The sequence below is a fragment of the Linepithema humile genome, chromosome 3 (assembly GCF_040581485.1).
Source record: "Linepithema humile isolate Giens D197 chromosome 3, Lhum_UNIL_v1.0, whole genome shotgun sequence".
Taxonomy (NCBI): domain Eukaryota; kingdom Metazoa; phylum Arthropoda; class Insecta; order Hymenoptera; family Formicidae; genus Linepithema; species Linepithema humile.
Genome location: NC_090130.1, coordinates 30,796,266 through 31,817,962, shown reverse-complemented (window position 1 = coordinate 31,817,962; position 1,021,697 = coordinate 30,796,266). Strand labels below are relative to the sequence as shown.

The 1,021,697-nt window shown below is 37.0% G+C and overlaps 60 protein-coding genes, 5 long non-coding RNA genes and 2 other non-coding genes across 148 annotated transcripts; 36 read left to right on the top strand and 31 right to left on the bottom strand.

Annotated features, from left to right (window-relative positions):
- Positions 1–21,896: 21,896 nt before the first annotated feature.
- Positions 21,897–27,450, bottom strand: LOC105670407 (uncharacterized). Its single transcript, XR_010889393.1, has 3 exons — positions 27,161–27,450; positions 26,959–27,042; positions 21,897–26,888 (listed from the first exon to the last, which is right to left on the bottom strand). It is a non-coding gene; the product is annotated as an uncharacterized protein (transcript).
- A 1,106-nt stretch (positions 27,451–28,556) lies between these two features.
- On the top strand, positions 28,557–45,330 carry LOC105670336 (box C/D snoRNA protein 1). Of its 2 annotated transcripts, XM_067352213.1 has the most exons (9): positions 28,557–28,675; positions 28,786–28,967; positions 29,068–29,159; positions 29,227–29,405; positions 29,495–29,689; positions 29,888–30,012; positions 30,081–31,373; positions 39,147–42,479; positions 42,776–45,330. In XM_067352213.1, the coding sequence occupies exons 1-7, from the start codon at positions 28,656–28,658 to the stop codon at positions 30,299–30,301; spliced, it is 1,014 nt and encodes a 337-aa protein (XP_067208314.1). In that variant the 5' UTR covers positions 28,557–28,655; the 3' UTR covers positions 30,302–31,373; positions 39,147–42,479; positions 42,776–45,330. The 2 variants fall into 2 exon arrangements, with proteins under 2 accessions (XP_067208314.1, XP_012219228.1); XM_012363805.2 differs by having other exon boundaries at positions 39,147–45,330.
- A 7,005-nt stretch (positions 45,331–52,335) lies between these two features.
- LOC105670414 (phospholipase B1, membrane-associated-like) lies at positions 52,336–62,108 on the bottom strand. Of its 3 annotated transcripts, none has more exons than XM_067352209.1 (9): positions 61,981–62,108; positions 60,570–60,903; positions 58,190–58,299; positions 57,647–57,851; positions 57,239–57,415; positions 55,497–55,656; positions 55,136–55,295; positions 54,755–54,906; positions 52,336–53,899 (listed from the first exon to the last, which is right to left on the bottom strand). In XM_067352209.1, exons 2-9 carry the CDS (start codon positions 60,672–60,674, stop codon positions 53,721–53,723), a joined length of 1,248 nt encoding a protein of 415 aa, XP_067208310.1. In that variant the 5' UTR covers positions 60,675–60,903; positions 61,981–62,108; the 3' UTR covers positions 52,336–53,720. The 3 variants fall into 3 exon arrangements, with proteins under 3 accessions (XP_067208310.1, XP_067208312.1, XP_067208311.1); XM_067352211.1 differs by having other exon boundaries at positions 53,727–53,899; positions 55,215–55,295; XM_067352210.1 differs by having other exon boundaries at positions 53,757–54,906; positions 55,215–55,295.
- On the bottom strand, positions 61,845–69,194 carry LOC105670413 (phospholipase B1, membrane-associated). Its single transcript, XM_012363933.2, has 7 exons — positions 68,839–69,194; positions 67,380–67,481; positions 66,609–66,820; positions 64,581–64,757; positions 63,865–64,163; positions 63,496–63,674; positions 61,845–63,181 (listed from the first exon to the last, which is right to left on the bottom strand). The coding sequence occupies exons 1-7, from the start codon at positions 68,972–68,974 to the stop codon at positions 63,048–63,050; spliced, it is 1,239 nt and encodes a 412-aa protein (XP_012219356.1). The 5' UTR covers positions 68,975–69,194; the 3' UTR covers positions 61,845–63,047.
- An 11,451-nt stretch (positions 69,195–80,645) lies between these two features.
- Sam-S (S-adenosylmethionine Synthetase) lies at positions 80,646–91,930 on the top strand. 2 transcript variants are annotated; one of them, XM_012363918.2, is made up of 11 exons: positions 80,646–80,787; positions 81,397–81,511; positions 81,937–82,609; positions 85,912–85,989; positions 86,290–86,412; positions 87,853–87,965; positions 88,936–89,079; positions 89,449–89,667; positions 89,819–90,001; positions 90,180–90,313; positions 90,498–91,930. In XM_012363918.2, the coding sequence occupies exons 3-11, from the start codon at positions 82,495–82,497 to the stop codon at positions 90,601–90,603; spliced, it is 1,215 nt and encodes a 404-aa protein (XP_012219341.1). In that variant the 5' UTR covers positions 80,646–80,787; positions 81,397–81,511; positions 81,937–82,494; the 3' UTR covers positions 90,604–91,930. The 2 variants fall into 2 exon arrangements, with proteins under 2 accessions (XP_012219341.1, XP_012219342.1); XM_012363919.2 differs by lacking the exon at positions 87,853–87,965 and adding an exon at positions 86,970–87,082.
- Positions 91,931–94,516: 2,586 nt separating this feature from the next.
- caz (cabeza) lies at positions 94,517–100,739 on the top strand. 2 transcript variants are annotated; one of them, XM_067351089.1, is made up of 8 exons: positions 94,517–94,814; positions 95,241–95,591; positions 95,814–95,889; positions 97,379–97,407; positions 99,059–99,195; positions 99,376–99,734; positions 99,853–100,167; positions 100,278–100,739. In XM_067351089.1, exons 1-8 carry the CDS (start codon positions 94,802–94,804, stop codon positions 100,315–100,317), a joined length of 1,320 nt encoding a protein of 439 aa, XP_067207190.1. In that variant the 5' UTR covers positions 94,517–94,801; the 3' UTR covers positions 100,318–100,739. The 2 variants fall into 2 exon arrangements, with proteins under 2 accessions (XP_067207190.1, XP_067207189.1); XM_067351088.1 differs by having other exon boundaries at positions 97,376–97,407.
- On the bottom strand, positions 100,725–104,150 carry BI-1 (Bax Inhibitor-1). Its single transcript, XM_012363895.2, has 4 exons — positions 103,907–104,150; positions 102,384–102,685; positions 101,737–102,062; positions 100,725–101,175 (listed from the first exon to the last, which is right to left on the bottom strand). Exons 1-4 carry the CDS (start codon positions 103,951–103,953, stop codon positions 101,140–101,142), a joined length of 711 nt encoding a protein of 236 aa, XP_012219318.1. The 5' UTR covers positions 103,954–104,150; the 3' UTR covers positions 100,725–101,139.
- Positions 104,151–105,241: 1,091 nt separating this feature from the next.
- On the bottom strand, positions 105,242–110,882 carry LOC105670388 (DDB1- and CUL4-associated factor 8). Of its 2 annotated transcripts, none has more exons than XM_012363890.2 (12): positions 110,579–110,882; positions 109,198–110,047; positions 108,924–109,049; positions 108,621–108,865; positions 108,387–108,530; positions 108,027–108,250; positions 107,746–107,911; positions 107,448–107,610; positions 106,687–106,817; positions 106,479–106,598; positions 106,048–106,158; positions 105,242–105,707 (listed from the first exon to the last, which is right to left on the bottom strand). In XM_012363890.2, the coding sequence occupies exons 2-12, from the start codon at positions 109,934–109,936 to the stop codon at positions 105,537–105,539; spliced, it is 2,340 nt and encodes a 779-aa protein (XP_012219313.1). In that variant the 5' UTR covers positions 109,937–110,047; positions 110,579–110,882; the 3' UTR covers positions 105,242–105,536. The 2 variants fall into 2 exon arrangements, with proteins under 2 accessions (XP_012219313.1, XP_012219314.1); XM_012363891.2 differs by having other exon boundaries at positions 110,698–110,882.
- A 639-nt stretch (positions 110,883–111,521) lies between these two features.
- RpL23 (ribosomal protein L23) lies at positions 111,522–113,383 on the bottom strand. Its single transcript, XM_012363803.2, has 4 exons — positions 113,240–113,383; positions 112,950–113,033; positions 111,912–112,040; positions 111,522–111,776 (listed from the first exon to the last, which is right to left on the bottom strand). The coding sequence occupies exons 1-4, from the start codon at positions 113,250–113,252 to the stop codon at positions 111,580–111,582; spliced, it is 423 nt and encodes a 140-aa protein (XP_012219226.1). The 5' UTR covers positions 113,253–113,383; the 3' UTR covers positions 111,522–111,579.
- Positions 113,384–113,574: 191 nt separating this feature from the next.
- Mulk (acylglycerol kinase-like protein Mulk) lies at positions 113,575–116,255 on the top strand. The gene is made up of 8 exons (XM_012363801.2): positions 113,575–114,147; positions 114,364–114,483; positions 114,568–114,958; positions 115,031–115,146; positions 115,226–115,413; positions 115,643–115,789; positions 115,873–115,991; positions 116,101–116,255. The coding sequence occupies exons 1-8, from the start codon at positions 114,038–114,040 to the stop codon at positions 116,212–116,214; spliced, it is 1,305 nt and encodes a 434-aa protein (XP_012219224.1). The 5' UTR covers positions 113,575–114,037; the 3' UTR covers positions 116,215–116,255.
- A 114-nt stretch (positions 116,256–116,369) lies between these two features.
- Positions 116,370–120,428, bottom strand: l(2)dtl (lethal-(2)-denticleless). The gene is made up of 8 exons (XM_012363802.2): positions 120,258–120,428; positions 119,795–120,039; positions 119,546–119,726; positions 119,055–119,280; positions 118,780–118,985; positions 118,499–118,701; positions 118,144–118,342; positions 116,370–117,832 (listed from the first exon to the last, which is right to left on the bottom strand). The coding sequence occupies exons 1-8, from the start codon at positions 120,298–120,300 to the stop codon at positions 117,108–117,110; spliced, it is 2,028 nt and encodes a 675-aa protein (XP_012219225.1). The 5' UTR covers positions 120,301–120,428; the 3' UTR covers positions 116,370–117,107.
- A 386-nt stretch (positions 120,429–120,814) lies between these two features.
- LOC105670415 (putative lipid scramblase CLPTM1) lies at positions 120,815–124,150 on the top strand. 2 transcript variants are annotated; one of them, XR_010889020.1, is made up of 7 exons: positions 120,815–120,983; positions 121,239–121,817; positions 121,889–122,006; positions 122,291–122,494; positions 122,589–122,726; positions 122,804–123,879; positions 123,918–124,150. XR_010889020.1 is itself a non-coding variant. In XM_012363935.2 (6 exons), exons 1-6 carry the CDS (start codon positions 120,858–120,860, stop codon positions 123,562–123,564), a joined length of 1,926 nt encoding a protein of 641 aa, XP_012219358.1. In that variant the 5' UTR covers positions 120,815–120,857; the 3' UTR covers positions 123,565–124,150. The 2 variants fall into 2 exon arrangements, 1 of the variants encoding a protein (XP_012219358.1); XM_012363935.2 differs by having other exon boundaries at positions 122,804–124,150.
- On the bottom strand, positions 123,640–144,047 carry MRP (Multidrug-Resistance like Protein 1). Of its 8 annotated transcripts, none has more exons than XM_067351075.1 (23): positions 143,912–144,047; positions 143,599–143,800; positions 141,241–141,540; positions 140,859–140,996; positions 140,519–140,632; positions 140,169–140,368; positions 139,694–139,714; positions 139,412–139,597; positions 138,625–139,258; positions 138,222–138,368; positions 138,054–138,138; positions 137,776–137,975; positions 136,946–137,447; positions 136,154–136,325; positions 135,950–136,079; positions 135,613–135,832; positions 132,394–132,614; positions 129,424–129,604; positions 129,234–129,342; positions 129,016–129,142; positions 128,212–128,734; positions 127,883–128,129; positions 123,640–127,745 (listed from the first exon to the last, which is right to left on the bottom strand). In XM_067351075.1, the coding sequence occupies exons 2-23, from the start codon at positions 143,641–143,643 to the stop codon at positions 127,631–127,633; spliced, it is 4,617 nt and encodes a 1,538-aa protein (XP_067207176.1). In that variant the 5' UTR covers positions 143,644–143,800; positions 143,912–144,047; the 3' UTR covers positions 123,640–127,630. The 8 variants fall into 8 exon arrangements, with proteins under 8 accessions (XP_067207176.1, XP_067207175.1, XP_067207173.1 ...); XM_067351074.1 differs by having other exon boundaries at positions 143,599–143,850; positions 143,912–144,043; XM_067351072.1 differs by lacking the exon at positions 132,394–132,614 and adding an exon at positions 133,291–133,511 and having other exon boundaries at positions 143,599–144,037.
- Positions 144,048–144,308: 261 nt separating this feature from the next.
- On the top strand, positions 144,309–147,489 carry LOC136998447 (uncharacterized). The gene is made up of 2 exons (XR_010889025.1): positions 144,309–144,674; positions 146,120–147,489. It is a non-coding gene; the product is annotated as an uncharacterized lncRNA (long non-coding RNA).
- A 527-nt stretch (positions 147,490–148,016) lies between these two features.
- Positions 148,017–157,769, bottom strand: LOC105670395 (ral GTPase-activating protein subunit beta). Of its 6 annotated transcripts, XM_012363901.2 has the most exons (24): positions 157,306–157,769; positions 156,668–157,088; positions 156,566–156,592; positions 156,220–156,434; positions 155,964–156,147; positions 155,600–155,860; positions 155,191–155,382; positions 154,840–154,944; positions 154,634–154,774; positions 154,310–154,548; positions 154,006–154,236; positions 153,637–153,790; positions 153,429–153,536; positions 152,756–152,857; positions 152,372–152,512; positions 152,229–152,243; positions 151,992–152,152; positions 151,746–151,919; positions 151,112–151,521; positions 150,281–150,692; positions 149,785–150,103; positions 149,395–149,658; positions 149,070–149,319; positions 148,017–148,956 (listed from the first exon to the last, which is right to left on the bottom strand). In XM_012363901.2, the coding sequence occupies exons 1-24, from the start codon at positions 157,339–157,341 to the stop codon at positions 148,836–148,838; spliced, it is 4,683 nt and encodes a 1,560-aa protein (XP_012219324.1). In that variant the 5' UTR covers positions 157,342–157,769; the 3' UTR covers positions 148,017–148,835. The 6 variants fall into 6 exon arrangements, with proteins under 6 accessions (XP_012219324.1, XP_012219325.1, XP_012219327.1 ...); XM_012363902.2 differs by lacking the exon at positions 152,229–152,243 and having other exon boundaries at positions 157,306–157,767; XM_012363904.2 differs by lacking the exon at positions 152,756–152,857 and having other exon boundaries at positions 157,306–157,767.
- A 187-nt stretch (positions 157,770–157,956) lies between these two features.
- wapl (wings apart-like) lies at positions 157,957–165,416 on the top strand. Of its 2 annotated transcripts, XM_067351080.1 has the most exons (12): positions 157,957–158,239; positions 158,414–159,063; positions 160,182–161,998; positions 162,230–162,478; positions 162,608–162,856; positions 162,958–163,182; positions 163,277–163,499; positions 163,609–163,824; positions 163,906–164,085; positions 164,160–164,248; positions 164,424–164,525; positions 164,616–165,416. In XM_067351080.1, exons 2-12 carry the CDS (start codon positions 158,883–158,885, stop codon positions 164,766–164,768), a joined length of 3,684 nt encoding a protein of 1,227 aa, XP_067207181.1. In that variant the 5' UTR covers positions 157,957–158,239; positions 158,414–158,882; the 3' UTR covers positions 164,769–165,416. The 2 variants fall into 2 exon arrangements, with proteins under 2 accessions (XP_067207181.1, XP_067207182.1); XM_067351081.1 differs by lacking the exon at positions 157,957–158,239 and having other exon boundaries at positions 158,263–159,063; positions 164,619–165,416.
- Positions 165,417–167,449: 2,033 nt separating this feature from the next.
- LOC105670340 (WD repeat-containing protein 48) lies at positions 167,450–174,629 on the top strand. The gene is made up of 12 exons (XM_012363810.2): positions 167,450–168,170; positions 168,602–168,818; positions 168,909–169,121; positions 169,197–169,492; positions 169,572–169,757; positions 169,862–170,182; positions 170,257–170,359; positions 170,430–170,595; positions 170,658–170,849; positions 170,922–171,168; positions 171,247–171,366; positions 171,460–174,629. Exons 1-11 carry the CDS (start codon positions 168,123–168,125, stop codon positions 171,307–171,309), a joined length of 2,052 nt encoding a protein of 683 aa, XP_012219233.1. The 5' UTR covers positions 167,450–168,122; the 3' UTR covers positions 171,310–171,366; positions 171,460–174,629.
- LOC105670343 (haloacid dehalogenase-like hydrolase domain-containing protein 2) lies at positions 174,457–175,955 on the bottom strand. Its single transcript, XM_012363813.2, has 4 exons — positions 175,815–175,955; positions 175,182–175,478; positions 174,907–175,117; positions 174,457–174,828 (listed from the first exon to the last, which is right to left on the bottom strand). Exons 1-4 carry the CDS (start codon positions 175,910–175,912, stop codon positions 174,661–174,663), a joined length of 774 nt encoding a protein of 257 aa, XP_012219236.2. The 5' UTR covers positions 175,913–175,955; the 3' UTR covers positions 174,457–174,660.
- Positions 175,956–175,967: 12 nt separating this feature from the next.
- LOC105670341 (ribosomal biogenesis protein LAS1L) lies at positions 175,968–178,725 on the top strand. Of its 2 annotated transcripts, XM_012363812.2 has the most exons (7): positions 175,968–176,108; positions 176,271–176,360; positions 176,426–176,518; positions 176,587–176,920; positions 176,981–177,171; positions 177,278–178,284; positions 178,356–178,725. In XM_012363812.2, the coding sequence occupies exons 2-7, from the start codon at positions 176,308–176,310 to the stop codon at positions 178,661–178,663; spliced, it is 1,986 nt and encodes a 661-aa protein (XP_012219235.1). In that variant the 5' UTR covers positions 175,968–176,108; positions 176,271–176,307; the 3' UTR covers positions 178,664–178,725. The 2 variants fall into 2 exon arrangements, with proteins under 2 accessions (XP_012219235.1, XP_012219234.1); XM_012363811.2 differs by lacking the exon at positions 175,968–176,108 and having other exon boundaries at positions 176,171–176,360.
- LOC105670347 (transmembrane protein 135-like) lies at positions 178,658–187,486 on the bottom strand. Of its 3 annotated transcripts, none has more exons than XM_012363824.2 (11): positions 187,350–187,486; positions 184,400–184,533; positions 182,203–182,792; positions 181,080–181,210; positions 180,894–181,020; positions 180,670–180,824; positions 180,345–180,597; positions 180,098–180,265; positions 179,853–179,993; positions 179,526–179,692; positions 178,658–179,430 (listed from the first exon to the last, which is right to left on the bottom strand). In XM_012363824.2, the coding sequence occupies exons 3-11, from the start codon at positions 182,347–182,349 to the stop codon at positions 179,316–179,318; spliced, it is 1,404 nt and encodes a 467-aa protein (XP_012219247.1). In that variant the 5' UTR covers positions 182,350–182,792; positions 184,400–184,533; positions 187,350–187,486; the 3' UTR covers positions 178,658–179,315. The 3 variants fall into 3 exon arrangements, with proteins under 3 accessions (XP_012219247.1, XP_012219246.1, XP_012219245.1); XM_012363823.2 differs by having other exon boundaries at positions 187,341–187,481; XM_012363822.2 differs by lacking the exon at positions 187,350–187,486 and adding an exon at positions 184,873–185,003.
- Positions 184,955–190,415, top strand: P5cr-2 (Pyrroline-5-carboxylate reductase-like 2). 3 transcript variants are annotated; one of them, XM_012363829.2, is made up of 7 exons: positions 184,955–185,105; positions 186,060–186,197; positions 186,312–186,382; positions 187,324–187,500; positions 187,609–187,818; positions 188,049–188,214; positions 188,291–190,415. In XM_012363829.2, exons 1-7 carry the CDS (start codon positions 184,955–184,957, stop codon positions 188,410–188,412), a joined length of 1,035 nt encoding a protein of 344 aa, XP_012219252.2. In that variant the 3' UTR covers positions 188,413–190,415. The 3 variants fall into 3 exon arrangements, with proteins under 3 accessions (XP_012219252.2, XP_067207195.1, XP_012219253.1); XM_067351094.1 differs by lacking the exon at positions 184,955–185,105 and adding an exon at positions 185,347–185,622; XM_012363830.2 differs by lacking the exon at positions 184,955–185,105 and adding an exon at positions 185,683–185,881.
- LOC105670348 (uncharacterized) lies at positions 187,341–191,772 on the bottom strand. 5 transcript variants are annotated; one of them, XR_010889022.1, is made up of 7 exons: positions 191,713–191,772; positions 191,211–191,387; positions 191,012–191,134; positions 190,616–190,837; positions 188,102–190,528; positions 187,583–187,814; positions 187,341–187,517 (listed from the first exon to the last, which is right to left on the bottom strand). XR_010889022.1 is itself a non-coding variant. In XM_067351092.1 (4 exons), exons 1-4 carry the CDS (start codon positions 191,347–191,349, stop codon positions 189,798–189,800), a joined length of 1,215 nt encoding a protein of 404 aa, XP_067207193.1. In that variant the 5' UTR covers positions 191,350–191,701; the 3' UTR covers positions 189,641–189,797. The 5 variants fall into 5 exon arrangements, 1 of the variants encoding a protein (XP_067207193.1); XR_010889021.1 differs by lacking the exon at positions 191,713–191,772 and having other exon boundaries at positions 188,102–188,302; positions 189,762–190,528; positions 191,211–191,701; XR_010889024.1 differs by lacking the exon at positions 191,713–191,772 and adding an exon at positions 191,657–191,674 and having other exon boundaries at positions 191,211–191,368.
- Positions 191,773–192,319: 547 nt separating this feature from the next.
- PH4alphaEFB (prolyl 4-hydroxylase subunit alpha-1) lies at positions 192,320–344,091 on the top strand. Of its 5 annotated transcripts, XM_067351084.1 has the most exons (13): positions 192,320–193,046; positions 262,454–262,595; positions 272,281–272,315; positions 284,842–284,912; positions 321,283–321,479; positions 337,949–338,271; positions 338,891–339,058; positions 339,194–339,366; positions 339,673–339,939; positions 340,082–340,306; positions 340,384–340,449; positions 340,528–340,693; positions 341,234–344,091. In XM_067351084.1, exons 5-13 carry the CDS (start codon positions 321,295–321,297, stop codon positions 341,326–341,328), a joined length of 1,668 nt encoding a protein of 555 aa, XP_067207185.1. In that variant the 5' UTR covers positions 192,320–193,046; positions 262,454–262,595; positions 272,281–272,315; positions 284,842–284,912; positions 321,283–321,294; the 3' UTR covers positions 341,329–344,091. The 5 variants fall into 5 exon arrangements, with proteins under 5 accessions (XP_067207185.1, XP_067207187.1, XP_012219242.1 ...); XM_067351086.1 differs by lacking the exon at positions 262,454–262,595; XM_012363819.2 differs by lacking the exon at positions 272,281–272,315.
- TRNAY-GUA (transfer RNA tyrosine (anticodon GUA)) lies at positions 194,200–194,292 on the top strand. Its single transcript has 2 exons — positions 194,200–194,236; positions 194,257–194,292. It is a non-coding gene; the product is annotated as a tRNA-Tyr (tRNA).
- Vhl (von Hippel-Lindau) lies at positions 237,474–238,901 on the top strand. Its single transcript, XM_012363799.1, has 2 exons — positions 237,474–237,688; positions 238,634–238,901. Exons 1-2 carry the CDS (start codon positions 237,474–237,476, stop codon positions 238,899–238,901), a joined length of 483 nt encoding a protein of 160 aa, XP_012219222.1.
- On the bottom strand, positions 326,785–332,241 carry LOC105670344 (Helicase with zinc finger). Its single transcript, XM_012363814.2, has 6 exons — positions 331,797–332,241; positions 330,476–331,140; positions 329,472–330,164; positions 328,881–329,396; positions 328,350–328,627; positions 326,785–328,268 (listed from the first exon to the last, which is right to left on the bottom strand). Exons 1-6 carry the CDS (start codon positions 332,020–332,022, stop codon positions 327,890–327,892), a joined length of 2,757 nt encoding a protein of 918 aa, XP_012219237.2. The 5' UTR covers positions 332,023–332,241; the 3' UTR covers positions 326,785–327,889.
- Positions 344,092–344,591: 500 nt separating the features above from the next.
- Positions 344,592–351,375, top strand: LOC105670345 (uncharacterized). Of its 2 annotated transcripts, none has more exons than XR_001100417.2 (7): positions 344,592–345,123; positions 345,939–346,202; positions 346,278–346,515; positions 346,724–347,004; positions 347,127–347,620; positions 348,159–348,769; positions 349,159–349,298. XR_001100417.2 is itself a non-coding variant. In XM_012363815.2 (7 exons), coding segments are annotated over exons 1-7 (1,848 nt in total). In that variant the 5' UTR covers positions 344,593–345,121; the 3' UTR covers positions 349,819–351,375. The 2 variants fall into 2 exon arrangements, 1 of the variants encoding a protein (XP_012219238.1); XM_012363815.2 differs by lacking the exon at positions 348,159–348,769 and adding an exon at positions 349,493–351,375 and having other exon boundaries at positions 344,593–345,123; positions 349,159–349,401.
- Positions 351,376–351,868: 493 nt separating this feature from the next.
- Positions 351,869–358,525, top strand: LOC105670350 (probable ATP-dependent RNA helicase DDX5). Of its 5 annotated transcripts, none has more exons than XM_012363831.2 (6): positions 351,869–352,029; positions 353,552–354,762; positions 355,053–355,112; positions 357,038–357,268; positions 357,419–357,598; positions 357,741–358,525. In XM_012363831.2, coding segments are annotated over exons 1-6 (1,833 nt in total). In that variant the 5' UTR covers positions 351,869–352,027; the 3' UTR covers positions 357,890–358,525. The 5 variants fall into 5 exon arrangements, 3 of the variants coding, with proteins under 3 accessions (XP_012219254.1, XP_012219256.1, XP_012219255.1); XM_012363833.2 differs by having other exon boundaries at positions 357,419–357,636; positions 357,741–357,815; XM_012363832.2 differs by having other exon boundaries at positions 357,419–357,652; positions 357,741–357,815.
- A 1,426-nt stretch (positions 358,526–359,951) lies between these two features.
- Pect (phosphoethanolamine cytidylyltransferase) lies at positions 359,952–367,255 on the top strand. 5 transcript variants are annotated; one of them, XM_067351093.1, is made up of 7 exons: positions 359,952–360,129; positions 361,693–361,830; positions 363,028–363,207; positions 363,332–363,758; positions 363,991–364,211; positions 364,504–364,598; positions 364,791–364,954. In XM_067351093.1, the coding sequence occupies exons 1-6, from the start codon at positions 360,083–360,085 to the stop codon at positions 364,595–364,597; spliced, it is 1,107 nt and encodes a 368-aa protein (XP_067207194.1). In that variant the 5' UTR covers positions 359,952–360,082; the 3' UTR covers position 364,598; positions 364,791–364,954. The 5 variants fall into 5 exon arrangements, with proteins under 5 accessions (XP_067207194.1, XP_012219258.1, XP_012219260.1 ...); XM_012363835.2 differs by lacking the exon at positions 364,504–364,598 and having other exon boundaries at positions 359,953–360,129; XM_012363837.2 differs by lacking the exons at positions 364,504–364,598; positions 364,791–364,954 and adding an exon at positions 365,155–367,255 and having other exon boundaries at positions 359,954–360,129.
- A 1,056-nt stretch (positions 367,256–368,311) lies between these two features.
- Positions 368,312–369,516, top strand: LOC136998448 (uncharacterized). Its single transcript, XR_010889026.1, has 2 exons — positions 368,312–368,928; positions 369,187–369,516. It is a non-coding gene; the product is annotated as an uncharacterized lncRNA (long non-coding RNA).
- Positions 369,147–383,344, bottom strand: LOC105670332 (uncharacterized). Its single transcript, XM_067351090.1, has 6 exons — positions 383,049–383,344; positions 374,517–374,774; positions 373,895–374,031; positions 372,788–373,232; positions 372,355–372,544; positions 369,147–371,658 (listed from the first exon to the last, which is right to left on the bottom strand). The coding sequence occupies exons 1-6, from the start codon at positions 383,079–383,081 to the stop codon at positions 371,417–371,419; spliced, it is 1,305 nt and encodes a 434-aa protein (XP_067207191.1). The 5' UTR covers positions 383,082–383,344; the 3' UTR covers positions 369,147–371,416.
- Positions 383,345–391,335: 7,991 nt separating this feature from the next.
- Positions 391,336–398,425, bottom strand: exu (exuperantia). 2 transcript variants are annotated; one of them, XM_012363897.2, is made up of 6 exons: positions 398,225–398,425; positions 394,340–394,647; positions 393,833–394,111; positions 393,404–393,599; positions 392,854–392,996; positions 391,336–392,563 (listed from the first exon to the last, which is right to left on the bottom strand). In XM_012363897.2, the coding sequence occupies exons 2-6, from the start codon at positions 394,628–394,630 to the stop codon at positions 392,243–392,245; spliced, it is 1,230 nt and encodes a 409-aa protein (XP_012219320.1). In that variant the 5' UTR covers positions 394,631–394,647; positions 398,225–398,425; the 3' UTR covers positions 391,336–392,242. The 2 variants fall into 2 exon arrangements, with proteins under 2 accessions (XP_012219320.1, XP_012219322.1); XM_012363899.2 differs by lacking the exon at positions 398,225–398,425 and adding an exon at positions 396,430–396,642.
- Positions 398,426–418,256: 19,831 nt separating this feature from the next.
- LOC105670393 (defective proboscis extension response 1) lies at positions 418,257–712,137 on the bottom strand. Its single transcript, XM_012363900.2, has 6 exons — positions 711,135–712,137; positions 649,763–649,929; positions 549,563–549,773; positions 456,231–456,450; positions 450,821–450,918; positions 418,257–420,541 (listed from the first exon to the last, which is right to left on the bottom strand). The coding sequence occupies exons 1-6, from the start codon at positions 711,208–711,210 to the stop codon at positions 420,438–420,440; spliced, it is 876 nt and encodes a 291-aa protein (XP_012219323.1). The 5' UTR covers positions 711,211–712,137; the 3' UTR covers positions 418,257–420,437.
- Positions 575,089–756,486, top strand: LOC105670394 (uncharacterized). 5 transcript variants are annotated; one of them, XR_010889101.1, is made up of 7 exons: positions 575,089–575,233; positions 577,410–577,625; positions 578,057–578,308; positions 609,173–609,296; positions 650,164–650,199; positions 713,313–713,425; positions 753,464–756,486. It is a non-coding gene; the product is annotated as an uncharacterized lncRNA (long non-coding RNA). The 5 variants fall into 5 exon arrangements; XR_001100425.2 differs by lacking the exon at positions 575,089–575,233 and adding an exon at positions 576,079–576,562; XR_010889102.1 differs by lacking the exon at positions 575,089–575,233 and adding an exon at positions 576,080–576,553.
- LOC136998522 (E3 ubiquitin-protein ligase MARCHF2) lies at positions 589,904–600,483 on the top strand. The gene is made up of 5 exons (XM_067351279.1): positions 589,904–590,287; positions 591,872–592,088; positions 597,644–597,769; positions 598,440–598,561; positions 599,190–600,483. The coding sequence occupies exons 1-5, from the start codon at positions 590,269–590,271 to the stop codon at positions 599,360–599,362; spliced, it is 657 nt and encodes a 218-aa protein (XP_067207380.1). The 5' UTR covers positions 589,904–590,268; the 3' UTR covers positions 599,363–600,483.
- A 2,490-nt stretch (positions 756,487–758,976) lies between the features above and the next one.
- LOC105670391 (lachesin-like) lies at positions 758,977–826,810 on the bottom strand. Its single transcript, XM_012363896.2, has 10 exons — positions 826,560–826,810; positions 799,435–799,526; positions 789,554–789,660; positions 787,022–787,207; positions 778,526–778,609; positions 774,675–774,798; positions 771,754–771,891; positions 771,525–771,647; positions 769,264–769,434; positions 758,977–767,025 (listed from the first exon to the last, which is right to left on the bottom strand). The coding sequence occupies exons 2-10, from the start codon at positions 799,502–799,504 to the stop codon at positions 766,721–766,723; spliced, it is 1,308 nt and encodes a 435-aa protein (XP_012219319.1). The 5' UTR covers positions 799,505–799,526; positions 826,560–826,810; the 3' UTR covers positions 758,977–766,720.
- A 44,551-nt stretch (positions 826,811–871,361) lies between these two features.
- CDK2AP1 (CDK2-associated protein 1) lies at positions 871,362–874,575 on the bottom strand. 4 transcript variants are annotated; one of them, XM_012363921.2, is made up of 2 exons: positions 874,432–874,575; positions 871,362–873,803 (listed from the first exon to the last, which is right to left on the bottom strand). In XM_012363921.2, the coding sequence occupies exon 2, from the start codon at positions 873,535–873,537 to the stop codon at positions 872,290–872,292; it is 1,248 nt and encodes a 415-aa protein (XP_012219344.1). In that variant the 5' UTR covers positions 873,538–873,803; positions 874,432–874,575; the 3' UTR covers positions 871,362–872,289. The 4 variants fall into 4 exon arrangements, with proteins under 4 accessions (XP_012219344.1, XP_067207375.1, XP_012219345.1 ...); XM_067351274.1 differs by lacking the exon at positions 874,432–874,575 and adding an exon at positions 874,150–874,291; XM_012363922.2 differs by lacking the exon at positions 874,432–874,575 and adding an exon at positions 874,055–874,215.
- Positions 874,576–875,835: 1,260 nt separating this feature from the next.
- Positions 875,836–880,475, bottom strand: ClC-b (chloride channel protein 7). Its single transcript, XM_012363932.2, has 12 exons — positions 879,968–880,475; positions 879,673–879,792; positions 879,341–879,539; positions 879,004–879,257; positions 878,759–878,936; positions 878,099–878,623; positions 877,852–878,021; positions 877,593–877,772; positions 877,115–877,324; positions 876,791–877,036; positions 876,631–876,711; positions 875,836–876,558 (listed from the first exon to the last, which is right to left on the bottom strand). The coding sequence occupies exons 1-12, from the start codon at positions 880,115–880,117 to the stop codon at positions 876,457–876,459; spliced, it is 2,415 nt and encodes an 804-aa protein (XP_012219355.1). The 5' UTR covers positions 880,118–880,475; the 3' UTR covers positions 875,836–876,456.
- Positions 876,030–878,547, top strand: LOC136998523 (phosphatidylinositol N-acetylglucosaminyltransferase subunit Y). Its single transcript, XM_067351282.1, has one exon. It carries the CDS (start codon positions 876,030–876,032, stop codon positions 876,141–876,143), a length of 114 nt encoding a protein of 37 aa, XP_067207383.1. The 3' UTR covers positions 876,144–878,547.
- Positions 880,476–881,047: 572 nt separating the features above from the next.
- On the bottom strand, positions 881,048–882,842 carry IFT46 (intraflagellar transport 46). Of its 2 annotated transcripts, XM_012363807.2 has the most exons (4): positions 882,688–882,842; positions 882,306–882,611; positions 881,897–882,088; positions 881,048–881,813 (listed from the first exon to the last, which is right to left on the bottom strand). In XM_012363807.2, the coding sequence occupies exons 2-4, from the start codon at positions 882,527–882,529 to the stop codon at positions 881,231–881,233; spliced, it is 999 nt and encodes a 332-aa protein (XP_012219230.1). In that variant the 5' UTR covers positions 882,530–882,611; positions 882,688–882,842; the 3' UTR covers positions 881,048–881,230. The 2 variants fall into 2 exon arrangements, with proteins under 2 accessions (XP_012219230.1, XP_012219229.1); XM_012363806.2 differs by having other exon boundaries at positions 882,306–882,742.
- Positions 882,843–883,101: 259 nt separating this feature from the next.
- Positions 883,102–887,156, bottom strand: LOC105670339 (uncharacterized). The gene is made up of 4 exons (XM_012363809.2): positions 885,743–887,156; positions 885,306–885,514; positions 884,912–885,087; positions 883,102–884,581 (listed from the first exon to the last, which is right to left on the bottom strand). The coding sequence occupies exons 1-4, from the start codon at positions 885,809–885,811 to the stop codon at positions 884,439–884,441; spliced, it is 597 nt and encodes a 198-aa protein (XP_012219232.1). The 5' UTR covers positions 885,812–887,156; the 3' UTR covers positions 883,102–884,438.
- A 423-nt stretch (positions 887,157–887,579) lies between these two features.
- On the top strand, positions 887,580–892,337 carry LOC105670353 (sodium-dependent nutrient amino acid transporter 1-like). Its single transcript, XM_012363838.2, has 9 exons — positions 887,580–888,741; positions 888,827–888,946; positions 889,020–889,272; positions 889,453–889,672; positions 889,800–890,174; positions 890,302–890,668; positions 891,047–891,323; positions 891,606–891,700; positions 891,776–892,337. The coding sequence occupies exons 1-9, from the start codon at positions 888,706–888,708 to the stop codon at positions 891,911–891,913; spliced, it is 1,881 nt and encodes a 626-aa protein (XP_012219261.1). The 5' UTR covers positions 887,580–888,705; the 3' UTR covers positions 891,914–892,337.
- A 1,488-nt stretch (positions 892,338–893,825) lies between these two features.
- LOC105670355 (sodium-dependent nutrient amino acid transporter 1-like) lies at positions 893,826–899,696 on the top strand. Of its 2 annotated transcripts, XM_012363841.2 has the most exons (10): positions 893,826–894,173; positions 896,071–896,154; positions 896,240–896,516; positions 896,675–896,888; positions 897,539–897,910; positions 898,095–898,461; positions 898,715–898,814; positions 898,885–899,061; positions 899,337–899,431; positions 899,521–899,696. In XM_012363841.2, exons 1-10 carry the CDS (start codon positions 894,159–894,161, stop codon positions 899,659–899,661), a joined length of 1,842 nt encoding a protein of 613 aa, XP_012219264.2. In that variant the 5' UTR covers positions 893,826–894,158; the 3' UTR covers positions 899,662–899,696. The 2 variants fall into 2 exon arrangements, with proteins under 2 accessions (XP_012219264.2, XP_067207366.1); XM_067351265.1 differs by lacking the exon at positions 896,675–896,888 and having other exon boundaries at positions 893,840–894,173.
- Positions 899,426–905,967, bottom strand: LOC105670354 (sodium-dependent nutrient amino acid transporter 1-like). 2 transcript variants are annotated; one of them, XM_012363840.2, is made up of 9 exons: positions 905,602–905,967; positions 903,736–904,117; positions 903,298–903,562; positions 902,568–902,942; positions 902,136–902,325; positions 901,360–901,536; positions 901,047–901,146; positions 900,638–900,909; positions 899,426–900,368 (listed from the first exon to the last, which is right to left on the bottom strand). In XM_012363840.2, exons 1-9 carry the CDS (start codon positions 905,611–905,613, stop codon positions 900,201–900,203), a joined length of 1,941 nt encoding a protein of 646 aa, XP_012219263.2. In that variant the 5' UTR covers positions 905,614–905,967; the 3' UTR covers positions 899,426–900,200. The 2 variants fall into 2 exon arrangements, with proteins under 2 accessions (XP_012219263.2, XP_067207365.1); XM_067351264.1 differs by lacking the exon at positions 905,602–905,967 and adding an exon at positions 905,329–905,522.
- A 193-nt stretch (positions 905,968–906,160) lies between these two features.
- On the top strand, positions 906,161–908,826 carry LOC136998524 (uncharacterized). Its single transcript, XR_010889103.1, has 3 exons — positions 906,161–906,416; positions 906,636–908,543; positions 908,691–908,826. It is a non-coding gene; the product is annotated as an uncharacterized lncRNA (long non-coding RNA).
- LOC105670356 (sodium-dependent nutrient amino acid transporter 1-like) lies at positions 906,529–911,539 on the bottom strand. Of its 4 annotated transcripts, none has more exons than XM_012363842.2 (10): positions 911,142–911,527; positions 910,603–910,704; positions 909,997–910,243; positions 909,250–909,475; positions 908,769–909,143; positions 908,156–908,522; positions 907,980–908,079; positions 907,721–907,897; positions 907,169–907,263; positions 906,529–907,095 (listed from the first exon to the last, which is right to left on the bottom strand). In XM_012363842.2, exons 1-10 carry the CDS (start codon positions 911,151–911,153, stop codon positions 906,970–906,972), a joined length of 1,827 nt encoding a protein of 608 aa, XP_012219265.1. In that variant the 5' UTR covers positions 911,154–911,527; the 3' UTR covers positions 906,529–906,969. The 4 variants fall into 4 exon arrangements, with proteins under 4 accessions (XP_012219265.1, XP_067207367.1, XP_012219267.1 ...); XM_067351266.1 differs by having other exon boundaries at positions 906,930–907,095; positions 907,165–907,282; positions 911,142–911,539; XM_012363844.2 differs by having other exon boundaries at positions 906,930–907,095; positions 907,169–907,282; positions 911,142–911,536.
- A 922-nt stretch (positions 911,540–912,461) lies between these two features.
- On the top strand, positions 912,462–915,363 carry LOC105670364 (kinesin-like protein KIF23). 6 transcript variants are annotated; one of them, XM_012363855.2, is made up of 8 exons: positions 912,464–912,911; positions 913,159–913,295; positions 913,376–913,458; positions 913,548–913,652; positions 913,722–913,868; positions 913,972–914,388; positions 914,514–914,750; positions 914,817–915,363. In XM_012363855.2, exons 1-8 carry the CDS (start codon positions 912,856–912,858, stop codon positions 914,907–914,909), a joined length of 1,275 nt encoding a protein of 424 aa, XP_012219278.2. In that variant the 5' UTR covers positions 912,464–912,855; the 3' UTR covers positions 914,910–915,363. The 6 variants fall into 6 exon arrangements, with proteins under 6 accessions (XP_067207372.1, XP_067207371.1, XP_012219278.2 ...); XM_012363854.2 differs by having other exon boundaries at positions 912,465–912,911; positions 913,972–914,433; XM_067351271.1 differs by having other exon boundaries at positions 912,462–912,911; positions 913,548–913,868.
- Positions 915,364–915,998: 635 nt separating this feature from the next.
- Positions 915,999–922,106, bottom strand: PIP4K (phosphatidylinositol 5-phosphate 4-kinase). Of its 2 annotated transcripts, XM_012363849.2 has the most exons (9): positions 921,116–922,106; positions 920,518–920,615; positions 919,746–919,856; positions 919,353–919,550; positions 918,544–918,682; positions 918,173–918,472; positions 917,851–918,026; positions 917,605–917,759; positions 915,999–917,519 (listed from the first exon to the last, which is right to left on the bottom strand). In XM_012363849.2, exons 1-9 carry the CDS (start codon positions 921,251–921,253, stop codon positions 917,332–917,334), a joined length of 1,503 nt encoding a protein of 500 aa, XP_012219272.2. In that variant the 5' UTR covers positions 921,254–922,106; the 3' UTR covers positions 915,999–917,331. The 2 variants fall into 2 exon arrangements, with proteins under 2 accessions (XP_012219272.2, XP_012219273.1); XM_012363850.2 differs by lacking the exon at positions 919,353–919,550 and having other exon boundaries at positions 921,116–922,101.
- A 343-nt stretch (positions 922,107–922,449) lies between these two features.
- On the top strand, positions 922,450–926,451 carry LOC105670365 (carnosine N-methyltransferase). 2 transcript variants are annotated; one of them, XM_012363857.2, is made up of 8 exons: positions 922,450–922,522; positions 922,720–922,941; positions 923,333–923,540; positions 923,701–923,858; positions 924,126–924,266; positions 924,335–924,497; positions 924,648–924,881; positions 924,960–926,451. In XM_012363857.2, exons 2-8 carry the CDS (start codon positions 922,835–922,837, stop codon positions 925,122–925,124), a joined length of 1,176 nt encoding a protein of 391 aa, XP_012219280.1. In that variant the 5' UTR covers positions 922,450–922,522; positions 922,720–922,834; the 3' UTR covers positions 925,125–926,451. The 2 variants fall into 2 exon arrangements, with proteins under 2 accessions (XP_012219280.1, XP_067207376.1); XM_067351275.1 differs by having other exon boundaries at positions 922,496–922,941.
- LOC105670366 (protein KTI12 homolog) lies at positions 925,843–927,497 on the bottom strand. Its single transcript, XM_012363858.2, has 5 exons — positions 927,038–927,497; positions 926,685–926,946; positions 926,451–926,589; positions 926,305–926,367; positions 925,843–926,057 (listed from the first exon to the last, which is right to left on the bottom strand). Exons 1-5 carry the CDS (start codon positions 927,207–927,209, stop codon positions 925,860–925,862), a joined length of 834 nt encoding a protein of 277 aa, XP_012219281.2. The 5' UTR covers positions 927,210–927,497; the 3' UTR covers positions 925,843–925,859.
- A 331-nt stretch (positions 927,498–927,828) lies between these two features.
- Positions 927,829–929,794, bottom strand: LOC105670363 (tubulin alpha-1 chain). The gene is made up of 3 exons (XM_012363853.2): positions 929,626–929,794; positions 929,127–929,349; positions 927,829–929,043 (listed from the first exon to the last, which is right to left on the bottom strand). The coding sequence occupies exons 1-3, from the start codon at positions 929,626–929,628 to the stop codon at positions 927,917–927,919; spliced, it is 1,353 nt and encodes a 450-aa protein (XP_012219276.1). The 5' UTR covers positions 929,629–929,794; the 3' UTR covers positions 927,829–927,916.
- Positions 929,795–929,936: 142 nt separating this feature from the next.
- On the top strand, positions 929,937–933,062 carry Eaf6 (chromatin modification-related protein EAF6/MEAF6). 2 transcript variants are annotated; one of them, XM_012363868.2, is made up of 5 exons: positions 929,937–930,092; positions 930,697–930,779; positions 931,123–931,326; positions 931,624–931,660; positions 932,437–933,062. In XM_012363868.2, exons 2-5 carry the CDS (start codon positions 930,708–930,710, stop codon positions 932,775–932,777), a joined length of 654 nt encoding a protein of 217 aa, XP_012219291.1. In that variant the 5' UTR covers positions 929,937–930,092; positions 930,697–930,707; the 3' UTR covers positions 932,778–933,062. The 2 variants fall into 2 exon arrangements, with proteins under 2 accessions (XP_012219291.1, XP_067207381.1); XM_067351280.1 differs by lacking the exon at positions 929,937–930,092 and adding an exon at positions 930,124–930,143.
- Positions 933,063–933,920: 858 nt separating this feature from the next.
- On the bottom strand, positions 933,921–937,016 carry LOC105670369 (cuticle protein 19-like). Of its 4 annotated transcripts, none has more exons than XM_067351278.1 (7): positions 936,860–937,016; positions 936,683–936,785; positions 936,386–936,578; positions 935,964–936,095; positions 934,984–935,036; positions 934,571–934,886; positions 933,921–934,335 (listed from the first exon to the last, which is right to left on the bottom strand). In XM_067351278.1, the coding sequence occupies exons 4-7, from the start codon at positions 936,012–936,014 to the stop codon at positions 934,057–934,059; spliced, it is 699 nt and encodes a 232-aa protein (XP_067207379.1). In that variant the 5' UTR covers positions 936,015–936,095; positions 936,386–936,578; positions 936,683–936,785; positions 936,860–937,016; the 3' UTR covers positions 933,921–934,056. The 4 variants fall into 4 exon arrangements, with proteins under 4 accessions (XP_067207379.1, XP_012219285.2, XP_012219289.2 ...); XM_012363862.2 differs by having other exon boundaries at positions 935,964–936,034; XM_012363866.2 differs by lacking the exon at positions 935,964–936,095.
- LOC136998525 (uncharacterized) lies at positions 936,784–937,256 on the top strand. Its single transcript, XR_010889104.1, has 2 exons — positions 936,784–936,935; positions 937,015–937,256. It is a non-coding gene; the product is annotated as an uncharacterized lncRNA (long non-coding RNA).
- On the bottom strand, positions 937,195–938,738 carry bonsai (28S ribosomal protein S15, mitochondrial). 3 transcript variants are annotated; one of them, XM_067351277.1, is made up of 5 exons: positions 938,720–938,738; positions 938,113–938,383; positions 937,885–938,018; positions 937,604–937,799; positions 937,195–937,496 (listed from the first exon to the last, which is right to left on the bottom strand). In XM_067351277.1, the coding sequence occupies exons 2-5, from the start codon at positions 938,349–938,351 to the stop codon at positions 937,247–937,249; spliced, it is 819 nt and encodes a 272-aa protein (XP_067207378.1). In that variant the 5' UTR covers positions 938,352–938,383; positions 938,720–938,738; the 3' UTR covers positions 937,195–937,246. The 3 variants fall into 3 exon arrangements, with proteins under 3 accessions (XP_067207378.1, XP_012219284.1, XP_012219283.1); XM_012363861.2 differs by lacking the exon at positions 938,720–938,738 and adding an exon at positions 938,572–938,708; XM_012363860.2 differs by lacking the exon at positions 938,720–938,738 and adding an exon at positions 938,454–938,581.
- A 38-nt stretch (positions 938,739–938,776) lies between these two features.
- On the top strand, positions 938,777–941,282 carry UQCR-C2 (Ubiquinol-cytochrome c reductase core protein 2). The gene is made up of 7 exons (XM_012363852.2): positions 938,777–938,939; positions 939,287–939,426; positions 939,506–939,697; positions 939,779–939,995; positions 940,062–940,493; positions 940,565–940,786; positions 940,973–941,282. Exons 1-7 carry the CDS (start codon positions 938,829–938,831, stop codon positions 941,057–941,059), a joined length of 1,401 nt encoding a protein of 466 aa, XP_012219275.2. The 5' UTR covers positions 938,777–938,828; the 3' UTR covers positions 941,060–941,282.
- On the bottom strand, positions 940,779–943,861 carry LOC105670357 (nucleolar protein 11). The gene is made up of 4 exons (XM_012363845.2): positions 943,594–943,861; positions 942,993–943,524; positions 941,610–942,637; positions 940,779–941,539 (listed from the first exon to the last, which is right to left on the bottom strand). The coding sequence occupies exons 1-4, from the start codon at positions 943,723–943,725 to the stop codon at positions 941,411–941,413; spliced, it is 1,821 nt and encodes a 606-aa protein (XP_012219268.1). The 5' UTR covers positions 943,726–943,861; the 3' UTR covers positions 940,779–941,410.
- Positions 943,862–943,997: 136 nt separating this feature from the next.
- On the top strand, positions 943,998–951,461 carry LOC105670360 (protein APCDD1-like). Of its 4 annotated transcripts, none has more exons than XM_067351267.1 (8): positions 943,998–944,165; positions 944,727–944,777; positions 945,183–945,374; positions 946,063–946,639; positions 948,628–948,772; positions 948,982–949,213; positions 949,383–949,742; positions 949,936–951,461. In XM_067351267.1, exons 4-8 carry the CDS (start codon positions 946,603–946,605, stop codon positions 950,908–950,910), a joined length of 1,749 nt encoding a protein of 582 aa, XP_067207368.1. In that variant the 5' UTR covers positions 943,998–944,165; positions 944,727–944,777; positions 945,183–945,374; positions 946,063–946,602; the 3' UTR covers positions 950,911–951,461. The 4 variants fall into 4 exon arrangements, with proteins under 4 accessions (XP_067207368.1, XP_012219271.1, XP_067207370.1 ...); XM_067351268.1 differs by lacking the exon at positions 943,998–944,165 and adding an exon at positions 944,217–944,320; XM_012363848.2 differs by lacking the exon at positions 944,727–944,777.
- A 104-nt stretch (positions 951,462–951,565) lies between these two features.
- Positions 951,566–956,256, top strand: LOC105670358 (sodium-coupled monocarboxylate transporter 1-like). Its single transcript, XM_012363846.2, has 8 exons — positions 951,566–952,073; positions 952,305–952,650; positions 952,979–953,133; positions 953,316–953,456; positions 953,653–953,761; positions 954,050–954,271; positions 954,379–954,878; positions 955,685–956,256. The coding sequence occupies exons 1-8, from the start codon at positions 951,847–951,849 to the stop codon at positions 955,770–955,772; spliced, it is 1,788 nt and encodes a 595-aa protein (XP_012219269.1). The 5' UTR covers positions 951,566–951,846; the 3' UTR covers positions 955,773–956,256.
- Positions 956,257–960,884: 4,628 nt separating this feature from the next.
- On the top strand, positions 960,885–964,582 carry LOC105670374 (methanethiol oxidase). The gene is made up of 9 exons (XM_012363874.2): positions 960,885–961,086; positions 961,183–961,273; positions 961,717–961,882; positions 961,964–962,143; positions 962,364–962,667; positions 962,881–963,141; positions 963,545–963,878; positions 964,008–964,130; positions 964,417–964,582. Exons 1-9 carry the CDS (start codon positions 961,071–961,073, stop codon positions 964,478–964,480), a joined length of 1,539 nt encoding a protein of 512 aa, XP_012219297.1. The 5' UTR covers positions 960,885–961,070; the 3' UTR covers positions 964,481–964,582.
- A 533-nt stretch (positions 964,583–965,115) lies between these two features.
- nonC (serine/threonine-protein kinase Smg1) lies at positions 965,116–982,837 on the bottom strand. 6 transcript variants are annotated; one of them, XM_067351262.1, is made up of 17 exons: positions 982,640–982,837; positions 982,206–982,570; positions 981,420–981,702; positions 981,112–981,335; positions 980,769–981,021; positions 980,542–980,674; positions 979,110–980,451; positions 978,885–979,041; positions 978,276–978,804; positions 978,011–978,198; positions 973,980–977,792; positions 973,543–973,816; positions 970,436–970,698; positions 969,911–970,187; positions 967,963–969,850; positions 966,834–967,802; positions 965,116–966,502 (listed from the first exon to the last, which is right to left on the bottom strand). In XM_067351262.1, the coding sequence occupies exons 3-17, from the start codon at positions 981,641–981,643 to the stop codon at positions 966,318–966,320; spliced, it is 10,719 nt and encodes a 3,572-aa protein (XP_067207363.1). In that variant the 5' UTR covers positions 981,644–981,702; positions 982,206–982,570; positions 982,640–982,837; the 3' UTR covers positions 965,116–966,317. The 6 variants fall into 6 exon arrangements, with proteins under 6 accessions (XP_067207363.1, XP_012219292.1, XP_012219293.1 ...); XM_012363869.2 differs by having other exon boundaries at positions 982,468–982,570; XM_012363870.2 differs by having other exon boundaries at positions 982,206–982,837.
- Positions 970,953–973,482, top strand: mAChR-C (muscarinic Acetylcholine Receptor, C-type). 3 transcript variants are annotated; one of them, XM_067351276.1, is made up of 5 exons: positions 970,953–971,207; positions 971,290–971,402; positions 971,704–972,246; positions 972,467–972,620; positions 972,934–973,482. In XM_067351276.1, exons 3-5 carry the CDS (start codon positions 971,708–971,710, stop codon positions 973,336–973,338), a joined length of 1,098 nt encoding a protein of 365 aa, XP_067207377.1. In that variant the 5' UTR covers positions 970,953–971,207; positions 971,290–971,402; positions 971,704–971,707; the 3' UTR covers positions 973,339–973,482. The 3 variants fall into 3 exon arrangements, with proteins under 3 accessions (XP_067207377.1, XP_012219299.1, XP_012219298.1); XM_012363876.2 differs by having other exon boundaries at positions 971,146–971,402; XM_012363875.2 differs by lacking the exons at positions 970,953–971,207; positions 971,290–971,402 and having other exon boundaries at positions 971,513–972,246.
- Positions 982,838–983,571: 734 nt separating the features above from the next.
- Positions 983,572–985,049, bottom strand: LOC105670376 (ATP synthase subunit d, mitochondrial). The gene is made up of 3 exons (XM_012363879.2): positions 984,858–985,049; positions 984,130–984,298; positions 983,572–984,054 (listed from the first exon to the last, which is right to left on the bottom strand). Exons 1-3 carry the CDS (start codon positions 984,971–984,973, stop codon positions 983,833–983,835), a joined length of 507 nt encoding a protein of 168 aa, XP_012219302.1. The 5' UTR covers positions 984,974–985,049; the 3' UTR covers positions 983,572–983,832.
- A 312-nt stretch (positions 985,050–985,361) lies between these two features.
- LOC105670379 (uncharacterized) lies at positions 985,362–998,591 on the top strand. 3 transcript variants are annotated; one of them, XR_010889099.1, is made up of 9 exons: positions 985,362–986,169; positions 986,826–988,623; positions 988,715–988,943; positions 989,138–989,247; positions 989,327–989,573; positions 989,684–989,888; positions 989,965–990,175; positions 990,824–992,654; positions 998,467–998,591. XR_010889099.1 is itself a non-coding variant. In XM_067351263.1 (8 exons), the coding sequence occupies exons 1-8, from the start codon at positions 985,829–985,831 to the stop codon at positions 992,543–992,545; spliced, it is 4,863 nt and encodes a 1,620-aa protein (XP_067207364.1). In that variant the 5' UTR covers positions 985,362–985,828; the 3' UTR covers positions 992,546–996,056. The 3 variants fall into 3 exon arrangements, 1 of the variants encoding a protein (XP_067207364.1); XR_010889098.1 differs by lacking the exon at positions 998,467–998,591 and adding an exon at positions 993,204–996,056; XM_067351263.1 differs by lacking the exon at positions 998,467–998,591 and having other exon boundaries at positions 990,824–996,056.
- Positions 998,582–999,702, top strand: LOC105670377 (pupal cuticle protein C1B). The gene is given in 4 exon segments (XM_012363880.2): positions 998,582–998,642; positions 998,645–998,685; positions 998,688–998,831; positions 999,196–999,702. Coding segments are annotated over 4 exon segments (594 nt in total). The 3' UTR covers positions 999,544–999,702.
- Positions 999,703–1,003,455: 3,753 nt separating this feature from the next.
- LOC105670380 (Neuropeptide-like precursor 3) lies at positions 1,003,456–1,005,251 on the top strand. The gene is made up of 2 exons (XM_012363883.2): positions 1,003,456–1,003,616; positions 1,004,795–1,005,251. The coding sequence occupies exons 1-2, from the start codon at positions 1,003,605–1,003,607 to the stop codon at positions 1,005,020–1,005,022; spliced, it is 240 nt and encodes a 79-aa protein (XP_012219306.2). The 5' UTR covers positions 1,003,456–1,003,604; the 3' UTR covers positions 1,005,023–1,005,251.
- Positions 1,005,252–1,011,523: 6,272 nt separating this feature from the next.
- LOC105670338 (dentin sialophosphoprotein) lies at positions 1,011,524–1,016,304 on the top strand. The gene has a single exon (XM_012363808.2). It carries the CDS (start codon positions 1,012,773–1,012,775, stop codon positions 1,013,424–1,013,426), a length of 654 nt encoding a protein of 217 aa, XP_012219231.1. The 5' UTR covers positions 1,011,524–1,012,772; the 3' UTR covers positions 1,013,427–1,016,304.
- The last annotated feature ends 5,393 nt before the right edge of the window (positions 1,016,305–1,021,697 follow it).

Here is a 1,021,697-nt window from a genome sequence, read left to right as displayed (position 1 = left end):
TCCGCAACTTTCAGTGCAGCCAGTGCTGGAGCTTGCACCCATATTGCACCCATACCCCCTTTATATCTTCTGATGGGGCCATGATATATGTCATCTGGGTGGCATTCTCCTTTCGTCGCGATTGCATTAACCACCATTTCTGGGGTTGTTGCATCGTCGAGTTCCGAAATTCGAAGATCCATCTTTTGCGTTGGACGTCCTATTCTAACTTCCTCTCCTTCAAACGTTTTACGCAGTCTTGTAGCTAGTATGTCTGCTTTTTCACTCGCTTTCTCACCCGGAATTTGTATTATAATTCCTCCCGTGACTGAGGGTCTTATTTTCGGGTTTTCTATTCCTACATCATCAAGATTAATGGCTGCTTGTGCTTTCTGCAGCGTCTCAGTGTACTTGTCTTCTCCTAGACAGGTAATGGACACGGCAGCTGAACGAGACAGCCTCTTCTTTTTATTTTTAAGTAGATTATTCCTTACTTCTTCCTTCTTTTTCATTTTTATTGAATTCCCAGTTATGTTGGGCATCTTCAAGTTTTCTTTCCCTTTTGCTTTCTTTTTAGCTTTTTTACCAAGTACCTCAGTCCACAGTGGTTCTGTTTGTTGGTTCGCTTTATCTTCTATTTCACTTATTTTAATTTTCTTCTTTTTTTCAGGTGTAGCAGTGGTAGCAGTCCCCATAGATGAAGCAGCTGGAGCCGCAGTCAACCTTGAGGGTCCCGGAGCAGCCGTCGGAGCAGTAGAGGTCGCAGCCTTAGGTGTCTTCTTCGAGGTAAGTCTATTTTTACTTATTATTTCCTCTTTTCTTCTTTGTTCTAGGTTTATTGCTGCTGGTTCTCTTGTGTGTAAGTGAACCAGGTTCTTCACCACTTCCGTTAAGCCATTAATTGCCAGTAGAATTTCACTGGTATGGTCTTGTCTTTTATTTTCCGTCACCGTTACAGTGCGGGCACTTTCCCCTATGACATTCATATCCATATCCATTTCCGTCTCCATGTCTATTTCTGGTTGGTATCTGACCTCGTCTATATGTTTTTCCCTAGGTCTACTCTTAGTTGTTCTGTTCCTAAGTATTCTTCCTTCATCTATCACCTTTGATACACCCAGTATTGGAGGTCTGATAGCTGGTGGAATAATAATGCCTTCCAATGCCGGGAAATCAACCTCATCAGCGCAGGATGGGGTTGGGTTCTCAGTTGGTGTGGGAGATGGTGTATCCTCCCTTTGTACAGAGGTTGTCATCTTCTCCAGTCTTATTTTTAACATTTCATTTTCATTCTTGATTTTAGTCATTTCTCTTTCTAGTTTTTCTATTTTCCCCTGTAGGAAATCCGTATCCCCCACCATAGAAGCCCTTTTGGAGAGGATGTCCACCGCCTCTAATGCTGCATGCGTATGTACCTTGATATTTTTATTCAATGTGCCTTTGATATTTTTCGATTTGGCTCTGGCATCCTCCACTTGGCGTAACCACTCCTTCGCGTAGGCACCTATTTCCGCCGCAGGTCTTTCCCCTATATCCTTTAATATTGTGTCGGCCTCTAATCTCTGCTTGTAAGTTAATCCCATGTCCTTGTTTCCTTCCTCTTCTTCGGAGGAGGACTTTTCTACCTCGTTTCTGAATTTCCTCTTCTTAGCGTTTGTTTTCTTTGGACGCTTAGTTCCTCTACTCGATACCGTTTTTGTTGAAGAGGCCAGACTTTCATCCTCAGAAAATCCCGTAAGATCCATGTATTCCATGATATTCGCGTCTACACTAACTGTCTTCTTCTTTCCAGCCGCAGTTCCTGCCTCTGGGTCAGGAGTCATTGTGACCTCTACTAATGAGCTTGGCAGGAACCCTTCTTCGGTATCAGATCTTTGCATTTCGTCTTGTACAGGATCCGGATTAAGGCATGCGCCTATGTCTTTAACCCTCTTTCGCATCTGTTTTACCAGAAGTTCTATCCCGGTGTTTGAGATGATCGTTGGTTTTACTGAGTCGCTCATCTCCGACAACCCAGCTAGCCCTACACATGATGACGACGCATCGAGGGCAGGGACGATACCCTCGTATGCGCCGACCACTGGGGTTTCCGAGTTCCCCTGTGATGGTAAGTATTCATTTTTGTTTTCCATTCCGTTCATAAAGAGTTATTTGTTGACACAGTTTTCTTCTGCGGGTTTGTGATCGGAGTTTTCCTTCTCCTAGGTCGGTTGCCGGCCAAGGCTAGCGAGCCCGACCTGCCCGATGTATAACGCGACCAGGCCCAATCCGACAACGCGTCGGATGGCCCCAGTTGCTGGACCGGACCAGAAACCCGGGGAAGTTCCCCGGAGGATCCGCCCCGGACCATCACCATCACCTTAGTCTTACTAAGACTATAGGCAACCCGATCCAATGTCTCTGATATTTCAGATACATTGGACCGTCCCTCCACAGGTAACCAAGAAATAATTCCCGGTCCTCACATTTGTGGGACACCTGGACTGATCACCAGCCAGGCACCCACATCCCTCCCACCGAAGCCGGTGACCCGGGCCCCATTAGGGAACCGAGCCACCGGCTCAGGTTGGCATGCACTCAACCTGTGGGCCAGGAACACCCAGACCACAGGGAGGCGCCCGCGGGAGCACCCGCAATGTTTTTTATAGAGGTTTTCTCCTCTTGGCATGCGCCCCTGCCCCCCTCCGGGAAACAGAGACGCGCCTGCGGGAGCACCCGCGTCGTCACGGACAGGGAGTAGTCCTCCCCCTAACGGTGCCGTGCCACCGGGCGATTGTAGTCGGGGCCGCCAACCCCTACCGGCGATTGGGATTCCATTCGTGCCGAGACACGAACTTCATCCCTAAGGAGTCGCCGGGCTCCTTGTTCCTCCCATAGGAGGAACTGTGCGCTCTTGGCACCGCAGAATGACTCTTGCGAGCCACTCCACGGTGAGCCTTCTCACCACGACAAGGTGGCGCGCACAACGAGAAGGAACCTAACCTAACCTAACCTAACCTAACCTAACCTAACCTAACCTAACCTAACCTTCGGTTGTCCTGGTTGCTTTCCCCCTTCCTATCCGAAGGTGTGTCGATCGTCGTCCTAACTTTTGGTTAAAACGACTTTTGGTTAGGACGGAATACTTGGAAGGGGGGGGGAAAAAAAAAAAAAAAAAAAAAAAAAAAAAAAAAAAAAAAAAAAAAAAATTTTTTTTTTTTTTTTTTTTTTTTTAATTAAATCGAAAAAAAAAAAATTTTTTTTTTTTTTTTTTTTTTTTTTTTTCAATTTTTCTCAAAAATCTTTCGAGATAGAAGCTCGTATGAAGAAATATATGGGAAAGGGTCGAGTTACGTCGAATGGCACTAGTCCCGAACCTTCTCGTCGTGCGCCACCTTGTCGTGGTGAGAAGGCTCACCTGTGAAACCCTCCGGGGTGGAACGGGTGCTAAGAGCGCACAGTATCCTCGAAAGAGGATACAAGAGGAGCCCGGCGACTCCTTAAGGACAAGATCCGTTCTTGCACGGCCCGAATCCCAATCGCCGGTAGGGGAAGGCAACCCCGACTACAAATGCCCGGTGGCACGGCACCGATAGGGGGAGGATTGCTCCCCACCCGTGACGGGGTAGCTGGGTGCTCCCGGCTCTTTTGGGTGTCCGGCGGCGGGTGCTCCCGTCGTCGAGCGTCCTAGGGGATGAGGTGCGGGTGCGGGTCCTTTTGTACCTGTGGCTGATTTCTTCTCCCCCATATAAGGGGTGACGGGGATGCAGTCTGGCATGGGAGGAAGCCGCGTTCCGCGATAGGGGGTGCTTTCCCTCTCCGTCCAAACGGCACAGGGACGTGGTCCCTGTATTCGCGGACGTGAAGGAGAGCGATGGGAAGTCCGAAACTTACCGGAACAGGCCGATCGTATTGAACGGCCGGCCCTCATTGCACGAGGAGGGCGACCCCCCACTACTGGGACTACGTGCGACTCACACCGAATCCCCCAGGTCATGTCTCTGGGAACCGGGGGCCTTGGCTTAATCGTCCGGGCCACGAGGTAGAGAACCTCTGTAAAAAATCACCCCTAATCTTAAGCTGCGCCACGCGGTGAGGGGATGCATGGCCCAGGGAAGCAGGGTCTCTAGCGGGCAACTCTGAGGGAAATGGTGATCCCTCAATAGTATTAACCTTCCCCCCGGAAAGGGCGTCGTGAGGAACGGCGTCAGACGACAGATCTGCAACGTCCAGTCGTTTCTCGTGCACTACGTGCAACGCGACTACCAGCTCCGCATCGAGGAGGTCGTGACGCTGGACTCGCGACGTCACGACATCCCGGCGATGCTGCGACACTCGCGCGTCTTCGACGACGTCGTCTGCGCGACGACGAGAAAGCTGATGGACGCCGGCCTCCTGTTTCGATTCTCCAATTGGCGGCGTCACGTCGCCGACACCGTGGGACCGGACTTCGAGATCCTCGCCGACATCCGACGGGATGTCCGCTTCGCCGATCAGCCGTACACGCCGCACGAATACGTCATACGAGCGATGCGCGCCGAGTTTCGCCTCAACTTTTTCGTACACGGGATCGGCACCTCTTACTCGTACCATCTGATGCGGAGCACCTTTGTACACGCGACGGAATCGCGATCGATCGAGGACGGCGCGATGCTTCTGCGTCCGGCGCAGACCGACGGGGACAAGCGCGAGAATCACTTCACGCTTTACTCGGCCGTCGTCCCGGCCCCGTATATGACGGCGATACGCCACGTGTACGACGTCACGCGACTTCTGCGAACCGACGACGCGTGCGAGTTTCTACTAACGTGCTACGCCTCGTGGGCCTATCGGCCGTTCTTTCCCGACAGCTACGCCAGCATCGGCTTCGCTATGCAACGGTACCGAGCGACCAGAGCGCCTCTCGCTCTAGACGTATTCCTCCGAGTTGTCGACGATTGGGCGAGACCTCGCAATATCAAGATAAACGTCGTCAACACGGTGCAGGCCGAACACTTGACTCGAAATCTGTTTGCCAATCCCGCGACGCATATCGCTCAAGTTCTGAGAAGCGCGCTCAACGTGCCCGATATCGATGAGCTGTCGCTGCGTTTCGACGAGGTGGTTCGAAATACCTTTCACGTTGTGCCGGCCAACATGTGGACCGTGAAGGATACGAAGGCAAAAATGTCATGGAGTGTCGTCAAAGTGGGTGACTATAGACGACTACCCAACGAACGACCGCTCGACATCTCGCACCTTCGTAGAGAACTCGACCGGCGTAGATACGGCAGAGCGAGACAACCTCGAGTGATTCGAGAAGATTCCGGTGACGACTCCGCCGATGACAACGTGTCTCTGGCGGATCGTCTGCGACGCGTACGACCGACCGCTGCGGGCCGAAAGAGAAAGAGGACAGGCGCGAAGAGAGGAACGAGGAGAGCGACGGCGACGACGACGAGAAAGAGGAAAAAAAAAGGTATAACGTGTCGCCTACGGACAGTGAATCTTCCGTCGTCGTGCTCAGTGACGACGAACCACCGCCGCCGCGTCGCTCCGCGAGAATCAATCCGTAAACCGTCGAACCCATGGATAGTAGCGGCGAACCGAATGTGTTGCGGAACGCGCGCACTCTTCGCGTCACGATCGTCGAGTTCGACGACGAGACGGAGGTCGAGTGTCACGACGACGACGTAGCGACGGTGAACGAGTATCGTTCGTGCGATCACTCCGACGCCTCATCCGTGTCATTTGACACGACTGTCCCGCTGAGCAGCGATACGGACGATACGAGCGGCAGCAGCGACGAGGAGGAGACGGAACGAAACCCGCGCTCCTAGCAATCTCCCTCGTCGATACTTACCTACGCTCCTAGCGATCGTCGATATTGTCATTTTTGTGTCATCCCGCTATGTCGTCCACATTTTCGCGTACGTCGTGCGCCGAAAGCGATAAAGCGAAGCCGTGCGTCCGCATCGTCCAATGTCCGGACACCTCTTTACACGCCCTCGACGACTTAGATCCGACTCATTTTAGTCTCTCCGCCGAGGAATATTCGCAAACGTTTGATAATGATATCGACTGTGCTTGTATGCGCGTCGACTCTCGAACCATTTGTATGCCGCACTATGGCATCTTTTGATACTCGCCCGCGAGAAATAATGCGCTGCGCCGATAAAAAGCTAACATCCTACTTCAACAAGCGGGACTATTTCCATCCGCTACAACCACCGGCTTTGCGTACAGTCGTCGACGGAATAGATCCCGCGAGTCATTGGTATGAGTTCCAACTTGAAACGATAGACGATAAGCCGTACTTTGTTCTTTTTCAAACTACCGAAAATCCCCGTGAGACGAGAAACGAGAGGCATCCACGCGATACATCATTGCGCCGCTCTTGTCAAGATTTTTTAAACACAACGTTATCATTCTCGCAGCGATCGGAATGAACGTTAATAGTCACACAGCTTGCAACGGTGCCAAGTTTATAAAATATATAGACAAACGTTTCCACATATTCGCTCAGGATTATATACAATTCTGCACGCGCGTCACCGAGATCTTGCGCGCGTGCCATTTGTCTAGAGAATGCGACATAAACGCGATACGTTTTTACACGTGCGAACACGGATTTTGCTTGAATAAGTATCGCGCTATGATGTACCTTCGCAACAGGGTTCGAGTAAACCACCCGCATCTAGATATACTACGAATACACGTAGCGGATAACATGCTCCCGACTGAAAACCCGGTCCTGGTGCGACTTACCGACCACGTGGACGGATCGTTGACGGATATCTTTCGGAACGCAATCGGCATCGGTACTCAACGAAAACTCACACGTTGTAGAATAGGATATTTGGCCGACTATGGCCACTTCGTCGCAAACGTTTCACCCACGTGGAACGAACACGCGGTAACATTTGTTCAGGTCTCTAACTCAGCTGCAAAATTTGCACGACCCACTAACGCGGGTAACATCGCGGCCTACGTAACCTGTCGCGGCTTTCGCGACATAGACAAATTGAAGCGTGTGAAAAATAGTATCGGACGACATATTTTTTGTGTCTTATCGTTTCTTGTGCACTACGTGCGACATAATTACCGACTCCGTATAGAGGAAGTCGTGACATTGGACTCGCGACGTCGTAATATTAAAACAATCGTACAACACTTGCACGTTTTTGAGGATGTCGTCGATATGACGACGAGAAAATTCATAGACAACAATCTCTTATTTCGATTCTCCAATTGGCAGTGCCGTATTGCTAACGTAATAGGACAGGATTTTAGGATTTTTGAACAATATTCGACAAGACTCCTTTACCGATCAACAACATATATCACACGAACATATAATACGAGCGATGCGCGCTGAGTTTCGCTGCAACTATTTTATACACGGAAGTAATACTTCTTATTCGTACCATTTAATGCCAAGTACTTTTGTATACGCAACGGAATCACGATCGATTGAAGATGGCATGGTGCTTCTGCATCCAGCGCGGATAGACGGAGACGAACACGAAAATCATTTCACATTGTACTCAACTGTCGTCCCAGCCCCATATATGATAGCGATACGCCACGTATATAATGTCATGCGAGTTCTACGAACCGATGACGCGTGCGAATTTATAGTAACGTGCTATGCTTCGTGGGCTTATCGGCCATTTTTTCGCGACGAATATTCCAGCATCGACTTCGCTGTGCAACAGTATAGAGCGACTAGAGCACCTTTTGCTTTAGACGTATTCCTCCGAGTTGTAAACGATTGGAGAAGATTTCACGATACAAGAATAGACATTATATCAACACGGTACAGAGCGAACACTTGATTCAAAATCTATTTACCAATCCCGCAACACATATCGCTCGAGTTATAAAAAGCACGCTAAACATAGATATTAATGAGGTGTCACTACGTTTCAATGATATAATTCAAAATACTTTTCACGTTGTACCAGCCAACATGTGGGCCATGGAACATATAAGAGCAAATATATCATGGAGTGGGTAACTATAGACAACTACCCAATAGACAACTACTCAACATCTTATACTTACGCAGAGAACTCGACCGACGTAGATATAAAAGAGCGAGACAACCAAGAGTGATTCCAGAAGATTCGGACTCCGATGACAACATCTCTAGCGGATCGTCTACGACACATACGATTAACTACTACAAGTGGAAAGAGGACAGGCGCGAAGAAAAAAAACGAAGAAAGCGACGAATAAGAAGAGAAAGTATAACATATCTACAGACAGTGAATCTTCCGTGATGGAAGTAACTGACAATCAACCACCACCACTGCGTCGCTCTACAAGAATTAATAAATAAAGTACCATGGATAATAAACGAAATATGTCGTGGAATCCGCAGACTCGTACTATTACAATCGTCGAATTCAATGACGAAATAGAAATTGAATGTCATGAAAACAACATAGTGACGGTAAACGAGTATCACGAAAACTTGGACACATTATTTGTGTCCGACACAACTGTCTTGCTAAATAGCGATATAGACGATATAGACGATATAAACGATATAGACGAAGAAATAAAACAAGATAATGAAGATGTCTCCGACGTGTCATTTGATACAAGCAGCGACGAAGAGGAGGAAATAAAACAATAATAAAGATAAAAATAATTAAAAATTTTAAAAAAAAATTTTAATAAAATCAAAAAAACACTTCTTACTTACTAACTACATTATATCACTTACTACATTATAATACATTACTTACACTATTACTTACTAACTACATTATAACACTTCTTACTTACTAACATTATATTATTACTAACATTATATTACTTACATTATATCATTATAATAACTATAAAACACATTGTACTCTATATAAAAAACATATTAACCACATTATATTAACACACATTAAACACATTAAAAAAAATTAAAAATAACAAAAAACAAAAAACAAAAAAAAACTTTAAAAAACAAAAAAAACTTAAAAAAAACTTTAAAAAACAAAACAAAAACTTAAAAAAAAAAACAAAAAAATAACAAAAAAACCTCTTCCGTGGTGCGCCACCTTGCCGTGGTGGAAGAGCTTCCCTGGAAATCTTTCACAGGGATCTAAGAGCGCACCGAGTTGTTGAGACAACACCGAATGCAAAAGATAAAACTTTCTTGTATTTTGTCCATAAACCACTGCTTCCGCACAGGCAGTCGTAGTTAAGGATTTTTTCGCACTTTCCATTTTGCCTATTTTTAAGAGGTACAAAACTTGATGAAAAAGTATTTGAATTACAAACTGAAAACACTGAATGTAAAATTATAATTGTAAAAATTGCCAACCACAGAGACATAGGCGGGGGTGGCATATATCGTATACATTTCTTGTAAAGACAGTATACAAAATGGTGTTAATTTTTTACATAGATATTTTGATACAAATATAAATAATATGGAGCACTTGATTTACACTTACATTATACAGGGTAATTCAAAATAACCTGATGTCCTTGCCATATTTTTGAGTGAATTCTGAGACGATTTTTCCTTTTACAAAATTTTGTCCGAAGCTTAGTTTTCGAGTTATAATTGAAAATAGGTAGCAACTTACGAGTTAGGTACAACGGGCAGGCAGGAACGCGCAACGTATAATGAGACTGTCAAGTGTTTATTATCGTCTCATGACGCATTGCTCCGTCCCTGCCTGTCCGTTGTATCGGATTGGTAAGTAGCAAACTATTTTCAATTATAACTCGAAAACTAAGCTTCGAACAAAATTTTGTAAAAGGAAAAATCGTCTCAGAATTCGCTCAAAAATATGGCATTGCAAGAACATCAGATTATTTTGAATCACCTTGTATATATATATATATATATATATTTTATATATATATATATATATATATATATAAAAGCACATCATGTAATAGAAATAGAAAAGCCAGAGGCGATCTAACGTATCCCGGCGATGTAGAAATAGAAAAGCCAGAGGCGATTTAACATATCCTGGCGATGTAGAGTTAGAAAAGCCAGAGGCGATCTAACGTATCCTGGCAATTTAGAATTAGAAAAGCCAGAGGCGGTCTATCGTGAGCTGACAATTTTTAATAAATATTGTCAGAGGCGATCTATTGTAAGCTGACAATTTTTAATAAATATAGTCGGAGACGATCTAACATCAGCTGACAATTTAGAAAGAATAGAGAGCCAAAGGCGATTTGTCCGTGAGCTGGCAAATTGTAAAAAATGTTGTCAAAGGCGATCTATCGTGAGCTGGCAGATTTTAAGAAATACGTATTTCTTTTAGTTAGTAATCTACTACACGTGTGGTCTGTTTTGGTTTTATCGGATAATTTATAAGATTTGTACTTTTTTCCTCGCGATTAAAATTCTATCGTATGGCTGTATGATGTACATACGAGACGAAATAGACTTATACAAGATGTCTAATAGATATCAATTAGATATGATAAAATATTTTATTTGAAAAATGTATATATAATACTATATATCAAATTGGAAAAAAATGTTAAATGCTTTCCCTATTTTTATTCTTGTGTAATTAATACAAAATAAATAAATAAGTTAATTAATTATTCAATACATATATACACTCACCCGAAAAAAAAGCGGTACACTGAAAATGTGGGAAAAATTCATCAAATTTCAACTGACGATAACTTCGTAAATAATAAAGATAGAAAGTTCTATAAAATATGGAAATGAAGCTAAAAATCTCTACTTTAAGAATCAATTTATTTCAATGTTGCAAAATAAATTTATTGAAAATGGCGGATGACAAAGCGCGAGCATGCAAAATTGAAAAATAATGGTTCGAGTTTGCGACGGTGCACGGTATAAACAAAAAATTGTAGCTTATTGGGATCAAAAGCGTACGAAAGTACAGTCTCCTCTTTAAAATGCTTTTTTATGCATCTCGATACGATGATTTTTCGCCGAGAGATTCGCATTTGAAGAAAAAGGCAGATTCTTACTTCAAATGCGAATCTCTCAGCGAAAAATCATCGTATCAAGATGCATAAAAAAGCATTTTAAAGAGGAGACTCTGTACTTTCGTACGCTTTTGATCCCAATAAGCTACAATTTTTTGTTTATACCGTGCACCGTCGCAAACTCGAACCATTATTTTTCAATTTCGCATGCTTTTGCTTTGTCATCCGCCATTTTGGAGAAAATTGTTGCACATTATTGCGTTATGAATTTTCGAACACTAGACATCCAAACTTTTAAAATGGTTTTTAAAAAATCCTGCTAGCTGTATTACGTGCCGAGATATTCAATTTTGAACCAGACCGAATTGCAAGAATAAGAATTCCGTGGTCATCAGCTCCGCGGTATTTTAAAACTCCAAACTCTTCTTACGGTTGTAAGTGTCAATTCTGCTTTTAGCGTTACCCAGGATCAACGGCGTGGACGTGGCAGAAATCTGATCCCGTGTGTGTGTGTGTGTGCGTGCACCACTGGGATAAGGACCTCATGGCTCGTCAGGTCCACGATATTTAACGACTCCAAACCCTCCCGGTGGTGCGTGTACAATTGCGTGTGCGCGCGCGTATATTAATAATGGGTATGACCTCCTCGTGCGCGTATTACCTCATTCATGCGACGAGGTATACTCCTTATTAATGTTCTAATTTCAGACTGCGTAATGTCATTCCACTCTATTTCAAGAACTCTTCGAAGTTCTGGCAATGACTGAGGAGCAGGTATATGATTTCGTACTTTTCTGTTAATATTGTCCCATAGGTGTTCAATGGTATTTAAATCTGGACTCATTGCTGGCCATTCGAGTCGATTTATGCCAACTTCATCGCAGAAATCAAGCACTTTTCTCGCAATGTGCGGTCGAGCATAAACAAAAAGTCAGGGCGGAGAAATCACAAAAGATCTGCAGACATCTCCTTCGGATGCAAAACAATTGATTGAAAAATAATGGTTCGAGTTTGCGACGGTGCACGGTATAAACAAAAAATTGTAGCTTATTGGGATCAAAAGCGTACGAAAGTACAGAGTTTCCTCTTTAAAATGCTTTTTTATGCATCTCGATACGATGATTTTTCGCTGAGAGATTCGCATTTGAAGTAAGAATCTGCCTTTTTCTTCAAATGCGAATCTCTCGGCGAAAAATCATCGTATCGAGATGCATAAAAAAGCATTTTAAAGAGGAGACTCTGTACTTTCGTACGCTTTTGATCCCAATAAGCTACAATTTTTTGTTTATACCGTGCACCGTCGCAAACTCGAACCATTATTTTTCAATTTTGCATGCTCGCGCTTTGTCATCCGCCATTTTCAATAAATTTATTTTGCAACATTGAAATAAATTGATTCTTAAAGTAGAGATTTTTAGCTTCATTTCCATATTTTATAGAACTTTCTATCTTTATTATTTACGAAGTTATCGTCAGTTGAAATTTGATGAATTTTTCCCACATTTTCAGTGTACCGCTTTTTTTTCGGGTGAGTGTATATTGAATATAATTATCCTTATTTTGTATTTTATATAATGACTGAAACGATATATACTCTCATTATTTCAGTCGTTATCATATAAAATACAAAATAAAGATAACTATTTATTCAATATATGTGTATATGTATATATTAACCTTTTCAAAAAAAAAGGTAAAGAAAAAGGCGCCAAGTACACGCTCTTGTCACAACCAAAACAAAACAGTATTGTTTTACATTTTAAAAAAATTGCCGTATATATTAAACCTATCAAAAAACCAGTCGTATATATTACCCTTTCAAAAAAAGCTGTCGTTCATATTAAAACCTTTCAACAAGTAATGCTGTTGTGTATATTAAAACTATAAAAAAATATGATATCAGGAAATGACGCCAAGTGGGATTAAAGAACTATGAAAAAAGTTGTACACTATTTCTATAAAACTTTTGTACATAAAGCTGTCGTATATATTAAAAAAAAATCTAAAAAAATACTGTCGTACATATATTATTATATTGCATACTATATTTCACCATATTTTACATATACTATACTATATATATTATATATATTATTACATATACTATACGATATATATTATTTATAATATAACATATACTATATATATTATAAAAAATTAAACTCATAAATAAAAAAAATTTTTTAAATATTAAAAAAATAAAAATATTTTACCAAAAAAATTTTTAAATATTAAAAAAATTTAATTAAAATAAAAAAATATTTATTAAAAAACGCAAAAAAACTTGGCGTTGCTACAGTAAACTACATGTTAACTTACATGATGTCAACTTATTACATTATGTCAATTAATCGTCAATTGTTATATTATTACTAATTTTTTTGCTTTATAATATTTTGAGGTGTAGCAACGCCAAGTTTTTTTGCGTTTTTTAATAAATATTTTTTTATTTTAATTAAATTTTTTTAATATTTAGAAATTTTTTTGGTAAAATATTTTTATTTTTTTAATATTTTTTTAATTTTTTTTATTTATGAGTTTAATTTTTTATAATATATACCCACATAGCAAAATTTCATCCTACGGATGTCCGTGGGATGTAATGTAAAGGATTTTCAGATATCCCTGGGATGTCTGTACAAAGCCGTAGAATATCCGTAGGGCATCCGTGGGATATCCGAATGTCCGCTTTTCAGATATCCGTAGGACATCCAAAAATAAATCCCTGGGATATCCCTGGGATATCCTACATATGATTAAATTAGATCCCAACAATGTCCCCTGGATATTTTTTTTATCCAGATAAAATCCAAATAAAATTATTGAATATAGGATGGTGTTAATAATCCGATCTTATATTCGAAATCATTTTAAAACCTCATTCAATCAACAAAATGGTTGCGCAACATTATTTCATTAGTTGAATGAAATCATAAGACGATTCTAAATATAAAATTGGACTATAAATACCACCCAGAAAAATATCTATTTTAAATGTTTATTTAAAATGCCTTTAAAAAATATATTTTTTTAAAAGATTTAAACAGAAATTGTTTAGTTTTAAGTTAAGGAAGCAATAAAACAGTAATCTTAATAAGTAACGTCACTCTCTTTCTCTCTCGAAAAGTTTCATATTAATTATTATTTATATTTTAAAAATTTACGACAATCTCGCTTTAATGACACCACTATCAAGATATTGTTTTATTACTATTTTTTATTACTCCTTTAAAACTAAAGAATTTTTGAAACATTTTTTCAAAATACATATTTTTTTCAATATAAAATGTCTATATAAAATATTTTATATAGACATTTGACATGTAAGTATCTTTATGAGCATAAAGGAAAGATTATTAGCAAAATTTCTAAAAATAAAAGCTTCTAATATATTATATTATTTTAAGAATAGACACATTTCAAAAAAGGTAAAGTACGTATAAGTAATATAAATAATAGTACATTTGAAGCACATTTTATTATAAAATATGTAATTTTTTTTTAATTTTTTATTTACTATATAATGTAAAAATAGTCACAATAAAAATAAAATTTGTATATATAAAAACGAAAACTAAAGATACGTCTTGTACATTTCAAAATTGCACTAGTCACAGTGTTAGATATAAATTAATAAACTTGATATTACTAAATATTATAACTTAATATGAATAATATTACATACATAATATTTTATACATAAAATTGCTAATATTATGTATAATTTATACACATGAACAAAATATAAAAAAAAGTATTAAATATTTTATTGTGCAGCATTCAGTTTTTTTATTTTTTTAATTGCATGACGAAGTCATGATTTAATTGGTTCCGAAATTTCGTGCTCAGTAGCTTGCGGGTATTTTAATTGAACTGTACCTACAAATACGTATAAACATTTATATAATATAAATATAAACATATACCTCTCAATATATTTTTAATTTTTTTAAACCAAATGTTTAATGAATTAGATGGAAAGTTAATCTAATTTTTATAATTTAATAACTAAATCTAATGTATGTATTATATGTATATGCATTATGTATAGATTTATTAGTGTAAATATCTATGTGTTTAAGTGTTTGTTTATGTATTTGTATGTGTGGGTGTATATATATATATATATATATATACGTAGTATATATTCACTAAACTTACATTCACTAAATTTATTAACAAAACAAACATTCATATTTCCTACATATACATAATTCTTGTCATTTTTCAAAGAACTAGTTATTCTTAAAGATGCATATTATGTTACCTTGTTTATGCCATAAGTTAAGAATATTATGTTACCTTGTTTACGCAATAATTAATGATGACTTAAATATCTAGTATCTATCTCTTAGTATCTATAGTCTTTTTTTTACTGTAAATAAGCAAACTCTTCCTGCAATATAATTTAAAACAATAATATTGAATCCTATTTTCACTATACTATACATATACATAATATTACATACGTAAAACTAACTTATTTGTAAAAATTATATACATATATATATATATATATAATTGTGCTATAAATATATATATAGCACAAAAATTAATATAAAATATATAAATAAAAATTGTAGTAGCGGTGTTCTACTAACCAACATCTCTCAAACATAACCTTATTTATGATATATATAGAAAGATGACCTGCATATGATATAATAATTTTAGATTTTAATAATTATCTGTCAATTTAATAGTTCCTGACGCCTTATATTATCGCTTATGCGCCTTTTTCCGTTTTTTAAGGGAGAATCATAGCACAAAACTCACACTTCACTGTCTGCGTTAATCTCAATGTTCACCGATCTACGACACTAGAATTTGATTCGAGTTGTCGATTCGAGAAAGGTTAGGTAATCAAAAAGCGGTAATCTTATACAGTGATGGGAGAAAGTTCCGTAACGGTCAAATATCTTGGAAATTAATGATTATGGAAGAAAATGTTTAATACAAAAGTTTTAATATATTAAGTGGTCTATTATATGGTTATATTGAAATGACCTTCATGTGACCTTGAAGGACACCGCAAAGGTCAACTTTGAAATCTTAAATGGAAACTCCTATTTTCTATTACATATTCTTAAAGCTGGTGTCAAGACGTTTCCGAAACACTATAATGAAGTTATTTTTTATTAAATACTTTTCGAGTTATGAGGCTTGAAAGTTACAGCATTTTGACATAAAATACAAAATATCTTGTAAAACATTCAATTTTCAGGAATCTTACCTTAATACTTTTATGCATAAAATAATGAGACGAATCAATTGATATAAAGAAAACACATTGTTGCTTTTAAAAAAAAATATGCAGCTGCATGTTGCAAATTACATATTTTTTCTTCTGAAAGATTTCTAAAAATTGAATGTTTTACAAGATATTTTGTATTTTATGTCAAAATGCTGTAACTTTCAAGCCTCATAACTCGAAAAGTACTTAATAAAAAATAATTTTATTATATTGTTTCGGAAACGTCTTAACACCAGCTTTAAGAATATGTAATAGAAAATAGGAGATTCTATTTAAGATTTCAAAGTTGACCTTCGCGGTGTCTTTCAAGGTCACATGAAGGTCATTTCAATATAACCATATAATAGACCATTTGATATACTAAAACTTTTGTATTGAACATTTTCTTCCATAATCATTATTTTCCAAGATATTTGACCATTACGGAACTTTCTTCCATCACTGTATATACTGGCTTCTCGAACCAAGAACTCGATGACCAAGTTCTAGTATTGTCATATAATAGAAATAAATATTTTCTCTATATATACTTGTACTTTGCTCTTAACAAATGGACGGATTAAAATTATATTTGTATGTTATATGTGTGTTTACGCATGCACACAAAATTAAATTTGTTCTCTGTTCAAATTAAGCAAAAAAATGTCTTACTAAAAAATATTTATGTAAGAAATCTTTTGCTAAATTTGAAGAAACAGCAATTTTAATGTACGTATATTTTTTGTGCTAGAAATATCTTTAGGAAATCCTACGAATAACTATTTATTATCGATCTGTATCATTCGAATCATTTTGATCAAAATGGGATGTCCTGCGGAGATCGTACATAAGATATCCACAGGACATGCTACACGGGATATCCTTAGGTAATCCTACGGATAACGTTTTGTTTTGGATCAAACTGGGACTATTTCGATCAAATTGGGATGTCCTGGGGAGATCTTTGCTATGTGGGTATAGTATATGTAATATTATAAATAATATATATCGTATAGTATATGTAATAATATATATAATATATATAGTATAGTATATGTAAAATATGGTGAAATATAGTATGCAATATAATAATATATGTACGACAGCATTTTTTTAGATTTTTTTTTAATATATACGACAGCTTTATGTACAAAAGTTTTATAGAAATAGTGTACAACTTTTTTCATAGTTCTTTAATCCCACTTGGCGTCATTTCCTGATATCATATTTTTTTATAGTTTTAATATACACAACAGCATTACTTGTTGAAAGGTTTTAATATGAACGACAGCTTTTTTTGAAAGGGTAATATATACGACTGGTTTTTTGATAGGTTTAATATATACGGCAATTTTTTTAAAATGTAAAACAATACTGTTTTGTTTTAGTTGTGACAAGAGCGTGTACTTGGCGCTTTTTTCTTTACCTTTTTTTTTTGAAAAGGTTATTTTTTGAGATATTATTTTTTTTTTTTTAGTAATTTGTTTTGATTGTGACAAGAGCGTGTACTTGGCACCTTTATTTTACCTTTTTTTTAAAAAAAGGTAATTAATAGATATTTTTTTTTTAATGATATATATACGACAGTGTTTTTTAAAGCTAAAATAATGAAATATTAGTTAGATTTTGCTAAAGACGGCCCATTATCACCCCAGTCGTACTTTCAGTATACAGCATACGACGGTCCTCTTTAATTAATTAAGTTACAAAAATACAAAATTCTATAAGTATATTGTTTCTAGGCCATTGTGTTTTTCTAATTGAAGCATCATCAGCTTCAATCCAATCATTTTCTTCTCTATGCAGGGTGTCCCATTTAACTTGAGACAACTAAATATTTCGAAAAATAAGCATTGTACGAAAAAATGTCCAAATAAACTTTTAATATTATCAAGGGAGACGTCTGGCTGTATAAAAATTAACCCGCCCCCACCGCCCCTTGGGGGTGGGGCGGGTGGCAACTTTGAAATTTTAAATAGGAACCTCTATTTTTTATTACAGATTCGGATTCCTTGGAAAAAAATACGTAAGTTTTGTTCAAGACATTTTTTCGAATCGTGATGGCGCTGTAATCAGTGAAAATTAGTTTTTGCCATTTTCTCTCACTATCGGAGTGCTTTATTTCGGTGAGTCCCCTTGCCTCTCACTATTCAATTACAATAAATGCTCGAAATGATGACTTTCCATTTCGATGCATTTATTAACTCGAGCTTGGAATGCTTGTACACATGTAGAAAGTGTATCTGGCGTTATTTGTGCGCAAGCATATCTAATACGTTCCACCATGTTTTCTCGAGTATTTGGTATTTTTGTATACTCTTTTTCTTTAAGATAACATAAAATTATTTCAACTTTCAAAATTATTTCAACTTTCTTCTCTAAAGATAAATAATCCATTATTTATTTGCTGAAATAAAGAATCGTCCGTAAAAAAACAAGTAGCTAGCGTAACAAAACTATGAGGCATCTACATATGTAGTAAATTTCTGAAATACTGAAAATACTGAAAAGGAGAAACAAAATAAATGAAAGAAATTAAGTCAGAACAATTCTTCAATAACTGGATTCTTTAAATTTCAAGTCAAGTAAATTTCAGTAATACGTACGCTAGCTACTTGTTTTTTTACGGACGCGTTCTTTATGTCAGCAAATAAATAATGGATTATTTATCTTTAGAGAAGAAAGTTGAAATAATTTTAAAATAATTGTGAAAGTTGAAATAATTTTATGTTACCTTAAAGAAAAAGTGTATACAAAAGTATCAAATACTCGAGAAAACATGGTGGAACGTATTAGATATGCTTGCGCACAAATAACGCCAGATACACTTTCTACATGTGTACAAGCATTCCAAGCTCGAGTTAATAAATGCATCGAAATGGAAAGTCATCATTTCGAGCATTTATTGTAATTGAATAGTGAGAGGCGAGGGGACTCACCAAAATAAAGCACCCCGATGGTGAGAGAAAATGGCAAAAACTAATTTTCACTGATTACAGCGCCATCTATCACGATTCGAAAAAATGTCTCGGACAAAACTTACGTATTTTTTTCCAAGGAATTCAAATCTGCAATAAAAAATGGGGGTTCCCATTTGAAATTTCAAAGTTGCCACCCGCCCCACCTCCAAGGGGCGGTGGCGGCAGGTTAATTTTTACACAGGCAGACGTCCCCCTTGATAATATTAAAAGTTTATTTGGGACATTTTTTCGTACAATGCTTATTTTTCGAAATATTTAGTTGTCTCAAGTTAAATGGGACACCCTGTATATATTACAACGTTTATAATTATCTATTTCATTTAGTCTCTATTAGGCCCTGACCTATTTTATCATCTCTTTCAGTTTAATAAATAATTTAATTATAGTTGCTATAAATAGAATTACAAACTCGTATTACATAGTTAAATTAAATTTGCAATTTATAAGTGGCATTCAAAAACGATATTCAAATACATTGAGTACATGAGTTAGATAATTAATTAAATATGTTAGTACGTATTATTCATTTGAGTAGTTATTTAAAAACAATATACTACATATAATTATTTTTAACATGTTCACAATTTATACTGACAATAAGGACAATGAAAAATAGAAACTAGCAGATATTACATTATATTACCACGATTTGGCCGTTCTGCACGTGCGCGACGTCTGTAGCCTGCGTACGGGATATATGTATAGGTACAACGCTTGCGCACAACGCACAGAGTCTGCTCTAGAGTGGGAAACAAATATCATCCGCACCGTAATATTTTTCGAAACTCTCAAGCACAATCAGCAATGTAGGAGTATTACATATATTTTACTTCACACACGTATACCGCTGTGTGGTCAGATTTGATACACAAACAGCAGCAGCAGCAGGAATGGAAGGATTACCGCATATATGCGCAAGTCACATTGTACATGTGAGCTCCGCGCTTCGCATGTACATGGCTTGCGCATGCGTTGCCGGCGATACATGCCGATATGTGTACATCTGAGATACTAGCCATCTATCGGCAAGAATTTATAAAGTACATCCCAGACGACTGAAATAATTTTCATAGTTTTCATGACATTTCGACTTTAGACTTTAATATCTTTATTTATACAGCATATAGAGCAAAAACAAGCATACTTTTATTATATATTTTGGGTATGCGCTATCGATTGAGCCTATTTTTAAATCGATCGGCTCAGGCATTACTGAGATCCGATAATCTCGGCTCGTCTCAACTTTCGGTCTCGCGTAAAGAGACACGGTCGGTCTTGCGCTGCGCGTGAACTTGGCGCGAGACACTGCCGTGTCTCTTGATTAATTGATTAATTAGTTATTTTGTATTTACTGCATAAGGATAAAAATAAGAAAAGTATATCACATTAAAAAAAACTTTGCAAAGATAAAAAGAAATACATCAAGTACATAAAAAATATTCCAACTTGTACGCAACAAAAAGTTTAAAAAAATTTACCTTTAAAAAATATTATTTAAAAAAATATTACCTCTAAAAAATAATAATTAACAAATAACTTATTCTAAAAAGTAGTTTGAAAAAATATTGATATCAAAACCAAATATGAGATCAATAGTCACTTACAAGGGAACGTTTACAAGTGTCCCCTCCCGATTTGATTCTCCTTGAAATATGTTGTAAAACATACAATTTGAGGAGACACGTATTTTTTTATAGCGGCTCTAACTTAAATTTAAGAGATGAAACACCCTTTTGAAAAAACGGGGTTTTTCTTTGTGTGTAAATATCACCAAAACCGTAGGAGATATAAAAAAATGTTTCAAATACAAGTTGTATGGCTTGTAATGGACTTCATAACTGTGTAGTTTGATTTTCAAAAAATGTAATTTTTTTTAATTTACCCTTACTTCTTGTTATTATTTTTTTTGAATTCCAAAATTTTTGTAATGACAAAAGTTGTAGCATTTTTTACGCTCAATTCAACCATATATGATTAATAAATTTAAAATATTAGGGATACATTAGTTAGGTTAGCATATGTTCGGTATAGCAGCGCCAAGTTTTTAATTAAAAATTTATTTTATATTTAAATTTGCCTTTTTTAACTAAAATTCCTTTTATATTTAAATATGTTCAACTATTTTAATCACGTTGTAATAGAAAATTAATACAACTATATTGTACAACAGTCTTTTGGTTTGAAGATGACAGTGTTTTTGTATTAAAATAATACTATTTTGTATGAATTGAACTTATTTTGAAAATCAGATTTCTATTCATAAAAATAAAATGAGTCTTAATTTTATAAAAAGAATCTATAATGTATAATATTTTTACAAATGTAAGATTGATTTTATAACAAATATTATTTCAAATTACAAATCCTCGCAAATTGAATGCTTCTATATACTTGGCTAAATGACCATTGATCTTATATTTAGTTTTGATATAAATATTTTTTGTAACTATTTTTTAGAATAAGTCATTTGTTAATTATTATTTTTTAGAGGTGATATTTTTTTAAATAATATTTTTTAGAGGTAATTTTTTTAAAACTTTTTGTTGCGTACAAGTTGGAATATTTTTTATGTACTTGACGTATTTTTTTTTTACCTTTGCAAGGTTTTTTTTGGTGCATGTATATACAAGGTGCCATAGTAACTGGTGGTACAAGCGGAAAGGTGGTGATTCTACATGAAAAACTGAATCGAAAATATAGAATAAAATTTTTTTCATAGAATCATCACCTTCCCGCTTGTACCACCAGTTACATGACACCCTGTACATATATATATATTTCTTATAAAATAAAATATCAACAAATTATTTATCAAAAAAAGTTTTATTTATGTAAACATTATTATTAGATAAGTACAGTGTTTCTAATTCAAAAAATTAACCATATAAACATTGATTATATACTTTGTGGCAAAAATTTTTACATTATTTTATGTTACCGATGAAGCGTGAAGAACCGAACCTTCGAGCTCTGACAGTAACATATGTATAAATGCTTTTTCATTTTGTCATTTACATTTTTATTTGCATTTTATTCACTTTATTGGGCTACATACACCTTAAGACGGAAATAAGTAGAATCATATTTGAGAATTTTGTGTGTATAAAAATTGTTTTTTCTTTAACTTTTACATATATTTAAAAATTGTTAAGTTTATCTTTAATTTCTCACATTATTATTTAAAAAAAAACTTTTTCATGTTATGGTTATTCGCGTAAGCCAATTTTCAAAAATCGATCGTTACAGTACCAGAGATATCTCAGTCATTTCTTATTTAAAACAAAAATAAAATTTAAAATATTTCCTTAAAATAGGTAAATAAAATTAGTACTTGTAGCTAATTAAAAAAAATTTTAATTTTTTTTAAAATAGCTATTATTTTTATTCGAATATTCAATTTTCGAACAAAAAGTAATTTCTTTTTATTTATTATAGTTTATTAATAAAAAATATTTTATTTATAAAATAAACTATTATACGCTTTAAAAAATTCTACAAGTACTAAGCCATTTTATTAAGAATAGCTGTATCTAGTTCAGGTAAATCGACTAAAATTTATTAGTCTGAGATATTTCTGCTGATTTTGAAAATCCTGTCTCGAAAGAAAACCTTTCCAACAATTAACCTAAGAATAAACGATTGCTCGACTGGCTAGTTGCGAGAAACTGCATTAACTCCATTATTTTTGGAATTTTTTAAATAAAAACTTCAGGGAATAAAAACTATTTAGGGAATATCCTTTAAGAATAGTATAAATATTTTCGATTAAATATATTTTTTAAATCGATTTTTTTTACCCACCTAGATATATGTAACCCCTTAAAGTTGCAATAAACTTTGTCTTTTTTTTTCTTACAATTAACTTACAAACTACCTTATAATTAAAACGCAGCGCATAATGCAGAAAACATTAGGAATAAGCATAAATATTAAAATTTAAGAACGGAATATTTAATATGAGGTAGAAATTAAACATTTAAAACTGTTGCTTAATATTTTTCAAATTTTTTGTATAGAAAAAACAATGCTTTGTTTATAAAAAAATCAACTTGTTTTATAAATTTACAAGAAAATAATTAATATTTATTCCTACTCTTAATACTTTCTTTATTGTGCGCAAAATCTTACTTATATCTATTCTTTTATAATGTGTATGTGTGTGTTGCTTTTAAGCCTGCATCAGACTATGTAACTTGTTGCAACCTCGATAAAATTTACCAGTTGCAGCAATTATTTTTGTGACTTATCACACTACATGCAATTAAAGTAACATTTCTAACAAATGTTAAATGTGAACTAAACTATTGTCAATTACATAATAAAATACTACGATACATAAAATACAGTTGTCTTTTTAAAGCAAATACATAAAAACAAAAATATTACTACAATTGCATGCAACTAGTTGTTAGAATTAAAAGTGAATCTAAATCTTGTGCAACCACTGCAACCAAATTGCTTCTAAAAATTGCGTAGTACAATAATGAAAAAGTTGCGACAATTTGTTGCTGCAATCGAATTGCTGCATAGTCTTTATGCAAGCTTTACATATTTATTTCCTATCTTCTATTACGCTGCTACTTATATCTATACCACATACACACGCCGCAACGCAATCTTAACTTATTCGCAATTCCTATCTAAGAACGTCTCTTTCTCCCTATAAGATTTCCATTTCCAGTAAAGATATAAACTTTACTTCAAATCTTCACATTTAATATACATTTCCGTTCTTTCTTGTTTGAATTCCCACGCTCTTTATCTTGTCCTATTCCTCATCTTATCTCTCTACAGCTTTTCTCTTACCATATAGTATAGCATTGCTCAGTCTATCTCTATACCCTCTAATGCTCAAGTACCTCCCTTGCCATTTTTTATCCCCTCTTTTTCCATTCCCAAATTTCAACACTGTATCGCATTATAGTCCATATTAATCTAACAACCAAATTCTTCTCTCCAAATCCTTTTTAATTTCCTCTTCCTTTTATATATATACCTATTCCATTACTGCTGTAACTTTTATTATTCTCTCCCTCACATGCATTTCTTGCATTCCATTTTTCTGCATTGTATATCCTAAATACTTTTTTAACATTATTGTATATCATTAGACGATGAGGGATCAACGATATCATTATTATCTGACGCAAATGATGTAACATTATTTTTTTGTTTCGGAAAACAATTAGTATATAATTTGTCCGATGACATCAGAGACAGATGTTTCGCATTAATCTGCATGTTTAGAACAGTTTCTTTTTTTGTTTTCAACGCTGATTGTAAAACATTAATCGTATTTATACAGACGGACGAAAGTTTCTTTCGTTTTGTTGTTTTTAAATCTGATATAAAAGAAAATATTTTTTCTGGGTCGGTATTTGAATTTGGAAGTGATCTAACAGCATTCAAAAGAGACTTGAGATTGGGATATTTACTATTATTAATAGAGTATTGACATTGCAAAATTTGTTTCCACATATCATCAAAATTTAATTTCACAAGATTTTGTTTTTCTGTTTGTGTAAATTCTAAATATAAAGTATGCCATTCTTTCCTTAAACCATTTTGGTCAAAACCACCAAAGGTTTGAGCGATGAAAGAAACATCGTTGAATGATGTTTCTCTGTCAGGTTCACGTAAAGCTGTCTCTCCTTGAAAAACTTTCAATTTAGATAAAAATTTGTCATTAATCGGTAATCTTTTACTAATTTCCTCGGCAGCAGTCACGTAAAATTGTAGACAATTCTCTCGAACATTTCCAACTATGTTTGCGTGTCCTTCCTTCATCAATTTTTCGAGGTATTCTTCACATTCTGACCCTAAATTTACTTTATTTAAAGACTTCTGATGCTCTTTTTGAGAAAATTGAATATTATTATTACATAAATGATTTAAAAACTTTTGTTTCAAAAAATATTTAGAGACTATAGTTAGAAACTCTACTGATTTTGGTTGTAATAAATGAATTTTTGTTTCTAAGGTTTGGAAAAATATATTGAATGAATTAAAACAAAATAAAATATGTTTTAAAAATAATAAATATGCTTTTACTTCAAGTTTTTCCATTATAATCAACAAATCCTGTCCAGAAGACTTTGACTTTTCATTTCTGTCCATTTTAGCAAGAAAAAACTTTATTGTATCCCAAGACTCGAGAAGCTTTTTAATATATGAATAGTGAGAAAGCCATCGTGTATCAGACAACTTCAAAATTTTGCAGTTTGTTTCCTGAATACATTCACTAAACTCTTCATAAATAGTCGAATTTTTGGGACTATTGTTAATATAATTCGCAATCTTTTTTAAAAAATCTTTGCAATAATCCGGTATGTTTCTATATGCGGTAGTCACAGCCAATGCAGTAGAATGGCATGGACATGAAAATGTTAGTAAATTTTTACAAGTTTCTTCTAGCTTTTCTTTAAATGATAAATATGTGTCTGTCATGGCAGATGCATCGTTGCATGACAAAGCAACAATATTTAAAAATGGAATATTAAGTTTCGACATTTCGCATTGAAATACATGAAATAATTTTTCCTCGTCAATCATCACATCGTCACACTTATTTTTATCATCAATATTAATTAATTTTACTAATTGCGAGCGAATGTCTAATGTTTCAGGATCAACATACCGAACAAAAAATGTTGTCCATTTTTCATTAGAAATATCAAACGTTTCATCAATAAAAATTGAAAATTTTGTCTTTTGAATGCTGTTGACCACACGGTTCATCTCGACTGGATACAACACGTTTGTAATTATATTTTTACATTTTGTTCGACCCATACTCATATTTTTCAATACGTGATAATCTTCTCCTATTTGTTGAAAAAAACTGAGAATATCTTCTGCAGTTTGATATGGAATATTTTTATCAGCAATCAACGCGGCAAATCGAATTTCTGCCGATTTTTTTCGCTCTTCAAACGTTATTTGTGACAAAAGTGATTCATTGCTTAACATGTTATCATCTTCGTTTGATTCATTTGTTTCGTTTGTTTTATTTGTTTCGTTAGTTTCTATATTATTGTCTTCAGACATCTTTATGTGTGCTTTGGATTTTCCGTGACGCCAAATTTGCGATTTGCCACCAACAATAGATTTATTACAGAAGGAGCAAAAAAATAAATTCTCGTTATGTGATACTTCACATAGCCATGGCTTAAATTGCTCGACATCTAACCATTTTTGTTGAAATTTTCGTCTTCTTGATATTTTTTTGGTCAAACTTCCATTATTACTATTTAATGATGTATTTTTTTCTTTCATATTATTTTTATGACACGTAGAGTTTGCATGTCTTAAAACATGCGATAAGTTGCACGACAACTTTTTATTGCATATAGTACAATAAAAAAGGCTATCGTCATACTCTACTTTGCGTATCCAAGATTTAAATCGACTATCTTTGAGCCAATTTTCTGAAAAGTTTCGCCTAGGCTTTTTCTTTAATTTATCACACATTTTTATGTAGAACAGAAAATTAACAAACACAAAAAGTTAAAGAAAAAAAGTAAAAGAGATAACAATATACAGAAGTTTGAAATAATAAAAACTGATATATATAGAAAATATCAAGCTTTGCACGCGATTTATGCTATAATAAAATTAAAAGCATCTTACGAAAACTAAAAAATTTATAAAATGGACATCTTCCTCGTCGATTTGACCATTTTCAGTCCAAAAGGTAATTTGTGCATGCAGATATCGATAATTCCTTAAGATACCAGGTGTGGAATTAGTACATAGATGTCCAGTATTTTCTTTTAATTTATATTCAAAAAGTGAAACTGTAAAAAATTAAGCTATTATATTATGTTAAAGAAAGACTATTTGAATTGAAAAAATACAGATACATACCTGCAATTTTAAACTAGACATTACTCATCTATCTATTCATACAGCTTATCGCAATCTTTGACTCTCTTACAGACGATTAAAAATCTAGAAGACAGAGCTAGATATTATTTTTCAGACAATTACGATACATGTATTGTTGTTGCCAACGTTATTATTATATTGTTGTATGGGGGTTTTATAATCCCAAAGGTATTTAACGTACCGACCATCTCTCATCCAGTTTACAGAGGTTTTTTGAACATTCTTATGCTCCTTCTTGAGGTTTCTTTGTTTATATATCCGTGTTTATAGCTTACAGATATCCACTTAATCTCGATTCTTTTGAAGTCCAGTCCCAAAAATATCATATTATATTGTTGTATGGGCACCAGATAGGTTAGGTACGTCCTTTCAGCGTTTGCAATGATAAAATGAAAGAGAATCGCTGAGCTATGGCTGTGTTCCGAAATTCACTGCGAGTACTGAAAATCTACAATACGTAACGTAAACTATAGATTATATATATATAGTAGCCTGGGGATGGAAATAAAGGACTCTGATTGGTTGATTTCCTTATGCGTTATATTTTATGGAGAATTCACACTGCATCCGATGTCCGACGTACGACGTCCGATATCCAATAATGGTTGTTTTCCAGCAAAGGACACAAGTTGACACAAATCGACACAAGTATCATTCTGTTTTTGTTCGATATTCAATGAGCAACAGAGAGAATAATACTTTTGTGTCGCTTGTGTCTCTTGGTGGAAAACTACCTATAGGCCGGTATTCATAGTTGTTTCTTATATTTAAGATCGTCTTAAGTCGTCGTCATCGTCATCTTAAGATACTAATATGGCTTTTTGATTGGTTCATAGCATTTTAAGACAATACTTAAGACAATCTTAAATATAAGAACGGACTATGAATACCGCCCTATAAATACCGGCCATAGAGTTTGTTTTCTAGAAATTCCAGCTAGAGATATTTTATCGTCTAGAAAACTATTGGTCTGTTCTTTATATCTGAACTGGCTGCAATAGTTCAGAGTTTATCTTTCTCCTTCCAATGTGGAGGGAAAAAGATAAACTCTGAACTAGTGCAGCCAGTTCAGCTCTAAAGAACAGACCAAATCTTTATTATTGGATATCGGACGTCGTATGTCAGACATCGGACGCAGTGTGAATCCTCCATCTCTCCTATTGGTTATCGGATATTGGACGTCGAAAATCGCACTCAGTGTGAATCCAGCATTAGGGCCATTCTAGAATGCATCGCAAATGCCCTGTTGCTAGTCGCAAATGCCCCGTCTTACCAAAAATAACTAGAAATTGCACTTTTCAATTAGTAGTCATGCTTCGGGACTGGCGACGGGAAATTATTGTCGCATTATATTATGATCCCAAATAGGCCTTAGGATAACCATTGGGCGCGTTCAGAAATCACAATGGTTGTGTGAACGCTCATCGCCATTGGAGTATTTTATCAGATCTTTTAAAGCCAACAAATCAACGTCGAGTGTTGACAAGACATACTCAACAGTTCTGCAACTGTTGTGTTTTCTGAACGCACCCATTGGGCGCGTTCAGCAGAACAAATCGCTTGGTAACAATCGAACGTGATTGGCTCTTACTTTTAGAACCAACAAATCAACGTTAAGTGTTGACTAGACGACAATTCAGCAGTTGTTCTGCTGAACGCGGCCATTGATAATCAGGATGGCTACTGTCAGTGATAAGTGAGTAAAAACACATTTTCTGTTGACACGAATATTTATTAGTATAATGATCAATTAATATTTTCTGCGATAGTATACTTAATTAAAAGTACACTTGTGTTTATTTTCAGAATAAAAAGCTGTGAGGTATGCGGTGCAGCAAAAGCTAAATATACTTGCCCAAAATGTGAGGTTAAATCATGCTGTCTCGCGTGTGTAAATGTCCACAAAAGGGAACTAAACTGTGATGGAATTCGTGATAAAACAAAATTTGTCCCTTTAGCGTCTTTCACTGATATGGATGTACTGAGCGGTAAGATATTCTCTTCTATTTCTTCTAAATTCTAAATTTCTTCTAAATTGTTGAGCAGAAAATTGCAATGTTTTATGGCATTAATATGTATATGTTGCAGACTATCGTTTTCTTGAGCAAATTAACAGATCAATTGATATAAAGAAAAGAAATCCAGAAAGAAAATACACACGTCAAAATATTTTACCAGTGGTGAAAATCTTTTTTATATGCATGCTATCTAAATTTACAACCAAGTTAAGATCCTCTTTTTTTTTAGCACTTATATAAATTGAGGAATGCTGCAGCTTATAGAAAAGTATCACTGTTATTTATGCCACAAATCTTTAGTCGGCACAAGGAAAACACTACATTTCTCAATTGGAAGACCAATGAATTATTCTGGAGAATAGAATGGATTTTCCCACAAGCTGAAAACACGAAGTGGATTGTGAAAAAGTATGGACATATAAATGTAGTCTTAAAATATAAACGACTTTTGAATACTTATATGTTACAAGTGTAATTTGTCATTATGTTTCTTACAGAGCTTTAGACAACATTACATTAGCGACGCTTTTAGACCAGGTTTTAAATCCAGTCTCTTTAGAAGAAGATACTAATATTGCAGAATTAAATGCAAGATTGGTTCTGGCAAATAAATTACAATTTTATAGAGCAGCTGGAGTAAACGGTATTAAAGTATTATTAAAAGCTGAAAAAATAAAGAAAGCAAACTTTCGGTAAATAAATATTTTTTACATTTATTTGATAGAATAAGATATTAACTTTTATTAGTTTATAAGTACATTAGATGTAAAGCAGGCCTGGCATCTGCTGGATGGGGACTCTGAAGGCTGCTCGCGAGCAAGCTTTTGGCCAGGCCTGACGTAAAGTAAAAGAAATGGTAATTATATTAATTTTATTTATTGTTTTTCCAGATTTTATCAGTTGGATCTTACACTTACATTGAAAGAAAATTTAGAAAATAAAACTATAGTGGAATTTCCAACATTGCATGTCATTATGAAGGATCATTCGTATATGTATGAAATTATAGATACTGGTAAATATTACATGACAGCAGAATTTATCAATGTATCAATATGAATTTATATATACATTACCTTTTAGATGAAGAAACGAGTGATACAGAGTGTAAAAATTATAGAGCAAAGAGAAAAAAAATTAGTAATGATGGGTATAACACTAACAAAAAAGAAAATGGAGCAGTAAATTACTTCTTCAATGATTTTTCAGAATCTGATGACGAAAGGATAGATAACAAATTACAAGAAAAAAAATCTGATTTTAATATACCTCATTATGAAGATTTAGTCAAAAAATGTCAATAATAGAATTATTATAAATACTTATTATTATAAATACTTATATATAGATTTTTATTGGAAATACATCATCATTAGTTTCAGTACAATTGAAATACATACAAATGTGATAACATTTAATTGTATGTGTTATGACCAACTAAAATACAATTTTTTATTGGTTTTCCTCCTCCTTTCTCATTCATTATATGTTTACTTGCACATCACTCAAAAATATAATTACAATTAATAATAAATATATTGTTTTATATTAGTATTAGTTAAAAATTTTATAGATTTTTACACACATAAATTGTATGATTTAACAAATGTGTAGGAAGAAAAATAATTTTTTTTTAAATTGGCAAGATTAGATATAAAATATACAACATTTTTTATTTCTTTCTCACACAAGTTTGTCAACGTCAATTTTTAATATAATTTAATATTATTCTATGAGTAAAAAAATAAGTATATTACACAAATATTTGTTACAATATATTTTAAAAATAAAACTATGGTTTTATTTTTATGGTAATTTTGTAATTCGTTACAATATACATATTTTATTTTCTCAAAAAAAGTTTGTTAAATTGTTAAAGATAAAATAGATAAAATGCTAATTTGTAAGGAAAATTTATGTTCATATATGTATATCCAAATATTGCTTTGGATGATTTCTACATATGCTAAATTATTATTCTCTAACAAAAAAACTCTTCCTTTTTCTTCCTTTACTTTCCTTTTTTCTTTTCTTTCTTTTTTTTTTTTTTTTTTTTTTTTTTTTTTTATAGATATGTATAAAGAAAAAGTCCCCGCCATTAGCCACTCAGCTACCGCGATATTAAGCAGCTGCGCAAGCGCAAACTGTTATAAAAAAAATAACCTAATCTAATCTAATTCACACTGTTAAACTGTCTAATTCACAACTCTCTACATGCAATGTGTAAATGAGATAGTGTATATATGTGTATGTATGACCGCAGTGTGTGAGCTCAGGTCCAAAAAAAAAAAAAAAAAAAAAAACTCATTCCTATATGAACTAACTATTATTGCCATTTGTTAAAAGTGACAAGAGTGTAATACTCAAATGCAATATGTAAGTACACGTACGTGTAATATAACCTTGCGAATTATTTTCCTGTTTGCGAGAAACTTTTAGAATCACAGTGAGTACCATGATCATTTCTAATTTAAAAAGTTATTAACATATGATATTATTGATATTTTATACATGTTGCAAAACTAGCATTTGAAAATTGAACCTTACTTTTGCCTTGAACCTTGAACCTTACTTTTGCCGAAGCATTTTTCTTTACGCAATGGATATCGATTTAATTAAATAATACAGTTAAAACCGTTTTTTAATATTTAAACGATATAAAATTAGTTGTCTATAAAATTGTGTTAAAAAATAAAATCCAAATAAAAAATTTTAAACTAAAAAATTTTTTATTTGGATTTTATTTTTTAACACAATTTTATAGACAACTAATTTTATATTGTTTAAATATTAAAAAACGGTTTTAACTGTATTAATTTGTAGATATGTGGATATCCATGTTATGTATTGCATAAATAAAATTGCAGCAGAATAAATTTCTGTTTTAATAGTTAATAACACATATGTAATATACGTTATACATACGTATAATACGTATAATATAACCACGAGATAATTCACGACAAGAAATCGCTTCTCATCATACTGCATAATCAACAAAAGTGTCGTGTTATGTCTATGTCTTCGATAAAAATAAGAGCAATGTTCCGGAGAGCAATTTATGATAGGCCAATCTAACTGTCGCGACATTAGATTAAACCGAAGGTTGTAAGTTTAATACATGGTGCACTTGCACTTGCGACCCTCTCGTAATATTCAATTCAATATTGTTTAGCCTATATAGAGAGATTACAAAATCTAAAATTAGTTTAATTTTATACTTTGTTGTTAAGAGGATCCTAAAGTGGTCTGTTTTACCTATTTTTTTCAAATACACTTAACTTTCTTTTGGCTGTGTAGAATAAAAAGTCCTTTTCTGTAAGTAAAGTACATATGCTAATACACTACGGATGGTCGATTTGAAAGGATTTTTCAAGCCACGCAGCCAAAAAAAACAAATTTTACGAAAAATAGAAGGTACCAGGAGTGTAAGTTGAAGTTTGCCAGTTTTTTCGTTAAAAAAAACACATAATTTTCAAGGGAATCTCAAAATATTTTTATTCAAAGTATTGACCATTTGATTCTACACATTTCGTCCATCTTTCAGGCAAATTATGGATACCATTCCAAAAAAACTTTTTCTCTTTCGAGGAAAACCATTCGACGAGCCATTTTTCAACTTCTTCAAAATTGACGAAGTGCTGCTCTGCAAGTGAGTGCTCCATCGATGCGAAAAGGTGGAAGTCGGACGGGGCGAGGTCTGGAGAGTACGGCGGGTGCGATAATATTTCCCAATTAAGTGCTTTTAATGTGTCCACGGATCTAGCGGTATGAGACGGTGCGTTGTCATGTTGCAAAATAACTTTGCCATGTCTTCGGGCCCATTCCGGTCGTTTAACGATCAACGCGTGATTCAAATTGATCATTTGTTGTCGGTAGCGATCCGTATTTACCGTTTCACCAGGTTTTAATAGTTCGTGGTACACCACACCATCCTGGTCCCACCAAACACAGAGCATTGTCTTACGGCCAAAGCGATTGGGCTTTGCAGTGGATGGGGCGGCTTCACCAGGTGAAAGCCATGATCTTTTTCGCTTCGAGTTCTCAAAAAAAATCCACTTCTCGTCACCCGTGACAATTCGATGCAAAAAAGACTTCCTTTCGAACCGTTGAAGCAGCATTTCACAAATGGTTTTTCGATGTTCCATTTGCCTGTCGTTCAATGCGTGTGGCACCCATTTTCCATACTTCTGGATTTTTCCCATGGCTTTTAAACGTTGACAAATTGCTACTCGGGACACATTAAGTTTTTCTGCCAATATTTGTTGTGATTGAGTTGGGTCTTCATCCAACAACACCTGCAAATCCTCGTCTTCAAACCTTTTCACTGCACCAGGATGTTCATTGTCTTTCAAATCGAAATCTCCACTTTTAAATTGACGAAACCATGTCTCACATGTTCTAATCACTGGAGCATGTTCACCATAAGTTTCTACTAGCAAACGATGTGCTTCAGCTGCTTTTTTCTTTTGATGAAATAAGAAAAGCAACGAATACCGCAAATGCTCTTTATTTGGAACGAAACTCGACATATTCATTGATATTAAACGACTATGACGCTATTATTTTGACAGAATGAGACTTAGGTGTTTTTGAAGGTTAATGTCAATAGAAAACAATCGTGTATATAACAAATCATAGAAATGCCTACATCCTGCTAGCAACACCTACTGTAAAAACCGGCAAACTTCAACTTACACTTCTGGTAAAACAGATACGTCTCTGTTTTACCTTTTATTTTTCATAAAATTTGTTTTTTTTGGCTGCGTGGCTTGAAAAATCCTTTTAAATCGACCATCCGTAGTGTATTAGCATATGTACTTTACTTACAGAAAAGGACTTTTTATTCTACACAGCCAAAAGAAAGTTAAGTGTATTTGAAAAAAATAGGTAAAACAGACCACTTTAGGATCCCCTTAAGCATGAATTATGAAAAATAACATGATTGCTAAATCTACATATGCTTAAGAAATGTTAAAACTACTTATTATAATCGTATACTGATCAACCATAGCAGTCTTTGATGTCTTTGTAAGTAAATAGATACATCTGAAGGTATGCATTATTATTTTTTGTGTTTTGTTAGATTATGTTATTACGCAGTATTATTACTAGAGACGTATCACATTTTACTATGTCGTATTATATTACACTCTACATATTATATTATTGAAAGTAAAAAATACTATTTTAAACTTATATGCGCAATTTTATATACCTACGAGAAATGTTAATCTATTTTTCTTTTCAATATTTACGGCAAATTTCTTATTTTTAAATATTTGCGAAATATTAACTAGATATCTCACATACTACATGTACATATATTGTTGAAAATTTATATCATTTAAACTTGATAATGATGAAATTATTTTATTTGAAATTTGAAATCTTTAAAATATATATAATATTATTTTATATTTATAATATTATTTTATTGACTGACGCAGAAAAATGTATTGACTGCTTTCAGTAATTGATTTTTGTTAAGTTTAATCTCAGCATTTTTTTCCAAGAAAAGTACTCATGTTTTACACACGTTTCACAAATAATTTTACAAATAAATTCACAAATATATTTTTGAATTCGAGATTTATCGCATTTGCGGCATTCGCAGATCGCACACAATACATAAAATAATTACGTTTGCATTATGAGATTTACTCGCATTTAATCGATAAATTGAAACATTTATATTTAAGAAAAAGAAAACAAAAACTATAATTATAATTAAGAATTCCGTATAACGCAAAAAAGAATTTTGATCTCAATAATATTGCAAAGCCAACTGATATCACAATTCTGGCACAGATGTAATGCTATGTTACTTCAAATATCGGAGATACATTTATTTTGGTATGTTACTATTTTCAGAAGAACATTGTTGCATGGTGTCTAATTGCTTAGTATTTCGACACGAAGCGGATCATTAATTTTTAACATATTAATGATCAGAATTAAGTATAGTTTGATAGTTTCTCAGTACATTTTTTATACTTAATGACGTGAATATTCCAATCGATTTCAAGTTATAAACAAACCTTGGAATATTACACTTTAAACGGCAATTGTAAATACGCTGTCGGCAATACAATGTTTTTATTACACGTTTTTATCTAATACATATCGCGTCACATTCGTGGTAGTATAACTGCATGTCGGGCGCAGATTCTGCGTCAGCTATTTTAACAAAAAAGAGAACATCTTTCTATATGTAATTATCATTTGAAGAACACAGCTGTCTAATTGTTTATTCCACTTGTCTTTTTACACATGTCTCACAGCTATTTCTACAATAAGAGACAAAAGATTATTTTAATGTTAACTTAAATACGTCAGAGGTATGTTTTTCTCTTACGCTGCTGTAGTAAAAGATGGATCTAAAATTTCGCAGAGTAGAATCTGCCTGCGCACAAATTCGTGCGAACTAAGCATATACGTTTCTGCGATCGTTGACGCACATTCTCGTACGTGTCTGATCTGGAACAGTTTTTCGACTTTCGCAGCACAAACACCTTGATAGGTCATTAACCGATCTTATTTAACGTGTGTCGATTTTGTGATTTATTCTAAATTTTTGTCCAAAGAATATTTTAACGAGACACGTGTCGTTTCGCACTCGGGGACAGTGTAGAATGTTACTTGCGCGAAAGAGCCAGAAGGATCTAGACAAGATAATTAACAATACATACATTCTCGGAATATACTAGAAGAATGCTAAGAACTCTTGACTCTTGCTCAGACTTGCATTCGAGAATTAAAAATGAGCAAGAAAATTCTTATAAACTTCTTACAAGTTTGATAAGTCTGATATTTTAAAAAGTATAAGCGAGATTAAATTAAACAATTTTTTACTATTAATTTATACTCATACGTACATTAGATATGTCAAATTCTTATTCTTAATTTAATTAATTTAGTTACAAAACAAACTTTGGTTTAATAAATTTTTAATTTTATACAATTGCGTATTTACAAAAATGTTTTACATTAAAAATAAAAAGAAATTGGTATTCGCAATTATAAAATTTGCTATACAAAAATTGATTTTAAAATAGCCGAAAATCTTAATTCAGATCAAAGATTTGTAGAAACACATGAGATTAAAATATTTTGCGAAATCAATCAGACGCATCAGTAAAAAATCAATTAGCACTTGACAGGATGTTACTTTCGTCTGCTTCTCATAATACGTCTCGTTTCAACGCCACAGGTTAATTAATTATAATTACAGTTACACGCATAACATTAATTCATCGCGCGAGGTAATTAAGTGAACACGCCGATACAAGGGATAAGTATGAATGTATTTATCGTTTGATTATAAGAGTATCTTGAAGAAAATTACATTACAAGTTCTACTGGTCAGTTTTTGACTTTATGACTTTGTAAATATTTTGAAATATCTTATTTTTTGCAGTTTATAGAATTTGTTTTCCTAATTACAGTTATATAGATATGGCCAAAACCAATAATTTTGGAAATTCGTTTCTCTCTGTTTTTCAAATACAATGCTTATTGTACCGATTAAATAAAAAATTTCTACAAATTCTTTTTTATTTCTTTCACTTTGCACAAGTTGCAAATGTGAGACGAAGTATCGACATCAGTGCATCTTGCATACTCGCTCTTCCCCTCCCCTTTTCTTCTTTTTTAATAAAAATTAGACTGGTTTAAAGGTCTATTTTTTATTTACTCGTCGATTCTATGTGATATCCGTTGAAACTGGATATACTTGTTTCTTTTTAATTACATGAATTTGCGGGATGTATATCCATACATTTTTTTTTCTTCCTGAAAAAGGTATAATCTTTTCAGCGGAAAAACCCTCGCGGGGATTTACAGAGATTCAGGGATTATTTTTGAGAATGCACAAGGATTTATAGAATTCTCTAATTGTTTCCATACTGCTTTTGTTTATAGCTGTTTTGGTTCACAACTGTTTATTATTTTTGGACAGGAAAGATAATTAAATTCTAGCACAAGTACATTTAATTTTATTAAGCCAGATTATGAATTATGACATTAAAATACGTTGTATCGCAATTACGGTTGTATCGCAATTACGGTTGATGACTAAATTTTGCATTATTGAAAAAATGGAGACAAATATCGCATGATATTGAATAACGTTATCAGGAGATAAGACTATAGCTTAGTTTTAATTTGCTCGAATAATATTATGAATGTTACACAAACATAAATGCAACAAGTATTGATGCAATGCACGGATGTGCGAATTGTGTAAATACAGCAAGATGAAAGGAATGAAAAGTGCACTTTTTTTATTTAATATTAAATGCAACAATTAAGCTGCAAACGTCAATTCTGTTTTCTTTTCAATTTGCAGTGCAGCTTATTTTTTTTTTTTTTTTTTTTTTTTATCTTTCTTTTATGATAAATTTGTAATAATTACTGAATATCTAAGATCTTACGTATTTTAACGCGAAATAAATATCTCGATCTATTTTTGCATCGTGATGACGCTCAATCGAACAAAGTGCAAGTATCTTTTTTAATGTTAAACGCATTTTGTCTCGAGTGTGCCCAAGAGCTATTTGCGATCGGTATCAATCACACAGTTGCGAAGGCACTGAGATATTTGCATATATAAGTCTTCCTGCTTCTTATGAGAGTAAAAAGTAATTTGTCTTATCTAAACTACTTGAGCAATTCACTGATACCACTCCTAAATATCTTTCTGGAAAAATACCGCTCAATTAATCGGGTCATTATTCGCATTGTTAGTCGACGAAGATGCGTTCGACGGAAATTAAATGACCGGTAGAAATTAAAATTGGGGTATTGACTTGTCACGTGATAGTCTTGCTTAAAAACAAAGATAATGCTAGAATTTTGAAAATAAATGCAACGTACAAGAGGTGCAACGTGTGATTGAAACAATAACAGACCTTATAGTTTAACGAGATACGTTTGATCATAAAACAACGCTAAATTCAGAAGATCATAAAATAACGCTTCATTAAATCTCGCAGAAAACTCAAATGTTATTTTGTACTAAAACTATATCTTTGCAATTATAACACATATCATTTTTAATAACTGATCTTATTGTCAGTGAAATTGTTTCTTCTTCAAGAACTTAACTTGTAAATATTTCCTTTGGTAGTTTCAAAGTCTGCAAGCGAGGACACGCTCAAACTTATTCTTGTCTATGCAACCTATTAAACCAATAAACCAGCTTACAAGGGTCAATAGGTATTTAATGCGTAGATTGATCTCTTAGCGATTCGCGAAGTTGCTTTTCATCTGCAATAATCCACATTTCTAAGAATGATGAAGAAGAAAATGTCAAAAAATATGTCGGCTTTTATTTATTATCAATGAATTTTTATGAACAGTAATCATATACGAGATGGTTAATATATGTGCAAGGATAAAGTTTTAATTCAACACTCAAAATCTCTTTTTAACGTTTCTTTGGATTGTGAATTATAACATTTAGTTATCTTCTACACATTTGTGTTAAGGGGGGATTCTAGTCCAGAGGTTTGGAAAAATCGAAAAAAAAAATTTTTTTTTTTGCAAGTATTTGTCTTATAGAATAAGTGGCTAAAAGGATTTTTCCCGATTCGAAAAGCTAACATGAGTTTAGAGCCTAGAAAGCAGGACTCTCCTAAGTAAAGTAAAGAAGTTAAATAACTTTAAAAACACATAATAGAAAGGCTCCATATGATAACAATCAAGAAATATAATAGAAGAGCATTAAGAGCCGTCGCATGATGTTAGTGTTAAGTTTTTAATTTTTCTTAAAGAAATTAATAAATTAGTCTACATGAGACAGTTAGATTGTACACCGATCTCTTAAATAACTTTAAACGCGTTTTTCTCGAAACCACTTTTTTTCAACTGGTACTCACGATATCTCAAAATCCATTGTTCCGATCATTCTCAAATTTTACACACATCTTCAGCACATGTGTGGCTATGATTGGAACCAGAATCTTTCTGAAATATGGTTTTTTGCAAATTTTACAACACTTTAAAGTTGAAAAAAAGTCGCGAAATTCGATACCTTACTTTTAAAAGCGCACAACTTCCGTAAATTTTAACATTTTATAAAAATTCTGGTTCAAGCGAGAGCCAAACTCTAATATTTTGAGAATCTCTTTGAATTTTTTGTTTCAGATTACTACAACGGCCGGAATCATGGGTACCGTTTATCACTTTTTTTTTAATGGGTTAGAAAAACAACATGTACCGCGTTTCTTTATTTATATTTAAAAAAATTTTGAAAGATACTTGAAAGGTGCACTAATATGTAGGAAAAATCCCCATCTCAAAAAATTCCGTAGCTTTCCCACAAAAAATCGCAAAGATAACCTAAAAATCGGGTCTCTAGACTAGAATCCCCCCTTAAATAGATAAGAGAAAATTCCCAAACAAACAAAGAAAGATAATAAGAAATAACATTAACTCAAAAGTTTTAATTAATTTATAAATTTATTTTTTTAATTTATTTATTTTATTTATTTTTTTAGAATTTATTAGATTAAAATTTATATATTTTGAAGTAAAAAAATTTAACACAAAATTAAAAGACTGATGTATATATAAGGCAAAATTTAAAATAATTGAATTGCAAGCCGAGTTTCTTCTGCTCTCTTTCGTTAAAACTATAAAGGTTTTAGTATAGAAGAAAATTTGATGAATTTTCCTAACGATAGTGCTGTGCTGTTTATTAGCGGTGATTGCATCGCAAATAATGAGGTCAGCGAAATAAGGCCACAGTCGCTTGCGGCGATTTTAGAGATACTCTGAAGATGAATGTAACCATAAAAGTAATCCACTGTGTGATCACATATTATCGAGGATAACGCATAAGATTGCATCTCACAAGTATTTAATAATGTAAGACGGCTTGTTCCGGCCGTTTTCTCCATACAGCATTGCGTGCTACAAACTGCATGATGGAAATATATCATGATATTCTTTTATCTATTTCTTTTCTATTTCCTCGTTGTTTTTATCAGAAGAAGATATTTCTTCTGATTAAATCGCTCAGAGAAGAAAATGAGACGCATTAAATAACCATTAATGCACTTTGTGTTGAATATTTTAAGCGTCACTCTTAGCGCTTCAATTTTCAAAGAATAAACTTGGATCATTTGTGTTTTCAATGTATCAATTGGAAATTGCAGTCTCGCTCTTCCAAAGTGTCGGCTTCCGACGCCACGCTATCAGGCTAAAGTTCAAGCGATAAATTCTATCTCGATGCAACACTCTATGCTTATTACCCGCGCGCGTGTCGTTGCAGCGAATTCTAGCGAGTTTCTCTAATGGCTAGACTCTCACGTGACTCGGCGCTTTAAGAAGTAATTAATATATTAATTTACAGCGTTAAATAACAAATCGAATTAAATACAATTAGCTTTGCAGTCAAAAATTATGCGTCTTTTTTTTAATTAACAATGAGATGAATTAATGATCAAGTCATACATTGTTATCATCATCGTCGTTGACAATGTCTCTCTACAGTATCTCTATTAGATACTCTGCTTGTTTTCATTTTGCCTCTTGTCAGTGCGCGTTTTCAGAACATTTACATTTTAAATCGCAGCGAAAGTTTGCGACGAAATCAAAAGTTTCATGCCGAATTCGATCATCCAGTTATCGAAGAAATTAAACGATTTGTATATCTCAGAGTTTTTAATTCAGATTCAAAAATAGAAAGCTTCGTGAATCTATAAATTATTTAACTAGCATAGTACGCTCAGAATTAACTTGAACAAGTCCGATTGATAGTGTCAACATGCAATTACTGCTGCACGCGTAATTCCTTGAAGACAGATCTTGATAAATTCTCGCTGCACAATGAAACGCAATCATCTGGTAAACACTCGAGCGCGTTAACTTGAGCTCTCGTTGATCGCGCGATTTTATGTCTGAAGGCAAGCAGACGATGATGAACAAACATCCAATGTGTGATTCGTGTCTGGATAAATCCATTATTAACTACGCGAGTTGTCGCGGTTCACACAACGTATTTGACGTAGTTAATATCGAGAAGTGTTGCAAGAATTGACATATATTATTAATCGTAGTATTTTTGGAGCAAACTGCGTGTTATCTGCTATGGGTCGCGGAAATCGCGCAACTGTTTTAAATCGATTACGATTGTTTATAAATTTATAGACATGACAAATGAAAATTATAATAAAAATATAATTTTAGTGCCTTAAAAATCTGTAACTGTAAAAGTTTCCAGCAAATTTTTCTCAAGTTTGATCTTAGAGAGATCTCAAACAATACACAGTTATTCGTGTGATGGAATTGTTTTCAACTTGATATATTTTCTGCGTAGTAAAATATTCTTGCAAAAGGCACAACGCACATGAATAATAAATTGTGTGTAATCCGGTTTCTTGTGCTCATAACTTTAATTTTGTTCCATAGCGCTTTCCTTCGATAATCTTCTAGAGAACTTTTATTACGTCGCTGATGAATATGCAGAATGTAAAGCGACTGTTGACGGTCTCATTCATAGGACAAGGTAAACAAAATGCGTTACGCATTCGTATTATTCGTCAGTGGCGTTAATTGCGTAGCGCTAACGGGAATTCGATGATTATGCCGATCGCGGCTTACAACCTTCTAATTAGCATACGGTATAGTAAACATCCCGTATGAATCACACGGCAAAGAAATTTTTCCAATTGCGCCGCCAGCATTCTTCCTGCGTAGTAAGAATCATCTCTTCTTTTTTTTCAATTCTACAAGATCAGAAAATTGCATTTCTTCCCTAAAATGCTGATTGATTGATGCAATCTCTCGATAAATTTTTCAAATTCTAAATTCCATAAACTCTACACACATATCGTACATTTGCCATTAAATATAATTATCTGAGATTTCGTTATACGCATTTTGATTTTTATAATAAAATAAATTTTAATGTAATTAAAATTTTAATCATTTTTTCCATTGTTACTCAACGTTTAATCACACATCACTTCGATGAATTATTTCTATCGAAAATTTTCAGTGTAAAATTTTCTCACAATTTGTCGGAGTGTTCGGATTTCTTAATTTGTTTTTTTTTTCACAAACCTTGATTACGTTTAAATTCAGGTCATTAAAAGTTAATGGCTTTGATAATAGGATTCAGATAATATCTCATTAAGATTTTGTCTGACTCAGACCTTTTTACTAATCATTCAAATCGTGTTGACTTCCGAAGTCGCCACACTAATACGCAAATGGAGTTCTGAGAGATGCAATGGCATATTTATAATTTACTTTGTACTCGATCGAGCGGCCGGTTCTATGAACTGTTAAAGTGGCATGACGCTCCTTGCAGCTCGTGCATTCGATCGAATCTTCTCGAGTACATTGGCTGCTCGAGAAAAATAGATTCATAAGTAACGTGAGAGTATCACGCGATGGACGGCAAAACATGGGCGAAAATAAGCTTATACGCGCACACTCTCTCATTTGCGTAATTAAAATAAAAGTACACTGGTAACAAGTCAATTACGATTTTTATTTTTTACATTCTAGCTTAATGTATTTATTTATTGTACTTATTTATTTATTTTTTATTACATTTTCTATTATCATATAATTGACATTAGTGGTTAGAAAAAGAGCATATAAACAATAAAAATATGCTTAAAAAAATCTGCATTTAAAGTTTTTATTCAAAAAGCTTAAAAACGATTCTATATTATACTCTATACTGGCATTTTTAGAGTAAAAACTTTATATGTATTTTTTTTTAATTAAATTAAATTTTTGCATATATTTATTTTTTTCAGGCATCGCTGAAATATCATTAGCTGCTTTGACGTAAATGCATGTAATGTACATATGTAAACGGGGCAAATAAAACGAAGTCTAGACGTCGCTAATGTAATCAAATGACTTAATTGAATGAATATGCGCATTTTTTTAGGTATATTTAACTAGCGTCTGCAAGACGTCACTACAAGATTACTACAAGATTACTGAAAACTTACGTCTAATGTTTAACATAATTTGACATAGATCAGGCAAGCTTTTTATAAATTCAATCTTTTTCAAACTCTAATTTGCGGCTCTCGTCCATTTTTTGTAAATTTGATTTTTTTTTACATGTGATCTAATTTTTACTTTATAGTACACAATTGTGGAAAATTAGTTTGAAAAAGATTAAATTCATAAAAACCTGTCTAATTAATGAAGAGTCAAATTAAGGAGTTACCTTTATCTTATTTTAATCGTCTCTGTGTCGTGACTAACTGACTAGGGCTATTAACTTCGGACAGTTTCGAAATGAATCTTTGGAAGCTGAATATTTTGAAACTTGGAATGCTTCGAAGCTTTGAAAAATATATTCGTGCGAATTGCGAGCTCATTAGTTAGGAAACGCTAAAAACGTTGTAAATAAAATGAATAAAAAAATCAATGAAATAAAATAATGAATTAAATTAGTTTTATTAACGTGACAGTATCTCAAGAAAGAATGAATAGTCGAATCATTATTTAATCAAAAATACACACATTCAGCACAAATAGCTAGCTCTTGCTTTCTTTTTAAATTTGATTATTTAATCATCAAAGCTTATATTATTTGTAAAAAAGTTATTATATAATTATTTCACGCAGTTTTTTAAACAAATTTTTCAACCGATAAAGTACCGATAAATATTGTTAACGCATTACAAAATTACGGTTATTACAACTTCTTACGCATTGTTGACTGTTGATCTAAGATTATCGAATGCATTATCTCTAATTGATCACGAATCCCAATTTGATCACAGATATTCCGACTTGCATTCAGATCAGTCGGTCATCTTTTTGTCGCGAGACACGTTAATGGCGCGAACAAATTAACACGTGGACCATCCCCTCGTACGTAAGTTTTCGATGTATGTGTTAACTTCAGGATCGCCGACATGAATATCTGCGCACGAATGTCGGTTTAGCCGCGAACTCGGTCGAAGGCCATCGAGCGCGCTCCGGCCTATATAAAGCTGGCCAGTGGATAGCCCACGCATTTATTCGCAGAACGTACGACGTTCAACACGCTTCAAGTTCTGAGATTAACATTGCAGTCAGCATTTAGACTATCGTTGATTTCCGTCTCGAAATCCATTGCGTGAGAAAAGAGTGCTCAGAGTGCCCGAGTGTCATCGGCAAGTAAAATTAAAGTTCGCCAACGCGCTTCAAGTTTCCACTGTGTGAAATACAAGAGTCACAAGAGTCGAATTTCTGCCGTTCGTGAACTAAGTAGTTTAAGAAGAGAGAACGACCATGTACACCAATCCGTTCAACCGCAAACATAGCACGATACGCCAGATGCTGGATCGCCTGCTGGACCCCACGAAAAAGCCCATCAGGAGATCCGAGAGCGTCTCGAGCTCCGGCAGCAACGACAGTTCGAAGGGCATAAATCACGGATCTTTTGGCCGATCATTTGGCTACTCCTCATCGCACAGTCATCGAGGTACTCTTCAATGGGGCAGAAAGTAACTTTCCCGCGAGATCGCGAGAGGGATTCTCGCACTGATCTTACACATCTGTGAGGATCATCTGTGCCATCGAAGCTTTTGATGTTAAATCACGAACAATCGCGCTGCACCTTCCGCTATGGATTTTTGCTGGCAACAAAATTCTTCCGCTGGACCGAGGGAAGAAACAGCACGTGATCTCTCTTACGAACTGAAAATCACTTATAGCGAGCGTACTTCCAGCGATAACTTGCTTCCTGATTTGCGTCAGTCGTTTAGGAAGAATCAGTCGGAAGATTAGAAAATAAGTGAGAAGCAGAAGCCCAAATTACTGGGGAAATCAGAGGCTTGGGGAACTTGAAGGAACCTATTGATTTATCAATATTCTAAAGGAACGATAGACATATGAAGAATTTAGAAATATCGATTAACTGGCGATACGATTCAACGATGGAGAAATTTTTATGCAAATTGAAAGAAAACGCTCCTTTCACTTGTAGAACCAATCAAATTACTATGTCTTCGCTGGATCTCTTGTTGCATCGTCCATCATCTGCTTCTAAAATTCTACGAGCAATTTGGTCTATTATTCGCGCCAGCCTTATATTATCATCGAAAACCGATTATCACGGTCTATCGCAGACCCATCGTTGTGTCTTACCGCAGTGCCATAATTAGTTAAAATCTAAAATCCGTCGAAATGTTCACAATCCTGAGAACTAGACTCGCTGCGGAGCAATCCTGAATCAACTTAGGCCACTAGTCAAAGCCAGTATTAGATTGTTATGGGATCGACGTTTACGATGTCATATTATTTTCATATAATTTATTTTAATCGTTTTGTATATCAACTTAAATAAATGTGAAATATTTCTTAAGATATCTCTTCTTAATTTTATGATACTTATACCTCCTGCTTACTGCGACTCAAATTAAATTTGGTTTTTTTTTTAATAATTTTGTTAATAATTGCGATTAGTTGCAACAGCTGAATTATGATTAATAACTTCTGCTACTTAGATATTTCAATTTAAAAAAGAAAAATTTTTCCAGAATTAATGAACTGATATTTGAATTAAGAACTAATTTTATATGCTATATCAAATCGTTAATAAATATTTATAAAATTAAAAAAAATTTTTTTTAGATATATATATAAGAATAACCTTTTATGTAATCGGAATATTTAATTTTAATACATCCTGATAATACGTATGCTTAATATTTCCAGACTATATCTGTTAAGGATGTTAAAACAGCTTTGTATATTTCACTTTCTTATTTCAATCTTACAAATTTAAATCATAGAATATCATGCAATTTAACAAAACAAATTAGGAATAATGAATTTAAAATAAATGAGACCTTGAGAAACTTAATTGCGCTACGCGCAATGTTATGTTCTAATGTTTTATATAATATTATTTATTAATATAATAAAATATAATATTTTACATTACATCTTACTTAATGTTAGATTTACTTAATATTATACTACATTAAGTTGATAGTACATTGAAAGTGATTAATTTTTTTCTCCAAATTAACTTTATTTTTCTTTACTACTCATTTACATGCATTTATGTATGCATATCTCTGTATCACATGTGGTTAATAATATACAATAAATGAGTTTGGTTTAATCGTCATACAACCGGAATGCAGCAGCCTTTTTTTTATCGAAACTGCGTCAGAAATCGAATTCCATAAAACTCTATTCTAACAGATCGATGTGTGTTTTCCCGTTCTAGTTATGAAATAATTATCGTCCGGCTATGTCGTAGCGTGTGACACGTAGCATCGTCAGATCATTCTAATAATGACCTTGGATATAAACATGCCTGAGAATTTATATTCGCGAGATTTATATGTAGTCTATCTACGCGTATCACACTTTGATATGATTTTTCGCTGAAATGCGATTTATAATAAAAAGTAAATATTCTGATAAAACATTTCCACAAAATTGTAATTATAGTTTTTTTGCTGTGATTTTAATTTTGTCAATAAAATATTTTGAGAAAAATCTGTTATATTAGTTATATCAATATTTTGAGATTATCTTTTTTTTAAATTAATTTTTTGATATTGTATTACCAACACATTAGTACAATCACGCTGATCGGTAGTGATTATGCGTTTCTTATGGGTTCAAAATTTGATTTCTCGAAAGATGGTAGGTGTTACGCGTAAAAGTGTGTAGGCCTACCTAATTCACAATACTACGTGGAAATGTTACAATTGGCCTTGCGATAAAAATCAGGAAAAGAACATGGTAGACGCCGGTAAAGAAAGAAAACTCTTTTTTACTAGAGTTTGATCAAAGGATAACTCAAAAGAAATTAGTTTGTTTATTATTTATTTATAGTGCGAAAATAATTGAATTTTTTTTGCAATCCGTGATGTGACTATAACTTTTATTCAGTATAATATTTAATATATTATTCAAAGTAATACAATCGACACAGTCAACGAGCTGATGAAAATGTCCATTATATATATGTATATGTATGTATGTAACAGAGGTTGTTATCTTGAAATAGATAAACGAGGGCGTAAATGAGACGGTTACTTAATCAAGCGATTTACAATATTGCGTTCATACTCAATCACGATAATCTCTATTAAATTTATTCTTATATAATGTTATTTTAATTATTTTTTGTGGTTTTTGCAAAAGTAAAGAAATAATTATACTAATTAATATAAATTAACGTAGTAATTAAAAACATTTTATGAAAAAAACAACAAAAAAGTAATAAAACCAAACACGTCGGGGCATCCGCATTTGATTTTTAAAATCCTTTTTCTGTTACTTTATTTTATTATTATAGGAGATCATACGTTATACTACTTTATAAAAATATTAATGAAGAGTTGATACATTTTTATACTGCATTTATTCAATTTTTTCAATTTTTAATTACTGTGATGCTATAATATGTAGACAATTAAATAAAAGAAATGAGTAATCATTTCTGTTGTTTACTTGTTTTTATTTAGATCACATTCAGATTTATATTTCAGAATTTGTTTTTTTTTTATTATTTATTTATTTATTTACATTCAAAGATGAAAGCTGAGTTAAAAGATAATAACAAATATATACAAATTATAATAGTAAATATTTGTAATAGTAATATATTTATAATTATTATCAATATTAAAGAAAAAATCTCTGCATTTAGATGTCTGAGTCTTTACACTTTATCTTATTTACTCTTCAAACGAGAGAGAGAGAGAGAGAGAGAGAGAGAGAGAGAGAGAGTGTGCGTGTGTGTATGATGATTAATTGAATTAGTAATGCTAAGTTTAATATTTCTGTTCGTCATACATGCATTTTGTTTGAAATACTTACCTGTTAAACAAGTAAAAATTACATTTCGCGTTATCACGTTACAATCAGAACTTTTTGATATACATTGTAAAAAACCTACATTGACATATATTTGTAATTGTTTCACTTAGTCACAATAAAATGTAAATCAAATATAAAATATTGCAAAATATGAAGCGTTGCAATTAAAACGATAATTATCATAAAATTCGATATTCAGTAAATTAATTTAATTTTATTAAAATTCAATTAATATCACAAAATAAGATATTTTAATAATTTTAATTAAATATAAATATACTAAAAGAACGATGATGGGGCTGTAAATAAGTAAATAATTTATTTATTAACAAAAGTTTATGGAAAACCATTAAAAGTATCTCAATTATTTCTAATAAATTTAGTTATCTTAATGTAACTTTATATCCTTGAAAAAGATAATTTATTCGGAATTAAGCCTTATCTATGGTTGACTATCTGACAATACAGTATCAATATAAATTATGCATGATTTCCGGCGCATAATTTTTGCAACAATTAATGTCGTGCCGCGCACGTTAGTAGCTAAAATTAGGCTAAAATCGATTGACATTCATCACATATAGTAGCTCGTTGTTTTTCCATATTATTTGTATTAAAATGTATATAAAATTTGCATATATATATATATATTTGTATTAAAATGTATATAAAATTTGCATATATATCAATCATATATATACTTTTGTCGACGTTTCTCTCTCATAATTTCCAAATTAATAGAATTAAAATTGACTGAGCAATTCAGTTTAGAAAGCTTTTGCTGCTTTTCTTTATTTTTTAATAACTATTCAACACTTAATGTATTGTTGTAAGTTGTAAATGTAGAAACGGCGATTGTGTAACACTGTAAGGGGAATAATAAAGCATACAATATTTAATATATTCTCTTACTTAGCGTGGTGGTATAATAATATCTAATAATTTTGATAATTAGATAGAAAAATTTTGAGTTTTGATATATGAGTGCACTGATTGTCGCCTTTGATAAACGCATTATGATTCTTTAACTAGGAAGTTTGTAATGAGTTCTACTGTTAAATGATATGAAATGATGAAATTATAGTATATTTATTAATATAGCACATTATGTTAACTTTATATAATTTTAAGATATAATTTAAGATTATAATTTTAGATAATATTAGATTGTAATAGCTAATAGCTAATAATATTATTATATGTTATGTATACATAATATACATTTTTTTTCTTTTATTTTGTAGCAAAAAAAGTACAATACGTATAATCTTGGTATAAAGAACAAATGTAAAAACTTATTTGAAATGATTAATTATACGCGCTTATGCAATTTGCACAATTAAAATGTGCGACGATCAGTTATATGTGAATAAATTTTCAGGACATTCGATTATACTTTACGTTAAACGAAGAGTAATAATCGATTAAATACAAGCGTTGACTACATAATATGCTTTTCTTTAACATTATGACATAAAAGTCTGTCTGAAGTAATCTATTAAGAACTTTCCAGAATGGTCGATCGCATTTTAATAGCAGCATAACTGTTTTTTTTTTGTCATATCTATACATTTCACTTGCTATGATATTATATATTTCTAGAAATACTTTACACGACTTAGCTTGTTGATATGCACAATTAATTCTTTTTCTTTGCTTTATAATATAGCATTTATTGTTCAATTATTAATCTTATGTTGCATTTTTACTCGGTGGCTTAATTACTCTAAAAAATTCAATAAATTTACAAATAAGATGTAAAAGTAACATGATAAATAACGGAAATATACTGTAAATATAGTGTAAAATTTATAAAATTTACAATATTTTGTAATGTGAATTGTAAATGATGTAAATTTACAATATTTATTTAGTATAATTTATTTTGTTATTTATCATGTAACGATTACATCTTATCATGCATTATTATTACATTTATGTAAATTTATCGAATTTTTTTACAGTGTACAAGCAACGTTTTACTATTAAGCGGACTACTTTAATATTGTTAAAACAACGTTTTATGCGGAAAATATCTATTATTGATACTTGAGACGTCGGAACGTGAGATGTAGTTGACCTACAATCAAACTAGGCGTTAATCATCTTAATGAAGAAATAGATATTTATTACAGTTAGAACCGCCGCATTTCTTAGCGGCATGTAAGATTAAGGCAAAGCGAGAAAAAATTGATGACATGTACAAATGCAAATGAAGACTTACCAGAGAAAAAATCCGGCAATGCTTTCTGTGTACATCATCGGTCTCGCTTTTCTCGCTCCTCTCGCGAAGATTTCTCCCACTGATCGCTGCAGGAGCAATTCTTCCGGACAATCACGAAGATGGGGTCGAGATTATGCCCACTTATATTAACGCATTGCATGTCGCGTATGTGCAATTGTATGTACGTGCAATTTGTCACAAACACTTTTACCATATTTTTTTATATAGTTTATAGTCTTCTTCTCTACTTCCGATGATTACCATTCAATTACTCAATTCCATGCAACCATGCAATATTAATAAAAATATTTTTATTTAAAATCAAATTTACGTCTTTTACAAACGCTTTCTGAATCTATTCTGATGTTTTTTTATGTCGCTTTTTATATAGCAACACGATTAATAATTGTCATACCACAAAATAATAAGACTGTACATAGCCCATGCTTCCAATACAATTCAATACAGTCTAATAATTTTTCTCTAACTATTCGAGTAAATACAACCGTAATTGCGCTAACGACAAAGAATTAGACAAAAACGGGCAACGCATTCACTTAATTTGACACTACATTTAACTATTTACACTCAAAAAAATGATCTTGCAATAATAGCTAAAATTTTCTAGGTGTAAAAAATTAACTAAAACAGATAAATGATTAGCAACTGTTGTGATATTGCATATGTAATTACTTAATCAGTTTAGATGACAGAAACAGAATATATATCTGTATTGTTTGTGAACTTTAAAAAGAAAGTTTCTCTAAAGCGCCTATCTATATAAGATCAATCACGTGTTAGATCATGCAATGAATAACATTTAGCAATGGTACCTAAATTTTTCAGAAGCTATTGCTAGAACATTACTGCTATAAATTCTATATGTGACAAACAATGTTTTCACAGATACGAAAAATAGCGATACATTCTTGTTGCGATATCTAGAAATCTAACTACATCAGCGAAATATTTTTTTGAGTGTAATTTTAATATAAATAACCAATTATATATGTAATATTTAGAGTCAAACATTTATGTAAAAAGTTTGTTATTTTTAGTTAGTTGTAATTTAAAAATTATGATTATCATGACATTTTTGTTAAAGAAAAATTTATTCCAAATTAGATGAACAATAAATCAAAAGTTTCATAAATTTCGAATTATTTTGTATGTAATAAGAAATTAGATCAAATAAATTAAAAGTTATTTTTTTTTATAATTTGCTATTACAATAAAAATAGTTACACACACACACACACACACACACACACACACACACATTTTTTCCTTTTTTTTATCATGTTCACAGCGTGCAGTAATGATCTTGTAAATTTTTAAAAATCTGGAAAACTTGTGTAATACAAAAGATCTTACTCTATACGTTTTATTCGACGTATGGCAGTTTACGACTTATCGTTATCTTCACTTTTACTGCGTAAAAAAAGTAACTACGTTTCTGTGGTTAGTCTATGAGATAATATTATCAGTTGGAGTCAAAGCAAATGTAAGAACAATGCTTAAGAATAATGTCTTAATAAAAAAATGTAATACATATATAGCTTGTTTTTTTTATAAATTTATACGATAACAAAAAATTAATAAAATTGAGGAAGGTACGAGGAAAATATATTAAACAGCGAAATACCTGGCTCAAATAAGTGAATGACCGAGTGTTTCGTAACAAACTCGCGCAGACGATAAAATTCTCCTAATTATCGATGATAGTCTCGAATCAGGGTCAAGTTCTTCGAAGATCATGCAATATAGCCTGAGACCTTGAATGTCTTCGCTTTTTTTTAATTGTCAAGCGTTATGGATCAAGAAAAATCGCTCGATGTCTCGTATTTTTAAGGAAGAGTGACGAGCGAAAAAAAAACTATTTGATATAATTTCTTATAAGATATGTGTCAAGAAAATTCAAACTTTTTAATCGTCAGGATCGTGGATAAACAATTCACGCGATCAGAATTTAACTGAAATTTATTCCAATCAAACCAAGTCGATTAGGGTCAATTCAGATAAATTGGAAGATATGTTTAATTGGTCGGCGACGTAAACTTTGTATTATCTCAACATAAGTGAAGTCAACACTTGATGCAAAAGTTCAATGTATTCTCTGCTTATTGCTTTAAAAAATTGTCAGTTTATGCGTGAGATCAAATAGTCCGGCACATTTAGTCTTTCGATTGAAGGATCGAGTAGCTGTGAGTAAGTTTGGTAGTAAATGCGAATCGACAGAGAAACTAATTTAATGTACGGAATACATTGAAAACTATTTAGGCTTATCTTTCCTTGATATTCCTTCTTCCTTATCAGTTTTTAATATTATTATTTAGTATTATTATTTTTTAATATTATTATTAATCCTTGATATCTTCAATAAGCAAGAATAAATTAATCATCTTGTTAAATCTTATTATTAGTATTAACTCATCGATCACAAAGATGTATATACGTGTGTCATATAGCAGTGTCAAATAATGATTTTAGTTTTAGAAATAAAAAGGGTGTATTTCATGAACTTTTGACGGAATTACTTTGAAAAACAGAAAAAGTTTGCTTATTGATTTGTATTTTTAATTGTAAAGTTACTTAAAATAGATGACAAAGAATGAAGAATAATTAAATTTAAAATCTACTACTAACCTTTGCCAAATTTTTTAATATACATATATTTGTCACAGGAATGCGGATATTTAGAAAAATTTTGGGAAGTCCTCTGAGCTCGTATAAATCAGATACTTCCCAATATGACGCATCCTGGAAATCCCCATACTTTTCGCACGTTTACCGTTCACCAGACGCTTTACGAAACGTAGTCTGAACTTTAAACTTAGGTGCCATAATAGGCATTCCATTCAAAATAGCTCTGGGTCCCATGAACTTTGTACTTACCATTTAAAAAATGGGCCGTTTATAAAATTTTCCATAAAAAATCATATAAATCTTTTACTCATACTTGTAAATCTTTTTTAGAACCTTGAAGAATATTATAACAAATAAATTTTGATCTTATCATTTTTGTTCAATATATATTTATTTTCAAAAATTTGTTTTTAGTAAATATATAAATGATATATTTTTTTTAATTTTTTAGAAAGATTAATATTTTTAGTAGTGTAATAATTTTAAAAAATTCTTAATTTAAAAAATATGCAACAAGTATTTTTAATTTGTTTTTGAATAATAAAACGATTATTAATTCAAATAGATTTATTCTATATTATATATATTAATATATTATATTGTGTGTGTGTGTGTATATACATATATGTAAAATGCACTTAATTATTTTATACTTTTTTTTTGTACATTGAGACACATGAGGTAAAAATAATATCAGACCTTATGCGATTACACATTCTTCTTAAAAACATGCACAAAACTATTAAGTTCCAATTATTATATGTATAACGATACTATAATAAGAAAGGGAATGATTTATATACCGATTATTTGAACATGTATAAATAAAAATGTTTAATTACATTAAAATCGTATTATTATTAAATTTATATTGCTTATATTATTCAATTTTTTATGTTATTTGTGTAACTCTTTATTTAAAAATTTCATGAATAATCGATATCAAATGCATTGATATTTTTCTAGTAACTTATCAAGATAATTAACATCTATCTAATGGTGGCATGCTAAATTATTATCGAACGCTGTCAATCTTCGCGTTATCTAGGCACAATTTCATCTTGCCTTCCGGTCAAATGGAAAAATCGCGAATTAACATTTGTGAATATGTAGGGTGCATTCTTTGTAGGGCAGAGTACTTTCTCCAGTATTCTGGGCAATCCTCTGTCCGTTTTATTTCCTACCGGCTCTAACATATTATTCCACAGAAGATTGGCGCCTAAAAATAAAAAAAAATGAGCATGATTAAATATTACACACAACATTTATATTATACAAATTTTACTATTTTCGTGTAAGAATGGCATGAATATCGGTAACGGTAGCTGGTGACGTTCTCTTTCACCATGACTCTTGTTGACACCATCTAAGAAACGCTTAATTATTTCTCTTAACGGTTTACATAATGAACGCACGCTCACATTGACAACAAGACAGCTGCAAAGAATTGATGATGATTATTACCTATCGAGATACTACTTAACCGATTCTTTCAATTTTAATCATGTACATCGGGGATAGAATAGTTTAAGAATAATTAATTCTGATGAATGCATTATGTTATTAATATTAATAGCTTAATAGCTTTATCTAATTTGTAAGAAATAGAAAAAATTTTAATTTTTCAAAATAAAATTAAAAATTAAATGCACATTGTACTGTTAGCAATAATATAATGTTTTAATAATAAATTATATAAGTTATAATTCATGAAATAATAATAATAATAATAATTTATCTTCATAAGTTAAATGTAATTTATGTAAAAAATTTTTCTAAACTTCTTTTTGTCATGCTTGACATGTATAGTAACATTAATTCATAAGTCTGCAGCCTAGTAGAATGCAGCCTTTTTAACTCTTAGACGTTTCTTCTGATGTGTCAACAGGCGTTACTCAATCGCTAACAGTGAATATTGATTGATAATTAATATTATAACAATTAACATAGAATTGTAACATTTTCAATACTATATTAAATTTGAAATAGCTTGATATAAAGCTATTATTTTGCTCGAATAAAAAATATTTATTAAACAGCTAGCACGATAAACATTAACATATGTATCTCTTACCGACTGCATGTCCTTTCTGACTGAAGTGGAAACAGTCGTATGTGACCAGACTGGAATCGATCGGTGGCGCGCGAATAGGATCTGCATTAGGTGCGTTGAATAATTTAATGAATGGCTGTAACACCACTGTGAAGTCTGGAGAATTGTCATATCTAAAAAGAAAAACAACAATATGTATAATGATTGCTAATTTTTTATATGCCATATCAAGTCCCAAGTTCCCAAGTAGAAATTAAACATAAAATATGATCAAAAACTTGGAAGATCGAATAAGAAAAGACTAATATATAAATAGATATAATAAAACAAAAAAAAGATAGCGATTAATGTTGTTAGATAAGTAGAATACATTTTATTTTTCATTGAACATTGAGTATGTACCGTCCTGAATATATCAAAGTTTCGGCAGCTTGCTGATACAGCTGTGACATTTTTGACGCCGTGATTTCCGGTCGATTACCTTTGTGCAAGCAGGCACAATAAAGGGGATGTAATATATTACACATGACGCTCCGCGTTACTCTAACTGACACCGTGACATCTGCGAAAGAAAGAAAATAATAAACATGAATACATAGGCAAATCCAGTGACAAGCTAAAAGAAGAATATGTAACTGCAACAAATATATGCTGTATTATAGCATGCTAGAGAAAAATAATAATCTAGAAAGAATATTGAGATATACCAATATGCATCGTATTGCTTACGCGTTTGTATAAAAATAAATTAAATCTTAATTACCTATAGCTGGAACTAGATTGACCAGAGTGCGAGGGAGTGCAACCTTTAAAAAATCGAGTGCTCTTCGCAAATGCAAAGCATAACGCATTGGCGAGAATTGTTGAGGATCGTAACATTGTGCCGAGCAAATATCATTAGCTCCAAATAGAATCGTAATAAGCTAAAAAATGGATAGAAATGATTGTTTGAATTGTACACTGAGAAAAAAATATACTAAAAAAAAAAGAAAATTTCCTTAATTTTAGTAAATCGTTAGTTTGCATACAACTGTGAACGCATTTTTTTTTAAATAAGAAATTACATGTATTTATTTGAAGAACATAATTCCATTATAAAGAAAATTATTTATTAATTATAACAAGTATTTTGTATAATACAATCAATGATTATAGAAATATAATTTTTATTTTTTACTAATTAGTAATTTTCCAATCATATTTATTTATTTCAAGAAAATGCTTTTTTTATTAAGTAAAAAATCATTAATTGTAAGAATTATTTTGTACATTATAGTCAATATTTATTGAAATATAAATCTTATTTTTTATAAATTAGTGATTTCATAATAATATTGATTTAATTTAAGAAAATGATTTTTCTATTAAATAAATTATTCTTAATTTGTAAAAATAATTTTTTACAATATAGTTATTATGTACTAAATTATAGCTTTTATTTTTTACTACTTACTGATTTTGAACATAAAAATGAGAAAATGTTAACTTGAATTTTGAATATTTTTCTTACATACAAACAACAAGTTTGACAATTTAAAAAATTTAGAATAAATTTGTTTCATTATTTAGTACGGTCCATATTAAGTACGGTCTCAAAACGTATTGTACAGTTATTTCATTAGTTGGGTGGAGTCTTGAGAATGCCCACGACGAAATTTAAGATCTTGAATATACAATTGAACTATGAATATATATACCCATAGAAATACAAGGTATCAATAGCGTTCAACAGAAAAAGTAGTTCTATCTCTTAATAATTATTGCTTTTGACTTATTTGATTTGATATTGCTTTGATTGATTTATTTTCCTAAATCTATCAAAGATTTACAAGACTATTTCAATCACAAGTAATAATGACTAATCGCTTATTGAGCTTTTTCTACTGAATGCAGTTATTAAAATTCTTGCGAAACAACATACAGAAAAACATTTAAACGAAAGAAAAACAACTAGTAAAAAATGCGTTTTAAAAATTTAAAAACTTATTTGTTCCAAATAAAATATTCTTTCTCTTGTTATTGAATATATTAATTTTATTCCAGCACATGTTTCCTCAAATGTAATAAATTGTACTGAGAAAATATTTTTTTTTTATAAGTGCACTATTCATTATTTTTAAAAGTTTGGAAACATGAATTTAAACAAATATTTATTAAAACACTATTTTTAAAATTAAAAAATTCGGATTCAGTATTTTAAAAATTTATTTACTACATTTCAACAACTATTGCACTGTAATATACTAAACCTGAATTTGATTTAAGTAAATTTTTCAACAAGAAATTATTTTCTAATTTTAATGCATTATTTACTATAGTCTAATTGAGAAGTTTTATATTATAAACATTATTTATTTAAATTAAGTACATTTAATTTTAGTAAATATATTTACTAAAATTAAGAAAATTTTTTTTTCAGTGTATGGGAATTTTCACACGACATTATTTCTTTTTGTCGATAAATTTTGATCGCTTTTTGTTGCCATAAAAATTACAGATTATTACCTTCCAGTGTTTCTTTATATTTATCTTTGGATCATCCTTGATCCTTTGCACTAAGATTCTCGCTTGGTGTAATGCGTCCTCCGTAGCAGCGACCGGGAATGCAATATTTAGCCTCGCCAATGTGGAAATAAACTCGCCCGTTCCGGTAGAATATCCAGTTAACCTCGGATTAAATACCTGTTACCGTGATAGTGAAGAGTATTAAGGTTTAAGCAGAAGACTTATGGTTTTTTATTATACGTATAAATGATACTTTCTTACTACTATGTATATTGTACACGAGATGTTGTGCTAAAACATGAAATATTGAATATTCATTCGTGCATTATTTTATTATTTAACCATGTGACGAAGGACAAATGTAATGTAGATGAAAATACCTTGAGACATTTCTGACATTTCATGTACCTTTAATATGTTAGGAAGCGTGAAGAACTGCCTCCAACTGCCTTGGCCCCCGACGCACCAGCTGACCCCGCGTGCCTCGATGAAAGTTCCTACGGCGTACTCCTCCATTGCACCGCTTCCGGCAACTAAGGAATCACCGAGGCCAGCCACCACATCGATGTCGCCTGGTCTCAAACGATGAACGTTATTTGGTATTGACAAGGATCTGCGGTAAACAAGAGAGAAATGTGATTTTTTTAATTTTACCCATATATTTGCAGTTTATCAAATTTTTTCCAAATCGTTTGATATGTAAATCTAAAATTTATTGTCAACATTAAGGAAGACTTGGGTGACTACATTTGACACTAAATTTGCGTTCAAATTACATGCATGTATTAGTATGGAAATCATCGGAATCATAATCACTGATTAAGTAAGGAGAGGAGAAAGAATATGGATATAGAATTATTATTAATTTTTAAACACTTTAGAAATTATACATGTATATAATTATATATAAAATGTGTGGAACACACACACACACACACACACACGCCATACCTGCCGAAATTCACGTTGCAAGGAAACGAAATGTTTTCGGGGATTATTGGTTGCCTTCGTACGTTACTGTATAGCACAGGATACGAAACTCCATCTTCATCAATTTTATTCTGAAAATTATGCCATTTGATTGAATTACACGCTTGACTCCATCTTCTTTGCGCACGTACAAGAATGTATATCAAAAACTTATTATTTTTAATGTTGCTAATATTTTTAATGAATATAATATATATATATAAAATATGAATTTTATATAATATCTAAAATGCGGAAGTATTTTAAAACAGAACGTAAGAATTAACATTATTTCGTGGTTAATCATACTTTCTTTAAATCTGTACGGCGAAGCGGTCATATTACGGGCAAATGAGTTTCTCCTTTGATGGAATATGATACGCTTTGATGCCACTCTTCATCCGACCACAATACCTCTAATTACGCAAGATTCGTATCTTTATTAAAGTGGCATACATCATCAGATATTTACTTACATAATCTAAGTTTATGCAACTCGCAAAATACAATTTATAGTTGGACTGCCGTCAAGATAAGTTTTATTCATACAATAATATATATAAGTTTTCTTTTACTAATTTTACTACTGTTATTAAGTAGGAAATTATCTCGACATTTAAAAATACTGTGATGAAAGTAGAGTATGTAATGTTCAACAGTATTTTAGAAATATTTTTTAACATCTGTTGCACCTATTCCAATAATTACTCTGAAAATTTGCTTCCAAAATTTTTATATAATCAATTTTATGTAAATGATTCTCTATATACTTATAATACTGTGGATAATTATTGTTAAATATATATTTATATTGTTGTAGATATTATTCAGTATTATTTTTTATTTAATTTAGCTTTCTTTGCTCTCTGTAAATGCAAAATGATCTTTTTTACGATTGATTGTGCAAATATATCTTCGAAACAGAATGAGACTTTTCACCTGTGACTTTTTCTGACAGGGCATTTAAGGCGGTGTCGATTAGAGCGCGCTTAGCATTCGACACACGTCACATTCTTGCTTTCTTCGATTTGCATTCCACCGTGTCGCGGCGCAACTCAAATACTGTGACGCATAAAAATAATTTGTCGGTCATATCTTCGCAAGCAAGAATTATAACACATGCAGAGCTATTTTACTATGGAGTCTTACTATTAGAACTATACAGCTGAAGACATTATGATCTCTAATCTTGTCTTGCTTTTGGACAATGCCAATTTTTTTATTATTTACATATATGATATTTTATATTTTAATAAAATATCATACCTTTTCAATCCACTCTTAAAAAAAGTTTTTTAAAATAATTGATTGAGTATTTAAAAAGAAAACTATTTTTTAGTATTAAAAGTTAAATTTAATCTTTTATATCATGAATACGGAATATCTTTGTTGATTTTTTTTCAATAGAATAACGTGGCATTTAAAGGAGTGTAAGAATTTTTATATAAAGTTCAAAAAAGATGTTAATAAAATAAGCAAATCACAGAATAATTTAGATATGTTGAAACAGCCCCGTGTGAACATAAACCGCATAACATGAGGTCTTCCTACGGGCCGACAAGGCCGACTAAAAGAAAGGTTCCGGCCTTTCTCCAATTGCTTGGAATGCAAAACACTTTTCTTTTCGAATTGCGTCAGTATCTTCCGGTTCCACGTCCTAATATCAATATTTCTATTATATAAGTCTTAATGGATTTTATTGCAATTTTTGATAATAATACTAAAAGTTTTTTATACTGGCAATTAGACCATAATGTTACACTACGAAACAAATAAAATAATTTTCTTATTATTTTTATATAAATTTTTATGAAATCAATATTATTATTTAACAACAACAACACTATGTTCAAATTTTACTGACATCTACAAATATTTCTGCAAATGCGTGGAAAAATTACAGACCATTCACCTAAAACACAAAACTTGACTTTGACTCGCAAATCACGCGCAATTTTTAGTAGACAAGATAATCTCTTGCATGCTAAAACATTTTCGGCAATCTTCACAATAATCTTCTACGAATTTACTAACAATAATATCACTTCCACTGATTTCACACGGGGAAATTAATATTAATAGTATTAAATTTCCCACTTTTATCGCTACATGAATGCTACATGAATTCTAATAAGTGTCTTGCAATTTATATAAAAATTGATTTTAATATCTTTTAAATTTTATTTAAAGCCTCAAGCTAAGTCTTAGTGTAATTCAAAATGACAAAAAGATGCGTTTGTATTGTGATTAAAAGAAAAATAGTTTGTTATTAAAATTTAGTTATCTTTAGTTTTAGTTTAATTAGAATCTAATCGAATTGGAATCTTAATTTCATAATATTTTTTTAATATTAAAAACTTACCTTCCCCACTTGAAGTATGCTTCGCAAGAATTCCATGAAGGGCACACATCCGCCCGGATGGAAGCCAGCGATGGCGAGAAACAAATAAATCACCTGGACTCTCATGACTCTCGCGAGCTATCAGCAAACGTTTCAAGAGCTAGTAACCGAAGAAAGTCTCTTTTCAATTTTCTTCGGACTTTCCTGTGCTTGAACTGCTATTCATTTCATGCTGAAAGATCTTGTTCGGTCCTCGACTTGGTCAGACGAGACTTCCGGTCCTCATCGACGTGCTTCCTACAACGCGAGCATCCTCGGCAGATCTTCCGCGTCTTCGACTGGAGAGAACTGCAAACTTTGGCGTACAAGTACAAAAGTCGTTATTGCGCTGGTATATAACGAGAGGATTGTTTCAATAATACCATGATTTTCAGATTATCGTTTACTTAACAACAAACACCTGTCGCGACATAGAGATTTGTTTAGTTAATCTCACTGATACTGGATAATATTCTGATCTTTACTAAAAAGTATAGTTATCGTTCGTAAATTCAGAGATACAGTTAAATCCGCGTGAGATGAGAAAAGAAATTATTTCCTTATCAGCGATATTAAAGCAGCCATGATTAGCCTTTTTTAGCCTCATTAGCCTCATTAGCCTCGATATTTATGAGTTAGAGAAAGTGAGCGTCTTCCGGGAGGCCTAGCCTATGATATAGCCTTGCTATATCAGATCTTTTCTGCCTTTCGATTAAAAAAACATTAAGCCTACGTTTTATTTCAAATTATGTTTTACCTTAGATTACGTCTGCGATAATGATATAATGTGATAACGACTCTTTCTGTAAGAAAACACTCAGAATTTTTCAGAAATGCAAACGACTGACCAATGACGAACAATGTTCTCGCATAATTTGACCAGAAACACAAAAAGAAAAAAAAAAGCTAAAGAGTCAACAAAGGTTTCGAAAGTGTCGCTTTACGGAATCCCCTATAAGAGACGAAAGACGCGCTTTCGCTAGTGTCTAAGTTCGCGCCTTAGCACCGCTGGGCATTTTCATAAATCATCTTTTATATCTTTAGAAAATACAATTTGTCATCTGTTACACGAAAAAGTAAGAAACAACGTTGACAGAACATCGAAGGCACGAATACATGATTATTAGGGGGAACTTTTCACTGTCAGTAAAAACAATCACGTGCACTGTAGATCTAAAAATATATTTTTGATAAAAAATAATAGGTCAACAGAATAGGTGAATAATAATGGGTTGATTTCTAATAAGTCAAACATGATTAAAAGTATATTAGCATTAATTAAGTATTCTTTCAGCAAATCTTATATTTCATGTACATTTAATTTATGAAAATTTTTTGGCTACATATTATAATTTTTACGGCTGGTATAGAATATATAGGTGCATATATGTACCTTGCCATCTGACGATTTGCTATTCCGCGTCATTACAATATTTAAACATATTTAAACGTTACATATAACTCATCGTTGACAACTTGGAAATTTCCATTATAAGAAAATTTTTTCCAACTGCTCTCCACGTGTAAATTTTGCATTTAAAATTGGTCCGGTTAAATTATGAAATTTTCCAAGATGTCCTCGATTGAAAAACTGACACTTCTTTTTACGTAAAAGTCTTTACGCAACTTTTCGCACGCAGATATAATCGTGAGACAGACACTGAAATAATGATCTTGGCACCGAATTATTGCACTAAATGATCGCAAAACGATAATTCAAGGAACTTTTCGCGATTCGCTTGTGGGAAGGAACGATTCTCTTCACCAGTACTACCGGATGACACCACTAAACATGAATAAAACGGGTCGAAGAAAGACGCGTTCGTCGTGCGCCCATCGATGTGACCCCCACTTACGATGAACATATTCACGGTTCCCCTGCATTCTTTCGTATTCCTATGCGATGGTAGACAAAGTACGTGAGTAAGAGTGACGAGACCTACAGCCGAGATTACGACAAACCGCTTACTACATTTCTTATACTAACATCCGTTTATTCCGTTTATATAATACTTTTTCTTTCGTTAAGAGCAATTTTTCAAAAATTGCATTAAAGGTCACTCGCACATTTTGCAGTTTGAATGTATAATTCTAAATATTAAATATATTAATATGTTATTCTAAATATTAAATATATCTACATTAACATTAATCTAGAAAATCATAGACAATAAGATTACGCTTATAACCCCCATTTATAACCCGTTATAGATTTTATGGAATAATAATAATTAAAATAATTTTTTATTATATTTTGATTTCGAACTCTATAAAGAGCTAATAAACACATTATGGCACTTTAAGTAATCATGGCACTGCGTTTCCGTTGAAAAATTCTTACATTAATTATGGCTTAATAACGGAATAACGGAATATATCCGTATAATCTGGAACAATATTATTTCCTTTATTAAGTACCGATATTTCTCACGAGAGCAACTAGTTTTGCTAAAGATTCTATTATTTTGAATTTAAGATTGTAGTCAGATAGGGTCTCTCCGACGTCGGACAGTGAAATGATTCGAACAAATTGGACCATTTCGTCTTTTTAGAACCCACTGGCTCCAACAAATTGTTCCATATTCCGTTTGCATCTGTAAAAGTACAAGAAAGATACATCTTTGACAAGTACACATCTTTAACAAATACATTTCAAACTGAATTAAAATTTTGTTCTGAACAAAACATATTTAAAGATTTGGCAAGATAAAAATTTGCGCGGATCAGATATAATACAGACACAAGTTACTGTTTCTTTATATTAATTGCAATGCGAGACATTTTTATGATAACTAGAAACGCTACGATTAAATAATAAAATAAATAAAATAACATAATTTTTAATTTTGATAAATTAGCTATTTATGCAGTACATACACTTTCTAACTAAAGGAAAGTTAAAACTTACATAGAGCGTTGGCCTTTTGACTAACGTGGAAACAATCACTACTTAGATATGTCATATCACTATATCCATCTGAAGCAAGTGGTATGAATGCTTCCAACAGGATAGGTTGGGCTACAACTGCAAAATCGTCTCTCTGGAATTCTGGGAGAGCAGCAATTTCTATGTCTATCTGTTGCCATCTAAAAATATATTTTCAAATTTTTAATTAATCTGCATTTTATTCTCAATAATATTAATTTCAATATTATTATTAAAATATTTTGTAATGCGTTACTGGCGTTACATTTAAGCGCAAATTAAATTACATGATCACACATAATTATTATAATATTTGATAAAAAATAATAAAGTCATGATTCTATTGCTTACCGTGTCATAATTTCATAATATAACGGTATAGATTTTTGAAATGCAAGACCAAACAGACAAGAGCATTCCAAATCCGTTGTGAGGAAACATGAGAGCGATCTTCTGTCCTTAGCAGCCTTGAGCAGAGCTTTCAAATGTGGTGGTGGAATCAACGCCACGAAAGTTCGCGGCAAATTATCTCTCAGTGTCCGCAACACCTGCAGTAAATCAGCTTTGTGCTTTTCAAGAACTGACCAAGGTGACGGAACCCAACATAGTTCAGTACAAAAGTCATTACTTCCGATCATCAGTGAAATGAACTGTAAATCAGATTTATTATTATCAATATATAATATAATACCATTTGATATCAAGAACACCATATAATAGTTAATAATCAAAAGTAACAAAATCTGGGACAGATTAGATAAAGCTAGGATTTGTTGTGAATACACAGAATGTATTAACAAAGAATATTCGTAAAAAATTAAGAGTTTATGACACAATAAATTTTTACGCAACGATAAAACAGTAAATTTTAAATTAATTTTTAATTAAATTAAGTAAATCAATAAATTTTTACGCAGGCTTATATTTTCTTATATTTTCTAAATGGAGTGGCCCGTTGTTAATTTAATTACGATATAAAACACATCTCAACCAAATAAATTAAAATAACATAAACATTGCACGCTCTCGTTGTTCAAATTTGTAACAGATTATTGAGCATAACAAACCTTCCAATGTTTCTGCAGATCTATCCTCCGATCTCTTTTAATTCTTTTGACGAGTATTTCCGCCATGTAAGGCATATCCTGGGACCAAGCACCGGATTCAGCGACGTTCAACTGCGATGCTTCGTGAGACGCCAAAGAATCTCCCAAAGCATATCCTATCAAATTGGGGTTGAATTCCTAATATAAAGGAAAATTCAATATATTAAAATTCGATATATGTTTTAAAGATAAAAAAATTCGACACACACTTTGTGCACAATTACTACCGAATTACACTTTAACTCACAAGCCGTAATATATAATATAAATTTTTTATATTACATACAGGAGTGCACCTCGATTTACGAATTAATTCGTAATTAATTAATTAATTTTCAACTACTAATGGTAAAGCGAGAGTTAGTAAGGTATTATTATGAAAAACAACATAGAGATAGAAATCAGCCACTGTTATCACCGGTGTCACAGGTACCCATTCTCAGAAACTGAGATACTTAAACGACATTAGATATATACATCATGGATATAGTTTTAAGATTGAAATATTTACATATTTTGAAAATTTTTAGCTTCAAAATAAAATAATTGTACATCCAGGGTTTCATAAAGCGGGATATTGTAAAATGATGAGGTACTTAATACCTTTGCTTTAGTACTTTTACTGGGGATAAAACCGGTTCAATTATAATTTTTCAAATTTATGCGTACGGGAAAGTAGAAAAAAATTTTTTACATTAATCCTAAATTTTTTAAAAATAATAATAATAATAATTTAAAAATAATGTAACAAATAAAAATAAATTTAAAAAAAAAATTTTTTTAATAAGAGAATTATTTATTAATATTAAAGAAATAAAGGATGTAAAAGCGTTAACTGTCTTATATTAAGTACATCCTGAAGACTAACTGTTAATCGTCAGATGCCGAACTTTTAAATATAAAAAATATGTTTGTCTTTTTTTTTCTTCTTACATAATCATTATATAATACGTTAATACGACACTACAATTGGAGAAAGAATGTACTGAAAAAGACGTGAATAACGTTATGCAATGTAAAATCAATTCATGAATACATGTAACGAAGATATTAATACGATCAGAATCGTCATGATATCACGAATCGATAATTGCGTTGCCTATTAATCAACGGTTCAAAACTTAAGAGGCAGTAACTTATGGTGTACACTCCATAAATCTTCAAAATACAAAGTGAGAAACGGATCGAGAATCCACAAAAAGGTCAATTCCATCTGTTAGGTAGAAATGTAATGTTAATGTCATGCTAGTAACAATAATGTTGCAACAATCCATTCGGTACTCCATTAAATCATGAGATGCAGAAAACATTTCTTGTCACCATTTTATCAGTATTAAGATTTATAATTTTTTTTAAATATATTTAATAATTTTAGTATTTAAAACAAAGTAAAGTAATATGGAACTTTTACACAAAAAATTAAGAACTGAGTGGAATACACATGCATACAAAAGCTTGGGAAAAAATTGCCATCGAAATAAATGTCTATTTATTTTTTGTGTAAAAGAATTGTATTTATATATTTTACTACAAAGTACCAAAATATTACTAAATATTAAAAAGACATTATAAATCCCGGTATATGTAAAACGGCAACAATCAAAAATTTTTCCTGCTGTACGTAATCCAACGTAATGTGTTGAATCTTATGATTTAATGCAACAACGAATGTATTATTGATTACAACATTATTGATATTAGCATAAGATTAACATCATATTTCTGTCCAACAGATGGAACTGATCTTCTTATGGATTATTATGACAATAAAATGCAAAACAAAATATCCAAATATAAATTATAATATTTCTATAATTTTGATTGTATTCAATTGTAATACAATTCAGAATTATATAGAAATATTAGAATTTATATTTAAATATTTTATTTGGGAATTTATTATCACACATAATATCATCAGTGGGTTAAATTTTTATTTTTTTTGTAAATATATACATGTATATCGATTGCTAAATGACAAATACTTGCCTTGATTATATTAGGAAGAGTTAGATATTGCCTCCATGTGCCTTGACCTCCTCCTGTCGCAGAAACTCCTCTATTTTCTATTAAAATTTGTAATACATTGCTTGCGAAAACTCCGGCTCCAGCTGTAAGCGAGTCGCCCATCGCGGCAATGACATCAATGTCACCCGGTCTTAATTTATGCACTGAATTCGGCACCTCGGGCGATCGACTACCTGAAATTTATTATTTATATAAATCATGTAACACTAAATAAAGAAATGATGTCCTACTTTTATTTTATATTTTTTACAATAATTTATTTCATCAACTTTGGTCAAACTATTGAGTTGACTTTTCTGCAACAGAAATATTGTCATATTTGTCAAATAACTTCTAATTGAGACAAAACCACATTTTTCAGTTTATTTAAGAAGATTTTTTGTAGTAAAATTTTAATTCATTAGGGTTCTAAGATTTAATTATAAAAATACAATATTGAAAATTACAAAATTTCAATAATAATATTTGCTAAATTCTGCTATTAATATAATAAATATAATGCATTAAAAATGAAATGTCATGTCATCACCTGTCACTATTTTTACAAGCAGTTTTAACAATTTGAAAATAGAAATCATGAAATGTGAAGTTTTTTATAAAAGTATTATTTTTGTGATAAAAATAAATACATACATTTGCGCTAATCATAAGAATAACGATGAGACAATTTCGAATAATTATTGATAAGAAAATAATTGTGAATAATATATGAATAACTATGAAATATTTCACCTGTAACATTGCAAGGAAACGGAATATGGTCGGGAACGGTTTTTTGTATTTTGTTTGCTTCTTTTGCGATTTGCAGGAATCTTTCCTCTGTTCCTGTTTTACCTGTAAAATTAACAAATTACATATAATAATTGCACAAGCGGTGCGATAAGTAAAAAGAAAGTATTCATTTATGTTCAATGTAGCACGTATACAAATAAATTAAAAAGTAAAAAATACTTGATAAACAAAAGCACTTAATAAATGAAAATAATACTTTACTAAATAACGATATAGTCTGGAATAATGCGCACGTAATCCGGTATGTACATCAAATTATACCGGTTACAACAATGAATTATGCAAAAGAGCAGTCTAACGAAGTAGGAAGAAGCTTTGCGAAAACGCGAGTTACATTCGTTTGTCGTGTTTGCCGGAGAGAAACCGCTTCCTTTAAACTGACAATGAGTTGGAAGTCTTTTTTTTTTTGTTTTTTTATCCAAGCTAAATTGGCGAGATCAGTGAAAAAGTATTAATAAACAGATGCAAAATAACTTTGTAAAAAATTGCAAATAGCTGAGAGCAAATAGCTAATAGTTTAATCAAGAACATATAGCACATGTATCTCTGTCACAGAATAATTATCCAAAATTTGCATTGCAAACTATAACCAATGTTTTTCTAGACATATCGTACTATTATTTTGTGATTATGGTCTCCTTTGATTTAAAATATATCTTACACTTATATCTTTATTTAAAAATAGAACCCTTGCTTATAAATATGATACTTAAAATATTCTATTCACGTTTGTGCAAATGAAGATAATTCTCGCATTCTATCTTGACTTATCGTGTGTAGCAAATAACATATTGTACAATATAAATTTTTAGATAGTTCACGATTGTTTAGTGTAACGTAGTAACGCATGATGATTTTCAATAGATATACAGCTGTGAAAGATAAAAATATGATAAAAAACCGTAGCGATTATCTAGATATAATAACAGCCGACATAAGAAAGAATAAAAAACACTAAAAATAAGACACAAATAATAAGAATTTGTCATATAAGATGTATCATATGTATGTATTTCTTCTATATTTGTGTTATATCCGTTGTGCTTTTTATTTTTCAGGACGTAATTGATTCGAACGTACACAAATATTCGAACACACGTTTTTTCACAAAACTCCAAATGTTTCTGATTTTCAAAATTTGTAATAAATTTGGAAATTTCTCATTGTCTTAAGAAACTCATAGGGTCTAAAATTTTTCGTGCCTGAAAATTATGCTGACAATAAGATGCAGAATGAGTGTGCACTCTTGACTTTACATTTCAAAAGAAGAATTAAAAAAATATACAACTGTGCCTGTGAATAGTAATTGGCTGGCACTTCCACTCTTCAACTTCAAAGAAAATGCAAAAAGATGAGTTTGGTTTTTGTATTACTCTTATATCTCTCTTATCATACATACCAAAAGCGTTAAAACTCCAATTCCGAAAGGCGCGAAGGAATCTGATGTTAAATGGCGTATCAAGGGCGGTTTTCTGACCCCACGCTCCCACGCACAGATGTAGCAAAATGTAGCAGAACTTCCACCTCTTCCACATTGTTCTTTGCAGAGGGAAATCAACGACGAACTGGGATTCGGAGAGCCGTTTAGCGACGAGGATATCACGTTTACCCGAGCTGTGTAACTTGGCGTTGTGCAGCGCAGATGTGTTGCACCGTCCGAGATCGAAAAGTCCAATGATACGTTGCAAAGCTCGATCCACGAAGAAGACTCGGCTACAGTACCAGCGACCTTGATCATGCAAGGTCGCCCTGTTCTGCTCTACCCTGACCACGCAGAACAATGAACCATGACAATCATTTCAAGATAGTAAAAATCAACAACGAAGGCAAACTTGTTGCTCATTACTGTTTAGGAATAACTTGCAAGGCAAGGCTCGACTAACTTGAGAATATCGTGATGTAACTACACAATTTATAGTGTTGATATAAAAATAACGAATATACATAGAAAGTGTGGTCACACACTATTTCTTTTGCTATCCGAAATAATTCGGAGAGAGTAAAATTAATGCTCAATAATTAGATCATTTGTTTAATAAATTGTCTAAATTTCATTAAAAAATTATTTTATTAAAATACTTAATCCTATCAAGGGAAGCAAGTTTTATTTATAGAATTTTTATTGTATTTTTTTTTGTTTGTTCACAAATAAATAAAACGTAACAATAAACTATAAAATAAAAATGAAAATGATACAGTACAGATCCTGACCGAAGGTCTTTTTTTTATACGAAGATATCAAGATACTACATACGTAAAATCATCTATATAAAAAGTAACTTCAATTTTTTACATTTAATGATACACGTGTGTAGAAATATTGATACTTTAACCATTGATGTAATATCGAATAAATAATTTATTATATATGTACACACATACGTTTACGACAATAAAAAAATTGATTAATTTTATTCTGTGCTAGCACAAAGATGATATAAGTTTTAGCATAGCTTCGAAAAAAATTATCTTAAAATATTACTTTATTAACTCGGTTGTGAAAAAATAAAAAATAAATCTGTAACTTACAACAATTTGCAAGGAAACTTTTATGCATCAAGACTCGAAAAAATTTGATTTACGTTTCGCACGTCTCTCTTTTGATTATCTGGCGATAATCAAATCGCATACGTGACATCACGACCGTAAAAAACGCAGTGATAAAAATTGCTTATTTTCGTGTATGAAGAAATCGCGTTCTTTTGTCTTCGTTCGAATGCATCATGACGCATTTTTATACGCATGTGTGCGTTGCATCAATAAAGCGCACTGAGTAAAGCATAGGACTTACTTCCCAATAAACATTAGGACATTCTATGTACGTCCTATGTATATACATATATGGATATTGTATATTCTATGTATATACAGAGAATGTGAAAAGTATATACAGCGCATATCTTATGTATGTGAAATAATTACCACATGTATGTACATAGGATGTCCATAGTACATACATACGTATATTCCAAAGATATGCAGTGTACATTCGTGGTATATACATGGAATATATTGCAAGAATGTGCAATACACATTTGTGGCATGCACATGAGGTATATTCTATGTATGTACATAGTATATACAGTACATTTTTTTCACATTATGGATATTCCATATATATACATAGGGTATCGAATGTTTACTGGGTTTTTTTTTCGTTCGTACACAAACAGCATTTTGAAAATGAAACTGATTCCAAATGCGTATACTAGATGACTCATAAAAATATAATAGTTTCTGCTTCAGCAGAACTTTAAAGAAATAAATGTAAAAGTAAAAACACTTAAATATTAGAAGATTTTATCTTTGATATTCTCAATCAGAAATAAGTAAAATAACCTTCTTATATTTTGCTGCGCGCCATTACTTACGCCATTACTTTGGTTCTTAATAGCTTTATTCCTTAAAAAAAAAAAGAAAGATTAAATTTGAGATTAAATAACCAAGGTTAATATTTACAAATTGATCAGTCTTTGTATTTTTATTTGGCCATGCAAAAATACAAAAACTGAAAAATTTGTAAATATTAATCTTGGTTATTTAGTCACAAATTTAATCTTCTTTTTTTTTATAGGGAAAGAACTATTAAGAACCAAAGCGTAAGTAATAGCGCGTAGCAAAATATATATTTCTTCTAACACAATTGAATGGCCAAATAAAAATAGATAGTTTAAATAGATAATTCATCTTTTAGTCAACAAGAACAAATAAAATGACTCTTCGTCTCGTATGTATTTCTTCCTTCGATGTTGGCAATATCTTAATGAAGATTCAAGAAACTTGTACCAAATTTATTTAATCATTATTTTTAATTTGAAATACAAACAAAAGACATAATGAAAAATCAGTGTTAAAATAATCAGTGCCAAAATTGCATATCTATCGCGTAATACACAAATAATATTATTTTTATTATATATTTTACAATTTTACATATTTTTTAGAATTTTCTATTCTACAGATATCTAAAAACATTAGAAAATATTGGAGGATTACGTATCTGGAAAAGAATGCGGAAATCAGTGATGCAGTTATACACCGATAGAAAAATACATTTATAACATAATAGTAATGCTATTATTCAAAGTGTTCAGTATTTACCAATGCAATATGCAAATGCAATAATTATTATAGAGCAAGTACGCAACTCTTTAATGATGAAAACAACATTTGAAATACAACATGTAACGAGCACCTTAGCATTGACAAAGCTATTGCTTCTTCAAATATCATTTGCAATATCATTTATTATCTTATATAATCTATTTTACATATACCTCTGCAGATTTTTGGAATTTTACAATATAAATTATACACAATTGTTACGCAGGAAGAGTTTATTGAAAAAAGATAAACTAAAAAAATTTAATGTTAAATTTAATTAAATATGAATATGATAAAACTACTGCAAATAATAATTTAATTATAAAAAATATTAGAGTCCTTATTATAATACTCTGCAATTTTAAACATTAATATTATAGCAGTAATAAATATTATTAATATAATTGTTGCTACATGTTTTTTATAAAATGTTGACCGTTCAATAACATTGAACTTGTTTCATTTCTTTTCTTAATCAATCTTTCAGTCAACTGATTTTTGCTCAATCAACTTATCTTGAATGAGACAATTCATCAAGAATCTATGACTAGCAAGTGGCGTAAATATAAAATATTACTTATCTTCTGCTGTATTTTTGCTACATCGTCTGTAAGTGGCTTACACGACTTGCCACGAGATTGCGGCAGGCACAAAACTGGTAGTGTTATCGATATTTTAATGATGAGACTGTCGGACTGTCATGACTGATCGTAGCTCGACAATTGCTATTTGCAATACCTATTTTATCATCAGATGTTTTGTTTATGCACATATTAGATAAAATTCGATATTTTTATAGATAGAATAACGGATGAGACTATTCTTTGCATAAATGTCACAAATCAATAAATTTACAATGTGCAATTTTTACTAATTGTATCTATACTTTTTTTTGCATCGATCAATCAATTTCATTATTTAATAAAATTTATTTTCTTTGTTACAATATATTTAAAATTTAAATATTACGATTTTTAAAATTAAGGATTTATTAATTAAATAAATTTTATACAAATTTGACAAAATTGTGATAATTTCTTTTGTTAACAGCTGAATATTTTACTCTTATAAGTAATTTTAATATTATTTTAACAAATTTGTGTTTATTTTTATTACAATTTAAAAATAGACATATTACTCTTTATTTTTAAAATTCAATATATAAAAAACTATTTATTAGCTTATATTATATTGTTCAATTGTGGGGATTTAAATTTTGAAAAAGTTTAACGCAGGCAGTTAAATTAATGAAAACAAATTGTAAGAGAATGTGGAAAATATTTCAGGGAAGAGGTTCATAATATATCGGTCAGGAGCTCTATCAGAATTCTTCCTGCGCAGTACCCGAATTTCCTCAATCTGTCGAGGATGTTTTAAAGGCGAGAGCGTAGACGAGAGGAACCTGGTTCAACATTCAGGAGACTTTCTATTTTCAGCGGTGGTGCCTCTTGTTAGACATCGATCGTTGGTTTTTTTCCGTAAGTAAGATGTATATAAGGAGTTGAAACCGGAGAATACGCGAGAACTAGAAGAGAGAGAGAGAGAGAGAGAGAGAGAGAGAGAGAGAGAGGAGGAGGAGGAGAAGGAGGAGGAGGAGGAGGGAAGAGAATCAGTATGTGGGAATTACAGGGGCAGGTGGAAAAAGGGGATGTCAGAGGTCAAGGTTGATGCGAGTGAGCTCTTCCCTCTCTTCCTCTTCCTTTTCCTCTCGTCGTCATCCTCCCTCTCTGGGTCCACCAAAAGTGCAAATCGCCCAGTATTGTCTTGTAAGTCGATGTCAAGGGTCACCGAACTTTTGCTCTAAGGATATTAATATCGTTGTCGGGTATAACCAACGTGATTTCATATACCAGATGTATATAAGTAATCTATTGTCTTGTAATCGTAGCGTCCGAAGAGAAAAGTGGCGATTAGCCTGACAATCGCCTTTCGACGAGACTTTCTATACGCCATGTTCCATGTACGGTGCGTTTAGTTCTATTTAAAGCTTGGATTGAATTCGTAATATGTGAAATTCATTTTAAATATGAAGATATATTTAAAGTGGATCCCGCAAATTATTCTGTGCCTTATATACATATATAGAAACAACTTGCTGTCGTGCAATTCAAATTGAATTTAAAATTTTAAAAAAAATTGAGCAATTTAGACGAATTTTTTAATAATAATTATATATAGTGATAAATATATATATATATAGTGATTAATAATAATTATATATTAGTGATTTTTTTCCAGTAGCTTTCCTGAGCAACAAACTATATCTATCACGGTTCTGTAAAAGAACAACGATAATCAGTGACCGGAGACGCCATGGCTCTCTCCACGTTATCTCCTCGAAATTCTATTCCCAAGATAACGAATGAACGCTATCAGCACTTGTCATGACCACATCGACTACCTTTAAAATTTGCAATCGTCTTAGATTTTTTCTTTATATCGAGTTTGCTAAAATCCAAACTTTCACTCTTTAACGAATTCCAGAAGCTTTTTATTTATATTTTATTTACAATTTGCTTTTAAACATTTATATTTAAGTAATATTATTATGCAACAATAAATTATTAACAACATATACATTTCTGATCCACGAAACTAATATCGTGTAGATTTGGATAATTTTTGCCAGCGATTCACTTTTTGAACTCTATTCTAAGAACAGTAAACTATGTTTTTAAAAGCAACATAAAAGCATAAAAGCATAACAGTATAAAAGCAGCTAAATGTCACTTTATTGACGCAACAAACACGCGATCTTCTTACTTTCAAATTTTCTTGTTAAAAGAGTTAATTACAATGACAAAGAGCATTGTTCGATTCATGTGTTTGGACATAAAGAGAGAGATAATAGAAATTTATTCTTTACTTCAAAATAACATTATCCTAATATAATCTGCGCTCTATTCAGATGTAAAAAAAGTGCTAGAATATATAAAAAATTACATAAAAAGCCCGTGTCGGCTGTTATATAACACTACTCTGCTTGATCAAATTGTGCATCGAAACGAAATATGATTCATTGCACACGAATCGTATAACGCGATCATACGAGGAAACACCTATCGTCGACACGTGTCGCTCGTGTGGTAGAGAATGATAATCTAATTATTTTTGATATAACACACACAATACAGTAATTCGATAAAATATAATAATTTAATTCTTGTAAATATAATAAAAAGGATAATGTGTTTGAAAAGACATGTACATATATATATATATATATATATATATATATATATATCTTAACCGTTTAAAATATATATATATCTTAAACGATCAAAATCAGAAAAATTATCATCTGCTGCAGCTTTTTTTGTGCTTAAGTTAATAAGAAAAATAGAGCGATATAAATAGGAATTCAATAACAAAGTCAAAATTTAGTTAATTTAATATTATTATTTGTTTAATACGTAAATTATTTGTAATGAAAAATATTATTTAATATTTACAAAAATTACATAAACTGAATTTACCCTCGCTGAATTTGCTTGTATCAATACTTTTCCTCAATATCGTTCAGTGATATTGACATTTAAGTGACAGTAAATTTTTTATATTTTGTAGTTTTTTTAGTCATTAAAGATATTGAAGTCATGCCGCATAATGTAATTGTTGCAAAATTACATCAATCAAATCATCAATATTGCATTATCTATCGTAAATTTCTCATAAACGTAAATTATAATATAAATGATAAAAACATAAAATTTAATTTGTTTGTATAATTCATGGTATAAAAACAATAATTTATGAATAATGCATAAAATATGTGATTCATCAAACAAATATCGATACCGATGCACGATACCAATATCATTACGAACCACAAAGGCGATAATCTTCCAATTTCTTTTTTGAATAACTTTATCAAAATTTTATTACTTTATCAAAATCAGAACTGTCAGTTTATTCGGTATCAAAAAATGTTCTGTAAATATGTTCTGTAACAATGTTAGATTTACAGAACTTGCACGCATTATTGATCGTATAAATTGCGCATTATTCAACACACAGATCATACGATAAGACGATAAGACGATGAGATTTCTTCTGCGCTTTTTCCGCTTTGCATCACCTTTAATTCACCGAATGATTTGCAAAATGAGAAGCAGGTATTTGAGGAAATATTTGTTAAGGAGAACGCACGCACTAATCACTCACCAAGTGAATTTTTTGCTAATTTGTTTTCGTTTTACTGATTCTCTCAAAGAGTTGCAGAGCCATAAAAATTACGATAGACGCCTTTCAAATTACAAACATAAATAAAAAAACGATATAAAACACCCACACACACACTCACGATCAAACATAGATCATATAACAAAGACAAACGCCAGCGGAAGCGTAATATCTTCTTACAGATATAGCGTATCACACGTGAAACACGTCATTAAAAAAAGGTCGAAGTGTATATTCAATTCGTATCAAAAAACAAGTTAATAAAATCTGTTTATGCACCTCGCGATTACATATAAATAATAACAAATGTGTGTATGTATATATATATATATATATACAATGGCACCATCTCATGTCCCCCTCGAAGTCATAAAACTTTTGTACGAAACATTTTTTTCTAAAATCCCGTGATTTCCAGATATTTGACCGTTTAAAATAAAATGGGACACCCTGTATATATATATATATATATATGTATATACATAAGTATAGAAAAAAATATATATAAATTAAACGAAACGAAGGAACGGCATTTGCGTGATTGAACGGATTGCAGATATTTTCCTGTTACTTATCGTAACATGCGATACGTTTATTTTAACACTATGAGATATGCGAATCCAAATGATTCGAACGTAAATCCCTGTTGGTTAATTCCATAATAGAGAGACGTCAGCGGAAATCTAATTCGCTCTGGGATAAAACGTTAAAGCGCATGTGATATTTAAGCTGATTATTGCAAGTAATGGCGATACGAGCACAAAGCACGACCGATTTATCATCTGTCCGACTTTGATGTATCCGAGTGCATAACGAACGCGATAAAAAATCACGCTAATTAAGCATCCATCGGTGGTGCATGTCGAACACGTGTCAGTTCAATGAACCCGCAAACGATATTGATCTAATTCACGACCAAGAGACATCTAAACGTAACCCCCGCGTGCGTGGACGCGACGCAAAACAGGCGAAATTCAATATCGACGAGCGAGATAAAAGTTGCTTATATCACTCTTAATGAGTAGAGCAGAGATAATCTGTTACAAAATGATAAATGTATAGATACTTTATTTCTGGAAGTTTACCTCATCATTATCTGTCAATGATATGATTATCAGAATCATCTCAAGTTGCATATGAATAAATATTCAATGAGAAACGGAAAATTTGCATCAAACTTACCGTTATTCTTGCAAATTGCAAGTTTTACAAGTAATCCGGTTGGAAAATTTTACCGCGTAACATTCCGCGAATTACATATTAACACATTAACAAGTTATGCATTACCATTGAATTGCACCATTTAATTCATCAAACACATTACTAGTCGCATTTCTGTATGATGAAAACTTTGAAAAATTGCTGCAACCGATGATATTGCATATCTTTATATCTGAATGATCGAAACTCTATAATTAGAAATGGAAGATTCATAATTTGAGAAAAGAAAAGAATATAATATTTATTAATTTCGATGATCCACCACAACGAAAGAATTTCACGATAACGATTCCGCTAAACAAAAGTTTACATTTGCACACACGTTAAAACAAATCTCAAATTACTCACAAGCAATTGAGTCTCTAGTATCGCGGAAGAAAAGTTGCTCGTGAGATAATATATATATATATATATATATATATATATATATATATATATATACAAACATTGAAATTTAATATTATTGAGAATTTTTAGCTCTGATAAAGCTAATCACTGGTGTAGGTCGAACATGATTAAATTCATGTGAATCTATTGATAGTGATGCATGCTCCACCATTTTCATTTATGAATAAATATTTCAAACTTTTTATTAAGCTTTGCACGCTCTCTGCGCAGCGAATAATATTAAATTAATAAACTACTCTAGTGATGAAGTACCTAATCTTAATTTATATTATATCTACCGCACGCGTACATTTAGACTAATCAGCCTTCGAATGATTACTATTGGACTATCTGTGACGTCTGACGTAACGGCAAATGACATTCTGTTTATAGTTCGACATTTAATTTTAAGATTATACTCAGAGGATAAAATTTATTCTTGATAATACATTATTTAGAATGTTTGTAGAACATAATTATAACATCGCAATACGGCATTATGCACTAAGAAAAAAGTATATAATATTTTGAAATTTTAATTGGATATATAGTAAAATAATTATAGTTCAGATATTCATTTTTATAGAATCTGTTACTACAATGTTAGCAATAATAATTTTATACGTACAGTGCTGCCAATCATATAATCAACATAAAAATTTTACTACAAAAGTTGCAATTATTTTAAATATAATAAAATAGTATACTTTAGTAAACAAACATCTCATTTTGGAGTGTAACAACATACAATATAGTTATTTAAATTAATTATTATGATTATAACATCTATAAAAATATGGTTAGCGCCGAAGAACACTATAAGTTGTAATGAGATGATTACCGTAACCATTTTTTTCTCAGTATGGAATTAATTTTTCTCAAGGTTTATAAATCGAATTATCTAATCGATATTAAATGTTGAAGAAATTTTTTTTCTAAAATTTTCTTTTTTTATTTAAACTTTTTTTATTTTAATCAATATTTAAAAAAAAATATAATTATACTTAAATATGTTCTACATTCAAGTACGCTTTTAACAAAGTAAATTATTGTTTTACTAAATAAAGTTTAAAATTAACTTTTTTAGCAGATGACATTGGAGCCATTGAGCGTATCTTAATTAACAATATTATTACCTAGCATTACCTGTAGCAATAATCTTTTTACTGTACTCATTAAGAAAACGTGCTAAATTACTGATAAAAAACTATCGTCTAAATTGCATTGTACAATAGATAAATTGCTTTGATAAAATGTAAAATAAAACTGGGTGATCATAATCCTATAATATGCGCATGACATCGGATCAGTAAATTGCTCTGTTAATGAATCAGGAATCCAATTGCGATTTTATACACACTATTTGCGACAGAAAATCGCAATACTAGATTTCGTCAGTTTGATTATGTGTGCCCTACTTTGTCCGAAGACTATTTTGATGCAACGTCGCGAATGCAGTAGTGTTACAACAGAACAGCGCTTATTAATCTCAGTGTATAATTTTTATGAGATTAACCACAAAGAAGTGTTGTTTGCAAAGGAGAGCCGATAAATAACGAACATGTGCGTATTTTTCCGTAACACTTGACATCATCGGCAAAAGATAGCGCAAAACTCCCGTCACGAATTTGGCCATTTTGCTCTAAATTAAATCTCATTGCTACTTAAAGATTATCGCGAAATGTATGAAATTTATTATCCCAATGTCACACTTGCGTGATGCAAATAAGACATCCAAAATTTCTTTTTTATCAATAAAAAAGACTCATGTCAACAAAATACAATGTATGAGCGCTATAAACAGTTATTGATCGTGATGTAATTTGAAATTAAATTAAAATTACTTGTTTTTAAATTATTTAAATATATCTATAAGCAAAGTTTTATTGAAAAACTTTCTGAAAACACTTGAGTAAGATTTGCGAAATTAAAGTAGTATATATAAAGTAGTATATATAAGATTTAATTTACATTAATTGGCTTTGAACTTTTTCAAGGTTTATAAGATTATCGCTCTTGCTAAATACAGCGATGTGTCATATTTTGAAGATGAAATTGAGATCGTTGATCGAGAAGTTTACGAATAGATGAAGCAATTTGCAGTGATAAATAACAGCAATGCGCTTGAATTATTATATTAATTTACAAGCGCTTGAACTTCATAAAAGATCCTAAGTTATCGCGAAAGTGCACAACATTTTTATACAATCCGCATGATAACAATGGAAGGTCATCTATGCGGGAAGAAATAGCATCGGCCTATAATTTATTTAAACCTACAAACGGATCTGCAATAAAACATTAATTAACTATATTTATGATTATCAAGCTATTTATTAAACTAAGTGATCAAGAACTAATTTTTAATTATGCCGAATGTGTTAGATATTAGCCGATAATCACTATCGCTAACTTAAGTATCAGTCAGCCGTGCAATCAATTGACTTTCATTCATGACGTCAGTTACAAGTAACAGACATGACATTCAGAATGATCAGCAACTTTGACTTATTACAACACGACATCCATATGTTGTATCATATTTCGTTACAACTCGCTTAGACAAACAAAATATATGATCCCAATAAATAATTTTATTATACGAAACAGATTATTATGCGAAAAAATTTAAAAAAAAAATTTTGCAGAGCTTTATACACTTTATTAAATTTTTGCACAGATTGTTAATATTTGAACAAATTCTTTGCTTCATAACACTTTGTTTACTCTCATTCAAATATTTGCCTCAATAGATTCTACAAACTTTTTCTTTTGAAACTTTAAATTTCATAGATTATTGATCTTATACATGCTGACTTCAAATATCCTCAATTTTATAGAATTTTTTATTCAGGAATTTAATTTTTTTCTAGATTTTCAAATTGAAAATCGCTTGAGATCGAGGAAATGTTTTCAGCGACGCTTCGCAAACAATCGATGACAAATCTGATTGTGAGATAAACATTTTACATCCTGAAATTGAGAAAAATATTAGAAATCCAAGTTTCATATTCTGGAAGGAATTCTTTTAGATTGTACAAATTTTAGATTGTATTTTTATTATTTCGAAAAAATAGAAAAACTATAAACTTGTGCAATTTGCTGTGTAACTAGCGTGTCATCCGATCATCCTGGCGCACTTTGCGTCTCTGTCGACTATTATCCCACCCCAAGATTTTTCGAATCTGGCGAGCGACATATAAAAGTACAGCCGGTTCTCGAGCACTCGCAGTTTGCAATTTCAAAGACGTGAACGAAAGTGGCGATAGCATTATCTTACGTGTTCACGTTTCAGAATTACAGTTTTATCGTGTCTTCCGCAATTGCACAAATCAGACTTCCAGCTATATTAAGAAAATTCGATAATAGACAATATTTTTTGACATTCGACTCCTTTAAATTTAATAACAGCACATGGGAATAAACGCTGATAAGCACTGAGTCGACACTATCGGTAAGAATCTAAACTAGGCTCATTGGTCTCTATTCGTATCTTGAGCGCTCTAAATGTAATCTATCTACATGTTAAAAGTATCTCATTATCAAGCCGCGATTGTATGTGGACAGCGTGTGAAATAAAATTCTGGATCAAGCGGTCACATTTAGTGCTAACAAGATATACATAGATATGCTTTCGTTTCAAGTATTTCACAGATCACTCCGCATGATGCAACACTAAAAGCATTAAATGCAAAGTATGACTTAGCAAGTTGTAAATGTATATTCGTCGTGGAGATCATAGTGCCATGTTGATAGATCAAGAGCAGCGTACTAAGATAAACTTGCCATTACATATCGTCACCTTAAAGCTATTAATTCCCCCCCCCCTCCCCCAATTTTTAAAAACTTGAGTTTTTAAAATTAATATTCTAAGATTTAAATCAAAATTTGATTTAAAAAATTCAATCAGCGGAAGAGCAACAAAAGACTCGCAAAATTAAATTAGATAGAATTGCCAAAAAATTCGATTTAACTCTAAATATAGCATAATTGACATTTTTTACATTTTATTTATTGGAATATTTTTCATCCTTATTTTTATTTTTATTTTACTTTATTTTAGCTGGTTTATAATAGAGAGCCATCAACTTTGGCGGAAGTAATTGAAGGAAATTCAACTGTTTTTACGTTTTCCGCTTTTGTCTAGAACTTAAACGGAAAAATCACACGAAATACAGGTAAATTTTAAATTTATATCAAAATATCAAAAAATTGGCATAATTATTATATAATAATTTAACTATGATTTAATGTCCTTTTAAATATAAAAATTGCATAAAATAAGATAAATTTTAAATTTATGTTAAAATATTGATTGCGATATAATTATCATATAATTTAATTACTACTCTAAACTTATAAATTTAAGATCTTTATTGAAAAAATCAGAAATCCGTTTTGTAATATAGATATACAATATCACAGTATACACCCGTTTCTTTTCAAAGTTTACTTATCTTATCAAAGTTTGTAAAACACACATTGTTTTGGAATAGATCATCTAACTCTCCTAAAATTTATTTCTCTTGAAAAAACATCTTGTTTGCGAACAGGCTTTTTCTAATCAAGACGAAAAAAATCTAACGTGTTATATCTTTCGTAGGACAGGCGTCGAGCACGTGGACGACGAAGCCGACTCAACCGGCAGCCGCGAGTCACGCGAGATACGGATCCGTTCAGTCTGGCTGACTCGAATTCCGCGCCGATCATCGAGGCGGCCGTGTCACGTGACTGTAGAGCCGGTCGAGCGCGCAGGGCAGACAAACCGAGATTATAAATAGGCGGCAGCAAGGCGCGGGGAGTCTCTTTCACTTCCCGCTACGTTCTACAGCGCGTTCGCCTGTTCGTTCCGATCATTACGCGGTGTGCCGTGTGCCTGTGTGAAGCCTCATCACAATTCACACCGCTCTTCCTCTCACGCACGCTGTCGCTCACTCGTGTCCAACTATAACGCAAGCCCGCAATCTTGCAAGGCTCGTGAGAGATAATCTCGGAAGATTATAATAGAGCGAAGTGCGTATAACACAACTACAAGAAGACACGTGGAGGAATATTTCGGTCAAGCTAGGCTCCGCTAAGCGACAGTGTTACGGAGCTCACGAGTGGCTTGAAACGCTACGACACGACGACAACGGCGGCGACAACCCCGAAACGCAGGAAAATGCCGGAAACCGCGCACCACATGAACGGCTATGCGAACGGCCACGCGCCACCCGAGTTGCAGCAGGACACCACTTTCTTGTTCACCTCAGAATCGGTTGGCGAAGGACATCCAGGTAAGCAAATTCTCCAAATCTCATAAGGCAACCAACCCCTTTCTGGGGGTTTAACGAGTAACTCTGCATTATCGGTCGAAGCTCACGACCTCTCTGTCTCTGTCTTTTTCTTCTCTCTCTCTCTCTCTCTCTCTCTCTCTCCGTCTGGCAGCGTGTAGCTTCTGCTATCATCGTATCGCGTACGCCACCATGGAAGAATCACTTTCATAATCGGATACATGCCGCACTTTTTCTACTCTTTCTTTAACTCGAACTCGACAGCGTCAATCTTAATACGTTAATGATGATTCAGTGTCTTTCTTTAATGTTTTTCAGTTTGCTAATGCTATTTATTTTTGTTTTTAAACAACCGGAGTTATATTCTAGAAACGAACAGTGTTAGATCGTTAGTCGCGAACCTAAGTCTAGCGAACGGATCTTTGCTTTTCATCTCATGTTCTTCGTCGCTTGTTGTCGCCGAATTCCACGGCTCGTTTCTCGCTGCTGAATTCGGTTACCTCGTGCGCGCACGCTCGCAGCCCCGGCCGGAGATGTATGAAACCTATCACATTGTTAACCGAAGAACCGCGATAGCCACGCCGCCGTTGCCGCCATGTGCTCGCTCCGATTACAGCGCGATCGGCGCCAATCGCTCGCGGCTAATAATGCGTGATCGGTTGAGGTTAGACGCCGCTTCAAGTCTGATTAAATCTTCTGAATTAGCTTTCACTCATTTAAATTCCAGTAATCACCTCAGCATGAGTCTTGCCCCATTCGTCTATACTTGTATATATATATTCTCTTGCAATTTTCTTATCGTTTTAGAAATAACATAAAAATCTAGAAAATTCTAGAATTTTATGTCACTATGTGTTGTTAGCGTTATCTTTTGCGTTTCTGACACAAACTTGTGGAATTTTATGATAACATTTACGTAACTGTATAAAAATTTCTGTTACCAGCAATTAGAAGTACATATTTTCTAACAATATTTTTGTTATTTATTGAAAGAAGTTGAAAAAGTTCTTTCTAAAATAATGATTTAATCACAAGAAAGTGTAATGCAAAAATGTATTGTTTCTTTCTAGATTATAATGTATCTAATTATTCGTGGAAATAACAATTGAATCTCTAGCTATATCAGCATAAATTAACATTGACATTAGTTAATCAAGGCTAAGCTAATCATTAATTCTTTCTATATTGCAGATAGGACTATGCTTTAGAGTCTAGACAAAATAGTAAAATAATTAGGATAGATAATAAAGATAATAGATAATAGGTACTAGGACTAGTTAACAAGATTATGAATACAATAGGTTAGCCACAGTCGATGACTATAAAACTATAAAAACTGACCATATTATTTTACAGTTCTATTTGCAATATAAATATAATGATAGCCTTTCACTGTCACTGCTTGATCATAGTTTAACTGATGTATTGCTTTTCGGAATTATTAATTTTCATTTAAAGTACAAATTAAATATTTCGATTCTATCGTCAGAAAAAGAAACAATTGAAATAAGCTTCAACTCACCGTTGTCTTTTACATTTCTATTAGTCTTTAAGAAGGAAAGGAATTGATGCTTAACGTAGTTCTAAGAACACCTTCTGAACCTTTTATTATCTTTAATTTTTAATTATAATAGCGAATAAACCTAGAATTGAAATTAATTCTTTTTAGGAGGGTCATTTTTATGACTTGTAACTTCTTGGGAACGCTACACGTCACAAGTAATGGCCGGAGCACAGACTTTTGCATAAAGCATAACGCATAAGCATAAGGAAATTGATTGGTCCATTTCCTTATGCATTTGCTTATGCTTATATATAGACCAATCAATTTCCTTATGCTTATGCGTTATGCTTTATGTAAAAGCTTGTGCTCTCGGCTTAATTCTTAATCCTTTCATGATGTTTGTCAGACACAACGTTATACTTTCTTCTCTCTATTTCCAGCAGAAACTTTCAGAAATTACTGTCGACTATAATCTTTCACATTATCATGTCTATATCCGTGGAAGTATTCAACGGCACTATTAATCACAAAAGATTCGTGATTAATTATTTCTCTTCCTTTCCTCTTCCCCCTTTCCCCCCTTCTATTTTTTAATGCTCATCTTCTAATACTTTTTCAAAGTCAATCTATCACTGAATTCTAGATACTTTTTTCCATTTTATTGGCATTGTTAGACATTTTAGAATATTAAGACGTTAGAAAAAAAACAAGGAGTCATGTAAATGGTTTATGTAATTGATTTCTGTATAGCTGTTAATGTAATTGCTTCAGTTTGATGAAGCAATTTAATTCTTATAGTGGCAAATTGAAAACTTATTAATACTTTTATATCGAATTGATAATAAACTTGTTGCACTGCGCATCTGCTTTATGTGCGAAGATTCATAAACTAGATTCATAAAAACTTGTTTACATATATGACATCGTTTACATACATTCACATTAGATATAACTCGAGCACTTGTGTATTCCTTCGCTTGTGACGTCACCATCCAGGATGACATTCTTGGGGATCACCGATTTTCTAAAAGAAAAATTAAATATTTCTGAATTTCTTCAGTAATAGAGATGTTTTTGTACTGTAAGCCCCTAAATAACACAAGTTAATAGTATTACCTGCATTATCCGAGTGAATCATTTTCAGTAGTTATCTCAACTTTCTATTTTTATCTATAACTCTGACCGTAATCACTTAAATATTTTAAGTTAATGACGTATTTCTTGTATTTTATTATATTTAAATGAGTCACTTTTAATAATTTATTCTTCCGTAATTTGTGGATTATACTTACGTATTGCTAATTACCTCTACGATTGTCGACTCTTTCTCCTCCATCAGATCATGTCTCTAATTATACCAAAGATAAAGAAAGAAGAGCATGAGTCCCGCGAGCAATTTAGGCTAACTAACCTTGGATTAGCAATTCATCGCTTTTCTTAGATAATAATTTGATAAAGATATAGAATTAATTTTTATTCTATCTCATTTGTTGTTACGTATTATAAGTTATATAATATAATTTTGTTAGATCCTCAATTGTTTTTCAATTTTGCAATTTTTATTTAAAATAATGAATATTAGGTTTCCTTAAAATAAATAACATTTTTGAAATACATTTCGTAAAATGTAATTTCTATATAACTGTTTATGCGTGGTTTAATCAAAGGTAAAATTGTACAGATCTTAAAAATATTTTCGAAATAATAATATTCTAATTGCTTTTTTAAAAATTTACATTTTTATGTTACATATTGATAAATAAATATTTATGTATCATATATCTTTTCTGTTACATTTCAGATAAAATGTGTGATCAAATAAGCGATGCCATTTTGGATGCACATCTAATACAAGATCCCGATGCTAAAGTGGCATGCGGTAAGTTTCACCAAGTATATTTGTAATACAGCATCTATTTATAAAGTAGTTTGTTCGCTCTTGAACTACTTTTAATGCGGAACTTTCGACTTGTGTATTCATCACTTAATAATTGTTGAAATGAGCATCTTTCAAATTTTTCTTACATCTATCTACCTTAATAATACTGACATTTTTGTGTGATAGCATTCTTGATATACATAGTAAATTATATTGCGTAACATTATAACATTATAACATATATAATATTAAGAAAAATAATAAATATCTGAATTAACAACTTTTTTATTTATTCTGCAGAAACTGTGACAAAAACTGGAATGATACTTCTATGCGGAGAAATTACATCAAAGGCTGTAGTAGATTATCAAAAGATTGTTCGAGATACAGTAAAGCACATTGGTTACGACGACTCTTCAAAAGGTATCGCCGTTGCGATTTCTGTTATATTTGTCCTTAATTTTAGTGATGCACGTCTGTCATTTCCTTCAATTGCCTCTGACACTTTGTTGGATGTTAATTGTATGTTTGCGCGAGAAAATTCAAAGTTCCTACATTCATAAAAAACCAACAGTCGTTGTTTGACAGTAACACATGCATGCTCTGTGACTGAATATATAGCCAATATATCCCTCGTCCTTATAAAATTCTCATATCTCCTTCATTAAGCTTCCTTCCTTCATCAAACGTTACAAGTGCACGATTGAATCATGGCACGAAAGATTCAAGCGCCAAACATCATTTGTGATTTCTGTCGAATGTGTTTTATAGAATATTGAATTTTTAATATAACAATACTAGTGGAAAAAAAATTAGAAAATGATTTTACTTTGTACACACATTGAGATGTTGGACTTGGATTCCATGCCTCGATCGATCGGATAATAAATATATCCTGCTCATTATCTTTCGGAAAAAAAAGATCATACAAAGAGAACGCATAAAGACAGTGTAACGTAAGCATATCGTGCTCGTGGCAGGATTCGATTGGCGTACGTTGAACCTTTTGGTGGCGATCGAACAACAATCCTCAAATATCGCGGATGGTGTCCATATGGACAGGCAAGAGGTGGACGTGGGTGCCGGTGATCAGGTACATACCCCATTCTAAACCCAGAACAGCCAAAATTAATTCAATGTCAATTTCTCCTGTTGCTTCTTAATCCCCCCCCCCCCCCCTCCCCTTCCCCTTCCGATCTCCTTGAAAAGTTGAGACACTTTCCATCCGTTTCGCTATTGTATGTGACAGAGAGCGTGTGTTACATCTTTGTGTGTATGTGTACATGTGCGCAGGTGAGAATCGCCTGCGCAAGTATCTAAACACCATCATTGTAGGATACTGATACTGAAAATACCGATTGCTTAAAAACTTATAAGCATCGCATCAGTTGTGCAAGAAATAATTTGACAGAAACAAATCTTGAGTTAAAGCACTCGGCGGATACGTTTCCAACAAAGTGCCGCTATCCAGTCATCGTATTTAGGAAGTAAGGCTGCATGTACTATGTTCGGATACATGCGTACATACCAAAAGTACATACAAAAATTGTTAGGTCATAAAAAAAATATGTGTCGTCTAATTGATACAAAATTATTAGTATGGACTGTAGCAAACAATTCCTAAGTTTTGCACTGATACTTCCAACAGTCTTCATGTCCGAACTTGTACATGCAAAGGACAATCCGTCACATATTAGTTTTAATAAAATCAGGAATACATTAGGATTGATGTGGCCTGATAAAAATCTAATGCACCGGGACAATGGCATCTTGTGCAAAAACTATCGACCCGATATGGGAAAGGACGTTGACGCGTAAACAGTAGTGGATATTTTTGTCTTACTGCACTGATGATTTCTGCAGGTTTCGACTACAAGCTGTGCAATGTTCTGTTGGCGCTCGATGCTCAGTCACCAAATATCGCGGCAGGCGTTCACGAGAACCGTAGCGACGAGGAAGTGGGAGCAGGAGATCAGGTCAATTTAGCATTGTCATCGTTGATTTTATGTTTTCTTCTCTTTGTTCTCTTTTCTCATCGTCATGATTATTCACCTATTGTACTACCAAGTGGTACTTCTTTATTGGCTGTAGTAATAACATTCATTGTATCTTCTTTGTTTCAATTAAAACCTATTAGGCTTCTTGATTCTTCGCTATAGAGGTGGAAGTGATGTGACTGACATACTGAGTTTTCCTTCATATATTGATGCATTCACTTTGCCTCACTGTAGTTGCACACTGTAGTTTGATGAATGCGCTATCACAAGTATGTGTTGTTTCTCCCTTTAATTCTTGACTGGATTTATCATAGAAAGTATGAAAAGATGTAATGAATGTGTAGATATATATATATGGTAAATAGAAATGCGAGAAAATTTAGGAAAATTTCGAAACATTTTATGTCTCACACCGTAATCGATAAGTAGTCTCTGTTCAGTAATAGAACAACCATGACTGTAGTACTAATTTGATTCCAATTGTCGCTCGTTATTAAAAAACATGTTAAAAAATATTGATTGTGAAAGACCACATTCCTAGTCGAATTCACTAGTTGTGTAATTAATAATGTGTGTGAATCGTACCTTGTAAACCAAGTGTTATTATCCATGATTATTCTTTCTAAATTACTATTCTATCCTGTTCTGTGCGGCACCTTTTATTGCATAGCAGATTTATTGCTTCATATTTTTAGCAGCTATATATTTATATAATGCTATATATATATATGCGATAATATACTTTTTGTAAGAAGAGTCTTCTATTTTGAACTAAACTTTTTCTTATTTTATGCACGAAAATATGCATGCTTTTATTTTCTAACGACGCATAATATAATTTTGAATAACTTATTCGTATATTTAAAATTATAAATTATATATAAAATTGATGCTTCAAGCTCAAACTCTTATACATTTTTGCTAGAATAATTAAATATCTTCCATTCAGGGTCTAATGTTTGGGTATGCAACGGATGAAACTGACGAATGTATGCCATTGACAGTTGTATTGGCACACAAACTGAATCAGAAAATTGCCGAATTAAGACGAAGCGGAGAACTATGGTGGGCTCGTCCAGATTCTAAAACACAGGTATAATTTCATATAATATACACGTTTTTAATGTTAAAGCCATATTCAACGAGTAAGCTGGTAAAAAAGTACTAGTATTAGTAGCTGGGATAGCTCAGTGGTCAGGACAGTTACCTAGAAATTTCAAGATCCGGGTTCGATTCCAGCCTGATCACTTCTGATTTCTCACGCTTAGAAGAGGCAGGCTCTCTTTTATATAAGATAAAAAGAACATGTAAACAGTGATGGTTATTCAATGATGTTTCTCTGTATTTGCTACTCTTGAGTGCCATGATGTTAACAACTTAACTGAGAATAATCCATCCAATAATTTTTTTTTTTAAATAAATTTTTTATAAATCGTTGAGTACATAATTATATATGCGATAGGTAACCTGCGAGTACATCATGGATCACGGAGCCTGTGTACCTATAAGAGTTCATACTGTTGTGGTCTCATTGCAACATAGTGAGAAAATCGGTCTAGACGAACTGCGTAAGGCTATCATGGAGAAGGTTATCAAGGAAGTGATACCAGCGAGATACCTTGATGACAGAACAATCTTTCATGTGAATCCTTGCGGACTTTTCATCATTGGCGGACCACAGGTATTATTAGCATCTTAATTCAAATATTACGCACAAATGATATAGTGATATATAAACAAGGTTTATTAATCATTCATTAATTACTCTTCATTAAATTTACATTATATTTTATAAAAAGAGTAGCTTTGATGTTCTCCCTTAAAAATTTTAGAGCGACGCTGGCCTTACTGGACGAAAGATCATTGTCGACACATACGGGGGTTGGGGAGCGCATGGTGGTGGTGCGTTTTCCGGCAAAGACTTTACGAAAGTGGACAGATCAGCCGCATACGCTGCAAGATGGGTTGCCAAGTCTTTGGTGAAAGCCGGTCTCTGCAGGCGTTGTCTCGTACAGGTAACATTTATAAGATTTATCAAGATATTTTTGTCATAAACGAAGCAATTTTCGTTTAAAAAAATATATGTATTACATATATATTATATAATATATAATATTTATATTTTCACAAAGTTAAATCTTCAACTGTATGATTTATCTCTACAGAAAATTTATTTACCATTATTTATACTAGGTTTCCTATGCCATTGGAGTAGCGGAACCGTTATCAATCACAGTTTTTGATTATGGCACATCCTCACGCTCCCAGAACGAGCTTTTAGATATAGTAAACAAAAATTTCGATCTACGACCTGGAAAGATCGTCAAGTATGTATACTTATAATTCACATATGTTAATTTATGTCATCATAGCATATATTACACATTGAATTATTATCGTAAACATTGTTTTATTACGTTTTACAATATATTGCAATGATTTTATAAAAACAAATAATTAAAAAAAAAAATATATATATATATATATATATATATATTTCTCTTTTTGCAGAGAATTGAATCTTCGTAATCCTATTTATCAACAAACCAGTACGTATGGTCACTTTGGACGAGACGGTTTCACATGGGAGCAACCAAAAAAGCTAATTCTCGATTGATGAGAGAATAGATTTTAAGTTGGTCTTGACGTTTTTCGATTTAGATGTTCGATAAAACGTCTCCTGTCTCCTCTCTCATTCTAATTCTCTCTACCTTTCTCTCAGTAACGGTGTTATCTCAAATAAAAAATATCGTCCGAGATTCTTCAATCTCCATACCGCGATTACCACCGAGTCTACCGGTTCCTCATGCCAATATTTAGCAGTAGAAATGACTGGAAGTGGGCAATTTTCTTTTTAGTTCTTTTTTCGTGCCGTGGAATATGAAGTTATGATATGTGACGACAGGCATAGTACAAATCTTGTTCATAAACCGACACGCGAATAACGGCAATAATTTCTTCCTTTACTCTACGGAATTCTTTGATTCTGTTGAACCACATAGTTGAAAAGCTCTGAAAAAAAGTGAAGGGGAAAACTTACTGTTCATATCTGCGTGTCGGACTATGGTACAAGTTTCCGGATTCGGAAATGAACCAGCAGTCTCATAGATTTTTAGCGGTATTAATAGTCCCTCGTACATGAAAGTTCGACGATCAAATATAAACATAAAAATTTCGAATTTTTAATGTACACGAATGTACCGCAGATTTTATAAGTTCGTATTTTATTTTAGCAATGCTTGATGACGTATCAGTCGATCTTTCTTATACGGATTGAAATTTTATTAATCGTTCGGCAAAAAAGAAGTGTAAATTAATAATACGATAATAATCTTTCCTCGGCACACGTCTAGGTAGCAAAGCAGGAAATGACGCTTATGCATAAACGTACTTGCGCCAGTTTTACGAGTTTCATGCAAGATAATTGTGACGTAATGATATCAAACTTAAGTATCATCAGTGAGAAAAACTATTGTTAAATATTTTAGGATTCAAGAGTCATTAGATTAGTTATATAAAATCAACTTCGTTATAAAATTAGGTTTTTTCTCAAGTTGTAGTGTCGTGTAATATGTAGTATAATACAAACTTGCGAATGTACAGTCATTTCCCCCTTTGCTATTCAATTTTAACTAAGTAGAATAATCGAAGCAGATATTGGAAAAAAAAATGTTATTGTGAATCTAATCCTAGTAGTCGAGCACAGATCGTGCGATGGAGCTCGAAAGTATTGTAGAATTTTTCATTGTTTTTTGGTACCCTCCGACAATTTGTCCGACGTCATCGATTTTAATAGAAAACAATTACAATTGTAAAAAGATTTAGTCGCTCCCTATCAGAATTGATGTATGCAATTTGCGACATAAACTATATCGGCAATATGTAACAGTGCACAAGATCGTATAAAAGAAAAACACATAATAAAGCGGATTTTTTAATAAAAATGTTTTACTTTATTTTTGTGCGCGCTATTGTACAAATGAAGTATTTAATCTTTGATCTTTCCATCATTACAGAAACGCGTAATTTGCGCTTAGCCGATGAACATTGTCCTTCAATGCAAATTCGACAAACTGCAAGTAAACTCTATATCTCATTTGTCATATGAATATATTTTATTAATTCTTTTTTATAAATATCTTGCATTAACGTTAAAAGTATTTTGAAATAAAATGATAGAAATTAGTGTAGTAATACAAAAAAAGTAATATTGAAATAGTTTATTGAAGTTCAAGCGCTTGGCTTAAAAATTTAAGCAGCAGCTTATTTTTCTTTTTATAAACGTTACCAAAAACGAGATAAATTTAGAAATAAATTAATGTTTTCAATATCAGCAGCAATACGAATTATGTCAGGAATAATCAGGATTCGAGAAAAACTGCTTCTAATGGCTTGGAAAAAAAGACACGTAGAAAGATTTCTAGGTAAGAATCCTTAGGCCCTGCACACAATACAGAAAACATTAGAAATAGGAATAAATATTAAATATTAGGAAAAAGAATTTGGAATTATTTTACTTCATGGCCGGTTTATGCTTCGGTCTTAGGGCGGTATTCATAGTCCGTTCTTATATTCAAAATCGTCTTAAGCACGGACTTATATTTGCTCTTTTCGTCACACATAGATTGTGTCTGACGAAGAGAGCGAATATAAGTTCGTGCTTAATGGCTGGTTTATGCTTCGGTCTTAATCTTAATCTTAAGAGTCTTAATCTTAGTCTTAATCTTAATCTTGGAAAGATCCCATCTTTTAACTTTAGTCCCTAATGTCCTAAGGCCGGGCCAATGAGGTAAGTCTGACGTCCGACGCAGCACGAAACCGCGCGAAATAATGGTTTTCGATTTTTGTAAAATACGAAAATGAGTGATGCTGATTTAATTGAATGTGTCCAACAATTCGATGTTGTTTGGAATAAAAAAAATCCAAATTATAAAAATAAATTAGTGGTTAGGTTTTGTTACATTTGCACATGCGTAGTCCGAATTTCCAGGGAAGCATAAACGAGTCCTTAAGATTAAGTTAAGACTAAGACTAAGATTAAGATTAAGACCGAAGCATAAACCAGCCATAAGACGATCTTGAATATAAGAACGGACTATGAATACCGCCCTTAATCTTAATCTTGGAAAGATCCCATCTTTTAACTTTAGTCCCTAATGTCCTAAGGCCGGGCCAATGAGGTAAGTCTGACGTCCGACGCAGCACGAAACCGCGCGAAATAATGGTTTTCGATTCTTGTAAAATACGAAAATGAGTGATGCTGATTTAATTGAATGTGTCCAACAATTCGATGTTGTTTGGAATAAAAAAAATCCAAATTATAAAAATAAATTAGTGGTAAAGAATAGTTGGAACGCTATTGGAGAAGCGCTAAATTTAAGTGGTAAGTTAGTATGTAGAATCTAACCTCTTAAATTGAAAGAACAAAAACTGTGTAGGAGTGTTTTTATAGTTTTTCTATTACAATTTGTGGTTAGGTTAGGTTAGGTTTTGTTACATTTGCACATGCGTAGTCCGAATTTCCAGGGAAGCATAAACGAGTCCTTAAGATTAAGTTAAGACTAAAGCCGAGAGCACAAGCTTTTACATAAAGCATAACGCATAAGCATAAGGAAATTGATTGGTCTATATATAAGCATAAGCAAATGCATAAGGAAATGGACCAATCAATTTCCTTATGCTTATGCGTTATGCTTTATGCAAAAGTCTGTGCTCCGGCCATAAGACTAAGATTAAGATTAAGACCGAAGCATAAACCAGCCATCAAACAAAGGAACGAAATGTATTAGTTGTTCCTAATTCTTAATTTTTAATTTATGATATGATAATACATCCAACACATTTTCTTGTTTTGAAATGAAATAATTCCAATTTTATATTTCTGATATTTAATATTTGTTCCTATTTCTAATATTTTCTCTATTGTGCGCAGGGCGGCCTTATGACGAATTCTCACTGAGCGCGTCAAGCGCGCGTCATCCGTCGCGTCACGAATTAACGAATCAAAACATCCCATTTTATTGCATCATTTGTCGCGCGAATAAAATGGAATGTTTTGATTGGTTAATTGATGACGCCGACGCGTGACGCGCTTAGTGGGAATTCGCCATTAGCGATTTTGAAAAGGTGACCACATGAAAAAGTTTTTAAGTAAAAATCCCTAGTGGTTTAAAAAAAGACATAAAAATGTTCCTAAAGGCCACTTTTTTCAACGTCGGTTAACTTTAACCGACTGGTAACTTTTTAGAATAGCCAACTAAAAACTCGAAACTTGTATATGTATATGTATATACAAGTTTCGAGTTTTAAGTTGGCTATTCTGAAAAGTTACCAGTCGGTTAAAGTTAACCGACGTTGGAAAAAGTGACTTTAAGTAAAAACTTCTAGCAAACTGGAATTTAATTTTTTGTCTGGCTGGACAGCTTTGAAAATGTGCAACAACATAAGAAGAATCTCAAATAAAAGTCTCTGCAATTCGAGCTTAGTCTTTTTTCTAGGTAGGATGGCGCGCCGTTTCGTGAACTTCCGGTCGCCTATTTCCGTTTCTTTAGCGAAATGGCCGAACTAAGGAGTGTTTAGAGGAATCGAGGAGTGCCAAGTGTATTTTATAGCTCTAATCGCAAAAGGAACGTGACGGAAGAGTGATATTGCGTCCCGAAAGGGAAATTTATATCTATATACATAAAAAAAAGAAAGAAGAGAAAAGCAGCGTTTCGTGGGTGTTGTTCATTGTCAACCGCTTATTCTTCACCGTCGTGTCGACGGCTTTTTTTTCTACTGTATTCGAACGCACATTCGTTGAAGAGAAAAACACGATGACGGATAATCGTAAGTATTGTATATAATAATATTATGTTTGCAAAATCACGTCGCTTTCGCTAATACACGGCGAATTCGAGATACATTTCACACGCTGCAGGCATCTCAAAATAGAAATGGTTAGCGTCGCAATCGAAATCGCCGTCGGCTTCGTCGATGTCGATTACATGCGAAAATGGCGATTAGCAGAGGCGCCGAAGCATCGAATAATGCCAAAAGCATTCACGAACATCGTAATATAATCTATCAAAGAAAAAAAACACAAAATTATTGTATTTCTTTTAATACTAAATACATACCAAATGAATAAAACATCGATTCGATATACATTGAATTCTTTTATACAATATGCAAAGAATTTTTATGGAGAATAAATACATAGATAAAATAATAAATTTATGCAGATTGTTAAAATCTTTGTATTAAACTTTACAGAATATTCCAATTATCAGCAACAAGGCTATAATCAGTACAGCCAGCCACCACCTTCAGCTGGTCAGGATACATCATATCCACCTCCTTCGACCGGTGGAGGTGGCTATAATCAGTACAGTCAGCCACCTCCGAGTACTGGTAGCAATTATGGCAACTACAACAGCTATAGTTCTAATACTAATCAAGACTACAATCAGTCTCAAAGTCAAAGTAGCTATGGACAGAGTAGCTATGGCGGTGGTAACGCTGGCAGTGGAGATAGCGGTAATAATTATGGTGGAAATTATGGACATGGAAGTAGCGGAGGTGGTGGAGGATATAATCGCAATTCCAGTGGTGGTTACAGTGGAGGTAAACACCTATATTCCTTATGATTAAAATTTGTCAAACTTTATTTTGTTTCTTATTTTCTCATTAAGCATATTTTTCATTATATTCCATGTAATCAGCCAACTATTTTAAAAATTATTGTTTATTAATCAGAATTATAAAAATAATGATTTGATTAAATGGCGATATCTTTTATTGTTCTTTTAGAGACTATGATTTACATTTATTATTTGCATGTTTTAGGCCAAGGAGGTGGGGGCGGAGGTGGTAGATATGGTGATCGCGGCGGTTATGGAGATCGCTCTGGCGGTGGTTACAAGTAAGTTTATTTCCTAAATTTTTAATATACATAATAAAGAGCGACGGCTGGAGAGTAACACAGATTTCGGCGTATTAAATTAAATAAAGTCAACAGCCACCACATTCTCAGTATTCAATCTGACAGTAAACGACATTGTTGAAGCAAATCAAAGGTATGAAAGTTCTTAACACCAGTAATGGAAAATTTTGTTGTATTATTACGAAAGGTTTTGTGCCCGACTGGGCGTTAATATGTTTAAAGTATGCCTACAGGTTTAACAGACAGATATAACTGAGGTAAAAAAGGTAAAGAAACAGGTTGTATGTGACTAATGACGTAAAAAGGCTGTAATATCGACAGTTTATTCACTGGTTCTCTGATACATTGTAGCAACACATACATGCACATTATATATATATATATATATATATATATATATATATATATATATATATGCGTGTGTGTATGTGTGTGTGTGTATATATATATATATATATATATATATATATATATATATATATATATATATATATATATATATATAAAATACACAACGTTTACATATATGCAAAGGTCACAAGTCGATCAAGACCGTGAAGCGATTCATGTCGCCACTGGGGCTACTGTTATGTGATATATCTCTATTAGGCGTATTTTTATTAGGCATCTATAAGGTATTTAAAGTCCATTGTAAGAGATTACATTATTCAACTGCTAGTATTGTGTAGGCACAATTTTTCTTTGAAAAATTAACTATAAAAATAAGTGGAACAAACGGTGGAAATGTGATATATTCGCATATCATTCACCGCCTTCCAAATACAATTTTATTATGCGTACTGATATTTTGTAATTAGTATTTATATTATTATACAGGCATGTTTTAGAAGACAGTTCTGTTAAATTTTTTTCTTCTGTTATTGGTAAAGAATCCTCCATGATATACAAAACACATACGAAGAGCAAAGTACATTGTGTACGTGGTGTCGACTGTGCTTTGCATTTAGATATTTTTTATATCCCAACTGCAACAGAATCGACACTAGAAATTACAGTACATACTTGACAATATCTTTTTTCTGGCAAATGTTAGTCACAACACAAAAGTAATCTCTTACTTCTTTTTATAACGCCGTTTTTTATAACGTCGAAATAAAATTCAGGAGTGCTTTTACTGGGATTTGCCATTCCTTCGAGACTTGTGTTATGTCGAATACTATCAAACAGATAACACATTATCGATTTAGAATTTTGAATTAAATTTCCATATGTAAATATAATCTTCTGCATGCTGTGACGAGATGCGACGAACGCGACTTGACAGTAGGACGACCGGTGATCTAATCCAAATCATGATGTGGTGTGACTGTACATACATTTAGATAAATAGGTACATCAGTCAAGAAGAAAGGTGGCGAGCGGCATACGTACAATTCGCCATGCATCGATCGATCGATCACAGTCCTTACGCCAACTCATTGGTATATCTGCTTCTATGTTTTAGCAGTGGAGGTGGCCGCGGTGGTTATAACAAAGGTAAATGCACCAGACTGTTTGTACTAGTCTGGTGCTAAATATTCTAGCTTTCACTCTACTATTTTACGATCTTAAATACTCGGTTACTCGGTATTATATGAAAGGGCTGCTATGCAACATTGTTAGGGAGGTGCCATATCTCTCAATGGCAATTCACCATGATACGATATATTTTTACGCTCGTTGAAACAAGAACAAGAAGAATGACAAGAAGCTTCTAATTCTCTACTAGTAGTATCACTAGAAAGATTATGCGTGTGTGTTTATATATATGTATATGTACACACACATATATACATATATTACAATCGCCAATTGCTTTTTTTCTTGCAAAACAACGCTTGCGTCATTTTCCTGTATTGTCATCAAAAAGAAAAAACACAATTTTACGAACAGGGCATTCCATGCGCCTTCCAAAACAATATTTTCCAAGATTTACCCAACCAAGTTCCGCACTGTGCGTCCTCGATGATGTCGTTCAATGCGAAAGCAGTTTTGGAAAGTCCCTTAAAAGGTTGAAAGGTTCGTCTTGAAGGGAACAAAAAAATATTGCAAATGAACGTCACGTTCATTTTGCAAAGTATAGCAAAATAGAACAATAGTCGTATAATCATACAGATTTTTTATATAGTCACGTATATTGTCACATTTTCAAATGTATAAGTAAGTGCAAAAAAGGGATGAATAAAAGGCAGCTGGTGAGCTACTTGCCGATCTGTGCTTAAATCGCAAGGGTAAGAAATAATGTTGCAGCCCTTTTGTATTCAGCTGCAACCTTGTGTTCTGTATGTATCGTTAAGTGTTAATGAAAATATTAGACCGCTACTAATACATTGTGTTTATATGTAAGACGATACGAAAGAAAATCAGGATACATATTACATATGTAACGTCATTCAAATTATGTAGAAAAATGGGGACGTACTGGAAGATATTGATTATCATAAGCGGAATATTACAAGTCAAAATACAAACAAATTTCACATTTTAATGAAAAGCAAGACATGCATAATGAGTAAATAGAATTATATATAGTGGGGTGATAACGTCATAAGAGTGTGTATAGATACGTAGACATATTTTAGTTGTTAAATATATTTTATAAGCCTCCGTAATATGCCATAAAAGAGAAAAGCGTCTCGTACTCTTGGTATTTACTTGGCGTTGGTGTATGATTCACTCGTAAAATCAAATTAGACCATAAAACGTAATTTTAAAGCTGATCATTTATTAAAGTTTCTGCTTGTATCTGGAAAAAAAGAATAACAGAAAAATCATGCAATCTAACACATACGGTTACAATCAGCAAAACATATAATCGTAAAGATGATCAAAAAGTGTGGTAACTAACATCTCGAAAACACAGCTATTATTCCTTACTGAGAACTGTGTCGTTGTGTTATTGAAAAATATACGACTTGGTAATTTGATTAGGAGTTGTGTGATAATTCTGGAAAAAAAATATACGGACAGTGTTTCCGAATCTGTGTTGTTTTATAAATCAGTCATATAAAAGATGATTATGCAATCGAAACACTTTCCTTATACTTTTAGATTAGGGATAAAGTAGTTCCAGGGTCGGTAGATATGCGAATATTTTTACTCTCTTGGATTTTCTGTGCGACGAGTTATGACTCTCGGTCCATTGCAGGGGGCTACGGTGACCGTAACAGCGGTGGCGGTGACGGAATGGTTACACAAGAAGATACTATTTTTGTATCCGGTATGGACCCATCGATCTCCGAAGAAGAGATTTGTCAGCATTTCGGGGCGATTGGCGTTATTAAGGTATGTTTTTATATTGCACATATAATTGTGATTTGAGTTTTGTCCAATTTCACATCCATTCTTATCTGAAATTAAATATCAAGCAAAATCATTGAGAGTCAAGTGTACAATATTGAAACAAATAAATAAATAGAGGTAACATTTAAATTACGTTTAAATCTCAAAGTTTCACGATTTTAGCATGACAAACGCACGGGCAAACCAAAAGTTTGGATGTACAAAGACAAGAATACAGGAAAGTCAAAGGGAGAAGCTACAGTCACTTATGACGATCAAAATGCTGCGCGTTCGGCAATTAGCTGGTTTGATGGCAAGGAGTTCAAGGGTTGCACAATAAAGGTTCAAATGGCGCAGCACAAAAGCAATTGGCAGGGCAACCGAATGGGCGGCGGACGCGGCGGTGGTGGCCGTGGTCGCGGTGGTGGTGGTGGTGGCGGCGGCGGCAGTTTCGGCGGTCGAGGCGGAGGCGGTGATCGTGACGATCATCATCGCGGAGGCGACGATCGTCGTGATAGTGGAGGCCGCGGAGGCGATTGGAGGTAAATACTAAATATCTCTAAAAAAAAATATTTGATTATATTAGTATATTATTATTAAAATAAATATCTAAGAGAAAGCTTCAAGTAAACAAATGAACAAAAAAAATGCTTGAAACAGATGTCCGAACCCCGACTGTGGCAATACGAATTTCGCGTGGCGAGATCAATGCAATCTCTGTAAAAGCTTGAAGCCAGAAGGTCTCGGCGGCTATAGCGGTGGTGGCGGCGGCGGCGGTGGTGGCGGCGGCAGCAGCAGCGGCAGCAGCAGAGGGGGCGGTGGCCGAGGCGGTGGCGATCGCGGTAATCGAGGAGGTTTCAGGGGCGATCGAGGCGGACGTGGAGGCGACAGAGGTGGCCGCGGCGGCGGCGGTTTCCGAGGCGGAGATCGAGGCGGCCGCGGAGGTCGAGGTGGTCCTATGAGAGGGGGCGGCGGGTAGGTCCTCTTTTCATATTTTTTCCGCTTGCATACACAAGACCCTTTGTAAATTCTCTTTTATCTAAATATCGATTAATGACGTGCTAATTGCGCATTTCTTATTTCAGCCGTGGTGACAGGGATAGGGATCGCCAACGACCATATTAATTTCAATATTCATATGACGGTTAATTCATCGTTATTAAATAGCTTGTACACATTTTGTACACAGTTTCAATGCTTGTACATTTTGCTAAATGGAAATCATTTCACACACATATGTCTTACTATCTTTTTTTCTTTTTATATTCAAATCGAATATGCATGTATACCTTACATGTATACCTTACATGTATATCATATATATTATATATATATATATATATATATATACACACACGCGCGCGCGCGCACGCACACGCACACACACACACACACACACACACACAAATATCATTTAAAATCAAACTTTTAGTAGATGATAATAGAGAAAACTTTAAGTTCTGTAAATGTGACTGAATTGTTTATCATCTTGTATCTCCCATTTGATGTTTTTGCGAAATAAAGAGAGAAAATATTGGGAAAGTTTATTTATTGAAAGTTGAAAATATAATACAGTCAATTTATGTTATATATATCGTGTGTACAAATTGATGAAGAATCATAACTCAGAGGCACAACCAAATTAAATACGGCATACCGTCATCTCGTAAGACACAAGCCGTTTGTTTTTTTTTTTTCTCTTCATATTGAACAAATTATATTTAACATTTTTCTTTCCTTTTATATGGTAAATATATTTATATAGCGTTGTATATCGCGATTACTAAAGAGATGTTACACATATATACGTGTATGACGTGTGTATCGGTATTTATATAATTTTTCGGTATGTATATGTACACAGATACCTAGGTATGGATAGATTACATGAAGACCTCTAGTTTATGGATTTACTTGAATGCGCCACAATCACCTGTTTCTTTCCGCTCAATCTCTACGTTTGCGTGAGTCCTTGGCCAATTCCTGAAATAATTAAAAAAAAAATAATATTACAAATATTTTCAAATTTCACATTTCCGTATATTGTCCATATATTTTTCTGACTATAAAACAATATAAGAAATTCCATTTTTCAGAAACTTCATTAATAACAAAATATAAATCTGGATACATATCTGAATATTCCTTAAAAGATGTGATTTTTTTAGCACACATAATACAAAATGATTATAAAGTACGATCTAAAAAAGTATGAAAAACAATCTAAATTTTGTTGTACTTTATTTCTTTCTTATATAGCGCTAAAAATATCTGTCTTATTCTATATTTCTATTTTCATTTAATGCTAAAATGCTCTTGCATTTTCTTAATCATTTAGCATCGATATAAATCTTGGAATATAAGAGCTAATAACGCGTTGTATTTATCTCTTCTTACATAATTTACCTGTAATTAAGCTACAGTTTGTTTAACATTATATTTTTTACGAAATTTCTTCTGGACGCTCACAAAAAAATAGCATGGATTATTTCAAAAGATATCAGCAAGAAAAACTGGTTGACACTGAAATTTATTGAATATTACCTTTTGCGTAAGTATCACAAGGAGGTGTCGGAAAACGCCTACGAAATCAATGAACAAGTCCAAGGAGTGCATGATAAAGTCCCTGCTACCCATGTGATGTTTCTCAATGATCAATTGCGTGTCATAAATAACGAAGCCGCAGATAACGAATAATCCCAAATATAAGTGCGCTTGGTAGATGAAAGTCGAGCGCAAGAACAAGTTGGCGAAGGAGAAGAGGATCATGATGTTCAGCATGCTCATCAAAGTGCCACCCAGATATAGCCAACGTCCGCGTTCAGCCAAAAGCGCGGAAATACTGAAGGAAACGAAAACCACTGTCGTACCTGTAATCATTAATATACAATATTGTAAAATCGTTGTATACGATACCGCATTAACAGAAGAGTGCACTTATGAAACAATATCTTTGTAAAAATTTTGTAACGTGTATTCAAAAATAATTTGATAATATTAATTTGGCGGTGTAAACTTAATATGGGTTAACTGCTTAATGCATCTTTTTATCTTGTTTTCAAAATGCTATATACATAATTTAAACTTTTTAGCCCAATATTTATTTTGTAAAGTTTGACTGATTTCATCAAATTCTATGTTATCTTAAGATAATTGTTATAACGCAGATAAAATTAATGATTCTTACTTACCAACTAATGCTGTTACCACTATACTCGGGTCTATGCTGACCACCAACTCCAATAAGGGGCCTAATCCTAGACCAGACAAGAATGCGAATCCCAACAGGTAACCAAGGCGCAATTTTTGATTCTTGCCATTGTCCGGTGTTGTCATTAACGCGACAAGAAGGCCCAGGGTACCGAGAGTTGTCAGCAGATTAGCCTGCAAGAGCTGTGTGTACATATGCACATAAGCTCCTGCAGCTGCCGATACAGTGGACAGAGACAAGCAACCGTAGACATTCTTCAAATGTTGCCTGACCGGTGCATTTCTGTAAAAACATTATATTATTGTTAAATTGTCTGTGTCGAAGAAGATTGAGAATTTTGTCTTGTACTCTACTAAAGTTTATATTGATATTGCATGAGTGATATCATATTAATCTATAGTTTTGCAGTACGACTGTATTTTTCATACATAATTTATGTGTAACTTATGATCCATCCAATTAAATTTTGAACAAAATAAAAATTTACATTTTGTCTGGTTACTTAATCAGGATTTCAAGATAGGAAGAAAAGATTCTTATTTCTATAAATAGTATGATGCAATTTTGTATTAATCTCTCCATCATTATCTAGATTGATACGTGTAATTAAATTGACTAAGAGAAATAATTTAAAGTACTTCATCTTTTTAAAGATATATCAAAATGCAAAAAAAACATGAGATAGAGATATCAGATTACATCGGTATCATCATATGTTTACAAGACAATAATATATCATAGAAAGGTAATTTCCAACACGAAGAAAGGCACAGATACTGATTATTCTAGAAAACAGAAACATTTTTACTATGTCATTTCCTCTTTTCTCTCCCCTTCTCTCCCCTAAAAGTTGATGCGTGAACTTTGAACTCGGAGGACATGTGCATAATGTTCACACATTGACAATTCTTCTTCTTCTTTTCCTTTGATTAAAGAAAGTTAAAAAAATAGATCTATAGATTTTAAAAAATTTATATAGGGTGCTCTCCTCATTAATTCTAATAACAGACGACATTGAGAAGTTTGAAATCGATTTTCCTGTAACGAAAGTGTCGTAACGAGGAAGGTCATTATTAGCTGTAAAAACGCTTTCAATATTATACAGGGTGTTCATTTACACATGCATAAATTACGCTGGTTGTCCACGATGAAACAAACGGATGTTCGATTTCAGAACACGTATCAAATCGTAAAAGTTGAAGGTCGCATATCGCGCGCGAATATATACGTGACACGTATTGTAAATTACAATAAACACTTTTAGCGAGGACGCAGAGGGGTTATAAGATAAAAACAGATGGATCAGCGAAAACTGCGTCACGAAAATAACGTAACAAGAAAGAGAGAGAGAAATGAGTGAGTGAGTGAGTGAGAGAGAGAGAGAGAGAGAGAAATATGAGACAGAGACAGCGAGGAATAAATACACTTGTGCATGGATATCTGATCGACGGATACTTTATCGCGGATCTCCTAGATTATACACATTAACAGCGCAATACTTACAATGTGTTGCTGAAGGAATTTATAAAACTGTTCAAGACCGCTGCCATAATTTCGTTGCCGCTCGGCTGCTTCTCACTTGCGTTCTAACTGCTTTCTGACGATCGACGTAAGCACACGTACTAGGAGACGCTCGCTTTCGACGCGATGACTGGCGGTATTCCGTCAGTTAATTCTATGCGCAGGGCGAAATTATCTCGGAACCAACGAATTATACGGACGTACGTAGCCGATACTCGTACGAGGACACGTCAGTATTATTTCTACGCGTAAAAACCAACTGACGGGACAGACGAGGATGGGAGAAAACGGACGTGTCCGATTGGTGCTGGTTAATGACGCTTCAACATTAGATGGCGACACCAAAGATCCCGAATGTGCTCGAATGTACGCAGTGTCTTGAGAGCACTGAAAAACATCGAATATCTTTTTTTATCACAGTTCGTACATAGGATCTTCCTTAATAACAATTATAAAAAGACACAATTGCACATCCTTGTACGTCAAGCTGCGAATTAAGATTCTATTGTTTAAAAGCCGCCTTTTCATATTTTCCTTTTAATATATTTTCCGGATGCCAAAGTTTCATGCAGAATATCGTAATTTTATCGTATGTGCGATGGATACGAGGAAAAGCAAAAAAATAAAAGGATTTTTTGGTTCCCAAATGTTGAAAGGGGACATTTTCAATTGATATGGGAATTGAAAGTCTTTTCGCTTTGTTACCCACGCGTACTTACACACCCACTTTAATGATAATGATTTTAACGCAGTGTTTAAAAATATTCGTAAGTCAAAGATGGCTGTTTTAAAAAATAAATTGCTTTCACAATATGCGACAAAATTTTCTGTATAAATGTGCAATTAGTTTACCCCCATACTTAAAAGTACCTATTTGGTTAATTAAATCATTGAAATAACATTAATTTTTCTAGGAGCATGATTAATATTAATGACATGTTATTACAAACTAAATAAAACAAAAATAAACTAAATAAAAAAAAACAATCCTATAATGTACGACAATAATAGTATAACAATATTTATGAATTTATGCGTTTCCTACAAAACTTTATCTTCATAATCGCATCCCACAACTATTATGAAAAACCTTTATGCCTCTCTGTCTTCTTGTCATCTTAACACTTTCGCGACAGTTGTACATTCGGCTCTGCTCAACGCTTGGAGCCGCTCTATTATATTGAACTGACGCAAAATCCGACATTTCACATTACACGACAATATAATACAATAATGCAAAAAAAAAACAATAAACATAAAAATACGTGAGCAGCCACGAAAGTGTTAACATCGTACATTCTACCAAATTATCCAGTCTTTATATTTCTTCGACATATATATTCAAAAATTACGATACAACCGTAAACCGCTTAAAGTACATAATTTACACTACTGATTATTTTCAGATTGATGAAAAAGATCAATCGTATGTAGAATACACAACTTTTTGTTACACTGCAGAAACCATTCTTTCTATACACTCCACTATATAACGCTATTGATATAATTATATTCGATAGAATTTATTATATGAAACGGCTAATGAACGCTTTGAACACTATATAACTGTCATAATCACAATAATATCAAATCGCGTGATTAAGTGACATTTTTAAGATTGAGAGCACTGTATTCTTCCGACGTCACCACCTTCCGACTGACTATCACTATTTTCAGACGAATTATCATTCGAGGAGTCATCAAAGTGGTAATCATCGTCATCATCATCGTTGTCATCCTCATCTCGATTTGAATCGTCATGTTCATAAGGCGTATAAGGATTCTAGAATAAATACATAATAAAGAGATAAAAAAGAGAAACAAGAGCATTTTGACATTTTGATATGTAGTCCTATGATAATTTTACAGGACAATGATGAAAAGTAGGTGGGACTAGTACAGGCCCTGATGTTATTTAGAGCTATATAGATATCCTTTGTAACCAAGCAATTTAAGCTGCTCACCCTCATCACTTCTATATACCAGATCTTTGGGTTCTAAAAACATTTTGCCCAAAGATCTGTAAGATATATAATTCTAAATATAGAGTTGTAATCGATAAAAATTTTAATTAATATGAAAATATATAATAAAAATGACCATAATCTATATGTATTACTTACACGTACTCTCTCCCTGTGACGGATGTGTCTTAGCAAAATCCAAAGCAATTGACCATCAAATGTATCAGGCACATGTTCTTGCTCCCTGTTTCTCGCATTGGACTTGACGCACTTATGAAAAAGAAAGAGAGAGAAAAATTAATAAAAATAAAGTAATATGTGTAATATTTAATGTATAATTAATAACATATAACACCGTATCTTCTATCATATCCTACTTCCGCTTCAAAAACTAAACATAACAAAATATAAGATTTTAGCCAAATGTTTTTTATTTGCGTCATTCTATTCTTTTGTGGTAAAAGTAATAGTAATGGCTTATCTTATTTTCAAAATATGATATAAAAAGATACAAATTAAAAATATGATAAAATAATATACGCAAAAGAAAAATATGTATAAAAATAGCGAAAAAGACTCTCTATACATACATTCGCAAATGATTTCATCATTGGAGGTTCTGCGCAAGAAGGTGCCCATATTTTGACGTCATAATCCAATCCACTTGTCGCAAGAATGGGGATGTGCGGGTGTCCTTCTAAGCAATTTACCTAAAAAAATAAAAAAAAGAGGATTATTTTCCGTTTTTATATTGCTAAAGAAAGATTTGTACATTTATCTCATTTATGAAGAACTCACAACTCCTTGTTTATCTCCTGCCATCCATTGCACAACAGCTTCCGTATTTTTGTCCCAAATAAATATATTACCACAATCGGACCCAGATATAACATATTCGCTTTTGGGTCCAAAGAAATTAACGCCCTTTACTATAAGGCAGATAATAGATAAAATATTAAACTGATGTAAGATCTAAGATGTGTGTAAGATGTAATATATATATAAAACACAATTATTTAAAATACTGATTGATTAATTAGTAAATTTTAAAAAAGTTTAAAAAATGTTTAATTTGTGAGAAAAAAAATTCTCAGCATAAAAGTTTATTATAAAAATTTAGTCAAATTCTAGATTTCAATTTTGGAAACATGTTAAAAATAATTAAAGATATATTTGATTCGTATTAAGATACAAATCTCTCTCTTTATGATCATATTTCAGGGGTGCCCAATCAGTCGATTACGATCTACCGATCAATCGCGACATACTTTTTGATAGATCTTCTTCTCATTTCGATTTTTGTTTCGTTTTATTCTATTATAAAATTTATGTTTGTAATTTTGATATTTATTTTGTTCCTATCAATTTAAATTATGACACTTAGTGTGTCTCTATATGTTGATATGTTTGATAAACGTTGAAATCACATCCTAATTTTGTATTTTTTCCCCCGTAATGTGTACATAAATAGATCACGAGGTCGTTCCACTAAAAAAAAAAAAGTAGCTCGCATGTACAGAAAGATTGGGCAGCACTGTCATATTCCATGTGTGACATACCAGTTGCACTATTCCTATGGCCTTGATATCTATGAGCGTAATCTACACGTGATGACATTAATCTATCAAAAAGATATATGTCTTCGTCATTATACGATGCAAGAATTTCGGTTCCGTTATGATTATATACAGCGCATGTTACATGCGCGTTTTTATTCCCCGTCTAAAACAAACAGTATACATTAAGATTACTTGCAAATTTACCAATTAAAACTATTAATATATTTTGTTTTATTATTATTAAAGAACTAGTCAATCTTTTCGATAACAGAATTGTAATGCATATAACACAACATACCAGATGATCAGGGCATAATTTATAAAGCGGTGTTGAAACCTTTCGCCGATCGTACACTTTCACGTAATGAGAACGACCACCGACGCAGAATTCATTACTATTAAAAGGATTAGAATGTATACTATATAGTTGCACTTCTGACGATTCCTCTTTCACCACTAGCAATCTGTAGAAAAGAAAAAGATTTATTATAAAAAAATTAATATTGCACGAACATAAACTATTAAATGCAAGTATATATTTAATCTTTTTAATTGAGATACATAAGCTAGCACACTCGCTTGTTTGGTTTGCTCTCTCGGATATCTATGGAAAACACTCTTGCGTCCTCCCCAGCAGACAAAACTACATGCGGTGTTTCAGGATGCACAGCCAATTTATGCGATGGTCCGCGATGCGACGCCAATTTCTTTGTCGTATTATAATGAAGATCTAATAAACGTACTTGACCATCTCGAGCACAAGTAACCATAAGGTACTCCATATCTAACGGCAACCACTTAGCCTAAACATATGTGATTAAGTAAAATAAAAAAAAAACTGATTAAAGAGTGCAATAAATAAATACAATATAAAAATATTCATAATAATTAAGACAACAAAAAAACGAACATTATAATACTTTATGAATCAATACATACTTGAAACATGTTGCTCGTGTGACCACTTAGACACCCATAGCACTTCTTTCCTATAGCCCAATCCCAAATAACGATTCTTAAATCGTCAGAGGCACTCACTAACAAATTTCCCTCCCGATTAAAGTTTAAAGCGTTCACACAACCCTGCAAATAAAAACCCAGTAATGATTACAATATACATCATATAAGAATCAAATATAACTCAATAAAACATTTACAAAATAAAAAATATACCTGATGCTCGTTAAGATTGTACATAAGTTTGAGTCGCTCTACAGCATGTAAAGAACCGTAAAATCTTCTTTGAAACAATGGATTGCTACCTATTTGGCGATTTATAACTTCTGGTACTATATACCAATTAGGTGGTGGTTTCTTTATCTTTAGGCAATGAGGTATTTTTTCTTCCTTGTCCTCGTATTCCTCTTCTACATCCTCCCATTCGTCCTCGTTAGTTGTTCTCCATTCATTCAAATTGCCTGTCGAAAATCCAGCATTCTTACAATTACATTTTATCAAATACACAGTGTTAAATACCTCTTTCATTTGTGTATCGAGTGGGTCTATCATTGGGTGTTTCTGATCCTTCTCTGTGAGTCTCTGAACTTCTATTTGATTCAATATGAGGAGATTCATTTCCAGTACTGGAAGATGCAACATTTTCTAAAATAATAATAATTATTCATATATATATATGTGTGTCTAATAATTATTGATGTTTCCTAAAGTGCATTCAAAAGTATAAATAACAAAGCATACAATCGTTCTGAAATAATTTCAAAATTTTATGCATAACAAAATAAGCAATTACCTTCATCATCATCAAGTATAGCAGGTTCTCTTGTTACTTCATTAAATAAAACATTTTCATAATTGTCTTCATTATCACTCATTGCGTTTCGCCTTTTACGATAATTTCGTTGTTTTACTTTTGATTTCATTCTTTGAAATGTTACTGTATCATCGCTAACACTCCCAATAGCAGTATCAGGTGTACTTTTATTTAACTTCTGACGTTTATTTGAATCTTCATCTGAACTGTCATCTGATTTTTCCATTGATATCCCACTGTCGGGATGTACCTGACCTTTGGAAATACTTCTTTTGATTTTGTTCTGATCTGAATGTAATATATTTGATTCGTTAATATTAGCAGTAGATGGACTATTGTCTTGAGAAGTAGTTGCTTCTGATGTATCAACCGAATTGGTGGCAGTACGCGCAATTTCTTTTGATATTTCCTTAGTATCATAACATTTATCAGTTCTTATCTCAATCTCGTTTTCCATAGAAAGTTCCATAGCTTCGTGTACTTGTTCGTTTTGCATAGTTTTACAGGTAGAATTGTTGTCAAGTTCCATTGTATGATTGGCGCTTTTTGAAGAACTTTCAAACATACTACTAGAACTATTTACATTGTCCAAGATACTTGCATCTTCCAAAGAATTTGATTGTACTTTTCTAGATTTTTTGCTCTGAAAATCATTTGTGCTAACACATTTCACTTCAGAATCATTATTGATATCATGTGTTTTAGCTTCAATATCCATAGTTTTAAATGTCAGATTACTTTTTTATTTATACAGAGCAGCAATAGTCATATCTTCAGAGAAATAAAATACCAACAATTATATTGACTATGACATGTTTAAAATGAATCCCTGAGAAATAATATATATGAGTTAACTTGTGTATTTTATAAACATTTAATTCTTATTATCTAATACCCTTTTTTTGTAAAGAAAATGTATATCACTTTGAATAATACTCTGAGAAAAGGATTTATTTTTTATCATTATCTGATCAATAGCTAATTTTGGTGAATATTTCTTTTTCCAAATTTGAGAAAAATTTTAATATAACTTTGTAAAAGAAACATATTATCACAAGAAATCAATGTGTAACATAAGATATATATGCGATTCGTGTATCATTGCTAATTCAGGCCATTGCTCGTGATACAAACTTGTCATTAGCAGACGAAGGAAGATGTTACAAACTATGTTGTAGAGATTGACTGCAAGAGTTAAGATTACAATGATCACAATACTTAATGATGCCACGAATATCGACACAATTACGATGCATTACATAAATTTGCTATTCGCGTGCCAATTTATTTTTTTTTATTTTTTTTCCCAAATAAAGTTGCTAAAATGGCCAGCACGTATGTAACGTATGTATATACATACTTTATCTGAAACTGGCTGCAGAGCAATTCGTGGGATGTGTGTTCCACAACGCAAACGATGACGAATCCGAGATGAAATATAGACGAGTCGCATGGATTCGCACTATCAATGGTACTCACCCCGAAACTTTCACTTTAACGAAATGCGACATCCGTATTTCGTTCCTATTTACAACACCGCTCCAATACGATCGATACGATCACGGTTTAATACAATAACACAGCTGCTTGCCTACAGTTTAACTGCCTTTGACTGCCTTTGACACAGTATGTACACTAGATGTCATTAATGCTTTTACTTCCGGATTAGAATTGCAATACCGAGTCGTCGGTTTATAATTAACAATAATTGATATAAATATTGTAGTAACTTCTGGTGAATTATATTAATAATAATAATATCATAAAAAGAATTATTATAAGATGTACAGCTGAATGTGCGAACAACAATAATTATTAATATAAAATTATACGAAAAAAAGAGCATTTTAAAAATTCGCGCCGGTTGCGTCACTTCTTGTTAAATTGTATTCTAACCATAATATTATGCTAATCTATTATCAGTGTATAAGTACTTCAGATTTTCAGATCCGAACAACCTCTTGTCGAAATATATTAGAATATACATTTCTAATGTACATATTATGTACATATGTAACATGTTCTTGACAATAAAAACTTTTATCCGTATTTTCAGACGAGCAAAGAATTAAAAATTTATTTCATTAAATAATTATATTGAATAAAATTCGTACCAATTATTTCTCTTTTAATGCATTAAAACATTAATATTTTTCTCGATTTTAACGTTAATGATATTGTCTTCGATTTAAACAATCATTTCAAACAAAATATATAAAACCAGTGAGAAAAGAGCATTTTCTTCAATCATGATAAATTTTTGATACTCTAAAACAGGTGTAGTATAAGAATGGACACTGTACTCAATGGATTTATTTTCAGATTTATTTTGTAAAGGACAATATATTTATACAGGATAAGTTACGCAATACTACTGGCATTAGAGGCAATTCTTGGCCAAAGATCCGCGCACTCTTTTGCAACTGGTCCTGTAATAGCTGAGCCTTTCATCTCGCCCTTGTTATTGACGATAACTCCTGCATTATCCTCAAAATATATAAATGTACCATCCTTCCTACGAAATGGTTTCCTTTGCCGTATAACCACGGCAGGCATCACTGTAATGTATATATACATAAATATGTTATATGAAATTCATGGAACAAATAGCTAACATTTTAATTGGAAAAAAGATAAAAAAGAGAAAAAGAACACAAGAAAGAAAAAAAGAAAACATAAATGCAGTTAATTACCCTTTTTCCTGAGTTCAGGTTTTCCCTTCTTAACAGTCGCTACAATCATGTCACCAGATCCCGCTGCTGGAAGGCGGTTCAACCGGCCCTTAATTCCTTGGACTGCAATTACATACAAGTTCTTCGCTCCTATAAAAAAAATATTATAGAAAAACATGTTACCTGTGATAACAAATAAAAAAAAGTTAGCTCAAATTAAAAGCCATATCTAAATCTTAGATTTACAACCATAAGTTATATCTTTTAATAACAAAATTATATTAATTATTAACTTATATTATTTGTATGTGACATTACATGTGATTTGAATATTTTTTACAACACTAAAACAAAAAAATTTATACAAATAATTTCAGTAAAATCAGTTAGAATATAAGGTTCCGATGATTGATAAATCAAATAAAATCAATAAGGAGCGTAAAGAGTCACAATGCTAGATCTTCGTGCAAAGCTTATGATATATTCGTTAAAAATGTTTACAAACATTTCAACCTGCCATCAGGCCTTCTTCAATGTACAATATAAGAAACAATAAAATATAAAATTTGCTCGTAATGATTAAATAAATTAAATGATGTGGAAGACGCGTATTTGCAATCCTTTTTCGACCATATTGTTGTTCGTTAATAAATTAGATAGAATTGTATTAATTACATGATAGAGAAGCGCTCGTCCAAGTAGAAGAACCGAGGTGGAAAAGTTAAGACCAGATGTCTTTATATGTTGAACTTAAATATCTTAGTGTCAGTAATTTCAGTAAAGTTTTATAGTTACATTTATATTGATGCCATCAGAATAATATCATAAATAGTAAATTTTTTTTTTGTTTCTTCAAAAACCTAGTTTCACCAATGAATATGTTGGAGTTTATAATCTACCTAAATTATTTAATGAAGAGACACAAAGAACAACGAGATAGTTTTAAAATGTTCGTATTTGACAATAGTAATAATCAGCCATGTGTTCGATTTTTGCATGAATGCGTAGTTACTTTTTGAGGTTAAGTATTACGAAAAAAATATTTTCAGACGGACTTACCAGTATTATCAGCGCAATTAATAACTGCACCAACCGGTAGACCCAAAGATATCCTAAATTTGGCTCCGGCCGATCCACCACGTCCTTAAAAAAAATAATAGTATTAACAATAGTACAGTATCCTTACTGTTTTCAGAATAACTCTTTTCGTATTTGTCGCTAATGAATAACGTCTTATATTATCACATAGGCCAACCATATTTTTATTTTTTCCTTGTTTCGTTTGAAATGGATGCATTGTCCCGACATTAATTTCTTTAGATTTTTCTCGTGTTAGAAAACGGACTCACCTCTTTTCGACATCTTGATAGTTTCAAAGAGAAGGATCAAAAGAACCAAGTATGCCAACAGTACTGAACAGCACTTCAGCACAATGTGGCCAATGTAGAAAAATTGTAGGAAACAAACTTGATAAATTTGGGCAAATTTACACTGCGTTCGAACAAATTTCGTTATCCAATAAAAAATGCATATGAAATATTTCTAGGAAACATAATTTCCTATTGGATGTTAAATGTCATATTAGAACTGTGTTTCGAAATTCACTGCCAGTGCTAAAAATCTATAGTTTATGTCACGTATATTGTAGATTTTCAGTACTGGCAGTGAATTTCGGAACGCAGCCCAAAATACAGGATGACAACCGCATTCAATTTTTATGATGCACGATGCAAAGAATTCAAAAATATTTAAGTACGATAAAACAAAATTATTAATGTATTAATTTAATTATTTAATAAACGAGCACGACACGCAAGTGATATAAAACTCGATCTTTGAAGTATATACAAGTTTTTTGAGAAGATTGATCGACAGATATAAAAACGAGAAGAATGAAGTGAAACAGCAGTCTTATTGAACAGACATAAGAAAAAGGAGCAAATTGGTATTGGAAAAAAAACCCTTATTTAATTTGGGTTGAAGACATTTAATATTCTTTCGATATAAAAAGAAATCTTAATTATTAAAAATAAATTTTACGAGAACTAATCTACACAGAACCTGAAGAATTGAAAGATAAGTCACAATACCAAGTGTTCATTATTGTACAAACAGAAGAATTTTTTAATTATTTAAATTAAGCAATAATGGCTAAAATATTATCTTTACTAAAAACGATACGAAATAATTGGAAGAAATCTATGTTAGGAGCCGCAGCTTTCTCGTATGGAATTTCATACTGCAAACAAACTTACGAGTAAGAAATCATGGGGAACATAACCTTTTTTTCTCTGCCTGTTTAATTTGTATACATATATTCATAACAGTAATATTTTGTACATTGTTTGTAACAAATATATATATATATATATATAAAATATGTTATATTTTGCAAAATATAATGTTTATATATCTTTACATAAAGTATTTAAATATAGTTATTATCTTACATCACACTTTGTATCATTTTTAGGACTGAACAATTAATGCGTCAGTGTTGCGAAGATGTAGCTAAGTATGGAGATGCCTCTTGTTCTACAAATGTCAAGCCTCGTCATGTAACTGTTATTTTAAATCCAGCAGCTAAGAAAAGGTTATTAAAACAACTTTTATGCTAGTGTAAAAACTTCTACTGTATTAAAATTTTGGTACTTGTTTCTTTTTTGTTTTCATATAGAAAGGCCAAGAAGTTGTTTGAGAAATATTGTGAGCCTTTATTGCATTTAGCTGGTATTTCAGTGACTATTATTGACACACAATCAGGAAGTCATACACGTGGTATAATAACTAATATGGAAAGGCCCACAGATGCTATTATTGTAGCAGGAGGAGATGGTACCTTGTCAGATGTTATAACTGGCTTAATGAGAAAGTATGAGCATAATCTTTATTCAGTTAAACAATGTCCTGTTGGTGTTTTGCCATTGGGAAGCACAAATACAGTTGCAAGTATATTTTATCAAGGATATGAAGATCTAGCTGACATACATCATATGATTGATGCAACAATGGCAATTATTAAGAATAACTTTAAATCAATAGATGCCATTGAAATTAAATTATTGAATGTATGTACCTTCTCACTTGCTTAGCACGATCATTGCAATGAGATACAAATTATAGACATATCTTAATTTAAGAACGATCCAGAAAGTCCTATAAGGCCAGTTTATGCTGTAGGAGGCATTGAATGGGGAGCTTGGAGTGATACGCACGCACGTATTGATAAATACTGGTACTGGGGTTTCTTACGCAAGTAAATCTTAATTTTTTATTTATGAGATTTTTTTATGTTTATGCATATATTTTATCTCATTACTTATTTTCAAATCTAGATATGCAGCTTATGTATTCTGTGGTTATAAATCAGATCTGACTTGGAAATGCAATGCAGTGATGAAGTATACAAATCCTTGTAAAGGATGCTCACGTTGTTATTTTGAACAATTGGCTTACAGTCAATCGAATTTGAATAGAAGGTGGTGGCATGCATTTTTGCCAAAGAGGCAAACATTTGCTTCTGGTAAAAAGAAATTATTTTCAGAGATTTAATAGATATTAAATTATTTATATATAAATATGATAAAATCAAGTAGTGAGTTTTCCATATAAATAAAAATAAGAAAAGAGTACATATACAGATATTATATACAAATACATATATTATATATACTATGTACATATAATTTTAATAGATTTATCATATATACGTAATATTATAGCACACATAACACTATTAAAGTGCATTTTAGATAACCACATCGATTATAGTAAAGTAGTGAATGAAAACTGTGGCACATTTTATGAGATACCTGTTTCAACAACAGAGTTGCGTATAAAGACAGAAAATGTAAAGAATATATCAGTTCAATCAACGCCTTCGTTAAAGATAGCTCTAGGTAATGACAAAATTAGATAATTACTCATGTCAATATTTGAAATGTACAAATAACAATAGAAATATATATTTTATATTAATAAGGCCCGGAAAGCATTAGCTATACAACATTTGTTGAAAAAGGATGGAAACAAGAAATGGATAACGAGCTGCCGGTAAATTCAATATTGGATGTAAAGGATATTGAATTATATCCTACGGAAGTAAGAGAAATTATAAATATTAGTAACATGATTTTTATATATGCTCTATATATGAACAAAAAATGCATAAAGATTAAAGATTTTAATTATATTTATAATTTTATTTTAGACAAATGAAGATCGGATGTTTTATATTGATCATGAAGAATACGAAGTGAAGCCAATTCAAATCAGATTACTGCCACAATCTGTAACAATATTTTATCCTGAAACAAACAGTTAACATGTATCTAATATATAATACTTAAAGATAATTCAAAAGTATCTCACAGCATTTAACATTCGTACCATCTTCAAATTAATTAAAAATGACAAATTATAAAGCAATCTTGATAACCTAAATGTTATGTAAAAAAATTATTGAATTTAAAATACATATTTTCTATAAAAAAAATAATTTATTGTCACGTACAAAAAAATATTACAACACTTGTCATTAATAATATAGTACATTTTTAGTCTAATATAGTGGCTTTTTATAATTCGCAGCCTTATAATGGCTTTTTAGTATAACATTTATACTAGAAGTTTGCGTCTGTGATCCTATTTATTTTATAACAGATATAATCAGATTGTCTATCCTTAAAATACTAATCTTAGAAAGTGCGTATAGTACATTATTGCAAGTATCAAACTTTAACTTCTCTTTTTAAGCTATGTATCATCTTTTGTAAATCACAATAAAAATCTTATTATTTTATAAACTACTCTCCTTCGGTAAACGCACTATTATTGGAAAGTTTCGAGACACTGTTCAAATAAAAGTTTTATATATTAGCGACCGGGATTTTAGAATTCTGCCTTTTAAGCAACACTACAAGATAAAAGTGAACGAGAGTTTAAGATTCCGTGTGTTTTCATTGCCATTATTCACACACACGCGCGCTCACACACACATATACTGGCGGATCCTAAAAAAGGAAGTAAGGTGTAACCCCCCCCCCCTTCCAAGTTAAAAAAAATCAATTTTGCTGGATCTGTTTCAAAAATCTTGGTAAAAAATGCATTAAAGTAGGTCGGAATCCCCCCCCCCCCATCGACATCAGGATCCGCCGGTGTGTGTGTATGTGTGTGCGTGTGTGTGCGCGCGCGCGCGTATATATATTCTGTTTAACATTAGGATATACTCGTCGAAGGTATAATATTACTATTTTCCGAACGAGGACTCTTTTCGCGATCTTTATTGATGGCTTTGAAAAAATTCAGGAGAGAGGTGCCTTTTATCGTTTTTGTTACTTTTTGAGATTCGGTCGATCGCAATTTATTCATTCTTCGTGAAGGTGTCGTTTGATTCTGGGGGCTGCTTGAATTTACGGTAGCTTTTCTCTGTTCATATCTTTCCTTCCTCATTTTTGTCAGCCAATCGACGTTTTCTTTGTACTTTTGTGGCGATATTTCAAGCAAATGTGGCGCTGTACCGTCTATCACGAAATTTGGTAAGTTTGACGTAGGCGAAAAAAGAATTCCGTCATCTTTGCTTGTGTACGTAGATTGGCCTATACTATGCTCGTCCGAATCATAATCTACACTCGTACTGGTAATGGCTTCGGCATTCGGATTAAATAGCCTTTGCGTATCATGATTGTCCGTGCAAGTCCGTTTCGCAATTGTTTCGTGATTTTCGTAAATAGGAGATAAAATAGACTTGTATTTTCCCTCAAGTCTTGATCCTATCATCATTTGAAGATGACTACGTTTGGAATTATTGGGCTTGTAATAGCTAATATCATTCTCATTGCCAGACTTCAGCATTGCATCTTCATTGCTAGGCTCAGGCATTGCATCCTTGTTGCTAGGTTCAGGCATTATATCTTCGTTGGTAGGCTCAGGGGTCGTAACTCCTGTCGTAAATAAAGTTCAAACATTTGTGTAAAGATACATAATTCAAAAATTATGTTTAAAAGACGTATAAGAAAAGAATTTAAATATTGTTCTTTAATCAATTTTAACGCCATGTGATTGTATTTTACCGTGATATATCAAGAGATAAAAGCAAAAAAGTTCTATTACGTGGTACAGTTACAGGTTTCTTTAAATTACTCAAAATTTTAAATTTCTTCCTCAAAAATTTTATAAATGTATAACTTCTCAAATTTTTGTTTTCTTCACTTATCTACGTACAACTAATTGTGTTATAACATTTTATTCTTACCCGGTGTTATGCTAGAGTGCAGTGCAACTTCCCGATTAGTAATTGAGGTTGAAGAAAGCGAGACAAGTTTTAAATTCAAATTAATATTATCCACTGCAAACTTAGCACTCCCGCGTATTGTCACTTCTTCATTCTCCACTTTATGTTCGAATCCAACTCTCCATATTCTGTGGCGAGAATCATCGGAGCAAGTTACTATCTGAAATTAATTTTGCAATTAAACAATTTTAACTCTACAAACATCTACATTATAATTTCTAAAATTGTGTATGTCAAATGGTGAGCTTGAGACAACATATCGTTATCTTAATTCTTTTATGACATAAAACAGAGACTTGTACATAAATATTTAAACCTTAGTTTCGCCGACATTGCACCACGCAATACAAGTCACTTCTTGTGTGTGACCGTAAAGTTTAACTAGTGGTCCACCAGGTTTGTTTGTGCGCCAAATGTACGCATAATTATTACTAGATCCACTGGCAAGATAGCGACCATCAGAACTCAAACAAGTCTTTACATAATATGTAAAATTTTGATGACCATGATACTTCGCCACTGTCACAGAAAAATTTTCATTACTTTATTTTAATGCTAACATAAATGTATCAAATTTGAGAAAAAAATATTATTTACCTGGTTTGCGATTATAGGATGATATGTTATAAGCATATATAGTACTATCCATACAACTTGCGTATAATGTAATCCTAGCTGGACATATTAACAATGAAGAAAAGCCGTTCTTAATACCAGTGCCTGTGAAATTTATTAGATGCTTAGCTATCGGTTCTTTTTTGTGAACTGCGTAATTCTTGCGTAAATCCCACACTTTTATTAAACTAAAACACACAAAAAATATATATATATTGTATACTCCTGCAAAATATGTATAGATATAAAAATCTTACCCATCGCCTGCAGCACACGAGATTAACGTGAAATCGTCTTGGAAGACTAAACCGGTAATACTTTGCATTCGTGATATTTGATTAGATGCCTTTCGTCTTCTATTGCTTGTATTGCCAGCACTGTGTGCATTGACAATGCAATTATCCGGCCTACGTTGATCTGTGTGGTTGGCTCTAATATCCCACATCATAATAGAGCCATCTCTAGCACCCGTTGCAAATACCGCTAAAATTTTAAGATTATAAAATTCTGAGTTGCATAATACTTTGCAGTGATTTCTTTTTGCAAATCTTTTTAAGCGGAAAAGTATCTAGTTGTTGATAACTCAAAGAAAGTAAATTATAAAAGCAAAATAAACTAAAAAGTGTCAAGACATACTTTTATCTTTCTTCCATAAAAAAAAAGATATATTTAATATGCCAATTAAAAAAGAAAAATAAATAGAATCGTGTATATGTTTATAGATTTTTGTGAACAATGTGCAAATTACCTTTGTCCTGATAACGAAATACTGCTGTCTTTACACTCCGTGTATGTGCGTGAAAGCAATCAATTTGTTCTACTTCAGATCTCGAAACATCCCATAGACGGGCTGTATGATCTCCTGATGCTGTAACCAGCTTCAACTCTCCAGGCATCCATGCAAGATCAAATATTGCATTGCAATGCGCCTAAAAGAACACATATTTCTGATTAATTATCTCTTGTTAAACTTGTCAAATTAAGAAAAAGCAGTAACCTGTGTTCCTTCCAATGGTTCATCATTTTTCCCTTTAATTCTTGTATTTTGAAGAGCAATCTTTCCATCCTCATTCGCCAAAGCAATAATTTCCTCATATCCTGGTGTGGTACAAAAACGACATGCAAACACCGGTGGCGCGGGATTAAAATCAGCCGCATTGATATTCGGTGTTATTCCATAATATACATCGTCGTGGTAACATTTCAAACGGGAAAGAGCAATGTCATAATTGTGTACTGACTCTGTAATGGACATTAGATGTCAAATAAAAAGTTTCACCGTACATTAAAATGTAATGAGAAATCGATTGTAAGAAAACTACTACGTTTTAATGAGATGTAATTCCAATCTTTCCCGAGAACAATCAATTTAATTAGCTAATTTTCAGTGTAGATAACCTTTTACGCAAAATAGATTTATTTAAATATTTCATAACATGTTTGCAATATTGTATATTTACCAAATCCTCCCTCTCGTCTCTGGATGGCGTTTACTATGTTCATGTTACGCTGACATTAATACAATAGTGAGAAATGCGTAAAATATTAAACAGCGTAGGAGAGAGAGATTGTTTATTAAGCGCGGCGCAACACTATACGCGGGAAATATGTCAGTTTCACCGCAAGATGCGTTCACAAGTGGGTTTATTTTCATGTAACACGTAATTAACGGAACTTGGAAAGAAGACAATAAAGGTAGTTTTCCACCAAGAGACACAAGCGACACAAAAGTATTATTCTCTCTGTTGCTCATTGAATATCGAACAAAGACAGAGTGATACTTGTGTCGATTTGTGTCAACTTGTGTCCTTTGCTGGAAAACTTACAAAATATATCCGTGCATATGGAGAATTCTAGCTAGAATTCCTAGAAAACAAGCTCTGTTATTGGATATTGGACGTCATACGTCGGACATCGGACGCAGTGTGAATCCTCCATAACGAAGAATCTACTATTGGGCGTTGAGGCGTATGAGGTACGAAATAAAGTTTTTAAGCACTATCTATCTACATCTATTCTTTGTTTATGCCCGAACAAAACTCACGGGACCCAACGGAAAAATGGTGGACTGTGCTGAAGAGGATTGTCGTGATAACGCGGAAGTAGATGTCACAGAAAACATGGATAACAATCAACCGAACGGTGAACTAGTTCCGAGAACTGAACAAAATAATGACGAGACAAATGTGCGTAAAGTTTGTATACTGTATATTTATCATTTATTTCTTGTGCCTTTCTCGGAAGGAAATGTATTGAAAATAACTATATTGAGAATAAAGTTTAATTTACAATTTTTTTGTGAATAATAATGTATGTATGATATCATACGTGCGAGCAGAGCTATCGATATTAAAATTTATTTGAAAATCGTCATGGTCAGGAATATATATACTAAAATACTTTGTCAGAATGTGATTGTAATTTGATGATATTTCTTACAGGCAAATGCAGAAAATGATGAGCAAAGGAGGAAGGCTCAGCCGTCACGCTTAGAATCATTGTTTGCCGTAACAAAATCATTAATCATACGAGCCCTAATAATTTATTTTATTAGTAGCTTCTTTAGACGTCCTGATAATAATCCCAAGTCTCCCAACACCGTTAGTGATACACGCTTACAAGCTGTAAATATATTTCCAAATGGAACGTTATTTGATCTTAGTGTTTATCTGTCGGAGTCTGAGAAATTCAAGCAATTTGACGATCCACGATCTTTAATTTGGTTCGAAGAAGGACTGATATATGGGGATTGGTATAGTGGATCAAATCAAGATGGATCCAGAGTTCTTGAATACTCGTTTGCTCCCTCAGAACATTTAAAACAAAATGGTTCTATCTATCTTCATGTTTACATAACAAAAAGTGGAAAATCACCAAATCCCAAAGCTGGCAAAGGAGGTTACGCTGGCGACTATATATCCTACTCAAGAAAGATGTTGAACAAGTTCAAGAAAATTAAATATCAGAAGAGACATAATTTGTTAACTGGTGAAAGTACAGCTAGTAAAGAAGAAATAGCAGTATGTACATATGTTATTTAATTTTTTAATTTATTTTATGATTTATTTATTAAATATATAAAATTTTACAGAAAGCTGAATTAATGGATCAAGAATATGTGTCGCACTGGCATCCAAACTTGACTGTTAATTTAGTTGTAGATCAAACTAATTGGATGTATGGTCAAGTACCACAGCCATTGGATGAATGTAAGTTTATATTTTGTTTTAATCTTCAATGTTGTATGTTACTAAGAAAAATTCAAAATATGTAGGCATATGTCTACATGTATCGCATACGGTGGAAATAGAAAAATAAGACTTTGGTTTTTGCAGAACTATATGTCGCAACATCAAAATTTGTTACATTTTAACAAGTTATCTTATGTTTGATATAAAAAAAGAAAGAAAATTAAACGCGCGCGCGCAGATTGTATAAAAATAAAATAATGTTACACATATTGTTATAAATATATTTCTTTTTTTGTTTTTAGATATACACTTCTTACCTGGTGGAAATATGTATAAACCAATAATATACACGAATGACTTTTGGAATATGCAACGGGACTATCAACCCTTAAATAACACTATAGAACAATTAGAGCTTAGATTGACTTATCAGCCCATTTCATTATTCAAGTGGCAAATTTATGCAGCTCAATCTGTGAGAAATAAATGGACATCGTCGCTTATGGGTTTGTTATATTTCGGAAATAATAGAGTTTAAGATGTTACAAAATTTTTCCACGTCAAAAATCGTAATCATCACTCATCATCTTGTTTGTATAGGAGAAGCATCTGATGAAGATGATAACGATCAAGATACCCTAAAAGAAACTTTACTTGAAACAAATCCATATCTACTAGGATTAACTATAGCTGTGTCAATTTTACACAGTGTATTTGAATTTTTAGCATTTAAAAACGGTAAGCTTTTAAAACAAATATTTAACATTTTAACACATTACACAGCGCTATCAATAAGTTGTTTCTATTTGTTTTAGATATCCAATTCTGGAATAATCGAAAATCCTTGGAAGGTTTGTCTGTGCGCTCTGTATTTTTCAATGTATTCCAATCTCTCATTGTTCTCCTTTACGTCCTGGATAACGAAACGAATACGGTCGTGCGCATTAGTTGCGCAATAGGTTTGTGTATTGAAGTGTGGAAGATTAACAAAGTTATAGACATTAAAGTTAATAGAGAAGTGAGAATACTTGGGATCTTTCCAAAGATATCATTCCAAGATAAAGGGTCATACGTGGAGTCTTCTACGAAAGAATATGATAGACTTGCCTTCAAATATCTCTCATGGGCTTTGTACCCTCTGTTAGGAGGATACGCAATTTATTCTTTAATGTACTTGGAGCATAAAGGATGGTATTCTTGGATTCTCAGCATGTTGTATGGATTTCTATTGACTTTTGGATTCATAATGATGACACCGCAGCTATTTATTAATTACAAATTGAAGAGTGTTGCGCATCTTCCATGGCGTATGCTGTCCTACAAATTCCTAAACACATTCATCGACGATATTTTTGCATTTGTGATAAAGATGCCGACCTTGTATAGGATCGGTTGCTTCCGCGACGATATTGTTTTCTTCATATTTTTGTACCAAAGATGGATATATAAGACCGATCATACTAGAGTGAATGAATTCGGTTTCTCCGGAGAGATGGAAGCGCAACTGGAGGAAGGCAAGAAACAGGCGGCCATAAAAGATCGCCCGAAAGACGATCAAACGAAGAAGAATGAATAATACTTGGTGTATAGATTTAGCGCATCAAGTATCCTACATTGTCCCGAATTAATAAATTGTCCGATACCAAAGGAATATAATTACACACAAGTACATTTATTTATACAAATTTCTGCATAATTATGTGTGTACATGTATTCTATTGCAGTATTTTCGGATCCATGTGCTGTGAGCATACTGTGAAATTGCAAAGTAGCAAATTTTCTTTTTTTTTCCTAAATTTAAATTGATGTACGGAAGTGTCACACCAGAGATCAAAATTATCGAACATGATCGTGTGTACAAAAGACAAAAAGAGCTGAAACTTCGAAACTGGTAATATATATATATATTATATCGTTTTTTTTTTATAGGAACAGACTGTAAATGCAGGTAGTATGCTCAATAGCGTTATCATCCGTGTAAATATTTAACTGCAAAAGAAATGTCCGCGCCAATGTGCCGCGATGAAGAAACGAGGAATATCGTTCCATTGGCTGCGAGATTTAGCCAGATGAAAATCCAATACGTATCGATGACTTCAATGTTAGTATTAATAATATCGGGAGAGATGTTACTACGAAATAAAATTAATTTAATTATCATATATTGTATGTGTATCCTTTTTTAAATAACAGACGAGTTTAGATCTTTCTTTTTTTACAAACAATACACAATTGGTATCGTTTTTTATAAATTCGAGAGCATCGAATTCCAGAAATCCTACACTAGGACATAATGCTTATTAATATATTAACATGTTAGTGTACGTGTATGTGTGTGTGTATATATATACATATATATATATATATATATATATATATATATATATATATATATATATATTACAAATACATTTAATATTATATTTTATATTCCGCTAGAGCAATTGTATAATTAAACTACCGCGCGACTTACGTCTAATATTTTGAACAATATACATTTATTATATATGTATTACTATTACGTAAATATTCGTTTCCGAAGACAATTGCTTTACAATGAAATTAGTTTCTGAGAACATTTGTGCAGTGTAAAGTTTTAACGCGGTTCTTCAAGTTAAAATATGTGCAATTACGAGAATATTGTGAAGTATTATCGTGAGAAAAGTAAAGAAATCCAAAAAGAAAGGACACAGCAACTCGTGTATTGCAACATGACACGGATACTGTTCTTTTTTGTTATAAATATAAAAATTATTATTTATAATGAATAAGTACTCTTCCTCATTATTACTTTGTTATTACTTACGTGAAGGAAAAACTTATAAGATTTACATAAAATAACTATGTTCAATAAACTTGTATGTTAAAATTTGAAGAATATTAATTGCTCAACATGGAGAAAAACTCATCTTTGCAATAGTAACTGATAAGAAAACGCACGAACGTATATAATATAATATATCTTTTTTACATTATGAACGGTATATCGATTTTTCTCCTTTTTCTTTTTTTTTACAAGAAGGCACTTTTCCTTCCGCACGTTATCGTACGTGTTTTCCGTGAGCTCTCTCATGCACATGTGGTACAATATAGTAGAATCTCGGCTCTTTTGGCTTTGTTAATGCTTAGTATTATATCTAAGTGTTTAATATTACATCTATATAATGAATAAGAATGATGTACAATTTAGGATTCAAAAGCAGTATCAAAAATACCGTTTATATATCGGTATTTTTCGGTTTTAATTAATATTCACACATTACAAACATATTTTGAACCGTTATAATATTACTATCAAAGAAACTTTCCCAATATATCATTTTTAATTTAGCTCAACGGTGCACATATATGCTACTAAAACAAGAACTAATTTAACTAAAGTTTTGCATAAAATTAAAAAAATAAAAAGTATTAATTTTTAAAAGTAAAAAATTAAAAAATTTCTAGTTTTTTCTGTCTGCAATTATGGTAAATTATTAATCTTGCGTAACTTACTCAAATTTCTAATTTAAGCAGTAATTTAAATATTGAAATAGTAAATTTTCGTTAAAAAGTAATGTCAAATTTATTACATCGGCTCGAAAGAGTTAATCGTAACGTTTTATTACATCAGTATTTGTAGCTTTGTAAATACAAGGGTACAAGAGATTGAAGGTAAGTTATGAGCAATTGTACTGATAAATACAAGATTTAGTACACGTACATTAAAGCAAAATCTGAAGAAATAACGAAAATTTGTAACATTATTAGACGAAAAATATAAATCAATATTGCATGCCAATTTAATCAACAAGCAACAAAATAACACACAACAATTTCATATTTTGCTTTGAACTATCTTTATAGTCTCGCAATAGTGTATCTAAAAATATCATTTTTTTTTTATAAATACATAAGGATACAAATATTAAAATTATTTATTAATCCGGGTTTTCTATCCAAATAGTAGAATTTTAATGAATACCAAAAATTATAAAATAATCCTTAATAATCATAGGTTTATAACTACGGATTATCATCAAGCTGCAATACGATTGAAATAACGAATATAAAGCAAATACGTTTAATACAGCATTAATACTCTCGAAAACATCTGATGATAAAAGCTAATGATGCAACATCAAAGAAACTTCAAGTCCTACAAAAATCTAAATCTAAATTTACGATATATTGTTATACAAAGTAATTATTTAAAAACACTAGAACTAAAATATAATTTACCTACAAATGCGATTAAACTATTAAAAACAAACAAAGTGTATGCAGTTTATAGTTTTAGTTACAGTTTATAGTTTTAAGTTTTAACTTGTACTAGCTTCTGATATAAGGCAAGTATGTAACAAATATTCGATTAAAATATAGCTCGCTTATTCTATGATCATGTCGTGTGTGATGTAACAAGGTGTGATGTAAAAAATAAATAATACTATTGTTGCGACTGATTGTCATATAAAGGAAGATGAAAATAAAAATGCACATTTCCGAATGAGCGATACAATTCGTGAAAAAAGTCCGCTCAAATCTAGAAGAGAACACATCTCAAATATTACTAAAACAATAATTATGGGAGCAGTATTTTAAAAATCAGTAATCTTTAAACTTATGGGTCACACGAACAATCTCTGTTAATTAGTTTCTTATAATTCTGTAGCTCTTCTCGTCTTTCTTACTTTCCTTCTTTCTTTTCTTTTCTTTTTTTCTTTTTTTCTTTTTTTTTTATCTTAGTAAACGCACACTTTCGTCGATCACTGCACATGTTTGTTGATAATCTTACTGTAGTAATTGGAACTATTAAAAAGACACAATTTAATCCGGAAGTTGTCAGATGCAAAATTTCTACAACTTGAAAAAAAAATATTTTTAAAACACCCTGTATTCAACTTTGACTCGCCTTTTGCTACTCAAACAAATCTGCATCATTTGCTTAAAAGTTATTTTAAACTATTGCGCTTTGCTCGTAAGAATTTATTTTTTAATATTAATCATTATATTTGCATGTTAATCGTTAATTGAATATTGTGGCTCTACAAATGAATTGGTAGGATCTAAGGATTTCTCGTAGTATTTTAGTAGAAACGTTTTTAGTCAAATACTCAATACAAACAAAATTTATTTTTATTGCAAATTACGAAGATGGATCTTTAAGAAGGAAATATAATACATGAACTGTGAAGAACGTCATGAAAAATAAACGATACAATTTGTCGTAACTTATTTATCATGTGGGATCTACCCCGGGACCCTGTCCAGTTCAAATAGATGCAACGGAAATAGATGCTGATTTAGAAACGAGATGTGTCGAATTGTATGTGTGTGTGCTTCGTAATGAAATACTTGACTACAAAACTTATTCTACAATATAATAGGAGTTTCGATAATCGACGATACAATTGGGAAAAATGTGACTGCTAGTCACGGGATAAGCTCTGGCTATAACTCTGGCAAAAGACGAGCGTATTTGTATCATCGATTATGTCAAACGCTCGCGCGCGCTTTGCTGCGTAGAAATATTTTACTATACAAATAAATTTAATGCTACGCGTTGTTTATTCTATGGCTTTCTGCATGTTTGTTTTTGCTTTGACATTGGCTCGCGGACAATGTATAGTCGCTGAAAAACCATTACGATATACATTGGTTGCTTAAGCTGCTAGACCTGCGTCTTTAGCCATGCTGTAGAAAGAGCTAGATGGATTGCGAAGTAACGCTTCCGGAGAATCATATTCAACAATCAAACCTTTATCCAATACGATCACCCTGAAATATTTGGTTTTAAAATAATTTATAACAAGAATATTGCGATAATTGCAGTAAAATTGTGAAATTTTCCATAGAATAAGACAATCGTTATAAAACTCGAAAGCAACGAGTTGAAATAGCTTGTTGAAACATACCTGTCTGAATCCAAAATAGTGTTAAGTCTGTGGGCTATCGTGAGAACTGTACAATCCTTAAATTCTTGGCGGATGGTAGTCTGTATTAAGTCATCCGTTTCTAAATCGACCGCGGCCGTCGCCTCATCCAATATGAGAACTTTGGTTTTCCTGAGTAACGCTCTCGCTAAGCAGATCAATTGTCGTTGTCCTATGCTTAAATTCTCTCCACCTTCAGCAACCTCGTGTAAAAGAGTATTTGGCAAATCTGAAACGATAGAAATAGATCATATTTCTTGAAAATCTAATTCTAGAAGATTCTAGAAGATCGCGAAATTAGAAAACCATACTTTTGACAAATGATTTTAGATGAGCGTGCTCTAGCGCTCTCCAAATTTCATCATCAGAATGACAATCGAAAGGATCCAGATTTATCCTCAGCGTTCCGGAAAACAAAACGGGATCTTGCGGGATAATGGTCAGTTTCGAGCGCAGATCGTGGAGACCCAGTTTGGAGATGTCAATATCGTCAATAAAGATCTTCCCGTGAGCTGCCTCGATTATCCTGAAGAGCGCGAGAGTCAAGGATGATTTTCCAGCGCCGGTTCTACCTACTATGCCGATCTTCTCGCCGCCGAGAACGCTGAACGACAGACCATGCAGCACGAGATCTAGCCCCTCCCTGTAACGAACTTTAAAGTCCTTGAAATCAACACGGCCGTGCACAGGCCACTCTTTCGGAGGTGTGTACTCTGTGTTCTTCCATGGTGCTTCTTGCGTGGTTTCTCCATACTCTTTTATTCTCTCCACCGCAACAATATTAGTCTCAACATCGGATGTCATGCGTACCAGCCAGTTTAGAGTTTGAGTGATCTGCGTAACAGATATAGCGCGTGAATTAGACCGGTCTCGGCGGCTAAACTTGGCGCGAGACACGATCGTGATATTATTCGTTTCTTGATATTATTCTTTCACAAAATATAATGCCACTGAAATTTATAGCAGCCTTGCAAACAATTTTGATACTTCCACTCAGCATTTATCACAATATTTTATGATTACAAGTGCGTAGAACAGAAACCGTCTTATTGCATGCAATAAGATCCTAAAGTATCATTATATTGTAAATCACTAATTATTATACAACATCTTACCTGTAAGGCGTAGCTGACCGACAGACCAACGAGTCCAGAACTCATAGTATGTTTACCTAAAACAGCGAACAATGCTGCAAAGAATATAATTAAATTTCCAACCATCTCCAATCTCACGGCCAGCCATCTGCGAAATATTCATTTCTGTTAATAATTGCACATAGAAAAATACAATAACATTATTTTACAACAACATATATATATATATATATATATACCTGTTTGCAATAATACTAGGATAATAGCACACTTGATTGAAATCTACTCTATTTTCAGATTCCTGGATAAATTGTTGCTGTACACCATACGCTCTAATTATTTGTGAACCTAAGTAATAAATAAATTACTTTTAATCTTTAAGACAAAAATTTCGGTTAATAACGATGATTGTAGGGTGTGTGAACGTACCAGTCACAGATTCACCAAAATGCGAATATATAGGAGACCTTGATACAGATTCTAATCGCTTTAATTGGCGCGATGATGCAACGTAAAAACGTTGAATAAAATAGTAAACCGCGCCTATTGGCAGTATCACCGCGATAAATACAGGTGTACTGTAGCTTATGACAACGAGAGTAGCTATGACCTGCAATGCATACAGCCGTTAATAACGATGAAAGTGATTTCACTCTTGATCGCTTCTCTTAAAATGTAAATATTTGTGTGTGTAAAATGTGTGTTCATACTATCATCTTGTGTAACACAAATTAATCAGAGCAGGAAAAAGACACCTGCGTTGAAAACATGTGATATGATAGCATCACAAAATTGGGCAAATCTGTATTGTAAAAAAATATACAAATATATAAATAAAATGATCGACGAACATGCAAAAACTTTATGGACGAAACACTCTTTTTTTTCCGGATAGCAGCTGTTTATATAAAAAAGGACAAACTAACAAAGTTGTTTCATAGGCCCACCAAAATGTACCATGAATATGATTATCGCTATGCATTAGGCAAATACATATATATAAGCGTTAGCGTAGAGATGTTACACAATTCTTTTCAGTCGTGACTGATATTGGTAGTTTTCTGGGTTTTTTTTTTTTTCCCCCTTTCTTTCAATATCTTTTTACTCTGGCACAGACAGAGTAATTAATTCATCGACTGCAATTGTTCTATAGGAGAAAGGACACAATTATATTTGATGATAAACTCTAAAAGAGTATATTTAATCAACATGTATCTTGAAATTTCTCACCAGTTTGCAAAACTATTGAAATTATCCATTTAAACATTCAATGTACAATACATTTAAACCATCTTTTAACAAACGCAAATTATACCTTTGGACAAGACATTTGACCGCAGCCTAAACGTGCGAAAAGTTCTCTGCATAGTGGAAGATGAAAAGGTAATGCGCATGGAACTTGATAGAGCCGAGAAGATACGGGGAAAAAATGATAAGAGTCCCAACCGCTAATTCTCTGCGCATTGCGAAAAAAATTACCTCGAACAAGCAATAGATGGTATCAGAAATTTGTGGAGGAAGAGATGTATCCAGTATGTCCACGTCTTTAGCAAACCTGGAGATAATACGACCAATAGGAGTCGTATCAAAGAAGGTCAATGGAGCACGCATCACAGCACGCAGCATCATTATGTGCATCTGGCGAGCAGCCAACCAACAGCCCAGCTGCGGTGCCAAATCGCAGAAAAAGCTCGCCATCGCTACAACATCAGACATGGATGACTTTCATGGTAACCGCACTTGATACAATTTTCACAATTTGTGAAACAACAAGTCGATAATTAACCGACATTAATTAACCAAAACTTATTCCATAAGCGGATCTACATGTTAGACAAAGCGTGTGTTACGCGCAAGATTAACTTTTCCTCTTTTCGCGATATATACGAGTTAATATAATATAATTACTTAATTGCAAAGTTGCGAAAACATTTATCTTTCTTCTGCAGTATAGCTCGATATGCAAATTTGCAATACGAACTTAAATTACCGTTCTTGTCTCATGTTATGCGAAGGTGTGAAGTTTGCTGTGACATACTAAACAGGACATAGATAACATCAGGGGAAAAAAAACAAATAAATTACATATTTCCAGAAGGCAGAACCATAATTAGGAAGATGTTATACAAGCAAATATAGAATATAAGCATTATCAAGCACAAGCAAGACCATCTCATGTACACGAATATTACTGGTATAATTGTGTCCATTCCCTGAATGATTACTACACTATGGTTGCACTATAATTACAATAATTGCAACAACAATATAGTAATTGTAAAAATCAGTCGTGATACAAATTAATACTCAAATAACAATTGAAACAATATTAATATGGATATATAAAATAAACTCAATGGAAATACAAAACAATTATGAACGATGTAAGAATGATAATAATTTGACAGAGCAGAGCTCCATTTCCGGCGGTATATTAAGCAATGTATGAAAAATCAAACCGATTATTATATAATTCTCGTCTCAACTGTGCGCCAACAGTAAACGAAAATGAACATTATCAACGATAGCGTGAAAAAGGCGAAGGAGATCAGGATACCTGATCTCGCCATAAAATCATTTGCACAGTGCAATCAACGCTCGACCAATGAGTTTTACGATATTAGTGCGATTAAGTGGCGTGATATATAAAATCCGACAAGACCATCCATATTTCCTAAATAATAAATCACATCATGTTCATAAAAAATTCTCCCAACGATGTTCTGCTCCAGATCTACACACTTGAAAAAATGAACATCACATTAATAGAAATGTATCTTATGACGAATCTCGAATTTCCTCTCCTATATTTTTACTATTGTCTTGCCGTCTCTCCTAAAATTTCAAACTTTATTAGATTTATTAAAATTAATGTATTTTTAAAAGTTTTCGACATGGAAAAGTGGAATCTAAATTCGCGACAGAATATACATTGCTACTATAGAGCCGCATCTTTTCAAGCGTCGTAACGTGCAGAATAAGTCCATCAAATACGACTTTATAAAAAAAATTTTTTTTTTAAATAAATAAAAAAGTGGTTATGTTAAATTTACTTCACCCTTTCGAATAATCTTGATATAAAATTAATGTTATATATAAATGCTATATAAATAATATAAAATCATGTAAAAAAATAATATAAAATTACATAAATTCTATTATACTGATATAAATAATGCTATCAGTATAATAGAAAGTGAGAGAAACACTTGATGCAAATTGCAGATACTTGAACACAAGTTTAACAATACGTGATTAAACTGAAAAAAGAAAAAGGGTGATATTAATCTGTAGCAAATATCGTTCGGCAAGTAGGAGAAACGTAATATCAATCCATAAACAACTGTCACAAAGATCATTACTTATGCAGTAGTGTGTAGTTATATGAGAATACTATACCGAAAAGAGGCAAGTGATCCAAGAACGCAGAATAACCGGTAGAATATTGTCAACAACATCAATGTCTTTACCAAGCCGACTAAGAATTCGACCAGTCGGAGTTTTGTCAAAGAATGACATTGGGTTGTGAAGAACGTGTTGCAGCGTACTCTCGAAGATACGTCTAGAAGCGATTACTGTCCCTCTAGCCAGGAATAGCGCCATTGCGAGTACTGTCACGCCTACAACGATCGATGATCAACTTTGATTTATCGGGTTAAATGACAGTTACATATCAGGAGTTACATATTCGTCCGCGATATTATATCATCGAATACCGTGTGTTTTCTAGTGATTAGAGTGAGATATAAAAACTCTATAATCGGCAATGTTCATTTTCATTAGTTGCTCATCACCTGTCTAACGCCTTATGCAAGTTCCTCACTGCAGTCACACATGAATTGAGGTGTATATAATTAAAAACGCAATAAATAAATATAAATAAAATAAATGTAAGTATATATAAAAATAAAACACAAGTAATGTATGATAATAATAAAAGAAAAAATCCCAAGAGGGATCAAAAAAAGGGAGGGGGGAAAAAAAGAAAAAAGGGGACACATAACGTTCAACACATGCAATTACACCGACTTATTAATTCGTTAATAATGCGCTCCTAAAGTGGCCGTCTACTGATCACTAATAAATATTAATGAAGACTAGACTGCAAAAAGACTATTGTGGAGATCTTTTTTGACTCGTGAATATTAATTAATCATATTTGTACCGATTGGTGGACCGATTTTATCTGTTTCTGTGTGCGCTAAGTAGTGATCGGTTTTGTGTGCGCTAAACATCAAACCACATAAATGTGTGAATCGTGAGAGATGCACACAAAGATTTAAAACTACCGCATACCGATGCTAGACAAAACAACCAAGCCCTAATACTTGGAGGTAAAACGTTGTCTATTATGTCAATGTCCTTCCCAAAACGGTTTAATATTCTGCCGGACGGTGTTGTGTCAAAGAATCCTAAAGGCGATCGCAGCATAGCGAATAATAATTCCGAATGCAGTAGTTTACTGCTCCGCAGACAGCCGACAACCATTGCTGTCTGTGACAGCATTACAAAAGTGGCTGAAATTTAATTTATAATGAATAAATGCAACTTTCTGTAGTATCGAAACAAAAATTTTTTTAATCGCTAACAGTTCTATAAAAAAAAAAACACTATTTTTGCATTTTGAATCCGGTTCTGCTAATAATTAATTTGTTAATGCACACAGTTATATATTGTTAAAAAGTTGAAAAATACTGCATTTATATAAAGCACACAAAAGTAAAGTATTTCGTTATTTCGTTATTTCGTTTAGTAAATGAGCAATTTAGTTATACTAACATAGCTGACATTAATTAGCGCTAACATGTGTTAATGATAAAACGAAAAGCAAATCTCGCTAGATTTTCCAACTTAAGATGGATAAATTTGTGATACGTGGTACATTTGAGATACTACGACTCGTATTTTCATCGTATTAATCACAAAGATTTGATTTTTTCAAATTTGGCTCGATACAAAATTTATGTGCAATAAGAAATCACGCGCATTTAGATATAAATATATGAATGAGAAGATATAGACGAACCAAATGCAAGTGACGTCATATTCAGCGCTTAAATATAGCTGATGAAACTGACTGCGCGCAAAATCTATAGACTATATTTTAATACAAAGACCTTTTTTAATCACGCGTAAAGATCTTTTTTTAATCGCGCTAATTTAAAGTGTTGTTCATTAAAATTGATTTTAAAAAATTACCGAAAACACACGAAATGTATCTCAAATCTCCCTCCATCCAAAGCCTGGTTAAATTTTCCTAAATTAACAAGTGTCTGTGTTGTTATGCTGCTCATTGCTAGTCTCAACCAGCCTAATTTACACGCAATTATCTGGCCAGGAAATCAGTGCAAAACTTTTATCTATTACTGTTTCATTTAAAAAATTTTTTTATAAATTTGACTCATGACATAATAATTTTAATAAAAAGTTTTTAGTATGCACACACATTGAAAAAAGTCATCCATTAATCAATATTATGCTGGCTGATTTCCCGTTTTTTATTTTAAGATAATATAATAACGCTAGGAAGCTTTCTTTTGTTTCTCTACTTCATGCTCACATTAGAAAAAAGACATTACAGCAACTTATAAAAAGAAAATTATTTGTATTTCTTTCATTTCTGTAGTAAACTCTAAATATAAAGCAGTAGATGTCATAGCCTGCAGTCTATCCGACTGATTTGAGGCGGAGCCGATAAAAGACTCTAGGAAAATTTTTGACAGACACACCACAGAATTTTACGATCACAGAATTACGATTACAGGAATGTTATATATATACAAAAATACATTTCACAACATTCATTGACTCTCAACAGGCATCGCAGTCCGTCAACAATTTTCCCACACAACTTTTTATCCATAATCATTAAATATAAATTTGTTTCTCGCGTAAAAAGATTATTATTATCATACAGAAGATTAATAAATTATCTAACAAAAAATATAAATGAAAGGCATTTCAAACGGAAAGATTTTCCATGCAATAATAAAGAAGCCATCATTTGTAGAAAATTATTACTACGATACTTGCAGTCAAAAAACATATGGCTACTAAGAAGTTTCAATTTCAAATTGCCTTTCGAGTACTTAATCAGTACGTTAGTGTTCTGTAGACACAGCAAACCACACTTACTTTGGTTTCTCTTGTAAAGAAATTATTTGACTCGCTTTTAAATTTAAACATATAACGCGCGATACATTCGCGAAAGTAACTCGTAACATGGTTCGAAACGAAAGGAGTCACATTAATTGTTAGTAATTAAATTAATCACGATTTCTAATTAATTAATTCGGCTCAGTAGAGTTTTAGATATGAAAGAACTACATTAAGAATAGTTACCCCAATGATGTGTAATCTGTGAGGGAACATGCCTTTCGAATTAATATATGTTATGACGAGCAAAAATAAGTGTCATTGCCTGTTAACGTTATATTAACAAATTGCCTTCTGTGACAGAAGTGAATATGTATATCTGTACAAGTACACGTAACAGAGATAAGCTTACCTGATACTGAATTAGCCTTTGCAAACGCGAAATTTTAAACAATATTAATCGGATCTACCTGCCAAATGGATAAGATGTTGCAAGGATCAACGTACTCTAAAAAAACATACCTTGACCGAGACCGAGCGCGCCGTATACTCCAAGGTACATATCTCGTTTCGCCGTATCAACCGTGTTATTCACGATGGTCAGATTGTCATTCGACCAAACACTGAGCCAAACGCTTGAGCCGATGCTGAACGATTGAAAGACTGCGTTCATCACAATCGTCGATATTGACAAAAACCATCCAATAGATTTCAAATAGTGAGAATACACTTGCCATTTTACCTAGTGGAAAAATAATGCGATAACTTTACAAAAGAAGTTAATTATTTAAGATATATATTGTGTGTGTATATATATATAAAATTCTTTTTTTTTTTAATTGACAGCAATGTAACTTACACTTCCGGTTTCGGTCTTTTCGACTTCTATCAATTTTTCTCCGATATTGTTAGGTTTTGATATTTCTTTTTCCTTTATGCTATTACTACGCGCATAATTCACCGACTGTTGACTTTCAGTTGAATATTGCCTGCTCATACACAACGTATATTGTTATCCAATTAGATATCGCATACATTTAATCATATTTATGAGAAATTTTACCTTGTCAGAGAACCATTAAGCGATTTTCTATCAGTTATAGAACCAGACTCACTTAGACTCTCAGATACTCTGGCTCGAGTTAACTTTTGTTGCAACTCATCTGCTCCCATTGTCGATTCAAGTTGCTGTTTAATTTCACGTAAATCTGCTTCGGAACCCTCATCAACGTGCACTGTTTCAAATTCGTCATTTTTATCTTAGAATAATGATAAGCGTCTATTTATAAAATGTATCGATATTATGTAAAATGGGAAGAAATCCAACAAGTTGCATGCATATCTGTCTAAATTAAAACTCGGAAGAAAATTTAATTTATAAATAATCGAGTTAATATGTAAAATAGATTTATTCAAAAGAAAGCAGAAATTCCAACATTTCCACTAATAACTCAAAAAACTTTCAATGTAAAAATAGGAGAACAATATTTGATTAAAAAATATTTTGATTAACAGTGCATGCATTAAAAAATGTTAATATTAGTAACTGGTCATTAATTGTAAATATATAATGCTTATTATTGTTCCGCCGGCAAAGAAAATTGCGCAAAACAAAGAAATGGCCAAAGGACTAGTCATCTGATAAAACATTTCGTCGATAGCAATCTACTTCCAAAGCAAACACGATAACAAGAGTATTTCTTATGCAAATATACAAAGTATATAGGAAAAGGAATTGTAATTACTTTTTCGCGGACTTACGATTTCCAACTTAGATCCATGAAAAAAATGTAACAATCAATTTTATAATAAGTATGATTAGAAATACGCTACGAGTAAAATTATAAATAGATACCTTCTTGTAAATGTTGCACTAAGAATTCGGCGAAAGCACCCTTTTTCTCCAGCAGCTGCTTGTAAGTGCCATTTTCCGTGATCTCACCGTCTTTAAGAACAATAATGTTATCGACCTCCGGCAGATACGTGATGCCATGCGTGACGAGTATTCTCGTTTTCTTCTTCAATATGCCGTTCGGACCTATCACGTTCTCAAAAATGTGTTTCCCTACATGCGAATCCACCGCGCTCAACGGATCGTCTAAGAAATAATTTTCCGAGTCGTTATATACAGCTCTAGCTAAGGCTACTCTTTGCTTTTGACCGCCAGACAAGTTTATGCCTTTCTCTCCGATTTCCGTCTGATCTCCAGCGGGTAGTATCTTGAGATCCGGACTCAATGCACACGCGTCAATCACACGATTGTACACCGACTTGTTCAAGGCCTTTCCGAATAAGACGTTCTCCTGCAACGTGGCGTTTTGTATCCATGCCTGCTGCGAGACGTATGCAATTGAGCCCTGCAAGAATATTTAGAATTTATCTCCAAATTTCCAATCCATAACTTATTTATTTAACTAGAGAGTTATAGAAGCGAATTAACAATTAGAAATTTTTTGTATTCTATTTCACATTATCTCTAGATGAAAGTACGTAATATAATATCACAATATATTCGTCATTTGTAATTTATTTCTGACAAAAAATTACAAAATAAAAAATAACAAAATGAGGAAAACTAGGCAAGTCTGCACACATAAAATTTTTTTTCCTACAATTCTTGTGAGAAAAACGCAAGTTTCGTTTTTATATTTTGTTATTTCCAATCCGAAGTAGAAGAATACTTACTTTTGTGTTCACTTTTCCACTTAATTTATCCATCTCGCCGAGCAGAGCAGATAGAAGAGAGCTCTTGCCTGATCCCACTGTACCAACTATTGCTATTAATTGACCTTGTTCTACATGGAAATTGATATTTCGTAGTATTGGTCTCTCAATGTGTTCATTGTCCCAGCAGAAACTACCGTTCTCAATTACTAACGCGTGCGCTAAATCAATGTAATATACAGAGTGTTACATGTCATATATGTTACGCACAAACTATATCTTAATAGAAAAAGATTTACCTTCCGATGGATCATGCTGTACATTATTAGGATCCAACTCCTCCATATTCATAAATTTATTAATGCGTTTTACAGAGACGTAAGCCTAAAGATACACACGAATAACATTATTAATCGGAGATGAAACACTAATACAACTGTGAATAAACAAGCATTATTTAAACTCACTTGAACTATATTACCAATCATCATAGGCAGCATGGAGAGTGGAAATCTTAAGATGTTGAACAAACTGAGCGAAACAAAGGCAGTTGTACTATCTAGAACGTTCTTTTCGTCTATAAGTACATAAGTGGTAAAGGATACCAGCGACACCTGCACATTTGTGAGTAAAGAAAATAATATTTAAAAAACAAATATATGTGAGAGAATGTATGTGATTAAATATCCTACAAAAATAATCAAAAATCTTAGAATTGTAATTTTTATATTAAATGATTTCTACGATTATACATAACAATGTAAGCTTCTTATTAACAATAAAAAAAATATTTGTGAGCGTATAAGACTTTTTCATTTCTAAGGTCTTCAATCATGATATACAGTTTATTTGTTTGAAAAAAAAACTCACCAAAAACGGTGCACACGACCATATAAAGCTCGTACCGGCATTCAGATATGCCGCTTCTTTCAAAACCTGAATTTCCTTAACTCTGATTTTAAGTATCTGTTGCTCGAACGAAGGTTCCCATGCGTAAAGCTTCAACACTTTGATACCATTAAGTACTTCGTTCATTAATTTCACTCTTTCGTCCTTGTTCTTCATCTGCCTGATTTGCAACGTCTTCACTTTGTTCGCAATTAACCCGTTCACGGGAATAAGAATGATCATAACTGCTAAGCCGGCGAGCACCGCCGGTCCTAATATCTCCCATAAAAAGTACAAAGCCAGGGCTATTTGTAGCGGAGCCGACCAAATCATGTTTATGTACGCAGTTAAGTCCATGAATCTTTGAGCGTCTACGGACATTAAGTTCACTATTTCGCCAAGCGTAGATTCCTTCCTGGCCGAGTTTGACATTCTCAATGCTTTACGGTAAATTGCCGCGATTAATGCAGTACGTATACGCAACCCGACTAAGAACATACGATGAAAATATTGAGATAGCACTAATGTTTGAAGCGTTGCTGTAAGTAGAAGTAATACGGAATAAAAGTATCCTTTCCACATTGGCTCATCTCCCTCGATGAAACCAATCAAAAGCCTAAAAAGTATAGAAAAAGAAACACGTTATGAAAATGTGTTTCAAACAAACAAACTATAAGAACAATCTCATCATTATATGTTTTGTTTAAGAAATTGTGATAAAATGAAATTAGATGTAAATTAGAATTTGTGTCGATCTACGTGTACTTACTTTAATATTTGTGGACTGATAAAGGTCATAATGTCTTGAACCAATTTCAGGAACGCACCAAACATAAAAGTAGCTCCGAAAGCTTTGCAGATGGGCGGTAGGATAGAGGCGATTTTCTTTTTTCGACCATTGTTAAAGTCCACTTGCCCGGACGCTTTTCGAAATGACGCTTTGGCACTTTCTACTCTATATTTATAAAAAACGTTTATTACTTATGTTTATATATTAGATTAAATATTAAAATAAAAAAGTATTCCAAAGACATTACACAAAACTTCCTACCTAAAATAAGTCCAAACCAGCCTTGTTAGCACAAGAAATGAATGATATGAATAGCTTGTTAAAAAGTACTTGTTGTCAGAAAGCATTTATTATATTTACGTTGATAAGATATTTCAAAACATAAGGTATGTGCAAAAAAAATAATAGGCTGTTAACCACATAGTTAATAGAATAATGTAATAATATATTTTAAAAATGTGACCACAAATTTATCGATTTAAAAGAAATATCTAAACTGATAAGTCTAGAACATGATTATTTACAGCAAACGTATTTTCTGAATCTGCAAGTTTTGTTTTTCAATAAAAATATACTTCCTGATGTCTCTTTACTTACAATTTAAAACAGAAAACATATTGGTTACATTAGTAAAAATACACCAAGTTTAGTTAAGTCATACAATATGACTCCTGCTGATTGCAGATACCTTCGTTTGTACGTACGAAGAGATCCGTCGATTGCACACTAAACTTACTCGTCTGTCTTTCTCAAGTTTTTGTTCCAATATTTGTCGAACTTTGGCACGATCTCCGTGGCCATGTCCTCTGGATTCATGGACCACAGATCGGATGTTTCGAGCGGTTTGCGGAAACCCTTCCACGCTAGTGAATCGAACCATGCGAAAAGAACTCTTGACGGGAAAGATGAGCTTTGCTCGGGACATGGCGATTCGACCTACGAGGAAACATACGCATCCCAAGATTATGCACAAATATCGAAAACTTGCAAATCTTACAGTTGACTCCAAGTTCTACACATGGATTTGTGGATTTTGCATAAATTAAACGACATGCATATCGGTAAAATCAATATGAGAAATATTACCGTTGGATATTCGGAGAATTTAGGCTCTGCATCAACCAAAAAATTAAGTACGAACATTATTATTACTATCGCATAGTAAATCATGTAGGACACCAATGGGTATGTTACTTCTGCCTAAAAATAAATTGTATTTTTTTTTATGAATCACATATTATTTCTGTAAACATAACGAGTCTTGTGAAATGTTAGAAGTGTAAGAAACCGATAACGCGAGATATTCTTGCGATAAGAAACATAAAAAAAAGAGTCTAAGAAATTTAACGTAAAAATATGTAGAAAATAATTGTTCGCTACAATCAAATTGCTTTTTGCTATTAATATTAATAGAAATGTAACGTACCTCTTCTCTGAATTCGTTTATACATCTTCTAAATTGAACACATCCACATAATGCAAGGAAAAACCAAAACAGGAATAAAAGACCTGACGTCCGCATTCCATGTTTTCTATTATATACCATTAAAGTACATGCTAATACCTGAAATAATTAGCAAATTTAAGTTAAACGTCATACAGATTAAACAGATACAATTGTTTTTCTTCTATTATAACAAATAAGTAATAGGATTTAATTTAAAAAAATTTAATAATAATAATAATGAAGAAATAAGAATACTGCCAAAAAATTGCTGAAAATAAATATTATATACAACAAATGATTGATTATATAATTAAATAAATAAATGTATAATATTAATAATGTAAAATCCTGTTGTACTTACAAAGCTAATAATTTTTATAAAGGGTGTATAATAATCAACATTGTAGACCGTACGATAAGTACTTTCGTGTATTGCCACTCCTAAATCAACTATGGAAAGTAAAATTAATCCTATTGTAAGTACTTGCTTAGAAATAAATAACCATGTGTATGGGACATTTCTCCTTTTGCTATTTAAAAGGTAATATGCTTCCATTGCGGAAAATACCCATAGAAATACACATGGTGTCCATATTAATATTGTTTTTTGGAAGCATTCTGTTAGATCTGGATCGTTCGTGTACCATGTTAGATTAGCATCCTAAAACAGTCAGAAAATTTTGACCCAAATATTAATTGCTCATGTAACATTTTAATAAATTTTTTTTTCGTTTTCCATATAAAAATATCATACAACTCGCAATCTTAATTTTAATAACAAATTCCTTTTAAAAATCGATTTTTCCCAGCGAAAAAAAATGTCAAAGCATCTATATTTTCCGAGTTATAAATATCAAAAAAGAAAAAGAGATTTTCGTAAAGTCAACTTTAATAAGAAAACAAATAACTTGTAAAGCTATATATTTTTAATTATTAATAAACTTTGTTTTAATAGTATTTTAATATATGGTTTAATAAAAAAAACAAATAGTTTTATAAATAAAAAAAAATGCATTAATTAATGATCTCCTTTGATGCTTTTGCTACAGAAAAATCGATTTTAAATTAATTAAAAGATCAGTCGTCAAGATTAAAGTTGTGTGTTGGAATATCTATATAAAGTAAGACCGATAAAGAGAGAGAGGTATCAGACGAAAATATTTCTTGTCAGAAACTGAACTATTTATCGTCTCGTGAAACTATTAGAAACAGCTTTAATCTAAATTAAATTAAATTAATTTAATCTAATTTAAATTAAAAAAAAATGTTTTCTTTCAAGTATTAAAACGTCAAATTTTTGCAGAAACTGCGAAAAATAAGACGTTCAGTTAAATTTTAGCTTGGAGAAAAATTGTTTCAGTTTCCAACAAGAAAAGGAGCACAGAACATCGACTGTATATATTTATAGATACATAAGCCTTGCGGTAATGTTTTGTAATTCTTTCTGTTATATCACAAAACTTTTAATGGTGGTGAAATCGATGAAAAATAAAGCAGCGGTGTTCCTTATCTTATATCATGGATAACAGAATTAATGCATAGCCAAAAATAATTTGCTTTAATCTTTTAGAAATTTCAAAAAGTTTGTCGTCATCCATATCAATATAATATAATAATTAGGCACTTCAACTGATATAAACGTTATAGATATATTCATTTGATTAAATGCTATAGACTATAGAATGAACAAAAAGAAGTGCCTTGATGATATAAGTCGATCCATTAGGTGTGTTCAGGAAATTAAATTATTGCACAACAGCCTGCCTCAAGCGAGTTAGCGAGTTGATTATTCAGTTGCTCCAACAATGTTATTCTTCAATTTTTCCTTTTATTATTTTTCTAATAACTTTTCAATTCCTATTTTCCTCCTTGAAATGTAAAATTTTATAAACATTATTATTTTTGACTGCATTATTTTTGTGTGTAATATTCGAGAATAAAAAAATATAGTTGTGTTGTCTCTAGTCAATATTAGGAGCTTTCATTATCGACAGTTCTTATGACTAAACGACAAAATTGTTCGAAATAAACCATCTATTTTGAACCAACTATCTTGAATCGTTTTCATCTTACAAACTGTGTAACCGCGATAATCATCGAGATGTTTATTGTGTAAACATTTTAGAATAAAACATGCGTGCATTTAATACTGTTTGTCTTCAATCTCGCACATGACAAGATATGTGAAATATGAATATATAGGTCCCGATTGATAAGAGTTGTTTAACTGGAAGCGCAATATTTGCGCACGCGGCGCCTCGGTTACATTCCGTTCGTATACGCGCGCAAGATTTATTTTCCGTAATTACAACACAATATGGTTATGACATATCATGCAATCGAGAGAAATGATGATATTGCCTTTAATCGTCTTATCGAGCTTATTATCACGACAGGTATGAGAAAAAGATGATTAGAAAACAAGACGACGTTAGAGACGTCGAATGATTCAAATGTCCCGGTCTTGCGTTGAAAGTGTCGCATACTAAACATCAAACTCGAAATAATTAACTTATAAAGCATAGTTCCGCGAGTTTTTCAGAGAAAAAAATGTTAATTCAAGTTCCTTAAAGCGACCCCCGTTACTCGCGATCGTCAGTAAATACAAAACAGCTGCGTTTAACCCGTATTTAACCCCCCAGTACACGCGAAGCAGAAGAATGCGAAGGGAAAGCGCGAAGGGTATGAAGCAAATAAAAAATGGCCTTAATTCGCTTACCCAAAACGTTGTGCCGCAGAACTGGTCCATCGTTTGATTCTCCATGCTGACACATTTAATCGGCTGATGAGTCTCTCCTACGATATCGTTTCACGAGTACACTGCACCGTACTCCACCGATCCGCCGAAGACCGATCTTTTTGTCCGGTCGCTCCGGTCGCTCTCTCGTCGTCTTCTCTCACGAGCTCACAAATTCACACTGCTACAACGCGAGCGAGGTACACATGGGGCACACACAGGACCGAAGTGGATCTATTACGAGCGATGTGCACACAAGTCACTCGATTCGGCTGCCGTCGTTCATTCCACTCACCGTCCGACAAAGTCCTCTGCAGGCTCCTATGAGTCCATCGCGGGACGACCTCGGAGCTACTACCGGACAAAGACGTCCTCAGCGGTCCGTTGTCGTTTGTCGTGTGATTGCGTGTGATCCACCGTCTTCGAGTGCGTCCGAGCATGTACCGAGTGAAAGTATCCGATATCGTCTGTCGTACACTCAATGCCGAAAATGCCGCGACGCATAAAAGCTCGCCACATATTTGAGACGCGCGCGAAATGTACGCGTCGATCTAGATATTCCATGCGTCATGATTGAGAAACTGTGACAATTGTTGACAATTCGGTATTTGTAAGCTTTTGATGCATCTAAAAGATGCAGCAAAGTCGGAAAAAGTAAACGATGAATAAAATTGAAAAATAATATCTTACAACGTGTTAAATTAATTTTAAAAAATCTGAGAGTGTATTTGGTTTTTTAATCAACAATCACGATGCATAAATATCTAGATGCGATGCGTGCTGTCTTCATATGCTAAGGGTATATCCAGATAAACTTGCATATTTTTATGCAAGTTTGTATGGATATATCCTAAACATTTTTGGTACTGAGTGTACGAGACCACTGCATGATGCGAGATAATCGCGAAGCGGGAAAATTGTATTGCACAGATCGCACATAATCATTATTCGATCTTGACAAGCGTATTTCCTCGAAAGTATTGCAACATCAATGCAATGTTATTTTTGGATTACAAATGAAGAACTTTTTTGTAAAGTAAGCTGCAAACGGATTTCAGGTAAATAATAAAACTAATTTTTAGTTAAACTTAAATTTTACTTTTACAAAAATAGGACTTATTTATAAATTTTCAAAAATTAAAATTAAAGTTATTAAAAATATACTTTCTTTTAATTAGAAGAATATTAATTAAAATAAATGTGGTAAAATAAATAGTTATAAATACAGAAAATGGAAAATAACATTTTTAATATCTAAAAATTGGCGAACAAAATGTGTGAGTCATCGTATAACAGTAAAACAGACAGTTGCAGATGATAATTCCTGACTGAGATCATGGTCATCTTTGACTAAAGTTTCTTTCAGTGATAAGAAATGAATTGGCGAAAATAAGATAAAAATAAGATTCCTTGATTTAATTGCCGATGAAATTCAATTATTAATGTTCATGGTACGTTTAACTCTTTTCACAATAATAAACGTACATATGTACAATGTCATTTTTGATTTTGAATTTTTATTTATGTATAATAGACAGTTTTATATTTACAATTCATAGATATATCTATGAAAGTTTTACTTGCATATCATGTTTTATTTTTACGTAATGCATACGAATATAGTATTCGTGAAAATGATGACTATCAGAAAATACATTTATATAATGCTAAATGCGTGGCGTGAACAGAGACCTTGGAGAATCAGATGATTATATATCTTGGTAAACAGGCAACAACAGAATACGGATACGAATACGAATTTCTCACACGCACAGCGAGTGATCTCTTTCGACATACACACCATTGACATCGCCATCATTGTCGCAATTCTCATTTCTGAGAAATTCTTGCCGTTTGCGAAATACTTGAACGTGAATTTGATTGCGTGAGGTCGCCGTTAATTCGACAAACGTCGAACAAATTTACAGTCAAGTATTAGAACTGATAGGATTTTTACGAGGTCAATGTGATATCCAACGCTGCATAATTGTGGAAAAGAAAACATGAATGGTCGCAAATAAATGTGCGGTGCTATCCTCGTGCAGTCTAAACTACAAAGATAAAAAATTATATTAGCATACTAATTTTGCATTATAATTAATCAAAGATAATTATTCATTGATTTGGCATATGCAAGCATCTTTATCCTATTGTAAATTTATGTTAATGATATTGACATTGAACTGCTGTGATGTGTTGGGAATATGTGTCATCACCATCGATTCTTTCTGATAAGCGTAATCATATCGCGCTCTTGTTATGATTTAATATCGCAGAGCATACTTATCATTTAAAAAATATGCCGCATCATGTAACACAGATATCGATCATAAAGACATTCCTATTAATAATCACAATTGTACTAAGTATACGAAATTGCTACAAAAGACTGAAGATACGAAACGCATGCGCGCAATTAACCTTTCTTTTACAAAAACTCTAATATTATAACATTTTTATCTTTCTTTTATCAATATGTCTTTATGTTTTTTCTATCTTTTAGGCTTACGAGACTGTACAAAACATGATGAATAATCGTTATTATAATATGACAGTGACAGCAGAGTGATATAGCACTGTTTTTATTACAACAGCAAAAGAACGATGATTTGCATCAGTATGACTAATTTATGTTTTGTTGCGAACGCATTGGATATTTAGTCGGCGATTACAATCATACGAAATACTGAATTCAGACAATGGATTCGCGCAAAACGTGTACTATATAATGGTACATTGGTTTTAAACTAGAGATAATTATCTCAGCACTTAAGTGCTGAGTCACTATGTCAAACTTTTTGCCCATATTAATATTCTAAACTGTATAGACAAACTGTGCGCACGTGTGTGTATGTGTTTTACAAAACCACACACACACACACACACACACACACACACACACACACACACACGCACACACACACACACACACACACACACACAATATTCAACTTGGATAGAAATTCTTATGACAAGTGTTGCCAGCTTCGATATTAGTGTGCAATATGTATGTATAAATATTTTAAGAATGATAATTGATCCTATCATATTCTTAAATAATGATATTTAATTAAATGATACTTAATAAATAAACTAAAATAACCCATACAGCACAAAATATTCTATATATCCTTAGGACATCTTGGGGAGATCTCGATGTCCTCAAAACATCCTTGGGACACCGAAATATCCTCGATGTCCTGAGGATATCCTGAGGATGTTTTGTGCTGTATGGGAAGTAACGGTAATATAACCTTGAAGCTAAAACTATTAATAGAAATGTGAGTATTATAAAATTCCTTTTTTTTTTAAATAAAAATTAATGTTATGCCATGATAAAAATATGATTGAAATATAATCGAGATTTGCAACGATAAAATCAGCGAGAAATGTCAAAAGAATTTAGACTGGTTATTCAAATTTAATATTGCTTTATATAAATCTAGATATATATTGAATACATAATTATAAAATGCATGAAACAGATAAGCATTGTATTAGTGATATAAATAACGAAACACACAAGCACAAAAAAATGTACGAGATAATTTATATGCCGTCAGTGTCGCGTCAGTGACTCGCCAACAGCGTGATATTGCTAAATAACTAGTTAAGCTTTGTTTCACATGATGTAATATTTACTTTTATAGAAGTAAGTTTTATTTAGGATGCCTAAAAGACTTTTATAGCAATCATTAAATACTCAATTGCTATATTACGTAATTAAAAAGATACACTCTATTTTTAAATATTATACAATAATTAAGGAATATTAATTTGAGAGATAATTTTATTCTTATGTAATGTCTTCCTGAAATTCTACACCTCAGCCTGGATTTCCACGAATAAATAAATGCTGCAAATATAAAATTATTCAGCGTGAAAAGTATTTTCTGCTTACTAATGCCACAATCAATCAAGTCCAGCATCGAATCGAGCCGTAAATTAAGATAAATGAGTCAACCGATCGGAGCTGGTTTTAGTGGAGCACTGAATAGACACGATTGATGGTTTTATCTGCACAAGCATAAAACTTTTGAAATATGACTACAATGAATATTATGAGTTAATTAAATTTGTTACAGTAATATATGTAATATATTCCATTGTTATTTTCATCCAAAGATGTTTTATTCGCTATTTAGTTTATTTAAAAATAGTCCAGATTTTTAAATCAATAAAGCAAATTGACTGCTGATTAACTCATCAAGCATTTTTTATTGTGACAGAGTAAATTTACGGCTTCTATATGTACAAAGCAAATAGTCATGCAGATATTTCCAGTAATCATGTATATATTGAGTAAATTATTATTACATCCGACTGCGTAAGAAATAAAGGATTTGGGAATCGACCATCTATAGATGATTAATATTTAAAAAAATAATGCACTCAAAGAATTATGTGATATATATATAATGTGAGTATGAGAATATATATATATATATTGTCATATATAATAAATTAATCATAAATAATACATTTCACGATCTTATATATTAAAGTAGCTGTTAATTATGAGCAGTATAATGTATTTTACAGTGCTATCTACAATACTAATTTTACAAGTAACAAAATAATATTTAAAATACAAAATTTAATGCGCATATTAAAAATTATAATAAATATATTTTTCTAGAAAATTGATTCAGTTTTGTCACTTTTTTTTTAGTGACGCCTAAATTATAGGTTGTTAGCTAAATATAATTTGAAATATATTCTAAAAAAGTAATATATACAGAAGTCAACGAAAAACCTTTGATTAAAATTCTTCAATTGTTGAAAGGATTCTAATTTGTACCTCTGTGTTTTGTATAATGATGATAATGAGAGATGAAGTTGATACAAAGATTGCTAAAAACGATAGAATAGAAAATGTAAACTTTTCTCCATTTTATTTAAAGCATTTCAGTAAGACGGAGAAGCGATTATTGATAATGTAAACTTTTCTGATAATGTAAAGTTAATGTTTTATTTAATTAAAAATTTGTAATAAAAGTGAAAAGAGTAGCGAACGAAAAGTTAATTTACATTTTTCTATAATAAACATTATCTTTTGCTAGATAATAATTTTGCATTTAGAATGATTTGTGTAAATAATACAGAAATATAAGAACGATTTGTTCTGAATTCTTGAAGAATTAATTTTTGCAACAAAGATTAGGTTCGACTGTCCCGAACTGAAATTCGTATGAGACTTTTATAAAGTTCTATTACATTTAATAAGTTTGAGTGCTGCTGAACAAAAGTGTTAATAATTCTGGATCTGTTAAATTTCTTTTATATTTTTGTACCATCTCTTGGATTTTTAAACGTCTTCGTACGTGCGGTGGATGATAACTGAAACATAAATATTATACATATTATCTAGAATAGATAAACTCATAGAGACAATGCATAAAATTTTAATACAAATCTCTCTCTCTCTCTCTCTCTCCTATTTATGTTATTACCTGTCATTGTCGAGCCTTTTTCTACGTCCCATATTAAGAGCCGTTTGCCTAACCAGAGTCCCCAGGACTCTTCTTGACACTACCATACCGTCGATTAAAGGTGTTGCTAAATTGATTCTAGACACCGGTCCCTGTAATCTGACCCTCATCAATCCGTTAGCAAGGGCTTGAAGAAAGATAACTTGTACATCAGTAACTTGCAGCATCTTCGATTGTTCCAGCCCGGTATAAGTGGAAGGAAGCAGGTCGCCTAAACAACAAAAGGAAAGCACTTAGTTTGATACAAAGAAAAGTGTATAAAATAATATTGTTATAGTGAACGGACCAATTGGGAACTGAATATGATCTTCTAGACTCTCCAACCACACAACCATGATTTTTGTATTGGTTTGCGATGGTAGAGCTTGTTTTGTCGATCGTCTGGGTCTGATGGGATCTGCACTCGAGGAATTAGTTGGACCCGCATTCGACAAACTTGATGGCTGCTTCTCCAAATCGAGTGACATCGTTCTAGAAGTCTGCGCTGTGTTTTGTGTTGTGCTGCAGTTCCGAGTATCCGTGCTTTCACTGATACTTCGCTCAAACCATGCTGCAACAAAATATACAAGTTTAAAGAATTAATTATTGATTAAAATCATAGCAAATCATATAAGAGTAGATAATTTCTCGCACAAAAATGTTTTATTATAATAGTATATTTGTCTTAAAAATTTACCTTGTCCACTTGTACTGCTGATATCGCTGTTATAACTGCTCTCCTCCAGCGAATCTGAGCTGGCTATGAGATACGATTGCGTAGGCACAACAAATGCAATTTCCGAACTCACGTCCGCCCAATACATTACATGAGTATCACCGTTGTAGAGCGCACCGCCGTGATTACTGTGAGCTGGTTGTGGTACGTTCACTTGCGCCGTTGCTCTCCAGGAAGTGGACACATGACCCGTCCAGCCCGCATGAACGGATACAGAAACGGGCCAACCGAGAGAGCTTAAGAATTCCAAGAAGTTTGGTGATACATTTTCTTCGTGCAACTGTAAATGTAAAAATGGGAGCAAAAATTACTTTTCTCTGACTTTTTTCTCAATATATCGTAATGAATATATCATAATATCGTTTTTTTGAAAGGGAAAATTATAATATTAATAGACGAGAAAAATGATGGTTTAAAAAAATTTCATCATATTATGTCAAAATAGACAACATCTTACCACGTTTGATAATATTTCGGAGGCAGTTTTTTGACCTGCTTTTACGTAAAAAATATGAACGGTATCGCATGTTCGTGGACTGATACCGTCCAGTGTTTCTAAATCCATACAGAAACCGGGAATAGTCGGATCTAGAGCGATGAGCCCGCTGTTTCTAGATTCTTCGTTCTCCTTAGGTTCCATATTTAAGAAGCCGAAATGGCTCAGGAATAAACGAGCCGTTTGAAATTCGTGACAAACTTGGGGCGGTACACATTCGTCGGTTTTGTCTTCTGTATACTTCACATTACCATTATCGTATTTCGACTCGAGTGTTATTTGACGCTCTAAGAGCTGCGCCAGGATTTGATGTTCGTCTCGCACCGCTTCGTTATCGCTCATAACTGCCTCGAGACTTGGTATCGATTCATCCCTATAAATAAAGATATAAAGATTATGTGAAAGAAATACTTAAATTTTTTGGCGATTAATTCGGGCAATCATTTCGAATATCACGTATAATCAGAACTTTAGCATTTATATTTCAGAAATTTTATATCCAAGTTTACTCGAATTACTTGAATGATACATTTATCCCAATATTTAGAGTCTTAATTTAAATTTTATGATCAGAGTTCAGAATAGTTGCTCAAGTATGAGGCATCGTCGAAATCACAATGCTAGACATAATTACTTTTTTATCACATAGGCCTCGTTATAGATAAAAAGATAATACTCAATTTTCAATCTTTATTCACTCACCTCTATTGTCATTAATATTGTTTAGCATCCGCTTTAAATACATGTCATACATATAAGTATACAATCAAGTTTGAACTCTAGTTCACTTACACTTTACAGTGAGGGATGCGATCCACGTTATCCGGGAAAAATCTTGGCTTATAGTCCGTTCGCGGTGCAGCTTCAGCTAGCGGCAAGGGTCGTCCGGGGTTGTTGTTTATACTCCTAATGCTGGATCGATGACGTGGTAAATGACGGAGTTGCATCGTCCACGCGTGTCTACCGAACGGTCCGCGGATCAAGACGGTCACGGTCGGTTGAGGATCTTGATCATTTCCTAGAGGCTCCTCCAGCAGAGCTAACACAATCGCGTTCTCGGAGACGAAGTAACGAAATCTTTCGACAGCTGCTTGTCGCGCCACGCGTCCGCCGGTCCAACTGTTACAGTGTCGAAGCAGTGATACTTCGTCCAATAGTGATGAGAGCGATTGCGCTCCGCAGGCGCTCGGAAAATAGCCAACCTGTGGAGAAAAATATAATCTCATGTTAGAAGAGTGTGTGTTGATAAAAATTATAGAAATCTTTCACAAAGATTTATTGATATCATTGTAAATCCATCAAAACAGAAATTCTAATTTTTGTAAATTTTTTTGCTAAAATTAGTTCGTTGCCGCGCATTTATATATAAATAAATGCGTGCACACGCGTACGCACGCGCGTTCTGCGTTTTATACTTTGTACAAACCTGTTCCAACAGAATAGTAAGAAGCGCATCAGCAGCGTCTCTTACACGCATAGATGCAGGTTTTAATTCCTTCTCGTCCTTCATTTTAATGGGTTCTCCCGGTTTCCCGACACTCTTAGTGCCCGATACTCCAAGCTCGACAACTTCCAATACCGTAGTCAAACAGTCCTTATCCTACAAAAGAATAGAAAGTAGATGTAGAATATCAAAAAAATTTTGCAAAAAATATCTGAAAAAATTATCAACCTGTAGCAACTGCGGATGAGCAGTTAACCAAGTTGTTAAACAATTGAACGCTGCAACGATAGAAGAATGGAGATCCTTCGAATGTGCTGGAGGTGGACGCCAGCATTGGTATGCAATGTAGTCGCACAACCATTTTACCGCTCTCTTACATTCCAGAGCATCTACAACAATTACAGTATTTTGATGTACGTTCCAAATATGCATGTTAGATGCGTTGATTTTTAACAGATATCGAACCTGTGAGTTTCCTCGCTGCGTGTAAAATTATTCGAAACAAGACAAAAATGTAATGATTCGTTATATATTTGTGTGTGTGTGTGTGTGTGTGTGTGTGTGTGTGTGGGCGCGCGCGCGCATGGTTACATTTGCATTAGGCTTACCTGTTTCGCGAATGCGTGTGCGTGCTAATCCTGACAGCATCTCAAGAGCCGCCAGAGAAATGTTCAAGTCAGTCTTCCATGATGAGATCAAGCGATGACAAACCAAGTACGTCGCTCGTACGAAAAGAGCATGGGCGGAGTCTGCAAGAACGTTCCCCTGTGTTTACTCGTTAAATTTATAAAATAATATTACGAATCTAGTATAAATCTTGTACGAACCAATACTAAAAAAATTACATGTAAATCTTAAGTAGAATAAATATATTTCTCCTCAAGAATGTAAAATGATAAAAACGATAAGCAGAAACGCAAATCACATTCTATGAATATCCTCGAGTGCGATTTTTATGAGCGTGTAGCAAGATAAACAATATTTGTATTTACCGAATGCAATACATTCCTCTTGAAGAGTTGCAATATCAGAGGCATCGCCAATTGATCGCTGATCACTGGATATACTTATTTGACTGGCTGAATCGCTGGTGACTATATTAAGCGATGATAAGACGGTACAATGGCGAAACGCACAACAGAACACAACTCGTAACAATAATGAAAAATTAACATTTCATATATAAAAGCACGTGTAAAGCTGATACGATGAGAGATGACATTAAAGCATTGATATAATTCGAATATTTGCGTCCTCGTATTCTCATTTACTCCCATTTATAAGTTGTTTGATAAATGTTAATGAGAAATTGTCGTATTAAATGAAAGAGCTGGGATATTGCTGATAGACCTTACTGATATTAGCGAATCATTATCACAGGCGTGTGATGTGTGCGCATCGAGAAACAATTTTAGACTTGATTAAATCATAGCGACAAGAATTATTGATTCTTGTAAAATTAACTTAAAATTCAGTCTGTGAAAAAAGATATCAGTTGCTTCTTTTAGTTTAAGATAGCATCGAAACAATCTTTTCCACCAAAAATTAGCGCCTGTAATCATGGTCGCTTAAAAATTTGAACACAAATAGGAGTTAATAATAGATAATTCAGAACAGTGCATTTAATTGAATGCAAGCTAATATTGTTTAGTATCAAAGACAAACCTGAAGATAGCAAGTTAGTCGTTGAATCATTAGCTACTGCGTCTGGTTGTGTGACCTGCTCGACTTCTTCCGCTGCCGCAGAATCTTGTACACTCAATAAAAGAGCCCCTAATGAGAATTATTCATATATTTATGTAAATTAACATTTCTTTTCGTTGATTTCTATCAGTAGTAATTCTTTGATTTACACAGTTTGTGATTAACTTACCCAGTAACATGTGCGTGTTCTGTGGATCAGTTTCCACTTGCAAAGCGTTTATGAGCAGATTCATGAGTCGCGATTTTAATTGTACAAACGTTGCAGGAATTTTCTCGGAAGAATTTGTGCCGGGAAATGTCGGGAGTTCTTTAATGACAAGATTCTGCAATAATAAAATATTCATACATCGACTCTTTCGATTGCGTAACTGTGCTGATAAATTTTTAACACAATGACAGCTGGTCAGTAAATTATACAATATAATAATAAGTGAAATAAAAATTGGATAGTACGAAAAATTGGCCTTCAAGCTCATGTTATTATTTTGATTTCAGGACGTCTCAAGATAAATTATATGATAGTTCTCCATGTGTTTACCTGAAAATGCAGGGGCAATGTTAACATCGATATTAATAGATGTATCGAAGCCCTTCTCAAGTCCGGCTTCGATACTACATTAGATTTCAGCTTCAAGTCTTTCTCCGGTAGAACCACTTCCAGGGCGGATAATACAGCCGGCACCAAAACTTGTATACCGTTCAGATCGAGACGAAATAAGTCAGCTGAATTTAACAGAATGCTTGCTAGTGTTTCGCCACATTCACGAGACTAAAAGTAAACGAAATGTTTATTTTCTTCTAAATCTATCTGTGAAAAAAAAACGAAAAACTCGTACTGGTACCTCGTCAACTTTAAGACCGTGATACATCGCCTGGTAAAATCTAGCCAGATACACAGGTAAGATCTCCTCGCCAGTTTTCTTGGCGCAAAAAATTCTACACAGAGCGCCCAAAGCCTCGGCTCTTCCGGACTCGTAACGATCTATACAGAGAGTCGCTGGTACATCGCTAACAGTTTCCTGTAATGAACTCGGCCCGTCCACGAGCACCGAAGATGGACGTTTTGAAGCACCCGAAGGTTCTATACACGTGACATGATTAAGATTAAGATTACAAATAAAATACTCTTTTATCATATATATATATATATATATAGACATACTTACGTGGTAAACTTTGAGACCAGCCGTCGGTACCGATAAACGCCGCCTCGAATAGCCATTCGCCAAAAAGATGTAATATACTATTGCACTTGGGACGTCCTGGAGCTAAAGGAGGTCTGATGTCCTGACCGAGTGATGTCATAGCTGTAAATCATTAAACTGTCAATAAACAGGAACATGCTTGTACAAACTCATAGAAATGATATTACATGCAGTACTCGAAGCAGACGATGGTCCAGAATTGGATATTAGCATTGGCGGCGTACTAGACACACGGCTTGTAGTTAATCCGATTAACGACGCTTTTGGGATTCCTGAAAAATATTTAACGATAATAAATAAAATATCAAAATACAAGTTGATTAACTCTAAGACTGTCACAGTCGTTGCAAATGTAACTTATAGTAAAAATGCTTAACAATACAGGACGGTATAAAGAAAATATAATACAAAATAGGTGCTGTTACAGTATTCGTGACTTTAGACCTTTATAGAGAGAATAATCAATAAAACTGGTTGAGTAGAGATACATCAGCGAGAGAAAGTATCGCACTGAATACCCTTAGTGACTGCAGAAGGAGTGACACTGAAACTTTTGGCAAGTCTTCGCTGAGTTGGGGGTGTGGGGGAAGGCTGTGGCTGATCCTTGCCACTCGTCCTGTCCCATCCGACACCCCCGCTGCCGGCGCCGCTATTCCCCGATGTAATCGTCGACGCGCAACATTCTTCCCAGCAGCATGCCTGTGAAACTCCTAAAACATTCGCGACAATGTGCAACCATCACCAGACATGTGAACAAGCTGACAGTATGTGTGCAAGCCGTATAGATGAGACAGATTCTAGGAAATGTACATCAGATATCGCCTTGCTTCAGTGATAATTTGCAAGTTTATCACGAATAGTTTTTGAGATATATTACAAGTTTTCATACGTCATTCATGTTTAATCTGATCGAAAGCTTCGACTTACCGAGGAAAGCATCGACTTGACCTGCTATGCCTTTTATGGCTTTTAAAAATATTTGCGGCAAACTTTGCAAGCACGGATGTTGGCACGGATCTATGACGTTCGGACTGGCGATGGCATATTGCAGGAACGCTTGTGTCTGCGAGACAACGGCGGGTCTACATAGATCTACGGGATCGCCGATAGTACGCAGCAATCTATACCATGCTTGAGCCACTGCTTCATCCGACATAGTAGGCGGAACTAATTGCGTATCTTCCTCGCCTGTTGATATAAGATTTTGCATGTAATGTAAATTCGTCGCGAATAATGTCCCAATTAATCATTAAGAACAACAAAGAATACAGGACTTATTAAAAGTACATACTTATTTTTAATTCGGGAAACATTGGTCCGTACATGATTTGTAGCAATCGCGCTGTAAGAGCAAGACACACGCGATTCCACTGTTCTACTAAAGCTAATCTGTGACGCCATCGTAGACAAGATTCTCGTAATGTACGCCATAAAGGAGGTGAAGGAAAACTGCGTTCGCAAGAAACTAACCATACCTATGACAGAAAGAAGATTCTCTCATTCTCTCTACAAACATCAATGCTTTATTAGATGGATTTTATATATACCTCTAATAATACACCCAGCACTCTTTCGCATAGCTGTTCTCCGACATCTTCTCTAGTCGCTGGTGGTGCCAGAAGCGCATCATTAATACCAATGAGAAATAATAATAAACTTTCCCACGTTTCTCTTTCCAAAGTTGCCGGACCTCTCGCGATTTGTTGCAATGTCCTAAGTACTCGATGACACAGGACAGCTTGTCGATTGATCGTGTCTGCACCTGTAGAAATATTTATTTGAAAATTTAATATAGCAAGTAAATATATTAATGAGTTATTGTATGACAAAAATGTGAATTGATAGAAATTGATAGTATGTTAAGAGAAAATTATATTTGATACTACAAATTACCTAAATCCTGATATAAAAATGGCCAGACTTTGGGAAAGAAAATGAACATTACTATTAAAATGATCAGACAACAGATTTACAATAAATAAAACTAAAACTTACCTTCTCCTTTTCTTGGAACAAATAAATTGTGAAAATGGCTTATGATTTTTCTGGCATAAAAGTTTGAATCGTCTATGATTGGTCTGGGGACAGAAATCTTTGGTGTAGAGTATAAAGCGGACAGCCATTCGCAATATATGTTCACACAATCTCTGACGGTATCATGCTCAGCTAATGGTAGTGACAATCCGAAACATATCACTTCCATGCACCATTGAACCTCTTTATCAGTAGAGAGCGGACTAGGCTCTCCGATTTGTGTGATACCAAGATTTGCGGCAAGTTGACGTACTATGGACAAAGCGACTTCTTTGCCTGCGCCAGGAGGAAATTTTTCTAGTACACTTTGGCTTTCCTCCGAGCCTTGCTGGATCAGAGTGCTCAGTGAAGCCCATTCTGAATACATTCCTCCTTGGGAATCCTAAAAATATATTATACAGCTATTTAAGTTTTTTTTTCTATTTTTATAATAATAATAATTAATTATAAAAATACTAAGCACATAAAATTTCACAAGTAATAATTAAAATTTAAGTATAAAAATGATATAATTGCAAATAAAATGTAAAAATAGACATGCATTTGCATAAATATACTAATTGTGTGTCAGGTATGATTAGTTATTTATAAGAGATTACCTTGAGATTAACTCTGTTGAATACGCCTAAATTCATAGATTTAGATTACTATACGCCTATACGCCCTATGATTAAAACGGAGCTGCACAAGCGTTGAGCGTAGAAAGAAAACTTTCACTTCACATAGTCCATCTTTTCATGATTGACATGCATCATCATATTGTTGTTCTCTCTCAAAGAGATTGACATTTCAATATTCATGTATTTGACAGTTGTCAATGATCGCTTTTGATTACCACATTCCAGGGGGTCATACAACCACACACACCCACACACGCGCGCGCGCGCACACACACCACACACACATACATCCAAATACAAATTGATACAAATAGGTTATCCCTTTTGGCCGTGAATATGCAGATCATAGACATGATAAAAAGTTTCGATTACTTTAAAGAAATAAAATCGCTGCCCTCTAGAAGTCGTTCACCCAATTATAAAGCTACTTTAAGGCTAATATGTATTGATAAATTTTTTTTTCCAAATAACATAATGCATTTTTCGCAATCCTAGATAACATGCAAACTGTTAAATCACTATAAATGCCACATGTCGTGTGGTGCACTTCTAGTAATTTAATTTTTTAAGTTAGCTTAAAAAAGTACGCCATGTGCTTGAAAAAGTACGCCATATACTTCAGCGTCATTTTAGATCTTATATGAATTCGTCCAATCCTTATCGCGTGTCGAAAAAAATTACGTGCTGGCGATTTAGATAAAATAAAAGTGAGTTTTTTTTTAAGTTTTCACATTTTTCATATCAGGGAGAGTTGGGAAGATTAGGCAATCGATTCCCTGAAGATGGATTTTATTGATAGTTCGCCAACGACCATATTATCACAGTGTTTAGCAGTTTCTACAAAGTAGACGAAGCTACGCATAGCTCTATCTGCTGGCGAAGGCGACAAGTATCATAATTCTGCGCATTGTATGTATGTAATACTTGCTCTTTTTTTCATATATATGTACACACACGTGCGTGCGTGTGTGTGTGTGTTGTGTGTGTTTGTGTGTATGTATCTAAATCCCGAAACGAAAAACATCGGCAGATGGCTCGAGATCTATGTTGATGATTAATAATCCTCAGTCTCGGAAATTGATGGTAGTAGAACGGCGGAAAAAAGGCGGAAGAACAGTAGCGGCGGCAGCAGTGGCAGTAAGTGGCGAGGGAAAACCACGAACGGTCAGCACGGCGCTCGAACAGGATCATTCGGTTTGTTAATCGAATTTGTTGTTTCGGCATCGGGAGCAAGCGAGAGACCGTCCGTTCGTGTGCGTCGAAGTAGTCGCGAGTCGGAACATGGCGTTTGTTTCTGCCGTTGCACATCCACGAAATATTGCCGTTCACTAGCTGAAAGCTCTATCGCCGATACGTGCGATAATCCGCGGATCCGAGGACGTCTCGTCGATGCTCGAGAAATTGATCTTGTCACGATATCCACGTCGAGAGCGCGCCTGATGCTCGATACGCGGCACGGAACAGGCAGCACGCGCTGGACGAGCATGAGGATAGATTGCATCGTTATCACCTGTAACTTTTGAGATGCCGAAGAAGACTCCCGAGACGAACACACAATGACGTCCCGCAGTTACACCAAGTCCTACAGCCGCAAGGTCAGCAGTGTAACGCCTGGCAGTATTCAGTTTGAGCTGTTTCGTGAGAACAGTAACCGACCTTCCGCTGCTAAATCAGCAGGCACTGTTGGCAAATGGGGAATAACATCCTTCACATCTATCAGGAGCACAAATATCAATGGTACGTGCTTATCAATGTATTTACATCAATTGTAACATAATTTCCTTTGCCTTAATTTTTTTTAATTTACATAACAATTTTACATGTTATTATTCCAAAACAAGAATGTTTATTAATACCTACATGTTATAGAGTACGCATATTAAATCTTTACAAAATTTTCATTTTATATGTATAAGTGTATGATGCTAAATTTGATATCCTGAAAATATGTTGGTACACTTAAAGTTTGCCTATGTTTGCACAAGAGAAAAAAGTTTAAAAATTTGAATCTAAAAATACCTTGTTACAATTAAAGTTTCCCCGTATTTCACAACAGTGATAATAAACTTTAAATTGATAATTTATGAGTAACTTTTCCAATGATAATATAAAATTTTACTAATATTAATTTTAAGGAATTAACTTGTTAAATATCATATCAATAAATATTATATCATTGTTTTGACATATAAACATTGATTTGTAATTATTATTACAACAGTTGTTAAAATATCTTTTGTAATAGTTTAATTTTTATTACATATATGAAATATTTTTTGTTGTAAATCTCATCTCTTTATGACATCTTTATGAAAGTAGTACCTATAAAACCTATAATTTCTTTCTGTGATATAAAAATAAGAAAAATTGACAGGATCTATTTTTAGAAACTGACACGATTAATTGAACTTATATACCATGATGCAATCTTATGTTTTAACATTAAACAAGCGATACCATGTTTTATCAAATAATTTTACAAGTACAGTTATGAAATTATTGTATTTTATGCAATAACATTTATATACAAATGTATTTTGTCTTGTCGTATGCTACTAGAGAAATGAATGAATATGCAAAATAACCAAAAAAGATAAGCAAAAATTAATAGCAGTTTAAATTTATCGAGATAATTGTATATTTAATCACCATTAATTATTTTAAATATTTCTATTTAAAGATTACGTCATTAATTATTTTCAAAAGAGAATTTTATACTAATTTTAAAGATGTTATAATATCCAAAATACTATAATATTGAACGGACTTTGCTCTCATAGCAGAGAAATAAATAATCTAACAGCATTTTTATAAATATATTCAGTCAAAGTAATAGAAAATTATGCCATTTTCAGGAAGAAGAGATGATATACATAACACATTTGGTTCAAAGAGACTGAAACTCGATTACGGGAATCAGAATCGCGTAAGTTCCGGAAAGGATCCATTCTCCTTCGAAACTGATCCGGACAACAAGCCGGACTCTTCCCCGACAGTCGTCAAACCGAAGAAATTCTTCAAGAGTAGAAATGTCCCGCCTGTGGTGGAAGAATCTCGCCAGGACGTGGCAATTTACAGACAAGTACCTGATTTGCAGTATGGACGGGCTCGTGCCCCGAAGCAACCTTCGCAACAATCTGCACAGAAGCAGCAGCAGCAGCAGCAGCAGCAGCAGCAGCAGCAGCAGCAGCAGCAGCAGCAGCAGCAGCAGCAGCAGCAACAGCAGCAGCAACAGCAGCAGCAGCAGCAACAGCAGCAGGCTGTAACAAAAGCGTCTCACGCTACAATTAGTAAGAAAGTAATAGAAAATTTAGATAGCTCTAACGCCTCTGCTGATATTTCCAATCGTGAAGAAAGCAAACCTCCGATCGTACTGAGAATATGCAAAGGTACGGCACGATTGGTTTGCGGAGATGTGCAGCAGGATACTCAGGAGCCTGAGACCGATACCTACAGAATTTCCACACCCCTCGCTAGTCCCTCTAAGGTGGACGTTGAACGTAGGACCATCAATACGGAGACGTCGCTCAAGTCAGATCATAGTAGATCTTTACGCGCGCATCAACCTATCGTCTCGACCGTGTCGATTCCCCTGGAGAATTCGGATATGAGAAGAACCACGCGCAGCCGTGCGAAGAATCTGCACTTGGACCTAACAGCAACGACCTCCGTCGTGGCACCGTCGACGACACCGGTGACTCCCAACTCGCACGGTTCCGGCCTTTCCCTGACACTGAGAAAATCCGTGACGGATTCCAACAATACACTTATATCTCACTATGACATTGTTAAGACTGACTGCAGCTCAACATATTCCTCAAAACCGACGATTGAGCCGTTGATTGGACGCGATCAGCCACTGCCAACCACGACCCAAGAGCTGATCGACATACTTTCGAGCGATTCCGACACGAGGCCACCACCAGCACCACCATCGCCATCACCACCACCGCCCCCATCATCGCCACCACCGGTTGTCAACGTCGATGCGGAAAACGCCACCAAAATAACAGAACCGGAAAGCGCCGCGAACCAAGTTCAACATTGCTCCATAGATATCCCGACCAATGAAATCACGGATGAACCCGTTGCAGTCGCGCAACAACTCGAGCCGGAACTGGAGGCGGAACCTGATCTCGAATCAGAACCGGAACCGCCGGCTCGCGGAACAACCGACGCTCCCGCCGAGATCGCCGCCGCCGCCAAGACTCTGGTGGATCAGGACTGGTTTTCGGGAAGTGACGATAGTGAAGGTGCTAGTGGGAACGCCGAAAGTGAAATACCGCTGCACGTGACGAGTACAGTTTCGGAATCACAGGTCTCAGATCCACCGTCGACGAGCGTCCCATCAGCCAAGCCCACCACCGCCAAGAAGGGCAGTATCTTTAAGAGCCGTTCGACGGGTACGACGAATGGGAATAAGAGACGTGCGTTGTACAAGCACAAGTGGTGTGACAGTGACAAGGAATCGACTGCTACGGATGCGCCTAACACGGGCAACAGCACACCGACCATCGCGTCCGGCTCCAGCAGCGCGGGACCTGTAACTTACGAGGAAGAATTTGATCCGTCGCAGTTGACGAGAGTCGTGACTTATCCTTCGGCCGATGCGGACTTTGAGGACGAGGCTGACGCAATCACGAGTATTCGTTGTGGTAAAAAAGTTAAAGGGGTGAGCACACTATGTACAATACAATAATTGCATCATTATAAAATGTCGCCTCCTTTCTCGTGATTTATTATAAAAAGTTTCTCGGTAATTAAATTTTTGTAAGTTTGCTCGATTATGTGATGAGTTATCATCATTTCCAATTATCTGCCGACATATGTATATATAATTACACACACACACACACACACATTATTAACAATCAATACATACCTATTTACCTTCTATTTGCAGTTTTATACCGTAGTAAAGAATGTAAAGAAAGCTCATCAAATACAAGAGAGTGGAGAATTCCAAGAGTTTAATGACGATGTGGAATATATCTTGGACACTTTAAGAGAAAATAATCCAAATGCTACTCGTTGCCTTTCAGCCATACGATTAGCAAGTAAATGTATGGCTCCTGCATTTCGTATGCATGTGCGTGCTCATGGAACTGTTGCCAAGTTTTTTAAAGCTCTTCATGATGCAACTAAAGATCAGGTATAGATGCATATAACAAAATTCTATTCACTCTCCTATGTACACATTATATTGTATTAAAAACTTTTTATTGTAAGAATAATTTGTCCTAAGAGGATTTATATAGCACAAATGTTATTATCTTTGCAGAGTCTTGGTCTGTGCACAGCAACGGTAATGTTTGTCTTAAGTCAAGATCGCCTAGCTATGGATCTAGATCGTGATTGTTTGGAATTAATGTTGAGTCTATTAGAATCTGATGCCAGCCATAAGGATGCTCTTGACGACTGTGGTCTCAGTCATGCCGAATTATTGAAGAATAAAGAGAAAGTTCGTCAGTTATGCGCTGATATACAAGCTCAAGGACATGCTAAGCATCTCAATCTAGATAATATTACTGTAAGCAATTTTTACGCACATATAATTAATTTTTCTTTACATTAATGTTTATACTTTTGTATTTTTATTTTTCTGAATAATTCCTAATACATTTTTAACAGGTTGGTCAGCTAGCTATGGAGACACTCCTGAGTCTTACATCAAAGCGCGCTGGAGAATGGTTTAAAGAAGAACTACGAGAACTAGGTGGCTTGGAACATATTGTAAAGACAATTCGAGAATGCCACCGTCATATTAACGGTCAGAATGTCTTAAGATCTGGCTGGACAGATCCTTTATTAGACAAATTACGTAAAGTTGACAGATGTTTACGCGTATTAGAAAATGTAAGTAATGTTTTTTCGTCTTTTTTTTCCATATTGCGCGCGTCGTGTTACAAAAACGAAAAATGGTTAAATATCGCGACCTTTTTTCTTGCAGGTAACTCATATGAACGAAGAGAATCAAGTGTATTTATTGAAATATGAAGAAGGAATATTAGTAAGCACATTAGCTAGTTTATATCACTTATGTGGACAAGAGATTCCCATTTATCCCACAACAGATCCAAGCGACAAAAGTTCAACTGGTGCCGTTGTTAGAGAATGTCTTTTTGCGATTATTAAAGTTCTCATCAATCTTACCCATCGATTTAATGGACAATGTAAGACTTTTCTACTTTTCGATATATTATTCACGAATTTATTGATAAAGGCAATCACAAAGTTGCAATCGTTGAAAAATTTCTGAAATAATATGTATTTCTTATATAGCTTTCGGGAGCAAATCAGTTGGCGCACAAGTTGGCGTTTTGGACTGCAGTTTGTTTCTTTTGTTACGTGTGCCTGAATCACTTCCGGAAGAAAAGCGATTTGACATGATGGTGCTGGCATTGATTCTATTGATAAATTTAGTGGAGCAATGCGACGATAATAAGGAACTGCTTATTGAATCGAAAACACCTTCATCGACAGAAAATATTTTCGATGGTACATATTTTCAATCTACAGTTTCTCAAATGTAATAGATGTGGATCGTGAGTATATTCTTTTCTCGTTTTTGTATTTTAGCGGATGAAAGCGGTGTAGGGTCTTTGATCGATTTGTTCTACAAGCAAGAGGAACTTGCACGTGCCGAGGAACAAAAAACTGATGCCATCTTAGATGGAAAGAAAGATTCTGAACAAATAGAAACGGTATCAACTACTACTAAAACTCAGGAAGAATTTATTGAAGAGACCGTTACAAAATGTTTGTATTACATTTGCAATTCGCGTGTACATATTTACACAATTTGTGATAACTGCGAAATTGTTATTTCACAGTGTTGCAAAAAGCTGGACGACATATGGAGCACACATTGATCGCAGCATATGTAGTTCTTTTGCTTGGATACTTAATAATGGATAATAAGGTAAAAATAAAACACTACTGTAATGGAAAAGCATATTTAATAATTTGATGTGCTAGATTTTTACGTGTCTTATCTGATTATACGTCTGCGTGTAAAGAAAAGGTGCTTTAAGCTTACACACACACACATATTTTTGTTTGTTTGTTTATTATTAAATTCTTTTTACCTTTTCCAGGAATATGAGTCATTGGTGCGAAGTAGACTACCGGACAAGAATTTCGCCACTATGGTATCTGTACTTCAAAAGTTCTTCAATTTTATGAATTTAACGGCATCGGTAATTATCTTTTGGAAAATATTTTGCACTATTTTACTTGAGAAAAAATATAACGTAGCTTTGATCTTTTACCATACGCATTTGTTTCAGCAGAACGAAGTGAGTAGTTACGGAATTGCTGCTACCGAAAAGGTGATTAAGTTCCTAAAAATGTCCGATGCCAGAATCGAGGAAGAGAAGAATGAGTTACCATTGCCAGCATTAGAAGACACCAATACAATGCTTGACTTAACTTCATCTTGATCGATATGTTTTGCACGCACCTGACAGCATTTTCTTTTTCACCTGGCGTATGCGAAGAGCCAAAGTTGTATTTGTCCAACAGAAAACAAATTCTTTTCACGATGTGGATGGACTTGTTTCATATTCATGTATTTTGATACATATTTATTCACTTACATAATTTATTGTTGTAGGTTTCATTATCATTATTGACTTATTTCCTTATTTACAATGAAAATTAGTTATATTCTATAATAGTTTTAAGAATAAAATAATACTTTTAAATTGTATAGGAACACATCTCATAAGGACAATTGCAGGGCACTTATCGCGATTATTGTTACTGTCTACACGATATCACTAATGATTGAAGCTAAACAATTAGTTTTTTTTTTTAAAGTTGAAAGACTATCAAGAAGAATAACGTGATTCAGTCAACTTCTTGTCAGTCTAAACGATTTATTTTCTCTGTTTGATCGTAACATTGTACAATCAATTTTTAAAATTATATCTATTGTTTTAAAACCTGTTAAGTGGTCGACAGCATTAGGATACATTGTGACCCGCTAAAATTCATCATAGCATTATGTAAGTTTATTTTAATATTCAACTTCTATTATGATATAAGCCTTGTAAATGTAAATTTATAAATTATAATTGTACCTTATATCTGCAGTTTTGAATCATTGGATTTCCCATTTGCGAGTGTATGTATAAGATGATTATTATATTACATTATGCCACAATGCAAAGTATGACAAACATTCTGGTCTATACAATAAAATTTAAAAAAATGAGGTAATTAATATGTTGTTACATTTATAAAAATTAAATCGCTAAAAGTGCATATGGAGAGTCTATAAAATAAAATACTTTTTTTAAACATACTTTAGATATGTTATATTTGCCCTGTTTATGTATGGTCAATTGTAATGTAATCATATCGAGAGACAAAAATAGCTTTATCAATTTTTGACAACTATTAAAATATATGAATTTTATTTCTTTTAATGTATTCATTACTAAAATAATATATTAATATATTTACAGCAATTATTGCTCAAATAAAAGTAGCTCTACAAATATACAACGATTACTTCCCAGACAACACGCACGTTTTAAAGCATTTGAAAGACGTCTGGAAAAAAATGACGTCCTTTGGACGTCTTTCAGATGCTTTAAGACATAAGCCTTGTGTCCACGATGCTAGAATTCAATCCGAGATCTCGGTCCGAGTCCTCGAACAATAATATTTATACTTGGCTGAATATAGTTTGCGTTGTAATCGAGTTACGATTCTTTATGATGATTTTCTGATCTATGTTATAGAAAACTCATATCTTCAAACAACCACCAAGTTGGTTTATAGATATCATCAAGTAATGCACCGCTTGATTTCGAATGTTTTATTTTATTTAGATGATCCAGATATTGTGATCTTAAATTATTAATTTTTTTTGCAATTTTAGTTGTTAGTGGTTGTCCTGTTAATTCTTTGTACTGATTACAGATTATCTGTAAAGCTTGATCTCGTTTCATACGATTATGATAATCAACACTTTTTGTAACATATAAACAAGGATGTTGTTGATATAACATTAATAAAATTTTAACATTTTCCTTATTATCCATTTTTTATTATAAAAGAAGTTTTTACTGAAAATCAATTTTATATATTATTATACTTTTCTTGAAAAATAATATGTATATATAGGTTATAATATATTTTTAATGTCTAATTTAATCTGTATTAAAACTAATAATAACTACTTATGTAAATCTTATTAATTATTAATCTTATTAATTAATTTTATTTAAGAATTATATTTCTTTTATTTTTTCAATTCTATAATTACTTACTAAAATATTATTTATATTATTCACAGTATCTCGTATCACTATAAGTATCTTATATTTTGTCTTGACAGATAGTAAAAGAAACTAGTAAAATCTAATAACTCGCAATAACTTGTACCGAAAAATGGGACGCAACGCATTTTTTCGTTTGAGCTTCTTATTCGAGTTTTGCATCCAAATTCAGTGTGTACATGATCCGAGTTCTAGTAACTTTCCCTCAGTCCGAGATCTCGGACCGAGTTCTAGTATCGTGGACACAAAGCTATAGCGTTATGTGGGATTATTTGTTTATTTTTAATAAAATTAATATAAAAAACCAAAAATTATGCTTTGAAAATATACATTTAAAGACATAATTTATATGAATTTTATTCATAATAATATAATTATTTTATTAAATAACAAATTTTACATTAATAAACTTGTTAATAATTTATTTCAGTGTATTATTTTCGAAAATAATATATGTACACAAAAAGATTTTTATCAGATGGAACATGTTGCACAGTTGCAAGAATACAAAAATATATGATACCGTATGGTATCTATGGCATGGTACTATTAAGGCCATGCCCCGTCGCCAGTCGCGAAGGACAGCAACTACTAATTGAAAAGCGCTATTTTTAGTTATTTCTGGAGCATGCTAGTGCTAAGACGGAGCATGCTAGTGCATGCCAACCGAAGTCTCTAAAATTTTTACATTGGAGTATAGCCATATAAACTTGCATAGGCAAATGGATCAATCTTTTATGCATATGTTTATGCACTATGCAAGTTTGCTGGATATACCCTTAGACATCAGAGTCTCAAACATCGGCTGCAGTATGAATCATCCATAATAAGAAACTGTTTTGTAAATATCGTGCAAGGAATATAAAGGGATTTTTTTACATCGTGCGCTTGCGTCGATGCTGCCGATGCGACCGAGGCGCGACGAATGAGGTTCGGACGGCGTTATCGCTTACGGTAGCACTGTGATGTAATGTTACGTGCGTAATGTTGAGGCATATTGACACCGGCGACACGGTAGTGGCAGCAACAGCAGCAATTGTTACGAACGTGGTGCACATTTGAGCGTCATGAATGCGGAGATATCGCCGAAAAGAATTGTCTGACGACTGCCGTACGCAATTTATCGCTCGAAAAACTTGTGACGACTTCTCTATGTTGCACCGCTCCTGTTTCGCGCGTTGTTCCGCGAGAACGATCAACGACAACGTGATGACGACAACGACGACAACGACGACGACGATGACGACGACGACGACGACGACGACGACAACGACGACGATGTCGATGTCGCGCGACAACCACACGCGTGTATCTCGACAGTGAGATCTTCGGCAACGGTGCACGACGATGATGTTGATGGCAACGCAAGGGCAACGCAACGACCGAGCGCAACGTGGAACTGTCGTCGCTGTTTGAATCGTACATCGCGAATTGTGTTTATACTCCGACTCTGACGGGGTCGTCGTCGAACCGTGATCCACTGGATGTAAAACAATCCTAGGCGTAATGGCAGCTCACAAAACAGGCGGGCAGAGTGCTCGTAAGAAAGTTCAGGTACAATAGATCGACATTTTCTCTCCCGATTCGATTCCTGACGATGCGAGGTAATTCCTGACGAGCACCGCCGTGCTGAGAACGGAATCGCGCCTTAATGTTTCCACGAGCGCAAAGTCATCGCGATGTTACGTTTATACGAATGTCTTGAAAATCTGTTAGAATTTTATAGAATTATATGATAATACATTGTATAATAAGATAATCGCTTGCTTCCTGCGCGTTAAGAGTTGTACTGTCATGCTGAAAAATTGACGCCTGATCGTTCATCAGAATGAATTAAATGTGTTTATTATCCTCATTTTTCTCTTATATTAAGTTAGACATTTTACAAAAATTGTTTCTCGAACATGAATAGTGATGAGAGAAATATTGAATCTCGAATGTGAGAGGAGCTATATTAATTTGCAATTAAATAATTTTTTACAAAGGTGTCTATGGTTATAAGAGACGAAGTAGAGAAGCAGCATCGAGCTGGTGTTAATTCCCTGCAATATGACCCAGTTCTGCATAGGCTATATTCTGCTGGTAGAGACAGCATCATAAGGATATGGAATTGCAGAAATATGAAGGAACCGTATATCCAATCCATGGAACATCATACCGATTGGGTCAATGACATAGTATTATGTTGTGGTGGCAAAAATCGTATGTGCACACTTCTGGGGATTATAAATTTTCCAACATGATATATTATTACTTAATTCTTAATTCTTTGTGAATTATTGTACTGTGCAGTTATATCCGCAAGTTCTGACACAACTGTTAAAGTGTGGAATGCACATAAAGGTTTTTGCATGTCCACATTGCGTACACACAAAGATTACGTGAAAGCATTAGCATATGCCAAAGATAGAGAGCAAGTTGCTAGTGCAGGTTTGGATAAATCGATATTTCTATGGGATGTTAATACATTGACGGCTCTTACTGCGAGTAATAACACAGTGACAAGTATGTATTTGTGACAATGTCCAGCACTTTATTTCTCTCATTGATATTTGTTTAACATGTTGAATTATATTGCAGCATCATCCTTGAGTGGGAACAGAGATTCCATATACAGCCTCGCCATGAATCAAACCGGCACGATTATTGTAAGCGGTAGCACGGAGAAAGTTCTTCGAGTGTGGGATCCACGATTTTGTACCAAACTTATGAAACTTCGTGGCCACACAGACAATATTAAAGCGTTAGTCTTGAATAAGGACGGTACGCAATGCTTATCAGCGAGTTCTGATGGTACTATCAAATTATGGTCACTCGGTCAGCAAAGATGTGTGCAAACGTTTAGAGTTCACAAAGAAGGAGTGTGGGCGTTATTGGTAATTATACAGTTCTTTATTATTAATGTAATTGTTGTAAAAAGAATGTTGCATTATAAAATTTGATGTTTTATCTTAGGCAACCGAAAATTTCACTCATGTAATATCTGGAGGAAGGGATAAAAAAGTAGTAATGACCGAATTAAGTTATGCGGAGAGATATACAGTTATCTGCGAAGAAAAGGCACCTATACTCAAGATGGCCATGACGCCGGATCAATCTAGCATTTGGGTTGCAACCAGCGAATCAACTATTAATAATTGGGTAAGTAGTCTTACATTGAGAGAGTCTTATATATGAGAGATAGAGGGGTGGGGGAGAAAGAAAATGAAATCTACATTATGAAAAAGAATATTTTGTTATTTCAGCCTATAAGCCAAAAGGATTGGCAAGAGTTAGGAATCGGAGATTATTGTGACTCCGCGACTAGTAACGTATCAAGTAATATTTTAAGGAATACCGAACCCGCGCAAAAGATACTAGGTGGTCCTGCTATAAGACATTATCATATATTGAATGACAAAAGACACGTTATAACAAAGGATACGGAAGAGAACGTTGCGCTATATGATGTACTAAAGGCGTGTAAAATAGAAGATTTAGGCAGAGTCGATTTCGAGCAGGAGTGTAAAAAGAGAAATAAAATGGTATATGTCCCAAACTGGTTCAACGTTGATCTCAAAACTGGAGTACGTATTATTTGCTGGATGAGTCGATGCTTTTCAGATTGAGAATAGCTTTTAACCATTCTTGATCATTGCAGATGTTAACCATACACTTAGGACAAGACGAGAATGATTGCTTTTCCGCGTGGGTGTCTGCCAAGGAGACTGGTTTGGCGGAAAACGATGCTGTAGATCAGAAAGGTAAGCACTTGTTTTATCAACAATACTCGCGACATTACTCTTGAGATTTAATATCCCTTTTCTGTTTTAGTGAATTATGGAAATCTGTTGTTACAAGCATTGCTCGAACACTGGTGGAGGCCACTGCACGCCGACGACGAAAACGAAGGCAATGGCAATGATGGAAACGGTCCCATACACACGAGAGGAGGCAACCCATACTTCTCAGTACCTAGTCATACGCCTGTCATCTTTAGGTACGCAAAAGAAACTGTTAAACATTTTATCAAACGGATTATCACGTTATTTTATGCTTTAGTGAAGTGGGAGGTAGAACCATCTACCGATTATTGGTTCGAGATGCCGCGGGAGAAACCGAGGGTGTTCTATTGAACGAAACGGTTCCACCATGGGTAGTGAATATTGTCGTGGATAAGAATCTTCCACAGTTCATTAAAATACCTTTCTATCTTCTTCCACACGCCTCTTCGGGTGTAAAGAGTTTGAAAAAGTACGTGTTTTATCTTTAGATCAACACTGCGCTGTTACGCAGTCGAATAATCTACGTGTTACTTGCTTGAAGGGATCGCTTGATCGCCAATGATTTTATACAAGTCCGCAAAGTGGCGGAGCACGTTTACGATAAAGTGCTCGGTGCAGGAAGCGATTCAGGCTCGGTAGCTGGAGGTGGCAATACGGTTTCTAGCGGATCTCCAGCGGGAGACAGAACAAATACGGATTCTAACGCTGATAATTCTTCGCTGGCCGAGGAAAAAGTCGAACTCCTGTGTAACGATCAGGTCTTGGATCCTTCGATGGATTTGAGAACGGTATGTGAACAATCGAATGAAGCCTTCGTCGTCGTTATTAAAAAAAGATGTTGTGACATGTGCTTGATTGCTTCTCAGGTTAGGCATTTCATCTGGAAAAGTTCGGCAGATTTAACACTTCATTATCGCCCTGTTAAATAGTTAGGATTAACTATATTGCATCATGAGTCTTTACAGTGTGCCTGGTTTTATACCATGGTAAGATATTTTACTCTGATATTAGTTTCTTTTTTCTCTCTTTTTTTCATTTTTATTGATCTATGTAAAAATTGTGAAACTAATCCGTTTCAGAATAGTGGAAAATACATGGGCTACTTGCAGAATATGGTACCTTGTGCCACTTTCTTCTTAGGAAATGATCACCTGGATTTAACAGATGTTTCGTGTGACGTCGAGGCAGGAGCGAAAGAAAGCGAGGCATATTTGGAGTATTAGGGCATAACACGCAAAGTTCGAAGGCAATAATATGTGGAAGTATTAATGTAAATTGCTCACTTTTATACACCTGCATCCTGCGGCCAAATTCACACAACGGAGCATTACTCTCGATTAATCTGCTTGAAAATAGCATGCTTTTTGTACCTGGATATAGAATTTAAAGTGCTTATTGTCAGCCATTACTAGTCTTCCCACTTGAAATGTATCAATAAGAGCATATGGCACAAATATAACGAAGGAAAAAGAGGGATAGACTCGCATGGCCGAAAAAAAAATATTGTTGGTTTCATTAGGTCTAATGGATCCAGGTGATCCTCACAAATGCTTCTCAAGTTTCCTTTATTAATTCTATTTTAGCTATAATGCCGTAATCAGTACGTAGGATTGTCTTGTTTTAGTATTGTAATAAAAGTATTCAATATTTATTGAAGCTATGAGAAAATGTATAATGTTTTGTTACATGCATGCATGCAAAATGTGTACTCCACACCTGCCTTGTTATATTAGAGAGCGAAGAAAAAAATATATATATATAAAAGAGAGAAGAGAGATATGTCAATTTACCATTAATCAAATTATATTTGAATAGCCAAATTAGAAGTTCAATATTTCCTATTGTTATAGGAAATAAAAGAATGTATTTATCTGCAATAAGGTCAAATTCTGTCCTGATAAAAGCTAACAAAATCTATATAAACGTAATATATATTATCAAGAAAAATTGAATTTTATATGTATAAGATTAATTCGGTGTAGATACGATTGATAATATCATAAGTACCGCAGAATATATTCAGTGTTTCGCAGGATTTGATCTTGGGAGAGATTTATAACGTATAAAAATTATGTAGTTTTTATGTTAACATATTCGATTTTTTCTAGATTCTATAAACTCTGTGTTTGTGCGTGCGCGCGCGCGCGCGCGTGTGTGTGTGTGTGTGCGCGCGCGCGCGCGCACGAGTGTATGTGTGTATAATATATATATATATATAGCTTATAGAATCTAGAAAAATATACGCGCGCGCACGTGTGTGTGTATGTGTGTACACATGAACACGACTGTGAATAATGTCCATTAATAGTAGGCCATATGAATAAAAATTTAACAAATCTCATCATGCAAACAATTCAAAGCTAACAATATTTGCTATTGCTGCAAACAGTTAAGTCGAGAAAAAATTGTACCAATTTTTATTAATATGGTCTGTGAAGTATAATAACATTTGTGTTATTAAATTGTGAGTGTATAGAAGCACACAATTTTTGTTTTTGTAAATGTAAATGTATCATTGTCATTTTAAAATACTAAGTAATGTAAATTGCAATTTTATCCATTATCATACTTGAGTTGATAAGTTTGGTCATGCTTTACACATGTTAGAAATTATTTTTGCTATTACTTATTTCCGTTTCGCATTAAAATATGTATCATTAAGCCATTCGTAAAGAAACTTCTCTTGACTCAACGAGGATATATGCGTGGCTGACAGAAAAATGTATTATTCTAGTTAAGATAGCCTTATTTGTTATCTTTATACGAGTTGTCGCAAAAGAAATTGTGCAGTGAACTTATATTTTTTAAATCGTTATAAAATTTTAAAATAATTTTGAACCAAATGTAAATGAAATCGTAAAAAAGAATATAAAAATATAGTTATTTTTTAAACTCTCAACATGACGTATTGCGAAAAGTAAGAATTGTAAATAAATTGTCTTCGATTTATAATTATTTAAATTATTTATTACTTATATATATATGTTGATATACAATGATTCTCCGTAACTAATGAATCATTCAGTTCATTGCATAGTTCTCTGAGAATGCTATACATATTAGTGTTCTTTATACAATTGTATTTCTTGTATAAATCGAGAATAATCAGTCTGCCGTTTAATTTTTTTCGTTTTGTTTGAAAGAACAGATTATTCACTTTAGAAATTCGTTACCATGTGAATAATCAAGACGTGCCTGATCATAGATCATAAGTTACAGGGGCATTTCAACTTGTATTGATATTACTTATATTGATATAACTTGTATTGATATTTAAAACAGCCCATAGTTACGAGATGACTATCATCATCGCTTCTTTTTTACATTATTGTTGACATTATAAAAATCAGAAAAAAGCTGTTACCATACTATCATCATGAGTTCTTATCATGTTCGTTTCTTTTGTAGCAGGCAACAATGAATGCCATTAAGGATGATAAATTCAGTCATGTTACTTATGCACAGAAAATTGAAGTATTAATGTTAAGAGTTAATAGTGTAAAAAATCAAAATATCAATTTCATCTTTTGCTTCGACGTTACATTGAGAATTGTGAATAATACAGTGTTTGTGACCTGTAGAAAAAGGATTAGTAAAATTGGTGCCAAATTTTATACTGAAAACAATACTCGCAGTGCACCATACTTTTTTGATGGAAAGCATTTCGTTTCTGTAAACCTGCTTCATTATTAAAGCGCAGGTCCTACAGTGGTACTACTTATGATGTAAGCTATGTAGTAACGAAAGATTTATTAAATTTATAATTTTTTAGCACGAGATTAGACTATAATATCGTCTCTAGAAAAAAATTGAATTGTCGTCATTGCTTTGTACAATAGGTCTTACCGTTTTGACGTGAGATATTAAACCTTCCAATGTCAAACTAAACAAGTCAAATTTTCTACAGTTTTCTACCAGCGTGCAACGAGACGATATTTCTATCCTCCTCGAATAATAATACTTTCATGATTATCTGATTACCTTTGTAATACACTATCATTGATATTACCTCGATTAATTGGAAATAATATCAATTAAGGCAGAACAATATATAAAATCTCCATATCAGGAAAGGATTGGCGTTAATTTCTACTATTTGTATTTATCATCTATTTTACAACAGTATCTCACACTCCAGACTATGTACATTATAAAAAATAATCAGTATTTAAATAAAATATATAATTTACTATAGAAAAGATTTTGCATTGTCTATGCAGCAATGTTTGAATAAAAAATTTAATTACTACTTGTTCAGTGATTTTGTCAACCACAATTCTTCAAATAATTTCATCGAGAATACTTTCAACGGCTTGTACAAAAGAAGTACATACTTTTACCGGTCTCGGAGTAACCATGTTCTCATCGCCAGCTCTATATTTGCCAGTTTGTACCAGTATACTTCTGATTCCAGCTGCCTGCGCACCAGCTACGTCGTCCTTTATATCCTAATTACAAGTTTACGTTTGATTACATTATAAGAGAGAATTACAATAATACTAGAAAGAAAATATTTGAAATATTACATCTCCAATCATTACAGCCTGTGCTGGATCTACATCACCTAGAGCTGCTTTGAAAAATTTTTTGGTCGGTTTACCAACAACTTCTGCTTTCACATTGCTGGAATATTCTAAGCCTTTGATGAATGCACCAGGACCTAGAGCTAGACCGTCAGGACGTTTGTAATATCGTCCTTCGTGAATAGCTATGAGTAATGCGCCATCCAACAGCAATCTAAAATAACATATCTGTGCTTTACTTATATAAGATAGCGATAAAAGGAAGAAGGTGAGATTACCTAAACGCTTTGTTTAATTCTTCGTAATTGAATTTGCTCGGTGCTAAACCAACTACTACTGCATTAGGTGTCTCGTTCGTTACTAAATCTTGAAAATCTTCCATTGCTGCTGGATCAATTAATAGCATTGGCTTCAACTGCTGTGAGACAATTAGTTTCCTAGCTGCAGCTAGTGAACTGAATATTTCTTCCTTCCGCAAGTCAAATCCTAGTTTTATCAGACGCTCGTATAAGCAATTATTTGACTCTTTGGTGGTGTTGGTGACAAATTTGATTGACATATTTGCATTTCGTAATCTAGATTATAAAAATTTAAATTAATCTTTTGTTCTTAATTATTCACAACTTAAAAAATGTGTTGTTGATATACCCCAAAATATTTTGATTGAACAAAAGTCGTTTCTAAAATAGTCAAAAAACTGTTGTTAAATAACAGATTTTTCTTTCTCAAAAGATCTTTATTTTGCGAAATTGTATAAAATAAAAATTAATTACCAAATTCTGGCGTGAAGCTTAAAATTGAATCGCGCCATTTTATAGAGATTGCGTTGTAACCTGTTGTAGCCGGTATATACACTTGCAATCACGCAAAACATTGCAATTAAGAGTGCTTAAAAAGATAAAGAAAAATACCTGCTTAACGCTTGCACAGCGCCTGGAATCACTGTGTTATCGATATGCAATGTTCCGCTCAAGTCTATTAATACTGTCGTAATTTGTTTTGCCATCATTACTAATCATTACTGTTTTTCCACAAGTACTATACATTCGCCATTTCACACGAGATAAATCTCTATATAAATCTGTCAAAAAACATTACGTTTTTACAAACTTCGAATCTATTACATGTTTCATCAGCTTACTGGGACCATAAAGAACAGACTTTCCGTCATGCAAATGAGTCCGAGAAATCAAGTGTAGTATCAGGTAGGTATATAACATATGTATTAGGTCTGTTCTTTATAGCTGAACTGGCTGCATTAGTTCAGAGTTTATCTTTTTCTCTTCACATTGAAAAGAGAAAGATAAACTCTGAACTAGTGCAGCCAGTTCAGCTATAAAGAACAAACCTCTTATGTGTGTGTCAAGTGTTAAAACCAGTGTAAAGCACGTGGTGAAACCAAATATGGCGCTGTCCACGAAGCGCGATGATATAAAGCAAGTGCCGTGGTTTTCTCTGTAAGTATTGATTCAAATATGCCGATGATGTAACAAGTAGATGCTAAATAATTTGTTAATTTCAGGGCTGAATGGCACGATGTGTACAGGCAAATTTACTCCAACGACACGGCCCAACAAGTGAAAGCGTACGAAGCGCTTTTAGCATGGAAAGCCAGGTACGCATTATTTAATTCAGTGAAATATTTTTAAGCAACATGGAGAATACTGAAGATTGTTTTTTTAGGATGCCGAAACTACCGGTGGGTGTGGACTGCACCCTGTGGATTTTGCAAGCATGCCTCCGTGATCGTGAATGGACATCCAAGATTGATAGTGGCGAGCTGCCAATGTATTATGAAAACGATTTGAGCTTGATGTACTCGACTACGATTATGAGATTCTTAAATCACATATCTCATATAGGAGCGACAAAGCTGGAATCTCTTTTTAAGATTGCCCAACAGTTGAAAATCCCAAGTTGGATAGTAAATTTAAGGCACGAAGCTGCTCATGGACATGAATTGCCTTCTATTGGATTATTAAGGATAGCAATGAATATATTGCTCCGTTGGTTACACGTATGTTTATTTGTTTAAATATAAAGTGTTCTGTGTATCTACGAAGCTTTGCTTTTACAGGATGAATATTGGGCAGTTGAGGCACGTGCAATGGAAGAATGTTATATCAAAGAAATTAATATGTTAGAAGAGAAAGAAGAACTGCAAGAGAACCAAGTCTTTACAGAGTTGATTGAACTTTGGGCAGCTGTTAATTTATATATTGACACTGGTTATGAATTAGTGTCAGATTTACCAGAGGTGCATATACGGTATGTAGGTACTGCAAATTAAATATTTTTATCATAGTTTTTTTTTATGTATTCAATAAGATTTTACATTTGAATTGTTTTCTAATGTCACATTTTATATTTTCAGGGAAACATTGCAAAATTTACGCACGTACGCATTGTCCTACTATAATAGTGAACCTATAAAGGATGATGAGACTGGATCTATAATAGTCAACAAAAAAGTTATAAAACTTGACAAGGAATATGATTTGAAAACTGCTCAATTTTTACTCTTATGTGAGATATGTGAACATTTCACCGAAGACAAATCCTCAATAGAAGTATATAAAAAGAGTGACACAATTTGTAATGTATTATGTAAAAATGAAGTTTTTTTGCCAAATTCAGATGTTCTGCAAATTTTTCAACACAAAGAAGAGAAGAATATTGACTTGAACAGAAAGATTTTGCCACCTAGTATGTTTACATTTTGGAAAGATATTATTTTGCTACTGCATAAAAACGATATGTTAAAGATACTGATGTTCAAGCTGCTTAATATTGTACACGAAGAACGAGAGAGTAAAAAAAGAAGAACTTTTGCTGCTTTATGGATAAGTTCTATTATTTACAGTTTTATTCAATTGGATATAGTTCAAAATATTTCTCATACTGTGGAATATGAGTCAGAGAAATCAGGTAGAAAGCTATCCGCCAAGGATTTAAGTCAGCAGCTCAAAGAGCAAGTGCACTCCAGTTATCCATATTTGCAAGATGTCTTATGGTTGGACTTATCAAGCAACATACCAGACTTTCTTGTTGATATAAATTTGTTATCAAAACTTTTATTACGTGTGAACGAATTCTCCGCAAGACTGATAGAACCAATTTTGAAGTTGGTTGCACCAAGAATAGATGTGCAGACAACAGAACATTTATCAAATCTACTTAATATTTATGTATTCCAAAAGTACACAAGTGGTGATAAAGATAGTAGCAACGATGACAAAGTATTCACTGTTGACGATCTCTATGCAAATCCAATAGGAAGTGAAGTAAAAATACGCACGAAAAAATGTACAATTAAAAAAGACACTGCTTGCTTATTGGCAGATCAAGTAATCCGTAATGTGCATTGGAAGCCAGCACTTGGTATGTTTACAAAGGACTTTTTCTAAAAAAGTATAATAATTTAGAAAATAATATATTATCTGATTTTTCAGACACTCGCCAATGGGGGGAATGCCCTATTGGATTATTGCCATGGCAGATGGATTCATTAAAAACTCTGCAACCGCTGGAAATAAGACCATCTAAACATCCAGTTTCAGACCTCGACTCGCAAATAGTTGCTGGTATTGTAAATCATAAAAACTTGAAAATGCAAAGTTGTATTAGATGGAACCAAATATTGCGAAACCAGGGGAAAATGGAGAGGAGAATAGGGCGAAAACAAAAGATTATCGCAGACGCTATAATGAAAAGAGCGCTGAAGATTTCTAAAAAAAAAAAGTACAAATACACATTATAATAGAATATTACCGGTTTATCACAAATTGCTTACATTTCAACAAATAAATTACATGTAATATACATATGTGTACATGTATTTATAATAAAATTGGTATAAAATAAAAATCTACCCCTTTAAACCACGCGTGTATACATTATAAAAGATAAATACCAAGTTTGCGTAAAAAATCACTATTTTATGATAATATTGTAAAAATTAGAAAGAGTCCTTGCAAATACATGCATCCGAATGCATTTGCATAAATATATTATTAATATAGAGTATAACCACATCTACTCATAAATAATATCATTTATCTATTTCCCTTTTTTTCATTATATATTATTTAAATATATTATATTACACGAGCTATCTTCATATGTAAAAAAGTATTAAGTTCGTTTAGTATCACAACATCCAAGCACCATTGCTTTGAGTTAGATTTAAAAAAAAAAATGAAAAAGAAAAAGGAGAGATATTTGAGTTATAAATGTACACTTACATCTAGAAATTTTTTTTCACTATCTACTGTATAAAAGATAAGATTTTTATAAGATTTAAGTATAAATACATCCATATAATGCATGTCTGCTTGCTGTCTTTGGTTCTGTAAGATGTTTTTGAGAGAAATAAAAAACCGTAGTACGCGTTGTCACTTTTGCTCGTCATTTTAGAAAGAAAATTTGATTTGATCGGTGGTCTTCGTTTTTCTTAACACTTCTTGCAAATGCTTGTTGGATTCTAAACCCAAAGTATCCAAGGGTAATCGGGACATTACTGCTATTCTAAAATAATAATATACGAAGAACACGTGAGAGGTGCGGATCAAGGTAGGTGTCAACTGGAATAATGCAGTATCTCATTGATCATTGATATTTACCTTCCACCTGACATATTGTAAAGGAATCTCCAATAAGATGATCTCAAGTTTTGCGGTTCTAGTAAAGCTGCGTTAAAGAGAACGGCCGTGCTAAAACAATACAAGAAGATTACAAACCATTTTATTTCAGGTACTTTCTTATTTTCCACTGCGTCATTCCACAGCAACTGAAACAAAAACATAATAAATGCATTATTATGTATCATGAATATATTGACGACAACAACAACAACAACAACAACAACAACAACAACAACAACAACAACAACAACAACAACAATATTATTAATATTATTATTATTATTATTATTATTATTGTTAATATACCTGTAATGCTTTCCACATGAAATATAAAGCTACAGTATTATTGGGATATGCCATAAACGCCATACTCGCGACAAGTCCAGCTGGGACAGCGTAAATGTGCGAATCTTTGTGGAATGCTCTTCTCAACAAACATGACATTAACTGTATATAAAGAGAAAAGCAAACAGTTAGCGATAACTACTTGCTGCAGATATTACCAGTGTATTATTCACATATCATTAAGTATGCGGAACAAGATTATATACCCTATAAAGGCTGACAAATCCACCAAGGAATACAGCCAAATTTAGGTTTCCTCTTTGAAAAATAGCGCTTTTTAACAATTTTGGTTTCTGAAGTAATCTTTTGAATTGAAAGATTAGTTTAAGCGCTATTTGTCCACAAACACCATAACCGAAAATTCTTGCACTATCCTTTTAAATAAGAAAATACAAAGTTAAGTGCATTATCGAAGAAAGTGTTTCGAGAATATTTCGAAATCGTTATTCTTACCGCTAAAATATAGTGCGCACAGCTGTGAGGATGTGGACATGAAGCATGCCTACTCTGTGCTTTCAAGATGTCAATGATATATTTATACGTCTCAAAAGATCTCCATAAAATATTAAATTTACGATTTTGAGAGCTCCTTTGTATATTCCTAATTCTGGCACTGCTAGTTTGGCTAACGTTCTTTGGAGACATTTCCGAATGCAAATTTTTTTTTATAAGATATTCAGTCTCTTCATATCGCCCAACAAGTAACCTGTTTTTCAAACTTATCTATTAAATATGCACTGCGAATGCAGATTGGATATATGTATAAAAATTCAGGTACCTCAATAATTTATATATTTGATCCTGCTTATTTTCCTTTGAACGGAAAAAGTACAGTAACAGAGTTATGCTTACAGCAAAAATATAAATTTCTCCTTTTGGAATAGGTGAAAAGTATCCCCGCCACACACCCATCCTGAACAACGTTTCTGTCGCCTGAAGTGATGAATAAGTGATGATGAAAATGCTTGTTTACGAGTAAACTTTTGCAACATTTCTACTTACAATGTTAGATACATAAAGACACAATAATGGTCGTCTAGAGGATCTTTCTATCACAATGGCAGATAAGCTAGATAAAAAGGACGGAAGAAAAGCTACAGTTGGCACATAAAAACGTCCAAGTATTTTCCTGAAATATAATTATCATATTTAAATAAAAGTCTCTTAGATATTCTGAAGATTTCTCACCTTAATAAACAAACAAACAACGCGTAAGAAGAACCACTCCATGAAAGAAACGCTGTAGATTGAAGAATACCCAATACAGTTCTCTTAATATCTTCCTTTGATGGTATTTTTCTTTTCATTAAAAATGCAATCTGAAAATGTAAGAATAAAAGTCAGCATAGAGAAAGGAAATATTTTATAATTGGAACGTTAAACTAAAAATATTTGCACTTTATTATAAATTGTGCTTTGTAATAAAAAATTGCAAAAAGTTCCTCTTATTGTTAATTTTAAAGTCTCTATAGAGTTTTATTCTTCTGAAGATGTTTAATTAACCTATTCTGCAAACTCTAATTTTGTCACAAAAAGATTAGATTTACGAAATCTGTAAATCGTAGTTAATTATTGCGCCAATTAAAATTTAAGTAAAAGTTTTATTAAAATCTTGTTAATTATATGCGCGTTATCAGACATTGTTGATTTCCATTTGTGTTGATAAATAAACCGCATTTTGCGAAAGAATTTGTTAATTTAAACGTGCTTGCGTTCTCAAAGCGTTACAATTAAGATCTTAATTCCAAATTAAAAATTAGTTGTAGAAAGATAAAACGTGTATTTCATATATACCGATGTACAGAAATTAAGTACAGAATAAAAAGACAACAGTTATTCTCGCTTCGTATATACACATCTAACATTTATTAAATATGACCAGTTAATTCTGCTAATTTTTTGTCCGACATAAATTTGTCCAATATATATCGAATATTCATAATGCGTTTGAAACATCATATTAAACTGTAACAGCTGGTATAATGTTTAAATACCAAGCGTCAGTGTAAGACGCGTAACAAATGCATTCGTGGTGCATCTGTACTCATTATGCGATCGAATGTTCGCATGCGACTCTACCATACGCCTCGCGCTAAGTGCAAGCGCACTGACACCATGGGTGCATTTGCCTTTAAAAAGTACCACTGTACTGAACACACACTGAATACTACTGACTCAAAAGAGACAGATATCAATTTTGGCGACATAAGAAAATTGCACCTGCTGTGATCTCGGACAATAGTGAAATCATGAATATTTCGATAAAAGAAAAAAAAGAAAAAAAGAGAAATAAATAACGAGTGGCACGTACTATGTAAACAGTTGCATATATCTTGAAGGATTCCTGCAAAGTGTGCAAACCGAGACCAGTAATTGCGTTGACGCAAGAGTCCGTCCATGGATGAGCGTATTCCATGCAGGATGCGTCGAGCGAAAATTTGCTGAGTTGTGCAGGCATTGTCACTAGCGAACGATAGCAATAACAACAATAACAATAATCACGACACGTGATGTCACAGTGGTTGGCACTACAATCAGGTGCACATTAAAAAATCGTGTGTCCTCGTTACGTCTACCCACACGTGTATCCTAGTTCAACTCGGAAAATCGGATGTGACACAAAGCTTTGACAATGATTTGTATGTTATTGCTCCGTCGATGTACAGCTCCAAGCTCACGCCGACCCAATCCGATTCAGAGGCTATCGGCGACTGAGCGGCGAAAAGAGAAAGAGCGCTGAGCGCGCAATCTGGCGCGATCCGAGGTTCTCGGCCTGTTGACTTGCTCTGCAGCCTCTGACGTCTGGCAAATGAAACGCGCCGGCGCATCATGGAATCACGCAAAATGATCGTAAACAATGTCTATTCACTTTTGTAAGTGAAAAGAATGTAGAAATTTTATCTGAAAATTAATAAAAACTTGTTATTAATTGCTATTTATTTATTAAACTTTAATTTATTAATTTTTGTGTAAAACATTTATTAAATATTTAATATATTAACTCATATTTTATCTGAATGTAAATGATTAAACTCTTGAGGGTAAAGGTAGCATGATAAGCATAAATCTACATTTTATAACATTGCATTTTTTTTTATCTGAATGTAAATGATTAAACTCTTGAGAGTAAAGGTAGCATGATAAGCATAAATCTACATTTTATGACTGCATTTTTTTTATGACATTGCATTTCGTCACCAACCATTCTTTATATTTCATTCAATTTATTTGATTTTTAAATACGTGATACACACGAGTAGAAGTTGTAAAAAATAATTTCGAATCTTAAGACATTCCATCTTAATAACGAGATAGACGATAAATATTTAATAAAATCTATATTTATGCCTTATTGCTAATAAATTATCTTAATTATAAAGAATCTAATCTATTTTGACCAGTCGAATATCTTTTATCCGTTTATCTCATAAAATTCTTATGCACGAAATTATATAGATAATACAAAAACAAGTCACTATCGTTGTCATCTCTAAATATATATGCAAGTCAATAAAATACTTTAACAAAAGACCAAGGCGGTTAGATGATACATTGATATATCAAATGTGTTATCAATTAGAACATTATTAAAGCGTAAATTACAATATGTCTGTATACATATATATATAAAATCTAAGTACAGCTTTTGTGTGCGATCATATGTGATTTTTTTTTAGATTTTGTCGTGTCCTAATCTTGTATTAGTGTACTTGTTTTTATCTCAATATGTGATACTAATCGATAAGGATGTTTGTAGATATGTAATGTGCTAGCACGAGAGTTTTCTTCACTGCAAGAAGTGCTTTTCAAGGTGAGCAAATAGCGTTCACCGTTAGAAAGTGAGCCTATTTATTCCTCGCGAAATAACACGACGTGTATATATATATATATATATATATATTATCATATATTAACATATATATATATGTTAATTCTTCAAAAATATATCTTGAAAACAAGAATTATGTTGAATTATGTTAATCTTATAATTTTTATGCAATTTCTTATTTTCTTGTAAATAATCATATTTAGTTCTAAGCTGTAGCTTGTTTGTTTTATGAATGGAACTGCGAGTAACTTATGCATTTGATGTAATATTTGCACACGGTAAGTAATGGAAGATTTTGACGGAAAGATAAAAGTAAGTTCCTCCGAATCTGAGCCGGATTAGTCACTCTTTTTCGAAGGTTTAAGTATTGGACTGCGCGGTGGGGAGAAATCTTTGTTTATTTGAATCTTGATTGGGGATACGGATAGGTAGTTTTCCACAACAGATAGGCTGTAATACGCTAAAATATATAAAGATGCCAAGCATTTAGTGTGCGTAGTAAGAAAATCATTAACAGAAAGGCATCATCGTACATTGCTTCGATTACAATCTACGCGTTTCACTCTTGCGAGCAACGTCTACTTGCATCGGCTTTTTGTCTATATCTACGGTTTTTTTTCCTTTTTATTCAATGTGTGTAAGTGTGTAAGTTTCAGTCTTGCATTTCTTAACGTATTACCTGTTATACCAAGTCCCGGTTTAATTGGTCCATTACGCTACTCGCTTCGCCGTAAGATGTAATTGAGAATATCCGAATGCAACCTACTGCAGTGTTACGGTCAAACCATACCTCGCTGAATACAAAGTTTTATTCTGCAATGTCATAAAAATGTGTATTAGTATTAAAAAATTAGTAGTATAAATTATATAATAAAAATGATATTACTGAAATACTTTTAGATAAAAAAAAAAAAATTAGAGACATTAAGAGAAATTATATTTAGAGTATTCAAATAGATTAAATATTAGAACACATTTATATTTTGTAATAATAATTAAAGAAATATAATAAAAATAAAATTCACTTTTTATTAATATTGTCATCATTGCAAATGAAAGAAATGGATATCATTTTGAATAATGTGACTCAGCACGTATTAAATAATGTTGCGTTGAATATTCACGAGACTGAATTTTTTCCAGAACACATACATTCACACACACAGCTCTTGATCGTTCGAAGAAACTGGCACATTAACAAAAAAGGTTTCCTGAAGGTCTTCATTACTTATATATGCACACCTATGCAATTGGAAGTGCAAATCCAATTCATTCACGTCACGTTAACTGCAAAACAATCATAAAAATGACTGTTGGTTTGAGAACAATGGGCTTTGTAAAATTAAATCGCCGAGCTAGGCGAAGTTTAAACGTACGCAAGTATGGTGAGTAATGTCTAATAAATATCACTATGGTAGCAATTAAATCATTCTATTCAATATTGATGGCATTCCATGTCCTTCGTCACATTATTAATTACATAATTAAAAAGTGATTAAAGAAATTAAATTAATTTTTACTATCTCATATTCTTCTTACCATTTAATTATTTTAAATTCGAAAAAATGTTTATTTGAATGTATTTTACATGTAAGAGCAAAATAAAAATTGCAATAAAGTAAATACATTGATTTGTAATGTTATGATTCTAAAACCACTGTAATGATTTATTTCAACGTGTGTTACTGTAGCTAACGAGAATAAGACCGCAGGCGGTGTTTTTAGTTGTCCGCGTCAAATGTTCGTGAATATACTTGAGGTCGTTGCAAAGATGATTTCAATTTTGTTTATTATCAATTAAACATTCGCCAGAATCAAAACCAACGGATTAGGCAGTCGAGAAAGAGATCGATGACGCAAACGATTGTGCATTTTTCAAGCTAGATATACGCATAATATGAGGTTACTGTTATCTAAGATTACACAAAAATAGAGATTGTTGCCATAAAAAGTAACGCGCGAAAGAGACAGCAAGAGACACGAGAGCACGAGATGTAAATATTGTTTTCATGACGAGAGCGATCTCGACCGCGTAAAAATTATAAGCTTCAGTCGTCGTCTTATCGCACTCGTATCAGCATCCTAAAGCTGCATTGCAATACACTGCTATAGTGCTAAAGTGCTGTGCTTCATCGAAACAAACGAAAGCAGAGTGACTCAGGTAGTTGAGTACGGCGGAATAAACGAGTCGTTCGATTATCGCGTTTTACAAGATAATCCGCGCGATTAACTAACATAAGTCGCGCGTAATCTTTCCCTTTAGCCTGTTGACCCTTTCGCTCAACTGTCTGCGCATCGCAGAATCATTTTTTTCATCTCTCTCTCTCTCTATCTTGTAGTGAGCGATAATCTTCTCGCGGACAGTGAGGTGAAAAAACCGAGGATATCGTTGAATATTGATACCAACATGTTGAAAATCGGTTTTCTCGGTGGAGGAAAAATGGCCCAAGCGCTCGCGAAAGGCTTCGTACGAACGGGTAAGTAGCTTCTAGTGTCTTTTAATGATGTGTCTATCGATTATTGATATTCAAATATTTAAATAGATATACTTATATTTAACATCTTTCTAACTCGTTTTTCACTTCACATAGGTTTAAGCAAAGGCGAGATGATATTAGCCAGTTGTCTTCCAAACGACAATGGAAGCATCGAGACATTTAAGGTAAAATTAATCTTGTGTGTAAAGTAACGAAGAAGAGTCTACAACGTAGATACAACGGCTCCTTTTTTTAATTCATATAATGCGTTGCTCGATAACAGTTGATACACGGATGATGTCACATGATAAAACAGAATTATTCCCTGTGATGAATCGACAAATTGTATGAATATAAATTATTCTTGATATCAAGTACTAAGAATACTTAATGAAGAAAAGATATTTATGATTTATAATGCGCAATGCGGTTTCTCCAAAATTTTATTAACTTAATAGATAAACTTGACTAAAAATATGACAATAACATTAGTATTTTGTATTAATTAAGTAGAAAATGTAGTAGAAAAATATATATTATGGAATTTTTATTGGATATTATAGAAAAATAGTAAGAATAGTTGTTTTGCTTCTAATTAATCAAATTTCTTGAGTGGTCAATTTCTAAACGCGTTCACTAAACCATTGCAATAAGATAAATGTAATTTACGATAGCCACTGCGTACCTACTGCATATTTATCGTCATTTGTCGGTTGCGCGAAATATATTTTATAAACTTGTAAACAACATGTGTATTTATATATATCTTTTTCTTACATATATGACTTTCAAATACAACAAGCATGTGCAAAAGATCATATAAATATCAGCTCTGCCTAAATAAGAAAATATTTAACCGAAGTAACTATAGGATGAACTATTTTCAACATCGGTTAACTTTAACCGACAATTTAAACTTGGCGACAGAATTGCTATTCATATTAGCAATTTTCGTCAGTTAAAGTTAATCGACGTTGGAAATAGTCACCCATAGTAGACAGTAAGAAATAATAATCTATTAAATTTCCATGAAAAACATTTCAGTTTTTAGATAATAAATATTGTGTTATGTCTCAAATGTGTTATTCAATGTATTAAATGCGACTTTAATTAATTAATATTTTAGGAAATGGGATCAAATACCGTTTTTACCAATGTTCCTGTCATCGATCATGGTGATGTGTTGATCCTATCGGTAAAACCGCAAGTTGTACCGAAGATTCTGCCAGAATTGAGGTTACACAACAAGAAAAAATTACTCATCTCCATCGCTATGGGTATCTCCTTGGCGTCAATAGAAAGGGTATATATGTAACAAAACTTTAAACAAAAATCTGTTAACACCACATCATTTACTGCGTAAAGTATTCAAAGACAAGACACACCTTCACATTTTGAAAAATATTTTCAGGCACTGGAAGGAACGCCCATAATAAGGGTAATGCCGAATACACCGGCGTTAGTGGGTTGCGGTGCTACGGTGTTTGCACGTGGAAAGCACGCGAGTGACAAGGATGCCGAGATCACGGAGAAATTATTTTCCGCCGTAGGAATTTGCGAAGAAGTCTCGGAAAATCTCATCGACCCCGTCACCGCCTTGGCCGCTTCTGGTCCTGCCTATGTCAGTAAGCTTTTCAATTATTTTAATCCATTACGAACACAATCTTGTTAAAATTTTACACAAAAAGTAATTTATTACAAGAAAATTATTAATGAGAAATTAAATCCAAAAAAAAAGAACGGAAAACAAAAACAATATTTTTATGATTTTATAAGTTTTTTTTATCACTACCTACGATTTATGCATATTATTAGTGTTTATGTATTTTTGGATATAAAAATTTCTTTTAGGTATACATGATGATCGAAGCAATGGCTGATGGTGGAGTAAAAATGGGACTTACTAGGCCTATCGCGTATAAGCTCGCCGCACAAACTGTTTTAGGCGCCGGTACCATGGTTCGTGAAACAAATATGCATCCGGGACAACTTAAGGACGACGTGACTTCACCGGCAGGTCAGAATTTATATATAACAATATAACTCCCATTTCCTTTCAATCCATGTACATCTTTCTTTCAACTTTCTTACAGGATGCACCATAACTGGAATTCACCAATTAGAAAAACGTGGTTTAAGATCAGCCTTAATTGATGCAATAGAAGCGGCAACGCTTCGATGTAAAGAAGTTAGTTCACAGACAGAAAAAAATTAATTGCAACAAAGATTTTTATGACATACTTGTACATCAATGCGCATTTGGAAGAGTAATAGTGGCTATAGAAAGAATGAAATAATGCAGGATAAAGAATTATTTAAAAAAGTAAATCTTTTTTAGGATAGATTTTGTATTATTAAGAGAAGGCATTTTTACTATATTAACAGATATTGTAGATAATAAGTTTCCATGAATTACGACAATCTTATTAATCATGATCAGGGCTGGGCAAACATATTTGAAATACAAAATACAAAAACTAACAATTTTAGTATTTATTGCAAAATATCTTCAATTTTTTTATTTAAAATTTTTGTATCTTAAATCGAAAATTAAAAATTAAAAGTATTTTGTATTTTATAATTTAAATACCAAGATTGTGTTAGCATTGTACATTTTGTATTTCAAATATTTTATTGTATTTGAAATACAATTTGTAATACATTTTGTCCAGCCCTGATCATGATGATAATTAGTGAAGTTTTGTAGTAATATAAAATATCGACAAATATTGTTACTGATTATTGATGTACAGTAACTGTGTGTATAAAAGATTACTGTTGGTCTCTCTAAAATTTATGGATTAGTTTAAAATTTATAGAAAATAGTTTCGCGAACAATTGTTTTATATATTGACTATTTAATCATTTTAAATTTAGTTTATCTTAAGGTAAAATTCAGAAATCTTTTTAAAAAAACTAGATCTGGTATTAAAATTATGGTAATATATATAACATAATGAATTTATCGACTCGACTACAGTTTTAAATATAATAGTATGCAAATAATGTGCAAACAGTATGTAAAACAGTAGCATATACTTGTACAAACTTTTGCAGAACTTGTGTAACAATTTATATAACATGTAAAAAACAGCTAAACCAGCTTTCATCGACTAACAGTTTTTATAAACTAACTGAACTATAAATAATTATGCATCTAAAAGCATAAGACAGAAAATTTGAAAAGAATCTAGAAAGATTTGTATCTAGAAAGATTTGTACATTTTTAATATAAGAAATATTTTTCTAATATTAAAAAAATAATTTTTTTTTATATAAAGGAAATAATTTTTAATTGTATATGTCTTGTTAATATATTACTTGTGAAAAATATTTGATCATGCATATTACGTATACTACATACTTATGTGTTATATTATTCAAACTGTGATGTTCTGCGTATGTTTAACGTTAATGAAATTGAAATTTACTATGTAGAAAAGCATATTTCAATGTATATATTTCATACGTATGTACATTACTGAGTCATTTAATTGTTATTTTATCACTTAATGCAAAATAAAGAGAGTAAAACAAATAAATATCAATAAATTTTGAGCTAACCTGTATTTTTTTCCATAATCGGACAACTAATCTGTACTATTCTTGTACTATTTGTCTCGACATATCAATGTTTAGTTCAACAATATCAATGTTTGATAGCAATTTCTTTTCCTTGCTTTGTACACGTTTAAATCCAAGATTGAACTCCGTTTTAAACATTTCTCTATAGTAACTCTCTTTCACTATATCATTTTCAGAAACACCCTCCTGTTTGCACTTCAACACATAGGATTTATGCATTGCTGCAATACTTAAACTTGAATCCAGGTACTGTCTACCACTGCAATCTTTAAGATCCGTTGATTTCTCCGTTGGAAATGACTTAATGTGTTCGCGCACTCGATCTTTTACATCCTCACTTTTTTTAGTTTTTGGTGTATGTCTGCCTCTTTGGTCTGGACCGATGATCCCACCTGGCGATATTCGTTTCTTCTCCATTACGTGTCGCACAAATTTCTCCGACACAGCAAATGTGCTAAGAAACATAGACTTGCAGACAGTGATAAATTTGCCCTTCAACATTAGGGAATAAGTAAAGGTCACTTGCCGACGTCTTGAAGAATGCTCAGACTGAACATTGCGCAAACGAGTACGCTGTTTCGGGGACTCTTTGACAGAGAGTGCAATATACTGCTTTCGCTGTTGCCATGTATATGTTTTCCAAAAGACCTTGTGCAACTCTTCACGTTCCTTTTCATCTATTTTATTTGTGCATTGCATACGACAGACACAAGGACGACCCATCTTCTTAGCTGCCACTATCTTGCCTATACAAAGGAAAAAATATGCATTATTATATACTACTTATTATACTAAATTATATTTAACTGCGCATTTATTATTTCTGCAATTACCTCCAACACCGATGTATTCTTCCCCTTTTAATCTAGCATTTTTCTTTACATTTACTTTCCAGTTTTCAGGATGCTTTGTACGTTTTATAGATTCTTGATGTTTCCTTAATGATTTTGCTTTCTTTCCTTGTTTAAATTTAATCAAACTTTTTTCAGAGTCTTCACTATTTACTGAAAATGGATCTTGCGATATATCTGATGACTGTGAATCTGTAGTGTGTTCTGCAATAATATGCAATTTGCAATTTTATTGCAATAAAATTATATATTAATTTTAAAAGTTAGTTATATTATTTTAAAAATATTGAATATATTATTTTATAATAATATATGTTGACAATATTATTTAGTATACAAATATTTTCTAAAATAAAATAGCAAAAAGAAGATACATACCTATTAATGAATAAGTTTCCACAAATATTTTTTCAGATTCTGATGTTAATCTTATATTATCAGAAGATACATCTTTCCACCACTTTGTATTTGTTGATAATTCATTTATATCATCTGTTAATACTGAACAAACAACACAGAGATTATATAGCAAATATCTTAGCAAAGATAAATATATTAAAAATGAATTCAAGTTTACCCATGTTATTATCACATTTATAATAGAAGATTGGGTTTTGTGACTGCTGTTGATGATTCGTGTCTAAGAACCACGATTCTTCTTTCTTCATATTTTTCTCTTGATTCAATAAGTTCACTTCTGATGTGTTCTGCTCCATTTCACACAGTTTGCATTTTCTAGAATTCAGCGATCATGCTACAAAACTTTGACATGTAGTTTAAATTTTTTTATCACAATTGGTATAAGTAAACAATCAAAGACGTTAGAATATTCGGAATGATAATGGGCAAAAACTGGATTATCAAAGAGGTTAGATTTAAAAAAGATTTTCATGCATAGTGAAGAAAAAGATTCAAGTATTTATCGTCACAAAAACGTCATAGTTGTTTTTTTATATAGTATAATATTAATTCGAGATAAATATCAAATGCGTTCTGATAAAGGAAATATTTATGGATTGTTACACGATAATACGAGATCGTTATAGAACATATACATATATATATGTATATTTTGTTACGTGTACACACTGTCGCCGATAAAGTAATTTTTCTTTCTACGTTTGAATATTTTAGTATTATTTTCAATATTGGAAATTATATTAAATAATATATTGCAATTATTTTATTAACTTGACTTTTTCCAAAATGTATACTATTAAATATTACATATAAAATATTATGAATTTTATTTCCACACAAATTGATTATTGTGATTGGTTCCTCGCTTCGAGCTTTCGATTTTCGAGAATCGTAATCACTTTGATATCGTTTGAATTTCTTAAGGTATTTCTAGACCAATTTGTATAAGTGCATAAGCAAAATTTGTCTAAATATACCTTTAGGTACAAAAAGTACTAAAAGTGCAATTAAATCGATTAGATTCTATATCGCAATGTGATTGGTCCATTTTTGCACTATTTCGAGAATCGCAATTGACTCTTCGATAGTAACCAACAGTGATATAGCATTTGTAGACAGCGGTTTACGGCTCCGTGCGTGTGTGTGGACCACTGGCAGTCATACGATATTGTAGACAGTCATGTACATACATGATTCTTGATTGTGTGTGCGTTCGATGGCTTGTTGCTCGGGTCTTCAATCTGGCAGCACTGAATTACTAGTAGCCAGTTTGCAACGAGCCATGGCGGCTGATGGAGTCATGTTCGAATCGTTCCTTACTTTTACACGATTATTACTCTGTGAAAGTGAATTTTACGCGATAACCGCGAATGTATCTCAAAAAGTATCGGACATTTGTTGTAATACGTTAAACATCGGGAACAATTATCAGTGTACGCGAATATCGCGATTCCGCGTTTATGTGTTTAAAATTGACCAAAATTCGTAGACATATTGCATCCCGCGTCGGATCGTGGAGTTACATTCAATCCGTTTTGCAGTTTACTGTAAGTGTCTCATAAAGCGAATATTCATCGTAATTTATTAAGCATCGCGCGCAATTATTATAGTACGCCAATGTCGCGATTTCGATGTTTGCATTTGTGTGGAATCGGTCAAAATCTGTCGTCCATATTTTACATAATATTCGCCGCACTACATAGAAGTTTGTAGAGCTGAAGGATAGATGTCGTTGTAAGTATCTTAACAAAATCGCCGGGGCCTACGTGACCAGGCGGTCCGCCATTTTGCGCGTTTATCTAAAGTTTATTGTGACGATGTATGCGCGAGTTTTGACATGACGTTTGATATGCGTGAACGAGATTGTACAGCGAGATTTTCGCAGGTGTCCGGAAGAAGTGAAACAACCCGAAAACTTAGCCACAAAGGATTTGCTCATCTTCGGTGACGAGCAGGACGGAGACGACAATTGACATTGGGCAAGGCATCTTCGGTGAGTCACTTTGTATTACCTAACCTAACTACCTTGCTCGCGAAGTGCACGTCTGATTGTGAGAACCTTGCATCTTTTATATTATTTTTAAATCTTTTCTCTTAACGATATTGAAATGAAACAAAAACAAAAACAAATTGGATTGACTTACCGGCACGGTGCGCAGCAGTGCAGTTGTTCACAAGTTTTGTGTGGTGTGTGATCTGTAGCAAACAAAGTATATACAAATTGTAACAGCGTTTAAATCAATTATTTAAGAAATAATCATTAGGTATTAAACTATGCAAGGTGTCTCACAATCAGACGTATCGGGCTGCTAACCGGCTGTAACCTTCGATAGTTCAGTTGGTAGAGCGGTGGATTGTAGTTGGTTTAGACATTTATAGGTCGCTTGTTGAAATCTCGCATTTAATCCTTTTATCCGTGATAAATGCTGAAATGATATTAATATACGATTGGGGGTAACCATGTTAAACGAAAAGAGAAATTACGTTAATATCGGAGTTCCATGTCTGCTGATATCGCGTATGTGGTTTGTGGTAATTTTCGATATATATATTTACGATGTACATTGTTTCGCAATCTGCGAAAGCGAGAGAAATATATATTTCTGTTTTGTATCGGACCGCTAACAACATAACCAATCTGATGTGCGAATTCGAAGGAATTTTTTTCATTGCTACTTGAATCACAATCTCATTTTATTCTGCCTTTTTTTTGATAAATAAAATGTATTTCTTAATATTAATGCCTGCACTTTTTTGGTAGGAAAAGTTGAATTTTAGATTGAATAACTTATTTTTGGATAAAAATTTCTTACCAAAATTTATGTTAAATACAGATTTTGGTTACACGTAATTTTCTGTTAATTTTTATCTTTTACATGCACAAACATCCAAGTGCAGAAAAGGCTATAAAACGCGTGTGATATTTAGGACTTCTCGTTAATCAAAAAAGAATACTTGTGTAATACGTTATAGGGATACTTGTATAATGTATTGCCGACGTAAATTAAGCGAAAAGAGAAATTACATTATTATAGGTCTATGCTGCTGATAGCAACGATATTGCGTATATTATCTGTGTCATTTAAATAAGAGATTGAAGTTTTAACGATTCTTTCTGAAGGTTGAACTGGCTATCAATCGCACAACCTTCGATAGCTCAGTTGGTAGAGCGGTGGACTGTAGTTGGTTGAATAGCAGAAGCCATCCATAGGTCGCTGGTTCAAATCCGGCTCGAAGGAATTTTTTTTTTTTTATTAGATCATAATCTCATTTTATTCTGCTTTTTCTTACAGATAAAATATATTTCTTAATATTAATGCCTGCACATTTTTAGTAGGAAAAGTTAAATTTTAGATTGAATAAGTCATTTTTGAATAAAAATTTTTTACCGAAAATTATGTCAAATACAGATTTTAATTACATGTAATTTTTTATTAATTTTTAGCTTTTACATGTACAAACACCCAAGTGCAAAAAGGCTGTATTCTAGCCCAATGTGTTCCAGTATAATAACAATAATATAAGTAAATACATTTTACATTTTGTACAAAGTAAACATTATTTTAATTTAATATTTTTGAAAATAATTAATTTAATTTATGAATAAGTTGGCGGTTTATGAAAAACGCGCGTGATATTTAGGCTAGATGTTATATTTAGGATAATGTAATATCTAGCAATTATATTGTCCGTGATAAATGCTGAGTGTCACAAAACAAGCAAAATACATTTCGGAAAAGCATGGTATAATTTAATTAACTGTGTTGCACGTGGAGACTTTTCTATCATATATTTCCTATTAAGGAATATATATTTTTCTCGCTTTAACGCTTTCGTAGATTGCGAAACAATGTACATCGTAAATATATATCGAAAATTGCAACAAACCACATAAAATACCGCATTCCTTAAATAAATCGCTTCTGCTCTCCACCGCAATCTATCAGTGCGCGTCAGCCGTCGCACCTTCGCGCGTTGGATAATTTATTGCAGTGTGTGTATCGGACCGCCAACAATATAACCAATCTGATGCGCGGCAGAATGCAGTGGCCGAAGCGCCAATAAATATGGATGGAGTAGTAATAAATTATGGCTGGAAAAGACGATTAGGACGCAGCTATAAATTACCATAGATATATCGCAAGCGCGCGCCATATACGACTGTACCTTATGGCCCTTCCCACCATACGTCCGATAATATGGATATTTTTCGGCCTTTAATCCGTTTACGCGCGAATATTCATAGTCGCGCGTTCGTTTTTAGCTCGTTTGTTTAGATTACGATGCCCTTCGTGCCTGAGCGCGATATCGTTGCTATCAGCAGACATGGAACTCTGATGATAACGTAATTTCTCTTTTCGCTTAATTTACGTCGGCAATACGTTGCATAAGTATCCCTATAACGCGTTAAATAAGTATTTTTTTTTAATTAACGAGAAGCCCTAAATATAATACAATAAATATAAATTTTTTATAATTTTTTTTACATATATTCTATTGTATTGTACATACATACAATTTCAATAAAGCGCATCAAATGATAAAGATAAATTGTTGATTGAAGATGAATACTACGACTAATTTGACATGAAATGTTAGTAATTGTCAACAAAATTACATTCACAAATTTTAATAATATTCGGTTCGTTTGCTTGATTTGATTACATCCGACAATATTCCTTTACCGATAGTTGAGCGTAAATTAAACGTTGCGCTTATAATACGCCTGTCTGTAGTATCAAAGTGGCGCGCATGCGACATATGCATACTGTAATAAACATAACAAGCGCGCATAATCACAAACAGCAACGATTTGGTTTATACCGTTCATGATTCTGCCAGCATCTCGCATACATTATCATTATTACGTGGCTGACGTTTAGCATTGATGATAATGCGATGATACCCCTCGGTGATGTGTCGTAATCCCTGCTGAAAAAATTATCAATATATTTAAATATTTATAAATTGGAATATTTACTAATAAACATTGATTGACTGTTTGCACCGGTTTGCTCGGTAATTTAATTTTTACACATTTAAAATATCGCTGTAGAATAATTTTACTTTTTATCACTGGCATAATTGTTAAATATACAATAAATTTCTGACGTAGAACAATTTTCGTTGAGAACAAAACTATTAAATATTTGTTATATTTATAGCTGCAAATGACGTATATCGTGAAAAATATTAATGTAGTTTCTTTGTGAAGGTATATAGTAATCATTTAACAGTTCTGTCTACAGAAGATATAAAAATTGCATCAAGTCATATTATTGGGATCCATTCTGTCCAAGTTATATTTTTCTTCTAGTCGAAGTAAACGAGTTTTTCTAGTAAGAACTATTGCACAATTCTAGTAAGCACAATTGAGAGCTCAACATTGACGCGATGAATAATTAAACAGCTTGCCCACATGAAAAATACACGAATAGTCGATTAAAATTCGCGAGCGCGCGCGACCCTGTCTATTCTTTGACGCGACGAAACAAGGGGTCGAATTTACGAGTTGTGAGAACGAGCCGTGCCGCCGATAGATGTGCACGCACGAGATATTACGTTCCTGTTCAGTGGCATAGCGTGTAATCGGCCGTTAAATTCGCCCGGTGTCGGCATGAACGACACACAAAATGATTCAATTAGTGCGTTCTGCTTCCGGCCGGCGCAACGCGGCGCGTCATCGCGTGCGGCATCGATACTCTCGTCCGGTCACTTCCGGCGATTCGCGCCAGTTCGCTTCTCTTCCAATTTCACGTTTTCACAAAGAGACACGTACGTATGCTCATTTATTGTTATTCAAATGACGAAAAGCTGCGCCCAGAATAATTTGATCGGCGCGACCGAAATTCCGGTTCGCCAAATGTTTGACGGACGGGCGCGCATACGTTTAACGTGCCTGCGAAGAATGGCCGATGATCGGACGTTAATATCGCGAGTGTTATTATTGTGGAATCGCAGTGCGTTAATGAGCGGTTTGCGTATTGTTTTCGGATAACCACCACGAATATAATTACGATTCTGATTTTCTTTGTAGTGGTTCGAATATTGATTTATTTAAACATCAAATTTGGAGAAAAATGGGAAAAAATAATTTTTTTAACTGTAGAAACTTTTTAAAATAAATGTATTTAAAACAAGCATATATTTTCATAGGGAATGTTGAAATAAAAGCTGTAATTTTCCGCGATTCAAAGTATCAGATTGTATAATCGGTTTTGTGGTAGATCTGGTCTCATTGCAGGACAATGTAATCATCGCTGAAAGGTATCATTTATACGTGAAGATCCGCGGTTTGGGCTTCATCGTCAGTCGTACATGAATTATTAATGACGGGTTTGCATAGGGAATTCCCACGGGGCGGAAAGAGACGCGTGTGTCGCCGAAACTCCACTCCGAGTTGCTTTATTAGTTGCCGCTATTGAAAGGCATGGTCTTCTCGTGTTGTGTCTCTATTATGCACTATACCGAGTAATATTGTGTTTGTGAATGTCGAAGAAATCGAGAAAAGATTTCATTGTATTAATTAATATAAAATAGATCCACTAAAATTTATTTTTTTTTGTCTTTGAAATATATTAATTTAATTTTTTTTATACTAGCTACGGCACGGATTTCATTTATCACACCGCCACATATATATAATTGTGAAATAAATCGTGCTACGTCCAGCAAGGAAGTTAAAAAATAAGTAAAAAGTACACAAATAAATTTGATCGATCGTGATTTTTAACGAAAATAATTTTCAACTACCATTTCGGTGAAACACGAACGAGATTGACAAAATTCTCACAGTAAATGACGTTGATGGCTGTTATTGCTAAATATAAATCACGCGAGAAATGAGTGGACGTGTTTTATCGAATTTTCATAAGATATATTAAGGCTGAATTTGCATTCTTAAAAATTGAATCATTTTATATAAGTACGTTTGTTTGTGAGCGTACCAGACGAAGATATAAATACGTAAATCTGTAGGTTACGGCCTCGACTTACAATTCACCACCAGGATTAACATATTATCTCTCGTCTCAAAGGGCTTTTCATGTCATTAGGTAAGGCGGATCTGCAATAACAATGATTGTTGTGCTTGAGGGGTTCGCCGCAGGCTACGCGCCTGCTTCTCCGCAATTTCGCCTTTGGAGCTGATGCATAATGTATGGATAATTTAATTTAATGTAATACCACACAACGTAATGTCAGCAAACGCGGGGATATTACGGTGTACGTCGTGCATCGGTAAGCAGAGCTCGGTAATAGTCGCTAATTGATAGCGAAGCATTGCGCAATTCTCGTGTAAAGCGCGACAGCAAGTTTATTGTACCGAATAGTTAAAAAATGGACGAATTACAAAGAAATGCATAAATGATATATTTCACAACCCGCTAATGACAGAAAGTGCATTTGCGAAAGAAGAATAAAATTTTGTAATTTTGTTTTTCAATGCATTTCATTCGTGGGCTTTGCGTGGCCAAGTGCATTTTTGTTAAAATATTAATTTTCTTTTTTGTTGATTTTTCAAAAGTTTTATATGATGCATAAAATTAGATACCTATTATTTTAATAATCAATTAAGATATAGATAAAAATAGTGTACATATATTAGTAATTAAGAGAGCAAACAGCTTTTTTGCTTCGTAGAGCTTTGTCGTTAAACTCGTCTTACTGTTGCCTGACAACTCGCCTAGTCAATAACATGTAGATTAGACGCGTCGGAGTCACGGCGGCATCTTTTCATCTTTATCGCGAGAGACAAAGTACGAGGAATATCGGTTCCATTGGTGCCGAATGCGCGCGAAGACATCTTCTTTTCAGTCACGCTCCGTTTCATTCCGTGTTCGTGTGCCAAGAGTAGTTAACACGACCGTGCCGGAGATGTAGTTCCACATTTCGTAGACGTAGTTCCACATGCTTGACTCGGTCGTTGAAGTTTGACATTTAGCAATCGCGCGTGGGAGTCGCGATTGTCTCGATTACATCTATGTATATATGAGAAAAACTCTGATGTAACCGGGTTACAATGTATTGCTCTGAATAGCTTATGACATTTCTTTTTCGTTGTTGTAAGTTTGAAAAGTTGAAGTAGAGTAAGAGAGAGAGAGAGAGAGAGCGGTGATTACGAATGGTGAGTAGTGGTAAAATTTCGCGTAGCAATTTATTTATGAGAAAAACTCTGTTACAACTGTCTCGTTATATGTGTTTCGCATAGTTCGTAAATTTTTTTCGTTGGTCGCGTCACTGCAAGAATCTGAAATGTCGGGGAAATTTGTCCGTGCAACTGTGATAGGTGGAAGAATTTCGTGTAACAATTTAGTTGTGAGAAAAATCGTAATTGATTTGCTCCGTACATTTCGTTACATTTCTTTTTTCGTTGTTGCAGAATATTTCGTCGGTTTATTTTAATAGCAGTGGAATTTTGCGCGACGATCGATGTGAACGATGTAATTTCGCTTCGTCAATCCACTTTAGCATATGTCATGAATAAATTATGCATAAATCGCGGAAGCCGCGAATCCAATTAACTGCATCGTTCTCGAATGTTTGATGCACTCTATGGGGAAAGAGCTATTCTCTTCCTAAAAAGAATGCAAATATTCGAAACTTACGGAGAAAGCGTAAAGAAGGCTGCATATCGATGTTGCCATCTAGACGGAAAAGATGTTCGTCTTGAGCCGAGTATCTCTGGAGTTCATTGAGCTGCATTTCGAAGTGGCACTTTACTAATTACGGAGAATCAAAAGCAGCTGGAGAAGTGCCGATGACACGACTATAAATTCACTTCGAAGACGTCTTAGGCTAAACTTGTTCTCTCGATATTACATCTATTAAGAGATATGCCCGAGATTTCTGAAGCGAGATATGAAACTGCGATATAATAAACGCGCTGGCATTAGGAAACGTTATTGCCGTTACAAGTTAATCAAATATTAGCAATTCGTTAAAGTAACAATTACATTACTCCAATTTAAGCTTGCAAACGGGCAAAAATCAACTATAATATTTCGAAAATTGCGCAGAATAAATTTTATTATTTCGCATTGAGCAGAACAAATATTATAATGATAACCATCTCTTGTGGAATTATTCGACGCCTACATTAGGTGTTTCAATTTTATGTCAGTCGATGAGATGAAAGGTAAAGATTATTACAATTTTTTTTTTCCCTTCGAAATTTGCTTAAGACACAGTTTACAATTTATCTCACACGCTTTAATTATTTTTGAAAGCTTATACTTGATATACATATACGTTAATTACATTACACATGTAAATAATTTACTGTATAAACAGAAGTTTAGTGTTATTATATAGTGACGTCTAGTATGACAAGAAAGTGAAACTTTTGTAAAATTACGCGATAAGTGCAATGCAATATCTCGGCTGCATCGTAATCTTGGGACAGCTTACATCGCGAAGTTCGCGAACCTGAGTGGGCATCGCGTTAATGAAATCGCCTAAGTAACGACCGCGCACAACGCGTCCGCCGGTGTATAAAGTGTGATCCTCGGGATCTTTACTGTTATGCAAATCGAGAACGACGCGACGAGGGCCGACCGTGGCGATTCACGAAAGCGTTACGCGACGCCAGGCCCGGTAACCCCCTAATTTTAATTAAGATCGCTATCAATTCCGGCCATTCTCACCGCGGCTCCTTGTTTCCTCGCTCGTTTCACTAACCCACTTTGGCAGTTTCTTTGTTGCGAATCGCGTGCATTCTCCGACAAGGACATCGAAGTGTATCAGCAGTTATGTAAAAGCTATTTCATTTTCAGCATATAGAAACAGATGCAAATGCAATGGAAGCATTATATTTTCATATTCTTTCCGCGCATCTCGTACACTCGCTATTCAGTACTTGCAAGAGTATTTTTATATCTATTTGTTAACTTAAAATTTGCAATTAATTAGCAACAAAATACTATTAAAGAAATACGTCTTTGCTTTTTTATCTTTCGAAATTTATATTTCAAAATTTTGCGCACGGGTGTGTTGATTCCAAACTAAAGTTGATCGCTGTTTGTTTTAGGAAAATTGAGTGCAAAGTGATAAAATTAGCATGAAAAAAGCACTAAATTGTAGTGTTTCATTTGATTGTGTTATGGCGAGTGTGCTAACTTGACGCACGTTTAAAGATATTTTCAAGCTTTTTTTCATTCTTATCTAAATCATACATCCGCTCTATTTAATTTTATGTAACATCATTTAACTTGTTAGTTCTCATTGCTTATAGCTGTTAGCTTTTACAATTCATTGCTGTCACTGCGAATACAAACATAGACATTGCGAGCCGAAACAAAAAAAAAGTTAGGAATATGCCTGAATGCTTTATCACATAAACGTGTATAAGTGAAATATTTTCTTCTCACTGTGCAGTTATTTGCTACTCACCTCCTCAATATTGGTATCTCACGGTCGAGAACGGCAACATTTTCGATTAAACGAGAGGATCTCTGTCCCGAATCGATTGAGATTGTGTCCTTTTCATTCTGTTGCCGGGTTCCGGCGCACAATCCGGTTCCCAGTCACATCCCAAACAAATATCAGGAGCAGCCAATATTGATTCTGTCGTTCCTGCTTTTCTGCTTTCGGCTTTCCTTCGTCGTCACACATTTCCTGCAACAATGGCTCTGTTCCGTGAAGGAATTTATGTCCATGTAATAAAATGCTTTAAAGGCTTAATCTACGTGCACGCGGATATCGTACTCGTACGATTCGACTAGATATTGAAGATTTGCATAGCTCTTTGCAGATGACTTTACGATTCCAGATTAGAGACTACTACTGCTTTATTTAATAACAATATTTATAGTATCAAATTTTGTAAAAAATAATAAAAAGATCTTTTGAAAGATTTAGATGAAACTTTCAATTGGACAAATATATTTTGGTAACAAATAATCCAATTTTAACTTTTCTTAAAATATCGATTATGTGCTATTTCTTTTTTTATCCAGCTACTCGACTCATTCACAAATTAATTATATTATTAACAAGCGAATTCGCTGCGGAAACATTTTCTCGAGACACGCGAGACTGCGGTGTTATCGTCAGTAGTAGAAAAAGAAGTTATTTCATCGCGCGGAATTAAAACGAAATAAAGCATTCCGTCGGATAATAGACGATGGAATTCGCTGACATCGCGAATATATTTGGTCGCGCTACGGCGATGGAGGCTCAATTTCAATTTTCCGCCCTTCGGACGCAGGCTGCAGCAGGTTGCAGCTTGCACCATAGAGCGACTGCGATCGGCACTCGCACGTATATGCGATGGAACGTGCCGGGACAATATTCCACGAGGTGGTTCTTCCCTAATGGCTAATAAACCAGCCCTCGATAAATTCTCCGTCTCTCTCTCTCTCTCTTCTCTTATTCTAATATTATCCCCCTTCGCCCGCGCCACTTGGACGGTGGCGTCCGTGCGGACACTAGTCTCTAGTGGATATTCGGGCTGGGATGGGCCAGCAGCCAATATCGAAGCATTCTCCTGATAGTCGTAACCGTCGGCGTTCAGTTTCCGAACGCTGTCTCTTGTACACTCGCTTTCGTTATCATTTCACGCGACATGACGCGACATCCGCTCTGCTTGCAATGAGGCGAATGCGATGCTCTTTCAATGCGATGCTCAACCAGTGTCGTTTACGGAATTTATACAATTTTAAACAAGAAAGAGAGAACGATGTGAGCAACCGCGTTGTTCTATAAATTCTATTGGAATAATTTTTTTCAATTAAATATGCGTGTTAATTTTTTTGTACGTTAAAAAATTAGCGCGCGAATTATTCGTTGCCGTTACGTTATCAACTTTATAATGGATAACAATGGGAAATTTTAATTTTATGAAAGTGTTTCTAGCGGTTCCAAAGAAAAAAGAAATTCATTGATTTTGTACTTTACTGCAACATTGTAGATAATACACATTGAGAGATAATACTCATTGTCGATGAAAATCATACGCAGGCAAGCTGAAAAATTGTAAATTGCTTTATTGATGAAAATTTCATTGTTTTAATGTATACGCGACGACAGATATTACGATGACAGACAAAGACGTCGGTTGCTGATAACGAGTATCGAGACGACGGCGTGACACTTCTCGAATACAAATTGACAATCAGACGAACATTGTGCCATGCCGGCGCACCGACGAACTGACTTCAGAAGTTTCACCAGCTTCGTTCGCGCCAACATTCGTCCCCGTCTGAATATTCACCTCGCTGTCGGAAGCCAATATTGAACTTGCCGATAACTGCATTCCGCATCAAGTATCCGAGTTCCTTGGCCAGCTAATTAGCCAAAAATGATTCGAGCGTCGTTTGAATTTTGTCGGATTCTAGATTCTTGAATTATCGGGAAATCGTATCTCTGTGAAGTTGGCCCCCCCTTTTTTAAAATTGAAAAAAATTATTAGAGTTCTGGATGCCCCCCGAGGAGTTCTAAAGTTTTCAGACCATTTTAGAAAGAGTTCTGCCATTTAAAGTAAAGAAAACACCATTTGAAAAATCGGGGGGCTAACTTCACGACGCCCCCCATTATGTAAAAAATCCAAATATTTTTATAGTTCTGAGTAGATTTCAACTAGTTCTATAGTTCTAGATAAGTTTCAAAAATAGTTCTGCTTGAAATACTACGTAAATTAAATTTGAAATTCTCGACTTAGAAAACGAAAAATAGCGAGAACTCATTCAATTTTGATTTTAGCGTTTCGTGCCTAAAGGAAAATCGTTAGAACTCGTGAGAGGCTATAAAGAACTCTCAACAGAACTGCCGGTTACCGAGAAACAATTTTTTTTCCTATAGGACTTAGAAATTTTTCGAATCCGAAACTTCAACCATCGAGAACTTTTTTATTTCGCCTCTGAGCGCTTCGAGTGTTAATAATTATCGCTAGAACTCTTCGGTGGGCATCCAAAACTCTCAACAAAACTATCGGTTACCGAGAAACAATTTTTTTTCCCGTAGGACTTAGAAATTTTTCGAATCCGAAACTTCAACCATCGAGAACTTTTTTATTTCGTCTCTGAGCGCTTCGAGTGTTAATAATTATCGCTAAAACTCTTTGGGGGGCGTCCAAAACTCTCAACAAAACTGTCGGTTACCGAGAAACAATTTTTTTTCCCGTAGGACTTAGAAATTTTTCGAATCCGAAACTTCAATCATCGAGAACTTTTTTATTTCGCCTCTGAGTGCTTCGAGTGTTAATAATTATCGCTAGAACTCTTCGGGGGGCATCCAAAACTCTCAACAAAACTGTCGGTTACCGAGAAACAATTTTTTTTCCCGTAGGACTTAGAAATTTTTCGAATCCGAAACTTCAACCATCGAGAACTTTTTTATTTCGCCTCTGAGCGCTTCGAGTGTTAATAATTATCGCTAGAACTCTTCGGGGGGCGTCCAAAACTCTCAACAAAACTGTCGGTTACCGAGAAACAATTTTTTTTCCCGTAGGACTTAGAAATTTTTCGAATCCGAAACTTCAATCATCGAGAACTTTTTTATTTCGCCTCTGAGTGCTTCGAGTGTTAATAATTATCGCTAGAACTCTTCGGGGGGCGTCCAAAACTCTCAACAGAACTGCCGGTTACCGAGAAACAATTTTTTTTCCTATAGGACTTAGAAATTTTTCGAATCCGAAACTTCAACCATCGAGAACTTTTTTATTTCGCCTCTGAGCGCTTCGAGTGTTAATAATTATCGCTAGAACTCTTCGGTGGGCATCCAAAACTCTCAACAAAACTATCGGTTACCGAGAAACAATTTTTTTTCCCGTAGGACTTAGAAATTTTTCGAATCCGAAACTTCAATCATCGAGAACTTTTTTATTTCGCCTCTGAGTGCTTCGAGTGTTAATAATTATCGCTAGAACTCTTCGGGGGGCATCCAAAACTCTCAACAAAACTGTCGGTTACCGAGAAACAATTTTTTTTCCCGTAGGACTTAGAAATTTTTCGAATCCGAAACTTCAACCATCGAGAACTTTTTTATTTCGCCTCTGAGTGCTTCGAGTGTTAATAATTATCGCTAGAACTCTTCGGGGGGCATCCAAAACTCTCAACAAAACTGTCGGTTACCGAGAAACAATTTTTTTTCCCGTAGGACTTAGAAATTTTTCGAATCCGAAACTTCAACCATCGAGAACTTTTTTATTTCGCCTCTGAGTGCTTCGAGTGTTAATAATTATCGCTAGAACTCTTCGGGGGGCGTCCAAAACTCTCAACAGAACTGCCGGTTACCGAGAAACAATTTTTTTTCCTATAGGACTTAGAAATTTTTCGAATCCGAAACTTCAACCATCGAGAACTTTTTTATTTCGCCTCTGAGTGCTTCGAGTGTTAATAATTATCGCTAGAACTCTTCGGGGGGCGTCCAAAACTCTCAACAAAACTGTCGGTTACCGAGAAACAATTTTTTTTCCCGTAGGACTTAGAAATTTTTCGAATCCGAAACTTCAACCATCGAGAACTTTTTTATTTCGCCTCTGAGTGCTTCGAGTGTTAATAATTATCGCTAGAACTCTTTGGGGGGCGTCCAAAACTCTCAACAGAACTGCCGGTTACCGAGAAACAATTTTTTTTCCCGTAGGACTTAGAAATTTTTCGAATCCGAAACTTCAACCATCGAGAACTTTTTTATTTCGTCTCTGAGCGCTTCGAGTGTTAATAATTATCGCTAGAACTCTTCGGGGGGCGTTCAGAATTTTCAACAGAACTATCGGTTACCGAGAAAATTTTTGTTAAAAATTTTTCTAACTACAAAAATTTCTAACAAAATTTTTTCTCTGTAACCGATAGTTCTGTTGAGAATTCTGGACGTCCCCCGAAGAGTTCTAACGATAATTATTAACACTTGTAACGCTCAGAGGTAAAATAAAAAAGTTCTCGATGGTTGAAGTTTCGGATTCGAAAAATTTCTAAGTCCTACGGGAAAAAAAATTGTTTCTCGGTAACCGACAGTTTTGTTGAGAGTTTTGGACGCCCCCCGAAGAGTTCTAGCGATAATTATTAACACTCGAAGCGCTCAGAGGCGAAATAAAAAAGTTCTCGATGGTTGAAGTTTCGGATTTGAAAAATTTCTAAGTCCTACGGGAAAAAAAATTGTTTCTCGGTAACCGACAGTTTTGTTGAGAGTTTTGGACGCCCCCCGAAGAGTTCTAGCGATAATTATTAACACTCGAAGCGCTCAGAGGCGAAATAAAAAAGTTCTCGATGGTTGAAGTTTCGGATTCGAAAAATTTCTAAGTCTTACAGGAAAAAAAATTGTTTTTCGGTAACCGGCAGTTCTGTTGAGAGTTCTGTATAGCCTCTCACGAGTTCTATCGATTATCCTTTAGGCTCGAAACGCTAAAATCAAAATTGAATGAGTTCTCGCTATTTTTCGTTTTCTAAGTCGAGAATTTCAAATTTAATTTACGTAGTATTTCAAGCAGAACTATTTTTGAAACTTATCTAGAACTATAGAACTAGTTGAAATCTACTCAGAACTATAAAAAAATTTGGATTTTTTACATAAAGGGGGGCGTCGTGAAGTTAGCCCCCCGATTTTTCAAATGGTGTTTTCTTTACTTTAAATGGCAGAACTTTTTCTAAAATGGTCTAAGAACTCTAGAACTCCTCGGGGGGCATCCAGAACTCTAATAATTTTTTTCAATTTTGAAAAATGGGGGGCCAACTTCACAGAGGTGGAAATCGTCCCGTCTGTCGAAAATATTTCTCGAATAATTGCAAAACTGTCATTGTCATTAATATAAGATATCGATTCTGTAACGATGGAATAATCGATTTTTAATTATTCCAAGAATTTATAAATGAAGATAAGTGAAAAATTTCTAAGAGATTCGATATATGTAGACTGATTGTGAGAGAAAAGTGTATGATATTTGAAACTATAATTGGGACTATAATTAATAATATCAGAATACTCATTTTTATCTAGGAATTGTTACTACTATTACTTACTATTAATGGTACTGGTAATCATATAATCAACTATGTATATAGTTAGAATACCTATAAAAATATGGTTGGCGCCAAAAAACACTGTGGATTATGATTATTGCAATTATTCTTTTCTCTCACAATCAGTGTATATGGGCTTACAATTTTTGTCGCTAAATTTTATTAATCAATTATTTATTTAAAGTGATGAAAGTGTTTTGATAACTATTTCAAGGAAAATACAAATGATTTCCAAAAACGTTTCCTCTCTCGATTTTAAAACATTTGCTATGACGTTGCCGATAGTAAATCTCGCGGCATTACGGTACGGTGCACCTTTTGCTTGCTTTCGCGCAGAGAAACGCTCTGTGGAAGTTTCAAAATCCTCGCTTTTGTTCCATTTGTGGACCCGTTAGCCCGCCGTGTACTTCCTGTGTCCGGTTTTGCGTTGTCCGAGCGAGAGTCGGTTTTAGATACATTGACGTTCCACAAACGAGACCTTGCAACATCCCCTTATTTTCACTCTGTTTCTGCAATCTTAACTTTCTATCTGCTATTTATTTCTGTGTCTGACAGTGTCTGACAGTGATAGATAATATAGCGAGCAATTTTTTTAATGATCTAATACAAAAAAAATATAATAATAACGTTAGATTTAGTTGTAGTATAATTTTATAAAAATATTTGTGTCATTTTATCGTTGAAATTAGTGTGCACCGAGGTGCAATTTTGCCATTTTCTGTCGCGCCTGTGCCTGCTCGTTTCGATTATTCTCGAAATCCGGTATTGGCCCGAGCGGCTGTGTGTTAGCTAGTTATATTGGATTGCAAAGTTTCCGTAGCGTGGCTTTGGAGTTTTCGACGAATCCGGCTCGCTCTCGGACAATTGGCTGGCCTACTTCATTTTCCTGCTCCAGCAGGTACCGCCCGGGGAAATCCTTCGGTATTTCGGGATCGAAATCTCGTCCGTGTCGACGCGCACTTCCGCTGGCGACAATTTCCTCCGTCACATCCCTCTTTTCCCCGTCCTTTTCCGCCCTCCTTCCCTTCTTTTTTCCATTCCGCTCACCCGTTGGTTTATGCTTCTTGTTTGACTATGACGTACGCTCGGATTCGCGCGCTCCGGAATGGAATTGTTCCCGGTCTGAGAAATGTTTTTGATGGAGGGTACGGTGCCCGCCGATGAAAGAAGTTACCAAATGTCGGATCGAACACTCGGGAACGCGTTCTTTCCACCCGTCACATGTCGCGTAACACGCCATTACGTCGGCTTGGTATTAAATTTTTACACGTGAGATGTCTGATTTGTCTGTCGATCTTACGCTTTGTCGAATATTTTCATAAAGCGAACGTCTCGTAATTTGTTTATGCGTATCGCGTTAAAGTTGTCGAGGAATAATTTTTTTTGTCTAACAAAATTATCGAAATAATCATTAAATTTGCATAACGCTGTTTTCTATTGTAACATTTAATTGTACAATTATGTTGTCTTGTCAATTTATTACGTGAGAAGAATATTCACTTCAATTCGATAAAAATAAGTGATTGGAAGAGTGGAGTTCTACTTTATCCAACATTCTTTTCGCGTAGACAATCGTTATAGCGTTTCGTCCGGCAATTCTGTTTAGCGTCGATCTCTGGAGGCGATTTGCCCCGAAGCGGAATAAACTCCGTCGTTCTCCCTTGCGTCTTGTCGGGTTTTCCCCGAAAGTTCTCACGGCGGAACTCAAGACGGGAGATCCTTAACAATTTCACGAGATCGAAAGACGATGGCGAATTTAATGCGGGGATCGTAGCTACGTCATGTCGCATCGTAAAACCAAAGGGAAGCCGCATTTTTGCGTGTCGTTTTGCAACGACTCGTTTGCATTTCATTGCAGTTTTATGCAGCTACGGGTCGACCATCTCGCCCGTCCTTTACGAGAACCTCTTCGCCTGCGGTTACTGGGTTGCTGTATGCCGCTCTATTGAATCAAAATTGATCCGGAAGTAACTCGAATTCGCATCTTCTAGCGTTTCAAGCCGCGTTACGGCGATGTAGGACGACGCGCGCGATATATAGGTAAATTTCCCTCTGGCGAGAGCGAAAATTACATTCGGATGGATATTCGCCGTTGCAATTGAATGAAACTGTCATTTACGAGAATAATTTTTCAATACGATTGTTATGTATCGCCCGCCGGCGATTTTAAGCGCCAAGTTGATTGGAATAATAGCGATAGTGTGTTTAATTGAATCTAATAAAGTTGTACATATTGATATTTTGAACCGGGAAATTTCGCTTCCACGAGAGCGAGAGAGCGAGAGAGAGAGAGAGAGAGAGAGAGAGAGAGAGTAATTTCCAAATTAAATTCAGACCGCGACCTTTGCCGAGTTTATGGATATTTATATTTTTGTATAAAGTTTATTCGGGTTACAAAGTAAAGTGTGAATTACAAATTGTGATATTCATGTATGGGAATTATATATTTTGTATTTATTGATTGCGTGTGAAAAAAGCACGAATAACATACGATGAGGATTAACATTAATTTAAGGCAATAGGAGTAATTAATTATGAATAATCAGTGGATTTTATACTAATAATACACGACGAAATTATAAGTGAAAATGCATTATCAAATTGTACGTAATTATTATTAATTAAGTTAAAGTGGACACCGAATGTTGGTATACGTGTGCATATTCGAAAATTACTTTAAATGCTGCTGCACATTGCCATTATATTTTATGTTACTTTTAAGTAAGCCGTAGAGAGCAGCGAAATATAGCGGAAGGCGTATCCAAGTATGGAAAGAAAGGCTCATTTGCACAAATTCGTTGGTAAAATCGTTAATCCGTGAAACACGCGCTTCTCGCTTAAACGATTCTCTTGCGGTAACGAGTTTTCCGTCTTCCTTCCGTCGTTTGTTTGTCGGTTTGTCTCGATTCACCCGTTGTTGCAGGCGTGCAACGTCTTCGGAGACTCTCGCAACCGGAAGAGTTGCGCTGCAGTTGTTCCTACCTCGTGTCTCGTTATTATCGTTTTTGTTTCCTTCCTCCGCGTCCCCTGGTCCGAGACGCATTTGCATGGAGACGAGTCCCGTTTGCTTTGCAGGATCCTTCCAGAGGGGATGTCGCGACAGGAAAGTAAAAAGGACAGCGCGAAAGTACTCGTTCGGTCGTGATCCATGCATAAACACAATATTTTAGATTTTTTATCGTGCACTTCTCTGGGCGAAAATTTTGCAATTTTGCATAATCAAGTATTTTATCCTATTCATTATAATACATTGCGATACATTACGATAATATATCTTAAGCTGCCTGAAAGCGCCACTGTTGAAGTAACTGTGGAAAAACTTTTTGACAACGTTACTTATCCGCGATAGATGTAATTATTAACGATATTTTCCTATTCGGAATAGTAGTCCGAAATTTGAAATTCAATTGGTTTTCAATTTTACGTAAAATAAATCGGGCGTTTGTTGTTTCGTTGTTTTTCTCGATGCGCAGGGTGTTTTATCAAAATATTATTACTACGAAAATAGTGTCGATTTTTTGATATTGCAGGGTACACGGCGAGCGCTCCGCGTCTCTGTGTAAGTGTATCAACTATGCATAGAGATAACAGTCTAAATGAAACGGGGAACGACGCTGTAAAGCTAGCGAGATAGTATCAACAGCTATTTTTAACATTTCACGCATCGTGCATTGTCATTTTTTTCGCATGCAGATTTTTACGTTATCTCGAAACTATACGCGAGAGATGATTCGCGAGCGATGAATGATGAGACGCAATTTGGGAAGCTTTGTGAAACATCGATCAGGAGAAGAAAATTGCCGGCGCTGCGGATTTGCATATTCGAAATATGTCGTATGCATATGCAGCAGGATCAAATGCACTCTTGTTTCCGCGATGCACGTCATCCTACTCCGCCCTCGCGTTTTCCGCGTTCGCGGCCCGACCCCGTTAAATTGCATGGACGCGGAAGGAGTACTATACCCTTTGAACGCATGCTTTGCTGATATTAACTTTACTTTATTTGTTATGAATATTCAGCGCTTGATAAGCAGCAATCAACTTTCAAATGTAATTTGCGACTTTTCGCAAATTTTACATACCACTATATGATATATGATATACTGGCTACAAATTTAAATGACGTTACGTTATTAGATACTGTATTATAATGCCTTTCATTACTATAATTCTGATGTTTTTCATTATATTAATTCTGATATTTGCTTCATAATTGATTATATATACGTTATTATTATAATCATTTCTTTCTCCATAATCGCGTGAATTCCCTTTTTCTTCAACGCTTGCGAAAGACTGTAGTTTTTCTCTGCATCATAAAAGCGCAACACGAAAATCACTCACACGTCTGTTCACGTCTCTCTTTACACTCACCGCGGCATACGCGCAAAGCAAATAATCAAAATACAGGGGTGATCTTTCTTGCGTGACTTTCGCGATGACAAAGATGGGAAAAGCGAAGATGAAGGAATACTGGTGGTGGGGTGAGTAGCAGCAGGATGTCTAAGTACGTAGGATGAGCGCGCGGGAGTTGATTTTCAATACAGTCGGTGCTCCAACCCCCCGAGCGTATGATATCGATGCCAGGTAAACAAAAACAGAGACTCGTGGGAGTTTGGCGATAGGGTTGTGGAGGGAGAGGAGATAGTTGTTGGGAAGGACCATCAGGGATGCTGTAGTTGTCGAGTCGATGGGCGTAGGGAGCGAGTGAGAGAGAGAGAGGGGGGGCAGGGGGGAGAGTGAGTGGGCGAATGCCGACGGTGGAGAGTTGTCGACAACTAGAGGAGAGGGTATGCCAGACACGTATCCTGTTGGTACCACATCCACGCAGCCTGTTTCTGGATAAATGTACAGAGTGTCACGATATGAAAGCAGCGGGGTTGTTTTGCTTCGCGTGGATTTTTCTTCGGGAACTCGGCGGAAGTGTATAGTGGACGTGTGGGGGGAGAGGGAAACCGGTCGGTGGCGCCGAACTAAACTTTCGACTGCGGAATTTGTTGCGGTAGAAAAGGATTTTCCTTCGAGGAGTTAGGCCGCGCCGGACACGGCCGAAAGAACGGTCCGGTGTCGGTTATTTGCTGCGTCTAAACTACTCGCACGAAATACGCGCGTTGTATTGTTATTTGTTGTTTCGTACATATAATATATGTATCTATGGCACTTGACGTGTGTTATTTGAAAAAGAAAATTGTGATTGGGGATAATTAAAATTTTAATCGGAATTGGAAAATATAATATTAATAATTTGTATAAAGAAGAAAAACGCAAAATAAGGCACAGATGACGAAATTTTACGATGAATTGTTCTCAATATATGTACGTGTTCTCTTTTGACGAAGCCAATTTTTACGATGTTTATTTGGCGTCGAAAATTAGATACTAGTGACTTTCCTTCTTCACCTCTGCAGCTGTTTCACCAAGAGAGTAGAGTTGAATCCCTAGCCTCTCATCTTGTAAAATGTTATCAAATTACAAAGCTCGTTCGGTACGACTCGTCACCTTACTGCTTTATACTCGTTATCGTCGAATAACTCGCGCATTACAATGACGAGCTTCAAGCGTAATTCGGTTGGCGGAGAGAAAAAGAATGAAAAGTATATCGGCATTCGAGCTGCCGCTCGTCGACCAAATTTGTTATCGTCCTCTGATTTTTCGGGAACTTGGTTGTTCGAGCTTTGATTCATCGAAAGTTTCGGACGAAATTTCGCCGATGTAATCCCGTGATTAATCGTGCCGATTTAAAACTGATAAGCAAGAAAAATTTACGCGAAACGTATGAATACGTAATGAGAAAAGTGTACGCGGATGATATACCATATATCAAGACGAAATTGAGTTGGTATCAACTTGTGATCACTTAAAAATAATAAAAGAGAATCAATCAAATATTTCATTATTAATGTAAATAATATAAAATTACAATTACATTTTTCTGTGATTAAGGAAAGAAAGCAAATGTTATATGTAGCGTTCTTCTTTTTACTCGCAAAACATAGTATTGCACTGGTATCGAGCGAAAGTGAAAGAAACGAATTTTTTTTTCTTAAATATATTTAACGGAAGCGGACATTTTTCCATCTTTGAGCAGCTGCGAGGGGAAAGAATTTTCAAATAAAATAATTGCAGATAACAGGGCGGACGATTTAATCTTTTTCGCTCACTTCGTTGGAATCGTTTATCTACACTCAAACTACAACTCTCACAGGAGAACGAAAGAGGCTGACGAGCGAGAGCGCAATGAAAGATTACACCGCGTAAGATCAGGAAGCTAACGAGCGGCGTTCGCTGAGTCGATGCCTCTGTAATCGCATTTGAACTTCTAAGGCTCCATAAGCTCCCTTTGAAAGGCGACGTAAGTTTCGTCGCAGCATGAGTCTAATCGCGACGCACGGATCTTGACGATAGTTATTGGATTACTGTGAAAATCCCGCTTTTAATTCGGTTTCACTTAATCAACGAACCCCTCAACCCCTTGGCATCAGGATGAGACGCTCAACGATCTCTCGTCTTACTCTTCTATTTTTCCAACTAATTTCTTCGCGTCTGCCGCCGCCTTTTTACATCACACGGTCGGCAGAATGTGTAACGTAAATTTACATTATTTAGGAACGTCCATTATAGTAATAGGACTCATGAAAATTAATGAGGAAATAACGCGATTGTGTCATTAATTTTCGACTGCGTGTGCATTACCGATTAATTTCTCTATGATTTATTTATTATTGTGCGATTCATATCCGAGCGTGATAAGCACGACGCGCGAATCGAAATAAAGTGCATTATGCAACTGCATCGAATTGTACTAAATTATTCGATGTTACAGCGGGGTAGATGTAGAGTGGGGTTAAATCCGGACATTGCGACCGCGTAATATCGGAACATCTCTCCACGCTGACGAGATATAGCAACTCGCGATTCTCGATGGCTAGACAAATTAAACCGCTAATATTATAGCATTTATCACACCTATTAGGCACAAACGTGAGAAATGGAAAGCCACCGCCGAGCGATAAATTGATATTAGTTATAGGTAAAGCGATCGTTATCGGCGTTGAAATCGATTTTAATTGCTCAGCTATCAAAGACATTTTCATCGTAAAGCTGCACTCTTTCTCAAAATGAGTCATTATTAATGCATTATGAGTCGGTATCGCATATCGCTAATTTATTATTAAAGTAATGTAGTCGCAATATATCTTGATTAACGAGAATCAATTTTTAAATAAATATATCAATAAATTACAAGTTTTAGACTTATTCCTCCATCTCTCTCGATGAAGTTGTAATATTTTTCGCGTTCCGAGTATGCGATACATATATTATTTCGCTGTCCATTGAATATTTTCCAAGGAATAATTTTCTCCAAATTTGGAAATTTCGCTAAGCCGCGGATTAGACTGACGCGAAATTAAATGAATAGATGATGAACACAAGCTCGTTCACTGTCCGAATCACGGTTTGTCGTCTATAAGTAAAATATGGGCGAGTCTAGTATAGTCCGGTCAACGACACGTCTGGATGTGCAACCGAGAAGGAAGAAATGTATTACGCGCGCGCATAACAAGCAGGGTCAAGTGAAGAGATCTTGGAGTTGGACGATTCCGACCAATCGTATCAGTCCGCGAGCGTGGATATATCTACTTCGGCGGAATAAATTCTCGGGAAATATTTGTCGAGCTCTCTTGCCGTGCATCGGGGAGAGGAAATATCCGTCTCAGAAACGAAATAAGTCTCTGTATACCGTACCTGAGCCCTTGAATAAAGCTTTTCCTTTCGGTACCTATCGAACGAAATGAGAGGGCGGAAGCTGCATTAACACGTGGATTACACAAGCTACAACGCGAGCGTTTCATGAAAAAAATTTCAGTAGCATAACGATAAAGTTGCGATTAATTTTTTCGATCAAATATTCGAGCGCTTGGAGCAAATAATTTTAATTAATAATAAATAATAATTATATTTCTATAAATAATAAATAATAATTTTATAATTTTTGTCAAGTCATTTGTCATTTATTCAAGGTTTCGTGAATGATCTCAGTGTAGGTATATCGCGCATATCGGTATATTACGAAAGAGACGAAAATCATGCGCGAGTAGAAAAATGAGCGAGTTGGCGAATCTATTAACTAATCTTGCGTGCTTTGATATATCAAAGCCAGTTAATTCGCCCGACAAAGTTGGCTTCATTTTTGGAGTGTTATTTTTCTCGCTAGTAGCGCGCACGAAAGGTGTTCTCAAAAGGAAAGGTACATCAAGATACTCCGAAGTGGCACTTCAAAGGCGGCAGCGAAGCGACGAGCTCGTATCACGTCGAAGGACGCTTAATAAAGAGTGATTTTCCTTCGTCAAGAGTATATTTACGGCTTTAAGCGCAAGCGCGGCGGAGAGTGCACAATCTCGCGTTTATCGCGGCGATAGAGCAATGTTCACGAGGTGACACGAGGCGCGCGATATGTCATCGAAATTGCGACGCGCGATAAGAGAGATAACGCATTTGCGTAAAAGAGCACGCAGCGTGGTGGCAACAAATCTCTCCTGTCGATCTCCGCCGTGGGAATTATACTGGAATACATGGCGTATCGGCGGAAGTAAAAGTTCTTTTTACCTCCCGAGGAGGTATCGATTAGCCGGCCGCGCGCAACGCGACCAAGTTGCATTTTTCTGCACGGAAAAGCACGATGGGCGCGCGCGCGCTCGCAACGCGACGCTATGCGCGGGATATTAAGCTGCCCTTGCGTGTACGTCCGCTTTCTTTATGGGTATCGGGAACGATAGAAAGAAAAAGCACCGTGCTCGAGATTGGAAAACACGGAAATTTATTATTCTGACATTTAGAGCGCGACAAAGGGGAATTGAATTTCCCCATGTTTTTTTCTATTCACTTTTCTTTTTTCTTCTTTTTTTTCTATTCGCTCGCCTCTACAAGCGCCAATTTGCATGTTTTCAAGCGCGACTACGATAGATATCTATGCGACGGCGTGCTAGGAATGCCTCAGGGCAGAAAATAATTGAATATTAAAAGAAATTGAAACGACAATTGAAATGACAATACATTTCGGCAGAAAAACAGAAAAGTCTTGGGGTGAAAAATTCCGAGACGGCCTCTTCCGACTGGCGTCTCTGCGTCACTCCGGAATACACGTACACACATGGAGAATTAATTTCCAAGGAAAACGGGTTATTCGCAATAGCACGGTTATATCGTTAGCAACGGTGTTTCGGATGTCATCGACGCAAAAGCGCGTTATTCCGGCATGATTCTCGCGGTAACAGCCAAATCAGGAAACTCTAACTCAATTACGACGGATTAATTGATTTACATATCTAATCTCGCGTGTGGCGCAGCAACGTAAGCAAATCCGGAATTTCGCCGATGTTTGCGAATTGGAACGCATCGAATCGCATTTGCGCTTGCCGCGCGCGCTGTGCATGCACTTATATTAAGATCATCAGGATCAAAGTTGTTATTATTATGAGGAGGCGGATCCTGCCGAATAATGGGCGAGAACGCCACGGGTGCGCCAAGAAATTTAATTAGGATCTCAACTTGGCACAATGGATACTCTTTGCGCGTTGCGATAATTATTCTCACGTAAATTAATCTTGGTAGATAATTACTTTCGTTACGCATCCAGTAATAATCAACTAACGGCGATAACAATACAGTAACGGGGAGTCAAACGCAATTATCGGGTCGAACTCTCGAAACGTCGAAAAATACACACGCGTTTAAAGGAATTAAATGGAACGGCAAAATAAAAGCCGTAAATTCAATAACGTTTCAACCAAGTGCTCGGTTTGACGCGAAACACTCCGTTTTCACAGACGTGATTTTTACGATAATAGCAGTCGTCGTGTGATTGCATTAGCTTCGCCCGCATGATCGCCATTTTCGAGTGAAATATTTTCACTCTGTGACTCTAAACCGCCCAGCTGTTCGCGTGCGAAGCGTCGCGACCGTAGTAATTGCGAATTTCAGTTGCAATCTCCGTTTATCACGAAAATATAGAGCGGCACTAGGCGTCGCGTGTCTTTTTGCGAATCAAGAATCAAAGATAACGCGAAAGGGTCAGCGGCCTTGTAAGCGCCGTACTTTCTTCGTTACTTCATCAAAGCGTCGTTACTCTGCCAAAGGGCTTTCTCGTGTTTAGACAAAGTAAAAGCCCTTTTCAAAGCCCGCACTTCTACTGTCAGCTTGATAATGCGATACTTCATTAGCGATACGTTTAACGTCTTTCTACGGCTTAATCTTGAATTACAGCGTCAATTTTTTTTTTCAATTAAGATGGGGTGCTCACGATAATATTTTGCTTGGAAACCCAAGACAAGTGTTCCGAAGACAAGCCCTGGCCTCCGGCGTTTCGCAGAACGTCGAGTGTAATTGGGGAAATTAATTAACGGTCTATAAGCGAGCGCGCGCGCGCGCGCGCTCGCACCGCGTATACACGTGTCTCGCGTGTACGAAATTCACGTGCCACGGGGAACGTTTACGGAGCTCTGATGTCCTTTCGTGGTACGACACACGACGACGGTACCCACGGTACGTCGAGCAACGACCACAAAGCAGTTGTTGCTGCGAATTACGAGGCGTGTACACGTCGTCGGGAATTCCGCACCGCGATGCCCGTAATGCACCGGCACCACCCCGTATTTACGCTAACGCGTTGATTACAATCGCGAAATTGTTCCGCGCTCACTCTTCAAGTAAGCGCAAGAAAAAGCTTGTAATAGGGGGAGTAATTATCGCGAATAGCGTAATCGCGATTATCGCGATGGGGTAATAATAACAGCAGCTTTACAATATTCAGCATTGTGTAGCTCGGTAATTAAAGTTGGAGTTAAAATTCTCCAAAGATAAAGACCATTCTAATTTAAATGAACGAGGAGATTTCGTCATTTAGTTGCATACCACAATCGTGAGTAGCCCATTGTTTTCAACCATTTGTAATTCTCGGAAACCGCTAGTGTCTTGACAGTCTATTAAATACAAAAAAAAAAAACACAATTTTTTTACAGTAAAAGATATTCTAGACTTTATTCACAATTATTTACAACACTTTTACAAGTGTATTCCAAGAATTACAAAGAAATTGTAGAAGAGAAAAATGTTTTATCAATACATATTTGATCATCTCATCGTTTGAGCATCTTCGCTGAACGAAGATATATTTTGAAGGAAGCACTGAAGCGAAAACATAATGCGTCAAGTAAAAAAGATTAACATTTGTGAATCATATCTAATTATCTTATTGTTTTCTGGACTTTCTCTTGTGTGCGGTCACGCGTATAAAAGCTCACTACTGCGGTCGCTGGCGACCGTAAACCGCGTGGCCATACGGCGCGGCGTGTTGAGTGCATACGAGCGTTAAATGTACGGGATATGGGACATGCAGGCGACCTTAACGGGGGTCATTTCGTGGCTTTGTCGTGGATTAACTCTTAAGTTTAGCGCAGCGTCGCCCATGCGACTGTGTGGGGCGCGCGCGACATCCGATGTTCCCTTTGAGAATTTCTGTTAAGCTCGCGCGCTCGCACAAACGGCCCACTTCCGATGTCTCTCGAGAACTAGTGGTGCGGGCAAAGTCGCCTTTGTTACATCAAGGACCAGTCGAACCAGTTAGTCTCTAGTTCTTGATTAGCACGGTAGGTTACGCTTGCGCGATTAGAGACGGTATATTTGACCGATTTCGAGGGGATGTATGCCTGAAGAATAAATTCAGATTAACAGATTCAGTGGAAGATTGCGATAAGAATCGATAAATTTTAAGTTTTAATATAGTCTAGATATATTTAACATATTTGGCATACATTTTCAGCAAGGTAATTCTTTATAATTAAAACTAAATTGGATATATATAATTTGATTTTTCTATTTTCGAGATGACTTTATATTTGAGACATGTACTTCACGAATAAATGCTAGACTTGCTCTCACTCTTGCTAAATCTTTCAGTTATCGAGTGTTGAAGCAAGTCCTGATGAGAAGCAGTGAAATATTAAGTTTGCCGATCTTGCAATTCGATATTCTTATAAATATTAATTGCAGTGAGATTTTAGACGGAAGATTAATGAAGCGCCTAATTACGTTTCTTCATATTAATTCAGATTTGGTTTTACAAACTCACTCGACTGAATTATTATAATTCGTCGCCGGTCCAGATGAAAGTAGCATCCTCTATTTCATTTTGCACCGCGATGTGGTTATAAATCACATCCACCGGTACAATTTGCACTATATTACCATACAAATTACCATAACCGTCGCCGAGACTACCGACGACGACAAACGCTCGCGCGAAATTTCAACTAGGAAAAAAAGATGTCTGTTTTGCGTTGCGGATTTCGCAGTAATAATATTTCGAATTTATACAGCGTGTAATTTTTACGTAAGAATGCGATGCAACGTTGCAACAAGCGCGCTTATCGCAGTTTATCGGATGCTTTATATTCGATACTGTTGCGCATAATATTACGAAAGATTGTGAAAGAGAACGCTGTTCAAACATTGCTCCATTCAATATTCTAAATGCCATGTAGCGGAAAGCATTCGAAAATACTCCACTTCGAGTCCTTTGAGGGCTCGCGCTCGGCGAACCTCTGTTAAAACAACGTAACCAGACGATCGTCCAACCCAATCAACAGTATGTCCCGAATTTCCCCCGGTCGAGGGAAAATATACTCGTCGTATGCATGCGATGTCATCGCGCGCGGAATTCCGGCGACAAAATAAAAGGTACGTCGGGCGCGCGCGCGTGCGCGTGCGCGTGCTTCGTCCGCTCGCTCGCTCGCTCGCTCGCTCTTGTGTGCGTCTCACCGAGATCAAAACTTTAATTTATTGCCCGCGGCACGCGAGACCTCGCTTTCTAGATCGAAGGGCGGATACGACTTAAGTGCTTTTATCAAACACCCTACATTACGGTGACAGATCGTTCGCGCGCCGTGTACAACTCGCGCGATCGCGCACGTGAACTCGAGAGCCGAATACATTACAAGTCTGAGTACTTTTATATGTGCCCATAAAAAAAGACAATAAACTATACGTGTAACTCGTCGCAATTAACGCTAAACGTCTGAACGAAGATGGTATCATTACTGAGAGTTGTAATTTATTGTAGTTGGCACTTATTGTGTATATATAGATTATATACATATATATACACAATCGCTGGTCCCGTATAAATACGTGTACTTACATATACACGTCACCGGACGATTAAGTGTTAAAATGCATTTTCAACGTTAAAAAATTTCAACAATTTGTATTTGTACATCTTCCTTTATTTTTCTCATAATTGTCGCCTGTAAAACGTGCGATTAAAAACGTTGCATTAAGAAGATTGAAATTTGGATATGTAAATTTTGTAAATATTAAAACAAATTGTTTTTTAACAAAAGCAAATTTAAATATAATTGAGCAAGCTTTTTGTATACAAGTTGTGTACTTTTATTTTTCTCGATATAACATGAGTTAACATTAGTTGTTTTTAGCTTTTTAATTGTTCCAGTTTTTAATTTTCCAAGTTTAATTTTAAAGTTAAATAGAATTGACCTACTCTTTCCATTTACTCTTTTGTGTAGAAAACTTTCTATTTATCGTTTTTCCTGCTACTATGTAACGGCGACCATATAACGAAGTTACATTCTCGTGTATAGACGATGCACACGCATTATTCTCCGGTATACGACGCGTTTGTCGCAGTACTGCGGGCGTGAACGGCGATAAAATTAATTCTAGTACACAAAATACATTTGACCATCTAGATTTTACCTCGACGCGAATAAAAGCTTTAATATATTTTGCGAGAAATATTCGCGCAATAGAATTTGGCAAATAATAAATTTCGTTTCGCACCGTAATACACCGGCGTGAATGCGAATACACAAATAAATATAACAGAAATATGAACACACGTCGCTTCACACCGGTGCAGTGGTCTTGTAGAATATATTTTCCGCCAATGTTACGTACTTTCACGTGTAATAACTTGCAGGTGAATGATTATTTTCTGCGATAAATTCAACTCTGGAAATGGTTGTTGCAAGTCTTAATGAAAATTAAACAAAAATGTTTAATTTGCATTAACAAATGTTGATGAAAATTGATATTTTCAATAATAGTAGGGTGTTTACATCCATAAAACACATCTGTGTCATCACATCTGTGCCGTAGCACTCGTCATTAAAAGCAGTAATATTATTATGCATGTAAAGCAGCTTGTGGAAAATTTCAAAACACTTATATTTCAGCGATTTTTAGCTTGTTATTATTTTCGAACTCTACGTATCACGTAGCGTATATTTCAGAATTCGTACCAGAGCAATCGTTATATAAGTCCACTAGAAATATCGTATCGGAAATCCGAAGCTCATAATTTTCCGCAGGGTGGTTTTGAATATCCGTTTTGTTCTCGAAGACATTTCGCATCGTTGGTTTTCCGAGTCGGTGACGTCGCCCGCGCGCGAGACAGAACCGTGTTGGCGGAAAATCCCGCGGGTGGGATAGGAAAGGGTAGAGCACCCGTCGTCGTGACCATTGCCGTGGCGATGCTTTCAATTTTCGAAAAAAAAAGAAGAAAAAAAAACAAACGAGCTGCTGGAACGATGCGGGTGTCGCAGCTTGACGGGAGTCACAGGAGTGCACGGTGCTCTCTCCTCCTCTGCGCTTACACGACCACACTGGCGAGCAAACACACCGGAAGCCGCGGATATATCCCTGCGGTCATTGGCCGGCCGCAAAACCGCGAACCGTAACTCAATTAATCCGGATTGATCCGTCGGTAACATCCAGCGCGCGCTGCCGACGCAGGGCGAGAGTATTTGTGTGTGTGTGCGTGCGTGTATGCGGATCGATCAGGAGAAAGAGAGAGAGAGAGAGAGAGAGAGAGAGACGAGGAGGTGATGTGTGTGTTCTCTTCTCGGCGATTATATCGCGGCGCGATAATGGCCAAGGCGACTCGCGTCCGGATTGTCCTGCTAGAAAGCCATCTCTCCGATTTCGAGTGAGAGAGAGAGAGAGAGAGATGGAAAACCGAACCATGCTGCGAATCCTGCCACATCCGAGAATACCGTCACGAAATTTTCAAAATCCATCTTCGGTTTCGAAAGTCGGAATGGAAACGAGTTATTTTATATTTCTCCGCACAGATCGACTCTTTTATATCACTGCGGTTAGAGTTCTTCGACAAATAATAGCTTCTTTTGTTACAGCATAGAAAATATGGTACCGTTTCTTCCTTTGATCATATTTTACTTGTTATCGACTATTGCATTCATATTTACCTCTTGTACATTCCATTGTGTCTCAACATAGTCCACTGCAGATATCGTTGTCGGATTATTTCTTGATGCATCGTTTCTATTAATGGATTTTTATGGGCTACGCGCGTATAAATGTGCCGCGCCCCCTCCCCCCCAGCTTCTGATTATTGGAAATTCTGTAATTCATGATACGTTTATTATGCAAGAAATTAATTATACGCGCGATAGATAAACTAATACAGATAACAGCCAACAATTGCGCTAATCATAATTTCATCATTATCCTGTCATTATTATTCGTCCCGCTCATTCGCGGGATTAAACGAAAGCGTGAGTTATTATACGGCCGACGGCCGCACGGCGATTGCTATTCAACGAATAAGCTAGTATTCGCGCACCCCGGCGCTGATTTATCTGTGCCGACGATGGAAATATCGCGACACTTTCGCAAACGACCTCATTTGATTCCGTAAACATACTAGAGCCGCGCACACACGCTCTGATAAAACTGAATGCCGACATTTTTTACCGCTCGCGCGAACGTTTCGACCATTTGCGATTGCGGATTTGCCCTTTTCGCGGTGCGACCAAAGAGACGTCGATGAGGACCTGCACTCGACCTGCATCGGCGCGCATGCAACCGCAAATACAGTCAACATATTTTGCGCGCGAGTAAGCTATCGTCGTTATTTACGAATAGCAAGTCTGTCGTGTTTATGCGAACGTAAGAGCAACGTATACATGGTACACGAGGAATTTAATTCACAGCGCGCAGAGGCACAATCGAAACTTTGCCTCTGCGGTGAAACGTTGTAATAATTTTCCCTCGTGTTTCGCAACAGCCTTGATGAAAATTCATCACGATATCGATAACTAATGCCTTTTAATTAAAAATAGATAATTGGAGTAGAACGAATTTATGAATATTACAGGCACATATTTATTCTTAATTCAAGAGATATGATTCAATGCAATCTATTGCAATCGTGATGAAAACATTCTCATTCCCGGGTGCTGGTAATTAATTGAATTCATCAATAATTGCTTTTCTGGATTTAACAGTGCGAGTAAAATGTCGATGCGCGTTTATAACGACGAGCGGATAATGTAACAGCACGAACGATATTTTGCGGTTTGAAATTCGACAACTTTTCGCATACATATCCGAATATTATATGACGCGCGATTTACAATCGTAAATTTTCATTCGTGTCGAGCGGCGATTCAGCCCGCGAAGAAAATTTCGAGGTAAGAGCGCCGCGCAGCTCTCTCCGGCCGAGTGCATATCGAAAAGTACGGATGAGGAGGAGGCTGCGGAAATGAAGATAATAAGTAGAGTGAAGCACTAGGAAATCTTCGAGTTTCATCCTGGGGGGAGCAAAGTCGTCATATATCCGGATATTATAGAAGGAATATTAAATATACCAGCTCTTTCCCTCTCATATTCTTCCGCGTGTTCCGGATAGCCATTAAAACTTGTCTCATGAAACTTTTCGTTGTTTTATAAAATCGACGTAAACGAATACCGCGATATTGCAGTTGCTGCGATAACGATGTACGGCTGTTAAATCCAATTAAAGGTGCGCATCCACCCGCGAGCGACTTTGCATGGAAAATTGATCGGCACCGATCGATCTTGCTGTCGAAGCAGTACGCCGAGAGACTGCATCGCTGTCAAAAGTAATGTTATCGCGCGATCAAACATTATATCGCGCCATCAGCGCGAAATATGCCGGAGAGTCTCTTACACACCGCTGTAGCATTTTTGTGATTCATGTTCCGCTTCCAACTCGGAAGAAGTAAGTAATATCCGGGCATCAGTTTCTGCGCAATAACAATAAGTTTGCGAATTTATCTCGGCCAAATTTTGCCATCCGCGCGAGATCTCCCGAGTTTTTCGGAGACGGTGTAAAAAATGGCCGGACCCGCCGGGGCGCGCCGCCGCCCTTAAATGGTATGGCGTATGAATATCTTTCGTCGTCGCGCAGTTGGATCAGATGCGGACTCGCCGCGAGAAATCACCGTGCGTCCGTGAGATAAACCGTGCTCGACGGAGAGCGAAGAGGTCCCTTTTCGTAAATCCGGGAATGGGAGAATCCGATGATATGTCATACGTTGATCCGCCATAACAGAGACGTCGTCGCGATTCAGGGAACATACCCGTCTCGAATAAGATGCGTGCTTATGATATTCAGAATAGATTCGCTCTCTATTTTCGACTGTATAAAATTCGTGCTTATGTATGAGGATGATTAATGACGATCGACGACAATGTGAAAACTTTCATTCTTCAAACGCCTGAACAATATTTCCAGAATGCTTCTCAAGCGGGATAAAAAAGGCTTGCAGCGAGGGACGGAAAATTATCTAGGGAAGGCCTTCCAAGGCGTTTATTTATTACTTGTCTTTTGCGCGCAATTTATGGGCGCGTTTTTGAAAAAATTTTATTTTGCGACAGTCACGGTTTTAAATTTCAAGTCGCGTCATGTTGATTAAAAAATCAAAGTAATATCGCAAACATTCGTAAACGCTAAAACGATTTTCGTCGATGCGCCTAGTTTCGAAAGACAACCATTGTTACGAAGCAGCCTGGCGTACTACCTGGCGTACAGGTCCTAATTTAAATAAGTCGAGCAAGCGAGCGGACTCTTTTTTCCGGTGCACGTTTTTGCTCTTTTGCGCCACGGCGTAAACTCCTTTCGCAAACGCCGCGAGACCCGAATTGCCTGAAAGGCAATTATCTTGAAAGACAGCACAAGGATTGTGAACCGAGGGGGACACGTTGTGAAAACAACTGGAGACCGGCGGTAATTACGGGGATGAAACGTAAAGGCTGTTGTACAGGGCGAGTGCAAAGTCTCGTTTCATTTCATTTTTGATTTTCACGCCATAACAAATTGAATACGTTAGTTTTTGCATTCAGTTCGACACGCTGGCCAGGTGACAGAAAAGCTTAAATAAAGATTTCACGTTTCCTACCACGTTGGTTCTTTATTCTGGTGTACACGTACCTTAACATTCCGCGCAATCTTACCAGCGGCGACGGAATTGTTCGTTTGTCGCGCGTGCATGCGGGGGCGGTCCTCTCATTTCTGATTCCCGTCGCACCTTTACCTGCTGTCTCGACGACGGCAAGGAGTGGAGGCGGTTTCTCGCCGCCCGTCTCGGCAATTTTCCCGGCTTCTCTCGTGGGAGTTCGTGTCCGCCGCGGTTGCGATCCTCTTTACCTATTCGCGCATATCAGCGTTGGCTCGGTCGAAAAAGAGAAGAGCGCGAAAATGTAAATGAAAATGATAATGCCGACTCGCGCGAGCGTTAATACGGCGCATCGGCGCGAGCTTTTCGCGCACCAAGTTTCCGGCGTGAGTCGGAATGAATGCCTCAAGTTTTCGCGGCTTATGGTATATACGCGGCGTTGTTAATTCGTTCCACTTAACATCCTTATCCCCGTTACCGTCGTTTTACGTCGACTTAATCAAGGATTCGCTCTTAACGCGCCAAGTTTTTGCGCGACTCGCACTTCCAAGCGCTCGCTCGAAAATACACGCAATGGACTTTTGTGGACGATTTTAATTCCAGATGATTTTAAATCGAGCTAACTGTTTTTCTCTACATAGTGTTTCAGTGGAGAGAAGTCTGAGAGCGATTGTTTACAACATTTTCCGTGGGGCATTTACCGACTCCTATTCAATATCGCTATGTGTATCCATTTTAGAGTTGAAATTACATAGCCATCCGTTTTTTGACATCGCCGTTTGGTGCATGCTCATATTACATCCGCAAATGGTGGATCGAAAGAATGCATTTCGTGTACGAATTTATTTATATAATATAATACAATGTAGTTTTACACAATTGTAAAATGGACGACAATTTCTTTTTCTCCAAGTTTTATACATTATTATAATTGACTGATATACTTGAAGTAATTTGTTTTATATGCTACGGCGACGTTTTCTCTCTCTAAATTTTGGTTGACTGAAAATAATAATTGTACGTATAACACACGACGTGATTTAATATGCAGAGTCCGTACTTTGCATCAAAATATAACGCGCAATTGTACGTGATTTGTAACTGATGGCATTCGATTGCATTAAATGTAAATGAGTCCATCGAATGCAGCTTGTTTCCGCAAAACGTTTTGTAAATACGTAAAATACTTTTCTACCTATTGTTTTCGTTAAAATGTGGAGAATAGTTTGTATTTCTCTACCGCAAATGTTCATTTCATATCTAAATGGGGATCCTGTCATTGACATTTCATATGTCAATTGCGACTTGTCCTATATATCGTCCTATATTTCGACTTGTCGACCATCGAAACAGTACGCAGTGCAACAGAATAATGAGCAGCCAATTGGCTGAATGTAAGATAAACCGACATAATTCAGTTACGGTACGGCGTCTGAGAGCACATTGTCTATCGCGGGCTCTCGGCATTTATATCGCGATCAAAGAGACGTTGAAACTGGGAACAACGAGAAAAGGGCCGTCGCCGTCGCCGTCGCCGTCGCCGGCGCGGAGGCGCAGCCGAGAGAGAGAGAGAGAGAGAGAGAGAGAGAGAGAGAGAGAGAGAGAGAGAGAGAGAGAGAAGAGCACAGGCAAAGTACATTTTCATAATCGAGTCAAGTACTTTGCAGTGCGTCTATTTCAGAAATTTCGCAGAGGGCTCAAGCGCGCGCCCGGTGTCTCTTACGTTGCTTTAAAAGAAAAAAAAGAGAGATGATATCTTCAGTCGAACGTAGTGAAAAAGATTATTGGATTCGCCAGGGATGATGCTTGCAGCTTGTGTTAGTGTGCTTCACTCGCGAGAGAAAGAATCTTCTTTTTTCTGTTTTTTATTTTTCCCGTGCTCTTTTTTCCCGTGCTCTTATGCATCGTATTTATTAGTATTACGTAGGTACGAAAAGTAATTTATGTTTTTATCGCTTTTTCATTCGCGAGTAATAAATCTGAATCTCGCTCGTAATTAGCAATCGCGATTTCTGCAGGGATCGGATTAAGTTGCTACGAGAAGGGATTGACAGTAGGATTTATCGTGGATTTGTGACTTGTTCTTCTAACGAACTGTGGTATAAAGTGACTCCATTAAACTGATTGTGATTTTTTATCTCGAGCAATCTTGATGACGTAAAGCTGATTTTTAATTCGAAATGCGCACTAACCTTTGTAAATAATGCAAGAGCATATATATATATATATATATATATATATATATATATATATATATTGCATCTAAATTTTAATTTAAATTTAATTTATATTTAAATTTCAGCAATGTTATATACAAATATAATTTTCACATTTATTTTTATGCAGAATTGATGCAGGGATAAAAAATATTTATTATCGATATTTAACTTAAATTTCCTTAAAGATGTGTCGCTATTCTCTTTAAATAATTTTCTTTGTACTTTTAAAAATACTTACATTTAATCTGTCTGTCAAACAAATTAATAATAACTAGCAGCTCTAATGTCAGTAATCTCATGGAAAATTAGATCTGATGATTTGACGAAGGAATGAGCTATTTGTTTTAATCGTTCTAACATCGCTGTCTGCAACTTGATTAATTTTGACATTTCATGAGCGGACACGAGGAGACATTTTACGTCTCATTTGCTTACAACGCACGTCCATTGCGATATTACCGAGGCCGTAAAATGAAGATCGCGCGTAGCTTTGCGCTGAAAGGAAGAGGAATAGAGCGAGAATACTCATTGGATGGGGAGCATCTGTTCAACGAGCGGGCTTTGAAGCTCCCTCTCGAGCGGATGATAGAAATAACGGCCGATTTGTCCAAATTCCCGGAAGTTTCGCGGGAACATCGGTACGGAATAGGATTCCTTCCGCGAGACGGAAAATAGAGATTGCGGCGAAGAGACGAACTTATCTCGAATTCTTCTCTTTTCGTTCTATTCATTACGCGGATTTTCCTCCTTATATATATATATAAACCACCAGACTGATCTGCTCAAATGATCGATCGAAAGATTTACGATAAATGTAAGATAAACCACTGCGGATCCTTCCTTTCTCTCTCTCTCCCCCTCTCTCTCTCCCTCTCTCTCTCTCTCTCTCTCTCTCTCTCTCTCTCCCCTCTCTCTCTCTCTGCATAAGCATGCCTCACGTCATCCGTTTTGCAGTAAGAAGAAAATTAATTGCGTTAAGGATGTTCGCAGTTCACGAAGCGCTACAAGCGGTATTACAAAATGGGGCTTCCGTCCCGTACAAAGCTGCTACCAGCCAAGTTTAACTATTTTGGGATAACGAAAGGCTCATTATATATTACAAGACTTCCTTCGTCTTGTTGCAGAGTTTGATAAGCATTGACTTAAAGTTCCGCGCGCGAAGCGTCGACAAGGGCCTAACTCGGGCAATAAACTGAATTTCGCAGTTTCTATTGAATAATCATAAGTGTAATACTTTGCACTTGCCGCGTAATCCAGCGTCTCACGCCTCGCCTGAATATGCATGAATCCATTGCGATTCACAAGCAGGCTGCTACTTAAAATAATTTCGCGAAACACTTTGCGCAAGTGAGTTATTTTCACTGCCTTTCTGATTACGCTTTTGAGGCGACCGAGTTTCAACAGATAGACTTGCGATACAAGTAGGCCCATTAGCTCATCGTCTCCTTCAAACACACATACGCTGCCGAACGTTAAAATTTTTTTTAATACGACAATAAAAATAATTTTTGTAGTTTTAATTTCATTATAATATTACTACAAGTTCGATAATAATAATGGAGAAATATTGTTGCAATGCAACAATGGGCAAAGGATACTTTTTGCACAATTTCGCGTAGTCTGAAATCATAAACGTCTTCGTGAAAGATCTGTGGGATTTACGCCTCTTCCGCTTATTGGACAGCTACTTCAAACCATTAAACTCATGTGTAACGTGTCATGCAGCGCATTTTCAAGATCAAATCGAAATTCACCTCATACCCGCTGTAAGACAAGAAAGGAAATGAGACGGGAAAGATGATAGATCGAGGTAGCCTCGAATCGATGTTTCGGATAACCTTTGAAAGCCTTCTTGAATTTTCCGCTTCTTTTTATTTTTATATGAAGATCAAAGATGTTCTCTCCAAGTAGCATTCTAGATTTCTAATTGGCAATATTCAAATTTTTAATTCTTTAATTGTGTTATTATTTGCAATGAATAAAAACATACTTTTCGGTCGTATGTGTTTAATTTGCGAAAACGTGTTGTGACTGCGAAGCGACGCCGCTTTGAAGTTAGAAATTAGATAATTTAATATAAAAAGCAGACGTTAGCCCGTATATCCTCTTAAGTAACAGACCTGCTTTTAGTCATATACCGCTCGCGCGACGTGACGTTACTTTTTTATACGCGACGCATTTCATTTAGTCCCGAGGTCCCATCTGCCACACGTTAACCTCGTTTGCATACCGCGGGAGTATGCGTAGGTACGTGACTAATTGCGAGCAGCATTAAAAGGGCAAAACTTATGTGTTGCGAGGCGAGAGGGGCGCGAAAGCACAGCGACGACGGCGACGGCGGCGGCGGCGGCGGCGGCAGCGACATTGGGGGAATCTCGCATTGCATGCGCAAAGCTAGGGATCACACTATCCCTCGTCTCCGACTTCTCGTTCGTACCTGCTCGTAATCTCCCCTCACCTACCCTTATTTGCCTTCGGGGCTTCGGGCGCAAACAGCGCAAGGATTACATGCTGTTTGCTATGAATCGAAACTACCGTAAATTCCGCGGTTTGCCGACTTGGCGATACGTGGCGACGATGCACGCGTGATGTAGCACGCACTGCGTTAACTGCGTCCTTCGTCCCTGCAAGCAAAATCGCGCGACAAGTTGAAAGCTGGGAAAACGGAATATCTTAAAGGATTATGTTAGAAAATTAGAATTCCGGATGTAACAAGTTTTAGTTTAACAAGTATATGTGCATTTCTTCTCAAAATATTGTTTTTTTCTTGCTTACACTGTTTATGAAAAAATCGATGCATTTCAAGTTCACGTGACACTTTGCATATAATTTATCTTTCAAATATTACAGACTAATATTTTACAAAACCAAATATCACGGAGCTGTAATAATTTTATCAAGATGCGTCGATTTTGTTGATAAATAGTATGTTTATTAAAAAGAATACTTTTTTTTTAAAAAATATATATCATATTTTTTGTACGTGTTGAAACGTTACAAGGGACAGGCAGCATCGCGCCATCCCGTGTATCAAGCGAAATTTTATTAATGGAATGCCAGACATTGTTTCGCGACAGTCTGGCGCGCAGGAATTTGTTGGCGCGTATAGATCGTTGATAGCTGTTACGCAATATGCGTGCCATTAGCCAGCCATTTTTTTCTATTCTCGCGAATGGAACGATTTCGTTTTGCGAATACGGGTCGTATTTCCGGGTAATTCCAGATAACGATCAAAGCCCTCGCATTTGCTAATAACTGCATTAGTACGTCATGCGTATCATAATTAAATCTGTGTGATGTGTCGCGACAACAAGTTCACTGATAACAAGCTCAGTGGCTATACCCCAATAATAGAGTGATAATTTTCGACTATCTGCTGCTTTTTCAGAATTATAACATCGGATAATGATTGATGAAAATTTTAGAGTTAATTTAAAATAGAATCAAATAGCTAATTGTCAATATCATCATTAAAATCTTTTTATTAAGTTGGCGAGCTGTACAATAGATTTATTGTTAAAATTTGTTGTTAAAAACATGCGTGCGTCAGTCTTACGATTTTTCGTTGCAGCAGAAATATGAAAAAATCTAAATGGGAAAAACTATCGACCGGCCGCGCTGACAAGAAAGAAGCGCACCGTTCGTTTTCATTCTTCTCGAATACTAACGGCTCCGTTCTCACATGCGGTTCTCATTAGAAAAGTCTGGAGGGAGATCCGATCTCCGTTAATGGAAGCGGCCACCTGCCTTTTCCATCGCGAAAATTTGTTTTCGCCCCGTTTTGAATCCACGCCGCGCGTCGAGAGTGCATTCCCGCCAGAAGTCCATTAAAATATCATTTGATTTTCCAAATGTTTCAGCTCTACCCGGACGGAAGTGCGAAAAGCCTTTATGTTTATTTACTGCTGCGCTCCCCCTTTCTCTTTACATTCGTAACATTGAAATCTGTCTTTCTTTCTTTTCCTCAAGGCGAGAAAGAATATAAAGTGGTTTCATTCAGAGCGTAGGAAGAAGAAACGTAAGAAAACACAGTTTAAAAGAATAGAATTAGAAAGGAATTTTTGCTTACACGCTTTTATTTTTATGCCTGAATTACGGTTAGATTTGAATATCCAGTGGTCGTAATGTGCATGCTCAATTATCCCCCATTGTCCCCGCGATCGATACCAGCACAATCGATATACAATGGGCGTTCTCATTTGTTTGCCAACCTTTGTGGACACCCACAAAGCGGGACGCGGCTACGTGCTTGAAATTACCGGTGTAATCGACAGCGTAGATCATTGGTATACCTCTGGAGTAAACGAATGGTAACAGAGTATAATGGCATCCGATCAGCGTAAATCGCCTGATCAAAATTGCCGTCACTTTTATGATCAAAAAAAAAAAAAAAAAAAAAAAAAAAACGAGATTGTTGCAGTTTGTTCGGATGCAACATAGTTTTAGCAGACCGTATTTTATGTTCAAGTCTGCGGATCTTTTTTTTTCTTTTCTTTTCTTTTTTTTTTTTTTTTTTTAAGAAATATCGTAAATTCAGAGAGCTTGTTTTCAACTGAAGAAATGAGAGAAAAATTGCAATTGTAATAAATTATGAAATTTTAGAGTAGACTTTAAATTAACATCACTATTAAAAATGAAATAAAAATTGCGTTTGCTTTTACTTGATTCTCTTCGCTATTGAATTAAATGTTTAGAAAAAATTTAGAGTTAATTATAAAATTATTGTTAAATTAAAATGTGAATTATTGAGGAAATATTTAGAATGTAAAACATTTATTCCATGGAAAAGCTAAAAAAATCAGAAAATATAAAATGGTAAAAAAATAATATAAGTAACTATAACTGGCGTGTTAAAACTTATATAAAGTATCGATATTTGTAGAAAAATTATACAGTGAGTTAAGAAAGAAAAATATTTCTTCTGTAAATCTCTCAAATGGAATTCGAGATGAGAATGGTCAGATTGTTTTTGTTGCGCAGCCTAGCATGTTCGTGTTTGTATATCAAGCTGCACGACGATGCGCACGGTTCCTTTGTAATTTCAAGACTAGCTGTGTGCAGCGCTATAATAAAGTATTCGTTTCTCGGTCTGCATCTCGTGGTCTTCGTTTCTCACTACGCGTCTAACTCGGCCTAAGTAAATACTTGACGAGGCTGCAAACCCCAATATTGCGCCGTCTTCTCGCTGCAGACAACTGTGCATACATCTGGCGAGTCGAGTCGAGCGAGCGAGCGAGCGAATCACGAATGCGAGTTGGCTTGAATCGGGAAACGCGCAAACCCGTTCTTATTTCTTACGACAGAATTACAACTTCATCGACTTTTATTAACTCGCGACGTACCGCGGGTTCTCCGTCTGAGCTTCCAAATTTTTTTCTTGTTTTGTGGTATTATAATCTGAAAATTTTGTAGATTTGCATCTGGATATTTCTTTTTCTTAACAAATATTTTATTACTCTTGTTCTATAAAGAAAACGAGATATCTTATTTTTCGCGCGACGACCGAATTGCCGAACGGTCTTATTGGATACCACTCCATCTTCCATGTTAGTTTGTCAGATATATATCGTTTACGTGTTTGGCAGGATATCTATCAGACTAGCTTTGGCGCAAATAAATACATCACTAGTTCTCTCTTTCTCTCTCTCTCTCTCTCTCTCTCTCTCTCTCTCTCTCTCTCTCTCTCTCTCTCTCTCTCTGACCGATAGATTTTAATCGCCCTCGATTTTCAACTTGAAAGATTTCTATCGTTTTATCTGCTGGCTGTATCTAACTCACTTTGTTTTGAAAGGAAAATCGTTCCAGTCATAAATAGCATTAGGAAAATATGATATCCACGGTTTTTGATAAAAATTTTATCTTAATTATAATAGAAACAATTTGTATAACGCAAAATAATCAGCATATATCGCATATAACATGCTGCAAACATTGCGGATAATTGCCATGTCTATCTCAGGGCTCTCTAATTATCGGCTTGTTTCGAATATTTGGCGCATGGGTTTATTTACGCGTTGTAATGTGCAATGATCGTTTCTGCGGTGAGGCAAACGAGGTTTCGTTAGGCGAGAGAGAACTCTCACCGGGACGCTGCTGCAGCTCTTCCTTCTTGCAGCGATTTTACGGAATTAGTTACAAATTACCAGGCGAGTTATACAATGACAGGTTTCCTCCTGTCTCTGGCAATCTGTGGTTACAGCACGAGAAGTCGAAATAGCAAGCTCGATCTCTTGTTTTACGTACTTTCTAGCAATTGTCCGCACGACTGTGCAGCATCCGGGTACAAAATCAGCCCTGCATTAGTAAGGCATTTCCCCGCTATCGATTGATCATCACATTGGAATGGCCGAGAAATGTGATTAATTCTTTGACATTAAACGTTTGACATAAAGAGGCGGACGATTAATTTTAATTGTATTCTATCGAAAAATATACAGAAAAAATATGATGGAAAGAATTTCAGTTTTTTCCTCTTTTTTTTCTAGAGAGTAACTTATTTGTATTTAGCAAGTGACACAAAGCAATCGAATGTTTTTATTCATTAAAATGATCAATTTATTACGAAATATTAATGACAAATTTTAAGATAAATTTGAAAATAGATTTATATATTCACATTCGGAACTTGTTACGGATTTTCGTCATTATTCGTAAAATATCTATTTCGTGGGAATGTCGGTCACATTATACTTTCAACTTAATCGTTATCGACAAATATCATCACACACAGTCGAATAAAACTCGTGTCAAAGGGAATGCCATATCGTGTTTAACATGAAATTTCATTAAGCGCTTTTATCTTGATTTTCATGCGAATATAAATTATCGTGCAAATCGCAGTGATCCCAAATGTGAACAGACGGCACGAGAGCCGTAATCGCCAGTCAATTTAATCCCTATCAGCTTTCTAAGAGACTCTAATCCATCAATACGACGAGGGAAGAGCTAAACGATAAAAAACCGAGTGATCGACGATAACGCACTTTCGTCGCTTTCTTACCACGAAATATGAAAAAAGAAGATGGATTACCGCTCATGGATTTACGCTTTAATGCATTGTTAATTGCAAGTTTGAAACGTCATCGTGATTTTTTTGTAGATCGAGTGTCACGAGGGAAATCCGTTGCGATAACCGTTTTTCACAGTAAAAGCCAATTTTTTTCGACCAATCCCACAAGTTGATCAATTTATCATGTAGGCGCGAAGCGCTTGCCGTTTATTATATTTTTAAGGTAATCATAGCTTGTTAAAGCGATCCTGTCCATTTTTTCAGCGAAATATTTTCAAAGGCTACGTAAAAAAAGGAGAGATAAAAAAAAGCACTCGTGTCACTCGAAACGGGCGAAACCACGGGGTTCGTCACCAAAAATGCGAATTAATGTAACGCCTCGCTCGGTCCGTATTTTTTTTTTACGCTTTTACGGTATGTTTGGTGGTGCCATGTTCGAATTCCGGCTCGAACGCTATTTTCGCTTTTGAGAGTTCCCGGGAAATTTCACAACGCTGCGCACGAAGAGCTTTGCCCGCAGAAATATTCCTCCCGACGGAGTAATTTAGCTGTTACAAAATTTTTGCGGACGATCCGCGTACCGGCGATAAAATATAAATTCAACCGAACAAACGTGTCTCGTTGAAGAATTCCAGTCGTCCTGCCTTTAGAACGGGCGGTGTCTAATATTATTCATAAGCTGTCAAAAAAATTATGATGTTAAATTAGTGCGGACAATGTACATGTTGGCATTAAATTATAACCATTGATATTGTAATTGTTAAAAGACTCATCTTCTTTTTCCTTAGTAATTTTTCATATATTTTCCGAGACGTGTATATATGAAAAATGCAAAAAAAAAAAAAAAAATTGCGTAAAAATGCATCGAGTTAAAAGTGTATTATATTATTATTATAATTAAAAGTTCTCGATGATAAATTTAAATTAAACGCTTGACATTTTAGTTAAGGAAAGATCGATCGCGCACTCCATATATTTTGTGCGCGAACGTATTTTATCGCAAAGCTGATTAGCATTGATTTATGTCATTATTTATTCACGCCTGCACGCACGAAATTGATCTAGCGAAATGAGATGGTAAAACACGATTATCTTTATGATATACAGCGGTAATTTTCAAATTCAGACACGGATGAAACTTGCGCCGAAACTTGGTATCCCGCGAGAAAGAGTCGTCACGATAAATCTCGCAAGATATACGGAATAACTTCTTATTGCCGGAACTCCGCCGGACGTAAATCTTGCTCTCCCTGTCGTCACTAATTCTGACTGCGGCGCGTCACATTTCGAATCGCAAGCCGGTCTCAGAAAATCGGAAAACTCGGAAAACTTCTATATTGACGTTTCGTTGGACTTGGAACCCCAAAGATTTGTCATTTCTATCGTCAATATTGGCGCTAATAAATCGCGCAATATTACCAAATAAATCAGGATAACTAATTGTAAGAAATGAATGAGGCTCCGAAAAACCAGAAAGTGTCAGAGAATAGAGAGCGGGATGAGAGAGCTGATGTTGCGCGCACAGAACGATCAGACGATTCGATTATGTCGCACAATGCCCCAAGCAAATTTTTTTATGGCGCAAAAAGCACAAATTGTCATCGATTTGCGCTTTTAAGGTTTCTCTCAGCCAGATTAATCCCACAAGTGGAAACAAGACGAAAATGCACAAAAGTTCGCGTACAAAAGTTCGTACATATTATACGAGAGAAATTCTGCGCGCGTGTGTACTCTCCCGCCGCTCGCCTCTGCAAAAAACCGTAATGGAGTTTCGACGTTCGTCGGCATTGTTTCGCTATTTTGTAAGCCATCGAGAGCGCGGATCGTCTCTAACGGACTGCTTGATTTTACGGAGCGCCGAAGGGCGAAAATGCAAGATACAGCAGACGGGACCGTCTGTGTACGTCTGTTTACGTATCCTGGAAAACGCACCGTTTTCTCTCCCCCCCCCCTCCCCTTTCTCGCTCTCTCTCTTTCTCTCTCTCTCTCTCCCTCTATCCCTCTTTTTCCCTCTTTGTAATCGTCTCTAGGAACACTTTGAGACTCTTCGGAACTTCACTGAAATCGCAAATGCTTCGCTCGATTCTCCCCCTTCGTCCCTTCGTCGTCGTCGCAGCTAATCATTCGCGCAACTAATTAGTTCCTGCGCATTTGTCTCTAAGCGGATTTAATTAGCGTTTGCTGTAATCGGATTTGCGACGTTATTATTAGAAATTTATTTCCTTGTATGAAAAGTGTGAGAAAAAATAATAACAACCTATGACTGATATTAGTAGTTATTTAAAAACTTTAAAAGTTAAAAAAATATTTATTTTTATGACTTATTGTTAATACAGAATTATTATTATTATATTTTTCTGCTCGCAATGAAATTTGTAAAGCGTTTCTAACTCTAGACGAGTCATCGTGGAAATCGCATTGAATTCGGGTTAAGTAAATTCCTGTGACACAATCGATTTTCTGCCCTGTCTCTTTCTCTCCTTTTTCAAATTCAAGCGATGCAACCGTGCTTGATAAATCGATTTTCATAGATAGGCTTGTTTACCCGTGACAAACCGAATTTTCGTGTTTTTCGTATCGCCTCGGGGATACAATTCAGTTTGTCGAAAATGTTGAAAGGCAAATTGAGGCTCTAAGAAGATTATCGGTCATCGATACGCTATGTTTTTTATATTGAGAAACGGAATGTGGAGATTAAGGACAAAATTCCGTTTGTCAAACCAAAACTCCGATTTTCGATATATTTAACGAATAAATTTAAAAATAAAAATAAAAAGTAAAAATAAAATAGAAATGAGAGAATCAATATTCCACTGTAGATAGCGAACAAGTACAACAGATTTTGTATTTATCGAATTCCAACGTGCAATGCCGTCGTTTAATTAACTTTCCTTCATAATCTTTAATTTCAGTTCTCGAGGAGAGAGGACAAGAGAGATTAGTAAAGACTCGAAATTCCATTACGAAAATAAGAAGAGGAAGCGGAGAGCAATAAATTGCAAAATGGATGAAAGACAACATCCATTCCGGTCGCTCAACAGCCAGCTCGAATCCTTCGTCAGATTTATTAACAGAACGCCTCACTGCATTACCTTGTACTGGATAGATTATGGAGGGAAGCCGGTTGATTACGGCGATCTGTCACCTGGAGAGTCCAAGGAAATAAACACGTTTGTGACTCATCCGTGGATTTTCGTCAATAGAGAAACGTGGGACAGGTATGTGTTACGCAATTATCATTTTCTTGTCGATATTATATCGGCAGCAATACGCAATGCAGAACGTTGATCTACTGTAAATTATCATGTATGAGAAAATCATGAATAATTCCGATTGCAATAACGAGGATCAAAAATTCTGAGAGTACTCTATCGAAGAACTTGAAAGGGAACTCTGGAGCAAATTAAGTTTGTAACTATCTGATTTATACAAAAAATTAGCTTATACAAAAAGATGCAATAAATCTATAAAAAGTGCGCATTTGAAGTAAAGTAAGATAATTCCGGTGAGCTTTCCAATTAATACCTTTTTTTATTCATCTTGTCATCTCTTAACGTGTGGTTTATCTTAGTTTATAAAGAGTTAAATTCTTCAACGTTGAGAAAAGCAACTTGATGAATACGCGAAATAAACTTTGTTATAGTTGTGTTATATCAAAAAGGAGTAAAGCCTAAAATAATCAGCAATTCTTTCCAAAATATTTTGTAGCTATAATAAAATTAAATTAACATTGCTGACAAGCCAATCGTGCAGAAAATAATATCTATTGCAGACAATGATATTGGAGAATATCTTGCTCGCTATTTTTTTAGAAATTTAATTTATTGTGAAATTTAATGATTAATATCTGGAAAATTATCGCCAGATTTTTTTCACCGAAGCATCTTACTTTATTTTAACTTTTCGACATGTATATTACTACTGACTTGACGAGCAAATCTGTCGGTAAAAAGATTAGGCAAAAACTTAGCGGAAAAACTCTTTCTCGCATTCACCAGCTTTCGCATTACTCGCTTTCAAATATTCCTCGTATTCGCTAGCTTTCAAATATTTCATGCATTCGCCAGCTTCTAATATTCCTCGCACATTGCCACATAGTGCCAAGTTTTTTCTTCCAAAAATTCGTTAGGCGAATTAATAATACCTAAGGCGAAACGAAATAGGTACTTGGTGGACCAGCACGACGTTTTCTTTCCTGTGCCCTGGTTTGAGAAATACCGCGGCATGAGGGAGAGCGAGCTGCCGCGAAGGATCGAGAGGACCAACGTGTATATTGTGCTACCGATGTTCACTCTAAAGGAATTGTCACTGAAGACCGTCAAAAAATGTCTGTTGAACGATTCGAAGGCTTTTGATCTCGATATTCCAAAGAGTCTGCAGTATGAGGTTTTTCACACTCTACCGAGAAAACGTACGATCATAACCTGTTAACTGAGTAATTTCTCGATAAAAAACCGATCTCTCTCTCTCTCTCTCTCTCTCTCTCTCTCTCTCTCTCTCTCTCTCTGTACGATTAAAAGTGACCAAAAACGAATTAACTTGTCTTGCTCATCGGAAATATGAATACGAGTTTATTTCAAATGACGCACGAATAATGTGCGAATGTAATTTTTACATTTTCGCGACGAATTCAGCTACTTTGTCCAAGAAATTGCAGAGGTATTTGCAAAGGACGACTTGAGTCGCGAATTTTCCCAGTTAACAGGTTAAAATGCGACAAGTCCCGGTGCGAGTTAACCTGTCAGCACCTCCAACAACCGAAATATGACCACTCGTAATGTACTTGTAACCGTTCTTATGCGATTAGGATAATAGCGGAAAAAATTGAACATTTTTGCAAAGAAAAAAGTTAACATTTTATGATTCCTTATTCTTCACAAGAAGAAGATTACAATATACATACATTTAATATCTATGACCATATTAAACCAATATTAAAACATTTTTATTTAAGAAAACAATATTTTATTATTTTTTTTTTAATAATGAATTGCATTTCAAATCGGATATTTTTCCTTTAATGTTTTAATGAGACTAATCGATGGGTGCGGTTAAGCATATCTAAATCTTTAATTATGGATTATGAATATACAAATGCAAGATGATATTAAGGAGGCGATAATACGGTTGCGAAAATCAGTTGAAACGCTCCAATAAGAATATTTAGATTGTATACCGAAATATAGGCTTCTCTACTTGAGAAAAATGTTTAGAAAAGCAGAGATCTGAGGGAAACACCGTTGCGCAAAGTTGCCATTTTTATTTAGTTGCATTTCTTGCCATACACATTTGTCTCGCAAGTGAATATGTATATGTGATAGATTATTTTTTCCGCTAACATTTTTATATATTCATAGTCTTATATTTATGGGTGTAAATCTAGCGATGACGTATAGCTTCGTTTATTGGTGAATAAATTTCGCAACGAATCCTCTTGACGTCCTAACTCCTGATAACGATTCCGATTAGGTACGTCGCTCAGGAAGTTTCAGGAAAATCGTAGATGCTCGATAGTAATCCGAGCTCGTTTCCGCAATTTGTTAGTAGAGTTCCGAAGGTATTAACTGGCTCCTCTCTTCTGCGCCTCGTCCTTTTCGCTCCTTTCACGTTCCTCTCATTTTCCACGTGAGCTCGAGATATTCCGAAAACTTTCCTTCGTTAATTAACGGTTAGCCAAGTATCTAACACATTTTGATGTGCAATGCACAATGACGTACCCATTGTCGCAATGCAGTTTCGTTAAATATATTGTAGCAAGTATACGTATCCTACAATATTGTATAAAGTACAAAAATATATGTTATGCTGTCACAAAACTGTATAGAAAAAATATATTTTTATGTAACATATGATTCCCGAATGATTTACACACCTTTACAAGCGTTTATTTCAGGAAATCTTTACATTTTATGCGCTCGCCTCTCGCAATTCGGAATAATCGCTGAAATAAAACTGCGGTAAAACTGGATAAAAATCAAAAAGCAGTGGCTATTCCGTAAGCGAGACACGAGAGTGTGCAGAAGAAGACGCGTTCTTAGCTGCGTCTTGTGATATTTTTATTATACGCTCACTTGTAATAAGAGGGGATCAGCGCAGGAGGAAGAGGCGGCGTAGAGAGGCGCGGAGAGGGCTATCGGTAAGTCAATTTCCATCGCGTTTATTCGAGTAGTCAGCAATCGATTAAACACGCGCTAAATGGACTCTGGTCACTTCCTCTTAATCCATCCTGACCCTAATGGGTTTTAAACCGTCGCGGTATGTCATCGAGCGACCCGTGTCTGCGGTCAGACTTATTGCCTATTTCGGATTAATATTCGAACATAACGTACGTTCCACGCTTTCATCAATAAAGAGTATGTTAAATTAATCTCTAATATCAAAATCGAGATAAAGTCTCTCACCGACGGAATTAAAAGTGGAAAAAAATGGAGGAAGGAAATTTTACGTGTTTCGAGTATAGTGAAGTTGTCGCTAATGCCGTTCGCGCGCTATTTGTAGGATGTTGTACAAAGAAAGCGCAGAAAAACGAAGATCGTAATCTGCACAATTGTTTTGCTCGAGGATACGAGATTGGAGAGAAAAAGGGAAAGAGAGAAAGAGAGACAAGTTCGAGCCGTAACGTGACAGACTGTTGGAAAAATTCTGCAGTTCAAAATCCTGCCACTTCGTATGACACGTGCAATCGCGCTGAGATAATATTTAATTATAAATCTGTGAGAAAAATACTTGAACAAAATTAATTACGAACGGTTTAGAAGTTTAATGTCATCAACAATGTTAATGTTTTTTTAATTACTTGTTGCTCATATGAGTATTTTATTCAATTTGTAATAATGTCTGTTTTGGAAGCAATGATAAATATCTTCATCATATATTTTGTCGCAAGTGAAATTTTTGATAGATCTCAAAAATTTCGTTGGCTATCAATTTTTAGAAAATTCTGACATTAAATATTTCTACGCGGTTGCGGAAATCGGTCGTTTCGAAAGTTCTGCCGAGGCGATTTTATGCTGGAACGTGCTTACACGTCTCGCCCGTAAATTTTGTGGTCTTCATTGCGTTCGGATTTACAGGTTGACCTGTACAGCCACTCTCGTGGGAGTTAGCTCGGCTAACTCGTCAGTCGATCACGACTGATCACAACCGACCAAACTCAACGATAAATACGAACGTTGCTGTTCTATTCCCATGGAAAATCCGTTTGGCTCTAAATTTAGCAATAATTAATTCTCTCGATTATTCGAGGCAAATGAGAAAATATGCAAATTCAAAGCGCGAAATGGATCCAATGCAACCTTTGACATTTGCAACATTTTTAGAAATAACATCGGTGACGAGAATACTTTTCCGGAGGAGACGAGCTGATTCGATTAGCATTAAAAATTTTACCGCTCAAATATAGGTTATCGTATCGATTTACAAATTTTCCAGCTTCTTTCAAGAAGAAAAAAGCTTTGCCAGACACCGCCGACTTCCGGCGCCATCCAATAGTTTGAGCGTTAATGGTGATCGCTGATCCAATGGAAACCACCATGAGAACAACGATTCTGGCAGATCGCAAATGCACTTGGCAGATTCGTGGAGTTCATAGCCGAAGTTTGTTGTTACGCGCACACTTTGACGTCGTCGCCCGCTTCCCGAAGCTTTGGGTTTAATACTGGTTTAATCATGACCGGGTCCGAAGTTCGTCGTCTGTGGTTTTTGGCTAGCGCATAATACGCCCCCGCGGAAGATCGTACAAACAGCGCGCGCGGCGAAAACCGCACGGTTCCCAGAGGTGCAACCATTTCGATTACAACCGTGAAACTGCACCGCGTAACGGCACAAACCGCCACGCGGCGATTGCAGCAGTAGCTTTTCGTTAGAATTCCGATATGCAAATCGTTATGCTACGCGGAAAGCTCTCAATTTTTGAAGAACAGCTGTCCGACGCGAACAAACTCGCGTCCATTTGCATCGTGGAAAAGTTTTCCATTCTACATGCGAAACACGCGGTATACAAGCAATTTCTTTTTCAATATTTATCTCCCCCCCCCCCCAATTATGGTATTCTAAAGAATTGAAATAATTTTATAATTTTGTAGATGGAACAATCTTTAGGTGTGAAATTGTCGCGAGAGGTACCTATACGTCACACATATGTGAGCAAGTACGGTTCGTGAAATCCGAGAGCCTGTCCATTAGTTAGGAATCTCTAATCGCACAAAGCTGATTCAGACGTATTAATTAACACGGATATGGTTATGCGTGACTTTCATCTGCTGATGTACCAATGTTATCTGTGAAGATTGTGTGACGGAAAAATATCAAGGAACAGATACGGATATTTAGTGTGTCTTGAGAATTAAGTTGGTTACTAAATTCGCTATATTTAAGTCAATATTTATTCCAACGAAATTTAACATGTAATTAATAGTTGTGACAATGTCGAGCAATCACGAAGCAAACGATCGCATAGAAATTCGTACTTGTTATCGGCACTTCCAATCAGTGGAGACTCTCATGCGAGGTAATTTATTGATTTTCGTAAAAAAAGGAAGCAAAGGAAATTATTAAACGCCGTTTGAGTACCGCGTTGTCGCATCGCGTTCCCCGTTTTTGCACGCCCGCTGTTCAAACATCGCACCGTTGTAAATCGAATATTTGCAATTGCGTACATTCGTGAGAGGCTTTCAAGTTGTTAGTTATTAACGGAAATCCAGATTATCGAAGCATGCATCGTTATATTGTAGAGAAAAAAAAAACACGGAATAAATAGAATAACGAAACGTCAGTTCTGTCTTCAATCATACGCTCGTCATTTGCGTTTTGTTCAACTTTTTCTCTCGAATCGCGGTGAATTTTTAAATCAATCGACCACCGGTTATCTTTCAATTCGTTTGAGCGTGACACGTGCGTGATTGATAACATATTTATTTCACGTTGTATTCGTAATTCGTGTTTATTTTCTTGACGAAACAAAGCTCACGGTTCAATGGAGTCAAGCACGAGTCAATCATCGCGTCACGTATTTATTGTTTTGAAAATAAGCTTCCAATGTTCCAAGCCTTATTGATAGGCGGGATCATACGGATTCATAAATTCTCGTAAAATATTCATTCATTCGGGAGATAAAGAGATGGAAATTAATAGTTATTAAGGCGTCGTGTAATATGAAACTCCGTTTTATTAAATCGCGGCCGTCGGCGCTTAAGACAAGCGCTACATCGCCGCATCCCTTGCAGATGCGAACGGAAGGGAGGAGTAACTTCTTTAAGTAGGTTCTCGCTTGATAGCAAGTTCTGAGGACGGTTTCGTTGCTGCTGCTGCAGTTGGAGCAATTAAACCGTATATATGGGGTACCGTCGAAGCAATTAGCTCGTATACGTCCACTTAGGAGCGCGTTACACTCGGAAATTTCCAAGGATTATTTATGATCCTTCTTGATTGAGAAAAGCTCGTTACCACAATTAAGTGTATTTCTTTTTATCCTCTCTCTCTCTCTCTCTCTCTATTTGGAAAGAAGCCTCTTGCATTTCGTTCCACGATATATTTTCAACGACGCATACAACCTTTACGACGAAATTCTGTAACGTTATAAACTATCGCTTAAAAGCACGATTGAGAAACTTGCTGCTCCACGAACGCCGGCAACTACCTTAAAAATTTTAAGTGTGCTCTTTACATAATCCATTATCGGAATTAAATAAAATTTGCGGTACGCCGTTGGTACACCGTCGTCGAAATGCGTCGATGCGCGTAATGCATTCGGCGAGGGCTGTGGCATTTCCATGGCAAACGGCGAAGCGAGTGTCGAAGTCACGTCGCCGTAATTAGTACGCCAATTAATTAGCAATCGGTGAATCGCGCCGGGACGAGCGCGAATCGACCGGCGTCGGTGCCAGGAATGCGACAACGACGTCGCGACGCCCGCGCCGATATCTAATTAGAAGAACAACCCCGATTGCTGCAGGACGCGGAATTTTCTCGTAATTACTCGTAATTAGTCGCTACTTGTAATTGGTAATTACGACGTATTCGTGGAAAACACGGCGGGGTACCGATTCTGTACCGATTAAATGTCCTGATCTAAAGCGACGTTCAAGCCGGCAGTCATCTTTCGTTTTTCAGCGCTGAAATTCGCTGAATATTCCGATAAATAGCTGTCGCAAGTGAATCGCAGTTGAATCGTACAAAACGATTCGCGATTACATATAATTACGAAAGTGAGAAAATAATAACTTGTTGAGATCAAGATGTGTGTTGGTTCGTCGCGAGTTGTCGCTTCTGTACAAAATGTCTCCTAAATCAAGTTAATTAAACTCGTTCGATTTATCGCCTCGTCTTTTGTTTAGCATGTAGCTTATTTTTTTCTATTTTTCTTTTGTTATTCGGTTCATTTAAAATGTAGTCGCAAATGAGGAGAAGCTTGGCTCTTGTTTCGCGCATCTGGAATTACAGATTTCAGAATAGCTCTCCACATCGATCATGTTCAAATTTTGCATAATCTGACGTTCTCCTCGCATAGGTGGTTTTAGCTATTCAATGCTAACTACAGCGGTTCCGATTACAACCATTGTGAATGGCACGCGTCGTGAAAGGTTCGCGTTATTCACGTTGAATTTCGGAAGAATGTCAAGTCGTATTACGGTTATTGATGGTCGATATTTCGAAAATAAATTGTGTTAAATTGTAATTAATTTATCTCTATATGAACAGATATATTTTAATTAATAGTTTTAGTTTTAAGCTTTAAAGTCTTAATTAAATTTTATTTTAATTTAATTGAACATTGTTGCGTTAGACTAAATTATTTTGCAACAACGTCGAACAAAAAATTCATATTTTCGTAAAAGGATAATAATTGATAATAAGTGAGTCTAATTAAAAGGCGGCACTCGTTCGCGCCTTGAACGACATTGAAACTTTCCTCAGTTTTCCCCGCTCAACATCCTTTTATATTCTTCCGCATTACCTTACCCATCCACACTCTTAGCCGATAATTAATTAATCGTAGCGTCCCTTTTTCAAGTTCGTAGAAATTGATTCTCGTTAGCACGATGCGGTTAAGGCGCGGAGAAGGGTGAGACAGAACCGTCGTAACAGTGGGGTAAAACGCGATATTCTGCTCTTTGCCTTTTTGCCTAGAGAAATTCCTTTTCACTGTCTGACGGATTCCGCGCCGAAATTCCACAGATTTCCAACAAGCATCGAATTCTCGTTTCTTTCTTTTTTTCTAAAATTGCAATTTTGCACGAACAAATTGCTTTTTTTTATTACATGTCGACTGTTCGAACAGTATTGAGACTTTAGTGCGCCGTAATTTGAAACGTTAATACAGCACATAGCAAACATTTGCAATCGAGTTTTATTTGTGTACATAAATTTTTCTTTCAATACGTTATGATTAATTAAGTAGTAATTCAATAATAAAAATTAATAAAAATTCTTTTCCTACTATGTCATTATATTTTAACGAGAGTGTCGCAAGAAAGTATCGTTTTTATATTTTCGATTTTTTATTCGATTTCTTTCAATTTCACCAATATTTAATTTTATTAAATTCTTTTACCGCGAAGGGAGAGAGCCGTCAATCGACCTTTCTGTTAAAGCAAATATGAGTTGGTCTGGCACACGCACTATGGAATATTCCATGTGTGTGACGATAATAGATTATAAATGAGAGAAAATAGAAATGGACTATTCGCAGCAATCAATCGCGACCGTCAATCACGGTAACGTTATTATCTTCGGTTCGCAATCTTCAATAATAGATTACACACTCGATAGACTGGCGGCTGTATACTCAATGGGCGTAATATTAAATACGCATGAAACGCCTAAGAGAGTTCTGACCAAGCTATTTTTTTATTTACTATTTTTTTTAGTTATACGCTTTTTATCGCATTCACCGAATCACGTGGTTCTGTTCATAGTCACGAGTCGTATGTCTCGCGTTAAACCTGAAATATCTTTCACATATTCCTTCCAAATTTTATGCAACTCCGCTAAAGAACATAAGTATAAAAAAATAAGCAAACACCGCGACATGAGCGATTCCGAAAACCGCGTAACTCTTGAGGGAACAAGAAACTTTTCGTCTCCAGTGGTAAAAGTAAAAAAAAAATATATTCTGGAAGCGTTATTAGGTGGACCGGCCTGCGCGTACGTGCAGTTCGGCTCAGAAAATACTTTATCGCGCATGAATAATGTATTCAGTCGGTGCTGATAGCGTAGACCAACATTTAGGCGGCTTCCACCAATATTGATACATGCTTTCGACGTGTGCTTTACGGTCTTCTCTCTCTCCTCTCTCTTTCTCGCCCTTTCTCTATCTCCTTCCTCCCCCTCTCCCCCCCCCCTCTCTCTCTCTGTATCCATCTTCCTATGTGTATATATGTGTAAGTTTAGAACGCACATACGCGTCTATCCCATCCAACTCGCTCGCTCGCTCACTCACTCTCAACCTGGTCCAGCATGTGATTCCGCTAACGACCTTTCCGCGCCCTCCGTTTTCCCTCGTGTTCTTTGTCTCGTCGCGTAGTATTTAAGCGAAGCACGCATATTCGCCTCCGGGGAGAAAAGTGACACGCACAGTGGTTAGGTAGTTGACTAGGTAGGTAGCTTGCCGCGTCAACCTGTACGTAACTAGCTGCCAGTAAACAGTTCTCTTGTGCAACGACTGAAACCAACCATGGATACTGACGACTTGTAAATATTTGTGGCTGTGACGCATATATTCCGTCAACCAAGAGAGAACAGTGTAACGAATATAACGCAACGGCGCATTGTGTACTGCGCTATGCTCGTCACGTTACACGACAAAATGTATTAGTTCACTATGCCGCGATGGGATGCTATTATGACGATTTAGTACAACTGAGTATAAGCATCCATTAATTATATTCGAATTACAATGAGGATTGTTAGTGATAACATTTTGGCATTAATTTATCCAATTTTTCTCACGTTATTTTTATATTTACACATAAAATTAAAGAAATTGTTTTCTTAATAAAGATATCTTCAAATAATAAACTTTTGAGTTTTAAGCGAGCTACAGCTTTGAGCGAAAAGTCACATTGCACAAGAATGCAATTTGAGCTTGCGTCACAAGTTATACAATTAATAGAAAATCGTAAGATATTCTAGAAGCGGGTTACGTAACGCTCTTCGTTTCCGCGGCGGGCTGACTGAACCTGCGAATAAAAGTTTCGAGCGGCGACGAAGGGTTCCATTATCCTCTCGTTAAACTTATTTCCTCGTCGCCTCCTCCCGCTCGAGAGGAGGGGATTCTTCTGAAAGAGCGCATAATCGCGCGGCGTTGCGTTAGTATTTTTTCTCCTTCTCTCTCGCTCCTCTTCTTTCTTACACGCGTTGATTTATCTCGGCAACGACGGGATAATTACGCGCTCCGTGGAGATCTTTAATTTGTTGCGTATCTCGAGTGCCGCACGAAAATAGAAAGCGCGCGAGTAATAGACGCCGATTGTTGTAAGAGGCGCGTTCGGGCTCATCTGCCGATCCATGCGGCACCGACAGACTTTCTCTCGCGACACGACGCTTTCCTTTGTCTCCCGCATGGATGAACTTTAGCGAATCTTGCAGAGATTCTCTGAGAGATGCCACAGAGAAAAGGATTTAGAAAGGAGTAAACGCGTGACATTTACTCACGACAGAGCAGCGGTGGCGGCGGCGGCGGCGGCAGCAGCGGTGACGGCTTTGACACGCAGAGGGTTAAATCAGCGTGCGCTAGATCAGTGGTTCGCAAATCGGATATCGCGCTACCGAAAGACGGTACACTTCGAGCCGTGAACCAAGCGTGTTCAGAAATTTTAACTTTGAATATATAATATTTTCGTCTCATTCATATATTTTTGTTATACAACATGAATTTGATCGAATAAAGCTGAATGCCTTTTAATTACTACACTATAATTATACTTTTAATTGCGTAATTACACTTTTAATTAATGTACGAGTTTTTCACGAAAGACGAACTGATTGCTATAGCGAATATCGCGATATCAAAAGAGTTGTGCACTTCTGTTACGCCACGTGTATTCAGAAATTTACATTAAAATTCCATATACGCATATGTCTTGTTGTGATATAAATACAATAAAGAAATTTAATGCATTTTAATTATTACGTAACAATTACCGTAATTATATATTTTCAATTATTATAATTGTAGTAACTTGGAAATAAGTTTTCTGCGGTGAAGAGACACGCTTCTCTTTGGTTTCTCGCAAGATTATTTAAAAATTATTTAAATGAAATAGACAGGGATTAATAATTCAACCTTGCTAAATATGTATTCATGAAAATGAACGCCTAGCAAACAAGCCACGAGGGCGCGAAGAATAAATGTCTATTAATTATGTAGCTGTAATCAGTGCGAAATGAAGGGCGTCGTCTCTTAATGTTTCTCAATGTTTACCGCGGTTGGTTAAGCACGGTTCTATAAATAGATATTAATGTAATTCTGGGCGAAATTTTTGCCACCATTTACGCGCCGCAAGGTGTTATTGATTTCGCACGTTTCTTTGATCTCTATTTCTCGGCAAATTAATAAAATATAGAAATAATGCCATTCATGGGAGTTTATTAATTATGATGCTGTAATTACGACTCAGTGACTAACATTGCGAGTGCTGTACTTGGATTCTAACAAAAAGAAAATAAAAATTCCATTCGACGGATAAAAGCAGTCGCGTCCGTAGAATTTTATTAGTCACAAGTCGCTCGCGAGAACGAGAATCCAGCCGGGCGGTGAAAAACGGCGAAAAACGGCGAAAAACGGATAAAATTTCGCCAGGGCGGTGAATCGGAAATAAAATAATGGCGCGGTTTCACGGCCGTGAAACGTTTATTAGCTGGCGCATGGCACCCTCGTGAATGCTCTCGACGTTTATTACAGACTGTTACTTTTAACCACGGTAAAGTAATCCCTGCGGAATATATTTGATCTCGGCTACGTGCAGCCTTTTAACCCTCATTGTGGCGGCGCGGTTTGAGAGCCGCGAATTCGTGTCGACATTTTTGCTCCCTCTCCTATTACGTTACGCGTGCATTTTGCAAGGTACAGTAGTCTTCGGTACATCATTTGTACGTATGGAGCTTCATGCTTCGGGAGAGAGATAGACCGAAAAATCTGAAATCATAGGTAACGTTGACGGTTTTGGCAATGCGAAAATAGATGCTGCGGTGAACGACGATTTTCACAGAGTATTTTTGGATTATTCAACTTCCTGATTAAATAATCTTGTTTTTATCAAATCTTACCGTTAAGCTTGTTTAAGCTAGCAAATAAATTAGAAATGTTGGTGGAACATTGACGCACAAAATATGCCGTTTGAGATGTTTTGCAGTAGCAAAACGCAAGTTTGTGAAATCGATGCTAGTGAAACATGGACGTGTGAGTTTGTAATTTAATAATAATTGAAACTAGCAATATATATTTTTATTTTTGGAAGAATAATGGTATTATTTTCTATAGCAATTTTATTTTGACGGATATTGGCAAATTAATTTGCACGAATACCGAAATAAACGCCAATATGCCAATATGTTATTCACTGGGAGATTTATTTTATTCGGCATAACGTACATAACGTAACAGTCGTCATCCGTCGACAACCGGACGTGTGCACGATCGAATTAATCGTGAAAAATCACTTGGTCGAATAATTTTTCATGCACGTGAAATCGTAGATTTTGCATCGTAGGTTCACATGAAAATGGCATCGGATAAACGCAAGACCTATGGCATCGATTCGCGTACTTATTGTCTGGCCGCCCTATTATTCGCGCTCGCGTTTGACGTGTCAGTAAATATAAATCACAGGTGGCGTCTAAGGAGCTCCCGGATTATTGTCCGTGTTTCGCGTCGACTGGTAGCTGGTATCGCAGGAACACACCGGGAGTTCTTCCCGATGACAAACGTACATTGTTCGTCCCGGTGCCATTGTTGCGCCGCAACAATGAGGCGATATATACGAATGTGCCCGGCGCGCGCGGTCCCTCAGTGGAAACTACGGCGGTGCTAACGGGTGTTGCTTTTTGTCCCGAAAATGCAAATTGCGACTCCCATCGCAGCGACACCGTCGCGGTTGCACCGACACGACTGGAATTAATCAATTCTCCGCACTTGTATCGCGTTTCTCTCCGTGCAATCCCCACGTCTCTCTTATCCCCGTGTTAACTGTGTGCAAGTTGTGCGATTAATGCTCTTATCGCTGCATTGTTTCACGCGGCCGGCGTTCGGCAACTACCGATTCCACAGGCAATTCCGCGGGATTGCGCGACGTTGCACGTTGTACGCAAAAGTATCGCGGCGAATCGTAACGTGATGTGTTGCTCGCGCGTAGAATCCGAAATATGTTTCTTGCCGTCGCCAGTTCGCAGAGGCGCATTTTACAAGCGCGCGTAGCGCGTGTTCGCAACCGCAGCGTTATTTCACGTAAGGCGAATTCCTGCGGCGTCCGCAAAATCGAGAGCAACCGGCGGGAAAAGGCGACCGTTTATCTTCCTCGCACCGAGAGCACGGCAACTTTGTTAGCGCGAATTAGCTGCTCCCTTTCAAGAAGAGAAGTTTCCCTCCGTCGTGGCGCGACAATTTCGGAGATACTGGGAAAAAGTTGGAGTGCAATCCAACTTGGTTAAATATATGTGCGAAATAATCGTAATTTATTTCTTTTTGCTGCAGAATATAACGGAAGATGCGAAAATCCAAGCATCATTAGCCACCGAATAGTCGCACGCGGTGCTCCTAATTTTAATGGAAATTCCATTACGCAAAATATATTTATCCTTTTCCCTTCTGCACTCCCCGCGATTATAAAGGACGAAATTCCGCGAATGAACAAACGGCACGACCGAAGCGAACTCTTGCCGGATTACGCGAGATGATTTTCGCAAAATTGCAGCTGCGCCACGGCATAATAATTCAAAACTAATTGCTGTGCTTGCGGTAATTATATTCTCGTATGTGCGAGGGTCCTCGCGATATCACCGGCCGCACTTTTATAAGATTATGATCGTTGTGAAAATTTTATCACACCAGCTAATTCCGACCGTGTGCCCGCGACTCGCACTTTATTAATCTGCACACTGTATTCGACGTGATTCATTTTACTCATCGCCAGTGGCAAAATTTGCATTTATTAGCAAATGTATAACAAATTGAATATTTTTCCTCTTTCACTTTAATACTGTTGGAATGAACAATAATTGAGATTAAATTATCTAGAAGAATATTCAGAGTGTCAGTAATATATATATATATATATCTTACAATTTTAAAATAGCATTATTATTTATTTTAAATTAATGCACATATATCAATGAGTGAATTATTTGATTTGAAAATTGTTCATTCTTCCTTAATTTCTTCAAATTTACTAATTCTAATCGGAGAAGGGAAAAACTTGATCGGGAGAATTTATTTGTGTAATGGAGCGCGCAGCACTGAGGCGCGATAATCGAGATTCGGCTGGTTGGGGCCCTCGAATTTGGAACTCGATACCAAATCAAGCCTAATGAACAAACCATTATTTGGAATGGAGATGAGTCGATCAGCCATTATCAAATGATCATGGAGAGGTATTTAGCACAACGCGCATGATTATTCATAGTTGCGCCGGCGCTGTTACTGGCTTTGTTCCACTCTGATTTAGAAACGATCGATCGTTCTCGTTTAAGCGTCGATAAATGATGTATCGATCTGTTCATGAGAAGGGTATAACGCGGCACTGCCACTATTAGTATCAAATCCTGCTAAAATTTTTAACATTTTAGCGGACTAAATTGTAATATTACGTCCATTGTGAACCACGATAATACAGCACGCGTCGAAAATTTTCATAAAAATTGGCTAATAGGATTCGATGAAAGTTACGATTTCAACAGTGGAATTTGGAAATCGCGAGAGACCGAAATTTATACATGAGGCACGTAATGGCTGTGAAAAATGAATGGATTAAAGTGAATTTAGCAGTTTGCGGATTAAAGGGAATTTAATGTCTCTCGCTGCATAAGTAATATAATTAGGGATTTTTGGCGGCGAATTAAAATTAATTCGTAGAAATTCGATTCTACGCACATTGCGCACTTCATTTTCGGGATTAGGGATTTTAACGTTTTCGCGGGGGGATTCTCGAGGTTCCCGCGTGTCACAGATCCAGCTACCGCTCTTCCATCTCTGACGTTGAGCCGCGAATGTTCGGGGAAACGACAAGACCGTCTAATGAGCAGACTAGACCGTACACAGCGCGCGGATCCGTGAATGGGAGATAAGCTTAAGTCGACCGTCACCGGTTGCTCGTCGCCGTCTACGACATTCGCTATACATCCGACGAACTGTACACCGTACGTACCGTACATCGCCACGCAACGTATACATAGGATATAGGTGTTCTAGCGCTCAGACATTTCCTCCAGGCGTTCCGGCTTATTGTTGGATCCTCCTTCGCGTTGCGGCGAAACTCGCGCTATCTTCCGTTACCCAGCATCTGCCGGTCGGTCGGTCTTACGGTAATCCACAATGCAGCTGAGAAAAAAAGCAGTGTTTCGGTGGATTTAACGGCTTAACGCTGCAATGGTATTCGTATTTTTCTGACTGATAAACGGTATGCAAAAATAGTGCATTTTTGAGGATAAATAAAATTATTATGTTTTTTTTCCTTTTTTTTTCAATGCGAAAATATGTATACTTAGATCGGAAAAGAAATTCAAACGCTGAAAAGTCTAGAACAGTGTGTGTGTGTGTCGTGTGCCCGTGTTCCGTTTTAGAATTAATGAATCTTTTTTGTTCTCTCTTTCTCTCTCTCTCTCTCTCTCTCTCTCTCTCTCTATGCTTATGTAAAGGTCTCCTTATGCAAGACCTTCTGGGCTTAATTTTAACACAGATCCTTTGATGAATTTTGGAATGGATTTTCTTTAAGGCAAAATGTCGAAAAAAAGTCGGCACTTGTTACATAAAATTTAATTCATAATTCACCTTGCAGTGAAATTTAATGAAAATATATTTTTTAATAAATGTTACGCAAATGTTGACGATTAAACGTTGAAGTAATATTCTAGAAAATTCTGAATTTACGATAGTGCAATCTGTTCGTCACTGTGTGCACCTGCAACGTCGACCTTTTCTACGGTTGTGCAACACGTTACTGCAAAGCGACATGTGCCCCTTACGGAAACGAGCACGCCGCAAACATGGATTCGCGTAGAGAATGAAAGACACGTCTTTCGGTATTAAAACTTTTAAATAACTAGAATTACGCCATACACGAGAGAATACGCATTGGTCGACGCATCAATTTCGTAAAGAGCGTTGTAAGAAAAAAATACGACAATTGTGTCGCAACAATTGTATAAAATGATCTATTGACATCTATCTTCTATTTACATGTATTATACTTAAACAATTGCGTTTGAAAATTTGCGAATATAAATGAGAGACAATCTTTACTGTAATATTAATAATGATATTAAAATTTGAACATGGTTTCTATTGATGAGTCTAGTCTGCCGCGGCATTATCGTGTTTGTGAAGGCACGTTTGATTCCATCTTGAACGCTGTATGGACAGAACGTTTCACACGATAGTTGCGCGGTATATCCCGTATTTCATGAGAATATGAAAGGGTAGAACTAGAGAACCAACTAGCAACGGCAAGCTTAAGTACAACTCGGTTGGCCGAACGCCGCGGGGCTGACGTGAATGACGAAGGGTAGAAAGCACAGCGGTAACGTAGCCAGAACTTTTAAGACTTCATACAAAATTCATCGGACCTACCGTCTAGCCTTATTGATATTATAACGATGCTGTTTTCGACTCGCAAATATTTAAAATTACAAAACACACATTCGTAATTTTTATATAGGTACATCTTATGACATAAATATATACATATATAAGATGTATATAACGAATAAATGGAAATACGCGTCAAGTATTATTAGAAATGAGAGAGAAGATTGAGGGGAAAAACAAATTTTGCGCTGTAAGTAATCTGGAAAGCGCGGAGATTCTAAAGCGAATCAAAAAGTAGATGAAATCCTTTTAAGTGTAAAATTCTGTGTAGCACACTTTTATCGCGCGTCTGCTCTTTTTTTTCTTTTCTAAAAAGTGGATAAGCTTCTTGTATTTGTGAGCTGCTTTACTTACTCCTGCTGTATAATAGGTACGCCCCTACAGCGCGAGGAAGAATTGCGGACCGACCGTTATTCACCGTTTGTCGCTTTAGCAGCTGCACGAGTCGTTACTCGTTGCCTCGTGGTTTATTCGCGACTGCTAAGTGCTGAGGTACATCGAAAGCAGAGCTGCCCACACAATTCCCTCGCATAATTCCCGAGTTTCCTCGTCTCGCGGATACGCGATTAGGCGCGTCCCGCGGGGCGACTACCGCGACACGTAAAAGTCGGCACGCTCGTTTGTACCAACGACGCGATTATCTCATCGTACGGAGAATCGCGCGCATCAACTGCAGCATCAGTGCATTCCCTATTATTACACTCGCTTATGGCAAGCTGATGTTCCTTCTCATGCGGATAACATAGACACACAGCATTTCTGTGCTGAACATCTGTGTTGCGCTCAACAGACGCGCACACATTTCTTCTTCTAAAGCATTTTTGAGAAAAACACGTATTGTTTGATTTTCTTCTCAAAATTTCAGCGGCACAAGTTTCGGCACTGAGCGATTAATGTTCCACCATTTGCATCATTTTTTATTTTTATATGTCGCTGCGGGACTGCGAAGAAAATGTTTTATTTTGACGAGAGGGAGAAATATTAATTTTTAAGAAACAAAGAATGTTTCTCTCACGAGAGAGAGAGAGAGAGAGAGAGAGAGAGAGAGACAGAGACAGAGACAGAGACAGAGACAGTTTAGACTTATTCGAAAAAGATCCAATAAAATAATTGAAACTTTCGAGATGGAAAGATTCTTCGTAATGCATTCAAGCCCGACTTTATTTTAATCATTCGTTATGATGCTACATTTTCATTTCTTATTATTTGTATTCTTTATTAAGAAGGATAAAGAATGCAACGTTTCAACTAGAAGTCTTCGGAAGTATGATTGATAGCGCGGTGCGGATTTTACGCCGGCAAAATATTACGTGGCGTATTCCCATATTTTCTTCCGCGAGTATCATTTATTACGAATGAAAGCGGCGTAACGTTTGATCCTAATAGTTTTATTATCTCCGTCGTACATATTCGGTTTGAACCACGTATATTGCATACATGCCCGGTTGAGACATCTGTCCATCTGCCACGCGGAAAGCGTGTGCTTTCTCCACGTATGCCACTCCGCTTCATCCATATGCAATCTGTAAAGTAGCCGTAACATCACCCGCCGCGGGCAAAACGGCGCGTCATAGACGTTGATAGCGTACGCTTATGATCTGCCCGATTTGATTCGCCGGTCTCTTCGAGCAAAAAGCATCCGCATTTACGCCCGCGATTAAATCTTTATTTTCTTCTTTCTTACAAATCAATAAATAATAGGTTGAATTTTTCTCTTTGCCATTTTTTCTTTGACCAGAAAGTGTGTTTTTACGATTATAGAGAGAGAAATTTTAACAAACACTTTCTTTCGACATATATGTTCCATAAATAATTATCTTCTCAATTGCGCAACTGTTAAGGATTCGAAACGGATTGCAATCGTTATTTCAATACTCGTTAGTGATATCAATACTTTTTATGTGACTGTTATTTCCATAATTTTAAGTGATTCGAGTATTTACCAATATCTATGCTTTGGCTTCAATTTACTCTTTTCTTGTCATCGCAATTTTATATATCGAAGGATCTTTTTCAATTTTTCTCTATCGATATTTTCTATCCATTCTATCCAAAAACTTTTTTGCGATCAAAATCTATAATTATTTTTACGTGATATTGTTTAATTATCTGATAGGATTAAACTGAATATTCAATATTTAATTGAAATATTTCTGATTATATATATTTTACATTTCTCTCTTAATAAGAAATAATATCATAAACACATTGATAAAATTTGCAAAAGCGGTGGGAATTGGAAATCTGTTTGCGATATATCACGTTTGAATATTTTACACACAAATATTGATATAATTGCTCTTAAATGTCGGGAAACGTTCCATGATATATTTTCGCTTTTTCTATTTTGAACTGTCTAACGCGGCGAATTGGCCAAAGTAATTAACCTATCACGTTATTCCTAGCATATTTTTCCAGACGCGCAGATCATTAGTCAATTAATGTCGGGCTTGTACGCTGTAATCGCGTGTTAGCATGACATCCGTCGTAACAGAGACGCGTGCTAAACATTCGATCGTGGAATGTTCATTTCCGCGAGCGTCGTAGGACAATGAACGCTAAACGGATCCTGTGCCGCAGGGCAGGCAGGATACGACCGACGTACATATACGTCCGCCAAGTGATGTATATACACGTAGTGGTCTGCGAATGGCAACTTCGGGACGGTCTACGTGCATAATCAGATGCAGCAACGAGCATTCAATTAGCTCCGGTAAGCAATCCATTTGATGATGAAAAGGATAATTGTCCTAGTCATCCGGCATGGATAGGTTTGCGAACGGAACCACATATTGCGGTTTTTAAACAAATTGCATCAGGCACGAGATTCTTGCAAAAAATCTGTATAAGAAATCTCTATTTCATGTATAAAAATCTTGATAGAAAATAATTTTACGCTGGAATACAATCATTTTGAACTCAAAGTATTAATTTTCTTATAGATACATCGTTTATAGAGCGTGTGTGCGTTTAAGTTTTTCATAATTCAAATTAAATTAATTAGTAATTTAAATTATAAGAGAACAAACTTTTTTCATCACTTTTATATAGGAAATTATTGTTTTAGAATTATTTTTTTTAAAGCCATGTAATCGTTAAAATCGAATGCAAAATCTGTGATAATTCTTATAATTTTCCATGTGAAATAAATTATCAGTAAGTCGCTGATAATCTTTTTCCGGTGTATGATGAATACGATCACTTGTGACATGAAGAATTTCCGGTACGTAAGCGACGACACTAAAAGCAGCGTAAGCTAGTAGGAAATTTATGAATTGTGTTTTTATACACGATAAAAGTAGAAATTAGCTTGCTTAGGGGGAGAGAGAGAGAGAGAGAGAGAGAGAGAGAGAGAAAAAGAGAGTCCACACACCGCCCGATAACCCAATTCCGAAAAAATTAATATAACATTGACGTTTTCTCTCTTTCTGTATTATCTTAATTGACGTGACCATAAATATCCGATGCGATGATCGACCGATATCGTCGTGCATTTTTCACGAGCGCACGCTGCCAACAATGTCTCTGAGACGGCCAGAAATTATTCAGTCGCTCATCCCGCCGTTCTCGATTTATCCTGGAGGTCGATGCACTGCCCGCGTATGTGCCTATCGCGCACATTCATGCCACTAACCGCAAATGATATTTAGCGATGCCCCAGTGCGATCGTTCGGGAAGAATATAGCTCCCTGTTCAAAGATTCACGCGGTCTGATTGATTTCGACGATGTGTATCCATTTCGCGCCATATCAATCTTCCATTTCGGTAAATGTCAAAGTTCCGCCCTGTTATTACGACCGTCATTACGTATGTATGCGTGCCCGATGTCCAGGATGCATGGAATACTGGCAGAAATCAAGCCCCACGGGTTTTAATCGCGTTTTCCACGCCGGCGTTTCTTCTTTTTTTTTTCGCGCCTAAGAGTGATTACACTTTTATTCTCCTCTTATTTCACGCGCGGTTGTCCGCTCTTGCTCCTCTTGTCTCACTTTAAGTGTACAAAACGGTATAACAGGTGCGGTTAAAGAGCGCAAACCCAATTTCGCAAGTGCCAAGATCTAATTGGTAACAACGCGGAAATTATGAAAAACAGGAAACCGCGAGGGAAGCTCGGGCTTGAGCGCGGGAGACGCGATTTTTCAGCCGGATAAGCGTCCGACTGGTCGCCGCTCGTAATAAGCGCCTGTTTCCTTGTCGCGAAATCACGTCTCTCTCGCGCGTTCGTACGCCAAAGCGTTGCGACGTGCGGTAGCGAGGATTGCGACGCGAAACGAGTGAAAAAAAAGAAAATACAAAAGGGAAAAACAACGGGGGAAAAAAGCGCGGTGCTCGAATCAACTCGCGTCCGACGACTATTTGTCACGCGGCACGGCCCGCCGTTTCTTCATGAGGTGCTCGGTTTACGCATTAATCCAGCTAGATGAGAGAAAAAAATTGTGCAAACAGCGTTTCAGCGTAGGCAGCCTGCTGCTTTATCCTTCTCCTCCTGAACTTTCTCCTCCTCTTCCACTCTTCTCTTCTCTCTTTGTTCTCTGCTCTTTCCCCACCTTAACGCATGCCGTGCAACGTCCGCGCGAGTCGGTATGACACGCAAGTTCGTAATTAAGCCGAGCTTTAATTTATCGCTTGTAATCCGTAATTGTCAACGGCGGGGGCGAAAAAAAGCGTCGGGAAATAATAATGCTAATTCGAGCAAACACTTCGCGCCAGGAATATGACTTAACGACGATTAATAAACGATGGACTTACGGTGCGGTGAACGATCGAATACGGTAATCGTCAAAACAAACGAACTTAATCCAACGGATTGACGCGGATGGAAAGGCGGATAAATCCCGCTCACTCGAGTCAGAAATACCGGATTTGAAGTCATTCGATTGCGGTGAATTGAATTGATTATACTTTTTTCACATACCGCACGTGTTATATATATATATATATTTTTTTTTTTTTTATGGTGAATACACTGAGCTAAAACTGTCCTTATTTAACGAATGAACGCGAATAAAAATATAAATGTATGGTTTGATTTAAATGCTCGTTTTAAAATCCATTAGCTCTCCCTCTCTGTCTCCCTTTATCTCTATTTCATTATTCCTCTGCTCAGATAGTTTTCATCCGTTCGCTGTAATGGTAAAAATTTTAGTAGGAAAAAAAACATTTTCATACTTCCCGCACCATTATGCTCACATCGAGCCGATTTTAGTGAAACATTAAGCTCCAGTGAACCAGATCGATCGATACGATAACGTATGTACGTAATCCGCTTAATTCAATGAAGAGTGAATTTTTCATCCACATGCACATTTTGATATTTCTTAATAATTTATTGTCATCCCCGTATCTTTTTACGATTGTGCAGATCGGGGATCCGAGAGGATTAAAAGTCGCGCTGAGGGTAGTACAACTCATAGTAGTCGGACATTTACACTATGCAATTTTGCTGTAAAAAGATTTCGGTGCGACTGCACATTTCTGTCACATAGAGGTGGCAAAGAGCGGTGAGAGACTTTCGGTGAAGTCGTGAGAAATTAAAGTTTTGCGCGGTGGAACTTTAGGTACAAGAAATCTCCATAGCTCTTTCTCTCTCGTCTGACTGTTCCTTTAAGGTCCACCGGTTCTCTCGCGGTAGGGATATTGCGGTCGCCGAGGGAAATAAATCGCGCGATATGGGCGGCCGCTCGGATTTTACGATGGAAGGACGACGGCTTTAAGAATGCATTTCCGTCCGGGGACCGGGGACTGACGGTTCGATCCGAATTAATCCGCGTGCGAAACGCTCGCTCCGTTTTCCCAGTGCATTCGCGACTACCGTTTTGCGACTACTGATAAATGTAAGTGGTTCCATGAAGAAAACTTTGGTAGTAAAGAGAGATTTTAATCGAATAATTCGTAAATTAAATTCTGGAAGAGCGGCCCTTTTCAGACAGTTCAGAAAAGATTAGTTCATTACTTTAAAGCTGAATGAATATTTTGCGTAAAATATGCGTATATTAATTAATTTTAAAAAAACATTATTAATAAAAGTTTGATGCGGTATTTAGACCGAACTTTGAAATTAATAAAAATGAAAAAATTTAGAGTTAATATCAAATAAAATATAATGTATAAAATTTTAATTATAATTGTACTTTTTCATGGTTTTTCCATAGAATTAGCTTTGTTTGAAAAAATTTAAATAAATCAAATTTTTTAATATTATATAATTTCGATAAAATATAGTATTTTTCTTATATCAGATAAATATTAATTAAAATATAGGAAATTGAGAAAATTGTTTAAAAATGTAATATTCTACAAAAATATCGCGTTTCAAAAATGATAAAACAATAGACGCAAAATTAAATTTTTCTTATGATTTTCCCATGCTCGCTTTGCGTAATTTTGTTCTTTATCATCTTGCGGAACTGATAATTCCTCACATTTATGTTTACCGAGATTATCGATCCGATCGTGCGTGGCTAAATTGAAATTCCAAGTGCATCCAGATTCGCTCGGCGCGATGACGCGGACGCCTCGACGGTCGGTCGTGCAACGCGGATGCATCATGTATGCGCCAACTCCGCGGAGCGTAGGAACGTGCCCGCGATCACGTACATGCCCTCGCATTTCTGCATCACAGAAGGCATCGAGCAATCCGCAGGAAGTGAAGAGGGAGGAGAGGGGGGGGGAAGCACATAGGAGACGAAAAAGAGCGACAGACACGAATTCGTCGAAGTGAAAGAATAAACCGGAGCGTTAACATAAGGAGAAGAAAACCGGCTGAGAAGCAGACGAGGAAAGAGACATACGCGTGTATGTGTATAGAGTGGCCCATGCTTCGGTGACCGTCGGCCATTTACCTCCGACTTTCGGCCGCCGTATAAGGTGATGGGCTCTGTTCATTTATTTTCGCTATACTGGCTTGCACTTTTCTGGGTTCAAGTAGACATATTTCGGGTTTTGAAGGAAGAAAGAGGAAAGAAAGTGTGGAATGTATTGTATATTCGTCTCTCGAGTATCTCAAGTAGAATGATATTAGCATGTTGAATTGTGACAATGGGAGAATTTAAAATTTAATATATTGAAACGATTTGTTATTAGAAAATAATTAGGAGCAGCCATAATTTAATTATGTTTAAATATATGTATATCTTGATTGAAACAATCTTGTGAATATATTTCGAGGAAATGAACACATTTTTAAACGATTGTTATAATTTAAGCGCCTCAACAGGGATAATAGAATTTTTTAAGTAAGATATACATGGTATTATTTTAATAAGTTTCATCTCACGAAGCGTACTTGTGTTAGCTACCTCTTAATTAAAAATTTTTAACTGCTCGCGTGAAAGAGCCCGTAAAACCGTACACAAGAATAATCTGGGGAAAAAAATGCTTACGCGAAAACGAACGGGCAACAAGGTGGAAAGTGAAAAACAAAATAGTATAATTAATACACTCCGTACTTTCCATTTTCAACCCCCTCAATTATCGACACATCCATTCTGTCAGTGTCGAAGTGTAGTTAATGAAAGCGAACGAGTTGGATCCCGCATCCTGCGTATCGCGGTGACGCGCGCGCGCGAGCGAGCGAGCGAGCGAGCGAGCGAGCGAGAGAGAGAGAGAGAGAGAGAGAGAGAGAGAGAGAGAGAGAGAGAGAGAGAGAGAGAGAGAGAGAGAAAGAGAAAGAGAGAAAGAGCGAGCGTGATTGCCGACAGCGACGGAGGGAAAAAGAGAGGAGCAGCTTGGTGTAGATGTTCAAATACAACGGAGAGATGAGCACACGCTCTGATCGTAACGTGAGTCGCGCGACTGCGAGGGCGCTTGCGGCGTAGTGGTGGAAGCGCTGGAAGGGTGCGTGGAGCGAGAGGGGCGCGCGTGGCAAGCAACACCGGCCACAGCATCCGTCCCGCGTCAGGTCAGTCGACTGCCTGATTCCGCGGCGCGTGGTTGTATCTTCGCACTAGGAGCATCGTCGAGCAGCGAGCAAGTGCGCGTTTATGCGATTAACTTAATTTCGATTTTTTTAAGTAATCACCGAGTCAGTAACGGTCTATTGTCTCTCTCCGTCTTCTTCGATATTACAGTATCGAGAGACGGAGCGCCGCGATTGAAGTTAAGCGACGGGAAGAGCCGGTCGTAAAATCTCGCACGCGTGGCTGTCGTTACCGATGTGATCTATAGCGAACTGAAACTATTCCAGGCGTGAATACAAGGTTATCCGGCGCGATTCTCAGTGACTTCCGGCGTTTTATCGTTCGTCACGGCAGATAGAAGATTCACGAAGATTTTTCCCGCGATCGAGTGATAGCTGTAGGCGCAACGCGAGGTCATCGGAAGGACAGGTATGTGTACATTTTTTTTCTCGGACTGTACGCGTGGAACGCGTACCTAATGTGACGCGTGGACGTGCGTTCCTCGTGCCGGCTGATGCAAAACGTCACTTTGCGTCCTTGAAATATGCAGTTCGCAGCGCAGTTATGCTCGCAGAGTATCATAATTTCGTAATTTCGTATACAATGTATCATTCTCAGGAAATGGATGAAAATGGATACAGCAGTTAATACCATTAACAATGTCATCGTTAATTAGTAACCCCATATTCAGCAAAACCAAGTATGCAATGCTGATTATGAGTAATGTAAAACATCACGTGGACAGATATTGCTAATGTCACAATTAATATTGTATATTCCTTTATGTCGCTAACAACGCGTATTCACGCACAACTCCCAAATGATACGAACATGCAAATTAGTCGTTACAACAGCAATATTGTCGCGACAATATTTCAAACTCACGGCCGTTTTCAACTCTATAGAGCACATACATTTCCGCTAATATGCATATTCAAACAATTTAAATTTTCGATTAAGAAGAATACTCAGCGATAATCAGCGGCATTGCATTAGGTACGGTAAAAAAAAAAAAAAAAAAAAAAAAGTGACTCTTGATAAATTCGCGTTTATGATTCTCTGCCGGAGAGGAAACGGCGCGCGTTTTCCCGCGTTATTATCGATGGGACGTTTGATCGGCGGGACGGGATCTGGAAGGCGATTCCGATTAACGAGTTCAACAAATGACGAATCGTTCGTCGTAATGACGTAACGTGATGTGCCGCGCTCGTCGTAGACTATGGCAGCCTACTATATATTGTGCCGGAGATGGCCTCAAAACCGTTTCTCTCTCTTTTTCCCGGAGCAGCGTCGCGCTGAGGTCACCCCTTTGCCCCGTGGCACCGTTTATCTTTCAATGCTTCACGCACATGCGGCCGATAACGCGAGCTCGTCGTCGAGACGACACGTTTCGATCATTTCGCGATGAATGATGAGCGTTTTATCGCGGTTCAAACGCGATAATAATATCTCCGCGTGTTCTTGCTGCCGCGCACGGCTGTTCCCTTTTTTGCCATTGTCTCGAAACTCTTACTTTGTTGATCGACGGGGGCCCGACGTGCATAAACGCTTTACGAACGATGCAATGGGAACGGTTCTACGGCGTCAGGCTTGCGGTAGCGATTACGATGCTCGTTCGTCGACTAATTCCCATTGTAACAATGCTGTAATAATTGACGGTCACGTGGGTCCCGCTTCTCATTACGCTGAAATAACGCGCTTCGTATCATTCGTAATATGAATCGTGGGATTATCCAATACTTGATCAGAGAATCGGCCTTGAGCGAAAAGTGCTCTGCACTTCCATGCATAGTTACGTCACGCGTGACGCGTCTATAAATAAGCTCCTCTTACATCATCAGTCATCGAACTCAATAAAATATAATTAAGTCTAATATGCAGTAACATGTACGTCAAATGGGAAAACTTTTCCGACACAAGAACAGGTCTTTGCTCTTTTGTTTATTATTAAGTTTCTTTATACAAAAATTATTACAAAAGGTAATTTACAAAAAGTACAATTTAAAAAATTGTCTTGATTTAATTAATATTATAATTTTATAATATCTAGTTTAACAGATTTTAGAGTAAAATTCAAAACTTTTTCTTGTTTCATTAAAGCTTTGTGTGATCGATGTCTAATATGCTGGAGAATATATCTAACTCTTAAGTCGTAAATATAAACTTTCTCTCTCTCTGTCTCTCTCTCTCTTTCTCTCTCCGTTCTTTATCTTATTTGGAAGTTTAAAAGTCGTCGCCCTCTTTTTCCCTTCACATTTGCGTCCAAATTACTTGCAGTAGCATCAAATTGACACTTCCGACAAAGTTTAGCAATATAGATTTAATAAAAAGTGATGCTTTAACTTGGCGCAACTTTTTTTTGAATTTTGTTATCCGCTCAATTTTTTCGCGCGTGCAACATTTTGTAATATTTTTTTTAAACGTGCGGTTGTAAAAAAAAGACATTTATAGCAAAATAAAATAACGAAAAAAAAGTGGCGTTGAACTTTCGGCATTTATAACCCTGTCGTTTTTGGCGTGACGAGAAAATGTCATTCGTCTCGTAAAATGTCGCAGTTGTGAAAATAACTGAAACAATCGATTTGTAGGAAGCCGTTTTGACGTGTAGTGTAGACTGTACTGTCATCGACCATTACATCGTTTCGAGATGGATGTACAAGAATAAAGAACTCTGCTTTATAACACCTTTTCGACAAATATGTGTGAAACGGTACGGCGAACACACAAGTGCACGCGTACTACACACACATACTCGACACACACATCTGAATAACACACAGTAAATATATAAATAGAATATGTTTGATCAAATTTAGGACAAATAATCGGTTTAATATTAATTTGTAATGTCCTATTTACATACTCTGTTACGCATGTATGTACATCGGTTTCTATTTATTTTTAATTTATTTTATTATATATTTATTTTATTATTATTTTATTATATTATTTTATTATATATTTATTTTATTATTATATCCGATATTTGGCGAGAAAGTCAACCAAGAGAAAATAATACTTTATTCTTTCAGTTTTGTATCAATCTCGCTTGGCGACAACTATAAATTGTAGTGAAATAGTAATTTTTTGGACTCATTATACACGTTAAGTTTATTCCAAATAATCTTGAAACTGAACGTTGCGGAAGAAATAACACTATATCTTCCGCTGAATTCGTTCTATTTTTCATTCTTTCTTTCTCTCTATTTTATTCTCTATACTTTACCAGTCTACTTTTTGCGTATCGCTTTTTCGCGATGCAAGATGTATGGCTAATATATTCAGAAATTTCGAGACAGACTCCCGCTAAGGGGGAGAACGACTTCGCGCTCGCTGCGGCGTGGTTAGTAAATTATTTCGATGGTGCGGGCAATTCGCCGAGAATTGCATTTAAAATTTCGTAATACGGGAAAAGTCGTTCGATGCAGTTAGCATCGTTCTCTTTTATGCTTAACTCGACTATACTCCGCGAAACGAGCCACTGAATTTTCCGTACGCGCTTACGCCCCCTTAATCCTCGTCGGTAACCTTGCTTGTTTGTCGTTTTATTTCTTTTTCCCTCTTCTCGCGTGCGTTTTACCGCCCATCTCTTTCTCCGTCGCCTTTCTTTCGACCAGAGTCGAGGAATCTAGCGTTTCCAGCACGTGTCGCTGCTTCCATTCTCTCGCGTTCGTTACATGTCGTCGAGTGCGCGCGTTCGTGAATTTTACGAAACGTTAGAGCCGGAAAGAAGGGAGCCACCGCACGCGATACAGATAATGGCGTTCAGTTTGCATCCCGCGTCGTTGCAGCTTTAGCACGTCGCTTCTCGCGAAACGATCGTACGGTTGTTCGCAGTGGCACGTTTTCTTCTCTCATCCCGCATTCACTCGATACAAAATCATCGTCAAAAGTCACGTGTGTTATCTTGTATCTTTGAAAGAACCAAATTTTGACAAAGTGATAATATAGGAGTAAAAGAGGCTAATTTATCATGTGATTTATGATGACAACAATAAGGAAATATCAGTAAGATATTATTTAATAAACTAATCGCAGTTTGCGTAAACAGAACTTTAAATTTATGACATATTTTATGACATGTTAATTTATATTGTTAGTTACTCATAAAAATATTTTAAGTTTTTCTCCAGCGGATATTTTTTAGCACATAACAGAGTGGGTTGTTTGAAAAATTTCCAAGACGCTACAAATTGATGGCGAATTTTTCTTTCCGAGAATTTCTGCCGCGCCATAATTCATGCGAATATCGATTAGAAGCAAAACGATAGAATTTCCTGTTACGAGCTAATTTCGTTCCATAAAATCGTTTCTTTGTGGCGAACGCTTGCACGCATTTGCTTTGAAAGCGGGGTCGCACGCATGACACGCACGGTTTCCTTAGTAATTACTGTAATGAAGCTTTGTAATAAACCTTTGATCGCGTTGTTTCAGGAATCAAAACATGCTCTTTTTTTGCTCGAATATTGGCTTTTTAACATTTAAAGCATAGTCGTATTCACAAGAATTTTTAATGCTATTTAATAGTGTTTAAACTTGAATATTTTATAGAGAAATATATTTTATATTGCCAAATTATATTTTATATTGCCAATAATTACATGATTTTCAAAATATTTCTAGTTTTATGGAAAGGTGTTGCAATTCTCTCTATTATTAGTATGAAAATGATCTTTGTAAATAAGCGTAAAATATTTTTTCCTTAGTAAGTGGTAGAGTTAATTAAGTGTACTAATATGTGACTGTAATAAAAGTATGCCTGACGGCAAATCTGTTTCGTTAAGGGTCCTACTCTCGTAAACATCTGTACGCGTGCTTCTCTCGGCTGCAGCCGGGCTTTTACGGCGAGAAATTTTAAGCGCGCCCCATCGTCGTGTTGCTCGCTCGTAAATAACAGTTCCCATTGGATCCCCGGGACTCGATCTAGGCCGGCTACATTTGTCCGAACCACGTGAAAAAAAGTTTTTCTTTTTTTTTCGTCGCGTCTCGATCATGGAACGATGAAAAAAAAAAAAAAAAAAAAGTACGGTTGAATGGACGGCGGCGTGGATGAACCGGCACAATCGAAACAAATCGCAGCCGGGGCGCGAAATTAGCTGAAAAAACGTTATACTCTTTTTGGTGCGGTTTCGTTACGTCCACCAACCGACCGGCAATATGTGTTAATTTCTGTACAATTTCGCCTTCCTGCTGCATCAACGCGGAATGTTATTTGACGCGGACAAACTTTTCGGTGTATTCAACCAATTACTTCTTTTCGCGGGAACATGGCTTTCCCGTTTTGATCATTTTTGTAACATCACGTATAACTGTCGCACCGCCAGATGCGGGCCGACTCATTTTATTTCAACAGAAATCTGGCCGAGCGATATATGTATACACGGATAAGAATACTTTTGTAAGATTATTAATTTCAATACTAAGTTTCTTAATTGAGCATTTTTTCTTTCAGATAAAATGACCTATTTTTTCCATCAAAGAAATAAAAAAATTTATTTAACATTTTTAGTCGAATAATTAATGTTGCACATCACGTAAGGGAGCTAGAGATATCCAGAGACGCTTTGTATAGTTTTGTACGGATATAGCTGCGCCGCGCGACTATATTTCGCTCGTCGCAAATGTTGAACAAAGTGTGTCTCTCGTCGCGCTCGCTTCGATTTCAGTTTTTCATCTCCTACCCGGCCGTTTGACTTGCAACTTCTGTGCCGCATTTAAAACGGAAATTAAGTGGCGTCCACCGACGAGCGTGTGCCGCTTGTCTCTTGCCGCTCTTGTCTCGCCCTTCTGTTTTACGTTGAGCTCTCCTTCCTCTCTTCCTCTCTCGTTTTCCGATTGTGCGAAACACAATTTAACTCCGTCTAGTGAAAACGCGAAAATCTTGGCACATCGCGAATATTAACCAGTTTTCGAAGTAAATCGAACTTACATTCGTAAAACCAGTGACACATGCAAGAGATTAAAAAAATAAGGAAGTGAGAAACTGGTTGAAATCAAATCGCGTTCTCTTAATTAAATTTTCCGAGAAGCTAGTGAATTGAAGAAAGGATTAACAGGAACTTATTTTACAAAGTTACAAATTTCTCATTACATCCTTCAAAGTCGAAGAGATTGGCTTGAAAATTGTTCAAACTTATGTTCATTTATTTTTGTTATTTTCACGACACCGCGTTATATTTGCGACGACTTTTAAGAAACGTACCGGTCGTGACGATAAGGGTTTCGACAGACGGCAGTCGTATGCAGCGAGGTGCATCACATTGCGCTCGGGGCCAAAGCTCGATGTGCACGATGCACATTGCGCTCATAGGGAGATCGTGTAGCGTGACTTGAGACTTTGGGAATTCGGACCGCGAAAGCAATAACGCACCGTCATGGAAATGGTTCGCTACTGTCAGCCGCATACACGGCCGTCGCATATGCACTCGGCAGACCCATACCTAGAGACCTGTAGTTGCAAATTTCACATATTGACGTAAGCGTACTGTACAGTTTTGATATATGCGACGCGAAAAATCGATACTCCCGTCAATGCCGATCCGCAACATTTATACGCAAATAGATGCGATATCGCGCGCGTTCGTATAAAAATTGAGAATTCTGATAATGGCGCCTACATCGAGCTGCACTTTCGTACAATCAATCCGGGTAAAATAGTGAGCTCGTTTGCTATGATTTTCATCGCGTACCTCTTTTTAGAAATTTTATCCCAGAAATGCGAGCATAATGGACCGATCTTTTACGAATGAAAATTTTGTAAAAGTTTTATAGAGATATCTCTTAAAAAACTGCTTGAACGTATATGGTAAAATGCAGAAAGAAACTTACAATGCTTTCGTAATTGTTTGCAATTATGTGAACTATTCAAAATGTGCGATGTAAAGCTTTTCATCGAAAGGATTAAATCAAAGTATTGATTTACGATAATTAAATTATCTGAAATTTTTTAGTAGCAAAGTTTGTATAACGCTAAAACTTGTGATCTTTATAGATTACCTTACACACATGAGCAATCTTTTGCCAAGTATGTCAGTTAAAAAAAAACTAATTACGTTTTTTCTAACAGAAATATAAATCTTTTCAGTTGCTCGTGAATGAAACGGCCAGTACTCGGACAGTACTTTTATTCGTTTATTCGAATGATTAACTGCGATTTTCCACGGTATTGCATTGTCGGGATACGATAAGTGGCCTTCTCCGAGCGCACGCACACTCACGTATGCAGGCGCGCCGAAGCGCACAAACGCGCGTATAGACAAAGAGGCGAGATGAGAGGGAAGATGAGAGGGAAGATGAGGTACAGACGCGCGGCGAGCTCGGCGTCGGACGTGGTTCGAAACGCGGCACTCGCCTTCCGCGTCTTCCGATGGAATTCCCAGCATCCTCGATGTTCCACGACTCGTTCCGGGAGGCCCTCCAAAGAGGGTACTCGCGTGCGCGCGCGCGCGCGCATGGGCGGGCTAAAGCAGAATGTTTCCAGCCAAGCTACTCGACGAGGAATTTGATCCTGGCGAACGCTTGAAATCGCGACACACGTACACGCGCCGAGAGTGCGTTACCTCTTAGCTCCCTCGAACTTTAATCTTTCTACCTCGCCGCGTCCCCCATCTGTCCGTCGCGCTTCCCCCTTTCTACTTCAGGAAAGCCCGTGCATCCTTCTGCTTTTAATATTTAAGCACCGCCGTATGCCGAGGGGACACTATTGCGCGGTTTGCAGGATATATGCTGAGAGAGCTCGGTGGAAATTTTGGATGTTTGTCGACGCGTATGTGAATAGACGCCACCCCGCGACTTTAATTTTAATCACAGGGAAGCGTAGAGAGGAAAGAGAAATTTGAGTGGCCGATTGCCGTTGCAAAAACCGCAACCGCAAAAACGCGCAATTTTGTGAACCGCTCCGCCGTGTGATATTCTGCAAGTATGCTAGTTGCCGCGATATTATGAATAAAAAATGCATTTTGCGAGAATTTCAGATCCATCACGGTAGCATATTTCCTTAAGCGTTCCATCACGGACTATTCATCCGCCTTTCCGATCGCGCCGTTAGTACGTGGCTATTACAGTCCGCACTCGGCGAAATTAGGGTCGTTTAGCTCGGCGATTTCTGCCACGCGAATATGCATTCCGTGATCTCGCTCGAAATCGCCTCGCTAAAATCGCGAGTAAAAAGCAAGCGCCGCGCGCTCACTCGCCCGGTCGTGCGCACACTTGTAACTATCTGCTGGCGGATTATCGACGCGATATCTCGCGGTTTGCGCTCAAGCGGCTCCCCTTCCGCCTACTCCGAAATACGACGAAATGCGGCGTTAGCATCGTGCGAGCACCCACGCAAGTCCGCTCAGCGAATCGGTGCTATCGATATTGACTGGATATTTATCGCCGGTCACGTTTCACGCAATGCTTTCATTCGAGACTCGACTATATGCTGCGTGCTCTCGAACGCCGGACTCGTCTTGTTATTATCGCCACGCTACTCTGTTGCGGTTGCGAGCACGACAGGTAATTCATCATACCATGCGAATACGCACGGTCACTTCATCAATGATGATGCGTGGAATTTCGTGGTCGAGAGTGCCGAACGTGTGTCCCCGACTAAAATCTCAAGCATTGTCACGTCTTTTTCCTCGCGCGACCAATCATTTAAGAGTTTCCAATTATCGGTATTGTGATTATCTGATGTAATATAAAATTTCATCAAACTTGTCAATTTCTTATTTACTAGCTCTTTAATTTTACTAGATGTGAAAAGGTTAATGATCCTTTAATTCTTTTAACAAAATGATATGCAATACGTATCTATTCATCGATTCTATTGATAAAATTTTGGCGTAACTAAAGATGCGCGCAGCACTGAAATACACGCGAGTCATCGAAACAGAGTTTGTGAAATAAAAAAATATTAAATATTGTAAAGATACTTTTCTGTGTGAAATGAATATTCTTTAGCAATGTTTCAAGTTTCTGAGTTTCGCGTCGCTTAAAGGTTAACGAACGGTAACAGCGATCAGAGTTCGAAACTGACGTGGCGGAACCTTGCTTTGGAACAGTTTGAATCGAAAGCCGCGCAGCGGAGTTTCATCTCGGCTTCAATGCCGCTAACCTTTATCGGACCTAAATCGAAATTACTAAGCCACTACGAAATTGTACTGACGGGTTTCTGAGGGCGCGATGTAAAATCTGCATTGCGAGCGTACGTGAGCGTAACGCCGGAGAATAAATTTACATACGCGTATAGGAGAACAACCAATGTCATTGTGCGACCGGGGGAGTCGAGTCGAGGCAGGCTGAGTGTTTTACGGGTACAGATACAAGATATTCGTTCTTCTACCTCCAAGTCGTGGAATTACGTGGCTCTTGTCCTCGTTCCAATTCGTACGCCATCTAATTCCTGCGGAGACTAAACGTATTGCTGTTCGGTAATAGATACAAATTGTTGGTGCAATTTAAAGCGAACTTTAACTCTTAATCGTGAATCTTAACCGGGCTTTAGTTGCAAAGGTATTTAATATTTATTAAATTGATTTGCGATTAAATTAAAATGCCGAAACATTATTTTATTCGAAGAAACAACAGCTCTCTCATTTCAATTCATATATATATATATATATATATATTGTTCTAAAACTTTACTCAATTTCGCATTATCGCATTCGCGTCCCCAAGTGCTTGTAAAAATTACGAGTTTTTCCGTAGAAACGCTGCGTTTACGCAATTACTATTTACATCATCCAGGTGAACGCCGCGTCGGATGATTCAGTGACTATAAACAAAACGCTCAACGCATGCATAAAGATACCGAAACTGCATGATGCTATTTTCTTTCTGCTTGTTTTTCCTCGAACAAATTATCGGGTCGCACGCGTTCTCGTTTAATCTCCCTTTCGCATTCGCAGTGTCGCGCACGGAGCGAACTCGCTCCCTTTTTTCAGATCGTACATCAGATCGTTGCCGTATCTTTTTTTCTGCATTTGCCAGCGTCAGGTACACACGTGTACGTGTGCTATCCCATTGAATATGCAATGAGAATGTGCTCGGAAATTCCGCGCTTTTTTTTTAGCCACAGCTTTTCATCTCTTCCTACGCGTCTCTGTCTACTTCTACTTTTTCTTTTCAGAAAGACACGGACCGGCGGACTTTTCCAATGAAGATGTAATTTCTGAAGATTATAACGTTCGCATCCCGACTTGAAAAGAAACGGCGAAGTCTTTGATATTTTTGGAATAGGATTGAAGAAAGTCTCTCTCTCTCTCTCTTTTTAATTTAAAAAAATTATAGTTTAGGTATTAGACGCAAGATCTATATCAATACAGTCAATCATGAAAAATAAATCACGCCATATTGGCTTGAGTAATATAATATTTAAACATTTGTTTTATCTTTGAAATTTTGCCGTATGTTTGTATTTTATGGTGAAATGTATCGAATAACGATAATGGAGCATGTAATGAGATATAAATATCGATATTTTTCATTAGGCTTGTATATTAAATACACAAAAAAAAATAACATCAAAAAGCTACTTGTACGCATTTTATATATCGACTTTCTTAAGTTGAATAGAGAAGTCAAAGCTTGCACGTAACTCTGGAACGCGTGGGTAGTAAAGGATCGGTCCCAGCTCTTTGCCGAGTCCCCGTCGGCTTTGGTTATCGCGGCGGAGACGAGTAAAACGCGAACTCCGAAAACAGGCAGCATTTCTCCTTCGTTATTTCACTAATTGTGACGCCGCTCTCGCCGCTGCCTTACCTTTGTTTTCGACGTGTCTCACTTTGGAATTAAAACATCCGCGTAATTCCAGTGGTCAGTTTCGCTCTTTTCTTCCCCACCTTTTGTTCATTGATCCCTGAGCTTTCTTTCATTTTTCTCAGAAGAGTTCGTGCGAAACTTTGAAGACAGAACTCCTCTGTCCTTCCGCTCGGGGTTAGCTCCGGTACTTTTCAGAAAACGTCGCCGACGGCCGGTCATGGTTTGTTTTACTCCCGAGACTTCTTCCGTAAATTGTTTGCATTTAACGGATGTTGCTACATCCGGTAAATTCAAGACTGTCATCCGGCTCCGCTCGGGCAACAAATCTCGAGTTAATTAACAATAGGGCACCGCGTCTGTTGCACGCGGGCACGAACATCACTGTACCTCTGGAAGTTGTAACGCGTCAGATTTAGAATAATTTCGACCGCGCAACACTGTTATTACACGCAGCAGTTGCATGCAGGCTGCTCGTCGTGTAAGTGGTATTACATGCAGAGTCGCCAACTAACATGCAGTTCGCATTTGTAGTGAATCTGCAGAATTCACCACCGCGGAGGAATCCGGACGATTTATTTCGATACAATTTAGTTTAGAATTAATATACGAAAATATATTATATCGATGATTAAAACGATGTAAGAAAAGCTCGCTTCGTGAATTTTTTTTTTCCCGAAAGAAAATTTCTATCCGAGATACGTTACGTGCGATGTTTTTGCGAGTTTACGTAAAGAACTCGAATTTCCATAAGGAACATGATTCATCGACATCGGATAAGGTCAGTCGCTGAATCATCACTTTGCAGCTTTTACCTTATTCACATCTTTGCACCTTTCCGATAAATCGTGGGGGAATTTTGGCGAACAGAATCGAGGTATTAGGGGGTATTAGCGGGTGTTACTCGAATGGAGCATTTCTTAATTACCATTGTACTAATTCTCTTACTTAGCTAATAGTCTCAGATTTAAACTGTTCGATTTTAAGAAAAATTTACGTTCTCGACCGTCTGCGCGCGAATGTAGCGTGAAAATTCTTTAAAATGATTAGAAATAATATCACTATTAGAAGTTTTTATTTTGTACGCTATTAGCGCACGAATTTTTTATCATGCATGTACGTGATAATGTTCACGTTTATTATATTTAGAAATTTTAACATGACATAACAGAAGAAAAATTTCTACACTGACGAGAGTTAGTGAATAGTTGAAAAGAAAATTGGTTATAAATAAAATCTATTATAGAAATATGCTCGTGTCGATTTTAGAAATACGCGAGGCCTCAGAAGTCTTTCTTCGGCGAACAACGCAAATTCCTTATTGCTTATAGGTATCAATTACAACATTATCTAATATATAGTTAACGCGTGGAATTTTCCTAAGGTGACTTCATCGATATTCAGCACCTATCTATTACTAATGAAAATTATTAATCATGTATCACGCGATCGGCGTGCAAATTCTGACAGACAGTTTACCTGTCGACTTACACTCGACCAGAATGTAAGCACTTGGTAATCCTCAGTTATCTCGAATAGACTTCCGCCGGTTTGAGTGCCGTGGCTGCTGATGCGCGATGGAAACTTGGGGCGATTCCCGCGGCGCGGTGGAATCGCGCGAGTACGTTCGGCAGCCGATAGCCGGCCGAATCCTATTGCCATCCCCTCCGGCTGCGCGCGTTGAACGGGCCCATATCCTGATCATCCTGAGCGTAGCTTCGATACTTGCGCGTTCAACCGCGATTGATTTCACTCGGCCGCGATAGAACACCGCAGAGAAACTATGCTGCAACTGCTACGGCGCATATCCGCGTATATACGGCGCGTTCTTGCGTGATTCGGACTTCATATTATATTAAGATCGTGGCGATAGTGGTAATCCACAGCGAGTGCGAGCGGAACTTTGGCATTTCCCTGTTTACACGATCGCGATCGTTTACATTTAATAGTGTGCGCGAACAATTGAGTAAAAGAGTACGTCTTTCTCATTTTGAGAGAAACAATAGGATCGACTGCGGGAACGACTGAAAGTTAATTACAGTATTTTTTACGGTCGCAAAGGGAAAAAGTTTTAATTTCGTCATATCAAAATGATTTACGTATTCTGTTGGTTGAAATGAGCGATCTGCTGTTTTGTTTCATGGACTACGAATTTCGTATACAGAGTCGTATGGCATTTTGGCAACATATCGCGTGGAAGCAATAAAACACATAGTTGCTTTAATTAAATTTTATTTAATTGAATTTTATTTGCTTCGTCGGAATTGAGATAACAAAACGATTCGGTTAATTTTAACGGACCTTCTATGCGATGCTTGCAGCTATTTCGAAATGGATTGACGAGAAATTTTTGGCGTAAACTCCCTGGCAAATGGCGATTTTACTGCGTTTTTCCGTTTCCACACGGACATCGGAGCGGAGCATTGCAAATTTCATGTCCACGTGCTTATAAAAAAATCATACACGATATAAAATATGTAGATGCTTGCATATTTACTCTTTATATCATATGTATAAATAAAATATGAAGTAATTATAGATAATATATTGAAATAATTTATTATATAATTTTTATTAATTACATTATTGGATTTAATTAAATATAAATAGTTAGTCATTGACAGCATATTTTATATCATTATTATATTATATTTAATTTTTGATGATATTGTTATTTGAAACGATTAGCGTAATCGTCTATTTTGAAAGATGTTTTTCTACAATGAACTTATATATTCGCATCTCTTTAAACCTTGTCGGAGTAGTAAATTTTTGCCGTAGCATTTATCTAATATATATTTATGTTTCGCATAAAAGAAAAAGGAAGGAAGATAAGTAGAGAAGTTAGGGAAAAAGAGAGAGAATTAGGGAAAGAAGCAGTAATAAAGATAAGATGCTGGAAAGAGTGAGGGAAGAAAATAAAAATGCAAGCCGTGTGACGGAAAAGGGATAGGGAGGAGGGAGCTGCGAGTGCATACGCGCAGGATAAGAACGCGGAGAAAATCAGGATTAAGAAATAGGATAAGGAAATCGTGTAGTATGTATAGCGGCGTGTGGGCAGATAAGAAGGAAGCGAAAAAGGGTAGGAAAGTATACGCATACGGAGTAAAATATGAGACGGTCTACCAGGATTGGCCATCTGCGCGTAGTATACGCATAAAATATTTAAATTTCTCACCAGGATCATCTTGGACGTGATCCAAGATGATGATAAAATATTGATTACCAAAGTGCCGGAATATTTCAGGCGCGCGGTGGACTAAATTATTTCGCGTCGTTTTATTGCAGGAGTTTGTTCAATAGCTCGGCCGATATTTATGCATTAATTTTGTAATATGCGAATAACCGCTACTTCACCTCACCATATAAACTAATATATAAGCGTAAATTATTATTTATCACAAAGCTGTACACACATAATATTTTAAGAGCGTAAAACCGCAACGAAATAAAACATGCACGTACATACTTTAGGAAAAATAGTCTTCCACGATGCATCAAATTGTAATTATCCAAAATTACTGCAAGTTATCTTCTTTCTTTTCCGCGCTTAGCAAAGTGATAGTTTGTGTAATACGGACATTTTACGAGCGATCGAAAACGTTCGAACGTGTAAAACGATACAATTACTATCCTGTTATAGCGATCTATTTGCCTTTTTTTTTTTTTTTTTTTTTTTTTATCGATGACACGTACGTGCTTTTAATCGCCGTTCATTCGCTCGAATTAACCGCGGTAATCGCGAGCTGAAGCCAATGGGACAACGGAAGGAAGAGCGCACGAGAGGGAATGAGAGAGAGGGTGCTGGTGGTGCGGAGGGTGGCGGTAGAAATTTCCATAATTCTCACAATTCGTTTCTGGCCTAGAACTCTTGGCGAGGAGGGTACGGCGCGAAAGCGGGGAAAGGCCACAGGGGCGGGCCAAGGGTGGCGCAAAATATTCGCCCATGGCTCTCTTTCATCTCCAGTTCCGCGGCAAAATGCAAATGGTCGCATTGTTCTGTGCGGCGGAACGCCGCTTCTGTACGGGGAAGAAAGGGCGCGATGCGAGGTTGAAATATCGAAATGTCGTTGGTGTTCTTTCGACCGCCTATCTGGGTCGGCGATAGTTTCGGGTTTTGTCTCGCGACAGCGCAGCTGCCTTCGACGCTGCGGCTGTTGCAAGCGTTTTTACGTACGTTCGCGCGGCACAAGTTCGGTCTCGGGGGCGAGGCGACATTTATTATTTGGTCGGCAGCATAGAAATTTTTATACGCGGTTTTACAATACAAGAGCGTAACGTGAAACCACCGGATGTGGTTCTCTTCACTACAGGCTCTTTGGCCGACTTGTCATCAATATTTGCAATCAACAACAATATCGAGACATCTATATTTTACAGTAAAAACCATGAAGAAGGATAGGAAACAAGTTTGAGAGAAAGAAAGAGAGAAAAGATGATAAAATTAAATTTTTAATAAAATACAATTTATTTGCCTTTACAAAATTATATTAGTAAATTATTTTATTCTTTAATTCTTTCTAACAAGTCAATTTACATTTGTCAATGTGCATTTTACTTTTCGGTATGGTATTTTGTTATTTTATTTTGTTTATTCTTTCTCTGTCTCTCTTTTTATTTGATTATTTTTGTAACGTGTGTTAAAGTTATTTTTGCCGCTATATTCCAATTTGATTCAGGATTCTGGATGCATACAGATATTGCAAACTGCTTATTGTCCATACAACAGAAAGTTGATGATATCGTTTGTCGATTCTAACTTTGTTGTCATCGGCCAGACACTATTCTGTCCTATTCACCACCAGACACTATCATCCTATTCACCTTTTGTTTTACGGTTGGAGTTACCTCCAGTCAAAGCCCGAGTGGCTTTTGTGTTCGGCTGCAATAACGCATCTCTTTTTCCCCCCGAATTCCAACGAACTCTACCATCGGTATTTCTGCGATTTACATGGGTGAAAGATAAAACGCGTGACGAACTTCTTTGCGCAATTTAAATAAACGATTTTTGCGCGGCAAGTAAAAAAGTAATTTCCTACTTGCGTATTAAACTATGTCTAAAAATTATAAACGCAGCATCGCGACTTACTTTATCTATTAGCTGTGCAAGATATTCCAAACTGTGAAATTATACGCATTATCTTAAATGAGAAATGAAAAAATAGAAAAAAGAACTTATCATACGAGATAGAACACTTTCAAAAACGTATGATCGAGTCGATTTTTTCTCAGATGAAAGTTCTTTTTTCCGTTGGATTCTTTTTGTTCCGCAAGATTCTCGAAGACGCTACGAAACACGAGATCGAACACTTCGTACAACGCTTTAGGAGGGCGCGCGATATTACCGATTTCGCAAAGCGGCGCTTCGCTGATGAACCGCTCTTTTCTCGAGAACACGGAAAACAACGGAATAAGTTTCTTTCCCAAGTTTTCCAATATTTCGTCGGTATATTGCAACGGTAATAAGAACGGTGTGTCCACGTGGACCTCGCGCGGAATGAAATATGCGATTCTCGCTCTCGCATTGTACGAGGGCGCGGGGGCGTGGAACCTCCATCTGCGGTTCGGAGACTATTGCAACGTGCTGCAATGTGCTGCTGCTGTTGCTGCTCTCTTATGTGCTTTTGTTTTATCTCTCTTGCCAAAGTGGCTACCGCAATGTTGCCGCGCTTTTCGACAGATTCATCGCCGCCGTCTCTCTGCCACCACTTTCACATTCGCGGAAAAACCGCTTTTTCCCTCGGTTTTCTCGCGATAATTAAGCCGCGAGGTGAGGTATCCTCCGACCTTGTTGCATAATTGCAAAAGCGCTTGAAAAGTCTTGCTTTTACGTTTTTCGCGTGCACGAACAATTGTGTGCTTACCGTTATTGTGCATTTCATTATCTTACTTTTTTTCACTCGAAATACAATAACTGATTTTAAGCGGTGTAATTGTTTGTTCTTCGCGGGAAGCGCGTTTTGTTTTTCCACGTTGCATATTATTGTCTTGTTGAATGTTACACATTGCACCTTGCCGTATTTAGCCACGAGACACACTGTAAGCCAAGTATTTTAATTAATTCGCGATCCATCGCGATGTGATGCACGTTTCATGCGCGACGGGGCACTTATTTACTCCGCGTCAGGGCGCATCGTGTGCACTTTACACGAATGCGCGTGTAGCGAATTAATCACCCGCCTCGGCTACGCGATCTTGAGAATTACGGATATTTATAGCGGAGCCGATTCTGATGCAAATGAGGAAGAGGTCTTCCATCCCGATAAAGTCGTTTGCCCCGCTTACCGGGTGTACCACTTTAAATTATCTGATGCGCTCTCTTGCGCGGAAACGATAAACCAGCCTGTGTCCCCCGCGCGCGCGCGCGCTACGCGAGCAAATCGACAATGAAAATACTTTATCAAGTTTCCCGTATTAAAAATTCTTAGCGCGTGAGTCGTACAGTTGTCGGTCCCGCGGTCGATAACTTTACTCTTAATCGCCTGTAACTTGAGAACTATCAGCGCGCCGGTACTTTAATTAAGGAGAAATTTACTCGAACTCGGTTAATTAAAATCATCATTTAAAGTCATCGCTCGCGCACACATACACACACACTCTCTCTCTCTCTCTCTCTCTCTCTCTCTCGCATATGTGGTAATATGTCATCATTATGATCTCGATGCTCATTTAACGGTTAAATTCGGAGAAAGTTTCGCATTGCAGTGTATCGGATATTCGTTTGCGCGTTAATTTTAGCTTAATGCCGCAAAGTTTACGCATATGGGAAACCGATTGAAATACAATTTACGGAGGGCAGCGTATTCATCGCCCGCCGCGTCGTTTTCCCAATTAGACGCGGCCGATGAAATTCGTCGTCGCGAGCGACAATAATTTCGTTGCTGGCTCACGAGCTAGCTTTCAGTCACCGGGGACCTACGTTAAATTACACCAGCGACGTCTGGAGAGACGCGGCAACTTAATTAATTGCTACGGCGGCAGGATAAATCGTTTTACGATCATACGGCGGAAATCACGTTTCCTTTTTTTTCGCGCGAAAACAAATAGAGGGGCGTGGTGAAAACGGAATTTCAACAGACGGTAATTACGTGATGTATTAAAATCCGTATAAAGTATTGTATTCGAAGTGGAATTTTACTTTCTTGCTCATGGACGTGATTTCGCTGTACAATGTACGCGATTTATGGTCGAGCGAGTTTATTCTTTTCATTTCTCTTCTGTTTTATACGTCTACTTCATTTGTACATACAAATGGAAGTCTGATTTTTTTGCGTTCTTTTACTTTCCTTCGAATCTTTCCTTCACATCTGTCCGTCTCTTTCTCTCTATCCCCGACCTAATCCATCCTTTCTCGGATATTTATTTTTCCTCACGTTTGCTTGATCCGCGCAGTCATTATTCAACCGCCCCAATTTCCGACCGCCACTTGCGAACAAATGAAAATATTTGCCCGAGAGATTTCCACGTTTGATTGCTGAATTTCCTCGTCGGTTTTCTTATTCCGGACAACCAGCTGAAACGTAACGTCCGCGATTTATTTTTGACGCGTAATATTACACGGTTCCGAAAAGGTGAAGTGGATGGATAAAATATTACTGCGAACTCTCTGATGAGAGAGGGAAAGAAATGACGCAAGGAAAGGTAGATATTCCATTTATATATATATATATATATAGTAAAGTGGCTCAATTTGCTACAATCATTTTGTTTTTTCACGAACGTTTTCACTTTCTCGAAGACTCGTACAAGCCGCGTGCGGCAAATATTTTTCTGAAATGATTATTTGCTATATAAAAAAACAAAAACAATTTAATGGATCATCTATTAAATTGTTTATATTTAATAATAAAGCTAAAAAAATTTATATATAATTTTTTTAATTAAAAATGTTTGAATTTATTTGTATATTTATATACACATCATGTTTTGACTTTCTATCTATTTTTATTATTCAAAATATGTTGTATAATTAAAAAAGTACAAATTTTTCGTCCAACGGTTGACCAATAGGTTATTCTGAAATTGAAAATGAATGCCGAAATTGAATGCCGAAATGAAATTTTTCTCAGTGCTAAGAAATTAGTGGTCGATGCTGCATATCTAAATGACCCGAGAGAACCGCGACAAAATGGCGCGAGGATAATCGGTACTGTCCGACGCGGTGGTAGGAGTCGAGCGTGTGGATCGAGTTTAGCATCAAACGAGGGTCTGTAATCCTAACTCGCTTTGGTCCGGGTCGAAGGATCTCGCGGTAATCCACGGCTAGGATCGAGCTTAAATCGCTTCTCGTGACACTAGCTGAACAATCCTCGCCCCGGGGCTCAGCAGCATCCTAGACAGACTCTGCTAGCTCGACCGTAAAGGACCACTCGAGCACCGTAAATCCATCGTCGCGCTTGATCCTGATAGCGAAGTCCTTGCAGTATTATCCTTCCGGAGTGTGCGTCTTTCTTTTTTTCTAGAGAACACTTTGCTCGCTGATAAAAATCGATTGGCGTTTTACGTGGAACATGCTTTTCTAACGACGTAAGAATTCCAAGCAGTGGCAGATAACGCCACGTATTCGGCACCGCTGATGTTGCGCATTCATTAGAAAAGTTTCCGTTCGCCACGATCCTACTATAATCAATTTTCGTCGCCATAATCAATATTCGTATTTGACATTGCCGAGGTAGACTCTAGCAAGATTGAAAGCCCAAGTTTCAGGTAAATAAAGTTTGTCGCGTCTTGTAAAACGTGCTCGGGCTGGTTCGTTCAACCCTCAACGCCTCTCACTCTCTCACATACACTTTCCCTCTCGCTTTACTCCCCCCCTCCCTCCTCATTCTCTCTCTCTCTCTCGTCCTTCATCCTTGTCATTCTACCTTCTGCTCCTTCCACCTTGTTGTATAAGTCGGAGTTCTCGACTCGACGAAACTCGATCGCATACAATCGATAATTCTAACGTGAAATTGAGCTTTAGGGTGGCGCGGAGAGAAAGAAGGAGGGGAATCGAACGATTCGTTCGTCTCGGGCTTTTTAAAATTAACCTGGGTTATAGCCGATGAGGAAGAAAAGCGGAAATGTGAGCTGAATCGCGGCGGCGGATATGCGATGGATTTTCTCTCTTAACCGCGCGGAATATACGGAGCACGGATATACGCATTGTGATATCGAACTTTTCAAACGTGTCATCTTAAAAAAAATTCCGTCAGTTCCGTCGTGCTTTGATACTCCTACTGTCGAACGTAAACGGGATTTTTCTGTCTCTAATATCATTATGAATTTAATCCACGGTGAATTTTAACGAGATCTTCATTGAAACGATTTATTATGCAAACGAGAACATATTAATAACACATTACAAGATTACTTATTTACATTTTTTTTTATAAATAAAAATCACTGTTTTATATATTTAAAAAATTTAATATTATTATTCATTAAAGTTTTTATATTGTATTAGATATATAAATTCTTTGAGTCTAAAAGCAGACAACTTGACAAGATTTCGCTTGAAAAAAAATGTGTAGTACCCATAATTAATTAATAGTATAACGCATATTTTTAATTACAATACGTATTACGATGACTTATAAATTTTAAGTCATACTTGCAGACGTTACGATTTTTGATTTGATTTGAAATGATTAACTCACGAGTCTCCGCCTCCGGAGTTGGAATCGGATGAACGATCGCGAACAATCAATAATCCTCGTTTCTCATAAAATCGAGCACGAGCTCGAAACGTGAGTCCCCGGTCGTTTCGTTCGTCTGGAACTTTAAAAATTAACCCCGCGCGCGCTCGTGAACGATTCGCCATTGCCGGAGGAAGGAACGAACGGGCGGACAGACGGACGGACGGCCGGCAGGAAAATAGATACAGAGACACTCTCGTCGGCATCGCCGTCGATTTTCCGGCGATTCAGACTGGGAAACTCCTCGAAGCTCCGCGCTCGTTCGCCTCTCGTCGATACTTGGACGTCGTAAATCTTGCAACGAGAAAATGCCTCCTTTTTCGTGCCCCCCTGCCCCTGACGTCGCCGTCTCCTCGCTTGGGGCAAACAAAAAGAGAGAGAAAGAGAGAGAGAAAGGAAAACGGGAGAAAAGAGAAGTAAACTCAAGAAATGTTCTCGCTTGACGACTCGTCGCCGTATTTATACAGTTGTAAAATTCAATCGCCGATCTTCCGGGGCGCCGAAAGGCGCTCGCGCCAGTCGAAGAGCGTCCGCGTCGTTATCGTTTACAGCGAAAGTTTTCACAAATCAGCGGTTCTCAAACTTTTGTGATGATAGAGCTTTTTCCCCATACAAACAAAAGTCCGCGAGGCGCCGCCGGTGTTAATTCGCAATGTTAAACACGAGAGTTTGCTCGGTAATTAAACTCACTGTTCTATCTGATTTTAGCATATAAACAGTTTAAAGAACGAATAAATTTCCTTTTACCGCCGTTGATGAAATTGATTGCGAGACAAAATTTCAGGCCGCATATCACGGTCCGATCGCGGCCTAAAGTTTAGACATAATTTCTCGTGATATAATTTCCCGCGATGACAGGGAACGGCGCACTAAATTAGTGGCCAAATAGCGGTCATTGTTGGCACACGCCCGGATCCGATTTGCGCGGCCGCTAGACTGCCAGCTTAACCGGGTAGGTATCGACAATGGTCGGAAACAATGGCCGGCCATTGTGACACCCGCAGTCCGGTCACATCGGTGGGCGATAGAGCCACCGGTGCGGCAGCGGCGGCGGCGGCGGCGGCGGTGGCAGCGGTGGCGGCATCGACGACGGTGACTTGGATCGAAAAGAAAAAGGGAGGGAAAAAAATAAAGAGAAAAACGGCGGTTAATTTCCCATGAAAGTAACCGATTGCCGCGGAAAAGTAGCGAGAGAACCAGACGCGCGGTATATATCACATCCGGTCGACGCCGCTGCCGTCGCCGCCGCCGCCGCCGCCGCCGCCGCCGCCGCCGTTGACTGGTCCCCGGAGGCTGTGCGCGCTGCGTTGGAGCACACGCGATGTTTTGCTCTCTCTCCCCGGCCAGAACCCGAGCGCCAGACTACATTCACTTTCGAGGGTTATCAGGAGGTCCCGCGGGAACCCGAAAGAGAGAGAGAGGGAGAGAGGGGGGGGGGGAAGGAGAAAGAGAGAAAAAGAGAGGGAGAGAGGGTCCCGCTTTGTCCAGCGGATCCCATATTTCAAGGGACCTCGTTGAAAAGCTCTGTACCGTACGTGGAGTGCGCGCGTACACACCGTTCGCGTGTATGTAAGCGTCGTACGTTTCTGTCTTGCTCTCTTTCCCTCTCTTTCTCATCCTTTCTCTTCCTCCCGTCTCGGCCAAGGTAAGGGCGCAACATTGACAAATGTTCCACCCACCCGGGTACCTACCCTTCCGTCCTCTTTTGCTCTCTTTTTCCTTTCTTCTTTACCGCACGGATATGCGTTTACGGCGGTATAGACGCACTTCCATCCCGTTCCAGCGACGCGTCTTTCCGCGTGGATTTCACCACGATCCGGTGATGAATACGCGTGCAATCTCTTATCGCGCGAGCATTCTAATTTCCGTACAAATCGCGTTCTTCGCCGAGCACGGGACGGGAAACGAGAGCACGGCGAGAGGGAGAAGGAAATTCTGCAAAGAGAGAAGAGTCCGCGTAGGGAAAAAGTAATTACAACCGCATGTGCGCTGTTTTTGTCGAAGGGTGGAGAGTGGGAAAAAAGCTTGAGGGATTTCCGCAAATATATTGGGATAATTTGCTTTTTATTCAGTTCAATGGCGCGCCCGACAGGGCTCGTATTTTTGGAATCTGATATGCAAATTTACATCTCAATATTTATTCTCGTCTCGTTTTTATCTCGTCATTAATCGAGAAATAATTCATACTGACAAATTACGCGGAGAGAAAAAAAAGCAAGAATATATGCTAATTTTATATAATTTTTCTGTTTCAGACCTTGCTTCCCGAAAACAACGCAGAAGTAACGCAGGAGGAGGAAAAATATTTAGCAGCCACAAGAACGAGGTACGTACGTTTTCTTTGCAATGTAAAAGTACAATACAAACTTTTAATAAGTAGGTACAGTAACATAAATCGTATGTGAGACATATTCATCGCGGGATTTAAATTACTATATTTAATGCTGTGCGCGAAAATGAAGATTGTGCGCTAAATGATAATCTGAAAAATTTACCACCCGAACTCATCGGGGGGGAGAGAGAGAGAGATATCGGCGTTAATTCGTCGTTGAAGTTAAAGCCGCGGAATCTGGCGCGCCGCGTATTAATCAGCGTAACAATCAGTGTATCGATTTATCGCTACGGTAAACACGGCGTTTCGCCAATCGTTCGGCATGCGAGAAGAGAGCGGAGTTGTTTTATTCTCGCGCGGCACTAACCCATCCTCCCCCTCTCGGAAAAATGTTCGCGTTGCTTTTGCGTCGTCGATTTAACTCGGCGCATTCCATTACCGGAAGCATACAGTTTCTGTTTTCCTCCATCGATGAGCCGGCTGCTCGTAATTTCGGATTTTAACTGGCGTATAATCGTCGACAGTAAACGACGCCGCGGGATAATAAATATTATCTCACCGACGGCATCCCTCCGTCGCCTCCCCTTCCGCGCGTGTAATTCCTGCTCCGTTGCTTTTGCCTTCCCATTTCTCCCTCTCCTCCTCCTCCCTGCCGCCTCGCATTTTGGCCGAGCATCGTTATAGTTATCTCTGTTTGTTCACGCACGTCCGGTTAAACTTGGCGCGCCGTCGAGCGCGCTTTAATTTGCAGGAAACTTGCCAATTCCGCCGCGTCGACGACTGCGCGATATTTCATACCGACCGATGCAAAATAAAAAATTGTTGCATTCAAGTAGGTTTAATGAATAGAGAAGGGCATTGAGAAAAACCGTTGCATCGCGCAGCGTTATGTAGGCACGAGTGTTGCACCGACAATCCGAATTAAGTTGGCGCCATCGTGATCGGCTATCCGCGAAAAAGCGCGAATATAAAAAAATCAGAGAATCGATCGAAATATGCGCAACATCGATGATCAATCGATTGGTTGATAGCCGTGCCGCTATCCGCCGTTGGAAATGCTCGATGGCGATTCATCTTTCGATGTTTACCAAAATATAGGCGCGCGCGTGTATCAAAACGCGAAACTGACATCGCGGAGCTGTCTCTGTCTCTCGCGCGCAACCACCGCGTTATATAACTAATGTAAAATCGATAGTTCATTTCGCGGCAGCCACAAGGACGGTTTTTGTTGGCTTGCCGGCGAGAGGGCGTAGAGAGGAGGTGTAAATTAGAGTGCACCCGTAATTGGACGAAATGCGATATCGGATCAAATGTAATATCGGCCAGCGGCCGGAGTGGTTGGTATGCGCGCGGTCGTCGCGGCCGGTTGTGTTGCATCGCGTTGTTTACCGCCGTCGATCCGTCACTTTAATATGCGTAATCGAATGATGTAACGGTCGAAAGTCATCCGGCTAGGCTTTCAATTAAACGGACGGGAGAGATCCGCAAAATGCATTCGTGCCGGTGCGACTTCCCGCTCGGACAAGTATCTAATTTGTCGAAATAATCGGTAATCATGTGTGTGTGTGTGTGTGTGTGTGTGTGTGTGTGTGTGTGCGCGCGCGCGCGCGTGTGTGTGTGTGCTTGATAATTCATCCGCAAATAAGCAGCAGTGTAATCAGTAAAGTCTCGCGGAACAGAAAATTACCGGAGAATCTTTGTAATGGAAAAATACAGATGGCGAATAATTGTTTTCCGAAGTTACATCATTATTCCTTCAACAACAATCAACTGTGAATACCGTGCATAGGATATCCATCGACGACGTTGTAACTGACAGTCGTAAGATTAGTCGCGGCAGGAATCCCTAAACTTGCAAATAGTTTCTTCCGGATTTTGAATCGGTGGAACGCGAGACGAGCGGCAAGACGGAATTTTCAATCTCGGGATCGAACAACACGAACGACGTACGAGCGGAGGCGCGTCTGCTGCTTTCGAATTCTCTTCTTTTTTTTCTCTCGACGTGACCGGAAAGACGAGGCGAAGATTACGTTACGCCAAGAGAGGGAGAGAGAGAGAGAGAGAGGACGACGCGATACGCTCGGAAAGCAGATTACGATAACGCGTGTTTCTCGCGCGGCCATGCGGCGGCACGCGGAATCGCGAGGAAAGAAGAGGCGTCTGAAGATGTGAATGACCGAAAAGGCGCAGCAACTGAATTCGCAAGCGCGACCATTGACGAGAGAGAAAATTTTGGCCGCGTGCCGAGAATCTCAAACGATCGTGCACTCTTTCTTTGTCGGAATTATCCGATCGTGTGAATTAGTATTTTTAGCAGCGTTGTAAATACTTGAACGTGTCAAAGAAATTCGAGTTTTGAGATCCTTTATTCGAGATATCTATTTGAATATTTGATTATTGAGTTTTCTTATTGCGTACTTTATGTGTGAAAAATTTAAAGTTCTAATCACTTGAAATCACCATAAAAGAAAAGAGTACGTCATTTCTATTCGCATGTAATAATGGTGATATTGAAACACTTTCGAGCATACACGAGCACACTTGTGAATACGCTCTACTTTACAATATCGTGTGGAAATTATGTAACAAATGGAAATGCGCGAAGCTAAATATTTTTGCAGGTTTTCGTCTTACGTATTACAACTTTGTACACAGCGACAGAAATGTCGTTCTCTTTTCGAATCTTGGGAGACTGGATAATGCTGCCGGGCGATAAATTAATCCAATCGTTGCACCCACGCGCGACTTCCTCTACGCTTTCAATTCTATGCCGCTAAATTCATTGCCACGTCGCACGTTATGATGCGCTTACGTGCAACACGCGTCGTATTCTTCTCGTCTGGCAAAGTAATCCCGTATAATAATACTTGTAAAAATATCTGCGCTAAGGCTAGAAGTCTAAGTCGTTTGACTATCATGAGAGTCTCTGATCTGCAATTTCTAAAATCTTTTTTTTCAATTTTTTAAGCACTTGCAAACAAACAAGTATACACAATTCTGGAATATAAAATTAATTAATTAGCATTAAGAATTAATTATTTATTTACGAATAGATGTCTCAAATTTTATTGATATATTTTCCAACGAATTTTGTATGCAAAATTTATTTTAGAGAGTTTGTTAAAATTTAAGAAGGTGCTAAAGAAATTATTTAAACTTTCCAAGTACACGGAACATTGATTTTCCACAAAGAATAGAATCGTCAAGATTTCACCGCGCTTTCTAAAGGCTGCAGTCAATTAGATCCTAATAGAGTGACCAATAGTGTTCTAAAATTGAGAAATTGTGTGTCATAGACGCCTACGGCACGTTAGTACTCTCGTATGACTCTCGTCACGACAGTCGAAAGTTAATATTCGTAAATGAATTTCGTTGGACGATTAGTCGTAGAATGCCACGTGGTTGAACGAAGAGAGCCGCCGTTCGCGAGCTATTTTTCGCCTGAATGTCCATTCATCTCCGTGTATCGCACGCTTCCCGCTACATTCATTCGTATTCCGACGTTGTCGGAAACTTGGCGATAATTCGATGTCTCGACGACTGCTACAACAGCAGCAACAGCCTCCGTCATCATCGTCGGACCAAAGCGGCCTACGTGACTTCCACGTCGCTTCCCACTATTCCGCCTCCACCCTGTCCCGATTCTTCTCCATCTCCATTTTGCCTGCCTCATAGCGTCGTAGCGATATTATGTAAAGCCTTAGGCCGCAGCGTATTATATATTTTCTTTGATAACGTAATGCCAAGTTCAAAGCAGGCCGGATAATAGCATTTTGTAACTGTTGATAATGCAAAATATGCCTCTTATGCTCTTGTAATAACAGCTTTTTTTCAGATTGAATTTTGAACCGATATTATATTAAGATTATTGACGAAATAATTTGATTGTGAAAAGAATTGTAGGAGATATTGTTGAAAACATAATCGATAAAATTATTTTCTTAAAGAATTGTATACGTACAGTCTACGGATGTTCTTTTTACTGTTGCGCTTATATTATTATGTTAATGTCTTCACGTAGCAGTATTTTTTCTATTTTTAACGTATCTACGCTTAATATAGTAAGCATTTTATGTTGCTATTCTCACGGCTAATTGTTGCTACTGATTTGAAAAATTCTGTTTCAACTTAGCATCAGCAAAGCAAATTCATCCTGTTTTACAAAGAAAAATTGATTATGTCAGTGTGTGCGTGCGGTAATTGAATATTAAAAAACTTGTTAATTACCTCTCCACATGCTCTTTTTCCACTCGCTTTCCGGGTAAGTACCTTGTATGTGACTACCTATAAAGTCGGACCCACCCAACCTTAACGTACGGGCACTTTGCGACAAGAAATTTTGTTACGCCACGGTACAAAATGGCACGCTGAAAGCACCCAATTTGAGAAGAAAAAAGGAAAACTCTTCTCTGCGTTGTGTTTTCATTCGCATAACCATTGTTTTACCAGGAACAATGTAATTTTTTGTGCAATGTAATTTTTCCAAGAAAGATAAATTGCACGATTTCTGTGTATAAGTATATATTGATAAGTGCATTAACGTCATCATTGCGTGGGACAGGAATGAACAGCAACATTGAATTTGTTTTATGTGTTGCTGTTGATCAACTTACATTCTATTGAATAAAACTGTGCATGCGAAAAGCAGCGATAAAAATAATGCGGATGAAGCAAAGTGATTCGTATAATGAAGGAATTTCATTTGGAATATCTTCGTTTTTCGATGGTGCATGTCGTTGTTGGCGCTAGAAGAAGCGCATTTTTGCGAAAAGCAGCGGAATATGAAAAGTAATAATTAGATGCTCGGAAATATAGGCGTCTATTTTTCCTTGTTTCCAGCGCAGTTTGTCTGATGAGCGACATACGAATGTATTAAAAGTATCGGATGAATGAAGAGCGCGGTGGAAAAATATCCGCTGCATTTAAACCGAATATTAAAAACTTAGGGAGGCTGCTGGAAAAGGGAGAATTAAAATTAATTTTAATTTTTCGTCGAGCATGTCGGCGTACCGCGCGGAAAATGTGAATTTTATGTGGAATCAGCACGTGAAAAAAACAGTTGGCGAGAATCATAATTTTACGTTTGTCTACGCTTTAATATACTTTTATTAACACTATGGCAACGAAACGTATACTCCTCGCTCCACTCGATTGAAATAATAGACTTTTAAAAAGATATTACAGATTTTTCACAAAAAAACTTTGTAGTGCGACACTACACAGGTGTAGCATATGCGCATATCGATGAAATATTGAAAAATATTTCTTCTGTTATTAAATGTGTGCAGTAATGTGTGCAACATATACATACATACATACATACATACATATGTACCAATGATAATTCTCCAGAGTTTGCGATATTTTTTTTTTTAAATAGCTTTTTGCACTGATTTATTGCTCATACGCGACGTGTGAGTTTCAGTCACCGAGCGGAGGAAGAGATGGGAATCCTTGTTCTCGATTTATCGGGGTCAGAGATATCGATAAGACGCGATTCGCGACAAGAGTAACAACGCCCTGAGGTCGTGCGGTCGCGAAAGTAACACGATCAGATTCGATTTGACTAACGGTTCCTCGGCGGCATTACCGGAATTTACAGAACACACGTGATATATAAGCGTGCACACCGGGGACGGAGTATCACCTCGATTTATGATGGCTAGTCTTCACTCTTGCGCCCTTATCGAATCTTTTTCAAAATTAAAGGATAGATAAATGGACCCGATTTCCATGGCAAAGCAGAAATTTTCGCGCATTTGCGAAACGTTTGCAGTTTTTATAGAAGCTTTCTCTCTCTCTCTCTCTGTCATGACTCGCAGCGGAATAATTCGGGTTTTGTAGTGAGAAGGAGAGAGAGAGAACTATTTTTACTATTTCAAAATACACATTAGTAATTCATATATATTCTAAAGCCTCATTTTCATACATCACGTTTTAATTTATGAAAGTTGAAAATATATATGGTATATCTTTTTTTTCATTTTGACGCAGACGTATAAAATTTTTGGCTGCATTTTCGTAACATTTTTCAATCTAGCGCTGCACAGCTCTCATTAAATGCAATAATAGAGAATGCGATACAATGATATTAAATATTCAAATCACGTACAGCATTATGAATTGATTCTACTAATAGAAAAAAATATGTAAATGTAAATAAATAAAGGAAGAAATGCTACATGGACAATTCTGCGACGAAGGGCGGTCATTTTTTTGCTCGCCGCGAACGTCCGTCGAAATTCCACGATGGACCTCGGGCCGATGCATAAAAACTCGTTTCATGAATTTTTATGAACTCTGGCCGGTAACGCAAAACGGCCGGAGTCGTCACATTGAAAACGCGTAAAAGGAGGAGCAGGAAGTAGTTAGTTGTCTGTTTCGTCTCTGCTCTACGCATCGCGACAATTTCGAGGATCGCCGATGCGGAAAATGAGTTTCCGCGTTACCGGAAGTGACGCCGCACTCGAGACTCGCATTCGGGAAAAGTCGAAAGAAATAGCAGCGGCGCGCTTCGGTTACTTTGTACGTACTATCGTCGAGGATGTGTCTCACCGCTGCCCCCATTTTCCTCTATCCCTCTCCTCCGCTCTTTATTTATCTCGGAACGTTCCTCCAGAGAGACAGAAAGCTGTAGAGAGAGAGAGAGAGAGAGAGAGAGAGAGGAGGAGAGTAGAGGACTAAGCATGTAGGCGGAGGACCCGAGCATTAAAACTTTGAAAATAACGGAGTTCCTTTTAGTGTTTCGGGAGCTTTACGAAAGCCCAACCGCTCGGGAACGGAATACGAGCTCGCACTGCTGGGGATTTGCTGGAGAAGAAAATCCGAGTTTTCGGATATTAACCTGCCATTTTTACTACTTAGAATGTTGTTGCTAACACTTCGTACTTGCGCGGCTTTGCGACGGAATTCTTGACACGTTTAGTCTCCGCAACGAAGAGGGATAATTTGCTAACTTAAAGAGCTCAGAAAAAAACTGTACAAAATTCGAAGACTTGAACAAAATTTGTAAATTTATGTATGTATATTTATAATCTGATGATATTCTATGTTTCTAGTAATTCTCGTAAAGAGTTACAAAATTAATACCCTAAAAAATATTTATTAGAAAGAAACAAATATTTTGCATAAAAAGTTGAAAATTAAAATCTAAAAAGAAATTGTCAAATTTAACGATTGAGATTAAAAAAGATTTTTTGGATAAAATATATGTACTTCTAGGAAACATTTATTCAGTTATCAAATATCTTCTTTTCCTAATGGTATTTTCATCCGAAATCCGCCATCGCATCATTCGTCAGAACATCATTAAGATTAAAATCGTGAATCGTTGCGAGACACTCTGTATAAAATGAGAAAGTGCTGTGCGTGCCGCGGTCGTTGATAAATTCGGCACGCTTAAAATTCAGCACATTTTTTTCTCCGGCCATAGATTTCGCACGATCGCATAATGCTGGCGCATTGACAAACGATCCCCAGATACCCTATTCCCGCCGCTGATAACGCCGTGGAATACGAGGGAATTCAGTGCCGGTCGAGTCCGCGGGCTTATACGCAGGCGGATGGGTGTGAGGGAGGATTCGAGTTCGAAAATCTGACCGACGATTGATAGAGAAAGGAGCCCGCCTGCGGTTGAGGCTCGTTGGATGGTGGCGGATAATAAATTGGACGCGCGAATGGCGCCAATTCAGCATTTTATGCAGGTTGCCAACGAGGGATGAAGGAGAGAATCATAGAATCTCCATTTTGAATGGAAAGTGTGCAATCATGCTTATTTCACCATCTCACACTGCTAAGACTACACTATGGCTAATACTACATTCTCAATTTTAATACTAATCACACATTTTTTAAATAGATTTTGCAGGTCTCATTTATTCTGTAGAATGTTCAGATAGTGATAATTTATAAATTGAGAAATTGATAATTCCAATTAAAAAAATATTAGATTCGGATAGATTTTATTTTACATTGATATTTAATTCGTTCAATATTTAATAGTAGAAGATGGAAGCTCATCGCGAATAGCAATGGATAAATGTCCGACTAGATTTTAATCGGGAATTTTTAACATTAAGTAGATATATAACAAAAAAGCGTAAGGTAAGAATTAGAATATTGCGAGAACAAAGAATTCGAATATTATGAGAATAAAGAATTCCATCTGGATGGCGGAAAGATCTGATTTATCTGCCTTCACTTTTCGTGTCTGCGGGTTCAGTTCTTTCGTAGCTCTTAATCAGGCGCAAGAACCGGAAGTTCGAACGAAGCTCATCGCGCCTTCGTCCGAATTTAAGACGAACAACGAAAGAACAGATACCGCGCCGGCACTACTCGGAATTGTTCCATTCTCCCAGCAGCCTCTCTCTCTCTCTCTCTCTCTCTCTCTCTCTCTCTCTCTCTCTCCTTATCTAATTTACCTTTTTATCCCAGGAATCTTTATTAAAACGTTTCGTTCCCAAAAGTTCTATCTATCGGAAATCGTTACGGCATTTATGCCAATCATGTTGGCATTAATTTACACCGTAATTAGCGTTAATTTACATCAAACGTATGGATATCTACATCCTTTATTTTACGCAAAATTATCGCAGGTGGAAATAAAGCGGAATTAGAATTTGAATGGAATTATATCAGCATTGAAAACAAAGTTAGAATTCAATTTCGATATTATTACAATAATCTGGCGTTGTTGAAAAAATGACAATGTTTGCGCGGAAAGATTTCCGGATTGATCAGAGAATGCATCCCTCGCCGTGCGTTGTACGCGCGCGAAAATTTATGCGACCGCTCTAAATAAGCCGGTAGCGTGCGACGCGCGAAAGGAACAGCGACTATCGCTATCATTTGATCCAGCAATGGATTCGCTTTAATTAACAATATAATCCCCATTGTCGGGAGTTTCAATGGAGCGTGACTGGAGGGTGCAGCGTTGCACTTTGCGGCGGGATCGTGGCTCGCGAGTACGGTCGCTCGGTAGAGATCCGTAACCTAACCAGTTCGGCAACGAGATCGCGGCACGAGAATCCGCGATAAATCTTGCGGCGCCCGCGGCTTGCCTGAATGCCGGAACACGCACGAGGAGCAGTCATTTCCGGTGGAATCCGCCGGTAGGCCGTCGGCGGCCTCGGAATAGTCGATAGGAGGGTGTATATCGATCCCGGCGACGTCGTATTAGGACCACGAAAGACCTTGTTATCAACATATGTATGTAAGAGAGGACACAGGTCGCTGTCGCAATAACAGGGCTCGATTAAGACGGTTTATTTTAGATTGCAGGTCGAATACCGGTCAAGTGGTGAGAATAATATTCTAAATGTGAAGGAAAAATATTTAAAAATTTACATTTTCGTCAAAAATGCAGGAATATTTTCTAGAAATTGTGTAGACAATCGATATTTATTACATAAGTAATATTCTTAAAAGTTTATACAAGAAATATAATCACTATTTCTGCCGGCTTAAAATTAGCAGTGTTTTTGTCTCACAACGGTGCGCCAGAGTCTACCACGTCGTTTCTGACACCTGGTTACCGCTCAACTTGCACTCTTTAATTGATACTATGTTTGTTCAATAATTTCGGCGTGGTATTGATTTAACATGTTTCAAGTCGTCGCCGATGCGATTTTGCGTGAGTTTGCGAAATACCTCTTTCACTCTCTAGCCGTCCGTCTGGCGATTCGTGTATGCAGCCAATGAAGGAGCACTCGGAAAGCGTCTCCCTTAACCGTCGTTATTATTTATTAGCGCACGAGAGGCGGCGAGTCGCGCGGGTCAAGCCTCGTCGAAACATTCACGGATTGCGGAACGTCGTCGCAGATTGCGAGAGCGAAGTGCGGAGGGTACGCACCCTCTTTCTCGTTTTTCGCAGCCCGCCACCCTTCACGTAGTCCCTTATCCGTCCGACGTCGCATTGTGCGTGTCCCATTGTGTTGAGAGTCTGTGCCGGGGACGTGTATCCCCGGCGTTTCCCTTTTTCCTCCCGCGGGCGTTTCCCCTTTTTCGTGTACCGGCGCGAGGGACGAAGCGAGCATTACGAGCGAGAGGGGCTGCCGGTTGAAACGCGCGCGCGGACGACTAAATCCGTATCGCGCTTACGGAATATAGGGGTGTCTCGTTAACGAAGAACGGGGGACGTTGGCTTCGCGCCGTGTAAATGTTTGTAAAATAGTTTTTTTTTTTCTCCGTAGCGATTGATCAACGTTGCTCGACTCCTGTTTGCATAACGATCGGAGGAGACGAAAAGCCCGTTCTTAATTATCCGTTATCTAACAATGTTCTTTGATTACATTAGGCGTGAAAAGGGCAAGTGTATTTCTGACGCAATATGTCGTAAATTTGATTTAAATATATTTTAAAGGAAACGTTTCGAATTTCTACTATGTATATTTATTGAAATACAATATATTTGAAAAGAACGTGACTGGCATTTTTCTGTTATTAAATTTATTTCAATAAATGTTGAAAAAATAACACGTATGCTAAAGGTAAAAATGTAATTCGCAGCCACGTCAGTGAGTCGTCCAATTGCCATCGTTCTCAATAATAGCAAATTAAAATTAAAATTAAAATTAAAATTTAATAGAAAAAATACCGGTCGCGTTCTTTTTATACATACCTACTGTAACATGACACGTTGCGACAACTTTTGACATTTATCTGACTTTTTAGTTAAAGAGGTTAACCAGCCATTTATGGGTCAGCATCTGCTACCCTAGCCCTTTATTTTATCGCGGATTTACTCGAGTGAAAAATTTATTTTTCAGGCCAATCTGGGTATTTGAAATTCTTTTTGTTCTTCCGACACCGAACGTTCGGTTTGCTCGCCTCATCAGCGCGATAAGCGATCCGCCAGTAGCGATTCAGCATTTTGTACGTAACAACGTAAGAAAACACGGGTCCCATTATACGATCCCGCCAACTTGCAGTCTGCAGCGGCCAGATAACCGAAATTGGCGGCACGATTTCGTCCAATTGGCCGCCAGCGTCGCGCCGCGAATTAAAAATCATGTTCGTGGGAACTTTGCCTTATCGACCACGTTTCCCTCGTCGAGCTGATCTCTCGGAAGATTGCGATTGGGTATATTCCATCTCAAATTCATTAGTTCTACACGGTAATTCCCCGCTATTACATTTACATAACGTAACATCCCGCGTGAATGTAACATTTCAAACTTGACGAGGTTAAAGGCTAGAAAAATAATCAGAACGTGTAAGGGTTAAAAAATAATTGACAAAAAGAAGTGAAATAAAAATAACAAATTATACACCGAGTGCTCACATAAATCAGAATGGCTCGAAGATGTATGTGTCGTGGAATTTCTTTTTACTCGCGGCTTTGTAACTCCGCGTTCCAGGTTGCACGCCAAATCTTACGGCGAAACGACAAATAAATCCGTAGCATTTACAATCCATAATCCGTACCTTTCCGTCGCACACCTGAAATATCGGACAATGGAACGGGCGGAAAAGGTGCGGGTTCGCGCCTGGCGACGTAGCTCAACCGACCGCTCGTAAAAGATTTTCCATGCTGGATCGTAAAACGCGTCGCTACTCCCGTTTCCTCCACACGTATGCGCGCGTTGCCCGTTTATAGTTATTTATAGTTGTTTGTAGTTTCGACGGGCACACTGACCAGGCGCAGCTCTCCCGGCGAGCGCAATTTAACTTACTCTTCGGAGACTTCTTGTGCGAAGAAATCGGCCGGAGGGGCCGAGGGGCGAAGGGGGGAGAGTTCGTAAAACTGTCCAATATCATTTATCTCGAGAGACAGACGGCCGGCGTATGACTCGGCTAACTGAAATCGAAACTTTGGACGTTTCACGAGCACTTGATTGACGCGCGCGGCGTAATTAATCGCAAGCGAAATGGGAATATATGCCCCTTGCATCGTGAACGTCATCGTTCCGATTAAATTGTTGCCGCTCGGATTACAATGCCGTCTTGGCTCTTGAGTTAAGTTGATTCAAAGGCTTTCAAGGGTGGACGTAACCTTTCATTTTTACACCAAATCTTACATTTATGAGATTCTTCGCAGCGAGCGTTGGACTTTGAACAGATGTTTGGAAAATGTATCGCACGCCGCGATAATTTTATTGCCAGACTCGATCAACGTGAAAATAACCCTCTCTCGAGTAATGAATGTATAACCTTCACGCACATTATTGATACGCTCGCAAACAAGAGGGGAAAAATGAAGGCGAAAGATGTCGGATTGGATCGCAATGTAGGGGGCTCATTTTCAGCATAATCGTAAGTGCTGCGTGGGTGGCGACTAATGGAATTCTCTTGTACGCGATGAAGAAGCCGAATGACGGCGGACGTCTCGATTTGAAATCGCTTAATAGAACAGAAAAACGGCCCGGGACAATGAATTTCGCTGCCTTACGGTAATACCGCCCCTCTCAGCGCGCAATCGACGACGGCAAGGGGGGGACCCGATAACGAGTGGACTTATTGCCACGATAACGATTGTCTCAGAACAGATAGATTCGTTTTACAATAGCAAAAAGTAGTATGCAGCCTAGTATCGATTATTCCGCCGTCCGTCGCACATTTCTGATCCGTTTAATAAAACGAATTTGACTGAAGCCGTGTTTTTCTCGTCGTTTTGCGACGGCTTCATTTGTACAGAGGCAGAATTTCTTTCATTTTGGATATTTTCGTCGTCTGTTTTTAAATTCCGCCGGTTGATTTATCTCACGCGAGTTTAGTTAACTTGTCAAATTAATTGCATATCAATATGTGTGTGATCTTGCCTCATTTTGTTAGAATAGTAAATATTATACGAATAATATCGGTTTTTCGGAAATAAAAGAAAAGTTAAGAAAATAAAAAATGTATATTATTGCATTGCGTTACGGCGAACGACACATTCCTTATTGTGAGCGAAACGTAACAAAACAAGGCCATGCTTTTTCATTGGTTCGGAAAAATAGCAGCCCTTAGTAATACATAGCGCGCGACCATCGCCGCAACAATCGTCGTGCCAACACGGAAATACGAAAATTGGGTCTAACCTCCGTTTACCTTTTTCGCTTCACGTCCGTGATCTTTCCCCGTTATCCCTGGCCGCAATCCGAGGTAACTTGCAATTTTATTTTCTCGCGATAAAACTTTGTGTAAGAATTTTTTTTTGTTCCCGCGCAAATCTTCTAAAACGGCTTTCGGAAAATCGTGTTTTCGTTTAACAATCGCGTGCGTTGTTACGATAGCGCAATTCTTCGCGCAGTTTTATCGAGATTGCGAGGTGGGTGCGAGAGACATAGATGGATGAAGGAAAGAACGGCCGTAGGGAGGCCGACGGAGAGGAGGGAGGCAAATCGGGGGATAGAGGGAAAAATGGCTCGAGGATAGCTTTCGGTACGATGAGTGGCAAGAACTGAAAGCAGATCCGGATAACCCCCGCGCCGCGAGGAAAATCGAGAAACTAACATTCTTTTCGACAGCCGGCGTGCGGCTCAAGTGCCTGAGACGCTTCTCTTGTGATGCTCACGGCTATACGAATATAAACGAATTTGCGTTAGTCGCGAATTTAGAGAGCCTTTTACGTAAATTTGCAGTTAGTTTCTTTAACACACTCGAACTTATTTAACCGTTTATTTATATTATAAATCTATTTAATTTGAAGTCACTCTTAAATTGCGAATTTTCCCCTCGAAGCATCAAAAGCATCTAACGTGTCGTATTTTTAAATTAATAAATGAATTTAAATTGAATTTGGAAACTCTAGAGAAATATAGAATGTGTCAAATTAAGATATATAAAACAAGATTCAATTTAATCGGATAACTCGAGAGAGAATTTTTGTAGCCATAATGCTTTATTTAGTTTAACGTGGTACCGTTACTGCGAAAATACGTTAAAATGCAAAATTCTCGAGAAGCATATACACCCGGAAGGTATATATTTATATTCTGCATAATAACGAGTATCCCGTAAATTTTATTACACCAATGTACAGACAATGGCTTGCATATCCATTGTTGAAAAAACTCATTTTTTAGGATGCTATAAGATCTTTTCTCATTTTAAAAAATATGAAAAATATTGGAAAGTAAATTTAATTTTACTCACACTTTTCCTTTATAAAGAGCATAATTGTTAACTTTTTTTCATATATAATTAAAACTCGATTTGAGCTTGTTTTAGAACTTAGGGGAATTTAAAGTATGTAAGAAAATGTTATGCGTCAGAAAAAATAATGCTGAAATGATTACGCCCGGGAATTTTTTAGGTAATTTTTTACGATAAAATCGGAAGAACATAACATTAGATGTGTACATAAAAAACTTGTAGAAATTATTTTTCATTATTTATGCATCTATGTGTGCTACATATATTTATTATTTATTTATGATCTCCGAAATCCATACATTTCGCTTCTGTAAATTCATCTCTTTTATAAATTCTAGATTTTATATTGCAATCAAGAATTCATGAGACACAAAATCACAGATGTAATTCACAGACGAAAAAGTAACAGAGCCGCGATGCTTTGTTTGTGTGTTTTGAAGGCGCAATAGTGTGAGATTTGTTACACTTGAACGTTTTCACGCGCCGTACAGAGACATGTACGGTACAACCGCGAGTCGCTTACCTCTACCGACTCTTCTTCGTTTCCGTAGCTTCTTCTGGGTTTCCGAATCAGTAGTCTTCAATATTTGACGAGACGCTGCGGGGCTAAAGGGAATTCCCGTATGCTTCCAATGGATACGACCGATCGTGCATAGTCCACTTACACGGTATTGCAATTTCAGCGCTAAAAGAGGTACCGGCGCGGCATAATGCAATTTTAGATTGAATATAAGCGAATTGGAAATAGTAAATATATATGAACGATTAAAAATAGCGGAGAAATAGAAAAGAAGACAAAGTTGTAAAGACTATCGCGTTATCGTGTTATGTACATGCGTGCGTGACCCGTGAAAAGCTTGTGTAACTGCGCGGCGCGTTAACCGGCAACGTATTGTCTTTATGACATTGCCGTAATGGGCATTATGGCATGACGCGAACTTCCTTAGCGCGACTGTAACGCGAAAAGTTACAGAATAGCCGCGCAGTTTACTTGAAGAGCAAACGCGACCGCTATTGTTACCTGTTTTATACAATCTACTGCGCGCGCGCGCTGCATATAAATAGCGCGACATGTACACCTCATTTCACCGCGAATTATTGATCATGTTTGTGAAAGCTGTATGTATCCGCGCGTTACATTTGCAAGCACGTCGCCTTTGCGTTATTCTTTTTTATTCCATCTGCCTTTTTATTTTATTTTCCTCCTTTATGCGTGACCGGCTATCGAGAATTTCCATTGGACGACAAAGCCGTCGTAGATGCCGGGCCTGAGGGTCACGTATCCCCCGGGTGCCGTTCCGAGGAGCGCATACAAACTGCGTCACGCGGCCCTCCGCTGATAACCTTTGACCCTGACGGGATTCCTGTCGCATCCCTCGACGCCCGACAGCACCGAGAGACGCGGCAATCCGATTTTTGTCTCTTCGAGGAGAATTTGTTAAAGACAACCCGCCATGTTGGAAGCATTAGCAGCAACTGTCGTTGCTGCTCGACAATCGTTGCTTTCCGTCGAATATTCACTCGGTACGCTCGACGCTACGTATTGATGTTTAATGGAATTTTGACAGTCGATGAAAAAGTCAAGATAAAAAGTGATATTGGATTTTGGTGGAATTACAATACATTTCCAAGTCGTTTATTAGAAAATGTTGGACTCGTCGTTGTCAAAATTAGAATCAATTTGAAATATTTAGCAGATTATTTTTTTAAAAGTTAAAAAATATAAGAATGTTTTAATTGTATCATGCGCAATTACAAATACACACGTGTGGTGCATTATCTGCGCTATTGTTATACAATATTCCAAATTACGCATGCTTCCATGTGCTCTACGTGTTGGAAACGCTAACAATGAAACGGTATCCGCGATATCGCCTGGCAAATTATGTTATCTCGCGTTTTCAGGAAGCGCTAGGAAAAGCCGGAAATAACGGCCCTAAGCTCCTTTTCTACGATACACCCTATGTAGGCTTTAGGCTCCTCCTTTAGGCAAGGTCGCATCGGCCAAGTTAAGTGCGATTAACCGCCCTTACGCTGTTCTGCACCGCGGTTTGCAAGCAGAAGGGTCTTTCTCTTCCGCTATGTATATGTGCGAGCGTGTGAGAGAGTGTGTCCGTCGCTCGAGGTCGCAAGGTTATCCAGGGTTCGCCGTGCAGCACCTACGCCACCCTCGAAATTGTCTCCAGGGACGTCTGACCTTCGAACCCATCGGTAAAACGAAGTAAATATTCCTTAACTCACGGCGAAACGGAATTAGCGATTTTCGTCAAGTATTTAGCACGCGCGATTTTCCCAGACTGCACAATAGTCCCGAAGTTTGGTGACCTGCGATGGCGTGAATCACGCGATGGGCTTGTTTCGTGAGTGTCGGCTTGTAGAACCGCGTACAGCCAACATTAGATCTGATTCGGCAAGAAGAAGAGAACGAGTTGTACGAGGAATTTGAAATTTTTATTTTCAAAGTACAAACTTTCAGAAAATTGAAGCTTTATCTTCATTATGTCAGATTCTTAATCCAAGTGATTGTTGATAAAATGCTTGAAAATATTTTCAAAAATATTTATTATTGCAGTTGACCTGCAATTCGATTATTCGATGCATCTCAAAAGTATACAAATTGGATCGTGATGAATATTTTTACGAATAAAAAATATTTTCAAATAAATTTTTGGTTTTAATGAATATTTTCATCGAGTTAATTTTCGGAGTCGGTTGTGTATGTGTGTAGTATACGCCCTAATTACCGGAATTTGACGTCGTCGGTGAATTGCGCGTGCCAAATTAGCAGTTTGACGTAACAGCAAAGGTAATTTCTAAATATACGTCAGTGTGACGATGACGATGACGATATAAAAGTTTTGTCGCGAGACGGTAATAATTAGGAAGTTGCGCCGCCGGTAAGACGACGTGGCCGCAAATCGAATGAGAGTTCTCATCGGAGACAAGTTTCGGTCTCTCGCTGTCTTCTGCGTGCGCGCGTGCACGCCTGACTCTCCTCTTCGCTCTTAATTCCATTAATATAACCGCGAGAGAGATCGAGCCCGGCTCACGTAACCTGGGAGTTTACGCCGAAATTTCTCCGTTCTCTCGGTTTTCTGCCTGTGACGTGTGACGTCGCGACGCCTGCCTGCCTGCCTGCCTGCCTGCCTGCCTGCCTGCCTGCCTGCCTGCCTTCCTGCCCGCCCGTCTGCCTGGCGTTCTGCCTTTGGTTTCCGCGAGATTGGAATCCCAGGGACTGACTGGCTTGACGCAAGAAACGAAACGGGAATGCGTCGCGGAGAGAGAGAGATTAAGGATGTAGCAACGCGTGCGAAACACCCGCCGCGCGATTGTCACCAAAGTGACAGCGCCGTGACGCGCGTCCGTTTTGTTTATCATCGAGTAAGCGACAAACGTCGAAAAATGCGGTGCTTTATAAGGAGATACATGGACGAAAATTGAAATATAAAATACAAATGTCACGACGAGTGGTTTGCAAATCATACATATTGCGAATGCTAAATATGTCAAATGTTTAACATTCAATATATAGCTTGTTGAATTAATCAAGTTGATTAAATATTTGCTTGTTGGAAAATAGTTTTGTTACATGCGTTAAACCATCGTAGAGATAGCGCATGGTTTATATAATCCATATTAATTTCTCTCTTTCGTTACTAAAATTTAACAGTTGCACAGTATAATTTTACGAACGTGAACATTTTGCAACGCGCATAAATATCACTCGCGCATTTCCGTTACTATTATACAGCTATATTCCGGTTCCCCTTGGTTGATCGTTCGGATAAAAAAAATAAGCTTTGAACATTGCCAAATCGCGCCCATTAATAAACCACACGCTGGAATTTTCGCGCTCTCTTGAATCTTTATACTCCGGTAAAACCAATGCGTTCTCCTTCGGACAGCCAGCGGGAAAAAGAATTACGAAAGTAGGAAAGGAAGAAAGGGGATAAGAAGAATAGCCAGAGCGAAGTTAGAAGGAAACGAAGCGTACATACATCGCGAGTGGAGGGAGGGAAGGTACTTGCAATTTCGCGGGTCGATACACGAGCAAGTGGGAGATACTAATCTCGGCGCTCGTGTAACTTTTTCACCCCTCGAGAAAGCGCGTGCATGAAGCAAGGCGAATGATTCCGCTTGATTATCGCGCGCACCTCTCGTGCCTTCCTAGGCTGTTTCGTGACACAACGCGGATCGAATGAATTAAAGCCGGGCATGCATGACTGCAAATACAACTTAATTTACATATAAATATGCGTATCGACTGAGAGACCTTAAACGAAGATGGTCGGGCCGTAATTTCGCGAATTGCTAAACAGTTATAGAACCATCAGAAATAATTGACGAAACGGTTGTTGGTGAAACTATAAAGTAAACCTCCTCTTAATCCTGCCTCGCTCGAACACTCTGCGCGTTCAGAATGATCGATTTACAACAATGGAAAGTTTCCGTAGCAGCTATTATGAGAACATTTCGCGATATTTACCGCGGCTTGAACAATGAGCTAACGGGCGCTGCGGCCTTGCCGCGGTGAAACGAATTTTCCTTGCTTAATCCCGTTGTGCAGCTTTTGCGTCTTGTCCTCCTGTTTACGCAAACTTAATTTGCAGAAAAGGCAGGGATGAAAGGAAACACGATTCATTTTATTTTCTGGCAATGAGCGGCCAACTTTTTTACTTTCGCGACGCGAGATCCTCTCTCGTGCGTTGAGTCTGCTGCACAACAAGTGCAGCAATGGACAACCGATCGCCGTTGTTGAAACAGCTTTGTTACAGCTAATAGTGAACATTTTTTATTATCAATCGCAAATGGTAAACGCGAAGCCAGCGATAAAAACTGAAATCTTAATGCTCGAAAGATAAGCGTGTCACAAAGCAATTGCACTTTGATTCACGAAAGTGAATTATTGAAACATTTTTTTAATACCGTTCGCTGATACGTCTGACTTGCACCTTCCTTCTTGTTACCCTCATTCTTGCTTTTTTCCGCGGAGTAACCTTTAATCTTACCCGTAGCCACGTCGGATGATAGGGGAGGATTTATACGAACAAAAAGATTTCTGCCGCGAGCGAGCAACGGAAATATACTTCCACGACGTCGCCTGAAACAAATCGTTTATTTGTCCACGTGAAAATATTGCCGTGCCTTTCCAGGGCAAATTGCGAGTTTCCGGCCGCGCTCGTTAAGACGGCCGCCGTATTGATCCCTGTTCGATCCCGAGAGCCCTAGGTCCAATATTTAACTCTTGTCATACGGAGAGCGTGTGCGGTCAGCATTAGGCACGATTACAGAGTGTTGGAGAACGCACCCGTAATATTTCAGGAATAACCACCAAGATTTGCGTGCTACACTTTTAATAGATTTTTTCTTCTTCGGGAAAACAGTCAATTTCAGCTGCGACTCTGTCGTGGAAAATTAAAGCACACCTGCGCGATACATTCATTATGTAATCAACGATTTGCAATTAATTTACCGTTAATGCAAACATGCGCCATAATCCTGGAATTATCTCGTCAAAGAAAATTATGGAAACTAATAATCACTTAGAGCGGAATAATCCAACTGCGCAAGCAATTTTCCTAATTATTACTACATCGAATACAATATTAATTGCATTTAATGAAGTATTATTGAAAATAAAATTAGACGAGCGCGCCATCACACTGTTTCATATCGTTACAAGGAGATTGCGATTATTCACTCGCACGTTTCGCAATGGAAATATTTGGAATATTACAGCGGCGCACGTTGTGTGCCGTTTTTCGGAGCAGAAAAACCTTGTCTGCGCGTATTCTCCTCATCTCTTTTAGAATGCTGTTTGGTGATGTCATTTCCACAAAAGCTTTAATCTCCATAAAGAGACGCAACAAAGCAGCGTCGCCTTTCAAATTAATATTATTTTCCTAAAACTCCTTTAAACCTCTCAACGAGCTGGGATTATCATAGTACTTTGTGAGCGAGACAGGCATCTTTTTTTCGTAAACATCGCGTTATTATTTCTTTTCGCATGCATAAAGCGTTGTACAATTCGCGGCTACATTATTTTGTTTGCCTGAATTTAATGCACAAACATTTTGCTGACATGCCACTTGCACAAACAAACATCCAGTGTTTGGATATTGCATTCTAAGTCTCGGTTCAAAAATATAATTAATTTAATGTAGTGTAAATTTTTGCATTATAATAGATTTAATAAATAATTAGGAAACTCTTGCGCATTGTATTTATAGAATTTGATCTTTTGTTTTTCATGATTGTACAATAATTTTGTTACTTTCGTTTTCTCCTCTATTTTCAAACATTATTTTACGAAATTATGCTTTAAAATCTTGAAATAACAATGAAATAATGATATATTTAGTATCGTTTGTGAGAAACACACTCATATATATATAAATATAGAATTGAATTGAATATAACAATAATTATTGCGGATATATAAAATTATCCGCACGTGTAGATAATAGTTGGTGTAAGCTGGTCTGGCGAGAGCAATGCACAGGGAATGCCGGCCAACGGATCGTATCGTATATATCGGTTTTGTGTCAGTTCCAGCATGTCGACGCACGGGACTTTCGGTCTACGATGTCACAAAACGATAAATTTTTCCGTTTATACAACCATGCCCGCCGCCCTTTTCAACTTCGATGTGGAGATGGATAAAATTGTGCCCAGAAAAACCGGAAAGTTTCGCCTTCTTTCGTTTATATAAGTTTCATCAAACTTTTATTAATTGACTGCCAGTTTCTGTTTTCACTTCTCTTCTCGTGAAATATTCAATTTTTTTTAATTTCAAACATAATCTTGTGCAAAGCTGTTTTACCGTTTTGTTTTTATTAAAAATCGCTATTGGACGGCGCACGTGTTCACCTATCGAAAATGACCTCAGTATACATATCAGTATACATATAAACATGCATACATTAATAAATTAATTACTAAAAATATATTCAAATAGCAATCGCTCTTCATTGCGGTAGTTTCGTGAATATTCGATGTTCTTTTTTTTTATCGACTACATAGAATTCGCCGCGTACTATGCAAATTCTCGTAGATGGAAGAATTTTTAATAAAATTACTTTTATTACACGGAGTTGTTATATTCGTGAAAATGCTGCCGTACAAAAATTGTATGCTTTCCGAAACTCTTTTGCAAATTGATACTGCGCTGTATGGACGAACGAGATAATATATCAGTCGTGCGTTTTATGCGTTCATTCGACACGCTGGAAATTCCGTAAATTAGAATCCGCCGACGAGCTGCGCGAATTATGGCGCAAATACGCGGGATGTCGGAGGCTAACGGGTATCTGTGCGGATAAAGCACGAACGGCGCGCGTCGGCGATTCGCGCGCGTCGACGGCCCTTGGTTGCATTTATACGCCGGATAAAAGCGCGGACTGTATATTTTTCATTATCTTGGTAGGAGCTCTCACTTTTCCCTCCTTTTTTTCTCTTCTTCTTCTGCTCTTCTTTGAGTTATTGCAGCGGCACGGAGCCCGCTGCAATATATCCACGTTAACGGACATTAAAATCCACAAACAAAGTGAACCGCGAGGGATGGGCGGGTTAATTTTATTTCCTGACAATGACTAGTCCAAACTTTTTATCTCGGGGCGAGAGATGCACGGCTATTCCCTTCGCGTGCCCAAGTTACAGGCCGCAGATGGAAAACGGAAAGAGAATCTCGGGATAACGAATGGTTCTGGTCAATGTGTCACAGAATTGCACAGCCTCTTATAGCCGTATCTTTCAGCAACTTCCTGTGTAAAACTTTCAAATTAGCTCGTAAGACAACTCGAAACAAAAGATTGATTGATTACGCTACGTATATTGCGCCATTAAAAATGCAGACATTTTTTTACAAACTTGAAAAACACATAATACACAAGCGCGAAGAAAAGATTACATTGAAATTAATATAGAAAATTAGGTTCGACAAAGCGGACTTTTGAAATCGCAAACTTTAACATCAATCCGACATTTCAAAGTTAAAATGTTACGGCGACTGTTCAATCAATTCAAAATGTAAGGAAACTTAGATTACGGTTTCTTTACGCGTGATATGTGGTTTGATAACAGAGATATGTAGTGCGTTTTAAAAGTCTGCGCTATTGAACTAAAACGGTTTGATGGAAAAGTTGTTTACGCGAAACGCAGTCGCGAAGATTGTTCGCGTAAACTTTCTTATACTTTGCGATGTCGTCATTCGAGAAAAGCTTTCTTAAAAATTTGCTATGGCAAGTAGTAGTTCTTGTTTTGTATTTCACAGATAGCATCGAATGAAAGATATATGAACGAGATTAACGTAACGTTGTTTATATATTTTTAATATTTGCTACAGACGTGTGGTCTGTAGCGTGTGACTGTAGAAATAATATTTTACTATAACCACTTTTCTAATCATTAGTAAATGGCTATCAAAAGTAATCATATGTTATTATCGAATGATTAAACAGTTTAACAATTCAGTGAGTTTAATAAACATGCGCTAACCGCAATGTGAATTAGAGTCGTCATCGCGACTGTATGAAAGTGTCGTCGTTGTGCAAAGCGTTCGCGCAGCGCGATATTACGTCGTCCTAGTCTCGCAAAAAGGAGCACCGTTCTCCACCGAGAGTATCAGCGTCGCGGAAGAAAGCGCTACGTTTTCCGGAGGTAAGCAGCCTCGCGGAAAAACGCGTGGAAGCCCGTGTGAATTCTCACCACGTACCTATGTCGGAATCACTGCGTACACCACGAACGGCGAGCGCGCGATGTTTTTCTCGGGTTTTCCCCTTTTTTCCGTGGTTTCCACGCCTCGTCTCAGCCGAGAGATGCACCTCTTCGCGAATTCGTCGCACGTCGCATGTCGCCGAACGGCTGCCGAGCTTTTCAGGAATGCATTTGCACCGCACATCAAAGCGCCGGAGAAGGAGAAAGGGGATAAGTAGGGTAAGGATGGAGACGGAGATACGACCGGGAGCTGTCTATCATCGAGCAGACGTCGCGACGTCGATGGTAAGCGACGTGAATGGAGCAGCCACTATGTGCAATCGTAATATTCTTAAATTGTACCCGGCATCGCGTAATACAATGTCTATATCTCAAGCATGATCGATAAAATTTGTGACGAGCATATTTGACGTATAAACGCAAGGGCGCTCGGTTCGAGCGATGTTTTATTGGCCTTTTTAGACACAGATTTATTCCAACGATTTTGACGTCTCGTAAAAACATTTTTTTATCTGATATTTCCAGACTTTTCTGTCTGTAGAAAAAAAATTCTCCGCTTTTCTTTATAGCATATAAAAATACTACTCACAAGTATTTCGATAAATAAATGCGTCTAACGAAACGTCGAGATGTTCAAGTAGGTTTGCGGTTCTTTTGAAAGGGCAAATGTGAAATCATGCGGAAATTGAATGCGTTTGCTTTTATACGTCAAATAACGCTCCTTATGAAAAAACATTCGAAAATGTCATTAAAAAGAAAAAATGAATAAAGCTGCGACGAGAGGTGCATGAGTGATAGCAGAATGCGAGCGTCGAAGTTAGCGTCGCATTTGAATGCGCGAAGAAGAGAGAAAGAGAGAGAGAGAGAGGGAGAGAGGGTAGAAGAGGGAGTGAACGTAGAAAGGACATAAGCAGTCATAGCGATGAATAATACATTTCTCCGGTGGCCGGGCGATACATTATGCCAAATTCTCACTTCCCGCTGCAGTGCCGGCGGTGGCGATGGTAATGTCGCTTTAAAGACCGGCAGAAATCATGCCGAGTTTTAAATGGCGCGCGAATTAAGTGGAATAGGAAGGACGCGAGGATGAATAAAAGGTTCGCGTCGCGTTGGAAAAGCGTGGGGGATCGTAGCAGTGGGATTCGAGAGTACGTAGTTGCGAGCTTTGATGAGATTTGGCTTGGCAAATATCTCTTCCACGGATGTTCGTATTTTGTCGAAATAATCCTTCAACCAATACAAGATACATTAGACAAACAGCAGTAATTAAATAGAACAACGTTTGCGGCAATATCGGAATATTAATAGTTATTCAATCGTGAACGATTAAAAATCGAGGGAATTTTGGAAAGAAGTAAAATTGAAGGATATCCCTTCGCTTGTGCTTATGCAAAATTCGAGAGAACCATGTAACCTACAGTTGTGATATGAAACATGCATGTCATTTCATTGATTTATGAGACTCCGTGAGGATAAATTGTTTACTTTTGCATTGCAATTTTACATTTTTATCACATGCGTGTGTAAATATCGATTTTACACAGCAGAGCGAAAGCATTCTCGTGCGATGAATGAAACATGTAACGCGCAAATATTTTTTTGGTCTGTGCCAAAAACCCATCTGCACAAGTCCGATGCGGATTTACTCGCGAATACCGGAACAAACGCCAGCCTCATTTATTAGCGCGCGAAATCGTCTCGTGTTTAAAATTTTTAAACGCATTTTCTTTGACGCACGTTTTATTAGATTTTTCGCACCTCTGCAACCGGGGAACACTCGGGTAATCGTTCTTTCGCTGGCGAAATCAAGAAATTTTAATTAGTTACGGGGAAACTTTATGATTTTCTTCATTTTAAATTAACTTGACTTTTATAAAGAAAAGTCATTTCCGTTCTTGCTTGTTTTCTTTTTTCTTTTTTTTTCCTTTTTTTTTATCTCAATACTATACCAAGCTTTTAATTTATCGCAGATTTCATCATTAAAATTGTAATCAGATTTTTTGGAATACTTGGTGTATTTCATTTCTGAAAAGAAGGCTCAGATTTCTCGACGTTCTATGTCTCAAAGAAATAACCTGCTAGAGGGACAGATTTGCATAACGGAAAATATGAATTTGAAATTTTCTTATTTTTAATCATCCGCGGAAAATCTTCGGGAGAGAGAGAGAGAGAGAGAGCAGTGATGCTGGGAAAATTGTCATCATATCGCAGTCACTTGTACATTTAAATATTGCACGCGTATTAATTCCGTTTGTCTGAACTGCTCGGAGCGACCTGGACGGTACGTGTGCGACTGGCAATAATTCTCGGCGCTTTTTCGCGCGCGCGCTTTCCCTCCCGTTCATTTCCACGTCGCCGAACGCTTTTATCATTCCCCGTCTGTCGTCGGTCGGGCGACAGGTAAAGGCGCGAAAAACTTGTGGAAATAAGAGGAAAGGCGCCGCGGGCTCGTAAACCGGAAACGAACGCTTCCTCACGGAGGCGATTACGAGCGTACGACGGAGGTGTACGATGTGCTCCCGCGCACGTTTAAAGCTTTTCGCCAACGGCTTTATATTTTCCCTCATTTTGCTCCAATATTTTCCCTCGCAGCTTCCAGCTGTTTGTGCTCCTCTCATTTCTTCCGTCGTTTCTTGTCGTCGATTTTTATTCGACTTCCCCGCTTGACATTAACGCCCGGCGCGAGGAAGAAAGCATAAACGAGCACACGGGAAACAGATATTCAATACGCGAGACTCGCGAGATGCAATCTTGTATTCGGAAACTTTGGAACGAAATGCAGAATCGACGCGGCACACGGCGCGCTCTCCATCTTCCTGTAGATAAAGTGTTGAATCTATTTTTCACAAGTCTATATCCTTACATATCGAACGCGCTGTACATATTGTTCCCTCGATTAATTGAATTCTCCACGGTCTTTATAGGATACTTGAGACTACATCGCTCGCTCGAGTCCTGAAGGAAAAAATTGCACGGTAAACGATAAATGATAAGCGGACGCAGAGTGCACGTATAAAAGTAGTTCGGAAATTTAATAAGCCGCGTCGGAGGCATTCCAAAGTGCGTCGGGAATTTCTTAGGGTTAATGCTCCGTGAGCGGAACACACTAAGAAAAAGTAACTCCAATATCGGGCCGCGCGTTCCTTCTGCTTGCGCTTCGCTCACTTAACTGTACTCGCGAGAGCTTATGGAGGCACGATAGAATGTCCAAAAATAATCCTCCCATCGTGTAGACTCAGCTTGTGGTAAACTCGGATAAGCTACTTTTCTCCCACATCCAACACCCGACGCAGCCTATGCTCCCTTTAGCTTCTCAATCTTTTGACACACGGTCCGAAATATTTTTATTGAAATATTCTACATCGTACAAGTATTTTTCAAACATTCACTATAAACATATTTTTGCACATCTCCATAAGAATTTATGGATATTGATAGTCTGAAAATTAATTCAACGCGTAAACGATAACGGTAATATTTTGATTTAACAATCGACATTCACGAAATGAGAAATGACGAGAGGATAAAATTGAAAATTGTTTTGTCATAGTTACAACTATCCGCAATAATATTCCAAAGTTTATCTGCCCGTGGCCGTTTGGCTTGACACCGTTTGCCATCGAAACGGTTAATGTTACAAGAATCCTGTGTGTATTATGCAGCTGGCGCGCAGCTTGCCACCGTATCGGCTTGTTTTTGGCCGGAGGAGGTGCGCACACGACCGTTCGCCGGTGACATACACCGCGAACCTTCCGGTGCACATTCCGCCGTTGCACGTTCACAGAAACGATAATTATGGTGCGTGTCGCGCATCGGTGATTTCGCCGCGCTACAAATCGTGGAATTAGCATTTCCTCCTGGAACGTGGAACGTTTCCGATTTTCGCGTTGGCGGTCGCCGTTCCGCCACCGCCCGCTGATGATGACGATGATTGCAATTTCAGCAAGTGGACCGGAGCCGTCGTTGCGGCCGTCGACGACGGCAACCGATCCGTAGCGACATTATGACGCTTTTGTATAAGTTCGACGTCGCGTGCTTGCACGGTGCATTTAACTCGGTCTTGCGCATGTCTTGCGCATAATTTCGATCGGCGACGGTTCGTGCGTGAAAAAATATTCGTAGAACGCGTCTTAATTAACGACGGTGCGCCGTTAATTAGAATATCGTGTAAGATCCTGGGCGCTTAAAGATGCCGCTCTCGAAAAGGCTTTCATATAAATAAGTTGCGAATAAAAGCGCCTCGGTATTGATGCCTTACATTGTGTAATATTTTAATTAGAGCCATGTACCAATAATTTTGCATATATCTAATGAGATTTTGTTTCGACAATAGCGCGTGTTTGACTGATATTAAGGAGAAAAAATTTCGCATCAAATGTCACGGTGGCGCGGTCGTAATAAAGCGCTGGGAAACGCATAATGCCATCGCTATTAGCATCATTCCTATTCCCGTGAGTCGAGAGTCGTAAAATATAAGCATTTCGTGAATTGAATTTACATAACACACACACACACACACATCCATCCCATTGCCCAATCATAAAAATGCAAAGAGCGGATGTTGAAAAGTGGATGTTAATTAATGTCGGGCGACCGGAAATAAAAGGAAGAGGAGACGGCGCGGCGCGACAGAGAGACGGCTCGCGAGCGCGCGTTTTCTCGGTTTCACATTTATTTCACATTTATATTAAAAGTTTCGCACGTTAAATCAACGCCGCGCGCCGCCGCGGGTTTATTCCTGTGATAAACGTATAATATAGAGACAGCTTGGTCTCTGCGCGATGCGCCGCATTACGCGGCACGCATAATATAATACGAGAGCGTAGAGACAAATGGGCGGCGGCGAAGCATAATGGTACAAAGGAAGGACATAATAAACCACCGGGCGGAGACGGGCGGGAGCGCGCGTTTATAAACGACGCCGTAGGTGTACCAGGCAAACTCGCGCATGAGATCGTCCGCTAATTATTTACCGTGCCACTCGATGACGCAGTCGTCGACATGCATTACCCAACTGTAAACGGCTAATTAAGCTCCATTGCGATCCGTAACTCGAAACAAAGAGTGGCGCATTGGTATCAAATTCATAATGCATTTCCTTCGTGTAATTATCAAATATAACTCATCTTATTAACGTTGAGCTATACTCGCGTCGCGCGTCGCGCTCCGTGAAACGAGCACATGAAATATCTGATTTCATCGATGAAATATACAGTTTATTTATCTTGTTAACGTGGAGTCAGCCGCCTCGTGCGTCGCGCTCCGCGAAACAACTACCTAAAATATTTGATATCATCGATAAACTATAGTTTATTGCATTTTTATATACCGTCCGAGCGCACACCGTGATACATTAGCAGGTTAAGTGCAATAATAACGCGCGGCGCGCGGTCGCGCGTTTGCCAGAGCAAGCGCGGCAACTTGCAATTCTCGGGCTTTGTTTGTTCATTTATTTGCTTATTTATTTAAACGCGTATGAGCATCGGGCGGGCCCGCGTGCTGCGAATTACGAGCGGCGCGGTTTCCGCCGCGAGCTTCGGAGAGCACAGGTGCAACCGCGGATATGCAGCTCGCGCTGTAATCTAAAATTCATTTTCCGAATGAATCCGGAATGAAGCCGATGCATCGAGCATTTCCGCCGGGCGGAAGTCTGCGCGCTGCGAAATTTCGGTGAAGCTACGTATACGTATGCGTATGCGGCGCTTTCGCCTTGCAGGATTTACGCGCTACTTCAAATCTCACGGATTACGGCAGCGCGCGCTCTTTTACGCAGCTCTCTGCACAGATATACGAGCATTAATATTATTTTACTTTGTAATAATTATGTAATATATTTAATACGTTTCGCGCGCACACATGATACTTGATTTAATTCTATACAATAATAATCAACGATGACGTTAATAAGTAACGCGTTTCCCAAATTTCGCGAATTACGGCAGCACAGTTTCATTCTGAGCTACTCTGCGTGATATTTTTAATTATATATATATATCTCTATATATATATTATGCAATTATATTTCATGTGTGTATTTTTTTTCCGCGATTTGCGAAAATACAATTTTGTTCCGTTCTGGATAAATGTACGAGCATTACTATTATTAATATTGTACATTACGCAATTATACGGTATAAGGTATTTTATTTAATATTTCCACGTAATCGGGAGGTAATTTGTTTTTAAATTACCCGTTCGCGCCAGCAAACCCCTATTACGTGATTTAATTGAAAAGAGGAGAAAGAAGGCCGGCCGGCAAGAAAGGTGACACGCATTCAGCGCACATCCCCTTTAATTTAAAGAGTGCAGTTAGACATAAGAGCGGTAACAGAGTCGACGGGACAAAAGCATGCAACAAAACACCGCAAAAACTGATGAAATCAATTACTTTTATGGAAGTACGTTGAAGCACGCCTTTGCACTACCTCACGTGCGCGTTCTCTTTAATTTAAAGAACGAAAGGAGCGACAACGTGAGACAAAAAGAATGCGAGAAAGCTGGGAGAAACAACGACGGCCAATTATACTTGTACATTTTTTTCCGCGGCTCTCTACACACTGCAAACAGTTTTTTCTCCTTTCGAATCGAACTCCGCGTCGTATCGCGACGACGTAAATTAGAGATAATTAATGCTTCCGCGGCGATGCAGAGAGTTAGAAATAATGAATATTGTTGTGCAATCTTATAAAAGGTCGACAACCATACGACGGGCTTTAACGACGGGAGAGGGAGTAAATCGAGTCGCGAACTCCGCTTGTCGACGAGTTACGAACTTGGTGTCACACCGCTGTGAGTAAGTTGCAGAAATTAAATAGAATCAAAATTAGAACCCGCTGCGCTCTAGCGATCCGAATCACACGAAAGGTAACTTTAGTTCGCGTTTTAGTCGTCGTGGCAAGATTGTCCCATCGCGAATTTCACATCGCGCAAAACAGTCGCCAAGTGTCCGCAGACTTGTCACTTTTGTGTTAACTTTATCGAATAATCATTAACTCTTCCCGTGCATTTTCCGCGACAAATGTCTGTAATGGAAAGTTCAGAATAGATCCGATTGCACGCTTTTGAAAAGTATTCATATTGCTTCCCGTTACTACTTTTCTAGTCATATGCTCACGCTGATAATAACCAGTATTCATCTCCTTATCGGACGTCCTCTAATATTTATGTGTGCAAAAGTGGCGAGGAAAAACGAGGAGAAATACCACTCGCATGTATATGTGTGTGTTACAGAATCTCCGCGTCGTAGAAATGCGAAACATGCGAGAGAAACGACACGCGTACTACGCGAACGGTAGGCGATAAAAATCCGAGAACGAGAACCCCGCCGCGAAATAAAATGGAGAACGTTGCCAGGCGTTTTCGATAAGCCCATCCCTGGTGGACGTTCCGCATTTCGCCGCTGGGTCGGACGGGCTCACGGGTGTCGATAGAGATGGGAAGAAAAAAAGGGCCGGCTTGGAAACTGATCTCAACGTTTTTCCGACCCCGACTGTGCTCGCACACATATACACACGTCCTAGCCCTCCCTTCAGGGCGAAACAAACGGTGAAAGCTCACGAGATAGAGACGAAGGAACATATATATAACACGGGAACGGCAGTCCATCGACTCTAGTCTTGTTTCTTCTATCCGTGCTTTTCCCGTGCTTTTCCCGTGCTATTCGCTCGATTCGTTATTTCAATAACTTGGCTTTTTCGCCATTTAAGTAGAATTAAATTTCATAAATTAAATATTCTCTGTACTAATGATGTTAATTGTTATAAATAATTATTAATTTCAATTAATAATTAATATATAAAGTAAAATATTAATTTAAATACGATGAAATAATTATTTTTAATTTTATATTCGATTTACATTTATATTTTATTTAATATACACTTGTATTTATTCAATATGTAATACTTCAATTTCAATTTATTATTTTATTTAGTTGTATTTAGTGTTATTTTGTATTTTTAACTTAATTTACTTTAATTTTTTGTATACCTCGATTGTTTTATTACTAGCCAGCGTTTCCTATCAATTTATTCGAATAACACGTTCTGATTACCTTCATTAAATGGAGCGAAATTCGCGAATCCTCTTAAACGGCCGAACTTTCTGCCATCGATAACGAGCAAAAAGAATTTCACGCGGAAATATCTGACAGCAGGTTCGAGTCGGTTACGGTGGGAAAACTGGCATCGCTGCGAATAATTTAGCGTTTGCTAGTTCGCAGACTCGTGTAAACAGCCAGTTTACACTCGAACGACAGTTACGCACTATACGCAGAAAAGGCATGCCGAATGATTGCGCCATGCAATTTTCGCAGATACATCTCGACGATGTCAGCCTGATCGGATATGAAACGATTAAATTATGAAAATTGGAAATCACCAATATTCGTAATTGCAATCTGTAATATGTGCAAAAATAGAATTTCCTAATGCGTAATAAGCAGACTAGGCAATATTATTAAGGAAAGGTGTGGAAAATGCCACATTTAATTAATGGAATCAAATTAAAATTAGCATTAAGAAATCAAATTTACTGTAAATTGAAATGAAATTAAAATTAAAGAAAACACTTTCTCTGAAAATTTCTAGAAAGAAAGTTAATTATACTTAAGAGCGAATTAGAAAAAAACCGCGAAACTTTTCGTCTTATATTTAGAGTACGCACAGTAGAGATAACCTGATACGTTTAACGAGTTCTTTCTGAAACCAGTCAACGTCTCTCTCTTTCTCTCTCTCTCTCTCTCTCTCTCTCTCTCTCTCTCTCTCTCTCTCTCTCTCTCTCTCTCTCTTATGATACCCGCCGCATTTGCCTATTTATCGAGAAAATCAACCTCTCTCAACCCCCGAACTCGCTCACGGAATATTCTGGGATACGCCGGTAGCTTGTATATACCTACACAATATCGCTTCCCAAGAAGTTTAAGTTTAATTACCGAAGGATATGCCCCGCGTGCCAAGTTCGCTTCTCATCTCAGCGCGGCACTTGTAAATGACCCCGCGACGCATTGAAGCGCAATGGTTTCGAGTTTCGAAATTTCACGAGATATGTTGTCCTGGTTATCAGGATGGCTTTTGGCAAAATCTCGTTGATTTGATTTTAGTAAAGTTTTATGTAGCTGTATTCAGGCGAAGATATTTAAATAAATTGAACGATTGAAACAATTCTAAACGATTATAAAAAGATGAGCAAATACTTACAATATACTTGGAAATTTTCTTTTGTTTTACGGAGCATTTGAAGAGATTCAAAACTTTATTAACATTTGATAGACTTACCTATAATTGCCTTTAAATATCACGTATTAAATTAAACATCTCAACATTTAGACATCTTTGGAATAAGAAATCTTACAAGATCTTGTTAGATTATTAATAATAATATTCCTCAGAGTTTCTCTCGCACCTTAATTTGCTCAGAATAGCATAAAAGATTGTAAAATCTGCCGGACAATCTGCCTTCTACTCATTTGCCCAATCCAGTTGTCACGAGTAAATTCAATGAGGTATGGAATCGATGAACTTAATCGGTGAAAATTTCTCATCGGAATTCCGGATCGTGAGAATCTTGACGGGATCGGAATAATAAGAGCCCTTTGGTATTAAATTCATTTGACTGAGGACAAAATGATGGGACGATGGAAGTAATTTAGATAGGCATAACTTTGTTCGTTTCGCGTAAATAATGTATTTCGCGATGGATGATCCTTGTAATATTTAAATAACTTTCCTTTAATGTTGGAAGCTTTTTTTTCGAATAACACTTCTGAATGGCCATACTTTTCTACAAATGCTCGCGCAGTAATGGTATTCCGGTATTCCGGAGACTTAATAATAGACTGCAGGATCAGTTGAGTATTGATTGAGGATGACGCTTGATCGCCTCAGTTAATGACGATTGGAAAGTTTCGTATGCTATAAACGCGGATCGATACTAACGAGAAGCAATTTCCATCGAAATAATTCGAGGGGAGAGAAAGCGCCATCGGGGCGCGAGAAAAAAATAAAAGGGGGGAGGGGGAAGAGTCGATCGTGCAGAGGCTTTTTCGAACCGGGCGACCCTTCGACGAAAAAGGAGAGCGAGCGGATGGAAGTCGCAAGGTCGCGCCCGGGATATATAACGAGTTCGAACGAGCGGAATCGGATGACATCCCGGTCTGGATGAGTAAAGGCAGACGGAGAAAAATAAAGGGACAGTATGAGCGAGACGGCGCGATCATCCGTCCGGAATTAAATTGGCCGCGGGCGAAATGCTCGCGAAGCCGTGAAATTACCATTTTGAAGCTGCAACGCGCTTTCAAAGCCGCCGCGCCGTCTTTTTGCTCGTGCAATCCGACTACCGTGGTCTTCTTATTAGCGACATTTTCACGGTCGCCTCGCCGGAGACCACGAATAACACGCGTCGCGCCAATCAAATACGATACCGCGATAACTGGGCTGAAAAATCCAAGCCGAGATGATCAAAGTATCTGTTATAAAAACTGCGATCGGAACAAATCTCTAGTTTCTCATTTTAATTATGAGCAGTCCACGTGTTCCGCGCTGCGACATTCGCTGATTAATGTCGAAACAAATACATTGTCGACGAATAATATGTAATAACATATACGCTCGGTCGATGAACAAGAATCCGAACAAAGAGACGCGCTGGCAAATTGTATCACCTGCATCGCGCACGAGGCCATGAGTGGGTAATTACTAATTAGCGTGAAATCCTCGCGGACCAGGATGTGCGGCCAGCGGAAGTGGAAGTAATTTTTGTGAATTTCTCGTTCTCTGCTGGAAATTCGAGCGGAATCTCGCATAATCTCGCCGAAGGATCGGCATTAATTAAGCGTTTTCCCGAAAGAAAAAGCTTTCTCATAGAACGAGTTACCACGAGGTCGGGCTTAAGTTTTAAGAGGAGCTACGGCGCAACGTGAAAAAAAAAGTTATTACAGAGAGAAAAGAGGGAAAAAATGCGACGTCGCTTATGTTATGTCGTCATCCGTATGTGTTTTTTGTTCAGCGGGACAGAGCGAAGTAACGTGGATGTTTTCGAGAAATCTTTCAATAATTCTATAAATTTGTCCTGCTTACTTTTATCCCCTGGTTAGAAAACTTTGATCTGATTGGATAACTTGGACGGCGATTTACAGAGCGCTGTAATCTTTTATGACGGATAGAGAAGTAGCCATATAATATCGTAATAAAGACATCTACTTCTTCGCGCAGTTTATAAGTACATAGCGTGTCATAAAATGGAATTTAGTGAGATAAAATGGATAAACTTTGCACAGCAGTGGATGAAAACTGTATTGCCTAAAAAAGGATTGAATTTTCATAATTTTAATATTCTCATTAGCAATCGATGGATTTTCTCAAAGCAAAATTGTTCCAAAAATTCAGAACTCGATTTCTTCGATTTTGTCTCACTTAATTAAGATTTTAGGAATAACAATATTGAACGTCCTTTTTTAATTTTTTAATTTTTAGTAAGAAAAAGAGATAGGAAGCTTTGAGATGAAGCTCGTACTCTCCAAGTATACTTTAATCCGCCGGTGCAAAGAGCGTTATCCCGAGGAGCTGACAAAAAGTGCAAAGCAAAACCGAAGGAATGAAGAAAAACGACGGGACCGAGTAACTGAAAGTGTTAATAGAACGTAAAAGGCGGCGAAAATCTGTGAAGAAAATTCGTCCGGATCGAAAGGAGGGGGAGTCTTTGTGTCACCGAGTACGTAACAACGCGTGCCTTTTATAGCGCGTACACGTGACCGACGTGGTCACGTTGAATTTACCTCAAAGGTGGTTTCAAGCTCGATTACACGAGACGAAGGAATGAAAGTGGGGTTAAGAGGGGATGAGCCAATTTACGGTACGCGTAATTAGCGGAGGGTGGAAGAATGGACGAAAAAAGCTGGCGGCGGAAAAGTAGCGGGGATCGCTGTCACTTGGCCACCACATTTCTCTCACCTGTTCGCGGAAAGAATTATTTCGCGTCGCGAAAAGTTGTACATTTTCCTCCTCGCTCGTAATATAGCGCTGTCCTCGCAGCGAGAACATTTCCAGCGGATTCCATTTACAACGATTAATTATGATCGTGGTAGTTGAAATTTTCAATAATTGATTAACTATTTGCTATTAATATAATTAGTTAGTAATTATTACATTAGTAATGAATTTACTTTGTGAGAATCTCATACGCAATTTCGGAAATTATTTATAGGCTTTGTGGTGCATCAGCCTAAACTAATAATTTATTCGTGCAGCTTTATTTAGGACTTATCTCTGGAAAAATAATGTATTAAAAAGAGGATAATAAAATATCTGGAAAAATTACCGTCGACGTCGACGGAATGCTGCTGGCGTCAACATTAATCTTTTTGTTGCGTTTTCTCCGTTCTATGATGATCCACATCATAAACTTGAGATTAAGATACGGTGCATGAATCTGGGGTCATTTATTATCCGCTCCGACAGAAGTACGCTATCGGCGACAGCTTAACACCAACGTGGCATTTACGAATGTTTCGAAAGTGGTGTCGCGATCCCCCCCCCCCCCCCCCCCCCCCCTCCTCCCCCTTTAAACGCGTAATCTCTTCGCGCACTATGGAGGACGAGCGTGGAATATCGCAACACACTGGGTTATTGACACGCCTCGCTCTCTGTGAAACCCTCTCGTCACGAGGACGGCTCTCGAGCGCGGTCGCAAAGTGGGACGAGTAGCAAAAGCTACACACATGTGGATGTCGCGATGGGGGTAGCGGGAGAGAGCGGTGGGCGATCGGGCGCCGTCGTGGCTTGAGGGAATAGCGGACGGAAAAGGTGGGAAAAGTTTACGAGCCCCTGCCGGTGGATGATGGAATAAATCGTCGATCCGACAGGTGTAAGTTGTACGATGAGTAAACTTGAATCCTCCGCGCTGGCCGCAACTTTTCGCAACACAAACACGCGCGTCCGTGAATCCGCATTGATGGTGACACATTATCATCTCCCCGTTCGCGGTTTTCGACAGAGGAGCGACGAGAGCTTTCCGCTTTTCGTGGGAAAATTTCGGCGTCTGCCAAAGTACGCGCCTCCGGTCCCGCGTCGCTCTTTTGCGGGGAACAATGGGATCCCGTGGGATGGGATCGAGAGTCAGTGTGTGTTTGCAAAGCGCAATTCAGTCTAGTACACCGAGTTGAGACGAAATTTCAGCAACGAAACGAGCAACGACTGAGGTATAAATTATTATTCGAATGATATATACAAAATATACATATATATCTGGAATAATTTTTAATTCGTTGGAGCGCACGAGCGCAAAAACAGGAGCGCTGAAATATAGATATAAATCGAACGTGATATTAAAAAGAATCCATTTTCCTAAAATCGGATGTTGAGTTTATCACACATTTATCTTTATCATTTATTAATCAACGTCATTTTAGCAGCAAAATATCAAATGCTTTACCATTGCAAATTCTGTCATATAGAATCTACGATTTATACCCAATTGACGTGACGCAACCACGTAAACGAAATTTATAAACGAATAATACGAGCATTATTTATGAATATACACGTAATGTTTATAAATGATCTCCATTTGGTTGCAGCACCGGTCGGAGATGAGGAAAGCGGCTCTGTTAACCGTCGTAACGATTTTGCTGTCGGTGACGGCACACGATGCCGCGGCAGAACTTTACACCGCTTTGGCGGATATGGAGGAGCTGCTGGAAACGGAAGCCGTGCTGATTGACACGCTAAACGGGTACATCACGGCACAGGAGCAACGATTGGCGACTCTGCGAAGGTAAGAGCATCGTATACAAGTCATCGCCGCAGCGCAACCAATTCGGGGCGCGCACATCTCGGATTATCCTTACCCTCGCAGAGACGAGGGTTAGGACTTACCCTTCCTCCTCGTGATGGGATTCCCTCACCAGCAATTCGCCTATTTGTCGCCAGGCAGTGAAGTAATATTTTAACGTGAAATTAAAATAGATCCCTAGTCGAGCAACGTATCGCGTCGCGTTAGAAGGTCTCCAAGCTGTTTTATCGATTTCAGAATTTATTTAACGGCGCCACAAAGCGCGTACCTATATTTTCCAAGCTCTCAGGTTTTCAATATATTTCTATGTCTTACGTAACCCGCGCCAGAAGTCGTTTCCCGTTTTTACCGCGGATATGGGAGATTGCAGTCCTTTGTACCGCTGCTATCGGGCTCCGGGCTCGCTGTGTGCGCTCGCCAAATTTTTTTTTATATACCTTTTTTTAGCATTTCGCCAAGCGTATGTATTCGTTTGATGCATCGATATTTGATCAGCCATATGTAACGAATCATTCTATAGAATAATTTTTGCTCGTGATGTCGAGTTCTGTTAAATCTTTTTTTTTTTCTATCGATGCGTAACTGCGAATAATCGAATTTGGAGCTTTTACGGTTACTGAATATCATCATTTGACTTTATCGTATATTATATCATATCATACAGAAATTGTTATCAATTTACATGATACAGGCGCTAATTAAATGCAGGCCGAAAAATGATGTAAAAATTGAATAGCGACGACATCAATATCGAACATACGAAGTGAATGATCGAGGCACTTAACGACGCAACGATTTCCTCGTGCCATTTGCCTGAAAAGTGCCGTTAAAACGAAAGGTGATTAAAGAAAGTAGGGAATTTCATGGCAAGTCTCGCGAATGGCTCCCTTTCCGGCCAATTGTCCTTTTCTTTCTCTTTATCTTCCCGCGGGTGCGATTTGGCATACTGCCTGATTCGATACCAATACTTCGGGCTACCTCTGCGGATAAGAGAAGAAATGGGGCGAAAAGAAATAAGAAAAGAATGAATATATTAAGATCGGATTTCTGATTCCACTAAAATCGGTAACACTTGCGCTGAAGAGATAATCGTAAAATCGAATTCTGAAATGACCAGCTCCATTTACGGAACGTGCCTCGGAAGCGAGAGAGAATAAGTCCAAAATTATCCTTTTATATAATGCTTGTAATGTCCGGCGAAGAACGAGCTTGCGACGACTTGCGGAATAAAATAAGTCCAATTGAAACTGTCGAGTATGATTGGCAAAGGCTATAGTAGCACAATTATAGATGGAAATTTCCGGTAGCGGTAGCGGTAAACTCTACGCTTTAATTAAAACATGATTTCACACAAACAATTTGAATTTTGTTAAAACGAGAAGAGTTAAATAAATACGAGAGACGTTATTTTATAAATTTTTATCTGACTGAATTTATCCATACGCAATTAATTTAATTTAACTATGTTTCCTCTCTCTCCGGAAAAAAAAATTATTTTTCGAGTTTACATTTCTCTATTTCTCACTTGTGAAACCGCGTACAAATAAATTGTTTTACAAACACAATGCGGTTAATCCAAAAGACAGTTTAAGCATCTCTGTCCGGCACGACCGGGAGCCGGGGTGAGCGGTGAATCGAGTAATGCGCACGGGACAGCGTAAAAGTTTTCAACAACATTTATGTAGGACAATTCCGCACACGGAATTTACACCGTTGACGATTACACGCGGTCGCTCTCGAGAAAATCCTGTCACGGACACTCGACACGAGGAGCGTGTGCCCCTCTCGCAAACGGGATTTTACTCACTCCGCCTCTCAATTTCTATGGCCATTCAAAACTCGCCGATTGCAATCAGATCACGTGGCGATCATTCCGCGCACGCATAGAATCCGGCACCACATGTGCGATCGCGGCGATTCGCTTTTCCACGAATTTCGTTCGTTAATTCCGAATTAATCAAAAACTCGAACGGAATCCTTTTAACGCGTTGATAAATTGCCGGAGATATTGCCGTCGTCGATGGCGCAATAATAAAGTTTTTCCAACTCTATCATCAAGATTATTTGCGCGAGAAACGATTCTCAACAATCGAACAGCGAATTTCAATCTGTAGTCAGTTAATGCGCAATTCGGAATTGATCGTTTATAAAATTTCTTTTTCTCCGTATTCTTCTTATTTTATTCTGTTTAAAGTATAAAATAATGTTGGTGAATATAAAAATGCTGCATATTTTTTCGCTTATTTCTCATTTACATATCGTGTAATAATAATGAGTGTCCATTTCTCTTCTCAAATCAGCTCCTTATTCGAATCCCTATTCGTGCCAATTAAATTCGCAGCCTATTTGATTTTTTCCAACTGCCTATAAATCACCTATCATAGCCGTCGATCATGGTCGACCTATCAAATACGTAGAGAAAATCATTTGCGAAGAATATATCGCCGATTGAACGGTTTCCCCTTCTGCCTGCCGGCACCTGCTCTTTCTCTTTCTCTCTCTCTCTCTCTCTCTCTCTCTCTTTTCTCTCCCTCCCTCCCTCTCTTCTCCCACATTCCGTTTCTCGTTTCGCATGGATGTTCAAAGTTCGGCAATTGCAATCCAGTCACGTGATGGCCATTTCATACGAGTGGAATTCGAAGGCACATACAGACACATACGCGGAAATGCAAAAGTGAGCGTATAATGGACACACATATGCATGCTGATGGAGATAACATATACACGTACGATTCTACACTCCCGTTTACATATTGCGTGCACCACACGAAAAGATTTATGAATTTGTAAGAAAAATTTGAATATTTTACGTATGATGAGCATTCATGAGCGTTCAAATAAGCGCGAACAAAATTTTGCCAAATGGAAAGACGCGCGCGTACGTTTCGTAAAGATTTGTCGTTTTATTTAATGTTACTCAATAAAGCGATTTTCGTGAAAAACAATTGTAAATCAACTGTTTTGCGTCAGGTGGGAGTTTCTGTACGCGAAATATCTATCCTATCTTTCGATCTAACTGCGTAAGTTCAGCAAGTCGCGTTTATGGATATTAAACGGTTTCCTATCTCGCTCACGAAATGAGCATTATTCCGATGAAGAACAGTATTGTCAGGCGCGCTTATCCAATATCGCAATCACGCACGCAAATTGGTTTTAAGCGCGCAAAACTAATGCAGATACTCTCGTTTGACATGGAGAGTTCGACATTTTGCTGTTACACCGTTCGGAATGCCAGGCATCTCGCTGCACCGTGGTAAATAAATAAAATTAAAATTTGTTTTACCATGCAATAATATTTCTCTAGACAATATCATGTGCAAGTTTTTCTTTTTTTAATGAAACACACAAACAAATCCAACGTGCAACAGCGGTATTTTAGATTAAAAGTTGTGTAAAAATATTTTAATAAATATTTTGAATTGTTTACTTAAAAAACACGTAGAATTTGTAAATCAAACAAGGGAAAAGTCGACAATCAGCTAGATAAACTGCATTTTAAGGTAGGGATTTAAGGGACAAACGAGCCTCGGCGTTTGAAACGCCGCGACCACCGGAAGCGCCATTACTGGTATTAATAATCACGATTACGGTGGTACCGGTAGCTGTTCAACGCTCCCTCGAGAGGGAGAGCATCGGTGTAATTGGCTCCGATAAGATAACAAAGTTCTATCACAGTCGTCCGCGCCTGTAACTATTTGCTTCTAATTAACCGTCCGCGTAACGATCGATTTGTCTTTATCGTCGATTCGAGGGAATCATGTTGGCGGATGCAGAAACGAGTCTTCCTCGAGTATCCTCATCTAGCCGATACTCGTTATCTTTCATTAATTGCCGCCAGCATTGCAATTGTCGATTTTTATCGCCAAAGGCCGTTACGGTGGTATAGATGTTTGTGGACGAATATAAAATAGAGGCGGTCGCTTTTTACCTTTTTTTTTTTATACGTTACTATTTTTCGCATTAAAAGAAATGAATATATCGTCATTTTTACGTTAACAAATTTTTGCGAACGACGGTGCAATTAAAAAAATTGGATACATCTGCTGCGGTTACTGTGAATTTTTTTTAGGCTTTAAATCATAGGTATCTGCTTCGCGAAATGTGAAGTTGATATTTTTCGGAAAAATGCCTGATATTGATCGGAATATTTGGTTTGGTCACAGGGCCGGGCAATAAAAGGGAAATGTATATTTGCACATAAACGCGTCGCACATGTGTGTGTTATCTATATTTAATTTTCTGGTAATTAGAGGAAACACGACTGGAATTATCGACGGAATTCCGGTAATATTTCTGCTTTTCGCAGTTACGTGCCACCGAGAAATCGATCGCGCGGTATGCGCCGCATGAAATTCGATCCTCGGATGACTGCAATATTTTCCGCGATAAGCCTGAATATTCAACAAGCTTAAGATTTTTCAATTGAAGTTCTTTTATTTTATTTATTAATTTTTTTTTATAAAACCCGATTGAACCATCCGACAATAAAGTCCGGATTTTAACGAGTACATTTCGCCCTTTTTGCCTCGACGATTATCCCCGGAGAAATAATGAACGAATTTCGAATATACGATGTCTCTTGAAATATACAGTTTATCCCGCTCTCTATATATCGACCTGTGCGCTGTACTCAATTACCGTAAGTTACTGCTTTCAGTTGTGCAACTGTTCTTATTGAAGCACAGCGCACTGTAAAGCGAACGAATTGAGCCAGCTGTTGCCGTGATAATTTTTATCAGTTACGCTTCACGGTGTACGAAGTATTCTATCAAAAATGATGATCAAAATTGATGAGTAAACGTTGAAATGTTTGAAACAAAATAACATTTCTGTTAAAAAGATACGTATCGTCATTGAACGTGTGCAACGTGTTTTTTGGGGCAAACTCTTTCAATCAGCGTTTACATACGGATGCTCCGTGCGGTAATATTGCTGGCAGGCAGCAGCAGATTGGATCGAGAGGCAAGTCGCGGCATAGAATTACGTATTGAATACTCGTGGCAGCATCGAAGATGCACAGTACGTGTCTGCGTGTACACACGATCCTACGTGCTCTGCCTTTAGGCACTGTATGGACAATGCCTAGGACGCGTATTAGCGATGTATATGTCGCCGTCGTGTCCTGATATACTATCACTCCGTGTAACATCGCGTTATTAGTACGAAAACTAACACACGCGACACACTCAGACGCTGTTATTAGCATAATTGTTTAATGCGTATTCGGGGGTTTTGTATGGAAACGTTGGTTTGTAAAACATCGGAAGACGATCAAGATAGGAGTCTCTTTTTATGAAATTATGTTCTTTTATTTCTAATTAAGAATAAAATTATATAAAATATATATCTTTAAGATATCGTTAAAATATCATCTTATGCTGACTTGGAAGTCTTTCGACTAAATCAGTTTATTCAGTGTCGTAATCGGAACTTTTGCTCTATACACTTTAAACACTGAGCGAATGAAAAATTGAACGTACAGAATGTGAGTTTTCGCTGTCAAAGGTCGAAAGATGTATATGTCATAACAAATGCAAACAGAATCAGATTTATCAGATTTCATTTGATTCGCATTCAAATTGTTGCTGATGATGCGATACATCAAAGTTGGTATGCAGTGTAAACAGAAATAATATACCACGTATATTCATTGTTCGCTCTAAATCGGGAAACAAGTGATCTGCGTGCGATTTTGTTTTACCATATTTTACTCTCTAATTAGCAATGCCATTCGTAATTTTTTTTTTCTCTTCCGCCAATTCAATAATTATAACAAAGTGAGATTTACAATAATTGTTGTATCGTCCGAACGTCAAGATATTCGCGTGTTTCGTTCGTTCGCTCAGCGTATACTTATGTTTATATGCGTGCTTGAAAAATTATGCCCAATGTTATTTAAACATAGAGATGAAAAAAAGCCGGTTTCAAGACATCGAACGGTGTTAAATATACTTCATATATAAATCACACACATTTTCTTCGAGAAATCACTTAGAAACAATAGATGAGGAAAAGAAATATTTATACTTTCACATCAATGACTGGTCATACAAACTTAATATAGAATCTAATATATACAACTTAATATATATATATATATATATATATATATATATATATATATATATATATGTATACACAATCGTAAATAATAATGCAAACCATCGTAAATGAAAAATTAAAGAATCACAAACACACGCACATAATTTGCCAGTTCGGTATTAGTATTTTATTCTACGGCGATCGATACGATCGAAGGTAATGTGTCACGTGTGTTGACAATGACGGGGAACAAAATTGAATGATTCGTGCTTCTTGAAACGGGCGACAGTGTCCTGAGAGAATCGAGAAAGATTTTCTTTAAAATGTTTGTTCTTCAAGTTTATTCTCTCTCAACATTGCTCTGGTTTATCAGACTGGGTACGGTAATAAAGCATCGGTATAGTCGGCGTAGTCTGCGCAGTTGGCCCTTCCACATATGTGATATAGCGCAGTAAACGCGGATAAAAAACCGCCGCATCTGGATTGAGGGGCTGTAATTTGAGTTGAGGAATCTGGTTCAAGTGCTCCTGCAAATTCTTTCGAGTCATCCCATGCAAGTCGGCCACTTCTATGTATTTCCTCCATAGTTCTCTGCAGGAGCCTATAGTGAGTAAAGCGACTGGATCGCCAAAGACCGCCACGAGACACTTGGCCCTCGTCATGGCGGTGTTTAGCAATCGTGGATTCGTTAGAAAACCATAGTCTTTGATTTTGGTTTCGGCGGAAAATCTGTAACGATCGAAAAATGTTATTTGAAAAATTATCTAAAAGTAATGTAAACTTTTGGCATTGGCGTTAATATCGCGATACCTGTCAACTGTCCTGGTCCGGACTGTGCTGATAAAAACCGCAGTGAACTGCTTGCCTTGGACGTTGAGCACTCTCTCGACGGACACGTCAAAAAGATGACGTTTGCGTAATTCGACTCGCAGCAGTGTTACTTGTTCAGGATAATACGCCACGACTCCGATGGATCCTTCGTCGTATGGGCCCCAATGCTCCGTCGGCCACATGTTCTTCAATTCCAGGACACGATTCGCCAGCTCTTCCGCCTCCATAATATGAAAGTATCCCGTAGAGTGTATTCCCTATCAATCAAAAATCGATCTCGACGTTTTTTTTTGTTTTTCATTCTAGAATCTAATGGAAGCGCTCGGTGCAACAATAACTCCATATAGTTAAATCTTTTGAATGCCGAATAATTTTTATACTTTTGTACATGCATAAATAATAACCTATAATTATACATTATATCTTTTTTGCAACAACTTGAAATCCTTTTTTCTACAAAAATTGCACCAAACTCTTGGTTTTTACATGTGTTTTTCTAAATCTGTGTACCGTATTTTCCGCGCCATAAGTGGCGTAAAACATCAACGGCTTCATAGTTGGATGCCTCCTTAACTGTGTGTTGGCGGGTTTAACGATTCCATCGTAGAATGCCTCGGACATGTATTTGATTATGTCTGCATGTGCGCGATAATTCTGGCACAGGTGTATCCGAAACGGATGATGCAACGGATACAGGTCGCACATTCTTTGCAAGAGACTGATACCTAATCCCCGTTCGTTCGCCAACATGTTGTAGATCTCCGGCGCGAGTTGCATCTGATCACCCGCCAGAATCATACGAGTCTTTGATTTTGCCAGGTTCAGAGCTATTAGCGCCTCGCATTCGATGGCCTGGGCTGCTTCGTCAATGACTATATGTGTCGGTGACAGATTCAGATTGTGCAGGCAGCTGGAAGTTGCCAGAGTTGTCACTATTAGACCATGATCTTCGAGATCCCTCTCGACCGGGTTGCGGAAACGACCGTACTCATCCATCAGACAATATTCCTGCACTACTGGATGCACCTAAACCAGAATCACAAGCTGCCATTGAGTATCTTTCTTTAACGTTCAACAAACTAGGCAACATTGTTCACCTACCGTGTTTAGTGCGCGCAGTCTATAATATATTCTAATGGGTTTCAGCCGAGGGTGTTTGTCCCTTTTGTACCAGACATCGAAGAACTCCTTGATGTAAAGATCAGCGGCACTGTTGCTATGCGTACACAAAAGTATCCGGTTATCTGGGTTTTGCACAAGCATACGCAGCACGTGTGCTATGGTGTATGTTTTTCCCGTACCAAAGGGTCCTAGCAAGAGGACCGGTGAGGGAGTCTTATTCGTCAATGTCATCGCAGTTACGGCCTTCTTCTGCTCCTCGTTGAACCTCGAGTTCAGGAGTAAATTGGAAAGGAGGATACTAAGATTGTTAGCGTCGATCTGCAGGAAATTTCCGAGAATTTGGGCCTCGAATTGACAATGTTCGTCGTTCAGGAACACTAAATTCACGTCCTCGAGGCTGTCTATCGCCAAGTGCCACTCACAAAAATTCAGACGATTCAATACGAATTGCACTTCCACTTCGCGCTCGCTGTTTATTTCCAAATTGCAGGACCTGACGCAATCTGAGCTCAGTCTAAGCATGACGAAATTCAAGCCCTTGTCTTCAATGTGGGCTTCGAAGACCGCATGTTCCTGACTATTATGAGTCACTTTCAGTAGAACGCTATTACAACTGCGCTGTATGAGCCTTCCACTCTGCGTATCCTCCAGGATGTCCCGTTTGAGGTGGAGCTGCGATGGCAACAAATTTCACGCGTTGGCTACAAGCGGGAGAGAGAAACGACAGATCCTTAGTCGGTCTTAGTCGGAAATGAAGGACTGACTAAGCGAAAATCAATCGAGTTATTAGTGAAAATTTACGCGAGACATGCAGATAAGTGTGACATCTTTACATCCGTAAAGAAATCCAAGCGATCTTGCGCGGCAAACGCACAAATAATAGAAATAAACGCGCGATGGACAATGAAAGGCAAAAACTTACTAAAAAAACAAAAAAAAGGAAAAAGAAAATTGAGTTGTCTAAAAGCCAGAAAGAATCGCACCTGACCGAAGAGCTCACCCGAGGGTGTGTATTTTGCAACTGTAGAGCCGTCGATATTCACTAGTACATAATTCGACGAGATACGCAGCAGCGTGGTTTCATTGTGTCTCGAGAGCTGCTCACTCCTGGAGATCTCCTCGAGAGTTATCATCTCGTGCATGCGACCCCGATAGTTTTGCGGCGTCAGTTTGCTATCCGACAGCGTGTCCTGGGTTAAAAAGAAGTTGTTCATATTGGGAAGCGGATAGATCTTCGACAGGATGATTTCCCGCGGCTCGGGGCGCGGCACGATTGCCGAGTGGAACTCTCGCGGATTCGGCAATCTTGGAGGCATCAATGACAACCAATAACTCGTGGCCTCCTGGATCCGTGCGTAATCTGCGATATTCGGCAGATAGTCCGCGCAGATGCTTTGCAGTAACACCGGACAGTGTCCGAAGCCGAAGATAATCTTTTGTCGATACGCGCCGTGTTTGCCGGCGGTGAACACGATCCTCACTAAGTATTGTCTCTTCCTGTCGGAATACCATTTGTTTGGGTCAGGATCGTACCACTCTTGACCGTTTGTCACGCCGATCTCAACGCCGTCTGCTTGTACCGATTTCAAGGTGAAGTTGGCCCGATGATCGTCGCATAGCAAGGCCACATTCCATAACTGTTTGTTTCCTTCGAGATTAAGGATTGATAGAAAAAAACAGATAAATCCAAATAGTTTAAATAATCACGTCCTTCATTGAAATGTTAGAAATATAATTTTCCATTGTTCGATTTTGATTTCTAGCAAAAATATCGCTTCATTAATGATAAAAGAAAATTAATTGTATAGCTTATTTCAGACAATTGAAATCATTTCAAAACTTTTTCATATTGTGAGATGTTATAATTTTAGTATTATAAATTAGAGTAAAGTGGCTAAAAGTTAGCAAAGTAATAATGAAGGTATCGCTTAAGATTGATTATTGATTAAATTGATTATGCGGAAATAAAGAAAAACACATTAATCACGTAGTTCATTTCAAAGGAGTATCGAATTTACAAATTATCCGACTCTATTGTAAAGTATTAAATGTTGGAAATTAGGAAAAAAAAAAAAAATATATATATATATATATCGAAACAATTACATCCACTTGAAATGTTTTTTGCATTTATGTTCTTGAATTTATATCGCAAGCAAAACAACATTTGGGCGTCATTCATTAACAAGAAAAGTTTGCTAATGCAGATATGTGGATGATTATCGATACCGTTGGTCCGGCGATATATACATGCAATTTCCTTTTGCCCACCAAACGACAACAACGGCAAAAGATGCCACTTACCTATCGCGATGATTGTAAAGTACCATTCATAAACGCCTCTGTTATCGACAATCCGACAGTTGGCACTACCATTCATCCAAATATATGCACCCGACTGATTTTCACACGTGACAATTGTATCTGGTTCAGCGGATTTCACCCAGCCGCGTCGCACTCGCTCGGGGAAATCCGTGAGGAACGGCGTGGTTTTGCCGTTCGTCTTCCAGTTGTACGTCGTATCCGCCATGATGGGCGTTCGCGGTCGATTCACAGACAACTCACGACGAACAATCAGAACTGGCGTTGAGGGACGTTACATGGTTCTTAGTTCTAGATACGGAGAGTCTCGATGAATTTTCGTCACGCAAACGAAAACCGGCACATCAACAACACTTGGGTCATCGCCGTCGTCCATCCACCTGGCGAGATGTTTCCAACTGACGGCGCTGACGGCGTCACGCCGCCGCGACGACTGGAGTGCATGCGCAGCGGCGTATATGCCGCGTACGCAACTTGATAATAGGTGGCACCGCTTTTATCGAATGTGAATAAGGACGCATTCAAAATGTCGGAGCATAGTCGGCACAGCAGAATTTAACTCTGCGGTTCTATCGGTTCTACCTCAAAAGAATTCGATGAATTTTTTTTGCAATTATAGCAATTAACCGCATGATTTTTCAGACATTCAAAGTACGTGATTATAATTTATAAATTATAATTTCGGAATTGTTCATGAAATTTATTAGATTCAATAAATTTGATTATTATATGTTACATTAGCTGTGTGTGTGAAATAATAAATCGATTAATATATTATACATATATGTTACGATAATAGAATTGAACTGGAGATGAAATGTTTAATATTTAATATTTCATCATTGTAATTTAATATTTATCTATTTGTGGAAATTAATTTGAATCGCAAAGAGTTAATCTATAAATCCAATAATAGCAATTTCATGTAGAATTAATTTGGGTTAATCAAATTTCAAAGATACGTTATTAAATCAAAGCTTATTTAATTTAAACTGTAAATGCGGGACTATTGATACGATCAAGCCAGAATCGGCGAAATATTGTAATCCCTTAGAGTTTTTAAAAATTGATATCGAAATAAAAATTTATTCCAAGTCTAGCCAGTCTAACGCGACATTTAAAATTTATTTGCACGATATATATAAAATGAAACTGACGTAATTGACGTTTCTAATATTATAAAAAACTGAATAATATAAAACGACGATATCGTATTATAATATATTTTACTCTACATTAAAATAGAATTTTAAAACTGCCTAGTCGTTTAAGAGAATCAGTATAGGTTCAACGAGTTGCGCACGAATACATTAAAGTTAAAATTTATGGATAAGTTTCGTGGACATTACAGCTGATGCTCCGAGAGCTCTCCTTTTTTTCTTGCGGTATAAAGTTGCATCTGCAGGGACGAAGCATTCCCGCATAACGATAAATTTTCATGCAAATCCTCCGGCGGTCTCGCGGAACCGGAAGTGACTAAATGACGATCGCCATTATCCTCGCGAGCGTTTCCCCGGGAGGGGCTGTGGAGTGCTGAAAAAGGGTGGCTGAGGGATAAGAGCGACAGGTTGGTGGTATCCACCATTGCATCGTATCGTACGGTGAGTTGAAAGCTTTCCAACTGACGACCACTTTGCGCCAGTCAAGGGTGTAGAAAATGCGGGACCGCATTGTTTTGAACTTTGTCTATACAAAATACAAAAGACGATGATGTTATCGATATATTAATTGTGATCGTTATGATGACTGTGAAAATGTAATTTAAAAGAATGAATAAGTTGGCGAAATAAAAATAATTGTGAAATATTGCGAAAACATGAGAAACAAACAGAATATTTGTTTGGAAATGGTATCTCTCGTAATGTTTTTACGTGGAAGCTCTTCCTTTTAACGACCCGTTGCCATTTTTGCATCAAACACGAACCCTGAAACATACTGCGAGATCCGTCACTGTCTCGCGCGTTGCATTGTCCCGTATGCACCGAGCTATTCCATTTGCGCGGGTGACGCGGATGGAGAAAAACATCCGAGAGCGCCATGGAAACTGACCGGAGGCAGCAGCGGCAAATACGGCACAAAGCGCGCCTGTGTTCATGAAAAATGAGAAAGGAGAGATTAAAGTACCTACAAAAGGGAGATATCCTTTGCCATGTACGCTGTGGGATACGCGGCGATCCTTTTGTGGCGAATTTAGCTGGAAACGCATATTTTAATAATTACGCTAAAATTTTTATGCTGCCAGCCGCATATCCTGTCCCTCAGTTGTTTCCCGCGCTGAGAATGATGTAAACCCACGAGTCACGAGAGATAAATTTGAAAATTGAGTGAATTTTCTGAAGTGAGTGAATTCAAGCAAGTAGCTCTCTTCATTTAACATATCTTTATCCCGCATCCCTTTTATTCTCATTCGCTCGCAACTCGGAAAACATAATATTCTCACCCCGACTCATTCTCATTAAAGATGCTTCTCGACTGAAATTGTCGAAAGGATCTGTTACCGGAATTAAAAGCGATGATCGAATCTACCCTATGGCGCTTCAAATGGAAAGCATTATGGGCGTTATGGATGCGATGTCAACTGCATTGAAGAGAGATGAGAGCGAAAAACCACGAGAGGCAGGCTGGACCGATCATCTTTTCGACGCGCGGAGAGACCGCGTATCGTTAATTAAAATCTGTCGTCAGCGATGCGGCGCGCGCTGCGAAAACGGCTGACACGACAACAGGCGGGGAAACCCGTGAGAGGAACGAGTGAAAAATCGCGCTAACGAGACGGCTTTCGTTATTGGCTCGAAGCTGCGATACAAAGAACTATCGTTATCGAGACCGTACCTGTCCTTCTCACGATGCGCCGCGCGTGAACGCCAGTGGGCTCCGCGCCACTTTTAATAAAGCCCTTTCATGTATCGTACCGACGTATCATTTAGCCGTGAGCACATAGTATTTTTTCTGCAATGAATTGCAATATTACACGAGTGAAGAGTGCCTTTGAGATAACGCATCTAGAACGCATCAAAGATACTATATTAAAACGACGATGTTAGGTCCATTAATTTTTTTGTGCATATTTCGTGATCCGTGTTTGATCAGAAAGCAATACTTTTCATCTCTTGGTATTGCAAATTTCTGTTTCTTCTAAAGTTTTTATATTGCAATATGATTATTTAAAAAGATATTAAAAAACTATTTTATAATTTATTGAACATATTTATGCAAGATCCTTTTATTCGAATTAATTGTTCTAAAAAAATTATTTTAATTATTGCAGCTTATTTTAATTGCTGCGTCTCATTTAATGAGAAATTTTCTAATAATAAGCAAAAATAATTTTCTAAGAAAAAACTATTATTAAACAACAGTATTTAATCATTCTTACATTCATTAACTCGATTTATGCCTCGCATAGTTATAAATATCGGCGGCTCGGACAGATTAAGATTTATTAACAACAATTGATGATAAGTAGCATTTATATTAGAACAGATATTGACAGTCGTACACCGACCCGTACAAATTCGAAGCATTTTCTACTTATATAAAATAAACCCCACTTTTTTAAAATTTGAAAAAATAATAAAAGTTTGGTGTTTTCCCGAAGAGTTCTAGAGTTTCTTTATTGATTTTAGAAAAAGTTTCGTCGTTTAATTAAAGTAGTGAAAATATCACTTGAAAAATAGAGAGGGGATCAACTTCATGTTGCCTTTCTTTCACGAAACATTGTAATTTTTTTCAAGTTTTGAGAGAATTTCTCGAATAGTTCTACAGTTCTCTACAAGAGTTTCAAAAAGAGTTGCGCTAAAAAAATCTCGAAAAATCGATGGCAGGATTCCGGTAGCTCTTCAACGAGTTCTCAAACGAATTCTAGTTGTGTATAAGTTGTCTCTAAGTCGCGAGATGCAAGATAAGATGCAATTTTTCACAAAAGCGGAGCGCCGTGAAATTGATCTCCCCCCAGACTCTTCAAGTAACGTGTTCACTACTTTAAACGATGAAACTTTTTCTAAAGTCAATGGAGAATTCTAGTACTCTTCGAGAGTACACAGAATTTTTCGGATTTTGGAAAAGTAGAATTGACTTCACATAGGTGTACCGGCCGTTCGCAATTCGCAGCAGCTGCGAATGTCAGGTATGAGGTACGTCGCGGAGGTGAGAGAGAAGTGTTCGAAGTCACGCACACCTGCCGCGTTTATTCGCGTAATTTATATGGCGCCTCGTCATATACCTTAGCTAACGATCGACCTGTCACGACAATTGTTTTTTTTTTTTTTTTTTTTTTTTTCTACGCTTACACTCATGATTGGTTTCATTGTTGCGCAAAAATGATATGTCTGAGAGATAAAAGTGGATCCAACGATCGGCTCTGACGTATCTTTCTAATTGAAAAACTTGTCTCGATATATTATTTCTGTATTATTTAATATTATTTATAATGAAACTAAAGATTTATGTTATTTTACAAGCTTGCTCATATGATGTATTTATTTCGACAATATATCAGTCTCGCATTGCTTGCCTTTCAGATGCAGAATTATGCAAAATACAGTAGAAATTCTCCGTATCATTGTATATTTCCTAATTCGATATGCTTCTTTAGAAAATAAATCATTAATTTTCCTGACTCGTCCGCAAGAAGGTTGACTTATGTCTCTTCCGCAGTGACTGATGCACTTTTGTCGCACTTCAGCGCGACATCGGAAACGTCCCGATCCTCGACAGGTTCCTCATCGATTTTAGAGAGAAAAAGTCTCGTCTCGGTTGTACATTAAACGTGAGAACGAATCGACAGGGACGTCTGCTCCGGAGATTCGCAACGCGAGATAAAGTCGCGTCCCTCTCTTTCTCTCTCTTGAAAGGACATCTCGTGTCGTCGAGCATCGCGCAACGTTGGGGACAATGGTGTCGCCAGGTGTCGGAAACGCCCCTGTCGTTCGCCACGAAGTTGATATCACGATAGAATCACGGCCCGATTGTAATTGGAATGGCGAGTCGTGCTGCTCTATCCCATTCCCTTTCTCGTAGATAAGAAGTCGCTGTCGCCTCATCTCGTCCGCGCAGTTTTGAATTACTTAACGATTGCACGGATGCCGTTCTATTTCAGGAGAGCTGAATGGAATGGTCGCAGATGATAATATATTTTATAACTGACAGATTTAGTTGTGGAGAGAGAGAAATCTCTTATCGTTGTCAATTTGATGCAATTTCGCAAATCATTTATCTTTAATGTAAATAAATGAATTTTATTCTCTCTGCTATTGATTTTATTTTTCAACCGATTTCTTTATTCAATGATATCTTCAACGAGCGAAAATGTAGAGAACCGTGAAACCGGTCTTTGTCATAATTTTGAGTAGAATAAAATTGAAAATCAGTTAGAATAAAGCGTGCTAGTTTCGCAAAAAAAAATCACATTATTCCGACATAAATTATTCAAAATCACGGTAGGAAATCCATTGCAACGCGAGTGTCTGTGAGAGATCTTGTCTGTGAATTCCATGCTGTTTAGAGACTGATTCAGTTGAAATTTGCACGTCGTGGCACTTCTCGCTACGCGAATTGTGCAAAGAGAGGGTGGCTGAATAATCTAGGAAGGCTTCAACTGCCTAATAAATTATTTCGTACCATTAGATCTTGTGCGAGTTGTTCGATGAATTTAAGTTTAATCCCTTTAGCTATAAACGATAGCATATCGGATAATATCGGTGATTTTCGATCGTGTTGGCCGTTCGATTGTGCTCGTTAGCTGCACCGCTACACCGAATAATTTAACGGGGATTTTGTCAAGATAAGTCTCGTTCCGAATAATTGATTGTGTGCGTTCGTTATACGAATTCCTAAATATGAATTTTTCATATTTATAAGTTATTTTTTTAAGTGAGTAAAGTAAATTATGGTTATATTCTTGCATTACATTAATGGATTTAATTGTATTTGCAAAGAGTGAAATTTTTGAGTATGTAAATTACATTTTATAATCTTGCTGTTTGATTATATCTATGCGCTTCACCGGGATTATGTCCAATGATGAGGCATTTGAAAATTTAATTCAAACTTTGATGAAGCGAAGAGCAAAAAGATTTTCTCAGTTATCGCAGTTTTTTCAACTTTTGTAATGGATGGGAAATCTTTCCTTTTAGAAACGTGGAGGATTACGCGAGGGAACACGAGGAGGCGTCCAGGAATATCCAGCAGTATCTATCGAATCCCATAAACGCTTATCTGCTGGTGAAACGGTTGACCACCGATTGGAAAAAAGTCGAAGAGCTGATAACCGAGGATGTCGGCAAGTCCTTCGTCGCGAACATCACGAATTCTAGGAGCGATCTGAAATTCCCGACTGACGAGGATCTTAACGGCGCCGCAGTGGCTTTGATGAGGCTACAGGACACGTACAAGCTCGAAACCGCGCAAGTTGCGAGGGGCGTCCTGAATGGTGTGCAATATAGCACCGGATTGACTGGTATGTGTAACATACTTTTCCGTCGACAGTTCGAATTAATTTCTAGGTGAAAACTTTATATGTCAAATAATTTTCGATAAATTTCTCGATCAAGAGAGAATAGTTAATGTTTATGTACAAAATAGTTGATGTATCGAAGTATAGAAATAATTTTTCTTTTCGTCGAAAATTAAATTTTCTTGAACCATTAACGAAATGTCACAAGTGCCACTTTGCAATAGCATTTTCAATAAAAAAATTCACTGCTAGAAAGAGCTCGCTGCACGATTGCCGAATACAACAGATCATTCAGTGTGATTTACACAAGAATAAATTGTAATAGGCGGCACCCGGGAGCTTCATAGTGCGAAGAAAGAGCGCTTTGCGGTTCACAGGAGGAAAATTAATTAACGAACTAACTTTTCCGGCATCAGTATGCCGCACCCGCGCCGCTGCGTGCTTCCTGCTGCGAACCGAACAGAAAGAAATTCAATAAGATTTCGGGCTACTTCGCGAAAGACGTTTAATGCGAAATACAATAAATATATATTTCCGAAAAAAATCTTTCTTTTTTTTGTTTTTACTCTTGTTTCTGGTTCTTTATTATTCTCTGTAAACGTGCGATAATTCCATGTTTCAGCAAGCGATTGTTTCGAGCTGGGCCGACAATCCTATCACAATCGCGATTACTATCACACGGTTTTATGGATGCAAGAGGCCATGGACCGTCTGCAGGAGGAGCAAAACGCCACTACCACTTCCAAGCCCGACATCTTAGAATACTTGGCGTTTTCAACATACATGCAAGGTTCTGACAGTAAATTATATATGACAGTATGCATCTCGTGCATGGGACGCGGAGAAATTTGTCAGGGAACAGCCGGCACATTTACTTTTCCAGAAACGCAAATATGTTATTCCGTCTCTTTTTATCATCAACTAGGTAACGTCGCCCGCGCTTTGAGCATGACGAACGAGCTGCTGGAATTGGTGCCGACACACGAGAGAGCGCTCGGAAACCGTGCGTATTATCAAAAGGAGATTCAAAGCAAGGCCAGTCAGTCGAAGAAGAAACGGGGCGAAGACGGGCAGGACGACACGGCGATACCTGAACAGGTAAAGTCAACAGAGCGAGATGCTAATTAAGCGAACTTGGATATCGAAAATGTGTGATTTAGTAAAATACAAAAACAAATATACCGAGCACTTAATAATTTCATAAACATCAGACGTGTATATAATATGAATTGTCATTAACTTAAAACAGCGAAATCATACATAATTCACACGGTTAGAGCGCGCGAGAGAAATCATTAAACGGCGGAGAACTTTTCGTCGACCATTATTTTCGGAGATGCGAAAGCTCTCTCGGAGTAATCCCGTTTGCGCGGGCGTCCATAAAGTTCGTTATCGCGCTTGCAGAACTTCACTGTCGCGGAGGAAAGGGTGAAAACGTGGGAGGAGATGACGGAGAGGGAGAGGTACGAAATGCTTTGTCGCGGCGAAGTATCTATTCCGCCGGAGGTGGAGAAGAATCTCAAGTGTCGTTACGTCGACCGTGGAATTCCCTTCCTGAAAATCGCACCCTTCAAGGAGGAAGAAGCGTATCTGGATCCGAGAATAGTTGTTTATCACAACGTGATCTACGATGAGGAAATCGAGACGATCAAGCGAATGGCTCAACCTAGGGTAAATAGTCAGACTGCGTACAAGGTGTTTGAAGATTATCCTCCTTAAATTGGCGCGATTCTTCCCGCATACTCTGTATTCTTACGTGCTTCCGCATGAAACCACGAGAATTCGCGAAATTAATGACAATTTGATGTTGCAGTTTAAGCGCGCCACGGTGCAGAATTACAAGACTGGTGCCTTAGAGATAGCGAATTATAGAATTAGCAAGAGCGCGTGGCTCCAGGAACACGAGCACAAACACGTAGCGGCGGTAAGCAAACGCGTGGAGCATATGACTAGTATGTCCATCGAAACCGCCGAGGAGCTTCAGGTTGTGAATTACGGCATCGGCGGTCACTACGAGCCGCATTTCGATTTCGCTAGAGTAAGTTGACGTCGTAATTCGATTCTCCGCGCTCAGCTGTTCGTTACTGATGATTCTATTTGATTTTACGTGTACAGAAAGAAGAAACAAATGCGTTCAAGAGCCTCGGGACCGGTAATAGAATCGCAACGGTTCTGTACTATGTAAGTCCTCATTTTTTTGCTGCGAGCCAACAGTTTGAAACGATGCGCAATGTTGTCTCGTTTTTTTAACTGCTGCAGATGAGCGATGTTGAGCAAGGAGGCGGCACCGTGTTTACCGCCATTAACATCTCGCTTTGGCCGAAAAAAGGCAGCGCGGCATTCTGGTACAATCTTAAGCCTAATGGCGAGGGAGATTTCAAAACTAGACACGCGGCCTGCCCAGTACTTACAGGATCCAAGTGGGGTACGTTATTAGAATACTTACTATTCTTCTCAATTACTTTATTTTTTATATATTTATTTTTACAATATTTTATATTGTCTTTAATTATAAAATTATTACATTATTATCAATATACAATTTTTAACACTACTGGCACTTTAGAAAGCATAAAAATGAATAAAAGCTAACGTTTTAACATTAGTGTACATTTGATTCATTTTACTTTAGACTCTTATATCGCAACATTTAATAAAACTTTAGAACTTTAGAATATACATTTTCTTTATTGCGATACGTTGAAATCTTATATTTTAAATAAAAGAAAGAAATGGTCTTTAAAATATTAAGATGTAGGCATTTGATCTACTTTTAAGATTCAAAGGCATTAAAATGAACAAAGTGCACATTTAAATTTAGGATTACAATTTTAATTTGGAAATAAATTAAGTATTTAATTTTATGAATATACATTAAAAAAGATCGTCCAATCGAAAATTTAATATCTTATTTGCGACTGAATACTATTTTAGTTTTGTAAGTAAGTTATATTGTTATTTTCAGTGGCAAACAAATGGCTACACGAAAGAGGTCAAGAGTTTCATAGACCCTGCACGCTGGAAAACCAGGCGACGGACGAAGTAGACGTCAGGCACTGAAGAGAGCATCTTCCGTGACTCCGACAGAAGATAAACAAAAGAAGCGCATACTAAGAAATATTTCGGACCCTTTGTTCTGAATAAAGAGACATTTTATTCTCGCAACGGTGGCGACTCTGTAAGAAGGCACGCGCGGTACGAACTGTCGTTTGAGGACGAATGAGGACGGTTCGGTCCGCGTGTAAAAAGCGACAGTGCAATTTAGCATAGGTAAATCGCGAGATCGCTTCTAACGCTTTCGAGTATGTCACCGGCACGGTTCGCGCAGTTTAACATCCATATCGCAGACATGGTGATATCGCTTACACGATGATCCTTTTTGCTGGTTTACTGTGGAACACAATTCCTCGCATTACGACAGCGATTAATGTTTCCTTAATCTTCGAGATATCTTAACCGCAAGCGAAAACCGGTAAAAAGCAACGAAACTATACAAACAAGATTAAAATCGGTCGCTTTGTTTTCCCGTGTCTTTTTCCTTTGCTACGGCTCTCCGTAAGCGTAAATTGTTGCTGCGCAATGTACGAATCGCGGCAACTGCAGTAACAAAGTTACTTTTTCACCACACGGGTTTGCACAAGGTTTTGCTTTCAATCCGATTCAGCGTTGGCTGCTCATCATCTTGCAGTTCGCAGTAAATGTAACGCAGAAGTGTTTGGAGTTGCCGCATGAGCGCCGCCGCGGATATAAAGCGGAGAGAGTGGAAAGAACAGGCTTCCGCAGGCCGTTGCAACTTTTGTTCCAACGAAATAAAAACGAGAGAAACGAACGCAGAGAGCGCGCGCATGGTTTTACCGGTTTGTTGCATCCGGAGTTTTACATCGTTTTACACGTTTACACGTTTAAACGGACTTTTCATGAGAACAAGGCACGCTTCGCCGTTCGCTACGCGTAACGTTAATTGTTTCTACGAGAGTAGCCAATGTACTAAGATATTACTACACGTCATAGCCAAAGCAATAATAAATTGCGCACGTTCTGGCCAGTCCCCTCTTATCGTAGATATAGTATAATGTAGAGCAGTGAAGAGCGCGATGTAATCATTAGCTCGTAGATTAATTGTAATTTAAGCGTGATCGTTAACGCGAACCTCCAAATCGCAGGGAGATCGCATTTCGATTCTGACATTATCGTGCAATAACGAAGTACTTTCGCCGTGATACTGCGCTCGAGAATTTCGCGACAGATCGTTTTTCGTCAGCTGTAAATAGCGATGGCATGTGATCCTGTATCGTCCGATCTTTCCGATCGAACTAGGCTGTATACGAATTGTTTGTAAAAAGGAGGACAATGCTATTCGGCGGTGATGCCAATGATGTAATATACATATATGAGAATAAGTTGCATGTAAGATCGTTCTATTGTAGCGGTACTCAAATTATCAGCCTTTTTGTAACAAAACAAGGATTTATATTGTTCAAAACGTAATATACGTACGTTTATTTTCCTGAGAATTATGTAATCATGCAGAACTAAATAAAATAGCGTGTTTGATTGAAAAATTATCTTGAAAAATTATATAAGTGCCAAATTTAAGTTTTTTTTTTTTTTTTCAGTAATAGTAAAAAAATATATTATTATATTATTTGTTTTATTTTTGTTATAAATTTGTTAATTTCTATTTTTGAATAGTTATGAAATGTGCTGTTGCAAAATTTACATATAATTTGAGAACTGCTACTATATGAAATATAGGCGGCCATATGGTTTGAATATCCCGAATAGATTGTTAATATTTAGCGCCAGTATGTGCTGCAGTATGTTATACTGCCGTACGAATATAGGAGCATTGCTCCCAATCGAAATTTCAGTGACGAACGTACGAAGATTATATCAATCAATTAGAGCACAATTACTGCATATATATATATATACCATTCTAAAGTTATACCGTACTTTTTGTATCGCGCAAATACGTTTGTCCATTACATCATTATTGTAGAAAATAGATTTATTACTAAAAAAAATTACAATTTTACTGTTTCATCTGATACAACTTGCATTCATGCATTAGATAGACCTTAAAATTATTTAACATCGAAAGGGCGTAGCTCTAATAATATGTCATTTTATTTCCAATTTTATGATGATGGTTCTACCAATTCATGTTGAAATCACATTCACAATATTTTAGTCTTCTAACAACATGTAGTATCTAAAAATACTGTTTACGTAAAAAGTGTATTTTTTTCTAATTCTTCAAAAATGTGTTTTTTAGAAATAAAAAATGTTCTTTTAATAACGAGTAATATATTCAATTTTATATTTCAATATATTTGCTATTTTATACCACTTTCGGGCTTTATATTTATATTAAATGAATTATTTATTCTGTTATAAGAACTTGTTTCTCAAAATTAATTTGTCTTGAACGAGAAATATATACGTACGTTAATAATTTAAATTTGAATTAAACTTTAATTATGAAATAGGCATCGATTTAAAAATAGTAATTGAAAAAATCATTGATGAGCTACACGGTACACTACTTAGAAAAATTTTGTAAAATATATTTTATACCAATAATTTTGTATATCACTTTGCGAAAATATCATGTCAACTATAATATGTTACTTAAAATAGAATGATTATTAAGGACAAACGGAGAATAAATTAAGCTGATAATGCTGAAGGATGCAGAAAGAAACAATCCAATCGCATCATTTAAATGCGAATGACTGATATCTATCTAATTGTAATTACCATCATTTTGTTAAAACGAAGAAAGTAAATAAAATGAAATACACAGGAATGTCTATGAAATCCAGTGATAGGCATTATTACAATTTATTACTACTTTATTAATGCTTTATTATTATTACAATTTATAATTATATTAGTATTGCTTTATTGTTATAATTTATTATTCGATTATGCATTAGTTATGAAACAAGTTAAAATGAGAAAACTTGATTATCAATGATTCCATTCCATTGATACAAAATGTTTGATAATTAACTAAAAATTATTACCAATATTATTATTAAGCATGGTGACAATGTTTACTTTTCAAGAAATTTCCGAATTAAAAAAATTGCTTTTCTTACACACGATGTTGAATTTTACTTTGTTGACTCGTACTATACTTTCTCGATTTTAGCAAATATCTTTGGCCAAGGACGCCTAATTCTCCAATTTTTTTTCAACGGCCAGAGGACGCGATCAGACGTTCGCTAACCCTACTTGATAAAGAAAAAGCAGTAGATTTAGTGTCAAAAGACCAATTAAATATCATATGGCACATTAAACACATAATAATAAGGGAAGAAAAAAACAGAAAGAAAAAAAAAGAAAGAAAAAAAAGGAAAAAAACAGTAGACGCGATCGGGCGTCTATTGGCCCCACTTGATAAAAAATAGACGGTGGACGCGATTCTTATTTCTAGGGTCTCTAGTACACGTCGCAACATTGCTGCCATCTTTTCCGCACTCTGACTGCAAATATGGATTTCGACGATCGTTCGGCAAGGAGAGCCGTGTATTACTCCGCTGTAGTTGCCATAGAAACGGTTTACACGGAACTACTTTCGGAGTTCACTCGCTTGTTAATTTCGATCCGTCAGGTTTGCCGGCAGCGGGCGAACGTTTCTTTTCGTAATTTGCGTTATCGCAAAAACTATCAGTTTTTCAACCTGAAGTCGTCGGATTCCATCCGAGAAACGTTCCCAAGAGCGCAATCAAACGATTTAAGGCCATCGTTCTCCTTGACATCGTGTGCTATCGTTTGGGTCTTGTGAAACCGTTTGCAACGGCGGAACCGTGTACTGCCAGCAGCAAGATATTTGCATTTCGCGATGTAAGTACGCAATGACAATGTTGCACGGGATGTGAAATAATCTCTCTCGATGACGAGTCGTCTTCTAGAGTATGCAAGATGTCCGTAAAATTCTTCGTAAAAAAAGTATTACTGTATACAGCAGTCTGTCTTGATAGACCGTTAATCGATAGTGGAAGCTAATATTGATCGCTCGGAAACTGATATCTCTTTTTTTTCTGTAGACAATTGACTCGGCCTTGATGAATTCGCATCGCAATTATTCGCTTAAAAGAACGCGCCTGATTAATTTTTATTGTAATTAAGACTTGTGGGATACTTGAAAGAGTACTTATGTAATACATTGTTACTTATATATATATTTATGAAGAAAAAGAGATAATAACTAAAATTTATACTATTTTTTATAGCAATAGAGTTTTCTTGTTAAAGGAAATGTTAGCTGAACCAAAGATATTTGATTTTTTGTTTTTAATATTTTATGGAAACTAGGTTAATCTAAATCAGTTTACTTCTCAATAGTTAGTACATTGAAACATAATTGTTATGCCTTATTTTACTATAGAGTATCTTAATTTATATTGAAAAAGATAAACAAAGACATGATTTAAAATCCTACAATGATGTTTTATTTGATGCTAAAATGCTTTTCATTGACCAAAGTTTAATACTGACAATGAGTCAGATTTTGAAATTTTATTAATCTTATTTTTGTGTAAAAATTGTCTGGCAACAAAAAAACTGTTACTGAATTTTTATTAATCCAAGAAAGTCTAGACTTTATTAAGTAAATACTTTATTTATAAATGTTTCAAGTATATGTAAAAAATCTATAGGTTTAGTCATGACCGGGATCAGGGTAGAAGCAGTCGTGGCGGTTCTGTTAGAACGGAAGCTACTAGCAGAGGAAGCAGTGATAATGGACGTGGACAAATTACCAGTAGATTTGGCACTCCTAGTAGAGGAGGTGTGAGTAATGTACGAGGTGGATTAAAGGGAAAACAGCCTGGTGGTGGCCTAAGAAAAATGAATTGGGATCTTCGTACTTTGGAACCGATACGCAAAGATTTTTACATAGAACACTCTGGAGTCAGAAACAGGTATTTAGTTTTAAACAGTTATTAAATAATTAAACACCAACATGCACTTATATCTTGAATTTAATTTTGAATTAGATCCGATCAAGAAGTAAATCAATTTCGAGAAAGTGCAGAAATAACTGTAAAGGGTGATAATGTTCCTAATCCTATACAATACTTTGAAGAGGGAACTTTTCCGCCTTATGTGATGGAGGGTATTCGTAGACAAGGATACTCACAGCCTACACCGATTCAAGCTCAAGGATGGCCTATTGCTCTTAGCGGCAGAGATCTTGTCGGGATAGCTCAGACTGGTTCTGGAAAAACGCTTGGAGTGAGCAAAATTAGGAATATATCAATATTTTAACAAAGTAGAAGAACAATTTTAAACTTTTAAAATATTACAACAATTTTAAAATACTTGTTTTACTTTTCTCCAACTATCTTATTGTCTCCGGCAACTAGCTTTACCAAACTCACTATATATGAGATTTTAAAAATGTATACACGTATGTCACGAAATATTTCACACATTTTTTCAGTATATTTTACCCGCAATCGTGCATATCATACATCAACCGCGCCTAAGCAACGGAGATGGTCCAATTGTTTTGATCTTAGCACCGACGAGAGAATTAGCGCAACAAATTCAAGAAGTAGCTAACTGCTTTGGGGAGTCTGCAGCTGTGAGAAACTCGTGTATTTTTGGTGGTGCACCAAAAGGACCACAGGCACACGATTTGGAGAGAGGTATTGAGATATGCATTGCTACGCCAGGAAGACTTATAGATTTTTTAGAAAGAGGAACTACAAATTTACGTAGGTATGTATAAGTTTCAGATTCAGAAATAAATTACTTATGTATTCGAATTCTGAGAAAATGTACAAACTTTAAGATACTCTTTTCTTTTTTTCTTTTTTTTTTTTTTTTTTAATTTACATCAGGTGTACATATCTGGTACTTGACGAAGCCGATCGCATGTTAGACATGGGATTCGAACCCCAAATACGAAAAATAATTGAGCAGATACGTCCCGATAGACAAGTGCTGATGTGGTCAGCTACATGGCCTAAAGAAGTTCGCGCGCTCGCGGAGGATTTTTTGACGGATTATGTACATCTTAATATCGGTTCTTTGACTTTGTCGGCCAATCACAACATCACTCAAATTATCGATGTTTGTCAAGAATATGAGAAAGATTCGAAGTTGAATAGACTGCTTCAAGAGATTGGCACTGAAAAAGAGAATAAGACAATCATATTTGTGGAAACCAAACGTAAAGTCGACGATATCACGAGAAACATTAGGCGCGACGGATGGCAAGCTGTGAGTATTCACGGTGACAAAAATCAACAAGAAAGAGATCACGTGTTACAAGAATTTCGTACTGGAAGAGCGCCGATTTTAGTCGCGACCGACGTAGCTGCTAGAGGCTTGGGTACGTAAAGTTCTATCTATGGTCATGCTTTGGTGTAGGCGTTAGGAGAGTCACGGTTAAACTGGGTATTGGCAACACTTATTGGATTAGCCAGTGATGGGTTGTTAGGCTGAGGCCGACAGCTGTGTACGTAGCAATGTGTGATGCATTGGAACTTTTTATCATCATTGATTCCGATTGTAGAGCCATGTAAAAATTAAGTTTTCCTATGTGATTTATGTTTTTCATATGAAATTTTTCGTTCTTACGTGTGTATCGAACAATTTTTGAATAACTTATTTTTGTATTAATTTGTTGCTTTTGGTAAACCCATTAAATCCATTTTTTTTTAGATTTTATATAAAATTGAGAAATAGCAACATTTTAGCTATACTTTCATGTTTAATTTGTAATTTTATCTATGAAGATGTCTTTCTGTTGATCAGCTTCAGTGTTGAAAGGAAGAATTTTATTAATTTTGATAATGATGTATATATAAGAACAGAGTTCTAAAAATGCACACAAGCTACCACTAAGTCTGTCTGCTTTTCTTTTTCAGAGGCACAGAGTACCCTAACTCAACGCGGTGTACTGCCAGTATTGGGCAGACACAGTGACTATTTTATTTTTTGTTGCTTATATCTTATTACACTTTCCAAATGGAGAAATAGATTTCTACGCAACTTAACTTGTGTTTTGACTTTCACAATATTACAAAGTAGCAAAATAGACTTTACCATAATTATCAATATATTAATCAATAATCAATGCTGCAAATGACATAAGAGCTAGATCAATGTGTTCAAATATTACTTGTAACAATTAAATGATCTCACGTGGCTTTTTATCTGTAAAGATTTACATATGTAAAACAGTTATAAATGTGCAATTCCCAGTCACATAATACAAAAACTAAAAGAAATGCAATTTCTAGACTTTTTATCTAGTGCCTCTAATTTTAAAGAGTTATTATACAGTGCCTATCAAAACTAATTCACTCAGGCTTAAACCCTAAATTGCTGCCTCTATCCCAAACCAGACACAACCGCTGTGTCTGTCTAATCTCTAGGCCACCAGTATATTACCTTAAGAAAGCAACCAGAATTGCCCCACTTTAAAAGCAAACGGGGTCGTTCTTGCTGATTTCACATCGGAATTTCCAGACGAAAGGTGGGTGTCTAAATCTGTTTTATTCATTGAATTTATCTGGAAATTAATATTAATAATTTTTTATCGAAAACATTAATTATTTTGTATTCAATCAATCAGTTATTTACATCTAAAAATATATTTTTTATTTTCTTTATTTTTTCAAACAATGTGTTACAATAATATGCATGAACATGAGCTCTAACAAAAATCCACGCTCAAGTTGCACTACTAATAATATATTTAAAGAAGAAATATTAATTTATTTTCTAATTCAGAAATCCTAAAATATTTTATCTGACCAGAGTTTAGGATATATATATATATACATTTTGTCAAAAGAAGTATAATACTATAATTATTTTATTCATACATTAATATTATCAATCTTAACATCTATGATTTCGCAGATGTGGATGATGTGAAATACGTGATAAATTTTGATTATCCATCCTCGTCGGAAGACTACATACATAGAATTGGTCGAACCGGGCGTAAACGGCAGACCGGAACAGCATACGCATTCTTCACGAGTCACAATATGAAGCACGCCGGAGACTTGATAGAAGTATTGCAAGAAGCCGGGCAGAATGTTAATCCACGTCTTAGTGAGATGGCGGAGATGGCCAAGGCTGGAAATTTCGCCGGCAGAAGTATGTTTTTATATTTTAATCGCAGTCGTTAATAATCAATTTATTCAATCAAAATATTATCTAAAATCTATATCGACATTATTACTCCAAGGTGGAAAACGTTTCGGTGGTTCTTCTGGTGGTATCAGCACTGACAGGGGTAATGCCCGAAGAACTAATGATAGTAGAGGAAGAGGCGGTTCGACAAGAGGAAGGGGTACATCTCGCGCCGGGAGTGCTTATCAGCCTCCCTCGAGTGCTTATTCGGGATCGGATTACAGTAACTATAGTACTATAAAACCAAATACTTCTTTGAGTCAGAACACGACGTACGGATATAGCACGCAGAGAAACTACGGACAGAGCAGTATGCCTCAAAATTACGGGGGTGGCGACAACTACGGAAGTGGTTATTCATATAGAAGCACAACCTATTAATCACGTTTTTAGTGTGTGATTGATGGCACGTAATAATTGGACAGTGTAAAATGTCATGTTTAGTTATAGCAAATTCAGTTGAATACACATTCGAGTTTATCGTTTTCTGACTGTTGTAATAGTCGTAATAGATAAGGATAACACAAGAAATGAAGATAAAGTTTGCGGCATAATAAAAAAGAATATTAATATAATAATACACGCCACGCTATACTATGAAACGAATAACGGTCGATTGATGTTTGCAGGTCATTAAACATTTGTTATATCTATATGTCCACCGATTGCATATTTCGAATTTAACGCAATGACTCAAAGAAGTATCTACGCAATTTCAATCCATTTCAACTTTGCATGTTATTCTCGTTCAAAAAATATTTGTCAACATTAACAGAGATATAAGTTCCTACATAAGTGTTAGAGTGCAATTGTTCAAAAACCAAAGTTTTTATTTTTCTTAAATAATTTTGAGTTCTCTTTTGCAATATCTAAAATATTTATTTATAAATTTTATGGAACGTTGCAGAATTATGAGATAATATGTATTTACGCAAATTTTATTTATAGTATATTATACTTTGTTGACTGATGTTAGTACTTAAGAGAGGAAACATTTGATTATACACAACATATACACTATGTCAAAAAAGAATGTGAGATGAAAGTTATGTGAGTTGAAGGTATTTGCATGCAATACCAAGACCAAAGATGTTAGTATAGTAAGTAATAGTAATTTAACATTAGGTTCTCGTATACGATATGTCCTATTATCGTTTCCTTTTTTTGTGATGAATTTCTTGACAGGCCTAGTTTTTTTGTTTAGAAAAGGACGACTAAAAATTATATTTTGCCATTATTTTATTTTTGCATCTTAGAAATATTATTGTTAAAATCTTAAATGAGTAGAATCTGTTTAGATTTTTCAATAAACATGAAATTTGATTTATTAAAAAATTTTAATGTCGATATTAACACTTTCTCGACCGTTATATGTATATTCGGCTCTGCTGAACGCTTGAAGCCGTTCTATTGTATCAAACTGATGTAAAATCCGACATTTCATATTACACGATCTAATATAAGTGGTGCAAAAAACAGTAAACGTAAAATTGTGATGTGACCGATTTCTGACTTGTACCAAAATATAAGCGTGAATGTAAACGTAAAATACGTGAGCGGTCGCAAAAGTGTTAAGCAATTCTATCTCCCATTAAATTATGACTATGAGAAAGTAAAAATTTATCAACGAATATGTAGAAAAAAAGTGCGATTGTGGTGTGAGCCTTTATACATGAATATTAATTAAATTAATATCATATATAATTAACATGCTAACGCACTAGTGATACAGATCTGCTGTTAGGCAAACAACCGAGTAGATGATTGTTATTAATTTGCGATACTCCGGAAGTGGTTTGATCGATACGACTGCTTTGTTTTTAATATCTGTGATACTGTATACATTCTTTGATAAATTGCTGGAATTTCTTAGAAGATATTCATATGTATCATTCATTGTTACAAAATTAATAAAGCTAACATTTGCTCTCTTGAAAACCGCCTGCTAAGTTTTTATCCTATATTTTCAAGGTAAAATATGTATCTGTTTGAAATATAATAATGTTCGACAGCAGAATACGTTCTAATGTCGAACATTTGACAGAAAAAAAAATCTATTATCCGTTCTCATCCTCTGGTTAATAATTGCTACATATGAAACAATGGCAGTTTATTTCCCGCTACTATTATTTCCGCATAAACAGGAAACTGACTAACCATCGAGGTAAAATATCACGTGTCCGTAGTGTTGTCGCGATCCGAGTAAAGGGGCGCAACGGTCTACTTCCGGCGTTGAACGCACGGCGTATTTCCCTAAAATTTTCTTTATATTTTTACAAACAGTTACTTATTATTTAAGAAATGTTCAACACACTTTACAAATCAAATGCAGAAAAAAAGCGTTTGCGCGTAATGGTTCTCCGCAAAACAGGATTATAGACGAATCATAGTCTACAATTATTCCAGCAGGGACTACTTCTCGTCGGACGCCATGACGTCGACCGTGATGTAGGGCTTTCTCTTCCTTTAGCTGACGGCCCATTGCAGAAGAAGCGCGTGTGGTTAACGTGCTATTCGGAACATTTTGGATTATTAATCAGTATACGCCAGACAAATTGCACGGAAAATAGCGCCACATCTTCCCACTACAATGTAAGTTGATGCGAAATTGTCGTAAAATATTTGTTTATTATCATTCGTTTGTTTTATATTTCGGTTACCTTTCTTGCGTTCGATTAAGTAGCACGCCATTTGCAAATAGCGAGTCTTCCTTCACGATTCGCGTCACGGTGACGCGATCAAGAGACCTGCAACAGAAATCGATAGCTAAGAAACCAGAAAACTCGAAATATTTTTCCTAAAATTAAACACGCGTTTAAATTAACCAAGTTACGCGTCTTAATTGCACAACGTGTACATATACGTGGCCCATGTGAAATATTGGTCAGTTTGAGTCAATTTTTTTTGCAATATTCGGGTTTACCGTAGAATATTGTTCGAAATTTATGTAATAAATTAAAAAAAAAGTAAGGAAAATTATTTCAGCAATAAACCAATTATACAAATTGCATGCTTATATGTTTGAATTAATAAAATAGAAATATTAACGTGTTCGGAAAAAAACGTGGGCGAGTCAAATATTTGGAGAAAAAAAAAAAAATGCTTAGTAAATCTACAAATATTATTTTGCATTTAGTTGAAAATAATAATGTATTAAAAAAATCAATGCTTCGAAAATATTTAACTTTTAAAAGCAACGTGTATAATTCTTAATTATAAAAATATCTATCGTAAGAATAATTTAATAATTTTTTACGTTCTAATACTCGTTGGTAAAAAAAATCTTACCCACGTGGAGCATAAATGTACATTTTAGATTACTAATCAGTAGACGCTAGTTATTTTTCAACAAGGGATGTAAAATCAACATCTAAGATGTTTTTATTGTTTAATCTTATATTCAAAATTGTCTTTAAAATACTTTTATAATTGCTAAATAAGAAAATCTTGATTGTAATTCACAATTATGAATTTAAGACCTGGTTTATTTGAGACAACCTTAAATATAAAATTGAAATGTGAAAATCATAGAAGTCAACTTATGTCGATTTTCCTTCCTGAAAAACAACTATAAGGTTTGTTTGCGTTGCAAGCTTCAACATGCTCCTATTTGCTCCAATACGCTCCAATCTATAGTGTACGTAACGTAGTACTATAGATTGGAGCATATTGGACCATGCGACGCGAACAAACCTCTAATGATACATAAGGTTTGTTCGCGTCGCATGCCTCAACATGCTCCAACTCGTTCCAACATGCTCCAATCTATAGTACTACGCTACGTATTTTATAGATTGGAGCATATTGCAGCGGAATAGGAGCATGTTGGGGCTTGCAACGCGAACAAACCTATAATGATAGCTATTTTGTGGGTAGTCATTAGAAAGTTACAGGATATAGGCGTATATTACATAATATTAATTTTTGATATCATTACACATTTATGTGTAGAGACATAATTAACTTTATCAAAGATATAAATTAACAATGGATTTTGTTTTGTCTTCTGTAATTAATATGTACATGCACAAGGAAACTTTGACGATAGGAAAAGGTATAAGTAAGTATAAAGCTTATAGAAGCAATAACTGGTAAATGTTTTTACTCGAAACAGGGCATATGGCGAACGCGATCGTTCAGACAGACGAGGAGGTGGTGCGCGCGGCGGTGGAAGTCGATTCGGTGGACGAGATGGAGGCGGAGGGGGTGGCAGTAGATTCGGCGGGAGCGGGCATAAAGACAACAATTTTGGAAGCAACAATTTTAAGAACAGACAGCCCGGAGAGCGTCTGCGTAAGCCGCGATGGGATATGAGCAGTCTGCCAACTTTTAGAAAAGATTTCTATCAGCTGCATCCCAATGTGACATCACGGAGTATTCACGCGGTGGAAGCGTATCGTTCAAATAAAGAGATTACCGTGAAGGGAGCTAACGTTCCAGGTCCCAATATTTATTTCGACGAAGGCGGTTTCCCAGACTATGTCCTCAACGAGATTCGTAGGCAGGGATTCGGTGAGCCGACCGCCATTCAAGCTCAGGGTTGGCCCATCGCTTTGTCCGGTCGAGATATGGTCGGCATAGCGCAGACGGGGTCGGGAAAGACGCTCGCCTACATCTTGCCAGCGATCGTGCACATAAACCACCAGCCCAGATTGAGCAGAAATGACGGACCAATCGCCCTAATTTTAGCACCGACCCGAGAATTAGCGCAACAAATTCAGCAAGTGGCGTCGGACTTTGGTATGTCGTCGCAAGTGCGAAACACATGTATCTTTGGTGGCGCCCCGAAGGGACCCCAGGCACGCGATCTCGAGCGTGGCGTAGAGATCTGCATCGCCACACCGGGCCGTCTCATAGATTTCCTAGAACGCGGCACCACGAATCTACGTAGATGTACATATCTAGTGCTCGACGAAGCCGATAGAATGCTGGACATGGGCTTCGAACCGCAAATTAGGAAAATTGTAGAACAAATACGGCCCGACCGTCAGACTCTTATGTGGTCGGCGACATGGCCGAAGGAGGTGCGTAATCTCGCGGAGGAGTTCCTAACTGATTACATACAAATCAATATTGGTTCTCTGCAATTGGCCGCCAATCATAATATTCTACAAATTGTGGATGTATGCGAGGAATACGAGAAAGAGAGTAAACTTATGAAACTTCTGGAGGAGATTTCAAACGAACCGGAAAATAAGACCATCATATTTGTGGAAACTAAGAGAAAAGTGGATGATATAACAAGAGCTATTAATAGATACGGATGGCAAGCAATTGGTATCCATGGAGACAAAAGCCAACAAGAAAGAGATTATGTACTAAATCGTGAGTGCTATTGTTATAATTTTTTAATACGTAAAAAGCAAATGTTAACGATTTTCGAAATTTAATATTGAAAGTTTTAATTATACAATAGAGATATAATAGAATACTTGCTAAAATTAGCGGTACACTTAACAGAAATACAATATTCCTGCAATATTAAAATTTATTACGCTTGTGCGATTCATTGTTCAAGAGAAAAACGAATTGAGCTAAATATCTGTCATTGTTGTTGTGCTCTATTATCTTATTTTTTAGAATCGTAATTTGTAATACAAGAGATGTTGTTTTAGAGTTCCGGAATAGCAGGTCTGCTATCCTAGTGGCTACCGACGTGGCGGCGAGAGGTTTAGGTAAGAATTTTCAGATAAATGAGTATGATGTAAGGGTCAGGCTGCGATGGTTATTTCACATTTGTGAGAATCGTGGTATTGTAATGTGGCAACGGATAACGGCATGTGCCAGACTGATTGACGTTACTCCCTTACCAGGGTGGCTGGAGATAATTTAACGACCTTTTTTTAAGAATTCCAGAAGCGACTAGTTAAACGCCCTATTTTGTTTTGCCATTGACACCTTTTTCGTTTCGTTGGTTTCACGCTAATTTCTTTTCTTCCCGTTCAGTTGATTAATCTGGAATTTCGGTAGCGCGCGTTTGAGCACATCAGAGTAATAATTAACATCGCCATCGTCCTTTCAACGATTAGAGATTAATGAAGGAATAAGTTTTAATCGTTCTGTTAACTTCTTCTAAGTCTTAACTTCTTTTATTATAGACTAGTATAAGTAGATTTTGACGTTCTTTTTTTTCCAATACTATATCACATATATGAATATATATTATACACACTAAACGATCGATGTTGATGATTAAATCCGAACGTAAGTATAACAGAGAAAGGACGTCAAAATATTTCAGCTTTAAGAATAAGAAAATCAGGTAAGCGCTTGTTAGCCAGGTTTATCTCTTCCGATTTTGTACTCTCCGATCGAACCAAGTCTTTTCAGTCTGGTATTAACGTGCTGTTCTATGTGTTTTCAGAGGCACATGCGACGGAGTTTTAGAACTCTACAGAGTTTCTTTGGAAAATATAATTGAACGGGGCGTGACTGCTGGTCGCCGCCCCCCCTCCACCTAACGCTGTGCCTCGGCCACTTTACCACTCGAAAACACTCCTCTGAACCTGCGACTTCCAAAGTATGGAAGTTATAATGTTAGGGCGTTTAGCATGCGAGGACGGAAAAAAAGGGATAGATCTTGCCGGGTTAATATTCGCTAGATTGCATCAAGTCACGCTCACTGCATTAATTGTGATATCTTGAATAGTTGTTGTCAGTTGATCGTCGTTGACCACGCAGACATATGAGACTTCAATGTAAGCGTGGATAATTTTTTTTCATTTTTTTAAATATCGTGCTACGAATTTTATATAACAAATGTTTATGTATTTGTTGAATTTGTGTTGTCGAAGATTCTTATAACTTAGGTAATTTAATTAGTAAATGCGGAATAGCGATTATTAATTAAGTAACTACGCATTGAAGGAAGTCTTCACAATATTGCGGTGCGTAATTCTTGATGCTAATTATTCAATGGGAGTACATGTGGGGGTTGAGTGGAGAACACGCTCAAGATGTGCACTTGGTGTTCCAACCTCTTCACCGAAGCAATGTACGAGGACCAAATTTCGAAATAGCCAGCACAGATCCATACTTTGGTGCGGGAGAGAAGGGTGTATTGCCTAAGAAAATAAAAACGTAGAGCTCGCTAATACGTGAAGCGAGAATTCCATGAGAACCATCTGAGGTCTGATTCCTCTACATTTCCAAAAAATGTATTTACATTTCCAGCTCTAGTCGCAAACAGGTAATTAACATACAGACTTGCTCTTTGTGGTCAACAGTTGAGTGTTGTGCGAATTGCAAATGGAACTAAAGTTATTGCATTGCAATACTTTTTGTTATTTGAGATCATTTTTATATTTGTCTATCTAACGTCCAAATGCAATTCTAAATTTCGAGCAAGCATTACTGTTGATGATGATGATGATGATGAACAAAAACAGATGATAAAAATCATCTTTGTGTACTTGTTGCAATCGTTTCAAGGTTTGGTACAAAACGTTCATTCAACAGCGACTCAAAGCATTTCTCGTTCTTTAATTCCATTAGCAAGAACTGGTAAAATGCTTGAAAAGATTCGCTTTATAAGTTAATTGAACCACAAAGGAACAAGCGTCTTCTCTGTGTCGCGACTATAACTTATTGTATTACGCAGATGTCGAAGATGTCAAATTTGTGATAAACTTGGACTATCCGTCCAACTCTGAGGACTATGTGCACCGTATTGGACGTACGGGTCGTTCGCAGCGTACAGGAACCGCGTACGCTTTTTTCACTCCTGGCAATGCGCACAAGGCTAGTGACTTAATCCAAGTTCTAGAAGAGGCTAAGCAAGTTGTCAATCCGAAACTCTACGAATTATCCAGAAATCCTGGCGTTTATAAGAGTGAGTGTTGTACATTATATTAAAATTCAACAATCATAAGATGATTTGAAGAGAGAGAGAGAGAGAGAGAGAGCCATTTGTTTTTCTCTGCATTCATAATTCCGGAGAGAATAGAAGAAAATAATGTCACACTAATCATTTGTGAATTAGGAGGACGATACGGTGGACGCAGCGGAGGTGGTGGTGGCGGCGGACGAGGGTCCGGAGGCCGTGGTGGCGGCTCGCGAGGCTCTCGCGGTGGTCGCGACGCCGGAGATAGAGGCGGAAGGTTTGACCGCTCTTCCGGCGGCGCTAATGACCGCGGCAACAAATGGGCCGGAAGCAGTGGCGGTAGGTTTTCAAGATAAAGAAGAGTTGAATTGATCAATGTATGATTCTGACTAAGTATGACGATTAAATTCTTTTATTTTCTTATTTATCAACACACACGTTTCAACATGTGATTTACGAATGTCTACTGTTCTTCGTACAGGCGGTATAGGAACCAACTACGGAGGCAGCAAATCGTTCGCTCAAAATAATTTCGGGAGCGGGACTTCCGGCAGTGGCTCTAACAGCTACAGCCAAAACAATAGCGGTGGATACGGTGGTGGCAGTTATAGGCAACAAAACGGGTATTGACTTGAAGCGAACGATCCCAAGTGGATCTTGTAGCATGGAAAAAAAAACACAAGAGAAGAATTAATTCTGTCCAAGGTAACAAGTGTTGTTTCCTATTGGACGTAACTGATATGAAGTGACAGATTCAAAGTCGCCCGAAATCGTTCCGAAAAATTCACACTCTCACATTCTCACGAGCATTAGCTTTTTTTTCTATGAGTCTTCTCTAGCATGCATACGATGGTAATTAGTTTCTCAATATTGCAATCGGTTGCGCCAGTCACGTGTATCTGATTTAGGCTAGCTCCTTAATTATTATATTTAAGCGATCTATTATATTGCCGAGTGATGTAGTATTGTAACATTCAATAAAATAGCGTAAAAAGACGCTGGAAAAAACTGAAAGATTGCGTTGCTTTATGTAAATAGATTCTTTTCTACTATTTCGACCGTTTAACGTAGCATGTGTATTTCTTTTTATCTCTTCAATAGTATCCATCAATTTGTAGCGGTATAATTTCTCAAATTAGGGTAAAATGCAAGGTGCATTAATTTATTTCGAAATAGAAATAAGTAATATTTTAAGTATGTATCCACTACGAATAAAAAAAAAAAAAAAAACGAAGTAAAAACATAAATATAGTTCTGAGAAGTCGAGATATTTGTCATTTATTCATAGTGTTTGACATATCAACTCACCTCAGCGATAAATCGTAAGATGCGTATTTATTTTAAGATCGGCAGTTCAGTCGAGATACATTGATCATATGCAATGACATATTTTGACAAATTATATATAAGATATAAATGAATCGTGAAGGCGGATGCGAAAGCATATTGACGATACGCATATTCTGAGATTTTTTTTAATCTAAAATGGATATCTTTAATTGTCACTATTACATGATATCATTAATAATGTCATTATTTTATCGTTATCGATAACAATTACGGAATCCGAAGAATGATTGCCTGTTTCATTCATTGGCTGATCGAGAATCATGCGATCCGGTCAGAGTCTGCCTTTTGATTAAAGTGAAAACATTATCTCCCCGTCTACACATTCTACCGAGATTTATTGCGCCTGACTTGTGAAACTTGTTATGTCTGCTAATTATATGATAGTACCATTTACTTTTCCGCGATGATTGAGTCTCGTATCATTTGCATTAAGATTAGTAATTATATTAACTAAGATTTAATAATTAGTAATTAATTGTAATCGCGATGACGACAAAATAATGATATTAATGATATCATCATGTAATAATGACAAATGATATATATCGTTTTTTAAATTCTCTAAAGTAATTCTTGTTTATATTATTTTAAAAATATTTAAAATTTATGTATTTTTAATTAAAAGTATCTTTTATCTTAGGAAGGATATTACAAAATCACATTGAGAATATTTGATCAATGTTGAAATATATTATTGGTCTAAAAAAACTAAAACCTGTACACCTTGGAAATTAAAATCAGGACTTGCAAGAATGCCAATGAATAATCAAAAATAATGAAACAAGCAGGATCTTTATGTATGAGCTAATGTGCGCGTGAATTATTCTACCTATATACAATTGCGGCAAAATCCGTCGTAGTGGAATGCAGTGTCATCGCAATTTAATGGAGTATTCAGCAACCGATAATATGATACATAGAGCTTTGTGGAAGCAGAATTTTCCATCCGATTTATTGGTACAAAAAGTTGCGCGATTGATCTAGAGCCTTTTGTACCTCTTCTTTAAGAAAAGAACTTTAATGATAAAGATAGAAAAACTAGTTTAATTTCGATATATGAATTATTTCGTGAATACAAGATGGAAAAATATATTTGTCTTATGTCGATTATTATTTTTTACTGTCGTAATTAAACGTAATTTTCACACGTCTATGTCAAAGTATGTACTCGTTAAAATTACATTATTTTCAATCTCTGCTCAATGACGATAGCACTTCATGGGTGCAGCAGCGGTATGCGGTGGATTTTAAAGGCGACGCACAGCACTGCGGCGCGCGCAGTTAGTTTCATGAGGTGACGGGTGGTGGTTTCGTTCTCTCTCTCTCTCTTTCGCTCGCTCTCACCTCTTTTCCGTTCCCTCTCTTCGAGGTTAAGCCGTGACAGTATCGGACGTCATTCGCGACGACGCGACGGCGAGAAACGGTGGTTAGCGTATCGAGAGGCACGCGCGCGACGGTTGGTTTCCGTTCATCATGACAGAGGAGGCCCGCAAGGAGGTTCGCGTTTGGTGCGATGGATGGTGAGTAACGATGTGGTGCAGATTTTGCGTCGAGAATTGTGGACGTGCAGGATGTGAATCAGCCGTCGCTGATAAAGGCGTCGCTGTATCGTCCGACCGGACATACCATGACACACACGTGTCGTTTCTTGTTCTCGGTGCGTGGATTTTCTCACACTATCATAAGCTTTCACCCGTGGAAACACGATCAATCGATATGACTTCGTCGAGGGTTAGAAAAATGAGCTTTTAACCTTCGTTCCGGCGACGCGACTAAGATTACAATTAAAATACATTTCTGAATTAACGTTTCTTAAATTTCTTCGTCAGTTACTATGTGATTGTTGCTTGTACACATAAGAGTTATTTATATAAATTTTATATATAAAAAAAGAAAAAAAAGAGGGAAAAGAATTCTATCTTTGTGTTAATGAAGCGTACGTGAAAGTTAATCGATAGCCGAAAGTTATGTTGTATGTGCAATTGGCAATAAAGGCATCACTTAATCAGTGATGTTTGATTGGAACGAGCAACTCGCCGTGGCACAATTCATTATACGTCCTCGCTCCGCGTTTCGCACACACCGGGGCGGCTACGGATGACAGACTGCCTTCGTGGATAGAGTCGAATTTAAGCTTGTTTGATTCTAAGCTACAATACTTTTTTATCTTCTATATAATAACGCAAATACAACATTTGAATTGTCGAAATAAAAATAAAACCGTTTTTTTTTATTTATCGATCGATTAATGTCGTCAGCAGCCATTCGAAATAATCAGTTAAAAATAATTTGGAAACGTACAATTAGTAATCGCACGACGTTTCTTACATTTCTTCCTTATTTGTAATAATTGTAATTTTTTTTTGTTGACGTAAGACTCGGAATATGCGATCCCCCGACTATAACTTATTTATTTTGTATGCAAATCTATGTTCGCATACTTAATATGTAAACACGTCATTGATCGATCAGTATTGCGCAAAAACCTGCAGACTTATCTGATTTTTAGCTTTAAGTTTTATTTTATTGAGTTCATCACTTTGTACGACCTTGTTTAATTTGAAAACGGTAGAAACTGCATGAGTATAAATTAGTTTGTTATCGGAATATAATTCTGTCTTATCGCAAGTCACACCGATATAGTAGTTATCAAAGCAATTTTAAAATGTTAAAGCTTAACAACAAAGTATTTCTTTTGAATTTGAACGAAAAAATTTTTGACTATAATTTTAATATAATGTTATGTAATGTAATGTAATTTTAATGTATAATGTCAATCGAACATAATTGGCATAAATTGGCAGATAAACAGTTTACATAGATTTATATATTATATTTGAATATTATCTATATATCTATATATCATTATTCTTATCACATTTATAGGAAAAATAATACGTAATTTTTTTTTTATTAAATATTTGGAAATATTTATTCGGAATAATATAAATTTTATTTTATATTACATTACATTCCTTTTTTTTGTTATTAACTGAATATATTTAATCGAATGTATTTAATTGAATAAATAATGAATCAGGTTTATTTACATTTAATTACAAATTGAATGTTGTTGGTTGCAGTTATGATATGGTGCACTTTGGTCATGCTAATTCTCTGAGGCAAGCTAAAGCTTTAGGAGATTATTTGGTGGTAGGTGTTCACAACGATGAAGAAATTACGAGACACAAGGGGCCTCCGGTCTTCACTGAACAAGAAAGGTATCTTACTTCATCAAAAGGAAATTACGCAAGACATAATAACTATTCTGAAGTATCATTCTGAAGTCATCATTCTGAAGTTTGTTATTATGTGTTAATCAATCTTTCAAGTTCCACACATTTACCTTCTGGAAATACATTGTGTTAGCGGATATTTTTTACTAAACATTTCCTGTATCTGTTTTAGATATTTTATACATCTATAGGGCTATACATTAGTATCTATAATTCTATTCGTCATTATTTCTATATACATTATAATTATTTATATTAACATTAGTGTTCTTAATGTTTTGTAGAATATTAGATTATCATGTTTTAATATTTTATTTTACATTGTATATTTTGATAAATATTAGTACAGAAATATTGACAATATACATTTATATACTCTACAATTATATCACTTTTCTTTACAAATGTTTAGCTTTACTAATTTATTTCAAATCACAATGTTATACATTTTGTATTCTTACGAAGAAACTTGCGCAGAAAAAAATAGAGCATGTTTTATCATAAAACAACACATGTGTCATTTTTCTATTTGTAATATGAATAATTTATATTAGGTTTATCATATCTCTGATCTTGACACACTAGAAAATATCTTAGTCATGTTGAATATGTTTACAGAAGTTTTGTATCATTGAAGATAAAAAGTTTATGTATTCTAAAGCTATAATCTTACTAGGAGTAGGTCGTAGTAGGTCTTGGAACCTTGACATTTCGGGTCAATAGATGTATAGAATAAACTAACTTAAACTAGCTAAAGAACGTAACATGACATTACTACATAAGAAAAATTCTTGTTTTTTTAGTTGCGTTTATACAATAATTGCAATATCAATTAAAGATTATAATTGTACAAGTTACAGCAATATGTTATTTTTGTATGAAATTCTTTAAATGAAATTTACAATTGCTTATAATTTACAAATATTTTGTGAAGAATTACTTAAATATGTAACAAATAGACAATGATAATAAATATGCAAGATAACATTATTGATTTAATTATAATACAAATCATTCACATTTTTATTTGTCTCATGTAGAAGTTTGCTCGTAAGAATATATGATGCATTTTTAATCACGGCGTGATTAAAAATGAATTATTACAACATTAACAATTTAATAATTATACATATTAACATTTATATATTAAATGAATTTATTAAATTGTTTTTTTCTGCTTAGGTACAAAATGGTGCGCGGCATTAAGTGGGTAGATGAAGTAGTTGAAGCTGCGCCCTACGTCACTACATTAGAAACATTAGATAAGTACAATTGCGATTTTTGTGTTCACGGGGATGATATTACAATGACGGCTGATGGAGTAGACACATATCATCTAGTCAAGGCAGCTGGTCGTTACAGGTATAGTTCTTTAAACTTTAAATAAACTTTAAATAAACTTAAAAACAATATATTATTTTAATGTATAGTTAAATTTTTATTCGAAGATTGTGCAACTTTTTCTAACAACACTTGATTATTTCAGGGAAGTTCAACGAACTGCTGGCGTTTCAACGACGGATCTTGTAGGACGTATGTTATTGATGACACGACAGCATTTTCGGCAGGGCGATAACGAGTACAGTGTCGATAGAGAACCGAGCAAGCGTATGGGACAAGATCGTACTGCTCGGAGTCCGTGGACTGGTTGTTCGCAATTTTTGCCAACTACCCAAAAAATTATACAATTCAGCGACGGCAAAAGTCCGCAGCCGGACGACAAAATCGTATACGTTGCCGGCGCATTCGATCTCTTCCATGTGGGACATTTGGATTTCCTGCAGGTCGCCAAGAAGGAGGGCGACTACCTCATTGTCGGCTTACACACGGATCCCGCTGTTAACCGATACAAATGCGGCAATCATCCCATTATGAATCTTCACGAACGAGTTCTCAGTGTGCTAGCGTGCAAGGTGAGTCTCGCTCGCACCGATTATTCATATCTGCAACGCATATTGTGGTAGAATGTAACATGTATTATGTTATATATATATATATATATATATATATATATATATATATATATATATGTAAGATGTAATTTCTACAGTTTCTATAAAACTATGATACATTTTCTACGGTGAAAAAACCTTTAATATTCCATTACTTGAGATAACAGAAGTGAATTCTTTTTTGCATTTACAGTATGTAAATGAAGTTGTAATTGGTGCTCCTTATGAAGTGACGAGAAATCTGATGGAACATTTCAATGTGTCTGTTGTGTGTCATGGACAAACGCCTATAATGCCATGTGAGGATGGCTCAGATCCGTATGCGGAACCGAAAAGGCAAAATAAATTTAAATTGTTAGATAGTGGTAACGACATGACGACGGAAAAAATTGTTGAAAGAATTATTCTTCACAGGTATGTTTTGTCTTTTTGTTATGTCTTGACACGCTTTTTATCAGATCCTTTTAAAAGCAATTTTTATAAATTTATGTAGATGTTTTTAATCACAGTTTATATCTATCCTCATAATACTTTATGTATTATGCAAACATTTCTTTAGCTAAAATTTTTGAATAAATTATTTACATATGAGTACATATTCTTTCATGACGGTATATTCAATTCAATAATATCAAATTAAACATACATATGTATTATTTGTTAAAATTACATACTTATATAACAACTTTATTATACTTCAATTAAGTGTGTTACTTGAAATGATAACACATTGTGCGTTACTCGGATGGATGATTATATTATTGCAATTTGATTATATGTGTAAGGACATTTGCTCATGAGGTATCATATATTTCGTTTAAACTTTTATGAACTTGAATATATATAGGATATATATTTTTCTATACTCTACTCTACTCTACTTTTATTTATATTTACAGATAAGATTACAAATTTCAAAATATTTTTAATTAGACAAAGAAGTTTTTAGAATTTACTTATTAATTTTTTATATTCTACTTTTTATCTTCTTAGGCCGATCGAGCTTTGTACGGTTATAAAGAAATTCAACAAACATTGGTAGTTGGATTCTGATTTTACACTCTTTCTTTAATTATTGGGTATTTCAACAATCGTTAATTGAAACAATGGTTGCTTTGTATTCTTTATTCAACTTGCAATAAATAGATGTTTATTTACTTCGTATTATAATTTATTGTCATTCATTCATTTTCTGATGGGATATGTAATTTTATTCATCTCGTGAAGTATTTTTTGAGTTCTATTTCTCTTTATTCTCATTTATCATCATATATGTAACAACTTTTTCTTTTGAATGAAAACAGCATTCACATATCCCAACAACTATATAGATATTCCTATTACGTGTTGATCTTAGCGTCTAATTGCAGGTTGGAATACGAGGATAGAAATTTAAGGAAGGAGAAAAAAGAGCTTGCCGCTTACGAAGTCTTCACGAAGTCTAACAAAAATGACAGGATTGAATAACTATCTTTTTCTTCGCAAACGTTTGCGGTGTGTATGTGTGATAATCAGATTTTATATAAAGTCAATATGTAAATATGATGTCACACCGACACTTAATTTATCATTTCAAAATGCCTTACATAGAATAAATATTAAAGTAAATATTTATAATTATTCAATGTGCTAGAATTGGTTAGCAACGTGGAAATGAACGCTGATTTTAATTTATTGCAATATGCAGTGAAAAATAGTAAACGGACGATGATTGTCAAATCGGTCGAACATTTTATATGCCAGGTGTGTCAGAACTATCGCTATTTTTATCATTTGTATGATTTTTTATCAATCTTAAGTTCGTTTTCTTTAATAAACGTGTGTCTAGGATTAAAAATGGGTAATAATATTTTATCATTGCTATTTTGCTTATTTTTACTTTAAATAGAAAAATATGATGTTATTATAAGATTGAAAAACTATTTAATACTATTATGTAATACGTATATGCGACATTTTCTTACAAATCAATTATTTATCGATCTGCGAGAAACAGAACTCAAAAATTGTATTACAAAACAAACTTTATCTTAGTCTTTAAATTAAATTACGAGTATATTATAAATATCATACTGATTGTTGGGCTGAACTTCTCAGCTTAAATAATCTAACTTTGAATTTTGATTTCTAGTCGCAGGCGATAGTTCTGGAACATTATATATCGATTCTTTGAAAACGAGGATTGTTTTAAAAATATATCGTATGTTATTAAGCTTTTAAATGTAGATATACTTAGTAATTATCGTTTTATCACACAATGTATGGACATTGTGATGTCGTTGCTTAATTCGGACATTGCAAAAAATAATCATAATGTGATTGTAATAAATAATCTTGTTGGATGTATTATAAAAATTAAAATCTAATATTCTTTAAGTCAAGACGTTGAATTTCGACTACTTTCGCACATGTACTGTTTTCTTTCATCACGCAATAATTTTATTCTATCGTTCTATATTTTCTTTCTGCTTTTTTCGCATATGTTATAGCATTTGTTGTTTGTTCAAAGCTTCAAAGTTTTCGACAAATGCAAACAAATGCAAATATTGAACCGAATATTGATGTTCGGTTTTCAGGAAATAATCATACTCGTCGTGCAATATAAATGTTTATGTATGTTTATATTTATGAAATATTTTACGCGCTTAAAAACGAAAATGTATCAAAACACGATTGTGTACATGAATGAATATTTTATCCATGAATCATGAAATAGTCGAGATTGGCAAGTAAAGAGCTAGACTCGATTTGGTCTAATCAATTGGAAGTTCCTATGTATTTACAAATGCCTATCATATATTTCTCGACGATGCGTTTTATTTGTCACTGGCGGATATTTAGACAGATATTTAGACTGAATTTTGCGGTTTATAAGATTGATTAGCATTACGACAGGCATGCGTGTCAGATAAATTATGATGCGTAATTGAAGTATTAGGTTTTTTAAATTAGAATATCCTTCTCAATATCCAAAAATATCAACAGAACCAAAGAAGCTAGTTTAAAGCGCACATCAGATAGATTGAACGAGTTCCGTATGTCTGAATTTTAACTGTTTGTGTCTGAGGAACGAGAAAAATGCTTAGTTATTTGTTCATAAATTTAATCGTGCTGTAGCATACAGAATGTTCTAGATAAACTGAATTTGAACATTAAACGATTCCGCTTATTGATGTATGACGTCAATGATATGATGATCTGTCAAGCCTTCAACAAGCCAGAATCAATAGGACGGATAATTTATGGTTGAATGAACAATTGTTGGGCAATTCTGAAACATTATATAACGAACACAAGCAAATTCCTCTATACGCAATGTGACGATATAAGTACTATGGTAATGATATTGGCGCCAATAAATTTATAGCGATAATTAAACTAGATTACGCAGGAAGAAGATTGTATAGTTTGTGATTTTCTACCGAAGAATACGACGCTGAATAAAAATTGTAAAAATAGTGCGCAGAATTGTCTAATCCTTTATTTTATAATAAATAGTCATTGTACACGATCAATCTACGATAACTATCTATATTTATATATTACATTTCCTATTTACTGTCACAAATCGCTAAGGATCAATTATAGTATTCTTAGACTTGAGCTGCACTATTTTGTGCAAGTACTTTTGTTTCTTCTCGCATGATTGATTGATGTTATTAAATATATAATACTTAAACTTTTTTATAGAATATTTTTTAAACCAATTTTATACAAATTTATAGAATATTGAAAGAGATTATTATTACTTACACATTGTAAGATATTTTAGAGATATTGGTTAAATTACTTGACTCAAGTTTATCAATTGTTCTAATAATATTCAGCTATGTATATCAATTCTAGATATTTTTATAAAAAACTATTCTTTCTGCGATAAATTCTTTTTGTTTTGCTGATCCAACAAATTTACAAAATTTGCCAAACTTTCTTCTAAAATATCTTTTTATATAATTAAACAGTATATAAATTTTTATTTTGTGTGTGTGCGCGTGTGTGTGTGTATCTTTAACTTTGCCGTTCTTAGCAATAAATAAATAAATAAATAAATATACATATGATTTATTGTACATACACGCATTTAAAGCGAGGAAGACAAATGATGATTGTCTTGGCAATCATGCGGAGATTATCAGGTACAGAAATGTGTACAACTCATATTTTATTAGGTTTATATGTAACGAAAACTACACCACAGTGATTCAATTTTTTGATTACGCAAGTCGTAATCGCTGCATCGCGAATATCTGTAGTAATCATACATTTTGGCAATTATTCATTGCTTGAATCAGCATCTGACAAAAGTTCGCATTTGTACTAATATACTTTTAATTAATAAAATATGTGATTACTTAAAGAGCGTATGCAATTTGCGTATGCAATTTTAAACTGATATACATAATAAAAAATAAATTTTTGTCAATTTTAAAAGTGCGCGCTCAGCATCGATGAATTATCAATATTACCAATATCTTAATATTAAAATTTTTCGATAAACTATTGTGGTGACCAGAAAAAGAGGGCGTGCGGAGCGTTGAATAATTAAAATTTTGAATTTTGGCAATATTGCATGCATTTTCCAACCGTCATGATAGTTTATTTCTATAAACATGAATGCAAATCGTAAAAGCTCCGTAATTAACGACGTAATTTACGCGATTTTACGTTAAAAGTATATAATGAGTGCGAATTTGTGACTAGAGTGCCGATTAAAACGACGCGCGATTACTGGAACGTATTATTTATAGCGAATGTTCATGTTTCAATCGTAATTAGAATCGAAGTAATATGGGCGCGCGTGTACGTTTGTCGATACCTTTTTTATTTTTCTATCATTATCATTGTTTTTCTTTTTTTATTTTGAAAGCGTGTATCGAATTTACGTTCGAAAATGTAAAGTGACAATACGCGTCGCGACGTGAAATGCTCTTTGTTTCGCGTTTGTGTTTCGTAGCGTAGTCAGAATTTTGTTTGCGATTTTCGTGTTTTTTTAGTAATAAAATGCGCGAGTGTTGATTTTCATCTACATATATGGTACACATAATTAATTGTAAGTGTTTAAGGCAGTCTAAGACGAAATCTGATCTGCTGATGATTCAAGCAAACTGATATAACCTAAATGTTTTAGTTGGTAAGTATAATTATTATTTTGATTATTATGCACATAATTATGATAATACACATATATAATGGTAATTTATTAAATTTTTATTAAGATCTTTGCAAGTATTTATTAAAACGTTTATGAATATTTATTAAAAATTTTTAAATAATTAATCATGTAATTTATTGCGTATAATTAATGAAAATGGAAATAAATAATACGTGAGGATCAACATACAAAAAATGTATGATTCTTAATGACTAAAATATATATTAATTTCTCCAGGTACAGCTGAGAGGGTGTGTACATAACTAGGTTACAACGACCGGTGAGTGAATTCATTCATTATACTTGTGTAATTACATAAAATATTGATATTATCTTTTCTCGCGCTATTTATTATATAATTGTTAAGAACCGTATTTTGACACATTTCACAAATCACATTTTCTATGATTTATGGTTTTACAAATAATTATTAAAATACAAAATTACTTTTTATCTATCTAAACAAAGAAAAATTTTTACAATTTGCACAAATTATATATTATTCGTAAAATTAGAAAATTTTGGATATATAAGTTATAGAATATGTATGTAGAAAACAGTTTTTTATGAGGACACAAATTATAAGAAATAATTTATAAAATTATATATAATGAAATTTAAAATTTAAGAGGTATAATTTTTAAGAATATTATCCATATAATTCTAACGTGAATATGTTTTCACTTAATTTAATCAATCGTTCGAGATTTTTGCAAAAAAGTCAATTGTCAAAGTACGGTTGTGTAATTTGTTGCTGTGATGAGAAGGTCGTGATTATTAATACAATAATTTATACAACATCCTTTTATGACGCACATTTTATCGAACGATTCTTTTCTTCCGTCGAACAAAATTCGAGAGTCTTTTACATATGACACGGTTCGCGAAAAAGCCTCTTACTAGTGGTTATATCTTTCCTCATTGCAATTCCGTTATAGAGTCCTTATAATTATTTGAACAATCTCTAGCTATTGCTCAATTTATAACTCATTAAATTTAAATTGTAGCAGAACTTTAATGACATATTCTCTTATTTTACGAATTATATTCAAAATAGCTATGTCGGTTAACAAATATTGCTGTGTTTATCAGTCGGAAATAAACCGGCCATTTAAATTAAAATGTCTATTAAATGATTATGAAATAGCAAACATAATGATGCGACGTACGTGCGACTATTATTATCTGTTCGTTATTTAAACGTGTAGACAATTGTAATAACATACACATAGACAATTACAATTATATATAGTCGCTGTTAAAGAGTTTGTTGTAAAAGCAAGACGCTTTGCCATATGTGTTTATTTACAACGTGAGATAAAAATTCGTGCAACCACCCAAACAAAATGTTTCGCCCCGCCAAGTTTCTTCGCATCTGGCGAGGTTCTTATCCTACGTATTGCACGAGCGATCGATGGATGATCTACCCGTTTGATCAGGTCACGTGATAGCATTGCACGTTCGAGAGACTTATTGTAGTGAGACCGTCTTCTGTATTTGAGCAATAACGATAGATCGTGTAACTTCCAACGGAATCTGCATGATGTGCGCGATGTTCGGAGAGAATCGTGCATTAAAAGTTAACTAACTATCGGAATTCTTTGACCCAGAAAAGAAACGCTCAAGTTAAAGAACTCAATTTTTTAGTAGAGTAATTTTTTACTCGTTTGATTGTTTATGGGAGAAATTTAATTAAGCAGTGGAATAATATAGGTATATGCTATATTATTACATATTTTTATAACACAATCATAATATCTGCAACAAGTCAATTTAAATATTTTCTTACCAGCGTCAAAGAATTGAGAAATGGAAAACTAAGCGAAATAGAACGGTTCCAAGTGTTTGTGTAGAAAAAAATTACTTTAAGCGGCACTTGCTCATGAAAACGTAAACACGTGCTGTGTAAGCTATCGTATCTACATTAATAGAATTTAGACAATTAGAATTTAATACTTTCGATATATCTGACAAAAAAATATTTCTTTCAAAAATTACCAATTTATCTGCGGTTCGTCAATCGTTAATTTAAATTGATTTTATCTCATCGAAAGTACACTCGTTTGCCAATGTTTGTCTTCGAACGTCTACGTCATAAAAACTATTTTTATTCTACAGTGGGCGGTGTCGTTCGCTCGTCCGAACATTATTCGGAATCTCTATAAAAGTTTTTTTCGCAGTCAGAATCACTTCTCGATAAACTTGACGCACAACATAACGTATAATATTATATCGTTGACATAACACTATGTCTCTTTTTTTAAGTAGAAAAAGTATTTTGCGCTTTTAAAATGCAAAAATCAAGCAATGATTTGTAATTTTAATATCATCCTTTTTGTAAATTACGCAGTTCTCGTTTCAAAGCGTAACATCAATCAATGATAACACATACGTTATGCTTTACATCGTGACATAATATACATTTCGCGAAGAGTGTTTTCGCATCTCTTCTCGATCGTGCATTGCTTTATTGCATCGTTGAGCGCCCGGTGTAGCCGGGCGTGGTGTCGCAATACTTCCTAGTACGGTCTCTGACCAGCTCATCGATAGACTTATTCTGCTGCATCGTCGTGGATAGGCTGTGAAGACGCGACGCCAAGTAGCACATGATGAAGGCCGATAACACCAACAATACGCCCAATCCCGTCGCTACGTAAAGAAAATTCCCGCAGCTGCCTTCGAGGCCAGCCGCTACCTTGTCGTACAGTTCTATGATAATGAGAGGAATATTAATTAGAATTATAGCGATCGCGTAACGTCTCGCGTTCCTCGTTATCTAGACGCGAGACGCTTGATTAATCTCGATATATTCGCTGAATGCCAGTTTCATGTTAATCTGTCTCTTCCTCATGAATCTTGTCGCAGAGTTCCGTGAAAATTTATGTCAAGAAAATTAATCTCTATTATATGGGTAATACCGCAAATTAGCCGGTCTTCTCGAAGAGACCGTGATATCTTCACAGAATAAATTTTTTAAGGATAGAAAAAGAATTGATAACGCTAAAATTTTGTGTGTTAATCACTGTAATTAAAAATTAGCAAAAATGACTATCTTCAGAAAGAAGAGTGACGGCTTCAAAAAGTCGAATTTGAAAATATACATATATTTTAAAAGCTTATAAAGATATTTCTAAAAAAAAGGAAGATAATTTATAACAATTATTAGATTTTATGTAATACGTATAGTGAGAATAGAATAGAGTTTGAATAATTAATAAAAAAATATTGCATATATGAATTAATTTAGAAGATATGATATAAAATAACACATTGATTTTTCTTCCATATTCAGTAATATTAATCAATTTCCAATTACATCACTTTTAATTGTTAATCATGGGAATGTTTAAGTGTTTAAATTTTATATGAAGTAAGAAGAAAAATTAATCTGTAGCGTGTACTCACCTTCCGGCATTGTGACCGTATATTCAATGTTCTCCTTAAATTTCGTGTATGGCGTAGAGTCGTTATATCTTTTGATCAAACGCTCGACTCTCGGAAGAAACTCGCCTGATGCTTCCACATTTGCCTCGACCGCTGCTCTTTTCCTCTTTTTCCCATGTCCCGAGGGTTCGAAGAGATCCAGACAGAAGTCCTGTGAAAACAAAGAACTAACGGAATATAGGATACACATAACAGCAGGAAGTCCGATTATTTTCATACGTTGTACTCAATTTGCTGATCTTAATTTGTCGCTATACTCTTTTGTCATGGAGATTATCATAGCGGAGAGTTAAGGAAATTGATCTATTTTCCGACTAGAAATCGATAAGCAAGCTTTCCTGAAAAAAACGAAGGGAATTCTAAGGCAGTCTTATGTATAGCGCTTATTGCCTACCGGTTGACAGTCCTGCGGTTCCATGCACGCCTTTATCTGCGAATGAATCCAGAGGGTAGAGCGCTCTCTCATCGAGCTCAGCAGAAAGGCCTCGAAGTCGAGAAAGACTTCATTCTTGCGCTCGCGATACCGCGCCGGCTGATGCGGGATGATGGACGCGAAATCGCGATTCCTGCAGCCGTCCTTTACGAGCACGACGCTACCGTGAGCGTGTGGCTGATCCGGATCGGGACTGACCGTCACTTCCAGTAGTTTAATGTAACCCCAAGCGCTGTCCGGACTGATGCGGGCGCGCAGTTGTAGCTTCGTGCCAATCGGCACCGCCTGATCGACCGTCTGCGAGCTATCGGACACATTGCCGGTCGCCTCGCGATAAAGGGCCACTTCGTACTCGAGCCGGCCCGGCGTCTCCTCCACCACGCCGGACACCCTGGCGCCGTGCGGACTGAAACGATTAGCCCTTTAAAGCAGACGTGCGTCATCGCTTCAGCACATCGTGCTCTTTTGCTACTGTCTACTAATTATCAATCCAAACTTTTATTTGCAAATTTTTTTCAATTTATATGTATGATTATTTTTGCTGCAAGATATTTTTTATTTTTTTCTTATTCACTGTTATCCAAATAAAATCACACGGTGGATTAAAGTCAATTCTATAAAGTAAACGCGTGTTTTATGTATATCAATATGTATATCTGTTATTGTTAATTGAAACCGTTTGCTCTCTTGCAAATTTCTTTCATTCGTATCTTTTCGAAATATGTACGCGCATATTGTTTTCACGTCGAAAATATTTGACTTGCATACATGATGTCGCATTATTTTTACGACAGACATATGTTAATTATAATATAACCTTTATTGTTATTCGCGTTATTGTTGAAATAAACAGAGTAAATAATAACTGAACATTACATACGCGGACACACATTGTGCAGACTACTGCCGCGTACTGCATGGTGCATGGATAACAGTTTTCTCGACTCGCATAAGAACGCGCTCCGGCGAACGCGTACGCGGCGCGGTGTGGCGGAAATAATGCTCGTCTATTACTTGAGATTCGCCAAGATATCTCGTGCACGCGGAACAGACCGCGGTATGACTTACAAAGTGCCAGCGAAACCGGCAGCCTTGTGCCTCAGCAGCGTCGGCTCGGGCGGCCGGCACATCAGGATCAGCTCCTGGTCGGCCAGCATCACCACGCCGGGAAAAGCCGGGAACCACACTCGCAGATGAATGAATCCCTGGTGGCACGATTAATCGTAATTTATCGCGTTACGAGTCGCACAGCTAGTTTACTGAATAATAATAAGTATTTGTCAGGACTTTTGACGCGCTTATCGTCAAGCGGAACGGCATTCCGGTGAATGGATATTGAATTAAGTGCGATTTATCGTCCGGCGAGTCGCACACCGAGAGTCGTCAGTTAAATATCTCTTTTTGTCGAAATCTTATAACGGCGTTCAATGACGCTGCGATACGATCTGATTGGAGATGCATCGAGCGTTCCATATTGGTATCTACGATAACAGTTTCTAAGAGCAGAATCGACCGCTGAATTGGTAGTCGCTATCGACGGCGCAATCTACGACAGTAAATTGCGACCGCCGAGATCTGTTTGTGCAACGTCAGTCGTAAGTCCCGATGCGAATGCATCATCGGGGAGGGGGAGGAGGGGTGGGGGACGTAAAAATCAGTTCCGCGTAATTCGCTCGATCGGATGACTCACGTTTCTCTTGAGGATGCCGCATCGGGAGAAGTCAGTCACCTTCAGGAAGTAGTTATCCTCCTGCGGATCGTTCGGGTCCGGCCTGATCTGGCAGTGAATGTCGGCGAGCGGATTCGCCGATCTGTCGTCGGCAAAGAGCGGCGTACCTCTGAAGCCAACCGGCCTTTTGATCTTCGCTGTCAGAAGATCGGCCGCTGATCCTGCGCCGCTGCACTGAATGTCGGATACCTCGTAATCCTGGCCAACGGTGGCGGCGATCTGAAACCACGAGCCGAACAACGATAACGCAGCCGCGGGCGGCGGAAGATTTCGTCAACTTGCGCAACCGTATTTCTTTGGCGATACTTGAATTTTTTCTTCGAAAATATCGCAATATTGCGCGCGGCTCACATTCAGTCGCTTTTAAACAGCATTAAAGTAACATTCCTTGATCTTTCGTCGCTTCCTCTTGAATTTCGTTCATTTTTGTATTCATTGGGAAAGAATAGTTTGGATAGCGTATGCATAAAAATATTTTACGTTGCATTTTAATCGAGCGAGAATATATTACTCGATTAAAATGCAGCGTGCATCACGTTGTAGTATAAATTCTTCATCTCGGATATTGAAACAACGTATGATGCCGTGAAATGTTTTTATAGTCTCAATATTCATTTTGTCAAGAAACACCGCTTTAAAAGTGCATTTATGCATTTTGTAAACATTAATTATCTTCTCTTTTTCTTGATAACACATTTCACGTGTCACGGCGTAAACAGTATCGCATGATAACATAGTAGAGCGATAACTTACGCATAACTCGTATTTGGATCGTAAATAGAATTGTACATTACACTCGCATAAATAGCGGCTTAAAGCTTAACAACCGTATTGTTCCGTAACTGTTATGTAGCCAGCTTTTTTTTTCACGGCAATTTACTGCCGTTCAGTCGCGGCACTATAGCGGATTGCGCATTATTTTCAATTTTAAACAGATTTACTTTCTAGAAGAACTCCGCGCTGCCCCGATTCGCCAAAATTGAAAATAAACGCTTTGAACGATTGAAATCGGTCTTGGCGGGCGGTGTAGATTTTGGGTCGAGTTACATAAAGCAAGTCGGACGAAACGTTAAAGGTTGATTTCTTATTTAGATCTAAGACAAATATTTTTACTAATCGAAGAATATCTGTTTTGTCAATAGCTTTGAGTTCTAAATTATGAAAGATGTGCAATTGAAGAGTTATGTTTGATATTACAATTGCAAAGTCACATTGCAAAGGATATTGAGGTAGTACCTCTATAAGTTGATCTTAATTGTTGCAAAAAAGGTTAATAGCTTATACAACGGACAATTGCTGATTTTATCATTGCAACATTGTGTTATCGCGTTTATTCAACAGTCTCATTTGTTTTATTTAAATCTACACGTTTACACGAGCAATACGAATATGCAAATTATTCTTCCTTGCTAATCGTCTCTTAATTGGTACTTTGTGTGTATCATGCGAGGTTCTCGGCCATTTGCCCCGCGTAAGCGTGAAATCAAATATACGTTTATTACACTCTCTCGCAGCGCGATAAAAACGATGAAGCGTCTAATTAATCTATGTTAAGATACTCGGGACGCTTTTCATCGGCTAACATACGCCATCAATTATCGCTGTGAAAAAACCTGCTCGGTAACTCGGAAACGACCTCGGCACCGATGACGTTTACAACGTTGCCATTGGTAAGGAACAGGGTGACCAGCGCGCGACCAGAACCAAGAACCCACTTCGATACCGGGTAACGGTGTAAGGAAACGCTCTGGTGGCCGCGTAAGATATTCGTTATGTGTATCATATACGTTATATATTGCTCGAGTGCTCGCTCAGCACTACTCGTGCTCATCGTACGGGTCACGGTAGGCCGTATTTTTCGCGATAGCTCCCTCGCGTTCATGGATACCGTATCGCGGATATCAGATCGGCCCATAAGTGCATTTATATTTACTGCATGAACGTGTCCATTGTGAACAGTTTCTCGACGAGGATAAAATAAAAGGATCGAGACGATGCAGATTATCGACGATGAGGAACAGTATTATTATTATTATTATTATGAGAAGTATTGTATAAGTAAAAAAATAAAAAAAATTTTTTAACATTTTTTTGGGAATATAAATTTGGGAAATATTCTTAGTCCAATAACTATTTAAAAGTTTGTATTGCTTGTCACAGATGTGTAAATTTCAATAAAATGATTGAGACTTGAATATAAATGCAATGATGTGTTCTGACGATAAAATCTGTAACTGTCCATTGCTATTTCCGTATATCGGTATTTAAGTAATTAACTAATTAACTAAAATCCATGTTCCACTGCAATTCGGGATAACAGTATTAAAATCTAATTTTAAATCTGAAATAAATTTAAATCGCTAAATTCATAGAGCGTTAAGTTCATAGATTCATGGTTGCGTAGGTAGCTAGCACAAATCGTTAAATTCATAAACGCGTAGATGGTTCGAGCTATAGATCGCTGGATTCGTGCACCGCTAGATTTCTAATTGTAAGTCAAGAATTGTTAAAATCTTTAAGGCTGTTAATCGCCTAGAATCGTAGATCCAACAAAGCACTTGATCGATAAAGTTTTACAGTTACAAATTCTGAAAGTTTATAGACCCTATCTGAATAAGAGCAATTTGTCTCTATTGATTTTTAGCAACGATTTATATCATAAATAATATAATATGTCTTTGTCTAAAAATATTATTAATATGATATAAATATAGAAACATCACTTATTATTTATGATATAAATATTTAATTACATTAGTAACATGAGAAGAAGCAGAATAATTTTTTTCTACAATAGAACTTTTATTCATTAAACGAAAACTTGACTTTTTATTTTTATCGCAATTTCTGCTCTCCATACGGCTTCAAACTATTAATCACTATATATCTTGCTTAAAAAAAAAAACGATAAAGTTAAAAGTAGTTACCGTCTTTGTAGATTACGCGAGATCGTAAGCTAAAGGATGTAATATCAGACGTTATTTCAGGACGAGGATTAACTTGTGAGGAGCCTTGTTAATCCGAACGCAATATCGTATTTAAAAAGCTAGACTTAATCGAATGAAATTTTTCTCTTAAACCAAGTGTTCCTATTTTATCATTGTATAAAAAACTCAATCTTTGTATAAAACTACTAATAGTTTTCCAATTCAGTTACACACACAAATATATATACATATATGTATATATTATTTAAATTGTTTAATAATTTTTCTCATTTCTCAGCGAAACACAGTAGATCATGTCGGCTACGCTTCTCTTCCTCTCTTACGCGAGAATGAAATGATCTCAAAATATTTATTATATCCCCAAATTTCACTTAATGGAATTGTACTGTTACATTTTACGGTTTCGATCGCGCTCGGAATCAGTGTAACAAATCTCTGTTTTAAAATTAAAACTACCGGAATAAATGGTAATTCACGCGAGTGTTTTTCAATACGAAGATATCAACGACTGTGTTAAAAGACAAATTTGCGCTGCAAATTTGCATTTAAGTCCTCGCGTTCGTCGAACTCGCTATGCTTATTCCGTTTGAGGCCGAATGATTAAAGTTGAAAAACGCGTTTAATATAAAATTCCTCAAAGTTGAAAAGTGATGTGCGAATTAGGGGAGTAATTAAATACAGAACTGAGCGATATGCGATTCTTTTCCTTTGAAAGAGTGGAAAAATCTGTGGTAACAGGAACATGTGCGTATACACTGCTAGAAAAATCAAAGTGATTAGTCCCTATTTTATAGCTTAATCTTTTATTACTAATTAAAGATTTTAAATCTTTGCACAGAAAACGGTATAATAAATTAAGATAATAAATATCCTGTGAAAATGTTGTTATACAAATTTGAAAATAAGATTTTTATTTTTTTTAAATAAGATTCTTTTTTCTGGAAATTGGTTTAAAAATCATGATTTATGAATTGAATTTAGCTTTAATTTTGGCGAAATAAAACGGAATTCATTAAAATTCTTTACATTTTGCTGTCTTGCCTTTTATTGCTTTTATTTCTGCGCCAGTTATTTTTATGAACGAAAGAATAAATAATAATGAATAATTTATTATTCTGAATATCTCTAGTGGAAAATTATCCACGAAATCTATTGAGCAGACGTCAAGAATGTAAGAGTACAAGACTCGAGCTTGTCGACCATTAATATCGGCGTTTCGGAAACTATTTGCAATACACAAGCGCAGTCAATATTCTTAATGGCGTCGTCGAAAAGTGATTCGCGTGATCGAAGTATTTACGAGTCGAGCATTTTGCTTTGTGTGTGTGTGTGTTGCGTCTTTCACCGAATAGCTTCCATCGCCGTGCTAATGTTTTCCCGATGAACAGGAATTGCGCGATTCGTCGGAGCCTCGATCGAGTGATTATGCGTGTCGGTGTGATGGTTCGAGAAATTCGTCAACTAGAGGAGGGAAGAAGCTTGACTTTAAATTAAGCTGAGAGTCGAGAGATTAATTTTGATACATCAAAATGCGAGCTTCTGAATTGAAAATCCCCGTTCACTTCAATTGCATTAATAAAATTGCATTTGAACATTGTTGCGAACTGTTTTCTCATTGTTAACACATTTTCTTTGGGATACTGCAAGATTTTATCGTATATTCCATGCAGATGGGGCAAACATATATGTTACATTTTAGTCCTCTTCCTTATTGCTCTTCCGAATTACCGCAAAAACCCGTCGTTAGAATTAACGTTGCGGCTTCTGGAACAACCCGTTTAATTTATCGTGGGGAGATACCGAGGTGGTTAATAAAGCGGCCGGTTTGCCCACGATTGGATTTCGTTTTTCATCGGGAGATGGACGAACGTAACGGGAAAGAATAAGCAGCCTCGAAATTCACCACGCGAGACGAAACGCCCGCGATTGGTCGTCGGGCAATTGGACGGTCCCCAGCCTTTTTTTCAGTCTCATTCGAGAAGAACCGCAAACCTTCTCTTTATGACTTCATAAATCCCGTTTTTTTAATGCCACTTAAGCGCTGCGGCTTGTTCATCCACGGCATCGGTGTCACTCTCAGCGTGCGATACAATTCGGTACAGTTAAATCTCTTGTCGCGTGAGATATGTCCTATTTGTTGAATAAATCGCCAATATGCTTTAAAATTTGGCGAGTTTAATTAGAGAGAAACGCGTTTAATTAGAGTATTGTGAAACGAGACACAGCGCCGGAATCATGTGTCATCGTAACGAAAAATTTTACAGCGGTCGAAAGAAGGATCGAGTAAAGAAATGTCAGAGAAATAAAGTTGATAAATTATATTACATCTGAGAATAACTGTACCTAAAGATAAAATTGTTTCAAATTAAGTACTTTATTAACAGAGTGAATGATTTTATTCGAATGTTCATAATTGACATTTTAATTATTTTACTTTATTATCCAGAATACTTTAGAGCTTGTCATATCTTAATAATTAAATAGCAAATAAAACAAATATAAATAACTAAAACAAATATAATTTACAAATATCAGAGATGATATTTTTTAAATACGTTTGTTATTAATGAGGGGTCTATGAGATTTTTATAATTTGAAGTCTATTTATGTAGAAACAAATTTAATAGCAAATCATAACTCTTCGCTAAATTCTCATAGACTTTACAATTCTACCACAAAGTGAAGATTCTGATCTATTCACGGCTTTTACTTTAGATTCTTTCGATTTTCTAAGGTTTTAATACGTGTCACATCCTTAGTCAAGGTTGAATATCGACATTTTTTCGCGAGTGAATAAAATTGAATATATTTAGCCAATAAATACAGTTCTAAGGTACTTTTTAACGTTGCATGCGCTAAAGCGATGCTAATTTGAGTAATAAAAAAATAGAGCTTTTTCCCAAGAAAATTACGTGTTATAGAAAACACCGTGAAATGTTGATCTTTGATGAGAGAGAGAGAGAGAATATTTATATGAATTGTATCGAGAAATTTTTTTAACATTTTTTTCACAAGAGATTTACATTTTTGGCATTTATAATCTCTTCTCCTACATCAGGTATTCAATCATCGCTTGAACATTGTTTCAAAATGCGGCGCTTTTGCTCTGCCAAACTCGATCGGATTGTATGCATAATTAGAATTTTAATCACCTATAACCGGATTAATTTTAATTCTAATTTAAACTTTAAATCGAACGTATGTTAATTAAATTTCAGTGAAACTTCACGGCGGGGAATTGTTTCCGGTTACGCGCGTAGATGCTTCGCGATAGACGACGCGAGAATAAATATTGTTCATGCAATATGTTTCCAAGAGCTGTATCTAAAATCTTTTTCATCGTACTTGCTATTACGTTGTTACACGATATCGCATGTAGCGTAGATGTATCGAAAAAAAAATGATCGAGGTACATAGATAAAGTATTTACGCGAAGGGATTACGATGCTATTACGATGTACATAATCCCTGTGCACGCGTGTGTTAAAGTATTCCGACATATCGCGTTTCGCGGCCGAAATTAGTCGCCGCGCGTCCACCGCGGGGAGATGTCCGACACAATTCAATTATTTCGTCGTTTGGGAAAACCATTAATATTTCAAACATATCAATGGCTGGCCGGATCGTGCGATTCGGTTTAAATTGCCCGTTATCGTATTTCGTCGCCTCGAATGTCGCGTATTAATAGGGTGCATTTTAAATTATCCTCGGCTAAATCGACGCGGTGTCTATTTGCATGCATTCGCATTTCCGCGTAGGAGAGCGACGGGCGATTTGAGAAATTAAAGTGAATCGACGCGAGAGGCGAGCTTCGACAGCGCATTATTTTTGAGCGTCTCGGTATGATTTAATGGCGTAATATAAAAATATATCGCATCCGTCGAGAACACCGAGGTTTTTCGCAAAAGGAGCATCGCGAGTAGCGCGTCCCAGTTAAAATGAAAACCGATCACCCTCTTTCTTGCCACGGGATATCTCCGGGCGGTCGTCCACGCGCGCAGTGGCCTCTTTCGCCAACGGAAATTAATTGACATTGTCATTATTGACAGATTCTTTGAAATCGCGGCGAACGTCACGTGAAAAAAAAAAACAAGTTCGACGAAGGCAAATAAATAGAAGAGATAAGTTAAGGGAGAGCGTGTAAAAATATAATTAAGTGTCGTGGAAATAAAATGACGTTGAAGATGAAAATGGAAAAGAACCAATAATAAAATCTTATTTTACCAGCTACTTCGATGAGTCTCCGATCGTATGATTAATCTTTTGTTCACTCCGAGACCGACTCGAAATTCATTAAATAAATTTATTCGAATTAAATAATTTTTCACATTTATTATGCATTCAGAATCATGAACTGATTTTATGGCAATATTTTCAACAAATCTTATATTAACAAATTGTACTGCAGTTCTTGACGAAAGTCAAGAAAGAAAAGATTATTGGTAGTTCTTTGAATCACTATCTAAGCATCGCGCAGATTCGTTACAATCACTTGACAAACTGTCACCACACAGTGTCAAACATACTTCTGGCGCCGTGTGACAAACATAAGTCACTAAGAATGGATGATATGGAAATCGAGCGATCGTCCATCATCCACGTTCGACCTGATTTATCCGCAAGAGTCGTCCAAAACCCCCGTTCTTGACATAGATAAAGATTATAGGAATATAAACTTTAACTTATAAACAAGAAAATTACCAGATAAATACAAATTTTTATTGTCTAAACTATGTTTAAACGAGAACAGATACTTCTTTATTGCTGCACCAACATAAGAAAACTGAAATTTTTTCTCTGGTAAAAATTGAAGATTTCGTATATCAAAAATATAAGTCAAAATTTTGTATGGATATATTTTATCATATATATTTTTTAAAAATAAAATAATTTTAGAAGATACGCGTTAAAGTGTTTTTGCAGTTTAAAAAATTTTGGAAAATAAAATTTAAATTAACTTTTTCTCTCTTAAAAAGGAGGTTTTGCACTAAACTCTTTTTTGTTTCATGACAAATTCACGCGAAAGCAGTAGCGAAAAGCAACAAATAGCTGTAAATAAAATAAAGAGTGACTATTATTTCAAGAAGAGATCCAACATTAAATAGCAGTAAAAATTCGATAGGTTAAGTGGACAATGTACACTGATGTTTTATGTTACTGCGTTGTTTCCAAGCAATCGTATATTATATTAAAAAATTTTAATTAAAGGTTATATATGTATATTCTACGTAACTCATGGAACTTATCGTCTCAATCAAAACGATATAAATATATCTAATAATAAGCTTATAATTTTCGACTCAGATATTGGTTAGGAACTTGGCGTTCCACCTTGAATAAGATGTCCAGTAATTTATCTGACGGGTACATTTCTTGAATCTCTTTTCCGGTTTGTCGACAGAAGCAGACAGAAAAAAAAATTAGTCACGGTCAGAAGTAACTGGTGTTGAAAAAAATTTTTCATTTCCTTCCGCCTTCTTAGATGACAATAATCGCGACGTTATGAACGCGATTCAATTCCGCGTCACCCGCCGAGCGGACTTACCGTGCAAAATCCCGCGATCAGAAGTCTCCACATGATCTCGCCGAAGATCTCTTCGTTCTTTTCTCACGTCGCCGTTCTCACTCCGCCTTCGTTAATTCGAGAAGTGTTTACCGAAACACTCGAGACACTCTTTTGTACTGGAGGACGCGCCGCCGGTAGAGGGATGCAATTTTGACGAAGGTCGCCGATGGACTGAGGCGCGTGTACCGAGCCGGGGCACGCGAAGGATTTCGTTTCCCCCCGGTGTCCAGCCGGACAGCACATCGTCCTCCCGCTGAGAAGGGGACGCCGTGGACAGAAACCAGGGAATCAGAGAACCACCGCCGCAGTACGGCCCGTCCGGAGTACTGTTAATGCATGCTCAGTGCCTCCACTAACAACCATCCTCGCTTCGTGGCCGCTCGCGCGCTCGTCCACCAGCGACGGCCTCGAACAAGCACCGTGAGTCCTTTCTTCGGACCGAGTCCGAGAACTTGACCCGAAGATGACCCAGATATCCTAGTTTCCGGCGACACGTTGCGTCAGTTTTGAGGCATTTTTTTTTTCACATACAAAGAAAGGATTGCTCTAATCTGATTAGATCTAGTTTCCGATTGTCTTCAACGCTTGATTTCTTCATTTTTTAAGAGATTTTCTCTTGTGTGTTCGCTTTTCTGTATTCAGAAATTTTATTCTACAATATTATAGTACGAATTTTGTTCGTCGAAAGATCAAAGAAATAAAAGAAATAAATACATGCGTAGATATGTTTGAAATATTTTATGCTTCATTTTTTTAACTTTTTTTATGAAATATGTTATGCTTTACGGTAGTGCACGGTGTCTTACTTGCTAACGTTCAATTAGAATACGGGACTGATCTGCAGTCGCAGAAGAATTCGAACAATTCTGTTTCCTTTGCTTGCGGATGCATTCCGGTCTGGAAAGCTCAGCGAAGCCAGCGAATCGCGAAATATTACGCGATTCTGACATGCATAATAGGTGAATTGCTTAACCGGTTATTGACTTCTTCTGCGGAATGCTAGATCAATGTTCATCATCGATTGTTGTATCTGAATATCGTATCAGATAGATTGAAGCAGAAGCAGCTTTAAAAAAAAAACCAGTTAAATTTTTTAAATATTAAATTTTATATTTATTAGATAATATGTTTTTTTGCGAATGCATGTAATAGTTGATAAAATATGGATCAAATGCGATAAATTCTGAATAAATATCTAAAAATTTGTACAAAATGTTACATTTTTGGAAGTTGAAAAAGTTGAAAACTCAAAGATTTCTTGAAAAGATTTAACAAAATGATTTTATTACATTTCTTTTTTTTACGATCACAATTTACACTATGTATAATTAAATCTTGAGACTTTACTTTGCAAAAATCGACTTTTTGCGTCGTAACATTCTTCTCAAAGTGTGATATATTGCTACATGGCATAGTGGATTAAGTGCTTATCGGCGTCATGTGCTCCCGTAAAAAGTGAGAATGACGGTCTCCGTCGCCGCCGAACACATTCGCACGAACTTTACTGTACTTGTCATTGACTGAGTGACTGATAGAGCACGATGCGGTGTCACGCGGTCTCGAAGCGTGCGTAGTAGTTTAATAGTAGTCCACGTTCCTCGGGAAGGAAGAAATTGCCCTTCCGTTATTTTTCGCTGCACATGCCTGCCCCGTCGTTTAACTCTCTCGAGCAACGCGGTTGTTTTTCTATCGCCGAAAAATCGCGAATAAATCGCTCATCCTCGTTGCATACTGATGCATAACAATCGCGAACATGAATTCATTGATTCTGTGATTTCAGAGAAAAGATGCTTGAGTGAAAAAATTAAATCTTTCGGGCAAGTACATTTTTACTTATTTGGTTTGCTTCGTAATAAATATGTGTTATTTTGTTGTATTTATATTGTTTTGTCATATTATAGAATATTGATTTATTAATAATCAAATTATAATGTATTAAAAATTGACGTAATTGTTAGCACTTTGCTGACTGTTTGAAAATAATGAAATATAATTGAACTTTTCAATAAATTGTACTCACCTGTTTTTTAATGATTGAAATTCTTAAATAGCTTATTAGGATGCTTTAATTAACTTGTTTAGCTTGTGTGTAAATTCGATTCTATAATGCTACGAGTTAATTCTTGAACGTCGGTAACAATCAAAGAAAATTCATCGATGTAGTTCATTGTCGTTCGCATCTCACCGACGTTCGTTATGGTCCGTAACGCTTGCACGCGCTGTTACATCGACATCGACGTAACAGCCAGCACGAGGCGCTAACAATTATGTTGTTAGTCGTGAACTTGCGAGCGTGCGAGCGTGCGCGGGCGAAAGGCGATCGGAAGTCGATGTAGCCGTGGCGAGCGGAATTCCGCGAGCGCGTGCGGAACCGCCGAGATCGCGGAAAAGACGTCCGAGGCGTCGCAAAAACGGCCTCCTCGCTCGCGCACCGCTGACCTCGCCGCTACATCCGCGCGTCTCTGTACTTTTTCTTGCGGCTGTTACGGTAAGATTCGTTCGTTGCCGCGAATTCGACAAGAGCGCGTTGACCGTGATGGATTCTAATAGGGTGTTTTCTAACGACGGAAACCGCAAAATGCAAAATAGCACCGGACCGTTAGCTAAAGTTCCGAGATAATGTACTTTTTTAATATTTTTATATAAAAGGAATATTGCTTTTCTTCCGAGCGCATTGCAGTATAGCCGTTGTATAAACTTATGTTTGCATGATAGTAACGTATAACGAATCTAGTTATTCGTTTGTTTTAATTAATTATCTATTTATTGAAACAAAAAAAAAAAGAATAAATTTTGCGTGCTCTCGCGCGTTCGACGCAAAAGCATTTAATTTACTCATATGGTTTCTACGCTCTTCGCAATTGATATCGAATCTCGTACGTGCCTATCAACTATTGTATTAATCAGTGTAAAAGCGTGCAATGGCGTTGCGATTGTGTGCACAGACAACGATCGCTTTCGATACCTCAGTTTATAACGTAAATAAATACATTTGTTGACCATTCCACTTTCTGCGTTTTATGCGCACGTTTATTTGTGCAAGTAAACAATTCCCCCCGTAATCGTCAAAAAAAGTGATGGACAAATAACAGATATTAATGACAAACCGTTCGAACCGCGAGTTCTCACCATTTTCAATCCAGTTTCCATCTGTAAAGAGTACCTTCTTTTTTAATTCCTTTATTTTTCACAAAAAAAGACTTTGAAAGAAAGATTGTTTAAATTGTGATGTTTGAATTCAATGTTTATTTAAAATATTGAACAAAATATCATTGTGAAACCTTTTTCGCGACCATTAAAATAAATGAGCCAGTCTTGTTTTAAGAGCTTGAGACAGCGTTACATTTACAGGAATACTTCAAAGGCCACGTTTTCATTATACTACTATGAGCTCGTTTTAAGATGAGTGTTATTGCATTCTCGTTTCCTTCAATTATTGTTTTTAATTTAACTTAGGGGAAAAAATCTGTCTCATGTGCTTTATTAAAAATTCGCGATCTCGAAAGCACAGAGCCGACACGTTTAAATTGCGAGATATATAGGGAAATCCATTCACTGAATATTTGACAATATCGATCACACATGTAAGCGATGTTATTAAAAATCAGTCGATCTACAAAATGAGAAGAGGAGGTTCTCGGTTCTAGAACAATCCGTACTACGAATTTTGCATTTAATTTGAAATCAAAACGACTACTCGAGCAAACTCATTTTTGCATAACACCATCCATATGGGCGATGAGATGTTCTCTTTTCTGAAGTGCCCTCGGGCGTTATCGCAAATTTAAAAAAAAACTGCGTCGATTTATATTGATTTTTACATTTGCAATATGTGATTAAAAATGTATGTATCCCCGTTTATCACTTTATCTTACCAAATTTTAAATTTGTATTCAAATGTCACACACCACATATTACTCGAACTCCGCTATCATTTATTTCAACAATAATTACGCAAAAAGCATCGGATATAAACAGATATCACATAATCCATCAAATAATTGATAATAATAAAAATGGCTGAAATGATAGAAAGCGTAAAATAATCTAGCTTTTTTTATCAAAATTGCAAAAGTTATAATTTTTGTTCTATTTAACACATTCGCATACAAAGGGATAATCACCATATCTCCATAATCACAATATCTGGGGAAGGAATCGCGATTGCTTCGTGTGGTCTCTCTTTCCTTTCATTAGGCGGCTATGTTGTTGAAGCGAGCTAACGAAAGCGGGCTACGGTCGCGGTGCAGCGGTTAGCCAGCGTGTCATTAATTATCCCGATAGCTTCGGCGCTGCGCGCGCGTTATTATCAATTAAGGTAGCCTCTCGGACGCGGCAATTTCCTTCGCGCCGCCTGTTACAGCGGCGATCGCGATACGAGCCGTGGCTATTTTGCTCGCCACGCTCGGCCGTTCGCGAAAAGAAATTAAACAGGACGAAGGGCGATCGTCCGATAATCGCGTCCGCACGCGAGCAGATAAAACCTATAGGTATATTATCCAAGTATCGGCAATGTATCGATATACATATACTACTGCGTTTCTCGGCACCGACACACAGAAGCTCATTGGGTCTTTTCATTTTTATTCTCGAAGGACGCAATTATCGTCTTATGCAGGGAAAGAATTAAACCGATGGTCTTTTTACGTTGTTTAGCAAACAAATCGATATCTCAAAGCAAACCTTCCCACACTCACAATCAGCGAGACTTGCTACAAACACTATTTATTCAAGAAAAAAGTCAATATCTTAATATTTGTCAAGTGTCACGGATGTAGATTTTTTGCATCGATTTTTTCCGTAAACAGCATAGATTAATAATTTTTATAATAATAATTGGGACGATAGCTGGAAAGTGGATACAAAATATATTTCAAAAGATATTGAAATATGTTTTGCAATTGACAATTTCTTATCGTGTGTAACATTTTTTTTAATTTATTCAATTAATTATTAATATAATTAATAAATTAATTAGCTTTAAATTTCTACACAAGAGGATAAAGGCATTTTTCTTAAAATAAGCTGTTTGCTTGCGACTTTGTCTTATCTCCAGTCAGAATTTTGAAACTAACGTGCAACAATGCGAGAATATTACACTGCTAACGATGTTTGTTTGTATAACGTTTGTTTAATGTTAAACAAAACCAATGTGTGTGTCATTTCCGGCTGTTCTCCCTGATGTCAAAGACACTCAACACTTAAGTGTAACAATGAGCGTGCGATATAATTTTCTGTAAAGGAAATTTGCATCCAAGACTGCACAATTGCACACGAGTGCGTGCAAAATTACGAAGGAAGACGGGTCGTAAGCATTGCGCAATAATGACGCGTAGCAAATGAGCGTAAGAAAAACACAGTAATATGCTAATTACTTATCGGTTAGATTACGCGTGCCCCGCGCGTCCGGAGAATCTCGTTCGTTATCTAAATTTTTTTTCATGTCGCGCACCATCACGCGTCCGATAATTTCATTATTAGTATTATCGTTAAATGAGATAAAGCATTACATGTGCACATTTGGCAGTAATAGCGACTCGTACCTGCACGTGTTAATTGTAGGTTTTCGTTAATTAACGGTGCCTCCGCAAAATCCCCATAGATTCAATTATTAATATCAATACGTTAATCCTAAAACCCAGCAATTAATGTCTACGTCAATAATCGCTTCGATCGGAGCAACAACGAAATTACGCGATCGCGTAATCGCGTCCGAGATTAATCGCTCGAAATTCACGCCCGCTTTACGTTCGCGAGTGCATCGACTTCGGTCGTTGGAAATGTCGTTTATTTTCATTCATGCCACTTACAGGATCGAGAAAGATAAAAGACATAATAACGCTATTATAAAAGAACCATCTAAATGACCAGCTAATTGACAATTTAATTTAATATTAATTTATTAGTTTTATATATATATTTAGAAGAGAAATTTTTTTCTAATTTGAAGTTGAAAAAAGTCAAAATGTTATTATTCATTATTTTTGTATAAATTTTCTTTTTGAAAAAAAAAAAAAATGTTTTGGATAAAAGAAACGACAATTGGACAGAATGAACAGAAAAATTTTCTAGAAGCATACACAGAAGTACGATATGAAAACTATTGAAGAACATATTAGCTTAAAATACCACTGCGGTATATAAAAGTATGGTTTGCGGAACTGTTATAATACGGGATTCTCTTTATGAATTCCACATTGCGTTTTGTCGCTGGAAATGTTCTGGCTACCGCTATTATATCATTACTGTATATTATGGGTTCGTACAGCCATTGAGGCGGCTATCGAAAGATGATAAAAGTTGGCATTTCACGCTTCACCGGGTCGCCGCCGATTTCCGGTGGATGCGACGGAGCTCCTTGTCGAGAGAACTTCCGTCGAGAGGATAATACATCCTGATAGCCTAACATGATCATACGCCACGCTTCAGGCATGTTTCTTTTCTTGCGAGCAGCGATACATCGCTGCTCCACAACACAATTGCAAAATCATTGGTTTTTACTTTTTTACTCGAAGATGTTATAAATGTGTATAATTATCAATTTTTAATTTGAAAAAAATAATTTAAATAATGTTATTGTTAGTAGCCAGTGATAAGATTAATTTTTCAACAGCCATTTGCATAATTTGAAATATGTAAGCGCTTTTCATCTTTTTCATCCCTTATCTGGGTAACCTATTTTCCAAGCGGAAACATATACATTATTTTTCTCTGCCAATCCGTTTTATCTAAAAACATATATAAGCAAATTAATTAACTTTTTATAAGTTTAAATTCGCTTGTACCACTTTGATTTTCGTTTGCATTTCAAAGAGTTCGGAGATATTTCGTACAAACGATGCTCTTTCGAATGATATTAATAAAATAAAAATATTTTATAGTTTAATATACTGACCATTTTTTAACTCCTTTATAATTTTTAACTTTTTGAAGTACAAAGAAAAAAAGTATGATACAAATAAGCTATACTATTTATTTTCATATTTTATAAAACTGGCCAGATTCACAATGGTTCGAAATTAAAATTCCGGTTGAAAGCTTGATTGATAGAACACTGAAATTAAGATTGAGCTTCCAGGACAGCTTACGAACGAAACATCTGACATCAAACTTTTAAACGTAGTTATATCTATTTTATGGAATTGGAAGAAAGGTGTGTGTGTGTGTGTGTGTGTGTGTGTGTGTGTGTGTGTGTGTGTGTGTGTGTGTGTGTGTGTGTACAAGGTTATAAAATACTATTTTATCGATTGTTGTGGCGAAACTTAATTTTACAGTCAAACGCGTTACATTCGCGCAGGTCAATTGGATTCTGCGTATCTGTCGCCTCCGAAATGACAAAATTACGCGTTATACATTCACCGAGATGAAGTATTTCTTTAATTTCGCTCATAATGCACGGTCCTTGCTTGTTAATGCCTTGCGGCATTTCGGCGTGCGGCATGCGGCATGCGGATGTGCACAACGGTCCGCTCGTATATTTAATTCATTTCCGTTTTCTCTCTGGATCGGTCAAAGAGAGACGGAAAGGAGGGGTGGGAGGACCCGCCGCGAGGCACGCGGAAAAGCGCGCGCGACCGCCGCTTTCCATTCCGTTTTTCTCCCCGCGGCTGAGTTCCGTTAACTGGCGACTTTTTTGCTTATTAAGAACTTTACCGAGGCACCTTTAAAAGCAACCCCGCGCTTGTTTGCTGCACGCCCTCCGCGCGGTTCACGCGTCGCGGCGCGCGCTCGGCGTAATTAATAATGGCCATACTTTGTGAAGAAAATAAATTACGTTCAATATTATGCAGACAGCAAGATAGGATACTTATATCAAGTAATCTTCCACCGAGTGTAGACCTTCTTTCCTTCGACGAACTTGAAATCTATTTCTGCGTAGCGAAGATTTATCGCGTGTTTAATTATCTGCAGCGTTTTTAATTATCTTAATAATTAATCTATATTTTAAAATGTATTTATGTTTTTTTACATCCACGGAGAAGAAATCGACGATAGTATTTCGCTTTTTTACATGGCGAGATCTATGTGTACGTTTGATATTTAACGGCTAAATGTAGGTTGGTTTTCAACTTCTCCAAGTAATATTATACGCGATTTTCGCAATGGAATTTACGTAATTTTATGTATAAAATAAAATCCGAAATTAAATGAGGATATTTAGCGTTAGTGCAGCGTGAAATGCGAACTCTGAAAATCAATTCGCCAAAAATACTGTATTTATGTCGAATAATTAGCGATATAAACGCCAGTTTACGATGTTATAAAATTAAAGCAAGTAAATTGGAATCTTTATTATTCGTGATACAATGAGATCTCACAGCAGAAACGAAATGGCGTATTATCGCGCGGCGATACAAAAATATATTTTTTCTAATACTACTACATACACGCTTCATGCGCGCGGCTTACACAGTAAAAAGTAGAAAATATGGTGCACACTACAGTACACGTTCGTAAGCTATGGAGTAGCGAAACCCGCATCGGCCATACTCCTCACGCTTAACAGTCTATAAACGAACGCTTGCATGAGCGTACGAATTCTGGGATAAATAAAAGAGGAAAAAGAAACGAGAGAAGGAGAGAAAACAAATGAGTATAAAATTATGAAACGATATTAAATATCTCTGCGCGCAACAAACTAAATGTCACCTAATGTGTTATTTGTACATTCGAGTCAACTGAATTCGACGGTGTGTCATAGGAATCCTAATGTCATCTTAATGATACCGACGAACAAGAGTTGCGTGAACAAAAAGAAAAAAAAAGAAAAAAAAAGAAAAAAGAACAATACTAAAACAAATAACACGTCCTTGATCACGCACAACAACGTCCGATTGTCAGAGCAATCGTACTTTTAATATCTAACACGCTTATTCTATATTGCCGCAAAAATGTGAGTCTCTTCGCGACTCCTTTTTTTAAATAGAAGAACATAAATTTAGCGGCGTTTCATAAAATACACGCGCAAACGTCCGGCCAGTCGTATTCCATTTTGATACGCTAAATCTACGTTCGTCACTTGTCAGTCGTCAATTTTATTTTTCGTCATTCGTAACCGTTATGGCAACAAAAAAGAATCCACGTTCGCTCGTATGTCAAAAACGGTAAATTACGAACGATAAAACGCACAATGGTCGCGAAGTACTCCCGCTTTGCGTAAAAGCTTAGCATTGTTAAACGTGTTCGGCGCACTCCTGCGTTTTAATTTCGACACCGTCGTCGTTCATTTTCACTGGCGAGCCGGACGTAGTGGTGTCAGGGCTGTCGTGGCCCGAGTCGCTCTTATTGTTATTCTCTTTGTCGTCGCTTATCTTTTTCTCATTCTTCGACCTGATGCCTCTCTTCTCCGGCGTTCTGCCCTTCGGCTTCTTCTCCGGATCGAAGTGACGCTCGAGGATTGTCATTAGATCTTCCATTTTTTTCTCTTCGACTGTCGGCAGCTTTTCTTTCATCAAATGTTCTAATCCGTCCTTCTTCGCGTTAGTCCACGCGTCCTGAAACATACATTTCGCGAATACTTGATAACAGAAGCCATCGCTAAAGTGTATACAGAGACTATTCGATTATATAAATCGAGCTCTCTTTAGCAACAGAAAATTATAAAACTTTGCATATTTCGTCATCTATTAACGTGTGATAATCTAAACGCAAGTTATTTTATTGCTTTTTAGATAGTAAATTAGAAAAAAAATCAATTTTGCTTGCACAGATCTTCGTTCGATGTTGCTCGGTGTAAGCGGTTTCCCGATTGTTAGTATGCAATTAATCATATGTAGATACTCACCTGTAGCTCCGAGTACACGATCCCGGCTTCGGCAAGCAATCGCCGCAGGGGACTAGCATGTTGACGCTCGCGACGGTTCATACGGAATAGTGCGCTGAATATCGGCCGCAAGTTGTTCTGCCGTTCGAATATCATCTTTAGTTCTGCAACAAAAGTTATGTATCGCGCTGATTTTCCCATCTCGACGTTTTATAACGTCGGTTCCCGCGTTACGACAAAATTGGATAAAGTTTAAACGGTTAAAGTTTTTTTCAAATTGACATTTGAAAGAAATAATAAATGTAAAAAATATATGCAGATTTATGCTTTAACGTTAGAAATATCAATCAAACATTGTTGGACTTAAATTATTCGATTTCTATACATATAATCTTTTTGAAATAAAATATATATAATTAGTTGTTTTTTGGGAAAAATACAAGTATTTTATTAATTATTAAGCATCATATTATTATGTTTTCATTATTAATAATAGAGGCAACTGTAATTATTTAAAAAAAATGTTATATCTTCGAAATTACATAAAAGTTATATTCAATAATGTACGTACTGCCGTGTTCTTGCTCCTCGATGTCAACAGGTTGGGCAAATTCTCGAATGAATTCGATTGCTTTTTTCATAGCTACATCGCTATCTCCGATATCGCTCGGATCTTCGATCGGTTTCCCATTTTCGATCGAACACAAGTATTGTGCTATTTGCAGCGCCAATGACGCTCTGTCTTGTGCATTACCCAAATTCGCTTCCTTCAAACATATTTTTCATTATGCAAATAATTCTTTTTTCTATTAAAATTCAAATAATTCAAATTGAGGAAAATTATATATTATATATTTGAAGGATATCGATATTAATGCTTATTTTCTTTTAGAAAAAAGCAAAAAAGATTAATTTTTTAATAAAAAATATATTGTTCTGCTTTAGATGTTATTAAATATCCATTCTACTTTATTGCGGTATAATAGCACAATTTGCTGACCTTTTTCAGCAGCGTACGTGACAAAGTACGAAGGGAGTAAATGTGCGCCGAGTTCGCGCACTTCTCCTCGGCAATGTTGAACCCGTTCGCGAATCCCTTCACCGTTTGCTTGAATCGGTCAACCAGATCGTACTTCTTTAGCGACTCGAGCAGCATCGCGGGAATGACCTTGCGTGGCTCGTGATAAACCAGAATCACGCCGTCCGTGTTTCCCTTCACGGACTCTAGCCAGCTCAGAAATTCCGTCAGCGCGGACACTTCGCTTTTTGATTTGATTACCTGCGAAGACACATTATTCATTATACGTGTATAGATAAACAAAGAAAAATGAAAAAAAGAAATTAGAAAAATGAATAAGAAAAATGAGGAAATGAGAAATTTTCCTTCTTTTCAAAATATGAACTAATTGTAAGAGTCGACGCTTTCTAATAGTTTTTTTTCTTTCTTGCGCGAAACCACAGATTATCGATATATATATATCTAGTATCGCGATTGTGATATCCGTACCTCGTTGGTCTTACTGTTTCTGAGCACGCGGAATTTGCCATTGGTCACGACTTTCATACTGTGACGCTTTATGGCGGTCGGATTGAGATCCTTGTACGGCATCACGTACTGCGAGTAAGTGGTGCTGCGGGTGTACGCGGCTATTTGGCAGATCTCATCGATGACCTTCTTGCCGGTGGTGTCCATATCCCAGCCGACCAGGCAATAATCGCCCGGTGCAATGCCCGCCGCGCACGGTTTCTTCACCGGGCACACTTGCTCGTTTTCTGTCATTGTCGAGGACACCATCATTCAACGGAGCTACTTTCCTGAAAAGCACAAACGTTCGCGTATTCTTATCTCGCCTTGATTGCCTCTTTCTCCAGCGTCGTCTTTATACCTCGAAGAAACTCCAGGGCGACGAGATTTAAGAGACTCCCCGGTTACAATGACTGGACTTAGAGAGAGAGAGAGAGATAAACACGCGAAAATAAAAATAATCTTTCCAGCAGATACAAAACGATAATGTTTACTTTAAATTATCAATGCTTGATAAAGAATCCTATAACAAAAACGTACTTTTTAATTGAAAGAAAATTACAAGCTATGCTCTTTTTTTATTGGAAACAGATATAATAAAAATACTATTATCATAATATTAATTAGATATATTCAACTATTATGTCTTTATATTTATTTTTATTATTAATGATAATTATTGCAGAAATGTTTGAGCGGCGATTCAGTCTTTTGATAAATTTCAGAATCAAACGTTTAAGCATTTGAATTTCCAGAGAAAGTTTCCTACAAGGTCGCTTTCATTTGAACATATGATCGATAGATAACAAGTCTTTGTCGCGATCGGCCTTGAGGCTTACAGTACATTCTGCGGGAATGTAAACATCGCCCGATTGAAGACTAATAATATCAAGACACCGTTTGGAGCATACGCGTTATAACGATACCAAATTTTCATTTCAACCATTTTGACTCGCGTCCAAAAAGTGCTACAAATTTTCACGTATTCCGACGTCTGTGTAAAACTGCTCGATACATCTCGAAATTCGAATTATCTGAGACCGGTAAGAGAAAATGAAAAAATATTCTCCGCGAATGACAAAATTAGATTTCCCAGGTGAATAAATGAATGCAAACAAAGTTATTTCGATGAAATTGGATATCGAATCTGTGGAATAGCATTTTTTTTAATTTTCTTTCTATGCTTTTTTATTTCCATAGTGTGATTTGTCGTTATAAATAAATATGTTAAATATGCAATAGGAAAGATTAAAATTAATATTTAGTTAAAGATAAAAATAAATATATCAATTTCGAAGATTAGAAATTTTCAATGTTACAAAATAAATCTCTATCGATTCTTATTTGATCTATTATTTACGAGGACCAAGATATTTATAAAAACGTCCATATTTCAAATTTTCATATCACATAAAATATTTTCAACGAATGCATATTCGTCACAATTTCCACATAGAAGCTTCTAGAGATGACATCATGATTAGCGTCATACGTCGTATTTTGCAATGAAAACTACTCAGATATGAGAAAATGCAATATTTCATGCAACATAAGAAATCCAACTAATGTTATTAATGTAAAGAGAAGCGTGTGTCGAAGTTGGCCAGCGTTTTTATCTCTAAACTCTCTTCAATCAATTTCATCAATTTTCTTTACAAAATGTAGGGGAATCGATAGCTTCTATACCTCAAGTAGATTAAACATCACGTATAAAAACTAAGGAATATTCGACGGTTAATTCTGATAAAATTGATTTTAAATCCAATGGAATCTAATTATTAACACATTTGATATTAAAAATGTCTGTTGAAAAAAGTAAATGTACAATGAAATTCTCATCAAGAATAATTATATTTTAATAGAATAAAAAATGCAATCTAACGATCCGGGTATTGAATTTATCTTAAATGAGTTTTTACGAGTAAAACAAGCTGACATTACGAGGAGAAAAAAGAATATGTACACAGCTAATAAAAATAGACTTTTCGCGACAATTTTGAGACACTTTGTACACGCGATCGAGCATGTTCGCGATGCATTATAATGAGAAAAAGTGAGAGATGCTTTCCTACCCAGATTTGCGTAACACGCTCCGCTTCTCTTTCGCTGAGGTGATCACAGTGCTGTGATACAGATACACCGACGATAGAACACGACACGTAAAGTGCACGATTAAAAATTGTGACGCTGGATTCGCGATAGATACGCGGCGAAGGATTGCGCAACGCGTGCAAAACGAAAGCGAGAGCGGCGGAGAAGAGATTCGTCTCCTCATGTAGTCGCGACGCGAATGACAATCGACGATCCTTCCGCGGCCACGTGGATGTTCCTCTCGCATGCCGACAAAAGACAAGATAGCGCGCGCGCATACGAATTCCGGCCGCTGAGACCGTTTTCCTGTTCATGCAACGCACTGATAACAAGATGCACAAGATGAGAACGCGATGTATCCTAAATATTTTAACACATTTGGGATTCGCATCCGCTATACACTTTCTAAATATTTTAATTACGCTTAAATAAATAATCAATATTCTGTTAGCGTAAATATTCGGAATTGAGTCGTTCACTCAATAATTTTATAAATGCGAACAAATTTCAGATGAATGTTTTTCTTCAAGTTAAATAACGCGTTAATATTTTTTAATTACAAGTTTATTTGTTGATTGCTTCGTGAAAAATTTGAAAAATAAACTTATTTATTGACGCAGATTACCAAACATTTTCGTTAAAGAATTTTCATCTGTCTCACACATTCGTAGCAGTCTGTCGCGGCATTAGTGTCAGTTGACAAACTCGCCGATCGAGCGTGTAGAGGTCGAAGAAACAAGTCGACGAAACCAGACGTTAGTATGTTTACCTTGTTCACGGCAAAAACTCAAAGGTTACATTCAAATAAATAAGATATAAGATATTCCTGTTACATTCATATCGCGAAAATTGAAATTCAAATCGCGATAAATTCATCCAATGATTATATAATTGTCCAATATTATCTATAATTAAAGTAATATGTATAATTTATTAAACATGTATGAGATACTCGCTTGCATGAAATTTTGCGTGTTTTTCTACAGTCGAACAGGAAAATCTACACGATCTAACCGATATCTAATCACTCAAGATGCATTTTACACGAACGATAAAAAGCGTCACTGCAACAGCGTTGTTTACTTGGATCGCGTATAAAGTGGTAGTTTAGATATTGCGGAACATATGTTACGAATCAAAAATCGTGAATTTCTTTTCGGCGGAGCATTACGTTGTTGCAAGCACGGGCAGTTATGTTTATATGCCGTTTTTCCTTCAAGCAAGAGACACTGGCAACCAGTGTGAGAATATTAATTGCAATCATGTGAGATCATTCGTAAAAATCAACATGTGCGTAACATCGACTTGTAGAATTACTGTGTATGTTTATTTTCCTGTTTTGAAAAATACGATATAACCTATACTAAAGATCACTTGACGCCAATAACGGTCGGCTTCGTCTTCTCAGTTGAACGACTCCGTCTTTTTCTAGCGTCTAAAACTAGATGAAGATAAGGAATTGATAAGGAATAAAACTCAATTTATCTTTGATAGCACGCGGACAATTATTCGTGCGCCGTTTTCCGAACGAAAGATTCTCCATCACTATCACGCGGTTTTCGCGTAAACACCCATCGCCGTTACCCGCAGACTGTGTTTCTCACCGTCGAATACCGTTAACCGCGAGTCGGACGTCGTAGAGCGCGACGTGCATTCCAAGCGCACGTGGTGATCGCGCGCGAACAGGCGCGCAAGGATCGGCTTCCCGTATTCACGTAGCGGCGAATTCACGTCGAATGTAAAATAAATTGTCAATACGTAGTTTTGAGGACTCACCGGATTTTTCCCTTCTCACTATTGTCGTGTCGTTCCCCTCGACGAGTCTCGGCGTTTGCAATCCACGAGAGGTACTCTGTCTGCACGCGTGAGCGAACTGCCCGAGTCACTTATCGGTCGCACGAATGATACTGAGGGAGAGACTCGCGGAATTGCGGACGCACGTGTTAGAATACCGCGGCGAGAACGTGCCGTGCGCGGCAGTGCGCGTGCTCGCTCGATCCGACGGGACTGAACGGGTCATATGGTCGTGGCCTATTGGCCGATCTGGCGTGCACCGGGTCCAGCGGTGGTGCGGATTACTGTCTCCTGAATGGAGAGTTCTGTTAAACGATCGTTGATTATTGGCGCTGATTACGCGATCGACATGACGCGATCGGTCGCGATTTCTCAAAGTACAGGAACGAAATGAGAGAGCGAGAGTACATGAAGTAGCAGTTAGTTTGCGATAGTAGTAGCGGAAAGTATTTTATATTCTGTGTACCAGAGATATTTCTGAGGACAAACACATTATATAAAATGTCAGAGATGATATAACGCAAATGACAGAGAGTAAGAGTTAAAGTAGATAAAAAGACGCAAACTCGTTCTAAAGAAAATACACATGCAGAAACGAAGTGAATAAGAAGGTGAATAAGCGTATCTCTATGCGTGGATATTTCTTTTGCTTTTCGCAGCACAGTATTTCAAATTGATATCAATACCGAAAATAAATAACGACAATAAAGAACAAAAGCATAATAGGTTTGTCTTTTTGACTCGCACTTGGGATTAATTTCTTTAAAGAAAATATCGTAGTAGTTATAATATAACATTAAAAATTTTGTAGGAGTAGTTTAAAAAATACATCACACGGGAAGATCAGAATAAATAACAAAGTTTTATTCTCTCCATTTCATTTTGCCCGAGTTTGCTTTAATAGAATTTTTATTCTACAGCTAGTTAAAAAGATATTTAAAATCGAATTGGAAAGTTGTGAGGAAACATCTATTTCAGCCGTTTCATGAAATTCTCGTTATACAAAAAAAATTGTTTTTAGATTAATCGAAGAATCTGTGAATTCTAAAAGGAATTTAAAATATTTTATATGTAAATATGAAAGATTTACACAAACGTTAAGAAAATACGTCAGATTAATCGTTACACTAATTTTTGTCATAAATTAAATTAATAATAAACTTGATTAATAGTTTGTTTAATATCTACGATAATTTGATTAAATAATGTACACATGATGATGTCAATTAATATATAATTTCGTTAAAGTATTCGCTTGCAAAGTCAATATTGTTAAATAATATACATAAATCGTGGGTTTCTATTATATTAACAAAACTGGTTTGTATATATTAACATCAAATTAATTCAGTAATTAATTGATTTAGCTTTAATTTTGATATAAGATTATTATAAGATTACTATTTATCAAAATTTAATATTGAATATAATTCCAGGGACATGTTTTTATGTTATTCATGCGATGATGATGTTAGATCAGACTGCAAGCCCGCAGGCGCACATTAATTCTTATCTACTTTATCTCGACAATTGCAATGACATAAGAAAGTCTCATGACAATCGCTCACCGAGTGAATAGTTTCCTCTCTGCGAAATATAGTATCTCACTCGAGAAATATTACAACTGTGTAGTAAGGAAAAATGCGTAGGTATATGATGTGCAATTTTACTGCAAAGCATTTTTTTTATTCGCGATATCATTTTTTTGCTCGTAATCACAACAGAATTTATTTTTGTTAGGATTGGATAATTAAAGTATCAATTTGTCGTAACTTTGTCAAAACTTCTTAGCAGATGACGTAATTGTTTTCTAATAGTTGAATTTTTCGCACACTATGTTATTAGATAAGCTAAGATTGCATTTGTGTCAGATTATATCGATAAATTCTACAAATAGATTCGCTGTACTTGTGCTAGATTTTTTGCGACCGAAAAAATGTCTGCTCGAAAAAATGTGATGCACGTTTCATAGTTATCGGATTTTTTTCTTAACGTTAACTTAACGCAAGTTAATTATTCTTGGTAGATAGCTCCTGCGTAGCCAGGAAACCAGATGATTAGTTGCCTTACATAGTATTCTCTGTCAAATTATTTAATAAAATCTAACGTGCATACTTTAATGTATATAAATGAATATACGTCATCTTGTAGTAAATTTATAAATATTATATCAAATTGATTTGTGCAAAAAGTTGACTAAATATATGCAATATATTGCTATTATATTACAATTTTAGAAATTTTTTTATTTGAATTTATTTTAGCTTTATTTTTATATGATAATATATTGTATATATATCATTTTATTCCACAATATGTTTTCGATTTTGTAATTATTAGGATAATCGGTTGCAAATAATTGTAGTGCATGATTATTAAGCTTGCAATGTAAACTAGGCGGGCGTCGCCGAAACCGCTGCACTAGGTTGTGGAGAAAGTGCATTACATTGCGTCACATCTGGGACGGTCGATTAACATACGATCCAGTTTGCGAAGTATAAGAAGCAAAACGTGTCTGGTCGGCAGTCTTTCGCGAAAGAGACGCGAACGGCACGCGCTCTTATTGGGGAACGTGCATATCGTCGTTGCAATGCTAAAGTTGTGAAACTGCATTTTTGGCGAATTTCAGTTACGTGTACAACGTGTTCAATAGTAAACGCGTTTGATCAGTGCGATATTTCTTATCAAAGACTGAAACTGCTTTTCCTCTCTCGTAACTTAATCAGACCACGAGATTTTCTCGCAGTGTTTGAAGTTTTCTTAATATTAAAAATATTTATCTTGATAACTACAGTTTGATAACAGATAGATAACTACATAACTCGACTTTGTTAAAGTCTCTTTCTCTCTCTGTCTGTCTGTCTGTCTCTCTCACCCCCTCTCTCTCTCTCTCTCTCTCTCTGTTTAAAACTAACGGAACAATATGTATATTTTAACACCATAATAATTCCGTTGCTTGTTGAAATGCTCGCTTTTTTCAAAAAATTGTTATATACACAAAATGTAGCTATTATCGAATATCTTTAAACTTTCATATTTATCATTACCAATAAAGTTATATGAGAAACAAAAAGTCATTATAGATATTTGCATTTAATATGAGTTACATAAAATTAAAACCAGATTTTTAAAGGCAGGGTAAAATAATTTTTAATTGCTTTTAGTTTGTAAATTGGCAATTTTATTGTTAGGTCGATGAGAATGGAATATTCGAACGAACCCGCAAAAACGTTTTTCTCTGAGTTAACAATATTCCCGTTTATTAATCCGATAAGATAAGAGACTGAATTAACTAATCAGAAGTGAGATGTACGAAGCAAACTGAGAGTTCGAACAGATAACAAAGAATTTTTTTCTGCATCAAAGAAAAAATGTAGGAAGCTAAATGCGTACTTGATGAGGGTAAAAAATTTTCAGCAATGATAAATAGGTTGAAACATACAATATTTTTAAATATGCATAATATCGCCCGTGTGGAAGCTAATTTTCCTACCATTGGTCCCTACTGTAATTATGAGAAGGCTTCAGTTTCAAATTACATGGAAAGATAATATCAGCTTAAAAAGATCTCTCTTTATTCACATGTTTCAGTGTTTATGATGAAAAATATTTAACTCTGAAGAAGAATTTATTTTACTATGTGATTACAAAGAAACATACACGCGTCCTGTTACTCGTAATAGGATTAATTCCCTCTTGGATGGTTAGTAGTTGTCGACCGATCAGGATTCAACGCAGGAAATGGAAACATAGGATTATCCCTCCGAATCCGTCGCGTGATTGGTTAATATTCAAGCTAGTTTCCGCAAACAGGACGAAGACACCGAACGACGTGTTGCTTCCGTGACATATTTGCACGAGAAATTCTTTTACGACAAATTTGCAACAAATTTTTGGACGATAATGTTAGCCTCGGCATATTTTGTTCTCAATATTTTATGTTTTATTTAATAATGATCATCATTGTGCATTAATTTTTCTTTTTTTCTTTTTAATATTTAAATACACAGCCTGAACACACAAGTTCTAATCTTTTTACTTGCGTGATCTTGGACATAAACAAATCCTAATTTTAAGTTATTCATTCGATTCTTATAGATGCAAGGGCCAACTTAATAGGATTCTGCTGTAAGATTATTAAATACTTCGACCATAAACATTAAAGGTTTAACTACACAAAATATAAAAGATAGTAATTGCAAAGTTACAAAAATTATAATAATACAAAAGTTACTAAATTTCAGTAGTATAATAAAGATTTTGGAAAAATAGACCTGACTGTAAACAGGTAAACTTTGTCTTCATGAGCTTAATTTTAATAGCATCCAAGTAGTTAGAATTAGCTAAGCAGAAAGACGCAGTTTATCATTACAAAAAGTGTCACTTGTACACTTGTATTATAATTGTGGGCGTAATTGCACAATTGATTCTAATTAAGCCACTATAAACGCAAGAAAATTCTAAAATAATCAAGAAAACAGCGGAGGAATTGACGTACCGTTGTGTGCGATGTGTTATTTCGATTCTGTCGATCAGCTTTGGAAGGCACGTGCAGCTGCAATCCGTGATTTTGCAATCGTTTCTTTCCTTGGTATCGCCGATCGTTCTGGGATGACTCTTGATTGCTTCTCGTCGCGGTTGGACCTGCTGAGTTTACCGTCTGTGGTTTTTCGCCTGTGATCTTTTCCGATGTAATGCACGTCACACAAATCTCGGCGAACCTCAATTCATCATTTAACAGAAGAGCGACGCCAAGAATTGATTGTCTGCTGTCACGTGTCGATAGCAGGACTGTATTTTTAAATTAGGTATTATGAATATAGTTTTTAAAATTTAAAATAAATTGTTGGGAAGAAAAAAAGAGAAAGAATAAAAAATTTTTTTAAAGTTAAAATTAAAATAAATAGTAGAAATTCAAAAAATTAAATTACAAAGTTAAATAGTATCTGTACTTAATTAATTAGCAGCAAAGTATATGAATAATAATTAAAATTTTAATATTATATCGCTATACACGGCCAAAGTTTTATTTGTTCTATCTGTTTTTTATTTTTGTTTTTTATATTTTGAAGTAAAAATGCAGGTAGAATTTATAATGATAAAAATTTAACTCTGGGGAGGTTTATAAGCAAAATCTTGCTTTTAGTTTTCGATTGTTTTATCTTCGACAAGTTGGTGCTGATTGTCGCGGACGATAGATTTTCGCGTATCGCCATGCTCGCTGATGACCGGATTTAAATCCGAGTTTTTGATAGTCCTCGGCGGAGACAAGTTTAAGACGGCAGCTACAGCGACGGCACAGTACTGCTAAGTAATCTAAAAATAATCTGAATTTTATGATGCTACTACGTATTCAGTGTTCAGTGTTTTTCCTTTTGCAAGAAGTATGTCTGTAATATCAAGCATGATTGCGCGACGAATGACAATGCGTTTTCTCGACGAATGCGCATCCCAATTCTGGGAACTGATTTGTTGGCTTTTAGCGACATTAAAACGCCCCCATTAATCGCATACTTGATATATTTCGGTTGTGCGCGTTCCGGCTTGCATGGTAATGACACGCGGATATAAATTTGCATCCTGGACCGTGCGAAAGTTTCACAGCAGTTGGTAATATGGATGATATTTTTTGAATGCGAGCGAACGCAAACTAATTGTACTTTTTAGTAGCATGGATTTAATTCACGGTTTGGGATAGAAACATCATATCTGATGCCTCTGTATCGATGGTAATCGAATATATAAGGCGATAATTGGAAAAACAACTTATAAGCCCAAATCAGTTTCGAGATTTCTCGATTTATATTCAAATATTTATAGATTGTTATTATTTGATTTAATTTATCTTTAAAAAAAGAATTTTTAGTCTTTTTCCTTCCTTTTTTTTGCAACAATTGGCTTTAAGCAAATAGTATTTCTATGATATCTAATTTAAAAAAGCATTTCTACTCTACACTGTGAACAAATTTGATAAATTTATACAAATAAATGTAAAATTACACGATAAATAATGGAAATATACTAAATAATGGGAATATACTAAATAAATGTTATAAATATTTTACATAATTTTATATTATTTATATTATTTATTTTATATATATATTTCTGTTATTTGTTATATCATATCATTTTAACATCTTATTTGTATGAATTTTTTACAGTACAGCAAAAAAAAGGATATAATTCTGTAGTTACATTTATTATTACATTTATAGTTACATTTATTAAAAATACAATTATATGAGACTATGTTATTGGTGGTTTCAATTGAAAGAAACATAAAAATCACATTTTTATTTAAAATTTGCAATAAAGTGGAAGACATATAAGTTTCTCAGACTGGTTGGATTTTTGTTTAAAAAATTTTAAAGTTGATTGAGAAATATTAAATATTAATTTCTTTGTGAGAAAAAAATTATCCCGCGAGAATACAACTAAAATTTGGATTAGCAAACCTCGTTTAAACATAAATATTTATATTTAAGTTGATCGAACAAATTAAATAGTTAATACAGTAAATATTTAGTTTAATTGTGATTATTACAGTAATACAATTGCGATGATAAAATTTATTGCTACATATACGTATAATTTGTTCAATCAAGTTATATATTTGTTTTCGTGATAATTAATATGAGCACAACTGTTAGTTTACTCATCTGTTTTTTCTCTACAAAAACTCTATACAAACTCTCTACAAACAAACACAATATTAATAAATCATAGAATAAATTGCACTTTTAATTGATTATCAAGAAAAATGATGAATTATACTTAAAGATTTCCTTGCAGAAAGATTTTAAAAATAATATTACATATTTATTTGAAAAAGGTTTCAAAATTATTATTATTTATTAGAGCACTAATAAATGCCAATTAATGTGCTTAATTTTATTTTAAAACAATATTCATAATTTTTCCAATTTATCTAAGTTTTTAACTGTATCCAACGATGTAGAAGTCTCATTTCCTTAATACAGTGTTATAATAAATCAACAGGTAATGTGTTACTTTGAGCGGACAAGGTAGTCCTGCTTGCTCGTACAATTGCTTCCAAAAGCCCTGGTCAACATTGCTTGGCTATTCCTGCAGGCTACGCCAAGGCACACATAGTCAACATGCTGTTACCTTGTTGTCTGTGGACAGCACATGGATTTTGCGGTTTTACGCACGCAATCGGCGCGAGCTTATCCTCGTAATTAATTCTTCGCGACTTTGACGACGAGAGCAGGGAAGTGCAACAGGAAATGACGACGAGTTTCCGCAAGGTAAGAGTAATTATTTCTGAGATCCTTGGTTTATAGGCAACGCTTTAACAGCAGAATAATCAAGCAAGATTGTGATTTTTGAGAAAATAACGTTAAAGCTAGATTTTTTAATTAAAATTTATTTTAATCTTTTTCTCAACTCAATTTTAATGTTATAATTTTATTTGTGTCTCGCAAAATATCACCGGGAAATAAATATAATAAAAGCATTTCACGCTCTAATACCTTCTTTCTCGAACTCTAGTACTTTCTATCTGCAGAAAGCACCATTCGTGGTTCCCTCCAGAAGAACGAACGCGCGCGCGCGCTCTTTCTTTTTGTCTCGGCGCGATTATCCAGCCGCAAAAATTTGCGGTCTGCCTGCTTGATCGTGCGGATTAGCGGTCGCTTCTTTGGTCCATTAATTTTCACCGACGAGTTTTAGCTCGTATTAAACTGTTTTTTTCCGCGATGCGCGACGCGACTCGCATTTTCCTGCGTATCGATCATTACTTCGACGACGACGACAAGACGAGGCGTGCTAACGAGCCGGAACATCCGACGTTCGATACACTGTTAGTTGCGGTGATTTCGGACATGATTTCCTGCGTATACGGGACGAATCGAATAATTGGCGCTAATTGTCGGCCGGAGACGCGCCGCGGTCTCTTCGCGTGGCACGTGCGCGACGTGGACGCGAGCTTGCGGTTGCGACCGATGCGCGAGACAATTCGCGCGCCGTTCTCGGCTCGTCTGCCCTCGTCGACCTTGGCCGCGATAAGGCACTGCTTCCTCTTAGCCTGCTTACCTTTGACCCTTACACTCTAAATGGAATATTAAGAAGCTTGCACCCTCTCTTAGTCCTGAGTTACTTTACAAACAAATTCTAACTCGATTCAATTATTTATTATTATTTAATTTACAATAGTGGATGGGCGTATTATTTGTAGTTCTGACCTTTCTGAATCTTTTCAAGCTTTACTTGCAAAATAAAACTTTGACTTTGTTTCCTTTCCACAAGCATAAGGAACATGTATCATTATATTTTTTATTTAGCTATTTGTTATTCTATCATACACTCAAAAAAATGATCTTGCAATAATAGCTAAAATTTTCTAGGTGTAAAAAATTAACTAAAACAGACAAATGATTAGCAACTGTTGTGATATTGCATATGTAATTACTTAATCAGTTTAGATGACAGAAAGAGAATATATATCTGTATTGTTTGTGAACTTTAAAAAGAAAGTTTCTTTAAAGCGCCTATCTATATAAGATCAATCACGTGTTAGATCATGCAATGAATAACATTTAGCAATGGTATCTAAATTTTTCAGAAGCTATTGCTAGAACATTACTGCTATAAATTCTATATGTGACAAACAATGTTTTCACAGATACGAAAAATAGCGATACATTCTTGTTGCGATATCTAGAAATCTAACTACATCAGCGAAATATTTTTTTGAGTGTACGCGACGTCTTCATTATTTTATCTGTATCTGTCTCTTTTTCTCTTTCTTATATTAAAAAAAATATTTTTCTATCCAATCGTGACATCTAAAGTGCTAATATTTGCAAGTCAACTTTTTATTCGACAATTTCAGGCACGGCAATTCTCGCGTTGTCGGCAATCCCTTCTTGTCGAAGAAAATAATCGATATTTCGCATTATGCGATTTCATTCATCGATGAAGTCACCGACGTTTCTCGGCCCCATGCGGCCTGGAACTGCTTTAATTTAAAGTTTTATTTACCATTTAAACTTTCTAATAAGACGCCTTACCGATGGCACCAATCGCCCGTGAGAACGCGACATCGGCTTCCGGAAACCTCCCTCTCGCCCACTGCCAAGATCCATAACCAACCCCCATCCCCCCTACGCGGATGTACGCGTTTCAGATCAGATTTATAACTGCAGAAGTTGGACGTCGTATTTTACGGGCTCTCGCCTGCCTCTTTACGAGCCAATACGTAAACACATCTTCGTACACGCGTCTCGTTCTTCGTTCGCCTTGATGCTAACAGTCGGCCGATCTCGGATAAAACTCGATCGTGACTTTCATCCGGCTTGGCTGATATCTTATTAAGACTGATTTCAGTATTTTTCCATCCAACCTTCGCGAGGCTTTTTCATATCCTTATCGAGTGCTTTTGACTAAAGGAGTGAAAATATCAAAATAATAAATGTGGAATAAATTTGATAAACAAACGTGTTTATAACATTTGATATGTAATCGTGAGATTTTATCGATATAATGAGTCATGAAAAATAAGCAATATTAACGGTGTATTGTTTTAGTCGTTTGCAAATAATTACTTCTCTGTTCTTTTTAACTCATATTTCTGTGAAATGTTCGAAAGATAATTCCAGGAACACACACATATACAATAGATATTTATTCCATTCCATTTTGTTCTATCTTCGCTTATCTGACGTTTTCAGAGAAATGTCAGCGCATCAAGAGCTTCTAGATACAAGCGATTGAATATAAATGCCTTTCCGCGAATCAAACGCTGCCGGAACGCAAATAGATCGAGCTTCATTCTTCATTTAATTTTATGTAGACGTTAATAGATTTTTAATTTCAGGCTTTATTACCATATTTAATATTAACAATTTTAAATTACGGTTGAGCAATAAATGATGAGTTTCCGCGACTATAAAAATTCTCTTCTATAAAAATTTTTATCGTAAATTTTAAATAAGAAACTTACATTTAACGCTTTATACGAAAATTATAAATTATGTATATTCGTGGAGTGAGTATATGCAAATTGATTCAATTATTAGAATGATGAAAGAATTGATTCTGGCCCGATTTGACAACTAAACGTAATAATGAAAAAGATATTTGACGAACAGAGAAGGAGGTTCTTGAGAAAAGATGTATGGTTGAAATTAGTGGCATCTCATTACTCTAAAAAGACGACAGCAAACGCGAGCGCGATGTATCAACTACGGCATCAGCGATGATATCACTGCCAATTTACGCTGGTGATGTAAGTTTTCGTTCTTATGTCATCGTCGTATTTGCGCAATGGTATCCTTTTAAGCGTAAATCGCTGTAATTGCCCGTTGAATAAATCAAATCCCGGTTTTTGTTATTATTAAATTAAATAGATATTATTGGATAATATTTGACGAATAAAATATTATTCTAAGCTAATGTTACATTATTATATATATTAAACAATGTAAAATATTTCTATAATATTTTGATTGAGATGGAAATATACATACGTATAATAGATACACAAGTAATTTCGAAATCTACTATATAATTTTATCGGAATTGATATCGCATCGACGATTCGCAAATCGGACACGGAAAATTCGGTGTACTGATCTTGCGATCGGTTCATGCCGAAGTAGACAGCACGTTAATTACGGATTCCTGATCGAGTGAACCTTATCTGAATTCTGATGGAACGGAGAGTGTGATTTAATTAATGCGACTCTTTGTGCGATCCGATCGGGAGATCCGCGTTACGGGCGATTTACGGGCGCGCTGCCGTGCTCGTTTCATTCCCGGAATTCGGCCGAATCGTTGCGTTTGTAGCGCATTATTCGCAGCTGTTGCCCATCGTCGATACGAACGGCGTGTTTGCCGCGTGCTTTGAACTTTTTTATCACTAATTCTAAAGGGATTCTATCATTTCTAATTTCGTTTGAATAATATGAAAAATTGCATCAGAAAAAAAATACTACTCAATTTATTTCTACAACCTATTTTATCTCCTTTAAAATCTTTTTTGTTTTTCATATATTTTTTAACTCTTTCTCTCTCTATTTTTTATTTCGAAGTATATAATTCTCCCAATACAATTTCCGATCGAGAAGCTTCTTTAAAATTGCATGAGACAAAATGGTGTGCTTGCATGTAAATTCGGTATTGTTCGCATCCGCGCTCGCATCTATCTCGCAATGTGCTCCCTTTCACATTCTTGCAATCTAATGCCGAAAACTGATCGCGTCCCAGCGGTGGAATTCGAGTCGAAGTCGCGGCTTTATATCGGCTCATCTGCACGTTACGCTACGGCCACGGCGGGGGCATTAGGGGATCATTTATCTTACTTACGCGATAGGCGATGAGCCTGACCCATTACGCGGTCACCGGGGACCGAAATTTCTCCTCTCCAGCGCGATTCACTGCCGGCTCCTTCCGGTGCCGAAACGAGTTTCCCCGTTTAGCGCGGAATCAATATTCATTAGTTGCAAGGAGCGCGACGCGCGCGAGTTTTCGCGTGTGTAGATAATATTTAGCAACACTGATTGACTGATCGTGCGCCGCCGAAGCTACTTAATCACGGATGCCCGGAAATACTCGCCGCCGTTGAGTTTGCAGCCGCAAAAAGTCACCTTCTTTATCTTTGAACTAACTCCTTAATTCTCTTGCCATCGATTTTTTTCAACTTTGCAAAGAAAGTTCCTCTGACTTTGCGTATATATAGCTAATAATTTGAAGTAAGATACGAATTTAAAACAAGTCATATAATGCGAAATGAGATTTAAATCAAGTTACGGACTTCTGGATAACACAAATAAAATGCAAAACCGTCAAGCGAGCCTTCTGAAGGGGAATCGATCTCATTCAGTCTCCGAGTACCGCTTCGCGGAAGCACTGGCAGTCTCGGTTGTGAAAATAATGCAATTACAATGGACGTTAAATGAAGCCGCTAGCGCGCGCGCGCGCGCAAACTCTTTGACGCGAGCGCGCTAATTAACATCGAAACGAATTCATTCATTTTCTTTATAAATGCTGCTGAACGTGGCGCGGAGAAAAAAGCGGGACATGTCTCTTTATTATCTTTGTGGTATTCTCATCGAAAGCTATAATTTCCCCGGGCGGGGCGTTTTCTTTGGAAGAAACGCCGCTGCGGATGTCGATCGATCGATACTCATTAAAGGCGAATCCCGATAAAAGCTCGTTCATTCGTTATATTTAGCGAAGCCACCACTTGACCGCGCGTACTTTTCAAAGCATTCACACACTATCAATGACAATATCACTAATTAGAGTTACTTTGTCATTGATATTGACATTCGACAACCGCAATCGCGCAATCAAGTGGAAATCGATCGAAGAATATAAATTATCTATCGATTAATATATAAATTATTTTATGTACACATGTGTTGTTTTATTTGAGGAAATGCGACAATTGCATTTTCAAAATTTACTGTCTCAAATCGATCTAATCTGATTTATTAGTTTTCGCAGAATACATCTATCTGTAAGCACTTTAATATTACATTCGATTGAACTATGGGATTGCGTCTCGCAACATATAGGCGACATTTTTTCTTGTATTTTTATTTCCCGTAGAAAGATCGTAATTCTGCGTCACTATAAATATTATTTTAAATAAATAACCGGGAGCGCGACGGATTTAAGATCTGGGGTGTATCTGTGCGTTTTATATTTCATAAATTCTATCGGGATGACAAACATCGATTATCGATCGCTCCTTACTTTGTTGTACGACGATTGAAATTTATTTATCGCTTTTCGACGGTGCGAATGCGGTGCGTTTCTTCCGTATAAATCTTCGGACTTTGGACTCTATCGACGGAACAGCGGTGTACCGGTGCGGCACGTTCGATATCGCACGAGGGCAAGGAGGGTTGCGCGAGAGGGAGAGAGAAATGCCGAAATAAGAGACAGGCTTGAACCGCTGTGTAAATGTCGAGCGGAATTTGTGCCATCTGGCTCGTAAGTTATAACGCGAGATTTGTCGGTGGCCGTAAATGCCTTCTGAAAGGCATGTACCTCGAAGAAAGCCCATATCTATCGGCCGTTCGATATAAATCGGTTTCTACCACTGCGCCCCGGCGCAGTCCTATTTAAAACTCCCGTGGCGCGCCTCGCGTACGCGAGTTTTGCCTGTTATTTTTGCTGCGCGACCCAACTTGAGTGCTCCGATCGATATCGCTATGCAAACACGGCAAAAAATTGTGCAATTTTTACACAAAACGTCAGCAATTTTTGCGTCTGGCAAAAAAAGCATAGCATTGAAACGTTGCTGCAAATTAACTCTAGAGATTCATAAATGGCGCATGCAGCACATAATTAAACGCAAAAAGTATCGGCTTTGTACGTAAACTAAACCAATTATCGGTAAAAAGTCTGTTTTGCTTGTAACATTTAGAAGAGATCCATTTTTTAATTGAAGCATTTTTCGACCTCAATCGACCTCGGTTATTGTGTCGGTGGTGCTCGGTGCCAGGAAGGCTCATATTAGGTCGAGAATGCTCATATTAAATTTCTTCCGGTGCAAATCGTATCGCGTGATTCGCGGAACGATCTCGCAAACTTCTCGCGTAATAAAAGATTCCCGAATTTTCGCTCGGAAAGATCGTTGGCGCTCCTCTTCTGAGCTTTAATTTCTCCCGTTGCACTCCTCCTTCTCTCCTCCACCGGCATGCACGAATCCATTTCCTGTGCAGTCGCGTGCAGGAAATCGAATATACACGGCGTCGCGACCGGTACGAGTGCGAACGAACGTTCGGCGGACTTGTCGATCTCTTTGTTAGATAATTTCTCTTCCCCCTCCTCATTCTTTTCTCTTTTTTCCCTCTTTTTACTCCTGCTCGATTCTTGACGAAGTGCGCTGATAGCGCCGATCGTGCCCTTATCGCACCCTTAACCTTAGGCAGGGTTAACCTCAGCGAGATTACCCGGCATTCTGATTGCGGGCTTTTCTGCTCGTCAGCTTTCTTGTTTTTCCACACGAGGGGAACTTTCTATCGGCAGTACTCTCCTTTCAATAGTTCAAAAGAATGGCAAAATTGGGGATGTCTAAAAAGCCTATTCAACACAAGCGAGTTTTCTAATGTTATATTGTGACATCGTTGCTGCAATTAAAAGATTAAAAATATGAAAAATATAAATAATAATTGCAATCAAATAGAAAATTATTTGCACACATACTGAAACATATTTTTTTAGAAAGTTATTTTCTAATTTGTTAGAGTAAAATTCCAATTTAGAAAGTTTTTAAACAATTGGTCAAATTTGGATAAAATAAAATTGGAGAAGAGAAAATGGAAAGTGAAACTGGAAAGGCAAACATCGTTTTATCTACTGAAATTATTTTTTATTTAAATTATAATTATTTATATTATAATGCTTTTAACATTATTATTGTATTTAAAATTATAATTATTTATATTATAATGCTTTTAACATTATTATTGTATTTGCTCTCATTAAAATAAAATTCAGATCAAAGCGTGATCACGAGCCATTGATATTGTGGGGGAGAAAGCGCGGCGGTTAAATGGAGAGAAAAGGGGACGCACAGGAGCAAGAGAGCTTAAACAGCGGAACTTGAATTAGACATCGTTGTCGGTGCTATAATCCGATTTTCAGCCGTCGATTCGGTCATGACAACGACGTGACCACCTAGGTCTCGCGAAAAGCCCGGCGCGAGTTTCCGCTCGGTGATCAAAGCCACCCGCGAACGGATTCTCTGTATTTGGTACGGTTAACTAAACACCTTCGGACACGCATCGGAGCGCGTAACGAGCCGCGGTGTTCATCCGGGCGATCATACCTTACCTAATACTAATGGCAAATATTCGCCAATACTCAAACGAGCAGACCGCCATTCGCCTTCTCGTCGACGTGCGCGAGGTACAACTTTAAAATCCTAAAATTCCGGAAATCCGGACCTTTCTCAGACGATTCTTTGATGCGTGAAATATTAAACGTACGCTACGTTGTTTTCGAATACAAAACTATAAAATTCCTGAATCCTTAACCGATTCTCTGCATATATAAAATACCAGATTTTCCAACAGCCATATTTCGCGGACTATATGTGTTGCATCGCCATATTCAACCCGACTTTCCCAAATCCTTCGTTCTGTTCCTGCCCAAAAGATAAAAGAAATCTCGGCTTAGAGGGATTCTTTTGAAAGAATTGAATTAATTGCGAGATTATAATAAATTTTAAATGTATTCTCCTCGTTTTCTTGCGAATTGAACATCTGGCGGAACATCTACGACATCGCTTTTTTTCGAAGTTGCTAAATCCTATTCACCGATTCGAGGAGCAACAGTCTCGTTCGTCATAAAGATAACGAGATCACATGATTACGATTGAAAATCATATTCTCAAAGACGAATTTTTTTATTTGTTTAAAAAAAAGATAACTATCCTAACACTGTTTTATATAAATTCATATTCTTTCTGAGAGAGAAAAAGTTTTTAAGAAGCGTTTACTCTGCAACTTTTTCCTTTTTCTGTCGCGAAATGTATCCGGGTAAGAAGTCATGCACAAATTTTCTCAGGTTTGCAATTTCTTAGCCAATGTTAGTGTCAGAGGATGAAAAGTTTGGGAATACTTGATGCGGCGCGCGACAGACGTGAGGTCCCGCATAAAGTGTCACATAAGCGCGCGCGTATGAGCGAATATTTTCCCGGCGATCTCGCTGCGCGCGTCGCGCTGAAAATTTCTGACCCGCTTCCGAATAGTTTGTTCTCACCTTTGATATGCAAATCGACGTCGTTGTTCACGACGTTACCGTACTGCTATGCCGCTGAATTTTAAGCGCGCCCAACCCGATGTCACGCAGCCTCCGTCGTGCTCTCTTCTTACCGGAAGTTCAGCGTCCTGCCGCGGTTCATTTAGAAAAGAAGCAGTGAGCTTACGTAGCCTCGACACCTCTATTGTAGGTTTATTCAGTCTGCATGTAGCAACATACCGCTCATTACGCAGTGCACCAGTGATTTAATCTTGTGCTTTACGGCTAGGCGCGATTTAATTCTCTATCGCAAGAGTTCTTTCGCGAGTTAAGTCAACGAGAAAGTTAAGATAACTTACTTATTCGAATAATAGTTACGTTGTGAACGAGAATTGGCAAAATAAATTATGGAGATTAATTATAGAAAAATGAAAGAATTTTGTTATTATTATTATTTTAATGCAAAATAGGTGTTTTTTTTACAAAATAACTTGCTATTCTTTTTTTAATTTTAATGATATTTTTAGTTTTTTTCTTTTTCCGATGGCTATTTTTATGCTTTTATATTTGTTTGAGAAGATGTGATAGATAAAAATATTCTCTCGGAGGCCACATGGTTGATTGGCTATTGAAGTTGTCTACAAACTGCGTCGTGGATATCTCATTCTTTCTATGAGAAAAAAAAGAATGAAAAAGATTCTCAGCAATCTCAACGAATGATTTCGTACAAAGGATATAATAGTGTCAGTGGTAGCAGAATGAGTCGGGTCGGACAAGACAACTCCCGCTCTAACGAACGAATTTATGTCGCTTTGTCGGGGATTTTGCTCAGTTCATTTGATTCGTTTGATTTCTCCGGGCGACGCTCGCTCGGGTCGAAAGTGGAGCGTACGTGTAAACGACGAGAAACTCAGAGGGGCTGTTTGAAGCGCATGGCGTCCTTTGCGCGTTACTCAAAGGGCTCTCATTCCCCGCGTTGGCATGCGGTGTCGCGTGCACTTTCCCGGATAGTTTCGGCAAGGCAAACAACAAAGGGCGGACGTCAAGAGGTACGCCGAAAAGCGACGCTTTATTTCCAGTCATGGCTGTCGCGATTAATCCGTCACTAATAGAGCCGAATTTGTATGCTTCGTTTTAGAGAATGGAAAACAGCATTGTAGGATTGTTCTCTTTGCATCGAACGATTCCCTTTTTTAAGGCAGGAGTTTACGTTATATACCTTTTCCTTTTTTTGATAGACTTTTTATTGTATTCGACAGAAATAAATTATTCTCATTTAAAGACAATTCCGAAATGTAATGGAATTGTGCTACATTCTTGTTATTAAATTCTACTTATTATTATATACAAAGTAAATTTTACTTATTCCACTAGAATTTGTATTTTTAATTTATTTGTAGTCAGATTATTTATATCTGCGAACATATACCAAGTTATTTTACAAAGAGCTTTCTTTGTAAACGAACACCAAGTGAGATAAAACTAATCAACAATTTTTATTTCTTGGTTTTATATGTATTTAGTTGTTTCAAAGATTTAGAACTTTTCTTAATTATTTGCAAAAAATTAACGGAGATTGAATAGAGGTTCACAGGAAATTAGACTCTATAATTAGGAAAGTGTTTTAATATTGAAACTCCTGCGGAAGTGTCAGAATTAACAATCAACACCGGAATCATTAACGCGTTAATTTCGATCGGTCATATGAATATGATAAATTTATGTTGGCGCAAATCGCATGCATAGCATGCAGCGCGCGGTCACGATATGTGGTAAAATGAATTATTCTAAGGGCGAACTTCCGCTAGTGTTATGTGATAAATAGAAATTATCCGCGCGAAACGCCCGACCGAGTGTCATCATCAGACTGCGCTGCATATCTAGGTTGAGAACGTTACTAGTTGCCGTTACTGCAGTTAGTTTAATCCCCTAATCTGCGCGCATTAATTATGATGCGTGCACACGGTTGCGACATGTAAGAGCAATTTCGCATTCTAGCGTGGCGAATACACGTTTAATACTCTCGTTTTGCGTACTTACCGCTAAGCGCGTAACAGCTTTTCGTACGCGCCATAATCCACACGGCTGAGTTTTTCCAAAGTTATTCTGCTATGTCAGCATCACTATACTTTTCTACACAGATTATAAAGAACATGCCTCACTGTCGTCGAATGAAATTTTAATGTTATGTTTTTAAATAAGTTTAAAATCAGTTCTATTTTTTTTATATATATATTTAGTTTAGTATTTGCAATTTATAGACTACAAATATATATTTGATTGATTGAAAAAGGTAGTCAAAATAAAATAAAATATTTTATTCGCAATAAAAAGGATATGCTGAATGGGAATAATAAATTAAATAAATAAACAGCAGTATGTATAATATAATATTTACGGTATTTTTATTTATATATGTACTTATTATTACTATTATTACATCATGTTGCACAGGAGGAAAATGTGAAACATAGAAAAAAGTTATTCGTTTTGAAAAAAATATAAGCTAATCTTTCATTACTATTATTTTTTGATGTGTGGGTTTTAGAAAGTTTATGGGATTAATTTCATAAAATTTATTTAATATTTGTTTTAAAAAAAGTGTTGTTTATTTTGTAAACAGTGTCAGATTTGCTTGCAATTTCAAGTCATGCTCGCTTGTAATCAAAGTTTCGTATATAGCAGTTGGTTCTTTAGCAGACCGAGATTGCGAGAGGCTGAAATGTTCAACAATGAATTGTGCGTGTATATGTATATACGCATACGTAATTATTTTGCTGGAGAAAATCAAGTACATGTAGTTGAGTGATTCTAATTAAATGTAACTCAATTTAGTGAAAGAGACCTGTTAATTTATACCTACGAAAATTGATGTCAAAATTATAATAGGTTCATGCAATTATAATAATCGTGCGAAACACAGTTTCATTTATTTATGATAAATGTAATATAAAAGCATGTTGTAAAAAACGTGTAAAATTATTTCCATATTACACTTAATTTTAAAGCAATACAAATTCTAATATAATAAAATAATGAATTTTACGTAATGAACAATTAAAAATTGAATGCTTTTATTATGTGAAGTTAACAAATTCATTCAATACGATAAGTAACAAAATTTCGTTCCTCGATTTGTCACAGAAAGACCATCATCTCGATTTAGATTCGAGTTAGCAATTTGTGTCACACGGAACATACTGGTTTTTTTTATGCGACAGGCGATATGCTTTTTCATTCCAAATGCCTCTCTAATTTCCTTTCCCCTCGCATTCGTCACCTGTGTTCTATTTACTTTCTCGCAAATGCATTGCGCCTGCAATGTCCATCGGGACATTCGGTCGGCGCGGTGCAATGTCTTTTAAAAAATTCATCATATATATCATCGGTGGATTGTCGCGGTTTTGCAAGACGTAGGTGGATGCGTATAAATATTCATCAAACTTTTCCGGTCTGATTGCTGCGCTACGTCGCGCCGCATTGTCGATACCTGTCGACTGCAAGCCGTTGCGATTCCGCGTGCAGCATCCGATCTTATGGTATTATCCAATGGGCGAACTTTGATCTTGCAGAGTAACTTTGAGTAACTTTGAGTATGTTGCAAGATGTAGAAGGTAGTTTATTTTCACTACCTAAGCGTAGTGATCTGTGCAAACATCGCGAACAAAATACAACTTTGAATTAATTAAAGTCAAAAGGCAAAAGCTTCAAAGTTGAAAAAGTTGCAATTTTTCCCCCCTATATTGAAGTGTTAATGTCAACTATTTTTCTTCAAGCAATTATAAAGAATTTCACTTACCTCGTTTTTTGGATAAACGACTGGTTAATGAGGCCAAAGGAATCCCAGCGCTTGGCATCGTTTCGGAAATATTGAGCGGCTAAAGGAAATTAATCGGGCGCCGTCATTATTTTGCGCGGATAGTCTGCAAGTGAGAGACTCCATGAGCCGAAGCCGGAGATCCTTAAATATCCCCAACGGGAAAAGTTCGGGAGCGCATCGGGGTCATGGCTATCGATCTTCGCGGACCATCTTCTCGCAGCCATTGCCATTAGCTCCGAATTACCGACCATCTCCGACGAAATAGACAAAGATTTATATTGTAATTTAAATTAGATTCCCGCATTACGATTATATACTGCGATTCTGAAAATAGTAAGATGGAATTGGAAATGAGCAGACAGTCTTCTGATTTACGCGCGGATTATTTCTTCGTCTTCGTCAAAATGTGACGAGACTTCTCCGATGCGACATCCCATCTAATCAGGCGTGGCGAGAATAAATCAAGCAGCGTTGTGTGGGTAATTTATTTACAAGAGTAAAACATTATGTACAAGAATGCGTTTCTTTCGCAAGAGAAACCGTGTGAAAACAAGATCGTGAGAAGGATGTGAATGAAGGGTGGGGAACACAGTTTTCCGGGCTAGTTGTGGATGGTGTGTAAATCATACGAGTTGTAAAGTCGCGTGGTTTTACATACATTTTCTCTACTATTACCTATACGCGTGTGTGTTTTGTGTGTACGTGTGGGAGTGTGTCTCCTCTGTGTTTTCCTTTAAGTTTTATTTAACACTTATGCCGTAAGTAGAAAGTACTTTGCTGCGCGGCGGTGGTCGGGTCCACCCCGCTTTATTACACCCGCTCTTCGGTTAAACTTGCTCGTGACACATTTATTTTACACTTAACACTTTCCTCACGAATTCTCTCTATAGTCGGGAAAGGGCGCCGGGGGCATACAGTCCTGTTTTGTCTGCTCGCTCTCCCTCTCCTCCCGAGCGACGACACTCGCTCTCAATTGTGTTTCTCTCTCTCCCTCCCTCTCTCCCTCTCTTTGCATCGACACTCACTGTGCATTGTCATTAATTCTTACGCTTGCATCGCTGCCATTCGCGGTGCGATTGTTCTAAAACCTCAGCGACGACGACGTGACTTTTAATCCTTCTCGCGCAAGGAACGATTCTTAATTATAAATTATAAGAATTCCGATCTCGTCGTTGCTAAGATTCTGGAATAATGTTAATAACGTGTCTTCGCCATTCGTGGATATGATAAGAATCTCTTCGACTGTTGTGTCGTGATCGTATTCAAATCATTACTCAACGCTTGCCGTATCGTTTCAGCAACAAATCGTACCAACGCTAAGTTGCAAAGTGTAAACTAACTTTTGAGCTAAATCAAAGGAACGTATATCGCGTCCTGCTAATTAAGTATTCGCAAATAGGGAATGTATATTCTTTATTTTATAATCTATATGTAGATGTTGAGTGTAAAAGAAGCTTACTAAGCGAAAATGTTGGATCACACCAATCGATTTTTTGTGCCATGAATATATTATGAATAAATCAGAATTAAATCCAACAATATTGTACGGTGATTGTTATTATTCCGAAATTTGATCGTTACGAACGCGCATAAAAAGAAATAAATATTCTAAATATTTAATCGAAGAATTCCTGAAATATAATTAAAAAACGATGCTTGATGAAGCAGATGCGTCAATTAATAAAAATAAACAAAGTCAGCTTGTTATTTAGGGAAACGATCGTTAAACACGATGTTGTAATTAATAATTTCGAGCGCAAATTGATGTTGAAAATACTATTCGTGGCAGCACGCCAATTACTGGAAAACTCTTTCGAATTGGAAATGTCTCGGTTCGTTCGTTATCATTACGCAGCTATTTAACGTTTTACAGGTGCAGCGCACTGTCGCTACATTACAACAAATGTATGAAAAGTTTTCGGCTGCGAGTTTGTTCGTTCTTTTCAAGTTCTCGCGATTGGGACAAGTTGACTCTCGGAAGTTTGTCTTCACGCGGAATCAGTGGTTCCGGGCGGCCGTATGTATCGGTGATCGGCCGCCTCACCGCTCCGCTTAACCCTTAGGCACAAAGCTTCCCTTTTATTACGTAAAAACGACCCTCTCTTAATCACACTATCTTCGTATTTGTCATCTTAGCGGCCGAACTTATAGTTAAAATTGAGATAAACGAGACGAGAATTTACGCGACAGATTAAAAAGTACGAGATAAACGCTACAGCTTGAAGTGCGACATTGAAATAATAACAAATTTAATTGTTCGCTAAACGGAGCTGAGAAATTTGTGATTCGTGATTTTCATTTCATTGCATACAAATTAAACAATTTATTAAAAAATGTTTTTTTTTAATAATTATAATAGATTCAATAAAAAACAATGTCAATAATGGTCAACGATAATTATTGTAGCGATTATCTTATAAAAAATCTGTTAATCGAAAGAGATCGCGGCAGAAAAATATCAATCTTTAGATTTAATCGTGGCTAGGTTCGTGTAATTCCTCGAATTATGTAACGCTTCGGCCGCTATAATGAAATTTGCCAGATCTAACCAGGGACGGTCTGTGCAGAAGGGTTAACGTTAAGGGCGTGCAATCACGTTGCGACACGTTCATCGATTTTACGAGTCTCGGGCGACCTTCGTGTACGCGCACATTATCTCAGCTGACCTAGAAGGAAGGCGAGCATCACCAGAACCGTCTTGGAGTTGGGCGAGCCGGCCGCCGTGTTGCCGTGCTGCATCGCGGCTGGATGTTCCCCTGAAACAGAAACGAGCACTTTCTTTTATTTTCCACGAATCTATGTCTGGAATGCAGTGCGGAGTATATGGCGCACAAGGAGGGTGCACAGTCGAGACGCGGGACTTGAATTCTGCGCAGCTATAGTTACGAGCGATACGATTTTTTGTCGAAATAAAAATGTCAATTGCAGAAATTTTACTCACAATATTGTTATAAATGAAAATTGCATAGTTTGGTGGTCGATTCGATCATTTTATAAACTGTTTTATTTTAAAAGTTAAGTTTATTTTATTTTACCTGGGCTTTTAAAACGTGCATTTTGGGATTTTAAAATATTTTGCAGTATTTAATCCCGTATTTTACGTATACATATTAGAACGTGAGATTTTATCGTAACAAATTTAATAATTTCGGTTTTTACAACGTTATGAAGCATTGTGAATTTCATGGCTCAATTGTAAAGTTGTGTTTTCTAAATTTTCTAAATTTTATTTGAAAAAAGTATGTATATTTTAGAGTTTTTTACATATTTATCAGTTCATCATTCTATCTGTTTGTGGCAAATTTAAAATATCTAGCTTTTACGCGAAACGTTACACGCGAAATTGTAAATTTCACCGTGTGGTAGTAAATGGTGTCATAATCTGCTTCTCGGCCATTTGCATGGCTAGATGCAGGGTCTCCGGGTATAAATTGTTAAAGAACCCTCTCCGAGGAACGGGACTGGTATTTCGTGGCGAAATAGTCCCAAGTTTGACGTAATTTTACATGTTGACGTCGGTGTCTCGACGGATTTGTAGAATTGAGGTCAGTGTGATATAGCAACAGTTACACAGGCTACAGGCGAAGTGGTAGCGTGTTTCTCATGTGTGCGCCGGGACATTCGCACCCTCGATTGATTTCTCGACGAATAGTCTTCCGGAACTGGAACGAGCGTCACGAGGACGATTTGCGCTGCTTTTCCCCTTCACTCGATAGAGCCGCATGTACGAGTGCTCTTTTCTTTCGTTATGCTTCCAGTGATGCCACTTTTGGGACGTAAGGTTCGATATTGCGTCTGACACACCTTGAGAGTAATCAAACATATACAGTCTGCTGGAAAAATTCATCTGGAATATTTGCGGAAATGTATCTGTTGTTCAAACAATTTCTTAGTCGTAGATCGTAATCGTAGATCTCTGTATTTTTTTTTCATTTCGCGTCTTCTGATTTTTTTTTAGTTCATAACGAAATGCGAGAGAGAAAAGAGGTTGTCTGTAAACTCTCCTTGGAACTCGTTTGTGCGCAACTGCGATCGTGTTCAACAAATCGCAAAGCGCGGTCATTCGCAACGCGGCGTAGGAGTGCATAACTAATGCATCGCGCGAGAAACCAAATCAACCGGCATTAGCCTCCCTCGTTGCTGCCGTTCCGTGTCCGTGCGATTACTGTCGATTAATATGCATCATGCGAATTCACGAGCTGTTACGTGCATTTTTAAAATAATCGCTGGAGATCGCAGAGCATACGTTTCTATTAACCGCGTGTTCATTTGTCTCCCGCCGCACGATCCGATTCGTTATTTAGTTTTATACGAACGCTACAAATAACAATCGCATTTGCATTTCTCCCGTCCATAACGTACATGGTACTGCAGGCAATTTAATATTGATAATCGACCGATTATCTCGAGAACTATTTTGTCACAGCATTGTTAATACAACTTTTTTTCTTTCAACTATTATTTGCGGAAAGATTCCTCTTTTCCGTCTATTGTGTATAGATATACTATCTATATATCACGTTTAATTATGCGATACAAAATTTTATTTTTTCAAATAATAAAAACTTTAATTTTAACTCGAAAAACTATGTCGTATTAAAAGCTAAATGGTAGAAAAAATATACAGGAATATTTTTTGAAAAAAATTTATCTCTTTTTGGTGGATAAATATTGTATAGAACGCGCATATGCACATTGATCATATAAATTTATTAGTATTCGTTAATGGAAAAAGGATTTTTATTTAGCATGTGCTATGCTATATGTATATATTGGGATTGCATTTATACTCTTGGTTTGAAATTAAGCTATCCAAAATGTAACAATAAATAAATTTAATAAAATACACAGATCATTTATGTGAAATCCAATAATTCGGGTTTTCTCCTCATAAATAAAACCTCAGATAAAAGAATCAAATTGTGAATCGTGCCGCAGAAAAAAAGTCAAGTGGAAAAATTGTTGGAATAAAAAGATAAGAAAGAAATTTTTGGCTAATAATATTCATAACCGTTCACAGATATTTTTGCGTTGTCCGTCCGATCGGACGAGAATGTGCGCATTTTACAGCTAGCTCGCTATATGAGACTTGTCGAAAACGCGGCATGGGACTGCGTGATTAACTGTGTAATTAATCGAGAATTGAAATTCGACGGAACTCGTCAGCGATTTCGCGCCGCGGTGGAACAATGGAGAGTTATTAATACATTCGTGTAACGCGCGCAGAGTAGAGCGGCAAAGACGAGTTCGGCCCGAGTGTGCTAGTGGTTGCGGAGAATGGGACAAAGTATAATTAGCCGAATGTGCGGGCTAAATGAATTTTGCATTGTCGCTTAGCGCGCGCTCGACGGAGAAAGCGAGCCGTGATTACTACAGACAAATAGGTATATGAGATTCGTCGATTCTGATGAATAATTCAGCGTGAAATTTCAAAGAACCGAAAAAAGTGGCCAAACGAAACAGATTTTTGTAGTCCTGCGCGTCGCTGAGAATTTTATTATCACAAAAATAACAATTTTTGCGTTTAAAGAAATATGACGTTAGAATATTTTTATGAAATATGACGAGGAAACATTTAACAAATAGCTCTTTCGTGTTAAACTTCTGTTTAGTGCGCTAGACAGTCTTTGAAGAATAGGATACTCGTTCATATATCTTGTCTCTCTCTCTCTCTCTCTCTTTCTCTCGTGGCGCACGCTCGCATAATTACATCTCTGTAAATGCGCCTTGGTGCATTTGGTACTAGACGACGCGCGATTTCGTGAAATTAATGTTCTTCTAACCGACGTCGGACGCCGGAGTCCCTCGTGAAAGAAATAAGTCGGCGAGTCGTACAAATCGCGGCGCGCAACTCGCTTTGCCTCTTCTTCCTGTTATGCATATCTGAATATTTATCTTTCCGGAGTAGCCGACTCGCGCATTCATCGAGCATGGAGAAGAGATGAATTCATGCACTTCGCCCGAGATAATTGCACTTCGGCCGGGGTCCGCAGCTCATTTGCACTGCCGGAAGAAATGCGCTTTTTTTTTTTCGACGATGAAAGACGGCACTTCATTCATTATTTGTATCAACTTCCGCTCGTCACTTTGCTTCGCCATTTCCGTTTGCGGAAACCCTTGGCGGCAAACTGTCCGTCTGAGCTTCCTAAAAACATTATGCCGTTGTCGGAACTAATGGAAAAGGGCGGGAGAGCTTAACGCGATGTATGATGAAATTATAGTAGCTAATTATTATTACATATTTTTTTTCAATTGATTCAAAGAGAAACATTATAATATAGTCGATATTTTACTTAAATATTAATCTGCATAAATTTTACGTCGTAAATCTCGAAATATATTAAAATTATAAAAGATAAATATATATGTTAAATTTTATTCCATCGTAGAAAAATCTGCATTTTTAACAGCTTAATAGAAAAAGATTGACACGGATCAACGTTATGACGTAATACTTTACTTCGAATGAATCTATTCATTATTTTACTCTATTCTGAGGATTCTTAAAAAAGCTAGATAAATAGATGAACTTGCATTCCCTTGAGGATTTGTTCATAAGTATTAGAATCACTCGCGATACCGCGAGGATGTTTCTGGAGACGATCTTATTCTCGATAAGATTTACGGATGGATTCGCGAGGGAAAGGACGACTTCCCTTTTGTAGCGTCTTATAGTTTCTAGCGGATTTCGAAAATTGGATCGCGAGCGTATAAAAAGCTTCTCTTTGTCCTCATAATAAGACAAGTCTAACGGTAGAAAGTATCTTCACTTTGTCAATCGAACAGAATAAAAGAATTATATATATTAATTTAATTAAATTTTTAATGCAATAAGATCGAACAAATGTTTTAATAAAATTTAATTTAATGTTGATGTTAAAAAGACAAGTAATATTTTATTAGAGTAATCGTATTATAAATACATATAAGATAATGTAAATAAAAAAATATTTTTTATTTATTACATACTGAAATTATAACAAATATACGTATATATATATATATCTCTCTCTCAATAAATATAATCCTTTTTAATATACAATATATGCCGCTGAATAAAACATTCGGTCGACAACGCTAAGAATTATTGTACTTAGCTCGCTTTTAATATCGCATTCTGTATTCGTAATTTCTGATCGTCTGGGGACATTATGCTTTGCATTCTTGAAATTTAATGATAACAATCAGCTTCTGTACGAATCTTTGTAATGACCGGAAGAAAACATCTCTTCTAGGAATTGCTTTAAAATATTAGTTATATCTTTTTATATACGTTGTTATTTTTAAAAAAATATTACATAAATATATCTTAATTTGTAGAACTCGGCAAACTGCTTCGTTGCTTTTATTACCAATTAGTTTTATCAATTCTGATAAATTGGTGTAAATAAAAATTGGAAAATTTTATTGAAAAAGTTCTTAGAAACTTTTTAATCAATAGATACTGGAAATATGTCCGACAGCATATTTTGGTTACCATTTCGCCGTTCGACCAGGAAATTAATCGAGTGACGATTTCGCAGCCGTCAAATTGGATTGACCGGGGCATCGAATTTCGAAAACTGCCGATTTCTGATCCGTTGGGGTGACGATTACAAAACGGCGGAATAACCGCAAAAGGGTAATGTGGCGTTGAAATTGGCTGCACCGAGGCGACCGCGCCGCGAAAATTACGGTGATAACAGGCACCCGGGCAGCAGTGCCGAAACAACCGGAAAGATCTCCGGCTGTCGAAACACCGCAAAATTTCCATCATTCCCCCCCCCCCCCCCCTCCCTCGTCGTCGTAGCCACCGCTCGAAAACCCCTGTAATCTTTCGCGCACGGAGCGGCGCGTAATTAACGCGCGCGGCTCGATCGACCGAAAAATTTCCGGGGGTTGTGTCTAGCTCGGCACGATTGTGATTCAGGGCGTGTGGGGAGCACCGTTATTGCAAGCATTGGTCGCACCTCTTTTAGTTACATTATTCACGCGCATCCTTTTTTGCTCTCCCTCTCGCTTTAAAAAACTAGGGTATCGATGATAATACGTGTCGGGGAAACAAAATATTTAGGATTTCAACTTTTTATATGATGCATAGGTAATTTCGTAGATAACATATAGGTAAATTTCCATAGATGTTATTTTACGTCGATAGAAATGCGACATCTAATTTTAGAAAAAAAAAATATCCAAAGCAGAAGTTTGAGTTGCCTTCTAGGCGTTTCATTGAAAGTTTAAACAAATTTAAGAATTTTATTAATTTATGACAGTAAACAAGTGCAATAACTGATTCTCTATCGAAGGAATATAAAAAACTTGAGAAAAAAAATTTGAAAAATATTTCCGCAGCCCTTTTTCTTTTGTGTTCCTAAGAAAGAATTCTTTCTTTCGCTTTTCTAAGGGAATTAGATTTTTAATTCTACGAAACATCACGAAAAAAAGCAAAATGCTTTGGTCACGAACAAAAGCGGTAAACCAAAAGAAACTTTACGATTGTTTTTTTTCCATCCGCTCGAAGAGATGCCTCGAAGGAAACATAAGCCTTTTCGCATTTTTTGCACTCATTTCCGGAACGAGAATGGCCTAATTTCTTGCGGCGCACGTTATTACCTCGTTCACATCTCGATAGCAAAGCGGATGCGCTCGTAAAAGATGCACGATTGCGACTGTGAGAGCGAGGAATAAACGTAGCTCGGTAACAAAGAGTTTAAAGGAATCTTGTCTCGAAGGAAATCATCTCGCGTTGTGTCGCGGCCGTCGGATCTGTATTTGAATGTACGTCTCTGCATTTTTCATGATTCACCGGACGGAGACGTCTTTGCGTCGACGATGAATAGGACATGGCTTCAAGAACGTCGAGAATTATGCGCGGCGTATAATAGAATGTATTCGTCTATTAGAAGAATGGAGAAAACTTGGCCTGTTTTACGTGAAAGAAAACTTGTAGTATAAATATTATCGTGGAGTATAAAGCAAAATAATATAAAGCGGACCTGATACACAATGTAAATACTTTGTTCATCTCGTATAAAGTGCAAATGTCGCGTAAACTTGTGATCAAGAGAGATTCGTCGAAAAGATTATTTATTTGCATAATCGCTAATACAAATTGCCGTAAACTAGGACAGTGTGGAATAAACGTAATGACGATGTTTAAGGAAGAGGATTCTGGAATATGGCGTTGCGAGAAAGTTACAACCGCATGGCCAGAACGGCAACCAGACACTTAGGCAACTCGGCATAGCACCTGAAACTAGGCTACATGACTTACATCCGTCACAGAAGTTTGCGTTAGCGAACACGTTGCAGCGGCAGCAACTGACAGGCAGTAGTGCAGCCCTTAAATACATCAGCCAAACGAGGCTCGCCATTGAATTGCTCATCGGCAAATTCATCCCTGCGCCGGCGACACCACTCACACGAACGCACAATATTCGCGACGACGCAATCAAACATTATGCTGCGCGAAATACACTCCGCGTTTGACGACGGCCGGCATTGCGCGCGCGACGCACTTGTCGCAAATATTGGCCGAACGTGCGGGTCGCATTCGCGCCGGTTCTCCCCGGAGGTCCGGGAGCAAACAACGCGCTTTATGAAAATCAGTTAACTCGGAAAAAAATAAATAAACGCGATCGGAAGAGCGTGTGTGTTTCGCGTTGTGTGATATCGTGCTCTCCGTGAAAATTTTCAAGGTACATTGTTTGCAAACGTTGAGCCTCTTGCAATTCGCGAGTTCTGGATTTTTCTCGCTAGAACACAGCAACATTACCATATTATTAGTCCGATGTCGCCTCGTGGAAACATTTTTGTGACTTAAAATATCGGAGGGTTTATTTTGAAAAAATATCAATTTCGAACTCGAAACGGTGAACGATTCTGCAAAATGTTTGAAAAGTGCTACTGAGATTGCAATAATGCGATAATTTATTTTTCAAAATAATATTCTTCCGCTATAATCTGTTATCAAGTTTTCAAATAATTATTTTACGAAAGTAATTGCGCCGGAATCAGTATTGCGGTAATCGACGCGCAGTCGGAGAACTGCTGGAACCGCAATATTTCGCGGTGTCGTGTAATAAATCATTTCGCCGATTATATTTCGTTTCGTTGAATGTAACACGGGTTGGAATTTTATTTCAGCCGATGATCGATTCACATGCCGGCGCGGTCGTGCAATTTATCGCCGGCAATAATTACGCCGCGAAATGAAGTGCATTACGCCTGAGTGCAGTAACGAAACGACGGGGGCGTCGAAAACGCATCGGGCTCGTTTGTGGAAAACTCGCGCGCCAGCGTGCGATAAGGGAGCGTGAATTAATGTGCGATACGACAATCGCGGCTTAAGCCGGGCTCGGAACAATTACTTTAGATAATTGTGTATCTCGGCGTAGCGACGAGTCGTTTAGATACCGGAATCGTCGCTAGACGAAGAGAAGAATAATAAATTCGCGATTACATTCGCGCGCACACGAATAAGGCTTTCGAAGCACAGAGAGTGAGTTCTGTAAAGTTACAATATAGGAAACCGTAGACTGCTTTGTATTTTCGCCAAAAAAATACACGACTTTCAAATTTTTTTAATTGCTAAGATATTAAAAATAAACTAAAACATAAAATTTTTAATTTAGAAAACCATCTATCTTTTTAACGGTTCTCTTTAATTTTAATGCTGATATAATTTATTTTAAATTTTATTTAATCAAATAAAAACACGAATTGTATTTATATGTATATCGCATAAAAAGTAAAATTATTGCAATTTGAAAAGCAGTTGTATGAAATTTAAATTTAATTATGTAAAATTTAAACTAAATTTTATTTGCTTTTATTTTGTTTCGTAAATTATCTGACTCCGAAATCTGTTCATTACTGCGTTCAAAAATGTTGGTCGACATTATAATTTTAACTTTGATCCCGTTTCCGTACTTTACTTTTACTTTTGGAGAAAATTACGTGACTCTGCAGTGATATTGCATTAATGTTTTGCCGTTAATTTAGCTTTATGTTACAAATGGTGCGTAAAGCATTTTGAACGATCAAATTGGTAATGTTCGGAATATTTTACTTGTGCAAAAACACAAGATGCATGAAAGTGCGACCGAAATATCATGCGGCTTTCGGACTGGACCTGCCTCTTTTTTTCACACTAAAAATGAGATTTCCGCGAGAGAATCTGATGCTTTGTTCGAATCGACGGCTACATCGGGTTCCTTTTACTGCGCTTACATGCGGGGGATCTTTATCTATGATTAATGGAAACTGCTGAAATAAATATCGGAAAAGCAATCAGGTACCCCTTTCATCCCCGCCCCCCTTTTCATCTCGAAAATGGAATAAATAGAAGACGATTCCGCAGCGTCGCTCGAACGGGATATATCGGTTCTCGGTCGAACTACGGCTTCGGTATTGAGTGCAATCGAGAGCAGCGCGGAGCCTATTCGAGAGAGAAAGACGGGAAACGGTAATAGACTATGCTAATGACCAACTAGGTCCTCCGATTCATCTCCAGCCGCGGACGCGATCGCGGTTTGGCAGTTTGCCGCTGTGCAAGTGCACTTGACCCGATTTGAACCGCGATCGCCGCGGCGAGGAAAAAAAAGCGGCCCGACAGGAAATCGATCGGCGGGAGCTTCTTCGTTTCGCGTCGCTCGTCGGGCTTTTAATGGATTCGCTCGAATGGAGAGAATATCGACAGGAATTAGCCTCTCTGCCAAGCCGGCACAATGAATGCTTGATATTGCGGAATTAACCCTCCAACTCGAAGACGTCGCTTTTCGGAGACAAGAGACCCGAGATTGAATCTTAACGATTCCCGTCGCAGTGCAGAATAATGATTGAGGTTGTCGCGGAATGTAAAACAATAATGATTTGTGAGTTGGAGCGTTAACTAGCTGAAATACGAGCTTTTATACTAAAATCTCTTAAAATTAACGCGCGAAAGAAAATTCCAGCTTAACGTCATATTAATATAAAATGTAGGCATGTGAACTTAAAGTATTATATTTGTTTGCTCATTATTAATGTAATACATTTCTTTAATATAATATTTTGTGCATTTCAAATTCATTTACAATTGTATTTAAAAGATTTATTTCAAAAATTAACATGTATTTTAAATTAACTTTTTATTGTACTTTTTATTGTAATTCTTAATTTGTTAGTATTCTTCTAAGTATTACGAGATTTCATTTCGTTGATGAATTATTAAGAGAGAAGGTGAATTAATAGTGAAAAAAGGATTAATAAAAGATAGCGCTGCACGAAAATATCATATGAGAGAGACTAATTCTGCAATATTGACAAATCAGAGAGAAGTAAATGTTTCAGTATTTCAATGAATTATTTGGACGTGGATTCGACCAAACGAATTAAATGTGGCAATTAGTTATATCGTGTACATATATAGGATTAGTAAGAAAAAATATTGTACACAAAATATAATCTACGCGAGAAACTGTGTTAATTTCCTGACCATTCAGAGAGAATTAATTATGGTACATATGTTTGCATGAATTATGTGCGTACTATATACGTAATAATAATAAATATTAACTTACAGACGTTGTAATGAAGGAAAAGTTACATGACATTTTCGGCGAGATTTGTTTAATTGTAGAATCATTAGAATCATAGAATCGTTATGTAAATTTCTGCTATGTGTAATAATCTAAATTGCAGTGACAAAAGTACAAGTCCGGAAATATATTCTATCAGCTTTTTTGTGAAGTAATAAATTCACAGCAAAGTGAGATAAACATTGGATACAATAACGTGTGGCATTATAAGATCGCGTGGCATTATCGTAACACTATCTCGTTTATTTCATGACGGGCTGCATCCTCATGTCGCCTCTGTGTCGTGGTTAGCGCGGGCAAAACATAATTCGATCTATCGCGCTGTCCCAGTTACGGCGCATATGACATCGACCGTCTCGCTCTTGTCTCGCTTTCCCGCAGTAATTTTCTCTTTCTTTCTGACTGATAACGTTCATCGGCGAGAAAGAAAGAAACATTGGCAAAATATTCACCTGTCTCAAAAATTTAGATAATCCAAATTTAATTTAGATTTATAATCTGTTTTTTCTTCAGTAAAAAGTTGATGAAAAATTTTGCCCCAGCGTTTTAATTTTTATATATTCTAGTTCTTTATTTTTACTTTAAAATTAAAAAATACATACGCATATATTATAAGGGAGAAATTTATATATACATATATTGGAAGTTTCTTATAATACCCAAGTTTTATTAGTTATTTAGGTATTTAAACTTCAATTTTTTCAATTTTGTATTGTGCACTTTTAATAAAAATATATACGGTAACGTTACGGCATACATAGCAAAAAAGATAAACATTGTGTTAACATTAATAAAGCGAATTTTCTCTCATTTATTTTTCATCTTCATATGTGATAAAGTGGCGCGGGATGTTCGCTGTTCGTGCGTAAATTAAAATACGCCAACGCAATGCGATTACGCAATGTATTTCGTTAAAATAAAAAAAAATGCAATTTTCCGTTTTTATCACGCGCAACTTGGCAAATCTGAATACGATTGAGTATAAATCGCTAGCTTAATATTATAATCTGCTGTATCCATCTGTCGTAATCTTAAACGTTAAAATTATAGATTTTTATATTAGTCACAAAATATAGTGATTATTGGCAGAAAAATTGGGCGATAAAACTATTCCAGAAAAATCGGAAAAGTGCATTTTCGTGTTTCCTTAGAGAAAAAAATTCATATTACATCTATCAGTCGGCGTTTCGAGGTTGGAAGTATTCGCAGTAAAAATCCGGGCATTGCACCGTTAATTTTACCGGTCGACACTTTCATCTGCTACGACAATTTAGATCAGCTCGGCATTTGTACAAGTGCCATAAATGAAAAGTTTATAAATCGCCGATGACCGATTTCGTCGCAGTTACCTTTGGCCGCGATTTTATACAAACGCAATCGTTCGCTAGTATTTATGAGACCACATTTATGTCACTGCGCTTGGTATTTCCGTAGGTTAATTCGGTCATAAATACACGTAGACGCCTTTGTAGCGATAATCGTGCCCTTTATGCGCGTATATGTGTTTGTCGTGCCACACGTTCCACATACATATGTGCCAAGCGTGTGTACACGTTTGCAAAATATCCTAGTGCCAATGAACATGTACGGTAAACCAGAAATGCGTTCTGCGAAACAGTCAACGTGAGTAGACATGCAATTTATACATGAATAGTAAAAAATTTGTATTTTCTAGAATCAAGACTGTCTCATTTCCATAATTCCATTCCAGTGGATTTTTCAACAACAGTAAAATAATAAAAAAAATTTATTTAAGAACGAGTAATGTGATTTTGACGATTTGGTCTAATGACATCTGTAATGTAATTGAAAAGAATTGCTCCAGTAACATCTTCATTGCAATGTAATATAACTTTATTTTAGTTTATGAAGTTTTGCAAATCATCTTTCTTCTGTGAATTGTGCTACTTAATTTAATTCTATCTATATACTCGAAATACTTTATTTCAATTGCAAGCAAAATTGACATGTCTGTTTTTTATTTTGTTTTAATTTTATACAAAATATAGAAATATAAAAATGTATTAAATATATAGAAATTAACGTACTGAACATTGTTTTACATTTGTTATATTAAATAAATACATTCAAATAAGTATAAATTAGTCCAAGTTAAATTTTATCTCTTGAATGCAAAGTCTCTTAATAAAAGTTTTGCAAAGTTTCAATGGAAGAAAAAATATGACTTCAATAAATTTAAATTGAGTACTATTGAAATTCGAATCCAATACCGTTCTCCGAGAATTACCTGTAAGAAGGAAACGATTTCATCGAGGTACTGAGAATATCATAAAAAAGTAAATATTGGAAAAGAGATTTGCAGGAGGAGGGCGGAGACAGGTCTCGAAGAGCGCTGCATTCAAAGGTTAATTAGATTAGAAATGATGGTAACTAAATTCTACTGCAAGAATCACCGGACCCTCAAATCCACGCGTGTAAATGCTCATAATGGCGCGTTAGCAAGCTGCACGGCAAACATAAATGGTAAGCGCAGGATTACGATATGCAGGTCTATATTTACGCTAATATTAACACTAGCGCTCATTCATAAGCGCCAATAAGCGCCGTTAATGCACTTTGAGACTCGCGAAAATCTGTGCTGCATAATGGATGGATACGTCGACTCGGCGGGCGTTGTTATAACGTTTGTACATCAAATAACTCAGTGATTTAATCGTGAATTTACATTCACCTGCTTAATAGACGTGAAACAATTGTTGGTTCATGATAACAGGAATCGTAACAGTAACATGTAACTTGGCGCGAGTACTCTATTTGGCGGAAAAACATTATCCCGCGATTTTACCGGAACGTCTAGATCAAAATGATTTACGTAAAATCAATAATTATTTTGATAATTATTAATGATAGAGAAGAGTGCTGAATAGAAAATACCGTAAGTTCTCTTCACAACAATGATAATAATATAAATTGAATTTATTATTTAAATCTGAATTATGTATATATATTTTTATTGAAGTATTTTATGTTTTGATATATACAATAATTTCGATTATTATATTGAAGCGGCTGGAAGCGGCTGAGATCGATAATAGCTTTCTAATCCGGCATTAATTTCGAAAGCAACGATCTTCGTGAGAATCTCGCGGTATTGGCAGGAATATTTTCATTTCGCAGCAGTAAGACGGCGGAAATTAAGTCGCGCAGGGAATTATGCAAATTGCGGATCATCGGCAAGGCAAGCCAATGTGGTATTATCGTTTCACGTTCGAACAAGCCAACTACCGTCGGTCGCTCCGATTCGCAATATTTGAAATTGAAATAGAACATTCCGCTTTTAATCGATGCGAACGGAACGGCCTTTTTACTCGCGTCAGGTTGTTAAAGTTGGATAATCGAAAGCAAATCAAATAGAATTTGGAAACTTATCAACATGTCCAATCAATGTCATTGACGGCTCAGAGACGAGCGACAATTAAACAACAAGAGTATTTAAAAACATGTTACAAACACGCTTGAAAGATACGTTAATTTTGTTTCGTCATTATTGCTTTTAACGTTTATTGTCTTTTTTTTTTTTTTTTATTATTGGCCTTTTTCTTATGTGACTTTTTCTTTGCTCAAGATTACTCGAAGAACAAAGTACTAAAGTTTTACAGATTCCTCCTGGGATATCTTTCAGACTGAAGAACATGGACTACTACGCGGTTTAATGTACACTCTTCTTTTTGCGCCCACAGTATGTTGCAAGCTAGTGGAATTGAGCTGAACTTTGTTTGTATGTACTTTCAACTGCTAACGGTCAATGTCTAGCGATAAAACGAAGCATGTGTGCTTTTCATAGATGGCTTGCGAGTAATTACTAAACCATCACGTGCCAACCGCAGTCATATTGTCGGCTTCGTTTTATAGAACGAGTAGTGGCAGCTTCGCACTTCAATATTTTTGCAATATTTAGATCACACTTCATACAGTTTTGCAAGCTTTTTCGTGCGAAATATATTTTATTTTTGTTTTTATAAAATAACTTGTATTGTAGAATTAGAATTTTTCATCATATTAAACTATAATCATATATAACTAATATAAAACTATAATCATATATAACTCATATTAAACTCTATTAAAATATAATAGAAAAATGACTTAACTATCTTACAAATAAATATACGTCTTATTTGATAATTATTCAATCTTTTTAGATGTTCAGAAAAATTAAATGCTCTACCGTTAAATATTTCTTTAATCTTCCATACTATTTGGTCGCACCTTTTTATTATACATTCAAAAATGATTTTCGAATATATCAAGCTCGATCAAGGGAGGAATAACGACGCATCATCGATTTTATTTGCGCTTCGGCAAAGATTCTCAAGCCTTGGAAGTAAATACGCCGCGCGGCGAAATGCTATTTCGCGGAAATTTCATGGCTGAAACGTGTTTTATTACTCGATAACAGACTTTGAGTCCGAGACGCGTGTAAACGTCGATGGTACGCGCGCGCACGCGTGCTCACGCGGTCGCAGTTGAAATGTTCCATAAATCAAGATGTTCTTGACTCGCTGCAAGTATCCCATAAATCAAGGGGTCTTGGCTTGGTCGCGAGCAACAGCGAGCGAGTGCAGTGCGGGCGCGTACTCATGTTGCGTATCAGCGTTCGCGCTCTATTTTGCTTAGCTGCTACGCCCTACAAGCCTGTAAAACTCTATGAGGAATCGATAACCCGTCGAAATTTCTCCGGCGCCGTAGCAGCGTCGGATAGCTTTTCACCGTCCGATCGATACAAACGTCTGATGCTTATACAACTGATATCGTAAGATCCGGTGAATGGGATTGGAATTGGGACATTAACTCTTTATTTACCCGGCAAAGGTTGGGCAGTTTAAGAGTTCTTACGTTGTCGCTTTTATAATAGGAGGCAGTAGGAATTTTTAGTCCTATAAAAAATTCGTTTCCAACATTATCGAAGTAGAAGAAGAAGCGAACGTTTCTCGGCCTTAGTTATCGCACTGGCATCCAAGAATGTGCGTTCAAAAATTCGCTTGAAAATATGCGTTTGAAGAAGAATTATATAAAACTCGGTTTGCGCAAGATTCTTTGCGGTACTTTAGTGGCATCTCTCGTATTCTCGTGTATGTTGTCACTTAGAAATGTTTGGAGATTTTACACAACGGAGTATTTGCTATATACATTTATCGAAAAATCCACTGTTAAAGTATTTTTCGATAGCGACGAATCAGTTTGTATGTATGTAATCAGATTGACTATAAGAATTTTCCGTATCGATTGAAGCGGATCTAGTAGATTCAGTAGGAAACTTTTCAATTTGTTCTTTTTATGCGGTGGTTTTTAGAGAGTGATCGCGTCAGCAGCAGATGCTCCCGAGAAATCGGCAGGATATCGAGAGCGAGATTAAGTAAACAAGATACTATTGAGCGATGGCCAAGAGAAATTAGCGAAGTTACGCGGCGATTTAAATAAAGCATTCGCGAAGAAAATGAAGGGGCGAACTTTCTTTCCCACTATCCTACGTCGATTTCTCTTCGCTCGACTTTTTTGGGGAGAAGCAAAGATTTAAATCTTAGAACTTTCTTAATGGAAAAGTGGAAAAAAAAAAAAAAAAATTAGAAGGGCGGCGATAACATTAAACAGATCCCAGCTCGCACAGCGCGATCATTGCGGTCTGGAAAGCTTATCCTTTACGTAGTTTGAAAACTTTATCACGTAATAAGTGCGAAATATAAACTACTTGTTTTCATTAATTTCCACAAAAAAGATTTTTAAAAGATGAAAATAGTTTTTACACATAATTCCATACAATACTAAATAGATTGACTTATTTATCAGCTGATGTGTACATTATGCAGCGAGCAATGTACGCGTTCAAATATTATGTTAAATATTATTGCGGGTTTGCTAATATAAATATCAAATAATAATTTAACATAAAATAAAGCTGAGTTAGTTAAATTCAATGAATTTATTGCTTTTTTAGACAGAAAAATAAGATGATGCAGAAAACCAATTATAGTTTCTATCACTTTAAAGTATATGTGCAGTATTTCTAAAGAAAAATATAAAAATAAAATAAATCGAGAAAATAGTAAGTAAAAAAACTATTATTATATTAAACAATTAATAGTTTAATGTATTTTAACAATAGTAGCATCATGATCGACACTTTACAAAATAGAAATACCGAATTACATCAAAGAAGCGTAACTTCGTTTCTAATCTACGGGACGAGACACAAAGGGCGCAACAATTCCGCCGGCGAAGGTGCCGTCATTTCTTTTCTCTCCGTAGGAAACGAACACCTAGAAACGCCTATGCGGGCGAATTCCCGCGAGGGTGAACAGCGGGATATCGAAATCAAATCAGCGCGAAGTAGACAGGACGCGAGGTGAGCACGTAGAAAGGGGAGTCTCGGGGCGAGCCCGAAGTCCTGCAACAGTAGTCCTGTAAGTCGTACACATCCGCGGATAACTTCGTGACGGGAGGGTGTTCGCCGCTTCGAATCTCGATCGTATTATGAGAACTCGCTTTCGTTTCCATCCTCCTCCCCGCGTGCACTTCTAATGGCAGCTATCCTGCACGGAATTTCTCCCTTTACTTCCTTCTCTCCGCTCCTCTATCTCTTCGTCTCATCCATTCCGCATTTCGACCAATTATGCGGCCAGCGATATACGTGGGGATCTCGATTTGCTGCACGATGATTCACGCGTCTCGATATTCCGAGCGACTTTGCTCGGAAAATTTCGCAATTGAAGAAATTAGCGCGATCCGATTTCATTGAGTGCCCGTTTTACAGGACGCCGTTCATAATTAAAATCCCTTACAGCTTATAGATTTTGTTTTACATTATTTTCTCATTACTGTATAATTTCATAAACTGATAAACATCTATGCTCGACTTTTCGATAAATATTTGCGCTATCTATATATTCATTTTTATTATTTTTTTTCTTTATTAGTCGCATGTCACGCGATATAATTCATTATAATTGCTTTCCGATTTTTCAACTGACGATGCATTTTCTGAGTCAGAAAACTCCACATTTTCTTTGGTTCGATTAATGAAAGTTGCAAGATCGTTTTTTTTTTTCGGAAAAGTTTCGGCGCGCCGAGTTTAGCTTCGCCAGGATCATCGGCGAAATTAGCGGAGGTTGAAGTTTCCGAAACGAATTTTCTCCGCCGTGCCATAACCGCCGTCCGCAATTTTTGCGCTAAATTTGTCGCCAACTATTTTGACAAATCCTTTCTCTCTATTCGCGTAATTTCTGAGACGAATCTCGAAATTACCTTCCCGGCGCACGAATCAACGCCTTTTGTTAAAGCGAACAATCTTAGTCGCGAGTCGACTGAACGCACGAGTTCACGAGTGCGACGGTGAAATTAACTCTTTGATACACTTTGGGAGTTGAAAATGACCCTATACGTTTCGCGTAACTTTCTTATAGCACATAAAATTTTATGTTGTGTTGTTGCACAAATAATAGAAAATTTTAATTACGATTATAAAGTATATATATTATATTATGTATAGGTACAATTTTTAGAAAAGATATTTAAAAACATTTTTTAGACATCAAAAATCGAGTGGATTAGCTTTCTCAAAATTGCGAAAAATTAATGTCGCTACGAGAACGCCGGATTTTTAAAGCGGCACGCTGTACGCGTTGTAAAAGGCGCCCGGTTTCGATCGGTAACTTTGTAAAGGTAATCTACCGGGTTTTAGTACCGTGTAATAAAATCGTCGCGATCCGTTCCGTTTCGTGCGCGACGGCGCAATTTCGCGCGTCGAATGAATCTCTCGGAAGAGGGGTGGAAGGGGGGGAGGAGGAGGAGAAGCAGTACCCGCGGCGAGCTTTCCATTTGGTAATGCAGCTCGCGTTGCATCACAACCGGACGTAAAGCCCGTTCGGAGTGCAATCGTTCGTACACGGCGATTGCGAAACCATCGAGTGTCGAATATGTTTGCAAGCGATCACGTGCGAGGTTTTTTTTCCGATCGCGTACGGATTCAGCCGCACGGAGCACGCGAATGACATAAAGTGACCGAGTTTTCAAAAAATCTGCGATATTGCCTTTAATCTGGACATTTATAGGTTTCATCCGACGGACGTTGCGATACCTATATTGCGGCTAAGTGATATACGTCGCATTCTATGTCATACTGTGGATATCCGATATGATCCATTCTGATCTGATTTTCAGTAGTTTTTTGTGTCAGTGATGTTTGACAGTATCTTGAATCAATAAAAGATCGTTATTTGATAAAAATCAAGTCGACCGTAACAACTTTTCATTATTTTTATCTTTTTCACATTTTTTAATAATATCGCTGATGCAGTGCAGGATATTAATTTAATCGAATCACGAATCATGAAAATACATGCTTTGATCAAACATTTGTACTTGTTATTAATTTCAATAATAATAATAAATAATGTATTGCAAATACATGTTGCGCGATAATGTTTCCCGTGTTTGCTAAAATTCGCTTTAGACGATTTATAATTCACGAATTCGGAATAGCAATAAATTTGTTATTTTATACAATACAGAATATTACAAGAGATGCACACGTATGAAAAACATGTCATATAAAATTATAACTAGAATTCTATCTTAAACTCTGTCATGAATTACAAGTCGTCTAAAGTGCTTTTAAGAGAGTACAACAATTACTTGTGTCAATGTAAAGTTAGCGTCGTGCAAATACGAAGAATTAAGTAATTTCGCAAGATCTGGGTTAAAATTCTTTTTCTTGCGCGAAAGAAAGATAGAGAAGCTTAAGTAGTTGCGAAAGAACTTTTCCATGAAAAAGATTTCCGTGACGCAATCTAGTCGCATTACACGTTGGAAATATAATTAATTCCACGTGAGAATTATTTTACGAGATTCCTGAAAAATGTTATTACGCTGCCACGGCCGCAGCAGCTTCTTGAAGTTCGCACGAAAACATCCCGTTCCGAGCGGAATATGTAGGACGCGGCGCGCTCGGCAGCGACGTTATACCTTAGCTGCGGATAAGGCTTTAATTAAACGAAGGGTAATTTGCTTAAGTGAGTGCTGCGCTTTTCGAGACGCGCATATATATTCCGGGACAAATTTCGTCGCGCGGTTTCTTTGTAGCCGCGGCGACGCGCGCAGAATTCGGCCCGGTAATAAAATGAAAATTTTATTCCATTTACACATTCCTCTCGCCCGCCACGTTCCGCCGTTGTTCCATCTCTGCATAAGAATATTCATGAATCTTCACTTGGCGGCCCTGCGATTAAAGGATAATGTTTAGCGTACTAGAACGCTTATCTGATCCGGTCCCGGAAGTAAAAAAAAGTCTCTTTCACATTTTTCCTGCTGTAAAATTTCGAATTTTTACAGGTCGCTGATTTTACTACATTTCATATATGTTTCGAACAGGTTGAATAAAAATTCTATTAAATTAAGTTTATTTTAATTTTCTAATACAATGTAAAATATTGAATCTGTCGAATTTAAAATCGGCGTTTCCTCGCCGATGTAAATCTTTTTCGTTAGAGTTGCTAAAATATCCGTCTTTCCATCAGCCGCGTCAGCAGCAGCGGGAGAAAGTAAGCAGTATTTTACGTGTAAGTGAAGGCGGGGGGAAAGTAAGCAATATATCGCGCATGAATATATTTTGTTGACTGACCGCAACGATACGTCAGACCGGAGTTTCAACCGATGTGGAAGCCTCAAGGCGCTTCTGATATCGCAAGTATTTCGAGTACTTGGAGGATATTGGATACCCAAAAGGTAGATGTATACAACGCCTCGAATTACAAGTAGCTTCGGGATTTCGAGACGCATCTCGATGCTCCGTATGCATTACCGTATACTACATATACATATACATTGAAATACCATAGCGAGTCGCGTCCATCGTAAATGTCTGTGCACGTTTCAACTTTGAATTTCGACTGTTGTGACAATTGCGTAATAATTAATTTATTGACCAGTCGTACAGTCGTGAACATAAATCGTACGTTTTATCGTATATCAGTAAAAATATCAGTTTGTAATTTTTTATCAATACAAATATCAGAAAATATTATGGAAATAAATCATTATTATCTGTAGTAATAAACCGAGAAAAGAGTTGTTTATAAATAATTGATATTTTTTTGTACATACATCTTTTTTGGTAAATTTTCAGATATGTTTTCTTTTAAAAATTTTGTTGGACAAGAGGAAGTATCTTTCTTTCATATTTGTCGCAAGCAAGACAGTTATCGTTAAAGGGGGCTCGGGGTGACGCTCTCGTGATACTTAGCAAGAGGGTTAAACGTTTTTGGCTATGCTCGTGGCGGTCGTCACGCATAGTGCACTGGCGAGATGCGGTATGCGGGATCAGCAGGAAGTGCCTGGCGAAGTGCCTTGCGGATATGAGTGTGAGAGAGAGAGAGAGACTGAAGTGCTGTCGGGGGTGGAAGTAGCGGTGGTGACGATGACGGCAGCTGTGGTGACGGGAGAGACGCTGTGGTGGCAGCCGCAGCAGCGCTCGATCCGTTGTCAGGTGGATCTCTGACAATGAGTGACTGATCGGATATGTCAATATCAAGATAACAAAAAAAGAAACGTTTTTCGTCAAATACTCGGCTCTACGCAAGAGAGACGCGTTTCACGGTCGAAAATACACTTGTATATTGTTCCAAGCAATTTTAGCCCAAAATCGACGTTCGTGTTTGCACGAGTGCCTCGGCGTGTCATTGTCGACCTTTGCGGTTCGAAAAGAACATCATGTCGAATCGTCACACAGGAAAATGTCCACGGAAAAATGACACACGCTATTCGTTTAGGAAAAGCTGTTGGAAAAATCGCGGTAGATTCTTTTCATCGAGGTATAAGAGTGCGGATGACTCTCGCGCGACAAAGAGTTGTGGGATCCGCAGGAATTGAATAAAATCGGAATGGCAAGCTAGATTGATGACTGTGTCATTTGACTTAGCTTCATAGCTACGCGCTCAATCCGAGAGGAAGGAACGTGGAACTCTGAATATAAAGGATATTGTACTACCTCGTTGACTTTTATCTATTTTCACTTTGTACGTGGAGCCCGTATTTTCATAATGTTTGCGATTACGCTCTGTCATGCACTGGTAACGCTTTGCGTTTCGTTGCGACCGTATAATACGCTGCCGCTTATCTGCGATTATCCTGCGCGATCTCGCACACGTCTCTACAGTTTAATCCCGCCAAGTCAAGCCACGAAGCGGGACGCCGCGCTTTTTTACATTCCGCGGTAAGCCAACTCGTCTACGCGTGATATACGATTAATCAGCTTTAAAATAGAGAGATAAATCGAGAAGGCGAGATAAATGAGTGCTGTTGGCCGAGGGAAGTGATAAAAATTACGCGAGAGACACGCCTGGCATGTGGCGGCGAGAAGAATGCAGATTCGCGCGTCTCCGGCGTCTCGATTAAAACTTTTTCCGCGGGGAAGCAACGTCGAATAAATACGCCTCTACCGTACATCTCTTAGCGAAATAGTAGTCGGATACGCGGTCGGAGTGGTTCGAAATAATTAAAATAATTCGCTTTCGTTGAAGATGATTTTTCTCCCTGACTCAATTCGGTTTCGCTGCAAGCGCGACTTCCCCCTTTGTTCTCTCATTAAACGCGTCATTATTATAATAGCTGCAATTTCCCCTCGTAATGGCTGAAAATTTCGTGCACCTTGGAAATAGAAATTTCATGGATTGGCATACGGCTGTGAGGATGGAACTATCGGACCTTGAATGAGTTCGCGTAAATTGAAATTGGAGAGGGGAAAAGACGGTGTAGCAGTATTGAATGTAGTTTGGAAATAATTACTGCACTTGGGCAATGTTATTACGTTGCATGACTGTATTTTCAATTTCGAGAATTAATTTCTCAGTTAGAATATGTCTCCATCCCGTTTTTGATTTCCAAATGAGAAGAATGCTAATGAAAGAGAAGGGAAAAAAGATACAATATAATGAAGGTAGAATGGGGAAAAAGAATTATAATTATAATTATAATTATTTTAAATCTCTTTTAGACGTAGATTCGTTGCAACTCGTTTTCGCAAATGAATTTTCCGCAACGCATTATTCGCACGTATCCAAGAATCTTTGTCCGGAGATGAAATTACTGGGAAATATATTCAAGAAGAAGATAACACCCCACCGTTCTCTCTTTATTGTTAATTATATTCGCTCTCGGGAACTACAGGCAACTACGCTCGTTCATTACGCAATCTAATTATCAGACCTGTCTACGATCTCTGTAACAAGAGTTGGCAGACGTTAAACAGGGGAAAGAAACGCGGGGAAAATAATGTTCGCCGAAAGATCGCTATGAATCATCGAGTAAACGCGCAACGCTAGATCCCATCAGCCGTCCGCTCTGATCTCCGGCGCATTCTGTGGTGTTAACTCTCGCATTTACATATGCGGTGCAGGGAGCGTGGCGCACGAAAGACGTCCAGTGAAACGGACGCGCGGTAAATTGCAGAATCTAAATGAGATGGTTGCGCGATAAAATAATTAGCCGAAGAAATTAGCGGTTATTCTCTACCACGGACGATGTTTAACGAATCAGTTTCACTGAAAGATTTTTCAAAGGAGCTTTGTTAAAACGGCTCGGTTAGAAGCACACGCGCAATTAAATTGCAAAATTCTTCATTTATAAATGTGAGGTTGTACGACTATTGTTATATTGATTGGCCTCTACAATGTTAATTCGGATAATCTGAGATGCTTAATTAAGTAGAGCTGTTAAAAAGTATATTTTTTTAGCGTATATCGATTATATACAATAATTATGGACAGAGTGTTCAATTTCAATTTTTCTATTTTATGTGAAAATAATTGCGCGCAAGTCTTTGAACTATTGATCGATATTTCTTCTATAATAAATGTATAATATAAAGCTATAAAAAAAGAAAAAAATATTCTTTTTAAAGCGTACAAGATTCGGATAAAAACTCTTTTTATATCACTTTTTTATCATTATCTTTTTTTATTTAGATTTTGTTATTTTCGCAACTTTGCCATCAATTATTGTCAAATTTTCTGTACTGCGCGCACAGTCACAGTCAGAAATTGTCGTGGGAATATACTAGGTGTGTGATCACAGTATAATCATTAGCATGTGCGAACAATTGGGTAACGATTGTATCAGTGATACAGTGTTAAACACGTAGGAACATTGCGGCTCACACCGTGTGACAACTGTTTAGCATCGCCGCACGACTTTGACAGTCGTTTGCGGCATGGACTTTAGTTTATCGTCACTGACGGGTTATCGGGTACATATAATGCGCGACAGATTGTACTGTCAGTTGCATATCACACGAGATTCAAACGCGAATCAGCACATATGAATATATAGGTAACGTTCATTAAAGCGAGTGTTAACAGCCTTTATATGGATAATCCGGAATATGTAGTTTCTTTCATTCGCAATGTCTTTGACTGAATAAACGGCTTTCTCTTGGTAAGAGTGTGAATTATACATAAGAATTATACATAAGAAGAAAGTAATCTAAATATATTCATAAATCCCTCCCCCCCCTCTCTCTCTCTCTATATATATATAAACTAATATTATATCTTATATATATACATTAAAGACCTATTAATTTTAAATAGAGAGATATTTTTTTAATCATTAAAATACTTTTAATTATTTAAGAAAATTGCCCTCAAAGATTTCTACACGGAGAAAATTTTATATCAAAAATTACTTTGTACGGCATTAACCGCGGACCATGAAGTCGCGGACCGAAAATTTTTACTATGTTTCACATGTGAAAAACATAGTAAAAATTTTTATAATTCCTTCATGGTCCGCGGCTACTACCGTACATAGTAATTTTTAATATAAAATTTTCTCCGTGTAAAAGGAAGATTTATCGGCGATTCGAATCACATCTTGTCATTTTTCTTTAATAAATTAATGATCGTAATTGTTATGTAGAAAAATATTGTCGTTGATTAGGATTTCATTGTGCGATGTAATTTGATGTACGATGTAGTTGAATCAGAAATAGATATATGTTTCTTTCTCACTCTCTCAAGAAAGGCGGCTTTATTCGTTCTTTACTATAAGGACTTCAATGGGACGAAGTTTCAATTACAAAAGCTATTACTATTCTAGATGCGGCTGCTCTTCGGGGGTGCATTATGTCGGTACAGATACCCACGATAGCGTTTGTTACGAAACACAAGCAAATTGTGGAAAATCTGTTATGGTCTCAATTTGATGGCGTACGTATATATTTAGTGGTTGTTGTGAACCGGAGTTCTCAAACTGTACAGCAAATTTACAGAATTAGCAGTGGAAACGTTTATTTGTTATGTGATTTTAGTAAACTATGTATCTAATACTCATGGTATTTGGATAATTACAACAGAAACATTTGTAAAAAGAATAAGATCAACACAAGTCAAATAAAAATGTAAAAAAAAAATTAATTAATGATAAAAATTTCTGACATTTTTTTGAAGTTTTCAGCTCAAAATATCTTATTTACAAAATTATTAGGAAATCAAATTAATACGCAGTGATTAAAACTCTACATTTGTGTATCAAATAATTCTTAAAAAATTATTTTTAAAAAATTCTTAAAACAGTTTTTCTCTTCATCTGCTGTTGATTCGCATTTGTCTTGCTTTTTTGATCTGATAATACGAGTTTTTTAAATTTATGACAAATTTTAAATTGAATAAATCAATTATTTATTTATTAGTCGGAAGTACTTGCGCCATATGCATATTTTTAATCAACGGCGACAAGCGCAATTAGCCGACTATTGTGCGCCAAGTTCAAAGTAGTCAATCGTACGCGACGCTAACAACGTTTATGATAAGTTTGTCGACCGGAGAAGAGCCGAGAGAGTATGTGTTGAGCGCGTGAGTCCATATAATTCGGATTAATCCAAATTTACGGGAGTTAACGCAGCTCACCCGGCGTTACACGTAGCACCAGCAACTCTATTTAATTATATCGTGTGTCTCGTAAGAAGTTACGTGTGCATTTATATTGCTTTTTTTCGTGATTTGTTACAAATGACAAAATTAAAAATCGCTTTTTTAATAAGCATAGAAATTCAAGAATATAATTTCTTTTGAAGAACATGATATTATGTAATCAAATCAAGTTTTTGTTCTTTTTAAAAATCTGTTATTGTTCTAATGTAACAATTTTTTAATCGATTCTCTAAATCACCGCATCCATTAAAAAAGTTGGTTATTCCAACTAGAGCAAAAATCGAATCGACTGTGCGTTAATTATTTAACCTTCTCGCGCGGATCGAATTACCTTTATATTTCTCGTTCGCGTACGCATCGTTAAAACGCCGTGCATTTAGCACGGCCAATGCACTCGATATCAAAATAATATAAAAACGAGTAACGCATTTAAAGTTTGCTTCGATGGCTCGGTGTGTAACGTTTGAATGTGTCCGAATCAATGCTAATCTTCGATCGATAATCGTATTTGCAATTGTAAAACTTTCTTGCACGAGTGTGTCACAAAAATTTGCCGATACAGTGATCTGTCGACATCGATCGCGTTAGTAATTAAAGAACTTTGAGAGGATCGCTTTAATTGGCTCTGCTTAAAGCAATTAACTTTTGCATCAATGAAAATTATCAACCGAGTCGAAAATCGATCATGCGATATATTCCACGAAGGATGAATATCATTATCTCGTTCTATTATTACGTGCGTCATAAAGTTTGATTATCGTTCGCGAGTACATGAAACAAAACTACAGTTTATAATAACGATTTAATTGCAAGTTTACATGTTTTTATGATGTAATATGAAAGTAATGAAAGTGATGTAATACTTGTAACTGTAATATAAAAGCAATTAATGTTTTATTTTTCTAATAATTAATGTACAATTACAATTTTTTATTACAATTTATATTAAATGTTAAAGAAAAAATAGATTCTATATTATTAAAAAAGTAAAATTATTAAATTTTTTGTATGGAAGTCGCGATATGATGTTTTACTGTCTAATCATAACTATAGATGATTTAATGATCATTGTTTGCTTCAATACTTCTTAATGGGTTGACTGAAACAATCTTTTTGTAATTTTTATTAATGATTCTAAATTTGTACACTGAACGGGGATGTTCTCGTGAATACGCATGTTGCAGTGTTGACGAATGTAATTAAAATTAACGTTTACAAACGCGACTGTTATATTTATGATACTGTTTCCGCCGAGAAAATCAACAATGTTTAATGAAAAAGAAAAATTGCCGCCACGATGAATAGTAACCTCGTGCGATTTTCCTCTCATCGTGTGCATTCGCCGCATCTAATTATATAACATGTGTGCATCGCTAGCGAATTCTGCGGGTTTGCATTCAAAGCGCACCTTATAACTCTTGGAACAAATTCGCGAATTATTCAGCGCACCATGGCTCGCTCGTCAATTTCCATATAATTGACATTTCACGCTGATTTCGCTTGGGCAGCAATTGGTGCTTTTACGTAAAAATTATTAAACGCGCACACGCATTTTGCGCAAATTTGCGCAATAAGAATGGAGAATAAAAATATCTTTGTTATGACACAAAACTCACGTATTCGTATGAACGAATCGTACGAAATTACATTCTTGAAGTTGCGATCACGATAAAAACGTTTTAAATTAAGAATACAACAATTGCAAATTATGTTTATAATTATATCGACTTTTCTTAATTAAAAATTAAGGTTTTTCCGCTGAATATTTGGTAAGTGTAATATTTTATCGCAAATTTGAGATGCTTAGTATAAAATATAAAAAAATACATTACATGTAAGGATAAATAAAATCTTATTTCTTACAATTCTTTAAATAAAAAATGATTGAATAAATCTTTATGTCTTTTACATAGGAATTTGAAATTTACAAATGTATAAAACAAAGTTTGACAAATGTATTGGAATTACAAAAGAACAAAATATTATTTTAGTTTATTCCTGTTGTAAGCTCTTTTAACTGCGTCTAAAGTTTGCTCATAGCGGGATTAAAAACGCCTAACTGAAATATCACCACGAATCGATCGAAACGAACGGATGCCATTATGTTCGTATAAAACATTCAATACGCGATGAAAATCGCGCAATAAAAATTTTCATCCTGCGAATAAAGGCGCAAATATGAGAACAAGAACGAGAAAGAGAGAAGGAGATTTTTAACAGGAGCATATAATTCACATTCAGCTACAGATGAATTAGACATAAAAAGGGATTATTTTTTGACAAGTAATCAGATTCTGATAAAATGCGCAGGTGCATCTAAGAGCTCAACCGGTGCCACGCAGAATGTGTGGAAAATTGCGTGCACACATACGCCACGCAGCGATTCTCAACTGGAAGTTTTCGCAAAAATATGCTAATATAATTGTATAAAAAATTCTATAAATAAGTATGTAATTCGTACATCTGCATAAACGACACAAGCGTCGATTCTTTCTCTTGTGAGTGAGTTTTAAAACTATTAACTCACGCAAAAAGATGTTGCTTTGTTTATTGAGAAATGCTGAAAGTAAAGAGTGGCAGTGAAACGGCCATTTATTATATCTCCCCGGCATCACGACTCGCAACAAAGATGCTGGCACATTAATTACGCTTGCATTAATGTAAAACACGCGCGTTGCATTATCTCGACAATTTTGGGATACGTCCGTTGAAATATGTTTATTTAATGATTCGGCGATGCCATAAATTTCCGATCATCGCGCATAAGCCGCATGGCGTATTCACAAACGTAATGTAATCGAATTGCCGAATAATAACTTTCAATCTAGTTTGGTAATCAGATTGCTCCAATTTTGTAATAATTCACTTTTGAATAGAGAGAAAGAATATCTTGAGGTACTTTAGTTATATGTTTATCTTTCATAGTCTATTTCTCTCATTTAATTTCTTTTTAAGAAATAAATTTCAAGTGTTTGTTATTTATGTATCATATTCTGAACATAACGTATGAGTCTATTATCATGTCATTTAATTATAAAAATAAATTATATTACTGCCATTTAACTGTATATGTAAAGATAAATATAATCAATTGCATTAAACATACTAAATATATATAAGCAAACACTATATATAAACATATTATTAATTATGTTAATATCATTTACTATTTTATTTATAAAAGTTAATATTAGTTATAATTAATATCAATATATAAACATAAGCATTTATGTTAACATTATTTATCAATTAATTTTATTATCAACATTTAATGCCATTTATCGCACTGATTGTTACTTAATTTGTAAGGTGATAAACTTTTCAAAAAATAGTAAAATAAAATTTTGAAATATGTACTTTTCGATTTTTCTGTCACCATTAGCCTACAATTTGAATATTGCAATCAGCAAAATTTTTGTCCTGCTCGTTATTTGATGTCATCTGCTTTAGATGCCACCGGCGAAGCAGAATTTCACGTAGCATCGAAATTATGCCGGAAGAGTTTTGTCCTCCTTCAAATTTACAATAAGAGACACAAAGTAATCACGAGCGAACCGGTGGCTCGTTATAGAAAAATATCTGCACGCACGGTACGTGCTCCGAGATGCAACTCGGGAAACAGTTTCCTTCGGGAATTCAGTTGGACGAAGAGACCCACCGCTAAAAAGGCGGATGGACGCTGGATGGGTCGAACCTCGGCGAGGAATTGAATTACGTTTCGCTAGAGCCGGCATAACAAAAGGAAGATAATGGTCGCCGGTAAAGTGGTGCATCGACTGTAGTTGTGGTGCCAGCCAACCTGCCTGCAAATTACCAGGCATACCATCACGATCTCTCGTTCGTCTCTTTCTGTTTATAATACTATGTGTTAATCGACCCGACAAGAGTATACATTCTTATACGAATAATTTGTTAAGTGATTCTTTTTCATAAATCTTTTTTGCTAATGTTTAATCTTGCACACATACAGACCAACCGTATTATTCCTTAATAGCAGATTTCTGAGGTCATTCGGAAACGAAAATTATATAAATCAGATTGTCAAAAATTCACGCACTCAGATACGTCACATATTGATTTTTGTATTCTTATTATATGAGAATCCTCAGGAATCTGTTATGAATGGGTGATACAGTCGGTCTGGGATATCTTGCATATGACAAAGCTTTGAAAATAAAGTTAAAAATTATATTAATATAAAAAATATAAAAAAACGTGACAAAAGATACAAAAAATTTTTAATTCGATATTGAGACATGATATTTAGAGATAAGAGATCGTAATAATATGTTGCAAATTAAAAGCGGTGATTAATTATATAATTTATACAAATCTTCCAATATTTATGCAAACATACAATACAACATGTCCAACGATTACGCTTCTTATTGTGAACATGAAAGAGGATGAGTATAATTTTGATGCTAGTTATAAAAGATATAAATCAAAATTACATAATAATTGTAAAGATAGAAAATAAAAGAAATATGATACAATATTTTACGATAATATTTGTTTCTTTTTAATTGGAAAAAAAGATAGATTGCTATTGTTCCAACTACGGCTGTTGGTGAGAGAGAAATAGAATATGTGGTCGAGGTTTTCTCATAGACTGTAATTCGAGTTCGATCGCTTAGGGAGGCTACCAGAGAAGCTCTCTTTCAAGCGATCTGCACGTTCTGCCTTTCATCTTCGTGAATCTTTCTCTTGCTAGATATTACGCTTTTTCGTGGTCCCTACCAGAAAACGCGACGCCGTTGGCGATATCGGATTATTTTTATACGCTATCAGACGATCATAAAGCAGACGGAAAAACGGTTGTTAAAAACACCAACTATGCCGGACAATAAGCCGGCAATGTGCCTTGTGTATGATGTACGCGTCGTTCATTGAATCACTTGTTTTTTTTTCACAGTAAAATAATATTGATTATTTTCGCGATACAATCATACAGTCTTCATAGTTATAACAAGCGTACAAATATATAATAAAATATTTCCTAACATAGTTGTAAATTTATATAACATTGTAATTAAATATCAAACTTTTTTAAAGCTGCACCGTTAGTTCTCTCATTATTTGTCTAGATTTTTTTCTATTCAATATTAAAGTAAAAGTAAGAAAAAATAAAATTAAAGAAGAGTGTTTTCGAGCTTATAAAGTAGAATTTATTATTAAAATTATTTAATATTAAGATACTAGAAATTCGATAATTAATATATATTACAAAAATTGATTTATTATCGATTAATCGATAAGGATTATGCTATTTAAATTTCAGAGCTAATCGAGTATTAAAATTTCTTTTGTATTTTCCAACAAGAAGTGTCACTTTAATTTTCATTTCCTGAAAGCACGCGTGTGAGAAGATTAAATCGTCAGGAAAGGGATACGCCATGCGTGAAAGGGTTAATGCACTATGATAAATAAAGGCCGGGTACGTATATCGCGGCGGCACGGGGATAAGTGATCGACGCGTGTATAAGGATTATCTTGTCGCGTGGATCAGTTATGGCATTTCTGACGGACTTACCATTGATCACGTGCACGTTGACACTCGCTCTCTCCGCCACGGTAGGAACGCAACTGTAGTTTCCGGAGTCACCGAGCTTCGCATGCGTGATCTTCAATCTGTCGCAACAAAAGGTAATTATTTATCGCTTAATTGTTCATACTACATGTGACATTACATTACATATCTCACATATCTTGCGTGATTTATATAATTTTGTGTGTGCATTAAACATTTAAATCCATCGTGATAAATATAATATAAATATAAGATTTAACTTGTTTCGCAAGAATAGAGATTCAGCTCCATTTTTATAATACACACAAACACTAGTTAAAAAAAAAATAATACTTAGATAATAACGCTTATGGTGCTACCGGTATTACATAAATTTGCGTCATTTTCGTACAAATTGTATTATTTTAACGCATTTATCTTGCATTATGCTAATAATCAATATTGAGTATTTAAATGACTGAATAAGGTAACTTTATTTCTTGTATCTCGTTGAGCAATTTATCTAGGTCGCATATGTCGGCTTAATTAAAAAATGCGATTTAAATTAAAACCGGAGAGGATTAATCTTGATTAGCCTTAATCAAAGTAAAGAATACAATAAAGAGAGAAATAAGGCATGCGGAAAATTGCTACTCGGTCGTTAAAGATGCCAAATATGAAAGCAGCTCTTTGAAGTTCACCTTGTGCAGAATTTTTCCTTCATCTCACATGTATTATAAGAAAACTCATTTTCCGGGATATAAAAAAATGAGTCACCGAAAGATGACAAAATTAATCGTGAACCTTTCGATATACGAATTCGATAAGATATATATCATTCCTTTATGCTCGAATGCAATTCCTAGGGAACTTATACATATACACACGTAATATTCTGAAACCATCGCGTCTTTTTCGTTTTATAGTCTGCATATATCATAAAATAATTTCGAACTTTTATGGCATTTCCAGGGGCGATCGTAACTCACAACAAGATCGTTACGTATCTATGTATTCTACAAAATCATTCCAAAGTCGTATGTTACACAGCATAGTCGTAGGCGTGCAATTTCATCAGAAATATACATAAAGTACAGGATCATATAAAATAACTAATGACGTAACTAACAATGAAGTATCGTTAATTCAGTGATAATTATCCGACGACGTTATTAGCGGCAGCGGTCCAATTACCCGTTCTCCTCTCTGCGTAATGCATCGTGCATACTTTTGTCGAAAGTACCTCCGATATGTATGATGTAAATTTTATCACGTTACATAATTTCTAACGCGCGATCGGGAGATATTTCTATTATCGCGCGCAATAAATGATGATGCAAGATGCGCGATAATAAAAAATATCTATATTTTCAAAATATATTTTTTTAATTTCTTCACCGATTATTATTGAATAATGACAAGATTATGAATTCCATTTTATCATCGAAAAACTTTACAATATTTAACTCTTGTATGGTGAATGTCTGAACTGACCTCGATTTTTACGACCACGTTCGTTCGCGTTTCTCTCGCTCAAAGTTTACATCGCGTTTGGCCGAACTTCGATCAGGTCGTTTCGCTGTAATAATCGAGAAACAGGAAACGCAGTGTTTTTTTTCGTTCGTTTTTCATTCTATTTGCTCGACACTCGTTACCGTTATGACCTAGTAGTAAATCGGGTCCAACAGACCGATAGAAATCGAAACGGGCTCGAATTCTCGCAGCGTATCGTGTGTTGGAAAGTTTTTCCAGCCACGGCGAGAATGCAGTTCCTCAAATATGGGAGTATCGAATTGGTTTGAGTGCACGAAATGCGATATACAGAGAAAATTTCCGGGTTCAGCGGAGAGTTGCATTAATAAGCTGCAACGGCCGCGTTGCGCTAATCGCACAAAAGTGGAATAAACAAGTAATTACGCGCCGGAGAGATAAAGTCGCGGACACGTAAAGTTAATCGGCAGGTTAATTTCATGGAAAACTACTTGGGGAAGCGGCTCGAATATGCTCCGAATGATTTTATCGCGCCAAGAGGAAATTTTCTCACGACAGTTGCTAATCGACACGGAGAATAAAAGCTATTTTTTTACATTCAATAATTATCTTTGTCAAACGTTTAGTTTTTACATATATCCCGATAGAAACGTTGCGAAAATTTAACGTACTGTGACTTTTTCAATATCGTCTTCTTAAAAAGATGTAAGAGTTTTAATTAATCCCAACAGAGCGAGAGAGCGAGAGAGAGAGAGAGAGAGAGAGAGAGAGAAAGCGAGAGAGAGAGAGATTATCGATTACTAATATATTTTACAAGTATAATTATCGTCTCTCGGTGATTATAATTATTGGCATATTTTTATAGCGTGCCGCAGCCATCGTTCTTAGATAAGAAGCGATATATGGTTTTGCTGGGACACTTACGCAGGCCGGTGTGCATGTAAAATAATGGGGACATTCGTTACACGATACATAACGTCACGCGAAGAAGTTGCGGCGCTCCCAATAGATTATCGATTACTCATTTACTTCCCGTATTTCAGTAGTTAGCTTCATCGCACAGGGTCGTAATGCATCGCGCTCGTGGGACCAATAACGGCCGCTTAAGGTTATGTAACGCCGTTCCGCATGCGGTTACCGCATTCCGCGAACTGAATGCTACCGCGAAATAATTATTGCGATGCCGGTGCGACGAGCTGCAGCAGTAGACTCGACGGAGCACCGGGGATAATGAAAATGTATAGTGGCGCAGACTAAGCTCCTCGACAACGAACCACCTTCCACTCCACCATGGCTCGGTAGGAGGGAGTAAGGTAATCTCGATGTGACGGAATAAAACGATATCCGGTTACACATTACATTATCGAGAATCCGAGCGATTTATATGCGCGCGGAAATTCCAGACTTGAAAATCGGGCTCGTAGATTAGCTGTTCGCTTAACGCGAAATTTGAATATCGCGATCTCTTCGTAAATGCGAATAATGCATTTATTGCATCCTGGAATATTATGAAAATATTGCTGCGGATAATATAATGTTTAGATAACTTGATTTAATTTTATACGTAGATCAAAATTGGCTCAGAAAGGAATGCAGATTGTTAGCGGAATTTTATTCCTTTAGGATTTTAAAGAATTAAAAAAATAGATCTTTTTTTAAAGTTTCTAAAAAATTAGAAAAATTATTTGAATAATGACGAGCACGTATAATCGATGCCAGAATGATTGTAATTTAGCAAATTCTACGGATTTATCTCAATGTAATTATTAATATGAAATGTTGAATATTAAATATATTAAATGTACTGATGTGTTCATCAAATTATATCAGTGTTTTACACAGCAAGTATTAGTTTCACTTTCACACTAATACACATGTAAAACTTACTTGAGACAAAAAATATTGTAATCATTTTGTTATGCTAATTATATTTGTCGTCAATAAATATGTGACAGTACGTACGAGAGTGTACCGACTGACATCTGCGTAGGAATATTTCGACCGTGACTGCCGGTACTTTCAGATAGTTCAGTCGGATTTACGGAAAACGGACGTGTGCACGACGGAAGTTGCGGGCCGACAGCTGCGCGACAATTAATTCGCTTCTTGAGCCGCGGCCTCGTAAATTTGTCGGCGCGGCGCGTAACGGCGTCGTCGTGACAATCGTCAATCACGTCCAAAAACGGACGCGCGGCGGATACAACGGCGGCGCAATATTCGGACCGACACAAGCGGCCCGGCTAAACAGTCGGGTGAAATGCGGAGCATGTCTGATGCGTCTTCACGGTGCGCGGGCCATATGACAAAGGACCTTGTCGTCTCGACCGTACGTTGGACAATTAGATAATCAGACGTCACGCGACGTCCGCGGCGTCCCGATCTCCAGGACACGCTCGGTCTTCATTCAATCATTTTTATCCCGAGTAAAGATTGAGAGTATAACAATAGTGTAAAACATTTAAATATGAATATCCTCGTTGTACTCGTACATATTTTTGAGTATATCTATGTTTTGCACTAAAGTACATTTTTTGAATACTAGTGAAAAAATACTTGAGAAAAAAGTTGAGAAATACGTTTAGATATTTCAAATATGAGAAAGAGAGAGAGAGGGAGAGAGAAGTTTTGGCACAAAGATAATTTCTCGTATACGCGCGTTGCAATTTTATTTACATATAAATATTTTGTATCTTTCTTACAATATTTTTCAATTGTTACTTTTTTTCGGCTTTTTTATTCAAGCTCCAGGTATTTTGATATTGAAAAGTAGATATTGAAAATAAATTATTATTTACACGACAAATAAAAGATGTACGCTTGTGACTGAAATAACTTTTTAAAATCGTTGCTACCAGTGGATATTTCGGTAGTGTGTGCGTATTGCGCGCTTTTAAAGCGGCCCCGTAGAATCGCGGGTATCTCGAAATAAATTAATTTGAGCGCGGGATCAGTTTTTCAAAGGACCACGACGACGTGTAGGACCGGCGGGACAACCACCCAGCGCGCCATTATTTCTCATTATTTCCCCTGGGCGTGGGAGGGGATAAGCGGAGGACCATTTATTTATTTTACCAGCGGCTCGAAAAAGATACGGTACACCGCGTACGATGAAATATCGTACACACGACGCATGATATTCGATAAAAGAAACTTTGGACAAAAAGCAGGTTTGAGTGGAAAGCAAAAGACGATTTAAAAACTAATTGCGCTTCTAAAATATTTGTCACTCTTTATTAAGTCACAAAAAAAAAAAACAATAACTTTATACGATTAATATTAACTTTATAATGTTTTGCAACCACTGGTTGGTGAAGTTTACTCCAGTATGGCACAAACGCGTTATCGCACCGAGTCCTTCAATGAACAATTTTTACAAAATTGCATGTCGTTTAGGGTGAAACACACCGGCCGCGCTGTAGGATCCGGTTTTTAAAATGCGCCGCGGGGACGCTGCGAGAAAATTGAAATATTTAAACTGCGTTAAAATGTGACCGCCGGAAATATATGGCGCGTGTGATCTTCATTTTTTATTTAGTCGACGCACTTGCCCGACTGGAGCCAGTGTAAAAAATTAAATAGTACTTCGTAACAATATCACATCAGTGTACGCGTTTACGAGAGCTCGCTCTCCGCGCGCGGAAGTGATGACTCTGGAATGTGCGACAAGCGTGACGAGCTTTTTCCCTATTTTGTTCATAGCGCACAAACGAGTTTTGCGTAGGAAAGGAGAACCGAGTTTTTGATATTTGAAAAATAAATTATAATATATACACGCTGTCGCGAGGGAAAAGTATCGTCACGAGTGTACAAGGTTTATTTCGTGCTTACATTTAGTGCTCACGGAAATTGTTGATCATTGTTTCACATCGGTGAGTTATTTTTTACAATTAAATTATCTTTGAACAACTATTTAGATAGGAACAGTTTAATTATTCGTCCTTACTTCGATGTGAGGGCGTCGCTCCATTCCGTCTCGACGGTTATGCGAGGTTCCGTGTCGACGTCATTTTCTGATTGCGGTGAAGTTACCACCGCCTGATTGCCCCGATACCAGGCCACCGTTCCTAGATCATGGGGGCCTTGAGACATGAGACACGTCAACGTCAGAAGACTTCCGGTTTTCACGTAGATGTCCGACTGGCCCAGTATTCTGGCTCGCGCTTCTGAAGCAGAAAATAAGTTTGCGGTCAGCAGTGATGCAAGAACTTTGGTAAGTTAATTAAAACTTTGATATTAATTAAAGATTCATGTAAGAGAATTCAAAAAGTGTATTTAAAAAATACATCATCAATCAGTGTGCACGATTCCTGCATTGGATTACGATGCGTTATCACGCTCGTATAAACTCGCAACTTGTTCGCGAATAGATTTTGCGCCGCGAAGAGTGAATGTAATTTTACAGGACGCGGCGAAACGCAAACATAAAGCAGCGGCGTGAGGGAAAAATAAATCGGCGAGAGACAGTTTTAATAGTCGAGCACTCGTTTACGCGAGTTTACACGTGTTGCGTCGAACTGCTCGATAAAGCTGTATCGCGATGTAATAAAAGGTGCGTGATTAAGTTCAAAAAAATTGATGGCGCGCCACCGATACGGCGTTATTGCTGTTGCAGCGGCGTTCGATTAAAAGCATCGATAATTGATAAAATACGACCGATTACCTACAAGCGGTTTTGTAACAATCACGCCTGACGAAGAAACGTTTATATTTATTTGTAAATATGTAAATATCGTATATTTCGTATATTTATAATTGTATGAATGTACGATATTTATCCATTTTCGCAAACTGATTTTAATATTTTTTTAGCATTTATAACGCATTTGTAGCATCTTAATATTTTTAGTTCACAATATTTAATGCCTATTCTTTATTTTTTCTTTTTAATGAACAATAATTTTCGACAATGAGCGCCAGCGGCCGATGCAAGATGCATCGATGCATCATCTGTGCATAAAGGGGCGTCCTGAAAAACGACGAGGGTGCACCTCCATGATGCGCGATCGATAAGTCGCACCACGACTGTCCACCCCTTCATCCAGTGGATTCTCTCCTTGTCATGGTTGCTGGTTCGAGTTTGATATCACGTCGTGATGACCGGGCGCATTCTTGCCGAGCTGTCACCCCGAGTCGTAGAACTGCGTCTCGATTCTATCACGGCAAAATGAATGTGTCGAATTTGAAGAAGACGCGTAGCTCGGCTTTACGAAGCGATAAAAAGGGATATTCCAAGCAAAGCATGGACTTGGTGAGAAACTTTTCGTTGCTATCACGTCGTTACAACCTTACTAATTCTGTAATATTAATGTCGAATTATCTATCGACATAAATAATTATATAACGCCAAATTGTACATGTAATGTTGTGTTATGACACAAATAATTAAAATAATAAAACAATATTTTAATTAGAATATTAATTAATATTCATTATTAATAATGAATTTATTTATAATAATTAAGGATATGAAAATTATAGCATTAAATTTATAGTATTTTGAGATTTTTTAATTAATTAATTTTCAATTTTAAGTTGAATTAATTTGAATAATAATGAACCTGATGGATTTATGTATAATAATTAAAGATTCAGGACATGAAAATGATGTCACATTTATAGAATATAAAGATTTTTAAGTTAATTTATTTTGAACTCTAAAATTTAATTATATATATAATTTAATTAATAATCCAATGATGCGCGTAATTTAATATTTATTTATTCGGAACATTATTCATTCAAGAATGTTTTTGCTGACAATAAGTAGTATATTAAATACATATTATTTTACTAATGTTACGCTGTATTAGAACACAAAGTATATAATTGATAATTTCACACGAGTATGAAAAATTTGCTGTCAAAATTTTTCTCGCGGAACATTTACCGTCGAGGAAGTTCTCGCAGCTTTACTTGTGTGTTGTTAGGATATCATTGACGCTATACTTCGCGGGTGTCGTTGACGTTTCGAATGCCATGTCGAGACTAGGAGGGTTGGGAAATTTTTACGACATCCTTTGGTATTGACACGATCAAAAAGGAAAATTGCGCTCCGTTTCCTCTCTACTTTTTTAATTATAAATCGATTTTATTTGCTTAAAAATAAAATTACGTAAATGCAATAAATACAAATATTTGCTTAGAAATGAGCTCATTATTTGCCATCTAAAGTGGCATATTTAAAATCTTACTTGTATATAAAAATTGTTTAATAATGAGAAATAATGATTAAATAAATTATAATACATTGGAAATAGACTTTTTCTTCGTGAAACAACTAATGAAATAATTTATCTCAACGACACCTCAGACATCCTATACTAGTGGTGTTTAAAGCGATAGTCCTTCATTGACTTACTGAACATCTTTTACGAGGTTTCGATAAGGTCCAATTCACCAAGATTCACTGAAAGATCGCCGTTTGTAATGCAAAAGATGTGCTGACCCGGACGGGTCGTTTTTTTCTCTCATCGAAAGGGGGCCATCCAGCCTTGCATTACGCTGTATTGGAAATTAGTTTCTTTGTGACCCACGGTACATCTATCTCTCTTCTCTCACTGTCTCCTACACAGCGTTTGTACTGTTCTAGATCGATAATCTACAATGGCACTTTGTACGTAGCAAGAGACAATTGTGCTTTTTCCTCCGTTTGTGTACAACGTGCAAACTTGAACTTACTATTCCATCGTCATGCGGAGTAATGTATAAATCGGCATTTTTATGAGAAAAGTTTCGGGAAAGAAGATGTAGATTTATTATTAATTATTATTAAATAATTATTAATTGTTTAGAATGTAGTACTACCGTTTGGAAAGTTTTAGATAAAAAGTATGTACAACAAATGTCACAATATCTTTTTGTGGTATAAAACTTGGATTATTTTCTTCTTCAATCGACCTTTCATCTACATCGCAGTGAGATAATTTTAACGAAAAATAGGAGCCCAGAAAGTTACAGCTGTTTCAATGTGCATCTCACTGCACTCGCGTTACAACTGTCAGATACATAAACACAGACTGGTTGGTGCTAATGGAAGTTCAACGTGGCAAATAATCGATTCCAGTTTGCGGAACATTACGATGATGTAGATTACACGAATAATTCTCAGTTCAGTTACGTATCAACGTCGGCTGGCGCACTTGTCAGGATAATTGCTCCGTCCAACTTGTGTTCGCGTTTGCGATAGTGAATTAATATATAACGCTTGTTGTATATAAATTTATAAATTTCACTGTACATAATTGTTAAAAATATATATATATATATTCATATACATATGAATGAGAAAATACATATTTTAACATTTTTATATACATTTGTATGTTTAAAAAAAAAAAACTTTATTATATAAAATTCCATAAATACATTATAACTTGACGTTATTGATGCTCGACTGATCTCCATCATCTAATAATCGCGAAATATATTCAGACTTATAAATAAATAATTAAACAATCAAACTGATTCGACACGCATTTTAGTGTCTAATAATAATGTTACTTTATATGAAACGCTATTTTTAATTATTATCAATTTATTATTATTAATGCTACTTTCGCTATAGCTAATATCGCGGCGCAGAGAAATACGCAACACTGCGTCTCTCTGTTCACGATTACGCTTTGTCTCTCAGCCACTCATGCTCGTGCTTACCACTCACTACAGGTAAGGAGAAATTGTGTCGGGTCTGAGTGCTAGTGCTGTAATAGAGAACAGATTCCAATTTACAGCGCGTAGGAACAAGGAGCCCTTAGGTACAGCTAATCCGATGTACAGCGTACACGGATGTATCAGCCGTTTAAGCTGCTTAATGTCAAAGTGACTCGAGACGTCTCTCGAGAAGTAATAGGTTCAAGTAAGTGTAACGTGTTTTATCGTATGACACGCATTATTTAGACAACTACAAACGATACGCTCACTCGTTGAATATTCGCCGTTAAAAGTGTATAATGATATTCACGAGATAACGGATGTCTACATGAAAATATTGTAACAAATTAATTATTACGGTAGTTGATTAATTTTGTAGATATTAAAGCGTAAAAGAGCTTGCTGTGACAAATTAATTATTATTACAATTACAATCAATTATAACAAATTACTGTGATTAATCCAAAAATTAATGCTGAAATTATAATTAATACTATTAAAATAAAACGGGTTTTGAGGCGTCATGAGAGATTCACGTATCGGAAGAAGTTGGCAAACGCTGATCTAGTCGAACACGCGCGTACCGCCTCTCGACGGAAGTTTATCCGGTGGCTTGACTTATCACTTTGCAACACCGAATCGCGCGCCGTTCCCGGTACATTTATTTTATCTTTCACGGAATCCTCGTACCAATAAACCGGCAAAGTTTCGGGTCAAGCGAACTGAATCGCACGAGGCATGGATTGAGTTTTCAGGTATATCTGTCGCCCTGCAGTTCCAACTCATCCCGAACTCGGTTAAAGTCGCACAGCTGATAGGCAAGTTTTCTTGGACATTGTTAAAGTTGGGAATGTAATAAATCCGATCACTGATATAAGACGCCCCTGCTTTTTCAGTAGATGCGCAGTGGTCGAAATCATTATCTTCCGCCAACGAATCAATGGAAACGAGACGAGAAAAATAATTAAATATTTTTGCATAAATGTTAGGCATTTAAAATAATCTATTAATTAATACTAATGTTTACTTTAAGATGATTAAAAGCATTTGATATCAATAATTTCAGCAAAATTATTATAAAATAATCACTATTTACTCTCATATATCATGTTCTAACATGTTATATTATATTATAAATACAGTTCCAGTTGTTTATCTTGCTTAATTAGTTGATACTGTGTTTGAAATTTTCTTATTCGATTTTCCAATCTTATGTGTGCAAAATAAAATCATGAAATAAATTAAATCTTGTGATAAATTATTATTCATACGTAACAGTTTTGTCTCTTTCTGACTTTAAGTGTTTAAATTCTAATAAACGATTCTAATAAATAATGCTAATAGAATTTTGAAATAGAAGTTATCATCGTCAATAAAAAAGATACGATAAAACTATAGTATTACTTATATGAAACGCGTTACACAGACTCGTATAGGCAACTGTTAATCAATGTTTGCCGCAGAGATATCATTTATGAAATATCAATATTTATACATAAATCCACTAGCTTTTATAAATACATTTTATTTAATTTTCGTAGCACCGGCAAATTTGAATTCCGAGTCCATTTGCCATTCAGCATTTAATGCGTATGATGCGTTGGTTATTGTTGATAAAAATATTATACAAACGCGGTTTCGTGGAAATATATATTTTCAATATGTTCGGCAAATGCGATTTATAGAAATCGCTTTATTCAGTGCTCATAAATAGCTTGCGTGGTTATTAATGAAATTAGAACTATGGCTGAACTTTCAAAAGTACATTAGTCTCATTCTCGACGTTGTTGCTGGTTTTGTGAATCTTGCGGAATATCATCTCGCGAAACTTGGCGTGATTGCGGGCGGAATTTTCGTTTCCTCGCATGAAAGATGAAGAATGAAAGAAGTATTTTGACTTTGGTCGGCGATTTATTGCTGTATCGACGGCAATAAATATCTATCGATTCGCGCCGCGATTGCTCCGTTATGGCGATACGTGAAGGATCACGGACCGAGAGCGAGGCTGCCGGGCGTACACCGCACACATCTCCACGTCGTAAAATTTGGAATGCCGCCCGAATATCTGGGTTAAAGGTTAAGTCCAACTGTAGTGGATTTTGCGCCGGAAGCGCGGGAAAGATGCGCGGCATCATTTACTCGGTGACGAGATCGCATTCCCGGTCCGGCACGAGACTGCGCTTTAATCGATTTCGTTCCTTATTCGTCGAAGCGCGCATCGCATACCTTCGGACAATAGCATGTACACACTCTCGACAGAAGCGAGAGAGGTATGACCTCCAGATTGCGTCCGGATGACGGAGGTGGAGGTGCCTTTGTTCGTTGCATTGTCTCGCTGCACCCTCGGTATTCTTTTTCCATTATTGGAAATATTTTATTGATACACGCACAGTCGAGTCCTTTATTTTATTTCGTATGCAATTGTTTATTCTTTTTTATTACTGTGCTTTTTGCCTTTTTAGCTAAATATTCAGATGAAATAAAATAGAAGAGGAGAAATAGTTTTCCGCATACATCAATCTACTAATGATGCATTATTTCCCTCAATAAAATATCGTTTAACGTGACAGCTTCTCTCGGAAACATTTACATTTTTCGTATTCATAGCCTTTTCTTTATGTTAAGTCCTCGTTTCGCGATGGTGAACGATGCGGCGCGAGAACCTGCAGTTTCGCCACGTCGATTTATCGGCCGCCGCGGTAGACGCGCGTTTGTCTTCGAGATAATAAGCCGCGTGGCCGTGTTTCTAAGTTCGCGCGGCCACGATTTAGCGGCGCGAGGTGAATTTATGCGGAAGTCCGGGATGGGCGTAATGCCGGAACCGCGCGAAGTGAATTATTCGACCTCGGGGAGAGTAGACGGGCGGGTGGGCGGATGGGCGAATCGGACGGCAACTCCCGACCAAGGAATACGAACAATCGTCGTTGATGAAAATCACCCGGGCCGGTTCGGCCGGTTCGGCCGGTTCGACAATGGCACGAGAGAAACTCGCCGGGAGAATCCCGCGGGGCGGGCAGGAGAGGGCAAGGCAGAAGCGAAAAACTCGCAGCCGACGACGCTTCTCCCGCGCAATTCGAGCTAACGCCTTAAGGCAGTTCGCTAACCAGGACGCAAAACGCTACGACTGCAACTACGGGAAGAACTTTCGCGAATTTCCGACGATGATGACGCGAGCGAGGGATAAAAACAACCCCAAGTGCGCTTTTAACGCTTTCGCCGCCAAAGGCTACTTGCGCTCGCTGTGACTCTAAATGTAGCTCCGCCGGCTCATCCTCCCTTCACTTTCAAGAGGAGAGATTATTACATTGAAAACAAAAAATCCTTCAACACTGTGGAATATACTGTGGTAGAGTGCTTTGTGTGAGAGATTCATAGATTCATGGATTGCTCCAGATTCGTAGATACGAAGATTTATTTAGAGCCAGAGAATACTAAGTCATAAATGCATGAATTCATACGGACTATTGACATATTAAAGCCGCAGATCGTTAGATTTATGGACGTATGCAGGCTTTGCGTGTTTTCTTTTCTGTTAACTTTTAACAAATCTATTCTCATTGCATAATGAAAACTTATTTTTCTCACATTGGAATCACATTAGAAAAACTTGACCGAATTTCGGTCAGTAAGTCAAGATTTTAAGCGCAAGTTATTTTTTACGTTATCTATTATTTTACAATCGATATTATCAGCGCAAATTGCACGGGAAAAGAAAGAGAAACCTTTATTTGTGTATTTATCTGTTTTTACTATTTAAAAGATTACTCACGTTCAGATATAAACGTGACAGTTCTCGTTAAACTCCTCAATGATTCTTCTGCTCTGACGTTAATTTATCTGTGTTCGCGGATCCGTGGACAGCTGGTGCGATTGAACACACCCATATGATCGGGGGAATCGTTTCTCATCCGGCATGCATCGTGCGCGCGGAACAAAAGAGATGTCCACCAGCTCTCGCGGACAATATACAGGGTGGCGAATAGCGGCCATTAGAAGCAACGAAACAGTAGGTAAATGCATTCTGGCGCGCGTACGCGTTGTCCAATACAGAAAGGGTGGCGACACTCTCCACCTCTCTCTTTCTCTTCCCTCCTCGCCGCTTCGACCCTCTCTTTCCCCTCATCAATGTTTCATTCCACTCTCTCCGTCTCTCTCGCCTCGAACGTCCGTGTATTAATTATCTCGTTATGCCGCGCGTTCCACGGCGGCCCGTAATTTATGCGATCTATTCGGGCCGCGTTCATGCTCACCGCGCTGCCACGCGGCCATAATCTACCCCGCATCGCCGCGATTTTCTTTCTCAACTTCCTGGCAATGATCGTGTTAAACGATCAGTTACCGCTAATCACGACGAGATAAATTACGGCTTCTAATTAGCCGTGGAACAATAGAAAATATGTATGCAAGATTTAGATTCGTCTTAAACACATTTCTCTTCCGAAAATTCTCGACAATGACCGTGTTAAGCGATCGGTTACCGCTAATCACGTAAGTTACTTCTTTCAATTAGCTAATAATAGAAGTACGTGTGATTTAGCATCATCTTATAATTTGATCTACAATCAGAAGGTCACAATTTAGCAAATATATATTATACATACATACATCAATTATTACATGCAATTATATCGCTATAGTTTTTCCTAACACGATCGATTCAGTTTAAATTGGCAGCTCCAGATCGCTTTTAACGTTGAAACTTTAGTACGTGCTATTTAATATGTTTCAATGCGGAACCCTCGAAAGCAACATTAAATATTCTTTTCGCGCTCGCAATTAAACTTGATGTTAAGCACGCACGCGCTTCTCGCTCATTTCCAACTTTCGTAACGGTCTCTTGCTTTTTTTCCACCAACTTCTGACTCTCTCAACTCTGTAAAAGTGTCGAGACGCGGTTTCGCCTCTCGTGCAATCAAGGAGGAAAGCCGTGAGCGATACGTCGGATCGTAGCGAGACGGGCCGTCTCTCACCGCCGGTGATACGCCATTTAACGTCCCAATTAGGCGAGTTTACATTTTTAATTGATCGCTTAAGTTCACTCTCGTTACTCCCGTCGTCGCTGCTGCCGAGGCAATCAGCTGCGCAAACAAACTCCGCTGAATAAAACTGCACGATAGCGGATGGATGAAATTCATCGTTTGAACCCTCCTTTTTTTCTCTCTCCTTTTATCGCGACTACCTTCGTCGCCGTTTTCACGATCCTCTTCATGGCACGCTCGCAAAAAGGGCTTTTAAAGGCGCTTCACTCTTTTGCGCGGATTTACTTTCTTCCTGCCACGACGATCGTTTTTCGATTTTTCGTTATATTTATCAACGAAACATGCTGATTACAGCACGCTAGCCGAAGAGAAATCTTCTGGCGGAAGAATATAAAATATGACGTGTTCTATCACAACTAAAATGTCACAAACTAAAGCGATTTAAACATGACATGTTAGCAAATGGAATTAAAAGAAACAATGATAAGGAAAACATTGAGAACGAGAAACGCAATTGTCGGAGTACAAAAACTATTCATTGTTATCAATCAATATACAAAGATCGTTTCAGCCACCATTTCAGCTTAAAAAAAATACAAATAAAAGAAAATTTCAGATAATAAAATATGAAAAAAAAATAAAAAGAGTTAATTCAATAATTATAATACAGCAAAGATTCATCGATCGCACGCGCAGCACCGAAATTCAAACGGAGTTAAAATTCGAAATAAAAATTCGTTCGTGCGTTTTCCAGGTTTTTAGTTAATTATATTATTATAATTGCGTGATCTCTCTTTATTTCGCAGAATATTCTGTCGGCAGCAAGTAGTGTGCTTGTAAAAGGAGCCTTTTAAGAGGCATTTGTCTTTCCCTTTGGACAGATCTTTTGTCAAAGTACCATTGTACGTTCCTGCTATTAGCGGCGATTATGCAATAGCTAAACTTATTACATTGTCCATTAGTTCTAAGCTTTCGACTTTACTCCACAGAAAATCGTCGGATACATCCGCAGTAAAAAAAAAGAGAATAGAAAATACTGGCGCGGAAAGTAGAAGAATGGAGAGCCCGATGAAATTACGCTTGGTCACGTTGCTCCACGGAATTACGTGCCGTTCGTCGACAGGAATGATGAAAAATTGAGTAAAGCGATCGCGCGATACGCCCGGCAGTCAAAATTTCCCTTCGATTTTTAGCCCTACAGACTCTCGAGTGGGATTAAGGTCAAGGGGTCGACATGATCGAAAAACATGCGGATGCGAAGTTTCGATGAAATATTTTCCTAGATACATGTTCCCAGTTTACGCAAAAATCAGAAATAATACTGATGTGTCGGCTGATAAATATATATGTTGTCGACATGACTTTTATAACCAAATTTGTTATACATGTGAGGAGAGCGGCACTCTGTAGCAGTGAAGTAATAGCATAATTTTTATAAAAGTAGTCGGTATAATGTAACGTTGTTGTTTTATATATAAAAAATAATTTCGATATCTAACGAAACGATATTTATTATCTGCTGTCAGTGCTGGCAGTGTCGTTGTATCAACGCTAAATGACTTTACAGCAGTCAATTTGCAACTATTTGTCTTTTGTCTAAAGTGGCGGTCTTTCGTCACCATAAACGATGTTATTTACTTACGTACCGAGCAATATGTTTTTCGGTCCCGGCGTATCGAAGGTATCGGCGTTGAACAAATCGGCCTCGCCGTGTGTCACGTTCGTTAAATAGAAAAAAAATGAAACGAGAAAAAAGAGAGAGAGAGAGAGAGAGCGGAGTGCATTCGCTTCGTCAGGTGCTCTTATTCGAAAAGTATTTGTTTACACATAGTGCAATATTTCTCGCTCGCTTTCGTATCGATCGTAGCGTTGAACACGACCTCGACACGTTGTCGCTTATACTATGGCAGGAAAGAAGATACCTTAAGTACTTGCAGTAACAAAGATTCGCGCGACTTGAGAGAAAATAATAGAATTTTATTAAAAAAATAAAAAGAAGGAATCTGTATAAGGTATCTGTATAATACTTGAATAACAAAAAGGAAGACGGAAGAGGAGATAGATAAAGCAGCACAAATATGAACAAGGGATAATATATCTTTAAAAGCTAAGATGTGTCGTGTAATAAATAATCCAATTAACTGTTTTTAACATCAAATTGACTTAATGCGTTTCGAATTCAATATTTAATTCCCAATACTTAATTAAAAATAGCAAAAAAATAAGTTTTTAAAGAAATCGGTAAAAGTGATATCGGTATTCATCGAGAAGTCTGTAAATCGGAAAATTTATCAAAAAGCGCGAAAGCCTGATGTGCGAAAAGTTCGGCACATTCTGTATGTGGCGAAAAAGAGAAACAACGAAGTGAAGAGAAGTCAGGTACGTAGTTGCGAGGAAAATGCAAGCGATGCAGAATGTTGGTTATACACTGAGCACGGGGAAAAGAAGGGAGAGGAAGACGGAACACAAGTAAAGAGCGGAGGGAGCGGGGAGCTTTTATGATTCGTCAGCTGCCGTCTCCGAAGTTGCGACGAAACACGGGTGACTTTCATGACAGGCGCTATGCCCGAGTGCAATATGTGCATCGGGGGTTTACGGGCGCGGTAGCGCCGGCATATCTTAATGCGTTCTGTAAAATGAACTTTCAAACAATTTCCGGTGGGTACATCTAAGTCACGTCGGTTGCACATGGTTTATTCCAACACTCAAGATATTGCGTTCTGGTGTTTATGGCAACGCATACGGGTCGCGCTGCTTGGGCGTGCAACAATAAAAATGTTATATTGCGTAACAGATTTGGACACATATTCGAAAAAGATCGAAACGCTCTTGGTTTACTTACTTTATCTTTTATGTGTTTTTATCTTATAACGTGGCTAAAAAATGTATTAAATCACGATTGAGATGGATGCTAATTTGATTTTTATTATGTTTGAAAGCTGCTAAATAGAAATTTTAATGTAATTTCTCTCTCTCTCTCTCTCTCTCTCTCTCTCTTTTTTCTTAATATTATTTAAAAGACTAAAAATATTTTATAATAAAAGATTGCGTATTATTTTATTGAAACAAATTTGAAATTATTATCTATCAAAAAAAAACAAGTTGTATTTATGTTTGTCTTTGATGCGACTCATTCATATAACATAATATTGACCCTATGGTTTCATTAATATTTATAATATGCAGCGTTGATTTGGAAAGTTACATTTGTCGACCTGTTGCGTTATGTAATGACACGCGGACAACAGGCATGATAATGCGACAATTTGCGGATATGGTGCGATATTTTTGTTGCAATAGCATGATCTCCTTCATGATACAAAGCGGAAATCGGAGAAAAGGAATAAGGACAAATGGACAAGACTCAATTTCCTGCCAAGCACGTTGTACGACAAGTTTATGACAGTTGAGTTGCATTTACTAGTATTATTACCATTCACGTTTAGCGCTGCTCAATTTATTACATTTTACAAAATACTTTGTTAAATAAATTTGATTCAATTTAGGAGGTCTAGAACAATACAATATGTGGAAAAATAATTAAAATATACGATTGTATGAAGCAAAAATGATTATGCAGTTATCGAGGAACACAAGTATAAAATATGGAATAAACCACTTGTACAGAAAAACAGCAATACAATCAATTGGGAAGAAAGCTGCAAAGAAACTTTAAAACTTCTTGTTCGAATTTTAATGTTCGCACATAATTTGCAGAAAATACAACGCGCAATTATTTGGTGCGATAAATGCGAGAAGCGACTGTAAAATGTGACCGAGGAAATACAAGAAATTTCGATGGCTCCGGGTTTCGCCCTGCAGTATACGGCGAGTAGTTATAGTCCGCGCTACGGTCGGACGTAACGGCGGACCAAGAACGGCCGTACTTACTGTCGACCGTATCTACTTTCTTGCGCGAGAGCCCACGGACTGCTGGTCGATCCAGGTCGTCTACACCTACCGGTACGTTTTTGCGACTCGGCCCGGATATATGTACGCATTCAATGACTTTCAGATTCATACGTTTTTGTTCGCATTTGCGCTCGCAATAGAGAGCATTATGGAAGGACCGTCCAGGAAAATCCCCGCACGTTGTTCGCTTATCTCTTTACATTTATCAACCGAGAAACTTCTTGCCGCGATTTTGCTACCATTGGGATTTTACGAGAATTCGTCTTCTAATGTTAGTTATTCATTATAAATTAATTACTATTTAGTAAAGTTATTAATTTGCTATTAATTATAACAATGTATTTTTGTCGATTAAACTTTACCTTTACGATCTTAACGTCGTTTTAAGAAAGCATTAAATTTATTGTTAATTTATTTGACTATTCAATGTTATTTTACAGTAGTATTATGTTTTTATCTGCATATTTATATTAAAGAGTGCTTGCTGTTCAAATGTAATGATGCATACAAATCCTGCATGTTTGTATTTCTGCCGTAGAAAAAGTTTGACAGATAACTTATTGTTAGTTAAGTAGGATTTACGCGTTCGATGATACTAGCGCTCGACTTTGCCGTCATAAATTTCGCAAAATGTTGAAAACATCCTGTCGAAGGGGCATCGCGTCGGATTCGCGCGTCGCGAGGTAAAACTGCTCCACCTCTCTTCTAAGAAATATTGACGAATGAATTTTCTAAGCGGGAAGTGCAAAAGTTCGCCGATGTTTTACCACGGCGCTGTTAAAGCAACGCTGAGCTGAGTAAGAAAAATTGAGTGTTTTACGAAAATAGATGAGGTAGTCGAGCGCCTTGGCTAAAAACAGGATTTAAAAAGTTTTTCACCGCGAAGCGGGGATTCCCTCTCCTTTTCGGAGAAGGGATAATTAAGGATCAATAAAGCCTCATTAATGGCTGCAATCTATTGGCAATGGAAAGCAATTATCGTTGGAAATGATGAATATAATGAAAATACCAGTGAGAGGTTATTATGCTGCTATTTAGTAGCTATTTAGGGGTTGAAATTACATTGCATCGGATACATTTCGTCACTGGCGCATAAGTTAATTTGTATTGCTAAAACGCATTACTATCAATCAGGCAATGTAATTCTGCTTTGTCCGTTTGTAAGATTCTTGTGTAACAACGCGCTCTCTCAATATAATACAATGTGTCAAATTAGCTTGGAAAATAAGGTTAAATGCGAATCGAATAATTTTGTATTTAATGGTGTTTTGATGATTGGAGAATTTATCAAAAGTGCTTGATAAGATTCGTACAGAATTGCTGACCTAATGATTCATGCGGGCCGATCAAACAAGAATCGCGCGAGTTTGCTTCGACATATCAATTTATACAGAGATTATGGTATGCAAGTTTGCGATATTTTTCCGTGATTGCAACGTTTAGTCGGTTCAGTCTTAACGAACACGTTCCTTCCGCGCCGTTGCGCGATACGATCAGTCAATGCAAGTCGTTCCCGGATTGTTTTTGCGGTTCGTTAATGTCTCGGCAATGAAATGGGAAACGCTCCCGTTGGTGGAAATCGTAAGACATCTTCTTCAAATATATTTTCTCGCGACGTCGGGTTCTTTCTTCGCGCTCACGCACGGTCATGAGAGTAAATTTCCGCCTGGCGCAATATCCATCATGGGATACGCGCGGAGATACGACATAATTTTTCTTGCGCCATGATGCGCAATAAAATATTCCTTATGTGGAGTTTCTTATCTGCTAGACACTCACGGCGTCGGATTTAATAACGTCTCGCTGCCTCGTCCACGAGATCTCGCGTTGCGTTTATACGTTCAGTCTCACAAAGGACGCTCCTTAGAGTCCCGCGACACCAAAGCGAGATTCGATAGCGAGGATAGCGCCAGGATATTGAGGACGAAAAGCTTAGACTTGCAGTGTAGAATCCATAATGTTCGCGAGTCGAGCAATGGGCACGTTTCAATAACGATGTGGTTACAATAGCGAGCGATTTGCATTAGTAAGTAAGCTCGGATTCAGATCCTCATTCAGATTTCATTTCAAAAGTTGCTAGTTGAATTTGTTACACGAAAGAGAGTTTTCGGAAAATATCATGCAACATTTCTCCCATATCAAATTGTTCATTTTAATCTTTTGGTTTTGAACAAATCTTTCTTTACGGAATTTGATAATGTGCATCGCGTTTTATCGCGCTTTCATTTGAGAATAAAAGAGATAGCTGGGTGGCAATGGATATCGGAAAACGCGCTGCTCTGCAATATTTTCAGCGAGCGGCAAGTGGGTTAATGGCCACAGCTTTGTGAAAATTATCATAGCGTTTCTAATTGCAGTCATATTGGCGCAAATCCAGCGCCACAAAGTCCTCGCGATACCAAAATGGCCAAAATGTACATACCGATTGTGCATTGCGCGCAAGCATATGTTCAACAGACATGTAACAGCACAGATACGTGTGCAACTCTCAGTTTAGTGTCTCTCACATTCGTTCGTGAGATTGCTACAGAATGTCGAAAAGAAGTTGGCTATACACGTGTTTCCGTTTCATCGTGTTGTAAAATCGCATTAGCGACATGGAACTAGCATTTGGATGTTTTTCTGCAAAATATCAAAAAATCCAATCATGTTATATATTTAGAGATGCTCCATTCTCAACTATTATTTTTCGAGCAATTCCTCTTGACACGTTCAACTGTGCGTCCTGGTTGCTATCTACGACTGCAGATCCTGATACCTTTTTAATCAATCTCACATTCCCCCTGGCTCGACCACGTACAGAAGCTGTACTGTGTAATTCAGTTGGATGGCGGGCTTAAAAGCTAACTGGGTCAGTACGTGCAGACAGGACGCCGATTTGGAGAAAATGTTAGGAGGCGACGAACATCTACGTGAACAACTGTGAAATTTATCTTTTCGTGTATAAATAAAAAATAACAAATAAATATAATAATGCAAGACACGAAATTTTGCACTTGTGTGTGTGTGTGTGTGTGTGTGATAATTATAATAATAAATTATCGCCATATAAAATATACCATCAAGCATATTATCAATTCTCTAAAATTCTTTAATTAAAAATGTAATTAAAAAAAAATATATATATATATATAAGTATTTTCCTTGAAAGTATTAAGCGAGACACACACGTCAAATTATTAAACCGCGATGAATAGCAGAACTTCGTCTTCATGAATCGGCATTTGTGCGAATGTATCTCCATAGGAATGCACAGATGCATCGTTAAATTTGCGCGGATTAAGACAAGAGCTCTTAAATTCGCAGTGTTGCTCTTTGACAAGCGAAACGTTAAACGCGAGACAGGAAGGGTTTGCAATTTCTTGAGTCTTTGTAACCCTTCGACACTTGTGCCGCTCTAACATTTACTACCCGTCATCAACATGTTATTTCATGCGTATTTTGGAGAATTTGGCGAAATTAGGAGAGAGATTCGGCAAGCTTTTTCTCGCTCGCAATTATGAGAAGTTAATTACACACTTTCTCAGAGAATATTCCAACGACAAAGCTAAATATTTTAAACATACATTTTCTGTAAAATTATTAGAGAAAATTTTTTAAATATATAGAAACGTAAAATATTCTGTCATTATCACAGCTCTGGAATACATTATGCATTTTTTAACCATATTTATTTTTTATTCTTCTTATTATTTTCCAGATTCGACCACAATTACGTAATCACGAGCTCATCAAAATCTTGAGTAAATAAGCGTTAGTTGGAAATGAAAAAGTTTATTCGATTCGTCTCTTTCGCGAATCCGGACGCTGTCTAATATTCCAGACCATAACGGAGAGGTGGAGTGCCGAGTTTATCCCGCGTTGCCGACTCCCGTGGGGTGCATTCTGCGCGGACTGGCTTTTGATAAAAAGTGTCATTTAGCGAACCGTAGCGACGTCTATATAAACTCAGTCCCCCGTATCTTGCCAAGATTCGTAGCCGTACAATGACGTTCACGAATACATTCGCTATAGACTTCCTCCCGGTGGTTCTCCACGCCGGAAATCCCTACGTCGCGCTAAATGCCACGTCGCAGTTCCTACAATCGCCTACGTGGCAACGATTCGCGACATCACCAGGCTGTCATCACGCGGTAACAAATTGCTGAAATACAATTTATCATCCGCCAGAGTGTTGTAATAATTATCGTGCCGATCTTGCGGCATGTAATAATTAATCGCGACAATTATCTGCGCGAGCTGACGCGTGGCTGGATAAGAAACGACGCTGAACTGTTTTTCCGTCGGAGCGTTCAACGTTCAGATAAATATTGCTGTCGCGACGGTTTTTTCTCCAACATTTAGATCAGTCACGACATTTTTTATTGCTCGCTGTGACATGAAAGCGGAATATGCGGCGTGCATACAGTATTGAACAGGCGCGGACTGTTAACCGCTGGAAAACTAATACGCATACTGACATAATTGCGTCTAATTAATTTTGCTCATGAATGAATTTCGCTTGCGTGCATTGCATTGACTGTTAAGTAAATAAACCTAAATTCGGAAGTTCCGCATGCATAATGACAAACGGTAACGGCTTATTACTAATCCTATGCGTACACGCGGTTAGGCAAATTACCTAATCGTGTTTATCTTTCTACGATTCTATTAAATAATACAACAGCGAGAAATCGCTTTAGCCGCATTCAGTGTACAGCTATTTCATTGAATACGATGCATAAATCAAATATGCAAAATTGTACGTAGCATCGAAAATGGAAAGCATTGAGAGCCAACTGAAAATTTTTAATTATACTTATAGCAGGGACATGATATATGTAAATTTGGATAATGAATAAATGAAGAAATATTTCATAGATGTGTGTGTTTCAATGCTGCAGAAAGATATTCTATTAATACTTGACGCAACTCCAAAATTTCCAGCAGTAATTATATGTACATATATGTTGAGCTTTTCATGAAACAATTCATTGAATTATTCATAACAAGAGTAATTAAAACAGCACCCATCGTGCACGTTTATGGCGGAAATTATTTTCAATTTGTAGGATAGGTTAACAATGATGATTCTAACGAGAAAGTAAATGTTCATCATTGCCGTTTTACGAGTTACGTAAATTAGGAACGGCGGCGCGATATATTCGCAAATAACAGACCATTATTGCCGGGTGTAAAACTGCGCGCGCGTTCATAATTACGCGCATAATTTCGGCGGCGTTTCGCGAATCGCCGAAGCTCGCCGATTTAATCGCCGCTTATATTATTTATAGCGCGCCATTATATAGTTTCTGCGGTGAACTGCGTCGCTGCGTGATTGCGTGCGACAAATTTCGCGGCACATTGACTCGAACGTGAGTGATTTCGAGCGAGGATTTCGCCGGTGTGCTCGCGGTTTATGCCGCGTGTTTTCCGCGTAAATCTCCGCATAATGCGAAGGTTTAAATCACGTTCGTAATCATCGGTGCGACGACCAGTACGTGCGCGACTGTTCGTATACAGTGGTCGGCTCGTTATCTAAAAGCGGCTTGCGTGACCACTCCAATTTTTCGTCCAATAATTGACCAGCGTTCACGAAGAATTGAGAACAGAGGCAAATCTGGCAGTCTCCAATTTTTTTTCGATGTTGTGTTAGCCATATGTATCTTGTACATGATTTCCTCGCAAATAAAAATGTTCGATAAAACAATAAAACTAATATTTAGTTTTCTAATATTTTTCAAAATAGAAAAACAGGAACAATTCGCTCGAATTTATTCTGTATTTTTTTGAATTTATCGCAAATCTTGGAAAGCGGAGAATTTGAGCGTTTTGCGCTTTTGTGTGTATTCTGTGTAATTTATATATACTATTTGCTGGAACTGAAATAAAACAACCCAAACAGACTTTATTGTACACATTCTCTGGACTTCAGTGGTTTTTCAGTTGAGATACTTGCGGTACTTGGTAAATCGCCATAAACGAAAGTAATTAAACTTTTTACGGTGAGTAGAAACTTAACTTAACAATTCAACTGTGTTCGCGGCAATATCGGCACGGCAAACATTCAAGAGTAACATTGGCTTGTCGGAAAAGTTCGTGTCGTTTTTCATAGTTTTAACATTACTTTTGTTATCTAATGAGCTGTTTATCATTTTGACTGCATGTGGACTTTAAGTCGTCTAATATAACAATGCAACGCGTATTTCTACATATCTATGATATATATATAAAGGAAAAAAAAAAAAAATATATTTTTTTTAACAGAGAAAGAGAGAGAGAGAAAGTAACAATTTTTGAAATTAATTTTTAATTTTATTGTTTGTATTGTTAAAAAATTAAAACGCTGTACAATAAAGTAAGCCCTTAAAAAATGGCACACTGTACTGTATTAAACTTTCTCTTTACAAAAAACAAAAATTGTTCACGAGAGTTTCAATCACACGATAGAATGTCAATCACAGTTCAAGCATGTTTGCATTGGTTGATTAACACTCGAAACGAGCTTCTACGCAATTTTTTGGGAAAACCGCGGCGAAAGAGCACTCGATTTTCGGAGGCGTGGTGCAGGACGCGGGCGGGACGAACGGCGAACTTATACGCGGAAATTGCTGCGGGCACGTAACGAAATTTGTCAGGAGATGAGATTTTCAGCGAGGGCAGTTATGTACACCGCGAGAATAAATGGCGGCTTGGTGGGAAACGAGTTCTCCACGGTTGCTAACAATAAAGGGAAAGAGAGAAAGAGAAAAGAAAGGGGCAGAGCCTCTGTCCGTTCCGCGATGGCGACGGAGAATCTCGAGTAAGTTCTTAAATTTCCGCCGACGCGACGAGGCTTTCGTGAACGTAGAATACGAGAGGAGCTCCCTTTTTCGCTTTCCTTCTTTCTTTCGGTTTCGGTTCCCATTCGGGTTCTGGTTGGATTTGCGAAATGGCCGGATGACAATTACTGTCGGTCTGTAATAATTAGCGACGGAAGGGTATTGTGAATCTGCAAGGGGAAAAGATATTGCTGATATGCGGAAGGATTCTTGTTTGATTAAGAGAGAATATTTACAAGAAGCGATTATCTTTTATTTGAAAAAGATGAGAACTTTAAAAACGAGAATATAAAAAATGTGATTTAAGCTTTGTTTGGTAATCGAATGAAAATTTGGTTCGGCGCTTTTTTTGAAAATCGATGGAAATTTCTTTGTTGAAATAAAACACGGAAAATTTAGAGATACCTCGGATTGTCTTTTTGCGAAACTTTGATATCGGAGTTGAGCGCACTTTAATTGCACACTAGAATAGCCGTCTAATTACCTGTTTCAGGCAGTGCTTAGGATTTTATTAGAAGGTTACTTTGTTATACTGATTAGATGAGAAAGCTGAGAGATGAAGGAGCTAAAGCACTTCCTTTTATGTTTGTTTTATTTCTTAATGACAAACTTGCTTTGTACACGTTCATCTTTTATGCCAACATCTTTAATAAGTCTCTAAGAATTAACGGTGAGACGAAAGAACCATACAAAAGCGCAGCATACAATACGTTATGCAAGAAATTATAGTTTATGAGGAACGACTGTCAAGTTTTCACGATGTAGTGCAGTCATTAATAATATTTTTACCGCCATCATTAAACATCAACGTCATTTCAATAACGCGCTGTGCAAATGCATACGTTCTCTTTTTCGAAAATACTGCAAAAGTTTAGGATTAGACAAACGACAAACTTGAAAAGGCAAACGATCACAAAACAGTACGCAGATTTCTTTGGTTTTCAAAATTATATTCGAAAAATCATATATGTATATGTATTTTAAGAAGTTGACGTTTTATTTTTCTCGACACTACTGTTAATTGTGAATTTCTTCTTGCGAATTTAGCAACAACCGCGTAATCGATATTAGCAGTTAAAACAGAATTAAAACAAGGGAATTCATCTGAAAGCAAGAGAATTAATCTTCGCGCTGCATAATGGAGGCGTCTCGGAGGAAGCAACATTCACTTCATATTTTTACATCAAGCGGACTTTATTCTTTGTTTAAGAACTCTCGCGGTGAAGCGTCGGAGACCATCGTCAACAAAGACGTCGCATTGTTATGCAAAAGGTAGCTACCGTGTATACTTAAAAAAGGGTCACGCGCTTTAACGTCGTCAAGGGAGCTTTCGTCGGGTTATTAATCGACGAGTTCTTCCCGAGGTCGTTGCATAAACGATCCGAACGGGTCAGATGATAATTATTACACCACCTTCAGCAGGTATTCCGGATTTTATTGCGCGAGCGTTTTATCACGTCGATTGGAAGAGGAAAGAAAGGATGTGGGAACTCGTGCGCTAGTGTTCAGTGCCGTTCAGAAACTCCATTCGCTTAAAACTGCGCGCTGTCTCGCGCAATTTGCTTCATGAATGTGCGAGCGGCGAAGTGTTTGACCTGCTTAAAACGGGAACTCGAATTCTTTTTTTTCTTCGCAGAAGCTGGTATTCCGCTGAAGGATGACAGAATGTCGATAATGAAAAATCGAAGATAGAGATGACTTTATAAATTTATCAGTGTCTTACAAAATCGATGCTTGTAACGATATTTGTGTGCAACAATATTTGATATCTATATTGATATCTCATATTCAGATAATGTGCAATAATAATAAGTACTAAAAGACATTAATATTCCGACACTTTTTAAGAGATGAAAATTTAATATTCCTATCGAGAAAACATCTTTCAAATTTTAACGTTTGTCATTTAATTATGTGTGATACCATCTTTTATGATACCATCTCGCCGATTAAAATTTCTCCGATGAAAAATTCAATCGATATGAGAAATATTTTAAAATGTATGAACGCCTTGCCGGCGAAATTGGAATTTAATATACCGTAAGCACCAGATCAGTGTCAATGCGGATTTCGATAAATAAGGAAATAAATTTACATATCAAATCACGAGATATGAAATTATGCAATTTATTTTTGCCATTAGAAAAACGACTAAAATGACGACACGTTATATATGTATCGGAAAACACAAGAATTTTGCGTTCAAGAGATTCACCGATAATACATTACTGAATCGAATTCATTTTATTCGAATAACAGAGAACCCGCCTTTGTATTTATTTCAGCTGTGCTCAAACGTATACAGACGGTTTGTTAAGATGAGTTTATTTTTCGATCCGGAAGCGCACATTTTCCCCGATCGCATCGGAAGCAGAAAACTGCGCTGCTGGAAACAATGCCGCACTCGATTCTTAGGTTTACTTATTTATTTGGTTTACTTAGCTTCATTTATCTCACAGTGTATCCCTTTCGCCAGCGTTGAAAAATTCCCCGACTAAAAGCGCGCCGCACATTTTCTGATTAAGAGACAGAGGGAGGACGGAGGGAGGACGGAGGGAGGACGGAGGGAGGGCAGAGGGAGGCGATACGCTATCCGGTATGATATTTTATTTCGGCGCCTTTTCAGACATCGATTTCAGATAGAACGGCGCTCTTTTTTCTCTCGCATGCAACGAAATGCTTTTAGCTCGAAAGACGCGTTTAGCGATGCGTCGATAGAAGACGATGTTCTCGATTTCCTTGAAAGTCAGAGATTGTGATCCGATATTCTTATAACAGAGAGGCACACAATTATTATGAGAAAAAGAGAGAAGAGGCCCTCTGTTTTCCCCGCAGCGCTCCGCAAGACTTTCTTATATTTTTGTGTCGATCTCAACTTTACGTTGCGTTCTTCTGCGTAGAAAACGCGAGGAAGTCGATGCAAAAACGGAAATGTCTCGAGTATCTCTCGCGACCTATTTTCCATTAACTCTCTAAATGAAATTTTTCTTCCAAGTTTTCCGCGAAAGAGATAAGATGTAAAGATAGATAACGTCAAAAATTTCCTTTGAAGCACATTTCCAGGAATACATAATATCTCTATTCTTTTTTCCGAGGAAGGGAAAAATCCACTTAAATGCATCTCGTAATATATTTTCTCGCTGGCAAATGTGAGCGTATATTATCGATGAACAAACGATAAACGCATGCATGCTGTTAGACAAACATTTTAGCGTTATTGCTCTGTTGCTTGAAAAAAAAAAAAAAAAAAAACTGTGAATAAGCGAAAATTCTTGTTACAAATCTTTGCGCTTCTCGCGATGTCTTCTACACGTTTTCTACAGCTATGTCGGGACAATTTTCATCGACTTGGCCGCCTTTACGATGCCGTTCGCCTACCACTGATCACTCTTTGTACCATTTCCGACAAGCGACGGAATGACGGTCGATCGGCAACACAAACGCGTGAGAGCGCACTAGGCCCCGCGGAATTCACGCTCCTCTTTGTTGCAATTTTTATGCTGATCCGTCGATGGATGGGGCTCGTCGGTCGCTTTGCATGTTACGTGAAATCTTTTCTCGTCGCGCCCCCAGCTCTGCCGGCGTTTCCGAACTGCGGGTGAGGCGCACTTGACTATGATGAGGCCGGCTTTATGTTACAGCCGTAGCATAAAGGCGTCTTCGGGGCGTGACTGGTTTCCACAATGTCTCCGGCGACTACAGCTTTCTCGACTTGGTTGTACGCGAGCGCGATGAACTCGACGGAGATTTAAACTTCCGCGAACGACGCCCCGTTGCCGCGCGCCGGTGATACATCGAATTATCATGCGCGTAGTCGTCGATTTGCAGAGGAGCTTTCTCTTCTTAGCGAAAGTTCGAAAAGAGGCGTCATCAGTTATCTCGTTTTGCCGCCGACCGGAGTGAATCGCGCGAGTAGTTGCGTAACAAATACGAATGTTTTCATTACTTAACATCGGCTGTGTCGAAAAAGCATGTTTATGACGAAGAAACTGACTTTATGTCGCGCTTATATCTTGAAGCCGCCCCCGGGGCGTGACTGGATTTTATGATGTCGAACGAGTCGGGTCAACTTACACCCGGCAATTTAAACTTCCACGCTATGCAGCACGTTGCACCGCAAAATAATATCGCGTTTCATAGCAAATAGGCGGCTGCCTCTCTGTTAATTCAAACTTTATGTTATTTCAATTTTATACGGATAAAATACATCTCTAAATCAAACACTAAAAAGCAAGCTTATAGTTCATTTAAAGTAAGCTCATAACGTTTAACGTTGAATTTTATTTCAATAAAGCGATAGAAAATATATCGTAACAAAACTTTAAACTATAAAGAAAATAACGTTTCCGAATAAATTGAAGAATAATTCTATTTCAGTAAAGCGCGATAAGAAAAATTTCTAATAGGTACGCGTTATAAAATTAATTCTCGTAATTGATATATTGTAATGGTTTTAATACATTTTAATACGCGCGTATCGCGATAAAACAGTTGGACTAGCGCGGTAAATGCGATAGGCATGTGAGAATCAGAGCGACGACTATCTCATAAAGCGCCGGCAAGCACGTAGATATATTTTTCGAAGATCCGTTACCGCGTGCAATACCGAAAAGGGCGATTTTACGGCCCGAAGATGGACTTTATACGCTGCTTATATCATAAAGGCGTTTTCGCGGGGCGTGACTGGATTTTATGGCAGCAAACGACGTTGGGTTAAGTTACAACACCGATGAACTACGGAAACACGTTGCATGCTAGGATCGAGTTACCGTGCGATAAATAAGTTGCTACAATGTATACATTTCTTAAGAACTTAGACGTCGGCGTGTTTTTCTTGTCGCGAGCTTGCATCTGATTGTGGCGATCGCGTGCAATCTTCCGCTGCTTTAACGACGCCTCACGACTATTGTTGCGGAAAAGCTTGTTTCTTCCAAGCCAAATATCGATCAGCCGCTCTTTTTCTCGACAATTTAACAACTAATTACGCGATGGTTTTTTTTACATTACACTCTGTTGTAAGTTCTATTATTGTAGAGCGCATACGTGTTGTGTTTCGTTTCATTCTAGTTTATACTTTTTGCCAATTTTTTGAAATACGTTGATTTATTCTTTAATATTTCGATGTCACACACACACACACACACACACGCACGCACACGCATACGTGAGGTCTTCGATTTCAATAAATCCTCGTATACCAACCGGCTGCTAGCGTGAGATCAAATTTCTGGGCTACTCGCGAAAATAAGCGCGATCGCAGGGATCGACGGTGTGAGTAAACGTAATTTGACGATTCAATGCACTCTCGCATATAAAATATATGTACATGGTATATCCGCGCAGCTGAGTGTACGAAATGCAGTCACCTGCTATTGACATAGCAGGTAGCGATGCAGTGGGTTACCAGGACTATCGTCAATTCCTTCCTCCCCCATTCTTCTCGTGATTTTGGTGTTCCGGAAGCATTGCGGAATATCAAAATTTCAACCAGTCGCGCCGGAGCGCCGTTCATTTCACGCTATGAAGAAAAGATCGCTTTAGCGTTGGGCGACCCGAGAAATCTTGTTTGATGCAACGCGACGCTGACGATCTTTTCTCCATATCATGTATAATACTCGATGAATAATTAAAGATTAAAATGGAAGAGCCTGATTTTAGCTGCCATTTACCTAACAATACTCTTTATAACATAAATATAAAATTAAAATGTTTCGATGAAAGATGCCTAAATATATTATGATTGTTAAATGATACTAGACGAATAATGTTATCGATATAGCATATGTAAGAAATGTGCACAAAGTGTCCTCTTTGTACCACAATGAACAATACAGCTTTTCACGAATAAATGCTACAAATGTTATAGTTTTCAAACTGTGTAACGAGATTATCAGTTGTAAAGTCAAAGGTTAACTACAAGTGCATATAGTATAGTGTCAGAAACTCGCGCCTGTATCTAGGTCGAAATCCCGGAGCAGAGCTCCGCGAAATTTCCCGGCCGCTTTATAAATACTAATTCGTCCTGGTGCGCGTCAGCCAGGGAGCAGCACACCGTGTATGCACACATTACTACATGCAGACCGCACTGACGGCAGTATCTGCTTCGACACTCTGCGGCGGCGAGTCAGCCGGTCACGTAACTGCCACGAGAAGCTGCCGCTAATCCCTTCCCGCGTTCCTCCGGGCGGCACGTCACTCGCCTCGACGTCTCTTCCCTATCCGCTTCCCCGGAACTGAGTTTCGGCAACTTAGTTTGCGGCAGCACCTTTGAATGTTAGGACGAGCGACGACAGAAACGGGACGACATCCCGCCCTTCGCGCGACCCCTTTCATGTCCAGCACTGTGGATTTTAGGATGGCTAAATCTGCGAGTGTGATCCCTGACCCACATACAATCCTTATCGATATGCACGCGTACTTGCCGGGCCAACTAATGCGCCGTAACTTTAGCTTGCTCGTAGTAGCGCATTTCGATCGAAGTGAAAGCATATTAAAGTTGAGAATTAAATAATTGCGATAAGATTTCCGATAACAAGTTTTAATAAAAATTACGCATTTTCCATGCAGTTGTTTGCTTATAATACTTGATTGTATTTGCGTATTATATATTGTGTAGAGATTTTTACGTATAACGATTGATCTGAGAACTGATCATTGTATGTTACAATATTGCAAAGTCATTATTAATGTATAGACCGCGGGACGAGAGATAGAATCGACAGAACAAAAGAACTGAATATATTTAGCACTTTATTAATTATCGTGTAAAGTTATTAAAGATTTTATTTAATTTCTTTAATATTTATATATTATTAACGTGTAGATGGTTTTTTTCATAACTAATCCTTTTTGAAAAATCTCAATGATAATTGTTTCTGTTAAAACGATTTTAATATAGCGCACACCAATAATCACGCTCTAGATAGCAATCGTTTAATCAACTCGCTGGGTTTTCGAAATAATTTGAAAAAAAAAATTTGGTGAACATTTACCGATACAATCAGCTGATGGCCACAAGTGTGTACGTTTGACCGATGAGGCCTCGTGCGCGCGTGTTGAGGTCGGTCGAACAAATTTGCTCTCGCACACAGGCTGGTGTTGCGAATGTCCGAATTCTCTTATATCGACCCTACTCTCCTCTTTCCCTCTATTTCTCTCTCTCTTTTTTTTAATTTGTGCAGCACCAGGATGGTTCATCGAATGTTCGCGTCACAATGTCGACAACGATTGTACACGCGCGTACGAAATAGCTCGGCGGCGTTTAGCACTCCGGACCACACTCAGCGGGGACGGGCGTGTGGCGGAGGAGAAGCGGGCTCGCGATTGCTGTTTGGCGAGAATTATACCGAGACCGCTAAACGCGTCCCCGTTTCGACGCGGGGGTGTAGCACGAGCGGTGCGAATAAAAGCCGCGCAAACAAAGCCGCGGGGGGCCGCGAGCCGCGGCGGGAAACCGGATGCGGCGATCCCAATTTCTACGCTCGAGAGCAAATATTGAAGTCCGACGCCCCGGCACGTGCCGCGCGTGTCAAAATGCGCGTGCGCATTCAATTAAAATTGTGCCACCGCACGAGAGCGTCCATAAACGCGGAAGCGAGTGTCCCGCTTTTTTTCGCGTACGCGACCGCAATGTTTGAGCTCGCTCGCCGCATTCGCGCGTCGAGCTGGGCTGCGCGCGCGCGCGTGTGTGTATGCGAAGCTGTAGAGCACTTGTGTAAGCGATGCGTAAGCTTGTTTGCAAAATAATACTTAAAACGTAATGCATGTAATTTTTAATGAGTTTACGCTGGCCGTTAATTAACGTTACTTTAAAATAATGTAATTTTCAAATAATTTCAGTCACACAATCGATTGGTGTTTAGTCGGCAAGTTAAATTGCGATTTCTCTTTTCCAGCTTAAGCAATTGTCAAACTTTCAATAAACGATATAACTTTAACAATATGTTATATACTGTTATACTATAATAATAAATAATTTAACTTTTTGAACTGGTAAAGCTACGAGAATTTCGGATCAGAGCGCTAAACGGTCAATTTTAGCTGAGTTTGAACCAAGCGCAAAGTTAAGACGAAAGTTCAAAGTTCCAACTGTGTATATGCAAACGCATTCCGCGATGAACAATAATGTCCCCAGGTAACGTATCTAGAGGGAGAGCGAGAATGTTACAGAATTGACCTCGCAAAATTCTCATGGCGGAACGAGCCCGGAATCCCAGCAGATGTTCCTGCGAGTTAATAGAAGCTCAATTCGCGGTGCAGAAGAGGAGCGCGATGAATTTCGCGCGGCGGCGTTAACACACGTACACACGCGGACTCGGTTCGCGGCCACCGCGAAGAAGGGAATTGTAAGAACTCTGGCGCGGTTGGGCAAAGTCGGCGAAACTTTCTGCTCGTCGATAACTCCGCGGCGAGGCCGCAGTGGAGTATTAACGACCGGGTAAGCTGATAAGACGGCTTATGAGAAGAGAGAAAAGAATTTTCGGATGCCTCTCTCTCTCTCTCTCTCTTTTCGGCCGTCTTATTCCACGCTCTTCATTATCTTCCGTGGGCAGCAGTCCACGGCAATATGAACTGGATCATGTACACACATACAGATACATACACACTTGTGCAAACACGTATACACACACGTGTGCGTGAATCAACCGCTCTCGTCTACATATAGCGACCTGTTTACCATGCTCGCGGTACTCCCCGGGCGGAAAACTTAAGGCCTGTTTACCGTGCCGATCCCACGCGCAGGCGGAAAGGGAAAATCTAATAATGGGGAGGAGGAGATGTCGGATTAATTCTGAAGAGTTACCGGCTGTCGCTAGACAGTTTCATTATTCGCATCCCTCTTTGTCTTGTACATTCGTCTTGTTCTCCTTGTTTTTAACGGCGAGGAAGTAATCCTCGTGCGTTGCGCGCGACAGAAAGGATTCGCTCGATAAACGCAAAATGAAAAATGCAGAAGAAACTCAATTATGACAACACTTTGGATTATTGGTTAGGTTATGTTGGAATGTCTGATGTTTTGTAAGAAAAAACTTCTTCATATTGTTGTAAATATAAAAAGCTCAATCGAAATTATGGCATCGCTTGTTGCAAGTAATTTCAAATTGTTTTACATAGTCAAAAACAATAGCGTTATCAAGAGAGTCTTAAAATGGATTAAATTCTTTAAATTTTTATCTTTTCAATCTCAGACATTTATGAAGCAAATTCGCGAGATACGCATGCATTCGCTCCAAACCAGGTACGAATTCCGTTGATGCATACCGATTCAAAGTGATCGGTCGTGGATTCCGTTTACGAGTGTGGCGGCGCAAAGTCATTTGCCAAGATCGACGCGCGCTATTGTTCGACTGGAAATTCCCGGGATTATCTCGCGAGCCGCTGCCGGAATTTCACGGTATCGTCGTCGAGTTTCCGACGTGTACGTCCGGTCTTCGCCGGCGTAACTAATTCGGGGAAGAATTCTGCCGAGCTGCGCCAATGTTCTCTAAGGAGAGACGCGGACGTACCGATTGTCTCGTGACACAATAGCGTCCGGAAGTTTCGTCGATTGTCCTTCGTCGGTTTGTCCCATTTGGTCGATAATTCGTCATTCGCGAGCTTTCGCGTGTGAAAAAATCGGGATTATTCAAGAAAGCACATAAAAAATATAAAAATTGAAATCTATGTCGAGCGAACGGAATATAAATATTTCATGTGTGTATCGATGTCACTAATAAAAGTTTATAGATGTAAAGTATCGACTTACAGCGTCCTCTTATTATCAAGTAATCTGTTCGCGCAGATATAATATGTTTTCCGCGTTTCAACAAAAAATTATTTTAGTTTGCCGTATAATTTGCGTGTGCGGCGAACGCAAAAGTGCTTATCAACATTAATAAGTAATATTATGACAAATATTTAACGTAATTCCACACTCTGCGCGCGAATGAAAATACATAATTACACGTAATCACAGTTTTACTGTTGGAATGTGATATAATTTAGCGCATAATCGAGATTTCCAAGTACATTCGCGATTCAAACGATAGCTGTGCATTTTTTATATCGCATTCTATATTCAACGATGCATTTCCCTCTTTCAGCTTCGTAAAATCCGCAATTTTTATTCCCGTGAAAAGTACGCTTGGAAAATAGTTGCTCTCGCAAAATAAAGAATCCAACATTTTCTCGCGTCCACAGCGAAAGAGAAACGTTATTTGGTATAAATGGAAAATACAAAAAAATTGTACAGGGAAATGCATGAGAGCAAAGCAATATACCGCTTGCCGGCTAACCGAAACTTTCTTTCTCTATTTACATTACAACGACAATTTTTCAAGTTGTCAGTGTGACAGCGGTTGCTTCCATCGATATAATGATTTAAAAATATTTTTTCATGTTTTAGCTCCTCAGAGTTATAACTTCTCTAAAAAATAAATTCTTTGTATAATATTTATGAATATAATCGTGACTTTTCAAAGCAGAACAATTTTATGGAGAGAAATTTATCAGAATTTCTAACGCGAATGAGAAATCTGAAAGCTGAAAAATATTTTATATGTTACTACATATTAACAACGCTTTGAATCTCTCGTTTGAATTAAATTAATTAAAGTTGCCAGTAAAATTTTCATCCAGATATCATCGGCAAACATGACAGAAATTATACGCACGTTTGCTTCGTTTTACGTAAAGCGTCGTTCCGTCTTGCGTCCTCGTATTTTTCTCGCAATTGGTCAGTTCGCATGGTCGATACGAGGCTGCGATCAGCGTGCGATTTGTCGCGGATGCAACGGGTCGGCAAAAGTCCATTTCGCGTCGAAAGCCGCGTTTAAGAGCGAAATGTCGCTCGTAATGGTGGCTGGAGTCGGAAATCGAAGTTTGATTGTCGTGGCCGGACAATATGCCAGCTAGAAGCATCCTCGAGAGAAATGGCGAAATGGCTGTGCCACATTCGCTGTCGTGTTGCGGATTAGGCGTAGCGCCTTCAAACCGCCTCTAATGCCCTTAGCTGCTACGGTCGCTGATTCTATACATGTAGCGGAACTACTGATTCCCTATATGCTCTTTGATAATGCGAATTGCAGTAAGCCGCTGAGAGCACTAAGAATAATTAGTGCCCTAATGAATGGTCTTGATTACGTTAGATGTTTGTATTAAATTATTTCAAGTAACATTTTGAATTGTCTTTTCTCACATTTTTAATTAATTATACATTTATTCCTCTTCTCATAAATTATTATTCTTATTTTCTCATAAATATCATTGATTTAGTAAATAATTGCAATTTTGATATTCTGTCCTCTGCGTGTATAAAAAAATCAGGATTCATAAAACGCATAAAAATATAAAAAATTTAATCTCTGTAAAGTAAACCAAATAATAAAAAATGCTGTCCTTTATATACAAAAGTGCGTATTTTATATTAATCTGATATTTTATACATATATGTATTATTATTATTATTATTATTATTAATTATTGTTATCTTTGTTAAAGATGATTTTTCAGTGCTAATAGAAAGAGCACAATATAATAGATAGAATATTTCACGCACTAATTACTGATGTATCTACAGCCATCTGCTGTGTCTGACTAATACCGTGTTTTACTACTGAATCACGGTGCAGGGTTTCTTGCATTCTCGATTAAAATCACTACTATCGCAGAGAATAATTCCATCTCCCTGCTAAGCAGACTGTAAGTTTGTTCCGAATATTAACCAGTGCTATTATTCGAAGCGTGCAGCCTCGTAAAACTTGTTATTAAAAATTCACTAGACTCTTCCGGGGTATCGTAAACCTTTCTTGGTTTTCTTATTAAGATGGCAACTCGCTCGTTAATAATCGTGGTTACCGCTGAAGTGAGAGAATGCAAGTCGCGCTGAAACTCGAACTTGCAAGCTGAGAAATAACGTTCAAGTCCAAGGAAATAACAACGAATTAACGCCCTTTGACGCGGTTTCGGGTGAGACGGTTCGAGACGGAAGCGAAGGAGTTAGAGACGGGATACGCGGCCAAGTCCGTGACCGGGAAAAAGTTCACGAGAGTCACAAAAGTTTTCGACGAGGGAAGTTATCTGCTACAAGATATTACAGCCGTGCAGTCGGTATTGCCGAGCTTTACGGAGGATATTTTTTTCCCTTCCGAACGTCCCGTGCATTTTTCAGACGAGAAACCGCCGGAGAAATCGCGATCTTCAAACTGCTTCAAAACTTGGTCACGGGAGACGGGTATAAAGTGCGCTCATTAATAAGTGACATTGATCCTTCTGAGGCCGAGAAATGAATGGGCGGCGAGGTGCTATCGCGTTCTTCAGCGATGGAGCGCGCGCGATGCAGTTACGTAATATCAGCGCTACAATGCGTCCGCCACCGAAATTGGATTTTATAAACATTATATGATATTAATATTCAGCAAAATGGAAGATTATACGAAGGCAACGCTCGGTTGAAATTTCTAATCAACTGTGTCTGAGATTAATTTGTCGCATAAATTGAGATTAGTATTGTCAAAAATTTGTTATTCTTCAAGACTTTAATATTAATCAAGAATTTTACTAATTTTATAAACAATACCGCTTCTCCACACTCGTCTCTTCGTATGTCTACGTCTGTTTTACATCGATTATTTCTGCAAATTCTATTCGAATGCATTGCAAATAGACAAACGTTAAAGAGACACAAATCCTTTGATTAGGAAGGGGAAGCATTTCGCGTTCAGCGCGGCGCATAGTTCATTGAAATTCCCGCATATAAAGATATTATCTCGCAGCACGAGCGTTCTTGCCATCAGATATAGAAGTTCGCCGAGTGGTGTTCCACTTTGCACGCGAGCGTTCTACTTTGCATATCAACTTCGAAGCGAAGGGATGAAGAGTTTAGCCGACTCGTTCGTGGGGGAGCGAGTATTTCCGCATAAATGTCGAAAGGTCTCGCGAATTTATTCTCACGCTTCATCCTTGAGAAGAATGCCAGCGTTTCACCGCGAAGAAAAACTGCAACGCGAGAAATAATCCATCGGAATTGATCTTCAACTCGCTATATCGGTCCGCGCTACTCGGTTTATATTCGTTTCCTTTCGTTTTTATCGCTGTCTAATGCTATTCATGCACGACTTGGAAAGTTACGGTGTCGTCGGTCTCTATTAATAACATTGTGAATGTTTCTGTGCTCGCGGAAAAGTGTAAAAGGATAATTAATCAACGGACACATCGTGGATTAGAAATTATTATTCAATGTTTGATTCTTCTTTTCGCGCGAAAAGTGTGCATGGAATTATATCTTAATTGAGTGGGGGTATTGATCGAGTTAGAGTGTCGATACTACAAATATTCGATATCAAAGCGTATCAGTGAAAAGTGAAGTGGCCGAACGGGCGGTCGGGAAAATAGGATTCGCGATACTTGTTGAGTGAACGCCGCGTCGCATTGGCTGCTTTTAATCGCTTCACGAACCGCCCGCATCGATGGATCATTATTCGACGTTGATTTCTTCGTGCCGCGTGTGCGGGTTTATTTGATTTCGCTGATTGCCGTTCGGTGATTCCGCGCCGGCCGTGTAACATCACTGCTCTCCACATCGACGAGAGCAATCTATAATGATTCGCGCGCTATCTTGTTTCACGTGTTTGCCGATGTAACGGTTGTGTTAAAAAAGGTTTGCGCCGTGCTTCGCTTATGAATATATATGGAACGCAAAGGTATACACTCGATATTATTAATGTAGATAATAATGTTACTACTGATCGTGTACGCGAATCGGTTATTCAGAAGCAAATTAACATGTGTTATTAATCAGGCTTTTCAATTATCGCATGAACGATTATAAATCAACGGATATTTTCCGAGCTAGATAAAATGGATATTAATTAAGAGAGGTAGCTTGTTATTTTCTCTCTCTCTCTCCGAATGAAAATCCTTTATTAATTATTTAAATTGCTGCCGTTTATTTATTTTCGTAATCGGAAAAATATTACATATTGTAAAAGAGATAAGAGAAAATGCCGAAAGTTTCACTGTTTTCACCGGGAATACCCGATGCACACGCCTGACGTATTCAGGCGTGACCTGTCCTGCAATATAAATATTTACAAACTAGACCACCCGGCATTAAACATTCGTCACATCGGAAACTTCTGCATCACTGTCGCGGCGTTTATTCGCTCTTCCTCCTCTCCTCCCTCGTGAAAAATCAATAATTTTTTTTTTTTTTTTTTTTCATGAAAAAGATCGTCGTTTAATCCCGCTATATTTCTCCGACAAATTGCGAAAACTTAAGACCCACTTATAGCGCATATAAAAGTGTGCGCAACGATATGATATTTTGAAAATCGGTTTTAGTTCAAATATATATATCGGCGTTTTATAAATGCGGTCGTATTCCTGATAAATAACTGCCGCGTACGCAATGTGTGCGCTCGTAGAAGTGCGCGATACCACGATAGGTAGAATGATGCGGCGCTATGTGGGTCAAGATGTAGCTCGCGTGTAAAATTCGCAGCGAAATGGGATACATAAGTCGATCGCGACGCAATTCCGTATGTGTGATGGTTACGACGTTTGCGGCGAGGAAACAACGAGAGAAAGGAAGTGATTCGAGAGACCGGAACTGTATTGAAATAGGCCATTGCTTGACCGAAACTCTTCCATCCCTTTTCGGGTTCTTCCTGTCGCGGAAACAATAATTGAGAATTTCCATTGTTGCATCGAGTGCATTCGAAATGCTGTCGCGTTCTGCTAAAGTATTAATTGTCAGAATGTTTACGGCAATTTATTCGATACTGCTTTTAAAACGCGAACAAAAAGAAGAAGAAATTAAATCTCTGATATAGTAGAGGTGCAAAATGGTGTTCGCTTTCTTCTAATTGCGCAACTCTTTTTTTCTCTGAATAATTATTCTCGTCTACAATTATAATTTCTTCGATAAGAAAGCGCAAATAAGATATTTCCAATAGAAAGCACATTGCGCGTTGCAGTAATATTTGTAGTTTAAAGCGCGTTGAGGAGCGTTCAATATTTTTGATACGAACATAACTGGCCGACAGCAAAACTGGCTGTTGTTCGCTCAGCTGTGCTTAGGATCGCATGAAATTTAATACATCTTACCGCGAGAGGAAGTCTAGTCGCAATGTGGTGCTTTAGCACGCATTCCGCTTTACTTTTCGCCACCCCGTAACTCTCTTTACAAGACCGTTATACCGCATTTATCGACACACCGCGCTATAGCTCATCCCTCGGCTGGTTCCTCGCGCTTTCACGTCGACGACTTTCATCGGGAATGGAAGTAACCCAGATGACCCACGTCTCCGATACCATGCGGTTGGAGGATTCCTCTCTCGCCGTCCCCGCCAGCCCGATATTGTAGAAAACTCAAAGAAAACACCATCCATCCTGCCGAGATCCTCGTAGAATGCCGTGGAAGCGCGCTGGCGCGTAAAGTCGATCGGTTCGAGAAAATAACGCGATATTTCGACGTTATAAACGCGCCGTTGCGCGATGCAGTTCGGAAATGGAGCAACGCTGGAAATGGATTCATCTAACTTATTTAGATCAACTTGGTAATGGAAAATGATAACCGGAGATAAAAAGAGCCCGATACAATTTTATTGCGGATGCTGACAATGACGAGTCGGGGGATTTATCGACAGAGTTTACGAATTTCTGAAGTAAATGGTGTGTTTGAGTTAAAATCATAACGCGTGACAATAACAAACGCATTTGATAACTAGAGTGTTATTGAAAACTACAATGATTGTTTTCTCTATCAAAATTTAACATTATTATTTTTAGTTTTTACGAAATCTTAAAATAATTTTATAATTACGCTTTAACCAAAAGAAATATTTTCCTTTTTTAATCACAATTTCCAGAATCTATTTTCGTGTCTTGACGTTGTTATTAAGAAAAATGTTATTTCAATTTTTTCAATAAGGAAAATAATTATAATGATTACAAAAGCGATCGGAGATAAATTCATCCGATTTGAATGCTGAAAGCGCGTCGACCAGATTAACCGCGACAATTACATAAGGAATCGAGGACAACAAGCGAAATACGCGTCAAGTGACAAGCGGTGAAACGATACCGTCGTCGCGCATGTTTTGCCGAGTGCACGGCGACGAGGGTGAAAAATAGCCGCGGTTAGGAAAAGAGCAAAGAGGCGCCGGAGCGCCGCAGCTCCACCCTCGGATGGGGCGAAGGAGGGTTATAAATTGCATTAATGAAGGGACTATTAATTACGAGCCGGGACAATTAATATTAAAGCGGAGACGCGCCGCTGACGAGGCCACTTCGTTTCCATGCCTTGACAGGGGAAACCGAGCGCGCGACGCGCGCAACGGCACGGAGCGCGCTGACACACACCTGTCACGCGCGTGTGCGTCACGCGGCTGCGAGCGTCCGACGGAGGGAGAGAGTTGTATCTTTTAATATAAAAATGTAGAACGCGTGCACGGTAAATATACGTGTAGCCGGGTTCTTTGGCTCGCCCGTGCCGCGGGAGCTCCTTTTTGTCCCTTTCCGCTTTTATCATGCTCGGGTTTTCCAGCTGGGGATTCAATTACGGCTTTCGAGAAAGTTGCCCGAGCTTCTTTTTGGAGCGTTGACACGAGAGCTAGCGTCATTTGCATTTTCGAGCTTCCGTACGAAATACTTTTAGTCCTTATTTGATATCGTCCATGTGATACAGGACTTGTGTGTTAAAATTGCAAAGTAGTCCTCTCTTCCTCTCCGCGCATTCGTACCTTTCGGCTCGCTTATTCCATCGCAAATAAATCACCGCTCCATGACAAGAAGTCAGCATTATCTGGCCATATTTTTTAGTCAGCGAGTACATGTCTACTTTAGCACAGATTTTTTTGCACATGCACAAGCGAATTTGTGTATATTTGCAGGTGGAAATTTTCATTTTTTACAAAACAAATATATGCCGTTACATCATGAATAGTTTTAGATTTCATGTTCGCTGCATTATGAAATGAAAATAAAATGCGAAATAAAATTCGCGAATCTACGAAAAAAGAGCGACAGTTTCGATACTCGGTGCAATTAATTTCTTCCGTCAATCAGACGACTCGAAGGCCGATGTTGTGAGGGACGAAGTGGGGACGGGGGAATCGGGGAATGTATTATTTACGACGCGTATAATCCTGCAATTTTAATATCTCAAGCTGAAGCAAGCGCGAAGCTTGATGAAAGTAGAGCGTAAATATAAGCGCCGTTATTTAATTTGGAGAGCTTTCCTCGTCGTCGCCGGCATTCCCGCGGCCTGATTAATTAAGTACGAAGAAATTACAGTACACCGGGAAATATGTCCCCTCCGCAACTTCGTGACGGTCTTCATAATTTATAGCGCGTGATTTCTTCTTGTGTGCGTCCCACGATATCCGCGATATATTCTCGCTGCGATTCTCCCGGTGAATGATATGGCGAAGAACAATTTAACAATCGAAATAGTCTAATGAAATCGGCAAGAAACTCGGCGCTCTTAATTTGCTATCTTATTTTGAACACTTTTATTGGCGTTGTTGTAATTTGAAATTGCACACTGGCGTATGTATTATTCTTCTGCGGCTCGTTTTTATAAATATGTTTTGTAAAATATGTCGCGGCAACTTGCAGCATCGTTGATGGGAATCGCTGTTACAAACGTCGCGATGTTTTCGTTTAAGCCCACCACAAAATCACGCGCGCAAACTAATTCGCGAATTAGTTTATAAGGCGAGATGAGAGAGGGTAATAAATCAGTGGCGAAAATTGGCTGTAAATTTTTCGTGTTGTGTCGAACGCACGTCGAAAGTACATTATAATAAGTGATTTAGCGGAATTATAGTCATTATTACGCGCGAAACTGTTTTACGGTTATCAGCATCGAAATTAACGTCAGCGATGCCATTACACTGCCGTCCATTAATATTATTATTCCCATTTGTTGCCGGAATAATCGCGGACAAACGAGATGAGGGCGGCGTGGAAAAGCATGGTGAGGGGGATAGGAGAGAGCCACAGATGTTGCTGAATGCGGTGCTCCGATTGACGGCTGATACGTTAATGAACATTCGATCGTTGGATAAAAAACCGGGGCCATTATTGTTTCCGCCGTACGATTAATGCCGATTTGAATTGTATGTTTTGCTCTAGCGCGCCCGATTGTTCGCGATTCGATTCGGTTTATATTCTCTTTTCAACGTTGAAATTTCGTCAGTTCTTTTTTTTTTACAACAAACGGTATTTGATGTGGCATTTTATTCGATTTTTTCCATAATATGCATTAGCGTAATTTTTGTTGACTGTCATATCGCTCCAAATGTATTTATCGATTTAATATCACGGGACAATAAAATGAGGTCTATTTATTATTTTCGAATTTACCGAAAATATTATTCTCCTAATTAGGCCAATTAGTAGATTTTTGATAATTATAAAATTTCTTTATCAATAATTTTCACAGTAAAATATGAATAATAATGATATCATGTTGAACGTTCCATACAATAAAATTGTCAAACAAATTACTCTTTACACAAGATATAATTTTACATGCATTAAATTAAATATTTTAATAAATTTAACATGTCCCAATATATCGTGTAGTGAAAATTTTGTATATAATAAAATATTTAACACATCGACAATTAAAAGGATATTGCAAGTTTAAATACAAAAACATAAGCTATAAAAGATTGATATTCGTGTTAATTTTAAGTGCATTTTTCTTTAATACATATAAATGTTAATTTCGCTTACAATAGTAGAGATTTGATTTTTAATCTTTTATTCAGAAAATATTGACATTTTCCGATATTTCAGATTAAGCTGTGCGTTTCGTTGTCGTGTGGTTAAAAGAAAATGCCTAAAAGGCTCTGCGAATTTTCATTTATTATGCGAATACCTGCTTTAAGCGGTAGAAATTTTCGAGAAAATACGGCGAAAGAAATTAAGTTCGCGCAGCGGCAACATTGCACTTCTTTTCCATCCACAATGTGCCGCTTGCAATTTTTCAGTTGCAACGACACATGCGTCGTGGCACAAGGTAGTGCGGGCTCTTTATGCGCTTTTTAATGAGTTCTTTTATGTTACGAACGAAACGAAGGCGACAGGCGAACGATTTATAAACGGTGTGCCGTTGAATTTCGACGTTGCTCTACATTTTTAATTATAATGCCATCAATCCAGCTACACTGCATATTTGAAAACTATTCGAAAACTTCTTTCACGTGATTAAAAATTTTAATACGTTTAAAATACATTTTAACATAATATATTTATTTTTATTTAAAGTTATATGCAGTATATTTGGAAAGTAAAATTAATTAAAATATAATTTTTATAGCAACGTTATCGTGATGCTAAAATGCAAAATTGCAGAGAAAAGGGTGTTTTATAAAATATAAAAAAAATGTCTATTTTAACTCGGCAATCTATTTCTTTTTTTATTTTGCTATTCCGCGTTTTGTGGCAATGCATTGAGTGAGAGATTTAAGGCAGAGGACATCCTGAGGAAAAATTTGTTTCTCCGCAGCATCCGCAGTCGACGATACGTTTGTACTGCCGTCGATAGTGACGGTGACGGATAATACATCATTTTCTCCCTTTCTGTGAGGCTAAGAGGGATAGGAAAACTTCGGCAGCTGCGGAGTTGATCGCGCGTTACGGAAAATTTGAGGAGGTTGCGGCACGTGAGCTCGCGCGCGTCAACGCGGTTAAATCAGACGGTATTTGCATCATCCGACGCGATGCATTCCCCGTGCAGACGGCAGACGGGAAATCGACAGGAGAGATATTGCGCGGGGTGCCCCGCGAGCTCCTGCGATCTTATTTTATTCGCGAGCGTAAAGAATTGCATCGATCAACTTTCGCTCGACCGCCGGATGTCGACTGTCACGAGTAAATTCCTGTTGGAGTCGCATATAAAATTCCATGCAAGTCGGGAATGCGTTATTTTCCCTCAAACGTGTTGCGAACAGTATACATGCATTTGATTGAGCGATTTGGCGATTTGTACTGATATCGTGAATTCTTAAGCGAGTCAAATACGCGAGCGTTAGTAAAATATGCGTTGGTTTGAATTGAAGTAGCAAACAGGATGTCGCGGAATAAAATAATGATAGTAAAACGGTGTTTTCTATTAAATTTTCAGACAGTTGAAATATATTCCAGAGAATAGGAAACGCGATTAATAATTATTGTTTGGACTGCATACCTGTATAATTTCCGACGGCTCTATTTATAGAAGAAAGTCGCGATTAATGTGTCGTGATAACTTTACCAAGTGTCACGAAAGAGAAGAGTTAACGGACTGTACTCAAGTTAAACGGGTCACTCGTCAATATTGCGCCGGCAGTTTGTCTTATCAGCGCGTGCAATTGTCGATTCACGACATAACTCTCCGTACGACGCTATTATGCCATTGAGCGCCTCGTACCGTTCCGAATGTTTGAGATTACGGGCGATGTATTGGATCTCGCCGTGTGCATCCTCGTGATAGATCTGAAATATCTCGAATCTTGCAATAATAATGGCGCTCCAATTCGCAAAGTTAGATCTTTTCTACTTTTATTTCTATTGTGATTATTTACGAGCGTTTATTGCGCGCACGATTCCGGAAAGCTCAGGCTCACGAAGAAATAACCGTGTGAAAAGTGGATTGCAAATTTTCTCCAAGCATTCAATCGAACCAGGTGTGCTTTGCGGAACAAATTTATATAAACGCAGTCTCTAAATCCATTTTTTGCACTTCTATCGCTTCCACCGCTCGTGTTTTAATCTTGTTGAAACTGTTATGAAGATTTAACATATTGATCAATTACAAAAACGTCAAAAAAAATCGATGTTAAACTGCTTTAGCTGAATGCAATATTTTCGTTCGCTTAATAGCGCTTAAAAATGCATAATGCTTTTATTGGCCGATATTATTTTATGACTTCAATACCGAGGCACATAATAAAAGCGAGGCACCGCACACGGGCTACAGTATGGAAGATAGACGTGAATAACGAGGGACGTAAAAAAAAAAAATGCGAGAGCATTGAAGCGCTTTCAAACTTCACAAAGTTGTGATGTGTCAATTTAATGTAATGTCGCAATTAAGTTTCACTTGTTAGAAGTTTATAAGCTTTACGAGCTGCCAAAATGCTTTCGAAATTTAAATTTTGTCGGTGATATTCGATAGGCTTTGTGACGAGTCGATTCAAAGTTAGTTGGAAGGTTTCTATTCTGCTTTTGTTTCGCGTGCGGCGTAAAATGCAACAATAGCTTTAACTTGTGCGATTTCTATTTGCCATCGATTTGCTACAACCCATGTCTCTAATTCTACGCTTGTCGGATTGTCGATTTCCGCGACCGTTGTAACGGATCTCGGTTATTGCACGTTATGACATAGTCTCTGGTATAATAGAGGAAGTCTCGATTGGGGAGAACGGAAGGGATGCGAGGCAGGTAGGACGAGAGGTATGACGACGTGGGTGGTGTAAGAGAGGATGCAGTAGGGACCGAAGCTTTCTAATTACCGGTGCATCCTCGTCGAGAGTCGCTAATTTCCATTCGCTCGCATCCTCTCTTGCAGTGAAGAGACTGGGGCGGCGAAGAAGGGCGATGGGGGAGGGAGGGGGAGGGGTTATACGAGCCGGTCATTGACACGACTCGCTTTACACGCACGCGCTCCTCCTTTACTCGTTGCAATTACGTTCAAACGCTAAAAAATTTCTGCAGCCAATACTGTGCGATTATCGACATTTTCCGATTCTTTACCGTCCTTTACGTTTTTGCCCCTCTGTTCGTTAAAATTATCGCTGTGAGCGAAGAATGACGAATCGACAGCGTCGGAAATAAACTTGTCAAAGGAAAGAAAAAGTTCTACTCAGATGATACGTTAAGTGACACTTGGTAGTGTTTAATAAAAGTATCGGATAATGCGATGCGCAGTGGCCTTTTGACCCAGTTGTCGCGCTTCAGTCCGCTACCTTTCCAGTTTACATTAGTCGCGTAAAAATTCTGTAAGAGGTAAAGATAAGCTGATCGCACCGTTGAATTTCTCATAATAGCGCGCATAAGGGACGCGGTGCATATTTTCTTGCTTTACGATTTGCGAAATATATTTCTACATTCTGTCTTCGTGTCGCGCGTTCTCCAAATTTAATAAAGATTTATCCGCCAAATTATGCAGAAAATAAAACGGGATAAGAAGCAAATGGAGCGAATTTGCAGACGGAAATTTTGCATTAATTCTATAATGCAGCTGTGTGCTAGTGGCGGGCTATTTCATTTTCACACCACTTACACGCGCATTTTGCGCCCGATATGAGGGCCTTATCGAAGCCCCGGTATAATTATCTCGTGTATCGTTATCCCGTACATGCTCACCGTGTGTCTGCGCTACGTTGGATCTAAGCTCCAATAAAGTATGTCTAATCATGCACATACCTTCCTCCATCTAAGTCGTTACACAATCGTGAACGCGAGTTGTCATCGATAAGATGTGATTTATCGCGTCCTGTTCGTTCGCGACGCGAACGGTTGGAAGAACGCGCATTAACCAACGAATGAATAAACGCGCGCATTATATTTTACATACACTCCATGCTGTATATGTTATACTTTGATTTACGTGCGCCTATTTACCGAGACTGATGCATCGCTAGATAAACAGCGCGACGTTATTTGTCATACGCGTATCGTAGCCGTTGATTTATCACGCGTACTTATTTTACCCGCAAATCGTACAGCCCGCAGAAGAACACTGAGTTATGATAACCTCTTTTCTGTATATTTCCTACACAATTTGAAACTCCATTTATCTCTCTGTGAGATAAAAGACTATTTTGTAATCTGAATATGATAAAAATAAAGTTGTTGTCTGAAATTCGTGGAGCTTTTAAAAATTGTTTGATATATGCACGCGAAACGCATATATGTTAATAGTTAGTCTGATAGTTGGATAGTTGTCTAACAATAAGAATGCAAATTGGGGGACACTGGTGGAGATAGAATATGTATGACGAAGTATTACTACGCATTAATATGTAATGATGTACTGTAAAAAAATTTATGTAAAATTGCAACTGTTGTAATAAATAATTTTGGGATCAACTATATTAGGTATTATAGGTAGTACAACTATATTATAGGTAGAGATTTATGGTAGAGAAAATCAAGCGACGAGAAAAAGAGCGTTCTATTCATCGATCGCATTTTCCAAATTCAACGATCTTTTGCTTATTTTTCAGGTGCTTGTTTTGGCTCAATGGGAGAAGCGGACAGCGTGAGATCGTTATCGAGAGATCTTGTTACTAATCTTCCCTGCTAACTATCGGCAAGCAGAAATTTTTCAAGTGGAGCTGCGAAGGGGCTTTGATCAAGGTTTCCTCTGCTGTGCACCGAGGATCTAGATCAGTGCCGCAGAAGGCTCTTTCTTTTTCTTCGCAAAGTACCCAAGAATGTTGCCGACAAGTACCGAGTGTCAACAGCGACTCCATCTCGGCGATGTCGAAGGCAAATTTTTTAACAAAGAAAAATTTGAGTTGCAGCGGCGTGGAAAGAATAGACGTGGACGCGATGCAGAAACGAGAGAGAGTGGATCAATCGGATGTCGCAAAGAAACTTCTACTCTTTCTACTCGCATCACTCCTCTCCTCATTCTCTTTCTAGGCGCGTTTCAGCGCGTTTGTACATTCTTACTGATAAAGTAAACGAGAATGTAGAAGGATGGAGAGGAAGTATCCTTTTCGGATTGAATCGTTTTCTCCGATCTCGCATCAGGAAATGAGGAAAGACGACAGTAGCTCGTTGCGGATGCGATTTGTTCCTTCAAACGGCGCGCGCGATCCCGCCGATGATATCGCGAGTAGATCTTAAGAAAAGGAAAGAAAGAGAAAAGAGACAAATTCCCTCGGCGAAAACACGACGGAAAAGGGAGCAGTTGAGAGATCGAGAGATCACGTACAAGATCACTTATCAAAACGTCATGATTTTTTTCTCATTAGCGTGGAATATATATTGCTTCGTTGTAAAAGTGTTCTCCGTTCAACGTATACTGCTACGATGACGATATACACGGCGCGATATCTCATCCGAAAACTCGCTGGTAACGCTAATATTCGAAAGATTAGTCACGTAATTTTGAAATCCAACAAAATGGTGCGCTTTCACCATTTGTATTTCGAGCGAGTGTATTTTCATACTGATGATGCGAACACGAATAAAAGCGTTACACGGATAGCATGCGGCAACAATTATATGTATGTTCACTTAAAAAGCAAGATTATCGCGCTAGTGAACAAACAGGCTTTTGAAGCATAAAATTAACATCACAAATTAATTTAAAAAATGGAAATTATGTGCGGAAGCAAAATAAAAATTACGATAAGATACTCGTGCTTTCACACATTAACAAATATCTATTGTTTCATGCACAATTAGATAAATATCAACTTTCATAACAATTTCTGAAAGTTTGGATTCTTAAAAAGTCAACCGAATTATATGTATTTTAATCCTTTGTCAGTGAATATCAAATTGATAAATATGAGCACTTTGAACATTTCCAAATTTCATCTCTCTGCTCTTGTTTCTCTCCTCCTGACCCCTGCTACACCCGTCGTCGTTCAAACGCAAGCAAACTGCAGGGCAACTTCCGACACAGGACACATAATCAAGATTCTTCCACTTTGAAGCTCGAAACCCAATAACACCGCGAATACCAAGGCAGCAGCGAGTTTGTTTTTCAATATTCCAAACGGAAATGAGGAAGGGAATAAATATTTCGCCATCGACAACTCTCGGTTCGTATTTCCGCACGCCAGCTACAACTTTTTATCGATCTACGCGCGACAGTAAATTTTCTGATCACGATGCTAATCTGATTGTCACCCTTTCGCGTTATTTTGTAGTTATCTTTGCTTTTTTATATAAATAGTATTACGTTGAAAAAATTGTCTGTAACAAAATATTTGGATACAAATTTAATTCTATTTCTAAACTAAAATATGTAACTAAGATAGCACTACAACTGTGTTTTTTGACAAAGTCTGATATACAACCTGGATGGTTTTTACTTTATCAGGCATCTAATGGAAAACAAAAAGAACAAAGTTCAAACATTTGTTTTTGTTTCTACTTGTAGATGTACTATTCTTATTAGACACAAAGGTGAACGCAGAAGAAGAGAAATAAACTATTCCCGATCTTTTCTTTGCTTATTATTACGTTGTTGCAGAAAGCCCGGTTCTTGATAATCAAAGTCGATAATTCCACAAGAAGTTTCTCGGTGCACTATAATTGCGGTGGAGACTGTTTCTTTGCGCGGGTCGCGCGGTTCGGAGATCCCTCCGCAAAGCAAATACATTATTCATATTTACGGGGTCTCTCGTTCCCCCTTCCCTATGATTTGCTCTCCAACTTCCTCTTCCTGGACCCTCGCGCTCCGTAAATAATCTGACGAGTGCTTTAGTCGACCGCGTATTAAATTAAATGAGACTCGTATTAAACTATCTGCTCTCTCTCGGTGAAGCTAGCGCAAGATAAAGTAAATGTCCGAGTTTCTTGTAATACTCAACTTGCTGAATTATTATACATTCAGATCCTACCCGTGTTTTCGCAGGCGAGTATTTGCTATAAAATGATGTTTTGCGGAATCAATAACATTCACTTTGCAAGTAAACGTCGATCCATCGCAGCCACGTTTTCGGCCAATTTCATTACACGATGGACGACCTAGTTAAATTTCAATCAATATTTGCCGCAATGATCAGCTCACATTTCACAATTAAACACTTTATGACTCCATTTCGCGCGACGAGACGTTCTTTCGCTTTTAATATCTTTCTGGTTCATGGCGACTGCTTTACTCGATCTTCTACTTTTTTCTCCCTTGCAGAATTCGGAGACTGTCTAGTATTTTTTTCTGTCCATTTTATTAGCGAATCGTTGCTTCTCTTTTTTGTGCAAATAATTGGTCGCAAACGGCGATCGGGAGTCGTAATTAGGATCGCGGCTCGAAGGACTGCACCAATATTTGCGCTCAGCTAGATAAATTGGATTAAACTGTCGTCGAAGATTCGATATTTTTGTCAGATTATCGCACACATTGGCGATTTCGAAGCCGATCCAATTAGATCGTTTGCCGAAAAAAACTTGTAGCAATTTTCAATGTACATTTTGCCTCGCTTAAAGGGCACGATACGCTTTGTTTTGCGAATATACGTTATTCGGTAGATTATTCGCGGATGTCTTTAATGATGCGTAAGCTTTCAGATAAGTCGCTATACAGGATTCATCAAAGTCGCATCGTTCGCGCGCCGTCACGTTTCGGCAGAAACGCAGGTAATGATTGTATCGTCATTTATCACGTCTACCGCTACGTGAAGATATCATGTACGTGTTTCGAATATTGTGTTTAGTTATCTTTCCCGCGAGACAATTTATCACGTTCGATCCCTTCCCGACTGCCTCCTCATGGGGCATGAAATAAGCATTTTCCTTTAACACGCAATACAATCCAATACAGCCAAATATATCGTGCATTTTCCGGCGTCTCGCGTTATTCAATAACATTATGCAAAATAATTTTCACCAAATTATTTGTTATTTGTTCTTATCGCGATAAAATTAGATATCGTGTTAACATATGTGACAGCGAGCTTCGCTTGCTTAATAAATTCAGACAAGATTCACAAGAATTCAATATTTTTCATTCATAACAAATTAACTACATTCTTTACATTTTTTTCTCAGGAGGTTAATTTCGTCCTGTTATTTTAATAAAATCAAAAAATTTCGGAGATAAAAATGTTTAAAAATAAAAAAATTTTGTCCTTGTTATATTTCTGATGTTGAATTTTGAATATCAATATTTATCTTAATTATGCCAATATAATTTTCACTGCAAGCAATTAATGTGTATTATGCGGTGATTCTACAATGTTATTATACGTTCTGAAATAACTGCAAACTGAAAAACTGCGAGTGCACAATAAATATTATTTTATTATAATTTTTTATTTTAAATTTCGTAACACTGTAATTTTTAAATATTTCCGAAAAAATATTGCTTTCTGTAAAAAAATTCTCCTTGACATAATAATTGATTACCAAGCAATAATAGAAAAAATTGATTATTAAAACAAATAATTAAGATTACATATTTTATATATGTATATTCACTAATTTGATTTTAAATGCATCGCTTTATGCATAAATCTTAGTCATTTCGTGAAAGTAAAAAAATGGCAGGCGATATATTCATAATTTTCTAAACAGCATGTACGTAGTCTTGCAAAGTAGCGAGCAAATTTACGATAAACGTAATTCCGATGAGCCACATTTTTTATTTGGAATTCTACATGCATACTGACCGTGTGCAGTTTGCGATGAAAAATTTGTGCCGACGTTTTAATAGTTCACTAACTTGGTACGCGATCATGCGCAATCTGATTAATTATACGTAGATGTGTATGTCAAAGTTCATCGCCGCAGGAAATTATTCATACAAGTGGCGTGCAGATAACAGGCATAATTAACGGATGTTTCATAGCCGTAGAACGATATAGTCGCAACGCTTGCTACGGTTATTTTGCACGCTTAATCGTATAGTCGTGTCTGATAAAGCATAGCCCATTCGGAAGCACATACGCGTAAATCTATTATTGCTACAAATTATTGCTGCCGAGTGATTAACGGAAGATCGATCTTGATGGGATTGACATCCCAAGCTGTATGCTTAATTTATCGTGCCGTCATGGAGGATGCGTTTGTGCGATGTATCTAGTTTCTGCATTTTTATTAAAAATAATTAATTATTTGATTCGTATAAATGCAGAAGAGCTCATCAAATATATACATACATGCGGAATTGTAAAGTGCAGGATTATATTATGTATATATTATATTGAATAATAAATTTGTGGCATAAAACTTTTATATTTCTATCGAAGAGGTTCAAAAATTTCTTCGTAAAATTAATTTATGACACATGTCCGTGATTTACTTTGGATATGTAAGAACTATAACTTTTTGCTGATCTAACACGACTTGTAAAACAAGTGCGTGCTCTAAGTGCTCATGTATACGACCCCACACACGATCCCCCACCCGCTTTTCCCGAGGGTAAATTTATATTCGTGCGGATTATACGAAGGGAAGTGATGCATTAGTGTTAAATTTGGATACCGAATATGGTGCCGGAGTCTAAATAGTGAATGTCCGTGGCTGGATCGTGTTTATGAATTATAATCACTTTAAAGCGAAGCATCAGGGAACGCCGCAAAACAACGCTCTCATAATCTGTCTTGGATCGGAGCAATTATTAATAAATCCATGAATAGCGGATTAATTGAAGGGAGGAAGTCTTATTTGCATAATCCCCATTTACATTGAGTAACTCAACATGAAAAATTCAGAACGCACAATAAGTAATGACCCGATTGGGAAATTTTTCACTGTAGAATCGGCTGAAACTGTACCTGTAAAAGTCCACCATTAAAATTCGCCGTGAGAGTAATTGGACGCTCTCTGCATGTATACTTACTGTATGCGTAATTATCGCCAATTGTTCCCTATCCGCGCGTCCCAGGACGCTTCGCGCAATTTCCGAAGCCGTGTTCGACAAACGGCTACCACCACCCAGCGGGCCGTGTTTCTCAAACTTTCACGACGCGCATGCGACACTTTGCACGAGCAACTGTACCGTTTAGAGAGACACAGTAGCGTGCTTGCGGATCGTTTTTCTATAGGGATGTGACGAGACGAGGCGAGTTCGAGCGCGAAAAGTTTCGCAGCTCGTAACATTGTCGCGCGGCGCTGAATATTTATTTTTTGCCGGGAAAATTCGCGCCGAGTTGGGCAGTATATTCTGTGTGGACACCGTGCTGCAAAGCCGCAGCTACGTTCGCACTCGTACAGGATGAAGCCCACCGAATAATTACGCAGATGAGACGCGAGATATCCAGCGAAGGTGTTGCGAAAACTCATCGCGCAACAACACCGCCTTCCAACGATATGTCCTTCCCTAACCACTGTCCGTTTCTGTCGTGTTTCTTGTCGCGTTATTACTCACAGTTACTACTGACAGTGAAGTAGAAATGCCTATAACAAAGCAATCTAAGAATATAGCTGTGCTGTTCGTGCGTTATTCGTGTTCTTTCTATTTCTGCGTCATATCTAATAATATTTTAATAATATTGAAAAACATGTGCTGCAATTTTCTGATTATATTAATGTTTTTGCAAAATATTAAGATATATTGTTGAACAAAATCCATTCCGATGACATAAATCTATAACATTTAAGACACAAATTTTATTATACTGTAATATTGGTATCATTTTTTATCTCTTCATCAAGACAGACATGCAAAGTTTCACTGGAGAAGCTAATTTTGAAACGCGTCGATTTTTTTGTCAAACAGTATATTCGGCTTTACAAATGCATGCTTGCACTGCTGATATGATTTCAAGTTTACATTACATAACCAATGTTTTACAAGATTTTTCTCGTCGATTTCTGAATTTTTAAATTTCATGAAATATTCACGCGTCTTTTTATTAGAGACGATATAAATTTTTAATTACTCATATTTTTTATAGCAATTATTCATCAAATAATCGAATATCATAAAACTTATAACAGTAAAAATGTACCAGATGTGCATCCGCGATTTCAGTTTACACGCCACCGAAGCTGTCGATATGACATCTGCGGAATATTATCGAGTATTAAGAAAGTGGGTTCTCTCGGCTTACGGGAAACGTAATCCCCGGCGGTCGCTCTCTATCCTTATTACATCTTAACGGCTTCCCCATCGAAAGCTTCCGGCACCTACAAGCTCCTTGCTTCTGTCGCGTGATGTCTCGACTAAAAGAAGCTCTCAACGAAACGTCATCCGGCCAACGATACGGTCGTAGTCTCTATTGCCGTACGTAACATTTGTCCTCGCGGTATATTGATCTCGAGTTTCCAACTTTCAAAGCAAATTTTTTATCGTATATGATACAAAAGTAAAGAAATTTATAACGATTATTTATATGCGTACTTTTCTGCCAAATTTTTGGATCCACATTTTCTTCACGACGCAAATAATTGTAAATAATTGTATTTAACCATAAGTTAACTTATATATTAAGTCAAATTAAACTGTTAATAAAACATTCTGCCATTTTTCGATTATATCTGTATCACTATTCGTGAAGCATGGCAACGATTCTTTCCAGCGAAACATCTACAATGCGATGTTTGTAGAGCTTTTTCAAAGATACCTTCGTTGATCTCTCAATCTGTGGAAAGGAGTTGCGAGCATCGGGAGCATCTCGTATGCATAATAAAGCGCTGCTACGTTCTATTACAAAAATTCCGGTTGAATCTGTATTTCATACGAAAGCATTACATGAGACAAATCGTAATCAAAAGCAAAGGGAATAAGATCTCTATTAAAATACGAGTTATCGGAGCTGGATTTGCGAGAAAGTTTGAAGACAAACACGATCGTAGCCACTGTCGACAAATACGCTTAACTGATTGCACTACTCGACGATGGTGCTCGATTTACTAGATAAACACGATCCTTCTGACCTATATCGCATCGGTCAGTCAAACGCGCGCTGGCCCGATACGTCCCGTCGATTCAACGAAGTTGAACCTCCATAGATTCAATTCGACGCCGTTGAATTCCACGGTAGTTTAAGTACTGATTATTCCGGTGGAAATCCCTTCGACTACAAAATGCTTCGGGCGATTTGTGGGAAACGCGCAGCCCTGTTTGTTGCAGAATGTATAAGATCGCGTGGAATTTGATCGGATGCGCAATAAAATACGGACGAGATTGTGCAGCCGAGATGGGGGAAAATCGAATCAAATCGATTCAATGTAACAGTAATCGAATGGGCAAGCAAGATCCTGAAAAATTAGCAAAATTGTATAATTATTTGCCGATTAAATTAACAAATTTTCCTCATTCATGCTGAAACTGAAACAAGTGAAGCTTCGGCCGGAATTTCTAGCGGAGGGATTATCTTTCTTACGGGGGCTTAAAGCAATTGCCGTACTATTAGCTGGTTATTACATTATCACGTTAATCCGCGCGTCATCAAGTTCGACTACATTCCACGACGATCTTGGAGACAGCGCGGAAGTTAATGATCGATTTAATGCAACGCTGACGCGGAAGCTGATACGCGCTAAGCTACGGTACTTACGGCTTAATCTGAGCTTTCCCCGGCGACACGGTTGTCGATAGAAATACGTTTCGTCTACGGGGGTCGTTAATCTCAGTCGCACTTTGAGCGACAGCGTGGAACGATCGAACACAGAAATAAAACCTATCGTCGTGCCTCTCGAGAAACGTCCGAATTCTAGTCGCGAGTAATGTTACTGTGGAATTCGATGTTGTTGTCGTCTATTAATTAGACACCACACTGCTGTGAGGAATATAAAACATTTCAAAAAACTTTGATCGCTAGAATTATATTAACAATTGAGACACAAAAATGAACAGGTTATGTGAATAATATAGTTTTCTTGTATGATAGAATAAGTTTACAACTCTAAAGTTTCAAGAGTTTGAAAAAAATTCCATGTGGATGAAGGTTTGAAATATTCAAGGTTTTTGCAAACATTGGCGTGTTATATAACATTCCATTTTATCGCATATGTAAACTCGTGGATTAACGTGTTGCGCGAGATGTTATAGCAAACATAAAGTTGCGTGAGCTAGCGAAAACACTGCTGAGAAAACTTTATTCCCGTAGCTTAAACATCTTACTTTTGCGATCGCAAATACACAAACTTACAATGAGAACTTTCTTAGCGCGCTAACTGTTATCGCTGTAAATAAAACGCAGCACGGTTGAACTGATACGCGGCTCGAACAATCGGAGATTTATTGTGGTCTGCGCCGCGCGCTAGTTGGAAGTTTCGATTAATCGCGCGAAGTGATGTTGATACAGCTGACGCTCCCGTCGCGCGTTGTTTTTCAAGCATAAAATTGAAATATCAGGAAAAGAGAGCGCATGCAATTTCCGGCGTGCCGTGTTACAAAATAATGTATAATCGAGAAGACGAAGTTAACATCGTAAACACGCGATATAACAATATTTCTAATAAATTATGTTACGTGAAAAACTTTTGCTCGCGGAGCCTTGGTGTAATTTTTTTATTTTTTTTTCCCTGCGTAAGTGTATCGCTACGCCCGCGGCGTCTACAATCCATGAGTTTCGACAGAGAAATATTACCACGTTCAATTTGGTTCGAACGTCCGCGATCGCCGTCTCGCCGCGAATAACGCTTTTAAAATTCGAGAATAAAAAGTTTCGCGAGAGACCCCAACTGGCATGACGTGCGACAGCTGTGCGAGTCGCGCTCGTAGAAAAGCAATTTTAACGTATCGTCGATTGGATGGGCGGCGAAAGAGCAGTCGTGTTTATGAAAGACCGAACGGCAATGTAAAAAGTGGAAAATGCGTTCGTCATAATGACGACAGCGGGAAGATGTCACAAAGCAGCGTTGCACATGGGAAACGCTGCGGACGAGGAAAAGAAACTAAATGCAGAACTACGGAAAACAAGTATCGGAGAGCAGCTTGTGCAAGTGGCGTAACAGCGAATGAAAGGATACGTGCTTCTGCGGAGCGGAACGGCAAAACGTTTAAAACGTAGTTGCTGGAAATAAATTTGGTGCGCAAGGAGCCAATTCCCAATTTCCAATTTTTGCAGTAATAGATAAATATTTTTTAAGGATATATATTATTCACCGCAGAGACGAAAGATATTTCGGAGGCACGGAGCAGACAGACGCAAATTCATTCGGCGGAGTTAAAAATCGTTACAAGGGTACCCGGTTTTTTTACGAAATATCCATTATTTCGATTGTGCGGTGACAAGAAAAATTGAGGCGCGACAATGCGCGCTTCGCGGAAAGCACTCTCCGTTTCTAGTCACGGAAACCGGGAAAAGCTCGGAAGGAAAGGCGCACGGAACAATTCTCTGAAAGGAGTCCATTGTTTGATCTTGGCGCGTTACACAACCCAGCTAAAATATTAAAATGGCGGAAATGGTTGTACTTGTATGGATACGCGATCCGTTGCATTGGATATCATGTGTTCGTACGCTTAACTTTATCCTGATGATGATGAGACGTTTCCTAAGTATTGCGACGAGAAACTTTCGATATTTTCTGCTCCGCAATTTCTTTGCGAGGCAAAAGTAGAATTTATCAAAAGATCACATTACATATCAGAAACTTTATGCTGTAAAAAAATGCAAAAATTTTGCATCCCCAGAAAAAAATCGTGTGCTACTCGGAAAGGATTTTAAACGGAAAGCTTGTGTTCGACAGGATCTATCTAGTCAGACATATCTAGGTAACTTTTTTAATTTTCCAATAGTAATTTATCCGACAACTAAATTTTTAATAAAATTTTCGTCCAACGGAATTCTCTTTTATCATAAAATAAAGCAAATTACTCATTTTCACTTTTAAAGTTCAATTTTTAAATTGAACTCAAACTAAAACTTAAGCTAAAATTTCTTAACTATCATACAATATGTCGAATGTAATTCTTTCATTAATCCTGCCGTACCACGGTGGAGTTTAACAGATGTCAAATTGAAGCAACAATGTCCACGTTTGTAAGAAGTGCTCATTAGTGAAGAATTACAAATTGTTGTTATTCTATTTTACGATCTAATTATTTAACAGAATAATTAATCATTTTAGAAATATCTCTCATTGTGGCATTAAAAAGTTGAAAGTTGTCAGACTGAATATAGAAATAGAGGGAAAAAATCGCGACTTAATTAAAGATAAAAATTACATATTCCCCTTTCTTTGCTTGTACAATTCCATTTTTGAAATTCTAAAGTAAAGTCGCTTTAACAATATAAATAGCTGATAATAGTTTCTGAAGTCCACTTGCCGGTCTTCTTCATCTATTCGAAAAAAAGATCCTCTTTATTCTGTCGTTAATAGAGTAGAATCTCTTGTGGAAAAAAACCTACACTTTTATCGAGAAATAAGATACCGTTAGTAATTATATGCTCTTGAAGCGCAATTTTTAACGTTAAATACCTAGTTAATCAAGAGTTTCATCAAATTTGGAAGGAGAAAAAAAAACAACCGTATGTAAATTACTCTAGGAACAAGAAACCAACCTTTAGCTTCCTTTTATATTCTTCTCTTTATCGTTCCCGTTCTTTTCGACTGAAATACGAGAAAACGCGTTTCCTGTGTACTGATGATAGTCTCCAACGTTCGCCGATGCAGATGTTCAAGAAGATCTATTCTTTCAACGGTAATTGAGTCTCGAACTGGATCCTTTTAGAAAGGACAAAGCCATTGCATAACGTGATCAAAAAATCAGTCGTTTCTATTTTTTAAATTCAACATACAGAAAGCCACGAGAATATTAAATATCCTAATCAAATTTAATAGAAAAAAAGAGAAATCAAAAGTTCCACTTCTTCTATCGCTAGAATTCCACTTTTTTCTCGACTTTTTCGATGATAATAGCTGCCGGATTTTGCGCGTCGGCCACTAATGGCGATGCGCTTGTTTGCAAGGAGGATCCTTTCTTCCGTCGCTGGTAATCCCGAGGGCGAGATACAGCAGGACGTGTAGCGTGCGCCTTAAGATAACAGGAAGGATCGAGAGGGAGGACCGGGAACAGCCACAGGCTGTGCGGCTGCTTCCTTGCAGGAAGCACTCGGTTACGAGAGCCGCGAAAAAGAGGGAAAGAGAGAGAGAGAGAGAGAGAGAGAGAGAGAGAGAAAAAGCGCGGTAGGGCGATGGAAGAGAGAGCGTTGTGGATGCTGCACGTACGTGAAAAGAGAGCGGCGATTCGTGGAACTTTGAAGAAAAGTAAAGAGAGGAGCAGTGCGGAAGAAGAGCCGGAATGGTGCGGCATTGGCTGCTGCCAATCGTCTATGCGATATCGGAATCGCCGAGGATCTCTCTGTACCCAATCCACCATCCGCGGGCTGCCTTTGTGTCGTATGACGATTCCATTGCAAATCCATGTTTTCTACCATTTTCGATCTTTACAGGGAATTCATTATCGAAGGCATTTTCTGCGTTTCTTTCGCCTGCGATTTCGTCCGCACATCCATTTTCGCCGAGAACATGATTTTTATCGCGATTCTTTTCCTCGATATATTTACATTATGCGCATATATTTTTCACCGATACTATATGCAATTGATAAAATGTAAAAATAACATAGAAAATGTCATAATTTTGCAACCGCGTTGCATTCTCAGCATTGTATAATATTATATAACAGTGTAGTCAGTAGTTTGCATTGGTACTGTTGTACATTTTGATATACAAAAGCGACAAGAATTTGTAGAATACATAAAATAATTTCAAACTTATCTTGCAATAAAATCGTGTAAGCAAAACAGGACGAGCTTCGCAAAAGCTTCTGTTTCGCTTTTCTTGCTCCGGTATATCTGACATCTTCAGAAAACTAATTATAATTTTATTATATTATATTAACTAAATGAGAGGAGGTGCTGCCATGTTATATCAGGATGATAGCATCTTCTCTCATGTTGTTAATATCGTAAAATTAGCATCACAACTCTAAAACTCGCGGAAAGAACATGTGATCAGCGATCTGAAAAATCTGCCGCAGTGCCTAATCAGTGCAATCCTTGTTCGCAACGTAATCGGCTTACGTAACCGGATGATAACCGTTGCTGCAGATGGCATATGGTTTTTACGTTCCGGAAAAATTTTTATTCTGCTGACGCGCAACGCATGTGTAACGCACATTGTCCTCTTTCCTTGTACAGCAATTACGTTTTATAATGCTCCTTGCATGTGAGGCATTCCGACGACCGGCGTTTTAATTACTGGAATGTCGTTTTTAAACGCGACGCGGGACTCTTTTGCGGCTTCATACGCGCGGTCGTTTCTAATGCGGACTTTGTCGCACGTTTCGGTTGTCTAACGTAAATTTTTTATGATGCGCAATGCAAAACTTGATACGAACATCACGGCGACTTTAGCGTGAACAATTTTTATATTAATTTGATAGAATTCTTCGATACGAGCGACTGAGAGCGTAAAACCATAAATTCAATTATAAAGTAAAAAACATCAAAGTTCTAAATTAAACAAATTGAGAAATTAAAAAAACTCTGCCAAACAAAAACATTTATTAATTAATTCTATCTTTTATCTATCACTTTATTAATGATTGATGTCAAAATATAAAACATTATTTTTAAACTATTTTTTTAAATTATTATTTCCATTTGCATTTAAATATTTGTATTCAAATATCTAATTTTGAATAGTCGAGTGCGGGAGGAGGATAGCAACTATAATGAACTAACAGTCACATGCAGTAGTTATAATTGTACCCCATTAACAATAATGAGATGATAATAACGATGATGATGATAATGATGATGATGATGATGATAATGATGACAATGATAATAATAATAATAATAATATATTTATATATTATAATTATTATAATATTATTTTTTCAACTGTATAATATTATTGCCTCTACTAATGTAATTCTCTCCAAATTGTGTGATGTCATAAATTTGAAAATACCACAAAATAATTTATGTACAACTTAATTCGGGGTTCTTATGCTCATATTATATTTCCTAATAAAAAATTTTGTCATGTGCCACCGAAAATAATTGAATTTCTAGACATGGAAGGTTATATATAACTTGCTAATATTGGTTTTGAATAGATAATCATAAAGATCCGCGATACATGCAATTGCCTAAATCCTTTTAATCCACTCGTAACGACAATATTGACGTATAATTTGGCTAATATTATTTAACAATCGGTCTAAATAACAATATATGTTATATAATACACTGTAATAGAACTGCAATACAATATAGCACTGCAACCGTCGCTTTCTGTTTAAACTATGCACCATGACAATTAATCATTATTACGCAATTTAATTTAGATAATGCAGCGTAAAATACATTTTTCCCATTTTTACCTCCTTCCGCTTCAACTATTCCAACATCTCAGCTGATCAAAACGTGCCCGTCGAATATTACGCGCGCAAGCCGACGCTCGATCGCGTCTACTTAATATTTTATTGCACCGCCTCGGCATTGGAAATCGCGAGCGGAAAGACCGTAATTTCGAGATCACGACGTCGTAAATTGCAAAACGGCGATCTACTTTTCGACGGGGTGCGATACAGAATTTCGGGACATTAAAGACCATTCTCGCGGCAACTAGCCCGAGTCGATACCGGATAAATATTCAATGCAGCGGCGCCTTCAATAAATCTCACAAACTCGGGCTCGTGTTTTCATATAAACGGTACGACGAAGAAGTTGTACGACGATATCGCCAACTTTCCAAAATAGATTTCTAATACAATGGCTATAAAATTATGGCACTTTGGAGTTTCATTGCGGCACGCAAAAAGACGGAAAAAGAATCAAAAGAGAAAAATAAATATTGTATGATAATAAAATAAAATATCTTAAAAAATATATGTAAAAAATATGAGATTAAATATGTATGAAACAAAGTTTCAAATATATAAAACTGATAATCAGAGCTATTGCGATTTTTTATTAAAGAAATAAGGAAAAAAAAAAATAGAATCAGCGCAAAAAATCAAGAAATAAATAATCAACAAAAATATATAATTGTATGCAGAAACGATATGGATTGAAATTTCGAAATATAAAATCGTCACTTAACTAAATTATAATGCACACTTCAAGAATAATAATACAATGCATTTATAATTGTGTAATATGCTGTGACAAAATTACAATGTAAATGCAATAAGTGTAACACAGTTGGCGACGCTACTATGCGCTCTTACTTAGAGACACTTCGGATTATACCGCATTATAAATTCTCGAGCTTGTCGGACTCGAACTCATCGCAAATTCTTACTGTGCGAAATGCAGCGGCTACAGTCGCAAGCGGACGTATGTAAATAGGATCTTAATAGAGTCAAAAAGAGCGAGAGCGAAACGTTAAATGCATACACGACGCGGTGGACTGCAACAGAATGCGTATCGCGCATCCTCTTTGACATTTTCAGCTTTGGTATCATCGCATAGAAATTCCTTTTCCTAGTAATTGCATTTATGCCAATATGTAATTAAATGAATCGATTGCAATCAGTAATGTGAGTGGAGAGATAATATTACAATATATGTATGGTATATGTATATATATCGACACAACAATTAAAGGTAATTAATAAATATGAACATTGTAGCAACAACACAATAGCCGTTATTATAAAGAATAAAAACAAAATCAGATTTTTGTTTAAAAATTTGCCCACTAGTTCACTTCTATTCATTTTAACATGTCCTATTAACTCCCTTGGTTGCCAGAAGATAGTTACTTTTATGGCGCGCAAGTTTTCTACTTTAATCTGATTTATCTTCAACTTTATTTAGTAGTCTTTTGTTTTTGCAATAATAAAAATAATAACAACAATAATAAAAATAATATAATTGTGTTCTAGAACTATGCACTTCTCTATAAACCTTTATGAAAAATAACTATTTAAAAAGTGTTCTCGAGTGTTGCATTTGCACTCATTTCTTTTCTAAATTCAAATATGAAAAATTATCAAAAAGCTTTATAGTAAAGTGTCCATCATGCGTAATCGTTGGAATAAAGAGTCTACAAAATTTGACGATTTTACAATACGCGTATTGTATGTCTTTGCAACATCAGTATAGTCAAAAATATTTGGGAGTGTCACAAGAGCGCTCACCGCGCACGAATATCGAAGCCTCCGGAAACCTTTGAAGCCGATTTTTCAACCGTAACGTCAAGTGCGTCATCGATATCTCTCGTGAATACAAAGTCTCTCTTTCTCTCTCTCAATCGAGATTGATTTTTCATTGCAAAATTTAACAAAGCTGCATCCGAGTCACGCGTACAAAATACATCAACTGATGCTTTCCGGATTGTCGTCATCAGCAAGCTCGTCGCTAAACTCGTTTCAAAAATCGAAAGGTGGAAAATTAAAATGGTTATCTATTCAATGGACATCCTCAGACGACATAACGGGAAAGAGAAAATGGAATAAATGATATGTAGTCTTTTTAAAAATACGTCCGTGAGTACGTAGTCGATGAAAAATCCGTAATATTGTATTGTAAAATATAAATACGTTTTATTAATAGATGTTTTAATAATATTAATAAAGTACATATAAATAACAGAATATTATTTGTCGTAGGTATATAAATTGTGAAGCAAATTTTAATTTAACAAAATTTTAGTTTAAATTTAATTAAATATGTAATGTTGAGGTTTATTTAAAAATTTACGAATAATTTTCTTGAATATTTTTGTCAAAAGAAAATTAACTCCATATTTTACAATACTCCGAGTTTAGTTTCCGCCGCTGAGCTAGCAAAATAGCAAAACAGAGTTGTATTTGCAATACAGGAAACAGTAATTACAGACTAATTATATACATGTTCAGCCGCAGTAAACAGCGTATAACCACTATGCGGCTATCGATCTCTTGAGTTCATGATAGGTCTATAATAGAACCGCGATTTTGTCATTGATACATTGGCTCTCCCTTCTTAAAATAAACCTGATTATCTCATATGTCAGATTTGCCGAAGTAACTAATGCGGGTCAATTCTGAATTATCTTGTATCACGAGTCAAAAATATTAATTACTTGGCTCAGAATTATCAAGTGCAATAAATAAAGATAATTCTTACGGAAATATAATGAATCAGAACTATGAACGTGAGACACAGTAACAGAAAAATCACTTTGTTTTATTCGAGTTTAATCTTGCATGAAACGCATTCGATTGACGGCACATTTCGTGAGGTTTTGTACGGTGTGTTATTGGTGCGTGTCGTTTGCAGGATGATATCATCGGATTTCATTTCCGGAGGTCCGAGCGCAATACGAGCAAACGGGAACAAGAGGGCACGCATTCGTACATCGTTGGTAATGTCAGAACGCGACGATGAGCGCGCGGTTTAATCGCGGATCGAATTCGTGGCGGATCAGTGCCGCCGTATCGTTGCGATCCGGCATATGTTGCATGTATATTGTGCTGTGATGTCGACAGACTCGTAAATAGCTTACGAAATTACTCCCGCGCTGAACTGCATCATTAATAAATGACTAATGCAGAATCGCAAACGCGCGATTACGACTAACAATTTCAAGTAATGTTTTATGTGGCAAAATCATCGCAATCGAAATTATACGTTATGCATTTTTTTCCACAGTGGACTGTTTAATAGTAGATTTGATATCTTTTCAGAAGAAAAAAGTATATTCAAATAAAGCTTTTCAGCTTTCTCCTGTGTTATTCGACTTATACTTTCAAAATCAAAATCGTATTACAATACTGATAGCTGGACAATATATCATTCGCCAAAATCCGATTAACGACAAGATTTTGCGCTATCCTCGAAAAGTTGGATCCAATTGTGTTTCGCGATAGGAGCGCAGCTCGACGTTTCCGATGAGATTTTATCGATATCGAAAAACGATGTAATGTTTTTAGTAAAGTACATTGCATACGAGTATATTCGGAAATTTCAAATATATGTTATTTGAACGTGATTTTACGTCGCCTCGCGGGATACGAGCGTACGTTTTATTCGGATTTTACACGCGCGATCTCATTACCGGAGGCGTCTTCATCCCCAGCCGCTTCCGAAGAATGTTTATGGAATATCGAGATAACGCTGTCGCTGCATCTGACTGAACGGTATGTTATGCAGACATGAGAAGGGCTTTACATAGGTACGTTCGTGCGGATATTGAGGAGTGAATATTTGCAATAATATGAAGTTTTATTTATCTCTTTCGAATATCATCACTCTCTGCCGATGAGAAATAAAAAATTAAAACTAGCTGCATTAAATAACATTTTAGTTTATAAAATGTTTATAACAAAATTAAATTTATTTGTTTGTGTTTATTTTAGATCAGTTTTTGTTGATTAATTTTTGAGAATACAACAAGAATGATAAATTTTCGTTCTTTATTTCATTTGATAATAAAGTAAACTTTTAGAATCTTCGAACACACTACACTAGTTACAAGATATTTAATGTCAACTATTAAGAAATTGTGACAAAAGTTTTGATAAAATTTGTGTTCAACAACAACAAAAAATTGGCTCCGTATCGGTTAAAAAATCGATAGCAAAGAAAAGAGAAAACGCGTTCGTCCTGGAACATCTTGTTCACATATATCGATTTTAGAAGTAAACTTTTGCAGCACAGTATCAGACTACGTTTTAAAGTCGATCGTGAGAATGTCGTCGAGCAATGTCTTCGACGAGGGAGTCAATCGAATTTCGACGGGAATGTTTGAAATAATTCACACGTTCTTGACAAGTCCAATTTGCAAGTTCGGGATAGAATCGGATTCGGAACATTCAGCACGTAGCCTCAAGAAATCCGCAGAGGAAAATATAATTTACCCATGCAATCGACATCTCGGTTCTTATCGCGAACAATTTTATTGATTTGCTAAAGTTGCTAAGAAACGCGCATCGTGATATTATTTTCCACAATAGGTACGTCGTACGAGAATAAGGACCTCTTCAGATCAGGTTTTGCGGCAACTATAAGTACGAGAGTCTTGTTGCTGATGGGGAAGTTACATAAGCCTCTTGATCCCTTTTAAGCCCTAGCACGTGTTCAAGAAGGTATTCTTCTGACATTGATTTGCAGGCATTTAAGCTAGTTCGCGTTCTGAAGATCCCGTCGTGTAATATCGTAAACGTGGTTAAGTGAATGATGTAGAAGAAATTCATTTTACTAAAATAATGCATGTGGATAAATGACCAATCACTGCACTCTGAATATTTGAAAAGTTTAGTCAAAATTTTACCACAGTACCTGAAAATTTTTACTTTATCTTTATATTTTCGCTTAGATAATTCATCTGTTGGAGTGTATTTAGTAATCAATTGTTGCAAAAATGTTAAGTAAAGAACTAATATTTTGAAATTTTGAAAAGAATATGCAATGTGCGATTCAGAAATATTTATTACATTTTCATTAGCAAGCGTTAATTTTTAATGTTAAAAATCGTATTTTAAGCATGAGCGCTAGCGAACGTCGACGAAGCGAGGAAATTGCATTTAAAATTCCGTCAAAGATTTAATGAACGTTATCTGTCTTGAGAGAATTCGATGAAAACTGCTGCAACTCTAAATTAAATGTTTGTCGGGATAAAATTCGCTTTAGTTCGTGCGAAAAATAAATTTGCCGAGATAGAATCGAATATGCGTACAGCTATGTACGTGTTTTTGTTTATGAAATAGTCTGCCATTCGCGTCGAAAGGAACAAATGTTCACAACGAGTTTGAGCGCAGCGCACGCTTGGAGGTTAAAAATCATGCGTCACCTTTGGGACAGCCGCCTTTGAATATCCGGCACGCTTTTATCGCGGGCGCGTTAAGAAAGTCTATTAACCGGTTGAAATTTCTTTGTGCATACGTCGTCCGTTAATGGACTGGGTAAAAGGTTCGTAGTAGCAAGTGTAGGTGCCGACGACACATAGGTTTCAAAGGTATTCGTCGAACATGAAGAGCGGATCGAGGATGAGGAAATTGCTCTTGTTCTTTGATCGGCGTAATTTGGCTCGGAAATTCGTGTGCAATTCTTTCGCGCGGAAACGACAGTCAAGCCTCATTGGTCAGATTGCGATGTAACTGCTTCATATTAACATTTGGAGCCGTATATGTATATTGAAATAAAGTTTATTAAAATATTCGAAAGACTATATGTGCGCGCGTGAATACTTCTTTGTAAAAAATGTAAAACTTGTTTTGTAAAACTTAGAAAAAAACTAATCTTAGTTATTACTAAGATAATTATGAGTAAAAATTGTTTGAAAAAAGTTATTTGTACAAATAAAAAAAAACGAGAGTTTAAATAAAATTTTGATAAGATGTATAGTTTTGGCTGCAGAAATATATTATTTTATTAAACGCAACGCCTTATTTTCGACAGCACGACCGTCCGATACGCGAAGTAAACCACCGTAAGTAATATCGCATATAAAAGCTTGTCGACTGTTATCATATCTTATCTATGTTTACCGCTTTCTTTCTTTCTCCCATCAGTTTTCGTATTCTCTTTCCCTTTTTCTCTTCCCCAAAGACTAATATCTTGCCCCGTCGAATCCGCGCATTTGGCGGTTTTCCAATTATCGGCTGGATCATTCCGATCATACATTTGCATCCAGTTCTAGCCTTCAAAACTTGTTTCAATGCTAATATACCGCGCCGCTCACTTCCTCGCCTATATACATGAGCCAGGTATATATAGGCTGCCTCGTTTTAACCGTCGTGGATATTTAGATGAATAATGAAGACTCGAGAAAAATTGATCGCGCACGTCAAGTGATTAAAACGAAATCAGTTCTGCAAGCGGAAATGGATTTGTTCGATATACAAAAAATAATTTAAGTCAACAGTCTTAAATCCTGATAAAAATTAATTTTAAAAAAGAATTATTAGTAAAGTTATAAATATTCATTTAAATAAATTTTTAATAAAAATTCTACAGTGGAATTTCGCAAATCTAATTCTAAATAAAAATATTTTTTAGATTAATAATTTTCTCGTCTCGTTTGGAAATGTTAAAATCCAAACGAACGTTTCCGTGTGTATATGCGAATTTGAGAGCCGACATATGGATTTCAACTCGTGCTCGTCGTGCTTTCAATTCCTTTTCCACTTTCTTACCAAATCGCTCTATTTGTCAGCCGTTTTGCCTCGCGCGAGAACTTATCGATCGACAGGCGTCCGTCATATTGATTTCATAAGCGAAACTTGAATCGGGGTGTTTCCTTATTCTACCGTGAAATCAACTTTTCCAACTTTCACCTGTTGGTGCCGGAATTTTCCGCACCCACTTCGAACTAATCCCGTCGTCGTGCCGCTTCTCGATTCCGCGCACCGTCATTTGCATCCAAATGCGGGGAAGTTCCTTGCGAGATTACGCGCGAGACGCCACGGTTTATTAATATTGAAATTATTAAGCAGCCTTGAGCGTTTATATTATTTCCTGCATCGTTCTCGGTTTTACGTTTATCGCGCCAGTCGATATTCCCGACTGTTCTCGCAAATATCTTTAATTGCGGAAAGATTAAATAAGATTAAATCAGAATAACAATCGACTCCATTATCGAGTCGATACTTTAATATCGCAAATTTAAGACAAAAAGGAAACGGTGAAAAATAATTATATGTGCGATTTTCAGATGCATTCAGCTATGCAAGATTTGCAAAAATTGCAGGCATTTATTGTGTGTGTGTGTGCTTTCACAATTCACCTCGCAACATAGGCGGAAATATAAGGAAAACGCATATACATATATGATATGTAGGCACACGAATAAAGTGACGAATGGAGAATCATAATATCAATTTAGCCCGGAAATCACTGTGAAAATTTCACAGGGAATCCCGGCATGAACGTGCATCGCAATAAAGGAAATTATGTGCCGCACGAGTTTCTCGCGCGGAAAACCGTGCGTTCGCAAGTTTCGCGATCCTTTCTGATATTCCGCGACGGAATTTATTATAGCCGCCCACCCGCTCGCGCGAACTGCACGCAAAACTCGAAATATTCCGCCATCGCCCCCGTCTCTATCGCGAAAAAATATTCGCAAAGCAAGTTTCGCTTTTCGCTGCTGCGCAAGCACAGTGAATTCATATTTATGCGGCATCGAAAATCCGATATTACACAGAGCGGCACGGAAATCGTTTCTTCCGATCACGTCCAATTCAGATTTTCCCGAATATTATATCTTTGTCCATTTACAATTTTCGCTTGGCTCGGCTGATTTTTATGATCAAAACTGGGACAATCGTAAATTAGTTGTTGCGAGTAGTTAAAAGCCGCTTTCATGCAACAGCTGACTCGTCATGCGATTAAATGGAATATATGTATGTACATATACCTATGCTAGATAAATCCGATGTAAATATTTACTATGTATTAACAAAAATGAAACAGAATCTCAATGTTTCTGTGACTCGCAAGCAAAGAAAAATTAGATGTAAGTTTCCTCTTGTATCAAAGCTACAGAATGATTTTCTTGCATTCGTTCCATTTCTCTGTCAATAATAATGCGAGATAAGAATTTATTTTATTAGTCCCCTAGACATTCCTCTTCAATCTTTGAAGAATATGAGAGACGCAATATTAACTGTATTATTGGTATGGTATTGGAATGTGTTTACGGCCGTTTCGCTTTTTGGCATTTGTACCGTTTATCATGAAGAATTTCTTTTATTACGCAAGATTCCGTTCGTAGACGCCAGTCGAATTCTCGACGATGGCGACACAGGCAGAACGCGAAATAGAGGGATAAAACTGCGAAAGCGAAGCGCGCGTAAACAAGTGAGGAAAATAAGCTTTCCTCTGAATGATGAAGAGGGTCGCGGTGGCAGTATCAAAGGATGCTTTTGCCCATTTGCGGTTGCCCGCTGCATCGCTGGTCAAAGCTCCCGGCGAAACGCAGCTGGTCGCTGGAGGCGCACAGCCGCGCCTCGCCTCGTTCTTTTCATGCCCCGTCGCCATTACACGATTGCCGTTGCGGCGCCTCGTCCGGCGATCAAAGTTCCTCCGGCATCTTGGGCATTCCTAAGAAAGTACGATCTCCGTAACTCAATCCGACAACGGCAACTTCGCGCGTCGCGAACATCCCGGATGCGAGAGAGCGCGAGCGAATGGAGAACGTCAGGCGATAACTCAGAGACGGAGCTGTAAAAAATTTATGAGCGCGTACCTTACCGCTCGTTAAAAGTTATTCGGTCCGGACGAATTCACGGCCGGTAGCTTTTAATTAAACGATAGAATCGCTTCTGAACCTGATACCGACGTGCGTAAAGTATATATCGCAGGCGCTTCGTAAATGGTTTCATTTCGAGCGTGGCGAAATGCATTTGTAGCTCCGATAGCAATCAAAATGCTCAAATTACATTATGTTAGCGCTTAAGGCAAAATTAATTACTGTTTTAGAAATAGAAACTTTCTTTAAGCAGCAAAGTACTAGTGGTGACTTACTTTTTCTAATACTTTTTCTTTGCAGAGAATATTTTGTAGAATAGATTCTTTCTAAAAATAAATATTAATTCTGGCAATTGTAAATTGAATAATTACTCATCACAGTTTGTAAACAATGTAACATTATTTTTGTAAATATTATTGATTACGGTTAAACTTATAGAGAAATTTTGTAACATAACATAACAGCAGCTAAATTTCGACATATTTGTTTTAATATTATAAATATTAACATTTCGCAGTATTTTATCGATTTAAAACTAGCTCGATTTTGGCGCATTTATTCATTTGTCTTTGTAACAACTAAAAATTTAGCTTAAAAAATCAGCGGGTCATTACAAATTTTTTATTGTTTAGTGGGAAAGCTCAATAGCAAGTTCATAAAACAACACGTAATTCGCGTGATTTTAGCAACCTTGTTCTCCACTGCTTATAAAAATCAAAAAGCGATGTTTCTCTTTCGTTTATTTATTTCAAATACAATGTTTTATAAAAACGTAGTTAAGCATCAATAATTACGACTATATGGAAAAGTAATATCATTATTGCTTTATTGGAGAAATTAAATTAGAAATTCGTAAACCAATATAAAATACCAATTTAATAATTTCATCAGAGGTTTATAACACAAAATCAATGTTTTTTCAAGTAATATTATATAGATCATATTAGATTATTTATGTACTTATATACATATATAATACACAATTTCATAGGTTTTATAATTTAAATTTCTTAAAATATATATATATATATATATATATATATATATATATATATATATATATATATATAAGATACAGAAGAGTAAAAAAAGATAGGTATAAATAATTTGTTAATTTATAACTTAAAAAACAAAAATAAATATAAATTAAATATTTTTTTTGGCTTGCAGAACAATGATATAAAATAGGGAAATAAGTTTTTAAATTGCTCGAATGCCAAAGGAAAGAAGAAAGAAGAACGTGAGAAGTTTCTGAGCACAAAGGGAAATGGAGCTAAGGACGAGTAGCGCTTCTGAACGTATTTGAATCTTAATTAATTCAATCAGATATCTCTATCGCGAGTATATCTCGCTAAAATCGCGGTGATATTACATGTTTTAAAAGTGCACTCTAATTAGAAAAGGCATTTCCAAGTTGCCGAGTACGTGGTATGTGATTTAAATCGCTAAAATAAATCAACTGAATATGAAATAAACTAGTTAATGTACACTGAGAATATTTGCGTAATTATATTATTATTAGCGTAAATGGAACGCATAATTATTCCTAACGAAACATTGAGTAAAACTTCATTTTCATAAAATTTAAGTTATAATAGGATTTATCTAATCCGATTCGATTAAAAAGTAAAGACATCGTACATTCATGCATCGGATAATAGTTCATTATTATAAAATAAGTATGATAAATAAAATCTAAAATAAGTATGATTTCACGCATTGATAAAAATTGGAAGTTGTTATAATACGTTATAAACTTATCAACACTTTGATTAATTTTGCAATAAAGTTTCTGTTATACGTCACGTTACAGTGTCTTGTTACTGGAAGATAATTTTGTTATTGTAATTATATGCACATTTCTAAAGAACTTGGATGAGCGCAGTTGATGGATATAATAAATTACTAACTTAACGAGTACTAGATATCACGCATAAAATCTGTTTGGGATTTACTGACGTTGCAGTTGAAAAGACGTAATGTTTCATTAACATTTTTTAAGTAAACTGACCGAAGATGTCATTCTATTTATCCGGCAGGATTCGCACTTAATTAAATGGCCGTGTCTCCAAGGGAAAATTTCGAACGGATTTCTGCGCTTCATCCTTCTAGTACCTACGAACCTGTATATCGGGTCTCGACTGGACCATTACTCTTCCAACGTCGATTACGGTTCGACTTTAGCAACTTAGGAAGATAATATTTCTCATCGCCCGTATGGAGTAACTTCACTGTTTATCCATTAAGAGCGAATCTGATCACCTCCTAAACTGCAAACTATCTCGACTAGAACACTATATCATGCCGAGAAAAAAAAACACAGTCGATATTTCATTACAAAAGGCTTCATGCTGATAATATAATTTAGTTGGAGAATAAACTAGAGAGAGTATCCTTCTAAGAATTCTTGATTAACTATTTGCTGTTATTAGAGTCATAGAACTGTCGACTAGAATGGTTGTCAAAACGCGTATCGATAGCTTAATTTTATTACTATGTATAGAATTGTAATTTGTTTTTCTTATCATTTATTGTTAATATTTTTTTCCAATCTGTTCAGCCATTTTTATCGAAATAAGCGTTTTAATTTCAAGAAATATCAAGAAATGTCTTCTAGATATAATCAGTATTTATATTACATGTTCCAAAGCATTTGTTTTGTTTAATTCAAATAATTTACCAAAGCATGTTATTAAAATTAATTGCAGGATTTCAAACAATCTGAATAATTAGGATGTACTGAGTCAAACTGTTAATGTCTATGCGTTGAAGCGCCTTACATAATGAATAATAATTTTCCGTTGTCAACGGAAGTTAGTTACACGTATATTGTGTACGTGTATGTGTTAATCCCAGGATAACAATAATTTGAGAAATTTCTCTGCGGTCTGTCGTCAAGAATAATAAATACAAAAGCGATATAATCGTTTTACGGAACAAATATAATCTTGACGTTTCCGCCTCTTTCTCGATTTCTACTTGTGATTCAATTATAAATACACCCCAATACGAGAGCGAATTATTTTCTTCTGTCCTTTTTGGTGGCGCCGACTGCAAACTTCTGGCGTACGCGAATGTCGCGAGTGATCCATTACGCTCTCTTAGTCAAGTTTAGATCTACTTTAGGAGCTTAACGGGATAACGCCCCTTCGGAGCTTCGTGGAGGGCACCTATTTATTAAAAAGTGGAGTTTCTCGTAAAGACGGACTCGACTTTCAAGCCGCAATGCGAGCTGACGTCTTGAATTATTGCTCTCAGTAAGCACACGTAACAGGTAATAAAGCAAGTAAGTAGTTGGTTCGAGTTTGTTAAAGTCGTAAAAAAATTACGAAAGTATCGCGGTAACAGAGTTTCAAAAGGGTTTGTATCCTACTTTTCAATTTTTTTACGATGTTCGTTTACAAACGCTCGCTGCATCTCATGTAGAATTCATCAATTCTTATGGACATCACTCCAATTTTTTCAATTAGATTCGACAATGCGCACCGTAAATAGACATTGTGCCTGCAAATATGACATTTCCATTTATAGTAATCCATGCGCGTAGAGTATTCGTAAACAATGCATATCGTCAGTAAGAACATACCGTCAATAAGGGAAAGATTAAAGAGCTTATTAATGTACCGTTCAATTTCAATGCCGTTCAACGTGCTGTCGCTTTTTTTTCGACCAGTTCTAAAAGAAACCTTCAACGTACCGCGGAGAATGAAATTTCCGTCGTCGAGTAGCTAGACAGGTATATGATAAAGGACGCCTCGGTAAGCCGATACAGCTTCTCTCGCGGCGCTTCGCTCCATTCGCGTATTTGTATCGATGGGTCTCTGTTCGCCACATTGACTACGTAATATCGTATAGATTACCGGGTCCTCAAACGCCATTCCGCAGCGGCTCCCTGTGTGCCGGGTTGCATACGCTACCGAATTATAGAGACATGTTGCGTCCCATTGGACAAACAGGGCTCTTACGTGACACGTAAATGTATACTAAATGCTCGTGTGTTAAGCAGTCGGTTGCCAAACTCGAAATGTAAATTTTTCTATTATTTCAGCGACGAGTTTCACATGCAAGTGTTAAGTTTATACTCGAATTAAATAAATTTACCGGAAAATTCAAATCTTGAATCAATAGAAGAGAACAGCGCGAAAATTGCTGACCAAAATTAATTAAATCACGTCTACATGTATGTAGAAATTGTATTAATATTTGTGGAAAAAATAACGTGATTGCTCGATTTTGTAAATATGAGCAACACGACGGAAGGAGAATTATTTTAGTATTGCAAACCGACTTATTGTGAAATTTTTCCAAGATCGAGAGATAGCATCTAATTTAATACACGTTAGCCAAGTCAGCTGTAATATTTCTACTCAAGAGGCAAATACATCGCTAAAGTAGATTCCAAGTAAGTTGCATCGTCTTGGCAAGTTACACAGACAGATTAATTTATGATAGTTGGAGTGACCGAAGAGAGTAGCCGTTAGTACATAGTTGAAACTAATCATGCGTAAGTGACTTGAACTGGGTCGCTGTGATCCTCATCTCTTATTTGTCCCACGGGCTAGTGCACTTCATCCAGAATGTGCATTGTGTTCATAACTTGATATATTCTCGCCTCTGCATTACACGGTTCTTTTGTTATGTAGTTTTGTAATGCTACATAATTACATTAGATAACAATAATACACTTCAATTCATACATTACGATTCAAAACTCTATACGTATGATATGTGTAAAAGATAAAAAGTGAAGATTAAAAGATTTCTTGAATTTGTAAATATCTCTATGATATTGAACGATCAATTCGATTATGTGTTAATATCGTAAAAGTTCAAGTATAAAGATCGCAATGCGCACTGCGTATCGTTGATGCATAAAATCGCTGGATAATCGCGAAAATTGCTATATATTCCGATACGCAGGCATCGCCGCACGAGCGAGCAGCAAGCAAAGAAAATTGCGGCGTATGCAACGGACGCATTGGGAATCGATCGTCGAGGGGGATCGGGAAGAAGGGGAGAGGGAAGAGGGGAACGGGGAAGAGCTCGCGGCGGAATATTATTGCGGTTGTTCCTGTAAGTTGAGACCAGGTGCATTGCCTCGAGCCAATTCGGAAGGAAACGCATCCTAATCACGTGCGGAGCGGAAAGTTCGCGATGCCACGTGCATTAAATATGCAGTTTATCGCGCACGAAGGCTTCCCTTCCATGGGTGCATTCGAAAGACGCATTTTCTCGAGACTTTTTTTGCGATGAGCAATGCGCCACGATGCACAAAAGTTCGCGTGGAGAGAAACAAAAAGATCGATTAAGGAGCGTCACACTACACGGAGTTATCGTCAACTTTGTTGATCGCGAATAGTTATTCAGCATGCTCGTATGATGCACAATACACAATAGTATACAGTAAATAATAATGATATTGTGTGATGCCATTAGTCGCGTTCGGTAGATAGAAATTAATTAACTTATTTATTACTGCCTCATATGCGTGATTGCCATTAATTTCCATTTAATTAAAGGGTCGAAATTTATATCGTTATCCACTCTGCCGCCCCGTTGCTAATAATAGTTATTATTTCAAACATCCCGCGTTATACTATAGCGTGTATTTGTCAACACACTCACACACACACACACAGTAATTGTATTAGCTTCTATTTCAAAAATATATAATATATATGTTTGTAAAAGAAAATAAGAGGGTAGCATCCTTATCGAATTTCAAGTGTTTGATCACTACTCACTGCCACCCAAGTATCAAACTTTTCTGCAGGGTTCATAAGTCGTGCACTTTGACATTTGTCTCGTCAAAAATATCTTTCCGGATTGCGAGTCTTTTGTTACGAAAGTACATTGGACATTCGTGTTCAGTCAACGGAAAAGAATGCATCGTGATGTATTAACATCTACTACGGCATGACGTCGATTTCGTCAGCAATGTTAAGTCTTTTTTCCGTGAAAAAATGTAATTTTATCGCGATGAGGTTTGTTTGTTGCGAGATAGCGCCGTGCCGACTGCCGCTGTCGGTTGATTTCAGAATGGAGGATAAAGATAAAGGAGCTTCCCTGATGCAATATAGAGCACGCCCGTGCGCGCCCATACTTTATCTCTCCATTCCTGTTGAATTATTCACGCGTGAACTCCGCGACGAGCATCTCCTAGAATCGCGCGCAACAGACTTCAGAAGACGCGCGCTAACTTTGTAAGTCATGTCCGTTAGCTTATGAGAATTCCGTGTAAGCACGCGTTTCTGGAAGATAGAAATTTGGTCCCAATTCCAAAACAGCTTTAGCAGCTGCGACAATTGCCAGCTGCCCCGGAAGTGTAACATTTCAGATCGTACTAATCCGCGAACATCGTGAAATAAATATCAAGCAAATGTGAAAAATATTAAGCAAAAGTAATATTGGTTTATGTCGAATCAATTAAATAAATTCAATAGTAATTTTCATAAAAAAAGTTGAAAAAATTAAATAAAATTACTCGTGAAGTTACATTTATTTTCTCGTTTTTGTACTCAATAAATTCAAAGTTGTACGTTTTAATATATAAATTTTATATTTTTTTCAATAAAAAAACTTTATTCCAACTTGATTTTTATTAATCTTTTAATACGTGCTTTGCAATTTGTACTTTTTAATATAGAATTATTGCATTAAAAAATTATGTGTACACCTACCGTGCTTCAGAGAGCAATGAATTTTTGGTATAAAGGCATATAATCCATTTAGAGATGAATAATATCGAACATAACGATGAATTTAGCGCTGAGCTCGCTTCGACTGCACATTTGATCAGAACAGTACGCTCGAATAAAAAAGCTGATACGGGGATTTAACGACATCAATCGAGACCGCCGGATTGGTAACATCGCAACCATTACGTAATCTACAGAGTTAAAATTTATACATCGTTCAAATTCATATAAAAGCTCGCGCATCTGTCCAACTGCAACTTTTACGCATTCGAACGTGATCTAATCATTTTGTGTAGGTATCGCTTTTCAAATAATGTAAATAACTAAATTACATTTAACATGGCAGCAGCTTTTTCCAGAGCTTTTTACGAAAAATGCAGAGTGAAAACTGATAGGAAAAAAGTGTAGCTCAATCTCACTGTTCTTTTTTGCAAAAGTCGAATGTGCGGTGACATTTTTGTGTAAGCCGATTATTTTCAAAGTATCGTAAATCAAAATTTTAGATCTAATGAATTTAAATTAAATGTACATAAAAAATAATGCGATAGTCTGTTTTAACGAGATTTTCAAATATAACATCTAGAGAAGTTTCAGATTTCAATAACGGTTTTTATGAAATTTCCGAATCTGTAATGAATGATACTATCTTTTTCTTTATTCATGATAAATGATAACGGGATTATTCTCTATGTGAGATCGTATGTATGTTCGTATGTATTACAAAGCATTATAACTTTCAACAGAAATTTCCAACGCTTTTTATATCAGCCTAAATTTATGGCTTCGATATAAGGTCGACGTAATCCTGTGATCCTTTAATTTTGGACCCGTGCATCTAAATGCAAAGAACCGTTACAAAAAAAAAAAAAACTACCTCTATAAAAATAGCAATAGAGATAAAGAACAATTTAAGAATGGAAGGACCAGAAGAGAATACAATGTAACACTACATTGTTTCCTTTCAATCCAACGAACCAATGCGTTGTCACCTGAAACGCTCTGTAGACGTAGGGTGGAAAATATCCGTGACGCGTTGACTCGCGAAACTTTTCCCGCGAGAAGATTTTACCGTTCCTTGTAAAAGCCGAGTAGACGAGGGATGGCGCGGAACGAAGCGGTGAAACCGCAAACTCGAGAAACGAAACTTTACTCGAAAGCAAGGGCGACGTTCTGTTCGATTCGGGGAAACGACGGGACGTCGACGTCTGTTCGAGCCGGCGAACTGGCTGCATTTAGACGACCATGTTAGATGTCACTTCCGGAGGCGACACAAACTCGCCGACACTATTAACTTTTCAAGGGAAAGCTGCAAATGTTATGCAGATTTGTATTGGGCGCGTTCGGGAGTAACATGGTACGTTGCATCGTGATATGCATGCGAAAGGGAAAAAGTGCATCCTCTTTAAGGTAGCTTAACCAAAACAGAATAAATAATTAATGTGATAAATTATTTAATGTTTCATAAAATTGATACAATAAGTACCATTTTTATAATTATAAGGAACTCGAATAGAAAATTACGAAAAGAAGAAACGGCTCAAGAACTTTGATGTTATGAAATTCTTCATATTTATAATGACGTCTTTGAATTTGTGACAAACGTAATTTTTAATTTTGTGAATACATTGAACTTGATCAGATGTTCGGCCGAAACGTTTGTCATAAATTTTAATATGTCATTGTAATAAATACATGAAGGATTTGACTCGTAACATCTTGTCGAAGCTCTCGAGCTCTCGAGTTTTTTCTGTTTGTAATTTTTAATTTTGCAGCTTTATCCGATTTATTATGAAGTAAAGAGTAACTTTTAATCTGTATTCGTATATATAAAAACTTTTCCTCTTTTATCGGATTTACTTCTGCATTTTACCGATCTTTCAGAAACACTCTACATGTTGACTAGTAAAGTTAATTAGATATTTGTATTACGGATATTTCATGCTGTATGCTGTCTTCATGCGTATTTATGAATAAATCCATGTAATAACTCGAATTTAAGAAATTAAAATTGTTGATTATTTAATCATATTCAAGACGTCGTTTGCGCGTCCAAGCCTTTCCTTTCAGCATATAAACGTAGATTAAGCATCGTTGCTTTTGCAAGGCAACGAAGTTATAAAAAGCATTGACCTAAAAAGTACAAGAAGCGATAAAGAAAAAGAGGGTGGAAAACGTAAACAGGTCGAGCGTTTAAAATAAAGTGTAAGTGAAGGGAAGTCTCGACGTCTCCATGAAATCAAGTTGCGGAACTTTTATTATTTATTTGTTGGACAGAACGGCGCAAATATCACATGGTTGACGGGTCATCTCAAGATGCACCAGAACTGTCAGCTGTCAGAAAGCTGAGGGGAGACAAAGCGTAAGACAAACTGACAACTTTTCCACTTGAATTAACCGTGAGAGCGTACTTTCGCTTGAAGAGCATACCTTCGCGAAAGAAGATATTGAAAATGGAAATGAGAATTTGATTGATAATTGATAATAATTTCAAATTTACGCTTGATTTTAGAAATTTCCTAAAGTTTAATGCAGCTTTCTATACATTTTTGGCTACTATTCCCTGATTCACAGTACACGCTCGTTATACTCACTATGTTATAATCTTTAACTTTTCCGTTTAATATGACTATGTGTGCATTTTCCTTTCTTGACCTAATATAGTTTTAAGCTCTTCTTAAACGGTCCATAATTCGCAACAAAGTTCAAGATAGAAATATATTTATAATTTTATGCAATAAAAAACCGAGGAATCGTAAATACGAAATATAATATATTTTGTACATGTGTATATTCTGACTTTTTGAGTATTTCCTGAATTATACGACACATAATAATATAAATAAATTTTATCTTGAATTCTGTCGCAGATTACAAATCGTCTAAAGTGGGCTTTAGAAGTTTTTAAAACATATTCAAGCGTTTGTCAATCTATTTTGAAAATATTTTTCAGTTTTTTTCTCTCTCTCTTTCTCTACTTGATATATTAATCATGAAGTATTAAATAATATGAAAAATTTCGACATTTTTACAAAGCAATAATGCGTTATGTCGGCACATTAAAAAGTAATAAAAGAATGTAATACATATTTAAGAAAAGTTTGAAGGAAAATTGTTTGTCTATATAGCCACAAATATAACAAAATGTATACAATAACTATAATAAACTTACTAATTAATCTAAAAATAAATAATTATGTAAGATAATGATAAAAAAGAAAAACATTTTACTAAATAATCAACGTATTAAATTGTTAGAAAAATTGGATACACAGATAATCACACGTTTCTCTATTTAAGTGATAAAGTAGATATATGATCAGCCTTGGATTGAGTTAGGAATTTTCCGTAAAAAAAAAAGATGAATTTTGTTACTATTTACGTGTCTCAACATTCCTGTAGATACTTTGCAATTATTTTAGACAAGATAAAAGCTATAAAATAAAGTAACACGATGGTAGAATAGAATTTAATTCGATTTTTGGAGTCAATATCGGAACAACGTAAGCTCCTAGTTTGATAAAAAAAATTACTCAGCGTCCTTTGCTGTCTTCCGTGGCCTTACGTTGAAAAACATAAAGGGTGCAAAATCTTCTTGATCAAGAGAAAAGCCTTTTCCGAAAAGACTCCTTCCTCGACTTGCAAAAAGCGCGAATCATGCGTTCGCTTCCGAGGAAACTCCGCGTTCTTCGAGAAAAATGCGGCAGAGATTCGAATCGTCGACTCCCCCGGATAGAATCGCCCCGTCTCGACTACGCAGCGCTGCGATTTTTCCGAGCGAGAGCTCGTAAGCATGATTTTCCGCCGAATGCGTCAAGCTTCCGTCGCGGCGACGCCTTCCGAAGTGTCGTAAAAGATTCGCGATTTCTCGAGCGAGTAAATGAAGTTTGCGGTTGGCGGAACAAACCGAATTGCGATAACAGAGGAGAGCAAAGGGCTGCCGTTTAGTCCATGAGCAACAGAACTGGAGTTAAGAGGAAACATGTGCTATTTCTTGAATTTTCTAGTAATACTACTGAATCGCAATTGTCAAATGTACATATTGTATATAGGTATGTATATATTGAGTTATGTAATAAGAGTAGCTTTGGATTTTCCAATAAAAGGTGTTATTGTTTTTTACGCAGCACGTTTAAAAAATCGTGATACAGGAAAAACTCGATTACAACTTCAACAAACGTATATTTAATTTACGTATTAATCAAATTGTGCTTTACCTAACAAAAAAGTAGACAGGTTTATTTGAAAAATCCGAAATTGCATGACGCAATATTTTACGTTTTTACTGTTACGTTGACATTCAATATCATAAATACGACGAGGTATTTGATAAATAACTTGTCTTTTTTTCTGCTACGTAATAGATTGATGATTCTCTTCCGAGCTATTGAAATTGTAATTAATTGAATTAATTATGACCACTCGATATTAATGTTGAGAAATTTGAATTTTTCCATTACTTTTCACCAAAGTTATTTTCCTGTAGTAGAATTGCATTAATATTGTATTATTCTCCTGACCGATGTTGTTAAAGCTTATTTTTCTCCAGATTTTTTTTTTAATTACGTACACAGGAAAATGTAATAATTATGTTCATTACCAGAATGTTGCATTGTCAGATGCGTAGCTCATTTATATTAATATAATAAACTGACTGATGAGCGAATATGCGTACATTGCTTATTATGTCCGCAATGTTTCATAAAAATGATACTCTGATAAAAATGATACTCTGAGGTATGTAGTGACGGTGCAAAAACAGTAATCCGTTTATGTTAAAAATTATTTGCATTTGAGCTTCTGTTTCGTTTATTATAATGGAGACGGTGGAACCGGTCCATATTTTGTGTTGTATGCTGAATACTTAATGTTTAGTTCGCATTAAGCATGATTTTCATGTTAAATCAACTGTGCAACAACTGTACTTTATATTAAGTGTGCGACAAAAATACGCGGGCTAATTTTATTAATTCTATTATTATTGTAAGAATATTTAAAAAATTTAATACATCAAAATTTATAATTGCAAAACACGCTTTGATTTGTTATTAATCCGCACTTTTTCAGAATAATAAATTAGGCTTTCTAATAAATAATCTCCGGCATGTTCGTTCTCATCTCTACGAGCCTGCTCGCAAATTCTCTTTTTTATTGGGATATTTCGCGATGTTACCGCGATATCGATTCGTAATACCAGTCGGTCCGCACACATTTTTGCTGTGAGGAATTTTTAAACGACCCATAGTGCCAAGTTCGCGCAATGTGGAAGAATCAAATATTTTACTTGGTTCCATACAAATATTTTGCGTTTTCTCTCTTTTAAGATTGCTTAGTTTAAATATATTGATCTAAAATGTTTTAATCTGAAGGATATTAGAAAAATGTATTTACACCTACACATATGCATTGTATATCTATTTACATAGAAAACGTTGTGCATAAAATATAAAAATTAGTTGACTATAATATAAAAGATATTTAATAAAAGTTTAACTGGTTAAAATTGCTGTTGTTTATGTAAAAAATCTAATTTATATTAAACTTAATAATAAAAGTTTTGCCAGAAATTGGAATCTACATATTCTTTGGAGAAATTCAAAATCATGCATTAAACGAATCATGATCTTAAGACCATGATCTCTAAGATTAATATGTATTCATATTTATGGCTATTTTTTTTTGTTCTTCCATATTAGGCACGTTTCATACTTCTAAAACACCTCTAAAACGTCGATTCTCGGCCGGTTTATCGGAAATGCGAGAATGCTACCGCAGCAGAAATAATATTGATCCTAGTATTTCACGGTAGGATCTACCGTGAAGGTGGAGCGCTTTCTGCGAGCATCTACGCGAGGTTTCTATTCGTAGGATATTGCAGATATCCTGCGATCATCCACCTACTATGCGCGTCATCTATCCAGCAGAGCGAAGCGTTTTGTCCTCCTACAATGCACACTTCTGGATCTTCCGTTATGCTGCGCTTTTCAGTTATCGTGATGAAATATGCGAATAAGATATACTCTAAAAAAATTAGCGTAAAATTACAACTATTTTACTAGATGGATAATTTGGAGACCAGCTATTGTAAGTTGAAAATTTTCACATAATTTTAAATTTATTCTTTACAGGTAGAATTAATTTCTAGTGTTTTAATAAAGCAAGTTTGATACCGGTAAATTTGCAGTTATCTTATGTATATATTTACTTGTGCAATTTGCTTCATTAGAATACTAAAAATTAATTTTACCCGCATACTAAAAATTAATATACACATAAAAACTTACACGTATCATCGTTGATTTCAAAATTATTCACTATACTAGTTGTAATTTTACATTAACTTTTTACAATGTATATGTGATTACTAAACCATAATAACATAATAATTATAAACACTGACTAGTATGAGAACAGGTGTATTAGAGAAATAAAATAAAAAATTGTTTTATCTATTCTGCAATATAACCATGCATCACAATTATTATAATATTATTACAAATATAAACAAATAAATAAAAAAAATAAAATAAAAAAAAATAAAAATGCTACTGTTTTAGTTAGATTCTAACTAACTGTTAGAAGATAATTTAACTTAAATTTTTGTTTGTAAATATAACGACATAAAAATATTCTCCAATGGAATATTAATATTGAAATAGATATTTATTTAAAAAGAGACTTGTAAACGGCGCTTAATAATGTGATAAATGTAGTCGAGCATAGTGTGTCAAGTGCCTGAGTGCTATAGCTTTTTAACTTATGTTGTTTCTGCGTTACGTTATCGCGCAAACAGTCTCACCCATAACTTCAACGCGATAATTACGTGCCGAAGTGTTTGCCTTTGAAGTAAATATAATTTGACGTTTATTATAATGCAGCCAGCCCGCATTCATTATGGCAACGCTCATTCACCGATATATTTTGACACACATATCAGTCCGTTTATCGTCGCGACCTGATGTGTGGCCATATTTCACTAATAAATTACAAACCTATAGAGCAAAATCATCTCGACAACGGCATAATCCCGTAATAATAACACAATTGTTCGCGATGCTGCTGTATGAAGAGCAATTTACATTTCCTTTCAAATATTCAAAATAACCATTGTAATATAATTGCAATGCGGAACTCGTTTCCTCGCGTTCATACAAAAATAACAATGCTATTTACGGTATAAAAACAACAATTTGCAATTTTATTTGCTTATTGTAAAACTCATTATTTTGAAAGTTGCATTTTAAGTGAACGTGAGATACGCGATCTAATAAGAAAGCAATCTCTGATTGGAGGACAATATTTGTAACGCCAACACTCGCCGAGGTTAATTAGTTATTCGTCATACGTCTTTTAGCGTCGTACGTGACTCGAGTCGCATGTGGCGCGATGCACTTGCGTAAGCCTTCAAAATTAGCGAAGTTCGCGGGGTGCAGCTGGGACGCGCGGAGCGCCCTTCGTTAACGCTGGAGCGTGCAAACTCGAGCGACGCGATTCATTACACGCGTATCGGGGATTACCGGAAATAATCGGACAGCGACCGTTGCAATCGGATTAATCCGCATTGCCGCTGGCGGCAAGCGCGCGCTGACGGTTCGTTACGTCGGCCGGTTCCCGTTTGTTTCGTTTCGTCTTTACCGCCGATTGCGCTCGCTCGACTGCCCGCTGTAATCTTTCCTTTTTAATGAACACGTGTCAGTGCGCGCGACCAGCCAAATTCCATTCATTACGTTGCCTTTGATAGCCGAGGTAGCAGGGATTAAGGGTTTCGAAATTGTTAATTTGATTTTTGTGCAATTTTCTGGCTCGCTATGTGTGTTTGAGTCTTGCGTAAAATTTTTACCTTTGTTTTAATTATTTTAGATTTGCTTGTCTAATACTTTCAGGAAACTTTTACACTGTCACTGCGCGTTTCCACACAAGACTCCGTCAATTTGTATGAGTTTAGGTATTCTACAAATTTAAACATGACTTCTATTCGAATCCACTTTTCGATTTACGCAAATTCTCGATTACTTCTACGTGAACAACGTGAATTTAAATTTTACTCGAGTTCTGTTTTAACTCTATTTACATGCGATTCGTATCCTATTTCAGTTCTATTCGATTCCCATTTAACATTTTCTCAAGTTTCACGAGGACTCAATTTAAATTCTAGTTCAACCTATTAATGTTGCACTTTCTAAATTGAAATATTTGAACAAATTCCAGAATTGTGCCGTTACAAATATTATGGATAACTTCAATGCTAAAATTGCAGAAGAATTTCATCTATTTTAGGAAATTAAACTGACATATTTTAACATATGTCAAAAGCATCGCTAAGCTTGCTGTATGAAACGCGGAATACCATTTGAAAACGCGACATGCGCTTCATTACTATCAGATATCAAGCATTGCAAGAATGGTACACTGATGAGAGATATTTAGTTTCGACATGGATGTGTTAAAGCGAACGAACAATAAATGTGATATCAGCGGCATTTAAAACATTCAAAACGTCCATTCATGGTAATATTCGATTATTATTTTGGTGTCACTCGATCGTGTGTAATATGTAATTTTTCGATAGGTACATGCCAATCGGTTGCGGTGCAACGTGACTCGAGAATAAATCCAATTGTTAAACGTTCGATTGCATTTCATTACACCTATCAGTTGATACTTCTATCAGTAAAAATTTTAATTAAACAATAGCTCTATGTAAAACAATGTCAATTAATCGGCTTTTTTTGCTTTCACATGAATGACAATTATATACAATTATTATCAAAAATAAAAGAAGAAAATTGCTAATGTATTTATATTAAAAATTAAAACTTTATTAATTAGATTCGATATTTTTGCATAATTCATTTCTTAAAGAAAAAAATTGATTACTTCGGCAAAACTGTACTCAAGATTATGAAATATTTACTGAAAATATGGAGTAGGTCAATTGCTTATATGGATTATACATTGGAGCTACGTTTGACTGCGCAGCTGCACGCAAGATTCGTCTGCGATTCAAAGTGTTTGACTTTCGATGCATACGCGATGCACTCTTTACGTTGCATATAAATTCTCGCCTATCCGGCAGCCCCGCACTCGATTGCACGTCGGGATACACGTCTATGCAAATGGGCTGCATTTTTCTAGATATTACGGGTTATAAAGTTTGCAAATGAGTGCAATTTACGATTCCAGTAAAAATGCAATTTATTTGCTATTAAACTAATTGTAAGCTGGATATTAAGCAGTGAGTTTCTGAGGTTGCGTGCTAAGCTATAAATTAATATTATTTAAGTATAAAATTTTATCATCTATTATCTAAATTCGAGAAAAAATTTCGTTAAAATTTCTTCATATTTCTATATCTGACAAATAGAAGAATAAATGCAAACAGCATTTGCTTAAAAAAAATTAAACCTTCCTTTTATTTGTACAAAACTAGAATATGACATGGCGCGTGTAATGTGCGCAATGTTATGTTCTAATTGTAATTAAACAATAGTTTGATGCGTTATAGCAATGCCAATTAAAATTATACAATATTTTATTGCAATATGAGCTCTATTGCGTTATATTACTAATTTTAAAATAATCATAACGCAGAATCTATTTTCTCAATTATAACAATGTATAAATATATACGTAAATACCAATAATTTTTTTATTTATTTGCTTACTTTTATTTGTCAGGTACAGGTTTATATAATGGTGTATTATAACTGAAAACCCATTTTAACTTTAACCAAGTTAAAGAAACATTTTTCCATTTCTCCATTTAGCTCTCAATATTTCCAGCTCATTATCAGAGATAAAATGCGCTGCTTAAAAATGCAAAAGAAATATCCTACTGCAAAATAAGTTTGCTCTTTCACCTACACCAAACGTTTCTCCTTATTGCATACTTAAAGAAAATAATTCGGTTGGGAAACGCTTAAATAATGGTTACTTTACTTCTTCCTTTAAAAGCGGTACTCGGCGCCTTTAGCGACTCTTCAAGCAGTCCTCAGCTGGCGAATAGCCCACTAAACCTACTTCGCTTAAATTCGGAAAAGTATAACGCGCAAAGTTAAATTCCTACAAAGAATGCGGCGAGTGCAATTGGAATTTTTGGAGCAGTTTCGAAATAACATAGCAGAACTGCCTACTACGTATTCAGATTTTTGTAACTGCAGTTATTCCAAGTGCTGCTTCTCAATCGCGAATGCCGTTTGACTCGTGGATATTTGAACCGAGAAGATACCGATTATAAAAGCACGAGTGAAATCGAAAGATGAATCCTGGATGTCAATTCCTATGGAAGTTGGAGCTTATTGCTATCTCTCCGAACAGCGAGAGGATCGCAAAAATTCTCCGCGATCTGCGAGCGACGCGATGACATTTGATCACGACGTTTGGCACACTAAAATTTACTACACGAACTGCTCGTTGGAAAATGGTGCGTAAAACTTTTATACATCTGCGTATCTGCACGCGTCTGTATCTACCCCCCTGAACGGTTTCCATCGTCAACATTCGTCAGAGCGACGATATAAATTCCCCGGGCGATATGCCCGTCAGTAATAACAGAAAAACCTGATAGAAAAATATGATAGCCGTGATATTAATGTAAATCGGGCGCCGAAGAAATTCTTCCCAATTATTGGAAAACTGCAGAAAGCAGTGAAGCATTACAGGGAAAGAGAGAGAGAGAGAGAGAGAGAGAGAGAAAAAAAAAGCGAGAGAGAGCCCCTGATAGCACTTCATCAAACGGATGAGAACAATTTTTTTCCTTCTTTTTCGCGGGAAGAAAACACGTAAGATTACTACGTACCGACTAGGTTTATTTGTAACCGACATCCAACCGAGTGCTAATGAATCGATAATGGTCGCATCGATCGTACAATTCGACGAAATCGATTTCATTCAGAATCGTCGGTCGACGAAAAACGAGTTCCTTTGTATTTCGGCACTCTATCGTTCGTATTGTTTCCCGTATTTCGTGTTTAACCCTTTCGGAATATTGATTGTTAAAAAGCGCACGTCAATTGTATTTTTCTTCAAGTTTTTGTTTTCAGTTTTAGACAATTGATACACACCTAAGACGGTTTAAATTTGCAAATTAACAATAGCAGTTAATTACGTTTTAGTGTATTATCATAAAAAAATCTAAATAAAACCTAAAAATCTCAATAAAAATTTAAATAAAATACACAAAATCTCATTTCTTAATTATTTGATGTAAAATGTTGTAACAAGAATAATAATCAACTTAATTAAGAAAACGTGTTAAATGTTTTCACGTCTAAGGCAACTAAGAGTTTCAATTACGGTGAAATATATTTCATCACTTTTAATTGAAATTGATATTTTAATTGATATTTTACGCGTCCTCTGCTTTGTGTCGTAGGTTAATCCAATATTTATTAAATTTTCGAGAAAACTAGCAGTTTTTCGATGTGTGTCGTGCGCGCGCGTCTAAAATTTATATATAAAATTTATTTAATTTTGCAATATATTTAATTATATAATGCTATATGTAATTCACGATAAAATCGAGTAAAGTTTAATTCAATTTTATGAATTTTAGCAAAGTGTTTATTCGAGTATGTAATTTTGAAGTAGATTTAACGGTATTACTAGAAGTTAAGCTTAATCTGTCAACGTGATAACAACAGTTGGAGAATTGCGAATACTACGCGTTGTAGTGCGTATAAGTATGCGTTTGTTGTTAAATACACAAGTCATTTGTGTCACGAGATCAGTTTACTAAGCTCTTCGTTACTGCAAAATATTTTTTGATTCCATACAAATCCATACAAATATTTCTCTTGGATGAAAAATAAATCTGGAAAGTATAATTTAGAAAGATATGAAAGAAGCTCAAACAAGCATTTCCAGATGTTTAATATCGATTAGCGACATAAACGGAAAAGCAATTAAAAATTCTATAAATTTTGTTCAAAATAAAATAAAATTGGACTTTTATTTAAAAATTTTTTGAGAAAAATTGACAAACCAAACCGATTTAAAACAACAATTTACGAGAAAAATCGCATTTTATTTTAACTAACAAAAACAAAGGTATTGCAAAATAATTGATCATCATTGTTCAACGGTATAAAATCACTACAGCAAATTGTGTACGCATCTAACAAATTTAAAGCTGATTGGTGCCACCATTGATTACAACGAATTACCCACGAACCATGCTTCTAATAAACTCCTCACATGATAGATAGGTGCAAAAAGACTCATTAATTCCTAATGCTAAAGCCGAGAGCTTAATAAGATACCAATAGATCTGCGTTTAATCAGGACGGCTTTAATTACAAGTGTTTAAGAACGCTGGACAGCAGCTCGCGTTTCCTCGATATCATCTATCACAAGTCACCCGTGAAATAATTAGCCATTATTCAATGCTTGTTTTTGAAAACCTTGGGTATTCCAAAGCGATCTCACAAAAGGTTAAGTTGTGTGTAATGCAAGTTTAAAATACTAGAATACTATAATACAATGCATCCGAATATCGTCGCAAGAGGCGTTATTTAAGAACTGGCATTTAATTTCGTGGCACTAACGAGTGCGCTCGATCGCCAAAGTGCGACTGCAACTCTCTTAATTGCAACGGCAGGTAAATACGCCAGCGTAAATTAGGGAGTTTCTGGAAACTTAAAGCGTCGCGGCTGCCGACTAAATTGAGCGATTCAGGATTCTGGAGGGAAATCATCCCGGAGCATTGTGCGATTGCGACAGGAACTGTCAAAGATCCGTAATGACTCGAGCACGGCTATTGATGACTTGTAAAGTGCAGCTCGCGAAATCGCATTTAATCGCCATTAATCCAAATAGAAAAGATTCGCCATTATTCACGATTAACGTTGCGAGTGTGCGTCTTTTCACATAAGTAATTATATTTTGACATTTACGTTTCCAAGAACAACAAGAACTTTGAGATCAATTGCAAATAAACAAAAATATTGCAAAATTAATAATTACAAAAATTAAAAATCATGAATTACATAAACATGTGTGTATATCTTAAATAGTTCTGCAAGATAAATTGGTCAAAACGTAAAAGAAATTAATTCTAAAGAATTCATATTTTTGTAACAAAATATTGCTGTATGTAAAAAACTTTGGTAAAATATATAATGCAGTAAATATCATAAAAAGATCCTTGGTGGTCGTAAAAGGCCCTCTTTTAGGTGATATGGTCCATTTAGCACAATGGCTAAGCCAGTTCTGGCCATGTTGGTTCGTCCGAATCCCGGGGAGACGAATTTGCGAGGAAAGGGGGACTAAAATGGGTCGCTTCGGATGCGGAGAGATATCGCCGCTTATGGATCTGCACATGTATCTTGTGGCGGGACGGAGATAATCTAACTATCATAACGAGATAAACGATCCTGGGAGACCATAATTGCCGTAAGAGTGACAAATACTCGCGTCCTGTTCCCCCTGGAAACTGCATCGCGTCGCGATCGTACGTCGCGCAACGAAAATTGACGGATTTGAAGCCAGGACGTCGTACGCTCTAGTTGGTAGCGTTTGTTAATATTTGGATTCTTCCATTTGTTAATGTTAAGTCATCTGAAGAAACACTAGCTACTTGTCTTTAGCTTTTTTAAAATAAAATACGTTTTCATATAAATGTCATGACATTTCATGACGGTTCATGACATTTATATAAAAACGTATTTTATATCATGACATACTCTCGAAATATTTTCAAAGATTAATTAGTAAAAAAAACCCGCATTCGAATTAAGCACTTAAAATTTACCGTAATATTTTATATCGCGCGATGATCACGTTATTAATATTTTTCATATTACACGATTTGCAGAAATATTTATGTTGAATTTCATTCAACTTTCATAGGAAAAGTTTGGCCAGATGACAAATGTCCGATTTAAATGGAAGCTCCTGCTGAATGATAGTACTCGTACACAATTTTGGAGCTTGGAAGTTATACGAGAAAAAAAACGAAACAAAAACTAAAAAAAAAAAAGCATAAAAGTGATTCGATCCGACATGGACATCCGTATCTACGCCGATTTTGAAGGATCGTATTGTTTCGTACATGATGGCCACGAATTTCGCAATTGATTTGTGGATGCCTGTACAGCGCTACGCTAGGGACGAATGCAGCAGGAAGGAGGGAGAAACCAATTAAGCCGTCAGTGCGTTAACGCGTGTCATTCGCTCCCATATTGTAGCCAAGTGTGACCAATCGTAACTATGAGACTTAATTGCACGAATAATAACAACCATTGTTCTAATAACGCTTTATATTATTTTCCGTCTTCCGTCATTTCCGATCATCGTTCCGCGTCGATTGAGGGACGTATTATTATAAAGGAAGAATGACCGCAATTTTACCTCTGTGGCTTGACGTTGAATAAACAAATATTATTTCATTGCGATATTACCGCATCTCGATGTGTACATGTTTCAAAACGAACATGACGTCGCAATTTAATTAATTTTGAATGCTGTTTATATTTACGTCATCATAAAAGTAAACTTGACAAATCATGAAATTTCTGCAATTGGAAATTATGAATAATTAGTAGATTACGTGATTAAATCGAAATTCGAATAGCGTCACTTAATTCAATATACAAATATCAACGAACACAAATAACTGTGCAAATTGAACTGTGAAGTCAACCATTACATGTAATTTAATGAAACACTCTGTGAAAAGTATAACATTTTGTTAACCTAATTAATTAATCCCCTATTGATAGTATTGATAATTATCCAAATATTGTTTGCAACATGTGCGTTGGGAAAATTATTAAATAAATAAATCTACATTGTACAATTACAACCATTCTATCACATCCTATTCTGAAGCTTTCCTGCCTGACGTTCTTGCCGACGTAACCTCTCTTGAAGTTTTGTACGAATTATTCCGTGGATTCCCGTGAACTCCTTTCACAACGCGGACGCCTTTGCATCTTGACATAAAGGCTTTCCTCGCCTCGCGTAAGATGAAATATTTTGGCTTACGTAAACGCGAGGGCCTGCCTGCGAAACACGCGGTTATTATGCACGAAGAAGCAAGAGCTGGGAAGTGAGGGATGCAATGGCGTACGAATATTACAACGATAATGAAAACATCAGGGAGTAATTATTTCTGCACGTCATACTCTCTTCCGGTTATCAGCAACTGTGCATGCGCATCTGTATGTGTACGGTATGCATGTTAAATATATACATATTTCACGGGAAAATGGTGGATTCTTCAGCGAATTTGCAGTCGCTTTTCCACGATAAAAAGATAATGGAACATTTTGTCATATAATATTTTTAATTTCGCACTAAATCTCAAAAAAGTTAGATAGATTAAGCATTAACGAGAAACTAATGGTATAACAAGCTAATACAAAGTAGGTATTAATGAAAAATTTTATTTTTAATTAATTTTATAATTACACTAAGTAATTTTCAAATTAGATTAAAGAAAAAATCTAATTCTCGTAAACTGATGATCAAAATAATGTTAGTGACTGAAAAGTTCTGATACACGAGCGATCAGTCCATCTTAATTAAGGAAAAATTAATTTCGTTAAAGTTCGTCAAGGAATTTATTATTAAAATATTTCACGGTGCCGGTGAAACACACCCTATACACAGATTGTTGCAAAAAAAAAGTATAAACTCTGTAGCACGCTCTTATCCAGCGTGGAATTTGCATTCCATCCTCTCGAGAGAAATTTAAATGGACGCTTAATTAGTGAGCTATTTAAGATCAAATGTTAAAAAGCTTTAAGAAATAAAAGTTTACTTATGTAAGCAAACTAAATTAATCGTATTAAAAATCCTTTTAGGAAAACTATGTTATTAACAAATGTAAATATAATTAAATTTTTGGTGAACAATTCAACTGCAAATTCTTTCAAAAATAAAAATCTATTAAAATATTTGAGAACATTAGTTGTATTATATAGAATCGATATATCCCGCTTTTATCTCATTTTAAAGTTATGCAATAATTTATTCTTTAGAATATTCATGTGTGTTCGCGTGTAAGTGTATTAATTATTTATTAATAAAAGTGTTAAAGTGCATTTAACTTTCAAATAATGTTTGAAAACAAAAACTTTTTAATAAACTGCATTTTCCAAGTGCTGCTTTTTAGAAATGTTGCTTATTAAAACCACAAGAAGCGTGTACAAGTATACGCACATATTAAGCTGAAGATTCACCGCCGCCCTTTTGAGGAAAGAATTCCAGGCGCTCTTACGAAGATTGAATTAAATTTCATCTTCCGCGCGTTTCGCGTAATTTAAAATCACTGTCCAGCGGCGGCGGCGGCGGCGGCGGCCATAACGCCGACTGTTCGCGGTCTTATTTATGATTGCGCCGTGCCTGGCATTCTCGTCTCGGTAAAGAATGACTTATATCCCTCTTAATTAAAAGTCTGATTAAAGTGAATCCCTGCGGCGGGACTTACAGATCAAAACTGGGACCGTGTAGTCTCTCTCATGTATTTCCTCATCAGATATGTCTTTCTTTCATAATTACTTTTATAATTCTGAAATTTAAACTCACTATTTTTTTTATGTAAACTCATATCAATGTTACAGAAACTATCTTTAAAAGGTATATTTTATTAAAAATACTTGTTTTCCTCCGATCCCCAGAAAAATCACAATGTTTGAATAATGCCGTTTTCGAAATAAGATACGTAAGAGTTTGAAACATCATTTAAAATATATGTAACCATCAGTCGCTATATTGTTTATACTTTTATATATCTTTCTAGTTGGTAAGACGTATCTCCGTATACGCGCGCGCGATTGTACTATTTTATTCATATCTTTATGCCTTTCGCCGCACCGATATTCGCCAGTATGCCGGTGCTGACATAGCCATTTCGCTGAATGAAACATCGCGTCAACAAGGCTTCTGGAATCGCTAACATAGAATCATAATACATAATGCAATATAGGATTTTATAAAAGTCACAATCGTCGCGGCGCGAGAAAATAAAACCTGGGACATGCTTTATAATGCATACTAACTGCGCTAACGTGTAATGATAAATATTCTTCTCTACCGTCTCGACACGGCGACATGAAAACGTATTTCGCGAAAATAAGATTTCAGGATGATTAATTTTGCAATTTCTCGTTTAAAGTAGTATCGAGTTTTACCTATTTCTGAAAAAAAATATATATATGTATATATCAATGCGTTTTGTCAGTATTTGATAAACGTAATCGTTATATTTATTAGATTCAATAATGACCATATTTGTTTACGTAACTGGATAGAAGTGGTATAAAAATATATGCATGTTTTTTTGCCATTTGCTTTTCGCTAAAAAAAGATGATGGATTTTTGTCATCATCGATAATGAGATGATAATGAGATATGGATGAGATAGGTCGATAATTGGCAGGGTACATCAATGTTTACCATGCTCCGTCGTTACGGAGCTTTATCGCTGACGCCATCGTTGCCTCGCAAATCCTTGCCGACCAATTATCATTTTCACTCCCTCGTCGGATTCGCGATTACGTCCACTGCACGACCAGAGTGCATTCATTAACGCGCCATCACTGAGCAACCAGTGTGGATTCTATTATACTATATCGTAAACTAGAGTAGCTTTGAACTGCAGTGTCGTTCCACATTTAGTGTTAAATGATCGGATTTGCAGAGTTAATGTATATCATATGAATGTTTCGATATAAAATGAGAGCCGCGTCGAATGTACACTGATATAACGCGAGAGTTTGTAGCTTAACCATTCCGCGATCACGTTTTAAAATGTGTATGTAGGGCGTTTGCATTAAATCGAGCGCACATTTGCCAAACGCGCATTCGATAGTTAAGTAGAATTTAATTCCGTTTTAAGCAGCAATTACGACTAATTAGCTTGTTGACACTGCATGTTTCCATATTACAGATATTTCATATCACTCTTCGTAACAAGTTACGCATAACCCATGTTTATTATTATGAAACTTAATAATGAAATAAGCACGGTGATTAAATTTGTCCAATAGTGACGAAACAGCATTACGCTTCCCGCGCTCAAAATTTTACCGCCGGAATGAACCACGTAATCCGAAAAAATCCTCTAAACCAAGATAATCGTGCGAGAGCTCGTGTAAGGCCGGCCGACTGCTACGAATACGAGAAATGGGTTCAAATTTATTTTGACAGCGGCAGAGCGAGACGCTTAACAAACGCATGGATGGCAAAAAATGCATTAGCGGTTAATACGGATGTATTTACGCCGCATGGCTTGGCGAAAACATGTGGAGGCGGAAAAAAAATGCTGACTCAAGAATACATATATATGTATGTGCCGGAGCGATGAGATCCACGGGGTTCCGCCCGTTGGCGGAATTTTATTATCTTTGCGAATTTCAGAACGTGAATTATTCTCCTCAGGACACGTTTCGACTTGAAAAACGGGAACGGAAATTACGAGGCGTTTCGTGCCAAATTTCTCGTATATCGCGCTCGCGATTTCGAATAAATTACTTTCAACGTCTCTCGCGATTAACTATAAAGATGAAGCTCGAATAAATGTGTAATTGCGTTCGAATAATATTTATTATTAAACTGCTAATATTGATTTTCGCATCTTCAACAGCTTTCCGGTGGAAATTACTTTTTGTCATTCTTTTATCTGTCATTTCTTTTAAATAATTTTTCTAATATGCAAGCGTGATATTTTATTGAAGTAGTTACGTAACATACTGCCTTTCATCAATTTACTTCACTTTTCTTAGCTCATTCAATCGATCGTCGTCCGGTTATCTTTACGCAAGACCTATCAGGAACGTGCAGCCTTTTCGCTTTCTTTACCAACCCTCATACTTACTTCGTGCCCAATGGGAGTTTTCGATCCACAACCGAAGGGACTTTCGCGTTTCCAGCTTTTTGCAGAGCGGATTTGTAAAATTGATCTCGCCGTCGACTTCATGTTTTACGATTTTACGGACGAGAGAGCGCGCGAAAGAAAGACGATTTATTTCGCGCCTACTTTCCCTCCCGTCTCCGGGCATAAACGTTCCGGACGGAGTGGATGCACCTGCATCGATGCGCTCGTAGCGCATAAAAAGGGGAGAATAAGAATGGGAGGTGGGTTGAGAAGGACTCGGTTCGCGTCGACGTGTTTCCTCCAAGCCGCTTATCGAGCACGCCAGTGCTCTTACGTTCTCCACCCTTGCGCTTCGTGTACTCCTTTCCCCATCCCCCAGCCTGCCGCTTGTTTTTCTCTCTGGTCTTGTGCAGATTTCAACATCGACGTTTGTCTCCGCGATCCTACATTCACGAATGGAAATGGATAATTCCATGCTGTTTTTCTCTATCGCGCGAGCATACGACAAAGGTGGAAATCTGCATCAAAGCAGAAAAAATAAATTTTTTTTTTGCCACTCGTCCCTCTCCTTTCACAATCCATAAACTATTTTCCTATGCCATCTCGTCTCTCTACTACACTTCCGGTAGAATTTCGTTACTTTTTTATCGGCATTTCACATCTTTGAAGAGAAAAAATTAAAAAGTTTTTCTTAAACGTACACTTTGACTGGTCCTCGCATATTAAAGTAACGATTCAAAGATCTAGAAATTAAAAAATCTGCAATCTAAAAGTGCTCAGCTTTAAATCTTGCAATCTAAGATTTTCAGAATCAAGCAATTCCACGAGTCAAAAGTCCAATATTCTAACAGCTTGGAAATGCACGAGAGTCCAAAAGTCTTAAGAATTCCAGAATTTAAAAAATTCAAAGTACAAAGACTTAAAAATTTCTGCACTTTAAAAGTTAGATTTAAAATTTTTGCAAGAGATGCAAAAAAGTCTTACAAGTATTTTTATTCGTGTAATGCATCAAATCCGTACATAAAATAATTTTGTTCTCTCGCAAGTATCTATTTATTGCGGTAAAGAATGCAAACGACGAAAGCCATAAGATCATATGTGGCGAACACCGCGAGTAACGCAATTAATTTCGCATAGTAAACGAGGCAACAGTTATACCAATTTTCGGCGAATCGGGCGAATAGTTATTACAATTGTTTCGAGCTTGCAGCACAGATCACAGAATTATAGCAACAAACAAGTTTAGTTCTCGGCGCGATATTTATGCCAATATGAAATTCTTCCGGATTGCATTCACAAAGTTACGTTGTTTATAGTGCATCTTAGCTACGACTTTCGATGCAAAAAAACTCGTCCAACCCCCCTTCCGTCCTCATTGCTTTTTATTCGGTCGACGACAGTCGCAAACGGGAGAAACGGAAGTCGTGCGTTATCGTTGTCGTTTTCCCTAATGTTCTCAGAAAACTGCTGAAAGATTCACGAACGTAAAAAAGGATTGCGGGGACTTCGCTTAACTAAATCTTACGGCGTGTTTGCTTTCAACTTTAAAGAAGACACGAATAGTGCCTCACAGTGTATCTTGCCGCAGCCAAGAGAATTGCGTTTTTATTCGTTGTTTGCGAAGACGGGCCGCGCTATAAACATGACCGACATTTATTGCGCGTTTATTCGATGAATAAATTAGCGAATCAACACATTCTACGTATATAAATTTATAAAAGGTTAACTGTTTTCCCGCGAGAAAACGTACACCTGCATCGTAAAATTATTGTGCAATAAACTGTTAAACATATACTTTATACACCGGGGATGCAAAATGATACTTGATGATACGTTTGTATATGTATGAATATATAATTGTACGTGTCATCGCCAACTGCATCGTGCAATCGGCATTTGTGATGGAATCGAGATCGATTTTCACACTCGATGAAGTTATAGAGAAATTTCCGTATCGTCATTCAATAATTTATTATTTATTGCTATTAATGCATTAATAATTACGTCGAAAATAATATTAAAATGCTACATGCACGTAGAATATTATGAACTGATGAAATAATATTCTTTAGATGAATGTCAGTGTGACATATATGTATCAAATAAAATAATGTTTAAAATAAAGTAGTAAATTTTTACTAAAAAATATTAAGATAATATTGATTTATAATATATTTATATATCGATGTTATTTAAATACGCGTAAATATAAGTCAATATTAATTTATTTTGTAATGAATTCCGCTTTATTTAAAGTCGTAAACTATTCTATTATTGTTATTAGAAAAATTGATCAAATAATTGAAAATTTATATAAATAATTCAATTGAAAATCTAGTGTCAATAAACAATTTCTTTTTATATATTCGTTAGACATCACTATGACATTCGCAATAGTGATAGTTGCAGTTCACTGATCCTCAATGTGGATGAGGATTTCGCAACGCGACGCGACATCGAGAGGATAATCTGGCGACCGAGCACTTAAGCGTTTAAACTTTTAACCCCTTCGATCCCCGCAGCCGGCTCGCGTCGCAAACAATCTTTTTTGCGAGACAATAGCCGATCGACGGTCGTCTGCCTCTCAATCGAGCAAAGACCTCGGGAAGAAGCAACGCCGGGTCTGCGATTTATGTAATCGGGCCAGATATGTAAATAATGCATGCAACACTCACCGACCACGTTGAGGCTATAGTTGAGCGACATCTTCGGTTCGGTGCTGACCTGGCACTCGTACACGCCGGAATCACGCTCCTGCGGCGACTTGATCTGCAACGTCCAATTCTCCGACTTGTCCGTATGGATCACTTGGAACCTCAGGTCCGACGTGTACATGATACGACCGGCACTCAGGATATGCATATCCCGCTTACGCATCCAGGACACCTGCAACATAAACGAGATATCTGTAGTCGTAGTTCGCTGCAGATGATCGTAGAGTGGCATTTTACTTGTTTAATCGGCATCTAGTATATTCGTTTTAATATTAAAAAGTTCGATAGTGATTCAAAAATTTAAATTTTTTTCTACATTATTAATATAATATTTTATACATATATTGTATCTAAATTTTTTTCTAAAGAAAAATATTTAAACTTATAATTTTTTCTCTTTATTAGTACTGTTTTCATAATATTATTTCTATAAAAAAAATGCATTTTAATATACTAGAATAATTATTAGGCAAAATTACATTCTGTTCATTAAATTCGAAACTAGACTGTCATCATGTAATTAAAACGCTGGATCATAATTAGCTAAATTTAACTAATTAAACTTTTAATCGCAAAGAGATTCAAATTCAGAGGCTTGTTATAAATGTTTAGAACCGGAAGTTGTTTAGCGCCGGCGCTGCTACAATACTGGCCCAGGGTGCCTGCAACGTCTTGGTCGTGTTAGAACAAAGACCACGGAAAGCAGCACCCACGGCATCGTAAATTCCCGGTCGGTCGACGTGCGTGTCGCAAACGATCTCTATAGTCTCTCATTGTTTTGCGCGCGAACATGTCTGCCGGCTATTTAATGCGCCGTCAGAGTTCCGGGGCGTAATTTCCGAGCGCGCGCCTTGAAAACGGCAGCCAAACACAATTATCAGGTCTTTCCACTCCTAAAGTCTTTTCCGTGCACTGTGGTTTAAGTTTTTTTTTACCCCGGAAGTTGCATCAAACTCAAATAAATTAGCCCACGTGCAGACAAGCACGATTTAAGTACAGATTCGTGATTTCTTTTAAAAAAAGAATGTCTTTAAGAAAAGTATCCAATTTGTGTTATTTTTCTTTTCAATGTATGTCAAATTCTTAATTCGTCTGATAAAGCAATAAAACAAATACCTGTAATATTATATTTTTACATATTTTTATATCGACAAAAAATGTTAAATTCCACATAAGATTATGGTTCACTAAAATAAATGTAAAAAAAAAAAAAAAAACGTTTATATTTCGCATTATTGTAATTAAAACTCGACATCATAAAAGATTATGGAACATAATATTTTAATGTGTTAAACAATCTTTTAATTTATCAATCTAAACTTCTAAAAGTTTCGTAGTTTATTAGATATAATTCATGTTGCTTTTATTGCTGCATAGATGTTAAAGAGACAACTTTGAATAATGTTCGATACATCCATTAAACCAGAGCGAAAGGTAGGAAGTTCGATTTAGGTAAGCGGCTTAGCCTACGCATATCACGGCGGTGCGCGATGCACTCGCATGATTGGATGACACCTTTGCGAGTAAACGCGAGGGAATAATTCGCGCAACGTGCTGCTGAATCGGAGGTCAGCCACTAGCAATAGCGATTTAACCCCGCGGGGTAATGCCGCATCAAGCGGATTGATTGTCTCCCATCTCGCGACGATCATCATTGGTCAACCATGAATTTCATTTTGCAAATTGAGTTTCCTGCCCAAGGTAGCCGCCAGGAGAGAACTGAGCATTCAGCGTTAAAAGCATTAATGCACAACAGTCATCGATGCTATAAAAACAATCGATTTTTGATGAACCATTGATGGAGATTGATTATTCTGTTACGTTCTAATCGATATCGCATTAACATTACCAATAGTGTTCCAAATACGTGCCAAATATGTTTTAACCATTTTGTAATTCTGCATATGTCGAGTTACACGTCATTGAGATACTACTTTTTTTTATAAACAATATAATCAATTTTCGATGAGAATTATGTATCAAGTATGACGACAATTATGCATTTGTATATAAATTGATATTTCTCACAGTTTACTACCATTAAATATGGCTTACTTGTATTTTATAATGTTTATTAATATTTATCTTTTTCGCGCGAAACACACAGTGGATTCTCACCTTTTAATCTTACAATCAATCAAGATTTTAATAACAATTTTTGTAAACGTTTTTGTACACAATCGTTAAACGTAATTAATAGATTTACTAATTCTAAATTGTTAATAGATTTAATTACATTTTGTTTTGCAGCATATAATGAAATATTGTGTACGATGATAATTATTATAATAATTATGAAATACGTCTGTAGAGATACGACATTGTGCATTGTGATCCTATAGTAGAGAGATAGCAAAGAGATATTTATTATGATCTAATTTAATTGATGTTTGTATTATGGTGAATCATTATTACGTAACAGTATTATCATCCGTTAGTTGTACATTATCGATTAATCGTTTACTAGAATGCTTATTATATTGCCTGTTAGGCATTAGCAATTCACAGTACAATCATTTGCATCAAAGGTAAAATCGAATGCGTATCACGAACTGTCTAATGCAAACATATGGAAGCAAATTTGATCGATGAATTTATTTTCTGCACGAATATAAATATACGTGCTGCAGACAGTTTAAAAAACTTCACATATTAATATTTATCGAATTAATATTATTTTACTCAACAGATTCGCGTATTTTTTTCTTCCTCTTCTTTCGTGCTTCTCTTTTTTCTTTCCGTCTATTCTATGAATTTAACCGTTAATAAAATGCATTTCATGTATTCTCTCGGATACATTTTTTAATTACGTTAATTTGATGAATTTTTTGCATCCATTACAATCGCGCCGATTAAAATTTGTTGCACTTTATTTCTACTGTTGATAAGAGTCGGTATACATATAAACGCACAAGTATAATATACTGTATTAGATATTACACTTTCTAAATACTTTATGCTTGTAATATTTTTTCTCCTGTCAGAAAAATCTGCCATTAACTTATAATATATATCATTGTATGTATTCGAACAATGTCTTTTTAAATATAAATATTTTGTAGACTACAAAAATGAACAGTTGCGTGTGTGTGTGTATGTGTATGTATGTGGTATCCATGTATTTCATACAGAATGTAGTAATCGTGCTCATAATTTTTGACTTGTTTACCAAATGTGTCTATTATCGAACACCTTATACAGACTCGAGTTCGATAATCGAAGGTTAAGTGACGTCGCATATTATACGATGTGGCACGTTCATCATTTTTTCATACGACCCTGAACGCAAGATAACGCGTGATATTTTAGTCGATTATGAGAATGGGAGAGAGAGAGAGAAAGCGCGGAGTATGGGAGCCGTCGCACATCGTTAGCCACGTAAAACCGGCAAATTCGCCGTATACCGGCTCAATGTACACGATTTACAGCGAGACGACGGCACCACATCTGCATGCGCTTCATTATTTATGAGGCTGCTGAAACGGCCCGATCGGCGCTCATTGGGAATTGACGGGTATCGATTTCGCTTGTCGCGAGTCCGCGCGATGTTACACGCCGATCCGAATGATGGATGTTCGTTCCGTTGGCGACGCGACGAGATGAAAAACGATGTCTGAGAACCGCGAAGACAAGGACGGCGAAATGGTAAAAAGCCATTCTTAGTCGACGTTACAGCATAGATATCCTCTACACTTGAATATTATATACTGAATAAAATTTATATATATTCTATACGCACATATATTTATTGCAGTAGGTATATGTATATATACAATGTTTATAGAAAAATCGACACCCCGATAAATTAATTCCAGATCTGACACATTGGGCTTTACAGAATATTAGGCTGTAACATTTAAAACAGATTTTTTTAAATAAACATATCTCTCTCTCTCTCTCTCTCTCTCTCTCTCATACTGTGATATTCTTATCACTTTTTTATCTCCTCATCTAGAAGATTAGGTAGGAAAGCTTGCTTTGAGATGCGTTAATTTTTTTGATAAAATGTACTATGTTAGACGATTAAGAATATTTGTGTTAATCTTTAAATAACGTGAAAAATTTTAGATTGGAAGAAATTTACTCAACTAATTTTTGCAAGTTCCGAGCAAAATGTTTAGCAAATTACTTTGCGCGGTAATTTGTTAAACCGACTTACATCGTTCAAATATCTTTGACGACGGGAAGACGATCCGCTCCTTATACAATTATTCGACTTCGTGTCTCAGACCGGCTTTCATGCTACGCTCGTCGAATCCGTTGCGAAGTAACTCCTGTGGATTACTTAGACAGTTGTCGGAATAAACGGGCGATATTCGGACGTAGTAGCTTTCCGCAAATATCTCGCGTGTGAACAATGGTCACGATGCTCTGCCGAAAGGGAATTGTTCGCCGGAAACTAATGCTCCGGTCGCCAATCCCGAAATTCCGTACGTATTCAATCTACATCGATGCACGCTGGCTGCTTAGTACAAAATGCACGTGTTTCGGTACATTTGAATGAATCGCGTTGACTTGTTACGCGTCCGATTATCTACTTTTAATTATTCCATTTTTATCGTTTGCGTGAAATAATCGATATAGTCTACTGATTTACAAGTTAACAAACTGTAAAAGTACACACACACACATACACACACACACATATCCCACTTTGTATATATTTATTATAAATTCCTAAATATAGATTAAATTTTTTAGGATTTTTTTTAAACATTTTTTTAAAGAAAATATAAAAATAATAAAATTTTTCAAATAATACAAATTTCTTTTTTTTAAATTAATAATACGGAAGCTACTTGAGGTATGTAATAATACCAAAAATAGATTTGTTACTCATTCCATTGTTGCCTTAAGATGTGATAGAAATTTCGAGTGAACAAAAATAAAAATAAAAATTCTAGATTTATTAAAGGGAAAATGTATTAAAATTAAATACGCGTGCATTCGAGTACTTTAACAAGTCACTTTGGATAGCGAAAACTATTTTTTTTTCTTTTTTAGAACCTTTTCCAGCCTATCCAGAATTTATATCACTATTGTCGAGCATACGTGCACGCCTATCTCGCAAAGCCTTTTTTCAGGCCATCCGGCAGCCACATTTTCGCAGGTAATCTCTTTCGTTCGCAGATGAAATCCACTCGATAGAAAAACGTCGAGAGCTTTCAACTTTTCAAGATAAGTGCTTACATTGTGCGTAAACTATCATTATAAAGCAGCAATTGTAGTAGCTAATATTACATCAGTTTTCTGTTCATAATCATTATTGTTTGTTTCTAAAACCAAATTAACAAATTTTTAAGCTAAGAAATTGTTAAAAAATAGCTAAAAATTGCTCTCAAAAAAAGATTAAATGTAATTATATGCAACTTAAAATTTTCCAGATCACTTATTAATAACAATGCACATACATATTATTGAAATAAAATATAAAGACAAATAAATCATGATTTAAAAAAAACAGAATAAGTAATCCATTGTTCAGAAATTTAATTAAAAGCTTATTCGAATATTAATACAATGCGCCTTAGGCATCTCTTGCGCAGTTGTGCAGTCAATGGAAAATTTACTGGTGATCAAACGAACGACTAATTAAAACTCAAATAATTCACAATTGTACTAAACAATACGGTGGTGCGCGATTAATAATAATGCGTGAATTAAAATAGAAAATGCCGTGCATGACGGGTGGCGTGCCGTTGTTGAATTTTAATTACAGTCGACACACACGTCCTCGGCACCAGAGGAATAGAATTTATAACGTTCCGTTGTAGCGCGGACGATTTAATTTAACAGACTAACAATTTAACGCCCGGCATTTTTCCCTGCCGCTCGCGCGTTCATTAATCCATCTGGTCGCTCATAACGAAATAATTCTATTTCCTGCACGATTGCTTCCGTGGCATTTCGCGCTTTAATCGTGGTCGAGTTATCAGCAATAGCGGCCTGGCTATATACGTGCGGTTTTATGTACGCATAATCCCGCCTGATACCCCCGGATCCGTTTTCGCACTTCCGCACTCGTCGTTAAACGTACCCATCTGATGCTGAATCTTATTACACTAATCACATTCAATGTCATAGCGAGATGAAATTCTTATGCGCCACATTTAATGTTAAATGAGAAGCATAAATGTGCAAATTTTCATAAAAGTCTGTATGTATTTATGCGAATGTTGCTTTGAAAATCTCAAAGACAATAGAGATTCGTAATATAAATTCGTAATAAAAATTCAGTTTTCATATGTTACGTCCCTACAGTAATAAATGTTAATAAATATTAATAATAAACGCAACATACGATTGATAAAAAAATAATATCAATCTTGGCTAATAATACCTAAGTCGCGAATAGTAATAACGGATTTAAGCGCATTTCGCGGACAAATTACACAATGCACAGCTATAAACAGAATTTACATTTAAAAATTACTTTCTTTCATTCCTTCAGAAATGAAAAATTATCCATTGCGCTCTCCGTTGCACGCGGTTTTGGAAGGAAAAGGAAGAACTTGCGAGATGGGGAGAGGAGGAATAAACGAGCATCGCGTCCAAAAACTCAGATATCGCGATATCGTTTACGTTTTGCGGGTTTATATCTGGAGCGACGTGATTTATGATTCATAAACGTGGCACCGTACACACCGATTTCCATAGATACATGAGATCAATAACGTTATTGCGCTGAATGCGTGTATATATATATCCGGGAGTTACTTCCTCTAAACGCACCAGATGCTAAAGATTTCAAATTCTGGAGAATACAGTTTGTCTTAATATCAAAATATGATTAAAATGAATACATTTAATTTCGAGTGGATTTTGAGTATCAAATAAAGACTTCAATGTGAAAATAATTAGTGCTGCAAATAATTTTGTAATATAAATAATCGGTATTAAATATAGCTATCGAGCATGAAGAATTTCTCGCGCAATAATTAAATCCAATGTACTCGTAGATAGACAAATCATTAATGATTTTGGCAGAATATGTAGAATTGACGAGTGCGCGTAATAATGTACAACAGTCACGTGTTACGTGATGTCGAAACAACAGTAATTGTGCGGCTAACGAAATTAATTCTCGATAAAGAGATTAATGTGTATTCCACAATACGATTGTCTCGAACGCAATGATGGGCATTTTCACGGCGTAGGGACGTGACGTCATCATATTTTAACGTCGAAGGTTCATCAATTTTTTGCCGTGCAATTATAGGTGCAGCATTTAAAGGCCATAACCACGTGGCGATACGCCGCTGTCCGATTTAAATCGATACCGACATCTATTGCAGATTCAACCATCTGACCGAAAATGACAGATCATCCAATCAATCGCGGTATTCTGGAAAAAAAAGTGAGAAAACTCGGCTTTATATCCACATCAATTTCATGAATTAATTGCTGTCAAAAATTATTATAAATTGCATGATGCACTAAAATCAAATATCACCGCTATTTGCAGTCAATTCTAATATTCACTTTAAATGAGCGGGATAAAGTTTTTCACGATTAAACATGAAGCTCTGTGTAATGTAAAAACTAGAAAGTTATTATTTTCTTGATATATGTATATTAGCTTTATGTCAGTTGAATTTTTATTTTTTGCTATGTAAATCTTAATAAAAAAAAAGAAATTAAATTTTCAAAAAAAAATTGATTTTTGCTTTGTACATATATATATAATGCAGATTAAAACTACATTTTACTTATATAAATATTAAATAATCTTGCTGTGAAACGTGTTTGTAGATCTTGATACGCTTTTCGTGAGAACAACTCTTACTAGCTACATGATATATTCTTCTGGTAAAAGGTGAAAAATAATTTGCTACTCGCGGTGATACGTGATCGTGCGGGCCAATTTGCGCTAACGGTGCTGTGCATTTCGCGACAGACGTGCCTGGAACGTCGCGCGAGCTTCGGAATCTATTCCTTTTTCCCAAAACAAGAAAAGCGATAAACAAACGAAAATTGCATTGTGAATCCCGATAGAAAAATAGAAATGCGTGTTTGTCTCTCACAGCAATTTTCAAAGCGCGGTAAGACGCAAGCTGAGTTTACTCGAAAACTTTCGTTCCTTTACCCAAAAAGGAAACAAGAGAAAGAAAAAGAGAGAGAGAGAGAGAGAGAGAGAGAAAGAGAGAGAGAAAGAAGAATCTATGCGCGTCATTTCAGGTATGCAATGCTTCTGAATTAGGACACTGGGACCCGCGTAGAGAAACAAAGTTGCTGTATACTGCTAAAATTTACATTGATGCAGCTGCACAATCTGCAAGTGCACCAAGAGTACCTTCAATGGCGAATCTTTGCTTAGTTAAGTCACGAACTTTCCGTTGTTAGAGATCGTGCAGATAAGAAATATCATATTAGATTCATCAACCTTATTGCAGATGACAGTCTAAGAAAAAAACAAAATTCTTATTTTATTCGTTAAATATTTAATGCATATATATTTTAAGAACAAGATATTTCAGATTAATTTATGCAAATAGTATCTTATTTTGTATAATATAATATTTTTAGCAAATTATATAAAAAATTAAAAATTTTCAGCATATAGTTATAGCTAAAGATATCAACGTTTACCTATTTTTTATCTTTTACGTTTCATAACTTTATTAGCATTATATATCAAATTTTTCCGAGACTCTATTCCACTTGTCGCAGCGAGTTGTTCAAAACTTGACAGATTCTTTCACATGTCCATGTTTTCTTCTATACATTACTAAAGAAGCGAGCAAGAGAGAGAAGGAGAGAAACAAACGTGTAGATATATACACAGATAAGAGAATAAAGAAATTTTACGTTCACGGATGATTTCCCGTCACGACATGCTCCATGGATCTACCGTCGTAGTATATATTGGTAAAACGTAAAATGCAGCTATGACTAGAAAAATTTCTCAGAGAATCCACTTTTACGAATGGAGCTACGGAAGATCAGTCTCGACATCTCGATGCTAGTGTGCTGTCCTGACCTTTTCAAAAATTTAGAACAATTCAGAGATGCCAGTAAAAGCTCATTTTCTCTAGAAATAAATATATCCTCATCAAGTTTCAAGAGGTAAATCTTTTTACTCATGTTATACTGCAAATTGTTTTGCTGCATTACGTTGAATGGGAGCAAGTACAAAACAAAAATATCTATCTTTGTAACATTACCTGAAACTAAAATGTGCCTGTTCTACTTTTAGTGAATTATACATCCTGCTGCAGAAAATAAAGGCAATATACGAAATAAGCTACGGAGTATAAAGATTATATGCGCACAAAAAATATATATTTTGCAAAATACTTTGCTTGTAGTCTAAGAAAATTTTTTGATGTAAAAATTGTATAAGAGACTCGTAACAGAAAGACATATAGTAATTACAAAATGTTTCATTAACATGTACATGTATACGACGTGTGTAGAAATGTAAAAATATTAATACGCTTTTTTCGAACAAACCCACAGCAATGCCCTAAAAGCTAAAAATATTTTATCGATCTTAACATGTCACATCATTTCCATGTGTTTCACATGAAAAATTTCTCGATTGTAGCCAATCAGTAACAACATCTCAATCAACCATTACGTCCTACTTGTTACGTGCCACTCAAACCACTAAAAAAACATTAGAGAATTATTGCGTCCATCCATCATACAGCGATATATAATGCAAAAAAACGATATTTTTTGCAACGTTTCATTTCGAATAGATCATACAGTATTTTTGCGAGAATGTATACCAATGGTTGATGAATTTTTATTATAAATTTAGTTTTAGCGAAATATTGAATGCCAAGCTTTAAACGATCCAATATACATTATATATGTATACAGCAAAAGCTTATTTGGAAAATTGTATAGAATTAGTTTTTTTGTTCATAAATTATATAAAATTAATATAACATTAAAGCCAAAAAAAGAAACAAAATTCTAATTAAATCAAATTAAATATTCACCAACCAACTTAATTTCTCTTAAACAAAGATATTCTGGACTGGTTAAAACAAAATTCTTATTCTTTTTATGTTTAAATTTAAAATTTTATTTTACTCTTGGTCATATATTATCTTGATCAATTTTAATTAGTACAATTTTAGTTAAAAAACCATTTTTCCAGCAAAATAAAAATTATTCAGATAACATTTATTTATTAATATATAATATATTAATATGTAACATTTGTATATGTTAAATTAATCAAGTATACTAGAGATTTGTTCTTTCATACTAATAAAATAAAATTATAATTTATCATCATGTAATACGTTATTTCATCAATCATTTAATGCGTAAACTTGTAAATTTATTGAACAAATAGTTCTCCAATATTATATTCAATTGCAACACGGCTAATACAGAGAAATTTTTTCTGGAAATTTATGTTATCGCATAAAGTTAGCGAAGATTGCTACATATATGTAGAAATGCTATTTCAATTTCTCGTCCGACATCGATTTGAATAAAATAGAAAAAAAACTTAAAAGCTGTCGCTATTTTTGCAAGTGGAAAATGTTCGTAAATCTTCTGCCTATTACGCATTTGCAATGCCATGTTTCTGTAGCAATTTTCTCGATCCTACCTATAGCTAGTAAATTGTATCAGCTTCCATCGTCTTTTCATAAATTTCCTAAAGAAATAAATAGAAATATTTGACGTGAAAGCAAATTTCCCTCTGATTCATCATCACACTTTGCTACTTTGTACTTCATTCGGCTGAAAGAAATCTACCGACGCGACTGTCGTTGTCACATCATTCAAAACAAAATTGGAAAGTTTCGTTGAAAAAACAGATGAAGATTAATAAAAGAAGTCGCAAAATGAAGATTAATAAAAGAAGTTGCAAATAAAGACAAGAAAGTTGCGCAAAATCCCGTTTACACTTGAAGTCCGCGCGCAGTTTTATCGGCGCCAACGGTGAGAAACGGCGGACAGCGAATTAACTGCGTTTTCTCGAGCGTAAAATTTTCTGGGAAGAAACTTTACTCTTTGCGACGAACCGATAATCTCTGACAGTATGTCCCCGCTGTCGTGTCTTACAGTGAACAGTGACGGAAACGCATGTAACAATACGCAAATGTGCACAAACCAACGCGTCGCTATACACGACGAGCAATGCTAAAATAAGGCGAGAAAATCTCCCTTCTTTTCATTCTTTCTTTCATTTCTATCGAAATAAAGGCTACTATCTGTGCCATCGTGTATTTTTCGTTCTCTGCGAAAATACATGTATATCTCTCCCTCTGTCATTTCGCAATATTTTGCCATAGATCGTCAGACAGATGCGAACTTCCTCGCATTTCCTTCAATCTTGACGTTTTCAGAAGCAGAAATGCAAAAAAACAAAATACGTGCCAACAATTGAGACATGTCAAAAAAGCTTTGCAACAGATAGAGAGATACGGCAGATTAAAAAATTTGATGCATTGAAAAAAAACGAGGCAAATCAACCTTTTAATCACTACGTCATTCATATTTTTTTCAATAAATAAATTGTATATCGTTTCAGTAAATAACAACTCATCAATTGATGCGAGAATTGAAACATAGTTGAAAATCAAACATAGTTGATGATATGTACAATACAAATTGGATTTGTATCTGGCTCTTTTTTTTATATAAAAGTTAATAAAATTTATTTGTTTTTCTCAATAATTAAAATGTGTTATCGTCATAGCATCAAAACACTTTTTGATGATTGATTTATTTAATGAGACTGAGTAGAGTGCGATAAAATTTTTAAATATAATATATAACTTTTATTTTTATTTTCAACAAGATTTAAAAGATTGAATTTGTTTGGATTTTACAAGAAAATAACTTTATTATTCTGTAAAGATTAATATTTATTGTGTTTTATAAGATTTAAAATAGCATCTGATTTGCTATTACAAAATTTAAATTATGTTCAATTTTATCTAATCTTGAATTGAAGATGGAATGATAGATTAAATCTTTATCACACTATTTTCCAAAATCTTTATTTGGCACTAGTCAATAAACGATTTTTTGAAGTCGACCAGTAATCGTCGTGAAGCGGAAAAATCTGACCAAGAAGAAAGAGTGTGAAAATTCTGACCGCAATTTTCTCTCGCCACGAAGTCCTAACAGGACTGTGAATCGACCATAGGAGAGAAAAACATTCTCGCTTTGCAAAATATCTTCGTCGATTCGCTCGAAACACCCTTACCTTTAAAATCGCAACCGCGCGTCGCACCCTTTTATCCACCTTCTATCCTACAGATGAGAAAAAAATTTGTACACGTAGCGTTTGAAGCGTTTGAAGTTCTTCCCTTTTTTTATGAAATTCTTTTTTAAGCTCAAACATACACGAATTTGATTCGATTCAAGGCCTCGTTAGAAATCAGAGGCACTCGTTCGCACCAGCAATTTATCACCCTCGAATCCAGAAGAATCATATCTGGAGTATATTGCTACGTGTGTAGGATCTCTATGTACACAGTGGGAGATTTTTATAGCAGAAGGCTAATCAATGGCTTTCTTGATGAAGTGCAATCTGTGCCAATTTTTCAAACTCTATTTTGTTAATTATTATTATACTTCATTTCATTTCAATCATGTTTTTACTTAGAAATGTCTCCCAATATCTTCCTAATTTTTTGGCAATATTTGCTAATATTTATAATCATACCTATTCTATATTCTTAAAAACTATTGTATTTTGAAGCACCGGAAATTTTGGATGCGCTTCTGGCCGCGTCTAGATCGACTCATCAGCGATTCGTGTCAGTAGGGTGCATCGACGGAGGTTTCTAGTAGCCGATAGAGCGCTGAACGTTTCTGGGCTAGTACGGATCAACAGAATCTAGAAACGGGCAAGAGCGGATATCGGGCAAGCTAAATGGCGAGAAACAATAGGAGAGAAAGAGAGGGGATAGGAATACATATTGAGTAACTTCTCTCTCTCTCTCTCTCTCTCTCTCTCTCTCTCTCTCTATATATAATCTTGCCTTCCTTCTCTTTCACTATCTGTCGCTATTTGCCTTTCATGTGGAGAAGGTAGCGTGGGACAGATAGATAGACGGAGTAAAGTGGTTTATTTGCTCTTTGGAGCCATAACGTCTCCTTAGAGGAAGTACTTTACGCGTAAAACGCACAAGTAAACGTGCACGCGCCAGAAAAAAATGGAATGCACACCGATGAAATTTGTTTGCATTTACTTCGCCTTAACAACTAATTAGAAATGTAAATTTGACACAAGCGACGAAGAAAAAATTCTGTAATGCTGTTGTATATGATAAAGATAACAGATAAACATTCCAAAGAAGAGCATTATGAAATAATGCATTTAAAAAAAATTTGGAATAATTTTGACTAAATTGATTGACATAAAATTGCTGCAATACTAATCGCAATACTAATTATTGCCATTATCCGCAAAGAATATTAAGAAAAATTTTAATGTGTGCTATGACTGCTAATAAATTATTCATAAAAGTAGGCCATGATAAATGAAATTTGAAAAAGGTACTTCCATATTTTCTATTAATGCTCTTTAAGCCGCGTTAAAGTAAAAGATTCTGCTAATACGGAAGGAACTTCTTACATTCATTGCCGTTCGTTTTGCTCTCGAGATTTTCGAGAGTAGAAGGACGCTCGGCAGGAGTCTTACTCTCTCTCAATATCGATATTGACTTTCATGATACCTCCTGATAAGACGTCTTCCGAATAGCGGAAGCATATAATAGAGTAAAAAAAAGAACGTGAAGAACAAATTTATTTTTATCTCATACAATATAATAATGTCGAGTTGCTCAAGTCATTAAGAAAAGTACGTAACAAGAGAAAAGGCATAAACGAACTTTGAAAGGAGTCTAGTGGCATAAGAATGAGGTGAGGTGACCTACTCATTAACAGTCTTTTTTAAAATTCCTTTAAAAATTCATGTATTTGTATTTTTATAAAAAATTATTGGAAATAATTATCGATTGTTCAATAATGATTATTTAACTGACAAAAACGTAAATATTCTGCTATTTTCAATGTTTCTCAAACTATTCCGGACGTGTCGGTATTTCAATCAATCCGTATTTTTATACGTCGACGTTTTCAAACACTAACTCGCGCCTTGCCTGATCTAATCGATTCGAATGACATATGCGAGGGCGCTACACCAAGCGATACGGCAGGAAATAAAAAAGGACACGAGCGACATAGGGACGCGACGCAGCAGGACGAAGCAGTGGGAAATGGATTTTTGTCGGTCACATGCTACAAGAGGTAACGAAAACGCCACTCACAAACGAATATCGCCAATAAACTGCCAATCCAATTTAGTTACGCAGAAAATACAGTTACCTCGCTTTTACGAGACTGCTAGCAGCCACTTTCCTACGTTTGCTTATGCCTGAACTTCTCTTTAGCTAAAGGAAACTCGCCCCGGCTCATTGCCCCGATCGATTCGCATCTTTCGGCCCCTGCAATCGAATCTGCTGCCACTGTTCCAGCCACTTCAGTAACGATAGAGTAAAATGCAAATATCGTCGCGTAGAATTGTTCTTCCGGATTCCTTCCCCTCGGAAAATTACGTAAAGTTCCCGATAAAACACTCTTCGATAACGAAAAGAAAGGAAAAGAACAAGAGGAAAGAGAAACAGAAGGCATTCTGTCACTTCAAACAAGAGCGCAAATATGTTGTCGCAGAATCCCCTTTTACGAGCTGGATTTGTCTCTTTAACGCGGCTATAAAAAGTGACGTTTGGCGCAAAGAATTCAGCGTATTGTTGCTCGACATTCTGACATTTCAGTCGGCTAAATTGTTACGGTAGGAAATTTTCAGCGTAGAAACAAGCAATAAAATCACAATTTGATAGATTGTAACTATTTTGAGACAATTTAGATTATTTTGATTTGCGAATTATCGCATACATGTACCACAATTTAATTTAGCAGAAATATGCATGTATTACCTCATGATTTATTAATTTAACATGTAAAATTTTGATTCGCAAATCTCCGGTACAGTTGTCATTCTTTTGCTAAAATAATAGAGGTAATGCATTTCGGCAGTCACGCAAAATCATGTATTTAAACAGATGAGTTCAGAGATAACTTAACAACAGTCTGTTTAATATTCCATAATTTTACGACGTACAATAAACATCAGCGGCAGTACTATCGCGCGCCCATCATCCGCCGTTGTATAAAGCTGAAGATTTATGGCTTTGCGTAAAACGGCATAAAAACTTTACGTCAACAGCCGGAGGTTCCGTATGAATCCCATCGATATTGTTTAACACCTACGATATTTTCCAATGGCCCCGTTTGACAAACCGAAAGCAGATCGATATACTCCGATGCTGACGCCATAATTTTCCTGCGCGTACATTTTACGATGCCGGTAATAAAAAGTGAGCATAAAACAGTTCCTTGTCGGCTTTTTTACCACTGGTGAAGATTTTTAGGAAAACAAATGTCTTGTTTCGTAAGAGGATAACCGTACTGTGAAACAGTTAAGTGAAATTCCGGCTCGAGTAGAATAGCGTCGAGGCTGTCGCTATTGTATATTGCTTCAAATTTGCTACTGGTAAATATAAGATCAAGGAGTAATGAAAATTTACTGTTGGCAATATATAACGTTCAAGTTTATCCTCCTCAAGAATATAGAATAATGCTATAAGTCATCTTGTAATGCAATTTTAAGAGAAAATTGTGACAATAATAGTTTATATTTGCATCAGACAAGAAATTAATTTTTTCCAATTAATAGCTTTTTTTTTAAACAGCACATGTAAATCATTTTCATGCAAATTTATTCTCGCGAGAAATTGCGATTTTTATTTTTTGTGTATATTATTTAAATGTGTATTATAGGTATAATATACACGCACATGGAATTTTAGTGTCTAAACTGTATAATCGGGGGACATGATGAAAAGGAGAAACCTTATATTAGAAATCCGAGTGCTGAATGGAATTACATTAAAATTTGTAAGGATACGCAGTATATATATGAACACGATTAAATGAAACATTTTCGGATAGATGAACTTCGCAACATGCGTTATATAGAAGGCTTACAGTGAGATTACGGGAGGATTAGTATAGATTATAAGCGCGCAGTCAGTAGATGTCTGTAGTTTCTATGCTAACCGCGGCCTAAATATATATCTCACTTCTGGTTTCTACGAGATATCCGCCTCCTCTTATCTCTATCGTTCAACATGGCAAGCGATCGAATAAGAAAATATAAATGCTTCGTGGCTACGCGCGGATAAATATTATTCAAATCTTCCTTTTTTCTCAGACAAAAAACAGCTGACACGTTTCAGAAGTTGCGCAAAGAAGTTGATCAAATGAATATTTGAAATCTAACTGACAGTGAATCAGAAGTTCGAAGTATTGTATAAAAAGATAAAAGAGTTTAACGTGTTTAAAGTAAGAAATCGCATTAAATTTCCATCGGCAATGCTGTGTAAATTTTTCATTAAAAATAATACCAATTTCTGTGTGTTGAAATATCAATACCAATACTGTTTTTAAATAAGATAATTTTATGGGAGGTATCGATAACAGTTCAATTACGTTTTATTGTTATTGTATTGATTTATAACTAAAGCTTTTATTTTAATTAAAGGGAGAAAATAATAGGTATCGTATCTATATGATTCGTCAAATTGTTGCTGTATAAAACATTACAAACATACATATATAATGATTATCGCACCAAAAAAACTTAATACAATCGAATTTGAATTGTGAATGTTAGTATCAGATAATGAATTTTTTGTTTATGCATTTTCTCAGTATTTTATATAACATCAGTTATATAAATAAATAAATGTTAGAGTTTTTTTTTAACAATGCGTATATTGTTACGCATGTTATTTCTCTTGACAATTTTGTCTTTGAAACAAACAAAACGTAAACAAATATAATCATGGCATTGAATAAATGCATGATCAGTTTCAACATATCTAGTTTCGAGATTATAAACATAAAAGACAATCAATATAGCGGATAAATAATAAACTACGTGCAAAGACTTAATACATTTCATAAAATATGTATTCCACGCGGCAAAATAATTTGATATACGGTATTATTCGATGTATAATTGGCGCAATCGTATAATTTGATACATTAATATGTATTCATAACAGGATTGAACGTATAACATATTTTTAAAAAATGCATGAAATTATAATAAAGAATTTAAAGATTTAAAGATTTAGAATCTGCTTTTAAAATAATTTCGGTGCATTGAATCTTCAGTTATTTCGAACAACATTTTAGTATATTTTAACAAAAATTGGATTGAAGATTTAATGGTCAAGATAACTAAAAAATAAAAAGATAATAACGCCTACTTTAATTTTCATTAAAAAATCCATTCCACACTGGTATCATATGTTATCTTTTCATACATTCTGTTTAGTACTCTGTATACGTAAATGCATTATATATAACTATATTTTGTCACAAAATAGTTAGAATGTTTGTCCGATATTTTCGGTGTTGCTTGAAACTGATTGCAACGAGAATTGCTTTCATTTTGGTCTGGACAGATAAAGGTGAAATTATGAACTAAATTACGATATTTCATGCCTACTAAACTCGATCGGAATTCTGCAAGTAATGGCATGTCCAGAGATTCAATTGGCGATCAGCCGTTTAAATTGTGTCCTCCCGGAATTGGGGAACAATTTTTGCCAATGGTATGTCTTCCGTTGCGCGCGGAACAAAATGAAGGCAAACCTTTAATCCGGTCGGTTGGAAAATGAAGCGAAACAAATAGAAGCGCGCCAGGGTATACGTGCGATGCACTTTTACGGCATCATCAACGGTGAATGTTTGTAGGACCGCCGTATCAGTAGGAATAGTTCTCTGTGCCCGGAATTTTAAAACACCATGAATTACATTCGTTCTCTATAGACCTCATTGGCCCACGGTTACAGGTAATATAAAAGAGCAGTGTTTTGTCTTGGAAATAGTATATCTGCTATAATCATCATTGGCAATCATAATTTAGTGATTATCTATTGGCTTTTCAGTTGTAAGGACAGCGTAGAAAATATTACAATTTATCATAGAAATGAGAAATAAAATTAGCAAAATATCTTTACGCAGATATGTAATGTTTTTTACTATTATCGATATTTATCAATGGCATAATAATTATAATTATTATTTTAAAATAAAAATTATTCAAGAATAAAAAATTAATTTATTACTAAAAATAATAACTATGTTATTTAATTTTATTACTGTAGATAATGATTGTGCTATTTAATTCACATTACGTAATAATGATTAGATTAATGAGGATAAATCGTCAAGTAACTCATCGTATCTGTGAATAATAGTGGCGCAGCTTTCTGAAATGACCCTAATCGTACAGAGACAGTTACAACTTACTTCCATTTTTCCCTAAAACGAATCAACGTTTCGCGAGTAAATCTGACATCGGAATTAATTCGCGCCTCAGCTCATGTTCGGTAGAGAGAATCCCTGAAATTTGCCAACAAATCTTCCTAAAAGTTGCACGAAGCAATGAACTCAACCGAGCGTTACAAGTTTTACGCGCACTTCGTGTATTCGGTTGATTAAATTCTCCCATTGTCTCGTACAAGAAAGAGTTACATTCTGTAATTTCCCAATCGATCGTGCTGTCGCTTGAGAAACGAAAAAACAGACCATAACAATGAAGCGGATTGCAGGATGGCGACTGAATATTAAGATAGCTGCAATTTAAAAAATAGCTTTCGAGAAGAAAAAATGTCATTTGAAAATAGTACATAGATTAATTTAATGCTTTAGGTTATTTACTTTCCAAACAGAATATTATATATAAGCAAGAGATATTAAGCATATAAATTGAAATTAGAATTATTATTTTAATTTATTTGCAATTAAGCGTACGACGCTTTTAATACATTCTAAAATAATTCTTATATGGTAAAATCACACTGAAAGTGATTTAAGTCAAGTGTTAGCAATCCATTGGCTCTTGCCTTAAATATGTTTGTGTTAAGTGTAACATTGTATTTGATAGCACAATCAGGAAAAAACAGAATAGTGCTCCTTAATGGGTCATTAAAATTTACAAATTAATTAATTTACAAAAAAATAAATTTTAAAAGATAAAAATGTGAGATTGCACTGTAAAATATCTTTCTAACCTTGGTATTTTGTTAATTAATTCCTTTATGTAACTTCTTTCGTAAATTATTCACAAGAGACGTGCAATTAGTAAAGAGCTATTTATTAATTATTCATATTCTATTTATTAGTCTAATTTAGATGATATTCATTACATTATAAATAAATGCAAAGAAATGTGTTCATAGAAGACACAAAACGTTTCCTCTCTCTCTCTCTCTCTCTCTCTCTCTCTCTCTCTCTCTCTCTCTCTCTCTCTCTCTTTTCTTGTTTATCATGTAATCTTAATTAATATTTTCGATTTAGAGTTGACTCGAAGTTGACACACCGTTGCTGTGGCATGATATCACGGACAAGTCAATGAACGTTAAATAACGTAGAACTCGTCGCTTACGACAGATGTTTCATTTGATCTTGGACATTAATTACGTTTCATTCCTATGGAGGAGCAAGGTCCTGCCTTACAACGCGGAGGCCTGCCTGGGAAACGAGTCAGACGGTATATTTATATCGAGTCAATGAATCTCGACGAACTCTCAACGGAAGAGACGTACCTTTGACGTGCGCCTCGATTTTGCAATCTCAAAGCTCTCCGAATGCAACAGAGCGTCGTTATTGCATTATAAAATAAAGCCTTTATTTATTTTAATTCTCAAGCAAAAGTACTAAATAAACCATTTATTTTATAAAGAAATAGTGATTTTAATAAAACTAAATACAAAAAAGACAATAAAATTTAAACAATCCAAAATCTCGAATTTTAGATTAAAAAAATGCTTTTCTTTTAAACAAAACAAATATTAACATTTTTATCATCTTCAAATTTTTTCCTCACACATACGCGCTATCCCATTTTATATATAGAAGTATGAAAATCAAATATAAAACAATGACGCGCCATTGAATTAATGTGCAATGAGGTCGCTGAAAATCAAATATTAATTCTAACGCTAATTCCTGATCTAACTTTTCTCATTCAATAGTGTGACCGGTGGAAGTAATGGCTCTCTGATGAAAATATTTGACTTTGACGTTAAAAGGTCTGCGTAAACATTTAGCAGTAGAGCATAATACTTTAAGAAAGGACCGGATCGAGAAGGGAGCGTACATATTTACATTAGACGATATCTCGGCGGGATTCCCATCGAAAGAGAATGCTTTTGTGGACGCGGCGATATATCCCGCCGTCGTGCTGACAGTTATGAATAGCCCGGTATTGTAAAGCCGGAGAAATTTCACTTGCTCTCGGTGTTCTCCCTCTTTCTACGATCCCGCGCGATGGAATCTGGCGAATATTTCTCTTATCGGAAACGCGTACTGATTCTGGCGTTTGTCTCGTTCGCATATCTTGCGATTTTTTTAAATTTCCCTTTCTACCCATCTTCACGCATTTATCTGGTATTTATTAAATTGTCGAAATTCATTACTAGAGCTATTTCATAATAAAAAAATTCATAATAAAAAATTTGCCGCTAAAATATTTGAAAGTAATTTGGAATTTTATTTATCAAATTTGATAGTTCAAAAATGAATCCAAATAAAAAATATTTTATTAATTAGAAAAATTGTTACGACAAGAAAAAGATACGAAATCTTTCTCATTTAGAGAAAAGGCTAAGCAAAATATTATGTTCCCTTTTTGTGAACGCATTTTAGCGCTGAAATTTCATCTTGCAAGAATCCTCTTGCAGAGTTCAATCTGGAAAGTGTACTCGTTCATAAAAAGCTAATATTTTGCCCAACGAGCCCAAAAACACGGGATACCGCAAATTGCAGCGTTGTATCGCGTCGTCTGAGAGACCAGAAACTTCCTGGCAGGAAGATCGTTACCCTCTTTCGAAATGCGTCGATGTATAAGTTACATTCGTTAGAGCTCGAGCATGAAAATAATTATTCCCCCTTAGAACATGGATAAAGACCGATGCGCGTAACATCTCCGCAAGAGGGCAAGAAGCGTGTGGTTACCATTATAACCAGCCAACCCTTGTAATTATCCAGTTACCGTGTATAGAGACGCGCATTTTCGTCCATACACACGTTGGAATCTCCAGGACTCGCGAAGCTTGGGGCCAGGAAAGACAGTCCAATTAACGTAGATCCAATTAGCGTAAAAAAATTCGTAAATCGTGATACTGGTGATAAGTTACTTAGATTTAGCGCGGTTGATTTTGCGCACAAAGGCAGGTTACATTATTTCACAAACTTGTTCGTCTTTCTTTGTCATCAGAAATTATTCGCAATAATGGCGTATGCAAATTAAATATTTTCTATGATAATTTATAAATATAACGTTTATTTATGCTCAATTATAGATTATTAATAGATTTAGCGTTTGTGTAAGTTATGTCTAACTAATTATAATTTCATAATGCTTGCATATTAAGATTTTGTTTTTTCTTTCTCTAAGTTTCTCTAATCAAATTATTTAAAAAAAATTAACGTAATATATTATCGACATATTGTCACATTATTGTGGTGTTAAAAAATAAAATAAATCGCGATTTGATCGTAAAAAACCGATACAAGCGATTGAATATGTATATACTATATACATATATATTATATATACCTATGTATGGTATAAACATGATAAAGCATAAACGTTGGATCTCGCACAAGTAACGATTTCTATATTCCTATATACTATTTATTGCAAAAATAACATTGCACTTTTGTTGCAAAATTTTGAAATAAAATTTGTTTAAATGAAATATAAATAAATTAATGTGACAAAGCCATTTTAATTCTTTAGTTATCTAATTAAATATCTATTTCATTTTAACAAGATAAAATTAATCCTATAATTGTGTAATTAAAAGTTCTTGATTGTAGCAATATTAAGCAAGCATTGTACTCGAGCAACATGTGAATAATTGTCATACTCGGGAGCAAGTTTCTTTGAAGCTGAGAGTTAAATCCACTTTTTGCAGTCAACGATAATAAAGCGTGGGTTAGCGTGTACACATAAAATACAATGTCAGAGAGAAACCGTTTCTATTTCTTTCCATAAAAATTCCATTGCCATTTTCACGGAACAAATTTCATTGTACAAATATCACGACGCAATGCAACTATTGAATGACAGATGGATCCTACCACAAAAATTCTCCTCTATTTGAAAGTGATTGTTAAAAAAAAGCAAAAAATTGCCGCGCGAGTATGTTTTTCGACGAGCTTTACTGCACCCGAGATCAAATCAACTAGTTAATTAATGAAGTGAAATGTCGAGAAACGCTCTTCTACACCGAAACTAAATACTCGTACACGCTACTCGTTCGTAATTGATCAGTAAATGCATTCGATAGCGCGCCGAATCCTTGCTTTTTGGAACACGTTTGCTTGTTAGCGCGATCCGTTTTCCAATTTGTTTTAGAAAGACCAACCACAAAAAAAGAATCCAAATAAATGCGCTTTGTTTTTAAGAAATACTTATTTTTCATGTTACTATTACATATTGTTGTTTCTAAACTTGAGATCGGAATACTGTTTCAAACAAGCAGTTCAAATATTGATTGATAAATTTTAATTACGCTTTTCTATATTTTTTTCATAAAATAATAACTAATTTTAAAAGTACATTAACAAAGAATAGCAATATGAACAGCAGAATAAAAAATATGCTTTTTACTCGATTGTGAAATAATGTAAGCATCCATAACAATAAAAGTAGGAAAAAATGTAAAATATGTTTTTATTTTCACGTGGAAACCATTTCGACCATTTAAACTTTTTTCGCGGCTTACATTTTATTTTATTCTCATTTTTCTAACGCAGCGTGGAAAACCGTAATGGATGGAAGAAGAAATGCAAACTTAAAAAAGAAGGAGCAGAAAAGAGGAAGAGTACGCTATACTGTCGTATTCTCGTTCAGAAAATAATTATCTCCTTTTAAAATTCCGAAAGAATAAACAGACGATAAAATAGGCGGCATATACGCGTCGATAAATTCGTAATTGTACGGTGATACACGCGATTAACTTCACTAGCTATCCCACATCTCCATAATCTCGCCAGCTGTTTCTATCTGAATTGACCCGCCTTACGCTCGCGTGTGTGGCTTTCGCCTATGTACCGCATATGTGCTTTCTGAGAACGCGTGGAGAACGGAAAAAGATCTTGATACAATTAACGAAGAAATTTTCAGCAGACTGCAACGTGCGCAAGTTTCACGTGCAAACGTTTAATAAGAATAGATAGAAAGTGAGAAATACAAACGACCGCTTTTCTCTCTTCATTCTCGCCTCACACAACCAATAGTTATTGCAGCAATTAAACAGATAAGCGATAAGATAGTCACATTTTCTCAATTTATATAATATACGGCAATGCATCATGAAATGATGCAAAAAGCATATTGCTACTTTAATAAAATAAAAGAAATCATGAATATAAAAATTATGTAAATTTTAAGTATAAGTATACATTGAGTTAAAATTATATTTTGTTTTATATCATTGTATACAAAATGTGTAGCATTATAAATTTAGTAAGGTACAATTGGATCTGTGTAATTAATAATTTGGTAACAATAACAATAACAAAAAGACAAAAACTAATAACTTAATAGAAAATATATTTCATGACCATATTTAACATTTACTTGTAAAAAATAATGTCATGTAAATGATGACTGCCTGCATAATTTGTTATGCAAATGTGTTGTATTAAATTATTACTCACCGGTCGACGAAACGCCACTGATCTCTCACCATCAATTCTATTGTTCTGGATATTCACTTTTGGACACAAGTCGATCGAAAAATTGCGCTAATTACGATCCCACATTGTTAATAAACACAATACGATAATCGTTCGGCACTCTCGATGTTTATAACACACGCGATGCATTTAGAACGAACAAATAACACGGAATGCAACGATGGCGGTGTTTGCTTACTGTGCATGCTTCGATATAGGAAAGAAAAATTTTAATTATTCAACGACAGCTTCATGCTATTCCGCGATTTGCAGCATTGACTCGCAATGACATAACCTTTAAAGGTTATAATCAAGAAATGGTTAATAGGTCTCGTTATTACGTACCTAAGCACTCTGAAAGTCCATTTGATATTTGCATTGTACGATCGCGATGTATTTTCAACGAGCAGTACTGAGAATGATGCGTCTAAACAACTAAATAACTAAATAATTATTACTTCGATAGAAGTTGACGCCAAGTGAACTCGACACGAAGCGTTCGCGTAACAGTCGCGAATATCAAAGGATACTATTAATCGCGATTACGTTAATTAATACTTCAAGATGATCACTCATTACTGAATTAGATATTTCCGATACTCGTTTCCGATACAGGCTAAATGCGCGGCAATGTAACGCGATCGCGGCGACGACGGCGAAATCGCGGGACACGTAGGCTGCGTTCCGAAATTCACCGCCAGTACTGAAAATCTACAATATACGTAACGTAAACTGCAGATTTTCAGTACTGGCAGTGAATTTCGGAACGCAGCCGTAAACTCTCGCAACGTACTTCGTGGAAGTCATCGCGTTAGTCAAAACAACGCTTGCGTTTGAGGGTACACAATCAGGTTAATAATTTCAATATCATAATAATGAAATGTAATGTAAAAATTATCCATGCCGCGTTCGCGTATTTGAGCATATTAATATGTAATTATTATATTTTATAATTTATTCATCAATTGATGAATCAATATTCACTAACGTTATAACCTCTTCGCTGAAATTTTCATTTCTCTGACTCTAATAAACGCGATGTGATGATCTGTCACATTGTACTTTTAACGTTTAATATAGATGCAATGCATTTAGAACGAGAAATTAACGCAGAATGCAATAATCGCATTATTTGTTTATTCATTACGTATTTCGATGTACATACAAAAAATTTGTTGTCCAACGGCAACTTTACGTCATCTCGAGTCTTTAATTATACATTTTCATCACGATGTTGCAAAATTAAGATCATATTAAGTTAAAATTCTATTTATTATCACATTGTTATTATTAGGCTCGAATATGCGACAATGCTATTAACTCTTACTTTATGTACTGAGTCGATACATCATTAGTTAATTTGATTAGTTAATTTAATTTGGTACGACATTATTAATCTCGTATACTTTCAATTTACTATTTTGACTTTAAATTCATTAACCAAGTTGACTTTTGAGTTAACTAAAAAAGTGTTTCATAACCCAGCTAAAAATTTATTTAAATAGCTCTAAATTTTGTAACCAACGATCATAACACGCGAGTGCTCAGAGACATCGAGAGAATGTCCAAAATTTATCTAGAAAATGCCTAATCGGTAATTTAAGGTATAAATTATACACTGTGTAATATATATATATATTATACATCATACCAGTTTTTAGTTTGACTAGTGTGGTCACTTTCACTTGATTACGTCATCACGAAGCACTTAACGACAGTTAGATGTCTCACTACGATCACTTCGTATCGTTGTGCGTTAGCTTGTCGAAAACGACCCTGTGTCCACGAACGAGTGTCGGAAATATCGAAAAAGTCAAATCGGTAATTATTTTAAAATGTTGATTAATGTATGCAATAGCAACTTTACCGCAAGTGCTTCCTTTTGAGTCCACTTAGTGCAGCTTTCATTGAATCTATGGTGCAATGAGATGCATCACTCATGATTACTGCTTGTTCGAAATGAATCGCGATCGACCATTGAGTGAGCTATCGAGTGAGCTTTCGGAGTAGTTAAGTAGAGTAGTTAACGTTAATAATGATTAACTATTTCTCGATTATACGAGCTTTTGGCGATTATGTCTACCATCGCGAATCAGTGCTACAAATTGCGAAACAACGTAAAGTTGCCGTCGGCAACTTCACTGGCGGATTGAAATTATCGCAGATTTTTAGATGAATATTCATTGCAATAATATGCATTTTTTCCATAAACTTTGTTTTTTTGGCATTTATATATTATTCAATAGATGCAAATATATTTTACTAAAACATTAAAATATAAAATATAATATTATTAGAATATATAAAAATTATTTGATTTATTAGTTATATTAAATGCAAACAAAAAGCAGACGAATTAATAGAATCAATGCAAATATGCGAGAGTAACTTATTTTAATTACATTTTCTGCATATTGTTCCTTTTTTTCTCCAAACCAGAATATACACGTATGTTATTTTAAATGCAGAAAGTGCAAGAAATTACAGCTAAAAGAAACAGACATAATACTAACATTTTTATTTTGACTTTTGAATTGTCGCTGGCTGGCACAGTAAACAGTGCAGAGTGCTCGTTTTTTTTTAACGAGTCATGTAATCACCAAGAGCTTACTTTTCGGTAAACTTTTTTTTAAAGAAAAAGTGATATTGCTCTCGTATTTTATGTGTGCTTTTTTCGTTTAGAACAAACCCATGTGTAAAGAAATGTTGAACAAAGTCAAAAACTGAATAACATTAACTCGTATTGTATTACAAAATTTCAAAATAGCAGTGAATAAGACAAGTCATGTTATAATATATAGTGTAATATGTAAATCATAGTTATTTAATTAGTTTATATAGATAATGTTGTGTTTTTCTTTTTTTGTGCAAATTTAGAACAATACATATTTTATTGCATAAAAAATGTAAAAAAATATAAGAAATTATGACTAGAAGAAATAGATTTAATATTATCATTTTTATTCTGATTTTAACTTGGCGCCAGCTAGCAGGATGGGTAACACTGTAAGATGCTTGTTTTTCTCGATGAGTTACGTACGCACTGTTTACTTCACGTCGATTCGGAGAAATAGCGGGATCACTCGCGTTTGTTTCGTGCCTTGTGCGACTTGTGTTTTCTTTCCACTCGGAATTAACTAGGTATCTAAGGTGACTACGTATTAGAATATTTCGAAAAGAATGACCATAATCGTAATGTATTATTGAGAACATGCGATTACTATCAATATATACATAATCATGTTTTTCGCTATTTCTAACCTATCTATCTATTGCGTCATATTGAGCTGCTGTTTCTTAGAATACGTATTTCACATCGTGCCATCAAAATAAGAATAGTAAAATCATCATTGGATATATAACACCATTCAAAACAGTTTTCGAATTAGAGTTGTTTAATTTATTTAATTGGATATTATAGCGTTTGTCAATTTTTGCACGTAATGTTATCTGGTGGATGTCGCAGGGAAGCAATGCGTAATCAAAATCGTGTTACTAACTTGATGTTGATCGCCTATTATTCGCATTGCGTTGTATGCATTGCTTTTGAGAATGAATTGAATTTGTTCTGTATTTCCGCGTCTTTTACTCGAAAGTTTTTATTTGAAAGTGAAATTCGCGTGCGAACAAATATCAGAAGTATCGAAAAATGTAACAAGTAATCGTCGCAGTTATCAGAGGTATTGAAAAATAACGGTTGTATTAATTAATACGTATAGTCGTTTATAACTGCATTTTTTAATTATTTTAATCTCGTATCATATCGAGTCGACTTCTTTGACTAACTGAATATCCTTTTGATCGATTTACTACGTTATATTATTACGTTTACTTCATGTTGTTTGCTCACTCAAAGTATCGCGAGTACGTGCGGTGGACGGTATGATAGCGACATCTAATGGTCGTGACAAAATATGTATTTTTGTAATGAACATTAGCTTACAATGATTAGCGCAATGTCGGTTAACATATTATTGTTTTTTGAATTTTTCTAAAGTGGAATCACGCGCATGTGAAAAGTATTCGGAGTGCTAAATAGATTGACGGCATATTTTGTAATTCATGTTACGGTCAAAGTGTGTTGTCGATAAATAAATGCCGAGAGTGTCGGGCTTATGTAATCGTAATTAGTTGCGTATTACGAATCGATTTGTATAGGCGATTCTCTGCAGCAAAGAAGCAACAAGATGACATCAATTGATTATTGACATCGGTGAGCATTTTTATAATTATATTATTTATTTTTTGCGCAACCACATGAGTTTATTCATTTTTATTTATTAATGATTATTATATACAAGGTGTCTTAAACTAACTATATTACCCGTTAATAGCAGATTTCTAAGGTTTCTCATATGATAAGGATATAAAAATTAATATGCGACATGCCTGAGCGCGTGAATTTTTGACAATTTGATTATTCAATTTTATTCACTATTTTATTTAATTAATTACTCAATTTTAAACACTTCGAATTTGTAGCCTTGATATTTTGATATAAAAATTTTTGTTTCTAAATGATCTTAGGAATCTGCTATTACCGGGTGATAGAGTTGGTCTAGGACATTCTATATATAACTTATATACCTAACTATAGTATTGTTTCGGATATCATTGTAATATAAATGTATTTATATTTTACAGATAAACTTTGTGCGCGTAATCGGTGCTACGATATATATTTGTTTCGTCATAATGTAATAAAATACGCGTTCCGTTTACAGTGAATCGTGCGATTTTCGCATTTGGGTACGCACGCGAGCAATGCGTGCGCCGCGAACGCGTGTGAGTGTCGCGTGAGAGTGTCGCGTGTGAGTGCCTCGTGTGAGTGCCTCGTGTGAGTTCTCGTGTGAGGACTGCTGAGAGGTGAAGAAGGCCCAGAAGGCATCGACTACGGTAAGTAATTTTGTAATTTAATAAGTGTACATTTTTAATCTTAAAAGACATAATGTCATTTCTCTTCAAATTATCTTGTATGAGATTCTACAAGTTCAGTAAAAAAATTATATTTTCATCTCTACAAATGTGATAGTTGCAAAAAGTATATTATATTAATGTGCAAATATAAAATCTTGTACATATTCTCGCACATTAATTAGATTTTAACTCAATTTCCTTCAGGGTAAGTTTTATTATATTTTAACATAAACGCTTACTTGCACATATAAATTGTGAGATATTTTATTATGGCTCTCTCGCGATTTTTTCTCTCATGTCGGCCACCTATTTTAGTACTCTTATAAATGATTGTCTCTTCGAATTGAGAATTATTTGCTCTCAAATGACATTTTCTGATAATTATGCACGATAATAATAGTAGCAGTTATATGAATGCGCATCATTCAATGATAGTACCGTAATTCAACATCGTGATTGGAAATTTGAAAGCAGTAAAGTGTCGATAATCGCTGTTTTTCGTATTTGCGCATACTTCGACGTTAATTTCGTTAAATCCGGAACAAAAGCGAACACGGTTGCGATTTGGCGAATCGGCGTATTATGGTTATCGCTAATTAGCTCGCGCGGTATATTACACGCAGCAGCAACGGGACTTTTATTTTGTCGTGATTGCGCGCATCGCGGCCGTTGCCGACGTGATTCATGCGCCAGAGCGAAAATAATTTGTGGCGGCACCGGCGTAGCGATTGCGATTGTAATTGCTCGCGCATATCCCTGGTATATGAAGTCATACGTTTCAAATGTCCCCATAAAGCAGTTATATTAAATTGAGAGGGATCGCACAACCATCCGGTTACCCGATCGGGTTCGTCCTAAAATTTATCCGGCACATGATACACACTCGTCGAGATTCTGTCTCGTGCAGTTTTTCACGCGCTCTTCACACGTGGCCGCGTTCTTTCAATTTACCATCGAAATTCTGCAAATTTGTTGCAAATTTGGATGTTCGCCAAAATTCAAGTCCACCAGCAACGATATAACTATTACCGGTGATAACGTTATATGCATCAACAACCGATGAAAAGTTATAACGACGTAGTAGTTTTTTTTTAATGAAAAGTTTCTAATCGTTTTGTATAAATTTGCATTTATAAAACTTTGCTGGAAATAATTAATGCAATCCTCTTTAACCGTCTGTCGAGGAAATATTAATAAAAGCGTGATATTGATTTCTATTACATTTCTATTACATTTAAAATAACTTTGCCATTTTATAAAATACATAATAAGAAGTATTGACATATGGTATGAGTAACTTAGGAAAGAAACTTTTCATAATTATGTTAATGTTGTTTTGATAATTTATATTATGCATTAATGAATTTTAACTAACCGTTTTAAAATTGAAATTTCATAAAGAATAATGTTAATTATTCAAATCTACTTTTTTTCTTTTATTCTGTAATATTTTCTTTATATATTTTGATCAGTGCTGACATGAATATTAAATCTTGAATTTTTTTTCATTTTTATTAATCAAATTAGAATATTCCTTATCCGACTCGTATTTTAAGCCTACTTTGTTAGCCTATTTTTTTATTTCTTTTTCAATTTACTTGTACAATTATATTTAATGGCTCTTGTCTTTTTAATTGTGAGGATTTGTACAATTTACCGACTGTTTTGGAAATGTTTATTAAAATTACATAAAAAGTCTGGTTTTTCCCTAATTTATGTTGACGGATGAGTGAAGGATAACATTTACGAATTTACTGCGAGAGTCATTGCAAGCGACGCTGCGGCAAAGACAGCGAACATTATTCCAGACTCGTTTATTTCGCGGAGGCCCGCAAAACCTTCACGAGATGCAGCCGTTCTTCACATTATCCTTCTCTTGCACGCTGCCGTAAATGCCTGAAACGCCGCTTTTGTTGATCCGTACGCTCGCGAGAAAACGAGCCTGCGGCGCGTTGCGGATTAAAGCGCGGAAACGCTATTCTGACATCTTTCTTGACTTCGCTTTGTCCCGTGCGGCGGGAGCTTTGCGTGCTTTCGTATGGGTCCTACGGAAAAGAATGAGAGAGAGAGAGAGAAAGACAGAATGGGTAGAAGATGCCGGGGCGCTGTTTAAAAGGACACAACGCGTTCGCCGCGTAATGAGGAGTGCCGTGCAAACTCCGACGAGAAATCGTTAGCGCTATACTCGTTAGAACGGTTAAACTCGTAACGCAATTATCCCAGTTATGTGCAAGATCTTGCTCGTTCGTAGTTCACATCGGGTATGTTAACTCTCATGTTGTCGTGTACGAAATCGAGCGACGTTCTTGTTGTTACGTCGCGAGCACTTCGCGAGCGGATCTCCTTAGAAATTCGCTTTCGCAGTTTCGTCTTAGAAGTGCAGGCAGTCGCGATAATAAATCGGGACAGACGGCATACATTAAAGACATAGGAACGAGAATGAAATACTGTAAAATGGAGTTATATCACGCTAGAAAAGATAATAATATGCTATTACTTAACACTTTTCGTAATATCCAAGAAAACAATATATGCTACTTTTTTATCTTCCACTCGTTTCTCTTTGAACTATTTTCTTTCAGTGTTTCGTACGGCGGAATTAGTATTCAATTCGGTTCATAGTCTGAATTGTGTAAGAGAATTTGCGATTCGTGATGAATTAGTACAGAACGGATTGAGCTAAAAGGGTGAAAAACGTATTTCCCGGCGGGGATTACCTAGCGCTAATGGAAATTGGGGAGATTATGAGAACGCGCGAGGAGAACATCTTAAATATGTCCTCGTAGCTGCCACGACGGAAAATTTGTGTCGCACTGCTCTCGCGGTGTCTTCGTAACAGCCGCACCGACACCGGTGTGCGCGGCCGCATATACGAGCACGGGAGTGCGTGTGTGTGTAGCCGGCCGTCTTAAGGTACAAACCCCGAAATTTATCGCCACTAAACACGACACCCCGAAAACCCGCCTCGGTACCTGTTCGCGAAATTGCGCGGGGATCCCGTAATACGTATCGCCGGGATCTCCACGATATAGAAGCTCCTTATTCGTATGTGCACGCGTCTCAACGTCAACAAAAGCGGGACGGACGAGCTCCTATACTACTGTCACTATGCTACGAAATTGACACGATTGCCCTGAGAATTCCATTTAAGTTATCCGAGATAACTCGGGTGTAGAGAGCCAGCTTTTAATAAAAATCTGCTTTTTTTTTCTTTGCAACATTAATTATGCTATATTTTTAATATAAACTTTTTGTTCATAAAATAAATATTAATTATGAATACTTAATATATGAAATGTTAGATTGTAACATAAAATTTGTAAAATTTGTAAAGTTTATTTGATATTGAAAATTTTGCCAGTCTGTTTCTTACATATTTACATATATTGCATATTCAATATTCTACACGTTTAAGTTCAAATTTATTTCTAAATATTTTGTAATATTATTTTAACAAAATATTACATTTTCTCGCAATTTATAATAGACCAGTGATTTATCGTGTGCTTAAAAATGGAATAAAAATTAAAGATTTCGCGAAATCATAATTTAGAACTGTTAGAAGCCATGTTAATAGAGTTATGCAAGATATTTGAAAATTAACATGAATTGACATAGATCCGAACGAAGCAACACGGGGTTAAAGATGTACAATGTACCTTACATTTGTGATAAATTTATGTTCAACAAAGATAATACTGAGCAGTCTATCAGTCGATTAGTATGCAAGGAATTATCTTTATAAATGTTTAACTCGATACTTCATTAATGAGATATTTAATATTGAACATTAGGGTTGGCAAATAGGGTCGATAAAGGGTCAAGCAAATAGGATTCTCACGCTGATTTTATTTCCTGAAGCGCAAGGTTAATTTAAGTTTTTTCCGATAATACGATGCTTATGTATGTTTTACATAATTGGGTTACTAGCTTACCGTGCAATCTGATATCCTGATATAGCCGCTTAAATACATATGTATATGCCTATAAAATTAAATAGTTTTAATATTTTAATTGTTATCGTAAAATATCTTTAGGTCAATCCAAATTTGGGCTAAACTCATGAAAGATAAATGGCGAATTGAGATGAAATAATTCAGTAACTACTGAAATGTTCTTCGATAATGAAACCAGTACGTAATATTTCTCTTGAGCCGTAATATTTTTGGTAGACCCGAGACAGCTTGTACACAGTTGTATACTTGACAGCAATGTATTATTTCTCGCTTGCACGGATTTACCGCTCGGTGCACAAACGGCAGACGGAAACGTCGGTGCACGTACACATCCGTAATAATGTTGATGAGTGTAAAGGCTGCGGAACGCGAACAATGAAATCGCTGCGGATTGCTCGAGTGAGCAGCTCCAGCGGCGTAAGTCCGGTAATATTTAGTGATAAAGCGATGGAGGTGAAATGAAGTGAACTATCTAAGGTATTCACAATACGTCCCGCGCACGTACAGACACAATGAATTATGATCTAGCGGCGCGCGATGTCAGTAGCTCTCAGCGTTCTCGCGGGACCACTCTACGTCTGTGTTTGCGTTTTACGCTCACACGTTTACCGAGCGTTTACTGCGTGCGAATTGCGTAATCACGGAACTCGCTCGGACTTTTTTATCATGACATTAACCCACGCTAGCAGGAATTCCGGATTATCCCGTAACGGCAAATTTTTATCATCTACATTTACTATGCACTATGCAAATGGGCGTGTAAAATGACTAATTAAAGGGCGTAAATCTCCGTTTTAAAACGTGTCGCGTGTAAGATAACAGAGTAGTCACTATACCTCGTTATTCACATTACTTTGCAGCCTTCTCAGATACTTTCTACACGATTAATTAAAAACTTATAACAGAATTAAATTGATATATATAATTTAATGAATATCTATTACATCGTAATTACTTAAAGTTGAAAGAAATCTCGTCAATTTCTAATTCATGATAGACATTATGTATCAACTACTTAAAAATATGTACATTTTTTGTGAAATAACAAATGTGCATATTTGATATCTATATATTATCAATTTATTCTAATTATTCTAATTTTAATCAGTATATTTTAATTACACAAATTTATTCTAATTATTCCAAATTTTTCAATTATTACATTTAGATGCATACAAAGTGGAATATAATTAACGTAGTGAAATTAAACTCTCTGAACCTTATTATTTGTTAAAGAGAGCACGAAGTCACGACAACGAAAGCGGGTGTGATTGAGCACCACGGATCATTCGAACTTCTCTCGACACTAATATAAATTCCTCTTATGCTTGCTTTCTCGCGCGCAGCTTGATATCTGATTTAAAGTTGATATAGGTCGACCGTTAATTTTTTCCCATTTTATCGTCCGACGTTTCCCAAAATAAAAGAGGATACAGAGAACCCAATTGCGATTCACGGGTGCCAATAAATTTTCAACTCAGCTCGGGATTATCGTAGTGCATGTTATCTGGTTGCTCATTGAAAACAAAATGTATAAACCCTTCGATATCTTTTTTATTTATAATGATAAAACTTGCGGATTAAAGAGAAAGGAAGAAAAAGATTTTTTATTTATGAAAGTTTCTTTTTTGTGAAAAAATCTTAATAATTACCGATTGCGTATTATCGGATTTTACCGATATCTCTTATTTTTTATTTATAATTTGATCATAATTCACTTTGCTCATCGACTACAATAATATTCTCATAATACAAATTTCCAAAACTAGGTCAAATTCTAATTTGCATTTTTTAAATAAAAGTTATTGGGCAGAGATTTTAATAGTTTTAACAACATTCTATAATTACTTTAATTAATTTTTAACAAATATTTATTAAAATAAAATGCAAATGTATAGTAATGTAATAAAGAACAAAAATCAAATTTTTATTTATAAAATTTTTCGTCCTTGTATTGTAAAATTATTTATTGGGTTTCTTTTGATATTACACTGTTATATCGAACATTGAAAAAGCGAATCCCCATATATAAGCATGATATATTTCTCATTGGGTGGTATATTGACTGTTTTTATGGCTTTAATAAATGTTATTGTTTACATATAGGTGGTATAAATGCGTGTGTGTATGTGTGTGTGTACAGAGTGATAAAAAAGATAGGTGCCATAAATTTGAAATAGGTCCTCTACATCAAACTATTAAAAATAAATTCAAGCATTTATTCGTTTATAAATGTTTTATTTTTGAGTTGTGCAACGCGTTCTTATTCTTACAGAATTAATCTTTTTCGAATTTATATTTTATTTTTATTATTTTAAATTGTGATAAATGTTGAAAAATTTTTTGCTTTAGATCTTTAAATATTTTCTAACATATTTTTCCATACTACTAAGCATTTGACATGTTTATTTATTTGCTTTTGTTTTTCAATTTTTTTATAAATACTGGTCCTATCTCCTATTACGATTACGTTTTATCTGCGTCGAGGTATTTTCGCAAATTGCGACGAATCTAGTTAAACCGGTGCATACTTCGCACTGACGCAAAAAACAAGAGAGAAAAAAAAAACGAAAAATCTAGTTAACATATCCACTCGCGTGGCGCCCCATCGTTAAATTCGTCCGACGGGCCGCGACGAGACTGTTATCCGTTTGTTTGCTTTCTATTTACGGGCGTCGCCTCGCGAAATTAAGAGAAATCGTTTGGCTGAGGGCGTGCGTGTACAGAGTGTTTCGTAGTTCCCTCTAGTTGGGAAATGTCAGTTCCACTTTTCGTTTCCTAACGTATTTGTCCGCTGTGAAACAAATATAATTCCTTTCGAAATTGGACTTTATCATAGAAAATAATGGATTAAGTTTTCAATTTTGCTCTTTTATTATATTTAATTAGATCAAGTCCTTTAATAGCTAAAGAAAAGATTCCCGGAATTATGAAATATCTAGCAATTAATATATAAACTAATATTATCAATAATGTGCATATTCTTTATTGTAATTGCCATTTTTTTTTTTTTTTATAATTACAAGACAGTATTGCAAAAAATTGAAAAAAAGTTTAAGAAAGAGTGTAGAAAAATATAAAATAATATGATTTTTTTTTAAATACGGAAAAAAATTTAATTTCCATAATAATCTAGGAAATATACATAATTCTAAGATATTTTCGGAATATTGTGAGCAACTGTAACTTTTGATCGATACGCATATTTCCGAACTCTCTTTTGATTGATATTTCTTTGAAAATACACAGCGTATCTTGCGTAAAACTTCATTTTGCCGGAACTATTTGACGAAAAATGTACTTGTTTTTCTGCCGATGTGCATCGCTAAAAAGGGGTAAATTTGCGTCGGGAGAGAAAATTCGCGAGTGGCGTCTCGTGGACTGAAAACTTTCGCGGTTCCCCAGCGTGTCGTTTTGCACGGCCAGAGCCGAAAACAAAATCCAGATTGCAAGAGGGGTTTAAAGTTTTCCGCGACGAAATCTTCGGTCGAACTGTTATGTCTGACGATGTCGGGTAGATGCAGTCGCGACAACGGCATATCGTTGAACGTGAGCGGAAGAAAGACAGTAGAATTGGTAGAAATGGCTACAAATGCGAGAATCTGCGTTTTCAGGTCTCCGAACTTTATGGAGATATACGGGCATTCGCTCTTTCGATGCGCGGATAGAAAAGGCACACGTCAATAATGTACTTCCCCAAGTTATAACGATAAAAATGACGTTGTTATTCGCAGCGTGTCTTTCGAGAGTGTCAGTGATGAAAGTGTTGAGCGCGGTTCATTAAATTCTCGCTTAATCACTTGTTATTAATAACATATTGTAATATTTATAAGGTAAAATCAACACATAATATCAACAAGAGACTTATGAGGTATTTTTAGTTGAAAACAATTTCTCCGGCATCTTTTGCTGTTTCTTCCAAAATAAACAAATATTCTTTGCAATAGCGGAAATGTTTGAATCATTGAACTACTTTATTCTTGCAATAAACTGCTGTTTATTTTCTGTTCTGATACTTTCTAAAATACATATCTCAAGTCGTTTTAAAATAAAATCGGATTATCTCTGTAATAACGTCACAATTTTTTGCTCTGGTTTGCTGTAGTCTATGCGTAAAATTAGAACAGCCATGCTGCTGACCGGACGGATATAACTAAAATTATAAAATAGATATTGATATCATCGAGCGGAAAGCCTTGACGTCCTGATTTCTGAATTTATCCACTTCATGGTCAAATGCTTAATTTTAACGATTTATTTAGGATCATTTTTGCGTCATAGTAGTATATCGCAGTTGTAAATATTACTATATTATCTCGAGAATTCAAAGAGATGAAAAGATGTACGGATACTATATGTATATGTGTTATTGCTACTCGTTTCTATTTATCTTTCGCCTATCTATTGTTAATCTTGATCAACAAAATAACCTGCTTGATGGAGGTGTCTTTGCTTTAATACCGTCACATCCATCTTTTAGGATCGATAAAGAAACGGCCAGCGGTGGCTTTTAATGGATGTATGTATCTCCATTATCGGCATTATGTACCATTATGTGAAACATTAATGTTGGAATAAAAAGTGATTCAAAAACTGCCGTCTATAGATCAAACGACATGTATTTATATGAATCAAAATATTCGCGATTATATATAATACAGCACTCGATGATTCAACCACCACTGACTATCGCTCTACGAACATTTTTTACCTACACACGTTCAAAATTCACCGTAATTGAGAGCGATTTCATATCCGTTCTTTATTAACAAATACGAATTAATCTTCATAACACTTCCTCCCGTAAATGATTTCATTTGTATTTCGTTCGAAACTTCAGTTATTAAACGCCAATTGAACTAGAATATTGTTAGTTTATGTCGGATATGAAAAGTAATTAATAGCTACATCATTATCATATTACTGTAATTAAATTATGTAATGAAATTCCATGAGTTGTAGCACGGTAATCCAATTAACGACATCGCTTCCACAGCTCTATCACTGACAGAGTAATTATATGATCTGTAGTTAAAAATTCTGCACGTTAATACAGTGATATTGATTGAAGTGTGCATTAGATATGCGTGCTTTCTGATTTTCTAACGAACACTTAGAACTGAAAACTGTAAAATTTGATATAAACGAATAGTATCGTAATGTTTGGCACTATACGTTTTATTTTACTTTTTCTTGACGCGGGAAACAGGAATTTCCGACGAGACGAAATTAAAAGGAAGTAAAGTGGAGATTGCTCTCGAAGGACGCCTGTTGGAAGAAGTTAAGTACAAACGGCAGGTTCTTTTTCTCCGTGAATGATAGACCGTGAATCTTAATGCGATGCAAATCCAGGCGTTTCGCGGGAAAAAGTTTCGATGCAGTGGCGCCATAAATCAGGAACCCGCCTGAGATTCAATTTAGTGACGTCGGCGCACAGCACAGTTTCTGTAGTTAATTAATCTTCATAATCTTATGACGGGCCACAGGGTCTCGGGACATTCTTCCCGCAGATCTCAATCTGAAATAGGCAAAATATGCGCCATTCCATTTCTCTGAAAAGACTATTTAAGCTTAATTTTGCTCTGTCAAATAATTAGGTTTATAATCGGAAATGTTGAAGTAATTAAAATATCCTAAATTAAATTAACATACGAATTTGTATAATATTAAAAAAAAAGTTTTATACGATGTAAAATTTTTAACGGAAAGTCGTTGTATCCAGAAGTTTTAGGAACACGTAAATTTTTCGATTTATCTTCTTTTTTAAGTAGGTTAACTCTTGCGGTTAGCTTTATATTGTTGATACGCTTTTAATGTAGTTTAATTTTGCTGTTCAAACTTTTTTATAACATATACATCAATTATATTTAAAATATTGTGATAATTTAACTTTTTAGTTTTGATTTGTGTTATTTTTGTTCTTATATATATTAATTATAATTTATATATGAAATTTGGATTACATATATGATATTTTAATATTGACGAAAACAGAATAAAAAGAAAAAATTAATATTTTTTACGAAATTAATATTTTTTATGAAACGTTCGTAGTTTATCACTTGCAATTTTATAGCCTGTCCTGTCTTGTAAGAACAATACACCCTTATTTTTTGAAAATTTACGTCACAGTTGGATTACCATTAATAAATCTCCGTCGCCGTTTTATTCAGCAAATACACTTCATTTATAAAACACATAAATAAGTGCCTCAAAAGATATTCCGTCATAAATTTTTTTTCACGCCAGTAGCCTGTTCATAACAGAAAAAATTATATGCCATTTTAAGTAATATAACTACACGCTTTTAAATTTGATTAATTGCAGTGTTTCTCGACGTTTATCTCAGAGCTGTATTTTTTCTTTCAAAGGAATTTCGTTTCGAGAAATCCAATAAAAAGCCACTAGCAGACTGTACAGACTGACTATTTACGTGCGAAAGGCGAAATTGAAGTGCGTTCCAGCGCGCGGAAATTTTTTATTTGCGATTGAAATGCATTTTCACTCGTTCAGCAACAAGAATCCGGCTTTGACTTCAAACGGACGGGAGCCCGTTTTCAATTTTGGACTAATGTTTCATTGCGTTGTGTTACTTTAGTTTTAGTCGTGGCACACGGGGCTACTTTCTGTTACAGTGTGGATGTGCCTTCTGCACATGACTGACCCAGACATGTGTCTCAGAACGTATTCACAAGGATTATTTCGGGATCCATAGAGGGTGAGACTCGGAAGATTAATTCACAGGTTCTCATCGATAGCATCGTGTATAGAAGTTCTGTTACACAGGGTTCTTAAACGCTGTTTTAATCGCTGCACGTTTTTTTGTCAATTGTACGACCAATTTTATCGAAATGTTTCTCAAAATCTATATAATTACAATTTACATATAAAATTCTAATATGAAATAAAGAAACGGAAAATCACGAAAATATATATAAATATCGTAACGTCATTCGACGTTTCACAAAGCAATGTTTTCGTTCTTTCAAATAATACATCCATATATAACGTTTTCATAGATGATACTATCACTTTTTATTTCCGGTTACACATGCTGAAAAACAAGATTCTAAAGATTATCAGAAACAAAACATACTATTACTGCCTTTTATAAACAAATTCCAGCGTATCGATTTAATATGAAGCATACAGTATGTTCTGTATGTTTATAGGTGCCTTTTGTATACTTGCTATCTATATGTCAGATGCAACTGTGTTATATGCTTACAGGAGATCTGACTATGCATTAATTATTAGAAGCTAATTAACGGAAGCAAATATGTCGATGTACGAACGAATAATTGCTAACGTACATATTATCTACAGACAAGATGAATGTATTTAATCCTGAGTATGCATAATAGTATTATGTGCATCTTGTCTTTCTATAAACCGCAAATAATTATTATATGCATCTATAAGACGTCGGTCTTATATAAAATAAACAGTTATAGGAGATACAAGTTAAAACTGTAAAAATACTAATCTGCAAAACTTAAACTTTGTACTTCATAGACAATATTTAATTTAGCGCAAACTCCGTTTTATTCAATTTTGATAAATAAGATAGTAAAGTTTATTTATAACTTTTATTAAGAAAATTCTCTCTCTCTCTCTCTCTCTCCTCTCTCGCAAGAAAATTTGTAATGTGATTTTATGGTCAAACTATAAGTAGAAAGTTGGAAAATGATCTGATCAATCTAGCGCTATTTTCATTTGGCGCTTGGTCGAGAAAACAGAAAAATGACTGTAGAAAATGAGCCAAATTACCATCGCGCGTTCAAAGTGTCAGCACCATTGGTTAGGTTAGGTTAAATTATCTTTGCTGGCCCTCCAGGTCAGCTCTTCATTTGCATTTGGTGCCGTTGCATTACACAGAAAAAAACTCAACAGGAATTACGAGATTGGGAGGACTTTGGAAGACCCAGCATCACGTTCACAGAGAGAAATTGTCGGTTATGTATCGTGGCGGAAACTTTTGTCATGTCGGAAACGCAAGTAGGTAGGTTCCGCGTGTTGCGACATCGCTACGGCTTGCATTCTTCATCCGGAATATTGCCGCGACTTCGTTTAAAGTTCGGTCTCATTGTCACAGAAAAAGTTGAGAGCGACTACCTTTCTGTATCAAAGAATTCGAGAGAGAGAAAGAGTGCGTCTCGTTAGAGCACTTGAGTATAACATAAATTCTCACTCACTCGGCATCTTCGGAGGAGTCTTGGAATTCTTAAGAATTAAACGCATCTCTTTTGCGAACGAAAATTTGACAAAGTTCTTATGAATTTGAAGATTCGATTCGACGTATCTAGCTTTTAGATGGCTAGTTGTAGTTGAATGGCAGACATTAATGCGTGAAAAAGTGTCATTGTTTACCGTTTGACTTAACTTTTGATTGAAAATAAAAACTGAATAGTCGATTTAAATGTAAATAAAATATAAGCTAAGCAACGACATATTATTGATTTATAAGATTAACTCTTTGATAAATTGTGCCATTTTAGTCTGCTAATTGAGCATTTACAATAATCTCTGATGAGAATGGTAATTAGCTCACATTAGTAACATTAAACGTGTGAAAATTATACAGAAATTATATATAATTGCAATTTATAATGCATCAGATTTTTGATTCGATATAATTAAACTTGGTAAGATTTAATCGATTATTGAGTCTTGTTGTATCATTTGTATATGAACAACATTCAACATTCAAATTGATTAGTTTTATGTAATAGAAAATAAAATATTTGTTACATAAAATTTTCGATTATCTCGTTAATACAATATTTGAATTTTGAAGTTAATGCATTGACATGTTCGCCAACGCTAACTTCACCATTCAATAAGCTACCGACAGATTTCACGTTGAACTTCAAATAAATTCGATTTAAATCCGAATAGTGAATAAATGAATGCAGAAACTCCTCTCGTGATCGTTCATGCATATGCACCGCGTTCTACACAACTTTCTCTCTAAATCGGTCAAGCAATGCATACAAAACAGCATTGACTCTATTTTAGATTTTTGAAAATATTAAAGTAATAAAGATTAAAAAAAGATACCAAAAAAATATGCGAAGAAGTAAAGGATATTAATGCATATTATTTCAAAGAGAAATACAGACTTGGAAAGAATCACCGATACAAGTGATTCGCAAGTTATCTTATTTCTTATAGAATACAAAAACGATTTAGATTCTTAATTAAGTAATTTTATTTTATTTTTCTTTAATTTTCTTTAATCAGAGATAGAGAGAGAAGATTTTTATCTTTTTAAATAGTTTTCTTTATTAACTCGAAATTATAAAAATCTACTCTCGAGTAACATGCAGCTATTGTTTCGCGAAATTCGCAATTGTGAGAGATAATAATTGGATAGATGTTTCAACGAGAGAGAGAGGGAGAGAGCTTGCGGTTGGCAACCGCTGGTACGAACTATTATCAGATTTCCGATCGGTCCGTATAGAAAATAGACGCTTAAAGCCGGGCGGCGTGGCGTAGCGAATAGGGTGTAAATAAGCGCGAGTACGTGGTGGATCATACATATGCACCGCGCGGTGTGTGTCCTTCTCTCTGGCTGGTTCCACAGTTAACTTGGATCACGAGCGCAGCATGCCGATGCCGCCGCCGGCCACGGCTCCCGAGGGCTCACCCTGCAATTTAAATGGCCGCGACACGCAGCAAGTGTCTCCCGGGGTCGCTGGACAACAGCATCGGCTTACCCGCAGCCTGATCTCGGTCGGGTCCAGCGTCTGCCGAATATGTCACACGAACACGGCGAAGGAACCGCTCATTTCCCCTTGTAGGTAAATGCACGCTCGTTCTATTACAGGGCGACCATACGCAGTACTGCCCGGACGAGCGAAATCTCAATTTCGGAAAATCCAGTTGGACGATATATTTAGATGAAACGTTTTAAAACAAATAATGAAAGGAATAAAAATACATAATAAATGAATGAGCGAATAATAGTTCGTCCGCTGCAGCATTGTTAAAATGACTTATGAAAAAGTTAGTTTTCAGTATAAGCGTGTTTTTCGTAGCAATTGATTAACTATAATCAATTAACATTTTAATAATTAAAAAAAAGTCATCATAATTAGTCCTTCTTAGAAGCTAAGTAAAAACTTTATATATATATGAATTAATAAGCCTAAATCCGATATTTAAACGAAAGCTCACAGATATATTTAGAGATAACCTGAGGTAGAGCGCCAATTTAAGAACCGTAATTGGATGGATTTCGACATAAGCTTAGATTAAGTTACTTAATGCAATAGCGTTACTGAGATTCTACTATTGATTCTCCAACCAAGTTACCTTAAAATTGCAATTATCTCGTATCACAGAAATATTATTTCTAATTTTAATACAGAGAGAATCATTTTTTTCTCCATTAATTATTGCACAGTGCGCACAAAGAATATTTAACATATATTTAATTAACAATAAATTAATAAGAGTTGATGGTTGTTCTGTTATTTTATAATATGATAAGCAATACAAAGCAATTAGAGCCGCAGCTGGATCTCAGTGCTCAATTATTTATTTTACATTAAAACATATACATAAATATAATCATCAAACGTTTCGACCATCGTTTTGGCCATCTTCAGTGTAACAATTACAAATGCAAATTAAAATTGCAACTTGTAGAATGACAGTAGTATATGAATTTCCATTGATTGACCGTGTTCGGATTAACAATTATTCTCGGATCTTTCTAACACAAAATGTATGAATAGGCCGTACAGATGAATAGGTCCAAAATCATACATTCTGTGTTAGAAAGACCCGAGAATAATTGTTAATCTGAACACGGCCAATCAATGGAAATTCATATACTACTGTCATTCTACGAGTTGCAATTTTAATTTGTATTTGTAATTGTTATACTGGAGATGGTCAAACTTGATGGCCGAAACGTTTGATGATTATATTTATATGTTTTAATGTAAAATAAATAATTGAGCACAGAGATCCAGCTGCGGCTCTAACTGCTTTGTATTGCTTATTATATATTTAATTTGCATAATAATGCTAATATAAGTTGAAAATGACTAGTAGGGTTATAAGCAAACATGATTGTTGTTTCTCTACGTATAATTTTTGAGTCCGAGAAAGAAGGTCGATAATATACGCATGTATAGCCGAAGCAGCGATAGACAGAAGAGCAGTTATATATTTATATATATAATATACACATGCAACTATGTATATATGTATGCGTATGTATGTATATATGTATATGTATATATATATATATATATATATATATACGATTTCGAAAACTTTATCGCCACGGCAAAACGATATATATCATTCGCGCACTGTGGTCCGGGATTTAGGACAGAATTTCGCCATCTTACGAACATCCCATCTTTCATACTTAATAGGATTCGAGAAAAATGTGGTGCTCACCGAAACGGGAAGTGCTTACGTATTAATGGCGAAGCGTCGCGATATTTAAATCCTGCGGATTCAGCTTTGGATATTTCTGTTGATGCGTTTAAGCGATACGTGAGGTGAAAAAATTTTCTGCGGAAGTATACGTGAAAAATACGGAGTACACATAAAATGTTATGCCTTCTAAAAATAGTGGCTTTTATACACTCGGCTTTAAAAACCGAAAAATGGACCACCTTTTATTTCACGGGGAAAAAATTGACTTTTACTTTGCTCCACATGCTACATCTCTCGAGAACAATTAATTATGGTTATAACAGTTTATAGTTATAACCGACATAATTAGAATGACTGTTTCGGTGTCGAAATATTAATAGTGTTAAAAATTTAACAATTTTACGAGTTCAAAATTTTCTCAGTAAAGTTCCAACAATATAAATAAAGAAAAAACTTTATTTCAAACTAATTTTAATAACTTTTATTTTAAACGAATTAATTTGAGGCTTGATTACCAACTGTTGCAAGATATTTAAAGTAGGAACTTTAAGCAAAGTTGATCGGTATAGTCGATTAGCGACAAATTTAATTACGAAATAAGGGTATGTAGGTCGTGATAAGGCGGGCGGCGAAAATCATTCGATTGTTCTGATTCCCAGCAGCCTATTCTTCCCCATCTATCACAATGTATGCCGCGCGCAAGACGACAAATGCTAATTTTGCACAGGCATCAGCCGGCAGACAAGCGCTAATTAATTAGCGTTAAAGCTCAATTAAGTGATGATCATTTCATGTCAGCCAATCACCGTGAAGTATCACAGGGGATTAGTTGCTGGTATACTTGGAAAGCTAAAGACGTTTAAGATGTCTCGCGTTGATTCATTACTTTGAAACTCTGATGGTGTCTGTCATTTATTTGAGTTTACATGTCATTGAGCTTTGCAAAGTTTGAGAGGTAAAAAATTAACTCTAATGAATGTTTCTCAGTAACTGATCACAATTCCGCTTTCTCTCAGTCACGGACGAGCTTTTTCACAACCTCGCTTTGAAAAAGAGGAAGTGACCCAATTAGATTGCTTCTCAATTCGGTTTTTAAGGCGTGTTCGCGCGCGCACGTTTACTTTCCGTCAGCTATCGCGATTATTCTATTTAAATCTTCGGTAGAGTGTACGCTCTGTAAAATGTCGTTTTTGTAGCGGACATTCGCACTGTCCGTCAACTTAACGATTCGAGCCGCGCCTTTTCGCTCGTTGGGACTCAATTCACGAGGACCTCGTGAGAATTCCCGACTACGTGTTACGTTTATATCGCGCGACCCATTTCTTTTCGCATTACCACGGTAACATTAGACGAATGGTGACGTCGCCGCATCCGTCGAGAAATCCGAACGATTTGCTGCATGAATTATCGCGAATTTTGACGCGGCCGATTATTTACGGCGGGAAGCGGAGTAGTCGCTCTTTATTGTAGAACCATAGTTTTGCGAGAAACTCGTCGTCAAATGCACGCATGTCCTCGCATTCGTAAGTACAAGCGCTCGATCTTACCTCCCTCTTTTCCTCCATGTAAGTAAATCTGTTTTCTTACTCTTGCTTTCTTTCCTCGACGGTCTTTGGTCGAGAAAAATGGAAATCCTTCTCATGCAAATATTAATCTCGTTTATCTATCACGTATATGTTTATCATACATATCACGTTACGCTCTGCGTTACATGTGCGAAAACTTTTTTCGCAAAGTCTGCAGCGTAATTTAACGATTATTAATTAAAGGATGAAAGTTACGTGTGTTACAAATTGTAGTACACAATGTTTAAATATGCAGATAGGGTCGTGGCGGACGAGCGTTGAACTGTTTAAAATGTTTCATTATCGGAAGTTGGGTAAAATTTTTCCGAGCCATGTCGACAACTTTGCCAGCAACTACCCGCGAATTATTTCTCGTTTAATATCGCTCCTTATATCGCACTCGACGCTGACGGAGTATTCTGGATTCTGCTGCATACCGCGCATTGTTAACTGGAACAATCGCAAAACTAATGTCATAACGCGGGAGTTATAGATTGCGGCGAATCGCGCCGCGAAAGAACAGCATAAATTTCAATGGACGATAACTGTTTCGTCGGATATGCGAGCTAATCATCGTTCATGTTGTGCTGTCAAAGGGGAAAGTTTATAACGCCGCGGGACAAGTAAATCGTGTACAAGAGAATTGTTTTATTCGTGCGTTGCGTTGCGTTTTTTGCATCACATTTTTGTCTATTGAGTATTTTTCTTTTATTTTCAATACTTTAAAGGTGCAGTCTATACTAATTTGTCTTTGATACGTTTAACTATAGCATCAATATCTATTGACAGAATTTTTTATTCTTCTAGAAGTTTGATACTTTTCTTTATTTGAAGTTAAAATGTACATATATTATAATATTATTGTAGAATAATAATTATTCTATCAATATGTATAAAATTGTTTATTTATTAAGAGAAATAATTTTTTCACATTTTACTCAATTTTTCTATATTAATGTTTGAATATTTTAAACATTACTAGTTAAATCATATTTATATTATTTCACTTAATGAGACTTTAAGGTACAAACTTGTCTTCGGAATCACCTAATTGCACGTTAGTAGTAGTTTAGACTCGCTCATTCCTGTAAATCTATTTCGTTTGAACTAATTTGCACACTGCTGCATATATCATAGACGAAGGATGCGCGGCGAGCGAACGAGACGTGGCATGTCGTGATAGTTGCTGGAGTTGTTTATAATAACGAGATTACTCGACGAACAGTGATCGTTTAACGCGGCTGACAAAGCGAAACGTCGTGACTTTATCGTCGAATGAAGTATACACCGCCTCAGCACCAAAATCGACCTCACGTAGTCGCATAATTTTCACGTTGGCTATGAGATGGAGAATCGTGCTAAGAAGGGGGGCGGATACGTTATAAGAAGGAAACTTCTCTCTTTCTCTCTCTCATTCGGTGCTACCGGGAGACGGCGAGAAAAGGTGTAAATGAGTGAATAGTTCGAGAAACGTGTCCCGGCGATTAAGGACATACAACTCGTGCTCGAAGAACTACGTGAAAACACAGTGGGAACGTGCGGAATGAGAGAGCCGGCCCCGCTGCAAATCTCCCGAGCGTTTACCTTCATAATTCTCGAACTTACGGAAATCCTTTCTAATCCGAACGTTACTTCGGAGCCATAGACACTTGGTCCGAAGTGGCAAGAATAATGTGGAATCAGGTATAACTCATCTCTCTTACGTTCTACGGCGGCGGAATGCATTTCGTAATGACGACGACGCTCGCGTTTACGCGAGTGGACACAAATGAACCAATTTGACATTTCCTATAGAATAAATTCTATGGAATGCACAGTGATACGCTTGTGTCGTGTAATCTCATTCGACAGACTCATCAGAGAGATATTCGAGAGAAATTTTATGTTTTCCAATTCAATGCAAGTCAAATGCTAAATAGGTAATTTTGTATCTTTATTAAAAACATTATTATGAAGCTTACAAATTTAGATTTGCTTTATAAAGACTGCATTAAAATTCTCTGATGCTCGAACGAAATTAAGGATCATTTTTTCTCGGTGAATATTTTCGAGCATAATACCGTTCCAAGTCGAGTCTTGCTACATATTTTACGTCCGCTTAAAATGGCCAAATGAACGAACTCGAATATGCAACCGAAGAATCAACGAAGCCACTTAACTCTTATCCCCTACAATCTCATCTCGGGCTGCTGTCTAGACGCAATTCATTGGGCTTCTGCGTCTTTAAACGACCCAGATAAAAATTCCGATTTCCATAAAGAAGCGTAATCGCCTTACGTTTTTTCCTCGCCATTGTCTTCCCGCGCAAGTAATAAAAAAGTAAGGTTTCGGTGAGCACGTCACATCGATACACGTAATAACGTATTGCGATACACGCGGCATATCTCTTGCAGGTGCAAGGGCACCCTGGCTTACGTGCACTTGTCCTGCCTAGAACGATGGCTGAATCAGTCGTGCCGAACCTACTGCGAGTTGTGCCGCTACTACTTCAATGCCGTAGAAACACCTCGTTATCGATGGTGAGCATTACATTTATCGGAGCCTAACGCGGAAGTGGGGACGCGATTTCAAGCCGGATGTAATTCAAGCACCTGAAATGCACCTCGATCTCTCCGAACACCGACGCGTTTCCTATTTCGTTTTCCACTACCGCGCCCATTATTCTCTTTTCCGCGATGAATCGTTCGGTTATATTTTTTTCTCTCTATTTTCTTCTGCGCAATTTGTTTTCTTGCTGCGAGCCGATCAGGTTGCAGTTAACTTGAACTTTAGAAATGATGTATCGAGTAAACCGTTCGGAGAACCGTGACAAATTGCGACGCTGTGTATTCTGATTTACGCATCGAAATACGTACAATGCATCACTTTAAATTTGCAATTCGATTATTGGAAATAAAGCAGTAAATAATTTTGCCGTTTCCACGGGATGTTCATTTCCAAGTGATATTAGTTTTGCTTGCTTTTGAATCTTTCTTGTTTTCAAATTTTTATGCATTCGAGCAATATATAAGAGCATCCAATGCGTATCCAATTTTTATAATAGCTCTAGTACCCGTGTTGCGCGTTTTATCGACAAGTATTTTATTCACCGCGAGCGCGTGACCCTTCAAGGATGCATTTTTTTCAGCTTTTATCTTAATGGCTATACCTAGCCGCGCGCGTAGTTATCATTTTTATGGCTACCTGCAGGCCGGAATCTCTGAGGATATGGATCAGTCATCCGCGGAATCGTAGGAATATACAATCCGACCTGCTCATCTTAACGCTACTCACGATCGTTACGGTGGGATTAGCTGCGGTGTGCCTTTCGGGTGAGTTGCTTTTTTCAGTCGCGTTCGTTACATGGCGAGACGAATAAAGTATGGCTGCCACGAAACGCGTCCAGAAACTTTTCCGTTTCCGATATTTTCCGCAATATTGGCAGTACGCCGCGAATATTTCTCGAACTCGCTTGATGCATCTCGTAACAAATTTGACGGTTTCAAGTTCCGCAGAAATTCGTCAAATATAGTTACTTCTTCGTAACCTGAATTTTTCTTTTAAAAGTTGTATTTCTTCAAAAAAAGCAAAAAAACCACATATATTTTGTATTATTTAATGTTGAGAAAAATTCTCTATTATATATGCTAAATATTTAAGATAAAATCTCGCACTTTCGAATATTGCGTTATTATGTTTTTCATTATTTTAGTATCTCGCGGAATCTTTCTAAAAAACATCCTTGGTATTCTCTGCATTCTAAGCATTTTTCAGAGCATGGTCACAGAAAATAACGTTACATTGTTACGAGGTAGCGCGAGGTGCTTCCGTGAAAGAAAATTTAGATCGCAGAATTGACGAAGCCTCAGACAGTCTCGGTTCCGCCCGATAAGCGTGCCGCTTCTGTGAAACTGCCGTTTCACCGAACTGAGTACATACTTGTTATGCGAAACTTTGCAGGTATGCGATACTTTATCATTGAGGGGAAAAAGATCGGAATTTCGAAGCTCTGGACTCGAGGCGCGATATGGTTCTTTCTCATCATCGTGATATTAGGCTACATCACCACTGTTTATCTGCTCGGCCGGGTAATTATACTCCAAATTTGCTCGTTTTTTGGGCTATCGCTTTAACATTGTCTAGGAAGATTGCGCTTAATAGAAAGTGCAATTTAATTTAAAAGCATGACGGTATATTAACATGACAAATAGAATTTAATACTATTGATTTCTTTGAACAAGATTATAATTGGGACAGAATGTTTTATTATGTATGTAAATCTTCTATTATTCGATGCTCAATAAGAATATGTGATAACTGTGTTACAATCGAACACATTAATTAATGCAATGAAAGATTGCAATATTTAACTTACATATGTATAATGCCACAATCACTTCATTAAATATTTAATTTAATTAATTTACATAACATATTACAGAGATATAAATAGATATGAATATATTAACAACATTTCAGAATATTCAACAAACTATCTTATTAAATTTACATGGTTTGTTCCATCAAATGCTAAATTTGCGAGATTATTGTTTTATATTATATGCTAACAATGTAAAATATATATGAAACGAACAGAACCAATCTCATGATAGTGTGTATATGAAATTAGGTCAGCGTTGTAATGAAAGGTATTTAACCAGCCGCTCTCTGCATCCCAAAGGACCAAATGTGTCCTCGCAATTAAGTTCCAGCAAGTGGAGATTAGTTTCGGGAACGAACGATAAATCTGATAATAGGCTTTACCGATTTATTTCAATAAATGCAAACATCTCTATATCGCGGCAAAAATAAAAAAATAAGTTTTTTTTTTATACGGAAAAATGAATATAAAATTTCTGTAATATTTAATTCATATAAAACTTTTTATGTTTAAATTTTTATACATTGTGCTGTATTAATATCAAACGTGATTTATAATACAAGTATTCTAAAATATTAGTATGAGAATTTTTATATTATTTTATTGACATCGTTGTTAAACTGTAAATAAATATTACGGTCAGAAACCGTGAATTCTTAGATTTTATATATGCAAGTTTCCAGATCTTTGGACGCATAGATCATCGTATGGCATAATACTTATAACTTAAAACTTATTGATGGTTCGAGTTTGAAACAGTAAACCATTTTTCTTAGTTTGTACTGCACTATCTACCGCGTCAAAATGTAGACTGTGAAAGTCTTGCATAGCACGTGATTTATTTATGGAAGAGTAACATTTTTTGAAGAATATATCTAGTCGAGATATATCTTGCAGTGTAGGAATATAGAAGCGTGGTGCTCGAAAGCTTTTGACTAGTGCACCGGTGCGCTGACGCTACTAACTCGCACATCGGTGTGAGCCCTTTGGGTCATCGACTTCCCGTCGCACCCAGCACGACGCCGTCGTGCTGCGGTTTATGTTTATGCGGCGCATTCTCACTGAGGCCAGATAGCGCGACGCCCGCTCCGGGCGGGGCGCATTAAGGCGCGGTGCAAAGGTGAAACAGGTGAGCGTCGTCCCGACGCTCGAATACGCGGATATAGCACCGGTGGCGCGACCCGGAACAAACGTGTCAAGGTGCACTCTGCGCGGCCGGAAGAGCGCGAAAGACATACAAGATGCTTTGATATGAAAAGAATATATGTTTACGAGCGCTCGCACCGAGCGAACTGGAAGCACGGCTAATAGAGCCTCTTCGTTCTGAGAATATTGCGCACCCTTCAAGCAAAAGCTTACGTGTCTACGCCTTTACGAGAACGTTTTACGATTTACCTCTTTATTTCTTTGTTTTAAAAACGCAGCTGGTAATAGAGAAAAGTCATTTCTACACACATTTTTTTTGGCGACTAGAAACTTGTGACTCGCGAACGTTTTATTTACGAGCGCTTATTCCACCGTACAGTTTACTCAACATTGATCATATTGCCCTTCTCATTGGGATATAGATCGTAATCTTTATAGCGTTGGCGTGAATTAAACGGGAGGGTTCCTTTCGGACCCGCTGTGACAGATGTTTATGACGATCGTTTATCGTGTCCTAAAATGCTTGCTAATGCTTTTATTAAATTTTCGAATATAGTTAATTACCGCGAAGTCTGTCAGTAAGCGTTAGATTTGATTATCTTGCCAAAGCTGTTGCTAAATTAATTGCTATTGGCATCATCTCAAACATGAATATGGAGATTGTTAAGTTCCCGTATGCAAATATGAACCTAGCATGAGAAATTTGTTTAATAGAATAAGGATATCGTACCGCAGATTATCGCCGACACACGCGATACGTCTAAATAATTTTGATCACATAGAATCAATTTAAACTATTGCATTAAAATCTTACTTAAACTAGCAATTTTCATCTTCTCAGTCATTTCAAGTTCTGTATATTTTCAATTTATTGAGCGGCTAAATTGAAACTATTATCGAGTAGATGAGAATTTTGTAAATTTTTAAAATTGAATAAAATTAAATTAATTGTACATCTGCTTTTTTGCTGTATCGCAAAAGGGTAACTTTAATTAATAAATAATTGTCGTATTGTGTTGTCGTATATTCGTTCTGCAAGCATAATTATCGTCCGCAGTGCGATAACCATCTTTCGCCAGCATGTGCCAAGAATATATGCAGCAATCTAGTCACGTACTACACGTAGATTCTCGGTACGGCGCAGATCAATGTCGTCGATAAATCGAAAGATTTATCAGCTACTAGGATCTATAATACATTATTCCGCCTGGAACAAAGTGCGCCGTCGATCTCGGGGAAGAATTATTCACACCGCTTAACGCCTCTGCTGTACTATTGAAACCAGAGGCGCATCAGAGGCTGTACTAAGTGAGGGTAGGCGAGATGATTCGTCTGGCGCGCGATATTTCGCCCGGCGATCCGTGACTCGGGCCAACAAATTGCGCGTCACCGAACGTTCTCATTAATCCTTGGAAGATTCCGCGAGCGCTTTGAAGCGCAGAGTGCACTCCCGCGCGAAGGATAGGAGTTTTAAATAAAACCATCAGACTCGTCGCGCCGTAAATCGTTGCAGTTGAATCGAAATCGTCGGACGTCGTGTTTAATTAAGAATAATCGTGGATACGCATTCCGAATCTCCCGCTTTCGATCGGCACCTCGCACCCTTTCGTCCGCTCTCTTTTTCTCGTCGAAGGGCACTCGAGCCGCGTCACTCGAGCCTGATTTATCGAGTGGACTGCCCTTTGCCCCTGACAACTGAAACTACCCGGATAATTTAAATCGGCGGGAAAAGGAGCAGCCGCGACCCCCGGGCGGCGTCCTCCGCTCGCTCACATTTGTCTCTTCTTCTTCAGGACCAGGTGTCGCCGTGGTACAGGTGGTGGAAGAGCACCGTCAATGTCAGACTCGTCGTGGACCCTCAATTGCTCCGCCGTCGACCCTCGGACGAGTCCTCTCAGGACCACGAGAGTCATGACGGTGCGAGGGAAACGACGGCGATGTCCACGGTCGATACATTATGAAGCAAACATACGTCCGAGGCAAACACGGCTGACGTGTACAAATGTAGTTGCAAATATCCCAAAATGAAAGTTATGGATGAATAAAGTGCACACGAATGTGTTGCTGCGCAACAAAATCTTATCATAAGCTGACGTGTTGTTGTTCGAGTTTTTAGCTCTCCGTGGACTTCGTTACTGTGCCACTATTCTGTACATTTAGGATTTAATCCGCGATTACGTCGGCCCGATTTTTATCACGCGAATTCACGTTTTTCTCCGAAGTCTTTCAGCATTCGGCGAAATTCGATCCTGCCCGTCTGCCTGGCGTGAACAAAACTCGCGTGATTGGAAGCAAACGTGTCGACGAATGCAGTCGCGGCGAATTGTTTTCCGTTTCTTTCGTGGCTGATTGCTCATGCGCTCCGCGCGTGTGTCCTCCTTGAAAAAGAACTTTCCATATTTCGCATGGCATGCCGCGCGCAAGATTTAATCGCGTAAATGAGATCCGAATACGCCCGCGCAGCGGGTACATTAAACAGGAATACTTTGCAAGCTTAAGCGCGCGTAGCTCTTGCCAAGAAAAATTTAACTCGCCGGCCAAGCTCGCGGTGAACAAACGGAAGTACCGTTGATCTAGCAATTAACTTACCTGGCACGGTGCCAACTATTTATATTGCAGCGTTATCGTACATTTTATCCACTGCCTTCGAGCCCGTCACTAGAAGCAAGCGTTTTTCCCTTTTCCATTTAAACCAGGAGAGAATTTAAAGGTTCGCGACAGTGAGGAACTTTAGCTAACTCGCAGAAATCATTCGCGACTCGCGTATTGTTGAACTTTCGTATGAGTTGTATACTTTGAAAGTGACGTGAGTCAAAGTTTGAAATATTATTGAATTGAACATCTAACTAAAAACGATTTTATTCCGACAGAATTATAATTTAGCCTCGCGTTAATTCTCTTTATATCAAGATATTTGTTGAAAATTGGCGGTTGCGAAAAAATGCGGAATCGAATTTTTTCTAAGAAAAAAATATTTGCCGAATCTCTATGCTGTATTGGTGGATTGGAAAAACGTCATTCCCGAACAATCACACCTATTAAAAAATGAATATTCGTGCGCAACCCAAAATTGGAAAGAAATTTTTTAACGCGCTGCCTTCTCCACGTCCGTGACATAAATCCAGGTAAATCGAAAGTCCAAAGCCACGCAATTAGCAGTAAACATCTCGCCTCACCTCGTAGTGGTAAGCCCCGCTTAAATGCCAACGTTACTGGTGACTTTATCCGGTAGTTAGTTAAGCTGCGACAAACCAATTACAGTGTTCTGCCGCAGTGGGGGCGGTATTGACTATCGTTCGGTCAGTTCTAAAACGGAAAGTGTTCGATGCTTGAAGGGGTTTGCCGGGTAGTTCTGCTTTAATAATTTTACGAGAAACTGGAAAAGAGTTTTCTGAGGAATAAATGGATGTGGATAGATACATGTAAAGTGTGAGTAAAAATTATTGAAAATAAAGTGATAACAAGGGAATTATTTTACAGTGTATCGGAATATTTTCTGTTTAACAAAAGAATTTTAAAGCAAGCCTTCTTCCAATGAATCCAATGAATCTTTGTATATGCTACGTTGAGGAGATAAAGAAAAATTATTATTACAATACAAGAACCATTTATTTAAAAAAATCTTTTTTTAGATATTACAAATTAATATTGTTTGTAAAGCTGAATGTCACAGATGTAAAATTATTACATCGGGGTGCGTGGATTTTTTTATAAACAGCGTATTAACATACATGATAAGATGATTGCATTAACACATCAACATTAATATTTTAAATTGAGGTTTATCGAGAATGCTAGTAAATGATACAAGTTAGTTTCATTCTCTCGTTTACTCACGCGTGGATTTAGATGCGCGTATTTTCTCGCGTGGTAGAGTGGGAAATATGTTATTTTCCCTAGAGCAACACCAAGATCAGACCTGCCACGATTTTCACTGCATACACATTAAAAGTCACGAGATGAGGTTTATGTTTACTAGAGAAATGATGCTTTACTGCGATGAGTTCTGAGAAAATATATTCCAAAAATTCAATTTTTTTGCGAAAAGTATATTTATTGTACGATTAATTATCGCGCAGAGGTTTCTAGAGAAAAAGCACCGAGCGATAAAATTGTATTTAGTGTTTTTGAAATAAAGAAAATCCGTAATGTTTTGTATGAGATAAATAAATAAATTTATTTCAAAATAAATAATGCAGATAGCATATCGTAAAAGGCATACGATAAATTAAATTACGATTTCATTATTTCTAGTAATATTGCTCGTGAATAATGCGAGTCATTAATTTTTCTCCTTTTTTAAATATTGTTTTTTTGTGAAATATCGTTCCAAAACATCTGTGTAAACAATCTACGTTCTCTTCGGCATCCTCCGAAATATTAATGAAATTCGCGTCGAGTTGAAGTGACGGAATGTTGTGATCTACATCTGCCACGAGCAGTTAGTTAATTGTGAACGAGGACCCGGGATGCTTTATTTAAGCGGAAGTAAATTTGGTGTGTCTACAAAGTAGGATAATTTCTGGAATCGAGGCCGCGGCGTGCTAACATAGCCGTTCCGAGAGAACTTTTCTTTGCTCCAGTTAGCACCCTTTTCATATTCATTTCGGGTTGTTTAATTGCAGAGAATCACGTCTGTCCCTGTTTGTCCGACACCGGCGAGATTCATGACGTTAAGCGTCTCCCAACTGCGCTGAAAAATGAAGAATCTAACCCGGTCTCGACCTATATTTAGTCTCATTTGTTGCCAGCATGTAACGACTCCATCGCAGGCCAAATAGCCCCCTAGAAAATTTCTGGATAATTGAAAGTTACGAGCAACTTATTTCTCAATCTAATGCGCAAAAAAGCTGCAATATTGATATTATAGTTCGGATTATTATAACAAATTTGAGAACAGCTGTGAGCAACGAATGCGAGCATTGATGATTTTTGTACTTGGTATATTTATCATTATCCATCATACTCCATCAATATTTTTCCGGTAAGACAACTTTTAAAGTTTTTGTTTTCATATTGTAGAAAACAACATTTATTCAGGTTTCTCAATGAAAAAGATCGCCGGAACTTTTGCCTTCATATACATACAATTCAATGCCTTTAATTCGAAAACATCACTGCAAGAAACGATGTCGAATTGTACTTTCGTTAAGGGAAGATCATTGTTTGAAAGTCTGTTGGTGAAAGAAGTAGAAACAAAGACTTTCTTCTTGAATTTTGTAATACAAGGTTGTAAAAAGCTCGTTAAAACTCTTCTTATAAAGTATATAATTAAGCAGAGGATAGCGCTGTGTCGAGAAATAAATTGTTACAGTCTCTCCGTTTCTCTCTTTCTCTTTTGCGATATACCCTAGTTACCTAGCGGTAAAATAAAGATGATACCTGCAACGAGTCTCCTACGGGATGTGACTTTTGCAATCTATCTGTTTAACTGGCCGGCTCGGGATGCCCAGTGACCGGGCACGTATTCATAATTTAACTTGCTAGTTTAGAAACTTTAAATTGTGTCCGCCGACGTGCGGATCAGCTACACGTGCGGTCGCTCGCGGCCATGCGAATAATGAGAATTTCAATATTCATATCTGGCCTTAAGGCGTCCATAATGCCGGACCTTGAGGAAGCTGTAAAAAGTAAAAATTTTATTCGAGAGAAGCGCCGTACCAAAGATAGACTGCTTGAGAAACGTATTCCGATTAACGTGAAAACTCTTTGCAATTACGCCGCAGCTGATCTTAAGATGCCATTACGCTTAGCCCATTTCCGAGTGAAGTAAGTAGAGCTCGCAATGTTGTATATTGGACATAATATACGCGGCTGAAATATGCGCGTGATGCTTCAAATTTAATGTCGAGCTTTATCAATAACTCAAGCGGATAATTTTTATCCACCTTCTTAATTTCAATTACAATCTGAAATATAAATTTTTCCAACGAATATAAATTAGGATCATTTTAGCTGCTTTTGAGAAAGATTATCATTGGCGTAAAGTAGATAATTTTTATTCATGTGCGAAAATAAGCGTGCAAAAGATGCAATGCAAAAAGTCGTAGTTGCATGTTTGAAAATATCTACTAGGATCTAGGTCATTTTATAAATCGGGCTTTTTTTTATGAAAATTACGCCTTTTTCCGGAAAGAGACGAGTTAGTATGTATATATTCTTTGGAGTTTTTACGGAGATTTAACGCGATTGCTTGCTGCACTCGCGGACATGAGCCTTGCACACGCGACTTCCGTATCATGTATCGTGTAAATGCGGTGGCAGTGAGTACATGTGCAAGTTCGGATAATTCAATTCTTTCCCCTTTAGCCGCTGAGAGTTACTTCATAAAAGCACATGCAGGTCCCATTCGCTCGATATCGCGAGTAAGTATTATTTCAGTTGGTAGAAGCTCCGGATACTCTCGTAAAGTTGGTCATGGAGATCAAGGAAGTTGCAACAATAATTTCGCATGTGCAGTTTTATTGCATGAGCTTTAAACTCGTCAAGTTTGAGGTGATGATATTCGCATAAATGCAAAAGACGTACATTAAAGAACATTGGAAAGAAAGTTTCAGCATTTCTTTGCATAATTTCTACATCATGATTTCTATGTTAATTGATGAGGGAATATTGCATTGTATGTATGTATATAATTGTATTAGTAAATTAAAGTAGTTGGTTTTAAATTCGTGTCTTTTTCTTGAGAGAGAGAGAGAGATATATATATATAGAGAGAGAGTATATATAGAGAATTGATATAAAAAAAGATTAAATTAATATAATAATAATATAATAAAAATATTTTATGCTTGAAAAAATTATTTCTTGTAGAATTAAATTTTTTAATGGCAATCATAAGTCTGAAATTTTCAGCGAAAATAATGTGATACTGAAATTGTAAATTTTTAGTATATTCACCGTGGATTAATGAAAAAATATTGCATATATATTTGCACTTCAAAATCAATATATTAATAAATATAAATTTAATGTATAATATTTAAATCAAACTTCAATTAAATTAAAATTAAATATATATATCTGCGACAAAAACCGTTCTAAAAAATAATTAAAAATTGAATCTTACTTTTGAAGATAGTTAGTATAATCAGTATGTAGTTAAGTATTTACGCAGAATACAGCAAAATAAACGAATTTGCGAAAGTAAATAAGTCAATTTTGATTGTGCAGAAAATGTATGCATACGTGTCTTTGCAACGAGTTAAAACGAGGACGCGTAAATGTAGGCCATAGATCGGAAAAGACAAACAAGTTTGTCTTAAATATTTGCTATCTCCACGGAGGTAAAAATATAGAGTGCGAGTACTTGGATATAGAACGAGCGCGCCTCAACTGCATTTGCGCGCATATATGCAACGTAAATATCCTTTCTGTTCTGTCAACTTTTGACGTGCGGAGTGTACTTTTGTAGAGTGGCTTCTGTTACCGTAAAAGAATAAAACATTTTTGACAGCGGCTTTATTTCTGGGCACAACCGTCGTGGGCACGATTTATTTCTCAATGCATATTACTAAATTTTCTACGTAAATTAAAATACATTTTATTTAATATTGCATTTTCCTTTCCGAAAATATTTTTGTTATAATCATGTTATAATCTCTCGTTATAATTTTTTTTTTCTTTCACGGGTTTTATTCGAGATTTGTCTTTTATTTTTTTATTCTTTCTTCTTTTTGCTTATTACTATTGTATTACAATCGCATGGAAAAACGACAGAAGGTTCGCGGGTAGTACACGTTTTTGTAATCTTGCGGAACGAAGCCAGAGATCCGGAAAGGCCAATTATCGATACTGCTGACTGCGAGATAAATGGGAAATGCGACGGGGTTAGAGCAATCACGATACCCTATTCTCGCTGACCAATGAAATTTTTGGAAGGTTCTTGCATGCACGCGAAGAATCGGATTGCACAGTCGGGGGCGAAATAGCCGATTACTTTAGGGTACGAAGAATATTCGGTCGGATCACTTGAAAAACTTGTTCCGATTGATCGAACCAATGGCGGTGTCTTACTTCCTCACGATTTCCTTTATCTGTCATCGGCTTGACGGGAAACTTGAACAAAAAGAATTTGGAATTGCAGTCAATAAATCAAAGTAAGGAGAACAGGGTTGAACTTTACATAGCAATCGATCCCGCTTTTGTGCAGAAAAGTTACTTTAGTCGTTAAAAAGATTAAATGGTTTTAGTGCTGAAAATAATGTGACGCTAAGAAGATTGTTAGCGTTGTTTTAATTTACGCTAATTTTTATAGTTATATTTTATATTAACGTTTTTATATTTTTAATAACAAAATACAATATATGTTTAATAATTTATATTATATGTATCATGTTATTCTATTAAAAATTTAATTCTATTTTTTCTAATATTTTTTCTGCGCTATTCACAAAATTATTTTTTTTTTACGCAGCAAAGATTTACGCAACCAGGATTGTCTTATGCTCGAATGAGACGAATTGGCGATGGTAGCAGAATGTTTTCAATCTTCCGGAAATCCTGATGCGACGATCAAATAAATTATTCTGGAGTCATCGGTAAGTGCTCTTTTATAGGTGTTCCAAAACTATATGTCGGAAACGACGATCCTTCCATAGCGTTTTAAATCTCGTCGAGGACGTAACAAAACTCGGCATCGTTCCTTTTTCGCCAGCTTTATCCGGAGCTGGATTATTAAAGTGCCTTCTTTAAAGAGATCCTCGATTTCGAGGAGCCGTGCAGCGAACTTTGAAAGCGGGTGAAGTATGCTATCAATGTTATTTCTCGGTTGATCAACGCGAAGATATTGACAAGCATAGACGAGCTATTAGATCGCTATAGAAGCATCAAGGCAAGTGATTTATTTCGCGATTAAGCGACAATATACTTGATGTTTGCATCTTCTAAAAGATTTCTTAACTTTTTTACAAAGATGTTTGTACATCAGAAACTGATGAAAAAGAAATACTAATTCAAATAATAGGCAATTTTAAAATGCATCGCTAAAACTCGGAAATTTTTTTCCTCGCTAAAATAACAAATGAGCTCTTTTATAAATGTTGATATATGAAAAGACATCTGATACGCGTTTGAAAATCCAATTTTCTGAAACTTTCTCCAACATATTTCTCAAGAGAAGAAATCTTGAAATAGACAAATAGTATAAGATATTAAGGTATTTGATATTCACACCACTTTAGCAGCAGAAATTTCCTGCGACTCTTCTTCATTGTCAACACTTAGTCATCTTTGCCGCTGGTCCAAGCATCATATAGTCACATATAGAACTAAATGTGGTGCGATGAGTGCTTTTATAGAAAGCGTCAAATTTCTATAGAACATTTAGAAAGATCCATTAGGCTAATCGTGGTCAGACGCAGGCGTCATTAAAATCGGCCCCATTTCAAAATTGTGATATAACGTGACGTGTGGCAATTGCGAATACATTTCGTCGGTTGAATAAGTTAGCCAGTAGTCACGGGGTGAATTGCACTGATTTCAGTTCACTAACCCTAGGCCAGCGATTCGCTCGATTCTATCTAGATCATGGCGTTACTTTACCATATTTTTGCATGTCGTACATCCGGCTTATATATGCAGATGAAGGAAGAAAGAATGGCAATAATTAGTTTTATCATTGCGGATTAACACAGGTTAATTATTTCTCCCTCTCTTTGTCCAATGTTTTGTTGCCGTGTTGCAAGGATAATACACACATACACATAAATAGCAAATTAGGATTGGTGGTCCAGGGTTAGGTTAGTCTCTCAGTACAACGAAGCTATAATTGTCTTTGCCTTTATTTCCTTTTCTTTCATTGGCCTGCGAGAAATAGGTTTTGTACAAATGTTTGCTATTAACATCGAGTGTCACATTTGGTTTACGAGCGCGATGTGCCTCCGGTATAAAAATGTCACCGTGAGGAAGAGATTTTATCGTGCGGCATTATCGCGCCGGCGACTGCACGCCTGACTTTTATGTACAAAATATGCGAACGCTATTTCTTAAGTATGCATGAAGTGTTGTCCTAAAATGCTATACGCATCGTGACAATCACCTCAGAAAGATTGTGGCTAGAATACAATGATAATATTTTGTGAAAAATATTTTTTGTTGAGAAATGTGATTATTAAATTTATAGATAATTCGATATGGGACGAAACGAGACTTGGCAATTTGTTTTTTAAATATTTAGAGATTTTGCGAAGATTGTAATTTCGATTAAATATAGCCGTAAATCCCAGATAAGTTGAAATGCCGAGAAGGTGCGCAATTTTTATATGAGAGCTTAAAGTCTTAAGCCGCGGGAAATACATGGCGACACGTAGTGGTCGTATATTTCTTCTGACATTTTGTTAATTCATTTCATTTTTTTATCTCGTTCGTGAAAGGTATAAACTAAGCATGCGCTCTTTAAAATCACGCACGGCGATATATTACTCGTGCAGAAAAAAAATAGATTTTGAGGTAACGATACAACTACAGAATGTTGCAGAATTTTCATGTGATAAATGCGAAATAAAGTTGCACATGATAATAATATTAACGATAGTAACCATCATAAAATAATGTATATAACTGACAATTTATCAGATTTTTATTTTAAACACGACGGATTTGCTCTTTTAAATTTTAATTACAGAATTTTTTAGTAAAAAACTCTGATTTTATTTATCAAATTAGATTAATAACAGAAATTATATATAAATTATATAACATTTCAGCTTATTATTTTTGCTCGAAAATAGTTCACTCTTGCTAATGATTGCAATTTTATTTTAACTCGCAATTAAAATAAAGAAAATTAATGACATTTTAGAAACGAAATATCTTGTGCAATCCTAGCTGAAATTCTACGAATATTCAAGGCGTGTTATCGTTACCTTAATTTTCTACTTACGTAGTACTGCGCAATGTATGTAGGTTGCACTTTTAATGAAGCGCCGTACTAGCACAGGAATACGTTGCATAATTTCATTCGACTGACTTATCGCGGATTCGGCTGCTGGCCGACGAAATGGATTTCCTCACCTCCGGTCCGAGCGAGCCGGGAAATATGCTCGACGCTTATAGTGACGTATGGCGCGTATAAGGAGAGAAAAAAGTCAAGTCTCTGGCTGCTTTCGGCTCGATTTATCGCGGATTTTTTTGCCCACCGGCGAGCACGGGGTCGATTAATTAGCAGCCCGGCCGAAGCCATCAGCGTGGACTCGAAACCGAAGCTGCGCGCGTAGGTTTGCGGATTAATTCGCTTGATATGACTTGAAACCGAGATTTATCCGGCGCGGATTGGATTACACACGCTTTCGTCTGTACTCGTCACGTGCAATGGATTCGTCAGGAGTCAGTTAATTGCTTGCTACTATCTGATCACAATATTGGTTTTATAAGTCATTTTCTTTTAAATTAAAACAAAAAACATATATACATAACAATATTTAAACAAGTTGCGTGGAAAATTAATCTATTTGTAGCAATTACTTTGATTGCATATCTTTATTATTAAATTTATTGTGAAACAAAAAGTTTGTATGTCAATTAACAATACATATACATGTTTTATGTACATAATAAAATATTGCAATTGAAAAACAGACGCATTTAGAATTAGGGGAAAACATTAATAAGTTAATAAAATTAATTTTTTTTCCAAAAGAAAGAGAAAGAATTGCGACTACACCTATTTAATAAAGATAATTGAGTAGAATTTGATAAAAATAGTATATATTCCATTAAAAATATCCCATAAAAAGATTGCATGATGAAATATAATAAATGTAATATGTGATATTTTAATCGCCCTATTATATATGATATTTTGATATGATAACTTTTAATGCGTAAAAAAAGCTTTGAATTACTATGGAAGGACTATTTAAAGACTCGCTAATCTTTTCCACGTGATGTGATTGCTTCACCGAACACAGAAGTACGCGCGTGCAACGATGTTCATAAATGTTTTACCTAAAATATATAGAGGCAATATTGCTCCACGTGACGCTCGACCGCATCTATCATTTTGAACGATGTCGTTTATTCCCGTCGCGAGCAACGTCGTGGAAGTGGATTGGTCACATGTACTTGATCGCCGATTATCCCAGGCGACTTGCTTAGCGAAAGAGAAGGAAACCCCTTTTCTTGACGCGGAGAAAAGTCTTCTCGGAATGCAGAAAAAAATCTAAAGAGAGAACGGTTACCCTTTTTTTCTCACTTCGCCGTAAGAAATTAATGCATTCGCGGTGTAACTTATATGAAATGCGGAGTTAGGTACGCAGAAAAGTTCAGTGCGAAACCTTTGCATGTAAATCCACTCATCTTCGTCCGATTTAATGTACCTTACCCGCGGCAGCGCGCAAATGAGCAGAAAAATAGTACGGAGCTGAGTTTCTGCGGTCGGCAAAGAACTTTTTGCGAGCGCCACGCGATAACTTTCAAACTTGGCGTTTTTAAAGATAACATATAAGGTATTCTACGACTTTAAGCTGTAACTTTGAAATTTATTCCTTCTCTTTTTTTTCTTTTTTTCTGTTTTTTTTTCTCTGAAATAGCTTTAAATTAAAAATTTTAGGATAACGAGAAGAAGATAAGTTTCGATGTATTAGCGGAAGTCCCAAGAATGAGTTAAAAAAATCTTTTGAAAATGTAAGAATATAAATTATAATTTATTGTATATCATAAACTCTCATAAAAGAAGAGTATGTGAGAAGACGTTCTTTTTTTATATATTTTTATTGTCTAGAGATCTTCAAAGCCTTGGTTATATTTTTATTGTCTAAAGATTTTCAAGATATACGAGAAAAATATTGATACAGCAATATCTTCCTGATTTAATAAATCGAATTTTCATGAGATTCAAATAACGTTGCTCGTAAGATAAAGTATTTTCTTCTCAGCATCACGGCGCGCTTATGATCTCGTAACATCGTTCTGGGTTCTCTCTACAGAACGGCGCGATGCGGTGCTTCGCGATAGGAGATCCCGCAAAATAGAGCATCCTAGGAATACTGTTTCCGCTCGCGTTGGCCAAAGTTGCGCCGCGTAGTACGAAATTCCGGCGCGCGCGGGAGACGCGACGGCCGTGCAAGAAGCGCCTGAGAGAGAGTACACCGAATTCCCGGTGAGGCCCGACAACTATTGCCGCGGTTCCGAAGCTAAACACAGTTGCGAACTCGCGGTGCGACTCCCTATTTCGACTGTGAAACAAGAAAACGGCACGGCGTCGAACGTACCTTTGCGAATGCACGAATGCTAGCAAGACGCACGTGACTTTACTGTAACGCATCTTACAATTTGTGGCTCGAAGTAGCACGGAAAGGCGATTGTTCGCCAAGACTGCACAAACTTCGCCAGGTTTTTTCGATCGTTCTCGAATCCTATTGTGGAAACGGTTTCTCGCGACGTTTCAATAGAAAAGTTGAAGTTCATGGCACACACATCGCTCCATTTAAATGATGCGACTTCGTCGAGTTTCATGCTCTTTTATATACCACCTTGGCATTTTCTCACGCTATAACGATCCGTGAAAAGGAGTCATCATCCTTTATTGCACGCTCGATTAAGTTGCATGAATTTCTCACGTCGCAGAGAAATGTTAGTTTATTTTCTTCCTGATAATTTATTTTTAGTATTATATTATTAATACAGTGTTTATAAGAAAAATCAACGCACTTTGATAAAATAGTCAAGTTTGTGACATTTAATTTTACAAATATGAGCTTGTAACATTCAAGACACAGATCTTAAATAAATGCTTTCTGTAGTGTGATATTGTTATGCGTTATGAGTTACGATATATGCAAAGTTTCATTGGATAATGCTTGCTTTAAAGTGCAGCAACTTTTCTATACACACTTTACATATTACTACTAAAACTTATTTTTGGTGTACATAGATTCCTCATTAGTCGTAGTAATTATCATCAGCCGTACTTAATATGGTAGACTCTTTTACATCGCTTTGACGAAGAACTTTCTGCTGGAAACGCCATTATTTCGGTAAGAAAGCGCTAAAGCACAAAGTTAGGCGAATCACCGAGAAGGTGGCTGCGCTCCTCAAATACGCGACGGTTAATGCACCTCCCATTATCTCGCTGAGAGCGCATAAAGGACCCCTCGTCGGAGTTCCTCGTAGCTCTAATCGTGAGTGTCGGGCTGAATCGGCCCGTACGTACAGGCTGTACTCAACGGCAATAAAAGTGAAATGTATGAAGGAAGACAATCCAATTACCCATCCACTGCTACGAAATGATGCTTATCGACTTCGCCAGAGGTGAAACGTATTATTTCCTCCTTTGTCGGAATTCCTGCAGCTCTCTTTTTGCTTCGTGTTTTTTTTCCGCAACCAGATCGCGGTTCGCGTCAGGAGTTTAGCATTCGAAGTCAGGCGGGTGACGCAGAAAAGATTTTTATCCTTAATCGTTTTTTCGTCTGTGCGAGGCATACATTACGGCGAAAGGATTCTCCGGAGCCCGGCCGACTCCTTGCCTCCTGTGCTTCACGTGGAAATCGTAACTTTCATCCACCGTCCAAGAATAATAATTTCATACTCTCTCTATCGCAAATTGTACGACTGCGATGCGGCGGTACGTTTCCACCGTTCATGTAGACGACTTATTCCGAACAATTGGAAATTGAAGTCTGATCGCGTATGCCAGGCCCGTGTATGAACGGTAACGGCCGTTTCGCGCAAGATCTCATTTCTCGGAAATCTCGATGTAGCGTGGTCGTGCGTCCAATATTGCCTTCGTGACCAATATTAAGTACTTATTGGGTAATTTCAGATTACTCGATATTCATGATACTGATAGATGTACATATGTACCTGGAAGCAAGAACACAAGCGATTACGAGTAAAACTTATGTCGATAAGAGAAGTTATGTTTTAAGATGTGAGATAAGATAATAATAATCGGTGAAATTCCACAGAATGGTTTACATTTTCCGACTTCAGTTACAATTTTAAACAGAAAAAAAATTAATTTAAGAATAAAAATATACAGATGTTACAAAATTGTAAAATGTGAATCTGAAATCATATTCATATCTTGTTATGATTAATTGTAAATAATGTTCTAGTTTTATAAACATCGTGAAAAGATAATTTCTGTTATGAAGAAAAAATAAGAAAAAATGTGTATTAATCTCTTAGATTGAAAATTAATATTACCTCGCTAAATAAAGCGGGACAATAGCGATAAAGGCAATTTTAAACAGGTCAGACAAAATCAATAATTGGGCGAGAACCTGGAATGGTTTATTCACACAGAGAGACAAAATAAACATCGTTCACTAATGCATACATTGCCATTGCGCGTTACTCTCTTTTTTTTTTACTTCACGCCGGAATATGTTTGCTACTCAATTTACATGGAAATCAGCGGGCTTACGTGAGTGCTTAAATATTCATGCGTGACGTTCCAAATGTTTATAAAACACGCGTTCTCGATTACTTCGCTGAGCGCATACAGTCGAAAAAAAGTTGATGTCATTACAGATGCGCGCGAGTGGACGATGAAAAAAATGCCGGGGAAAGAAGCGTGTTAGCGGACAATCGTATCGCGAAGACGTTGGAGAATCGTCGATGTTCGTGCGCCCCCGCGCTCCTACAATAAAGTAAAAGTCGAAACTTTTCCAATCAAGCGCTCGCGTGCGGAAAGAAATCAGTCTTTGGTCTGGTCACGTTCCGATTAATCCCACCTCACCCACCGCCTTCATGCTTAAAACTACCATTAAGCGTTTTATTCAGGCGAGGAGAGTTGCGTTAGATGAGTTCGCGTTTCGAGAAGCTGCTGTGAGTAGCCGGATCGGATTATCTTTTGTTAAGTTACAATCACCGCGTCTATTATTGAAAAATTACCAGATATTACTATGTTTTGAGATAAAATCTGGTCATACCATCGTTACGGTAAAGAAAACTGCATTTTTAATTAAAAGCATCAGCAAAAGAAAATAATTTTGTGATTGCATAAGGACACGAATTTTTTTTTTTTTCTCAAGCCACAACATAACGAACAGCAGGGAAACGAGAGAGTCTGTTTGGTCACTATGTGACCGATGTGTACAGTGCGCGCGACTCGAAAGCGATGGGGTTGGACGAGAGAAGGCGTCTTCCCTCGCAAGGCGAGGACCGACAGTTTATTGCGGGTTCCTCAAACATCGATGTGCGGTTAACGCAAACGCGCGTGCTACATCGTGTTTGTCGTGTACGAAATAAATTAAATGCCTGTTCGTTCGGTCGATACACGACTGATGGAAAAGGAGAAGCGCACGAGGAAATTCCTGTTGGAAACTTTCCAATCCACGTTGCTTCCGCGACGTTTCTCGCTCAGGGATCTTTGACACTGAAATGTGCATCGCGAGGGATCGATATTTTTTTCTTAACATCCCCGCGGAAATTCCGCGTTATTCGCGACTGGAGATTGCTCGGAAAACTTGGGAACTTTTGCGAGATTTTGGCGAAAACTTGCGGCATTACATTGATCATTGCACTAGTATAGGGATCCATTTTCCAAATGAAATTTTACTCATTGCGCAGTTCTTATGTTATTTTCAGAGAAAACACTTGGATAAATAAAACACACCTTTTTATTTCTCTTTCCTTTTATATTTTCGCGTACGTCAAATTTAAAACACGATTATAAGAGAAAGTTTGTTACTTTTTTAACTTTAAAAAAAAAACTTTTCTAGTTTAAATCTTTTTGAGTATACTAAAAATTTATTTCAGACACACTTTAACTTTAGATTATGATTAATTATAAAACTTGAACGCAATATTCTTCATTCTATAATTCTAATTATGTGTTTTTCAGCTAGCGAACAATCTGTGTGTGTTTCACACAAAAGTTTTATTTTATGAATATGCATTGTCAGTGTAATGTCGCTGCATTTATTAAAAATACAACGTTAAATCCACGCTTATCGATATCATATCATACTTCGCAGCAGTTTTTACGAATGCGTCAGCTCCGTTATTGTTATGATTTTGATTCCGTTGGCTCGGATTTTACAGACTACGTATGCACGGTTAATGTTTTTTGCAACGCTGAAAGGGTTTTAGTTTTCGGGCGCCGGCAATCGCCATTGATTCATCACGAGTGCAGTTCCGTGCGGCATATCGCATCGATTGTCATAAATTAGTGGCACGGCGCGGCTTTCCAATTTCCAGAGGTTTTCATTATTTTTCGCGAGATATGCGTACACATGACTACAGATATCTTTTAATGGCCTGGCCACGCGGTTTTTTGGGGTATAATTAAATGTAGCAACACGCGGCGTCATTGTTAAATGTTATGTCCGTGACATGTTTTACTCTTTGTCCATAAACTATCCTCTAATTAGAGCATCGCTGGTTAGCATCTGGTCAAATCTGCCGTAATTGCGCATCTCATTCAATATCAATGTTAGTCATTTAAATAAAAAAATAATATAAATGGAGTATATGACAGAAAGTAAAATAGAAGATAAAATATAAATTAAAAAATAAAGAATAATGTGTAACATTTATTTCTTATATTTTGAGCTCTCTCTCTCTCTCTCTCTCTCTCTCTCTCTCTCTCTCTCTCTCTCTCTTTTATTAAAATAATTTAATATAATTAATATAAATTTATATAAAAGATGTGATAAAAAAATGTGGATTTTATCATATTACGCATGAGAGATTTAAAAAAATCTAAATCAAAATAAATTAGAAATATTGTACTAATTTACACTACATTTACTTTTACAATTTATAAATATAATGTATTTAGGATTTGGTTAACATCATATGCATATTGCATTTATATCATCATTCATAATTTTTGAAATTCATAATTTTAATTATCAAGCACAAATAAAAATTGATCTTTATTATTAAGATCAAATTAACTTTTTATATATTTATGAATGCTATATTTAAAATTTTTTCAAGCATTTGTTATATTTATTACATTTTGAATTGACATTAACGTATCATCGTTATAAAAGTTTGCTGAAAAACAAATAAGAAAGTTTGACAAGAGAGCGGAGGTAGAAAGGACGCGATTTAGTATGATAATAATTAATTGGCAGCTTCGTGAATACATGCTAGTGTTGTGTCCGCCATGTCAGGGCCTCTGCATTATGCTGTTACGTAACAAATGAAATTGTAGCTAGAATTCTGCGAAGTAACGCCGAGGAAAGTTTGTCTTATAGAAACTCCGGTAATTAAACTAAAGTAAAGCGGCGTTGGTGCACGACGCTGGGTTACACATTTATCCGTCTAATTTCGGTAAATTGTAATTTAACAGCAGACGTGAGTGTTTCGTTCAACCGCATCTCTGGGAGTTCATCTCGTTTCCGTTCGATGAACTTTCACGCCGGAAGAGTGATACGTTTAGTGGTTACATTGGTTGCACGATGGTACACACGCGGTGTGTTTTCAAAATTACAGAGAGTTTACAATCGGATTTACCTGATTCCTGATAAGGTTTAAATAACTTTGCGAATTGCTATTTAACAAGAAATGGAATTGCTGAACAAGATATGAATAGCGAACTATCTAATTTAAATTTTATTTAAACAAAATTAAATAATTTAGCGATAAAATAGTTATTCTACAGAAAAATTCAGAATTGCTTTGCTATGCAGATTTTTCATCACGGCTTATTGAATGGAAAATATTAAAAATATAGCTTATAATTGTTATTGTAATAGATTGATATTATAATTAAATATTATGAGATTGTGTTTATCGTTAATTGAAATTTTAGTGATCACCTAATTGTATATATTATTTAAAACTCTACCAATTTTAATGTGTAGTAAATAATTAAATATTTGGAATTAATAGCTGAATATTTTTCATATTTCCCTGCAGAAAGTATATCGATACGCGTGTGCTAATGATACTTACGCCGTCGGATTTTTGACGATACGCAATTATGTAGATCGTATAATCCCATTCCTCCTATATTGCAAATTTTTAGCACGTGTTACAAATTCGGATTACACTGCACTTTCACTTGCGTTTTTCGTCAGAAAATGTATCACTGACAAACAATAGATGGGGGAAAAAAGTCGAAAACATTTCGCAGTAAAATTTTCGCGCGTCGTCGTACCCGTCCGGTGAGTTTTATCGTGTAACGCATTGTTCTCGAATTTTGCTTTATTTGTAGCACGCGTATTGCAGTTTTACAGATAAAATTTCAATCCATTCTGAAATAGTGTAAATCTGCAGATGTTTAATTTAATATGCAAGACAACACAGTTTGTTTTATAATCAAACAAACGTTATCTTTTATAGAATTAAAAAAAAATTATTACATAATATATACATATATATGTGTGTGTGTGTATATGCTATAAGTTTTGTATTTTATTATAAATTAACTATAAAAACTAACGTTCTATATATTTTTAACACACTGATATTTTTTTCCCTTCGTTAAAATAAACGAATATGGCGAATCTCAGATGCCGGGCAAGCGAACATTCTTTTTTATAAACCATTCGCGTAATTCTTTTTTATTACACGGTGAATGCAGCACATCTCAAAGAGTTACAAAGTCTTCTGTAAAAGAGACTTTGAGCTCGTGAAGAGACGAGGAAAGTGGCCAATAACTTTCAAGCTTATCCCGCAACGAGGCAAAGCTGGTATCAAGCGAGTTTCTTTACAGAGTTAAATTTAGTTGTATGCTATACGCGGGTGAAATGTGACCAAGATAAATCTAAGTTGTCTACATGATAATAATTATATTCGCACTGTGTTTTTAACACTATCTTGTTTAAAGCTATTCAATTCATGAACGTTGTAATTATATGCTTATTCCAATACGTCACCGTGAAAAGAAGTTGAAATAGATTTTGGAAAAAAAAAAAATAATTGCATCGTGATTAGAACCTTTGGGGTAAAGAAACTAAACATCTCGAAAAGATAGACTGGCTCATTTATCGGCATCAATAGATCTCCATACCACTTAATTATTCCACAAGCAGCATCCAAATATACGCGATAGCGGCTATTGATTTGCGCACGGTTAAGAGGGCGGTCGATTAATTACGGTTGAAAGTGGGGTAATGGATGCGTCGTTCTTTTTTATCCGGTGAATTCCATCCGCGCGATTTTCCGCGTTAAAAGCGAGAGGGGGATAAAAGCCGTGGAAGATAAGGACCTCGCGGTCGCAAAGTCGAATATCTTAAGTTTCCGAGACAGATGAAATTCCACGTTATCTAGTGCAAAAGTCCTGATAAAATGTCTGCGAGGCACGCAGACAATAAACACGAGCGGGGCTTTTCTCGTCGTAAACTAGCTATTTGCGTCGTTAAATACGTCTCGTAGCATTTTGTTAATTCCTTGTTATCAAAATGATCTTTTAGAAGTCTTGAACATGGACGAGATAAATACAAATGATCATATCCGCCGATTTTCAATTGGAAGCTATGCTGAAAACGCATCTTTTAATGGAAAAAGTCACATTTCATCAATACTTTTAAAATTATATTAGTATACAAATTTTAATATTATAGTATATACAGAATTCTCTAAAAATCGTAATATTTTTTTAATGAAAAAGGTAATCTTTATTGCTGTATTAAAAATAAAAAATGGAATACAATTTTTATCTAATTAAAATTTATTATTAATTTTTTATTAAGTTTTTTTTTAATATTAAGTTTTAATTGATATTTCTCTACATATTACTATAATTCAAAATAAATTTAAATGGCTAGAGTGTATAGTATATGATAAATAATATAATATAATAAAGAATAGTCGCAGATTAAATAGAAATTGTTAAAGTCATATTATTTATTAAAACAGAAACGCATTTGCAGTTTGAATTATTAAGAGTAACGAGAATTATGTTAATTCGAAGAAATATCGCTAAAACGTGACTTTTTCGAGATACTCGTGCCCCAGTTTACTACCAATCAACCACAGTAATGTTATTTGATTAGGGTTTTGTCATATTTCTCCACGATGTCAGTTGTAATTATGACAAAGACATATAGCAGTGTTTTAATTGGATTATCCGACTGTCACATGCCTTTGAGCTTGAGTTCTAACTCCCTGATTAAATAATCTGTCCGTCGTTGCTACCTTAGGCCTGACAATCTGCGGGCAGCTTTGAGAACGAACGGTCGGTGGATTGGTAATTACCAGTCGCCGATGCACCAAACACCATACAGAACAGGTGATTAACGGTTTAATTTGCATTGACGTTCTATTGTTAACTCCGTTGTGATTTGTTGGTTTACGTTTAACCAATAGCAGATTCTCAAAGAAAAGAAGAATAGGGAAATGCGTTTGACAAAAATTACCGATATACAATTGTCATTAAAAATGAAATACGTTACAGCATTTAAGGCTATTGAGTGATTCACAATTATAATATTGTTAGTTTATTAGGACAATTCGATACCGGGTTAGTCTAATCCTTTGATAAAAATAAGGGGAGTATAGTCTAAAATTTACGAAGAAAGAGCGGCTGATAAAACGGCGAGTAGATAGCAGATGATAATGAATATGAGTAAAGTAGAAGTAGAAGTAGAAATGAGAACAGGTGGGCGGTTGACGAGTAAAGAGAAAAAGGGAGAAAGAAGACGGAAGAGAAGCCTGGGTATATCGGATTCGAAAAGCTCGAGGAGGACAAACGTTCATGTTTTTGTGTGAGGAGGAGCAGCGGGGCGATATTCGGGGGTGACCGAAGTGTGTGCGGTCGAACAAGATCCCGGGGATGTCTGGCCAGTCGCCAGGAAACATGGCGCTACCGCACTCGCGCATTTCTCTCGCCCCGAGAACGAGGTTCGCGGGGGCATGGTATTCGAGAATGTTCCGCACCCCCGGAACTGGGGGTAAATCATTGGCAGCCGAGCTCGGTCAGTCGATGCCTGTTACTGGACTACTGGTAGCGGCGACTTCGAAGTCGGGCGATTGCATCTTTGGGAACAGTTTGTTCTTTCTCTCTCTCTCTCTCTCTCTCTCTCTCTCTCTCTCTCTCTCTCTCTCTCTTTCTCTTCCTCTCTCTCGCTCTCTTTTCTTGATTTTCCCACGATCCCGAGAGCGACTGACCTGGAAACACCACGAAGCCACCTCGTGTCTACTCCGTTAGCACCTTAAGCCTATCTGCACTAGTATTGCCATGGCATTTAAACGGCCATCGAAGCGGCAATAGTATCTCTATTATTATTATTGTAATTATATAAATTTCATCATTTTGTTGTAAAAAAAAATAATCGTATTGTTTGAACTTTTATTGATTATTACATCATATAATTATTAAAATTAATTCAAATTTATATTGTAAAGATTTAATGCAATATTTGGCTAAAGATAAAGATCTTTTGTAACACAAAAAATTAAGATTCTATTTGACAATAAGTTATTTTTTGACTCATTTTGGTCATAAAATTATAAAAATAAAAGTAACAAGTTTACAAAATTTATTTACAAAATTAAAAAAAAATTTTTTTAAAGATAAAAAAATAAAAAAAAATTAATATTGTATTTTTTTATATATTAAAATCGGGTTAACAGATATAACCGTTTTAATTCGACACTTCCTCTCATTTCCTAATCGTAATGTGAGTCATTATAGTAACGCGATATTTATTTCAATGAAATTGGAAAACCAACTTTTTCGAGTGTGGTGAACGAGATTTTGCAAAGTGTAATGGACACCAGGTCAATTGCAAAATATTAGGTATTGGAATGCGCCTTGTCAAGAGAAGCGTTTACGTAATTTTCGAGATAGAGCGATTGTCTGTCGACTCATAACGGATTCCAACCTGTGTTGAGGTAACTCATCAATCGATCGATTAGATGGCAATTGATTCCATTTCACCGATTACATCGGTACTCCGAGGTAGCTGATTACATCTGACAAACAGGAGTCATGCGCGCGTTTCAGGAAATATATGATCGTAGGAGAGTGCTACATTTCAAAGTTAACTTGCATTTCTAATTTTATTCTGAAAGGAATGGAATGCAAATGAAAAATATTTCTAGCGCGAAGGAATTAACATTAATACCTAAGACACAATAAAGATAGTTTTAATTAAAATGGGAAAAAATTTGTAATTTATTAGATAAATTTATCAAATGATTTATTAATTTATTAGGTAAATTTATGAAAACATTATAGTATAGTTAGTATAAAATATCAATTTATAATTTTCCGTGCTTGATATTTTTGTCTCATCTCGATATGACGATCAAACGATCTTTGGCGTTTTTAACGGCAGCGATTCACATCGGATACCCAAATATATCGAAACTTTCCGAATACTTTCATGGCGAGGGTGAAGCGCGCACACTCTTATCGTCTAGTTTACCTCGAATTCCGGATCAAGGATCGCTTAAGCCAGTTCGATAGTCCATTCGATTCGCGATTCGACGAGGCAATTCGAGGCGATTCGAGCGATCGCAATCCGAGAAGAGATTTCTGCTGATCCTTTCCTCGTCTTGAAAAGGCGACTCGGAAGTGCGACCGTACGTCCGAGGACCTCTTAACCGCTTCTACCCGTTAATTGCGTAAGCTTTATCTGAGGAGAGAAAGAGAGAGACAGAGAGGGGTGGGGTTTAAAGGGGAAATTGTGGCTCCAGGGATTAAGCCGCCGCGATATCGGTCCTCATCTTGTCTCCCGCTTGCTCTTCTCATTACTCACGTGCACGATATATGCGCTGGCAGCGCGGTCCACTGGGGGCCTCGAGCAAAGTCGAATCGGTAATCTAATTTCACGTTAATTGCGTTTATTTACACACCCGGAAAATCCGTGTTAGTGCACCGTGCATATCCAGTTTGCGCAAATCGTAGATGCGGACAGACGCAAAAACCGCGTACAGTCCACTCCTCAATAAATGAGTTATTTACCGTTTAATGTTCGGCGAATAATCCGCCCGACGTAGACATGTATTACCGCGTACGGTGAAAGAAGCAAATTAGATTTGCTAACAGCAGCCGCAACAATTCTAGATATTTATCCTTATAGCATTTTAAATATATCGCGGGTATGATCAAATATATTTTATTTCTTTGTTTATTGAATTGGCAAAAGCTATTTTACATTGGAATATCGTTGGCAATTGCATGGCTTTTTAGTAAAATTAAAAAAAAACAGGTTTATTGGATATTTGCAATCACATTTTATATTGATATTTAAATTATTTTTAGAATAGAGACAGTTATAGCTAACTTTAATATTTTGCTATATTTTAATTAATTACGAAGGTACGTATATCGTTTACAACATCTGTATAAAGCTTGCGAGTAAATATCTTCAAATTTATGCGTTTCTGCCTGAAAATGATGTATTAATTAAATATATCGGCGAAACATGTCGTGTGTTTCATGTTATCGGTTGACGAATCGCGCAGCATGTTCGTCATGCATCTTGAAGAGTCCACTTGACCGTTTCGAAGTCGTCTAGCCAGTCGGCTTGGAACTTGGAATGAATTTCGTGGAAACTTTGGAGACGGAAAATCAATTTAAAGTACGAAAGTAATCAGCGGAACACTGCAAAAAGTATCCGTCGCTTTACGGAAAATGCGAAAACTACAGTCGGACTGAGAGGAAGGGAGGAGTTCACAATCAGTTGCTGATCGTGACGATACCCGAAGATCAGTTTTGCTCCCGAAAGCAATATATTTCCGTCGCGCACTGATTTCTCCGTCGGGATAACGATCTCGTATTCTCGTGGCGTGTCTACCGTTGAATATGGCCGGCCGCGAATCGAATCCGCGTATTGCACGTACCATGTATATTACATCAGTAAAACTCAGAACTGGCTGGGCGCGTTTAGCGTCAAGCGCGCGATGAGAATAAGGGCCAATCTGTGCACTCTTGTCGAGTGAACCGCTGCGCGTAGAAAAGCGGGTCAATTGCGCGGCTTGTATTCGGTGCATTTACGATATTTTTAACCAACAATATGCGCTAAAGTGTCGTTCGCACCGAGCGCGTTGTTAATCTAGCGAGCGCGAAAAAAACGAGGATTGAGCATGTCGGCGGACAGCAGTTAGGGGTCATAAAAGTGCACTCGCGGACCGATAAACTCGCGTGTCGTCGGTATTATTACGTGATTTTTACATGGGAATAAAGTTTGTCTCGCAACGAGCCTGTGCTCAAATAGAAATGAATATGGAAGGGTGGACATGCGCATAAATTTTAATCTCGATATTGCGAATCTCCAGAATTTTACGACTGGCTAAAGCGCACTTTGGAATGAGGGGAGAAATGTTCAATAATCCGGCTAACAGATTCGCCGAGCGGTCTGCGAAATTTGTTACACTCGAGAAATTCGCACTCTTGGACGAAACACTTTGCGCTTTTTATCGGCGCGATCTCAACGAAGTCGATGAAACGTGAATTTTCAGACGAATGCGAATACAATCAGGTATAAGATAATTTTGAAGGATTGATTCGCTAACTCGTCAATTACAGTTGCAGCTCTTTTTCGCGACCGTTCGTCTCAAGGGTTAATGCATAATCCTTATTTCAGAGACTCTCACATACGGATATGTCTTGCATTAATGAAGTTACGGTGACAAGCATGCCTCGGGCTTGTAATTTGCACCGATACGCATGCTTGTAGCACCGCGTCGCAGGAATTTACATATCCCAGGCATCAATTAATATCTATGGTATATGTACACAACGCTATTCCGCCGCTAATACCTTAAACGTTACATTGCCAACAAGCTGTAATTCAAATTCGATACGCGCGTCATGCTTTGAGCGTATAACTCGGTAAACCTATAGGTATAACTTGCGAATTTCTCTCCCAAAGACGTTAAAAATCTTAATTAAATGTCGAGTCTGAAGCTGGAATTTTTAAAGCGCTACCGCTCTTGCGTTCCGTGCGCATTTCTGCATAATCAAATGCAAATTATTTTAAATTAAATGCGTTATATTAATCGTCATCTACATCACGTTTGTTTTGTATTTATCAACTATGGCAGCTTTTTATGTATCAACAGAGATTATGAATTGCTTGTTTTAAGTATTCTTAATGTGTCAGTTTTACAATACTTTATCGAAATGTGCAAAGATCTTAACAATAATTAAGCGGTAAATTCTAGAAGTGAATTGTGGGATTTGCGGTTTGCCATAATAATTCTACCGACTGTTTGTTTAATTACGCGTAACAAAATGATATGAACATTCATAAGGCAAGTGTTAGCGCAGTACGGTTCATTTTCCTGCACTCGTTGCGCGACATTAGCCAAGTGCTTTTCAGTGCCGGCTTCGCGAAATTTGCAGTCACGCCAGGATGAAATATTAACCTCTTAAGCGAATACGCGATGATACTGTCCGCAATACTACTGAGTAATGTGCGGTGGATATCACTGCGACGTGCGTCGTATCATTTTTGTACTTCTTACGGAATATGAATGCACTCATTCCATCGGTTTTTCGCGCAGCTAGCCATCTCTTTTCTATACTTCATTACATCTAAATATTTAACGGTTGTTATGAGTAAGACGATTAAGTGCTTATGCAATATACAAAAATAATACTTCAAATTTACTGAGTCATATTTTGGTTATTTTTTTATACGTAAAAATATGATTTTTGTAGACTTTTGTTCGCAATTTATCTCTCAATTTTTAGTTTTTCGTTTTATTATTATTTCTGTGGATATTATTGGTTTTGTCACTATTGTTATATTTTTTTATTTTTTTAAATACTTTTTCTGTTTTTCAATATTTTGAATTCTATCATTTTTTTCAATATATATATATATATGATTTTTTCTTATAGTTTTTGAAAACGTAACATATTTTGAAACTTTTTCAATATTATTTTTTAACACTGACAAAATTGACTTTCTGTAAAAGTAATGTATTATAAATGAATACTTTTCGAAATTATTTAAGAGTGAGATGCAACAGAAATAAGAGTCAAAGGTAGATTTTGAAGTATCGCAATCTTCAATATTTGCCTACTACAGTTTCAATAATTGAAGTTTACCTACTGATATATGTATATGCGATGCACATGGCAAATGATTCCTATCTATCACCGTGTCATTCGCATCGCCGATAGCAATCGATGACGTCGATATCAGGACGTCGCTCTAAATTCCTAATCCAGCGGGCTGATTAAAAAAACACTTTTATGCAACCGGGTCGAGTCGCCTCTGTTCTCTGAGTCCGTATCGATCGATCTCCCTTTGTCTCCTTCATCGACGAACGTTTGATTCAATCGAGGCGATCAGGCTGATTGACAAAATAAATCGTTGCTCATTGTACGCATCCCCTCGGCATTTGGATTGGCTTGGCTTGCATCCAGAAACTATCGATATCGATAACGTCGATCTTCAATACATACGGATTACCAGCGACTAAGAGGATAAACGAACCGCTGTGATGTAACCAGCGATAGCTCGCAGCGTTTTACGTGAACTCTTGGAATATGTAATCCGGCAGAAATTGCGTCGAACAATTAAAGTGGCAAAGCTACGGCTGTCGAACGATCGATTTATTTTCCTTTATGGACGGAAAGATGAAGAGGGAAAAAATAATTATACGTTGTGGCCACGAAACGTGGTCTGTCACGTCACTTGATTTCCGGTTGTGAGTTCGTGACGGACGCGAGGGTGAAATTGCTCGTTGGCGAACGTTCTTTCTTGAATTCTTTACGAAAATTCGATTGTCGATCGTCCATTCCGTTTGCCGGCCTGTGACGATCGTCGTTTTTATTTGATTGTCGTCGCTGAGAATTCAGGTCGTCGTTCTTGCGGACAATACAAAGTCTCGCGTTTCTTCTTTTCCTCTTTCCTTCGTTACCGTCTGCCGTCTCGCATGATCGACTATAATGATCGACATGTATATGTACTGTACTTGTAATCTTACAATGCCATTATGTTATTATATTTGCATTATCTATTGTAAATTGATTTCCTTAGCGTTTTTCTTTATATATTTTCTGCGAAGCTATGTTATATTTTAGTAATGAACTGATTTCTTTTTCTTCCTCTGCGCGCACACTTCTCTATTTTGAGACTTGCTTTCTTCATTAATTTCTACCTCAGGTAATATTTGTCTTTAATTTACTTTATGAATCGTCATTGTCTTGATTTCATTGTGCGTAATAATAATATTGTCGTATTAATTATTTTGTGCTATCATAATAGCATTGTTCATCGCGCTTTCAATTATGGATCGTTCGATTTGATTGATGTTGATTCTTGCAATGTTGACTTCTATATTTCCACAATTTTTAACTTTCAAAATAAGATCGCTTTTTAAATAGATCTCTGAAGTTTACTTTTGCAAAAATTATTAATTATTTTTGCATACATTGCAGAATTTTGTTCTATACAATAATACATTAATTTTTCCTCTTTTCTCTCGCAATTCTTTTTTGCCAATTGTATATATTGTATTTTTCGACATTTTCGACACATTCGAAAGAAAAGATAAAATTATCGTTGCGGATATTTCATGCGCTGATGAGATGCGCGATGAGGTAGTTAGTCGTCGTTGCGATGTTCGACTCTGCGCCACATGACCGATAATGGTCGGTGATAGTTCGTAATGTGAGATTCATGGATGGTGAAGTAGAGGGATGCGGTAGAGGGTCTTGCAGCCCGTGTCCGAATAATAGCGATGGTCAGAAAAGCGAGAATGCGGGATTTACGCACGCGCTGCGGTAGCGATGAAAATACATGTTACATTCCTCGTTGACGGTTAAAGAGAATACAGAACAGCACGCGATTTGCATAATTTGGAATTCGTTTATTTGCGTTATAGCAGCAAATAATTTTAATTATAGTGTTGGCATCTTGACTCCGTGAGAAATGTAGAATATTTCGCATTGTGATTAACGGATATACTCGTGAATCTCTTCCGCGGCAAAACATGCAATTTCGGCGTGAGGTGCAAACTCGTATCACGCTGTTCACGATAGTTTAATAGTTTCGCGGGGTATTTTTCGGCCGCTCGATCGCCCGTAGTTATAAACTACAAATTGCATTTCGTTTATCGGGGAAAGGTGTTTGGGGCTGAATCGCGCATGCCGGACGATAAAGACACGCGAGCACGTTGGTGGGGAGAAGAGAGAAAGGGAGCGGACGAAGAGGGCCCCAGGGAGGTCTGTAAAGCGGATTTCCGAATAGAGCACACTTTGCCCGAGGTATCCCGCGGCTGTTGGATGGTTCGAGCTAGTACGACTAACGCGATGCGAAAATACTTTTTCCTCTTTGTACACTGTTCCATTGCACTTTTAAATTGGCTCGTTCGTAAGCACTTGCATACGAGAGATCTCATTTCTCCTTTCACCCACGGTACTTTTATGAACATGAATGCACGTGCGCGCACCTTGTTGTCCTTTCCTAAAGTAATGAGCGCAAAACTAACGAAGATATCATTAAGCATGAGAACTCTTGACTTTTCTGAAATAAATTCCAACTTATATATATTTTTGGAAAAATGTTGCTAATGCTAAATATTTGATGTGTATCGAATGACTGTTGCATTGTAGAAATAATTTTAATTGTTATCCAAGGCATTCAATCTCTCATTTATCTCATCTTTTTAAAAAGAGAACAGTCAAATCTATTTATTGGAATAACGATTAACGATGCTAAGATAGTCTTTATACAACTTTTTAAAAATAATTTTATATACTTGTTATATTAATGAAAAATTGGAAACACAAAATAAATAGGATTTAAAAAATATATTTCATTCAACATCAATAAACTAATCTAAAATAATCATTGCTAGAAATTGTTAATATCGGGAAAAGGTGTTTGGGGGAAAAGTCAAGAGTTCTTATGTTTAATGCTATTATCAATTTTGAGAATCGTTCAAGAGAATCGCGTGAATTATTTGAGTGGTAAACATGGCATCCAGCAAAGTCTCCATGGCTGATTTGAATATTTAATTGTCAAATCGGATGAGTTCCCATTGCCATTCGTTTAAGCTCACAATTTGGTTGGAAAAACCCCCATCACTTCGCAGCCGGTCGGTTAAATGTCATCTATTCTGGGTTCAATCTCAATGTAGAGCGCTTAACTTCGACGATAACGATTATCGTCGACTCATCGCGTCATAATGGTGGATTTGTGCGCCGCGGTGACGATAACCCCACCTTCGCCGCTTCATGAATACGAGAGAAGGTTCTACAGCACCATCGGAATAATTGCAGATGAACTTCCGTATCTTTTCTTCAATTTTCCCTCGATAAATAATGGATAGATTAGGCTAGGAAAGATTAGAATCAAACTGACGCATTGCAAAAGTAAATGCAATTGATAATTATTAACTGCCAATGCATTTCTCTAAATTATTAATAAAATATTAAACTACTAGTATGAAATACTTGTCACTGGTAACTTTTGTTCATCGTAAATATAGTCAAATTATAATAGATTTGTGATTTTTTCAATATGCATAAAACTGCAAGCAACTTTGTTAAATTTATTTTATATAATAAAACTTTTACAATTTTTCCAGCATTAAAACAAATTAAAATAATACCGTAAAGATTTTTAAGGTTAATAGCAATCTTATATATAAATATAAGTTGAAATATTGATTAATATTTTGTAACGTAGATATAATTTATATAACTTTATAATTCTTTGAAATTGTAATTAGAGTATTCGATAGTATATCAGATAACTAATTCTTGAATAACTTTTGCGTTAAATATTATAAATCCCATTTGATTAATACATACAGCACATTGAGCACACGATATATAGAGGATTGAAATTCTGCGAATAACAACGTGCTATCCAATTATTAGGATTGAGATTACTATGATACTCTATTTGACCATCAAGATTTCATGCATACCAACCTGCCGCGAAAATAACATACATTATACGCAAAATTGGTAACGGCTGCACGGTCCGCGATATAACGTAATACAAGCCTACGGCTTTAATTCAAACGCAAAGTCCCACTTAATGACGGGAAAAAGTAGGTTGTTCTAAAATGAATTCCTGCATAGCACAGTGTACAATGTAAAAAAGCTTATACGGCACGTTTCAACGCTAGAACAGTCGCGTATGTGGAAGCAACGAAACTACAGTCTGTCGGGAGTAAGTCGAGCTGCGGGATTATGGTCTTTTCTTCGTAGAATTACGCGGTCAAACGTATCAGCTGCATGGACGTAACAGCACGCCGAAATTTTCGAAGTTATCGAGTAATGACGGCGGGGTGACGGGGCTAAGGGATGAACCAGCATTTAACTATCACCGGAAGTAGCACTGCACGAGCGCGATAAGCCGGTGCGTGGTCGGAGGGGGGATTCTCGGTGGCTAGCGGAGTGCAATTTGCCTCGTCACAGTGCACTACTCTCTCATCGACCCGTTACTGCCCTATCCTCGAGTTTGCATTTCTGCCTTGCATGCCGAACGAAGATTTCACGTCGCTCCGTCTCGTCTGCACACGCTGCGCTCGCGGCAAACAAAAGTCTCGTCGAAATTCTAGATTCCAAGTTAAATTAAGAGTCAGGTTTCAATTAGCGAGATAATCAGGTCTTTGGGCGACTTGGCGACTTCTTATTAGAGTCAGCCTTATTCATCGGTGACGAGTTTTTGAAGAACAAGTACGAGCTAATATTATCGGAACTTTTCAGAAGAAAATCAAAAGGAAACCGATTGCTGCTCATTCCGTTTTGTAGCGCGACACGCGTAGTTAATTTGAATCACGCGTATAATTTCTCAAACTACCATCTTGCGCCTCTTATGTCGTTTACATTTTCTAGCCGATTGATATTCTTGTCTGACCACAGCCGAAAGAGATTCTAAGAAAAGAAACGTATTCTCATAGCTGATGAAACGATTATTTTTTACGCTACAAACTATTTTCCACGGCAAAGAATATGTCTGGCGATAATGACTAAAAAATTAAGCTGCAAGTTTAAGTCTCTCAAAATGTCATGTTTATTCGGGGATGTGAAGTCTTAAGAATCCAAGACCTTTCGCCTTTCGAGAATTATCTCAAGAACTTACACAAGTTTGACCCAGAAATGCGTTTAATCGATCAGTAATATTTGCTAAAAAGACGTTAGGAAGATTCTCGACAAAGATGAGAGAATATCTGGTGATTATAGCTAAAAACACTGTGTCGAGTGTAAAGTTGCGAGCCCGACTCTCTATAATTAACGAGTCTCTAACGAGAATCTACTCGCACGTGAGTGTGCGGGACCGAGACGAAGTTATAATTATTACTTTCATGCGCCTTCATAGTCGCGCGTCCATCGAACGTCAAAGTTGCCGGCGTATGTATAAATTCAGAGGATTATCGCTCAGTCAGTAATGAGGGGACTTTGAGGGTAATATCGTGCACGCGCGATAGAAGTTAGTCATCGGCACCGGAATACCTTATTGTGACTGCTGTAAGTTTTAACAACGCCTATGTGGAAGCAGCGCGATATCTCGTTTGCTCCGCTGTAACGAGTTTAATGCACAAGTGTCGCGGAGACACCATTCGTTCTCAATTTTCAACGATGAACTTTCTTTGAATTCTCTCCGCGCAATCTCTATTCGCGGACGACGGACACTTTATGAAACGAATTCTAATGTTTTCGCGATTCACATCGAGAGTTGTACCGCTGATAAGAATTACGACGGACGAACAAGTTTTGAGATAACCAAGCGTCCAACGAAGACAAGTTAGATATCGAAACAACTGTGTATTTTAGACGAGTGAGTGAGCGAGCGAATAACAATAACATGTAAGTGTGTCATTAAATATTCATTTAAATGCTGAGAAATGCGTAAAATTCACAATTTAAAGATTTAAAAATCAAAAAACTGAAATGGAAGGTCTCAAGTATTCATAGGAATTCTAATATTAAAAGTAATTAAAGCCCTCAAATTGGAAACATTTATTCTAATATACCATTTAATTTTAGTGAAATAATTTACTTTCGTGAAAAATATTTCCAATATTGTATTGATTACTGTTATTATATCATTATTAATTAGAGCGGTTCACGAGCGGCTGGAGAATTATTTCATCAGTTTGTCGATAAAGTAAATTGCTCAATGGAATCGGCAAATATATAACTTTGCCTCTATGTTTTATAGATAGGAAAGGATGCCCGAGAAAATGTGCAGACTTATATTAAGCTTAATCTAATTCGACTCGTTCACTCGTTCGTAGTGCGCATATATGTACTCAGGGATTACGAGCAACGAAGCGTATGGAAGGCTTTGTGCCTCACATTCGGACAGATCGTAACTATACCTGCCGAGCGTACCATTCGGATCCGTTGCGCTCGTCTCGACTGTCCAACTTGCCTTTACTTATGGCGGAAATACGGTCTGTATAAGATACACCCTGCAGCTGCGAGACAAGCGCACCCGAGATGTTTCGAATCCAAAATAGGAAACTTCGACCGCTTCGGAAGGGTCTTTCAATAGCGAAACGTTGGGACAGCTATACGTTGCTCGCGTGTTACATTTGAAAGGATCTGCGACGGTAGAATCGCAGCATATGTATCGGTGAATATGAAATAGCATTGCGGTGCATTTACAGTTTGAGATTATTTTTAATTGTGCACGTACAGACTTTTTTATCTTTAATATTGATGTTAATTTCGATTCGAGAAAATACGATTCATAATGAGAAGAACATACAATAAGTATTCTATCAATAATAAGTGTTATAATATTCCTATATATTTTAACCCGTTATTTCTTATCAAAAATTTTATATTATACTTTTTGCGAGTCTTGGTAAAGTAAAAAAATTTTACTTTGTGAAATTTAAATTTTGCACTACTGCACGTACTTAAAATTAATAATATATGAATTTTCTAGTGTACTTGTGTCATGTGCATTAAAATGTAGTTATATTTTTTTTTATTTTGTTAATTTTGGATGTCTTTTAAAATTTGTGAAAATGTAATTACGAGCAATCCGCGCGCTAAGTCGAGGACTTATTGTTGTCGCATAAATACAGCTAGACTAAAATTTCCGTCTGTCGCGTCGAAATTTCATGTTGAAGACCCATTTACATTCATGCGAGCACGGCCGTCATCGCTGCGCTCGCTCGCTTCGGGATTAATTATTATTAGACACTGACGCAACCGTGTCGCGATAAGTTATTTATAGAACGCAATGGAATTACGGTTAATTACAAGCGTTGAATTAATACGCGCCAAAATGTCAACGTGCGATCACGTGCCAGCGCCGGAAATTACTTGGCCGGAATTTCTTCGCCTTTTGGAGCGAGAACGCGATTCGACAACGTGTCGATGGCACGGTGAAAAGTGCTATTTTGAAAATTGCGTTGAAAAGCCCATCGCATGCACGAACTGGTGAGTGCAAATGGCACGAATAAAATCTACCACGATAAGGTAAAAGCCTCTAAACTGATAAAATTTTATTCTCTCTTCCCTGGTCACGCTATCCTGTTACATTTTTCCGTTATTACTATTGATACTAATAATACGCTGTCAACTTAAGCTGCTTTTATTTTAGTTTGTTCTCAAGTTTTTCACATCATAGATCCTAATTTTTCATCGACGCGTAAAATTTTAACGTGCTTGCTTGAAAACAGGTGGACGCGAAGGTGCAAATAGTCGTGTTCAGGCATATTATCACCATATTGCCGTTAATGAGGTAGCGATGCATTTTTCTATCGAGATTTTTAGCAGCCGTACTTGTTTGCCGGCGGTTCAAAAAGATTAATGACTCGCGTGAGTACATCGCGTCATAAATTATACATGTTTTTCAATCATTGATCGAGCTCTTTCTTTCCCGGACGTAAGTCGAAAGTAGTTAACCGTAAGTACGTCATGTAACACGCGTAAAAGAGTGATGATCTGTCGCCACCCATTACACACACGTTCGCGTGATGGTCGCAAGATAGAATGGACGTCATGTAACACGTCAGAGACCGTACTGTTTTGAAAAGTATTAACGACCGCCATGGTATCTGCCACGATCGCATTGTAGCTCGCACAGCTCCGGAACAACCGGAATGCGGATAGCGTTTCGCGTAGTAGCCGCAAAGTGACGACGACGAGAGCACGGGAGGAGCGGACGGACGGTTATATTCATGTCGGTCACGTATCATAGTGCCTCTCAACCGTGGTGTATCGTGTAGCAAGGCGCTCCGATGAAATAAAAAGCGGGGGAAAAAAGAACGGGGAACAAATGATCGCCCCTGCGCATTCTTGTCTCTGGCACTTGACCACCGCTGTTACACCCTCGCAGAATGCACAATGCCCCTAGCTAGCTAGCGAGCGTCGTCGTGCCCCCACGGTCAACATTCGAATGCAATTTACAAGCATCCATCGATAATGCTCTGTGTCGCGAACGAATGGATATTGCGCCGCTGGACAAATAGCTCGTACTTATTGTTCTCAAGCTGTTTTGTACGCGTATAAAATATCGCCCCGGTCCAGACTGGCGTGGACTTTCCATATCCCATTGCAGTAGCATTTTCAAGTAGCGTACCGGGCTTGTGCATACTGTGATACATGTTTTTTTTTTTTTTTTTCTAGTAGCTTTGCAATAGCTTGTTGCGTAGGGCTTTATCACACAGTTTGTTTCTACAAAACAGATGCACTTACACATTTTGTCCAAAATATCAACAAAATTTAATAAAAGTTTTAATAAAAATGTTTAGTTTCAATTATCATAATATGATGACAAAAATTTAATTAACGAACGAAATAGGTTTTTTCCTCAAAATCGAACTGATAATTTCAACAACTCGTGTTCTTTCGTTATTAACCCTAATTGTTTCGGCGGAGCAGAAAAAAGTAAGCCAGAGGGATTTAATCTTTGACTGGAACAAGCCGGTGATTAATAGTGGCGCGGCGACAAATAATTCAGTTGTCATGCGAGCGATAGGCGAACAGGCGAACAGCGAGCGTGAAACTTCAAAATATCCTCCCGGGAACTCTTCCAAAATATAATAACGTCAGATAAATTTATCGATCGCACGAGCGGATCTGTCCGGATGCGTTTGGCTGCGACAACAAAATATTATCCCTCGCTACGGCGATTAAATTAAAGCTGGGACAAACTTGCGGATTAATGGTGGCGGATCGGCTATTAATCCGGTCGTTGTAAACGGGCAAAATAAACGTAGCTCGCGGAACGCTGGAAAATATTTTGCATGTGGCTTTACTAAGAATACACCGTCAAGAACAGAATTTATAGCACATTTCGCCGCTTTACTGACGTTCAGTCGCTAAAAAGTCGTGGAAGAATACTACTTTTTGCGCGTGAGAAATAATCCGAAATTCGAGGGAAACTTGTAATGTCTGTTTGACCTTAAGTAACATTCGACAGCGACAGCCAATGTTCCGTGTTTCTCTCAACGAATGCTTTAACTCTCCGTGAAAGGCGGTCTTGATAACGCGCTTCTCATCAACTTTTCTCATCTTTTTTATCCAAAGATGATATAGAAAATTCTTTTTTATGTGTTTGTACGAAGAGAAAAAAGTGAGGAGGGGAGAGGAAGAGAAAAGGGCATCAACTTGCTACCGATAAATCACAGTGACTGCGGATGAACAATCGGATGTTGAGGTACATCGACTTCCGACGTGGAAGGGCATCGGCAGATCGGGCAGTCTAGCCGATCTGACCGAACCTAGCACGGAATGAGCGATCGGACGAGCGGATTTGGCGTGTTTGCGTGGCACGTGCGGTATCAAAGCCTGGTCGCAACATTGGCCTCCATCCGCTCGTCCTTGGATCATCCCGCCGAAACCGCGTGTATCGACGCAAGGCCTGCCAATTGTATCGCGTTCTCTGTAACTGCCACCATTGTTACGTCGTTCAAAGTCGCCTTTGCCTTTCTCCGTTGTGATTTGCACACCGACCTCGATAACGTCATGCCAGCGGCCACATGACGATTTAATCATACCGAAGACCACCGCTCGGTTATCGGCAGTTCCCAGATAAATCATCGACAGGCCGTGTGACACGCGTAACCGTGCACTCGCGTGTAATCGTCGAACGGATCATATCGAAACTGCGAATTGTTTGGAACAGACACTCGCGCATCACCGCTAATAACGCGCTAGTGATTTGCAAATTGTAATTTATATATTCGATGAGAATTATTTATGAGGAGCTGCGGATATTAATTGGCTCAAATTAGATTTGTATCTAATTTTATAATTGGTTTGGTAATTGGTTGCATAATTAATCCTGAAGTGTTTATTATAATATTTCTGCGCAGAGAGAGATTTGTTACATAATATTGTTAATCCGATATGTCAAACGTAATTTTCACTTTACGAGGAAACAAAAATTTGAATTAATCAGTACATGTGACGACGAACAGTTGCACGGCCGCTGAATAAAAGTGGAACTGCATCATAGAGTGTCTTTTGAGAAAGAAAACAATACTAACGATGCGCAATTCAAGTTCTCACGAGTCGTGCAATTAAAGTCACGTTGCGAAAAATAAAAGGCGGATAGAGAGATGCATAGTATTTCATTCATTCAATTTCTTTTCCGGCGCGTTACGACGCTTTATTCATCGTTGCGAGCGACACCGAGAGTCGACAAGCTGCGACTTTTATCCCACGCTGAGTGGAGAGCATGCGACGCGTCTTTTAAAGGGGAATTTATGCAACGCTTTTGACGATCATCCCGAATAAATTATCCAACGCGGGAGAGAAGTGAATCTTGTAAACAGCTTTCTCACAAAAATGTCTATTCGTGTTAAATAAAGCATCGACATGTTGTATTTTACTCTTGAAATAATCATTAGAACACGGATAAATTGCCATTTATCTATTATTTTATATTACGTGCGGATTTTTCGGCTAATAAGAAGCAATGTTGAGCAAGCAAAAAGATCATGCATTCTTAAAGAACTTGTTCGAACTCCATTTGATAATTCACTCGCAGCTGCATTGCGACGAATGCATTTTAATGAAAAATCGCTTACTCGACATGATCATTTTGTAATAAAGTGCAAATCGTGTAAATTCACCTTAACCTTTTGCAATGTATACCGGCATTCCTGGCACAGCCTTTATCCCACGCTTTGTTCAGTCACGCCTCGCCTCCGGTTCGCTCTATCAATCTCACAAAGCCTTTCATCGACACCGCCATTCAGACGTTTCCTCTTTATCCGCTCGCCAAAGTCACCTTTCTCGTCGTCCTTCAAACGCGCGCACGTCGTCTACACGTCTACCGTATTCGTCAACGGCACCCCGAAGACCTCGTTCGAAGGTAGAGCGCGACGGGCAAACGTCGGGCGTACTAATTCAACCCTTTCGTGTCTAGCGGGTTATATATCAGAGATTCAACGAGAACGCGAAACAGGTCAAGTGTAATAACATTTCAAATATCTGAATTTCCGCGTTTAGTAATATCAAAAAGATTGGCGACATGCGCGCGGCTAAATGTTTTTGTTAATAAATCACAACTATATAATTACAATAATAAAATATATTTACGTTAATGTTAAATATGAAAGGATGCTTCTATTGCAACAAACAAGATTTTTTGCTTAGACACACGGAGAATAATAAATAAAGAATTTAAAAAAGGCCAACAATTTTTTTTTTATTTGAAGAAATAAAGATTACGTTTTGATTGGCAATATAACGGTATTATCACTTTGAAAAGGGACGTCGCCGGGCCGATCGAAACTGGCAATTCCACTTTAAGATAAATTCGCGCAACTCGCTCAAAGTGCGCGACGAGCATACGTTCTGATTTAGTACGTGTACTGAAAGAGCAATATTAACTTGCAGTCCCGATGATCAAAGATGACGATATATGTTTGTCACATAAATTGAGAGCAGAATTATGTCTACACTGCGAGATTTAGAGTTATGCAGTGTGAATATTTGCAAGTATGCAATTTTATTGCGTAATAAATGCATTAAAAAATACCATCTCTAAAATAAAATATTACTTATTGAAAATGAACGACGATTAATATGGCAAAAATTGTTGGGATAATGAAGAGAACACAGAAAATAGTTTCATTACGTCATTAAGAGTTAATTTTTGAAATGATACTTGGACACATTTTATCCGAACGACCTATGGCAATCCGATCGGAGAGAAAGATTCCGCCGGGAAAGCGTTAATACTCGCCTTACGGCGGAGAGAATTGTACAAGTGCACCGCGATCGAGTGGCACGAAATATTGCCGACATTACGTATTGGAGCAAGCGGAGCATTATCGTCGATTAAATCGCGACCGCAATCTGTGCCGTGCCGGTCTGTATAAAGTGTACGCTGCCGATAACAAGAGACCACCCCTTGCCGTGGACTAATGGTCCCTACAAGAAGGCTCTCGTCTGTAAACATACGTCAGCTGAACTTACTCCGGGGGGCTGACGACGATTTTATTACCATTTCCACCGGGTGTAAAAACACATCATTCTCTGGTAATTTGTTCTTTCGATTATTAAGGACATTATCGCGGCTTCCTCTTTCTCATATTTCGTATTCACTGGCTTAGCTCTAGGATATTTGACCTTTTTTCAGTGCTATTCAGAAGTGGCTGCAGCTATTCAGCGGAAATTTTGGTCTTATCCTAAGCTAAATCTTTTGTAAAGTAAAATCACAAATTGCGCGCGTATATATATATGTGTGTGTGAAATAGCAGTTTTGGAATTATTTCGTTAAAATGTATTAAGTAATGCATAATACTTGCATAATTTTATATACTTGTAGAAAAAAAACAGAAAAATTGTAACATTTCGAGATAAACGTAGAATATCAATGTTTGAAATGATAACCAGATTACATTTATAACTGAATTAAACGCGGTTTATCAGAGCTTAATTTATTTTTCGTACAGTAAAAAAATTTTTTGAAAAATTTATTCAGCTTACAAATGTAGACAGATTTACTCGCATAATTATGATGGTGTAATTATTAAAATTACTGTTTGCTTTTTTCTCACGCATTCGTCTTTATTTACTATTAACATTAATGTCCATTAGATTGTGCCCAGCACATATATATGATCGGAGAACATGCAATTTCTCTTTGCTCGCACGCGTAGTTTCATCTCATATCAGAAGTATGATTTCCACGAAATTGTCGCGTGTAACGTCGCGCACGGCATCGTCGCGACGAGGGCTTCGATTATTACTTGCCCTTTTCATTAGGAAGTAAAAAGAGGCTCGTGCTGGGAGCGATAAGAGCGAAATGCTTTGCAGTAAAATGTTTGTCCTATTTTCTGATATGTATATATGTATGCATGTGTACATGAAGAAGGTAGGATATGCGTGATTTCTTTGGACTCTTGTAGTTTTATGCGATCATACTTTTCGTAAAAGTGCAGTACTAGTTGTGCTTGTGGAGAATAAAAAGAGATGGTGAGTTTTGCTATCAGTTTTGCTATTTCTGGAGCAAGAAATATTTTATTCTTTGTTAAAAAGTTTGACAGAAAACTAAACAAAGATATGTAACAATCAAGTTTAAAGATTTAGTTGATAAAATTAATTTTTTAAAATTTGATTGTATGTGTGGTATAAAGCAAAGTAATAATTTTTCCGCCTCTAATCTTCCGCGCGAGTCTCATGTTCTGTAACAGAAGCGAAAATAATCTGACCACGCGAAATTCTAACGAAACAATTTGCGCCGATTGGACAGAGATTGGAGAGAGGCTTGGTAAGCTGCTTTGCTGGTCGAGCGGCTGGTAAGCCACATTTTAGCCGGATATAGAGATCTCAATGTCCGACGGGAAAAAGCGGCGATATCTTTTCTGCATGAGAACCGCGTCGCCATCAGTGCGGCTGACTTACGAGCGCGCAACTCTCGGCGGCCCATTCGGCGGTGTTTGATCCCTTGTTTGTTCCATATGATACATATACACACACCGCGGTATATATACGCTCGAGGCAAATGGAAGGATTGGCGTGTTAGTAGAGACGCTCACTCCGTGGATCGCTCCATGCCGACGGGAATCCACGACGGCGCGATAAACAAATCCACGTTGTTCCATATCTCGTAAATTCGCCGAGGCGGGACCAGGTTTCCCAGCTCCGGGAAGGCAGAAGATCAGCGTGACGTCAGATAAATCTAGCAAACAGTCCCTCGGTTCGTCGTAATTCTCGATGTCATCTCGGTACTCTCGCGCTTCATCTCTCCTCCCGTCTCCATCTCTATCTCGGGCAGATAATACGCGTGGCTGATTAATTTTGGAATGAAATCCGGCGAAGCGGATAACCCGTCGCGACACTATTTTCCACATATACGGTAAATGCTTTATGTCTATTCTTTTTGCAATTCGTTCATCTTGGTATTTTGGTAATTTTGAGAATTTTTCAATTAGCCCTTAAAAATCACTAACTTATGCAATAGCAATGATTCTATTAGAGATATGATAGCGATGTATCATGAAATTCTCCAAAGCATAATTTTATCCGATTAAGATTTTCAAGAAAATGTTTGTAAATTTTTAAATAATTAGTTTTTAATTTTTATAATTGTAAACTCAAATTATACATTGTTATCATAATTAATTTACAATGCTATTTATGTCAGTTGCAATGAATGTAACACACGGTTTAATTAACTAAACAAAATCAGTCTCGTTAATAAGAGCACATAACTAACAATAAATAATTACAAAAACAATTTTTCCATGTTACATTGAAATGCTTTAAAAGTTGATCATATAGTCAAGCACATATTCCAGTGCGAAATTAAGTTAGTATCTTGCTTTTTAATTGTACAATCTACATGATAGACGTGCGGTTTTCATTTGAGAGATTATTTAAAGCGTAATTTACAAAGGACTTTTCGCACGACGACGTAATTAGCGTTTGCGCAAAGTGAGATTTAAAAGACGTCTTTTATTTTCTTCGCGCAACGTTAATAACTTTCCTCTCGTCTTTAATTCTATCTCTTTCTTTCTTCTTCATGCGGGCAGCATATTGTTAACTTGACCCACATATTACCCGCATCTGAATGTGAATGCAAAAAGTAGTGATATAGAGAGACGCGTATCAGCGATGCGCCATATTACCTCAAGATGAATTATTCCTGCACAAGGCGACAGAATTGCGCGGCTTGCAAGCAAGATTTTCGCTGCAGGTGTACGCTTTTATACAGACCACATCGTAAGGCTCGGTGCATCAAACTTTAGCAAGATTCTCTTTGAGATATATGCGAATATATTATTGCCCTCGCGCTTTTCAAATTGTAAACTGCTTTAGTAAGCAAATTTTAATTAAAATTTCTAAGATGGATACGTAGTTTGTATTGCTGAAGTTTTATACGCGAGCCTTACAAAAAAACTTCTTGTGTTCGCGCGATTTTTTATCAGATCAAGCAAGCACACGGCGTATCGCACGATCGACAAAAGCGATATGACGTGACTTATACACATCGCTCCGTCTATCGTATATTTAAATATAATTCTTCGCCGTTATCTCATTCCACTCAATGCATCTCTTCTTAGCGTCCTCCTTACGTCTGGCCGCAACGAGCGCATGCACCGTCGCGATGCTTATTGTAACGTCCAATTCTCCTTCAGTAACAAGATTTATGTGTATCGCTATAGAAAAGGTTCCCGAAGACGTCTTGCAGGAATAAAGAAACATGATGGAGGTTGTCAGAACGAAATGGATAAATATGATTCGATTTCATTCTACTCGAGTGAAAAATATGGATCGCTTTTTTACTTTTTACGTGTATTATGCACACGTGTGTGTATACGCGCATAATTGATAAAGCAAATCTAGATTGCTTTTTCTTTGAATGATTGCGGCTATTCGTTTAAATTATTTTTGATGCTTATGTGTTGGCGATAATTCTGTTTTTCCAGCATAATCGATCATCTGATAATTCGGACGCATAGTAAGCTTTTAATGTTTAAATAAATGATGATGATATAATAAAATCATACATTACATTATCTGCTACATAATAATTAATGTTACAGTGGGGATTCGATAAAACGCGTAAAAATGTAAAATAGGAATCCTTAAATCACAGTCGAATCGCAAGCAATTAAAGTATTGCCCAATTCTGGCGCAATCTTTGCGTATATAGCTTCGCGGCGGAATGTGAAATCTGCGTAATCGTTCGAAGTTGTTTTGCAATTTTATCGAATCGCTGTGCTCCGCAAATCGTTATGCCATAAAAAGAGTGGAAATAAATAAATAAAACAGAGAAAGGGAGAACGAGCGGGAAGCGGAGAAAAGGGATATGAAATCAGGATACGGGAGGCAGCGAGCGAAATGTTTGGTATCGGAAAAGCAATTGTTCGGATTAAACGCAGCAGTTTTCGCATGGTCCCTTTTTCATATCGGGATTTAATTTATTCTCTAACCATAACCGGTGTGCGATCGAATCGCGATTATCGCCGCCTGTGATCGGGAATTTCGAATATTCAATTAATACCGTCGATCTCTACCCCTGAGGGATCGATTTCAAATTGCGGGCTATTAGAAGCGTCTATGCCTCAAGGAGGGCATATCATCACCGTGTTTGCTAAACACGAAGGAGCTCCGTGAGAAATTACCATTAACAAGTTCAGTGCCCGGCGCTGATGTTAGTATGTTGAGCAAATTTTCGTGTAAATTAATAACACTTTGATATGCAAATACAGTTTTGACATGTCATGCAAAGATTTTACTTATAATTGACAAGTATGTGATGTTTATATATATTTTATTTCTCAAAGTGTTTTTAATAACTTTTTTAGTACACAAATACCTTTAAAAGTAGGAAATTGAAATATTTTTACAAAAATCTTGTAGAATATTAAATATTTTACTTTGCGTTAACTTTACAATTTTAACATTATAATTATAATACAATTTTTTAGTTATGATTTTTTGGATGGAAAATATCAATGGATTACAAGCGTGGACATTTTATTGTTAAATTTGTATTTTTCCTTTTTAATTTCGGTGCAATGCGTGTGACAATGCTATGTATATTTGCTCTTTGCGCATTTGCTCAATATACATAACGAGTCGCGTTGTGCTTGTTACATTGTAGAAAATTAGTTTGTTCAGTAACAGCCCAGTAGGGAGGTTTAAATGGATCCGCTGAGTGTACCGCTGCTATTAAATAGAAACACAATAAGATTATTATGATTTTAACATGCTTAAATGTACGTGATAGTATTCGCGAAATAAAACTAATCAATACTCTTGTTAATATGATAATATTAGTATCTCGCATACTTAGTTTACGACAAATAATTTCTATAAATCACATTTTCTCTCTTTAACGACAGATATTTTATTTCAAGACGATATTAATTATAAGACGTTAAATATATATTTCTGTTTAAAGGTATTTGTATTTAGTTTTTCCTTCATTTCCTTTTAATATCTTGCTGATTACATTTTTTTATATGTATTTTTCTATCTCACGCCCGAATAATTAAGATTAATTAAATTCTCTGGCAATATACAAAGTAATTATTTTTATACTTGAAAGTTGATCAAATTATCCAATTACCATAGAGAACAAAAGATTAGCAAGTAAATTCATATACTTTCTTGTATACAGTTTATAGCTTGTTACTTAACAAACCACTTAATACATACAATCTTAATACACTTTAAAAGACTAACGCATTATCGGCACCTCATAAAAAAAAGAAAAAACTCGAGACATTGTTGATATACCACGTATCAAGCTCGGTAATGAGATCGCGGTCACGAATAACCAAAATCATCGCACGGTCCAAAATAACGAAATTTTCGAACGAGTTGGGGCGCTCTTTATAATATCAGCAGCGCATTAGGTCGTTGCTCGCAAGGGCGAGATAAGGCTCAATTCTGCGTTCGTTGCCGGAAATTTCTCAACCAGATTCCCCCTCAGATTCGACAGAGATTCTTAACACAGCTTTTCGTAGCACGTTTCGTTGCTCAAACAAAGCGTCGTAATGGTGCTGATCGCCCACATCGAAATCCGGTCTTCCCTTCTTGTTCGCAAGGTCGCGCGTAAATCTTCGGCAGGTCCTGGTCGAAAGAATGGGAATGAACGACACTTCCGTTTGCTTCGGCGTGATACTTATTCAACCCGGGAAAAGAGCCGGCGGCTCTTCCCGAAACGATCGAATTATCGGGCCGTTTTTTTTCTCCGTTCTGGATACAGCGACGTCTCACTGGTATAACTTTATCGTACGGAATTCCGAAGCGGGCGCACCCGGCAGATCCGTTCAAATTCATCTTCTCTCGAGTAAATCGATCCCGATGAAAGGGTCGCTTACACGACTGAGATTATATAAATTCCGGAGGCTTTCAGAGACTCTTGACGAGAGAAAGAGGTTAAGGTGAAAGTTTCTCAACCAAAATAATTCTCGAACGAACATGATTTGAACTATATGACTTGGAATATTTTTACTTAATTCTACAAATTGAAAGGAATTGGCAAAGAAATAAATCAACAGGTTTAAAAAGTTCAAATAAAGGATTAAATAGTTATCTATACTTATCTATTGACTTATAATTTAAAATACAAGTGCACTATATGTGATAGAGAGCGGGTCGATGACTTTTCATTTTGGAATATCATTTTAGGTCAACAAACGCGTAATATAACACCACACATGAAATTAGCAATGCAAATGTTGCGTTCCCATTTTACGGATGGGCACCCCGTATAAGCCACATATGGCAATATCAAGTTGCTCTTGGCGCACGTGCGAAGGTAGTTAACGTTCCGATTTCGAGTTGTACTCTGAAGCTCTGATACAATGTGTCAACGTAAATACTACTCGTAAACTTTCGCGATATACATCGGGAATGTCACTAGACGCTGATCACTTACTTTGATCAACACCGAAAACACACGCTTACTTTTCCTATAGTCATAAACACAGCTAAAGTGGAAATAGATTTAATTTTACAGCTAAAAAGAGTCAAATGTATTAAAATATAAAAGAAATATAAGAATGATTAATTCGATATAAAAGTAAACATTTTGCAATTTTTGTTATATAAGTTATATAATGGCAAGATTGAAAGCAGAAAAAAGACCAATGTTTTGTTTTTAATTAGATCTTAGAAAATTACAATTCTTAAGCATTAATTTTGATATTATTATATAATAATATTTGTGTTTAAACACTAAATGTATATTTTTTAATGTGTTGATTTTTAAATAAGCAATATTACGTATTTTCGCCTACTTCGCGAGAAGACTGTATGCTGAATACCGATGCGCCTCAAGCGTGCATTACATAGACAAGTTAATGTTGAGGAAAGGAAAGCTACGTGAGCTTACAACAGCCCGAGGTATGTTTTAAGCTTTACTAAGATTGTCGGGAAGAGGGCGCGCGTCAAGTGTCAGTTAAATCCGTTAATTCCAAACACTTCTCTTGCAATAATTCTGTATACGCTGTCAACTTTCCACTATTCAAATCGTTGACTTTTCCAGATTCGCATTAATCTGCTAATTACAATGGTGCGTAATGATTTTCAGTCATTTCCACAAAGACGGTTAAATCTATTTTAAATTTTAAGAAAATAGAGCACACATGAATTTTTAATTTTTTTCCTATGTGTGGATATGTATTATTATTACAAACATTTCTCGATGTCGCTATTTTGTTGAGCCACGCGAAATAGATTTGATTTTATTTCCGACCGTCGATTCGTACATCATAAAAAAGGAACCTCCTTTATACTTGGCGAGTTTCAGGAAAGTTTTGTCTATCTCAAGCTCTGAGCTTAAACCAACCATTCGGGGCGCGTTTGTACGCGCAAGACAACGTGATAAGAGACCCGGCAGTAAGAAGTGAATTGCGGTTTTCGCTTGTAATTTATTACGATTCGACCTGTCGGTTCGCGCCATCTCAGCTCCGCCGGGTACCGACATTTTCCGTCCTGCGGGGACAATATCCGGGTGTTTTTCCTCGCTGATTGAGGACAGAGCTCTTTTTGTTGTTCTTCTTCCCTTTCGTACAGATCGGCTCGAGTCGGCATGGTCGAGAAAACAGACGAATTTTCGTAATTGGCCCGGCGCGCGGGCAACCTCATTAGATCCGTAACTGGCACGCAATTGCTCTCCACTAATAAGAGCGCACAGTATTCCGCGGCCATAAAGCGAAAAGTCCGCACGAGCAGCAAGTTATTGTCTGATACGTTGTGTTATTCACGGAGCGGCAGTCGCTCGAAAATGTAGCAGCTACGATTTCGAAGTATAATACTTCTCGGCGCACTGGCGCAGCGATGTGTGATAATGGTACTCGTGTATATCTCTCATGCTCGTAAAGCTTTTGCTTAACAAAGAATACCTTTCTGTCTGAGGTATTATTCTCAAGCAAGCTTGTATCTTAATTAAAATATTTTCATTTCTTTTTTCTCATTTTGCGAACAGCCGCGTGAGCAAAGGACATTTATGTCATACTCTGAGAATTTCAGTGCAATTTCGTGTGCGTGATTCGCGCGAATTTCATCGCAACTCCGTCGCAGTTAGCTGGTAATTATTGAAATGAAAATACGGTTGTGGCAAGTTATCGGTGATGCGTGATACTTCGTCTTTGCCCTTTCCCTTCTCGGAAATAGCTGGAACTCGCGTTATTGACCTGCTCGTGAATAATTGCATCGTTAACGAGTAATCAGTTCAGCTGTCCCTTCTCACGATTAGTAAGACATTTCGCAACAATTCAACCGTAAAAGGAGCAATCAAAGCGAAGTTCCACCGGAGAACATAACGAACGCCATTTCGTTCTTATAATTATCGCTCCTATATAACGGAATCGCGATCGATTGAGTGTTTTTCATAATTTTTTCAACACTTTAAACTCGCGAGATATTTAATACAATAATAAATGCAATACTTTGCGAAACTTTGCATAAGCTTCGCGTGCACGCCGATATTGGTATTTATCGAATTACGTTATATCAAGACCTGTTGTGAAAGTAATGTCGATATATTCCCCGACGTGCACTATGCGAGCTAGGCATTGGCTGAAACTTTGGGAAATATCAAATCTTCGCATGCTGCGGGAACTCCAGCAACTCGAAAATTGTGCGGCTTGATTAAATATTAAGTCTTAACGGCGTTGTATAGGAAAATTGCGCTAAAATTTCTCCGATCGATACACGTTGCATAATTTATTACCAATTTCTTATTTTCCAACAATTTTGCGATTACGCGGTACTTTTCTTATTAAAAGTTTACAAATTCAACAGTTTACTGACGTTGCACGCGAATAATTGACGTGCTATGCTCGTTTGATAAACCACAGACCAAGTACAGAGATGACGCTCGGTGAAACGCATGACAAATTTTTCGATTTAATTAAACTTCTGTCAATTTCGTAATCTCAGTGAAAAATCAGCAAAGATAATAGCTGGCATACCTCCATCCACCTTTGAGCAGGTTTAACTCTTCAAACAGGCGTCATGCATATTCTATCAACGACCTAACCAGAAACCGCAGGCCAGCCTTGCGGTAATGTTAACCCAGCAGCTCTACTCGGATCTATATAGCTCTGACAGCGAGGTACGCCCGGGATCGAGGATTTTGAAAAACGATGAAGCAACCATAACCGCAACAGCAACCTCCGTTTTACCTTTGACGCGACGAGAATATTGCAAAGTTTTTTTTTTGTTTTTCTTCCTAATATATATGCTAAGAGCAGCGACTGAAAAGTTATGAACTCTCGAGGGGTCAAACAAGTTTTTTAATTTTGCATATTTTGCATCTTGATAAATGCCTCCGCTGCTGGTGGATTCGATAAACGTGTGCGACTGTCGACGTTTAAAATAAAATAATATATTTTATACATTTTTGATCAAAGAATTAATAAAATCGTCGAGAAAACAATTTATCGCTGGCTTGCCTTGTAATTGTTGAAAGCTAAAGGCCGTTGTGACGCAAAATAGTTAATAACGATCCGTTTCCTATGACAATAATCTCTGTAGCAGTTTGTTCATATTCACCACGTCACGTCCGAGTTGTATTGTTTCAGAATTAAGTACAATAATCCGTCCGAAGATTCGTAAGCAGGCTGCGGCAGGCGGATCTGGTATTACGCAAACGGTTGCGCGTTTTACTATTTATTTATCGCAAAGCTGATGCTCGAACAAAGCTTGCGTAATAATGTCGGACGTGGATTTTGCTAGCGTAATTAGTTGTTTTAGAGAGAAAGAGCCGCGAAATACAGGAATTTAGCTACCACTCACCTCCTTGTCGCCCAGTTGATGAACTCTGCAGTGAAGAAAGGCGGTCTGACCGACTGCAGTAGTGACATTCCGTGGCACGTTTGTTTCGAAAGCCGGCACGCCGCTGACGTTGTGACTCCCCTGAATAAGACTCCCGCTCAAGACTCTCTGATCGCGAGTGAACGTACCTGTATGACACACAACGCAGAAAACGTCAACGTCAGAAATTAGTGTGGCGCATAGTCCGCGACTAAGTCGCGAAGCTCATTAAGCGGCTGTATAAAGCCTTTTAAAGCCTTTTGCCGGGCTTACGGCTGCGATGAAACGTAAATAATCTCATAATTCGTCCTTTCTCTTTCTCCACATTCATATTTCCGGAGTCTCGGACGGTGAAATGACTGAATGATTATTTCTGCTTTCAGGTAAGAAGTCGTTTGTGGCGCACAGGACGCTATTCGGTAAGTCGTCACGACACATTTATAAAATTAAAGGTCTGTATTTTTAGTGCTTATTTAGCGCTGATATGCGATTATCTAATATTTTCCGCTTAGATAGAATATATTTATATAAAAAAAGTTACTTTTTTTGCTGAAAACTCTAGAGATTACTAAAGTTTTCACCTAAACGTATAAATGTGCTCCGAGAATAACGACCGTAGTTAGCACTTCTGCTCTTATATTGCGTTACTGCTCGTAAATTCTACGATCTTCCAAACACGAGTTATATTGCTTTCATCATGCTTCATATTGCTAAATCCATCTACATCAACATTATGAAATCTGCAGAGTTATATTATATTATCCGGAAATATAATGCACAAGTGCTCCTTTCACAATGTATCCCGTACAATCGTGTATTATCGAGCAAAACGCAAGCTGAGTAGCTTTTATAAGCTTCTGCAGCGACGTTAATATATCTAGAATCGCGTTGTAAAAATGCCAACTTTTTTCACATGCGCGAAATAATTTTCACAATTCTCACTGCAATTCCCGCTGCAAAATTTTATTTGCCGAAATGATCGTCGGCGGTATTCGCTTTATTGTTAGAAACGCAATAGATATGGCGACCAACAATGAATCGGGTATGCATTATGGCTCGCGCTGATCATTGTTGACGTTATCGAAGCGAATGACGGACTCCGACGGACGCTGCTAGCCGCTACTTACCTAGTTATTGATTGTTAGCGGCGGAATTAGATAAGCTTGCAAGTTTGTGCACGGCCTGCAGGTAAGACACAGATCACAGATTAATCTGCAGCTTGCGGATAGAGGAGGGTTAGAATAGCCGAGCTTGCATGACCTAGCCCCTTATCCGTTGGCGGTGTTTTGCGCGTGGATCAGTTTAGAGAGAATATGTTTTGCGGGTGAAACGTTACGTCGTGTTTGCGCACATCGTCGGTGGTCATTTCGCTTATATTAGCGTTAGATTGTTCGCTAATTACCGATGATACTCGCAGCAACCATAACGGCGACGTTGTAAACTTTTGCAAAGATATTATTTTATAACTTGTTAAAACATGCGATAAAACATACTTTGATATCACATATTAACATTTTTTGCCGAAGTTAAAAAAATATAGGGATTTTTCAATAAACGCATAAAAGTTTTATCAAGAGATTTTTTAGTACTTTAACAAAAATTATTAAATTATATTATTCTCATATTTGACTATAAAATATCCTTATATATTCGTATATAGAATATAAGAATATTTTATTCCAACTGGTAGACTGCTGCGTTTTTAAAACTCAAAGTATCTTCGCAAATGTTAAAAGTTTTTCTACATTTTTTACGTACTTTTAGTTACGTGAATTACACGTAAAGGCTAAAGAATATATACATCTAAAAAGTGCATAATTTTTTTTTCCAAAGTATATAAATTTTACGCAAGACCCATAGCAATCTAATATTTCACAATTTATATTAAAACGTATCGATTCTCCTGTGGAATAAATTTTTATATTATCTTTAATGACATTTAAAAGAAATTTTATAAATTATTGTTATCGTATGCGTTTGAAACGCAATATAAATCTCTTTTCTATTTTATAACAGAATACGTCATAAATAAATTAATTTTGCATTTTATAAATAACGATAATTGTATTTGGAAGAATTCTTTTAGAAAAATATAAATACATTAGACTGTTAAAAAATGGTTAATTAACAATCATATAAATCATATATGCACGGTTGAAAGTAATTTTATTACAAGAGTTTGTGTGAAGCTACTCGCAAACTGCATTTGTGCTATAGTGAACATTGTTTATCTTTGAAGAAGTGGCTATGCGACTGCAAATGTTAGAGCTCTTAGCCTCTTCGGATATTAGTACTCTTTACTTAAGTGGTTCGAGGCAACATCCGAGCTTCAAGCACTCGTACGTGGTAGCGGAGAAAAGGTTTCTTCCGGTTAACAGTCAAAACGATTTAAAAGGGTTTTAAGTTTGGCCGTGTAACTTAGATTTATAGCTCTTAATGGATCCGCAGACAATTAATTACCATGTCGTCATTGTTTAGAATCTTCTATAGATATAAATTATTTCGTCCAAATCGAGTACCGCTTTCGTTATCTATATTGCCTGAAGAATAGCAATTGTAACAAAAAAAAATAAATATTTTCCTATATTATCATAACTTCAAAATAAAGAAAAATATATTTTTCATTTTATTACTCTAATATTATTAATAAAATTTCCAAATTTTATGGCATCTGCATCAATTGATACAGAATGTTTTTAAAGTCATATTTAGAATGCAACAATCAATTAATTTAAGTATTATTTAATTTAGATAGCAAATATTGCATATCAATGCTACCATTCATTCTAAAAGAAAAAAAAAGTCAAAAGTATTGTCATCAGATGACTTATTATTATTTCCCTTCCTGCTGTGTTATCAGCGACAAATGAATCAATTTGTCGCCCCGACGTTTTGCCCCGATTCATTTAATAACAGATAGAACACAGAGGCGTGTGCAATCGATACGAGCAACGGTTCAGCAAAGACGCGTGTGCTAGCGTCAGCGCGATTTCTCTTTAGATGTGCTGGCGCAAATCATATCAGGTTAACGAAATGTACTTCATCGAAAACCGATTGATTGTCATTTACGTCGTTGTCGTGCAATGATAAAAGCATCATACTTTGCGTATCGGATCAGTTTGCCTCGTAACCCCGCGAAACACTTGCACGATTTAGTCCTTCAGTATGCGGATGCGAAAAGTCTCAACCAGAAAGCAGTTCCGGAAACGGACCAATGGGAAATGAGAACTTTATCATAACGGGAAAAGCCCGCTCAGCTGCCGCTCGCGGCAATATCGCAAAACGCTAAATTACTATTGGAAGCCGAATGATATTGCGCGTGGAGAAAGACAGCGTAATATTATCAAAGATGTCAAATGATGAAATGCGTTCCGATAATGATTAATATTTCAAATATCGACACCGCGTTATCGGTCACATGAGAGTTGACCTATAAATGCGTTGTCAAACTGGACACATTCGATGCACTGCGAACTCTTAGATAACAAGAGCGCGTTTTCTTTCGTTTTGGAAAAACTCTTTCTTATTGCAAATACGTAATAGAATAGATTACTTATTTTGCCGCTGCGAATACGCGATTACAACATTTTATAAATAATAAAGTAACTTTTGTCCGGTATTTTAGAATTTTTTTTACAAATCCTGCAACTATGTCGCTCGTTGTACATCTTAATTAATCCGACGCAAACGTTTGTGTAGCTAAAGCACGGCCGTTTCGTACGAAAATAATTTGTCATCGTTGTGACGAGCGCTTCCATATTCCGCGACCGAGTTTTACAAGAGTGCCACAGTGATTCGTGTTGATCAATAACGGGGAGAATAATAAATAACCGGAGTTGTCGATAAAATAGCGGCCCCAAAAATCGCCGGCACATGGATACGGGCGTACTGTGATGTGTGTAGCGTGTGACGCCTCGCTCGCAAAGTTACGATCTGTGGCTCGTGCAGCGGATACACGGCGTCGTGGCGCACGTGTGGGTGCACCTGGCGTACCGTGCGGTTACAACGTTGTAACTCTTGCTCGTTGTGCGAGCACAACATGCCGAAACAAAGAACCGGGCTTTTTGTCGCGTTTCTTACGATATCATTGAAGAGGGGTTTAATAGAGAAAAAGCTGGAGTATGCATAACGATTCTATAATTAGTTTAAGAACATATGTATGGAAGTAGTTACTATGAAAGGTGATGCACTTTTATTTCTAAACGTCAGACGACACACGCGAATAATCAGACATTGCCAATTTTGCTTTTATCCTTTTGATAATGGACATAATTATTTCAGGATCGGTTACCATGTTATTATTTCACTCAATCAAATATACCGAAGTCACTATGAATGTACACAATTAGAATACTATCTATTGAAAGTATCATATTTATTAGCATAAAATGCAGCATTGGCTAGTAATATGAACTATATTATGATAATGTTACGTATTTGCTGTAATTATATACTTTGGGCAATTATCATGCAATAATATTATTATGCAGCAGTTTGATAAACGATATGTTTAAATTTACCAAACTAACTCCGTCCAGCTTGACCAATAATATAATAGCGGCGGGTTTTTTTCCTTCCGGATTGGGTCGAATGTAGCGTGCTGCGAATAGTGAAAATATGTAGTTTTTGTTCGCGAGAAGAGTAATTTGGGCTGCTGTAAGGGTTACATTCCACCGGGCCGTGTGTTGTTCGGCTGGACTTTTGTCGCAAAAATTGACTCGCGCGAACAAGCTATATATACTCCAGGGATTACGCTTCGAAAGCGCTGGAGCGTTCGATGTACGTGACGTATGGCGGGTGGAAAGGATCGCGACTATAGTTACTAGCGACGGCTTGTTGAAACCTCGGCGAAATCGATGATTTGATGGATGTCCGTTTACAAACGTTTCATGCATTGTATCTACCAGTTGCTATAATTTGATAATTACCTTGATAATTACTGCTTACGTGTATTTATCATCAGGATATCTAATTATGATTAATTTTCAGAAATAACTTGAATTCGCCACGAAACGATAATGTATTTTTTAATTATTCCTTTTTTAATTTAAATTCTTTTTATTATCTCACGTGTACAGAAACTTACGTGCATTTTTTACTGAGTATTAAAGAAGTCCAGTTTGTAGAAATCTAATTTGGGATTTAATCATCAAGATTTTTACATCAAATTTTATTGTGCGGAAAGCCAAATTATTGTAGGAAAAGTCGAAAACATTTAATATCTATGATTTGAAAGCGAAGAAAATGGGATGTTACAGATTTAAAGCATTCGTCCATGTCACAAAAGGCCACTGATGATTATTCTCTCTAACCCGGAACACTCTGCATAATCGACGCTAGTTATATAATTGTAGGATCAACTTTCGGAAACTTCCTTTTAATTCTGCAATTAGTTTCAATCCGAGTTAACGCCCAGCGCTTCGCATGGTTACGAGAAAGTTTTAATCCGGAACTAACCCGGGTCGGAAAATGTCGGTGGAATGTATTTTCGTTGAAATCATAAATTTTCAGCGCGCGCGCTCGAGGTCGGCTGTCGTAAAGCATGGCGAGATCGAAGCTGCCAATTCGATCTTAACCGCGATGACGTTGGCCGAAACGACTCGCCGACGTATGTTCGGACGAGGCTAACCCGGTTTCGCGTTGGATTACGTGGCCGCAGCAGGAAATTCGAAGGTTGCCGAGAAATTTGTGAGACACGTGGGAAGACGCATAAATCAGGCACCGCTGATTTTGGGGCAGAGTAGATTTTCTCCGTGTGATCAAGCGTAATTCAATCTCGGAAGTTGAGAGTGACTTAATACGTAAGAGTTGCAGCGTGTTCTTGAGAGGAAAATTTAAAAAACCACCAATTTTCAAGTCTTACTCTTAACTCTCTTATAACTGATTGATTTTCAATAACATACTTTGTTTTGATTGGTGCTTAGTTTACGCTATCTGAATTTAATATGCGCAGTTGCTTTATATTTTTTTACGTCAATTTATCATTGAGATATAACATGTAATTGGCGTATTATTTTATATCTGATACTAACAATTAATGTGATTTGCTTTATTAACTCATATCATTATATGTCGGCGATATCAGTGATTTCATGTATTATTACGATATCAAATTATGCGGCAAAATATCTCGAGTAAATGGTTATATAAATATCACAGATTTAAAGAATATATCTCATCGAATCGTAGATAATAAAACGAGAGTCGCTTATAATTGCATCGAGGGGAAATAATTGCGCGAGAGTTAATCGGATTTTCATTACGCCGCGCGCAATTCGAGAATCGTCGGCGGACCAATACGCGAGCGAAAAGAGAGGCGGACAAATCAAACTGGGATTTTCACCAGTGGTATCACAAGCACGAAAGTGTTTATTAGAGCTTTGGGAGATGTTGTCACGTCGATATTTGTAAATCTGATTGAAGTACCCAGCAAACGATCCTTGCGCGGATAGTGCAGTTACGTGTACCAGACTCAACTTTGAATGATCGATACGGAAATAGCATGTATTTTTGTGTAGCAGCATCTATACGATTATTATACAGTTTCTTCATGCGTTTTCCTCGATATTCTTTTTTCCGAGCACGACGAATAGAGTGTCCGAAATCTAGCTAGTGTTTGAATTTTTTTTAAACTGTCTTTATTTTTTAAATTGTTTTCTATTTTTCTCACAAGAAGAGATAGCAATACGTTAGCAATAAAATATTATTAACATATTGAACAATTCTGTGACTTTTCGAAATAAATTTATATCAACGATGATGATTAAATTGTAATTTTTATTTTTTCACATTTTAACGTAAATATTTATAAAAAGTAATTAGAGTTTTTATCGGTTCTCATAAATTAATATGTTGAAAAAAATTTGTTTACAAAAAAATTGCATTGATCTCGAATCTTCATTTGCGATTAAATTTGAAATAAAACGATTAGTGCGATGAAGCGCAGATATACACCGAAGAATCGGATCACTGAAATAATTTGTCATAAAGTATTTAACGATTGCGGCGCGATGAGGTGGGCTTTAAGCGGGGGGTGCAGTCCGATTTTGACCGCGTTGACCCAAATTGCGAGATTTGTCTCTGACAGCTCGGTAACGAGAGACTAAAGGTTACGCCGCAATTTCACGGCTGAATTTAGCGACGACACACGTAGGAAATCCCTGGAATCCACGCCACACTGCGCAAAGAGGAGGATCTATACAAACGTTATCATCGGAACTGACACATAATCAGGCCGGAAAACTAAACAGCTCATTTGCGGGTCGCGATTAGCCCGACCGGCAGCACCGGCCAGCTGCGATGATCATGCGAACACGCGGCTTCTCCCACGTTCTACACTGATTTTCTCCACGCGAACTCTGGTGCTATCTTGCCAATTGTTACATTATTACCTGACATTACTATCGCTAATTTTCGGCGAAAGTTATTATTAGTATGATGATAATGGTTATTTGACAACTATAACAGTATGATCTGTGAGAGATGTTTTTATTTTTCAAATCTTTTCTGAGTTTTAGATTGTGCTATTAATTTATATTTACGATTACCGTAACATAAATATGGAATTTTTTAACATGGGAAGTTATAGAAAATGAAATTAATAGAAGCAGATTACAAAAGCTTATATATATTGTTCGATTGATCTCAAACATAAATCTTATTTAACATAATTTTAGTTTTCAATTTTATCTACCAAAATATCTAAAGGTAAAATTAAAAATATTGCGGTATGGGAAATAACATTTTGCGTGCGAAGGTCATTTTTAAATTTATCGGAGAACCCGCTTCCGAAGCTTAATATAAGCGCTCCATATCTGGCACAAAGTGATATAATCGATACCGAAACAATTGATTGAGCTGCACAGTATGATTTCTTTAATTTTGATCTCGCATTTCATTTATGACTGATATCGACCAGCGCGTAATTAATTCATGCGCTCGATTCGGTCGCAATTTTAGCACGGATGGAAGTTTTAAAAATGTAGTGGGGAAAGAACTATGCATATGTCATTGTGTTCGGTATGCTCGCGCAGAATCGAAATGTCGTATTCGATCGGTGAAATAAAGTCACGGCAGAAAGCTGTCGGAAATGATGAATGGCGATAGCATATGATACAATCCTAGCGAGTTGTTTTCCTTCGGATAAATTCAGCTAGGTAAAAAACATTTGCCTATTGAGATTAAATGGAGCGTTTAAAGTGAGAAAGCGTTCTCGTGTCTAAAAGTATCAACGATATTACGATACTTGTTATGTGCCGTTATTTTTTGTTCGATTCTTCAGAAATATCAATATTAACGCAGCATCGCAAATATTTTTAAAAATATTCGCGTTTATTTTTTACATTATTATTCACTGATTTTTAGATCTCCATTTGAACAGGACATATTTTTGCCGGATACCGGCATCATGTACAACATAAATATTGATACTGCTTGAAGCATCCTTTTACCATTAATAGCTGAATAGTACCGAGACAAATAGAATACGATCGATACTATTGGAGTCTCGTACAAACGTTTCTAATACGAAAACGTTTTGTTGCGATCTAATAGTTTCAGTTTCACATCTCAGCCGGCGTTTCATACATATTGATATTAACTTTCAGAAGAAGATTACGCGAAAGCTAATAAATCCTATTTTCCCACGTCACATGCAGAAGCCCGTCGCTTGTTTTTCCATTGTATAATGGAATATGTACGCGGATAAAGTCCCTGGTTTTGACATGGACCGTTCCGCGGCGTGGGCTTGGAGGCTGCGCACAGATGGAGCATGTGTAAGAATCGGTGACACGTGATTCCCCCCCTATTACGCGATGGAAAACGGAAAAGAGATACCAGCGGTATTGATAACACGTGGCTGGGAATTGGAGGAAAGAGGTAACGACGATGACGCGACATGATTGTTTCCGAACAGGAAATAGAACCTCGGAGAATGAGGCCGGTGATTCGATGTTAACACATATGAACACGGCGTTGTCTGTCCCCGATAAATGAGTTCGGATGCGTTGGGACGTATTGCGCATCGATTTTCTATAATGTCGCTTCGGGCTAATAACGGAAAAACTTTATTACGTATAGAAATTATTTGCCAGGTTATTTGTATCTCACAGTGTGGATAACAATCGTCACGTATTCGACTCGAGAACATTTTCTATGCTGCAAACGATACTGCGCGGATTATCGTACGACTTACATCATAAACTAGCAAAAGCCTTTTGAATCGCAATTGTCTGGTAACAGTTTCAGTTTTGGGCGATATCAGGTTATACGTTCGTTGACCCACAGTCGTCGTGATTAAAGAAATTAGCGCGTCCGCGATTCCCTAATACGCCGCCTATAAATAAAGATTACCGGTAATCTCGCCGGCTAACCGTCCGACCCTTTTTGTCCGGTAGTACAAACTGCTCCCCAGCGTAACAACGGTGGCGAGGAAAAGCGCCGCAGCTATGGACCAAATTAATTTTGGGCGCTTTGGCGTACGCGGCGAAAAACCGAGGAGATCTGTCCGTGCGAAGAGATAAATCATCACCGTGCTGCATCATGAGAAACTGTATTCTTGATCACAGCGTGACTTTCGAATCGCGAGATTCCGCTCATGTTTCCTTTTTATGGACCGGAATATTATGAATATTACGGTCATAATTTGCTGACGAAAATAACCAACATTTTGAATTTGAAACATGCAATGCCATTTTGAGTGGAAAAAGAGGAGAAATGTAATATTTTGACGTAAAACATATATCTTTTGTTTTGATTTCACATATTTAAAAAAATTATTATTTTAAATATTTTTTTTATTTCGTTAATTAAAATTTTTCCGTCTATTTTATTCAGTTTTTTAAATTAAAAATACGGATATTAAATAGAACAACGTATTAAAGCGTGGAAAACACGTTAAAAACCTTTATCAATCTTAGTGAATAATTAATGTGCACATTACGCGCGAGATTCTCTCATCAAACTAAAAAAGATTTGTGAGTCGCAGTAACAATTGAACGCGCCGAGACTAATAAACGCGCTGTCTACGAGACGGAAGCTTACGGCGAGCCGTACGACAATGAAAATCTGCAAGACGTTACATTGCTCGTAACAAAATGCGCTCGTTCCTTTCTACGACTCTTCTCTTGGGGAAACCCGAAGCGGAACCCGAAACGACGTCCACCGTTACCGACGACATCGCGTGCCCCGTCGTACGTCGTTTCTTTTTCCTCGCCTCAGCGGGAGAGCGAAACGATCCCGGGCGATCCCGGGTCTGACAAATCGCAGGGCCGGCAGCTCGGCGAGTCGCCGCGCTTTGTCCGCGTCGTCGTCGTGAGCGAGCGCGTCCGGGGAGAGAAAACGCGGCCACGGATATATCGGTGGGATTAATCGGATACCCATACGCGCGGCACTTGTCACCTGACCGCTCTTGGAAAATCTCGAGAGCCATTCGCGGAGCTATCCATCTCCGGTGGCTCCCGGAGTCGAGCTGCGACAGCTTTAGAGAATCGAGCGCTCATGCACGAGGGAAGAGTACTCTTCTCTTCGACTTGGCGGAGAGAGGGTAAGATCGAAAAGCAAACATGGTGTTCGCAGACTTGCTATCGATCTGCCAATCCCGCGACCTGGATCTTCCTTTACCAGAGCTTAACTTTTCCTCTCCTGAAGTTCGCGGAGAGTCCTTTAGAAATCGACTTCGTAATCGGAGCACTTAGCCTGATTTTTTATTCACTGTAATCTCTTGTGTCTCCTGTTCCTAGTTAGCAAAACCCCGAGAATTCCCGTGCGCGTCGTAAAAATGTTATTTGTCACAATATGAGTTTTTTCGAGCTTACATATCTTTTTCAGAAAATTTGATTTTTTATTTACTCCGAATATTTCAAGGAATTTGCTCAATTCTTATTTTTTATTAAAAAAAAGAGAGAAAGAAAAAGAAACAGCTTCGAGATGGTTGATATTAAGTTGTTTAAAGAAACTGCAGTTAGATGACAGTGATGTAGCTGCGTAGCACTTTGTGCATTTTCTCAACAATGTGAGCAGCAGACAGAAGAATTCGATGCTGCATGAAGAACACACTCTGGCGTGTGAGCCATATAAGAGAAGCGGGAGAGCGGGTTCATAAATCCGGGAAGTCATCTCTAACTTGGTAATGAGCGCGCGAAAAACATCTTTTGTTCCGTCAAAGACGCGTGCAACGGTGCAACGGCCGTAAAACGGCGCCATTGTGATACCCGAACTGCGCGATGTTAATAATAAAACTTTAGTAATCTTCATTGAACGAAAGTTCTCCACAGTTATCCGCCGAAAGATGGGTTAACCCATTCATCTCCATGCGAGATTCAAGTCATTTTTCTAACGTCAGGAGAAAAAATGAATGTAACAAAAAGGAAATGATTAAAGACATCGGACGCGGGATACTATCGAGAAAAATGAAGGACAATACCGCCGCCTCTCTGCAAGGCTTATTCTTCATGGAACGTTGACGATGATTTAGATGACTCGGCCGGTTAAACTTCTTGTTTCGACGTGGCAAGTTTTTTAATTACTCGTGCAAGCACGGGCTTTGTATTCTGCGTTTGGAGATTTTAACGTGCCGAGAAAAGTTTCGTGTTACTTCACCCATATATCATCGGTAAAAAGAATGGTAGAAAAAAGATATACAATCGACATCGTCACAAAAAATGCATTCAAACTTAAAATTTGACGAAATTGATATTGTTTGAGAAATATCGATATATCAATAGTTTTTAAATAACAACCAATTAAAAATATGAATAAAAATGAAAAGCTTTTTGTTGCAAGTATTTTTTATACAAATTTCATCATATGAGCATCAATCGCGATACCACTTTAATTGCCTCGATATGAATGCAGTCTTTGTAGACAGTAGCTTTTATAGAAAGCACTCATCGCAGTTACTAAACTAAACGCGATACGAAGTCGACTGGCGTGGAAAGCTCGGAGATGCATCGTGGATGAGACAAAATCGAGATGCGCACCGACGATCCGACGAGAGGCACCACTTTGTTGCAGGCCGGTTTGCAAAGCAGTTCTTATTCCGTAGCTCTGTTCCACTAGGTGGATCGAGTGACCCATTAAGAACAAGAGCTCAAGATGCGGACGCAGCCTTTTAACGAAATGAGCGTTTCGTCCCGTGCCTCTTTTTCCTACAATTCTGCGCGGCTGTGGAGTGGAACATCGTCGCGATAACGCATTGCATGGCGATCGGAATGAAGATAAAAACGAAGTCGTTCTGAGAAAATCTAATAGAGATCCCTGCACAAAAGCAAAGAGACACGCCTCATCGTGCTTTGCTCTGAGATTATCGTTGTGTTGAACATAATAAGAGACGACCATCCAACATTAAATACTTTTCCATCGCAAACGTCTTTTTACATACATACCTATGTCTGCGCTTATAGCGCTCATATATCTGCACGTTTATATATAAAATGCCAAGCAATTTTTTTGCAGTATAAATATATTTTGCGTTTGTTATGCATTGATTTTAATGAAATTTTTTTAAATGAAAAAAATTATAATAATTTCACTGAAATATGTAATATCCGGGAAAATATTTTTAAATCATAAATTCATATAACTTATTCCTATTTATTTTTTGGTTTGAAATGCATAATATAAAACTGCGTGATAATAAAGCTTAATATAAAAATATTTACGGCAAAAAATTTTAAAAATTGCGAGAAAATAAAAAACAGTTTTTGTATGTAAAGTAACGTATGCATTAATTAATTTGCAGATGATTAATAGTGATAGATATCATTTTTCGATCAAATTAAAAACTTGCTCGCTGGAGTATTATATGCGGTACTCGTTCAATTTGAATAATTAAGCATTCGCTGTAAGCGTTGTCATAAAATATGCAAGTTTCAAAATCTTTTTTTTTAAATTATTTTTCCGCTTTATAAATCGTCCAGAGATTATTGATTTATTAATAAAACATAAACGGATAAAGCTATTCAAATATACATTCACGACGCAATTAGCATTATTTTGCAAGTAATAAAAAATTTATCGGATCATATGTTAACGTAATTGTTGCGATGACGTATAATATAACTTGTTTGCTGGAAAAAAGCGTTCTCTTATGTAACTCAATTTATCATCCATATTTTTAACAATTGAATATTTTTATAAAACGATAAGCATGCATTAGAATATTCTTTGCAAACGAAAAAGACTAAACGTACAATCTCATACAATAATCTTAACACAAAATTGGACGTTCTCTTTAAAAATTATGTTTATATCAATAAGCCTAAGGATATTTAGACTATTTACGTTCGATGAATATATTTATCTCGTCAAAAATAAAAGTGATATATTCTAGGTTTACATTCGATAATCGATAAAAGATTGAGAGCTAAAAAAAAGAATGTACAAATAAAATGCAATTTGTAGGTAAAGTGATTAGGATTGGGAATTGCATTCAGATTATTCTGGGCGATTATTTTTATCACTAAGCTATATCCGGTCGTACGCAGGTCGTACGCATTAATACTATTCCGCTCACCTACATCTGTCTAATGGCGTTGCGTCTACAGCTGTAAATTCAGTTCGACTGGTAGTCGGATTACTCCTCACTTCAAATAATGCATCCCGTCTGATGGCATTAAATACGCGTAATTCAATTTCTCTCGCAACATCGTTTTTTGTCGCTTTTTCTCTCTTTCTTTTTTTTTCAACCCATCCCTATGGAAATAAAAAACTGCACGAGCTCCGACCTCCGCGTTTCGACACTTTTCGTGATCGGAGGGACGTTCGAAAGCCAATGGAAAATTTGCGACGGTGCGCGAACGAATGCAACGACAATGTAATGTCGTGCGACACTTCCGCACGCAGGCGATTCCATTGCGCGCTTGTAACAGCCTCGAGCATGTTGAAGTGAATCCGGTCTTTTTTTCTGACTTTTTAGTTGTTGAATATGTAGGTCTTTGAGAGCGGTATAGGGCTTCATTTCATAGAAACTAAAGGGCTACTTGTGACGAAAAAAAAAATAACTCGAAATAAAAGCTAGCAAACCAAAGTAACATAACATAAACTAGCAAATTAATAAAATCTTTATATCAGTTGGTAATTATTAGTAGTACAAATAAAATATTAGAATAAATCAAATATAGTGCAATATTATTCTTCTATAATTTTTTCATACGCGCAATAATTGCTAAAAAGTAAACAAATTCCATATATTTATCTACAATATAATTATTGCATCTATTAAATTATCATAGATAATTAAATATCTTAAAATTTCTATTTCTATTCTTTGAAGGACAATTATAAGTATCGAACAATCCTTTTAGATGGTTTTAGATTCGACGTAAAAATGTAAGAACTATGTGCCGGATATTTTTCATACTAGATAAAAGTAAGACCAAGAAAAACAAAGAATCCCTTCGCAGGATTTCGACCCCGTAACTATAAGTAATGTTGCAAGGAAATTCGACCACCATCTTGGGACCGGATACATATATTTGTACGACGCTCAAACGCTGAAAAATGCATGGATGATGTGTGCGACGCTCAAATGTTGAAAGATGCAGATGTTCGCTTCGATCTGTGTGTACATAAGCGTCGCAGCAATTCAATTTTAATGCAAAACGTGTCTGTGTACCGGCTACGGAATAAAATTTATGCTCGGGCAAATTTTACTCTGGATTAGTAATAAGTGTACGATATATTTGTTTATGATTTTACTAATTAAAGGCTAATTTGCATCCATTATTTACACGCTTATGTCAAACATTTTCAGAAAGTATATTGCAGCTTTAATGAAACGCAATCTGAGCGGAACACACATTGCAATGCATTTATTTACCAAATTTATAATTCATAAGCTATACATTCAAGGGATATTAATGTGATTTATAATTTGTAATAAAACAGAAGTAAACTGCTATTGATCCAACACGGTTTTACGAGCATTATCATTCGGTTACACATGATATTTGTCTTATATTTTGCACGTGATTGAATTATATCTTTCTAAAAACTTTTCATTAGAATTTTTATTTGACAATTTGTCAGAAGCTGTGTTATTGTACCGCAAAAATCGCAGACGTTAACCAAGCAGAGTAAAAGTACTTTATCCCATGTTAGATAACTGTGATGTGTTAGCAGTTGATAACGTCAGGATCCAAGGACAAATCGATAAGATTATAGCATGGTAGAATGCGTAAAGGGAAGAATGGAAACTGTCTTGGAAAAGCAACTGACCTGTTTGATTTACCCCATCTGAAGCTTGTTGCTTATTCAGTCAACCGTGCTAAAGTATTCAGCTGTTTAGTTCATCGTATAGGAGTCTTGCTGTGCAGACATGCGTGTAACTTGTTTGCTGAAAAAAGTGTTCTTTTCTGCAGGTCAGTTCTTTATCGGTTAGCGAATGTGTTCTTTTGAGCCTAAAATATATCATCCTTATTTTCAACGATTAATATTTTTACAGAACGATGAATATTTCTCAGGTTTATTTTCGATACAAATATAATTTTTAAAAGGGGAAAAGTTCGCTTTTACGTCAAGCGCGAGTAATAATGCAAGTTGCATTAATACTTTCGATGATGCGTTTCATTATTGCTTTATGCGTTCGTGTTATTGGTAAACAAATTGATTAATATTGCCGGCTTTACACATTCCTGAAATAATATAATTTTGGTAAGTGTAAATTCTCCTGCATAACAATAACACATGTATATTACATATGTATACATACATGCTCACACACACGCGCGCGCGTTGAATATAAATCATATTCGCTAAATGCAATCGCACTCTACTTTTATGATTGCAAATACATTTTCATTATTAACCTGAATCTGGGCTATTTTGGGATATGTTTAACCGTTAACTTCTTTCCAAAGTTGCATCTGCTTCCGTCCTAAGTCCGCTTGCTAGTTTTAACTTTCAACTTGTGGAAGTTATAAATTACTTTCATAACTTTCATATAACTTATAAGATACTGGTAAATAATTCCAAGTATTTCTAAATAATCGTTGTGTAATTTATGTAACAAAGTAAAAATATACGCATAAGGATATTGTGCACACACAGACACGCATCAATAATTGTAATATTCAAACGGTTTGAACATATTAAGTCATATTCTTATTTGACATTTTAATTAGAATTAAGCAGTCACAGTTTTCTCTACTATATGTATTAACGTTTTATTCGGTTTTCATGAGTTATGAGAATTAAATTTATGATTGCAAAATTGATTTAAATGTTTAATACTTTTTTCATTTATTATCATAAATGTATTTAAATACAATTTAAAATTTTAAAAAGTTTCACGATTTTTTATGCATCGTTAATTAAAGGTATAACAATGAACTGTAACTTTTTAAAGTTTTTTAAAAAATATTTTACGATATTGCGGAAAAGCTGAAAAAGCTCTTATTTCATGAAAAAACGTTTATATCATTTTTTTTAATCGCATATAATAAATACGCTAATACGCAATTTAATGCAGATACTGCAAAATACAAATGCGAAAGGATTTACAGTTGCAACTTGAGCTACGAAATTCTATCATAACAAATTTTATTCAAGAAACGTCGGTGAGAAGCGCGGCGGCGGTTAATTACAAGATTCGCCGGTTTCACGTTGTTACAAAGTTAAACGATCGTTTTGACTCGCCGTTTACTAATTAGTTTCTGAAAGTCCTCCGTGCGGACGATTCAAAGAAAGCTGCAGAAACAACATTACGAGATGGGTTGGCCGCGATTGAATTACTTTCAAGTCCCAATGGATATCGTCATTTCCGTGCTCTAACTACCCGTTGAATTAAAAGTTTCGCGTTTGTGAGGGCAACGGTATATATTTTTGTAAAAATATCTTCATATCCCGTTTCAAGATGGGGAATTTACTCGAAGCAAATTGGACAAAATGCCGATATAGCAAAGTATTATTTTTCGAGATAGAGAAAGAGATTAATACGATTACTTATAAAAAGCGGCTTACAATTAGCGCGATTCTTGATGACGTTGAGAAGATGGGATTTGATTATATCAAAGGCCACCTTAAAATTGCTTTTACCATCAAGTTTCAATGGTGTTACAAAATGAGATTTTTCTTCGTACCGGCTAATTTTTTCAGTTTATACTTTCTACTATAAATTTTCTCTCAAAGTTTTTATCACTACAGTAATACAAATGCGATTGACAAATTATAAGCGGCTAATGCGAACGTTATTCTCGCCCGTCCATTTTTATTTCGGCTTTCTACCGTAATATTGAACATCAGTGCGACGTGAAAAATGTCGATCATGCAACTCGTGAGTATATTTAATAACAGAAACGTCACGTGGACGAGTGATATGACACAACGGCGTAGCTCTCGCGTCTGTTTGAGCAAGGAAAATTGTTACATCCGACAAAACAAGTCACCGGCACGTGTATTGCGCGACATGGAGTAAACAAGATTTCTACAGCGAGCGAAAGCAAACATCGATGGACTTTTTCCCACGACATGCTTGTCTCTCTTTCTGAAGTGATTCCTCGCCGTACGATCATAAATCCACCTCTGACTGATATGTGGATTAAATTTTTTATAGATATATATCAATAACCATCGATTCGACATAAAACATAAAACATAAAACACGACATACAAGTGAATCCTCATGTTGAGATGATAATCAAACAAGATAATCTCTTTTTCATTGTACAATAGAGATTTTTTAATCGGTAGATTGTAATCTTCCAAGTAATATATCTGCGGATATTTGTGCACTTGTTGTTGATTTGTTGTTGACAACAGAAGACAAAATTCATGTATAGTTTGAATTAACTTACGGACTCTGATGAGAAGAGGAAATACATAATTTCCTAAGAAAGTAAATTGTAAAGTTAAGTTTTATGCATTGCATTCTACTGTTGTGGAATGTACATTTCGCCACTGTTTCGTGTACGACGAAACATTCCGTATAACGAATCGTAATGACATTGTGTTAGGGGGCGTGTTGCCGCGTTACGATAATTTCTCTTCCAATTCGCCGAGTCTTTCTGTCTCGTTTCTTTCCCGGGTAATCAGCAGGCAACAGAAATGCGGCACGGTGCGAGTGTTAAACATAAATCGCGCGTGTTCGTTTCCCGCGGCCGCCATAACTTTCCGGAGTACAGCTCTCCTTCTCTCTCTCTCTCTCTCTCTCTTTCTCCCTTAGCGAGATGCCGCCTTTCACAGCCGCAAATCTTCGCGAAGACATCCGGCGTTGCGCGAAACAAGATTTCCCGTCGTGTTTAAAGGGACACCGCCCTCCGACGAAACTACGAACCCTCGTCACCCGTCCCGCTGACCCGCGTCGGCCCATAAAATCCTCCGACCGCACTTTTAAGACGGACAGAAGTTCGTACGTCGCACTTTTATTGCTCAGAGGTATCCCCGGTGAGTTCCATGGGACCACGGAAATTGGGAAGAAAAAGGAGGGAAAAGAGGGTGGTTGCCCTAAGAGACGACGGGCTGCGCCACGAGGGAGCCGCCTGTTACTACTCCGATATATCGACTTCCGAATTTCGTGGGAGCCGCCGCGGCTGTGGCTAGTGAGAAAAAGTACGGGTGTGGATACAGGTAGTGACAGGCTCTACGCCTGTCGATCGATATCGCACGTATATATGTGTATGTATATACATTATATAAAATATACGTATGCCGACTCAATATACATGCGACAAATAATTTTGAAAAATTCAAAAAATGATTAAATTCGAAATATCACTCAAAGAGAATGGAATGTAATTGATATTTGATAGATTCATTTATACATATAACCTGTATCAGTGAAAAATATATTATTATCTTCGGAATAATGTAATACTCGCACGTTATTTTACGCAAATGCACTTTATTCTATGCAAATTAGCATTCTTCCGATTGCGCCATCAATTTCATCGAATTTTGCGAATACTCGCATATTTGGCGGAAGTATTAGCCATGAAGCCGTAACAGCCATGTGTTCCTGCGGCCAGGCCGCACACCTTGACAGTATAATGAGGCGTATGGCTAGCAGAAAAAATATACGGTGGAATAGAGCCGAATAACCGTCCGCACAAGAAGCGGAAGATATTAAAGAGGATGAGACGTTCGTGGCAACAATGACTCGACCCTAGTCTCGTAGCTCGGCCAATGAAATTACCACGAAATGTCCCAGAATGTCATCACGTACGTGAGAAAACTCAGGTCCCGGACAGTGCGCCCGGTAAGACTGTCGCGCGCATTTCGAGATGACGTTTGGGAGATCCTCGATCGCTCCCGCAGTCCTCACACAATGGGTAGCCGAACGACAGCGCTCCTTGGGAAAATGGTGTCGAAGCGGATCTCGTTTTACGATCGGACTGATGGGAAGGTAACGAGGACGTCGCAGTTTTTGAAAAGATAACGCTGTTCGAACTGGCGTGGTTCGGTAGCTTTGACGCGGCGTTTCCTCGTGCGATTGAAAATTTATTATCATGGAACTGAATTCTTTGTGCAGCTTGAACCAGATAGCAATAAAGAGTGAATGAGTATTTTGCAGTGCTAGTGACAATCGTATGTATAATTTGGAACAGCATTTTATTATAATAACCCAAAAATTCAGAAATATTAATTATTACTAAAGCTGAAAATTCTATCTTTTTTGTTGATAAAATAGGAATAATGTATTAATATATTATAGGTTTTTTTTTTATGTTTTAACTCTTTTTGTAACGTTGCTCTGAAAAATAAGTATTTAGAGCATCAAATCGTAGTAATTTGCTTTCATTTATTTCTTCTTGCATCTTTATATGTTATATAAATTTTTTTGTAACGTGTACATTTTGTCGGATTGAAGCGAGTTTTAAGTTTTAGCTTTTAAGTGATAAACAGGATTTATATCTTTGTTACCGACACATTCTGGTGGTTCATACACCACGTCTGGTGGTTTCTTCCTCCAAGTTTAATAAGACTCGATCAATTCCACGTCGCAGCTGTCGAGACACATGTAGGCGCAATAGATTTAGCCATTACTCACCATGAAGGCTATATGAGGTCTATACTGTCATTAGGTGGAGTTTCGACCTGCTGACAGACTTCATTGCAAAGTTAGACTCAATTATGTACCGCGCCCGAAGTCGACAAACTAATTCACTACTTGATCCAATATCCTCAATTGCTCCTTCACGCCTAAATCTATTGACTCTGCTCGGTCTGTTCTTGGTAAATGTTTCTGAGGAGCTGGCATAATATCGGAACCGTAATCAGTGCACACACACACACACACACACACACATATAAAAGCATATAAAGAAATATACAAAATTTTAAAATGTATTAAAAACGTGGAACGTGAAATGTAATAGAACGCGTAAAAATGTGCGAAATAAAGAAAAATGCATGGACAAAAATTCGGTTGCGCACTCAGAACGTGCACAATAAAATCGCAGTGCAGAGGACGAAGTCGAAAAAATTTGGACTTCCATAGTTCACGAAGTTGGCATGTGCGCGAAATCTCTACGGCGTAACAGGAGTGACACGAATTTTCATGAAATCTGGATTTTTTCGGAAAACAAGCGACGATTTGAAGCAGCTGCAGAGAGCTGTTATCGAGAATCGAGAGTACCAACAAAGTAAAAATGAAAGTTAATTCAATCGCTTCGGGACATTCTTTTGGAACGATAGAGACAGAAGTGCGCGTTACCGCTTTTCAATTATAAATAATCACGAACAATTGCTTCGGGCGTATCGATACTGGAAAAAAAATCGTCGGAACTCAAGCAAAGCAAACGTGAATAAATGAAATTGCACCGGTATTCGCCGTTGATTGACGTATGTTCGACTAAATAAAAGTTTTTAATGCAGGTGTCGTGGGATCAGAAAAAAAATAAAAATTAAAAAAGCTCGAAATTGACTATCACAGTTATTTGCGTAGCTGTAATGCAAAATTCTTTAAGCTGGTCCTCTAATTCAATAGCGTCTCTTAGTTACAGTTCAGGTGATACTCGATCAAATGCATTCGCTAATAATGCTTTTAATTAATATCTATTGAAATTGGGCTTAAAGTTATCCGATCACAGCGATGAAAAAGACTTTAATTTTCGGCTGGTCACAGCTTAAAAGGGGCTTCACTGCTAGTTAGCAAAATCTAGTTTCGAACATTAATCGTATTAAAGCCGCATTGATCCAGCTTAAACTCTAATTTTGTTTTGGAATAAATTTTATTTTGCAAATAGCCTTTGCTTTGATAATATTTCTATTTATTCTATCGCGAAATGCCTTCTTTACTAATTGCAATTAAATTTATTAAGATTCAAGTATTCTTCCAACGTCTTCATTTCGTACTTCATTATCTTTGACTGCTCTATCTATGGAGTTTCCATTCCGAAATGTTAGTATCTCTTAAAATGAGATGCCGAACTCAAAGTTGAACGAGTGCACACACTAATTCTCCCATGGTAGCGGAAGCGCAATTCTCGTGAGTGGCGAAATCTGCTTTCGACTGACAGCCCCCAATCACATGGAGCGATTAAAGAAGAAGTTTAATTACAAGTTTAACTTGCCGACAGTTACCGCTAATTGTACTTGGCGAAGAAGCAGCGATTTCCGCCGCTCGATCATAGCGCCATGGGTGGATTGCAATTCTGACGATCGGTCTTTCATTGTCAGCCGGTTCAGCTGACGCCAAAAGAGCTCGGACTCGGAGAACGGATCAGCAGCTTCAAGAAAATGAATTCGCTCGCGAGGTTGTTCACCTTGTAATTATACGCAAAACCTTTCATCCTCGATCACTATCGCAGCTTCAAAAGCGATCTCCGCGAAAATATTTCGCAATGTGTCGAAATAAATGGAATATTCTTTTTTAAATTAGAGACTTTAATCTTTTGGTAAATATCTTGCGGTTAACCTCTTTTTAGTGCTTTGTAATTAACTTTTTATATCAATAAAAGCAACAATTCCGCAAAATAGCGCTGAGAAAAGCAGTCAATATAAAGCAAAAGTTTCGCCGCTCACAAATTTTGCCGATGAAATAAATTTGGCGTATGAACAAAACACAAGTAATTCAATGCATTTCGGTTGATTGATAATCGAAACCACGCAAATGTTCCCGCTGAAGTCGAGTAAATAACACTCCAACTTTTCCTCCGTCGAAGGAGGAAAAAGTTGTTCGCTACAGCGCCGGTGTTTAGCTGATGGAGAAACATCGAGAGAGATCGAAATCACGGTATATATACGAAAATTGTACAGCAGATAAAAAAAGGCTTATTCTTTATGAAATGCTAAAAGCTGTTTCTAACTTTTTTTTGTGAATTTCTTAACAATTTCTGAAAGTATCCGTTATTAAAGAAGTTTTTTACAAAAAACTTTACTAACACGGTAAAACGTTTAGTTTCCTTATTTACCAAAGATTAAATAACTTAAGAACAAAGTATCGATTAAGTTATTAGCTCGTTGCGAGCCCCGTTTTTACGACGTATTTTTTATTTTGTTACTGTTAATTACAAACATCATGGCTATTAAGGTCGCAGAAATTAAGTAATTAATTGATTGTTATTTGTTATATCGTAATATTAAAATGTTAACATTAAATTAATATTTATTAAATTTTACTAAAGATGAGATTTAAGATATATTTTTTAAAAATTTTAATGAACTTTTTGCAATACACAGGTACTTCTTCTTTTTTTGCTTCTTCTTATTATTTTTATTATTACTTTTTTATTTAAATATAGCAAAAATAATTACATAAAACAATACGCGACAGCTGAGACACTTAACGACATAATTTGGATAAATTATAATTTAATTTCCAATTCATACGTTCAACAAGAAATTAAATTTTGTCATCCTCGAAACTTTGAAGAGTGGATAAAGTTCGTCACATCCAACGTAAAATCCAATGAAAGACGGGCCAGTAATTAACTCTGAGTTAAAAGTTTAATTTAAGAAAGATGGGATGAAATTCACAATTGAAGAATTGCTATAGTCGTTGCGCCATTTTTGAACAACTTGCGTTTGCGGTATTGTCTCCAGCGAGGCGTCTCTTTAATCTCGGTTTCTACTACTGCGTCTATTCTACTCGACTACAAGCTTCATAATCTCCGTGGCATTAGTGTTCAACTGTAATAGACACTTTCTTCGCGCTCTCCTGCTCGCAAACTTTCCGCGAACTCGGCTCGTCCAATCAACATCCACCAACCACGGCGAGATTTTTGCTCGAGTGAGACGACGTGGTTACATTGTTTGTACGAGCTGCTTTAAGACGTCTGCCCGGCCTGATAATAGGTTGTTCAGCTCAGGCGGTGTGGGACTCATCCGTTAAACTGCGAAACTTCTGAATATGCTAATTTCACGGCTAATTCTAATGTTTCCGGGAAAGTGGGTCGCGATGCGCGAAAGAGGAGATAGGGTCGAAGAGAGGGCAGGTAAAATGGGAGGGAGATAGAACGAGAAAGTTCAACGTTAGTCAGTATGGTCAGGTAATTACCCGGCGCCGAAGTACTTAATGAAGTATTCCAAAGGAGTAAGTAAATGACAAGGAAGGAAAACGGCTAACGGAGTCTGCGGCACGATCGTGACTCCAACGTTCAAATCGGCTGACTCATTTCGCGAACGCAGCCGTGGCGTAAATAGCGTAAATAAATCGTGAACAATTGGACGTTTTAAACGGCATCAAATGAACGTCCACCGCGAAGCCAGGTTTAATCGGTGATAAAAAGTACCAGTAAAGACTTCCAACTGCCCGATATCTTACGGTTTATAGTCGCGATCGCTATGAGTTTGTTCTTAAAATATTGCCATGGAATTGCGTTAGAGCGATTTTTATTTTCCGTCAGACGGAAACCTTCGGAAAACAGGATATGTCGAAGTGTATGTTGAAGCTCTTACAATCGTTTCGATTTCATCTTCCGAATTTCCTGCTCGTGACGCGACGTGGGAGAAGCCGTTTCAGAAATGTCCGCCGGTCAGCGAGATTCCGCAAAGCTGTTTCGCGGTTCTTGCGATTGTCCGTGATATCGATGGACGTAAAAATCTTTGGCTTACAGCTACATTTGCTGTCGATGGTGGATGATGAAAGCTGTGGTGAGGGCGGAAGTCGTAGCTAAGAGGGAGATAGTTTCGGTCCATAAAGTGGCGCATGAACAGAGATAGATAGCAATTTCTGTCCATATAATGTACAAAGCATATACAGACGTCACGAAGAAAAGTGAGGGGCATGATAACCCCTAAGTAGAGAGTTCTTTCTGCGAAAACGTCGCCGTCGGCATCTTCCGGTTCCGATACAGATACATCGATACATCACATCGTTACAATACAGCCCAATTTTTATGTGTTCCGAAAGAGGTGCATCATGCGAACGACGGAAGAGATCCTCTCCCCTCTCGTCATAAATCTTTCATATCAATAACCAGACGGCTATTAAATTCTTCCATCGCCATTGAGAGACGCTTGATCCATTAAATCCTACGCTTGGGTACTTTTATATATCGTCAATATTCTATTATTTAAACTAAACACACACACACATAGTAACATACATTGTTTATAAAAAATCGATGCTTTCAAAGCAAGCCTTTCCTCCCACCACTGTGCATCAACTTTGCACACGCTATGTTGACGAGAAGCTAAAAATAAAATACAAGAGAATTATTTAAGAATATTTCTCTTTTAAATGTCGCAAATTATTATTTTACAAAGTCAAACGTCGCGGACTTGGAATTATTTTATCGGAAGACGTTTGTCCATAAATAACGCAAATATTCACTGTTAATCTGAGAATTACACTTGCTTGAATTACGGTAATCTTTTGCTTTCTATTAAAGAGAATAATAGGCTGCTAGAGACACAGAGTATTCTATCTCATTATGTGTGCAGGATATTAATTTGACACGTTATTATGAACACAGGCTTACGTTCGCCCGATTATTTTCTCGCATTAAACGTCTAAGCGATTACACCGCTGCATAGTCGACGAAGGTTCGAGTCTTGACCTAGTTACGTTATATCCATTTCAAAGACACATCATCTTATTTTACTGATAAAGCGCGTCTTAGTCGCTTGCGATCGATACTGTCAGTAATGGAGACACTGTTACTATTTCTACTGACAGTAGCATCGATCGCGCGAAGAGGACCCCGCAATGTGATTGGCTCGCAGGCCGGACAAGGGATCGCATCTGCCTTGAGATCCACGCGCGATTAGATTACACTTCCTCCGGTGATTATCGGTCTATAGGCTATATACGCGTCCAGACGCGTCCTCGGAGACGCGCCGTATATCATGTTGCATCGTCGCGAATGCGGCATTCGGCTCGTTGAGTGCATCGCGGCGATGAGACGGGCGAAATTATTGAGCCGTTTGTCGGATTTCGTGTCGCATCGTGACGACGTCGCTTCCGCGCGCGCCAGACGACATCGTTAGACGCGGCGGAATCGTTGTATCGATCGCCCGCGACCGGAATCGATGGGGCGGGTCGAGCTTTGGTCACGTATCGCATGTGTGTGGCAACACGTACGATCGACGCCGTATTTTACGGCACGCGCGACAGTTCCGGGTCTCAACGGTGGCAGGCTGGCTGCTCTGCCGCTCGCTGGATACACGCCCCCGCTGGGATACGTGATATACAGGCCCGTAAAAGGATCTGTCAAGATTTCCGCGACTACAGCACAAGGATGCGGGTCGTTTCCGTCCAGCGTTGTGCATTTGCTCGTTAAGCTCGGCGCTCCGCGCGATCGCGATGACTCCTTAGCGCGACGTTTGCGTTGCTGACTGTAAAATCACGTACGCCTTGACGTTGATTTATTCCTGAGGATGAACGAACGAAGGAGATATTTATAACGTCTGTGTGTTTCGGAGACACGCTCGCGTATAAAGCGCGTAGCAAGTTAATGTGTAAATATTTAAAAAGATTACGTTTCCGATCGCGTCAAAAGTTTCTAATTGCATGTCCGCGCCTACGCCTTCGCGTGATGAACGATTTTTCTGTTTGGCTTGAATTCTTGCTTCTAATGACTTCAGTAATCAGTAATCTACCGCGAAGAAGTAACTATCAAACTTCGTCTAATAGCATTCTGTGGTAATGCAGTTTGGATAAGTTTCCTACGTCTATTATTCATGATAACGTTTATCGAACGAAAGTTCGCAGCTGCGGATGATTCTAGGAGATTTATATACGTTCGACTGTCCGTGCTATAACGTACGTCGTGTTTGATAGATAATATTGCACATCATTGCGATTGAAATTGTGGAGAAATAAGGTGACGGGATAAATTCGAATCGTAATTATCGCTACATGTAATGTTACATCTATCGCTAGGCCGCGTTACTTAAATCTTTCGCGAACGATTAAAAATATAAAATAATGAAATGAAAATTTCTTTCGTATTTGTATTGGTATTTGTATTTATTTGGATAAATTTCTTATATCTTATAATGATTTTAAATCCAAAATAATTGTTACGTGACCCTATCATAGTGTCTCTCTACTTAAAGCTTGCGTGATTAAAAAACAATGGCTGAAGATTCGATTACCAAGTATTTGACGCTCGAATATCAAATGTCACTCCTTAAAACTGATCGAAACGAAGCCTGCTTTGCGAACAGACGTCATCGCGTGCACTTTGAGCTTATTCGCCACGGAATCGGCTTTGAGTTGCATTAAATTGGCAGACGGTGTGTATAGTGTACAGGGAGATGCACAAGAAAAAGTCAATATTTAAATTCCGCGTTTTCGTGAGAAATAAAATTTACGTAAGCACATAAAGGAAATTTTATAAATTTATGTAAGCACATAAAGAACAACTTTGTAAATTATTTATATCTATATTTTGTAAATTATTTATATCTGAATACAAAGTTTTGCAAATTAATGAATAAATACATATTAATCAACATTTATAATATTTAACATTTTAACATTGATGTTTTCGACACAAATTATTAAATATCTTACAGTTCACAATTGTTTCTGAAATGCCAACACCAATTTATTTTGCAATTTATACACGAAAATCGCGTGTTGTTCATTCGATTACGAATTCATCTTGACATTTCTTTATGTGGATGTCAGTATCTGAGATACGATGAAACATCTTGTTTCGCGTATCCACTTTTCATAGATCGAAGAAGACAAAGAAGAAAAAGAAAGAAAAGAGAAATCGCTATGTTCAAACAGCTTCATTCAAAAATTGATGTATCAACTGTTCTTCCCTTCGACGATCGTCATTTCACAAAATTTTTTGATGTTTTCTTCTGAATCATCCTGTACTTTGGAGGCAGCGTAAGCCGATTGCGTCACAGGTGACCACATAAAGGAACGCGAAAAAAGACTACGCGGGAATTACTCTCGTGTGGCGTCAGCCCGTCTTAAGTGGCTATTTCGGGGTAAATGCGCAACGCGATGCAACCACGGAAGGCGGAAAGGGGCCGTACCTAACGTCGCACGTGTGGAAATTGTTTCCCAATCAATCACTCGAATCGAATCTTTCTGCGGGCTTTCCGCGCCGTTGCTCTCAAAGCAGATTACGGGCCTCGCCGTTTCCGCTTTTGCCACGCGAATTTCTCTCGATGTCGATTGCTGCCACTGAAATGGCCGCTTAAGTCTGCTTTGCTGTTCACGTTTTCTATTTCGACGTTTCGGAAGCGAGTGGTTACGAAACTACTTTGTTTAAGCTCTGATACGTATAGCTATATACATATAAGTAGTGTATCTAAATACATTCACATTCAAAATTAAATATGAACGGCACTGCTATTGCAATGCATTCAATGCGTATTCAATATAAACTCATGGCGTTTACATATTTAAATAGCTAATTTAACAATAATTCTCTCTATTTAACGTTTATTACACGTTTGTTTATTACACGTATGGTTATGAAGACAATAGGATGAAAATGTAATAAGAGAAAGATGAATTTAATTACATTTAAACATTCGCATCAAAACTTTGATGTAGCGATCGAAAATGAAACACAATATTGTAGTATTGTAGAAATACAACGAATAGACACTAATATTTTGAGCGGTACTGAGAACGAGAAAAGGGATTTTATGGTACAGAATAAATGCAAGGAAAATTCAGCAAGATGATAGATGAAAAAAGTGAAGCGAATAACTCATCTCCCGTGCCGCCTTGTATCAAGTTAGCCATTAGCAATTTGCAATTCATTATGCGGAGCTTCTCCGACGCTCGTAACCGTACCTTATATACGTTAATTAACTATTAATAGAACCTTCAAGCTGCATTGCGATACACAGCATGGCAGGATTAATGTTGCCCTATATATCGCGGCCGTGTAATTACTCTGATTTCGATACGTGCTGCGTCAGATTGTCTATTGATCACCATTGCGCAGCCAGAACAGCTCACTAACTTTGAATAGTCATCGATGAATGCGTATATATAAACCTAAATTCATTCGACCGCACGAGTTTGTATATCGGATCAAAGGATTGTGTGCAATTGCGAAAGGACAACGTGACTTTCGTAAGGGTGGGCGAAAAAGAAGTGGTAAAAGTAATCAGTCGCTCAACGCAAATTCGTGATCGTGTTAATCCAAAGTTTTACGAATGTAAAGGCACGATATCGCGCTGTATATATATATATATCGCGTTTTTTATGCGACGTCACGCAAATTGCTTACGAGAATCGAGTGCTGCGATATTACGAATGCATAAATCGATATATAAATTTTGCATTTATTCAAAAGACAATATTACCAAATCTTTTGTTTTATTTACGAACTCTATTAAATTTTTGTCATTTTAATGTAATCTTAAGAATTCACTTTTTTCCTCTATTACTGTATTTGTAGAATTAAATAATGCTCATCTCACACATTTATTCTTCCGTTGCAATGTCTGCCGGATATTTACATGTTACAATTTTTATAATTGATGGTTTCAACTTATTCCACAATTATATTGCTAAAAAATAGAATTTTTCCAAGTATTTTCAACATAGGATAATTCCAGCAAAAGTATGTACATCGCGAAAACGTCTTTTTCACTGAAGAATATGTATGTTGGAAAAGCGCTTTAACTTTGCGTCCTCGTTATTTCGACAAAAGGCCGCTTTTCGAAACTTTTCAGCGAAATGGCAAACGTAGGTTATAGAAAGAAAATTTATCCGCGGAGAGAGGCGAAAGCTCTCTTTCCGGCCCGCTAAGCTCCGGTCCGCGCGCGCGCGCGCGCGCGCACGAGAGATCGAATCATTTGTTTCGGGATTGATGATGGTCCGAAAATGGTCGGGGAAAGAGCTAAAAATCGATGTGACGCCGGCGGTGCACGCGGCCGAATCGACCGCCCGCTTTATCTCGACTGCGTTGTATCCCGTTATTATCGGTGCTAGTTTTTCAAGTCGCGGCACACCACCGCCGCTGCCACCATTCGACATTTTCGTTTGACAGGCGCCCGTATCGCACGTCCGGCGAGAAAAAGTCCGGCCTGCGCGCATCGGCCATGCCTCACCGCCGCAAATCGCACCCCGTGTATTTTCGGCGACTCTCGCTGGTCGAAATATGTGTCGCCACGTCGCGGTCGAGTCAATTTTCGAAAAAACCGCGTTTTCGTCACCGCATACAAACCGCAACGTCGCGCCAGTGAGAAAATGCGAGCCGAACGGCGGTCGTGTTTGCGGAATCGGACGCGTAAAAGCGTTTGCGCGTAGCCGCCTTTTTGTATACGAGCGACACGATCTATCTCTCGAAATGGGAATTTTGGAGTGCACGCGATAAAGGATTCGGCGAATTTGGAAACACGGGAACCTGCAGAAGTGCGATAACAGCACTGTATTAATAGGTCTTGTATGTTGTCGATCGTTGACAGGAATTTTTATGTTGGCTCACCAGATCGGTCTTTCAATCTTTTTTTTTTTTTTGCAGTATTTCTCACACATCGCCAGCTGTGTTTAAACAAAATTAGTTTTGCCTCGCAGCATCCTTTCTTAATCTACTCGATGGTAGCCGTTAGAAAATAAAACATTCGCGACATACACTCGAGGATTCGTTGATAATGGATTAAGACTGACATTACAGATAAAACGCACGTGCCGAGTAGATATCCGCACAGTATATTCAGCGTATGTACTATCCATTTTCTCCGGCGAACGACGTCGGTACATAGACTGCACTCTATATAGACACAGCTTCACCCAAGCATCCAGGAAATGCTAATATTAACACTCGTTCAGTGGATAGAACATGCAATTTAATAACAGCCAATTGCAACTTTCTATAGCGAATCGCTGACATTTTAAACAAATGCAATTTACTTTATATTATTCAATATATTATCTTCTTTGCGCAACCAATATTTTTACACAGAAAAATGATTCCGCGCTATCTTGATTAAGCGAGTGACTTTGATAGCTACTTCGGACGATTCTGAATAAGCTGACGGTAAATTAGAATTATGTAAATCGTTTCTTGCCATATCCGTACTGGTTTTATTAAATGCTACGCATATTTTAGCTCAAACAAACTTGCATTTATTCTTGATAAAAGATTGTCCGCGAAAAATTTGTTCTGATTTAAAATTATAAATTATAAATAATTATTTACTTATTAATATTAATTAATTAATTAATTAATTAATTAATTATTAATATACTTAAGTATATTTTGTTTTTTTTTAATGATATGTTTTAATATAAAATAGATAGAAGTGAGTAGTTTCACAATTAGAACACTCGGTTGACATTTTGTCTCTTTGCAAGCGCTGCTTTGTCGTATACCGCGATTCGAGATGCATTAACCGGTGTCTCATGTGACGCAAAACTTTTCCCGATGTGTGCCGTCTTATGATCACGATGGCAACATGTCGTTCGCGTGCACCGACGACTTGTCGCGCGACGTTTCGCGTATGGCTCCGCGCTTTTCCTTCGTCGAGCAAAGTGTCAAAAGCAGGGGAACGACCCTAATTGAATCGTCTAGCGAGCGCGCAATCCCCTCGGGGAGAAAAGTTCGCGGTGCAACGGTGTGCGTAACACATCGCGGTTAAACGCCGCAACAAGTTCGTAAAGACAATGACAAGAGCCGTCGGGTGCTCTGATGCGAGTGCAGCAATTATATGCATTGCGCACTTTACGCGCTGGTATATACGTGTGTCAAATATAAAATGGGAAGGAGGAATGTGTCATAAGGTAATAAACCTCAGAAAGGTCTAGATAATACTCTCACATTTAAATCCAAATAGTAACAATGTAATGTAATAATAACTATATGGTTTTTTTTATTTAGAGAGCTTTTGTTGCATAGTTTATCGTGAAATTCCACGTGGGCATTGCGTAACCGCGAAGACGCACTGGTATTCTCAGCCTAATTGATCCGCTAGCATGGAGCGCAGCTGTTTCCCTCGAGCGAAAATTCCTATTCCGCGTTTACGTAAAGACGAGCACGTACGTAACGGAGTCGGCAACAAGTTCGTAAAGCGTGAGCTGTATACGCACGCGAAACCGCCGATGGATCCAGCGCGAAGGAATTGCTGGCACGCGAAGCGGAAAATCGACAAAACGCAAAGCGAGACTCCAATGAAGCAATACCAAGCCGAATATCAAACGGAACACAACGGAGAAAATGATGAAGATAAACGCAGAGTAATCCGTTTTAAAATAGCACAAAAAGAAAAAAATAGAGTAGCAGAAAAAAAGTTTTATCTGAAAAATTACTACTGGATTCAATGTAAATAATATTTTTCTATATACGAGATCTGGAATATTTTTATATTACTTTGTGATAATAATTAATAAAGATTTATTTTTTAATTTTATTTATATTTCATAATAGATTATTTTTTATGAGAGAGAAAACTTCTTCAGATTTAGTAAACATTTCTTATAAAATATAATTATTTTTGCAAAATTTTTCGGTTTAAATATAGAATATAATATTTTAATACGTAAAAGATTAATCAGATATCTTTATAAATTATTCATATTGGATTTATATTATAGAATCATTGATAAATTCGAAACTCGACATATTAATAAATTTGTTAGAATACACAGAATTTGCTTTATAAAAATAAATTTATAATTTATTAAATTTTTTTAATGGATATATTCTTATAAATTTAGAGAGATAGTAATGGAATCAATAATGATACGATTTCCTTGGAAACATTTAAAATTTATACCAATGATTATAGTGTTATTGATCTGTATAACAAAATGTCCAGATTATACACAAAGCTAGTAAATCTAGCTTAAAAATCTCTGAATGAAGAATATATTATCGGCTATTACAAAAAATTCGATTTTACGTAACATTAGTAATCAAACTTGACGAATAGCTTGTGAAATTAGCTCGAAGAGCAAGTTAGCGAACATGATCTCGATCAGTATTACAAATGTTTCTCTTCAATTTTATGTAAAAAAGTGGTCAGTAAATACTGCTGAACGCGCTATTTTCTTTCTGCGATGGTTTTACCTCGCCGCTTTTCTGAATTTTCCAATATAAGGCAACGACCAAGCGAGCAGCCGCACGGCTGATAATTAAAATCGTCGAGCCAGCAGAATACGTTCGTAGAATCATAAGAATTTTTTGCCGTGAATAGCTTACGGCAAGCTATGTACGTTCAAGTTCCGCTTGAATGGCCGGGACAATTTTACACGGAATTACACGAAATGCATAGACGATACTGTAAGATTGGCACGAATCGTTAGATTCACGTGCTAAAGTCGAAGTCGATTTCCAAGCTTCAAATCACGATCTTAATTGCAATTGTGTAAATAGTTACGGCATTATTGCTTTCAACATGGAAGGGATGATTTTAGCTAATTGATTTGTTCTTTAGTAATTCTCTACAATCTACCTTAATTTGTTAAATGCGAAAGAATTCTCGGAAACATCGTTAAAGCCTTGTTCAACGAAGTTCTTAGAGAATTCTGCTTACGTAGATCACGTACATTGGAAAAGCGGACTTGCTTGGTACATCCCATGATGCATCGAATCCTCGCGCAAGTATTGACTACGTGACTGGGCACATTATGAGCGTGTTTTGATGCAAGAGCACGGCGATACTAGCTACGATTACACTGTGTATAGCGATAAATATATAGAGACAATATTCTTGATAATAACGCATCTCTCTCTTCCCCCTTCCCCCCCCCCCTCCCTCTCTTTCTCTCTATAATAAAACACTTATTATGATCTTTGAAAAGAGCCATTTATCAGGCAAACAATATCAATCAAATTTGACGTATATGACGTTGCCAGTGGCAAAGTCATTGTAATATGTAATTTATTTATAGGATGTTTATGTCACCAAAGATTAACAAAATCATAATTAATCTTGATTGCTGCAATAATGGAGCTAAAGCTAAAGAATTATTCAAAGAGAATGTCAACTTCTAACATGAATAATTTTTGAAAATCTGAATAGAGAATTAGTCCATCGCCGATCGATATCCGTATTTTAAAATAAAATTTAATTTGTGTTAAAATCTGAATCGAGTTAATTAAGATAGGATTAAGTTAGCAACAGTCCGCAAGCAATCGAAAGAAAACGCCGGATGTATGTCGATAGATCCTGATTGGTTGTTCACCCGTTAATTTCGTCGATGAAAAAGAATGAGGAAATGAACGGAAGGAAACGGCAGTGCGCTTTCGACTTGAGTCACAAGCGAATGAAGCGAACCTTGGTTGGTCGGTGGTTACATTCGACCGCGAGAAATCGAATCGATTCGACTTAATGAAAGGTTGAAGGAGGATAGAGACGCTGACGAGGCGAGCACCGAGCATCTCCGGGTGCAGTTATCGCCTGCACATGGCCTCGCCGGCTTAGATGCCTCTATCTCTAATTTCAGAGAGAGATTTCTGACACATGCAAAAATCAAGCGTAAATGGAAAGAAAAGCTATTTAAATCATTACTTTTATTTGTAATAACGCAAATTGCTTCAAAAGTATCTTATCGAGAAGAGAAATTCTTTCTAATAAATTTATTTCCATAGTTTTAATCCGTTTTTTGTTTAAAGAATTCGAATGAAGATATTGTATGTTTTTTGCTCGTGTTAAGCAATGTGTAAGGATATAATACAGCGCGGAGTGATCTCGCGGAAAAAGGTTGAGATTTTGTTCCGCTGCTGAGTCATGCTCAATCATCGCGAACTTACAGACAGCATCGTGCATCACTTTACAAAAAGCCTCCCCCGTTCACGGGAGGATATAATAAAGTGACGTGTGTCACGTCGCGCTTATCGTAATTAATAGTCGACGGAATCGTGGGCGCAGCGTCACGAGGACAAGGCGGCGTGATTAATATCGGCCACCCGGTAGCTCGGGGTTGAACTCGCGACAGCGGCTCCGCGAAGCGTGCAGCGGTTTCCGACGAGCGACTTTGGTTGGCCGCGAATCTTTCGTCATTTGACAGATATCTCTCTCTCTTCCCCCCCCCCCCTTCCCCTCCTTTCTCTTCATCCACAAAGCAGTGGTCCAATGTAGAAACCGGCAAACATCCGCCGTGATGTTTGACAATGCGGAATATCTCTCGTCCTGAAGATAATTACATCCCTCTCTGTCGTATCATTGTCTAGTTGGTCCATTGTTACCTGGCCTATGGCGATACAATGGTGCGCGGTATGGTGTATCAGGTCCGGCTGTATTGTCACGTAATTTACGTCGTGATTTTACGACTCTTCCGCGCAGCGGAACCATCGCTGCGGAAATCGGGGCGTAAACAGTGTCGTCTCTCGATTACGCATCGGGAGAATCGTAAATCACGCGAGTCTTACTTTCTCCGAGGCGTAAAATGAGTTCTCCGAGCGTTTGTTCCCCGGGGGATTCAGGTCGGAGAATGTTTACTAGCTCGCGATCCGAAGTTACAAAGTAGGCGATTCACTTTTGATTATTATTTCAGATGATACATATCAGGTGGAGGAAAAGTAAATCATGAACGTTATTTTCGGAGCGGCGCCACGGAATAATAAGAGAATATTTTCGTGAAAACGAACGAATTTTTACTTCACACTCCATCGACTTGGCGTTCGCTCTCGTAAAGCAGCTGGAACAATATTAATATACGATATCGCGACATCGTCGCGGAGCAGTTTCTCTGCGAATCAACGACACGGAAAGAATACCGGGCGCGGAAGGGAGAAAGGACGAGAGCCATATTTCAGCTCATATTTGCAGTCGATATGGAAACATACCGGCGACGTGTGTAACGTCGTGCGCACAAAGGGCATCGAAAAAACCTTCCTCCGAGCGCTCGCGCTGCTGAAATTTCGAGTAGTAGCGTTTTGCAAGATTTATCTACACATCTGCTAGAAGCCCGCCGATGCAACGTTTCATCCGGTACGGGGGGGGACGCGCCGTGGCGACACATAACTTACGCTACGTGACTACGAACGGGTGCACCGTGCTTCAAACTTGTCTTATTCATCGAATCGCGGCTGAATTTTTGACGCGGGAAATGAGACCTTCGTTCTAATGCGGAACCAGAAAATCGCAGTGCTCTCATGAAACATTTGTTCGTACTGTTTCTGCCATATGACTTTACATTCAACGATTTTGAAGCTTTTTACTCTGAAAATAATGTTAATATTGAGAAACAGAAGAATTTCCTGGCGGAACAATTTCAGTTATTACGTTGTATTTCTCGAAATCTTATCTTTATTTAACACACGTTGCGTAGGACACAAAAATGATCTGCATGATATTGCAATACATGTCTTTTTGCTTTAAATTTCAGAAATGCACTTTGGAAAATTTATTCTCCGCGAATGTTATCAAAGATACAACTGACGCGAAACACACAGAAATGATGAAAGGAGTTTAATTCGAGTTAAATTCTTTCAGAGAGCTTCCAGAGAATTTTTCAATTGTAAAGTTATCTCTCCAAGAACGTTATGACTTTCCCCATACTCCGTTAAACGTATTTCAGGCTATTAATCTTAACTGTATTTTACTGCACGTCTGTATTCCGTGCGTCTTTGTTACATGTTGCACGAAATTCTATCTGAGAGGACTTCTTTTTCTCATCAATTTTTTATTATATTTGAAAAAGATATTTTTACGAAAAAAAAGTTATGAATTTGTGTGTGTGTGTGTGTGTGTGTGTGTGTGTGTGTGTGTGTCTCTCTCTCTCTCTCTCTCTCTCTCTCTCTCTCTCTCTCTCTCTCTCTAAAAATACGTCATACAGGATTTTTTCATCTTTATATGTTCCGAGCTCAGGGCTAATTTTATTTTGCCGGGTCTTTCAAGTGTTCGTTTCATTTCGAGTTGAAGCTGTGCAATTGCTTAGAGCCACAGGCTTATATCTCTATCTTTAATATTTCATTTACAATCGCATTATGAAAATCGAGATATTTTTCGACACACAAGTCTTTTGTCTGTCTTGCTGCGCGACACAATAAAGGATAGACGGAAGTCAAAGAGCTATGGATTATGGGCAGCATGAAAGCGAAAGAATTTAATCCTCTCTTTCCTTCGCTATATCCTCTTTATCGAGCTTCTGTTAATATGATACTACGGACAAAGCATAATATCCCGAGGCACGTCAAAATTCGGTTGTGCTCGAAGAAGTGATACGATAATTTCTGTATTGTGATATAACATGTTTAACAAAATTAATTACTGCAAAATGTACATTAGATTTAGTAAATTTTTAAAATTAGTAAAAAGATATCGTTGAAGAAGTTATCAAATTTTGCGGCAAATATATCTGATGGAAAATAATTTCTTGATAGAACTGATTCATAATTTTATAGAAGACTTTTCATTAAAAAAGGATAAAATGCAGAGTCGATTTCTGCTGATTGCGATAATTACTCGATCTTTTATTGAAATTTCTGATGGAACAATTGTAGGGATTTGAATATTTTAATAATATATTTTTGTCGATCAAGAGACATTTGAGATTGCATTGAAATATAATATCTTGCATTTGGGAGAGTTGATCGCAAAACATGTTAAGTGAGCGAAAGCGATTTGCGAATTATTGAGAAAGACGAATTACAAATTTACTGTAAAGGCGGTCGCAAATTCGGAGAACACATAGTGCAGCGGGACAGATACGATAATTTTCCGGCAATTGCGACGATCGCAAATCTAATACGTTATCGCTAATCATGCGTGGCAATCCTATTTTTTATTCTCTTCTTGACTGTTGACTCTATTCTTATCAATAATGAATATATCGATACATTTTTTAACATTTTAACATACATATATCTGGGTTAATTTATTTTTTAAACTAATAAAATTCAGTTCTCTCTGTGATACACGAATAAGGTGATTTGTTACCCACCATAATAAATCTCTACACAAATCTGCATGGGTAATCTGAAAATCGCAAGTAACGACGCGTGGTTTGTCCTTTTTGCATTTAGCAGAATAAGCATTAAGCACGTGGTGAGAAAACAGAGTTTTGCGAAACAACAGAGAAAAGCTCGGTGGTTATTCCAATTCGAGTTAGAATCTATGCGATACACTGCGCGCGCACGATTAACTCTCTAAACGGGCGAAAGGGAAGGACGCGCCGTTTCACGAGCCCATTATCTCGAGTCATTCGTGCCTGTCGACAAAGGGTCGCCTCGATGCCGGAAATTAAAGAGCCTGTCGCTGGGTGGTAAGAGACGAACAGAGTGAGAGAGCGAGGGGGGGAGAGGAGGAAGCGAGGAAACGAGAGGGAAGCAGAATTCAGCTCGTGATTTCGCTAATAAGGCTTCACCGGCAAAGTACACATCGAGCCCCAGATCTTATCACAACTTGCGGGGCTCCCGGATGATCGAGCAGTCTCGGATTACACCGCGCCGACATCGATCTAGGTCGGCCTGTAAATAACCGTTGTTGTTACGTTGTTGTTGCCGCTGGCTTTACGAGCGACCGTGTCGATCGCGTCTTTGTTTTTCCGGCAAAGCACAATGATGTTTTCTCGGTCGGTTGCCTATCATTAACGATTACGAGAGCAAGCTACTGCTCGTGAAGGGCAGTTCTTTTTGCGCAGCATCCCTCGCGACGGGGAAGAAATCTCAGTATCTCTCCCGCTTACAGAACGGTAGAGAGAAGCGTGCCTCTCCGACTGTTCGGCCACTCTTTTGAGCTGACCTTTGTTTGGCAGAAAATAAACCTTTAAAGTAAATAGGTTCTTCAGTTTGTGTTTAAGAAACATTTTTAAACAATGATAAATAACGACGTTTGAAAACTCTTTTGATGTGGTGTCCGTAGAAAATAAGGGCAAGTTTTTAGCGGGAAAATATATAAAGCTGTGCTTACGCAATATTAGTTTTAATAATTCTGATAAAAAAAAGGATGTTTATGTTATATCTTTTAATATATACTATATTACGTAAAAAATTTAATAAAATCTTCTTTTGTTGGTGAAGAGATTGGTGAATTTAAATAGTACATTATTTCTTTTGTTTTGCAACATATAAATCACACTGAATATTTTATTAAATGCATTTTGTACGTGGTTTGTTTGAAACGTTAATACAATATGTATAAATTTATTAAGAAATTATTCAAATACAGCCATTACATAAAATTCTACAAACGCACAAAAATAATTATTTCATTCGTGCAATATTTTCTATATGGTGAGTTGTAAGTTAAAATTTTTTGTGATCTATTATTATCTATAATATATGTATATTCTATATATATAAAATCATAATTCAGTATCGTAATGGCTACCGCACAGGATGTCTGAAATTTTTACAGTTCTAAAGCATTTTTATTTATTCTACAGAAAAAAATATGAAAAGAATAATGCCATTCAAATTTCAGTTTTAGGAAATACGTAATGGATTGCAAAATTAATCAAAATTTTAGAAAAGTTAAATTTAAATAAAATAATTCTCTACAATATTTATAATCAAAGAGAAGTATTGAAAAATATGGCAGTGATAATGTAGGTAATTAAAATAAAAAGAAAGTATTAATAAGTTGAAAAATATTAACGAGTGCAGTAAAGAGTGAAACGTTTTATAATTAAAAGTACTTAGAAACAGGTCGAAAAGACCTCAGAGGATACGAAGTGTAAAGTTAAACTCGATAAATTTTGACGACGTCTACGAGTACGGTGGGAGCTATCGAAATTTTCTTACTTTCGAGCATTGTCGATTTAAGTGAATTTTTCATGATAACGGCCTGCCGACCTTAACGAATACATTTCGTTCATTATAACCCACGGCACGAACTGTAAGAACGGCACTTCCAGATCGGATACAATGGTCTATCGTAGGCGTGCCGTGTCTGCGAAACGAGTTTTCAACTCGCTCTCGAACTCGTTTTCATATTATATTATAGTATAGTTTTCGCGTGCGCACATATACGTATGTATAAGTATATTCTCGCGCATATCTAGCATTCTCTTTCATTTTATTATCTCTTATAGTCGCCGAATTAGAATTAGTTTTGCTTTTCGCCCTCTGTTTTGCTTGGTTTTCTGCGGATTTTACTATTCAGTTTGTGTTATTTGTCATTATGAATGCAAAATGCCATTATTGTCTTTATGAATATTATATTACCAGGAAAGATCGAACTAATAAATTTTACATACATGATGATGCATGAGAAGAGTGCTTTTCTGAAGGATTTACTTCTACGAGCATTTAATTTTCATAGTGATCCCATGTGTAAACGCTGACATCATGTCAAAGGAGAGTTAACGGCGGAACTCCGTAGAGAATATGATGGGGAATCATTCGTTTAACGAGCACGCGTGAAGGGGAAACTTTCTTAGATCGTTCTTCGTTGGCGTTGAAATTTTCTATATCGATGCCGCCAAGTTCAACGCCATCCGTAATCCCGCATTAAAAGTTCACCCGGCGCGTTACAGCGTAGTTTTAACTTGCTGCATTATAATACATTAGTTGACAGCGGGAAATGTAAATAGCGTCTGTATGCGTGTACGCGGTGGTGGTGTCCTCGACGCGCCGGAGTCTATTAAAAGTCGGACCGTAAAAAGGGAGTGCAAACTTGGCCGCGTCGCTGTAGCCTCGTCTCACGAAGCACTGTATTGCGCAGGTTGTAATAATAAAGAGAGCAAGGTGTAATGTACTGTTGAACCCTTTGCTCCAAGTGCCAAGTAGATTGACTTTACGAGCTTAATCCCTTATGGAACCCACGGTTAACAGGAATTTGAAAAGAGTGATAAATTCAAAATTACTACTGCAAATGTAATACTAAATCTGCAAATTATATTTAAAAAATAAGAAGCTAAAAATTTTTTATTAGAAAAATAATTTTTATGGATTTTGTAAAATACAATATCTTGCTTAGTTGCTTGCACAATATATTAGCTATCAACTACGTGGTCCTCTCTTTCTTTCTATATTGTACAAAAATATATTGTATAAAAATTTTTCCTAAATATCTGCACGTATATATTTTGAAAAATTGTATTTGTGAACGTCGCGTAGATAACGTTAAGAATTAAATGTCATCGTACGATATGCATTCATCTAGCATACAGAGGATAATGTGGAAGTTAAATCTCTACATTCGCGAAAAATGTCAAGATCCGAGCACGTAATAGTCATGGATCGTAGTTATGTTCCAAGAATCCTTGGATTTACAGAGCCATGGATTGTAGGATTCGAGGAACAGAGAGATCGGCCGACTTTAAGAGTCGGCTGCAATGCTGAGGAAAGAACAGTCGATAAGACTTAATATTTATTAACTGCATTCTCCGAGAATTCGTTAATCTCTTTAATTTGGGGCGTGAAAAAATCTAAATGAGGCGATCGACATCATGAATATAATACGACGATTGCGTATGACAACGTAGCTCGACGCGGAAACTCCGCCTCTTTTGCCCGCGGATTATGCCCGATGTTCGATTATGCTCGACAGGACTCGCGAAATGTATTGAAAGTCCAACGAACCATTGTGCGATCCTGATGACATCGCTGGCCGATTACAATGTTCTGTCAGCGATTTTCGGGCCGCCATTAATCCGCCGGAAAGTCCGCGTCGCTGTTAACACGGTCGGATGAATCAGGCGGCGCGTCAAACGCAGATCGTACAAGTATGGCAAACACGTTCGCGCGTGTGCGCGCTCGCCTCCATAATTGAATTACCGAACAAGCCACTGTAGTCCATATGTCGAATGATGATCCCGACGATCGTTGAATGCGTTAACGTGGCCTCGCCAGTACTTCAGTAAGCGGACGACATCATATTTTAGTTATGGCGAATGAATTATGCTCCCTTTGTGTTGTTAAATCGTTTTAGACTACCAAATTTGCGCTATATTCAGCTGGCAGTTTGCTACTATCTCATTTAACTTTTGTCCTAAGCGATAAGTCATGCTAATTTAAGTCGTAAATAATGAATTTTACATTTTTGTACAAATATTTTAGGAAATTTTATTATTCAAATCATTTAATTTGCAAATGCTTGAACTGCGACCTTTGAAAAATAATACAGGAGGATAAATATACGACGTAGTGCATTGAAATCTCATTAGGTAATAGTATAGCAAAAAAAGATGAATACAATTAAAATGTACTGTGCGCTCGGTGCGAAATGAATTCTTAATTACCTTCAATTATTTTCAATCAGTGTTTGATTGAGCGGATTAAAACGATTGAAAACAAACTGCAGTTTGCATGGAGATAAATCTTGCATATTATATTTAAAAGCAACTTGATTGAATCTCTTTATAAGCTTTTATACGGTATTAATGGTACGTGTAATATTCATTTATTTTATTATATTTATAGATTTAATTACTTATTACATTAATAACTTAACTATGAATATTTTGCAATGTATTGAGGTTGGCATTATGAATCTTTGAAAAATTCTATGAACCGTGCAATTTAAGAAATTATGTTATAGAAATGTTTGTTTTTCATCAAAGCAATGCTGAGTTTTTGAATGAATAATATGTTATAGAAATACAAATCATTGATCATCAAGCATCGCAATGGTGAATGAAAAAACAAGATAAGAGATAATAATCTTATTTTTTAAAAATTGTGGGTATAAAAGACAACATTTAGTATGACATTATTACGCGACGAAAGAAATTTCTGTAAATGTAAAACAAAATTTATGAAATAATCCCCGCTGCGATATGAACGGAACGTGTATTTACCCCCAAGAGTGCGAGCGAGTTGGATCAAAACGCAAAGGTATGAAAAAGACGCAAAGCTTTACATTCATAAAGGCATACATGGATTTCTCATTTTCCAACGCTAGCAGCGTGAAATGCCTTACGGTAAATTTTCGGTGCTTCGGACTATCGCGTGCACAAGTGCAAACGATTGTGCAGACGTGTTGGTGTAAAATAACGCTTGCAGAATGTTCCGAAAATGTTGATTTACGTTCTCTTTCTCTTTCTCTCTTTCTCTCTCCCGTGAAATTCCAGCTAGAGTACAGAAACATTGAACGAATCCTTGTCACAGTGTAAAGACATTGCCAATAGAGCAATTTTTTATATAATCCAGTATTTAAATCCAGTATTTAAACATATTCCAGTTCTTGCATTTTACTACACACTCTACGGCTTAAAAAAAGAGCAAAATGCACTCGCGTCGTTCTAAGGATAATTCTAACGATAAGCTCCAGAGAATTAGGCGCTAATTTTCGTGCCGGGGTCTATCCGTAATCAGCCGACCATGATGGTCAAATTTACAGTCAGCCATACGGCTTCCTCTCAGGAAACTTTCCAATCTCGCGACATTGCGAGGATGGGGTCACCGCCGACGCGCGGCGGCGTGTGTTACGAGACTGCGATACATCCTGCCGGGCTTAATCCTACTTTCCTTCGCGCCCCGTCGCGTTTTCTCGGATAGGTAGGTTCACCGATGCACCCCATCGTGTCTGAGGGCGTCGTAGCAGTATCCGCGCGTCCCGTAATATTGGCTGTATATCACGATTATACCCGGAAGGCCGTCCGATACGTCGCGGTCCGCACACCAAGATACTACGTATCGTCCTTGACGGTTTTATGCACGCCTTTAGCGAAACGATGGTCCATTTTCCTCGCACGATTCTTCTTCCACCGGGAGACTTCGGAAAATACGATTTCTTATCGTGACATGCGCTGCGCGCGTCCCATAATCGTGACCTCTTGTGTAATTTCGGACATGCTTTTGTCAGGTTGCACTTTGGAAAATTGCGGCGCAATCTCCAGTCAGAAAAATCTTTGAATAGATATTACTGTTGGAAGAATAATCACTCTCTCTCTCTTAACTTTATATATTTCCTCTTTTAGCACGAAAATGTAATAAATATTGTAGTCAGTAGGAGATAAAGAATGTCTATATTGAAGCAATTCCAATCTATCTTCATCTAATTCCAATTTAAGTAACAATTATAAATTACATATTGCATATCGTTTTAGTGTTAAAGTCACAATTTTGTGAGTTATGTGATCGGTTTTGGATCTGGTGGATTATTCAGGCAGCAACTTGAAAACGTTATTCGGGTGGCGACTTATACTCCGCAACGATATTCGCTCGTGCGTCCGGAAGGAAAAGGCCGAAATGCATCGGGCGGCATATTCGGTCTCGCGATAACGGAACGCGGATAATGCGCTGGAAAATCGGGCCAAAACCGGCACAAACCGATCGGAAAAACGTACTTCCGGCGAGACGCGAAGGTTAGCAGCGGATATTCGATATAACCGATCGTAGAACAATACGGCGGTGGACGCGATGAAATAATTTTCACGCGGCGCACTATGTCAAAAAACGCAACTGCGTCTGCGAGGCTTATCGGATCGCGATGAAAAACATAAACGACGCGGACGGATTTAGGGTGAATCATGAGGGAGAAGTTTCGGAGCTTTTTAAAGAGATAATATAGCTCGACACAATATGGGTCACGGTGCGGTATTATTGCCCTGGATATCTTTTTATACACACACCGCGGGAGATATAGTCATTAAATTTAATATATCGTTCACTCGCGTCGTGTTTCCGCTTTTCCTTTTTTTTTTTTTTTTTTTTTGTCAGCTATATCGATTTCTGCATTCAACTTAGGACACAACGCTGAAAAATGTCAAAGGCACAACGAGAGAAATACCATTTATTATTATTTTTTAATTTAATGATTTTCTAAAAACGTATAATAAATGAAATTCTATGAAACGAGCGGGATATAGATATGCAATAAAGCAAAAAATGGAACATTCTCCAATATAAAATAACAATTAAAACATTGATACATTTTTCATATTTTTGTTGTAATAAAACATTTTTTTTTTAACAATGGATAACGATATCTCATCTCGTTCCACAATCTCTGTTTCCATCGCATGTAATCTGCTTCAATGGATTATCGCGAGTCTATAATATCGGCAAATATCGCACAATCTTGGTCGCCATTATACGTTTGATATCGTTTCTTCTCACTTACGAACTCCATAGAAATAGGAGCAAGCGGATGCATGCATACAGTATGAGCGCGCAACGATGCGGCAGCTGTGAGGGATGAAGCAATGCAGCGGCGATATAGCGCGGCGTGCGGCAGGATGTGTAGCGGCCACGATGCGCCGTGCATACAGGTTTTCATGCGATAAGAAACCTACATTTTAGTCGTGATTGAATGCAACCGCTGCTACGAGTTAAAGGAAACATGGTGGCTGCCACGTGTGTGGGCGCGCGCGGGCGTTGTGTGTGTGTGTGTATGGGGGGTTTCTCTCGACGTATCTCCCACAGGTACACGGACGCAACTGCATGTAGCTTTATTTGCATCTTCTCGAAAATTGGATACGCTTTAGAGAGCGTCGGGCTTAAAGCGTGGCCTCGGAAGCCTTCTGAGCACGCCGGCGATAAAGTATCATGAGAAATGCGTCTCACGGCGCGCAAATCGAATCTCGCGGTCGGTTATGAAATAGGGCGCACCGGAAACGTAGAATAACATACTACGACGATATTTAACATTTCGCACGCTTGACGAATAGTCGCGCCGTCGGTTTGAGCTCATTCGCCATTTATAGACCGCCGTTTAGCGTGGAGTCAACCGCGAATAAATTTAACAAAATTTTCCCCGATAATCTTTTCAGAATTACAATTTACCTTTCAACACAGATAACTGAGTTAAAGGCCATTTACACGTTTCACGTATTCGGACTTGGTTAACTAGATCGCTGATTGATGTTTTTGCGATTTTATAATTTTTAAACGGGAATGTTCTCTCCGCGCTTTTTCACACATCGGGCGTAAAGCCAGCGAAAGCTCGCGCAGTCTGCACAGCGGTTTGGTGGTAATGCGGCGCGTAAGATAAATAAAGAGGGAAAAGCAAGAGCGAGTAGAGTTCTCAACGGTTGGTACATGAAGAGAAATGGAGAGGGAATTCTTTGGCGTATCTCCATGCAGGGGGAGGGGGGGGGGGCGTAGTGAATCGGCCTCACGTACATACGTATAGTACTGCTCAACTGCAGCCGAGCATTTTGACGCTGACTATGAAGGGAAATTCCACCGGTTTCTTTTGACTGGAACAACCAGTCCGTAATAGAGTTATTGTTCCACATATGTAGCATGCATCCTGTCTCGAGAGTTACTCCTGATCTATACGTTTCGCTGCGAAACTCCCGGTTAGACAAGCGCGAATGAAAAACGCGAAAGTTCGTTTAATAATTTCATTTCCACATTCGTGCACGCGATTGCTAACAAGTGCTTTATGAAAGGCAGCTGTACGTGAAAGATAGATGCTGAATTCTCGAATTCAATTTTATGAAAAAACTCAGTTTGCTTTACGATTCGAAAACAATAGATTCATTTTGGTTCACTCTTTATCAGAGATTTTACAAACATTATATTTAGTAAAATAATTATTTTTTGTTTACGAAAAAGCTACTAAAAGTGCTACTAAAGATCAAACATTCGTTATCGTCACGTTTCTTTTAAAAGACGCATTGCGTTTTTCCTCGGGAAATTGACGTTTATTTAGTAGCTCAACTACTTTGCAAAACTGAGGATTATAGCTTCCGATCGACTTGGTCCTTAAATCAGAGGTTTACATAAAGCTTACGCGAGTACGGGCGCCAGTCTGCCCAATGTTCATACTGGCCTAGAGGTGCATATAATCATTTTATATCTGCGCAGGTCCATTTCGCTAATGCTGCGCTAGTTTGTGACATAATGTATGGTAAGCTGCGCAATTATTGGTTCCTGGATCAAGCGCCGTTCTTCTTCTCGCTGCTCTCTGCAGCGGAGTGCAGCCGTTTTCCAGGCTAATTCGATGCAGCCACCCAATTTTCTCGATCAATTTTCGGATACCGCGTTTCTTCTCTAAGCAAGTGTTTCTTCCTTTTTCTCTTTTTTTTCTTTTTTCTTTAAATGAACGTGGTTGTGTTGTATTATGTTGGCAACTCTGCGCGATTATACGACAAGTCTATACTTTGGCAAACCTATTAAATTGCTATTAACATATTTAATGGGCTGAATGCAATTTTCCGCAATTTGCGTAATTGTGCAAAGCGTGATAAATGACGGTACTAATTGAGTTAATAAAAAATTAGAGTACATAATTAAAATACGCTAATCTGTGATTGTTAGTAAAGATATTAACACAGACAAGAATTTATTTCAATTATTTATTTTATAAGTAAACGAAATAACTAACTATATTTATTATGATTATGTATACGCTGTATCTTTAAAGTTCATAATGCGTTATTGCAAATTTTCAGTTAAAGAAAGTTGCGGAAAGTTGCGAAGAGTCGGGAAGAGTTTAAGTTTAAGAGTTTACGTACAAATGTATTTTCATTATAAAATTTTAAGATAATATTGGCATTATCCTTATTAACTGGACGAGATTAGATTGCCTCAAGGCTAAAAGATATGAAAGTGTAATTAGTGATAACGAGACATTGTGTACATTGCAAACAATGTCATCTTTTGCTGTATCTGTCTGGTGTGAACGTTCACCTGCCTGACATGTATGCAATCGCATTCGATATTTGCGAGTTAATCATCACGGCAATTCGCAAGTCAATTAACGCGATTAATTTGCACGCCAGTTAAACGCCTCTTCCCGCGTGACACTTCATCATCGGCACTCGCACTCGTTTCGCGTGCAATCGGACCGCATAGCCGTTCATGCGGCCGATACGACGAACACAGAAAATATGGAATTTCAGATGTCGATTTTACACGCGGCAGATTCAGTCGCGGTGTCAAAACCTATTCATACTTATGCGTAAGCGGGCGGCGGTTGGGCTGGCGGCGTATTTCAAATACGGCTGCGCGATTTTTCAAAGAGATTTCGCCCTGGGAAATCAAACGGAGTCTCTGCAATAAATTCATGTCCCTCGTCTAGTTGGGACCGAATTTTTTCTATATTTTTTCCTCTTCTTTCACCGTTTTTTTTTCCTTTTGAGCGACTGACGAGCGTGAATTGAGCCGGCAAACGCCTAATTGCACTTAGCGCTTAGTTCGTGGAAGAGACATCGTTGATTGCGTTGCTCTCACGATTGAGTTCTTAGTTTATACGTATATATATCTCGCTTATATATTTCTTATATAATTATAGTATGTATAACAAATTGCGCAATTTCTATGCAGTGATGTATCTCTTTTTATGTTATATGTATATTGGTTCGTCAGTATTCTGATAATGAAAGTTGATATTAATTAACAATCAATCAAATAATGAATAAAAATAAGTTATATAAAATATAAAAAGAAATCAAATAAATGTGCGTGAAAAAAATTTAATGCAAATGTAATGTAACAGTAATTAGAAAATACGTTCTATTGTAAGAGAGATTAATGCGAAAGTTTATGACAAGCTTTGTGACTTTGTTGGCTAATTTGAAAAAATTTAAAAAAGAAAGAATCTTCTCACTGACCTCATATGCTCTCGACAGTCATGAATTTTATATTCATGAATATTTCCAGAAGAGCAATCCACGCCAATGTGAAGAATTCGCTGCAGTATCTTCAATACATTTTATGACTTTTCTTTCGCGAGAGGATACTTTGCTCTCTGGGTTGATTTAATAAATCTATGTCACTAGTTTTATAATACACATTTAAAATTATGTATTGAAAATTTATGATGTTAATATTTACTTATAATTATCGTTATAAAATCTATTATTTTGACGTTGTAGATTTATTGTCATCTTTACTCAAAGTTTTTATTTAATGAAATCTTACAATGAAAAATACAAGAAAAATAATTTGTAAAACTTATATCTTTTAAAAACTTTTAAACTATAAAAAATAGATAGAGTAGGTTTCTTGGAATCAATTAATTCTTTAAACTTTAGAGAAAATTATTTTTACTTTGAAATTACTTTGTTAATGATGCATTACTTGAATTATCGATCATCTGTATTAAGAAACACTTTTGTTAGAGAATCTGGTTGCTATTCAAAAAGTCAATATACTGGAGAATATATTAAGTGATAAATAAAATAATGTATCAAGCATTCAAAAAGATTGAATATAAATTTAATATATCGATCAAAACCGCATTTAATGAAATCAATCTATTTAATATCTTGGTTATTATGTTTCTATTTTCAATTTTGCTTAACGCAAAATTAATATGTATCAATTTGTTATTGAATCGTTTTTGCTTAATTTTATGATATTCGTAATTTTTTAATATAAAAATTAACAAGTAAAAAAATAAAATGGATATATAAAACAAGAAAGATAGTTGTGCTTGTGATATATTCATAAATAAAAATGATATCGGTATTTCTATCATGCATCCGCAACAAAAGATTAAGTGACTGTCTAATTATAATATTTTTACTTTAATCGATCACAATTTCTTTCTTATTTTAAAAGATCTTGTAGCGATCTTAATTAATGATCTATAGTTGCATGCAGTCGCTCTGTACATTGACCTTTACTACTGAAAATATTTGAACTAGCGTATGACTCATTTCTGAAGATAGGAATATTTTTCATCGTGGCTTGTAAGAGAAATAGGTACTTAAAATACTTACAGCAAGTTTCGAACAACCTGTGTATGAATTCAGGCGTGTTTCGTTAAGATACCTAGAATGCGGAACTTCAAGAACCACTGCGACTGGCTGGCCCGCGTTGACATGTTCTTAACTCACCGAGAAGTCGCCGCCGGCCGCGTCGCGCGCCGATACTTCTGAACTTCAGGGCTCTTAACGACGAGTATTTTTATACTGTCATAACCTCGGATAACAAGTTCCCGGTTTTGCCGGGAACCGTCGCTATAATTCAATGTCGGAGGCCGGCGGGGGCCGTCTCTCGAGGCTCTATATCAACTTCTCGGACAGCCTAACTCCTACGCCTCTCCCTCCCCCCATCCTCCCCCTTTATCCCTCCCCCCCCCCCCCCCGGCGAACATGCGCCACCCACGTGCGGCGCATGTACGAAAAGCACGGTTTACCCCTTCATACATACGTAAGACGCAGCCGACCACTGAGATTACGACGTTCTTTTATTTATCGCGTCTCATGTGCCGCACGTTATGGATGACGCGACCAGGGATTCGACTTCGAGAATGCGCCGCGCTGTCTTCCGCCGATGGATACGACGGGAACAAATAAAGAAACGCGATCAATTGTTAACGTCGTGTCGTTAGCTCTCCGCGGAGCTCTCTGCGAATTTCATATCTTGCAACGAAAACAACGTCGTAAATTTATTTGACAACCAAGAGATAATTTGTACGTATAACCTTTGTCGTTCTTCTTCAATTATTTAAAATGTAGCAAGGCTAAACTTTTCAAAGATCCGCGGTACAAATCGCGCTTTATTTTCATAAAAAATCTTTAATTGCATAAAAGAAAACATATATATGTATATATAAAAGAATACCACATACGTTAGAGATGTGTAAATTCCTTACATATGTCATGTAGAATGAACCATTACATATAAGACTCTCAATCGAAGCGAGGTTGAATCTTGTCCTCGGTTAAATTGGAACATTGCACAACTGAGAAGGTTGTCAGGTAATTGGGTAATTGGATCTGTCACGTGTTGTATGCCTAGTTACACAATCTGCTGCCAATTGGACAAAGACGAAGGATTGAATTTCTTTCAAACGTTATTAAAACTTTCTTTCGGGAAACAATATTCTTCGAGAGACCTTCGTGCGCGCGCGCGCGTTTGACGTTTGAATTTTTTTAAGTAAACCAATTATTATACGATCGCGTTCTAGAAGCCGTATGTTACCGCTACTGAGTATAAGAGAAACTAAAGTAAAAAAGTGAAATCCGTAGAGACACACCCTGTATATTCGATCTGTGCTCATAAACAATTTATTTGTTGGTAAAGATATTGCGGTACGTCAAGAGAAAAAGATACGCGAGAGTAGTCAATTTCTCAAAGCCTGCGTGGCCGCACCGTGACGTTGAAATGTGATCGGGCTTATCTTCATGATGTACGAGATGCAAACACTCATTACATCTGCCTGTGCGAGGGAGCGAAATTTCTGGGGAAAAAAAATATATAGCCCCGCTGAGAGATACAGTGTAAAAAGGAGAATTCTTATTTGCAAATTGCTTTCTCCTGAGAAACGAATTTTCGCGTTTTGTTAGGACTCTTTATCAGATCTTATAAATAATTGCGTGGTTGTTACTACGATTGTTGGAATAATAGAAGAGAATTAAATATTTATCAACACTTAAATTCGTATTTTTACTGTGTATCTCGTGCTTAATATTAATTTTTGCATTTTTTACGTTGCTTTAACACTTTACTGATCCTAAAATATAGCAGATTTTGTAAGCATTTTTCTCGGTATAACGATTTATGAAAGAAATAGTAGTAGTGTCCACATTAGTGATCCTTAAAAACAGAAATATGACACGCATTATTCATGAATGTTAACTTTGTACAATATTGTATAAACAGCAACTTAATATTATATTAAATTTTAGGCTGTGAATAAACATCAAGATTAGATAATTATATTCAACGTTAAATACAGTGCTAGATAAGAGTTAGCGTACCGGATTTTCTGGCAGCAAGAGCTTCACCGCTAATGTTGTTTCTGACTTACAATGACGATGTTTGTAAATTTTACCCTAAACTTGGCTTCAAAGTTGCAGCATAATTTACCTTGCGCGACGTATCTTGACGCGAAATTAGGTGTAACATGCAGCGTTATGAAATTACGTAATTTAACAAAAAGCCACAAGTCACGCATATGAGCCACAAATTTTGTTCTCTTGAAAAAGTAATAAATTATTATAGCAGAAATTATTGGGTAGCAGCTGTAGGCAAAAGTAAAGAAAACATAACAGCGTACTTTGCAATTTTCAGGTATCTTTATTGTCCACGAATTGAGAAAGTCATGCACTTCGCGTAATTACCTTATTAATAAGTCCGAGCATTTTGCATTTCGCATTTTTCTTAGCGAAGCGCACGACGGAAAGCGCGATTCGTATAGCGTAGCACAGAGCGGTGCTTTATTTATTTATCGGACTCTAGCAGAGCAGCGGGCGCAGCTCGCAGACGTCGCCGAATAGCTCGAAATTCGAAGGCTTTCGAGAAAATTGCAAACGCGAACGCCGCGGGGGAAAAAGCTCGCCTTTATGCGGCCGGGTCGCGCGACACAGACGCGAGAGGGGTAGACGCGGTGGCGGAAGATTTGTCAAGCTCAAAGACGGTAGTGAGCAAAAGTTCCATGTACTTCAACAATTTCCCCGACGCTCGGACGGGTGGGTACACGCATGACACAAGCATCACCCACGCACTCAGGGAAGCTTGAAGAAGTTTGAGGCCGTGGCCGAGATTCTTGCCATCCGTTAAAGCGGATGATGTCACCTCTCCTATAAATCGCACGACGCAACAAGATAACAGTATGTTCGCTAGTAATCCTTGAGTCTAAACACTATTCCAGACGAAGCAAATATTTGCCAAACACCCGATAAACGCGAACTTGCGGCATTATGTGTAACTTCACTACATGCTTGCGTGAGTGCATTTGATGGTATTGAACCAATTTTTACATGTTATTCTACCACAAAGTGCGCCGCATAATTTATGTAAATTGTATAATTAATTAAATAACACACGAGAATAAACGCATTTTGCGGCATTTTGCAGTTTGGTTGTTTTTGACAATCAATAACATTTACCGGAATTACACGCAACAAATTGTTGGAAATAATGCCACGGATCGATTCACCTAATATTTTTTTCTAAGCATTCCTCCATTTATTTATTCACTACCTTTGCGCAATTGTAGAGCTGCCCATTAAGCACGTATGAGGGTCGGAGTAATGACTGTAATAATACAAATTCTGTACATTCTGGTCGAGTGAAACGAGTTTAAGCGGATTATACCGGACGGTAGTAGCGGCCATATACCGGAGTTTAAATACGGATTGGATCCTTTTTGCATCGTCGTCCGACCTCATAATATGAATATTTTACGTCACGCCTCGATTAATAATCTTTTTCGATAATGTTTTGTTGGAATGATTATTGTCGCATTACGTGTGAATCGTTTGCGTAAATTTTTTATTTTTTTCTCTCTCTCTCTCTTTCCTCTTTTATTCTATTCTCCGTCCTCTCGATATGCATTTTAATCCACAAATTTGTAACGCGGATTTGTTGCCTACTGGATTGCGACAACCCGTGATATTCTATATCGAACAAACGGGCAACGGGTTGTTGTGGCGATTAAAAAAATAGTTGCTTAGCCATATACAAAAACATTTTGTTTAGCATTTGTTGCACAAACAGTTTTTTTGCTTAGAAATGTAAACAGAGTCTCAGTTTTCCGAATTCTCCCGTTACACAAATAAAAACTATTTATTTGCGATACCCAAGTTGAAATAGAACCAGTTTCGAAAACCAGGAAGATATTATTTTGCTGCAAAAATTGAATAGAGAATAATTGAAATACTATATACATAAAATAATTAGATTCTATATACAATTATATAAAATATCACATTGCAAACGAGAGAGATCGTAGGATTTCGTATGAATTCATGCAAATCTGATTAATTTAATACCTATCTAACTTATCTAATTTAAGATAAAATTTATTAATATTAATATTTTTATTAACATTATTACTGAATAATTATATTTGCAATTTTTCCCTGTCAAAATAATGTTTTGGTGGTCATTTACTCAATTTGTGCGGCTGCGACCAAAAACTCCGTGCATGATATCGTTATGGTTTCCAAGCGAGATTCTCTTCCAGCAGGCGCAGACACTGGTGTAACTATGATCAACTATATACAACGTCATTATGTAGTTACGTTATAAGGTACGTCGATTCTCCTGCGAGAGTAACCTTTAGCCGGCTTTGTGTTGCAAGCAAGTCTAACGTTTACTCGTTAACTACTAATTACGGTAGGCAATTTAGCGACACGTCCGATCCTCATTACGAATTCATAATGTACGTCGGAGTTGAGCAAACTCCAAATTTATTGCTTTTATTAACAGAAATGTACACACATGAATGATTCTATTGTATTGTGTTCCTAATAGTTTCTTTAGTTCACGATATGTTCACGATTATAAAGATAATATTATATATAATAAGTATATTATTTTTATTAATTTTTATTATTATAATTAAAATATTTTTTCTCCCTTTATTTGAATAACTTAATTATGATATTGAGCTGCTAGAATTTGATAGTGTAGAGTTTGTAACATTTATTTACTGTCTTTCACGGGAAATGTCACGTATGATAAAACATGCATATATGACTACATGCTTTTTTTGTGCTTTTATCACTGTAATGGACGGTAACTAGCCATCCCTTTAGCGTATCCCAATCCGGATAATCCTCCGCAATATGCGCGATGACTTTTGTATTTTTTCTTCCGCTGCTAAATTACACAATGATTACGGCGCGATGGGGAGCTGAATGCTTCGTTATTACGTTTCAATTAGCAAGTCCTGTCTGTGGTATTTGTGGCGATTGGAATCAGTTATATTATTAGACAGGTCGGGTCACGCGTCCGCGCGGTTGTGTATGCCCACGTGATCCGCTTATATTTTCCCATTCGTCCGCGTAACGAACCTCATCAAGACTGTAATGGATTTCCAGACCGCGCAAAAATGTAATTCTGTCGATAGTCTATCGGGAACACAGAAATCGAATGTTACACGCTGCCGTGTTATGAAATGGATAATGTGACGTCGAAAACGATTCCTCCGGCGGTGATAATAACTTTATATGTGCACTACTGATAATTTGCTATTTAGCTGCATGTGATGTTAAATTGAAATCAAATAGCAGTTATATTGTTTTGAGTCACAACTGTGCAACATTCGCAATGCAATATTTTCTATCTTTTGTTGGTCTTCTCAAAAGCTGTGTTTGGTCAAATTTCCAACGAATTCGAATACTCATGAATTTGAAGTCGGTGTAAAGTGTTTTATATTTTTTGCGATTTTCTCGGCGAAAGAATTACGAGATACATTATCGTATCGTGCTCCGGGATATTTTCCCGTTTCGAAAAGAAACTACGCCCGCAGTGGTTTGTCGAAACACTCGCAGCAGTCTATTAACAGCTGTACTTCGAGGAAAGAAGGAAAAAAGGAGCGCCTGGATGGGGTTGTAAATGGCGATTTACGATCACATGCGAGCGTCGTAAATGAACGCGCGGGACAATGCGCGGCCTCTCGTGTTACAAAACGCGGCACGGAAAGTGCGTTCACTTAGGGGGCTCGACCGATGATAAAAATGCAAGACGGGGGCGTATTCCGGCGGGAAATGTATGTATGCTGCGCGCTAAGCCGCTCGTAAATAATAGCCGGGGATTTCGCGGGTGCCGCAGATAAGCGAGAGCAAAGCGATCCTTCGCGCTAATTTAATCTCGCTTTATCCCGAGTGTTTTAATACCGTGTTTAAATTTAATGGACCCGGGTCATTTAATTTTTCCGGGGCAGAAGCTTTCGCTTGACGATAACACTGTAATGTATATTTATCGTAGATACAGTGCGCGTAAGAATATTCTTGTAAGGAGCGCAATTAAAGGATCCCACGATAAAACCGGACAAATCCGAACATTTGAAATGTTACGCACAATTAGCTCGCAGTTATATTTGTTTTTAATATCTGGAATAACATTCTGCAGAACGACGTGAAAGATACTCGCAGGTTCTTCACTAACATGATATAACGTTTGTAAACTAAGAATATGGTGTAACGCATACATCTAGATAACTGGAAGTTTGCCGCAAGCGCCTGGGGCGACGTGAAATAGTCATCTACCACAGTTTAATGTGCGCGAATACGATTACATAATTATGTCAACTCTAGCATGTTACGTGTGTGTTTCGAATGATAATCGCAATTCAATATCGTTACAGTAATATATTGCTCTCAAACGATATCATTACAGTAATATATTGCTATCAAACGATATGTACATAGATATCTGTCAATGAGATAAGATTTACATTTGAGCACTATTTGCTATCATGCTGTTTGTGAGAATCTTCAAGCGTTTTATTCTATTTTATCATCTTTCGTAATCATTTCCTTCTAATCACTTTACGCGTATTAATTTCTAATCTTTCATCAGTAAACGAAATAACAAGTGAAATTGAATTATAAAGATTTCATTTTATAATTATACTGTTGATTATCTCTGTGTGTTAGAGTGGAGATGCAATTTGAATTTTTTGTTCCATTTAAAAGATTGAAAGAAAAATTTGAGTGAAAGTATGCAGCAACATTTTGCATTCATTAATATTCAAAATTCCGATAGAATACTAAAAAATTTTTTATTATTTTTTAATATAGCTGTACGTTAAATGTATTTGTAACAAAAATATGATTTTGTCTTTTACTCTACTTTAGAAATCGTTATTTATAAAGATACGGAAAATGCGGCTCGCGCGTGACTTCTCTCGAACATGAACGGTATTCGTTCACGTTAGCGATTACAAGCAGGAAGGAAGACAGGGCGGTATTCTCAGGTGGCTTTCTCGCGGTGGCACGCGGAGTCGCGCGCACGTACGCGGCGGCAGGACGTGTCATCGACTTACAGCCGCTCCGGCTGGGTCCAGGTTATGTAATACATAAAGCAGGACACGAGTCCGCGATATGAAGCCGGGCGTGCGTCAAGGCGCCTTGCGGAACTTGCCCGGGCTTTTGGAGTGATTTATGGCAGCGAACGCGCATGATTATGGAGATTTTCTCTCACTGGGGTGTGCGTATATTTATCTTCCGAATGCATTATGAAGATTATATATCGATTTCCTCGGCGATTTTTATAAACGGCGCCGTATTCTCATTAAGCGCTAAGTACCCGACGATTCATAGCACGATTATTTGCTCCCCAGCCATTATTAATTACGGCCGACACGTGCCTCCGAATAAGCGTCGCTTCGTTGTTTTCCCGCAAAGGAGAGGTGTACGATCGTCAATTAAATATCCTTTTCTCCCTTATTTTATAATAGGGGAGGATAAAAAAAAACATTTGTTCAGCAGAAATATTTTATGCTAAGTGAACAGGTTGAATTAAGTTTAGTTACTTGTACTGCACAATTCTTTTGGCGGTAAGATATTGTTTTTTTTTTCAATGTCTCTATACGGGTCGATTTTAGCAAACTATTCAACGTAATTAAATTCCAGCAATATAATTGAATTAATTAGAATGGTATCGCAGGGAATAAAGACCGTGAGATGTTAGTTTGCAATTTCTACGAACTGTGCGCCTGGCAATTCCGTTATGGTTAATTAAACTTTGAAACGGATGTTGACGCGAGTATGGGCGAAATAGAATATACGACTCGTGCGCGCGCGCGTTACGTTATGCATCGAATTGGACAGCAATGATCATACAGCTTGTTATTGTTATTGCGCACGAGTAAATTATTTTGTAAATTCGAATAACGCAAAACTGCTGACGCAAATAAAATAGATTGACTCCTCGTTAATTTCTCCGTTATGTAATTATTGTATTTTTCGTCAAAACTATCCGTCGAGTTTCATGTCGCGCGATTATTATATTTTTATATCGCGTCGATATTGAAATTGCGGCTAGTGAGAAATTTCCTTCGTAAAATTGCTTTTTTTTTTTATTGCGACATTCCACGTGCAAATGGAAATAGAAATTGTACGCGCTGTGTAAACACGTCTACACGCTTTCCGCGTGTATTGCGGATCCGTAACACCGAAATCTTGTGTAACCGTGTCGGCAACGAAAATTACGTGTAACCGCTGTTTGAACTGCTGCTGCTGCTGAATTTGACCGCTTGTCAGCTACTTTCAATTACACGCTCTCCACAGCATGTTGCGAAACCTGAGTTTCGCCGTGAATTCGAGAGCAAAGCTATTGATTGAGCCTAGGTAAACGGATTAGCACTTGGAGAAATGAACACTTTCACCCCGATACTTGGGTTTTTTCGACTTTTTTTTCACTTCAGATTTAATTTTAGATTCAGACACAGAGTTCAAACTGCTCACTATTTTAGCTTGTTTACGGTTTTCAGATTTATGTCGTGTATCAAAATATTTGGATAGACATGTTACAAATCGCATTTGCGAATTGTCTAATTATTTTGCACTGGATTCAAAAATATATGAAGGTATAACTTATATGCTTTTCGTTAATTAACAAATGACACAATCTCTTCATTTGTAATTCCACTTAAAACAGATTTTGCTTTAACAGGATTGTTTAGTCTCAATTATCAAGATATTTGCATATTAAAAAGTGCGCTGAAAAGACTCGGCATGCAATTGAATATCCGCTACGGAAAAGTTAATTCCGAATTGATCAGACTCCGTTGATGAAGTTTTGTAAGATGCATTCTCGAGCAATCTGTATAAAACTACGCGTCGGATCGACAAACGAGCTCCCACCGGCCTAGACTGGTCTCCCTATAATTACAGAGACTAACGACGCGATTTTGTGCGTGTCGGTGAAAAGCGGCGTTCCCCGCTCGCGCAACTTCGCGAGATTGATTTTCTGCAATTAGAGGACGGCCTTAACGAGTTTCCGCTGAAACGGGGTGCTTTTTGCTAACCATATCGCGTGTTTCCTCGTCGCGCCAACGTCCTGCACATCTTAATGGATTCTCAAGAGGATTCTTAATATTGTCCAAAAAGATCGCAGTTTTCTTATAGGCTGATCGCGCCCAACCTCGGGACTGTTTGATGCACTACAGAAAAGATGCACTACAGAAGAAGAGGGAGAAGCTTTTTGAAGACCCTTCTCTTTATTAAAAGCCTGATTTCTTTCCGGTCATTTGATCCCGAGTCGGGGAATATGTAACGTTCGCTCTCAAAAGAGAGCTCACAAAGTCGTCACTCAGCGACAAAAAATAGCGAACGACCTGAATAACAAACTGTGTAGAGGAAAATATCTTTAATAAGTAACTTGGGGCGAGTTTCTCTCTCTCTCTCTCTTTCTTTCTCTCTCTCTCTTTCTCTCTCTCTCTCTCTTACCAACTTAAGACGCGACTTTCGAGGTAATTAAAAAGCCCTCGCGGCTAAATTGCGATCCTGGTTAATTGCACGATTGCAATTATGCGCTATACGCGACGCACTGCATCTGGGAGTGCGTTATATTAAAAATGCGCGCGTCAAAGCGTAAGTCGTGTACGTGTTAATTAATTCACGTTATCGCGAATTAGGTTGAGTTAAGCCGCTCAGTCGTGCTCGCGTTCTTTACGTTGCGCTGCAATAGCACGCGATCTACCATAATTTCCGGCCAAATTGCCATCACCCGACTTTTCGACGCCACCTGTAATGCACGTCATACAATTACACTCTGTTTACTTATTTTATATACCTCGCAACGAATTTACATTTTTCCAAAAAAAGCGTTGATGGCGCGCGTTGCGTCACGGATGGAAATATTAATACGTGTTCGTCAATTTAGAATATCTAATATCTCGCAGGTGAATATCAGTATTATTGCTAATCGAAAGCGCTCGTTAAATTCCGCGTCACCGGTTACGGACAGTTTCTAATGCGCCTTCGAATCAGCCGCTCATCGGTTATGCTCTCGCTAGGCAACTGCGTGCTCGCGAATCGTTCGCATATACGTCAATCAACTCAGCGCTGAATTCACATTAGCGTTAAACGCACACGCAGCACGCGAATACAGGGGATTGTATCGGTGCATCAGCGTCGATCATGCAACTATTTCCACGCCTGTTAACGACTAATTAGGCAGGAGCAATAAAATCTGCGTGCATACATTTCGCGTCGGTACGTTGATAGAAAATTAATGTACGGACTTGTGCTTGATTGAAAAAAGTAACATTTGCAGATCACGGATAAAAAGTATTTTATAACTTACTTTTATTTCTAATTAGTTATCTGTAATTTCAATACTTCTTTCCTTCTCTTTGCCATTTCACAAATTAATACTTAAAATATATTCATATAAATTCTTTCCTACATTAGCATAATTAGTAATTAGTTCCGCGCTATTAGTAACAGCGTTAATTGTACAAATTTATACAATTCGTGCCTCACTTTGAGGCATGATCTATAAGTCGCAACGAAATTCGAAATACAATTACATGTTGAGGAGTGGCGAAGGTACGGTTTGTAATTTTATGTACCGTGTAATACAATAAACATTTTTGGAAATTCGAAATATCAATAATAAATATTACATCAGTGTTTTATATTGCATAGAATTATAAATTGATTTCTATCTTCTATCTATTGTCGCAAGTTCTAAATCTCTTAAAGTGAATTTAAACCACATATTTAAAAGTGCTTTTGTATAATACAGATATTTTGATAAATTTTAATTCGTTGGAATGTTATTATCGTCTATTTTTGACAAAATATCGATTTAGCTAAATAACTCTAATTTTTTCTCAACGTAATACTTGAAAACAGAAGGCAACGCGTCGTCACCTTCGCGAAATACAATGTTCGTGCTGCCAGGTTAGTTTCAGAGCACTGAAATCACGACATCTCCCTTGACAGCCGGTGAAACAATCGCCGCGAGTGTTTGCACGTCGCACTCAATTACGTTCTCGAGCCAATACGCAATGGTGGAACAAAGCTAACGCTTTTGTGCCGTCTCTGTGAGCATCTCCGACATGCACCGTGTCCTGCCGCGCTCTGATTGTAAAGACTGTCGCGTTCGTAATCACCACTCAATGACGATTATTCGCTTGTTCCCGTTTGCTCTGCGGTTTCCGCCGATTTGCGAACAGACGGGCCGACTTTTAATTATTCAACCGACGCCACGCCGTAAAATGTCGTCGGTGGTGGCTGCGTAATCTCATAGTCGTCGCGGTTGTCGTCGTCGTCGTCGTCGTCGTCGTCGTCGTCGTCGTCGTCGTCGCGCCGCTAAACTGTATACCATGGATAAACCCTCGCACACGTGTTTCCGCACATTAGCACGTATGCCATCTCCCTGGTACGCGGTCCCGAGCGGCGCGCTCGAGCAGCCACCTCCAGCGCGATTATCCTGGATCACTGACTATGAACCGACAATTAAGCGCGCGGGAGTAAACGCGATCGGACGCGCGCGCGATGCTTCTAAACTCGACAGCCGCGAGTTCTTGTCGTGTGCGCGCGAGCGTTTCTGCAAGTTCGAAGTGGTGCAGTTCGGTCGAACTGACATAATCTCCGCCCGCGTAATTACTTTGGATCACTATGAGCGACAACCCAAGCTACGCGAGCGGGCAAACGTTAGGTAACTTGATACAATTTCGCGCTAACACGAAAATTCTCATGCTACCAGCATCCGCGAAACTCTGCAGAGAGATGATCCGATATGACTTGTCCTTTGATTACTGAAGTGCACATTAAGTTTTAAACATAAATTTACTGAATGGAATTCGTACAATTAAACAAGTTTAATCTACAATTTATATAGGCCAACAAATAATGTCTTTTGCATTTTTATTTTGTTATACGTTTTATAAATTTTTATGATAATTGCTAATTCTTGAGTAAAAAAATGTAGATGTTTAATCGCTCCCGAAATTTGAGATAATATTGGACGGATTTTTGAATTGAACTCTCAAGTACACTGTATTTGGTCCAATTAGCGTTTTAAAATCTCTTTTATGCGTACGTGTTCCTCATTGATTTGCGATTAGCAATGCAAGGCTGCGCGCGGTGATTAGAGGTAGATGACTGCGGAAAAGCTCGGACGGCTTCGCGAAGGTTCTTGAAGTTCAACACAGCATAATGGAGCAGGGATTTCTTGCGACGCTTTGGTTTTATGGAACACCAAATACCTATTCTGTCGGCGATTATACCCCTCTACAAACGTTAATGGCATTATAAGGATATTTAGCACGAAAAGGCAAGGATTATGCTCAACTCCATTAGGAACGCTTGATTGTGAAGATTAATTCTGTCACGCCGCATTAATTTCAGCTATAAGTTTTCCGGATGAGCGCGAGAATGCAGAAATAACTGTATCAGATTTCATCACTGACATTCAATTACGCAGATTAGTCCCGCAGGAACGCGTTATCTCGAACATTTCCGCAAGAACGCGGTAAGTTTCCATGACGATGAGGGCGAAGTTGGAGCGGACGATCTAGCTCGCTCGCTAACATTCTGCGGATTTTAGACGAGATTAGAACGTACCTTGGCTGACCGCGATCGCCTCGATAACCAGCAGAAAACCAGCGAGTACCAGGACGGCGAGCCAGCGACACAGCATTTTTAACACCTCGATCGCTCGCTGCACTACCGATCCTTGCTCGTTAAACGCTTGTCAATATTCAGTACTGCGAAATGAATATCAATTCTTTTGTTGCTGTGTCCGCGCACTTGTGTGCAACTTCTTTCACTTTTTTTTTCTTTTACAGCGAAGCTCAGTTTAATCTTTTGTCAAATCGAGAACAATGCTTTTCCCAGGCATCTATTTCGCTTTGTCAAAGACCATACATGTGTGTTCCGTACTCCACTGTAAGCAATTTTTTTATTAACTTTTACATGCACATAAGTGTTCCGATAGAAAAATCCTCACTGCATCACGATTAACACCTGAAGAGGGATTAATTATTCACGTCAGCAGTTTTGCTGAAACAATCAGCTCCGGATTCGCGGAAGCGAAGAATGCGAGAGCCACGGTATATCTTTAATCGAGTTTCACGGGGTGAAATCGATTGTAAATCCTCAATAGTATTCGACAGACAATAAGGTCCGGGTGCTCACAGACGGCGTTCCGCGGCCGCTTTCGCGCGGCCGACATGCACGCGTCCCCGATGATGACAGCAGCCGCGCTCACGTGGAGCCGTCGCCTGGACGAGCGTCGCGACGCGCGACCCGCGAGTGCTCGGTCTCAGGCGCAGCATCCTCCGGCCGGGACGGCGCACTATCGCGTTTTATCGCAGAGATCGGTCGGTCAGATTCGGAGTCACCTTCCGAGATTAACTCACGCAACTTTGCCGGACGATCGTCATCGTACGCTTTTGATCGTCGCCGAACCGACACGTCACCGTCTTTCGCCGTCTTTCGCCTTCGTCGTCGTCGTCGTCGTCCCGCGCGACGACGTTGAACCCGCATGGACCAGCCGCCGGCGCGGATGAGGCCTGCCGCTCGGCGTCGCGGCGCGAAATGATCCTGCGGGGGATACTCGCCCCGGCGCGCTTGCGCGATGACTTTGCTGCGTTCGCCGCGGATAAAGCGCGGACCGGTTACGCGCAGACCACTTCTCTTCTCTCCCTGCTTCTCCTCTCTTCCTTCACCCCCTCACCCTCTTTCCTTCCGCACATTCTCGCGCGACGTCGCGGTCGCCGGGAGATGACCGCTGCGTCGAGATCGGGGGTTGCACCCCGGAGCACACACACGTCCGACACTTGTCGAGGGGCCCGTCTTGTTGTCGATTCCGCTACCTCCGGGCGCTCCTGCGAGAATTATGATGTCGTCGCTGCTGACGGATCGGCGAATTTCGCCCGTATTAGATTGCCTACTGCCGGCTATCGCAACACTCCTTCCGCCACACGAATCGTCGTGTTCCGCGTAATCTAATTCCATCGCTGATCGCGAAAGTTCGCATTTTTCTTTTCGGATTGACTTAAACAAACATAAATGCTAAACTTGATCGGTTGAATTTATATCGAGTGCGTTGTTGAAGTTACGTAACTTGCCAACATCCAATCAATATATGTTAATAACGCGCTGGAGTTTGACGCGGAACGTTACTCGTTTTACTCCACTTCGAAGTTGATAATTGCTCGCGCCTGCATCACAGACCATTGAACTCCAAGAACTCGGCAAGTATTGCCAAACTGCAGCACATTGGTAGCGACGCATAACGTGTTTCTGTTTACAGAAACTTATCGACGTGAATACCGTTGCCAAGTATGCGCCGCAAGGCTCGCCTCTATCGACAATAACTGCTGTTAATGTTAGCATGCTAGACGGAAGCCCTCGATTGCGAGCGCGCTATATCAGCGCAAGGGTTTACAGAAACTATGATCTATGTACGCTTTATTCAAAGGCTTGGCAAGGATCAGTGAATCTGTGGAATCACGTGCTAATAGCTTCTCTGTCGAAAGTGTTTTCAAACTGCAAATTTGTGGAATTATAGGATCAAACTTTCATGGAATCAATAGTGAGATTTTTTTTTCTTTTTGCGATATATTCACGCTCCGCAGTTTATTGATTTGGTAATGTATTATGCACACAAACCAATCTTCTATCATTGTGAATGTAATTTTTATTATCTGTAAAGTTTTTCTTTTTTTCGCATATAGTAATTATTATATTATCATTATTATTTATTAATTTCTCCTCAATTTACATTTTAAATTACAGGTTGATTTACTGCGATATTACTGCCAAAAGCCTTTGATCGCCGGTTAGTATCGATTATGATCGTCAACCGTATTGGCTTTAAAATTTTCCGAGCTGACTACCACTGATCATGTGTGAGTATCTATTTACCTATATATCTATATTTACCGAGAGATTATCGCGGACTTTGCAGTGGCGATTCGATGTCGACGAAACTATCCCGATGCAATGTCGGGTCCGTTCAAACGGGGTTTTGACTTTCTTTCGGTAGATCGTCATTCTGTTAGCTCGCAGAGCTGAGCCTTTTGCCAGCTTCACCGATTCCATCGAAACGTGCTGGCATTCGCGAATCTACGTAAAAGGATACGTGCCAGCGCATGCTTTCAGATGGGACGGCATTGATTCGGGCGGATCTAGAGCAAAATGTTCCGCCTGTTACACATCTATACCAGTCCGCGCGGCATGGCACGACCATGCTGTAGGCTTCGTTGTCAGGTGGTATTTGTTCAAGTCCGCAGTCGATACACACTGTGTATGCTCCGCGTTAACGAGAATCCTGCGTGGTTCATCTTACGAGCGGAATAATATATCAGGCATTCTATTGAGTTCTGATCCTGATGTGAATTGAACATCGTTAATCAGCAGTTCGCTACATCAATACAATTTTACGGGATTCAACAACATAGATATCGAGGCAAATTCTGATGTGTGTCACTCAATTTTCATCCAGTATCATTGCATAACTTTGTGCTAATGATTACGACTATTATCAATATCATTATTCTTATGAATAAGAATGAGTCGTGTTTGTATGGAACGTATCCATGTATCTGTGGTTAAATATCGAAATGTTTGAATCGTAATATTCTCGCGCAAAATTCTTTTAAATATAACATTACATATACTTCAATATATTCCTTCATTTGCGTTAAATTTGATTTCACAACAAGTAATTTATTCTTTTCTGATCTTTTATAGAACCAATAATCCATCGTTTTCTTTGACAATTAATTATTGATTCAATAATTAGCAGTTTTGTAATTTCAACAATATAGTGTGTAGCAACTAATTAATTAATTAATTTTATTAGAACAAAAATAATCCATTATTTTCTTTGATAATAAATCATTGATTTATAGTAATTAAATTTTCCGCTTTCTTTCTCGCAAGACACAAATTGTCTGAGAGACTCCTATTCGCAGGTTGAATTAGTGTTGAATCACTCAATTGATAAGAATAAGAAGTTTGATATAATAAATGAATTATACAAAGAAACAATTTATCTTAATCGAACGAATAATTCGCACAGACGCATTCATTAATATGTCAAACTTAATAAACGTCAAACGTAAAGTTTTGGACATCACAAGGCGTGGTAAAATTAAAGCCGTCTACGGTGATATTATTACGCTGCGCGGAAACTTTGTTTATCCACTCTGTTTACCGGCGTTAATAATCATTGTGCAGATATTCTGTAAAGTTGTACCAGGGTCGAAATTTCAAGCTGACATTTCACGTGCGGTATAACTTTGCTAGCATTTGCTAAATATTTAGTCGACATGCATCTACTTGCATAATGCTCAAAGATCCGGCTTGAAACCGCAAGAGCCGAATTCCCGGCGTGCGTGTAACGCCGAATGTGGGCTGCCTTGGTCTAATCCCTCGCTAGTATCGCGCACGTAAGCAGCCAGTTATATCCGCAGAACTGAAAACCATACAACCGCGTTAAATGCGCGAATGAACGCGAAGATCCAGCATGTTCTTGAGAAATTTCGGATCATTAAATGATTTGCGGAAATTCCTTTCGCAGCGTGATATCGGGAGATGGGACAATCTCAGATGATCCTGGCGTGTGTTTCAGTTTTGCAATATTTCCTTCATTTAAGATGAGTAATAGCAAGCTGAACTCAGAATATAATGAATGGACTTTTCATACTAGAATATTTTTTTCACAATAAAATTAACACTTGTCACAAATTATGGTTGCTGTAAAAAGTGACAAAGATATTAATTGTTAATTCAAGGATTCTTACTAAAATAATTAAATGGAATTAATCTATTAAAATATAACATGCAATTCTGAAATATTATTAGATTTATCTAATTTGTATTTCCTAATAAATTGCTACGATATTTTATTTACATCTCTTGAAATGTGCTGTACAGTAGAGTGTCCATCAAATTTTAGATATTTATTACGCTAAAATATTGCAAAAAATATAAATTTGCGTCAGGAAAAATGCAAAAGATTAATTGCACTTTATATTTCAACGAATTATTGTATTTATTTAAAGCACGGCTTGCTTTCCGTCCACAATGTTTTGATTTTTTACCCAAAACGATTTTACAATGTGTCATTACAATGTTACCGCGACATGAATAGCGTAATAATTCGTCCAACGTATTTACGCAAAGTCGGACCGAGAATGCGCCGTGTCGGTTCGTTGGAATCGCCTGTCCCGCGAGTATAAATTCGGCTTTTATTTCGATAATCGTTGGGGAATTAAACGCGCGCAGTTTTATCGCAAGGGAAGGCGTAGTATTAAGTCCGATTTTAGTGTGCGTTATTTAAATTGAACCGCTACGGTTACTTTTTGGGACGAGCAACACAATTGCAGTATCGTCGTCGTCCCGGGTGCCCTAAACGTATTAACGACTAATTATCTTTTACCGCACCGGCAAAAAAATACGATCGCGCACACGCGCGTGCAATAAATATGGTAACGCGTTTTCGATATTTCATGCAATGAATTTTACAAGGAGGCTAACCCCAATAGCTACAAAAACTCAGCACGCAGATATCTCCCGCATGCACACAGATAAGCCACCCTCGCACGCATTTACGCGTCAGGTCGTATCGATTATCTATTTTAGTATGCTGCGAAATACCGCGTTTGAAGATTGGTGATGTTTTTTGATAACACGGTTTTTATCACGTTTGTCGGCTGGGAAATTCGCGATGCGATATTGGAGTGATGTTCAAATTTGTCGCAATATCATATCGCGTATTTTCCGCTGCGTAAAGATATTGATTTATCTGATTCAAATCTTGCTTGTTCTTTAGAATAAAATGTATAAAAAATTCTTTAATAGAGATAAAATTATATCTAAAGGATATTCATGTATTGTTAGCTGTAATTACGTTGCCATTTTTCTCCCCTATATTTTTTAAATTACCCTGAACATTATACGTATCGTTATCCTGGATCTCGTTGCATTGATGTTATTTTCGCTCCGTCGCCTCGCTTTCAGCTTAAAAAATGCAATGGCTCTCTAAGAGTTCAAGGCTAGGAGGTATTCTTTTCATTACCCCGTCTCACTACGTTGTTATCAGAATTTTCTCAAGTTTTTTACGGTAGTTGATTTAGCGTCATAACGACCTGCCCTTTGTCGGGACGCTGTCTCATGCTAAACACCGTCATTTTGCCGCCAGTTAAGAAATCGCGGCTTAAGAACCAACCCGCAGGTTCCCACCGCATTCCGCGGCTTCAATGCTCTCAGTGATATCGATTTTCTTCTCGACGGGCCGTGTTTCCGCGGTGTAAACGGGCCATTACCTTTAGTATGTCTTCTTCGCTGCCATCCACAATAGCAAGCGGTACGCTTTTGATGGTTTTCGTAACAATTAAAGCGTTCACCCTCTTTTCATTAAGAAAAAAAAAAAATTAAAAAGAAAAGAATGAAACTTTTGCTACGAAGCTCAAGCTTTAAAACTAGTCGTCTTAAAAATATAGTTTCAGTGACGCAAAATTGATCTAGTCACTCACAATTTAAAAATGATTTCTCTGCAGCGTCCTCTTTCGTTCTTTCGCGCAGATTCATCTGATTATACAACTCTTTTACCATGAATGTCATCTCTAATGAGACGTATTCGCGGGAATAAGTTGTCAAAGTGCTGCGGGGTTTATAGGGCAACTTTCAACCGGCCGACAGTTGTGAAGTGATTTATCGGAGCACATTGGAACCGCGATCGACGCCATGACTTACGACCGACTTTATCAATATTGAAATAAGATTAATTCGCGGGGAGTTGGGAAGTAAAAATCCGGAACGAAGTGAATGCGCACAATTTAAGTTTTCAATGCGGAAGCACGAAGTGATCGGAGCAAGGAGACGGTAGAATGAAGTGCCCCCCTCTCCTTCTCCCCCCCACGGTGCAGCACATTTAAACTTAATGGTATATTAAATCGGAAAGGACTTCTGCACCCTTTCGCGTAAGTGTATTGAAAAGTTTGATCGATCACCATTAAATGTTGACGTACGATTGAGGCTCGAAAGGGAGAGATCGTTCATGCTTTCGGCAATAATGCAAAGTAGTTCTATAAATTGCGCTGTGACTGTCCGCACTCGAACGTAAATGTCGTTTTTGCGATAACGGATCGCAAACTAACGGGGCGCAAACTTGTATTACATTCAATCGGAAATCTATGGCACTATATTGCTAAGCGAAATGGTTCTTGCTCCTTTGACGTTCACCAACGTAGTTGTTTGATTTTCGTCTTATTGCTAAATGGAGCCACTTAGTTGAGACAATCGTATCTATAAATATACAATTATCGCGTTTAGCACAGTATTTTTATTGAGGAATTTGTAAATATTAGATCTAGAAAAGTCACATGATTAAATGTGCACTGTAATGTACGGAATAATATCGGCGTGGTGTATATTTTAGCGAAAGGTACATGCAGCTGCTGCATAATTATGGATCCAAAGCTCGTCGCGACCCACCTCGTTGCGTTGTTGACTTACATGTTCATCCGCTTTGATGTCGTTCGTGTCATGGGCAAACGGGCTGCAAGCGTAAAAGCTGCGTGCGACAGTGTATGTAAAAGCCGAACGCACAATAACTAAAGACGCATGAGCTTGGAGCAAGATCGCTTTGAAGTTCTTTCAACGCCAATTATAACGTGCAGCCAAATGTATCCGGTATTCGATGACAAGAGAGTACATTGCGGAAATTAAGTCATCGAGACGAAAAATTGCATCTTCATGGCAAATTTTACTGTTGTTCAAGGTATTTTTGTTTAATAATTAGCTCAACACTGTAACAAAATATCTTTTTACACTTAATGCATTTGAAACCAGTTCTGGAAAATAATGTACACATCACAGAAACGATCACAGTAACAATAAGCTATGATTTATTCAAATGAAAGCAAGCTTTTGTTTTGTATAATCCACGGGAGCAGAGAATTTGATTTCAATACCAAATATGACCGAAGAAAGTTCGATAGTCTCAGAGCTAAATATCGCTGAAAATATGGGAATGGCGGGCGGAATTGCATTCGATGCGCGGAACAAGCGGGGCGTAATGAATCCGCAGTAGTTGCGGGCGTTTTAAATCAGACACGTAATATTCCTCGTCGGGCGTACGCTACGGATTCGGTCCGAACTTGCAATACAATCGTGCAGCGGCGACGGCGGAGAAGCCGGTGAATTACGGCCTCGCCATTCTAGGCCAGCCGTGTCGCTAATTCCGGTCGAAACTTCGCGCGGGCCCGAAAAGTTGCCGGTTGCTTCGCAAAAACGACGGAATCTGTCCTATGCCGCAATCGCCAGGTTGAAACAAGGCTGTCTGTTTTTTGGACAAATGTCTCATATATTGATTTGTAGCAGATATTATATCCGTAGAATTTGCGCCTTTTTTTAGCAAAAACGAGATAGTGAAATTTTTAATATTTTTACGAGTAATATGCATTTTATTAATGTGATTCAAATAACACGATTATTTTATTTTATGTTTTATACTTTTTCTGTCTACTATACTACTTTTTTAATTCTGAAATAAAGTAAAATATATGAAATGCTTATTGCGCGCTTTAAGTAGTAGAGAATATTATTATGCCGTATCTATTGTTTTTAAAACAAAATAGCACACATTATATTCTACATGAAAAATGAAGAAAAGTGTAACGAGAAACATCCTCTCTATGGAGAAAATAATTTTACTGCATACTGTAATTTCTCGTACCGGAAATAAATTTTCGCTGAAACAGCGGGCCATTTTCGGGCCAAACAAAAGGGTGTGATAAAAATCGCTTCATTCAAAGCCTCGCGCAAAGCCGGACGAATTCCAAAAGTGTTTGTCAGCGCGATGTGCGGGATAGAATCTGCGGGTTTAATTCTTCGCGCGCCGCGCGGAGATAAGTCGAGCGCAATTTAGAGACAGCATCCGATGCTGTGTCGTTGCGTACGGGCCAAAGTTCCGTCGAATTAAACTTTCCGTCGACTATAAGTCCCTATACAGACGACGACGAGGATGAAGTCACTTATGGTAACCGCGTGAACGGGAAATCTGCATGTATATCACCTCGTCGTCCTTCGTCATTCAAATTACGTACACGATTCAACTTTCTCCATGGCGCTCACGTGACACGCCACAAGCGGCAATATGGGATTTCGAGATTTTGAACTTTGCGAACATTGATCAACGAAACCGAGTTTTGCCTTGTCTCTGGAGAGAGACGACGAAAAGTGTACCCTTAGCGATTGAAGTCTAAATAAAATCCCAGAAACTCGCGCTACTGTAAAATCCGATATAACGGCGATTCGCTTTAAGACGGGCTGCTTACCCGCAGTTCAAAGAAATTGTGGGATCAACGTCTTAATGTTGGATATCCTGCGGCTCCGCTGCGCAGCGGAATGACGAGGATTTTCGGAACAATGCTGGCGTAATCGCTGGCTCGCACCGGTTTGTGGTCTTAAATGGTGGAGCACTCACTATTCATATGATAATACACCTGACGTTGAGTATAGGAATTAATTACACGTATTATAGGCGATCAAATAGTGCTTCTAAGTTTCGAGGCAATCTGAAAAATATAACATTACGCTTTAAGGAATTTATTTATAAGTAAATTATTAGAAATTTAGATGAATTATACGTTATGTCATTTACAAAGTCGTTTTAATATTCTACTCGTGTTAATGGTTTTTTCTAATATTATATAATAAAATAAGATTTTATTATACGCAGCCCAAAATCTCGCAAAATGATTAAATATTTAGAGAAATAAACTGTCGGAAAATCAGGATTTCTGGTACTTACCGAGTTTTGGTACGTAACTAGTTTTGTTGCATTTATCAACATTAGTCAATCTATTATTTTGTTAACATCGGTTACTAATAAACTTTATGATCTCTTTCTGTTTTATGCCGACTTACGATCAATTCCATCTCGGTTGGTGTTTCATTGCTCACTGCTTTCCTCTAACACAGGCGGATGGCGCTAGGAATTTTAAGTACATCTTAAAATGTCTCCAAAATTTTGAATTTTTTTTGTGTAGAAATTGAAAGAGTGGTATACTTACTTTTGTGTTTTATATGTATTTATATGATTTTAAAATTTGAACTGCTGCGAGCAATAAATATTTGGATTTATCATTAGAGAACAATAGCAAATCGATCGATCCATTAGTATCGAATGCTAAATTATTTGAAGAAAGAGAAGAGATACATTTTTAATCAGTTTAGTTTATTCATATAATGTTATTATTTAAATATTGTAATATGGAAGATATGATATCGGGTATCGGTATATTTTCTGTCGTCGAGATTGCGCGCTTTTACCATCGAATCATGAAAGCAGAGATAATGGAGAGAAATACTTGTGGGAAACTATTGTTTCTACTTTGAATAACACAGTTGTGTGCAGTGGATAAATAAAATTTCCTTTTAGGTCTGTGTTTTTTTACGAGTAAAGAATTACTTTTTTTTTAAAACCTTTTACGCAAGCTAAAAAGAGAAGCAAAATTAACATCTATTGAAAAGAAATTTATTTGCCAGAAAATAACATTGAAAATATAATGATATATTTATATATACAAATATAAGAAAGAAATTGAAATATCAAATCTGTTAATTGTGCACTTGGCTTGGTAAAAGTACAATTAATTTTTTATTTTTAGAAATTATAAATAAAATAATATATTTTTAAACGCATAAGACAAATAGTCACTGAATTAAATAAATTATAAATATAATTTGGATTTTTAAATAAAATAGATTATTTTATTAGATGCATAATTATATTTATTTAAGGAATATCGCGAATATGTTAGCGCGTTAGTTTTAGAATATTAATTTTTGATCGCCACAGTTATGTATTATATATTATCATCTTATTTATTGCGGAAATATAGTACTATATTTTCTTTCAACAATCATGTTTTGGGATTACGGCGTTATTAATATTTTGTAAAAGTTCTATTTAATCTCAGCAGATAGTTTTCGAACTTTACAAGAATTTCAACCAACATGCAAACTTTGCGCTTACCACCATATTTTATATTATCGCTTCGGGGTAAACCAATCTAAATGCTGGTTTGCGAGAGCTTAATTCCATTTTCCGGCCGTACCTATTAATAAAACTTCCATCAATATCGGCTAAACCATTTTTCGAAAAAGCTTTAGTGGTAAAGCTAAACATCCGCAAGATTTAATATTTCTATTGCTATTGTGGCTTTATTGGAACGTTATTTAATAATTTCAATTATTGAATTCCTGATCTATATTTCTTAATAAATGGAAGATATCATTAACTTAAGATAAGCAAATAATACGTGTAACACGTTGAAGGTTTTTATATATATTCCATTATGTTTTCGATTGTACAATTTCATTGGTAATGGATCAATGAAATGATGTACAAAAGAATTACGCTAAGGCCTTGTATTAAAATTTTACAAATATTTTTACATAAAATTCAATGCTTTTGTTCTCATAATATCTATAAAAGCACCGATTAATTAAAAAAATGATATGTTTTATTAAATAAACAACGTATTTAATTATTGTGCACTACACACGTTTGAAATGTTCAATTGAGATATACGGCAACGATTGAAGCAACGGCTAATTGTTATACCGCTGACGTCGAAACTGTCGCAGTGTTATGATGCAAAAATGCAGCGTGAAGTGCTAAAAATCGGTCAGAGTGTCACAAAAGCGGCTCAATCATTTTGAAAAACTCCGTATTGTTAACTATCAGCTCGATTTGCTGAATGAATTCGTATAGAAGTTTCTGCACCGTAATCCGCGTGTTATACCGGGCCGCTCACATCCGATTATCCTTTCGGATTTTTGTCGATTGCGCGCAAAAATTGATTCGGTGGCAATGATGGCCGCGGCTGGAGTCATCTATGTGAACAGTATTATCTCTTTTGATTAAATCTACCTCCAAGCCGACGCTAATAGCGGATAGATCGGGGATGGCGCGGTACAATAATACGCCATATTTACAAAGCGCCCTGGGAATTAATTTGTCGCGCCGCATCGGCCTAGCACATTTTAACCGGCGATTAATTCCGGCAGACACTTGCTTGAGTCGCGCGGCCATGACGCGCTATATTCTGATGCTGAATTGCGCGCGGCATAATTTCGACAGCGACGTTAATTGAAATTAAACGTCTAACGCGATCGCTCGTGCTCGCGCTCGAAGGTTGATGAGAGCATTTTATCTCGGTGTTTTGATAAGTGTTCATTTCTCACACACGATAGATTTTTAGCAAAATTAGGACATATTCTTTTTTTTTAGATAAATATCGACGGAATCTATCATTTAAATTGTAGAAAATCTCGAAATTTTTAGGAATTATGCTTATGCAGATCGTTTCTTTACTTTCTTAATTTACAAAACGTTAAGTGCTTATTTTTAAAGCGCCGTAATTCTGACGATTTTATCACATCAGAAACGTAACCTTTTACCGTCGTATCACTTAAAATATTATCTCCATGAAGAATTCATCTCTACATATCGCGTAAAAGGAAAAAGAAGGGAAAGATCTGCGCCGGTTATAGCGCATTAATGGCCTTTAACGAGCCTCTCAATTAGAGGCTGACCAATTAAGATCAGACGACGTTTAAATTCACTCGAGCGCGCCCGCCGCCAGCGAGCGGGATGATGGCACGGCACCATCAAGAGACAGTCCATAAGTTAACGCTCCATCTGCTCGGTCGCTTTTCGGCTTTCACGGAGGAAATGAATAGGGCAAGCCTGGCAGCCGGCCAGACAGCAAGTAACTTATTATATCTGGCATTAAATTATTATAGAGCCACGGGGGCCGACAATGGGCACGGCGGAGTGCATGGGAAACGATTAAACCGAACGACGAATTTCGACCGCCCTGCTGCTCGCTAATGCGCACAGATTTCACGCGTGCAAACGCGCACGCGTGGGAAACGCGAGCTCGCGCCCGCTAAATGCGATGCACCGCGTTTTCTGTTGATTGCGTTCCAAATGCGCTCCGGAAGTCTCTCGATGGCGAAGTTAAACGATCCTATAGAGAAGGCGTGTGACGGAATACTCGGAAATCTAATCGTTATTTGCGATAAAACCACGCTATTGCGGTGTTGTGAATATTATGTACCAGGGATGAAAATCGATTTGCCACATAGTTTCGCTTATAGTTAAGTAGTTAGACAATGAGAGTTTGCGAAAGTTAAAGCGTTGTTCGTTATAGATAATTGATTAAGAATGTTTCTCAATGTATAATCTAAAATAATTAACAAAGTTTTACATAAAGTAGAAAAATAATTTAAATAATTTTGCAAATTTTATTTAATCTTTATCTTTGCTTCTTTCCGTTATTCACACCTTTTAGATTCTTTCAGTTTAAAGAATAATATATAAATTTTGTTGCGTTTCTTTCATACGTAGAATTATTCAGCAAAAGGGGATCAAGAGCCAGAGCAGGATCTGAGTGCTACTGAATTCTTCTTTATTAAATAATGTTGTAGTAAACGTTTTGGTCGACTGTTCAACCATCTTCAGTACACAGCATTTGTGTCTGATGCATCTGAGAATTAGTTACAGTAAATTTTATTAGTCATCTCTTCTTCTGTTAGTGCCAATTTGTATGAGGCCGGTTATTAGAACGACTGTCGACAGTCATTCACAGCTCATACAAAAGACAACATTAAATTAATCCATTATGTTCTAGCCTCATACAAATTGACACTAACAGAAGAGATGACTAATAAAATTTACTACAAATAATTCTCGGATGTATCAGACACAAATGCTGTGTACTGAAGATGGTTGAATAGTCGACCGAAACGTTTACTACAACATTATTTAATAAAGAATTCAGCATCCTGCTTTGGCTCTTGATCCCCTTTTGCTGTTCCATTATATTGATTATTGTGTGCCTTGAAATAATCTTGATAGAATTATTCTTTCTCTCTTTTAACAAGGATCAACTTTTCGTGCTTTATTTAAAAAAAAATTGTAAAAGCTGCGAAACGTAATAATAGATTTCATGTGTGGTCTGTGTTAATGTACGCGGGTGCAATGTATGTAGCGTGATATGCGTCCGACATTAACGCGAAATCCAGAGTCATTCGAAATCTGGAAATTCGTCGGCGCCTGTAAGACGTTTTAATTACGGCAATTTAAATTCAATAATTTTGGTATTTTGCTCGGGCTGGCGGAGCCGCGCAGCTGTTCCGCGAATTAGCATACTAAACTTTATCACCAACAGCTCGACAAAGACGTGCCAAGACGGCTGAACTAATTTCGAAGATAGAATAAAGTTGGAAACGCGGCCGCGCGCGCACGCTTCGTTCCGACTCCGAAAGTGATAACTGCCTGGAATCGATACCATCATTATTATTTAGTTTTGGGACTCTCGATCGAATGCGGCGCGATTCCTGCATAAGACGATCGATCGCGTGCTTGATGGCAATTTATCCGATTAGCGTCGACGAAGTACGAAGACTATAAATGTAAATTAGATTATTGATATTGATTTATGTGCATCGATTTGTAAGGTATCTCATTTACATTAAAATGCCATGTTCTAAAATGCTGCAGAGATAGAAATTTATACATATAAAATTTAAATAAAAAGATCTATATGCTTGAAAATATAATCTTTTGCAACCAATTAATTAGCAATAAATTATTAATTTAGTTAATAATCAGAATAAATTTTTGAGAATTGTTGAAACTGTATTCACGATATTGACATTTTACAATATCATTATAAGCGACATTATATCTGTAAAAAATTTAAATTTTTGAATTATTCCCGCAATTATGGTAAAATGGCTGAGTAATAGGAGCTCTCATGAAATCACAATATTACATTTTGTAGCAAAATTAATAGTCATTATCTCAAAAAGATGGAAATAATAATATCAATCTAGAGAGTCTTGCGGGAAGTCTATTTTACCTTTTCCAATTATGATAAAAAAATGATACAGAAAAAAGGCAGAATTATTCATTTTTATGTTTTCTCAATTTCATTTTATCATATTATATTTCACATATATTTTCCAACAAAATTATGGATTTAAAAAACTAATATTATCACAGAATTTGTAACGTCATTTTAAGTTAGAATTCACGTTAGCTCGGTCACGTTGAAAAAATTTTTTACGCCTTTTTTTGTTCTCATATTGTACTATTTTATTGTACGTCTGTCTCGTTATGTCTTTTCTCTTCTTATATTTAAATTTTTTAGTCAAAGGAGATATTTCTCAAAATATCGATTTACATTAAACCAATATTTCTTAAATTGCTGAGTTAAAATACTTGTTTTACTTCTAATTAAACGCTTTTATATTATTTAACGAAGATCAGCTTTAATAGCAAACAGGCAGCGACTCTGTTACGATTCTGAGAGTAATCCATGGATAAAAATATTAAATTTTCAAAAGTCTAGTATGTTAAATTGTTTTAAAAACTAAAATCCGCCAAAAAACTCTAGGAATATCCGTTAAAAATATTAATCTCCAGACAGATACGGGGGGAGGACACCGATATTTGCAGGTATCGATACATTCTTTCCAATATCAAGTATATCATCGATAGTTTTTGTTGACTCTAATGTCGATATCAGGTATCGGTACTTCGTCTCGATACAGCGACCCCGGCGGTCCGCTTGAAATGGGACTCATGCTGCTGCACTCGTTTTTATCGTCATTACGGCGAACATAATTTTTCGTATATCCACAACGGGAGGCAGTAAGGCACCTCCGTATTTCTGGCGTCGAGCGGCTAAAGAGAGCGAGCGAGAGGGGAAGAGAACGAGCCAGAAATTTGTATTCAATTTCAGCGGGACTGTTTTGTTTTACTCGGTTTCCCCGCATACATTACGCGGGACGTGCGCGGCTTCTCAAGCGATCTTTTATATTATCAATGCGGCTTTACCGGGAGACGAACGAGTATACAGTACCCGGTACACGCGCGACATTCTTACTCGGCCACGCGTAATAAGAAGGCGCGTGAAGGAAACTTGGTTGTCCTCTCGATGCTACCTCCGGGGACCACGGTGTCCGCGAGAGAAAATGCGAGAGATGCCGTGAAAGGCAGAGTCATAATTAAAATGTATATACGAGCCAAGAAACGCGCCAGTGCAGCAGAAAGAGGGATCCTTGGGTGCACTTCAAAGTCTTATTATTCTAATGTGTCGTTAGAGCGGCCAAGTTGAGTCCTAGTCGCGGGAAAGAAGATGCAAAAATTGCGAAATTTATTTATGGAATGAGAAAAGTCCGCATGACTCAAAAGCTGCAGTTTCCCTCTGTCTAATCGAATTAGCTAAAGTACCAAATAGATGTATAAATACAATATAATTAGGAGATGTCCAATAATATACATTTTTGCTTCTTGTTTTGTCAGATATCATCTACTCTTGCGTTAAAATATATTTTCAACAATTATGTGAAAATTAGCTTACATATGGATCAAGATATTCTTTAAGTTTTATTGTATCATTTTCTTCCGGGTATTCATATATTCTTAAAATTTTGCGTGGGAAACAAATATATTAACGGTTAATGTTGCATGTGCAATGCAATTTGTCGCGTGATAATTTATGCAGATCACTTATCGAAGTTATATTACGAGTGGAAAAAAAAGTAAAATGCATCCAGATATATACAGTTCTCTGGGGAACGTTGCGATGCACACATGTGTCAATATAGCACTATGGTTTCGCGTGAAACTTTATCCGTCCTGCACAGTTTTATCGCAGGATGCAATTAATTTTGTCGATATAACACAACCAGCAGAGTGTTACTCTTGTCACATATGTGACATCGATATCTGTTGTCTCTCGACCTATATTGCTTTTCACATTACTGTAACTGTATTCATGAGATTTCAACAGTCTCCTTTCAAGAGAGTTTTTCATGTAAATTCAAAATTGCTGATCTTCTCGATTGTTAAACGGCAATTATCAATTTTTGGTTTGCTGCTAATATTGACGAACAAATTAAATTGATTAAATTTAACGCACAAGTAGCTAACTGCTAACACTGAGGTTGTAAAGCATATATAAATAAATTGGCTATTGTAAATTGTACAAAATTGAAAGGAAAGAGTTAAAATATATATCCGTCCATCAACCGCTAGATTAGACACTATTGAAATTGCATTACCTTTACTTAAAATTTATCGTATTCGATTAAGCACGCTTTGTATGTTTATTTTAATCTTGAGTGTTATAATTGGTAAATACATCAAAATCGCAAGCAGCAGATGAAACAATGTATTTTACTTTTTTTGCGTTATGCCATCAAGCTCGTTATACAATATCATCTATTTTTAATAATACACACAGTGTCAATATAATATCGAAGAAAATCTTAACTTAAATTAAGCTTGTGGAGATAAAAATTTGTGGAAAAGATAAAATCTGGGCGACAGTTATTGTCACTTGTCGCCTGTCGATTTGCCGCTTTTAGCTGACTTCAGACGCATTTATACTCAGAAAAATGTAGGACGCTAGAATAAAAATAGCTCAATTTTAATTTTTATAATAAGGAAAGATGTAATCATTATTTACGTGACATCTTTAAAATGTGCAGTAATAAAGTGAACTAATACATAAAGTACAATAATTTCTTTTTAAAAATATCGAAATAGAAAATAATAGTCTCTTCGGAGTTTCAAGTATTGGAGGTGCAAAATAATTGAATTGAATTATATTTTAGTTGCAATATGCAGTTTTCACAATACTTTATTATTAGAATCTTATCTTGTGGTTTAGTTGTCAAGATATCGTACAATTTTTTTAAAAGTAAGCTCGTGAAAACACGCCCTGCAAAATAAGCTATCCAACTGTTTGACTGGACACGAATGTAACGGAATTTGCATTCTCTCTCGGATGTGTATGAAGGCGCCGGCACGGATTTCGTGGCAATTGTGCATGAGCTTCGGTATATAATTGGGATGAATATTGAGAAGTTGGCGGTGAAGTTGCAAGTAAACTTGGATGCCTCGAGGCGACCTCGCACTGCTTGAGAGCAGAGACGTGTTGCGGACAGCTCTCCTCGCCGTTTCTCCCCCCTCGTCTAACCCACCTTATTCACCTATTGCTGCCACCTCGCTGCAAAACTGTACGAATATTCTCGATTATCCGGCGCCGCGACGGCATCTCGTTCTCAGCGTCGTCGCAATCGGGCGCTTCCGCCTTCCGATTCGCACGTGGAGAGGAAACTCGCTTGAAGGAGGGATAACAACGACGTACGAATATTAAATATGGAGGAAAAATAGCGACAGAACGCAGGACGGGACTGAAAGGAAAGAAATGCTTTTCGAGAAATGTATCGTTAATCTCTCGCACTTTTACGTGCAGAACGTTCCACAAGCTTTACATTAACATTCAAGAATGTTTCTTTAAATGAATACGACACTGATTTTTTTTCACGAAAATTTAGAAAGATATAACTTGTAGCGATTGTAGTTTTCGAAGATTAATTATTCGCACGATATCACTCGCGAGTGAAATACAAATTAAAGCTGTTGTTCATCTTTCCGTTGGAGTAAATTTGCTTTCTCATGAATGTTAAAGCGATGGCTCTAACGTCATCGAATATTTCAACTGATTCGCCGTCCCGTATCGGGCAAAATCATTACGTGTACGCGCGATCATTACACGTACACCTCCGAAAAGTTCAGAAACGGTCTTGCTGCTTGAAAGCAGAGACATGTTGCGGATAGCTACCACTCCGTTCTCCTCTCCTTAACCACGTTATTCGGCTATCGGAGTTCCCGTGCAAAACTATGCGAATATTCCCGATCATCCCACCGTCCTGATGGAATTCGTGCGCTTGGTGCGCGCCGGCGAAATATATCCGGCCGGATATCACGCCGAAGAAGAATCGTCGATCGAGCGCGCCACCACGGTGGGGCGGATTAAAAAAAAAACCTGGCTGTGAACTGGTTTTTCCTTTCATTTATTTATGAACTTTTTTTTAAATTTACATAGATAAATTATATCGTAATCTCTATATATTATATCTGAATGAAAAATGATAGTGTTGATTTTGATTCTTGTTAATAACTAATGTCTTCCTCCATTTTGCATATTTTTTCTCTCTTTTTTTTTCTTCCTTCACATTTTCACAGCTTGCGACAAAGCTGACTTTGACGTCGAAATATATCGCGCCTAGTTCAACTATGACGGCATGAGTGTAACGCACGCCAACATCCAGAACGAAATTTCAAAAAAATCAGAAAATTTCAAGGTTTTTTGTTAACTAAATCTCTCGTGCTAACAGTTTATTATGATAGCTTGTTTGGCATTAATTAAAGAACAAAATTCTCTTTGTCGCTTGCATGACAGATGAAAAAATAAATAAATCACTTAAATCACTGAACCGTGTGTTCTTCTGTGCGCTAATACACTGTTAAATTTTTGACACTTTTTTAACACTTTGTATAACGCGCGAATGGGCTAATTAAGTTATATGAAGGAATGGTTTTGTGGCGCGCGAGAGGGCAGAGCGTGTAGTCGACAGCGATTGTTGCATTATTAACTTTACGCGCGGTTGTTTCTTCGCTAAGCTCCGTCGCGGCCCCGTAGTTTCTGCTGAGTTTCGCGAGCGCATCTTTCTGCCTCCGTTTACGCGAATATAAAGCTCAAGTCCTGCGTGTGATCGTTATGAAAATCCAGGCGGCGCGGCCCCTTAATTCAACGCAAAAGGATACCGACGATTCGCTTCACACGCTCCAATTTTATATTCCTGTAAAACAGGAACGCCGAACCCTTTGCGAGGATAATATTATTTTTACAGCCGCCACTTGCTAAAGTTGTCGGTTTCTGTATATTTCTTTCTGCACAACGTACGCGCACGCTTGTTTTTACGGGAATTGCAGCAGGTTTCCGCGTGCAAACGCTTTGTCCGTCTATTCATTAAATCCCATCGAGAGCTTGCGTTGTTTCATATCTCTTGCGATTGCGACACTTTAAATGTTAAATTCTGAAATTCTGTTTATGCCTCGTCCTAACTGGACCGCATTTATTTTAATTCATCCTTCTAGCTTTGCTGACGCTCTCAAAATCTCGACGTAATAAGAGAAAATCTTCGTGCGAAGCGTTATTATTTGGGCTACTGGTTTGTGCAGAGGCTAACAACTGCATTAGGTTACCGTGTTACGTCTCGTGACAGACGCTTTTCATAACCCTGCCGCCACGAACGCGCGTCTCGTAATAGATATAATTCATAGAATAAATATATGCAAATTTTATAATCGAATACGATGTCGTGCCGCTTTCATATGAAAGACATATCAAACATATTTCAATTCTCCGCACTACTTAACATTGTTTTAATAATTACGATGAGAGAACATTTATTTGCGCATTACGATTTAATTCATATTAATAATTATGATAAAAGTAGAAAGGGCTAAAAATATTAAATGTATGAAAATATTTCAAATTTTGATACCAATCTCAAACTATCGATTCTAAAAGTATGACAAGATGTTTAAAGTATACTTGAGATTAATGATTAATTTATGCTTAAGATTCTAAAAAATGTGCATTTTAACATTTTAGATTATTTCTTTTTTTACAATATGTACATTTTATTCATTTTTACGTCTTATAGTTAGAATCTTGTAACATTTGGTAAACCTAGAACTTTAGAATATGTACATCTTCTTTACCGCGATGCATTAAAATCTTGTATTTCAAAGAAAACAATGATCCAGAATGTTCAAATTATAAATAAAAACACTGTGATGAATACCGGTTTGCGTTAGATTATTATAAGGAAATTTTTCAATAGATTAGTTCCATCGTTCGCGCACTCTATGAGACGTTACGCCGATCCTTTACATGCCGTCCCATAAGCGTAGTCGACCGAAGCAGCAAGGAGCTCGTTTAATAAATAATTCCCGGCGTCTGTGTGCGTCGGTCCCGACCAGAGTCCGTTCATTCTTATAGCAACGGTTCCGGTATCGATTTCTCGCGACTGTAAGAAAAATAGACCGCGTTCCGGTAAATTTTTAATCCGCCTCGCCGTCGATGTCTAAATAAAGAAACTTTCTCCCCTTTTATGCAAAAGTAGCGTCTAAGAAAGTTTTGGGACGTAAAGAAGTGTACAAGACCGGGGCCAGGTGGTGAGGGATATGCTCGCTCAATATTTATGCGCTGGAAGTCCGCGCTGCTGCGCCTTTCCTTTTATAATAGTGCCCCGTTGAACTTGTTGCTGAACTCTAGCCGATTGTAATCGTTAGAGATTATTTCGCAGGTGACATTCGAACACTTGAAAAGAAAAACAGGTCGACAAATACGAAGTGTACGATTGAATTTCGAGAAATCGATGCTGAAACGAGTTATGAAATCATCGAACGAATTCGTCTGGCCGCTCGTCATGAAATTATCTGAAATTGTAAAGCTCTGCTAGACAGTACAATTTAGTAAGATCTTTATTCGTAGACAAGATGATAAATCACATCTCGCGGACATTCGAAGCCACCGAGATTGAATTCTCGATAATTCGGAGCACAGAGCTCTTAATGCGACACTCTTCGGAGAAATTGCGTTAACTTGCCCGCCCGGATTCGCGTCGCCGGCTGCTGACATCGCCCAACAATATCAAGCACTTACGGTTATAGAGTTAGCTCTTCGGCTGAGCGCATAATTACCAAGCGGAGCCGAGAATCTCGCGTAATTTTCGGGCGGTGAAAATTTCATGGCGAATACGTACTCGCGCCGTCGCTCGCGCGCAAGGCGCTTTTAACGAAGCGCGAGCTGTCGTCGTTCTTCACGAGCGTCCCGTGAATTTGCAGTACGACGATCCGCTCTCTACTACCTTCGTTGCGTCGAACTCCGCCGCGAGCGAGAGGAGAAACGCGAAGGTGGTCGGTGGTACAGCATCAGATGTGTGCTCGCCTTGCGAGTGATGCGCCAGCCTGGGCGGCAGACAGCAAAATCATTTGCCAACGTCTGGTTTGTAAATTATTACAGCTACCTGGGAGAGACTAAGTCGCCCATTATTCTGTTAAACGCTTCGGAGAACGAGATTCATCCCCGAGTCGAATGGATGTAGCTAAAAGCGCTGTGCTGCATTAGCGAAGTTGGAAGTCTTTTTAGGAATTTCTCTTATCGTAAAACATTAGAAAATACAAATAACACAATGCGATGAAATTGATTAATAAAACGCAAAAATACAATATACGATTCTCTACTGTTAATAAATATATGCATATTATTTTCTCCGTTAAAAATTATTTAACAGGATTACTGGAAATAATCCTTTTATACTTTTCTATAGTTTGCATTTATTTAAATGAGAGAAATTGAAAGAGAAAGCGGTTAGTATGAGTTTTCTATAAACACAGGAAATTGTTGCGTGTATTAAATAAATGTACTACGTGTGAAATATCCGCCTTATTCGAAACGCTGCTAATTACATGGGCGCTTTGTGAGCCGAATACTTTATTACCTCGCTACGAATGAGATATGCGTATAATCGTGCGTACGGTCGTTTCATCGTATTGCCGCGAATAAATATCCGAGTATGCACGCGCGTGAAAATACTCGATGTGTACGCGAAAAGCTGGCAATTTTCCCAACATTTAAATAGGACCCGATCACGGACTGATAATAAGCAAAACTTGGTTTACATCAGTTCATTTAACTATTTTTACATATATCGAATTACATAATATTTGAGTCTTATTCTTTTTAATTCTATTTTTTTATTACAGAAAAATATATATTTATATATTAATGTAATTCTCAATAATCAAACAAAAAATCGAGCAATGAAATCACGATATATTTTTGCTAAAAAATTTATTTTTGTAGCTAACGTTTTTTTTAGAATAAATTTTAAAATAAAATAGTATAAATAATTCTATTAAAATCACAAAAATTGTGACAGTTTATTTTATAATTTGCGTAAAACTTGTTATTGATTTGAATTTATTATCGATTAAATTTGCATGTGTTTTGTTATTAAAATTTATATGTTATAATTATTATTCAAATTTTTTTATTGAAGATATTATATGTACATTTGGTTTTTGTAAAACATTAAAAGCTAATAAATCATTCTTTTGCGCGCTCGATCTCAGTGCCGTGATCCACACGGTATTTCTATTCAACGAACAATTTTTTGGCAAAGTACAAGGAGCCCTCTCTTCGAGGCGAGGAACGTGCTGGGAGTTCCTGCGATTTCTTTGTTCGATTGATGTTCAATGCGAGAAATGTGACGGCCGATACTTCAACCTGGCTGCGATATTCCCAGGATAAATGTCGACGAAGATCGCGAACGAGTATTCGGGAGACAGATAGTCGGACGGCGATGCCCGTATTCTTGGTGGATTCTGAATTCCGTAAAATTTTGCGGCCATTCGCCGTGGCTATCTCTTTAATCAATTTGTGTAGCTTTTGACGTGGCATTTTGCGCATAAGATTTGCTCATTTCTTTTATAGATAAATACTTTCTTTTCGTATTCAATTTTTCTTCTTTTTTTTTTGCAGCAAAAAATAAATTTCTTTAGATAATTTATTATTACGCAGTATATATGCTTCATAAGTCGCGTGGCAACTTTGGAAGAAAATTTCGCATACAATTATCTGGAAATCCGTAGCACTTAAAATTTAATAAATCTCGTTTCGCCTAACACGCGTGTTCTAGGAGTGAAAGGAGAGCTCAGAGTGACACTGCATCAGGCGCGGCGCGTCGAAAGGTTTTCGTTGGCTGGTTAGGGAAACTTTGTCGAGAGAGTCCCGCGGTGAACTTTTAACGCTATATCGTATACGCAGCACGGGAAACTTTCAACACGTCTACTTGCCATTCGTTCGCGGAACGAATCTTTTCCCTTTTCCCGCTACCGAATCTCTTTTTGCACAAGAGTGTCTTCCACCAAGGAAGTCGTTATAAACAAGGATTAAGGGTTCCGGTCGCGCCGTCTTTTCCCGCGTGTTCTTTGTAAGATGCATTTTTCGCATTTTCCCGTCCGTGGCGCAGTGACGAACATTTGCGATTCCGAAAAGTCGAAAGCGAGCGCACGCACCAATGTTAGAAACATATACCTATACTTATTTTGAACAATGATATTTTTTTATAAAAATTTATTTGATTGTGAATATATCCGCTATAATGTAATACATCCGCTTAACTATAAGTTTAATCAAATTGATGAATTCCATAAATGTCCACAGTATTACATTCTACAAATACTTTGAAATTATGTCCAATTGATTGTTACGCTAATCGTCGGCGATTAAAATCTTCATCATTTAATCTATCTAATTAAAATAATTTTATTGAATAGCATACATTTATTTGCACTATTATAATTTAATGAAAGCATTAAGCAATATTCAAATTTATATCAAAATTTGCGATTACAAATCCCTTGAAGACAAGTTAAAATAATACTATAATGCATAATATAATTTCGGCCGGCTAGACACGCCCGCGATTAAATAGGCGTGCATTACGCATAACACGGTAACGAAGATGCACTTAAATGCTTCCTTACACACCTAATTCTACACGCGAGATAAACGTCTACTTGCAGCTTGGCGAGCCCGGATGAACATTAAGCTCGCTTCGCACATTTCTTCAATTTGATTTTGCGTGACTGCGTCGTAATTACCTCCGCGAAAGGAAGAAGAAATATAAATAGAGAAAGCGAGAGAAACAGAGAACGAGAGTAAGGATAAGGAGGCATTGAGAGAGCGAGTAAGGGGAGCGTAAGAGAAGCGCTTAATATCCTCCGGAATAATATCCAGTGAACACAACAATGACGGCGCGATGCAACTTGAATGTGACGTGCATGGTAATAAAAGTCATGGTATTAAAAAAAAGAAAGAAGGAAAACCTAGAATGCAGTTTGATTTGTGAGAATAAATTATTCTTCATTGAATAGCTTTTATTCTGAATGTTCTCGACTATACATATAGAAGGATATTTCAAATATTCGATTTTTGAATGATAATAATTTATCTGCTCCGTACACATTCCAATTGACCTCATTTATTGACAGTTATTAAATTAAAAATTTGAATAATTGATTTAAGTTTATAAAATAGTTTAGTTTGATTTTTATTACTAATTTTTACAGACATATTACACTATATTTTTCTCTTAATGTTCATACTTTTTAACGCTACTTATTGCAAGTCTGCGCCTAGTTCATTGGCCTAATAATGCTTGACCGAGCAGAGATATCGTTTTTTCTTTAATTTGGTTTTTTTGATATAAATCTCTTAAAATTAATTTAATCAAATTTGAATTAGTTTGCAATGAAATCAAGTATAAGAAGTTAACAAGAGAAGTTTAAGAAACCAACAGAAACAGATGCAGAAGTGAGAGAAACAGAAATGTATTGTAGAATCGCTAATGCGCATAATTACACGCAGCCTTTAATGATTAGCGCCATTACGAGGAAGAATTAGGCGTGCGCCTCTGCAGGACGAGCCTACGTGTATGTATATATATATATAGCGCGTTCTAATAGAGGGGGCACATATAAACGGCGGATAATAAGTCACTTACACGGATCCTGGACCAGGGGGTTGGCCGCACGCCAGTTCTATTCGCGCTTCGGTTGTTCCGATCTATTCTATACCGTGCATGTCACACGCATGACGCTCTTAACTAAATTATGGACAAAGTAGTGCGATTTCCTGGCTTAAGGGGGCATTCACAAAGTTCCGGTGCGGCTCCGCAAATTTCGCGTGCCGCACCGCCGAAATGTCTATAACGCTTGCTATTTTGTAAAATTTGCAAAAAATGCGACATACTAGTTTTGGTAAGTTTTGGTAACTTCTTTCTTCGATCTTGCAAGGAAAGTGAAAGTGTGTGCGAAAGGCTGATATATTGTTTATACAACTTATTATGTTACCATGGCACTTTTGCATAAATTATAATAAAACAGGAAAAGGCAATTTCAAGATCAGAGTAATATAAAAGTGAATTCTTTTTTTCTTACTGACTTTAAAACAAATCTATATTTTCAAATATTGCAAAATCAATGATTAAAATTAACATTTGATTAATTTTTATTTTGCCCCATTATATCGAAACTAATATTTTCTATCCACTTGGAAGTTTGCATTTTGGTGAAATACAGCTTTCTTCGCGTGCAGTAAAGAAATTAATACGTTCATTAATTCTGCAGTATTCATGCGATCAGACACGATGGCAGTAAAGTAAATCGTGCAAAACATCCTTCGCCACGTATCGCATCCCATGTCAGCAACGAGTGACGGACGTTACATGCCGTGTTGTAAATTGCGAACGTCCCCCACGGTGCAGTTAGCATGGTACATAGCCCTCGATATGAAACTGCGGAGTTACGTTTGGCATTAGTCGACTATTTCCATTGACCTGCTGCTCCAATTTATTTATTGTTTATTGGACATTGGTGGGCGCGCATTATTCTCAAAATTCAAAACTGTTATGACACATTATAAATGCAACAACTAATGCAATTAAAACATAAATATATTATATTTAATTTTATTCCATGAAATAAAAAAAAATTAATTATTAGTATCCTAAATAATATTTTTGGGATAAAATTCACTTGTAACTTAGGTAATTAGAAAAATTATTGTAATTATTACAATTTCTCGTAAAACATTTGTTTAATGAACTTTTATTTGCATATAATGAGATAGAAAGAGGGGGAAACAAATTGTAAATTAAAATAGAACAATCACAAGATGATTACTAACACAATTGGTAAGAGCATAAATATCTTTCTAAATATTAAAAAAGTACGATTTATCTCTATAAATATTCTGAAGTATCTATTTTTATCAGTTTGTATTGACGATTTTCATTGACAGAATCTCGATACTGCTGACCAATAGTATATAATGATATAAAATTTGGACCATATATGAATCAATTTCTCAATCCCTAAACTTATTTTAAGCACAGTTCCATATTTAAGATGATTTTATGCTGAAAGTAAATATAAAAAATTATGAGTGTGGTATAATTTTGTCCTCAAACCGTCAATTTTTGCTTACCTCTTTTAGCTCCTGCGAAGTATTTTGTTCTCACTTCGTGTCAATCACATTAACGGAGATAAAGCTATTTGCGGGTACGTTAAATCGAATTTGGGCAGCGACTGGACGTCACATTGGAAAGTATCAGGGCGAATTAAATGTTAAATCGTTGCACAAAGGACGGTCGAAAGGACGGTCTGCGCGTTTTTTGCCCTTTCGGCTAGGAAGTTTTTTCGCGTTTTGTTGGGCGGCGCATTTGAATTTTTATAGCGCCGCTGATAGATTGACAGACGAATTAACTGACAGTGTCGACGTCGACACTGCTCCGAAAGAGAGCCAGGTACGGGCGACTGGTTAAAGGCGAAAAGCTCATACAGATTTTAAACGTGGTTTCGTAACTATCGCATTTCGATTATTAAAAAAAAGAAATACAATTTTACATTGCGTTAATTGATTAAATACTCTTTCTGTTTATAAAAAAATTCTACAGTTTTTAAGTATATAAACAATATCACATATATATTGATACATTTGCACAAATATATATTTCTTGAAATGTTCAAAGTCAAAAAAAGATATTGCTTAGAAAATTGATTTATATAATAATATAACTTAATTATCTCTAAATTTAATCATTTAATCAATTTAATCAATACTTAATCATTTTTATATGTGGAAAAAATTTTATATAGGAGAAATTATATTTAAATACTATAGCCATTATGTGAAAAACATAGTAAAAATTTTTATAATTATTTTATAGTCTGTGGCTACTGACATACATAATAATTTTTATAAAATTTTCTCCGTATTAATTAAAAAGTTTTGTTTTATTTATATACGCAAAGCAAAATATATTAAATTTTTATTAAAAGTGTTTTTGCGAAAAATTTTATAATTTATACGCTTCGAAGTATCATCGATTAACACTCGGGAAAAAAGGCGGAAATTTTACAAGTTGAAATGGTTCAAAAAATACAATATAAAGGTTTCAGCGATTTCTTTGACTCAATCTTCTGACAGAAGAGAAAACGGCGTTGATGAAAGATTCGTTTGATCGAGAAGTCCGAAAGTCGAATCTTTTCAACGTTATCTGCGTATCAGTATGAAAAATTGGAACGTGCTATTATACCGGATGAAAATTCGGAAATGTAACCGGATAATTGAGACAGACACGAGGGGGATGCGCTGACATAATTACTGTCAGTGCCCGATTTGCCGGGATAATTTCGTGATACGTGTCCCGGCAAGGGTAATTCCATAATGCTCCGCTCTCCGGACGCCGTAAATCTGAAAAATTCGCGTTACCGGCCGGTGATTAAAGAACGAGATGATAATGGAAGGCAACGTGGAAATTTTCGTCCGCACATTGAACGCGCATTGCGGCCCAATTATTTTACAAATATGTCACCGGTTGACTTTCAGTCATGTCACAGCCTAAGCCGTAATGTCGCATTTTTCTTCACGCGTCACACTTACGTATACTTTTTATCATCAGAAGCGTAAAAATTATAGCCGGAATTCATATAGGAAAGTCCCGTGAACTAATTTTTGCACAATACTAGAAAAAATTTGTATTGTTCAAATTTTCGTTTGCATTTCTATTGATCACTGCGAAAGTAAAATGAAAGCGTGTGTATAATAAGCGGGCGAGAAATCGAAAATTTTATTCCGATTACTGCTTATCCTATTTTTGCGTTCGAAAAGTTTTAAAAATCGCTCCGTGCGACGTTTTCAAATAACATCGAAGGGAATTTTTCAATCTCCTCAATCCGGATATGTAATGCACTTTTCCGACATCCAGAATGTCGACCGGCCGCGCCACAGAACTCGATGCAATATAAGAATCTCCAGAATTTGTACAATTTTTTAATGCCCATACCGCGCTTCCTGCGGAGCAGGTTTCCTCCTTCGGCAAAATTTGAATGGCATGACTCCATATAACCAAGACACGTTACTTTCTAAAGGATATTAAAAGGTTTTATCCTCTTGAAAAGAATGTCTTCAATTTAAGTCATTTGCATTTATTCCGCGCGCATCACAATGATATTGTAGGAATAGAAAGATCCTAAAGGCTTAAGTTAGGTGCATGAAAACTGTTTTATCCAAAAATTGCCTCTGATAAATGTTGTGTATTTTCACTATACGCTGTTCGCTATACAATTGCGCAAATTGAAAACTGGCAATTATCTTTCGCTTTCTGCCGCATTACCAATGCAAATTCCGAGTATCGATATCGCACGAGGACGCGCGAATTTTTCGTGAGAGCGTATTAGCTATTTTTGCGCTCCATGGACATACCGGTTAAATCTGGGTTATTATTTCGGCGTCAAAAAGGGCCATTTAGCCGTGAAATTCGATTTACTATGGCGCAGGCAAATTCGATAGAAAATGAACACTGAAAGATTATTATTCTATATACGTGTACTGTGTATCAAATTTCTTCCTTCTACACTTCTAGTTGCCCAACAAAACAATTTCATGGTTATCGATCAATATCTTCATTTTTGTTGTGGCAATAACATTTTTTGTACATGCATTTTTATGGAAGTTGTTAGCTCATCTTTAATATAACATAACAATACATTTGCATAGCTACTACAGTTGGAAAGAATTATCATAGAATATAGTTGGAATAAAAATTTTATTATATCTGGTATCGGCGGAAAGTATGGCGGCATAAAATTAAATTTGTTATACCATTCGAGAGAAAGCCAACAGCAAAATCGTCTCTTTCCGTCGTTCTTTCTCCTGTGATGACAGGATGTTGTTGCGGCCAGCCAGGAAGCAAGGGAATTTGTAGTTGTCTGCTATGCGGGATATGAACAGATACCGAAGCATCCTATTTTTCAGTTTTAACGTTTATAATCTCGAAGGGGTGGTCCATGCGGATTCTATACTCTTAATGGAAATAAATGGGACAGCTATATATTATCTGCAATAATCCATATTTGACAGTAGCACTGTTTTATTATTGTGATTTTCATTATATTTGTTTTTGTCTGTAGTGCAGATTGAAAATTTTCAGCATAACGAAATTTACTGTGCCCATATTTTAACAGATTTTACATACATTTCAATAAATTGGACATTTTTTCAATAAGAGGATTAAAACATGATATTAGATATACTTATTAATATAAACATCATAGTATTTTTACATCTTTTATTAACATCGAGGATGAAAGATGCTGCGCTTTCGGCGCATAAATCTCTTCTTCGACGAAATACCTCAATTTCGGAAAATCGATTATATTCTCAATTATAATCCGCTGAAATTATCGATAATGATTTTGTCGGTGAACGATTACAACGACGAAGGCTCGAAGGCGTGCGATATCGTGGTCAGCGAGAGCCGTTTAGCCACGAAACTCGATTTGGCGTGGACGAACGAGAGAGTAAGCCGCCGGAAAACGAAGACCGGGACGGACTATGCTGCGAACGGTGTCCGGTGTCCTGGTTCCTTCGGCGAAACGCTGCGGGATGCCCAGGACGCTGCTGCGGCTCGCCGCGAGAGACGACAGAATTTCGCGGCGGTCAACGAGGCGTGGGCGGAAACCAGGGTTGCCGTGCGCCCTCTTTCAGCGAGCTCTGTCCAGCGCGCTCACCCTCTGTAATTATCCGCTACCTCGTAATTTTCTTTAATCACAGGAGCCCGCGGCGCTGCGACGCGCACCGCTCGCGCTCACTTTGACAGACGCGCGTCGAAAGGATTCGGCCGCGCGCGTCGCGCCGGCCAAACACATTGCGATATCCACCACGGGTGGCCACGTTGAACACAAAGCGGGCGGCGACGAGAGGCGCGGGGCAAAGCGGGAACGGAAGTGCGAATACCGTGCAAGCGGAGCGGCGGCGCGAGGTGCGACCGGCGTAGAATGAAAACGGACGGACGACGATCGTGGAAAGCTAAAGGAAGCGAAGGGAATGGACGCAGCGGGACAAAACGGCGAAGGGTGAAAAGGAAGCGGAACCAAAGATACGGACGGATCGAGTTCTCGCACGTTCACACTGAGTGGGAAAAAAGCAAAGATGCATATCGCGCGATGTGAATGCGCTCTTCGCGTTTAGATATTTATATGCATTTTTATTTATAAAATTATTAATACAGTTGTATTTATAACAGTTGGAAATTGTTTGGTAGAAATGTCGTTAAAACACCGCTAAAATGTTTTGCATTCGCCAATTGAGAATATAGTTACGATATACGTTAGTTTGGAGAATGAGGAATCCTTTACTACGTTAGACGCTTCTTGCAGATAGATGCTCGGTTAGTTAGACAGTGAATTACGGAAATAACAGGATTTCGCTGGAGAACATATTTTGATAAATAACACTTTGTTGAATAACGGGATGAGAGGGAGATGAAAAATACGGAAAGAAAAAGCAGAGAAAACGAATGGCGAGAAGAGTCCGTTTTCCGAGGATCGTCAGGACTAGAACGGGAATGAAGAGGGGCTTTTAGAGGGAAAAGAAAATGTGAGACTGCGACGGGAAGGATGCGCCGTCGAGAGCCGGAGAAATTATAACGTACGGCAAACTTTAAACGGCAGTTTTCGACGCGCGCGAACACTTACATCGTGTAACGCACCGTGTGACGCGGTGTAACGCAGTCGGAGAAATTGTTTAACGAGAGGAATTTCCACCGCCGGCGCGCCGTCGCGTTCGTTGATAACGTTTTCTAATTTGCCCTACGTCTCTGTCGAGCTTTAGAAACCCGGGTACTTCTCGAGGATCTGCTAACGGAAACTCGAAGAATTTGCTCCTCGCGCATTAAACCGGATTTACGCGTTCCTCGGTCAATCGACGGCCGATTGCTATCGACTGCGGCTATAATTGTGCGTCTCCGAACGCGCGGATATGAGAGATAAAAGAGATATCGCGTTGCAATTACGTTGATTCGCGGTGTATATAATTACGTGTTTGTCTTCGATTTTCTTCGGTCACTCGACTTACTTATTTATTATTTCATACTTGCTAAAACAAATTGCCTCTTTTTGCTTATTACACAAGTTTACTTAAAAAATATTTTTAATTAATTTTGAAAGTTAAATACCATGTTAAATACCACGATGTTTATGAATGAAATTAAAATTTTTATTTTTTGGTTATTTCATGGTAAAAATCGTAATATCTGAATCCAGATATATATTTCAAACTGAATTAAATACCCAGTTTGAGAATTTATTCATCATATTATGTATATATTACAAACATTACAGTGAAATATGTACATATACGTCTCTCTCTCTCTCTCTCTCTCTCTCTCTCTCTCTCTCTCTCTCTCTCTCTCTCTCTCTCTCTCTCTCTTTCTCTATAATATAAATTTACAATACATAGATATTTCAATCCGCGAGCAAAACTGAAAGATTAATAAAAAGATTGTTTAATCGTATATTACAAAATATAAAAATATGAAAAGGTTCGACTGCAATAGAGTAGCTTTACATTGTCGAGGTATAATAATCGACAAATAGGAGTAGTAATATCGGATGCAGAGCCGTCGTTGCAACGTTAATCCCATTTGCTCGAAACACGAAGTGCATCGATGACATCTGCGTGCTACTGTTACGGCTGGGTTGCTGCAGCAGCAACAGTTTCTGCAGCCGGAACACCACGATTATCCGGGACACCTAACGTCAACCGCTTTCTAGAGTCGCAGTTTCTGCAATAGAATGATGCATACGGTGTTCTCCATATTTGGTTCTTCGTGATATCGAGCCAGCGCTGCGAGCGACGTCTGCGAACAAAAAAGAGGATTCTCGCTGTAAATGCACCTCGAAATGCATACGGTTAAAGATCTTTCTTGCGGTGTCGCCTTTCAATGCATCGGTGGAGATATTTGCCGGGAGCGCCGATATTATAGTTGTCGCGTCATTTACCTTAATCGTTGTTTCGCCAAACTTCACACTGTCGTTCTTTATCATTTACGCTTATTCATTCTTTACAAATTTATCAACATCTTGAACTTTGATACCGCAATCTTATTTTTCAAACACTTCTTCCGAAGCTTCTTTTCCGCTTGAAGAATACCGCAATGGCACAACGAGATTCGCACGTATCATTCGATTTGTACAGACAAGTTGCGCGTAATATATCGGTGGCTGGCTCCCGAATCGCTTTGACCATAACTCAGCGAGCGTTACGGACGGACCACGCAAATACACATCGTTATTTACGTAGTTCCGATAACCGCGCGCGATGAATACCGTAAAGTTTCGTAAAGACCGCCAACATAAAAGCCGCGATAAACGGAGAATTGTAGACTGTTCATTGTGGACTGCTACAAGTTTCGTTGCCTCGCTTTACCGCGACGATAGCTGCACAATTCTCGTACCCTGTTGCTCGTAATTTTCAACGGTCGGCGCGCGGATAGCGGCTCCGTGTTTCGTGTCCAGCCAATTCTGAAAACACATGCCGATATGGCATTTCGGCGCACCGAGTTCGATCCCGCCTGCAGTCTTGACGCGACGATACCGAAACTGCCCGAATCCCCGACAAAAATGTAACAGCTACGTCGAGGCGCGCAAACTAACTGGCTCGTCGTCTCCCCTTTTTTGTTTTTGCCGGGCGCACGTGGTTTCTCGCAAATTTCATGATATACCGGAGCCACTGCCTTCTCCGGCGAAACTAATTAGCATCGCTCTGGGGTTTCGGCGGTAACCGCGCACACAAGGCTTAATCAGACCTCAAAGTATTACACGTGCCGACTTTGCGCCAAGTTCTCGCGTAGCCACGTTCCTGTTGCCGGAAATGCCGCGCCGGTCGTAGTTAAAAAAAAAAAAAAAAGAGAGAGAGAGAGAGAGAAATATTCGATGCCGGCAGTGAGAGACGGAAGATTGCATAAGAATGAAAATTGTGGAAACTCGGATTGCGCCCGGGACTTTGGCGAGTTCGGATGGAAGGAATAACATTTGCGACCGCTTCTATTTGAAGCTGAAAATTAAGTGCTGGAAGTTGTAAAAAAATCCAGTATTGCAGTTGATTGGCGTTAAATCGATGTTAATATCTTCCGTAATAATGCAACGTGAATTCGATTCCAACTCCGATGAGAAACGTTCGAATATACACGTAGAAAATAGAAGCACGCGGGAGCTCTCGTTTCGCGATTCACCCCGCGCGTCGAATAACACAGTTCACACTCCGGAAGACGACGCCGACCGATACCAATCCGAAGTTCTCCGATTTCGCCGCACCGGCTGCGGTCGAACGTCACAGGCGGGCGCACTCACACGCGTTCGCGCACCCGCATGCGACAAGAAAACCCGACAACGGAAGCGCGAAGGGGGGGGAATGTGTGGCGCAATTCTCCGCAGGAGTCTCTCAATCTCCCATGAAAGAAGCCGCGTTAATTAACACGGCGCGATTGATCGCGATACCGCCGTCGAACTATAAAGATAACGGCGCGCGTTGTAGGGTTCCGCCGAGCAAATGGCTGCCGAGCGGGCGTTTCAACCCCTTTAACTCGTTTTCGTCCTCGGCGTCGTCATCGTCGTCGTCGTCGTCGTCGTCGTCGTCGTCGTGCAGTGTCGCGACGCCGTATCCGACAAAGTCCCGCGACACCGGCTGGTTGTCGGGGGATGTCGGTCGTCGTTGTTGTTGTTGTTATCTCGAGCTGTTTCCTGGTAATTGTCTTCCCTCTTAGGCGGCCCGGGACGGGCTCGTTATCTGGTGAATAATTCAATAAACTGCCGCGGAGTTTGTAAAGCGAAAATTTCACGGTTTAGGGGTAAAAAGCGACGCGGGAGATGTTCCGTTTGATGCGTCCGACTTCCGACTTCGTACCCGGCGTTCCGATTCGCGGCCGCTTCAACGATTGCGAAAGCGGCAATCTCTTCGATCGGATAAGATCGCTGAGTTATTTGCATGGTGTTCCAAACTACCTGAGTATTTCTTCATTAAAACTATTTCGATCAGCAAAATTATTTCAATCTGCACAATTATTTTAAATAAATAAAATTTTAGGTAATATTTTAGCTTATTTCATAATGTATCAGCAGTTATTTTGAAATATAATTTATAATATCGGTTTATCTGTTTTTAGATTAAAAAGAGTTTTTTCTTAACTGCAATAATGACTTTAGCTCGCTATTGCTCCCTAAACGGTCTGTTTAAAACTGAAGTTGTTTATTTAAGTGTTGACAAATAACTTCGTAACTGCCAATGAATAAAAACGCAGCATCATAGTACATGTGTGGCGTGTTTACGTGGTATGCAACACGGAAATTATTACACACTTTTGAGACATCCGATACGTTACAGCGACACAACATATGCTTTTGATGCACTTTGCCACGCACTCAAAAAGCAGGTGGTGCGCCCATCGGCAGATATTTCAAAATATATAATACACTTGATAAGTGACACGCGCGAACGCCGATCACTCGACAAAAATACAATTTGCGCTCACGCTGGCTCGGCGATTTTGCTGAAAGCGCGCGGATAAATCGCGCGCTCATTTACCGTAATTACACCTCTGATGTACGCGTGTTATGCGCGCGCGTAGATATTTCCCGACCGATATTTCCCGATCAATTTTTCGCCGCGACCGAAGTGCGCGATCACGCGGGAGAATTGCGTCGTCGGCGACCATTATTTATTTTTCTCTACACAAACGGACCTTCGGAAAATACATATTTCGAGTGGTGACCGAGAGCTCGTCGCGCGCGCACCGACGGCACACGGCCGGTGTAACCACTGAATAACGGATCTGTTTCTGGCAACTGTTGAATATTCAATGAAATAATTTGTTTCGTTCTATCCTCGTTCTTTTTCCACCTCGCGGTGCGCCGCGAAACCAATCATAAATTGTATCGCGGCTGTTAGCGGGACGAGCCGAGCACGTCGACGACCAGTCAAGACACCCCTGCCGCGGCAGCGAAATAATTAGATTGCTATGAATAAAGTCGCGGTTCCGGCCGGGTATACAGATTGCAAATGAATAGCTTTCACAAACTTCATCTGTAAATTCTTCAATCAATATCAACTTGATTTTCTCATTTAATAAGAATGTCAACGTAGCGCTAGCATTTTTTTTAATTATAAATTAAATTAAGCTTTTTGCCAAATTAACGTTTAACAAACACAAATAAATACTAAAACATTAATATTTATTAATGCTGAGATAGATTGTGCTAGTTTTATATCACGTTTACTTAGCAATATGCATCACGCTCAATCAGATTTTCAAAAAGTCGGAGCCAAAGTAAAAAATAAAAAAAACTTGTCTACAAAGTTTGACGAAATTATTTATTTGCACTCTGTTTGACTGCATGTACGACTGCGAATATTCGTCGATGGTTTTTGCGACTGTGCTTGTACTTTGTAAACTTCGTCACCCGCGGTCGTCTCGACGCGCGTTTGATTGCGACGAGGCCACCGTGTGCATTAGATGCATATATGTAATGAATATTTCATGTTTCAACAAAAAAATTCCATTTTCTTTATATAAAAAACTTGTACAATCGACTTGCACAGTCGCGATGAATCGATAAAGTAGTGCATCGCCTTTAATCGCTAACCGACGTGATTTTGCGCTCTGGAGAGAATTTTTATCCAGTCAAATGTAAAAAGTAAATTCAGTATTCTAGTAACTCGACTGGGACCTATTTTTTTTAGTTCAATAGGTCCGACTGCAATATTAACCAATATTCACGACGTCGCATTTAATTACAAACGTTTTTAATATGTATGAAGAGCGAACGCGCGCGCTAAACATTTTAGACATATTATATGTCATATTTAACTTGTAGGTATTAACTTATACTCTGACTCGGATATAAACATGTTCCGAGTTAAAGCGATCTAGAGCACGCGTATTGAAAATGCGATTTATTTTGCTGCATGTTTTAGCCTGAAAAATAGATATTCGTACAATCGCTCGTCTTTGTCGGTGATTACGCATCGCGTTACAAAATGCCGCGCGCCGTTTTATATAACTGCAGGTAACTGACACTTTTGTGTTAACACAAAAGGAGGTATAAAGGAGGGGGAGTTGAAAGCTCGCCGTTCTTAAATGTTAAAGCAGTCGTTAACAACGCTCGCTTACGTAAAGTGTTCCTTTCACGCTCTCTGCTCCGCGCGAGAGTGTGACATATTTCTCTTGCTCTTCAAACAGTTGCAATTGAGGAGCACGCTTATTATTCGAAAGCAATTGGCAGCCCTTGCGCAGTGAAATGAAACTTACGATTAATGTCACGCATTTGTTTCAATGACAAGTAAATAATTGACATAGGAGTATTAGCATTTGAGTTGAACTTTATTCCAGATAGCTTAATGCTGGAAAGTTACAATTATTGCTAGCCGCCGGTCAATTCTTTGCTAAGGTTCTCTGGAAAACGTCGTTCTCCGAGTAGCTGGATACAGATCTTGCGAAATAGTTTTCATCGGATGCATAATCAAACGACACATTTATCAAAATTCGTGCGAGAGATCTGATACGTCTCGAGATCCGTCGGAACGCAAGTTGCGTTTAGGAAATCTCGCGACCGAGGATTAGGACGCGGAAACGATTTATTATAACGAGTATTGCTTGTCGCGGCTGGAGTCACGGATCCCTCGTAATACTTTGCGAAGTAAGGAGACGCAGATTGGAGATTAGCGCGACAAAATTAATAGGCCGCGGCCTGACAGGAGAATACTGCAATCCACCTGGGACCGCGTCCGGACAAGTCTCTCCGAGGCGTGTAACACGACTTAAATAAGAGCCGCTACGCGAGTGAGGAGGTGATTTTTAAATAATTTCGCGCGCCGCCCGCTCGCGAAACCGAGCGAGCAAGCGGAGCAGAGCGGTGAATCATTGCTCTAAGCCGACATCGACGTCGCGAAACTATCGACCATCCTGCGCGCCGCTCTGCCGATGTAAATCAACTGTATCGCGATATAATTAATGATACAACTTGGAAATTTTCCTAGGCCCGAGACAAAAGTGAGCAAGCCCGCGGCGGCTCTTTTTTACCTTCGCCGCGAAATCATCAATCTTTTCCCGCTTCCGACCTTCGTCTGCTCGCGATCCTGTCGATCAATTTTGAAAAGCGTTTATGCCCTGGTAATGTTCGCATCGATCTCGAAAAATCCATGTGAATAGATATATGTATACAAGTGCGAAGGGATTGGAATATTGATTTTAATATCGTAACTACTTGCGAGAATCTGCAGGTGACAAAACAGCGGGCGACAAATAACCTCCGTACAATTTTTACTCCGAAACAATAATTTTGCTTCAAAAATAGAAACTGATAATATCGAGTACATCGAGTTGAGACCAGTAAAGTACCGTAAATATTAATATATTATATATGTTTTATATATAAATGTAAATTAGATTTTGAGTACAAAATTTGTTTCCCTTTCTTTATTATTGAAAATATTTAGTGCGATGGAAGAAAGAATTGAACGTCGGACTATAGGATTATGCGTTACCGTAAACTAATTGGACGTATCAGTGCTGTAATACCAGTTCTCATGGTAACCATGGCAACTATTAGACGTGTTAATGGGTAATATATAAGAGGTTGCAGCACACTTCCCTTTCTCTCCCGCGCGAAATCGGTGCGCGATGCTGATTAACGAGGCTCGTCGAAGAAAGTGAACTCCGTCCATTGTGCCGCGGCATCAATGAGCCCTCCTCGATCATTTTCTTTCACTTCTCGAGTGCGTCCTCCTCTTCTTTGGGTTTGCGCTTGCCGTTCTCACTTTGCTCGCCGGACTCTCAATTCCAACTGTGCATTCGTCTCCCGGATATTCCGATTCCGTCGCGTCAATCGATAACTTCCGATTATTCTCCAATCTAGAAAGAGAGATAAAAAGTGTCTTTTCCGCCGTTATGTTATGTCATTTGTTTGCAAATCACTATTCAATTAAAAACGGCTTGTGGATTTTTCGTGAAATTTAAACCATTTGTTGGATCTTTTTTACATCAAGTATTCCGTAAAATATTTATAAAATGTTTAAGCACATCTATCGCTGGAAAAAGAAACAACGAAACAACTTTCTAACGTTTTTCCTTCGTTTTTCTATTGTTTATTATGTGTGAACAATGATTCTTAAAGTAACGATTCTGTGGATGCTTGGTACAGCAAGTAGGGTAATTATATTGCTAATATAGTGTACGTCATTATCGATATTATCGCACGTAATGTAAACAACACTCTCTCATGACTGGAGTGCGGATAATGCACACGCCAAACAGAAACTTAACTTGAAACCGCGAAATTTGTGCAGAAAGCCGATATACACGTACTTGAAACTGTAAGGTTGATTATTACTTATTCCATTTTGTTGTGAAATAATTACACGGTCTATAATAAATAATAACAATGCTTCAAATGTTTTATTATGTAGAAGACAAAAATATAATTTATGATTTGTATTATTCCAATTTTTATCATTTTTAAATTGTCATTTTTATTATTTAGAATACAAAAGTACCTTTTTGTTTGTAATTTCTTGTTGCTTTAATTCATTAATTAATATTTCGTAATATGCAATTGAGATAAATATTCATGACTAAGCAATATTGACAATACTTCGAATGTACATCGGTTAAAATTTAACAAGCTCGCTGTTTGTTATGTCGATAATCTTCAACGTAATAAAAAAAACGCGACACGTGGAAATTGCTGAGTACGAAGAGACTCTTGTCGGCGCCGTGAGTTTAGTAATTGTTCGTTCTCTCCGCATGATTGCTACAAAATAAAAAGACGATAGCAACTCGATGCGTCACGTGATAACGAGTATACAAGAGAGATAAAATCGTTTGCACAAACTTCACTTGTCGTCGTAAAGAAATTCGCAAATAAAAATACTCACTTTTTTTATAATCTGAAATACCATTTTTTCTCAAAATAAATAATATTAAAATCAATATTATTACTCAAATTTGTTTAAATAGAATCATATATTTAATACATTTGCTTCCTACTTTTATTTTAGTCAAAAAAAAATTGTACATTATTTCTGCGATATAAAAACTTGACACATTTCACTTTACTTATATTTGTTAGTTAAATTTTCTTTACTGCAAGCACTATGCAGATGCAGGATATAACGATGCAGAACGTTATTGGCACTAGGACTTTAATAGCACAGTCAAGAATTTCCACCGTTAGCTAAAAATATGTGAATTGCACTGTAACAATTTAATATTACATTTCTGATATATGCCGTTATTTAAAAATATTATAAAGATAATTCTATTACGGAGACTAGCATAATTGTGTTATAATAATCTAATGATATTATTTTACCATGCTAAGTAATTTGCAATTGCAATCTCTATTTTTGTTTTTTCACAATTTATGCAACTTGCACTACGTAAATAGAGTTTCGACGATAAAGCATTTCATGTAAAATAGTTTTTCAATTGCTTCTAATATAATCTCTGCTATACTACCGCTATATTTTTGTTATTACATTTTAGATCGATATTATTTTCGATATAAATATGGATATCCGGTGGGTATTTCAAACAGCGTAGCATTTTGCAAAACCGTTTCTTTCTCAATTGTAAACGGCACTTCACATCGCGATGCCATCTCCGCGCGTACTTCTATATTATAATAAATGTCATATAAATACAAGATGCGATATTAAAACTGGCGCGAATTTCCGGCAGGCGACGGAGAGAGTCTTTCGCCTTTGCCGTCGATGCAATCCCGAGCCGGCACGTCGGCGAAAAGTCTAAACAAATATTTGCCACGTACTGGCCAACCTGCTCTATTTGCATGCATGTACGGAAGGGGGGTGCGCGCACAAGCGAGGATATATTGGTTTACCTACTGAAATATTCGGCCGTCTGTCAGCCAGTGTAAATCTCATTCATAATAATGACGCTCTGTGCATCTTCTTCTTTTTTTCCTCCCCTTTTTCTATCTTTTTCTTCTTCTTCTTCTTCTTCTACATGTTCCGATTCTCTTTTTTGCTTATCATTGTTGATAATCCGGCGCGGCTCTCCAAATTTATTTATTTCTTTTTCTATGCACTTTTTACGAGTGGCAAAATGCGATCAAATTAGTATCTTTCTATGTTGCAAAGTGAAATTTTATTCACTGGTTACAAAGTGCTTCTCGTGTGTCATTTTTCACTAACTGTATCGAAATAGGTCGTCCTTGAGAAGTGAGGATGGCAAGGCGCATAACTCAGGATTACTTTTCTCTGCGTGCGAACGAAATCGTCTTATCACCGAGTGCTGGTTCACTAGCAAGAAAGATGTTGAGTTCACACACGTAGAAATTCGCGTCACATTGTCGGTTGAAAACGGAGTCTTAAAATAGTAACGCTAAATATTTATGGCTATAAAAATTCCATAGTATTGTTGTGACGTTCATAACGTTTATATGCGTGCCAATTTATTCGTGCATTTGCGATCCTTGCATTTTTTCGTGAATTCTACCCTTTTCCAGCGAATGTTAAACGTCGTTCTATCGACAGCCGGATTATTCATTACGATCGATTTTATTAATTAAAATGCTATGTCCAGATATCAGAAGTCATATCCGTTCTAGAAGTGGACGTATCACAAGCGGTCAGCATACCAATCGGAAAGAAAAGAAGGTCGAGATGCAATTTATCGCGTCAATCGTGACAGCCAATCGACAGTCGATTATCATGTCGTCAACACGTAGAAATGGATCGTATATTATCGCGTTCTTCTTCTTCTTAAAGCCCTTTTAGAACTCTTTGCCGAGAGTTACGAGATTGCGATGAAGACTCTGATCAACAAAAGACAAGACGTAGTTAATTAAAAATTGCTGTGACACGTTGCGACTGTTCAGAGAAATTAAATAGGGATTTGCCTTGACTTTGTGTTGGCGCAGCGTACTATTTAATTTTAAACTTATTGTTTGATATTAAACTGACAATGTTCATTTGTCATCACTTTTTATATTTTTTAAAATTATTTTTTTGTTTGTATTTTGTTTACATCTCATATTTTATAATTTATTTCTATTTTATTTATAAACTCGAATTTAAAAATTTTTTTTTTTTCAACAGTTTTTGTTTAATTATTGTCATTTTTAACTTAATCGAAAAATGTAGATCAATGAGTGCAGACAGTAACATCGCAAATTAAGAATCAAAATTCCTTTATTATAATTGTTATCTTTGTAACACCGGAACCTCCAAATTTTCGCGCGAAATTTGCATTGGGCCCTGTAAACCGTTAGAGTTAGAAGGATAATTTTAGCCGGCGGGCAACAACGGAATGGAAATTTGAAAGACGGACCTCGTTGGCGGATGAGATATTCTCGTGGTAATAATCGTCCGCATTTCAACGTGCTCTGCTCGCCGGAGTTAATCAAACTCCAAGAGTGAGTAGAGAATTTGCGACTGCGGACGACTGCGCGTCAAATGCGGTCCACTGTCGTTGAAACGACAGGCGACGTCGCGTCTTGTCGTGTCCCGGCACTTGTACCAATGATTTATTTAATAGTCTTATATCAAGCATTCCCGTCGAAAATCGATCGCCATTGAAAATCAATATTCAAGCGAGTTATTGTCGTACAATACTGAAGACACGCGGACTTGAGATATAATTAGATACTAATTGAAGATTCTTCTGGAAAAGCGACCCTTACTTCTTTAAAATGGAGAAAAATGGAGTCACGAATGTCGTGCTTATTAATATATACAGCAGTTTACGACTCGTTATTTTTAATTTAGAGAATCAGGCATCTTTTTTAAACAAGTAAAGCGTATGTAAAGTATTAAGTAATATAAATATTAATTATTTATTTATATTTTTCATATTTGATGTGATGAATAGTCGAGCTTGATATTAAAATTTAAATAAACTGTAAAATCTCTTTGAATTAAATAGAAAAAGCAAGATTCTATTATTTATTTATGCGTTTTGCATCAAACCGAGAACGAAATGAAAGACAACATTAGCTTGCGAATCGAGAGATATTTTTTCCGTAATTACTAACCGAGTCGATTTGTACTTTTGGCGTGTTCCAGGTGGACAAAACGAGAGAGGAAGAAAAAATTCGTCGCACGCGTAGAAGTGATTACAAAGAACGATATATAAATACAGCGAAACTACGAGGGACCAAAAAGCGTAAGTTGTCATTCCGTTTTTGTTTTTTTTTTTTTTTTTTTTGTTCTTTTTGTTGAAAATGCGACGCATTTAATGTCTAACGAGAGATGAGAGATGGTCTTTTCAATCTGCTGCTTAATAATTACGGACATATTACCATTTGATTATTCTGCATTTCCCGGTAGAATTGAGAAAACTGGAACAAGAAAAAGAAAATTGTGACATGCATTGATCCATCGATAAAAGAAGCATAACGGACATAGTACGGGAAATAAATCGGGTCATCGAGCGACGGAATGTAAATAAAAAAATTACGAAATCTTCTTTCTCTCTCTCTCTTTCTATCTATCTATCTATCTATCTATCTATCTATCTATCTATCTATCTATCTCTCTCTTGTAAAATATAATAAGCTGGTATTGATTCCGAAACATCTTTTTAGAATCAAATAGTTTGTCGATATTTCTGACCTAATTTTGCTGCAAATACTTGTACAGAAATGTTCAATGTAGAGATATTTATATTTTACGTATAGCATAATAAATTAGGAATAAGCACATGTTTACTTTATGAAATGTTTTACAGTAAACTATAAACAGATAAAATGTATCACGGGATCACTTATCTATTTTATGATTACAACATTTAAGTAAATTTGATTATTGAGTTTTGAAAGAGTCTTTCAAGTATTCTAAACGTTTTATTAACAATTTGTGATCAATTTTGATTGTATTATTACATATGTAGTCATTTTTTTAAAGTTATTTCTACGAGACGAAGAAGAAAAACATTTATATTCTGAAATTATAAAATCATAATATTTCATAATTGGTAAAACTTTATCACTTATCTACAAACATTTTATTTTGTTACTATACAAATTTCCTCGATAAATTAAACTTTATAAACTAGTTTATATATTACTCCAATGTGATATGTAACATTTATTGTTAGAAAACACGTACTCTGAAAACAAAATTCAAACTTTTCAAATTTATCTTTGCATATATATACCGTTCTAACGATTGCTGTTCGAGATTCTTCTTTATTTTTGCGGGTTAATCAAATCGGGAAAATGAGTCGAGGATTCGCGTACGTGTCGCTCGAGGGATGCCGAACCCATCGCATGCGCAACACCGAGAAAAGGAAAAGGGTCTGGATGCAATTTGCCACCGTCGACCGTGACGACCCTGCCGAACGACGATAGTCAGACGCGCGAGGACTGTTCTCCTATAAAGGGGGGACATATAAATAAAAAAAAGAGAAAGAGAAACGTGGAAAACCGTCCGCAGAGGGAGGGGGGGGAGGAGAAGAGAGGTTGAAATAAAGAGCACGATAGAGGGGGGAGGTAAAGGTAGAAAAACAGAGAGAGGCAGAGAGACACGGAACGGCTTACGTGTACTTTCGCGGAAAAGGACCTAAACAAAGTCCGGTGCGCATTACTTTACGAGCGCGGAGGGACGTGATCCATCTCGTCGTTAATGCGACGTGAAGAGTCCTCATAAAAGGCTCGTGATATCTCCTTTCGTCACCTGAGCAGAGAGCGTCTGGCTAATCCGAGATGGAAGTGGTTCGACGACATAGCAAAGCCGCGACGTCGCAAATAAACGCTGCGCGAATTTCCAGGCCGAATTACGTGCCTTGTCTACTTGCTGATCCGCCGACGATTTCGCTGTTAGATGACATCGGCTGATGGTTTCGACAAAAAGCTAAATTGAGCGAGACTTGAGAGGCTCGTTGAGTTTATCTGTGCACTTGTGCACATTTATTTATTCATTTATATATGATTTATTCTTGTTACAGTGTGATAAAATCTAAAAGTTATTTCAACTACATCGTTTATGAAAACTTTACTTAATGATGAATGGGTGAGTCGATAATCTATTCTTGCAACAGAAATTACAGTAACTAATATGTAGATGCAATATGTACTGGTTTATTCAGCAATCTTAATTAAACATTCCGGGTGTCAGTCGGAAGATTCGATCGAGATTATTAGTTCTCGTTGTTGCTAGCACGCCAATTGTTAGCATTTCCGGTCGATGCCTCGAAGGGAAATTCCTCGGAGTGTACGCTATAAGGGAAACTATGTGCGTAGAATTTCGTGAATTTCCAGGTCTACGGGATAATCATCTTATGAGTTGGCTCGAAGAATCGATGCGCACGAAACAATATTATTGCTTAATGTTATTTATTAAAAATATATTTGCGAAATTTCTTATATACGTAAATTGATCAATTATGATTTATTTTTCGTGTATAATGTAAAACTGTTTAAAAAATCCTATATTAAAAAATAGCTTGCTTTTTTAAAAGAAATAACAATCACACACACATCAGTATAACATTTTTATTAAATAATGATTGCTACATTAAAAAGTAGAGACATCGAGTTTATTTGATGGAAAAGCAAACGATTAAAGCCTGAATCAATACAATTAATATTGCAAGATGAACTCTGCTGCTTCGTCTGCGTAATCGAAATCCGGTAAGGAAACCGGAGCCTATTTCCTAGTTGATGTTGTAATGTAAGCGCGGCGAAATTTACATGATTTGCTTCCAGCACTACTGCGGAACTGCGCATCTTATAGCGCATATCCCGTTCCAAATTTATTGAATACTGTAAAAAATATAAACCAATGCAATGAAAAATTTATTAAACAGGAATCGATATTCATAATGGTGCAATGATTATTGCTACTGTGTAATAAATATTCAGTTTCCAAATGATGGAAAAAATTGCAGTAAAGCAAAATCGAGTTTATGCAATGTCTTCAACACTCTTAAAAATCACATCTTAAAAGTTAAAATATTTTTAAATTAACAAATAAATTTTTTTTCAGTTTTTATTCTTTATATTTTTTATATTTTTAAATTTTTTTTTAGTTTGGCATTTTTGCAATTATTTTTCCTTGCTTTATATTTTTTATACGTTTATATTGATCTGTGAAGATAATTTTATAATAATTTTAAAAACGATTTGGCTAAAAGTATCAAATTAAAATCCTTGCCATATAACTTCAATATTCAATTACGTCCGCTTTACATGTATGATAGAAAAATCGATCGCAGGAATCAGATCCCGTCTTGCCAACGATAGTTGTAACGTAAGCTCGGCGAGAGTTGCGTCAAATGGCGCTGGCGAAGCAGCATATCTTATTAGAAACAAATATTCATGTCACATACCCGGCGCCGGCTGGTGCCAAGTGTTTGACTGTTACCCTACGCCGCACGTGCGTGAGAGACCAAAAGCGAGCCTGGCATATCTACCTATGTTTCAAAGAAGTTTGAAATAATATCGAACGAATTTTTCCATTTGACCCGTAACTCCCTCCCATCCCGCCTTTCCCGCCCGTCGTCGCGTCGAAATCCAAATAACCGACCACAGTGCATGTGTACTTTCGTCCACTCTCGCTGGACATATTTTCAAAGTACAGTCGAGACGACTTGTATTTGACGTAAATATTCGAAAGTAATATTGTGTCATTTTTTTTTAATATGCAATGCGCAAAAAAACCGCAGTCTAAAACATATATAAATCAACGAATAAAACGCTATTCTCGACGATTCTAATGCTTGCAAAATGTCACGTTACAGAGAATTATTTCTAATAATGTCATTTGTGATATTTTAATACGTTGTTTTTTTTGTTTACTTTGCTTTTTAGATTACTTTTTGTTTTTCAATATAAAGATGCCCGAAATGCAGAAGCCCAATAAAGAAAATGTGAATTTTTAAATACTAAGTTTACCAAATTTTATAGTATCAAATTCCAGTGCTTAAAATTGAATAAAATGTATATTTTAACATTCTGGACCATTTCCGAACCATTTTAATATATATTGATGTACATTTTATTCATTTTTATGTTTTAGAATTTTATATCAAAACATTTGGTAGACCTAAAACTTTAGAATGTACATTTTCTTTACTGCGATGTATTGAAATCTTATATTTTGAAGAAAGAAATGGTCCAGAATTCTAAAATATAAGATTTTAATGTTTCGCAGTAAAGTGCTAGGCCTATCAAATGTTACTATAGACGATTTCAAAGCATAAAAATGAATATTTCAGTAAATGTACATTTTACTTTAATAACAATACCGTTACCGTTTCGTTTCTATAATTATACTTTCATATTTCAATAGTGATAAAAATCATGAAACAATTGACATTAAAAAATTATTTATAACGGACATCATTTTTCTGTATTGCAATGAGATTGATATTTTATAGGTACGAAAAAAGACGCAGTCTATCGAAATGAAAATTTCAATTTACTAATAAATGACGACCAAACACAGTGTGCATATAGAAATAGAAGTAATATGATGGGAAAACATTTTCTCTTTTTATTCGCATATTTGCACATTTTATATATTTAAAAGTGGATATTTAATTTCAATCAGGCAATGTGTGTAAAAGTTATCATTATACAATATCGATACTTACAATAAAATACATTTTTGAATATAATATTTCATATTCTGCCTCTGTTACACAATAAATTATTGTAAAGACAGGATCAGATATTGCATTAAAAAATTACACACTTTATAAAAATATCGATAATTTATGTTCAAATATGAGTCTAACAATTTTTCTTAAGATTTTGAAATCAAATCTCTTATCGAAAATCGACACTGAACAAATCGATCGTTTACTAACTTTGATGTGAGATTTCACTATATCTTACGCAAAGTATCGTAGAACATATTACTTAGCTTGATAAGAAAGTGAACTCTTTTAGATTAACGAACAGAAGTTCCAGGCGAGCTCTTCTCACAGCTTCCGCGATTCGGAAAGAATTCGCGCTCAAACCTCTTTGTCGATCTGCAGATCCCGAATTCTTCTTCCGCTTGACTTTACGAGCACGTATACGCAATATTAAATTCCGGGAGTATATTAAATTATCAACACATGCATTTGAGATAAATCGCTATGCAGCATCTTAATATTTTACTAGATGTGCTCCATCACTTTGGCTAATTATTTATGATTCGTATCGACAAAACTAATACAAATTTCCATTGTATATTATTTTACTATTATCAGAAAGTTTTTTAAAATTACAACATTTCATTGTTTTAACTTTGTGATGACATTTTAAAACTGATAATTTATATTACTAAAACTTTTATTTTTAAAAGATATCAGAATGCATGTCAATATGTCAAATTTTAAACATTTTACCTTACCTTAAAATTTGAATCTTCTCTGATATGCAAGACGTCGCGAAAGAGCTAAAATATGTGACAAAAGAAGATAACAAGTTAAATGTAATTAATAAAGTATAAGATTTCTGTCGGGATTATCTACGGGAACGTAATTGTGCGATTTCAAGACAAAAGAATCTGGAACACAGTGATATTATTAACAATAGTAGAAGTAAGGATAAAAATACAAATGGATTTGCGCAATAATATATACAAGGTAACACTTTATTGGCAGCTTCATATGCGACACGAAGCTTCGTTTTTATTCCGCCGTGATACTTGGTTACAGTATGTTCACAGTTATTTACAGAATTACTCTCTCCACTAACTTCTTACATGATTATATTTATACAATCCGCGTCACTCGTCATTAATCAATCTTCGTTCACCGAAGTGATCGATCGCGCATATTCATACAGTTATACAAAATTACACGAGCGCTATACGTCGCGCGTCGGGGAAAGAAAGACGCCGTCGAAAAATCATATCGAACACCACTACGACTTCGCAGTTATTGTTTATACAGGAAGGTAGCTCTTACGTTTGGTATACATTGTCAACAGTCGAACGTTTGCTCACACGAGCAGCATCTCGTCTGCGAGATAGCGACTCGCGTGACGCCGAATTCGTTCGCACACGAAACGATTGTCCCATTTAACAACGCGGCAACTTTTTTTCTCTTAATGTACAAGTTGAATCGATTTCGCTTATTAACGAAGACAATGCAGTTTGTTTAACTTGCTGCTTAAACACTCATCGAGAAGCGCGCAAGCACATTTCGTACCCCAGTAATTTCTTAAAGCACATTTCCGCCTCGCGAGGTATTCTCGCCAGGACCGTGGTGGTCCTGGAACATCGGAATTCATATGAACCAAACTAACGCGCCTCTTCCTTGCAATCGCGTTCAACTTTTATTATTTTACGAAAAATATACAGTACATCGTATCGATCGAAACGTAATAAGAAAGCAACTTTGTGTAGTTAACACGAGAAGAGCCGATACATTTATATTTGAACTGCAATTAAAAAAATATTTCTTTTTTAAGAAACGTTTTCTAATTTTTTATTAAGAAAAAGAGAAAATCTAAATTTGCAATAGATAAATAAAACGTTAATAATACATTTTGCAATGTATGAATATTTGCTGGATAAAAATCTTTTCTACATTTTAAGTTAAGTACTTTAGTTCGAATTTTACTTTTTTATTCTAATTTTTTTAATTTTTAAAAATTTATATTTATGAAATAATATGTGATAAAATTTTGTTTTTGTTCTAAAGTAAAATCACAAATCTATAATATAACTCTTGCTTCTTTTTTATGAAAATATTTTACCAGTAATGTAAATTCCAATTTTTGCTTGTTATTTTTAATACGATCAACGATATGTCTGGATTACAGAGATATATGCAATGAACTGATGTTCGAGTTATTTTACCACAGGCTCTTCTGATGTTAATTAAGACTTATAATACCTAAAGCTTTGCGGCGCCCGGTGAGAGGATGGGGAGTGGTTTAGATATTCCTTAAAGGGGGCTGAGAGAAATCATCCTTCGCATCATGCACACCGCTAACAATTTTTTACGTATTCCAAGTTCTGTTTTCTCGTATTGTCTGATATTGCAGTCTAGAGGAATATCTGGAAGCGCGAAAGAGGAGGAATGAGCCGACCGTAGGACTCGCCGAGTGGCAGTGATGCACAGTTGCCAGATAACTGTCAGTAATAATTTCCACGGCAGGCGACTTAGAAATTTTCGTTGGGGTGACTCACGGTTTTATATCCCCGCGTGCGTAGAAAATTCATCAGCAGCTTTCGCGCGAGAATGTTTTTTCCCCGGTTACATCCATAATACATTTCACTTCCCGAACTGTTGTATATCCCGATGCTGTCCGTCACTGAACTCAAAGTCGGAAAATAAGTCGCAAAAAGTATCCGATTATCCGTGCGTCTCGGGAGCAAATACTCATGTCATGAGAAGTCCATAGTGAATAGCATGATCAGTTATGAAAAACATGGTTTCATCGCGTGAATAAAAATACAATTGTTCTAATCCTTCTTATTTGTTAATTTCATAGAATTTTTGTATTCACGAAATAATACGAGAAACTTCCGTCTCTCAAAGTAAAATCACTAATATAATATGATTTTCGCTTTTTTTTTCCTTTCTATTAAAATATTACACCAGTGACGTGAATTAAAAATACTTTATATCAATTCTGTCCCATGTAAATTCAATCCAACGTATCCTCGGAGCTTGTCGGTTGAAAACCATTACTACAAGAAAAGCAAAAAATTCCAGAACGAATATTTGGATTTTTGAGCTTTTTTGCAATAGCGTTTCGATAAAGAAAATATGATGTTATTTACGACTCAATAAGCGTAAAGAAACTAACGGTTGCAACAAGCCGTGCTGCGAAACATAGAGTAAATAAAAGAAGAGCTACGAAAAAGATAAGCATGGGTGCATAGTGGAACAAAAAGAAATGAAGATAGTTCATAAGAATCGTATCGTGCATCGACGTCTATGTGAAAAAATATTTATAGAGATAACATCATGTAAGTGGGATAAAAGAGCAAAATGAAATTTACATCACGCGAAGTATACGTATCAATGGAATATCGTAAAAACATTAAAAGATAAAAACATAGCATTATTTTACAATGCGAACGTAAATGCCAAAAGAGACAATCCATAGAAGCGATAATTCACGCAGATAAAAGGAAGTTGGCTAATTCTCCTTCTTCCGGACTCTCAAAACTTTACACCGGTTCAATCGACCCACTTAAGACTCATAAAACAAACTTCGCGAAACTGTTCGATCGTGTCGTAGAAAAATTCGAAAATCGCCTGGCAGTTAAAGCGCTAAAATATATCAATGCTAAGATGTCGAACTGAAGAGCTGTTATATCGAACAATATTATTTGTGTGAAATTAATAGAAAAAATATAGATATATGATTTAACAATTATTGATTATGATATATTGATTGATTTATAAAGTGACAAATTAAATTTAAGCGGATAATAATCGATTTAAAGAGTCTTTTTTACGCAAGGTGATTATTGCGGTTTCACGGTGGAAATGACATGAATCTGTGAATCATAAATAAAACAAAAGAGAGAAAAAAAATATTATTTATATGCAGGATATTTGTTCTTTGCGCGCAAAGTCGCGAGATAATTGATCACTCTCGTTGCAACAATGTGCGCGCCTCTGAAACCATACCCTTCGTCACGAAACAGCGTAACAAACCGAGTGCAAGCGTACAATAAACCAGCCGCCGTGCAACCAGCGCGCGTTCGTAACTATCCGCGCCCCCCATCCGCGTATATACCGCTTCCACGGGCTTACACGTCGTACCTCTCAGGACTTTAATAAGCGTAACCGGCGAGGATTAAGCAAACGGCTAGGCGGCAGGAAGCGGGGGGAAGTACCGAAATCTACGAGCGGCCATACGGGGAGACGGCTGAGAGTCGGCGCGAGGCGGTACCGCTGCTGCTGCAACTTTACAGGGACGACTTTGCACCGTAGTTCAAAAGGAACGGGTAAGCCCGTTTGGAAGTCGTGCGAAGGAGCCGTCGTAGGGCATCGCGACAACGACGACGACGACGACGACGACGACGACGACGACGACGACGACGACGACGACGACGACGATGAGAATGGAGATGAGGAAGGAGGGAATGAGGACGACAGGCGGAGGTAGCACCTCCGGCGAACCGTGAAATCCTCTTCACTTCGACTCTCTCTCCTTCGCCCGGTTCGATGGACCGTATATCTCACGCGGTTGTTCGCGCCGCCGACTCGTCGCGGCGGATAATAATACCGCACAATTACCCCGTGGATGCCGGAGTTGGCGAAAGAAGGGAAATAAAATCAGCATAAAGCGAGAGCCGCCAAATGGCGCGGCCTCGGCGCGGCGGGGCCTTCTAATGAAAGCGTGGGCGGCGGCGGTGGGAGGGGAGCGGGAGGCGGCGGTGGCCCTTAAATTAATTCACGATGAATTACGTCCGCGCCAGCTGCGCGGGCAGTTGTGTTTATTTATGGAGGAACTAAGATCTTCTTCCTAGTCCTTAAAGGCGGATTCGCCCTTATAATTTCTCACGGTGACCGAGAGAGAGAGAGAGAGAGAGAGAGAGAGGCGGCCCGCCCTTCTGTCGTTGCCCTCCCGCGTATCGCCGGCGAAAGGCGATAATCGTTTTGGAAGGCATTCCCTGACGAAATAAGAGGGAACGCGTTCGCGGCCTCACACGCTACGCCGGCCTGCCGCCAAACGAGCGCAATTTTTTTTTTTTTTTTTTTCGGCCGCCGAGAGAGCGACCATTCATTGGCTCTCGTGAGGACGCTTGAGGACGCTCCGCAAACGGGGCTTTTTTTCCGCAACTGTCCATTTCGACGTACGTTGCAATGACGAATATGGCACGTCGCATATTTTATCGACCGCCGCGGCGGGCCATTAGTTAATTGAAGAGCTCCCGAGAAAAACGTTGCAAACGACAAATTTCAGATGCAATAATTTAGCGAATGCATAACGATAAGATAATGGTTTTCCTAAAATATTACTCGGCACACGTATTTTATTATACATTTCGGAGTAATGTTTGCACGGATACTTTGTAATAATTTCGCCGTTGAAACGTTCCTCCAACATCGTCGTTAGTTCGAAACTGTGTACGATCTACTGCAGCGCGGAAACTTTGTTGCAGTTTTCACTTTGAAATTCGATAGGATAGTGAAAGGATTAACTTTCCCCCGCGCTTTTCATGTTAAAAAAAAGTTTACTCGATATTTTAGGAGTAATTAAGTGTGGCTGAAGCGATCACAGGCGAACAAACCGATCGGGCAGCTCGGGGACAAAAATGGTTTTCCACCGGAGATTGGGCGCGTACGATGCTCCTGCGAGGGAGCTGTCGGCGAGTTTGCGAAAACGAACCGCGGAGCGTAACGAGACGCAATTTCAATCGCCATAAAACTCCAAAATCGAGTACCCGCGGGAACGCCCGATTTATTTAGCAAGTGAATACAACACTGTTCTGGAGCGAGCGGTGCGTGACAACCGATGCGATCGATTTTATTATCCTTCCGCGGTCGTGCTAGATCCACTTTGCGGGGCCGCCATCCGAAAACATGGGGGATGGAGATCCGCAGGCGGAACCAGAACGGCCAATTTTGACACGCCATTAGATCACGACGTTCGCTGTTGCAGCATCAAGTGTAATTAGGCAAATTACTGTAGAAACCGAATATCAAGAGATAGCAATAATTGGAGTGGCTGGCTAAAGCTTTGACCGTAATTAAAAAATTTATCGACATGGAACGTAAGCACGCTATATGATGGAAATATAAAAATATTATTAGTATCGCTTTCTCTCTCTCTCTCTCTCACACACACACACACACACACGCGCGCTTTTTCTCGCTCTCTCTTCTCTCTTACTTTCTGTTTTTCTCTCGCACACTTCCTTTCACACACATGCATTCTGCACGCTTGCTCGAAGCAATTCGCGTCAGAAAGGGATCGCCGCTGATCTATCGAACACTTATTTGTTGTTTCGCTCGCATAGGAAATGCGTAATCGAAAATCGGTACCTGATCTTGGAACGTGCGATCGACGAAATTTTTCTTCGCCACTTGTGTTACATTTTGATTGCATTGCTCCTAAGTAATTACAAGTTGTGATTCATACGTAACATTTATACTCTTATGAAATGTTAACTTGTAATTTCTTATATTTTTATCGATCATTTTATGGCAGCATTATACCGATTTCAAGTAAAATCAATTCAACGTCATATTTACACAGAGATCCGCAGTCTTTTAAAAATGTAAGTGCACGAGCAATCGGCGCAAGTCGCAAAAGTGTCATTTGCATTATTATGTATCATATCCATTACATCAGTTTGACGGACACAAGTTATTGAATTTATTGTCTTGCCATTAAGCTGATTGACAATTACTGTAAACTATTTCACTTGTGTTCACTTTATTTATAGAGTATTAATCAATAGTCAAAAATGTAAATCTTTTAATCACGTTTTAATGTGTCTTATAAATTATATTACTGTCATATGAACATTCTTTTTTTTTTCTTTTAGAAAACACAATTGCCAAGTGCATATACTTATTCAGCGTTGCTTTTAAGCTCGAGATCAATCGAGGGCTTTAGATTTGATAGTCGCTGTTATTGGATAACGGTCTGAAGTAAATATCCGTCGAATATCGTTCAATTTTATTTTAACCGGAAAGTTCTAATATCGAGGGTCATTCTCGAAAGCTAAACTCTCAAGTGAACGGTCATCGAAAACGATCTCTTCACTCCGCTGCTGCCGCCGCGGCGTTTTGATATCAGGAGTCGCGTTCGGAAGGTAAGGCTCCGATATAAACGTTTCTCAAAAGTCACACTTAATTCCACGTTGAGAGTTTCGCTGTAAAGAACTGGCGAGAGCGTTATAAAAACTCCCGAGTGAACAGTCATCTTGGGAAAAAGGGGGAAAAAAAGAGGAAACTTTTGCGGAAGAGGTACGATCGCACGTCCGTGATCGAGGCCGCGCGTGGTGAACAACTTTCGGGACCGCTCGCCCGCGATCGATCGGTCCGCGATCGAGAGCGTCCGTCAAAGCAGGACGACGTGGCGCCTTTCCTACTTCCGGGTCGAACTCATTTAAAGCTGTCGATAACTTTAATCGCGATACATATTCTATTACACCGGCGGTAATCGTAAGGGCTATCTACGGAACGTTACACCGCTCGCACGCGATTGCAGAGCGCAGCGAAGGTGACGGAGAGAAGGGGAGGAGGGGAATGGCACAAACGTGTTAGTTACCCTGACGTGTCAGTGTGCACACATATACACGTGCGAGCGTGCTCGTATATGATACACGTACATATATACACATCACGCAGATTTATTGCCGCCGAAACTGAGGAGTTATGCACCTGATTCTTCGATCCGCGCGAATATTGCCGAGGACTATCGTCACTTGGAGATATGTCTCTTTCTCCTCTGTCACTGTCCGTCTGTCACTGCCCTTCAATCTCCACCGCTCCGTTGTCTGCTTCCCCACCCCTTGCCCCGTTTATCAATTCTCTTTTCTTCTCGTTGTAACATCGATCACGATTTATCTAAGCGTCGCCTGTTCGCAGAGCGCATCTTAATCGGTCGCTGACGATTTGATTCGATAATGCATTCTACATAATTCACTGTTTCTAGAGACTGAAGAAATCAATTTCACGTAAAATTGGCAATTTATTAATCAACTACGTAGCTCAATTTTGCATAGAAGCGAAGAAAATCTAGGGCGCATTGTTTATAGTATCAAAAATAGAACCGAAATTTGATTCTCGATAGAATTAATTCAGCACTCACCGGTCGATATTCCTCGGTGCAACCGTCAACGATCGAGACATGTCCTGCGACGCATGCCTCCTGTCCCGCCTGATTCATCCCTTCTGCGTGCTTCCGATCCATTGATTAGGTCTACGAATTACGAATAAGCCACTCGGGGAAGACGATACGCCGTGATTGGTGGCGGCGGCGGCGACGGCGGCGACTTAAGCCCATTCGAAGTTGTTTTATCTGCGTTAAAATCGAGCGAGCTGTTGAATAACCAATGAAGATTGAAACTCGCGGACCTTTGCCTTAAGCGGAGAGTCGGGTGTGAAATGCACTACGCGATGTGATTTTTTTTCATTGATCGTTTGAAATCGAGGTGACTCGTTCTCGAAAATTTGACAGCCCAGCTGCAATGATGAATCGTGCTGTGGGTCGCGTTCTGTTATTTTTTGCGCTCGCCGGAATTTGCAACGGAAACAACTTCGAGTGTCGATCGCGTAACACCGCACTCCTCGAATACGAATTACGTCGTCGCCGAAGTTGCGACACGCGATCGCGGGGGCGCTGACAGCGTATGCGTCGATCCGATTCTTTAGAATTCCTCGGCTCTTTCCCGCTCTTCTCATCATCACCACCACCAGCATCTTCGGCAGACAATCACGAGCGACACCAGCGGTGACAGGGCAATAGACAGCCGTCGCGGATATGGATCAGCGCTCGAGCTGGCGTTAATCGCCGGTCGTTTCTTGCCGTTGCGGATCGTGGAGGACGGCGTGACGAGCGACGGGCCCATGTGACCGTGGATCGTGTTGTCCACCGCCAGCGCCTTGTTCTCCGCCTTGTCCATCTCCGCCGAACCATACACCGCCTCATCCTCCTCGTCATAGAAATGCGGATACGACACCGTCTGTGTCTTTGCCGGCCCGGAGATCTCTGAAACAGACGGAAGAAACGCGGTTTCGATGGAGAAGACAAAATAAAAAAAAAAAAAAAACGCTCGCGGTTGTGTGATCAAATTACACGCGCTCTTAGCGCCCATAGTTTTCGGGAAGAAATATCCGCGAACAATGAGGAACCGCTAGGATTGTGCCCAGTGATTATTGAATCGTTAATTAGCAATACAATTTGTGTTATTAAAATATTATAATAAGAGAAATTTATATCTATAATCGATGAGTTTATGATTATGCGGGGGACCTGTAGCGACATGTATCGCTATGACGCTTGAACGAGAGTGAACCAAAATTCCTTCTCTTTATCGTATTGTTTGAAGAAGTAGCGATATTGCGAATTTATCGACGCTTATTCACGAATTCTGGTTCGTGCAAACTTTCTCCACTGAGAATTTCTTGACTAAAGGAAAAAGAGTCGGAGTGCTCGGAAATATAAAACTGCTCGATCCATATGCGTGCTGTTCTTATGCAGGGTTTAATACAAAAGGGAGAGGGATGAATGGTGGACACACGCGTACATCCTTGTGTACAACTTGTCTTCGAAAGTTTCTATCAAACTTCAGTAGAATATTCCGCGACATGAATTTCGACACGGTTGTCCCTCGGTGAAAATCGATCGGATTATCGTTTCTGGCGAAGTTGAGATTTTTGACTTTGCGAAGTTGCGATTAACGGCGGCAGGGAATGGTTGGAAACGCGAAGAGACGAAGCCATTTCGTGGACCGTCAGCTTTAAATTCACGTACGCAAATACGTCGCCCTTACGCCCGACGTGTATCGGACGGAGACTCCGCTCTCGAAATCGATGTGTATCGATGGATCGATAACACGCGACGATTTACGAACGCGCCGGATGTGCTGCACTCGCCAACCTTATCTCCTTAGCTCGCCGTCTCTTACACCCCAGGGAGGGAGAGTTGCAAGCTAGCCGAGAAATCTGACATGGCGCGCGCGCGCGAAAAGATGAGGATTGACCGAAAGGCGTCTGCCGTTGATGCAGAGGCAGATCCCCCGGAGATTTCCGTCCGCAAAGTGACGATGCTTGTAAACGCGAGGCCGTGTTTGCCGTGAGGGGAAAACCCTCTTATTCCTATCATCCCGCGATCAGTCACGACGGTGGAAGGGCGCGCGGGGCGCGCGTTTACGCGTCAGCGCGAGCAACAATTTCCACACCGGGCTGGCTGCCTGCCGGTGGCGGAGGACTCGTTAACCTCGCGACCTACCGCATTAATGTAGGAATAACAGGTCGTGCGCGAGAGCAAATTCCACCCCTTGTCTCACCCCCCGCGGCGGTACGCAAGATACCGGTGTAACCGTGTTACAAGGCGCGGCAAAAAGCCGTTTCCGCGCCGTAATTCGTTCGCTGCGAGTAGTCGAGAGTCTTGTTACACAAATCGTTTAAGATCCTTTCGTTCGTGGCTACGCATAGACCTGTGCGCAGCATTTTCCACCGCTTGCGTAATGCTCCGAAAGTGCTTCTTGCTTCTGACGTCACGCTTTTCTTTGCTAAAACTGAAATCTGGTAATCAGCAGTTGTTCAACGTCGAAGATTACAGAAAGGATTTTGATGAATCAAGCTTGAGAAATGAAAGCTGATGTAACTGCGAACGTTATTCTTGGTTGAACAATATATACATCAATTTTATTTTCGCAGAATCTCGCGATCTAATTGCTGAGCATTTCATCAAGTTTGACGAAAATGGTGTTGTGATTTTTTAGACAATATTTCTTATAAAATATAATTCCGCATGAATTTAATCTTTGGTATTCGCCTGATATTGAGAAATTTTAGAGCCATGTTATCTCGAAGAAAGTGGTTATCGTCAGACTGTGTAGCGCGTAGAGAATTAATTCCGACACGGCACTTATAAGTAGGTATAATAATTCATCCGCGGTTTGCACACGGCAAACTTTTCACCGTCGACCTCTCCCGTGCAATTATCCGCAGGTCTATGCGCAGGTTTTATTTCGCGATACGAATCTTAATCCCTGGCGTTACGACTATCCGAGGAAGGTAAAAAGAAGGGAAAAAGAAAGAAAAGTCGGAGGAATCGGGATTATCCGCAAATGTACACGTGCATTGAAACGAAATGCAGCGCGGATAACGTAATTCTCCCCTCGTTTTGACTGCGTTCCGTCGAGTAATCGAATTACGTATTCTTTATGGGCTCGCCGAGGAACTCCGTTTGATAACGGTCGAAAACGCGCTGTGTACTCACCGTATAATCGAATACTGCTCTCGAACTCGCCGAGGGAATTTTTAGCCGCGCACCGGTACGTTCCCACGTCGTGTTTCTGCATGTTCCGGATGGTGAGAATCATTCGGACCTCGAACGGCGACTTGGGCACTGCCTGAACGTCGTATCTGACGCTGGATATTATCATTGCACCTTGAGAATAAAGCCGAGAACAGCCGATTGATTATTTCGATTTCCGACTAGGTACACACTGTACATTATTGCCCTTTGAGTTTACACACTCGGCAATTTTATTCGATCGTTTTACGCCGGCAACGGTAAATAGAAATTCATTATAAAATCACACAGGAAATTTCAGAGAGTTAATGTTTTATGCAATAGAGAAAAAAGTTCAAGTTTGAAGTAGATTTTACACAAATTTCTTGTGTGGCGTCCACAAAATACAAATTGTAATCATAATTTATACATTTTTTTCATACAATTAAAATTATGCAAAAAGTTTTTTTATTTGTCTGAATAAATTTTGCATCAATTTTTGGAATAAAAAATTTAAATATTATTTTGATTATTCAGTTTTTCTTCGATAACTGGGCGAAGCCTTCGAATATTATGCCACGCGTATTTTTGTTAGATTAATTATATATGCATTTCTCGAAATATTTCGATTAAATTCTGAAATATCTTCATGCACAGCAAATAGTTGAAGGTAAGAGGTTACATCTCTTGCTATAAATAAGACATCTCGCCCGTTTCCTACTGTGCTTTCTTATTACACGTTGAAACAGTTGCATATAATGGGAAACAAGTGAAAGGTATCTTCCACGCGAGACGAAATTGCATACGAATGCATTGGAGCGAGAAACTCGGGATAGCTAAGCGTGTGTTAAACCGGGAGGACGTCTGGCTCTTGCGAGGCGGAATCCACTGCGGGAATATTTCCGCGAGTCTGGATAAGTAGTATTCTCTCTTATATCTATCTAAAGTTTTCTTGAGGAATTCTGAGCCAAGTTATTACACGTCCATGCGATATGTCGCTGGTTGAAACATCAAGCGGTTTACGATACCGAAACAGTTGGCTATTCAAATTGGCTTGCGGTGGAAATACTTTTTGCCGTCATACTTTTAAAGAAGAGCCAAATTTCCGGAAATTTCACTATCTGTGTCGAAAAGTTTTTACATTTTATATTTTATTTATATTTTACATCCCTATATTTCGTCATATTTTGTAAAAAAGAAAAAAACATAACAGATAAAATTGTCTCGTTTTTTTCGTATCATTATTTATTCATAGAAATTTTATTAAGCTTTCAATTATGCGTATAAGTTTTCTCAAAGCTGACGATACGGAAATATAACGATACGCCCCTAGTATCGGAATCGCCTAAACTAAAGTACGGTCCATAATCGGATTTGTCTTGCGAGAGTAATTAACGTTTGAGCATTTCTCTGCGAGTTACAGTCGGTAATTAGTTAACAAACCAATCGTTGCAACGGACTGTACTACTTGCGGTAAACGGTGTGCTGGCCGAATTGCGACTATTTTACGCCGATCGAACTGCATTTGCATGAATTGAAAGATACTCCATGAATCATTATCAACATGAGCATTAACAGCAATGTCACAATTGATATTAATACATGTTGTTGACGGGAAAAAAGGAATCAATTAGTAATATAATTTGAAATGTATATTGGTATATAAATAATATAGATCATTATGATCATATCTTACGATTATTCATGAGAGTACAATCGAAGGAATATAAATGAATATAAATAAATTGTACTATTATGCGTAAAATGACAAAAGAAACTATAATCAAATACATTTACATTCATGTGCTCGTATCGCACTTTCTAATTTATTAAACACGATATTTTAAATTATTCGATATCCCGAATATCGTGATAGCAACCAAAATGCAATTTATAAAATCTAGAATCGATCTACATGCTAGTGATTATGACAGTATAAAAGTAATTCTGATAAATGTACCAATTTAACACAAAACCCTAATGAACAGTAAATGATTAAAAATACAAACAATATATTCCAACGATGCATACTGTTTAACGAAAAAGTCGACGAGATTGATAACAACAAAACACAATATCTTAAATATTGGACAAATTTTTTGTGAAGCCAAATGTCTCATGAATTGTGAAGCCAAATGTCTCATGAATTTAGAATAATTTTATTAGAACGCGTCGATTCTTCGTCAAAAAAAGTGTAATTAGCAAACTTGTAAAAATATTAAAAGAATAATCAAGTGTCCTTTCACCTTTGGGATCCTTGACCCAGTAGTTAATCGACATCGGAGACGCCTCGACGAAACATTCTAGATCCACGTCGGTCCCCAAGGGCGCCCCGACCAGCTGATTGGGCACGTGAATCATTGGCGGAACTGTAAATCGAAATAGGAAGATACGATTGCATTTCCAGCCAGCGCGGAGGAATCGAAGTACGCGGTATCCGGTTCAATGGCTCGGACAGTAATCACTATTACTCACAATGAACGTTGATGTAAATACGTTTGCTGACCGCGGGCGGTACCCCGTTGCTGGCGATGCACAGATAAACCCCCATCTCGTTTCTCGTGATCTTCGTCAGCTTCAGCTCCTCGCCGTGAAACTCGAGCACGGAAGACACTGAGAACGGGTAGATGTTAGAATCGAATAAGACTGAGAGCACACACCCATTCGGTGTACAGATCGCGCACGCTTTTCCCAATTTCTGTTCTTTAAACAAACTAAAGTTAATCTATTGAGCTGAAAATAAGTTTCGATTCAAGTTTCGAGCAAGCAAATTTGTTCTCATAATTTATTCTTATATTTTATACAGTACATGAATAATTAGATATAAATTTAAATTTCAATAATTTTCAGCAAATTAAATATTAATTACGAATTCATATTACAATATACATATAATACGGTGTTTAATAATTTTTTATTTTGAAGCAAATAATGCTTATGCAAACGAAAAAATTTAATTGATGAATGATTAATAAAAACTAATATTTGATTCGAATCACTTTCGATAAATTCGATTCATTGATAATTGGAAACAATAATTAACACAAAATTAGTAATCAACTTGAACACGCTTCTTTGCTCTCTTAAAGCTAATTTTCTTCTGAGAATCAAGATTAATTAAGGCACTTGTTTTTATATCGTTAGCGGACGCTAGTCGACAAGTTATTGTCCCTAGCTATTGTTATTTAATGGGAAGCAACCATTAAATATGGACGAACAGAAAAAGAACGTAAAGCGAATGACCTATTACAAAAGCGATGGTCGATAATCAATAAAACGACAAACGCGCTTAATGATATTATATTCACGCTAATTATGCTTTGCCGATATTTTATTATAGAACATGTTTCATTTTTGCATGTTACATATTGTTACGTATGCTAAATATATTTTAACGAATTCTTAATCACAATTTGCAAATTTATACATACGTTTAACAGTAATTTTAAAAAAACCACTAAAACAATATAAAAATTAACTCGTCGAATGCTGATTAATTTCTTAAAAGCTGTACTGTGGATTTGGGTAAAAAATGAATTGTTAACAGAATAAAAAAGTAATACAAACGCAATAGTTTCGTGAAATTTTATACGCGCATGTTGAAAAACGTATTAATAAAAATAAGTCTGTTTATTAAATTACGTCTCGTATATCATTCATTTTGAATATACATTCTTGAGTATATTCAGATGCAGGCAACGAAATGGCGCGCGCGGATAAGACGAGCGCAATTTGTTGCACCTGTACCTGTACTGCGGAATATCGTAAGCAAACGCACGAGCCCTCCTCACCTGCGGCCTCGTTACGCCACGTAGTAGTTCAGCTCGCAAAAACATCGATTTTCCCAAAGATCTCAAGACACACTCGTGTTTTCCGTCTCGCGAATTAATTACGTAGTACCAACGTGAGCGTTTGCGTTTTGCTCGCGTCCTAAGTTGCGCTACGAACTTAACCGAAGTAGCATAAAGTCTCAACGAACGACGCGACTCGTTCTCCATTCAACGGAAACTAATTCCTTGCAAGTAATATTTTATTCTTTATTCAATGTCTGGAAATTAGTTTTCCGAAAATATATTTCGGAGCAAGAAGTATAAATAAAAGATTCAATGGATAAAATCCATCAGGCGCAATTAAAGAAGAAATTTAAAAAATGAAAAAAAAAGGAAATGCATTTTTTAAAAGCTATTAGCTTGTCAAAAAGCTATTTTCTACTAGATGATATTTTTTTGAATATTGAATAACAGAGAAGAATTCTAGACGCGGAATTTTACGACTTTCGAAAATGCAGTTTATAAGGGAATCAAATCCAAAAATTATCATCGTTCTTCTATGCTCCTTTTTCCTCGATAGTTTAATTTGCAAAATGTTCGCACAACGTTAATTAAAATCGCGGTGATCGTGCGACTAAAGCAGAGACTTTTCCGGCATGACCCCGATAATCACTGCGATTGTAGTGCCGACAATAAGCCGACCCCGAGTCGGGTCGTCTAGAAGTGCAGAGTCGCGCCCGGCATGTGCCACCACCGGTTACAGCGGCATGCATCCTTGCCGCGGACCGCGCCGACAGTAGGACGAAATTTGCGTGCTATTAGTAACGCCGCGCTGAAGTGAATACTAAATACGTCGTTTAGCCAAGACTGACGCGGCGAAGGTGCGGCGGAACAATTCGCTTGGTCCCCGACAACCAGCGTCCGACCATTTTACAATTGTCATCGAGCGTCAAGGAACAGGAACGATTTTATTCTGTTACGTGTTTTGCGTCGGACTCTCTTTTCATCTGTTCGATATGTAGTGTTAACTATGCTTCGAAATTGATCGTAAATAAAGTATAGAAAAAGAAATAAACGCCGGACAGATTATACTTTGGTAGGAATTTGGTAATTAATTCCGAGATATTTCATTCGAATAATTAGCAAAAGAAATTAGTCGCAAGAAGAAATTATACCAAAGGTGATTCTTGATAAACTACAATGTCCTATTTTAATCGATATATATTTTCCTATTTCAATATGAATAGAAATTACGGGAAAATTTCCCCAACGAAGATAGACGCGCGTATATTCCATAATTGGTCCGATATTAAGCGCTGTAAAATTCGACATTACGCTTAACGATTCGCAGAACGACGACGGCCGACCATTGAGCAGAAGTCGCGGCAGAAGGCATCATCGCGGAACATCAGCCGAATCGGTTTCCCGGCGAGATTCGTCTTAAAGTCCGAACCACGGTTCGTAATGAGGAAATTTGAATACTAACGGGATCGCAAAACGCGCGCGCGCGCGCGGCATGCGCCCGCCTTAAGGAAAACATAATTGTATATTCCGCGCTATATCGGCGGAACGGCACGGTGCGGCGCGGCGTGGCGCAACGGGCGTACCATCTATATTAAATCTTACCGTGAGATTTCTGGTTCGGGGCGCTTCCTGCAAATGGCTCCCGAATTATAATGTTCCTGCCGTCTTCTCGGCGCCAGGATACGCGCGGCTCTGGTACGCCTCTCGCCCGGCACGTTAACTTCACCTGTACGTGTTATGAAACCGGAATTATAAAGAGAAGCGAGTTCGTTATTGCACTCCACTAATGCCGTGCTTCATCCAAATATATTTGGAGGAATAAAGGAGTGAGACGCGGGCGAACGCTCGCGCGCGCGCGCGCACGGCCTCCGTCGCTATGTAAAACACGTACGCGCGCGAGGACGCTTGTCCGAAACAATGGCGGCTTGCGCGGATAGTCGAGTGGAAAACGAATCTATGGTTGCGAGAGGCATGAAATATCCCGGCGCCCTGGAATACCAGGGATTTTTAACGGTTACTTGCTCTGTTACGCTCGCGCGGTCAATTTTATCGAATCGCCTCGAATTCTCGTTAACCGATGTTCAATTTAACGATATTTTTGCTTTTGAACCGCTTTAATAATCGAAGCAATCCAAGGTTATTTTTAGATGAATGAGGCCAGATACTAGTCGATCGAATTTCGACATTTATCAATAGCGCGTTCCTGCATTTAGATCGATCAATTATGAATATCGGTCAGATTCTCATCAGTTACATAGTTATGGATTTTCGAAGTGAACGGCAGGCGGCTACGAATTGCGAAACACGTACGCGAAATGAATATCTGCGTGCTTTACAATGGAAAATATAAGCGGCATGTTGACAATTAACGACACGACACGTGTCGCAGCATACTGCGCTGTTTGTTAGCTTGCGTTCCACTGACACGCTGTCTGCCAGCTTGCAATATCTGTGACGTTTTTAGATGAACATCGTGTTAGCATGGATCCGAGGTGCGACTTGAGTTATTTTGCAATAGTTCACGTGTCTTTGAAAAAGAGTAAAGCAATTACGAGCTCCTTCATTCCTCCAAAATATTTTTTTCACATACATATATTTAAGCTTTAAAGAGATGCATGGAGTAATTTAATAAAGAATGTGTAATATTCGTCAAACATTTACTATATCGCTTTTATACTTGTTAATGATTATTTAAACAAAATCAAATATCTGTCATAATATTTTCCTTCTTTTTTATTCATTTCATAACATTCTCATTTATTGAAAATACCTCCCGAAAATTTCACCAAATATTACAATCCAAACAAAACATGCCGATCAATATCTTATTAATATATTAATTTTACAAAATTATTTCATTATTATTAGTACCTGACTTGCCAACATATTATTGATTTCATTGAAAAGATGGAAACGTAAATTAACAGTATATCGATTTCCGTCAGATTTTTTTTAAACTAAACTTGTACATACACACACACACACACTTTCGAAATAAATAATGACACACACACACAAGAGCTGAAGATATAAAAGTCCCAAAGCATCCGAATAATTTAAAAAACGTGTGTATAATGTCTTTGACAGAATATTAAACTTTCTTTGGAAAATATTGTTCCAAGAGAATTTAGAAAAACTTGCATGAGCGAAGAGGGTTTCGCGTTTTACAGGGAATCTTATCAATTTCGAATCAAGGCCGCAAGTAGGCCAAGAACAGATATCCTAAATGTGATATCCTATTGCTAGAAGAAAACGAGTTTGAAAGTTGTAATCCCACATATTGCGATTCATTCAAGTACAGCGTAAAAACACGACGCTTTGCACGACGGCGAGTGAGATTCGTGAAAAACCTGCGAGTTCAGGGGTTTTCGGATTTTTAGATTTTTATATACGAGAGAAGAGACGCGCGAGAGGCGCGCCCCGTTAATAACAACAGTTATGGTCCGACAAAATTACTTATTTATCTCAATGGACACTGCCGGTACCGTCAGGAAACGATTCATAAAGCCGAATCTCGATTAAAATTTAAATTTTTTATCAACTTTATCCACCACGCCGGTCACAACGGACATTCCGACACTTTTTTGGCTGATCGTAACGCGACGGCTGACAATCATGTTTCGAGTCTATATTGTATTCATTAAAAGTATCAAATTAAAGAAAATTATACTCGATATGAAACAAAAATTATTCAGCAAATTAACTGAAATTACTTTGCACACTGCAATATTCATTTTAATATTCTATTTTTTAATATTTGCCTGAGAAAGAAAAACGTATGCAGCGTGTATAGCGTTTTATAAAAAATATTAAATAAGATTAAACTTGACGCGCTAATACGCTAATATGTTAATAAGTTTATGTCGGTAGCAAAAACTTTTATGCAGAAACGAGCGAGGAATTAGATTTTATGAATTAATGATGATTTTTACATTTCGAAAAAAAATAGAAACACGCAATGTAACTGCTGGATTTTTCGAATAAATAAACTGTGTCTATCGGAGACACACAGTGCCGTTACGGCAAAAATAACACGGTATTTAGACATAAGTTCCGACGATCTCGTCGAAAGAGATAGAAAGTAACTTACACAAACTGACAGCAGTACAATTTTCAGTATACCAACCGCGGGAATAGGAGGACTTCGCAATGCGCCCCGGTATAATTTCAAAGTTTAAAATGGTCCACGATGGTCGCTCTGGCGGAACTGTCGCGTCTTCGTAAAAGCGCCCTGTCAGACATTCTGAGAGGAGCGCAATATTCTTTACTCGAGCGACACCTTCGCGGCGAGGCGCGCGGAAAAACGCACGGCTGCAAATTGCACGGCTGCCACGGAATATGAATTGTGAGCAACAGGTCACTTATTTTCGCTGATGGCTTACTTACAGTATCCGGCGCGCGAACGCCGAGGTCGACTGTAACACGCGTGATCGCGTCCTCGCAATTATGCACGAAGAATTGTCAGAGTGAACGGACGAGCTTACGAGCAGTTAGGCTTAAAATGTATTACAGATCACTTTATTTTCCCTTCATATTGTAATTACCGGAATAACGCACTTCTTTCTGCTTTGAAATATGTACTTTGAAAATTTTGTAAAGCTATAATTGAAATTATTAATAATGGAAAGTTTAATAATAATTATGGGTCGGTTTTATATGACGCCTTAATGTTGAAATATCTCTTGCAACAGGTGTTGCAAGTTGCAATTACGAAATCGCTTATAATATTATGAAGTGCATCGCGACATTATGTTTGCTTTTTACGTCAGTTTAAATTATAGCCGGTGTCTTCATAAATACGACAGTTAGTTTATAAACTGAAGGCAGGCGCATCGATAAAAGGCGAGAAATATACTCATATTCAAAGTTAGTAACATTTTTAATTTGGATATCCATAGACTTTCGCTAGTAACACCAATCCCATGTTTAAGGTGTTAATGACGACGAATGGCTAAAGTTGCAAGTTATTTGTGGGCTCAGCCGCTACATTCGTGGCGTATCGCAATTCTCCGATATAGATTTCGCCGGCATGAATCACGTGGAATAACGTTGCCCTGATAATTTACTACACACGTAAATCAGCCCACATTTGTAAGTAATAAACCGTCGTTTATTCATGACGGGTTCTGCGCGGGGTAAATTATTTAACGACCTCCGGCCTAGTCAAGCGCCGTGGTGCATCTTTCTTCCTGGCATATTTATTCGCAAATTTATTTCCCGCGCGGCCGGATGCTTCGGGGATTAAGTTGAAAGTTAATTGTCGATTGCGAGTGACATTTGATCCAAGTTGACATCGTATCTCAAAGGTTAGCAGCAATGTAAAAAATAACACTTGTTTTTTTTTTAATTATTAGATCGCAATTAAATTGCAATTCGTAATAATTAAAGATTTTTTTATAACCCAATGGCATAAAAATTATAATGACGTAAAATAAAGAAAAAAAAGTATTTACCTGATTGCCCTCGCCTACCATCACGTCGCTCGATGTAGCTTCAGAATCGAAGTCAGGTGGTTCAACAATCGACAGCATACCTGTCTGGAGAAAACAGATGATTTAGGATTAGCATTAATTTACGGGATTCTGCAAATAATAGCAAATTCATGCACTATTATTTTATTAATGGTGCCATTTTATTTTAATTTTGCGATAAAACTGAATTATTTCTGTTCTTCCGTGCCTAAAAAGTTCCCATTTCGCTCAAGTGAAAAATTTACATTTGCTCTTACATGAATAATACATTACGATTTTTTTATGACAAATAATTCACAATTTCGTATAATACGAGCGGAACTATTTAAATGTGAATATTGCTATACGTGCGGCCCGTCTACGCCAAGTTTTTCATGACCGGTTTCGCGAATTTTAATTAACATGTACATATATGTGAATTAACTTTTGTGGTAATGACTTGAGAGAAAATATGGGGCGTACAACGAGTCTGATTATGCCTCTGATTTCAATTATTTTTCCGCAAAACCGTAATACGTGCATACAAACGAAAAGCGTATTTTTTCCCATTAATATAATACGGCGTCGCGAATGTGGCTCATCCGACATGCGGTGTTGATAACGGCAAGCGAATCAGAACTGATGATATATACGCACGCTTTATTTCCCTCGTCGCGGCACATGGCGCGACTATGGAGACAGTATTTGAAATAGCCAGGTGTATTCGCGGCGGACGAACATAAATAAAAGCGCGGAATTAATGAAAACAAGCGTATTTCTATGCGAAAGCGCGCTTGACCACCTGAGAGATTAATTTAATAATTGCGCTTGAAAAGAACATGATATTCCAACATATTAAATTCGATTCTGCATACAAAGCTGTTCGCAGTTTTATTAGTCGTGCATCATTTTTTTTTTTCCCCCTCTTTGTGAATTAGTGAGCTGCAAGGTACAGCCACAAGGCAGTTGGATAACACGGGTGATCCTAAATCTCAAGTGTCTTGCTCTATATACCTTAGCCCGACATTGGTAACATATTACGGCAGCTTGCTGGCGTTGCCGGTGTGTGTCGTTATTGTGCCGGGTTATTCGTTAATTAACGGCGCGCAATAGTAGCGTCAAACATCATAACTAACAGTCGGCGCAATCATTATTGCACACCGCGATGCCTAGTAACGTGGCATGCGTGAGCGTTTGAAAATTATAGCTGTCAATATATAACAATTCACTCATTTTATTACTAATATTTAAATCTAAATTACTAATAATTAAATATAAAAAAAATTGTTTTTATATTGAACGTAACACGCCTTCACCTATTTGTTAATTCTGCGTCCGATTTGTGTCGGACATCTAAATACACCGCTGTAAATTTATTATTTTCCAACAAATAATAATTATATTTGAAAAGGAGTGTGTATATTTTTTTAAATAAAATTGCTAAAAATTCCCTGGCATTTTAAGCTTAAATTGGTGAATTTTAATTGCCGATCTAAAAGTTACGAAACATTAAGCAATTGCAATTTTTGATGATCAATAAAATTGCGTGTAATAAAATTTTCCGAATGCTCGAAAAATAAAATTTACAATTTTCATTACTTTGAAAGATAATTCTTGATTTTAGAAATTTAAACTATAAATTATATTATACGTAAATGTGGCTTGTTGTTCAGAGTCAATCGTAACACCTGATGCCATTAAAATGCTCGATTTACGACGCACTTTCCCGCGAGGTGCGAAATAATTCAGCAAAACAAAGCGTTTTGCAAAATAACTACGCATTCTCTACGCTTATCAGCGCGCGGAGGTGCTATCACGTTATAATTCTCGAGTGAGACAGGCAGAGCATAGTGCACCGGAATCGAGGAGGAGGATCAACTCTGAACGTCTACATTAAGACTTTTGTCGGTGGTCGTATGTTAAGCCACGAGACATCAGTATACGAGTGCAAGAACCTCTTTCCCTCGTCCTTTCCGCTTCTCCGTATCCACCGCCGTGTTTCCTCCTCGATTCTCCTCGTTTCATTCGCGATTTAAAGGAAGTCCCACACGACGACGCCGCCACCGCCGCCACTCTCCTCGCAAGACGCGCGCAATTACGAGGATGTAATCCACGCCGCGACGAAACTTCAATCGTTATAACCGAGTTGTCTGGCAAGCCGCCGCTGCAGCATGCCGCGGCGAGAAACAGCCCCGACGAATGCAAACTGCGTGCCTACCGCGGCGATGATGACGAGCGCGACGAGACACGTGCCTCCGTGCGCGTAAACTCGTACGTGTCGCCGCTGAATTATGAAACTCTCCTTCCTCGACACCCGCTCGCCGTAAATTAATTATTACGCGCCTGCGAATGACTGTATCGGTCCGCAGTTCAGTGGATGAATGTGTCAACGTCGATGGGTCAATCTCTGCTTCCGGTGCCAGCGATAATTGCGGCCTTATTATTTTCCGCGTTTTTTTTCTCTTTCTTTTTCGAGCCACCGTGTTATCTTGATTCGTGGAAAGTTTCGAATAACTTTTCCATAGATGCTTTGTACATTACTCTTTTATTTGTAGTAATTATTCAAAAGTTGTAATTAATGCATTTGAAATATAATACAAGCGTCAGTCGTACAATTCTGAGAATTAAGCTAAGTAGTCTGGTAAATCAATATTCTAAACGTGATGTCGAAACTATGGACAGTCTGCAGGATCATTTTGACCTGCAAAGTGTATCAGAGGCTAAACGCACTCGCAAACAACATGTTTGAAACCCATTCGCGCTCGTTAGCCAGATTCGAGGCACAGGATCATTATTAACCCATAAGTATGCGCGCAATTTCTCTCAACACAATTGTGTATACAGTATAACTGAGAAGCCATAATGTTTTCCAATAGTTAGTAGTGTAACCAAACAAAACAAATATTCATACTCTCTTAAATATCTATAAAATACCATAAATATGAGAATACATTGGATTAAAAAAAATTATTGCTGCGTTTTAAGTTGCGTCAATATTAATTAATACGAAATTAAATTCAAGTTTATACTATTAGTCATTGCATGTTAGCGATAAAGAATGCTGAAAATTATGAATATTAATCTTAATTAAACAATTTAAAAATATATAATGGTATATTTTATCTTCAGAAAATTATCTGTTTTAATGTAAACAAGATTTTAATTAATTGTTAATTTCAATAAGCGGATACGCGCGAATAAAACTTGTAGTTTATTTTAAATTATTTTAAGAAGCGTGAAGCATCTATAAGGAAACACGTGATATTTTCGTCAAGGTTGATTAAATTATTCATCTGAATCAGTATGTTCGCGTCGCGTTAGAATTATGTAGATAACCTTGAAGAAGTGACGCGAAATTTCAAGAAAGACGGGACGCAAACCGACGCGCGCAAGCCGCCGTTTCTCTCTCTCTCTCTCTACATATGTACGTACACGTAAATTTTATCAGACACGCAGTCGGAATTATAAGCGACACGCGAAGGATGCCGCCATATTCGGCAATGAACGAGGAAATATAGTTACGAGGGGGCGAGACTGCACCCTTTGCGGAGGACGACGGTCGTGGTTTAACTACTGATATATATGCACACTTAGAATTAACAAAGAAGGGGGAAATAAACTGAAATATATATAGAGAGAGAAAGAGCTACGTTTTATGGAGAAAAGATTTTGTTACATGAACTACATTTTCTTTTACCGGTTGTTTTTCAGCGATCCTACAGTGAGACAAAAAAATATGACATAAAATTTGTCAAATTGTACGTGCTCGAGAGAAAAAATATGTTATAATGTAACAATAACAGAATACATATCCAATAACAGAGTATGAAATGTATACTAAAGTATTGAAAAAAATATGATATATCCTGCGTCGTTATTTTTCGCGCATTTTGTACAAACTGCAAGATTCGTATTTTGACTTTGTCTCCAATTGGATTTGTCCAAGAATGCCCCGGCATATTACTGTTCCGCAGTCCGACCGTTCGCGGCGAACCGTGTCCGTCTCAGATAGTAAAAAGCAACGCGGAACAGAAGGAACATGTAATATATAAGAAAAAACAAGATTATTATTACTTACAAACAATAAAACAATAATTACAAGATGCAAATCAGTCAAAAGTAGATTATAATTGAAGGATAAAATGCGGGAAAATATTCTCGTCCAAATTTTCGTAACGAAGAATCGTATGTTTTTTTTTTTTCTCTGACACATTGGTCACCTAATTTAGCTTCAAAAAATAAATTTTTTATTTGTACGTTTTGTGATTTATTTTTGTGGGAAAATAAAATTTTTATTTTATATTTATCCTTATCATGGATTCTCTGGGACAATTGGCCAGAGTATTCATCGGTGTTACTCGCAGAGTGTTCATTATTTAGCAAGCAAGAGCGACAAGAGAAATCGCGATGGGAGGGCACCTGCCTCTCTAGCAGCCGTCGTGTGATACGCTCCGTGCACTATTTAAGATTACAGCTTTCTTCCTCGCGAGAAGAGGCAAACTCCGGCTGGCAGGGCGGGGCTCGCGCGAATTCAATCCGTAACGTCGGAAAATTAGATCTCGACTCGACTTCTGCGCGGCGTCTCGCTCCCGTATCACTTTGCCCGGGAAGAGGCGGACGAGGTGTTACTTCAAGGCAACCAGACAACCGCGGTCGACTCTGGTCTTCCGTAAGACAACGGAAACGGTGAAACGAGTGGGGACCGGCGCGCGCGTTAACTAAAGTGGCTCGTTAAGCGTCTTTCGCGCCGTGAGAAAAATCTCGCGTTCTCGTAAAGTGACATTTTTTTACGCGTCTAACTATGCAGTGCCATGTATTTAGAGAGAATACGCGTTATTTAAGCAGCGTATTAAAGAGCGTACGTATTTTGAGAACTTGGTCGCAATTATCGGGATTATTCACTTCTTTCTTGGCCATTTTTCAACAACGATCTGACATAAAAAAAATCAATTTTACGTGGTGCAAACGAGCTTCATTTCCTTATCGTTACACCGGCCGCATATAATAGTCGTTAAACGCGACTTAACATTCCCATTCTTTTCTGATAAAACTATACGCAACCGTAACTTGGAATAGCGAGTAAACATGAGGAAGGTGGGGTTAAGCGCTACTCGGAGCAGTGTTCATAAATGGGTGCCGGCGTTTCCAAACTGGCAAAGACGGCTCGTTAAGTTGCCGGGATCGTTAAGTATGCCGCGGGTCTGTCAGCCGCGCGCACGCAGAGGGTAAAATGTCTTTGATACTTGTGCAGATTGTTATGTCGGCGGCAGCTAATACTCACAGCAGCTAGGCGGCAGCGAGCGCGTAATACCTCTGCGGTTTGCTATCGCGCGTCGCCGACGACGATTATAGGCGGCGGAAAGTATCGAGATGTGTGTAAATGAGGTTTGCAGCGACTGTTGTTGCTTCCTGTAGCGAGCGCGTTAGCTCTCTACCCATCTTCCTGTCTCTCTATTTCTCTTTCATCCTGTCTCTCACTCTATTGTTCGTATCGCCTGAAGGTTTCATCAGAAACGTAATGAATACGATAATTAGCGTGATGTTTATCATTAATGCAGATAAACCAATAATGTTATTAAACAAGGATTACATTTATCGTTAGTTATTGTATTACCCACGTTTGTGGTAGATCGTGTGGTTTTGAAATTTCTGGCTGATTAATATCTCTCTGCTGATGATTCAATATAATCCTGAGTTTCTGAAATTTGAATATCTTTTTAAATGCGATATTATTTCGTGGTTACGTGATTCGAAAAGCACAATTTTTTCTGTAAAAAGGAAATCTTTATGTGGTGGATGAAGGCTTAATGAGGCACTATAATTCTTGAAAGGTCTATCTGATTTTCTCTCTGTTCTAATGTGAATACGATCGCGCGTGTTACGCCAGTTGGCTTATGTTAATGATAGTTGGCAAACTGAGGCCGGGATGATTAATTGCGTGAGCCAAGTGGGAAGCGGTCCGATTGTAACTGAGCAACTATCGATTAACTCAGGCGCATCTTGGCACTTTATCGATGCGGGCATCATTGGTATTGGGTCGTTCAATTAATTGTTTCGCAGTTTGGCAACTTATCGCAAGCGATTTCCACAGTGTTTGCCGTAGAAAAGATCAGCTATCTCAGCAATACCTTGAATACACCAATCAATGCTTTACCTGTCTCTAGTAAAAATGTGTATATTATTGTTAAAAATTTGATATTAAAAAATTATCCAAGTTTTTGCTAATAAAAAAGCGATTTTAATTAATCAAAGTATTCCTATATAAATAGACAGAAGCATAAGAAAAAAAAATATATATATATTTTTATAGTAAATATTAATTTGCAAAATTTTCTTGTAAAGATTACATTTATTTTGTTTGAGTTTATTATGAATACGCACGCAGGGTAATTTTTCCTTCATGAATTAAAAATCTGTTATTTTTGTGTTAAAAATACGCGCAAAGCGTTAAAGATACGATTCACATTTAGCGGCCCTTTTATGAGGTAAGCCTCTATCGGAAAACCGTCATCTTTCACAAAGTTAAGTCCAGACTAGAGCACGAGAGAGGTCGCATCCCCTTAAAGCCGATTGTCGCGTGGAGTATAGCGTAGAATATTTATTTACAGATATTATCATCGTTTTATGCGACGTGTTTTATTGGTAATGTACGCCGCAATAATATCCTGGTAAATCACTTCGAAAAGTATTTTATTCTACGATCTCACCCTCGTCAAATAAAAGTTGATATAGTTTTATAACTCATTTCAGATCTACTGCACAATTTTTTTCGCATTATGCATGACTGGATATTTATTTTTTGTGTTTTTAATATTTTTAAAACATGTTGGAGAAAATGTTTGAAGATGTGCTTCAAAAGCTTTCAGTTTTTCTCATTACGGAAACATTCCTATTGTATTTTCGTTTGCGTTCAATAGTTTGGAATATGGGGAATAAAAAATTCGAAAATTAAAAATAGGAATATGTAGAACGTATTATTTTTAATTCACTAAAAACTATTATGTCCTAATTTTCTTTATTTAAATGAATATAAATTTAGCATCTTAACTATAAATAAAGTTCTATGTATGAAATAAATTATGTCAAATCGCGCTGCATTAAATCTTCATAGGAAATTTATGTAAGATGTACATGTATAACTGTCAAATAAAATATGCAATGAAATATTCATAATACGAATGGCAAATTTACTCCACCAAAATTGTGTGACCTTTCGACCATTGACGTACGTGTCTCCACGCTTTATCGACCTAAATATAACCGATAGGATCGTCCCAATTAGTTATATCACCGAGTTTGTCGGTTTGCCACGGCTAATTTCAAACAACAACTATATGCATTCGAGCTTACTACATCGAGAGAGAGAGAAAGACAAAGTATCGAAATCAGTATTAATAGAAAATGTAAATGCAGCGAAAATAAGAAAATATTGGAACTTTTTTTCTATTCATATGTAAAATTTTAATACAAATGTTTAACCTTAATCTTTCTTAAATTTAATTCTTAAATTTTTATCGTCATTAGCGGGCGAATATCTTTAGTAAATCGTTTCTTTTAACATTCTAAAGCAATCGGCACTATTTTGAAGATTTCGGTGCCATTTTCGTATAAGCGAAGGAGGAATGCAACTAGCGAAAATGCTCGAAGCGGCGAATAGACCACCATTTTCGCACCTAAGTAAATTCCACGCGTACCTTCCGCGGCTTCGCGCGTTTCTAAAACGTCGCCGAACTGCTATTAGAAGCGCTCTCTCGGGAACTTCCTAACGATACTTCCGTCGTCACTGTGTCGCCGCGGTGTCGTCACTTCCGGCGAAGTCCGCGATCGCGCGTGAAACTTGCGCCTCGTTAGATTTACCCGTTGGCCGGTATTAACGGCCACGAGGATATAAGGTGCGACGCGCGCCCGAAACGAACGTCGCTTTCGATTCGAATAAACGGCGGAAACTTCGTACGGCGTAATTGAAGCACGGTGTGCGCCGGAAAAACTTTCGGCCGGACCAGCTGATTCACGCGATGCATCTGCGGCTCGTAAATCGCGAATAAATCGGTGTACCATAATTCGTCGGATAATTTTTAAAAAGTACATGTACTCTTCGCGAAAAAAGTCGACGCATCTCAAATAAATCTCGCCAGAAATTTGGCGTACGCTACGCTGATGAAAAAATGAAGAAACGATAACAAGAGAATTATTTATTAAAGGAAATCTGTGTCTTAAATGTTACAAATTTATATTTTGTAAAATGTTTGCGCAACTCGAAATTACTTTATCGAAATGCGTCGAATTTTTTTTATAAACAATATACACTTATTCATATGTACGGAGTAAAATAGTAATTTAAAGAAAGATTTGCAGGATTGATGTTCGAGGAAAGAACTGACTTTGAATCGATCCCCCCCCTCGAGTCTCATCGTGTGAGACATGCACGAGAATTGATAGTCATTCCTATCCGTATGCATCGACTCGTATGAATCCGCGGGTGCTTAGTGAGGCACATACCTGACTCTTCATGGGATCCGTGTTGATCTGACACATGTAGAGACCGCCGTCTTCTTTCTGCACGCCCTTGATGTGAAGATTCCACATGGTGTGATCGCTGTGAGATACGGATACCCTCTGGTTGTGCGTGATCACGTGGTCGTGTATCGCCTGGATCGCCTTCGTGTCCGCCTTCACCCAACCAACCTGAAACATCAATCGCCGGATCGCACGGGCTTTAATAGGGGGGGGCGGGGAAGCGGAGGGAAGCGAGTCGGCGTCGGAAATCGCGGTGACGCCGTCGCGGATTTTGCCGAAGACGCCGCAATTTCCTCACAGGCATCCGACTGCGGAATACAAACAGATGTGAGGGATGCCTATCCTCTGATGTGTGCGTGTACGTACACAGACAGACGTGTATACATGCATGGCAGGCGCACACAGGCACACACTCGTACACGGATTGACACGCACGATTCCCCTTGGCCAAACTTCCAGCAGTATTTGCATTTTCCTTAGAATATTCCGAATCCCGAAGCGAGGAGCTCTCGCGATTTCACGCGAGCGAGCAGGCGAATGCACGCATACACATCGGCAAGTTACACCGTGCGCCCATACTCTGACTGGTAATAGAAAACCGGATACCTGATCACGCCGTGGCTCTGTCATTACTCTCGTCTAATATATACGCGCGATAGTACGAGAATATCGTTTTACATTCGGTCGACAAAAAGAGCCATCATGTTTTCAAAGTGAAAGAAAAGGGCTTAATAATTTTCATGCTTTCTAACAACAAATGCACCATCAATCATTTTCATGCTTTTCAAGTACAAAGTTAATATCTTTCATATTTACGTCTTTTGCCAACAAAGAAAACACTGTTAATCTTTATTATAAAAGAAATCGGTTATTTTAATTTTTCTTTTACGAGAGAAAGAGCATAAACTTCGCGTTTTTCATTTATAAAAGATCGGTCTGCATAAAACGTCGGGCTTAATAATAACTATGAAAGCTCGCTCGATGTTCCAATCACTCAATGTAGAATTGTTTAAACAAAACATCGGTGAAACGAAATCGCGCTTGTGATGTCAGTCACCTCTCTGATTTGACTTTTAAATTCCCTCTTAGAGCGTAGACTATAAATGGAGAGGCCGTCTTTGATATTGTCTTCAGTAACGACAGATTTCTAGTACATCGCAATTGTACTTCATATAGATTTAATTACTAGTTCTCCGCTTGGAATTGTTTTATTAATTCACCAAGATAACGTTGTCATTTATTTGCATGTAATCAATGGGCTCGTTATGCCGCGCGTTTATTGAATTAATGATAATAATAATCGCACAATCTGCGTACGTGTATATATATGTGTGTGTATATGCGATATGCAACAAAGATGGAAACAGAGATACGATCGGGTTAATCCGGGAATAGAATGCGTTCGAATGTTGATATTTCGCTTCTACTTCAGCTGACTGCCGACAGAGATTCGGGATCAACGTGAAATGTAATCGGGTCTTCTATTCTACGGTTTACAGTTTCGTCGGATGTCAGATATGGATAGCCCCGGTCTACGGAGATCCGGGCACGTCTGACCGGCTACGAGCAAATACACGTCGGTTAGAAGCAACTGGTTATACTATAATGATATAACCAGTCGCTAGTTATACTGGTTTCTCTCCGTGGCGTGATGCAATTTGCGAACGTGCGAGGAGATACGGTAATGCGTAAAAAAGATAATCCCACCATGGTAGCGATACGGATAAAAGTGTTATTAAATTTCGCGAAGGCGCGAATTTGCGGCCGGTAATGGCGTGTGTGTTAAGTCGAGTTATCCCATCGTAAGGCGCCCCGCGCGATCGATGACGCGATCCGTAATACGAGATTAGCTTTATAGAAAGATTTTCGTTAATGCGTCGGGAGGGGAGAGTCTCGTAGCTCGTATCTTCTTATAGGCGCGTGTATCGATAAAAGTTCGCTATCCGGTCTGAAAGAAGAAAAGTCGGGCAAAGTGTGCGGAAAAATTCCTCTCTCGAGTTTTCCTCCGCTTTTAAGTGAGAATTTTGCGGATATCAAGATCGACTTTTACGTCCGCGAAAACCGTACGGATGGATTATTCAAAGCGTTAAATGTATCTTCCGTGTACTTGTCTCGTCGAGAATACTTTTTTTCATCGCAGACTCGCTTCCGCTTATAAAAAAAAATTATTTCCAGATGTAAAAATGTCAATCTCTTTATATGACAAATGTCGACGAATATTCGTTGTCCGTAATATGAAGTGATTTTAACAACGCGGTCTTCTGTTCCTTTATTCCGTCTTTTTTTTTTTTTTTTTTTTTGCTGTTACCGAATTTTCCGATACAATCATCTGACATTAACACGGCGTATACATGCCTGCAACAATGAAACTATATCTATACTACGGTGGAAGTTTGGCCTGGCAGCAGATATGACTTTTTAAAGGCGCATCCTTTCAGAAGTTAAGTGAGACCTCGCAAAGTTAAGCGGGCGTTACGACATCGCAGACACGCCGCCGCTTTTCATGCAACTTACCCTGTAACCGCCTAGATGTTTCACCAGACACGTAAAAGTGGCGTCCCTCCCGAGTGGCACGGTTAGATTGGTGATAGGGCCGGAGAATTCGGGTTGAAAAGCACCGCCTGAAACGATAAAATACGACGTTCGTGAAAAATACATACGCCATTTGCATACCGCTCCGCCGGCAATTTTTCGACGGCGATGTCAATTCGCCGTCGTGCAGAATGCACTTTATGGAAAGCGAATAAACGTCAGAAAGTCGAACGTACGCGACTCGGCAAAATGCGGAGACGCGTCTCGCGGTTGCAAATTAAATGCGTAGACGTGACGTCGAATTAGCGAGAATCGTTGCCATATGCGCAGCACTTAAGCGTGCTTCCATATGCGCGAATAACATTAATGACATTGCGGTTGCGTAGGTGATATCTTCTTCGCGTCTCTTTCACTCTTTAATAATTATTTTAAGGATTACCAAAGTAGCAAAGTTTACGAAGAAAATATCCGCCATAATCATTCCTCTACAAGTTTGTCTTTAAATATAATGTATAATATTTCATTGATTTTTTAATGTTATTTTTAGTGAAATAAAATTATCTACGAATATAATTAAGTGCTGGGTAGATTTTCTAGTATATAAATTATTTAAATAAAAATATTTTTTATAATAATTTTAAAATTGAACGACTGTATGGTTCGTATAATTTTCAGAGTAAATACACTCTTAATATACGAATTAAGATGTGAAAAGTTCCAATAAATGTGATATGATCAATTAAAATTAATTTATTCTATAAAAACATAATTCGTGCTGTGGAAAAATGTATATAGTATTATCTTCGTAATGTAAAACTATCCGTACAGCGCACGCAGTCGCCATAAATATTGCATCATACGCGATTACAGCTAACGCGCCGGCCTGTACATCTCCTTTTACTTTCTCATATTTTTCACATGTTCCAGGATTGTTTCGCAGCTGCACTACGGAATAAAACCTCTACGGAGCAATGGCGATAGCGTTCGATACGACGCGGCGGCCGCGTAAAATAAGGCGAAACGCGCGAAATACGCGATGCGTAACATATAAATCGCTTTACTGATATATACGCGAAATCGAGGATGCGGAATGTACGCTTATAAACGCATAGAGATGTACCTGGTTCCGTACTCCGCTTGTCGAATTTCGCGTTTCATCTTCCGGCGGCGCATCCGCCTCGGATAATTTATTGTCAAATATGAGCGTCGCTTAAATGCGCGTGACGTCAGATGATTTTTATGTCTCGTCAGTGAACTAACCGCTGTTTGATGACTCGCGCGGAGCGAATTGAATTTAATCTTGTATCCGGTAGCCGAGTATCGCGTCGAGCTGGTTATCTGGTAGTTTACAGAATAATGACGTAGATGTTGATTAAATTAATCACTTTGGAGAGGGAGAGAGAGAGAGAGAGAGAGAGAGAGAGAGAGAGAGAGAGAGAGACAGAGGGAAGCGAGTTCGACACGACCTGGCAATACTATTAAACGCATTTTCCTTCACAAACAGATTTTGCGCGAGTGAATAAAAAACGACTTTACAAAAACACCGTTTTCATATTTTACGATCCCCGCATAATAAGCTACTTTGGTCCTTGAATCCGTACGTCTGGAAACATTATATATGGAAAATGCACTGCTATGTCCAGTGGTTTCAACAATGCCAGCAAGATGCGCGCGTGCGCGCGATAATATTTTCGCATGAATTTTTGCTAAAAGTATCCGGCAGTGTAATGAGGTAAACAGGACAATGATACTTCTGCAGAAATTTCTGTCCCAGCTGCTGCATAAGCTACTCGATTTAGAGATTTTTATATTCTGTAATATGCAAGATTCGCCTGCGTAACTTCGCATCATGGAGACGCAACAACATTTACCTGCTAATTGAATAAACTAGAAAAAAGCCACTCGATGTATTTGTCGTGCTATAAAGGGAGCGCTTATTTATAAAATTAATTAAATTTTTCTTGACGTAATTTCATTAATTGCTTCTGCTTTGCAGAAATATGTACATGAATCACGGTTTTATTTTTTGATGTTACAATTAATATCAATTACAAAGTATCAATTACGTAATTACCGCTGACAAGAAGAAGCGTAGGAAGTTATTAAACAATGAAAAGGGAATCCGCGATATTAAATTATGGTAATCAACTTGGTCTGCAGTCAAGTTGTCACAAGTTTCTCCATTTCATGTGGTTAAAATCGTACAGAATCACACTCGATTTCAATAGAAAAAAGTTTTAAAGTGAGATTTCTAAATTGAATATTTTTAAAGCAATCTTCATGATTGTCATTGATGCGGATAGCGCATTGTGTGACATTGATTAGAAATATAACACAAATGGATGGACGATAATTTCGTTGCAATTTGAATTAATTTTCAATTATTCCGTTTGATATTATACATTGTGTAGGACATTCAAAATTCGAAATTAACCAATCCTAAATTAACATACCAAAAATCACTACGTAGAACGAAAGTGTCCATGTATTATATCCACTACATATGTATATGTTAAAGAAGAAAAGCTATTATTACAATATATGTATATATGCAATCTACATTTCTGACAAAAGCTTTTTCAAGACTGCATTGGTTAATTTTGCTGTCATCTGATCCAAATGTAACAATCTTATCTGTACGCAATGCAATTAAAGCGATAAGCGATTAAAAGCAAATTATAAAACGGAGTAGTTGTTGTGGAACGTCATATACGTCAGACAAAAGAAAATTCTCGAGATAGGAAAATCCTCGGAGAGAATGCGACGAAGGAAATAACGGTAAAGGAGCCAGTAAGAGAGTCTAAGAAGAAGAGACAAGCTTGACCTATTTATCTCATAACAGGAATAATAGGATCAAGAAGTATTATAAGCAACAGCGACAATCACCATGGACCGCCTAGCACCCTGCTGCCAACGGTAATGCGGCTTGATACGAGAGTACTATGTTAAAAGTTAAAATGTAACTCCGAAATGCATAAACCGAGCCGCAGCCATTCGTTTCGCAAAAGTAATGTTCGCAATTAAGGCGCGACGTAGCGCCATGTGCACGGTTTTAATTATTTTGTGAAAAGAAGTTTTCTTGTAAAACTGTGTAATGTAGAATGTTACATTTACGTAAATTTCATTAGAAATTTAATTTTTACTCATGCTAGCATATGATTAAATAATTGAAGGACCGAGAAACTTGAACTATGATATGAGAGAAAATTGTAGAGAAGAGCAAAAAGAATCCGAAAATGTTAAGAATTGAAGTACATTAATTTTCTTTATAAGTGTGATATTGTTCTAAGCTTTTAATCGAAGGCAGACCGCAAATTGTTTCAAAGCGGTAAAATCCGGAAATTGACAATATCTCAATCGCATTTTTCAAAAAGTGAGCAAAGGACGAGTGTTGAAAGAAATATTTTACTACATCACTTTAGAATTTGTCATTAAATATAGTATCATACATTCATATTTCCACACTTTGCTACATGAACAGTAGCAAACTGACTCGCCAAATTTATTATTCCTTTTAATAGATTAAATAATTTTCAATCTTGCAAGCCAGAATATGAATATTGTTTAAAAATGAATAAGTATATTATAATTATCAAATAAAACCTTTCTACATTTTATAATCTGTCGTTTATACGCTATGTGCGCTCTGTGTGCTTTTACATAAATTTATTCATATTCATACGCTATGATGAAAGCATAAGCGTTGTGAACAAAAGATTTATGCTCGAAGGCTGTCGCTGCGTTAATTTTTCACCAAATTATGGCCTTTTAGAAATTTGACGCTTCGTTTATAAATGAAAACGTGCATCGTCAACATTGCAACAGCAAGTGCACGGAAGACCGCGGTCCGGAAACTTTGAAAATTGCAAATACCTTATTATCGAAACTTGTATCGGGAAAAAGTAAGTTGTTATGGATATTAAATATCGTAAAATTCTTCGCCGCGCACCGGAATTTACGGACCGTAGCCGAATTAATAGCTTTCGCTGCTCGACATACAATCCTTTGCGCATAACAAGCAGTCTTATTAATCCCAGCGCTGTAAACTCTTTGTCGCTGCTTCGAGATAATTCGGGCAATTTTCACACTGGAGCTTTCCATTATACGAGGACCGGTTTTCGTTAACACCGTTATAGTGACAGTTCAGCTCCGGAATATTACGAAGCTACCGTTCATTTTTTTATACATTTTGTAAATTGTCTTTCCATTTTTCGATATCAATAGTGATATTTTATTTAATTAAATTATTGTTAAATTAAATTTGCTCTCAAAAAAAAAAATAAATAAATAAAATGTGTCTTTTGTCATGGGTGTACCCGCCCATATGTTAATATTATCTTTAATAAATATTGGTAAATAAATTAAAATAACAAGCAAATATGTGTCCGCGTATGCGGTATATTTACTATGAAATGGATACGCGAGCAGAAACACATACATCGGAAAATAAACAACTGATAGCAGAGAAAGAAAAATAAACTATCGATTACCGCGATGATTTGAGCAATTTGTTTCATAAATGGCATCGCATCGCGCAATTATTTACTTCCTATTGGTCAAGCGTTATTTGACAATAATTTTGCGCATCATTTCGTGTACGCGCACATGCAAACGATGCAAAAGCGCGTATTTGATGAAATTCATGCAATACTAATAATCATTCGGAAGAATATTCGTTTATCAATGATTATTAGTTAACGCTTGTCAAGCGTAATATTTTGATATATTGTTTTCGATTTCTCAATATGTAGTGTTTCTCGTTACTTTTACTTCATTTCACTTTTATTACTTTTGTTGCGTAAATATATTTTTCATCGGACACAGTAAGCATAAAAAACTTGTCTCCAATTTTTCTATTATGAAATTATGAACTTGTCGATATTTGCTTATATTCAATATCCAGTGTTAAATTTTTGTAAATTATAACAAGAGACATACGAAACATTGATTGTGGAGACAAGTCGAATCAAATTTTATATTAAATGGAAATTATTAATTATAAATTGTTAACTTAATTAACATATTTCACAGCTTTATGTGACATTTGTACATTTAATTAATTGTTAAAAAGGATCTTAATGCTTTTCACAAAATTGCGCCACAGATATGCGATAAACTAGATTTACTTCGCATTTTCCGAGATTTCTCATGCACCGGAAATTTGTTCCAAATAAACTTCATACGATTTACTCTATTTACAGGTGCCGCGCGTGTAATCGAGCATCCGGAGCATTGACTAAACTATCGCTGCAATGTATCAATTCAGGTAATATTAACTACACGTTTAACTTGTTAAGCTAGAATGCATTTTGCGCACGCTCGCCAAGTATATGTAGTGACAGCCTCGTCCCTTGTATGCGTCATATCATGACGTAACGACAAAGTTGAAATGCTATTAAAAATATTTCAAATTTCTAGCTCTTTCCTATTAGTCGAAAATACATCAAAAATACATGTGTGCATATAGCATACGTGATTTATTATTTATAATGAAGTTGATTTATTTGTCTATTTTAATCGTAAGAAATAATTTCTATAAAAGGATGTAATAGGATTTCTAAAGAAATAACATAAATAGTTTGATATACAGTATCTTTATGCCTTTTACGAGCTAAACGCAACGTAACTTAATACCTTGCACAGAAGAGAAAGATCGTGTAGTCAGTCTTGGCGTTGCTTGCGCGCCTGCAAACGCACTTTCCTCCTTCGCGAGTGGCCAAAGTAAACGGCCAAACAAGCAAACAGACACTCTACAAATCTCGTCACCCAACAGCCACCACCACCCGCACGTAACTCTGCCCGGCTAAAGAAATATTCGCAAAGTCGATTCTCGACGGAAAGTCGTTCCGGAGTTTCAGCGTTTCATTTTTCTCGTTTTGTATCCTTTAGCTCTTTTTCCCTCTCTCTCTCCTTTTGAGCCTGTTTTTTTACTCGATCTTTTTTCTTTTTCTTTGCTCCACTATTCATGTTACTACAATTCAGTATGTGTATATATTTTTAATTACTTTTTAATTTTGATTAATTTTGTAGTAAGTTATTTGTTTTTGGACTAAATTTTTTTCCAATATAGTAAAATACGTATTTAATAATTAAAATTAAAAAAGTTATTTTAAAAGTTATTTTAGTGAAAAAAAAAGTCATTTTGGCTAATTGGGTTTAAAAATGTGTAATTAAATTTTGATTATTAAATTACGCAGCATCGAAAAGTAGAAAGTAATTTGTCATATAATCAAATTTATATGACATTAAGTATACAAAGCACAAATATCTCAAGTTTGATGCAAATATAAGGAAAATCTGTCGTTTAATTACATTCAGTTTAATCTTGTATCTGTTATAAAATACATTTTGTTTTCAAAACAATTATTTTTCTAGTACTATTGTTGGATCCCCTTCTTTCCCTTGCTCTCTTTTCCTCCTTTTCTCCTTTTGCATTTTTCTTTCTCCACGGTTTTCTCCCGGTCTCAGTTTTCCGATTGTCTCGCAAAAGCGGCTTTGCCTATCGTAACGAGACGTTCGAGGCGAGTTTTGTCGCGATTCGACGGCGGTGCCGGTAATGCAAAACATAAGCGGAAGAGCTGGGCTTTATGCCGACGGGCGCGGCGCTAAATTCATCGGGACGCATAAATGCGAGGGCTGAGGATGGAATGCAGCCGCATATGTAAAATCCTCTCGTCTTCTGAAATCGTTACTACGAAAATCATTCTTATACGAACGCTAGAAAATATTTCATGCAAAATGCAGCAAACCTTGCACTTTTAGATTTGGAATCAAATTAATTCTCTCGTTGCTTAGAATTAAGTTAAGTGTACTCTTTCAATACAATCTTTTGGAATAAATTTGTCTTGCAAAGGAAAAGGAAAGAGACTTTGAAAAGTTGATGAAAGATATGCTGCAGTTGTGACGAAAGTAGCGTACCTTGGATTAAATGAAAAAATTCTAAATAGAATCGGGAATTTGCATCGCGGTGTCGCCTCATCAATGACGTCACCCGTCTCGAGGAAAGCCGCGTAAAAGAAGGTCCCGTTTAATTTAACTCAATTTATTCTTCCGTTTGCCCGTCTTTGAATGGCTACCCCTCTTCCATTCACCCTTCGTTAAGCGGCCGATAAGCGGAAATTCCTGATTGGCCGAATGCTGCCTTTCTATAGTCTGCACATTTCAGCCCTTATTTATCTATTTCAGCGTCACGCGTTACCCCTCGATATTCGACGTACATATAATGAAACATCTCACGTTTCTCCCGATAAACTCTTCACATCCTATTCGTAATTATTGCTTCACCGATGCCGCCTCGCCAAACTGCTCTAGTTATCCGTAATTTGAATGCTACAGAGCTGCTGGAGCTCTATTTTGAATAGAGTTTGTTTCAAAACTATTCGACACAATCGCTATTATGTACGGAAAACATTTCTTGTTCACGAATAATAATATTTTTAATATATTTTGCGATTCTAGAAGAACTTTGTTATCTGGCATTTAATGAGCAGAATATTTTAATATATTAAAAATAGCTTTTTTGTGTGTAATATTTGTATGATTGGACTTTGAGTATGAAGGGAGCCATATTTTTGCCAACCTGATATTTCAAAAGTTAAGTTTAAAAAACTTGTCGCTAAAAAATATCTATCTCAAATCGAAACAAGCTTCGGTAATTTTGGATCACGTATAATTATTGGAATATCGGATATTTATACTCTTGTTCTAGAATTACGTAATCCTTCGTATGCGAAATATTTATAAATCGTAGCTTATATTAAATTATCAAAGCTAGAAAGGAAATATATATTTAATGCACAAGGAATTGTGCATTTGTCTCTCATCATTATTTCTTTCATGTGAAAGAAGATGTGATAGAAAAAAAAACGTTTCGTGTATTATTTACTATTTTTACCAAGAATAAGTTAGCGTTTTGAAATATAGCTTATCGATTCCAAAGTAAGTTGGCATTCCTTGATTCATTTTACAATATTTGAAAAATCCAGAAATACAAGGTTAAAGATAGATTGCGTAAAGTGTGACCCTACCTTTCTTCACATATATTTCAAGCGCTGCAAATAATAGAAATGTATGTCGAAGAATTTTTAGACGGAAGGATTTGAAAGGGGTTAAACAGATTTTAATGGATTAAAAGGAATTTCCGTGACAATTCCGCGTCGAGATCACGATGCAAATTGGGCAATTTACGATAGAACGGAAGAATGCCGGTCGTTAAGAGGACGCATATCGGGTGCAGGTGTCACGGCGCTTGCCTGTTTGCGAGAAATGGATCCGCAAAGAATATCCAGGAGCGCGCGCGCTAGTTTTCCTCTAGGAAATCTTATTTACTTGGCGAGAACGCGCGGGGGAGGGAGGTCGACTGAAATTGAGTGACGTCAGTAATCAAATGCCATTCACCTGTTATGAAGACGTTTCGCCTCGGTGAAAATTATCATGCGAATGCGCGACTGGAGGAAGTGATAAAACCCTGATAGTTTGCGAAATTTTCTTGTCTACGTCAAACTATAATATCCACCTATCTTTTCTCGCAGTTCGCCCGTCTGCCGCCCCTTCCGTCATCGCTCGTCTCTTACGGCATCTGCACTCTTTATTAAAATCGTAACCTTTTATTTCCCCTCGCGGACATTACCTTGTATGTTTCAATCGTCTATTTAGCTTTTTAACAGACGTTTTTAGTTATTCAAGACAAAGGATGATAAATTACATTTGATCTTATATACATCGACAAAGCTTTCTAAATTTGCATCTTTACTTCCGCATACAACTCAATTTTTCTTATCATTTTTTTACCTTGTAACTCGTTAAAATTTCTCTTTTTTTTTCTTCAAACATTTGTGATTTAAAAATTACTAACGTCCGTGTGTACGTGTGTATAAGTGTGTTCGTATAATAATTTATTAATTTACACAAATATATATAATGGTGAAGAAATCGATAGATGATTAATATGACATCCAAAATAATCCCAATTAAGTGATTTATTAATTAATCATTGCTATCGATACTCGAACATAGAACCGTTAACTATACTCTGCTTTTCCATTAAATTTAAAACTGCTTTATTTCTGTTTCTGAAATAAACTCCACTTGGAATGAACGGAAAATCTATTTGCTGAAGCTTAATAATTCGCAAAACCTTTTAGCTTTTAATACTAAATATTGTCACAATTAGATTTATTATATTTAGAAATCTGCGCTGCAACAAAGTTGATTCGCTTCATACATTTATCTACTGTATTATATTCAGATAATTTGGCTTGGTATTATAGAAAAAAAATATGCGCGATTCTACCTGTACGGATAAGTAAAATGGAATGAGCTGTAATATGCGTGTTTTAGCGGAACGGCGAACTTGTTCGTTTTATCCGGTGCACGCGTTGGTATTCAGAAAAAGTAATATCTCACCGGAGTGGAAGGTCGTAAGGCCAATATCACCGTATGTCGTGCCGTGCAAGTGTGCGTTTCAAAAGCGGATTAGTTCCGACATTGTATTTACAGGTGGTTGTGCGCAGCGAGCGGCTTAGTTGCAAAATTGCCCGTATACAGTGCGATATATATCTCATGGCCCTCGTATTCATCGGGTTTGGCGGCTCTCGAAATCTGCAAACGAGAACGTTTGTTCTCGCGACGGGCATCTGCTCTCGTCCTCGGTATTCTAATATCGCGGGATCAGTCGGTGATCCGCGAAGGGGAATTTCGCTAAATTAATCTTATTTTTTCCAAAATCCCCTTCGATCCGCGCTCCGTTACCGCAAATTTTAGGATTATCGTACAGCTTACGTACAGATTATCGTATAAATTGGTCGAAATTTTTTTACTTGTGTTTAATTTGCAAGCGACGCAGAGACGATGAGGTTACTTACCAAAGATATCGTTTGGATAGATCAGAAGCGCCAGTAACACCATTAAAAGGGCTTTTTGCCGATCCACCATTTTGCCACAATCATGGATCCAGCTGAAACATAAATTATATTATTATATAACATTGCAAAGAGTGCATAACTTTATTTTACATTTTGTGACTTTTCACACATTTTTATTTGCAATGCATGTCATGAGATTTTTTGTTGTAATTTATAGTTTTTTTATATGAATATATATCGAGAGGCATTTTGTATGAATTGTCACAGAAGAATTATCATCTTTTGTACCGAAAACATTACAACTCTCCCGCATTGTTACATTATTAATTAATAAAATACTGAATACACTGCATAATGCATGGGCAAAAATGAGCAAAAATTTAATGAGAATCGCTAGTAATTAAACACGTTATGTCAGATAATTATAGGTACAATTTATTCTGTGTATTCTTTTGATGATTCGTGTATAAATTATCTACTGATGAATGTAATTAAATGAATCCATCATATTCTCTCACTCGTATTCGACGATCAGAAATTAAATAAATCGCAAATTACAAAGAAAAACTAAAAGTTATTAAATAACAAATACTGTCTCAAACGCACTTATCGAATATCGACATATTGTTACATATTATTAATTAATTTTATTTAACTTCTATATTATAAATGGCGGATTAAAATTTCATAAAAAAAAGCAAAGAATTGATAAATTTTAAACATTAATCCCGTAAAATCCCGTTAACAATACTGTATGTTATTGACTCGGACAGTCACAGATCGCGACTGAAATAAAAATAATAAAGTAAATATAGAGCAGATAGGATGGAATATATTACTGACAAGAGCATTAAAGTCGCGTCAACGTCTGCAACGGTATTCCACAGGGATATTCCTTATCCTTTCATCTAGACTTTGCGTAAAGATCAAAACGCGCATCCGCCGCCCCTTCCGGTTATATTGGGATGATGGCGACCCGTTTGTTTCCGCGATATTACATCAAGGATCAAGAAAGAAATATAATACATTGTAAGGATCATGGAGGAGACTTTCAGTATATGTATTACAATATATACCATGCGAGAAATTTTAATCTTCGATTGTGATGTAATTCTGTTTTCTCGTGTAGCAAGATCGACAGAAATTTTCTGATACATCTAAAAATCCTATTCTCGATATATAAAAATCGTCATCAGACCATTACGATTGCCTTAACAGTTGAGCTCTTTTTAATATTAACGATTTCATATCCTGATATCACAATGTGTGATTCATGGAGATTTGTAGAAATAATTTTTATGGTTTCAATGACGTTGCAATTGCAACGTCATTAGAACGTCATAGAATCAATCGTCATAGAATCAACGTCATAGAATTAATCGCACCGAAGTAAAGATAAAAAATTGAGATACGTAGATATGAAAATTCAGCGCGGCAATAACATCGCCTTTAGCGACCTGGTTGGCGCGTTGCAGGCGTTAAACGCCAATCAGGCAAGTTTCTCTTGTGCAGCAGCACACTGATAACTCCATTACCTGGCGCAACGTAGCTAGCAGACTTGTTAGACACTTCGAATCATAATATTAAATTGATGTGACACTCATATCGATCTTCTTGCAGTTACGTTTATAATAGCGACGGTGACGTCCATCCATCTCCTTTCATTTTCAACGCTCAACGAGTTAACGTAATTGAACTAACAATCAAATTCAATCATAGGTCGGAAACATATATATATATATATATATATATATATATATATATAATAACATAGGTCCTTGGTGTTATTTAAATATTGTTATATAACACAAAATTACGACAATGTTTGTGCAGATATGCACATTTATCGCATTATTGCTTTCAAATAATTTTATTTAAAACATATAATTGATTTGCCGAATCTCGCAACTTACGTTTACGTTTCTAATTCAAAATGTGACTAACGTGTTAAAATTCATGATATTAGATTTACTTTTCTTTGCTTTTTAAACGTAAGGATTTGGAGCACGTGATGTACAGATGTATGATTACTTCGCGGAGAGCGAAGAGCCGTAGAACCTCAAGCACCGATCGTATCCACGCTGTTGCGCACGAAAGAGAAGTCGTCGCGCAAAAGTTTGTCCGCGACAACTTTGCGACAGAAAACGGCGGAAGTTAGGTACATTTATCGCTTCCCACTGCCGCGCGCACGCAATACGAGCCAAGTGTATTCGTCATGTGGGCGCGTGGTCGCGCGACAGAAAACGGAATCAAGTCGCAGACCCGAGAGAGCGAGCGAGCCTTTCCGCTTCGCCGCGGCGTGCAATAGCAGGCGCGGTCTTGCCCGACAAGTTTCGAATGTGATGAGCGAAAAGGCGAGGCGATAAAACTTGACACCGTTGCGGTGCAAAGTTGGCGAAATGTCCAAACTGCCTCTCTCGTTCTCTCACCTTCTCGTGCGCGCGGAATTTGCAACTTCTGTAGGCGCGTACGAGTATTCAGTGTAGTTGCGGTAATTGTGGCGAGAGCGAAGAGAGCGCAAAATTTCCTACACGTAAGATGTTGATGGAGAAACAAGCGGGACTGGTGCGTGAAATAAAGAGTGAACCGGGCATTATTTCTGCGAAATAATAAAAACGATAATTTACGCCTGAAATATTATTGTCGATGACGTTATTATGGCACGGGCGATAGAAATAACGGCGGCTTACCCCTATTTTATACTGTATTACAGTGCGACGTGGCTCCCGGAGCGAAGAGCCAACGCTTGCGCTCATATACTACGGATGACGTGACTTTATTCAAAGCGGATTCCGTCGTTTACTCGATACACAGGCCAAAGTAATATCGAGTTTGGATTTCGACTAACAAGAGACCGGCACGAAAAGGCGACTGGCAAACGACGAGCACCCGCGTAAACAATGCCATCGAGTAATTAGACGTATACGAAACGATTCTTCTCTGAGAGGAATAGACAGTCGTGCGCGCGCGGGGCCAGGCGCTCGCCGTGGAAGACGAAGCGTATTGTTTTACACGGGTTTAAGACGACAATTCGAAAGCAGAACGAAGACGCGCCTCTTTGTCTTGACGTTGCGCTTTTATGCATTCTGCGGAAATTTTCAGTTTAGACTCTTGAAGATCGGCCCCGCTCACCCACTTTCGTTCAACTCGGTCAGCATTGTGGCGGCAAAATACTTGCGTTATTATTTACGTTTGTTTGAATTATGAACGCGGAAAAAACGACTGTAATGAAAGCTGCATATCACCGTCGCGAGATATAAATAATATTGTTGACATCTACGCGCCCCTTATATATCGCTTCTTAAATAATATTGTCTGCATAACCGTGAGAATTTCCTCGAGGAACAGCTGAGAGTAGCGTAACGAAGGGACGATACGTTCGACCAATCGCAAATTATTGGGGATCTGTGAAGTATTAGAGTAACCTCACAGTGGTTACAGTCCGTGATTAGTCAGACGCGCGGAGCTAAGCCCAATCGTGTACACCTGAGTTCGGTAATTTACGGCCAAGCCATTATAACATTTATCGCGCAAGTACATGACACTTTCATACGAATTACCACATTCGTAATTGAGGGGATAATGATCCGAGGGAGACCTGTCGCAATTTTAAAAATTGGTTTATCTTATAACTATTACTCTCTCTCTCTCTCTTTTTGTCGCATATACCTATTTATAAACATGTGAAATAGATTTAATGCAACGTTTGTTTTAATCCCACGACAATCGAAACATTCTCTTAAATAATTTATAGTTTTTTTTGTAACTATCTGTGTGAAATTTTTATTTAAATCATTTGCACGACAGATGAATTAGCAAACCGCGAAAACAAAACAGAAGCCATTCTGGAAATTATATAAGATTATTATATACTATGAATATTCCACGATATAACAACTTCAAATTTAATCTAAAATTCTCTGGATCCCGCAAAGTTTCCTTCTAATGAGTTCATTTAAACGCATAAAATTCAGATCTTCCTAATTGCAAAACTTTTAGATGCACATAGCTGGAAATTGAACCATACTGCAGTTCATATGATAAATGCGTCCATAACTTGAATGCATCTCCGTTACAATTCGGAGTAACGAACGTCTTGTCGCGATAAATTCGGGTTCCGTTCGATTATCTTTTCATCTAATTATCCGTAAGCGTCTCGCAAGGTGCTCGACCGGTGCAACGGCACAAAACGTTTTTACGCGGCAGTCTCGTTACGTGAAAATCAAATTATTCCCGACAAAAATTTGCCGGCTACTACGAATCATAATGAAAAAAATCGCCGGCGCGTATCATGTCGCCTTAATGCGATCTACGTATGTAAAGTAACGTCATATAGAGCGTAACCGCGTGCGGATACGAGCAAATGGTTTTTACAACGCGGGCATTATGGCGGTTGTAATTCTTGCGGCCCTCCTCGCCGCGTCGCCGCGCGACGGCGGAACGGCGCGGCGCGGCGCGGTGGTGCACTTGCACAAGAAACTAATCTGCATTCGAAATTTCATCCTTGTCGAATGTGAAATGAAATTTCCAGCGCGCTGACGTTGTCGAGCGGCGCGCGCGTTAATTCAAGGAAACACCGACGCGAAGCGTTCGCCTCTATCAGAAGTAGTTATCCGTGCGTTTAGGATTTAGTGCCTTTTTTTCTTCGCAATCTTGTGTCATGTGCAAATGTCTATTTACGCAGCTATTGGCGATTCACTCTCAAGAAGAGTCCCCGATACGGGATTACCGAATATCGGATTCGAGCAATTCAACTTCTCGTCGTTGACCTTGTTTTAGATTTTTCTTTTATGCAAAGTAGAAGCGGCTTTTTCCCCTTTTTTTTCCCCCTCGAATGTTTTGCAACTGCTGCGGTTGCTAAGAAACCGCCGGAAGATGTCAATTTGAGTTTAGTGTTAATAACCACCGAGTAACCACTGGAACATATTAAGTCGCGCTTATACGTGTTGAAACTCTCTTAGCCGCTGTGGTTTTTTGAGGATTTCGGTGCTCCGTAATTTTGCGCGTGTAAATTAAATTCGAAAAACGAAGAAAACTTTGTTCAGCGTATGATATTATATTCTCGCGAAAATAGAGATAGTTGAAAATATAAATTTAAATGGATGGAAAGCATTAAAAAAGTCCAATTTAATTCATATTATTTTAAACAAAAAATATTCTGTTTATATTTTTATTGCAATTTAAAAGAATTTAACGATAAGTAATAGAATCTACGGATATTTGCTAAATTATATAAAAATATGGTGGAAAAAGGCGCGTAATATTTGATTTTTCGCGCGCGGCAAAGAGATTAATCTGAATTTGGTCGGATCCGGCCACACTTTGTCGCGCGACAAACAATAAGTAACAATAAGTAAGCTGAGCGATGGTTAATTTGATGTCATTTCGCCGGCGTGTCGTGCCGACGACGAAGCTCTCTGATCGCAATTTGTCCGTGAGAGCTTTCACCACCGTCGTAAATGGTGGGAAAAGAAATCGCTCCCATTGCCGCTCGCCCGACGGAAAGTTTCTTTTTCTAATGAAGAAAGGAGTTCGCGGAGCGAGCTGCATCCGTTTTAACAAAGTCCGTTCGAAAGGAACTCTCATTTTCTGCGCGCCGCCCGCCGATTCAATACGCAACGCGGAGAATTGCAATGGAGCAAGAGTGTTTCTTAATTCGATTCCTTTTAAAGGGGTAAAGAAGGGGGCGGGAGCGGACATGCAAACCGCCATTCAAACCCTATTCGACTTGATAGGCCGCGAAGAAACTGCGATCAAATTCAGCTCCGTCAAAAGTAATTAATTAACCTGTTTGTGCGCCGAGAATCAATTACGGAAGACGTTACAACTGCTTGTTTGGCATCGCTACATTTTGCTTAATTTCCTCTTGCAATATGTTTTTTTCTTACATAGTTAAAAATTTAAAGTTACGTTTAAAAGTTTTTTTTTTTTTTTTTTTTTTTGACGGAAATAATATAAATTTCACACATGTACATGTATGTTCATATTACTTAAACTTAATTTATATAATAATAAAATTCACTTTAGTTGATTAAAGAACATAACTTTTCGCTATTTATTGATCTTTGTACAGCTTAATGCGCGAAAAATCATTTGAAATTGATCAAAGTAACTTCGTTAAAAGGATATTCCGGCGATTTTCATATAACTTGTATGTATCTCTTTGCAAATTGTCGGTTCTTCAGAAAAGTTTTATATCAAGAAGCGCACTTTTATGCAGTAAGTAGACATTATCCTCCTATCTCGGCAGAGGATTAAATGTTATCTTTCGCATCCCCGTCGGATCACGAAGTCGTCGCCGCGTGTCCCGCTCTTGGGGCGCGGGGCAAGATGAATGAAGATTCGGGTAACGAATACGGCGTCGGTAGGACCCCTTTTCCTCCTTCCGTTTTTATTATCAGTTACTGCTTTCAAGAGGGAGCGAGCACTCGTTTCGACCCTGTTGCCGCGACGAAAGGCCTGCGATAAAGAGAGCAATGACTATCTCCCGCGATATTACGAAAGGGCTAGTATCGTGGCAACAGACGTTCTCGGGCACTGATAAAGGATGGGTGGGATGCAATCCCCTCGTGTCTTCAGGTTCATCGGCCGACGATGGGTCTCAATGCTTTCCGCCCCCGCCCTCTCTCTCTCTCTCTATTTCTCTCTCTCTCTTCTATTTAAGCCCTATCGTACGCCCCGGGAAAATAGTTTTGAGAACTCGGCGGTACGCACGATATGCGCGGAGATTCCGCGCGAAAAACCCTGTTTTTATCTTTCCCTGCTCTCCCTTTAACGACAAAGATCAGCAGTGTCGCAACGATAACTCGTGGCGGATAATCGCGCCTGCTCGTAACTGAAGATTAGTCCTTTGAGTCATATTTGAACAGAATTAAATTATTCTATGCAGACGCGTGCAAAAGAATGCAGCATACAGAGCGTAGCAGAAGTTGTGTTCTTTGCTATTCGCAATAATTTTTTTTCTTGATAAAAATTAATAATTTTTACTATAATATTAAGCCCGCTTTAGACAGTCTATTATTCCTGATAGAATTCTGAATAGAAACTTATTTATTTATTTTATGTAATAAAAGAAATCCGAAGAATCGGAACGCACACAAAATATATCACTGATACATGTTTGTAATACATTATAATACATAGTATATTTTTCAAATATTGTAATTTTTACACGGCACATAATACAAATACAATTCCACTCTCGAATTTTATCGCAAATTATAAATCATCTAAAACGAGCCTTACGCGTTAATTGTTTAAAAGTAAGAAATAAAACACATTGTAATACAAGGGAGAGTCAAAAAGTAACCTTAATATTTACAGTCCCTTTTTACTGCCATATTAAGGTACCACTTAAATTACTTTTTGACTCTCCTTCGCAGTATCGCATTTCTTCTCGAAGTAAATAACAAAGTAAAATTAAGAAGAAAAGACAGTTGAACCGCGCAGATAAATATCCTCTCGGCTGGCATACAGCACCTGTACACGCTCCTGTATCAGCTGCACCGCGCTACAATTTTAGCGTGGTAAAGCGCGGTCATCCCGCTTAATGGCGTCGTCGGCGTAAGTGCGTCGCGGAAGTGCAGAAAGGCATAAAGCGCCGACGGCCGAGTAGAAAAAACGTCAGAAAGATACGACTCATAAGACTTCGTCTAAATCCATACAATATCGCTTATCGTATATCGGCAATCTTCGACGACCTGATAGCAATAGATATTACTTTGTACTGCGTCTTATGCGTAGTCTTTCTCTTGTGTTTGCCGGAACTTCCGTTTTCCTCGATGCATTTATTGCAACTATATCGACGATATGGAGATGTGGAAAGCTCGCGTTTTCAGAGAATATGCATTTTACAATGAATTGTGCACTGAGAATTTATAATTACGCGATCAAATGATATGCAAATTCACTCTTCGATGCAAAGCAGTTCGATATTAGTTTTAAATACGTTTACGTACGCAGTCCATGCGGGCACGCGTTTTACCGGGATTCATCACTTCGCATTTAGACCCCTGAATTACAATCGAGCACTTGCATGCCCGGTAAGAAAAAGACTTTATCGATTGTACTATGCAAATGTGAATGTGCTCGACAACGTCCTACCGTAACGTTCCGCTCTCATTAACATGACAGATTCATGTAAGACCCTAAAAGATTCATGACGATCCTAACATTCCTGAATTGCCGTTCGTTGGCAGTCGAAAAAGCGACATGACAATTAAAACGCTTATAATGTCAGTTATATCACGACTTGAATTTTAATGTATAATTCGAAAACTATCGACTATTTCAATATTTTAATTACGACAGAATTTTTTTCGGAATAATTAAAATAATATTGTCAAAGTTAATTCAAGTAGATATTAGAGATTAATTTAGATACTAAAATTGAGATGCATTTTGGCACGCATTAGTAATGCTCGTGTACGACAAAAACTAAGTAAATTCCGTATAATAAACTGATATGCAAATGTATTTAGTGTAATATTAAAATAAATCTTTTGCAATCTTCCGAATTTTAATTTCTGGGCCACGCTTCTGTAATACGACGCGAACGTTCGCCGTCCAAATTTGCCGTTTAAAAGCGTAAAAACGCGCGCGGCTGGAAAACGCGGCTTTAATGCCCGCGGAATAATAACTCCCGCCGCTGAAAATAAATCGTACAAAAGACCGTACTGCGTCCTATCCGCGGAACCGTCGCCTTGTCTTTGACGTTTCTGACTAATGATCCCCGGCCCCCCTTTCCGCCCTCTTTTCTCTCTCTCTCTCCCCCTCTTTCTCTCCTCTCGAGAGCCTGAAGTATTATTATATTCCGAGTATAATGATTGATTGATTAATGCGGCACAAAATTACAGAAACCGGTCAGATTTCCCATTTAAACTCCCGCTCGTGAGGAAAACTCGTAATAACTTCTCTCTGGCGAATTGAATGAAACCCTAATCGTTGTATGTAACACGCAAAGTGCCACATACAGAAACAATGTTACGTCTCACGACTACAGACTTTCCGACAAATTTCAAGACAATTTTTTTCCCAGCGAAATTTTGGGATTGAAAGTGTAAAAAGAGAGAACAGTACTCGAGACAGATATATCACAAAAACAAACGAGAGAAAGAGAAAGAGAGAGAGAGAGAGAGGAGGGTGCTCGTAGTCCCATAATGGAGCAGGACTTCGCTTCTCGAAGAAGTCGTGTTCGATCTCGGAAAGTTTTCAGGACTTCCCGCCCTCTTCTTTCACACACGCGTCGGCTGTTCGCTCGTGGTAGACTCGCCACCTTCTTCACGCTTCCGCCACCGCGTCCTTATAATTCAAGAAATATATCGCCGCTATAGCTACTTGCATCCTATTGCACACCTTTCACCTTTCTTAGCCTTTTCCCTTTTCTGTTCCTTGAACAATGTGCCAAAACTTTCCGGCGATACGGCTTAGATTTACAAATGAATTGCCAAGTATGAACATACCATAAATACAAAGTGCGATAAAATCGTCGTGCAAACGGGAAGGAAATAATTTTTATGTGGAAAAATATATCTAAGTTAAAATTGTAGAATAATGGTTTTATAGAAAATTATCTTTCGAGACAAACAATTTTGAATATTTCCTTTCCAAAACAATATCATTTTTCCGTATAAATAAATATTTCAATTGTTTTTTTTTTTTTTTTTAGAAAATAACAAGTTGTGTTTTCTGTTAATATCATGTTACAAAATTACGCAAAAGTTATGTTAGTTAAATCGCGAGTATTGGCAGAGAGAACATAAAATTCCTAAAAATTCGAGCTCTGTTACAATGAAATATTTCGCCGGGCAGAAAATTAGCACGAATTAAGCTGCCCGTTTTAAGCGGGTCGTGTTCAAGCTCGATCATTGATCCTCGTACGAGTGACAGGGGCTGCTCTTGACAAGCCGTAAGTCATTACACCGAGTGGCCGCCTTTAAATTGTCCTATTTCTAAATTCGAACCCGAGGTACATATATTTCACCGGTCGAAAATTCTGATCTAGTCTCTCTTTCGTGACTAGATCGTCACGGAAACTCGTAAGAAATTAAAATTTTTTCGCAGAGCGCGAATAGCCCGGACGGGGCAGGTTTTCGTTTTTTCCACGCGACAACGTCGGAAATGTCGACGTTGAATCCTAATTAAATCTCGATGTTGTTTAACGAAGGTCGTACACTGAGTATTAAAACTCACGTGTCACAGAGAGAAAGGAGGAGGGCAATAAAAAATTCACTCACTAACTGGACCGCAATTACAGACGAGACAATTACATGCGAAAGCGTTGCATTAAAGCTCGTATTATTAAATTTTAATTTTTACATTGTGAGATTTGTTTTTACGCGGATTTGCGATTTGCACTATGGACGAATATTCTCTAAAGAATCTAGATAATAATGTTCAACGTTTTCAGCTTCGAGAAGAGAGTTAGTAAATGAATTTGCTAGTAGAAGCCAGTTGAGTAAAATTATGCAAAAGTCTCAAATTACTATGTGTATTATAAATTTCTCTGCGATGCGAAGTATTAATATTTCCACTAGATATTTAAATTTTGAAATCTATTTTATTGTATACATGTTTGATTTCTTTTGCATGAAAGTCACGCGTGACCCAGGAAGCAAAATCAAAAAATCATTATTGCGTAACTAAATTAAACACTTAACCAAGATTATTTAAGTTTTTCAAACGTGACGCCACAAGCGGAAATTGCATTTGAATTTCCGCAAATGTTCTCTAATGTAATCGTCCCCATTTTGCAGATAATTCGCACGCAACAGATGAGAAAAAGTACGCTACTGAAAATATTCACCTTGCAATGTTTTAATTGCTTCCCCACTTTTCGTCCCCTCGCGTAGAGGTGGCGGTAACAGGGGTCTGTCGCCTCCGGGTGAAATAAAAGCTTCATGCTCGCGGAAGCTCGAGTACGAGCGGTGTTTGTCGTTTCGGAAAAATAAAGTCGTAACGCTTTGAACCTTTACGCGCGGCATGCAACGCGGCGCAATGACGGCCAGAGAAATCTAAGAGAAAGAGGCTTTAACGCAGGAATGGTATAAGGTATAAATTTCTACACATGAAGAATATTACATTGCACATATTGCTTTTTTTCTCGAAAATGCGTGATTTTTTTCCAAATTTTTTGTTTTACAACGCGAAATGGCCGATGCAAAATATCGATTCAATTTTACTTAACTTTTTAATTTACTAAAGTGCTTTCATTTTGTTAATTTCTCTGTTAGCTAGTATTTAAATTGAAAATATGGAGACAGTTGTGTCTGATTAAAAAATTTAACGTTTTAAATCTGCTTACATTCTCAAAGTAAACAGTTTCTACAAGGCCGAGCATTCTTTGCTTCTAAAATGATATGAACGTGTTGGACTTGGAAGAAATACGCTTAAAAAATTGCAATATATATAAATAATTCGCAAAAAATCAGATAATTCTATATATTTTTAATTCTATAAGTAAACCTTTCGGAACAATTATATAAATTAATGGATTAAAAAATTACTCCTGTCACAAAAAAATATGATTCTTCTTAAGATAAATTTAAAAAATTGCTCAACATATGCAACTTAACATATATTATACGCATTTCTGAAACAAAATTTAAAATTAGCGATTCTGCAAACAATAAAAAAATGTAACAATGCTATAATCATATGATTATTGACAATTTGGTATTACGAAATAAAAAATATAATCTCAGTGCACAGCAAGAATTCATTTAATTGCCATTCTCTTTATGTGAAAAACTTATAAAAAGAATGAGATTTCTTTCGAAAAAAGACACGTTCATTTATAGGATGGCGATCGGATTGCGGTCCTGAAAAACCGGGACGAGCAGACGAGCTTGAAGACTCTCTTAAATTATCGAAATCCCGTACACGCGGTGTACACACGACACGCGGTAGTCTGCTGACTTTTCGAAATTGTAGGCGGGCGCTGCCGCTCTCGCCGGCGTAAAATAAATCAGAGTACAGGGTGAGAGATCTAGCCGACGATATATTCCGGCACGTCGGGTATATTCCCTTCCTTAAGTTCTCGTTGCCCCCGTACCGCCGCCGACGCCGACGCGCCTCTATAGATTTGGCTCACGTCGAAGTCAGAGTGCGGCAAAGGAAAGAGAGAGAAGGAGAGGCGGGAGGAGGGAAGAATAGAGAGAGAGAGAAAGAGAGAGAGAGAGCCCACGCGTCTTTCCCCATAAATCTCCGAAGAATTCCTTACCTACGGCAACGATACGCACGACTCGACGTTCCCGTTTCGCTCGCGGAGCAAACGCGAAAGTTAAGCGTCTTCCAATTATATCGATATGATCGTAAAGTCAATAATTGAAGTAAAGTCTGAAAAAACTGTTTTAAAAGTTATAGAGAAAGATTTTGTTTTGCTAAAATTGAATTTGGTATTCCTAAAATAATAGTTTGTGAATTTTTTCATGAAAATAGTCGTGTAAATCAATAAAATTGACTCTTTATTGACTTATATTTCTTTTGTTTTTATCTTGACATAAATATTTAATACTATTTTATTTGTAAATTTAAATTTATTTTATTAAATATAAAATAACGAAATAGGTATTTCGTTATTTCATATAATATCTATTATGTTTGTTGCGTAAAAACATACAGAACTTTTATAATATTTAAATATGAGTGCAATTGAGAAATGAAATAAAAAGTTGCTGTACGATTGATTAATTTCACTCATCATCTTTGAGCGATAGGCAAGAAGCGCGCATTTTTCGAAACTTGTAAAAACAAGTTTCGTTGAAGCTGTAACCGTGTCTGCAGGGTTGCTATCCCCGGAGAAAAATATATTACGACCATTTCTCACCATAAAATGGCGTGAATTGTGGCCCCAACAATCGTTTTGCGGTTATAGAGATTATGCAAATATAGTCTCGCCGACTATAAACTATGGAGAATTTAACAATTTTTCACCATGCGACGCACTCGATCTTGCCTGCGCTTTTATAGCTAAGCATCGTATAACAATGACGACATAAAAGGATAACAGGATCTTTTACATTCCGTTCTTAGTAACGTCGATGCAGGAAACAGCATAAATAAAATAAAAAAACCGTGGAAAATTTTAAATAAACGTATAATGAAATTATCCATTGTGTCGTTAGTTTTTTAAGCTAATAATGTGCATCATAATACTCGCTATAATTTATTCATGATCATAGAGCTGAATTAAAATTTATTTAATAATGCAATCTAAATTGAATTAAAATTTAACATTCTTAACGTTTGGCCGTCTTAAAGCAAAAATAGATTTCTCAGATCGTACGTAGTGGAGAAAATATAAAATTAATGGAACTCTTAACTGACTCAGCATTATTAAAAAAGTGATTTTGCTTAATTTACGAATAAAAACGTCGCGAAAAGAAATAAAGGTGCATCCATTGAAGGCATATAAAAATATGATGACTGCGTGCCATGATTGCCACCGACATACTGTTTACTTCTAATACTTTGATTTTCAATGACATTCCGCGTATTTCTGATTTCTATTCATCTTTGATACTTTCTTGTTAACTCTTACGTGCACGCTATGCGTGCGCGTATTGTTATAGTTCACATAAAGTGCACGTAACATTACGCAGTATTGCAGGTGGTGAAAAATTTCTCAAAGATTTATGGCGTGCGCTTTATAAAGGCTGGAAGTTATATTTTACCGACTTCGGCGTAAACTGAAAATGCACGCCTTGTGTTACGTGGAGAATCTCTGAAATTACTTGCAGAGATAAATAGGGATCGTAACGTCCGACGGTAATATCTCCTTCCCCACTTTTATAATGCTCATCATCGTTCATCATTACGCCACACGCGAAGATGAGAATCGAAAGGTTCTCGCGAAAGTCGATTATTGATTGTAAACCTTGTGATTCCGTTCCGTTTGGCTCCGCCAATATCGTAGAAAACAAACGGGCATGTTTTTAACGTATGCGAATATTTTCAGAAGCATCACACAAATTATACTTACATGTTTATAAACTCGCGTAACACGCGTTTTACATACGTTGCGTAAAGTTTCTGAGAGGGAATATAATGAAATTTCTGCGGCGGTTTTTACTTGTTTACTTTTCACGTAGAGTTGGCAAACAAATCATTTATCAAAAACCATGCAACGGTAGATTAAAATTCGACCTTTGCCGTCAGCTTTCGCGTTAGAGACGGTAGTACTTTCTTGGCACACGCAAGATTTCCTCGAGGCATTTATAGCGATCTATTACGCAGAGAGGCGAAATGATTCCGCTACAGCGTCGCCTTCTCGAGCGAAAGTTTATAACTCGCGATAAAAGCGGAGGGCAAAGCTTAGCAAAAAGCTTGATATTCCTTAGCGCCCGATAAGAGCCTTAAGGTCTCGGAACTTTTTCTCACAAAGTTCGCGAGCAGTCTGCGCGACGTTGTGTTTATTATATTATTATATTTTGTATTTCGCTTCCAGCACTATAATTATTAAACCGTGATTTAGGTACGCGCTATTTAAAGAAGAATTACGAAAAAATCCAGATAACCTTAAGTGCTTCTGTTTTTTAATTATTACGCGATACTTTTTTATTAGATACATAAGGCGCCCTTTTAGGATAGAGATTCTTTATGAAATGTTTACGAGGCGGCAGAGACTCGTCCAACTTGGTCGTCAGCGCGACCGAGAGATGTTAAAGCAACGTTAGGCAAAATTGACTTTTATGCCAGGCTTTTCAACGACTTTATAATCGCAGCCGACCTGCGGAAAAATCTTGGTGATTCTGCGTATTTCGAGAGTTATAACAGTTCAAGTAGCGTTGGTCGACGTTAAGGCAGCCCAGCGATATTCTCGGTTGAGTGGAGTTTCGTGTTTACGGTGCCATGATTTTTGTAATTTCTCCCATCTATTTGTTGAGTCACAAGGGAGAGTATTTTTTATCAAAGTGTTGAGAGCTGAGTGTAATTTCGATCTTCTATAATTATACGCGATAGCTGCGATATAATTACGAACGATTAAAGAAATAAGCGAAAGCTAAAGATAGGTATTTGTCGCCATAGTTAGAAGGCATGCCATTATATAGATACGTTGTCTACTAAAATTACTCGGATGAATGCTGAAATGTTAAAACTGCAATAGCTCGAGGATACGAGAAGGGATTAAAGTTAACGATGTCTGCAATTTTATTTATCGTCAGGAACGCGTAGAAAAAGCGCACGCGATTACTTATTAATCTCATTTAGTATGTGCAGCGCATAAAAGATATTTTATCTTCTAAGAATAAGCGAAAGATAACGTCGCGTTTTTCATTAAATAAGGTAGATATTTTAAGAACGGCATCGTGCTGAGACATATCTATCGTAATGCAAACGTTAAAATGTAAGCACATCTTTCAGAATTAAAGACCGGATGGAATAGAGAACATTGAACATTCAATTCGCGAGTCCACGGTATTTTATTCCCGCCATATGTTTCACAGGCACCTCAAGAGCGGGAGGCTGTTTAATTCTGCTCGTGTCTTTCATCAATCTGACTTTAAAAGGATCAGGCTAATTCAACGCTCCGTTATTTAATTCCGGATTAGGCAGACAATCGCACGAAAAAGAACCAGCTCTTGAATTAGTTCTATCTTCTCAACGTCTCATCGTGGATTCCAAATAACTGACGATTCGTCGAATTGGTTGTAAAAATAATGCAAATTCCGATATCGTAAAAATAAATTCGCTTAAAATGAAATTGATTATAGATAATTTAATTATAACGTTGAAATTCTAGACTAAAATTACAAAATTAATGAGAATAATTCTATTACGACAGCTATTTGAACAATAATTTCAACAATTATGCAGACAATAATAAAATAAAACTGTCGATTATGACGCTCGCGTAACGTTTCTGCACACGTATGTACACAATGTTGGATGATAACACTGACAGCAGGTCATTCGATTAGTATTGTTTAATATGAATATGTTATTTATCGTCGCGGATCGAGATTTCTTGATTTTGTCCATCATATGCGCTTATCATATGTTCCATATCGAGAGGAGAGATAAAACTTTCACGATGAGCATAATATATCGTAGATTGTCGTAATTCTGAAAACAGTAACGACAATTAAATTATCGTGCCAATTATCGCATCACTTGTCGCTGCGCAATTTACTGCGGAAATGTTTTTCGAGATTCGTAAGATTTCTATTTTTTTTTTAATTACAAAGATATCATTTGCTTCGAATATTAAAATGTCCAATCGGAATATATTAAAAAAGCGCTAATTAGTACTTATTATGCAGGAAATACAGAGACATTAGTAAGTTGTATATGTGACGAAATTAAATTATTGAGTACGTTTATATATAAAATATTCCGTGGCGATATATTTTTAAGTATAAATTATATTGATTGCAAACGGATAGCTTTAGAAAAAATTGTGCATTTACTAGCGATATGAATTAAGGTGAAGTAATTGAATTGTTTTGTCGGTATAAAATATTTCCAATTTATTAGTATTCCTTTATCGACCAATATTCTCGACTAAAAAGTTATATTTATCGTTAATGCATTGTTTTTAATACATGATTATACTTAATTTAGAATATATTCCTGTGTGACTGCAATTGCTCCATAGTTTTGTCACAATAATATTAGGATTCACCACAACGACCTAATACGATTTTCAATATATTCTGCATACGTTTAATAACAAAAAAAAAACATTTTTTTATATTGCTTCTCAAAGCTAATGTGATAAATTATACAATTACAAACTTCTTGACAAAATATACACAAATATATTCCCTCTTAATTTAACATATTTCTACTTTATCTCCTCGTATTTCAAATATTTTCATTTATTACGCTTGCTAAGCATCGAAAATTACTAAAAATCATTACGACTGAATATCATCGGTAAATTTATTATCTAAACGACTCATCGTTTTCCGTGACTGGGAACATCGTTTTGCGATACTTGGGGAAATATACGACGGTGGATTAAAATCACGGAGATCGGACTTTGGAAAACGCGCATGAATCATCTCCGCGGGACGGCCGGAGTCTGCGATAAGAATAGAAACGATGATCTCGCCTAGCCAGGCTGTAATTTACGTTTTTACGGAAGTCGGAGCGCGAGGGGCGGAACAAGCGGGTGTGAGAAGGTGAGGGTGAGTTAGCGCAAGACAGCCTAAGCGGCGGGCGCAAGAAAATTAGCAACGTTTGCTCCGCGTAAGAGTTATGAGGGCTTTGTAGCCAAACTACTCATGCGCATTAAGGGTCATTACAATGCCCATAAATTGCGGCCACTGTCCGCTACGATATTTATGTTATCAATTCTCCCAAAGCTAAGGGGGCGAGGGGGGGGGGAGGGGAAGGCGCAGAGGGTCGAAGATGGCGACGAAGCTCTTAGGCGCAGCGGCGTCCGCCGGTGCTCGTCACGTCGCGCGCGTTGCTTCTTTTAATTCTCGTCTCGCTCGGTATAAATGCACTCTGCGGCCGTATATTCCCGTAAGTTATTGCTGTCCTTGCTGTTATATCGAGCGCACGTGTCAGTCAGACTCTTCCCTAATGCATTTACATACTTATATTTATACTTATATCTTAATACACTTATTAATTATTAGTAATGATTGCAAGTCTTCAAAGTGATCTTTGTGGTATACGCGAACGTATAATTGATAATCCAATTAATTTTTATTTTAATGATAGCTTGTTCACTAGAGAACTCGTGCAACAAAAATAAAATGCGATGTAACAATTTAAAAAAAAAAAAAAAAACATTGAACGCGTCAGCTGAGCTAAATTCAGCCTAGCAGTGGACAAGAATTTATAGGTATATCTCTTCTCTTGTATGTGCGCGAGCCCTTTAGACTGCATCACGCGGTCCGTAAATCTCGCGTTTCTCGTGTCTGCATTTTCGATACATAATATACTAGGAGGTTACACGCGGGGTTGCAGCACTAAGAAACAAATATCTATATTACAAAGGCGACCGCGGAGAATCTTTGTTCTGAGATATGCGTTTCATTTACGTGCAACTTGCTGCAGTTGAAGCTGCGGATATCCATTCTCGCCGTCTCAAAGAAATATTTAACATATTTGGCGACGAAAACGAGAATAATCTCGCCCTTTGAAGCGATTCTTATATTATAGTGCAGCGCGAGATTACCGCGGAAAAATTTCCCGATCCGCTATCTCCATCGCCATTCAGGCGGAAACGTGTTCGTTATTAAATTTGAGCGCAATAAATTATACAAGACGCACGCATTTGTGTTGCCGTTTTGCATCGGCAAATCTATTCAAGCTTGCGAGACACTTTTATCACAATCTAATATTTACATTTGCATTATAAGCAGGCCATTCTAGACTTCCTACAACTTTTATTCTTTCCGGTACACAAAATATCCTCAATTATTATCTTGTAATACGTACAAAGATATTAATGTAATAAATATAATTTACATTTAAAACGCATGAGGAAATGTAAGTCAAAAGATTTCCTTGCATAAAAAAAGAGAATAAATTTATTATTGGTTTTTTTTTCTACTTCTAAATATACGACGCGGAGCAAGAAACGGCGGTACGCCTTCATGCCCGACACATTCCTACCCTTTAATGTAGTAGAAAAATGTTTTCATGGTCGGAAGTGCTTGAACGAGTCAAGGCATGTTCGTATCTCACGGAAACGTATGTGACGCGAGTATGATGGTAACAACGCAGGTGTAATGAATAAATCCCCAAGTTTTTCGGGCCGCGGAAGTTGCCGCGCAGTCCTATATATCCGTTACCCCGGCGTTGAAAAACAAAATAATGTCCCTTCGGCACGTTCGCAGCGACTGGTAAAACCTCGCCGACTGACATCGTTGTGAATTTACGAAATATTATTGATGCGCCGGATTTGTTTGTATTTATTGCACGTTATTCCGAACTATACATATTTCCCCAGTGTTTATTTATTAAAACAAAAATAAGTTTCTACTTGTCGTTTTGTTCGTTTGTACGTTCGTATCATGTGCCTGGATGAGTTTTTCAAAAAAATTTGAAGGCTGAATGTGCGATCGCTTGACATAAAATATAAACAACACGGCATGTATTTTAGTCGAATTATTTTTTTCTATTCGATTTTTTTTCTTTTTTTTCCTTTATCGTGCTGACAAAGCTATCTGTGCTTTTCAAGATTAAATAATTTTGAATATATTATGTTTTATGTGGTTAATAGACTTTTAAGATTAATAATTCTTTAAATACATAATTACGACATTTTTAATCAGCTTTCATTAATCATAAATGAGTATTACCTTATTGTTTTGAGGCATGTGCCTTCCACGGGTGTTCTTTCGGGATGATACTTCGTAGATCCGTGGACGAGGAAATATGTATTTCTTCTTAATTTCAGAATTTATTTGTGCCGAATGTGAGATGCTTCTGAGTACAAAGTGGGTAGCAACAATTTATTACGTATATAATTGCTCGACGAGATAAAATATCGAGAGCTCGTTGTCTAATGTGGCGATGAACGAGACGTACAACGTACGAGTACATAGGCGCGCACGCTTGCGCGATGGCAACGACGCGAAGACGCTGAAGGGCGTCCAAAGAAAAACAGTAACAACCTATACGCATAAAAAAACGCCTTAGCGCGCAGAGCGGTTGTTTTGAATAAATATCTAACACTTATTATTACATTATAATACCATATCTAATTTAAGATAGTGTTTACAATTATTAAATTATATTATTTCGTTATATACTCTAATCTATAATAATCAATCGTTAGATTTATCGTATCTAGACGCTGTTAAAATTTTATATTATTACGTTTATTTTATAATAGAATTCACAAATTCTTACAGTTAATCACTTAGTAATATTGCTAAGGCTTGCTTGAATTATTTTCAAATTTTAGATTGTGATGTACGAATAGTTTGAAATGTTATGCAGGATTTTGCAAACTGTGATGCTAAATAACATCGCAAGAGTTAAGCGAAACACCATAGTACGCTTTTATCGATGCGTTATTACGCAGGAAGATGCATCTGCGTGCCACATGCAGACGATCTGTTCCAGCGTTATCGACGTATCGGTAACGAGATACATTATTCAGCGGGCGAATATGCGCTTCTGGTACCTTCGGTCATTCCTTAAGTTCGTCACGTATTATCTGGGGGAAAAACCGACAAAAACATACGAATCTGAATTTGATTCTTTCCTAAAAGCAATGCGAATCATTGATTTCAAATAATGTATTCCTCAGGTCATCAAATTGGAACATATATTTGAATTTGTAGCACATACCGAAACCAAATCAAAATATATATTTTTTTTTACAATAAAAAGACAATGAAAAAGAAATCAATCTATCAGATCTATGATATACACACAGATTTTCTTTTTGTATATTAGTTGCAAATATATTTTTTATACGCGAGGCTATTTATTAAAGCTAGTTTATCGTCATTCTAAAGGCTATTTATAAAAAAACTAAAGGAATGAAATTTCGTGTGTCGGTATTTGTTGACTGGATCATATTTAGATACTGATATGTTTATCCTTTGATATTGTATCATTTGCAATTAGAAAAGATGAAAGTTTCGTTATTACGCCTCTAATTGTATTTTTGCCTATGTATTATCGATGCTGTACGGAAAAACCAGAAACCACAACACAATCTAACTTCGTTGGATGCGACGGGTCGCAGAGGCAAAAACCAAGAAATTAACTACTTGTTTAGATCGAAAACAAATAACAGAAAAACCCCCAACACGTGTGCGCGTAATCTTCAGGATTCGCAATTTTTGCGCTGTGATTCTGCGAATCGCTATGTCAATATTTTTCTCTGCCTTCGACGTAAACTCCTTGATCACATTCTATGGTCAAATATTTCTTGAAGGTAATTAAATAGGAACATAACGGATGGAGGCTGAATCAATTATTATTCGATCAATCGAAAACATATCCTCTTCAATCTTTTTTTAATTTTTTAGAATCTAATATTCCTTATTGATAATAAATAAAATATTGTTTGCGAATATTATCTTTCTGCAGTGTATTCAGTTATCTACGATAGTTGCTTTTTATAGCTGTCAATTAATTTTGAAAGAGACATCGAAGAATGCAGTCAACATATTGAGAATGTTCGACTAGCAATAAATCACATTTAGCTCGCAAATTGTTACAAAGGCAATTTGGCTGTACTTGAGCAGTTAATAAGGAAAGTTTGGCCGATTTATTGTTGGAGTGTCAACAGGTATACATCTTAATAATTACGCTGCACCGTCCGCTTATTAAATATTATTAATCAGCCGTCACTTTCCTCAAACAAAGTAACTTTGTTGACAAAAAAGAAAGGCGTGATTTTAAATCGCGACACTCCGACGATTTAACACCCGGCTCGACTATGTGAACCAATTAGTCGACTCAGCGAGCTCTTAATTGCGCGATTTTATATTTTATGGTTACGATAAGTACAAGCACATCGAACGTTAACATTGCGAGCGCAGACACTCAACGGAGTAAACGACCCGCTCGCAACGCGAGTATAAAAATTTATCATTACGTTGTCGCGTACATTTCGCAACGAAAATCGATGGAGAAAATACCGCGCGATCATATATACACACACACACACATATATATATATAGCTTGCAATTATTAAACCACTGTAAATTACATGAAAATTCGCGATGCGATAAATTATGCAAAAAAGTTACGACTCTTACTTTCTTACTTTAAATTATGCAGAATTTGAAGACGAACTGGAGGTAAATCGACATTTAGCATGTAATTTTTTAAATAAATTATGAGAAAATTGTAGTATTGAAAATGGTTTTAGCAAATTTAAAATTTTTTATCTATGTTTTGATGAGATAGATTTCGAACAACATATCGTGCAACAAATATCAAACATAATATTTATTGTTATCATGATGTTTGTTTCTTTTCGCGTAATCGTGATTTTTGTTCCGCGACGGAAACGCAGTGGTACAAAATTGTCAGATTTGATTACTAACCCAGTGGCACCATTAGCAGCTTAATGTGCCTCCTCAGCGTTCGTCGGCGTCTCAAAAACTCGGTTCGTTACAAAAAAGTGAATTGCGCTTGATATATTTCTGAGAGTTGGCTATAAAAAAATGGGAACGATGGCCCGCCTCTTAAATCTCCTGAAAACGAACGTTAAAAAGAAAGAAGTGCGATCCGTCGTCGTGCGGAGAAACAATTCTCGCAATGAGTGGCGGCGAGAGAAAAAAATTCCGAATGAAACGTAACATGCGTCCACGATGATGAGAACGGCTCTCAAAAGTTCTCAAAGAGGAAATATGACTAATTTCAACGACGCGCGCGTACCTACTGTCGTGTTTACGCATGAAAACGCAGCGGCATGATGAAGCGAGGACGTTCCAGGAGTAATCAATTTCATCCTATGAGACACAGAAGCTTTCCCCCGTCTTTTTATGCGCTTAAAGAGTTATTAACAAGTTCGTAGTACAGCACAAGTACACGCGCGCTAATGATCGCTTTGAGCGGTCTTTTCGTCGTTTGCATCATTGAAACCTGCGCCTTTTTACGCTCAAATCGGATGCTGTTTACTGCGACAGCGGTCCGCGGTAGGAATTGCGAGCGAGCGCAAGTGTGTTGCTCTCTCAAGATTTTGCCGTGCGAAAGAAACGAGGTCTTACCCGGGAAACAATTTCTTGCGACTCGGCGCGGTCGGTCGTGGAAATATGAAAGGAAAACGACCGCGCGGAGCATTTTCGTCCAAAACAGTTTCAGATATGATTAAAGATGAAGTTGCGCAATAAGAAAATAAATACCTTCCATTACCGTAATCCCGGCAATGGTAGAAGGTTGTTCTCGCGGGGATTACGTTGGAGCAAAATGTTCTAGAACTGCGTTCGTCGTGACTGCATTCATTTACAGTTTGACGAAAGAAATTGACGCACCACAAAGCAAGCCCTCCGGTCTAACTTTGTATGTGCTATGTTAACGAGAAATGATACAATATCAAGTACAAAAATTATTTATTTTAAAAAATTTTAACTTGAAATTATTTCAAGATACGTCGATTTTTTTTCCTTTTTTTCTATTCTTTACAAGCAGTCTGTGTACATTTATTTGCATTTATAAAATAGAATAATTAAAAAGAAAGTTTGAAATTATTTAAGAGAAACATTGACTTTGAATCTTATATGAAATATGTATGCGAATTAATAACGATCTTTATTCGTATGTATGTTGATGAGAAGAAAAATATGATAAAAATATCAAACACAAGAGAGAGAGAGAGAGAGAGAGAGAGAGAGAGAGAACCATTTATTTAAAAAAATCTGTGTTTCGGGTATCTGGCGATAAGATATCTACTATAAGATGTAAGTTTTACATTTCACATTTCACGGAACTAGAATTATTGAAATTATTTAAGAGAAATATTGACTTTGAATCTTAAATGAAATATGTATGCGAATTAATAACGATCCTTATTCGTATGTATGTTGATATTTTATTAATGCGTTGATCTTTTTGTCAGTTTATGTATATTTTAGGAACAATTAACGAGATATGTCTTTTTTTTTCGTCTTAAAAGCAAAGATCGTAAATATTCGCAAATATTTGTAGTAGGTACTTGAAATTACCTAGCAGTTACACAAATCTAAGCGTAGCAGTCGGGAGTTGATTGACCCGGTCGACTTGACCGTAGATTTTTCTAACAAAGTTCGTAGTAGTCAGCTGATAACAATGTATACTGAAGAAACACCATTATGCGCGTTACATGGAGTACCCCGGGGTGGAATAGATGTAGAAGAACTTAGTTTCTGCCTATCCAAATATTTGCGCATTTCAGTTCCGACGATCATCCCGACGTGATAAAGAATATCCGTTAAAACTTACCGCGCCATCGCGTCTTGATAGCAATTATGTTAACAACGATCTCACAAACACAACCGCAAAGTACGCAATTTTCACGCGCCGTTACTTCCCGCTAATCTCCCGCCGATAAATTGCGCGAGATTGGTGAAATCATTTCGTCAAATTCTCCTGAAACGCACGGAGAAAAATGAAATTGACTGTAAATTACGATGTTTCTGTGCACGGCCAATATAATTTGCAGTTGATAAAATCGCACGCTCCAAATATATTCGCCAATAATCTATACGTATTGAACACGCGGTAAAGTATTAAGCAAGCGTGCTAAGCCGCGGGAAAAAAAAGGATGGAATTACGACGGGATAAATCGGAGATTACTCGCGCAGCGCGTAATTCGCGCCCGTCGGTTTTATCATGATCTTCCGAGTGTATGTGTATATGTGTGTGAAAGGCCGCAATCGGCTCGCACGCTAATGTACGCACTTCCGGCGACGAGTTAATCTCTCGTGGATCGGTCCGCGAATATTCAGCCCATTAAATGTCAAGCGACTCGAACGCGTGCAGCTGAAAATTGATTTCCCGCCGTCAAAGAAAGTGGTCGATGCACGAGAATACGCCAGTCGTTCGAGAGAGCGATGGAAGTCATTCAGACATTGGCGAATGACGACGTCGCGTCAATAAATTATATTTTTCAGAAAACGCAATCGGGGGCGACGCAATATGTCAAGTTTTCGACCCAGATTTTATTTTCTGAATTTCTTTTCTTACGTCTCAACGTATCAGCGTAGATAATTTTCCTTTCGTACATTCGTTTATTCTTTTCAAACTATAATTTTTTACGACTCGACAATCTTTGAAATAACAAGAAAGATTCAGAATCGATCGCGGAACACTCGGGAATACTCGCGGAATATTCATTTGGGACTATCGCTTCGCTGCTCGCATGTCGCTACAAAGATCGCCGGTAATTGTCCTGGTTTGCTTTTCCGGGCGACATCGGCGATTAAATGTCGTTAATACGGGAAACCCGTCGCGACGAACTTGCCATTCCCCTCTACGACATACATACCGCCCTTTGTAGCAGCGGCAATTTATGCAAATCGAATACGATTGCCGGTTCGACAACACGAGAAAGGAGAGGACAGATCGGTTGCAATTTGTTATTAACTAAATCCGCCATGCACTCGACTTGCAGAAATAAATCGTTTTCTTCTTCTTTTCCTTTTCTTTCTATCGCGAGCGCACATGATCGAGTACCGCTGTCAAAATGTGCTTTGTATATAAAAAAAAAAAAAGCGTTAAGTGCATGTGTACTGTCAATGTCTCAATTAAACGAGGCAACGACGAACGACCCACTCAAGTGCCAATCCAATTACTCATGTAATATTTTGTTATTTTAAGTGATTGAGGAGCCACGTGGCTCTCCCTTCTGACTTCCGAAGAAGCAATTTTGGCGGTTATCGTCGTTACAAGTTAACAATGCAATAAGGAAAAATCAATTCTACATTTTATAATCGATATTGTTATCGCGGTGGAAAATCCCACAAAATTCGAGATACAAATCTGACAACACGGCTGGCGAAATGAATGTACAGGAAAAAATATGTACGTGTAGAAAGTCGCCGCGTCTCGACTTTCCAGGAACTTTTTGATGATGCTCAGCACCCCAAAATCGAAGTTTTCATTAAAAACTTATAGGGAAACTAGCCGTGCTCCGCGCGGGTGCGCGCGCGCGCGCACGCCGGCGAAATTAATTTGTTTCTTGCTCCAATGCGAGCGATATTATGGGAAACCGGTGCGAACCGAAGTCGCTCCGCAGTTACGAAACGCGGATTAATAAAAAGCGTTTGCGTCTCTCTCTCTCTCTCTCTCTCTCTCTCTCGCTCATTCACATATCAACGAATCGATAGCCGCATTTGATTTGCATTAATCATTGCGAAGTAATATACGTTCTCGGCCGTAAATTAAGTATATCTGGTTCTTGCAAACTGGGGTGAATATCTTTTTGCCGGATACATTGACACGAAGGCTTCTATCAAAAGTTCATTATAATTCCGAGTAACTCTCCCTCTCCCCCAATCTCTCTATCTATCCGTCTCAATAGGAACAAACGTCACCGCGATCGATGTAACATAAAATATGCAAACTTATTACATCAATCTTCTAACTTTGCAGACTGTTCAAAGATGTAGAATCTTTCATCTTGTACTAAAAGTGACTTCTTCCTTGATAATAAGAATAAAATCATTTCGAGAGCAGTGTCAATTATAATTTCGAATCGGAAATGGATAAATGTTGAAAGGTTTTTGTAAATGTACTTTACGTAATAGAAGTACTTTATTGCGTGTAAAAAAGAATAATTTTTACGCGAACACCGGTGCTATTGGTTTAAAATAAAATTTTCGAATATGTTATTACTATTTGAAAGTTATATGGATATGCAAATACTTCGATGCATGTTTCACTTCAAAAGTAACTTCCTCTAGTTGCAAGGGCAAACTGAGGCACTCCGTGTAACTGACCGGAATTAAAATTCGCCAACCCGCAACGCGTCGATCCCAAAGGGCTGCTCCGTGAAGCAAAAGTCTTGATGCCGCTCGCATGAAAAGTGCCTTTCTCACGGGATGAGATCAAACATCACTGCAGCTGATCCGAATGAAAATTCGCGAAGCTACGATGCCTAACCCTTCAAAAGTTTTGCACGTTTCATGAGCTGTTCAAAGACGTGAAAATTTTCAGTTGACAGTTGCTCGTCAAAAGCGACTTACTATCAAATTTAAATTTTTCCATTTGCAACGCAAATTACCGAAAATTCACTCAAAGATGTGAAATTTTTTGCCGTTATATGAAAATACAAAAACAAGCGGCAGTTGTACTTTCCACATCTGCAACACTAATTTTGTAGGATGTCTGTAAGTGTGAAATTCTTTATGTCGAAATTGCAAAGTAAAAAATTATAAAGAATTAGGCGTTAAATATAGCATTGCATAATAAAAAAAAGCTTTTATTATAATAAAATATATCAAATTATCAAAAGATAAAAATATCAATTGTAATGATCAAAAACAGAATGGTACGATGAGAATCTTATAACAAAATTCGCAAAAAACTGCAAATCTCACATTTAAAAAAAGTTATGCCTAATTTCTTATACTTTTTTATATCACAATGAAAAGATTAACGAGTCTGTTAATTTTGAGGACGCGAAAATATGAAAGCGCGCTCATATAGATTAATTTTTTACTTCCAATACCGACAAGTTCCATCGCGATCAGTCTAAATGAAGAGATTCGCAAACCTGCAGCGGTAATCCTGGTGGACTTTCACACATCTCGAGGACGATTCGATGATGATCCCGTAGTGACACGCTCGAGGGACAATAATGCCGACATCGTCTGTTCCTTATTCTATCTCACCCTTCGTCATGGACGCACGTGATTCAACGGACCGGACGCGGAAACTGGACGCGACCGTACGGACTGAGGGACGCCGGTAAACTGATCGAGATCCTGATGGTACTCCTCCGTGGAGGAGACCTCCGGATGCAGGACGAGGCGCGCAAGCTCGCCGCGGGCGCGAGCGCGAACGGGCGGCCGCGGCGAAGCGACTTTGGAGGAAGCGAGATGGAGAAACCGGAGGAGGCACGGCCGGGCTTGATTTAATCGCAAAGGCGGCAGGACACCACCGCGTGGGTGTGTGCCGCTTCAAAGGATAAAAAGCTTCGATAATTTGCATCGGCCCTCGAACCAGGACGAGCGAAGAAGGCAATCACGTCACCGCGAAATAAACAGAAGCTAGCGCAATGTTTATAATGAATACTTAAATGTGATTGCCGACACGCGATGATAAGTAATCAGTAAAATTAGTGTAATATAAACATTTAGAATAGTTTTTTCTTGTTGCATGTATAGAAAATCTAAATTGAGAGACAACTTTTGCAAAATTAATTTCAACATATATTTAATTCAAACTTCAGAATCTATATATCGATTCAGAGATTAATTAAATACAAAATTCATTTTTAATCAGAAATATTAAAAAGTTTTCGATATTCTGAGCTATCTCTCTATTGACTAATCTCACTCCCGTCATTTAGAATTATACACGAAGTTGAAGGATATTGGATATTAATATTAGTCAATTAACTGGTACTTAAGCCAATATCCGTATGACGATGGAAATGTTAATGCTATATATCTTATCGAAAAATGAGTATTGGTATTTTCGCATTATTGTGGTGTCGTTAGCATTTCAAGCCATAGCTCGTTTTGGATCACAATGCATTATCGACTTTGTACTTCGCCTTTGGCCATTCGTGCCACGTCGCTGTTATCGAGATCTTTCGAGGTTCCGAAAAAGTTTGTATGTCGTTTTGTTGATCGATGAGCACCGCTTTTATATTTTGAGGCAAGAGGCGCAGCGTTGATATTAACTTCCTGAGAAACTTTTTAATTTTTGTTCGATTGGTATCGCTGCTTTTGTACAGCTTGTTGAAAGGTGAATAACAGACGAAGTGAGTAATGACGCCACGATGAATGCAACAATGAAAATCTTTTGACAACAAAAAGCCTAGTAAAACATCCGGACAACAAAAGAAAAATTAAAAAAAGTAAACAGCAAAATTTAATCTTGACAAAAATATGCAAAAAATTCTGATAGATATTAAAAAGATATACAAAAAATTCGAATATTTTTTACATAAAAATGTAAATGTTTATGTAACCATTTAATTCCAAATTTGTAAATTTAAGAATTTGTCGTTTAAAGATTAAGAGATGAGAAAAAATTTTTCCAGTTAAAAAGTCACAATGAAAAGTTAAGAAACTCTTCGGCTTTGTGACAATTGAGGAATTACTTCAACGCGCTGTTTTGCTTCTCGATGTCCTTGCAAAGAATGATTTAACTTTATCCTTTAGCAAGAGTTTGCCCACGAAATAACTTATTTATAGCTTGCAGAGTTATATTTATTGAGTACATTTATAATTCATTCATTGAAGTTGCAAAAACTAGTAGATGCTACTTTTGGAACATCGGATGATGTCTGACTATTATTTAATTAATTGGCATATTTAATGAATAATTGATGAATTCGAAATCAATTTCTACAGTCGAAACTTAATGAGAAACCATCACTAGTCATAATTTTGACTTTGAATATCGAACGTTTAAATTTAAAATTTTGAACTTTTACTGAACTCCATTTATCAAATTTGTCAAACGAAAAATTATCATTTATATATATATCGGTTCTTAATTCTTAAAATTCTCTAATATTTGTTATTATACAATTTCATAATTAGTTGTTTTCCTACATTTCAACTACGATAGAAACTGCAGTAATAAAATAAAAGAAATTTATAATTAATACGATAACCAGTACGCGCTTTGGATTAAAAAAAAACTGTGAAAACTCAGATTGCAAAATAACATTCTACCGTACTAAATAAATTCCTAGAGTATTAAATCTTTATTTTACACATAATTAACTAACTTTAGCACTTGATTACGGCGAAATATTGTCGCGCGCGCATTCGCCCGCCATGATTCCGGGGCTCAACTAATTTCGACATCCAATCAATAGTGACACCCTGTCGTCGCACACATTTTCCGCTTATTCGATCGAGACAATAGCCCGTGGCCAATCTAAGAAATAAACCGGATCGCGAAGCACAAAAGTAGTATGCGGAGTGCAACGAGCTGAGGTCTTCAGTACGATAATTGAATCGGCCTTTATCGCTGTGATGTTGAGAGCATTGTTCTCCGATATCTCCTATTGGATAGCGAGATTTGGTGCGTTTCCCTGATTACTGTCACAGTAGGGCAAAGGTATCAAAGGCATCCACGTTTGAGGATGCGACTGCAGTAGCGTTACATTTCCTGCCGTACATTGCACGCACATTTGCGATGTCCGTTGAATTTATGACTGCTTTGCAACAAGCCTTATATAAAGCATGTCGATTTTAACGACAAATCGCTATTCACTGATTTCGCTTGAATTGCTCCGATGAATTGGATCTCTCGGTACATTTAGAAATATTAAACGCAAAAATTTTTAATAAATGTTACTTACGAATATTATTACACCCAAAAATATGTGTTTTATGTAATGCATTTAAAAAAAGGGAAGAGAAATAGGAAAAGTGTGGATATAATGTTTTATAAATGTAAAAATTATGAGGTACGAATTGCATCAGCAAGTCTAGAATTTTTAGAATTATTTTTCTTGGAAATAATGAAGAATTCTGCAATTGTGTCTAAAATCATATAAAATTCCACAATTTTGTCTAGAATAATGAAAATCATACAATTTCAATAGTGGCTCATATATCGTTCGTGTACCATCTTTTCTCGAGAGAATTAACTCCGCTATTATTTAGGGGCGTTCGACAGGCTAACCTACGTGATCTATGAAAAAAGCGAGAACAACCCGCGTTTGCTGGTGAAAATCGCCTTGCCTCGGATCGGATATAGATCGGGCGACGGGTTAAGTGAAAAATGAGTTCGTGGCAGGAAAATAAGAGGCGGTAGGGGAACTAAATGAAAAATGAAACAAAGCCAAATTGGCTCGTCCCAAAAATCTACGAGCGCGCAAGGAAACAAGAAGAGGACTTATCTTTAAAAACCACGTATCTTGACGATAACCTGTTCGACTACGGCAAAGTTTGGAGCAAGTTTCCGACGCGGGACTGGTGTGGGCATCCTTGTATGTCCTTCCCTCGAGAAACTCTGATTATCCAGAAAGTCATAATCGCGTTAGCGCGCAGCTAAGGATCGTGTCATTGCCGTCTGAAAATTAATAGACGCTCGCGCTTTACAGGATATATCTTCTTCAAGAGCAGAAAAAGTGGAGGCCGATCCACTTTTTAAGGATACATTTCATAAAGAAGCAGCTACGTTCATGAAGGATCCTGTGATTATCACCGAGCTTGCCAAGGAAAAAGTCGCTACTGGGAGAATTTGATTTTCTTTAATGCTTAAGGCACGAGGACATTTTTATTACAAAAAATATGTAAATTTATCCGTTTACTTGTTATAAGCCAGTCTACACAAGCAGATAATTTCTACAGTAAAGAAATAATAAATTCTTTATTTTATAAAGAAATATGCTAGTTTTTAATGTAAAATGAAGGAAAAGTAAAACGTCAATCCAATTCAGGGACGTATTTAAAAATAATTCGCTTACAAAATACCTTTGTGAACGTTTTTCGTTTCAAAAGCGACCTGTGTTGCGCTGATGCAAGTATGGTAGATTCGATGTTACTAAAAATAATACACTATCCGACTATACTCTATCGCGCATGATAGCCAATTTTTCAGCATCCAAAAATAGTCTCAAAAATAATTTCGATTCAGAGACGAGATATTTTTACTCCACTCCTATTTATTATACTTTTGCGCGTATATAGCTGTTGCTTGCTTATATGTTACCATTACCTTTAATCTCAGGGGAGTGCGTAAATACATTCGCCATTGGAAAGGATTAAATAGCTTTCAATTTCATTCGCCGATGTTTTACGATAGGAGACTTTGGGAAATTATAACTGCTTTGTGGTGATAATTGCGAAATAACGGCAAATTATGACTGCGACGCAGTCATAAATTTCTAATAAACCATACGAATTTGGTATTAATAATCTCTCCCGAGTACGATGATGGTCAAATCGGGCGATTATTCGGGTATTTTGTAATTAATAAGTAATGGCTATTTATAGTCGTCCGTTTCATCTATTATGAGAGACGACATCTCTGCAAATCGCTATTAGTACGCATATACTATTATTACAGAAATATGCTTTTGCGTATCATCGCATCTATGCCAACGATTTTAAGTTATTATACGTGCGATGCTTGGCATTTTTTGAAGTTTTCGAACTCTTCATTATATGTATAAACAACGGATAAGCGGCAAAAAATAGTCGAAACAAAATTTATTAAGTTTTAAACATAATACGCTCAGAAAATGAATTAAATTGAGATTATTAAAAATTGTTTTGTACTGTTAAATCGTGTAGAAAAGTTTTGAAAAAGTGGTACAATTATATTAATTTAATAACGAACTGCTCTAATGATTGAAAAATTCATATTGCAAATGCGTACAATTATATAATGAAGGTTAGCTAACAAGATCCATTATTTTACCGGCTCTCTAAATCTTTTCACATAATTTAACCACATATCAATTACACATCATACGGATTCCTATGCTACATTTTCAAAGCTCAGACTATAAAAGGCTTTCATGGGAAAAAAATTAATTAAATCAGATTTTTGCTCTTCAAAACGGCATCTGTAATTTATCGATACGATAGGATTTATCGATGAGAAATTTGTCATTAAATCAATTTATACCGAATACTGCAAGAATATTATCAGTTACACTTGTATAGAAGATATTTGAATGAACGACTTTTTATTTATTTTTTTTCGCTAGAATTTAAATCAAGATTTAATATTTTTTATGTGTACACAAAGTTTTATTGAAATACTTCAGACAAGATACTTCGCGAAAAGATGCTTTAATCAATTTACAATTAATTTATTTCTAACGAAAAATTAATTAAATGCTATCTTTTTTGATAACTTTTTAATTTCTATCTTGGACATTCTTGTAAAATAGATATCTTGAATAGAAATTCCATTAAAGTGCGCACAAAATTAAATATAGGATACAATTCTACTGAAGCTTAATTCATAAAAATCTTTTATCAAAATTTATTCGCACACATTTAAGAATCACACGGTGTAGAATATACTAAAACTTGACTTATACAGAGCGCCCCGACATACTATTTTTTTCTCATGATTTTTAAATAATTAAATGGACAAAAATTAAGTAGAAAAATAAGTTACAAATAGATATTAATAGGTAATTTTTAATTTAATATTATTATTATTATTTTATATTTAATATTAAATATTGCTGATTGATATTGTCGCCGCAGACAACAAATAGCCATCATGTGAAAAGGAAGACTTTTGTCGACGAATGTCGCAAAGTAGCAATGGGAATTACTTTTTGATGGATGACGGGAATAATAGCCTGCATGTCATTAGACGAGTTAGATACCGGTGACAACCTAATTAACTTGTCTCGATACTGCGGCATGTTCGTTCGCCGCTATTGTTTCGTATGTGTAATTATCCGAATGTACAGCGCGCATTCTATGCGCAGCAGGATCGCGAATTAATTTCAAAATATTGTTAAAGAGCGAGTTGCAAGAATGGAATATGATCCAACGATCGCTCTGATACTTTTCAATTTATTTGTTATCTGTTAATTTATACAAGTTTATTGTGAGTTATTTTCACATAAACGTAATGTATATAAGAGCGCACTATCTTTTTTAGTGGACTATTAGGAACTCTCTCTCTCTCTCTCTCTCTCTGCATTTCCTATAATAATGGGATAAGGATAGCATAATTTATAATCTCGTATTAATGCGCGCAAGAAACAAGGTAACTCGTAATCTTACAAGTTTACGTAATAACGCATTTCCCATAAGTATAGACACACATAAATAAAAAAGTGTGTATAAAACAGCAGAAATTGTAAAGACCGATACATTATTAATCGCTTGCAGTTTCGCACATTTTTTTCCAACATATATTTTTGTAGTCTATGACGCGTATTTTTTAGATTGAACTACATAATTAACTAACCATAACGGATAACCGATAAATATATAGTGATAAACAATGTATGAACAATAAACAATAAATGTAAATGTCGCTTTTCATATGACGCCAGCATTTTGCCTCTCGAACGACGCAGAGGTATGAAACAGAGAATTGGCAGTAAATTAAATTATCATCCTCTTGATACCGGGTCGCTGCGGATAATAATGGCCATGGATAAATTACGACACTACGATCGCGGCACTGGATTATGTGATTATGCAAAGCGTACCGCGCGATATCGGAAACGCAACGAAATTCTCCATATGCTTCTTCTTTCCGTCAGAAATGTTTTCCCAGCGATTTGCATTTTATATATATTACTTATTGCTAAATTTGTCCGGTAAACTTACACAAATCAAACACATCATTTAAGTGCCGAGGTAAACTTTATCAGAACTTAAATTCGAGACTTAGTTACCGCGGTATTTAATTTTGAAAATTGGAGTTTAATCGAATTTGCGGAAACGAGAGATCGACTAATGAAGAAGTTTGTAGGATAAACTTATTAATGCAAATAAAAAATGCATAATATGTGAAATTATTAGGAACATTTGCACATATAGAAAGAAATAGATTCGAAATTTGAGGGAAAATTTTGTGTTTACGGTTGAATGATACACTGTTCGAACACAGTGGACCGTTCGCAAATGTAATAGATTCGTTAATATGTTTCGTCGATCCCGCTGGCGCTTGCTCGGCGCAGAATCCATCGCAACGGATTAATCGACGATAAACGATGTGAAATGAAAAAAAAAAAAGGGGGATAGGACAGGATCCGCAGAAACTGCGCGCAGGTGATCGATTCGACACACCTCGAGACGAAACTCCATTTGCTCCTATTCGAGTTGGCGCGCAGCGATACTACAGTGCTTCAAAACTGCGGACTATAGCAATTACCGGCAACGAGAGCGCGTCTATGCAGCCTCGTCGCAACGAGTTAAGCGACACCGACCTCGCTGTAAAGTTTCTTTGATGTTACGCTGAATAACTTCTGTGCGCGCATACATGCGCCAAATATCCGTGTGTATGTGGCGGATTTGGGTTTGCGGGAGTGGATATACGCTGTCCGCGCGCCCGCGGAAATTTGCAAAGCACGACCGCGAGAGGCGGAGACGAGAAAGCCCTAAGAAAAATGCATCCCATCGACGGGATCGGGAACGAAAGGACTTGTTTCGCATGTTCCAGAAACGCGTTTGGACTCGCTCCTTGACGGAGCGCACACACTCGCACACGACGAAACGATCACGATGTTGTGCGAAGAGAAAGAAGGAGGAACCACGTTGTAGGAGAGATAGATAAGCAAGATTGAAGGATAAATCGGATTAAAGTTATAAACTCGCGATACACCCGAAGCAAGTACACGGCGCGGGAATAACCACCTTCTTTGCATCCAGAAGAATATATTAAAGCAGAGTTCACGAAGAATGAATCAAGTTTCACACTAAAAACACACTGACTCAGCGTGCGAATTTTTAGTGCAAAACTTGATTCGCCCTTCATGAACTTATCACGTAAGAAACATCTCCTTTTATCTCTGAGCTGCACGATATCGGTCGGTCTCGCGCGCGTTCCGGGAGTATCGAATTAATCTCTGGCCTTTGAATTTATTCCTGTATAATATTACCAAGTTACGTCTCGCGTTTGACTTTTATATAATTTCGCTACAAAAGCGCGCGCACTGAGGAAATTAATACTGCTACTTCGCGCATGCTCCTTCCTTAACGTGACAAGATTTTAATTAGTTTATGTAACTATGGGATATTAAATTGTCGCGAGTAAATGTGGATTCTCGCGACAGATAATTAAATCCCTTTTATTTGCACAGTGGAGTACTACACTCTTTTTAAAAATGCGATTGTGAAATTCACCGTTGATACACAAACTTTTAATTAACTATGCTTTAAAATGGAATGTCATATAAAATTAACTTTTTCTTTTTAGCGCGAGCCTCTTTCCCGTGTTATTGTTTTTTCTGTAGTTGAAACTTTCGAAGATACACACACGTTCCCAGATTTGTAATAAAACGTTCTGTATAATTAAAATAATATATTATAATATATTATAAAGTATGTACATAACAATAATTTTCTCGTCGGGTGTGAAATTACATTACCTTAATAAGCGAATAGCGTCTACGGAAATAAAGTGGCAAAAATGCAGATATTAAATTATGAACGAAAATATGTATGGCATGCATCTCATTATTCCCGTCGTCGAACGCGGCGTCGAACGCATTAAAACGAGAGGTCAAATGTGCATAAAAATAATTTCTCCTGCACGTCAAGGAACGAAAATCGCCGTCGCTATCAATATTCATTAATTTTCTCCGAAGGAATTAAATCTTTATCAGTCTGATTAGCAGGTGTCACGATGCGGAATTATGCGCGTCACCCAATGACACGCGTTTCGTAGATGCCGGCGATTTCATAGGGCGCGCAGCTGACACGCGGTCCACGTGGTCGACGCTCGCCGCGGCATTTACGGCGGGCCGTTTTTTTCAATGTATTTTACGACTCTTTTTTGGCCGGGCAAACGGCGGACGCGACAAACGACGAAAAATGACGATAATTCGTTCAGGTGTGTCGCCGTGTCGTTGCACCCGCGTGCGAAAATCCCCGTCGACGCTCTCTCTCTCTCTCTCTCTCTCTCTCTCTCTCTCTCGGAGAGGTGGCCGAAAAAAAAGCAAATAAAAATCACGAGAGAGAAAGAGGAACGCGCGCGAAATCGAAGGAAAAGCGTTACCGTTCGCGGACTGATTGTGAGTCGCGCGTGATGGACACGTTCGGAACTTTGTTCCGCTGTTAGTCGCGAAATCGAGTTTCGGCGCATCGACCGCTCGCCAATCTCTGTGTCTTTCTTACTATTACATGTAATGGCGAAATAGATCAGATCACAAGACGACGACCGTGATGCGATGGGTTTCAACAAAGATAGGGATTGCAACGATAGTGCAATAGTATATCGAATACTTTACTTCGATGTTCCGATACTTTATCGATCAGAGTCGATCGGAGCATCGATGGGTTCTTGTTAAAATCTCATTGACATATCGCGCTGTCTATTCGTGCGTTTCTTAAGAATTATTCTTGGCGATGAATTGCGATTCTAATTGCGATTCTAATTGCGATTCTAATAAAAGAAAACGTAGCGAAGGAAGAAGCGACTTACCAATGTCGATCTTGCTTAAGCGATTAGTCGGACATGCTTTGTTTAGCGAGAATGATTAATGACGCTGCCGGAAATAATCCTTCATGTTCAAAAATTAATACAATACTCTAACGCTATTAACAACCGTAAGATTTACATGATAATGTCCCATTTAGAAGCGGCGAAAACTTGGCGGTAATCGGCGAAATCAGCCGTTCGATCATGACTAATCACTTAATCAGGGGATCAAAGAATCCCTCTTCTTCTCCTTCTTGAGAGCAAAGCCTAGTATAAACCGGAAGTCTCACTCGTTTTTTTTTGTCCAACATCAATGAAGTTTGTATCTGGCGCACGTGGCGCGTGTGTATCCAGGTTGAGTTAGTGACGGGCGAGCTGTCGCCAGTATGTGCCAGCTGTTTCACTACTAGCCATCTCCCCTTTCCCTTCCGCGACGTCCTCTTCCGTTCCCGGTCGCCGTCGTCGCTGCCGCCGCCGCCGCCGCCGCCGCCGCTGCCGACGTCGCCGCCTCCGGCCGGTTCCGAGCTTTAACAATCTTGTATGACGTCGGGGACCGGGGATCTTTGCTCGTGTGCCGCAGCTGTGACGCCGTTCGGCATATCATCGAAATATTATCTCGGAGAATTTTAAGTTTCCACCAAAGCTCTGCCCTTGCACTATCTTTTTATTCCTCAAACCGCCGCCTCTTCTTCTCGGCTATTTGCATAGGAATTTCATCGTGATGGACTCATTTTCAATCACGATGCGTGTTTATTTTGCCATTCACCAAGAATAAATGCATAAAAAGTGTACAAAGGTATGAAAATAAATTTGAACAAAATATTTTATAGAATAAAACTTTTGTAGAATAAAGTATTGGTTTTCCAAATGCATGATTTTTAACGTTAAAAAACGTTTGTTAACGTCTGTAGATTTAGAATTCAATTTTGATAGTCGTATTGTGTTTCGTTCCAACTATATTTGTCGATATCTTTAATTATGAATATTTTTTATACGTCGCTATCTTTACAAATGTCAAGTTTTAATAAGTGATATTTAGGATAAAAATGTGATACTTTTTCACAGGTAACTTAATATTTAACTTAAACATTAAATATTAAATATTATCGAGATGATCCACTTACACTTATACTTATAGAATATCGAAATTAAAAATAGTAATGGATAGAAATTAAAAATAAAAATGGATGCAAAAATACACAATGGATGGAAAAAAGATATGCTTACTACTAAACAGGTCAAATTTACTTAGGATTTAATTTTTGTTTTTGATAGAAAACATTTTTGCACAAAAATCGTTTAAACAATTTATAGTATGAAATCTAACATACTCAATATATGAATGTTTATATGAATTTTTGTCTAATGCATTTATGTAAGAAATTTATGTCAGAGAAACTTGGAACATAAGTTGTTTTAGTTGAAACATTTTGATATTTTCTCTCAATGATACGCGAATCACATTCCTTTTGCACTGAATTTATTACTATCGCCTTGCTACTTTTTAAACGGCAAAAATATTGATTGTTTGAATAGTCCGTCAAAGTTTTTCGAAGCGTACGACGCTCGCAAAGTATCGCCGTCCCACTTGATACTTTTCTCGTTATAAATACAGCACAGATGCAACAAGATAATAACAAGGAAATAATACCTAATGGTAGTAATTAAACGGCTCCTCTTTGAAAGCGGCAATGCGTAATTATAACGGCCCCCCGATATTACACAACCGGGACGATATAAAAACTTCACCTTACCGGGGCGCAACTTTTCCCTTTAAACTTTACCTTTATTACACGGCGGATGCGACCGATTGTGCAATAAAGTTTTCTTTTCTACTCTCAATTTACTTGCGATATAACATTTCCTCGCGGGTAAACGCGTTAAGAATTTTGGAAACTTTATTCACAGGCCAATAGTTTTTGCTTGTCTTCTTCCGTCTCGTGGACGGAAATATGAAACCGAAGACTGCGTTTAACGATCAATGATAAACATAATTGCAACTGAATATCGTTCTCTTTTCAAATGTTCAAAGAAATACAAATAAATTCGCAGTTTTAGATGTCAGTGTCAAATACAGGAAAGACATGATATGAACGTTGAGGACAGCGCGTTTAATAAACTTTTTCTGCAATTTAACATCTCATTCATCGCTCGTGTCGGCCAACGTCATCCATCGCAAGCCATAATAGACCAGAAATCTTTTTTTAATAGCTATTCTCTTCTTGCCCAGGTTTCTCTCGGGTTTCACGTCGTGCAGAATTCGCCGCGATTCAGAACTGGCTCTTTGTCGTCCCGCGCGTAATTTCGGGGATTCGTTTTATTACGGACGCGCGACACGTTGTATACGAGCGCGGGCGAGTCGGAGTCATCGTTTCCGCGGCAGCGGGACACCGTTGTTTCAGGGTTTACGACAATTTTCGGTACATCCTCGTAAACGGGACGAGAGGCAAATGGCCATAATAAGCTCCCGCCGACTCCCGCGGAGAGCAGCTTGGACTCTGCGGTTTGCATAAGAGCCTCCGGCTGCATCAAGGTGAGTTAGGGGACGTCCCCGAGACTCCGAGGATTCGGGGCGATGTATAAGAAGGACTACCGCCTCGCCTAATTAACAAACTGCCGTTGCATGCGCAACCGAGGAAGGAGAGCAGCGCCGAGTTAGGATTCTAATAGATGCGCAACGACTGCGAACGGGGAAAACGATATGAATTGCGTATTATGTTCTCCGCTATCGTTACGCGAGAGCAAGATAGTGACTGCGGGGGTCAATGTTAAGGCTCACGATAATTCCAGCTCTTACCATATATTGCAAGGAGAGGCGGAATTAAACTCTCCGCCAGGTAAATCCTATTTGCGAAACATCGAAATTTCAAACTAGTTTCGTAATGTGCAATTAGGAACGTGGTCGAATTCGTTGAAAACATTGTTTCTCAATTTTCCGTGTTTTTTTTTTTTCAAGTTGCCTTTGAGATTCGACAATTACAGTCCCCTCTTTTCGAATGCAAAGCACTCAATTATTAAATAGGATTTGCATTCGGACGTGAGCGCCGCGCTTAAGGAGGTTTACTCGCGGATTAACGGCAGGCGAAAGTATCCGGTTGCGACGAATGTTTACATGCAGCACGCTCCACTGGCACGTATGTAAATCCCGTGTTACCGACTACCAACCTCCCCCCCCCCCCCAACTCCTCCCGACACAACCACCGGCGATATTACGATCTCAATCTCGACGAGATCTCTTCCAGTTTTATGGCGAGCTACTCCACACGTGGACGCAGAGATATCGATTGTAATGGTGAGCACGAAGGAATACGGAATCCCGGGCGCAATTACGCTATTTATCGTTTCGTCACGATCGCCTCATTATCCGACGTGATTTGATCGCTTTCCCCGGCGATATCGATACGGCGGTGAGAGAAATCCGAAAATACAAATCCTGGAAATTTGCAAACAAATTTTTTTAAACAAAAATACTGCTTTTTTGCGTGTCGTTTTGTTGTGAAAAGTAGGCTAATTAAATAGAGCCTGCCAGAGAGACGGAAAATAAATTGGAGTGTCAGTAGAGCTGCCGACACAGGACGGCTGACAACTATCGCGGAGGATCAAAGATGCCTCGGGACAAACAGCGCGCTTTTTACAAAATCCCTAATGAGTGGCTGACAATGAATAGCCGTCGCGCTGAAACAAACCTAAACCATCCGTTTATGTATATTTCACGCGTTGCTGGCATTTCACGTTTCGTTAACCGCCGACGTCCGATACTTTTAATTGGAATATTCGCGTGTCAATCAATTAATAGCGTAATTCTCCGTTCTCGCCGGTGATTTATCCGCGTTTTTTTCACTTGACGCTCATAAAATTACGTTTGCGCGTTGCATAGATATATCAGTCCACGAGTTCAAAAAATCACATTTTTTCACCACGGCGGTTCTTCGATAAGATGCCAAGTTTTTCGAGTAATAAAAATATTATTATATTAATCTCTTTATTGTTACCTAAAAATATAGTGACATATAATTAATTTTGAATCGTTTTTTTTTTTTGTCCAAACGTCATATCACAAAATTTAATATGTATAACATTTTTCTGGGACGCATTAAATTTTATCTCTCTAGTTTTGATGTCTATACATTTTTGAAAACAATTGATTATGTTTGTACGATATCGTTGCCTCACATTAAAAAAGTAGATATTTAAAAAGTTATTATGTGCTCCGTCGTGTCGAGAATATTTTTGTATTAGAAAAAAATAAAAAGATTAAAAAGGCAAGAACAGAGATGAACTAACACATCATTTCGTTGACAGTTTCTCTTTGCATTCTCATTTCGGCAGCGGTTTCCTTTCACGAGCAGGTCACATCACTGTCACGCAGAAAACTACATTTTATGCGGAGGATTGTCTGTGATGCTTACTTTTCGTAAAATGTCTCATTCTAAATAAATCGCCTTGAATCAATCGAAATCGAATTAAATATCGTATAAAGCGATGTTGAAGTGAAACGTTCAATTGACAACGTCAATTAGAAAACGGCACTTTACCGAAAATCTCTTATATTTAATTCAGAATGCAATTGAATAAATATATGCTTTATATTTCTTTCTATTTTCACGAAATTGAGATTGAAATAAAACGCGATCAATTTTGTCTTCTCATATTAAGAAGGAATATGTAGTAATACTTAAATTTTTTCACCATGGCTTAAAAATTGATTTCGACATTTAGATTTTCTCTTTAATTATTATATATATATCGCTCTTCTCAAAACTTATAAAAATTATAAAAAGAATATTTGCAGAAAATATAGATCACGATCTAGAATTGAAGAAGAAGATGTACTCTGAATCGCTCGAGAGAGGTTTTAGCGGTCGAAAAATATGTAGAGAGACTTTTGATCTTGTCTGATAGAAGCAGGATCCCCACTTTTTATTCGCCGCGCATCACAAAACCGTGTCGAGAAGGTCCTCGCGTCGCGTATTGCGGTCATCGCGATCACCGCGAAAAAATCTAAACAATAGCCCCAGCGTTCTCGAGAGCGAAGAGGGCGGAAACAATGGTTATGGCCATGGAACACCTCGGTATTGCGCCCCGCGGCGATAAGCCGCCATAATCGCCCGTGTCCGCTCGCACTGTACGTGTAATGTATATACGCGTTTTTGCGCCCTCGTGTGAGTGTATATATGTATACACATCCTCTTCGTTTCATATATGAAATATAAACACCGTACGATACAGGCCGTCGCGCGCACCGAAATAATACTTGGCGACGCTGTAAATGTTCGAGCGTTGAGATCCGACCGAGTGTCACGCCACCGACACGGCACACTTTTCAAGCTGTTTGCCTTTTTTTCGACGAGGGAAAGAAGAAAAAGAAAGGGAAAGAGAGGGAGTGCTGTGCCCGTTTAGTTTTACGTCCGGATCGCTTTAATGCCTCGAAAAAGTTGGGAATTGTAGAGAGAAGATGTAGAGAGAATCCCAGGAGAGGAGGAGTTACTGGAGAAGCTGTGCATTCCTTCTTCGTCGGGAATGAGCGAGAAATCTTGAAAATGCGGCGAAGGACTATCAATGAGCGAGCTGCGCTTTGCGCGAAATAACGCAATACCGTTACAGCGAGCGGCGGAAGCTCGCCTCGCTAAGACCCGGCTACGGTCAAGTAGTCGCCAAATATCTTGCGTTTCGCTTTCGCGGTCTTCGCAAAATAGGCGTTCAACACAATGGCGTTCAATTATTCCTCCGGTAGGCAGAAATCTTGCGTTTCGCGCTGCGTCCGCGATCGACTTCCGTGCACACACAGAGCGGAATTTTCGTTGGACCGAATATAGCGGGGTTCCATTAGAGCGGATACTTTTAATACCGCCATTGAGATCTGTTTGCCAATGACAATGCGGACCGCGGTCTGGGAGCGACTGTGAAGAGGCGATGGGATGTGTCGGTGAGAGACGGAACGGGGCCGCGGCCGCAGCAGGTTTGCAGAGGAAAGAGAGACGATGAAAGAGGACGGTAGGTGAAAGGGAGGACATGGAAACGGGAGGCGAAGAAGGAGGCGGAGGGCTGGTTGCCGAGAGACGCGCCACGGCACAATGGGGAAAATTAATCGCTGAAATCTGGGTACAATGTAAAAGAGTCGCGAGGTTGGGGGTTGACTGGAGGTTTATGAAAAAAGGTATGACTCCCCGGCGCAGCCATAAGTCAGCGATTTCCTCTGGTACATTGAGCCGGCGCCCGCGGCCGAGCGAGCGAACGCGGCCAACTATCTTGCGAGTTCTTATACCGGGGAGGCGGCCGCGGCGGCTGCTACCACTGCCGCTGGTGCCGGTGTAAGCCGCAGGACGTGTCGCGTATGTCATTTCGACCGACCGACCGCGGTGGCGTTATCTCCGGACCGTTCTTCGACTGCGTTCAAAAAATTAGAGGAAACATTACCGGTTATCGGGGCAGGTTCGGCTCCGCTCGAGAGGAAGAACTGATTCTGCCTCTTCGTGATTTCTCGCTCGAGCTCGGCACCGCGCCGCGCACAAATTTCCGCCGCGGTGTCTTTCTTACGATTACGGATAAACGTTTTTTTTTTTTTTTTTTTTTTTTTCTTAATTGCATTATGTGCACACTTGGTAATGCGATCGGAGCGGATAATTATTGTGATATTGACGTTATTTTTTAAATATTTTAATGATTAAAAATACATATGAAATAAGAAATAATAAAACAGCTAAACGAAAATTCGAAGGAATTTCTGTTCACCATTTTCCTACAATTATTTTATGTTTTTAATTTTCTTTGTTTATATTGCAATTGGTGGTACAGTATTTCTTGTTATTTTTTTACATAATTCAATATCTCTATGATACGCGCATTAGAAGCTTCAAAGAATAGATCACGCGAAATTATTAAGTACATAATAGGAAAGTACATTTTATGAATATGATGTAATTCAGTGCGCTTTAAAAAATGCATCAGGTAAATGTAACGGCAGCAAATCGGAATCCTTTCGTTGCAGCTTGCGCATCGTGTACTTTGAGAAGCTTTTTCCCCGGGAAGTTGTTAAATATTCACTTGACTGTGATAAACCTTAAGCTACCTTAAGAAGTCCTCCGGGGCCCATTACTTCTGCTTTACCGCGCCTCACAGAAACGAAAAGTTCGTTGTTATTGGAAGCATGTAAGCTATCCGATACACTCGACCCCGCGGCTTCTCGCTGCAGTAACTTCATTACAGTAATAGTTAAAAATTTTCAAGACCCCGCCTCGTTACGAAACTTTTCGTTTTACTTGGGAGAATTTAAGTAATCGCCGCCACCCGGCTTGTAGCGTTTTAAATATATTCCGTTTTACATGGGAGCTACGCGATAATGCGGCAATAAACAGATCAATACGATTCCCTGAAGAATGCAAATATAATGTAATTAGGAATTTATAGAGGAGATATTTTACCGGAGTATATATTTTATCCTGATATCTTCCTCGAACATTTCTTTGCTCTTTACTGACGTAATCAGACGTAAGAAATAATTATTGGAGATCCGCTTATCCTCGTCTCAGCAATAAGACATTTTTTTATATATCACAATGTACATTTCTGCGCTCACTTCGTCTTGATGCGAAACAAATCCTATCGGAACACCGAGAGCATTGTGTCAGACGTTAACCCGATTTTTCACGGTGTCGTAAAACCGTGAACGACACGCGCCATTTCCTAAACAGAAACTGCTTCAGTTTTAGGATACGAAGGCTTTATATTTTTGTAACATCAGGACTGATCGTTAGTTTAAAATAAAAATTCCAGTCATCTATTGTATGTATAATTTTCGCAGAAATCGATAGAATTTTGCAACAATTATTTTAGTTACTTTATTTTGATAAAATAAAACATTTATGTTATTTTATTTGTATAGCTTTTAAATTATTAGAAATTTTTAAATAATTATAGGAAAACGGCAAAAATAAGTGTATCATTAATTATTTATAATAATTTATTTTTGATACCCTTTCCACACAAATTAAATAAAAAATATTTTTAACTGTACTTTTTTTTTTTAAATATAAAGATTCTTTAATAATGAATATTATGTTTACTTCAAAATATTTTGTTAAAGAAAATATATATATTTAAAAGATAAGTGATTAATTTACGAAAATAATCTTACTTGCTTCAATTTCTAGATTCTAAATTTTTAAAGAACATATTTTTAAACGACGTGAATTTTGCGAAATATTCTTTACGATACATATATATCTCGATCTATATACGTTGATTCAATAATTAAGAAACTGCTATCTTCGAAACGGCAGTATAATCCGGCTTATTCCTTTCTTCCACCGTCTCAGGTCGACCTTGTTATCCGTGATTAACTCTCCGCATTGCCTCGGCGCTGTTCGCTATGTTTAATTAATCACATCCCAATATTAGATAATTAAACGAAGAATTTGGCAAAATGATACAAAAGTGAAATATATTGTCAATTAAATTTATACAATACAACATCTACACAAATTATAATGTGTAGACCGATTCTATAAGGAAAAATCCACGATGAAATTTGATATTCTATACACGAAAGTCTTTGTCTATCTCTTTCAGAAAAGGAAGAAATAGAGTGGAACACAAAAATTTATTTTATCAGAACTTCTCGCTATTTATAGTTATTTAGAATAAAAAACGAAACAAATAAAATTAAAGAAAAATATTTTCCAATGTTACACTTTGTGACACGCAATATTTAAACTAGGATAATCGACATTAGAATTTGTGCTTTTTTCAAAAATTATTTGGCCCAAATCAAGTTATAAATAACTTTGTAATTATTCCAGTAGAATTTTAAAATCCTACATGAGAGTAGATACAAAGTAAAAAAAGAAATTAATGCGGCGAGACTGAAACAGTAATTGCGTGTTATTTTTCGCGATTTTTTCTTTCTCGTTCTTGAAATTAACCAAAGTTATCTTGAGCGTTCAAACACGGACAGACGGCATTTATTTTTAATAAAAGAACATGTAATGGTTCACTTGTGGTTATTGACTGATCGATTTGAAGGATGCGTTTGCGCGAACACAAGTCACCTTTGGCATTTTATCCGGCAGACGAGCATCGAGGGATAATAGCATTCAGTGCTCGATGTACCAAACACGTGACAATTATTAAAACAGAGTCAACGTCACTTAACACGATCGTCATTTATCGCTGTTTAACAGAATTATGATGATCATCCTCGCGCATGACCGACGCGACATGTTGCATTCGTCAATATCAGAATGGGATTATCGCGAACATTGCATGTGTAGAGAAGAACGTGACTTGATTGATACGGTTTAGTATGTGCCATCGAGCCTGTATGTTATTACAATGGAAAGGCACGGAACGGAAGCAGAATAAAAATCGTCTTCTCGAAACTTGATCACTAAAAATATAGAAAGATAAATTCAAAAAATTGACCATACATTATAAATGCAGTAATTGGAATTGATATTAAGTGGAATTATCCTTTTATCGAGGGAAGGTTGATTGGAACCGGCGATGATTAATTTGTTGCATTTCTCGCGCTATCTCTGATCGAATAGTTTGCATTCAAGGAGTGCAATGCACCGTGATGCATTCGATGCATTTAGACGCCTCCGCACATGCATTAATCCATCTATGCATGCATGCTTGTAATAAGCGGCGTCTCGATTTTGGTGAAGCTTCATAAATCAACGTGCGGCAAAAAACGGGAAGGACCGACTTAAGAAAGACAGCAAAACAATGCTCTCGCGACGCAACGTAACGCGCGTCGATTCGACGCGCCGGCTAAATAATGCACGGCCAAGAAGCGCGATCGCGATATCAATGACAATAACGTAATTACTCGTCACTCGTCTTTTAATTGCTCCCGACGTAATGTTATATACAATTCTATTTCCTATCTCCTCCTATCTTTTGTTCGCTTATAATTATTCAGCGATCAGTGCATCATGTATTATTGTCGAACCTTCTGTCGATATCGCGCATGAGCGGATCAAATGTTGAAATTCGGCAATCAATATATTATACTGTTCAAATTTGCAAAATAGATATTGTATCCTACACATTTGCAAACAAGTGATAATGATAAGAATAATAGATATAATATACAGATTGATTATAAGATGGAGTTTTTTTTTCCTCTAGGCATCGCAAAAAGAGATTTTTTTACATTTTTCGGGCCTTTATACCTTTTACCGAATAACCAAAATTCTGGTGCACACAAACTTGACAAGCAAGTATTTTTGTGCATCTCACTGTAAGCAAAAATAGTTGAAATAACTCTACTACAATATTTTCAGCAAAGTAGATTAAATAGTTCAATTGCCTCATTTTAAAATATGAAAAGAAATTAATAGAGGTGGTGTATAATTGTCGCTGAATGTAATTTAAACATAATTGCCAATACGTCAGAGGTTTTTTTTACCGTAAAGATGTGGATTTTTTCATGATATTTATTTCGAGATTCTTGCAAATGCTGGTTTAAAATCGACGGCTTGATTATACATCGCGATCGATTATACATATCGATTATACATGATTGTTATTAATGTTATAACGCAGCTTAAATGCGGTTATGCACGTCCGGGTTGCAATACTTGTTGGCGGCAGCGATCGGACAATGTTTATCGATGGCGAACACAATCCAAGTCGCAAGACACGCTGCAGGATGGAAGTTCGCCATCGCATTGTCACTTGTCGCGGATAAACTTTTTCTCCCACGGCGAGAATAGTAAAAGCAAAGTCGGCGGGAAAGGGGATTTTCCCCTTGGCTGGGTTATAATGAGAAAAGTAATTCCAATTTAAATAATATTCCGAAGTGCCGGGAAAAATAATATCCGCGATTACGCTGAAACTCGCGGCGGAGGAAACTAATTCCGAAAGATAGCTCAGCTTAGCGATCTTCTCGGGCACGTCAAAGAACAATCGATTGAACGTACCTGGTAACATTATAACTTTTTAGTATGACTATTACGAAAAACATCTGTCACTCGCGCCAAGAACTTTATTATCCAGTTACATCCAAACAGATTTCTAATAGCCGTAGCTATTAACGGATTTTTCCTTAAACTTTAAAATTGAACTTAGCCTTGGAAAAGTTTAATTGATTTTCTAGCGTTCTTTTATCTTTTCTTATTATTTTATACATCATCCGACGAGATAAATTATGAGTGAAATATAAGGAGTGTGAATGCTACTTACAATTTTCTTTTTAACCGTAATCTTTTATATTCACATCACATCGACAACACCTCAGATTGGCATCAATTAAACTTGTCATTAAATTAATATACGCACCTTGGTAAATTTAATTCCTAATCGAAGGTTAAAAACTATTACTTAACTTTTATTCGCAATTCTGCGTGCTTTGTTTGCAGCTAAGAATAACTTGGCAAATCTGTAGCCAGTGAAGTTGCAGCTATCTTATTGCAGCGAGACGCTTCTCGGGGCGTCGTGACGGCCCGCCGTTATAACAAGCCAATGGTGCATTATCAAGTCGCAAACTCTGAGGGTAAACACCCCCGTGTTCGCATCCGGCAGCACTTTCATACCTGCTGGAAAATTTACCCTTGGAATTCCGCACTCTCCGACTCGTGATTAACTTATCACAATAGTGACTCGGACGTCGTATTATGTTCCGCCTGGAATCATCTCCAACTATAACGTAAATCGCGATTTTCCGCATGCTTCTTGCGCTTCGCATAATGCTTCGTTGCGTACAGATGTTCATCTACATTCAGTTACACACACATCAACGAGAATTCGGTGATCTTCTTTTAGTTATTTTTAATTGAATAAAGCGCTATATTTCCAAACCGTCTTATATCTTTAATATACTTAATAAAGAAAGGAGAAACGAGACTGATATTGGTTTCTATATTATCAATCATGTTTAAACGTAGACATATATTGATACAAAAATGGTGTGCATTGAGACAATGAAATTATTAACATAACTAAAGACGTTCAGTTGTCATTTTTAGAGTTGTCTAGTAATCGTTTCTTTAATTTAAATTTTTATATTTTTAAATCAAGCACACATCAGTAATGTTAACAGATTTGTGTACTTAAAAATTATAATGTGGTTTTATTTAACTCATCAGATTATAAATATAGTTTTAATCAATTTATAATTAATCTGAATAGCAACAATGCTAAACTACATAAATGATGCAATTAATAAGATGGACCGATTCAATACTATTTCAATTGGATATTATTTATTTCTTATATTTAATGAATATTACTTATTATTTATTAAAATATACAGCTGGATCCAAAAATATTTGTTTTATTCCACACTTTATTTTTACTTTTGTATGAAACGTACGCTAACGCAAATTGCGAAAATTCAATGCAGTGTCGATAGATAGGTGTTTCGAATATAGACGCGAATGAAGAAATAATGCAATAAACGTATAAATATAACACGCAATCATGAAAATTAAGTGTCTGGCTCAAAGGTTTACGTCTGTTTTGTATCAGCGAGAACTTAATAAAAGAAAATCTGTGCGTATCAAACAAACCGTTTGTGCTGGACGTGCGTGAAAGGTCCGGATAGAACGTAAAGAACGGATATTCAAGAGAGAGAAGAGCGCCCGCCGATCCTCTTGCAAAAATTGAATGTTCCGCCAGAGCCAATAGCGCCTGATCTGCATCTTTGCAAAATGAATATCGGAAACTATACGTGTGCACATCGATGAGCGCGCATATGCTCGCGGAATATCAACCGACCGATTTAATCGATTCTACTACCATACGTTTTCATAAGCAAATATCGAAAAAGCTGTCGGCCTTTATTAACCACAGCAAACTCAATCAACTCTACAGGAAACAAACATTGAATAATCACCAAAACAAAATTTTTGCGAAGCTTACGTTTATTTCGCCTAAGAAAAAGTATCATCACCGTCCAGTGCTATTGTCGTGTCGCGTAGAGTGCGTATCGCGATATCGCAGAATTTTCGGCGAGATATCAACTATGGGCGTCTCTAATTCTCTCTCAGACGATAATAACAGCGAAAATATCTGTCGACCCTTTTTCGGGGAGGAGGTCGAACAAGCTCTCTGGGAGCGCACGGCCTGAGGAAAGGAAATTAAATAGATAACATTTGCCATCGCGAAGGGGCGAGACCTAATCGGCCCATGACCGTGCAAGACAATTTCATCTGCTGCTAACGGCCAGCGCGATACGTTTGAAGTTTACTCGTTGACTCCTATCCGGTGGTGGAAGGAAGGTGGGAAAAGCGCGACGTATATCCTGCTTGATATCTCGCTCCCCTCGCATGTTTGTACAAGCTTTCAGGGACGCGAGTTTAACGTGGTCGCCGCCGACGTGGAAGATAAACGCGGTCTTCTGCGTTTCGTAATGATGGTCCGGCGAAAAAGCAGAGAAACGGAGAGAAAAGGAGCGAGGGAGAAAGAGAGAGAGAGAGAGAGAAAAATTTATTGTACCGACGGAAAAATTCCCCTACAAGCAAAAAGCAGGTTGCTGCAACATTGTAAATGAACGTAGGATTTGAACTAACAATTTAACGAAATGTAAATAAGATATACAAGGTGTCCCGTATTTTCACCTTTTTCACTGATTTACGGATTTTTTAACCAATTACCTGTCAATGTTTTCTTAATAAAAGTAAGTAATCCGTCTGGAAAATACGATATATTCTTAAATAGATCTGACTCGCGGATTTGGAAGTATCTTTTTCTTTCGGTAGAGAAAGAAATACCCCCGCGAAGCAAACCCGTCGGGCGTTGTAACGATTCGAGACGCGAGGAGTTTTCCGCATTTTCCGCAGAACACGGGAGAAGTTAAAAGGCAGGTGGTGGCGCACGTGGAAACGGTAGGAATCGGACGTTAAAGTCCAATTCACGCTAAAGCAGCGTGTCACCGTTAACGCTCGACAATGTTTCGCGGAACGACAAGAAGAATTTCATAGCGACATAACGTGCAACGCGCTCCTGCGCGAATAAGAAATCTGCGAAGAGCGCATTTTCTCCGTGTGCGCGCTACGGCAGACCCAGTTTCAATTTCGCGTTTCATGGCGTTTTCGTTGACCCAGCTGACGTAATCAGCTAATGTAATCAGCGAGCTTTCATTTATTATAACTTTATTGCAATTGTACGTGGAAAGTCTCAATTCTTCACTAGCCTTCTCGAAAATTATACTAATTACGAATTATTAGTCGAAAATTGCATTAATTACAGATTGAGGGTAATATCATTAATGTACATTAAAGCTAAAATTTCAACGCTATATTTAATTCTTCGAAATTTAATTACTCTAATGTCTGTGACCTGTCTATGACCTTAATTTAGTAAAATTTTGAGAAAAAAAGGCTGATAATAGACGGTTTTCATCCATAAAAAAAGATACCAATAATGCGACAATTTTATTTTAAAACTCACGTCGGTTAAAGGAGAGAAATAACATTTTCAAGAATGCGGATCGTAACTATTATACGAGAATCGTGAAACCGCGTATAGCTGTACCCGGCGTTGCCTCGAAAATCTGCGAAAAGGCCAGCCACGCTTTCATATGTTTGATACTTCGACCGCGACGACATCGCGGGAAGTAAAAGCGAATGATTCGAAGGCGCTTCCGACTTTCGTTACGATTCGACGGAAACATAAAGAGATAAGGCTACAAAGCTTATTGGAATACAGACATTGACATGTTCGACGAGACGCGAATTCGGTTTAGAAAACTGGATCAATCAAATCAACGACGATAGAAAGCCATTAAAATTTTAAGAATTAAAAACTAATACATTTACTGCGCTATTTGTGAAATGCTAAAAATGAAGCGCCACTCGCGAAATTGTCTTTAATTTTCTCTATTTTACATTACTGCCCAATTTCGTCTGATACTTTTATTATACTAATAATTATTATCATTTGGTTATCGATGAATAAGACAATCTTTTTCAGTCATAATCTTACTAAAGTGAGAATGTTCTTTACTTTATATGTAATTTTTCTCTCAATTTCAATTTAAATTACTTCGCGAAAAACGAATGATGTAAAAGCATTACTCGTAAAACAACTTGGTCTGTGTTGCATAAAATGTTGGATATTTTACGCGCATCCGCGTTGAAAGGTTGGAATTACAAGGATGTATTTCAAGCAAGTAATCGATAAGGAAGTTCAAAATGTCTCTCACATTTAGTTTTACAAATTTAGAATATTTCAAGTATTCTCAATATCTCGAAAATGTTACCGTCTTGATTTATCGTCGTAAAACTTTCGTAAATGGGGCTCGAAACTAATAGGTGCAACGAATCTTTTAAGAAACTTGACAAATAAAATTATTTATTAAATGAGCTGCACGGTGTCGACTTGCGACACCCAACGCTGTTGACGAAGTATAACGTTGACGCATTACCGTGTCAAGGTTTATTCTTGCTTGTAATAATCGTCGATTCAAACAAGCTGTATAACATGATAATTCCACAATTAATTAAATTTTAGTATGAGTCAAGCTAATTTCTTTATTCAAAAGATATTTTTACATATAAAAGATTGGCAAATATAACTTACTTTTTTCCAAAAATTTCTCAAAATTTCTTTACAATTAACGATTTTTATCGTAAGCGTTATCTTCACATGGGACAGATAAAAATAGAACTAAATTATTTACATTTGAAGCTAAATATGCCGTGTAAATTTTAGAAGCTTACAGCATCTAAGAAGATGATGTTAGCTTGATCTTACTATGTTTTATAAAACGTGCAACCACCTCAAAGCCAAAGATCGCGAAGGAAGCATGAGACGCGAAAGAGGAAGGTAAGCATGTGCCACGGAGTCAATAAGTAGATTTATTTATCACACGCACGCGTCGAAAGAACCCTCGAGATTCCCTCGAGAGAATATATGTAATCGGCATGATGATGTATCTCACACATACACACACACACATACACACACACACACACACGCACACACAAATCACCTATTTTGTGTTACGAAAGGTCTAAGAGGATTCTCTTGAAGAATAATCAAAAAGTGTTATCCGAATAAATTTAAGAAGATATCAGTATTTAAACCTACATACACGTGTGTAAAAAACAATATCATGAAATGTCAGACAAAAAAAATTACAAGTAAGAGGAATCCGTTTTCATTATTTCGTCGAAATAAGAATGCATCGGCACATCGTGTCGCACTTGGGATTTAAAATTTTAAACAAAGAAAGGTCCATGCGTGAGAAACGGGTTTGCACGGATTTTTTCCCGCAGAAATAAAACTGAAACTGGATGTACTTTAGTACATCCGTATATTTCAAGGCGGACAGTATGTATTCCGCATTGAAGTACATATGGTCTTGTTTATCGCCTTTTCCTCGGAACAAAAAATTTAGCTCTCGCGTAAATAAATAAATAAACACGTGAGAATCTGATACGTCATATATAAATTTTGATATGAGAAAATAAATAAAAATTAAATCCGATATCTCGTGCACCGAAATACGAAAGCGCGCGTGTATGTACGCTTTTATGCCATTTGTTCGCCGTGAGAAAATCGTTAATAAAATCTTAAATAAATAAATATCTGAGGAAAAAAAAACACAGGATGCAGATCTGAAGCAATCTGTATGCATATCTCTATAGAGTGCCTGTAAGTAAACAGTTTATTACTGAGACGTAAACATGTTTAAAAAGACGTGGAAGATTCTTCGAAATGAGAAACGATTAAATTTAATCGTCGATAATATATTATTTCTTTCGACGCAGAAAATATAATTTTTCAATATATTGAAAAATATCGGTGCACACAAGTTGTCTATTTCCAAAACGAAAAAAATTACTTGCCTTTTTTTTATGGAAAATGAACGCGTGCTTTTCTTGAACGATATTTTTCAGATGGTGAAAATGTGAATTTTCGTAGATAGGTACGCAATTCGTCGCTCGAGTCTTGAGCAACGTCGCAAAATTTTGTTCAACCGATTTCATCAAAAATGGGAGAACGGTGAAGGGTTCTTTACTCTCTGTACTATATGCGAATATCATATTGACATCGCGCGGCAACGTATCTACGTCCCTGAGCGCTCCGAGATGGTACGTATTGTATTGTATTTGTACCTTGGATCGCTACAGTCATCGGCCCAGAACATACAGTGTAAGATGCATTTTGAACCACATGGGAGTGCTATAGTCATTGCCTCGGTACCTGCAGTTTATGGCGGATTCCAAAGCGCACGGGAATTATGATATACATATCATTATGAAAACTCGAAAGACGATATCTGCAGGCTCGACTCAAGATACTCCGAACCCTTATTTACTCGGCAACCGTAGTTATCCGAAAACAGTGCGTGCTCTTCCTGTTTCGAGCACAATGACTTGAACACTAGATTTGAAGAAGTGAATGCTTCATCTACATAAGATATGAATACGATTTCTCTAAAATTCACTTTTCCCTAATAATTTATTCGTACAGCGCGAAAGAATATTGCTGAAAGGACACGCGATTAATCCGAGACACCCTGTATGTCCTGTCAGTTACAGAGGAGACGTCTCGCACCTTCTCTGAAAACCCCAGCGGAGCGCCGGAAGGACGAACGAGGACCCATGTCCTTTCCTTTGCGTGCGTGGACACGCTGTGTATGTGTCTGTGCGTGTATGTGTGTGAGACCGTATATGTTTGCCGTCATGTTCGACGTAGGTACCAGGGCGGTGGCTTATCTCTACGAGCTCGCCTGGAGGAGACTAAAGTGAAGTGAGCCGTATCTTGCCATCCACCTTCATCCTTACGACGCGACGATGACGTTTCCACTGTCTCCATTCCGGCAACCCGATCCGCTGTGGTTATCCGCGAATTATCGCAAGCCGACCCACGTGCGGTCGTGAAATGATTCAATGTCGGTCAATAACGACCATCGATCTTCGAGTCGATCAGAGTGATTTCAGGGATTAGACAGATGACCGAACGAAGGGTGCGTTCTTCCTTTGTTCTTCGAGAAATTACGAGTGCGTTCAACTTTTGGCTATCTAACGAAAGCCGTCTCGATTTGCTTCGGCTATAATACGTCGAGTGAAATGGAGTAAAGTGATTTTTTCGCTCAATATTTCTTTACCGCCCATTAAATTTTCGATAAATAGCATTTCTCTGATAATTAATTTAATTCAAAACGCACTTTAACGCGATTAAAGTGAGGAAATTACTAACTGTGTTATATTAATTAGGTCTTTCGTCATATTGTTTCAGATAATGTTAGTTTTCTTGTAAATTAAATTTCAGTAAGACAGCCAGTTTGTAAAAAAAGTATAAATTTTTAGATGATTAATTTGAAATTGACATCCTCGTATTATAAGACAGTGCAAAATGAAAGACTGTTAAGCCGTGAATAAATCTTTACGTAACATTATTATAAAGTAGAAAAAGAATGATTAAAATGTGTATATATCTAATAATCGAAAAATTACGAGTTTAATCGGATAGTTCTATGCAGTGTTTAACAAACGAATGAGAAAGACGTGCGCGATGAATGGTGAATTAATATTCAGTCGCCGGATTCAGTCGAAACTAAACTCAGTTCGTAACTTACGTCTGAAAGTGCAACTACGGTTTTACCATCTCGAGTGTTTTCCCTTTGGGTTTTCTCATCCCTCTGACCCTTTTCTGTTTATTATCTCGATACAATGAACCCACGCCACGCGTGTGGATTGTATCATAAATCACGGAAGTATTCTTAACGCGGAGAGTATTTTCGCTCAGAATCTTGCTTCTGGAAACGCTAAAACGATAAACGGATCACTTTCACACCGCGTCTCGCCCAGCTCGCTGCATCGAAAATTCATTGTCGCCGCGCGCGGTTTCCGTTAAAATTTTCATGCAACAGCGATATGTCGACTGTATAAAGTCGAATCGAGTCGTTCCCGAATTCTCTGCGAATATACATGCGCTTGCATGGGCACAGCTCCCGCTTAAATCGGCCACTCGTATACTCGGAAATTCGGGTAAATTCGCTTACTTTTCCAAACTTTTCGCTTGATCCCCGACACCGGATTTCGAATTTTGTTTAATCTCGAAATATAGAGTTAATAGTTTTAAAACAAACATAGAATAGTTAAAACAATAAAACATTAAACAATTTTTGAGGAAAAGAAATTCTGTGCGTTTATCGTCAGCATTTAAATCGATAATTTGATACGACGCATATTATAAAAAATAATAATGTTATTTATAACACTATAACAATTTTATGATTATAAAAGAATTATTCTCAAATATAATTTCCTTTATACATTTTTCTCGATATCTATCGATTCATTACATTATCGCGAGTATAAAAACATGCGTCTTCGGGGAATAAGAATATCAAGAAAAATTGGATGACACAAACACACTTGAAACAAATTTTGCCGATCATAATTCTGAAATAAAGTAGGAGGAACATTATAAATAGAAGTATAGTGGGATAGAAATGCAGTCTGTCTCGCGATAGTCGACTCGGAGAAATAAGATGGAATAAGATGCTTCGAACAAGATGAAACTGGTGCATTGGGATGCGCGGCGAAACGCTATCTGCAAAACAGCATAAAAATGGCACAGATGAAACCGCGCTTCGAAAAAAGCGCTCGGTTCAGCGTTTCCACTTGGAATTATCCGCGAGACGCCGCGCCTCGGAATACGTTCCATTACCCAATGGGGCAAGCATGGAACGTGAAGGAGATGGAAATATCGTCGCGACGCGGATAACACGAAGACATAAATACCATTTCGACTCGCCCGGCTGCGAGAGGATGGCCCGCGCGAGGCGACCGTGGCGCAAGCTTTGAATATTAAGCTGCGATATTAAAGCGAAGCAATCGCGGCATGATGTGGGCAGCGTGTATTCAGTAATGAAACAATAGCGAAACAATATGTGACTCTGTCATCGCGACGAGGATGAAAGTCCGGCAAATTTGCGACAGTTCACTCTTCGTCTCTTTTCATCCGCCTTCGCATCCCCGATTTCGCAAAATTTTCCTGTGAAACGTGCGCAAATCTCGCGTCCTTAACGTCTGAGATAATGAAATCTCAGAGAGTATTTCCAACGGCGAAACATATTTTACTACATCGTTTAGAGCTCATTATGGTTCAAAACACGAATGCTAATTGAAAATGTTTTGATAGAACGGACGATAGTCAAAGTCTAAAAATTGAGTTAAAAATTTTTCAATTTGCACTCGTGTGTGCGTCAAAATGCTTCGACAATTTGATTACGCGTGCATCTCCTTTAAAGCTGCAAAAAGAAAGCCGTATTACTAGAGACAGTTTAGACATTTGTCTAAAATATAGTTGCAAAGAGTGATGCAGGTAAGCTTATCAGGGACACCCGATATATACGGATGCACCGCATACGTATAGACCACCTATCAACAGGTCTCGTGATCGATGCCGTGCTTTTAATAATTCCGGTTTTTCTCGCGCAACGTAAAACCGCAAAAACTTGACATGGCGATACGAGGAAGTGAAAATATTGTACGCACATCGCTTCACTAACCTAATTGGCTTTATCGTAAATCCTGGGAAACTGTTAGCAGCGCGGATCCTGCGGATTCGCACAAAATCCAGGACTCTCTTCGGGATGTTTATAACACTATTCGAAATATTTACAATGCAGAATCGCAACTCTGAATGTCTCGCAAATTCTAAATCCACGAAATTCGGAATCCTGAAAGATGTCAACATTCGAAATATTTCAGGAGATTTGCAAAACATTGCAGTAAAGTAACAACTGCAATATCTGTTTGAATTACATTTGCCGTCTACTATATGTTCTTATGAGACAATCCTGAGTGCGTATGCAAATATATGTCTTTAATCAACTTCTATTTGATGTGCAATAATACGTTGAATATTCCATCAAATAGTTTACGATGTCCATAGCAACTTTTATATATCGTATAAGCGATAAAAGAGGTTGTAAAAAAATAGACAAGTACTTTTCCGCTAACAATAGTAGTAGCGGATCATTTTTATAATTTTGTTTTAAAAAGTGTTAATTAATACGATGTGGAACGTTTCATTAAAGTGTCCTTCACATTAGTAGTTAGTAGTAAGTTGTACATTAAAACATGCAAAGTAATTCTTCACACGAATGCGGCGAAATCGTTCAACCGTAATTATGAGATTCCGATGCTTTGAGAAATGCGTCGATTGCGAGGCTAGAAGTTCAACTTTCCCGTTCGTTGTCGATGCCCAAGAATATATAGACCGCTTATCGGCCGCTCACATATATTGATATCCACAATAATTTCTGTTTCGGAAGATAAATAGTGAGCGGCCCGATAGGTGCGCCTCGACCTTTCGAAACCGGATGTCAGTTATCGGGCGTTATCAGCCGGTGGTGATTGATAGCGACCGGGCTTTTATAATAATTGCTCGATCGCCGGCCGTAATTGTTTACCGCAATTTGGCGGTTAAATATAAAGTGCGTCGCGCGCTGCTCAAGTTTCGGGGCGGAGGGCGACGTCGATTAATATGATTGCATCTCGCCGGGGGACTTGTTCCCGGATTAATTAGGAGCGCGCGTGTACGTCAGTCGCGGCGGCGCCTAATGTGGAAGTTAAGCTCGCGCCACACGAAGCTTTTTCACCGCTACAGCTGTAGCGTTTCCTGTTCGGCAAAAAGCTTTAAAGCAGCGATAAAGTCCCGGCGTACGTTTAGTCGTCTTCTCCTCGGATCGAGGGTTCTCAGAATTTTCCAAGTTTACATCTTCGCTTACAGCTGCTTTGTCAAGTGATGCTTGAGCGTGGTGGAAAGTATTAAACGCTGGCCATTTTTCAATTAATGCGCTGTGAACGCTCGCGCGTTTACACGGTCCTTATAACTGTAGCACGGCGCTGGGAATATCATTTGTGCTTCGCCGAGATCGTTACGCGGTAACTGTCCGCCGTTAAGGTACTAAATAAAGAGCTGCGTTAACAGGACTTGACGTGCACTGAGCGACAGAAACAAGATAGGAGCGAACGATTTTACAAATTATTCACACGTATCACTTTACTTTACTATACTTGTGCTCGTAATAAAGCTGTCGTACACATTTTGATCTTCCTTTTAATTTTCTTTGTAGAGAATTAAATCAGCGGTTTTGTCGTAATATGACGCGTTCCTATCACAACGCCCCCATTTCTCGGTCGAAATTGCTTCGAGATAAATTAAATTAAATTCAATTCAATTAAATTAAGTAAAGTGATAGCAGCTGTGTGCGTAAGCATGTTCGCGGCGAATGTGGAACCATGATTGCAAGCTCAGCATTACATTTAGTCGTGCAAGTGAAGATTTTAAAGAAAAAAAATATATCATATCTACTCTTATTGTGTCGCGTGACACGCAAACTTGATACTTAATTCGCGTATAATTTTTCGAGAGTTTATCATTTATAATTTCGAGATTATTCGCGCTAAATACGAATTAATTGCAGAGTTATCTGGGAATTTGTCGGAAAGGGAAAGATTTATTCCCGCCATCTCTAAAGTCATTTGTAATGAACGCTGCCGCCACGCTTGTCCATATCATCGTTTCACAGATCACGCATCCCGTTGCACATAGCATCTGTGATGCGACTATCGAGCAATCGATATCGCATGATATAATCCTATTTACCTCGTTAGGCACAGGCGAAACGTTAATTCCCCGGGATCTCTGCATCCTTCTCCCCCTCCCGTTCGATCCCGGGATTCTCGCTTCAACCCGTCGCCACTCACCTGTCGGACACGTAACACCGCGACTGTCGCGTACACCGCACTATAATGGCATTCACCGCGATTTCAGCACGGTAAATTAAACTCGAAATGGACGCGCGACTTTCTTGCTGCGTCGCGTCGGACGACCGGCTCGCGTACGTGCCCCTCCGAACCCCAAGAGGAGCGAGTGGGACGAAAGAAGGTGGGACGGGGGGGGGGGGCGGCGTGTTCGAACGACCGGGGGAATTCCCGGGCATCTCGCGCTTTAATGAGGTGAGACGCGCCGAGTGGCCAGAAGCGCGAGGTATTATTCGGGCAGGAGATTTAAAGTTTAGCCCGACTCTCTGTTCTCGGACCCTCGCCCCCGTGACTGAGGGATGTCGCGCGTAAATAATATGCTAATCCGTACTGTCCTTCCGTGCCCCACCGCCGTCACTCCGCCCGTCCCATCATCCTCGTCGCCCGGATTCTTCTTCTCCCACCGCCGGTGTCCGTCTCCTCTTCTTTCTTCCGCTTCTTTTTCCATTTTCTTCTCCTCCTCCCCCCTTCGTTGCCCCTCGAACTCCTCCCTCTAATCTCGCGAAAGGCTAATGCATGTTATTCAGGCCGGAGGAAGAATTCGATATCGACTTTGAATTTGTTCCTGCAGCTCTTCTTTTCGTTTCTGCACTTAGAGATTCGAAAGGTAATACTGTAGTACCGGTAAAGACATAATCTCTTCCTGCAGCTCACTTTCGTATCGAATGCGACTTTTCTTGCGAAATTTTTAATGGCAAAAGTAAGCTCTGACGTTCGATGCGCAAAAATTTGTATTATGCGTGCGTTACAATATTTTTGTTTGCGATTCTGTGCGATTTGTCGTCGGATGTGAGCAGAAAGTTTATACATAATGTTTATTCAACAGCACGTCAATATTGGTAGTGTATTGACGTCTAATGTCCCAGATACGGGTTTGACTGCGTTAGGCCATGTCTAGCCAATATTATCGTAACGTTAGAACGTAGTATTGATAATGACATATGTGAACAAATTGGTGATGTTCAAAGGCATTGATTGACAATATTGACAGCGTAATTACCTGTAAGCCATGTGGGCTTTGATTTAAAGAGATGCATCGCTCTTATTCCACGACACAGATTATATAATTGACCGTGTAAAATAATGAAGCTTTGCGAATTATTAATATAAATTACCAAGTACATATAAATAATTTTTTTCACACTAGACACAATTTATATCATTTTAATTTCACTCACGAGCTTTAGTACATAATTAAAAATATATCTATAGTACTCAGCTTATGATAATTAATGCGTTATGTTATAATATATATTAAATTCATATTGTTTGTAATAAGAAACGTATTCTAAGCAAAATGGATAACAAAAATTTTTTGGAGGAGTCACATAGATGTAACTTATCGACGAGAGTAAAATGCGAACGAAAGAAATGGTATCTGACTATACATATATAATGCGTCCGTGAATGTTTCAACGCTCACATAGCAATCTTTTCGCACGAGGAAGTGCAAGAGCGCGGATTCGCGGCAGTCTTTTTGCGTCTATCTGCGACAACTCGCTAACTTTTTCCACGGAAAAATTCTTAAAGGTTGTTGAATGCATACGTCCGTGTACGTCCGTGTACGTGTCTGTATACAGAGTGACCTGGGTTCACTGCATTTCTTTTCCTTACAAATTCCTTGATCAATTCAGCATTGATTTTTTCTCGGGACAACAGTGATTTTTGAATAAGAAATTTAAAGTGAAAGAGTTTTTACAAATTACACTTGTTCTTTATTTATTTTACTTGTATCAGTAGAATTTTTATCTTAACGCAGCTACCATTGTTGTGCATCACAATGTCGGTAATCAAATTTTTACTGAAGATACATTTTTTATTTATCAACCGCTTCGTAATTATGAAAGAAGATGCGACGAACGTGAGGCACCCTGTGTGTATGTCGGAAAAATATTACGAGCCCAAAGGAAAAGACTTATTGAACATAGCCGCGGGTCGTAAGAAAAGTTCTGATCTGACCGGCCCTGTTAATACGAAACTTGGCGGAAGTATAATTTTTACGTACTCGGAACCAAAGAAAGTATGCCCGCCTGAATATCGAGCAACCGCATTGTATCGAATGTTTCTTGCGCCGGTGTCGGATATCTCGTCAATGCAAAATTTCTTGAAAAAATTGAACATAAAAATAACGTGAAAATGTAGAAAAATATAGAATGTTAAATAAAAAGTGTTTTAAATAAATTGTTGCAAAGCAATGATAGAAATTTAAAAATCCCTCAAAAACACGATACAATTATCACTGCACGATTTTTACAGTATTTTATTGCTATTCTTTTTCTTTTTGTTTCGTACATTTTAAACTGAGATCTTTACATTATCCTCTTAATTAGCTTACTAATTGCTAATTAGCTTTTGCTCTGCGTACATACAATTAAAATAAACCGTTTATTTATTATTTCAAGTAAATTATTTGCGCCGAATGTTTGAAAAGGATGAGAATTGAGTAATATATGAGGGGGTTTAAAATCACTGACACGTTTATCCCACAAGGGAAGGTGTCATCTGCGTTTACTTCTATTTGTAGGACGACGAGACTGTGAAGGGACGTAGAAGAGGGACTGAGCAGTCAAGAAAGAAGGCTTCTTCCTCCTCGCCACGCGGATTGAAGGCAACTCCGGCTGCAGTATATTCTTATATAGGCCTACCGAGTGGAGTTTCGGCAGCTCCCCGAGAAAATTTACGAGCAACGGGCTGATGGGGTTTCCTTGCTTGCCCGAACCCGCTGTCTAATATCTTTACAAAGACTCCCCGGAACTCGGGCCGTTCTCCCCACATCGCGTGGAATATGTCGGGCACATCGCGAGGATGATCTGCGTAATAGAGCGATCACTCCCGTAATCTTGCTCTGTGTAATTACGCGATGCTGTATGTTCGTAACATACGAATAATACGACTGTCATTCTCGAATAGCGGAATAGTGATCGCTCTAACTTTTACGCCTGACTTTCAACGAATGAAGGGTGCGCAATTTTTCTTAGAGTATAAAGAACGATTTGATAATAAAATTAATTTTTAAAAAAAACTTAATTAAAATTAAAATTTAAATACTGCTAGATTTTATTTTGTAAATTATCTATATACATAAAAAAATTTTTATCACTTTTGACATTTAATTATTTTAATAAAGTGTACTATATTTTAATTACAAAACTGCTAATACCGATATTATGATTAATATTTAAATTAACATTCCCCTTTTTATCTCTAGCTAAAATGAATATTGTACGCTACCCGTGGCTATTTAACCATGGCTGGTGATGTAACCCAAGGTGTACTAATTAATCCTTTCAGTTCTGTACATCACAGCGTAATAGGCTATTCCGCTCGATTATACATATATTTAACCACCATACATGAAAGTGTATTTGTTTTAGTAATGGACGATGATAATCGTATAATTAATTCGCAGTGTACAAAGTAAAGCGAATGTATCTGCTGAACAATTCAAAAATATAAACAGCACCGAAAGGGTTGAGAATTGAGAATTTCTTTCATATTTCTGTTCTGTTTCATCGATTAACGTTGTCGTGTCTAAAAGCGTGACGCTTCCTCGCGTCTAAAAGTAAATAACTCTCCCGAGCCTTCACTTTCTTCCTCCGCATCCTCCACTCTCGCGAATTTCGCTCTAGCTTTATTATTTTCCTCTCGATCTCCGCGCGCGTAATTTTACCGATTTCTCTTCTGCTTGTCGTCGCTTCTATGGTATCCCGTACTGCGCTTTCGTCGCGTCGTCTTCTCTCTCATTACGCTCCGGCTCTTTTGTTATCCTTTGTAGAGACACTTGCATGCATATGCGCCGGTATACGTATATTCGTGCTACTCATTTTTCTCGCTTTATCCCCTTATCGCTCCGCTCTCGCCGTCTCCTCTCTTGTGAATATGATATTTCTTAATTCCTACCTGTTCGCGCCTTCGCCTTTGTTATATACTATTGCTCCTCTTATTTTGTCAAATCTTATTCCGACCTCTCGTCTCACACTGATGTTACGTCCGCTGTTCTAACCAACCGCTACTCGTTTCTCCCCCGCTCTTTCCCGCCGCTCGTGTGTCAATCTAGTTCTCATTCTTATGCTTTTTATTTTCTACTTTCTTCTTTTGAAAAACTCTTCTTTCACTTTTTGCTCTACCGCTTTATTGCACCTCGTTTCCATGCTCCATTCTCCATTATCATTTTCTCGTCAACTTTTTCCGCTTCGTCTTCTCCCGCACGGTCTTCATTGTACCTTCTCTCAACTCCCTCAATCTCCTCGATACACACCGCAACTCGCACGCCCGAGATGGATTTTCATTCTCTGCGTGTCATACTTGCATACGACGGGCTTAGGACTTAAATGGCTTAAGTGTATCGCGCTCGGAAGATTTAAGCATATGCATTCCGATTAAACAAACTAGTTAGATAATTGAAATCAAGAAGGCATGAATAATTTCGTGCCAAGATATTCAGGCACCATATTTCGTCTCCCATCGCGTGTAATTTTTTTGCACACAATTTAATTCCAAAAAAAAATTTGCTCGAACCACCAATGACTAAGCCAAATCATCCGCAATAATGACACGACGCACGGTTTATTAGCGGCAGATAACCATTGCCACGACTACTTTTTACTCTTTTTTTCGTTCTAATTCCTCGCGAACGTCGCGGAAACGGCCATTGTCCGAGAAAAAAGGCTCCCCCGCGCGCGTTTAATTCATTTCGCCGATTTCGTATTGTTCCGCGGCTCATTTTTCATCCGGCGCGCGAGTCCATTCGCGGTTCCCTTCTGGTTTCCAGTAACCGAACTGCCGCAAACTCGTGCCGTTCCGAGTTCCAAAAAGTCCGTGCACTTCAACCACAAAAATGTCCCGTACTCTAAGATGACCATGTTTGTAGAATCAGTAGTCGATGCATTTAGGATAATCTGATAATTTTAAATCGAAAATATGATGTATCAAATCTTATAGATAGAAATAAAATAATAGTTGATCCCTCGACGATATTGTCGAGCATCATTTTAACGCAATGTTGAACACATATGTTAAAAGAAATATACTTAATAAAATTATTTAATGTGGGTAAAACTGCGAAAGAGAGATTTTTATGAATATACCTGAAGTGCTCTCATTTTAAAAAATTATGAAAGAACACCAAACTTTTTAAATTTTACTTTAATTAACATATTAATTCCGGCACAAAAAAAATATTATCTTCTTCCGGAAGTGAAAGCTGAGGAAATCTCAAATAGATCTTGCTTCTCGCAAGTTGTTAGAAGGTAATATAAATTAATTGTGATATTCGATTATATTCGAAAATGATGAATGAAGTTTTATGCGCATTTCACACAGATATCAGTGGCCGCTTTTTACACGCCATTAAACGGTTGACCCCAATAATGATTTTGAGGTATTAACGTTATCGTGTTTCGGAGCACCCCTGGTGACCGACCGGTCATCTGGGGAAGACACTAGTTCAACTTTCTTTCAATTGAAATCCGCGATTCTGCTCGGAGATAAAAAGGATAAATTACTTCCCTCGTGGGAGAAAAAAATTCAATTAAAAATGGGGGAAACTGCGGACGACAGATGGATTCAAAGGAGGAATAAGCACATACCCGTCCGAAGGTAGAAGCTGAAAATCGTTGATTCGGAAATATTTGCGAGGAATTACGAGGACACGAGCAAGAGCTTTAATGTCGTTCCTCGTGACAATCCATGGAAGGACAAAGTGCACTTATAAGACGCCACTTCTGCATTTTTACGTCAAAAGCACGCATTTATTATACGAGACGCTTGCCGCTTTGACTGCAGATGCAGTTTTTCCCTAATTGTTCCTCTTATGCGACGTCATATATTTAATCTACCGTTATTTGATCCACCGATAAGTATAATTGCGGATAGTATACAAAAAGTATTGCAAATTAAGTATGGTATTTGCTGAAAATCTTAGCCACCTGCCTCCTTGTACGACGTCGACGAAGCACCTTCATTGGTATGATTCATTATCGCGGTCCTTATGAAGGGTCATTAATATTATCCTATGGACAAGCTAACACGCTTCGGCACTAACTAACACTGTAAAAAATTGGTATTATGGCGGCGATACAGCTAAATAATAATAGGAGAGTTTTTTTAGCGACCTTTCGACGAGTAATAACGCTGCGGTCCCGTTATAGAATTATTTTATATTAGGAAATAATGAAAAAAAGTGGAATAATGTGCACTTCGCATATGTGACATATATAAGTATGGTATTTGCTAATATAATTTACGATACGAATTATATTGCGAAAACAGTGAAAAAGAAACTTTAGCTTGCTTTTTTTACTATTTTTTTTAGTACTTTTTTTTAGTTTTCATCAACTTATGAAAACTATTTTAATATTTGTCAGCCAAGTTACCAGCCTCTGTTAATAACTTTGTTACAAAGCCGGTGAGAAAGAATTATTAAAATTTTTTGTCACAGTTTTATTCGCGGGACAGCGTGTTACGTTCGTTTCATGTGTTGCAATAAAATATATTATCCGGTAACACACAATCTCTAATAGGTCTAATAAAGCGGGGCCCCGCGAAAGAGGTTTTAAAATGTAGTTGCAATTATAATTACCGCGCGATCTTTGGCCCCGCAGACAATTTGGAGATGCACTAAATGCCCGTAATGCAATGTGCATTATGATCGCGAGAGAGGTGCGCATAAAGTGTAATCAACGCGGGTGCACGACGAAGCGCGATGCAAAATATACGGGGACGGTACTGGTGTAATTTTAGGATAATTTGAACTCTGTGTGTGCACGCAGAAATATTCGCGCCGTCTCTCCGACTCGTCGCGCTAGAAAATTCTATTTTGCATATTTCGCACGAGTTCTCATGAGTCGCATCCCGTGTATTTCTATATCACGTGAATTCGACATTTTCCAAATAACGCACACGAGATACGAATCTCGCGGTTAAAAAAATTTTAATTCACCACAAATTTGCTAGCAACTTGATACAGTTATTTACATTATTTTTCACAATATTTTTCACATCTTTGTTCTTTTTTTTACCGTTGAAATATTTAAGTAAATATTTGCAAGAGCCAGTAGTGGAAACTATGACACAAAATATAAAAAAATGTTTAAAAATATAAAAATGCAAAACAATACTAATCTTTTAGTAGTTTTTTTTTTTGCAAAAATGTAATGGAATTAAATTATTTTTGTATATAAATTTTTATTATTATTAATCTTTGAAAATCTGAAACTGCCAATTTAAGTATAGCGCGAAAATAGTTTCTAATCCTTTAAACTGTAAACTAAAATTTTGTTACGATACTTCCAGAAGTGCAAAGTTGCTGTTTCCGAGTTATAAGGAGAAAGAGATCCTGGGAGAACTGTGTGAATTCTCTCTTCTCGGTAAGATTATTATATATTAATGCCGAAATATCAATACGCGCGAAAATTTTACAAGAGGATCGATATCAAATAGCGAATTTTAGATATCGCCATTATGTTATATCTATTATATCTTAGACGTTGCAAGCGTAACATGCGTTCAAAGCAGTAGTGGTTCATGGTGTTCGACGTGATTTTGATAAAAATTTTACGAGAATAATATTGTGGGAGTAGCAGGTGGTACCTGTCGGGCCGTAGTACTCGCTTCTTGAGATTGCGACGAAAGTTTCGACAAGATTCCACGAATCTATGCATCCGAGAGTAGAAATGAACGTTGCTATATTTTTTAATATTTACTTTTCGGTAAAGTTTTTCAAGCATTGACTAGATGTTGACGTCACCAAGTCCACAAAGTGGCAAACAGAAAATTTAAAAAGTAGAAAATGATGTGCAAGAGTTATAAAAAGTTATGTGTGTACTTCATTTAAAAATAAATATATTATTAAAACATTATTTTCATTGTAATTAGCGCATAATTACTAGAAACCATATTAATATTAATATATAATAACAATATGTTAATTATAATTAATTTGTATTGCTGGTTAATAAAATATTGTAAATAATATATTTTTTGCGCAGGACTCGCTCGGAGGTTGAAAATCCCGACGACAGGTGCAATACTTTTTTCAACTTGTCGATCTCATGAGCGTTCTTAGGTTACGAACTCCCGAATTCGAATGGGATCAAAGGATTGCAGGATCCCGATCAGATGGATGGAACCAATGTGCGGATATCTTCGTCGTGATATGTACTATCCCCAAGCATCCATATCCTTTACACGCGACTCGGTGGAAAACAAATCCCCGGCGGATTCAGTCATTCTCGAGGCGATGCTTATGCACTACGTGGTGTACCAGAACGACACCCGCATTTGCATATGCTCTAGTGACGACGGTGATATTAAAAAAATATATGAAAATAACGTATGAGATTTTTCAACTAGAGATTCGATAGAGAGATAGAAATATGCGAGCCACGCAGCTAAGTATAATTTTATATTTTTGAGTGTCACAAATTTTCTGACTTTTTTAGACTACAAATAAATAAAGACAAATGATGAACTCGAATCGCAGAACTTTATATATTTAACGAATTTCTTCCAAAGTAGATTATAGTTATAAGGTACCGCATTACTTATTTGTATGATCACATTTTGACTTACTATTTAATTTAATCAATAACTTTATTATTGAATTTCATTAATAATAATTGATCGTTTTTGACTTGCCGCTTTAAATATTAACTTTCAAATGTCTCTCTAGCAAATATCTAATAACTAAAGAATTGATAATGACTGCACTAAAGATTTTTTTTTAATGAAAACTTTTATATAGAATATTTTTTTTCATTATTTTTATGTAGCTAGCAAGATATTAAATATATCGTAATCTGTTGTAATGTGCAATTTTATATCAGTAATAATACATTAATAACAGAAATAACAATACGTAAAATTAATATTAATTAATATACGTAATTTTATTTAACAATAAGAAAACTGTAATAAAATGCAATAGAAAAATATAATAATGAAAATATTTTATCTTCTCGGTTCTCGATGAGCAACATTGAGACTCCAATAAAGTTGCGGAATTTATAGAGGAAACATTGTTAAGAGGATATCGAAAGGGCAGGGAGAATACTGCGATATGTAGGTGTAAATAACGCATGGCGTGTAAATGGCCACGGGATGTGAGATGTAGGCAAAACGGAATACGCGAGATTTACGACACGACGTATTAAAGATTCACTCGTTTTTGACACAATATTGTGCAGTATGGAATACTGAAATAATACATAGGTTTGCATATAGCGTGCGTATCTCGCGAGAGAAATGGCTCCCCAGGAGTAACATTGAAACCGTGAGGATATAAGAATAATATCTGTCCCGCGGCAAAAGACGGCTGGATAAAGGAATAAAAATCTCGCAACCGAGGAAATAAAATAGTACGTATAATAATAAGTAACGTAATAAACGATCCTGACGTTTAAATTGGCCGTGATGAAAATTGTGAGCGCCACTTTCCAACATTAACGTTATTCGTGACATTAATTTCCGATCGCGTAAATTCTTTGCTCTAAACGTTGTTGTTGGCTTTAGATATTTTTTTTATATTACTTTTCCACGACAATTTTCAGTTTTGGGATATTTGCAAATCTTACGTAGAAAAATATTTATTACCAAATGTAGTTGCTCAAATGGCCGCTATAAATATCTTAATAAATATTTTAACATTCGCGTATGTGATCTGTCTCTACCTTGCTTCTACGTAATCGGACAGAGAGAGAGGGTACGATAAAACGTGATCACTAAAATCGTGAACGATGTTGGAAGTCGTGGTTCACTAAACAACGAAGTTCGATTAGAACGCGGATTAATTAATTAATGTGGGAAGCTTGCTGTGTGTGTGTGTTCCGGAATCCAAGACGAATCCTATACTGTAGACTAACGCCGATGTAAGGGATTGCTAAACATCTTACGAATTGCGCTACATTCATCCTGAATATATTTCAATGCATTTAACAATACCTCTTTATTTCCTCCAACTTCTTTTTCCTACAAAAAATAAGAAACTAATTCTTGTAAAATGCTATATTATGACAGTTGCTGTATTATGTAAGTTACATTTGTAATTAATTATTCGGTGCATTTATTGCGATAGCTTTGCGACGTAACTCGTTATCTCAATGAGCAAATGAAATTAGCAAATTTCACTATTTATATAAAAACGAAAGATAACAATCACTTAATTAGCAAGCTCAAGAAAACGAAGGCAAATGACGATTCGCTTTTGACGAATAAATATCAACGCTCAAGACACACAGAGAGAGAGAGAGCTGTCTTTTAAGACAGTTGCGCGTTTGAAACGCTGAGAAATTGATGCAATATTTTTAATTACTCTCATCGAAAGGACGTACTGTTATCACCTACTTACTTCACTCTCGTGATTGAAATAACATGCAGCCTTCATTAAGTGATGCTAATTACGTCGACGAGAGAATCTTACAAATAACATGGCATTGCCTCTTTTACATTACGAAGAAAATTCACTCAATTCTCGAACTTGCGACGAACGTATCTTTATTAAATCGTAATAATCTTACGGAAATGAAAATAATCTGAATAACTTTCTTACGTTTTATGTAAGATCGGACCCAAGAAGCTATTTCATTCTCGAAATATTTAACACGCGAGTAAATTAAAATCCTCTTTCAACAATTAATTAAAGTGAGCGTGCTTGGAGTGAATACAGAATTCTCGGTATGCCGGTGCATTAAAAATCCACGGCGTAACGTCATTTTTGCGAATGCATTTTAATTCGGGATTATATCTTAATCCCAGGAAGATATAGTTGCAATATTTAACACACAAAAAAATTTTTATAATTATTTTATAATTGTTATATCTTTTATTTTCAACCATTTATTTTATTTCTGCTTATGTCTGTTTATATTTTAATTATTAATACATTTATTGAAAAATTGAAAGCGTTTTTAAATTATAAAAATAAAAAACAAGAAAGTCAGTGAATATATTGTAGTAATTTAATGAGAATTTTATAAATAATATATTTTCGTATATATTATACATTTTGAAAACTTGGTTAAGTTGTGTTTACTCATAATTTTGTAATTCTATTTTGATCGATTTAATATTCGTGCGTAAAATTCATCGATGTCTCTTAATAACTCGCAAAATTATTAAAAACTAAAATTGAGAGAGATCAACTTTATTCGTGAAGCAATCATTGGCGAAGTGAATTAAGTTTCTTTTAACGATCAATTAAAGATCGTCGATGCTCGGGAAGAAAGCAAAGATTCTGGGATATCCGCGTGTTGGGTGACGCGGTAGTCCAAACGAGGGAAAGAGACATTAAGGCGCGAATCGGGGAGGGACTCACAGCTCCGAATATTATTCACACTCAATTAAACTTATTGAGAGCCGCGAGAGGCTGCTTGATGGCTCAAGCTGTAATGGCGTAACAATTAATCGCTGAATAGAATTTCCCCCGGTATTCTCTTCGACTTCCTGTCATTCATCAAAACGCTCCCTGATGTAAAGCGCAAGTCACATATTATTCTGCATCTGAACATCGCTTTCGGATTTTGGTGACGTCGACGAAAAAATTTAAAAGCCTATGAAAAAGGCCAGCGAATATTTCGCCGATTAAGTCTTATCTTCATTTTAGTTCAATAAAAGGATTTTTATCGAATCCCATGTCAACCCTTCGTACAAAGTTGTTTTAAATCACCTTAAATCGATGAAAAATAGAAGAGAACAAAATTGACGAGAAGAAAAGACTTTCAATAAGACTGTAAATAAATCTTTACAAAGCAAAAATTGATCCTCAATTATTTCTTTTGTCAGTCATGTGTTAAGTTGTTTAAACATTTAATTATTTTACTATAAATTATGTATAAAAATATTGTATAAATTGAAGAAACATTTAATATTATCGCGCGTAAAAAGAAGTGAGCAACATCGCCTTCGTTGCCGACCGTTAGTAGAGAAGAGATATGTAAAAGCAGAAACAGAAAAAACAGATGTCTGCTTTCTTTTATTATTCGAAGAGCAGAACGTATACATGGTACAATACACTACGGGTATAACATGTCACAGAACTCAATGCACCGGAACACGGCCTAGATGACTAGTAAAAGAATAAATGTAAGGGTGTATTCATATAAACTTGCATAATTGCATAATGCATAAAGGTAAAAAAATCGACTAATCACATTTAACATAAATTTAATTTTATTAGTTTATTTTCTTATGTATTTGTGCAAGTATGCTAAATATACTCTAAATCGTTTAATAGTGACAGCATAGTGCAAAATTTAAGTACAAAGTCAAGCAGATTCAATATAATTAAGATTCTAAAAATAAAATACAAAAATTAGAAAATTTGTACTACAAAAACGCAGTGGCCATAATAAATAATTGTCTGTATTAATTAATAAGTATTTAATAAAATTTTTTATTACTAGAGAATGTGAGAAAAAATAAAAAACAATACATCTCTTACTATGTTCTACAAAAGCTTGCAACTTTCGATATCGTTACATAAATTTTAATGTCACAGCAAAATATTGGGAAAGAAGAATGAAGCATTTGGTTGTACAAAATTTTTATTTATTTAACGATATATTTTTATGATATATATGTGGTTATACTTTCCATTAGGTACAGTTTAAAAGCTTTTTCTTGTATTTCTTTTCCCTCATTTACTCAAAACGTATACTAAGCATTTGCAATATGCTCATCTTTGTTAACCATCTTTATTTTGTTTTTTATCAAATATAAACCAAGATTCTCTACAAATAGTATATATAGTATCAGGGCCGGCCTTAGGGGGAGAGGGAAAGAGGTGAATTATGCCCTTGAACAGAGACGCCAGAATAGAGGGGACGCTAAAGACGTCTCTCGCGTCCCTTTTGTATAGTAGAAGAGAGCGTCCTTGAACGCCCCTCCTCTATTAATATACGCGTTAAGGAGATTACCTTTTTTTCCATTTTTTTCCTTTTTGTTAATTGTGGCATCGATATGAGGGACTTATGAAAGTTGCACAAAGGCGCCATAGAACCTAAGGCCGGCTCTGTAGAGTATACAAATTGGTACCCCATTCTGAGTCCTTTCTATGATTAAATTGCAACCTAAAAGTAGGAAGTCGTCGGTCACTGTCCCAATGACACACATACATAAACCGAGCACAAAAGAACGGTACTCTAATCAGAGCAAAGAAATTGTTGTCTCTTCGTTATGATTAGAATTCAGTTTCGTGCAATTTCAATTTTCAATATACAGCAGATATTTTCAATATGTGATACAAACCTAAGTTAGAGACACATTGCGAGATGGAAAAAATTAAAATCTTCGATCAAACCTTTGGTGTTGGAAACGGAATGCTTGGTCTATGTATATAAGTCGTCGCGCAATCCCGAGGTTCAACGTTCTCTAAGCGTTCATACAAAGCAATGTACTTCGTCAAATAATAGAAGGCTAGAAAGTAGTCTAATCACTAGCTAACTCATCGGCAGATCATTGTTGCGCGTTGTGCTGCGTCTCCATCAGACATTCCCGTACAGCAACCCTGGCTTGCTGAATCCCATTTTTCAGCCTCTCGGCGGCACTGCGACTGCCCGCATAAGACAGACGGATGTCCCGGCCGAGCTCCTCGATGATCATCAGCAACTTACCATAATTATTCTGGCCAGGCACGCTCTGAAAGTTGATCATGCTGGACGGGCTGGCCTGCGCCACTTGCACGGTCTGCACATTCTGCAGATTCCTGGGATTTGGCACGGTGATCACAGGTTCGGGGATGCGTGGTTGTGGTGGTGGCGGCGGCGGGATCTCTGGCATCTTCTGCATCGTCGATGCCGGAGCAGGCGGAGGCGCTGGATCGTTCAGTTTCGTAATCGTTATCTCATTTAGTTTGGCCAGCTCCGTTAGCTTCGCCATCTCGTTCGCCATTTTCGAGTACTCGGGCATCTTAGCCATGTCGTTTTGCATGTTCTGCATTTTCATCATCTCATTTATCTTCGTCTTTTCGTTAATTTTGGCGATTTCCTTCGCCATCTCGTTGATCTGCGCAAACTCATTCAGCTTCGTGATATCACTGTTGTACTTTGCCATCTCTGTCATTTTTACCATTTCGTTCAACTTGGCTAATTCATTCATTCTCTCGTTCATTCTCTGCACCTCGTTGATCTTGGCCATCTGCTGCGACATCTTCATCATCTCGTTTACTTTCGCTATTTCGCTGATTTTGCTCATATCATTATACTTCGCCATTTCGGAGAGTTTCATTATTTCGTTCATCTTTGCAATCTCCTGCATCTTTATGTATTCCGACGTTTTGGCGTATTCTGCCATCTTTTCCATCTCATATCTCTTTGCCATATCCTGCGACATTTTGTTTAATTCAGAATTCATTTTGCTAAACTCTGCAAGTTGAGCCATTTGAACTATATGTTCAGGTACTTTTCCTCTCTCCATCATTTGTTTCAGTTCCGCAGATATCTTATTCATATTCATCTCCGACATCTGAGCTATAGCAGCGGGATCAGGTGGAGGCATCTTGGACAACTCCGCAATTTTGGAGATTTCTCTCGCAAGGTTCTCATCCAAACAGCGCTTCTTCTTGGCGCGATGCCTGGCCATACGTTGGGCTTCCTGCATTCTCCTTAACGCCGCTTGCTCCTCAGTCTCCTTGGCTCTGGCGTTCTTCATTATCTCCGCAGCCGTATACAATCTGATAGCACGTTCCTCCCCTGTTTCTGACATCTATAATCTCGCATCTCCCTCACTGTCTTCTGGTAAGATCCTCTCTTGGCATTGGGCACAATACAGTGACACAAATTGCATCAATCACATCTGTAATGTGCTCTATCATTTCTTGGAAAATTGACTCACTTGAATAGAACAAATGGACCCATTCAAGCCCAGCTGATTCTTCTGATCTACTATCACTCGCCTTAAGAGGTTAATCACTGGTGTCCGCTTACTTATGCGTGCTCCAACATTTAAAAAAGATCATGTCAGGAGATCAACTGCAACAAAAAAAGTAGTCACGTTATGATATATCAATAATAAGAATAAAAGATGATAAAACAACCGAGCGAGACTGACAATCGTTATAGCGTCTATCGTTACTGCCATCGTTTGTGACGAGCATCTTTACGAAGCGCTTTCTCACGAAAGACCGAGTCTCGACGACGCGTGTAGTCGGCTTATAGTTTCGGTTTAACGATACGTAAATCGCCGATCTCTCCATAGAACAGTAAAAAAAATAGTAGCTTACGGGGAACGTAATTTTTTTCTGTGCGGCGCAAAAACGAACCGAAAAATACTGTTTTCGAACGTAGCGTATGCACATGTATCAGCATGTATGCTTGCCGTTTTCCGATTGTGCGCGCGCGCATTGCAGTTCGGCTTCGTTCATCATACGTGTGCGTGCAACGCGTTTCTCCAACCTGCTCCACTCCAGAAAATTCGAAAGAAGAGCGTTGCCGTCGTCGTCATGTCGGCTTCGGTCGCGTATTCGCACACGCATGCGCATCGAGCTAAGAACGTTGTCTTCTCCTCGCGTTCGGAGACTTCTCTCCTCCCGCCCCGCACCGCATCAACACAATGGCGGAGGCGTTTCGGCCGATCCGTTAAAACATACGATCAACTCACCTTGGCGAAACATCCGCCGTCTTCGTGGCTTTGGTTCACATCTGCGGCTTCCGGCGTACGTGCCGCATTCGTCAGTCCGCGTCACCGGGCGATCCGCTCGCCCTTTCCTCGGAATTATCACGCAAATGAGCGCACAAAGGTGATATCGGCCGACATGTAAGATTTTCGCTCGGGGAGCCACTTTAAGGGGCCACCAAGCGGGGTCGTCGCCGATAGGCTGCGTGTGACGTGGTTGCGTTTATTGACCATAACCCCTTCCTCTCGACGACTATCGTCTGCAACTTCAGACGACAGACAGGTGTACGACCTGCGAAACTATTGACCGACGACCACGGCGCGGCGTCTGCCGGCGGCCTCTGCCTATCCTTCGACGGAGAGCTGCGCATCTTGAAACACGTACAGTGTATGTATATTGCGCGTAGCTAAGACGTCAGCCGTGACGACCGGACGGAATAGGCGACATCGGAGACAGCCATCGGAGAAAATCGAGAGACACTCGAACGCACAGTGGCAATCCAGATGACCGATTTGTGTCTATAGGTACATAAGCGGCTAATGTTTTTTATGTTTTTGCATTGAATTATTCGAAATTTTCATGGAAATTTGCCGAGACATAGAATAATTTTGATAATAGAACATACATCTTTTAAAATAAGGTGTGATGCAACAGTGAATGATGAAACATAAATGTCAATATTATATTTACTTACTAATATTTATAATTTTACTGAAAAATTCAAAAAATCTAAGCGTTCAAAGTATATGCATGTAGACTATATAAAAAGTTAGATTATAAAGCACATAATGTTAAAAATTAGACAGTTTTATACAAAAAAAAAATAAATCAGTCAAATATCGTTAAAATTATAAAATCATCAGATCAAGTTGTGAAATATCATACATAAATGAAATAATTTATATAATTAGGGCATAAATTTATATATTAAAAAAGTAAAAAAAAATACAGCATAATTCTTACTTATAGTTTCTCAGTTACAGAAAAGAAAAGAAATTTAAGAACATTGTTAAATTAAGATAAAAATTGTTTAATACTATATATCAACATGTTACAATGCATATGTACATTTATGCATTTAATAAAACAAATAGAAATAACAAACTAATGTGTCGAGATTTCTATAAATATTAAATCGAATAAGAATATATATAGTTGATATTGAAACAAAAGAAGTCTTCAACATTTGCTTTAATCTTCTGGGAATCTGAAAAAATTCTTTTTTTTTTTGTATATCCTTTTTCAAAAAAAGTTTAACATGATCCATTTTCATATATTTTATTTAGTAAACAAATTACTTTTTATATTGACATGCATAAATTGTACTACATAAGGTATTTAAAAACTTGTCATCAATTGGGAGTTTAATAGAAAATATAGATAAGATATAAAAATAAATTAATTATATTTCTTATTATATAATAGAACATTTTGTTTTTGTTTCAGGAGTAAAGCTTGTATATATAAAACCAAGGTCCGTAATCTATTGAATAAATCACAATACTAAATAAAAATTACCACAAGAACTGGTTAGCTCCTAATACTATCTAAATTGCACTAATTTAATTGCAATCTATTTAACATGTATATATCGTCATATGAATACTATTTTCTCTTATCATTGGTCATTCTTCCTGTATATCTCTTTTTCAAACTTTGGTCTTGGCTCGGGTGGGAGTTGTTTGTAAATAATTAAATTTCCAACAGTACTTAGAACTGTACCTAATACTATAGACTCTGTCATGTACACATATAATCTTTGGACAAATTAAATTTCTTATAATGCAGTTGTGTGCATTATTTGTTTGTCCTATTAAATTTATTTTTTCGAGCCTCAATAATAATAATAATAATAATAAATATATATATATATATATGTACATATGTAAAATTTTCATGACTTATGCAACATGACAAAATATATGTTGAAATATATATATTGAAATGTTACAAGTTTCATTAAAATCATAATTTTATAAAATCCAAGAAAAGCAAAAAAAGTTTAAGAGTTAAATCTTATTAGTAATTAAAAGTTCATCCAATCCCATTCTTCCTTGATGCTTCCAAATCCTGAATCTGGCAACATCTTTTCGTGTGATAATGCCAATTACCTAAATAGAATATACCATAAATGAAATATACAGAGTTTATATGATAGATTGCAAAATCTGTATCAGACTTACCTCATTGACATCGTTTACTACTGGCACATGACGTAACCCTAACGCTCTGAAGAGTCTGAACGTTCTTGGCAGTGTTGCGGACTGGAAAGAAAAAAATAACATAAGTTTACATACTTTTATATATAGCAGAGATATCTTGATGTCTCAAAAATTTACTAACATGTGGTATTGTATAAGGAGAAGGATTCATAAAGTGTCTTAAGTCTATAGTGTAAGTTTTCTCATCATCGGTGATATCAACTTGCTCGATGGTTGGATATCTAGGATACTCATTTCTGAACATCTTCATACTTAAAGGTTTCTCCCAGAATTCTTCATATTCGTTGAATACTTTATTTTTCAGAAGTACTATTAACTGAGAACGCAATATCAGACCTCGAAATCGACCGTAAGAATTTATTTCAGCCTGAAAAGATAATACAACCAAAAGTAAATATAAATTATTTGAGACAATTTTACATGATGATTGTAAATGCTTTATTACCTGATCACTACTTGGCGGATCAACTACAGGAAATCCATTGAATGTGACGCATTTCAAAAGCTCAACAATATGTCCTACATTTTCAACAGTCTTCAGAGTAACCACCGGATGACTCATTATCTCACTTGCATAAATATTGTTTGATAGTGGCGGTGGTTCCCACGGAAGTAATGGAATGCCAGCCATTTGTGTATGAATATCATAAATTCCCTAAAAGATAAGTGTACTAATATTAAACACTTGTATAAATATGTATGTACACAATGTATTTCATATTTAGGTAATTAAAACAACTTTTGCTACGTTGCTAACAAAAAATAATTTTCTATAAATTTTATTACAGAGATATATAAAAAATAAAATTAATATAATTTTTCTTTTACAATTTTTTCTCATCATTTGTTACTTAATCTGATAAAAGGTATTCAAATTTTAAAAACTTTCAAAGTGAAAAAGCTTTATATAATTTAATACTTACTTCATTAAAGAAATCACCAACCCATTTTGCCATTATAAGGACTATTATGACAGGTAAACCAAAAGATATTCCCTGTGTCGCTTCTATTAAAATTGCAGTTAAACTTATTGTCATTCTAACAACACCTCCTAATTGTGCAGCAGCGCCTAGCAAAGCATATTTTCCAGGATCTAACACTTCCTGCAATATTATATGTAATTCATAGCAATTCGTAATTATTCTGTTTTATACACCTGTCAGTTTTAAGTTTATAACTTACGCAATTTGGACACATCTTCGAGAGAGCCGATCCAATTAATCTACCCCATGCAGATCCAATTAACAGAGATGGAATAAAAAGACCACTTGACATCGATAGGCCAAAAGTAGCAGCAGCAAGAAAGAAATATAATACGACGAAGATGGCTAGCGTGATGTCATTATGAGCTCCTATAAATGCGTTATACATACATATATATATTGCATCTACCTCTTAATTAGGCTATTACTTTTATCGTACGGCATACCTTTAGGATCATGAAACAAAGATCGCACGCTACTCTCTGGAGTTTGAAACCACAAAGCAGCAACGGCACTGTACTCCCCTTCTTTGCAATACATTTGAACTGGAAACTTAGTGGGATCATTACCCAACTGTTTGCAGTCGTTGACGAAATATATCATCAAAGATCCCATAGTGGCACTCAATATTGCAACCAGCAGAGCTTCTATCACTTTCAGCCACTTTCGTGTTACAAATCGCAGACGAAAGCAGGTGATCTTGTAATTAACATGGTTCCAAAAAGCGCCGAGTAATCCGCCAAATGTGCCCATTAACATAAACAGAGGTATTTCATAGATCTGATACGAAATCGACTCAAATTTTCCTAGATTCAACAAGCCTGGATACGAAAGATCGCCAGGATGTTTATGGTATGCACTCAGGGCTAGATTCAAAGTAAATGTAGTAATCATACTGGCGAAAAACGTTCTCCATGTTAAGCTTTGGTTAAAAAAACTAGTTCCCTCTTCTATACTGAATAAGACTCCACCTAAACAATTAAAAAATTGCAAATATTTTAATTTTGCAAGGTGTATTTGTTCTTCAATGATGTTTAATAATCATTCAACTAGATATTTATCTTGAATATTTATTAAATTTTCAATATTTTGTATATAATATTTACCAATTGGTGCTCCAAAAGCGGCTGAAACTCCAGATGCAGCACCTCCGGCCACAAAGTCTCGTTTTTCATGATCTTCTCGAAAATATTTGAATATCTTCAAATCTTTCCTAAAAGTTGTACTTTTGCCTTGAGAAATTCCCGCAGCAACAACAGCACCAGAGTGAATCATAGGACCTTCCTGCACAATAAATATGAGATATAATTAATTTTGATAAATGTGACGAATGAAAAGATAGACCACTTACTTTGCCTCCAGCTAGACCTCCAACTACAGTACATATGACACCAATAGTTTTTACAGCTAGAGTTTTGATGCGCACAACTCGTGGTACTTTGATTCCATTCAAGTAACATTTTACCTGTGGAATACCACTTCCTGCGGCAACAGGTTCTATATAGGCTACTAAGATAGCACCTATTAAAACTGGCACTATATTTAATACTAACCACATCATATATGGTAACCATAGGCAACCTTCTACCACACAATGATCCACATCTATCACATAAAGAATGTGTATTATTTTACAACATTATTATGCAGCATATTATCTACTTGCATAAATGAGATATGTTACATACATTTCTTAAGCCAACCATATTTCACACTAGACAATTCTTCTATCGATATATTTACAAAGAATGCTATGAGAGCAGTGCAGATTCCAATCAAAAGGAAGATAAACCACCTGGCAAAGTCCTTTTTGACAACAAACTTGTATCCTTTCTTCCTTTCTTCATCTTGCAAAAGATAATTCTCACAGGGGTCATAATCCAAACTCTGGAAACAAAAATATAATCAATTTATCGTACCAAGAGAAAATGAAAGAATATGTAAAAACATCCAAATAAAGGTAAATATTTTGAATGAAATAGTCATGATCATTGCCAAAAATTAATTATTGGGTGATTACCTCGTAATTGGTTGACAGGAAATTGGTCGCTCCAGGGGTTACATCCGAGGTGGTCAATCTTCTGGACTGACCCGAGATAGCCTCTATGTTACTGCATATTGTGATATTGTTGACAGTGCTCTGTTAACAATGTGGAATGTTTTATAAGAATATTTCTAGAAATGACGTTCATTAATGACTATTTTAAAACGCTTATCTAGATGAGTAATGTCATGCCAAAACACAGAAGTGTCATAACCTAACAGAAAATAAATATAAGACAGATCTTTATAACGAGTTATAAAATTTAATTTACTCGAAATCGAACGTCGACATCTTCGTTAGCGTATGATGCAAAATTATTTCTTGGTTTGATAAGTCTTTCTCCATCGTCGTCGTACACGTCGATACGATCGCCATCACCATCATTGTTCTCCGCACCAGTATGAGTCGACGGATTCATCATTTTCAGGTGACACAATTTGAGATTTACTTTTGAAATAAGATTTCATCGCATCTCAGACATTTGCACAACGTGGCTAACTGATCTACGCAGAAAGACTAAAATATAGACTAGTTGACATCGTTTTGTAATGTTGACATTATACGCGCAATTGTACAGCGACGAGAATGACGCACTCTTGGCGCGTGTATGCGAGCGTATGTATACATATATGTATCAGAAAAATGATAAACTGAATCGGACACGTGATTACTCCCGACTTGTGCCGAATGATTCATTGCTATACGCATAAATCCGGAAGCGTAGCCGTGATGAACCAATGACCGATAAAGTACGTTATTGCTATGACATTTTATCGCCAAAGCACGTAACGACACACGTGCAACTCACGCATGCGTGGACCCATTTTAAATCAGATTGAGGGAGATCATCGTGGAGGTCAAGGTTGTTCGAGGCCGTATACTTTATTCCTCTTCTTCAGGGGGATTCCAAGAGTATTCCATGTAACAAAAAATCACGTAGTACCTGACAAATGTTTAGATTCTTGTACATATTTTTTTTATTATATTCTTAGATTATTATATATATTCTAATAATGCTTTAGAACTAGCAACTTTTTTTATATCTTTGAATTCTTTAACTAATATCACTTGTCAGAATCAACTGTTTGAGAAATAAACATGAATTAACAGGAATCAAACAAAATTAACATTACATATTGAAGAATAATTTAACTTGCATCATAAATATTAATTATTCAAGTAATAATTTTAGTATATTTGTAAGAAATTAATAAGTTAATACGAACTGTCAAAAGACATTGTCAATCATATACGTGAAGCATATTTTTTTAAATCTTTTCTTAACTAAAATGTATTAAAAATGAGACTGAGTGTCAAACGTGAAATAGAATAGAAATATGAAACATCAAAATGTGATTTCGATTATATTTTCAGTAAATTCTTAAATCTAGTCTATCGTATTTGTTCTTATAATTTTAATAATTCCAATTTATGTTTACATCACTGGAATGCGCATAAAATTCCAAATGTAAAATAAGGAACACTACTTTTTTAAATATCTTAGAATACGATATATTTGCAATATACACTAATGCTAACTAAAGTTTCGGTTATCGGCGTTTCTAACTTCCAGGTACAACGTGAACAGTGTGTGAAGAGCTTCCAGTCTGGCGTTATCCTGTGTGGGAATATCCAAAAAGTTGCAGACTATGTCGACCAATTGCGGCAAGTCACAGTCGAGCTCCGACAGGTCCAGTTGCAGCTCGTTGAGCTTGTCCTCCACCTGCGGTGGCCACTGCTGCATCAGATTGTCGATGTCTGGCATCGCGTGATTCAAGTGCACCGCCGGCGGATGTTTGCTCCGATGTAGCTGATTCATGTCGTCGATCCATTTGTCGATTGCTTTGCTGTTTTTCTCGGCATCCTCGATCCTTTTAACAACCGCCTGCCTAGCTGCAGCATTGGCACTCCTCGAGTGGGTACGCAACTGCAGCTGCAACACCGCTGGATCCGATTGATCAGTACAAGGCTCGTCCAACACCGTCAGACCAATCTTATCCTCGACACCGTCGGGCCGAGGTACCTTTATGAAGGCGTCTATGTCGCCGACCGCAGGTATGTAATCAGGGATGAACGGCATCAGCTTGTAGCTCAGCTCAATCTTCTGCGGCGCATACCTGGATCAATCAGCGTCCGAGATAAATTGTTAAGTCACTAAGAACAATGACTCGAGAATTTATAAAGCAATAAAAATGTTTGCCTGCTTATATTCTGAAACAGTTCCTTGACTTCCGTCGACGCCTCCAGATTCTCGAACTCTTTGGGGTCGTACAGGTCGATCGGATTCGTAACATTCGTGCCTTGTATGTCATCGTCATCGCTTTCTTCACTGTCCGATGGATCGCTGTCAATCCTCTCTGATTTGTCGAAGCCGACTTCGTTGTTCGAGTATCTGCTTATAATCAATCGTACGAATATAAGATTTTTTTCCAAAGAAACATTAATTTTGGGTTTATTTCACATCTATGAATAGATTTATACAACGAAGGAATCTCTGTTGCGTGAGATTTCTACAAAACTGACATCATTATCCGCAACATTACAGCAATCCGCATTATTGCAACGGCATTTAATAAGTATAATTTGCATACATTTCACATTGCAATTACCTTCTAAATTCGTGCTTCCTGTCATGCGGCGAGCTGGATTCTAACGTATTCGAGCTGTCGCTTGTCATGCTTTTCCTGGTTTTCCTAGAAGAACTCACAGGCCGACGATTTACCGGGCTCTTCACCTCCTCAGCGTTTCGTACTACGATGCTTTCGTCGAATTTACTAAACGCGACGTCGTGTCTTGTCTCATCCTCTTCGTCGCTGCTGTCCTTAATGTCCATGACTCGCGCTGAGGAAGGACGCCCATTGGAGCGTCCCTCGATGATTGCCCGCAGAGTCTGTATGGCGACGAGTGTGGATAAACTAGGGCGAGAATTATACAATAGATTTTATCTAGATTTATGCAGATTTATGCTTGTTTAATAGCAAAAAAGAATACTCTGTCTGGCACTACTTGTCGTATCGAACAGCAAGTGGGGGTTTGTTTCCTCTACGTTGCCATAGTTTTATCGATCTAGATCAGCTGTTCAAGAAATAACTACCATGAATTAATTAATAGTAGGAATAAAAGAATGTAATTAATATTACATAATTTACGTAACATATATAACATATTAAATAATATTTTAACGTAAATATATATAAATAGTAAATATTATTTTACGTAACATATTAAATAATAATTTAATTCTGATATAGATAAATTAATTTCATTAATCTTTACTTAATCTAAAAAAACAAGAATAACTTTTATTTATTAGAAAGAATTTTTAAAATACTTTATTACATTAATAATAAATTATTATATCTACATTATTAATAAATAATAATTTAGAGTTTTTTAGAAATAAATAAATTTGATAATTCAAATTAGATAATGCAAACGACTAAAAAATATGACAATGCGCGAAGTTAAATTTCCTCTTATTTTATTTATAGTTATGTGTAACGTGCTTTAATCACTATACATTGCCATAATCATGTGACTTTACCAGGATATTTATAACCGCCTTGATGCAGCGGGTAATTTCCTACTCATTTCCGAACAATATTCTGTTTCATGTATGTTAATTAATAGAAATCCCCGACTTTGCGGGATAATTTAACGAAATGCGTAGAATAGAACAAGCGTTGAATGGTATAATGTATAATTACATGTTTATCGAATTCAAGCAATTGCAATTATTGTGAAGTTAATGATTATATCTCTCGAAGCAATATTCTACTTACGCAATACTACAATGTAGGATTTACACTTGCTATTTTGCTTATTTTCTTATTTTCTTTTTAATTGTTTTAATTTATAGCAATACTGCATTATTTAAAAATTTTTTTGTCTTATTAATTATTTATTAATTAATTAATTTTGCTACAAAAAGTACTGTGTAAGTTTAATAAATTTATTTTTGAATTTATTTTTGAATTTATTTTTAAGTAGAAAAGAATAATTTCCTATTTAGTAGAAAAAATCATAAGCTTGTATTTAATCATTTTTGAAGGGACGAGGCTTAAATATTTCTCGTGCTAAACTAACTATTTAAAAGTTTTAATTAACAAAACTTTTTTGCCGCATTCTTTTATCATAAACGCCGACGTCGTATCGATCGCTTCATCGGACTCAATCTTTGCGTATAATCCACATAATCCTATAAGACACTGTCCACGGAGATAAAGCCGGCTTCCACTTTATGACATGCAATGCAGACAAGTGTAATAAATTATTATGTGATTGCACACGTGTCGTTATCTACCGATAACGCACACTCCTTAAGGGTTAATCGCCATTAACGAGATGTAGAACCAATCAGTAAGAACTTAGTTGGTTATAATAAAGCGTTTATTAACATTTGTTATAAGTCGATTACAAACACGCGTATAATCTCGCATGCAGACATTGCATCCAATGATATACACGTGACACACAAAGATTGATAAAAAAATGATAAAAAAGCTTCTCCAAAGAAGCGCAATCATAGTGCACATCGCACCATTAAAAAACATTATAAATAGCAACAAGGAAAATAGCTATAATCATCAAAAAACGATTATAATTATTATATAATCGCGATATTTCTCAGGCAAGGATAATATTTCTCATCTTAAATTAAATGACAAATTGTCTTAAATTACGCGCAGCTCTTTTCGTTTTGTTGCGTTAATGCGATTAACACTTCTCTTCTCTCCTCTTTTTTATATCGGATACTTTCCATAAACATGACCGCTCCTGGTACGTCTTATCAACCATTCCCTGGATGTTGTTTGAGAAGCACGACGACCAGTTTGCGTCTGGTGAGAGTAGCCGGGCCGCACGCTGTAATTCAAATTTTTTGATCCTGAAAACAGAAAAAAATTTTATTTTGCAAAATATTTTGTTAAATTATTTCGACAGTTTTTTTTTTGCTAGAACGTATCTCATATCTGGATTCATGTAACAAAATGTGGAAATTAAAATTTGTATCAATGTATGAAATTAAAAAAATAATATTTTTAAAATTTTACAAGTTCTAGAATAAAATAGAAGAATCAGAAAAAAATGTGTAGTTTGTTGTAGCGATTTAAAAATAAGTTATATAAAAAGAGATCTTGTATTTGTAGCTGTTTCTTTTTATTATGTGCCATATAAAAAAATGTATTAATTTGTTTTTTAAAAAAGAAATTCTTACGCGATGACATCCTGCTTTTCGCGATAGTTGGACGCAAAATACTCTGCATTTTGGGGATAATGTTGCATGGTAGACTTATCGAATCACCGCAAGCATGATGGCAATTTATTAAATCTGAGCTTACAGATCTCGAATACCAATAGGACGACAAATCTTCCTTGAAAGCCATGGAAATCCTGTCAATCGCAAAAATATTTCAATTAAATCTGTACATCTATTATATATCATAATTATTGCTCAAAATAATATAATTCAACTTTATTATTCAATTTAAAATTATTTAATTAAAAATGTTTTAATATGAAGTAATCAATTTAATTTAAAAATTTAATTTTAATTAATGAATTAATGAAATTTCTTTCTTTATGATTTTTTTTTTAAAACGAGAACTTACGCCTCAATGTTGCTCGTATCGTAATTCGACACTTCATTTTTGGGGGAATTTGCAGACAGAATCATGAATGCGAAGAGGAGTCCGCAAACGGTGAAAAATACAAAAAAGTCGGCAGCTGCATCCTGTGATGGAGCGCCTCGTATCTGCGAATTCGCGTTATCGAAATCTTCCATCGGCGCGAACCACGTAAACTCACGGAAGATAAAGTCCTGAAATTGAGTAGATCAAATTGCAAAGATAGACTGGGCATATTAATATATGTAACGAGAGATAAAAACCCTCGCATAACTCGCCGACAATCTGATTCTTATCAGTTGCGTAGCAACAAAATGTGTACAACATATTGACATAAATAGCAATGCGATAAGAATATTTTATCTCTCTAATACTGTCAATTACTTTTAAATGCAAGCAGGTTAAATTTGAAAAAAACATACTCGTAAAAATATCAAAATTTGTCGAGCAATCAGTTGGATGAGATAATATGCGTCGCTCAGATTGTCCATCGTCGATCGTTCAATGATTGTCTTGAAGTTGATTTAAACGGCGTTTTTCAAAAATATATACGATTTCCGGTTTGTGTCATTTCTCGCCAAAAAAGATTACTCGATCTGTTAACTGCAAAATTAGACAAAGACATCGCGGATCGAAATGACAGTCATTTTTGTTCAAAACTACATTCTTGACATTAAAAAAACAAATTGAAGAATTAAGAGAAATGTGGTAAAGATATAATGCAAACTAAATTTCGAAGTGACAGAAGACAGCATTTCTAAGATGTAACTTCTCTACATTTTTATTAAAATTAATTTATTAAAATTATTAAAAAAATAATTAACATAAATGTATTCGTATGCATTTGCGTTTCTCATGTAACACTGACCAGAATAAGACGCAATTCGGTTTTTTTCATTCTCGCGCATATTCTGCGGGTGGATACCGTTATTATCGTGCACTACGTAAAAGCGGACCTTGGTCAGTATTACAAGATATGACATATAAGAGTCGCGCATTTTATGCTAGTTGATACACATATTATACAACCGACAATCGCGCGATAGCGAGTGGACTGGAATAAATTATCACACAAAACTATGCATTATTGATTAATTTTAACATCCTTTCTTATTTTGCAATCACTAAACTAATTTTTTTTTTTTTTTTTCTTCTTTTGTTACGAAAATCCAGCGTTATAATATAGTTGATTAAGATTTACATATTTATCAATCTGCGAAAACAAAAAAATTTTTTGGTATTTTATCAATCTGTACTATCGAACGTGAATAGTGACATGCGCAAAAAAAACAATTTTATATTTCAATGTACAGTGCAAGGAAAAAATTGGCGTGATTTCTCGTTTTTAACGTCACAATTTAATGTGTGCCTTATTGCATTGCCTTGTGCTAGTTATATCATGATGCAGTAATGCATAAATATTAATATTTATTTAATATTATACTTACATAGTAAGTGCTTGCGTATTTATTAGCAGAGCTACGCCTTGCTAATCGATAAATCAATTTACGTATCAGATTTACACGACAGATAATTTGCGTCTAATGAGAACTGCATCTCGCAGATGAGCTCATTGTATTATCTACGTTTCGCAAATTTTTATAAACGTCACTACGTGTTGTACTATTGTGTCCAGTAATGGAAAATTTTTTTCGGGTAACTTTCAAGAACTTCTAAGAAGATAATTAAAGACGTCAAATAAAAATACTCAACAGGGGGGTAACAAAAGCATCAAATGTCGTAAAAGTCTAACTTCAACAAATCCGCATAATGTAAACATCGGAAACATTGATTACTCGGCGCACAATATGCCATCTGACAGACACGTGTCTCCTTTAATTCTTTTTCTGTTTGTCAGATCGAGATTTGCAAAAGTAATCCGGCAATTTCATCGTTGCATCATAACTTACAATTTTTATAACTTTACGATGCTGACCTAGTCTCGTTTTTTTTTTTTTTTTTTTTTTTGAGATAAAACAATTCCAGTACCTGAAGTACTACTTTAGCATTTAATATCAATATTTATTGGAAAATAAATATAAATGCGAGTTCTCCGTACTTTATACGGCGCGTTAAGCTGACCGAGATAATTCAATTGCAAATAACTTTTACGATATCAAGCCTGCTTTCATATTCTTTGAAAATTATTAATTATGAGAATAATAATTAAAACTAAAAATTTAAAAAAAAATCATGATAAACCACTTTGAAATTATATTGATTGAGCTCCTACTTCCGCATAGCTAACGACTAAGTGCTAATTTTCAGTTATTATCACAATCTTTATATTTCTTATTTCCTTTAATTCATTTATTTTAAATGTATTTTCTTACAAAACAAATGTAAAAGATATTATAAATATTAAGATAACAAAATAACATATAAAAAGGGCAATAATATGTGAAAGAGAAAAGAGAAAGATGTAGAAAGTATTTCAAGTAAAAATTTTAATAATCTTAATATAATTTTTGCACACAAGTGTACTAACGCATTTACATTATAAATAGATCAAAAAATAAGGTCGTTAATCTAAGAGATACAGTTTATTGTATGTTAAACTGCTAGCTCATAGCTGCGCTCATTGCTTCACGAAGGAGAAGATGAAAGCTGCTGTTTCACGTGACATAGCGTGTAAAGTAACATACACGGAGAACTGGTGTCTAATTGGAGAAGGATATAACTCTATCCAGCTTCGCGGGATTTGTTGACCAATCTACGACCAACGAGTGGGACAGATCTCACGTTGCGACCTCGAAGTCGCGCGCGGATGCAAGGAGCGGAATCCAGGTGTCTTTATCTCTCGTCAGTCCGGGTATTCGCAGACGCGACAGCGTCCTCGTGTGCGAAGTTACCAATCTCGCGGACGCTTCCGGATGGATTCGCCAAGAGACAGAATTTTTATCTTTTGATTGCATTTCGTGGACCACTGAACTGTTTTCTTGGAAATTCATAAAACGCCAGTTAATAATATTCTGAAATTAGTGCGCCGAATTAGAAATCGCGAATGCGTGTTTTTGACTTAAAACAAAATTAGTGTTAATTTAAACTAATGGTGGAATATAAAATATACATTATATGCATGGTTTGTAAAATCTTAAAGAAGATATCGTGTAAACAATAGTGTAATTAAAAAATCGTGATCTCAATTTCTCAAGTAGTTTATCGTGAAATTGTTAGTTTTAATCGTCGATATCTTATCATAAAATATTGTTGAATGAAGATAGGATAAAGATTATTTTCTCTCAAGAAGATTACCGCGAGAATCTTCTTCAGAATTATCTGCGGAAAACTCTGGTAGAGTTTTTCACGCTCGACAATAAGCGTTAACACTTCGGATTTGCGAATATTTGTTAAAGACCGGCTTTTATTTTTTGTGTGCAATATAATGACAAAGATGGAAAAAATCGAAAGTGGCGTTTATGTAAGATTCTCTTGAATTAAAATAAGATTTTGGTATCGCGGTTTTTTTTATTAAATTTATTCGAACATCGCAAATCGCTTTTCAGAAACAAAGCGGATATATTAACGAGGCCTTCCAGTTGGACGGTTTGCCTTTCGACTCTCACGAGAATATTCCACCTGATTACAACACGACGACACATTCTGAAAAACAGCAGGAACCGGAAGTACGTATTATCGTATTAGATTAATAAACAAAAGTAATATTGCAATAATAAATAATGAATTTTCGATTATCAGGCGGGCGTTGAGAAAGCGGAATGGGGAGGTAGACTAGAATTTTTGATGGCTTGTATAGCCACTTCCGTCGGATTGGGGAACGTGTGGAGGTTTCCGTTCACCGCGTACGAGAATGGCGGTGGCGCCTTTCTAATACCCTACATCATAGTCCTGCTCCTTGTCGGAAAACCGTTTTATCTTCTCGAGGGACTTCTGGGGCAGTTTACCAGCAAATCATGTGGAAAAGCGTGGTACATGGCGCCGGCCATGAAGGGTGAGACGATTCATTTCATTCAAGAGAAATAAAAAAGATATTTTTTTCAATAACATTTATCTTGTATACAGACTATTTTGCAATAGATTTTTTCGCAAATTCTTCAAGTAGAAATTATTCTCTCAGTCTTATTTCTTGTATATCGAGATCGTACGGCGCTTTTATGAGACTCGATTTCAGGATTAGGATACGCGCAGATTTTCGCCGCGTTCTGCGTCGTCTCGTACTACAGCGCCCTGATGGCATTAACCCTATATTACTTGGTGGCGAGTTTCCAGGCCGAATTACCGTGGTCGATCTGTCAACCGGAATGGCAGGATTACTGCATCGACATAAAGTCAAATTACACTAAACAGAATAGTACTGTACCCATTCGAAGTTCCGCCGAGCTGTACTTCAGGTTCGAAAAACAATATTCAAAAATTGTTTACTAAAAATCTTAGTCTTTTTAATCTTTTTTGTCCATATCAATGAGTTTCTTCTGATGTTCTTAAAGATTAACGTGACCCTTCTTGCGTGACTTTCAGGAAGGTGGTGTTGCAGGAATACGATTCAATCGAAAGCGGTATCGGCGCGCCATCCTGGCAACTATCGATATGCCTATTTTTCAGCTGGGGCAGCGTCTTCGCAATATTATTTCGCGGCGTGAAGAGCACAGGCAAGGCTGCCTATTTCCTCGCATTGTTCCCTTACGTCGTAATGATAGCCTTGCTGATTCGAGCCGTCACTCTCGACGGTGCTGTCAACGGCATCCTTTACTTTATCACGCCGAATTGGGAAGCTCTGTGGAAGCCCACCGTCTGGTACGCCGCTATCACGCAGTGCTTCTTCTCGCTATCAGTTTGCTTTGGCCCGATCATCAGTTATTCATCCTACAATAATTTTGAACACAGAGTGGACAGGTGGGACAAACCTTGATAAACCTTAAAATTATTTTTCGAATGTCAGAATTTGAGAATTAAAAATCTATTATATTATAGAAAAAAAGTTGTATAAGTAGAACACTATCTTCTTTTTCTATTGCTTTAGAGATGTGATGATAGTCACCACGCTAGACACGTTCACCAGCCTAATGGCCGGCTGCACGATCTTTGGTATCCTCGGTAATCTGGCCCACGAATTAAATGAAGAAGACATCGCCAAGGTGGTGCGCGGTGGCACCGGTCTCGCCTTCATCTCGTATCCGGACGCGTTATCGCGCTTCACCTTCGTGCCGCAGCTATTTGCCGTGTTGTTCTTCATCATGCTATTCGTTCTCGGCACCGGAAGCTCCGTCGCGTTGTGCGGTGCGATATTCAACGTTTTTCGCGATCACCTGCCGCAGTTGAAGCTGTGGATGCTGGCACTTTGCGTCACCTGCTTCGGCTTCGTCATCAGTCTTGTCTACATAACTCCGGTACGTTTAAATGGTTCGCTTAAACTTGCCTTCTAGTACAAAGATATTATTTTGACGACTATTATTTATAAATATCTTGCCAGATATTATTAATATTAACTTTACCTATATAATATTGAATAAAATATCAGAGATGATGTGCATTTATTTTAATTATAAAAAAATTGTGTAAAAAAAGAACACAATTATTATACTAATCGATGTTTGTTGCTTCTGAAATTATAATATAAAAAATATTCTTACATACCTCTTCCAACAATCAGATAAAGATTTTAAAAATACTGAAAATCAGATAAAGATATCTTAGATAAAATGTTCTAAGAATTATTGGTAATGTTTACGTTAGTTTAACATTAAAAATAAATAAATTGATTACAGGGCGGCCAATGGTTTATAACGTTGGTTGATTATTATGGAGGTACCTTTGTAGCGATAATCGTCGGCGTTCTCGAGATGATAACCATTTTTTGGGTGTACGGTTTATTGAATTTCCTTGACGACATGGAATTCATGCTAGGTAGCAGACTGGGTATCTACTGGCGATTGTGCTGGTTTCTGATCACGCCTCTACTCATGATTGTCATACTAATTTATACGTGCGTTACGTACGAGTCTCCTCTGTACTATGGCATCCGATTTCCCGATTACGCTTATGGTCAGTGAAATCTTTTCCATATATACACGGAGAAAATTTTATATCCAAAATTACTATGTACGGTAGTAGCCGCGGACCATGAAGGAATTATAAAAATTTTCACTGTGTTTTTCACATGTGAAACATAATAAAAATTTTCAGTCCGCGGCTTTATAGTCCACGGTTATTGCCGTACATAGTAATTTTTGATATAAAGTTTTCTCCGTGTAGAATTTTGTACATAGAATAGGCCACAAAATTATAATGCCAACATACGCAAAATTTTTGCCTTTCTATTTTCAGGAATTGGATGGTTTGTGCTGGCTCTAGGAGTATCCCCTATATTATGGTCTATCGGGCAGAAAATAGTCACAAATAAAATATCGTCCTTTACGGAGGTAAGGTATCTTAAAGTATATAATAACATTAATCGGATTTCACAGAATATAAGTCTTTTCCTTAACACACTTTAGTCCGTCAAAATGGCATTTCGACCTGTGGAAGGTAAATGGGGACCTAATAATCCAAAGATACGCAAACAATGGGAGGAGTATGTGGCGGAGAAGAGATTCGGTGCTCAAACCGGTTTGATGAAGACGATTTTTAAATAAACAATTTTATTTATTTGTGTTCCATCTTCTTCTCTTAATTAACTGTGTACTTTGATTTAATTATCCATTAGCTAGTGTAAAATGTAACAGAAAAAAAATTGTTTGTTTCACACATAGTTCTGCACATATGTATATATTACACAATATGTTATATTTTGTTACATAAATATATTGTTATTTATCAAGCGACGCAGTAGCGTCATGACACCAAGTACATAAAAAAGTACCAAGTACATAAAAAAGATCTTACAAAGGTAAAAAAATATGCGCTAGAGAGAAAAGTTGAGAGATCTTTTAATTCTGTATTATTGTATTACAACCCTAAATCGTATAGTGTTTATTATAAAGTTTATAACATACGTGCAAGTACTTAGCTAATTGCATTTCACATTTATTTTTGAAATAAAATCTTTATTGATATAAATTTGGATACTTTTTTATGGCGTATTTTTTTTTACCTTTGTAAAATGAATTATATTTTGTGTAATAAAATCATATTATCCGGCGATTTTCGAGGCGAGATTTTTTTAAGTATCTTTGCAGAAAATTAAAACAGCAGTATAAAAAAATGTACAATACGCTGTTCACGATTTACACATACCTATACAATGACTAGTACGATTTTTTACTCTAACTTACGCCATGAATCATATCGCACGCTTTATGCTCCCGATACGCGATCGGACACGAGTGCGTCGCACAAAAGTTGTCGTTTTAATTATGCACGGATGTAATTACGAGACATCGATCACATTACATAAGATCTGTACAGGTTAACATATCTCAACATAATTTGTTCCTTGATTCAATTCCTCCGTACGGAATTGTGTCGACTTATTTATTATTACGTGGACATCAGGAACTAATTAAGCGAAACATGTCATTATAGAAATCTACACGATTGTTTTCTTATTTCTTTCCGCAACATTCCTCGCGTGCTCGCCTGATAATTGAGATTTATTGGCAATCTCGATAAGCTTTCCTTATTTCTTTATACTTAGGATGAAGAAAATTATTATACAGTTAAGTTGTACGATAGAATGCGTCGCTCTTGCAATAATCGATCAAATTAATATTCATCGAACTGAAAACTCGCAAATTTATTCTTAATAAAGGGCTATTTTATTAGTCGAATACCTTATCTATATTTATAGAATTATACTTGTATGAGTTAAAGGAACGAGTGACGCGATACTATAATTTACTATTAACTACATGACATTAGGCTTCTAAACATTCTCAATCTTCTGCAACAATGTCGACGATAATCACTTCAATTTCAATTCAGAGATTGAGCTGAATCAATAGCTAACACTATAAAGATGATGATAGTCGCAGGAACTAATCGCACTCAATTCACCTTGTTATTAAATATCATTCACATTACTCACTTCAGATAAACCTTAACAGGTGCGAATCTTTAAACATACCACGATTCAACATGCGATACAGTGTAACGTTAACGACAGCGAAAAAAATTCCTCTTTTTATTATCTCTGCAAGAATCTGTCAATGACATCATCTGTTCCACCGCTTCCGTTCCACTTTTTCCGCGATTTACCGCAAATTTTGCAAGGAGTTTCCGACTTTATGCTGAAAAACCGAGATTTGATTGTAATTTTTTTTTCTATTTATCTTAAGGAAATCCCAATTATCGAGCCGACCACTCAATACTCTTTTTTGCGACTGAAGTAAAAACATAGCGAGAAATATTTTTCGCTTGTGAAGTTACACAAAGCAATATATTCCCAGACAACATGCATGTCTTAAAGATATTCAAAAGACGTCTAAAAGACATCTGAAAAAAAAATGACGTCTTTTGACCATCTTTCAGATGTCTTTAAGACATGCGTGTTGTCTGGATATTTCCTCGCCGAAGTGAAAGAAAAAACGAAAAGATTTTTCTCGTTGTATAATCTACTATTATAACATATATTGCATGACTAAAGATTTGTGCAAAACAAACAGTGCAAGATATGATAAAAAGGTGGGGAGTGGGAAAACGTTAAAGTCGGATTGAGTCGGATCTTGATTACCGTGAATACTCGCGCGCAATTTAATCTGAAGAAAAGGATTGCGCGTGATCTCTATGTACGCGAACACGTCGCGCGAATTCTTTAAGCAGTCTATCAAAGTCCGTCGACTGGCTAAGAACTCGCGTAAGGAATTCTCGAAAAAAAGAAACCAAACAGTGGACAATATTGCATGCGAATAATAATCAATCGCACGTCTCGAACGAGTCAGCATGGACCATACGAAGGTTCGCCATCCACATATATTGCATATTATTATAATGGTGCAAATAAAAGGAAAAAGTGTGGGGAAAATTTTTTTTAAATATACAGATGGCTTTGAAAATTACGTATTCAGAATAATATCTCATCAAATATGCGCTTGTAATATCGAGACTGAGAAATCTAAAGCTCTTTACAACCGAATTATTACTGTTATTAAACTAACCAAATTATATGAATAATTACTGTTTGCATATAACTCATTATTCGACGATTTGGCACGATCCTATTTACGCAGATAAATGTATATGTTTGCTTAGATACGTGTCTGTTGTTTGGACGCGTATGCCGTCACCGTCATTTTATTAAATAGTCATTAATGATTATTTGGCCAAAATATGTCAGAAATTGTATACACAAGCGTATTCGTTTATTTTAAGAATACCTATTGCTTATATGCACAAAGTAAAATTTTTTTTTAATTTTAAACTTAATTTATAATAAATTTTTTTCTACAAAAATTTAAATTTATTAGTATGCCAAATATTCAAGCAAAAATTTTAAGTAATTCGCAGTGAAGATAAGTGCCTTTTTATTAATTAGTTTTCAAAATAAAAGTGAATAATAAAACTATATTTTTTAATTAATTTCAAGTAAATTTATTTAAATTAGTAATTTTGTTTTTATAAAATTTAAATTTAAGATTTTATTATAAAGATAAGATATCATAAAAAACATTAATATTTCTCGATCATTTTTTACTGAAAAAATTGATTTAAATTATCTCAAAAATTTAAAAATTAAAAACTTTTCCATTAAAGATAGGATATTCTATTAACATTCGACATTTCAAAACATCATAAAATATTAAGTCGTGTAGTCTGATTGTGAGACAATCCTAAGATTACTGTTTCTTTATTATTGTCGTGGAGCGATTAACTTATTGTAAAAAGCATATTATCATAAGTGTTTTTAACTAGTTTTATGATAAGATAGAAATGTGTTTATTGAAAAAAACATTTCAAACATATTTTATATTTGTTAATAACTATAAAATCGTAAGTGCGCAATGTTATATAGAATATTCAAGCATTATACACATATGCGGCGGAAAATCTTTGAAAAGCCGATTGCTGAAATAATTTATAGTCGATATTTTTTGTAATTATAGAAATATGTTTATAACAATACATTTTTATTTGTGGAAAATTTTAAATTGTAAGAATGCAAATAAATAACAAATTATACTTTTTAATTGATTTTAACTAAACTTTACTCTGAGAGTTTAAATTTATAGTTTACAATTAGTTGAAAAAATTGAGGTGTTAAAGATTGAAGTCGCAAAAAATAATGATCTCTTTTTCATTAAAAAAGTCGATTTCAAATTACTTTAAAAATCTGGAACAATATTTGGAACAATGTTTCGATACAATATTCATAAAATTTTGCGAAATTTAAAATTTTATTTGTATTTAATAAATTTTAATTTAAAAATTAATTTGTTAAATAAGTATTACAAAATGCAATTAATTGATTAATGTTAACTTTCCGCATTACGCAAAAATGAATGCAATAACGTCAAGGCATTACAGTATATTTTTTTGTATATTTCCTTTTATTCTACGTAAAATCAACTGACTGCAAATGTATAATTGACAGCATATGTTGCAAAACAAGTTTAATAGAAGTCCATGTGACGCATGAAATAATGATGACATGTTAAACCACCCGGATAACCAATGTATCATTCCGCAATGGTGTCGTATAGCCTTTACGTAAATAATAGTCTCCTAAACAATTTATAAGAATAATCTGATTACATGCAACGTGATCAAAAAGCGTAAATGATTCATGTGTTACGGCCGGTGTTATCTTTTGCACCATAGAAAAAGTCATTGAAATAACAAACAATTGATTTTGTAGAATCACGTCATTAATAAGAGCGAAACATCCGGTACATTCAAGTTGTCCGTTGTGTCGGCTAACGGAAACGAAGTCGAAAATAGAGTAAGTTTAACAAGAAATGGTAAATAATGCAGATTAAAATTTTGTTATCAAAAGTTTTCGAAATATAATAAAATTTTCTTTGCAGATTTCGGTGTCGATCAAGGAGAATGAAGAAAAGGAGAGAGCACAATGGGGGAGTGGGATAGAATTTCTCATGTCCTGCGTGGCGTTCTCTGTCGGTCTCGGGAACGTCTGGCGATTTCCGTATACGGCTTACCAGAACGGAGGTGGTGCTTTTCTCATCCCCTACGTAGTGGTGCTGTTCATCATCGGCAAGCCCTTTTATTATATGGAGATGATCCTCGGACAATTCACCAGCAGATCCTGCGTCCAGATCTGGTCCGTGTCACCTGCGTTCCAAGGTACTTGCACTCTGAAATCTTCTGCATTATTTTCTCCTATAAAAAAATTATTAAATCGTGTTACTAAAGTTAAGTAATTGTGTCTGAATAATTAAAAATCTAAATGACATATAAAATATACGAATACCCAGATTTATAAAAGTGGATTTTGATATCAGGTATCGGTTACGGCGTGGCGGTGTCAGTGTTTTCCGTGATCACTTATTATTGCGCCCTAATGGCCCTGACGCTTTATTATCTGGTCGCGAGTTGTCAGTCGGAACTTCCATGGGCTCATTGTTGGGAAGAATGGGGTGACGCGTGTTTCTCCAGCTCGTCGGCCGGCGGGCATGTGAAAAACGGAAGCAGAAGTTCCGCAGATTGGTATTTTAGGTACATTAATTTTTGTACAATGCAATCGGAACGTTTTTAGGATATCCTTTACGTCTATTTACACCTGCCATTTATCATTATACTCGTGTTTGCACACGTGCTGTGTGTTGCATGTTATAAATTATGTCGGAAGCCGCTCTCACTGGTATATCTAGTTATTGTTGGAATTTATTGCCTGACGTGGAATCTCGATCGAAATCTGTTCGTATCTCTCAGCGCATACGACATGATAATAACGTACATTAAATTGCATTTTGAGCGTTATCTTTCATCCATTGAGCTCGTTATCTGTATAATTCTATAGAATGTTCTTCAACATCATGAAGTTTCAAGTCTTGTATCTTTATAACTAAGTTTTAAATTAGAATTCTAAGTGCAACGAGCTGTTGTTTACCTGTTCTGAAGCTAAATTTACAAATGCTCTTTTTCTGCAATCGCTTATGGTTGCTAAGGAAAAAGTGACTACAGATTTATCAGAAAATCTCTCAAAATTAATATGTTGCAAATCTTGAATTATTCTTTATATTAGAATATACATACAAATCCTAAAGTCAGTATAAATAAAATTTTACCTAATAATAAATTGTTAAAAATTTTTAATTACTAGAACATGAATGGAATTAAACATTTCTAGCCGCTTATATGTTTAGAAAATTTGTCCTTAATGAAATGGGAATTGAGAATGGACTCGGGTTACCTTCGTGGCAGTTGGTCTTGGCGTTGCTGGTGAGCTGGATATTCGTCTACGTGGTAATCTGTAAGGGTGTGAAGAGCACCGGCAAAGCAGCCTATTTCCTAGCGATCTTCCCGTACGTTATTATGATCAGTCTTCTAATCAGAGCGGTAACATTGGACGGCGCAGTGGACGGCATCATCTTCCTCTTCAATCCTGTATGGCACAAGATCCTGGAGCCGGCGGTTTGGTACGCCGCCGTCACGCAATCGTTTTTCTCCCTCGGCGTGTGCTTCGGCGCGGTGACCATGTATTCGTCTTACAATAATTTCGATCACAATGTATCTAGGTGAGTGTACAGATTTCCGGATACAGACATTATCCTTTTAATAATAATAATACAACGCGCGCGTGCGCGCGCAAATCACAAAGATGTTATCAAATAAGTTATCGAAAATTCTTGATCAAATATGTTTTGATTATTTTGAAATAAAACGAAATATTCAGAAATCAAGATTCCTGTGTTTTTGCAGGGACTGTACGATAGTGACGACTTTGGATCTCTGCACTAGCTTGATGGCGGGCACGACGATCTTCGGGATCCTGGGCAATCTCGCTCATGAAATTGGCAGTGACGATATTAGCACCGTTGTTCGTGCCGGAACTGGTCTAGCTTTCGTCTCTTATCCGGAAGCTCTGGCGCGGTTTCAAGTGGTGCCGCAGCTTTTCGCCGCCCTGTTCTTTCTGATGCTGTTCATACTGGGTATAGGGACCACCGTTGCTTTTTGCAATGTGATCATTAGCATTATCAAGGACCAATTTCCGCAGCTCAAGCAATGGAAAATTGCTGGTGTTCTTTCGATCCTCGGGTTTTCCGTTGGCGTTGTATACTGCACGCCCGTAAGTTCGACATAATTATGTTTTTTTGTAAAAAATAAAAAATAATCAAAATAATAGAGATTAATAAAGCAAACAATATTAGTTAATAGTCTTTCTTTGAAAAAAAAGAATTTTCTTAAGACCAAAGCTCTTTGAAAGAAATAATAAAATTAAATAACAAATAACTAAGATAAAAAAATAATAAAGTTACTTTAAAAAACAATAAAACTCACAATAAGTATTAATATGTAATATTTTATCGCGCATAATATAGGGTGGTCAGTACATTCTCAACCTGGTGGACTATTTTGGTGGAACTTTCATTATTGTGTTTCTAGCTTGTTTCGAAGTGATTGGCATTTCCTGGATATACGGTAATGAATAAATAATATATTTCACTCTCACAAAGTTGCCGTGAAATTATTAAACTGATAATTTTTCCAGGTGTTGACAATTTTCTGGACGACATCGAGTTTATGGTAGGACGACGGCCGTTCTTTTATTGGAGATTTTGTTGGTGTTACTTGACTCCTATATTTCTGTTCACCATTTTAATTTATTTCCTTATCGATATAACGCCGCTTACGTACAACGATGAATACTATCCAACATCCGCATATGGTATTACTTTGCAAATTTTTACAATAACAAAAATTATCAAGTTATGCTTTTACAATTGTGAAAATAGTCATACAATCCAAACATAATAAACGAAATTAATTGTTTAAAGTTAATTAATATAAAAACCAAAAGTAGCTTAAAGTATATTAAAGTAAAAAGTTAATTTTAATTGTTAAAATTAAATTATAAAAATTAGAAATGTAATGATAATTAAGATATAATAATTTTATAAGATAATATTGTATTACATAAAACGTTTTTTTAATTTTTTGCAGTTGCAGGCTGGATAATTTTGGTGTTAGGAATTCTTCCGTTTCCTTTAGGCATGCTCATTCTTGGAGTTCGAAATAGAGACAAGTCGTGCTTGAATGTAATTCAGATTTGAATTTTATTTAAATATAGTTTTAACATAGTGCGTCGTAAATCTAAAATTACTGATCTATCGCTCTTCAATTTTAGACGACTAAGCCGAGCGCCGATTGGGGCCCAAAAGATCCTCAAAAGTACAAGGAATGGAAAGACTTCAAGCAATCAAAGAGGATATCCCGAGCGTGTATAAAAAAATCGAAGATTATAGCAGCCCTGTTTGGTAAAAATTGATATAATGTAATTATTATTAAAAAATATTAAAATCATATTACGTTTATGTTATTCGGTGGCAATGCGCTTAACAATATCGGCAGCTCTTTGTCGTGTGTCGTGTTGCACACAGTGCAACATTACACTCAAAAATGCATTTACAAGATAGCTAATGAAAGTTAAGCTTCAGGCACTCAATTGTTAACTCCTTAACTACGATATAACTAAATACGAGTGCGTAACTACGCGTGGAAATTATATATATTTTTTAATTTTTTTTTTTATTTTCTTAATTTGACAATTTCATAAAATTTCATATAAAATATATAAAATAGTACAAACAAAGTTGTGGTAACTGGACTATTTTTTTCATATATTATTTGACTAAGTTAAATAATAAAAAGAATAAGGCTTTTCGGAAAGCTGCCCGCAATTAAGGAGTTAAGGAACTTCGCGGAATAATCCGTTTTCGCGATTCTGCCATGGATCCTGCCATGGCAAAAATAACTGCAAAAATTTGAATTCTAAAGCATTTCCGAGTTTGTACAGAATCGTGTGCTCTACTTTGGTTCCTTATTGAGAAGAATATAAAGTATTTGCTTCCAATATGGCTGCGTTCTTTTCTCCCTAGCTCTCGCTCTCTCCTCTTTAAAGATCTTCCAATCTTTGTGCTGCTGCACTTCTCGTGGACCAAATCCGCTCGCGGGTGCGAAGGCTTTCTTCACCATCTTAAACAGCGTAATAACATAATTTAAGCATTCACTGTGATATAGTTTTTCACAATTCTTTGCATATTCAAACATATTATAACGAACAATTACGATTAAAAACTATTTTCATAAAGTTATTATAAGTTTGCATAAAACTTCTCTAAATTGTTTGCGATGCATTGAACAATATCGTTGCTATTAAAACTAAAACAAAATATTTAATGACAATATAAAATAAATTTAAACTGCAAAGAGATTTAATTTTTTTATTATGCCAATCAACATACCTGCGTGAACGGCAGCTGCCGATTCTTCAGCACCTTAATGAACATCCACAACGGTATCTGGAGAACACCTATGCAGAGTATCGTCCATCCGGCAGCGTGCGCAGATGATGGCAATGATATTCCACCATAAGTCAAAGGCGACAGAGTGGCCACCGTATAAATGAAGATCGTTATCAATAACAACGGCGTCACTATGAACCAACATATTCTCCAGTAGGCGCTCGACTTTCGATCCAACATAAATTCCACGTCTTCCAAAAAGTTCTCTAAGCCTGTCGCGAAAACAAATATCGCAACATTAATCACATTTGTACACACAGATGAATTATGATGCTTCCACATTTAAACGCGCAATATTAATTTTAATATAATTTTTATTATAATTAAATTTCAAATAAAAAATTCTTACCGTAAACCCATATTACTCCGGTCATTTCAAATGACGCAAGGATGAAAACGACGAATGAAGCACCATAATAATCCACTAAGGTCAAAATGAATTGACCGCCCTGTAAAGAAAATTTCTTTGATTATAATATAATTATTATTGTTTTTATCGTTAATAATTTTATTAATCTATATAATTTCATCACTCAAGTAAAATTATACATATAATTTTATTGTGTAAAATTATATTATTATTAAAATAATATATATCATTTTTTACACTTATATATAATATTATTAAAAATTGATTCTCTTTTATCGAACTTTAAACTAACCGGTGTTACGTAAACTGTGCCCAGTAAAAATCCCAGAGAACACACTGGAACCACGATTTGCCAAGTTTTCAGCTTTGGAAACTGTTCGCTTATCACAGTGATGATTCCCGTAGTCATCCCCACAGCACTACCGACGCCAAGCACGAACATCATCACAAAAAACAGAGCAGCAAATAACTATAACAAAATTGATCAGTTTATTTTTTTAAAAAATATTTGGCATGTTAATTAATAATATAAGCAATATAAATAATAAAATAAAAAATTAAATTAGTATTTCATTTTTAGGAGAAGATATTTGCGTAACGATTTTAATAGAAAAATTTATTTCCAAATTATCCATTCTGGTTTGTCATAAAAAATGTCTACACGAATTATGATTTCTAATAAGAATTTTACGGCAATAGCATTACAAAAAAAGTTTTAATTTAAATGGACATTATTTATTTTGATCAGACGTATCATATTATCGATACGATATTTTGTATGATTAAAATTCAGTGTTTAGCTAATATCCATTTCATTAGCATACATGCATTATTGATAGATTTTAACACTTGTATATATTAAAATATAATATAAAATATGACACATTTAATACAGCAATCTTAAATACTCGTTTTTTGAATAAAAATTTTGCATCATAAAGCTGTGATAGTTGATTAATTCGCATAATTTTTTTTTTTTTAGAAATATACTAATTTAAGACACAGTTTAGGAAACGAGCTCTTCACATATTTATGAGACTAGATAATATACATAATAAAACCATATACCTGCGGCAGAAAGCTGAACTTTGCTATCGCATCAGGATAAGATATAAATGCCAGACCAGCGCCGCCTCTGACTACTTTAGATATATCTTCCACATCTAACTCGTACGCCAGATTGCCAAGGATCCCGAATATAGTGCAACCGGCCAATAAACTCGTCATTGTGTCCAATGAAGTGATTATCATTACGTCTCTAAATTTATACATAAATTTTTAGGATTTTATTCTAAATTTTTTTAAATGATTTAATTGTTTTCTTATTTTAGAAAATAGTTTATGTTATTTATAAAATTATTTGCATTTAATATACAAACTATGAATATTTGCTTGTATATGCCTGCCTCTCCTTTCTTTTTTTTTTTAATTTATTATTAAATTTTATAAATTTTTAAAACATTTGAGCAGTTTCACGCGCCACTATATTTATTTTTTCACCTGTAGATGTTGTGCTTGAAACCGTTGTGAGAGGAATACGTGATGATGCTACCGAAGCAAACCGAGAGCGAGAAGAAGCACTGTGTCACGGCGGCATACCAGACGGTTGGTTCCAGAAGTTTCGACCATTTCGGGGTGATAAAATAGAGAATTCCATCGGTCGCGCCGTCCAGAGTGACTGCGCGGATCAGCAGCGCAATCAGCACGACGTACGGAAAAATGGCCAGGAAATAAGAGAATCTCCCAGAGCTCTTTACACCTTGAAAAAGCACGATGCAAACCGCCGTCCAGCTGCCGAGAAGACAAAGCGTCAATTTCCAGTCTGGCCATCCGATTCCGTTGTCGATGTTTTCCTTTTCGTGCAAAACCACTCGTCTGCAAATCAGTTTTTATTGTTATTTACATTAAGAACAAATGCTTTCTATCGTTATACTGAGATGTACAGAATATTTCATAATGTGTAGCTCAGATTTTAACGAAAAATTTCCCAATTAATTTACTATCACTTTTTTCTCAACAAAAATATCAAGATTGTTATTTATTATAAATTTCTAATTTTATTACATATCTGCATATCTGTATTAAGTCTCCAAATTTCTGATTGAGATTATTTTCGATATAAAGTGTGTTTAATTGAAAAAACATCCTAGAGATTCATCATTCGAAAAATAAAATGAATACATATTTAAATACACAAAATGCAAAAAACAAAATAAAATTATCTACTTACGTAAAATATAACTCAGCCGAGCTTTGAAGCTTGCTGTTGCTGTTTAAAAAATTATCAAGAATGTCGGTGTTTCCTTCAGTCGCGTTAAGATTGTGGTTTTTCTTGGTACTGGAATCGATGCATGTGTCGCCCCATTCCTTGAGACAAGTAGCCCAAGGCAATTGAGCAGAAAAGGACGCGATTAAATAATAAAGCGTCAATGCCATTAGCGAGCTATAGTAGGTCGCTAATGCTACCGTCGAGGAGAACTGCGCCCATCCAACCCCTGTCGAAAAGTGTTAAACACATGCGTTAAAGTCACCACTGTTGACCGTCGTACGTCGCGCGATTTAGCGGAATAAAAAGAAAAATTTATATTAAAAATTTTATTAATTTTAATATTTCGATATATCTCTCGTAATATTAATTTGAATACTTTGAGGATTGTCAAGAAATTACCAACGAAGCCAGGCGACATGCTCCAAACTTTGACGGACGAGTTGCCGGAAAACTGTCCGATGATCATTTCCAAGAAGTAGAACGGTTTTCCTACCAGGAAGAGCAGAATCACGTACGGAATGAGGAAGGCACCGCCGCCGTTCTCGTACGCCGTAAACGGGAATCGCCAGATATTACCGAAACCGACAGACACGGCGATGCAAGACATGAGGAATTCCACACTATTATTCCACGTCGCGCGTTCCTTGCCCGATTCGACCACCTGTATGTCCAGGTCGGTCGTTGAGTCATTGACATAATACGTTCGCTTGCCATTTTTCACGATGTGAGGCTCATCTATTTGAAAGGCGACGTTATCGAGGCCTTGTTGCTTCTCGTCTCTCTGCAATTACAGATACTTTTGTTTTAACTTATATCTCTTTCAAGATATGGGAAAATTAAAATTTTTAACTTAGTTATGATATACACTGCAAACACATTATAGATCGGATCAACAAACTTGTGTTGTAACGGAATATATATTTGTAAACATCTTCTTCTACGTTTTCCACGAAATCTGTTAATAGCAGATAATTTAGCATTAAACAGAGCTTAAAATTAAAAATCTATTAAAATGCATTACGTTTGAAACTTGTTAATCTTGTCAATTACTTTTACTTTTTTTTTCGTGTTACTCGTCATCTAAAAACTGGTTTTTACGAGTTTGTAACTGATTATTACTTACAATTAGTAATTTACAAATTTATTTATAAAGAGCAAAAAAAGTTTTATCGTATTCAACTTTTTTTCTTAAATTGTTATTTAAAATAAAATATAACTTTTATTTGCTAAAATTTTTTGTCTTTATCATTTGTTTAGTTTTTAGAGCTTATTTAAAAAAATTTCAGCAAAGAATAAAATTCAAATATATTGAAATTAATGCACAGTAATATGATATAAATATGAATTTACGCAAATAAAATTCTCCTACTTAAACAACTTTTTCCTTATTAAATCGTTGATTTCTTTGAACATAAATATAAAAAATATATGAATTAAAAAAATATGCACAAGATATAATTAAAATACTTTTTAAAACATTCGCGATTTAAATGTCGCGTCTGATATTTAAGAAACAGTTAAGAAGAATCTAGGACCAATAAATCTCTCGGCTTCCTGATTTCTAGTGATTAATCTCGGTCACGATAAAGATTGCAACAGCATTCTGTGAAATACTCTTGCGAGAAGAACTTGACGTGGGATATGAAAGATATCGAACAATGAGTTTATCACTTATATCCTTGAACATAAATCCTTCGCGGATTACTCGGCAAATATCAAAGCTCGGAATTATACGTTGCACTTGTCTTAACGATTGTTAGCATTGCGTTTTTTTATCTCATTTTGAGGTTGCTTTTAAATTGTACAGGTGTGTCGCGGCTTCCTTCAACATCGACTCAATGCTGCAAGACTGCGATGCATACATATATTTAGGGTAACTTTCACTTATCGCGTCATCTGAGTCGCGAACACGTGACGATAGGAAAGAAACGAAAGGTGACTCGACGGCAGCAAAGGAGAGATTCAGGATAAAAGAAGTCAACAAGATTTTACCGTGACTGTGCGATCTCACATTCACTCTGAGCGAATAACTATCGTTCGCGCGACGACTGTAATCAGTCGGTGATAATTATACCGCTAAGATTAAATACTGCATCCGCACATCGTAACGCATCGCACACTTTACACTCAATATCTCGTATTCCATTCAAACACGTCGCATTTTAATTAATCACATGGCATTCGATTGAGCAGATCAATTGAGCAATCAATTGTTCGCTCGGCGGACAATTTATCGTTTGATGTTTCAATTAATCGTTCACTTACTGTCTCGTACATAGCGAACGATAGTCACGATAGCTGAATCGAAAAACAATCTTGAGCGCAGGGATCCAGATGCAATCGTCAACACCAGGATCCGAAGGGATGCCTCGTACGTCTATGCTACCGACGAGGACTGATCACCGGACCAGCCGTCGAGGTGTTTTCTCCCACGCGAATTCCTCGGTAGCACATTGATAAAACGATAACCATCGCTATATATCCCCGACGATGGCAGGTGACAGAATACTGCGCGCCACAAGCGGGAAACGCGACATGCCAATCGAGAGCTTAGGAAAATTGTGGTCTAGGTAGCTTAGGTAGGAGCGATGATGAATCATGCATCACGTAAAGAAGTAATTATGCGAACTGCGGGCCGTTATACTATCCAGAAGCAACTAGACGGGAGACAGGTAGACGCGCATAAAGTTACATTCTATCTAACGGAAAAAGACTGAGCAATGGGAGGAAGGGGAAAAGAACTCTCCCCTCAAAAGGGAAGGAGGCAGGGATACCGTCCGGCTATCCGGTGGGAAAAAATCAATCTGTCAAGAAAACTAGCTGCAGCCAGATGAAAAGTGGGAAAAGTCGGAATTCCCGATTGATCGGCCGCTGCCTGTGAAGTAACATGGAGAAACTTAGGAAGGGATATGAGAGCTCTGATACTGTGAACGCACATTACTCTTTTGGTGTTTTTTATACTTCTCAATAACTCTGCGTCACAGTTACATGACATCATACTACGTCATATTGAAGAAAACGAGAAGCTAATGGATCTGCAGCACTGATTCACTTTGATCATATATTTGCAAAATTAAATGGTATTTATATAATTAAGTTTTGGCATAAATAAAAAATTCAGAGAATTTATTAATCTAGAAATAAGAAATTTTAATAAATCTGTTATATAGATAAATATATGAAAAAGTCGAATTATATTATAATTTTCTTCTGCAATTTTTAATTTCTCAATTCTATTTTTACGTTTGACAAATGACAGTTTTTTTCAATATTCTATTATCACAATGTGTGATTTACAGCTTACAATAATTATTAAATGACGCAGTTACACACGTGCTATTTTCTATGAAACTTAGAAGCGGCGAAAGCAAGCGCGCTCGGTTGAGCAGCAAGGACGACTGGATTTGTAATTTACGCGAAACATGACATACACGCTCAGTGCTATCAACATACGTAACATCACAACATCATAATGATATATCAAAACGCGATATTAAATTTCAGTGATTGTAAACTCAATGACGCTTGCAAAATCTACTACATGTCACTTCGTGTCGATTTGCCAATTGAAACATTTGCGTCATCGTTTCTTAAATGTTGCATAGAACAGACCTTGGAGTGAGCTGCTGCAATCTACATTCTTATTTGTTTCTCTCTTCCGGTGACTTTGCGGTCGTTATGGAATGCCAACCATTTTTTACGATCTTCTGCTTTGCTCGGACCCCAGGATTTTAATGGCTGAAAGGCTTGCTTTATCATCTAAAAAAATATATTTTATATATAGATAATATTTTAATAGATATTTCACTCACGACACGATTGATTTACTTGCTTCTCGAAAGGAAAGATGTCTCTTCTTAAATATTGCTACAGCCATCCACAAAGGTATTTGCACAACAGCAATGGAAAAGAGGATCCAACCTATGACTGTTAGTAGAAAAAACGTCTAGAATGAAAGAAACTCGTAAAATCATTATTATTATGATTTATTATACCGCTAATAATCCTTTCTGAGTAACGAAAAAAAAATCATGAAGTATATAAAACATCTTATTAATAGAAGACCTCTTAGCGACTCAATTATTTTTCCTCCATAAATGTATTCGAATAGATTTTGCTTCCATAGAAATCGAATTTAAAACTTCATAATAAAGAGATAAGTGATATAAAACACTGGAAATAGCAAAAAGTGATGATCTCCTTCGACTTTGTATTCACAAAGAAAAAACGTGTAATATAGATAACATCACTATCAGAAGAGATATACAAGATAATACAAAATTTTCTGAAAGGAATAATGATAACAAATCTCTGTCGCAAAAGAAAAGGATCAGAGATTTTTCTATAAGCATTGCAATCTTATTAATTAATTTTAATAACTCACCATACGCTGCATTTGGGTAGAAAATATTGTTGTATTTTAACGGTTCGAGATTGATTAATGAATACAAGAAGATTATAAAAATAATCGCAGGAGTAACGATGCCCCAGCAGAGTCTCCAAAATATCGACAGCCGTCTCCCCAGCATGAATTCGATATCGATTAAAAAGTTACTCAATCCTGAAATTTAATCGTCTCTTCTTGTCACCTGATAATTTGTCGCGATATATAGAATGACGCAGTAATAATTAATTAAACGAACCGTACGACCAAGCGATGGCAATCACCTCGAAAGTGGCCGGTAGGAAAGCGATGAATGAGGTCACGTAATAATCGACGAAGGTTATCATAAATTGACCGCCCTGTAAAGCAGTTCGTTTAATTAAGATAACGAGCTTGCTGTAAAAACGATCGTAAATCACGTTTAATTAGGCGTACCGGCGTGACATATATGAGACCGATCAAGAATTCGCAGAAACAGGTGCTGGCTGCCACATGCCAGTATTTAACCTTCGGCAAGCAATCGTGCACGATAACGATTATAGCAGAAACGATACCGACCCCGCTGCCGATCCCCAGGACAAGCAACATCGCAAAAAACACGATGGCGAAAAATTGCGGCACGATGATGAACCTGGCGATCGTCTCCGGGTAAGAGATAAACGCCAAGCCGATGCCGCCCCGGACCACCGATCCGACACTCTCGGCGCCCAATTCGTAGCTGAGATTGCCCAGGATGGCGAAGATCGTGCAGCCCGCCAACAGGCTGGTGAAGGTATCCAGCGTCGTCACGATCATCGCGTCTCTGATAAAAAAAGATACAAAAGTTAGTAAAAAAAATTTTTTTAAAGCAACAATTCATTGTAAAACGCTAAAGAAATTGCTTAGAATTAAGAAGAAATACAAATTTTATAAATGAGTAAGCATTAAGCGCAACTCATTATTCATGTTAAAATCCATTAAATGTAAATAGGAATAAGAGAGACTGTACGAACGACCGAACTACAAATATTTGCAAATTACAACGTGAATGACGCGTGCTTTTACTAACCGATACACATTATGATGGAACCTGTTGTGGGAAGCGAACATGACGATGCCGCCGAAGCAGACGGTCAAGGAGAAGAAGCATTGTGCGACAGCGTGGTACCAGATCGTCGGCGTCAGCAGTTTTTCCCACGTCGGCGTGATGAAGTACAGGATACCGGCAACGGAACCGTCCAGTCTGACCGTATGTATGAAAAGCACGATGAGGACCACGTAGGGAAATATCGCCAGGAAGTAGGATGCCTTGCCGGTGCTCCGTACACCTCGTATTATCACGAGGAAGATGATCAGCCAGCTGACGAAGAGCGCGATCGACAGACGCCAATCTGGTGCGCCGATGCCGTCGTCGATATTATTCTTCTCTCGCAGTACTTCCTTGCTACACGTGATTGCCTTCGGTTATCTCTTCTGTTGCTCTCGTTTATTTCCTTATCAGATATAGATGTAAATAGCGAATGCGGGCGAAAGCGGCTAGATTAATTTACTAGAAGTATAGCTCGGCGGAGCTGACGTAGGTGACGTTCTTCTCGATCTTGACACTGCTGTTTCCGGGCAATGCGTCTACGCAGAAGTTGCCCCATTCCGGTCGACACCGGTTCCATGGTAATTCTGTCTGGAAACTCACGACAAGGTAGAACAACGCTAACGCCGTTAGCGAGCAATAATAGGATCCCAGTACCAGCAGTATTATGAATTGTGCGATGCCGATGCCTGCGATTAATTGTATTTTTGCACTTCAAAGTGTATCTTATCAATTTTCACACAGAGTACCCCACAAGTGCTATAATTTTTTATTTTTACAAGAAATTTTCCAATAAATCTGGAGAGTCAATTTTTTTATCTCAGTAAAAATGTTGAAACAGCAGTTTTCGAGTTATAAGCAATTAATGAAATAAAAAAAATTCTTTAGCAACGCAAATAAATGATTAAATCATACTCCTCACTTAATCTCAAATAAATTTCAATAAATCGACTAATTTGAATAGAATTTTAATTTAAAAATTAATTACAAAGAAATGCGATGTCAAGAATCGGAAGATTGCAATAATAAATTCGTTGAAGAGAAATCGATTCTGGCCAAAAAATTTATCATTACGATAAATAAGATTACGAGTTGTAGAGCACTTTGATACACTGATATTTTTTTGTAAATAAAATATATAATTAAATTTAAAAAATTACTTATAAAAATTATGAGAATCGGGTATAAATGTCGAACGCAGACGCCGTACCTCTGAACGCCGGTGCAATGTCCCAAACTTTCACGGCCGAGCGGTTGGAAAACTGACCTAGGATCATCTCCAGCAAGTAAAGGGGCTTTCCTACGATGAGTAGAACGATGATGTACGGTATCAGGAAAGCACCTCCACCGTTCTCGTAAGCCGTGAAGGGAAATCGCCAGACATTACCAAGGCCAATCGACATAGCGATGCAGGTCAACAGGAATTCTCGATCGTTTCCCCATTGCTGTCGTTCTGGCTTCGTCATAAAAAAAAAAACATACAATAAATACAATTAAAATACATGCTCCCGTCTTCTTTTGGGAAACTTTTTATTCTTTTAATTAATTGAAGAAAAACTTTATTCAAGTATGCACATTAAGACAGCAGATACATTTTGATTGAGATATTCTGCAGCGATATTCTTCTTTGCGTATACATAAAATGTTCCCAAAGATGGATTATATAATTTTTTTTATTTATTATATTGTTTAAAAATACAAAATAAAAATTATACCTTATTTCTATTTGTCTAAAGTTATTTGTTTAAAATTTTCATCAATGTTTTAATGAAATTGCGTTTACAGATTCTTTAATTTTTGTATAAAAAATAATTACCATGTTAGTTTCATCATTAGATCCCTTATCGATGTTATTCCGATTCACCGTCTCGTCAGTGACGAAGGCAGGATTTATCATGCCGCTTGAGACTGTGTACAACTTCACAAACAATTGTATAACAATAATTAGTCTATTTACAACTATATTACTTTATTAAAATTAATTAAAAAATAAAAATGTAAGACTAAAAAAACTTTACGAACAATTTACAAGTATTGTTTAATTCGGAACGTTGTAAACGTCGCACATAAGTAGTCAATTAATTAAACGACGAAAAATGATTAAATTATAAATTTTTATTAATTTAATATATTGATGGAAATAAACTGTATTGTGCGATCACAACATAATTTATTCTAATTTCGAAAATCGGCGTGATCTTGGACATTTTACAAGCGGATGTTGTAATCGTCGCAATTACTTCACTATTACGATATGATACACTAATAAAAAACAAATCAGTGAATAATATTTATTCTATAAAAATCACTACATAACATTTTAGTTAATTTATCTTTAAATTGTCACTTTCTTACCTTTCGTCCCATTTTATTGCCGGTTTCACAACGATCTGTTTCTCCTCCAAATGCTTGATGTTCACGTAGTTATCTATTCTCGCTCTATATTTTCCAAGATTAATTTGTAGATTGCTTAATTTGTCTACTTATCTTCTTCATTTGTGTAAGTAAAACACTAAGAGATAGAGATAAAAAAATATACTCTATAAGAATATGTCACTCAATGTTATCTGTTCGAATGGTCTGACTCTATGACAATGCACTTGTAGACTCCGCACGTAAATAAGCGCTAATTCGAGTTTCGGAATGCACGTTTACCGGCATGACTAATCAGGGAACATGCCTAATCTCTCTGCAAGTTTATAAAATCATGAAGATTTAGAATGGCAATAACGATTCGAGGAAAAATCATAAAGTAATTGATTGTAATAACAAGGCAATTAACTTCGAAATTAAACTTCGAAAATTATCTACAATGTTTGTTATAATGTTTTGTATATTACTTTTCAGATATCAGTAATTAATATTTAAAAACTTCATGTATTATGTAAACCGAGATCTACAATAGTGTACATATATACAGTTATTAAAATAATAGTATTAATAATTAGAAATAAACTATCGCTATAACTTTATACTCATTTGTTAAAACATTATTAGTAAAATCAATTAATCGTATTGTCTACTTTAGCTTGTGTATAATTTAAGGCAGACTTCAAGATAAAACGTTATTTCTAATTTCATATAGCAAAAAACGTAAAAAAAGGAATACACACATACAAAATATATACTATTAACATATAGTTTTACATATATGCATTTTTTTAATATTTTTTATATTACAATACATAATATAAATAAAATCTTATTGTAAATTTTATCGAATCATAAATGATTTAAAGTCGGTTGAATGTAATAAGATATTTGTCTCACTTGTAGCCTGAAATATGTAGGAAGTATCACTTAACAGATCTGCCAAGAAATTAAAGAGAAAGACCGACTCTATCATAAAATATATAGGTGCTGTACACTTGTCATTAAGATAACACGCAAATATTTGAAAATATGTCAATATTACAGTCACGACGAGGATAATTGCGGGATTATGCAATCAAGAAACAAAAAACGTAGAATTAAGTGTAATAAGAATAAGTGTTGAATAAATATGTATCTCGAATAATTAAAAAAAGATTCTAGAAGTCTTCAAATGTCTGTTATACTACATCTCGTTGCATGTAAAATAAGTTCTCATACTCAAAATTCTGTAATAGAAACCTATATATCTTTTTACGTTTTTTCTTGCTTACGGTAAAATTGAAAACGATAGATATGTAATTACGATCAAAATTTACACTCCTTGAATGGTGCTGTCATCTCGAGCACTGAAGAAGTATTATTAAAGACAGACAACTCTGTAAAATTTCGTGACCATCAATGGTACTTCATTAATCTGGATCGATAAATAAATTTTTTATGTTACCTATTGATAATATTGATGATCGAGAAAGTGTTATGCATTATTAGCACGACGTGCGCTAATTTCAAATGTTGTTGCGCACAATGCTTAATAACACAAGTGAACATAACGAACTTTCTGCTCTGTTCGTAAATCACGTAAATCATCGATGCGAGTTGCCGTGATTGTTGCAAATAATTGATTCTGATTGTCAATTTTTACGTGTCTTCGGGAGAACATGGCTACGTTAGTAAATTTGTATAGTGTATTGTACAAATGTTTAGTCAACTGTCGATCCTCCAGTGTTTTGTTACGTTATCGGTTCCTTCTTGGTAGGTTTATCCGTCAGTTATTTATTAATAAATATCAGTAATCCTTACTCAATAGTTGGAATACCAAGTAAAATTACATCTTGATAATAACGATAAAGGTAATTTTACTTGGTATTCCAACCACTGAGTAAAGATTACTAATATTTATTAATAAATAACTGACGGATAAACCTACCAAGAAGTTGGAACAACCAGCCCTATATGTTTTTGTATCCCATATTTTTACAACGTACTTTCTCGCTTGCAGTTTGGATGATTCGAGTGATTTTCCAAATACAGAACTAATAGATCCGGAAGATGATCAAGCGATTTCGAAATTGGTACGATATTTACAAAAACATATTCAGAAAAGGCACTTGCTGCGAGAGGAGGGTAATCAGAAACGTACGGATAATCTGGCATTTCAAGTAATATTTGCTATTGTACATACATCTTAAAATTAACACGACATCATTCTTTTTCAGAGATTAATTTTAGAAATACGTTGGTACAACTGGTACGCGAATATGAGTCATTAAAACATTGCAACAATGAACAGAAATTAATAGTAAGATTATTGATATTATATGCTTTTGTGTTATGATGGCATATATTTTCTTAATACATGCATCGAGATTGATATGGAAAATTTCTCAGATCTCTACGTTGGAGGGCCGAGTCTGTAAGTTGCAAAATCAAATCGATGGCTTGTTATGTAAATTGAACAGTGCATGTGAAGCTATGAGGAGTATGCAACAGGAAGTAAACATCTTTATAGAATGCAATGTTGTATCCTGTTATTTATATATTATTAACATAATTTCTGTACAGGTAAGAAATAGGGATAAGCAGCTAAAAGAACAAGAAATAGAGAGACAAAGAATAATACAGAAATACAATGCTAGGATAGAAGCTGAAGCTAATAGAATAACCAAAGAAATGGAAATAAAGTTACGCAAACAGCAAGAATGGTTTGAAGTATGCTTTGGTCATCAATTATAAATATTTCTTAAAATAAAAATCAATCATTGATTATTCTTTATAAAACTAATGTTATCTTTACTGCATTGTTTTTGTGTAGAGTTGCATTAAAAAGAAAGATGACAAATTGAAATTGGTGGGAAGTATATTGTCATCCGTTCACGATAATGCGTCCGATAATGTATTAAAGGCACCAACAGCTTCGGGAACAGAGTCTGTGGAAGAATCGATATCCAATAAAATATCTTCCATTACGTCTGCCGAGTCTCAAGTTTCCAAGAGTCTTCATTGCGAAGTCCGCCAGAATATGTTTTTACGTGCAAGAATCAATGGCGCCAAAGAAAGAACCGTAGAGAAACCAATCCCGATGATATCGAAAAAATCTTCACGTCCGAAAACAGAGGTCGTACAGGAATCACTTCCAACGACGTCGATCGATCCGTCTCCGTCTACGATTGCATCGACCGATAATGTAGCTGATACGAAAACTAAGTTGGATACAAAAATGACGAAAAGGGTAGCGTATTTACATGTAGAAATCAAGAGGAGGCCGAGTAGAAGAGTAATTTATATTCCTCCATAATGTTGTATCTTTATATCCGCATATAGACCAAGCTAATCTGTATGTATGTACTGTTGCAGTGTAAAATTCCTGTAGTGAATCCGAGATATCGAGCGAAAAGCGGAGATAAATGGATAGATCATCGGCCCGCCGGGATAGTTCCAATCGGTACGATCATGCAGCCACAAACGCAGCCTCATAAACAAACCGTTCAAAAGTTGACGAATCCGAAGACCTTCAGGAAGAAATCTGCCAAGTATTGTCTGTTTGCACAAGAACAAGATACAGATGGTGAACTTGAGACCAAATTGTACAAGGTGAGTCCCGCTACAGCGTTATTTTAGATACATTTTAAGGACAGTATATATATTGTATTCTTGTAGGCTGATGTATTGCCTACATGCGGAGGTGGAGCGCAGATTGTATTTAATGACATAGAATATTTAAAACAAATATCTCCGAGCACAGCGAAATGACATAATGGACAGATAAATCAGGAAAGATTTCAGTATATACATAAGTATTTTATGTATACATTATCAAAAACCTACTTAAGTTGTAAAACATAATTCATGAGACGATCGCAGAATTTATTTTATTCGTCGTTTGTTTATCATTTATTTAACAGATATACTTCAGAGAAAGAGAGTATTATTTTCACTTCTCGTTTGGATACTTTGGAATTCCCACAGCCAACGTCGCATTATAGATTGAGAATAGAAGACTAAATTTTTTTTTTACAAATCGCAATTGTATTTTCTTTTTAAATTGTAGAACGATGTGTTTGCCACTTCTCGAATCCAAAGTATCCATACATCGTTATGTAAAGTTGCAAAACAAACTCTGTACACTTCCCGAAATCGTGAACATAAAATAGAAACAAGACTGCGACATTATCTTGTGTAATAAAAGCTGCAAACACTTTGCGTACCGATGAATCTCAATTTATTTGAATGTGAACAAAGATCTGTCGTTACCACACACAAGGATGCATGCTAATGGATGGATGTAATTCTTCATTTACTAGAACGCTGTTTGCTTCTAAAAGGTTTCGCTTGCCGAAATGAGTTTTAACAAGTGTTATCATAACATGACTGGTAATCGCACAAAAGTCTCACACAATCATATTTCCGAAATTTAACATTTCATACCCTGCACAAGTCTACAGTGAACTTCCCTTCTCCTTTCGTCTATCACACCCGCTAATTTCGGCGCGCAACCAAGTGTGGTAAAATATATAAAATTATATCAAGTATCAAGACTAGATGAATATATTAATTATTAGAGTAATTATCCGTTACGATCGGCTCTAACAAATTATACATATATATATATATATAAAAGTGTATTATTAGATTATTTAAAGATATTGTCTTACGCAACGGTGCAACATTCTCCTTCCTCATCGTACAGCGCAAATCGCTCAACAGTTTCGTCCAACGCATCACCAAACGTTTTTCGCTAAATTATAAATTCACAAACAATCATAAAGTAAAATTTGAGACTCGATCGACGCGATATCTTCGACAAAATCGATATTGTTGTGCAGAGGTTTGCAGTGCCTATTGTTTTTTTTTTTTTTTTTTTTGGAAAGAACGGTGCATCTCTTTCTGAATATCCTTCGGCGCGAAATAAAAATTGTGATAGTAAATTACTCGGACGAGTATCAAAGAGATATGTATCGTGCATAATACCGTTCAACGAATCGTATCGTTTCCTATGGACATATTTCGCGAAGTAATTGAACTGTTTATGTTCAAAGCGGCGCATCGATTTGCGACAATTGAAACTGAGCCAGACCAAGTCTACAGAGCATAGGAGATATCTATTCGTGACGATTTGTGTATGCACATCGTGTGTGTATATATTACAACATATACACCGCCTCAGCGTTATAAAGTGTATCGCTTTCGTATACCCTTATCGATTATAGCTTCAGCGAAACAACGGACACTTGTAGCTTCCTCACAGCTACTGAAATTACATCTTATAACGAGAAACGATTAGGCGAACCCGGGCAGTTCTATACTTGGCAAGCGCCACAGTGCCTAATCGAGATTTATTGCAACGGTAACATCAAGTTAGATATCTTTCTGTAACATATAGCATGACTCATGCTCGTTTAGCCAGTCTGCCAAAAAACGAGTTGCTGTTAATATACTTTCGCGAAACATTACTGCTACTGATATCGATAGATAAGCATTTGTGCGACTTGGAACTTTTTTTAATCTTAAACCACAGATAATATTGCCTGTTCAATTCGTGTGTATGTTCAGTGCAATTAATTTTCAGAATATCGTCGCATATATCTGTTCTCCGAAAAACACGATGTGAAAAAAAAACGACGGACAGAGAAAAGAGGCGTTTTTTTTTTTTTTTTTTTTTTTTTCGTGAAAATTCTTAACGCGACGGCGATCGTGTATGAGTAATGCCAAGCGCAACAAATTTATTGAACGATTCATTTATTCGACGTGGAAAAGTTTTAAGCGAAAAATTCGGGGAAACCGATTACGCGGTGACTTCCTCGCGACTGTTACGAAGACTGAACGTAGCAAAGTAAAACGGCAAATAATGATCAATCGAGGTTAAAAACAATCTCACCGATCGTAAAATTCAATAAACAATTCCGATAAAAAATTATCGAGGAACGGCGTTTCGCTTAAGGACGCTCGCGAAATAAGCGACTTACTTACGCGCTTCTACTTGATCACATGCGAATCGCGAATGAAAGCACTATTAAGATGATCAGTGTCGAGAAATTAAACCGAACGGAGAGACTGCGACGATCAATCTCCGCGGTTCTTTCGTGCGGTGAACTCGATTTCACTCCGACAGTACACATAAGCGGTAATATCGTCAGTAATTTCATCATCTTATACGCACAATTAATAATACCCTTTACTCTATGGCTTTGCTCATGAACTCTATGAATCGTTTGCCGTATTGTTCCGGATCACAGGTGGATATACCGTCGACGTTGGCGCCGTACTTGACGGTTTTGGCCGCTTTCGCCGCCTGCTTGCGCACGCCGTAGTGCGTCAGCACGTCTATTATGGCCAAAAAATAGATCTCCTTCGTGGGAGCACCTGGAAAAGTGTGCGAGTTAAGCATTGTTCCATTTATGTTCGACAAAGATACAGTTTTTGTCTGCGGAAAGAAAAGAAAGAGTACCTTCTTTACTAGGAATAGCATAAATATCTAGTTCGGGTATTATCGCGTCTTCATATTGTAGACTGGTATCACGTACTAACGCGGCGTGCGGCGACTCGGGAGGCGTCGCCATACTGGCAACCGCGTGGCCAACGCCGCCCCAACCCCACATGCGGCTGCAGGCAGACAAGTGCATCGATGAATAAAAAAGATCAATCGGTTTCCTTCTTCTAACAAGAAGGGGACTTATGGAAGGAATTCCCTTACTCCGCCATTGGACCTCGAGACTCCAATCCGCTGCCGGATTCACTGTCGTCCTCCTCATCGTGATTATCCTCGTCGTCCTCCCTTTCCGCGCGCTCTCGACTCTCCTGTTCAGCACGCGCGCAATCGTGCAAGCCGAGCAGCAAGGAGTAATCCATCAGGTGTAATCTTGTCAAGAACTGTGCAGATAAAGAGATTATTTCGAGTGCTTCGATCGCAAATCATTTCTTCGCGAATCTATAGCCAATCTTTATCTGGATCGATAGCTCTTAAGATAGCTTCAAGCACTGAAATTGAAAGTCACACTTGTGTACGGCACACTCACGTCTACGTCGGCGGTTAATGTTTCTATTAGTTTAGCTTTGGCCTCCTCCCCGATGTAAATTTTCGTTCCTTCTTTAACGAAATCGTTATCCTTGTAGGTAGGAAGATCCTTCTCTTTCTCCTTGTCCGACGCCTCTCGGTCCACCGTCGAGCCTTTCAGGTCGAACTTCTTGTGTGTCGTTAAATGGTTGGAGAACACATTTCTTATGGCGACGACGTAATGCTCGACGCCGTCAACGGTCAGCCGGTACATTCCCAAGTACTGCGGCAATAGTGTCTTTCCGTGTCGCTCGACAATATACTGCAAAGCGATATATTCGTATAATTTGTCTTGTAATAAATTTTTCCAAGTATTCTCTTAATCACACTTACGGGATGGTAATGCTTCAAGAACGCGTGCATTCTCTCCACTTCCTCACTCGTAAGAGTTTTAATTATGAACAGCTTGTCGTAGGATTGGTAAAACTTGGCGCCACTCTTTCCGGACGAATCGTCGAGCACTGGCTGAGATCTGTAAGAAGATAAGGAATGCATAAATTGTGTTGTGCACACACGGGAGAATCAAACAACGATTTAACTCGTGTATGACTGCTGGCATAAGTCTGTATGGTAGCATGATCTTGGCAAATACAAATGATGAATCACTATCAAGAGAGGAATATTAGATAATCGGTGGGTATTTCAATGTAGTTGAATAAATACTAGCATGTGAAACAATTCGATTTATATCGGTTTTCACAATTAATTATATCAATAGAAGGATGTCAATTAACAATTTGTGTGCGCAAATCTCATTAAATTATTATTTTCATTGCCTTTAATGATCTTACTACTATTACGATCAGTACAATGATCATTATCATTATCGTCGTCGTCAATGCCGTCGATGTCAAGCATTTGACTTGTTAATTACCTTGTTACATCATTAAGCGATATTTTAATAACGATGATGTCAACTGAAAACATTCTCGCCATGCTTGAAATCGGTAAAGCTCTTTAGTGGTAGCTTCCACTTGAAATGTTTTCAACTATCCTGTCTAAATTAAGCATTCATTAGAATATTGATGATTATGCTTAGTCACACTGATTCTTCTTCCTCGGGAAAGGTTTTTAAACTGTGTTAGAAAACGAAAGATGAGGATACGAAAACGCACAGCATGACAAAATCAAGTCTTGCTAACCTCAGGCGTTTCGGTTTAAAACTGTAGGTGCGTAGCGATTTGTTTAGAATCGAATTGTGTGAGGAGGCGGAAGGAGAGGAGAAGAGAGTGATCGACGGAGAGGTAGCGGAGCGCTGAACCAACTGACGAGTCCTCACGCCTACTCCTTCGACCAAATCCGAACGCTGCTTTGCTCGCGAGGGATTAAACACCCGACATCTATCACAAAATCCTTGCATTACAAAGCGTTTCACAGTCACAATCCGGTCATCCCTAATCCACTTGCGATGATACATAACATCGAGCGTGAAAGAAAACTAGCCCTTAACTTTGCCAAAAGTGACACAGTGCCGCAATATCATACTATATACATCTAAATCTAAATAAAATGATCAGTATATTCTGTATTATTACCTTGTCATCGATTCCTTGTAATCCAGATCGTCTATTCCAAACCTCTCTCGCAAATTTCTAAACACTAACGGGCAATATTCTTTGATTTTGAAGTGGGAGGGCATGTTCTCTCTGCAAAGGATAAATTGTGTAAATTAGAAATGCGTCGCATTTTCACTTCATTAACATAGATACATCTAGAATTAAGAGCAGCTGCCAACTTATTGGCTTGGTGCATCATATGTATATATATATATATATAGTAGACAATATATTTGCCTAAATATATTTCCGAGATTGTCTCATTACACGTGTACAATTTCGTGAGTATATTTAGAAAACAGCACGAATGTATACATTCACAAAATATGGTCCAAGATCTACCGCAAACGGAAAATTTATTAAGGACAGATTTGTGAAGTAATTTGATTTTTCTTTTTACAAAATTGTGTTGCAAGGAACAGTAGTTTCTTTAAATTCTACAGAAGTGAAATCTATTTCAAAATAATGCAACGTTATTATTTTATTTAAACAATAGTTTTGTTATCGAATACTTTTGTTATCTGCTTGCATAGTTTATGAAATGAGTTTGCATAGTTTTTGTCAACTAATAATTACTCAATCTACAAATGCCTAGGTGCTTCTGTTGAAGAAAAAAACAAATTCCAGATTACTTGAGAAATTTATTCTTAATAGACTTGTCTACTTGTGGCGAAACATCCTAAATGGAGATAAATAAATTGAATCAATATTACATAAATGATCGTGTGATAAATACAACAATAAGACTTACTTGTTGAAGAGATGATTATCCACTTTCAATTTGCTGTAAGCTCTAAAATCATCTGGCAAGAGCATTACCGGAATGTTAACGTGACTAAGTTCATTTATCTGCAATGCAGCAAACATAAGATAAGGCATAGATTTATCTTACTGTCAAGAGGTTGAGCTTAATTAATTAGTTCAGAGGTCAAGTTCACATATAACCGAGCCATTGTTGAATAAGACGACGGGAAAAATACGGATTGATAAGTATGAAAATGTAATACACATACCTTGCCAACCATCTACGCGTACATATATGCACTTACGCACACATATATATGTGTGTATATCAAAATTGTGAACTAAATTAGATGGTGGACGCGTGATTATAAGTCATTTTTTAATTTGGACGAATTACGCGCGCGAAACGTATCTAATTCGAGCGTTATCTGAAGGAACGATGACGTAATGATTCGCTTGCGGAATAAATACTCGCGGAAAATAATGGAAAAAAAAAGAAAAATAAAATGATGATGTATGACAAGCCATACGTTGTCATTCGCGTAATTGCTGCGCGCGCGAGTCAAAACGCGACCACGGGGGAGAAAGAGAGATTATGCACTTACTGTATGATTAACACCCCACATAAACACGCTGAGCAGTGGCTCGTTCGCGCGGAACAGCTTAACCTTCTGATGCTTCACCCGAAAGTGTTTCTTCTTCAGCTTGCTGAGCCCGCTGGACATCAGCGGTACGCTCGACATCCTTGCTGCTTGCTCCGCGCGACTGTCACACGGCGAGGAGAAAGAGAAGAGTGTGTCACGCAGTCGTGATAACTCGTCGCGTTCGCCGAGGCTCCTCCTCGGAGACTCCTCGATTCCCCGGAGACTCTCACCCTCGACTTACACGCGGAATGTAACACAGAAAACTCTCTCTTCTGCTTCTCTTTCGCCCTCCTCGTCGGACTTACATCCTCGTAATACGTCGTCTACGCGGGACGGATCGCGCGCGCGAAATACTGCGTGTCGCGCAACGCGCGCGCGAAAGGCACCGGAGGGGGCGAGAAATCGCACCCGATGACACCTTCCTCTACGTACCGACGGCAGAGCGGAACACGCCCATGAACCACGTACCACCCATGCACCGAATTCTCGCACACCTCGCCAACCCAGCACGAAGACGACGAATCACTGAAATCACAACGAACGAACGTCGTTTGCACCTACCACCACCACCACCACCACCACCACTGCTCGCGCTACCTCGCCGCGCACTTTATCCCCTCGTTCCCCTTATATCCCCCAGCAACACATCCAGGATTTCGTCTCAATGGCGTAGTTGCAGCGGACAGCGGCTGATCGCGCAGCTCCTTTTAAAAATGGCGAACACAAGCGCGGCGAACGATGTACACAATAGGACTGATTCGAGGTCGTCGTAACGCGTTTCGACGCGTTGTCGACGCACGACGCGTCACGAGTCACAGTCCCACGATATCCCACCTGTTTCCAGAAGATCATGCGAAAATAATTATCATTAATTTATCGTCACGCGAGGACCCGTGTTTCTCGCCCGTTCCTCGCGATTTGAGGTTAAGCGCTAATTTTACCGCGCTGAGTGCGCATTCGAACTGTGTCGACCGGTGTTCAACGAGCTTATGGCGCACTTACATCGCATTCGATGTAAGTGCGTCCAATATATGATGTTTCGATATCCAATAGAAAAACATGCTTTCTAGAGTTTTTAATCGTCGATATTTTTATTTCTGAAAAACTTTTTTCGTTTAGTGCTATTTACTTGATAACAAAATCACAAGACAATCTTTGTAATTTTAACATGTCCCAAAAGTTATAATAAAATATCTCTTTGTCATCAATTATGCATAAATCGAATATTATGTAAATCCTCTATAAGATTTCTATCCCTAGATCGAACCGGGAGCGATTATGTGCGATTTTCATGAGTCCGTCTCTTTTGTAACTTCGTTCCAATTAGCATTTCGAATAGATCTATCTCTTTAGATCTATGTATTTTAGGTGTGCATTCTACACCTTATTCATTTCCTCCTCAAAGTTCGAGTTAACGTTAATTCTATTAGAAATACAAAAAATGCAAAAGAAAAAGATAGCTAAGATGAACAACTCCTATTAGCTAAATTCTCCACACATGTTTCTCCTTTACGCTTTTTCTCGGCCGAACTATGATGCATATGTTTCCTTCTATTTAAGTGCAGAAAGCGCAAATGAGAGAGCTGTTTCCATCGTGAGAACAGGCTGTGTGATGAGCGTGGAGAGAGGGATTCATTACAAAACAAGACCCGCGCGTGCCGCACATAAAGCAGCGTGAAGATGGAACCGATGGACATGACGACGTATCCGAGGAGAATGCATAGCTACGAGGATGAAGAGGAACGGAAGCACTTCCAAAGAATCGTCTCTGCGTTCCGCTATTACAAGTGAGTGTCGGAAAAAATAGATCTATCCATGCTTCGATTCTCTTATCTTTCTCTCGTTTCTTTATGCTTCGTCTCTTTTATCCTCAATGACGACGATCTTTTAACGTCGATGACGATCAGTTCGATTTTAATAAAAAAATTGTCACTTTTGTCATCAGGATTCAGGTCAGTTTGAGTTTCAATCTCAAGAAGCTGTGGCAGTTATAAGAATTTCATCTGTAAACCATTGTCATTCATTCAAAGATTATTCTACGCATTATATATATGGTCTACTAGATTATATATATGAAATTAAATCCATAATGTCATCGGTATTTCTCTGAATGAGTATAAATGTGATAACAATGAAGACACAAAACCTTTTATTTAATCTTCCATCTTTTCTACACAGACCACATTCACTGCAAAGGGTAAAGAAAACTGAATCTTACCTGCTCAGTCTGCCATCACATCATCAAAAACTTCTTTTGAAGTATAAAGACCATCTGCAAGAAGTGAAACGATGTATCGAAAACAACGATCAAATTATAAAACTTATAATAAAAGATGTAGCTCATATATTTGAAAATGTTTGCCCAACTACTGCACAAGTTGATAGCGTAAGAAAGATTTATCTAACATTTTTTAATCACTATACTAAATATCGGACAGCTGCTTATTGTATATTTTATTTAAGTTTGTATATGATGTTTTATCTTTTTTTTTGTTATCTTATATCTTTACAATAGTGTTCTATTACATGAGTAGATTTAATTACAGACACTGCATCCGCGACCTGTAATGGCAGATCAAGAAAAAGTTCAAGCTACCATTAAGCAATTGGTTCGAGATTGGAGTGTAGAAGGCACTGAGGAACGAAAAACGTGCTATCAACCAATTATACATGAAATATTGTGCCAGTTCCCATTAGAACATTGGTATGGTAATCTCTAATTATTGCATAAGCAATTTATTATTAATTTTATCAAGAAAACAACAAAGGAAATAACAAGGGAAACTTGCGACACGTCTCAGAGATTTTTAAACAAAACTTTGCATTGAAAGCTTAGCTCGACAAAATGGACAAATCTCTGAAAAAACTTGCAGCTTAATTTCATAATCGTTAAACTGCGCCAGAAGCTTCCCTTGTAAACTGCTAAAAAAACATAATCGAGAAAAATGTCGAATGATAGCTAAATTTCCAGTACACCGTCGGACGTGCATATTTTAGTACCTGGTGCGGGATTGGGTCGACTTGCCTTTGAAATTGCCAGGCGTGGATATACCTGCCAAGGAAATGAATTTTCCTTGTTTATGCTGTTTGCATCAAACTTCGTATTAAATAAGTAAGTCGGAATGTGTGATAATATCGCTTACGAGATTGATTGTAATTCCATTTCTTTCTTTCTTACAGGTGTAGAGAAGTAAACTTGTATCAAGTGTATCCGTGGGTACACCAATATATGAATAATTTGAAACCCGAACACCAAACACAAGCGGTTTCCTTTCCTGACGTGAGTCCGAGCGATCTTCCGGGAACAGCGCAATTCTCTATGACAGCGGGCGACTTTTTAGAGGTAATACAAAAGCTCGTACACGTAAATAATTGTAATAATTTGGGCAAAACGTTCAAACGAATTGCATGTTCAAATTATTAGATTGCTGAATAATTCGGAGCACTGTACTTAATAATGATTGAAATTCAATCGATACAATTCACTTCACAGGTTTACACAGAAGACAATCATTGGGATTGCGTTGCGACCTGTTTCTTCATAGACTGTGCTAATAATGTTGTGCAATTTATTGAAACAATTTACAAGATCTTGAAGCCAGGTGGGATCTGGATAAACCTCGGACCATTGCTATATCACTTTAGCGACTTGCCGAATGAGGAATCGATCGAGCCGAGTTACGCTGCCATCCGCGATGTTATTCTCGGCTTTGGTTTTCAATTGGAGGTCAGAGTAGATTCTATCCTCTGTACGCCTCATATTCCTTAAAGTGTTTACAAATGTATGTTTATTTTTTTTTTCCAGAAGGAAGAGACACATGTGAAAACGCGTTATGCCCAGAACATTAATAGTATGTTACAATGCGAGTATAATAGCGTGTATTTTGTTTGTCGAAAACCTCAAGAACATTCAGACAACACAAATCACAAGAATGTTGAATCCAACGGCGCGGTGGAACAAGAGAACTAAATCAAGCGCAGTTTATTTTACTCGTGAAGAAAAGTGTTTGGCGCTAAAGAGCTGTTAAGTGCACTCGATTTTCTCGCAATTATCATGTAAAATAGTTCTGCGACTGCATAATAAGTAAGACTTATTATTTTTCTTTTTTTTATATCTTTATCTCTTTACTGACATCTTTACTATCAATTTGTTTCACGATATATAGTACGAGAGAGTTTTCATTGTACTATAAGGCTTGAATCGTACTATTGCTCTGATCGATACACTTGCGTACCGCTTTCAAATGATCGAATATTTTTTAATCGTTTCAACAACTAGAGCGTTACTCGTATTAATGCATGCGCTACAAGTAATTGAAAAGTATTTGATCGATCTGAGAGCGAAGCGTGACCAGATCGCAATTGGATCAATAATATGAACTGAACGTAATAGATTCTGTTGCTTCATGGTAATAGATTATCTATTGCCACGAAAATAATAGACAAATTATTTTAGTATCGATTGGCATACCATACTTTGAGATAACTAATCTAGTTATAATTCCTTTTGGAATAGACGAGTTTCAACATTAATTGTGATTGAAAATGAATAATATACTTCTACAGAGAAAATTGACAAACCAATATATAACATTGTACAACCGTACATTGTGCGAGCAACGTTGTTACGTATATACAAATCAGTCATACTAAAGTTAGAATATGAAATAAAAATATACCCGGTAGAATTTCTCTCTTTGTTTTTTTATAAGTTTTTATTGAGATATTGTACAAATAATACGGCAATTTGATCGATGCCGCTTTGTTGCATTTTACTATAAGTTAAAAACTGTCGCCGTAATCTCATAAGTTGCGCTGCTGTGCCAGAGTTTCGTACAATCACGCTACAACCCGGTATCTTTATTTCATTGTTTACTCCCAGTTGTTTCGCAGACAATATCGCCTGTGTGATGGAAAAAGAAATATGTACTATTACCTATATATATATATATATATATATATATATTATAGACCGTCCGACAAAATTATCATGTACAGCATTATTTAGCAGATCTTGTATTGTACAGTGAAAGAAATTGTTTTAAAAACAAAGACCAAGAAAAGTGTGACTATTGTGCGCCCGCATTCCAATAGACAATTATTAATTATTCCTTGCGACGATTACCCGCAAATGGCTGTGAAATACTTACGTTTATTACATCTTGCGTTATTGTATCCAGTTCGTATAGATAATTCGTGGATGCCAGCGGTGGCTGAAAGAATAAATGTTTGTATAAAAATATTGGATACAACCTTAACTGGAAGAATTATAAAAAAAAAAAAAACAGACACTAACACATTGAGTACTTTGATTTGGCTTTGGCGATTTGACTTCGTAGAGCGATCTGTAAATCTCGTCGCAGATCAATTCGTCTTCTGGTGTAATTGCGAAGAGTGGAGCATCCCATCGATTTTTACTATTTGGCATTTCGTACCTGTTGGATTCAATGTTTGAACATTTTATCTATAAATTACAAACAGAATTTATTTAATTATTCTCATTATTGTTCTTAGATATTTGTGTAATCACCTTGCTACCAGTGCGTCAAAGATTTCTCTGTCATATTTATCAGATTCTGCTCGCTTCTCATTCCACAGCCAAGCATGTTCCACTGGAATATCGCAGTGTATCGTGCACTGTGGAGTTTTGTACAATTTGGTCATGCAGTAGATCTCATATCGGTATCCCTTGATGTAATTACTGCCGTCAAATATCAACAAATCACGCGCATCGAGCTTACGTTGAATGTCCGATTTCAAGGCACTTCTAACACCCTTCTCTTTCTTCGAATCTGAAACACAACAGATGGATTGATTATTGCGATTTGAAATGAATGTTGACAAAGAGAATGTTGACTTGGCTCCACGTCAATCCTGACTGACCTGCGTAAAATGTATTTTTATCATAGCCTGCCTTGGTTATCGCATCGCATTCGCTGATTATTTCTACATTTTGTCCGTTGCTTTTTAATCTATTCTCGAAATATTCCTTCAATTCGAGGCTTCTCGTGGTTTTGCCGCTGCACGGAGTGCCAGTTATTATTATCAGCGGCATTTTTACATAAAATAACCGATTGAATGCGTCATGTAAGATTCAACTTTTACACATGTTCTAACCTCTTGCGTGATCGACAATACAAAATTCAGAATCTTCTCTGATAAATGCGTACTAATTTCAATCCAGTTTTAGAAAATCACATTAAAATAATCGAATCTACTAACTTGAACAATTTGTCATTTCTTTATAAATAATCTAAAAAGAAGTATAACCTATTGCTTTATTTACATCTCTCGTAAATAGCAGCACATCCGAAGAATATATACTCAAGAGACATCTGATCAGTAAATCGGCGCATTAATAATCTATAAGAATTGAATTTTATCGTCGATAAAACATGAATCCTCTTTATCTTGTTCAGATAATTAATTAAATAAAATCGTATGAAGAGCAACTTGGAATCATTTTACTTTAAACAAAAGAGTGGAATAAATTATTTCTAATTCTTATTTCCTAATTAATGATACGTTAATCCATTTTATTTTCTTGTTTTAAAATAAAATAATATTAATTTCCTACTTCTAATACATGCGTAATATATAGGATATGCAAAGTTTCTGTCGTTTTTAAGACAATGTATACATAATTCAATAAATTTCATAATTGACTACATGTATTATATCTGCAAATCAGATTATTTATTTGGACTTGTACAAGCGTTCTGTCATACAAAATAAAAAAAAAATGCTTCAAGCGTGAAATGCTTAATACTCTTCAGCTCCTTCTCCTTCGCCTTCTGCGGAATCCATACCAACTTCTTCATAATCCTTCTCGAGAGCCGCCAGATCTTCACGCGCCTCTGAGAATTCGCCCTCTTCCATACCTTCGCCGACATACCAATGAACGAACGCTCTCTTGGCGTACATCAGATCGAACTTGTGATCTAGACGAGCCCAGGCCTCTGCAATCGCAGTGGTATTGGACAACATGCAGACCGCACGTTGAACCTTAGCAAGATCGCCGCCGGGTACCACCGTTGGAGGTTGATAGTTGATGCCAACCTTGAAACCGGTCGGACACCAGTCGACGAATTGGATGGTGCGCTTGGTCTTGATAGTCGCAATCGCGGCGTTCACATCCTTGGGAACAACGTCGCCTCTGTACAGCATGCAACAAGCCATATATTTACCGTGTCGGGGATCGCATTTCACCATCTGATTAGCAGGCTCGAAACAGGCGTTTGTAATCTCGGCGACAGAGAGCTGTTCGTGATACGCTTTCTCCGCAGAGATAACTGGTGCGTACGTCACCAGAGGGAAATGGATCCTGGGATAGGGCACCAAGTTGGTTTGGAATTCAGTCAAATCGACATTGAGAGCGCCGTCGAAGCGCAGAGAAGCAGTGATGGAGGACACGATTTGTCCAATCAGTCTGTTCAGATTAGTGTACGTCGGCCGCTCGATATCCAGATTGCGACGACAGATATCATAAATAGCCTCGTTGTCAACCATGAAGGCGCAGTCGGAATGTTCCAGTGTAGTGTGCGTGGTCAGGATGGAGTTGTATGGTTCGACGACAGCCGTGGAAACCTGAGGCGCGGGATAAATGGCAAATTCCAGTTTTGATTTCTTTCCATAGTCCACAGACAGGCGTTCCATCAGAAGAGATGTAAAACCTGAGCCGGTGCCACCGCCGAACGAGTGAAAAATGAGAAATCCTTGCAGACCAGTGCATTGATCAGCCAGCTTGCGAATGCGATCCAATACCAAGTCTACGATCTCCTTGCCAATCGTGTAATGGCCACGAGCGTAATTATTGGCAGCGTCCTCCTTACCCGTGATTAATTGTTCTGGATGGAACAGCTGGCGATAAGTTCCTGTACGAACCTCATCTGAAAATCAAATGATCAATTTACTGATGCTTCTGTGCTTTTCTCTGTTATAAAATATAAGAAATATTAAAGCAGGTACAAACCAACTACTGTTGGCTCTAAATCGATCATTACTGCTCTAGGAACGTGCTTGCCAGCGCCAGTCTCGCTGAAGAAAGTATTGAAACTGTCATCGCCTCCTCCAATAGTCTTATCAGATGGCATTTGGCCATCTGGCTGGATACCATGCTCCAGGCAATACAATTCCCAGCAGGCATTTCCAATCTGTACTCCAGCCTGACCTACGTGGATAGAGATGCACTCACGCTGAAAATGTAAAAATGTATAATTATGTATAAATAAATGTATAAATATATCCAATGTTTTGCGTATTATCTTTTAACTTGATATAAAATTGTTATAACGCCCATATTGTACAGACGTGCGATAAATCTGATAAATAAAAGAAGCGTCATAATTTGGAAGGAATGAGTCATCCATGGCAACAGGACAGAATGGAGCCGGCCGGTACCGCCGTTGCAATGCGACCGTACATTTTATCGCTCAGTTCTTTCAATCATTATTCAAGCTGTGAATACTTACCATTTTGAATTCCGTATAATTCGAGCTTCAACGAAGAAAATCGAGCAGTCGATAGATGCAGCAAGTAATGGAGCTTCTGCTATCAACTACACAGTAACGTATCCCGTCGAAAACTGAAACAATTAATGCGCAACGGACTGGCGTAACGCTTTTTATATCTTTCCCAAATCGATTCACTTCGCGGTCGCTTATTGGCTATCATTAGACGCTACTATCGCCATTGTCTTCATTTCTGTACGCGATTGGCTGTTCGCCGACCGCAGAACGCAGGACGCCGTGAAGACGCCACTATGAATATATAGTACCTTTTCGCAGCTGACAATCTATCTACAGGGTGTCTTACAATAATTTCCAACTTGACTCTATACAGCTTTTGTTTTATTGATTTTGCCTCTCCGAAGTGAACGGCTGAAAATACATAGAAATAACTGAAAATCCCATGACAACGATCGATTTTCTTGACGATAGTGAGTAAAACAAAGTCTCTGTCAGAATACAACACGCTTGAATACACTTCAGTACGCATTGTAATATTCTATGTAATAGTATAATAACGAATATTAGCATTCTGTAAGCAAATACTGCGTAATATATGTAATATATGTAAAAACAAACTATATTAATACTAATGTAACAATTATATATATATATGTGTAAATTTCTGAATGCAAAACGCTATCTTAAAATATCAAACTTATAAATTGGAGCATAAATTTATAAGTTTGATATTTTAAGAGATAAAAGATGATTGAATTTAAGTGTATCCAATAGTTCAATTACTTAAATAATATGAATAAGAGAGAGTAGGTTATGCAAATGTAATTTGTTAGACACCTGATTGGTCGATTTTCTTATGCATTATGCAGTTATGCTTGTCTGTATGAATACACTCTTTGCTACACAAAGCGATTATATTGGCAGCTCTGCTATACCGATACGACAAACTTCGTTATTCTTGATTGTCCAAACCAATTGTGAATATTGCATTGTGTAATTGGTCACATTGATCGCAATCTCTTTGTATTTTCTTAACTTTATTTATTATTATCAGCTTAAATCGATTTTCCATAGCATAGTAAAACATGTCTACAAAATCTTCGGTGGATTTGCGAGCAGAATTGGCAGAGTTAGTGAAACGCAAAGCTGAAATAGCTGTGAGTATGTTATGAAAATTTTTATGATTAGGCGCCAAAATGTGCAGAAATATCATGAAACACTTGTGTATATTTGTGAAACAAACCTGTCAAAATTTTATACAATTTTAAATGAAAAAATGATCTAAACAATTTGTAGTTTACAAAACTGAGAGGTTATGGTGTTGGAAAAAGTAAACCTATATACCTCTATAACAAATCTATAACAAATAATACAATATGTACAATTTAAAAATAGCGTTTCTTGGTATTCTTGTTATATCATAGGATGTAACAGTCATCATTAATGACATAATGCAATTTGTATATGCAAGCAAATTTTTATGAAAATATATTTTTGCAGGATACATTAGCTAATTTGGAACGTCAGATATATGCCTTTGAAGGGAGCTATTTAGAAGATACACAATTATATGGAAACATAATAAGAGGCTGGGATAGATATCTGGCGAGCAACAAAAATACTAACAGTAAAGCTGATAAACGTAACAGGAAATTTAAAGAGGCTGAAAGATTATTTTCCAAATCATCAATTACATCTATGGCAGTAAGTAAATATATATATGTTTAACTTTTAAAGGACTGCAGTTTTTTTATTTGGAAATCGTGAAGATTTGGTTTTGAAAAGTAATGTATATGTTAAAATTATAACCTATCACTAATATTGAAATATGATATTGGATTTGAAACATAATGTTTGGCAGCCCTTTAAAAGTTGGCACTATACAAAATGGGAATTTATTTTACTTTTGTGTTTATGAAAAACTAAACATAGATTTTTTATTATTTTTTTTATTATTTGTCATGCTAACGCGTGATTAATTTGTATCGTTTCTTGTTACAGGCTGTTAGTGGACTCGTAGAGAATACACAAGAAAAAAGTAAGGACCTCAATGGATATTCATAATTATTTGTTTGATTATAGGATATTCTTATATTTTTTGTACTTTCTTTATTATTCTCTTTTCTGTTGAGACAATAGCAATTTTATGAATGCACAAGTAATTATTTATATTCAGTTATCTGATTGTTATTGTATTATGTTATAAATATACATTTGCACTGATTTTTTTTTTGTTTGGATTGCTTTACATTAAAATAAAAGAATAAAATTACTAAAGCTAGCATCTGATGTTATGATAAAGTTTGTTACCATTTTTACTGTACTGTAAAATATCATTAATGTAGTCTAATATTGTACATGATGCTGAGCTTAAGTAATTAAGTTCTTTTTAGTATCTGAATGAAATTAGTTGTCCTATATTGTTGTGTTTAGTGCAATATAAAAGATACCTTGTTATAAAAATTATAATGGTAGTTTTTTTCATTTTCCTATTGGTTTCTCTATATAAATAAAATTGCAAAGTGTAAATCTTCATGTTTTGAGGAAATACTAGCCAGTACTTTACAAATACAATAGTAGGGATTCAATGTAATTAGAATAAAAAATATTCCACATATAAGTATTTATATCTAATGATATAAGGAAATCTATATATTTGCTATGAGCATAATCCAAGTGAAAACTCTGTTTGTCGTATTAGCTTGTACACTCTGTATCACTCTGCCGTGTATCACTCTATCTGCAAACAATTTTTCTTTGCTTTTTTCCACTTATATGTACTTTGTGCCGTTAACACAAGATCCCTGCTTCCAGTTGAACGATACAGCGAGTCGGAGTCTCAGATTGGAAATAGTGGCAGCGAGGACAATTGCAACTTTGGCAATACGAATGCCCTCTCTTCCAGCAATAATAAGGAAGCTAGTGGGAAAAATCATACCTCTATTCAAACAGGATATGTCCCAAATAATGGCACTCTTAATAATTCGGACAATGCCTCAAATGTTCAATTTACAAATGGATCGATATCCAACGGCAACTTAGAACATGTTACCACACCCGTCAAAGAGTGCCATAGCAATAGCAAAGATTCTAGTAAAAATAAATCGACAAATAGCGCGAAAAAGAATAGCAATAAAAGATCTCGAAATAGGTAGAAATCATTCTAACGATGATGTATTAATGTTACGCGCACTAATTCTTTTTTTTTATGAAAACGAATATTGTGTTCATCATTAAAAGGCTTAAAGATAAAAAAAGGTCCGAACACTAAAAGTCTGATTTTTGTTTAACAAAAATTATTCTAGCAAGTTTTAATAACAATTTTTTATTTTTCCAAGTTTTACATTTCTATCTTTTGGACCTCTTTTTATGTTGAAATTTCCATGACGTTTTTTTACTTTTAATATATTTAATATTTTCAATGTGTTTATTGCATAAAACCCGTAAGTTAACAAAGGCATCTAAGCGTCTGCTTTTATATAACAGAAAAATGTTTGACACATTTTAGTTTACGAAACTATATTGAACATATGATTAAATTAATACTTTTATGCAATGTAAGATAAATTATTTTTTGTTACACGTAATATAGTATATACATTCCAAAAATATAAATTATATTTCTTGCAGTATTAAAAAGTTATTTGAAGCTTTTCTTCCGGCAAAACGTGCTAGGTTAGAAAATATTTTAATTAATATATATTCTATTAATATACATAAAACATCTTATTTAATAAAATGTGTACTAATTCAAAATTTTAACTCAATTCTTATTAATCACTTTTTATTAATACAAAAGGAGAGAGAGCTATAGTTATCCAATATATGTGCAGATTAATATTGAACTCTCAAATCTCAAAAGTATTATATATAGTGTTAATGTTTTTACATCAGTTGTTCATATTAATGTTTTTGGCTTTTAATATAGTATGTGAAGTAATAAAAAAATAAAAAAAGATCTTTGATTTTTAATTCTATTTTTAATGCTCCAGTTTTAATATATGTAATTTTATGTGTATGCAAAAAGCAAAGGTTCTTTTGATTTTTCATAAAACATTTAAGATATTATTAATAAAGAATTTAAAAATTTACGTGTATGATGTTTGATTACATATAATATGTAAGATTAAATTTACTTGAAAAAAGCGATTTACTTCAAAACAAATACAATATTAGATGTTCTATAAACGAAAATTATACGTAGTATAAAAAGAATTTCTATATTTAAGTATATGTATGCTTATCAGACATGAAATATGATATAATGTAAATTGTGGACTACGTTGCAAAAAGCACCATTTTAAAGTAAGAAAATTGTATAATTTTTAAGAACAAGGGAAACTATATTCAAAATACGTTGCGTAGAAAATATGCATATAATATCTAGAGGAAAAATATATTTTGCAAAAGGAAAAATAGTAAATTAAGTTAATATTAAATTGCATGCCTATCGCTTGCAAATATGGCACCGGGTACGAACGCTTTTACTTCGACGGCAGATTTCGTATTCCTTGAAGGTTCGCTTCTAGTTACAACCGCATTAAAACCGTTATGGTCATCAGCTGTGTAAGAAACAGTACGGATAGTTCCGTCCGCTTCAACGACTGAATATTCTCCTTTAACTGTATCTCCGTCTCGTTCCTCCCATGCTGACTTCGAATCGCCGGTATATCCATCAATTACGCCATAATTAAAAGAGTACTTGGGATACGCCTAAAAAATTGAAGAATATCTTTTTCAAACTCGGATATTGTTCAAAAAAATGCGCAAGAATTTTTTAAGCAAAAGAAAAGTTACTCATATGGTTCTGAAACACCCTGAATACGAAAAGTCAAGCTTTACTTTAAGTAATTAGAGAGATAGCGTGCAAATTCTTTCATTCGAAAACATTTAACATCCATTTATTTTGAATTATTCATCGAAGTGGACAAATTTTCACGTTATTTACCATGTATTGAACATCCTTTTCCACTAATTTCGGTTTTGTAGCTACGACAGCCGATGCAGATTTGACGATGGGCGGCGCGATGTACACCAAGGTAGATGTTCTCGGCAAAGGCTTGTATAACAGAGGTGCTGACACTTTAACATATGCAGGTGGTGGAGGTGATACGTAATCTTCTGGTTCCGATTCGCTGTTGGTTTTCCTTGATACGGGGTTCAATGTACACGCGATGGCACCGAATGGACCTGACGACGCCGTCGAATCCACAGGTGCGCACGGATACGAATTCCTTGATCTTCTGAATGGTTGAGGAGAATATCTATCGAAAATATAATAATCATCGTCTTCCTTGCTTTTCCTTCGTTCTTTTTCAATCCGGTTAATAGCATAATGAGCTTCTTGCGTCTTATACTTACTCCCGAAAAAGATCCGCTCGGCTGTAACTGAGCAAGGTGTACAAAAAGAGTATCTGAAAACAGCAAAAGGTTTGTGACAATTTTTCGCGTTGTAGCGGATTTATATAATTATTATATTATGAGAAATGTATTCATGAGAATTGAACGCAAAGATTATTTAATAGTTTATAAGATTCTACTTTTATATCGCACATCGTCTAACTAATTATAGTGTTTCGATTATGTAATAGAAATCAGATAGATCATATTATCCCATTCTTTTCGTATTCGAAGTACCAAATCGTTAGTTCACACGCCTCTTCAATAATGAATGTATCGATCTAATATGTGTATATTGATCTATACTTTAGAAAAAGGTATTAATCTATTTACATCTATTATGTATATAGATATTATATATAATTGAAGAATAGATGGACTTAAGAGATTTTTATAGCTCTATGTATCTTTGGATCTACATGGAGTTTGTGGATTTAAGAATGCACGTGGAAAGAGGACGGCAGCGATCATTAACTCGTTTCATTGCACAATGTATATTTGCTCCGCGCGCATCATGTTTAATTAAAACACTATTTCGACAAGGATGATGATTCTGCGATTCGCGCAACACAATCATCTTATTTATTCGTGAGACTTAACTGCATGATGCGATTTCGCGCCAACTTTTATAATGCAAATGAAGTTTATAATAGATAATTATGCGGATACACGATGCAGAAACATTGGCTGCTACTCATTAAAAATGTTAAAAAAAGAAATGTAAAGCTAAATTTTAATCTACGAATTTTATAAATTACATTTTAAAATATTATTGTTAATTTCAAAAATATGGGAAAGAATATTAATAAAATTGCATTTTTATATTTTCAATAATATAAAATATTCAATGTTGAAAAGTTAAAAAGAATAGTAAATAGAATTGAATAAAATATATAATATTATTTATTATATCTTAAAATAAGTATAAAAAATATACTAACCGTGCCACAAATGATTTCTTCTAAACTATGCTTTCTTACAGCAAAGAACATTGTAATTCGTGTTTTGAGCACTGGAAACACACAAAATACTCTTCGTCGTTTGATTCGCGAATTTATCTTTTATAATTATATCTGAAACAATATAATAATCTCCTTTTTATCTGTGTTTAGTTTTTCAATCGAACATCTTTCACGTAGATTTAAATAAGAATGCGCGTTTTAAATCCAGAAAATGGGAATTTTTGAAAGCGGCAAATACTCGATCGCACTTTAAAATAGTGAATACCGTAGTCGTTCCCGTGAATTTCGTGATCTCGCGTGGATAATCACGTGGACGGCTCTCGGGTCTCGAGGGTAACGAGAGTTGCAGCATCCCACGGGTGCAACTCTTCTTTATATATACTACGCGAACATTCACTTACATTTTTGCGCGGACCAAACCGGCGGATTGCGCAGTGCATGGATTGCGCGTTGCAAACTCGTTGATGGGAACATCGCTGATCGGCTATCGGGACGTTGCTGTTGTCGCTATCATTGTGCGTTAGATGAATGTGCAGAAACCTGCATTATAATTCTGCTATCTTTGGCTCGCGATATTTTTGCAATTTCTAACATCTAGAGAATTCAAATACATTATGATTAAACATGATTCACTTCTCTATTGCGAAATAGATATAAATCAATTTTAAGCATCCACAAGGAATGACAATTGTACATACATATATGAGAGTTGTTCAATGACAATTGCGTATTGCTGCGTATCGAAATCTTCTGATATTTTTACGTGGCCATATCAAAATCAATTACAATAAATTTTCTAGCCTGTAAAATTATTCGATAAATTGCACAACCAGTAATTTTCATAGATTTATATACGATATTGTGCCAATACAAACCAGGATAAAATTCAAGCATTTTCTCATCTTTTAATCCTTTTTTAGGTCTATCATTCGAGAACATCATATTAAAGCGGTAATTTTTTAGTTGTTCAATAACAACGATTAAAGGCACTTTCACTTGCACACACATAACCGCAAAAATAATAGTTTAGCATCTCTTTCATTAAAGCGAAATCTGCAGATGGTTACCAAAACTAACTGTAACGCACAGTCCACTCACAATCAGTTCGGTAAATGGAAAAGTAACGATTTTAAATTGGATGCAGAAAAGAAGTACATTATAAAAAATAATAAATTGATTGTAATGTGTATTATGTGCATATGCGTACTAATGATGATGTAAACTTGTTTTATTGCTAAATTAGAATTACATAAACATATATATTACATTTGACATTCTTTTGCTTTTTGTTTGACATATTCAATATCCTCTTCAGATACCGACGGTGGCAACCCACACGCTAATTCTTCCTCTCTAATAAATGCAAGCTTCTCCGCTTTTTCTTTGTAAAAATCCTTCTGTAAGTCTTCCAATTCTTTTTTGTATGCGGTTAGTTTATCTTGTACGATTTTGTCGCAATATTTCTCCGTTAGTCGTGTAAAAGACTCTTTCCTGGTAATCTGTGTTGGTCCGCTGTAAAATATTTTATAGAAATATTTCATTATTTTTATATAAAATTTCAGAAAAAGATTAATAACATTTATAGAATAGTTTATATAAGTTAGATATAAAATTCTTACCTGGGTATTGGTTTATAAACAAGATTGAGTTTTTCCAAGATCCATTCAAAACGTCTATAATCCCATTTTCGCAAGTTTGACAGCCATTTTTTCCGTTTATCAATCATTTCTTTCACATAAGTTTTTGCACGTGAATTCCTAGGATGTTTTTCCAAATATTCTTGCCCTCGTAATATTTCGCTGGTCGCAAAAGCAACTAAAAAATAAAGACACAAGATATAAGCAGATGTTATCTTGTTACTCTGTAATAATCAATAATATTTATTTAAACTATGCATTACTTATAGCTTCCGGCGATTTCCGATCTGATTCATATCTGTGGACCAATTTCATAATCTTATTTCTTCTAGTCCTGATTGTTTCTTTATTTGGTAAATATTGTAATGTAAACATCTTTTTGACAATATTGCTAGCACTGATAAAAAAGATAAAGGTAAATAAAATAAAAGTAGAAACATATATAAATAAACCATTGGATGCATATCAGAATAGAATATGTTAGTACTCACTCTTTTATTTCAGGAGATTCGCTGTACATTTCGCAAAGATCAGATGGCTTTATTTCAATATTTATTCCCATATCGCCAGATTTCTCAGGCAATATAGGCGAGACTTTCTCTGGTCGTACCCAAGTGATTTTGTAGTCAGCTATAGAAGTGGCATATCTTCTCGAAAGGTCACTACTATTTTTCAATAAATTTGTAGTTATCTTTATTGTCTGCTTACAGTTATTTATTATTATATTCATGTCGCGTTTGTTCTCTCTTATTTAGACTCCAGCTAAAAATTTAATGACTTAGTTGTTTGTGAAATTCAGTAGAATTTTGTCAGGTTAGAAAAGTGTACACACAAGGTTTGCCTCAACATGCTCCTACTCGCTCCAGTATGCACTAATCTGTAGTATTACGTTACGTGTATTACAGATTGCAGCGAGTAGGAGCATGTTGGGGCATGCGACGTGAACAAACCTATGATACTGGCAAGTAAAACTGAGCCAATTTAATTATAGAGATTATATTATTTCAATTATATTACACTACGTGTAATAGCTTTTTATTAATTATAATTTTGAAAATTTAGCTTATTTTAGAAATAATGGTCGATTATGTCACTCACTGACATTTTCAGGTGCCTCGATAGAATTTACCTACTGAAACGCATCCAACAAGTACGCAGGAATAATTCGGGTGGCGTTCCGATTCATCGACGTTACCTAGTGCGTCTAATGGCGCCGTGTTGGCCGTCTACATTAGTCCGATCTGCTCTTCTGCTCGTACGGAAAGGACGAGAAATGGCTTGCTCCGCTGTACGGTCGCCCGTTCTTCGTAGCCCAGCGGTATGGCGAATCCTTGCGAGTCTTTATCATGTTCGATCATATCATTTTTCCATGTCGCCTGATATTCGTCCAATATACATTGACTTTTACTCATATATAGGTGTTATGTAAATCGTTGAAGAACGACATGTGTTAACCTTGCGATCTCCTAAAATGAAATGATTTTCAAAATTCAATTTTGACATATTCCACCATCATAATTTCATGCCACTCACACTGTCAGATTAAAAAATATTTTTGTTTATTTTGTAAATGACAATTATCGCGATATATATTATGGTGCTCTTCAAATATTTTATGAGCAAATACACTTCAAGTATGGCTTTTTAGTACTTGTGTTACTTTAGGTGAGACATTATGCAGCTGCAGCAGCGACTCAATGCTCCAGCGCAGCAGTGCCTGAGCTTCAGGTACTGTCAAGCAATAAAGTGACTGTTGCTGCGCTTGATAATAACAATCCTGTCGCTCAAGTGTCAGTTATCTTCAGGTAACGAAAAGAACAATTATAAATTAGATACATGATTGTCTTATATAAAGTATTGTCTCACAATTATTTTTACATCTAGAGCGGGATCGCGCAATGAGACCTACGAAACGCAAGGTACAGCACATCATCTTCGTATCGCCACTGGTCTAAGTACTTGCAGGTCGACCACCTTCGGAATAACCAGGAATATTCAGCAACTCGGTGGAAACTTAACCGCCACTACCGATCGCGAAAGTATTGCTTACACATTACAAATTACAAGAAATAACTTGTAAGTGATTTCTTATTAAATTATTGGAAATGATTTATATATCGAATAATTTTCAATGTTTATATTTATGCACTACAACAGAGACAAAGCCTTAACGTTTTTGGAGGATGTCGCCACGCAGCAAGTGTTCAAACCATGGGAAATAGCCGACGAGCTGCCCAGGCTGCGCTATGAATTGTCCACGATACCCGAGGCAACTCGTATAATAGAATTATTGCACAAGGCAGCCTATCGCACTGGGCTGGGTTACTCTCTGTACTCGCCAAAGAGACAACTTGGAAAAATTAATACAGAAACTGTACGTAATCACAGATTAACGCAATATACACAATATAAGAAGTAAATTCACTTTGCCTCTTCACAGCTGCAACATTTTGTCAATACCTGGTTCACCGGCAACAAGTGCGCAGTTGTGGCAACCGGCGTATCGCTGTCAGATGTATCCCAGTTTGCTTCAAACCTGAAAGTAGGCTCAGGAGATAACACCGTGGCGGCTGCCAAGTATCACGGTGGGGAACTTCGCAAGGAGCGATCCTCCGACCTGACCACTGTGGCGGTAGCCGTTGAAGCTGCTGGCTTAGACAAAGAAAAGGACGCTCTCGCTTTTGCCGTGCTGCAGAGAGCGCTTGGCTCTGGTCCACGTGTGAAATGGGGTAACAGCGTGTCCCCGTTGCAGAGGGACGCGGCAAGCGCGGCGAGCGCCGATCAATTCGCTATCACGGCGTTTAACGCTGCTTACAGCGATTCCGGGCTGTTTGGTTTCGTTCTCTCCTCGCTGCCCAATATCGCCGGTTCCGTAAGTTTTATTCAGCAACGAGTTGAAAATAATTTTTATCAAATTTATATGTATCACATCTTACTTTACAGGTGACGAAAGCTGCCGCGGCACATCTAAGATCACCGAAGCTTTCCGACGCTGACATCACACGCGGTAAAGCCACCTTGAAGGCAGAGATATTATACGCCGCAGATAACGACGCCGCGCTCCTGGAGAACATCGGACAGCAGGCGCTCCTTAAAGGACGCTTGTACAAGCCGTCCGATCTCGTTGCGCAAGTGGACAAAGTAACTGCGTCTGAAGTCAAGTCGGTATGTAGATTTTATTTCCCAGAATATTTGTTTGTGTGTCCGACTTTTCTATACAGTTTACTTTTTCAATCTTACGAAATATTTAATCTTATTTTTCGTATCTATAAAAATATGTATATTTATACACGTACATAATTCTTAAAGAACAGACATGACGGAAAATAATTGTTTCTTTATGGCTTTCAGGCTGCCGGAAAACTCGGTAGCGGAAAATTGTCTATGGCTGCGATCGGCAATCTATCCACTATTCCGTATGTCGACGAATTGAAGTAGACACAATACTGTAAATCTGAATACCATTAACTGTAAACCCTCGATTTCTAAATCCTGTTTAGAGATGCTCGCGTTTATCAGTGTAGAATCTACTACGCGATATTAATAAAAGCATCGCTGTAGTTCATGTATAGAGTCGGATATCTGTCTTGGATATCTCACTTATCTATAAGACGGAAAGAGATTTAATAAAAAGAAAATAAAATGTTAAACTTATATATAATGTTGAAATTTCTCAGTGGCGTTTATAACATGTGTCTATGGCGCAAAATTAATAGAAAAACATGTATAAAAAATGCAACATATTTAACAAACATGAAAAAGAAACGCGTCTCTAATTTACTTCATAATTTAATAAAGTTTTATTTCTTCTATAGAATAGAATTTATTGTATGTTTTCGACGTTAATCGTAGCGATTTCCCATTATTAGTCCTTTCTATCATAGGCCTCAAGTTCTCCAGATCTTGCAGAAACTGGAACTAGAGAAAAAATAATTTCCGTTAAGTGAAGAAAACAATAGAAATTGTGTGTAGAATACTTGATACTTACATGGTCTTCTAAGACGGAATTCAATTGATTGAAAAGTTCCAAAACGCGTGAATCTTGCGACAATAAATAATGTTGATAATGAGAATCGAGAAGTACACAGGACCACTCGTACAGCTGCTGATCGCTTGGTTGCGGATTATCATCAAGCGACTCTGTTTTCTCATTCAACTTGTGCATCAAATATTCCAACAATTTCAGCACCTCGTCGAACGTCAAACCAATTTTCAAGTGAAGTAACAGAGAAACATTAGAATAACTGATACTAAATATCTTGTCAAGAAAACTGTTCCTTGAATAAGAACTATTGGCTTTCGATACACTGTCGGTCTTGCCGTTTTGCGTGGGAACGAATACATTGTCCGGACTCCGCAAGGCGAACGCCAGAAGACCCACCAATAACTTCTCCGGCAGATCTCTAAACGTGTCGAGACACCAACAGATCGATGGGACGTCATTGGACTCCATCACAGACGGAATCACCGTCTCCTGTATCGCGGCGTCGCTCCAGCCCTCGTTCAAGTACGTGTGGATCTGTTTGGAAATATTCGAGGGCACTCGACCTATCGAGTTCCTCGCGCGCACCTGGTTCTTATCCCATTGTGCCACCGTTGCTTCCTGTATCACGATGATGTCGTCCGCCTCGTTCTTACTATTGTCGTTCTTGAAGTTCAAGGACGAACCCAGCATAGCAGCTATCCTTTGCGGCGCGAGGTGATAGGGCGCGACCGCCAAGTGCCTATTTGCCGCGAGTAATAATTTATCCTCCACCTTCCAGAGCTTGGCGCCATTCGTGTAGAGTTTGAGCTTCTGCGCCGCTTGCACCAGTTTGAACTGTACGTTGTATATCATCAGTACCGCTCCTTCGTCTGTGACGTCGGCGCCGTAGACTGCTATGATCGTCTCGTTCAAATGCGACATAACAACGGGATACTTTGTATTGATATTGGTAATCACACTGATCAATCTATTGGGTTCCGGTTCTGAAGACGTTCCTATCAAGAAGTGACTATACAATCTACCATGTGACCCTGAAACAAGTGCATAAATCTGTACAATCTTATTATGAAAAGAAAACGTAGATATAATCTTAATAAATTCACAGATAATTTCTCAAATTATCCAATGCCCAAAATTAGCAAACTTTTTAGTTACTTGTCTACGTAAAAAAAAGACAATTTATATTATATATTTATTAAAACAATTTTCTAAACAAAAATTCATTTCTAAACCAAACATACAAATTCTCATCCCAAATGCTAAACATATTGTCTTAATTTTCTCTCATGTACCAGAAAAATGTCAATAATTTGTTTTTGAACAATTGTTATAAGCTACTCATTAGTAATATCGAAAGCAAATGTGTTAATAATTAATGCCACTTACATAAAGTTAACAAGTATGCATTGTTCTTGTAATGTATTACCACGTGTCCCACAAGATCCTCTGATCTCCGCTTCAATTCTATTCTTCTGACGGTATCTGCTTTTTCTACACAAGTATCATTCTCTAATTTAACCACCACGCAATTATAAACCTCTTCTATCCTTGTCAAGTAAAATAGGCTTGTCTGGTTATTTAAGTATATCAACTGACAATCCAACAGTTTCTCCTTGGCCTTGGTTATACCCTTGCTCACCCACGTCTTCCTGTTTGCAATTGCCCATTCCAAGGAAGCTGTAGCTCCGTTCTGTTGGACCAGAATGGATGGCGACTCATCGTGTGGCAAAATAGCATAAAGCGGGGACTGAAATTTATAGCCCTTCACGGCGTTCAAGTCCGCTTCCTCCTCCGACCAGACTCGTATCCTTCTCTCATTGAAGACGGCGACATAACGCTGTTTGGACTTGTCATAGATAACTTGTGTTGTCAATCTCTCCTTGCTAGACCAACTGCTGATCTGTTTCAAATCTTGCAGCTAGAAATACGTATGCAATTATTAAAATGTAATTTAAAGCACAATTACGGTATTGTGGCATCGGCTAACCTTATATCGTATCACTATGTTCCTACCGAGAGTCACTACCGCACAACCCGATTCTTTGTCCTTTTCGACGCCCAGTAGACTCTGCTGGTCGATGAGCGGACATAATGTGTAATACGAACTGAGCTTCGCCATTTTCGTAACATATAGAGCGTTTGACAAAATTTATTTCGTATTTACACCAATTTACACTGATTTCCACAGGCAGACAAGCATCACACACGTGCTGCTAAGGTTGCTAATTTTCTCAAAGCCACCTATCGTCCACCGATATCAATTATTCAGCACATATTAATTATTCATTACATTTTCAATCGCGGGTAATATCAATTTCTAACTGATCGAGTCGGTTTTTATTTTAAATTATCGATAAGTTTTGCGAGATTGTCACAAGAGTGACAATTGTTTTTGCTTATTAGCGCCAAAACAATTGCAAAATGGATGGTGTGACAACAATAACGGAAGAATATTGCAACTTTTCTCAAGATTGGCGTACATTCTTTTTTTACGAGAAGAAGCAGAAGGAAGCTCTTTCTTTAGTCGCATTATGTTGCATTTTCTACATTTAAAATAAGGTAAACATATACATTTGATCGAATCTGATACAGAACACTCCCCTCCTACACGCACCACATATCAAAAGATGAAAATTGAAAGAAAAGAAGTATGGAAAGTACTGTTGCGAGAAAGTAGACGTAAAGCGAGCGAATAGTCTAGCTAGAACGAAAAGGTATTTAATCAAACGACTGAGGCGTCAATAATTTTGTCCCAGGAGGCAGATGCAAGTTTCTTTGCAGATGTCTGACCACCCACCATCTTCGTTTCCACTTTGAGAGATGTTAACGTCTCAATTGTGTCGACCGATCCTGACCGATCCCTATATATGCGTAGCGTCTATAAACGACCGATAAAGAAATCGAAATCGGAAAAGCCAGTGGACAATGCTAGAGAGAGAGAGAGAGAGAGAGTTCCCTTCTTCTTGTCCCTCCTTGCTCCTTGCCATTGTGTAGCAAGTCGAATCGCTCTTTAAATGTAAAGATTTCTTTCAAGCGAGTTCCCTGAATGTGGACGTGGCCTGTTGTCGAATGGAGGCTAATCGCAATACGTTACGCCTCTAATTCATCTTTCAATTCCAGTCGATCGTCGCGGGTATCTCTACGTGACGATTATGATGCCAAAGGCACAAGGTGTTTCTTCCCTGCCACATGTCTTTTGGATAAAGAACTTTGATAGTCTCTTGCAGCATATTCAGGCAATAATGCAAGAGATGCGCAATATGGGTTTTCTAAAAAGATTCCTTCGCAACTCTTGCTAAATATAAAATAGATTAATTAGAAGAAACTGATGTATTTTATTCTGAAAACTATATCTAATTTTTATTGTTAAGATACATTATAATGTTTGAACTTTTTTCTATTTTTTATTTATTTATTTTTTATTTTCATTTTTCTAATCAAATTATTTAACTTTTTAATGAAAATTAATTCTTAATATTTGCTCTTCAAATAGAAGTCTTCTTTGAGTGAGAATTTGAATAAGACGAGCTTATTGATAAAAGAAACCAATTGTAATATGTTTTGATTCGATTTCAGCTGATTTCCAAGATCTCTGACTACGATGATATCGAACGCACAAAGGAGTTCTCTACTGCATTATGGACTTTTTGATTCTGACAAATATTGCAAAAAGTGTGGAATGTGTATTTTAATATAAAGATATATCTCCATTGCTGCTGCATAAAATAGACAAAACCAAAGAAATTTATGATAATTTTATTCTGCAAAGTAAGTAATCAATCTTTTTTGTTATCAGAATTTTTCTTATTACGACTTTTTGTTACTAAGGTTAATGTCAGTGCATTTTCTCATTTCTTTTTATTCTTTTTTATTTATTTTAATAGTGCAATTAAACAATTTAATCTTTTAATAAAAATATTTCTTTTTGGAATTCTTTCTTTGGAAATATGCATATCTAAAATATTTATTTAATAAACTTTTTATAAAAAAAAAGAAATGAAAAAGAGGCTTTGCACTGTCCAATGTATAAACTTAAAAATCTTGAAATGTATATAAAAAGAGTATTTTAAAACTTTTCTAATATCTAATTTTTTTATAATTTTGAATATCTTTCATAAAATTGATTTCTTTTTCTACATTTTAATTAACATTTCTAGAGAAATATTGAAGCTATTTTTTTTTAGTAATATTTAATTTAAGTGTATCGCAAAATTATTTTCTTCGCAAGTTTCTACAAATCTTTATTAAGAAACCGTGCATCGAATGATTAATGTTACGTTTGTCTGGGAAGAAGATGTAACTGCTATCGCTAGCACGTATCCGTGTAACTTTTTATCGCCCGAATAAAAATTAATATATGTTATGAATTTCTCTCCACCCCCGTGGCTTGGTCTCTGATTTCATTACATCGCTGCACGAATAGTTGCTTCCTTCTCTATCATATTTTCTTATTCAGGACAACCTGCTGTCGAGATTTTGTGCGTCTCGGCACACGCCAACATGGTTCATCCAGATGCAGCCCCCAGCCTTGGTCCTGGCGCTAGAGAAATCTTCCCGGTCTCACGGGCGGGGCGCAGTGGGGTACTGCACCGCGTCAGAGCGCTGTATAAATCTACGTAAGAATACGGGAACCCTCACAGCGGGGTTCGGCCTGATTCCCCGAGAGAGAATCGGGGGAGAGATGAGAACGTGTTTGCTCTTTCCCTCGTTTCGGTTCCCTGCTGCACGCGATCGGGGATTTGACCGAATCGAACTATGGGAGTTGTCGGGGTGGGGGTACGACTATATAACTTTGGGGTAGGTCGCCGAAGGAACAAGTTCCCTCTCAGAAGACGCGTGTGTAAGTTGGTTACAGCGTAGTGAGTTGCAACGCAAGGGTGGATTTTAAGTGTTACGGACATTGACATCGCCGGCCGAAATCTCCACAACAGGAATTGCAAACAGAAATGCGATTCTTACTTGATCGTTAACTGACGCCGGAGAAATCGACGCTACAATGCTGCTAATCGCTGTCATCAAAATTCTGTTGATTTGTAAGTATTTGTACGCGCAAGGTGCACCGTGCATATAAAATAATAGTGGGGGGAAAGAAAGTGGAGGGGAAAGGAAAAAGAAAACGAATGTTTTTTGTTTAGATGGTTTTCGCGACGTTGTATTGGAAATGCTAAAAACTAGATAAATGAAGAAAGTATAAATAGTTCTAACGTCGAGAGATCGGTTTTTGAGATTCTTGGCTAGAAAATTTTTATTCCCAAGTTCAAACAATTTTCACTTGTAATTTATTATTATTTTGGGCTTTAGAAAAAGTTTTTCATTTGTATCGCAACTTTTTTATTCTTTTCAAATTTTAGCTCACAGATTTTTTCGACTTTCAAGTTTTTAGATATACTCGGTAGTGTTGCAAAGAAAGTTTTATGATATTGTTTTTATGTATAATTATATTTTTGTATATCAAAAAGTATTAAAGTAGAAGGGAACACGATTTGAAGAGTATTTGCGAAAGAGGAAGTTACACATGTGTACGAGATAGAAGCATTGATAGCCACATGTGTGACGCTAAAGACGCAAGACTAATGATATAGCAGATGTAACATGAAGCAAATTCCGAAAATTGTTTTGTGTCGGGAAGAATGTTTCACACTCTAAAACTGTTTTTGGATCACAACAGAAACGCGTTGTCTTTGAATTAGACTCGAATCTGAAATGCAAAGTAATATTAATGTAATATAAATTGATATAAGAGATTGATTTATCAAATAAAATTAATTATTATATTTATCGTGTTTAAAAATAAATTTCAAAAATATTACATAGCATTTTGAGGTAATTTTTAATCATAAAAATAATTACTGTTAGCTTCAATCACGTTTCCATCTGGAAGAATTATTTTTATTCTTTTTTTCTACAAAATCCTCTTGGTTTGTAATTGTGCTAAAATAAAATTTAAAAAAGAGGGACGATAAATCTGTATGAAATTAATGATTTGTTTAAATTCTTTGTTGGTAATCTAAAATCGTCTCATGCGCTGTCGTCATTGTTGGCTGCTGCATTCGCTGTCCAAGTTCCAACGCACAGCTGGAATATCAATCGCGACAATAACACAACACAATAAGAGAAACGACGAATGCCGGGAAATACAGCGCGTCAATCGAATGTTAAACAGCCGTGAGAGCATACTGAGCTACTCCTTTCTCGCTTGATTTCTTCTTACAATTAGCAATCTTCTTCTTGCAGGTCGCATCTCGTCGATGCAGGCACGCGATGGTATTTCGTTGCCGATTACGTGCGTGCGTGTCAAATCGTATTGAGAGTATTTAGAAGAAAAACAGCTTGTGAAAGTTCTACGGTTTTACTTTAACATGATATATATTTATATCTTCAAATATATTCTTAAACTCGAATGAGACTTTTGTCTGATATTTCATGGTTAATTTTCAATGGCATTTCTTTGCTCGCCGTAAATTGTGGTACATCTACAGAGCCCGTCGATTTTTCAAGTCAATCTTCGAAAACTGTCCACTCAATCATAGTCGCGTGCGACAGTTCGACCTTTCACAGCGGGAATTTCGGAATTATCGAACCTGGAGGTCTCACGACAACAGTTGCGAAACAAAAGAAAGGGAGATTGGCTCGTCACCTTGGAGGAAAGTGTATGTGGCATGCCTCGATGGCATGCCTCAGGTAGTCGACTCAGCGTGCGGTAGTAGACCCGTCTCTTATCGATGGGCACATAGTCGAGCCGTGTATAATGCGGGGTGCACATCCATCGTCCCTCCCTCTCGCTTCTGCATTGTCCCGTTCAGCTTGTAAATCTTGAGTAAACTCACGACGGGTGGCACCATTTTTATTTCAGCTTTTGTCTCGCGTCTCGATTGTGTCGATTCATATCTTGACAACTCGACTGTCTATTTAGGTCAACTAGGCTTTCACCCTACAGTCACTTATCTTAAAAGCAAACATTCCGCCCGATTTTCCGCTTTTGTCATTTGTCACAGTGTTGATTGAATTGTTTCTTTTACAGTGGAGACATGTTGCGTCACAATCGCAAATACTTTGAATATATTGGAGCAATGCGCATGGGCCATCAAGCAAATCGAGGAAGAGGATCATGAAACCGTCGTGGAGAATTCTTCCGCCGCATTGCATACCACGTGGGTGTCTCAAGGGTAATTATCCTTCTTCGGCAAATTTGCATCATTATTATACGCAATTAACGGGTCTGGAATTTTGGAAATAATCAATTTTATTTATATAAGCTCCAAGATTTCTTTTTTTTTTTTTTATGTAACCATTTTGTTGAGATTATTTTAGTCTTGATGTAACTTGACGATTGGAATTAAGCTGAAATAATTTGCAATACGATTTTCCATGACAGATGCGAAGTACAAGCCGGTCCCCGGTTTGTAATCCGAAAGTACACCTTCTTTCAAAACAACACATTTCTCTTAATGCGTTTTTACTACGCTGACGATTCGTGCTGTGTAGCGTCGCATACCGTCGAGATTCGGGGTATCATCCATTTACAAGAATTGTCCGACATCGTTTCCGGCGCGACTGAGACGAAATTTCACGTGAACACCGTTCATATTACACCTCTGAATGAAGAGGTACTTATAAATCGATTAATTTGAAGAATCTATTAAAGTGAAATTGTTCAATATAAAATTAGAAACATATATCATAAGAAAAAATGATCGAGTGACAAAAATGTGAAAAATAAGAGAGTGAAATTGAAAGTCTTAACACTTGTGATTTATACTGAAAATTAATTTGCAGATTACTTATACATTGGAAACCAAATTTAACCAGAGCTGTGGTCCTCGGCCGAAATGGACAATTTATAATGCCGAATTGATTTACGAGCAGTCGTACAAACGCTCATCTGTGTGGCAGAATCCGATTCATAATTCTCTACAAGTTCCCTCTTTCTCAGATTTGCAGCTTGATATGTATTGCTTGAAATCGTTTGGAATTGATTTCGACGAACTGAAACTACTGAGAGTGGAAAGAAGACCAACGTTGATCGGCTACAAGTATTGGCGTCTATTGTTGGCTAATCCCGTGTCCCATGTGTATTCTCGTTGTTGTTACAAGCCGACCTCTTTGCAGCCCACCGCAATGGTTCGCGCTGATATGGTACGTCTGAGTTTCCTCAGGAAGTCATCACTTATATACAACGCTATTTTAAATTCTTGCTGCGATTAAAACGTAATTCTAATTTTGCGATAAAAAACGGAGACATTGATAAGCATAAATTGTTATAATTTATGACATATTTACGCATGTCTATCGTATAGAAACGTATAATAGTGTCTTATTATGATTGCAGAAGAAAGATTGTCCGTTATGTAAAATCCTATCCCGAAGCACCGCGACCATTCCGCCGGTTCTTCATCAAGCGGTGCCACTACCCGCGATAATCGGGGGTTACTGGCTCAGTGAAGGATGCGAGAGTACTACGGGCGGCAGCTGGTCCAAACGGCGATTCGAGATATACGCGGGCGACAGGCTGTGGACCGGCCAATGGGATTACTACAGCGATTCGCAGTGCAAGAACTTTCTGTACACGACAACCGCGTCTGGAAGCTACACGCTGCGAGGCGCAAAACTGGGGTATTTTAGGAAAGTAATCAAGCGGGAGATTTTCCTCAACAATGGATCATGGAAAGATGTGACAAAACGCACTACAGGCAGAAAAAGACAGAAAGACAGAAAGGTGAAAAGGCAGAAAAGATCGACGACTGAAGGCGTTGATCAGTACTTGCAAAACATAAAATCCTCCACGAAGGATGAATGGCGAATTGCGGCGATGTTGCGGAATCGTCGGACGTCATTGAGCGAGACTACCACCGAGAGGCCTTACCGGATCATACCTTCCGGCATTTCGGAGCTGGACCTGCACGTCGTTGAGAGCTCGTTAATCCCCGAAGATGCCGCGATGTTCATTCACTGCGTCTTCGATAAGCCGTTCGGTTTAGCGCCGGACGTTTGGGAGAAATATTGCGCTCCACGCATCATCGAGGTGTCTTCGATTATAAGACTGCGGGCCAAGCTAAGTGTCAACTGGAACGGTCAGTACGTCTTGCTGTTAGCCGATCAAGACGAGCATCCGTGGCAGGCGCCGCTGCGACTATGCGCGTCTACATCGCCGCACAATCGCGAGCTGCAAATGCATCTCCACAAGAGCGTCACCCATCGCTTCGGACTACTTTCCTCGACTGCAACGACGATAAGTCAATTCTTCTCCGTTTGGTTTTACTTGTTGCAATTCTTTCTATTCTATGTATATTATCTCGCGCGGTGATATCGCGCGTCTGAGTCGCTATCTTTGAAAGTTCGAGGAACTTTTAGATTCGAGCATGCGCCGCGAGAAGAATCTTAATTAAATACATGACGTATTGTTAAACATTCTGAGACTCTTTTTGCGTCATCGTTAGGAAAATTCCATAGATTCGTAAGTTTGTACAATATGTACAAGTGTGTAAATAGAATGTCTCGAATGGAAAGATTACGAAATCGACGTAATGACTCTTTTTGAATATATTTGAATTTTCATCCGGGCAACGTGTGTCTGAACATATCAATCTGCTTTCGTTTATCTGAAATTTATTAATATTTTAAAGCAATGTATATATATTTTTAAATTTCTTCATATTTTTGTACTATTAAAAGCACCACTATATTATTAAAAGTAAACCTAAAACAAAAATACAAATTCAAAGGAGCGCAAATCGAATAAATACCAGACGAAAATATCGAATCGTATCGTAAAGCTACTGTACATATCTGCGATTAGTTATAATTTAATAAATTCAATTGACTCAACACAAGTTGACAATAAGCGTAACAATTGAATGAATTGTCTTTTGATGTTCCACGAATCCTTCCATTCCTTCCTTTCACTCTTTTAACAAACTTGACGTTATCTGCGAGTAGTTTGTTTTACGTTTTCCCTTTGATCGCTATTAATTAAGAGGCATTATCGAGTTCTGTTTGCATACGTTATCATCGTTCAGTAAATCAATCTCACACGGTGGAATTATAATGGCATTATTGCAAGTCAGCAACCTCGGCGATTGCGTTGCGCTCCTCAATTCTTGCTCAAATAGATGTTAAAAAGGCGCGAAAGATAGAAAGAGCGTTGCGTGCTATACATATCGCGAATCGCATTCGCCATTTGGTCTTCATAGGCAAAGGATCGATCGTCGATTCGCTCGACCAAGTCACGAAGGAAGTAACGATGGAGGATCCTCTTACAACCGCCAGCATTTTATTAGACACAACGGAGAATCTCGATCGCTTCACGTTCGGATGGCTCGATTACACGCTTTTCGGCCTGCTGCTGCTGGTCAGCGTCTTCATCGGCGTATACTTCGGCTTCTTCAGCAAGCAGGATAACACGACGGAGTATCTCTTGGGCGGCAAACGAATGGGATGCTTCCCAGTCGCGATGAGTATCATCGCTAGGTCAGTCACGTGAACAAATAAGTGAATTAAAGTTGCTGCTTCCTTTTACCTGCAATCGCGTGATTCAATGCTAGAAATCAGGAGGAGAGAAAAAAACTCTGCAAAAACCTGGTCTGCAAAGCATTTAATTTTTTCAAAATAAAAACTCTAAACTGCAGAATAAATTCTTCTTTTCTCAGTCCGCTTGATTTGTTTCGCTGCGATTAATTTTGTGGATTTTTTTATTTATAGCCACATCTCGGGCATCACCCTGCTCGGTATACCCACAGAGGTCTTTCATCATGGGACACAGTACACCGCGTGCGTGATCACGGCGAGCGTCACCGCCGTGGTCACCTGCTACGTGTTCCTGCCTGTGTTCTACAAACTGCAATTGACCAGCACCTTCGAGTACTTGGAGGTCAGGTTCGCCAGGCCGGTCAGGATCCTCTGCTCGGTGCTGTTCACCATCTCACTCTTCACGTTCCTGCCCATCGTCATCTACGTGCCCGCGCTCGCTTTCGGACAAGTCAGCCAACTGAGCGTTCACACGATAACACCGATCCTCTGCATCGTGTGCATTATTTATACTAGCATTGTAAGCGTTACGCGAGTGATGAAACTATTTTCAGATGTGTGTCATTCGAAACTCCTTGTCCCAGTTATCTTATCGGGAGCGAGGAATGTTCCTCTTGTGCAGTCAAGGACAAAAACCTTAATATTTCTAAATATTAATTAAATATAATGACGCGATAGAAAGATAAGTTGCGAATATTAAATTTTTAAGCAAAATAAGATTGGATTTTGTAAAATTTAAAAGTTATCCCGATTCCAAATTTCTATAATTCTACAATTTATATAATTTAAAACTTACTCACAGAAACTTGATATTTTCAAATATTACAATTCTGCTTGATGTCATTTAGGGTGGCCTGAAAGCAGTGGTGTGGACGGACACCATACAATTTTCTGTGACTGTTGGTGGACTTTTTACGATTCTCGTGCTGGGAACATTGTCTATCGGCAGCGTGGGGGAAGTATGGAGGATTTCCGGCGAGGGCGGTCGTCTTATCTTCTTCGAGTAAGATAAAAGCACAGATAAATATTAACTTACACAAGTTAATTTTGAGTCTTCAAAAAAACCTTGAATAGGAAAAATAAATCTGGACCTATTATTCATTATAAAATATTAAATTATGAAGGCTCGTAATGATCGTATATAGTATTTCATAAATTCAAATATATATTTTTTACTTTTATTAGCATGGACCCGAGTCCGTTCTCGAGGAACACCTTTTGGGGTATGAGCATAGGTATGACAGTTACATGGCTTGGACATCTCGGTATTCATCCGGGTGTGGTGCAGCGATTCCTGTCGGTGCCTAGAGAGATCGACGCCAAACAGTAAGTTTGCACTAAGCTCATTTTAAACGATACAATTCACAATAGAATGCTAAACAGATTTCAATTTATTTCATACGCTAATCTAATGCTTCATTGTGAATTATACGATCGTCTAAAACGGATTGTAAAGAATCACAAATATTTAGAGATAATTTTAAATACATTTATAATAATGCTCTTTTTCTTTCGCATGCAGCAGCACCGCGATTACTGCGGTAGGAATGATTATCGTTAAGTTGATCTGTGTGTTCACTGGATTGATCATGTTCGCCAAATATTACGACTGCGATCCTTTTCTAACTAAGGTATAATGAATTTTTTTCAAATTGGATTTAACTCTTTCAAACTTTTTCTCCTCATAGCAAATAAAAATTTTTTTACATACAATAAAACGATTAAAATTATGCAAAAATTATTTTAAAAATTGAAAGCCTCAAATATTATTTCATTTAAATCAAATAAAGTTTTTTTTTGTGCAATTAGATGTGAAAGAAATAAAAATATTGAAATATTCAAAGGAAGAAAACAATGTTTACATTTTTTTAACGTTAAAATTATGATATTTTTATCGTGAAAAATCTTATCATTCGCAGGTGATAAGCCGCACCGATCAGACTCTACCATACTACGTGATGGACGTTGCTGGACACCTGCCAGGACTTCCGGGATTGTTTCTGGCGGGTCTGGTGAGCGCTGCGCTTGCAACCATGAGCGCTAGTTTGAACACTGTTTCCGGTACCATTTACGAAGATTTTGTGCGTCCGTGGATGCCGGACGGTCCCAAGAAGGAAGCGACAGCTACTACCGTTATGAAGGTGAGTTCGATACGCACTTAATACAATTTTTCCACCGCTCGAATTGTCCGAAGAATTTTTTTTTAACTTGAAAGATTTTAATCGATTCAATAATTGCCGCTGCTCAGATCATCGTCGTGATAACCGGCGCGATCTCGGTCGGTCTGGTGTTCCTGGTCGAGCGACTAGGCCCGGTCTTTCAGATAGCTGTGAGTACGCGTGGCATAACCGACGGGCCCCTGCTAGGTCTTTTCGTGATGGGGATGATGGTGCCTTGGGCAAACACAAAGGGCGTGCTGGTGGGCGGCTATACCAGTCTTATGTGTATGTTCTGGCTCGTGGGTGGCACGCAGTGGTATACCATGCAGGGCAAGATCAAGCACAGCTCCCTGCCTACATCGGTGGACGGTTGTCCGTACCCTTGGAACGAAACTCTGTCGAGCACAACGGCAATCCCCACCTCGACGATCTCCGATGAGGAGCCGATGACGTTGTTTCGAATATCCTTTATATACTACACGATGATAGGAGCTGTAATCGTCATTGTCGTCGGCACCATCGCGAGTTATTTCTTTGGCATGGATCTGGAGAACGTAGATCCGGATCACATCTCGCCGATGATGAGAAGGTGATAAAAAGTCAAGATTATTATTTTCTAGATAATATAGATCCGTCAATGGTCTTTAGACGAAAGTAGATAAGATTTATCGATTGTTTTTACGTAATAGTCTTTTATGTGCTTATCAGAGTCCAATTTATTATTAAACGAAACTTTGAGTATTTAAACTGCGACTTTAATCCCTAAGTATATCTTTTTCAGATCCATCTTTTTTAACAATACACTTCGATTAATTTTTTCTTTTAAATAATTTTAAAAAAATGTTAAGTTATTTGTTAGTATTCAATTTAAATATGTTGAAATTATGCTTCCGCCGCTGAGAGTTTTTGCAAACTTTGTTGTAGCGTGCAATCGAGTGTTAACGTAATAAGGGTAATCAGGAATCTTGCGAACGGTAGAACTTGAAGCATCATCGCGCTTCGCTTTACTTCGCTTTTCAGCATAATATATTATATCGGCGCTTCTGTAGTACGCAGTTTTCTATAAACCGGATTACAAACTCATCGTTGAAATAAGAGAAAAACATTCTCGCTCGTAAAGCGCATGTGAAGCATCATTTCGCTCGTAATCATTCTATCGCCGCCGATCAACTGGCGCAACGACAAAAATCTACGGGTCATCAAGGTGTGGAAGTACACCTTATGCACGTTATAAGTATAGAAATACAGCCGAGGTATAACGGTAATCACGCCTGTTCATTACGCGCGCGTAAAATACTCCCCGGGGTCTATCATGATCGACGTTTTCTTCGTGGCGTGTTTCTCCCTTTCTCTCTTTCTTGCGACGCGGGACTCTCATTTACGTTTTCTTCGCAGGTTTCTCCCGCCACGGAAATACGTCGAGGTCTCATTGAGAGAAGTACCGCCGTCGCACGATGCTGCCGGATTGGAGAAAACCAAGTGATCGGTAGTCCTGCCAGTCTCAGCAACTCGCGACTCGCGATCGATTCAGTGGGAACGTGCTCGACCTAAGGAATCCTCGGTGGGCCGAACGACTGCAGCGTGTCGCCCCGAGTCGCCGGCGTTTCCGAATCATCTGACAGCCGGCTGCAACAAACAAGGGTATTCCTTATTGATTAATAGACGCATGCGCTAGCTGTCCCAGTGGCACACACGCTGGAATCGCGGTTGTTTTCGATCTCTCAGTACCGTTTCCCCAGCGTCCGCGGAAGTATCTCTCCTATGTTTCCCCGCTCGGAAAAGCGACGTCGGGCGCCGGCAAAAGCGTTTCTCGATCGTATTTCAGCGTAGAAAGAATCGTCAAATTCAACTCAGCTTTGAGGAAGGATGTAGCTGATTATTTTTAAATAAAAGATTTGTTGATCTTTGAGACAATCTAATAATAAATCGACAAATTTAAGAGAGAGAGAGAGAGAGAGAGAGAAAAATTGTAATTGAATTGCAACATCAAGAAGAATACACGTCGCAGGATATTTATAAATATACGCATACATACGCGTGGAGAGATCTTGCCAAGATTAGATCTGTGGACGCCGGGTGGAAAGTGGAAAGTTACATCCCTGAAGATGCTCCTCGGGCTCGCTCGGGGATGGCCGCGCGTCCTCGGGGATGAAACGGCCGCGCCTACACGTGGAGCGAGTACCGTCGAGCGTCCTCGATTTGATCTCACGACGTTCAACAAGTACGAGCGGCGATGCGCCGCACGGCATCCTCGCGGCGATACCTCGATCGTGGGCTTTCCACAATGACGCGCGGATGACGGCTCATCATGTGACACCTCGCCGAGTGACAGCCGCTCGAAGAACGTGTGTTAGCGCGCGATCGACGCGTTGATGGATTCGTTTACGTCCGTCAAACTAGAGGATGGAATTCCCACCGCGCGCGATGTCGAAGATTTTGACAAAACCGGAGTAACAGAGAAGTGCTCTTAAATGTTCTATGACCTGCGGTGCGTCTAGTCGTTTGTGAATCTTAATGAGAATCTCGAATTATCAAGAGCGATAGCGACCGTCGCAGTTTGAAGGGAAATTGATTACTTTGCTTTTCTCACACAACAAGTTTAAGATTGACGCTTGCAGCCGAGCGATGTTGGAGCGTGGAACCACGGGACGGCGGATCGCAATCCACTTGGGGTTTCGGTTTCTTCCCTCGCTGGAGCATGATCGCATCGAACGCCTTATAAACCACTTATACCTGTCCAGTACCTGAAGACTCGCGCGCATTCGATTGCTGCATTATGGATAATCGTTCGCGGGAGATCGATGGAGCGCGAGGATCTCGCCAATCGCTGTTGTCCGGATCGATCCAGCGTGGTGGAGGGCGAATCTGCCCGGCGGAGTCCCGGGGGATCTTGGTCGTCGCTTGATCCGGCGCCGGTCGCAGCAGCGGTGGAACGGGTTGGCATGCTAAGGCACAGCCGCGCCTCGCTTTTAATAATAGATAAAAAACGTAAGCGCCCGCGTCGGGGAAAAAGAGTGGAAACGCGAAGAGCGTCTGGAAAGAGAGAGAGAGAGAGAGAGAAAAAACAAGAAAGAACTTTGCGAGTTTTCGACTTGCCGCGGATGCGAGGGAAAAATTAGCACCAGTGTTATAACCGGCTGGTTATTGTCTACCCGTCGCACGTCGTCGTATCGTCCGCGTGCCTCCGTTGACAATTGATTTTTTTTTTCTTTTTTTTAATGAAGATTCAGAAAGAAGACCGCCTATCCCCTTTTTCTGCCTGAAAGCGCGGAAATGAAACAATCTCCGCCGGACGACGGAGTGATGAAGCGTTTGTCTTCCCGATGCAAGAAGAAGATTGTGATCCTGAAAACGACAAGCATTATTCTTGCGCGAAAATGCTTTTGAACGCCGGAAACTTTATTCGTCGCAAACTCCGAGCTTCCGCCGTCATCGCATTTTCGCCGAGCTAACTCGCGGCTTCTTCTTCTTCGCGAGATTATTCTTGGAATAAATCGCGCGCCGAGGTAGCTGTCATGTTCGGCAATTCTGTCTCTGCGATCGACAGGGACCGTTAGACCATCGTCTTTGTATTCCTCGTCGGAGAGGAAGAGGTCAGGCACTTGGGGCATTAAGCGCGATGCGATGAGAGTGCGAGAGGCGCATTCGAGTATTCCCGGGAAATGACATCGCTGTCGATGCAGCGAGGTCTGCTGCTGGGTCTAACGGTGCTGATGATCGTCGTCGGCCTGACAGGCCTCCTGCTCGGCAGGCGGCATACGCTGGAGACGCGCAGACGGGACGGTCTGCTGCTCGACGTCATCGCCAACATTAGCGGCGGCCTGGATCGGCTGGACGGCGGTCTTGACGATATCACCGCGCAGACGGAGGTCGCGCGGAATCGTTTACGGCAACTGATCGCCATTCATCGGGAGAATCTTCTCGTGTGCGCGATGCTTAGCGAGAAGAGAAAACAGAGGAAACGATTGACGGGGAGACGACGGCGGCGACGACGACGACGACGATTCGCCGTGATTCGCGATGATCGATAAGCGGGATCAAAAAGAGGCTTTTTATCGCAATGCGAAATCGCAAAGTTAAATCGGGAAATATCAGATCGATGCGCGTAACTATATCGATCTCGTTGAATTTAATTAATTTCTAATTGGTAAACATTCCTGATTATTGGAAAGCGTATAGCGCGTAATTAAAAAATGTTTTAAATTCCCTTAAAATTTTTAAATCTTTTAATATTAGATCAGCAGTGTTTTTCTGGCACACTTTTGTTCCCTGTAAATAATTCTTTTCTTAAATTATTTATTTGACAGAATTGAAACTCTCAATGAACGTTAATTTAAATTTGATAAAAAGTTAAAAATATTCAGTTTTTCTTCAGCCACACTTTAAAGTGTCGCCAAATCCAACTGAATAAACTGGATAAAAAAGTCGTCAAAGTTTAATATTTTTATTTCAAGCGTTGAATAGTGTTTTCTTATTAGCTTTTAAGCGCTGTTGATTCTATATCAAACCTTTTTGTTTGACTTAAATATTTAAATTCCAAGATAAGATAAAAATAACACATTCACAGTTTCAAATTTAAAATCTTCGTAGTTCTCTATTTTGAAATATTCACTGTAATTCCTCTTGTCATGAAAGAAAATCAATTGATTATTAATTCGCTATTAATGTGCAGGTAATTGATTGATACAGTTGTTCGCATTGATCTGATGGATAGGAATAACGAATCAATTCCGTACTTCGTAAGACAATCATCCGTTCGTGGAAAAATCGAATTTCCGCTGCGGAAATGCACATGTCTGCAGCATGGTGGCACATATCTTTGTTAATAGATAATAGACCTGTCTATTTTCAGCGATTAGAAGATATAACGAATCAATCATATAAGAAACAACTAGATGTTCAAGGTGGGGGCCAATTAATAATTCTGCAATGAACAGAAAGATTACAAACGTGTTGTAATTTTAATCGTTTATCGAAATATCGAAATATATCAGAATATATAGAACGCGCCTGCGGTCGAATAATTGTGCGCGCGAACAATCATTGTTATCATAGATGCATGTTATTATATATCGGTGAGAGCGCGAGTTATTCGCGAGATCGCCAAACTTTTATCGAGTTTGCGCGAATATTGCTCTGTATATTAAGTGCATGAGTTTTCGTCACCAAATGTTACCGCAATATTCTAAGATTAGCGTGATCATTGCGGCGAATGTTAGCGATATCCGTTGATGGATGTATGTGTATGTCCCTTATAAAATATACAGGCTGTTCCAGATTTGCGAAGAAATCGACGTCTTCGTCTTTTTCAAGAACTTTCTTAAAAAAGTCCAGTAAAATAAACTTTGAAAGTGAAATCTCGTTAAGAAATAAACCTATTTATTAAGAATAAAATGGAATCTGGAACGCTCTGTATATTCGTTGACGCGATTTAAGAGATTGATACACGCAATTTAGCACACAGCGATTTAGTGTGATACGTGAATATAATATATAGCTTTATGTATTTTTTTGCGTGTAATCAAAGACCAAACGCGTCGGTTTTTTGATGTGTCACTCTCGAATCACTTGTACTACGAGCAATGTATTTTTACTTGATGCACATGTGTGTATATATATATACACACACGTAAAAGGAACAATCTCGCAGAGATCTTATAAGCGTAATTATTTTTATAACTCACTTTGGAGAAAGAATGCGAATAAATTGTTTATGTGTATCTTGTATCTTTCTCGTATCCTCATCCACATATATCCTATATTTGCCAAACGCTGCTAATCCATCGATTATTTATTATTTGCGAAGGCGAATGCAGAATGCGCGGTGTCCAGCTCGAATCGATTTCAACGGCGATCATCTCTAATCGCCTTAACTCTGAATCAATTCTTTGTAATTTTTATTCAGTTAAATGAATACGATTTAAAATGCATTTTTATTATTGTATTAATCGCAGATTTAAATGTGCTGCAATTTAGAGCGTAATTGCATAATGATTGAGCCGAAAGCTGTTCGGTACGATGAATAATAACTGCTCTGTAAGATAAGGAAAAAATCTAAATCCGTATATTTGATTTCAGATTTCTTTTATCAGAGCAATTATTATTTATTGCAAAATTTCGAATTGATATTTGTTTTATAATTATCATCAGCCGCAATAAAGTTACGTAACAGTCGTATGACTCTGCATATTATATGTATGCTTTGCTGTACAAATATTTGAAAATATGAAATTAATATAATACGATTATTTAATAAAATTAATTTTCAAATATAATTCTTTAAAGAGTAATGCATAATAATTTTTCTTAGATGCCAATAAAATGAAAATCGTTATTCGTCTTTAAATCTCACAGCAGTGATCTATCTTTTATATCTTTTCTAATAAACAAACACGTCTATTATCAATCTAGCGATGACGAGATATTCTATTATTATCATAAATATTTTACAATGTAGTGCAAGTAGTGCATATTTTTTCCAGCGATATCTGCTTTTTCATAACTTGCTATCTTTTTACTTGCTATCTTTGCTTTTTAATAATAACCGTTATCAATTGACAGAACTTTCGATGTCAAAAGGTGACTCCTTTATTAATCAGCAGAGAGGAATTCGTCTTTTAATTCCAGTGCACACTTTGCACATCAGCAGCCGTATCGTTGAAGCCAGCCAGCATAGTGTAGAACACAGTTCCCTCTCTCTCAATTACTATCGTGTGTTTGCTACTCATTAGTCGTCACTCTACAGTTAGCATCAGCCTACGCAGGCACAACGGCACGAAGGATGGCAGAAAGTAAAGGTACCTGTTCAAGCTATTGCATTATTGCGTTATTGTGCAATATTATTTTCACAATGAAACATCAAACTAATACCAAATCACACTTCGCATTTACAGATTCCATACCTTCTGATAACGCGTCGAAAAATGCGTGTTTGCGTCAATTGGAGCACAGCAGCCAACCGTTACGTGTTTGTCAATATCCAAGGTAAATCAAAATGAAGGAAACGCTTTTGCATGTATATTACATAAGGAAGTCAGCGAGTGTACAGAATTATAAATCAATTAGAAACTTCCTACAAAGTCTTAATATGGAATTTATCGAATTGTCACACGACACATCAATTCAGTTTAATTTTAAACTTTTCCCAACATATTCTCGCTTATAAATCTTGCAGCAGTGATCTATCACACTTGTCAAACAATCTTGGAGAACTGAAATGACGTATCATCGCTGCTTTAAATTTTCAAGAGAATGTAGATAGAATTGAACTAACAGATGTGTGTCGAGTAATATTAAATTATGATTTTGCAGGGCAAGAATTTGAAACTTTAAGAACTTCTCAACATCTGTGTGATTACGCGCATATTCTCACTGGCTATTTTAACAAACGTGTCGAAGAGTTTCCTTTATTTCCAATTGTCTTGTAGATTATCATCCGTTACTCACGGACCGGGTTACTCGAGCCCATGGGCGGCGATGTGTCAGGGACCGCGCGAGACGCTTCTGTACGTCGTCGGCATACACACGGATCCTGAGAAGCCCGATGTCCTCTGCACGGTGGACGTGGATCCGATGAGCCCCACGTACTGTCAGGTGCCTGCAAAAACCTATATATATTGTTTTCGTGAAAATAATTGGAGTGCAAACCGGTTCGCAATGTCGTTTTCCTTGTAGATAATACACAAATTGAGAATGCGGGAAGCCGGTGATGAGTTACATCATTCCGGCTGGAATATCTGCAGCAGCTGCTTCGAGTCATCGGGCAAACGCGATACCCTCGTGCTACCCTGTCTTATGTCAGACCGAGTGTATCTCGTTGATACGAGCGACGAAAGAGCGCCGAAGATTAAGAAGGTACACAGATATACGGAACTCCAAGTTCTCCGTTGAGAAATTTTTTTACATATACGATACTATCATTCCGAAGTATGGAGCGTTCCATAATTTTTAGACAAAATTAGATACAATTATTTTATTGAAAATTTATGAACGTACGTGTATGCTATTTGAGTAAATTTTACCATTAAAAAAAATAAATCTTTTGCGCATCAACCTAATAGTTTTGTATCGCAAGGTCCTGGAACCGGAAGAGATGCACAAGTACGGAATATCTACACCGCATACCACGCATTGCTTACCAACCGGCGAGATATTAATCTCAACTATGGGAAATCTCGATGGCAATGGATTGGGTGAATTCTTCCTGATTGATGCGGAGAGTCTGGAGGCGAAGGGCACGTGGACCAAGGGTCAGGATAAAGCGGCTTTTGGATATGATTTTTGGTATCAGCCGTATCACGATACGCTCATCGCATCCGAATGGGGCGCGCCTAGAGTCTTTAAGAAAGGATTCCATCCGAAGGACGTTTACGATACCAGTAAGTGCAATTGCGCGTAACTGCGATAAAAATCTCTATCGAAAGATGAAAGAATTTTATTATGAAATACAAAAGTGCCTTTCGCATGCTTTCTAAAGCAACAGCACAGAAAAATATGTAGGTGGTAAAAAATAATAGGATTACTATTTTTATAGCACCTTTTTCGTGTACTGTGGTCTCTTTCGTGTTCAATCACGTTTTTGTACTTCGCAGAGGTTTACGGCAGAAGCTTAAACGTGTACTCGTGGAACGAACGAAAGTTAAAGCAGACCATCAATCTGGGAGAGGATGGAATCGCGCCCCTTGAGATCAGATTCCTGCACGATCCTTTGGCAGCCGAAGGATTCGTAGGCTGTGCGGTATCGTCTAATATTTACCGATTTTACAAGGCAGAGGATGACACGTGGAAGGCTGAGAAGGTGATCCAGGTGTCGCCGAAGAAGGTCGAAGGATGGGTCACGCCTTTGATGTCAGGTATTACATCAAGAATTGTGAAAAGTTAGAAAGTAGCGAGAAATTATATGATTTTTTTTCTTGCAAGTCGAAATAAATGGATTTTCTTGCACATCGTCACTCTCATTCGATGGTATAGATTTTTTATATTCTATAACTTATATTAGTGCAAACCCATCTAGTAATTCAATCTACACACGTCCTACATTTCCAACGAAAAAATGGAACGACTGATCCAGATATAAAGCCATTTATTGTAGCCAATCTATGAATCGAAAAGAAAGATCTGTTTTATTTCGACGTGTAGTAGCAATTTGCAATAAGACCTTAAAGCATGTTTCAGACTTTTATCCTTTTGCGATACAGCGCGACGATATTTCATAGTTAGAAAGAATAAAAAAAGTTCTTCCTTTGCTCTTTCCAGGCATGATCACCGATATCGTGCTGAGTCTCGACGACAAGTATTTGTATCTGTCTAACTGGCTGCACGGTGACGTTCGGCAGTACGACATCACGGATACGAGGAAACCGCGATTGACTGGTCAAGTTTTTCTAGGCGGATCGATACTGAGCGATTCAAAGGTACGCGTGACAGAGAACGAGGAGAAGAGCGGTCAGCCCGATCCTGTTTACGTAAAAGGACGTAGGTTGTACGGCGCGCCGCAAATGCTGCAATTAAGTTTGGACGGGCGTCGTTTATACGTGACTACGTCGATCTTCAAGCCGTGGGACAGGCAATTCTATCCCGATCTTGTCAAGTGAGTGATTCTTTCTTCCCTCCTTTCGCAAGAGCTTCTGTTCTTACCTCTTTTTTTTCTCTGATGTAAAATCTTTACAATCCGCTTGAATAATTTAAATGATATTCCGCTCATTTTTTAATCGGTCAGATATGGATCGACAATGGTGAAGCTCGATATTGACGTCGAGAATGGCGGCATGAAGCTCGACCAGCAATTCCTCGTTGATTTCGGCACCGATAAGAACGATATTCTGCTGGCGCACGAGATGCGGTAAGAGATAATTTTTATTGCCGTCCAGTCGATAAAAAATTCTCGTTTATTCCCGTTCCAGTTCTATAAAAAAAATATAGATTAATCAAAAGAGATTACAATTCATATTGTAAAGTTATAAAAGCATAATGTTTTCTTTGTTCTTGTTTTCTTAATTCGACCGCAGTCTCTAATTTCAATGAAGTCGGATCTCGCGGATTATAATTTCGAAAATTTCCTTTTTTTTATTTAGAAACAAAGTGTATTATATATTGTCGCATATTGCAATGTATTAATTTTTACGCAGATATCCTGGCGGAGATTGCACTTCCGATATTTGGCTGCCACCAAAAGATACCAATTCTGATTAAGCTGGATAAAAATATGTCGGAGACATCTTAATATTTGCAATATTGCATTTTGTATCGTAGTTAAGTCTTTTTTAAAAATAAAGTTTCTTTTGATTTTTCATACTCACGAAGTTATTCACGACTGCTATCTTCGTTAGATATAACGAGGTGATTAGATAAGAGATAAAACAATAAAAAGTACTCGTTTGTTTTCATATTTACTTGAGGTTCCTTTTATTAGTTTCAGCATTGCATCAAGTAAAATAGCAGTTTTTGTATTACACATTGAATTTACACGATGTTACGTGTGGCGCGATCAATTTTGTCCTTGTTTTTCATCCGAATTTACATAACGCCAATCTCGTAGTCATTGTGTAAAGTTTGTCGAAAAGTTCTACGCTGCAAAGTAAATAAAAAATTATATGGAAATGTAGAGCTGCGTACACAATTTTACTATGTCTCCGTACGGGATCACATCGGCCGATTTCATTTTTAAGTTTTGCAATAAGATATCGCCTGCATACAATAAATTCCATAAAATTGAAATTGCAACGATTATCAAAGTTGGCAATAAAGATATTGGAACGAAATGAGTTTCATTATCATCTCTGCAATGCGTGAAAAAGTACTTATCGCGATAGCATTATTTAAGTATTAAAAAAAAAAAAAAAAAAAACCGACTCGGCGAGAAATATGCAATATCAGGGATCCGCGAGAACACATCGTCCAATATCGACGTCGGCTATAAAGCTAACGAATTTCTTCTTTCGCTCGAATCGTTCGATACATAAAACTCAAACCGAGACGACGTGGCAAACGTTTTCGAAACTACGCATGGTATCCACTGCAGAAATTATTTCATCCTGTTAATCAGTGAGACAAATCGGCTCTCTATGACATCAATAAAATTTCTAAATACGTACAGTCGCGCAGATGTGTACGTGTACACTAAGTAGACAAGTGTACATGCGCATCTGTGTATGTATGTGTATGTATATGCGCCGATTTTGGACATTTAATTACGCACAACTGAATAATAAGGTTTTTAGTTCTTTCATCAAATCGCAAATTGTTAATTTTTCCCTTTTTTTTCGCGTTAAAAAATAATGTTGCAATGGTGTGTCTGCATGACGTCTCGGTCCCTGATTGATCGCATTAATCGTCAAATGTTTGTCTGTATACAGTATCCACGTATATATATCTAAAATTATAACGTTACATCGGCGCAAACCGATTCAGATGCCTCGATTAAAAAGTGTCAGTTTTTTTTTCCTGACACTATGGCATTAAACATATTAGCCTGCATTACGCTGGTTAGTAACAGCCCGATCGTTGGCTATCCATCGTCATCGGACTTCCCGTCAATATATCGTCATCTGAACTTCTCACGACTACACCGTTAGTGTAAGGAAACAACCGATTCTATACTTCCCCCAAAAATGCCTTCCTATGATATTACTTATCCATACATTCGTCTGCGTTCATCGTACATCATAAGTATACGCACAAATCTCGTTTCCCTAAAAAAAAAAAAAAGAAAAAAAAGAAAAAAAAAAGACGACACGTTATCCTACATTAATTTAAGATCGGGTCATCCTCATTTTTTTTTCTTTTGAGACAACTATAGAATCAGCATAGTAGTCGCGCCGGAGAAGGACTCATTTCTATTGACTTATTTGCCGGATGACATTTTTTTTGTTTTGCTCGTTACTCCGCCACCTGGGGTTTCGTTGCGGAACTTGGTGAGTTACGTCCTACGGCGACGTTACGGCAACGTAGATTACGTTGGTACGTCCTTGAGTACCGTGTGAGACGAGTGTCGAGCCATCAAAGCGCGCGAGCGCCCACCGCCGTCCGTTCAGACCCACGGTGTCCAGCCCTCATACAGCAGGGCGAGATTGTCAGTGCTCTGCGCCTCCCGCGTTACGTATTCCACCTGTTCGGCCGTGGTGTACTTGCGCGACGGCTGCGGATCGCGGCCCTCCAGCTTCATACGTATGCGGCGCCACACGTTCAGCGCGTAGGCATTCCGCTCTTGCACAGCTGCAAGGATAATAGAGCGATTAATAATAACCATCAATCTTTTGATTCAGCTCGATTAATAAAAATCATCAAAAAAAACCAAAGCGCGGATGTCGGGACGTAAAAAATTTATTATCAATTAATAGAATAGTGATGAATAAATTTTTTGCGCCCCACGTTTTAGTTCTTACAATCCTTTTTTCTGTTTTTTTTTTTTTTTGTTATTGAACCATTCGTCACGCTATCGCTCGGTTAATAAAGTTTATTACAGTTATCGGCAAAAACGATGAGCGATTTCGAGAAGACATTAGCAAAATATAACAGTTTACAAACCAAAGACTTGATACTTTACCTTTGCCCGTGGTCGGATCTCTGGCCAATGGCGTACCCTTCCTCGGACTCAGGTATACGCTGTCCTGCCGCAACAACTTGCCCTTCTTCTTCGACAGGCCGTCAGGTCCTTTCTCCGCGTCCTTCGCTGGATTCAGCTTGTGCTCGCTTGCAAACTCGAGTAATTGATTGTACAAACCGGGCACTTTGATCGCCATCGCCTCCAGCTCGTTCTTGATCGCCAGGCCGCGGGCGGAATCAAAATTCTCAGACTCCAGTTCCTTCACCACCATCGAGACGCTCTCCGTGAACGAGCGATAGGCGTGCAGGAAGTCTTGCAGACCGATGATGTTTTCCTGCTTCGCCATTGACTTCAGCAACGTTCGAACGTCTGACATTAAGCGGTGGTGCTCGGTAAGCACGCTTTGAAGACTAGTCACTCGCTCTCTCAGGTAATTCTCCGCTGCAAAGAGATTATCCTGTTTCTCCTGCAGCTTCTTCTGCGTGTCAACTATCGCGTCAGACACGATCTTCTCGGCCTGCTTCAGCCACGCAGCGTCCACATTGTTCTCCAACTGCAGCAGCTGTACGAGGTTCTCCTCTGTCATAGTGACACTGATGTTCAGGTTGACCGTTAGCATGCAGCTCTCCTCCCAGTGCTTGATCAACTTCGCTAGGTTCGCGTCATGCGCCATGCTCTCTGACGTTCTGGTTCGCAGTGCTTCGTAGTGCAAGATGGAATTGCATGTCTTTATCACTATCACTGCCAAATTGTGTTGCCTGGTCAATTTATCGCACGATGATATCACGGCGTTGTCAAACGCCGACATAACTTCATTGAGTGCCGGATTAGCGCCGGCGGCCCACTTGAGGCGCTGCACCACGTTCGCTACAAGATTCTGCTGTTGCTCGCGCGCCTCGCACACCCGTGTCTGCAGGCTTGATAGTGCCGCTACTGTTTTGCGTAGTTCCAGTAACAAATTAGATCGATCTGGAAAAAAAGGAAATAATTATTTCAAGTTTTAATTAGGAAGGATTAAATGTTAATTTTTAAATAAGGTTAAATAAGGTTGTTAAGGTTTCTCGCTGATGTATTATGACGTCAGAGGCGTCGGAACAGTCTGTAAAATGGTCGATCTATTGTCACTTACTCAGAGGATTCAGTGGATTCAATGGATTGGGTCTCATCATCATAACGTCCTCGTGCAACCAGTGATGAGCGGTCAGCTGAAGTTGCAATCTCTGCACGCTGGCTCTGGCCACCTCGGCGCTCTGCTGCGCCAATCTAGCGCCTTGTTTCCGTCGCCAGGCGCTCTCCAACGTACTACTCAACGCACCTGCTTGCGCCAGAACCGAGTTTGAGAACAATCCCCTCTTGAGGCACAGATCCACCATCTTCCGGCAGAGTTCCTCCAGCGAAACCTTACTCTCCGCTCCGATGTCGCGCTGCTCAATCTCGGTGGTCACGTTAAGCCCCATCCGTTGCAGCAGAAAGCACAGCGCAATCGCCAGTGTCTGCGACGTCACGCCGAGCAACTGTCGCGAAACGTAATCGGCCGTGAAGACACGAACGGGTTTGTTGAGTCGCTCGTCGTCAAATAGATTCGTTATTTCGCCCTTGAACGCGCCTGCGTTATTCCGACACATCAAGAAGAACTCCTGTATGGTGTGCAATCGTTTGATTAAGAATATATCCTCCAGGACTTGTCGGGCCGCCTTATTGAAGATCGGTCCGGACATCCCCTTGGCCTCGCGTATCTGATCGATCTTCTTCCAGTTGAGCGGGACGTCTAGTGAGCTCAGAGTGGCCACCAGGTTGTTACCTTCCATCTGCAGTTTCTCGAACAGCCCGTTGAAGCCCATCAGCAACATCTGTCCCGGGGTTAGCGTCTCCTCCTGATTAAGATCCTGAACCTCCGCCGGTCGCGACAGCAGCGCGTCGAATCGCAATCTCATGTTGGCCACTATACTCTGCACCACCGCGTGCGGGCTCTCCATCTCCATCACGATGAATCGGAGGTGCATCTCGAGCTGTGCCAGAATTTCGCCGAGCGGTATTCCGGTCATTATTATGATATCGTTGAGCTCGCCGATCATCCGCATGACACTCGGCTCCTCTGTGATGACGGTCTTCATCGCCTCCGGTAGTATAATAGTCTGAAAGTTGTAGTTGAGCTCCTGCAGGCCCTTGTAGATGCGATCGGCGCTCTTCAGACACTTGAGTATCAGCGGGATCTTGGGATCATTGTTCGTCTTGTGACTGTCCGGTATAAGCGTGATCAGTTCAGCAATCAGCGACGACATCAGACGCATCTCGTCGAGATACCAGTCGCCCTCGCGTGACGTGAGCTCCACGAGGCAGTCGCCGGCGCCTTTGGCCGCGCCCTCCATCATGAGGTAGCGCTTGTTCAGGGCGCACAGCGCGGTGATGTTGACGCACTCGAGCGCCTTTTCCGCGCCCTTCTCCCGTCGCAGGAAATTCGTGATCTGCGCCCGCGACTCCATGTACGCCTTCTCAATTCTGTTGCCGGCCTCCGGTAGACCTTCTGACATTATTCTGTCGTACGCCTTCTTCAATCTGTCGTTGGACTCGTTCAGGATCTCCTGCATCCTGTACGAGAAGGCGATTATTTGCTGCACCAGTGGGCTGTCCAAACAAATCGGTTCCACGCTCGCTTCGAATTGCGCCATAACCTCGCGGCAAGCGTCGACCGTGCCGGTGGCCAGCAGTTTGCTCGCCCATGTGTGATAGAGTACGGTGCGGTGCTGCGAAAGAACGCTGATGGGATACAGGCTGCAGATGGCGGAATACTGGCTCAGCATCTCCAGAAGGGTGCGTATGATTAAGGACTGCTGGGTGGCCAACTGCGTCAGTTCGTCCTCCGACAGCTCGCACTGCTGTATAATCTGATTCTGTCCAGCATTCTGCAGGAACTCCTTCACGAGATCGAACACCACATGCTCCTCCTGAGTGGTCGGACTTCCCAATTCCGCTAGCCACTGTCCCAGCTGAGGTCCTCGCACGGTGGCCAGCGCGATCTAAAATGACGGTCGGAATATTGAAGGAATATTCGAAGGGAATTCGCTCGAAAGACTTACGTTGTGCATGTTAATTTGGTTCTCGCACTCCTCTATTTTCTCCTTCAAGCCGGCCTTCGCTTTGTCATGAGCGTCTCGCGCGCGTTTGAACGAGTTGTATCGCTTCACGACCGTGTACAGGCCGTGGTTCCGGCCCATCGCCTGCGCCTCTTTCACCAGCGCGAGCTGCTGGTGTCGGTCCTGCAGTAAATCCTGACACTGCCGCGAGGCCTCGGTCGCTTCGATCCAACAGAGCAAATGATGACACAGCAGCGGGAAGGTTTTAGCTAATTCATCCCTGTGAGATAACATGAAAGAATAAATTGTTATAAATAGCTCGTACGCTAATAATTTGATTAATAATAATAAATATGAATAACTCCGCTTTTGCTATCGAGACTTTCTAACATTTCCAGAGGTGGTCTGCCACACTAACGAAAAATCTTTTCTTCTTTTAGTGTTGAAAAAATAATATTTTAAATGCAGAATCCTGGTTTAATTTTGAAATGAAATAGACAACACGTTTGTTCTCGCCGATTTCCTCACCGATTGGTCAACCATTCCGTGCGCATCTCCGCTGCTCTTACGGCGAACATCGCACACGTGAGCTCCTGCTCCATTTGTTTCTTGCCGATGCCAGTGCATCTCGCTCGAGCCTGGCAGGCGCCGTAACTGGCGATACTGGTGTCCGCGCCCGCCCGCCAGTCTACCAGAGGATCGTAAACGAACGCCTCCAATAAGGTCAGGAGCGTCTCGCGGCCTCTGCGCATTACTCGCAGAGTTTGTTCGCACGCAAACCTAAATATACCCTGAAAATATATAATAAATAACGATTACATACCGTTTGCAGCCTGCAAAAGAATACAGTAGCCATATTTTTGGCCGCTCATGATTATGCGTTCACTCTCATCTCCGACTTTCATCGATTTTTTCGATTGGAACGAGCCGCTGATAGCGACTGATAGTTGTGACGGTTCATTCGCCGGGGAAACCATCGGGTGAGCAGATAAGTAAAAACCACTCGCGAAGTCAGAGTGTCCCGTATCTGTTCCGCATCGATATACATCAAAAGATATACAGAATTTCGTCATCAAAATAAATTCGCTTCCCGTAAGAGCCGAGCGCTTCCGCGAAGGAGGCGAAAAACGCGAGCGGAGTGAGCCGTCGTTTTTCAGTGTTTTTGCAGTGAGAAATCAATCAATTCGTTTCCCACGTTTTGCAGATTTACGTAATCGTGATGCATGATCCGGTATGTACTTTAGCGTTTCATAAAGTACCATCGAAAACCCATTTCTCTCCATATGCGTGTGTGTGGAAGGTAAGTGGCCTGAAGAGGTCTCGCATTATGACTTCAGCGGTATCAGTCGCTGACCGTTCTGATATGTATTACGTGTTTTCAGTTATTTAAGTATTCTCACGGCTTCATGCGACGGTTTTGCACAGCGTACAACTGAGAGACACCCCCATAAGAGAATCCATAAGTGAAATGCCACGAGTTCGCAGTCAATCTTTGGTAAGTAGATTCAGCGATGAATCGTTGCAGAAATATGTCCTGAAATATATTAACTTTCACATTAATTTTAACGACAAATTCCTTCGAGATCAATTAGAATAAATTTCGAGATTAATTGGAGCAGCGATGTACACAGCAAGAAGAAAAATCTAGCTGAATCTAAATTTTCATTTCCCAAGTTATAATTAAAAACATGAAACATTAAATGTGAGAAAATTCTTTTGAAATTTGTCGAAGAGGTTAAATTTTAAGTATTTATATTGATTTTAACGCAAGATATTTTAAGCACTTTTTTCTTCAGAACCATGTATCTGAAGTCATGCAACGTTGTTGAGACAAACGAGAACGAGCCGGTTAAAGTCGAGGACGATGAAGTGTTTTGGATTATTATGGACTGCTTTCTATTCATTGTGATCGTTTTGGGAAATACTCTCACGATACTGGCGATCTCGTGGGCCCGCAGGCTTCGCAATGTCATCTCGAATTATTTTATACTCAATCTAGCGATGTCCGATCTGCTGGTGGGTGTCACGTTGCTGTACAACCTAGCGATTTACGTGGACAATGGATTGTACAATAACAAGCCGCTGTGCATTTGGTACATCGTTACCATTAATCTTGCGTGCGGCGGAAGTATGCTGTATCTTATCGCGATCGCCGTCGACCGGTACGTCGCGATCGTCCATCCATTGAGCTACAACGCGTACATAACGAGGAAGCGCGCATTGCTGGTCATAATCGTCATTTGGATACTCATCACAGCTGTATCAGCGATTCCGATATATTGGAATTGTTCCGACGCAGATGTTTCGTGGACGCAGATGTGCGAAACAATATTGCCGAAGTAATGCCCGCAGTGATCCCTTATCTCCCCGTAATCAGTCCGATACGCGGATGTCGGATTAAATCCGACATTCGCAGTAGCTTTAAAACAAAAGCGCTTCACGTTATTTCGTAACACAAATTGCGATACCGCGATCATGAATTATTTCTCGATTAGTTTATTTCGAGGCTCTGCTTTCACCTATTTAATACGAAATTATAAATTGCATATTATTTGCTAGATACTACAAAATGGGTATACAAATGCCGTCGTTCTGTCTCAGTTGGATAGCGATGTTGTTGCTGTACTGGAAGATTTGGAAAGAAGCGAAAATGCACGCACGCCGAATGAATCTTACTGTTGTGTCAAACATCGCTGATCACAAAAACGTGCAGGTACAATGTCACATTTTACGATAAATATTTGCATCATAGAATTCGCGGTAGAATTCTATTTATAATTTTAATCCATGTGTGTGCTTAATCCAGATAAGAATCGGAGTACATATTCATAACATATGTGCGTAATCCAATTCTTCAAATTCTATTTTTATTTTCCACGCAAAATTAATAATTTTATAAATAGAACTTGAATTCTGAAATTATAATATAACGTAGACTTAAATAATAGCGCGTATCAAACGAATGTTTGATAAAAAAAAAAATTTTTCGTAGTAAATGTAAAGATCGATAATATCGATTTTCACAGGTGATGATGCTGATGCTGATACTAGGCTGTTTTTCGATCTGCTGGCTTCCCTACTTCGTTGTGGCTAGCATGGTGTCATTCGGCGTGAACCTGGATTGGTCATTAAAACTGACGTTTACACTGGCCACTGCTAACAGCGGTATGAACCCGTTTATATACGCGTGGAAGAATTCCAATTTCCGCAGAGCCTTTCAGAAAATGTTGCACCTCAAATCGCCCAACGACGATCTGAATTGGAGCTTTAAAATGTACTTGGAAAAACAACACAAGCTGAACAGCCAGCAGATAGAAAATGGCCAACGTATAAACAGAAACGGCAGTTTGCATGGATCGTTCAATGCTCAATCTAATCGCGCGGAAACAAATGGAACGAACAATTTTGTAAATCCAATTGTGTTGGCTTAAAAACTGTAGAAATAAATTATAAATTACTTTTGTCAATTCCTATGGAAATATAAATAAAAAGAAATTGTAATATTATCATAAAGCGAAAAGTTTTCGAAATAAAAGATTGCAAAAATTTGCAATTAAAGTTGTGTGAATGCACCGTCTTTTTTCATTTGAAAGCAAAACTTTTCCACGCCATATATTGATTATAATAGAACCTACCTCAACACCGGTTACTCCCAAAGCTGCCTTGATATTCGGCGTCATGCGGAAGGGCACTTTCTCCGGCACGCGCAGAGTCTTTCCCTTTTCGAAGCAAACATTGTAATCGATGTGTACAACCTCGCCGGTATTGAGATCGACAAGAACGTTGTCCAAGTGTCTATCGCCTAAGCCTATGATGTAGCCGATAATGGACATCACTGCGACGGAATACGAATAATTCTTGGTGGCTTGCCACCAGCTGCCGGCGTTGATGCTGTTACACCAGATTTCTCTGCAACATTTAAAGCGGAATAAATATCTGTAAAAACTTTAAGATTCACAGTAGTGAAAAATTGTGTCAATTTTTTTGGTTACGCTTCGAGATATATTGCAAAAAAAAAAAAAAATTCACAGCGAGAAAACAAAAGTATTCGTTTTTAATAATTGCGACTAACTTAGCCAGCAGATCCTTCGGAGTCTCGTCCATTAGCTCAGCCAGCACTTGCTTCAACACCTGGAGAGGCCACTCCTTCCTGTTCTCCAGGCTGATCCCGCGCTCCTTCAGCAACGGCGTCAGTTTATTGTAGAACAATTCCGACGGTCGCATAACCGCCGTCGTGCCGCCGCCGGTTTTGCTGCTCATGGCGCTCTCGCGCTGCTGCCAGCGTTTGTAGAGGATAAACAGCGGCGTCACGCCGTCCACCCACTGAATGAGGCCGGATCTGGGACCCAGCGGGATCACCGAGTAGTGTCGCGCCCGATAGTTTCGCGTTTCATTGTTCATCGACATCATAACATTGGATATGCCGAGGAATTGCATTATTCTCTCGTCCAGGTGCAAGTCCTCCAGTCCCTTAAACAGGTACGTGTAAACGTTACCGTCGGAGCCGCGGAACGCCAGTTTCTTGGGCTTCGTCTTCGTCGGTAGGATCTGAACGTTATTGTCCACCGACATGATCGTGACGATCTTGTTGCCGAATGCGGTGACGCCCGGCATCGCGATACAGGTGTCCTTCAAATTGGCCAGGATGGGACTGATGTCCGTCATCGATAGAGAGTAAGCGGCGCGACGGTGCACGCGCTGCGCCAGCTTAGTTTCCAGATGCTTCAGCGCCGCGCTGGCCACCTGCGGCTTCGCCGGATTCTTGGGATTGTTCAGTCGGTTGATCACCTCCTCGATGGCGGGGCCGAACTTCTCCTGGAAGTTCCTCTCGTGCGGCGTCTCGGCCGGCACGGATGTCATCGCCAAAAGATTCTCGAGTATGTACGTGATCGGTTTCAGAATAATTCTATGCTTCTCCGCGATCAGCTTCTCTTTCTGGTCGTGCGCGAGCCAAATGTTATCCTGCACTCGCTGGATCTCGTGCTCCAGCTGCTCGAAACGCTTGGTGAACTCCGCGTGATGTTGGCAAAGTGTCGCCAGCCACAGTTCGTCCCACAGTAGCGTGATACGTCGGAGCTCCTTTACCAGCACCTTCACCTGGACCACCGAGTTCTGGATGCGAGAGGAAAGGCAATCGACGAGTTGCGAGAAACAGGAGTCCATAATCTTGCCGTGCTCGTCGCTGTCGCACGCGGCGCCGTCCTCTTCGGCGGCATTCAAGTCCGAATCGTTCTGCGATTCGTCATTGTCGTTGAGCTTCTCGTAGACGATCTTGTCGTAAACTTTCCTCTGACTGCCGGTGATTGCGCCCACCACCGCCGGGAATGTTATAAGATGCGGCATGTCTTCCGCCACGCGGCACAACAGTTCGGACACCTGCGTTCTCACGTACGCCTCCGGATGGCTGAGACGCGAGAACAATTGCGGGATGATCGCCTTCCAGGGTGTGGTCGGAGTGGTCGAGAGACCGGCTTCGAGCACACTCTGCAATTCCAGTGCGTGCTTCACTATGAGTCGCAGCAATCGCAATGTCGCAGTAATCGTGTCGTATTCGTTCGTGTCGTGTCTGATCTCCTTGTTCGCCAGTTGTAGATACTTGAAATATGCATTTGCTGCGAGCTCGTAGTACGAGTAGATGCGCTTTTGCGCCTGCCGCCAAATGTCGACCAGCATGCCGAGGTGTTCGCTTCCCGCGTGGCGCAGCGCCGGCACGTTGCGCAGCTGATTCTCGATCATGTCAGATGTGTTTATGTCGTTCGTATCGATGTCGCCCTCGTCCTCGGGCAGCGTCTTGTTCTGACTCAGTATCGCGAACACGGCGTTGAGATCGGCCTCCGCTATGTCCATCGGCAGCAGCGACTGTATGTTCAACCGGTCGGTGTCCGTCAGTTGACCCGAATTCGAGTTGTCGACGATCTTGCGGCCCCACTTGTAGCACCAAGCGGCGAAGCTGGACCAAGCGAGCGGCAGGTCCGGACACTGATTCACACCGAGCTGCATCAGCTTGCCGATTATCATGTCCGACGTCGGGATCAGGTCGATCGTATCGCCGAACAGTTTGTCCATCAATCCGTCGTTGTGCACCGCCTCGAATCGCAACAGCTTCTCCAACTGCGGATTCTCGTTCACATTTACGTCCTGCTGTATCCACTTTCCCAGAGTGAGCAGCAGCTTGGTGCCGGTCTCTCGTAGATCGGTGGACTGCTCGCCGTTGACGATCGCCTGCGAGATGCCCAGCGAGGTCACGCAGCACATCTTCAGGGCGTCGCTCGTGTTCTCCATGTTGTACAGCAGTTTGGAGAATTCTCGGAACGCCCGCATACTGTTCTTCGTCCACTTTACTTGCACAGATCCGTTCAGTATATTGTTCGTGATATCCGAGAAGGTGCAAACGGTCGGATCCTTCAGCTGGATCAGATCCTGTTCCATTTTGAAGTACTTGATCATCTCGCGCTTCGCCAAATTGAAGTTGCCCTCTTTCCGCGCGGTTCTAATCACGTGCAATCGCAGACTGTCCACTTCCATGGAGCCGCTTTCGCACGTCTCATCCAGATACTCGGACCACCACAACACTTGCGTCAAAATGTTCGAGTTGATGTGATTGAGCTTGTCGGCTTTCAACAACTCGAAGACGTTCTTGCCGTTCTTGCCGCTCAGCAGATTCTTCAGTCCCGTCGCGGAGTACTGAAGCAAAATAGAGTCGCTGAGGTATTCCGACGGCACGTTTCGCATGCCGTCTTGCATCGTCTTGGCCGCGACTCTCTGGCATCTCTCGATGTCGTTGTTGAACGAGTCCTTGAATTCGTTGGCGCGAATACGCAGCGCGATGTTCGTCAAACTATTGCTACACTCAACCAGCGTTTTCGTGCAGCTCCAATTGGTTTTCCTCTCCTCGTCCAATAGATTCCAATTCGTCAGCTCGTCGAGAGAGATCAATTCGCCGTCTTCAAACTTCTTCAGGCAGTCCGCCTGCTGCGGCACGATGGTCTCCGCGGTTTGCTTTCGCAAGGCAGCATTTCTCTCCTGCGCCAACATTTCGCTCTCCTGCGACTTCCAGTCCACCAATCCAGACCAGTCGCTGACCGCTTTGTAACAGTTGGAAAGCCGCTGCATGCAGAAGCCGAGTGCTTGAGTGTCGCTGTTGCCTTCGTCGTCGTTCATCTTCGCGTGTACGTCTTCATCGATAATCTGCTTGTAAGCCTCCGCCGCCGACTCGTAGTGCCCGGCGGCTTCCTCCATCGCCGCCTTCAGCCACGGAAACTTTCTGTCGTTCTCCTTAGTGTACACGTAGAGTCCCTGCAACGCCTCCGCTTCGCCCAGCGCGACCATAGCTTGCGCCGTGCATAGCGTCGCTCTTTCGAACTCGACGCCCTGCGTGTTGTCGGCGTTACTTAGATCCTCCAGCAGCCGCTGGCCGTTTCGCAGCGCGCTCGTTGCCAGGCCTGAGTGCAGCGAGACCACGCATAAAGCCAGCCGTATGCGATTCAACCATTCTTTGCATGTCGATTTGTTGGTGTGGAAGAAGGTTCTGACCGGCTTCGACAAAGGTAACAACGCCATCGCGCAACCGTCCGCCGCGTTGTGAATCACCCTCTCCAGGTGCTCCAGGAACTCAATGAAAAGTCTCACCCGTGTATGCTCGTGTAGGATGTGATCCAGATCCCGTTTGTCCTTTTTGATAACGTCCACGCAGTACGATATTTCACGCGCCAGAATCTTTAGAGCGCCTTCGATCGACGTGAACGTCTCTTGCGGCTTCCCCAGAGACGTGCGCAACTTGTTGAGCACGCAGTGCTGCGCTGCCTCAAAACCACTCCAGAAATACAAAAACGAACAGTTCGCCAGCGCTAGATTGTACATCCTCGCTGTAGTCTCATTCTCCGATCTGTATAAAAAAAATGTTTTGTTATTATAGAGTGTACGTTAACGTCTCACGTCTCACAATAGTTTTTTGCTTTAATTTTGTAATTAATTCTTCGACTAACCGACAGACTATTTTAATAATTCCGGACGTTTTTAAATATTTTTAATATAATGCGCGAGTATTCAGGATATTCAACTCGACAAATTTCTGAAAGAATAATTTTGAGAAAAAATACTTACACAGCTGGCCAGCACAGAGTGAAGATCTCCGACAAACCGGACGCGTCGAGGTGACGCTCTTGCAACAGGAATGCCATATACGTTTTGAAATGTTGCGCCAATAATTCACCGTTATTGTTACCTCGCATGTGCAATCTTTGAGCGAGTATTAACGACTCGGTTGAATATGTCTCGATCTCCCGTATTTTCTACGGCAAAACAACGTTTGAAAGTTCGAAGATATATCTGATGTTACATGCGCGCCCTTCGGAAAACACACGCTTACCTTGGTGTCTGAGAACAAACACTCTTTGTTCAATTTCGGTATGACAATGTTAATCGGCATCAGCATCAGTAATACGCCGTATTTGTCGCGAAGCTTTTTGTCGCACGACGTCAAATGCAACGTCGCCAGATCGACGATGCTCGAGTAAATCTCCTGCTTCCACACCACATCCTTCGCGGCCATCAAGATCTCCAAGAGATTGCACACCGCGCTCGCGATGTCGTTGTTGGTTGTGGCGCCGCAAGTGATCAAGCTCGCGATGATACTTTGGCACTCCTGAGTTTTGCTCAGGATTCCGATATACTTCTCCGATTGCACGCAAATTTCTTGCATCCAATTGGACAAGAGCAGCAATGTTTGTATGGGCGTGCTCTTGTTGTACGTTTTCGCTATTAGATTGAGAATAATAGACAAATGCCCGCTGGTTGGCGATTTAGTGGACACGTCCAAAGGTCCGGGAAATATGTCCATCGTTCGACAAGCATTGATGTTCGCTAGCAAACTTGAACTTGGAACAAAGTGATTGTATCTGAAACAAGTCGACATCGAAAGCTCACATTTTGTCGTTGCATAAAATTGCTAAAAGATAATTAAGAAATTTTATTTTACCTAGAACAGTGTGCGCACAGTAAATACAGAATATTATATTGCAAAAACGGACTGATCGTAGACAACGTGGTGTCATATGGTTTTAACTTGACTGCAAGAAGCTCCAAGATACTGGGCTTCAAGGCCCACATTCCGATAATCGAATTACTCGCATTTGCTAAAAAAAGAAATAAAAGTGTTGGCTACGTATGTATTTTGGATGAATCATCGATGTTGTTGGCTTACCTATATCCGAAAGTGCGCGTAGTATGAACGTGATCACTATCTCAGTGTGGCTATTCACGTATTTCAGGTCATTTAACGGATTGTCCGCGACTAAGCTGTCCATATCGGGCAATATGAGTCTGTAAGCAATCTCCAAGTCCGCTAATACATAACGATAAGATTCCTGCAACAGCGGAATATTCTTCAGACTCAGAAGGCTATGATACACTCCCAGAGTCGCGTTTTGTATAGCGATGGAATTCCGAAATCGTAATTTCAGCAGCGCTGAGTCCTTGCCGAGCAACGTGTGCACCAACTCCAGCGGCAAATTCGCGGACACTTCTTTTATGATCTTCGATATAGTGGCCAGCATGGAAATGGTCGTGTCGTCCCAGAAGATATTCACTCTCTGCAATTGAAGGTCGATGAATTTATAAAGGAGCTCGTGGTTCTTGGTGACGCGACTCTGAAGATGGCCGAGGAGCAGAAAAGCGCATTCGTTCGCGACCACAATCAATTCTTCCTTCTCCTCCGACAAGTCGTCGATGTGTTTGACTTTCGGCTCCATCGATCGCAACAAATTCACCAACGCCTGTCCCTTCTCTTTGGACAGTACAGCTTTATCGAGAACCACCTTGGAATTCTTTTTATCATTTTTCTTGTTTATAGACAGAGACTTGATCATCTTGGTGAGACTCTCCTCGGTAATCTCGTCTTTGCTGAAATGCTTGGAGAGCATTTCCATGTCTTTCGGCGACGAATTCATGTTCTTTATACATTTGATCAGATTCTCCGTGTTGTTAGATATGATTTTGGGCCAGACATCATTCTCTTCTTCAAATTCGATTGCTTTAACAACGGTCTTCAGCATCTTCGATAAACAATCCGTTAGAAAAGACCACTGTACGTTGGGTGCAAGGTTCGGATTCAAATGCTCAGATATACTCTTTGTCACTGTGTTAAAGACTGATATCAACGATGTGATGCGTAAGATGCATTTTCTGGACGACGGAGATTCGTCGCCGCTTGGCGAAGTACTGCCGGATTTAGGTACATTTAATTCCTCGTCGTAGCTTTCCATATCCTCCAGGAAATGACCGAGCAGTGTCAGCGTGAACTCCAGATCCGCTACCCAAAACGAGCGCAACTTTTGCAAACAGCGACTCGCATAAACGATGACCGACTTTTGCTGCGTGCAATCAATGTGCCAGCCTACAAGAATGTCCACCGTGTCATGAAAGTAGATGTTCGTAAATGTTTCCGGATAGGAGTCTATGACGAGTAATATAGCGTCCATAGTCGCCATCAGTAAGTCTGCTCTATCGACATTTTCCAGTACCGATTGTAATTGGGACATCATCATCTATCGTGCAAATACGTGACGATTAATTTTTGCCATTAAACGGAAACAAAAATAAAGTTATTATAAACTCTTTTACAAATTTTTATTTACCACAGAGAAATCTTTCATTTTGGATGTCTCAGAGTCCATCTTGAGCGTCTCGATAAGTGATTTGATTAGTAGACATCTTATATCATCTTTATGTTCCGAGTATTTGTATTTATTAAAAATCCAATCCATATATCTGAAAATGTATAAAAGTTTAGCGCTGCTAAATCATAAATCTGTAAAGGTAGAATACATTTTTCAATGTATTCACGTTTTCGTAATCGACCTACCTTTTAAAATCTTGGTCTGCTATGTATCCGATTCGACCTAAACATTTTGCAACCTGTTGCTTGGCTTCTTGATTAAGACCGGAGTATAAAATATCTAATAAACTGTCACAGATATTCTCTAAGTGTCGTCGTATGTATCGTTGATTTTCAGGTGCGACGATACCATCCTGCACTTGTTTGCAAAGCACCAGGAAGTGATCGTAATCATCTTCGCGACACAATCGCCGTAATAGCTTGGAAATTTTCGAGTCCTCTGAAATAAATAAGCAGATTCTTTCTTCGTAGAGCAAATTTCAAGTGTTATAAATACATGTGTAAAAAAAAACATATCAATAAATATTACCATTTATTCTTTTATCGTCATAATATTTGCCCTGTGCGTTCTCATGATTCTTCAACGATTCTTGAAACTTGGGTCTAGATGTAGAGTGATAGCTGGACTCTGAATTTGATTCGCGATCATTGAAGGTCTTCTTGAAGGCCCTCCCACGCGTCCCGCCTCTAGCGCGATCTGCGGAACTGCCGCCACGTGCCATTCGAAATTCATTTCTTGGTACACTGCAAAGTCTACAGCAAACAATTTATCGCAAATTATTTTCATTAGCCGGTAACTATATTGTTGACAATATTAAATTAGAATTTAAAAAATACCTGGATTTAAATCTAGTAAAACCGTGATCTGACGAATAGTTGGAATTTCGTTGAATGACCAGGGGGGCACGTGGAGGATTTATATCATTCACACTGTAACCACTTATCTCACTATCGTCTTCCTTCTCTATTTCCCCACCCTGGTTCGTAGACTCGTCCTGAGTCTCGGCGCACTTGGAACCACGTAGCCTCGTGCTAATATTAGAGTTCCCACAGTTATTCATTACATTACTCTGCAAGTGGTCGGCATGACCCACACTTTATGGATGTAACCTGTGGTTACCTACAAAATACTTATTATGTTATACATATAAATATAAAGATAGAAATATAAGTAAAAATAATAAAATTGCAGATAAAAACACACGAGTAATAATTTTAAAATCCTGCAATTCGTACAATTACTGTAATAATAAGTGATAAAAAAATATTTTATATATATTCTATGATAAATAACATTATGTATACACCAAAAATTTGTATTGCATTTTATTGCATTTATCTATATATAAAAGTTATTCATATATATATAGTTACATGAAAGAAATTGCAAAGTCATAGTGAAAATTTTTAACTACATATAAAATATATTATCTCATGTTAAAAATTATTACAGAAAATCGAGATTTAAACGCTCCATTTATTGATGCTACTCTAATTTTCACCACAGAACTACACAAGTACTTTTGAAAGTCAAGGCATCTGGGAAAATGTTGCGGTATAACGAGCGACTTGTTATGCTTTTAATTTTGATTTTTCTTTTATCCAATGACTGAGCGAGATTACATGTGTTTAGTCACCAGTATGCACAATTAAATTCGCTAAGAATCGTTAGTCCTGCGCGAGCACGTGGGGATGTGATACACCGAATTGTGAAAAATTTTAACAACACCGTTGTGTTTTGCGTGCCTGATACGCGATGTTGACGCATATTTCGCACAAACAGCATCTGTTGCTGATAACGTTACCCTGCTCCGCCTCCCTCTCTTCCTCCACGCTTTCGTGAGTCTTTCGGCAAAGCTTAGCTTTAGAATAAATCATTTCTCACCAATCTCGGGCGAATCTCGTGCGGATAAGCAGTCAGACAATGCAGAATCCGAAGAAGGCCGGTTCAAACTCGCTTTTTAGCGCTTCACAGAAAATCTTAAAAGCTTGAAAAACGCGGACTTCAGAGGTTATGATAGGACACATTCGGTGCTTGCTGTGGCTTGGATTCTTACCCCTCTATATCGGCGCGCACGCCACCATTGCGGAACTTCCCCTAGAGAATTTTACATTTACAGCCGAACGTCGGGAAAAGCGAAACTTTCTCCTTGCGATCACTTCCGTTTCTTTGTGATCGCACACCGATTCTTTGTGACGCACCATTACCGCGGTTTTCATGAATTTAAATTCCACGTATTCTACAAGAACGAAAAAATCGAATTGCACGATAACTAAAAGAGCTGTATAAAAATTTTTTTCTTATTCATTTTTCAAAGGTTTATCCAGCACATAACCATGTAAAACATTCATATAAAGAAAACTATTTCATATAAATTTCGTCGTTTTTAATGCAGGATTTACATTGCGTCCAAAATATTTATGTCCAATAGAAAGATGTGTTTTCTAGAGACTTGAACGTTTTGTTTATATAAAATAAATACGGTTCGAATTGCTAAAATTGGAGAATTATAATTTTTATTTTCACAAGATTATTATATATATATAATTATGTGTGATACATTAGTAGCTTATTCGACAAATTTATAAACAAATTGAAATTTAAAAAACCATACAGGTTATGACGGGCTCTTTTATTAAATAATAATCAAAATACATTAAAAAATGAGCTAATAGAGCCAGAGCCAGGTTTTAAGTGCTCAACTATTTATTACAAATTATAGTACAAACATTTCGGCCACGTTCTTACACATCTTTTATGTTATCAAAGAATTTTTTATCATATTAGCTTAGTTCATGTACACTGAGGAAGTGTAATGCAAATACAATGGCCGAAACGTTTGTACTATAATTTGTAATAAATTTATAAATATCAAATATTGTTTCAAAACTGTTATTCGATGATATAATTCTGCAAAATGTTAACGATTGTAATTTAAGGAATTCGAAGACATTTTAAAATTAGGATAAATAAATATCTCTGTTCATATAAATATTCGAAATAAGGCTTATATAATCGAGCAATTAATATTTTTGATATCTCTATTCCGTTACATATTTATACAAGTATAAATTGTGGTGTGAAAGGATTACTATAGCTTTCTGTAGACATAAATCTATTTCCGGATGCATATGACAATAACAGAATTAAAAGACAATATTTTTTTCAATTTAGCGCAGAGTTCTGAATTATACGCTAAACGTAAATTATTACTACATTCAACATTTCAACCGTCTGAGGTTAAATGAGTTAATGTGATGGTCGTCCTGTTTCATTCTCAGGTTGCACATCAGGCGTGTGTGGCCAGACTGTAGGTTTGTCGGTATTTATAGCCTCATCCGGAAAACTGACTCGGAAATCTTCCATTGTCATATCAGAGAATGGCAATAAATTCTTAACTCTCTCGGCTTCCTGAGTAGCAGCGGCGATACGTTCATTCGACTTTTTAATAAATTGCTCGATTTCAACAAGCTGTAACATATTTATCACATTTAGAATGAATTAAACTGAACAGTATGTAGCATTTTACAATTACAAATGCATTACCACTTCCTTTTCTTTAGCCTCGACTAGTGAGGTATATTTATCCGCAGGATATGGCACCTTGAATGCGTCGTATTCCTTCTGAAATTTGTCAACCAATCCAACTATGGGGACATTTTTCTTATAATATGTCCAATCAATTTTTGGAGGTGTCTCCGGGTTTGCAACCATTCTATAATGTAAAAGCAATATTATTCATATTCATAATATCTGTTATATCAAAATATCATTTTTTATTTTAATGTTATATCAAGTTGATATCAATAAAAGGCCATTCAGAGTAAAAATATAACATATCTGTTCATATATTATTCAAATTCTAAATGGATAACGAAGATAAAACTGACATGTTTGCTGATATACTCATCTGAAATTAAACATGCATGAACAATATGACCTTTTATTGTTGGCCTAATTAGAAAATTTGAGCCTTCAACATCTATCTTTAAAAATATTACTGATTATAAAACGAAAAGCTAATAATAACTGTGTAACATTGTTGACAAGTGTGTAATAAAATAAGGTTATCACAAAGTTATTGTAAAAAAGATTACGTATATGCAATGTGTTAACTATTGTATGCAAATTGACGAGTTAAAGAAAATCTTTAATTAACCTTCCCTGCAACAATTGTATTTAATTATCGCAGAAATTTAATTCTTATTGAAAACAAGAAACATCCTGACTGTATTATGTAATACACACATTTCGAAAGATTGAAATTCACTGACCGTCGCAAATGTTGATCGGATTTAGCTTTAAAAGTGGCGAATGCAGGTTTTTCGGATTGTGGAATTTTTTCGGCGAGTGCCGCCCAATTAATCGACTTTATCGCCTTGCGCGACATTTTCACCGTGCTGTCGTACCTTTTCAAGGGAAGACACAGCTGATTAGGTTAAACAGGCTACCAACTGCACTGTGCAGAGCCACTGCTACAATTACAATGATACCAAAACAAAAATATATCGATTATACAGAAACGATATCACTACAGTCAATTATAAGTAATATCGATAATTGCTATTAGGGCGCATTTAAAAAAACTTTTATACGCATTATACATTTATTCAGATGACATAAATAAATAAATAGAGAATTTGTTTATTTTTAATGCGACGAAAAGTAAAGCTAACAGCTTATAACTGAGAAAAATAGATGACTCGTAACCCTATCTTTTTTTTTATCTTATTTTTTTACAACAAGATGTCACGCATAGTATTGCGCACGACATGAAAACGCCCATTGAGCGTTGCAAGTTTTTTCGGCGCGCTGGTGGATGCAGCGGTGGAATGAACGCAATGTCGCGTTGTAAAATGTCAGCGCCGAATCACGACCGGCGGGGGACGTTGCGCGTTACATCTCGCGGCCGCAGGATCGATAAAATAGAATGGTCAATCCAGTTGAGGAACAGAGAGGGAGAATAAGAGGGAGATCGCGCGGCAACAAAGAGACTCGGGAAGGGGGAACGGGGACGCGCGCGCGACGACGGGCGGTGTGGGCGGCGCGGCGTGGCGGCGGCGGCGGCGGCGGCAGGCGGCGGTAAGCATAAAGAGGATAGGATAATATCGGTGCGCGTCCTCATGCGGAGGTGCCCTTTCGCGGGGGTGCCCGTGTACCCGGATTCACGTCTACGTTTACTACCGATCGCGGCCACTTTCGTAAGCCGATTTGATAGCGGCCGAACAGTTTGTACGATGTAGTTATGCCGAAGAAGGGCACGCGACATGTGAGAGAGTCGGGAAACACGAGAAGTGCTCAGCAGCAGCAGCAGCAGCAGCCGCCGCACCCGGCGGCGGCGGCGACGGCTACGGCTACGCCGACAGCTACGCCGGCAGCTACGCCGATAGCTACGACGACAGCTACGGCGACAGCTATCATCCCGGAAGCGGCAGCAACGACGACGGCGAAGCACTTTCGCAGTGTACACATCGGTGTGACAAACGGCAAGCGCTGGCTGTCGCTGAAGAAACGCCTGGGCTTGACGACGGACGAGGATGTCGCGGTGTACCTTCTGGACCTTGCCGAGTCCGCCGCACCCAACAGGTACGTTTCCATGGCGTTTCAGCATGCTGCCGTTATCATCGACTCGTGTAATAATCGCAGCGCCCGACGACAACGGCGTCTCGTCTGCCGACGTCGCCGCCGCGCGGGTTCTTGCGTACACCTCGTCGGCGCGACAGTTGCTGTCACGCGTTCACGAGGCTTCCCCCCTACTGTCACCCACCGTACGCGTTTCGTGGAATCGCCATCTTGCGGGGGCGGCAGGGGGGAGGAAGATACGATGTGCAAGGGTTCGGAGGCGCAAGAGGAGAGATGACGCGAAAGCCGATCGATACCATCGTGTCGTGCGGAAAGCGCGCGATATTGCACGTCACGATGATTTTGAAAATCGCGGCGAATGCCACGCTGTCGCGACACGAAAAATATGCGAGGAGGGTGGCGGTTTGATCGTGGCATTTGCATTCCACGCGTGAAGAATATCTATAGCTAGAAAATTTCTTAAATTTATTTCAAATTGGATTCAGAAATACATTTTTATTTATTAAATTTCTAATTTTCATTGATTCGTTTATTATACGATTCACTTGATGTACGTAACAATTGCGAGAGTATATTTCAAATAAAAATGTATCATTCAAACAGATACAAAACGAACACTCGAATAAAATTCTAACATATCTGAATTTTTGTTTATGCAGGCACATGTGCAGTCACATACGCATAACGCACATATGCAGACAAGAAGATAAGTGCAATGGAGCAGAGAACTCAAAGCCGGTCAAGGATCACAATGAGGAAGCTGTCAAGATTGAAAACTCGAACGAGAAAGAAGAAGAGGAGGGAAAGTCTGGTATTCGCAAGAGTTTGCATAAGCAAGATAATCTTGTATCTGACACCGCCGAGACGCATCCAGTTGATGCGATAAGTGAGAGCGTGCCGTCTGAGATGCCGGAGAACGTGGTCAAGTTACACGTACGACACAGTTCGCGGTCGAAGCATCACAAGAGCAAGACGCGGCATCACAAGGACAAGCGGAAGAAACGGCGTCACTCGAGAAACGGTACCACCGAGGATACCTGCGCAGGATCGCAGGAATCCGAGCGCATCAGCGAGAACGCGTCAGACGCGCAAAACGGTTTGGTGGAGAGCAAAGAGCCGAGCAATTGCGAGACGACGATGGCAAGCAGCGAATCGAGCGCAAAGTTAAAGTTAGGCGTAGAGAGCTCCGGAATCAGTAGATCAAAGGACGTTGAATCCGCCACGACCAAGACTGACGTAGGTAGTGTAAGATTTATAAGCGATGTAAATAATACGACGAGTAGCGACAATATCAGGTGCAACGCGAAAGCCACGGACGGCGCGTCCGGCAAATCAGCGAAGGACACCTTAGAGGATAATAGAACCGTCGACCTGCAGCTTGGCGACGCGACGGCGTCGTCTGTGCCAAAGCGCGCCTGCGACACCGAGGTTTCGGACAAGGACGTAGAATATTCAAATCCTGCATTCCCCGACGATCCTGCGGAGGCGCAAGTCGCGGACGCACAAGTCGCGGACGCACAAGTCGCGGACGAATCTGAGAAAAAAAGCAAGACAAGCGCGACGCGTCACGTAGAATCGCAGAAACACAAGAACGCAACGTCCGGCAACGCGTCGAAAAACGGCGAGTCGAAGGACGCGGAGAATCGCAAGCTGAAGAAAAAACGCAAACGACCGCGGCACGACGCGCAAGTTCGAGAGAAGAATGTCGCGAATGACACCGCCAAGAATAACACTTCGGACGAGGCGGCGTTCAAGCACCGGCGAAAGAAGCACAAACACACGAACGATCATCGAACCAAGAAGTACCACGACGTGCGAAAGGCGCCGCAGGATGGCATCGTCAAAGAGGAGAATCACGCACAAGATGCGCCAGCTCCGGAGGGCGAGTCCGAGTCGTCGACGGGCGGATCTGGAAAGACCGACGAAGAGGCGAAGGAGACCAGCGTCATAACTGAGCCGCAGCGACTTGCGATCAAGATCAAGCTGTGTCAGGAGTGCAACAGTCGTCATCTGCAAGACGCGTGTCCCCTGACGTGCCCGCAGTACACGATCGTCGACACGATCTCTTACGACCAGTGGCTGAACAAGCACAAAAAGAACACAGAGATGATGAAGGCCGTCAGGTCGGTGGATCCGATGTCGGAGGGATACGGCCGTCCACGGACGGACGACAATTTCGAGTCGGACGACGAGTCGTTGACGTCCGGCGAACAGTGCAAGAGCAAATCAAAAGTGCAGAGAGAGGAGAAACAACTGGTGGTGGACGCGGATCGGCCGTTATACGCGAGGGACTCCTTGCCGGATTGCTTCGAGCTGAAGATCACGAACACCGATCACGGTCTCGGCATCTACGCCAAAAAGCCGGTCCCGATGTACGCGAAACTGGGGCCGCTTGTCGGCACGCCGGTCCGAGAAATGGACATTCCGGACGATTTCTCAATGCGCCACATTTGGGAGGTATTATCATTCCTCCGATTGCTCATAATGCACCGACACACGCTCGTGTAATGAAAATAATTTTTATGGGAAAGAATTTGTTTCTTTTTAGATAGATAATAATGGAAAGAGTGCATTCATCAGTACCACAGATCCGCTGAAGAGCAATTGGATTCGATACTTACGACCAGCTGAGACGAAGGAGAAGAGGAGCGTCACGCTGGTTACCAAGCACGGCCAATTGCACCTCATCACGACGATGAGCATTTTATCAGGGATGGAGCTTACTTATTGGACGGACTCGCCACCGTGGATGCGAAAGAATAAGATAGATAAAACGAGTAAGTGAATTTTCTGCTAAGCTAACATTCTACTATCTGGAAAAATCTTGGAAAATCTTGAAATCTTAGGAATATTTATCAAAACTTTTGTCAAATTTTTCTTGTCTCTTCGACGATGTTTTTCTTTGAATTAAACATTCTGTAATAATTAATATCTATTTGACATGATTTTTTTATACTCACATTGTTTTCAGATTGTGGAGGGTGCAATCTTAACTTCGCACACCCATTATATTACCGGCTGCACTGCTGCATCTTTCACGACACGAATTACAGTTTGACGATAAGGAAATACCATTGCAAGGTATTTTTCGCGTGTTTAATCATTCTTATGAATGAACAATTAATCGCGCTATTACATTCTTGACTGAATTCTCTCATAGGTTTGCGGCGCCGCAGTGCTCGGCAAAGATAACATTATGAAACACGCGGCGGAGTTGCATTCGGGCCGCGGCGCTTATCAATGTCAATACTGCAAGAAGTTCTTCTTGAGACTGAATTATCTAGAAATGCATCGAACTTACGGATGCGCGCAAAATCCGCAGCGGTCGCGTCCGCTGTGCGACTTCTGCGGCCGCAAGTTCTGTCAGCCGCAGAAGCTCAAAGTGCACATCAAGAGGATGCATAGCGGTATGAGCGCACGGTTGACGTTTCTAGTTATTTATCGTTATTACTTTATTATATTATACTTATTTTGTTATTTCTATCGCGCTATATTAACAGAATATGTCTTTCCGCAGATATGTCCGAAGTGCTCAAGGAATTTCAATGTAAGGCATGCTTAAAGCTCTTGGGTTCCCGCGCAGCTCTGCAGCGGCACATGAAAGAAGTACATCATAAAGACGTCATCGCCGCGGCGACATGCGATCGATGTGGGAAGATGTTTCAGAATAAGAGCAACTTGAAGATACATATGTTGACCCACAGCGGCGTGAAGCCATTTAAGTAAGTTTCATTGATTTTTGGCCACAGCCTTGCTCATCAAATTTATATGTTTATTGTTGTTTCTTTTTCTTTTCAGGTGTAAAGAAAACGGATGTAGGGCAGCTTTTACCACGAAGCAGTGTCTGCAATTCCATTACAAAAAAGTGCACGGTCTTACGGAGGATAGGATGCCCAAGATTGAGAGATCCGTGGCGTACACTTTCGACGCGTATAGCGGTGGTCTCATTGAAGATGTGCGAAAGTATTCATGCGGAAGCACTGCAAACACCAGCAGAAGAAATTCACAGGTGAGCAATCAGCAATAATCACGTACTCTCATTATTTGTCTAAAAAGAGATGAAAAAATTGTATTTGTAAATTATTTTTTATTCATGTATTATATATGTCGCGACACCTTCGATATTATCGAAACATTTCTTATTTTTTGTTTCGCCGGAGCGGGTTTCTGGGGATGGTGTTAAGAAAATAGAAATTCCACTGGACTGGCTTAGCTGTTTTATTCGCGCACACACTTTACACGCAGAACCGACGGGATAGACAAGATTTGAACAATATGAATCTCGGAGTACTCAAATGGGAACCTTCGCTAATTCGGCCCGAGTTCCGAAAACAACTTGACTAGAAGCCTCTTAAATAGTAGTCAGGCGGGGCTCGAAATCGTGGCCTTCCCCTGCTAAAGCCACGTTACGACCGCGCGCTTGATCACATGGCTGCGAAACGTTTGTAAACGAATTTGTGATTGGCCTTATGTGTGTCCAATATACTCGCCGGTTAGACGCAGCGTGATCACCGCCAAATTGTGCGAACACCTACCTGTGCTCGAACAATATATTTAATTTGCATATAAACATCTATAATTATATAATTGACATGATTCATAGCAGTATTATATATATAATTAATACAATTTTATAATTATATAATTTTTCTTACAGGATAACAGCAACAGTTTGCCATCTCTGGACGACTGCAGCTCAGAGAGCAACTCGAGAGTCGAGGCACCGACGGCGAAATCCGTTCACAACACCATCATAAATTCATTTCAGAACGAGACGAGTGCGGAACAACAGGAGATTGCCATTCAGGTGCCGACTCCATTACCACAAACGACCACATCTCTCGCTGTCCAGGTGCCGACTCCATTGTCGCAAACGACCACATCTCTATCCGGTGGACTGAACGGCGCGACGATGGAAAATGTCCGGGCGGAGGTCGATTTGTACGGTACATCGAGAATGCAGAGTAAAGGCAGCAAAAAGTGGTTAGGCGAGTTTAGCGCGCCGTCTACGTCCGACATCGCCACGATCACACCAACTCACTTGCCGGCAGTCTCGGCGCCGTCATCTGACGTTTACGATTTCGAAGACAGAAAGGACAGCGACAGCGAGAAGACGATCTCGCGCACCAGTACAACGGGTCTGATAGACAGCAACAAATTGAGTGGATTGAGCGTGTATCCCCGGACGGAGAGCGCGAATGCGAGTCTGCTGGTCGAGGCGGCTCTGGACGCCGCTGAGAGGGACATAGGCGCGGTGTCCAGTCCAATTCTGGAGGACAACGATCGCGAGGCTAATCTGTACACCATCTCGAGTCAGCTGCAGTCGCCGATACCGCAGTCGCGGTCGCCCAATCATCTGGACTCGTACATTCAACAACAGGAGGGTCTGATGTCGCCCGCGCCGCCGTCGGACGATCGGCACACACCGCCTAGTCATCTGCACGTGGATTATCATCTCCACCGGCCGGTCGAATACATCAACGCCTCGCGCACACACAACATCGAGCAGTATCTGCATCACGAGGAGCTTCCGCGTGTCTCGTCGCCAAGTTACATTCACAATCAGCTGCAGTCGCCGATACCGCAGTCACGATCGCCGAATCACCTGGACAGCTACATTCAGCAGCAGGAGGACTTGGTGTCGCCATCGGCCACGCCGAATCCGCCGCGCTACCAAGATGTACATCATCACCATCATCAAGTGCGCACGGACAACTTGTCGAGCGACGAGGGTGAGTCGGTGGTGCAGAATCTCAGTCTGTCCGTGAAGGAGAAGGCGCTGCAGCTGGATCTGTCCTCAACGTCCTACAAGTACGAGCTTGAGCAGGACTTTGTCCGGGAGAGATCCAACTTCGAGCCGACGCTGGTGCTGAACAGCGGCGAACTTCAGGGTCTGGACATGTCGGCACGCGGTTTTCACAGCTTCGGCGCGCCAGTGGCGCAAAACACGCGCTATCATCATCACCATCTGTACGATATCGGCGAGCGGCAGACCGTCGATCTGAGCAGAACCGGCGGCTACTCCATGTCGCCGCCGCCGCCACCGCCGCCACCACCGCCGCCGCCACCTTATCCGCACGGCGACGTTCTGCGTGTGGTCAGTCTGGATCTCACGCCCGGCGGCAGACATACCGTCGATCTCAGCCTCGCCAGATCGCATCATCTGCATGGATCCAGCACGCGCATCATCACCAGCCCGCAACCGCCCGGCTCGACCACGATGCACGTAGTGCCCGTAGGGACGGTATCCGATGCCGGCGAGGGTCGGATATTGTCGCCTCCGCCTCCTTTGCCGGGATACAATCCTAGTTACGCTGTGAGTCCGGCGCCGTATCATCCACCGAGATCCGGCTATCATCATTATCCCGGTTATTACTAATCGTCGTCGATGTTCGCCGATGTGGCGGAACTTTGCAGCCAACGTGTCTCCTCGGCGATTCTTATTTCGGACGTCTGCGAATCCTTTTCGTAGTTACTTTCACCCACAAGTGAGTTTACTTCGAGATTATTACTAGTTTAAATGCGCACGCTGTTTTACGTTGTGATATCATTACTCGGATTCGCGGATAGAAACTGCCATTTTCATATGTCGTTTGTGAAGTAGCGCACAGTGATACTTTTATTCTCGCGGAGTCGGTTCAATATTCAAATCGAAGAATACGAAGAATCGCGACGCGATTAGAGAAGCTAGACAGCGATCAAAAAGGGAAACTTTCGATGCAAGAAAACATCAATAAAAAAAATCAATAATACACATAGCGATCGATCTTAGTGCCGTTGCTTATCACGGGAAATATGCACAATAGCGTGCACGACACATCCATGACATTCAGAGAAAAAAAGGAAAGCGGGGGAGAAAGAGAGAAAGAGCGGATGTTATTTTTTTAACAAAATCAAGTAGCGAGATTTTATGGAGAAAAATTTATTCCATAAATGATAGTGCGAATCGATGTAGAGGAAACTTAATTTATCCGTAATATAGTTGTTAAATTTATTTATTATCTACCTTTCTCCAATAAGCGTAAGTGTATTTGCAGAACAGTATGGTGTGTGATGAGTACATCGTCTGTAGAGTGGTCGTTGAGAATAGAAGAAGGAGAACGAGAAAATAGATACATCGTGATCCAGCGTCACGTCCGTGATAATTACAATTATTAAAAAGTTGTTACTTAGCTCCTAGCTTATATTCTTCTATTTCGGATCTATACTCCATCGTGAAATACTCGTGTAAACGTGGCTTTGGTGATAACGGCAACATCCCAGATAGTATTCTTGCGCGAATCATTTCAAACGAGATTAGAAATTTAGAAATTAGATTAGAAATTACTACAAGTCCTTCGCGGAAGGCGTGTGAAGCGATTTCGGCGATTGTCGCTCCGTGCTCTGGCAATACCTTAACAAATAATGTAAATCTATTTGAACACGCTCTCTTAATCAAATAATAGAGTCGTTCGAGTCGTCTTTTGTATAAATGTAAAAAGTAATGCAACCGTGTCTGCTATCTGGGATGCTAATATTAAGTGAAATAATTCAATCAAGATGCCTAACGCGGTAACCGTAAGTATATCTGCATGGTGATAACAGATTGTAACGTTCACATTTTTATTCTAGTCATTATATATGTCATAGCGGCATTAGCGCGGCATTACGTTACGAGTATCTCGCCGATCGCGAGGATTTTGTCCAAGTACGTGTATTTATTGCGAGTGCGAATTCGAGATCGTGCGAATTTCATCTGCAACCCTATGTTTTCTCATTGATTCATCTAGTAAGATTAGTGATATCAGTGTATTCCATTATTGAAGAGAGAGAAAGAGAGAAAGAAAGAGAGAGAGAGCGAGACGCGACATTGAAATTTCTATTTTATAAAACCCGACTCACAATGGCATTACAAAATTGCGTTACTTAGGCATTATTTACGCTTGAAATATACACCAATATCAACGTATTTCTCGAAAGATATGTATATATTTGTTCATATCGACGTATTTTATCATACAGATACGTAAACGCACGCTCTCATCCGTGCAATCATCCACGTTGATTTTCGTATCGCTTCCAGGTTTCTAGATTTACGTCCGCTAGAGCCATTTATCGAAACCAAAGATCTAAAAATATCGTAACTTTTGTGCCAAATCGGAAGGCGCTCATTGTTATATATTGTATACGCAACTTTTAGCTGAACATAGCGATTCAAAAAAAAAAAAGAAAAAAAGAAAAGCAGAGGGTTTCCTCTGCTTCGTTTTCGTTACATTTTACGTTGATTATTTTACTACGCTTCACTCGTGTGCACGGAAAGACATGTTTTGAAACTTACGTTTTATACAATCACTGTTTGTGTAAGGATTGCGTGTTTTGACCATTTTCTGTTTCGTTAATCTCTACAGACTTTTTTACGATGCTTCTGCCATTAAGGATAGTTACCATTTTACTCTCATTTTTATAGCGACTTTTATTTGAACGCATAGTTTGTACATTGTGCATAATGTAAGGACAACAAACGAGGTACATCTATTAAGGTATAAATACATATATATATATATATATACATTTACAAAAGGAAAAATTCAAAAGAAATGTTTACAATGAGTACAAAATGTGGCACAGAATATATTTGTATCAGGTTTATTGACATATTAATATTGTAAGTAATATTAATAGAACATGACAGTGACTAAACCAAATTGATATTGTGAATCACCCTTCGTCCTAAATACAATCTTTTTTTATCCTTAGAAATATAAGATTCGTCGAGTAATTTCTCCTCAATTGCCTCGTAGATTGGTTCTTTATACATAACGAGTCTCTTTCTGTTACGTTAAATTATATTTAATGTGCTTTTTTTCTTGTAACTTAAGACAGAAATAACAACTCGCCGAATGTCGATTAACGTTGCCATCGTGACGCAAGGAGAGAGAGAGAGAGAGAGAGAGAGAAATAGGATTCAATAGAAAACAGGAAATGAATTAACATCAATGTAGCGGAGATATTGTATTGATCTGTGGACCATATGTACAATGCGAAAAAAGTTGTGTAATAATCAACGTTATTATATGTTAATAATAACGTTGTGCCGATTGTCGTTCGTCGAGATCAGTGGTCGAAGTCAGTTTGGTCTGGTTTTCAGTGGTTCAAATGAGATATTCAGCGTCTTCCAGCGATAATCGGGGCGGAATAGGCTGCCGGCAGAGCAGAATAAGCCAACGATGTGTACGGTGCGTACGCTGCGGGCGCTGCGTATGCTGCTGGCGCTGCGTATGCTGCTGGTGCTGCGTATGCTGCAGGTGCTGCGTATGCTGCAGGTGCAGCTGCGTATGCTGCAGGTGCAGCCGCCAGGTATGGGGCGGCTATCGCGTGATTGATGGCGTGTGCATTGTAACTCGAGGCGTAGGTACCGACTGTCAGAGCCGCGGGCACCGCTGCCGGAATCGCCGGGAGCACTCCGGCGGAACAGGCGGCCACGAGGGCGGCGACGAAAACCTTCGTACAAAAATTCAGTTTGTAAAGAAAATCGTTATTCGTGATGAATATTAAATGTCCGAATCTACAAATAATTTGAGGGAGAAACTTTAAAAATCACTCTAATACAAAAAATTATAAAAATAGTTTAAAAAAATTATAAATATATTTTGAGTATTAATGAAAAAGATATTTATACCAAAAATTATTTATTAATAGTTAATTATATAAATTATACGAATATAAAATATTTTGCATTTTTTAGTAAGGAATATCTATTGTCAAAATAATTGAAACTTAATTATTCACAAAAAAGCATTTACTTATATAATCACAAAATATCCATGACTATTGTAGCAACTGTGAGTATTATATATTACATAATATGTTTATAACACGAAGGTATATATTAAATTGTTCACGTAAACTTACGAGTACTTTGGTCATCATTTTGCCTGCTTGGTATTGCTTATTGTGTCGCTACGAAGACTGCGATAACTATTCTCCATTACGATGTCTTTTATACATCGGCGCCTTCCCTTACGAGAACAAAGACTCTTCTCCCACCGGTGAGCACCGGTGATTTGTTGTATAATACGCGCGGGCGTATCCGGAATGATTTACTACGGTCTCCGTTTCTGGATCGAGCCAAATTTTCGTCATCGCTCAAGTCCTTCGCACTGATATCGATTTCGTCACATGATTTATGTATTTTATATCTCCTTCTCTTCCTTCTCTTTCGATTTGCCGAATCTTATATTGTTTTTTCACAATAAGCTCACTGAAAAAACATCATTTATTTATTAGCGTCTTATTGATAATAAAATTAATTAAATTTATTTATATTTTCATAGATGTTTCTACAAATTATATCTTTTTATTAAACAAATAATAATAGAAGAAGATCGATAATTAATTATTCTGCTCAGAGACGAGCCGACACGTACAAATCGATAATGTAATCCTAATCCACCTGATGCAATCGAGTGACCGTCTTTGTCGCTTTCGCTGTGCAAAAAGCGTAATCTTTAATTCTTAAAAAAAATTTATAAAATCAAATCGTATGATATCTAATAAAAATGTGAAAATATATTCAATGCAATATATATAACTTTAAGATATATATAACTAAATTTAAGATATTTACTTGTCATTTTATTTTTTACAATAAATATTTTATATCATCGTTTCGTTTACTTGCGTTTCGTATTAATTTTTCTTGTTTTCGCTTAATAATTTCATGTTGAAACGTTCTTTATAGGAGTAATCTTCATCACTAACTTCATTCAATATTAATTCTTTTATAATTGCGTTTTCGTTCAATTTTGTCGATCACTTCCGACTTCTTTGTAATGAAATTAAAGGGACAAAACGATCTCGGGATCAATGACCAACTTCGTGCCCTCGAACGGCGATACTTTATGCAAACGATCGTTGGGATCTGTTTTTGCCGTATCGTCGTCGTCGTCTTCGTCGTCGTTGTACACTGATCAGAAGCAGGATGTACCTTTCAAGGCTGCGAGATCGCGATGTGGTCGGGTAAGATTCGAGTTTCCAGCAGCCGCCGCTCGCTGAAGTAATCAAGCTGAAGGCTCCAGGTGGTACGAAGTTCTTTCTTGTCTCGTAAGCACGAGAAACCGTCGATCATCGTAAGAAACAGGAACTGGAATATTCGGCCGCGTGATTGCCATCTAATGATATTCTTTCGGCACAGTTCAAGTCGATTTTTGATCGCTTTCGTTTCGGCCTCTGCACAATCGGTCGCACGATTCGCACGCACTTTCCTCGGGTACGTGATCCACTTGTTGAAGAAGCTGCATTACGTAAATCGTCGGGCACCTAGGTACCAACGTGCGACCTAGAATGTCGCGCTAAAATCGCGACTGGACTCCCGATGACGACTTTCGATTCACCGATGCCGTGGATCGTTAATTCCCAAAATACAAGCATACTTAAGATGCATTATTAATTCTTTTTTTTTGATAGATTATTAAATTAAAACATTAAATAAAATGTTTTGCAACACTCCCCGCTTGCAGCTTTAAACAATCGTTTTCATTTCGAAAAGATTTTTGTAAAAGATACCTGAATTAAATTATCATATCTTTTTTTAGCTTTAATTTTTCAATTTTTTAAATTCTGAAACTATACTACATCCTAAAATTAAATATACATTATATTACTGAGATTTAATGGTGTCCATTTAACATCACTTTCTGCTCTCTTCAAGGAAAAGTACAATCTTCTTAAAATAAAGATTTGACAATAGATTTTGATTTTTCGAAATCACGATGACCTTGATTGGACGATGCGCTCGATTCTGAAAATTGATTACGTTAACGTGTGCTACGTTCAAGTTATCTGATTAGTTAGAATTATGTAAACGCGCATATATCGGGCGGTTGCGTAATTCTCTCCATACCTAGATGCGGTCAAACACAATGTGGCAAGGCAAGGTTGCGAGACGGGGAAAACGATCGCATTGAACCGCTTACGAGCGATAACTAACAATTAGCGGACAACGCTATCTGCGTATTAGACTAAATTAGCTAACGGTACTACGGGTCCACGGTTCCGTAGACGTTCCATCGATTTGTTGATTTTTCATCTCGTGAATCCTTCTTGAAAAGCGTTAGATAATCCAATAATAATTCCTTGTAAGAATTCTATATACAGAACTCTCGTGCACGTGTTTAAAGATATTAGAAAAATAAGGAAAGAAATCTGGAAATACGCATTTTTTATCTCTTTATGCAGGTTTATCGAGAAAAGATGTCTCGAGATGATATACGAAGCTTTCACATAAAAAAAACAATTAAAGAAACCCGCGAATTTTTGCAGAAAGACGGTTGAGGAATATCGGAGGTGGACGTACACTTCTAGTCGTTAAACTGAAGGTCACTGAATTGTTGTAAATCGATGACGAAAACGTTGACTTCGAAAGAACAGCCACTTGATGATGCTCGTCGTGCTCGTCGAAAGAGTCGTGCCGAGAAAGAAAGAGGGAAAGAGGCGCGGTAACGCGTCGACATGCTCGCAAACCAGGAGGTAGAGGCACCTCCGGTAACCTTGATGAATTGCCAGTTGGGGGTCGAACAGGACGGTATAAAGGCTTTTGCTTTTCGAATCGGAAAGCAGATTCCTCGAGTTCTTCTCTCGCTTTGAGCAGCACACTCGATTCTAAACCGTACAACATGTTCAAACTGGTTTGTATCGCTCCCTAGCAATGTTATAATCATTTTGCATATAGCTGCCCAACTTGACTCTTAATAAAAATAATTATCATTACATATTCACAATTAGAATATTAATTAGAAACTATTATCATTCTGCATTTTTCACGCGCGGAAGCAAAATGTACATAAAATGCTATCATTATAATTCTTGAAGGATTATTTCTTTCATATATTTTAGAAATATTTTTTCTTAAAAAAAAAAAGAGAAATAAAACTAAAGATATATAAATACAAAGCGACGATCTTTGGGTTTAACATGCGAACATATGTACGCGTCTTGCATTAAATCATCGCATATTTCTCGATTAATGTGTAAACCGACTGGTTCTTCTAGTGCATCTTCGTCGCTCTTCTGGCCGCCGTTTGTGCCGCACCCGCACCAGGAGCGGTCTTGGCGGCACCCGCGGCAATCGCCGCGGTACCGGCGCCAATCGTGACGGCCAGTAGCAGCCAGGTGATCGCCAGGAATTACAACACGCTCGCCGCGGCTCCGCTTGCAGCTCCTCTCGCAGCGGCCCCTCTGGCGGCGGCTCCACTCGCCTATGCCGCAGCACCCTACGCAGCCTACAGCACTCACGCTGTCGCACCCGCTGCGTACACCGCCTATTCCGCACCCGCTGCGTACACCGCCTATTCCGCACCCGCTGCGTACGCCGCCTATTCCGCACCCATTCTACTGTAATTCATCCTAAGCTCCGACCGGACAGTCTACATATGGATCTCCACGGCCAAATCTAATTTGATGAACGATACGTCGTTTGCGATGGGGCTGAAACCCTTATTGCGACATGTTAAGTTTGTGCAATAATAAACCTCAATAAATTCAACTTTTCCACTCAAATTCTTGTTATGTATTCACTACCTACACCTCCTTGCAATTTACGCGAAAAAAATGTTTTCTCATTATTGTATAACTGTACAATGCTGAGAAAAGTTGTAGAATATAATTCATTATGATATTCGCACCATCGCGAAATTCAGTTTGCGCGAAATCGTGCGCTTCCAATATCAAGAACTTAGTTCCTAAATTTACATATTTGAGTTAACAGTTTCACTCTGTTTTACTGTCTGTTTTACTTCTCCTGCGCGATAAAATCTGCTATGCGAAAAGCGACAAGTTTAATAAGTATATGTTAACTATCTTATTGAACAATAATTACAATAATTATATCTTTAATATTTATTATGATAACCGCTTACGAATTTATGTTATTTAATTCCACAGAATCCTGTTATTACAACGCTACGATATTATTAGTGGTTTTTATCAGATTGAAATATGTATCATTATTATTATTACATAATCCATATAAATTAAGTCTGAAGGTAAATTAATACTTTTCAGAGTACAGACAAATCTTATCTCTGGAAATAACGCCCACTAAAAGATAATTGTGCAATTCGATTATTCTCCCCGCTCTCCGAGGACCTCTTTGACTCGGAGCGAAGTGAAGGAAAGCGAGCGCGTATGTACGTGATATGAGTTTAATTCGTTTAACACAAGAGGATAGCGCCCGGGGCAGTTTACGTCACGGCGTAATCAAGGAAATAAAAGCAAATGCGAAGGAAGAGAGCGAGAGGCTCGCTCGCCCGACCGAGATCGTCGCGTGGCCTCTGCTAGTACAATTTTCTCAATACGGTCCTGTTTTGGTTCCCAGTCTCTCCCTTCCATCCCCCTCCCCTTCGCTCACTCTTTCTTAGTCAACCGGATCTCATCAGCCAACGGAGAGAACTTCAAGGCAACGCCCGTACATTTTTTTCAAGTTCAAGTTCGCCGGGTCTGCCTTAATCGACCACCACCACGCTCGTTTGCTCAAGATCATGGATCGATCGATCCCTTTCTCGAGATACGATCATTAATACGTTGGACGCCGCGACGATTCCGATTAGCCCGATCCGAGCCGAGCTAAAGTTCGTGTGCGTCGAACATCAAAATAAATGAATGCAACACAAAGGACTTATAAATCAAAGCGCAATTGTTTAAATTGTAATTGTATTTTTAATTTAATTAACTCGCATGCTTCGAAGAACCGCCGCTTAGTCTACAACAGTCTGTTTTTGTTCTATCGATTGCAACTAAATTTTGCCTTTATGATATTTTTATAAAACAAATGAAATTTTTATCATACGTGCGCTCATACTGTGTGTTTAATTGCTTCTTTGTTAATGAAACGTTTAAAATACAATTGATTGCGTCTATCGTTTAAATTAATGATAAGCATTACAGAGTATCATGCAATCAACGACCCGCCGCATTATATATGTTAATTGTAACATTGCTTTACCCGCGTGACATTAATTTGTCAGTTATGCTTATATTATGGACTTGTTTTTGCTTCTTGAATATGTTCAAGTCACGCAGATATCAATGCGGAAAGAAGTAAAATGGAAAAAGAGGGTTTCCGAAGTGAAATGTCAACCCTCTTTGCATGTGGTTTGGCATGCCAGATTTTGTTGCCTTTGACTTTTATCGATGAATGGAGAATTCGCGACTAGAGTGCGACTCGATTTCCGTTCGTTTCACGCTTGCATTGTTATATCGGTTTTCATTTTTCTTACGAAAATTTAATATTCGATTTTATTGTCAAACTGTTAAAAACAGAAATAGATTAAACAGAAGACATTAATAACATTTTATTTTCAAACTTCTGGTTTTTACACATACAAAATTATTAATTAAAAAAAATGCATTAAAAAATATGAAAAAATCTACAAAGAGAAACAAATAGGAATTCTTTCAAACAGCTTTACAATTTTTATATCAATTGACAATTAAGCATTTTATTATTTATAACGCATAAAGCCAAAGGAAAATCAAACGGGAGTAAAAGAAAGAGAGGCGAGTTTAAAAGGCGGATTAATAGAAACGAAAATGGGATTAATAAAAAGCCTAGTTGATCGCAAAGGTCACTAGAAAAATCGAAATAAAATTGCGTTCCCTTTTGCGTGACAACTGTTTGCGGTTGCAACCGATAAAACATGCCGAAGGCGAATTAATACCCTGTCGTTACATTAAAATTCCAAGGATAAACGGTTATTTCGATTATTTTCATCTCCCGCTTAAGTGAATAAAACTGTTGAGTCACAAACTGTGAAACGTGACAATTTTTATATGCCATTATAGTCGGGAGATGCATCATTTGATTTGTCAACTGAAGTGCACGCTTTTATATAACGTCTCGTGTTTTTTTAATAATACGGCACGATTGAAGAATCGTAGTATAAATAACGATCTGCAAGATGCCACAATCGGCGAGAGCGATCGAGGGAGAGGAATTTTGTAAAAGATATTAACCTATAAAAATCTCTTTCGTAATATATAATGATATGCACTAACAATCACAAGCAATAGAAATGCGGAATTAAAAACGCAGATAATTAAGAGTATAGTTTTTCAGTCTTTAAGTAATGCAATTTTATACATTTAAAACCTGACGTTTATTCTAGTCTATACTTTTAGAAATAGAAGATATATTTTTTAAATGTATATATCTTTATTCAGTACAACGTTCTGCGCGAATAAAAAAGATATTCTAAATATTTAACGCATCACAAATATCAAATGATGTGAGCGTTGCGAAAAGGAACCTTTTTATTATATCGAAAATCTCGACGTATTCTCAGAGGGTGCTTAACCCCGCAAACTATGCCCATCAGACCGACGACATGATAGCTTGCGCCTATAAAGTTCATAGGTGAACGTTCGAAGAACGGCGTTTATTGGAAGTTCCGAACTAAAGCTAGGCTGTTTCAATCAAATCAATATGTACGATACAGGCGTGGGTGCATATCAAATGCCTTCACCTATAACCCTGTATTGCGTCGTAAAAAAACTCCGAAAGCCACCTTCTAGGTAATAATACATAAAATGTCACGCTTCTTTTTTCGCGCATTATTTTTTAACGACAGATTCTTTCATCAATTTGTGTATATTTTCTTAGCAAACACACTTTGCCAGAAAAAAGCTCATTATCGCTACTTTGCAACCGCTCTCATCATCTCTATCAATTTTTTAAATTCATATTCTGTTAAGTAAAATCAACTGTAAAGTTAACTGAAACACATCCAAATGTCAAATGTTTAGCATCCAAATGTCAAGTGGATTAAATATTTGTCTCAAATTTTACTAATTAATTACATCTAATCCCCGTAATTCTCTTTAAGAAATTTATTCGTGAAATTTAATATTCCGTTCGCAAAATGAGGTTTGCTTTGAATGCTGATATTATTTGACAATCATTTACGAGTACAGATGAGTTAGGTATACTCTGTAACATACAACAGGTTTACTTGTCGAGAATCTCTTGTGGCGTGTATTCAAAGATTCGCTGGTATTCCAAGACAGAAAAGGAGAGCAGTCCGACCACGCCTGGTCACCACGGACAACCTTGAGGGATCATCACGGCCTACTCTTCTCCCCGCAGCCCCGTGTTAATGCACGGTTTCTTTAACAAAGTTCCATTGGTCGGCTGCCGCCCGAATAAAGAAAGAAGCGGAAAAAGAAGAAATCTCTCTTGCGGCGTAGTGCGCGCGTGTTCCCGTGACAAGGCGACGCCCTCCACGAAGGCGCGCTAAGGAGGTGCAAAAGGGGGGCTGGAGGGAGGCAGGGATGGCGAGAGAGTAAAGTGGCTCGGTGTATCCGGCATACAGGGATTCCTTGCTCCTATATAAGACGCGGTACGTTGTATTTTGGCGTATTATCGTGACTGACTGCACAAGCCAGACGAACACACGAGCTTCAAGATGTTCAAGTTGGTAAGTCAACTATGATCTCGGAAGAGATCAACGTCTATCCATTTATCATTCGCGATATCTCTATTATTCATGTACATACTTGTCTCACATCTCGAAAATGTGCTTCATCGTGAGTCTTCGCGTACTAAAGTCCACTTTGAATAATCTATAATTCCGGACAGAGATGGAATTTTACTTATATAATTTTATGTACCATGTAATACGAGAAATATTTTTGAAAAATTAGAATAAACAAAATGTATATCAGTGATAGGTGTTTTGTATGTATGCATTTTGATTTTTCAAATGTTTCTTTGTTACATAAAATTATTGATAGACATGATTCTGTGTAAATATAATATAGATTCTGTGTATTTTTTCTACTCTGTAAGAATGCATCGTGTGTCTTAAAGGATTTTATTCCAGAGTTAAATAAAATATCTATCTATTTATATATCTCTGATAGAGAATTGTGTGTTCGCTAGTCGTATCTATTTTTCGACGCAAAGTATAACTTGGGAAAAGCGCGCGATAAGTTTGTTCAAATTTATCGTACTTGTGTTATTTAACATCTGGCATTTTTTTCAATTTAGCGATAAGTTGAAAAATACGGAGATATATCTTTACGAGGGTACGTATTGAGTATTCTTAATTTCTATTTGTAAAATACAAGCAATCTTTGCTTCGTAGATTTGCTCATTTTTGCGAAAGCAGGCTTTTAGAAGCAAGCAAGAGTTCTATGTATTAAAAAGCATAATATGTTCTTTGTCTCAATTGTTTAAGTATAAAAAAAATATATATAAAATATAAAAAAGTAAAAATCCAAGAGAAAACAAATTCAATATTGATTATGTTAAAACTCGAATAAATTACAAACCCGAAACGCATTTCACAGATTTCATCGTTTTCATTTTTTATAAAGCAGAAATCATTAATATTTTTAATCGCAAGCAATTCAATTTTTGAGATTCTCTAATATTTATTTTTTAATAATATTCCTAAAACGTTGAATAAAATTTTAATATTTTTTAGAAAATTATTAGAGAAATTTTCAGGCCATCATCGATAGTCAATTTAAATTTATTGCAATGATCTTTCTTTGAGTTTCTGTAAATCTGTATTGTCAAGCCATGTATTTAAGAGGTTAAATGGCTATTATTGTCATTGTTACTAATATGATGGAAATATTTTTGTTACAGCTTTGCTTTATCGCTTGCTTGGCGTTCGCTGCTGCCGCGCCCGCACCCGCGCCCGCACCCGCCCCAGCCCCCGGTGCGATCATCGGCGCCCCGCTTGTGACATCCTACAGTGCACCCATTGTCTCCGCACCATTGGCTTACAACGCTTACAGCTTGCCGACTTACAGCGCGTACTCGGCGATCCCGGCTCTACCGTACGCGTATAAAAGTTACGCTTACATCGCCTAATCGGCACCATCGCAGGAAGACCAGGCATATCCAGAGATCAAGGACCAATTTCCATGGACACTTCATCAATTAATTAATCGATCTGCGCCGCCGCAAAATCTTTCCCAAAAAATCAATCACCGATTCCCTCGCGGTTTACCCTCTTCATTCCCCTTCTTCTTTTTCACCATCCATTCGGATAACTCCACATTCGCATAAGATTTAGAATGAATAAAGCTGCTTTAAAGCATTCTATGCGTTTCTTACTTGATCACACCTTTCATCTAAGTTCTATTTGTTATATGATAACACGGTTAAAAAACTGTTTTCGTTTTGTATATGTATTATCGTTTAATTCAAAGTCAGTTAAAATTAGAATTAATTAGTCAAAACTAGTAGTATTACGTAAGTATTACATAATGCCTGTTTTATCAAAAATTTATCGATTATAATTTATTGGTATTTGAAATAGAAATAAAATGGGATTACTAGGTAATTTAAAACAGAATAAATAAATAATTTTAAAGTATCTTAAATCTTTATTAAAAAAGAAAATATGCAAATATAGGGTTCATTATTAGGGTTTAGTTCTAACCGAGAAACAATAAATTATAGTTTCAACTAATAACAATAAATTTAATTTAATTCCAACTAGTTTTAACTACAGGCATTAGATGATACTTATTTTGATCAGTTAATTCTAGTGTTAATTGATTTCGGATTCTAATGGTAACACATATACAACATCTAGATTCATTGGATTCGTTAAATTTATTTTCGAAAAAGAATTGAATTTTTGAATTTATAATACCGAGAAACGTGTTAAACGTTTGTGCACTTTTAAAATAAAATATTAATTTTATTAAGACTTGACCTAATCGGTTCAATCACAGAGACATAGGCGTCAGATAGATGCGTGGGCTGGCGCGTATTGTAATATTGTCGAATATATAGTGCGCGCGTATTGTAAAGGATCATTGATGACGTATAAGAACGCGTCACTGCGGCTTACATCAATGCATTATTTCGAGAAGTCCTTTGAGATAGCTCACACATGTGGAGCAAAATCGAATAGACGGAAATAAAGTTGTCGAGCTATATAACACATGTACGGTAAATACGATGAGTTAATAGACTTCAAAGACTTCATTCAGTTTGAGATGTAATATAAATTCATAAATACAAATGCCCAAAGGAAAGATACGTGATATTATATACTATCTCTCATAATATATATGTTACACAAAGGATGTATCATAATACGGTGTATAATCGAAAATTTTTTTCTTGTATCAAAAGAAAATAAAATCAGATCATTATTCCGCAATTGATTACTGCATGTATTAATATATACGCAGTTAAAGCTTCAACTGCTCGAACAAAGTTTTCGTAATGTTACTACATTGTATAAAAGTGTCGAAACTACTCTGCTTTCATACATTTCGCACACTGAATTGCAAATACGACAAGCGAAATTAAATTATATCAGATGACGCTGAATTGTACTACGGGGGGTAATGTTGCGAATCGGAACGAATAAAAGTCTCCGTACTGTTCAATGTCAAGAAAACTAATTAATTCAACAAAAAGATTATGGAAATACGAATAAATAAGGTCATACTTTTTTATTCACTCGTGAGACAAAGTCACCTCTGACCGGCGCAATATAATTCTATTTTATAATACTCGTTAACGATAATGTGTTGCAAAAGAACTGTTACGACGTGCAATTGTTGTAACTGTTGTCATGTTTTGTTATTATTTTATAAATATGATTATATAAGGATCGGGCGTAGACGTAGCACCAACATTAATCGTTTCATTCATGCTGCTCAAGCGTTCACGAGCGTTCTTCAAGACTAATTGGCGTGTACGGCGCATAATGTTAATCGGAGGTCATTCGAAGATTCACAGAATGTGAAACGCGCAATTCCCCAATTTATTTTGTCGAAGATGAATTTAAATTAGCGAAACAATGCAATACTCGTATAATTGAAAAAAAAAAACCTTGAATGTTAAGACAAAGAAGAAAAAGATTTAGAAGATGTCTAAAGCAAAAATGAACGGATTTTGTAATTTGTGTGAGATAATTATGTGAAAATTACAAATTGTATTTATAGAATAATTAAATAAGAATAATGAAATATTCAAATATTTATATATGAAAAATATGTCAATGATTAGAATTATTAACTTGGGTCATTGTTTTGAATGTCGTCACGTATGTTAGCTGAAGTTTCATTAGCGCAAAAAGAAAAACAAAAAAAAAACGTTTGTTTACGCTTTCCTCGTGTACTAATACATGCAAATCTAAAGCCAATCTCACAATGTGTCGGTGGGAACATACGCTAATTTAGCGTTACATAACAAAGCAGAGTGTTCTAATAATTGGCTTTTATGACGAAGCATTCCGAACGACCCAAGCATCTAATTAACATAATAACATTCAGTTAACATAACAATTAACTTGCTAAAGCATTGACCTATTATTGCGGATTGCGACTGGCAGCCACAACGGAAAGGACATTTGATGGTCGAAAGATTTATCTGTAAAGATTTTCGCAAGTAAACACAGAAATTCTATATCAAGAGTACAATTATGCAAGATTCTGAGTAAATTACAAAAATATGGGAAGCTTCGATTAATTATATATTGTGCAACTATTAAAGTTTATCTTTACAAATAACACTAACAAATTACAGATATTTTGGACACACTTCATTCAATCCTTCGTTAAAGATTATTTTATAATAAACGTTGTCGTAAATTATTTCGAAACATGTGCGTTATATCATTTCTGTAATAATAAATACATGTGCAAATGTGCTTTGTGTACAAATATACATAATAGATCCTGTTACGCTTACGTTCTGTTATGCATCGTTGTTTTAATTAATCCAATTTATTACGCATAGACAAGATTTGCTATTCTTGGAACGTGAATACTTTACATAATTCACGTCATATAAGCAAAACATAATAATATACATAATCGTAACGTAATAGTTACAATTACGAGAGCGGTTTTATAAATCTTGCAATAAACAATAAAGACAAGATTTTCAAAACTATTGTTAAGTCTTGCTACATGACGCATGAAACTTTTAATCCTTTCGGTACGGAAAACATATGCAATTCAAAGGCACATTCTGCAGCTGCAAAGCGTATAAATACGATGTCTAAACGATATTCGTTGCGATTACGAGACTGTGTCTCAAGAGACACGGTTGTGTTTGACATTAAATCACGTATAATAAGTCTATTCTATTCTAACCTATAAATTCGGCGCGCCGGCTGATAGCAACTGTTTTATATTTTTATAATCCATAACGAAAGGGTTACATGTCCATCTTTGTAATTAAATAACAATATTTTGTAAATCACTTACTTGAGATAAACGATTCTGGACTAATAAAGAGTAATCTCAGTTTTCAGATGACACTTTTTTCCACTTTTCTATCGACTCTGATCAACGGTCGAGCATCGACTGCACTTTCCGAGTGATCCCGACCTGTAGATCGAAGTCAACCGAAGATAGAGTCATGTGTTTACGCAGGTCAGTGCTCTACGAAGTCCCAACTTTCCCTATTATTGATCAGCTGATCATCTGATCTGTGCAATATTACATAATGCGCGCACATGTATGCATGCATACACTCGTAAATGGTGCGCTCGTGCTGGATTTTTGGAACGTTATAACTCGGCGAAATATTGACGTAGCGACATGCAACAAAAATAAATCTTCTGTGCTTTGCGTCTCGCAGATGTTTGATATATGCTCTCATCATGACATGTACGTATACTTATGTAAATAAAATATAAAACGGTAGACTATAAAATGTAGAAAGGTCTACTGCACTTAATTATTTGTAAATACGAAGAAGAGGTAAAAAGTAACCTTAATATGGCAATAAAAAGGGAAATGTTAAGGTTATATTAAGGTAACCTTTAAATATTAAGGTTACTTTTTGGCTTTCCCTTGTGATATTTATGCTTAATTTGCCGAAGTTAAATTCAGTGACCCAAGAGTTTTTTTTAGATAATAACATTAATATGTAGATATCTGAATATTTCTGTGTTTTGCTATGCAGCCAATAAATGCTAAATTTATTTTTACATTAAATAAAAATGTTAGATAGTAAATTGATTATTTCCACGTAAGATAAAGTGAGATAAATTACGTAGTGGTGTGAAATGAAGATATCAAGAAATTCCACACGTAAGATCAATGTATCGCGCGAGTATATATATATAATGAATAAGATATAAGTAAAGTTTTTAACTACTCTCTCATTTACGCCGACGTCTCCAGATAGTAGTTTAATAATCGAAAATTTATTATTAATAAAATAACTTATCTTTTTACACGTTCGGTAGTACTTTTCGATTTCATTCGCTGATTACTTATTTCTAGTTATCGTATTATTCCAAAATCGTAAATTTGTTGCTTTCTACAATATCATCTTTCTTCTTGCTTATAAGAATTTGTTTGAATGTTTTTAAAATCTTGCTTTATGTGCAAACAATAACATGAATTTAATAGCTTGCTTGTATAATGAAGTTCTTCCACAAAGAAGACATAACTACTTAATCTCAATTGCGTGTTTACAACAGTTCGTCAATCTATTCTTTGAGAAATCGAGTCATTTTCGATAAATATGTGTCAGACGCAGAAAAATCTAAAACAGTAACGACAGTAAAAATGGAAAAAAGTATTCGAAAGAATTTTACACATTAGTTTTAAAAAAATTTTGGTTGCAGAAAATGCTAATCATGTGACGCATTTTACGTGAACAATAATTATGTGCACAGTATATACAATACAAAGAATGTAATTTACAAACTAAAAAATTGTGTATCTTAAAAATGATTAATTTGCGATTCTATTTATATAGATTTTATTTATTTAATTTAAAGATTTTTATTTAAGATTTTTTTGTGACTTCTATTAGCGGGTTGAATTTTATATTAATTTTGTAAACCGCGGTTTTACACATTTTAAATGCAATTAATATTAAAAATTCTTCTGCGTCGTGATTACCACATAATGCTTAACAATGCCTATTAACAAAGCTGATTAATTGATTAATGTAATAGGGATAGGAAATAGCCTGGATATTAGATCCCTATTATTTTTCGAAGGGAAAAGGGAGAAGAGAGTGATTGGTTCGAGAGAATGATAATCAAGTTTGATTATATAATAGAATTCTGCTACAATTGTACAATTGATATAATTGTATAACAGATAAAGTGTTTATGTCAATTGTACTCTTCGTTATGCAAGAATAAGTTCTCCAACAATAATCTTTTCTGTCGTTACGCGAATGCAAGCATGTCGTCCTTTGGCGTAATCAATTGCGCGAAAGTAGTCCTTGTGAGGAATGCGAGAGATAAACAATTACAATATGTACACAACGAGACATTACAACATTATGTATCATAATTAATTATATTTGATAATAAATTTTGTTTGCAATATATTTAAAAAAATTTTTATTTAATGACAAATCTTATCTCATCACTCACGATTGTATTAACAATATTTTTGCACTTGGCATCGCACAATTGCGTATTTATCTTCTCCTTTGATCTAGATACAACATTAGAGAAAATCAAAAAATAATGAAATGTATTTGTTTATTTCCAAATTAATTGAAAATGTTTATTTACTTTTTTACTTTTCTTCACTATATATATAATTATAGGTATTTTGTTAAATGACTATCTATATCAGATTACTTCAATTAACTTCAATCAAATAACTATCTTCTTACTTTAAGTCAGATAACAAGATTGGTAGCGGTGGTAGACCAGCATCCCATATCATGTTACTTGCCGCGTGTTAATTCCGCGTGAATGCTATAGAAAAAAATCGTCACGCGTCATCACGTTCTCATCCACGTGCACTGTATTTATACAGTGAAATACGTCCTTATCCAAATAGGATTAAAATCTCTGTTCCGATTTTCGTATGCATAATAGATTCTGGGCACAGAAATAGGAAAAATTAAAATCGGAATTCTCATTAATAAATACTTATATATAATATATCACTATTAATAGAATATCTCGGAATATTTGTTTGACCTCCCGAATTCGGCGAAAAGCTGCTCTGGATCACTAAATACTTTTTGAAAAATAATGATTATATAGAAAGACGAGTTATTGTGTAAATTTTTGTAATATTTGTGTTTTTTATAATGACTTTTTGACAAATTTTTAGTTCAAACAAAAGACATTTTTTTGTTTGCTAATTCTTAAATTCTTCATCAATTTTTCTCAAGCGAATGTTTAATCGTTACAAGAACCATTATCTGACATAGCGTTTATCAGAGCTAACTTCTTTCGAATAATCCCCTCAGTTCACAAGCGATACAAGTGTTTTCGGCTAGTGACTGAATAATCGTAGCGCTATGTGCACCTATTGATTCTCCAAAATGCAGTCTCTCGTGGGTGCAACCACCCCTTGTCATCGATCGGTGGGGTTCAATGACCGCGGTGTAACTAGTTTCCAAGATCTGTACTGCAAGAGCGGAGAGTAAAAAAAAGAAAAAGAGAATGAGCAGTAGGCATGAGGAGTGGAGAGAGCGCAACATCCCAATACCAGTACCAAATTAACATCATATTTCTGGATATCGGTTACGGGATCGCCGCAATTGGATTGGGTATCTGATCGCCGCAATTGTTATTCTTGCGGTGTATAATCAGAATTCTGTAATATTAAATCGAGCGCGATTGTATGTGATGTATAATTATAGCATATGATCGATAGCACTGTCATAAGTGAATTAATCGATTATTTATGAAATTTATGAAATGAAACGGCGCAAAAAGAATTCTTATCTTTATAAGTATACATATAATATTGATAATCAGAAATTTCATGAAAATATTAAGGAAAAAAGAGATCTTCCTAAAAATTAGAAAATATTGATTTAGAAAAATTATGCATTCTGAACAAATGTATTGATAATGAAGGTTTTTGGCAGCCAAAAAATTAAAAAAAATCTGAAATTATTTCACTAAAATGTACACATTAATTTAATCATATATTTATTTTTTTTTATTTTAACGAAAAGATAGTTTTAATTTTTAATTACTTTGATAATATTTTATCTTATTCGCATTATTATTATATATTGTTGTCTCATTTGCATCCGATCGGCGAATAATTCATAGAATTTTCAGGACCAGCTTCTTGGAAATAAACAAGTCCGCAATTCTGTTATAGCACAGCTCAAATAGCGATCTTACAATCGGCAAACATATATTTTTTCTATTGTGTACAGCTTCTTATGTTTTTTTTTTTTTAACATTGATCTGTTTGATATCTTCTTTCAAGAGGGTATAGGTATCCCTCACGTGGATGCTGAGGCATGCGCCGGCGTTCCCGCGTTCACCTGCGAGGGTATAAAAGATCGCGCGACGAGCGCATCTGGCTCAGTTGCGAGCCTCGTAAGCAAGGTATTATCGTCCTACCCAAGCAAGAAGGGTGCGATCTACAAGCAATCGATCGATCATTTTAATTATCGTCTCAGGAATCATCGATCAATTGATCGAACGAGAGATTAATACAGCCGATACAGTGTGCAAAGTTCGTGGAAACACCGCTGGTAACAAGTGTTTTTGCGTGGAAATCCGTCACTCGAGCGAGGATACAGGCACATCGTGAAATCGTATACGAATTCTGCCTTATCCTTTTCCTGGATTGTTTCCGAATTTCTTCACGTGGAAAGTAAGTGAAACTTTTCGAGTGAAACAAGTCATTGGATGTCCAACGACATGGAAGACTCCGCGCGGCTGACCGATCTAAGCGATCACCGTCAGCATCATCATCATCGCGCTCGCACACACGACAACGATGACGAATGTAGCACTGACAGCGGATGCAGTAGCGGCGGCAGCAACAGCAGCACCGGAAGCGGTCTCTCGCGTCGCAACAGCGGCGAACGCCTGTGCCGATCCGGTTGTGCACCGAGGATGCTGGAGCAGCGGTTGCGTGGACGATCGACGCGGTCGCAGGAGCGACTCGACGGCAGCAGATCGTCCGAGCGTACCTGGAGTCCGCCCGAAGACGCGAGGAGTCGCGGCGGCGTTTCACCCTCGTCGTATTCCTCGAGTCCGTCAGAAGCGCACAGCAGCAACGACAGCGACTTCTTGAAGAGGCCGTCGTCCACCGCGGAGACGCTGCGACGGGCGTTTCAGAGCCTGAAGCTCGCTTCGTCCAAGTGGGAAGGCGGCAGCAAGGACAGCAAGAAGCACGCGAAGAAGAGTCCCAAGAGGATCCTGCGTAGCCCGGTGCCGTACGTGTACGTACGCGGACCGTCCGGTCTGCCAACGCAGAGGGTTCCGCGGAACTCTGCCCTTCAGCATCAAATGATACATCCCTACTCTTGCCAGGATCTAATTGGGCTGTATCGATAGATACTGGCTCGAAGAGCAGCGTAAATTTTCGTTCGCCAGGACCAAGACACTCCCTGCCAGGGAGAAAAGTTACGTTAAGAATAATAGGATAAGGATAGATCTCAATCTCGATCGTCGTACCGGCGTTAAAATATCCTCGTTTCGACGGTTTTTACGAAATTCGCGTGCGAATCGCGGGATCGTTATATCTTCCGAAATACTATTTTATGGATTTCCTCCTCCGCTTTCTCACTCGCCGTTCATTCAGCTACACAATTACGCGATTCCTGCCGGAGCCTACTCGGTCGGATTCTCCTTCCTCAAAGTAGTATGAGTCAGGTATAACGCCGGATCGACACGCGAACTCGTTCAAACGCGGTCGACCGATGAGAAAGGAGAAAATAATGAATTCAAAAGGCGATAATTAGATTAAATATATGCAACGATCATGTTAAACATAGATGATCCTCGATACACGGAAAAAGCAGATTTTCATTAAAAATTCATTTATCTTCTATTAAAAATGGTAGCTCGAACACCAGTGCGCTATCGAAGAATAGACGAACGCCCAGTTCCTTGAATTATTCTCTAAATTATTAATTAGTTCCGAATTGGAGAGAAATATCGAGCTTCCATGTATTCAGGATCATCCGTACGGCAGTTTCTAATACTTTTGCAACGTACAACCTTTTTACTCAAATCTCCTTCATATCGATCGTCGTAGAGTGTTTAGGGCTGAAATACTTCTCAATATATATGCACACCAATAATCACAATCTCGCAAAATTCATCTAGATACTTTCCTCAAGTCTGAATAAATCTTCGGCAATTAAATATACAGGATTGTGTTTAGCATGCGATATACGTACAGACTGATAGATTTAATATTACATTACTCTGTCATTTACATTAGTAAATCTACATAGGATTTTATCAATTTACATCACTATCTTTATTGTATCTTTCACTAGTAAAAGTTTACTCGAAAATTGCTCCAAGTTGAATGAATCTTTAACGCGGAGAGTTGTCACATAATAATAATAAGAATGATATCATAAAGGTATTGTATTGTTTAATACGCGAGAAAATTGCAACTGCCTTTCAGGTGCATTCTAACGGGTCTCCCGTTTCAAGGTTTAAATTAATGTTGCGGCGAGGATTGACGTAGGCACCTGAAGGTCGCGCGAACGATTGACAATTATTTCACGTTTGCACTTCTCGTCCGTTCATTCATCGTGCTGTTACGTCGTGATGTGACGGCACCACTATGCTTTTATCGGCGCTAACAATGAAAGACGCGGTTCGTTACAATCGCGCGATAGAAGTCAATTATATCGACGCATATAGATCGCAGATCTCTAACACCAAGTGGTTTCGAGTACATTTATGTGTAAACATAAAGAAAATCGAACAACAGTAAGCAACTCTTAACGAATCTCATTAAGAATAATTTATAAATATACATTTTTTTATCTTACCTTTAAATCATAGTGATATCGTTTTCCTCTTTGTTCACTCTATATCACATTCTATTCGAGTCAATTTCACTTGAAATGCATTATTCAATTAATAGCGCAATTGAGTAATTCAATAGTTAATAAATAAAAATTAACGTCTCAAAATTATTTCAGATCTAAGATAAAAAAAGTGGTTCTTAACATTTCCACGTGGTAGTTGCGGATTATACTGTACAGAAAGAACTAATCTCCCGTGTAAAAATATCGTTTACGGAGAGTTGTTATTCCGCGCAATCCATTGCGACTGTGCGAATAAGAAATCGTTCATTCATATAGTACAGTATTAAAGCGCAAGAATCGAGATTATTGTATCTACGTAGAAGATATGTACATACGTTGTAAGAATAAGAATCGCGGCGGATCTCACGTTATCCTTCGTGGAAAATTATAAGCGAAGCATATCGGTATTTCGAACTTGACTCATCATTTCGCAAATATCCATAGCTTTCAAACGTATTAACGAGCCAAGGTAACTTCGAAGCTACAATTAGAAGAAATAATATGTGTGATTTAAATTTTATATATGATTCGATATATTGCTAAATGTATTTAAAAAAAACTTTTAATTAGATTTAGAAAAGTTAAGTTTTGCATTCGGAATTTTAATTTACTTAGAAATTATTTCACTCGGATCACACGTTTGTTTTCAGCGTAATTAGATTGGAAATAATTGATTATTACAAATTTTTTTCTGAAAACTATTGTAAATTGATACCGAGAACGCGATATGAACCGAGTGGCTTGTTAATATTCATCATGATTATTTCTTTCGTTACATAAGAGCGACGGAGAACTGATTAATTAATGCCTGATTAACCTTACGCGTGGCGAGATTGGCCACTGATGTAATCGCTTTGTGCGATTATTATTATTATTATCATAAAAAATATGCGACAATTGCGCGCCGAAAAAATTCTTCGCAACTGGCAAAGACTGACTTAAAAAAATGGACAAAATAGAAAAAGATAAAAAAAAAAAATGAAAAGTCATACTTGCAAGAGTTCGCGATTGTGAGAGAAGAAAAAGGATGCGACGAATGAAATCTGTAAAGAACGTTTGTGCGATTCATCTCTAGTGCCTTGTAGATACTCCCTATACGATTAGATGTTATCAATTGGCGAAAATATGAGAGAGAGAGAGAGAGAGAAAGAAGCGTTAGGGAGAGAGAGAAAGGGACAGAACCATATCTACCACTCGGGCTGTCATTGTTACGTAAACGTATAAGTACGATGATGTAACTGCGTATAATAATCGTCTGGTGAGAATGATACGATAGAAAAAAAAAAAGGATGGATATTGATTACTCAGGATTGGATGTTTTGTATCGTTTTGTCTATGTCGACATAATTTAAGTCTGAAATAAACGTTTTCCATTCTAACAATTTTCTTCTTTTTTACACCCTTCATCGCAATACAACAATTATGGATAAAGAGAATTTTGGAGTTTATCTACTATATATTTATTTCTATTATGATATTATATGTTTTAATTAAAGCGATTTTTTTCTCTTACAAAAGTAGACTTCCGAATTGCGAATAAAATTCTTCAAACATGTTTTATTTCATTTTATATGTTTTTTATTGTTTACATGTAGAATTATATATTATTAATTATAAGTAAAACATCTCTTATCTACGTATACCATAAAGAATTATGAAAAGATATTTTAAGATTCATATGATTACGTTGTATTTTCACGGATAAGCGTATTTTCCGAATATTGCTAAAAATATCTTTACTTTGCTACTAATTGTATTATTCAATCAAACTGCTTTAGATTGAGATATTTGTTACAGGTCATTTCATCCAATTATAATGAAATTGTAATAAAAACTCACACAGAATATGATGACAGAAATATAATTCAAAGAAATATCAACATTTAGAAAAATGAAATGCCATGACTGTTAAAAATAAATCGACGAAATAATAGAGACAATAATTCAATTAATAAAGTTTACAAGAAAATGATTACAGCTACCAGGAATAAAAAAATGTTTAAACTTTTACTATTCTTTTATAATTACTTGTAGTTATGTATTTTTTATGATGTGAATTATCGTAGAAAGAAGTTCAGGAAAATATTAAAGTACGAATATTATTTCGTACGATATAGTCAGGTCGGGTCATCTTGCATCGTCTATCCTTCATTCATATCCTCGACACGCGGGTGGGGGTCACATCCTTGCTCGAAGGACACGAATGGCGTGCGTTAAACGGAAGCCTACGTAAGCGTTCGTTGGAAAATCGAGGGTTGCAGTGTTCTCTAATGGGAGATACTATTCTCTGTGGGAGGAAAGGGGGGGGGGAACAAAGAAAGAGAGAGAGAAAGAGAGAGAGAGAGAGAGAAAGAGAGAGAAAGAGAGAGAGAGAGCACGTGCAGATGCGTGCTGCGAAATCACGGTGTGCGTTTTTATCCATGGCCATGACAGAACTAGAAACTGACCCAGTTGCAGGGGCTTGCACCCATGTGTGATGTCAGGATGCGCAGCGGCAGCTCCATTCACGAGCCTTCAACAAGGCGGGCGGATCGGTAGAGTGTGGTCCGGTATCGTGAAATATCATAGTTCATTTAATGACCCGCTAAATCCTCATTCATTGCTTATTATCAGCTGCCTCTCGTTGTCATTTAAAAACAGCTCACTTATCGCTCGCCGTTCAATATCTCTTTTCAGGTCAATTAAAATCATTCTATTGTTTATCGAAATTATTTTTACCATTGATTTGAATGTTATCTCTTGCGTTTAACTTTATCTTGCCGTTGTTTCTTTCTTATCGTCGATACTTTTATTGCTTATATGTATAACTTTCGTCGTTGATACTTTGTACTGTCTTGTAGTGTCTATACGTGACTTCCTTTATTTCGCTCGACGGGTTTTATTTTACGATAATAGTATAAGCTGCTTTTATCATTTTCTCTATTATTTTATACAGAACAGTTTTCATAGAACAAGTTTGTTATTCGCAAATATTCCTGCTATCAAACGCAATCTAACATTATTGTTGTACTACGAACGGCAGAATGTTGAGCTAACTATTCAAACTATCAGATTTACTGCCTCTCATTTATTCTCCGTTGTCTATCTCATTGTTAGTTAAAAATAGCTCGCAGCGTTAAATAATTTCTATTATTAGATTAATTAAAATTATTTTGCTTATTCTACAAGTCAGTCAAAATTAAATTAAATTAAAAGTTTTGTATATTTATTGCAAAATTTAAATACATATCTATTGTATAATTTGTTCAATTTGAATGTTTAATTTATATATTTAATTTTGTATATTATTAATTCCTGTCTCTCGATATCTTTGCTATTTATATTTCTATCATTTTGCAGTGTTTATATGATTTTCTTCGCCCATTCTGATGGATTATATTTTAGGATAATATTATATATATATAAGCTACTTTCTTCATTTTTTTAAATCATGTTGCGGAAATGATATAATCGACGAGTTTATTATAGAACGGTATATTGTAGTTCGCAAATGTTAGTATGGCCAAACTCAATTTAACATTCTCATTGTACTACGCACGAGAGAATGCCAAACGTGATAATCGAATTTCAACTCCCGCGATAATTAATCTACCATGTGAATAAAAGTACGTCAAACTTCTCGAAATCCCATGCTGGTCTCCTCTCCCCATTTTCCTCCCCAGGCCTGGCCAGTACGTTTTATCAGTCTCGCAGGATTATCTCGCTTTCACCGAAAAGCCCATTGGTCATCGTGGTACGCAACGCGGTTTTCCACGGAATAGACGCAGCTTCCGACTCGGAACTGTACGTCGGATTGTCGACCCTACGTCGACCCTTCTCGCTTCCTCTCTTCCCCTACTTCTTGTGCACTGTGTCTTTGGCCCAGTTTTCCCATTGGCGTAGTGACGTCATTCACGTCATTGAGAAGGCCACTGACAACGCGTCCCAGTTCCCGCCACCGCGGCAGTTTCACCGCCACGCAGCGCGGAACTCGGTCGGAAGTTTAATCCTTCGTAGCCCTCGACTCTTTATCGCGGCCGATCCTATGGATTTCTCAACCCTTACGCCGTGCGTCAGGTAGTCATGTACCAGTATGTGACTTTTGATAGCGATTCCTGCAGAGATCACAGCGTCGGCAGCGTCTCGCGAATAAATCGAGACATAACTCTTCCTATGGTATGCGCGAAGTAGATCTTAGATTTCGAAGCTGGAACTTTGCCTTTTAGCTTCTACTTGTACGCAATATGAATAAATAATTATTAGATATCAATTTCAATAATTCGATAATTTTTTTTGGTCTCGAATTCCATCTGCAATGCGAATCGATAGCGCAGTTGTTTCGCGCATAGAAATTTATATAAAATTATATTCGTGTATTATTCACACGAAATTAATTTATTTTGCGGGCAAAAACAGGATTTTTTGTTCACAGAAATGTATGGAAAATTACTTTACATCATGTCTGCGATATAGTTGTTTTCTTTGGACAAAAATATTTTTTTTATTTAGGGAAAGAAACGAGGCGTTCGAAAGGGTTACGCTGTAACCGCCTAGCGCAAGGATGCATATGTTCCGTCTACGTCATAGTAGGGATGCCGGGGCTCAGGCGGGTCGAGTCGATGGATATCGAGTAGAATGGAGAGAGGAGAGGAGATCACAGCCGCCGCATCTCGTCGTCATCGTCCCCTATTCATCCCATCCGCGCCCAGCCAGCCAGCCAGTCGCGTCTGGCGAGAACGAACGCCGATTGAAGTCGAGGGGGTTCGTCGACCCCCCCGGGTTCCATCCGCGTTGATGACGCGATCGTTACGTCATGTCGCCATGGCGACGAGCGCTTCTCTCTCTTTCTCTGATCCACGCACACCCGGCGAAAAACTAGAACTTTGACCTGAAATTGGGTCGGCCGACGAATGACACCGGTCAACCCTACGGTACCCCCTTTTCCTCCTCCTCCCACCTGCACCACTGCACTTTTCCGTTCGCCACAGAGGGACGCATGAAGCCAACCCCCACTCCTCCCTTCTCGTTGCACTTTGTCGCATTCTGAATGCAGGTAAAAATTCTGGATGCTGCGGTCCAGATTGTAGGTGCTCATAGATAGCCGCATTGTATGTAGAAGCGTGGAAACTATATTTATTGTCACGCGTCAGTTTTCCAAACTGAAATGACGTGGTGCCTTATTTTTTAAGGGGCTATTTTAAGGGTACTTTAATGGACGTCGCACTTGTTTGATCCTTTATTAGGCATGACCGAATTTGAGATCTATTTTTGACCTCCGTCTTACGTGCGGCGAGTTAAAAGGTTGAGAGGTTAAATCTATTAAGCTGCTCTTTAAAGGAACGGTTCTCTGAATGACGTACCACCTCCGCTAGAATCCGATAGTTTATACTATAAGTGAAATGTTTAAGTAAAATGAGTGCAATGAGTAAATTATAGTGTATGTATACATATGCCAGACTGAAAAAGAGAGAAGTGGAAGCGCTTCAGGATATATCCACACAATCGGAATATAATGTGCTTTTAATATTATTAGTAATACATTACATATTATTAAATAATTTTTAGTATTAATATTATACATAATATGTGCATAAATTATTAATATTTTATGTGTCCATATTTAATGACTAAGGCATTTTTGAAATTATTTATAAATGAGTTTTGTTTCAAATAAAGCTTAGATTTTAACAAGTTTTGAAACATTTAAAATCTAAGATTTATTAAAATAAATACAACTTATATAAAACTAATATTTATTCAAACCGAGATTATTAATTTACCGGGTGCAACACAGGCATGGAATGGAGGGATCATTTAGTTTCAAAATATATTATAAAGTAAATTCGTACTAACAGGGATTCTTAGATGTTTCATCAAAATCAGCAGAATTCTCAGGCTTCTCTTTGATGTCACTGAGATAACTCCAGGATTAAAATCAGATTGACTAAAACAAATATTTATAGACAGCGCGTCAGGGTATCTATTTTCTTACAATACATCTTGAAGGGATAAAGATGACAAAGTTTTCGGCATGTGGCGAACACGTGCCGCAGACGGCACGTGGAGAATCGCAACGCTAAGAATTTTGCTAAGGGTGTTGCTTTAGGAGCAGCAAAGACTTTTCAAAGTAATCCCTTCATTATCGAGATTTCGAGTTCCGTCAAAGCTTCTTGTCGCGATATTGCTCTTTAATAAGTGACGGATCAACGAGATGTGAAGGATCACAAAAATAGCGCACATTCGACACGTGCAGCTCTTTACTGTCGATATTGACGACGCGCAAGAAACACCTCCCCGAGATATACAAGCTTATATAAACTGCCAGAATAAAATGTAACACCGATCGTGATTTCGTGCAATTAATAAAAATAATTAATTATGTATTTATTAAGTATAATTAATCAGCAAAAGTTTATTTGCGAGCAACATAAAGCTCGAAATCAGTGCCTTCAATATTTTGTTAACAATAATCTACTCCATATTTTATGAATAATACTTTATTTTATGCCAATTCTGAAATTTTGCTCACTTTTTAATATACATGTATTTAGATATATTATTTATTATTATTTATTTATATTTTTCAACGTTACAATTAGCAATCTTTGAGTAAAGTTTGTAGAAACGTGATCCTGCATCGGCAATATTTTAATTGCAATCGATCGTCTTTTGATAAGCGAATCCATATCGGTGAGGTAACATTTTCGTCGAATCCTTATCGAGATTGTCGTTTGCAACAATAATCGCGATCACGTGCATTTGCAAACGTGCCGAAAGAGAAACATATGAAACTAAT

Coding starts and splice junctions, on each gene's coding strand:
- LOC105670336 (XM_067352213.1), top strand. CDS start 28,656: ATGGCTACTGTCAGTGATAA. Junction 29,160..29,226: donor GTCAAAATATTTTACCAGTG/GTGAAAATCTTT, acceptor CTTTTTTTTTAG/CACTTATATAAATTGAGGAA. Junction 29,406..29,494: donor ACGAAGTGGATTGTGAAAAA/GTATGGACATAT, acceptor TGTTTCTTACAG/AGCTTTAGACAACATTACAT.
- LOC105670414 (XM_067352209.1), bottom strand. CDS start 60,674: ATGAGAGTCCAGGTGATTTATTTGTTTCTCGCCATCGCTGGCTTCCAT. Junction 57,852..58,189: donor TGCAACGTGAATTTCGGCAG/GTATGGCGTGTG, acceptor TGTTTACCGCAG/ATCCTTGTCAATACCAAATA. Junction 55,296..55,496: donor CAATCTAGTTCCAGCTATAG/GTAATTAAGATT, acceptor TTTCTTTCGCAG/ATGTCACGGTGTCAGTTAGA.
- LOC105670413 (XM_012363933.2), bottom strand. CDS start 68,974: ATGTGGAAGAGGTGGAAGTTCTGCTACATTTTGCTACATCTGTGCGTG. Junction 63,675..63,864: donor TATTATGAAATTATGACACG/GTAAGCAATAGA, acceptor ATATATTTTTAG/ATGGCAACAGATAGACATAG. Junction 63,182..63,495: donor TCAAAAGGCCAACGCTCTAT/GTAAGTTTTAAC, acceptor GTACTTTTACAG/ATGCAAACGGAATATGGAAC.
- Sam-S (XM_012363918.2), top strand. CDS start 82,495: ATGCCGGAAACCGCGCACCACATGAACGGCTATGCGAACGGCCACGCG. Junction 85,990..86,289: donor CGATGCTAAAGTGGCATGCG/GTAAGTTTCACC, acceptor TTTATTCTGCAG/AAACTGTGACAAAAACTGGA. Junction 89,668..89,818: donor TCATCATTGGCGGACCACAG/GTATTATTAGCA, acceptor TAAAAATTTTAG/AGCGACGCTGGCCTTACTGG.
- caz (XM_067351088.1), top strand. Junction 95,592..95,813: donor CAGTGGTGGTTACAGTGGAG/GTAAACACCTAT, acceptor TGCATGTTTTAG/GCCAAGGAGGTGGGGGCGGA. Junction 100,168..100,277: donor CCTATGAGAGGGGGCGGCGG/GTAGGTCCTCTT, acceptor TTCTTATTTCAG/CCGTGGTGACAGGGATAGGG.
- BI-1 (XM_012363895.2), bottom strand. CDS start 103,953: ATGGCAGCGGTCTTGAACAGTTTTATAAATTCCTTCAGCAACACATT. Junction 102,686..103,906: donor AATTCCTTCAGCAACACATT/GTAAGTATTGCG, acceptor ATGTTTTTACAG/AAATGCACCGGTCAGGCAAC. Junction 102,063..102,383: donor AGTGGTAACAGCATTAGTTG/GTAAGTAAGAAT, acceptor TAATGATTACAG/GTACGACAGTGGTTTTCGTT.
- LOC105670388 (XM_012363890.2), bottom strand. CDS start 109,936: ATGGATATTGAAGCTAAAACACATGATATCAATAATGATTCTGAAGTG. Junction 107,912..108,026: donor CGAGAGAGCAAACCAAACAA/GCGAGTGTGCTA, acceptor TCTTTTCTACAG/ATTGCTAGTGGTGAAAGAGG. Junction 107,611..107,745: donor AATTATGCCCTGATCATCTG/GTATGTTGTGTT, acceptor TGTTTGTTTTAG/ACGGGGAATAAAAACGCGCA.
- RpL23 (XM_012363803.2), bottom strand. Junction 112,041..112,949: donor TAATTGCGCTGATAATACTG/GTAAGTCCGTCT, acceptor TTTTTTTTATAG/GAGCGAAGAACTTGTATGTA. Junction 111,777..111,911: donor ACCTGAACTCAGGAAAAAGG/GTAATTAACTGC, acceptor TATACATTACAG/TGATGCCTGCCGTGGTTATA.
- Mulk (XM_012363801.2), top strand. CDS start 114,038: ATGGCTAAAATATTATCTTTACTAAAAACGATACGAAATAATTGGAAG. Junction 114,959..115,030: donor TTGAAATTAAATTATTGAAT/GTATGTACCTTC, acceptor TCTTAATTTAAG/AACGATCCAGAAAGTCCTAT. Junction 115,992..116,100: donor TTGAATTATATCCTACGGAA/GTAAGAGAAATT, acceptor ATTTTATTTTAG/ACAAATGAAGATCGGATGTT.
- LOC105670415 (XM_012363935.2), top strand. CDS start 120,858: ATGGTGGACTGTGCTGAAGAGGATTGTCGTGATAACGCGGAAGTAGAT. Junction 120,984..121,238: donor AAAATAATGACGAGACAAAT/GTGCGTAAAGTT, acceptor TATTTCTTACAG/GCAAATGCAGAAAATGATGA. Junction 121,818..121,888: donor CTAGTAAAGAAGAAATAGCA/GTATGTACATAT, acceptor AAAATTTTACAG/AAAGCTGAATTAATGGATCA.
- MRP (XM_067351075.1), bottom strand. CDS start 143,643: ATGGAGAATCAAACGATGGACCAGTTCTGCGGCACAACGTTTTGG. Junction 140,997..141,240: donor TTATAAAAATTATTAGCTTT/GTAAGTACAACA, acceptor TAATTATTTCAG/GTATTAGCATGTACTTTAAT. Junction 139,715..140,168: donor AACTTGAGAAAGACAGACGA/GTAAGTTTAGTG, acceptor TGTGCTAACAAG/GCTGGTTTGGACTTATTTTA.
- LOC105670395 (XM_012363901.2), bottom strand. CDS start 157,341: ATGAATTTAGGCGTATTCAACAGAGTTAATCTCAAG. Junction 152,858..153,428: donor GACTAACTTGCTATCTTCAG/GTTTGTCTTTGA, acceptor CGCTTAATATAG/TCACCAGCGATTCAGCCAGT. Junction 148,957..149,069: donor AAAAGGCTCGACAATGACAG/GTAATAACATAA, acceptor TTTATGTTTCAG/TTATCATCCACCGCACGTAC.
- wapl (XM_067351080.1), top strand. CDS start 158,883: ATGACGTCCCGCAGTTACACCAAGTCCTACAGCCGCAAGGTCAGCAGT. Junction 159,064..160,181: donor CAGGAGCACAAATATCAATG/GTACGTGCTTAT, acceptor TGCCATTTTCAG/GAAGAAGAGATGATATACAT. Junction 163,500..163,608: donor CCATCGATTTAATGGACAAT/GTAAGACTTTTC, acceptor TTTCTTATATAG/CTTTCGGGAGCAAATCAGTT.
- LOC105670340 (XM_012363810.2), top strand. CDS start 168,123: ATGGCAGCTCACAAAACAGGCGGGCAGAGTGCTCGTAAGAAAGTTCAG. Junction 168,819..168,908: donor ATGTTGTGGTGGCAAAAATC/GTATGTGCACAC, acceptor TGTACTGTGCAG/TTATATCCGCAAGTTCTGAC. Junction 169,493..169,571: donor AAGGAGTGTGGGCGTTATTG/GTAATTATACAG, acceptor GTTTTATCTTAG/GCAACCGAAAATTTCACTCA.
- LOC105670343 (XM_012363813.2), bottom strand. CDS start 175,912: ATGATGGCAAAACAAATTACGACAGTATTAATAGACTTGAGCGGAACA. Junction 175,479..175,814: donor GCTGTGCAAGCGTTAAGCAG/GTATTTTTCTTT, acceptor TTTATAATCTAG/ATTACGAAATGCAAATATGT. Junction 174,829..174,906: donor AGGCTGTAATGATTGGAGAT/GTAATATTTCAA, acceptor ACTTGTAATTAG/GATATAAAGGACGACGTAGC.
- LOC105670341 (XM_012363811.2), top strand. CDS start 176,257: ATGTGTGTGTCAAGTGTTAAAACCAGTGTAAAGCACGTGGTGAAACCA. Junction 176,361..176,425: donor CAAGTGCCGTGGTTTTCTCT/GTAAGTATTGAT, acceptor TGTTAATTTCAG/GGCTGAATGGCACGATGTGT. Junction 176,519..176,586: donor CTTTTAGCATGGAAAGCCAG/GTACGCATTATT, acceptor TTGTTTTTTTAG/GATGCCGAAACTACCGGTGG.
- LOC105670347 (XM_012363824.2), bottom strand. CDS start 182,349: ATGCCTGCACAACTCAGCAAATTTTCGCTCGACGCATCCTGCATGGAA. Junction 179,994..180,097: donor GATTTGTCAGCCTTTATAGG/GTATATAATCTT, acceptor CTTTATATACAG/TTAATGTCATGTTTGTTGAG. Junction 179,431..179,525: donor TACAATATGTCAGGTGGAAG/GTAAATATCAAT, acceptor TTATTATTTTAG/AATAGCAGTAATGTCCCGAT.
- P5cr-2 (XM_012363829.2), top strand. CDS start 184,955: ATGCACACCTATGCAATTGGAAGTGCAAATCCAATTCATTCACGTCAC. Junction 185,106..186,059: donor TTTAAACGTACGCAAGTATG/GTGAGTAATGTC, acceptor TCTATCTTGTAG/TGAGCGATAATCTTCTCGCG. Junction 187,501..187,608: donor CCTTGGCGTCAATAGAAAGG/GTATATATGTAA, acceptor AAATATTTTCAG/GCACTGGAAGGAACGCCCAT.
- LOC105670348 (XM_067351092.1), bottom strand. CDS start 191,349: ATGGAGCAGAACACATCAGAAGTGAACTTATTGAATCAAGAGAAAAAT. Junction 190,838..191,011: donor GGAAACTTATTCATTAATAG/GTATGTATCTTC, acceptor ATATTATTGCAG/AACACACTACAGATTCACAG. Junction 190,529..190,615: donor AGAATACATCGGTGTTGGAG/GTAATTGCAGAA, acceptor TCCTTTGTATAG/GCAAGATAGTGGCAGCTAAG.
- Vhl (XM_012363799.1), top strand. CDS start 237,474: ATGGATGAAAGACAACATCCATTCCGGTCGCTCAACAGCCAGCTCGAA. Junction 237,689..238,633: donor AATAGAGAAACGTGGGACAG/GTATGTGTTACG, acceptor GAAACGAAATAG/GTACTTGGTGGACCAGCACG.
- PH4alphaEFB (XM_012363821.2), top strand. CDS start 321,295: ATGAGGAAAGCGGCTCTGTTAACCGTCGTAACGATTTTGCTGTCGGTG. Junction 339,367..339,672: donor ACACGGCGATACCTGAACAG/GTAAAGTCAACA, acceptor TCGCGCTTGCAG/AACTTCACTGTCGCGGAGGA. Junction 339,940..340,081: donor AGCGAATGGCTCAACCTAGG/GTAAATAGTCAG, acceptor TTGATGTTGCAG/TTTAAGCGCGCCACGGTGCA.
- LOC105670344 (XM_012363814.2), bottom strand. CDS start 332,022: ATGGCGGATACGACGTACAACTGGAAGACGAACGGCAAAACCACGCCG. Junction 331,141..331,796: donor CTTTACAATCATCGCGATAG/GTAAGTGGCATC, acceptor TTAATCTCGAAG/GAAACAAACAGTTATGGAAT. Junction 329,397..329,471: donor GACTGCGCGCACTAAACACG/GTAGGTGAACAA, acceptor ATTCTGGTTTAG/GTGCATCCAGTAGTGCAGGA.
- LOC105670345 (XM_012363815.2), top strand. Junction 346,203..346,277: donor CACTCTGGAGTCAGAAACAG/GTATTTAGTTTT, acceptor ATTTTGAATTAG/ATCCGATCAAGAAGTAAATC. Junction 347,005..347,126: donor GGAACTACAAATTTACGTAG/GTATGTATAAGT, acceptor AATTTACATCAG/GTGTACATATCTGGTACTTG.
- LOC105670350 (XM_012363831.2), top strand. Junction 357,269..357,418: donor AAATCCTGGCGTTTATAAGA/GTGAGTGTTGTA, acceptor TTTGTGAATTAG/GAGGACGATACGGTGGACGC. Junction 357,599..357,740: donor ATGGGCCGGAAGCAGTGGCG/GTAGGTTTTCAA, acceptor TTCTTCGTACAG/GCGGTATAGGAACCAACTAC.
- Pect (XM_012363834.2), top strand. CDS start 360,083: ATGACAGAGGAGGCCCGCAAGGAGGTTCGCGTTTGGTGCGATGGATG. Junction 361,831..363,027: donor GTCTTCACTGAACAAGAAAG/GTATCTTACTTC, acceptor TTTTCTGCTTAG/GTACAAAATGGTGCGCGGCA. Junction 363,759..363,990: donor TCAGTGTGCTAGCGTGCAAG/GTGAGTCTCGCT, acceptor TTGCATTTACAG/TATGTAAATGAAGTTGTAAT.
- LOC105670332 (XM_067351090.1), bottom strand. CDS start 383,081: ATGTGGAGACTTCTGATCGCGGGATTTTGCACG. Junction 374,775..383,048: donor TGATCGCGGGATTTTGCACG/GTAAGTCCGCTC, acceptor TCGTGGTTTCAG/ATCGCCGCCACCGTTGGCCA. Junction 372,545..372,787: donor AACCGCAGGACTGTCAACCG/GTAGGCAATAAG, acceptor TTGTTTTCACAG/GACTTCTGTCTGGATCTCTT.
- exu (XM_012363897.2), bottom strand. CDS start 394,630: ATGATGGTGTCCTCGACAATGACAGAAAACGAGCAAGTGTGCCCGGTG. Junction 393,600..393,832: donor CACGTACGCTGCTGAAAAAG/GTCAGCAAATTG, acceptor ATATGTTTGAAG/GAAGCGAATTTGGGTAATGC. Junction 392,564..392,853: donor TCGTGTACTCGGAGCTACAG/GTGAGTATCTAC, acceptor TGTATGTTTCAG/GACGCGTGGACTAACGCGAA.
- LOC136998522 (XM_067351279.1), top strand. Junction 592,089..597,643: donor CCGCTCATTTCCCCTTGTAG/GTAAATGCACGC, acceptor TATCTCTTGCAG/GTGCAAGGGCACCCTGGCTT. Junction 597,770..598,439: donor GAAACACCTCGTTATCGATG/GTGAGCATTACA, acceptor GGCTACCTGCAG/GCCGGAATCTCTGAGGATAT.
- LOC105670393 (XM_012363900.2), bottom strand. CDS start 711,210: ATGCTGTGTCGCTGGCTCGCCGTCCTGGTACTCGCTGGTTTTCTGCTG. Junction 549,774..649,762: donor ATCAACTGGGCGACAAGGAG/GTGAGTGGTAGC, acceptor TTTATGTTGCAG/GTGTCCTGGATGCGTAAGCG. Junction 450,919..456,230: donor AGCGACGCCCTCACATCGAA/GTAAGGACGAAT, acceptor TTGTTGCGACAG/ATTGAAGATCACGCATGCGA.
- LOC105670391 (XM_012363896.2), bottom strand. CDS start 799,504: ATGGTGGATCGGCAAAAAGCCCTTTTAATGGTGTTACTGGCGCTTCTG. Junction 778,610..787,021: donor CGGATCCCATGAAGAGTCAG/GTATGTGCCTCA, acceptor TGTTTTCTCCAG/ACAGGTATGCTGTCGATTGT. Junction 771,892..774,674: donor CCCGAACCAGAAATCTCACG/GTAAGATTTAAT, acceptor ACCCGTTCTCAG/TGTCTTCCGTGCTCGAGTTT.
- CDK2AP1 (XM_012363921.2), bottom strand. CDS start 873,537: ATGTCAGAAACAGGGGAGGAACGTGCTATCAGATTGTATACGGCTGCG.
- LOC136998523 (XM_067351282.1), top strand. CDS start 876,030: ATGTATATATCGTCATATGAATACTATTTTCTCTTATCATTGGTCATT.
- ClC-b (XM_012363932.2), bottom strand. CDS start 880,117: ATGATGAATCCGTCGACTCATACTGGTGCGGAGAACAATGATGGTGAT. Junction 877,773..877,851: donor CGAAGATGTGTCCAAATTGC/GTAAGTTATAAA, acceptor ATAATATTGCAG/GAAGTGTTAGATCCTGGAAA. Junction 876,559..876,630: donor TAGTAAACGATGTCAATGAG/GTAAGTCTGATA, acceptor TATTCTATTTAG/GTAATTGGCATTATCACACG.
- IFT46 (XM_012363807.2), bottom strand. CDS start 882,529: ATGGACATTAAGGACAGCAGCGACGAAGAGGATGAGACAAGACACGAC. Junction 882,089..882,305: donor AGGAAGCACGAATTTAGAAG/GTAATTGCAATG, acceptor GATTATAAGCAG/ATACTCGAACAACGAAGTCG. Junction 881,814..881,896: donor CTGTTTCAGAATATAAGCAG/GCAAACATTTTT, acceptor TGATTGATCCAG/GTATGCGCCGCAGAAGATTG.
- LOC105670339 (XM_012363809.2), bottom strand. CDS start 885,811: ATGGACAATCTGAGCGACGCATATTATCTCATCCAACTGATTGCTCGA. Junction 885,515..885,742: donor AAATTTTGATATTTTTACGA/GTATGTTTTTTT, acceptor ACTCAATTTCAG/GACTTTATCTTCCGTGAGTT. Junction 885,088..885,305: donor GATACGAGCAACATTGAGGC/GTAAGTTCTCGT, acceptor TGCGATTGACAG/GATTTCCATGGCTTTCAAGG.
- LOC105670353 (XM_012363838.2), top strand. CDS start 888,706: ATGACAAAGATGGAAAAAATCGAAAGTGGCGTTTAT. Junction 888,947..889,019: donor AAAAACAGCAGGAACCGGAA/GTACGTATTATC, acceptor TTCGATTATCAG/GCGGGCGTTGAGAAAGCGGA. Junction 890,175..890,301: donor TTTGAACACAGAGTGGACAG/GTGGGACAAACC, acceptor CTATTGCTTTAG/AGATGTGATGATAGTCACCA.
- LOC105670355 (XM_012363841.2), top strand. Junction 896,889..897,538: donor TCCGCAGATTGGTATTTTAG/GTACATTAATTT, acceptor TTATATGTTTAG/AAAATTTGTCCTTAATGAAA. Junction 898,462..898,714: donor GCGTTGTATACTGCACGCCC/GTAAGTTCGACA, acceptor CGCATAATATAG/GGTGGTCAGTACATTCTCAA.
- LOC105670354 (XM_012363840.2), bottom strand. Junction 903,563..903,735: donor CATGTCGCCTGGCTTCGTTG/GTAATTTCTTGA, acceptor ACTTTTCGACAG/GGGTTGGATGGGCGCAGTTC. Junction 902,326..902,567: donor TTCAAGCACAACATCTACAG/GTGAAAAAATAA, acceptor GTATAAATTTAG/AGACGTAATGATAATCACTT.
- LOC105670356 (XM_012363842.2), bottom strand. Junction 907,898..907,979: donor TGCCATCGCTTGGTCGTACG/GTTCGTTTAATT, acceptor ATTAAATTTCAG/GATTGAGTAACTTTTTAATC. Junction 907,264..907,720: donor CTACCCAAATGCAGCGTATG/GTGAGTTATTAA, acceptor TTCTACTAACAG/TCATAGGTTGGATCCTCTTT.
- LOC105670364 (XM_067351270.1), top strand. CDS start 912,856: ATGTTTAGTCAACTGTCGATCCTCCAGTGTTTTGTTACGTTATCGGTT. Junction 913,869..913,971: donor AACAGCAAGAATGGTTTGAA/GTATGCTTTGGT, acceptor GTTTTTGTGTAG/AGTTGCATTAAAAAGAAAGA. Junction 914,434..914,513: donor AGAGGAGGCCGAGTAGAAGA/GTAATTTATATT, acceptor GTACTGTTGCAG/TGTAAAATTCCTGTAGTGAA.
- PIP4K (XM_012363849.2), bottom strand. CDS start 921,253: ATGTCGAGCGTACCGCTGATGTCCAGCGGGCTCAGCAAGCTGAAGAAG. Junction 918,683..919,352: donor TTTAAACCGAAACGCCTGAG/GTTAGCAAGACT, acceptor ATCTTCTTACAG/ATCTCAGCCAGTGCTCGACG. Junction 918,473..918,543: donor TCTTGAAGCATTACCATCCC/GTAAGTGTGATT, acceptor ATCGCTTTGCAG/TATATTGTCGAGCGACACGG.
- LOC105670365 (XM_012363857.2), top strand. CDS start 922,835: ATGGAACCGATGGACATGACGACGTATCCGAGGAGAATGCATAGCTAC. Junction 923,541..923,700: donor CTACTGCACAAGTTGATAGC/GTAAGAAAGATT, acceptor ATTTAATTACAG/ACACTGCATCCGCGACCTGT. Junction 923,859..924,125: donor CAGTTCCCATTAGAACATTG/GTATGGTAATCT, acceptor CTAAATTTCCAG/TACACCGTCGGACGTGCATA.
- LOC105670366 (XM_012363858.2), bottom strand. CDS start 927,209: ATGCCGCTGATAATAATAACTGGCACTCCGTGCAGCGGCAAAACCACG. Junction 926,368..926,450: donor CAAATCAAAGTACTCAATGT/GTTAGTGTCTGT, acceptor TTATTCTTTCAG/CCACCGCTGGCATCCACGAA. Junction 926,058..926,304: donor TAACGCAAGATGTAATAAAC/GTAAGTATTTCA, acceptor TCCATCACACAG/GCGATATTGTCTGCGAAACA.
- LOC105670363 (XM_012363853.2), bottom strand. Junction 929,044..929,126: donor TTTAGAGCCAACAGTAGTTG/GTTTGTACCTGC, acceptor TTTGATTTTCAG/ATGAGGTTCGTACAGGAACT.
- Eaf6 (XM_012363868.2), top strand. CDS start 930,708: ATGTCTACAAAATCTTCGGTGGATTTGCGAGCAGAATTGGCAGAGTTA. Junction 930,780..931,122: donor AACGCAAAGCTGAAATAGCT/GTGAGTATGTTA, acceptor ATATTTTTGCAG/GATACATTAGCTAATTTGGA. Junction 931,327..931,623: donor CATCAATTACATCTATGGCA/GTAAGTAAATAT, acceptor TTCTTGTTACAG/GCTGTTAGTGGACTCGTAGA.
- LOC105670369 (XM_012363862.2), bottom strand. CDS start 936,458: ATGTTCCCATCAACGAGTTTGCAACGCGCAATCCATGCACTGCGCAAT. Junction 934,887..934,983: donor CGAGCGGATCTTTTTCGGGA/GTAAGTATAAGA, acceptor TATTTTCGATAG/ATATTCTCCTCAACCATTCA. Junction 934,336..934,570: donor AAAAGGATGTTCAATACATG/GTAAATAACGTG, acceptor TCAATTTTTTAG/GCGTATCCCAAGTACTCTTT.
- bonsai (XM_067351277.1), bottom strand. CDS start 938,351: ATGAATATAATAATAAATAACTGTAAGCAGACAATAAAGATAACTACA. Junction 938,019..938,112: donor GAATCTCCTGAAATAAAAGA/GTGAGTACTAAC, acceptor CTTTTTTATCAG/TGCTAGCAATATTGTCAAAA. Junction 937,497..937,603: donor GTTTATAAACCAATACCCAG/GTAAGAATTTTA, acceptor AATATTTTACAG/CGGACCAACACAGATTACCA.
- UQCR-C2 (XM_012363852.2), top strand. CDS start 938,829: ATGGCGCCGTGTTGGCCGTCTACATTAGTCCGATCTGCTCTTCTGCTC. Junction 939,427..939,505: donor CAAGTGTCAGTTATCTTCAG/GTAACGAAAAGA, acceptor TTTTACATCTAG/AGCGGGATCGCGCAATGAGA. Junction 940,494..940,564: donor TGCCCAATATCGCCGGTTCC/GTAAGTTTTATT, acceptor CTTACTTTACAG/GTGACGAAAGCTGCCGCGGC.
- LOC105670357 (XM_012363845.2), bottom strand. CDS start 943,725: ATGGCGAAGCTCAGTTCGTATTACACATTATGTCCGCTCATCGACCAG. Junction 943,525..943,593: donor ACATAGTGATACGATATAAG/GTTAGCCGATGC, acceptor ACGTATTTCTAG/CTGCAAGATTTGAAACAGAT. Junction 941,540..941,609: donor ATTCCGTCTTAGAAGACCAT/GTAAGTATCAAG, acceptor TTTTTTCTCTAG/TTCCAGTTTCTGCAAGATCT.
- LOC105670360 (XM_012363848.2), top strand. CDS start 946,603: ATGCTGCTAATCGCTGTCATCAAAATTCTGTTGATTT. Junction 946,640..948,627: donor CATCAAAATTCTGTTGATTT/GTAAGTATTTGT, acceptor TTTCTTTTACAG/TGGAGACATGTTGCGTCACA. Junction 948,773..948,981: donor ACCACGTGGGTGTCTCAAGG/GTAATTATCCTT, acceptor TTTCCATGACAG/ATGCGAAGTACAAGCCGGTC.
- LOC105670358 (XM_012363846.2), top strand. CDS start 951,847: ATGGAGGATCCTCTTACAACCGCCAGCATTTTATTAGACACAACGGAG. Junction 953,762..954,049: donor GCGATCCTTTTCTAACTAAG/GTATAATGAATT, acceptor TATCATTCGCAG/GTGATAAGCCGCACCGATCA. Junction 954,879..955,684: donor ATCTCGCCGATGATGAGAAG/GTGATAAAAAGT, acceptor TTTTCTTCGCAG/GTTTCTCCCGCCACGGAAAT.
- LOC105670374 (XM_012363874.2), top strand. Junction 961,883..961,963: donor TGAGCCCCACGTACTGTCAG/GTGCCTGCAAAA, acceptor TTTTCCTTGTAG/ATAATACACAAATTGAGAAT. Junction 962,144..962,363: donor GAGCGCCGAAGATTAAGAAG/GTACACAGATAT, acceptor TTGTATCGCAAG/GTCCTGGAACCGGAAGAGAT.
- mAChR-C (XM_067351276.1), top strand. CDS start 971,708: ATGTATCTGAAGTCATGCAACGTTGTTGAGACAAACGAGAACGAGCCG. Junction 972,247..972,466: donor TGCGAAACAATATTGCCGAA/GTAATGCCCGCA, acceptor ATTATTTGCTAG/ATACTACAAAATGGGTATAC. Junction 972,621..972,933: donor CTGATCACAAAAACGTGCAG/GTACAATGTCAC, acceptor CGATTTTCACAG/GTGATGATGCTGATGCTGAT.
- nonC (XM_012363870.2), bottom strand. CDS start 981,643: ATGAATAACTGTGGGAACTCTAATATTAGCACGAGGCTACGTGGTTCC. Junction 978,805..978,884: donor CTGTGCGCACACTGTTCTAG/GTAAAATAAAAT, acceptor GACTTGTTTCAG/ATACAATCACTTTGTTCCAA. Junction 977,793..978,010: donor ACTCTGTGCTGGCCAGCTGT/GTAAGTATTTTT, acceptor TTTTTTATACAG/ATCGGAGAATGAGACTACAG.
- LOC105670376 (XM_012363879.2), bottom strand. CDS start 984,973: ATGTCGCGCAAGGCGATAAAGTCGATTAATTGGGCGGCACTCGCCGAA. Junction 984,299..984,857: donor TCCGATCAACATTTGCGACG/GTCAGTGAATTT, acceptor TTTACATTATAG/AATGGTTGCAAACCCGGAGA. Junction 984,055..984,129: donor AGGCTAAAGAAAAGGAAGTG/GTAATGCATTTG, acceptor AATATGTTACAG/CTTGTTGAAATCGAGCAATT.
- LOC105670379 (XM_067351263.1), top strand. CDS start 985,829: ATGCCGAAGAAGGGCACGCGACATGTGAGAGAGTCGGGAAACACGAGA. Junction 988,944..989,137: donor GAATAAGATAGATAAAACGA/GTAAGTGAATTT, acceptor CATTGTTTTCAG/ATTGTGGAGGGTGCAATCTT. Junction 990,176..990,823: donor CCAGCAGAAGAAATTCACAG/GTGAGCAATCAG, acceptor TTTTTCTTACAG/GATAACAGCAACAGTTTGCC.
- LOC105670338 (XM_012363808.2), top strand. CDS start 1,012,773: ATGTCCAACGACATGGAAGACTCCGCGCGGCTGACCGATCTAAGCGAT.